The 1130476-nt window shown below is 41.3% G+C and overlaps 5 protein-coding genes, 5 long non-coding RNA genes and 2 other non-coding genes across 57 annotated transcripts; 7 read left to right on the forward strand and 5 right to left on the reverse strand.

Moving 5' to 3' along the window:
- Positions 1-23679: 23679 nt before the first annotated feature.
- Positions 23680-432550, reverse strand: SUPT3H (SPT3 homolog, SAGA and STAGA complex component). Of its 41 annotated transcripts, none has more exons than XM_081519048.1 (14): positions 432345-432550; positions 422004-422104; positions 415019-415092; positions 232184-232268; positions 181149-181235; positions 177270-177360; positions 172725-172864; positions 144492-144567; positions 138345-138457; positions 137452-137559; positions 133718-133885; positions 125745-125855; positions 51821-51906; positions 38940-40309 (listed from the first exon to the last, which is right to left on the reverse strand). In XM_081519048.1, the coding sequence occupies exons 5-13, from the start codon at positions 181161-181163 to the stop codon at positions 51865-51867; spliced, it is 864 nt and encodes a 287-aa protein (XP_081375174.1). In that variant the 5' UTR covers positions 181164-181235; positions 232184-232268; positions 415019-415092; positions 422004-422104; positions 432345-432550; the 3' UTR covers positions 38940-40309; positions 51821-51864. The 41 variants fall into 41 exon arrangements, with proteins under 41 accessions (XP_081375148.1, XP_081375143.1, XP_081375144.1 ...); XM_081519051.1 differs by having other exon boundaries at positions 432342-432550; XM_081519030.1 differs by lacking the exons at positions 38940-40309; positions 415019-415092 and adding exons at positions 377318-377406; positions 379134-379199 and having other exon boundaries at positions 51766-51906.
- On the reverse strand, positions 98673-98745 carry TRNAG-UCC (transfer RNA glycine (anticodon UCC)). Its single transcript has one exon. It is a non-coding gene; the product is annotated as a tRNA-Gly (tRNA).
- Positions 382083-613314, forward strand: RUNX2 (RUNX family transcription factor 2). Of its 4 annotated transcripts, XM_081519008.1 has the most exons (10): positions 382083-382222; positions 382768-382962; positions 383167-383289; positions 479317-479675; positions 488283-488439; positions 494198-494302; positions 555215-555388; positions 573705-573866; positions 607203-607268; positions 609015-613314. In XM_081519008.1, the coding sequence occupies exons 3-10, from the start codon at positions 383232-383234 to the stop codon at positions 609491-609493; spliced, it is 1560 nt and encodes a 519-aa protein (XP_081375134.1). In that variant the 5' UTR covers positions 382083-382222; positions 382768-382962; positions 383167-383231; the 3' UTR covers positions 609494-613314. The 4 variants fall into 4 exon arrangements, with proteins under 4 accessions (XP_081375134.1, XP_081375132.1, XP_081375133.1 ...); XM_081519006.1 differs by lacking the exon at positions 382083-382222 and having other exon boundaries at positions 382766-382998; XM_081519007.1 differs by lacking the exon at positions 382083-382222 and having other exon boundaries at positions 382766-382962.
- Positions 443473-447507, reverse strand: LOC145516950 (uncharacterized). The gene is made up of 2 exons (XR_014061871.1): positions 447240-447507; positions 443473-446372 (listed from the first exon to the last, which is right to left on the reverse strand). It is a non-coding gene; the product is annotated as an uncharacterized LOC145516950 (long non-coding RNA).
- On the forward strand, positions 495601-499342 carry LOC145516951 (uncharacterized). Its single transcript, XR_014061872.1, has 2 exons — positions 495601-496200; positions 497206-499342. It is a non-coding gene; the product is annotated as an uncharacterized LOC145516951 (long non-coding RNA).
- A 6915-nt stretch (positions 613315-620229) lies between the features above and the next one.
- LOC145516949 (uncharacterized) lies at positions 620230-725609 on the forward strand. The gene is made up of 2 exons (XM_081519056.1): positions 620230-620359; positions 724070-725609. Exons 1-2 carry the CDS (start codon positions 620345-620347, stop codon positions 724538-724540), a joined length of 486 nt encoding a protein of 161 aa, XP_081375182.1. The 5' UTR covers positions 620230-620344; the 3' UTR covers positions 724541-725609.
- A 140152-nt stretch (positions 725610-865761) lies between these two features.
- Positions 865762-877676, forward strand: LOC145516735 (uncharacterized). The gene is made up of 7 exons (XM_081518231.1): positions 865762-865903; positions 867872-868090; positions 869228-869334; positions 872701-872923; positions 873697-873742; positions 877186-877286; positions 877394-877676. Exons 3-7 carry the CDS (start codon positions 869321-869323, stop codon positions 877460-877462), a joined length of 453 nt encoding a protein of 150 aa, XP_081374357.1. The 5' UTR covers positions 865762-865903; positions 867872-868090; positions 869228-869320; the 3' UTR covers positions 877463-877676.
- LOC145516736 (uncharacterized) lies at positions 873565-877426 on the reverse strand. The gene is made up of 2 exons (XR_014061710.1): positions 877318-877426; positions 873565-874195 (listed from the first exon to the last, which is right to left on the reverse strand). It is a non-coding gene; the product is annotated as an uncharacterized LOC145516736 (long non-coding RNA).
- Positions 877677-951464: 73788 nt separating the features above from the next.
- Positions 951465-1118638, reverse strand: CLIC5 (chloride intracellular channel 5). Of its 3 annotated transcripts, none has more exons than XM_081519638.1 (6): positions 1118069-1118638; positions 1006471-1006580; positions 1002049-1002174; positions 994009-994115; positions 965748-965932; positions 951465-956270 (listed from the first exon to the last, which is right to left on the reverse strand). In XM_081519638.1, exons 1-6 carry the CDS (start codon positions 1118636-1118638, stop codon positions 956103-956105), a joined length of 1266 nt encoding a protein of 421 aa, XP_081375764.1. In that variant the 3' UTR covers positions 951465-956102. The 3 variants fall into 3 exon arrangements, with proteins under 3 accessions (XP_081375764.1, XP_081375765.1, XP_081375766.1); XM_081519639.1 differs by lacking the exon at positions 1118069-1118638 and adding an exon at positions 1065179-1065573; XM_081519640.1 differs by lacking the exon at positions 1118069-1118638 and adding an exon at positions 1037172-1037454.
- LOC145517368 (uncharacterized) lies at positions 1037537-1061677 on the forward strand. Its single transcript, XR_014061996.1, has 3 exons — positions 1037537-1038176; positions 1058783-1058899; positions 1059585-1061677. It is a non-coding gene; the product is annotated as an uncharacterized LOC145517368 (long non-coding RNA).
- Positions 1069134-1069242, forward strand: LOC145519296 (U6 spliceosomal RNA). The gene has a single exon (XR_014063707.1). It is a non-coding gene; the product is annotated as a U6 spliceosomal RNA (small nuclear RNA).
- Positions 1118639-1123649: 5011 nt separating the features above from the next.
- LOC145516618 (uncharacterized) lies at positions 1123650-1124967 on the forward strand. The gene is made up of 2 exons (XR_014061554.1): positions 1123650-1123895; positions 1124502-1124967. It is a non-coding gene; the product is annotated as an uncharacterized LOC145516618 (long non-coding RNA).
- Positions 1124968-1130476: the final 5509 nt, after the last annotated feature.

A 1130476-nucleotide genomic window follows, 5' to 3' on the forward strand; every position in this document is an offset into this window, starting at 1 on the left:
CAAAGTAATGTCTCTGCTTTTTAATATGCTGTCTAGGTTGGTCAAAACTTTTCTTCCAAGGAGCAAGCGTCTTTTAATCTCATGGCTGCAGTCACCATCTGCAGTAATTTTGGAGCCCAAGAAAATAAAGTCTCTCACTGTTTCCTTTGTTTCTCCATCTATTTGCCATGAAGTGATGGGACCAGATGCCATGATCTTAGGTTTTTTGAATGTTGATTTTTAAGCCAGCTTTTTCACTCTCCTCTTTCACTTTCATCAAGAGGCTCTTTAGTTCTTCTCCTTCATTTTCTGCCATAAGTGTGATGTCACCTGCGTATCTGAGGTTATTGACATTTCTCCCGGCAATCTTGATTCCAGCTTGTGCTTCATCCAGCCTGGCATTTCAATAAACCCTGCATAAAAGTTAAATAAGCAAGGTGACAATATACAGCCTATATGTACTCCTTTCCCAATTTGGAACCATTCTGTTGTTCCATGTCCAGTTCTAACTTTTGCTTCTTGACCTGCATACAGGTTTCTCAGGAGGCAGGTAAGGTGGTCTGGTATTCCCATCTCTTTAAGAATTTTCCAGTTTGTTGTGATCCATATAGTCAAAGGCTTTAGCGTAGTCAATGAAGCAGAAGTAGATGTTTTTCTGCAACTCTCTTGCTTTTTCTGTGATCCAATGGATGTTGGCAGTTTGATCTCTGATTCCTCTACCTTTTCTAAATCCAGCTTGAACATCTGGAAGTTCATAGTTCACGTACTGTTGAAGACTGACTTGGAGAATTTTGAGCATTACCTTATTAGCATGTGAGATGAGTGCAATTGTGCGGTAGTTTGAATATTCTTTGGCATTGCCTTTCTTTGGGATTGGAATGAAAACTGACCTTTTCCAGTCCTGTGGCCACTGCTGAGTTTTCCAGATTTGCTGGCATATTGAGTGCAGCACTTTCACAGCATCACCTTTTAGGATTTGAAATAGCTCAACTGGAATTTCATAACCTCCACTAGCTTTGTTCATAGTGATGCTTCCTAAGGCTCACTTGACTTTGCACTCCAGCATGTCTGGCTCTAGGTGAGTGATCACACCATCGTGGTTATCTGGGTCATGAAGATCTTTTCTGTGTAGTTCTTCTGTGTATTCTTGCCACCTCTTCTTAATATCTTCTGCTTCTGTTAGATCTGTATCATTTCTGTCCTTTATTGTGCCCATCTTTGCATGAAATGTTCCCTTGGTATCTCTAAGTTTCTTGAAGAGATCTCTAGTCTTTCCCATTCTATTGTTTTCCTCTATTTCTCTGCACTAATCACTGAGGAAGGCTTTCTTATCTCTCCTTGCTGTTCTTTGGAACTCTGCATTCAAATGGGTATATTTTTCCTTTTCTCTTTTGCCTTTTGCTTCCCTTCTTTTCTCAGCTATTTGTAAGGCTTCCTCAGACAACCATTTTGCCTTTTTGCATTTCTTCTCCTTGGGGATGGTCTTGATCCCTTCTCCTGTACAATATCATGAACCTCCGTCCATAGTTCTTCAGACACACTGTCTATTAGATCTAATCCCTTGAATCTATTTCTCACTTCGACTGTATAATCATAAGGGATTTGATTTAGGTCATACCTGAACAGTCTAGTGGATTTCCCCACTTTCTTCAATTTAAGTCTGAATTTGGCAATAAGGAGTTCATGATCTGAGCCACAGTCAGCTCCTGGTCTTGTTTTTGCTGACTGTATAGAATGTCTCCATCTTTGGCTGCAAAGAATATAATCAATCTGATTTCGGTATTGACCATCTGGTGATGTCCATGTGTAGAGACTTCTCTTGTGTTATTGGAAGAGGGTGTTTGCTATGACCAGTGCGTTCTCTTGGCAAAACTCTATTAGCCTCTGCCCTGCTTCATTCTGTACTCCAAGGCCAAATTTGCCTCTTACTCCAGGTATTTCTTGACTTCCTACTTTTGCATTCCAGTCCCCTATAATGAAAAGGACATCTTTTTTGGGTGTTAGTTCTAGAAGGTCTTGTAGGTCTTCATAGAACCATTCATCTTCAGCTTCTTCAACATTACTGTTTGGGGCATAGACTTGGATTACTGTCTACAGACCAGATTGACTGTGTATTAAATCGCTTCAGTCATGTCTGACTCTTTGCGACCCCAAGGACTGGAGCCCGCTAGGCTCCTCTGTTCATGGGATTCTCCATGCAAGAACACTGGAGTGGGTTGCCATTTCCTCCTCCAAGGGATCTTCCCCACCCAGGGATTGAATCTGCATCTCTTATATCTCCTGCATTGGCAGGTGGGTTCTTTACCACCAGCGCCACCTGGGGTGGCTGCAATTTAATGTTGCCACAGAAAGGTTTTTCCTGGGGTCTCTGGGGGCATACCTCTTGAACCCAGGGCTTAGAGAAGGCTCTTAAGCTGCAAAAATGTCACCTCAGGGGACTCCAGCCTCCTCCCTCAACACCTTCACCTGCAAATGGTGTTTGCTCATTCTCTGCCTCTCCCCTGATCAGAAGGGTTTCCTTTACATGGACACAGTGCTTTAAAGTTACTCAGAATCAAGACCAGGAACCTCAGTCACATGTGTTTATTACTGATCAGAGGAATAGTCCACGATTTAAGACAGTTCTGGACAAGGTGCAGAAGCCAGTCCAGGGAGTATGATGCTTGTTAGCAGAGTAACATCACAGCTGGTGAGAACCCACGGGCGGCAGGGAAGGGGCAAGAGTGGGCCAAGGGGCCAGGCTGGGGCTTGCCTGTTTCACTGACGGCAGACAGATATAAGGGGGGAAAAAGCTGAGGGGGAGCTGTTTAAGGCACTTAAGAGAACAGATAGCTTTTAAGCACTTCAGACACGTTGTTTACGTGTGACCAATTGATGTGTTCATTCCACCTCGTTCTTTACTGTTGCACCAAAGGTAGCACTAGGCTGTCCTCTGGCCAAAGGCCTGTGTGGGCTCCTTTCTGTCCTCAGAGCCAATAAGCTGTGTCTCTTTAGACAGTGTGTGATTGCTTTAAGAACAGTCTGTAATTGAGCGTCTTTACACATTCATTTCCAGTGGTTCACAGGCAGTAGACCCATCACGATGGCCACCCAGGAGCCCCCAGGGCCCCTCTGGTTTCCAGCACCACAGGAAGGGTGAGGGGGACAGGCTGGAAGATGTGGTGACATCACCCTCAAGAGGTGAGGGACATTTCTAAGCACCTATGGCACCCCACTCCAGTACTCTTGCCTGGAAAATCCCATGGACCAGCCTGGTAGGCTATAGTCCATGGGGTCGCTAAGAGTCGGACACGACTGAGCGACTTCACTTTCACTTTTCACTTTCATGCATTGGAGAAGGCAATGGCAACCCACTCCAGTGTTCTTGCCTGGAGAATCCCACAGACGGCAGAGCCGGGTGGGCTGCCGTCTATGGGGTCGCACAGAGTCGGACACGACTGAAGTGACTTAGCAGATAGCTTACTGACTCTCAGGCTTGCAGGCATCACCTAAGAGGTGATTGGATCCTCCATGAGTCCCCGGCTGGGAAAACCTGGTCCTCCCTTCCCTGTGGAGGAGGTGTCCTTCCTTTTATTTTCTGAACTCAACTTCGCAGCCCCCACTGCAGAACTTTTCATATTAGACTCGGGGGCGGTGGGGGGTGCTGTGTAATGCAGGTGCCGGCCTGCCCTCCCTCGTCCTCACCCCACTCAGCGTCATGTCTGGAGGGACCGGGCCCCAGGCTTGCCATCCTCTCCCCTCACTCTTCTTGCTCAAAGCTGCCCTTCTCTCAATGAACCACAGGCCAGTTCTCTGGAACCTGATAAAAATCACTCAGCACACTGGCTGGGATTCCCAATTCTCCTTCCAGGCATCGGGGAGGGTTACATATCCCGGCCCTGCAGAGCCACACTTGGGTGGGTGATGCTGAGTGAACTCAAGAGGCACCTGCCACTTCGGGGTGGAAACGTTAACAGCCAAGCCGTGTGATTTCCATGCCCGAGCGTCCCCTCTGCCGTAGTGACCACCACCATGAGAGCAGGAGCTGGGGAAAGTCGCTCAGCCCCACAGGGGACATAGTCTCTGAAGCTCACTCCTGATCTGGATGAAGAAAATAAAGAGAGACAAAGAATCTTCTGGAGAGTGGATCCAGAGCTCTCAGAGAGCAAGGGGAGCTTCTCCAGAGAGTGAGAGGGTATTTTCTCCTGGTAGCGCAGCCTCATGGCTTGCTCCGGTCAACAGTGTGTGAACGGAGGCGAGGAGGGACCCTTCTGGGCAGCGCATGCTCAGCAGCTCTTCCTGTGTCGCGATGGCAGGTGCCGGTCCAGATGATGGCTGCTCCATCAGCCTGAGTCCAGTGTGGTGACAGTTTAGAGCTTCTGGCCCCCTGTTCTACGAGCAAGAAACAGTCGTGCAGTACAGCTTGTGGGATTTTAGTTCCCTGACCAGGAATCTAAATCAGGGCCCTTGGCAGTGAAGGCACGGAGTCCTAACCACTGGGCCACCAGGGAATTCCCTGGGTTTGTTCTAAGCCACTGAGATTTTGGATTTATTCGTTACCATGGCATGATCTAATCCATTTTGACTAATACTAACACGTACAATGTATTGCTTTATTGAATATGTGTTGACTGACTTTCTGCCGTCCTGAGTCCAGAGGACACAGAGATTAATAAAACACAGTCCACTGCCTTTCAGTTGTGCAGTACACACACTTTCAGGGGCTCACCATTTGGTAAAGGAAACAGGGCAGAAGACAAACATTTTCCGTCATCCTTCCACCTGAGACATATCTGCGTTAGACATTAGCACTCTTCTGCACTTCTCTGACTGTATTCTGGTGATCTCTGCACATCACCCTTCCATCCAGGCTCAAAGTTCCTGGAGGATGGGGACTTGTTAGAGGATGGATAGATGGATGGTGGATGGATGGAATCAGAGGGAGCTGGTCTGATTGAAGAGGCATCTTCTCAGAGCCCATCCTGTGTCCTTTCTCCACCCTGTATCAAACTCCACAGCAATAGGGACAATGGTGTGGTCTTTCTCAGGTATTAGCAAGCCTGATATTATCGAAGAAATGTGTGTTGTGCGTGGACTCATGCATTCACAGGCGACCTGTTTCCCACCCGGCCCAGACAAACATGGAGGGGGTGGCGGGACACACGGCCTCAGGGACCTCACTGCAGACACTGGCCACACATGTCCTCTCTGGGGCAATTCCAGGAAGCCTTGAATCTCTCTTCTCTCCATAGTTGCTTCTGACAGGATGGGAAAGTCTTTTAGGTTGGACAAGCAAATCAGCATGCAGTTTTTAAATGTTTTGTTTGCTTTTGAACACAGCTCGGAGGCCATTCACTATAAGAGGATGTACTGCAGTAGATGTTACAGTAAGAACAAAATGTTGAGGGATTTTTGAGAGGCTGGTAGGATAATTTCAGGTGAGACTAAAAGAAAGTGAAAGTGTTAATCACTTCAGTTATGTCCAACTCTTTGCAACCCCATGGACTGTAGTCTGCCGGGCTCCTCTGTCCAAGGGATCCAGGCAAGATCCCTTCTCCAGGGGACCTTCCAGACCCAGAGATCAAACACGGGTCTCCTGCATTGCAGGCAGATTCTTTACACTATCTGAGCCACCAGGGAAGCCCTCAGGTGGGACTGGGTCTCAGCTAAATTGTGAAGTCTAAACCATGGTCTGCATCTCTGTTTTTCACATCCTTGTCTTACTTATAACTAATGGTCTCCCCAGTCCAGGCTGGGTGCTGGAAAGGACACTGGGTGGGAGATCAGGAAGTCTGGATTCTTTCAGGATCCTCCAGGAATTAGCTGGGTGTCACCATGTGACCCTTGACCTTGATCTCCTCCTCTGTGGGAGTCCAGGGTCATAACTGAAGCCCTCTCATAGGCAGGCCCAGAAGTCTGAAGTTTTGTGATTCATACAAGAGTAATATTTTTAATTTCAAATGGAATGTTACTTAACGATTAAGCAGATAACACAATCATGTGGTTCAAAACAGAATAATATTGGACTTCCCTGATGGTCCAGTGGTTAAGAATCTGCCTGGCAATGCAGAGGACATGGATTCAATTCCTGGTCCGGGAAGGTTCCATATGCCATAAGGCAACTAGCCTGAGAGCCACAATTACTGAGCTTGTGCGCCCTAGACCCCACGCTCTGCAACAAGAGAAGCTACCGCGAATGAGAAGCCTGTGGACAGCAGTGAAGACCCAGCACAGCCAAACATAAATAAAATAAATAAAATTCATCCATTAGAAAAACAGAATAATATGAAAAGACACGCCATAAGAAGTCTCATCCTACTCCATCCTCAAATATCACACTCCCTTCTTCCCCATAGAGAACTGTGGAGGGTCTTAGATTTTACTCTACTTGTGAGCTAACAAGTAACCCTGCCATGCTGTTTTAAAGACAAACCAAATTTATTTATTTATTCATTTATTTACTTGGTCAGCCTGCACCCACGTGGGATCCTAGTTTCCTGACCAGCGATCGAACCTGCGTGTCCTGCCTTGGAAGTGAGGAGTCTCAACCACTGGATTGCCAGGGAAGTCCCAACCACTTTTCAATAGCAGAATCCCTGTGACAATTGGACGAAGGAGGCAGTGAGCCTGCTGCTCACACTGGTCCTCCACACCCCCTAGGTGAATGCTGCACACGCAGTGGGTTTGCCTCACAGTTGAGGAACCCCAATCTCTGATTCTGGGCTGAAAATAACACACCTGCCCAATCTTTGCCCTGTCAGGAGACTTTATCTTAATATTATTAGTATCAGATAGCAAACAAACTTGTTTTCTGCTCTGGAGAGGGACACCACCTCTATCTTCTGGGGCTGTTTCTACACAAACATCTTTGAAAAAATAATTCACAACGAAACCGTGTCCAACCTCTGGTCAGAAGATGTGCAGAAATTTGACTTTCAACACCTCCACTCCAACCATCTGGGTAACGGCTCCTCCTACTTTCTTTTTTAAAAGATATTTTTGATGTGGGCCATTTTAAAAGTTTATTGAATTTGTTACAGTATTGTTCCTGTTTTATGTTTTGGTTTTTTTTGGCCCCGAGGCCTGTGGGGTCTTAACAACTCGACCAGGGATTGAACCTGAACCCCCAGCATTGGAAGGCGAAGTCTTAACCAAGGGACCCCCAGGGAAGTCCCTTTTCCTAGTTTCTTGTGTATCTTCTCAGGGTTTCTATAGGCAACTGTAAGCAAATATGAACATGTTTTTGACTCTTAACCTGTTTGCTGCATAAAAGCAGAACACTGCACCCACCATTATGCACTTTGCTTTTTTTTTAACTTACCAATATAACTTTTTCCTCATTCTTTTTTACTTCTGTAGAGTAGCCATTGTATGCATATTACTTAGCCAGTCCTCTATAAACGAGGACTGTTTCAAACAGTCCTGTTTTGCTGTTTCAAACGAGGCTAGAAAAGGTGATCTTGAACACATGCCATTTAGAATTAAAGAGGGGTTGACTACTAGGCAAAATGGTCACTGTATTGTAATTTAGCTAGATATTTTTAAATTGTTCTACATAGACATTGTACCATCTTGTGCTTTCACCAGCTTTGTCAGTCAACAGCCAGGGCAGTCCTCTCAAGAACAATAAACAAGCAGGAAGCAATTGCAGGCAGAAGGAGAAGGGGACCACAGAGGATGAGATGGTTGGATGGCATCATCGACTCAATGGACATGAGTTTGAGCAAACTGTGGGTGATAGTGAAGGACAGGGAAGCCTGGCGTGCTGCAGTCCATGGGGCTGCAAAAAGTTGGCCACGACTTAGCAACTGAACAACAACAGTTTCTCCTCCCTCTTTAAATCTTGCAGGCTTCTTCTAGCGCCCCTAATGGCAGAGTCTGAGAGGGAGCAGCTGGCAAAGCCCAGTGTCAACAAAGTTGAAGAGAGAAGGGGAGTTTGGAGCTGAATGACTTAATAACTGGCTGACCTCAAGGTGTGCTGTCAAACATTTGCATCTTTGCCAACCTGACAGGTAAGAAATGGTATCTCAATGGACATTTCTTTTACAATGAGAGAGATTGACCACTTCTTTATATATGTTGTAGTTACTGTTTCAGTCACTCAGTCCTGTCCAACTCTACAACCCCATGAATTGCATGGGGTTGTAGGACAGGCTTGAAGGACAGGCTTGAAGGACAGGCTTCCCTGTCCTTCACCATCTCCCAAAGTTTGCTCAAATTCATGTCCATTGAGTCAATGATCCAACCTTCTCATCCTCTGTCATCACCTTCTCCTCCTGTCCTCAATCTTTCCCAGCATCAGGGACTTTTCCAATAAATCAGCTCTTTGCATCAGGTGGCCAAAGTATTGGAGTTTCAGCTTCAACATCAGTCCTTCCAATGAACACCCAGGACTGATCTCCTTTAGGATGGACTGGTTGGATCTCCTTGCAGTCCAAGGGACTCTCAAGAGTCTTCTCCAGTACCACAGTTCGAAAGCATCAATTCTTCGGCACTCAGCCTTCTTTATATATGTAGCAGCCCTTTATATTCTCTTTCTGTGAATTTGCTGTTCATACTCTTTGGTCATGTTTCAGTTGAGTTGTTTCAGCTGGTAACCTCTTAGTAAGCATGGGTGGCTGAGCAATTCTCCACCCAGAGTATGTTCATGTCAAAGAGGGAGAGGGAGACTTCGTTGGTTCAGTGGTTAAGACTTCACCTTCCAACCCAGGGGGTGCAGGTTTGATCCCTGATCGGGGAGCTAGAATCCCCAAAGCCAAAACATAAAACAGAAGCAATATTATGACAAATTCAATAAAGACTTTTAAAAATGGTACACATAAAAAAAAAATAGAGGGACAGGAACCCAGGGGAATGAAACTCTTCTGTGGGAATTTCGGACATGGTGAACCCAGCCTGGGAGACCATAAGGCCTCCAAGTGGACCCCACTGTGCACTCTCTTAGCTCAAGTCTATGTTCCTTGTGTCATCAGGCCCTGACCTGGAAACTGCCTGTGACTGCCCCCTCCCCCCACTGGAGTGGTCCCCTACCACCTCGGTCTGTGGCTTGCATGGTGGTTTGCACACCTGTGGTCTCCTAGGTGAGCCCTTCCAAGACACACGCCGGCTCCTTATTTGGATGTGAAATACAGGTGGTCTTGGCCAATGCCACTTCCTCAACTGACTCACCAAGGTGGGAAATTCTTTCACAAAGCAGGTTTTTTTTTTTTAAACCTGGAAAGTCCTGGAGAGTTTAACTCAAATTCAGGGCTTGTGGTCTTGGAGGTGAAACACACTTTCCCAAGGGGAACAGAAACCTGCACAAAACGGGTAAGTCACGCAACAAGCTGGGAACCCCCGGGACTGCTCCCAGCTGAGAACCAGGAAGGGGGCAGAGGACCCACGAGCCTCCAAGAGTCCACGCATGTCCCTCACACGGTGCCCCTCGGGCCGCCAGTCACAGCCCGCTCGCTCTCCTGTAGAAGAGCTGCCCCTCACTGAGTGACCACAGCGAGCGCTACGCATTGCAAGTTCTATTTCTCATGCCTGATGCCCCTGTGAGGTGGTGTGTTTATCTCCATTTTACAGATGAGAAATGGAGGCAGGCCCCGTGGAATCAGGTGACCTGTGCGGCTTCCTGCAGCCAGGTCCATTGCTTGGGGTGAAGGCTGAGGGGTAGATGAGCGTGCTGAGGTAGGGGTGGGGTGGTGCTCAGTGGGGGACAAGACTGGGGCCTCACTCAGGCAACGCCAGGGGACTTCCCGAAGGCAGTGAGGCTTAAGTGTGGCCTGCATTAGGGAATGGAGAAGATAGACAGGTGAGCCCAGCAGGGTGAAGGTGGGAAGCTTCTGTTGAGGTGGTCACTTACCATCTGTGTGGGGACAGGCCTGGTGCTGCCGAAGGGGGCTCCAACATGGCCGGAATTAGTGCTGCATGGAGGGGCCTGGCACCACGCAGTCAGAACAGGAACCGAGGGGACGTGACCTCCTGACCCAGTGTTGGCCAGAGCTTCAGCCAGGGGTGGGTGGCCTGAAGCCCTCTGACCTCGGGTGTGAAGAAGGGCCTTTTATCCCCATTTCATTGGTGGGGAAACTGAGGCCTTGAGAGAATAAGTTAGGCTGCCCAGGTTATGTGAACGTGGACTTTGAGCCCTTAGTCATTCTGATAGCCTGTTGTTGGTCAGACATAGATACAGCTCTGTGGTCCATATATGATCTTTATCTGATGTGTCTCCCTTTAACGTATCTTGCTTTCTCATTTGGCAATACAAGATGCCTATTTTCCTGTATCAGTAAGTTTTAAGTCAGCATATGGATGCATGATTTACTAACCAATTTCCTGTCATTGTTTCCAACTGTTTTCTCATATAAATGAAGCTGCTGCACATCCAGGACAATTTCTTTACAGCACCCCTGTTCAAAGGCTTTTGATATAAACTGCCAAACTGCTGGGGTTCCCTGGTAGCTCAGCTGGTAAAGAATCCACCTGCAATGCAGGAGACCCCAGTTCGATGCCTGGGTCAGGAAGATCCCCTGGAGAAGGGATAGGCTACCCACTCCAGTATTCTTGGGCTTCCCTGGTGGCTCCTACTAGCACTGTAACAATTTTCCTGCTTCTACAGGAACAGCTATCTTACAACATCCTAGCCCATACTAGATTTATATTTCAAAATAAGCCCAATGATTTGCTGGGTGAAAATCAGTGACTTGTTTTAACTGGGTGTCTTCCACTCCCAGTGAGGCAGGACAGGGTCCCATAGACCTGTGGTCTCCACTGTGGTGGGGGGTGGGGTTCCCTCTGAGTCCCTGTGTTTCCTACTTGAAATGAAAAAGTGGTGACACCAGACATCTTCCCGGGTCAACAGGAGACTCCAAGGTCTCCACACTCCAGATGCCCCCGGAAAACTCTGCCTAATTAAGCCCCAGGTGGAGCCACTGAAATGTTCTTTGCTTGGCCCCTCTGAAGTTTTTTTCTTTAATACAGGATGAAGCAAATTCACTGTTTCTCTTGGGGTTTATCCACAAATTGTCACCAGGTACATAAAGCATCCATTGCATACTCTCCCATAGGGAAGGAGAAGGAAAAGAAAGAAAATGGAAAACATGTTTTGCTCTTGAAAGTGTAAGAGATCTTGAGCAAGGACAAAGTGAACAGGGAACGTTTGGAAATGAGGTCCTTTCCTCTCTAGGGAGGGCACTCGGAATTTTCCTCCTCCTCCTCAGGAACTGGATTGTGGCTTAGGAGGTGAGGATGGGAACTGAGTTAGAGCAGAAAATGCTGGGCTCTGCCTCCTCTGGCAGGCCCACTGGGGGCAGCTGCAGAAATTACCATCCCAGGGCCCCGACCGAATGATCCAGGCTCCGCGCTCAGTGTCTCCTAGGGCAGAGCTGGCCCTGGCGGCAGATTCCTAAAGTGGCACTAACATCCTCTGGCTGGAAAGGACGCAGCCTGGTGGCACAAGGGGGACAGGTCTCCCTTGACCTTCTCTCTGTGGTGTTCAGTGCACCTCTGGAAGCTTCCACGTTGGTCTGGCTCACATTCATCACCAAGCCCTGGATGGGTTCCAGGATAGCAGGGACACAGGCAGTGAGTTAATGGAGGGGGGACTCTCCTGCTCTGTCCCTGCCCCACGGCTGAGCCAGCTACCCAGAAGCAACGTGGGCATCTGCCAGCTGCTCTTAGTGAAGGATGTTGACAATGATTCCATCTAGTAATATTCCTCGCTCAGCGGACAACAGAGTACAGTAGTTGAGAATGAACTACATCACTTATTACCTGGGAGCTTTTCAGCAAGTGACTTAAACTCTCAAAATCTCACTTTGGTCATTTGTAAAACATGGATAGTAAAGATTCTCAAATTCTATGCAGGCTGGCCATCGTGGTCAGTGGTAATTTCATTCCTCCAGTTTGCCTGGATCAAAACCTTATTGATCTGGACTTCCCTGGTGATCCAGTGGTTAAGAACCCACCTTGCAATGCTAGGGGACTCAGGTCTTATCCCTAGACAGGGAACTAAGATCCCATAGGCTGTGGGGCAACTAAGCCTGCATGCCACAACCAGAGAGCCGGAATGACGCGGCTACCGAGCTCATGCACTACGACAAAAGAGCATGCAAGATGCAACCAAGATCCTGCCTGCTGCAACTGAGACCTGACACAGCCAAATAAATAAATAAATAATTTAAAAAATAGCTTAGAAATTTTATATACATCTTCAAGACCCTTCTCTCAGATTCCTTATCCATTATAATGGTACTTCTTATCAATCCTCTTATCAACTGTAGCCAGGATCTGAGCATTCTCCACCATGTCCACCACTTCCTTTCCGGTCCAAGCCAACATCATCTCTTGCTCGCATCATTTTATTAGCTTCCTAATAAGTCCCCCTTTTCTGCCCTTGGCTCCCCACACAACAACCAGGATGACCCCTGTTAAAGTGTAAAGTTACACTCTCTCGTCACTTGCTCTGGGGGAAGCCAGCTGCCATGTCAAGGTGACATTTAAGCAGGCTGAGGCGAGGGCCAAGAGGTCAGGAAGGCAGACTGCCTGCCAACACCCACGTTGGTGAGTAATCTTGGAAACAGGTCCTGCCATCCCAGGCACTCCTTTAATGACTTCAACTTCTGCTAATATCCTGACAAAAACTCCATGTGAGGTACTGAGCCAGAACCTCTCAGCTAAGCTCCTCCTGAATTCCTGAACCCCAGAAACTGTGTGATAATAAGTGTTGGACTCATGGAAATCAATAACTGATACTGACTTGGGGTACCTGGAAGAGGGGGGCTGCTATAACAAATATGTACAAATCTGGGCATGGCTTTGGAACCAGGGAGTGAGGAGAAACCAGAAGGACATTGATGAGAGTGTAAACAAAGGCCTGAAGTGCTTGGAACAGCCTGGATGTTGAGGAGCCTACTGGTGAGAGGTTAATGGGAAATGAGGAGCATGTATTAGAAACTGGATAAAGGAGAATCCCTGATATGTAGTGGCAGAAAGTTTAGCCACAGTGTCACCTGCAGTTATTTGGTAATAGAGGATGCACCTGATGAGCTGGGTGAGCTAACCATTTACAGCTGAAGTGATAAAAGTTTCCCTGATTCTTCCTGTTTGTACTAAAATACACAAGGAAGCAGATACACCAGAGGAAAGATTAACTAAACCAAAAGGAACTAAGATTTGCTGATTTAGAAGTTTCCAAGAAACTCCAGCAGGGAATACCCTGGAGGTCCTGTGGTTAGGACCCGGCACTTTCATTGCTGAGGGTCCGGGTGTAATCCCTGGTCTGGGAACTGAGATCCCACAGACTGTGTGGTGCGGCCAAAACAACAACAACAACAACAACAACAAAAACTTCAGCATCCAAATGATTATAAAATTAAGAAGTATCTTTCAACTAAAGAGAAAATTGGACTTCCCTGGTGGCTCAGACAGTAAAGAATCTTTCTGCAGTGCGGAAGACCTGGGTTCGATCTCTGGGTCGGGAAGAGCCCATGGAGAAGGGAATGGCAACCTGCTCCAGTATTCTTGCCTGGAGAATTCCATGGATGGAGGAACCTGCGGCTACAGTCCACCGAGTTGCAAAGAGCCGGACAAGACTGAGCAACTAACAAAGAGCAAAGTACGCCAGAAAAGCATGGTCAAAAAATAAAGCCGTGAATGTGGCTGTAAAATCCTTCGGGAAAACTTCAGAAAAATTGATGAGAGTGCCTTAGAGTACCATTCAGCTAGACCAGAGGTGTTCTAAAATGTTGAAGGACCTATCTCACAGATCCTCTTCATCTAACAATTTTTACATGCAAACTTAGTTATTGCAATAGAAGAAGCTAGAGAAGAGCTTATCTCAAAGGGATTTGTGTGTTTGGCTTTTGTCTATGGAGAAAATCCCAAGATCATTCATAGGAAAGCCACAAATTTTAAAGGATAATTACATTCACAAAAATATCTTCAGGTTGGACTGAAACGGACAGAGACAGTACAAAATAAATAGAGGTTTGGACCTCTAAAGTTCTACTGGCAGGAAAGAAAAAAAGATAAAGGATGACTCAGAGGACAAAGCCGAGAGCTCCAAAGAGTAGAACTAAGAGCCCAGATGGTAAGAACTGTGGAGAATCATTTCCTGGCAGAACTTGGACTGAATGCTTATCAGGAAAATTTCTTTATTTTTTTTTTCTTTTTGGCCATGCTGTGCACGACCAGGAATAGAACCATCATCATCTGTATTAGAAACTCGGGGTCTCAACCACTGGACGTTCCTCAAGAAATTCTCAAAGATTTCTCCACTGGATTTCAGAATTGCTATGGGCCAGTGACTCCTTGGTATCTCCCATTTCTCCCCTTTTGATCAGGAATGCCTGTAGTTATTCCTATCACGTTCCAACAGTGTATGCTGGGGGGAATAACTTGTCTATCATGTTTGGAGATCATACAATAGAAAGGTATTGTGTTCAAGGAGCTTACCTAAGGAACTACATCCAGGAGTCTCATTTGTACTTAACCCTCATTTAGATGATGAGATTCTAGACTTTAACCTGATGCTTTCTTGGGCATGAGATGTGTAGAAACCTTGGGAGGGGATGCGGATTTGGGGGGAGGGCAAAGGGAAGGTTGTGGTCACCAGTCTCAAAGATGCCCTCCCTGTTAGGAGGCACTTTGCCTGGAAATGCCTGGAATGTTTGTTACACCTGACCCTAGTGGGACTCATGGTACCCCTGACTGATACTGTGATACAGAAAGATCATTTCTTTGCCTCTAAGAGGCATAAATAATCTTTTTCTGTCACTCATACTTCAGAGCTCTTCATGTGATCAGAGTGAGGCTGGCCTTCAGCTGAACCCATCTTTTTGCTGAACTTCTTCCCCTGTCCTAGCCTGCATTATTCATTCCCTCAAGAAAACACATCTGCATAGAATCCTTGTCTCATGTTTTGCTTTGACGAAATCCAATTTACAATACCTAATAATTATAAAATGGTGCTCATCAAGATCTGTTCACTCTGTGATAGGATTTTGGGACATTTTGTGAAATCAACATGGATACTAAGAAGAAGGAGGAGGAGAAGAAGGAGAAGAAGAATGAAACAGCCTTGAATGTCAAGTTCAGGGAATTCTCACTGAGGTAACATTGGCAGTCTGTGTTGGTGTTGTTTTTCTTGTGAGATTTCAGGAGTGCGACAGAGGTAATCACGAGCTCTAGTTCACGGTGCACCATCTTCACCAGCCTGAGCAAGACCCTTTTCATTGTATTTTATTCCATGTCCACCTTCTCTCTGACTCAAACTGTCATTCATTTCCAATAGGTACTCACTCCAATGTGTTGGATCAGTTCAGTTCAGTTCAGCTGCTCCGTCGTGTCCGACTCTTTGCGACCCCATGGACTGCAGCACGCCAGGCTTCCCAGTCTATCACCAACTCCCGGAGCTTGCTCAAACTCACGTCCATTGAGCTGGTGATGCCATCCAACCATCTCATCCTCTGTCATCCCCTTCTCCTCCTGCCTTCAATCTTTTCCAGTATCAGGGTCTTTTCCAATAAGCAGTTCTTTGCATCAGGTGGCCAAAGTATTGGAGTTTCAGCTTCAGCAAAAGTCCTTCTAATGAATATTCAGGACTGATTTCTTGAATATCCTTAAATGTGTTTGTTTTTCTGATCTGAATGGGAGGGCTTCTGGGATTTCAAAGGGCACCTGGGACTTCTTTGTAGATGCTCTTTGTCAGACTTAAGAGTTGTATTCCTAGTTTGCAAAGAGCTGTTGCTTTCTCATTACAAATTTTTGAATTTTCCCTAATGCTTCCTAAAAAGTTTTTCCTCCTAGCCTCCTCAAAAAATTGGAGCAGAAGGATTAAATTTCTCTTACTCTATTCCTTGGTTTATACTGGAGAGGACTGATTCTTTAAATGACTTACTGAATTCACCATAAAGCCTTCTGGACTGACGTTTTCTTTTTGAAAATTAAACTAGTGATTCAATTTCTTTAATAGAGGTTTACCCAGATTCTTAATCTCTAAGTCACTTTTATCTATTTCATCTGAATTTTTTAAATTTGGACATAAAGTGCTTCCTGATAGCCTCCTATCTGTTTAATCTCTACAGTATCTGTAGGTGTCTTGTTTTTCCCTCCCAAACAAGACTGCTGAGCTTTCAGGTAGCAACAGAACACCTCCATACTCTTTCTACTACACGATAATGGCATCTTTGTGGAGACAGGCTGATCCTGGGACCTGCCCTACAGCTGACTTCTGCCCCGGGTGCAAGGCTGGGATGGGGCAAGGATAGAGCAGCTTGAGCAGAGTCGGCTTCAAAATTGTGAATTCAAGCATGAGGCCACACGGGAGTCCCTGTGGACAGCCTGCAGCCTTGGTTTGTGGGTGGGGAGGGCTTGTCCAGGGCAGAGCGGAAGGTCAAGTCCCAGGCTCAGGCCTCCATCCTCTTGTCTGGGGCCACCTAGAATTTTGTGCAGGGCCTCATCTTCCCCTCTCACGGTCCCCCTTTTGCATCACTGACCCATCTCATCCCCACCCCTGCCCCGCTCAGGCCCCCTCCAATTTCTCAACATCACTGATGACTCAGCTTATGCCCAGATGCCCACTGTAGGGCCACTAGGGGTCCGGCATGGGCAGAGGGATGGGCAGGATGACAGGGCAGCCCCAGGGGCAGCTTCCTGGAAGATGTTTTAAAGACAGGGCCCGACTCCCAAGCCGGGTCTCCTGTGATCTTAATTTGTGGCTTTGTCTGATGGGATTCGCTTCCCTCTGCATCTCCGTCTGGTTTTTTATTTGGGTAAAGGATATTCCCCGCCCTTTCATGTCTGAGTGGTTTCCTCCTGCATGTGTTCGCTGTGGGGTCTTCTGCACGCCTGGCCCTGGCAGGGAGGGGTTGGGTGGGTGCTTCTTCCGAGAAGGGAGCCCTCGGGGGGCGGAGAGGTCAGACAGACCCTCCCTGGGGCTGCCTCCTGGGGGGCCGCCCCTGCCCTGTGGACTAGCCCCACACATCTGAGTGAAACTCTCGCAGATTTCCTTGGACTTGGGCTAATAAGATTTTTCCTTTGAAAGGAACTTTCCATTGTTTGTTTTAAAAGTGAAATGAGCATTTTTTCCAACCACAGAGGCGATGCTGAAGGAGCCTGTAATTTCTAGGATCCAAGACTGGAACTTAAAAACAAGAAGAAGAAGAAAGGGAAAATTAAAAGAGTTTTCCAATTAAAACGGGTCTCTCCCTTCCCCGCCTCAGGCTCTCCCTTGTCTTCTCTTTCAGGATGTCAGCAGGGCTGGCGCTTCGCTCCTTCTGCCCCAAACTCTAATGAGCTCTGTCTTCCATTCTCTTCGCACCACCATTCCCTCCTCCAGGGGATCTTCCCAACCCAGGGATTGAACCCAGGTCTCCTGCATTGCAGGCAGATTCTTTACCACCTGGGCCACTGCGGAAGCTCAATAAAGAAACACGTGTGGCTAACTAGACATAGGGAACGGGGTTGAATCTGAAACTGACATATCAACATCAGCCAGTCCAAAGCACACCAACCAAGTGCCATTTGGTCCCCACTGGACACTTGTCCACCACAGGGCCCCTGCTCTCTGGCAACGCACAGCCTAGCAGGGTAACTCGATTCTCTCTTTTTATTTGCTACAAAAACTGTAGCAGATATTCACCATGGAGTTGACTAGAGCGACAGCGCAGAATGGGAATAAATGGAGGAGCAGGAAGAGAGCCCATTAACAGTTGTTTGGTGTTTTTGCCTATTTCTTTTTTTCTCCCAGAGCAAACCAGTGGGTGCTCACTGGGCAGGGTACCAGGGTGAGGAAGATGCAATCCCTGCCTTCAGGGGATGACAGGCTTTGGGGACGATAGATCCACCCATAAGTTTGGATCAAGGCAGCCAACGAAGCTCTAAGCACCGTGACAGAGATGGACAGAGGCTGAGCAGAGGGAGGATGAGCAGGATTCGGAGAAGCCCAGAGGTCTCCTTTGTGGGGACAGGGGCAGACACACAGAGTTGGGATTGGGAAGGCTGCAGGGCATCAGGGTGGCTCGGTCGGGGAGAGAAGTGAGGACCCTCCCCAGAGCTGAGGGGGCTGCCAGTCGCTGTTGAAAAGAGCCCCAAGCCGCCCTGAGCTGAGTGCTCAAGTTCATTACGAGGCTCGGTTCTACCTTCCAGAGTCTGCCGTTTGGCTGGAAAGTTTATGAGAACTGGCTTATTCTCTGGTGTCTTGGCACTTTCCCTTCATGTCCTGATTGGAACCAGGGAGGCTGTAAGTGCAAACGTTTTTGTACCTTAGAGTAAATTCTATCTGCGTTCCTGGAGGAGGCCGGGGAGAAAGTGTCTCTTGTTTCCAGCAGCCTGGCTCTCCCCCCTCAGGAGACCTGAATTCCAGGCCGGCGCTACTATAAAGTTGATGAATGCGTGCCAGGCCCTCATCCAAGCAGCAGTTCCCCATCTCTCCTCCTCTCCTTTCTTCAGGGAAAGGAAGCTGGATTTTTTTAATAAGGTAATAGCACCTCTTTTATATTTTCCTTTCATAAATTAGAAAGAATTGAAAGCAGAATAAGGCAGCAGCTTGGCATAATGGAAAGATTACTGAGCAGGGTGGGAGTGTAAATTGGTACAACCACTTTTGGAGAGCGAATTGGCAAAAGCTAGCAGAGTTGAAGCCATGCCTATCCCAGAGCCCAGTGATTCTCCCAGGAGAAGTCCTGGGAGAAACTCCGGGCCACGTGTCCAGGAGATATTGTAGTACTGGTGGGGATAGCAAGGCATTGGGAAAAACGCATCCATGGACAAGGGGATGGAAAAATTGTGTCCCCCGAACGCTTACTGCAACATTATTTATAACAGTAAAAAAAAAAAAAAAAAGGCACTTAAATGTCCATCAACAAAGAGATAAATAAATCATGTGTGTGAGTAGTGACAGTGTTTGAACCAGCCCTGCATTTATCATCACGGTTCAATCTCAAGCCCATAACAGCAAGATGTGGGATGTGTGCAGTGTTACGCTGTTTATATCAAGTTTAAAAACATACAGCATGAAGCTACGTACTGTTTATAGATCTATACGTGGGTTGCAAAAGTACAAAAACCCGTGGGAATGAGAAACATCAAATTCAGGCCACGTGACTCTAGCCCTCCAACCACAGGAGTAGGTAGGCTCTTGACAAAAGCTGAGCCAGTCAGATTGTCCACCCCGGGCCTGAGGACCCAATGCAGTGACTCAAGGTGATGGATTCGTCCATGCCTTTGGGTCTGGAGTGGCTGCTTTTGTCTCAGTGTAAGAGGGGTGTGTTTCACCATTGTCTTCACTTAGGGAAAGCTCCTGGGCCGTTCAGTCCTGTGTAAAGGGAGGTACCGGGGGCCTTCAGTCCAACACTCTACCTGCTGTGTGTCACTTGTTTGGGGAACTCCTGCATGTCCGGCACCATTAGATCCACGTAGGATGGGGCTGAGCAGTGACTTGGAGCTGGAAGGCTGCTACCCACGGAGATATTTGACTTGAATGAGACTCCCCACTGGGCTTCCGCGCAGGTGATGGGGACCCAGGCGTCTCGGGAGCTAGTCTGGCTGCCCCTAGACAATAAGCTTGCCTTCATCCTCTCACTCTGGACCCTGCCAACTTCCCCTTGTCTGTCCCATCCGTTTCCCAGCCTGTGGATCAGCTGATCTCTGGGATCTGGTGGTCTCTTCCTCTCCTAATCGTCTAGGCCATACATCTAGGCTTATGGCATAAGAGCTCTTCAGGATCTTGCCTTTTATGTTTCTAAAATCTGGTTTTCGGAGCCCAGTGGACTCTTTTGCTACCACAAGAGCTTGACTCTCACCAATGAAAAACCCCGCCTTTCAGCACCAATGTTTTTGGTGTTAATGTCAGAGATCTCTTTTCCCAAAACGGGCGTTGATGATTTCTGTCTGTTTCCCTTCCTTTAGATGAACAGCCCCAGTACTTTCTGAGATAATGGGTGCCACTGACTGAATAGAATCCAGTCCAAGGACAGCAACTTGTCCAGCATGTTACCGCACCACACAAGGGAGAGAGCGCTGGGAGACAGGACTGGCAGCAAGAACTTGCTGTGTTTTTCTGGTTAACTTGGTCCTAGCAGTGTCCCTCATAAGGTCTGTGCTGGTTACTGCCCTGACTCCTTATCCCCAAACTGCCCCTTTTCCTTCAGCCAGTTTGAGTGAATGTTTAGTTTTTTACCCCACCTGAGGTGGTGTGAAGGGTCCAGGTGGCTCAGGTGGCTGCAATGGGTGTCAGCCAGGCTGGTGACCACACAAATACTTTTCTTGGGGTGGGGTGCGGCCACTCCTGGATGGATACAAATTGTTCTCCCTCTAGAAGACAAGTCAGACCTCACAGTGACCTCCACCACCAAAAGAAGGTGTGATGTCAATGAGCAGGGCTTGAATTCTGCCATCTTTCTGCCATTGTTTCAGTTTCTTTTGCAAAGAATACAAGGACTGGGGTTTCCCTGTTGGTTCAGTGGCAAAGACTCCGCACTCCTAATGCCTGGGTTCGATCCCTGGTCAGGGAACTAGACCCCACATGTCACAACTAAGAGCCCACATGCTGCAAATAAAGATCCAAGATCCCGAGTGCCGCCACTAAGAACCAGCACAGCCAAATAAATACATATAAATATTAAAAAGAAAAGGAACACAAGAGCTGCATCTAGGGGTCAGCACCACAGTAGATGCTCAGGAAACATTTTGTCAATGAGTGATTTATTTATTTATTTTTTCCTAGAGAGAGTCCTTTACTCCTGGTTTGGTCCATATAGAGAGCGTTCAGTACCACCTTGGCGACTGGGAGCACTTTTCTAGTCCACATAATGTGTCACTCTTGTTGGTCTTTGGTCAGAGACCTCTGAGCTCATGCTGTACCAGTAAACCACCCTGTCCTTGGAACTCTTTCTCCCCTCACCCACTCCCCACCCTTCAGTCATTTTTAAGAACCCTTTTATTGTGGAAATTTTCAAATGTAGAAATAGTATAATGAATCTCAAATTATCTATCAGCTTCAACAGTTATCTTTCTAATCTTTCATCTAGTCTTCACCACCTTTTTTTTTTTCCTAAAACATTTTAAACCAGATTTTATATACATTTGTTTTCATTTACTGGTGCAACAAATGACCAAAACCTCAGGGCTTAAGACAAATTAATTGATTATTTTATAGATGTTGGTAGGGCTGCATTTCTTTCTGGAGGCTTTCAGGGAAAATCTGTTTCCCTGCCTTTTCTGGCTTCTAGAAGCTGTGTACATTCTCCAGTTCTGGCCTTCTCCCTCCATCACTTATGTGATTAGACTGGACCCACTCAGCCTATGGGAGAAGGCAATGGCACCCCACTCCAGTACTCTTGCCTGGAAAATCCCATGGTCGGAGGGGCCTGGTGGGCTGCAGTCCTGGGGGTTGCTGAGAGTCAGACACAACTGAGCGATTTCACTTTCACTTTTCACTTTCATGCCCTGGAGAAGGAAATGGCAACCCACTCCAGTGTTCTTGCCTGGAGAATCCCAGGGACGGCGGAGCCTGGTGGGCTGCCGTCTATGGGGTCGCACAGAGTCGGACACGACTGAAGCGACTTAGCAGCAGCAGCAGCAACTCAGCCTATTCTCCTATCTAAGGATTCTTCACTTAGTCATCCCTGCAAAATCCCCTTTGCCATTTAAAGGGATTAGAATATAAACATTTTGGGGGACTATTATTCTACTTGTCAAATAGGGACATCATTTAATTTCATCCTAAATAATTCAATGTCCATCTCTAACTCTTAAAGTATATCTCTGTGACATCATCACATTTTAAAAGTTTAAAATTAATTCTTTAATATCAGTAACAGCTAGTCCATATTCAAAGCTCCCTGATTTGTTACAGTTGTTTTGTTCAAATCCAACCAAGAGTTACACATTGCACTTGGTTTTCCTATCTCCCAAATGTTTATTTTCCCCATTCTTTAAAACCTCCACTGTCTATCACCACCCCACCTTTTAATTTTTATAATTACTAATGGGATTCCACCCATAATCACGTGAGCCAATTCTCATAGTATTATAAATCTCCTCTTATATATCTACATGTATATCCTATTTATTTTGTTTCTGTAACATACCTTGGTGTAGGATTTTTGGTATTAACCTTGAATTGGATTCTCTGAGCTTCCTGGATCTGTGGTTTTGTGTTGTCATTGATTTTTCAAAAATTTTGGCCATTGTTAACTTCAAAACTATTTCTGTTCTGGTCTTGCTTTGTTCTCCTTATATTCCAATCACGCATATGCTACACCTCTTGAAGTTTCCCTCCAGTCCACGGATATTTTATTCACCTCTTCATTTTATTTCTTTTTTTTTTTTTCCATTCAATTTTAACTAAAAAAACCAAAGTATAAACAAAAACAGTTCACCTTTTTCTCCCAACCCTACTCCCCACCTCTGGCAACCACAAATTTGTATCTTTGATGTCTATAAGCTTTTTTCATTTTGGCCACACTGCATGGAATATGGGAACTTAGTTCCTCAATCAGGGATTGAACTTGTACCCCCTGCAATGAAAGCTCAGAGTCTTAACCACTGGACCATAAGGGAAGTCCCTCTATAAGCTTATTTTTAAGGATTCCATACAGATATAACAGAGATCATATAGTACTTTTCTTACTAATCTTACTTGTCTTCTCTGATTTATTATTATGCTTATTTCACTTAACATAATGTCCTTGAGGTCCATCCATAATGTTGCAAATGGCAAGATTTTTTTTTTTGAATAATATTCCTTTCTCTCTCTGTACCGCAGTTTCTTTATTCATTCATTCACCAAAGGACACTTAGGTTGTTTCCCTCCCTACCTTTTTAATGCCATCTATTTGGTGGAAAACCAGGTTATTTGACCTGAAGCCCACATTTTCGATGTGGCTGATTACTCTCCCTAATTTTTTCCTCTGTCTCCTGAATTTCCTGTACACTGGTAATTAGAGCTACAGACTCAGAATCAGATTCTAATTTGTCTGGTGATACTTCACAGGGGCACATCACATTGTGAAACCCACCACGTGCAGCTGCTCCACCTTTAGGGATGCTAAGATTGACTAGGGGGTTGAGGTGGTGCCAGCCTGACTCTTCCATCATAAAGTTCCCCATCAACCTTTATATTTGATGTATTTGATCTTTTTGATGTTCATACTATCCTTAGGCCAACAGACACCCTTTCAAGTAGACTCTCTTATGTTCTGTATTCTATTGAAAAGACACATTAAAATTAGTCTTTGGTGGTTTCCCTGCTTTCTTGTGCAAGATATCCAAAGCTCATCTTGTATATTTCTTGCCTTAGACCTGGAATTAACCAATTTGCCATGAATTTTTGGCTCCCTTATTGTGGGTCTCTAAATCAGATATAGAGACCACAACAGTAGGAACTTATTGCTACTGGGTTATCAGCTTCTAAGCCTTTTCAATGGTTGTGGTTAGTCGCTCAGTCGTGTCCAACTCTTTGCGACCCCATGGACTGTAGCCCGCCAGGCTCCTCTGTCCATGGGGATTCTCCAGACAAGAACACTGGAGTGGGTTGCCATGTCCTCCTCCAGGGGATCTTCCCAACCCAGGGATCAAACCCAGGTCTCCTGCATTGCAGGTGGATTCTTTACTGTCTGAGCCACCAGGGAAACCCTTTCAATGGTTAGAGCTAGGAAATATGTTATTTCTTAAGAGAAAAAAATAATTAAGAACTCATTAACTTTTCAATGTAACTTTCAAATTATAAGAAGCCTACTAAATAAACATTAAGATTTCTTTATAGTTCTTATTGTCCTGTGCATATATCTTACAAGGGATGTATAATCACAATACTGTATTTAACAAACGACCTGAAGCAATTCTTTTCTCTGCATGACGGTTTCACCATAAAACATACAATTAAATTTATTTCTTTCAGTTTGAGTACTTTTAAGTATTCATTTATATGTTCAGTCATATATCCTCATAGCAGCTGTTACTCTTGGGGACTTACCTACTTCATTGTTAGTTAGGTTATTATTGATATTCCCCCTTTAGCAGGTAAGCTCCACAAGAGGAAGGTCTTCTGTCTGTTCACTGCTTATATCCAGTAGCTAGAATAATTCCTGGCACATAATGCACCATCATAAGATGCCTACAATGTAGTAATTGTTCACATATGAGAGTACATCATCCCAACAATGAGAAGTAGGTACTTTTTTTATTTTTAAATTCTTCTGGCCATGTGCCAAATGTGATCTTAGTTCCCTAATCAGGGATCGAACTCTTGCAGTGGAAGCTCAGAGTCTTAACTACTGGACTGCCAGAGAAGTCTCACAGAAGTAGGTATTCGTATCCCCAGTTCATTAAAAGATGAGGAAACTAAGGCTCAAACAGGGTAATCACTCATGCAAGCCTTCACATGAAGTAACAAGTGGAGACTTGAGTGGGGCTGGGCTGGGCTTGGACTTGCAGTGATTCCAGATGGGGATGAATTCCACTGCTGAATATAGAAACAGAAGTCCTAACTCTTTGTGTTTCTGGAAAAGGAAGCGGTTGCAAGAGCCTTGCAAATGATTACAGGAGGCAAGGCAGGCTTGCTGCCCCATTCTCATATCCTGCGCCAAAGTCAGAAACCTTCCCTCTTGGATTTGCAACCAGAAAGAGGAATTCTCCCAGAAGTTCCTTGCAGTGGAAGGAGCACTGATGTGGAGTTGGAGACCTGCTTTAGAGATCTGGCTTCATGGATCGGCTGTGCGCCCTGGGTGAGCCATGCAATCTCTGCGCATCTTGGCTCCCTCATTTGTAAGATGGGCTCAGGGTCTCAGCTCTGACCACCTCCCAGGGCTGCTGGGGGCTGAGCTGAGGCTGCAGGTGAGGAAGCACTGCATCTGGGAAGTGCAAAGGCTCCCTAGGTAGAAGGGGTGTATTGTTCCTCCTTCCCTTCTCTTCCCTGCCAGCATTTAGTAGAAGTATGCTCCCCTCTGCCAAAGGCTTTCAAAGAAGTTGGTGAGGGATACACTCACCCGGGAGAAAGGCAGAATACTTTTCTGGTGGAAATCATCAAACGAAAACCAAAAAACAAACAAGAAACACAGAGTGGAACAGAACATTTGGGTTTTGGTGATGACTTACTGCAGTGGGAACAAAAGAATCTTCAGAATAAACCAGGGAGTTAGAGAGATGCTGATGAAAGCTGGAGGTGGGGTCACAGCGGCACCACCTCAAATCCTGCGAGGTAGGAATTATCACCTCCACTTGACAGATGAGGAAACTGAAGCTCCAAGAGGTAATGAGACGTGCCCAAGTATGGAGAGTTGACCAGGACCAGAGCCAGAATGTAACGCCTGGAGGGAGGCTCTCACTACTTCACCTTGCTTCCACATCCAGGGGCATTCAGCCAACTCTGTTAGGTTGTAGGGCTGAGAGAGTCACACAGTAGTCAGTCCACGTTGAAGTCGGCTTCACTGTACTGACTGAGCAAACACTGCAGAAACTGCATCCTTCCTGCGCTGTGTGGCACAGTACTTGGTGCATTGAGGGCTCGAGGAATAGAAGAGAAAAGGTGTTTCAGAGGGGTTTGGATGATCTGCAGGAAGATGGAGTGATGGCCATGCTTGCAGATACTGGTAACAGCCACAGGAGCTTGTCTGGGGCCAGTGGTTATATTTGGCTTCATGGCCTAAAGGCAGAGAGGATTCATAGTTTCAGAGGAAAGAGGAGAAACCTAGAGAGAGTCCACAAAAGGCTACACGGATCCACTCTTGGAGGTGTGGTAACAAAGGCTGCTATTTTACTTCCCCATCCTTGGGCCAGGTGAAAGACTGATGCTCCTCCTCCTGGTTCCATCACATCCGATTTCATGAGAGCCAGTCCAGCTGGACAGGGGAGACTTGCTACAGGTTCAGCTTCAGCACAAATTTATGATAGTGCCCTCAGGCAAACCTACAACCCAGTGCAACTATAACCAGATGCAAGATCACGGCTGAATGCTTTCTAAGCTCCCTTGGAGAAGGCTGAGCGCTGTGGCCAGGTTCTATTATTTATTTGCTTTTTAGCCATCTGACAGTAGAGGGATTTGCTGTTGTTATTGTTTTTAACCTCTAGCTTTGCCTACATGACTCCTCGGAGTCCCTTTTCTGTCTGAATCCCATGGGGATCTCCAACTCATTCCATGGTTCAATCTGTGTGGTCTGAAACCTCCCCCCACCACTGTACCCCAGGCTTTCATCTGTAAAGTAACTATCAATCTCAGAGGCTTGTTGTAAAGATCAAGATACAAATACATATATTTGTGTGGGTTGATATTTTAGATAACATTATGTATAATAGATGAGTTCTTTTAGACAGCCTTCTCTCTTCACTGAAGAAAATTCTGTCCCATTCTGATTCCTTCTTTCCCACTGTCATCAGAACACAAGAAGACAAGAGAGGTGGTGCCTGGAACTTCTCCATCAGAAATCTGAACCTGCGACCACAATAAGGAGAAATGCTTTCCTCTGGTTTGAGAGAAAAAGAACGATGAGTGCAAGTGACTGGGGTTTAATCATTATGTATAATCATCTGTTTGTTACAAATACTTGCATAACTTTAGTTTTGCCCTTGTTGTTCACTCAGCCGTGTCCGACTCTTTATAACCCCACAGAGTGTAGCAGGCCAGGCTTCCCTGTCTTTCACCATCTTCCCGAGTTTGCTCAAACTCATGGCCATTGAGTCGGTGATGCCATCCAACTATCTCATCCTCGGTCATCCCCTTCTCCTCCCGCCTTCAATCTGTCCCAGCATAACAGTCTTTTCCAATGAGTCGGCTCTTCACATCAGGGGCCAAAGTTTTGGGGCTTCAGCTACAGCATCAGTCCTTCCAATGAATATTCAGGACTGATTTTCTTTAGGATTGACTGGTTTGATCTCCTTGCAGTCCAAGGGACTCTCAAGGGTCTTCTCCAACACCACAGTTCAAAAGCATCAATTCTTCATCAGTCTGTCTTCTTACATCCATACCTGCTGCTGCTGCTAAGTCGCTTCAGTTGTGTCCGACTCTGTGCGATCCCATAGACGGCAGCCCACCAGGCTACCCCGTCCCTGGGATTCTCCAGGCAAGAACACTGGAGTGGGTTGTCATTTCCTTCGCTAATGCATGAAAGTGAAAAGTGAAAGTGAAGTTGCTCAGTCGTGTCTGACTCTTTGTGACCCCATGGACTGCAGCCTACCAGGGTCCACTGTCCATGGGATTTTCCAGGCAAGAGTACTGGAGTGGGTCGCCATTGCCTTCTCCAATCCATACCTGACTGCTGGAAAAACCATAGCTTTGACTAGACGGACCTTTGTCAGCAAAGTAATGTCTCTGCTTTTTAATATGCTGTCTAGGTTTGTCATAGCTTTTCTTCCAAGGAGCAAGGGAGGGGAAGGAAGTTTTGGCCTAGAGAAGAATAAATGACTTGCCTTTATTTCCATCTTTTTCCTGATTGAGAGTTTTGCTCAGTTGACCTCCCTGTGCATCTCTCTCTTACATAACATATCTCAGGTGATGAAACCTGGGAGCGGAGTGAACAGCTTGGGGAAGTTTGGGGCTTCTGCGGAGAGCTTGGGGCTTCTGCGGAGAGCAGTAAGCTGTTGCTAGGGAGGCTGGAGGGAGTGTATTTGTTTAACATCCTTCCTCCTGCCTTGTTGAGTCCAATGGCATGTTATTTCCACTGGGTGGGAGCCAACGCCGAGTTCCTCCCTGTTGTGTCCAGCCTTGAACACTGCTCTGTGATTATGTTTCATCCAGGGATTAGCAAAACGCAGAGGGGAAAAAACCTGAGAAGGTGTTTGGCACGGGGCTCCATGCTGTGTTAGCACAATCCTCGGGCATCCTCGGCTAATTGCAGAACGGCAACAAACAGACGGGCTCAGAAGCTTGCAGGAGTGCTTCGTCTTGGATTACCATCAATGGTTTATTTTTCGAGTGTCAGGCTTTTGTGTGTGTGTGTTTGTTGTTTGTTTTTTATAACCCCCTGAGGAAATGCCAAATAAACAAGCAGTTTGCACCGCCTCACCCTGTCCGCACCATTTCTGAGTGATCAGAAAATCTGGGAGCAGGGAGCAGGCTGCTAAGGATTCTTCCTTTCTGACTTGCCAAGGGTCATTATTCAGTCTTGAGCAAATCTGGAAGCAGTATTTTTCTTCTTTTTAAGGGGATACCGCTTTGCTTAGCTGGTAAAAGCAGAAGATATAGCAATTCGTAGAGACTCCTGAAAGATCAAGTTCTGCTATCGAAGACCTGCTTTTCTTCTGGCAAAATGAGTGCAAAGGGAACTTCGCTTCTTCTTTATTATTATCGTTAATACATACTTTTAAGTCTTTATTGAACTTGTTACAATATTGCTCCTGTTTCATGTTTTGGTCCTCCGGCCAGGAGGCATGTGGGATCTTAGTTCCCTGATCAGGGATTGAACCCACACCTCCTGCATTGGAAGGCAAAATCTTAACTACGGGACTGCCAAGGAAGTCCTAAAAGGGACATTTCTGAATCAGCCTTGGTCTGCCCGAGGCCATCTCTTCACAGCTTCAGACGGCTGGGCTGCGGGATGATGTATGAGGGGACGGCCAGCGTGCAGGGCAACTGAAGATGCTTCAGACTATTAGCAGAGGAGAGTCTGCAGACCCTTCCTCCTGTGGGCCTTGATTCTTGGTAGGGATGCAAAGTAAGGCCTTACCCATTGCAAGAAAGTTTATTAATGATAAGGGAAGAAAGAAGAGAGAGATCACCTCAAGAGAGAGGTGGGCCACATCAAGGGAGGCGATGGCCCTGGAGGGCTGTGGTACAGTTTTCAAGGCAAGGTCATTTGCATAATCCATAATTGTTGACTGACAATCTAGATTCACAGGTGCAGGTTATATAACAAGATGCTCTACTGTGCATGTCCTTCCCATTATTCAGTCTATCATAATTAGATATAGGTATTCATGGAATCTTTATGAGCAGTTAATGAGTCTAATTAAGAAGAGATGGCAAGAATATACAGAAGAACTATACAAAAAACATATTAATGACCCAGATAACCATAATGGTGTGATCACTCACCTAGTGCCAGACATCCTGGAGTGCAAAGTCAAGTGGGCCTTAGGAAGCATCACTACGATAAAAGCTAGTGGAGGTGATAGAATCCCAGTTGAGCTATTTCAAATTCTAAAAGATGATGCTGTGAAAGTGCTGCACTCAATATGCCAGCAAATCTGGAAAACTCAGGAGTGGCCACAGGACTGGAAAAGGTCAGTTTTCACTTCAATCCCAAAGAAAGGCAATGCCAAAGAATGCTCAAACTTCTGCACAATTGCACTCATCTCATACACTAGCAAAGTAATGTTAAAAATTCTCCAGGCAAGGCTTCAATAGTATGTGAACCAACAACCTCCAGATGTTCAAGCTGGATTTAGAAAAGGCAGAGGAATCAGAGATCAAACTGCCAACATCCACTGGATCACAGAAAAAGCAAGAGAGTTGCAGAAAAACATTGACTTCTGCTTCATTGACTACGCTAAAGCCTTTGACTATATGGATCACAACAAACTGGAAAATTCTTAAAGAGATGGGAATACCAGACCACCTTACCTGCCTCCTGAGAAACCTGTATGCAGGTCAAGAAGCAACAGTTAGAACTGGACATGGAACAACAGACTGGTTCCAAATTGGGAAAGGAGTACATCAAGGCTGTATATTGTCACCTTTCTAATTTAACTATTATGCAGAGTTATTCATCCAGCCAGGCTGGATGAAGCACAAGCTGGAATCAAGATTGCCGGGAGAAATATCAATAACCTCAGATATGCAGGTGACATCACACTTATGGCAGAAAGCGAAGGAGAAGAACTAAAGAGCTTCTTGATGAAAGTGAAAGAGGAGAGTGAAAAAGCTGGCTTAAAAGTCAACATTAAAAAAACCTAAGATCATGGCATCTGGTCCCATCACTTCATGGCAAATAGATGGAGAAACAAAGGAAACAGTGAGAGACTTTATTTTCTTGGGCTCCAAAATTACTGCAGATGGTGACTGCAGCTATGAGATTAAAAGACGCTTGCTCCTTCAAAGAAAAGTTATGACCAACCTAGACAGCATATTAAAAAGCAGAGACATTACTTTGCCAATAAAGGTCCATCTAGTCAAAGCTATGGTTTTTCCAGTAGTCTTGTATGGATGTGAGAGTTGGACTATAAAGAAAGCTGAGCGCTGAAGAATTGATGCTTTTGAACTGTGGTGTTGGAGAGGACTCTTGAGAGTCTCTTGGACTGCAAGGAGATCAAACCAGTCCATCCTAAAGGAAACCAGTCCTGAATATTCATTGGAGGGACTGATGTTGAAGCTGAAGTCCCAATACTTTGGCCACTTGATGCAAGGAACTGACTCACTGGAAAAGACCCTGATGCTAGGAAGGATAGAAGGTAGGAGGAGAAGCGGATGACAGAAGATGAGATGGTTGGATGGCATCACCGTCTAGATAGACATGAGTTTGGGCAAGTTCTGGGAGTTGGTGATGGACAGGGAGGCCTGGCGTGCAGCAGTCCATGGGGTCGCAAAGAGTCAGATACGACTGAGTGACTGAACTGAACTGAATGAGTCCAATCGCCATCAAAAGTACTATAGCACATGATGGCGGATGTGCATGTGCTAGACTAGGGAAAGTCCCAACAGTCAGCGGTGGGAATTTTTCCCACTCCCTGACTATTTTGGAGTACTGATGGGGAGGGGTGTTACAGGTGGGGCTGGTAAATTGCTTGTTGGGATTAGGCAGCCTTGGGACCTTTAGCTGAAGGGGCTGCCTCTCATTGCTCTCAGCTAACCTCCTGCCTAATAAGACTCTTCTCTTCACCCCAAACCTGGCCCCGCTTGCTGTGTGGCTGCTGATCTTACACACACATTCACACATGGTGCTTAGGGAAGGAGGCTTCAGAACAAACATGTGGCAGGGAGGAGGAGGGGGGAGGCCGTCCTCTGTGGGCCCAGGAACCTGTGTGCAACAGCCTCTGCCCACCTCTCAGAACTCTAACCTTTTACAGCCCTTCTGGGGGGCATGGGTGGGTGGAGGAAGCAACACTTTAGCAGGCACTCAGATGCCCCCAAGCTGCTCCAGACCCAGGAGCTCCAGGGCAAATTCTCCTTAAAACTCCAAGGCCGGTGGTTGTGTTGAAATGGTTTGCAGCACGGCTGAGGGGTGTGTGAGGTCACCAGCTGGTCCCATAAACACTGGATGGGGGTCACAGGCCTGAGAAAACACACCGACAATCCTGAGATGCCGAGACGACATGAGGAGAAGTGGGGAAGCCTTCGAGGTGCCCAAGACAGGTCTGAGATTGGAATGTGTAGCCAGAGGTGGGAAAGGTGACCATGGAAGGGTTTTGTTTTTTGTCTTTGCAAGAAGGATGTGAGTTTTGCAGGTTAATTTGGTAAATCTGTAAATCAAGAATGGGATTTTGACTTGGAACCATTCTATTTACTGCATGTTAGTTTAACAGATTCCACAGAAAGAATTCACCTGTTACAATAATGTTTTTATAAATGTCAAAGAAACATCGGCTTTCCTCTCAGAGGCCACCTCTCATGCACTAATATTTTATTATTCTTGTAATATTACAAACTCACTGAAGACCGGACCAGGGCACCATCCAATGTGCCATGGTGTCCTCTTCCCCAGAGTGTGGCCCAGGATTCAGACTGGTGACAAGGAGGCCTGAGCACACTGTCTTGTCCTGACAGACTTCTCTGAACTTCTTGTCACTCTCTAAGTAAGTGACCGAGGGGATGCAAGTAAGCTGCAGGGACCCCGTCTTTTGCCAACAGCTGAACAAGGTGGTTATCTCCTGAGACAAATGTGAGCAATGAACAGAGGAAAGGCCAATGGGCCAATCAAGTTCTATAAGAACTGCATGCCAAGAGCACACCCTTCCACGACACACGATCCCGGGGATGACAAACCGAGTGTGTGAGGCGCGTCCTGGGTGGGGGACCCTATGACCCTTGGAGCGGCGGCAGGAGGCGCAGTTTGGCACAAACTGCATCTCAGATGAGTTTCACTTCCCTCCGGTGCATCTCCAGAGCACGCTGGTGAACGAGCCCGTCTACTTGTTTCTTGTTTCTTGCTTCTCAGCCCCAGTGACATCACCACTTAATAAGTTAGGGAATCACAACCACATTTCAAAGAATCATTCAGTTTTCTCATTAAGATTCTATAGGATCCCCGCCTCCCCCCGCAACCCCGCAGCAACAGCCTTGCCAAAACAATGTTAAAAATAGACCTGGTAATACTTTTCACATTTGTAGGCAGTCATGAATGTTTAACAGTGTATATGTCCAGCAGATGTACATAACCTTAGAATTAGGCACTGAATTTTACAGAGTAATACAGAGGACATATACTTGCGAAAAGGATTTTTCAGAAAATGAAGCAGAAGACAAACCTTAGGCTTGGTTTACCTAAGGGAAGTGAAACCTGTTAGCCACTTGATTTGCTTGTAGGAAAGTGTTTGTTCCATACATAGAGTATTTAGGGGTAAATATATATGTAAAATGGAGAAGGGCATGGCAACCCACTCTAGTATTCTTGCCTGGAGAGTCCCATGGACAGAGGAGCCTGGTGGGCTGGAGTCCATAGGGTTGCAAAGAGTCAGACATGACTGAAGTGACTTAGCATGCATGCATGTACTATCATAATTTTCTGACCAGCCTTGGCTAGAACTTTTTAATCTCTAGGAGTCCATCCACCAGTGAAAGTTTTCTTGCTTTCGGGGTAACCATAGAGATGGAGATTAACCCTCTTCATCCCCCAGGCTCTAAAAGTTATTTTGACCAAAATGTTTAAGTCAGGGCTTTCGTGTAGCTTAAATGAGTCATTAAGAATTTTATTGGTTAAAGTAGGCATATTTTTTCCTAGTAGACATAATGACATAACAGTAATAAAAATGTAATATTCAAGTAATTGCTGTCATGTAATTATAGTTTGGTTTATAAAGTAAGATTAGAGGTCTGGGATGGCTATTTTGTGGGTGTGTGTTTTAATGTCTGAATGTAGCCTTCGAGGTGCCTGTCCCGTCTTCCTGGAATGCTGGTGCAGTCCATCACAGAACCAGGTGGCCAGGAGCCCAGCTGAGCCAGCAGCATCTAGGGGTTCTGCTCACCCCGCCTGCCCTCTCTGGACATCAGCATCCTGCCTGTCGCAAACACCTCACCATCACAGTAACTGAAAGCAGGGTTTCTGGTCTTATGCAGACAGCAAAAGGGGAAGTAAAGAAGGGCAGAATCCTCACTAGGGAAGGGACCAGATGCAGTACAGGGGCCGACCTGGAACAGCCACCACTTTGCCCACCCAGTGCTGTAGCTCTTGGGCTCCCTCTCTTATCCAAGAGTTTGGTGGGGGTGGTTCTGCTTCTCTGTGTTTCCGCTGTGTGCTGCAGGGTTAGCCTGATCTGGCTTTTGGAGGGGAGAACAATTTCATCAGGCCTCAACAGAAAGAGCTTGATTAGGTGTTTACCCAAAGTATAGCTTACCAAAGGATTTGTCATCATTGGACAAATGATGACAGTCTTTGAATGGCTATAAGTGAATTTTTGTCTGCATTTCTTATTTAGTGGCATGACCTTGAGAAAGACAAAACTCCAGTCAAAGAAGTGCTTAACTATTTGTGAATCAAAACAATGAAAAATTGAATTAACACTATTTACAATGAACCATTGAAAGAACATCAGATTTTGTGGTTGTTACTAGTTTTCCTTTGTAACTAACAAGGAATTTGTGGGGAAATAACCTGAGACATTACTTTGCTGACAAACATCCATATAGTCAAAGCTATGGTTTTTCCAGTAGTCATGTAAACAGTTGGACCATAAAGAAAGCTGAGCACTGAAGAATTGATGCTTTTGAACCATGGTGTTGGAAAAGACTCTTTTGAGTCCCTTGGACTGCAAGGACATCAAATCAGTCAATCCTAAAGGAAATCAACCCTGAATATTCACTGGAAGAACTGATGCTGAAGCTGAAGCTCCAATACTTTGGCCAGCTGATGTGAAGAGCTGACTCACTGGAAAAGACCCTAATGCTAGGAAAGATCGAACGCAGGAGAAGGGGACAACAGAAGATGAGAGGGTTGAACGGCATCACAGACTCAATGGACATGAGCGACTGAACGACAACTTGAGACTATGTAAATTTCTACTCCTTATCAGTCTTTCTCCCCCACTGAAGATTTTTTAATGTCATGATTCCACCTACACTTATTAGTTGGCGGTTGATGGCAAAAAAGAACTTTCACTTTCTCCTCTATTTATTTATTTATATTCTATGGACTCGAAACTATTTCTTTTATTCTATGGGTGATAACCCATTACTATAATCAGATTTTCCCAGATTCAGCCAGTGGTAGCCTCTTGAAGTTCCCATTGTGGACATGTCCCTCTGGTTCTTTGAGCAATTCTTTGTTTTCTGGTGAGTTAAGATGTTTCAGGCTAATTTTTCAAGGCATCTTTCCCTGCCTCACTCCTGGAATCAGCTGTTTCTCCAAAAAGCCTGACTATCAATTGAGAATGCTTAGAAACTAAGATCTGGGTATTAGACATGAAAGAACATCACTTTTTAAATGTGTAAAATTTACTCTTCAGTCTCGAAGAATTGAGGGTGCCTATAAAAAACCAAGTATCCAGAGGTAAAAGCTGCCTTAGGATCTTGAAAGTTGGAATTCTAAAAGGAAATTAGCCCCCTCATCTCCATATTATAGACCTGTCACCCGGGATGCCAATTACAGTCTCAGCAAACTGGTAACATCTTTAGGCTTTTCTCACTCTGAGCAAATACTGTTCTCTTGGGACTTCCCAGGTGGCGCCAGTGGTAAAGAAAGGGAAAGGGAAAGGGAAGTCGCTCAGTCGTGTCCGACTCTTTGCGACCCCGTGGACTGTAGCCTACCAGGCTCCTCCGTCCATGGGATTCTCCAGGCAAGAATACTGGAGTGGGTTGCCATTTCCTTCTCCAGGGGATCTTCCTGACCCAGGGATCGAACCCAGGTCTCCCGCATTGGAGGCAGACGCTTTAACCTCTGAGCCACCAGGGAAGTCCAGTGGTAAAGAACCCACCTGCAAATGCAGGAGACGCGAGTTTAATCCCTGGGCCAGGAAGATCCCTGGAGAAGGGCATGGCAACCCACTCCAGTATTCTTGCCTGGAGAATCACATGGACAGAGGAGTCTGGCGGGTTACAGTCCACGGGGTCGCAAAGAGTCGGGCACGACTGAAGCGAATGAAGCAAGCTTCTAATAGCTCTAGACATTTGTTAACTCACGGTTGAATCACAAATCAACTATGTAGAATATTTCACAAATTTAACTTCTTGACAATATCTGTGACTTTTAATACGGGTGGTCTCTAAATATTGTCTTTTTTTAGACATAAATCTCACACTGACAAAGGCTGACTGTGAACACCTGTGCATGCTTGTGCCTCCTCGGCACTGTGTGGCATCCTCTCAGTGTGGAGAGTCCCATTCTGCACTTTGAGTCTGTGGTCCTGTTTTCCGCAGTGGTGACCCCTGAGCTGCGGGCCTCGGGGAAAGAGGAGGGCCAGAGGGTTGGGCGTACAGCATTTCCTCTCTAACTCCTTTGAGGGAAGTCGAGGGAGGGCAAAGCGTGGGATTTGACTGATCCAGGAGAGCTGCTGGCTTTTACTTGGCATCTACACCCTTAGTGCTTGAAAAATGTTATTTTTTCCCTAAACTTCTATCTCATTAATCTTGCCTTAGGAGTGGTCTAACCCTGTTAGTTGGGTAGGCTGCTTCTATTCCAATTAGCATATATTTCCATAAGTGTTGAGTTGAGAAGGGGATGGAAGAGGCAGAATTTCTAAACTATTGACCTTGGAGAGACTTGTATGAAGGTGTGTCTGACATGAGTGTAATACAACTGAAAAGTGTAATACAACTGAAAAAGCTCTCGTAAATGGTAAGTTATGGTTGGCTCTGATGATTTATGCTAAGCAGAATAAACTATGATGGAAACATAAAATATTTCTAAGCTTACGCTTTAGTCACTCAATACACATAACACTCAATTTTCCTCCTTAAAAAATAGATATTTAGAGCACCGAGAATCTCCAGAGGAAACAAGGTTATTTACCATCTTTGTGTTTGCCCGTGTCACACATTCCAAGTTGAAGAGTTGGAAATGCTTTCATATTCTCAAATGAAAGGGCCTGTGTGATGCCCCATTTAAATATAAATCCTGCTATTATTAATATATGATCCTTACCATTACATTAAGTGACTTTCCACTGACAATTTGAAGGGGGAATGTCAGAACAGGGCTTCAGCAGCCAAACTGTTTCATTGTTCAAGTATTGACAGTCCAGTTGCCTAACCAGAAAATGCAGAATTAAACCAAGGAAGCTTATTTTGAGAGCAGGTCTGTCGCCATCTACAATATGTAGGACCAGGAGGTAAACAGGAAGTACTGAGCTGTCTTGGTTTACTTCTACAGGCACAGAGTGAAATAAAATCAGTGTTTACCGAATGGGAAAGCACAAAGCTGGTACAGAGAGAAATGCTATTTTCATGCTTCTAAAAAGGTATTACAAATAACACAAAGTTTCAAACCTATAATTAAAAACTTATTTTTAAAAAGCTTTGATTAGGCTCCCTTCAAAAACAGAATTCCAGGTGGAAATAAATTTCTTAAAGGTTGACTTCCATGCTGGTTTCCTCTAATTCACTCTAACGGCCTCTTTAAACGACAGACTTTAAGAGTAAAAAGTATGTCTCAGAATCACTGAGTAGAAGTTCAGTGCTCCCTCTCAATAGATGGGGAATCCAAGGCCCCAAAGTTAAAGTAATTTATAAAATGTCAAACAGCCAAGTAGGGGCGGGAGGAATTTAGGATCTGAGTTATTCATGAGGGAAAAACTATGGATCGACTTAATTTCTTAGTATCAGACACGAGGACACAATCCTGTGGTAAAGGGGCTCAATGTATTCCTGGTGCCCTTTTGGCCAGAAGACAAAAGAGTGGTCCTGTGGGTTCAAACTGAGTAGGCATTCCCACCACGTTCAGAAAGGACAACACCCTTTCTTCTTTTGGTGTCAAAAGCCTCAAGTGAAAAATGAGGTGATTCTGCAGTTCTAACATTGTGAAGTTGAGAAAACAAAGAACTGGAAAAGATGATATGACTCAGGGAAACAGAGACTAAACGAATGGAAATTAAGATAGATTATTTTGGATGAGAGTGATTCATAATATTTAAAAGTCTAGTAGGGTTGTTTGAGGTCAACTAAACTTTTATAACCCAGTTTTCGGACAAACATCAACACGCAAACCAGGAATAGCCTAAGAGAAGAATGGGTAAAGTACAAGGTCAGGCAATTCAAAAAAGAACATAGACGCGTGGCCAATCAGTTCAGTTCAGTCGCTCAATCATGTCCGACTCTTTGTGACCCCATGAACTGCAGCACGCCAAGCTTCCCTGTCCATCACCAACTCCCGGAGCTGGCCAGCCAACCATCTCATCCGCTGTCATCCCCTTCTCCTCCTGCCTTCAGTCTTTCCCAGCATCAGGGTCTTTTCCAATGAGTCAGTTCCTTGCATCAGGTGGCCAAAGTATTGGGACTTCAGCTTCAGCATCACTCCCTTCAATGAATATTCAGGACTGATTTCCTTTAGGATGGACTGGTTGGATCTCTTGCAGTCCAAGGGACTCTCAAGAGTCTTCTCCAACACCACAGTTCAAAAGCATCAATTCTTTAGTGCTTAGCTTTCTTTATAGTCCAACTCTCACATCCATACATGACTACTGGAAAAACCATAGCTTTGATTATATGGACCTTTGTCAGCAAAGTAATGTCTCTGCTTTTTAATATGCTGTCTAGGTTGGTCATAGCTTTTCTTCCAAGGAGCAAGTGTCTTTTAATTTCATGCTTGCAGTCACCATCCGCAGTGATTATGGAGCCCAAGAAAATAAATTCTGTCACTGTTTCCATTATTTCCTCATCTTTTGCCATTAAGTGATGGGACTGGATGCCATGATCTTAGTTTTCCGAATGCTGAGTTTTAAGTCAACTTTTTCACTCTCCTCTTTCACTTTCTTGAACAGTATGAAAAGGCATGGCCAATGAACACATTCAAAATGTTCAACCCCAGTGGTATTAAAAATGCAAATAAATGCAGCAGCCAGACTTCCCCTTCTTCAAATTAGAAAAGATTATAAAGGGTAATGATATCTAGTGTTGGTGCAGGCACAAAGAAACTGACTTTCAAACATTGTTAATGAGAATATAAACTGGAAAAACCTGACTGGAAGACCATTTGGCAAGCCACAAATTCAAGAAGTTCTACAAACTGCAAAAAAGATAAATTGAGAAAACAAAAACACTACTTCAAAAAAATACATGCACCCCAGTGATAATTTTGCAATGTAAATACATGTCAAATCACTATGTTGTACACTTGAAACTAATATAATGTTGTATGTCAATTTTAATAAAAAAAATCAATGCAATGTATCATCCTCCCCAACCCCGTATTATCTCCAAGTATGCAGAAAGTTCAGTTGATAAAATTCAACATCCATTCATTATAAAAACACTCAGGAAACTAAGAACAGAAAGGAACTTCACTCAATATGATAAAGAGCAAAGAAAATCTTAGAGCTAATTTACTGGTTAAAGACTGAAGGTTTTTCCCATAAATTCAGGAAAAAGGTAAGGATGTCTGTTCTCACCAAGCCTATTCAACAGTATACAGAAGATCCTAGTCACTGCAATAAGGCTAGAGGAAAAAATAAAAAGTATACTGATTAGAGGGCTTCCCAGGTGGTGCTAGTGGTAAAGAGCCCGCCTACCAATGCAGGAGACATAAGAGACAAAAATTCAATCCCTGAGTTGGGAAGATCCCCTGGAGGAGGGTGTGACAACCCACTCCAGTATTCTTGCCTGGAGAATTCCATGGACAGAGGAGCCTGGCAGGCTACAGTCCATGGGGTCAAAGAGTTGGGCACAATTGAAGTGACTTAGCACACACAAACACACATACAGATTAGAAAGAAAGAAAGCTGTCTTTATTTGCAAATAACATAATCATCTATGTAGAAAATTCCAAATAATATACAAACAGAAAACAAAACAACCCCCCTCCCCCAACTATTATAGTTAATAAGTGAGATCAATAAGGTTATAGGATAAAAGGTTTACATAAAAAATTGATTTTATTTCTATATACTAGTAATGAACCAGAAACTAAAAAAAATTTAACCTTTCTTATAGCATCATACATGAAATATCTATGGATAAATCTAATAAAGTATGTACTAGATTTACATTCTGAAAAACTATAAAACATTGATGAGAGAAATTAGAAAAGACCTAAGTAAATGAAAAGCTATCCCACATTCATTGATTAGAAGACCTAGGATTACAAAGCTGAAGGACTCATAAGACCTGATTACATGACTTAGTAATCAAGACAGTGAGGTACTGTTTAAGGATAAGTATATAGATTAAAGGAACAAAACAGAATCCAAATGGACCCACACATATATGGACAATTGGTTTCAGACAAAGGTGTCAAGGTAATTCAGTGAAGAAAGAATAGTTTTCAAACAAATGGTGTTGGAAAAATCAGATATCCATGTGCAGGGAGAAAAGAAAATCTTAAACCTTACTTTGTACCATATACAAAAATAAACTCAAAATGAATCAGATACCTAAAAGTAAAAACTGAAATTTAAAATATCAAGAAGAAAACATCAGAGAAAACCTTTGTGAGCTTGGGTTAGATCAAGATTTCTTATCAAACTCCTTCAAAATAAACAACTTCAAATCTTCCGAAGACCCTTTTAAGAAAAGTCAAGACCCAGAGAAAACATGTGAAAACCACATTTCTACATCTAGACTATATGAAGAACTCTAATGTTGTAATAAGGAGACAAACAATGAATTCTTAAAAAAATGGACGAAAGGTTTGAGCAAACACTTCAACAAGGAAAAGATACAGATGGTAAATGAATACATGCAAATGCTTAGCATCATTAGTCATCAGAGAAAAGCAAAGTAAAACCCCAGTGAGTTACCACTCTTTGCTTATTAGGATGGCTAAAACTGAAACAAAACAAAACAGAATAGATCACACCAAATGCTGGCAAAGATAGGCAGCAACTAACCAAGTCAAGGGAAGGCAAAGGCTGAGGCATGGAGTCAGACAAGCCAGGACAGAAGTGAGATGAACCAGAGGACAATGACATAGGCATATTGTTGCAAGAATTTACAGAATTAAGGACTGATCAATCATTTATGCATGTTGGAAAATACTGATGGAACGTGCACTAGTGTCAGGCCCCTGCTCTAAGCGCTGAGGACACAACAATGGGAAAAACCAACCTTAATCCCGAATCTTAGACAGTTTACACTCTAGAGGGAGACAATAATAAGCAAAACAATAAGTCTGTCAAATGGTATGGAAGTATTAGTGAAAAAAGAAAGGAAGTGGGGTATGGTGTGTAAGGCCAAGGCTAGGGCTTCAGTATTTAAAAGAGGTGGGGGTTAGAAAAGGCCTCCCTGAGAAATCGGTGCTTGAGGCAGGGGAGGGAGCCAAGAGGAGCGCTTTTCCAGGCGAGTGCTGTTAACATTGAGTTCTCACGGGGTACTCAGCTAACACCCATCCAGCTTTGTTGAGACCCATTTAGTTTCCATAATAATGATATAAAAAGATATCATTTAATGTGATAACTGGTTATGACAGTTTATAAAAATGATTTATGGGGTAAATATAATCTTCATTTCAACTGAACAAGAAACATTAGAAATTCAACTGAAAGAAAACCACACACTTCAATTTACTCTGAACTATTACTTACCCCTCCTGTCTCAAATCTGCCCCTCTTTCAATTTTCATTATATGTGATTCTGAGAAAGCTGAGTGGCACAGTTTAATATTAATAAATTTTGGAGTATTAGCTGGGAATGTGGGTTAGAAAAAAACAGGAGGAAATAGCCTATTCATATGAAAATAATAATCACATAATATTTATTGTCTGGGATTGAAATGTTTCAAATATGCAAAGCAATAAAATGTCAGGAAAAGCAAAACTTCCTAATGTTAAAAAGATCATAAATTTTCCCCAAAATAAGACATGTGAAAAAAGTTCAGGTGATACTTTATGTCAAAAGAAAAACAAAACACCCTCAAATCCAAGCTAAACAAGCTTAAAACCTTCAGAAGCACAACTTACCACTGAAGGGCTGTGGAGACAATGGCAGTTACTGTACAAGCACAGAAAGCAACAGTTATCTCTTTTTTTTTTTTGAGCTTGAGAATCACTTTTTAACAGGAACAAATTCCTTGACCTAGGCATTCTGTAACATGTACTTTTGCTATGTCTTGAGTGAAAAAAAAGACATGTAATGTCAAAAAGCTACCAGGATTTCAGAGTCACTTAAAAAGAAAAACTTTTAAAACATTTATTTTCTTGTCTACACCAGGTCTTTGTTGCAGCACTCGGGAATCTGATCTATGTTTCCGCAGTGGCAGCCCGTGGGATCTAATTCCCTGACCAGGGATTGAACCCAGGCCCCCAGCATTAGGGGTATGGAGTCTTAGCCACTGGACCAGCAGGGAAGTCCCAGTGTCAATTTTAAGTGCATCTGTATTTTATAGATCACAGTGGCATGTATGCAAATGTTTAAAGTAGAGTGATACCTATGTTGGCAAAACATGTAACATATTTAGTCTATAGATAATTTAATCTAAGTGTCTCTTGCTCCCTTAAATCCCTTTTGGAGTTCCTTGGTTTCCCCCAGATCCTTGTCTCACTGTTTGGGAGCTGTCAACTCCATGTTGACTGCTTTGGATTTCATAGGTGCTAAAATTTGTTTTTGAATGAATGAATGAATGAATAGAGATAAAGAAAGCAGACATTCTAACTGCAAGCTTCTGTTGGGTGAAAAACTGTTGCTTCCAGTTCACAAAATCTCATTATTTCCAATCTAAATAGACCTTCGTATTTACTTTAAGTTCAGTGGACATGTTACCTTAGGGAAACCTCATCCTAAAATGGCTCACTGTCGTTGCAGTAAACCAGTGGGAGACCCAGCAGGTTTTTAAGGATTGTGCTACAAACAAAAATGGCAAGTAAGTCTGTAAGTCTAGACTCAAGCAGGACACGAAGGTTCTGAGGTCTTTAGTAGTATGTTAGTGTGACTAAGGTTCCCTCCCTCTCTGAGGTCATTAACCCTTTCAGATCAGACTGCAGTCAGAGTGTGTGCTCAGTCGATCAGTCGTGTGCAATTCTTTGCAACCTCATGGACCATACGTAGCCCACCAGGATTTTCCCAGGCAAGAATACTGGAGTGGGTTGCCATTTCCTTCTCCAGGGGATCTTTCCGACTCAGGGATTGAACCCACATCTCCTCTGTGTTCTGCGTTGGCAGGCAGATTCTTTACCACTGAGCCACTTGGGAAGTCTGTAGTCAGATCCTAAAAGCCACAAGAAACCTGACTCATGGCCTGCTTTGAAGTGATTTCTCTTGAGATACTGCATTACTGTCATTACGAAAAAGGCTGGGATCACCTATAGTTCTTGAGATTTGAAGCCAAAGGCAAACAAGTATCCATAAAAGATTAAACATAGACTTAACCAAAAAAAAGAAAAAAATATACTGTTTAAATGCCTATTTTCTTTTCTGTCAACCAACCAATAAATGTTTATTGAGTACCTAATATGTGCATGTGGTGATTACAAAGAGGTATATATAGATTTAAGACTTGCCCTCAAGAAATTCTTAATCTGGGACAGGCTACAAAACATATGGAGGGACGATTAGGGACAGAAACCAGAAACTATAGAGACCAACAGGAGCATAAAAAGCTCAGAAGATGCAGAAGGCACTGTGCCCTGAGGCAGGTAGGAAGCTCTATGGGAAAGAGCTGGGAAAGAGGCCACCTGGGAAACCCAGCAAGAGGCAGACGGACTTTATACGGTTCGCAGACACATGACTCTGCATATTTCAGGGGAAGGCACCCTAAGACCTTTCATGTTTCCACATGGGCCACTTGGCAAGGTTCTACCTCACTCGGCGATGGTCCCAGGGACATGACAAGATAGCCAGTCTTGGGAGGGGCTGCCACAAGGAATCATCTGCCTCCCTGGTTCTGGAGACACATGAGATTTTCCATCTCGACCTCCTTCTGGGTATGGATAAAAGCTGAAAAATTGCTTGGTGGTTTAATTAGCGTTGGCATTCCATGACTTGGTGACCCACCATTCTTGTTTTCTCTCATCTGGCCCCTAGATTTGGTATCTTCCTGGGGGATTAGGACTATGGAAAGTCTTGTTTGTTTTTTTCGCTGTGCCAGGTCTTAGCTGTGGCACATGGGATCTAGTTCCCCGACCAGGGATCGAACCTGAGCCCCCTGCATTGGGAGCATGGAGTCTTAACCACGGGACCACCAGGGAAGTCCCAGGACTGTAGAAAACTGACACCATGCTGATCTTGCTTAGGCTGCCATGTAAGTCCCAACTTCCAGCACCATCTGGGCTCACTGTCTCTTCCCGGGCCAAACCTATGGAAGTGTGGCCAGCCAACCTGTAGGAGTCAGCGCTGCTTAAGGACTGCTCAACGGATTGGCACATACAGTCTGGAAGGAGTGATGGGAAGAGGCCAATGTACTGGCAGGTGAACTAACTTCTCACAAGGAAAGTGGTTGGAAGAAGTAAATCAACATCATTCGGAAAAGAAACCTACGGTAGTACCACAGGCCGCTGCACTGCTGGTTGACATCTTAACAAATATAAATTTGAAAGTGACTTGTTCTGAGGCAGAACAGACCTAGGGCTGAATTAAAGAAGATGCTAATGAGAGAGGAAAACCATCATTTCTAATGCAAATTGTGTTCAGCAACTTTTTTTCCACTTCCTTCCTTATCTCTGTCCACCACTATCCTAAGCACACAATTACACATCCTGGGCTGGGAGAAACAAAAGACTGTATCACAATTAACAGGCAAATACCTAAAAGGGGCATTTGTATAAAGTTACAAGGGTTGCTGCCTGTACTTCTGTATCGGCCACTGCAAACACATGTAAACAAGATGGGAATTGTTTTATAACATGAAATAGCTTGTATGAAAGCATAAAATAGCAGCCTGTGTAATGAGAGCCTTCTAGAGAAATCTTGTTCCACAAAGGAGAGGCTTTGCACACATGGATCTTCGGGAAGTTTTTCTCATAATTTGTACAGGGATTCTTAGTACGTGCATTGATCCCATGTTTTTATCTTAAGGTTCAAGACATTACAGAGGACTTGGCATCATTCTATATAATTATAGTCTGTTATACATTATATGATATTCTATTATATACATAATACTTGGCCTCAGGATAGGAATGTTAGGTTAAAATAAAATTTTCTTGTAATCAAGTTTTTTGGTGCTGAGAAATACTTCTAGGTTCAGGGCAGCAGTTCTGTTATCAGAAATCTTTAGTACCATACATGTGGTATAACTCTGGTTTAGAGCATGAGCTTTGGCGTCAAAGTGCTGGGTATTAATGCTGGCTCCATCTTGGGCACTTCTGCATAAGGCACTGAACCATCCTTTCTTTTTTTTTTAAATTATTTATTTTTGGTTGCGCTGGGTCTTTGTTGCTGCGCGTGGGCCTTCTCTAGTTGTGTGTGTGGGCTTCTCATGTTGCAGAGCCTGGGCTCAGTAGTTGTGACACATGGGCTTAGCATGTGGAATCTCCCCGGACCAGGGTTCAAATCTGTGTCTCCTGCATTGGCAGGCAGGCTCTTAACAACGGGACCACCAGGGAAGTTTGAACCTTCTGTTCTTAAATTTGCTGCCTACCATCTATGGGCAACACAGAGAATGACAATGCATCTCTCATAGTGGGGTTGTGAGGATTTGATAATCACATAAAGTGCTTAGGATACAGGGCGGCACATGGTGTCCTATGATTATTATGTGAAACATTATTAAAATGCTGATACAATAAATCATTTTGATAGCAAGTAAACTCTTAAACGGTTACATAAGTAAACATCTTGTTTCTTGATTTTTTCCTATATCTTTTTCTAGTTTTATACTCTTTGGAAAAAAAAAAAAAAGGAATAGTGAAGATTGGGTGGTGATGAGCAGAAAAGAGCACATGAATATAATACCCTATACAGAGTTACAGTGGTTTCCTACAATGAAATATTGTATCTGGGTTTCTCATGACTTTGTAGGAATTGATTGTTTTAAAATATGCTTCAATTGCCAAAATTCTCATGACTTACGACAGCTTGAATATTTGATATTTTCTTTCAGAAAAAAAATGTAAGTCTTTTTTTTTTTCGTAAGTGCTATGGTATCACTATCCTAGTCATGACAGTAGAAACTTACTTTAAGAGATATGACTTTTTAATATTTGAGCTTTTAAAGCCATCTGGCCCTTATTTAACCATCACATTTACATCCAATTCCTGCAGGCAGAGATTTGTTGTTTAAGCTTGGCTTGACGCCCTCTGCAGAAAGCCTTTCCTTTAATGAACACGACCCCACTAAAACTGCTCGAGTCCCCTGGTCTGCCCTTGTTCCCCAACCCCCACCAACTATACAATAAGAGCACAGAAAGTTTCATCTTGTCTTTCAAACAAGAAGATAAAAATAAGAAAATAAATTGACGAAGAATCAGCTTAATGTGGCCACTACTGCTATGACATATTCAACTTGGTGCCCTTATATTATTTGCAGAAGTGTTTATGTACTATGAAATGTTCAGCCAGAGCATACAGGAAACTGTAAAATATTTTATAAGATGTATACATGGTTGATGGCAGAATTTTAAATGCAACTTGGGAAGGTTCTATCTAAATTCCAGGAGGGCAGATGGGGGAATATTTTCTCTGTAGTGACTCAGTTTTACATAAGGGGTTATATGAACTGGAAAGAAATGCCTGATTTGGGAACTATATAAATTTTTTTTCATAAAATTAAATTTTATAATTTCTAGACAAGTAAACTTGCTTACTCTCAGACCAAGAATTACTAGTTATGTTTATCTGTCTTCTACATGGTAAAAGCATTAAAAGTGGATTGTTTATTATTTTATAGGAACAAAGAATATAGAGTAATAAATGAGGAATTTGTCCCAAATACAGAAATTATATACACCATTAAAAATAGTTATGCTTCTGATGATTTTTAAATAACAACTCTTGCCTCTAAAACTGGAACATTATTTTTGAATCTCAACTATTGCAATACATGCAGACAGAAGGTTAATGACATATCCTCAAAATGGCATGTTTAGAAAGTTGCATTTCCAAATTCAGGTGAAGGGAGAAATACTTTTTTTTTTTTTAATTTATTTTTAATTGTGGGATAACTGCTCCACAACATTGTGTTGGTTTCTGCCATACATCAACTTGAATCAGCCATAGGTATACATGTGTCTCCTCCCTTGTGAACCTCCCTTCCACCTGCCACCCAATCCCACTCTTCCAGGTTGTTATAGAGCCCTGGTTTGAGTTCCCTGAATTATATAGCAAATTCACATTGGCTAGCTATGTTACATACAGTAGTGTATATGTTTGCATGTCACTCTCTCCATTTGTCCCACCCTGTCCTACCTCCCTGCACCCTCCCCCAGGTCCGTAAGTCTGTTCTCTATGTTTGCATCCCATTGAAGTGAAGTGAAGTCACTCAGTTGTGTCCGACTTTTTGTGACCCCATGGACTTATAGCCTGCCAGGCTCCTCTGTCCATGGGATTTTCCAGGCAAGAATACTGGAGTGGGTTGCCATTTTCTTCTCCAGGGGATCTTCCCAACCCAGGGATCGAACCCAGGTCTCCCACACTGCAGGCAGACTCCTTACCCTCTGAGCCACCAGGGAAGTCCCTAATTGCTGCCCTGCAAATAGGTTCATTGGTAGGTCTTTCTAGATTCCATATATATGCGTTACTACGCAATATGTTTTTCTCTTTCTGACTAACTTCACTTTGTATAACAGGCTCTAGGTTCATCCACCTCATTAGAACTGACTCAAATACATTTCTTTTCATGGCTGAGTAATAGTCCATTGTGTATATGTACCACAGTTTCTTTATTCATTCATCTGTTGATGGACATCTAGGTTGCTTCCAAGTACTAGCTATTGTAAATAGTGCTACAGTGAACACTGGGGTACATATGTCTTTTTCAATTTTGGTTTCCTTGGGGTATATGCCTAGTAATAAGATTGCTGGGTTATATGGTAGTTTTATTCCTAGTTTTCTAAGGGGTCGAAGGGAGAAATATTTCTATTTCTTTTATCCTCATGTCTATAAGGCAGCATCAATTTCCCATAAGAGAAGTTATTTATTTACTTACCTGATTTATTTATTTTCAAATTCCATCTCCTAAACACAGGGCTACAAAAATAGAAACTATTTTGTATATTCCCATTTGATTTACAATTGAGCCTGACTTTTTATTTTGTTTAGCTTTAATTTTTCATTTTATGTTGGAGTATAGTTAATTTACAATATTATGTTAATTTAAGGTGTATAGCAAAGTTAATTAATTATATATATATCTATTCTTTGTCAGATTCTTTTCACACATAGGTCATTGGAGAGTACTGAGTAGAGTTTCCTGTGCTATACAGCAGGTTCTTGCTGATTATATTATTTTGTATACTGTAGTATGTATATGTTAATCCCAACCTCTTAATTTATCCACTACCCACCATCTTTCCCTTTTGGTAACCATAAGTTTGTTTTCTGAGAGGCTGTTTCTGTTTTGCAAATACATTCATGAGAAACGCTGGGCTGGAAGAAGCACAAGCTGGAATCAAGATTGCTGGGAGAAATATCAATAACCTCAGATATGCAGATGACACCACCCTTATGGCAGAAAGTGAAGAGGAACTAAAAAGCCTCTTCATGAAAGTGAAAGAGGAGAGTGGAAAAGTTGGCTTAAAACTCAACATTCAGAAAACTAAGATCATGGCATCTGGTCCCATCACTTCATGGGAAATAGATGGGGAAACAGTGGAAACAGTGTCAGACTTTATTTTTGGGGGCTCCAAAATCACTGCAGATGGTGATTACAGCCATGAAATTAAAAGACGCTTACTCCTTGGAAAGAAAGTTATGACCAACCTAGATGGCATATTAAAAAGCAGAGACATTACTTTGCCAACAAAGGTCCGTCTAGTCAAGGCTATGGTTCTTCCAATAGTCACGTATGGATGTGAGAGTTGGACAGTGAAGAAAGCTGAGCGCTGAAGAATTGATGCTTTTGAACTGTGGTGTTGGAGAAGACTCTTGAGCGTCCCTTGGACTGCAAGGAGATCCAACCAGTCCATCCTAAAGGAGATCAGTCCTGGGTGTTCATTGGAAGGACTGATGTTGAAGCTGAAACTCCAATACTTTGGCCACCTCACGTGAAGAGTTGACTCACTGGAAAAGACCCTGATGCTGGGAAGGACTGGGGACAGGAGGAGAAGGGGACGACAGAGGGTGAGATGGTTGGATGGCATCACCGACTCGATGGACATGAGTTTGGGTAAACTCTGGGAGTTGGTGATGGACAGGGAGGCCTGGCATGCTGCGATTCATGGGGCTGCAAAGAGTCGGACACGACTGAGTGACTGAACTGAACTGAACTGACTGTATGATTTTTTAATTCTACATATAAATGATATATGATATTTGTCTACTAAGTGATTTCACTTAGTATCCTCCTGCAATGTGAGAGTTCTGGGTTTGATCCCTGGGTTGGGAAGATCCCCTGGAGAAGGGCATGGCAACCCACTTCAGTATTCCTTCTGGGAGAATCCTCATGGACAGAGCAGCTTGGCAGGACACAACTGAGAGACTAAGTGCAGCACACGTGATAATCTCCGGGTCCATCCAATGTTGCTGCGAATGGCATCATTTTGTTCTTTTTTATGGCTGAGTAATACTCCATTGTATATACGCACCACATCTTCTTCATTCATTCATCTGTTGATGGACATTTAGATTGCTTGAACGTCCTGGTTATTGTAAACAGTGCTGCAATGAATACTAGGGTGCATGTACCTTTTGAAGTACGGTTTTCTCCAGATCTAGGCCCCAGAGTCGGATTGATGGGTCACACGGTAGCTCTATTTTTAGTTTTTTAAGGAACCGCCAGTGTTCTCCCTAGTGGCTGCACTAATTTACATTGCCACCAACAGTGTACGAGGGTTCTCTTTTCTCCACATACTCTCCAGCATTTATTGTTTGTAGACATTTTGATGTTGGCCATTCTGACCAGTCTGAGGTGATACCTCATTGTAGTTCTGATTTGTATTTCTTCAATAATTAGTGATGCTCAGCCTCTTTTCATGTGCCTGACTTCTTTTTAAAAATTGATGTACAACTGACATATAACACATTAGTTAATTAATATCACAGCCCATCTGAAGATTTTAATCTAACACTTGTGCTTTAGAATATGTCCATAATTAGAATCATTTAAAAAATAAGTTTTTTGGGGCTTCCCCGATGACTCAGAATCTGCCCGCGATGCAAAAGACAGGCGATCACAGGTTCAATCCCTGAGTTAGGAAGATCCCCTGGAGAATGAATGGCAACCCACTCCAGTATACTTGCCTGGGAAATTCCATGGACAGAGGAGCCTGGTGGGCTACAGTTTATGGGGTTGCAGAGTCAGACACGGCTAAGTGACTAACACTTTCACTTTCACAAAATAGGTTTAGGTTATTGTCTAAGATAAACATGCCATAAAACCCTGACATGTCTTAGTAACATCTAGGGCAAATCCAGAATGGCAAAGTATAAGACTAAACTGAGAATTAGGGACAATGAGTCTGGTCTCTTGTCTGTCATAGCCACTGCTGAGTGACCTTGGGAAAGTCAGTTTCCCTCTCCAGGCCATCATTTTCCATCTGTAAAATGAATGGATGTACTCAATGATCTTTAAGATCATCTTCTACTCTGACATTTTATGATTCCACATAATATGTTAATCTGGAAAGAACAATTTAAGTCACAATTTCTGAAACTTTCCTTTTATAAATCTTTTTTCCCCCTATACTCACTGCTTAAGGAAATTTTATTTCACTTCAAATTTAGCGTTGTGGAAAGAGTCAGAAAAAGAACCTAAGTGTAGACAAGAAAAAAAAGAATTACAAATATTAATATTGAGCAATTACAGGGACATCTAGGCTGGTTCAGGACAGACATAAATGACCTTGTTTTATTCTAAATTCAGCTCACTGGCTTATGATGAAAAGTGAAAGGTTATTATATGGACTTACTGGGCAAAACCAGATTTTATAAATAATTACCTGTCAGACTGTTCAAGATAGACAAACATACGGCAGACCAACAAAAACATAGACCTGTCATATTTCTGAGAGAAATGTACGTTGAGTCTTCCTTCTCTGGGACTATAAGGAGATCAGGTAGAATAAAATGAAGGGGAAAAAACTTAAAGCTTATATTTTCTGCCTTGTGCATACTTTAAAATGTATAATGTGGGAGAGGAGGAATTTTGATGTGAAAAATCAGCTCCTGAAGATTTTATACATCTATAAGCCTGGAATAGAAACCAAATACAATAAATGCTGTCATTTAAAAAAGTTAGGATGTTTACTGCAAGCTTATAATTTTCTGTGATTAGGGACGCCAAGAAAAATAAGAATGATGATAAAAAGAAAAGTTTAATCATACATTTCACCAATCACAGATGGAACATCAAAACCCTTTGGCAATTTTTTGATATTATATATCTGCGTTTTTTTGTTGTTGTTGTTCTTGACATGAAGATTTTTTCCAGAAGGACTAACACAGAACAGGTAAATGATAGTTCACAAATGTGAATATTGTGGCACAATCCCATTAGCTGAGCCTTGCTGTGATCTGGCCACAGCAGGAAAATCCTTCACGCTTCTCATTTCTTTTTTTATTAATTCTTGACAAAGGCTGTCTCAGTGTGTGTAGAAACCACAATAAAAGTAAAATTACGCAAAACTCATCAAGTATGAAAGAGATCACTTCCTTGTTTGCAATTCAAGTTGAATCAAGATCTGTATATTGCTGCTATATCCGAGTTTGTTTCCAAGAGTGACAGTTCCTCATTTGTTGGAGAAAGTATAGATGTCAGAAGGATAACTCAGCTGCTAGAGCAGGGAAGTGCCCAGCCCACATTCAGTGTAGGTGCTAGCACTTTGGAGTGAGAAAGCCAATCACTCAGTTCCCCTTCCATTGATTCTAACTGCTTGGCTTCTAAATGGGTATGGTGTGTGTGAAGGGTGGGCCTGGGGATCCGAGGGACAGGGGAAGGAGAGAAATTAAGACGGGAAGAGCTCCCTGAGAGAAAAAACACACCACAGGCAGATACTTGGAAAGTTGGGAAGACGCCGTAAGAATGACACACGTACAATACATGGGGTGAAGGGAAGAAAAGATAGGAATCGACAGTTCATCGGGCCTATTAGGTCTTTGATTAGTGTGAGTTCATAAGGTGGACATGTGTCTGTAAAATACATGAAGATCTAGTCACCAAATGTGAGAAAGTAGAGTTGGTGGGACAGTGCAAGGGGAAATGTGACCGTCCTTTTAATTCTGTTTCCTTTGTCCCAAACCTGGATTACAAAATGCATCAAATAAAACACAGACTAAACACTGAGAAAAAAAAAGACACTGCTTTTAAGTTATGTGAGCTGAGAGCAGCTCTATTCCAAATTCAAATTGCAAAATTGCATTCTTGTCCACCTACACACCACCCTGAACATCCTGCCATTAATTGGCTAAATGGCCCATCCAGTAAACAAGACTAAGCGTTGAGGGGGCTGGAGAAGGGCTGGAGTCAGTCAGTTGATAGTCACAACAAACCAACCCACTCCCAAGGCTGTGGAGAAGGTAAACTTGTATTTTATTTTGCCCAAGGAGGGGAACAGAAATCACCTTAATATAACATTGCCTTTCCTGTTGTCGCAGTCACAGTCACATCAGCAGGCCAGAAAAGCCATCCCATTCCTGCGGTAGGCACTCTGTCAAAGAAAAAGAAATCTGCAGTGAATTATCACATCAAGTCAAACCAGGAAAGGAGGCAAAAGAGCAAGCAGCACTTTCTTCCTGTTTTGGGACTTTGCTGGCTACAATCTAGTAGGGTGCTTCATCTGAACATTACTGGTGGCCAAGCATTCCCAACCGCTCTGTTAAAAAGTCAGTGTGGTTAACAAGTGGTTAGTGATTCTATTTCGGGGGAGTGGGAGAAATGTAAAATAAGACATCGCATTTTGTTAATTGATTGGGCTTGGTTAGGCCAAAGACATGTTGCGTTGAATCTGTTTGTCCTTTAGAAACATGTGTTCTCTATTGGACATGCTCAAGAATCACTTCTAACTAAGTATCTTAATAGTCTATAAATTACTGACTCATTATATCCTTCCCAGCCCTAATTTATAGTCTCAGTAAAAAGCTATGGGAACAGATAGTAATAGAGGCCCCTCTGCCCCATACGGCACTCTCTAAGGAGTTCTGTACATTATAGGTATTACAGAAAACTTGAATCTTACATAATTTTATTATGCATATATATATATATATATAGGGAGAGATAGATATTCATGATGGGATAAAAATACACCCATAAAAGAAAAATGGGAAAATAAATACTAATTGTAATAATGTAACACACTCCAGTAAAGAAAGTAACACGGCATAATAATGTAATTACTCCATAAAGAAAGTAACATTTCATCCCAAGAGATATATTCTGCATCTCAGAATTGGAAGAATCGGGCCATACAAGGCCTCTCACAGTGAGACACAGAGTGAAGTAGAACTGAAATACAGGATTTAGGAATAAAATTCCTCTTTTCACCACCATAGTTTTCATTAGTTAAACTTGGACCAGCCACCTTCAGAGAATTCGTAACCCTCAATTAGATGGAATTTTTCTATAATTTATTTTCAGAAAAATGGGAAAAAGACAAATCCTCATAACATCATGAATTTTTTATTCTTTTAAGCTAATAATTCTGAGGCTGTACTGGAGTATATAAACTTTCAGTCCAATAAATTTACCTTCAACAGCCATCTTACAGGAAATACAGAATAAGCTTTTATGATTAAGATAATGTTAGGAATGTGTGGAAGAGTTTAATTCTAAAAAATGATTATTTTTAATTATACAGAAAAAAAAAAGAAAGATAAAGCCCAAGTTTTTGAGAAAGACTTCTACCAACATGAGGTGAAACAAAAATGGTTTTCCGAATAACTTTCTCTTAATCATAAAATTCAATTAGCTTCAAAACCTTCCCTCCAAATCTCCTGCTTACACAGGATTTACTATGGTTGTCAGGCTTGGGAGCCCTGGTTGAAATTTCATTAGTGGGCTGTTACACAGTTCACTCTGGATCAGCGTATCAAGGATGAGAAAACGGGCAGATCCGATAGAGCCCTTCTTTGGGGCTCACTCTGTGAACTCCATCTTACCACCGGACTTTCTGCGTCATAGGGCACTTTTGGACTGAAGCACACGTGCGAACAAAGGCTAGAAAATTCCAACTCGAGCTCCTAAGACCGTGCACGGGAGAACAGTGGAAAATGAGCTCCTTGGAGAGCCACAAATAACCTGCAGGAACGGATAGGGTGTCTTCCCACAACCACAGGCAGGGGAGCCTCGGGCCCTGAAATAGCCCCTTCCACCACGGCCGCCTTCGAGAGGCTCACACCAAAGTAATACTTTCTGCTTCTTACCCTTGATATTTCACGTTTTACAACCACTGTGACAACCTTTAACATAACATAATATTTAAAGCCCAGGGATGGTTTACATGGAGATAAACAGACCTGGAAGTAAAGCTGGATTCCTCTTCAACATAAATGGTTGAGGTGAGCCTTGCTTGAAAAAGTAATCTTGGCTCAAGAGAAGATCAAGTTTTGGCTGAGCCCACCTGAGAAATTACCAAATTTAATCTTTCCAGGGTGGGTGATATAAAATGGTTCACTCTGGTGTTGAAAAGGTCTCTTGTCACCTTCATAGGTGAGTTGATCAATACTGTTTGTAAACAACTAAAAGATGACAGGCTTACTGAATAACAGAGGCCCTCAAGTGTAATAAGAAAACCAAAGTTTAGAGCTGACCCGGATTTCTGGAATAAGTTCTTCTTATTCTAATTCTAAAATAAAGAAGGAACAAACAAGCATGTGTAATTAGTAAAGAGCAATTTCAGCAAACCAATCCCCTAGGGTCCTCCACCCTGAGTCACTGCTTTTTTCCTTTTGATGTATAAAGGATGTATGTTGTCTGTCTGTGTAGGGCAATTATGGGAACGTCCCAAATTTGGCATCCCTTCCAGAGTAAGCAACTTGAAAGGAAGATGGATGGAGACAACTCATCTTTGTGTCAACTGTGAATTTCTCTCTATTTGTGCTGCAAATGCTGAAACTAAATTTAAACATTGCTTGGTGTGAGGGCCTTCCAGAGGCCACGTTCTCATGAAACACTCTGCATCCCACTCACTCTCTATTGTTAGATAGAACGATTTACAGACACTCTCAGTAAAACCCAGACCTTGACCAGAAAAAGCCAGGACCTCCCCAACTACTGAAAAGTATAAATTAATTAATAACACAGACTCCCTCTCCTCAAACCAGCTCTGACTTGCTATATACCACTTAAGCTTCATTTCTGATTTAATAGAGCTCTGTTCTCAACTATTGTTTGGTTCCATGTAAATGTATTGAAAGTTCAGATATTTTAGTATCTCTCAAAGTACCAGCAAAGAATATATGTATACATATACATGGGTGTGTGTATATATGTGGCTTCCCTGGTGGCTCAGATGGTAAAGAATCTGCCAGCAATGCAGGAGACCCCGGGTTCAATCCCTCAGTCAGGAAGATCCCCTGCAGAAGGGAACGGCAACCCCCTCCAGTATTCTTGCCTGGAGAATTCCACAGACAAGAGCCTGGCAGGCTACAGTCCATGGGGACACAAAGAGTGGGACACAATTGGTGGCTAACACTTCCACATATATGTAGTATATGTATTTTTATTTTTTTTTAAGGACCAATTGTAGTTCTTAGGCCTTTTTTTCTAGAATTGAGTATCACGTTAGTTTCCCATTTTTGAGACTCTTTTTTATTTATTCAGCTCCAAATTATGACCTGTTATTGGAAGCTCAATCTACCTGGATAAGCAGACACAGATTCTACCTGCTGCACTGGGCACTGGTAGGATATTAACTCATAAGTGTGTACTTTTAAAATAGGAATTTAAAAAGTCTGTGCATGGGCAATGAACAAACTAGGGAAAACATTTAAATCCCAAACTGGTTTACTTCTCCTTTTATGGTTCATCATAATTGCGCATTTAAAGGAATACAAATTAACATTAAAAAGGAAAAGGTTAATAAATATCTTAAGCAAAAAGAAGATAAATATGCTACAAAGCATATCCTGCAGTTCCAAGTTGAATATGATTGTGTGTATATGTGTTGTTTGTGCCAGTAGCCTAATTAGTAAGACTTTAATTACAGATAAAACTATCCCCTTCAGTTCAGACCTACACTTTATTCTCACTACCACACATTCTGATTTATTCTGCTTTTTAAAGTAAAATAAAACAAGAATTTCATTGTAGGGACTAACATCAGCAAGATGGCAAACTAGGAGGTCCCAAAACTTGTCTCCTCAACAAAACAATAAACAACTACAAACAGTCAAAAAATAGCTCTGAATTACAACAAAAAAGTAGGACCATACAGAAAAGTGTAGGAAGCATTTTATTTGCATTATCCACCCATCTCAGTCCAGAGCAGCTCAGTCAAAGAGGGACCCCACCTTGGAGGGATATCATCCCAGAGGAAAAGGAAACCAGGAGATTCCCTGCAAACCTCCCCTTCCCAATGCTGTGGGCGTTTGCAGTGTTTGCTACCAAGCACCCCCACAGTCTTTACCAACAAAGAACCCAGTCATCGAGCTGCATGGAGTCCCCACTGCCGTGTTTCCTTAATGGGGCTGGAGCTGTCTCTGCGGTGAGACTTGCTCCCCTGTGCCTCACTCTCGGGGATCATGATGCCCTAGTATCTCACCGTTGATGGCAGTGAAGCTACTGCTGTTCTCTCTACCCTGCCTCCAGGGTTCTGCAGCTACTATCACCGGGGCCCAGATGCTGCTTTCTGTTCCACTCCTGGGTCCTAAGTGATGGCATTGTTTGCCATCATTGGGCTACACTGATACAGCTCTGCATTCTACCCTTTGGGTCCTGAGTCATGGCTTTGACCTGGCATTGCTGAGGCTAAGCTGCTGCTGCTCTGTACCCTGTGCCCTGGAGGCAGGGGCAGGACTTTGACCCACCATCCCCAGGGTGTGCTGTTGCTGCACCTTGTCACCCCACAGTTTGTGCCATTACTGCATCTCCCTATTCTGGGACCACAAATCACTGTGGTGAGTCCCAAGGACTCAGAAACTGGCTCCATGGAAGGTGTGCACATGCCTACACCTCAGGCACTGGTATCAGCATCACTGCAAGTGCACTGGTGCGCCAGGACCAAGGTACTTCCCCACGTGCTGATTCCAAAGCCCCGGCTCCACTGTCAGTGAGTGCCAGTGCACTAAATCTGGCACCCAAAAGGATCCCTTTGGCTAGAAATTCCTTCCACAGGCAAAAAAGAAAGATCCCCAGCAGCCTCTGTCATTGAAGACCCCAACAGCTGTAAATTTCACTGCCCCTGGCAGGACCTCTGTGGTCTGGGCCACTGTAGATCCCTGCAGTCTTTGCCAAAGTTGACCTCAGCAGCTGATGGAGCTGCCTGGAGACTATGTCACTGTGCCTTCCCCAGAATCAGAGCTGCTATACTCCATCCAGCCAGAGATCTCACAGACATTTTCAGGTGAAAATCCTTCTCTTTCAGAGTCAGTCTGAAAAGGCAGAAAGAGATGACTGCTCCCTCAAATGTGCAAACATCAATGCAAAGCTACTAGAAACAGGAAAAAGCAAGGAAACATAACACCACCAACGGAACTCAGTAATTTTCCTGTGACTAAGGCCAAAGAAATAGGTATCTGTGAGTTACTTGAAAAAGAATTCAAAATGATTATCTTAAAAAAGCACAGTAAGATTTAAGTTGTCTGTCAGAAAGCTGACAGACTGAGTTGTCTGAGTTCAACTCAGTGAACTCAAGAAAACAATGCATGAACAAAATGAGAAGTTCAATTAACAGACAGAAATCATAAAAAAGAGTGAAGCAAAAATATTGGAGCTGAAGGATGAAAAATGCAAGAGAGAGCTTCAAAAACAGAATCAAACAGAAGAAAGAATATGCCAACTTGAAGAGAGATTTTTTGATATTATCCATTAAGAGGAGAAAAATAAGAATGAAAAAAGGGGGATAAAAATCTATGTAAATTAGGGGATGTCATTTAAGATAACATAACTCTCATATGTTAGTCCTAAAACAAGGTTTAACAAACTTAAGAACACTGAAATTCTATCAAGCATTTCCCAAACACAATGAAACTAGAAATCAATGATAGGAGGAAAGCTAGAAAATTCACAAATATGTAGAAATTAAAAAAACCCACCCACATGGATAAGCAATGGGTCAACAAAAAAGTCAAAAAGGAAATACAAAAATTTCAAGACAAACAACAAAAAAAGCCATATAATATACCAAAACTTATGGGATGCAGCAGAAGCAGTTCTAAGAGGCAAGTTTATAGTGATAAATGCCTACATTAAGACAAAAGGAAGATTTTAAATAAACCTAGCATTATATATTACATACGGAGAAGGCAATGGCACCCCACTCCAGTACTCTTATGCCTGGAAAATCCCATGGACGGAGGAGCCTGGTAGGCTACAGTCCATGGGGTCACTGAGAGTCGGACACGACTGAGCGACTTCACTTTCACTTTTCCCTTTCATGCACTGGAGAAGGAAATGGCAACCCACTCCAGTGTTCTTGCCTGGAGAATCCCACGGACGGCAGAGCCTGGTGGGCTGCCGTCTATGGGATCGCACAGAGTCGGACACGACTGAAGTGACTTAGCAGCAGCAGCAGCATATATTACATAACCTTATATGTTTCAATTATCCCTCAATAAAGCTGGAAACAAATGGGGAAAAAGATCTCACTATAGCAGGTCTCAGATTCACTTTTAAATACTTCATTTCTCAAAGGTCTAAGACAGAAGATTTTTGTTCTATTATCTGAATTCTTATAAATTTGCAGAATTTGATTTTAGCAACTCTTTATTGAGTTCTAACTCTGTGTAAACCACTATGTGCTTGGTGGTACAAAGGACTCGAAGATAAGTAACACAGCTCCTGCAGTCACTAAAGCTTTCAACTGAATGTTAATGGTTTAACCACCACAAGTAAAATGCATTTAGAGGTCATTCTCAAGAGTGGGGGGAAAAAATAAGGCAGCCTTTTTGTTTGCTCTTCTACTTTAAATCATAATATTTAATTTCAAATAAAATGCATCAGATTTGTATATTTCTTAAAGCGGGGTGGGGGACAAATATTAAAAAAAATAGTATACTTTTTTAAATTGGCTTATGAAGTATTCAATACTTTCATGTCCATATTTAATTTAGCATTACCACAACTATTAAAATAGAAAGGTCTTATTATTCTCCTTTTTAAAGTGATATGTCTAGTGAGTGATCAGTAAATTTAGGAGTCAAAGTCCAAATATAGCTTAATTTAAACCCCCCAAATCTAGCTTAATTTATTCCATCTAGATTACTGTAGACATATCTATTCTCCTAGTGCTAACAAACTCAAGTCTTGCTAAAGGTCACTTAAATTAAAACTGTACTTCAAAGATTTAAACTAGATTAGCTTGGCACAGTCCCTAGAGTGCAGAGATGGGACCTGAGTCTAAATCATCTTCAGTCTGGAGGCTCTCTCAACTAGTGCTTATTTTCCAGACTAATTTAAAGGTTATTATATAATAATGATAATAATAATAATAATAAAACACTGTGCATCCAAATAACTTGGGGGAGCTTTACAAAAATAACAGATACTCTGGCTTCACTTCTTTAAAGTCTATTGGTCTGAGTGGAGTTCAGGTTTGGAATGTTTTAAAAGTAATCCAGGGACTTTCCTGGTGGTCCAGTGGTTAAGAACCCACCTTGCGATGCAGGGGAACGTGGGTTCGATCCCTGGTCGAGGAACAAAGATCCCACATGCCCTGGTGCAACTAAGGCCACAGGCTGCAACTACGGAGCCTGTACACAACAACAAAAGATCCCACATGCCGCAACTAAGACCTGAAGCAACCAAGTAAATAAATGCATTTTGAAAAAAGAAAAGAAAGCAATCCCCGTGACCTGGATGCACAATGAGGGCTGAGAAGAACGGTGGAGTAGGTGAGCACACCATGGAACAGGACTCCAAAACGGTTTTGTCAACAAATAGAGAACACTTTCAGTCTGTCACGATCACACATTAAACAGTATTTCAGAATGGGAATCCTAATCTTAGCATTTAATACAGAAGAAATAGAAACTAAGGTTTTCAACTGCTACATTTAAAATGGAAAACCAACATGGGAACTCCGCTCAGTGTGTGGCAGCCTGGATGGGAGGGGAGTTTGGAGGAGAATGGATCAAGTATACGTATGGCTGAGTCCCTTCACTGTTCACCTGAAACTATCACAACCTTGTTTGTTAATCAATTATACCGCAGTACAAAATAAAGAGTTAAAAAAATTAAGGTTTTCAGATGTGCCTCTTACGAAGATAGCAGACGGGCTACCTGCGGCTCTCTCACTTGTGATTGTGGGCCACGTGCAGACCAGTCGCTGTTCTTCTCCTTCCCAGGAGCTGCAATGCTGCTGTGAGGGAGCGCAGCCCTGCAGCCCGCCACACCACGTTTAATTCCATAATGGCAGAGGGATTTGGAACCTAAGCCTACTAAACCACGTTGAACAAATCTTTTGCTTACATCTAAAATCAAGGAACAATAAAACTTTGGAACTGGAAAGTATCTTTGAGAACTCCTCTAGTCCAATTCCTAATCTAACAGATGAAAAAACTACTGCCCAGAGAGAGACACACAGACCTGTGGTCACGTGGGCGAGAACCTAGGATGGTTCTCGTTCTGCCCAAAGCTGTATGTTCAGCTTCTCTGACCTTAAGGGGGAAAATAGATGTCGGGGGAAAAATTGTTTTTCCAGATAAAGAATCCTTGGGAGCAGAACAAAAGTGAAGGGGCTGGAGGGAGGGAAGGACTTCATTGTCCAAAACAGGACCGCTGAGCAATCAGAACAAGACACTCCATGATGAGCTTTTAGTTGATGCCTGCCTCTTCAGCTATCTGATTAGCTCTCCCTTGGAATCACTTAATATCCCCGAGTGCCCCCAACAATAGTTTTGATAAACAGATGAACTCTCAAAATAATTAAGATCAACCTGGCTGAAAGGTTCTGTGGCAAAAGCACGCACCTTTAGAGCTTTCATGGGAATGAAGCACCATTTATTTGCGCTGAAGTCTTTCCAATAAGTCTGTGCTCAGTGTCTGATTTAGGGTCAAGCATACAATGTGGCCTGCCTGGCTCGGTTTGGAGTTGGCCAATTTGGGCTAAATCCAGGACAGAAAGGACAATAAAAAGATTTGGAGCCTACATTCACCCTTTCCCAAACTACTGTTAACTCCCAATTAACTAAGTGTAGGGTAGACTCTGCATTTTGGATGATTTGTGGGCCACAGGAGCCGCCCTGGTTTCTCAAGAGTTCTCTTCTGCTCCATTGGGATGCAGAGGGTACCGAGGGCAGAGGTTCTATGACTACTGGCTTGGCTTTGCTGGGAGGATGTGGTGGGGGAGGCAGTGGGGTGAACTGAAAGCAACAGGCTTTCCCCACATGCGTGCTAAGTTGCTTCAGTCGTGTCCGACTCTCTGTGATTCTATGGACTGTAGCCCACCAGGCTCCTCTGTCGATGGGATTCTCCAAGCAAGGATACTGGAGTTGGTTGCCATTTCCTCCTCCAGGGGATCTTCTTCACCCAGGGATTGAACCCGTGTCTCCTGCGGCTCCTGCATTACAGGTGGATTCTTAATCACTCAGCCACCAGGGAAGTTCACAGGCTTTCCCTAGTCTTTACTAATGAAATTAACCTAAGTGTTCCATTTATTGGAATATTCAGTTGAGTGGGGGATGGGAAGGTATTTTCGTCTCTGAATTTCATGTATAAAAATGCTGTTTCACAGGACAGCTACATGAGCCCACCTCACTCCCAAGTTACTGTCAAAACCTACTGTGCTTTTATTTCCCTTTTTCTGTCTCTGCTCTGGCAGCAACACTGGAGGCCACACCAAGTTGTTTCAAATTCCATGGCTCCCATCAGCCCCAGTTCAGCCCTCCCCTCTGTGGGGTCACTGGATTCAGAGTCCAAGAGCCCGCCCAGCTCCTTCATTTGGTGAAGGAGGTGACTGTGCCCTGAGAGGCATCTTGTTTTGCTTTAATACTATAAATCTTTGAGCCCTTGGAGCTTCATATCAAAGCTATGTAATAGCTCTTTAAAAGATAAAATATGCCCACTTTTCTTGCTGCCCTTGTGTCTGCGTGTGGGCAAGAGATTTAATTACAATGAATAAAACTGAATGGTGGTCTGAGACTCTTAAAATCAAAGTGGGGATCATGGCTGAATTTCATTAGCAAACATAAATACAAATAGGCACATCTTGTTTGTACCAATGCCATGTGACTTTCCCCCTTTTGATAATTTCATTCTAACTCTGATAAATTTCAGAGAATCTAAATTGAACCATATGAAGTATAGCACTGTAATATGCAAAGCTCTTCATTAAACATTTTCCTTTTTTGAGTACTTCCCCATGTTATAAATATCCTGTGAAAATCATGGAGGGCAGTTTGTCAGACAGCAGAGCCTTGATTTAAGACAGTGGAGGGAGCCCTGCCCTCTAAATAAGAGGTCTTCTCTGGCTGGCAGAATGGGAAAAAGACATAGCATTAACTCCCATTCTATTCCAAGTAACTGTGAGCCTATAAATCTTATGGAACGTGTCATTTTATGCATGTTTTTCTCTAAGTCTGTATCATATTCTTCTTAAAAGTTATTTCAGCATTCTGGATATAAACATCTCTCAAGTAAAATTAATTATTAAAAATTACCATTTCTAATTGCCCAAGTCATCTCAATCAAATTATATGAGAGATGTGTTAATTTCTTTGCTGTCACTGAGCAAAGTAATTACATGGTTGATGCAAACAGCACTGTATTTTAGAGAAAAGTTTTTTGTGAATGTTATTTTTAGCAATTTTATATGAGTGTAAATAGAAGTGTACCATTTCTATGCTGAAACTATACTTTCCATGATATTGTATGCACTTAAATACATTTATGGTAGTAATATTTAATGGCAATAATATTAAGCTTTTTTTCCTTCCACCTAAATTATAAACAATTAAAACACAAATTTCCAAACTATTCCAAGATGCAGACACATGTTATGTATAAACAGTGTCAAGCAGAAGTTAGTCATCAAAATCCCCATGGCAGGCAGGGTAGGGGAGAGAGGTGCTCAGTATAACAACAGTTAATTCTTGTTTTTCTTGTTTGATTCAAAGCTCTCCAGAAGGCAGGAAGTTGCTATTTTATTTGTCTCTGTATGTCCAGGGTACAATCCAATGCACAACATACAAGTAAGTGCTCAGTAGACAATCAACAGACAATGAATGAATGCATTTGATCTGCAAATAGCTTAGTTTCCTCTGGACAATTAGAAATGCTAACATGTATTCACCATGACAGCAGGGGCTGAGATATTGTCAGCTCCAAAAAAATTACATTTAGACTAAATGCTTATTATTTCACCAGATAATCATCAGCAGCAATTAGTAGGAAAAATAAATTAGTGACCTTGATAATTCAGTCATAAGCAATGCTGCAAAGTTACTCTGATGTTAGTTCTCAGTTCCCACTGGGAACATTTCTGGGCTTCTCATTACTATTATCTGCCAGGAGTAAAAACTTTTGCATCAATGGAGCCAACTGCCTTGTGTGCCAGAAAAAAAGAATCCAAGTCATCTAAAACAACACTATTGAATTGTTTTGTTGCATCTAAACATTTTCAGTTCCAGTATTCTGTTACTGAAAAGCTTATAGTAGTATAAAATAATGTTTTAACAGTCTTGGTTGGGTGGCAATGTTATTCAATTGTATTTTCCATTTTCAAAGTTGTCAACAATGATATAATAAAAATTAAAAGAAAACACTGCCTCAGTGGCCTTCACTATGTCAAAAAATACAACATGAGGAATAAGTACATAAATAGCAACAGCTGTTTACTAATGGTCAAGACACCGATTTAGAACAGTAAACAAATTACAATTAAAGTTCTTAAGAATTTTTAGAAGAAAATGAATAATAAAATTACAACATAGAACTATCAGGACACAGTCATTAATAATGAAAATCACTGTGGTAGCCACCTGAGAAGGTATATTTTTGTATGAACCTATTGTCATTCATTCATTTAATAACATAGGTTGCAAGATGCAGTGGATACAGCAGTGATCATAGAAGTGGTTCCTGCCCTTCATGTTGAACAATCTAATGGGGGAGACATATTGAATGAAAAATGACAAAGGTAATGGGAATTACAAAATGAGAGGAGAGTATAACGGGACCATTTAAGAGGACAGTAAAGGTGGGTGGTGATCAACAGCTTCAAGGAAAAGACACTCAACTGAGGCCAAGCTGGGGGTGAGTGGTGAAAGGGCAGCAGGACAGAAAAATGTTCTAGGTTAAGACCCAGAGGAGAGAGAGCCTGACTTATTTCCAAATGCCAGTCTATAGACTATGCTTGTCACAATAAATATTAAGTCTAAGACACCAACCCACACCACCTACCACTGAAGGGTTTATCAAAATTCAGGTAAGAAACGCTCATGTTATATAAACATTCAACCAATTCTTTTGAATCACTGCTTTAGAGCCTGATATAAACTCTTTACATCAAACTGGAAGAACTGGAGGATTTCTGGTTTCTGATCTAGCATGGAAGAAGTCTGGAAGTTGCCACTCTGTACTTGTTTATTCAAGTGAAAGTTGAACAAAGTGAAAAATCAAGAACTCTTAGATCCAAAGGAGAAGTGAAGTCACAGGGCAAACCACTGCCCTTAAAACACAGAGACAGACAAAGAGTCACAACTTAATGGAACACAGACCTATAAGCAAAAGCCTCTGTGGGAACCAGTGCTGGGGTCGGGGAAACTGAACTGTAATTGACAAACTGCTGGAAGCTCAGTGTGGACAAACCTGGGAGCTCAAACTCCAGGGGGACTCAGACACCGGGGGGATGGGGAAGGGAACCACACTTTTGAGAGTTTTAGCTCCTGGAGTTCAACTAGGTTCTCACAGTGATTACCACAGAAAAACCTCTTCATGTTTCCAGCAGGGAGAGGGGTAAAAAGATTTTCAAATACACCAAAGCATTATGTTCTTCTTAATAAGGTCTAAGTACAAGAGAAACAATTTAATCAGAGCTTAACCAGCAGAAGTTTTATAAGAGCCTAACTGACCTGGGCAACGGGAAATACGCAACTTCAGTCCACCGTAGTCATTCTAATAGTTTGGTGGGTGGGTGGGACACTAAAAAGCACTCGTGAAGTTCACAGTTCAGAGGCACAGGCTCACTATAAGACTAAGACCTACTCACAGCTGTATAGAATGTCTCCCCTCCAACCACATTTTACCATCACAATAATAAAGGCCTATTTTTACAGCAGTTCCTTTAACCCAGTACATCATGTCTGGCTACTAAGATAAAATTACAAGGTATAATAAAAGGCAAAAAAACAGTTTGAAGAACACAGCAAGCATCAGAATCAGACCCATTTATGACTGGCATGTTGGAATTAACAGACTGGGAATTTATAACAACTATGATTGAGATGGTTAGATGGCATCACTGATTCAGTGGGCATAAATTTGAGCAAACTTCAGGAAACAGTGAAGGACAGGAAGCCTAGTGTGTTGCAGTCCATGGGGTCGCAAAGAGTTGGACATGACTCTTAGCAACTGAACAACAACAGCAACAATGATTAGGATGCTAAAGGCTCTAACGGATAAGGTAGGCACCATGTAAGAACAGAAGGGCAATGCAAACAAAGTGATGGAAATTTTAAGAAAAAGTAAAAAAGAAATTCTAGACATAAAAACTCCATTGTAACAGAAATGAAGACCGCCTCTGATGGGTTTATTAGTAGACTGAATAAGACTGAGGAAATAAGTTCTGAATTTGAGGATACTGTATTAGAAACTGAAAAAGCAAAGAGTGAAAAAACCCCAGAAAACACAGAATAAAATATCCAAAAACTATGAGACAGCTACAAATTGTACAAGATATGCATAGCGGGAATATTAGAAGAAGAAAAAAAAGAAAAGAAGAAATATTTTTTAAAATGACGACCTAGAATTTTCCCAAATTAATGTCAGACATCAGACCATAGACCCAGGGAGCTCAGGGAACACCAAGAAGGATAAATAAAGATAAATAAAGGAGAAATAAAGATCTTCTCACATAAACAAAAACTGAGGGGATTATTTTCTAGTAGTTCCTTGCTTATAGGAAAATGTTAGAGGAAGTTTCTAGATACAGTTCAGAAACTTGGGTATAAAGAAAGAAGAGTGGAGGAGGAGTAAGTAAATTGGTGCAGTCACTATGGAGAAGAGCATGGAGGTTCCTTAAAAAACTAAAAACAGAGTTACCACGTGACCTAGCAATCCCACTCCAGGGCATACATCCGGAAAAGATGAAAACGCTAACTGGAAAAGATACATGCATCCCAATGTTCACAGCAGCACTATTTACAGCAAACAAGACATGGAAGCAACCTACATGTCCAGCAACAGATGAACAGATAAAAAAGACGTGTGTGTGTGTGTGTGTGTGTGTGTGTGTGTATACACAATGGAATACTACTCAGCCATAAAAAGAATGAAATAATGCCACTTGCAGCAACATGGATCAACCTAGAGATTATCATACTATGTGAAATAAGCCAGACAAAGACAAATATCATATACCACTTATATGCAGAATCTAAAGAAACGATACAAATGAACTTATTTACAAAGCAGAAACGGACTCACAGGCATAGGAAACAAACTTATGGTTACCAAAGGGGAAAGTGGGGAGGGTTCAACCAGGAATTTGAGAGTAATTTAGGAGACAGCACTATATATAAGATAAACAATAAGGATTCACTGTATGGCACAGGGAAGCATATTCAAATATCTTAAACTATAGTGGGAAAGAGTCTGAAAAAGAATATAACTGAATCACTTTGTTGTACACCTGGAAACACTGTAAATCAACTATACATCAAAAAATATAAAAAAACCTGAACTGCTGTGTACTGACCTGACAATGACAGGCATGCCTTCTCCATGCCTTTGTGTCTCCTTCCCTAATTAAGTGTGTGAGGCACTATGAACATACTTTTGTACATCTTAATTACCATATTTCTATAATGGAGTTGTGTTAATGGAATTTGCCACAGACATTTATAATCTACCTCAGCCATTAAAAAAAATTACCTTCAAGTATCATAAATAACCAAAATGCGTTCTCTAGTGTGAAAGATTAATTTGAAGAGAGCTAGCATATTAAATGATTAAATCTCCTGAGGTACGGAATCACTCCAAGTCAGATATATAATTTCTACAGCATTGACAGTGCTCATGTTATTGGGCATTATTCTAATAAACCCTAAAAGGTAAGCTATTTGGGGATTCCCAGGTAGCACTAGTGGTAAAGAACCTGCCTGCCAATGCAGGAGACGTAAGAGACGCAGGTTCGATTCCTGGGTCAGGAAGATCCCCTGAAGGAGGAAATGGCAACCCACTCCAGTGTTCTTGCCTGGAAAATTCCATGGAGAGAGGAGCCTGGCAGGCTATTTGGGTCATAGTAACTAGAATACTGTGCTGGCCCAGACCAGTCCTATTTCACTGTTGTTTGGCTCTGCTGTTTACTGGTCATATTGTTAAAAATACTGAGAAGGTTTAGGTTTAGCACATTAAAAAAATGCTCTGAATTTCACTTTAAACAGTTATTACCATAAAAGAATACTTTATCATAGAACATTTTGTTTTATTAGTCACCAGACAAATTAAATAACAGGCCTTCAGAAGGCCTATGAAAAATTTAGCACCAATCCTGGACCAGGGAATGAAGACATTAGTTGAGATTCTTGTTGGCGAAAGTTGAGATCAGAGACATCCTTCCAAAAGACTGTGGCTGTCATTATTTCAAGAACTCTTAACCATGATTTCTTTAGGAAAGGCTGAATGAATTCTACCTTTATGTATTCTATGCGTAGAGCACGCCAATGGAATGTAAGCAGGCATTCTATAAAGTAAAGCCTCGGGATATACACTCTTTACATTGAAATTAGTTCAATGAAGCGCTTCAACCAGGATTTAGGAGAAGGAAGGGAAAGCTCTTTTGCACATGAGTTTTTGTCTGTCTGTTTAGTCCATGTGGTCATATCAGCGACTGAATGGGCAGGTCCCACCACTCCCAGGGTCCACTGGCCCCCAGTGCGAGCAGCTGGCCTCTTCTTGTTCCCCACAGCCGTGGGAGGTGAGGGGAGGTAAGCTAATGCATGAATAGCTGCCAGGAGAAAAGATGGGAGGGGAAAAAAGCTAAAGAAATATAGTATTTCAATCAAAGTCTGAAATTTGTAGAAGTGGTTTTGGTCTCCATATAGTAAAAATATTTATCCAAGAAACTCCTACTCGGGTGTGAACATCCTACTTCTAGTGGGATTTTGCTTGGCAAAGGGCTATGAAAGAGTGGAAGCTAATACAGAACATGTCTATAAACAAATTTATTTAGTTAGTACAGACTGACACATTTGCTAGAGGATTTCAGCAATTACATGTGTAAAACTATTTCCTACAGTGGTTTCCTTTTGTGATTTTGCTAATTTATTCAATCTAGGCCATTTTCATGCACTGACTGTTATAAGCCATTTAGCCACACAGGCCGAAATGAACATATGGAGACTATGCCTTCTTTCCAATTCTTCATGTAAACATAATTATATGGTGATATTAAAGAGTCAAACTTATAAAGAAAAAAAAGTCAAGCAAGGTTGTAATACCTTAAAACATAATGTTGTAATCTAACTTTGGAGAAGAGAGACATGGAAATTTTGGCTATGGTAATATATATGAAAGTGTTTGGTAAAATGCGAAGCCTTATGTAAGAGTAAGGATATTTGCATTTATATTCAATATGTATTATTATTCCAGTTACAGCTATCAGTTCAGTTCAGTTCAGTTCAGTTGCTTAGTCGTGTCCAACTCTTTGTGACCCTATGAACTGCAGCACGCCAGGCCTCCTTGTCCATCACCAACTCCTGGAGTTTACTCAAACTCAATGGCAACTCACTCCAGTATTCTTTCCTAGAGAATCCTGTGGACAGAGGAGTCTGGTGGGCTGCTGTCCATAGGGTCACACAGAGTCAGACATGACTGAAACGACTTAGTATGCATGCATGCATTGTAGAAGGAAATGGCAACCCACTCCAGTATTCTTGCCTGGAGAATCCAAGGGGCAAAGGAGCCTGATGGGCTGCCGTCTATGGGGTTGCACAGAGTCGGACAAGACTGAAGCAACTTAGCAGCAGTAGCAGCAGCAGCATGTCCATTGGGTCACTGATGCCATCCAACCATCTCATCCTCTGTCATACCCTTCTGTTCCCACCTTCAATCTTTCCCAGCATTAGGGTCTTTTCAAATGATTCAGTTCTTCACATCAGGTGGCCAAAGTATTGGAGTTTCAGCATCAGTCCTTCCAATGAATATTCAGGACTGATTTTCTTTAGGATGTACTGGTTGGATCTCCTTGCAGTCCAAGGGACTCTCAAAAGTCTTCTCCAACACCACAGTTCAAAAGCATCAATTCTTTGGCACTCAGCTTTCTTTATAGTCCAACTCTCACATTCATACATGACTACTAGAAAAACCAAAGCTTTGACTAGATGGACCTAACTGTTGGCAAAGTAAAACAGCAAAAAGATAGGACACTGAAAGATGAACTCCCCTGGTCGGTAGGTGCCCAACATGCTACTGGAGATCAGTGGAGAAATAACTCCAGAAAGAATGAAGAGACGGAGCCAAAGCAAAAACAACACCCAGTTGTGGATGTGACTGGTGATAAAAGCAAAGTCTGATGTTGTAAAGAGCAATATTGCTTAGGAACCTGGAATGTTAGGTCCATGAATCAAGGCAAATTGGAAGTAGTCAAACAGGAGATGGCAAGAGTGAACGTCAACATTTTAGGAATCAGCGAACTAAAATGGACTGGAATGGGTGAATTTAACTCAGATGACCATTATATTTACTACTATGGGCAAGAATCCCTTCGAAGAAATGGGAGTAGCCATCACAGTCAACAAAAGAGTCCAAACTGCAGTATTTGGATGCAATCTCAAAAACGACAGAATGATCTCTGCTCGTTTCCAAGGCAAATCATTCAATACCATAGTCATCCAAGTCTATGCCCCGACCAGGAATGCTGAAGAAGCTGAAGTTGAAGGGTTCTATGAAGACCTACAAGACCTTCTAGAACTAACACGAAAAAAAAAGATGTCCTTTTCATTATAGGGGACTGGAATGCAAAAGTAGAAAGTCAAGAAACACCTGGAGTCAGAGGCAAATTTGGCCTTGAGGTACAGAATGAAGCAGGGCAAAGGCTAACAGAATTTTGCCAATGCACTGGTCACAGAAAACACCCTCTTCCAACAACACAAGAGAAGACTCTACACATGGACATTACCAGATGGTCAATACCAAAATCAGATTGATAGATGGAGAAGCTCTATACAGTCGGCAAAACAAGGCCAGGAGCTGACTGCAGCTCAGATCATGAACTCCTTATCGCCAAAGTCAGACTTGAATTGAACAAAGTAGGGAAAACCAGTAGACCATTCAGGTATGACCTAAATCAAATCCCTTACGATTATACAGTGGAAGTGAGAAACAGATTCAAGGGATCAGATCTGATAGACAGAGTGTCTGCAGAACTATGGACAGAGGTTCGTGACATTGTACAGGAGATCATCCCCAAGAAAAAGTTATAGCTAAAACAACATGAAATCATATGCTTGGAGAATTTTAACTTTTAACAAATATATGTTCATTGAAATGCATATTCTCAACTCTAGAAGCACTTGGATTATAATCCTCTAATTATACATATTTCTATTTGAGAATGTTAATTTAATTCATTATATTAATTAATAAATCCTACCTTTCAAACTGTGTTTTGGTCATTATTATTGTAGATCCCATAATGTCTTACATTTAGAAGCTCAATAAATATTTGGTAAATAAGTAAACCCCATGTGAACTTGGGTAGTCTTCATGTAAAGAAAACCAATACAGATGGACCCTTATGAATTCATTTATTTCACACTAATTATTTTACAGATTGAGAATTTTTATTTCTCACATATATTTTATAATATATTTGTGATTAATAAAAAAAAGGCAGAGTAAATTTTCTTAAATAAAGGAAAGATACTATGTGAAGACAGAAGCAGAGACTGGAGACATCTACAAACCAAAGAACACCAAGGATTACTGGTCATCACCCAAAGCTAGGAGACAGCAAAAACAGACTCACCCCTCCGAAGGAACCTGCCCTGCTGACTCCTCGATTCCAGACTTCTAGCCTGGAGAACTGGGAGATGATACAGGTCTGTTGTTTCAAGCCATCCAGTCTGTGGTACTTTGTTAACAGCAGTCTTAAAAAACTAAGGCAACTCCCTTACATTCACTATTTACTTTTATCTATCTGTATGGTTTTAACCAAATGGCCTGGAAACTAAGGTCATTGCTGAAATCTTTAAAAAACCTGTCAGTCTAGTTAGTAGGAACAGCTGCTTTTGTGGAAAAAAATCCACTACTTTTCTGGCCTGAGAGGGTCAAATGAGATGAGCTCTGCTTCTACTTGGACAGAATTTTTCCCTTCTGGTTTTCATAGCAGGTATGGAGTGGGAGTGCTGCAGTCACTTGAAACAAAGTGCACTCTTAAGCAAGGCTTTCCTAAATGATAGATCTAGGGCAGAAAGAACTTGGAGCGATATTTTTCAAGACAGTGGCATTTCCACCTCAAACACTACATAAAAGTATAAGAAGAGAGAAAATTAACGTACTGGCCCTCAAAGGAAAAAGTTGAGATATTTTTAAAGTGAAGTTCCTGATAATGGCCATCACATCACAGTCCTTTGCTTCAAGGCTAACCTAACAACTGAGATCAAGTTACTTTATTTTTGGCCTACTGAAGCCTAGGATCAGTAATTCTCATCTTTATAATGTGTAAGGGAATACTAAAAACATATATTATGGTGAAAAGATTTGTGTATGGGGAGATATTTGAAAAAATTTAAAGCACATATGGAAATTATACTTCTGGCAGCCACTGACTGAGAAAATAGGTACTGATCAAAATCCTGCAATGATGGGTTTAGATGAATGTTATTTCCCATAACAGTACCTACAACAGTTGAAAACACATTAAGATGTATCAGTTATCCTGTCTATAGACAGTGCTTATGTGTCTTTGGGTCTAGGGTTGTGCCATTCTAACTATAAGGCTCTTGGGGAATGCAGGTTCACAGGTTTGAAAATGCCTCCCCCACCCCCTCCTCTTAAAGGGGAGGATGAACTGAGGGAGTAGTATTGACGTGCATACACTACCACATGTAAAACAGACAGCTAGTGGGAAGCTGCTGTACAGCACAGGGAGCTCAGCTCAGTGCTCTGTGATGACCAAGAGGGGTGGGAGGAGACTCTAGAGGCAGGGGCTACATGTATACTTATATACAATAGGGGATACATGTATACTTACGATAAACGCTGTTGTACAGCAGAAACCAATGCACACTGTAAAGCAATATCCTCCAATTAAAAACAAATTAAAAAAAAAGAAAATGCCCCCCAGCTTACATCTGTTTATTCATTAGCTCACAAGTATTTACTGAGTGCCTATGATGGCTCAAGTAGTTACTGTTCTATGTGCTGGGGGCTCATCATGAAGATACTAAATCTGACTTTCTCGTGGGTAAGACAGTCAATAAGTAAATAAATACATAAACACAATGACAGTCGTGTTAAGTACTATGAGAACAAACAAGGTAGGGTGGAGGGACAGACAGCAATGGGGTGGCAGCAATGTCACCGTATCTTTGATCCAGTGACATTCAGACGCCTGAATGAAGTAAAGGAGGGAAGCCGTGCAGACACCGAAGTTGGACAGCTTATGGATTGCAGCAGCAGTGAGGGGTTGGGCAGAACTGAAATCGTATTTGGAAGGGAAACCCCTGTAAGACAGTGGCAACACTGAGAATATCCTATCTTCTTTCCAGCATTTTCTGTGCATGTCTTGAGTGAAAGGTACCCAGTAGGCTCTGAGGACCTGAAGCAGTGATCCAGTCACAGTTCTAGTCACCAGGATCTTGCTTTGGGTCGAGGGAGGGAGCGGGGAAGAGTCACTTAAGACATATACACATATGCCTATGTGTGTATGCACGCGCATACACACACATGCACACATAAACTATCAAATGTGACCTTTTCTCAAAGCATGGTCACAGCCCAGCTTAGTCCCAGGTGAGTGACAGATCCATAGTTTACAAAAAAAAAAAAAAAAAAGCTGTTTTCTGGAGTCTGTTCTAATGCTCATGCAAGGGCTGACTGTGAGCTCTCTAATAACACATTTGCAAGTAAAAAAGACACCATCTTCCAATGAATTTCCAATTAAAAAAAAAAGTCTCTTAATACAATTCAATCCGTTAACATATCTTTCTTCAGAGAAGGGCAGATTTTGGTGATGCATTTTCCTCACAGAGTCCCTTAAACCAACCAGTGCCACGTGGCATGGGAACATCTACATACCAAGAGGGAAAATGTGCACTGATCTCATCTCCATGGTGCAGTCATCTGGGAGGAAGAGATGGTGTATATCTGGGGCGCTTATTTGAAACTCTGACTTAGATAGAGCAGCATACAAACCTCACTTTTATGAGGAACTCAAAGTACATCACACATTATGCATGACCTGCCACTTTAACTTTGAGGTCTCAGAGCACTCACTGATCCATAGCAACTAATACAAACTCAACAAGAGACCCTGGGGGTTTCAGCAACTGTTGAGAATGCTAAAACATCTAAGTTAAAAACTCCTTTCTAAAGTAGCCTGGGTTAAGTAATAAATGTGAAAGTTCTGCTTCCTCTAGGAAAATGGGTAACTGGTATCAGTTTAATAAGAAACCTGTGAGGACATGACATCTTGAGGCCGCTCAGGGCTGCCCAACAGGAACTATCTCAGTATAAGGAAATGACTGGAAAGACAGTGAGAGCGATCACCAGCCATAAGTCAATCAAAGGCTTCTCATGCTTTCATATACCTATTTAAAAATTATATATATGTGTACATAAAGACTAGAAAAAATTTTAAATGTTAAAAATGCTAGCCATATAAGAGCAGTTTGATGGTCAAGGAGATTTGATTACTGTGTGGTGACAGACAGGCCTGCTTATCCAGTTTCCTGTAAGATATGAGGGGACCATGTATCACATTACCACACAGCAACAACAAAGGTTATTATGGCAGTGACTATGAATAAATGCTCACGTCAGAATGAATCATATTAAATGTACAATGATGTCACTTGCTTTTGGTGTGATCAGAGAGACAAAGTTCAATGAAAAAGACTCAAGTTCACTGACTTTTGAAAGGAAACATGCTTTTTGTGGAAGGATATTGTTACCTGGGCACATTGTGGCCACCGAGATGACAAGATGAATTAGATAAGAAAGTACCCAATATTGCTAGAAACTTCAGAAATATTAACAAATAAAAGCCTGGTTTCAGGACAGTTATACTTTGGCATGCTAACAAAATACTTCTTGGTGGCAGAAATTATTGTAAGTTAGCATCCTAATGATATACATAAAAAAGCCTTAGAAATTCCAAGAAGGCATATGCACATAAATAGAAATAGAATAAAAACAATAGTGTTTCTTAATCTGATAAAGAACATCTTACAGCTAACATCAAAGAAAAATCCACTGCTAACATCAATTTTAATTGTGCAAATTTGAACATATTTCTCCTAAGATCAGAAACAAAGCAAGATATTGACTCTCAACATTCCTATTCATAATCAATACCAGTGAAATAAGAGGCATACAAACGGGAAATGCTTCAATAAAGCTGCCTCTATTTACAGACAGCACAATTGTCTATGCAGAGAACAGCAAAGAACCTAAAAAAAAATAGAAACTAGAACTACTGATTTTAGCAGGATTTCAGAATATAAGGTCAATATACAAATCAATTTTATTTATGTATCTTAGCTATGAACAAGTAGAAATTGAAATCAAAAACAGTGAAAAAACATGACATACATAGGGAAAATTTTAATAAAATACATGCAAGACCTGTACAATGGAAATTACCAAATACTGACAAGAAAAATTAAAAAAAAAACACTAAATAAATGAAGAGCTATACCATGTTTATGGATCACAAGGCAATATTGTTAAGATACTCTCCACAAAGGTATCTACAGATTCAGTATAATTTGCTTCTGAACTCCACCAGGCTTTTCTGTAGAAAGTGACAAGCTGATTCTAAAGGAAAAAGCAAAGGATTTTAAACAGCCAAAAAATCTTGAAAAAGAATGAAATTCAGGACATATACTACCTTATCTCAAAACAAGTAGAAAGCTAAATTAGTTAAGTCAGTGTGGTAATAGCACACATACAAAGATGTAGGTGGAACAGCCATGAGAGTGTCAGATAGGGTCACATGTATGTGGTGCATTTATTTTCATCAAAGTGCCAAGATAACTCAGTGAAGGAAAGAATAATCTTTTCAAAGCTCAAACAACTGAACATTCATATGCAACACCACCCACCCCAAACCCTTGATCCTTATATTATACCAAATACAAATAGTCATCCCTTGATATAAGTGGGAGATTTACCAGGAACCCCTAAGTATGCCCAAATTCGACAATGCTCAAGTCCTGTAGCTGAACCTCAGTATCCATTGGCAGATTCAACCAACCAACCTCAGATGGAAATTTAGATCTTTGGTATGCTGACTCCTCAGATATGAAAAATACAGAAGGACCAAATGTATACTATTGAAAAAAACCTGCATATAAATGGACTACACAGTTCAAAATCCTATTGTTCAAGGGTCAAGTGTATTAATCAGGAATGAATCACAGACCTAAAGCATTAGAGACTATAAAACTTCCAGAAGAACAAAGGGAAAAATCTCTGTGACCTTATGATAAGCCAAGATTTCTTAGCTAACACACTTATACACAAAGACAAAAACTGACAACTTGAACTTCTTCAAAACCTATAGACACAAGAGAAATGAGAACATGCCCACATAAAGAATTACAGTGTATGCTTATATATTTTAATGTAAACTGTATTTATAATTGCCCCAAATTGGAAATAACCCAAAATGTCTGTTAACAGAGATAGAGAATGATTATGGGTTCACAAACAACATGGATGGGTTTCAGATGCATTGTGATAAATGAAAGAAGTCAGACTCAAACTGGTACAAATGTAGGATTCCATATTTATATGACATTCTACAGGCAAAACTATAGGGTCAGGAAACACACCAATAGTTGACAGGGCTGGGGATGGGAGGGGAGAAGGTTGATTAAGGCTTTTTTTCCTGCAGCAATGGAAATTCTCTATATCTTCATTGTGACAGTTATATGGCTATATATATAGTTGTCAAAACACATCAAACTATACACTTTTAAACAATGAATTTTATTGTATGTAAATTATACTTCAGTAAAATAAACAAAAAAACCCAAATAAATATGCTTTTCTGGGGATGGTCGGGATTTCTACATCACAGACAGGAAGAATATTTGAACTTGGTGTTAGGAAATGAAAGATGACACTTCGTAAGTTTCCAAGTTTTTGACATGGCAGCATTCTATGTTTTCATTAGAAGGGAGTAGTTGAACAGAAAAAAATATGTGGCTACAATTATTAAAACCAAAGTTAAATGTGTACGTATTTATAAAGTCAATTCAATTTGGCAAACATTAATTGAATGCCTACTATGTATCGGGTACTAGCTGAGGCACCACAGGGAGGAAAACAGATGAGGCATAAAACAGCATGTCCAGGGACACAAATGTGGTAGATTGAAGCCATCCATTCACATTCTATCACTGGAAATTATTAACAGCCAGTAAAAAGCCCTGAAACTGTATCGCTTGGTGGAATGCCTGAAATCTAATTCTGGATAACTGTCCTTTGATACAAAGTGCATGAAGCACCAGGTTTTGAAAAATTGTTCTGGACCATCTCTGACTCTTGGTGCTTTTCACTAATCTGCTCTCCAACCGTTGCTCCTTTCTGCACCGCAATTTTTGACATGACAATCATGAACTTTTCCTCAGCTTAATGCAAAAGGCTAGTTATTAATAAAAATACAGCAGTTGGGTTCACTGATCTCTTTTTGAAGAGGCAGACTTAAATATTCCAACAAGTGAACCACAGATGACAGTGACAAGATGCTCAATAGTATAGACACTGGTGAGGAACTTTAGAGCCCAACAATAAGCCATGTGGAGCAGACAGCAAAAGAAACAAAGAGAGCTTGTAGAATCCAAGAAACTGGGGAAAGGAGGTAGAAGATGGAGAGAAGCACATATATACTGCTGGGAAACGAGAGAGGTCTTTGCAGAGAACACGGGAAGCCTGGCTTTTCTGAATATTTTTGTCTTTTCCCAATCGAGAATATTTTTTAGAGTAAAGAACAATAACTTTACATTCCAGGAACGGAGTTTTTAGCATTACAGTTTCTTTGACTTTCTTGGCTTTTTCTTTGTTTAAAAACAGAACTTCAAAACACACAAATGTGACTTTTTCCTGGTAACTGATGTTAAGGATCAGACTGAACCTCTGGGCATAAATCAGGACAATGCTCTGGGAACTGGACCCTGAGCACAATGAAAGGCAAATACTTTGTTTCTTGTATTTTATTTTGGGACTGTGCTAACTACTATATACTTTTCCAAATGCTGATACAGTTATTTTGCCAAGCATAAAATGCCACTGTCTTTCTTGTGGAAAGAATTTTTTTTGGGCATTTCTGTAAATGACCTGAGACTACAAGTCTGGTCACAATCATAGTGTCTGCATATTAAAGGGAAACTGGCCATGATTAGTTCTAACAACTCAGATTAGCCGCTAGATAAATATTTACTAGAGGGAACAAGAATTGTGAAAATAACACTTAATGCTCATGTTTACGTATACCTATTGCCACTTGACTCACTCGATAGCTATCATATTATTGGCTGAACACTCACTTTTCAAATGGAAACTTAATCTGAGAAGAGTTTTGTCACTCCCCTGTTTTTTCTTCTCCTACTCTGATTTTCCACCTGGTGAAATGTTTACAGACATAAAGATTAGAGTCAGCTAAGCTCCTATAAGATGATGGTTGGAGGCCTATCGGCCCCACCCATTTTCATTAGATACACAGACTCTTCTACTGTTGACAGTTATCTCTTTGGGTCCATAAATTCCATCTTTATAACTAGACTTTTGGAGATCTTCTTTTTTAATCTCTCTAGCACAGTGATTTTTCTCACTAGCAGCTGATGGTGCCTTAGAACCACCTGGGAATCTTATAAAATCCTAGGCCCAGATGGCACCCCTAGATAACAGATTTCTGGAAGAGAGACCGGGGCATCAACTCCAACATTCAATCTGACTGGAGAACCACTTATATAGGAGGGGGGAAAAAAATCAAACCCTCTTATGTCTTTCGAGATAATTCTGAATTTTAATTCCCTGCTGCCTGCATCCCTTGTGATTCAACAAAAATATTAAAACATTGCAGTTATATTCTGTGTACACTAGGGCTTCCCTAGTAGCTCAGTTGGTAAAGAATCTGCTTGCAATGCAGGAGACCTGGGTTCGATCCCTGGGTCGGGAAGATCCCCTGGAGATGGGAATAGCAACCAGCTTCACTATTCTTGCCTGGAAAACTCCATAGACAGAGGAGCTGGCGGGCTACAGTCCATGGGATCGCAATGAGTCGGACATGACTGTGCGACTAACTTTCCTTTCCTTCTATGTACACTGTTGTGTGAATACCTGCAACTGGCTTTTTCTCACCAGGGTTTTTCTGTCAGTTAGCTTATAAGAGAACCTTTTCCACTACATATTAAAGCAGTCCAAACTGCTTGCTCTAGAGACATCTTCCTTGACTGACGCTCATCATTTAGTTTGAACTGGCACCAGTATGTTTTATGTGCGTCTTTGCACAATGGTTTATGACTGACAAGGTCTTTCTAGAAGCATTTGCTCATGTGCACCTCACGACAATTCTGGATAGTGGGTGGGATTATTATGCCCATTTTAGATAAGATAACTGGTGGGGGGAGGTTAAATGACTTGTCTAAACCTCAGAGTTCAGGAAGGACTAGGACACAGACACAGGCAGGACTAGAAGCCAGCACATCTAACTGCCCGCCCAATACAACTTCTGCTTTCACTCCACTCGGCATTCCTTTGAAGAAGAACAGAGGTGAGTCAGAGACAGCTTTCTTGTTATCCTCTGACTCATTTCAATTCAAATGTGACATCAGAAGCTAAGTTACAGCTGAAGCACTGGTGCCATATATGGAATCAGTCTAATGTAATTTAATGAGGTGCCCGGAATATAGTATGTGGTCAACAAATATCTGTCAAGTAAATGAATATGCAAAATCCTACTTACTTGTGGCAAGGTATATCACCCTTCTATACAGAACAGCTCTGGAGATAAGCACTCCAAATGAATCCCAGTTTTCATCTTGGTTTTATCTGCCTATAGCCCTAAAGATCTGGAGACAGGGTCAGAAAAAGTAATTCAGCATTCATGCTGAATTAGTCGTGGAGGAAGACAGAGGCAGACTAACGGACAATAAGACACACAAACACGGTTCTCTAGTCTTCCTGTCTGGAAGAATAATCTCAGGAAGTAACTAAATGTATGCAGGAGAAAATATTAACTGACAACAGCTTATAAAAAGCTACATATTAAATGAAAATCACTGTGCAGGAAGAGTTAGGGAGAGCTATTACAGCAGGTCAACCAGATATACGATGTAAAGTACAACTACAGAGGCTGCATGCTCATACATTTACAAAAGCTATTTTATAGTGTTGGTGATGTATTTAACCGGGGAGAAGATAGTATGTATTTGTAATAATGCCCCCAACACACCTGGCCAGAGGACCACCACTGACTGACATCTAGAGGCATGCCCAGATGCCACTTCCTCTTCAGACATTTCCATTGAGAAGTTGCAAAGTGGATATGAGGCTAAGAACTGGCCAGAGATGATGTGGGCATCAAAATGCTAGTAATGATGGGGCAACTTCTAAGAAACTGAATCAACAGTTTTGAAAAATTATTAAAGTAAGATGTATGAGCTTCCCAGGCCAGGTGGTGCTAACAGTAAAGAACACGCCTGCCAATGCAGGAGTCCTAAGAGACTTGAGTTTGATCCCTGGGTCAGGAAGATCCGCTGAAGGTGGGCATGGAAACCCACTTCAGTATTCTTGCCTGGAGAATCCCACAGACAGAGGAGCCTGACGGGTTACAGTCCATGGGGTCGCAAAGCGACCATGGACGCGACTAAAGCATTTAGTCCATGGACACGACTTAAAGTGACTTAGCATGCAAGATGTATGAACGTTCAGATTGGATATTAACAAAGCAAAAAGTGATTTAAAGGGGCCTAAGGGTTGATCTCATTACTGAAAAAATAAAAACAAAATAAATAGAAAATTGTTTGACTCATAGTCTCCCGACTTCTCCTTGATCGTTTTTCTTGCTTCTTTTCAGTTTTTTTTTTTTTTTTTTTTTAAGTCTTTCAGAGTTCCTGGTGGGGCTTTGGAGAGACACACACTTCTTGACATATATTAGGCAGGTCCAATCCAGATGTATGTTTTTTGAATAAGATGGCTTATTTAAAGCAATAAGAAGCTGCCACAGAGTAGCCAAAATTATAGATATTAGGGATGGAAAGGACCTATTAGATCATCACATCTGTCCCCCAGGGCCAGTGCCGGAGAAGCAATCGAAAGAAAATGACCCAGTTGCTCCAACTGCTTTCTGTGGTTAGCAAGACAAAAAAACATTTTCAAGTAGAAATGAGTCTTGGAAATTTATGACTGAAATGCTGAATGCTCTTTTTTTTTTAAATTATCTTCTTTGTCAGTCAAAGTCTGGGGAAGCTGGGCTTTTTTGTTACTGGTTTTATATACTATCCATCCATTTATCTAAATGCATCTGTATTAGTGTGTATACAGAACACAGACAGGCACTGTGGAGTTACCACTTCTGGCTTTCAGTCACCTCTTTCATAGTCACATATATATTCCTAATAAGCTACTGACTCATCTAGAGGTACAGATTCAGAGTATGTTACAGATTTGCTAGTGCAGGAATCACTCCTGTAGACTAAGTCTTCCCTTTTCTGGGAGCTCAAGATTTAAGGAGGGGTCTGACCACTGGCAGATGATGCACACAAACCCTGAACATAGATCCTGGGATAGAATTCTAATAGACACCAGCATCAAGGTCATGAGGATTTCTCCATGGGCAGAGACCATAGCAAGGAAGAGCTGTTAGCTTTCCTTGCTGGAACACTTTCAATCATTGTGAATGACACCTTTCCATGGGACTTTTTAGATATAATATTTTTGAAGAATTTGCATAAAAAATTTATGTAAATACAAGAGTAGGATAAAGCAACATCAGTATATAAGGATTAAAGAGAGTCTCCCAAACTGGCTGGGATGAGTAGAACATGGGGACACATGAGATTCTTTTTCACTGGGAAACAGGAAGTCTTGAAAGGACACGGATGTGACTCAGGGCAGTGAGTAGGCCTGTGTTAGTATCTACCCCAGTTATGGCTGGCAGCACAGAAAGACATAAGGCAATTATGGGGAAATGAATCCAACCTCAAACTGTTCTACCAAAACACTCATTCCCTAAAACCTGTGCTGGCTGTAATTGAATTATCAGTGAGAAAAGTGTGATTTCTTTATTAAGGAGCCATTGCTGAGTGGCTCAACATCTCATTGAGGAAACTTGTCAAAATATTCTCTAGAGTCTTTTAAATTTCCATCCTAAGGTAGACATATTGTCGCCTTCTAGGTCCTTAAAATAAAAATGTGATAGAAATAATTTTTTTAAAAGATTCCATATGGTTTACTATGCCCCTTGTAGTAAAAATACATAAAAGTCTTAAGTTATGAAACACTACAGCCCCTTCTCTAATTGATTCAGTTGATGAAATCTTGGTGTCTGGAGTTATTTCTATAAAAAGCTGGGCATCAAGCCCTTGGTCAAGAGTATAAACTCCTACCGAACACTTTCTACGGGAAAGTTTAATACTGACTCACACCATTTTGACTTGTCAGGTCTTTTCCAGGAACTTAACCTGCCAAAGGGATGCAGACTGACTTCTTGTTTAAAGAAGAGGGGCGCACAGGCATTTCCTATGAATCTGGATGCCAAAGGAAATGGAAAATCCATCATCCTTGGCCATTTGAAGACCAATACATGGTAATGATACCATATCTTCTATTTTCCAGCCTTAGGGAACTCAAAAGACCTTTGCTTCTAGTTTTTATTGTATTCAAGTGAGGAAGGAAGAGGCTCAGAATCAACTATGTAGAAGTAGTTAAGCCAGAGGAGGAAAATGGGCACCTGAGGAAAAGTAATTATTGGTGACACCAGACAAACTTCCCACTACAGTCACTCTTTCCATTTTGATTTCTTTTACCTGTCGACTAGTTCCACTCTTCTATTTTCCCCCTAATTATGCACAATGCATGGCTGTGACATGCTCAGACTTTGGTCAGCTTCATTAACCTTCCTGAAAGCTACACTGTGGAGCTGTGGGTCTAGAACATGGCAGCCATATTAAAATGGCTTTAGAGGTCGAATTTCAGCAAGGCTTCAATTTTGCATTTTTAACTTAACTTCTGATTGTAAGGCTATTGAAGGATTGAATCCTTTGAAAAAAACTGAATGGAGAAGGAACCCTCTCGTCTCCCATGCCTCGGCCCCCTCTCTCTACACTCCCCTTCCAAGGCACCCCCACACAAGAAATAGTATTTATGAACATCAGAAGAGAATAAAAACATTTAAAAAGTTATGCTATGCTTACCCATTCTTCTAGTTTGGAGAACAGATTATTTTCACAGAAGAACAGCTATGATAAATTTTCTATTTTTTTTTACCTTTTAGTGTTTTATTAAACAAAAGGATTAGCACACAAATAGTCTTGCTCACCCACAAAACTCACAATTAATTTGCATAAAGTAAATGCTGCCTCCTAGAATTTTCCTTTGTGAGCTGACCGTCAAGGAGGCAGAGGGAACGGATGCCGGAGCACTACTGCACTGCCCAACAATGGGATTTCACCCTTTATCTTTGGGAGGTTCCATTCCACTACCTGGTTCAAAATTATCCTGAACAGAAAGCATTAAGTTGATATTCTAAACATTTCTAAATAATGTCCTAGTGGCTGTAGAAAGTATTTTACCCAGTGGCTGCCTTGCTCTCCAGAAGGAGACGAGAGAAATACGCTTTTGTTTCTTTATGATAATGTTTCCTCTGTGCCAGGCACTGTTCTGAGTACCTTCCTCATATGAACACACTTGATTCTGACAATAATCCTATGGGGTGGGTGCTATCAGGAAGGCTATATAATGTGACCAAGGTCACTTATCCACTGAGCAGGGGAGCCATGATGTGAACCTAGGCGGCCGCTCCGGAGTCCATGTTCTCAAACTGGATGTCATCCTGGCCTTGAATCACTGACACCTCGGGAAGCTCCAAAATCATCACAGAAACACCTGCTCACTGAATGCACGCTTGTAACGAACACATGCTGAGTGCTGAGTCCATCCCTAACCTTGGGCTGTGCTCTAGAGATAGAAGAGTGAACACAACTCAGACATCACAGGCATGGTGTCCGGTCATTTCAACCAACGAACAGTTACACCATGCTTGGGGCTGGGATATGCATGTAGGGCAAACTATTGGGTTGGCCAAAAGGTTCACTTAGTTTTTCTGTAAGATGTTATGGAAAAATCCGAACGAACGTTTTGGTCACCTCAAAACAGAAGTCAAAACAGAGGTGGCCCCAAGTAGGGGAATAAAAATGAATGCAGAGGTGGCAGTAACAGGCCAAAAAAGAACTGGCTGAAATCAACTTTCCCAAAGCAAAATACACTGTACCAACAACTCTCTGCGGACTCTTAGAGGAACCTCTGAACTTGTCTCCCTTGCTTGCTTGCTTCTGGCCTAGGGGACACTCTCTTCACAGCAGCCAGTGTATCCTTTATCATCTCCTTTGAGTAGGTGAGAGTCAATGAGTGATTGTCACTGATTCCAGTCAGTGAGTCAGGAAGAACTAACACCAAACAGTCGATACCATGAATCATTCGGTTTCTTGGCTGAACCTGGTTACTACGTGGTGGGACTGTGTAGTGGGGTTGACATCACTGGACAGCTTCCCCTGCAGAGGGTCTTCCCCTGTCCCCCTCTGCTACCTCCCCTAGCCAGGGTCCTCCTTTTTTCTCTTTATACCTCTGTAGACCTGGCTCCAACTGCCAGCCTCTCTCTGCACCCTGTCCCTACCCCTGTTCAGGACCAAAAACTGCAAGTGTAGGCATTTAAAATATACCTAAAGAGTGACTTAAAAAAATATTATTTATAGAAAAGATAAAAAGAAACATTTACCATTTAGATAATTCTTTTATCTTCTAGAGATTTTTCTAACAGAATCTGGGAACAGGATAGCTCCCTTTAAATACCTGAAGGTCTAGCTTACGAAACAGGATTAGCTGTCTCCCTGAAGTTCCAAGAACCACCCCACCCCCAAGAGATAATAACAGTATTTCCTTATCTGAAAGATAAAAAATGAACAAGAGGAGCACAAAATGTGTTCTTGATGAGGAACATATTAGAATGAAAACAACCACGGAGTTCATTCTTTTCCGTTCAGCTCCACAACCTGCAGTTCTTGGGTTATCAAAGCACACGCCGGCCTGAAGGAGAAACTCAGGCTTTGTGATTTCAACACTGAAGCTCCTTCCATCACGTGGAGTTGCACATAAACATGCTGCACTCTCCTGAGAGGGTCAGAGGACACTGCACGCTGAACCCTGCCTGCTTTCGCCCGGCTCTCTCTACCGTGGAGGAGGGAGCTGGGTGGGCTGGAGCCCCATTTCTCGGGCTGGAGCCCCATCTCTTGGGCTGGACAGTTCTGACTGGCAGATGCTTCCTTCTACTGAGACGGTTGTTTTTCATCTCCTGGGCTTGATGGCCCACACTGTAACAGATAAGGGGCAGCAGACATCCTGTCTCTGGGGCACTCAGAAATGAATGCAAACTAATGCAAAACAGAATCAGAAGGCTCTTTTTTTTTTTCCCTCTTATTTTGCTCTCCTAATGAAACTGTCACTTTTAGTCATAGAATGGTTTCTTCATGTCTTTCTGCTACTCCTACTGTGCAGCCATAGGTACTGACTTGAAGTGTGTTGTATTTGACTCTTCATCAGTTCCAGTTTCTCAACTATTGCAGGGAATCAAAAATTAATGTCCAGCAAAGGCCACTAGGACAGAGATGGTGTGTGTATGATTTTGTGAGCATATGTACATAAGGCAGATAGATGTCAAATATTTTCATACATCATATACACCTCTTAAATAAGTGTTCACATTTTTTTCCCCCCTATTTTGGTTTAAGGACAGCCTTTAGGTCCCTACCCACTGCGCTTCCTCTGATCAGGGACCTTTCTGACTGTCTAAAAGGCCGTCATTTACATGACCATTATACTTAATAAAGACTGAAGAGCTTCCTACTGTCTGTCACTTGGCCTACTCAAGCTGACCATCTTTTTAATAGTTTCAGTGAAAGTTGTGTGAGGAAATAATATTCTACAGTTCGTGGGTCCCTGGGGAGGAATATGGTCATTCCCAGAAGAGATTCAGACTTTGCTGAATCTGCTACTTTAAGAGTAAAACAGGAAGTTCAGTCCTCTTTTATTGTACCTTTTTCATTTTTGAAAAGCTGCCCAAATAGTTCCAAGTCGACTTGAAGCAAAGTTATTCATGTCAAGAAGCCAAGATCTTTCTCCATGGTTTGCTGAATGAGGAAGGAAGAAAATGGTTTGCACTCAGCTGTCCTTGGCTTCTTCAGCTTGGGCCAAAGCACCAGGAAGGAGAAGGAATGAATAAGTGAAAGAGCTGGTGTTTATCTTTTAACGAAATCATGATGTTCTGCGCTCAGCTCCGGCAGTCAGATGTGGCCGTTGCATCTTTAAGACAGGGAGTCTCTCCTCAGAGAGACGACACCCTAATTATAGTGCTGCTGCCGGAGGGAGCTCACACATGTAAACCATTATGTAAAATATAATTTCTCTTTCTTTAGGAACACTCAAGATCATTAGACATGGTTTCTTCAATGCTAGAAAATCAGGCCAAAAATGAAAACAAACAGTTTCAAGTATTTGCAACATAATTCCCGCATGCATTTATGGAAATAGAGTAAAAGTGCCCTAAAATGTGGTTTGACATTTCATGCTGCCCTGTTATTTCTATTTTTCCAATTCCTTAACATGTGTCCTCTTATCCTATATCACTTTAGTTTCACTGTATTTCAAATATTCACTGAGCAATAGCCACAGTTATTACCAAATAGCTGTGCTTCGAGGGAGCTAGTGAACAACAGGAAGCAGCCCAGAAGCTTGTTGTAAATTAAACAAACTCCTTGTAAATTAAACACAGTAACATATGAACACAAGTACAGGGCATGACAACATGACATAACTTTTAAAAATAGCAATTAAATGCATAGCACTGCTTTCCCTAATGATGTGCTATGCTAATTCAAGGCTAAGGTGATGATTCTGTTGATTTAACAGTTTAACATGGAACTCATAAATGAGAATAAAATCTGTAATAAAGAAATCTTGGAGACTATAGCATTTATGAGTATAGAATTAGGTATGTTATTATATAGGAGAAAGATATACATTTCAATTCAATCCATTTTCTATATCATAAACTAACCTGAAACATTTCAATTTTTTATATCATAAACTATCCCAAAACATTTAGGCTGAACAGTAAGCAGTCTTTTCAGACTGAAACAAATATATCCCTTTCTTAAATATTCAGGTTCTCAATGGGATATTGATTGGCAAATGATCTTTTTCATCTTTCTTGTCTGTTTTGCTTCTTTCACACTATTTACCTTTTTAATCTTTTAAAAATAGATATTCTGAAAATACAATAGAAAAGACATCACTTATAATATCAGTATCAAACATAAAGTACCATAAGGCACATGCAAGTTTGAGCTCAGTAAGAAGACACAAGCAGAAAGAAAAACATATTCTCTGAACACAGATGGGTTTGTTGAAGGAAAAGGAGGTTCTGTTTGGGGGAACAGCCTTGCTGGAACGGACCTGACTACAGCAATCTTTTGCATTCACTGGTTTACTCTGTCCTAGAGGAAAAAAATACCCAGATCAGTAGGGTTGATGTCCATGTTTTTAAAGTCCATGTTCAGCTCAATGTAACTGGCTTTTTTTTTTTTTTTAATGTGCCTGTTGATTTATTCAGATAAACAGGCCATCCAGCTCCTACCATCACAATGCTATGGCTATTATTATATAGCATTCTCAACAGATTTTCCTTCCAAGTTCTTTTCTTTATTCCACAGGTCAGTTTTCTTTAGTTCATTTTTCCTACCTAGGACATTTGATGTATAAAAACACCTTTACACACGAAGCCACTTCTGTATAGGACAAAAGCATTATAGTTAGAATTCCTTGATAAGAACTCTCAAACTAGCTGAATTGGCAACTGGCAATAAGCTCCTATTAGATGGGTAGAAATCAAATGTGTTTCTGTTGTGGTGGCAACAGGTAAAGTGTGCTCTGGATGGGGTAATGGGTCCAGCAAGGGAGGGGATCAGTGACTTCGCTTTCTGTTCCCTGCTTGGGCCACTTTTAACTACTGGCAGGTCTCAGAACACAGGCCACTCTCTCTTCCTCAGGCCTCGATGCTTGATAATCATGCTGATGAGGATGATCCTTCTGGTTTCCCTTGACTAACTTCCACTAGTCCTTTGGGTTTCAGCTTGTATGGTTACTTCCTCCAAGAAGACCATTAAGATAGAGATCGGCTTCACCTACATGGGTCTCCAGTCCCTGATGACCCTACAGTAGCATTAACCACACTCCATAAGAACAGCCACAGATATTCCTGTAAGCTCCTTAGGGGAGGGAATGTGGATGGCCGCTTCAGAAATTTGGTTCCAGCAACAGACACACAGCCGCCCATGTAGTCAGATACCAATAAATATTTGTTGAACAAACGAGTAAGATGCTGATAAAGATGACAATGCTTTACAATGTCTTCATTTACTAGGTGCTTATCATATGCTAGGCACTATTCTACTAGGCCCTTTACATTTAATGCTCACAGTGATCCTACAAGGCAGGTACCATGACCATCCCCAACTTATGGATGAAGAAACAGAGAACCCTCTGCATCTTTTTGAGCTGCTTTGTTTGGAAATGCCTTGTCAATTTAGGTGTATTTAGCTAACATGCCAGGGAAAAAAGCTGAACTGAAAGGTAACTGCTGATAACAGATCAAAATAATTATTAGGTTGAACCATATGAGACTGTTGACATTCAATTTGTTTTGACTTACAAATATGGCAGTATGGTATGGTTCAACCTCATATATGGAGTTCAGCTACAGTTTAGTCTTCATCCACGTGCCCCACCCCATTTACCCACAGCTGGGAAAAACACCACACCCCTCCATACTGTCATGCTCAACAGTGACAAGTATATGGACAGGGACCACAGAAAGCATTTATGCATAGGATTCTTTTTAACTGTGCCAACAAAGCCTTGTTTCTATGGTTGTCTGAGACGTAATGATCTCTTTGCCGTATGTAACCCTCTGTGAACAATGACATTGGCTGTAACACATTCTGCCTGTGTAGACAAAGTCAAGGGCTCCAAAAGAGGTAAAATCAGTAACATGTTTTTCCATAGTTTTAGGTCATATATGATGACATAAAGCCAAAGGTAAAAGAAGAAAACATAGAATCTGGAGTTGAAAATGACTTAAATTTGCTAGTTTCCAGCACTTTTGGAATATAGCCAGGGTTAATTTGGATTAGGCCTGCATTGCTCTAACCTGAAGTGGCCTAAAAAAATAGACTTGATAGAAAGAGGTTAAAAAAAAAAGAAAAAAGTCCACCTTTTTTTTGAGTTGTGTGTAACTCAACACAACTGACAGTCTGTTCTCCAGTGGCCCAGCCCTGAATCAGAATGTTTTATTTGTGTCACTCTAGAAAAGCGTGATACTGTGTCTCAGTGAAAGGTATTTGTGATGAAAATAACTTATAGGCTAATCCCAGACTCCGTAAGGCAAATGCTCAACAGGAGGGAATAGGACCTGTTTTCAAGGGAGAAACATTTTTAGAGTTTGCTGGAGATTTTTATTTCAAAATCTCCAAATTCAACAATTCTTCAGCCTCTGTAAACTTTCAGATGGAAAGCTCCAATATTTAGAGTAAATAATGTCTAAGCTTCCCCTTCACAGCAAGTTTTCTTTTTCTCCCCTGTCATAAGAGTGTTATATCCTGGCAACTGAAATACAGAACCCCTTTGTAGTAAAGCTATCACACTATACCACTCAGAATGTGTTGCTAATGAGGTTATTGCTTAATAGAACCATAGAAGGACATCGAAAAAAAAATACCCTGACAAATGTGTTGACCAAAGGATGCCAACAACTCTCCCAGGGTTCTGTCCAAAATTCAGGGATTTTTTTTTTTTTTTTAAGTAAAAATGAACTTTAGTGTATGTGAAAAATCATAACATTGAAACATAAGTCCATTTATCTTTTAACTATTTTTCTAGTTCTCTTCCAAAATTTTACTGGTTATTAAAACACTGCTGTGTAAATAAAAATGTTCTGCTTTATAACTCACCCCCTATTTCTTGTCCTTACAATATAATAATGTCATTGTTTGTTATATCACACTTCTCCTTAAAGTAGTAAGGCTTGATGTGAAGGGCTTTAAATAGCAAGCTGAGGAAGGGCTCGTGTAGGAAAATGAGACTGGGGGATCAGATACAGCAGGGGAGTTCAGAGGAGGGCTCTGAAAGACTTCTACAATTCTGAGCCTGGAAAGAGTATCTATATCACGATTTTCACAGAGATAAGCAGAGCTCTTCGTAAACATCCTCCTATCTGCTAAGTGGGCTGTCCAAGGCTGAGCTGTCCATTTATAAGGTCATGGGGAATGCATTACCAGAATTTCAGTGAAGCCATTCCAATTCCCAAATTGGGAATATAGCTGCAAAAAATTTAACCCACTTCATTAGCATATATCCTCTGCCTAGATGAGTAAAAATGCCCACTTCTCTTTTGAGAGATTCACAATCAGTTTCTTCCTGTACCCAACCACTTTGAGTCTTTAGGACCACCAAAAATGAGAGCTCATGGCAGTCTATAAAATGTCAACACTCTCAAAGATAAAACACATGTGTTGTAATTAGAATCACAGACTGTAGGAGCTGGAATGGGCCTTTGAGGTAATTTAGTTCAATCTTCTCATTGTACAGTTGAGCTTGAGTGACTTTTCCAAATGTTATCCAGCCAGTTAATAGCTGGACTGGGAGTAGAACCAGGTCTCCTGACTCCTATTCCACTGCTTTTGCCATTAGGACAGGCTTCAGCCATGATATACTATTTAGACAAGGTCAGTAAACCCAGGCACTATCAAGACTTAATGGGAAGGGATTCCAGTAACAAGGGGCCTTAACAGAAAACTCCCTGTATCTAATTCCTCCATGTTCAAGTTGAGGGGTAACTTGGTACTCTTTCAGCATGAAAAGGCAAAGGGAACTGCATAAACTGGATCAAGTTTTAAAAGAATCTAAAATGTTAAAAAAAAAACTTGCATAAAAATTAATTTAGTAGGTACTAAATGCAGAAAATTGACTCTACCTTGGACATTTTCTTTGTCTCAGGTGCATATATTGCACCTGTGTTAACAGGAGTGAGGGATTTCTGTTGCATGAGATAGCTTTTCTCCAATGAATGTATGTTATGCTAAACGCTCTCTACTGATGGCTAAATTGGGAATCAAGAGACCTGGTTCTGTTCTGGGCTTTTCCATGAATTAGTTTAGATACTCTTACTTCCTGAGTCCCAGTTTTCAAGTCCATAAACTGAAAAGGTTGTTTTTTATTTAAGTGTATTCAGAAACGGAGGTTCTGTAACAGTGTCCCAGGAGTTGACAAAGGAGCCAGGGAAAGAATGTGGGGGAGGTCAAGCAAGGAAGTTCTGAGTTTTCCACCCCAACCTCAACTGGGCAGTTCTGCTTTGATCTGCTCTTGATATTAAGTTAATATGGAAGATTTTGTTTGAAGAACAAGTTAAGTGGTAAAGTTTCAAAACTACCAAAAAGTTGAGTACTACAATATTTCTTCTAACTCTGCTGGTCACTCCCCAGCTTAAAAGTCCTGCAACTACACCCCATCAAGGATTAAGTCCAAGTTCCCAAACACAGCATTTCTCCCTGCCTCAGTCCCCACCTCCCCTCTTCTCATCATCTCCAGTCATTCCCACCATATGCTTCATGTGTTAACGCTTTCGAGTTGCTGGTCATTTTCTGACCATGCAGTGCTGTTTCACACCTCCTTGGATCTCTATTTTTGCTCATGTTCCTTCTGTATCTCTTCCCTCTGCTTGACTAAACTCCTCTTGCCCTTCAAATCTCAGCTCAGGCAAATTTTCCCTATGAAGGCTTCTCAAATGGGACCAAACTTGCTCCCATTTGGTCTTATGAAAGATTATCAGAGCAATTAAACCTTATAATGAAATTATATAATTCTACCCTGTCTCTTTCAACTGGGCTCTAAACACCTCATGAGCAAGGTCTTTCTCTTGTACATGTGTTAAAATTGGAAGAAGAAATAAAATAACTTGATCAAAAATTTTAATTTCAAAAATTCTGAAAAAGGCCTTGATGATGCACAGCTTATTCTCTTGTAAAAAAACCTATCCAAGCTAATGAAGAACTGAGTCCCCACAAGATATGACTGGTATTGATAAGAAGCAGTAGGAAGGTTCAGTCAGAGAGAACAGCACTCTATTTACTAATAAAAAGTGTTTTAAAAACTTTCCTCAAAGGAAAAAAAAACATTGGAAAAAATCATTAATTAAAAACAAAGCTTACTTGGTTAGAAAGCTTACTTGGTCTTAGATCTCTTTCTTGTTTCCTTTTAAAGCAAAACAGATCACCCACCCGAGAGTCATGAGGGCAAACCTGGGGGCTTGGGAAGAGTTGTCAGTTTGGTATAGCTCCCACGGAGGATGCTAATGACACACAAACCTTTCATATGTCCTCACTTCCTCAGCCCTGATTTAAGGGGTGCTGCAGTGTGCTTAGTTGCTCAGTTATGTCTGACTCTTTGCGACCCCATGGACTGTAGCCCACCAGGCTCCTCTGTCCATGGGGATTCTTCAGGCAAGAATACTGGAGTGGGGTGCCATGCCCTCCTCCAGGGGATCTTCCCAATTCAGGGATCGAACCCAGGTCTCCCACATTGCAAGGGGATTCTTTACCATCTGAGTCACCAGGGAAGCCCAAGAATACTGAAGCAGGTAGCCTATCCCTTCTCCAGGGGACTTCCCAACCCAGGAATCGAGCCAGGGTCTCCTGCATTGTAGGCGGATTCTTTATCAGCTGAGCTACCAGGGAAGCCTGATTTAAGGGGAGATGGCACAAAAAGTCTGCATGAATCATGTTTTATTGTTGAACTGGGCAGTTAGGAAGAAAGAAAAGATTAACAATGATGAAAGCAGAAGGTTTTAGTGTGAATCACAGGAAGTTCAGTCTTTTTCTGCACCAGCTGAGGTGACAACTCCATATATGGTCCAGAGGAAGCACGAGAAGACTTGAAATCATTTGCTTGACTCATGTCCTAAAGAGTGCTCTGGCCTCATGTACTTATTATTCCCTACAGCCTTCAGGGGTTGCTTGGGTGGAAGTTCTAAATTATTCCTCAGTTGGTAAAACATTAGCTCCCAGTCAGGCAAGTAGGAAGGAGTGATTAAAATCAGTATAGACACAAATCATTACCTGGGGCTGCTCTTGAGTCAGAGGAATAACACGTTCAGTCAAGAGAAATTCCTCAGTTACAAAGAATTATCCCAACACCTAGATATTCTTAGATATTATGGAGAGGACAGTCAAAGGAAGCATTATCGCGGTCCTTTAACCACAGTCATTAAATAGTAGCAACTTGAAGATTCTATTTCTCAAATGAAATGAATTTAAAGTCACTGTAATTACTGAAATTCAGGCCACAGATGATTAATCTTAAAAGAATCTTTTAGCTTGTTTCTTATAGAGGAAGATGCAACTTTTATTTTTAGTAAAATACACAAGATAAATATCTACTAAATGGCCCATCTTCAGTTCAGAAAAAATTAAACCTCTTCCACTACAAGAAGATCCAGCTAGTCAGAATTCTAACCTCCCTTGCTATCTCTTCTCACAAGTATTTTTTTTAAATTTTTTAAGAGGTAATAAGCAATCCCACCCCAATGCTGATCTACAGTCTCAGCTTGCCTGTGCAAGCCTGTGTGATACACGTGTGTGACACATGGTGGAATCTCGTTGGTTCACAGTCTTGCAAAAACCACAACCCCCCAACTTTCGAGAAAGCAAAGGCCTCTTAACCTAAGTGCACATTAGCTGCTGGCTCGGGCAAGCTGGATGATATGGAGGCCTCCGCAGTGGGCAGGCGCACCATGGTCAGGCCTTCATTAAGCTATTGAGTTTCATTCCAGTAACCATTCAAGTACATTCTTCATTGTACCAGAAAGTGTGTTTGTTTGATACTGGTACTTTGATTTCCCCCTATATACTCTTCCTCAATACCCCCTCATCCCTGCACCCCTGTTTTGGTACTTGTTCCTATGCTAACACACAAAATATCAGTAATTCTCAATGGGTCTCCTGGTCATTAGTGCAAATTAGTGAGGTTTTACTGAATATGGTCAGGTTTGATTTGCCAAGTTCTTTTCCCGTTAAGGTTTTAAACCCATGTGTATTTCAAGGGAAATCTAATTTGTAGGTTTCGGATTCATTTACACTCAACTCACAAACGTGGTTCTGTGAATGCCTCTATAGCCGGTGGACAAGAAGCCACAGGAGCTGGTTTCCCTTCCTTTTAACAAGTTCTTGTTAGAATGTTTGCTTTGAAGTAGGTATTTGGACCATGCTGGAAGCAAATAGAACTAAACCCCAAGAAAATGTAAAGTAAAATTTAAAAACCAAGTTCAAAACGGGTTTTTCTTACCCCCAATAATTACACGTTTTAAAGACAAAACTCTTAAGCATGGAACCATCCATTTCAGCCTTTTAAGGATGACATCACCACCTGCCTGCCCAGAGGAGGCCGTGCTTCATGATGCTTCCGTCTTGCAGGATGACAAGGGAATCGTCTGTGAGTAGGTGACTTTCTCAGCTCAGCCTCTGCCCCATGAACTCTGCCACTCCACTGACCCTGGGTGGCCCCTGGGCAGCTGCTGGGCCACCCGCTCTGCTCCGCCATCCCACCGGGACTTCACGGGTGGCCTCCTCTCAGCCACTGTTTCTGCCCATGGGCGTTCCCACACCTACTGACTCCCGCCTGTCTCCCCTTCTTCTCAGCTAGCACCTTGGTTCCTTCTTAGCACCCTCAGTTCTTGCACTTCACCCCAGCCACAGCTTCCTGTGCCCCAACCTCCCAATAGGACAGAGTCTTTGTCATGCAGTCATAGATGCCTAATCTGCTTTTCGTCCGAGGTCCTCAACTGCGGACCAATTGCTGCAATCCCTGACCCTTGTTCTTTGGCTTCCCGGCTGGGCTTCTGTGATGATGCCTTCCTTGGTATCTATCTGTATCACCTCATGTGGTAGACCCACTGCTGATTTGGGCTCCTGTGTGTCATTCTGGTTGGCTTTGAATAAAAGAGCCAAATCTCACTGATGTTTCTACTACCCATTTCCATCAGCAGTAGGATGGGAGTCTTCAGGAGACGTCTTGTCCTTCTGGAAGGCAAGAACAGTGCTTAAAAAGGCAAACTCTCTCTAGCTGTGTCAGCTCTTGTCCAAACATCAAAAGTAAACAATTCTCCACATTGAGAATATGTTGGTTTGCCATTTCCCCCCCGCCCCCACTCCAAGAGTGTCTGCCTGGAATAGCATATCACACCCCAACAAGTGCAGCAATTCCAAAAAAGTCCTCTACCAGCTGTCTCCTGTACAAACAATTCCAGGCCTTGGGAGTTCACTTCAAGTGACTTTGGAGAAAAATCACCCTGGATGCTGCTAAATGCTGGGATGACTCATTAAGACAGCGGTGAGTTCTGAGTGGTGAATGAAGAGCTGAGATATGAACCACTAAGAGCAACTAAGACTCCAGCAGATTCAGACAGACTTTAAATTGCAACTGCTCTGAGGAATCTACAAGTAATTCAGGGACTAGCAAAAGAGGCCCGTGGATGACCACTCTTAATATGGTCAGACAACACGCACCTGTATATAACTACATGTATATATATATATAACACATATGGCTGTATTATATAGTTGTGTTACATTATTACTATAAATAAAAGCAAAAACAAAAACAAAAATACAAAACTAAGCCAATTATGGATGCCTATGAATGAGCAGGGCTTCCCCCGGTGTCTCAGTGGGTAAAGAATCCACTTGCAATGCAGGAACCACAGGAGATGCAGGTTTGATCCCCAGGGTGGGAATATCCCTAGAGGAGGGCATGGCAACCCACTCCAGTATTCTTGCCTGAAGAATCTGATGGACAGAGGAACCTGGTGGGCTATGGTCCATAGGGTCGCAAAGAGTCAGACATCACTGACGCTATTGAGCACACAGGCACGTATGAATGGACAAGCCCTTTTCGAATCTGCCTGGAATCCTTTACTCTCACACTTTTAGAGAGGACAGTGCACGATCCATCAGAAGATAATCACTATCTCATAGCCACCAGTTAAAGAGTCTCTAGAAAGGACTTTCTGATGCTAATGCTAGTTATCCATTCATCTTCATTCATTCACTTCCTCATTTATCCATCTTTACAAGGTGACAACCACATGTTAGGAGACACTTGAGATTCTCTCTCTTGGTTGAGAAAGAATTTCTAGGGATAAGAGTACAGAAGGGAAACATCTTTATCCATTTCCCTACCCTCACATTTACAAATCAAAGCAAAGGTAGAAAGCAAATTATTTTGAAGTCCATATATGTATATAAAAGTACTCAAATGCCTATAACCTGTTTTTTTCTAATCTTCTGCCAAATTTGCTTTTTAAAAAAGAATTGTGATTTTTCATTCTCTTATTTCTCAATTCTTTTTAGTGATTTAAATAACGATGCTTTCACAAACTAGTATATGTTAAAACTAGTCTCTACTAATGGAGCAATGTCCCTTTTCTCACAACATAACTCTTTCAATTTAACATATATAGAACATAGCATGATTTAAAATGATGATCTAAAATAAAAAAATTAAACATTAGTAAATAAGATGAATGCTTAGGTACTGGTGTCTGGAACTTAGTTTGAAGAGCTTAAAACAAATAAAAAAAGAGGTGGTTGATGAGTGGACACATATGCAAGAAAATAAGAGTAAAAATATTAATTGTGGATACAGGTGGTGGGTATATGGGTGCTCACCATAAAATTCTATCCACTTTTCTGTAAGCCTGTGTGTTTTATGTTAGTTTCCATAATAAAATACTGGGAAAAAGGTTCATCAAGAAGTCATTTCCACTTCTATTTCTTTTACACATTTGTTGAGGGTACATTTATTATTTCTCTAATTTTGGAAGCTCGTGAAATTTAACATTGTTTTCTTTATAACCTAAAAAGGAGGACAGTGAGTACAGACCACTTGAAATGAAGAGAGATTCTAGAGTGAAATATCCAGAGGAACTGCCATGGATTAAATTGTGTTTCCCTCCCAGAATTTCTATGTTGAAGCCCTAATGCCTAATGTGGCTGTATTTGGGGGTAGAACTTTTAGGAAGTAATTAAGGTTAAGTGAGATCATAAGGGTGGGGTCCTAACCCCTAGGATGGGTGGCTTTAGAAGAGGAGGGGAGTGGGAAAGACCATGTGAGGTTATAACCAGCGAGTGGCTACTTGCAAGCCAGAAAGAGAGCTCTCACCAGGGGCCAAGCTGGCCAGCACTTGGATCTTGGACTCCAGAACTGTCAGAAAAGAAACATCTGTTGTTTAAGCCACTTGGTCTATGGTATTCTGTTAACGGCAGCCTGAGCTGACTAATACAGAGCCTGGAAGTTAAACATCTGTGGATGTTTAAGAAGTCTGCATGTAGTTAACACATGGAGAAGAAGATCTGAATCAGTTCATTCAGAACGAGAATGATGGAATGGTAGAGCTGGAAGAGGTTTTAGCAACCATTTCATCAAAACGCTCATACAGAGGAGGGAACAGAAGCTCACAGAGGTCAAGTGATTTGTCTGAGATCCTTCAGGGAGATTAGTGGCACAGCCAAAGACTTTAAGCCCAAGCTTCTTGACTCCTGCTCTTTTTGCCACATGACACAGCTTCAGTAAATCAACTCCCCTTGAGCCAACTGTTAGCAGCCAAAAATCTAATTTCTTTTCTCCTACTGAAATCTACTTCAAGGATTCAGCCCCATTTTTCTGACTTTGTACTTTTCTCTCTACTCTTATATTTATTAAAATTTCCCTGGTGGCTCAGATGGTAAAGAATCTGCCTGCAATGCAGGAGACCCAGGTTTGATCCTGGGGTTGGGAATTTCCCCTGAGAAGGGAATGGCAACCTACTTCAGTATTCTTGCCTGGATAATTCCATGGACTGAGGAGCCTATCGGGCTATAGTCCATGGGGTCGAAAAGGGTCAGACACAACTGAGCAGCTAACACAATATACCCTACAGAAGTCCATATCAATTTACTCATACAGACTTCTAGAGACAAGTCTTCTGAACAAATACAAAATGTATATGGATTTTCCAGTAGTCACATATAGATGTGAGAATTGGACCATAAAGAAGGCTGAACACCAAAGTATTGATGCTTTTGAATTGTGGTGCTGGAAAAGACTCTTGAGAGTCCCTTGGACTGCAAGGAGATCAAACCAGTCCATCCTAAAGGAAATCAACCCTGAATATTCATTGAAGGATTGATGCTGAAGCTGAAGCTCCAATACTTTGGCCATATGATGCAAAGAGCCAATTCACCAGAAGAGACTCTGATGCTGGGAAAGATTAAAGGCAGGAGGAAAAGGGGGTGATAGAGGATGAGATGGTTAGACAGCATCACCGAGTCAATGGACATGAATTTGAGCAAACTCTGGGATATAGTGAAGGACAGGGGAGCGGGGCGTGCTGCAGTCCACAGGGTATAGCAACTAGTAGGACACGATGTAGCAACAGAACAACAACAACAAACACAGAAGAAAAGTACACACACAAAAACCAATGTTTAAATTGAGACAAATGGTGACTCAATTATTCATCTGCAGGAGATGCCTGTGTGCCCAAAGATAGCATAGGTGTACACTGGAAGGCATCTTACTTCCTAATAGTCACCTATTATAACACATAAAGACATTCTAGAAAAATAATAAAAATGTATTTGTGTTCCAAATTAATCATTTATAGTCTAATTTAGCACAGTATTATATCTTTATAACATTTAAAATATCCATTTTGATAAAACATTCTCATAAACAGGCCAAGAAAACCAGGTTAATAAGCCTGTGTGTTTTATAGGGCAATAAAATAATACATTTTTATAACATTTAAAAATAATATAAAATATAAAATTGAACAATATAATAATTGAACATTATTTTGTTAAAAAAGTTATTATAGAACATTTTATTTAACTTTCCACTAGGTAAATGAGAGTATGTGAAGATAAATACTCTTAATGATGTGGATACAATGGAAATATGCCAATGACGTCCAGAAATGGTAATAACCTATTATTACTAGTCAATATTTAAAATTTTTTAACAGTTTTTTTAATTTTCTGCATCAGCTTCAGCTACTGAAATGGGCCACAAAACAATCCATTCCATAACTTTTCTTTTTATATTTATGTCTACAACTACATGGTGCCTTTGTGAAATAACTGATTTGTCACCACTGAATCTTTTCAAAAGAATGTGTTGCAAGCTCTGAAGATAATTACCAGAGAGTAATTTCAAAAATATTTTGAGTAAAGGCAGCATTGTTTGAAATTGGAGAGATACTCAAGGACATTTTGTTTTGAAAGACACAGCCTTTCAAATAACGCCTTGGTTATATTGAAAACAAAACAGGAAGAATAATAAAACTAGTCAAATTGCTTCTAGTTTTCCCTGTCTTTTTAATGTGGCTAAGATGATGCTGGCATCGTTTGGGGCTGTGGTGTATTCCTAATGCAGTAACTGCATAGAAGACAATGAGATCTTGCTTTTCGAGCATTTACCCACAGCGCAACAACACTTAGTGGAAAAGACTGGAGAACAAAGGCTCTACTGTAATCTTTGGGCTGCGTTGTGCGGCATGTGGGATTTTAGTTCCCTGACCAGGGATCGAACCTGCGGCCTCCGCATTGGAAGCGCAGAGTCTTAACCACTGGACCACCAGGGAAGTCCCCAAAGAATCTATTTTAAAACCAAACCATTACTTACTGCTTTAACAGCCTGTACAATATAAAATGGAATTCATGCCTCTTATCCAAATAAGTGAGAAATGAGAAGATGTAACTGAGGTAGGGTAAAGTGAGTGATTACCTCACAGGCAGTGTCAGCGGAAGTGAGGCAGCTCAAAGAGTTCCTGGGAATTAAGTAGGATTCTCCTCCACCCTCCTAGGTGGTGACGCCCTGGTGGGACTTAGTTTTGAAGGAGGTGTTGCCGTTCATGTCCCACAGACTCAAAATCCTAGGGACAAATACCACCCCATCTTTCTCATTCCTCACCTTTTTCTGTAAGACAGTCTTGGTAGCACTGTCTTAGATGCTGTGAGAATCAATTCTATATTTAAAAAACAGACAACAAGGTCTGAAAGATATATGCACAAACAATGTGGTTTAGAAGAAGACCTGAATTCAAGTTCCAGCTCTTCTACTGTGTGATCTCAGAAAAAAATGATGGACTTTGATGAATCACAGCTTTTTCATCTGCAAAATCATCATCATAAACATTGTCATCACCATTGCTAAGACTTATGGAGTTCTGACTGCGTTCCAGGCAATGCTGTAAGGGCTTTTACATATTTTAACTCATTTGATCCCTAACAAGTCCATGAGAAGGTACAATTACTAGTCACATTTTCTACATGAGGAAGCTGGGTCATGGAAGTAAACTGCCCAAAGAGAACTCTTATTCCATAGTGTGGCTGTGAGATCAAATACAAAATCACTAAGATGATGATGGATGAAAGAGATCTCTAAGATCATCTAGCCTTAAAAAGGAGAAGTGGGTGACAGAGGATGAGATTACTGCATGGCATCACTGACCCAGTGGACATGAGTTTGAGCAAACTCCGGGAGATGGTGAAGGACAGGGAAGCCTGGCGTGCTGCAATCCATGGGGTCACAAAGAGTCAGACATGACTGAGCAACTAAGCAACAACAAAAAGCTTTAAACTCTAACTGTAAATATGAGGCCTCTGAGGTTCACAAAGAGTTTGTTAACTGAAACCATCGAGCCTCTTCTAGATCTTACTCTAGTGGCCTTTTAAAAGCACCTCTCTCCTTTTTTCTAAGTAATTTTCATGTATTCTTTCACTTACAAGTATATAACATTTCTCTAGGGTAGAAAAATCAGAACGAGTTGTCTTCTGCTTTTTAAAAAACAGGTTAGAAAACTCAGAATACCTCAAAGTCAGCATGGAGTACAGCTGGACAGGTCAAGGTCAGATGTATGACAGCAGGATTAGGATGACTCTGATTACCACCTCATTAATTGCACCCTGATTCTCGTTAGGTCACTGTGCCAAAGCCTCTTATGCACATTCTCTCATTTAATGCTAAATCTGCCTTTGAATGTCGGAGAAGGCAACGGCACCCCACTCCAGTACTCTCGCCTGGAAAATCCCATGGATGGAGGAGCCTGGTAGGCTCTAGTCCATGGGGTCGCTAAGAGTCGGACATGACTGAGTGACTTCACTTTCATGCATTAGAGAAGGAAATGGCAACCCACTCCAGTGTTCTTGCCTGGAGAATCCCAGGGACAGGGGAACCTGGTTGGCTGCTGTCTATGGGGTCGCACAGAGTCAGACATGACTGAAGCAACGCAGCAGCAGCAGCTGCCTTCGAATGTAGAAGTTGAAATGTTACTAGTTTTAAAGTCAGAGAATGGCTGAGCCTGAGGTTGAAAAAACACAGACTTTCTGGAGTCAAGATTCCAAATCCCAGTTGTGTTGACTCAACCCAAGGTCCTACTAAAGAGAAGAAGCTCAAGGCTAGGCCGATGATGTGGTGTGGGGTTTGGGCTGGACGTGGAGAACAGAAACCTCCTCTCTGTGGAGGAGACACACACAGGTCCTCCAGGACTTGGACAGGGGGCTAACCTCAACTCTTTTAGCAGCATATCAGCTTTATTTGTCAAAATGGATTTTTAAAAACAATGGCTGGATCACCCTACAGCTCATTAGTCATCACACAGAAATCTACTGTGATAAAAATGTTCACTTAAGATTTAGTGGAGGGGAAACGGAGCTCATTCAGCAATTCTTGGCTGTGGTGCTTTACTCAACAGAAATGCCCTCCTTACCAGCTATTGGAAGTAATGTGGCCTAATCTTTAGTGTTCATACGTTTGAAGATGAGATGAAGCTTCTGATGTGGTGTCGTGTTTTTGTTGTTGTTTGTTTTTAACTGAGTCAAAATTGCTGTTTTCCCAAAGACTGTATCCTGAATGGGTTGCTGTGCAGCCAGCTTCCAAGACAGACCCTGGTAATTCTTGCCCCTTGGTACTCCTGCCCTTGCATGGCTCCTCCCACACTGAATCAGGATTGGTAAAGCTAACAGCATGACCCTGAGGTAGGGTGCAGAAGGCCCTTGTGATTTTCTCCATGCTCTCTTGGGTTTCCACCTCTGGAATAAGCCAGTTGCCACTCAATGAAGACACGTAATCTCACGGAGAACTGAGGTCTCCAGGCAACGGCTAGCACTAATCGTGACAGCCATGTAATAAGTGAGCCACCTTAGAAGGAATCATCTGGCTTCAGTGAGCACCTGGCTGACAGCTGACTGTAATCTCATGGGAAATCACAAAAGGCAGGCTCAACCTTACTGCTCCCAAATTCCCGGCCCACAGTAATTATGCGACATCAAATGATAACTGTTGTTTTAAGACACTAAGTTCTGGGGCTGTTACAGACATCACAGATATGACACAGTAGATAATGAATACTGTTGCCAACCTTGAGAGCAAGCAAGGGCTTACTGTGATTCTCTTATCATCCATAAACCACCATCATTCCATCAGTTATTACAGACCCGACTACTATTAACAATCGCAGTTGGCCAAAAGGCCAGCAGTTACATCATTACATTCTGATTTGTATTTGGTTGTAACAGACATTATTATTTGGGGAGGTAGTATTTTTCAAGATGATCATATACATGATATGGCTGTCTCCATTTTTTGAGATGCTGACTTCATGGGCTTGCAAAATCCCCAATTTGATACAATTACTGGTAATACATGTTTACTGTGCTTTCTCCAATGTTAAGTTTTTAAAAAAGAGAAAAATTGCTTAGTTTCTAACTTTTTGAAGATAAACTCGGACATCGTGGCTCTGACTGTGGGCAGTGAGGAAGGACCAAAACAAGACGAGACTGGGAAAGAACAGCAAGAAACAAAACTCTGCTAAAATCCATTCAGCAGTGACTTCCCAAAGCAAGACATTTTAACAACTCCCCATGTGTTCAAAGGGCTTCATTTCAACCAGTACAGAAATGTAGCAAGAATTTCAGAAAGATAATTTAAAACTATGCACTGGGCAGTGGATCTCAATTCTAGACAGTAAAGAAATGCTACACATGAATTCATGGAACTTGCCTGGCTGCCAAAAGTTTGATATTTCACCTTGGTACTATGGGGAAAGTATTAAAGAAGACTGCCAACTGCCATCCTACTTCTTAAATTAGACCCATTTGAGAGTCAAGGAAAGCTACCTTCACACTCCAGAAACTCTTCACTACAAGCCAGCTCTGTGCCTGGGACTTGGCAAAGAATTGCATTGCAAAAAGGTAGGTTTTTACAACTCCTGATACATTAGATATCAGTGCACTAAAATACCTGAGTGAAACATTAAAAAATCATCAAGACACTTTATTTGTAAAAGTTCCCACTGGCCCGACTTTTACTCTGAGCTACTATTTTCTTTAAAATATTTTAAAATAGGTAATACTTGAAATTGGTTTAAAACTTCAAACTATGGCAAACGTTAACATTAACTAGTATGCCTCCCTCTCATCACTGAACTCGTCAACAACTACGGTCACCTTCCAGATGATTCTCTGCATATAGAAGCATCCAGTCCAGTCCAGTGTTAGTCGCTCACTTGTGTCTGACTCTTTGCGACCCCATGGACTGTGTAGCCTGTCAGGCTCCTCTGTCCATGGAATTCTCCAGGCAAGAATACTGGAGTGGGTTGCCATTTCCTTCTCCCGAGGATCTTCCTGACCCAGGGATCAAACCCAGGTCTCTGGCACTGCAGGCAGATTCTTTACCATCTGAGCCACCAGGGAAGCCTATTATATACAAGCATACACATAGACAAACACGTATAGAGACAGATACTTTCCTTGATTACTCCTTTTAAATAATAACAGAATACACCTTCTTGTTGCTTTATATATTAGGTGTTTTTGGTGGCTGCTTTGGTTTGGTTACAAACATAATTTTGGAGATTATTTTTCTATTTTTATTGTATGTTAAATTCACCATCTATATTTGGGTATACTTTTGTTCTTTCGAGGTTTCTCAATCTATTTATATACCAACATTGAACTTTGAGTTACTAAAGCTTTGTACTATGTTTTAACATTTGGGCTACCTAATTAACACTCCCTCTCCCAATTATAAGGGGCTTCTCTGGTGGTTCAAAGGTAAAAGAATCTGACTGCAATACAGGAGATGCAGGTTCGATCCCTGGGTCAGTAAGTTCCCTGGAGAAGGAAATAGCAACCCACTCTGGTATTCTTGCATGGGAAGTGCCATGGACAGAGAAGCCTGGCAGGGCTCTAGTCCATGGGCGTGGGCTCGCAGAGTTGGTCATGACTGAGGGACACAACAACAACCCCAATTACTTTTTTTGAGAATTTCCCTGGCTATTCTTAGATATTTGATTTTCTGTATGACCTTCAGGATTGGTTATTTAGTCCATCCCCTACTTCAAATTTCGATTTTAAAAACTGGGGTTAGGGACTTCCCTGGTGGTCCAGTGGTTGAAACTCTAAGCTCCCAATGGAGGGAGCATGGGTTCAATCCCTGATTGGGGAACTAAGATCCCACATGCTGCATGTCCAATAAATATTTAAAAAAAAAAAAACAAAAAAAACAAAAAACTGGGGTTAGAAGTTATATAGCTTTATTTAAGCCTCACACAATCTTATGAAGTAGGTACTCAGGTTATTTCTTACCATGTGAGTTAATATGATATGGACCAATTATCTTAAAATTTACATTTATCTAGCTTACAATTACAAATGTTCACTTTTACCATCTCCTTTATTCTTCTTAACCCTCTGGGACTCAGAAGGTCCTGTATTATGGCTCACATCACGGATGGAGAGAGGCTCATGGACTTGTCGTCATGGCTGGGGGCAAGGAGGGTTCTTCCCCCTATACCAAAGGCAGACAGCAATGGGATTCTTATTTTATAAACAGGGATGGTTTTTGTCTTAGTGCCATGCCACATTTTAGAAATGCTGGCAGACCATCAAATTATTAAACTTTTAATGATGTTTAAAACTAATAACACTGGCATGAACACAGCAAAATCTGAATTCTCACGGATTGCCGGTGGTAGAGTAACCTGGCACAGCCCTTTTAGAGGGCACGTGGGCGACACATGCCCACAGAGGAAGAATAAGACTCTCACTGTGATTCTGGCCAAGGCCTACACCTCCATCCACGGCGAACTCGGATCCCTTCTCTAGTTGGGCCCGTTTCTTCACCGGCCTCTGAGCACCCGTGGCCAGGGCTCGTCTCGCACGCGTCTGCTGAACCTCTCTCCCTCTCCTTCTCCCTCCTGGCTCTTTCCTCCTAGACCCTGACCTCAGTGAAGTCCCACCTCTCCTCTCTTCCAACCTTTCACATTAGTTTCTAATTTTTACGTGCCTCTCTCCCCACTTCCCAATCTGATAGCTTCTTCCGAAGTTCTCTACCACATGTCCTGCTGGAGACAACTGCTTACTTCATGTAGTTTATATGTCAAATGAATACACACTGTTTCCCAAGTTAAAATTAAGTGAGAAGCTTTTTCAAACAATGCCTATCCCCTTCCTCACCCCATAGAATTTATGTAACTTTTCTAGAAATAGCAACAAAACAAACAAGAGATTCATTGAAATGATTTTCTTGTAATAATAACCCTGATCTATAATAAACAAAATATTTTCTCTAGAAATCAACTAAGATGATTTGTGAAAATTCTCCTTGTAATTAGGCAAGTATTTTCATTCCTTTGTTCAAATTTGCTTTTGACTTAGAAAACAATTTTCTCTTAAAACAAAAAAAAAAAAACTTTTTTTAATAAGTGAATTAGCCAAATTTAGATATAACTTTTTGATAAGCTTTGGCTAGCATTATTCATAGTAGTCAACAGTTCATACCAAGTAACTTGTGGACAGCGCAATTTAAAATTGATTTTACTTTCCTCCAAAGACCTTGGTTTATTCTTGATCTGAGAAACTTGTGTTGGTCTCTTTATGGTTCATCTTGTATCTTCTCAAAATTACATCAAATCACTTCAACTGTTCTTAGTTAGCATTCCCACCATGTGTTTGACAGTGACTGCAAGGTCAAATTTGATATCTATTTCATCAAGATGTTCTTTGGGTATATCCAGAAAATATCATAAGTAACCTTCGAATTGTTCCAAAGAATGTCACTGCTGTTGGCAGAGTTGTGACCACAACTTCTAGTAACAAATTCGAAAGACTTTGCATTGTACAAAGCACAAAAAAAACACCACTGGCATTTTCCCAAAATTCTAGCTTGTATATCTTTTCCTTTATCAGCTGTGTTAATACCATTATGATGGGCTTGCCCTTGATATGTTTTTAAAGTATTTAAATAAAATTAAAATTTCTATGTTAGCTTTTTGAAAATTTAATGGAATCATATTATATATTTTATTAAAATAAATATATTTGCAATTTGAATATTTAATGTCCATCTAATTAGTTGCTAATATACAGAAAGACTATTATGTTCCATGCATTTATTATCTGGATCTATAATCCATATATACCAACAAATTTAGGAGTCATATGAGTCATAATGTTTTTTAAGTTTATTTATTTGGCTGTGCTGCATCTTCCCGGGCTTTTCTCTAGTTGCAGTGAGAGGGGGCTACTCTCCAATGGCAGTGTGTGGGCTGCTCACTGCAGTGGCTTTTCTTGTTGTGGAGTACAGGCTCTAGGGCTCTAGGCTTCAATAGTTGCAGCTTCCAGGCTTTAGAGCACAGGCTCAATAGTCTTTCCAGACCAGGGATCGAACCAATGCCTCCTGTGTTGGCTGGCGAACTCTTCACCACGAGTTGGTATATACCAGGGAAGCCCCAGTCATACTCTTCTGCAGCCAGTACATGCAACCATTGTGGATACTGTGTCAATTTATGAGTATATACTTATCTTGAACTAGAACATGAAGAGGAGAAGGATTTGATGAGCTAATCTGCCCTTTCTCTTACTTAAAAACTTATGCAGCTCAAATCCTCCTCTTACTCAGACTTATATAATACCCACCCACGACTCTGGCTACAGCACAATCCGTAGACCTTCATGTCATTTGGCAGCAGCTGCTTTTTTTGGGGTGAGGACAGTGAAAAAGAAATATATATATATAGCAAAATATTTGCCACTGTAACCATTTTAAGTGCATAATTCAGTGGCATTATGTTTACAAAACTAAATAACTATCACCACTATTTCCCCAAAGTTTTCATCACTCCAAACAAAAGGTCTGTACCCATTAAACAATAATTCTCCCTCTCCTCCACCTCTGGAAACTTCAAATCCACTTTCTGTCTCTATGAATTTGTCTTTTTTTAGCTATTTCACAAAAGTGAAGCCATGTAATATCTGTCCTTTTGTGTCTGGTTTATTTCACTTAGCCTGTTTCCAAGGTTCATCCATGTGGTAGCAAGGATCAGCACTTCATTCCTTCATGGGCTGAACAACAGTCCATTGTCTGCATAGACCACATCTGTTTACTCATCCATTAGTGCCTGCCTTTTGGTTAAGGGCGTGGTGTGGTGAAGGGGGCCTGAGCAGTGTTTGTGATAGGAGGTTCTGCACACAATGTGTGGTCTAAGGCAGTAGGCCTTCCCACCTGGTCTAGGAGAGCACCGAGACGCACAAAAATCACTGATGGAAACTCTTGATTAATCCAGCCATACAGTTCCCTCTGAATTCCAAAAGCACTTGCAATCAATGAGGTAAAGTTAACATTTATGTAAAGAGGGAGTTACTGTTGCCCTCCCTACAACTGAACTGCAAGCTCTGTCTCAGGCATTGGTGCTGGTAGTTGACAGAGGTGCAAAGAAAGATTGGCTCTCAGCGTGCCCGTTCCTCTGAGAGGCGCTGGCACTCAGCAGATGTTCATTTTTTTCCTTCCTCTCTTCTCCTGTGTCTAACATGGCACTAACCACATACCAGGAATTCAAAACTATAGCTGCTTAATTAATTAACTGGAAAATGATTTCTTCTGAATAAAATAAAAGAATTACTCATGATCTTTATCCTTTCTTGTTCATCAGGGGAATTGACTTCCCTGCCCAGTGAGAAGAGGCAAACCAAACACACCCCTCAGGAACAAGACAGAGGCTGGAGAGAAGTGGGTTTCCTAATTACACGTGGGAGGGGTGATTTCTTGCGTCTTCTTCCCCAAGTCTTACCTCCATCTGCCTATGGGGCAGAACCACCATCCTTTTAGCTGACAGCGGTACATCAGGACATATTCCTTTGTGCTATTTTTCCTTTGTTACTATCCTTTTGTTGTTTAGTTGCTAAGTCATATCTGATTCTTTGCAGCCCCATGATCTGTAGCCGGCCAGGCTCCTCTGTCCAAGGGATTTCCCAGGCAAGAATACTTCAGTGGGTTGCCATTTCCTCCTCCAGGGGATCTTCCCAACCCACAGATCAAACCTGTTGATTGGCTCGACTGGCAGGCAGATTTTTTACCACGGAGCCACCAAGGAAGTCCAATTCTGAGAATTCTTCTATTTCTCTCAAAGCAGAAGGGCAGCCTCCCTGTGGATGTCTGCTTTCCTTTGGCATAAAAAGAAAGACGACTTCTCCTCCAGTGAGGAAACATGAAGCCGTATCTTTATACTGCAGGTGAGCAGTGATTTTACTTAGCCTTATAGCACAAAATACTATCTGCTGGGAATGAATTTCTTAATGGGGCGAGAGAAAGGTTCCCCACTAAGAATGCAGACAACTACAGTCTGTGTGGGAACCTGACATATTTCATGACAGCATGTGAAGCTGTTATCCAATGAGAAAACAGTTCTTCCAAATTTGAAAACAAGATGTCTAGACTCTTTTCCTAATTGATGGCCATGCATAAAAATGTATCATAAAAATGTGTCTGAAACTGTACAGCAGCATACCACTAACAAAGGCACTTTTATCAGAAAAGTTAGGCTGTGTCTCTGGGAATTCATAATCATCTCAGTAATAGCCATGTCTTAATATCCAAATAATTCGGCTATTTTGGGTTCTTCAAATCTTGTTTTCTAAGTGGTTATTTCTGGTGCCTGTAATTTTTCAGTCAAAAGCTTCCTGAATGGATAGTGATGATTCAGTGCCACCTCTGTCAGGGGATAGTTTCATATTTATAATTGCTGTCATCAAAAAACCTATCTATTGACTATCAACTGTAGCCTGCCTTAAACGTTATCAGTTTAATCGCTCATAAAATAGCTATACCGGTAAAATGTGACTTCACCCGTGAAGAAGGATTTTCTAAAACAAGGCCAATTCCAGAGCCCAATGATTAGACAATGCTTTCTTGGATTAAAAAAAAACAAAAGAAAATAAAACAAACAAAAAAACCAGCAAAAACAAGAAACTTGTCAGGACTTTCTTGGTAGTCCAGTGGTTAAAAATCTGCTTTTCAATGCAGGGGATGCGGGTTTGATCCCTGGTTGGGGAACTAGATCCCACATGCCACTGAGCAACTAAGACCATATGCTGCAACTACTGAACCCACGCACCCCGAGTACAGAGTCTGTGCGCCACAACAAAAGATTCAGAGTCAGCTCCCGCTATGGCTCCAGCATGGTGTGAGGAGCTAAGCTTCATACTTTCTCAATGCCCAAGGATTCTTTAAAACATTTGGTATACAACTACCCACTGAAAATATTCATTTTAAAATAGATACTGCAACCTGGGCATGATTTTGCCTGAGATTCCAGGGGAATCAATGATTAATGCTGGATACTAATAATGAAGCAACCATATCATTTTTATGGCTCTGCAGTGATCTATATACTGTTTAATCAAAAGTAGTGGAGTATCCATATTTACAGGATATACCAAGTTCAGGGGCCTAAACCTGACCAGGGGGATTAAGATTGGACTTTGTCCATTGCAAGGTTGTTCTCTCTCCAGACCATCATTTCGCTCATCTGTTCATTCATTCATCCATCGTTTATGATGAGATCCAAATAAGCAAAGACTACCGTAATTCACCAAGGGAGATACAAATGATTAAAATACAGTCCCTTGGTCTACCTGGGGGTAGGTAGACCAGGAAATACAAAATATCTCGGGGAAAGTGGGTCAAGGTTCAAAATTTTTCTCTGAAGGAGAAAACAGTTCAGAGAGAGTCAAAGAAATAAGGAAGAGGAGGGATTTGACTCTTCCTACCATGCCCTGAATCACCAGGAGCTCCCTGGGCCTAGATCTATCCAAGTGTGAAAAGGTTTCCTTCTCTAGACCTTGACCCCTAAAAGAAGTACGGGCGTACACAGAAGCTGACTCAAGACTAAAGTGGAGACAGTGACAAAATTCTTCCAAGCAAGTGTGAGAAACACTGCTACCAGAATTAGCAAGGGCCTCAGAGTTTGTTCATATAATATTCTAGTATTTTTCTTTCCACAAAGGAGAAATAGAGAAAAATTCTCAGTTTAGGTTGGAAGAAAAGAGTGTAAGGATTGGATGCTGAAATAACCTGGGAATAGTGATTTCACAGTTAAATTCTTAGGAGGTTTTAGAAAAACAGTATAAATTCTCATTTCTCTTGAAAAAGTAAAGGAAGGAAGGTCTTACTAAGATGGACTGAGAGAACGGACCAGGACTATAACTTAAAGTATCATCACCAAACGATTTTATTGAATTATGAATCCTTTCATCCAGATACTTGAAATTAAATTTTCACATGGGTACAAGACATATTTTAAGAGAGGTCAGTGACTGCTAGCTGAAGTTTAGGAATCAGTGAAAGCAGGAATAGGAACCTTTCTAGGTAAAGGTCCTTTCTTGATCCTCAAGTTGGAAACTTGTAATTAAAGCCAGTTTGCGATGTACTATATCTTTCATTCTTTCAATCTAAAGCTTCCAACTTCTCTAAGCTCTCATTCCTGGAAAAGCTTTTGGCAGTCACTTTTTGCAACCCACAATTTCTGTAGCTTTTCATCTTTTTACCATACCCTTTTTGCATCTAAGCCTCACTTCCCATATGTGGTCAGTAATGCCACCACCACCGGAAGTAAAATGGTCCTCAACATGGGCCTGTTTGCCCACACGGGGGCAGAAATGTGGGGCAGGAAAGGAGTCCAGCGGTCATGGAGCTCAAGATACTCTGAAAGTATAAAGAACACATTATTACCCACTTTGTACATGTGAATATAGACATGAAAACACCAGAGGATTCTCTGAAGGCTACAAAGAAAGACAATCAGTGGGTCTGGGTCTCCGCCCCATAGTCACATGTCAGACTGGATCTCCTATGCACTTTTCAGAAGGGCATACTAGCCATGCCATCTCTACGTCTTAGTTCTACGAGGATGACAATGATTTTAAAAGAAAAAACCGTGTTTGTATTTGGGGAGCATGTTCTCTATTTTAGGCATAGTGCTAGGAACTTTCAAGTGTTACTACTAAATATTTGCTAAAATATCAGTTATTTTCACAACTGATTAAACTGGGGTTCAGGCCAGTCATCTGACTCCAACCAACAAAGACAGGAGAATGTCAAATGGTGACTTACATGAAATAGTGTCAGTGAAATTTTTGGCTCATTTAAGACAATCTTTTAATGTTTATTTATTTAGGATTGTCATAATTCCACTATCTTTTAGGCTGTTGGAATGATGAAATGATATTACACCTTTAAAACCCTTAGAAGACAATCTTTTAAAATAAGGCTACATATGTGTATACATTCACATACACATATAAATTCTACTGTCTAAAAGACTACATAGACACACATATACATTTTGAATAAAAGTGACATTTTAATGCAAATACTGTGCTCCCATACCTGGTGCTGATTTCCCATGCAGTCCCCCACATCTCTGAAAAGCACACCAGGAGGAGGACTGAGTAGGCTGTGCCAGCGCGACTGACTGGTGAGCTCCTGAGATGTCTTTCGCCTCAGCAGGGCACAGGGAGTGCCACATAAACTCTCAGGAGGATAAATGAAGCCTCTTGAGTGTTCTGGAATAAACACCTCAGGGCTGGCTGGGACCATAAGTAAAGGTGCCTAGAAGCTTGATCCTTTGTTTCCAACAGTTTGTGAGCTCTGACACTGAGATCCGTGTAATCCAAGCATTTGAAATCCTTCCATGCCATTTCAAGTATTATTGTGAAATTTAAAAATACTCCCCTATCACCATACAGAACAGAAAAACAGTCGTTCTTTGCAAAGCTTTTTTAAGTTAGATATTTGCATATCTAAAAGCTATTTTAAAATTCTATCAGTACTGCTTTACTCTGTCAGCATACTAACCTTCCCATTTAGTAAATATTAAGTATTAAGTGATTAAGATTACCCTCTAAAGTATTAAGATTACCCCCATGGAGAGAGCTGGTAACCTGCAAGATCAAGTTAAACGGCATATTCAGTGACCAGTGAACTCCTAGAAAGTTAGTTGAAAATGATGCATCACTTTGTCAAACACTCTTAAGAACTAGCTTTTTAGGATATCTCTTTAGAAATATGAAACCCCTCAAAACCACTACCACAAATAGCCAATATCTAAAACAACTGCCAAGCCACCTGCTTTTCTCCAGGAAACACCATAAAACTCCCAAGTTAGTAAAGCTTCGTAGAGCCTACAAAGTCTCGATCTTTCTGACGAAGTTTACTTATTGTTTGAGAGACTTTATTTCCCCTTTTCTGAGCCATGAAAAGTCCCCACATCGGGTTCGGTTCAAGACACGGGCTTATGTGTAGAAGAAGGTCTCAGGGCAGAAGGGGATGCTGAAGAACACCTCTTTGTCACTTTGGTCTTGGCACAGTGTTTCAGATGGTATTCATCTGGAATAAAGAGATCGATGACATAACACGTCCAACCCTCCTCTCTAAGTGGCTTTACTAGAAGAGGGTAAGGGCAAAAAGATATAAATTCATCTGTCTGTAGGCAACCCAAAACATATCAGCTCGTCTTGGAGTAATTTAACCAATAAGATGATTTAGAGGACAGTTCAGTGGCACCATTTTTGGAAAGTAAAAGCTTAGCAGAAGGAACATAAATCAAAGGTGACTGGCAGGTAAAGGATATATGCAGCAATCAGCCAAACCATGTGCACACTGGCACCAATTCAATAAGATCATTTATAAAATTTCTAAGGCAGGAGTATACAAAAGGGGGTCTGGTGCTAACTAAATCCACAGATAGCTTACATGCCACTGAAATAAACACTTCCAGATGCGGGTGTACAAAAACCTTTCACAGAAAGAAATGTTTTCTTTCATAAAGCTGAAGGAGGGACTCATAGCGGGGAAGGGCAGAAAGTCTGAGACTGAGCTTCTTACAGATGGTCGTGTCGGTGAGCAGGGAGTGTAGGGTGAGGATGAACTGAGCATAGCACGTCTCCACTTAGAAGCATCGCTATCATCGCTAAGACTGGATTTCTGTTAAAACAAGGTAAAAAGGCTAATAATACATCATTCCATCATCCTCCAAAATCTGCTGTCTCAGTCAGCATTGCTCCCATTACTTCCCTTAGATTTTATTTTGGGGGAGGTGATGGAGATAACAGGTTCACACAGAGATGAAAGCTACTAATCAAAAGTTTAGAAAAACGATGCTCTGGTTATTTGTACCAGCACAAAGCTATTGGGGGCACGGCTTTAATGATGAAAACATTTCCAAAATCTGGCCAGATTATAGTCATCTTTCAGGAATGCATGACCAAATTCATTAATGGCTTAGAAAGTCAATTTGTTCACCCAAACAGCATAATAAGACATGGGACCTTCTGGTTATATATCTAAACACTCCCAGAAGTTCAAACAGAAAGTTAAAACGCCTGTTTTTTTTTGTTTTTGTTTTTTTTAAAGGTTCAGGTGAGCCACGCATTTTCTCCCTCCTTCCCCCAAGGAAAACCCCTTGAAATTAGTTTTCTTGTTGAATCTTTAATGCAAATTCTCTGTAAGCATCTGGGTAGAGAGTATTATTCTGGAGACTATGTCTAATTGTCTGCTTTATGCATTGATCTAAATTACAAACTTGTCATCTATTATTCTTCTTTCACTCAGGATCTTGTTCTACTTGTTATTTATGCCAAATGTCTCTTGAATAGAGCCCCATCACCTCTGCCCTCGGTGTCCTGCCTCGGCAGAGGCTATTCTGTCTTCTGGCCTGTAATACTGTGGTGGCCACCTGATCAGTCTGTTTGCCAATTACATCTTTTAACTTCAGTCCCTCCTCCATCCCATCAGCTGGGTAACTTTATTTTTTTTAGAATTCACATTTGTTCGTATGTATGCCTTGCTCAAAAACTCTAAAATCACTCCCTGTTGGTCATACCTGTTGTTTATAAACAAATTTTCCAAACAAAATCTTACTGAGAACTCAATATATATCTGTACGCTTTAGGGAAAACGCTTTATTATTCTGCAGAAGACCTGTAAAATAATCTGGGGTTTCTGCAGAGCATGATTAGATAACTGCTGGCCTGAGTGACGAAGTCCATATAATCTGGCCTGGGATTCAAAGTCCCTCTCAAACTGTCATCAGCAGACCTTCGATGCTTCACCTGCCCTCAACGTACTCCGGACTCAGTTCCTCACCCTGGCCCAAACAACCACTCTGCCTTCCTACGTTTTATTTCCCCTCATTTTATTCCGCTCTTCTTTCTGCCTGAGTTCTCTTTTCACAATTCGCACTCATTTCTGTTACCTCCATCTCATGAACTCAGTTCACGTGTTAGTGACTCAATGAGGCTTCCCTGACTCCCTCAGGCAGACAGTGGCCTCTCCTGTGTGTGCCCCGCCCCCCACCCAGACGACACCACCCACAGGGCACGGCTTACACACGCACCTGAGCGTCTCCTTCACTATACCGGAACATCCAGCTACTCATCTCCATACAGTATATCCCCCTTTCAACAGATTTTTAATACACTACTAAGCTATTAAACGGAGGTACCAGAGCTATAAGGATCTCAGGCCATGTGGGGATGTTAACCAGAAGCACTTCCACTTCTAAATCACATCAAGTTCAATCGTACCAATAAGGATTCTATCAGATGAACTGCTACTATCTAAACCAAACTAAGAAAGCAAGTGTTATCCTTTGCATGTGAAGGGTACCTCATGCTATCAGGAAGGCATGTACTTTGAGTTGTTTTTCCAGCACTGGCAGATGACAGACTGACTTGGAGCACTGCAGTCTTGTCTTGCCTCCTTATTCATTTTGCCTTTAACCACTTGTGAACTGGTTGTGTGGGTGCAAGATGCTGCTGTCACCAAAACCGGAAGTGAGGTTCGTTCACTCACAAGAGAATCAATTCCTAATTCCGTCGTCTTTAGACAGTGGCTTCAGAGAAAAGCACAGTGTGGAGCTCAGGCCTGCTTCTTCCTCCTCTCCTCTTTTTTCTCCTCTTCTCCACACCCCCTCTCTTTTTGTTAAATACCAAAAGCTTGCTTCAAGGAGGAATGCTTGTCAACTACAACTTATCTACTTATTAGGCTCTTAACCTAATTAGTCCAGCATATGGGAATGGGGGTTTCAGGTTAGATCAGGAATGCAGAATTAAATCAGGGCCAGAAAAATAGTCCTTAACTTCTCTCCTGGAAACTATAAAATCTGCACAAGTGTTTGAATTGGAATTGACAGGAACCTGCAGGTCGGGCTGTGAACTTCTGAAGCCAGAGAGGCAACTCAGATACTCCTTCCCTGGTCTGTCCAGCAGGGGCACAGTTGCCCAACTGTCACCTTGAATGCACCTGGGCAAATTCAGAACCTGACCCCGGGCTCTGCCCTCCTGACCTCTGCCAACTCATCAGCCAAAATACTTCCAGATCTGGAGAGCCTACTCCATATCTTGGGTATACGCCCAGAACTGCAAATGCACTCCAGTCAGGTGGGAGAGCCTCTCCAGGTGCCAGGGCAAGAATTAACATCTGACTGACATATGGGCTATGAATTTTCTCTTCTCACAGCTTGGGGTCATGCAGAGGCGGTGTGTGGGAGTGGAATATTTGATCTGCGCATACACAGCCTGGGGGATTTGGTTTAAATCAAATCATAATTAAAACACCAGTCAGGAAAACAAGGCATAATTATTTTTTTCCTGCATTTTTTTCCTACCTTGCATACAGTCTTAAATATATGTTGGGCACAATAAGACCCAGGTATCAGTTTCATTTTTGGAAGGTGTAAATTTTCCACTAAAAACAATCCACTTATTATGTTGTAGGAATTAACTCTGCAACGACATCAGTAAATTAAGTGACAGTTCAATGATTGTATTTGGGTGACTAAAGTATGTAACCCTATTTAAGAAATCATCAAAAAGTAAATCATCTCCACTTCAACAGCCTCTCATCATGGTTGTCTGGAGGGAATTTTTGTCACACTATCAATAAAACAGTACACGAATGTTTTACTTAAACCAAACGCGCTATGACTGTTAGATGTTTCTGGCAATGGTTAATAAAGAATCTATCCCAATAAAACTAATGTGTTCTTCTCTAATATTCATCTACTTTAGATATAAAATATTAACTGAAAAATTTAAATGGTATTTTTGCCAGGTGAACCTTGGCAATTTAATATACTGAGTTTATGTCTAACTCAATGTTTACAACGTTATTTATAGACTTCAAAGGAAAATTTCTTGCCATTTTTAGGCCATACTTTTTAAGCTCAGAAATATCTCAGCTTAGTTTAGTTCCTCCCAACTAATATTTTTGCTGCTTTCATGAATTTATGAGTTGAAAGAACCCTGTGAATTTTTAAAAGAAAAAATAATTTCCTGTCGGGAGTCACTCAAAATATTTTTCTATTCTCTCTCCGTTCTCTCAGAAGATTGCAAAAACCTAGGAACTAAAATAACACATACAAATCTCAAGATGTGGTCCTTTTAGAATATTCTGCTCAAAAAGTTTCTCTTAGTTGTCAATTACTGCTCCTTCCTTGCACTCATGTTCAAATTCTTCCTCTGTTCTCCACCATACAGTCTGCCTTTTACAATGAATAGAGATAAGTTAACTTCTTAAACTGCTTCAAATCCACGACCCCTACTAGAGAACACTGACTGTCTCTTATTCGAATTACTTTCCTGAAAATTCTAGGATTCTTTGCAGGATTTCTAGGGGCCTCTTAGATGTTTGATGTGAATGCCCGTTTACAATTCTTTGTGCTACTCAAAATAAAGGTTCTGTCATCTTGTGTTTTATATTTGAACTTCTTGTAAATATTTTGTTGTTTAGGAAGTTATGTCTTGGAACTCTGGCCTTTCAGGTTTTTGTTTGTTTTGATATTTAAAGCAGTCCAAATAAATACTCTAAGTAAAACTGTGCAAGTCATTATGTCACCTTTGGGTGTATACAGCCCATGCTGAACTAAGTGTGAGGCTCTTACTGCTGATATTAAGGCAGAAAAAAAGCAACAAAATGTCCCTGTTTACTGAAGAGACAAACCAGTTGTTAATAACACCAGAATTTTTCAAAATGGAACTGGGTAACTCTATGTAGACAAATTCATGGGCTATCCAAATGTAAGGTGTTACTGCAGAAACCTCAGATGACAGAAGATCTCTTGTCCCTTCTCCCTGAATTCTGTCTGATGATTAAGAAACATTAAGTAAACATATAACATGATTATGCCAACTCTACTTAGCAAGATAGAATAAGACGCTGTGCTTACAACAGCAGAAAAAGTATCGGTAATGAATTCACCAAATATGGCTTCCACAGGCAAAGCGAAACAAATCCGACCCTGAAACTTTGAACCCCTGGAGAAGGGAAAGGTGACCCACTCCAGTACTCTGGCCTAGAGAATTCCATGGATTGTATAGTCCATGGGGTCGCAAAGAGTCAGACATGACTGAGCGACTTTCACTTTCACTTTCAATAGCTTATACAGTTTTAAGACACCTTAAAAATATTCACCTAGAGCCAGACATCCTGGAATGTGAAGTCAAGTGGGCCTTAGGAAGCATCACTACAAACAAAGCTAGGAGGTGATGGAATTCCAGTTGAGCTATTTCAAATCCTGAAAGATGAGGTTGTGAAAGTGCTGCACTCAATATGCCAGCAAATATGGAAAACTCAGGAGTGGCCACAGGACTGGGAAAGGTCAGTTTTCATTCCAATCCCAAAGAAAGGCAATGCCAAAGAATGCTCAAACTACCGCACAATTGCACTCATCTCACACGCTAGTAAAGTAATGCTTAAAATTCTCCAAGCCAGGCTTCAGCAATACGTGAACCGTGAACTTCCAAATGTTCAAGCTGGTTTTAGAAAAGGTAGAGGAACCAGAGATCAAATTGCCGACATCCGCTGGATCATTGAAAAAGCAAGCGAGTTCCAGAAAAACATCTATTTCTGCTTTATTGACTATGCCAAAGCCTTTGTGTGGATCACAATAAACTGTGGAAAATTCTGAAAGAGAAGGGCATACCAGACCACCTGACCTGCCTCTTGAGAAACCTGTATGCAGGTCAGGAAGCAACAGTTAGAACTGGACATGGAACAACAGACTGGTTCCAAATAGGAAAAGGAGTATGTCAAGGCTGTATATTGTCACCCTGCTTATTTAACTTATATGCAGAGTACATCATGAGAAACGCTGGGCTGGAGGAAGCACAAGCTGGAATGAAGATTGCCGGAAGAAATATCAATTACTTCAGATATATAGATGACACCACCCTTATGGCAGAAAGTGAAGAAGAACTAAAGAGCCTCTTGATGAAAGTGAAAGAGGAGAGCGAAAAAGTTGGCTTAAAGCTCAACATTCAGAAAACTAAGATCATGGAATCTGGTCCCATCACTGCATGGCAAATAGATGGGGAAACAGTGGAAACAGTGTCAGACTTTATTTTTCTGGGCTCCAAAATCACTGCAGATGGTGATTGCAGCCATGAAATTAAAAGACACTTGCTCCTTGGAAGGAAAATTAGGACCAATCTAGACAGCATATTAAAAAGCAGAGACATTACTTTGCCAACAAAGGTCCATCTAGTCAAGGCTGTGGTTTTTCCAGTAGTCCTGTATGGATGTGAGAGTTGGACTATGAAGAAAGCTGAGCACCGAAGATTGATGCTTTTGAACTGTGGTGTTGGAGAAGACTCTTGAGAGTCCCTTGGACTGTAAGGAGATCCAACCAGTCCATCCTAAAGGAGATCAGTCCTGGGTGTTCATTGGAAGGACTGATGTTGAAGCTGAAACTCCAATACTTTGGCCACCTGATGCAAAGAGTTGAATCATTTGAAAAGACCCTGATGCTGGGAAAGATTGAGGGCAGGAGGAGAAGGGGATGATGGAGGATGAGATGGTTGGATGGCACCACCGACTTGATGCATGGGTTTGGGTGGACTCCGGGAGTTGGTGATGGACAGGGAGGCCTGGCGTGCTGTGGTTCATGGGGTCGCAGAGTCGGACACGACTGAGTGACTGAACTGAACTGAAAAATATTTCCAGAAAACCATGAAGAGTTATGCTTGAATAAGAAATCCATATATTGATTCCCTTTAAACATAATCAGTTTAAAAATGTCAGCACTTATTAGATACTGTCAGTGAAACCATTTTTGAACAAAAATTTCTTAGTATTTATCTTTTGAGGCAAGACTATTACAGGTTTGTGTTGATCATTATTAAAAACTGTTATATTTGTGAACTGAAATTTCTTAATGCTTAATGTAAATAAAATAAAATGTGGAAATAAAGTAGATACTGTGATGAATATAATGTTACAGCATAACTCTGATTTTGAAACATCTTCTCTATACCTATGGATCTTCTACATATAACAATGAGATTTCTGGAATATTTGATAAAGGAACCCTTCTCTTATGGAGCATCTTTTAATTCCTCTTGGAACACTTGTCTTCTATGCAATGTAGTTCAGGAAATGCTATTTCACATTTTCACGATAAGAGCAGTTAAATAGTTAAGAATAGAGGCCAATCTGCAGAGAGGGAGTTAATGAGGAAGATTAGTAAGGATTCATTGAAGCTTGTGGTCCCTGTGAGCCACAGAGTATTTCTATTTAGCTCTTGTCCATGATGCAATCTTAAGCTGGTTACCTGATTTTTCTCTAAATATCAATTTACTTACCTATAAGGTGGGGAAAACAACACTCATCTTGCTGTGTTGTAAGAATAACACAATGCAAATGAGAAGTTCCTATACAAATATTGTATGTTATTAATCAACTAATACTTTCCTGATTCTAATGACTATCTCTCAAGAAGTCTTCTAGTATTTTTACTACTACATTTCAAACATTCTCTCCCTAAGTAACCCTTAAGTGAATACTGTGAGTTGAATCATAAGATTTCTAATATTCAACTGCTTATGACCTAAAGAAACCATTATTTCACATAATTTGACATAATAAATCTTGTAATTAACATTTCTGCCCCACCTTATTTTAAAATTAAAAACTTAATTAAAATTTTTACCCCTTTTCTAAACAATGCTCAATTTTAGGTTATTCTTATATGATAAATATGTGTGTGTGTGTGCTCAGATGCTCAGTCATGTCCAACTCTTTGCAACCCCATGGACTGTAGCCCTCCAGGCTCCTCTGTCCATGGAATTTTCCAGGCAAGAACACTGGAGTGGGTTGCCATTTCCTCCTCCAGGGGATCTTTCCAACCCAGGGATCGAACTTGCATCTCCTGCGGCTCCTGCATTGGCGGGCAGATTCTTTATTTACCACTAGCGCCACCTGGGAAGCCCCATATGATAATAAATATGCCACACATCAAATTTTTTTTGAGAACCAGGGGCCCATACCTATGAAAAGGTACTTGGCTCCAACCTAAATGGTAAACCTAAATGATAAATTTAGTACTTCCAAAAAATATACTGAGAAATTTTTACTTCCAGTTAAAAAAATTCTTAAAAAATATTTATGAATTCATCCACAATTTCTACTTGGTATTTACATTTAAAAATTAATATTTTTTAACATTTTATTTTCCAGGTTGAACACATAAGATACAGACAAATTTTATGTGCTCAAGACATAAGAATTAATCATGGATGTGAAATTCTAGATCAAAATAGTCAAAGCAATCTGCTATGCCACTTCTGTTTTTAAAAGTTTAACATGAGGAATTCTTACAGGAAATTTCATATTTTTGACTCTCATTTGTCTGTTGTGAATGTTTCTGAAGAACCAATGATATAAGAGCATCTCCAGCATCCCTAATAGACATAACACATCAAAGTAAATGGCCACAAGGGAGGAATAGTCAGCTAAGAGTCGAGAGGCTGGATTCCAGAGCCAGCCGGGTCATTCACTTACAAGGTGCTACTGGGTACAAGGCAAAGCTTCTCTGAGACTGAATTAAATGACTTTCTCAAGTCTTTGTTGCTGTTTAGTCACTAAGTCGTCTCTGACTCTTTTGTGACTCCATGGACTATAGCCCACCAAGCTCCTCTGTCCATGGGATTTCTCAGGCAAGAATACTGGAGTGGGTTTGCCAATTACTTCCCAATCCAGGGATTGAACCCCCATCTCCTGCATTGGCCAGCAAGGTCTTTACCACTGAGCCACCTGGGGAGCCCTTTTCAAGTCTTAGCCAGTTTTAAAATGCTCAGCCAGATGTCTCACAATTTAAGACAGCCGAGCGGGTTTTGAAGCCACTCACTCCTAGGGACACACTTAGGTACCACTCAGATAAATGACCGTGCTTAAATGAGAAATTTTAGTTTTACTCTTCTGCTTCAATGGAGGGCCACCTGGTAATGTGCAAGTTCAGGAGGGTGAGATAGTTTTCCACTGCGAATATCATTCAGGAGAAACTAATATATTTAGGCATTACACATGGGATTATGTCATCCCCTTGGCGTACATAGTTTGCTTTCTCTGGCTTTCAAAATTACAGACCCGGTTTTCTGTCAGCCATTTCCAGCACCTCTCACTGAGCACTGGGCTGCGCTTCAGGGGTGGCAACCAAGGGCACCACCCACTGCCTGTACACAGCCAGGATCTAGAGAAAACACATGTCTGACCACCTTTCTCGTGACAGATAACACGTCCACTGAGTTCTTCTTTGCGGGTCTTTTCTTCAAGAGAAAAAACAAAATCCTCTAATGGTAAAATCTACTTCATTCACAAAAGTTTAAAATGCTTTCTTTTCCTTTGACCTGAACAAGAATATTCTAAGAATTTTTTTTTTTTAAGAACTATTACCAAAAGCATTTGAATTTTTAGGCTGCAAGGAAATACTCTTCTGTTACACAATTAAATTCAATTAAAACAACTAAGTACCAATTAATTGTCTGATAGAAAAACTCATTTAAAGCTTTTGCTATACTGTTTTTTTTTAAGGCCCTAAAAGTTTCTTAATATAAGTTTTATCCTTTACTTTTCTATATTTTAATTTTCTAACATGCTAGCATTATTTTCACAATTGGTAAACTGAGGAAATTTTAAAAAGTGAGAAAAATGAGACTAGTAATAATTTATGCTTAAAAATTATACCAACTTTGATATATACATCAGCCTCTGAAAACCTTTTTTCAATAACTTACACAAATATATAAATTCATATAAACTGAATTTGATGAAGCTTTATAAATCTGAGGCTGTGCCATTTGTTCCATAGATTTCTGTTTCACAGGAGCTAGTAAGCAAAACCTAACTAGTAAGCAAAAATCAAGTTGAAACTATGGACACTCAGTTGTTGAAACCTTATTTTTTAATATGACAGTGGTGGTAAAAAAAATCCATTAATGTTCTTCAACCACGATTAACTCAAAAAGTGAAAATGAACATTAATTTATTCTCAGGAACAATAATCTTTAAGTAGCGTTTACATCTTAATGGTGTAAACTGTAAGTCCGTAAAGAAGTCACATTATAATTCAAATTTTAGTTTCTTCTAGGATTACAAAGTGAGGCTTCTGTATGTGTGTATCTGTGTGTTTGTTGGTGGGGGAAATGGCTTCTACTTCACTCCATTTGTATTTTTACCTGACATTTTTTAGAAAATATACTCCAGCTACTACTGCTACTTCTACTACTATTACTTCCACTATTATCAATGCAATAAATTAAGAGCTCATCACTTGTCAAGTTCACAGTACTCCTTAGATTCTATCATGAAGTATGTTCATGTAGCCCATTTTACAGATGAGGTAACTGAGCCATAGAGAGGTTAAGGAACTTCTTTAAGGCTACTTTGCTAGTAGGTGCAGAGCTGAGATCTTAATCTTGGCCATTTGGTTCTAGGGTCAATCACCATGCAATATAATGTCACATAATGCCAACTACAATGAGTAAAAGGATAAGATGAAAAGCATCAAAATGTCTTAGGATACCTCAGTTTGCTAAGTACTGTAATGACTACAAATCGCAGACTCTGAAGTGATTTTCAGAATTATTTAGGAAAAATCAATAATAAACAAAAGGTAAACTAGTCCTTTTAAATGTTCTTTAGCATTTAAGATAGATACAGAAGATAAGTCACCACCACAGAAGATCAGGTATACAGCCATGGGAACAGTTGCAAAAAAAAAAAAAAAAAAATCTAACTTAAATTAACCTCAGCTTAATCTCAGTTAATCTTTTAACTTCTAGGTATGATACTCTCTTCTGATCTTCTGCAAAGGATTGAGAATAAATGAAAACACAGAAAAGAAAGAAGTCACCGAGTAAAACCAACACGCCAAAGGCAATACGGTTGTAATTGGCTCAGTGGGGACTGGAAGCTTCTACGTGTCTCCCCAGCCCTCGGTATGAATGGCAGGAAGCTGCTGTTTCTGTCACACTGTCCCCTCCCCCTCCAACCCAGCAGCTGCTCGGTGCAAAGCAGTTTGTACTCCTTTCTACCCTCCACCTTACATGGCTTTAATCACTCCTTTCTTCTACCAATTCAACTAATTATTCCCAAGGGGAAGAATTCACTTTCAATTCTTCATATAATGAACTGCATTCCTGAAATCTATCCTGGTGTAAATTTGTACAGAATCATTTCACAAGTCATACAGTAGAAGACAGAATGATGCCTCATCAAAAGCAAAATTTTTTTGGCTTACTGGTTGATGTTGGAATTCAGTTTCCATGTAACCTACTGGTTGTCATTTTAATTTTCCAAATTAGTCTCATAGTCTCAGGAATTAGCTATATATCAGTCAATTTTATGGGTAGTCTAAATGAGATATCTCATTTATATACACATTAGACAAGCACTTTATGTTCAGAATGACATGCTGCAAAGACAGAATCTCTATGTTTCATAAATATAAACTAGCTGTTCATGGCGATTTTAGTTTACAAGGGAAATTTCATACTGGAGATAAGTTAGCTCATCCTTTCTGCATAATTTAGGTCCAGTCCAAGGTCACTAGAGACACAGCCCACATGCCTCCTCTCCTTTTAGGAGCCACAGCCCAAAGCCCAGGAAGCAAAATGTCCCTCGTGCAGCATCAAATATCATCTCAGGAAGTGGGCATCAGGGAACTCAGCATCAGCATCCTCCCAGCATCAGGAGCATCTCCTCTTAACAAGGGAACCAGGACCGGTGTTCACACTGTTAGCATATGTAGTCTGCAAATCTATTCTACTTTAAAGAGAATTTTTAACTTTAAAAGGCAGATTTATATATTGTAATACATAATACTGCCTGATTCTGTAGGCTGGGCAAATTCTTATAGTTCCAGGTTATGGAGTAGACCATTCAAGGTCTGAGGTGTGAAGAAAACTCGGTGTCCACCTATAGTGGCCTTCTTTCCCATCTGCTGTTGACGCTGTTCATCTGCTCTGGCAGTGGCTAAGCGGGCCTTCAAGATCATGGCTTATTTGTTCTATTTTCCAGATCTATTTACACTAAGCATTTTTAAATTGCATTATTAGTGTAAAAAACCATATTGGTTATATGTTTATTAGACAAAAATCAGCTTAAACTATATCTGAATATATATATATACATATATATATATATTCTGAATATTTCAAGTATATTTTCTGCCATATACTACAATCTTGGTTTATAAAAGCAACAATACATGACTATCAGGTTAGACATGGAGGAATGAATATATATGTATACATAGACAAACAGTGTCATCAGCCAAGATGGTTCTCAAGTAATCTGACCAGTGTTTTTAAAAACAAAAAACTTGAAGAATTAAGGAGCTTACCACCACCACCACTTTCGTTTGAATAAACATCACAGACCTTATGATTAGGAGATTTCCCCTCATAATAGATACATTTTCCTTTATGTAATTTTACCCATTACTTTTAGTAACCATTTTAGGTTATTTCTCAAAACCCCTGTCTCTCTTTGCTACCCTTTAATTAGTTCTAGATTATTATCAACTCTGCCTTTTTCTTCTCTCTCTATTCCATTGCCTCAGACTATTAGTCATTATTTGGCTCTTATCTACAGATCTGAAAATTTTAACCCTTTGTTATAAATTGCTTCTTTCAATTTCAGTTGGTTTTTAAATTCTTCCAATTAACTCATATTTCTCTAAATCTCATCTTCCTTTTGGCTAATCACTTAAAATAGTCTCACTTGTCATGTAGGAAAAAAAATAAAACGAGATACAGGCTTCATTCTTGCAATTGTAATAACCTAAAAACACTCATGCAAAAGGATACACTGCGTAACCAGTAACATATGATTAATATAAATATGATAAATCATATATATGACAAATTTAATACATTAACCAGAAGTGAAAATAATTGTCACCATTATAAAAGCTTCTGGAGACAAGCTCTGACACATTCTTGTGGTCATATTGATAATGCATATGATTAACAATAATCAACGAAAACAAAGAATGCTAAGAAAGCATTCTCTTTAACTGAAACACAAGAAAAAAGATGATGAGATAATTTAGAAGAAATTATGACTTCTCTCAACAGATAATGGCAAAATCCACTCAGGAAAAAACATATATGCTATGTACGTACGTATGTGTAATGTTACACATACATATTCTGTTTTAGTATGTTAAAGCAGATGTTAATACAAAAAAATGAAACAAATGGTGAATTCTACTGTGCTTTAGTCATAAATCAAACCTAACTTTCTGAAAATCAAACCAATCCCTTATGAACAGAGAAGGACTTGGAGAAAGTTATCTTAACATGAATAAAGATTTTTCTTAAAAGGGCCACAAGATGAGCATTTAATTAACACACACACACACACACACACACTCACACTCTCTCTCTCTCTCTCTCTCGTTCTTTAGACTGTTGAAATATAAAGTCTTTAATTCTCCATTAAAAAAAAAAAAACAAACCTTGATTATAAGCTTTAAAACCATTTGAAGATGTGGAAGACTGTCTGCCTTTCAGCCTACTTCAAAGCCAGTAGAGAAATCATTTCTTCTTCTTCCAACTCAAAGTATGTTTAGGAGCAGAACATCTGATAGAAGTGGTATTGCCAATCCAACCAATTTTAAAATATAAAGTGCTTCTAGCAATATTTGGATACATATAATTTGACAAAAAAAGTTTTATAAACCTAAGCTTTGAAAAATAGAAAATATAAGCCCCAAGAAAAAAAAAAGCATAATTTGTAATTGAAAGAAAATAATATTTTGTAGAGAAAAAAACTGTTCTTCCAAAAAAGAGACAAAAATGACTAACTCTTATTTCCCAAGAGAATTATGCCACTTTTATACAACAAAATTACAGCCACCACAAATTGCTTTCAACAATTCCATTGCTGCTTCATTTGACCACTTGAAAATCAAAATTCTTTCAGATTATAAATATAACTTTTTATAACTCTGTTATTACGTACTGTGAATGGGGAAAGGGGGCCAATCTTGTGGCCATAGCGTCGGACGGCCTCTCTGATGTGGCTGGGCTGGATGGCATCGCTGTGAGCCTCAACACCACAGGCCGCAGTGCTCTGCGACAGAAAAACACATAAATTGTTACTAAATCAAAAACACACAACACAACTACAGTGTATAAAATATGAAAATAAACTTTTATAAAATGGACGTTTTTTTCCCTTAGGATGCACATCAGTGCTGCCATATACTACATCTAACAAAAAAAAAAATTCTATTAGCAAACCAAAGATGACTTTTACATGACCCCTTCGAAGCAGACCAACCAAATGCAATTTTTATGCCCCCAATATTTCACCTAGGCCCGCATGTCAAGGTACAGAAGAACACAGCCAGTTGTGAGCATTTGAAAAGTGTCATGTGAGCTTGCTGAAAGAACTACAGGAAGCTATTTTTTTAAAAAAACATTTAAACATTTATTACTATAAATGTTTCTTGGGAGCTTGTTGGATGTATTTCTGAAATAACCTGAGCATCATCAATTTTAAAATAAAAAATGTAAAATTGCTATATATTTATTTATAATACAGGGGATGGTCATAGAAGATCATTTCAACTTGGTTCCTAGTTTTCTAGGTGTCCTCTGTGCAAAAACAAAATAAAACAGAACTATTACTTTAATCTGCCTCATCTGTAAAAGACAGGTTTGAAAGTACAAAAAGACACAAGAATGAAAAAGATTATTTGCAATAAGAGTATGAATCTCAACTCAAGAAATGTATGTAACATGATTATAAAAAAATGAAATAGGGGTATTATGTTTGTGATTTAGTTGTAGGCTCTGGCTTCTCAAATACCTTGGTCTAGATCCCAGCCATCTCAGTTACCAGTTCTGTCAAGTCATGTAAGATACCTGTTATTTTAGTTTCCTTATCTGTAAACAGGATAATAATTTTAACTGCTCTATAGGGATGCTATGAAAATTAAATGAGTTGATATGTTTAAACCTCTTAGAACAATGCCTGACATATGTTAGCTATCAGCAGCATTAGGTTATTATTTAAATTAAAAACAGCACATCCATGCTCTTGAAATGATAAGCTAATTTACTTAAAAGTGCAGTAGGTACCAGATGCCAAGTCATCAACATTAAAGAATCAAGAGAAAGAAATAGTAGCCCATGTATTACTATCACTCTCATTGTAGAAGTACCATTCTCAGAATTCCTTGTAGAGGTATATCTAGCATGACCTCTGTTGAGAGTGATCTGGCAAATCTTATCAAAATGAAAAAATACAACCATGTTTGATGTATCAACTTCATGATTTCTAAGGATTTATCCTGCAGATACATACTATACAGGCAAAAAATAATGCAGATAGTTAGACAGTCACTGCTGCACTATCTGAATTAATGAAGCAAATGTTCATCAAGGAGAGAACCATAAAATCAATTATGATACTTTCATTCAATGCAACAGAAACCACAGCCACCACCATAATGAAGGAGGCAGCTCCATATAGATTCCCATGGAGCTATCTATAGACACACTGTTGGAGAAAATGCCAGGTGTACAACTGGATAACCATGTTATCAGCTTTTTTTAAAAAAAAAAAAAAGGCTGAACAGTATATGCTCATTTAAGCATAGGTTATTTCTGCAAAGACACCCCCAAAATTAGTAACAGTGCAGAATTTCTTTCTCTTGGGGTGCAGATGGGTGTCTGGAGCATACGGGTTAGAAGAAACATTTTTCCCTGTATATCCTTCTGTGCCCTTTAAATATTTTTTGTGCCCTTTGCATGTTTTTTTTTTAATTATTATGAGCTAGTAAAGTAATTAAAACATTCCTAAAAAGAGCATCTGCTAAAGCTGAACCTGAAATAAGACTAAAATATAAAATGAGAGCTTGATTATTTCTTATTACTTTTAACAAGATTTGAAATAAGCCAAATAGGAATATACTCTATAGAGTATCTTTCTCAATTTCATTCCAACAATACCCTAAATAATGCAACTGCTGTGCCCACAATAACAAGGATTAAATTATCTTAACCCCTCACTTTGGCACTCATATAAAAGTGTACGTATAGTTTTTCTTTAAAAAGAAAAAATGCTTTTTTGATTCTTATCCCAAGTACTCTGTTTCAGTTGGAGTATATTAGAATAAATGCAATTATCAAGTACCTGGTGAGGCTAAAGACTCTTCTGTGAGTTGGGCTGGCCAAAAAGTTTGATCAGGATCTTATAGACAAGCCAGAACGGACATTTTGGCCAACCCCATACAAAATGGGGACATTAAGAGGGCAATATCCTGCAGACTAAGGGGGTAAGGGGTTCTTCCAGCGCTTTCCTCTGTGAAAGCTCCTTTCTCTCTGAAAAGTGGATTTATTTCTTTGCTACATGGCCATTGAAGAGGGTACTCCTCCTTTACTTTCCCAAATAAGTTCGATTTTGGTATAGAACATGTTGGTCAAAATCTCTCAGAACTTCTGGCATGGCGATTCAGTTCACTTCAGAACATTGAAGAAGGAAGTTTAAGTTAGAAACCACTTGTGGTCACTATTTGTAAGATGGCAGCAAGTAAGCCATCCTGTTTGAATGATGTTATCATTGCTAAAAAGATGAAGTTACCTTATATAAAAATAAGAATATTCAATTTTGTGAAAAATGTCATTAAAATTTCTATTTTGCCAGTTTCTGATTTATCTGCTATAATTAAGCCACTGCAAACCCCCGCATAAGTTACCACATGCACTTCTTCACCCTCCTGATTTGCCCATTGAGTTCTTTGCAAGGAAATCTTTAAATCTCAAATGTTGTGTCTGCAGTATTGTGTTTTCACCACAAAAAATACCTTCTCATTTCTGTAAACATCCCTTCCCTCACCAAAGTACTAGTAATCTGTTTAAGTTCAAAATTCATATCAAGTTTAGAATTTTTACTTCAGCAGTGACTTCATAAATTTTGTAAGTCTTCAAAACTGTTACAGAAGGATTAGCATTAAATTTATGTATTTGCTACACTAATAAAAATATTATGTTATAAATATATATGAAGACTGTTAGATTTATATACCAATTTAGCTTTCTCATTCTGCTAAAGCCCACATCTTGGAATATTCTTTAAATTTTCAAAAATGAAACCCACATGTTTGACAAAATACTGAGTCTTGTTGTCTATAGTGTATTTGTCAGAATTTCTGTGGGGACTAAACTCTTAATTTCCTAAAGTCAAGAACAAGGTGCTTGGTAAAGTTCTTCTTCATATGTCAGGTACCCTTCCCCCGCTGTATTCATATTCCATTCTTGGCTTCTTCCATTTCGTTTTTAGTTATGTCTTTTTATTCAGAAGCTGCTGCTTAACACTGGAAGCTGAAGTATCGTATGGAGTTCTCCATACTTCCTGGATCTCAGCATTGTCCCTCTTCTGTCCTTGCTGGCTTGAACTGAATAAAATTCTTCAACAGTTTCAACTCTCAACTGCGGTACAAGAAGTTACACTGAAACTTCTGTTGCCCCAGGATCTCTTATCTGACTCTTTTCTTCCCAACATAAAAGCTGTTGGGAAGAAACAACTTTTTTTTAATCCTTTCTCAGCTTTCCCCTTGCCAGGTAATCTAATATTTGAGAAGGACCTGGAATCTCAGGTAACGGTCTCTTACTCTTTTCACGACTACATCTTCTGTTAAACTTGATACATTAGATTCTACAGAGGTGTAATAGAGGAGTAATATGTATCTCCGATCAGAGCAAGTGAAAGGTTAGTAGTGTTAATACTGACTTCTGTCCGTCACTGACCACATGGATTGATGTATGATCAGAGTGGGCAGGCAAGTGTCTTATTTCTTCTCACTCTTGTACACAGAGCTCGCTCAGTTCTTCAAGTTTATAGAGGATTTCCCTTCAGATGAAGCTGGGCCACTCCTTGGCCAAAGGCTATAGTATAATACAGTTAATTTTCTCATTCCAAAATTTAACTGAGATGTTGTGTAATCTGTCATTCTATGTAAGTAGGAAGTGATTTTGTTTTTAAACTAGAGAAATTAGTAAAGGTATTTGAAAAATAGAAAAGGTATTTGAAAAGAAGACAATAAAGAATCACCAAATTCAAAGGTATTTGAGAAGAAGACAATAAAGAATTACCAAATTCAAAGATTTATATATTATAAAATTTGGAAAAAACACAAGATATTATCTATTCTAAACGTTCCCAACCCCCCACATTATAGGTGATAGAGTGAAGATAAGGGACACTCCCAAGATTAAAATGACAGTATTAAGATATGATTATACATCAAGTCCCTTGGCTTTTAGTACCATCACAGCTGAGGTTTCCAGTGAGTAAAAAATCAAAATATAGCAAGAGCTTGAATATGGAGTAGGAAATGGTAACCCACTCCAGTATTCTTGCCTGGAGAATTCCATGGACAGAGAAGCCTGGCGGGCTATAGTCCATGGGGTCGCAAAGAGTTGGATACAACCGAGCAACTAACACTTTCACTTTCTTGAATGTAGAAGATGTGGATAAATAAATTAAAAAAAAATAAATTATTTTACGTATGCATAATTACCAGGTTAATTATAAATTTCTACATAGTTTGTACAGCAAATCCACTGAAGAGGTCCTTAAGTAATGTTTTACTACTCTAGTTTTAGTTACTGAATGAGTTCGAGAGCACTATAGCTGAAATTCTTTAGAACGACTTTACAATAAAGAAGTTCCTTATAGTTCAGAGTTTTCTTTAATAAATAAGCACTGAGATCTGTCATTTGAAAATAAAAGGGGGAATCCAGATATGAGGATGAAATTTAAATCTGCTTACTATCAATTATAAGATTATATCTGGGCACAGTTCCATTACTAGTAGTGGCAAACAGTTTCTATTGTGCCAACCAACTTGTAGAGAAAAGTATAAATTTTGGACAAGTTATAAAAAACAAGTACCTGAAAGCAACAGAGTGATCTAACGTGGACAAAAACTGAAAGGGCGAGTACTATATACAGGAGAAGGGAATGGCTATGGTTTGGTTTTCTGTTTTTCTGTTTTAGCCCAAGAGTAGGCCCTAGTCAGTACAGGGTCACGGGACCTTAGAGGCATGAAGAACTATAGGTCAGAGTTCAGGGCGACCACAGTAGGTGTAAAGAGAAAAAGAAAATCCCCCAAAAGGACAGAATCAAAGAAAGGAAGACAAATATTCAGTGTATAAATTTTACCCAAATCTTTGACTAACTTCTAAGCTATTCCTTTGTGGGACTGAATCCAAGAAACCAAGGTAAAACTAAATAAAGGAAGAGAGCGTCTAGCTGCTGAAGAGGAATGAGTTTGGAGTTTATAGAGTTCCATCTAGAAGAGTAAACAGTCTGCTTAACATACATATGAACACACCACCAACACCAACTCTTCTCATAGGAATATTACAGAACCTGAAATCTCTACAATATACTACTCACAATGTCCAGGATATAATTTAAAATTACTAGACACACAACAACACAAGAAAGTGTGACATATACTCAATGGAGAGCAAAACAATCCAGATATTTATCATATGAGAATTTTAAAACAGCTATTATGAAATAAAAGTTGTAATAAATGATAAAAAATAACAATAAACTATAAAAAGAGATCAAAAGGAAATTATAAAACTGTAAAACAAAATATCGGAAACAAGACATTAATGGATGAGTGTTAAGATTGAACTGACAGTAGATAGACTTTGAAACATAAGGGAAGATCAACAGAAGTTATTCAACCTGAAGAACAGAGAGAAAAGATTGAAAAGGAAATTAAACAGAGCTTCAGGCACACGTTGAACGTATCAAAGTAACTAACGAAAATATACCTGGAGTCTCAGAAGGAGAGAATAGAGAACATGAGGCAGGCAAAATATCTTAAGAAATAATTGCTGATAATCCCCCCTCAATTTAAAAGTATTCAATTTTCAAGAGGCTCAGAGAATTCTAAACAGAAAAAATGCAAAAGAAAACCATGTCTATGGATATCATGGTCAAACTGCTGAAAATCAAAAATAAAGATATGATTTTGAAAATATCCAGAGAAAAACAGCACATTACAAACACAAAAACAAAGCTACAAAATCTTCTGACGTGTGATTAAAAACAGTGGATGCTAATATCTTCTCCCTTTCTGTGGGCTGTCTTTTCGTTTTGTTCATGGTTTCCTTTGCTGTGCAAAAGCTTTTATGTTTAAGTGGGTCCCACTTGTTTATTTTTATTTTCATTACCCTATGAGGCAGATCAAAATAGATCTTGTTTATATCAGACAGTGTTCCACCTAGTGTTTTCCCCTAAGACTTTTATATATCTGGTCTTACATTTAGGTCTTTAATCCATTTTGAGTTTTTGTGCATAGTGTTAGAGAGTGTTGTAATTTCATGCTTTTACACGTAGTTATCCAGTTTTCCCAACATCACTTATTGAAGAGACTGTCTTTTCTCCATTGTATTATATATTTTTGCCTCCTTGTCATAGATTAGTTGAGCACAGGCATGTGGGTTTATCTCTGGGTTTTCTATCTTGTTCCATTGATCTATATTTCTGTTTTTGGGCCAGTACCATACTGTTGTGATTACTGTAGCTTTGGATAAAATGATATAATCATTTGGGAAAAAGTTCTTGAAGTTTCTTTAAAAACTGAACACATAGCTACTCTATGATCCAATAATTTCATTTCTAGCTAGTAATTTCATTTATCTATGAAAAATGAAAGCACTTGTCCATAAAGATTTGTACAATAATGCTCATAACAGGTTTATATTCATAATACCCCCAAAACTGGAAATAGCCTAACTACCAAAATGAGAATGAGTAAACTGATATACAAGCAACTTATTCATCAATAAAGAAGAATAAATCACACTTGTACTTAAAAACATAAACATCAAAAATATCCTGAGTGAAAGAAATTTCACTCAAAAGAGTATACATATTATATTCTCTTTGGATGAGGCTCCAGAAGAGAGAGAACTAAAAAGTCAGAACAGTGTTTGCTTTTCTGGGGATGGTGATGGGATTGCCTTGAAGAGGTGTGAAGGAATTTTCTGAACTGATCGTAATTTTTTTTTTTTTATCTTGAGAGGGTATCAGAAAACAGTGAATTTATACATCTGTCAAAATTCAGCTGTATACTTAAGAATTGAGTGGTACATTGTATATAAACTTTACCTTTAAAAAAGGTATAATGTATACATTATAAATTTCTTTGTATAATGTATACATTATACAAAATGATGTGTTTTGGCATGAATTATACTGATGCCTGTAGCTTACCTTTTAATGTATCAAAAAAAAAAGAACTGGTGGATGGATAAAAGAATAATCAGATGTACATACAATGTAAATATAGTAAATATATTAAGTACAGTAAAATTTTAATTGCAGAATCAGATGATAGATATATGGTATTCACTCTACAATTCTTTTAACTTTTTTGTATGTTTGAAAATTTTTATAATAAAATATCAGAAAACATCAATATCTTTCTATAAATTGGCTGCTTCTAAAAATCTGATCAATGAGAAAAACAGAACACATTTTCCATCCTGTGAACTCAGTAAGATCTCCCTGTGCTGTGCTTAGTCGCTCCATCATGTCTGTCTCTTTGCGACCCCATGGACTGCAGCCTGCCAGCCTCCTCTATCCTTAGGGATTCTCTAGGCAAGAATACTGGAGTGGATTGCCATGCCCTCCTCCAGGGATCTTCCTGACCCAGGGATCAAACCCAGGTCCCCCACATTGCAGGTGGATTCTTTACCATCTGAGCCATCAGGGAAGCCCCAGAATACTGGAGTGGGTAGCCTATCCCTTCTCTAGGGGATCTTCTCAATCTAGGAATCGAACCAGGATCTCCTACATTGCAGGCAGACTCTTTACCAGCTGAGCTACCAGGCAAGCCCCAAGATCTCTCTTCTTTGCACCAAAAAGAAAAAAGAAAGAAATAGAAAAATATCATTAACCTTTTTTCTTTTCCTTTGTTTGGTCTTAGCTGAATCTTGTCCAGCACTCCCATTCCCTAGGGATCCTGATGTGGTCTTCCCCAAGTGCTGTGAGCCTGCCGATGGAGCTGTTGGTGTAGGAGGAGGTGTGTTCTCAGGAGAGTCTGGATAGGGCTTCATGCAAGACCCCTGTCCAAAGAGATGTGGCTCTGAAATCAGGCAACCAGAACTTCTACTAACATTTTATTTAGTTAGCTCATGAATTCAAGAATATTTGAAAGTTACAAATATAAAAACCCCATTTATTATTATCCAGTCCACAGAAACATGCCATCATCTTGCCCCTAAGGGTCTAAATATATTAATTTCTAATCTGTCTGATCATTCAGATAAAAATTAGGATTCCTCAGATACAGCTTCCAAAACTTCTGCTGATTCAGTCAGATACAGATATTTTTACTGAGAAGTTATGCCAGTATTTCAAAAGTACTCAAAAGGAAGTTCTAAACTTTCCCCCAAACAGGATGCCTTTCAGACATTCTTTGTATCATGGTGACCAGCCTTCACTTCAAGGTGAAATAACTCAAACTCAGTGCTTTAGGGTCACTGTAGATTTATCTCTAGCTCCTCCAACACCTAGTTGCTTCCTTCCTTCAGAATATCCCTCATATCTACCCGCTTTCTTTGACTATGCCTGCAAGTCTGTTCTCTCTCTCTCGTGGAGGTCCTTCAAATATTTGAAGACTGCCTATCTCACAGCCTCTCCTCTTCTACAGGTCAAACACCTCAAGTTCCTTCTACCACTTATTATGAGACATGCTTTCAGGGTCCTCCTCCCACCCCTATTACTCTCCTTTAGAGAGCCTCCACTTTGTCAATGTCCATCCTCTAGGATGGTGCCTAGATACTGAAACAAACAAAAACTGTTGTGATGTTTCCTTTTCAGTACCATCACAATATTTATTATTTATAAGAAACTTATAGGCAAATAAGTCTCTTTCATGTATGGTATTATAAATCTATATTTTCCCGATCCTATCAACCGTAATAACCATGCTATCTACTGACCTACAGTTCTTTGTAATGTATTTTAAAAATTATGCTAAACTTTGTAAAACATTTTGCTGAAATTCAGATACTGTTTTCAAGAGATATTTCTTTGATCTGCTTGCCTAGAAACATCAAACAAAAAGGAATAAAGCTAATGTGGCATGAGTTGCTCTTAGGAAAAACAAGGTAATTCCTTGAGATCATTACTTCCAGAATATAAACCATATGTTTGAAAAAAAGTCTGGAAAATTAACTCAAATTAATATTAACCTTGATAATCTGAGAAACCTAAGCTTAGCTAGCTCAGTTCTTTACATGGTTAGTGTTTGAGAACGACAATTATTAAAATAGAATGCATGTGATTAATTCCATGCCTTGCGTTTCCAATCCAATTGACTGTACATAGCACCTCCATTTGGATCTTCTTAAAACACCCTTTTGAACTCATCACTTGTTAGCCAAGAAACTTTCAATTCTTCCTTCCCTAAGCGTCTAAGGCCTTTATTTTCTAACTTCCTACTTCCCTTCGCAATGAATCCTTGGCTTGAATATTTTTATCAGTTTTTTTCCTCCCTGTACAACTGCACTTATGCTACCTCCAAGGCCTACAGTATTTTCCCCACTTTTACCATCTCATCAAAGTCTTATCTTTTCTTCAACACTCAACTTCCTTTCTGACGTCTTCTTTCACTATAATTAGGGAGTTGCTTTTATCTCTGAACTTTCTGTCTACGGCACTCATTTGGAAATCAGTACATAAAATCTTGAATTGTTTGTTTGTTCATTTACTGCTTCGCTTGTTTTGCAAAATGTTCTGTTTCCCTGAATACAGATCATATTAGTCTCCAGAGCCCCCACTGGTACCTATCCTGGTAAAGTCCCTAAAGCAGGCCCTTAATTCTGCTTGCTGACCTGCAATGCTGATGAATAGGATTCCTGGCCTAGCGTGGCCATTTTTGTGTGTTGAGTCTGGTAATAAAGGGCAGAAAGACTTCCAGTCCCTCTGAATGTTCATTTTGACCACCAGTCACATTGGAGGAGGGGTGTCTGGCAGGCCAGGGAAATGCTGGAGGCTTGTATCAACATATTTAGCCAGGATACTTTCTGACACTCCTGCTCCCAACTCCCAGAGAGCCCAGGAAGTTTAACACACACAAGCCATCTTTCTTAACTGCTGGGTAGCTGGGAGCAGCAGCTGTGGTTGCTGAGCAGTTGCCCAGGACAGCTTGGCCACCCTGGAGAATCAAGAAAGTAGGGGGGAATACAGAGTTTTCCTAGCCACGTAAGCAATCCCTTGAATGTTAAGGGAAAACTGGCTTGTTATATTCACTGTAAATTTCTTTAATTAGAAATGTTACAACAAATTTGTCTGATGTTAATGAAAAGCATACTTATACACATATTCATAAAGTGAACACGTACCAAAGACAGTTTAAAGGGTATTCTTTGACATCATAATTTGGGTTTGTAACATAAAGAAAACAAATAGTGTTTAATTAACTGGGTGTGCTTTAGGGACTTTTAAAGCATATTCACTGATAATGATGTATAATCTTTTTCAAGAAAAAGATGGAGTTTTAATGGGCATAAACATTTTAATTCCTACTTTAGTTCTAAGCCAATCTGGTTCCACAAGGGGCATACAAAAGATGTCATACTTTTGGCTTGTAATAAGATACAGGCATATATCTTTATATATCTCATAAGTATCTTAGAGCAGAGACACTTAAATTTGGAGTCCAATGGGTTCACAGACCCTTTATATTCATGGAATGGTTTCAGAGGGTCTCTGAATGCCCTGAAGTTGTATACAAAATGTGCAGATGTATTTATGGAGAAAGGTTTTACAGTTTTCTTCAGATTCTCAAAGGGGCTTAGTAGCCATTTTCAGGTTATAGGTTTCACCTAACTTGATCTGAGGCTCACTTCACATTATACATGTGAGTGTTAACCAGACCTCCTTGCTGCCCTATTTATGGACATTAGGTTGAATTATATGAAACTGATGTTTATGTTAGTGTTAAAAAAAACAGTCAGATAAAAAAAACAGTCAGATTATTTGCAAATTCATTAACTAGATGTTACATTTCTGGTTTTTAGGCACACATTGTTTACAGTGATTATTTTTTATGCCAAAAATGATACACACTTATTATACAAAGCCTTGAAGTTGGCAAGAAGACTTCACAGTCCCCACAGGACTGAATATAGAAAGGATGTGATTTTTACATGATTGGATCAATCAAACCACGAAGGACACATGGAGCCATATTCCTTTAAGTCATGTTTAGAGATGGATCCATAACTGGAAAGTCCAACGATCAATAATGCCAGGAATTGTTATTACATGAATAAAATAACCGTTTCATCTTTGAAGCAAAAATTAGCTACATAACTTTTCTCCATGTTATTCAGCTAACTAAACCAAGTGTTCATCTCCCATGGAAATGAGAGCTACTCTTTCACTGAAGGGCCAGGAGTGCTGAATAAGGCTAAGAGAAGGTGATAAAATCACTGCATTAAGTGGACTGGTAGGGCCTGAAACATAGTAGGTATTTGTTTGAATGCTGAATGTATTAGGATTCTGTGACTGAAGGCTATATATTCCTACATAATCTTTTTCTTAGAACTACTAATGTAAATAACAGACATGAGGGAAAAAAAAAACCCGCAGATGTGTCAAAGCCAGATTTTTTAATACTTACCTCAGCAGAGTTGTGGTACTGAATGAAGGTGGCAGAAATGGCATGGCTGAAGGGATCTCCTGCCTTGGTTACCATGTCCTGCCTCACAAGAAGAGCCAGATCCACTAACTAGAAGATCAGAATAAGAAAGTCACAGAGCTGGAAACAATCACCAAGGTGACTGAAATGGTAAAACTACATACAAGCAATTATATCCCAAATGTTATTAGTAAGATGGTCTGCCTAAAAAATCTGTATTGTGGACATAAATGTACGCTTTCATGGCTGGTAAGTGGACCTACCCATGAACGTAAAGGATATATTCTGACCTCCTAGTGGAGTGGTTCTCAAAGTTTGTAATCTCCAGGGAAACATTTTAAAACACAGATTTCTGGGTTCCAAGCTCTGAGAGTAAATAATAATTCAGTAGGGCTGCTCTAGGTTGTAGCTGAGAAATTTACATTTTTAGACAAGAACCAAGGGGAAGCTGATGCTTGCAGTCTGAGAACCAGGCTTTGAGAAACTACTTGAGGACAGTGATTCCAGACTCAGGTTTTGGTAAGCACTCAGTGGACTGTACATTTCTAGAGAGGTATTTTTCAAAGTCCAAAAATAATCTCTAAGCAAGAGAGATGTGTACTTGGAATTCAATGTTGAGGAAAACTATGCAAGGATAGTTTCTGGTTTGGCTAAAGTTGCAAGAAACAGTCACTTTTGCCTAACACCCACTGGAGCTGAGGATGCAAGGAAACCTAATTGACCTAAATTTCAGCAAATAGTGAGATTAACATAGGAGAGAACTCATGGCTGTTCTCAGTCCTGGTAGAGCAGCAGGCGGAAGAAGAATTGATCATGGACAGGGATAAGGGGAAACCAGCTACATACAGCTTGATACAATAGATTCAAATTCTTACCTGTGCCACAGTTTCATATGCCAAATATGCTAAAATTTCCATAGCAACAACATTGGGCTTTATCTCCATACTACCACAGTCCAACCAGTCTCGAAATTTGGACCCTTTTTTGGCTAGTCATTAAAAAAAAAGTAGAGAATATTTAGTTTTTGAATTGTTTTAATACTGCATATTACTATCACAAAGTGAAAAATATATCTATTGAAAACTGCATATGAAAACAATGCGTATAAAATGCAATTTTTTTGAAAACTTATTAGTGTCTAGATATATTCTAGTCCCAAGAATGCCCTTACACATTTGCACCTTTCATATCTCTGCTGCCTAAACGTACACTAAACCACTGAATGTTTAGCACTTCTTACAGTGTGTTAGAATAGGTTATCACTGACCATAGATTCTGTTCTAACAATAGTCAGAAGAATCACTTGCTTGATTTAACTTTATTCTAATGGAAAGAAAATCCTGCAAGAAAGAACCTGTAATGAAAAAAGGAACACACAGAAATATATTTTTACTACCTTTCAAAATAGGTCTATTTCTTGAGTAGGCTCAAAGTTGTGAATTTAGAATTAAACAGAACAAACTGATATCTGGCCTGATCTAAGCCTGTGGTTACATTTTCCTGATGAAAAACGTGTCCAAATTCTTAAGCCTGATTCTCAAAAATGAAGTCGCTCAGTCGTGTCCGACTCTTTGTGACCCCATGGACTGTAACCTGTTAGGCTCCTCCGTCCATGGGATTTTCCATGCAAGAGTACTGGAGTGGGTTGCCATTACCCAGAATGATTCCAAGCTGCCTTTATATCATTCCCTAATTAAAATGTCACCTGGGCTTGAGTTAATCCACTTTTGTGTCCTATCACTTGGCTTCATTCATACGAATCCTGCCCATATGGGCCACAGGCACACTTCCCCATTCCAGTCATTTACCGAACACTTATCAGAGATCCTTCTGTGTCTGCTCGTGATTTCACAAGCCATATTACAAGTTTTGTGGGTCGACACCACGCGTCTCATCTCTCTGCATATCTAACAGTACTGAGCACACAGGAGTCTTCTGTTAGGCATCTAGAAACCACCACAACGCTAAGCAGTCTAACGTGACATAGGGCCTTCATTAGATATGACTAATTTAACTAGTAACCTAGAGGAAGAGATTGATAGTGAAGATTTCATCACATCTATAATGTAATCATCTTTTAAAAAAATCAACTGATTATTCTTTTGATTAATCTGGTCCCACAAGTCTGTGAAACACTTAATGGTAACTCCAAGCATGATGTTTTGATCCTGATAGATACAGTCCTCCTGGATTCCACCTACAGAGTTTTCTGTGAAATAAATCACAGGAGACACTAAGTCCTGCTATTGAAGCATGTATCCAAAGCTGTCAGCTGTGGCCGAGTTATGGTGATCCTCCTTAAAGCTATCTCCCAAAAGAAACCTATCTTCCTAGAGCTCTCTGACATGCAACATTCCATCCAACTAGGAAGCTGCAACAGCTCACAAACACTTGGTTCACATCTGTGGAATACTTCTGAAGTTAATAGGCAGCAATTTGGCAAGATCAATAAAATGTACCTTATTCATTTCTCCCTTTGACAGACAGTAACAGGGAAACAGGTATTTTGTGACTTTGCTCTAAACACTTGATTTTAAAAGTGAGGGAAGGGACAGCTCTTGGTCAGATCTGCCCACCTACGCAATAGAATGGGCAGCTTCCTAACTAGCTCTTCCTCACTGAGAAGGCAGAGGTGAGGACCCTGGGTGTGTCGTGGTATCCCAGCATCCAGAATAGTGCCTAGCATTAGTGTACTCACCATAAATATTTCTAGAAGAAATGAGTGAGTGAATGAATGAAAGAACAAACAAATGATAGTTCTTTAATAAAGGATAGGATCCAAACTTTTCCATACATCAAAAAAGATGCACAGAGGTCGCATTTGACCACTTGGTGGTTCAGTCACTAAGTCGCATCTGACTCTTGCAACCCCATGGACTGTACAGCATACCAGGCTCCTCTGTCCATGGGATTTTCCACGCAAGAATACTGGAGTGGGGTGCCATTTCCTTCTGCAAGACCACCTGGGTTACTGCTATTCCTGAAACAGGTGAAGGTTCTTAGAATTCTGTCCCTGGCACATGGGAAGGACTGTTTCAAAGATGGATCCTTCCAGGGTAACAGTGGGTCCAGCACAAGAGGCACAGATACCTCCAGTCATGAGGGTTTGTTTTCACCAGATCTGAGGGGGCATCAGACTCAATGAGTTCCTTTTCCTTCACCCCTCTTCTCACTGTATCAGGAGAAAAGGTAATCCTAGAAATTTATCAACTTATTCAGATAAATTGATAAATTTATCAACTTATTCAGAATACTAATGATCAATAAATTTATCAATTTACTCAGAACCTTGACCAAAGGTCAAAAGTTCCTAGGATCATCCTCTTTCTGATACTCCTTGGTTTTTAGCCTGTGCTGGAAATAAACTTTACATAATAACCTCATATGGAAATGTAAGGTTAGTTAATTCTCATATACTTTGTCTTTCTCGCCAGTGACTGGGTCAAAATTCAAGCTTCTCTGATCATTCCATTCTCTCCTCTCACCCCTGCATGGTATTTCATTATTTCTGCCATACCCTTTTCCACCAGCCTTTCCAGTCCTGATCCTTCCCTCAGGGCCCTCTGTGATGCTCACTGCACTCTGAAGAAAGCTTTCTGCAACTTCTCTCTTTACAAAATCACTGTTATTTGGGTGAATCAAAAATAGCCTTCCTAAGAGGGCATGGTTTTCTCTGGAATTTTTTTTTTCTAAGATTTTTTTTTTTTTTTGATGTGGACCATTTTTAAACTCTTTAGCGAATTTGTTACAATACTGCTTTTGTTTTATGCTTTGTTTGCTTGGATATGAGGCATGTGGGATCTCAGCTTTCCAACCAGGGATCAAATCCACACCCCCTGCATTGGAAGGTGAAGTCTTAACCACTGGACTGCCAGGGAAGTCCCTTCCCTAGAAACTTTTATAGTAGGGGTTCCTTCTTTCTTTCTTTTTATATGTATTTATTGATCAGCTATAAATAGGGATGATGTCATAGCTCAGTTGATAAAGAATCTGCCTGCAATGTAGGAGACCTGGGTTCAATTCCTGTGTCAGGAAGATACCCTGGAGAAGGAAATGGCAACCCACTCCAGGATTTTTGCCTGGAGAATCCCATGGACGGAGGAGCCTGGCAGGCTATAGTCCATGGGGTCACAAGAGTCAGACATGACTTAGTGACTAAAGAGAGAGAGAGAGAGATTGATCAGCTACTGCTTGCCAGCCTGTTAATTCCCCATATACTGCAGGGCCTGGCAGCAATATCTTCCTTCTTTTCTTTTCTCCCACAGGGAAACCATAAAACAAGTAGACATCAGATTTCTAACCAACAACAGAGGCAAAAAGACAATGGAATCATGTTTTAACCAATAACTATTAGTCTACAATTTCCTACTTAACTAAACTATCAGTTAAATATGAGGACAAAATAAAGCCATTTTTTCAAGACAAAAAGGAGTGTTTTAAAGTACTTTCAGAGGCTTGGGAAAAACAAAATTTGGCTGAGATGGAAAGTTCAGATACAAGTATACCTTGGAGATACTGTGGGTTTGACTCCAGACCACCACAATAAATCATATATTGCAATAAGGCACATTACATGAAATTTTTGGTTTTCCAGTGCATATAAAAAGCTATGTTTAAACTATATTGTAGTCTATTAATAGTGTAAAATAACATCATGTCTAAAAAAATGTACATAGCTTAATTAAAAATAATCTTGTTTGAAAAATGGCACCCATAGACTTGCTTGACACAGGGCAGGGCCACCACAAACATTCAACTTGTTAAAAAAAACACACTATCTATGAAGCCCAACAAAGCAAAGATCAATAAAACAAGGTTTGCCTGTACTTACCAACTTAGAGAAATTTTAGGCCAGGGATGTGCTTTAGAAAAATTAAGGATAGCAACTAAAATAACAGCACTAGAATAAGTAATACACAAGCTGGTTTGTGAAAAATGGAATCAAGAAAAGCCCATCAATCCAAATAAAAGGAGGAAAACCAAATAAAAAAGCACAGTAAATTCAAAACACAAAATAAGATAGCATATATAAACCCCAATGTATAAGTAAGTAAATACATGTAAATTAAACTCATCAATTAAAATAGAAAGAGACTCTCAGATTGATTAAAAAGAAAATTTAGGTGTCTGTTTCCAAAACCACACATGAAACAATGGGGTTGAAAGGACTGGAAACAGGTTTATCAAATTATAACTAAATTAGAGCTTTGTGAATTAATATCAGATTTTAAAAGACTTTTAAAGGGAAATGATGATCTGACTTATATAAATATAAAAACAAAATACTGGTGAATGGGATCAGTGTCCTGATTCTACAGCTTACCCTCAGTCTTTATAAGTTATAGACAGGTCATTTTAAAATGCACCAGTAGTCTCAGCTAGTGAGTACTACGATCAAATATTTAAAAAGACACAAATGGCTGGATCACAATTCCTGTACCTTGGTCATGTATCAGGAAATGCATGAATAGAGTCTAGTTCTGGAACTGCTGACCCCCTTGGACTGAGCATTCCCAAAGACAGTACTGTGGCACAGAAAGCAGATTCTCCCACTAAGGTTTCATGATGAAGTACTATGGGCACTATATGAAGAAATATTTTTCAGTGCCCAAATCCCTCTTCTTTAAAGAAAAAAAATTAAGCATAAAATACTCTTTATACTATAATTATTTTATACAGAAATGGAAAATATTAATTTTTAATCTACTACAGTTTATTATTAAGTTATGAACCAAAACACTCAGTTATGAAAAATCAGATTTTTAAACAAAGGAGGTATTAGGACACTACATGCTTTAGTGTGAAATAGCACTTGTTTCTTTAAGTAAATTAAGAATGATTTAAAAAAATAGTTCAATAGCACTGAATGTTACTTTATAAAATGGAGATTTATACTTATAAAAGACTTGAATGCCATTTTTAAACCTAAAATTTACAATACAAAAACCTCTCATTTGCTGAAATTGCCATGATCTGAAGTGTCATTTACTTAATGCTTCACAGATGTATGATGCCAAATTGTTAGTCAGACTGCAAAGTATATTTTAGTCAGGAGAAAAAAAAAAACCTTCCCAAACATGTTTTCCTATATTTTCCTGACATTTACATGGGGTACTGTTTGAAATGTGTCATTTATTTGCACTTTATGATCTATAAATGAAGCTCTCATTTTCTTTTTCTAAATTGAATACGCTGTTATTGTGACCACATAATAGCTTGTCGTTTAAAGACACCATTGTGTCTGATTTCTCAGACAAGGGTCATGTGCTACTTTGTCATATTTTTAACTGGACTTTTCATCACACTTACTCTTTGACCTTTACCCTGAAAGTCTTAGTCATCATTGAACTGTTGCTGCAAGGATGTTTTTCCTACACAATCTAGCCCACTATTTATCACAAGCCTTTATGTACTCTTAATAAGCTGTGTGCAGGGGTGGGGCGGCACTAATTTTACCATAGGTACAAGGTGTGGACTAATGAACTTGGCTAACACAGAACACACACTTCAGCAGGAGGTTACAGACAAAGAGAGAAGAGATTGTTGACATATTCTATTGTGGTAGTATGAGTATGCATGCATGAAGGGAAAGTTTGGTATTTATTAACATTAGGGGCTTTTAAATGTCATGACTGTACTACCACAGCCCACTATGGGTCAAGCACAATCAGCAACACTGGTGCAAACATGACTAAGAAACCGAAAAAGAAATTTAAATGGGAATATTAAGAAAAATGGAATTTTTCTGACTAAAAGTAACGTGAATAATTAACATGGCTCTCTGTGTATTACCAGCACCCTTTAAAACCTCTTAATACTTATAACTGCAAAACAGCAGAGTGGGTTAAAACCTTTTATGGATTCCTCTACAATGCAGAGGCTGTTTCCATAACAGTTATAACTATGCATATATGTATTAAATTCACCAATTTCTAAGGAACAGAGATTGTGCTGTACTTTAGTGAATCTGTAACACATAATCTCTTAAACATATAATGAAGCCAAGTTAAATGCTTACTTACAGAAACTTAAGTGTCGACTTTCACAGAATTCTGCATATTGAGCTGAATCCATAACTCGAGTTTGTCTTTCTGCTCTCTGATAGATGAAAATAAAAAGACACACACACAAATTTAAATCAAGCGGGCTATTATATGTTTTCACAGCTAAAACTCAAGAGCATAAATTCCATTTCCTTTCCTTACTTTAGGTGAATACTTTAGTACCACCTTAAACACCATGATACACAAAATTTTGATAAGTAACAGTAGTTTTGAAGCTTGCTTGCTTTATAAATAAAATTTAAAAAACCATTTTCCCATCCTCTGTTACTTTTACTATATTGGAAGAAAAAAAACTAAAGGACCTGACTTAGACTGTTCACTTCTGAATTTTCTTTAACTGTACCACCCTCTTAAACAAAAAGAAAACTGTGAGGTGATAACAAATTAAACAGAAAATTTGTTGTTAACTTTTACTGCCCATCTGCCTTAAAGCTGGGGTTTTTCAACATTAACATAGGAGTCAACAAATGGAACCCATATATTTCCCCATAGAATATGCAGCCAGAGCTAAAAAAAATCCATATTTTAAATTGCAAAGAAAATCAAGAAAAAGGTAAACACAACACAAATCCTTTAATCTGTGTCCAGGTATGATTCACAGTTTGGTATAGATTCATTCGTGGGTTTTTGGATTCAGTATAGCAGATGTTTGCTGCTTCACTGTCCCACCAGAGGTAGGATAATTATAATTCATCCATAGTTTGGTGGGAAAGAATATGACCGCTTCCGCTTCCTTGGCAAAGGAAGCATTTTGAAATGAGACAGGCTGGTACTTCTTGGAATGAGTTTCTGGCCAGTAAAGGAAAAAAATTCCCTGAGATTAAAAAAAAATTTTTTTCTGCTTTGGAAGGACTTTTAGTAAGTTTTCTTTACCACAGTTGGTGGAGTACATTAAGTACCACTTCTAATGTCTGTGGATTATTTTATATTTTTTAGGAACTGCAATTATTCTTTTTTGCATTTTGTTAGATTTGGGTGGGTGGACAACTTCATTCCAACGATCTATCAGTTAATGGAATGAATAATGGTGCGCTAGCTACAGCGCCGTACAGAAAAGATGGTGTGTGTCATGGGGGGTAGTTAAGGCAAAATTTACTGACACTGTGGTTCCTTCTAAGGCCACTGATTTTTTTTTCCCTTCCTTTTCTTCCTCCCCTCCCTCCTTCTCGTCTTTCCTTCCTAATCTCCTTGACACATACTCACCAACACATATGTGTGCTGACACAAACCCAGGCTTCTTTATCCTCTTGCTTCAAGTATTCTTTTCGGACACTTACAAGTAAACATCACACCCACATCCGTGCATGTGTGTGTACATGTATCCTGGTGCGCATGTATCTGAAACATGATGTTTCCTGAGGGGTATATTACTGAATTTTTATGTACTCAGAAGTATTTTTTGGACACGATTTAGTTTTGTCCTTTTTAATGTATCTGATACATGACTCAGTAAACATTTACTAATGGAAAATGGGAAGCAAGGAAAGGATAATTTATGTGTTTTGAACATTTCAAATTAGTTACTAATGTGTTTATTACAAAAAACCCTCCCTCTGAGACTGATATCTTTGTATATATTATGTATGCAAGTCAGTATGTACCTCTGTTTGTCTGTGTCTGACTATAGCAGGAACCTCTGAGGTTTGAATTTATAGCTCCTAGAAAATATCTGACACATGGTAAATGAGAATAAAACACTTGTGGAATAAACAAATGCTACCATAATTGGTCTACCTTGTGGGCAAATTACCATAATGCCGCCAGTCCTTGATTATCCATGTGTTCTCCAGGTCTCCTCTGCTACCCTCCAGCTAGAGAGCCTCACCCACCCAACACACACTAGACAGAAAGGACTCAGACAACTACATAAAAAGCTCCTAATGAGATTTTTAATACTAACTTTTCTTCCAGAAGTTGAACATTCAAGACCTGTCACCTACATACAGGCAGGCCTAGACAGTTTAGACAGCTGATGTATTTTATTAACAACTCCTTTAGCATCAATGCAGAAACTTTTGATTGGGAGCCCATGAAGCTACTATACCATGTATAGAAATTATTCACCAAGTGCTTAGCATACAGCAAACACTCAATGCGAAGCAGTTGACTCAACAGCAAAGATTTGTAGGCAGTACAAAATCATGGCATATTAGAGCTAGACAGTAGTTTAAAATTCATCTTGTTCAATCTCCCTCATTTTATACTTGATCTTAGCCAAAAGGTTAAGAAACTCTTTCATTTCAAAGATAAGGAAATTGAGGTTCAGAGAGAAATGATTTGCCAAAGGTGGCCAAGTGAGAATTGAAGTCCAGGACTCACAAATCCTTGAAGCAGACTGTTTTTTTTTTTTTATTATAAAGAGTTGCCTCAAACCTAAAGTAGTTTTTAATCCAATATTTTTCTTTGGGATCCTCTATACACTATGTTACTAAAATGTATCATGGAGTCACTGTTACTAACATGCTCAAACTGTTCTCAAGAAAATGAAATTATGAGGCCCTGAGTGGCTAAACCACCACCACCACAGTCCCTCAGTTGTGTCCAACTCTTTGTGACCCCATGGACTGTAGCCTGCCAGGCTCCTCTGTCCATGGGATTCTCCAGGCAAAAATCCTGGAGTGACTGGCTGCTTCCTTCTCCAAGGGATCTTCCCAACCCAGGGCTGGAACCTGCGTCTCCTGCATTACAGGCAGCTTCTTTACCGCTGAGCCACCAGGGAAACCTGCGCTTACCTTGGTGTGGCATAAAAATGTCATCACTTTCTATGCGCCTCACAACACGAAAGGGGCTGGGAAGCACTCCTCCTAACATCCTAGGAATACACGTGATGGGACACCGGCACTCATGCTTTTCACAGCACGGTCAAGTGTGATCAACAGGAAATTAGAGACTTTTACTGGGAGCTGAGGATGAAGACGATGATGCAGATTCGCCCCTCATGCTAATGTTTCTTTACTTGTCTCTCTTCCCAAGGAATTGTTTCAAATAACCAGAAAAGGGGGACAAATCTGACCTCATGAAAGCATCCAAATGATTTAGCATCTGATTATACTGTCTCCTAATCTGACACTATCACCTTAAACACTGGGAAAGTCAGAAGATATCTAACCTTCACGGACTACGTATTCTTTGCTTCTTTAATCTCAGCATTGGCCATTGCTTAGCTTGGACTCACCTGGGCCTCAGTAAACATTTGCTGGCTGGCTGAACAACTGGGCAGATGGATGGGTGAACTGAGGCAAAAGAAATGCATATAAATCCCTGTTGGCTGATTTAAAATCAGGAACTGTAATATTTGTGATCCAACTGTACAAATTTCAGAAAGAGTAGGCAATATTTTTGAAGCCAAAGACCCATAAAAAACAAGATGTTGGCCAACAATGAACTAAGGCTGGCTCTTGTTTTCTGTGTTATCTTAATTCCACTTTCCCTTCTGCTTCTCTTCAGAGCACTCTCTGTAATCCACACTAAAGTGCACATTGGCAGTCCCTTTTCTATTCCTGGAACTTTAAGAAATCTCTGGAAAAAGAGGCAAGGGGGAAAAAATCATAAGCCTAATTAGTAACATGATCAAAAAAACAATTCCTGCTCTTTACATAGAGCAGCACAATAACCTTTAGGATAACAGTTTCTATAGCTCCATTTTACAAGTTGAGCACATTGAGATATAGAGAAGTTAAAAAAAATTAAAGCATAATGTTAATAAAGAGGCAAAGTGAGAGGTAAGTCTTGGGTGGGTCCTGAATGACCTGCTCTGAGGTGTTATCACTAAATAATCATAGCAGACTAATCACAGCTTTTATTCATCCTGAACATCCTCAAATGACACACGTTCTCCTGATCTCAAGACTCTCATATGAATGTCAGGTCAAGTCTGCATTACTCATGCTTTTGTATCTACAATCCAGTTCATCTTCCGCTTAATCCGGCTCTTCTACCTATTCCTCGCTTTCTCTACATATCAGCGGTGCTCTTGAACATTCATAACAATATGCTTCATACTCAGAGGCTTTTCTGAAATTGAACCTTACTAGTATTCTTGCCTGGAGAATCCCAGGGATGGCGGAGCCTGGTGGGCTGCCGTCTATGGGGTCACACAGAGTCGAACACGACTGAAGCGACTTAGCAGTACTACAACATAGCAAAGCATTACCATGTAGGGGCGTACATTTGAAAGAATTATTACCTTTGAAAGAATTATTTCTAAAATTTTCAAATGCCCAACAATGTGTTAAAATCTAAATTAAATCACTTTTTAAAAATGTAAAAGAGAATAGTCTTGCTAACAGTCATTCACCTCATTATCAAGCTTACTGGTCTTTCTGGTTATTGTAAAACAGAAGGCAGAATTGCAAGGCAGGTGAATTTACTTTCTGGGTCCTACTTGAATGAAAACAGGGGAGCAAATATCCCTACAAATGCAGTATGTAGTATAATTTGTTCAATACCTGAATGCAACAGACTCTCAGTATATATCTGTTAATGCAAAGTTTCAGTGAGAAGTTTTTACTTCAGTTGATGCGAAATTGCTTGTGTCTTTGAAAAATACTTTCAGTGACAACAACGACAATCACCATTTGCCCCTGCATGTTTCAGGTTGAGGTATGAGGCTGGATTCCTTCTGCAGCATGCAGTTTCATTTAAATTCTCTTCATGCTTTCACTGAAGCATACATAAAGGTTATAGAAGGTATGCACTGGCATACCTCTTGGCAGTTTCTCAAGACACATGACTTTCTTCAGCAACACAGAATCACAGAACATAACATTTAAACCAAGATGAAAGTTCATCTGCTTTCACTTCTACCTTGAATTAAAAAAAAAATCTTATTTTGATGATACTTAGAAGTCTTACAAGTGAACTGCAAAGTCCTTTTTGGATGGAAAACGCTAAATGCCAATGGTAACCTACCAAATACCTTTTGTTAGACAGGAATTAGTTGCTGAACTTGAAAACTACATACAGAGCAATTGCAGCAGCATCCAGCAACATGACAACACATGAACTGTGAAATGTTGATGGTGTTCATGTTTGCTGAGGTCCACAGCAGAAGGATACTCAAAGATCAGCAAACACCATGGCATCCTGAAGAATCTCAGAAACCACATACATCCCCAACTCACTGTAAATAAGAAAGCTGAGGTCCATAAAGGTTATGGGGCTTTATGTGGATTTCTGCAGAGGCAACCTGGTGCCCAGGTGAGTGCTGGCTCTGCTTGCTGGGTCAGTTTGTAACTTATTGGATTCCCTTCCCAAGAGTTAAGCATGTTTCCCGCAAAACATCTGGTAGACTCCCCTGCTTTTAATGTCCACTGCAGTGCTCATCAGTTTGGGCCTGGAGGACCGCAACAGGGTTCTGCTGGTACCTTGCAAATATTTTAACTCTCCCAACCCATCTGGGTACAATCATTTGAAATAAAAACAAAGAGAAAAGACCTAGGCACAGAGGTTACCCTTTGTCACATCTGTCATGTTCAGCTATCCTCTGCCTCTCCCTCATGACTGTGCTGGACATCCCCTCTCCTATCCCCATGGTAACTTAACTCCTTTCCTTTCAGCATCCTCCTCTACCAAGTTTGCCAACAAGATCTATCACCTCCTTTAGCAAGTTTTCCTTCAGGATCCCAGGTCACATCGATTCCTCTCTTCTAAATCGCGCATGCTCTTCTGGCTAGTGTTATACCCCATGCACTTCTCTGTGTGTGCTGCTTCTGTCTCCCCTCAGAGATTCTAGCTGCAAGAATGCATTATTAACTGAAAAAAGCAAGTTGAGAATTAGAATGTTGTGTGTCTTGATCCCATTTATGTTGAAACACATAAGTGCCTGCACGCAACATACATACATGTTTGCAAACATCTGGAAGTCACAGAGAGACAGCATTAGTTGGGATATATGTTCTCAGAGAATGTGAAGGAGGGAGAGAAAGGAGAACGTCACTGTGATGTTAAGGGAGCCAGTTCAGAATCCTGATTGGCATAACCTTGACATCAAAAGTTCATTTAAGTCTGACCCAGAATTTTCTCTGAATTATATAACTAGTAAAGTAAAAGTCGCTCAATCGTGTCCAACTCTTTGTGACCCTGTGGACTGCACAGTCCGTGGAATTCTCCAGGCCAGATTACTGGAGTGGGTAGCCCTTCCCTTCTCCAGGTGATCTTCCCAACCCACGGATCAAACCCAGGTCTCCCGCATTGCAGGCGGATTCTTTACCAGCTGAGCCACAACGGAAGCCCAAGAATAACTGAGTAAAGATACAATATATTTCCTAGCCTAAAAATAAAGGTTTCCATTGGTATTGATTTCTTCCCCCAGAGTGATTTTTATAATCCACCAATTTTATATGTCCAAGGTATTAAGAATGTATTATACTAGTCATATGAAGTTTCCTGAAGAAATAGCTGAAGACTCTAGGAGAACATTCAAGGAATTTAAAAAGAATTTTTATGCTAAAAATAAGTCAGTAATTCTCAGTAAGTATAAAGCATCAGTGATTGAGAAATACTCAGAAGGATATTTGTGATATTAGTTCATAATAGAGTTGTTTCAAAATATTGGATTTTTTGGTCTATACTCTGGGTCTAAATATATTACTGTTAATATAGGAGTTTTTTCTTTTCTCTATATTTTAAACTATGAAGAATGAGCATGAATGATTATATAAGGAAAATATAGTTGTTATCAAAATCAAAATACTACATTTTAAATTGGGGTAATGCCTGCTTCATATTTTAAAATCTGAATTTATTAGCTAGTAGTGGAGAAAATTATTCCCAATAAATCATTTCCTGTCTTGGGATAAAATGTGTGCTAGGAAAAGTATCATTTAAAAAAAAAAAAAGGAATATAATTGCTTTACAATGTTGTGTTAGTTTCTGATGCGCAAAAACTGTATCATTTTTTCCCATTAACTTAGTACCAAACAACCTAATCCCATGTTTAGTTGTAGACCCTCATGCAGCATTAGTACTAATGTTCACTGACGTTTTCCTGAAATTGTAAACAGGCTTTGTAATAACTAAGTTGGCAAATAATATAAAAAGCTATGAGAATTTCTGCCCAAACTAGCTCTTTAAAGTGATAGAAGACTGATCTCTTTTTTATTTTACTGATTGAGAGTTCTATAACCTTTTTTGTGGTTTCTATTTGGCTGTATACCCAAAAGTGAGCATATTAAATTAATATATGTAAGCTCTTTAGGTATTCTGAATAATTCTCCTAAAAATTCTCATAGGTTTATGTAATATCCAGATGAGTCGACATGACTTTTTAAAGTATAGCAGATACACGAGGACATAGTGAAATATGTTGGCTGTTTAGGGTAAAAATTCATAACTGGAAAATATATATATTTCTTCCAACTATTGCACAAAATTTACTTCATGCTTTCTCTTTAACCTTGAGTTAGATCAAATTCTTGAGCAGTCCAACATACGTACTGAACTCAGGCTACTTACATATTTTTAAAAATAAAATCCTGTGAAGCAGGGAGACTGTCATTGCAGCATAGGCCTCATATCCTTGTCAAGGATATACGGAACTCTATACAGAGCAAGAGAGCCTTCCTTGGAATTTCCCTGTTGTTACTCTGTGATACATCTGACTATTTTCAATGAAGATTTTTTTAATATGTGAAAATTTTTTTTAGCTTACTTAATTCCCTCTAGGCAAGTTCCAGGAGTTTTGCCTTTAAAATATACCTGGAATGACTTTTCATCACCTTCCACTTCCACTGCTACTACTCTGGCCCAAGCTATGGTCCTCATCTCTCCCTTGCACTACTGCAATGATCTCCTTGTGGGTCCTCCCGCTTCCACTCTTCCTCTGCTCCTATCCCCAACCCTGAGTCTTTTGACTGCACATTAGCCAGAGTGATCTTTCAAACACTGAAAATCAGATCATGCTATTTATGATCAGAACTTCCATGCAGCTGTTCTTCCCAATATAAAGTAAAATTGAAAACAAAACTTCCAACAGCTTCTTATCACACAAAATAAAAACCAAAATCCTCAGAATGGCCCATAAGCCCCTACACAATCTGGCTCCCTATTACTCTCCGACCTCACCTCCCACTACTCTCCTCACTCCAGTTACTCTGGCCTATCCTGACGTTTCTTGAAAATGTCAAATAACATTCCCATACCAGGGCCTTTGCACTTACTACACTCTGTCCAGAACGTCTTAACCCCACATCATTGTCCAGCTTGCTCCCTCACTTCCTTCAGGTCTTTGTTCCAAAGTCACTTTATACAAACTGTTTACGGTCACTTAATATAAAATAGCAGCTCCCTCAGGTCACTCTCTGTCCATTACCATGCTTCATGTTTCTTCATAGCTCTTACTACCATCTGCCACAGTAACATTATACTCTTATTTTATTGTCTATTTCTTCCCAACTAGAATGTGAGGTAATGGCACCCCACTCCAGTACTCTTGCCTGGAAAATCCCATGGATGCAGGAGCCTGGTAGGCTACAGTCCATGGGGTCGCTAAGCGTCGGACACGACTGAGCAACTTCACTTTCACTTTTCCCTTTCATGCACTGGAGAAGGAAATGGCAACCCACTCCAGTGTTCTTGCCCGGAGAATCCCAGGGACGGGGGAGCCTGATGGGCTGCCGTCTATGGGGTCGCACAGAGTCGGACACGACTGAAGCGACTTAGCAGCAGCAGAATGTGAGGTACCTGATGGTAGAGATGATGTCTACTTAACTCAGTACTAAATTCCCACAGTCTCTACAGAGCTTGACACACAGTAGTGTTTCATAAATATTGGTGGAACAAACCCATATATACTTTTTTCTATATTCTTTTATAATTATTTTTTTTAATTTTTGGCTGTGCCATGAAGCATGTGGGATCTTAGTTCCCCAGCCAAGAATGGAACCTGAGCCCCTTGCAGTGAAGATATGGAGTCTTAACCACCGGACTGCCAGGGAAGTTCCTTTCTATAGTCTTTATAGAGAAAAGTTAATACTTCTAAGGCAAGGTTTCTCAGTCTTGGTACTACTGACATTTTGAGCTGAGTAATTCTTTGTTGTGAGCCTGTTCTGTGACCTGAAGGATGTTTAGCAGCATCCTTGACCTCTACCCACTAGATGCTGATACCATCTGCCCACCACTTTGTGAGCCATGAAAACTAAAAACCAAACATTGCCAAGTGTACCGCTGGGAACAAAATCACACCATCTGAGAACCACTAGTCTAAGGGGAAGGGGACTAACATTGGTTGACTCACTACTACGTGTGTGTGGGTGTCACACTTGGTCTTTTCATTATCTCTTTTAATTTTTCCAATAATCTCAATGGGGAGATATGATTCCTGTTTTTAAAATGAAGCATCTATGATCAGATACATTAGGTAACTCGTCTAAGTTCGCTAAGTAGGTAAGAGGCATGTACATTCTGAAGCCAGGTCTGTCTTATTCCAAAGTCTATGCTGTTTTTTTTTCTGCCGTAAAATTTTTTTTATTGGAGTATGGCTGAATTACAAAGTTGTGTTAGTTTCTGCTGTGCAGCAAAGTGCATCAGTTATACTTATATTCCCTCATTTTTGGATTTCTTTCCCATTTAGGTTACCACAGAGCACCGAGTAGAGTTTCCTGAGCTATATAGCAGGTTCTCATCAATTGTCTCTTTTATATATACTAATAATTGGATTATAGGCTTTTAGTATTTGCTCTGTTCCATTAATTTGGTTCTCCTCTTTGAGGGGGTTTCAGTATACATCTGTAGGAATTTCTCTGACTATCTTCTATGCCTGTCACTTTCTCTTAAATCCTTTTCACCTCTTTCTTCATTTCTTTTGGAATTTTGACATTTCCACCTTTTAATATTGTATTCCTGTCAAGACAGTATCTTTACTCTGAAGCCTCAGTAATGAAACTGCTAAAGCAGGGGTGACAGAAGGGAGGCAAGGAGTCTTAACAGTCTTCAAGTTTCCTTCTCCTCTACAAGGTATTTTTCAATCAAACACCAAAAACCACAGGGCAGAACTTGGAAAGCACTGTGCTCTCCTATGCTGCCTGCCCTTCAAGGGAACCAGCACTGTGCCTCTACCTATGGTTTCAAACTAGAGGCCACTTCATGCCTGAGACTCACAGGATGACCACAATACTAAAGAAACAACTCACCCCCATACATCAGTCAGTGACTTTTTAAAAATGTAATCATGTGTCATTTCTATCTAACTCCTCTTTAGTTCTGACATCACTGCGAGGTATTGTATGCTAAGACGCTTCATTTGTGTCTGACTCTTTGTGACCCTGTGGACAGTAGCCCAGCAGGCTCCTCTGTTCATGGGATTCTCTCGGCAAGAATACTGGAGTGGGTTGCCATGCCCTTCTCCAGGGGATCTTGCTGACCCAGAAATCGAACCCCAGTCTCCTGTGTCTCCTGCATTAGCAGGTGGGTCCTTTACCACTAGCGCTCTGTTGCAAAAATGGCAGGCCTACCTGTGCAGCAGAGACAACACAGAGCTCCTAAAGCAAGGACCAGAACAAATGCTGCTCCTTTCAGTCCTTCTGAACTAATACACCAGGACCTACCCTTGCCCCTCATCACTACTCCCTATCGCAAAGCTACACTATTGCTGCCAGAAACGTTGAGAAGTAGCAGAGATAACTGGCTCAGTGGTGGATCAGAATAACCAGTTCACAGTCTCTGCTTCCTACAATTTATGCTGATGCTTTCAATCTCTTAGTTTATAAAATAATTAAAAAATTGGCACTTCATATAGTAAACCTTAAGTACTCTAGCTAAGAAGGTATTCTAGTAAAATGGGTAAAATTTTCATTTAGTAATTTTCATCTGAAGGAAAACAGTGCTGTAAAAAACTGTGAGATAAATAGGGGTGTGAAAAACCATGTATAACAATAAATTTGAATCACATATGCTTTAAAAAAATTCAAAAGAAGAAACTATGAAAAGATGAATAATGCAGTCTATTAGGCACCAGTGAAGAAACAAAGTCATCAGTGTAGGAAAAATTCTCAAGGGACTATGTGATAGAGGGAAAAAATAGGCTTTTACAACTGGACGCCATCTGAGTTAAGATTAGAAACAAGACAAACCAAATTAAATTGTTTATTTCCCTAAAAAGAATGCTCTTAACCATTTTGAAGCTGACGTTTCTTTTCTCATAATTGGCTGAGCTGTTTTCATGAGTCAGAAATGAGCAAGTTCATCAACAGAAATCTGCCACAAAGACTGATGTAGCTGCAAGCATGAGTTAACCCCAAACAAAAAGAAGAAAACGATTTCCTGACTATGCCAACATTTAATCACTGAAAAAACCCAGAAACAGACTTGACCAAATATGACTCCGATGAGAATACAAGAGCAATCTTGGCTATCCCAACTGCCTTGGTTTCAAACATAATAAATGAAAAATTCTTAAATTATTAACAGGAAAAAGCAGAAATGTCTACACATTCAAAAAGTTAATGTCTATTTTTACTTCTTACCTTAAAAACTCTTACCTAATTAAAAAAACATTAAACAAAAACAGAAATCATCTTTAAAGTAACTGCAGGTTCAAAATCTTGGAAAGGTAGAGTCCTGTAGGGCCTTATCTTCTGAAGAAGCCTTGGATGTACTTAAATTAGTATTTCAAGCAGCCTGAAAACTATGATAGCCTCTTGGGCTTCAAAGAATGCAGAACAGCAAAATCCCCTAGAATCATAAATGTAAAACCTGTAATTATGGTTATTTAACAAAATGGTTTCTATTAAGATATTTGATGATGAAATTCCCATCCTCAGATGTTGGTGCCCAAATTTTAATCAGCCTTTACTCATGAGTCAATGTATCATAACTGTTATTTGATTAAATGTCAGTGGCCATTAGGCTGGGTTTTTCAGAAAGAAGGCTTAAAGAAGGCATGCCACAGAGGGTGTGGAACGGATTACAAAGGGAGGAAGACAGGAGAATTGTTTTGGTAACTGGTGATGCTCGGCAGTGCTTTACCTTACGTGAAGTAACCACAAAGACCTTAAGAAGCAAAGACAACCCTGGCAGCAAGAAGAACGGAAGACCGGAGGTGGTAAAACGGTGATGTCAAGTAAGGAAGACTCAGCACAGAAGAGCAGCATTTTTGAGTTGTATGTGTATTGCCTTACTTGTTGATTCTCTTGACAACTGTCTGGGGTCAGAAGGTCAGCTATTATCACCATCTCCATTTGACCAATGAAGACACTGATGTCACTGAACCTCTGTGGCGTCAAAAAAAAAAAAACAACTAACTTCATATTTTGAAATCATTTTAATTTACAGAAAACTTACAAAAACAGGACAGAAAGTTCCCGTGTACTTTTCCCCCAGCCTCACCAGCCCAAAGACTCCTTGTCCCCTCTGACCTCAGAAGCCAAGTGGGGTTAAAGTGCGTTCACTACTTGGATGAGAGTGCTGTGGCTTTTCCTTAAGGTAAGGCATACTGCTAGGGAGTTAAGACTCCTTCTTCAAAACCAGGACTTCTTCCACTATGATACTGATTGCTAGAACAAAACTTGTCCCTCAAACATTTTCTGTCCAAATATAGATAGAATTCTCCAAGTAAATTTTACCCAAGTAACATTACCCAAAGAATTCAACTGGACATTGGTGCTATTCAAACTTGAGCTATGTGTAGCTTTGAGAAGACTTAGAAAAGCATTCTAATGTGAGCAAGACATTTAACAAGATATAACTGGACAAATGTTATGGAATTATCTCACATAGTCCCTTCTGAAGATACATGCTACATTTTTAGAGTCATTCTACTGGGAGAGAGCAGTCACTGTCAGAAAATAACCCAGTAATTTGATCTTTCATATATGTTGTAAACTCTAACTGGTTCTGTCTGTGGTCACTATGAAAGGAAGACTATACCTAAACTATATTCCATTTGTATGCACATGCACAGGAATTTTTCCTTATTGTACATTTTTATAAAGAAAATTTTGTCAAAGACAGATACTGCTTTTTAAACACACATGTGCTGGGCACCGCACTTGGTATGTTACATGTGTTTTCACAAATCCTTCTCAACAGTTCTAAGATGTGGCTTCAATTAAGGAATCTGAGAGTAAGAAACATTAAGCAACTTGTCTAGGATACTAACAAAGATACCTGGGACAAGGTAAGGCATCGGACTGTGACTTGAGTATCAAGGTCTGTCTGACCTCAAAGCTGATGCTCCGGTCATAATACCATGCAGTATGAAGAGAACCTCAGAAGGAAGACAGGAGCACTGCAAACAGCTTGGTAAAAGATTTTTAAAACATTGTCATTCTGTGATAAAGGCTTTTTACTCATTGGTGATGACTGACATCATTGACTCGGAAAATGATGCCAAGGAAACAAACCCATTGATCAGCACTTTGAGAATATATATAGTGTGTGTGTGTTTAGTTTGTAGGTTTTAAGTGGGAAGCACACCATAGTGACCTAAGCATGTTCTCATTTGTCTTGGAAGGTCAACCCTCTTTCAAAGAGTAAGAAGCAACAAGAAAGCTCAGGGTGAAGGTGAGGTGGGGAGAGAATTTAATCAGCTGGTCAGAGAAGTCTAATAACCCTGATGGTTATTGGGGCAACAAGTTTCATAACCAGATTGCCCAAATGTTAAAGGTGAATTAAGAAAAAACACAACCAACAACACACAGACAATGTTGAAATGAACGATGACAATACACACGATGAAAATATGACCTTAACCAAATAATATATTAAGGTTCTTCATAGGACAAAAGTAATCCTCTAGAGTTGTTTATATTGTTGCTTTCTTGGTACATTTACAATATGATGAAATAAACAATCTGATTTATATACAATTCTTTTAATTTTATTGAAGTATATGGCCAATTTACAATGTTGATTTCTTCTGTACAGCAAAGTGACTCAGTTTAAAAATATGTACATATACATAAACATTCTTTTTCACATTCTTTTCCATTATACTGTGTCACAGGATATTGAATATAGTTCCTTATGCTGTATGGTAGGACCTTGTTGTTCATAAATTATGGGGGCTTCCCTGGTGGCTCAGTGGTAAAAAATCCATCTGCCAACGCAGGAGATGCAGGTTTGATCCCTGGGTTGGGAAGATACTCTGGAGAAGGATATGGCAACCCACTCCAGGATCCTTGCCTGGGAAATCCCATGGACAGAGAAGCCTGGCAGGCTACAATGAGGCTGCAGAACAGTCAGACATGACTGAGTGACTAAAGAACAACAATAACAATTTGTAAGTAATACTCCTATTGTACCACATCAGGTATCCTGTACGTATAGTTAAATGAAGCATGCCTTTGCATACCCTCTTTTGCATAATGTTCTTTAGAGGACATAGAAAAACACACAGCCCAGATGGTACTTATTTTCTGTAGCACAGTATTTTAATTTCTTAAGTAGTAGGATGGATATTTTGATTAACAAACAAAAAATCTAAAACCAAATCCTTTCCCATAGTTTCTTCTGGAATTTAAGCAGCAGGAAACATAGTACTAAATGTTGAATGACTTCTTCAAGCTTTTGATGTTGATAAATTTTGATAAACAAAACTTTTAATTAATATGAGACTTATGCTGAAACACTTGTCATGGTATTAAAGTATTAGCACTCATCACATGGGTATGATAATTCTTTGAAAATCACAGACTGCATGACAGAATATTCCTTCAATATGAAAAACAGATTTAATCACTTTCTAGAAGTATATTCTCAATTTTATCAAAGTCTCATTCACAGGTACTATTAGCTAAGTGTTTTTGGCTGAATATAATATAATTACAAATTATAGATGTTTAAGCAAGATAGAAATTTATTTTTCCTCATATAAGTGAATTCTGGAGACAAGTAATTCAGGCTTAACATAACTGCTTGCTGATGCTGTGAGAGCCCTCATTACTGCCAACGTTGGCTCTGACATTTTCAAGCTGTAGCTTTTAATTTTTTTCACGCTTTAAAAGTTATTTATGTATTTATGCATTCAGTCATTTGTACATTCATTTCCCGCCGCCTCATCCCTGCTTCACTGAGATATAATTGATGTATAAAATTGTGCAGGCTTTAGCTTTATCTTCATGATACAGAATAACCCCTGAAGCTCCAGAGAATCACATCTGGATCAAGTAATCAAACATAGGAAGATAAGAAAAGAGGTACACCCTTTCTATTTAAGAAAACCAAGAGAAGTCCAAACAGAAATCTATGCTTACATTTCACTGGCCACAGCCCAATGGTACAACCCAACCTAGCTGCAAAGTAAGAAGAGGGGTGTGGTACTCTGGATATCAACAGGTCCATGAAGGAGGATGGAGAGCAGATTTGGCACAGTGAGCAGCTGTCTCCATTGTGCTGGTGTATAAAGTTATTACACATTTATGTGATCTATTATACTGATTTCTAGACCTGATTTGTAGCAGTCACGGTGGCCATGAATGAGCTTAAGAGTCGGTATTCTCTCTCATCACAACACTCATCAACATTTTTTTTTAATGTAATTTATATTTTTTTAACTTCAGGGAGTGCTTTCGAGGATGAGAGGACAACATGGAGTCAAACAAATAACTAATAATATTATCCTAACTCCAAAAAGACTGAGACACGCCAGTCTAAAAAGAAACAGATTTACTTGCATTTATCTATTTGCACATGACAGATAGCATAAAACAACTCAAATGAAGGTGAATGACTTAACAGGGGGCTTAGCAAACGATTCACTACAATGGGTGCTTCTTCAATACTTATCATTTTTAATCTACACATTCTACATAAATGCTGACTGGCAGGATAAGGACATTGCTTTTTTATCTGTCCTGTTCTAACAATTTACTGGAATCTTAGCTACAGCCAATGAAAAGCCATCTATCTCAAAGTTCATCAGTGAGAGAAAAGACAATGGAAGCAGACTTGGGGGTAGGATGAAGAGGGCTGAAGTGACCCCAAGAACAACGAAACTTGAAAGTAATAAAGAGGATCTTGAGAGATGGATATAAGCAAATGTAGGATGGATTTTAATGAAGACATGGACCATGGTAACTGAAAAATACTGCTTTGCATCTTAATGAAAAACTTGAAATTGAAAAAACAATAGTGCATACTTCTTAGGAAGTTCTCCATTTATGCACTGTTTTATTTTGATGATAAAGATACAAACAGAAAGCAAATAAGATGGCATTTGAGGTGCATTTGAAAAGGAATGGATAGGGTACATTATAGGGTTAATACAATTCCAATCCAATCTCTATATATTCTAAATCAATAATTCTGAGTGGTAACAGCTGAGTTTTAATCATAATCTACAGCTCTGATATATATTCTTACATGATCCTGAGATATATTCTATTCCATCAGAAAAATATTAGAGTGACCAGTGAAGAGAATGCTGACCCATGAATCAGAAGACCTGTATTTCAGGTCTTGTTTTGTCTCGAACACAAAATGGGAATCTCCAGGTTAAGCTGCTTCATCTCACTGTGACTGAGTACTGTCTCCTCTGTATTGTGCTGATGTTCTGTGATTCTATGTGTATCCTGTACCTTAGTGACGTCCTGAAATCTTTAGAAATACTTCAGGGCCATAGATTCTAAGATTTAAGAGATCAGACAATCTGTGCAAGTCCATGCTAGAAAATAGCCTCAGTGTATTTGCAGTGATTCTTTTATTTTTTATTTTTATTTTTTTATTTTGAGGTAATTTTATTTTTTTTAATTTTATTTTTAAATAAATTTATTTATTTTAGTTGGGGGCTAATTACTTTACAATATTGTAGTAGTTTTTGCCATACATTGACATGAATCAGCCATGGGTTTACATGTGTTCCCCTTCCTGGACCCCTCTCCCACCTCCCTCCCCATCCCATCCCTCTGGGTCATCCCATTGCCCCAGCCCTGAGCATTTGTCTCATGTGTCGAACATGGAATGGTGTTCTGTTTCACATATGATAATATACATGTTTCAATATCACTGGAAGAAGCCATAAGGTTCCTAACTCCTGGGAAATAGCCAGGTATTTCAAAATGGAAAACGTGTCTGAATCACTTCTCCTGCAGCACTGATACAGCTATTTACTGCATCAACCTTTGTTATGCCTCCCTTGACTCACACAGAAGGGCAATGGACTTAGGAAACCAGGAGGTCTTGTGATATGGAGAGCTGAAGAGAGACTGTGGCATTCATAACAATCTGCACTTTCATTATAGATGGAGCAAAGAAAAAGAATTCAAGGTACATTTTTTCAGGGAAGTTAAAGGTTAGGAAGATCACTACCATTATGGCTTCAAATACCTCCTCCTCAAGATGCTCCTTACTGTAGTGAAAGGTCTAATACAAGAAACCTAAGGTGTACTCATGAAATTTGCAAAAAGTACAAACCACTATGCAATTCATGTGGAATTCATATGCAATCTATATGACTGGTAAATTTTTAAAAAAATAAGTACACAATGAAAGCTATTAGTTCCCTTAAGAAAAGTATGTCTAAAAGACTATAATATTCAAAAATCACATGTTCTTTGAAAATAAGAACAACATTTCCAAATGGATGTTTGATCACATAAACATAGATGAGCATAAAGGGAAACCCTGTGATCAAAGAAATTAGTGTAGTGTGATACTTTTTCCTTGTACTAGTCTATACAGCGTCGCTTGTTAGATTAAACTGGACACTCTATGAGAAAGGTCATTGATAATTTGATTATAAGGAAATAACAGTGAGGCTTCAAAAACATAGGCAAATGCAATGGACACGTTTTAAACTTCCTTTAAGAAAGTTAATGTCTACTTCCCAATACTAACAAAGGCAGTAGATATCTTCTGTAGGTAGGGAATGTGAATATACCTTTGCATAGTTCTTAAGAGAAGCATATCTTTTACCATTAGCTGAAGAAAGAATAAAATCCCTACCAAGTCCCTATTAAAAAGAAGTCAGATTTGGTATGTCTGTGACAGTTTAAAGAGTATACTATGTGGGAAAACAAAATAAACATTTAACCTGGCCAATGAAAATGGTTTTGGAGTTTCAACATTTGGCAGACAGGTGGAATTAAATTCAAGTCAAGTATTCAGAGAAACTAATATAGTATTTAAATATTTGCTTAAGTAATATAGTATTTAAAATAACATATTTGAAGAAATGTTTTTGTTGAAATGCTTTACAGTTTTAAGTGAGGATATTTTTAAGAGAAAAATCTTGAGTGAAGAATATTTTACTTTCTTTGTCGTTCTGGGAACTTTAGTGGGATTTTTATATTTACTCTTTTATTAGCCATTTTCTTTTAAGTCTAAGATAACTGGAGAGTATCCCTTGTAGCTTTTAAAAGGAAATTAGATTTAGATTAAGATTATATAATCATTTTTGAAGGAAGACACTGAGACTCTCAAGTTGGATCTAGCGGATATGTGTGCAGGCTAGAAATGATGAGTGGACGAATGGAGGGCTGCCTGGGGGCGGTGAGCATCCATGGCACTGGCTGCCTCCATTGCTGCAAGGTTGACCGACAAGCCTCCACAGCAGAGTGGTTACCGTGTGGCCCTGCCTTCCAGCCATGTGGCCAGGTCCCTGCCTGGACACCCAAAACGAACCAGGTCAATCAGAGGCTACGTAAGATTTGAGATTCTTATCCCAGAGGTTTGGGTCTGCCTCTCTCCAGGTGAAGAAGCTAACTTGGGAGACCTACTGGCAGAGCATTACCCAGGTGGTAAAAAATGTCAGTCAACAGGAAAAGAAAAATGAAGCCTATGCAGAGAGAGAAGCAGTAGATCAGAAACTGAACAGAATGCTGATTTCGTTGGTGTCTGCTCTGCAGTTCCCGCGGCCCAGCTGTATTTCCATTGTTGGGTTGCTTAGAAGATACAGATTCTCTCACGATAAATTTGTCTGTGTGCAGAGCTCAACATTTTTCTAAACAACATATAATATGGGTTATAAGTGAATTTATAAATTTAGCTTGTCATTGCTTGCCTCTGAATGAATCCATGATGTCTATACACTCTGTATACCAATCACTGAAAGAAGAGTGGCAACTCTTATTGATGTGTAAATCCCAGAATAACTTCGTATCGTCATCCTGAAAAAAACTGATCTCTTTCCTATATGTAACCAACACTTCTTTTATTTAATAGCACAGTAAATTAATATACATCTTTAATTTACCATCAGAACATTAGCAGTAGCTTGGACATAAATTATGTAAAGTCTTAAATGCAATCATGAAGTGCTTTACTCAGTAGGGAATATGATCATCCTAAATAACCTTATAAACAAATCAGGTGGAGGTGCCAAAATTTTTTACTGGCCTCTAATACCAGTAGTTTTGTTACCAGAGAAAACAAGCTGGATGAAACAGTGTCTAGAGATGATAAGCAGTTTTACTGTACTGAAAATTTGTGAACATGTAAAACTTTACTTTTAAAACTAAAATAAAAAATCCTCCAACTTATATCCTAAAAGTGTGTTCCGAATTCAGGCTGCACCTTCTCATAGAAATATTGTCTTAAATGGTGGGTAGGTTCTTAAGTAATCTTACAAAAACCTCTTTAACCCATATCTATCTGGACTATATTTGGTTTATGGAAGGATCAGAAGAGGCATAATTAATTAAGAGAATTTTGTCCTTGTCCAGAATTATGCAAAATTATAAAAACACAAAGTTCACATCTTATTTTATTTCTGAAATCTCAACTTCCTAGAATACCTCTCTTGAATCTTCTCTTTCCCAAAGACATAGAACATAGCACATCACTTACCCTTAAATTTCTCTAAAATTCAAACTACTTTACCTTTACCCGTTGCTGACCAAAAGTCTTTAAAGAAAGTCCCTTTCGGCAGATGATTAAGAGGTAAGCAATGTGATTCACATCAATATGTAAATAACCAAGTGTCCTTGGCCCTGCAAGTATTTTTAAACATTTTGAAAGAAGAAACAGTGATCTCTCATATCAACTATGGTTTTGAAAGTCGTAGATTTAAGATAACAAAGGTTCACGTTTGTAAAACAAATATGATAAATCTCTTATCTTTTAAAATGTGTTATTTTTTTCAGCCATTACCTGAAATAGCCAAAGAAAAGCAAAAGTAAAGCAAATAACCTTCTTTGCCTTGAAGCTCGGGAGGCTAGTAACCATACACAACTCAAGGAATTGCTTCCAGATAAATTTTTCCAAGTTGGAAGAAATATGACACTTTTCTGCTATTTTCCTTTTCCAGAACAGTGCTTGCACCCATGAGTTTTCCTTCCTTGCATTTTTGTCTTCTAACTGTGATCTTCAGCAAGTGCTTTAGGGTCCTCATTTGCAAACAGGATAATAACAGAACTGACTCCAAGGGTAGACACGAGCTGATGTCTGTGTCAAGGTTTAGAACAGAGTTTGTTGTGTACTAAGTGTACACAGGATTCTGTTGTTATTACTACTGTATCTATTTCTCTGGTATATTACAAGTTTTGTCAAGGAAACAACTGTATTGTGAATACCGTGTCCCCACAATCTAGTACAGGAGCTGGCACACACACACACACAAATAAAATTAAAAAATACTACTTCATTTTTAAGAGTCATAAACTGAGACATACAGATTTATGATTCCTCAGAATTTAAAAATAACCACTGAAAGAATTACATACAAGTTAACTCTGAAATTACAAATAAAAAAGAATTAATGAAAACAGGTGAGGAAGCAAAAAAATGCAGAAGAATAAAAAAAGATAAAAATGTATGTGCTGTGTAAATAAGGGTAATGCCATCAATTGAAAGAAATTAAGGGAAAAAACATTAATATACTGTTAAAGTCAGTTATACCCGAACTAAATGGTTCAGAAAGACTAACAGTAAAGACAGGCAAAGTTGTAATAAACTTAGGTATTCACTGGAACAAGAGACCTAGACCTGGACCTGGTGAAGGCTCTATCAACAAGATGTGATAAAGCAAAGATGGAGATGCAAGATTTCCATGCCACAAGAAATTCAACAGTAACTTAAAAGGCAACTACAAATTCAAACTATTTTCTAAGTAGAAATCAGCCAATAACTAACAGAATTGTCCAGAGAAGTATTTAATGGATCAGAGAAGTGAACAAGTGTATGTTATTATTTGAAGATGCTAAATTGTAAAATCTTATAATAGCAAATACACAAGGAGAAGTGCATAACATTTATTGCCAAATATTCTGAACTGACAACTAGATGGAATGAACACAGATGGTATTGGTCACAAATGGTACTGGTCCATTTGAAAAAAAAAAATCTGCTCATTAAAATTAGAACTGATGCTCAGTATCAGCCTGTAGACATATCTGAACACTGCAGGTAAATACTGAAGCAGTGTGGTTAGGAGAACTTCTACAGCTAGAACTGTGGAAAAGCCACTACTCTAATTTAAACAGGAAGTTATTCAAGCAATGAAAACTATTTGCAACTGGAAATCACCTTAAAAGGTGTGTGGAAGAATTTCTGGTACAAAAACTTCAGAAAGGTATATAGCTTTTTTGTAATCCTATGTGAATGAGAAGAAAAGACTAATTTTACATACCTGGAAACTGCATTCTTTAAGCAGAAGAGAAAAAAATTCAGGTTGTCCAAAGAATAGATTAATAATATTTGCGTATATCACCTATTAATTCCCCTTATTTGGACAAATAGTTAATGAAAGTTTATAATGTTCAAGGCACTGTGCTGGGTATAGAGGATATGAAAGTACAGTATGTCCATGCTCTCAAGGACCTTATTTAGTAAGTCTAACTAAGCAAAAGACAACTAGTTATAATCTTTCACATACTAAAATATCAGAACTAAGATGCGGCCAGATGGAGAAAGATCAACGGAAGGGAAGAAAAGATGAATGCCTATTTAGGGAACTGCAAGTTCAAGGGGCTCCTTAAATAGTGTGGGGTGGTGATGGCGGTGAGTGTGTTTGTGTGTGTGTATACATGTGTGTTTTGGGAAGTAATATCAGTAAAGAGGGAGAGCAGGAATGGTGGGAGATGAACATGAAAAAGTTCGCTGGGGCCAGATTATAAAAGATGGATGAATAATGTGCTAGAGGGTTAAGACTCTTCTACGGAAAACGGAGAGTCAGAAACAGCAGAAGCCTGGCAGGATATGATCTGCCCTTTGGACCAATCCTTAATAAACAGGAGAGTTCCCAACAGCCATCCACATGCAACAGATTACATTGATCACTAAATATTTACAGCTTACTTCAAAATTCCTATTTCTAAATGAGGAATACAATGATCTAAGGATAAGTCTAATTGCATTAAACAGCTTGATTTGCATGATTTACCACAAGGTGGTGGCAACAATAAGAACTGATCTTAAGGCAGCTCCTTAGCAAGGATGCAAATAAAGGAACAGAAGGAAATTACCTAACCACACAATCAATGATCAGCTAATTCCACTCAATAAATGATGGCACTGAAAAGACAAAACTCTTTCCACAGAATACATTTATTTTCATATTTAGAAGGACTGACTTGTTGAGATTAAACCAGTAAAGATAAATAAAAGCCAGGCTATGTAACAACAATCTGCCCACCTACTGTGGGGAATTCGGGTGAAGGAGAAAGAATAGGGAAACATAATCTACAAAATATTCAGGACAAAAATATTTTGGTTATTACAACAGCCACAATTTGAGAACTATAAACATTAAATGTAAATTAGTGGTAAGTCCTGTGGTGTTCTTAAACTCGATGATATTTTAAAACTCTTCTCTGCCAAGGTGTTTTATAAACAAGCTAGCAGACTGATCTCTAAGGAAACCCTTGAAATGTATCTTTTAAAAGTAAAGGATTTCATTTTCAAAAGGGTAAGGTAAAATTATTTGAGAAAGAAAATATTGATTGATTCTATTAAAAACTTAATTGGGCAATGTCATCAGATGTGTTAGAGGAAAATCCACTTAACAGGACTGAACAGCGTGGCGCGGCCGAGCCGGAGAGACACGGGTGGTCAGTTTGCATCACTGGTGTGCATCTTCCCCCCGACAAATGATGCTCTGCTTTACTGAAGCTGAAACTTCTGGTGAGGAAGGTGGAAGTGGGTGGCAATCGCTGTTTCTGTATTTTACTACCAAGGCCAGATTTAAAATACATACGCCATCTCCGAAACAAAAGATACTAATGGACGTCGGACTGTAAGTCCTGATTTGGGTTAAGGGAAATATGACTACTATGAATATTGCTTCAATGCTGTCACCACGTATTTTGCTCCTTAATAGACTAGGCAGGGAGAAGACTTTTTTTTTTTTTTCAATCTCACCCAGACATTAAATAGTGAAAAATCCTCAATGACTCTGAGGGTGGAAGATGATACTTGGAATGTGATACTAAATTTTTTATCATACAGACAGTAGTTGTTTATTTGACTGATCTTGCTCTAAAATTTTTCTACAGCAAAGCACAACCCAAGAGATTAAGCATCTTAAATGTTAGAGAATGATCAAAACACTGCTACCATCACCCAACCACTTCTGGTTTCACACCTGGTATGTGGGGCACTCTGAGCAAAACAGAAGTCTGACTTTACCCTCAGTTCATAGCTCATAGTTCACATGGATAAGAAAAGCCTGAAAGAATTCCTTGAGGAACATCTGTCAAATCTGATGTATTAACTACAGGATGATAAGGACGTGGGTTAGAGTTAGGGAATGTTCTATTGTTATAAGATTTGTAACTTACTCTTCATGTCATTGATTGAAATGTCTTCTCCAGATGTTTTATGGCAATGAATATACAGGTCTCTACTATTCCATAATCAGCGTTAATCCCTCAGTTGTGTCCAACTCTTTGTGACCCCATGGACTATAGCCACCAGGTTCCTCTGTCCATGGGATTCTCCAGGCAAGAATATTGGAGTGGTTTGCTGTTTCCTCTTTCCCAGGGGATCTTCCCGACCCAGGGGTCAAGCCCAGGTCCTGCACTGCAGGAATATTCTTTACTGTCTGAGCCACGAGGGAAGCCCAATAATCAGAAGGTGGGGATAAAAAGTAGTTTGACAGAGCTGGAAATCAGTTTCACAGTTATATATCATACCAACCTTTGGGTTCTCCTAAAGTCATGTAACACTCCCTGGTTTGCAGTTTCTAGGCCAGAAAAATATACACTAAGTTATAATAATTCTGCTCTGTGCAGCTAGAATTACCAAAGATTTTTGGGGTATTTCTATTAGTATTCCCCAACAAACAATTTCACAGAGTACTTTTAAATTATCTGAACAAAAGTTACTTTGAAAAGAATAAAAAAGACACAGTGATGTGTTCTCTTGATGAATCTCTTTCAGAAACGTATCCTGACTATCACACTATTTTGTTTTAAAATGGACCCTAGTTCTATTATTCTGTTTTGTGTCCTCTTCAACAAACCACACTGAAGCTAATTCTATAAACCACTCTGAAGTTAATCATAAAATATTTCTTGAAGAAGACATGTGCTTTACTTCAGAATAAACAACATTTCAAATAAAATAGCAAGTGAAATAGAATATACATGTCTCCATCACACAACCAATAATCTACTAAGAAGGTTCAAAATTCAAGACCAAATATAGTAATAGTCATAAAAATGGCAGCCATTTACTGAGCCTGTACTTCCCTTACCAGTGTACTCAGCTAGCTTTTGAAAGGCCTGTGAGGGCAGAAACCATATTTTGTCTTTTTCATAGTTGTAACTTCAGGACCTAATATAGTGACTGATTTAGTGACAAAAGAAGCTCAGATAAACACTGAATGAATTAAAGAGTGGAAGGATGGATGGATGGATGGTTTGCCTGAATCCAAAGAAAATGATTCCCACTCATTCTAACATGCTGTCTCTAAGGGGAAAAATCCCAGAGATCTGAGCAGGGTCAAGGTTATGATGTACCTCTTCTGCCAATTCTTACACATAATGAGAGGTCCTTTATCCTGAAGGACCTTTGTGTCCACCTTTTCAGCACCTATTCCTTCTTCTTAAAGCTGCTTTTATAGAGGTTAACTGCCCCCTCTTTGGAGATGGAGCATATGACTTAGGCTAAGCCAATCAGAGCATGGGCATCCTATCAGTACAATTCAGATGGCACATGAGGTCTTATTCAACTTTCAGTCAATTTTAAACAATCGTTAAGCTGTCTTAAATGTTATGTATTCCATTCTACTTTCTTTCTAGATTCCAGGATTAGGCCTCTGACTTAAAAACAAACAATAAACAGTCACTGGGGATTTTTAGCACCTTAAACTGTTTAAAGGCTGCCCTTTGGTGAGCTCTGAACTTTGGTCCCCTGTTTATTTTACCTGTTTGAGGATTAGTCAGAAAGTAGAGAATTCACTCAATTTTCTTTTTAGTGTTCCTTATTTACGTCTCCTTCACAAACCCTAGCAGCTCATTAGACAGAATATTTCACTTGGTTAATGGGTAGAGCAGCAGGGTCTTACGTGAGGCTCTTATGTAAGTGAGGACAGGTCCTTTGTTAAGAAAATGCAAAGCTATCTGCAGGCTTTAGTGACCCTTTCTCGGCCTTGGTTGATAGTCACATTTAGCTGGTTAGATCTCAAAAGATTGGGATGTAAGAAACAGGATCAACAGTCAAACGCACCAGGGTCTTTCTGGGGGCGGGTACGGGGGTCTGAAAGGTGCTTGGAGGGGAGTTGTATTTATATGTATTATGCTTATTATTTCCCTGCTTCTCTTTCCCAGTCTCTCAAATATATTAAAGCAATTCTGAACATAGTTTAATCTACACTTGATAATTTAAGAGGGATCTTCAGAAGTCATGGATCATAGATCTCTACTATTCATACACCAAAGTGTTGGTGATGGGGAAAGATAAATGGAGTAAGAGTTAGTTAACTTAATATGATGATGGACTAGCAAGTAGATATAAAAAATGGACATAAAAATTCAGACATTTTTTATATTTCAAATCATATAATACTTAACGAAGCAAATTATGAGTAAAACAGAAAGCCAGGCACACACACAAATCAGCTGAAAACAACAGGAAAGAACTCAGTTTTTCATATACTTCCTCAATGTTTTGAGAAAAAGCTAGGGTCCCAAGAGAGTTTTTATGTCTATAAATTTCTTTTTCTCTTCTAAATTACATTTAAGTGAAACAAAAAAGAAAAAAAAAAACAATAATAAGCTTTGTTGGTAGGTCTATACCATTTTCATACGTTCGAGGGGAGAAGGTAGTAAACAAAGTTTCTACAACTGTAAGTGATGCTTAGAGGAAAATTAAATCACTGAGTGATGCCAGGACTGATTATTCTACTGCACTTTAAAAGCCAGGGATTGCAGTCTGTGAGTCCAAAGTGGTTTCATATGGACTGCCACAGTTGTGGTTTATGCTTGAAACTATAACCTGTCAAATTAGAAGCAGGCAAGGACTATGCTCTTAACGGTTCCACTTTCTACTGTCTACAGTTTTGTCTACAAGTTCAGCATTTTTTATCCAGCTTAAGTTCTGTTATTTGGATGAACAGAATCTCAAAACTACTCTTTGTTATTTTGGTTAGAGATTTTAGTTAGGATTCAAGGCTTGGAGAAGCTGGCAGTCTTAACTTTTCTTGTATAGATGAAGCTGATTTTCATTGAAATTGTTTCTATCAACTATTGATATTTTATTATCCTGGTCACCACTATGCTATATATAATATAACTATAGGGAAGAGAAATTTAAACCGTATGAGCTCCCAAGCCTTTTCTGCCCTACATTTCCAAATATTTGATTCATTTGAACTTATACCTTACTGACTCATCAGTTTTCCCGGCCCACAGTAGCCTGCTATTATGAGCTTACTGTTACAACATGCTCCATTTCTCTTCTTCTCCTTGATTGTGGAATGCCCTTCTGGGCAATAGGCTTGGTTGACAGAGATTTTCCTGTCAAAACTGAAAGAACTACTTGTTCAATTTCACTAATGTTTTCTGTAGAGTCCTTCCTTAATAAATTTTTCTTAATGCCCATTTGTATAATGTAAAAATGTTTAAAAAATAAAGCATAAACAATATTTGCTCTCTGCATAATGCATCATAAGTAAAACCATGCCACTAAACAATCATATCCTGTTTAGGCCATAATGACATCAGAAATATATGTTTATCATCTGCTTTGGACAACTGAGCATGTTTTTGGCCCAAGGCAAAGTTGAACTAAAATCATTTGCAGTTGCCTCAAACCAAGATAACCACACATTTCTAAGGTAATTGATACCTAAGAAGAACACTGCCTTTAGATCACAGCTCATGATCTAAGCATACTAATTCTTGAAAGAAGGCTGTTAAATTTTATAAAGCATGGATGTCTACTGGACTTCCTCCAAAATTTAACATGAAATAATTATATTTTTAGCATGCATAGAGACTATGATAAAGTCAGCACTTAGCATAGTCTTTTAGAACTCTGGAATTATCTCTCTTGCTCAATTTAAAGAGAAGGGGAAAAATTGAGTTGTTTTTTTTTAAAAAACATGTAAAAGTATTACAAGAATAAGAATGATAAGAATAATGCCTTATATTTTGAAAGGCACTCAAATGAAATCAGTCACTACTTTTGTTTTTCCAAAGTATAATATTTAAGGAAACAATTTTATGAATAAATAGCTAGGGTAAATAGAAGGCATACAATTTTTCTTATCCATTGTTAAAGTATGCCCAGGGAATCCAAGCACTTGTCACTGACATTGTTTTACAGCAATATCAAGCATGTAATTGCCCTGGATACTACCTTAGCTGGTGAAGCCAACCATAGCCTGCAACTACAGGCTGAAAAATATAGCTCTTCATACTACAGGTCAACACAAAAGCAGTAAGAATTAGTTTTGCCCACAAAGATAACTGGACGGTTTGGTACAAAAACTATTAAGTAAATTATTTAATTATAAGTTATTATAAATTATTATTAAGCAAAAAATAAGTAAATCATTTAATTATAAACTAGCTTTTATGGAAGAAAATAGTATCAGTAAAAGTAAAAACCAGAAGGAAGCTTAGGGAAATCTACTCATAGTCAAAGGAGGAAATCAAGAAGCAGGGAACTGAAGCCGTTTCCCAAAGTCAGCTGTGAAGGCCGAGTTTGACGTCCGTCCCAGGACTACTTCACTGCACAGTGCTGCTTCAGACATGAAACCACTGATTTGGACAGTTCAGGCCAACATTTAAAGAACATAAGAACAGAATAACCCAATAGTATAAATACTGCTATGGTTCTTCTATTACTTAACAAGGGAAGCACGTACTATACCTCCATTCTTTCTTGTTTAACTTCATCAATTTCATCATCTTCAAACATTGCTAAGAGTTCTCCTGTTTGGTCAATAGAGTTGAGAAAGTCCTGAGCGATTTTTTGTCTTTTGTTTGCATTATTGCTGCCACTCAGTTTGTCTTCATGAAGATAAAGGAAGGAAAAACAAAATATTCTTAAATAGGTTTACATCAGTCCTAATCATTGTTAAGTATGGAATAGTGCATATAAAATTCAAAATTGGAATTCTCTCAAAATAATCTTCAAAAGGAGAACCCTTGTATCCAAAACAAAAGCATAAAGTCATACAGAATTGAATCACCTACTTATGTCATGAATAAGATTGAGAGAATAAAACCAAATAATGAAGTACTACTACAGTAAGTATTTTGGATTGACTAAAATTTCTTACCAAAAAAAAAAAAAAAAGAAGGGCTATCAGATTTGAAAAAAGAATCCTGCTATGGCAAGCCCAATGAGAAAATAAATAAAAACAAAGACATAAATAAAAGGCATTAGGATTGTGACTTGAAATTAAAAGAAGAAAATGCTAGCTACATTACTGTGACCATACATGTAAAATCTATGTGACGAGATTTTACTCTTTCTCTCGTAAGAGATAAAATTATCATACTTACTTAAAAGCAAAACAAAACTCTGAGAAAGTTACTGCAAAAAGTCAGGAAGGACTGTAATATGCAATAAGTAATTAATACAGTTTAATACACAAAAGTATCAGTGTGAATTAGTAAGAACTGGATTATTTTTTAATATGACAGATTACATGCTCATATACCAAAAAAGACAACCCTAACATCTTAGAGTGAGAAGAAAAACTGTCATTCCCTGCTTCAATACAACTTTGTTATCAACCACTTCATTTATGTTGCTACTATCAAATATACCACATATCTGTCTGCTATAGACTCAATAGTACAATTATATATATTAATACAATTGCTAACACAGTTAAATTTTCTTTTATATTTACCTACATAATTACCTTTACAGATACCCTCTGGGGGGTGTGTGTGTGTACGTATGTGGATTTAATTTCTACTTGCTTCTATTAATATAATTTCTATCTCTTAATTGGTACTCTCTATTTTGTGAGACACTGTAACCATACCTTTCTTTTGTTATATTTACATATGGTTTCCTTAAGTTTTTTTAACGTATTTATCAGTTCGGTTCAGTTCAGTTGCTCAGTCGTGTCTGACTCTCTGCAACCCCATTGACTGCAGCACACCAGGCTTCCCTGTCCATCACCAACTCCTGGAGCTTACTCAAACTCATCCAACCATCTCATCCTTTGATGTCCCCTTCTCCTCCCACCTTCAATCTTTCCCAGCATCAGGGTCTTTTCCAATAAGTCAGTTCTTCGCATCAGGTGGCCAAAGTATTGGAGTTTCTTATACTCCAAAATATTGAATGTATTTATAACTCCTATTTAAGTTTTCATCTGCAAAGCCCAACATATGGACCTCCTCAAAGGCACTTTGTCTTATCTGCTTATTCTTGTCCTTTTTACGGATCATATATCTCTGTTTCTTTGCATGTCTAGTATTTTGTTGTTGTTGTTGATGAAAATGGATATTTTAGGAAATATACTAGAGCAACTCTAGATAATAATTCCCTCTCTTTCCTGGGGCTTGTTGTCTTCATTCGCTTGTGTTTTTTTTGTTTGTTTAGTGACTTGGCTGGACTAGTTCAATTAAGTCTCTTTCCCGCTCAGTGTGTAACCTTGGATGTTGCTCTTCAGAGAGCATAGCCTTGAGCATGTGAAGAGCCTACTCCACCATCAGGAATGACTGTGGTTTTTAGTCAGGTTCTCCTTTGCTGTCACTTTTCTCTCCATTAAGTTTCTGGCTGGTCTAACTCTATTGATACCATACACAGCTGTTAGCTTCCACTAACTGCTGGCTGAGAGTTTTGCTGTTTCAATAATACTGTTGGGCACAAATTGCTCCATGGACTGATCTAAATAATTTGGGTCACTCTGCAGAGTCAAGGTTGACCAGCCTGTAAGTTTTGCTCTGACCCCAGGAGGGGGTCTTCTTAGCCAATGCTTAGCTATTGCTCTTTTTAGCTACTGCTTTCTTTTGTTAAACTTTAAGCTGGTGCACTGTTTTCTGTGTTGTTATTAGTATTAGAGTGACCAGCTTCCTTTTAATGGCTCACCACCAGGATCTCCAATTGTTTTAAAACACTCTTAGTCATGAACTTCCAAATGCTCTTTTCCAAAGAGTCAGTCCCTGCAGGAAGAGCTGTAGAGCTCTCTGCTATTAAGGCTCTCTCTTATTGGCTGAGTCTTTGTACTTCTGTACTAGAGCTGGAGTTGGGAAGAGCAATCAGCACTCCAAGAAAGCCTCTCTTGGATCTAAGAGGGGGGACCTCGTTAGAGATGGCAGACTCCTGTCTTCAAGGCTTGTCTCTTCTGGTGTGAAGCTTTACTCCTTGTGAGCAAGTCAAGATGGGGCGACCTGAGAGCTTCCCTATTACTAGAGGATGAGTGCCCGTCACAGCCCTTTTAGCTCTGCTTGCGCAGCATAGAAGTTCCACAACCCAGAGCTGAAGAAGGTGAGAGATGCTGACCTCCTGCCCTTCCTGGGGTGAAATGGTCACCCTAGATTAGGGGGTAGAGAAACAGGTGCCCAGTGTTCTTGGGCACATTTACCCAGAGTAAAATTTCTATCATTTTGAGCTGGGGTACCAGGGTAGGAAGGGAGGGGAGAGGTGATGAGAGTAGATTGTGGCTCAAATGCAACAGATTCTCACTGTTCTTAATGAGATTTAGTAGACTGTTTATGAATATGTTTCTCCATTTGCTGTCTGCCCTTAGAACAATTTCTAGAGATTTTAAACTATTATTTTTCTTAATGCTCATGAGTTAAATGTGTTTCTCTGGGCAAAGAGTCTACCACAGGTCCCCACACAGCCATTCTAGAAGACCCACTTCAGTATTAGGTATATTTTACCTGAGTATTTTATCTTATAAATTGTATCAACTACAGTGCACCCTTGAAGAACACAAGTTTGAAACACGTGTATCCACTTAAACATGGATTTTTTTTTTTCACTAAATACATACTACACAACTCTACATGGTTGGAGAATATGGGGACACAGAACAGTGTATATGAGGGCCAATTGTAAAGTTTTTGGCAAATTTAACTGTACAGACAGCTGGCACCCCTAACCTCCATGTTGCTCAAGGGTCAACTGTATTTTAGAAGTTTATATAAGACACACAAAATTAGAAAATTTAAATGATAAAGTGGAGAGGTTTGAAATAAATTAAGGAGGAGAGGGCATCAAACTGACATATGACAGTATGAGTAAAACTGAATACTAGTCTGAACTTCTTGGTGTTCAAAGCATCGTATTAACAGCCATCATTTATTCAGTGGCAGGAGTGTATCAGGTGCTTTTCATACGTCATGTTGAACTGTAATGGCCAGTAATATAATTTCTGACTTTCAAATGAGAAAAGTAACCCTCAATGATGCTTCTAGAAAGAAAGCAGAGAACTGGGATTAGTAGGAATTTAGGTCTGTTTGTTCCAAGTCTGTGTTTTTTATGCTCTCCATAAGTGAAAGCATTTAAATTCAGTTGAAGAACTATTTGGCAAGAGTTAAACTGTATGAGAACTGTAGGAATATTAAATAGACAATACTGATTAAATGTTTGATCAGTATTTTTTTTTTTTGACACAACCATTACTCTTGCAGATCTGTTGAGGATTAATGAAAGTAACTGGTTCTCTTTCAGAGTCAGTTAACTCTTTAGTTGGTTCTAAGCAATTTTCTGGAATTGTCCTTAATACAGTAGAGTTTGTTTAGCTACTTTATCACCAGCAAAGGATACCACTAGGCAGTGACTATATTCAATACAAAGTAGATGTGTTATTTCTAAAAACACAAACATTTATTTTGATTAGTAAGCATTATTTAGTAATTATCTGTTTTCAGCTTATCAGTATTTGATTTTTGCAGCATAAATATTTTTTCTAAATATCCTAAAATGGGGAATTAAGTTGGAAAACCAACTAAGGAAAAATTCCCAATTTGTGTCAGATTTTTGGTTAGATTTCAAACAGCACAGAAATAATACATTAAAATGATGTGACTTTACACTATAAAATGTATCAGATACTTTCTATAATAAATTAACAAAAAACCATATGTGTCAATTGCAAAGATATAATAGTTCAGGGCTCCCTACATTCACAACAAAAAAATTATGTTTGCTAAAATCAATTATGTTTTAAATTGGCACAATTTTCTCAGTTTCATGATATTCTGATGTAAAGCAGGTCATTTTCTTAAAAGAAGAATTAAAATAACAGGTTACTCTGAAGTCACATAATTGGAAAATCACAAGATTTAAGTATCAGCTATATAAATATATGGACAGTTACTAAACTACATATTTAACAGAAGGACACATATTAAACTCTGATGAGAGTTATCTATGTTGACGCTATATAAATGTGTCATCAGCCTACAGGTGTCACATAAGTTTTAGTTTAGTGCTTTAAGTTACCTTCCAGAAGATCATCCTCATCAATGCCTTTGACAATCTTTGATTTGTAGTCTCGGAAAAACATGTATTTTAGCAGTCTTCTAAGTTTTTTCTATTAAAAATATGAAATAAGTAAATAAGAAACCTTACACATACATTCATTTTATTTTTTTTTGTTTTTTTTAAATTAGTTTATTTATCTATTTTTTTAGCTTTACAATATTGTATTTGTTTTGCCATACATTGACATGAATCCACCATGGGTGTACATGTGTTCCCCTTCCAGAACCCCCCTCCCACCTCCCTCCCCATCCCATCCCTCCAGGTCATCCTGGTGCACCAGCCCCGAGCACCCTGTATCATGCATCGAACCTGGGCTGGTGATTCGTTTCACATATGATAATTTACATGCTTCAATACCATCATACATTCACTTTAATGATTAAAAACTACTATGATAACTAAATCCCCTTCATGGATCACAGCCTTGTCGTGGTGAAGGGGCTTGTGTAATTCAATGAAGCCACGCCATGTAGGGCCATACAAGATGTAGAGGTCATAGTGGAGAGTTCTGACAAAACATGGTCCACTGGAGGAGGGAAGAGCAACCCATTCCAGTGTTCTTGCCAAGAGAACCCCATGAACAGTATGAAAAAGCAAAAAGATATGACACCGGGAGATGAGCCTCTCAGGTCAGAAGGTATCCAATATGCTACTGGGGAAGAGCGAAGGGCAGTTATTAATAGTTCCAGAAAGAATGAAGCAGCTGGGTCAAAGTGGAAATGACGCTCAGTTGTGGATGTGTCTGGTGGCGAAAGTAAAATCCAATGCTGTAAAGAAAAGGTCAGGGGAGCGTGGCGTGCTGCAGTCAATGGGGTTGCAAAGAGTCAGACACAACTTAGTGACTAAACAACAGCAACAAGAACAGTGATAACTAAATAGAATAAACTTGTACCCCAGGATCACTGGAAAAATATAGCAATTCTCAGTATAGTACTATGAACACAAAATTTAGTCATCAAATTAAACATAAAAGCTACAACACAAACATTTTTAAAAGTACATTTGATTTGAAAGTATTCAGATACTCCAGAATCACAATTAATTTTATTTTTTCTGTTTTTTTGGTTAAATTCCTTCTAAAGATTGCGATAAATATCACACTCTCCATACTAAGCTGACAATACTGTCTTTGTGGAATTTTGTACACCTTCAAGACCAAATTTCATTTTTTAAAATGATTTATAAACACCTATATAAAAGTTTGCAACAACTGTTTTAAGAATTCAAGCACTTTCTTTATTTTATTTTTTTTAATTCTTTGAGGATCTTTTATTTAGAAGAGTTGGTTTATGTTTTACATTTCTGGAAAACATCTTGTAATCTGAGAAACATATTTTTTTTGAAACTCAAAGCTGATGAAGGATAGTTTAGGCTTTTTTAGGTTTATTAGAAGGCTACAATACTGCTTAACTTTAAAAGTAACTGATGTGTGTGCATGCTCAGTCGTGTCTGACTCTTTGCGACCCCATGGACTGTAGCCTACCAGGCTCCTCTATCCATGGGATTTTCCAGACAAGAATACAGAATTGGTTGCCAATTGTATGCTTACACTTAGAGTAAATGATTACTGGTTTCTGGTCTTCAGGTTTAAGATTCCTAATGACAACTGAAACATATTTTACAAAGCTCTTTTACAAGCATTTTATTTGATATTTTTGATAGCCCTGAGATACAGACAAACATAATCACCTTTTTTTCTATATATAGGGAAACCAAGGTTCAAGATAGTCTCACAACTAGAGCCTAGCAGGGCCAGAAAGAACGCATAACCTTTGAACCTCAGTCTCCTTATTTACAAGGTAAGTAAAGTACTTACCTTAGAGGAATATTGTGAGAAATAAATCAGAAAATGTGCGAAGCTGTCTAGTGCAGTATGTAAAATACAGTGGGCAGTCAACAACTTTACTATAAACCGGAATTATTAAGAGAAAAAACATATACCTGGATCCAGGTCTTTGCTATTCCTCCTTTCTCTTTGCTCTGATTCTATTCAGTACTTTAGATTTGATTTTGTCTTATATTACAGTTGTGTAAACTACTTTAAATTCTGTTTGGAACATGTCAGCATATAAATAAAATTATTATTTTGAGGAGAAAGATGAGAACACTGGCAACTATCATATTACAGCTATGTTCCTGGATGCTTAAAAGATTCTGATTAAGAGTCCTTCTGGCCAGTAGAAGGGCTTTGACAATCGGTGTATGTTCCTGAGGGGTCCATAAGATTCAAAACGTTGACTCCTCCAAGAGGCAGGAAAAAGTGTCGATGTGGACTACTTTTTGTGCTGGCCTGTTTACCTCTGTTGATGAAAAAGAAAAACCGACTGGAGGTATTCTGCAAAGCACTGATGCTAATTCCACTGTTACCCAGCTGTCTTCATAAAGAATCTTGGCTCACGGTCCCTGCTTCTCCAAGGGCACCTTCAGGCTCCTTCCAGCATGGTGCCTACTTCTCCTTTGTCTTCCTAGTGAAGTCACTAGCTCCTGGATAGCCTTACTCTTCACTATCTCACTAAAACCTTCCTTCCTGTTCACTTCCAGAGCCATCATACTAATCATGGTTTGCCTTGATTACTCAGCCTGCACCCTGGTTAGTTCCATTCTAATATAATTGCATGAGTTTCAACCTAGGCAGAAAACCTCCACTTCACCACATCCTACAGACTCTCCATCTAATCACACAGCCTTAAAATACTGTGAATCTCAAAATGCTTCTTCAACTCAATGATAGAGATTTCTTAAACCAGATTATAGCTTCTTGATAGTAAAGACATTTCTTTTCTCTTTATAGTCCTCATACCACATAAGAGTCAATGAACTAAAAATTCATACAATTTCACGGTAGACTGGTGGAGGTGCAATTTGTATATCCCACTGCATAAAGAAGAGAAAATCCTCCATCTAAGTTTAGTCACTCCTCAATCAATCAGAAGGAACGGTTTTTATGAATACAAAGTAATGGGTATCAGAAAGGGATATTCACAGGATATCCTGAAGGTCAGATGGGATGCATTCTGAGAAAAACCTGAGATGCAAACATACAAAAATGGTAGAAGAAAAACGGGTAAGTGTAATTAAAAGACCTGGGGAAAACAATGGAGAAATGAAAGATGGAGCATTAGGAACTAAGCACTGGGTGCTCATCTGGGTTAGCAACTACCATAACATGCTGTGGTTACCCAGCTCGTTTTTCTACATGTAACAACCTTTTAGATGAAAACTGTACTAAAAACATGCAGAAAGTCACAAATGGAAGATACTCATGGAAGATAGTTATGACAAAATTATATGCTTAAATAGTTTAATATCAGAGTTCAAAGACAGATCTCTAGCAAAGAAAAAACCTAAGTAATAGAGTATATATTTTATGCTATTGCAATATTCATCTTGATTGATTTGCCTTTTCCTATGAACGAGTGTCACAGAAAAAACTTTGTATTTCAAGTGAAAAACTACTCTATGAAAGTCTACAATCCTGTATAAAATTAGAAGAAAAATAAACATGCCATTTAGTTATATCCCAGTTACCAGAACAAAGCACCCAGTCAAGATCTAGTGAATTTTATGTAGCAATGAAAATGTCTAAATAGATATGTAAGGATAAGTGAGAATTAGTTGTCAGCAGTTTTATATAAGTGCCCTTGTCCATGTAAAAGTGAAAAAAAAATCAATTCTGTTGTAGTAAACCATTTTGTTGTGCAAACTATGAGGACCAAAACATGAGTTCAACCCTTATGATTCCAATAAGAAAGCCATATAACAAGGGTAGCTTCCTTACATAAGTGTAATTAAACACAAAGTATGGCATTTCAATACAGTGAAATTATTTTACATTACCTTATCCTTGCGCATCAAAAACAGAAGATCTTCAGCCGAGATTACTCTTGCTCCCCGAAGCTGAGAAACTTCAGCAGCTTGCTGTAACTAACAACAAAGGAAATTTTTCTTAATAATCTAAATTAAATATACTACAGTCATGATGTCTCAAGAGAGATAAATATACTAAGAGTTAAAAATCTTTGGGGATCACCCAGCAATCACATTACTGCTTTAAAAAGCAAAATGTCTTATGTTTAAAGGTATAAAAAAATGCAATTAACTTATACGCCCACCTGTAACTGATACAATAAACAGAAATCCTTGATTTCTTTCATGCAAAAGAAAAATCAAGTGCAGCTTCCAGAAATGCATTAATGCACCTGAAAATAATTTTATGAAATTTTATCCTCATATCCATGTGAGCAATGGTTTTGCTCAGTATCACTAGTTGAATAACTATATTATTAATCTGAGCTCCCATGCTGGTATGATTTGAAATAGGCCCATTCAGAACTTTAAAAGATCAACAAAAACAGTAGCTGTTTCTAATATCCAAAGGAAAAAAAAATAGTTTTAGTTTTGGCAAGTCTTCAGTGGGCAAAGGATTCAGTCCATAAATCATAATACTGGACTGCATTAATTTCTTTCCACACTAATCACATACACACAAAAAGTTAACTGTATCTGGAATGCACAACACAAAACATACTGCATGAAAAGCTAGATTCCCCCTGAAATGTTCATCTGGGCCTTTCTATCTACAAAGTTGAGAGTTTTCTGGAATTCAGAAGTCTCAGAAACACAATCTTACTTGAAAATGACCTGGAAAATAAAAGAATGTGAAAAATGATAGTTCTATTTTTTTGGCACAGGCAAAACCAGTTTCTTATTTTGATTAGTTAGAAGGAATATAAAATACATCCAGCTGAAAAAAATAAAGATGCTGGAGAAAACAGTACAAAAATGTGCCTGTAACTTCTTCCAAATTTGATCAATGGTGATTGCAGCAAACCAACTCTATCCACTATTATAAAAATATTTACATACAAAGCTGTTCCTGAATGCATCCTTCTTTGAAAGGAATAAATCTAACACATATTCCTAAGAACTAATCTTTAAAAAGTGACACACTGTTATCTTAACAATTACAAAGAAATCAAATAGTGCATTTGTAGTAAAGAAATTCTGGATGTTCAAGCAATTTTGCTAAGTAAGCTTCAAACTTCGTCTAAATACACAGACTACGAAACAGACTATAAACTCCCTATGTGTCAGCCTTACCGCTGAATTTCCTGGATACTGGTGGTTGGTATATAAACATAATTCTACCTAAATATAGAAATTTAAATTTAACTGTGAACCATTTAAAAAGAAGTCTTGGGGGAAAGGTTTTTAAAAAGATGATATATCTGCCTAGAAAGAAACTAAGTTTTCAGTAGGAAAAATGTGAACATATTTTTCTAAAAATTGGAAGAATGTCAGGGAAATATGTGTGCGTGTGTTTTTTTCAAACAAAAACATTTCTGTCACAGCATAAAACACACACAATCAATGTGGAGCAGAATATGGACTCAGTATCCATTTGTCTGGACACATACACAGAACTGGAAGGCCACACTACCAGGTAACATTTTTATTTTCTCAGACAAAGGATGGTATTGATTTGAAAACTTGAAAATACTACACAGATATAAGTAATTTTTTTCTCATGTTAAGGGAAGATCAGGATAAGTATACATCCCTAAGTAGTCTTCCCAATAAATCATCTGTTTATCTACCCTACATATAAATAATCTGTATTTATAACACTTTCTAAAATGTTAGTTTACAAACACACTCAACCAGGGAAAATAAAAAGAAAATGGAAAATAAAGATTTAGAAGAATCAGCCATTTTAAACACCCTTTCAAAACCAGTACACAACCACCAAGGGATCTGGAATTCATGTCTCGGTTATGTTGTCATAATTAGCAGGAAAACTTTATCTTTAGTTTTTGCCTACCTTATTTACTTATTTCCTTCACCTAACCTGTACCCTCACTAGCACTGGCTCTGCTGGTCACCTAACCTAGTACCCTCTCTAGCACTGGCTCTGCTGGTCACCCAACCTAGTACCCTCACTAGCACTGGCAATGCTGGTCACCTAACCTAGTACCCTCACTAGCACTGGCTCTGCTGGTCACCTAACCTAGTACCCTCACTAGCACTTGCACTGCTGGTCACCTAACCTAGTACCCTCACTAGCACTGGTTCTGCTGGTCACCTAACCTAGTACCCTCACTAGCACTTGCACTGCTGGTCACCTAACCTAGTACCCTCACTAGCACTGGCTCTGCTGGTCACTTAACCTAGTACCCTCTCTAGCACTGGCTCTGCTGGTCACCTAACCTAGTACCCTCACTAGCACTTGCACTGCTGGTCACCTAACCTAGTACCCTCACTAGCACTGGCTCTGCTGGTCACCTAACCTAGTACCCTCACTAGCACTGGCTCTGCTGGTCACCTAACCTAGTACCCTCACTAGCATTGGCAATGCTGGTCACCTAACCTAGTACCCTCACTAGCACTTGTACTGCTGCTGCTCTACAAGAAGCCTTGAACCTCATGAAATGAGTTCTCCAGCTGAAAGTTACCACTGTGTTACTGCAACAAGCCCATCTGACCCCGACATGTCCCATGCTCCAAAATAACCTTGGCCACAGTCTCACCTCCTTTTCTCTACTGACTAAGGAGAGCAAGCTTGTTAACTAATGACAGTGTTCGCACTAAAGGGTGTACTGCCCATTGGCTAACTTCAAGAAATTTTACGAGAAAGAGTAAAGCTCCTCTTCAACAACACAAGCTTAAAAAGCAGGTCAACAGGAGGCTGGTTCAGTTCCACTGGACACTGAGCTCAGGATCAAGTGCATTTAGTGTGAAAACCATACTAGAAACAGGAAACCAAATCACAAAATATTTCTAATACCTTCAGTGTTCAAAAAAAAAAAAAGCTGATTCTATATGGTAAGAGTACCTTAATTTTTTTCCTTGAAAGTAAATGAAAGTTGTACTTCATCATTCACTGTGGCAAGTCAAATATTTCTGGCAGTATTGAAAATGACACGATAGTACATTTTATGATTTTTATCACAATGAAATTAGCATACATTTAACTGCATTATAAAATATACAAGAATTGACAGAGCAGAGGAATATTTTAAGACCAATAACTAGTTGAATGAGTATACAGAATAAACTTTCTTAACTATATAGATAAAGGGATGGTGACAGGAACCTTATAGAGATTTATTTGTAACTCAGTAAAATATTTTGCTAAAAGATATTATCCTGCAATAGCAACTCATTTAAAGCATTGATTTTTTTCCTGATAAATATTATTTCCATTCTTTAGTGTAAACTAAAAATAATATTATATTTAACTGTTTAAAAGAAAAATATTTCCCCTAGCATATTAACACTTACCATGTTTGCATTTTAAATATTTTACAATAGTTTATTTACAGACTGAGCATAAACTTTAAACTTTACATGACATCTTAAATGCCTCATCTTTGATCCCACAAATAAATCTCTTCTCAATTTCTCATTGCCATCAATGATGCTAACATTTGAAAATTCTTTCTCACTCGATTTTATTTTCACCAACTTCTGCTGATTTTACTGTTTTAATTGGCTCGGGGTCTTGAATTTGCCATCTGCTTCCACAGTATTCATCTGAACCTAGGCCTCGGGGGGTTTTGCTTTGTTGTTTAGTCATCAAGTCATGTTTAACTCTTTGAGACCCCATGGACTGTAGCCTTACAGGCTCCTCTGTCCATAGGATTTCCCAAGCAAGAAGACTGGAGTGCATTGCCATTTCCTTCTCCAGGGGATCTTCCCGACCCATGTCTTCTGCATTGTAGGCAAATTCTTTACCGTTGAGCCACCAGGGAAACCCTGGAGTTTTTACTTACTACTTTCTAAATTTCAGTGTCTCCAAATGGTGATATATCTTAAATTTAAGTGTTAACATGAGCTTCCTCAAATATAATGTCCACAACTCTTGTTCCAGGATCTATGATAATCCACTGTTATCTGACTTCAATGTGGTTTATAAAGATCAACTAATAGATATTCCCTATACCTTCATTCTTATAAAATTTGTTTTTCTATCATATTTTTCTAATTTATTCTCCAATAAGTTCCGTTCTGTCTTTATGTCTTTGTGCACTTGTGATAGTTTATTTTATGTGTCAACCTGACCAGGCTACAGTGTGTCCAGACGTTTGGTCAAATATTCTGAGTGTGACTGTGAGGATATTTCTGGATGAGATTAATATCTGAATTCCTAAGCTGAGGAAAGCAGATTGCCACTCCTCCCCAGCAGCCCCTGCTAATGTTAGTGAGCCTCAACCAATCAGTTGAAGAGGGATCTCCTGCTTAACTGCCTTAAACTGGGACTTAGATCTTTTCTAGCCTTTTGACTTGGACTAAAATATCTGTTTCTCAGGCTTTTGGACTTGAACTGCAGTCTGCCTCCCCTGCGTCTCTGGCTTTCCAACAATGGAACTTGGGATTTTTAGCCTCCACAGTCATGTGAGCCAATTCCTTATAATAAATCTATGTACACACACACACACACACACACACACATATATGTAACCTATTGGTTCTGTTTTTTTTCTGGAGAATCCTAGTATACTACTATACTCAGGTTATAAGAAATTCTTGATTACTTATGGGATACAATTTCATTGTTTTTGTTTTTCCTCAGAGACTCATCCGGAGTCCGTGAGATTCTCTTCAACAGTTACATTTTGGATTTTTGTTCTCTTGATTAATTTTGTTCTTACTTAATTTACTTTTCTTTTTTTCGGTACAGCACATTCTCTGGAAGTTTCTCTTTTTTGTTTTTAAGCATATTCATAATAGCTGCTTTAAAATCCCTGTCTGCTACTGCAACATCTGGGTCATCTTATAGTCAGTCACCATGTTGTCTTTACTCTTGGCTATGGATCATGTTTCCCTTTTACTTTGTATTTTAAGGATATTCTGTGATTTTATCTGAGATATTGTAAATGATACATTGTAAGGACTCTGGATTTTGTTATGCTCCTCTAAAGAATACTGATAACTTTTTTAGACAGGCAGCTAACTAAAATGAATTCAATTTGTAGTATTTACAGTCTTCTTCCAGTGGTGGGATACAGCTGAAAAATACCTCTCATAGCTTCCTGAGAAAAGATGTGTGGAAAACAAAAGTTTTAAAGATTCTATATGTCCAAAAAATCATTTATGCTACCCTGATATTCTATTTATAATCTACCCAGGTATAGGATTTGAGATTTAAAATAATTTTTCCTCAGAAATTTAAAGACATTGCTCCATCATCTTCAAACTTAAAATGTTACTGCTGAGAAATTCAGTTTATTTGTTTGACTCTGAAACTCTTCTGTGATTCCCCCACCAATCCCCTTCCTGAGAAACTTTTATTATTTTCTCTTCATGGCAGAATTTAAAATTTCATGCTGTTATGCCTTGATGAGGCTTTTCCTTCACATATTTTCCTGGACACAGGGATATTTTAACTCATATATTCTTGTCCTACAAGTCTGGGAAATTTTCTTAGACTACTCTGAAAATTTCCTTCCTTTGTTTTCTAGATTCTTTCCAGAATATCTATTAATTGAATGTTGGTGGTCTTTATGTGTGGGGTCTCTCTGGAGGTGAACCTACACTGTTTTGTCAGGATGGCAAAGGGGCAGTTGACTGCCTGTGTGGTTGTAACAGGGCATGGGAATAAAACTGCTCCATGACTTTCTACCAGTGATGCTCTTGTGTCTTCAGAGGTATCCTGAATCCTGATTTCTCCCCCCATGTTCCAAGGTTTCATCTTCTTCAAATCCATTAAACTTTTAGCATTTCTATCCACTTTTAAGAGCCCATAATTACTTGACATATCTCATCTGCTATTTAATATCCCATTTTCTTGATCTTTATAGATTTATGCTTTTAAAAATTATTTTGCTGGCATTCAGTGGGGTTTTGAGAAGGTTTGGAGACAAGCAATGTCTCACCCATGTATAAATGGAAGCTGATGGTCCCTTTATATGCTGACATTTACTAAATGTACTATCTCATGCTTCCTGCCTTCTATATATCATCTCATTTAACCCTCACAACAAACCTAAGAGAGATGTCCAGGTACATAAAACTGGGACTAAATAATAAATGCTCAACTTCAAGCCATTCATCTTTCTCTCCATGATTAATTTCTTATTCAGAACACAGGAAGGTATGATCACTAAATAGTCTTACATTGCATAGAAAATCTACCCACAAAAACATTTATTTGCCTTTGAAAACATTTTCATTGCTGGCAAATAAACGGTTGCCAAAAAAAGGTTTGGATCAAAACATTCAAGTCAGTTGCCTCATAGAGACACAGCTTAAGGACTGAGAACTCAGCAAGTGTTAGAAAGGAAATGGATTTGTAACTAAATGCAGTCAAACATTCAGACTATTATAAATGTAAGATATTTGACTTAATCTGTTCCTATCATATGATCTCCTTATTCTGTTTTGGTAACTAGTCTTCAACTGTCTTAGACATTTGAAACATAAACAAGTATATAAATTGATTAAAAGATGTGCCAAATTTTTTAGAATTTCATTTTAACCCTTCTTTTTTAAAAGAGTAAGTCAAACACAGTCAAGTGTTTAAAAAACATGATAAGGCTATAATTATCAGTATCTCATGATTCAAAGAATTCATTTTTATTTATATATGCATTTCAAAGAATGACCAAGACACAATCAATATAAGCTGGGAAAGCTTAAAAAAATGTCCAATAAGAACAGCAATCCTGTTTGGAAGAAGGAACCAAGAAACTAATTCTTGGTTTAGAAATCAGTTTTTGAAACCAAGAAACTAATTCTTTGGTTATTCTTATTTAAATGTGAAAGTGGGAGTACAAACAACCATTTGAAAGTTTTCTTTTAAACTATTTTGCATGTAAGTTATTTGTAAGTAAATTTCAAGTTTAAACACGTCAAGTTTTGAAGGAAAAAAGATATTTTGAAGTTGAAATTAAAAGAATAAACTAGACTATACTTTAAATATATGATGAAAAATTATACTATACTTGAAATACTATATTATACTAGATTATAGTTAAATATTATACTATTAATTACAGTTAATGTTATTTAAAATTTAACTATTTACTATTTAGCTATTAAAACTAAAATACTCTCTACTTAAACTAAAATATTAAAATTACTGTACAAATATGGCAGCAGATCTTGAACCTGTTCAGTATTACATATAGCTATCTTTCAGTTAGTTGATAACTAAAAAATGGTACTGGTACAAATATGTACGTTTCATTTGCTTTTCTTAAAATTCTAGAAGCATAAAACTTTTTGGCAGCCTATAAAATGTATACTTTCATGGTCTACATTTCATAATGTCTCATTTTTTCCCTCTGCTTATTTCCTGCCATCTTAGTGCCTCTGTTCGTATTCCCTTCTGGTCACACTTCTGAAAAAGGCATCTACTGAAAGAACTGTAGTCATTACTTACTTCTCCAAAGGACAAAATAATAACAGATATAAGACTCAGTTAATTACTTTTCTGCAGAACACTGCCTAATTTTTCACATGATAACTTGGTTTCATTTCACCCTAGAATGTTTAGGAATAAACATAGGTCTTGTCCTAAATCTTCATGTTTAGATGAGGGTATTAAAAGCACTGAATTACACCAGACCACACACAGACCAATGTAATGACTGGAAAAACTACCAAATGGAAAGAATAATGCTAAAGAATAATCATGAGGAATGAGAAAAACTGATTTCTAATTTTATCTCTATTGCTATCACCATTGTTTTCACAAAAGCAATTTTATCATTTTGTCTTTTTGTTGAGAAAATATATGGATAAAGTGCCAACTTTAAAATTTCAGAACTGCAGCTTTTCACACGGGGTCTCCGAACTTGAGCAATGCACAAGGAGGGCAAGGGTCTGCTATGAAATTCAGTTAAAGTTTGGTTTTCTCTGTCAGTACAGTGCATCCTGAAGAGATTTCCAGAGAATTCAGAATTCTGCCTCCATTTTAAAGTCTCACTAACTCAGATTATCTCCACACAAGGCACTGTACAAACTGACTCCACAAGTAGTTTAAGAAGCTTTAGAAAATCATTACTTTAAAGAAGTTTCCAAAGTCACCTTAAGTTTTTTCCTCACATAAAAAATTTTAAAATGCCTATGGTTTGATGTTTAAGGGAGATAATAACGTGCAGTATATAGTAAGCCCTGAGTAACGGCTATCCCCACTTATTTAGAAAGGAGAAATTAAATTTCGGTGTCATCATAAGAAAATTTGCAACTTTCAGGCTACCACTGGACTATTACTTAGCACTTATGACTTATTTTACTGTAAACAAATTTAGGATGTAAATATTTGTGTGGATAAATTATATGTATATTACTTATATATATTTACTTATATACATATAATTTATATATACACATGCATATACACATAGATTTATATTTGTATGTATTTACACTCTCATATATATGTGTGTATATATCATTAGAACCACTTCTTTACAAGTTTTAAGCAAGTAATTCTACCTAGAGTTCAAGCGGAAAACTACATGGACTTCTTTTGATACAGAACTAATAGTTTCTCTAATGAATTCTCTTGAATTAACTCACCATGAAATACACTGCATGTGTCAGTGTGCATACGTTCTGAAGCTATAGTTTTGAACAGAATAGCTGATTATTCTGATTCTCAAGTTTTTCAAGTGCGAACTGAACAGATGTGAACAACAAATGAGCTCCAAAGAGCCTCTGGCTTTTCCTTTCTCATTTTAGTATTTAACACTAGGTATACTGTACTCTTGGCTCCATAATTAAGTACTTGCATCAATGAGAGAAGAAATAAAAAAGAATCACAAGGAGAAATAGTACAACTTGGTAAGAGGCATATGGGAGTCGGTTTTCAAAGAAAAATCCTTTCAGTTATACCAGTGGAAAGGACAACCCATCCAATTAACTGAGTGTGGCAGGAAGCAGGAGGTTGGACTATTATTTAGCATTAATGACTTATTTTACCATAACGTTTGCCATGGTACACAAATCAGCAGGTGATATAATTATTCCAGCATCCTACTCAATAGTTCCAGATACATTTGAAAGCCAAAGCCAGTTGCAAAATGGGATTAAAGCAATACAATTACTAATGTGTAGAAGAGACTCCTCTTTATCCATTTCCAGTGTGCGCTATGCTTTTATCATGTGATGAGCAGAGGTAATTTGTATATGCTTCCTCCTTGGTCTGTCAGAGAAAGTAGCCCTTATTCAAATTTTGTATCCAAACACTGCTTGCATAGGAAAACCAATCAAAGTTGTATATAGTATTTATCAAATTAGCTGTAGGATATGCAAACTAAATGAAAAGTCAAGTTTCCTAGGCTCAGATGTCAGTCCTGTATTCCACTCAAGAATTTAAAGTTACTAAAAAGGGCTCGAGAAGGTGATACATTACAGATCTTGTTACCCTCCCAGACCACTGTGAAGATTAGATGCAAAAATGTGGAGCACATGCTTAGAGAGGGCTTCCCAGGTGGTGACTTGGGAAGATCCCCTGGAGGAGGGCATGGCAGCCCACTCCATGTTCTGCAATGGAGAACCCCCACGGATAGAGAAGGCTGGTGGACTATAGTCAGTCCATAGGGTCACAAAGAGTTGGACACAACTGAGCAACTTAGCACACGTGTACATGCTCAGAGACCAGTTAAGCGCTCTGCCAGCACGAGATACGGCACGGGGATGAGTGAGGTGGAAGAGGGAAAACTTTCCCCGTTCATTCAGCAGGCAGAGAAGATGCTTCAGATTTGCGGCAAAAACCCAAACCAAGATATTCTCAAAAGACTCATCCATATCAGACATAAAATGGTATAAACTTCAACAATACTCACACCGTCACATCCTGAGAAAGCAGACAGTGTAGAGAAGACTGAACCCTCTTGTCCCTCAAAATTGCAAGGTAGGTGCCCCACCTCGGAGGTCTCCTCTAACTCAAGCAAAGAACTAACCACTCCCTTCCCACTGCGCTTCCTGGGGACCTTGTAGGACTTCAGCCGGCTTACTCCTTATCATCCTATTTTGTAAAGATCTCTTCACAAGAAAAAAAAAAGGCTTTCCTTCCAGAAAGGCAAGGAAACGTTCCATTAAAAGGTAAACTCTCCATTAAAACGTATTAGAAACAAGTGAAAGAGCAGTGAAGCAGTTTGGCAAAAGACACGTGAAAGAAAAATGTGCATGACAGGTGCATGGAACCTGGCACAGGGACTAGAAGGCCGAAGACTGCTGCTCCTAAGGTGAGCTCTAAGGGAATGTGGCCAATAACTAAGCATCACAGAGACGGCGCTAACCAAAACAAACAAATCCAGGAATGATAACAGTTCTCTTGTAGGGATGTTAAAAGGAGCGAGTAAGGAAGACAAAGTAAACGTAGAAAAGATAATGCCTAAAACAATTACCAGGCCCCCAAATACTAGTCTTTCATTTCCTTCTGTGGATTCACAGGGCAGTGATATTACTAAAAGAGAAGTCATGGAAGGGCAACGCTTCAAACTGTAGTCACACAGAATGAGGTTAAAATGAAGCAAGGAAGGGCAACTCTTCAAACTGTAGTCACACAGAATGAGGTTAAAATGAAGTAAGCATGGAGGTTAAAAACCTATGAGTTAATTGAATACTAGGCCCTGGTTTGTTCAAGATGTATTTATTGAGCACCTAAAAGTGAAAGTCATTCAGCTGTGTCTGACTCTTTGCCACCTCGTGGACTATTCAGTCCATGGAATTCTCCAGGCCAGAATAACTGGAGTGGGTAGCCTTTCCTTCCTCCAAGGGATCTTCCCGACCCTGGGATCAAACCCAGGTCTCCAGCATTACAGACGGATTCTTTACCAGTTGAGCCATAAGGGAAGCCCAGGAATACTAGAGTGGGTAGCCTATCCCTTCTCCAGTGTACTTCTTGACCCAGGAATTGAATCAGGGTCTCCTGCATTGCAGGTGGATTCTTTACCAACTGAGTTATCAAGGAAGCCATTGAGCACCTAGTATATGCCAACTACTGGGCTTGGAAGTGGATATTATGCTAATTAGAAGTAAAGCAAGCAAGCAAACAAGAAAAAAAAAATCAAATCAAAACATGGTTCCTAAACTCATGGATTTACAGATCATGCTTATTTTATTTAGTAAAGATGCATAATAAATAAAAGCAGATGTTACAAAATTTTGATTTAAAATAAGTTAAACAAGTTAATGCTGAAAATCAAAGAGCCGGGTGATAAGTACCATAACTCGTACCCTGTGTTGAAAAGCATGTCCAGCTAACACCTTGGCGAATGCTGCACAAGGAAGCCACACACTACACAGAGGTTACTCATCTGGAAAGAGTCCCAAGACATTGCTACGGATTATGTAAAATATAAGAAAGAGATCTAAAGAAATCTAAAGAAAATATCACGACTAGTTCTGTCAGATATTAGCGCTTCAGTCGTGTCCGACTCTGTGCGACCCCACAGACGGCAGCCCACCAGGCTCCGCCATCCCTGGGATTCTCCAGGCAAGAATACTGGAGTGGGTTGCCATTTCCTTCTCCAGTGCATGAAAGGGAAAAGTGAAAGGAAGTCGCTCAGTCGTGTCCGACTCTTAGCGACCCCATGGACCGTAGCCTACCAGGCTCCTCCGTCCATGGGATTTTCCAAACAAGAGTACTGGAGTGGGGTGCCATTGCCTTCTCCAATTTTCAGCCTAAAGGCAAATCAAATTGCCTCCGAATCTCTAAATCAGGACTTGGGGAAAAGCTCAAGTTTCAGAACTTACCTGGGTTGAGTCTCAGCTAACATATGTGTGCTTGCAGCATCTCTGGGGATGACCCATATGGGATCACTGATATTTACTTGAATATGCGTTTATCAGTCAGGGGGTTGGAATGAAAAAGATTAGCAAGTTAACCTGGGTAATTGGAGAAGACAGGAATTGCTATGAAGTAACTTTTAGCAAGAGAAACAAGCTGCAGCAATGTATAATATAGACTCATTTTTTATTTTAAAAAAAGCAACAATAGGGACAAATCTTGTATATGTTAAAGTTTCTATATATTTATACATATATAACCTAAGTATACATAAGTATATTATATAAGTTGTAATATACACATATAACTTAAATAAGTGAATGTAGCATATAAGATAAAACTATAATTTGAAGAGGAGGCATGATTTTAAAAGTTTTAAATATCTATTTCTCTTGTTATAAAAGCTGAAACTTTCTTGATAAGGATTAAGTTGGCAACTAAATTACACCTCACTGTAATCTTTTAAATGTTATTTTTAACATTTTTAAATGTTATTTAAATCTTAGCATTATTTTCAGTGTAGCATTTAACTGAGATTTAACCATTAGTTATTTCCAGAAAAAATTATGTTTCTGTTTTTTAAAGTATATTTTAATTAACATTCATTTTTCAAGAACATTGATTTGAAAGGGCTATTTCACTTCCCTCTAGCACAGAGAAAGGATCCCATTTAAACTTTTGAAGGGCACAGAAAAAAATAAACAGGTCTGCTGAACATAATTTCCCTTTTATTCCTTCTGAAAAGTTATGAAATAAAATCTATTATTCAATTACATTGGATCAAGAAACAGGAAGAAAAAGATGCATTTAAGTCACAACACTCCTAAAAGAATAAATTACTATACTTCCTCTGGGAAGAAAAGTGTTTTAATATATGGATAGGCATTGCCTAAATATTTCAAATCTACTTCCCTAAGGTGTGAAAGGCGTTCAACAAAAATCAACAATAAAACAGCCATGTATAAATTGAAGGAAGAAATTAAAAGAACTGCTTGCTAGGATTGATTTATAAGTATCCTGTAGTATTAAGGAATTTAGGTTTTTCTCTGAAATGTTTCTATCAGTTAACTTTAAAAAAAAACAAAACAAAACAACACTCTGACATGCACAGCTAGGAAAATTTTATTAGACAAGTAGGATTTATCTTTGCTGTGCCTGAGTAAAATTTACAAGAGGTACCAAATTTAGTACAATGGCTATAGAAATAAGAATAAAGGCGTTCAGTTTTTTTTAACATGCAGTGGGATTTTGGAGTTGGTCAGACTCCAGCAGGGCACCAGGCATATGAGCAGAGATGAACAGATCAGACAGGATCACTGCCTTCATATGATCTGCAGCAGAGGTCAACAAGCTCTTTGTGTAAAGCGTCAAATAGTAAATATTTTCAGCTTTGAAGACCACTCTGTTGCATCTACCCAACTTTACCCAACTTAGGACACATCTAGCTACATGTTCTATGAATGAGCATGGCTGTGTTCCATGGAAATACCATTGACAAAAACAGGCAAAGGGCCAATTTCACCCATATGTCATAGTTTGCTGGCCCCTGGTCTAAAGTATTATGGAGAAAATATAAAAATGATACTGTGTTAGAAAAACAATGCTATTCTATAAAGTAAAACAAAATAAAAGTAGCACTCAAAACCCAACAAAAACTTAAGAGTTTAAATACATGCTTCATATATGGAAATGCAGATACAGAATTGTTGGAAAAACACATGATTAGTTATATTAGCTATTCACAAGTTTCAATGTGATCTTATAAACTATTTTATTAAAATAGCATTTGAAGGTTTTGATCTTTACTTGCAAAGTGTATACCTGTAAAATCTTATCTTCTAACACTTTTACTCTTACACAGACTGCTACTGCTGCTGCTGCTGCTAAGTCGCTTCAGTCGTGTCCAACTCTGTGCGACCCCATAGACGGCAGCCCACCAGGCTCCGCCATCCCTGGGGTTCTCCAGGCAAGAATACTGGAGTGGGTTGCCGTTTCCTTCTCCAGTGCATGAATGGGAAAAGTGAAAGTAAAGTCGCTCAGTCGTGTCCGACTCTTAGCGACCCCATGGATTATAGCCTACCAGGCTCCTCCGTCCATGGGATTTTCCAGGCAAGAGTACTGGAGTGGGGTGCCATTGCCTTCTCCGTTACACAGACTACAAGCACCTAAAACAAAAACCTTTTCGAAATAGATATTCTTTCTCTTGAGCAACACGCTAAATGTTGCATTTCTACTACATTCTCCTGATACTATCAATAATTCTGCTGAATGATTGAGAATCACAACTTTAAGATGCATAATTAATTAAATATATTGACAGTGAAAAGGAATCCAGAATACAAACCCACAATGAGCCAACAGCTTTGGATCTGTTACATTGAAATTAATTAGCCCTCCTCCCTTGAGAGATTTTTCCCTTCCTTTGTATGTGTGGTCAAAAGTTGGATGTCAATATCTTGAAGCGTAATTTATTTCTTCCATTTCAAAAGCGAGTTAATTTTAGCCAAGAAATTTTAGCCAAGTCAATTTTAGCCAAGAAATCTCAACAGAGAACAGGTAGCTATTTCATGTCATGTCCTACAGAAGCAAGACTAAAGCAAGCTCTGGCCTTCAATTTGTCTTCACTCATTCATTCTCTCAACAAATATTTATTGAGCGCCTCCTATACATTATACTCTGTGCTAGGAGGTAGGTTGCCATATTGAAAAAAACAGCCATGGTCTCTGTCTTCAAGCAACTTCCATTATGATCAGGAATGAATAAATCTATACGTTAAAGATTTGTAAGTCATAATGAATGATATAAGGAAAAACTGGATTGTTGACACGGGAGACACCTTTACACAGGAGTGTCAAGGAATGCCTCTCACACATTTTAGACATTCAAGCTGCGAACTGAGACCTCGAGGATGATAGGAATCTAGTCATTCACAGAGCACTCTGGTGAGAGAGTGGTGAAGAGCAGCATACAGGTAGAAGGAAGAACATGTTGAAAGACCCTTCGACAGCAAAGAACTTGGTTTGAATGAGAAACTGAGACATGACGACAGTGAGTTAAAGAAGAATGAAAATGAACAAATGAGGACATAAAAGGGCAGTAGTCAGCTCATGCTGCCATTGTAAGATGCGTGAACTTACTCTAAGTGTAACGGACACCATTCAAGAGCTTTATGCTGGTGACCACACTGATTTATCCAAATTGGGACCTTTTGTGACCATGAGGGCATTATGAATAATTGCACCTGGATAACCGATTCAAATGAGATTGTCCTAAACAGAACAGCTACCAGGTCTGCCTGCATCTGAAGAACTCGCTGCTGTGAGGAGAAGGGATGGCAGGCGGGCAGAGGTGGAGCCAGGAGGCCCTGGCTCCAGACAGTCCTCTAGCGGAGGGTGGGGAGTGACTGATGGCACTGGGAATGGAAGCAGCAGATGGGTATTTTGGAGGAAGACTCAACAGAACTTCTTGATATTTCATCAATAAGTTTATTCAAGGATAAAACTGGCAAAACGTGAAGTACTACTGATGGAGATGAAGTAATATGTGGGGTATACCAATGACTAAACAATACTTTAGAACTTTTAAAGATACAATGATTCCACCACATAATATAAAACATTATAAAACTATAAACCAATATGTGCATACTATCTTCAATAGTTTTAACTAACCCCTTGTGTACCCAAAGTAAACATTTATGCAAAGTACTAGCAAATGCTGATACTAAAAACAATTTTAAGGAAAAGTGATATCCTTATGTAAAGCTAAACTCAGGTTTCTGGATATCTACTTCCTTAATCTACAAAGATAAATGTCCTCAAAAACAGATAAGGTTTTCTTAGATTTGCAATACTTCATTAATTTACAAGTCTGTAAGCTCAAAGTTTAACTCAGATGCATTCTTTATAAAACTTTAAAATTAATAAATTAAAAATAGCAAAGTTTCCAAATCAGAGAGTTGCTTATGAAATGGAAATTTCAGAGAACACAAAATGCAAAGAGAAAACATTGTCCTTTCACTATTAAAAGACTTTTAAAAAGTCAAACTTACTTAAAAATCCATTTAGTCTAAGTCACCCTTATGGTGGTAAACACAAGTAGAATGCCTAGGACATGGTTTAAGACTGCTTACTACCTCCCTAGAATAGGGAAGGCACCCTATGTAAGGTATTATTAGGGAAAACCAGCCTTTAGTGCTTAAGAAACTACTAGTACTAAGTTATATACATGTAACTATTTTTATTAAAGAATTATCCCATATTTAACATTTTGTGCTAGAAAGGACTTGGCAAAATGGCATTATCCACCTTATCCTCTTATGTATCTCTACCATCTAATATTAGAATATACCTTCAAAATATTTTTGCTAAATGAATGAATGAATGTGTACAGCACTATTCTAGAATTATTTTAACATAGTATAATAAATACTTCAACATTTTACAAGTAATTTCAGAGCTGGAAAATAACTTGATTAAAGTCTCACAGTTACCAGGTGATGGCATCATTAATAAATCCAGGCCTGCTGGGCTGTAGGCCAGATGACCCTACACTAATACTGAAAGTATTAGCTTAGGTTCTCAGACGTGATTTCTTCCAGTATGAAAACAGAGGCACCGCCCTCTAACCAGATGAAGAGTTCTTTTTTTTTTTTTTTTGAAGAGTTCTTATAAAGCATGCAAATTGGCATTTCACTTAAAAAAATTATTTTAGTGTTTCAAATGGCCAGTGAAGGATTTCTTAAAGCTTTAATAATCATACAGTTTGCTATCTCTAAGGAAGCCATTCTCAGTTTCACTCTGGATTATTTCATGAGAGGAAAAAAAGCATGCATGGACCACCAACCCTACCTATACTCACTTGCCACTGAAAAGGAACCTCATCATTACTCATGGGAAGAATGTCATCTGAGAAAATACTTTAGAAATGTCATTAAGTAAATTATTAATCCAGGCCATAAAACAGACTAGAGACACTGTCATGTTACAAGCCTTAGAAGAAACCAGCTGGCAGACCACCCAGGGACTCTGAGGAGCCCATCAGTGGTCTGTGGGGACCACACTTTGAGAACCAGTGTTACAAGAAATGAAACTGCTTCCTCTTCAATAATTCAGGAACTCAATTTTTCCCCCCCTTAGGGGAACACACTGTCCTTGCACGCCAAAAACATCAAAGTATTAAAGACCTCTAAATTCTTCTAAAATACTGTCATAACCCCAAACTACCTTGTTTATGGGATGTAGTTATACAGTTGTAATTAATAAGGCAGTGAACTTCTAATATGTGTGAACATGTATATCTGTATAGAATACATACACACAAATGCAGTTCTTACTTAGCTTTTTAAATTTCTGCTTTAACAGTGGAACCATCGTCATTCTGGAAAAATAGAACTTACTGTGTAATAAATGAATTTTGTTAGATATACCTAACAGAGTCATTTTTAGGATATACTGCTAAATATTAAAAAACAACAACAAAAAGGGGCCAAAAGTATATAAGAGAATACTATCTTTGTGAAGATACTTATTTTACTTAGATAATATACATACACATGTATGTGTGTGTGTATATATATATACACATATATATATCTGTCTATGAATATGTGCATATGCATGTGTTACACAGGCTTCTCAGGTGGCTCTGTGGTAAAGAATCTGCCTGCCAATGCAGGAGACACAGGTTCCATCCCTGGGTTGGAAAGATCCCCTGGAGGACAAAATGGCAACCCACTTCAGTATTCTTGCCTGGAAAATCCCATGGACAGAGGAGCCTGGCGGGCTACAGCCCATGGGGGTCACAAAGAGTTACAACTGAGTGATTGAGGACACATATACAATAGAGATATACCAGTATCACATTTTATTTTTAATTTGCATTTCCCTAATGACTAATGATATTGAGTATCTTTGCATGTGCTTAGTGGTCCTTCACAAATACAAGTGTTCTTTCATGAAGTGTCTTCATGAGTTTTCTGGTCCATTTTTCATTGGATTGTCTGAATTTGTTTGGAGAAAAGGAAAATGTCTTAGGAAGAACACAAAGGGGAATTAACACACATGCAAGGAAATGATTACCATGAAATCTAAAAACAGGTCAGGGATAAAGGCAGGTGCTGACGGGAGAGTGGAAGAGTTTAAAGTGAAATTGCAGAGAGGGTTCAGTTACTGTTGACAAGGTCCCGGGTACAACCACGGGAATTCTGGCCGAAGCAGGCTGGAGGACTGTATCATCAGAGGAGAGGAAATGAAAGTGAGAGACAGGGTATTGGAAGGATCATGTATATAACTACTGAAACGACCAAGAATTGTAAGAGGAGTATGATGGACAGAAGGAAAATGAACCAGATCTTTTAATGTATCAGAGGGAAGAACCTAGGTATTTTTTATGGAATAATATTTTAGTCATAATAAGGAGGTTAAAAAAAAAGGTTTTTTGAGGTAAGTCAGTGAGAGAAGATTTAAAACACATTTTCTGAAATGGGATAATTAATAGGGTGGGAGAATTATGTCATTGTGGAATTCTGAGTTAAAAAAAGTGTACTTAAAATAAGGTTGTTATGTTTTGCTTTGTCATATTTGATTCACTCAGAAATTTAAATTAATATTTTAAAAGATTTTGTTTCTCAGAGGTGTTAAGAGCTAAGAAAGATTGTTAAACAGATAGATGTTCATACCGATTTTCCCTGAAAGGTTGTTTAGAAATGTGATGAATATAATTCCCAAGTTATGGCATGAATATCCTTCAGTGGCTCTGCAAAAATTCAGTCATCCAAATGGTAGAATTCTGTACAGACTGCATTTCTCAGGAGATGATGACCGTCAATATAATTAAACACCATTGACGCAGACACTCTTATTTAACCAACTTTAAAGCAATAGCAAAACAAAAACCTCTACATAAATATAGCTCTTAGAAAATGCCCCATTATTACTAACAGACATTACCTTAGTCCTACTCACAGGAGAAACAGATCCATAGACTGACTGTACTTACCTCATGCTCCTGAGAAGATCCGCAGTGTACCGGACACTACAGCAGAGGCTGGGAATGCAAAGGCGATTAAAATGTGGTCCTCATCTTTATGGAGGTCATGTTTTGATGTGCAAGACAGACCAAAAAAGGAGGGGTGGGAGAAGAGTATGAAGAAGGAAAAGAGTGCTCTCGGCAGAAGAAAGTATAAGCAAGGCGCAAGACCTAAGTGTATGTGAGTGAGTGAGTGAGTGAGGTGCAGGCAGAGAAAGTGGGGAGCAGGAGGGAGGGGAATGGGGCGAGAGAAGCAGAGAAAATAAGAAGTCAAGGATGACTTTATGGTTGGTAGTTTTACTAACTTGGTAAGAGGCAGTATCCTCACATGAGAAATTAAACATCTGTAGGCAGAGGGGAATTTGAAGGATAAGCTAAGGAATTTGGTTTCAGATGCATATGTGAAGTGCTCATAAGTGTCTAAGACTAGAGAGCGGACTCAGACGCATCATAACATAGATGGTAACCAGAGCAGTACCTGACATAAGGCATTTAGAACCTATACAGTGTTCGACCTTAGGGAGCACATATATCTGAAAGGCCATGTTAGAAGCACCTGTGGAGATCTTTGAAACCTCACACATACATACACATTTCTTTTATTTAATCCTAAGGTCCAAACCCTTCCCACTAAAAGAAGGGCAAAACTGTCATTGAGAAACATGGAGAAGTCTAAAGCATGACTCCAGCTAATCTCCAGCTTCTTTACCCTTTTCCCCCTCATTGTTCTTAGCTCCAGCCAAACTCATTATTCACTGCTTACTAATTTGAAAAGTCGTTCAAATGCACATATTCATACCTATCTATATCTCTTGGCCTTGACCGTCTGCCCTCTTCACTTATCCATCTTTTCACTTGAGATCTTATTCAAAACTCACCCCCGATTCCTTACACATTATAAAGATGTTTTTGATCTTTTAAGAACATCTGATCTCTCCCTTCACTGAATAAGTACCTTGAATTCTTCTATTGTACTTATATTTACTGCTATGTTTCATAGAAATGAGACAAGAAGCATCAGGAAGGAAGGATCTGTGTTGTGCTCATCTGTGCTTTGCTTTCCTTCAACATTTAGCACAAGTTTTAGAAGACTGAACTGGAACACATTCTATTCAGAAATTAGAAATTAGTGATTCTTTTAAAACTAGAATTTATTACAGTGTAGGTCCATAATTTTTATTATTTTAAGTTTTTGCAATGTTGTATGTGTAGAGCAGTTTAAAAATCCAATATATATGAGTATACAAATCAATATTAGACCAATATTTTAAATAATATTCACATTTAAAAGAATTCTAGCCATGCTATTATTCACTATTCTGAGTTGTTAAATTCTGAGTTACATTTCATAATCAACTGTGGTACAGTAAGCTTTATATCCTGGAGGTGCTTTTTGGCAAGGATTCAAATTCTATCACCCAAATTCAACTGGGTGATATTATGCTGTATGAACATCTACACACTGTTAAAGTGAAAGTGCTACTGCATATCTAAATTTTCTTAAAACAATTTAAATCTACCAATTTAAACCCAATTTAAACAGTACTCAGAATCAATCTACTTCCAAATACAAAGTATGCAAATTTTCATGTGCATATACACTGTACTGTGTGTTTGCCCTGAAGTCTGACAGGGCAAAGGACATGGATGGATCGTTTAACCTAATCATTCAATCCAGCCGTGACAAACTCAAGGTCACTGCAGCATTTTTTACAAAAGTTGAACCACGTATCTTACAAAGTAATTTATAAAGTACTTACAATATAAAGAAACACACACCATACTGCAAAAATTAAAATGATACAATAAGTATACTGTAATAAATGCAACTTTTTAAAGCATAAACTAGAGCATGATGTAAATATTATAAAATAATCATTCTTAGATAAATATCTCAGCGTTATGAGATACTAACCAACATTACAGCCAACAAACATTAAAAGGGAGAACCAAAATAGTGCAGGCTTCTTAGGAGCGGACTTGACAGCTTTTGTCTGTGATTCCTCTATGTACTTCCTAGTGCCCGGAGCACAGCAGAGGGTCAATAAATACAGAATATATGAATATAAAACACTGAATTAGAAACTGGGGAGATAAGAAGAATTACGGATCCTGTCATCAAAAACATTACAGAGATAGTAAAACAAGGCAGCAAATTGTGAATATCCACAATAGCAGTACAAACAAAGGTATTACACATACTAAAGCAGAAGGTGTTAAACAATAGTATAACATTCTGAGCAGGGGCAGAGGGTTGGGGGGGTGACACGTTAAAGGCTGCGTTAGAAGGGGAGCTATGATTGAAATCCAAGTATCTCCACACGGACTAATTTTACAGTCGTAGGAAGGGAGTGAGAAAAAAGGATGGATCTGTGGAACTAGTACTAGTTAGATTTATAGACCCTTATAAATTGGCACAGCATATTTGGCTTGGTTTAGGAAGCTTGGGAGGGAGAAAATGTAAGTATGATTCATATAAGTATATGTAAACTATTGGAAGGAAACAGTATACTCGAAGTCGCCTCCGTATTTCCTAGAAAGTTCCTGTTAATTTTTTTTTTTTTTAAGAGTAACTGCTTCAGCATTATACCAAAGGAATCTGAGATATATGAGTAGAGTGGGAGGAAACCACAAAAAAATCCACAGTTTAACAAAATTATATTTTGTAAAGAACCCTTAAAAAAAGTTACTGAATTGGTTTTATTTTTTGAACAATATCTGAATGGTAATATTGAGCCACCTTCTCCTCTGAAGGTTTTAGGTAACTTTGTTTTCGTTGTTTAGTCGCTAAGTCCTGTGTGACTCTTTGTGACCCCAAGGACTGTAGCCCACCAGGCTCCGCTGTCCATGGGATTTCCCAGGCAAGAATACAGGAGTGGGTTGCCATTTCCTTCTCCAGGGGATTTTCTTGACCTAGGGACAGAACCTGGCTCTTCTGCATTGGCAGGCTGATTCTTTACCACTGAGCCACCAGGGAAGCTCTACTCCGACACAAAGGAACAACACAGTAACTCCATTCCTCCTGCTTAATCATGCCTGCAGAGCAGAGGAGACTACCAGTAGCTACTGGCAGCAGTATTTGTTAACTGCTGGGAGAGGGAACTTATTCAGTTTCCTTCAGCAAAGTTATTCAACAAAGTAGTCACATGTCAAAGAGCCATCAGATCAATGCCATGTATCAATACACCACGTTCTGCTGGTACTAGCAGTTTCCAAGAAAGGACTTCTAACAGGTTTTTAGGTTACCGAATGCACAGAAGAAAAATCTGCTCATTTTCCTTGGCTGTGAGTCTAACAGCATATCATTATTTATTTCATATAATCTGGAAATTTAGGAGGAAAAAGATCACTGCTTATCCAACAAACCCATGTTATCCAAGGAACAGTCACTATCCAGACTGGAGTTAAAACATGTTGAAATTTATGAGAATTTATAGAGTTTCCAGATCAAAAAGTAGATTTCTCATCTTTTCAGACCACCCCAAAGCCAGTCTGTAAACTACATAATCAATCTATTCTAATTCAGTGTTCAGAGACATAAGTTTCTGCTGAAGGGGTTGCATGTATGGACAACAGCTGGGAAAATGAAACCCTTTCATCTCAAAATGGAAGCAATTTCTTTTTACCAACTGGAGTGATGACATGGAAGCAACTGTCACAACCAGTGTGCAGCAAGACGCCCGTAAGTTCAAAACCACCAATGAAATCACAGGAAATGAAGCAGATGTATAAACAGCAAACATCTGAGCCACACAACAAATTTCCTGTTCCTATGCCTTCTCTTACCATTTGTTCTTAACATAATTAGTGTGTTCACTATACTTAAAATAAATACGATAAAGGGTAATAAACTCAGGATTGAAAAAAAAGGTCTCAGTATTTTATTTCTGCCCACTCTTATAGAAAATGAAATGAAGAAAAGTGGATAAAGTAATAGAAAGATATGTATCTTTATTTCAGGCAGGTTCTTATCTGGCAAGAGTTTCAAGTTTTATTGAATGACAGGAATAATGAAGCCCTGGTTAGAAGATATCTGGGAAACGTACAGTTTTACTTATTCTGTAGGACAGTGAACTGAGGATTCTGGAGGTCAACATCAAGAAGCTCTAATCTACATTTTAAAATTTTTGTTCAGAAACATCTAGAAAAAGCTGCAAATGTCACAAGTGAGGAACCTACCTACCAAATAACTTATTATTTGCCTGTTTTTGCTTTGCCCCATGATATCCATTAAAGACTGTTAACCTGCAAACTCAGTCCTTCCTAGGCATGGAGCCAATGCTATCTTCTTAGGCATCAGCCAGAAAGGGTAAGAGAGATTACCTCTCTCTATAGAGCTGGCTATCAAGCACCAATAAATTCAGGTTTAATTCAGGGAATACCAACAGCCTCTGAATTTCTTCTGTAGGTCGAGGCATCAGGCATCTTTTTCCAATTAAGCAATATATGATAAATATTAAGCAATATATGCTAAATATTAAGCAATATATACCAAATTAAGCAATATATACCAAACATCTAACACTGCAAGTAAGATCACCATTATTTGAGCACTAAGAAAAAATACATACTGCCAATTAAACTGATATAATGCTTTCTTATTAGTGCTACTCAAAATTCGGGCCCTGATCAGCACCAGACCACAAACTGCTGTCAGTATTCAGCAAAATAAGAAGAGAAAATGAGTGTTTAGAAACTTTTATAATATTTTGACATCACTATGATTTTTTAAGTATATTTTATAAATGTAGCAAAGGTAAAAAAAATGCCAACAATAAAAATATAAACCAGACTTTTACTCCAAATAGTTTAAGAAGCACGGACTTAGAACTTTGACTCTTCTGAATCTATTTTTGATGCAGAGTCATCTGTACTCATGTTCCTCTGTTATCAAGGCTGCTCCACAATGAGCTCCTGGGTTTTAATCTCAGACAGGGACAAGCACTCCTCAAACTTGATCCCCTCTCCATCTTACCAGAAGGATTCAGACAATGACAGCTGTGTCACTACACATCACTATACATTCAAACATCAGAAAGTTCAAGGTTAAAGAAAATAATCTCAGAGTTCAGAAAACAATGGTATCATTTATTACTCTGTCATCTTTAAAATTTCTTGATGCTCTCAACTGTTTATTTTTCCCAATACAAGTTTGAAAAAAATTACTTTGCCCCCATGTCTGTTTTTGTTCCTTGTAAACAACATTCTGGCTGACATCTCAGCAGACACTCTTCATTATCTACATAGAAGATGTATGGGGAGTCCACAAGCAGCATTATTTAAGTATACAGGTCTCCAGAGCCCAGACAATGTAATTAAACACATGAACTCAATGAATTCTAGAAGCTCAATTTTCTCCATCTTCTATTTATATTGATTTGAAAAATTCATTAATCAAATTATCCTGATATCTAAATATGACCTATTCATTAATTAGGCATTGCCAAAAGTTTAGAGGACATAGTCTACTCTTGGACGTTATTAATGGCTACTCTTTGTTTCCAAGTTATATATAAAAACAATACACGTTTATCATGGAACGTTTGGCAACTATAGAGAAGAACAATAAGGATAAAAATCACCCTAAATCTGAAGATCAAATTAATTATAGTTAGGTTATAAATTGGGTAAGTCTAGGGTGAAAATAGACTACTCAATAAAACAATTATTTTATTTGAAAAACTAGAAATCAATGTTTTCATAACTTCACTTATGAGAGTCATCAAAATGTTTCTAAAATGAACACACAATTCTAAGAAATCTTATAAAAGAAAAGCAACTGGGCTTCAGTCATCACATTATACTCCCCCACCTAAAATACATCAGGGGCATCATGTTATAACAACTCAGCTAAATAATTTTAGAAAATACCTAAGATCTAACAGCTTGTGGGGTTTGTGTCTTTACACTTAATTTTAACAAGAGCAGGAAAAATAGATTAACTGAGATTCTGAGGAGAACTTTAAGATAGCAGTTAGATACAAATTCACCAAAAGTCAGTCCATGTTGACAAACAGGAGTAACCGGTCTAAGAGTACACAGGTGGAAGAGAACAGAAAAGTAGGAGGCACAATGACACCAACTTGCTGAAATGTTACAGGCAGGTACAGTTTAATGAATTTACTAGTGGACAAAGTGCAATTAAATTCAAAGGAGCTAACAGAAATGATATGTTGATGAATTACACAAAATAATTTAAAAATCATAAGGTCTTTTATCCAGTACCCAAAATGTTGCTGAAATATGGGTAACAAATGTAGATGAGAAAAGCAAGCTCCAATATTTACCTTATTCCACAAATAAAAATAGATTCAATGTACATCACAGATTTAAGCATAAAACCAATAACCATAAAAATATCAGAAGAAAAACCTGAGAGAGAAATTTTATGACTGTGAGATACACAAAGATTCATCGGACAAAGCATGAGAAGTGCAAATAATCCAATAAAAACAGGCAGAAAACTGAACATGAGACACATGAATAGCCAATAAACATATTAAAAGATGCTGAATATCATTCATCATTAAGGAATTAGAAATAAAAATCACAGTGAGATAACATTACATATCCACTAGAACATATAAAATAAAAAGACTAACAAATGCCAAAAGAGCTATATACAAGAGTACATTCTATATAATTCCATTTATATGAAATTTAAGAAAACACAAGTTAATCTATGGTGACAGAAATTGCCTGGGGGCAGCAGGCAGGTTGTGACTGGAAATAAGAATTTCCTTAAGGAATGCAAATGTTAGTCCTAGTTTGGGGTGACAGTTACATGGTAATGTAGAATCGCCTAAGTCCCCTGAACTGAGCAACTAAAATGTGCATTGTCTGGTGCTAATTTTATATGCATGAATACGTATATTAACTTATATCACATACATATATGCATTTATATACACTACCTCTCTACATATAACATATATATAGTCTAAGAGAAAGACTGAATTTAACTAAGTCTTCTTTGCACAACGAGTAATTTAATCAACAAACATACACTGAGTTCCTAGCAGATGCTACATTACTTGTTTTTGTGTTAAACATGAACATATCTTAATCTGACTTAAATGTTCCAGTACAAATACTATGTTTAAAGTAAAACACTCTGTAAATCTCCCTCCTAAGGAACGGTAACTTGTCAGTTCTCTGATGACAACATTGTTCAGTGCTTTTTCTGCATACAAGATATCCCATATCTTTTAAAAATAGAATAAACTCCTATCTGCAAAAATGAAAACTACAAATATAATACTTCAATAATTATTAATATTTGCTGTCAATTACTCTTTATTTATGTGCTTATATATTTTCAAATACTTTTCTAAAGCTAGATAGTTAACCAAGGTCTGAGAAAAGAACTTGTACAACAGATTGCCAAATCTTGGTCACGATTGATATGGTGGTATACTTGGATGGTCAGAATTGACCTTGGCTTCTCTGCCTAAATGATGTTTGTGAGCAATACTTAGGTTTCCACAGACTAGAACATTTTCAACAGAACAGTGCTAATCACTTGCAAAGAACCACTGAATTTCAAAATTTTTCTTTGGTAGAGAAATGCTTACTGTCTCCCACCTAGATTGTTATGCTTGAGTCATTTCATTATCTGCTGCATTTTCTTGATAGGAAATTCCATTTCATGATAGCAAAAATCCTCAATGCTGTTGTTACAGATATTTCAAAATTATGTGCTATGACAAACTCATGTGCTTCTTTGTGATTTCAAACTATCTATGTATAAAACAACTGCATGTTCCAGGCAGAAGAAAATATTACTAAACATACACGACATACCAAAAGTAGGCAAAATATGGTCGAGAATGTTCTGATTTTTCTAAATTTCTTAGTTCTTCAGAATTTAATTAAAGGGAAAAGTCATCTTGACTTAAAGTTTTCTGAATCATTTCTTATCATAAATAATAATGATCTAAAGTTACTGTGCTTGCATGTATCTAGAATTATAATAAATGCCATGTGTCAAAGAGGGTATTACTAGAGTAATTTTCATTATCTATAGAATTAGTTCCCATAATATATTTAATGGCCTGTTATATGTTTAGCTGGCAAGTTTCTACATCTACTAACCCCATAATTTTATATTAGAAAATTATATATCAACCTACTGTTTTTATTTTGACTACATCCAAAATATATTAATTGTGGCACATACAGTCAATAAATGAGCCATTATTTCTCCAAGGTGTATAAAATACATACATAATGATGCCAACTGCATTAAATTTCCCCGCCAAACAGGAAAACAATTAAAGTTGTGTTAACTATAAAATCAGGATTACATTTATTTTAATAAAAGGAAAAGATTTACCTTATTATTTTTTTTTAACTTCAGATATGCAGTTATGTGAATGGTAACCTAATGCTGACTGTATAAAATATGAACTATGCAAAGGTTTTACAGCTGGTTTTGATCAGCTTCCTTTGTTTAACATTAAAAGTTAACTTCCAGAAGATACATACAAGCTACAGGTAATGGTTACCAGATGGAGATGTTCTTCCTGTTACTGTGTCTGATATCATAAAGAATACGCTGTAAGAAGGGAAAAAAATAAAACAACATGGGCAGAGATTCTGTTCTGCGATAAAAATAGGCTCTTCCCAACTAACGCTGGCCAGCAAAGTCAAAGACTCTTTAGCATCAGAATGCTGTTGTACTTTTATAAGAGTACAATAAGGTTATATTCAGCATACATGGCAAAACTTTTACAAAATTTACATAAACACTGTTAATTATTAGCTTCTCTTTCCTGTCAAAATGATTAAGTTGCAGCCTATTGAGTAACATTAATGTTTTATTACTCACAATCAGTTCAGAACAAAAGGTTTGCTCCCCATTGCATATGCCAGGCACCCACGCCATGTCCTACAACCAGCTAACTTACAGTCAAGCCCTGGGAGTCTAAATGCCCTGTTTCCTACCAGGGGCCCCAGCAAGAGTCTCTGAGCCCCAAGCTATTTCATGTACCGATATTAGGCTATTATCTGAAAACAGCATGAAAAATAAGGTCAAAACTTGAAGAGACCCTCAATTTCTTTTAAATGTGATCTCATAGTTTAGATTTTTTAATTTCATTTCCTTTTGCTTCAAGGATGCTATTATTTTCCTCAAAATGAAATACTCATTTTTCTCAAAATATTTTCCTATCTATAACTTCCACTATCTAACTCTTAAATTATTTCCAGTCTCTATGGGATCAGATATCACTAATTCCTAAGCCAGCACAAAAATTATTTCCTTCATAAGGCTTTTCCTGATTCTTAGAGAAGGAATTAATTTTTCCCTCATTGAACAACTATAACATCTCATATATTACATCTTCATTAGTAGTATATTCATTTCATAATTTATCATATCCACTGCTGGACTATATATAACCTCTCTAGTAAGGCAGAAGGCATCCTATATGGTACTTTTTGAAGGTTTTAGCCCTCATTGTACCTCTACAGTTCAATATAAGACATTCTGATGAACTCAATACAGTTGAGCAAAGGAAAGACTTAAAATAAGGTATTACTTTGCTTTTTGAGAATGTCTAAATTATAAAATGAAATAAAAAAGAAATCATTTTGTAGTACACTAACATAACTTACATTGAGTATTAGAAAAGTAAATCATACTATATTAAAATTCTTATCCTAAGTATATCCAACAAAAATATGTTCATCAAAATACCTGTACAAAAATAATAATAGCTCTAATTGGATTAACCCAAATATTTACTAAAATTAAAACTGATACGTTAATTGTGCTGAATTTGTACAATGGATGCAGTGCTATTTACAATAGCTAGGACATGGAAGCAACCTAGATGTCCATCGACAGATGAATGGATAAAGAAGTTGTGGTACATAATACACAATGGGATATTACTCAGCTATAAAAAGGAGTGCATTTGAGTCAGTTCTAATGAGGTGGATGAACCTAGAGCCTATTATACAAAGTGAAGTAAGTCAGAAAGAGAAAAACAAATACTGTATATTAACCCATGTATATGGAATCTAGAAAGATGGTACTGATGAACCTATCTGCAGGGCAGCAATGGAGATGCAGACATAGAAAATGGACTTGTGGACAAAGAGGAGGGTGGGATGAATGGAAAGAGTAGAATGGAAACATATGCATTCAGTTCAGTTCAGTCACTCAGTCATGTCCAACTCTTTGCGACCCCATGGACTGCAGCATGCCAGGCTTCCCTGTCCATCAACAACCCCTGGAGCTTGCTCAAACTCATGTCCATTGAGTTAGTGATGTCATCCATTATGATATGTAAAATAGATAGCCGGTGGGAATTTGCTGTATGACTCAGAGCTCAAACCAGTGCTCTGTGACAACCTAGAAGGGTGGGATGGGGTGGGTTGGGAGTGAGCTTCAAGAGGGAAGGGACATATGTATACCTATGGCTGATTCATACCAATGTACGGGAGAAACCAACACAGGATTGTAAAGCAATTATCCTACCATTAAAAATAAATAAATTAAAAAAAAATTTATACAATGGAATGCCATTGAGCATGAGAATAAATAACAATTCATCACAACAATTGTGATGAATCTCACATGATGAGTAGAAGCAGCTAGATTCAGAAGAATATACACTGTAAGATTTCATTTATACTATTAGATCCATTAGAATAATACTTATCAGGTTCAATAAACTCCTCCCTTGATACCACACCCTCAGTCTTTGACAGTAAATAGAATGCTGATAACAATTATGCTGGGATGATGGGCACCAACTAGGACTTCCTGAGCAAGCCAGGACACCTTCACATTTTACAGTAAAAATCCTCTCTAGCTTGACTATCACATCTGCCTTCACTTTCTCATCTCTAATTCTCTGGGTAATTAATTTGAAAAAGACTTTTTCTCCCACCATTGAATTGGACCTATTCTTGTCACATCTTATCAAATGCAATAATCAACTTTCCAGCTAGCTCAAGGAGTAAAGAATCAGCCTGCAATGCAGGAGACACAAGACCCTTGGGTTTGATCCCTGAGTCAGGAACATTCCCAGGAGAAGGAAATGGCAACCCACTCCAGTTATTCCTGCTGGCAAAATCCCATAAACAGAGAAGGCTTGAGGGCTCCAGTCCATCGGGTCGCAAAGAGTCGGACAGATGCATGACTAAGCAGACGCATGCACTTAGATTTAGACTTAGTCTTCATTTTAGTCAACTTCTCAGCAGGATCTGAAATGTCTTCCTCATGTGGCTACTAGAATACCATACAGCTCGTATGTATGGACCACCTGGCTCTGTCTCTATGGCTTTAACCTGTCAGTGCTGGGATACCTCCTGCGGCTACTCTCCAGTCATCTCTCTGTCTTTTCTCTTCTCTTCCTAAGTGATCTCATACTTTCTTATGACTTTAAATATCATTTATATGTCAGTGACTCCAAAATTTTTACCTTTAGTGCCAATCTCTCTCATGAATTCAAGTCCTCTATTAAATTGCCTACTGGACTCTTCCACTTAACTGTCAACTACACTACTAAGGTCCATCTAGTCAAGGCTATGGTTTTTCCAGTGGTCATGTATGAGCTGACTCATTTGAAAAGACCCTGATGCTGGGAAAGACTGAGGGCAGGAGGAGAAGGGGACGACAGAGGATGAGATGGTTGGATGGCATCATCGACTCGACGGACATAGGTTTGGGTGGACTCCGGGAGTTGGTGATGGACAGGGAGGCCTGGTGTGCTGTGGTTCATGGGTTTGCAAGGAGTCGGACACGACTGAGTGACTGAACTGAACTGAACACTACTATAGAAAGGTTCATATAGTCAAAGCTATGTTTTTTCTAGTGGTCATGTATGGATGTGAGAGCAGGATCATAAAGAAGGCTGAGCACTGAGAATTGATGCTTTTGAATTGTGGTGTTGGAGTAGACTCCTGAGAGTCCCTTGGATGGCATGGAGATCAAACTAGTCAATCCTACAGGAAATCAACCCTGAATATTCACGGGAAGAACTGAAGCTGAAATTCCAATACTCTGGCCACCAGACGTGAAGAGCCAACTCATTAGAAGACTCTGAAACTGGAAAAGATTGAAGGCAGGAGGAGAAGGGAACAACAGAGGACGAGATGGTTGGATGGCATCACAGACTCAATAGACATGGGTTTGAGCGAGCTCTGGGAGAAGGTGAAAGACAGGGAAGCCTGGCGTGCTGCAGTCACAAACAGTTGGACACGACTGAGTGACTGAACAACAGAATCAGTGAATTTAACAAGTAAATGCTAAATTTTGGCCCCAAACCACTATTCATATAACTGCTCAGACAAACATTCTAGATGTTACTTTGATTTCTTCCTTACCTTCACATCTAATAATCCAGTCTGTGAGCAAGTCCTGCTGATGACACCTTCAAAATAAAGCCAGACTGGATCACTTCTCACCACCAGTGTGAGCTACCACAAACCACATGAGAAGCTTCTTAACTAGTTAGTCTCCCTGCTTCCAGTCTGAAACTCCTACAGCCAGCAAGAGTGATCTTTTAAAAACCTTAAATCATCAAGGGGGTTCTGGGGATCCATTGTACAACAATGTACCCGTGGTTGAAAATACTGTACTTCAAATTTAGAAATTGTTGGAATGATGAAATGAAAGAATTAGTGTTACTTAGTAATTACAATTACTTCACCTGGACAAAAATACTTTTGAAACCCATGTGCTTAGTTTCAAAGTCAAATTCTAGAAGATAAATAAAATACCTGTAACTGAGAGCACAAATCCATTCCCTATTTATAAACTTCAGTAGTTTCCTATTAGACTTTGAACGAAATGGACCTCCTTAGCAAGATTTATTAAAGTAAATCAAACCTTTTAACAGCTTCTGTCCTATACAAAGTTTAAAAGTGAAATTGACACAGAGAAACACAATGCCTACATAATCATGACCTTGCCTACATTTCACACCTCCTCATCTAGCATCTGACCCCACTCCCTCCACTCCAAACACCCTGAGATTTGTTTCTGAAGCACATTCCAGTCTTAGGAACTTTATACCTCCTGTTCACTCTGTCTGGAATGATCTTCTTCTAAACTGCTGTATGGTACTCTATTTAACATTATTTACTTTTCTGTTCAAATTTCACCTCCCTCAAAGTAATATAACTTTACCTCTCCCTTTCCTTATCCTTCATGGTTTTCTTTATGGCAGTTAACATTATCTATTCATTTAATGACATTATTTATTCATTTATTATCTTTCTTGAACACCAAACAAATTATTATCTTTATTATTTATTCATTTATTTATTGTTTTATATTATTTATTCATGTATTATCTTTCTTGAATATCAAAATACAAGCTCTATGAGGGCAGAGGCTTTGCACCATTATATCCCCAATGCCTGAAACAGCACTTTTGCAAGTTTCATCAGTAAACCTTTGATGAATCAATGAATGATGGAACCCCTGTGAAGCCAACAATTCCATCCAGTCTAACTCTACCTTGTTATACACAGCATAATTGCGGAGACCGGATTTTACTTATATCAGAATCCACATAATTATACACTATTTTTAACAGAGTTCTACCTTAGGAGTAGCAATATAAAATTGCAGTAGTTGTAGAATATTTTACTCTTGGGCCTGATAAAACATTAAACCAGAAACTATTCTAACATAACTGCCTGTCTCAGCCGTTTCAGCCAATTTTTGCACCTGGAACAGAAAGGGAAAAAAGCCAGGTGAACTTTCACTCAGTTACATGTAAGTGTGATGCCTTTCTTTAATTTTATTTGGGCTTCTGAATGAAGCAAGTGATTTGAATAAAAGGGGTGCCAACGAAGTTACAAAGTAGAAAAGCACAACATGCATTGTCTTTGAACTTCTGGGAAAAAATGTAATTTAAAACTTTACTGTCCTGATTTAAAAGAGAAAAACTGAAAATATCTTATTAAACATTCTGAAATATCTCTACACAGAGAATCACTATATTTATGGACATAATTTACTAGTGCTCCAGTTTTCATTCAATATTAATGTATGCTAATATTCTGAATTTAAAATTTCAACCCATTTAAATCAAAGGAAAACTATGTACTCCACAATGGTTACCTACTTTATTACTCATTTTTGTTTTATCTGACAAGGTCCTTTCATGTCACATGTGTTAGAGTACAATTAAAGGCACTGGGCACCACTTTACCAAGAACTTGGTTGATCTGGAGCTGAACCTGATAATCCTGAGAACACAACTTGAGAAACGTATTGAAATTCAACCCCTAAAATAATGTGAGAAATATACTGGAAATTATCAAAAATTTAGAAATGCTAATAAAAAACTCTTTTCTAATTTTTTTCTATATTTCTCTAGTCTTACCATTTCTGTTAACCAAAACAATACAAAGACCTCATTAAACACTTTTCTCCTGCATCAAAAATAGTGTCTATCAAATAGCAGATGATAAATAAATTTATGTTATGAATTTAATTATATAATAAAGATATGTTGTGCTATATATAAAAAATAGCTTATGAGACAGAGTTCCCCTTTCAAAGTTCTTAGATTACCTAAAAACACAATTATTATTAACAATAAATCTAATTCAATTATGATTACCTCCTACGTTTAAAATGTTTGATTTTTACTTATGAGAAAAATCACAGTTCACTGAAAGATACATTTTGTTATTCAAACACTCTGAAGTCTATAGCAAATTAGGAATGACTTGAAATTTACTCTTTGTCACTGACTTTATAAATACCTAAGCAAATTAAATATTCAAACTTATTTAAAATTTTCAACTTAATCAGTAATATCATTTCCTACATTCATGAAATATATAAAAAAACAAAATGAATAAATTTCACTATGTGGACTGACCTCCTGGATTTCTGGTTTAACAATTGCTTACTACATAAATAAATTTTCCCCAACTTATATATACACGTTTACTTAACTGCAGATAATTTGATACTAATCTTCTAGATCTTTAAACTTTGTTACCAGAAAGACTGGAGCACTTAAATCATCCTTAGGAATTCATAGGCAATAGTAAACATATAATATCACAAGGTCACCCATTCCACAATTACAGTCTGTACAGCAACAGCATGGTAACTTTAGTTAATAATACTGTATTGCAAGCTTGAAAGTTGCTAATAGAGTAGACCTTAAAAGTTTTCACCATGAGAAATAGAAAAAAAAATTTTTTTAACTATATATGGTGACAAATGTTAACTGGATTTAACTGTAGTGATCATTTTGCTATTATTATGTTGTACACGTGAAACTAATATAATGTATGCCAAATATACCTCAATAAAAAAATCAGAAACAACTCAATCTTGCTTCATTCCTGTCCAACGAGTAATATCAAATCTTCAATGCTTACATAATTAAACATGATTTGTTACCTCTATTGCCTAGGAACCAAACTCACATAAACAAAATCATCCCCTTGGACATGAAGGAACTAAGTACATAACAAAGCACTGGGGTCTTAAGAATCTTGGTTTTAAAATCCACCTAAGTTCCTCTCACCTTTAAAACTCGATCCTTCACTGAGTTTTGCTGTGGTCAAAACAGCCTCAGCAATTGAGTCATATATATAACTAGGAAAAACTATCTCACTGGTGTTGGAAATAGGAGTTATTGATTCATGAACAGGTGCACTGCTTAAAAACATGTTTTCTGTAACCCTAGTGGAAGAGCTATCGATAATGAAACAGTTGCAGAGCTGTTAATGACCACAGCTTGATATTGACGGTATCAGGGAGAGTGAACACTAGGTGTCAGTGTTAAGAAATGGAAAAATATGGTAAAAAACTTGTTTCCAATCAGGTATATAACAAAGAAATCAGAAACAGCTGTGACCACATTTACTTATAATTGCATAATTCATTTAACAAGCCAATCTTTCTTTCAAACAAAAATTCCTGTTCCAAAACTATCAAGAGTTTAATATCAGATTAAGCTGATTATTAGATGTTACAAGTCTTTTTGTAACTTCAGTTACATAAAGCACAGCAAGTAATTTTACTTTTAAGGATACATATTTTGAAAAATGGTGTTAAATACAGGTATAAGCCTAGAAGTATTATGGGCATGATTTCAGTTGGTGGAAAAACTATTTTTAAAAATAAGAAAGCTGGATGATTAATGTAAAAATATTGAATTTTAACTTTTTCTCTGAAATCTCCTACATAAATGCCAAGGTGTTAGAAGGTAGAACGCATAAGGGTTGATTCACAGAAAAGAGAACACGGGAAGGATGTCTGACTCTCCCCTAACCTTGGCACCTAGAGGTTGTAACTTAACTCTGAACGCAAATTTGTAGCTACTGTTTAGTTGCTCAGTCGTGCCCTCCTCTTTTGAGACCCCATGGACTGTAGTCTGTCAGGCTCCTCTGTGAGTGGGTTTTTCCTGGCAAGAATACTGGAGAGGGTTGCCATTTCCTTCTCCAGAGGATCTTCCCCACCCAGGGATTGAACCCACATCTCCTGCATTAGCAGGTAGACTCTTTACCACTGTGGCACCCAGGAAGCCCATGAATGCTAATACTGATAATAAAAATTGCATCTATTAACTCTAACAATATTTCAGATAAAAAGCTTTGTATTTGGTAAAAAGCTTTCTCTTCAGAGTAAAGACTTTCAAAACAGGTTTTGAAAGATCATTATTAGCAATAATAATAATAATAAATATAGTGCCTCATATTTTAAAAGGGATAGTCATAGTAAATAATTGATTCTGGCCCAATAATAATTATATAATAAATAATTTATATAATAAATTAGCACAGTGGTCATTTTGGGGGGCTTGGACTTTTGTTTCTGTCCTCTGAACCCTCTCTCACTGACCCATTTATGCATTTCTCTGTTCTTTCTCTCCAGCTCCATCTTAGTACCTACTTAGTAAATCTTTTCATGTGTTTTTCAGGCATGTTGGGTAACTTTTTCATACAATATTCTCCAAGTTATTCATTTGCGGGAAAGGGAAAAAACTAAACATAGTAGTCACAATAAAATACAAAATGCTGGGACTTGAAAAATCATTTAGAAGAGCATTCAAGGATTTGATGGAGAAAAATAAATGCTTTCAGTCAACGCTGTGCTTTCACTTCTAGTTAAGTTACGATTTCGAATTGCAGTTATAAGATGAGAAAGCATGAAGTTTACGGAAGTCTTCTATGCCCCAGGATTCAAACAAAGGCAATTTAGACCACTTTGTATCTAACAACTTCTTCTCAGGGATATAATGTTAGATGGGAATAGACAAGGAAGGAACAGGGAAACATATAACAAATGATCGAAACTGATACCTAAGAATTTTAAGATATCTAAGCATACCAGAAGTGAGAGGTAGGAGAAACCAAGATAGAACTGTATGCAGTGTGATATTCAAAGTCAGGAAAAGTGGCCCCAGAAATACAAAAAAGCTCTCTTTTGGCTCTTTAGTGTCTCTGCCTTCAACACTGTGTTATTCCAATTGTATGGATTTATGATTAAATTTATGGCTGGCATTAATGAAATCATGTTTTCATCAACAGCATTTCCCAACTGAAGGTTCAAAAACTCTTGTGGGTTTTGCAAAAGTAACCAGGAGAGTCACACTTAGAACAGTGATTAGTAAGTGAGAATATGTCAAATTAGTACATCTGAATGTACTAAGAACTCAGTACTTCTATTAATTTTTTATTCAGATAAACACTGATGTCTGTCATAATAGATTTGATTGATATTTTGTTTTGAATTTGTTTATTCTTACAGATATGGGATTTAATTTATAGATAAAATAGATTACTGTTTACAGATAGCAAATATAGTATAGAAACCTGTCACCATCCAACTCAGAGGTGGTAACATTCCTGCCAAATATTAATATTTCAACATTCTTCTCCAAACAAACCTTTTTGGAAGTGGCATCTTGAGACCTTCACTGTCCTATATAAAACAGCCTGGCTATTCTATCCACTTTCCTGACTATGCTGCTTTCTAAAAATTTCAATGCCCCCAACAACCTAGAGAATTACATAAAAATTTCTCAGTTTGAAATTTAATGACCTTGAATATCTAGTCCCAACCTTCTTTCTCATTCCTTTCTCCAGTATACATTTAAGAAACATTTATATTCCAACTAGAAATCCACATAGCTTGATCAAGGAGATTTCATATAAACCAATGGCTAAATTTGAGTTCTGGGCAATTTATCTGACATTTAAAAATTGGAATCCTACTCCTGACGACATCTAGAACTTAATTTCTTAAAGCCAATGATCAACAAGCAGCAAATGGTAAATTCCCAGAAAAGTTCACATTTTAAATATCTTTCTTGAGTATGTTGTAATCTGTTCTTTCTTAACATTTAATTATCTTCGTCCAGAGATCTATCAAATGATGCCACTTTAACGTTATAAAATTATTCATCGTGCTGAGAATTTTTTACTAGTTATAATGACCATTTCTCAAGTTGAAGAATGTTACTTTTTCTCTTTACAGATTTAAAATATGGGATATCTTTATCGGAGACTTGATATTGAAGTTTTATTTTCCACAAGAAAAGAAGATTCTGCTTTCTTATCTTGGGGCTCCTCTCTGCTAACCATTTCTTTTTGTTCACTATTCTCCACGAACCTTCTGCAGAATATGAATCTATTCTGGAAACGATGCTCTTCACTGCAGAGAATCACAGAATACTCAAAACTAGAAGGGACCTTAGAGATACACAGTAAATTCAACCACTAAGTATCCTTAAAAGAATCAGAATTTTTCATCCTCCCCAAACTCTCTGATGAAGAAATCATTTGAATTTCACATCTCCCACTTTATAACCTATGTGACTTTTGTCAAGTTGCTTAATCTTTCTGTTCTTCAGTTTCCACGCCTACAAAATGAAGATATTTTTTAACTCTCCAGATTTATTGTAAATATTAAGTAAAATGTTGATTTTAAGAGATGTCATTCTGTCAATGTGTGCATAGATTGAAACTTTAAAAAGAAAATATATTTAAAAAATTTCATTAAGGAATTGCTAAATCAAGGAATTCTTATACAAAGTTTTGGGGGAAAAAGGTTTTTGATCTTTTAAGAAATATATGCTATATTATATATAACTAAATTTCTAGATTAAAAAAATAAACTTTTATTATTGAGAGACATCTTTCTAAGTGTATCACATGCTATCTTTACTTTCTAAAGAGTATTCTGAATATATCAACTTTTTCTACTTGTTTCAAGCCTTCATTTTGAGTATTAATCATCACCCTTGTTATATGTAAGAGTGGTTGTCTCTGCAACCAACGAACTTTATTAGGAGACATTAGATATTTCAATACATACTTTCTGGAACATTCTTTATAAACTGTATTCTTAAATCAATTAGATTCCTATAATTTTGTTTTTAAAGCAATCATTTTCTATTAGCTCTGACACTTTCACGACCTCTTGCTACTGCTTATCAGCACCTGTCTTAGTAACTAATTGCCTTGATTCTCACCATTCTGCTGCATCTACTCCACTGGAAAAAAAGAAAAAATCTGTAAACTTTTAGATTAAAACCACTAAAGAATGAGCATGATTTTAGTGAAGTCTACTGCCCTTCTTTCCCCACTGTCAGATTTTTAGCTGGATTAGAAGTCCAAAGTCAGTAAGATTCTACTGATAATAAAACATTATTTTCAAAATTAGTCTCAAAACATTCTTAAGATGTTCTCTTAAGCCTTTTCTAATTGAAACATTTATTTGGAAGACCTTATTTCTCTTTCCACTCTTTTTAAAAATTTAAAATCAATTTTGTATCCATCTTCAAACATAAATAACATCTTTTGAGTTTCATATTATCTATGTCACTTAGAATTTCAACTTACTCTAGAGAAGTATCTAAAGATAGTGAGTGCATTTTTAAGAAACTGAATTTGATTTATAAATTCATCAAAAGACATAAAAATGACTGAAAACATTAGAAACTATCAGCATAAACAAACTGCTCGCTATCACAATCAGTAAAATAATATCCCTAATAAAAATGAGGATGAATGTGAGTATCTGAAGGGATAAACACATTTTAAAAAATGAACTATTATATATTTTTAAGTGTAGACTAATATATAATACTGGGATCTGAGAAATAAAGATGTCTAATTATATCTATATAACACATAGGCAGAGTCAAATTGTGTTAAACCAAGTTAAAAAGCTATACAGAAATAATAATGTGATTTTTTAACCCTGGAAAATGGACTATATATCTACAACAAAATAATATATTAAAAAATTTTTAGGGTATTGGTTGGCACACAGTAGATGTTAACTAATTTTTATTTCCTTTTTCTCTGGGTAATTTTCCACTTATCAAGAGAAACAGCAGCTCCATTAAAAGATCTAGAGTTACGAATATATAAAAGATTTTCAAAGACCTTGGGAAAGATACTAGAGGAGAGGAGTCTGAAAACAATTTCTTGGTTCAGATACAGAAGAGAACACAAAATCTGATGGATGAGAATAGAGCAGTTGGGAAGTATTTGCCAAAGTAAAAGGCATTGCAAGCAGAAACAGACAGAGAAGGAGAGCTCACTCACTGTCTGCTCATCCGGGTGGGAGGTTAGTCAGTCACTCTTCATTCAGGCAAAGCTTACCCTTATCTACTTCACATAATTAAAGATTATTAGAATAACTCTGAAAACCAATTCATATACTGAAACAAATTTCAACAGATTGCATGGTTTACTAGTTGGCTGTAAATTCATATAGTGAAAATCTTGTATGACTTTTAAATGAAATGCTAGATAATTATATTCTATGTATAAAACAAAAAGACCTTTATGATATTTAACTGTGAGTAAATAGGAAATTAAAAGTAGCTATACTGTCATCAAAAAACATGTTTTTTTTTTTGAAATGCACTCAAAATGGATACTATCAAAAGCATATTATTGACAGCATAAAATATCAAGTCAGTCACACAAATTCTAGTTGGCACAAATCTGTACCTATTTTAATTCAGTGATGCAAATCAATCTGGAGAGAGGATATTTTATGAAGGGGCTGCCTGTCTTTGGTAAATCTGAAATTCTTGGAAACTATGCACTAGGCATTTAATAGGAATTTCAGCCAGAACTGAAACTAAGCACAGGTCAGAAATCCAAACTTGGCACAAGAGCCAAGTAGCTAGTGGAGCTTAGCCTGAATTAGATAATAGGATCCCAGCTGACCAGCAGGAAATAAACGAAGAACACTAAAGGAAAAGCCTTGACACTCATGGAAAGGAGGCAAGGTACTGTTTTATAACTCTGCTAAGAAAACCATGGAATGTGAAACGGTACCTTAAACTTATTGGAACTGTAAACAGTGTATACTCTGAGATTCTCTTACCCTGAATTCAATAATTGACTATTAGCAGAATAATATTCTAGTAGTAGAATGAATACGTCAAGGCTGTATATGGTGACTGTATTTATTTAACTTATATGCAAAGTACATCATGCAAAATGCTGGGCTAGATGAATCACAAGCTGGAATCAAGATTATGGGGAGAAATATCAACAACCTCAGATATGCAGATGACACCACCCTAATGGCAGAAAGCCAAGAGGAACTAAAGAGCCTTTTGATGAAGGTGAAAGAGGAGAGTGAAAAACCTGGCTTAAAACTCAACATTCACAAAACCAAGATCATGGCACCTGGTCCTATCATTTCACGGCAAGCAGATGAAGAAACAATGGAAACAGTGAGAGACTTTATTTCTTTGGGCTCCAAAAATCACTGTGGATGGCGACTGCAGCCATGAAATTAAAAGATGCTTGCTCTTTGGAAGAAAAGCTATGACAAATATAAACAGCGTATTAAAAAGCAGAGACATCACTTTGCCAACAAATGTCCATATATTCAAAACGATGGTTTTTCCAGTAGTCATGTATGGATGTGAGAGTTGGACAGTAAAGAAGGCTGAGCGCTGAAGACTTTATGTTTTCGAACTGAGGTGTTAAAGAAGACTCTTGAGAGTCTCTTGGACAGGAAGGAGATCAAACCAGTCAATCCTAAAGGAAATTGACCCTGATTATTGAATTGACTATTATTGAATTATTTATTATTGAAAGGACTGAAGCTGAAATTTCAATACTTTGGTCACCTGATGAGAAAAGCCGACTCACTGGAAAAGACCTTGATGCTGGGAAAGATTGAGGGCAGGAGGAGATGGGGGCGACAGAGGATGAGATGGTTGGATGGCATCACCAACTCAATGGACATGAATCTGAGCAAGCTTCAGGAGATGGTGAAAGATAGGGAAGCCGGGTGTGCTGCAGTCCACACGGTTGCAAAGAGTCAGACACAATCGAGCGACTGAACAACAACACCAAGTAGGATGAATATACTACAGCAGGAAAAAGAAGATATGTTGAGAGTAGAGAAAGGACTGGAAATTCCTTCCTTGTTGGTGGTCCTCCAGGTTATGCTGTGGCAAACTACCCAGGGGAACTGATGGGAAAATATAGCTAAATAGGCAGTCCACTGAGAATATGCCCATTTTGTGTAGCAGATTAAAAACTAAATATCTGTCAACTGCAATACAAATGTTATTTTTTTAAAAAGAGGAAATATAATACTATATCTTAAGGCATGAGGTAGTAATAACATGAGAGAAAAATATGATTAATTAAATAGAAAACATAAGAGCAATCAATCAGAAACAAGTATTGTTCAAAACAATTAGTAAACTTTCCACAGTACATTCTTTAAAACGAAAAAAAGAAGGAAGTCAATCACTTTTTCATGACACACTATGTTCTATATTTTGAGCCACTCTGTGTATATGTGTGCACATGTTATGTGCATCCTGCAAAGGAGGTGTGCTTTCAGAATGTTTATGCTAAATAAGTGGTACTTCATTTCCTCAACAGTAGAAACAGACAAATAAGCCAAGAATTTTTTTCCCAGAGGGTATTTGTGAACTTCTCTGTCCCATCCATGTAAACACAGATGGTGTTCCAGTTTGCTGAGTTACATCTCCATGTTCTGACTTAGCACAAAGTCTGAATGTTTAGTCAGCGAGAAGACTGCTTCCACTTTGTGATTCATTAGGTCCCCATGGTACTCCTACTTCCTTTATTTTATGCAATCACAAATTATATTAGTTTGTCCTATTTTGATAACCCTAATAATTGAAGTTCTGCACAGGAAACTCTATTACTATTTTAAAACATACTCATAAACCATGGCTGAGGTGACATAACTGACAGCCCCACAGAAGTGTCGATGAGAACTGAACAAGTGCCCTGCGTTTATCTACCAGGAAGATAAACTCTCCAATGAAAAAGCATTTCAAGTAAGTGGAGTGGGGAAGGCACGACTCAGTGAATGCTAATACAGATGGGAGATGTAAGCAATCACTTTGGACACACACAAATTTGCCATTAGTTTTCGTAACTAAAGACCTTTAGAATAACCCTGAGAAACTGGTTCTGATGTGAAAACACAGTACAACAGACTGAAGAGCTAGTTGCCTGGTAGATTATATAGTGGAAATCCAACGTGATTTTGAAGTGGAATGGTACAGAGTTATACTTTATGCATAAAATGAAAAGCGCCCCCTGATATTTAACTTTGAATGAATAATAAAAAATGAAAGCAGGTATGTAGTCATCAGACATCATGACAGTTTGGGGACTTGAAAAGATGTTATTATTGACAGCAATCATAAGAGCAAGTCTGTCACACAATTTTAAGTTGGCATAAATCTCTACCTACTTCAAACAGAAGTGTAGCTCACCCTGTGGAGTGGGAGAAGATGGAAGATTAGGATATGAAAATGTCTGCATCTTTCTGGAAAACCTGGAAGAACATTTCAATGAATTTTTCAATCCATTTCTAATCTAAATCATGATATTAAACAGCCCTATTATCTTATCATAATCCATTATAATAGTAACCATTTACTATTACTAACTTACAGAAAGTTAGTAATAGTAATAATAAGATTAGTAACACTGCTGAGTGACTAAGCATACATGTATAAAATATATAACTAATTGAGAAACTACTGCACAGCACAAGGAACTCTACTCTCTGCAGTGACCTAAACCAGGAGGAAATCTAACAAAGAGTGGATATAAGGATACGTATGACTGACTCACTTTGCTGTACAGCAGGAAACTAACAAACACTGTAAAGCAACTGTGTATGTGTGTGCACATGATCAGTCGTGTCTGACTCTTTGAGACCCATGGACTGTAGCCTGCCAGGCTCCTCTGTCAATGTGATTTTCTAGACAAGCATGCTGGAGGGGGTTGCTATTTCCTACTCCAGGGGATCTTCCGGACCCAGGGATCAAACCCACATCCTCTTGGATCTCCTGCGTTGGGAGGCAGGTTCTTTACGACTGTGCCATTCTATACTCCAAAAAAATTAATAGATTAAAATTAAAATCCTGTGGTTTTAATAATCTAACACGCTCTCGAATACAGTCAGAAGTTTTATACAGATTTTAAACTATATGTTTTGGATTTTCTTCCCCTTTAAGTTTCAGGTGTGACCTAAATCAAATCCCTTATGATTATACAGTGGAAATGACAAATAGATTCAAGGGATTAGATCTGATAGAGTTCCCGAAGAACTATGGACAGAGGTTCGTGACAGACACAGTGATCAAGACCATCCCCAAGAAAAAGATGCAAAAAGGCAAAATGGTTATCTGATGAGGCCTTACAAATAGCTGAGAAAAGAAGAGAAGTTAAAGGCAAAAGAGAAAAGGAAAGATATACCCATTTGAACACAGAGGTCCAAAGAATAGCAAGGAGAGATAAAAAAAAGCCTTCCTCAGTGATCAATGCAAAGAAATAGAGGAAAACAAAAGAATGAGAAAGAATAGAATCTCTTCAAGAAAATTAGAGATACCAAGGGAACATCTCATGCAAAGACAAGCACAATAAAGGACAGAAATGGTATGGACCTAACAGAAGCAGAAGATATTAAGAAGAGTGGCAAGAATACACAGAAGAACTGTACAAAAAAGATATTCATCACCCAGATAACCACAATGGTGTGATCACTCACCTAGAGCCAGACATCCTGGAATGCAAAGTCAAGTGGGTCTTAGGAAGCATCACTATGAACAAAGCTAGTGGAGGTGATGGAATTCCAGTTGAGCTATTTCAAATCCTCAAAGATGATGCTGTGAAAGTGCTGCACTCAATATGCCAGGAAATCTGGAAAACTCAGGAGTGGCCACAGGACTGGAAAAGGTCAGCTTTCATTCCAATCCCAAAGAAAGGCAATGCCAAAGAATGCTCAAACTGCCACACAATTGCACTCATCTCACACGTTAGCAAACTAATGCTCAAAATTCTCCAACCCAGGCTTCAACAGTATGTGAACTGTGAACTTCCAGATGTTGAAGCTGGATTTAGAAAGGCAGAGGAACCAGAGATCAAACTGCCAACATCCACTGGATCATCGAAAAAGCAAGAGAGTTCCAGAAAAACATCTACTTCTGCTTTATTGACTACATCAAAGCCTTTGACTATGTGGATGACAACAAACTGTGGAAAATTCTTCAAGAGATGGGAATACCAGACCATCTGACCTGACTCCTGAGAAATCTGTATGCAGGTCAAAAAGTAACAGTTAGAACCGAACACAGAACAACAGACTGGTTCCAAATCGGGAAAGTAGTATGTCAAGGGCGTATATTGTCACCTTGCTTATTTAACTTTTATGCAGAGTACATCATGCGAAATGCCAGGCTGCATGAAGCACAAACTAGAATCAAGACTGCCGGAAGAAATATCAATAACCTCAGATATGCAGATGACACCACCCTTATGGCAGAAAGTGAAGAAGAACTAAAGAGCCTCTTGATGAAAGTGAAAGAGGAGAGTGAAAAAGTTCGCTTAAAGCTCAACATTTAGAAAACTAAAATCATGGCATCGGGTCCCAACACTTCATGGCAAATAGATGGGGAAACAATGGAAATGGTGAGAGACTTTATTTTGGGGGGCTCCAAAATCACTGCAGACAGTGACTACAGCCAGAAATTAAAAGACGCTTGCTTGTTGGAAGAAAAGTTATGATCAACTTAGACAGCATATTAAAAAGCAGATGACCCAGCAATCCCACTGCTGGGCATACACACCGAAGAAACCAGAATTGAAAGAGACGCGTGTACCCCAGTGTTCATCGCAGCACTGTTTACAATAGCCAGGACATGGAAGCAACCTAGATGTCCATCAGCAGACGAATGGATAAGGAAGCTGTGGTACATATACACAATGGAATATTACTCAGCCATTAAAAAAATACATTTGAATCGGTTCTACTGAGATGGATGAAACTGGAGCCCATTATACAGAGTGAAGTAAGCCAGAAAGAAAAACACCAATACAGTATACTAATGCATATATATGGAATTTGAAAGATGGTAACGATAACCCTATATACGAGACAGAATAAGAGACACAGATGCATAGAACAATTTTATGGACTCTGAGGGAGAAGGTGAGGGTGGGACGTTCTGGGAGAATAGCATTGAAACATGTATATTATCATATGTGAAACAGAACACCATTCCATGTTTGATGCATGAGACAAAGGCTCAGGGCCAGGGCAATGGGATGACTCAGAGGGATGGGATGGGGAGGGAGGTGGGTGGGGGGTCCAGGAAGGGGAACACATGTAAACCCATGGCTGATTCATGTCAATGTATGGCAAAAACTATTACAATATTGTAAAGTAATTAGCCCCCAACTAAAATAAATAAATTTATTAAAAAAAAAAAGCAGAGACATTACTTTGCCAATAAAAGTCCATCTAGTCAAAGCTATGGTTTTTCCAGTAGTCATGTATGGACGTGAGAGGTGGACTATAAAGAAAGCTGAGCACCAAAGAATTGATGCTTTTGAATTGTGGTGTTGAGAATGCCTTGGACTGCAAGGAAATCCAACCAGTCAATCCTAAAGGAAATTAGTCCTGAATATTCATTGGAAGGACTGATGCTGAAGCTGAAACTCTAATACTTTGGCCACCTGATTCACAGAACTGACTCACTGGAAAAGACCCTGATGCTGGGAAAGAGTGAAGGCAGGAGGAGAAGGGGACAACAGAGGATGAGATGGTTGGAAGGCATCACTGATTCAATAGACATGAGTTTGAGTAGGCTCCAGGTGTTGGTAATGGACAGGGAAGCCTGGTGTGCTGCAGTCCATGGGGACGCAAAGAGTCAGACATGATTAAGCGACTGAACTGAATTGAAAGTTTCAGATTAAGGTATTAAGTAAGGGCCTTCAGGAAAGGAGAACTAGTTTCTTCTGTATTATGTATTACCTTTGATAGTACACTATCAAAGCATTTGATAGATCACTCTTGCATCAACAGCGCTAAGTCATGGGAGAAAAAATGCATATTACATAAAAAACTTCTTTATTATTTTTGTCTATGAACATCAGAGAGATATGTAATAGTGTTTTCACAGTTTTTCAAAAAAATTCCTTTAAAAAAAGATCATTTTCTTTCAAAATTAAAAAGTATGTTTTTTTTTGAAAAACTGACATTGGAGATGAGAAATATGGCAAGAATATGCTATATAACTCCATCAATGCAGAATACTTTTCTGGTTAAGTATTTTCTAGCTTTTACTGGTTAAAAACCAGTCTGTGAAAAGACTACAGGTAGAAGTGGCTCCTAAGCTCAGATTTCCATTTCAAAATTCATACCTGTGTTGTCAAACATTCCAATTTTAATCTTTCTAGAGAAGCCAGAAATCCTAAGTTTTTGTATAAAGGTGATCTAATTTAAAAATGTTGGCAACTAAATTTGTATCTTCATATACTGCAAGTGAAATTTGAAAAGATTCTATGCTACACCTTTGTACAGCTCAAGAGTTTATTACCTCTATCCTGATGCTTACCTTCCTCAGTTAAGTTTAATAAATATATGTTGACTCCTATGAAAGATTTTTAAAGTAGGTTTTTTATACAGACGAGTATATACAAAAGCATGAAGAACTGTAGACTAGGATTGTGCAAACCTGTATCTGTGTGAATACTACCATTATCAGTTATGATAATGTTTTAAAAATTAGTTTATTTTTAAAATAAAAAACATCACTTTATTTAAACTAAAACAAAAACAAAAACCGTTCATTCCATTCCACTCCCTGACACTGGGAGCCACCAATCTGTTTCTCTGTATCTCTGAGCTTGATTTATTTTTATTTTAGATTTCAGTTAGAAGAGAGCTCTTTTGGTACTTGTCTTTCTATGTCTGCCTTATTTCACTTAGCAGAACACCCGTCCATTCACAGTACTGCAAATGGCAAGATTTCATTATTTTTTGTGGCTCAATAATATTCCATTGTATAGCTACACCACAATTTCTTTACCCATTCATCCACCTATGAATACACACCTTGTTTCCATATCCTGGCTACTACAAATAAACTTGGATGTGCATATGTGTCTTTGAGTTAGTGTTTTCATTTCTTTGGATAAATACCCAGAACTGGAATTGCTGGATGATATGGTATTTCTGTTTTAAATTTTCTGAGTAACATCCATACTGTTTTCCATAGTGGCTGCACCAATTTATAGCCCAACTAACAATACACAAGGTTTCCCTTTTCTCCACTTCCTTATCAACATTTGTTTATAGTCTTTTTGACAACAGCCATTCTAACAGGTATAAGGTCATATGTCATTGGTTTAGATTTGCATTGCCCTGATGGTTAACAATGGTGAGCATCTTTTCAGGTACATGTTGGCCATTTTGATGTCTTCTTTGGAAAAATGTCTATTTAGATTTCTTCCCATTTTATTAATCGGATTGTTTATTTTTTGCTGCTGAGTTGCGTAAGTTCTTTATATATTTTGAATATTAGTCCCTTATCAGGTATACTATTTGCAAACATTTTCTCCCATTCAGTAGGTTATCTTTTCATTTTATTGAGGGTTTCCTTTCCTGTGCACAAGCTTTTTAGTTTGATGTAGTCCCACTTGCCTTTATTTTTGCTTTTCTTTTTGTTGTCAGATTAAAAAGATCATCACAAAGAGTTATGTCAAGGTATTGGTCTATGTTTTCATCTAGGCATTTCATGGTTTCAGGTCTTACATTTGACTCTTTAATCCATTTTGAGTTAATTTTTGTGTATAGTGTAAAAGAGTACCCAATTTCATTCTTTTGCATGCAGCTCTCCAATTTTGGCTTTTTGTTAGTTTGTTTTCCTCACTAAGTCGTGCCTGAGTCTTTTGCAACCCCATGGACTATATAGCCTGCCAGCCTCTTCTGTCCATGTGATTTTTCAGGCAAGAATACTGGAGTGGGTTGCCATTTCCTTCTCCAGGGGATGTTCCTGACCCAGGGATCAAACTCAAGGCTGCTGCATGTCTCCTGTACTGCAAGTAGATTCTTTACCACTGAGCCACCAGAGAAGCCCCAAAGAAAACAAACAAAAACTCCAATTTTGGTTACTTTTATTGTACATTAATTGACTATGTACATGTGGGATATTTCAGGGCTCTAATTCTGTTCCATTGATCTATGTGTCTGTTTTATGTCAATACCTGGGTAGGGCTATTATGAAAAATATATGAAATAACAAGTGCTGGTGACGATGTGGAGAAAAAGGAATCCAGTACTTTAAATCTGTTGTGCTATTTCCTCCTAGTCTTTGTATTTTCATGAAAATTCTGTGGTCCTTCAAATCACTGTTCCCCTATAGTAATAAATCTGGGTGCTTTTAAGATTTATATTATGTCTCTCATAGTCAGCAGTTTGAACATGCATTTCTTTGGGCTTATCCTTTTTTAGAGTTTGCTCAGCTTCTTCAGACTATAGATTTATGTATTTCAGTAAATTCCAGATGCTTTCAGCCATTATGTAATTATAGATAAAGCCTATTTCCAATAGCAAATAAGAAAATTAAATACTTAGGAATATATCTAATAAGAAATACATGAAGCCTATAGAAGAAAAATATCAAAACACTCATGAAAGACACAAAAATAGTCTTGGCAAAATGTAGACATTCCCTTTCCTTAGAATGATTCAACATTAAGATATAATTCTCTTTAACTTGATTTAAAAGTTCACACAATCTCTATAAAAATACCAACAAGCCATTTTACAGAGCTAGAAATTTTAAAACTAAAGTTCATATGGAAAAATAAACATATAAGAATAATCAGGAACATACTGAGGTAAAATTAAAAGGGGTATCTAGTCGTGAGAATCTTTAAGAATACCATAAAACTTCTACAATTAAAAATGTTATATTAGCACATGCATAGACAAATAAACCACTGGTATAGCTCAGTTGGTAAAGAATCTGCCTGCAATGCAGGAGATCTGGGTTCGATTCCTGGGTCGGGAAGATCCCTTGGAAAAGGAAATAGCAACCCACTCCAGTATTCTTGCCTGGAGAATCCCATAGACAGAGGCGCCTGGTGGGATGCAATCCATGGGGTCGCAAAGAGTCGGGCATGACTGACTGACTAACACTTCAACACACAGAACATGAAATCAGAATAGACCCCAATATACATGCTAATTTAATAAAGACAGAGGCATTTCAAATCATGAAAGTAGGTACTTTCTAATAAATGATGATGGTTAGGAAACTAAATGTTAAAAATGAAACCACACAGGTACTAGAAGACAGTATGGATGAATTCTCTTTAAACTCAGCATAAGAAAAATGTTACTAACTATAATTCAAAATACAAAGGAAATAAAAGATTGATGCATTTGACTACATTAAAATAAAAATCCTTGCATGCCCCCCAAAGGGACATAAACACAAAGTTAAAAGAAAACTGCACAGCAGAAGAATATACCTGTAGCATATTTCCCAAGCAAAGGACTGACATGCCTAACATTTATGAGATACAGGACCAAAGACTTAATAGGAAAATGAGGAGAGGACGTGAAATCATTTCTAACGGCCAATGCTGGAACAAACTGAGCAATAAAAATAAACAAAAATATTATTACATAATGATTATAAGAGTAAAACTTAAATATACATTAGTCCATATATATGTACATTAAACATTTATTAAGCAATGGTGATAAAGTATAGCTATTCCTTTCAGAATAATTGCAACTTAAAAAGATAAAAGGAAAGAAGGAAAAGAAAAGCATATACCCACTGATGAATGTTAAATAAGCAATTTTTTCAGAGAAAGAGTATTTGCATAGTCACATATTATCTCCCACAAGACACTTATTAACAAAAAAAGGAAAAAAAAAAGTAACCTCATCATAGCGGAAAAACTTAGTACATAACACCTTATCCAAGTCGTCAAGGTTAAAATTGTAAAAAACATCAACAACATGAATCCATTGACATGATACACAGAGAAGTCCATCATTTCTATGGTATAATCACCAAAAAGGCACAGTCACATTCTAACCATAAGAAAGTGTCAGACCAATTGACAAAGAAGAGCATTCTACAAAATAACTGTTTCGTAATTTTCAAAAATATATATGTCATGAAATACTCTAAGAAGAGACCGATTACAGACAGAAGACCACAAAGACCTGACAGATCACTATAGTGAGTTACCCTGGACTGGATCCTGGAACAGAAAAGGGACATTAATGTGAAAACTGATAAAACTCAAATAAGATTGGTAATTTTATTACAGTATGATACCAATGTTATTCCTGGTTTTGATAACTGTAGTACAGTTATGCAAGATGTTAACAGAGGAAGCTGAATGCTACCTGAGAATTACCTGTACTATTTGTGCAATTCTTCATACATCTCAAATACAGAGCAAAAGATCACTTTTAAGTTCTAGAAAAACTACACTGATATAATGATTTAAAAACAGACCAGCGTTATCAGGAGTGGGAGAAAAGACTGATGACACAGGGGTACAAAGGAATGTTTTTGGATGATGGAAATATTTCTATATAATGACTGCACTGCTAGTCACATGACAATACTCAGTTGACAAAACTCATTGAATCATGCACTGCTGAAATTTTGCTACATGAAAATTATATCTCAATAGAGATGACAAGAAAGAATTTGAAATGTTTTTTAAAAAAGAAATTAAAAAAAAATGTTGGGTTGCAATGCCAGTATAAGCAGAACACAGAGCAGAGCTACCAAGTAAGATTACATGCTCTTACCAGATTAATTAACTGAGTGTGCACGACATCTTCTACCAAAACTGCTGTTTCATGAAGAGGCCTCCGAGCATCACCTAAAGAAAACCTGCAAAGAAAATCAATACGCCAACATTAAGAACTGTGAAACTGAAAAATATCAATTATAATACTCTGCTTAATAAAGTACAAATTGTTCTCTCAAATGACAGAGTAGGAATATAATTTTCTATGACAAAGAACTGCATCTTTCCTACATTTAAGCTGAAACTTCCAGAGAAAAGAACAGTGTCATCAATGTTATTTCTTGATTCGTGTGGGCATCTTTGAGGGTATTTACTATTTCAAAATGCAAAATTTTAACAACCAATTCATTATATTGGTAACCAGAAAATTATGTTACCATACTCAAATAACCAATACAGTTGGCCCTTCATATCTTCACGTTCTGCATCCTCAGATCAACCAACCATGAAACAAAAATAGTTGAATTAAAAAAAAAATTCCAGAAAGTTCCAAATAGCAGTTTGATTTTGCCATGTATTGGCAATTATTCACATACCATTTACTCTGTATTTACAATTATTTACATGACATCTACTTTATACTAGGTATTATAAGTAATCTAGAGATGATTCAAAGTACACAGGAAGACATCACAGGTTAAATGGAACTCACTATTCTTAACATAAGGGCTTCTCAAGTGGTACAGTTGGTAAAGAACCTGCCTGCCGATGCAAGAGATGCAGGATCGATACCTGAGTCGGGAAGATCCCCTAGAGTAGGAAATGGCAACCTATCCCAGTATTCTTGCCTGGAAAATTCCATGGACAGAGGAGCCTGGGGAGTTACAGTCCACAGGGTCTCTAAGAGTCGGACAGGACTGAGTGCGTGCACGCGTGCACACACACACACACACTTTTAACATGTTCCCCAGCATTATGAAACAGCTGATCTGACGGAATGATGAAATGACCTTTTGAAGGCTGAGCAACAGTGCCAGTAAGGTGGTAATACCTTGTAGAGCAGGGGTAAGGTTTTCCAGAAGACTATACAGCCTATGAATCAGCATCCAGTATATGGTGTGGTTTCTCCCACGCACAGAATTCACAGGTCTAGGAATTAAGGGATGGAAAGGGAGAGGCACCACTCATCATTACTTCTAAAGACCCACTAGCAAAATTGTTGCTTCCTGTTCCCATGGTCTTATGATTTGCTAGCCTAGAGGTCTTAATTCCAGAGGGAGGAATGCGTTCACATTTACTCCATTGACATAACAATTATTCCATTGAATGAAACTTAAGACTGCAGCTGAGTCACCCTGGGTTCCACATGCTTCTGAATCAACAGGCAAAGAAGGAGTTACTGGGTTGGCAGGGGTGAGTGATACTGACTCCCCAGTGGAAACTCGACTGGTACTCCACAGTGGAGGTAAGAAAGAGTATGCCTGGAATACGGGAGATCATTCAGGATGTCTCATAGAATTTCCATGCCCTGTGATTAATGTCAATGGAAAACTACAACCCAATCCTGGAAGGACTACTAATACCTCAGATCCTTCAACAATGAAGCTTTGGGTCTCTCCACCAGTTAAAGAACCACAACCAGATGAGGTGCTTGCCAAAGGCAGGAGAATACGGAAAGAAGCGGGAGAAGGTAGTCATTAATACAAGCTACAATCATTTAACCAGTTACATAAAGGGCATTGCAATGGTCATTTTGTTATGAATACTTTTTTGTGTGTGTGAATACTTTTTTGTGTGGTTGTTAGGGAAATATCTTGTTTCCTTCCCTCTCTTACTCCCTCATCATGTAACATAAAATATGTTGGACTTACAGTGTTTATATCATAGTATTTAAGCTAAAAATATTAAGGACAAGTATAAATGTCACTCATGGACTTAAACCTCATCTTCTTGGAAAGGGGTTTAGTGCAGTTTCAACTGTGTACTGGATAACTGTATCATGTTAGGCAGAACTGTGACCCTGTTATTATCTTTATTTGGAGACTAAGTATATTTTAAGGAGATATGGGTGCCAAGTTGATATGGGTGATGGTTAATTTTACATTTCAGTTTAACTGGACCACGAAGTGCCCAGATATTTGGTTAACATTAGTATGATATGTATTTGAAGGTATTTATGCATGAGGTTAATTAACATATGAGTCAGTAAACTGCGTAAGGCAGATAGCCTTCTCCAGTGCGGGTAGGCGTCCTCCAATCTGTTGAAAGCCTGAATACAAGAGAGGAGTCAACAAGTTCTCTTTCTACCTTCACGCTGAGACACTGGTCTTTGCCTGCTTTGAACACATGTTGGGACACCATCAGTTCTACTGCGCTTCTCAGGTTTTCATACTGTAGTTTTACCCTCCCCTCGTCACATTCTGGGGCTTCCCCAGTGGTTTAGATGGGAAAGAAACTGCCTGCAGTGTAGGAGACTCAGGTTCAGTAGATCCCTGGGTCGGGAAGATCCCCTGGAGAAGGGAATAGCTACCCACTCCTATTCTTGCCTGGAGAATTCCATGGACAGAGGAGCCTGGCGGGCTACAGTCCATGGGGTCGCAAAGAATGGGACACAACATAGTGACTAACACTTTCACACTTTCATCACGTTTTATGTTTTTGATTTCACAGTATACATTTTTTTACTTTGTGTATCATTAACAAATTATTGTAGTTATTATTTTTACTGCTTTGGTCTTCTAACCTTCATACTAAATGTATAACTGATTTACCCATCATTAAAACATTTGTGTATTCTGAATTTAACCAGTAGAATTTGCACTTTTATACATTTTACTACTACTAACTAGTATCCTTTCTTTCATTTAGTATCAATGAAGTCGCTTTAACATTTCTTATAGGCTAGTCTAGTGGTTATGAACTCCTTCAACTTTTATTTCTCTGGAAATTCTTCATCTCTCCTTCAATTCTGAAGGATAACTTTGCTGAGCAGAGTTTTTTTGGTTGTCAGGAAAGCAAGAGTAAACCATAAATTTATTAATACAATTAACTACATAAAATCTGAAAACAGAAAATCTAAATGATCATCTCAATAAATGTGGGAAAATCACTAAACAATTCTTCATGATAAAGGTTTTAACAAATGAGGAATTAAAAGAATTTTCTCAATTTGATGAAGAGAATCTACCAAAAATCAGATAGGAAATAACATGCTCAGAAGCATTCAAACCTTCTAAAATTCAGACCAATATAAGGATTCCCGCTATCACCACTTTTAGTCAATATAATACTAAGATTACAATTACAACATAAGGCAAGAAAAAATTTAAACTATGTGAGCATTGCAAAGAAAAAACTAAACTGTTTTTATTCATATAATCTGAGTATCTACAAAGAAAACTCAAAATAATGGGGAGACAAATTATTTTAGTTAATACAAGCCAGCAAGTTTTTTAATTATAAGGGCATCTAAATAGCATCATTAACACAAAGGCAGAATGAACTCACTGAAACAAACAATGGAGTGTTGGGAGCGAGGGAGATAGGGAAATGATCCTTAAAGGGTATAAACTTTCAGTTATAAGATGAATAAGTTCTTGGAATGTAACATACAACATGTGACCTGGTATTATATTACATGCTTAAAAGTTGAAAAGAGAGTAAGTCTTAAATATTCTTACCACAAAAATGAAATGGTAATTGTGTGATGTGATAGAGGTGTGAGCTAAAGCTATGGTGGTAATAACTTTGTAATAAACAAGTGTATCAAGTCAACATAGACTCAAACCTACATAATGTATCAATCATATCTTAATAAAGCTGAAGGAAACAGCACACAAAAGTACAAAATGCAATTAAAATATATACAAATTGACTCTAAACTTTCTGTGAGAGAGTCAAGAGCCAAGAACAGTCAAGATATACATACATATTTTATGTGGACTATTTTTAAATCTTTATTGAGTTTATTACAATATTGCTTGTTTTATGTTTTTTGGTTTTTTGGCCATGAGGCATGTGCAATCTTAGCTCCCCAACCCGGGATCAAACCTACAACCCCTCCACTGGAAAGTGAAGCCTTAACCACTGTACCACCAGGGAAGTCCCACGACACTTTTGAAGTATAAAGTGGGAGGAGATATCCTACAAGACTTACTATAAAGCCAGAATAACTAAAGACAGTGTGCTACTGGTAAAAGGACAAACAAACCAACAGAACAGAAAGATCATAAAAAGTCCCCATTAGAGGATAAACTCCACAAAGGCAAAAGTCTTCTGTTATGTTCACTGACATATTCAATATTTAATTCTTTGGACTGCCTAAACAAAGTTTCCCTTTGGTTATTTTAAGTTAATTGAAATCTCACACACAAGTACAGTTATCAAAACATCTACTTCTGCTTTATTGACTATGCCAAAACCTCTGACTGTGTGGATCACAGAAAACAGTGGAAAATTCTTAAAGAGATGGGAATATCAACCACCTTACCTGCCTCCTGAGAAGCCTGTATGCAGGTCAAGAAGCAACAGTTAGAACTGGACACGGAACAACAGACTGGTTCCAAATTGGCAAAGGAGTACGTCAAGGGTGTATATTGTCACCCTGCTTATTTAACTTCTATGCAGAGAACATCATGAGAAATGCCAGGCTGGATGAAGCACAAGCTGGAATCAAGTTTGCAGGGAGAAACATCAATAACCTCAGATATGCAGATGACACCACCCTTATGGTAGAAAGTGAAGAAGAACTAAAGAGCCTCTTGATGAAAGTGAAAAAGGAGTGTGAAAAAGTCGGCTTAAAACTCAACATTCAGAAAACTAAGATCATGGCATCCTGTTCCATCACTTTATGGCAAATAGATGGGGAAACAATGGAAACAGTGACAGACTTTATTTTCTTGGGCTCCAAAATCACTGCAGATGGTGACTGCAGCCATGAAATTAAAAGATGCCTGCTCCTTTTAAGAAAAGTTATGACCAAGCTAGACAGCTTATTAAAAAGCAGAGACATTACTTTGCCAACAAAGGTCTGTCTAGTCAAGGCTATGGTTTTTCCAGTAGTCATATATATAGATGTGAGAGTTGAACTATAAAGAAAGCTGAGCGCCGAAGAATTGATGCTTTTGAACTGTGGTGTTGGAGAAGACTCTTGAGCATCCCTTGGACTGCAAGGAGATCCAACCAGTCTATCCTAAAGGAAATCGGTCCTGAGTATTCATTGGAAGGACTGACGCTGAAGCTGAAACTCCAATACTTTGGCCACCTGATGCGAGGGACTGACTCACTGGAAAAGACCCTGATGCTGGGGAAGATTGAAGGCAGGAGGAGAAGGGGACAACAGAGGAGATGGCTGGATGGACTCGATGGACAGGAATTTGGATAAACTCCAGGAGTTGGTGATGGACAGGGAAGCCTGGCATGCTGCATCATGGAGTTGCAAAGAGTCAGACATGACTGAGCAACTGAACTGAACTATCAAAAGGAAATAATTAACTCAGATAAAACAACGAATTCAATTCACATCTCTATTAAAAAGAATATTTTTAAATTACTTTTTGTATTATTAAAATGTACAAATAATTACCAAGTTTCATCTCACGGTTTAATAAACTTTTCTTCTAAAAATAATCGTCATTAGCATAAACATGTGAACTATCTAAAATCAGCTAAAGATATAACTAGGGATGTGACTTTGATGAGTATATTATTTTAATTTTTAGGGTTGTTAGTTCTCCAGCTTTAATTTACATGTTTTCTCATATTACTTCTGCCAATTTCTTTTCCCCACATATAGAAAGCTAGATATTGTCCTAACGGTTTTTGTAAGATAGACATGAAAGCCATTAGACCTAGCCACAGTCACCTCTTTTTGCTCTGCAGTACATATAATATTTTTCAATCACTTAAAGACAAAATCCAAGTAACTGGTAAACTTACACATATCTTTTTATTTTCTACCCCCATTAAAGACCTATCGTACTACTCACTGATGCCTTGACTGACTTGTCTTGGGACTATTCCCAAGCAAAATGGTCTGATGCTCAGTTTCTTCACATACTGCCTAGATGCCTATAACACCACCAGTATTGCTGGTGCAGCTTCCACTAAAGGTCTTTCAGGAAACTTTCCTGAAAATGTTGTCTCTCCCTTGGTCTTCTACAGTAGCTTCATTGCTGTAACACACAAGCTTCTATTTTAGTTTTCATGTAACTTTGATAACTATGGTCACAATGAGCAAGACAGTGGCTTGTCTTCTCACCCAAACAGGACTGGTTTTTATTCAATCCCAGAATACAGTGTCTCAGTGGGCAGCTGGACTTGGGCAGTGGATTCTGCAATTTCCAGTGCGTAATGAAAGTATGAAAGAAGCATGACTATCCACGAGGTGAAGTTATACTTCTTATTCTGTACACTTTGACAGAGGAGGGCATACGCTGAATAAAACCATGGGACATCTTTCTAAAAAGTCTGCAGAACTTACCACTAAGCCTTTCAGTACTTTTGTGTGTCATGTGTAATCCTAACACAGTCTAAAATGGGAGATATTCTTTATATAGACATCTATTAAAGCAAAAAAAAAAAAAAAACAACTATTATTAGACAGTGCCGAGTAAAACAGAGTAAGAACTAGTTACAGAAACATTTCCAAAATACAGAAAACAAAGTTTTAAAAATATACACCAAATATTACTCCAGTCACTATGCGTTTCCAAAAACACAACAAAACCTTATTTCGGTAGTTTCTAACCTCAGTTTAAAAAAACTAATGTGTTTTTTAAAAAAGGAAGGAAGATGCCAGATATTTGCTATCTTACTCTATGTTGAACCCCATTTGACATCTGTGGTTAGTAACTTATGCCAACATGTTTCCCAAGTATGGTGATACACTTTCAATGGCTCTTAAATTTCTAATACATTATTATTTATCATAATCTTGGGCTAACTTCCAGATCCTACGTAAATGTATATATCTGATGATGTAACTATCTACAGACCCATTCTCCTAACATCCACTTATTACCAACTGCTGAAAACAAATCAACTCCAAATTCTGTTTTTCAAAATAATAATAGCAGACTTCAGCTTTTAGAGCAGCTAAAGAAAAACAAAGCAGAAACTACAGAGAGTTTTCTTATATCCCCTCATCTCTCCCCGCATCCAGTTTCCCCTATTATTCACATTTTGTATTAGTGAGCCAGTACTGATTGATAAGTTATTAACGTGCATCTATAGTTTATGTTAGGGGTAACTCTGCATGAGATTCTCTATTAGTTTTGACAGATGTATAATGATATGTATCCACTATTACACTATCATACAAATGGTTTCACTACAAAGCCACTGACGTTGGCCTATTCATCCCTTTGTCTTCTGTAATCCCTGGCAATTACTGATCTTTTCACTGTCTCTACAGTTTTGTCTTTTCCAAAATGTCATACAGTTGCAAACACAGAGTATATGGCTCCTCAGATTGGCTTCTTTCACGTAGCATTATGCATTTAACATTCCTTCATGACTTCATGGCCTGATAACTCTTTTTTTATTACTAAATAATATTTCATTGTTTGGATATAGCATGATTTGTTTACACACTTATCTACTAAAGGACATCTTAGCAGCTTCCAAGTTTTAGCAATTCTCAATAAAATTGCTATAAACATTCATTCAAGTTTTGTGTTGGTGTAAGTTTTCAAGGTCTTTGGGTAGATAACAAAGAGTGTGTTTATTGGACCATATTATCAGAGGATGTTTAGTTTTGTAAGAAACTGCCAAGCTTTCTTCCAAAGTGTCTGTACCATTTTGCATTCCCATCAGCAATGAATAAGAGTTCCTGTTGCTCCAGATCCTCTCTGGTATTTGGTGTTTTGGATTTCTGTCATGCTAATAGCTATCTAGTGGTGTTTCATTATTGTTTTAAGTTGTAATTAATTTATTAACAATGTATGATGTGGAGCATTAAAGCCAAATTCTTTTAACAGCTGTAACTGTAAGAAAAACAAACTTTTTCAGCCAGCATATACAATGTGTATATTTATCTCTTAAGTCATATAAATATACATGTAATATTAGTACAATGACATAGCATAGAACAAACACAAAAGAGAAATTTCAAAGAGGTAAAAATGGATCAAACAATATTTTTTAAGTAAGTATTACTTTATTTGGGCTTCTCTTGTGGCTCAGTGGTAAAGAATCCGCCTGCCAATGCAGGAGACGCAAGACACATGGGTTCAATTCCTGAGTCAGGAAGATCCCCTGGAGAAGAAAATGGCAACACACTCCAGTATTCTTGCCTGGCAAATCCCATTGACAGGGGAGCCTGGCAGATCACAGTCCATGGGGTCGCAAAAGGGTCAGTAACAACTTAGCAACTAAACAACAACAATTATTTTATTTATTGAAATGAGAAAAAATTTTTTGCTCTGATTAAAAACAGATATAAATAGAGAATGAACTTATGGTTGTTGATATGAAGTATGAGGGTAAGAGATAGTCAGGAAGAATGGGATGGACACGTACACACTGCTATATTTAAAATGGATAGCCAGCAAGGACCTACTGTGTAGCACAGGGAACTCTCCTCAATGTTATGTGGCCGCCTGGATGGGAGGGGAGTTTGGGGGAGAATGGATGCATGTGTATGGATGGTTGAGTCCCTTTGCTGTTCACTTGAAACTACCACAACACTGTTAATCCGCTATACCTCAATACAAAATGAAAAGTTAAAAAATATATATATATAATATAAATCATTAGCTTTACCAACACTTCCAGTTTGCCTGAGACAGGGATTTTGCAATTTATTTTCTACCAAATAAATTAGCTTAATTAATACTAAAAGCCAGAAAATTTTATTTTTTAAGGCAATGAATGAATAATACAGAAAGTTTGTATACTATTTACTTTCAAACAATTATCCTATTATTTTAGTTTTAGATTCCCAAAAGAAGCATGTGGGGAATTTACCCCTTCATTAGGAGATTAAGTTTTTCCATGCTGTGGAGTTGAAGACTAAGTTCATGGTAGTCAGTGGGGGAGGAGTAGAGACCCAGATGAATGTCACTGTAGTCACTGCCTCCACTCAAAGAAGAAACAGCACCCAGCTGACTGAGGGGCCAGAGATGTGAGCCGAGAAAAAACAGATACAATTCATATGGCCAGTACCCAATTAGGAAGATTACAATAATGCAGCTAAAAGTCCCACTACATCCTGGTCATCAGCTACAAAGAAGAGGCAATCAGTTATGATGAAAAGAAATTAGACTGAAAGTTAGATGACCTGGTTCTGGTTCCTACTCTGTGGCTAAGAAGTACTGTAACCTCGGGCAAGTAACATTTCTGGGGACTTCAGTTCCTCAACAATGAAAGGAGGGGACTGGATTCAATGATTTTTAAGATGCGTTTTCAGATATTTACCTTGGACTGTGAAAGCAGCTATAATCCTTAAATCCCTCAACCTTCTATCTTCAAGAATTGTAAGAAAATTATATTTTAAGAAAATCACTTTTATAACTCTTGTAAGGAAATTAAATCTTACTAAACTGAGTAAACTGGGAAACAATCATGAAATTACAAAAAAAGAAAAAAATTTTAATGGGTAACAGAATGAAATAAACAAATAAAAACAATTGGAGGAAGAGCAAGAAAGCTACAATTTATTCCTGTCCTATAAGTGGAAATAATTTCCAAGAACCATTCCACTGCCCCCTTAAAAGAGAATAAAAACAAAACAAAGGAGTGCCTACACTGGGGGAAAGTATCACAGAGTTTTATATTATTCTTTTTTAGTATATTTGACAGGGTCAGCTTTTGAGTCTAAAATACTTGTTTTCAAATTTTCAAGCCCTGATTAAGAACAGGACTGAGTAAGTTCTAATTAAAGAGATTCTTCGATTAAAGAGATCCTTTCCCAATTTGTACGTCTATCAAGGCATTACACTGGACACTTCAGCTTACAATTTTGTCAATTATACTTCAGTAAAGCTGGGGGTTGGGAAGAGAGTCTAAAAAAGAAGCCAAGGAGGTAAGTTTAGTAAAAATCTGTGACAGAGAGCCTGCTAGAGCAATCCAGAAGAACACCAGGTCCACAGGCAGATCTGCTCATCAAGATCTAGGAACCAAACTTAAAAGGACAAAGAGACATTTCTTTACTGCCTTGTGTGCGTCTTTTTGGATGCTGAGTTGCTTTCAGTACTTACCACTGGCTACAAACTCTAATGTGGTTAAATTATTCTGGATACTGTGGTTAAGTAATTGCTGTGGTCTTGGGAGCTAGCTGTTTTTTTTTTTTTTTAATTACTTCTGGTTTTCTGAACGTTTTCTACCTCAGGTAATCGACATTACTTTGGAATGGACCACTGTGACTACCGCTTGGTATTAGAAGGCCCTGGGTGACTTTCTGTCCCCAAAAGAAAGTTTCCTTTTTCTCTTCAAACCACTTATTTGATTATACTTTTATAGGCTAGGTATTACTATAATACCCAGGAATTTCTCCTAACTGGAATTAGAGTGAATAGCAGGCTAGAGCCCGAGCATACGCTCCAGTCAGCTAACCTGGCACTAGACAGCACACGCAAACACAGACATCATACTGTTTATGTCATTCTTACCCAATATTTGTTGAGACTGATTTACCCTCTGTCCAAACAGGGGAAAAAAAAGTACAGAAGTTTGACCATGAGCAGTCATTTAAGGCAATCAGACAGTCATAAACACATGCAAATTCTCCTTACTCTTCAATTTTTAATACCACTAACCTTTATAACTCTATGATTTTATCTACCTGTTTTCCAACAGAAGAAATGAATTCAATTAGCAATGGCTCTGAGAAAGCCAAAGTGACAAGTAAATTAAAATAATCAAACAGCTAAGACAACAGTTTTTCTAGATATGATCTTTTTTATTGCTTGCTTTTCAATATCCATGCTCTTGTCCTTTACTTTAGCATATATTCATACGTAACTAAAATGAACTTTGAGAATTATTTTTAGGATTTTATAACCTTCCATGAAGTAAGTATAAATATCTTAAGATAAATGGGCTTATCTGGTAGCTCAGTGGTAAAGAGCTAATGCAGGAGACGTGGGTTTGATCTCTAGGTTGAGAAGATCCCCTGGAGAGGGAAATGGCAACCCACTCCAGTATTCTTGCCTGGGAAATTTCAAGGATAGAGGAGCCTGGTGGGATACAGTCCAAGGCATTGCGAAGGGTCAGACACGACTTAGCAACTAAACAACAACATCTTAAGAAATAAGAAAAGCAAAGACTATGAAATTATCATTATGATATTAAATTTACAATACTGATAGGGAAAAAGATATATAAATACATACATTTGTTTAAAGTAAGAGAAAAGTTAATACAGGCTAAAACTTTTTGAAAAAGCGTTTAAATAACCTATATATATTCATTACTGTAGGTATTAACACCCAATCAACAAGTATTTACTGAGTGCCTTGAATGTGACAGGCACTGTTCTACCTGCTTAGGATATATCGATGAACAAAACAGGTTAAAAAAATTGAGTAGAGTTTGCATTCCAATGAGGAAGGGATACAACAAACCATATACATGATAAATTACTAAGTAAATGGCTTATATGATAAAATGATGACAACGGAAAAAACAAAGCATAGAACAGAATGAGGAAATGGGACATGTGGGACACCAGAAGGGAGACAGTGTGAATATCAAAATGGACATTTATCAGTTTTTGACTTGTGAAAGACATGGCTTTTAAGAAATAGGAAAGAGAAAAAAATCAGAAAACTAGGTAAAAACCACTCACTCACCTAGGAAAGCTCCTCTAGAGTTATCAGAGCATGAGACATAGAATTATGCCTCTGAGGAAGTTTATGAAAATGGCCTCATATCTATATGAATTTCTTCTAACAATTCACAAGGCAATTTCTATCACATATCCTGCATTCTGAAGAAGCAAATAGCCCTGTATTCAAACTCTAATGCACAACAGCATAAAGCAACAGATTATAAGCACTCCTTATTTGAGGACAAAAAAGAGAATGAATGAGAAGTATACCAATCTCTGCATGTTAGGTTAGGGAAGGACCTAAAAGATTGAGTCCATCTTTTTTAAAGAGAGGGAAAATAAAGGTCAGAGAGGTTAAATAACCATCTCATGGTCACAAATCCACTTACAGGTTATTTCGTCCAAAATTCTTTTTCTGCAATACCATGTTAAATGTATAAAAACTGTAACAAATTAGACAACTTAACCTTCAGTGCTCATTTATCAAAGATTATGATTAACAAAAATAATATAAAGGAAATTTAGTTCAATTACTTTATAAAACTAATTTTTGAAGCTTTTAGAGAGATATGTAATAACTTCAAGCAAGTTATTTTTAGTCCCTTAGGCTCTCGAAACATTAAACCACACAAGGATTTAACTATCTTATTATTGCCAAAATTTAACAGTAAAAATTAACTTTCTATAAGATTGGATATAGACACAGCATAATAACAAATTTCACCCAAATTTTAAAGCATATTTCATGGACTGGGTATCAGAGATTCAAGAAAGTTAAAGAGATTTTGCCTATGGCATTAGCCATAGTAAACTTGAGAATTACAAGCTCTAAGATGGTCACTTAAAGATAAGAAAATTTTGCACTATACAAATATTAAAATAACTAGCAAAATGTGGCATACTATTTCCAGCATCTGCATCTCCCAAACTGATGTTGCCCAGAAAAATAGTAATCTGTAGTTAAATAAATTTAGGAAATAACTTGTATGTTATTCTCCTCTAGATTTGCAATGCATGTTCCTATTTTAGACACTCTGAAGAGTTCTGGAGGAAAGAAACTTTTGGTTTTTAATGTATTTACTGTGTATGTAATCATTTTTCTAAGCCCACTTAGTAATAAAGCATTGAAAATCAATTTAGGCAACACTGACATAAGCAGAAAGAGTCTAATATGACTTAAGAACTTTAGTGATGGGATCCAAATATGCTGCAGGCTAAGGTGCTGGAACTTCAACGCTGCTCAATTTCAAACAAGGAGGTGATGGTGCTGATAATAACAAGTAGTTGGTTTGTTTGATTTAATCCCTTATTCGATAGATGCTCATTGTGGTTCTCTACATTAGGCACTGTGTGGTGCACAACTGTGGTGCTGGAGAAGACTCTTGAGAGTCCCTTGGGCTGCAAGGATTTCAAACCCATCAATCCTAAAGGAAATCAACCCTGAATGTTCATTGGAAGGATTGTTTCTGAAACTCCAATACTTTGGTCACCTAAGGTGAAGAGCCGACTGACTGGAAACGACACAGATGTTGGGGAAGACCCAGCAAAAGGAGAATGGGCCAGCAGAGGATGGCGTGGTTAGACAGCATCACCAACTCAATGGACATGAATCTCAGCAAACTCCAGGAGACAGGGGAGGACAGAGGAGCCTGGTGTGCTGCAGTCCATGGGGTCACAAAGATTAGGACATGACTTAGCGACTGAACAACAACAACAACGTTAGGCACTGATATTGACACCAGCTGAGAATTTTTAAAGTTACCACAGACTAAGGATTTCTCTGTAGCTATAGGAAGGAGCCACCAGAATCAGATTAAAACTCATCAGATCACCTAACAGTGGCAGGTCCTCACTTCTGAAAGTCAATTAGGAGTAGATTCAACTTGCCTCTAATGTGCCAACCAATGCACATCAGTCCCATCTGAGCAACCTCTTCTACAGACGACGTCAGCCTCCAGAACAACACTGATCCCTGAACTCCGTGCGTCCCCAAAACTCTACATAAGGTCAGCCTTCTTCCCTGCTGCGAGACTGTGCTGGACCAGCATATATACCTCTCTCCTCTGTGGTCGTAAAAATAAATCTAGTTTTCTCTATTTCAGATACTGAATTTGAACAAGGGTCTCATAACACTATCACACAGTGTTGAGAAAGATTGCTTTCATGACCATGTGAGCCTAACCCCTTATGCTCTCTTTTCTCCCACTTTTTATTCGGAAACATTTCAAGTCAACAGCAAAATTGAAATGAAAATACACTGGACACCTATAAATCCTTCAGCTAGCATTATCACTGTTAATACGTTAGCACATTTGCTTTCTCACACATGGTTATACAAATGCATACAAATGCACATTACACACTATACACATACATACTTGGATCTATTTTTCCTTGAAAGTAAACATCTCCTGAGTGCTTTACCTGTGCCTGACATAAATTATGCCATTTAAACCTCTTAAAGACGCAACAACCCCGTATCACCATGCCAGTCCCTCCTCATCTTGGAGAGACATTTCTTATAGTAAGTGAGGTTCTTAGAACATTTCCATCATTCCAAAAAGATGCCTCCTGCCTGATTACAGTTAAGCCCCACTCCCATCCCTGACCCCAAGCAACCACTAATCTACCCAAAGAAACCTTGCACCCTCCTCTACTGTTCTTCGAGGTTAAGGATTCCCCATTTCTTACCATTTAGGTCTCTACTTAAGGGGCATATCCTTGGAAAGACCTTCCCCAATTACCATCACTTCCAATCCTCACTTGAATCAGAGCAATTAGGCATTTATGTGACTGATACACGGAGGTCCGATCCAAGATGATTTGACTTGATTGAAAAAGGTTCCAAAATTTTTAAATAAACAAAAGGAATGAAAATCTCTAAGTTAAGTGTTTAACAAGTCATAAGCCAAATATCAAGTCCTGTAAGCTAAGAGATATCCTTGAGACAAAAGATTCACTAAAGAACGCCTTGTGAGCCAGCAAGAGTTGAACCAACTATCAGGCTGCCTTTGTCTGGACTATAATTCTCCACCTTATCTGTAAGAACATCTTCTTGAAATTTTGTACTCTACTGCCATGGCATTACTCTATCAGGAAGGGAAATTATTTTTACTCTATTATGAATTGTTAATTCATGTAGGTTCCTACTCATTACAGATCCCAGAATTTTTATTGAGATTGATGTCAAATTCACAAGGGTATAATGACTAGAAGTCTCCCTTCCCCCTTCATATTTTTAAATGAAGCAAACTTGTGCCAAAATTATAACTTAATTACACTTCCTTAAATAGCATTCTAGAAAAACCACCTGGTAATAATTAATACCACTGTTGTAAATAATCTCACTCCTAATGTACTTTTATTTCCAGGATTTAATTTATCACCCCAAACAACAGCTTCAGTCTCATATACTATAATACTGACTAAATAAATCTGTAAATTAAAAAATATGGAAAACAGTACAAAATTGTTATATTACCAATTAACCAACTCAGAAATTAATTGTGCAAATATTCATGACTGCCAACAGGAAAATACATAATATATTCCAGTTGCTCCCTCACAAAGGGCTTCAGTTTCAATCAGGAAGTGTACAAGACAATTGTCTTTCTTAAATATGTAAAGTGGCCAATGATCAGTTACTTTTGTTCTGACAAAATTAAGAAAAAGTTTACCTCTAGTTTCCACAATTTTCTTCAAATCAAAATGAAACTTAGTATGCCCAGAAGAAACATATTTTAAGTCTGTTTCCAAGAATATGGATTAAAAAATGATAGAGAAAAAAGTTAGGACAATTATATATAACAATTCTAGTGAGAATAAATATATAGGATATAATAAATGATCTTTTGGCTTCACCTTAAAATTTTGGCATGTATAAATAAGACCCTTTTATAGATATTTACATACATTATCAGTGAAAGTTGTGTTATTCTTTAAATAACATTATGAAAATCTTAGTCCATATTTCTAGTAGCTTACAACAAATAATGTGCAGTCTTCTAAATGTGCTAAAAATATTAATGAAAACATACATCATGTACCAACTACCAGCCGATATATTATTAAGTATCTTCACAAGGAGTAGTTACATAGAAGCAAATAAAAATAGTAAGGCTTCTCTGACGGCTCAGGAGGTAAAGAATATGCCTGCAATGCAGGAGACCTAGGTTCAGTCCCTGGGTTGGAAAGATCACCTGGAGAAGGTTATGGCAACCCACTCCAGTACTCTTGCGTGGAGAATTCCATGGACAGAGGTGCCCAGCAGGTTACAGTCATGGGGTCGCAAAAAGTCAGATACAACTGAGTGACTAACATACACACACACAGTAACAATATCAATAAAATACAACTTAACACCTAGGGTTAGAACCATCATAGAATCCTACAACTTCCAAAATTCTTTGCTTTGTATATAAAATCCTTTGAAATCTGACTCTGCCTTTTGTTCTGGCCTTACTTCCACCCATGCATTCTTTGTTCTCATGTGACATATCAAAACTAGCTGAAGAGAGCTGACCATACAATAAGCTTCACATCTTCTGGCCTTGTTAAGTGATGTTCTCTCTGGCCTCTGATTCTTCTTTCATTAAAATAATTATTCCAAAATGTAGTTCAAGGGGTACCATCCTTGGAAAGTTCTCCCTAATCCCCATGTAATTTAGATGCTCCTCTGTGGTATATTGCACTGATACCCTATCTTTACCACACACTATATCCATTCCCATTGCTAAGAAACTTCAAGTACTTTTATACTATAACTCTGAGCTCAATCACGTTGTATGCCTTGGCCAATAGGATGTCAGCCACCAGAGATTGCTGCTGCTGCTGCTAAGTCGCTTCAGTCGTGTCCGACTCTGTGCAACCCCACAGACGGCAGCCCACCAGGCTCCGCCGTCCCTGAGATTCTCCAGGCAAGAATACTGGAGTGGATTGCCATTTCCTTCTCCAGTGCATGAAAGGGAAAAGTGAAAATGAAGTCACTCAGTCGTGTCCGACTCTTAGCGACCCCATGGACTGTAGCCTACCAGGCTCCTCCGTCCATGGGATTTTCCAGGCAAGAGTACTGGAGTGGGGTGCCATTGCCTTCTCCGAGCCACCAGAGATTAAGAAGCATTAAACATTTCAAGTTGTGCTCTTGCACTCTGTCAGTGCCATGAACATGTGCCCAGGCTAGTTAGCGTGCTGGCAGACTAGAGACACGGGGAGCAGAGCTGAGTCAGTCCAGGTCTCCCAGTAGAGGCACCTGAGACCAGTCAGATGGCAGGACCCAGTCAAGACTGGAGGAGCTGCATAATCTACTGTCCCAGACACATAAACATGCATGCTGAGGTTCTACTACTGACGTCCTATGGCTTTTTGTCATGCAGCACTACTGTGGCAGTAAATAACAGGTCCACCCTCATAACTGTTGCCACACCACTTATCTTAGCACATATTACATCACACGTTCATAGTGACTCACTTACGTTTCTCCTCTAGAATTTAAAGGAGAGTAAGTCTTATTTAAATCTGTATTCTCAGTACCTAACACAAAGGCAGATGCATGTGGACATGAAATACTTGTTCGGGAAAATATGGGGGGAAAGGCAGAGTAAAAGGAGGGAAGGAAAAAGGAGGGAAGAGAGGTTAAGAAGGAGAAAGAAATAATCAAAAGGATTATTGTGTTGAAGAGGAAAAGCTTCTTATGGAAAAGCACAGAGGTGATGAAGAAGGACAGCTGTTGAGACGGGGTTTACCTCCCATCTGATTACACTGGGATCTCAGGTTCCCGAGAATCTTCTCCATTCTCCATACTAAACACTGGTCAGTTCAGTTCAGTTCAGTCACTCAGTCATGTCCAACTCTTTGCGTCGCCATGGACTGCAACACGCCAGGCTTCCCTGTCCATCACCAACTCCCGGAGATTACTCAAACTCATGTCCATAGAGTCGGTGATGCCTTCCAACCATCTCATTCCCTGTCGTCCCCTTCTCTTCCCACCTTCAATCATTTCCACCATCAGGGGCTTTTCAAATGAGTCAGTTCTTCGCATCAGGTGGCCAAAGTATTGGAGTTTCAACTTCAACATCAGTCCTTCCCATGAATATTCAGGACTGATTTCCTTTAGGATGGACAAGTTGGATCTCCTTACTGTCCAAGGGACTCTCAAGAGTCTTCTCCAACACCACAGTTCAAAAGCATCAATTGTTCGGCGCTCAGACTTCTTTGTAGTCCAACTCTCACATCCATACATGACCACTGGTAAAAACCAAAGCTTTGACTAAAAGACCTTTGTTGGCAAAGTAATGTCTCTGCTTTTTGATATGTTGTCTAGGTTGGTCATAACTTTTCTTCCAAGGAGCAAGTGTCTTTTACTTTCATGGCTGTAGTCACCATCTGCAGTGATTTTGGAGCCCAAGAAAATAAAGTCTGTCACTGTTTCCACTGTTTCCCCATCTATTTGCCATGAAGTGATAGGACCGGATGCCATGATCTTAGTTTTCTGAATATTGAGTTTTAAGCCAACTTTTTTACTCTCCTCTTTCATTTTCATCAAGAAGCTCTCTAGCTCTTACTTGCTGGTAGAGCAAACCAAAACTGGAAGGCACATAGTTAGCTGCCTCTTGGATGAGATGAAATAACTACAATTCATGTGACTTGTGAATACGATGTTGGCAGGAAAGAGCCAATAACTGCAGTGTTCTGGCCAACAGCATGAAGTGGTTTTACATATGTAGTAGAAGATACCAGGGCAGAGAATCAAAGGGTGTATGTTTGAAATCTTAATGTTTTCACATGTAGACGTAGTAGGCAGAACTGCAAAGATGCCAAAGGAACAGGGCCCTCGTTTTTCATTTTCTCCTGTAAACCCACACACTACTTCTTCCACACCTTTGTCTCCATCTGGAAGGCTTGGTTGTACTCCCTCAATTTGCCACTACTTTTTATCACCTGTTTAATACCACTGTATCTTTTAAGGTCTTGATCAAATGTTTCCCCTTCTATGAAATTATCTCTAACACCTATCCAAAGAACAACTAATTATACTCTTTGAATCTATACATGCATATTTATAGCAAAAGAACACTGTATTAGTGGTAATGGCAAGATATTGGAGACTTGATCTTTCTCATCATTATGAAATGAAAGAACATATACTGGAAACTCAATAATGTTTACTGAATAAAACAGCACAAAGAAAAAACATTAAAAATTGCATTATAGTTGGTGTGCTTTGGGAAATAGGTAAGAATTTTTCAAAAAAGTGTTAGATAATATAATTTTCTCACAGCAGCAGATACAAAAAAGAAAAAAAAATCAATGCATCTGAAAGGACGTTAAGATTTATAGTTACCATAATAATAGCAATGAAGAAAAGAACAGTGAAAGATAATTATAATACACACTGAGGATTTACTATTTGTTAGACACTATTAATGGCTTTCCTGGTGGCTCAGTGGTAAAGAATCCGCCTGGCAATGCAGGAGACCTGGGTTAGATCCCTGGGTTGGGATGATGCCGTGGAGAAGGAAATGGCAACCTACTCCAGTATTCTTGTTTCGGGCTTCTCTGGTGGCTCAGATGGTAAAGAATCTGCCTGCAATGTGGAACACCTGGGTTCAATCCCTGGGTTGGGAAGATCCCCTGGAGAAGGGAACGGCTAGCCACTCCAATATTCTTGCCTGGAGAATTCCATGGACTGGGGAGTCTGGCAGGCTACAGTCCTTGGGGTCACAAAGAGTCAAGACACAACTGAGCGACTTTCACTTCAAACACTATTGAACTGACTTAATTGTCAAAATGGCCCATGGGGTAGGTATTATTATTTCCATTTCTATGCTTAAAGAATTTAACTAGGTTATTCAAGGTCACACATTTAATGTATGGCAGAAATAGGATTCCAATTCTTACCAGTCTAATGGCAAACTTTAAAAATCAACCCACGGACTATAACATTGTCTTTCACAGTACTGAAGGGACCTCATATGTCATTTATTTAAGGCTTCTATAACAATAAAAAAATAAAATAAATAATTTTAGATGAGGTAAGCATATATCCAATTAGGGTGCTTGCAGTAGGTTGCTGGATGACATGTAGATAAATTCTGAATGACTTTTTAACAATAAAGTGTGGGACATGCAGAAAAATAAACAAATATATAAAAGGCTATAACAATAGTCAGTTTACAGGATTAAGAGGAAAAATGGAAAACTGGAACATCAAATGCTTTTTATATCGAGATCCAGAAAAAGAAATCTACAGGAAGATTAAAAACAAACATACAAACAAACTTCCAAGTCAAATGCAAACCAATGCTGCTGCTGCTGCTGCTGCTGCTAAGTCGCTTCAGTCGTGTCCGACTCTGTGCGACCCCACAGACGGCAGCCCACCAGGCTCCGCCATCCCTGGGATTCTCCAGGCAAGAATACTGGAGTGGGTTGCCATTTCCTTCTCCAGTGCATGAAAGGGAAAAGTAAAAGTGAGGTTGCTCAGTCGTGTCCGACTCTTAGCGACTCCATGGGCTGTAGCCTACCAGGCTCCTCCGTCCATGGGATTTTCCAGGCAAGAGTACTGGAGTGGGGTGCCATTGCCTTCTCCGATGGCTTTCTCTCTATTCAAATTGCTTATGACATGAAATTCATCTTTTACACCTCAAGATATTATTGTAAATATTGTGACTACATAACTAAGAAAATCCATGGCCACCTTTATGCATAAATCACGAACACATAAATCACTAGAGTTCTGGAACAAAGTTCAGAAGTCAATGTACCAATTAATACAAAATTTTCCCAAGGCTAAAACCTGATGAAAATTACAATTTAATGCAGAAATACTAAAACAGTAAGAGTAAGATTAATTTCATCATACCAGATTTGTCATAATAAAATACACAGAGAATAAAAGTGATATTTAGAACAGAATGATTAACTAGATATATAATTATTATTATACTCATAGTGAAAATTTCCTTGCAGCTTAAAGATATTCAGTTCAGTCACTCAGTCATGTCCGACTCTTTGTAACCCCATTGACCACAGCACACCAGGCTTCCCTGTCCATCACCAACTCCCAGAGCTTACTCAAACCCATGTCCATAGAGTCAGTGATGCCATCCAACCATCTCATTCTCTGTCCCTTCTCCTCCTGCCTTTAATCTTTCCCAACATCAGGGTCTTTTCCAATGAATCAGTTCTTCACATCAGGTGGCCAAAGTATTTGGAGTTTCAGCTTCAGCATCGGTCCTTCCAATGAATATTCAGGACTGATTGCCTTTAGGATGGACTGGTTGGATCTCTTGCAGTCCAAGGGATGCTCAAGAGTCTTCTCCAACACCACAGTTCAAAAGCATCAATTCTTTGGCACTCAGCTTTCTTTATTGTTCAACTCTCACATCCATACATGACTACTGGAAAAACCATAGCTTTGACTAGACAGATCTTTGTTGACAAAGTAATGTCTCTGCTTTTTAATATGCTGTCTAGGTTGGTCATAGCTTTTCTCCCAAGAAGCAAGCGTCTTTTAATTTCATGGCTGCAGTCACCATCTGCAGTGATTCTGGAGCCCAAGAAAATAAAGTTTGTCACTGTTTCCATTGTTTCCCCATCTATTTGCCATGAAGTGATGGGACCAGATGCCATGATTTTAGTTTTCTGAATGTTGAGTTTTAAGCCAACTTTTTCATTCTCCTCTTTCACTTTCATCAAGAGGGTCTTTGGTTCTTCTTTGCTTTCTACCATAAGGGTGGTGTCATCTGCATATCTGAGGCTATTGATATTTCTCCCAGCAATCTTGATTCCAGCTTGTGCTTCATCCAACCTGGCATTTCGCATGATGTATTCTGCATATAATTTATTATCAGCAGGGTGACAATATACAGGCTTGACGTACTCCTTTCCTCATTTGGAACCAGTCTGTTATACCACTCATATAACAAACACAGAGTGTTTTACAAACAGAATTAATATCCCCAAAAAACTTAAACCATAAGAACTTGGCTTCCCCAAATAACTTGAGGTTTCCACAGAAGAATTAGAGCTTCTTTTGTCATACATAAATTTCATATCTCAAACCCCTTGGCAAATCACTGCTTAGCCTTTACAGACAGAATTCTTAGGCAACTCTGAGAGGGGGAAAAAGGGAAAGTGTTATGTTCTAGGGGCTTCCTGGTGGCTCAGAGATACAGAATCCACCTGTAATGCAGAAGGCACAGGAGACTCAGCTTGATCTCTGGGTCAAGAAGATCCCCTGGAGTAGGAAATGGCAACCTATTCCAGTATTCTTGCCTGGAGAATCCCATGGACAGAAGAACCTGGTGAGCTACAGTCCATAAAGTCGCACAGAGGTCAGACAAGACTGAGTGCCTGAGCACACACACGTGATGCTCTATGCCCTGGAGCCCAGAGGTTCCCAAGATTGAAACAAGTGTAACATCTGTCTCCCTCCGTAGTAATAAGGAATCAGAATATTAGATGACACAATCTGAGTTCTCTCAGCTTCAGGAAGCTCCCCTCCACATTCAAAATATAAAAGCTAAGATATTATGGTTAGCTGATTGTCAAAATATATTTCACAGGTAGGTGACTCAAAATAATACTAAACATTTCAAATTAAATTCTTCATACTGTACTATTCAATTCTTCATTAAATTCAGGGAGCTTGTTTCTACTTAGGGATCTGTTCTTAAAACCCTAAGTGGAAAATGTTAAGTGAAAAAGAGAGATTTCATTTTTTAAAGATGAAAGCATGTCAGAGTGCGACAACCCTATTTTCTGTATATATAAACTTTAAAAAGGAAAATGCCAAATTAATGTTTATTCTTACTACATTTTCATAAAGGTATATTCAGTATATTTCACATCTTTATTGCGCTGTTAAAATGCAATAGCCTACAACAATCTGTTCCAGATTGGGGTGAAAGATGGGAATTGGTGAGGAAGTAGGAAACGAACAAGGTTGTCTGTAGCACTTTTAGTAAATGTTACAGAAATAACACATAACAGAAAAAACCATGGTTCAATTTAGTATAACTACCTCAATTTTCTTAAACTGACATACACTTTACAGTTAAAGGTCTTACACATTTTCTCTCTAAAACACTTAATTTAAGAACAATTTGGCGGCACTTCTGGAGTAAAAATAATATTTATATTTATAAAAATATGTACGTATTTAAATGTATAAACTGCTGATATTTAAAACGTCTCTTTTTAATCTATTTGCTAAGAAAACAAAACAAGAAATTTTGAAAGGGCACTAAAAAACCATCATTAATTTTATTCTGGAAACTAAACTTCCTCCTGACGTCCTAAGGCTAAATCACCACACAGATGATCAAAACAGCAAAGACAGAGGAGAGGGTTGCTCTTATCCTCATAAAAGAGTTTTGCTTTTAATTTTTGTGAAAAAGAAACAAAATGGGTGTAATGCTGGAGAGGAGTCCCATCAGAAGGAGGTATTTTTCAAGTTTAGATGAGGAGGAACACTTTGTGTGTACTTTCTAAGTTTAAATCACATTGAATACTAAACTCCCAGATCCGATCAACAGAATAATAATCATGAGAACCTCACTAAATTCTTCGATTTGGACTGCATACTGAAGATGAAAGGAGGAAATTTAAGGGTCTATATGTGCTCTTTTTTCAGCTTTATCATTAATGTTGGAAGTCCTGGGGTAAATTTATTTGTATCAGCTAAATATTCTAGGTATGCTACTTCGTTGTTCAACACACATACACACAGATACATCTTCATTTACAGATAAATTTTTATTGCTTAACAATAAAAGCAATTGTATATTATAAATCATTCTCCCACTAAAAGCAGAGAAATAAATGTGAATAACACCAAGTCCTTACGAACTCTAAAAATATATATAGTAACTGGAATATGAACATAAAAATTTACAAGTACAACTGTCCCTTTTAGTCAAACATAAAATTATATTATCTACTTTTTCTTTCATATGTGAAGTAGACTAATGAACTATTGAGAATAAAGTACTGGTAAATAGAGGGCCAGCGAACTTTTTCTATATAAGGCCAGACTGTAAATATTTTCACTTTTGTGAGCCATGAGGTCCCTCTTGCAATTACACAACTGCCACTGTAGCACCAAAGCAGCCACCAACAATCCATGGGTGAAGGAAGGAGCGTGGCTGTATTCCAGTCAAACTTAATGGTCATTAAAGTTTGCATTTCACATAATTGTTAACATGTCACAAAATACTATTATTCTTCAGACTTTTTCCCAAAGGTTTAAAAAAGTAAACAGCATTCTTAGGTATACATGATACACACAGACAAGCAGCTGCCAGCATGTGGCCCTCAGGCTCAGTCTGCCAACTCTTTTATAATCAAGCACCAACACCAAATATTAATAATACATGATTTTAGAGTGACTCCAGTAGGTACTGACTGTAACTGTTACTGGTGTTGAGAGAGGAGAAAGGAATACAATTGAACAATCAAGAAATACTCCTTTGAGTAAGAAGAACTTGAGCTAGGACTTGAGCCGATCTAAGGATAGTGAGAATTCATTTACTGCAGCTCTAATCTAGTCTACATGTGCAAGAAAGGTGTTCCACTCTCTGAGGAAAAAAAATCACTGTTTACTCAAAACATGCAGAAAACAACAAGCAATTAAGCACAATACTGTTCAAGCTGTATTTAGAGCTTACCAATTTTTTAAAATATTGTACATTCACATTTAAAATGACAAAAAAACAAATGGTCAGGGGTTATTGAAAAAGATATGTGGAAAAAAAGAAAATTAAAAAATTAAAAAGATACGTGTAAGTCCTCAATCCCAGCACTTCAGTATATGATCTTTCTTGGAAATAGGGTTTTTACAGAGATAATGAAGTTAACATAAGTTCACTAGGTAGGCCCTAATCCAGCCTCCTTATAAAAGGGAGAAATCTGGACATAGAGACAGATACACAGAGGGAAGACCATATGAAGACACAGGGAAAAGACAGCACTGTGACCGGATTACTGTGTCTACATCCTAAGGCATGTCAAGGACTGCTGGCAAACAGCAGCAGCTGCAAGGGACAAGGAAGGATCCTGAGAACCTCCAGAGAGAGCACGGTCTCACTGACACCTTAATGTTGGAGTTTGAGCCCCCAGAACTGTGCAACAATGAGTTTCTGTGGTTTTCAGCCACCCAACTTCTGATATTTGTTATAGAAGCTCTACGAAACTAAAATACAAACATAACAAAGTATTAAGTATTTTTCATTTTTTAAGACTATCATTACAGTACTCAAAACACATCATCACTTAATGAACAAATAAAATATTAAGTCTGAAACAAAATAAATGCTGCATTAAAACTGTCATGTTAAAAGTAAACCGACTTTCTACTAAATAACATGTGGAACTCTGCTCAATGTTATGTTACAGCCTGAACGGGAAGGGAGTTTGGGGGAGAATGGATATATGTATATGTATGGCTGAGTCCCTACACTGTTCACTTGAAACTACCACAACATTGTTAATCAGCTATACCCCAAACAAAATAAAAAGTTAAAAAAAAATTAAATGGACTTTCTTTGCATGATACAGATACCAAACAAGGCACTCCTTATTTTGTTTTTTTCCTCAATACCTCAAACCAGATGTTCTTTGGCTTAGGTGGACAGCTAAAAAGCAGACAGAAAATCAGAGTCATACTTGATCTCGCTGCCTCTAGATGTCAGGTGAAAGCTTCCTGAATGAAGCAGCTGAGTAATTTAGCTGCTGCAATTAAGGGACTTGGTGTCCTCAACATCCAAACAGCATATTTCTCATTAGGCATGGGGTGCTCCTGAGTAATTCAAGAAATGACCGTTAATACCACCTTCTTTTCAAATGGGGGTAACATAAGCAACCAGGAAATTCATTTGGATCCAAGTCAATACTTCTCTTTTTCCAAGATGGGGCTTCACATTAATGAATAAAAGAAACCTTTTCCTCAAGCAAATAAAAGCATAGCTACCTTGCCCAGGAGCTCTTTCTTGCAGAAGTTATGCTATAACATTTTCATTAAATGGTCTGTTACTGTTTTAAACGTGAGCACCACCATACTTCTTTGGGGAAAAAAAAATAATAATCAGGGTATTGTCTTGGATCAAGGCCACTCAGTAAAAATAAAGTCAGTCAGCAACATCAAGGCTACCAGAGTTGTTAGACTGACTTTTTGTTATTTAAGAGTATACATTAATATTTAACTTTGGCTTATACAATGTAGAATATTTTAAGAGTATTAACAAGAACTCAAATTATAAGATACCACTTCTCATCTTCACCCTGTGTTTTAACAGAACATCTCTGAAAATGTGAGTTTATGAGGAACAGTAAAGAGAAAGCTGATGGATCTAGGCCAGATTTAGCTGTTAAAACTCCTCATTCTGTTTTTCCTTCTCGGGTTTCCCATTTATAACAACACTTTATGAGGAATCTTTTCTAATCTGTTTTCCCAATGTACTATTTTCTATAATGTGTAGAATTAAAACAATGTGGTAGGTTCTCTCCAAGCCATTAACCATGGTCCCAAGATTATAATGACCTGTAATGTACTAAGATAAGAAAAACTTCTCAGGGCAAATATTAGAGTTGGGAAAATGTATAGAAAAGACCCTAGTGGTGGTAAATTAGTAGAGGGATACAAATTCGGAGACACAGATTCTGTTTCTGTTTAAAGCAGAAGTGACGGTTTCTATAATCCATCAATAAAGCTTATACTTCAGTTCAACAGGATTATCTTAAGATGTGGTCAGGGAGAACTCTACCCTGAGACTCAGTGTCACAAACACAACTACATCAATACTCATCACAGGCACATAACCCAAATCATCCACTCTCCTGAATAACACCATCCGGCCCTGAGGGGAAAACTTCTCCACATTTTTGAAAACAAAAGACTACTGCACCAGCATGCCATGAAAGTTTGTGGGTTGTGTTACTATGGGATATGGGAAATGTACGCTGCTCTGCTGCTCTGGGGAGTCAGGAGGATTAATTGGTAAAAACGCTGAAGTTCTCAAATCTCAGACAGCACGAATGCAAAAGATTCTGGCATTACAACATAGTGCCAAGGATGCATTTTTTCGCTTCTCTTCCTGTTCTGGTTTGTGATTTTAGGTGTATTTATGATGACACATGGTACATAGATAGGCCTTCATTTAAATTCTTACACTATGCCCTACACATTTTGGGGGGCAAGTTTGAACAAAACCTGAATCAGACACATGATGGTTCAAATAAGGTACAATTTCTATCTCATTTTTAGCACAGATTCACTGTCTGGTAAGTAAAATGAATGAAGTATGTTTAGAAATTTGGGGTGAAAAACATTAAGAACTATTGACCCTAATCTATTCCAAAAAAAAGGATATCTTTCCTGTTTTTAAAGATTTCCAGTAAAAGGTAGTCCAAAGATGTATTATTATTTATGATAAAGTTTCCATTTCCAGTTTATTTGTATTTCATCCATTTTAAAAAATGTTTGAAAAAGCAGATTCGCACAGAATGTTGGCCAAATTTTCAAAGAGATCCAAACATGATCTCCCAAACATGATCTTACAAACTTTCTTAATGTCTCTGAAGTCAGATTTATGCATTTCAATGTCATTTAGGAGACCAAATTTAAATTTCTGGAATGCTTATCAAGCATAGTAACTGAAAACTTGAACTAAATTCACAAGTGTGCAAAGAAGTAAATATCCATTGGAAAAAAAATCCTGATTCACAGGGTGGCCCATTTAAAACAGTTCCTATTTAATAATGTGGCTGTGTACAGGGCCTCTTTTAAATGGGCCACCCTGTATGAAGCTTAAGTCCAAGATAAAAAATGTCCTCCCTTGAGAATTTTTAAAAACCAAAAACACTGTAGGTTTAGTGGTTATTTTTAAGGTTTTAGATGGTTTCTTTGGACTCCTTTAGAACTGAAAAAAGATGGATACACATTTTAAAAATGAAATGTTACAACCACACATCTGTAATGAGAACCAGTGCCAGTGGATATTTTTAAAGCAAATTAAAATGGTCAACTTTTTTTTTTAACTTAGGCAAACAGCTGCTACACATACAGTGCACAGTAACTACTTTTCAGCAAAAGTTCAGAAGGAATTTCCTAATGAAGATTTATAGGATGTTCTGGGATTGATAATTAAAGGTTCCCAAAAAAAGATATGAATGACAGCATCAGAAATGTGAGGGTTAAGGGCACTGAGCATGCCTGTCCTCTAAGGGAAGGGCCTGGATAAAAAAATGCACAGTAGTCATCACAAAGGGACATTAGGATGAAATAGACATGGAGCAAAGTTTTACTCTATGTCTTTTCTCTACTGAATTCAAAATGTTTCTGTAAAATTCTACAGTGATTTCTAGTGTTTAAATACCTCTGTAATTTAATTTTGTCTCTTAAAAAGGGGAGAGGAGAAAGAAAAGGCTTGCCTGAAAAAAATTAGATAAAAGAAGTTGTGGGCTCTAAAGATTCTGACTTCCATTTTGTACCTGATTTTAGTAATGCTTTTCCCTCCAAATCAATAATAATAATAACTATGAATCCTGCCATCATACTAAGCCCCAAGCACTCTTCCCACACACCTGACTTCATTAAGTTATTTGATCCCTACAACAGTACTGTGCTATGAGGTTAGTACCGTTATCTCCGTTTACAGGTAATCTCACGAAGCAATTAAGTGATTTGCTCAAAGTCACAAACACAGTAAAACTGCCTGTCATGACTCAGGTTCCAGGGTCAGCGTTAAGTATTAGGATCTTCCAGATCTTCAAACAGAACAGAAGTTGCACAGTTCCTTGAAACTATCATTTTGGCAGAATCGTATTCTGAACATGACATACTATGCCTCCTTAGAAGGGAAGCAGCCACCACATTCAAGTTCATTCTCAGAGGTAGCTCATTTATTCAACAAATATTTATTGAACATCCTATTGTGACAAGTCATAGGGCAGAAAACAATGAATGAATGAAACAGGAACTTACCCTGATAATCATACGAGTACTCAGGTTGTACCTAATTGGGACGAATACTTAACCTTAAAGGCACATAGCTATTAACAAGCCAGCAGATAATATGGTAGACGCACATATCAGCTTTGCCATACATAATAAAGTACTGCCCGATTATATTTATTCTCTTGGAAAGTTGACAAAGTCAACAGGAAGTAGAATAGGCAAAGTAAAGAAACACAAGAGTGAAAGCAATTCAATCCAAGTAAGCAAAAAACTGCAAGACAGAAAAGATAGTGAAGAGGAGGACTCGATCAAGAGAGAAACCACAGCACGAGCACAGAGAACCAGGGCGATCAGGATCTCGAGAGTCCCGAGCTGCTACAAGGTGTACGCAGTGGTCCCCATCACAGTTTTAATCTACATTTTCCTGAAGATTAATGGTGTTCACTAGTTTTCATGTGCTACTTGACATGCCTTCCTTTGTACAATGCCAAGTCTTTTGCCAATTTTTTATTGGTTTGCTTAATTTTTTTTTAATTCAGTTTAGTTCAGTCACTCAGTCATGTCCGACTCTTTGCGACCCCATGAATTGCAGCACGCCAGGCCTCCCTGTCCATCACCAACTCCCGGAGTCCACCCAAACCCATGCCATCGAGTCGGTTATGCCATCCAACCATCTCATCCTCTGTCATCCCCTTCTCCTCCCGCCCCCAATCCTACCCAGCATTAGGGTCTTTTCCAATGAATCAACCCTTCGCATGAGGTGGCCAAAGTATTGGAGTTTCAGCTTCAACATCAGACCTTCCAATGAACACCCAGGATTGATCTCTTTTAGGATGGATTGATTGGATCTCCTTGCAGTCCAAGGGACTCGCAAGAGTCTTCTCCAACACCACAGTTCAAAAGCATCACTTCTGCGGCGCTCAGCTTTCTTCACCGTCCAACTCTCACATCCATACATGACCACTGGAAAAACCATAGCCTTGACTAGACGGACTATTGTTGGCAAAGTAATGTCTCTGCTTTTAAATATGCTATCTAGGTTGGCCATAACCTTCCTTCCAAGGAGTAAGCGTCTTTTAATTTCATGGCTGCAATCACCATCAGCAGTGATTTTGGAGCCCAAAAAAATAAAGTCTGAGACTGTTTCCACTGTTTCCCCATCTATTTCCCATGAAGTGATGGGACCAGATGCCATGATCTTAGTTTTCTGAACGTTGAGCTTTAAGCCAACTTTTTCACTCTCCTCTTTCACTTTGATCAAGAGGCTCTTTGGTTCTTCTTCACTTTCTGCCATAAGGGTGGTGTCATCCGCATATCTGAGGTTATTGATATTTCTCCCGGCAATCTTGATTCCAGCTTGTGTTTCTTCCAGCCCAGCGTTTCTCATGATGTACTCTGCATATAAGTTAAATAAGCAGGGTGACAATATACTGATAATTAGCTACTCTGAATACAATTCCTTTGTCAGACATAAGGACTGCAAGTCTTCATCTCCTCTCAGTCAGTGGCCCACCTATTCATTTTCTTAGAATGTGTTTTCAATAGATCCAGTACAATTTGTTAAAAGGGTATCCTTTCATGGTTGAATTACCCAGGAATCTTTATGGAAAGTCACTGGCCATCTATGTGCTGCTATTTCTGGACTCTCCATTCTGTACCACTGAGGTACATATCTATCTTTCTGCCACTACACACTGTCTGGATTACTCTAGCATTTCACTTTTTAGTGAGTCTAGAATTAGAGAGTGCAAAGCCACCAACATTATTGTTTTCAAAAACTATCCTGGCTATTTTCTGCAGACATAGAAATTTTAGAATAGTCATGTCAATCTCTATTTGTAACAAAGCCAACTGTGATTTTGATTGAGATGACATTCAACTATAAATCAATTTGGGGAGAAGTGACAATAAATTGAAGGGGTGTAAGACTTCATTACTTTGCCTTTTTTTTGCTCAGAAATATTTTGTAATTGTAACTGTATATATCTGTCATATTTTGAATTTATTTCTATTGTATGATCTTAATGCTATTATAAATGGGCTATATTTTGAACTTTGCTTTTAAAACCACTTTACTGAGATATGACTTATATTAAGAAATCTATACATATTTAATTTATTCAACTTGATGAACTGGAGATAAGTATATATCCATGTCAGGGAAACCATTTCCACAATCTATGCCATAAACATACACATCATCTCTGAAAGTTTCCTCCTGTCTTTTTCTTACTTTTTTTTGATGACAAGAACACATAAAATAAGATCTATCCTTTTAGAAAAATTTTAAGCATACAATGCAGTATTATTAACTATAGGCACTATGCTATATAGTAGATCTCTAAAAATTATTTTTATAAGAAAATTCTGTACTGTTTGATAATACCACTATGTTTTTCTCTCCTGCCAGTCCCTGGCAATCACTTTCAACTTTCTAGGTCTATGAGTCCAACTGTTTTAGAGTCTTCATATAAGTAGTATAATGTAGTATTTGTCTTTCTGTGCCTGGATTATTTCATACAGCATAATGTCCTCCAGGTTCAACCATATTGTTGCAAATAGAAGGATTTCCTTTATTTTTAATAATGAATACTAGTATAACTGTATGTATGTCTTTATCCATTCATCCATCAATGGTCATTCAGATTGCTTCCACATCTTGGCTATTATAAACAATAAATTTCGTTTACTGATTCTATACTGCTTGGTTATAAAAATATATGAATTTTCATTTATCTGTATACCCTGTGATCTTAATACATTCTTTTCTTAGTTTCCAGTAGTCTTTAAACTATTATTATTACAATCATTCTTTAGCATTTTCTATATATAAGATTATATAATTTGTGAATAAAAACAATTTTACTTTCTTCTCAATTAGAATGTTTATTTTATCTTCAGTTGCCTTCTTGTACTAAGACATTCAGTACTATATCAAATAGAAGTAGCAAGAGAAAAACATCATGTCTTGTGTTATTGATCTTATAGGGAAAATGTTCTAATATATTAACTATGATATGCGCAGTTTTCATAGATAATCTTTATCAGTTTAAGCATATTTCCATTTATAGTATCTTTTTTCTATATCTATTAAAATGATTATGGTTTTTACCACATGTAGTATTAATATAGAGAAATATACCAATATATTTTCTTAATGTTGCAACAAATATGCATTGCTGGGATAAATTCTTTATAGTCTTTACATATATACTGCTGGATTAGATCTGCTGACATTTACCTAATAATCTTTGCATCTTATGTTCAGGAGAGACAGTGATTTCTAGTTTTCTTAACATATTTTGGTTTGTGTATCTGGATAATGGAGTAGGCAACAAAAACAATGCTAAAAGGCAAATTTATAGCTATAAATGCCTATACTAAAAACAAGAAAATCTCAAATCAATAGCCTTCCTTTACAATTTCAGTAACTAGAAAAAGAACAAACTAAACCTCAAACCAGCAGAAAGAGGGAAATAATAAAATTTAAAGCAAAGAATAATAAAACAGAGAATACAAAAGCAATTGTGAAAAGTCAAGGGAGTTTCCCTGGTGGCTCCATTTGCCAATGCAGGAGAATCCATTTGTCAATGCAGGAGACATGGGTTCGATCCCTGATCCTGGAAGATCTCACATGTTGTGGAGCAACTAACCCTGTGTGCCACAACTACTGAGCATGTGCTCTAGAGCCCATGTGCCACAACTACTGAGTCACATGTGCCACAACTACTGAAGCCCACGTGCCCAAGAGCCCATGCTCCACAAGAGAAGCCCCTGCAGTGAGAAGTCCACACACCACAACTAGAGAATAGAACCTGCTCTCATAACTAAAAAAAAGCCCTGCAGCAATGAAGACACAGCATACCCGAAAATAAAATAAAATTTTTTTAAAAAGTCAATGAAACCAAAAGTTGGTTCTTAAAAAAAAAAAAAAATCAAGAAAACTGAAAGCCCTGTAAGTAGACAGACTCAGAAGAGAGAGAGAGAGAAGACTGAAATTACTAAAATCAGAAAGAAAAGTGGAGACACTGCTACAAATTCCAAAGAAACAACAAGGATTATAAGAAAGTACTAAGAATAGTATGCCAATAAATTGGATAATGTAAATGAAATGAAAAACTTCCTAAAAACATAAAACCTATGAAGGGTAAATCATGATGAAAAAGAAAATGTGAATAGACCTGTAACTATTAAGGATATTGAAAAATTAACCAAAAATCTCCCAACAAAGAAAACTCCTGATGAATTCTACCAAACATATAAAGAACTAATGCTAAACCTTATCACAACTTTTCCAAAACTTTAAAAAAGAAACACTTTTTAACTTGTTTTATGAGGCCAGCATTACCCTGATAAAGACACTACAAAAAAAGGAAACTACAGACCAATATCCCATATGAACACTGTTTGCAAAAATCCTCCTCCCCAAAATAGAAGCAAACAGATTTCAGTAGCATAAAAGAATTATATACATCATGACCAAGTGGGATTTATTCCTGGAATACAATAAAGTTCAACAAAGAAACATCAATAAATGTAATATGCTATATCAACAGTACAAAAGGAAAAATAAAAACACATGACAATCTCAACTGACGCAAAAAGAAAAAAACTACTTGACAAAATTCAGTAACAGGATAAAAACACTCAACATAATAAAATCCAATATAAAAAAACACACAACAAGCATCTTACTCAATGGTGAAAGACTGAAAGCATTTAATCAAAGACCAAGAATAAGGCAAGGATGTCACTTTCACCATTTCTATTCAACATAGTACTAGAAGTTCTAGTAAGAGCTACTATGCAAGAAAAAGACAGGAAAGGCATCCTAATAGGAAAGGAAGAAATAAAACTGTATCGTTTTACAAATGGTATGAGTTTATATGTAGAAAACTCTAAAGATTTCAAAAAGAACCTGTTAGAACTAATAAATGAATTCAGTGAAGTAACAAGACACAAAGTCAATGTACAAAAATCAGGTGCATTTCTGTGTGTGTATGTGTTTGTGTGTTAGCTGCTCAGTCGTGTCTGAGTCTTTGCGACCCCACTGAATGTAGCCCGCCAGGCTCCTCTCTCCACTGAATTCTTCAGGTGAGAATATGGGAGAGGGCAGTCATTCACTTCTCAAGGGGATCTTCCTGACTCAGGGATCAAACCCGGGTCTCCTAAATTATAGGTAGATTCTTTACCATCTGAGCCATGAGGGCATTTCTATACATAAAGAAAAATAATCTGAAAAGGAAATTATAAAATCATTTCCATTTATAACAGTCTCAAAAAGAATAAAATACTTAGGAATTATCTTAAGCAAGCAAATTAGAGACTTGCACAATGAAAACTCCCACCATCAGTAACTCTTCTGGCCTGTTCACTCGATACCAGTCCCTGTATGCCAGCTGTTGTACTATACTACTGTACTTTTCAAGGTACCGTACTATAAGATTTAAAATGTTTATTTTTTGTTTTTATGCATTATTGTGTGAAAAGTATTATAAACTCATTATAGTATAATACTATATAGCCAATTGTGTTAGTTTGGTACCTAGACTAACTTTGTTGGAATTAGGAACAAATTGGACTTATGAACACCCTCTTGGAATGGAACTCATTACTTACTGTATTATTAAAATGTCAATAACACCTAAAATGACCTACTTTAAATACAATCCTTATCAAAATTCTAACGTTGTTTTTATGTATAAATAGAAAAACCCATTCTAAAAATTGTATAGAATCTTCAGAGGCCCTAAATAGTCAAAATAATCTTGAAAAAGAATAAAAGGGCAGGACTCCTGATTTCAAAACTTATGGCAAAGTTACAGTAATCAAAGCAGTGTGGAACTAGCATAGGAAAAAACACATTAGACCAATGGAATAGACTAGACAATCTAGAAATAAACCCTCACATATACAGTAAATTCAATAAAGGTACCAAGACTACTCTATGGGGAAAGAGCAGTCTTTCAACAAACGATACTGGAAAAGCTGGATATTCATATGGTAAAGCATAAAGGCAGATCCTTAAACAATATACAAAAAAATTAACTCAAAAATGGATCAAGAACTTAAACATAAGGCTTAAAACAATGTACACCATTGGTAGATATGTAAAATGGTACAGCCACTATGGAAAACAGTATCGTGTTCCTCAAAAAATTAAAAACAGAATTATTACATAATTGAGTAATTCCACTTCTGGGAATAATCCCAAAAGAACTGAAAGCAGGGTCTCAAATAGATATTTGTATGCCTATGTTCATAAGAGCATTATCCACGATAGCTGAAATATGGAAACAAACGGTCCATCTACAAATGAATGGATAAGTGAAATACGGCATATATGTACAATGGAATGCTATTCGACTTTTAAAAAAAAGCAGGGAAACTCTACTGTATGCTAACATGAATTAACTTTAAGGACATTATGCTGATGAAATAAGCCATATGTAAAAAAGACAAATACTACAAATATTTTTATGAACAACTTAGTAGTCAAAATCATCATAAACACAGAAAGTATAATGGTAGGTAGCAGGGTGGGGGGAGGGGAGAATGGAGCTGTCACTTTGTGGGTACAGAGTTACAGTTTTACAAAATGAAGAGAGTCGTGTGGGTAGATGGTGGTGATGGTTACACAATAATGTGAATGTATTTAATATCACTGAACTGCATACTTAAAAATGGCTAAAATGGCAAATTTTATGTTATATATATTTTACCAGAGTAACAAATTAAAGATACATATACAGGAAAATAGGAGAAATGCAAAACATATACTTTCAGATATAAAGGCTATTTACTACAAAGATGTTGATTTTCACAAAGTTAATCCATAAATTCAATATAATGTCAAAAGGAAGTAAAATGCATAAAACTACCCTAAGAGACTTTGAAATAGATTAATGAGGAAGGGACTATCTTATATCAAAATACAGTATACTTAAAACAGTATAACATTCAGAAATAGATAAATGCTTTGTAGTAACCTTTCATGGCATTAATCATGCACTTGTAACACTGGTAACTTTACATTTATTGAATGGCTGTCTAACTGCAAAGGTATTCCTACTGTGCAACATATCACCTGACACACAGTAGGTACTCAAGACCTATTTGCTCAGTGAATGAATGAATAAATAAATGAAAGGAAACAGAATGCAACAATATCACCATGTGTGTATAAGAATAATACGTGTATTCTCAAATCAATGAGGAAAGAATGGATTATCCAATTAGTGGTACTAATAAACTGACTAGCAACTTGGGAGAAAAAAGGAGCTAGCTCATAACCATACATCATTTATAAGAATATTTTCAGATTGTTGGAAGATCTAAATGACTATGGGCAAAGAACAAAATCAAATACCATTCTTAACTCATTACTTTTTAACAATTGTAATTTAGCTAAGCATATAGAAGAATAAATATAATTCCCAAGAAGCAATGTGAAATAGAGAAGAACAAGTAAATTACAGCTTTAGTTAAGTATTATTTCATCGTAATTACAGTGACCAGACATTTCAGGCTGGTTGGAACAATGTTGGATTTATTTTCCAGTCCTAGGTACTGGCAATTCCAAATCTCCTCTAAAATTGGATCTCTGTATTCTATGGAAGCAGCCCAAACTGAGAGGTAGGAAGTTCTGCCTCTTCAGACTGTTTGCAAACCTCTCATTAACTTTGATACACAAACAGACTGTCAGATAATAGTAAGGCCTTTTTCAATTCTATTTTCCCATTCAAGATTGCTTCAAAAGATGACTTCAAATGGCTCCATGTCTGTCTCCATACTAAACAGGAACAAAAGCAGAAAAAAAGCCATGGAGCTCATCTACTTCAAATGATCTCCCTAATGCCTGATAGCCTACTCCAAAGTCCAACCAAGGAAATAAGTGACAGAACAGAACAGGACAGAAAAAGAACCCTCTTTTTTTCTTCTTGCTTTCTTACATTTCTCTTTGACCACTGGACCTTTCCTGAGACCAATGGACTTTATGTAGTACGTTATCTGAAAAAAAGTGTTGACTGAAAATTGCTGTAATTCTACAAAAGACTTATCAGATTAGCATTTCGTTTGTCATTGGTGACTGTTCATGGGGGGAAAAGAAAACAAATCCAAATGTACTGGCACCCTATGCTTTGGAACACCATGATATCTGATGCAAACAGCCAATTCATTGCAAAAGTCCCTGGGAAAGTTTGAGGGCAGAAGGAGAAGAGGGCATCAGGGGATGAGACAGTTGGGTGGCAATACTGATGCAATGGACATGAACTTGGGCAAACTCTAGAAGATGGTGAGAGACAGGGAGGCCTGGTGTGCTGCAATCCATGGAGTCGCTAAGAGTCGGGCATGGCAGGGCGACTGAACAACAACAATGCAGAACGACTTATCTGAATTCACAAAAATAAACCTTAGGATGGAATTTAAATACTGCACCTGAATTCATACAAGTAAATGTAGGAAACACTTCTTTTCTTACAGGAATTTTCTTTGCTTTTCAAAATTATTCAACACTGCCTAGAGAAGTATCAGTAGAGAAATTAATAAAACTATAGCAATAGAAACACCATAATTCAATCCTAAGAAAATATGAAAAAAAATAGTATGACCGTTATCATCTCTTTACAAAAAAGAAAAGTAAGACTTAGAAACAAAAGTCTCATGAATAATAGAAGGGTGAGGGGGATCAGTCTCCTAAAAGTAAACACATACACACAGTTAGTAGTTATAATCTTCATCTGGTTACTTTCAGCCCCATTCTACTTCACTGCTCAGCCTGCAAGACTCGCTTAAATTGAGGAGGCAGTGCAGAAGTTCTAAACTTGAGGAACAAATGATTTGAAATCAATTCCTTTTTTTCTTGCTAATACTCCATATAACTTGTTCAGATCCTCAACCCAGATAGTCTCTTGCAGTCCTAACTTCAAAAAGTGTTTTGAAATGTAAATTAATAGTCTTTCCCTTCCCTAGTGGAAATTTTCCTTCCAATATAGAATATTCAGAGAGCAGGAGAGGATAGCCACACAAACCTGAGATTCTGATTATCTATCATACCTGAATCATTTTAAGTTTGAAAATGAACTGCACCACATACTTAGTTAAAATGCTAATGGGGATTCACTCCTGCATGATAGGAGAGCAACAAGTCTTCTGCCATCTCCCCCACAGAAGTGTCAAAACAACCATTTCAGCATTCAGAAAATAAACCACAGGCTTACAACAGACTGAGAAGTGGCTCTTCATAAAAATCACTGCACTATGAGCAAGAAAAGCACAAGGTGATCTTCCTGAGGCTTCTGGCAAGCTCTCAGCTCTGTATATGCAGTAGTTCAACTAGGGCAAAACAAGGTAAGTAACTGGAAATTCAGCTGCTGCTATTGAAGAAGATCTCACTTGATCTAAAACGTTGTCAGTGAAAATGGTGATTTCCGTGGCACACGAAGGTCACTCTCCCCTAGTCTGAAGTATTGTTGTTTTTCAGCTAATCAATCAACAGACTGGCAAGCAAGCAAGGAATTTAATAGGTAAGTCTGGAAGGTGAGACAGCCACAAGGGGCTAGATGATATCAATAAGTATCCTGCATTGACTGAGGTCGATATATGCACAGCAGAGAGTGGAGTGGGGTAAGCCACTCACACATCTTTAGTAAAGAGAACCTGAGGTAAGACACAGAGGAGACACAAAAGAACCCAACAATATAAGAGCCAAGAGAAACTTAAAAACAGTAAGAACACTGAATGTACCCTCCAAACTATACAAAGATCCAAAACTAGACAGAGGAAGACTTACTAGCTCAAACTATTTGAGTACAATTTCTGACCAGGAGCTGACTGAAGAAGCAGCTAAGTAGAAACAGAGGAAAACATTTAGGAAGCCAGGCTTAAAAATAAAGAGAGTTGGGGAAAACAAGTTAAACAGAGACATCAGTGGCCACACAGTTTGGGTGGAGATTCAGTCTAAATAATTACCAAACACACAAAGAGAACAACAAATCACAGGAGAAAACCCAGGTTCTAAAACTGCTATGAAATATTATCTAAAATGTCTAGTATTCACCAAAAAGAAATTATAAGGCACACAATGAAACAAGGAAGTATAACCTACTGACTCAGGAAAAAAAAATCAGTTGAAGCTACCTCTAAATGTTGGGTTTAAGAGATAAAGATTTCAAAGCACCTGTTTTAAATATATTCACAGAACTAAACATTGTCACCATGTTTAAAGAAATAAAGAAAAGTATGACAATGATTTACTAAATAGAAATTATAAGGAAATATTACTTACTAAACAGTGGAAATTCTGGTGCTGATAAGTACAATAACTGAAATGAAGAATACACTAGAAGGATTCAACAGCAGATCTGAGTGTTCAAAATAAAAGTATCAGTGACTTTGAACTAGACCTACAGAAATTACACATTCTGAAAAACAAAGGAAACAATGATCGATAAAAAATTAACAGAACCTCAGAGAACATAAAGTATACCAGTATAAGTATTAAAAAGAGTACCAGAAGTTGTTAAAGAAAAAGAAAACAAAAATATTAATGGCTGAAAACCAAATTTGATGAAAAACATTAACCAATACAACCAATCTCAACAAACTCCACACAGGATAAACCCAGAGATTCATAGCTATGCATTTTATATGTCAAAGACAGAGAAAATCTTAAAAGTACCAAAAGAGAAATGACTAGTTCCATATGATATTAAGAGCTGATTTCTCATTAAAAACAAAACAAAAATGATGCCAAGAAGCAATGGAATGCCATGTTGAAAGTTCTAAAATTAAAAAAAAAAAAATCAATCAAGAATTCTATAGCCAGTAAAACCATTTTTCATAAATAAATCTCCAGATAAACAAAAACTGAGAGAATGTGTTGCTACCAAATCTGCCTTATAAGAAATAATAAAAGTAAAAAAGTGAAAAGGAAACCTACAGAATGAAAGAAAATACTTACAAATCATATATCATATAAGGGGTTAATATCCAGATATACTGATATAAAGAATGTATACAATTCAAAAAAAAATACAACCCATGCTGATTTTTATAAAGAATAAAGAAACTTAATAAATATTTCGCCCCAGAGAAGACACACAAATGGCCAACAGGTACACACCAAGATGCTTAACATTAGTAATGATCAAAGAATTGCAAATCAAAGCCATAATGAGATATCACCTCACACCTGTCAGAATGGCATCATCAAGCAGACAAGAGATAAGAAGTGCTGGCAAAAGTATAGAGAAAAAAGAATCCTAGTACACTGCTGGCGAGAATGTAGATTGGTACAGCCACTGTGGAATACAGAATAAAGATTCCTCCAAAATAAAAAACAGAACCAGCATATGATCCATTAATCTCATGTTTGGATATATATCCAAAGGGAATGAAGACAGGATCTTGAAGAGATACCTGTACTGCCGTGTTTACTCTTTATTATTCACAATAGCCAAGATATGAAAACAAACTGTCTTTCAACAGATGAATGAATAAAGATATAGTACATATATCACAAAGGAATATTATCCAGCTATGAGAAAGCAAGAAATCTTGTCATTCGTGGTTCTGGATGGACCTTCAGGGTATTAGGCTAATGGAAATAAGTCTGACAAAGAAAAACAAATATTACATATTATCAATATGTGGAATATTAGAAGGCCAAACTTGTAAAAAATAGAGTAGAAGGTGATTCCCAGGGGCTTGGGTCTGGGAACCGGCAGGATATTCTTTAAGCACATAGGGTAGGGGAACTGGGGAGATACTGTTTAAGGGTACAAACTTGCAATCAGTAGACAGCATCAAATGCATAGTATGTGCTTCCAGGCAACAGTACTGTATTATAGATATCAAACTTGCTAAGAAATTAGACCTTAAGATTATTACTCTCACACACACACACAAAAGAATAATAATAATAATTCATGGTGATAAAGGTATTAGCTAACACTACAATGATAATCATATTTCCATGTATCAAAGCAAAAGAAGACAGGGAGGAAAGATGCTCTCCAGTGAGAAGGGGGAAAAAGAACTTGAATCTTAACAGCAAATCAGAACCCTTGGCTAAGACAAGAGCTGGTGAAACGCCTGCCAGAGCTTGTCTTAAAGTCTTAGAAAAGCCAGAAAACAACATGTCTTGAAGGAACCTAGTACCTAAGGAGGAAAGGGGAAGGAGCAATGTTCTCAGGACAGTTCATGGTAATTGAGAACTGTAAGAATGGCTTCCATTTATTATTTACCCTGTGCCAGCTACAATTCTAAACACTTGACAATTACCACTTCCTTTAATCATCACAATAAGCTTACGAGGTAAATGCTATTATTCTTCTCATTTTACAGATCAAGACACTATGGCACTGAGAAGTTTGGTAAATTGCCTAAGGTCACCAGGCTAATCAGTGGCTGAGCCAGGAACCCAACCAAGGCAGTCTGGCTAGAGATTTGGTGCTCTTAACCACTACATTATACTGCTAAGATATTTAAAAGACATTGCCCTGGTTGTAGAAAATAAAGGAATCATAAGTTAAGTTAGACAATGAAAGATAAACACTGAAGTGAATTACTCACTGACAAGGAAACCAAGTGTTCAAGTTTTAAAATCCTAATTTACATTTGGCTACATGCTTGTTCCCTCTTTCCTTCATTTTAATTCCCTAATACTTATCAAACATCTAGTATGCACTAGATCCAAGAGATAACAAAAAATCAAAATCTCTGAAAACAAAAGGCTTAGTTAGACTTCTATGAGGCCATAAATTAGAAAAGAATTATACAGTGTAATTGTTGTATGAGGGATATACATAAGATTGGATGGGAATGGAACAGACAGATACATTCCAGAACCTCCAGCGAAACAGGCCAAGAATTAGATCGTCCAGGATGTCTGCAGTATATGGTGTCACAGGGGGAGATGGCTTGAAGGTGAGGAGAGAATTCTGACCAAGGCAATGGTCTGATCACTTTGTTGCTTTGTCAGCTATATGGATGATGGATGAACTGCGGCAGTGTAGGAAGAAGTACATCTCAGTACCAGGGCAAGAGGCAGAAGACAAAAGAATCCAATTCCATTACGGTAACACTATAGATGAAAGATTAAGGCTCAACCAAGACAATGGAAGTAAAGGACAAAAGAAGATTAAATAAATAATGTCAGCTAGCTAACAGAAAGATGTGCTATTTTAATGAAGAAATTTATTATTATAGAGAAAATCAAGCAATAATCCGCCTACAAGGAGGGAGACCTGGGTTCTATCCCTGGGTTGGGAAGATCTCCTGGAGGAGGGCATGGCAACCCGCTCCAGTATTCTTTCCTGGACAACCCCCATGGACAGAGGAGCCTGGCGGGCAACAGTCCATGGGGTCACAAAGAGTCAGACACGACTGAGTGACTAAGCAAAATTCAGCAAGCAGTAATCACACACAAATTTTCTACCATGTAGTCCCATAGTAAAGCAAGGCACTACTGTTGACAACAACAGGAATTACCCGCATAGGCCTAAATCCCCTTGCTTGTTTGCTCTCGTGCTCAGTTGAGACTCCATGGACTGCAGGCCACCGGGTCCTTCTGTCCATGGAGCTTTCCCAGGCAAGAATACTGGAGGGGGTTACCATTTCCTACTTCAGGAGATCTTCTGGACCCAGTGATTGAACCAGCATCTCTTGCATCTCCTTCATTGGCAGGCGGATCCTTTACCACTGCCCTTGAGTCAGCTATAAACAGCTAAATCTATACTCCTACAGCTATACATAACTAGAGAAATAAAAATCACAAAAACATGAATTTGTATATTTTCAACTTCCTTAGACAGGGCAATTTCTGCAGAGGATATAGGAAAGTGCTTCATTTTTAACAAACATATACCATATTCTAAACTTAGATGTACATATTCACTTAATCCTCTTCCAAATCCTGTAAAAGTTCAACACTATTATCCCTATTTTGAGCTAAGCTGCTTCAGTTGTGTCTGACCCTTTGTAACCCCGTGGACTATAGCCCACAAGGCTCCTCTATCCACGGGATTCTCCAGGCAAGGGTACTGGAGTGGACTGCCATGCTCTCCTCTGGGGGATCTTTCCAACCCAGGGATCAAACTCGTGTCTCATACCTCCTGCATTGGCAGTTGGGTTCTTTACCACTAGTGCCACCTGGGAAGCCCCACAGGAAATCAAGGCTCTGAGAGGTTATGCAATGAGTCAAAGGTCACTAGACAATACAGTTGTTTCTGCTTTAACCCTTATTTTGAGAATGTAAATGTGTTTCAATGCAACTGAAATAGCAAGGAACAATGTGAGCATAACTCACATTTCGTATTTGCTTACAAGCAAGTTCATTCAGAAGAAACATATGGTAAATACAGAAAACTGCACCCCATTTTCTTTCACCCTATGGCACAGGGCCATGCTGCAATACACCAGAAGCACACACCGCAAACATCTATGTACCAGCTACCAGCCCACCATGTGATATGTGAATCACATCCACTCACATCTGGTGTTACCACTTTCCTTTAGATTTCAGTCAGCTTCCTTCCATTACTCACAGGAACTCACAATCCTGCAACCGCTTCCGCAAGGGAGTAACATATTTTGCAATATTAAGTGTCAAATGTATTGCAATATTTATTTGTTAATCTTTTAACATTTATAACTTTTTCACTATATCACTGACAAGTCTCTGAGTATTGTGCTATAATCTCATTTTCTTATAAATCCTATGGCTTTCCGTGTGTGATTTTGCATAGCATGATGATTCTTTTTAGCAACGAATATGTTGCATTATAGCAGAAACTCAGTGGCATCCAAGTTTGCTCATATCAAAGTCAATGCTCTTAAGTTACAAGGGTCACCCACCTTTATATACTCACTCCAAACTGTTAGCACATGATGTGCTTTGTGAACACCTTAAACATCCAATTCTCTTTTACATGAACTGCTGTGACTATACATATTTCATTCATCCAATTCTTCAATCCAAAGGCCTTAGAATCAATTCCGACTTTTTTCTTATGGTCCACATCTGATATGTTAGAATATTGCCAAATACCTTCAAAATATTTCTAGAAATTAATCACTTTTCATGTCTCGAAATGCTACTGCCCTAGTCTGAGCTACCATCATCTCCAGCTGTGGCTCCTACAATAGTCTCCTACCTGGCTTTTCTGTTTACACCTTTGTCCCATCTCATGTCTTTCCTTCACAGCTCTGTGTGCTTAGTCACTCAGTCATGTCTGATTCCTTGTGATCCTACGGTCTATAACCTGCCAGGCTCCTCTGTCCATGGGGACTCTTCAGGCAATGAAGTGGGTTGCCATGCCCTCCTCCAGGGAATCTTCCCAACCCAGGAATCAAACCCAGGTCCCTCTCATTGCAGGCAGATTCTCTACCATCTCAGCCACCAGGGAAGCCCTCCTCCACAGCTAGAGTGAGCCTTTTAAGAACAAACACATTCCTCCACTAATCAAAGTCCTCCAATTAAAAAATAATAATTATATATATATATATATTTAAATAAAATCACTACTCCTGGCCATGGTCCACAAGGTCTGGCTTCTTGGCTTTTATCCACTTTATTTCTTCTCTCTTACCAAAGAGTCTTTTTACCGTTCCTTGAACAGTCAAAACATGTTCCTACCTAAAGGCTTTTATATTCACTATTCCCTCAGACGGGAGCTGCTCGTTCCCCAAATACTGGTGTAACTTCATTCAGATCTCTGCTCAAATATCACCTTTCAGATTGGTCTTTCTTGGCCACCATACTGAAAGTAGTCACTTCTATCATATTGTATCCCCTTGGCCTGCTTCATTATTCTTCCTAGGATTTAGCACTATCAGATATATCGTATATGTACTTATTTGCTATCTACCTTATGACTAGAAGGTAAGCTTCATGAAGACAGAAACTTCATCTTGCTCACAACTGTAGCCACAGTGGCATGGTAGGTATACAGTAAAATTTATTGAATGAATTAGCTCTTAATTAGGACATTAATTGAGACAAAAGAACTAGTCAGAACTGGTCACTTCACAGGGACAAGAGACAGATATTACACTGTATTTCTCATGTTCATTAAACAACTTTAATAAATTATACTAAATAATAGAATATAGAGAAACTGATGATTAAACCTTCATAGGAACTATATATATTATTCAATATATTATTCAGTCATTACTGTGCATATTTGTATTATAATAAAGACAGGTCAAAAATTATTGATAAACATTCACAAAGTACTACATTGTATGAGTTGCCAAGTCCATACTTTCATAACTAAAACAGTTTCAAAAGTTCACTCACTCCATTAGATTTAGTTTTTTCCTTACTAACATGAGACGGGGATTTTTCTATAACCCCACCCTGTCTAACCATGTGTTTCCATGAATCATCCTTCAGCATACAAAATGTACTCAGACAATGACTGTAAACATGAAAATCCTTTATATAACTCATCTACTTGTTGACGTGATATAGAAGAGTATATCCATCATATAACTGAAATTTCTAGAAAATTCTATTTGATTTCATCTTCATATTTAGAATCATCTTAGAATAACAGACTCTTTATTATGAGGAAATTATGAAGAAGAGAGGAAAAGAAAAGACTATAAAGATTATCTAGCCCAGTGATTTTTTTTCCTTTTTAAGCAGCTGGAATCCTGTCCTTTACTGGAATCTTACATTCAAGCCCAGTATGTAAAACTTAAATGGATACATTTCAGGCATGGAGATGGAGGGAAAAGGATGAGTCAAGAAGGCAGAGGGACGTTGAAATCTTGACTGTTTATTCCCCTAGGATTCAATATCCATCCTATTTACTATGAGTACCTCTTAGAAACTCCACAGGAGAAAATGCTTCTTCTACCCAAAGTGCTGGTTTACAGGTAGATAAGGAAAAGGAGGTTCAAAGATGAGAACATTAATTTCTCATAAAGAGTAAGTAGATTTTGCATTACAAACAAGTGATTGAGAATGTTGTTTTTCAATGAATAAAACAAAATAAAACAAAAGAAAGACTAATGGATAAGACTGAGATCCCAGGGTCAACCACGCATTAGGGCAATGAAGTTAGCTAGAGGCTAGTATGAGGCATTCTGCTGAAGAGCATCAGGAAAAATTGCCTTCAATGCCCATCAGAGGTCATTCTACCCTCAAGTGGCCAATTTTCACTTTAAAAATATTCATTATAGCAAATAATTCATCTGACATTGAAACACAATAAAAATAAAACCAAACAATACTTCTGAGAGTAAACAAAATATTTGTAATTCCTCAGCATGACCTAGCTACACTCGAGCCAAAAAAGCAAAACAGAACATAGCTTGTCACAAAATGGTCAAGAGAACAGATCTCATGGCCAATAATTATACTACCAAGCTACATGGCCCATAAAAAAACCAGCTCCTTTTGCATATGTAACTTGTTTCCCTCAGTGCTCCAGACTAGCTCAGCCGAAGAAACCCACATCCTAAGCCACAGAATAGAGCCACCTGGCCTTGTTCTTATCACAGGATGACAAAATGATTTCAATCCCCTAATGTCATGCAGACATCCTCAACATTTGTATAGAGTTTTTTTAACTAACAAAACTGTTGCATCCTTCCTGAGTTCAAGAATGGTCAAAAGGCTCGATGCAAACACTTCTTTGGACAACATTTATTACCACATTTAAAGGCACAGGCTCAACAACTGACATACATTTCAAAACACTTAACTCCATTTTTTCCCCCTTTTCTGTTTGGCTTCTCACGTGAGAAAGCATGAGTTTGAAAAGTTTCTGGGATCTCTGCTTCTAAAAATGTTTAAATCAGTGTAGTTTTGCAGTACTCATTCATCAATCTAAATAAAATATTGACAATTTTATGAGCACAACAATAAGCAAGTTTTTTTTTTAATGCTCTGATTCCATGATAGGATCAGAAACAAGTGTGAGAAAATAAAATACACAACATAAAAAAGTATCTAGGACTTCTATAATATATATATAATAATGGATTTTTTTACTTTTGATGAGAAAGATTTTTGTAATAACTAACTTGAAAGAATAATATGTAATTTTCTTGACCAAAAAGTGTAAGTAATTCTGTGGCTTTCTTTTTTAGCTACTCCACGTGGTTTGCAACATCTTAGTTTCCTGATCAAGGAGTGAACCAGGGCCCGTGGCAGTGAAAGCACTGAGTCCTAACCACTGGACTTCCAGGGAGTTCCCCACTGTGACTCTGTAACACCCTAATTTCTACCATACTATGAAAAGAGAACAGAGGATCTGAAAATATGTACAAGTCGAGATACAAGTACAAAGAATTTAATAGCCATCATTATATATCCTAGTCTCTGCTGCTTTGATAAGAGAATACTAATAAGTAAGTGGAATTCTATTTCTAATCATTTTCAATGAAAATGCAATTAGCTGGTGAAAGTAAGAATTTTTTTCTGTTAAAAATAATGACGGGGACTTCCTTAGTGGTCCAGTGGCTAAGATAGCACTCCTAATGCAGGGGGCCCGGGTTCAATCCCTAGTCAGGGAACCAGATCCTGTGTGTGTCTGTGTGTGTGTGTTAGTCACTCAGTCGTGTCCAACTCTTTGCGACCTCCCAGACTGTAGACCGCCAGGCTCTTCTGTCCATGCAATTCTCCAGGCAAGAGTATTGAAGTGGGTTGCCATTCCCTTCTCCAGGGGATCTTCCCAACCCAGGGATCAAATCCTGGTTTCCTGCATTGCAGGCGGATACTTGACCATCTGAGCTACCAAATCCTGGGGGCCTAGGTTCTATCCCTGGTCAGGGAACTGGATCTTACATGCTGCAATTAAAGATCCTGCACAGCCAAATAAATAAATAAAATATTTTTAAAAAATAATGAAAATTTCATTTTTCCTTCTTTCAACTTCAAAGGATTATTATCCACTTCTATTTATAGATACCATTGTTTTTAGAAAGCAGTTTTAATAATGTCATAATAATTTAAAAAGCTTTACAGTTAATATAACTCAAAGTGTAGAAGTCACTAAGTTGTGTCCAACTCTTTGCAACCCCAAGGACTATAGCCTGCTAGGCTCCCCTGTCCATGGGATTCTCCAGGCAAGAATACTGGTGTAGTTTGCCATTTCCTTCTTCAGGGATCTTCCCAACCCAGGGATCACACCTGGGTTTCCTGCACTGCAGGCAGATTCTTTACCATCTGAGCTGCCGGGGAAGTCTTGGAAGGCTTAATCCAGAGAAAGGAATGTCAATTTTTATGTTTTAAAATATTATACTATTTTAAAATGCAGTAATTAAAATCAGTTTCCAAAAATAAATATATGATTGAACATTTAACTTGTAAGTGAAATTCTCTCATTCTGGATGAGTCACTCAAACCTTACTGCACATCAGAGTCACCTAAGATCCAGAAAACATACAAGTCCAGAACTCCACCCCGAGAACATTCTGATGCAGTTGGTTTCGGCACAGTTCAGGCACCAATACTTTTAAAAACCTTTTTAGGTAAATCTAATATTTAGCCAATCATGAGAATCATTGTTCTAGATCATGACCAGCATTCTAAAACTTACCTTTCTAAAATTGTAACTTTTGAAAACTACTTAATATATTTATTTTATAATTTGAATCTGTAACACCGTCACATTTCCCAAACTCTGATCTACATTCATTTCTTAACCTCTACATTCTTTATCAAATAAAATAAAATGGATTATCTAATAAGGAATCTTCAAATATCCTTTTTTGATTATACAGTATACACATTTATGTAACTAAAATGGTTCTGTAACTGTTATGCAAAATTCTTTCTAAAAAATTATCTAAGTCATAATACCATTAAAACTTTCATTACTAACTCTTCCTTTTAAAATTGAAGTACAGTTGATTTATAATATTGTGTCAGTCACAGGTGTACAGCAAAGTGATTTGGTTATATATCTGTTTTTTTCAGATTGTATTCCATCTTACATTATTATAAAATGTTGAATATATTTCCCCGTGCTATACAGTAAATCCTTGTTGTTTATCTATTTTATGTATACTAGGTTTTTAATCCCATACTCCTAATTTAGCTCAGCCCCCTCTTCCTCTTTGGTAGTAATAAGTTTATTTTCTGTATCTCTGAGTATATTTCTGTTTTGTATGTAGGTTCATTTGTATTTTTTTTAGATTCCACCTATAAGAGATATAACATTTGTATTTCTCTGTCTCACTTAGTATGGTATTTCCTAGGTCAATCCATGTTGCTGCATATGGCAATATTTCATTCTTTTTTATGGCTGAATAAGAATCCATTTTGTGTGTGTGTGTATATCATACCTTCTTAAACCAACTGTCTGTTGTTGGACTTGCATTGTTTCCATTCCTTGACTATGATAAAGAGGGGCAAAAGACCTTAAGAGACATTTTTCCAATGACTGCCAGCATCACCGAAACTAGAAGAGAAGCATAGGACAGATTCTCCCTCCCAGAGCTTGCAGAAAAAAAAAAAAAACAAGCCTACTGACACCTTGATTTAAGACTTCAAGCCTCCAGAACTATGAGACAATAAATTAATCTTCTTTTAAGCCACCCAGTTTCTGGTACTTTGTTGCCAGCTGCCCTAGGAAACGAACACAGTACAATTACAGTTTATGAAACAAAGTGGTATAAGAAGTATTTCATATTTATAAAAAGAGGGAAATTTTTTTTAATTAAGAAAAAGAGACAAAAAGGTAAATAACAGGGGTCCTGATGAAGCTCCAAGATTTACTTGTTGATTCTGTTTCTGCAGCTGTAATACAACAACTTCTTCCAGGGTAGCTCACAGTTATCAGAGCTGTTATGAGGACAATGTGATTCTCATACACAACACACACAGTTATTAGATGTAGTTATCATAATGTTGAAAATTGCTCTTAAATTATTCTGTGTGAGAATATTACTCCAAAAAGAATTATAAATTTCCCAAAGACAAGAATTATATTTGTAATCCCTACAGAAACCCAACATAAGGCTGAGTAAAGACTATATATAAAATAAATACTTGATTTAAATTAAATAATCAAGTCAGGGCTCTTAACATAGCTTATTCAGCAAACTATATACGGTGGTGGTTTAGACGCTAAGTCATGTCCGACTCTTGGAACCCTATGAACTGTAGCCAGCCAAGCTCCTCTGTCCATGGGATTCTCCAGGCAAGAATACTGGAGTGGGCTGCCATTTCCTTCTCAAGAGAATCTTCCTGACCCAGGAATCAAATCCAGGCCTCCTGCATTGCAGGCAGATTCTTTACCAACTGAGCTACTAGGGAAGCCCCAACTGTGTGTGTGTGTGTGTGTGTGTGTGTGTGTGTGTGTGTACACAAGGGAAGCCCCAACTGTGTGTGTGTGTGTGTGTGTGTGTGTGGGTACACAAGGGAAGCCCCAACTGTGTGTGTGTGTGTGTGTGTGTGTGTACACAAGGGAAGCCCCAACTGTGTGTGTGTATACACACAGTGCAAAACAGCTCTTACAATACTAGATCAATAAACTCACTGTGTTCTATCTGCATTTCATCTTCTTTATCTTGCAATAATGTTCAAGTTTATCTGACACACACACTTAACAAAAACATACACAAGTTTTACCATGAAATTAATGAAATTAAGCTTCATGTCGCCTCATTTGTATTGACTCTTTTCATGGGCCTGGTGAGATCTAAGATACATGGTTATATGATTTCATTTAAAAATCAACATAAGTAAAGCATTTTTATTATAGTCAGTTAAGAAAGTTGTCACCTTCCATATTAACTTCCCTCCATCACAGTTCCCTCTTGTTAGTGACTGAAGTGGCCACAGGCAGTTGAAGAATCTAGCTAAGGGAAGGATGAAATGGGGGTACCCTTTGTTTGGGTTAGTGTGATACATTTAGTGGTTAACAGTCACTTCCTTGTATGGTTACTGTAGTTGTCAGTATACAGCAATGGCTTCTAGAAATAGTCCTGTACCCCACTGTACTGATGCATGTATGGAGGTACAAAGCCAGAGGCCATATCATAATATAAACACACTGAATAGCTCCTGGCACCAACACTATGAAGACAATGTGAGAACAACAACACACACCCCACCACCATCAGTCACCTGGAGGCAGACCCTGCTAGTCACTGGGGGCCTCTCACTGGGGACAACGGCCCCAGTCGCAAAGAAGCAAGAGCAGACGAAGGGGTTCAAATTCAAGTGGTAAGTACTGTGGTTCTCAACTTGACGTGGTGTCCAGAGCCAATGCCACATTTCAAAATCCATAATGGAGTATGTAAAACACTCTTGCAACTGTGCTGAAGTCCTGCTTCCACATCGCTACCCTCCCATTCCCACAGAAGGGTATGACCAAGCTGTCCAGTTCTCCAGTCTTTTGGCAGGTGGCCAAGCCTCTACCATTCAAGGTCAGTATGCCATCCAATATGATAGTATGTCGGATTTGCTCAAGCTTGTTGGCAGTGTAACAGGCCCATTTTCCTATGATGCATGGCAGTACTGAACCTGGTGAAGCCGTCTTTCCTTGTGGTGAAAGATTACTGGGACTGTTTAAATGTACTGGCTCACAGTACTTCTCATGAAGTCACAATCCAAATACTTAACTGGCTGCCAGTGGAGCACCTAAAGCTCCACAGTCAATGAGATCTTCCAGATATCTGCAGGTCAAAACTGTCATCCCATGGAAAGGATCTACAGAGAGGCGGTCACCATCACTGGATCTACTGTCATCTATCAGTTCAGTTCAGTCGCTCAGTCGTGTCTGACTCTTTGCGACGCCATGAATTGCAGCATGCCAGGCCTCCCTGTCCATCACCAACTCCCGGAGTTTACCCAAACCCATGTCCATCGAGTCAGTGATGTCATCCAACCATCTCATCCTCTGTTGTCCCCTTCTCCTCTTGCCCCCAGTCCTTCCCAGCATTAGGGTCTTTTCCAATGAGTCAACTCTTCTCATGAGGTGGCCAAAGTATTGGAGTTTCAGCTTCAACACCAGACCTTCCAATGAACATCCAGGACTGATTTCCTTTAGGATGGACTGGTTGGAACTCCTTGCAGTCCAAGGGACTCTCAAGAGTCTTCTCCAACACCACAGTTCAAAAGCATCAATTCTTCGGTGCTCAGCTTTCTTCACAGTCCAACTCTCACATCCATACATGACCACTGGAAAAACCATAGCCTTGACTATGTTGGCAAGCCGGGCCTTTGTTGGCAAAGTAATGTCTCTGCTTTTAAATATGCTATCTAGGTTGGTCATAACCTTCCTGCCAAGGAGTAAGCGTCTTTTAATTTCATGGCTGCAATCACCATCAGCAGTGATTTTGGAGCCCAAAAAAATAAAGTCAGCCACTGTTTCCACTGTTTCCCATCTATTTCCCATGAAGTGATGGGACCAGATGCCATGATCTTAGTTTTCTGAACATTGAGCCTTAAGCCAACGTTTTCAGTCTCCTCTTTCACCTTCATCAAGAGGCTCCTTAGTTCTTCTTCACTTTCTGCCATAAGGGTGGTGTCATCTGCATATCTGAGGTTAGTGATATTTCTCCCAGCAATCTTGATTCCAGCTTGTGTTTCTTCCAGCCCAGCGTTTCTCATGATGTACTCTGCATATAAGTTAAATAAGCAGGGTGACAACATACAGCCTTGATGTACTCCTTTTCCCATTTGGAACCAGTCTGTTGCTCCATGTCCAGTTCTAACTGTTGCTTCCTGACCTGCATACAGGTTTCTCAAGAGACAGGTCAGATGGTCTGGTATTCCCATCTCTTTCAGAATTGTCCACAGTTTATTGTGATCCACACAGTCAAAGGCTTTGGCATAGTCAATAAAGCAGAAATAGATGTTTTTCTGGAACTCTCTTGCTTTTTTGATGATCCAGCGGATGTTGGCAATTTGATCTCTGGTTCTTCTGCCTTTTCTAAAACCAGCTTGAACATCTGGAAGTTCACGGTTCACGTATTGCTGAAGCCTGGCTTGGAGAATTTTGAGCATTAGTTTACTAGCGTGTGAGATGCGTGCAACTGTGTGGTAGTTTGAGCCTTCTTTGGCATTGCCTTTCTTTGGGATTGGAATGAAAACTGACCTTTTCCAGTCCTGTGGCCACTGCTGAGTTTTCCAGATTTGCTGGCATATTGAGTACAGCACTTTCACAGCATCATCTTTGAGGATTTGAAATAGCTCAACTGGAATTCCATCACCTCCACTAGCTTTGTTCATAGTGATGCTTTCTAAGGCCCACTTGACTTCACATTCCAGGATGTCTGGCTTTAGGTGAGTGATCACACCATCGTGATTATCTGGGTCATGAAGATCCTTTTTGTACAGTTCTTCTGTGTATTCTTGCCACCTCTTCTTAATATCTTCTGCTTCTGTTAGGTCCATACCATTTCTGTCCTTTATCGAGCCCATCTTTGCATGAAAGGTTTCCTTGGTATCTCTAATTTTCTTGAAGAGATCTCTAGTCTTTCCCGTTCTGCTGTTTTCCTCTATTTCTTTGCATTGATTGCTGAGGAAGGCTTTCTTATCTCTCCTTGCTATTCTTTGGAACTCTGCATTCAGATGGGAATATCTTTCCTTTTCTCCTTTGCTTTTTGCTTCTCTTCTTTTCCCAGCTATTTGTAAGGCCTCGTCAGACAGCCATTTTGCTTTTTTGCATTTCTTTTCCATGGGGATTTTCTTGATCCCTCTCTGCTGTACAATGTCACGAACCTCTGTCCATAGTTCATCAGGCACTCTGTCTATCAGGTCTAGTCCCTTAAATCTATTTGTCACTTCCACTATATAATCATAAGGGATTTGATTTAGGTCATACCTGAATGGTCTAGTGGTTTTCCCTACTTTCTTCAATTTAAGTCTGAATTTGGCAATAAGGAGTTTATGATCTGAGCTACAGTCTGCTACCAGTCTTGTTTTTGCTGACTGTATAGAGCTTCTCCATCTTAGGCTGCAAAGAATATAATCAATCTGATTTCGGTGTTGATCATCTGGTGATGTTCATGTGTAGAGTCTTCTCTTGTGTTGTTGGAAGACTAGTGTGTTCTCTTGGCAAAACTCTATTAGCCTTTCTCCTGCTTCATTCTGTACTCCAAGGCCAAATTTGCCTGTTACGACAGGTGTTTCCTGACTTCCTACTTTTGCATTCTAGTCCCCTATAATGAAAAGGACATCTTTTTTGGGTGTTAGTTCTAGAAGGTCTTGTAGGTCTTCATAGAATCGTTCAACTTCAGCTTCTTCGGCATTACTAGTTGGGGCATAGACTTGGATTACCGTGATATCGAATGGTTTGCCTTGGAAACGAACAGAGATCATTCTGTCGTTTTTGAGATTGCATCTAAGTACTGCATTTCGGACTCTTTTGTTGACCATGATGGCTACGCCATTTCTTCTAAGGGATTCCTGCCCACAGTAGTAGATATAATGGTCATCTGAGTTAAATTCACCCATTCCAGTCCATCTTAGTTCGCTGATTCCTAGAATGTCGACGTTCACTCTTGCCATCTCCTGTTTGACCACCTCCAATTTGCCTTGATTCATGGACGTAACATTCCAGGTTCCTATGCAATATTGCTCTTTACAGCATCGGACTTCGCTTCTGTCACCAGTCACATCCACAGCTGGGTAATGTTTTTGCTTTGGCTCCATCCCATCATTCTTTCTGGAGTTATTTCTCCACTGATCTCCAGTAGCATATTGGGCACCTACCGACCTGGGGAGTTCATCTTTCAGTGTCCTATCTTTTTGCCTTTTCATGCTGTTCATGGGGTTCTCAAGGCAAGAACACTGAAGTGGTTTGCCATGCCCTTCTCCAGTGGACCACATTCTGTCAGACCTCTCCACCATGACCCATCCATTTTGGGTGGCCCCACACGGCATGGCTTAGTTTCAATGAGATAGACAAGGCTGTTGTTCGTGTGATCAGATTAGCTAGTTTTCTGTAATTTTAGTTTCACTGTGTCTGCCCTCTGATGCCCTCTCGCAACACCTACCATCTTACTTGGGTTTCTCTTACCTTGGACGTGGGGTATCTCTTCACAGCTGCTCCAGCAAAGTGCAGCCGTTGCTCCTTACCTTGGAAAAGGGGTATCTACTCACGATGGTCCCTCCTGACCTTGAATGTGGAGTAACTCCTCTCGGCCCTCCTGTGCCCATGCAGCCGCAGCTCCTTGGACCTCAGGTAACTCCTCTCGGCCACGGCCCCTGGCCTCGAGCGCGGGGTAGCTCCTCTTGGCTGCCACCCCGCCGGCCTCTGGCCCGGGGTAGCTCCTCTCGGCTGCCGCCCCCAGCCTCGGCTGTGGGGTAGCTCCTCTCAGCCACGCTTCTGCGCAGACTGTCGCAGCCACACTTCTGCGCAGACCGTCGCAGCCGCCTCGCTTCTGCGTGGTCCATTGCAGCCACCTCGCTTCAACCACCTGCCTCCCCCTAAATCCCAATAGCCCTCCAGCTGTTAGATGCTCTTGCCCTAGGCTTCCAATCCACCCTGCACTTCCTTGGTATCCATTTTGCATATTTTGTCGTGTTTGGCTTTGCGGTCTTTCCCTACAGCCTGCAGGTACTGTCATCTATAGCCTCGCCCAATGTCTAAACATCAAACCTTCTTCAGAGACAGGTGTCATGGAGACCAGCGAGACCCATACAGATTCTCCCATAACCCACAATTCCTATACTTTCCAATCAGTCAGCAATTCCATGTTTGTTTAAACAGACCACAGATTTTTAGTTTCCACATAACTCTACCAGAAATTTACAACTTTTAAATGAAAGTATTTTAATTCTTCTCTTTGTTTCACTAATAACACTGAGATCTATATTTAGTTGCTGTTGTTGTTGTTCAGTTGCTCAGTCGTGTCTGACTCTCTGTGACCCCATGGACTGCAGCAAGCCAGGCTTCCCTGTCCTTCACTATCTCCTGGAGTTTCCTCAAACTCATCCCATTGAGTCAGTGATGCCATCCAACCATCTCATCCTGTGACACCTTCCTCTTTTGCCTTTGATCTTTCCCAGCATCAGGGTCTTTTCTAATCAGTTGGCTCTTTGCATCAGGTTGCCAAAGTTTTTGAGCTTCAGCTTCAGCATCAGTCCTTTCAGTGAATATTCAGGGTTGATTTCCTTTAGGATTGACTGGTTAGCTTCCTCTGAATGTTTTTTTGTTGGCTGCTGGTCTTGTTCTTAAACAATTTTATTCTAAGCTTGCTTCAGAAATGTAAGATAGAAATATTCATACATTTCAGTTTGGTTCAGAAAGGCCAGGAATTTTTTAAAAATGATGATTACTCTAAGTCTGTTCCTTGAAAGCAGAAACAGAAGCAACAGTTTAAAACACACATAGGCACACAAAAGTACAAGAAGTGGTCCAGCATCCCTCAAATCAGTTATAGGTTTATAAATAACAAGAAATTGGGTCCTAATGATTCATTTATGTTCTAGTCATCAGAGAAACGAAATAGAATTGGAAAATATTATTTGAAACGTAGGGACCCTAACAGCTATTATCAAGCATGGCATGTTACTTCTTTAAATAGTTAAAACCAAGGTCATTAATGAAGACACTTAATGTGTTTCTCTTAAACAACCATCTGGCAGGCTGAGATGTGTCCTTTATGTTCTTGTCAATTAAGACACAAACTCACTGGTTGCTTATTTTGAAAAATTGTTAGTATTTTAGAGGTAGGTCTCCAAACAAGGGAATTAAAACTTTCTGGAATGTTAAAAGGGTCTTTAACAGAAAGATAGATCTGTGGCAAGTATTTCAAGGAATAGCACAACAGTAGGGCTTTGGAGCAGAAGAGAAAACATTTTAAATGCATGACCAAATGTTTTCTTGAAAATTGGTCTAAAATTAGATGTCCAAAAATATAAGTACTATGTCTACAGTCTAGAGATATAAAGATTTTCCATAAAAATGAATGAGCACAACACATATAGATTCTGCAAGCCTAGCAAAATCTGAAACTAAAAATATTGTTTTAGCTGGTAAAAACATTTTTTATATGTAAGTGAATTATGGTGAGTTTCCTAACTGCCTGAAATGAATACTGAATTGAAACAAAAATAAAATTCTGTAAAATTTGTATGTTTAAATGAGAAGAGTAGAATAAGAAATTCAAGTAACTACAAAAGAAAAAAAAAATGAAGACAGTAAAACTACTCACATACACAAAGGACATATAATTTGTAGGAGAGATGATGCTTCTGTTATACAAGGAAAAATCTAGATAACTAAAGATTCTATTCGAGGTCTTGATGAGAAACACTTTCTACAAACAAAATCCTTTAACCAGTCCACAAATTTTCCTGCCTCTGAAATAGGGTCATGTTTAACTGATAAGTTATGGAGTCAAGAAGGAAGCATTACCCGGTCTTAGCGTGATAAACACAACTCTTGGGCCAGAGTCATAACCACATTATAAATTCTGCGTTAACTCCACCCATCTCAGGAGACCTGACAACCAAACAGGGTGGTGCTTTTCTACAAGCTCACATACCAGTGATATCTCCCCGCTGTGAGGATGGGGTTAGCTGCTCACCAGGGATCACCTTATAGTTTTGCTCTTCAGCCCCATGCTTGTCACCAAGTTGTCAGAGGACTACTGCCACACTCTGCAACTCAGGGCAACACTCACCTCGGAAGAAAAAGAAGGATGCGGCACCAGACACTGTGCCCTCTTCATCGAATACAGCAAAAGCCCTACAGGAGACCTTCACTTACTACTTATTAGCTAGAACTCAGACACCTGCCCACCTCTAACTATTAGAGTAACTGGAAAAGTAAACACAGTTGATCCTCATATTTCACGGATTCTGTATTTGTGAATTCATCTACTCACTGAAATCTGTTTATAATTCCAAAATCAATACTTGCCGTGTTTTCACCATCATTCACGGACATGGGCAGAAAAATCTGAGTTGCCTATACATGAAACCCTGGCTGAGGTCTAACAAGGTGAACCTGTGCCTTCTCTTTCAGCTGGTGCACAGAGGTGACCAGAGGATGGGGATGGAGGGGGGCAGAGGAAAGCAGGGAGAGCTGGGTAGGGTGTGAATCTTAACTCTGGAACCTGTCAGTGGGGAAGCCTCAGGGAAGTGAGTTAACACTCAGAGCCTCATTTTCTTTTTTATAAAATAAAGAAATTCGACTCTACTAAGATGAGTTGTTTTTAGGACTTAAGATCACAGTCTGTGTGAGGGGTGTGCGTGCACGTGTATATTTCCCTAGGAGCAACAGCTGAAGGTTTCTGACAAATTTATAGAACCTACATTTTGCCAATAACAAGAATCCACTGCACTTGCCTTTTCCAGCCACTTCTCTATAGAGGCAGGCACGGAAGGGATTTGGAAATGGGTGGCAACCTAAAAGTGTCTACGTCACTGATGACTCAAGAATGCTTTAAGTGCATTTTTCTGCCTCTGTTGTTTGCTTGGCCTATGATTCACTGCTTCTCAAACTTTCCACGGAAGCACCCCCCCACCCAACGTCAGAGGATAAGAACATGCATCCCAGGCAGTTTGAGGACTGTGCCACAAAACAGCTTGCCATCAACAGATTATTTCTCTGGAGATGCATATTTTCTCACAAAAATTCACCCCAATATATAAAATTTATTTTGGAATTCTGCTTCTGCTTTAGGATTCAGAGAACCACAAGAGAATGTTATTCCAAACTGAAGCATGAGAAATCTCTAAATAACCTATAAAATCATAACTTTTCTTGAGCCCATTAGAGAACTGAGGTTACAAGGCACCAAGTAAACAAATTCCAAAGAGTAACCAGAGCCTCTCAGGAGAGACAGAATGCACACTGTCTCCCCACTGATGGAGCACAGGAGAAAGAGGTGGCCCCCATAAAGGTCAGCAAAAAGAAAACAGGCATAATTTTAATCAATTTTAAAGGGTGACTATGGGCCTCAGTGGGCTTCCCAGGTGGCGCTAGTGGTAAAGAACCTGCCTGCCAATGAGGAGACCTAAAGTCACAGGTTCGATCCCTAGGTGTGGAAGCTCTCCTGGAGGAGAGCATTCTCCTTAAGAATCCTTATGGACAGAGGACACTGGTGGGCTATAGTTCCTAGAGTCACAAAGAGTCGGACACGACTAAAGCGACTTGGCACACATGCACGCACACACATGGGCCTCAGTGGTACATATAGAAAATCCCATCCACCTCCTCAGACCATCATCTTAAATCAAACAAAAACACTACTAGGGAGAAGCAGAAAACCCTCTTGGGCCCAGACTTCAGTGTCTGCTAAAGCCCAACACCCCACAGATACAATGCAAAGTTTGATGCCACAGGAGGGTGAGCCAGGACACAGAGAAAGCCACAGCCCCAGGTCTATGTGCACAGGACCACCTAAGATTAAGGCTGCACAAGAAGAATTGAGGAACTTCCATCCTGTCCCCACCACAAGCTCCACATCCAGTAACAAGAAAAGGCATTCTACTGCAGGAAGAAAAGAAAAGACAGAGAGAGATGTCTTCTCTGCGATGCAGGCATCTCTGTGTTGAAAGAAAAGCCCACCAGCACCACCAGCCCCACAATAAGCACAAGGGAACACCAGCTCCCAGTGGAGGAAATCAAAGGCTGGGGACCTAACGGTGGTATGCTCAGTTACGTCCGACTCTTCTCTGCTTCTCTCTCTGATTTCAATTCATTCAATCAATTGTGTGATTCGAGAATCTTACTGTGGTCTGTAAGTCTTTTTTGTTGTTGTTTAGTCACTAAGTTATGTTTGACTCTTTTGCGACCCCACAGACTGCAGCCCATCAGGTTCTTCTGTCCATGGGATTTTTCTCTGCAAGAGTACTGGAGTGGGTTGCCATTTCCTCCTCCAGGGGATCTTCCTGACCCGGGGATTGAACCCACATCTCCTATGTCTCCTGCACTGCAGACAGATTCTTTACTGCTGATTCAATGAGGAAGCCCAAAAGTGGCACAGCCACAACAAAATCTAAACTCTGCTCAGTGGCTGGTTGACTCAAGTACCCATTCATAACAGTAGAAGAGGTGTGCCCATTTCTAGGAGCAAATACCTATTTAGCAAAATAATACTGTTCTTCTACAAGCAGTATACGGTATTCAGTCACAATTATGAAACACAATAAAACAATTACACAATAACCAATTGTCAAACAATAAAGCAGACAACAAACCCAGGATCAGAGATGATCCAGATGTGGGAAACACTACTTAGAAACTTTAAAATACCTATGAGCAATATGTTAAAGGTTCTAGTGGAAAAGAGCACAACATGCATGAACAGATGGGGAAATGCAACAGAGAGATGGAACCTACAAAAAAAAAGTCAGGTTGGAGAGCTAACAAATAGAATATTACTGATTAATTCCTTAGTTGGGCTCATCAGCAGTAAGGACAAGAAGAACAGCTAAGGTAAGAATCAATAAACTTGAAAAGGTGAACAGAAATTAGCCAAGCTGGAAGACAAAGGGGGAAAAAAAAACAAAAAAATAAAACGAGAACAGAGAACCCTAGAGCAGTGGGATACTATTATATGGTCTCACATACATAGAAGTAGAATGAGAGAGAAGAAGAAATAAGTTTGACACTGAGGGAAAACAGTTGTAAAACACATAAATGATAAAGAAAGAAAACTTGTATCTGGAATATATAAAGAAATCTTACAATTCAACAATAAAAAGACCACCTCCTCCCCAAACACACACAAATAAAAAGAAAACCAATAAAAACTGACCAAAGGATGTGAACAGACACTTCACAGAAAAAGATATTCAAATGGCCAGTAAGCACATGAAATGATGCACATTATCATTACTCATTAGGGAAATGCAAATGAATACCATAATTATATGCCACTACATATCCACTAGAATGCCTAAAATTCAAAAGCCATAATACCAAGCACTGGCAAGAACGTGAAATAAGTAGTACTCTCATGCCCTGTTGGTGGGGAAGTGAAATTATATGACCCCTTCCTTTGGAAACTACATTGGCAGATTTTTTTTATATAGTTAAACACACATTGCTTGACCAAGCAATGCCACTCCCAGGTTATTTAACCAACAGGATAACCAAGGCTGTTAAAAAACAGCCTTAAATTTGAATTGTCAAGAGTACACTACGATCTCTGAGAAGATACAATCCTGTCACCTAAGACTGCTCCTGGGCAAGATTCTCCAAATGGGTTAAAAGCTTTGAATCAGTAGGAATTGTAGGCACTCTGATAGTTATGACCAACCTAGACAGCATATTAAAATGCAGAGACATTACTTTGCCAACAAAGGTCCGTCTAGTCAAGGCTATGGTTTTTCCAGTAGTCATGTATGGATGTGAGAGGTGGACTATAAAGAAAGCTGAGCGCCGAAGAATTGATGCTTTTGAATTGTGGTGTTGGAGAAGACTCTTGAGAGTCCCTTGGACTGCAAGGAGACCCAACCAGTCCATCCCAAAGGACATCAGTCCTGAATATTCATTAGAAGGGCTGATGTTGAAGCTGAAACCCCAATACTTTGGCCACCTGATGTGAAGAACTGACTTAATGGAAAAGACCCTGATGCTGGGAAAGATTGAAGGTGGGAGGAGAAGGGGACGACAGAGGATGAGATGGCTGGATGGCATCACCGACTCAATGGACATGAGTTTAAGTAAACTTCAGGAGTTGGTGATGGACAGGGAGGCCTGGTGTGCTGCAGTCCACAGGGTTGCAAAGAGTCAGACATGACTGAGTGACTGGACTGAACTGAACTGAACTGAAACCTAGCCAAAGACGCTCCTTCCTTTCCACCTTTAACCTCATGCTATGGCAGGGAAGGAGAGAGAAGGAAGTGATGATCACAGAAAGTGTGTTTCAGGTATATCAAAGTGTGATGCTCTCTTGGAATTTCCCTTGGACCTTTACATCTGGCCCCACTGCTCTCAGTGGCCCTGTAAAGCTGCTAAAATCTGTTAAGAAACTTTATAAGGGTCAGTTTTGGTAGCGTGGCCAAAAAAGCAGAGGGTAGAGGAGGGGAGGGCTTGATAAATTTTGTTTTACTAATCTTTTCTGCCTATGCTTATGTGCTAAATTAGCTACTTTATATTTCTAAAGTCTTAATCATTTGCATCTTTTGGTCAGACTCAACATTTATTACTTTAGGGATTTTGGCATAGAATTTAAAATCCTAGGAAGGAAGAAACTGGTGATTTTGGCTGATTTTTTTCCTTTCTGGCTGGAATAAGGAAAATTTAGAAGATGGTGAAAACACTGAGAGAAATGTTTACTGAACATTTTGATGAAACATAGCAATAGTCTGACTCAGGTCTTGATTCTGACACAATTACAGCTCCCTTCTCCCATCATATGAAACTGTATCCCTGATCACAGTATTAACAATATCTTTTGGTATTAGTTTGTGATTAGAGCATTGTTTCCCTGTGTTCCTCAAGAAACTATTGCTTTCTAGGACTTCCACAATTTATGCTAAGAAATACTTCGGTAGAGCTGAAATTGTTCACAAATTTGCTTTCATAAGAATTAACAGCATGATTAACTATCTGTGAGAATTTTCTTAGCCCCATGCTTCTCAAAGTGGAACAGAGGTACTTCTATCTCCCACGACAACAGAAAGTCATAAAACAGAAATGGCATACCTTCAGTGGGCCTCAGGTTTACTCATTATGTAATTTACAAGGAATTTTTTAAAGCCAGATTTAGTGAGGTATAATTTCCATGCAGTAAAATTCACCTTTTTAAATGTACAGATTGAGTTCTGACAACTGAATATTGATGTGTAAATGCCACCACAATCAAGACAGAAAACATTTCCATCATTCCCACAAGCCTTTTTGTGCCTTTTACAGAAAATTCTTGCCCCCATCTCTGCTGACCTCTGATCTGTTCTGTTCCTAGAGTTTTGCCTTTTCTAGAATGTCATAATAACAAAATCACAAACTATTCTATGGCTAAATTTTTTCATGGAGCATAATGTCTTTGAGATATATTCATGTTGTGGTTATCCATAATTGGTTGCTAATCTGTATACAGCTTCCACTATATACAGAAACTTTGTTTATTCTTTTATCAGTTGATGAACATTGAACTGTTTCCAGTTCTGACAAATTATGAATAAAGTTGTTATAAAGACACACTTCCCTCTGCCCCGAGGTATCATTATGTCTCCCTCCCTTACTCTTTTCAAAACTCTGCTCTAGTGTCGTCTATTCAAAAAGGTTTTCTCCGACTCCTCTATTTGAAATAGCGCTTGTCTTCACTCTCTGGTCCCTCATCTCCTGTTTCACCACTTCGAAGTGCTTAGCCTTACCATCATTTACATTACACTTCCTACAAAAAAGACAGACAGAGATCATATTAGTCAGGGGTCTCCGGAGAAACAGAGACAATAGGATATGTCTTTTTACACAGATATAGAGAAACAGAGCCAACAGAATATAGTTACATAGTTTTAGACCTGAAATCTAGTCTAATTCATTCATTTACAGACACAGAAAAACTAAGCCTAAGATGGTGATGTCATCTAACATTAAGTCCACTACCCTTTTAACTACTCAAATGTGATCTTACTATATGAAACAACAGCTGTGCACAAAAAGCAAAACAAAATAATTATTCTGAGAAGACAAAAATCATTCCAAATTATAAAATTATTCTAAATTATGCAGAAATGATGTGGAAAAGGATATTCATAGCTAATATTGTAAGAAAACTCCCTGTAGACTGATTTTTATTCAATAAATATTCTTGAACACTGGTTAGAACCAAAGGTGTTACATATTACAATGTTTAGAGTGTAACTAGATGTTACATTATTCCAAATACTAAGCATTTATAATTAATTAAGTGAATCACTAGTCATTTAATAGGCACCTATCAAGTGCTTATAAGTGCTCAGAGGTTAAAAAAAAATGTTACTATCTTCAGTCTCTATCTTGAAGTTACTTACAAGTTTTTGATATTGGAGCAAAAATCTTTAAGTATTTCACATGACCACAATCTCACAAGTTTGAAACAAGTGAGAAGAAAAGAGGATTTTCCAGTATTAGTGTAAACATCCAAATTGGGAAGTGTCTATGATACAGTAGGGAAAAAAAAAAAACCAACATGGGGCCTGAGGCAGGAGACCAGAATCCGTTCTGGGCTCTGCCATCAACAGTCTCTGGGCAAACCAGCTCACATGTCTGGGCCTTGCTTAAAACAATACAATGAAGTAGTCCTTTACTACGAGTGTTAATCACAATCATCTCTCCTCAGAAGCTTTATAAAAATGTGCCATGTACAGGAGCCACCTCAAAACCACTCAATCAAATGACCTGGAGAAATCTGTGGAAAAGTCCTTCAGATTATTCTGCTATGGCTCCCTGGTCAGCAACCTATGGTTCTTTCTACCCTCTAACAGACTCATTCCACGAAACAGGGTTTTAATATTTTCTAGCCAGAACATAATATATTTGAAATCCCTTGCTTCTTTCACAGTAAATAAGACTCATCCTAGTATTTCAGGAACTGTGGTCAAAGTATATGAAAACTGACAAAAATCATTTAAGAAGAATAAATGCCCTACAGCGGAACTTAATTTACAAAGTTAAATTTCAAGCCAGTGTATAAAGTAGATGCTAAATAGAATTATTTACTTTGAGTCTGGCAACTCAAAATAGATCCCTAGGGCACAGTCCCAGGAGGTGGGAACAGGAAACTGACCCCCGGTATGCTTTGAAACTTCCCACTCCTATCTTTCAACACAGGAAGTATCACCAGTTGCCTCACTGTGATTAAGGAAAGGCTATGATTTGGAAAACAACTCTTGGTAGACGTTTAGGGAAGAAATTTACCCTTTCATAGGGCATAGTGGCAATAACATATTTGCTACAAAAGATGGATTGGTGGAAAAAGAAAAAAATCATTTTTGAACAATACTGTAAGAGCAGTCCTACACTGGGAACAAATGTGAGCCGCATGGAACAGCAATGAATGCCTTTAGGTAGGACCTGTGTTTCCTTAAATTTTTCCCAACTAGAACAAAATCAGGGGGCTTCCCTAGCAGCTCAGCTGGTAAAGAATTCACCTGCAATGCAGGAGACCCTAGTTCGATTCCTGGGTCAGGAAGACCCACTGGAGAAGGGACAGGCTATCTACTCCAGTATTCTTGGGCTTCCCTAGTGGCTCAGATGGTAAAGAATCCCCTGCAGTGCGGGAGACCTGGGTGTGATCCCTGGGTTGGAAGATTCCCTGGAGAAGGGAACGGCTACCCACTCTAGTATTCTGGCCTGGAGACTTCCATGAACTATACAGAAAAAAATCATAGCCTATGAAATTTTCCTCAGTCTCCGTATGTAGAGCATTTCCCCTCTTTCCTACAGAAAACCTTTTTGACATCTCCACCCAAATGAAATGTTCATGTTCATTGACTAAGTCCGCAAATCTTTTGTAGGTGAAAGGAGTTCCAGGAAATTCTGAACTATTTTTTCTGGAAATTAAAGTAAATATGTGCAGTTTATCATAATCTTTAAGAAGTTTATTAGTATACCATCACTGCCTTTAAAAGGCACATTAGTATAGCATCACCACATGGAAAACTGGTGATTTGGTTTGGTTAAATTCTCTTTTCCTTTAAAATGCTGACTACGAAATTCTCACTTGGTTTTCTGTCCAGAATGTGAAAATAATTTTCTTTTACTTAAGGTGGATCCTACAATTAGTTATACTTCCACAGGGCCTCACACTTCCCCAGCACCTCTACAGTTGTCACTTCTGACTAGTAACATAAGAAAGATGGGGAATCTTTTGTTAATTTTTTTTTTCCAAAATGCAATGAAGATCATACAAAATAATTCTAAGATATCATGCGCTCAATATTCATTAAGATTAATTTTTAAAATAAAGACATGTTCTTAGGGAATGTAGAAAACAACATGGAACTTGGAGCCTAACAGCTGGTTGGTTATCACTTCCTAGGTGTTACGATCATAGGCAAGTCAATTAAGATAATAACACTCCAGCATCAAACTGATGGTAAGATCAAGAGGACACTCTGTACATCACCACTGCTGTTTAGTTGCTCAGTCGTGAATGACTTTCTGCGACCACATGGACTGTAGCCCGCCATCCTCTGTCCATGGGATTTTCCAGGCAAGAATACTGGAGTGGGTCTCCCGGATATCAGAAATCCTCATCCTAGGGGAACTCGCTAAGGCATGTCAGACTCTTTTGCAACCCCACGGATTACAGCCCTCCGGGCTCCTCTGTGCATGAGATTTCCAACACAAGAATACTGGAGTGGGCTGTCATTTCCTCCGCCAGGGTATCTTCCCAATCCAGAGACTAAACTCGCGTCTCCTGCACTGGCAGGCAGATTCTTTACCACTGAGCCACCAGAGAAGCCCATCCTGTACATACAAGGCTCTACAAATAGTAAGCTATTACATACATGTTAGCTGCTGGTGGTCTTTGATTTTTATTTCAAAGTGGATCTTTACAAGTCTCTGTCCAATGAAAATTATCAATAGTAGGTTCTTACAGGTTTTCTTCAAATCTCAATATACCCAAATAAGCCCACTCCTATCACATCTGATTGCACCATGAACCCTGAGTATTGTGATCTCCAGAAGAACTGTTCACATGTATAATCTCTATTTAAATTTTTTTAAAGTATTCAGTTTTTGTGCCTATATTAGTTTTAAGCATCAGCTTTAAGGTGATCAAAACTGCAACAGATTTTAATCAATCTCAGGACTCTATCAGAAGGTCAGAGGCAAAGAAAATAAAGCAAAACAAAAGGCAACTTCTCTGATGCTACTAGCAAAAACAAATACCTTATTTAACATGTTATAAAATGTGTATGAATTTACACCTTTAGTTTTGCTCTTTCTGTTTTATAACACAAACAAGACAAAAATACACTTAAGAAATATTTGCTAGAAATAAAAGCAATACTAACATTGAATAAATGTAAACAAATATGGCAAGCACGCCTACAGAGAAATCAGCACACTCTATTTTTAATCAAAACCCCAAACCACCATGGCATTTTTACGGTTTAAAACTGAAGAGGACCTTTCAAACCAGTGCCCCCAACTCGAACAGTGAGGCACTTCAAGACTGATAAAAGATCACAATCTAAGGTAAGACCAACATGTTGCTCTTATGAAGTGTAGACAGCTCTCTGAAATTATCCCTTCCTTGTAAGGCATTCACAAAAATGCCACTTGCGTTTTTTTAAAGTGATGGGATGGGATTCCAACAGAATATGGTCATTTATTTTCTTACTTTTATTATGTATAAAATATTATTTTTAAGTTACCCTGTATCACTGTTCTTCATCTCAGATTTTAAACTGCTTTAAGCCAAGGGTTCACAACTTTCTTATGATTAACAATGGACTCAATATAGTAAAAAAAAAAAACAACTCTGAAGATACTTTAAAAAATTTAGTTGTTGAGCAATTGTACTGGGAATCCTTTAACTCTGATAAAAGAAGCTATCTAAAATTATTAATGAGACACGGTTATCAAAAACTTTCTGATCCAAAGACGTGATGAAATAAAAATATACACAAAGCATACAGATTTCCAGCTGTTGGAGAGGGCACACATAAATAATCACATGTTAAACATCCAGATGCTGCACACTCAAGAACTCTAGGGGTAAATTCTTCATGGTTTTATTAGAAAAACACTGTTTAATATCTATTTACCAAAATAGGACTCCTCTTAATTCTCATTTTTTCACGTATCTAAATTTACTGGAAATATTATTAGTGTTCATGAACTGAAATAAAACATCTTCCCAGCTATTTTGAGCACAAATTTAGCACCAATGTAACATGTACTAATATTATATTTTGATAATTACAAACATAGTTAGGTAAGGCTCATTTATTAGTAAAAAACAGCTAACCACCCCGAAGTACTCAGTACATGCCAAGCACTATGCTAAGAGCTTTGTAAGCATAATCTCATTTAATCTATAAACAGTAGTGTCCCTGTTTTACAAAGGTTATCCACTTTATCCATGGTCACAAAATTGCAGGATCCAGGTTCAATTAGATCAGTTCTACCTAATTCCAGACCTGAACTCTTACCACCACAAGACAAGCTATTTTTCATTCAACGTCACCATCACAAATATCTTTCCCCTGTAGGGTATGATTCTTCTTAATGGTTCTAAACCAACTGTAAACCGTGCTTTCTCAGTGGGGGTTTAGAATCTCAGTAGTTTGGGGAGAACTACTGTCAGCATCCGAGGCAGAAAGGACCACAAATATATTTCAAAAATCCTACAGATAAATGCTGCGGAGACAATTAACACACCTTTAATAACGCCAAGAGCAAAATTCAGCTTAGCTGTCTCTTTCGTCGGGGAAGCGACCCCTGATGTCCTGCTCTGCATTTCTCTCACAGGCTCTGTCCAGCTGCACTGTCACTGTCTACTTCTTTGATCTACTCACCCCACTGCCTTCTGCCCTTCTGTCTCTGCACTTCCCACACCTTCACAATTTACTAGAAAATAGAACATCTGTATCAGACCTGCCTGGCTCAAGTATCAGACAGTCAAGATTCCACAGTTTTAATCTCTTATCCTATGCCATCACAGGAAAACTAGCCGGTGATAGCAGACTATCTTAAGGTCGGTTGCTCCTTAAGATCATACGGGTATTTTAAGTACGTTACCTCAAAAAGTTTGACCCCTTTCTTGCTAAACTGTAATACATGCTCTAACCCTAAGAAGATAGAGACCATGATGCATTTTAAGAAATGCTGGGCATAAAAAGTGGGGTGAGTATGTGGAACACTGACCCAACATGAACATCAACTGCCATCATGGTACATCATGTAAACTGCTTAAATGGGTTTTCACTTTTATAAGCTATCAAACAAAACACCACCTTTGCAAAACACTCTAAAAGAAGAACACATGAGGAGTTTGTAGTAACAGGCTCTATTTAAAATAAACATTTATAAAAATGGTTTTTATATTATAGTTCACCTTCCTAATATTCTGAAACTGAATTATATTCTCCAAACGTTTTGACGAACTAACTTTAAAAATATGTATGTATAGCATGCTGAATTAGGTACGGTAAAAAGATGAGTGGTTGCTAGGAACTGTGGGGCAGGAAAGAAGGAACGACGACTAAGTAGTGCCTGGGGCATACTGAGGACAGTGAAACTATCCTGTATGACACGGTAAAGGTGGACGCATGTTATTAAACATCTGTCAAAGCCTACAGCATGTATATGTAGCATCATTAGTTGTAGCAGATGGAGCACACCAACACAAGATGCTAATAACAGAGGAAAAGCGGAGCACACCTGAGAACTTCCCGTACTTTCCACTCGTTTTTCTATAAACCAAAAAGTTTTTTTTTTTTTAAGTCTATTAATCAACAAAAAATAGTTTGGGAAATAGTTAATGGTGATGGCTGCATAACATTGTGAATATAGCTAATGCCATCAAACTGTACATTTAAAAATGGCTAAAATGGCAAATTTCATGTTATATCTGTTTTACCACAAATCAAAAGGATTAGAGACACTCCTTGTCTGACGAGAAAATAATTCAGTAATTCCAGGGGAAAAAATGCTAGTAAATGAATCACAATCCAATGCAGAAATCGGTGAAATTTTTAACAGAAAATATTTTCATGAGATACTACTCCACTATAATAAGAACAGTAAATTTTAAGTGTTGCCGTGTTAACAAAAGCAGTATCTCAAGGGACTCTGGTTCTGTCATGAAGGGAAGCTCCATACCCCCCAAGTCTTTCCTCTCACAACTAACAAACCAGAGATGTCACACAACAAAGCAGCACAGGAAGTGTCCAAAAGGAAGAAAGAAGAAGGCTGCCTAGAGACCTTGCCTCTGGAGGAAAAACATGGCCGTATGTGCCTTGGGCCTTCTACTGCCCTCTCCGTGTCACAGACAGGGTACAGCAGAAGACAGCCTGTGGGACCTCCAAGAAAAGCCTCTCCTCCACCCAACACCCAGCCAAGGACCAAGAAAAGGGTGCACCAGCAAAAGAACAATCACCCTCCAGCTACCAATGGAGAAACCATTTTCCCCTTCCAGCAGACCAAATGAGAAGTGGAAGTTCCAAACCCCACACAGTCTACCCTTCTCACACAGAAGCACCTGCCACCCACCAGTGGTCAGCCAGACAGCTGGATAGGCAGACTGACCTTCCATCTTCCCCCAGGGAGAACCAGGGGGTGTGGCAACCTCCCTTCTGGCAAACAGTCAGTGTGGCTCCTTCTCCTTAGTCCCTAGAATCCCCCCAAGGAAGGAACATCTGCAAGGAGGAGCAAAAAGCTGAGCCTCCTCCCCTCCCCAGCAGCAATGAGATGTATCAAGAAAGCAGTCTGAGGCAGAGCTAGTCACCAAGATTAGGGCGGTCCAAGAAAAAGCGGAGCCTCACCCCGCACAATCGATGAGATGTACCGAGACTGCACAAGGGGCGACTTGCCCCTGTTCCACTTTTCCCCTGCCCCCAGGGTCACTGAGGCCCAGTGGGGAGCTGAATCTCCATACTCACTCCACAGTGCCGAGCAGGGCTGGTCAACACTCCTATTCCCCACTCGCCTCGTGTCAGCAGTGCCCGGGGGAAACAGAGCCCCAACGCTACTCTGAATTCACAAGGCCAAAGGAAGGAGTGGATGCAGAGCTGGTGGGCACTCCACTCCCCCCCCCCCCCGTCTCTGCCCTGGTGGCGGCAGGCTCAGCAGGAAACTGACACTATAACTCAAATCTCCAGGAGGAGAAGGTGAATATCCAACCTACCAACTGCTTCTACTTTTGCCACAGGGGTCCTGGAGTATGGGGTCGGGGGGAACCTGGGAGGCGTGTGAACATACACAAACATCCAACCCTCATCTACTTCAACAGGAAGCCTAGCTGATTTAAAAATAATAATAATAATTAAATAGGCTCAAGAGTCTCGTAATACAATACCAGGATATAATTTTAGTAATCACTGTCATACCAATAGCCAGGAAAGCACAACAGGAATGGGAAAAACAGCAACAACAAATGTCAAAGCCAAGATGAATCAGATGTTAAAACTGTCTGACAAGGATTTTAAAGCAGCTGCAACACATGCTTCAACAAGCAATTAAAGTTTTGTTAACACAAATTGATGAAAGTAAAAGAGGAGAGTGAAAAAGTTGGCTTAAAGCTCAACATTCAGAAAACTAAGATCATGGCTTCTGGTCCCAACACTTCATGGGAAATGGATGGGGAAACAGTGGAAACAGTGTCAGACTTTATTTTGGGGGGCTCCAAAATCACTGCAGATGGTGACTGCAGCCATGAAGTTAAAAGACACTTACTCCTTGGAAGGAAAGTTATGACCAACCTAGATAGCATATTAAAAAGCAGAGACATTACTTTGCCAACAAAGGTCCGTCTAGTCAAGCCTATGGTTTTTCCAGTGGTCATGTATGGATGTGAGAGTTGGATGGTGAAGAAAGCTGAGTGCCGCAGAATTGATGCTTTTGAACTATAGCGTTGGAGAAGACTCTTGAGAGTCCCTTGGACTGCAAGAGATCCAACCAGTCCATCCTAAAGGAAATCAGTGTTGAGTCCTTCATTGGAAGGACTGATGTTGAAGCTGAGAGTCCAATACTTTGGCCACCTCATGCGAAGAGTTGACTCATTGGAAAAGACCCTGATGCTGGGAGGGATTGGGGGCAGGAGGAGAAGGGGATGACAGAGGATGAGATGGCTGGATGGCATCACCGACTTGATGGACATGGGTTTGGGTAGACTCCAGCTGTTGGTGATGGACAGGGAGGCCTGACATGCTGCGATTCATGGGGTCACAAAGAGTCGGACACGACTGAGCGACTGAACTGAAATGAACACAAATTAGTAAGATTTTGAAAATAATGAAACAGCAAATATAGAACTGAAAAAAATGATAAAAAATAAACTTATTGGATGAACTCAGTGCTACAGAGAAAATCTTTAAGCCCAGATGGTTTCACAGAAGAATTTTATCAAACACTTAGAGCAGAATTCATATAGATTTTACATAATCTGTTTCAGAAAATTAAAAAGGAGGAAAAATGTGCACATTTATTTTAGAACAATTACTCTGATACCAAAACAAAAGGAGCCTAAACCACAAACAAAACACAGTATTAAAAAGGGAGGGAGAACTATAGACCAGTATTTCTCATAAATTAAGGTATAAAAATTCTCAAAAAAAGATTAGCAAATCAAGTCCAGCAAAGATAAAATGAATTTTACACAATGACCACTGCAATCTATTCCAGGCACACAAGCCTGGTTCATTATTTGTAAGTCAATCAGTGTAATCCACCATGGACTTCCCTGGTGGCTCAGTAGTAAAGAATCCACCTGCCAATGCAGGATGTGGGTCAATCCCTGGGTTGGAAGATCCTCTAGAGAAGGAAATGCCAACCCACTCCAGTTTTCTTGCCTGGGAAATCCCATGGACAGAGGAGCCTGGAGGGCTACCGTCCATGGGGTTGGAAAAGAGTCAGACACAACTTGGTGACTAAACAACAAACAATTCACCATATCAAAAGACTAAATAAGAGAAATTATAAGATCATGTAAATTGATGCAGACAAAGCATCTGACATAATCTAATATCACTTCATACTAAAAATTTTCGTGACATGCTTTCCTCCTAAAATGAGGAACAAGGCAAGAATGTCTGCTCTTATCACTCTGATTCAACACAGCATTGAAAGTTTTAGCCACTGCAATAAGACAATAAAAAGAAATAAAAGGAATACAAATAAGAAATAAATAAATAAAAGTATCTTTAATTGGAAATGATCCTTTACATAGAAAACACCAGTGGATTTGCTGATAAACTCTTACAACTGTTCTAAGTTATTTCAGCAAAGGATACAAAACTAACACACAAAAATTAAATTTCTATTTGCCAAAAAGGAAGATGTGGAAACCAAAATTAAAATATTATGTATAATCACACAAAGAAAAGGAACTATTTAGCTATAAAGTTAACAAGAATGGCATCTATATGCAGAAAATAAGAAAATGTTGAGGAAAGAAATCAAAGAATACTTAAATGGAGAAACACATAATTTTCATGTATGAAAAGACACAATACAGTAAAGATGTCAATTCTCAAATTAACCTTTAAGTTCAATGCAATTGCCATCAAAATCCCAACAATGTTACTTGTAGGCATACAATACAAGCTAATTCTAAAATTTACATAGAAAGGAACATGTCCTAGAATAAACAATTTAAAAAACTAATAGAGTGGAAAAAATCAATCTCTCTGCTCTTCATGCCTACCACAAGAATCAAAGCAGCATGGAATTGTCAAAGAAATACATGCGCTGGGCAATGGAACAGAATCTAAACCTAGAAGTAAACACACAAAAATATGCCCAACTAATTTTTGAAAATGTTGCAAATACAATCCAACGGAGAATAGACAAACAGCCTTTCCAATAAATGGTGCAGGAACATTAGAGAATCCAAAAAAAAAAAAAAAATTCAAACAAAACCTCATACCCTACACAAAAATTAACTCAAAAGGCTCCATGGACCTTAATCTAAAACCTAAAACTATAAAGCTTTTATAAAAATAAATATAGGAGAAAATCTTCAGAATAAAGGACTAGTCAAAATACAATATTGTAAAGTTAAAAAATAGAAAATAAAGTAATTAAAAAAAAAAAAAGAGTTCTTAAACTTCACACCAAAAGCACAATTCATACGAGGAAAGTTTCATAAACTGGACTTCATTGAAAATTTAAAACTTTCTCTGCAAAAGGCTCTGGTAAGAGGATGAAAAGACAAGTTACAGAACTGTGAGAAAAATATTTGTGAAGTGCATATCTAATAAAGGATGACTATCTATAAAGAACTCTTAAAAATTCAACATAAACAATAAATAATCTAATGACAAAATGGAGAAACACGTGAGCAATCATTCAACAAAGAGGAAATATGTGGAAAACAAGCACAAGAAAAACGTTCTGCATCACTAGCCATTGGTGAAATGAAGGTGAAAGTCATAAAGAGATGCCATTACACACCTATTAGAATGCCTAAAACAAACAAAACAATAGCAGCACTCATGGTGGAAAAGCTGCAGAGAACCTAAATCTCGGTCATCAGCATCTGGATCACTCTTACATTATTGATTGGAGTGAAGAGCGGTACAGCCACTCTGGCAAACAATTTGGCAGTAACTAGGAAAACTAATCATTCAATTATTATGACTCGGCAACTGTATTCTTAGGCATTTACCTCAGAGAAATGAAAACTTGTGTTCACACACAAAAAATCTGTACACAAATGTTTTTAGCAGTTTTATATGACAGTCTCAAACTGGAAACAATCCGGATGTTTTTCAGTAGGTGAGGGATTAAATTAACTGGTGCAATGAAATACTATTCTGCAATAAAAATGGACAAATACTGACAGATGCAACTTCAACTGCTCCAGGAAATTATGGTGAGTGGAGAAAAAAAATCCCCAAAGATCTCACATCATATGTTTCTATTTATATACAATTCTTGAGCTGACAAACCTGTAAAAATGGAAAAAACTAGCTGCTGGGCGTAGAACAGTTGAAGGGTGGGAGCTGAGGCAGTGGGTATGCCTCTGAAAGGATAACTAGAGGGGTCTTTGTGGTAAACCTTGGCTCTGGACCTTGATTTTATTAATATCAATATGTTGACCTATAATTTTGTAAGATTTACCACTGGGGAAAATGGGTAGAGGGTGCCAAGGATCTCTCTGTATTATTTCTTAAAACTGAATGTGAATCTATTATTTCAAAATTAAAAGTTTAATTTTAAAACTCTAATATAAGTTTTAAAGCCATAATAAGATCTTAACATAAAATGTTCCATTATTTTTCTCATTAGCTTCAGTAGAAGATATTTATAAAATGGGACATGCAGTGTTATTTTGGGTAGGGGAATATTCTTATTCTTTTTTTACTAAAAAAAAGGGGGGAGGGAAAAATGGAGAACATTTTAGAGCTACAAACAGGGCCAAATCATGCATTTGCATAAGTCTTCAAAATTTTCAAAGGTCTTGAAAACATATAATCTATGAAGAGCTTTATTACAACATTTGGGTCTTAAAATTAGAGGGCAGATAATTTAATTCTAATCAAAAAAATTAACAGAAAAGAAGCAACTTGACCAAAGTTGGTGGCAAAGCCAAAATTAGATTCAAAGTTTACAAACAGGCTATTTCTAGTTTTTTTTCTACCACATCAATTTCTTAGTCGTAACTCAAGAGCAATATTGTTCCATAAAATATGTGTTTCAAGTATATATTTTGTTAATAGTTGATTCATTTAAAAAAAAAGAGTGTCTTATTTGTATTACCACATGTTCTCTAGGCAGAGACATTTATAAACATCACAGAAAATACATGTGCATGCAAAATGTGGAACTCTGCAACTAAATTTTACTCTGAGATTGTTAAATGTTACTTTTAAACACACACCACTAGAAAAGATAACTCATATTTCTGCTAATATAGAGGCATTGTTGATTATAGAAACCATTGATTAATAAAAGCTACACATGTGAAATAAGAACAAATATCACTTTAAATATACTTATAGATTTAAGAGTCATCTCTCCTTTAGTAAGTTAAAACACACATCTTAGAATCAAGGATATATATTTTACAGAATCCTCTAATTCTGGAGTTGAAAAAAATTGTGTTCTTTATTCTAGTCAAATGTGAAATGTACATCTCAAATAGGTTAGACAATCTGCCCAGTCACAATCACAAATCAATTAGAAATTAGAAACCAAGGCTCTTGACTCCTAGCACCCAATGGAAAATTTTTTTGTATGAAACAAATACTTTAAAAGATACATCTTTTAAATGGTTGAACCAATGTCTTAAAGTACTTCCTATAAAGTATTCTTAGTGTCTCAGTTCTATTAAACACTCTGGGACATTTTCTCTGGTGAGTTCTTTTTAGCAGACTGCCAAGAATGATGTCAAGGAGCTTATAAACTATGTTTTCTTTATGAGTTTTATGGCTTAGGTCTTATGTTTTAAGTCTTTAATACATAAGCAAAAACCTATGGTAGATATAAAAAAGATTTCGAGATGAAGCAAAGAACAAAACGCTGGCCCTGTACTCTTAGCTTACATTCTAAAAGAGATAACAAAACAAGTGAAGAACAAACAAATGTATTAAGATAATGACAGGCAGGAATAAGTGCAATGAAATAAAATAAAATAGAGTTATAGGCATACACACCAAGGAAACAAGAATTGAAAGAGATATATGTACCCCAATGTTCACTGCAGCACTGCTGACAATAAATAGGACATGGAAGCAATCTAGATGTTCACAGGCAGACCAATGGATAAGGAAGTTGTAACACATATACACAATGGAATATTACTCAGCTATAAAAAGGAACGCACGTGAGTCAGTTCTAATGAGGTGGATGAAACTGGAGCCTATTATACAGAGTGAAGTAAGTCAGAAAGACAAACACCAATACTGTGTATTAACGCATAGATATGGAATTTAGAAAGATGGTAGTGATGATCTGACATGCAAGACAGCAAAAGAGACAGAGATGTAAAGAAAAGACTTTTGGACTCTGTGGTAGAAGGTGAGGGTGGGATGATTTAAGAGAACAGCATTGAAACATGTATATTATCATATGTAAAATAGATGACCAGTGCAAGTTTGATGCATGAAGCAGGGAACTCAAAGCCAGTGCTCTGGGACAACCCAGAGGGATAGGGTAGGGAGGGAGGTGGGAGAGGGGTTCAGGATGGGGGGATACATGTGCACCCGTGGCTGATTCATGTCAATGTATGGCAAAAACCATCACAATATTGTAAAGTAATTATCCTCCAATTAAAATTAATTAATTTTTTTTAAGGAAATAAAGTGAAAAACTTCCTGGGAAGTAAAAAAACTGATGAGTATTATATTAAATAAGATGTGGCTGCTGCTAAGTCGCTTCAGTTGTGTTCAACTTTGTGCGACCCCATAGACGGCAGCCCACCAGGCTCCCCCGTCCCTGGGATTCTCCAGGCAAGAACACTGGAGTGGCTTGCCATCTCCTTCTCCAATGCATGAAAGTGAAAAGTGAAAGTGAAGTCGCTCAGTCGTGTCCAACTCTTAGTGACCCCATGGACTGCAGCCTACCAGGCTCCTCCGTCCATGGGATTTTCCAGGCTAGAGTACTGGAGTAGGTTGCCATTGCCTTCTCCAAGATGGTGGTTAGGGTAGTAATTTCAGACGGGGAAATACTAGGGAGAAACCTGAATAAAATATCACAAATATTGGAAAGGATCGACTAGGAAAATCCCAGGAGGAAGAAGCAGTAAGTACAAATGTCTTTGGTGGAAAGTATGCTAGATGTATTTTAGGATCTAAAAACCAATTTTCTTGTACTCGTTCATATCTCTTTCCACTGTGGCACAGCATATACTTCAGAGCTTACCACTATTAAACCATGTTACTCATTCTTACAAGAAATTTGAATTCATCTTGCAGTAGTCTTTTTATTCTGTTTTATGGGTGGGAAAAAAACTTTACTGTATAATAAATCCTCTAAGTGGCTAATTACTTAGTTGGCACTTTCTTAGAACTTTTAAAGAAAGGTCAAAGTCATTTGTCTTATTTCCCAAACAAAATAAATTATATTAAGCAAAAGCAATTTGTATGTTAAAAACACTGAGAAGAAAAATAAAATCCTTTAGATAATTTACTGTATCACTTAAGGCTTTGGTGGCTCAGATGGTAAAGAATCCTCCTGCAATGTAGGAGACCCAGGTTCGATACCTGGGTTGGGAAGATCCCTGTAGAAGGGAATGGCAACCCACTCCAGTATTCTTGCCTGGAGAATTCCATGGACAGAGGAGCCTGGTGGGCTGCAGTCCATGCAGTTGCAAAGAGTCAGACATGACTGTGCTAGTAACACTAACTTAAGGCTCCTACCTAGTTCTAATACCCATTATTTGATAAAAGGTTGAAATAAACAGTTCTCTCCATTTCCTCCTTTCTTTAAGAAACAATTTTTAAAAACCAATCAAAAATAAACACAAAATGGATTAAAGATCTAAACGTAAGACCAGAAACTATAAAACTCCTAGAGGAAAACATAGGCAAAACATTCTCTGACATAAATCACAGCAGGATCCTCTATGACCCACCTCCCAGAGGGAGGGACCTAATTAAACTTAAACAAATAGGACCTAATTAAGCTTAAAAGCTTTTGCACAACGAAGGAAACTATAAGCAAGGTGAAAAGACAGCCTTCAGAATGGGAGAAAATAATAGCAAATGAAGCAACTGACAAAGAATTAATCCCCAAAATACACAAGCAACTCCTGCAGCTCAATTCCAGAAAATTAAACAACCCAATCAAAAAGTGGGCCAATGAACTAAACAGACATTTCTCCAAAGAAGACATACAGATGGCTAACAAACACATGAAAAGATGCTCAGCATTACTCATCAGAGAAATGCAAATCAAAACCACAATGGGGTACCATTTCACACCCATCAGAATGGCTGCTATCCAAAAGTCTACAAACAATAAATGCTGGAGAGGGTGTGGAGAAAAGGGAACCCTCTTACACTGTTGGTGGGAATGCAAAGTAGTACAGCCACTGTGGAGAACAGCATGGAGATTCCTTAAAAAATTGGAAATAGAACTGCCATATGACCCAGCAATCCCATTGCTGGGCATACACACCGAGGAAACCAGAATTGAAAGAGACACGTGTACCCCAATGTTCATCGCAGCACTGTTTATAATAGCCAGGACATGGAAGCGACCTAGATGTCCATCAGCAGACGAATGCATAAGAAAGCTGTGGTACATATACACAATGGAATATTACTCAGCCATTAAAAAGAATACATTTGAATCAGTTCTAATGAGGTGGATGAAACTGAAGCCTATTATACAGAGTGAAATAAGCCAGAGAGAAAAACACCAATACAGTATACTAATGCATATATGTGGAATTTAGAAAGATGGTAACGATAACCCTATATGTGAAACAGCAAAAGAGACACAGATGTATACAACAGTCTTTTGGACTCTGTGGGAGAAGGCGAGGGTGGGATGATTTGAGAGAATAGCATTGAAACATGTATATTATCATATGTGAAACAGATCGCTAGTCCAGGTTTGATGCATGAGGCAGAGTGCTCAGGGCTGGTGCATTGGGATGACCCAGAGGGATGGGATGGGGAGGGAGGTGGGAGGGGGGTTCAGGATGGGGAACACATGTACACCCATGTCTGATACGTGTCATTGTATGGCAAAACCACTACAATATTATAAAGTAATTAGCCTCCAATTAAAATAAATAAATTAAAAAAAAAACCAATCATTTTCCAACCATCCACAACTAGCTACAACATGAAAATAAACACATACTGTATGTACTATAAAAATTTATCTATGCAGTAAAGGCAAAATATTCAAATAAAGAGAGTATGCATATGAAGAAATGCAAAGAGTATTAGATATAAATTTAATCTTTAAGTTTCAAAAGCATAAAATGGTCTAAGAGATAATTAAAAACCAAAAGAAAGATGTTCTATTTTTTCCTCGCCATGTTCATAAATCGTAACTTGGCATTACAGGCTCAGAGTCTTCAATCTGAAACAAAACCTTTGAAATATCAGTCTCTAAAGCAAAAATATAAATTTTAATGTGGTTATATTTCAGGTTCATTTCAGTTCAACTAATGAAAAATGTTAAAGTTCTCATCAGTCCGAGATTTCAGAGAAACATGGTCCCTGTTTTTCAAAGCAACCCTCAGAAAAGCTCATGTGCCAATTCTACTCATTTCAGCAGATCTATAGAGGAAATCATAAGATGAAGTTTAAATAAGAGAACTGCAGTTAACTATTTATCAGAAAAGGTAAATTAATATTTTTGTATCAATCCCCCAGGCTAAAAGACCACCCAAAGACATTTTCACTGGACAAAACTTATAAAATCAAAGAGGAAGTCCTCACCACCAAAGAAAACAATACTCTTTCAAGGAGGATTTATTTGTGAGACAAATCAAAACCCTTAAGCTTCAGACTCTTTTTTTAAACAAGAATAGCAAATGATTTTATTTTGATTGGAAAGCCATTAAATACTATGTTCCTTGATATCAAAAGCTATATGTAACACAACTAAACACGGACAATAATAACAGAATTTTAAAATTCCTGTATTCTCATACTAAAAATCACACATTTTAACTCTTTATCTTCCCTTTGGCACTAGGCCAAAAGAATTTTCCAGTGCATGCAACTTAAGGACATCATTTTCTTCACTACTCTTCTGCACAATACTCTTCTGCATTGTGAAAGCTGAAGCAAATGTTCTCCCAGAACGGTTCCATCATGGAAAACTGCTGGGATCACGGCAGTAAACAAATAAAATACGTTTCTTTACTATAAAAACTTGCTTTTAAACATTTAATATGCATTGCTAATCAAGCACTAAGATAAAGTATGATATGTATTTCCCAAAATATATGACAAAGGAATAAAAACTTAGTATGTAAAAAAAAATCTACATATATCTTCAAAAATATTCAAGTTTCATGGAATATAGTTTGAGAAATGCTATCAAAAGTGCAAACTATGAAGGATGAGGAATTCTAACTGGCCCACAGAAATTGGTAGGTTCAATGCAAAGCTTCTCAAAGACACAACAAATGGCTTGTGCTTTCAAACTTTTAAGCATGCTTTGACATAAGTGAACTCTGTAAACAGGCCAATTCTTTGTGCTAAACTTTGTGAAAATATACTTCATAGTTAAGTAGCAGATTTTCTTGGGTCATTCCCAATAAGTTAAGAGTAGATACTTTAGGGAGAGAGGTTTTAAAAATATGGAGGCTCTGTGAGTGAAAATTTTTAAAATGTTGAAAGGCAACGAAGAGACAAAAAGCCCCATTCTGTGAGAAAATCTTTGAATGATACATATGTGATAAAGGACTGGTAAGCACAAAATACAAAGAATTCTTAATACTCAATATTAAGAAAACAAAGATTTCAACTTAAAAATGAGCAGAAAGATCTAAACAGAGAACTCAACAAAGAAGACATCCAGATGTCAAACAAGCATATGTTACCAGGGAAATGCAAATTAGAATGAGATACCACTATACACCTATTAGAATGAACAAAGTTCCAACACATGAGCGCTGTCAAACACCAAATGCTATTAAGGATGAGGAACAATGAGAATTTTCATTCACTGTGGGTGAAAACGCAATATGACAGAGCCACTGCCGAAGTCAATTTGACAGCATCTCACAAAACTAAACATACTCCCACCACATGATTTAGCAGTATGTTTCTCAGTATTTAACCTGTGAGTTGAATACTTACATCCATACAAAACCCACACACACATGCTTAGAGAAGCTTTATTCATAACTCCCAAAACATCAAGGTAACTAAAGTGTTCTTCACTAAGTGACTGGATAAATCAAACTGTGCCACATCCAGAGAATGAAATATTATTCAACACTAAAAAGAAAGAGCAATGGAGCCACAAAAAGACATGCAAGAACCTTCAATGCATATTACTAAGTGAAGAAGGCAAACCAGAAAGTCTACACACTGTATAATTTCAACTACGCGATATTCTGGAGAAAGGTAAAACTATGGAAACAGCAAAAAGGTCAGTAACTGCCAGAAGTTCAGGGGAAGTGAAAGGATGAACAGGTAGAACACAGAAAACTTTTAGGGCGGTGAAACTACTCCGTAATGGTAGATAGCTGTCATTATCTATGCTAATATAAGTTAAGGACTTTAGTTTATAGTTCTGTATCAGTACTGTCTGTCTGGGCTTCCCTGGTGGCTCAGTGGTAAAGAATCCACCTGCCAATGCAGGAGACATGGGTTCAGTCCCTGATCCAGAAAATCCCTCTTGCTATGGAGTAACTAAGCCCATGCTCCACAACTATTGAGCCTGTGCTCTAGAGCCCGGGAGCCACCACTACTAAGCCCACGTGCCCTAGAGCCCGTGCTCTGCAACAAGAGAACCCACTGCAATGAGAAGCCCACACGTTACAAGGAAGAGAAGACCCCACTCGCTTCAACTAGACAAAGACTGTGCAGCAACAAAGACCCAGCACAGTCAAAAATAAAATAAATAAATAAAATTATAAAAAATAAATAAATAAAATTATATATATATATGTATATATATATATACATATATATATAAATACTGCCTATTCAATTTTAACTGAAATGGGGGTCAGGGAAGCAGTGGTGGTAGAGGAGTATATGGCAACACTCTATAATTTCAGCTTAATTTTTCTCTAAACCTAAGACTGTTCTTAAAAAATAAAGACTATAAATTTTTAAACAACACAGTAAAATAAAACCAGGCATTTCAAGTACAAAACAGTTATCTCTTTTCAAATTTTATGAAATTATTACTTTTAATGAATCAAAAATTCTACAATAAGACTAATTTTTAAATATTTTTGTCATCTACTCTAGCAGAATAAGAAAGAATATCATCCTAGTGTCCAAGATCAAAACAACTCAGGTCATGAAAGTAAAAAAATAAAATAAAATACCTAGTGTTTTAATTAATGTCATCAAATAATTTTACACCTGCTATATGTCTCTGACACTTTTTACTGCAGTCACCTCATCTTCACTTAATTTACCAAGTAAACAGATGTCAGAGACATTGCTATATTCAAAAGGGTAACATCAGTTCACAGGAAAAGCTACAACACAATGATAAGTTCACTTGTCTCTTAGTCCAGCATTCCCATTCTCTAAATCATTTCTATTTAGATTTTTTATAAACGTTTTTCCCAGGGTCCTTCCAATAACTTCTGCAGACAGACATTTGAACTCTTATCAATTTAAATGAGCCAATTTAACTCTCTTGGTCTTCTGATAAAAGGAGAAATCAATGTTCTAATTACAGCATTATAGAACACAGTTCTATAATAATATTAACTTGGGTTAACAGGGTTTTGTCATCCAAGTGCTTACTGTATTGATGATAACTATTTACCACCAAAAAGAACGAAGCAAAATTTTCATTCAAATATCTAACTGTTACAATAAAAATGGTTTCCTTTCTAATGCCTTTATAGGTACATGCAGCAAAACGTTTTAGTTAAATACACACTTACACAATAAAAATCAGTTCTCCAAATTGACATCAAAGCTACTATACGTACATATTTGGTTCTAGCAAAAATATACCATGGTTGTATGCAACAAAACTAATGAATTGCAGTAGAAAGTTAAGCTGAATCTGCAACGATGCTTTTATTACAGTGACTTAAGTCAACCCCACTTAAACTCAATCTTATCCTAAGTAGTATTCATCTAATTTCACGCTACTTCATAATTTTTACTCCAAAAGAGGTTGACTACTCATTTAGGAAATTAATGTGTCCATGATATCAAGTCACAAAAGATATATATTAAAATGTTTAAACTACTGTGAAAAGACCTGTAAATAGCTGAATAGTGTCTTTAATCGAAGACTATGGACCTAATTCTTGGAAACTTGCAAGTTTCCAGTAATTTTCCTGCATGATTAAATTTTTGTGTCAAGAAAAAATAATGAAGTGGCAGCCAAAACCTGTTTAACTGTAGTATGATAATAGGAAGTTGGAAAAGGGAGCGTGGGATGATGCTAACTCAATATGCAAATAATGGTCAAACAGGGTCAAGATACAACTCTATAGACACACTTCATAATAACTGGAATAGAGAAAAGTCACAGGAAATTGAGTTATCACAAGGGAAAAGACAGCAATGATCAGAGCTTTCCAATCATGTCCTTTGTATCTCCTATGCAACTGGGTATAAGTGCCTCGATTTCAATCCCCTCAGCCTATGGAATGGTTGGCTAGGGCCAGGGGAACGCAGGCTCACCACCACCTGTCGTCACCTGTCAGGACCAACCTTGTGCTTTTACATTCCATGGCCCTATGAATACTAATATTTTTACTTGTGGTGTGATGTGCAAAAAACACTGCTAATGCCTGAAAAAATGTAACCGGCTCTTACACCACAGCAGTCACACTGAGGGAGGGGGTTTATCCAAGAGTAAAAAATCTGTCACATTAAATTAAGACCATTAATTTGACTGTTATCGGTATTATGGATTTAGTTTTAATCTCTCAATTTGTTTAAAATGTATAGTTATGTAAGATTTAAATGCAGTAGGAAGTTGCTATCTGTATGTTTATGTTTGTACGTATTTCAGGAATGTTAGCATAACAATGCTTCACATTAATAGTGGGGTTGGGTAGGATTTCCTTTCCCCTTTTAATGGGATCTGGACAAAACACAAGGTTGAAAAGTACTTGGTTAGTGGGTCTGGAGTTAAACAGCTTGAAGCTCAGGCCTACTACTTACAAACTTTGTGATTCTAGGAAAGCTATTTACCTTCTCTTTGAGCCTCAGTTTCTCTACTTGTAAGGTAATGATAATTCTTATCCATAGAAGGGTCTTTGTGAGGATTCAAGTCTAAAACGTGATTAGCCTGGTATAGTCTTTTTTTTTTAATTAAATTATTTTTTATTTAAGGATAATTGCTTTACAGAATTTTGCTGTTTTCTGTCAAACCTCAATATGAATCAGCCATAGGTATACATATATCCCCTCCCTGCTGAAACTCCCTCCCATCTCCCTCCCCATCCCACCCCTCTAGGTTGATACAGAGCCCCTGTTTGAGTGTATATTCTTGACAAACATATGCTGGTTACCAAGGAGAGTTGACTTGAGAATGCTGAAAGTATGTTTCACATACAACGAAAGCATAGTTTTAATTTAATTTATCCATCTTAGATAAAATACAGTGGAAACCTGACTATATATATGTGACCCTATTCCATCTTTAAAGGGGGCAGGGGACAGCAATATTGCTTTAGAAGGACTCCTACCATTCTAAAAATACTGTCCCCGCAGCTGTTTAAAATTTATTTTTTTAGACCATAGCACCACTGTTTGGTTGTTTCCAATTTCTAAAACCACAAATAGTAAAAGTGTACTCAGTCTACTGCAAACATAAATAGCAAATGCACGCTTCAGCACTTTTTAAAGGATATGGAAATTGGCAACAAAAATGCAGTTCATGTTGAAAATTTATGACAGCCCTGCCATATTTCTTCAGAAATACAATCAGGTAAAAATTAGGAAGATCTCTACCAGCTGGGTGGTATTTTTATGTTTTTTTACTTATATTTTCACTAACTGAAAGACTTTCATTATGCAACTTCTGGCACTTGATAAAATAGAGCAATAGTACCTTTGCTAAAACCACAGTTTCTTTGGTTATGTTTAGCATTACACAAACATCTTTCACCTTAGATATCCTTTTGCATTAGAGTGTTTAATTTTAAATTGACTAAAGGGAATTTCTTTTTTCAGAATATTATACTTTCTGGATATCATTAGCACAAGAATTGTATTTTTATAACTTCTCGAAAGATTATGTGTGTGTTACAATTATTAGGCATTTGGTTCCATAAAAATATTGTGAGAACTACTGTTACGAGATGAAAATATGAAAGTGATTCAGGGAAACATAGACAGGGCTGATTTACTGTGGTACTATAAATCACAAGAGAAAAAAGCCTGTTTCAGAAAATATGTAAAAAAAGGACAACATGGATTCAGTGCCTCTTCCCTGATACGGTTTATCTAATAATACATATCCTCAAGCTTCTGAGACAGAGAAAGAAAAGAAAATCATTCTTGTACCAAAGGTTGAAATAAATAATATTTACTGTTAAAACTCAACAATGGAGAAAAGAGTTTTGTCATTAGGACAAATTCTTCACTACTCTATTTCTCATCACAGTATTAAAATTACTGCTGCTACATACTGAAACTGGTTTTTAAATACCAGGGCTAGAAGAGTGAAAGACCATGTGTTAATCTTTCGATAAAATTTTTTAAAAGCTGAATTAGTACTGAGTGAACAAATGATTAAGTAGAGGAGAAAATGGCACTTGGTCATTTCAGATAACGTTCCCTTTAAATGAGATTTTTTTAAAAGAGCAATTCAAAAGTTGATGACCAATTACTCTACACTTTCTTCTTAATTGAAAGAAAAAAAAACTGCCAAGGAATTTTTTAAATGGTTCTTTTTCATGGTGGTCCCTCTTTATATGCATTTTTACTAAAAATACTTATCTATGAAATATTTTTAAAGAGTCACTGAATATATGCTTATTCAATTGGATGAAAACTTTCATATCTCTTTTATATGTTTTATAAGGCAAAAAAAAAAGGAAAAATTTAGATTAAAATAGGCACTGTAACAAAAAACTACAAACTGAATGAGAAAGACAAAAGTTCTGTGATATTTGCAGAAAAAGAAACTACTTATATTTCTTAGTTTACTGAAAAAAAAAATTAGAAAGTCAAGAACATAAAACTATTATGCTTTGAATTTTTAAGTCCCTACGTGTCACGTAAACATTGCTCTTTCCCTCTGTCTTGTAAAAGCCATCTGATTTTTGCAAGACAATTGCTTTTTTTTAAATTAACACACTGAGAAGTGAACCTAACTGCTAACCAAATCTAAAAAATACTCAAATTACATCATAAATTAAGAAACTTACTATATTTTTCTCATCTATAATCAGCACATACTGGAAATGTGAACTTAAAAAAGCATTCAGACTTAATTTCTTACTTTGAATGCTATTTAAATACTATGAACTTTATAATACTGCATCATTACATTTCTAGATATCATCTAAAAACATTTCAAAGTTCTCAACTTATCTAATATCTTTTCTGCTGAATAAGATGCTATCTGAAAGGTTAATGACTCTGAATTGTCCATTATTACTTTAAAATGATACTTAATCATATTTTCCTAAAATAAGAGATGGTCAAATCAATACGAAAGCTACAAAGAAAATATTATTTTTAAAAATAGCTTTTCAAAATAGGAATATATATTCTAGTGATGCAATTTTCTGATTTGAAATAAGATCACTTTTACAAAAATTTTAAAAAACTGTCATTTTTTATTCACCAAAAGCAGAAAAAAGAGAATAAAAGAACAAACGTCCACCTCAGTTGCTACAGTCACAGGTTCTGAAATGGAAAGAAGTTAAGAATCAAACAGTAGCAGCTTCTGGAACATATAAACATTGCAATTCAAAACTAGAAAGTCTCCTAATATAACAGTTTTTTATTAGAAAACATTTTTATAAAATTAACCAAAAGACAACAGAGAGAAAAAAGAATCAGTCTTTACATTACAATAATTTGCTGAAAACTTCATTTCTGAAACAAATCAAATTTTAGAAATTGGGAGTAACCACATACAATGAATCAATGTGTCATCTATAATAATACTGATATACTGAAAAAAAAATTTCATTCTTAAGTTGTGAAATAACTTAGATTTTGAGGAAAATTTGTTTGATCTTATGTTAATTGCAATAGCCTACATGAATGTTTTTTGACTACATAAAGAGCTATAAATTTTTAAATTCTATAGATATAGTCCTTGAGTTACTCTGAGTGAAATCACACTATCTGAAATCATAACATGTGGAACACTAATGTTTCAGTTATTGCAACAGTTCACCTATTCGTTTTTGAGTAGACACATTAATTTCTAATCATATCTTTTACTCTAAGCTCTAAGGAATATGGAATTAAATAATAGAATAATACAAAAGAATCACAACAGACAAACTGATTACAACAGTTTATTTTCTTTACTGTTACTTTCTTTACAAATATTTGTGGTATTTTATAACATGTTAAAATCATAAGAAAAGAAATATTAAGTGCTTATTAAGGCTGCTGTCATGGGATATTAAGGGATGGAGTCTCCTAAAATTCAGAAATACAAATAATTTTATATTTCAAAATTTATTAACCTAAGGACAATAAGACACATTTATTTTAAAAAAATATTTTAAATGTTGTTATACTGGATTAGAGTACGTATATAGTTAATGAATACCTCTAATACAGAGTTAAGTCTATTTTTCCTTGTCAGAAAAAAAAACAACTTCAACTTAATTTTAAACAATTTTATCATACTATTATACAAACTTAAAGCCTGTACAAATAATGTAACCTGAAACCTACTCTGACATCTGAGGAATTACCAATTAAAGCATGAATCTTCACAATTCAGCAGCACTTTAAATAATTTTATGAAAAAAAAACATTATTTGCACATTTACTCTTTAACCACATGAAAAACATTTCCTGGGCTGCTTATAGTGAAAAAAGTCACTTGTTTTGGAATAAAGTATATACCCAAAATACTTGGTAATCCAACAGACTATTTTTCCTACATTATGGTCAGGCAACAAACCCCACCAAATATTGAAGATTGACATTCGTAGGTAATTCAATAGTCAGATGATGATTCTTCAGTAGTTTCACAGTAGCATAATTTTTCACATTACTTGAAACCACTGTTAAACCTATAACACATTTTCTGTTTCGCTATGGGTGTTTTTTCTATCTTTAACTCGAGAAGAAATATCTTTTATCTGTCTACAATACAAAAAGCATTCATAATTCAGAAATGTTTTCCTCTTTTGCAATGCATGACTTTGAACTCAAGATTTCTCAAAGATCAGTTAAACATTAAAAAAAAAAAAGTTTCTTTAAGACCAGAGCCTTATTTATGTGAGTCTGTGGCTTAACTGACAAAAATTTTTCTGTTCCAAGCAAAGTCAGTCAGTTTACATCTTAAAACACCATAATCTAGCTTCAATTCATAGAGATATCTGCGAGGGAAGACAATAAAATGTTGCATACCCTTCTATCAAATCGTAGACTGTAACAAACATTAATTACTCTGTGTGACAGATAAGAGATAAAAATAAAACAAATTGATGAGAGGGAATAAATACTTATAGTTTCAAAAAGTAATCAGCAATAATACATCTATATATTTATATAACACATTTATGCAACAGTTTCTATTTAACTCAGAAAATATTAATGAAACTCTTAATATATGAACATAGTGAGTGCCATGTTTGATCAAACACCATAGGTCATCATTAATAAGCATCTTGAAATTTGTTCTCTAATTAGATTATTATACAAAATACTGTCCATATAACTGTCATGTATATTTTATTGCCTTCTCAGAAATTAAAGTTACCAATATTAAGTGATAGCTAAACCACCCAATGTTAAATGAAAACAAGTATAAATTAATACATTAATGGAAAAACATCCACAATCAAAATGTCCAGTAAAATAGTTGAAGCAGATCTAATTTTGACTCACAATTTTTAAAATTTACAAATTTTCAAGATTCTAAAATCACATATTTAAATGCAGCTAATATAACAATCTCACATTTTTGTTGATAGCACTTATTACATGCAAAGTACAAATGTTAAACACTTTATATTTTTGTACTTAGTTAATGCTCAGAACACCCCTTCATTTTATAGATGATCAAAAGTAAGTTACTCACCTAGAAGTGAGTAACTTACTAAAAGTCACACAGTTATTAATTGACAGAATATTGGTTTCTAAGTCCATGTTCTTGAGGTCTATCCTAATAAGTAAGCATCACAGGAAAATTTGACTTTTTAAAGTTGGAAGAAAAATGTGATGATATTCATTGACTTAATGCCTGAGTCCAATATGTAATAGATTATTTTATGAGCGTACATACACAGCTTAAGTCTGATATAAAATTATTGTACAGTTCTTGTAACAAATGGACATTCTATACATTATTTATTTTCTATATTCAAAGGAATGAAATCAAATGTTTACCTATTCTAAAATTTGAATAGTCCTGATCTAAACAGTCATATATGCCCATATGCACACAAGCACATATATACTAACTTCCTTAACAGAATATAAAGATTTCAATATAATTTTAATAAACTTATTAAAATCAATAAAAATATTTTTCTGATTAGTAATTTAAATAAAATGATTAAATATATATTAAATTGCATTTTGTTTACTGAAATTCTAACATGTAAATTTAAATGAATAATAACAGATAATATAGTAATCATTCACTTTATTTTTTTAATTTTATTTTATCTATTTATTTATTTATTCATTGGCCCCACTGTGTGGCATGTGGGATCTTAATTCCCTGACCAGGGATCGAACCCACAACCCCTACACTGGATGCACAGAATTTTAACCACTGACCACCAAGGAAGTCCATCAGTTTAGTTTTAATGTGAACTAAAAGTTACCCTTTTTAAGTCACTCGGTTATCCTGCATTTTAAAAAACTGAAGGCCATTCTAGAATTTAAAACAAGAATTGCTAAATGCAAATACTCTTGTTCAGCAATTCCCCTGAACATCTTATTCAGCAAAAATTCATTTCTAATTGCTTAGGCTCTTGTTCACTTAGGTAAGGCACTTACTTTTCTTTGCAGTGAACAATGTTTCATGTTTGGCTAAATATAGGAAGTTACACCACCAATGGAATGTGATTATCTATAATGAGGGTAAGTTACTCCATATTCTCATTTTGAAAAATAAATTAATGTATCAACACACTCTATAACATTTATATAAACTTTAAAATACTAGCTAGCTAAAAGTGAAAAGAACATATAATCGAGCTAATTTCATACCATGCATAATCATTCCTCACAGAATTTTTATTACACAGTATGGAATGGATTATAGTAAATGTATTTCACACATGCTATTTCTTATTCAAAAGGAAATACAGAATAGGATATAGAAAAGTTCTAGCCAAATCTTCATTCAGATCCAACATTCACGGACGCCACTGTAATTGAAAGACATTTCCAAACAGATAGCTGTGGACCTCATTTTCCTTTAAAATAATATGTCTTTCACATCTGTTCCAACTAAAACATTCATGTTCTTAAACTTTACCAAACTGCCTTATGCCTAGTTTTTAAAATATTGTAGTTTTATTTTGTTTTACTTTAATTTACAACTAGTTAAGCTCATAAAGTAGAGTTCAAATTTTCAAATTATGTTAACATATTAAAAAACAGTATCATGTGCATACCTAATCAACGTTTTACATCAGTTATTCCCAATGTTTCTGAAACTCCACTTGATTTTAACTGACCTTCATACAACTTCCTAACATGGGATACATTAAATATTTTAAGATCAATGTGAATTCACTTTAAATTTCACTTTGACTATATCTTCTCAAAGAGAGACAAAGTTTGTAAATAAGATGTAAAAATGAATTCTATCAGTTTTCAAAATTTTACTTTTCTTTTGACCTACTCAATAATTATAAATTAAAAATATGCAGTATTAAAACATGGCCTAGGAATCTTTGAATTAACGATGATACTCTCACTGGAATATCTACAAAATTATCATATTTCAGATAATTAAGAAATGAGTTCAAAGAAGTTTCAGATTGAGGGTGTATTAAAATCAAAGTAATTATTATGAGAGAAAGGATAAAGAGAAGAAAAGAAAGGAAAATAGTGAAGGCCGTATGTACTTCTTGATGAAACATTTTAAAAAGCAAAAATCTACAATAACAAAAATTTAAGATTGTTATTTATCTAAAAGTAAATTCAAAAGCTTTTACAATGGAAACTTACTCAGATTGGTTTTAAACAATTATCTTTTCCAGAAAGCAGTCAAATGACCAGTTTAGGAAGACTGCCTAAATACCTTTGTCCATAAGCCTTTCTTAACAGCTAACTTCATAAAGTCTTGTATGCTATCACTTCTCCTCTCAACAAAATCCCTATTTTGAAATATCTTTCTATTCAATTTAGAGTATTTACCTAGATAAGGAAACTAATGTTTCTCAACAATATAAATACAACATGTATAAACCAGATAAAACTGTATGTAATGTACTGAAGAATGAATTGTTATAGCAGAGAGGTATTTGTACTTTTTACTCTGATTTTCAGATGCAAACATTCATAAAGCAGAAGGAAATTACAACGCAAGCTGGGGACGCCCTACAAATGTACATACATGCATATAATTAATAACAGAGAAAATTACAAAGCAACATCAAATATCAGAAAGTAAGATAGAGAATACACAAATACTGATAATATCATCAAGGATGGTAGACTCCACGATGGAAGTTTTGCACCATGGTGTGGAGGAAGGTTTCAATTTGAATTAAAACCCAGGAGAAACAGTCATTTTAAGTGTGTAGAGAGTGAAAGGATTAGTTGTTCAGTCATGTCTGACCCTTTGCCACCCTATGAACTGTAGCCCTCCAGGCTCCTCTGTCCATGGAATTCTCCAGGCAAGACTACTGGAGTGGGTAGCCATTTCTTTCTTCAGGGGGTCTTCCCAACCCGGGAATTGAACTCAGGTCTCCCACAGTGCAGGCAGATTCTTTGTCTGAGCCACCAGGTACAGAAGGTCATAAAGGCATGGAGGAGATGGTGATGAACAAAGGTATGGAGGGGACCGAAGGAATAGAAAAATGACACGTGAAAGCAACACGAAAAACAAATTAAAAAGGAGATATAGGCCATGAAATTAATAAAGGACATTAACATTTATCCAACTATTCAGATCAAAATTTAAGGTGTCATCAATGACATGTTCTCTCTCTTACAATCTGTAGCTAAACTATTACCAATTCCTATTAACTCTACCTCCCAAATAGATCTTAAACCGGTGTTCATCACTAGTTGCCCAGTATCAGCCCCCATGGCTCAGACACAGCATCTCTCACCGGAACTACTTCTCAACTACTTCTGTGGTCTCCCAGGTGGTCTCCCTATATCTCCTGGTCCCCATTTCCATCTCACCCTCACTAGAAACCAGTTCTCTGCCAGGTTGGTCTGTTTAAAATGTAAATCAGGTGTCACTGTACCCCCTCACTGAAAAATCTTTCAGCAGATTACCAGCACTCTCAGCATGAAGCCTACAATCTTCAACATGACAAGCACTGATTTGGTGCTTATCTATAATTTTCAGTTTGACCTTGTTCCTCTCCAGCCTTACATGAGCCTCTGCCCTCCCATGAAGGACTCCTCTCAGCTCCTCAGACAAAACCTGCTCTCTTGTCTCTTAATCTCCAACAAGCCCCACTGTAACATTTACAAAGAAGCCCTCCCTGATCATCCCTCACCTCAGTCCCTCGACAAAGCGAGGTATTCTTACAAGCTCAGATTAACTGGTACTTCTCTGTTACAACACTCTATGGATTACACTTAAGAGTTATTTGATGGCTTTTTTTTTATCTTTTAAGTGGTGGCTTGCTATAATAATCTGCGAAGTTTCATTGCAAAGGGACTCTTCAGTAGTCTACCAATTCCCCAGGGATGACACAAAAGTGGGAAATAATAAATCTTTGCTAAATGGTAAGTCAAAGAGACACAGGAAGATGTTGCCAACCAGAAGATTCAGAGGATATAAGAGACTCTCAGGTCACCAAATATTCAATCTAGAAGAACATTTACAGATGATTTACTTCAATGGTTCCTGACTCTACTCATCAGAGCCCTCAGATTCAATAAGATGCCTCAAAGAACAGGAGGAAGACCAGCCAGCAAGATACTGGTGTCATCTACCACCAACTTCTGCCTTGGCTCCAACCAAATCAGATTTACTTTCATGCGTTTTTACATATTGTGTCTTTACATAACACTGTCTTTGGGGAAAAAAAAGAAAAGCTTGAAAACCTCTGCCCTAAGTAACTTCTGAATCTTAACTTGTATACTCCATTCATTCATATTAGAGTCCTTCCTCCAGCCACCGCTAACATCATAATATCCTGATAGAAAGTGCCCTGGTAACCCTGGTTAAAACCTCAGATCACCTTAAGTCTCTGCTTCCTTGATTCCTCTATATCCAATCAATCACCAGATCCTGGCATTCTTCCCTCCTCTCGTCTACCCCTTCTCCCCATTACCACTGCTGCCAGGCTAAAACAGACCTCGATCCTTTCTGTTCCTGGAATTACTAGAGCAACATCTTATGCAGCTTATGCTCAACTGCTCAGTCATGTTCGACTCTTTGTGACCCCATGGACTGTAGCCCACAAGGCTCCTCTGCCCATGTAATTCTCTAGGCAACAATGCTGGAGTGGGTTGCCACTTATCTTCCAAGGGACCTTCCTGACCCAGGGATTGAAAGCACATCTCTTATGTCTCCTTCATTGGCAGGCAGGTTCTTTATCTGCTGAGCCATCTGGGAAGCTCTCCTATGCAGTTTACTTAACTCCAATCTCCCCTTCCTCAAAAACACCCATGTTGGACTCTCTTCCTCATAGTACTTTCATTATATCCGTAACAGAAAATTCCCCTCCCTAATTTTAAACTCCTCCTTATCTGTCCAAACCACCTATTTATCTTACTAGGCTTCCTACTTCTTTGCTCGGTTTTCTCAAAAGTCCATCGTTATCACTCAAGAAGGGTGCGTAACAACTCTCCTGCCTTCCTATCTAAACCAGAGCTCCAAAGCTGCATGGCCTAAGTGACCAAAGCGCATTCGACACAGTGAAGTAGAACTTTGTGTTCTTAAGTTTGACTAAAGTAAACTATAGGAGCAAGCTTTATACTGGATGCATTCTTTGTACTTCTTAGGTACGTTAAACCTTGGCATAAAATCTCACAATTACACAACGCAGAATTACTAAGGTTATGAAAGAATCAGATAACATAGAGCCTACGGTCTGCATTTTACAGATGAGGAATTGAAACTTAAAAGAGTAAGCCATTTGCTCAAGGTCACACAGTGAAGTCAAGGGCAGGCCAGGAACTAGGCCACTCGTAGCTCGGCTCCTCTTTTCTTCTAGTCTGGCTCTATCCCAACTATCTTCACAGGAGGCCTCGGAGTGCGTAATTATGGCTGGGCTCGAGACTCGGACTGCAGGAGTTTTAATATAGGTCATATCATAAAGAAAGAACAAAAAAACCTGATTCTCCATTATAGTAGTTTTTAGCTATTGTCTTCCTCCCTGTGCAGAAAGGTAACATTCATTTAACAAAGATATACTTTGCTTCTAACACGTGCCGGGGATAGAGCAGGGAACAGAACTAACTATTCACCTTCATGAAGAAAATACTTCACTAGGGTAAACTAATATGAATGAATGAATGAATAAGTTAAATATTTACAGTGTCAGACAGCGATGAATAAGAAAAATAAGGTGAAAAATAAGGAAGGGAAGGGTATATACCTCATCATCACTCAGGCGACCAGGAGATGAGAAGCAACCAACAACCAAGAGATGAGCAGAAGTGACTAAACAGGTAAAAAAAAAAAAACCCAGAAGAGTGAGGTTCTTCTGGATAATGAATAACATCTTTCAACAAGAAAGGTGATCAACTATGTCAAATGTTATAGGTCAATGAAGGTAAGCACTAAAAACTGACCACTAGATTTAGCAATGCAGAGGTCACCGGTGACCCTCAGAAGTGGTTTGGGTGGAGTGATGGAAGCAAAAATTTGAATGAAGTGGCTTCAAGAGAAAGAGAAGGTAACTGGACACCATGAGAACAGACAACTCTTTGGAAAAGTTCTGCTAAAAAGGGAGCAGAGCAATGGGAATGTTAAGACCAATGTAGGATCAATATGTTGTGGTTGCTGCTGTTGTTTACTGTTTGAGAGCAGAGGAAATTTATGTAACTCCGAATGCTGTCGATTAGTAAAATAAAAAAATACAAATTCTGGTGTAATGTCTTTGAGGAAGTGAGAGAAGATAGAATCAAATGCATATGTGCAAGGGGTTGGCCTTAGATAGGAGCACAGATAGTTCATCCATAGTAACAGTCAGGAAGTGGGCATAGACAGACAGAGATGAAGATGTATATTTGGTGCTGGGAATTTATTTAAATTTTCCAGTAAATAGCCTTATCCTGTCAGTGAAACAGAGAGCAAAAGTTAGCAACTGAGAGTAATGCTAAAAGAAGAGGTGTTGAATGTTTAGAAAGAAAGGAGAATGTATAAGAGGGCTATTTTTTAAAAAAAAAAATAGAATAGGGAATGAACTGGGAGAATCAAAGTTTGCAAAGTAAAAATTGAAATTAGTGGCCATGATATAAATCAGAAAAGTCAGTATCAAGTATTTTCTTCAGACACACTGACTTGTGCCTATGTAGAGCCAGCCTAAACACAGAGTGGGCAGAAAGGTGAAGTTAATTCAAGGAAGCAGGGAGAGAGAAGCAAAACAACTGAGGAGAGAGAAAGGAGAATGAGCAAAAAAGGCTCAAGAGTTGCAGGTATTTGTATTGTGATGATTAAAATAACAGGGTGGAGACTAGAGGTAGGTAAAGGAGGAAGATAAGGATTCAAGAAGAGTAAGAGAATAAAAAAGTATACAGATCAATGGGTTTGTTAAGTTGGGATAATAAAGAGGTGTGCCATAAAGAGAAACAGTGCTGATCAAAGAGGGCAAGTCTTGAAACTGAGTTTATAAAACAGTTGCCAATATTGACAATAACAAGGTAATAATGGGACCAGGGAAATTAGTAGATAGGCAAAAGACAACATGTTTGGACTCAGAAAGCATCCACTTGTTATTTCAAAGTTCTAACCAATTCTTCACATCTCTAATATCACCCTTTGAACCTACACAACCAGGGACCTATCCTGAACCATATGTTTTAAAGAATCTGCTCTGGCCTTCTTCTGGTTAAGTCTATGGGAGCCAAGAGGACTTGCTTGACCCAAGTCTTCATCCCCCTTTCTAGAATATGCTCCAGATACCAGGACCCTCAAACACCCTGATCAATGTCCAAAGTCCAGATTCAGAACCTATGCAAATGTCTTCCCCAGATCCACCTTCCTGAATACTCTCTATACCGCTCCTTGATGCACCATTAAATCTGAGGGACAGCCAAGAGGAGATACAGGGGTGGGCAGAATATGAACATGTCAGCTGGAGTACCCATATCCATGCAAGCAAGGTCCTTCAGGACTGGGAGGGAGAATGGAGGAGAGTGGGCTACACTTTGAACTCTTGTCCTGGAACCCACAGATATTTCTGTTAGACTCATACACCTTAGTCCATTCTGGCTTATACTCCCATCATGCCATTGAAGGTATTCTCTCCAAAGCCACAGGTAACCTTTTTTTCCTCCCAAACACAAGGTTATTTATCACCTTTTATCCTATTTGATCGGAGAAGGCAATGGCACCCCACTCCAGTACTCTTGCCTGGAAAATCCCATGGTCGGAGGAGCCTGGTAGGCTGCAGTCCACAGGGTCGCAAAGAGTCGGACATGACTGAGCGACTTCACTTTCACTTTTCACTTTCATGCATTGGAGAAGGAAATGGCAACCCACTCCAGTGTTCTTGCCTGGAGAATCCCAGGGACGGGGGAGCCTGATGGGCTGCCGTCTATGGGGTTGCACAGAGTCGGACACGACTGAAGCGACTTAGCTTAGCAGCATCCTATTTGATACTACTGACAACTTCCCCTCAGAAAATCTCTCCTGCTGGGGTTTTGGGTACCTCTCTTCTGGTATTATTTTCTACTCTCTAGTTATTTCATTTTGATTACTTTATTGACCTCTCTTTCCCCAAATGATCCTCAAACAATGGTGGGCCTTTGGAGACTTCTTTCAGTTTTCTTTTCTCCCTTACATATTCTCATTGAGAAAACCAACCATGGCCATGGCTTCAACTGCTATCCATAAACTGATGATTCTGAAACATTTATCTTCAGTCCCTAAATATCCTTGATCCATATTTTGACTGACTACCAGACTGTCAATTTTGGAAGTCCTAACATGTATTCAATTTCGTTTGCCTCAAGAGAAGACACCAACTTACCCTGTAAATAGGCAATGACTTTTACATTACTTGTTAAGATTGACAGCATCACCACCTCCCAAGCCTAAAACTCATTCTGAACTTCTGAGTTCACATCCACTCACTAGTCCCATGAATTCTTCTTCTTCAGTATGTTTCAAATTTTTGCATTTTTCTTCAATCCAACTGATGCCAACTCAATACAAGCCCTTGGCATGTCTCACCTGGGCTTTTTGGATACAGTCTCATAACTGGTTTCCCTGCCTCAGAACCCATATGGAGCTGCCAAAGCAATTATTCTGGAAACTCAGATCTTGAGCATTTCCATTCCTCTAAGTAAAAATCCTTCAATACTTCTTATTACCTGTAACAGTGCTTCCCTATCTTTATGGCATTCCTGTGTATTTCATTAACAGTTGAAATAATCAGTACCCTGGCACCACTGTTATTCATTCACATGCTCCAGGGTGATGGGGCAAACTGTTTGGGAAGCTCTGACCTACAAATGAAATCCAAATTTAAAAATTTTTTAAGTTTTTAATACATTTATAACAATTTAAAAAACTTAATTAAATAAAGTTTACACAAGGTTGATCAAGGAAAAGGAAGATACAATATTAGCAATGAAAAGGGCAACATTACCACACAGAGAGAAAATACTATAAATACCTTTAGTAAGATGTGTCTAAAACCAAGACAAACTGGACAGTTTCCTAGAAAATTGCAATTTTAAAAAATGAATAAAAAACAAATAGGAAAACAGCCCCACAGCTGTTCAAGACATTCAAGCTGCAGTTAAAAAATAAAATCAAACCAAACCCTTACTCCTCTATAAACACAAACATACAAACACACACACAAAGGCCCTACACAATTTTATAGCTGAGTTCAATAGAACTGTCTACAGATTATCTTGATCTGATATCAAAAGTTCTAGAGAGGCGCTGAATGGGGAAATTTCTCTTATCTACTAGAACTGTATGTGGCTGTTTAAAAGAGAGACTTGCACACATAAGGGTTTTGTTTGGTTTGTTTTGTGTAATGAGAAGTCCAGAGGTAGGTGACTGATGATATTGGTTAATGGCTATATTATTTTCCTACTACTGCTGAAATAAACGGGGAGGCTTAAAATAACACAAATGTAGTATCTTAAGAGCTCTAGAGATCAGAAGTTTAAAATGGGTTTCAATGGGATAAAATCAAAGTGACAACAGGCCTGCATTCCTTCTAGAGATTCTAGCTGCCTTTCACAAATTCTAACACTTCCTGTGTGCAGTGCTATGGAAAATAGTATGGCAGCTCCTTAAAAAATTTGAAATAGAATTATCACATGACCCAGTAATTCCACTTCTAGGTATACATCCAAAATGATTGAAAGCAGAGTTTCAAAGAGGTATTTGTACACTCGTATTCACAGATGAGTCATGTGTAATAGATAAATCATGGAAGCCACTCAACTACCCAACAGAACAACAGAACAACATTCAGCATTAAAAAGGAAAATTCTGACACATGCTACAACACAGATGAACTCTGAAGCCATTAAGCTAAGTTAAATAAGTCAGTCACAAAAAGACACATACTGTTATCACTTCACTTATATAAAGTACTTAAAGGAGCCAAAATCATAGAGATGCAAATAGAACGGTGGCTACCCTGCACTTGGGGGAGGGAGAGGATTGGAAATTATTATTTAATGGGTTTCAGTTTTACAAGATGAACAGAGTTATAAAGATGTATGGTGGTGATAGTTGAGCAAGATTATGAATGTATTTAATAACACTGAACTATACACTTAAAGATGATTACGATGAAATTTTATACTATGTGTATTCTGTCACAATAAAAAAATTGAAGAAAAAAATTTAAAAAAATTCATACACACACAAACTAATTTAGCCATACAAATGCCATTCTCCTCAATATTGTAAAACAGAAGAGTCAGAAAGAGAAACAATTCTCTTTGCCACATAATTCAATGATGTACAGTCAGGATATGCTCAGTTGGATTCAGTCCTCTCATGTTTCAATTAGCTTGAGAATCTCACCACACAACGTGTCTACAGATTATCCTTTTTTCAAACAATAGAAGCCCTCAACACTAGCATTCTGGTGTCCAACTGAATCTAAAGCAAAGTGCTAGATGAAGACTAGAACAAACATATATTACAAAATGGGTTACTGTCTACAACATACAAAGAATCATTTAAATTTAATATGGGAAAGATCAATTCCTTGAAAGAATAATGAACTGTTTGCAATTCACAGAAGAGAGAACATAAATAGCCAAAACCTTTGAAAAAAATGTTTTAAGTTCACTAAAAAATTTGTAAATTAAATGCACAATCATTGGTGATACATTGGTGATAATAAAACAGATAAACACTAGTGCTGGTAAAGCTGTTGCAGAAACAAGTTTTCATAGCCACTATTTTAATGAATATAAACTGGTACATTCATAAAGCAATTTGGTGGCATTAACGACAACTTTAAATGATCAATCTTGCAGAAACAGTGGTTTCACTTCTAGGTATATATCCTATGATAATAAATTGAACAAATTATTAGGAACAAAGAAGCCTATTAAGTGTTAGCTAAATATTTAAAAGCTGGAAACAATCCAAATGTCCAAGAGACTGCCAAGAATAAATAACAGAACTATGTTGATATAAAAATAACAAAGGAGACTTGTAAGTAATGATAAAGAAAGATGTCCACAACCAATACATGATTTAAAAAGGTTTTATGTCTCCACTTCCAAAATTAAGTTTATCTTTCAGATTATAAAGATAATTTTGAAATTATACTGAATATATGTGTACAGAAAAGAGTTTAAAAAAAAAAATCCAGAATTCTTTTAGCAAATAATCTTCCTGGATCACTAGGAAGATTTTAAGTCATACAAAAATTACTCAAAACTGAGAATTAAAATAAAACTTGTCTTTATTACAAAATCACTATCATTTTAACCTAAAGATCTCTTAAATTCTCATACAAATTAATATACTATGGAGAACACCGAAAGCTGGTACTAGACAGGATTTATTTCAAAGTTTCTAAAATTCATCTAAATTTACAAAATTTACCAAAGATAAAAATACCATCAATGATGTGAATAACTAGTCAATACAACAGCATTCAAAAGACTTTTGAGATTGTGAAACTTTAAAAAAAGTCAATAGACTGAAAGCAATTAACTCCAGGAAGAGATTTTCAACAATAAAGCAATGTATAAATGAGCAAGCATAGCTCACAGCTACAGTATCAAACGATTCAGTGACCACCCAAGTACATAACAGCTCAGAAGAAAGAAGCGAGTTTTCTACAACACCTTATGAAAAAAATTTAAATATCTGACCACACACATTCCCAACCCATGTAGTTACAGAGGAGCGAAAATAACAGGAAAAATGATATAAAAATGAGGAAAAGTATAAATTATGCCAAATGGGAGAATGATTTGATAGACGGCAATCAGAAAATTGATGATTAAAAAAAAGCTAATGAAAGGAAATCAGCATTAACTGAAAGAAATACAGAAACTTTTGTCTAGACATGAATTTATTAATTTAATATATTAAAAATACAGAAATTTTTATCATAAAGATACTCTGAAACAGAGAATGCTATCCCACTCTAGACATTTGTGAAAATTCAGAAAAAACACATTTGTGAGAACATTAAGAATAGTCAACACTATCTGTTTATAAAACTGAATGGAAGTCAAATGCTTTCATGACAAGAATATCAACAATTTATATAATTGTAACTTACTACCAGGTACCAAAATTCACAGTTAACTATTTACAACGTTAACAGCCATCACTTTACATAGATATATTGTCAAAGAAACAGAGCGCCAGTTAATTTAAGAAATTACAAAACAAGAAAGACTTTTAAAATCACACTATTTTTTGACATCTCAACTGGAAAATATTACTCTTTCATTTATAAAACAATTGGTGGAGAAACATTATAGATTAAGTATAAACTGTGTCTATTATTAATAAGAATCTATTAGTTGAGATCAGCACAGATGAACATACTAATTTGCAGTCTGATTACAACACTTTGATCTTCCCTTAAGGTTAAAAAAATGTATGGAAAATAGCTATTACTCATTCTTGCCATCATTATTTCAAAGCTAGGACTGTGTAATCAGATGTGTTCTTCTGGCACCTTCCTACAACCCAAAAATATTTTTGTTCATTGTCATCAAGTACAAAATATCTCATTTGTGTAAGAAAATGTTTTAATATTCCTCATACCACTAAGCATATAATGTCTTTAGTATATACTACCTTTACTTTAAAAACATAATCTCGTATTTAAAAGCAATAAATGAAGGAATCTCTCCTTGATAACTGGCTAAAGAAAGTCTGTCAAAAATAAAAGAAATGAAAAAGAAGGAACATTAAAGCGCAAGTAAGGAAAAAACAGAAAAAGCAAAACTACGGGTACATACAATAGGCCATCACTCCCCCAAGTTTTATAAATCATATTTGATTACAACAAAATCTTTACCATCATCTGATACTAAATTTAAAAAGGAGAAAGGTAAAGGGGCCTAAATAGAAATAAAGCTTCTACATGTCACTTGAAGTAAAAAAAAAATGTTGGTAACAGTAACTTAAGACAGCTCATATGAAAATATTCTGAGCAACTGCTGTGAAAATCACAAACGTTATACAAAATACACTCAGAACACTCAAATACACTCAAAAACACTATTAAAAAAACTACGATGGAATCCCCGGAAATGTTCCAGTACATATAGGAAAGTCACAAAAGAAAACAGAGAAATGAGAAAAAGGAAAATAAACAAAAGTAAGAAGAAAGAAAAGCTATCACACATTAATAATTAACTTAAATGGAAATGGTAACAATTCACCAAAATAGCACAGTGTCTAAAAACATGAAAGTAATTCTTTGAAAGCAGAAGCTTGAAAAAAGACATACCAAGTAAACATTAGTCAATAAAAAGGAGGAGTAACTATATTAATATCAGATAAACTAGATTTTAGAGCAAAGAAGAGGCAAAGGAAGATACTATATAATGATAAAAGGATCAATCCATAAGGAAGACATAACAGTCCTACAGAAGTTCACACATCAAAAAACAAGAGTCTCAAAAAACATGTTGAGGAATCTTATTTTACACTGTAGCACTGAAGTAGATAAAACAATCTTTAAAAAGAAGAAACAAATTGTATGAAGACTCATTCTACATGATATTAAGGACTATTTTTAGCTACAGTAATTAAGACACTATGATACTGGTACACAGAGAAATATAGAACATTGGACTTGATTGAAACAGGGAACATGGATATAGACACAAATATGGACCACTGATTCACAAATACAAATCATATCACGGGGAAATTACAGCCACTTTAACAACTGCAGAGAGAGCATTTGGACACAGCAGGCAAAAAAAATATACCTCAACCTCATCATGCCTTAAACGAAAGTTAACTCAAGCCAATTCACAGTACTAAACAGAAAACATCAAAATTAAAGGAAAAAAAAAATAGGAGAAAATCTTTGGGATGCAGGGCAGACTTTATACCAAAAACATGATTCACAAAAGGAAATATTATAAACTGGACATCATAAAAACTAAATCTTTTGCTTTATAAAAGACTCTACTAGCAGGATAAAAAGACAAGCAACAAAAAAATAAAAAGGGTGGGGGGAGAAAAATATTTGTGAACCACATATCTGACAAAAGAACTAGTATGTACATCTGAAAAGAACTCTCAAAGCTCAAGAGTAAAACCACAAATAATCCAATTAGAAAACAGCAAAGGGTATCACTTCACAGAAAAGGATATACAGATGGCAAATCAGCACACGAAAAGATGTTCAACACATTCACCATCAGGAAAAGACAAATGAAACCCCAAGCTTATCACTGAATGCGTATTAGAATCTCTAAAATAAAAAGCAGTGTCAATACCAAAGGCCGGCAAGGATACAGATATATCAAAATGTATCACTCACATATTGTTGATGTATGGTGGCTGGAGCCATGAACTTGAAAGATGCTTGCTCCTTGGAAGAAAAGATATGACAAACCTAGACAGAGTATTAAAAAGGAGAGAGATCACTTTGCCAACAAAGGTTTGTATAATCAAAGCTATGGTTTTCCCAGTAGTCATGTATGGATGTGAGAGTTGAACCATAAAGAAGGCTGAGCACTGAAGAATTGATGCTTTTGAACTGTGGTGTTGGAGAAGACTCTTGAAAGTCCCTTGGACAGCAAGGGAGATCAAACCAGTTAATCCTAAAGGAAAACAACCCTGAATATTCATTGGAAGGACTGATGCTGAAGCTGAATCTCCAATACTTTGGCCATCTGATCAGAAGAGCCAACTCACTGGGAAGACTCTGATGCTGGGAAAGATGGATGGCAAGAGGAGAAGGGGGTAATAATAGAGGATGAGATGGTAGGATGGCATCATCAACTCAATGGACATGAGTTTGAGCCAACTCCAGAAGATAGCGAAGGACAGGGAAGCCTGGCGTGCTATAGTCCATGGGGTCGCAAAGAGTCGGACACGACCGAGTGACTGAACAACAACAATCTGCAGAAAAATAGTACAGATACTCTGGAAAACAGCTTAGCAATTTCTTTAAAAAACTAAATATGCATTTACCATATGATCTTGCAATGCTTTTGGCATAATTGCTAGATTATATGGTAAATCACAAAGTAGCAAATATTTTAAGCTTAACTTAAGAACGCATTTACTATACTTACTGCACAAAAATATTAATAAAATCAAATTTAGCGTTCTATTTAAGAACTTACTATGAAGCTCAAAATTCCAAGTTTATTTTAAATCGCTTAACCAAAAACATTACTATAATTTTAATGATGCTAAATTAAAAGTTACAATTTTATGAATATCACATGTTTATCAAGATTAAATTATACTGAAAATCATAAAATAAGCCTAAATATCTGAGTTGAAAAATATATACTATATACATACTAAGTTTAGGAGATATAACTGATAATCTACCAAAAACAAAATTCTTGAACCAAATTGCACAAAGAATCGAAGGTAGTATCTTTTCAGTTAGAATTCATTATAGGATTCATACATAATATAATCACATAAAACATAAACATGTCATCTTAAAATTAATCAACAGCATTCTTACCATACATTATTTCTGAAGCTTTCCCCTTCCCATTGTATAGCCTAATTAAAAATGTTGTCATTACCCATATGTAAGCACTCCCCCTAAACTGCATGAAATTCTCTCAATAGGATTATTAAAGGATCTACACTACTTCATGATTTGAGTAGAACAAACTATGACATGGTAAAAAATAAAGGTTTCTCCTTGTGTGGCTCTGCCACCACCCACATACAAAATTTACTATTAAAAAAAGAAAAAGGCACTGACACCTCACACTACATAGCATCTTGGCACAATTACTCTCAAACAAATTAAATCTCTATATGTTATTGTCATTTCACAAAAGGACAAATAGGGCTACAATAGTCAATTAAAGCTATACCAGATTTTACAGAATATGAATAAAATCAACAAAATTTGCTTACTATAATGTCTATCATACTCATTATAATAAATTTTGAATGAGGAAAGAGCAAAAAGTTATTCCTAATTATGTATCTTTTTGAACATATACAACTTTCCAACTGTTTGGTTCATTTCCAAACAATTTTTAATAATCTACACTGTGTAAAGGGATGTTTATGTCCTTTACTACAAGGCCAAAAGAACATTTAGGCAAAAATAGCTATCTTATTTAATCTACATGGTATGGAATTTCTTCTATGCCTTAATTTTCAAGGCTGGGGTTCAACACCAAAGCAAACTAAGAGCTATTCAGTCATACTGTCAAAACTAATCTCAACTGTGATCACTACTGTTTTACCATTTATTAAAATTAAAACTTAAAAATTTTTGTATGCATTTCAAATATGGCGAGACATGAGCTGGTTGGAATTTACCACTATCTTTTCCCCTCTATCTTCCTCTTCCTCATCACTTAATAGGTACTTAGCTAGTATTTATTTTTTAACCCTGATAATTACCAATCTTGAAAATTTGTCTCAGGTCGTTTATTAAGAATGCATAGTACAATTCCACTTCTTCACAGAAACTGCAGCATGGTTTTAATATACTTTATCTTCATCATACTTTTAAATATGCATGAAAACCTGACTATACCCACATGTCAGATATGTCCCCAAAAGACACACAGACATACAGCCTTCCCTCCCCCTGTTTCCACACAGCCATGGTAGTTTATTAGTGAAACTAAAATATACAACTAAAAAACTTCCTGTTTTACACAACAGGTAACCACTGTGAAGCGTTTAGCACTATTGGAGGGAGCATAAATTCACTATAGGGGCAGAGGGGGGACGGACTAAAGACTATCACCTTCATAAGACTTCAATATAACAAAGCAATCATCAGATATGTGAGAGTAAGCACTAGATTTATTGAGCACTTACAAGACCCACACCCTTTACTTGTATTAACTAACTTTATTCTCTCAATAAGTCTACATACTATTGCTATAATTTCACAACAGATATATCAAATCCAGGAAATAGTGAACTCTTGAGTTGAGTATATTAAAACTACAAATTCTGTTGCAAAAAATATTTGTTTTAAGGCAGCAAAATTATTTTAGCTTTCTGCCATCAATGAGTATACACTATGACTTTATGTAGAGTCATAGTTTTATATATATATATGTGTGTATATATATATATATGTATATCACTTGTTTACTCAAATACAGGGAAAAATAAGAAAAAGTTTAGCCTGCATGATGATTGAATGTGCTGGTAAAAGACGCTTAATACATTTTCAAATTGTATTATTTTGATCTCTTTAATGATTTTTAGTTTACGAAATTAAAAAATACTGAAAATACTTTCCACCTACAATATCATAAGCCTATTTAATTAAATGAAAAGGAAACAGTGAAAGAAAATACCTACTAAAAGTAGAGCAATCCAAGGACAGTGCTACACACTGTATCCATACAGTTGCTCCAAGAAGCCAAAATTCTTACATTTTAAAAACAGGTTCACACTCAAGTTACATTTAAAAGGCAATTCAATGATTGAAGGAGACTACAATGATGTCTTCAAAACAGAAGACTTCTTAGAATGAAAATAGTTACAAGAAATTATTTGTATTATATATCCTAGCAAAAAAACATTCTCCTCCCTCTTAATATTTATAAGATGTTAATTAAGTTCATGTTTTCTTTAATCCTATGAAGTTCATGTGCTAGTCCCTTCAGAATTATGTTTAAGCTATTTAACTCAGTTTAGATCTCAGCCTTAAAAACATACAAATGATTATCAGGAAACAAGATACTTCTCATTTAAAAAAAAATAAAATTTGTGGAATTTCAACTACTATGTTTTTCTGCTAGTTTTAGACTGATTCCAATTATATTTTAAATTATATTTTGCTTTCAGTTTTCATTTTCTCTTTCAGATTTAAAACTTATATATTAGGGTAAGGCAAAGATGGACCAGCTACTTGTTGCTTTCCCAGATCACAATTAGTTTTTTAGCGAGATAAGATACCCAGAGCCACCTGGCAGATTTATGCTGTGAATAATAGATGAAGGTAAGAAATAAAAAGACAAAAAATAGGTAACTGGTTACATTACCAAATAGCTCAATGTAACTATTCCTTAATTTACCATTTTGTCTGCCGAGACAAATTTCCAAAAAACACAATGAAGTTATATTATAGATCACTTTAGGTAGGGTAGTACAGCTAATGTTTTCAGATGGGATGGTGGAAATTTGGTGGGTGGAAGGAATATATTCAAAAAAAATAAAAAATCTTTTCTATCTTATTTTTAATCAAGTAAGATGGATGAGGAAGGAAAACTAAAGCAAAACAAAATATCTACACTTTAGGTACATCTTAAGCCTCTGACAATTTGAAACACAATTTGAAAACACACAGTAAAAACGATGTCATGGCAACAGCATATGTGAAGGAGTGACCTCTACAACTGAATCACCTTCAGCTATTCCTCAAGTAAAATCAGTACGTCAGTAATTTGCTTTTATTATTTTCTGCTTACCTTCTATGATGGTTAATTTTGTGTGTCCATTTGAAGGTGCCAGGGGGTGCCCAGATATTAAATTGAACATTATTCTGGGTGTTTCTGTGAGGATACAGTCAAATGAGATTAACACTTAAATTGGTAGACTGTAAAAAGCAGAATGCCCTCCATTATGTGGGTGGGCTCCTGCAATCAGGTGATGGTTCCAACAGAACAAAAGGCTGCCTCCCTTGCAAGTAACAAAAACTTCTCCCATCTGATGGCCTTTGACTGGGGCCTACCCTCTCCCTTCCAGAGACCCTTCCAACTGAAACATCAGCTGTTCCCAGTTGTCCAGCAGCTTCCAACCTTACTCGCCAGCCTCCATCAATACATGAACCAATTCCTTATAATAAGTCTCTTCCACAGAACCCTAACACATCTTCCAAAAATAAATTCTTTACAATCAATTTATCAACAGGATTATTGAAGCTTCTGACATTGTGAAAAGAAATAATTCTACACAAAAGCATTTTACTTGAGTCAATGAATTAATAAGCACTCTAAAATGTGCTAGGATGAATACTAACATTTAAAAAAATATGTAAAATCAAAATTATAGCCTTTTATTATATAAAAGTCACGATTTTAAAAAGAGTAAGTTTTTTAAGATATTACTGATTTAAAATTTTACTTATTATTATTGCAGTAACTATTTTCACTGAAGTAACTACTTGTTTAATAAACTTCTTGAGACTCTATCACAACAAGGGCTACAATTAAAATCATTATTTCTCCTAGGAGAACTATAAATCCATATACATTGAGAAAGCAGTTTTCTGATTTAGGTGAGGGTTTCATTGAGAGGTGATACTGCCTCCTGAGCAGGTAATACACAGAATGAGGAATATATACATAAGCCACGCATTTGGCTACAACAAAATAATATTTGACACATACCTGAGCACTTACTAGGAAGTCCCTCCAGATACAGATGGTGTTCTAAAAACTTCATACTTATTATGTCATCTAATCTTTCTCAACAGCCTCCAACCTTGATGACATCATCAGCCACATTTTCAATATGAAAAAACTGAAGTCAAACACCTCTTTTCCAAAAATACACAGCTACTAACTGGCTAAACCTCCATTCAAATTTCAGATTGACTCTAAGCCTACATTCTTCACACTACACTACACCAACAGAGAGAAATATGTTACTTTCCCATAAATCTTTTAGACCAGTATGGCTGAAATTATAAGTTACTTTCAAAATAGCTGCCCTTTATTTTGTACTCAGGGACATTTAAAAAAAAAGAAAACAGAGACACAATCTCAAAAACGTCTTACTGTTCAAAAAAATGGTTTGGCACTCCTTGAAAGATAGTCACTGTATCTGTACCAAATTCTAAAACAGCTATGAAGTTATAACAAGTATTCTCTTCATAAAGTTGTAAAAAGCTACAGAAACTCTAAACATTTTCCTTTAAAATGTTCCTATGTTATTTTCAACTCTTGGATAAAATATATTATTGAGTAAATGGTGATGTACTGTTCAATTATTTAAAATTCTTTAATCCTTTAATAAACTATACCAAAGTTGTTGAATAAAAGCAGATATAAGACTCCCAAGTTTCTTATTTTTTACCGAACTGAATACTTATTTTCAAATTTAACAATTACTGAGACTTTCTTAATCTTTGGTAGAAATACTATATATTTTGTTTTCCTTGTTTACCTAGCTTAATCACTATCTCTACAGTGTAACAATGCAACATTATTATACTTGAAGATTTTAAAAGTGTAAACAAATTATAACTGGGTATCAAGTTACTATCTTACTGTCCAATTTATAATATTCTTCATTTAAATGACAAGTTTTCTAAGGAGCTCTCTGCTGACTGGAAGCTTCTCTAGGGTACAACAGATTTGTATAAAACTGAATAGCTGCATGTTTTTAAAACCCTTAAAAGCAGTTCACTATAATACAAAGGGATTCTTAATTAACTGTAACAGCCAAATCAAATAAGCCAGACATCTTGCAAAAATTCTGCCTTAATCTCCCCAATGGGAAAAATATCTCCCTTGGGAATTTTTTTCAAATTTAAACAAAGGAAACAAATTGTCTTAAATTATAAAGTGAGAAAGGGGTGTGAAACAGTCCTAGGAAAAAAGCCATAACAGAGACCAACTAAATGGCTAAAAACTAAAAATTTCTCCTTATAAATACTTCTGAATACTTGTAATACTGGAAAAGTTTAAATTATTGGTAAAGGACAAACTACATCACATCCTCTATATGTATTTTTTGCTCAATGAACCAAAATCCAGAATAAATTCTCTACTGAAACCTGCAAGGCTCAAGAAGCATCACTTCTGAGAAAAAAGTCTGTAGATACTAATTTAAATAGCATTAGGGAAAAAAATAACTTCTCAGAAACAGTAATATATTTTCAGTTTTCGAGGAACTGTTTTCCACAACAACTGCACCACTTTACATGTCTACCAGCGATGCACAAGCATTCCAGTTTCTTCACATCCTTGCCACGGCTTCTTCTCTTCTCTTTCTCTTTTTTCTTTCTTTTTTTGTTAATAGCCATCTTAGTGGATGTCAAATGGTATCTCGTGGTTTTGATTTGCATTTCTCTGATTATCTGTGACTTGGAGCATTTTTTCATACTCTTACAGCCATCTAAACGTCTATTCAAGGTTTTTGCCCAGTGTGTTTGTTTTGTGTTTTTGAGTTTTATTAATAGGAATTCTTGATATTTACTTCTGCATATTTACTTCTTAGCATGTGTATGACTTGTAAATCTTTTCTTCTACTCTGTGAGTTGCCTTTTCATTCTACTGATCGTGTGCCTTGGTATACAAAAGTTTTTAATTTTGATGAAGCCCAACTTGCCTATTTTTTTTTTTGTTACTTTTGGCGTAATAACCAAGAAAACATTGCAATAAATTATGATTCATCTCAGGAATGCTACTCTGGTTTAACATTTAAGTATCAGTTAGGGTTGGAAGACTCACTATAGGTAACAATTATCCCCAGATTGATCTATAGATTTAAGGCAAACTCAATCAAAATCTCAGCAGGAATTTTTACAGGAAAATAGAAATAGATAAGCCACTTTTAAATTTCATACAGAAAAGTAAGGAAACTAGAATAGCCCCCAAAAAAAATTGTAAAAAATAAAAAAATAAATAAAACTGGAGAATTCATCTTAAGAGGTTTTTGAACCTATTATAAATCTACAGTAATCAAGATGTACAGTAATGGATAAAAAGTGAAAGTGAAGTAGCTCAGTCGTGTCCGACTCTTTGCGACCCCATGGACTGTAGCCTACCAGGCTTCTCTGTCCATGAGATTCTCCAGGCAAGAGTACTGGAATGGGTTGCCATTTCCTTCTCCAGGGGATCTTCCAGACCCAGGGATCGAACTGGAGTCTCCCGCATTTCGGACAGACGCTTTGCCCTCTGAGCCACCAGGGAAGCCGGTGATGGAGAAAGGACAGCTCAAATATCAATTGAGCAGAAAAAAAGTCTAGAAATAGACCCACACAGCTATGGTCAACTGATTACTTACAAAGGTGTAAAGGCAATCCAATTTAAAAAAAATGACAGACTTGTCAACAGTGTTAGAACAAATAAATATCCACAAGCAGAAAATAAGTAAACCTTACCTCATACTTCACAACTCACATAAAATTAATTCAAAATACACTTAAACATAACAAGTGTTCTATCAAAGTATTAGAACAAAAGTTAAAAATTTTTGCAATCTTCAGATAGGCAAAGAGTTCCTGTATACAACATCAAAGGCATAATACGTAACAGGAAAAATTGATAAACTGGACTTAATTGAAATTAAAAACTCTGTTCTGTAGAAGTTACTGTAGAAGACAAGAAAGACAAACTCAAACTCGGAGAAAATATTTTCAAATCACATATTAGGCAAAAGACTTGTGAAGGACTGGTATTCAGGATATATAAATAATGCTCAAAACTCAAAAATAAGAAAAGCTACTAACATAAAAGATGGTAACCAGAACAAATAGAATAAATAGGAAACCAAATGAAGCAGAGAAAATAAAGGCTCAAAAAGAATGTTTTACATAATCATAAATATTTTTGTGGAGATACGATATCACACTCATTAAGAGGAAAAGTAGGGCTTTTTTTTAATAAGTAAAAGAAACATTCAGAGAATCAAAAAAACTCTTGGAAATTAAAATTATGATCAAAACTTTTAAACAAAATAAAAAGTTTAGAAAATGAAGCTAAGGATAAACTCCTAGAAAATAGACCAAAAAGGTAAACGGGATAGAAAAAAGTAAGAAAATTGAAGGACTAGTTCAAGAGATCCAACAGTTCAATAACAGCGATTCAAGAAAGAGGGGAATAAAGCCAGAAAGTTGAAGGAACAGGTGGAGAGAAGGAAGGAGGAGAAACAGAGACAGACCACTAATCGGGGAGGGAGAGAGAGAAATTATCAAAACAATAATTCAAGAAAATTTCTAGACCTCAAAGAGTACCCAGCTAAGTGGATGAAGAAAGATCCATACCATACCAACATTATCATAAAATATCGGAACACAAAAGCTAAAGAAAAGATTCTAGAAGTGTCGAGAGTAAGAGGAAAAAATGGTCTGATAACAAAGGCTCCCAGGGCTGAATGACATGAGACTTGTCAGTAGCAACAATAGCTAGAAAATAGTGGGAGAAAGCCTACAGGATTTTAAGACATAATGTTTGCAACTCAAAACCTATGTCAAAAGATTTGAAAAGTATGCACAAATGATCTGAAATATATGTGCATGTGTTCCATTCTCACTTGGCTTTAGAATTCATGTTTATCTTTCAACAACAGTTAACATCTAAATTATGTTTTTCTGAAACTAATGCTGAAATTAGTCTCTTCTTTAAGTGGATTCTAAAAGACTATGAAGGAAAGCTGCCAAGAAAAGTGCTCAATGCCAGCTGAAAGACAGAGTAAGATTAAAAATTCGTTGTGAGTAATCCCCATGTACAGTTCATTATGGAGAAATTTATGCCTGTCAGTTTCCATCAGAACATCAAGCCAGTGACAGAATTTTCAAGTCCCCCAAAATCCTCTTTACAATAAAGGCTACACTGAAATTGGTAAATTTAAATGGATAGATTTGATAGAAAAGATGAACTTTTCAAGTATAACAGAAAAGGATATGCTTCATAAAATATCACCATCTGATATTCATAAAACTTTAATGATTATTTCTTTAAGAAGATCAAAGTACTTCTACATACCTCACACAGGTATGTGAAGCCGTAAGGCTTCATATTACCATTGACAAAAGTTAGGTTAATTGAATGAATGACCATGATGATAAACTACAGTGTTTCTTACATTACGCTATATGCTTTCCAAAGGTTTAGATATTAACTTTTCTTAAGTATAAAAGACAGGGCTTTAAGATAATAAAGATCATCTAAAAGAGAAGATAATCAGATCATTATCTCAAATAATCTATTTCAATAAATTATATTTTAATAAACTTTGTATAGGGGAGAGGAGTAGAGAGTGGAAATGAGAGAACAAAAAAAAGAAAAAAACCACTAAATGACTGAATGATAATGAGACATGCCTAAATTTAACTCTAGGTCCCAAATTAAAAGGAGATTGGTTACCACAACATGTAAATATTTACCTGTTCTCACCTGTGTGCCAAATACTGTACTACAAATATCTTCCTCAATCCTCATCAACAGGCATTAGTTCCACTTTAGACAGGAAATTATACTGAGACAGGCAAAGAAATTTGTCCAAGATCACATAGAGAGAGGAAGCTTCTGATTTAATTCTACAGCTGATGTTCTTCTGATCTGAAGCTAATTTATACACAATGTTTAAATGAAATTTTATACTTGCACCTGAATATATGTTTATATTGCTGTGAAACCCAAAATACATCTACCAAAATAATGAAATAACAAAGATGCAAGGAAAATGGTATTGTTGGTTGTCTCTATGCTCTTTTCACTCAATTATCAGTTGAGTTCAGTATTTACCCATTTCCTACTATATTATAAACACTGCTCTGGTGCTCAAAGTTTTCTCCAGTGGAATTTCAGACCTGGAAAAGGCAGAGTAAAACTTAAAACATGTAAACTGGGAAGGATTAAAAGTTCTAAGGTACAAATTGGCACCAAAGCGAGGCTGGGTGTGTTCCTCTCAGAAAAGGGATACCAAAAGATGTGACTCTTAAACCAGTTCATGACATTTATTCATCCATTCAAAAGTATTTCGTACCATCCTATTTTATGTCAGTCACATTTAGTGGTAAGTAACAAGATGGATACTAGTGAGTAAGTAGCGTTGGGGTTGTGAACAAGAGAACAAAATCAGGGGTAATGTATCAGAACATAAGAAAATAAGCCAGGAAAGAAAATATTTTAAATCTTACAGATTATTATTCCTGGGAGAACTGGGTTCAAGGTCTAATCAGCATTAAAGGAGACCAAAACTGCAACATGTGAGCCCACCATCTTCAGTGAGATATTCCTATCAGCTATGAGGTGACTGATACTAATGCTATTGAGAGTATTCACCAACCATGAACCAAAGTCAGAAAACGACGAATAAGAATGTTATATGTGACATATAGATTTTAAAACTTCAGAATGAAAATCATACTATAAACATGCAAACTTATTATTTCAAATAATAAACTAAAAAAGCGTTGAAATACAAAATGGAGTTAAAAACCTTCCCTTAATACACGGAGTTCTTATAACTCAATAAGGAAATATAAACATCTCTCTTTAAAATGAGTAAGAAATAACAAATAATTCACAAAGAAAATAGTCTGTTTGAAGCAAGTGCCGGAATCTCTTTGTCTCTCTCTCCCTCTCTTTAATATGTATGTGTGTGTAACACACATACATACCCACACAGAGATACACATACATGCACATACACACATTTATATCTATACCTATATCAATATTTGAGGAATATACACCGAACAATAAAAATTATTTTAAAATGCTGAGCTCATTAGTATTTTGTACTTAAAAAAATATTTTAGATCTGCCTTTTCTCTATAAATTGATATGTACTACTTTTATATCCTACTTATATATAGGAACTATATATATAGGAACTACTTATATATAGGAACCAATAATGACTCCCTCTGTATACAGCAACTGAGGTAAAGGACTGGAGCAGGTAGCTAATAGCATTCTCAACATTTTTCTACTTCAAGCAGAATCTATAGAAACCCAGGTTGTATTAAATCTACAAAGAGAAGCTTCAATCATGAAGCACCGACAAGCACAAGACAGAAGCAGGGGAATGAGCATTACTGAAATTGCATATTAACCATGAAATCAAGACTACAAACAGATACATCCTAGAAAAGAATCATGATTTAGTGTCTATAAGTTGCTATACACAGTTTTTGATATGGATTTACTGCTTAGTTTTAATAGATCAATACATTATTCTGTTTGCAACTGAAACTGCTTATTTTTCAATTAAAAAGTATGAGAAAGCATTCAAAATAAAGTGCATTACTCTCCAAAAATAAAACACCAATTAAGATTATTTCAAGAAAACCTAAATCACTTCCTTCTCTCTATTAACGAATGATTAACCACAAACTGTTAGCAACCACAGTCTTGTGCTCAGCAGTATAAACGACATTAAAATTTAAAACGCAGCCCCAGCTATAAGCAAAGAATTTTTAATTCAGTGATTATATACAAACCCAAATTAGACATACAGATATTAGCATACACAAAGGCCAAAGGTAGTCAAGTCTCTAAGTTTAAAATGAAGATGACAGCTAACATGCAATGAGACAGAGCAAGTAAGATCACTGTGTGCTTAGTCACTCAGTGGGGCCGACTCTTTGCCACCCCATAGCCGCCAGGCTCCACCGTTCCTGGGGATTCTCTAGGCAAGAATACTGGAGTGGGTTGCCATACCCTCCTCCAGGGGATCTTCCTAACCCAGGGACCGAATCCAGGTCTCTCACATTGCAGGTGGATTCTTTACTGTCTAAGCCACCAGGGAAGCCCAAGAACACTGGAGTGGGTAGTCTATCCCTTCTCCAAGGGATCTTCCTGACACAGTAATCAAGCTGGGGTCTCCTGCATTACAGGCGGATTCTTTACAAGCTGAGCTACCAGGGAAGCCCCTAGTAAGATCACAGAAGGTGTTACATCAATAAGAAGACTTCAGCTTCAAGAGACAGGTCGGAATCACACAACTTATTTTATCACATAAGTAGCCACAAAGCAAGGTAGCCCGAGTTCTTTCCAACTCTAGAATCTTCTCTCTTCTGAACAGTGTCTCTCTCCTGACTAGCCAGAGCTCGGGGCTATAATTAATTTTTAGCACACTTATCATTATTTGAATTCTTGCTATAAACCAAGCACTATTTTAAGAACTTTAGCTCATTAATTTTATTTCTTACAACAGCCTATAAGGTAACCCCATCTGCACCAATTCTATTGAAATATAACTCACATATCATACAATTTTCACTGATTTAAAGTGTACAATTCAACAGCAGTCATCATTATAGTCAATTGTAGAAAAACAACCCTGTAACCTTTTTTACAGGAAAAACTGTGGAAAATTTTTAAAGAGATGGGAATACCAGACCACCTCATCTGCCTCCTGAGTAATCTGTATGCAGGTCAAGAAGCAACAGTTAGAACCAGACACGGAACAACAGACTGGTTCCAAATAGAAAAGGAGTATGTCAAGGCTATACAATGTCACCCTGCTTATTTAACTTATTATATGCAGAGTACATCATGCGAAATGCTGGGCTGGATGAAGCACAAGCTGGAATCAAGATTGACAGGAGAAATATCAGTAACTTCAGATATGCAGATGACTCCACCCTTAGGGCAGAAAGCAAAGAGGAACTAGAGAGCCTATTGATGAAAGTGAAAGAGGAGAGTGAAAGAGTTGGCTTGAAACTCAACACTCAAAAAACTATGATCATGGCATACAGTCCCATAACTTCATGGCAAATAGATGCAGAAACAATGGAAACTGAAACACTTTATTTTCTTGGGCTCCAAAATCACTGCATATGGTTACTGCAACCATGAAAAGACACTTGCTCCTTGGAAGAAAAGCTATGACAAACCTAGACCACATATTAAAAAGCAGAGACATTACTTTGATGACAAAGTTCTGTATCATCAAAGCTATAGCTTTTCCAGTAGTCATGTATGGATGTGAGAGTTGGACTATAAAGAAAGCTGAGCACTGAAAAATTGATGCTTTTGAACTGTAGTGTTGGAGAAGACTCTTGAGAATCCCTTGGACTGCAAGAAGATCAAACCAGTAAATCCTAAAGGAAATCAGTTCTGAATATTCATTGGAAGGACTGATGCTGAGACTGCAGCTCCAATACTTTGGCCACCTGATACAAAGAAGTGACTCACTGGGAGAGGCCCTAATGCTGGGAGAGATTGAAGGCAGGAGGAGAAGGGGACGACAGAGGATGAGATGGTTGGATGGCATCACTGACTCGATGATCATGAGTTTGAGTAAGCTTTGGGAGTTGGTGATGGACAGGGAAGCCTGGCATGCTGCAGTCCACGGGGTCACAAAGAGGTGGACACGACTGACTGAACTGAACTGAACCTTTTCGATCACCTGGAAATGAAACTTTCCATAACCTTTAGCTACCACTTCCCATCCCCTGTCTTATTATACCCACAACTCTAAGCAACCACTAACCTATTTTCCATCTCTGTAAATTTCCCTATGCCAGATCTTCATATGAGTGGAATAACACAGCATGTGGTCCTTGGTGACTGGCTTCTTTCATTTACCATGTTTTCAAGGTACAGCCATGTTGTGGCATATATCAGTACTTCGGTCCTTTTTGTGGCCAAATAATATGTTGCACTGATACACTGTGTTTTGTTTATCCATTCATCCTCTGATGGGACATTCAAGCTGTTTCCACCTTTTTGCTGTTACGAACAATGCTGCTATAAACATCTGTATAAAAGTTTCTGTGCTGATGTCTGTCTTCAGTTCTCTTGGGTATATATTTAGGATTGGAACTGCGAGGTCATGTGGTTAACACTACATTTAATAATTTAAAGAATTACCATACTATTTCCTAAAGCAGTTAAACCATTTCACATTCCCATCAGCAGTGTATGAGGGTTCTCATTTCTCTGTATCTTCACCAATATTTGCTGTTGTCTGACTTTTTGATTTCAGCCATCCTAGTGAGTGATGAAGTGGTATCTCACTGAGGATTTACATTTCTCTAATTACTAGTGATGATAATGATTTTTCCCTAATGAATGATGTTCCATGTGTATTAGCCCCATCTTTATAATAAGAAAAACTGAGATACAGAGAGAGAAAATAAACTTCTCACGTGCACAAAGCTAGGAAGGGAAAACCTGGGGTTCAAACACAGGCAGCGTGGTTCCAATGTCTTACACTATAACGCTGTGTAATTTCCTGCTTTCCATTCAAGGGAAGCCTTTTCCAGGTAATTTGTTTTATCAGTGAAGGAACCTTCACAAGGAGCCATTCAGACTTCTCTTATCTCATAGACTATGTTTGGGTCATACAACTCTTCCTAAACCAATTACTGTAAGAATAGAGTCATCATTACTGGTTTAGATTACTCAGGATTTTTGTGTGAAATCAGAACTCTTTAAGAAAGAAAGAAAGAATGGCTCTTAATCAAATCAAAAATATCTGCTAACAGTATATATGGAAAGAAACAAAACTTATGATTTTCTTGTTTATACCACCTCAGAAATGAGTGAAGTTATCAGGTTTAAAAAGTTACCACTTAGTTAATGCTGTGCCAGTGTTATCTGTATGAGTGAATGGATAATGATAATGTCAGTCACTCAGTAAAAGACTTCGATAACAAAGAAAGCAAAGAAACCAAGACTTACATTAGGCTGAAATCTGACTATGGAAAATTAAGTCTTAACTATAGAACCAAAGGATTAAATATGAAACATTTATTTGTACATTTTCAAACAGCCAAAATGTAAATTAACTACAGTTTAAAGCTGGAAAATGGCAAACAATCATTAATAAAATGTAACATTTTAAATTATAAGGCTTCTAAGTCTCTCTTCCAATAAAATGCCATTATAAAAAAAGTTTTCATTCACTTTAAGGTTCTGGGAGGCTCAGATAAGCTTTCCTTAAGAATGTAAAGTTTAACTTCAAATAATTTTAAGTATTATTTTATATTACTTTAGCAACTATATTAGCAAATAGATCTCATAAATCATATTTTAAATATAGTACTAATCCCTAATGGACAAATGGTTTTCATTCTCCATACTTTTTATAATACATTACTTATAAATTAGCATGTATGTTCCAAAAATGATATAATACATATTAGCATTTGCTTCTTGGGAAGAGATTAGAAAATGAGTTCACCAGATCATACAAATATATATTAGAAATACTTTCAAAGTATTTATGTTGATCCCTCACCAAAACAAAAAAACATTTAAAGTTGGGGGAGAAGTTGAATAATTACAAGCCACGGCTGCCTTTAGATAGAAGGTTTATCATTTAATTATAATACTGATCATTTAAACGTATCCAAAATGTCTCCAGCATTTTAAAGAGCTAAGCAGAGTTATTTTTAAAATCAAACATATGTGCTTTTTCTGTTTATGTCTTTGGAAAGAACACTCTGTATAATGAAAAACACGACCAGATTTTTCACAGTACATCACTATAAAACCCTGTAATTGACTTTTGGGGTTGGTTTACTCTATATCTATTTTTGACCACATAGAAAACAGCAATGATGTGGTGAAAAGCCCAAAATGTAAGTCCCATTGCAGGATAAGACTCCATTCTGATTAGTACAGAAGTATCATATTTATGCTGGGAAATGTGCCCATTTGAAAAGAGAAAATTTCAGTGCATAGGAGCCTCCTCTTTTTTAATCAAGCCATATAAAACCTAGTAACTCTGAGGCCTGGTCTGGGTCTTAGCTGGATGCTGCTGTACACACCGATACTTCCACTGAAGACAGCTTAATACTGATGCTCAAAACTGATACTGGAAATAACAGGTTCACTTCTATTGGCTAATCTAATGGAAGATAACACTGTAAATTAACTATTAATACTATAAATTAACACTGGATAGTTACTTTTCCCCTGTCTTAATAGAGATTATATGAAGAATCTTAATAGAGATTATATGAAGAATTAATCCCCTCCTAAAAGCTCTGCCCTTACTCAGTGGCAAAACTAATTTGTCATTCCTAACAAAAGCACTGTTTTCCTTCACTGAAAAGAAGTCTAAAATATCTCTGAATGAGCTCTCCTAGCTTCGTTAATAAAATTTACATATTAGTAAGTAAAATAAACTAAAAGAGGGAGATGGTGTGAGGCTTAAAAATCAGCCTGTAACACCTACCACAGATTTATCTCCTGTGAGTTGACTCAACCATTCCTTTTTCTCAGTAAATAAACTACATTCTATGCAGGGTACTGCGGGAGAGTTTTTCAAGAGCCAAGTAAAGGAATATGTTTTAGATGGAATCTTCCAAATTGACATCCTGCCCACTTTTGGTAGGTATTAAAGGGTCCACAGCACTTTATGAATTAGTTGTGGTTTACCTAAAAATCATGGCCAAAGCCACCATGGTCACTGCACGTTCAATTTATTCCTATCAGAAATCAATGTGCCTTAAAAAAAAAAAAAAAGGCTTAGCCTATTTAGAAAAAAGTCAAGCTAAGTGACAGCATTCTAGCAGCATTGTTGACTGAATGGCAATGTATCATTGTAAAGTCTAGAAGTATATTGAATGATAAGTCAAATTTGTATTAATTTTTATTATTATGTTTAGGTGTTTTATAATATAGATTATTTTCCTTTTATTCTACATTTTAATTGAACCAATAAAACAATGAATTAACACTAACTGCGTAAGAATATTTAACAGCTTTCGCCAACTTCTTGGGGAGCGGTGGCACAAAGATGTTCACAGAATCCTCACTAATTTATGAAGAACAGAAAACCCCTGAAAAATCCTTACATGAATTACCTATACAAAAGATCATCTGAACAACAGAAGAATTTCTTACCAAGCTGACTAAATAGCCAAACAAAATACCACAATCTTACATCTGATTTTCCAGTAAGAAATATGTGAAAAGCTTAATTGAGCTACATGGGAAGTCACCAAGATGAGAATTGGTGGGAAAGACCTGACCCAGTCTGTTCAGTCCTGATCCAATTCCTTTCAATAAATTCCTCATCTAAACAAATCAAATTGTCCACCACTACATTACCTGTATTACCAGATAATCCAGCTTTTATTTAAAGTGTTTTATGCACATTTTTAAACTGTTGTGGTGAAGGAAAATGGCGGAAAGTTCACCAGTCAACTTTTTTCTTTCATTTGCTAACTTTCTCAAGAAAATCAAGCTAATACTAAGGAAGGAAAAAGGAAGTACCTTCACAAATAAAGTACCTTCATAAATGCCATAAGAGTAATAAGTGGGACTAAACAGTTTCTTCAAAATCATTGCACTAGGCCTTTTACTGGAAAACCTTTCCACTATATTAGCATTATATTTTATAACAAAAATTTGATTATTATAAAATTATTAAGACATTATTAAGTCTAAACCAGGAGTCTGGAAATGCCTAAATTTCAACTGGAAGAAAATTAAATCTAACTGCTACGAACTTGTAATGTTACCAAGACATTTTTACTTTCTCCATGTACACACTACTGTGTATAAAACAGATAACCAACAAGGACCTACTGCATAACACAGGGAACTATGTTTAATTAATGTCTTACCCAAACCTATAATGAAAAAGAATCTGAAAAAGAATATAGACACATAACTGAATCACTTTGCTGTATATGTGAAGCTAACACAACACTGTAAATTAACTATATTTCAATTTAAAAGATGGCTAAGAAAAGTCCTCTTACAATAGTAAGAGAGAAGTAGAAAGAAGAAACTATAAGACTTTTAACAACATTATAAACCAACCAGACCTAAAGACACCTATAGACCAATCCAACCAACAACAGAATGCACTTTCTTCTTCTCAAGACTACACAGAACATTCTCCAAAACAGACAAAATGCTAGCAACAACACAAAATAAGTCAAGAAGTTTTAAACAGGTAACATCATACATAACCACAATGAAGTAAAATTAGAAATCACTAAAATCAATAAAAGATTGAGGCTTGGAAAATACCTAAATACGTCAAAACTAATCAACACGCTCCTAAACAGCCAATTGGTCAAATTTATAACTTACAATAAAATGATAATGTTAGGTGTCTGTTGTGTGCTCTTTCGTATTGTATGTATTCAATTCACTTACAGAATACAACATTAATCAAAAGAATAAGAATTTTCTTGAGGAAATCTTGAAATAACTGTATATATGTCAAGGAAAACTTTAATTATAGCAATTGTCTTCTCAGTCAAACACATCATAGGGGAAATTTCAATTCAAATTAATTTTTCTTTTAATAGATAAGTTCATTCTATTTTCATTTATCATTCTGATACAAGCAAATCAGGTCTTCTCTCACTTAAAAATATTTTTTTTTCAACTGGTTTTTGTATTTTCTAAATTTCCACCCTTTTCCCCTTTCTCTTTCTTTTTAAATTTTCCTGGAGAATATTTCTTGCCGAATAGGTCTGCTGGTGATGAAATTGCTTAGTTTTCCTTTGTCTGAGAAAGTCTACAGTATTCCCTTTCTACTTCTGAAGGATAATTTTTCTGGATATAGAATTCTACATTGGTGGGGTTTTACCTTTCAACACTTAAAATATTTCACTTCTTTCTCTTGCTTGCATGATTTCTGATAAGAACACTGTTCATTCCTATCCTTGTATCTCTATAGATATATTTTTTTCTTCTTGCTTTTTTCAAGATTTTCCTTTTTTTCTACATACTGATTTTTGTGTTATTTCGGTGTGATATACCAAGAGGTATGTGTGCATGTGTATTTTATTCTTCTAGATATACTCTCGGCTTCCTGGATCTGTAGCTTATTGTCTGTCACTAGTTTTGGAACATCCTATCTGTTATTACTTGAAATATTTTTCTGTTCTCTCTCCACCTTCCAGTGTTTCAATAAGATGTGTGTTCTGCCTCTTGATATTATGTCGCATTTCTTGGACGTACTGTTCTGTTTTTGTTTTCATGCTTTTTTTTCTTTTCCCTCCTTGTATATCAGTTTAGGGAAATTCTATAGACCAATCTTCAAGTTCACTGGTTCCTTTTTTGTCTCTGTTGTGTCTACACATGAGTCCATCACAAGATTCTTCTTTTCCTTTACAAAAGTGAATTTCAGTTTCTTTACCATTTCATTTTGATTCTTTCTTAGAATTTACAGGTCTGCTTGTGTTACCCATCTGTTCTTACAAGTTGTCTACTTTTTCCATTAGAGTACTTAAGATGTTTGTCATAGTTATTTTAAATTATTTAAATGCCCTGTTTGATAATTCCAACATCTACTTTATATACAAATTTGCTTCTGATGATTGCTTTTTTTTCTCTGTGTTTGTTTTTGCCTTTGGCATGCCTTGTAATTTTTTCTTGTCAGCAAGGCATGTCATATTTGGTAATAGTTACTGAAATAAATACCAATACCTCCTTAATATAAGAGTTTGACTTTGCTTGCTTTATTAGTAGGTGCCAGAGACTTCAAATTATTCTAATGTTTAAGATTTTGTCTCATCTTGAATTTGGGCTTCCCTTGTGGCTCAGCTGGTAAAGAATCCACCTGCAATGTGGGAGACATGGGTTTGATCCCTGGGTTGGGAAGATCCCCTGGAGAAGGAAAAGGCTAGCCACTCCAGTATTCTGGCCTAGAGAATTCCATGGAATACATAGTCCATGGCCTTGCAAAGAGTCAGACAGGACTCAGCGACTTTCACTTTCACTTTCAGTGCTGCCCCTTATAATACGTCTGTTTCTTGGAGCTGTTTTACCTGTAGTCTATTGTTGTGATATTGGTTATTGATTTGAGATCTTTCTTCCTTTTTAATGTATTTACAGCTGTGAATTTCTCTCTGAGCACTGCTTTTGCTTTATCTCAAAAGTTTGATACTGAGTTTTCATTTTTGTTCCTCTAACACAAACTTCTCTTTGTTTTTGCTTTGAACAAACTTCACTCTGTTCATCTAACTTCTCTTGTTGTAAGTACCTATTTATTCTTTCTCATTTTAAAGTAATACTCCCAGGAATAATGACTAAACTTGTACTGAATTTCCTTTTTGATTCTAAATAAAATATTTTGGTAGAGAAGACAGATATAAGGATATAAGTCTTCTTAGCAATCATAACTTTCAAGTAAGCAAGAAAAGACACTGAGCAATACTGATAATACCTTTAACTGCATTAAGGTTAAAGTCAAGTAATTTTTAAAAACCGTTAAATATACAAAGCACACCAAATTATGGTTTCTACCTCCTCTCTTTGGAAATAATTTTTCAGAAAAAGTACAAATGATGTCACATGGCTATGAAAAACCACATAAAATTTGTGCGGTCCTTGCAGCAATCCAATGAAAATTATAACCATTTCTTTTAGTGGACATTTTGAATATATTATACATGCAAGAATATTAAGTTTGCTCAATTAATACCTTGAAAGTAGTTAAAAACAAGACTACAGCAAAGGAAAAAAACAATGTGTGTGTGAAGAAGACAGAAATAAGTTAAAATCTACCTTCTCAAAGGTGATCAAAAATGAACTTATGTATATCTTTTGCTCAAATATAAATCAAACTTTTTTTCTTCACCAAATTATCCTTTAGAAAAACAGAGTTGTCTCATCTTAGAATCCTAACAAAGGATCTCCTGCTGCAGGGCACTCTACCAAGATATTTTATTTAGAATCAAGAAGTATAATTTGGGAATCATACAGTAGCCTGAATCAACCTCACTCAACACTAGTTCTGGAAGCTTATAAAAGCCACCTAACAAAATTAAGATTTAAAAAATAAAGAGAGAGAAGCAACAAAGAAATTCAATACAAGTTTAGTCATTATATCTGGGAGTATTACTTTAAAATTAGTAATGCTAAATGTTACTGTAAAAGAAAAAAATTAATGCTAAAAAAATATGTGAAAGTACTTATCATATAAATGTCACAAAGAATAAATATGTACTTACGACACAGTAAAAATTTCTAATTATTACATTAAATTATGCTGTATCTCAATCAAGAATGAATAAAGATTATATACACTATGTGTGAAATCTTAAAAACATCTCTAGCACTGATGAAAACATTAAAGCAGGTGCATGTGAACAATTTGAAGATTCGTAAAATTTAAATGGGAAAAATCACATTTCTAATTACTTTCATTTATATAATAGTGGCACCCCACTCCAGCACTCTTGCCTGGAAAATCCCATGGATGGAGGAGCCTGGTAGGCTACAGTCCACAGGGTCGCTAAGAGTCGGACACGACTGAGAGACTTCACTTTCACTTTTCCCTTTCATGCACTGGAGAAGGAAATGGCAACCCACTCCAGTATTCTTGCCTGGAGAATCCCAGGGATGGTGGAGCCTGGTGGGCTGCCGTCTATGGGGTCGCACAGAGTCGGACACGACTGAAGTGACTTAGCAGCATATAATAATTTAAATTCTTTTCATACTTCTCACACCGTGAAAAGGAAATCTGCCTTATATCCAAAGACACTATTTAAAAGCGTAAGATAAAAAATATATTTTCAAACATAACAGAGATAGCCATCATGGAAATCCTCTTTACCAAAACTGTTAATAAATTTAATATAATAGTATTAATGAAAAGGCTGACTATGCCACACATATCTCAGATTCTAATTTATAAAACAGGTCTAGAATGAAAAAAAATTTTAATTCTCTACCATATTCATACATAAATATTAATACATATATGCACGTTTTTATACATGCATATAAGTGTAATGCTTTTATTTTAAGCTTTAAAATGATCCCAACATAAATTTGAGTGTGTCAAGGTAGTTAACTGATATTTATTCAATTAAAAAATATAAATTAAAAAAACACATATTAAGGGATGGTGACTAGGGGAATTTAGTTAATATTCAAATCACTTCAGAGTCTAATTAATTTATCTCCCTTAAACTCTCAAACTGTGGTAGTTTACATAACAGGTTCCATGTTTCCATCCACGACACTGCCATGGCCTCACTGTGGGTGGAGTGTACTTCTCTGCCTCTTGACTTTAAATCAGTGAACTTTTTTTGCCAGTAGATAAATGGGCAGAAGTGACAAAATGTGCCAGTTATAAACCAAGGCCTTAAAAGGCCCTCTTGAGACTCTGCCATCACCAAAATAAGAACATTCCTGAGGTACCTCATAAAATAAAGAGGAAAGTGAAGGGGACTACAGCCATCACTCCCCACCCACACATCTACAGTCAGAAGCAGAGCTGCCTAAGCCCAGTCAAAAGACCCAAACAAATAGGCAACAATAAATAATTATTGTCACTGAGTTTTGTCATGTTTGTGCAATAGCAAAATGATTTATAGGTAGACTCCTTATACTCTTTGGTGCCAAGTGAAACATCAATATAAAATTATTCTCTTTCCATAGAATCAAATACCTTGATTTCCAAAGTTATAACCAAACAGGAATAAAATCATTAAACACACCACTGGAAAAAAAATGGACTTTCCCTTTCTCTATCTCTCATAATTGGACAAAGTCATAATCCTGCTACTGTGACAAACAGATTCAGAAACCCAAATAATTTATTTCTTATGACTCCAATAAGGGCTTCCCTAGTAGCCCAGATGGTAAAGAACCTGGCTGCAACGTGCGAGCCTCTGGTTCGATCCCTGAGTGGGCAAGATACCCTGGAGAAGAGAACGGCTACCCACCCCAGTATTCTTGCCTAGAGAATCCCAAAGACAGAGGAGCCTGGTGGGTACAGTCCACGAGGTCACAAACAGTCTGACACAACTGAACAAGTAACACACACACACACAACTCCAATAAAAACTTTCAGAAAAAAATTAGAGGTATGCAAGCAGCACTGCAATTAATAACTGTAAATCATCCAAATTATGAAAATTCAAACAAACTTTAACAGTAAATGATGTGTTTTTCCATTGCTTAGCATCCAAGTAAACACATGGTTTATAAATCTGCCTAACCTGGTAAAGGAAAAAACACCTCATCCAATGTAAAAGAATATTTTTAAATGAATGATTAAGGCAAACTAGAGATCATTTGAAATACAATTTCTCAAACATAACCACCACACATTCTTACAGAAGACAACTGACATAAGAATTTTCTCTCATTCTAGCAATGAGCAATTATAGAGACGTGCAGTTCACCTACGCTCAAAAAAGTCTTTAAACTATTAGATAAAACAAAACCCAAAACTACTCAACAAAACTAAAAAGCTAGATAACTAAGAAAAGAGTTGTCATAGTTTCAGAAGGAAAATTATTTCTGATAACCTAGTCTGGGTTTATTAACTGAACACAGATCTTTGTTTTGAACGTCATGCATGTCAGTTAAAGTTAAGAGAAAAGCATACTGGCTCCCGTTGTTTTCCCTAATAAAATGAAGCAGAACAGTCAGGAAACGTAACTTTTTTCCCAAATCTTCAAAAGGACAGTGAAATGGAGGCCTTTTTGACAGAGAAGTGGGAGCATTATAACTGAAGGTAGTGTGCTGTAAGGCAGTCATCTAAGGACCCAAATACGGAAAGCCTGGGTCCGTCCTACTAGCACCAATATACTCGAGGCAAAGATGAAGACTGAGAGGAGCATGTACTAAACTGCGCTTCAGGGCACACGAATGCGAGACGCATTAGTAGGTATAGAGAAAAAAAGAAAACCAGGTCGGGAAGCCCAGAATTAAACTGCTCGGAGCCTTTAACTGAGCACATACAGCAGCAAGCACCAAAAATACCACCTTCTTCCAACTTATTTAACTGGAACAACTTTTCTTCCAGAAGCTCGTGAAGGGAAGCTTTACTCAGGGCACATTTAAGAAAACATTAATGTAGAGGAAAGACTAGTTCCTCAGATTATGCCACTTTAATAATTAAAGTCAACAGTATTGACTACCTTAACATTAATACTTCGGTTGTCAGGAAATTATATTTTAATTATAATACCTCTAAAGATAAAAAGCTTTTCCATTTTCCATCAGTTTTTCCTTTTTTTTTTTTTTAAATAAATTTATTTATTTTAGTTGGGGTAATTACTTTACAACATTGTAGTGGTCCTTGCCATACATTGACACAAATCAGCCATGGGTTTACAGTTTTTCTTATCTTTATATTAAACTTGTAATCCAATGTGACATTACTTAATAATTGTTTATTCTCATCTTATGGTTCTTACAGTAAATTTTTAAAAGCAACTGAATCTAGTTTGGGACTCTCCATTTATCCCATGATTTTATTTTCAATTATTACGTAAAGATAAATTCTAATACCTCATAGAATTTTCATTACTAGAAATACCTTCCTACATTATATATAACTCTTTTTATATTACTGTGCAACAACACTATACTAATTATTTTTCCTTCACAAGAAAAGGACAATTGGATCAGTCACCCAGTATCTAGAATTAGCCCTTCTTATCTGTCTGGAATGATGAGGTTAAAATAAATCTACAGAGACTTCCCTGGTGGTCCAAGGGCTAAGACCACTCTGCCAATGCAAGGGCCCGAGTTCGATCCCTGGTCAGGGAACTGGATCCCACACACCCCAACTAAGACCTGGCACAGTCAAATAAATAAATAAATATTTTAAAAAATTTTTTAAATAAAATGAAAATTAAAAAAAATAAACATACAGTTTATGAACTGCAACCCTGAAGAAGAAACAACTTAGGCACCAGTAAAAAATAGATAGGAATGACTGGGAGAGTTGCTTCTTACCTCTCCTACCTATTAATTTTCATCATAAGTGGATCTGGAGGGGCAGACACCAGAAGAGAATTTAAAGTGTATATAGTGATGCAATAGGAATTCAAGCAGATAGAAATTACATGGATCTGATTAGCTTATCAGCTTACAGGGACTTGGGAATACACAGTTCTTGGTAGAATTTAAATTCTGTGTGCTGAGATTTATGTACACAATACTGCACACTACTGGCTCTCTTATTAGTATGTATAAATTAATATTTCAAGTCTATAGAGGTCTTTTTCTAACTATGATATAAAACAAAAATCAAATACTAACCATATTAAGTATGAACTGTTGCAACTTAAAAGTTCCATCATTATTTTATTCCATGAAGGTATTATCAACTATGAAAATAAGTAGGTGGGAATGTGTAATTTGAAAATATTTGGTCACAGAAAAAGCCCAGCATGACTAAAACAAGATGGCAAATGACTTCATCTTCTTTTGGAAAATGACCTCATAATGACAACTAGCTAACCAACTAGCTTCCAAAGCCACTAAGAGTAGCTTACAAAGTCACAGCTGTTACTTTTTCTAACAACTAGAAGTTGATTTCATTTTAAATGTCATTTCAAAAGAACTGAAGGATTTCTTCAAAGCACTACAACTCATGAGCAAGAATTATATTGAGAGGAGGACAATGATAAGTCTGTGACTTGTTCAATAAAGATGATTATAAGGAATGACAGAACAATCCGTTAGAAAACACTTGACTGTGGCATTCTTGGACAACAAGCAAACATACTGAGGAGGACTGTAGGTCATTCATGAATAAGACAGTAAACACAGAAAGTGCTTATTTTGACCTTTAAGCAATAGAAAAATAATTGAACTGACAGATAAAAATTTTTGATAACTAGCTTATTTCGTAAGTAAAACAGATGAAGATTTGAATAATCTTTCCAGAAAAACTATTAAAGTAATTTTTGAAATTTAAAACGTTCAGATCCCAAGTACAACTGTCACCAATCAAAACTCTGTGGAATTCAGTTTCTCAATTATTCAAAAGCCCGACCTGATGGAGCCCCTAATATGTCTGTAATCTCATCTTCTACTACTTGCCCACCCTGCCTCTACTCCCTCCATTCAGTTCAGTTCAGTCACTCAGTCGTGTCTGACTCTTTGCGACCCCATGAACTGCAGCACACCAGGCCTCTCTGTCCACCACCAACTCCCAGAGTTCACCCAAACCTATGTCCACCGAGTAGATGATGCCATCCAGCCATCTCATCCTCTGTCATCCCCTTCTCCTCCTGCCCTCAATCCTTCCCAGCATCAGGGTCTTTTCAAATGAATCAGCTTTTTGTATCAGGTGGCCAAAGTACTGGAGTTTCAGCTTCAACATCAGTCCTTCCAATGAACACCCAGGACTGATCTCCTTTAGGATGGACTGGTTGGATCTCCTTGCAGTCCAAGGGACTCTCAGGAGTCTTCTCCAACACCACAGTTCAAAAGCATCAATTCTTTGGCACTCAGCTTTCTTCACCATCCAACTTTCACATCCATACATGACCATTGGAAAAACTATAGCCTTGACTAGACGGACCTTTGTTGGCAAAGTAACGTCTCTGCTTTTTAATATGCTGTCTAGGTTGGTCATAACTTTCCTTCCAAGGAGTAAGCATCTTTTAAGTTAACTGCTGCAATCACCATCAGCAGTGATTTTAGAGCCCAGAAAAATGAAGTCAGCCACTGTTTCCCCATCTATTTGCCATGAAGTGATGGGACCGGATGCCATGATCTTAGTTTTCTGAATGTTGAGCTTTAAGCCAACTCCTTCACGCTACTCTTTCACTTTCATCAAGAGGCTCTTTAGTTCTCCTTCACTTTCTGCCATAAGGGTGGTGTCATCTGCATATCTGAGGTTATTGATATTTCTCCTGGCAATCTTGATTCCAGCTTGTGCTTCCTCCAGCCCAGTGTTTCTCATGATGTACTCTGCATATAAGTTAAATAAGCAGGGTGACAATATACAGCCTTGACGTACTCCTTTTCCTATTTGGAACCAGTCTGTTGTTCCATGTCCAGTTCTAACTGTTGCTTCCTGAACTGCATATAGATTTCTCAAGAGGCAGGTCTGGTGGTCTGGTGTTTCCATCTCTTCAAGAATTTTCCACAGTTTATTGTGATCCACACAGTCAAAGGCTTTGGCATAGTCAATAAAGCAGAAATAGATGTTTTTCTGGAACTCGCTTGCTTTTTCGATGATCCAGCGGATGTTGGCAATTTGATCTCTGGTTCCTCTGCCTTTTCTAAAACCAACTTGAACATCTGGAAGTTCACGGTTCACGTATTGCTGAAGCCTGGCTTGGAGAATTTTAAGTATTACTTCGCTAGCGTGTGAGATGAGTGCAATTGTGCGGTAGTTTGAGCATTCTTTGGCATTGCCTTTCTTTGGGATTGGAATGAAAACTGACCTTTTCCAGTCCTGTGGCCACTGCTGAGTTTTCCAGATTTGCTGGCATATTGAGTGCAGCACTTTCACAGCGTCACCTTTCAGGATTTGAAATAGCTCAACTGGAATCCCATCACCTCCACTAGCTTTGTTCATAGTGATGCTTTCTAAGGCCCACTTGATTTCACATTGCAGGATGTCTGGCTCTAGGTGAGTGATCACACCATCATGATTATCTGGGTCGTGAAGATATTTTTTGCACAGTTCTTCTGTGTATTCTTGCCACCTCTTCCTAATATCTTCTGCTTTTGTTAGGTCTCTACGATTTCTGTTCTTTATTGAGCCCATCTTTACATGAAATGTTCCCTTGGTATCTCTAATTTTCTTGAAGAGATCTCTAGTCTTTCCCATTCTACTGTCTTCCTCTATTTCTTTGCATTGATCGCTGAGGAAGGCTTTCTTATCTCTCCTTGCTATTCTTTGAAACTCTGCATTCAAATGGGTATATCTTTCCTTTTCTCCTTTGCTTTTCACTTCCATTCTTTTCACAGCTATTTGTAAGGCCTCCTCAGACAGCCATTTTGCTTTTTTGCATTTCTTTTTCTTGGGGATGGTCTTGATTCCTGTCTCCTGTACAATGTCACAAACTTCATCCATAGTTCATCAGGCATTCTGTCTATCAGATCTAGTCCTTTAAATTTATTTCTCATTTCCACTGTATAGTCATAAGGGATTTGATTTAGATCATACCAGAATGGTCTAGTAGTTTTCTCCACTTTCTTCAATTTCAGTCTGAATTTGGAGATAAGGAGTTCATCATCTGAGCCACAGTCAGCTCCCAGTCTTGTTTTTGCTGACTGTATAGAGCTTCTTCATCTTTGGCTGCAAAAAATATAATCAATCTGATTTTGGTGTCGACCATCTGGTGATGTCCATGTGTAGAGTCTTCTCTTGTCCATTCAGAGAGATACAAATGAAGGTAGGTGTGGGGATATATTTTGACTTAAATGTTGACCAAGGGAACAAACAGAAATTACCACCCTTAAAACAGTGGAAGATTTCAGGGTAATGTAAGCACGGTACACGAAGTCTTTCTTCTCAGTCTCATCGCCCACCAACCTTTCGCATATATCAGTCAAGTGCCCAGTACAGATCCTGCACTTCCCTTAGAGTGGCTGTGCTCTGTCAGGCCTCTACAACTGCATGTGATATTCTACCTAGACAGTGCATCTCTCGGGAGCTCCCAAACTTATCTCCCTGAAAGACCCCACAGTGACCACCACCTGTGTCACAACCCTCTCTCTTATCTCAACCCTGGGACTCCACGAGTCCTGAGATAAAATCCAGCACAGTGTTTAAGAGCACACATACTTGGGGGCCAACTACCTGAGTTTGAATCTTTATTACAAACTGAACTAAATCCTGTATCATTCTGGCAAAGTCCTCATCTCTCTGTGTCATGGCTTCTTTATATGTAAATCTTGATAATAATGATAGCTTTCATACAGGGTTGAGATGTAAATGAGTTAATGCATATAAAGCCTTAACAAGTATGGAGCCATGCAAGAAACACTTAAACTGTTAGCTATAATCACTCTCTTAAAATTCAGTTTAAGTATCGCATCCAGACCAACTGTTACCCCATGAAGCTAAGTCCAGTACCCCATCTCTGTCATCCTTATAATGTTTTGCTCATCCATGTATCATTACTACCTAATACACTTTAATGTGCTTTATCCCTTCTATATTTCCAGCACTGAGCACAATTACTACCACATACTTTAATCAGTACAATGAATGAAAGAAAAAAAAATTTAGCAACAGAATATAAGGCACATGGTTTTAAAGGTATGAAATACAGAAACAAGCAGGACTATCAAGCAAGGTTAGAGGATTTATACACTGCACAAAAGCACCTGGCTAAGAGAGTAGGTACAGGCTGACCACCAGGGGTGTATCCTTGTGCAAGGCAAAGAATACCAGAAGAGAGTGGTGGTGGTTTTTTGCTTTTTAATACAAAGATGTCATCTTCTTGTCAGTCTGTACAGTCAAGTGTTTTTAGCCCAGAATGGGACTCTTTCTAATTAATTTGCCCAAAAAGAACATATTTCCTAATTCACAGAAAGCATGAACAGACAAAAGATATACAGTATATACATATAACAAAATTCAGCCTTTAAAAAAACAATTGTGAAACACACTACAACATGAATGAATCTTGAAGACGTTATACTAAGGGAAATAAGACAGTCACAAAAGGGTAAATATTGTATGATTATACTTATATGAAGTACCTAAAATATACAAATTCATAGAGAAAACAGAACGGTGGTTGCTGAGGGAGGGAGGAACGAGAAGTTACTGTTTAATAGGTACTGAATTTCAATTTGAGAAGATGAAAAAGTTCTGGAGATGGATGACAGTAATGGTTAGACAACAATTCAAATGTACTTAAGACCACTGCACTATACATTTTAAAATGGCAAAAATTATGTATATATAGAGAAAGAAAGAGAGGTTTGCTACAATTTTTAACAGTTTATGAACATTAATAAAAACTTTTGTCGTGCTGAGAATGTTTATTTTCTTATATTATTTTTTGGTTAAATGACCAATGCGTAACAGAGATGAATGTCTCTTTCATCAGAAAGGACAAAGTTATGACACACTAGTCACAGTGGAGGCGGGTGAGAGAGTTAGCATTTGTCACTATTTTCTTTTCAATTTTTAAATTTCTAATTGGAGGATAACTACTTTACAATATTGTGTTGGTTTCTGCCACACATCAACAGGAATCAGCCACAGATATACATTATGTCCCCTCCCTTCGACTTCCCACCCCATCCCACTACTCTACGCTGTCACAGAGCACTGGATTTGGGCTCCCTGTGAACATTAATAAAATTTAAGTCAAATTTTTCTTATTTCCAAAATTAAACTACATCTTCCCAACTTAAACTGATTTATCCTATTACCTGTGGCAAATCTGCCACAAGTAATTAGTTATTACTTGTGTTATCTTGTAACTTTTTAAAACTAATAAGCATTAATTTTGTACATTAAAATAACACACTATTCAGAGTTAGATATGCTGCACAAAGCTTTCCTATAATTTTATCTTTTGATGGCTGACAAAGACTGTCACATCTGCCTTAAAAATTTCCAGGTTAATATTACAATGGTCATATATTTATTATACAAAATTGCGGGGCCTCAAGTACTCGCTTCCTACTAGAATTTATGTAACACTATTTTCTAAAGAAAACCCCTGTGCTGCCATCAGGTCATTCCTAAGCTCACCTCCTTGGCACATCTAACTTCTGCTCCTCAACCTTCATGATATGATGTCAAATCTATTTCACCTTAACCTCAGGATGCGAGTCACTACTTAATCAGCAACCAAGGCCTGAAACCTATATACCTTTTAGGAATCATCACTGAGATCTGAAAGTAACAATATCCATTTGTGCTTAGTTTCCCCTGTGAGAGGTTCTCAGGTTTACTGATGGCTCAAACTGTAACAAGAGTTAAACTTCTACGTGTTGTATGCATTTCACATACAAACCTAACTCCCAAACCCCATCCTCTGTTCCTACTTTATATTCCTTTTGCCTCATTTTATTACTCATTCTTAATGTATTCTATCTTGCAAGGCTGTTTCCACTTTTAAAAGTCATTTTAAGTTCTTTCTGGAACAATGAAGGATATAAATAAATAATGCAGCTTTCATGAAAATATAAACTAAAATCTGAGATCTGGTCCTGGCTCTGGGAATTACAAACACAATGGGACTTGAGTCACTTAGTCTGAAGGGGTGAACATCGAGGATCTCACCAAATGTAATATTTTGCTCTTTTGATGACTATGTACATTTTAAGAAAGTAATCCATGAAATACTACCTAATCACTGTGTACATGCTAAGTCGCTTCAGTCGTGTCCGATTCCCTGTGACCCCGTGGACTGTAGCCCACCAGGCTCCTCTGTCCATGAGATTCTCCAGGCAAGAATACAGGAGTGGGTTGCCATGCCCTCCTCCAGGGGATCTTCCCAACCAGGGATCAAATCACGTCTCTTACATCTCTTGTGTTGGCAGGTGGGTTCTTTACCACTACCGCCACCCAGGAAGCCCAGCTAATCATTAGTGGTATTATATCCAAAAGATGTAACAATAATTTACTGAGAAGTCAGATAATATATTAACATAGACATCTTAGAAAATGTTTATGCATACTTACCTTATGCATATAATTACCTTATCTTTAGTTCCAAAAAAAGAGGTAACTATGAGAAATATCCATCAGTAATACCCAAATTGTGTTATGTGTGGTGAGTCTGACTGCTGAGGGGGAAATAATAACTAAATATGCTTGCTGAAAAATTAAAAGAAAAACTATACAAATCAGTTGTTAACACCAGTACCAAGACTGAAGTATGAACTTTTAACAGTAACAATTTCTTATTTAAATATTAAAATACAGTTGTCTTTCTTTGGACAAATTCTATCTCAATTTTAAAATTATTTGGGAAGTAAGAAGGACTCTTGTTTTCAATTGTAGACAAAAAGGGAGACAATGACTGAGCTAATATGACCTGTAACTAGCCCAGAAGGAGTGAGACAGACTGTCCACCAGGCACAGACTGTATTACATCTACAGCAGTGTAGGCAGTCCTGAACTGCAGCATCCTAGAACCAAAAGAACCCCTTCTCGAGAAGGACAGGACGTTGAAGATTTCACAAAAAGGCAGGAGTGGGAAGCAGAATGAGAGAAAGGCTCACATTTATTTTGCATGTATTCTCTTGGGTGCTGTTTTAAATAAAACTATCCAATAAACATCAACAAAAATACTGCAGTAGGTCTTATCTCTTTTGAAAGATAAGGACAAGGAAAAACTTAAGTTTCCAAAACTTAATTCACTCAAACCTGCAAAGTATGAAGAGTTATACCAGACTTCAAGTCTATCCAATTCCCAACTCTCCGCATACTATTGATTCTAATGTTGATCATAACAGCGGCTAATACTAACTGAGGGCTTATTCTACATACTAAAGCATCCCACAGTATGATGTCACAAAATCCCATTGAGAAAGATGCCTTGCTACTCCCAGTTGACAAATGAGGAACTGGAAGTTCAGGGAAGTGAAGTGCCCATCATTCAGTCCCACAGGCTTCCCCAAAAAGTCTGATTCAACCTCTACATTGCAAGCAAAAGAGAGAAACTGCAAAGAATGGCCTTCAGAAAATAAAATCTAGAAGAGATATCAGAAACGCTTTCTGGTCTAAACTCCACCTAAAACATAACTATTCTATACAGAATTCTAGTTAGCAAAGGAGGTGGATGCATCTGGGTTCCAATCTTAGACCCACTACCTATTGGCTGTATGAGCTAGGTCAATTCTGGGCTTCTGCTATCTCATTTGCAAAACGGAGATAAAATGAGAAGCTTCACAGCTGACAAAGGAATGATATAATGCATGAATGCCACATCTACTACAAGCTAAGCATTGTTAGGGGGTATTAAACTTTATCTCATTTTAGCCTTACAATAATCTTTCAAGATGCATTATCATCACTTTTAATGATTTCGGATAGCAGCTCAGAGGTTATGTGGTTTGTCCAAAGTCACAGTTATTAAGTGATAGGAAAAAAACTGTAAATGATACCCTTCAGAATTCAAAGATAATACAGCTTTCCTTATATCAATGGTATCACCATTGTAGAACAAAGAGTTCTCAAACTATTACTTGTTCTCTTAGAAGTCAATCTACACCACAATTAGATTATCAATCTTATGGCCTTTCAGCAATCTAATAGTAATTCTGGACATACAATATTTCACCAGACTCTCTAGACTCTTGACCATCAGCAAGTATCACTGATATGCAAATACCTCTCAACTGCCAAGGAAAATTCACTATGATTCTCTCCCCTTGCCTATTCTTCCATGTAGCAAACATCTGCAGTAAAAAACAACATGGATAAAACTTTGGTGATACCAGAAACCACAAACTCACAGAAGTCAGTGAGAGAGGTAGGTGGCAATGGCAGCTGCTTTTGCTGCCATTACCAACTCCTAACTGCAAGACCGTGGATAAGTCACTTAGAAATTCATGTACTTCCATTTCTTCACCTCTTGTGGTGTTACTATTGAGGACCTACAATAGCACTGTAGCGCTGTGCTAGCTGGGTTACAAACATTATCTAATCATATTCTTAACAAAAGTCCAAGGGTAGAGGAACTACCTTGAGAGCCCCTTGGTCTGCAAGATCATCAAACCAGTCAATCCTGAAAGAAATCAGTCCTGATTATTCGTTGGAAGGACATGCTGAAGCTGAAGCTCCAATACTTTGGCCACCTGATGAGAAGAGCCAACTCACTGGAAAGACCCTGATGCTGGGAAAGATTGAGGGCAGGAGGAGAAGGGGACAACAGAGGATGAGATGGTTGGATGGCATCACCAACTTGATGGACTTGAGTTTGAACAAGCTCCAAGAGTTGGTGATGGACAGGGAAGCCTGGCATGCTGCAGGGGTCACAAAGAGTCAGACACGACTAAGCAACTGAACTGAACTTAAGAGGAAGTACTCTTAACCCTATCTTACAGATGAAAACAGTGAGGTTGAGGTTTATCAACCTAAACCACACCATCCTAAAGCTACCCTGGTTTAAAAAATCTAAAGATACGTTCATAAACATTCTATATAGAGTCTCTTTAGCTGCAGTAGGAGTAGGCCTTTTTGCTATTCAAGCACATGATCACTGGATCATGCAGAAAGCAAGAGAATTCCAGAAAAGCATCTACTTCTGCTAAAATCTAAGACTGTGTGGATCACAACATACTGTGTAAAATTCTTTAAGAGACAGGAGTACCAGACCACCTGATCTGTCTCCTGGGGAAACCTGTATGCAGGTCAAGAAGCAATACTTAGAACTGGACATGGACCAAATGACTGGTTCAAAATTGTCACCTTGTTTATTTAACTTAAATTCAGAGTACATCACGCAAAATGCTGGGCTGGATGAATCACAGCTGGAATGAATATTGCCGAGGAAAATATCAACAACCTCAGATATGCAGATGATACCATTCTAATGGCAGGAAGTGAAGAGGAAGTAAACAGCCTCTTGATGTGCGTGAAAGATGAGAGTGAAAACGCTGGCTTAAAACTCAACATTCAAAAAACTAAGATCATGGTATCCAGTCCCATCACTTCATGGCAAATAGAAGGGGAAAAAGTGGAAGCAATGACCAATTTTCTTTTCTTGGGCTCCAAAATCAGTGCGGATAGTGACTGCAGCCATGAAATTAAGATGCTTGCTCCCTGGAAGGAAAGCTATAACAAAACTTGACAGCATATTAAAAAGCAGAGACATCACTTTGCCAACAAAGGTCCATATACTCAAAACTATGGTTTTTCAGTAGTCAGGTACAGATGTGAGAGTTGGACCATAAAGAAGGCTGAATGCTAAAGAACTGATGCTTTTGAACTGTGGTGCTGGAGAAGACTTTTGGGAGGCCCTCGGATTGCAAGGAGATCAAACCAGTCAATACTAAAGGAAATCAACCCTGGATATTCACTGAAGGACTGATGTTGAAGTTGAAGCTCCAATACTTGGACTACCTGATGCAAACAGCTGATTCACTGGAACGACCCTGACGCTGGGAAAGACTGAAGGCAAAAGGAGAAGCGAGTGGTAGAGGATGAGATGGTTAGGCAGTATCACCAACTCAATGGACATGAATCTGCGCAAACTCCAGAGGTTAGTGAAGGACAGCGGAGCCTGGCGTGCTACAGTCAACAGGGATGCAAAGAGTCAGACACAATTTTACAACTGAATAACAAAAACAAATAAGAAAAAGCATTCTTCATTTCCTCTACAGTGGTGGCTTTTTGTTGCCTTATCCTCTTCCTTAAATTTTTTTTTATATAAAAGCACACCCTCAGTCACTTGCAAAGAATTCTCATCTTAGACTACTATCAATTCCTTGAAAGACATAAGCTACCAAAACTTACACAATGACAAATAGATCATCTGAATAGGACAATATTTTAAAAATTGAATGAATAATTAATAATCTTCCAAAACAAAAAGAGCCAGGCCCAGATGGCTGCACTGGTGAATTCTAGCAAATTTAAGGAAGAAATTATCTGCAATTCTCTACAATCTGATCCAGAGGGAATACTTCCTAACTCATTCTATGAGGTCACCATTCTCTATTACCAGACAAAGACATTATAAGTAAGGAAAAATACATAACAACCTCTTCCATGAACATAAATGAAAAAAAACTTCATAAAATTCAATAATGTATAAAAAGAAGTATTCACCACAACCAAATGGGAATTATTTGAGAATCAACATATCTAATCCATCACACAAAAAGACTAAAGACCATATGCTCCTATCAATAGATAAAACTTGACAAAATCCAACACCTATTCATGATAAAAATTCTCAGCAAATTAAAATTCTTCAGCTTGATAACAAATATATGCAAAATACTCCACAGCTAATGTCATACTTGATGGTGAGAAACTAGATGCTTTCCTCCCTAAGATCAGTAACAAGGCAAGGATATTATCTTTCATCACTCCTATTCAGCATCATATGAGAAGTTCTAGCTAATGCAATAAGCCAAGGAAAGAACATGAAGGTATATCAATGTTCAATTACAGCATTATTCACAATGACCTAAAGGTAGAAATAATTCAAGTGTCCATCAACGAATGAATGTATAAACAAAATGTGGTATATACAAAGTACTCTTAAAAGTCAATTTAAAAGATTTTAATTTAAAATGGGGGAAAGATCTGAACAGATACCTCCCTAAGAGATACAAACGGCAAATAAGCACATGAAAAGTTGCTCAACACCATTTGCCACTAAGGAATTACAAATTAAAACAATGATGAGGTATCACTACACACCTAGCAGAATAGCTAAAATCTAAAACACTGAGAACAGCAAAAGCTGACAAGAAGGGAGCAACGGAAGCTATCATTCTTTACTACTATGAATACAAAATGATACAGCCACTTTGGATGACAGTTTGTCAGTTTCTTACAAAGTTAAACACGATCTAGCAAACAATCTAGAAATCGCGTTCCTAAGTATTTACTCAAATGATCTGAAAACTTACATCCACCAACAAACCAGCACTCATATTTATAGCAGCTTTATTCATAACTGCCAGAAACTGGAAGAAGCCAACATTTCCTTCAATACATAAATTGATAAACAAAGTGCACTATATCCATACAATGAAATATTTTTCAGAAGTAAAAAGACATCAGCTTTTAAGTCACAAAAAAGACATAGAAGAAGCTAAAATGAACACTGCTAAGTGGAAGAAATTCAGCCTGAAAAGGCTTAATTTTGTGTGATTCCAACTTTATGACATTCTGAAAAAGCACTATAGAGACAGTAAAACATCAGTTGCTAAAATAGTTAAGACATTAAATTTTGTTATGCATATTTAACCAAAATTTTATGGCAATTTCTAGAAAAAATAGTCTGTATCATACTATAATAATGGATACATAATGAGGCACTTGATCAAGCCTCAGAACTGCACCCCATGAAGAATGATGCCTAATATAAACTACTGATTTTAGGAGATAACATATCGATACTGGTTCATCAATTGTAACAAACACAAGGCCCCACTGCAAGATGTTAATATTAGCAAGGAAAATTGAGGGCTGATGGAAGCATATTAGGAACTCTCTACTTTCTGCTCAAATTTCTGTAGAAATAAAAATGGCTCTAAAAAATAAAACCTACCAAGTTTTTAAGTGGTTCTTTCTCACATTTCCAGTGTTAAGCTTTATAAAGATTTCATGCAGTAAATAACTACAGATCAATGCTGTCATATATACCAATTACATGGAATAATCTCTATGCTCTTCCAAAAACATTCAACCTTTAGGAGTCCTAATTTTTTAAAAATATTAGTTGATAGCCAAAAGGACAAGAACTCTGGAAATTTAAAATTGTACAAAGAGAAAGCAAAACATAATAAATAAATCTGTATATAACCATTAAATTTTAGGCCAGGTTTTATTCCTCAAAAGTTAATCTTCCTATTAATGAACATTATAACTTTAAATGCTGAAACTGTTATGAATTTTGGATAAAAATCTTTCCTAATATTAAATATTTCCTTAACTTTTAAAACAAAGTAAGGTTAGTAAACTGTTCCTCCTGTTTGTTACACTACTTTCAAAACAGTGATACCTTTTAAAAACTATTAAGGTAGATAGGGGAGTTTGAATCCATTTAAATGACCTTGGAGGATGCTTTCTGAGGCTTCTGTTTACTTTCCAGACAGGCTAGTCTCATGACTTGCAATGATTTATGTGTCTGTCTTACAATTAAATATTGGCGAAAGGGAAGTGGTGTAAAAACAATCATGTTAGAACTTTATAATAAATGAGGATAAATAGGCAAAGACCAAGAGCTTACAGGGAGAAAAAAGGGAGGGAGACAGCTCCTTTACAATAAAATTTTATGAGATTTATACAGTACTAATTTTTCAACTGTCTGATCCTTAGTTAGATATGTAATAACTAGAATTACTTAAAATAATCGTGGATAAAATAAGGTGTTTAAGAATATGAACTGTAAACTTTTGCTTAAAACTATATCATGTTGGGACTTCCCCTGTGGTCCAGTGGCTAAGACTCCAGGCTCCCAATGCAAGGGGGCAAGGTTTGATCCCTGGTCAGGGAACTAGATCCCACATGCCACAACTAAGACCTGCCTGGGGCGTCCAAATAAATAAACAAAAATAAATACTAAAAGAAAAAAAATCTCATTTTATATATACCTAATTTATTTTAAAGTACTAACACATATTTTAAGTATTTACATACTAAGTATTAACACCTCATTTATTTTCAAGTATTAACATACTATTAATTTGATACACTATCAAGTTCAGATCAAAATATGGGTTCGAGCGGTCTTTACCAACAAAAAAAAAAAATGGGTCCTTTTCCTGCTCATTTGTTGTAATCATCATCATCACCTAATAGTCAGTCTAGCTAATGTAGATGAATCCTCAGAAAACTAGTTTACTTTGGATATTATGTACAGTGATGGGTAAAATGAATGTTTTAGAGATTAAGTAATATCAAAAATAATTATTCCTTTACTCAGATTTAAATTCAAATATAAATGAAAAAGAGAAAATTGTTCATAATCTCTAATAAGATTTTTTAAATATTTTATGCTTGGGCATTAAATCTAGAACAATCTGAAACGAAAACAAATCTGTGGATAAAAGTCACAGGAATCTTATCATTACTTTTAAAGGCATTTTTACATATTTTAGAAGCATCCAATTAATAAACAATGACATAGTAACAACATGTTTATTTTGAGCCTCAAAAACCTCTAGCTTATTGGTCTAGACTTGAGTTACTATAATACAAATGTGTAATTTTTTAGATGGCTATTTTCAAATTTAACTTATCTGAAGAGTACATCATGCAAAATGCTAGGCTGGATGAAGCACAAACTGGAATCAAGATTGCTGGGAGAAATATCAATAACCTCAGATATGCAGATGACATCACCCTTATGACAGAAAGTGAAGAAGAACTAAAGAGCCTCTTGATGAAGGTCAAACAGGAGAGTGAAAAAGTTGGCTTAAAACTCAACATTCAAAACACTAAGATCACGACATCCAGTCCCATCACTTCATGGCAAATAGATGGGGAAATAATGGAAAGAGAGAAAGACTTTATTTTGAGGGGCTCCAAAATCACTGCAGATGGTGACTGCAGCCATGAAATTAAAAGACACTTGCTCCTTGGAAGAAAAGCTATGACAAACCTAGACCACATATTAAAAAGCAGAGACATTACCAACAAAAGTCCATTTAATCAAAGCTATGGTTTTTCCAACAGTCATGTATGGATGTGAGAGCTGGACTATAAAGAAAGCTGAGAGCCGAAAAATTGATGCTTTTGAACCGTGGTGTTGGAGAAGACTCTGAGTCCCTTGGACAGCAAGGAGATTCAACCAGTCAATCCTAAAGGAAATCAGTCCTGAATATTCATTGGAAGAACTGATGCTGAGACTGAAATTCCAATACTTTGGCCACCTGATGCGAAGAACTGACTCACTGGAAAAGACCCTGATGCTGGGAAAGATTGAAGGTGGGAGAAGAAGGGGGGTGACAAGAGGATGAGACGGTTGGATGGCATCACCGACTCGATGGACATGAGTCTAAGTAAGCTCCAGGAGTTGGTGATGGACAGGGAAGTCTGGCGTGCTGCAGTCCATGGGGTCGCAAAGAGTGCAAAGAGTCAGACACGACTAAGCTACTGAACTGAACTGATTTTCAAAAATAATTTACCATTTCTAATTTACATTTGCCACATATAAATTTGTGAAAATTATTTGTTTTAATATGAACAGAATTCCAATGTAAAAACAAAACTATAAACTAAAACCTAAAATTGCTATGTATACCCCAGGCAATCCATATTCACTTTAAAAAAAAACTTATTATTATACAAATAAATGAATTTTCCCCATCTATCTGATTTCAATTTGAAATCAAATCCCCATACATTTTTTCTATAAAATGTTTCACCTTTCAGAAGTTATTGTTTAAGGTGAAAAACGGTAAATTTGTGCTCAGTTGTGTCTGACTGTTTGCAACTCTCTGGACTGTAGCCCACCAGGATCCTTTGTCCATGGGATTTTTCAGGCAAGAATACTGGAGTGGGTTGCCATTTTCTCCTCCAGAGGCTATTCCCAAACCAGGGAGCAAACTTAAGTCTCTTGCATTGGCAGGCAGATTTTTTACCCACTGAGCTATCAGGGAAGCCTAAAATAAACAACAACAACAAAAAAAGTCCTTCACCTGGACTCACCAATTGCTAACATTTTGCCACATCTGTTTTCTGCATGAATTTGATTAAGTATAATACTGACTTCATGAAAATAACTCATCACGCACCTTTTTAAGAGTAAGGATATTTTCCTTTGAATGTGCAATGGCATTATCATGCTTAACTAACATTCCATGGTATCATCAATATCAAGTCATATTCCAGTTTCCTCAAATATCCTAAAAATGACTTACAAAGTTTTTAAAAAAATCTAGCATCCAATCAAGGTTCATATACATGATCAGTTTCTGAGTGACAAGGACCAAATTTTTCTTTAAATAGTCTTTTTGGGTATACTATCTTCTCTTTTCTTTCCAAAAACTTGTTCTCTGGAAAAGCTGTAGGAACACAACTTCCCCAGACCTTTCCTGCCAGAACCATTAGAAATGGAAAGGTATTGGGATAATGATGGGAAGGAAATTGAATTTCCAATTATCTCAGTAGATTCTGTTTTCACTATGAAAATATTTAGAATGAAACCACAATCTTATCATAGCTGATTATATTTCTTATAAATATATACCTAGCCAACATCCATTGATCCATCAAGTGAGAAGTCTTGTGACCAAGACATGACAGGACTTAAAAAATTACGTTTTAATACTGTTATCACGAATAATAGGAATCATGAATAACTAACTATCCAAATACTGTATCATCTTATAAAAAGAAGCAATATTTTATAAAAGTCTAAAACATGCTCTTTACTAGTCACTAAAAAAGCCAGTTTTAGAAGACAAAACATGCTTTTTTAAAAAACATATGGTGAATTTTTAGAGTTCACCAAGTTAAAGTTTTAATCATCCCATAAAAAGACTGAATAGCTTGCATATTATGCCTATGCACTAAGAAGCTGTCTTCTTTGGCAATTTGTTTCAAAGTTTTCAAGCTTTTATTTAAGCGCAGAACTTATATTTTGAACAATGCTTTATTATACCAATATTGCTTTATTATACCAATATTATAAAAACACAGACTTCTGAATAACATGAACCACATTTTTTTCTTATTATGAATACAAGTAAAGTTTATAAATATTTTCAAATTCTTTCATAATTTATTTAATCTTAAAGTACAAATTGAAGCAATTTTTGACTACTAAACTGACTGGGAAATTGAGATTTCCAAGGGGAATATTGTCAAATTTATAAAAACAAAAAGATCAGTATTCTAGTGATTCATTTTCAATATATTCTCTGTATTGTTAATTATGGCTGAACTCAAAGTATTTTCCAGCGTAAATTATACACAAGACTTAACAAATAGAGACCTAAATCTGCAACTCCCTTTACAGAAACCAATGAAAAATCTATACACAGTGATGAAATTGGCATACAAATAAAAGAACTGTCAAGACATGTATCCCTAAAAATAAGCCTACAATAACTATTTTAAAGGCTGTGTGTGGTCTCACCCATATACTTTGGCAAGATGCACTTTCTCCAACCACAGCTAGATTCATCTGAATGCAGTGGCACTGGAGAGCCTCTGTCTCACCTGTCAAAGCTGAAGAACGTGGTTCCAAAGACCACCATGAGTCCATGGAGAAAAGCCACAGCGCCACAGCTGTTATTGATAACCAGTCTCTACAGGAGAAAACACTTCAACAATTAAGCAAATTATCCTTAACAGAGATACAGACAGACAGACAATATACTAATGTTTAAATGGTGAGATGACAAATACCGTGGCAGGTCTCAAACAGTAGCCATTTACATAACTGGGAGTACTAAGAAATAATCTTTCAAAACTAACACTAACTTCATAGTCTCTTCTGTTCTTTATCTCACACAATTTCTATACATTGTTTACCAATTTGAAAACTCTCTCATCTTCTCTGATTTAAATCTTTGAAAATCTCCCTTATAAAATCTCAAAATTCATCTAAACTACTAATGTACTAAATTCATCCAGATTACTGAAGTCTGACAGTTAAGAGCATAGGAAATTAAGACTTAAAACAGAAACTCTAAGGATATTAAAACCTGTTTTTCTTTTATAGAAGATATCTTCGTATCTTTTTCAATGACATTATAGAAGCAGTTTTTCTGCTTCAGACTAACCTCCCTTTAGTAAAGCATATAGACTGGCCAGGTAAGCTATAGGTAGGTTACAATAAATAAAGAGCAAGAAAAACAATTACTTTGGAAAGAAAATTGCCTCCAATGAACACTTGAACCCCATGTCAAATCTGGCAATAAAAACCAACTTAAAATGCAAAGAAATATACCTGGCTGGGTAAAGAGCTTAAATAAATATGATGAACATCTCATAATTTAACTTATTTTTCTTACTAGATGACAATGTTCTCGAACCCTGTATACTACTGCAACGATTCAATCAAAAAAGGAAAAAAGGTGCCCTTTTGTGCCTTTTGCAGGAAAGTGAATATCCAAAAAGTTCTCATTACAGGAGAGATTCACCTACAAGCAAGACCCACAGCACAAAGGCTCCAATGTGCTATGATGTCTCAGTTTCATTTACTATATTCTCTAAGTACAAAGGTTCCAAAAAGATTAGTTTCACTTTTCCCTAGATATATTTAGAACGTTAACTAGTATCGCAGGGATATTATTTTTCTTTGGTTTTGTCAGTAGCATGTTTGATATAAATTTTATTAAGTGGTAGTATATGTAACATTGCATTGTGGGTAGGAGTTTCCTGCTTTACCCTAGCCACATCCTCAGCTGTCATACGAGCATGTTTCCCATATTTTCTGCAAGTTCTCGCCTTTTTCTCTCCTTAGAAAAGTGACAGCAATAGAAGATGAATTGTTTTAATAATTATAAGAAATATGAATTATTTATACAGTAACATTAAACAAGTATGGATCACTATGTACTTTGAAAAACTGTCCAAGGGAGAAAAAAGTAATCCTCACAATTAAAGTCCTAAATTCGTGTGAAATAATGTTAAAGTAAATTAACACAGAGGAAGGACTTAAAATTGTTAAAAGAAAGAAAATCTCTGTAATCAGATGCCAATACCACCTAACAAATGAGGTGTACTATATCAAGCTATAACGATAATTCGCCTTGAATGTTAGAAGCTGCAGACCTCCTACGTATTCATTAGTGAAGATTAATGTCAGTATCGCCTACAAGGACCTTAAGAATCTACTTTGAGATTTTATAGAAATGTCAAAACAGAGAAAGAGAAACCAAAAAAGCCTAGAGGAGAAAGGGAAGAAAGCAGGAGGAGTGGAAAGGGAAAGAGAAGGGGAGAGAGAGGGAGACAGAAGTTAACTACTTTCTCTTTTGGCATCCAATTTCCACATCATCTCACGGTCAGCCAGAAAGCTGCTTATACCAACCAAATGAAGTTGTTCAAACAATCATGGATATGGCAGTGTTTTGGGTTTTCACAAAACTGAAAGACACTGCAGAGGAAAACAAAGAGTACTCCCATTACAAAAAATATCACATTTTATACAATACATATATATACAGACACCACATAAATGTTTTAAAGTACCACAAAATAATACCTTGTACATACAACCGCACATGTGTGTGCCGTTAACATGGATATATATCCCATTAAAATAAGAAAGAATTAAATCTCTCATAATCATAATTTAAAATATTAATAAAATTATATGTATTTTACTAATATAAACATTTTTCAAAGCATCCATATAAGATCCAATAAATTCTATATATGTCTCAACAGCTATATATTAAATCCAAAAAAACCGTCAAAAAAATTGCCACATACCATGGTGAAACAATAAATTAAGAAAATTCCCTGTTAAAACCTCATAATCAATGAGAACATTTTAAGCCAAAATAGGATTTCTACAATTTATACAATTCCTACATCAAACCTATTTTGCTTCTACTGTTATCAACTAAAAGAAAAACAGAACAACCACAAACAGAAGTTTAAAACAATTTAAAAAAAACATAGAAATGAGCACAAGACTGATAGTGATAAAATAACTGCATTATAATAGGATCATTAATTCAGAAAATTTTTAAAATGATTCAAAAGGTAACAATGAAGCTATATATAGTATTTAAAACATTACACTCTTATATCATCTACCAATATACAATATTAAAAGTTCAACCAGTGTTGACAAACTTATTAAATATAAGGTAATGGGGAAGCAAAATTACTTTTGTGAAACTATTTTCGAGTTCAAAGCTATATTTCATTTCCATGGCATTATAATACATAATTTATACAGCCGACTTAAATTCATTACTTACTTCAACAAAATAAATACTCATATATCCCCCGAAAAAATGAAGTTTTGAGGGTCTTTAAAAAACAGACAACAACAACAAAAAAACCCTGTGGCTTTCATTTCTGATGTGAAGCATAATCAAGAGCTTTATCTGCAGTGACTTTGCTGAGTCAGTCTCCCTTCATCATATGTGGAAAGCTATTTCTAATGAAACAAACTGTCAATTATCAAATGTGTACCCGTTATCACTACTGTTTTTAAATTTTGACCCCAAAGTATATTTACTCCAAAGAGGATAGATTTTCAATTTAGAAAAAGGAAAAAATATATGTATGTGTTTGTGTGTGTGCAGATAATGAATATACAAACTTTAAAGCTCATGACCTCACTATGTTCTCCAGTCAGAATGAGATGGGCCTCACCCAGAGCAGAAAGGTCATAGTCAACAATATCTACTAAGCTATCAAGCAGTAAGAGTGATTACTCTGACCTAAAAATTATGTGCAGAAGGGTTACCTGCAAAAGAGAACAAGCAGTTAAGAGACACATAGATGTTAGAAATTATTCAAATACATACACAGTTAATTTAGAGGGTCAAAGTACACATAATAAAAAAATATATTTTAAGGGAGAAAACATTTAGCAAAAAGTTGGGGTTACAAGATGTCACAGAATCCTAACTGGAAAACTCAATCTGAAAAGAGAAAAGCATTTACTTATCAGACTACTACATTTTTTTCAATTGCCTAATTCTGCTGCTATTGTATGAGCATATGGAATTATGCTTGAAAATTCCACAAACTATATGGACAAAGCTCTCCTTTAACTTACTTTAGATATTAATTAGAGCTATGGATCCCACTGCACGCCTCATTTAAGAAAGAGAATCAATGAATGACTTTTCTCTTTTTGCACGAATAACTGCATGTTAAATGAAATCTTTTAGTTTTCAATGTAAAATCTGTTTACATACATGAGGCGGCACGATAAATCTGTATTTTGAATAAAACACTATACTGTATTTCTTTTATCACTAAAAGTTTATTATGGAAAAGTTCTAGACATTTGAATAATAAAGGATTAAAGTCATTTCCATGTCCTCACAGTGTATTTTGGGGAAATTACTTTTTTCTGAGAATCTTCTTAACACATTAGTACATTTATCTTTACCGAATATAAACCAAAAGCAGATATTGAAGTATGCTAGGATGACCACGCGAAGGGGCATTTTGGCTCTAATATCTTCCTAAGTATTTCCCAGCCCTACCCCATTATACACCCTGAATAATGTTGTGTAATTCACTGTCTCCGCCCACCCTCCCAGTCATTTACTTCATGCCACTCCTGGTTACTATCACACCAGGAAGAAGTCTAACATGCAAATTCAGAGTGGCGTGGATAAATGGCCAAAAAATGCCTAGAAAATTGGTCTGTTCAGCTTGATAATTTTTGTTGAAAAATACCCCATCGCTCTCAACTGATGAAAACAGGAAGCTCTATTCATAAATATGAAATTCTCTCCCTATGATATATAATCATCCTAATAAGAAAATGAGTTCTATACATACATGTCCAAAGGGGCAAAAACGGAGATAGTTTCCCAAAGATGTTTCCAATTTTCTTCTGAATCAGAATTAGCAAATCGAGACGACTCACATACTCCGTGTGCATTATTTCTTACTACACACAGCATTTTGTAATTTATTTCAAAGCTTCTATTATAAACAAAAAATACAGCTTCTGTTAACCCACTCCATTCTGAGCTCAGAAAAATCAATAACATTTAACTATCTAAGTTACAACTAAGAATTTTACTTTATATTTGTATAAGATTTGCTATCAAAGGCTCTGTTAAAGCTAATATCCAAAGAAACTATTTAAAGGATTATACAAAATGAGTATATTTCCTTGAAAAATAAAAAATTATTACAAGCATAAAGAAAACTAAGATCCATCCAATAAACTATGCTATAATTCTTGCTATTCATTTTTAGAAGATACTCAAACTAGCCATGAGATAAAGGTAAATGTAATACAAAATGTACTAATCATATTTCATCTTTACTGTAGGAGCCGGCATCTAATATTGATCACACATAAACTAGACAGACATGATTTAATATTTGTAAAGGAATTCCCAGACTAACACTTTCATGACAGCCAATTACAGTCAAGCCCAGCAAGCAGTTTGCAACCAGACCTTAAAAAAGGTAAACTTTTTTACAATGAGTTACAGATTCACGAGTTTATGAAGACAAGAAAAAGAAAAACAGAAGGACTCCAATCACCCAGCAAATATGAAGCAGACCCCAGAATGTGATACAGTCCAAAGATGTAAATTATTGTAAATCATCAATGTTGTTCAGGATTTGACACACCGCCTCTTGAGCCAATTTTGCTCACTTCTCCACAGACACAATAATGAACTAAATAAAAGGAGGAGGCACCAAAAATATAGGGGTGGGGGATAGGAAAGAAAGCCCCCAACTGCAGAGCTCTGCTCCACAGACGCTTAACCTTACAGGAGTTTGGGCTCCTTCAGCATTTGTATTCTATCCAAATCCTCATGAGTCACAAAAATTAAAAAGCTATATCCTTCTGGATGCCAGGAAGGGCCTTACCACAAGCCTTTTGTCAGAGGGAGAGAGAGAAAGAAAGAGAGAGCATGAGCAAGGGGGGGAAGCCACAGTGGTAGGCAGTCCCACTTGACTGTGAGTACTGTGAGGTCACAAACCACATGATTCTGTCTCTCCAGTAATAGTGCTTGCAAAAAAAAGGAGTTTGAAAGCTTTTGCTTTTTTGGATTGTGTGAATGCTTCATTCGCCTCACAAACAACCACAGAACCACAAGTGCGGTGCAAACTTTCTCCAGGAGGACAGCAAGAAGTCTCTGGTTTTTAAATGGTTAATCTCCGCAGGTCCCTACCAGCCACGGAGACCAACAGAGTCAGTGAGTGCTCTCTAAACCACAGTCTATGCAGTAATAGTAGGTCCTTCCAATATTTGCTCATTCTCTTTTTTGTTTTGTTTCCTTGCTTTTCCCATGCTACCAGCTACATAATTTCTTGACAGAAAAAAAAATAAATATCAAGTCTATGTACTGCAGGCATACTGTAAAACTAAAACAAGGTTTGGGTATGGTTTGTGTTTTCAGTTTAAGGCTGGAAGCAGAATTTACAACAGAGGGTACAAGTTCTATCTGAAAAAAAAGGAGGGACTATGGCATCAAACAGCCTCTTCAGCACAGTGACACCATGTCAGCAAAACTTCTTTTGGGGTAAGTGTTATCATATTTTAAAATCCTATCAGAGATGAACCTGTTAAACAGAAAGGTATGTTGCTCGGATAAACTTGCTAGCTTCGCCGGCTAACATTATATGAAAGGTCATAATGATGCTGTTTTGTTGCACTGAAAGCTGAAAAATGAAATTGCAGTACAAATGTGCTTCTGGCATCTGTAACTTATCTACTTCTCGGGCTAATGACTTGAAATAGAAAAAAATTAAATTATCTCACAGTAGTCTAAATGTTTTCTAGGGTTATAGAAATGAGGTAGCTGAAACAGTAAAGCAAAGTTTAATATTCTCATTAACCCTCACTGAAATAAAATTAGACACTAAATTAGTCAAAGTATTGTGAAAAGTATTCATTCCGGCAGCTCCCAATACTTGAGCAAACTTTAAAAAGGAAGCAATTTTACAAAATAACAGACCACAGAAGTATCTTGACATTATACTCAAGCATGCAAAACAGAGAAAGAACCCTGCAGTATAACTAACACTTTAACCAGCTCAACTAAAAGATATCTATTTATAATTTTAAACTGCATCATAAGCTATCTGCAGAAGCTTGTTTCTAAACAATTTTACAGAACTGAAGCATATATTCAACTGAAAAAAATTATAAGTATGTAACAGTCATTTTTAAAAACTCTTTATAGTTGCCCAGGAATCCAAGATATTAAAAAGCTCACAGAAGTCTTCAAAAACTTACATGCAATCATAACTTTCTATACAATTTTCATTTGCATCTATACATTATTATCCATATGTAGAACTTGTTATAAACACAAAGCAAACATCGAAACGTCTAGGATTCTTTTAATCATATTCTTGAACCTACCAAATGAGTTATCGTTTAGTCTCATAAAAAAGAAAATTCTGTAAGGATACTCTGCATGATTTAAAAGAGCCAGACCAATTAAGTCATGCTGGCCTTTAAATAAAACAGGCATAATATAGTATTGATATTTAATTTCCAGTTAGTTTTGATACAAAAAGTAAACTACTTTAACATTCATCAGCTAAGATGGTATTATAGTAAAATAGCTAAACACTTACAAGATTTTCTTTATGATGTCCAACATGTTCTACAAGACAAGTTTATAAAATTTTCTCTTATCCCTTAAAATAAATCCTTTTGCTGTGTATACCTGTATTAACTTTGCTTTATAACTTACAACTAACGATTGGAGTTTCCTTTACTCCTCCTACTTCACACATTTTAACTGGCTACCAGAGGATCAGTCTTAGTTTCGGTCAAAGAGAAATAATTAAACCTGAAGGAGAAAAAAGGTTTCTCTTAAAAGGGTGAGGAAATGTACTATGTATTTTACCAAAAAATGTATAACTGCTGTAATGACTCCTCAACAGCTGTAAGTGGGCCCCCTCAGTTATAACACATTCAATATAATAATCACAGATTATTTTTTAATGTAATGGAAGGTAATAAGCATTACTGTAAAAACTTCTGCATTAAGGAAGCAGAACATATACACAACTAAACTGCATTAACAACTCTTATAATTATAGTTTCTACATGGAAACTTTTGCTGTTCCTACTCAAGAAGAGGGGGAAAAATGCTTAAAACAATTGTTATATGGAGGGATAACTTGAAACAGGCACCTCAAGAAGTTAAGTTACTCTTCACAATATTACTTTGTTTTAAAAAAATAATGACTTTTCAAACCAGATCAGGAACACAAATTTCAAGCACTATTTCAGCATTAGATTTAAAGTTATTAATATAGTCACAAAAATATGTTAAAATGTTCTTCATTATGTCAGGGAGTCTTACGTTTCTGAAACATCCTTAATAACTATTTCTACAGTAAAATTTTCAAAACTTGATCAAGTTAGAAACAAGGCATAACAGTGAATAGATAATCTTCTATCACATGTCATATATGCTTATACATCATAACTTAAGCCTTCCTCTTCTGCAAAGTGGAATTTACCCCTTCCCGCACCCAAACAGTATTGGAGAGCCTGGATAAAGAACATAAAATGAACCCACTTCACCGGACTAATTACAGGTGGGTGGTGGACAGAGGTACAGGGTATCATCATACTACAAACATTTCCCCCTTCTGGAATCTATCTGAAGTCTGAAACCTCACTTTAGGCTTTAAATTTTTACATAATTGATCACCAAAATAACCTAATAAAATGTCAAAAGTATGTACTCCAACTGTGTAAAATACTTTTAAAAGTTCAGGCTCTTCCTAGGCGAGGGACAAAGCTGACCAACTGCTTCACCTCAAAATAATGAGGGAAAAGAGTGTGAGTGTATGCGTGAGTGTGTGAGAGAGTATGTGTGTGTATGAATTTTCAATCTGCACTACTCAAAATCTGTTCATTATTTATCATAAATGAAGTCTGTTAAAATAAATAGATGTAACTCATGGAGTATCTTACCACTAAAAACTTACTTACGAAAATATATCAGCTGACAGACAATTTCTACATAAAACTTTGCAACTGACCGTACTGCCCAACAGAACGTGATGTGTGAACACTGGCTTCCAAAACAATACTTGTGGTTCATATCAATGATAGTGACTTTGTAGTTTCAAGATTGAATAGCAACAAAGTGTCACAACTTGCTTCTAAAATAAGAGAGCTTAACTCCAAAATCCAGGGAGATGATTTAAAAAGAACATATACAGAGGGTCGCTCCTATTAAAAACTAACAAGGTTGATGCAATTTCCAAAGATACTTATTATGAATTATTTTACATGAGTAAATAATCATAATTTTACATGAAAACTGGTAAAGATTTCACGTTTAAACACTATAAGATTTTAGAATGTAAAAGATTTAAAAGAAATCACAGAAAAAAGTTTTTGTTAGTCTATGTAAACCTCCTGATAATCTTTAAATCACAAGAAAGCATGAAATACAAATGGTTATATTATGACATATTCTAGTCATTTTAAAAGAAGAAAAAATTAATCTATTCAATTACACCCTTCAAACTAATCACTGATAGTTTGACTTATTTAAATCAGTCATGCTAATGCTAAATTCAGTAAGATAGAAATGTTCCAGTTTGTTAAAAGAACACTGAAATATTTGATGGTTAAATAAACTGCAGAGGGGGGAAAAAACTAACTCATTGAAGGCAGTCAAGATTTTTATCAAACACACAGAATTAATCTTTATTGAATAGAACCATTCACAAATCAAAACTCACTGTACTTCAATACTTTCAAGCAGCGCTAATCAATTACAAACCTTTTCTAGTGCTTCAAAACTCATGTGCTTTCAATTTTATACACTGGTGGTCCTCAAGTACTGTATTGGGGCTGAGTTAAGACATTCTGTATCACAACTTTTTTCCCCCAACAAATATTCATCTAGAGGGCTTTTTTTCCCTTCTCAAGAGCTGCTCACATGAAAACTGTGGTAATATTTTTATACTGTACTTCTTTGTTGAAGCAAAAGGTTAGGGGTTACCTAAATACCTCAACTGTATATACAAAAAAGGGAAAAGGTAAGTATTCATATAAAAAAATCCAATGGGACTGGATTATTTATTTTTGCATTTCCTATGATTAATGATGCACCCATGCATACTTGAAAACTAATGGCCAAACAGGGTAACATCTCAAACTCCTCTCCAAAGCATACAAATACCAACCTTCCATGCTGTTCTAACCTTTGTTCCAAGAAACTTAAATGGGACAACTCTAAGTCAACAGTGAGGTCATACGAAGCTCCTCAAAAGAATTAAGATTGCAAATGCAATCAATTACCTAACAAAAGTCTTTAGAGATAATTTTACATTAAGGTTCACTGGAACAGTCTACCTCTACACTGTGTCTCTGTAAAAATAATATATATATGGGCAAACAGGCAAATACCTTCAATATGAAAAAATCCTTCCCATGAACAAAAAACTATAATATGATTAAAGCATAACTATTTTTCCTAGCTATCTGCCATGCAAAACTTATTAGTAAGTGGGTGCTAGCAAAATCAATGCTAATTTACGCAGTCTTCCTATGAGGTAACCAAAATGCACTACCTTTTTCTCCTATACCAGTGAATTCCACTGAATACAAATTTTTACCCCCCCAAAAAAAAGCCTGTCATTAGTCTCCCATAACAAGGATAACAATGAATTCCATACTCAAGTATTTTCTAAAGAGCAAAATACTTTAAGTTGTCTAAAGTACATGGAAATGCTTCAAGAAATATGAAATTCTTAGTTTTAAAACAAATTTTCAGAGAAGGAAGTCTTACATAATGAAAATATACACCTTTATACAATCTACTGCCATTTCAAAGTTTATGGAATTCAGTCAATATGTATTTTGTTTAATGTGTTATAATTCAAAAAATAATGGGGAAATTCTATACCTTATTCAAAGGGAGCCTCCTTACAATTTTAACCACAGCTGACCACAAGCTTTTGTCCATTTAACAGCAAGCACACATACATTCCCACATAATTTTTTAAAGATCTGTATAGCAACTGAGATTAAATGCTCTTTTATTACATTGTATACGAAAATCTTCATCTTATGTTGACTTCTTCGGAACTTCTCTCCTTATATTATTTATTAAAGATGTAGGATTCAACCTTGGTACAGTGCTGAACGTAAGCAATACTGTATCAATCATTTCGGGTGTTTACTGTTGTTGTCGAACAGGATGTTAACTCTAAGGTATAGTCTTTCATCAATATGCTGTCTTACATAAATAAAAACCTCATCATTCATCAGGATATCTAAGATAATTCAAAAATAAAATGAGGTGTAGAATTGAGTCATACATAAGCATTTAATACATGCAGTGAAAAAAAATTCATTATTTATACATCTCCTATAAAAACTCTATGTTCTTGTTACTACTCATAAGCCCAACATCCAATATGCAGTTCAGGACTAAAAATCATACCAAGTGTGATTTTAGCTCTAAGTGATTTTCAATATTCCAATCAACTGTCCACAAAATAAGGATTTCGGCACTACATAGACATACATTAAGTGAATGCAATTTTAATGATATTTAAGATACTTTAAAATTAGATGTAGTGATGTCAGAAAATTTAACAAGCTGCATTATTCCCAGACGTGTACTTAAGATTATGGTGGCCATTAGTTTAAAGTCTGTTATCTGCATGCCTTCTATTACCATCCCTTAAGAAATTATACGTAAGAGCTACATTAGAGAAGTGACAGTCCTAACGAGGTACATCTAAACAGCCTGTGCAAGGCCACTAACTCCTACCACAAAACCAAATGATTTTACTTTACTTTTCAATTCTTATTATCAGTGGTATCTACTGAAATTATTATACCCTCACCTATAAAAATATATTTACATAAAAGACTTAAAAGGTAAAATCTCAAAATTTCAATACACATCTACAGGTTTGTGAAAATTATATGACCCACGAGTGTGCCAAACTTTATTTATTTACTCCTTATTGTTAGATATGCCTTGTAGTCAGATATCTAGCTACTAAATCCATTGTATGGTTTGGTAAAAGCACAAGCTAAAAAAAGGAAATAAAGGAAAAACGCAAGCCAAATCACAATAACAGGAAGGTTTAAAAAATGCATATGCACTCTTTCTTTAGAAAAATTCTAATAATGATGTTGCAGTATTCCACAGAACTTTCCATTGATATGGACATATTTTTATATAGAGGCGTGTATTTGCCACATATATACAACTTCAATTTCTTTCAATTATGAAAATTTTAATATGCAGTATATGAATTTGCCTGGGCATAGGCATGCATATACGTAAGTGACTAGAGAAACTTGGGATAATAACTGTAAACCAGGAAGAAAATAATTATAAATTAGTTAGTTGAGGTATGGTTTGAAGTTCATTTGGAAAGATAATCAATTACTTTTTGCATGTTTATCTGTAAAACCAACAATAGAGATTAGGCATCTATTAGGCAATACAAGATTAAAATACACTTGTAAAACAAAAGGATGTTATTTTCCAGTTATAAATTTACATTAAAAATTGGTATCAGTTAAACAAATTATTATATTTCACAAGGGAAAACATGAAATGCAATAAATCTGTTAACAAATACCCATTTACATATATTATATCAAAGAACAACTCTGGCCTGGTGCTAAACAGTTATATTTTCTACATATTTACTCACTGACAATATAATCTAGGTAAACAATTTGGCACTGTATTAATTTGGTTATTTTGGTAGTAATAATTATAATTAATTTTATTTCTAATTTTTCTACTGAAGTTCCCAATTTAAACTTCAAATTTCCAGGAGAATCTTCAAGTGAAAAGGTATCATCATTTCTACCGAATGATTAAAAACTACTTAAATGGATCTAAATAAAGTGAATTCACTCACTATGAAACTGAAAAAAAAAGGGCTGTATTTTACAATTAATATTTTTTAATCCCATTGGTTTTACTGTATTAGTGTAATCTGATTCCAGAATTAGACACAAGGGTATCCAAAAGTTACAGGGTGCATGTTCCTTTTAATCAATAAAAATTTTATTATAAGAATTTTTTGTAAATACAGCTCAAAGAAACCCCATTTTTTGAAAAGTGAATTCTCACTTTATTTTATAAATTCCTATCAGATTACAGAAATCTGCATTATACTAGCACAGAAAGAAAAGTTCTTTATGCTAAGAATCTACATTATTATCAATCACTGTGCTTTCCATAAAACATATAAATGTAAAACTATATAAGCACTTCTTACAAGGACCTTAGCACCCAATTCAAAAATAATAAGACATCATAAGATGTCTAGGAAATTTCCATTAAGGCAGTAGCATCCAATATCAGGCAAGATAGCTGGTTACAAAAGGTAATCTAGCAAGATTAATTTTTTACTTCTCATGAAATTTGTAAAGCTTTTTAGGTAATTAAGCTTTTGACAAAATGCAGAAAAAATTGCTACTGCTCTTACAGAGTTCAACACAAAAATAAAAAGATTTAAGAAGGGAATCCATAAAACAGATATACTGACAAAGACAATGCACTACAGAACATCTGTAAAGCAATATAAACATGAAAGTCAATGTAATCCAAACCTTTGATCACTAATCCAACCTTCTCTCCATAGTAGAAACTCCTCTTTCTCATATTATTAAAACTCCAGTGTTCACACAGAATTCTTTACATTCCCTCAGTTGTTAAAACTAAACACACATAATATGTTCTCTATTTTAGGAGGAAAACGTATAACCTTTTTAAAACTTTTTACCACAAGTATCCACCTTATTTTTAAAATGCTATTATCTAACCTAGATAGAGATAATCAGTATTGTCAGAAGATCATCACTCTTAATTTAACAATAAAGATTTAACAATATATTTCCCTTATAATATGTGTGAGCGGATTGCAGAATATTTTGGTGTACCAATAGGACCAAGGAAAACACCTAAGGAGATTTTTAAAAAATTATCATACACAAGTATCCAGAGAGAAAATTGAGTCATGTGATTATTAGCTTATTTTATTTTCATAAATATTCTTATTTTTAATATGATAAATCGGAATATATTAAGAGATACAATAACTATTTTTAAGAGAGCAAAATATTTGGCTTAAATTGCTAAATTATTTCATTATTAAGTGGTTAACCATTCTATATAAGTTTATATACAAAAAAAAATTTTTACTGAGACACGTTCAAACTATTTTCTTAACTATGAAATGAAATCATGTGTTCCAACAAATAAGTGTTTTCGATAAAGTAGTTATGCAAAGTAAATATATGTTACATGTTCAAGATTAGAAATTTTGTATAATGAAACTACATTAATATATGTAACCCAAATTCTCCACTTTGATTTAAACCTTATTCTGCCAAACACATGGTCGATTCATTGTGCTTCCATGATCAGAAAACATCCAATATCCTGAATGCTGTTTTAAAGGAAACTTTAAGAAAAATTACCTTATTATTATAAGCTGACAGGTATTTTTTGAAAAGGAGCTGTGAAAAGAGTATGATCTGAAAACTTACATATGAACTTAAAACTTACACACTCAAACATGAAATGAACAAGAGAGCAGGAAGCAAACGCATAAAATAAAACCCTAGCAACAGTACTACACTAAGAAGTCAACACTGAGCAAAGGAGAAACACATACGCTTTTTAAAATAATGCTCAAATGTAAGCTTGCCTTCTGAACTGCTCAAATGAACAGATAACATCGCAGTGACTACGGAATTTTCTTCTAAACTGGCAAGACTAAAAAGAATCACATCTCATTCCTAATTTTGCAATTATAATGTGCGAATCTTTCTTTACTCTTAAGACTACCATTTATTCTAAACTGGCTGGAAAGGCTTGCCCATTGCATTTTTTCCTGTACGTACCTCTTCCTTATCAATTATGGTGTATCTTCAGCATTCGGAGAAGAGGGGAAAAAAAAAAAAACGCTTCGAACTTGGAGTTTAAAACATATCATTAAATCAATATTCACAGGGCTACTCTAAAAATATTCATTTCTAGAAGGTCAGAAAATCTTGCTTTTTTTAAGCTGATGCATCTACACATAGAAAGCAACTTTTAGTAAGTTCTTTTGCTACGCCATAATGATCTGCTCCAGAAACTCAAGGGTACCTAAAACAACGGGCTACCTGTTCTAGCCATGCTTAGGAATGTGTCCAAATCATTTTTATTGATTTAACCTTTATAGGAATGCTACATATCCTCAGAGAAAAACATTTTGAATGTATTTATAATATGATACACTTCTGAGAAACCATGAAAAAGAAAGCTAAAAACAAATCTAGATACTCCTCCACCCTTGGTTGTTATAGGTTTATTTTTGTTTACTTTAAACACTATCAACAGACCTAAATATTACATAATTTTATTTAGGAAAACTTACTTTGGCACCCCATAAGTAGAAATAAAAATTTATTTTGGAAAAAAAAGTACATTTAAATAAATTCTAACATTAAGAAATAAAATGCCTGATGACAATGATGTCACATCTACAAATTTTAACACATTCTAAATACTCCTTTTATACTCGAGTTACACATTAATCATGGAACCTACAAACATATCAAACTTAAAGAATTTAGTCCTTATTGAATAAGCTAGGTTGTACTCTAGTTTACATTCTGAGAGTTTACAGAGAAAGTTCTGTGTTGCCTATCTCTCTAGCTTTCTGCAAGTAGTACTTTATTAATGGCTTCAGCAGCTAATGCCTGCATTAGTTATGCTTGCCAAATAATAATTCACAATATTATGCTTCCTCACATTATGGTTCATCATTCGTTAACTTGAACCTCACCTCTAAAGGAGTTATACTTTCACTGCAAACTGTTCTCTTAAAAAGGCAAACAACTTTTGAGCATTTCCAGATGTAGCACTCAAAAAAGAAAAAAAAGAAAAAGAAAAATCATAGGCAAATTCCCAAAGAATTCTAAAATTATTAACAGAAATACAGTAAAACTGAAGTGACTACTTATTACTTCAATGATCATCCATAAGTTTAAGAGCTGAATGTACTCCTTATCAAATTAAGAAACTTATGATAGAGGACTAATGATTTCAAATAGCTGCCAGTAGATAAAATAAGCACAGTTCAGTTTGAGACAAGATTCAACTGAACTGGAATTTCTGAAACTCTGACAATCACTGAATATGCAAGAATAAAATCATAATGTTATCTTTTTCCAACAGTGAACGGATTTTTTTGTGGATAATATAAATTTGGGTTTGGCTACACTACTTTCATTGTGATTATTTTTATGAAACATTCAAGCATGCATAAGATTATGCTAAACTAAAATTAAAATAATTTATATGCAGTCTACTTCTCTGGAACAGGGCTGGAAGAGAGTGAGGCAAGCAGGCAGGCGCCTGGGGTTCAGAATTTTAGGAGATCCTAATGCACAGCCCTGGAATGAGTGCTTCCTCAAACACTGTGCCCTGGGCACAGTGCTTGCCTCAGTCTAAGCCCAGGTCTGCTATGGAGCCACACGAGCATAAACCATTTCATGAGATATGTTCTAAGCAAGGTGTCATAAACAGAAATTTGGTAATATAAGAGTAATAAAATTATAAATAAGATTCTATCTTTATCTGATTTACATGTTTCTAAAAAAAGAAAAAAGGAACCACTCTAACTTAAATGTAAATACTTTTTAATGATCACATTATAACGAGTAGTTACAGTTCTGAGATGGCACAGATTTTCTTTAAAGGAGACTTGTATTTCCATAAAAACCTTTCAAAGTAAACTAAGCTGCCTTATTGCTTAATTAAAAAAAAAAGACTAAGTATGTTCCACTACAGAGTTCATAGTGCTACACTTGAGTTGTTGCAGGCCAGTGACACCCAGATCTGACTGATCAACAGAATCACTTGAGGAACAGGTCTTGGGAAGGGGAGGTGGGAAGAGAGGGTCTCGGGAAATTTTTTTAAGCCAAATTTACAGGTAAATTAGCCAAGTTTGGGAGCCAACAGTCAACTTATAATAAGCTTAAGACACAAATAAGTTAAGGCAAGTGGTACGTATATAAATTTCCAAACTGTCTCCCCTATAAACATTTGTAAAGTTTATTTCACAAATCAGATAACATTCAAATTTCAGTTTACTTTACTCCTTTTCCTTCAAGTAGAGTTGTTAGTCAACACTGATGTATCCAACAAATAACATCAAAAAGGAAAATGAAGTCAGAAACACAGACAATTCAATGAGATGAATACAGCCCCCAAAATTAATATTTTTATTTTTATTTTAGGTTTAAATAAATATTCTAAGTATATAATTTCAATCTATTGTGAAAATCTAATATTTTAAACTTTAAATTCATTTAATTTCACAGTAACATATTTTAAGAAAATGTATGTGCCCAACATACCTTCATGATTTTAATTGAAACTCTATTTTGTTTTTATGTTAGCTTTTCTTTCCTGAATGTTTATTGTGCAGGGGACTATGCTAGACCCTTTATAAACATTATTTCCTTTAATTCTCTCAACTCTCTTATATAAGATGGGTATTATAATTATTTACAGATGAGAAAACAGAAAATGAGGTAATAAAATCTGCCCAAGGACGCACTATTGAAGAGCTGGGATTCAAACCCAAGCTTCTCACTCTTAATTACCACCTTACAGTGTTATTCACAACCTTAATGAAGTCAATCCATAATCCCCAGTTTCATTTGTAAAGGTGTTACTTCTCAGTAACATGAAGTTTTATTAAATTGACAAAATACAAAGAGAGAATCTTTGCATCTCTGAAGTCTCTCAAAGTGTAACTTTTAGTAATACTGATCAGTGAGGATCAGAAAGATTAAGAACAAATAAAACTGAAGAGGATACCAAGTGATAACAACAGGTCAGGTTTAATCAGAAGATGAAAATTCCAAGGCAATAAAGAATTCTTAACCTATCATTAGAATCAATAATCTTATTTAATGTCCATACCACACAGTATACACTTCATATGATATGAACATACCATTTTAGGAGTTAAAAATTAAGCTGTTAAATTGAATATAAGGAATTTACAATCTTTCTTCTTTATAAAATTTAAACAATAATCATTTTAATCACAGGCTTTGGCGTCTGTCAGATCTGGAGTCAAATCCTAGTTCCTGTAACTATCCACAACATTCCCTTTACCAGACCTCGCTGTCCTACCTAAAAAGGCCTATATGGCCACACTTAGGCTAAGTGACCGAGGTAACTTTAATTTCTAAGTCTTAATTTCTAACTGTAATTTCTTAACTCTTACTTGATCTCTTACTTGAATCTTTGATGCTCCCAAAGGTCCACTCATAAGGGTACGTTTTTCTTTACCTACCAAAGAGATTATGTACATGATTCTAGGAAGTAAATCTTTTGACATGCACTGTTCATCCCAATTATATCCACAAGCATTTCTCCGTTATTATTTAAGACAAAAAAGTCTTAAGAGAAGCCACAAGAGAGCTCTAGCTGCTTTTTTTTCTGGCAGAGGGTAGGGATAAAGCTGTGAGACTACATTTCTCAATCTATATGGCTCCACTGAGAAAAGATGCATTGACCAGAAGCCATAGGTGATGATAGGTAGATGAGACATTTTTGAGAATAACAAACTAAGAAGAGAAAGCTGTTTGAGCATCTACAAACGTCAAGAGACTTCTCCAATCTTCTGCAAACCAACAACTTCAGAAAGCCTAAATAAGGCACGAATCATTTAGTAAAATTAAATAAACACATACAAGTATAAAAGCATAGATACTACATTAAAAAGGAAACATATAAACTGGCACCCTATCTCACAATGGTGCCAAGAAGTTAAAAAAAAAATTTTGTAGTTAGAAATAAAAGCTAACAGGGTCAGATAACTTTATTGACTTTAAACTGCACAAGTATTCACACTGATTTCATCAAAGTTACTAAAAAGATGTAAGAAAAGACAAAAGGTTTTATGTGCAGTCAAAATAGTCAACCAAGGAAGCAAAAGAGAATGAACTGAAGAATTACATGGTGATTTAGTCATCATTAACTAGTAGAAAGAAATTGAGCCTGGATGTGAAAAACACGGGGAAGTTAAAGAGATAACACAAAGAAACCAGCAGAATTTGGCAGCAATTATTGGGAGAGGCAAAGAATAAGGACAATTTGACTGTAGCTGAAGAGCGAGTAGTGAAGTTGTCAATGATTAAGAGAAAAATGGGAAAGGGTAAATTAGACTTTCGCTATGTCATGATTAAAGTTGCAGTTAGTAGGAAAAAGATAGGTATACACAACACAATTTCAATTTTTAAAAAATTATACATGGGTGTTCATGTGTATCAGAGGAACTCAAAATTATGTTTAGATAACCGAATTATGAAAAACTTTGTTTTTTTATACTTGCCAATATTTTTCCACTAAAAAATGAATAAATATTATCAATTTTAAAATTTAGTTGACAGTATGCTTTAATGTTTACAAAGCATATTTTCCTGAACCCACAGAACAAATTTGCTACTGGGAACAATGCTGGGTTGGGTTTTTTTTTTCCCATGCTCAAACTGTAAGAAATGAAGCAAATTCCCACAATTTAAAACTCTTTTTATGTGCAAAAATCAGTTTTACAAAAACGATAGAATCTCATGGAAACACGACAGATGTAGCAAAGGTTCTTATGTCTTTTAAGTTTAAATCCCAGTCACACCAATTACAAAACCATGAGCAAGCTACTTAAGCTCCCTGTGCCTCAATCTCTTCATCCTAAAAATATTACCACCTACCTTGAACGTTTTCTGTGAAAAGTAAGACAACACATGGAAAGTACCTACAGCCAATCAGGAAAAAAAAAAATCACTGCAGTTATTACACATAATCAACTTTCCAATTCTTAAATCCTCTTCAAAGTCTAAATTTGACTACTCAGTCTAAAGGGGTGGGCTGAGGGGAGGGAAGGGAGACTCAGGAGGGAGGTGATAAATGTATAATTATGGCTGATTTGTGTTGTTGTATGGCAGAAACCAACACAACACTTATGTAAAGCAATTTTCCCCCAATTAAAAATTTTTTTTTAATTTTTTAATAAATAAATTTGACTACTTCAAGAGTGTGGTCCACAGATCAGCAGCATCAGCATATATAAATATGCAGAACCTCAGGCCTCGATCTTCTGAATCACAGCCTGTATTTTCACAAGATCCCCGAAAAAAACAGAACGTGACAAGCCCCATTCAAAATAACATTCAGTGAAGGTGTTACCAGCTCCCTGAAGTTGTCCACTCCATTTCTGTTCCAGAGTTTGTCTGCTGCTGAGCGAAGAGCACCTCCTTGTTCATTCCTAATTACTAATTCTGAGAGACTTGCAAGAAACTGACAGAAAGACTAACCATTTCCACTTGTAAACATAACTTCCCAAACCTAAAGATAACTCACATGTTCACCCCTCAATTAATCCACCTTGCCTGAACATGAAAGTGGATCCGTGGTACAAAACTCTCTCTTGTAAAACAAGGTCTTTACGAATTCAACAAGTTCAAATTGTTTAATAACTCAATAATTACACTGCATAAATTATTAAGTTGCACAACTGTATTAACTAGATACCAGACTGTATTTACCCATTTTGTACACGAAGTATCACCACAAACTTCTCAGTTCCTTACTGAAGGTTAAAAACATTATCTGGCCCATGTTCCTGAGATGGCTCCCCAGCACCCCTGGCTGCGCAGAGCTCGTGAGGCATGGCTACTGCTGAGGGCAACCGTTTGGCTTCCAGTACTCACCTGCTAGGCAGCTCCTCAACCAGGTCTTTAAGAACCCATTATAGAATCTCAGAGGCCTCAAACTGACAGGGCTTCAGACTCTCATTTTGAAAACTAATTACTCTCTTTGATATTTTTATACTAATATTTACTGTTGAGTATTTTAAAACTGCAGGTGCCCAGTCGTGTCTTTTTTCCATTTCTAATCAGCTGAATGAAACAGGGAATACAGAAGACAACTAAATATGTGAAAGATTGTCAGATGAAAGAGCAATTCGAGTTCCTCAATTTAGAGAAACAAAAGGCAGTAGGAAGTAGACATGACAAAGAAAAAGTACATCTACAAGGTTTGGGGCATCTCCTAGATTCAGTAGTACACTAATAGGAGTTAGACTATTACACAGTTCCTAGAAATTCATCTTCTCTGAAGGATTTCTTAGGCCACTTTGAATAGAATTTTCAACTCTTTTACTTCTTATACAGTTGAGAACTCCCTCAGTGACTCAGACTCAATTTCCCCTTACCTATATACTTATTCTTACTCTCCACCCTTAGAAAGGACATGTCCTTAGTTGCCCATTCAGGTACTGTTTATTTCTTTTCGTTCTCCTATCTGAATTCTCTTTTCATTCATGTCCACATGAGCAGTGGCTCAGATTTCAGGCTTCCAGTGGGAAGGTCCATACGTGTATATAAATCACCTGAAGTGGTAACACTTAGGCTGGGCACACCAATAGTGATAGAGCCCGCAAAGAGATATGCTTACCACAAATTTAAAATCCATTAAAAATTAAGAACAGACAAAAGCATGTCAACTTTTCAGGTAAGGAGGTTGTGTAAGATTCAGCATTTTACTCTTGGCTGGAAAGAATTAGAGAAAAGAAACCTGCATACGAAAGGTGAATTGGCCTTAAAGACAACAAGAGGAATATGCCGAGTGAATGGAGAAAGGAAGCTCATTTAAGAAATGAAGAATGTGATGAGCTTGACAAGGGAGACAATAAAACAAGTGGAAGCTGAGAATTTTTAAATTTGAAGTGTAAGGGACTGTTTGTTAGCAGGGTAGTTTAGCAGTTGCCATATACTATTCTCTAAAGCAGGCTTCATTTTTATGAGCCTCAGACATCTCCACTGAACCAACTGAATCAAAATCAAACTGATCAATGCTAATAAGAGGGCAGTATATTAAAATGTTCCTCAAGACCAGTATCTACTTCCTCAGCACACCTGAATATCTAATAGCTAGCCCCACAAAGGAAACAAACTTAAAAATACAAAGCATGATAGCCATCCAGGATATCAGAAATTCATAGTGAAAGATTAACTATAGTCACAGGACATAGTCTTAATAAATTTTTCCTTTTGATTTCTTTACAGGGTTCAGTTTTCCTGTTTTTTTCCAAGCTTCAAACTTCACCCTCAATTTTTCTAGTATGATAGGATTTTTAAAGGACTAAGCTGTAAATGTAAAATCTACTTACAGAGTCATAATGATATAAAACAAAACAGTTTTTCAGAGTTTCAGTTTCATCACTTATCATACTGAACTGTATATGGCTTTTCCAAACTCTCTATGGCTTTTCCAAATTCTGTGTCTGCCATATTTATTACATTCTGGAGAGAAGATTATTTTTAACAGTACTTCCTGGCTAGCAGAAGGCTGTTCGCAGCAGACATTATGGTAGAAGGCATTTTTTCCCACTGAGACCCTGCATAACCACAATCCTTCTCAATTCTGGTCTTTAGGGAGCCACTAATAAACAATAGGAATCTGTACAAGCTTTTTCACCATTCCATGCCTGAAGGTTTATCCTTCCATTTAAAATTCAAGCTCTTCTTCCTAACTTTCATCCAACTATGTTCATTTCTACTGAATCCTGACATCAATCTTTTGAGTTTTTCCTTCATGTATGTTTTAAGAAGGCACTAACAGAGGGCAGTGATAGGAAGTAGAAAAAGTAATGAAAAAGACAAGCAGATGGAAGAACTTAATTCTACAGCATTCTACTCTCCTGCATGGCTTTAAGAAAACTAACCACCTCCTCATGCCTTAGTTTCCCCATCTGTGAAATTAAGAGGAAAAATCCATCTACCTGCCCTGCCCTCCATGGATGTTTTGAGATTTAAATGAGATAAATATGTCAAAGCTCAAATAAATATCTCAAGAATATAATATGAAGCCACTGTAATTTAGTCCTATTAAAAAAAAATAAGATCAAACCTGAATATGCAAAAAAAAAAAAAAAATGCTTGTGCTTTTAAATGGCAATAGAGGATCTATGGGGGTTTCCAGGTTGGCCAGTTTTTTGTTGTTGTTGTTTTTTTAACCAAAGAATAAAACTTTAAAACTTTCAGCAAACCAAGCAGTTTTGAAGACTAAATTTTGTGATACAATATTCATTAAAAATTACCTCAAAGTTACTCTGTCTATACAGTCCCCTAGCTCAGTGGGTCTCCTCCCTTTTATAATATAACCCATCAATAAAATATACACGAAATGACTACCATTGTACATTTGTTTATAAATGACCCTATAAATTAGTCACGAAAAGAGAAAATTTAAGACATGAAAAAACATATAAACGAAGTCTCTTAATATTTTTTCCCTGAACCCTACTTTAGATATAACTGCTGTAAGTCAGTAGTTTCAAATTTCTTTAAGCTAGGGACCTCTCTGTTCCAACATCAGATTTTAAAATGCAAAGCCAATCTAGGAGACAAATAAAGGCAGAGCTACTCTGACTAAAGTGGGAATAAGGGAATAGGAACGTGGAGGTCTGTGATGAAACACCTACAGTTAAAGAAAGTACAATTTGAAACAACTAATCTTGAGATCAGACTTTCCATTAGCCTCTTTAAAAATAAATAAATACACTTTTACTTAATAGTGCTGTTTTCCTTAGCGGGACGTCAAAGATGTTTTGAAGAATGAACTGGATACTCAATATTATATTTACTGCCGATATCCAGTTAAGAATATTGTCGACTACATAATAAAGTAAATGTCCCCACAGGCTTCCAAGGAAGAAAATTCTCTCAGGTCTCAATACCAATAAACATTAAACTCCAAATAACTGCTATGTGTTAAATCATGGACTGTGAATCTTGTTTCTTTTGAGACGGTACAGTACACTAACGTTATGCTTTCCTATTTTCTAGGAAGCTTAACAGTAAAACTTTTGCCCCAACTCAGGAAACAGAGAGGGACTTTATTATATACATCTCACTGCATTTTTACCACCGGTACTAACTTTGCATCTCTTCCCTGTTTAGGTTTAATCTTGGTTCTCGTTTCTTCTATCCTATTCTATTGTAAACAATTATGACAAACTCCTCTAACTGTTTTGGGATCAGCTAAGATACAAATGATAAAACTCAACACTCAAGCTTTCCAGCTGGCACCATCAGTTTCTAATTCCTCCAGAATAGAAACCCGGGAATTATCTTTGGTATCTAATGCACTAATTCCATCAGCCCTCAATACCTACAATCGAGCCTCTGCATTATCAATTAAAATCATGTCCTACTCTTCAATCCACTGCCATTACCGCTCAATCATACTATTACAATGCTATTTCCATCATGCTGTTTTCCTCAGTGTTCTCTACCTAGCCTCACTGCCACCCTCCCTCCAGATTTCCACAATGCCAAACATTAGCCATCCCTGAAGACAGAACACAAATGACATTATTTTAACAAATTCTAAATTGAAAACCCCCTTAACCTAACCTTGTATTCCCAAACCCTAGTATACCTGTCATTTTTCACAGATTCATCTCCTATCATTATTTGCTTCTGTCTATGAGACTGTTTCTCTACTTACACATACATGTAAATACACAATTCTTCTAGACCAGTGGCCCTGAAGCTTTTTTTTTTTTTTCAGCTGTAAAGTCCATTTTTTACATAAGATGCTATGAGAAGACCTACTAAGGAAAATGGACTTTTTAAAGGTGCTTTTCTTGTTGCAAGGGAGAAAGGCTGAGAAGATAGCTAAACCTCACACTCGGCAGACATCTTCACAAAGCACAGAGACCACAGCACACCAAACCACAGCCTCTGTGAAGACCAGGAATATACTCAATTTATTTAACATCTCTCATTTAGGAAGGCAACACTGTGTAAGATCAGATAGTCCTGGGATCAAATCAGAGCTCTGTTCTCTATGCAAACCCTGAACCTCTCTGAACCTCTTCCGTAAAATGGAAATGGTAAAACCTATCTCGTGTGACGACCACAAAAGATAAGACACATAAAAGTCATACTTCATACCAAACACATATATCAGTACAGAAATATTCCCCTTCTTTTTCCTCCCCATACTTTCCTTCCATATCACGTACCCAAATGTCTATTATATAATAGGAATTAAATAATCATTTCTTGAGTGAATTCGTGAATAAGTGGATGACTTAAAGAATGAATTAAAAAGTGGAATAAGTGAACAAATGAAAAGTTGTCTAAACAAAACATAAAAAGACTTGGAAAAGGGATTTGATAATAAGAACAGAAAAAAATACTATATAAAATACTATATAAATAGAAAAATACTATATAAAATACTATATAAATACTGTAAATACTGCATAAATATATATAAATACTACATAAAAAAGGAAAATAGCTCACAAATAACTTTTAAGTCTAGAAAAGAAAAAACGCAGTATTTTATGTATTTAAAACTAGAGACTTTTCAATAAATATTTGCTATCAAGGAAAGATGGAGAAGCTCTATACAGTCAGCAAAAACAAGACCAGGAGCAGACTGTGGCTCAGATCATGAACTGCTTATTGCCACATTCAGACTTAAATTGAAGAAAGTAGGGAAAACCACTAGACCATTCAGGTATGACCTAGATCAAATCCCTTATGAGTATACAGTGGAAGTGACAAATAGATTTAAGGGACTAGACCTGATAGACAGAGTACCTGACGAACTGTGGACAGAGGTTCGTGACACTGTACAGGAGACAGGGATCAAGAAAATCCCCATGGAAAAGAAATGCAAAAAAGCAAAATGGCTGTCTGAGGAGGCCTTACAGATAGCTGGGAAGAGAAGAGAAGCGAAAAGCAAAAGAGAAAAGGAAAGATATTCTCATCTCAATGCAGAGTTCCAAAGAATAGCAAGGAGAGATAAGAAAGCCTTCCTCAGCGATCAGTGCAAACAAATAGAGGAAAACAACAGATTGGGAAAGACTAGAGATCTCTTCAAGAAAATTAGAGATACCAAAGGAACATTTCATGCAAAGATAGGCTCGATAAAGGACAGAAATGGTATGGACCTAACAGAAGCAGAAGATATTAAGAAGAGGTGGCAAGAATACACAGAAGAACTGTACAAAAAAGATCTTCACGACCCAGATAATCACGATGGTGTGATCACTCACCTAGAGCCAGACATCCTGGAATGTGAAGTCAAGTGGGCCTTGGAAAGCATCACTACGAACAAAGCTAGTGGAGGTGATGGAATTCCAGTTGAGCTATTTCAAATCCTCAGAGGTGATGCTGTGAAAGTGCTGCACTCGATATGCCAGCAAATTTGGAAAACTCAGCAGTGGCCACAGGACTGGAAGAGGTCAGTCTTCGTTCCAATCCCAAAGAAAGGCAATGCCAAAGAATGCTCAAACTACCGCACAATTGCACTCATCTCACATGCTAGTAAAGTAATGCTCAAAATTCTCCAAGCCAGGCTTCAGCAATACGTGAACCGTGAACTTCCAGATGTTCAAGCTGGTTTTAGAAAAGGCAGAGGAACCAGAGATCAAATTGCCAATATCCGCTGGATCATCGAAAAAGCAAGAGAGTTCCAGAAAAACATCTATTTCTGCTTTATTGACTATGCCAAAGCCTTTGACTGTGTGGATCACAATAAACTGTGGACAATTCTGAAAGAGATGGGAATACCAGACCATCTGACCTGTCTCTTGAGAAACCTGTATGCAGGTCAGGAAGCAACAGTTAGAACTGGACATGGAACAACAGACTGGTTCCAAATAGGAAAAGGAGTACGTCAAGGCTGTATATTGTCACCCTGCTTATTTAACTTATATGCAGAGTACATCATGAGAAATGCTGGGCTGCAAGAAACACAAGCTGGAATCAAGATTGCCAGGAGAAATATCAATAACCTCAGATATGCAGATGACACCACCCTTATGGTAGAGAGTGAAGAAGAACTAAAGAGCCTCTTGATGAAGGTGAAGGAGGAGAGTGAAAAAGTTGGCTTAAAGCTCAACGTTCAGAAAACTAAGATCATGGCATCTGGTCCCATCACTCCATGGGAAATAGATGGGGAAACAGTGGAAACAGTGTCAGACTTTATTTTTTGGGGCTCCAGAATCACTGCTGATGGTGACTGCAGCCATGAAATTAAAAGACGCTTACTCCTTGGAAGGAAAGTTATGGCCAACCTAGACAGCATATTTAAAAGCAGAGACATTACTTTGCCAACAAAAGTCCATCTAGTCAAGGCTATGGTTTTTCCAGTGGTCATGTATGGATGTGAGAGTTGGACGGTGAAGAAAGCTGAGCGCCGCAGAAGTGATGCTTTTGAACTGTGGTGTTGGAGAAGACTCTTGCGAGTCCCTTGGACTGCAAGGAGATCCAATCAATCCATCCTAAAAGAGATCAATCCTGGGTGTTCATTGGAAGGTCTGATGTTGAAGCTGAAACTCCAATACTTTGGGCACCTCATGCGAAGGGTTGACTCATTGGAAAAGACCCTAATGCTGGGTAGGATTGGGGGCGGGAGGAGAAGGGGACGACAGAGGATGAGATGGTTGGATGGCATCACCGACTCGATGAACATGGGTTTGGGTAGACTCCGGGAGTTGGTGATGGACAGAGAGGCCCCGCGTGCTGCAATTCATGGGGTCACAAAGAGTCGCACACAACTGAGAGACTGAACTGAACTGATCAAGGAAAGAAGCTAAGATTTTTAAGGCTCATGTGTGGGTAATACAATATCTAGCTAATACCTAAACTCAATTTACATCCAAGAGCTTAGAAATAAGAGTTATACTATATTAAACCACAGTGAACAATTATCATGTTTTTTAATGAATTTTATCTCACTGATCTATGTGACTGTTATGGAATGATGTTCCAATTTTCTTTTTAAAATGTGTTTCCTCCTTTCTCAAGTTACAAACGTAAGGTTCTGCAATTGTATTTAAAATCTTTTGGAGGTAGATGCACACAAAAGAAATACCTCAACACAAATCACCATGACATATAATGAACCCAAAAGGAACAGGCATATATCACTAAAAGCAAGATGTTAAGTTCGATAAAACAAAATCTGACCTTTAATATTTTTTAAAATTGGTTAATAAACATAAAATGTGGCAAGGCTTAAGGCCACATATTTTTAAACTCTTCTGGCATCCTTGGGGGTCTGTCCACAAAATCCAAGGGGTATATACAAGCTAGAGACAAAAAAAAAAAAGTCAAACAAAAAGAAACATAAGCCTGTGGGATTGTCGTTTAAATAGACAGCTGAAATCTAAATGATTTTTCCGTATTCACAAAACACACCCAAGAAATTTCATGCAATGTATAAAAATCAATAAATGAAATGTAATAGTGTAAAAAAAAAATAGGGACACTATTAGCACAATACTCTTAAGGATAAACTACAAGTCAAGATCTCATCTTGTTCCTTAAAATTGAAAAAAACAGATCAGCAATCAGATTATAAGTCTCTCTTACAAAAACTTCACTCCATCAGAGCAACAAGGTTAAAGAATGATTTACCAAATTTGACTCCCAAAGATGACTCTTAACAGAATGCTTTTAATCTGACTTCATGAAATATGTAAAACCTCTTCCTTCTCACTACTTACATGAAGTCTAAAGTCAATATGTTATGAAACAAAACTATTATAAAATTATTAGCATTCCAAAAACGGATGTAGATCTCAGTTGAACATTGTAGGTCTATTTATCAGTAAGTAATTTTGTATACAAAGTGGATTACAATTTTTAAAAAAATAACGAATGCCTAAATACTGAAATAATCAAACATAACAAAATTGTCAAAATGGTTATCTCTGAATGATGAGATTATTTCTTTTCTTCTAAAGATTTCAAAATCTCTCAAAAGTGTTATCTTTACAATGAGAGTAAGTTAAAGTAGTAGGAATATAAATATCTATACATATGCATATCTGAACATATGTGTCTGTAAATGTCCTACTCTGGTCTAATTTATAGAAACAGCAGGGCCCTGGTGCAAAATGAGAAAAAATAAAATAGGAAAGAAGCTCATGTAATCTGGTAATTTAGAAAATACCCTCAAATCTCCCTAATGTAACATGGTAGTTAAGAGTCTGGCTGTAGAATCAGAAAGACCTAATGAAATCCCAGCTCTACTACTTAGTAATTGTGAAACTGTGGCAAAGTTATTTAACTTCTTTGATCCTCAGTTTTTTCATCTGAAAGTTGGGAGAAATATTATCCAACTAACAGGGCTAGTAAATGAAATAATATATGTAAAGATATGAGTGCATGATACCTATTAAGTGATTTAGTGATGATAGTAATATTTCCTCTTTCTATAATCTTTGTGGAGCCCAAACTCCTGCCAATCCTTCAGGTGCAGCTTATATGAACTTCCTTAGAGAGGCGTTCCCTGAATTAAGTTTCCACATTTCACAATTCCAGAGTGACCTGTGCATTTTCTTTAGTAATTGTCAAAATTTGTAATTACTTATTTATGCAAATGAATCCACCATGCATAGCATACCATGTATATTTAGTGAATTATAAACTAATTTATGAATAAAGATGTTTAAATCTGTAATCTTTCCACTGATATAAAATTGTGTCTCTATATAATCAGTGGGATCTTGATTACAAATATTATTGATTGTAATATGGATGGGGGATTTACATTTGAGTTTAATACTTCTGCAGCAACTACAGGTAGGAAAGAAAAGAACACCCCATCACAAGGATTTCAGTCTATCTCTACACACTTAATCACAATGACAGAATCACAGTAACCCTCTACATTTTATCCTTCGATCTTCCATTATTCAGTCTACTAAAAATAAGGGTTAAGAAAAGTGCTAAGTTTCTTTGTCGGCTTTTAGTTTACCCAGAGTTTTCTTTTAGTCCTCACCTGCTAGAACTGTGATTAAATCAACTATTCACTGTAAGTCAGGGAGCACTGAGAGATAGTGTGCTGGCTCTCAAAGTTGGTTTCTAGACCATCCATACCAGCATTGACTCAGAATTTATCAGAAAGGCAAATTATTGGGCTCACTCTAGATTCACTGAAATCAAAAGCCTGGAAGTAAAGCCCAGCGGTCTTACAGTTAAGCAAGGCTTTGAGGTGATTCTAATGCATGCTGAAGTTTGAGAGTCATCACATTAGAAGATCTAGTCTTTGTAAGCAATAGAGTGTTTCACTGATTTTCATCAATTTAATTTGCCAGGCTTTATAGTTCATCATTAAAATTCTAATATCAGAGTATAATCTCTAAAATCTGAGAAACAGGACATGTGTCAGAAATATAAGACAGGTAATCGAAGAATGATTGCTTAATACACTGTTCTATCCACATAAGTTGCATAGTCAGTTCATGATGTACCTGTTCTTTTATTAGAAAGTAACTCCCTCTACATCTCCTCCTAAAAAGATTCTTCCTTCAGAACTACTAATTTCAAATAAAATCAGAAGGAGACAAAAAATACAAACACTGTTGTCAAAGGTTTTGTAAATCACAGGAAAGAGACAATGAGCTAAGCAAAAAAAACGTGATTATTATTCTACAGTATTACTTCTGTACGTAAAGACAGACACAATGAAGTCAAAGGTTCAAGTGGGTTCTAGATTAATCTTTATTTTAGAGATATAATTAATAAATGATAATAAACTTCCATAACAAGATTGTAAACATGGTTTAATGATAGAAAACTTGCTAACATAACATATTAATAGGTCAAATGTGAAAAAGGCATACAATCATCTCAAAGACAACCTTTCTGGCATCTGATAAAACTCAACGCCCTTTCATTTTCTTTTTTAAGTCCAGAAATATAAAACTACTTCCTCAAAGTGATTTAAACCATTTTAAACTAAAAGTCAACATTATGCTTACCAATGAACAAGAAAAACATTTCCATTAAAATCAGGAATAAAAAGATCCATGATCCTCACTCTCACTGATTGGTGTTTCGGGAGTTCTGACTTAAACTCGCGTGTGCATGCTCAGTTTCTCAGTTGCGTCCGACTCTTTTGTGACCCCAAGGACTGTAGCCCACCAGGCTCCTCTGTCCATGGGATTTCCCAGCAAGTATACTAGCGACGGCTGCCATTTCCTCCTTCAAGGGATCTTCCCAACCCAAGGACGGAGCCCACGTCTCCTGCATCTCCTGCACTGCAGGCAGATTCTTTACCACTGAGCCATCAGGGAAGCCTGTCTTAAACCCTTATTTGTGGATAATACAATTCTCGTCCTAGGAAGCTCATGAGAATCAAATAAAAAATTAAGTTGATAAAACTTTAAGAATTTTTTCATAATAGTATTACCAGTATACATGAACATACACAGAATCAAGTCACAGGTTCAAGTACGTAAGATTGTAAACTGAAAAAATACAGTTTTAACACAAAAACAACAGAACTTCTGAGAAAAAAAAGAAATAACAATGGTATTTCTAACAGAACTGGAACGTAAACTCCAAGAGATCGGGGGTGAGGGGTGAGGGTGGGGGTTATTGCTGTTGCTTTATTCACTGCTATATCCTCAGCTCCTAGAAGACTGCCTAACAAATAGTAGACACTCAAAAGAAATTTGCTGGATGAATAAATGAAAAGCATTAGCATTCAATAATCCTTTATATCAAATGAGTTCTTCCTATAAGTGACAGAATTATTTATTAGGAGTCCACAACGAGATCAAGAGTTTGCACCAGAATGCACATTACTGTGCACATCATTTAATTTCACCAGTATCACAAGAAAACTATCTCAATGAAGAAAGCAGGGGACTGGTTTACAGTATGGCTCAGGCTACTTACCTTATAAAAGACAATGAGGAACAGTTCACACACTGGTTACACTGAGTGGCAGGCACCTCTTTAGACTAAATGTTGGGAGTTGAAAGGAGAAAAAAAAACTAACTTCAAACCAAAGAATAATTTGTAAAAAATCATGTCTGGCTGCTGAAATATGGTTATAATTAGGTCACTGTGTCTTTTAAAGGATACTTATGAAACATGAAAGCAACAAAAAATTTTAAGGATGATTTTCTGTCAACTGAATGTCAGATTCTAATCAGGAAATTCAGACATCTCAGTAGAGTCTAAATGAATGAAGTCTTTATACTTTCAGAGCAGTTTATAATAGATGATCATAGGAATTAAGGCACATGAAGAAGTTATGCTCTAAATCAATATAAACACTTCAAGTATATGCCTCACTCCTCACTTTAAAGTAGGTCCATTATTGTAGTGTCATCTCAAATAAACAAGTAAAACAAAGAACTGAGTCAGTGCTGGTGGTTTAAAAAATGAAGAACAAATGAACAGTCAACACCAATTTATAGCAGACAGGCTCTGGGAAAGGAAGCTGGACTGATATTCAGAAGACCAGGTATACAGCCCTTGAACACCAAACTAACTTACTACACAGTCTAGGGCAAATCACCTCACCTCACTGGTCTCCAGTTTCTTCAGGAGTAAATAAAAAAAGACTCTAAACAAAAAAAGACTCTGAGATCTTCCATTCAGTGTAAGTAATGGATACTAGCCAGATTCCTTTCTTCCTGAATAAAGGCAGATAAGCAATCCTACAAAAATATGCTGAGGTTCAATTCTATCTATAAACCTACAAGGTCAAACTAATTTAAAAAGTATAGACATTTTATATAGAGATCTGCACTGACCACCTATCTATCTTCTCTATAAATTATTTATACAATCTTGTTCAATCCACAAAAGAAATCTTGAGAGATGTATATGTTTATTGAGTTTTACAAATAAAATTCTCAGCAATATAAGAAATAGAACTCATGACACTTACTCAAATTTATGACTCCACAACACCATCCTTCCTTCATCAAACTAGACGTGACACATAGCCACAATTTTCTAAGGAAGCAGCAGAGGTTTCAAGCAAATCAGACACTCAAAATATAGAATGCTACACCAAAAAAAACAAAAGTTGTTCATGCAATGAAGATGAAGAAGAAACTCAAGTTAATATAGGAAGAGAATAAAGGGAATGATATAACTTCAGCTCTAAAGTTAGTAAGAAAGCAAAACAGACATGTGATGAGGGACATAAAAATATAAATTTAGCAAGTTATAATCTCCAAGTCCCATGGAGACTGTCCTCCTAAATTATACTATCCCACCCTGAACAGAATTTCCAATTCACTCTATTAAATTCAGCACCTATTAGGTATCTAACATGTACCAGGTTCTTTAAAATAGGAAAATTAAAACAAGCTCTGGATTCATGAAGCTTACAGTGGGGAAAGAAACAGACAAGTAATCAGATTCCTGGACTACACTAAAGTAAGGACTTCTTTAAAGAGTATACTATTAATACAAGGTGCCACGGCACACAGAAAGGAATTAACAAGATTGGACAGGCCAGTGATGTCTTCTTGGGGGATGAGCTTTCCAAGCTGCTATTTTCCATTTTATTTTATTTCCTATTCCTCTAGTTTTCTCAATTAATCTTATACTTTACTGACTTTTAGATTTCATTGAGCTCTCCAAACCCTTCTCCCACTGTTCAACAAATCAATCGACTTCATTCCTTTCTATTCCATCCCTCCCCACTAGCCTAGGCTCAGTGATTAGAACCTCTAACACCTTGAATTTCAATATTCTTCTGTTTTATCTGCCTTTCAAATTCCTAAATCAACCCAATCACCTTTCTTTTCAGTCCTATGCCCAGCAGTTGAGCACCGTCACAGAAAAGTATACAACCTTGCTGGTGGAGCCCTTCTATGATTCCATTGGCATGAGCTTGAGCAAACTCGGGGAAATAGTGGACAGGGAAGCCTGGAGTGCTGCAGTCCGTGGTATCACAAAGAGTCGGACACGACACAGCAACTGAACAACAACAAAACGAGCTCTGCAGAGCCCTTGACAACTTAGGCAACACTAAGCATATTCCTGATGAGCCTTCTCTCCCTAACTCCACTGCTGCCATTACAAACCTTTACCACTCTCAAGCTTCCCTACCTTTCCCTCCCTTCCATGCCAACCCCAGTCACCGGCCCTGCCTGCTTCCTCAAAATGGTATGAATGATAATTATGCATTGCTGAAAATAGGAGTTTACACTACTTTTATGGGTTAAAAAAATTACGCGTATTGAACTAACCCAGCAACCTAACATTCTTAACATTGTTTCATTATGAAACAGATTCGGTTCCAAACAAAGGACTTGCAAATAAACTCTGACCTGCTACCTGAACAATTTCAGCTACTAAAATACAACCAAAAACCAAAAGTAATAAGTATCAGTTCAGTTCAGTTCAGTCACTCAGTCCTGTCCGACTCTCTGCGACCCCATGAATTGCAGCACGCCAGGCCTCTCTGTCCATCACCAACTCCCGGAGTCTACCCAAACCCATGTTCATCGAGTCGGTGATGCCATCCAACCATCTCATCCTCTGTCGTCCCCTTCTCCTCCCGCCCCCAATCCTACCCAGCATTAGGGTCTTTTCCAATGAGTCAACCCTTCGCATGAGGTGCCCAAAGTATTGGAGTTTCAGCTTCAACATCAGACCTTCCAATGAACACCCAGGATTGATCTCTTTTAGGATGGATTGATTGGATCTCCTTGCAGTCCAAGAAACTCTCAAGAGTCTTCTCCAACACCACAGTTCAAAAGCATCAATTCTGCGGCGCTCAGCTTTCTTCACCGTCCAACTCTCACATCCATACATGACCACTGGAAAAACCACAGTCTTGACTAGACGGACTTTTGTTGGCAAAGTAATGTCTCTGCTTTTAAATATGCTATCTAGGTTGGCCATAACCTTCCTTCCAAGGAGTAAGCGTCTTTTAATTTCATGGCTGCAGTCACCATCAGCAGTGATTCTGGAGCCCAAAAAAGTAAAGTCTGACACTGTTTCCACTGTTTCCCCATCTATTTCCCATGGAGTGATGGGACCAGATGCCATGATCTTAGTTTTCTGAACGTTGAGCTTTAAGCCAACTTTTTCACTCTCCTCCTTCACCTTCATCAAGAGGCTCTTTAGTTCCTCTTCACTTTCTGCCATAAGGGTGGTGTCATCTGCATATCTGAGGTTATTGATATTTCTCCCGGCAATCTTGATTCCAGCTTGTGTTTCTTCCAGCCCAGCATTTCTCATGATGTACTCTGCATATAAGTTAAATAAGCAGGGTGACAATATACAGCCTTGACGTACTCCTTTTCCTATTTGGAACCAGTCTGTTGTTCCATGTCCAGTTCTAACTGTTGCTTCCTGACCTGCATACAGGTTTCTCAAGAGACAGGTCAGATGGTCTGGTATTCCCATCTCTTTCAGAATTGTCCACAGTTTATTGTGATCCACACAGTCAAAGGCTTTGGCATAGTCAATAAAGCAGAAATAGATGTTTTTCTGGAACTCTCTTGCTTTTTCGATGATCCAGCGGATATTGGCAATTTGATCTCTGGTTCCTCTGCCTTTTCTAAAACCAGCTTGAACATCTGGAAGTTCACGGTTCACGTATTGCTGAAGCCTGGCTTGGAGAATTTTGAGCATTACTTTACTAGCATGTGAGATGAGTGCAATTGTGCGGTAGTTTGAGCATTCTTTGGCATTGCCTTTCTTTGGGATTGGAACGAAGACTGACCTCTTCCAGTCCTGTGGCCACTGCTGAGTTTTCCAAATTTGCTGGCATATCGAGTGCAGCACTTTCACAGCATCACCTTTGAGGATTTGAAATAGCTCAACTGGAATTCCATCACCTCCACTAGCTTTGTTCGTAGTGATGCTTTCCAAGGCCCACTTGACTTCACATTCCAGGATGTCTGGCTCTAGGTGAGTGATCACACCATCGTGATTATCTGGGTCGTGAAGATCTTTTTTGTACAGTTCTTCTGTGTATTCTTGCCACCTCTTCTTAATATCTTCTGCTTCTGTTAGGTCCATACCATTTCTGTCCTTTATCGAGCCTATCTTTGTGTGAAATGTTCCCTTGGTATCTCTAATTTTCTTGAAGAGGTCTCTAGTCTTTCCCAATCTGTTGTTTTCCTCTATTTGTTTGCACTGATCCCTGAGGAAGGCTTTCTTATCTCTCCTTGCTATTCTTTGGAACTCTGCATTCAGATGAGAATATCTTTCCTTTTCTCCTTTGCTTTTCGCTTCTCTTCCCAGCTATCTGTAAGGCCTCCTCAGACAGCCATTTTGCTTTTTTGCATTTCTTTTCCATGGGGATTTTCTTGATCCCTGTCTCCTGTACAATGTCACGAACCTCTGTCCACAGTTCATCAGGCATTCTGTCTATCAGGTCTAGTCCCTTAAATCTATTTGTCACTTCCACTGTATACTCATAAGGGATTTGATCTAGGTCATACCTGAATGGTCTAGTGGTTTTCCTTACTTTCTTCAATTTAAGTCTGAATGTGGCAATAAGCAGTTCATGATCTTAGCCACAGTCTGCTCCCGGTCTTGTTTTTGCTGACTGTATAGAGCTTCTCCATCTTTACCAACTCTCAAAATTGATAATTAAGTTTACACACCAAAGATCAAGTGACTTTTCTCAGAAGAGAACATATATCAGGCTTTCCTAGCCTATGACTTATTTTAGACACAAATCTGATAAATTTAATTTCTAGTCCATAGTAGCCAGAAGCAGCATTCAAGCGGGGGTGGGTGGGGAGGGGGACGGGGTGGCAAGGTGAAACCCTGCCAGAGTACAGCACAGCAACAGCAGCAAAATGAGCTGATGCAAACGAGAGAAAATGTAAAACTCAACCCCCCTCAAATTATAAATTCAAATAGCAGAGCAAAGTAGGACTATTGATCACAGAAGCAAACTACACTTTATGCCTCAATGGTATCCCAGGGCATCACAATGGTACAAGTGGACTGCAACACCTGATATTTACAATGAAATTTCAGTTAAAAAAAAAAGTTCAAATTGTATCTGGTATTCCATCTGTACATAGTCATAAACGTGCTATAATAACCTTACTATAGAAATATTTTCATTAAAATCGTGAAAATAAAATCCACTTTATCACTTAGATTACCTCATCTATTTATAAAATAAATATATTAAATATATTTCTTGTCTATGATATATACATATATATGGCATAGATGCCCTGGTTTTTAATTCTAATAGCCAGAATACAGTTTTAAGCTAGTCTTTATTAAAAAAATTAAAGCTAGTCTTTTGTTTCCAATCATGTTCTTCACTCAAAAATAAGACAATAATTGTATAATTAAAAATTGAGGTGACAGTCTGGCTGATTTTTATACACTGCAGGCACAGCACAATTCTACATTCAAGCAAGAAAAACAAACACCCAAGAAAACTGAGTTCTTCAGCATCTCTAATCACACAACAGTTAACCAAGTCACTCGTTAGTCAGTTTCTATCCAGCGCTGATTCAAATAAAATTTCTAAAAGTAAAATTATTTCATTAATTGACCTTAAAATAAATCACACAGACCAATGTCTGAAATTTGAGTATACAGCAGAAAGCATAAAAGGAAAAGAAAAACGACACTGCTTAAAATTTGCACTTAGAATTTGCTTTGGAACTTGATTAAATGATCCCTTAAAACTCATCTGGAAGAATAAAAATAGGAAAAGAGACAAGAAATATTTTAAAAAGAGAAGTTATGCAGGTGACCCTGAACTGTAATACCAAATATTAAAACATATTAAGAAGCTATAATAACTAAAGTAATGTAGTACTGGCAAAAGAATAGACAGTTTGATAGACAAAGCTAAAAACTCAAAAATAATAATTCATTATCTGATAAAGGTAGCATTTCAATTCTGAGAGAAAAGGGAGGTTTATATATTTGTGGTGGTGAGACCACTGGCAAGCAAAATTAGAGTAAAAACTGTTTTAACTCAGAACCCTTCCTGGCACTATATGGCAAAATAATGGATTAAATATTAAACTGTAGAAACTAAAAGCCTGAAATATGAAAAGTACATGATGATTTGTACAAAAGTTGAGGGTAAGACTTTCTGTCAAAGCAAAGTAATAAAATAAAGGCAGATTTAACTACATTGAAAATGAAAACAAACATGTTAAAAAGAAATAAACCTTATGGAAGCCAAAAGATGAAGGGTATGGGGGTTTGTGGGGAGACTTCTATATTATGATCAATAAAGGCTTTATGTCTTTAATATATTAAAAGCCCGTAATAATAAACAATGGGAGGAAAAATGAGAACTTGGTAAAACTGTGCTCAGAATGTGAACATACAACCACAAATGAAGAAATACAAATGGCCAAAATAATTTCAAACTCAGTAGTCAAAGGAAAGTTATTATGTAAAATAGTTAAAGAAAAGCACAATGTTTTTACCGTTAAAACGTCAGAGAGAGATGGAGAGGGATACTCTCATAACTGTTGGTAGACATGTAAAAAGTCCAGTTTCCCTGGAGGATAAATTAAGAAATTACTATCAAAAAAGCTTTTAGACTCAGAAAAAATCTTCTTCTAAGACTTTTATATAAGATATTACGCTTTCATTACATCATTTTCAATAGCAGTGTAAAAATTGTAAATAACCAAATGGTCCAATAACAGAGGATTAAAAACATAATAGATATCCATATAATGAGTTGTTCACATTCTGTATCAACGGAATTTCTTGTAAGGAAAAAACATATAATCATAGGTAAAAAATTTTAATTTCCTACTCAAAATTAGTAACCTCTAATATATGTTCAGCATTTACGAATCAATTTTTATTGAGTATCTTTTTCAAAGATTAATTTTGACTTTCATACATTTAAAAATAAGTTTTCAACATCTCAGCATATTTAAAATGAAAATAATGAACTGACAGAATGCTATGAGACATACTGCTAAATTTTATATAGCTACCAGAAGTTTTGCAAATCCAGCTACATGAAAACAAGCACACAAAACTCACAATGCTGTTACATATTCAGTTATACAACTGGCATGATAATTAAGTGCAATATAATATACCCAGAGCAATAATCACAGGATTTTCAGAAAGACTAAATATAAATACATTAAGTAAATTCACAGAACATTTTTAATATTCAGTATTATCCAGACTGCCTACAAAATAGAACACGAAAGTAATATTAAACCTCCCCATCAAACCTGACCTGTCAAAGTAACCAAAAATTAACATCCCCAAATCACTGAAAAACTGTGAGACAATGACAACCCAAAAAAGGGAGAAGGAGTAAAATGTTAACGAATGACAGCATTAAGAGTAAAGGCAAAACAAAATCATGTAACATGTAAAACGTATTTTTCCAATTTCAACAAAAATATAAGCATATCAGAAAAGAAGTATTTCATGTATTTATTTTCCATATTTCTTCTGTATTGTCCAAAATGGGAGCCATTTATTACATGTAATTATTTAAATTTAAACTAATTAAAATAAAGAGCAAAATCCAGTTGCTCAGTTGCCTAGTTCAATTAATGCACTCAAAAGGTACCTGTGGTTAGTGGCTATCATACTGGAAAGTACAGAAACAGACATTTCCATCACTTCAGAAAGTTCTACTGGACAGCATGCTATAATATAGACAAATTAATTTTTTCTCTATAATTATAAAAATCTTCTCCATAAAACTGCAAACTTTTCTCCCTACACCTGAAACATTTTTATAAACTTCCTAAATCAATAGGTTGATGATTATAATCATTCTTTTAAGTACAATGATGATAAGCACTAACAGGACATTGTTTATCATGTGCCAGGAACAATAAACATGTGCCAGTGTTTTTCACGTGCTCTGACTCAGTACCTCAGTTAATTTTCATATAAACCGTATAAGGTAGATACAAGTCTACAAGGCCTTATCTGAAAGAAGTATTTCAGAATTCAGAAGTTTTCAGATTTTAGAAAGCTACTACTACACAAAAGCCATATACTACATAACACCCTCAACAGGGTCTAGGGAAGCACTCAAGAGCACAGTATAATGTCTGAATATTAACACGAAAGATAAGTGAAGTCAATAAATAACCATCTATCAATTAGGTCCTGGTGCTGATATCAAAGCAGTTCAGAACAGGTGTTCCCACTGACCAGCGTTAGCAAGGTGCACTTACCTAGCACTACAATTCCAGAATGACAAACCCATGAATTCTTCCCCACAGGCCCAAGGATTCTCATCACAGAATTATTAAATGACTCTTATCTCCCTGAATTTCAAGAATTCATTTCTAAGACTAATCAGAAGTTTTTCCCTCTAGTAATTATGTATCTTAAAATAAAAGGCCTAGCTATCTTCTTTTCATGAAATAATTGATAGAGATATTTAAATACAAATTCAAAACTGTATTTTGTCACATTTATAAAATGATATGCTTTTTCAGTGCAAGTACCTAATTCAGTTGAATCAAGCAATTTAAACATTATCTTATTTCATTTCTAAAAGGGGAAAAAAAGTATAAACAACCTTCAGCTTCACAGTGCTTTTATGTTCTCAATCAACTTTTGCACATTTTCTCACTTTCAGGAAAGATTATGACCAATTTTATATTACAATTTGTAAATGTTCATTATTCTTATATTTATAAACCAGTGTATATCTTAAAGCATTCCAAACTGATGAATTTCACAGAAAGTACAAAGATAAGTTTATACACATATTTTAATGAAATTTAAATATCAAGAATTAAAATAAATAATTTAATAGTGACAAAATACAAAAGTAGGACAGATATTTAACTATTCAACAGTGTGGCCATGTTTACATTCAAAATTATGAAATATCACACATATAAGCATCTAATAAGGAGTACATAAGTATTAAATTTCTATGAAAAATTATACTTTTTATTGGTTCTGATATGGCCTTGCTTAAAAAGATCTGGTGGTTAGACATACGAAATTGAAACAAATGCTATGATAATATGAAAATACAAATTAATCCAATCTTTATTATAAAAATTAGACCTCATCACAAATAACAGTAATTCCACCAATTACTCGCCTTTCCCATTATTACTTCCTTATACCACACTAGTCACATATAAGTTGGTAAAAGTTCATTTGTAAACTAAATTTTGTAAATCAAAATAAGTTTTATTAGTTGAAATGTAGTTTAGCGTAATTTGTTAAGAGCATGGACTCTGGAGTTAGACTTCCTGTTTCAAACCAAGGTTTTACAAGTGGTAAATGGCTGCAATGGCAATTTTTGGTGTTACAAACATGTATGTCCCAAGTTTCCTCATCTATAAAAGGGAATAACACTATCCTCAAAGGGCAGTGTGCGGAGTAAATGAAATGGTATGTGGAAGTGCTCAGGAGAATGCCTGGTACACACAACAGCATTTGCTATTATCATCAGCCTTATTAAAGCATCTCTGAAACTGTAATATTAATATATTAATGTTACCACTTATCACGGTTAAGAATTTCTTTGCTCCAGACTCCTGAAAAACTTAAATACACCAGGGAAACTCAGTGTTTGAAGGAACCCTGTGGCCATTTAATAAATATCAATTATTAATTCATATATTTATATGTTAGATCCCTTGACAGTCAGATTAAGGTATGGATAGAACTAGGAACACATTCTTTCACAATTCATTTCTTAATGTTATATAATAGCCAAATGATACCATTTCACATACACAACTGTGCCCTTACTCTAGTGTAGCAGTGTATATATGGTTATTGCTATTTATCCCAAAATCCCCAAGAGAAGAAGCAAATCTTACTGAGAAAATTACTCATTCATTTTTGGACATACCAAGTTTGAGCTGCTAACAGAATACTTAATGGGTGTTCCAGAAAGCAGTCAGGAGTACAGACCTAAAGTCAGGAAGACTACACTCAGATCATCACTCTCCACTTTGTATTACCATGGAATTTTTCACATCCTATCACGTGACATTCATTCACCTCCACAACCCTTCTCTACTGCTAGACTATCTCCAAGGCATTCAGGTCTTGCCATACAAGGAAGGGCTCAATAACGTTGCTTTTTTAAAAAATGCAAAACTTGCAGAATAGTACAACTAAAAGAGTGAATTTCATTGTCTATAAAGAAAACTCTGATTTAGAAAACACTTTTTTCACCCTGTGGATTTTAGATAAGGGTGAAATTTCACTTGGAAGAGTTCTTAGAAAATATAAGTAGCATGCAAACAAAATCCTTTTTTTTAATTTGGTCACATGAGAATTACTAAATGCTACCAAGCAGTGAAACCTGACATTATCACCAGGCCTATAAATCTGCAAGAGTACAATATAGCCAGGCAAAGAAATTTATAAGGGAGTAAAATAAGGAAGAGAAAGCTCAATGAAGATTCCTTGAAGTGTACTTAATTTAAATTATTTAAGAAATCGTTCAAAATACCTGCAATGTGGTTGAAAAGATTTTACTTTCTAATTTACAGGCTACTTGAGTTCAATAACTTTAAAATGAAAAAAAAGCCTCTGGACCCTTCCTAGCACATATTACTCAAAGAGCTGTAATAAGGAGCATAGAGCAAAAGTGTTAAGTTTCAAGCATAGGTAAGGTAAAGCTGCTGTCATTCCCAAACCCCCCAGGAACTGTTTGACCGCCAATCCTTTAGTTTAAAATCTGTAGAGGCATGTCCTAGAGAATGCTGCACTCACAGTATTTCTCACCCAAACCTAAAATATGGTCAGTCCTATCGAGCCTCTAATAGGAAGACAGACCAGCTGCCAGCTCTGTAGTTAATAGCAGATCCTGACAATTCCATTTGTGCCTGACAACTAGACACCCTTCAGTGAAGCCATTCCCTGGAAATGACACTACAATATTGTTACTTATTTGGAGGTCATGGAGTCAAGAAAAAACAGCTCATTAATGGTGAATGGCTGGGGAAGACAGTGGCTGGAGAGGATTAAAAGAAGCAACACAATACACATGGGCTTAGAAGAACTGTGAAAATGCAGAGGAAAAAAAGTAAAGATTCACAGAATGAAATTCCTACAACATGAAATAAACACAGAGACTTAAGGCTGCACTTTCTCATTTAAAATCACATAAGCAAGGATCAAATGCATATTGATTCTAATTTTATATAATCAAAAGCCTGAAAACATTATGCCATCAGAAAATATTGGCAAATTAAAAAAGGATTCCCCTAATCTTGGCCCCATTTTCCTGCTCTATGAAGCAATTCATAAGAAGAAAAAAATAACTTCAGACTATACATGATGAATGTAACTATTAGGAATAGCCTCTCTATGAGGTCTGAAATAGAAGGAAAATATACATTTCTTCCAAAGCTGTGGCCAACAATAACTTTTGCATTCTGAATCCAGCTTAAGCACATTAGTTGGGAAGATGTTTGCAAAAGTATTTAATAAGAAAGTGCTGAATTTAGCTTTTATTTTCTTTTTTTCTCAGTTTTCTTAAGTGGCCTACAGTCTATCCAATGCACTAAGTAGAACCTCTTTTAAGTATAAATGACAAAAGGAAATACAGCTTTCTTCTTACAGAAAGCTGTTTCTATAGATCAGGGGTCGTCAAACTTTCTGTAAAGGGCCACATAGTAAATATTTTCAGCTTTACAAGCCATATGGTCTCTGTCACAAATACTCAACTCTGCCATGAAGCATGGAAGAAGCAATAGATGATAGATCAACAATGCCTGTGACTGTGGTCCAATAAAATCTCATTTTTGAAAACAAGCAGCCAGTCTATGGCTATAGTTTGCTGACCTCAGCTATAAAGCATGTTTTTACACCTAATAATAAATATACTGTTTTAATAAATAATACCAAATTTGAAATATGATAGCTTGCTTTAAAATAATTTCATTTAAAAAAAGTGAGGAGTCGGGAGAAAGGTTAAAGAAGACTGGCAAAACACAATTACTGTTAGTCTGAGGATGGATGTATGGAGTTCACTACACTATTCCAATGATTTTATGAGTTTGAAATTTTCAAAATTAAAAGTTTTTAAAATTACAAAGTAAATTAATGCACTGGCTCTACAGGAAAATGAATTTCCTTGCTTTATTATAAACATTCTAAAACATGTTTAGTAGTTTTTAAACATAATTAACAGTACAACATAAAATTTTAGCATAAAGCTACTATACTATAGCTAAAATCTTTAAATACACAAAGTGTATAAAAGCATAAACCCTTAAAAGTTTCCATAATTTAAAAGACAGCCTAATTTCATACAACTCCTAAATTAACACATTTAATTTAGTCTTATCTTACCTAACAAAATGTGTTACCAATTTTTGGTTTTAGAATGTAATTATTTTATAGGGTATATATTACTTATGTTAACATATCATAGGCTTATTATTTTTCACATGAATCATTTTTATTAGTTTTAAACTCTAAGCAATGAATAATAATAGATACAATTCACATAAACAAACAGTGCTTAAGGTCTTCAATAACTGAGAGTTTAAAGGGATCCCAAGATCAAAGTTTGAGAACCTGTGACTTGAATGTTTTCAATGCTGTTTAAAGTATGTTTACCAAGCAACTATTAGATACATGCTCAAACTCATTTTTCCCCTGAACGATAATCATTACACAGGGGAGTTAATCCACTATGAAGACTATCAATATACACCCACTTAAAGCTTCAACAGAAACATTCTTTTAAAATTGCTGGGTATGTCATGAATAATGTAGCCACAGGAAAAGAAGAGCTCTAATGTGCTGTCCCCCATATGCAGAAAATTGTCTCCTGAACCAATAATAAAGAAAAACTAATATGTGCCAGCAGACATTTCTAATAAATCTGCTACCTCTCATCAGATCAAGTTATGCAGTCTCAACGAAAGAAGCCAGAAATCAAGCCGAAAAGAGCCTTAGGAAAGAAATCTTAATGAATACGCAATTTCTCAAAAACAAAATGAATGTGTTTTTTAAATGTCCTAAGTTTTTTCTCCAGTTCTGAAACACAGAAATATTATCAAAACTGAAAACCAAATGAGGTTCATGGAATTATTATGACTGACATTTGAGAAAAACTTGAGGACTCTGTGAAAATATTTCCAACTATCCAAGAATATAATCAATGTCAAAGTTTTCTAAACCTAAAATACCAATAAACAATCCATAATACAGATCTGGGTAGATAATAATTAGGGCACAAATGTCTACATGAGTATTCATTCTTTTATGAAGATGAACCAATACTTTTGGAATACAGAATCACTGTTGCATTTTTAACCAATTTGCCCCTTCTGTACATGGCTATTTAAAATGTTATCAGATTATTTCATTTTTTACTTAAGTACAAATTTTCAAGTTAAGTTTTATAAATCTTGTTATTTCTGTGGTCTTGTCAACATGAACAAACTTAAAAGAGTAGTAAATGAGACATACAGCCATACTCACATCATACTCTGCAATTCTGCTGTGAAACTTATACACTTCCCCGTACTTCTTCCACTGCTTGAAGTGGCCGCAGACATTGGGCTGGCTGCAGTATTATTCATCTAAACATAAAAGAGAACTCAGCTTACAAAATGTATTTAGCTATAAGTAAATGCATAGGAAATGGAAGCAATTATAAATTACTTCAAAAACGACAGAAATTGTTTTAATTCTGATTTGTCTTATGTAAAAATCTGATTTATCCATGCTTGTTCTTTTAAAATCAAATAGCAAGGTAGAAGACTGCTTAGTCAAATATGATATCAAAAAATTGCTCGTGCGATAAACTTTTCATTACATATTTTACAGTAAGTATTGGGAGAAATATACTCATTAAAGTATTTTAATAGAGCTCAGTGGCTTTCAAAATGTGTTCCAGGGGCCCTAAGATTCCCCAGCAATATTCCAGTAAGCTCTCAGTTTCAGTGAGCTCCCACTGGCCATCCTGAACACAAGAACTCTGATTTTTCTATTTTATATGTTGGGGTTTCAAGCAACATTTCATTTAAAGAAAAAGTTGCACAGCTGTAAGATACAAAATTACAATACCAAAACATGACCTAATTCCCATCTGAACCACAGCCAAAAATACGAATAATAGAAATAAAGCCAATCAGTAGATCAGAAGTTAGCATTGTGATATGTTACAATCTTATGGTTAAACAACACTCAACAATTTAAAATGTGATTTCTTTTCCCAATAAAATGAAGCTGATGCATAATGGGAAAACTAGATGCCAATCCTAATATATACCATTTTATTTACTGTATGTGGCAGTCCCATAAATAAGAATTAGTGAAAACAACATTTAAGTAATAAAAGTAGATAAAAGCCTTGCTTTTATCTCAAGGACACAGTAAGTGCTCAACAAATGTTAGCTACTATTTTATGTTTATATAAATTTTTCAATACTATGACTTTCTTTAAAAAATAGTTTGCAGAGTTAAAGAAGAATTAACAAATCTAAATTATATAATAAAATTAAGCAATACTGAGAAATGTAAGTATAATAAAAATAATGAGGAGTCAAGAACCAGATCGCCAAGGTTAGAAGCCGAGCTCTACTACTTGACTAGCACTTGAGGCAAGTTCCTTAATTTCTTTATACCTCAGTTACCTCATCTGTAAAATGGTAATAATAATTGTAAGGATTACAATTATCAGGGTTGTTGTAAGGATTAAATGAACTAACATGAACAAAGCATCCAGAACAGTTCTGAGCAGTCAGTATACAATGCTAACTATTATAAACAGAAAGAACTAAAGAACTCTCCCTTTCTTGATGTGCTAAGAACTTTTATATGACAAATTTAGATTATCCTTACATCACCATCACAAAGTTTAAGAAACTTGAATCTTTTCACTAGAAGACCTCAATATAATTCAACAAATATTAATCAGTTTCCTTACAAAATAAGTTATGTTTTCACACTGATATCAGTGCTGCTACTAGTCAGCCTGGCTCAAAATCTCAAATCATCATCCTTGATTCCTTCTCCTGCACCCTAAAATTTGCTAAGAGGTCAAATAAATTCTACTTTCTGTTTCTGCTGCTGCTAAGTCGCGTCAGTCGTGTCCGACTCTGTGCGACCCCATAGACGGCAGCCCACCAGGCTCCGCCGTCCCTGGGATTCTCCAGGCAAGAACACTGGAGTGGGTACTTTCTGTTTCTACCTCCTCACTTTCTTGTTGAATTCTATTTATAGCTTCTTTCTTGCATCTCAGTTCACTCTCCACACTGCTGTCAAATCTATTTCTTAATACATCCTCTAACCTGACCACTTTGGTGGGCAACGGAGACTAAAATTGATAAAGGAAACCTGAACCAGTCATTCATTCACTGATGACTGAGATGGAAAGGCGGAGCCCCATGAGTGAAAGACAGTGGGCTTCCCTGGTGGTCCATAAGGTAAAGAATCTGCCTGCAATGCAGGAGACCTGGGTTCGATCCCTGGGTTGGGAAGATGCCACAGAGAAGGGAACGGCTACCCACTCCAGTATTCTGGCCTGGAGAATTCCATGGACTGTATAGTCCATGGGGTCACAAAGAGTTGGATGCAACTGAGCGAGCTTCACTTTCACTTTCATGAGTGAAAGCTCAAAAAATTAACTACTACAAACTACTGTCTGAGATGGGCCACATATGAAGCTTCTGAGAATGCAAAAGGACAGAGACCTAAGACCAGCAGCATTCTAGCTAGGTAGCTAGATCTGGAACATCCCAATAGCATTCTGTGGCAGGACTAACTCTCTGCCAACATAAGTCCTGGTCTAATCTGAGGGGCCTAAGGGCCAGGCAAAGATCATTCGACAGAGAATGTAAGAGCAGAGAGACAGAAAGAAAAAGGTTTCACTCAAACTGAGCCTGAAAACCAAAATTCTAAAATAAAGAAGCTAATGCTATGAAACACCATCAATCTGTTTAAGCCTAAATTTTTCCTGTTTGTTCACGAAGACTTTTGGGGGGGATAAGTACTTTTTTCCACAAATATTAGAGGGAAAGTGGAAACACCACTTGGAACTCAGTTTAAAAAAAAATTATTTTATCATCAGTCCAAGATTGGGGAAAAATAAGACAGGAAAGCAAGTACTTCCAAGAACAGTTCTACAGAATCAGGACACAGTGATTAAAAAAGGAACTTGGCTATCCCACTGAACTTAGAAAATGTTTCACTTGTCCCAAGAGAAACTGACAAGAGATATGACATCCTGGAGAAGATGTTAAACTTAAAGATTACGTGTTAACACTAGTCTCCAAAAGCAGTTATGATTTAGGCTGACTCATGTCAGATCTGAAGGCATGCCATTCTGTGGGACTCTCCTGAGATACTGCCAGAGTAATCGCCTCCTTTTCATTTTGCAAATCCAGTCACCTTTCTTTAACATTCTCTGAAGAGGAGACATTTCAGAAAGTAACTTCGCAGCAAAACTCCAGCTTTCTTAGATTGTGCCCCTACTGCAAATGTTTCATATCGAGAGTATTTATTAGTAAGAAGGAAAAGGTCCTAATTCTAGTTTATTATAACCATGATCATCCTTTCACAGTCAAGTTATTTAATTCTTAAATCAAACAGGTGGATAACATTTTTCTTGACATGATGAGCTGATAGTGCATTAGAATCTTTAAAATTATTTCCTGTGCCCACATTTTGTTTGATGATGGGGATAATTAACTTCTTTAGACATTAACGTTTTTACACATCAAAGTCCTATCATGCCAATGCTTTATTTCCTATCTCCCAGACATTAAAAAAAAATAAATGTCGGTTAAAAGCAGAAGCACTCAAGTCAATTTTCTCTAATAAATATAGTTAACATGGAACTGAAAACCTACTGTAATCTTCTCAATGGGTTAATGTCCTACAGTTGTTTTAGCTTTCAATTGAAATGCAGCTGTTTGCCATATTTTACAAAATGAATTCAGATGTGCAGATGGAGACCTAGATTATTTCAACATGCCACAGTTTAAATGTGAACTCAAGGAATAAGTTCATCACTGATTAATACTTATATTTAAACCTGATCATTAAGCCAATAGCCAATATTACATCACATCAGTAAAATTTTGTTCCAGAGTAGAAAAACTGGTATCTTTTAATAAAAATAATGGAATTTAAGGATATACCCCTTTTCTTAGAAAATATCATGACAAAAAAATTTTTTTAATCTAGTAATAAAGTTATACATCACAAATGTGAATTAAGCAAAAATGTAATGAACCTGTTACTCAGTTTCTATTTTATAGCTCATATTTTTAGTGACTAAATGACCAAAGAAGAAATACCATGAAACATCTTTAGCTTAAAATACCTCCGAGCTGAAAACTTTATAACTAGTTAAAACACCCTCAAAATGATGTCAAAATCTGGATTGTGAAATCCATCAGTCTACCCATTTATTAAAAGATAGCAGAATTTCTTGTTTCACTCTTGAGAAAAATTAATTCAGCAGACCTCTGTACTGATTTCTGAGCATCTAAGAGTCTCAATCATTCATAATCTGAGCATCCCACATAATATAAAGTAATAATCCCAAATAATATAAAGTAATAATGTTCTGTTATAATCAGAACATTTTCATTTTCATAGAACTCCAAAGGCAGGAAGAGATTATGGTTAAACCAACACTATTACACACTACATTTCAGCTTTATTGCTTAAAAAAAAAAGCTCAAGTTATAACATGATCTAAATTTCCTCCTGCTGTGAAAAATAATACCAAATGATCAATCACTGAGAATATAAAAAATAAAAAGACAATTAAAATGTGCAAAATTTTAAAACTTCTATGTCTAGTTGGGGATAACACAATAGTAATTCCAATATATTTATATACACCCTAATTCAAGTTAATACATACTAGAACTTGGTAGTAACAGTCAACTAATCTCTCGTTTAGTTTCTCCATATGTCAAGAATAATTTGTCTCAGAGGAGTGTTGTAAAGAAGACAGTGGTTACAACATATGAGCACTCAAAAAATACACTTGAATTGAAAATATCAAAACACTTGTAAAGTACAAAAATTCCCTCTAGATAGATTATAAACTACACTTACATATCTCAGTTGGCTACATGAGCAATTTTTCTTTTAACCTGCTGACAAAGACGCTGTGACACACTGGTCAGAGACACTTGAAGTTCTATTATTATATGTTTTCTTTAGTTTCATATTAATGTAGGTTTCTACTCCATGTGCTTTCTTTTTATTTTTCCATGTGTTTTCATATACAGTACTCTCCTTAAGAAATATTGAGTTTCTTAAGTATTAACTCTTAAAAGAGTTTCAAAAAAATTTTTTATTCTTTGCAAAAATGTTTCTTACAGTGCACAGCCAATCTGCCTGTCAGATCATCCTAAAATACATGACATCCAAACCCTGACAAAATGGCAAGCTCACTTTTCCAATATCAAAAACACTTGTTTCTACATAAAATAATATACAATTGAGTGACAATGGTTAACTTTTCAGATATGTACAAAAATTTGGAATCAATTATACTTCTAATAGTAAGTATATTTGACAAGGATGTCAAAAAACGAGATCTCTTAAACATCAAGATTCTTTTCCAGTCCAGATTCACATTTTAAAAATATTAAATCTTATGAGAAGTCCATATTAAGTGCAAACAATTCAATAAAATATCTCATGTGGTTAAAAACACACTTAATGTGACTAAACAGAAAAAGCAGGGGGACATTTTCTGGAGGCATGTAAAACAGAGATGAGTCTGCATAAGCATTTCAGAATTTATAAAGGATCTTTCACCTGTATTAGCTCACATTTGTTCAAAACCATCCTATTAGCCATGCACTTCCCCCCAACTAACAAAGAAGCTAAGAGTAAAAACACTGGGTGAAGGTCACAAATCTAACACATAAAAAAACGCTCTGATCTTAGATAACCCAAAATATCCAGTCCACATACATACATACAAAAATTCACCCATCTTCTACCTTAGTGCTTTAGTTTTAACACATTAAAATATGAATTACTGGGAAGTAGTACCAGGGGACTTGTCATTAAGTTTTCTTAGAGACTGATAACTTTAAAAATTAAGTTCAGGAATTCTTTGCTTAAAAGTAAATCTTATGCAAACAGATAAACAACTATAACTATAATGGGCAAAGTATAACTATGCACGCTGACGGGTGAAAAAAAAAGTGTTAGTCTTGGCAACCCCATGGACTGTCGGGAGGGGGGACCAAAGACATCTGAAGTTCACAACTACAGTTTGAAAATCACTAATTTCATCCAAATCCCTCATTTTTCAGGTGAGGATACTGAAGTCCAGAGGGGTTTCTTGAACTGCCCAAGGACACATCACTATTTAGCGATACAGCTGGGATTAAAACTGAGGTCCCCTGACTTCTGGTCCAGAGTTCTTTCTACTATCCCACAAGGAACACACAAATAAAAGTTGCTTATAATTAACTCACAAGTCCTCCACAATGTGTCTGTCATAGTGAACTTTGTTGTGAAGTATCTGTCTATGCCGACTCACGGTTTAGCAGTAAAGAGCTGGGCTCTGGAGTTCAAATACAGGCTCTAACACTTACCAGGTGACCTTGGGCAAGTCACATCACCTCCCTGCCTCAGTTCCCTCATCTTTAAAAAGGAGACTAAAAATACGCCTCTCATAGGTGACATCAAGTAATGTACACAAAGCACTGAGGACAGTGCCTGGTACCTAGAAATACTCAGTTCATCATGATGATGAAGATGATGATGAACCCAAGCAAAAGTACAGTTTCTTGAAAACACATCCCAAAGTACTACTATTAAACATGTATATTTCCTCAGAGAAAGAATACTATGCTTAGGAGTAGTCTTTGAAAGATTGAGAAACAAATTAATATAAAAAAAGTGAAATATAAAGGATTCAGTCAAAAAACCTCTATAGCATTTGAAATAGCAAAGTATACTTCAAGATTTTTAAGTGATGTATATTTGTATATTTTATAATTTTAAAAGTTCACATATTTACTACCCTGTGAAAATTCAATGAACACAACAGTTTTTCAGCAACTAATATATACTATATGCCAGACAGAATGTTATTTTCATATTCATAAACTTAAACTTCAATATCCACTATTAATCAAGTATTATCAGAGGCAGTAGTATAAACAAAGAATCTTACATATCCATTCCAGAAAGTCAAGACTCATCAGTACCACCTATTAAGTGGGAATGACATGTTTGGATAAATAAGATAGAGCATTAGTTTGGAACACATCAAGTGCCCATGAAAACATTGGTTTTTCTCTTAGCAGTTAGTATGGAGTTGTTTTGTGCAAGGAATATACTGGAAACAGATCAATTAAGCACTACTGCTGGGACTTACAGTATTATTTGTAAAAGAGAATGATCTTACATATGTGCTGATTCACAAATTAAAATACATGCCAACAGTTTTTGCAGATTTAAGGTCAGTCTTTACTGGAGGTAGGAGGTAGACCGGTTGAGACTAAACCAGTTAAATTAACGTCTGAAAAACAAGACAACAATTTATGCAGGTCTCATCTGAAGCCTCCAGTAATCCTGTGAGGAGGCAGGTTAAGGCTAGGTACTAATTCTATTTTACGGATGAAGAAATTGAGACTCAGAAGAGGTAAACACCTCAACTGAAACCATAGGGCAGAAAAAGTGTACACCTGGATTTTGGAATTAGTTAAAACTAATCCAAAATGCACTTATCCACAATGCATCTCCAGATTCATTACTCGATAAACTTAAGGCTAGAGCAGCTAATATTTACTGAGTACTTACTTATGTGCTTTGCTGCATCCAGCACTGCACCCAACACATCACATGGGTTACTGCATTTAACCCTCAGCAGTGAGGAACCAAACCAAATGTGTTTGACTCTCAATAAAGTATTTTAATCCACTACAGTATAAATTCAATTAACACAATAATGCATTAGATTGAATTATTATTCTTTACTATTTAAGTGAAACCAGTTTTTAACGTGGTAAGCAGATTTCTAACTAATTTCATTGCTCAATTTCACCATAAAGTAAAACAGGTATTATTTCCAACAAGAATACTCAATGTTCTGGTTTGACTGGCATGGTCCAACTTTCTTTGCAGATTCTACAACAACATATTTTTTTAGAGAAAACCAACAATCAAAGTACCCAAGATTGCTATCCAATTATACTGAGAAAAGTAGAAATTTTTAATTATCAGTGGCTTAAGCGGACAGGTCACTTGCTGGCCTTATTCCAGACAGCTCATGTGTTATTTATGCACATAAGCAATATCTGTCACTACTTTAAAGTGAGTACATTTCTGAGACCACAGTACATTTACTCCTCCTAAAATTATATACTCCAAATTTCAACAAGCTTAAAAGGAGGGTGACCATATTATTATGTGGACCCGACTGGAACATTTTTTAAAATGAAAGAATCCCTATTAATAATTATGCTGAGACAAACAGGCTATAAACCATGACTGTCCCAAAAAAGCAGGGTATACAGTCACCCTACATAAGAGCAATCCATTTGATTTGTATGTTATGGGGTATTCTCTGTATATGCTTTATTTATGAGCTTCAAGTTTTTGTTCCAGATCCAAGGATTATCATCAGCCTTGAGACCAAGGGTACCACCCTACAGACACCAGGCCAGAGTTAAGGGTGTGTTATCTATAAATAAAGTGGGGGTTTTTTTTAAGGTTTTCTTCAAAACTTAACTTTATAAACATTTGCTTGGGAAAAAAAAAAAAACAACAAAACTCTATTTCAAAGAAAGCATCCTTGAAAAATACTGCCAAATTTCAGACTTATCTCTTCAAAAGTTTTGAATACCAATAACCACAAAACTACTGCAATGGCCCGATGCTCAAAGTTTACTATTATAACTTATCAAATTATTTCTTATACAAAAAGTTAACGAAAAACACCATCTTTCAAACTGAAAAAACTTTAGGAATATGAGAGTTGAAAGGTTTTCACTGAAAACTAACTAAAGTGATAAAAGATAGTGCACACCCAGTTACAATACAGTACAATAATGGTTAAAGGAAACTCCACTTCATATTATTATGACTCTCCAGATGAATCTGGCATTAGCTGTACAACCTAGGAGTCAAAAGAATGCTTTGCTTTAATTTGCAAGCTGTAAATAAGTATTAACAGACCCAAGCTTTGAACTACAGTATTTGAATGAAAGGTATTATTTGAATATAATTATGATTCCCTAAGGCAACAAATGTTCTAAGAACTGGCTTCTCTGACTTACAATTCAACCAAATCAAGAATTGGAAAAGGTCGCAAGGCCTAGATTCTAGACCTATGCTGTCCAAACAAGGCAGCCACTAGCTACAAGCGGCTATTTATATTTCAATTAATTTTGTTTGCTTAGTCGCTAGGTCTTGTTGCATTCTTTTGCAACCCCATGGACTGCAGCCTTCCAGACTCCTCTGTCCATGGGATTTTCCAGAGAAGAATACTGCAGTGGGTTGCCATTTCCTTCTCCAGGGGATCTTCCCGACATCAATTAATTTAAATAAAATTAAAAATTAAATTCCTAAGTGCACTAGCCACACTTCAAGTGCTTAAGAGCCACTTGTGTCTAGTGGGTACCGTATTAGGACAGCAGAGATTACAGAATATTTCCATAACGACAGCAAGTTCCACTGGACAGGGCTGCTCTAGATCTTTTCTTGAATGTTCCCAGAGACAAGAAACGTGCAATAGCACACTAAAGGGCACTTTATTTGTGCAAAATAGTAACTATTAGGAAATTTATTCAACAGTCAAATCCATCCTCTCTCAAACATCCAGCAGAAATTCCACGAGTTCCGTACTCAATTTGGTCTTCAAGTAAATCTTCATAGACGAATTTAATTCTATTTCCAAAATTCTATCCCTCACATACACTAAGACTCTAGATCCTCTCCTCCCAGATAAATCCATCATCATTTCTTTGCAAGGAAATATTGGCAGCTTAAAGTCTCTATAACCTCATGGAGTTAAGTTCATTTATCCACATGTACATTAATTACACATTTCCAGGAACGCCTCTGAGTGTCACATATTACATTCCATTGCCCCCTATAAATCGAGGCCAGTTTCATTTTTTCACTTAGAAAGCCAGGTCACAGTCATTCTGAATTCCTTAAAACAGGGAGATAAAAATGACAGGTAATTAACAGGTAACCGATCAGTGCTTGGAGCTTGCAATAAGCATTTAACCTGTATTACCTCATCTAATCCTCACATTTCTGAGCTAGGCTACTACTACCCCCATTTGACAGACCAAAACACCCAGCCAAAAACACGCTAAATAATTTCCCCAGGGATCACAGATGTGGGCTCACCCCAGAGAGGAGAGAGTCAATCTTTTCCTTTTCCAGGATGCTATACTGCTTCTAACACTACCTAACTCTTCTTCCACCTCGCCCATAAAGCAACAATTTTCTTCTTTAAGAATTCTTTCCCCCTAAACACGGCCTAGATGACAGGCGGAAGGTGCTTCTTAACACACCCAGCGGTACCCGCTCTCACTCGTCCGCCCAACTCCCCTGGCCCCACGCCCACCCGCCAACGGGGAGGAGTCAAGGCCAACTCCACACTCCGCGGGGGAACCCGGGCGCCTCGCGGGGCCGGCGGCTCTGGAGACGCTGCTTCGGTTCTCCCCTCGGCCTCCGGGGCCAACGCCCGGGACCCCCCGCGGCCGCCCCCCGGGGACAGGGGCCGGGGCGGGGCCCAGACACGTGGGCTCGGCGCCCCTCGCAACCCCAGCCCTCTCCCCCGTCCTCCCCCGTACCGCCCCCGATGCCCCCTACAACCTCTGCTCTAAGAACACTTGTAGACACGGCTGCGCGTCCCGCGTGGAGAATGTGGGGTTAGAGATGGTGCGGTTTCTGCGGCGGCGGCCCGGGACACGCTTGGAAAAGGGCGGGGTGGGGGGCTGAAAGTGTCGAAAGGGAAAGGGTGGTTCGGCGGGGACGTGGTTGGGGGGGGGGCAAGATGGCGTGAGCCCGATTCTCACTGTGGGGCGGGGGTGGCGGAGGTGGAGGAGGGAGGGCTACGATCGCCCCCACCACTCTCGGCGCGGGCGCTGGCGCATGCGCGCTCGGCCAGGTGGCGCGCGGTCTCCTTTTCCGAGCCAGCCACTTCCGCCACACTCGCTGGGGGCGGCGCTTTGCGGCGCGCGCCTGCTGCAGCTTTCCCTGAGGCCGTGGTGCTTCGATCGCGGGGCCGGTGGGCGGGCGACCCGGAGCCACGCCGCGGTCTTGAGGACGAGGGCTGCTGGGAGAGGGGTGGGGATGAACCGAGAACTGGAGGGTGTTCAGGGCCAAGCGTGGACTCCTTAAGAATGAGCTGAGGGCTGGGGTTTTCGAGGGACGGAGGAAATTTGTTTTCAACTTCAGGGCAGAGATTGGCCTCTCTAACGGTTTCCTTCAGAATTGGGATGAACCGGGGTCCCAGCGGGACTGTGCTTTTAGAATGGTGCAGGGAAATGGAAAGATCAGAAAGGCTTGCTTCCCCAGAGGACCGCGCGCGGTGCCGGTCTGAGGACAGGGGACGCTTTCTGGGAGAGTGAAACATCCGGTCTTCCGCCGGCTCCCGCGTATCACCACCCATCCTTCCCCTACAGGCAGTGGAAGATGATACCCCGCAGCGACTTTCCCCCTCCTTACTTTAACGTTTAACAACTACGTTTTGAATGAAACCTTTTTGCTATTTCAAGGCTTCTTGATGCCTGATCCTCTATTTATTTTTCCTTAGAATTTTAGCCTGCTTCTCCTTATTTTTAAATCTTGACTCCCACTTTTGAGCTGTACATCCTGTCCTCTCAGGATTGATACAGATATGTTTCTTTAAATAACACAGTCACAAGAGTGACTTGAGTTGCTTTCCTTATTTTTCAAAGATTTAACTACTAACCTTCCAGTTTTTTAAGCGTTACTACTTCGGTTATTTTCTTGCCGGTGAATATTTGTATTCTGAAATAATCCCTTCCTTCCTCCTATTAGCTTACATTGTTTAAAGTAGCAACTTATTTGATTATTTCCAATGTGGATTGTAGTTGAGTCCTCTGTTAATTTCGTGTTTAGGTCTCTTCAATCTCCCCAACACTTAAATACTTGCCAAATAATTAAAGTTTCAAAAGAATAAATATGTTCAGGATGTAAAAGCTCACCATAATGTGTAAATCAAGGTTCAGTTCATTGGTGGACAAAGTGTAGACTTTAAGGGAAAGTAACGGTAAGAGAAAATTGTCATAATTGCTTACAAAGGAAGACTGGTTCATAAAATCGTTGAAAAACCCTTTCAAGTACATTAGCAAGAAAATAGAAAATTAAGAGAAATACTAATATTAGATCTACAGAAATATAGCCCAAAGGAGATCATTTCCATTAAAATTACGTTCAATCAGCTGTACTGATATTTTCATGGGAGTTTTACCTGCATCACATGGGGACCAGATTTAATCTAGTTTTCAGAACAGTACCCAGACCTTACGTTCAAGCCACTGGTATCTGACCTACATATAATCACACCCAATACGAACGGTTCCATGGAGAAAAGAAACTGAGTTAAACAAGGTTCTGGTAGAGGGATCTCAAAATTTCACTCATAGGAAATTGTGACATGCTGTTCACCAAGATCTTAACTTTGAAATCACATGAATTATCTTAATGTTCCTACCTCCTGGAATCTGTTAAAATCTGTTTTAAAAATTCGACTTAGCTATAATTTTGTTTGTAGTTTGAGAGCACTCCTGTCAACAAAGGGTCAAAGATACTTTCCATTCAATACCAAAGATGCTCAATTATCAATACTACTATGGTATCTTTATTATAACAGAGCTAAAACAATGACACCAGTGCTGAAAATAAGATGTTGATGACTACCAGCTCTCAGAAAAATACGTGATTTCCAAACATGTGGAGAAAACACATCAGGAGACCAAACTGAATTCATCACACCACAAAAAAGTCTTCATCCCTTGAACAAAGCCATTAAAGGAAAACAGCATTGCTACTTTAGATTTTTACATTCCTCTGGCATATTAACCTTAATATAGACTCACTAATGCAAACAAAGGGTGTATATCTGAGCAAAAATACCTCTCGGCATCTTAAAAGATGACTAGATTGGTTAGGTAAGAAAAGAAGCCCTAATCCTCCAAATAATAGTAGAGGCCATGCTTACTATGGAACCATCTCTGTGAGAAAGTGATTTGTTTTCCTCCTGTGAATGCCATAGAACAGTTCACTTCAGGTGACCTGCAAATTCTTAACTCTTTTGTGACCCATGGCTCCTAATTATTTATTAGGATGCTTGTGAAGCCTTTTTCTTTATCTTTTTATCAATTATTTTATCCTTTGCTTAATTTGCTTTTCTAGTGTTTATGTAGTCACCATGGAAATAAACTGGGTAAGACTGCATATTGTTTAGAACTCCATATTGTAATTGTTGCTATAATCAATTAATTTCCTTATACTAAGAACTGGTTTTCAGTGGCAATCTCAGAGATACCTTGATTTAATCTTAGAAGAAGTTCCAATCAAAACAGTTATTCAGTTCCGTGGTACCTGGGAAAGTCATTTTGTATCTTAGGGGCTCGGTTTTCACATGTGTAAAATAAGGCAATCAAGCCAAGTAAAATACAATCTTGTAGCCCTAAAATTCTGTGCTTCTTTTAAATAGGAATGACAAAAAGATGGATCTTAAAGGTATGCAGAATAATTTTAGCTTTCATATTTATGCTTCCAAAAATTAAGTGACTTTGTCAGACTCTTGCTTAAGGCCAACTTGAATGTTCAACTATATGCATTTTAAGAGAAAGACCAACAGGGAAAGGTATATATTAATCAAATTTGTTGATACACTGGAGGAGGTACAGCACATAATTATTCATAGTGTAATCAAATTGGCTTCCCAAACCTTCCAATTATATTCATATACTTCGAAGTAGGAAGAGCAGCAAAGTGATGAGAGAAGAAATACTAAAAGCACCTTGTAGAACTGTAATCATGATCCATCCTCTTAGGAAACTTCTCGCTGAAGGTTTAACACTCCAGGATCTTTTAAAATTAGTGCTTGGCTGCTAGAAAATGATCATGTTTTCAAGACTCCTATGGGAAGAGAATCAGAGAATATCAAAGTTTCATCCGGCCCCTGACCTCTCTAGACTTACGGAAACTTAAGTTGCTCCGTTCCCATAGAATGTAATATATAATACTTCTTGTATTATGAACAAACAACTTTTACATTTCTACCTTTGAAAATAGGGTCTATTTGTTGAGAGTTAGTAATAGGTGCTAATTATTTCATTTATTCAGCAATTATTTATGATGGGCCTATAGTGTGCCTGGCACTATTCTAGGAGCCACAAATATAGCAGTGGACAAAACAAAACTCCATGCCATCATCAAACTCACATTCTAGAAGGAGTTAGACAATAAGTGAAATGAATACTCAAATTATATAATATATTAAAAGGCCATTAGTGTTAGAGGTGGAAAAATTATACAACAGAGAAGAGATTACGGAATGAGATAAAGCAGAGAAGGAACAAGAGAACTGTGATTTTTATATTGGACTAGCAGGGTAGGGCGGAGAAGGCAATGGCACCCCACTCCAGTACTCTTGCCTGGAAAATCCCATGGACGGAGGAGCCTGGTAGGCTACAGTCCATGGGGTCGCTAAGAGTCGGACACGACTGAGCGACTTCCCTTTCACTTTTCCCTTTCATGCACTGGAGAAGGAAATGGCAACCCACTCCAGTATTCTTACCTGGAGAATCCCAGGGACAGCGGAGCCTGGTGGGCTGCCGTCTATGGGGTCGCGCAGAGTCGGACACGACTGAAGCCACTTAGCAGCAGCAGCAGCAGGGTAGGGCTCGTTGAGGAAGTGTTATTTGAATAATGACTTGAAGAAAGTGAAGGAGGTACCTGTAGATGTTTAAAGAAAGAGCATTCCAGACCATGAGAGCAACCCACGCGAAGGCCCTGAAGTGGTAACAGGGTTGGTAAGTTGCGGGAATGTCCAAAAGGCCATTTTAACTGAAGAAGTGTGCCCCAGAAAGAAGAATAACATAATGTGAGGTCATAGAGGAACCAATGAATGACTCTCAAGTGTTCTGAGACACTGGAAAAATGACTTTGCCATTAATTGAGATGAAAGGACTGGGGAGAGAGTATCTTGAGTGTATGTACGAGATCAAGAATCCAATTTTAGGAATAAATAAGTAATGAAGTACAGTGTGTGTATTATCTTTAGCATTTTTGCCATCATAAGTTCTTATGAAAGTGAAGGAAAGTTTGTACGTCTTGTAATCATAATTGAGTTTCTAATCCTGCTCACATGATAGAAGCCCATCTAGACCTGTCTAATATATGTCAAGGAATATTTTATTTTTGCTTTAAGAAGATGTGAGGAAGAATTCCCTGGCAGTCCAGTGGTTAGGACTCTGTGCTTCCATTACAGGGGGCACAGGTTCAATCCCTGGTCAGGGAACTAAGATCCTGCAAGCACATAGCATGGTCAAAAGAAAGGAATAAAAGAAAACAATAATTGTTTCTTAGGGGATGAGGAGAGAGGGTCTATCAATACCTGAAAATGAAGTAGAGAATTCAGTTGAGACAAATATACAGAAACATTCAGTTCCACAAAGTATTTTCATTGAGATATTTAGATGTAAAACTGGATCTAATTCAGTGAATTGTTTGAGCAACTGTCTCCATTTTCTATTATGCATATACATTTATTTTTCTATGAAATGTGGAAAGAGGGCCAAAAATTAATCTGTACCATGAGGGAAATAAACCACAGTATAGCTAATGCAACCTGCTGTTCCTAGTTCACACTCTGAAGCTGGACGCAAACCTGTATTGACTAAAGAATGCTCAGATCAATTGCTGGTGACCTGGAGTGAAAAGTGAAAGTGTTAGCTGCTCAGTTGTGTTCGACTTTCTGCAACCCTGTGGACCGGTAGCCCGCCAGGCACTTCTGTCCATGGAATTCTCCAGGGAAGAATACTGGAGTGTGTGGCCATTTCCTTCTCCAGGAGCTCTTCCTGACCCAGGGATAGAACCCAGGTCTCCTGCATTGCAGGCAGATTCTACCATCTGAGCTACCAGGGAAGCCCAGTGACCAGGGATTTATACCAAAAAATTTAACTAAGTTACTTTGCTTTTATTTTTAGTCTTTCATGAATGCAGCAGAAGCTATATTCTCTTTCCAGAGTGTACTTAAAACAAACTCATTAGCCCCCAAAATATGGGCTTCTATGCTACCCTAATCGTAACACTAAAGTTTCCCAGGGGCTCAGCTGTAAAGAATCTGCCTGCGGGAGACCTGGGTTCAGTCCCTGAGTTGGGAAGATCCCCTGGAGGAGGGCATGGCAACCCACTTCAGTATTCATGTCTGGAGAATCCCATGGACAGAGGAGTCTGGCGGGCTACAGTCCATAGGGTCACAAAGAGTCAGGCATGACTAAAGCAACTGAGCACACACACACATGCCACTTATTAGTATAATAATTTATATCAAGGATGATATAAGCTTCAGAGGTTTGTTGTGATGATTGCCTAAGAATGTACATAAGGTGTCTGGCACATAACAAGCGCTTAATAGGTCTTGTTTTTCATTATTATTATTACTATTAAGAAGATGGATGACTCAAGAAACCCAGTCTTGAAAAGTGAATGGCAGTTGAACAAAATGAAAAAGGGTAATTTAGGCAAAGGGAGTAACATGAGCAAAGCCAATGTGTTAGAGGGAATTGCAAGCTGTCCAGCACGCTGGGATCACAGTGTGTAAAAATGGGAGCCAGAAACTTGGGAGGGGACAAATCAGAGAAAGTTTTGGGCGTTGCTTTATGGAATTTGGACTTTATCTGATAAAAAATGGGGAAACTTGGAAATATGTATTTTAATGACATTATTAAATTTGCCTGTTAGGAGGTTGGCAGTGATGTGCAAGAAATATTGGAAGGGTAAAAAATTGGAAGAAGTTAATAATTCAGGAAAGAGATGATATGGGCTAGAGCTATGTCAGTGGACTAGGAAATGATAGAAGATGACGGATGGAAGGAATACTAAGGAAGTAGAATATAGAGGACCAATATATAATTAACTGGTAAGATATCAGGATGGAGGTAAGCCACGAGAAATAGGATGATTCCAAGTTTCCTCAAGTTACTGAGAGGCAAGTTAGTCATGTTAAGTTTAAGGTGACCATACAAAATTACAGGTAGCCACAAAGCAGTAGCCAGCTGGACTCTTCAGACAGAATGGTGGAGATGGAAGCCAGAATAAAGTCTGGAGTTCAAGAGGGTAGATGCCCATTGGGAAACAGTAGCACACAGTATATAGCATTCCACACATGCCACATAGATGTGGAATTTAGCCCTGTCCCCAGCTTTGGCCTGAAAACATTCTCCTAAGGGATCTGTGGACACAACTGAAGCCAAGAGAGAGAATGAAATGCCCAAAAGAGTATGCATAGAACAAAGACTGGATTCTAGACACCCACATTCAGTAGGACAGGGAGAGGAAGAACTCATGAGGTACACTAAGGAAGCAGTGTTTTCATGGAAACCAGGAGAGGTGGGAATTTCAAAGAGAGATGACAGGTACTAAAATGAGTTAGTTGGATTTAGCCTGTTCAAAACGACGTTCGGCAAAGCAGCTCCAATACAGTGGTAGGATTCGTAATTTGTGCTCTTGTTCGTAATTTGTGCTCGCGTTCAGTCGTGTCCGACTCTGTGACCCATGGACTGTAGCCCTCCAGGCTCAGTAGCTCTAGGCAAGAACACAGGAGCAGGTTACCATTTCCTCTTCCAAGGGATCTTCCTGACCCAAGGATCAAACCCTTAGTCTCCTGGGTCTCCTACATTGGCAGGTGGATTCTTTACCACTAGTGCCACTGGAAAGCCCCTAGTAGGATATGTGGGAAGTCCCTGGTAGGATTAGAAATTGGACTGTGGTGACTTGAAAAAGGAAGAGTAGATAAGGAAGTTGATAATTCAACTGTGTTATTCTTTCTAAGAACTTGGACAGTGAAGAAGCAAGAGAATATCTAGAGAAATATTTGAGGTCACAGGATACATTTTTATAAGTTTGCTTATAAACTTTGGAGAAGAAACCAGTAAAGAAGTTGAGCACTTGATGTAGAGGAGGGACAATGGCAAAAATATCTGGGACATAAAGGTGATAGTAGAACCTGGAAGAAACGGGAAGGTTTTTTTTTTTTTAACTTTTTATTTTATATTGGAGTATAGTCAGTTAGCAATGTTGTGATAGTTTCAGGTGCACAGCAAAGGGACTTAGCCATACATATACATGTATCCATTCTCCCCCACACTCACCTCTAAACAGGAAGGTGTTTTTCTGTTTTTTTTTTAACTTTTTATTTTGTACTGGGGTATAACTTCACTTTCACTTTTCCCTTTCATGCACTGGAGAAGGAAATGGCAACCCACTCCAGTATTCTTGCCTGGAGAATCCCAGGGATGGCGGAGCCTGGTGGGCTGCCGTCTGTGGGGTCGCACAGAGTCGGACACGACTGAGGCGACTTAGCAGCAGCAGCAGCATAGCTGATTAACAGTGTTGTGATAGTTTCAGGTGAGCAGCTAAGGGATTTAGCCGTACATATACATGTATCCATTCTCCCCCAAACTCCCCTCCCATCCAGGTTGCCACGTTGAGCTGAGTTCCATGTGCTGTACAATAGGTCTTTGTTTGTTATACATTTTAAATATAGCGGTGTGTACATGTCCACCCCAAACTCCATAACTGTCCCTTCCCCCCAGCAACCATAAATTCTAAACAGAAAGGTTTTTTTTTAATTTATTTTTTCATTGAAGGATAATTGCTTTACAGAATTTTGTTCTTTTCTGTCAAACCTCAGCATGAATCAGCCATAGGTATACATATATCCCCTCCTTTTTGAAACTCCCTCCCATCTCCCTCCCCATCTCACCCCTCTAGGTTGATTACAGAGCCCCTATTTCCTGCGCCATACAGCAAATTCCCGTTGGCTATCTATTTTACACATGGTAATGTCAGTTTCCATGTTACTCTTTCCATACATCTCACCCTCTCCTCCCCTTTCCCCATGTCCATAAGTCTGTTCTCTATGAATGTTTCTCCGTTGCTGCCCTGTAAATAAATTCTTCAGTACCATTTTTCTAGATTCCGTATATATGTGTTAGAATACAATATTTATCTTTCTCTTTCTGACTTACATCACTCTGTATATTAGGTTCTAGGTTCATCCACCTTGTTAGAACTGACTCAAATGTGTTCCTTTTTGTGGCTGAGTAGTATTCCATTGTGTATATGAACCATAACTTCCTTATCCATTCATCTGTCAATAGACATCTAGGTTGTTTCCATGTTCTAGCTATTGTAAATAGTGCTGCAATGAATAACTGGATACGTGTGTCTTTTTCAATTTTGGTTTCCTCAGGGTATATGCTTAGGAGTGGGATTGCTGGGTCATATGGGGTTTTATTCCTAGTTTTTTAAGGAATCTCCATACCATCTTCCATAGTTGCTATATCAATTTATATTCCCACCAACAGTGCAAGAGTGTTCCCTTTTCTCCACACCATCTCCAGCATTTATCCTGTGTAGACTTTTTGATGATGGCCATTCTGACCGGTGTGAGGTGATATCTCATTGTAGTTTTGATTTGCATTTCTCTAATAATGAGTGATGTTGAGCATCTTTTCATGTGTTTGTTAGCCATCTGTATGTCTTCTTTGGAGAAATGTCAAATTAGGGCTTTTTCCCACTTTTTGATTGGGTTGTTTGTTTTTCTGATACCACGTTTTATGAGCTGCTTGTATATTTAGGAAATTAATCCTTTGTCAGTCGTTTCATTTGCTATTATTTTCTCCCATTCTGAGAACTGTCTTTTCACCTTGCTTATAGTTTCCTTTGCTGTACAAAAGCTTTCAAGTTTAATCAAGTCCCACCTGTTTACTTTGTTTTTATTTCCCTGACTCTAGGAGGTGGGTCATAGAGGATCTTGCTTTGATTAATGTCATCCAGTGTTCTGCCTGTGTTTTCCGCTAAGAGTTTTATAGTTTCTGGTCTTACATTTAGGTATTTAATCCACTTTGACTTTATCTTTGTGTATGGTGTTAGGAAGTGTTCTAATTTCATTCTTTTACATGCAGCTGTCCAGTTTTCCCAGCACCATTTATTGAAGAGGCTGTCTTTGCCCCATTGTATATTCCTGCCTCGTTTGTAAAAAATAAGGTACCCATAGGTGTGGGTTTATTTCTGGGCTTTCTATCTTGTTCCATTGGTCTATATTTCTGGGTTTGTGCCAGTGTGATACTGTCTTGATGACTGTAGATTTGTAGTATAATCTGAAGTCAGGAAGATTGATTCCTCCAACTCCATTCTTCTTTCTCAAGACTGCTTTGGCTATTAGGGATCTTTTGTGTTTCCATGTGAATTGTGAAAGTTTTCATCCTAGTTCTGTGAAAATGCCATTGGTAGTGATAGGGATCACATTGAATCTATAGATTGCATTTGGTAAGATGGTCAGTTTGACAATATTGATTCTTCCTACCCAGGAACATGGAATATCTCTCCATCTGTTTATGTCATCTTTGATTCCTTTCATTAGTGTCATAATTTTCTGTGTACAGTTCTTTTGTCTCCTTAAGTAAGTTTATTCCGAAATATTTTATTCTTTTTGTTGCAATGCTGAATGGGATTGATTCCTTAATTTCTCTTTCTGATTTTTCATTGTTAGTATATAGAAATGCAAGTGATTTCTGTGTATTGATTTTGTATCCTGCAACTTTGCTAAATTCATTGATTAGCTCTAGTAATTTTCTGATACTATCTTTAAGGTTTTCTATGTACAGTATCATGTCATCTGCAGACAGTGAGAGCTTTACTTCTTCTTTTCCAATCTGGATTCCTTTTATTTCTTTTTCTTCTCTGATTGCTGTAGCTAGGACTTCCAGAACTATGTTGAATAATAGTGGTGAAAGTGGATACCCTTGTCTTGTTCCTGATCTTAGGGGGAATGCTTTCAGTTTTTCACCATTGAGAATAATGTTTGCTGTAGATGTATCATATATGACCTTTACTACATTGAGGTAGGTTCCTTCTATGCCCATTTTTTGGAGAGTTTTAATCATAAAAATGGGTGCTGAATTTTGTCAAAGGCTTTTTCTGCATCTAATGAGATTATCATATGGTTTTTATCTGTTAATTTGTAAATATGGTGTATCACATTGATTGATTTGCATACATTGAGGAATCCTTGCATTCCTGGAATAAACCCAACTTGATCATGGTGTATGAGCTTTTTGATGTGTTGCTGAATTCTGTTTGCTAAAATTTTGTTGAGGATTTTTGCATCTGTGTTCATCAGTGGTATTGGCCTGTAGTTTTCTTTTTTTGTGTTGCCTTTGTCTGGTTTTGGTATCAGGGTGATGGTGGCCTCATAGAATGAGTTTGGAAGTGTTCCTTCCTCTGCAATTTTCTGGAAGAATTTTAGAAGAATAGGCACTAGCTCATCTCTGAATGTTTGATAGAATTCTTCTGTGAAGCCATCTGGTCCTGGGCTTTTGTTTTTTGGGAGATTTTTAATCACAGATTCAATATCAGTGCTTGTAATTGGGTTGTTCATAATTTCTATTTCTTCCTGGTTCAGTCTTGGAAGATTGAACTTCTCTAAGAATCTGTCCATTTCTTCCAGGTTATCCATTTTATTGCCATATAGTTATTCATAGTAGTCTCTTATAATCCTTTGTATTTCTGCATTGTCTGTTGCAACCTCTCCTTTTTCATTTTGTTGATTTGATTCTTCTCTCTTTTTTCTTGATGAGTCTGGCTGAAGGTTTGTCAATTTGGTTTATCTTCTCAAAGAATCAGCTTTTAGTTTTATTCATCTTTACTATTGTTTCTTTCATTTCTTTTTCATTCATTTCTGCTTGGATCTTTATGATTTCTTTCCTTCTTCTAATTTTGGGGTGGTTTTTTGTTGTTGTTCTTCTTCTTTTTCCAGTTGTCTTAGGTGTAAAGTTAGTTGTCTATATGATGTTTTTCTTGTTTCCTGAGGTAGGATTGTATTGCTATAAACTTCCCTCTTAGAACTGCTTTTGCTGCATCCCATAGGTTTTGAGTTATCGTGTTTTCATTGTCATTTGTTTCTAGAAATGTTTTGATTTCCCTTTTGATTTCCTCAGTAACCTGTTGATTATTTAGAAACATATTTTTTAATCTCCATGTGTTTGTGTTTTTTACAGTTTTTTTCTTGTAATTGATATGTAGTCTAATAGCATTGTGGCTGAAGATACAAATTCAATTTTCTTAAATTTACTGAGGTTTGATTTGTGACCCAAGATGTGGTCTATCCTAGAGAATGTTCCATATGCACTTGAGAAGAAGATGTATTCTTCTGCATTTGGACAGAATGTTCTGAAGATATCAATGAGATCCATCTCATCTAACATATCATTTAAGACTTGTGTTTCCTTATTAATTTTCTGTTTTGATGGTCAGTCCATTGGTGTGAGTGGGGTGTTAAAGTCTCCTACTATTATTGTGTTATTGTCAATTTCACCTTTTATGTCTGTTAGTGTTTGTCTCATGTATTGAGGTGCTCCTATGTTGGGTACATATTTACAATTATTATGTCTTCCTCTTGGGTTGATCCCTTGATCATTATGTAGTGTCCTTCCTTATCTCGTAATTTTCTTTATTTTACAGTTTATTTTGTCTGATATGAGGATTTCTACTCCAGCTTTCTTTTGCTTCCCACTTGCATGGAATATATTTTTCCATGCTCTCACTTTCAGTCTGTATGTGTCTTTAGGTCTGAAGTGGATTTCTTGTAGACAGCATATATATGGATCTTGTTTTTGTATCCATTCAGCCAGTCTGCGTCTTTTGGTTGGAGCATTTAATCTGTTTACATTTAAAGTGATTATTGATATATATGTTCCTATTGCCATTGTCTTAATTGTTTGGGGTTGATTTTGTAGATCTTTTTCTTCTTTTGTATTTCTTGGCTATATAAGTCCCTTTAACATTTGTTGTAAAGCTTGTTTGGTGGTACTGAATTCTCTTAACTTTTGCTTGTCCGAAAAACTTTTTCCTTCTCCATCAATTTTAAGTAAGATCCTTGCTGTGTATAGTAATCTTGGTGGTAGATTTTTCCCTTTCAGCACTTTGAATTTATCCTGCCATTCCCTTCTGACCTGCAGAGTTTCTGCTGAAAGATCAGCTGTTAAAGGTATAGGGTTTCCCTTCTATGTTACTTGTGGCTTCTCCCTTGCTGCTTTTAATATTCTTTCTTTGTTTTTAGTCTTTGTTAGTTTGATTAGTATGTGTCTTGGCATGTTTCTCCTTGGGTTTATCATGTATGGGACTCTTTGTGCCTCTTGGACTTGATTGACTATTTCCTTTTCCATGCTGGGGAAATTTTCAACTATAATCTCTTCAAAAATTTTCCCATACCCTTTATTTTTCTCTTCTTCTTCTAGGACCCCTATAATTCGAATGTTGGTGCATTTGATATTGTCCCAGAGGTCTCTGAGACTATTCTCAGTTCTTTTCATTCTTTTTACTTTATTCGGCTCTTCAGAAGTTATTTCCACCATTTTATCTTCCAGCTCACTGATTTGTTCTTCTGCTTCAGATATTCTGCTATTGATTCTTTCTAGAGTATTTTTAATTTCAGTAATTGTGTTGTCTCTGTATGTTTATTCTTTAATTCTTCTAGGTCTTTGTTAATTGATTCTTGCATTTTCTCCCTTCTGTTTTCAAGGTTTTTGATCATCTTTACTATCATTATTCTGAATTCTTTTTCAGGTAGTTTGCCTATTTCCTCTTCATTTATTTGGACTTCTGTGTTTCTAGTTTGTTCCTTCGTTTGCATAGAATTTCTCTGCCTTTTCATTATTTTTTTTTTAACTTATTGTGTTTGAGGTCTCCTTTTCCCAGGCTTCAAGGTTGAATTCTTTCTTCCTTCTGGTTTCTGCCCTCCTAAGATTAGTCTAATGGTTTGTGTAAGCCATACAAATAGGGTGAGATTTGTGCTGAGTTGTTTGTTTGCTTTTCCTCTGATGGGCAAGGCTGAGGGAGGTGGTGATCCTGTCTGCTGATGATTGGGTTTGTATTTTTGTTTTGTTTGTTGTTCAGATGAGGCGTCCTGCGCAAGGTGCTACTGGTGGTTGGGTGATGCCAAGTCTTATATTCCAGTGGTTTCCTTTGTGTGAGTTCTCACTATTTGATACTCCCTAGGGTTAGTTCTCTGGTAGTCTAGAGTCTTGGAATAAATGCTCCCACTCCAAAGGCTCAGGGTTTGATCTCTGTTTCATGCTCTCCTTTTCAGCACTGAGGGAACCTGGTGCTGTCCCTTTGGTTCTGTAGTCCATGAACTGGGCCAAAGTATCAGTTCTTATGTTGAATTTCCATTTCTATGATTATTTTCTCTTTCAGCACTGCTGCATAAATGTAATTTTGCTGCAATGGAAGCACTGGCTTAAGTAGTTGGGGACTCCTGTGGGATTAAGTTAAAGCTGGCATTGGGGTGCACTGCTCAGATGTAAGAGTTGATAGCCTTGGGAGATCCCAGTGAATGGCTTGTATATGAGTGCCTATTAGGGGCAGCTCTTAGTTTTCATTACTTTGTCGAAAATCTCGTTATTCTCCGTAAGACTGCCTCCTTGACAGCAAGATGTCACTCACGTGTCCGTCCATGCCTCCTCATTCCCCAAGCCTCTGCACTGTGCATTCTCACCACCGCAGCCTGAGTCCCCACTGCAAGCTCTGCTCCTAAACAGGAGGTTTTTGATCAAAAGTCCAGGAAGTGGGATCAACCTTAAAATGGAAAAGGATTAACTGGAAGAAAAGAAGAACTTGAGGTAGTTCATACCCAATGACCCCAATTTTGAGGTTCCCTAATATTTGAAGATAACTTCCACAGAACTTGTGACTTCCCCCAACTAGAAAGCAAATGATAAAGCACAAACTAGGCTACTCAACCATGTTCTAGTCATTTTTAGTTACATTTTTCATATCATAGTATAATATATTTATTCAGAACAATATCCTTCAGGATTTAAAAAACCCTGCTGATTTCTCTCTGGAAATGGATGTCATACATGATTAAAAAATCTGAACCAAGAGAATATTTTCTTCCAAATTTTGCCAAGAGAATTCTGTTAAACATTTTTGCTTCTCTATTCAATTTCTACTTTTATAATAGAAATAAAATTATTATTTAATTAGTCAAAAGTAAAGTAACTCACTGTATAGTGGCAGTTCTCAAATTATGCTCTTGCAGTAGTATCATCCCATTCTAATTAATAGTAGTGATCATTTCTCAATTCATAGGGAGAAAGCATACAAATTGAGTTTTCTCAAGGTTAAGTTATTCTCCCATAAATTTTTCTTAAACTTTTGGCCCTTGTAACTGCTTATTTTGCAAAAAGAAGTTCTAATAGTTTACAAAATAAGTCAACTAATAGTAAAGTAATATTAATAAAACTTGAAGTTAGCCAGTCATACTTCATTCAATAGTTTGTCTATAATTGGACACATGTTCATGACTATAATTATTATACTACATACCAAAAATACAGTCCATTTCTACTACCATTGTTCCAACAATGTTGCCTTTGCTCAAATACTTGGAACCTAACTTAGAACTACTTTCAGGATCTGGAGAGATGTTCTTTTGAATACCTTAAACAATGGGAAAGCCAACAGTCACAATCTGGAAGAATCTTGAAAACTTATTTTATAGCCATGTAGGTAGGTGGATAATCAGGCTGATTTATCCAGATGTGCCTTGCTTTAAGAAATATGAGGTTTCCCTGGTGGCTCAGTGGTAAAAGAATCTGCTTCTCAATGCTGGAGACGCAAGTTCGATTCCTGGGTTGGGAAGATACCATGCGTCATAGGGCAACTGAATCCATGTACCACAACTATTGAGACTGTGCTCTAGAGCCTGGGAGCTGAAACTACTGAGCTTGCTCACCCTAGAGACAGTGCTCAGTAACAAGAAAAGCCATCACAATGAGAAACCCACTCACTAGAGCTAGAGAAAAGCCCTCTCAGCAATGAAGACCTAGCACAGCCCAAAATAAATACATAAATAAATACAAAATTTTAAAAAGAAATATGACATCATATGTGGAAATCCATATTTATAATCTATAGGTGCACAGAGCAGATGACAGCGAGATGTTTCTGTAAGTACTGATAAGACCAACCTCTGAAAGTTAGTTTTTACAATAAACAAGTAGCAGATCACAGAAGGGATATAGATCAACACAAGTCTTAGTTATAACCTGACTAAAATGCCAAATCTGAAAATAGGTTAATAAGTTACAAAGCACAGAAAAAGCAGAATTAGAGTTAGAAATAGGCATAGCATATTCTTATATTGTGGAGGAGAATGGGAAAAGAGAAATGAGTCAGGCTATGAGAGTCCTAACATCATTCAAGGAAACAAATTAGATAGCTAACTCCTCTTATCCTGATTCTGTTGGGACCAGCAATCTTTGGATATTGTGGCTCCACAAAGCTTTCCAAATAATATGATGATCAAGCTGATTGTTGTTGTTCAGTCACTCAGTTGTGTTCAACTCTTTGCAACCCCATGGACTGGAGCATACCAGGCTTCCCTGTCCTTCACCATCACTGCTCAAACTCATGTCCACTGAGTCGGTGATGTCATCCAACCATCTCAATCTCTGTCGTCCCCTTCTCCTCCTGCCTTCTATCTTTCCCATCATAGGAGCCAATGAGTTGGCTCTTCCCATCAGGTGGCCAAAGTATTGGAGCTTCAGCTTCAGCTGAGAGGATCAAGCTGATAGTATAGTTCATTCCAACCAACAGTTATATTTCCTCACTACAAACTGATAACTCAGCATTTCAGTTTTAATGCTGGGTCTTATTTGAGTCAGGGTGAGTCAGCTTGGAAACAGGGATAATCTTACCTGGTAAGGGTCGGGACCAAACCCCAAACTCCACAACTCTACTGTGAGAGGCTCAGACAGCCCTCCTTGGCAGCACCCCAACCTGGAACCCTGCCTTCCTTCTGAACAACTTCAGGAAACAGATAAATTAGCATGTGCTTATTCACTTCATAAAAGGATCAGTTGCTTTATGAAAATATTTTAAAGCCCAAGGAACTTAAAGTGGATGTTATTAGCGATGTTATTTGCTAACTGAGAAATGACTTCTGAGTTCACTCAGAAATTCTTTAACCTTCACATAACTAGTCTTGATGGTGCAGTGGGATTGAAATGTGAATGTATGCAACAATCGCACATTTGAGAAGTTCAGCCATTAAAGAAAGGAAGGAAACAAGATGGAAGATGGAAATGGTTATGGTGCAAGTGGAAAGAGTTTTGGCTCTTTTTTTGTTGGGTATCCCCCTCATGAAAAGGACATTAGATTAGGAAAAAAGGAAGAAGGAACTGATAGAAACAGAGATAGCCATTGGGTAGATGAAGGGGACTAAGTGGAATCCAGGCTCCCTAAGAAGATTTGGTTTGTGGGGCAAAGGATGCGGGCATGTCTCTTCTCTGGGAATAACTCCTTCAAAATTTCTCTGAAATATTAATATAATATTTAGGCACTTCTTCTAAATGCATAGCTTTATTAGTAGAGAATGGCTTTAGACTCTGTTTTCTCTGATCAGGTATCTCTCAGCTTTTTATTTACCAAATATGATTTAAGTACCTCTCACAGTTAAAAGAGGAAGAAAGATGTGATTCCTGTCCTTGAGAAACTTACCCCCTAACAGGAGAAATGAACTTGTAAACAAATCATTTTGGGTTTCATAAAGGTGGAGCATACTATGGGACCAATGTGTTTTACTTTTTAAATATATCAAGAATACTTTAAAACTATTTAATCCCCTCGATTAGAGGCTTTTGTCTTCACGAGCTTCCAGTCCTAACCCGCAGGTCTCAGTGTAGTTAATAGTTAAGCTTTTACAGATAAGTCCAATCAGTTAAAACAGCAAGCAAGTCATTTGCTTCAACAGGATAAACAGCACTACACACTCTAGTGAGAGTCGCTCAGTCGTGTCCGACTCTTTGCCACCCCATGGACTGTAGCCTACCAGGCTCCTCTGTCCGTAGAATTCTCCAGAGAATAATACTGAAGTGGGTAGCCATTCTCTTCTCCAGAGGACCTTCCAGACTCAGGGACTGAACTATGGGCTCCCGCACTGCAAGTAGATTATTTACCATCTGAGCCACCAAGGAAGCCCACATACACTAAGAGATTCAGAATTATGTTATTGGGCTTCCCTTGTAGCTCAGTTGGTAAAGAATCTGCCTGCAATGCAGGAGACCTGGGTTCGATCCCTGGGTTGGGAAGATCCCCCGGAGAAGGAGAAAGCTCACCACTCCAGTATTCTTGCCTGGAGAATTCCATGGGGTCGCAAAGAATCAGACATGACTGAGCAACTTTCACTTTCACTTTCCCTCAGGTCAATTAGGCTTTGGTAAAACATTTTATCTTGGGGGTAAGCTAAACCATCTGTCTCTCCAGTGTTTGGGGCAGTGGTTTGCCCTGCAACTTCAGTTCTCTGATGGATCTATGAAGAATTGTTAATTTTCAATTATGTTCAGGTTTTTTCTATTGTTGTGAGGATGGGAGTGACAACTTCCAAGCTCTTTATGTGTCAGACTGGAGACTGGAAGCCTACTCCAATTTCATATATAGAAATAATCTATGAATTGATGTTGCTGTTGTTGCTTAGTCACTAAGTTATGTCTGACTCTTTTGCGACCCCCAAGGACTGTAACCAGCCAGGCCCATCTGTCCATGGATTTCCCAGGCAAGAATACTGGAGTGGGTTGCCATTTCCTTCTCCAGAGGCTCTTCCTCACCCAGGGATGGAACCCGTCTCTCCTGCATTGGCAGGTGGATTCTTTACCACTGAGCCACCAGGGAAGTCCAACCTATGAACATTGGACCCCTAATTTCTATCAGTTGAAGCCACTCTAGTAAAATTATATCCAAGCATAAGACACACTGTTTTATGCTTGGATATAATTTTTAACCTGGATGCGGAGTCACCCAATCCACTTGAGCTCTATTTACTCAACTGTAAAATGAGGGTAATATCCACTCTTCCTAAATCATAGGCTTGCTGGAGAGTAAAGGAAGACTGTATGAGAAAACCTTTAGACAAGAAGGAAATATCACAAAAATTCAATGAAAAAGGAGACAGTTATACTATAGCCTGTAAAGGTAAACATTTAAAAAGTCACACACTATTTAACCCAAGAAAATTTTAACCACTATATTAATTATAAAAAGATTATTTGCTTTATGAAACTACTTCCTAATTCAATAATTGCTTTAAAATTAAGATAGAGTTTAAAGCTGAGTAGATATGATCAAGTGATGGCTATAAAGCTTTAGTACAGGAAACTCCCATATTCTAATTTATTCCATAATTACATATATGATAATATAAACTTTAATAATACATATAATTATTATGTTATTGAATACATTTGTTTAAATATTAAACAAAAAATAGAGTCCATATCAATAAATAAAATTTAATAAATAAAAGAAATAAAAAATGGAGATTATCAGTTACATATTTGTCTAGGTTTTTCTTAATGTTTTTAAAAATTTGTTTTTTGTTTTATTTTATTTTGATTAGGATTTTAAAATAAATCTTATTGAAGCATAATTTGCATATCATAAAATACACTTATTTTTATTGTATAATTCAATGGTTTTAAGTAAGTTTACCATGCTGTGCAACTGTCACCATAATTTAGTTTTAGAACATTTTATCACCCCAATAAAATCCTTTATGTGCATTTAGAGTTAATCTCTAACCTTAACCCAACTCTGATCCCTGCCTGCGCCTTGTGCAAAACCAATGCTCTCCCCCAGACGCCTCCACGGTCCAGGAAGTTGATAGTCTTGTGCTCACCTCTAGTTCTGACTTCCCAGTTCCACCAAATATGACTCCCCCCCCTTTGTCTTGTATATGCTTTTATCTCAGTTTCGGCATCTATTTACACTTGGAAGTCAACCACTGTTTTGGACTTCTATTATCTAAAAACACCATTCTTACAAGGCCTCTTTGTGTAGAGTGAGCTTTACTGAAGGTAAGGAGACATGAGGTATTACAGTGCTACAACACAGATAACTTAAAACTGAATACAATACATCCCTGTTTTGAAAATGCCTGCAGCTGTACTGTCTGCAATTTACTTTGAAATTCTTTTTTTTTTTTTTAGAAAGATGAACTGCTGGAGAGATAGAAGGATGATAGAAGTACAGATGTGTGATAAAACACATGTAATAAAATATTAACATAGAACATAGGTGGGTAATTAAATGGATGTTTGCTATAAATATTCTTTCAACTTTGCTATTAAAAAAATTTTTTTTCATAATCAAATATTAGGCAAAACAAAATCCCTTAAGTCTCTCTGCCAAGTCATTCAGCCATTCATCCTACTCTCTCTAATTCTGGACTATCTCTTCAGTGGGGAAACCCTGCAAAAATTTCTGTTTATTTCCATTGGAAAGCAGTTTAGCCTTCTTTGTTGAATTATCTCTTACTGTTCGTACTCTTCCTGTCTTTTCACCCAAACTGCTTAAGATCTTCTCCTCAACAGTGACCTCCTTAAGAATTCTTTAAGAGTAAGAACCATCTTATATATATTTACATACTGTCTCTCTCCATATATATATATATGTTTGCTTCTCTGATGGCTCAGACAGTAAAGCATCTGCCTACAATGCAGGAGACCCAGGTTTGATCCGTGGGTCATGAAGATCCCTTGGAGAAGGGAACAATACCCACTTCAGTATTTTTACCTGGAGACTTCCATGGACAGAGGAGCCTGGCAGGCTACAGTCCATGGAGTTGCAAAGAGCAGGACATGACAGAAAAAACAACAATATTTATATATATAAAACGCTGCGTAATTTTTTTTGATGTGGACCATTTTTAAAGTCTTTATTGAATTTGTTACAATATTGCTTCTGTTTTATGTTTGCTGTTTTGGCTACAAGGCATGCAAGATCTTATCTTAGCTCCCCAACCAGGATCGAACCCACAGCCCCTGCATTGGAAGGCAAAGTCTAGCCACTGGACCTCCAGGGAAGTCCCTGTGTTTATACACTCTTGAAGGCATTTAACAATCCCATATCCAAAAGAGATCCTGAAAACATTAAATAAGGATACACATTAAATTAGCCTAAAAATTTTGGTTTAAGCCCTGACTCTCTCACTAACTGTGTGACCTAAACTCACTGTATAACTTCTCTGAGTCCATTTCCAAATTTTCTAATCTGAAAAAGAGGTGGTTTTTTTTGATGCCTACCTCACAGAATTGCCCTAAGAATTAAATTGGATAATGTGGGCTTTTAAAAACTAGAACCAATAATTGAACAACTGGATAATGAAAAGAGGGCAGAACCTGTTAATGTGACTGACTGTTGGGGGTCCCTGCCATTCTGGCTAATGAACAACAGGAATTCAAAAACCAGTATATGTTCCTCCTGTGGCAGCTCAACCTCTTCCGGGGCTTTCCTTCCCCCTTTCCTATTTCCAAGACTAGTGACAGCTGTCTGCAGCGAGCTACTGTCCGGATGGTTCTAGTACTGTTACTGTCCACAGTGCCCACTTGGCACAAACAAATGTCAGGCATCCTTATCAGTCCAAACAGTCGTAGTGTGGATACCCAACTTCCCTTTTTCTTCAGCTTTAGGTCCTAGCGCCTAGGGTTCTAGTAGTTACTTCTGGAGCATCAAAAAATATCCAATTCAACATTTTGAAACACTATGAGAAATAACTAGGTAACACAAGGTATTGGTTAAAGTGAAAACAATTTAAGCATCCCCCATCCTCTTTTAACTTGTCTACCTCCTTAGCTGATCTGTATACAGATGGGAATTTTAAAATAATTGTTCCCTCAGCAACCAGCAAATTTTGAATTGCCTTTACTGATCTTGGAGTTGCCAGAATCATGTATCACAAGCTGAATTAAAGACAAGTCAATACCAGGATGTCTTCCAGAGACAGTCATTTGAAGCCAACATTTAAAAAGAAGAATGCAAAAGAGGTTAAAGGGCCCTGAAATGACTTCACCGAAGTTAGTTAATACATACTAAGATTTTATATATTCACTGAGAAAAGTGAATATTTTAGGAATTACAAAGCTTCTAAGAAAATGTCAAAAGACAGTAATCAGTTATATAGCATGTTTTAAAAATCTGGCATAGAGAAATCGATACTTAAATATCGATTTAAGAGTCTTTTTTGCTAAGTCACTTCAGTTGTGTCCGACTCTTTGTAACCTTATGGACTGTAGCCTGCCAGGCTCCTCTGTCTGTGGGACACTCCAGGCAAGAATACTGGAGTGGGTTGCCATGCCCTCCCCCAGGGGATCTTCCCAACCCAGAGATCGAACCCGTGCCTCTTCTGTCTCTAGCTTGGTAGGCAGGTTCTTTATTACTAGTACCCCAGAGGAAGCCCCCCCAAGAGTCTTTTTTGGAAAGGCATAAATGTAGGTTTTTTTTAAAAAAGGACCTTTACCACAATGTCTGTAAAACATTTTGGTGGACCTATGAGATTTTAAAAGGTGGCCCACGAACTGACAGGACATTTTTCTTCTTAGGATTGTAAAATAAAAGGATATAATCATGACAAATTTATAGTATGGATCTAAGTTCATTGCACTACCTGTGTCATTAACACAAAAATAGGATTGAAGAGCTTCTTTGTTTTTCTTCAGTGACTGACAGTGGGCTCAAGCTGTCTTCTTCCATACTTATTAATTTTGATTTTCCTTATAATCGATAGAGGTGTTGCATCTAGCTGATCAGTGTTAGAGATGTAGTCTATTCAAGGAACCAGGACATCTCTGCCACATTTGATCATACATATTTGAATTCATGTATTCAAACGAGTATTTATTGGGTGCCTGCTGTATGTCAGGCACTGTAACAGATGCTGTGGATTCAGCTGTAAACAAAACAGACACTCTCATGGAGCTGATGTTCTAATTTATACATTTGAGTTGGGCAAAGAGGGAAGATGGATTACAAGGAAATAAACAGGTATACCAAATGCTGAACTAGTAGTTGTTGTTCAGTTGCCCAGTCGTGTCTCGTTCTTTGTGATCCCACAGACTGCAGCACACCAGGCCACCCTGCCCCTCACCGTCTCCTGAAGCTTGCCCGAGTTCATGTTCATTGCACTGGTGATGCTGTCCAGCCATCTCTTCCTCCGATGCCTCTTCTCCTTCTGCCCTCAATCCTTCCCAGCATCAGGGATTTTTCCAATGAATCATCTGTTTGCATCAGATGACCAAAATATTAGAGCTTCAGCTTCAGCACCAGTCCTTCCAGTGAATACTCAGCATTGATCTCCCTTAAGATTGTCTGGTTTGATCTCCTTGCTGTCCAAGGGACTGTCAGGAGAGAAATGGATAAAAATAACACAGGAGAAGTGATGTAAGGGAGCCAGTTGGTGAGGTGGGGGTGGGGGAAGAATTGCTGTTAACATATACAGTTCTGGGGAAGCCCCTTGGAGAAGTGACATCTAAAAGGATGAAAGAAGGAATTCCCTGGCGGCCCAGGGGTTAGGTCTCCTATCCTTCACTGCTGAGGGTGTGGTTCAATCCCTGGTCCAGGAGCTAAGATTCCACAAGCTGCCCAGTGTGGCCAAAAAATAACAAAGGATGAGGGAGTGATCCATGTAGATATCCTGGAGAAAAGTACTCTGAGCATAAAGAAATACAAGCGCAAAGGATTCACCTTCTTCAGATTGTCTCCGACTCTGAGAGATCTACATCCTCAGTCTCTGACTCTCAGCTTCCTCTGCGCATTTCTGTGGTGTTTCTCCTTCTCCCTGTTTAGAAAAACAACCTGCATGCTGAATATTTTTTGCTTCTCTCTCTCTAAGAGATCATCCATTCTTTTTGATAGTGTTGCTATCAATTGACATTTATTAATTCATTCTTTAAAATATCCATGCAATGGAACAAAATTTCCAATTCTTAGGATATCTGTCAACAACATGATAGACAATCAAGAAAACAGATCAACTTGATTGATTACTCACTGCTTAAAAAAAAAAGGATGTGTTATTCATATTTTAGCCAGAGGAAGATTCTCTGCATTCCAGAACCAGAACATAGCATTTTGAAAGATTAGATTTCAATGCTCCCTTCATTAATGTATTTTAAGTTCAAAAAGGCTAAAGAGTTATAACTATAAGAACTAGCAAACTTGGAAAAGATTTCAAAAGTTCATCCAGTTCATCCCCCTGCCTCTTGGCGGATCAATGTTGAAGCTGATCCGGTCACTGATTTCAAAAAACATGAATTCACTTAATAGCACTTTTTGTTCATGTCCACACTCCTCTTTAGAATGCTTTCCTCTTCATCCACACAAATTCTGCAATGACTTAATATTAACTCTCCATAAAATCTTACTGGTCCATAGAGTCCACTGCTATTTTTTCCACCTCTAATCTATACTATTTATTTGATAATTAAATGTGAACTGTCATTTCTTTTATAAAGGTACATATATAAGTTTTATTCAGCGTTTCAATATTGTAAATATTGTCTCTCCATTCATCCTATTGCTACCAGAAAGGCAAGAATTGGAACCTAAACAATTGTTTTGCTTTAGCACGGTACTTCTGGTAGACAATAAGCACTGATAAATCATTGTTCAACTTTGTGCTACAGCTGGCTTGTATCATTTCATTTTGCTAGAGCCATTTGTGCAGATCCCTTTTCAGCCCAGTATTGGTAACATCATGTCTGCAGCTTAAGGCCAATTGTGATGGAAATATTTACACTATAGAAATTGGCAGATGCTACAAATCAATGGCTTGGATTGGCATCTGGCTTTACCCTTACTGGTCATATGACATCAAGGGAAGTATCACTCTGCCTCTCAGTCATCTGACACTACTCTGCCTCCCAGTTTCCTTCATCTGAAAAACAAGGATGTTGAATTATCTGCCTATTTCACAAAGCTGTTGTAAGGAGTGTACGAGTTCCGCATGTAGACTACTTGGAAAAAAATCATGGTATGTGGTAAATATTCAGTAGTTGATAGTTTAATTTTTATTAGATCATCCAATGACCTATCTCATAAATTCTCAACTGCTCTGTGAAGCTTTCCAGGAAATTTACAATATAACCACGCTCTATTTATGCAACATGATTTCCCACAGTGCCTCTGCTGTACAGAGTAGGACACACTCTTTGCTGCCTCAGTGAAATCTTCTTCACTTACTGCTATGATAAGGGAACCTGACATGGGATGAAAATCTTGCTCTCTAGATACAGGAGAAGGATCACTGACTGAGAGACTGGAGCTAAAGCAGTACCTGGTTATGTTCTAGCATCCTGACTTCTCAGGCAAAAGATAAGCCTCCTTTACCACAGAATCAATGGAAGAATATAAGACTCAGTATTATATTTAGCTATACTGCAGGTTAAATAGGCTTTCCTGGGCCAGATGATAATTTGACCAATATTTATGCTATTGTTTTATGAGAAAAAGTGTTCCCAACTCCCCAGAATCCTTTTGCAAATAAAATTTGGGAATACAGTTCTTTTGAATTGTAAACTTGAAAACTAATAAGTTGATTTTTCTGGGTTAACTGGCTCACATAGGATTTGACTAAAACCTTTCCTTTTCTAATGTACCGAATCAACTAATAGAATAATTAATAGTATTTAAAGATAGGAAAAATAATGACAGATTTTCCAAACCTATCTGCAGCCCAACCCAACAACCGGGAAGTATACATGCTTTAAGTTATAGACTTTGGCACTCAGAACCATAGAGCTTTTTAAAATAACTTTTATTAAATACTAGGTAGTATCAAGAGGATTTTATAAAATATTACGGCATATACAGAATAGCAATACAATGAAGAGTTGTGTACCTGCTGCTGCTGCTGCTAAGTCACTTCAGTTGTGTCCAACTCTGTGCGACCCCATAGACAGCAGCCCACCAGGCTCCACTGTCCCTGGGATTCTTCAGGCAAGAATACTGGAGTGGGTTGCCATTTCTTTCTCCAGTGCATGAAAGGGAAAAGTGAAAGTGAAGTCACTCTGTCATGTCTGACTCTTAGCGACCCCATGGACTGTAGCCTACCAGGCTCCTCCATCCATGGGATTTTCCAGGCAAGAGTACTGGAGTGGGGTGCCATTGCCTTCTCCTACCCCACATATGAAATAAACTATTACTGATACCTATGAAACCCTGATCTTGTTGCTGATCCACTTCGGAGATAACCACAAGCTTGAATTTGGGATTTATTGTTTTCTTGATTATAATTTAACCAAATATTAGTTTCTCCAATATATTATTTAATTTTGTATGTTATTGAATTTCATATAAATGGTATCATACTTAATAATTCTTTAGCAGATGATTGGTGCTTTCTTTTTGAACTTAATTTTATATATGATATACATACAGAAAAGTGTGCACATCATGTGTGTGCTGGTTGTAGAATTTCTGCAAGTTATTATATCCATTTGACCTTCACTGAGAAAGAGAAACATAAGCATCCCAGAAGGCCTATAGATACTACCTTCCTTTCTGCCTGGGGTAACCAGTATCCTAACTTCTAATCTTGTAGATTCGTTTCGCCTGGTTTTGAGTTTTTTATAAAGAGAAACATATAATATATACTCTGTCACTTCTTTTCCCGTTCAATATTTTTTATGAGATTAACCCTATCTGTTACATATAGATTGAACTTAATTCATTCTCATTGCTCATAGTATTTCACTGTGTCAGTAAATATAATTTATTCATTCTACTGTTGGTGTTGGTTGAGTAGTTTCCTTTCTGTTTATTATGAAGAGCATGTTTATGATTATTCTCCTCTGTCTTCATACTCAAGCAATTTGTTGTTTTAGGTCAATATTGGTTTCAGTTCAATATTGGTTTCCTGAGTTTCATCTATATGTCCTTTTTGTGCTCAGTCACATGTGACTCTTTGCAACCCCATGGACTGTAGCCATCCAGACTCCTTTGTCCATAGAATGTTTCATGCAAGAATACTGGAGTGGGTTGTCATTCCCTCCTCCAGGGCATCCTCCCAACCCAAGGATCAAACTCACATCTCTTGCATCTCCTGCATTGGCAGATGGGTTCTTTACCGCTGTACCACCTGGGAAGTCCCATACTGTATATAGTTGTTGTCTGCTCCTTTTCACTGTAGATAGTTCTACGGCATAAATATTCTATGTTTATCCTTTTACTGTTAATGTTCCTAGTGCTGCTATGAATATTCATTTATTCTCCTAGAGCACATGAGCACAGGTTTCTTTCAGGAACAATTTACAAACTAAAGTACTATAGCTCCTTTCCCCCAGTATATTTCTAGTCGAAAACTTTTTTTTTTGGCTGCCCTGCGTGACATGAGGGATCTCACTTCCCCAGCTGGGGACTGAACTCATGCCCCTGCGTTAGAAGGTAGAGTCTTAACCACTGGACGACCAGGAAAGTCCTTGGTCATTCATTTTTGTAAAACTTTAATTTAATTAAAAACTGAAATAAATTTTTCATTACATAAAATTCACCATTTGAAGTGTACAATTCAATAGCTTTTTAGTATATTCACAAGGTTATGTCATGATCACCACTATCTAATTCTAGAATATTTTCATCACTCCATAAAGTAATACCATACTCATTAACAGTCACTCCCTCTACTCCCTCCCTCCAGCCCCTGGCAATCTCTAACATACTTTCTGACTTCTGGACATTTCCTATAAACAAAAGCCTACAATATGTGGCCTTTTATGCCTGGCTTCTTTTACTTAGCATTATGTTTTCAATGTTCATCCATGGTTGAGCATGGATCATTGAAGAGTTGGTCACGACTGAGCGACTTCACTTTCACTTTTCACTTTCATGCGTTGGAGAAGGAAATGGCAACCCATGCCAGTGTTCTTGCCTGGAGAATCCCAGGGATGGCGGAGCCTGGTGGGCTGCCATCTATGGGGTTGCAGAGTTGGACATGACTGAAGCAACTTAGCAGCAGCAGCAGCATTGCTTCATTTCTTTTTTATAACTAATATTCCATTGAACAGATATACTGTATTTATGTATTTATTCAGCAGTCAGTAGACATTTAAGTACTTTCCGCATCTTATTATAAATAATGCTACTACTGATATGTGTGCAATTTCTGTGTGAATGTATGCTTTCTTTTCTCTTGGGTATCATTGCTGTGTTTTATAGCAGTTTTATGTTTAACCTTTAAAGAAACTGCCAAGCTGCTTTCCACAGTGGCTACACTGTTTTACATTCCCATCATCAATATTCTAATCTTTCCACATCTTCTCCAAAAGTTGTTATTGTTCATCTTTTTCATTAAAGTCATCCTACTGGATGTGAAGCAGTATCTCATTGTGGTCTGGATTTGCATTTCCTAATGACTAATGGTGTTGAGCCTCTTTTCATGTGCTTATTGGTCATTCGCATTTCTTCTTTGGAGAAATATCTCTCAATATATGTTGCCTATTTTTAAATTGGGTTGTTTTGCCTTTTCTGTTGCTTTGTTGTAGAATTATGAGTTCTGTGCATATTCTAGATTCTTATCAGATATATGATTCAGAAACATTTGCTCTCAATTTGTTAGTTATCTTTTCATTTTCTTAATAGTGTTCTTCAAAGTGCACAAGTTTTAAATTTTGATCAAGTCCAATTGCACTAGTTTTTCTTTGGTTGCTTGTCTTTTGGGTGTCATATCTAACAAACCACTGAAATCCACAGTTACAAATACTGATACCTGAAGTTCTTCTAAGAAGTTTATGGTTTTAGCTTTGACACATAAACCTTTGACCAATTTTGAGTTACCTTTTGTATACAGTGTGAGATAGGGATCTAATCTCATTTTTCTACATACTGCTTACTCAGTTTTAGGTTCACACCTGTGCTGGGGACTGGTTTGCTTTTCCTTTCCATATTCTGCTGTGTATTTCAGGGAATTACTTTTCCCAGGCTCTCTAACCACTCTGACCACCTGGCTCCCAGTAGGGTCAGCCACTGGAGGCGCTAGTGGAACTAGAGAGCTTCCCACTAGCACCACTAGTAAAGAATCCACCTGCCAATGCAGGAGATGCAAGAAACGAGGGTTCGATCCTTAGGTCAGGAAGATCCCCTGGAGAAGAAAATGGCAACCCACTCCCATATTCTTCTCTGGGAAATCCCGAAGAGTTGGATGCAACTGAGCATGCACACTCATGCAGAGGACAAATAAGAATGGAGGAAGCCAGAGATTTCTCTCCTTCTCATTCAGCCTCAGGTTGTACCTCTAGTAGCTGCAGCATTGCCCCTGTGACTCCATCATAAACTAAACAACTCTTCCCTTTGTGGTCCCACATACTCAATGCAGTCCTTCTGTGCTTCTGACTCCTATGTGGCCCTACATTCCGTTAACAAAACCTATTCTTGCTGTTGCTATAGTTTTGGGTTAGAAGGAACTCCTGCTGTTGCTAACCTCTGAACTGCTTCATATTCCCTGTTGACTTCTCAGCTCTTCCATAGCCTGTAAATACCTTTATTAAATTCTCTCTGTTAAAAGAAATACCTGAGAATGTTTCTGTTTTCTTCACTGGACTTTGATAAAACATCTAACATTTTCTATTATAGGCTTAAATAGCTGTCAAAGATGCTATTTCCAGTGTATTGTAATTTTTTTACTTTGAAAAGAAAACCTATACCTCATTCTTTCAGATGTATTCAGTGCAAGATAAATGTCATAGTGATCTGAGACCATTACATAACAATATATGAAAAAGATCCTTGTCAGTCAAAAGTTTTACATTGTTTCCTTTCATCCCACTTCTATTGCACATCCTGTACAGAAAATGTCTTAATGTAATATATTTTATGTTTTAAAGTCTTCAACCAGTCATGCTGGACTATTTTCAGCAGCAAAAACAGGTACATAATTAATAGGTACATAAATTAGAAATTGTTAGCTTCCTAGGATCTCCACAAACAGTGGAAAATTCTGAAAGAGATGGGAATACCAGACCACCTGACCGGCCTCTTGAGAAATCTGTATGCAGGTCAAGAAGCAACAGTTAGAACTGGACATGGAACAACAGATTGGTTCCAAATAGGAAAAGGAGTACATCAAGGCTGTATATTGTCACCCTGCTTATTTAACTTATATGCAGAGTACATCATGAGAAACGCTGGGCTGGATGAAGCACAAGCTGGAATCAAGATTGCAGGGAGAAATATCAATCACCTCAAATATGCAGATGACACCACCCTTATGGCAGAAGGTTAAGAAGAACTAAAGAGCCTCTTGATGAAAGTGAAAGAGGAGAGTGAAAAAGTTGGCTTAAAGCTCAACGTTCAGAAAACTAGGATCATGGCATCTGGTCCTTTCACTTCATGGCAAATAGATGGGGAAACAGTAGAAACAGTGGCTGACTTTATTTTTCTGGGCTCCAAAGTCACTGCAGATGGTGATTGCAGCCATGAAATTAAAAGACTCTTACTCCTTGGAAGAAAAGTTATGACCAACCTAGACAGCATATTAAAAAGCAGAGACATTACTTTGCCAATAAAGGTCCGTCTAGTCAAGGCTATGGTTTTTCCAGTAGTCATGTATGGATGCGAGAGTTGGACTATAAAGAAAGCTGAGCACCGAAGAATTGATGCTTTTGAACTGTGGTGTTGGAGAAGACTCTTGAAGAGTCCCTTGGACTGCAAGGAGATCCAACAAGTCCATCCTAAAGGAAATCAGTCCTGAATATTCATTGGAAGGACTGATGCTGAAGCTGAAACTCCAATACTTTGGCCACCTGATGTGAAGAACTGACTCATTGGAAAAGACCCTGATGCTGGGAAAGATTGAAGGCGGTAGGAGAAGGGGACGACAGAGGATGAGATGGTTGAATGGCATTACCGACTCGATGGACATGAGTTTGAGCAAGCTTCAGGAGTTGGCGATGGACAGGGAGGCCTGGCGTGCTGCAGTCCTTGGGATCACAAAGAGTTGGACACGACTGAGCCACTGAACTGAACTGAACTAGGTCCATAAGTTTCTAATTGTTAAAATACTTCTGGTTTGAGTTATTACACTATTAATGTTCTCCTAGTATACAATTGATGAAAACAACATAAATATATTATACTCTTTTAAATAATTATTGAACGTGGCTTCCCTGGTTGCTCAGTGAAAAACAATCCACCTGGCAATGCGAGAGATGCAGGTTTCATCCCTGGGTCAGGAAAGCCCCATGGAGAAGAAAATGGCAACCCACTCCAGGAGAAATCTCGTGCCTGGGAAATCCCTTGGACAGAGGAGCCTGGTGGGCTATAGTCCATGGGGTCGCAAATTAAGCAACGACTTGGTGACTAATGGAATGCATTGCTTATGTCAAATGAAGTGTTCATCCAATATCTGTTGGATCATAGAGAATATAAGGGAATTCCAGAAAAACATCTACTTCTGCTTAATTGACTATGCTAAAGCTTTTAACTGTGTGGATCACAACGAACTGTGGAAAATTCTTAAAGAGATGGGAATACCAGACCACCTCACCTACCTCCCGAGAAACCTGTATGCAGGTCAAGAAGCAACAGTTAGAACCAGACATAGAACAACAGACTGGTTCAAAATTGGGTAAGGAGTATGACAAGCCTGTATACTGTCACCTTGTTTACTGAACGTATGTGCAGTGTACATCATGCAAAATGCTGGGCTGGATAAATCACAAGATGGGATCAAGACTGCTGGGAGAAATATCAACAACCTCAGATATGCAGATGATACCACTCTAATGGCAGAAAGTAAAGAGGAAGTAAGGACTTCCCTGGTAGCTCTGATGGCAAAGAATCTGCTTGCAATGTGGGAGACCTGGGTTCAGTCCCTGGGTTGGGAAGATCCCCTGGAGGAGGGCATGGCAACCCATTCCACTATTCTTACCTGGAGAATCCCCATGAACAGAGAAGCCTGGTGGGCTACAGTCCATAGGGTTGCAAAAAATCAGACAAGACTGAGCAACTAAGCACAGCACAGCACAAAGAGGAACTAAAGAGCCTCTTGATGTGGGTGAAAGAGGAGAGTGAAAAAGATGCCTTGAAAGTCAACATTCAAGAAACTAAGATCATAGCATCGGGTCCCATCACTTCATAGCAAACAGAAGGGGAAAAATTGGAAGCAGTGACAGACTTTATTTTGGGGGGCTCCAAAATCAATGCAGATGGTGACTGCAGTCATGAAATTAAAAGACTCTCACTCCTTGGAAGGAAAACTATGACAAACCTAGATAGCGTATTAAAAAGCAAAACATCACTTTGCCAGCAAAGGTCAGTATGATCAAGCTATGGTTTTTCCAGTGGTCATGTATGGATGTTAGAGTTGGACCATAAAGAAGGCTGAGCATTGAAGAACTGATGCCTTTGAATTGTGGAGCTGGAGAAGATTTCCCGAAGGTCCCTTGGACTGCAATATCAAACCAGTCATTCCTAAAGGAAATCAACCCTGATTATTCATTGAAAGGACTGATGCTGAAGCTGAAGCTCCAATACTTTGGCCACCTGATATGAGGAGCTGACTCATTGGAAAAGACCCTGATGCTGGGAAAGACGGAAGGTAAAAGGAGAAGAGGGCAACAGAGGATGAGATAGTTAGTTAGCATCACCGACTCAACGGACACGAATCTGAGCAAACTCTGGGATACACTGAAGAACAGGGAAATCTGGCCTGGCATGCTGCATGCAGTCCATGGGGTTGAAAAGAGTTGGGTGTGACTTAGAGTCTGAACAACAACAATATATGACTTTGAGGATATTGAAATTAATTCTTAAAACAATTTGTGTTCTTGGAAAGTTCTCATTTCCTGTAGGGGTAGGTGTAACCCAACATTATATGGGAGATTACCTTGATGCAATGGTAGCCTCTAAGAACAATAAGGGGAACTATTTGTCACTAAACTAAAGGCTTGTGCTGTGCTTAGTCACTCAGTCATGTCCGATTCTATGTGATCCCATGGACTGTAGCCCGCCAGGCTCCTTTGTTCATGGGGATTCTCCAGGCAAGAATACTGGAGTGGGTTGCCATGCCCTCCTCCAGGGGATCTTTCCAACCCAGGGATTGAACCCAGGTCTCCCGAATATCTTGCAGATTTTTTACCTCCTGAGCCACCAGGGAAGCCCAAACTAAAGGCTTGCAGACCACATTAAGATTCTTGAATCACTCAATTGATTGAATTAATTGAAATCAGAAGGAGAAGCAAGAGGACACAGACGGTGCAGATTGTTACACTTTAGGGTAGGGTGCATTGTTTGAAATTATGCAAAGCTTGTGTATTCCATCTCTTTTTCTAATGGTATAACATTCTGCCAACCGTGTGATTACCAGAGTTGAGGTGTGTGAAAGAGTGTTCTGCAAGAAGGAAGGTACCTAGAACCAGTACCCACTTGCTTATGATACTTCTGGCCATTGTTGTAGCTTACCAGTTAGATTGATGGGCAGCTACCGAGTTTATTGGGCAGAGGACACATGGGCCAGAATGGATGCCATCAATGGGATGTCCGTTTAAGATCTTGGGAATATTGAGTGCCTCATATTTATTTAGTGTGTTAAGAATATTTGATGCTGTTGGTCATTCTATCCCTTCCGGTGGATGTTAAGCACACATATGCTCTGTTTTATGTCTTACATAAAGAAACATGTCTTTGTAACATGTCTTACAAATGACTATCCTCTATATTGTTTCATTTATCCTCATTTGTTTCTCTTATTTTCTAAAGCAGGATGAGTATTTTTAAATATTACAGCAAACAGCATTATACTGCTAGTTTGAAGACCACCACTATAGCAGAAAGTATCGATCCCTGAGCACTTAGGACACAGGGCAGGCTGAGGTGGCGGAAGCTCTGCTTCCTTACCTCTGAGCACAAGCCTTTATTTTCTTTACTCTCGAATAACATGCAACATATAGTTATTGTCTGTATGTTTTCTAACTAGGGTAGATACTTAGGTGTGGGGCTGCAAAGTTATGGAACATATGTGCAGTTTCAGCTCTACTAGATAATGCCAAACTGTGATTCCCAAGTCTTTCCCCAAAATTTACATTCTCAATAAAGTGTAAGAATGAGCTGTTTCACATCCTAATCAGTATTTGATCATTTCAGACAGAACCACAGGATTTAATAAAACAAAAATTTCCCATTTTATTTTACTTTGTTAAATTGATTTTTATTGGATGTAGTTGTTTTACAATGTTGTAAATGTTAGTCTGTACTGTACAGCAAAGTGAATCAGGTATATATATATATACATATCCCCTCTTTTTTGGATTTCCTTCCCTCAGAGTGCTGAGTAGAGTTCCCTGTGCTATACAATAGGTTCTTATTAGTTATCTATTTTATACACAGAAGTATGTATATGTCAATCCCAATCTCCCAATTCATCCCACCCCCACTTCCCTCCTTTGGTGTCAATTTGTTTGTTCAAAACGTTCCTATTTTATTTATTATTTTTTATCTATAAAAAGTTCCTATTTTAAAGGACAGAAAACTCAGGTCTAAATAGAATTTCAAATATGTTTATTCACTGACTCATGTAAGCAAATATTTATAGGCACTTATTGTATTCTGGACATTACGTTAAGTGTTAGGGATAAAGAATGAACAAAGCCAAGCCCTGCTCTCAAAGGCAAAGGAGAGTAGGAGATGTATGGGATGGGGTTTTTCATAAGATATGTTTATTTTCAAATTTGGGTTTCACCTTTTAACCCCTGTGTTTGTGGCCAGGTGGTAAAGTGTTTTATCCCTTGTCCTATACGATAGCTGATATAGAACCACTGAAGGGTTTCAAGCCAGGAAATGATATGGTTGAAACTGTATTATAAAAAGCGACTTCTTTGGGAGGGAGGTCCAAAAGGAAGGGAATATCTGTATATGTCTGGTCAGTTCCTTTTGCTATACAGTAGAAACTAACACACCACTGTAAAGCAACTATACTCTAATCAAAATTAATTAAAAACATTTTTTAAATAAAAAAAAAAGAGAGCCCTCTAATAGGAACATAGAGGATGACTTGAGATTGAGGTAGGTATGAATGGTACCAGGAAGCTAGAAATCTTCTGCAGTTGAGATTCAAGGTGATAGAGGCTTGAACTAAGGCACTGGTCATGGAGATGGAAAGAAAGTAGATATGAATCATATTTAGAAAGTAGTATTAATAGAATTAGGTGAAAGAGTAGAAGTGGAAAATGATGGAGAAGACTAGCTTATCTTGATACCCAAGTTTCTGCCCAATGGAGAATATTCATTCATTCAAACAACTCATGTGTATTGGTCACATACTACTAATATAAGCCAGGCTTTATGCTCACTGCCATATGCTACCATGTTATATCACTCCAGGGAACATTGTTCACATTGTTATACATGGACTACAGTAGGAATGGAATTCCCTGGATTTCTTCAGTGGTGTGGTTTCAGATTATTTGTGAGCCAAACATAGTCCCTATCATTATGGAATTCACAATCCTGTGTGGAGTGGGAATGTTAATAAAGATGGGGGAAATATAAGGACCTTGTACTGGGCTTTGGCAGCATAAATGTCCCTTGTTTCCCTTTCTGCTTGGAACAATGAGCTAGGTATATTGGACATATTGACCTTGACTGTTTATAGAATGAATCTTCAAATGGAAATTTCTGTGAGGTCATAGGACATGTTGGTCTAGAGCCCTTGTTACAGGTTTTATGGGGAGTTAGCTAAAAAGATGTGCCAAGTACACTTCCCATTTTGCACTGCTACTCTCTCTTCTAAAACGTGCTGAAAAGAAACATACTTCTATGTGGTCCTGTTGCTCTGCCCCTGGAAGGGAGTTCAGAGGGTAGAGATCAAATCTCCACTTCAATATAAACCTTTTGAAAGTTTTTTTTTTTCTTTCGGTGGCTCCAAATTTCATGCTCTCTGACCAAGAAGAAAAGAAAGTTGAGCGACTTGTATTAAAATTATCAAGGCCACATAGATTCTCACATAATACAATGATTTCAAGGGAGAAGTGAATGAATTAAAACAAATTTATTTTTCTTTTTATACATGTGTAATAAAAATCACTGATGGACTGTTTAGACTTTAATTTATTTAGATATAAACCATCCCCTTTTTTTCAGTGACAAATGCAAAGCAACTTTTCAACTATTTTTCTTCCAGTTTTTAAAATTTTTAACACTGACAGTTGGAAATATTCTATCGAAACTTTAGCTCTGAATGGAAATGTTTTTGCTGGATCTCTGATGAGAGGGAATTTCTATGACTGAGTTTATAAAAGTTTGTAAAACAAAGTTGAAAACTGAAAAATTTCAAGTTTTAAAGCTGACTTTAAGATGAGTTATGGTTCTTATGTATCATACTTCTTGTAATTCTCTCCTTATTAATATTTTTCACAGTTCAAGTTTTATCATAGATACTTTTGAAAAAGGTATTTTGTGTGTGTGAATAATACTATCAGTAGTGAAGAAGCCATGATTAAATCTTGAATGACAATACATAATAAACTGTAACACCTCAAGTCATTTCCATGTTTACAGTTATGGGCATACTATAATAATAATGCCCTTTAATAAGGATAAACTGCTGTGAAGAAGTTAAAAACAGAACAAAGACTATGTTCAATGAAATTACTAGATGCAACCCACATTTTCCGCAATCTTAGAGAAGAATAAGCTTTAAGCTAAGTAAATCAGATAAATATCTGAAACAATTCATCAGTTTCTTTTTTACTTGACAATAATGAGAATAGTGTCACCCAATAGGATTTTTAGATTCATTGATTAGCCAGGTTCATATAAATCTGACCTAAATGCAGAAGTCAAAATCTTAATTAAGATTTGTTAGGAATAGTCAAGTAGAAAGTTTTAAGGCATGTAGAAAATTGCTATTTCAGAATGCTTAAGAGTCAACAAGTCATGGTTAAGCCTCAAACCTGGTCATAAAAAACTATAGAAAAGTTAGAGATTTTACTTAGGAAATAGAAATAAACATATTCTCTGGGCAAAGATGTAAATTAACAGAAAAAGAACTGTATTGAGAGAGGAAAGAACAGTAGCCAAGTAAGCTTTTTTTAAAAAAATGTCTTAACTCCCCTCCCACCACCACTTTGCTGGAAGTTTATTTCCACCACGTTGGTACTAGTAGGAAATGTCTTTAATACAATTCTTGTAAAGATTTGATAATGGAATTCATTTATTGAAAGAATCTAATGAATTTAACACCAACACAATACTTACAGAAATGAAAAATAACAGGCTCTAAGTGTATTGTGTTCACAACATATTTAAGTAAAATTGAAGATAGTTCTTCTAAAAACAGAGTTAAACCTCAAAGTAGGCATATTTTTGCCTTTTTAAAAATTGCATAATAAAAAGCAGATGATTTATTTTGTTGCCAAAGAGTGATAACCAGGTATACACACAGTTACCCTTACATATTATTATTTTATTGAAGGTCAAACTCTTCTGTTTTATCTGCTATTGAAACCTCAGTTAGGTACTGAAAGTTATAATATGTGTTCTTTTCTGGGAGAATGTGGAATTATTGCAATTTGTATTTGCCTTTAGGAATAGATTTTAAAAAAAGAAAGATGGTGACAAAGCAGGGAGGTCAGGAATCATTCTGTAAGTTCCATATCCAACAGAGCTGGGCTAGGATTAGGATGAAAGAAATTGAGGCCCTGGCCTTTAATATAAAATTTGAGGGCATTCCAAGAAACCTATTACTCACGATACTATTTTCATGCAGTATTCTTAAAAATCAAATTTAATACCAAAAGTATGAAAACTTTAAATAAAGATAGGATGGGGACCCCTGGAGGTCCAGTGGTTAACAGTCCATGCTCCCACTGTAGGGGGCACAGGTTGAATCCCTGGTTGAGGAACTAAGATCCCGCATGCCACACAGCATGGCCAAAAATTAAAATAAAACAGGATTGGACCCTGTTTTGCAGGCTCTTCTGTCTCACCCTCCTACTGGCCCTGCTCAGAGAAATTTCCATTAAACTCTTCCGTTTGGACCAAGAAGGGTGAATGGGCTAGAATAGTAGGATGAGGACCAAGAGCAAGGCTTCTAGAAGCAGCTTAAATATTCTCCTTCCTGTATATGTGTACAAAGGTAGGGATCATAGTACCATGGCCCTTTGTGACGTAGCTGTAAGTAGTTTAGCCAACTTAATTTCCCTACTATGTTACAATATTCCCTTCTAGACAGGATAGTCCCTTTAACGTTGCAACAATTTTTTTCCACTTTGACTTAACACTGGATTTTCTAAACATACCTCAAAGACCTTTAAATCTGCTCAGAAGCAATAATTAAGTAAATTTGGGAAATAGTATGTTCTAGTTTATTTTCATGGAGTTTCAAGATGCATATAGCATATTAAAAGCTGGGAGAAAATTGGCAATACCATGTTTATTTACTTTGTTTCATCCAGTGTTTGGTGGTTTATTTTACTGTAGAAAGATAGCATTGCCTAGTCTCTGACTTCAAGTACAATAAGTCAGCATCGTCTAATCCGGCTCCCTGGCTTTCTTGGGTTGGTAGCATTTTGCTCTCCACATCCTGCAAGATACCTGTCCACCTTCCCTGATGCCAACTTTTTTTATCAGATCTAGGCATGGAGCAGCTCTGGAATTTTTGTGTGTGATTTTATTTCTGTATATTTTTTCACTTTAGTTTTTATTTGAGTGTAGTTGCTTTACAATGTTGTATTAATGTCTGCTGTAGAGGAAAGTGAATCAGTCACACATACACATATATTCCCTCTTCCTTGGATTTCCTTCTCATTTGGGTCACCACAGAGCACTGACTAGTGTTCCTGTTCTATACAGTTGGTTCCCATTAGTTATCTCTTTCATACACAGTAGTGAATATAAGCCAATCCTAATTTCCCAGTCCATCTCATCCCCTACTTACTCCTTCGGTATCCATACACTTGTTCCCTATGCCAGTGCCTCAATTTCTGCTTTGGAAATAAGTTTATCTATACCATTCTTCTAGATTACACATATATGTGTTCATATAGGATATTTACTTTCTCTTTCTGACTTCACTCTGTATGACAGGAAGTCTCTAGGTCTATCTGTGTGTGTGCTAAGTTACTTCAGTTATGTCCGATTCTTTGTGACCCTGTGGACTATAGCCCGCCAGGCTCCTCTGTCCATGGGATTCTCCTGGCAAGAATGCTAGAGTGGGTTGCCATGCCCTCTTCCAGGGGATCTTCCCGACCTAGGGATCGAACTTGCATCTCTTATGTCTCTTGCATTGGTAGGCAGATTCTTTACCACTAGTACCACCTGGGAAGCCCCTAGGTCCATCTACATCTCTGTAAATGGCACAATTGCATTCCTTTTAATGGCTGAGTAATATTCCGATACATATGTGTGCACCACATTGTGGACTATGGGATTTCATGAGAGACATCAAGAGGACTCTGGGGAGAAAATATTGACCCATTTAACCTATACTCTCTGTCCATTCCATACCTTCTCTTAAAAATACACATTTTTTTTTCCATCTCTTAAAAATATATGCTTTTTTTTTTTTTTGCCTCTCTGTGAAGCTTGCAGGATCTTAGTTTCCCAACCAGGGATTGAACCTGGCTGCAGCAGTGAAAGAGCCAAATCCTAACCCTTGGATCACCAGGCAATTCCTAATGTCTTTTAAATGTATATTTATCATACCTCTTAGGTAGAGATAAATTAAATAGATGTAATGTAATGTTGGAAATGCTCATCTTATAATGACCCAAATGGAGTGACCCAAAATGGAAACCACTGTAAACAAGTACATTTTGGAGGATAGAAAATGTAATCCCTACTATATCAGTCTGGAAAAATTGAGGAAAGCAAGACCACAAAGCACTGTTTAAGAAATTCAGATATTTTGTATTTTGCAATAAGCTCTTTTCAATTATGTTCACATAGTAATTTGAACAAGAACAGTCTACTATAAGGAACTATTGACTATAACAATGGATTGGAGTCGCAAAAAATTGGCTAGGAAGAAGTCAAGAGAATTCTTAAGACCATAGGAAGAAGAGCATCCACTACCCTCAGGACTGAAACAGCGTAACCAGGAAAGAGTTGCCCCTCTCCACCTGCCCCAGGGCTGAGATACACATCTCACTGGGAGAGCACAGCCTTGACTGAGTGTAGGGCACAGAAGTTGCACTGGTGGAAATTGCTGGAAATCCACCCTCTAGGGTGCGAGGGAAAGCTGTTTCCAAGTAGGTGTCTTGCCAGAGGCACGCCATTACAAAACAAAGGTGGAGGATGTGGGGAGAAAATGCTGGGTGCTGCTGGCAGCTGGCTGTGCACAACAGAAGCCTGGCACTGGAGAAACCAACTTTGCTAGAGCAGCTGAGCCCTGGGGAAGTGGGTATCGCAGGAGCTGAGAGCTGGAGAAGCTACACTTACTGGGTTGTGGCAACCTGCTCTGCTGAGCATGAGAGAACCAGGAAGCAAAACCATTTTCCTCTGTAACGGTTCTCCAGTGCCCCCTACTGACAAAGTGTTGATGTCAGTGGGTAAGAAGAATATTTAAAGGGCCCAGATCCATTTTTACAGAGCAGGTAAAAAAGTTGAATTTGGACCTGAGAGGCAATACATTGATTTTTGGCACCCTCAGGGAAGAAAAATGATCTAGAGAAAAATTGTGACTTATAGGAGTGTGATTAACAAATCTCACCCAACAGCTTCCTTGGTGGCTCAGACAGTAAGGCATCCGCCTGCAATGCAGGAAACCTGGGTTCAATCCCTGGGTTGGGAAGATCCCATGAAGAAGGAAATGGCAACCCACTCCTGCATTCTTGCCATGGAGAATTCCAAGGACAGAGAAGCCTGGCGGGCTACAGTCCACGGGGTCTCAAAGAGTTGGACACGACTGAGCAACTAACACACACACACACAACAACAACAGGATAATTTAGGGGAATCATGTGAAATGAAACAAAAGAAAAGAATCATCGAGTATAGAACTTGATCATGGCTAAATGGGAAAAAGAATGTGCTTTTTCTGAGAAAAGTCTAGTTCAGGAAATCCTAGGGGAAAACACTGGAGAAAGAGTTTCTGGGTATGAAATAAAGAGGAAAAAAATAATTAGGATGATGACTCAGGACTGGCATCCCCTAGGACTGCAGCTAAGAGAACCAAGTTGGATTATTTCTATTCTGTTCTTTTTTCCTCTTCTATTTTTGTTGCCTCTCTTGTTGGGGGTTCAAATTTCTCAGACTGTGCAAAGGCTGATTTTGTACTTTGTTATAAGGACTAAGACTGTTACGATTTATATTTCTTACCCTGATGGCAAGTTGGAGAGAGGGGACAAATAGTTCAGGCTACCATCCCAAAGTCTAGAGTGAAACTTCAGAACTGTAGGCAGTGGGATTAGAGTTGGATAGCAACATGCCTTGGTATCTAGAAGATAAAATGCAGGCTCATCAATAAAGAAATAAATTACTATGGGAAACCTTTTTTTTTGGCTGTTTTTAGATGCTTCATCACAGACTTTTATAAGGTTTTACATATAATTTTCCACTACTTCTTGGAGATCACTGCCACTGACACAGGACAATTGCCAACATCAAAATAACAAAGGGCTGATTTAAGAAAATAAGTTTTATTTCTCTGACTTCTAGGTAATAAATGAGATTCTTCTTACAAATTACGTTGTCACCTCAGGTAGAGAGGGTATCATTTAGGAAGCTGATCTTTTTGTCAAACATAACATGTACCGCTCTAGTCCGTGTCGCTCCTGGCATACAATTAGGCAGGTGCTCCATAAATGTGGAAGATCACATGGCAAGCGTCAGCCTTTTTATGACAATGCTGCACTCTCTTATAAATGCCTGAAAATGGCCCATGGGAATGCTAACTGGAGCAACAAGGAAAAGTTTACGATGCTAACCCCCCAACTACAAAACACTTCATCTCTTGTTACAGCCATGCAAATTTTTATAGGTTCATTGACAAAGGGAAAAACTGAATGAGTTTACAACAAATCATACAGTATTGAAATGTATAAAAATTAAAAAAGTCAGAAAGCTTTGGGATCACGTAAGTTATGAAGCTAACTGTCTTAAAAGTATAAACATGCTGTGCTTAGTCGCGGCCGACTCTTTGCAACCTCGTGGACTGTAGGCCACCAGGCTCCTCTGTCCATGGGGATTCTCCAGGCAAGAATACTGGAGTGGGTTGCCATGCCCTCCTCCAGGGGGTCTTCCCAACCCAGGGATTGAACCCAGGTCTCCCACATTGCAGGTGGATTCTTTATCATCTGAGCCACCAGGGAAACCCAAGAGTACTGGCATGGGTAGCCTATCCCTTCTCCAGGGGAACTTCCCGACCCAGGAATTGAACCAGGGTTTCCTGCATTGCAGGCCTTGTGAAAATCTTGTATACCAGAAAATTCTTGGTAAGCTCATTTGTGTTTCTTGTGTAATCGTCTGTAAAACAGATGGAATAAACCTATGCAAGCCTTATGTATTTTTTTCATGTTCAGATGACATGTAAATTTCTTTACCCCTTACTCATCTATGCAGTTAATGTACTCCCACTATGAAGGACAGTTGAAGATGCTGACATATAGAGGTGTGCTAGACAAGCGTGCTTAAACAACTAGGGAAAAATTATTAACTCCTCATTCTCTGTTTTGGCACATCCAAAATGATTAAGTGAAAAATATTAGTCTAACTAACATTTTATACAGAAAAGAGTAAGCTACTCTGCTGTTGTATCCTTTTCAGGGCAGGGATTGGCAAACTTTCTCTGTGAAAAAAAAACCAAAACAGATATTAAATATTTTAGGCTTTGCAGGCCACGTAGTCCTTTCCATAACTACATAATTGTATGAATAGAGCTGTGGACACTGAAATTTGAATTTATATCAGATTCATATGTCACGAGTATTCTTCTTCTCCAAATTGTTTTCTATCTGAAAATTCAAAAACCATCCTTAACTTGTGGATTGTACAAAAATAGGTGTTGGGCCAGATTTGGCCTATGGACTGTAATGTGACAATTCCTGGCCTAGTGGCAGTGCTACTTCTACAAGAGCTGAGTGGATTTCACTCTCACAGTTCAAAGGAAAACTCTGTAAAGATGCCTCTGTTTATAAGGTTTTCCCATCCAACCATTCAAAACTTTAGCGATCATCAATATGTCATGATTTTTCGCTGCATGTCTGAAAGTTTGTCCCTCTTCATGAGCTGACCCACTGAAAACTAGTTTACGATTTTAGAGTGACTTTTCCACTCTTCATCAAGAAAAAGTATATTTAAAATGATTTAGCAATTAGAAGAGAAAACTTGAATGAAAGAAGCACGGCTTCTGGTCTCGGTTTTGAGAACTCAGTTCTTTGACTAGATAAATAACTTGACTGTTTCACATCTCATTTTCTTTGTCCGGAAAGTCAGGATTTCCAGGTGTTGTTACTAAACAGTTATATTAAATGTTAAAGGAGATGGAGGGGAAAATTATGCCTGTATTTTCTGGAATAGCTACATGTTCAGAAAAATGCGTGTTTGTTTTTAAATGCCATAATGTACAACAGAAGAGAGGCATATTTCTGAAGAGGAATCTAGTGGGTGATTTCTTCTGAACATTTCGAGGTAGAAAAAAAAAAAATTAAGCCCAAGAGTGAGCTCATGCAAACTACAGCACAAAATACACACATGTAAAATTTCACAGTTTCCCTCTGTGCCTACTATTACCAGGAGAGGTTCAGTTTAGGGGTCTGTAAAAATGTTTTCTTCCTTTAAGAATAACTCTCTGAGCCAAGACATCATCAGTTCCAGGCTCAGTCAGCTCCAGTTGAAAGTGTGAATGTTCAGCAAGAGGATATTTTTGAAAGGAGACTGAAAATCCACTGTGCCAGATACCTGAAATGTTGTTAGGGTATTCAGTGGAAAATTTCATTTCCACATTATAAATAACTGTAGGATATTTTAAGGGATCCAAGACTAGTAACTTCCAAGAGTTGCTTATATTAGCTCCACTGAAATGTGAAAAGAAGGGAGGATGTCCAAGGACAGGCTATAAAGCTGAATTACCGGATATGATTAATTAAAATAAATAATTCAACATTGATTAAATCACCCTTAAAATCCCCAGTCAAAGCACCCAAACATTGAGGCCTGCATATTTTGCTATCCACTAAGTAAAACAAAACAGCAGCGAAGAAAGAGGAAAAGCCCCCAAAATGATTACTTAAGTTCAACTGCCCTAGAAGTTCTTTTTCAAAAAAGAACCCGTCTGGTCGCCCATATTCGAAATACTGACTGTTACTTAGCGTCACCACATTTTCTGGTAGTCACTGGTTCTCCGGATTTCCAGGGAGAGGAACAACCCCAGAGAAGGCGGCATGACACCGACTGTGGTATTAATAGTTACTCAAATTTTATCTCCCTTGACCACAGAAATAATCAGCTTCCGGTAACTTCTCTCTTCCTTTGCAGCCCCTACACATTAAAAAAGGCAACAAACCAAATCAGAGATCTTTGATAGACTGAGGTACAACGTGCCCGAAACAAAACTGTCCCGCTGAAAGGCAAAAAAAAAAAAAAAAGCCTTGTGTATGAGTTGTGTGTATTTCTGTATCGGCGTGGGGATTTGTGAGCATGTGTGCCCCAGCGCATGTGACTAAGTGGAGGCAGGGGTGGGGGGAATAAGGTAAAAAATTAATGCAAGCAGTCTGGTCTCTCTTCTGTCTTTTTGAAGGGTAAGCCCGGCTTCCCCTTGCTGGTCCACCGCGTGCGGCTGGGGAAGATCCGACCCTCGTGCGCGCCACTGGCGAGGCGGTGCCCGGGGTTAGAGCTCTCCCCTGTGACCGAAAAGATAATTAAAAATCGCACGCGCCGGAGACAGCACCGTTCCTCGCTGCGCATCAAGTCCGTAGTGATAAGTGGGTTCTCACATCCCGCTGGAGCCCGGGCTCGGAGCCAGTAGTCTGGGGTCGAGGAGTAGGTTGGGCAGGGGGGTGTCCTAGCAGGTGATGCAGAATGAGTCACGCAGGGGCGCGGCGGCTAGGCTCGAATCTGCGGGGGTTTGGGGGGGGGAGGCGGGAACGCGGAGATAAAATTGGGGAAGGAGAAGTCGGACGAGGGAGGCGTGGAGTTGTCGATGCGGAAAGGGAAGGTAAAAATAAGCCCCAAAGAGGAAAGACGGAGCAGTGTCCCTTGAACCCCATCCTTACCCCCGTGAGGGAGCTCGCCTAGCCTAGCCATCCCCGCCCCCGCCTCCGCTCCCACGGTTGGAAGCCCCTTAGTCGAAGGAGCATCTCTTCAGAGGGCATCTGTTTAGTGGTCCCCAAGCCAGGCAACTACAGCCCTCCAAGTTCATCTTGCTCTTGAAATAGGCTCCACAGTCCTGGACAGGCACCGGGTCCCCTCTGCCGCAGCCCCCACGCTCTCTCTTCCAGGCCCTTTCAAAGGCACAGACACCCCCCCCCGCCGCAAGCGCCGGCTGGGAGCGTGGAAGCGATGTTTTAAAAACCAGGAGGGAGGGTCGTGGCAGGTCGCTACCAGAGTGAGAGAGGCGTTTGCGCAGAGCAATAAAAACGCCGATTAATGGGTATTTGAATTGGTTTAAATAAGATGGAGGGGGGTGGGGATGAGTGATGACTCAACTATCTCACTGAATACTCCGAAGAGGAGGCACTATAACTTTTCATTTCTTTTGTAACGTCGCTTATTACTGTGTAGTGTCAGTTACCCTGTTAGGCATCTTTGAAACGTTGGCAACGGATGATTCTTCTTACAGACACGTTTTCAAGCTTTGCGAGGTTTAAAGGAGATTGACAGCCAGGAACTTAGTAGTACAGTTCGAGGGGAAACAGCCCGGTGCCCCCTTTTTAGGGGTGCAATAGCCTCAAGCGGATTTCCCGGCTTCTGCGGGCGCCGCACATTGTTTTATTTGTTTTGAAGGCTCAGAGTTTGAGGCTGGTCGGAGACACCCACGTGCTTCTGACTCTCATCAGCGTAATGATCGCCTTAGCCAGAGTCGTGTCTATATAAACCACAAAAACCTAATCATTAGAAATCCCAGCCTCCAAAAACCACATTTTAGGTAAAACGGCTGCTTTTTTTCTGCGCTCCTTCATCCTCTCGACCACAACTTTTTGGGGGATCCAAAGTCGCTTTTTAAACCCACATTGGGAAATAAATACATAAATAAATAGCCATTGAAACATTTTGAATATTTTATTTTGTACTTTTAATTTTTTTCCCCCGGGAGTGGTGGGGGAGAAAGTTAAGACCTTAGACCTAGTTTTAGATGCAGAATAGACAATAAAAGTTAGAAATTCATGGAAAACTGCTAGGGTTTTCCCCCAGCGAGGGTTTTTGCAACTTATTTTAATCATCAAGCTGACAGTTTTCTAGTCCTTAAAAAACTCATCCTTGTTCTCTAGGAACGACTAGTTTGAATATAGAAGAAAAAAGTGTCCAACGCCCACTTGAGTTTCTAAAAACTATTTTGACAAGTGTCCCCTCCATCCCAATTTTTTGTGTCACTTAAGTGAAAAAAAAAAAGAAAAACACACCCAAACCCTGCAAAATCTCTTTTTTTTTCCCTCGGGAGCCTCTCAGGCAGAGGTGGGGGGGTAGGGTGGGGGAAGGGTGAAGAGTGCTGAGAAGTCAGCAAGCACAGACGCTCAAGAATTTTCCTTCCTCCTCTCCTGAAGTTAAAACGAAAAATAACGACAGTCAGATCAGCCAGCGGCTCTCTGGCTTCTCAGCTTCAATCTCCCTGGACCAAGAAGGGGGTTCCTTGTCCTGGCAGGAGAGGGCGAGAAGCAAGAAGACGCGACCCGGCGAGATCCCGCTAGCTCGGGGCCGCCTCTCTGGGCTTCCGAAGCTGCGCGCGGCGTCCCGGGGGCTCCTTCTCGCGGCCGGCGGGCGGCGGCAGCGGCTGCGATTCGCAGCCTCGAGATCCGTTGCCCCGAGATCCGCGGCCCGCGACTTACCTCCTGGCACCTCGAAGCGCGAGGGTCAGGGGAGCTTTGCAAAGAGCAGGAGGGAGTGGATACAAGGAGGTGGCGGTGAGAGGGCGAGAAGAGGAGAAGGGAAAGGAAGGAGCCGCACAGGGGAGCCGGGCTGGCAGCCGCCGCGGGAGGAATCTGAGTGCGCAGCCGGCGCGGGGGGAGCGGCGGCCGCCGCGGAGGAGGCGGCGGCGGCAGCGGCAGCGGCGCGGGCGGGCGGGCGGCGGCGCGGACGCCTGCAGCTGGGTAGCTGCGCGCGGCGCGGAGCGGCGGTGGCGGGCAGCGCGCGGCGATACTGGCCTCTGGGCTGGACTGCTGAACCCACAGGGCTCCACCGCCGGACTCGAACTGGGAGGGGGCGCCAGCGCACCCAGGACGCGGTGCCCCAGGGGACCCCACTCCAAGTTGCTGCAGACTGAAGCCTCCTGCCTGCCCGGGCCAGACACGTCCCGGTGCCCGTTCGCAGCTGCCACCCCGGGTGTTCCAAAGGCTCCATCAAGACCGGCGCCTCTCGGGTCTCCCCACCCGCCAAGCCGATTGCTCCGCAACGCCGCCGCTGGCTCCCGTCAGACTCCGCCCGGCAGTCGGCTTCATCGAACTTGATTTCTCACCTCCTCAGCCCCATCACCTCCAGCCCCTTTCCCCCCGTCTCGCCTCCACCCCCCCAATTTCCTCCTCCTCGCCCCTCATTTCCACCCTCCTCCCCCTCCCCCGGCCACTTCGCTAACTTGTGGCTGTTGTGATGCGTATTCCCGTAGATCCGAGCACCAGCCGGCGCTTCAGCCCCCCCTCCAGCAGCCTGCAGCCCGGCAAGATGAGCGACGTGAGCCCGGTGGTGGCTGCGCAGCAGCAGCAACAACAGCAGCAGCAACAACAGCAGCAGCAGCAGCAGCAGCAACAACAGCAGGAGGCAGCGGCGGCGGCAGCGGCGGCGGCGGCGGCGGCGGCGGCGGCGGCCGCTGTGCCCCGGTTGCGGCCGCCGCACGACAACCGCACCATGGTGGAGATCATCGCTGACCACCCGGCCGAACTCGTCCGCACCGACAGCCCCAACTTCCTGTGCTCCGTGCTGCCCTCGCACTGGCGCTGCAACAAGACCCTGCCCGTGGCCTTCAAGGTAAGAAACTGCGGCCGCCCCCCGCCCCCCCCCGCCCCCGGCTCGGCGCCGCGGGACCTGCCCGCAGGCGTCTCCGAGCCCGCGGGGGCCCGGGTCCCGACCCGGGAAGCCTGCAAGGCTCCTACCTCGGTGGCTCTGACCTGAGGGACCCCCGTTTGGCCCTCTTCCTCGGGATCCCCCAGCTGGGCTCGCCGCGTTAGTGGTCCCGCACAGATCCTTCCCTCTTCCACTTGTGCCCGCAGCCACCACCTCCGCCCGTGTCCCCTCTATCCGTTCATCACCCCTCGAGCCTCCTGGCCAACGTCCCGACCCACTCCTCTGAGCCGATCTCCCCTCCCCCAGGAGTCCCCCAGTGCCCACTCTCGGCGCCGCTGTCGGGACGAGCTCCACCCCGCCCCCCACTCCTCCGGGGCGAGGATCCCCGGCGTTCTCCTCTGAGACTCCCGCGCCCCGGTCCCCGGCATCCCGGCCCAGCCCGCACCGCGGGCCGCCGCGCCGCCCCTCCTCGGGATTCCGCGAGCTCCTACCCTCTCCTCCTCTCCTACCCGAACGCCCTCCGCCAGTCTCGGCGCCCCCTTCTCTGATCGGCTTGCGCCTTGGCTGTCCCGGCCCCTCCCGGGCTCGGGGGCCGGTGTTAGTGGGGTGCCGCCGCCGGGCGTTGGTTGCTGGCGGCGGCGCATGGCCCGCGTTACGGGTGTCCGAGAGGGTCCGGGCAAACTTAGGGACTCTGGGAGCGAGTGATGGGAAGACGGGACGGGGGCGTTCTCTTAGCCTGCAGACCCGCGTCGGTGCCCGCTACGGAGGAAGGCGGGGCCGCCGGGGTCGCCGCGCACCCGAAGGCGGGGGAGCCCGGGAGTCCCGGGAGCCAGACCCTCGAGAGCGAGGCGGCGCGGGCCAGTGGAGGGGGCGGGGGCTGGCCGCGCCGCGAGGCTGAAGGGAAACCTGCGAAATGCCTTCGGCTCGCCCGCCTTGAAAACTGAGGTGACACTGTGAGATTCGCCTTATTCTTACTTTTAAGAACTCAGACCCCAAAGGTCCCTCCCGCTTCTGAAAGGTCGTGGGAGGCTCGGGTCAGCGACCTGGGCGCCGAGGCAGTGACCCCCAGGCTGGAGAGCACCCCCCGCGCGTCCCGCGGCGGCCTCCTCGGTCCGCCTGGCCCGTTAGTTTGAGGGCGGATGTCAGCAGCCTGAGTCGCCGGCAGCGGCTCGGCAGGTTGAGGGTTTGAGGGTCCGGAGTCTCTCTGTGATGCGATTGGCGTCCCCCCGCCCCCGGCGCCCTCTCCGCCTCGCAGAGCCCCGAGAGCCGGGAGCGCCCCGGGTTGCTGGAGAGACGGGGTACCCGGGCCGTGCCTCCTTGTGGCATTAGGCGCTTGGGATGGAGGGGGCGGTTAGCCAGACGCGGAGGAGAGGGCTCGCAGAAAGATGCTTCCTGTCCAGTCTAGCCTCTGAACCCGCGAAGGTGGGCCTGGGTCCCATGGGTTCTGGGATTGTGGAGAGCAGGGTAAACCAAGCCTTGGGGTGGGGTGGAGGGGGGAGGGAGGAATCCCGCCAATTCCTCCCTTGTGGACCCTGGGGCCAAACTCCCACGGGCCACTGGCAGTTCCTTGTTGTTGACCACCCCCCTGCCCCACGCACCAATTCAGACTCCGTGTGTGGGTGGGGTGGAACGAAAGAGGAGTCCAGGTCAATTGGAGCTGGTTATCTCGCTAGGTTTTCTATCAGAGCAGGAATCAGAATGAATTATTATGGAAAGGGGATGTTGCATTCTGGGGCAAGTTTCATTTTGCAGTTGGCTCAAGAAACGTGTGTGTGTTTTAATCGTCCCATTTCTCCTTTTATAAACTACCCATTTTGTAGGTTAAGCGTTCCTTCCTGGAAATATGGAAAGCTCAGAATATAGGTGAATCGTAGAAATGTGGATTTTCACGTGAGAGATATCTTTTACAATTCATTGTCCAAGGGTCCAGAATTTTCTAATTAGCCTTATGTGAGAGTGTAAATTTGTTTCCACCCACCTCTCGCTCCCCCCAAAATCCCCTCAAAACACAAACAAAAAGCCCTGGATGAAAACAGCAAATAATAAAAATAAATAGATATTATATATGTAAAATGCCAGAAGTCAGGATATGAAAAAATTAAGGCTCTGGATGTTTGATATTCTGCATTGCGTTAGTTTTGCTGAACATGGTTTTAAGGTATAAATGTCTTGAACTATACTCTTGCATTTATGGTGCTGAATTGATTCTGAGCATTAATACTTTGACTAGAAAGGCTATTTTTGGCATAAAGATAGAATACAATTTAGTTTGAGCTGTTCTCAGATGTTTTGGCTATCTTTAGGTTTTCTCACTACCACCCTTTTAAAATTATTTTGAAAATAAATTGCTTTCTCTGTTATTCATCATACTTATTTTTAATTATAGAGTAATTTTACTTTTAACCAGTAAACAAAACCATAGATAACACATGGCCATATTAAATTAAATGTTTTAATTTGTATTAACTGAAAGATAAATTGAGTTAAACTAAAACTTGACTTTCATGTTTTCCCACCTCCCTAAACTTGTGTTTAACAAAATTCAAATAGTGGCAGACAGCTGACATCCACTCAGTACAGAAGTTTTGTCTCTTTTGGAAAAAGATGTGTAGATACTCAGATCATCCAGATTTTGACAATTTTTTTTTGTTTGTTTTCATCTGAATGTTAGTAAAATCAACCTCTTTTTACGTTACTTTCGAGATAAAAGCCTGTGAGCGGTAGACTTTCTAGACTCTTGCAACATAATCAAATACATCTGCAAAGAAGAAGTAATATGAAGAAGTCTCAGTTTTAAAAGTGGTGACAGCAATTTGGCTATCATATTCAGAGCTATGTACAAAGTAAATTATAGTATTGTTGGATAGATAGCAGACAGGTAAATATAATATAGAACTTAATTGTTGAGAAGTCTGGTATTCAAATCAATATAATATTTATTGAGCCCATATTTTATGCCTGTGACACTGAGCTCTGCAAAGTAGAAGATCAGAAATGAATTCAGTAGACTGTGTTTTGATATGTTAACTTAAAACAGTGCTTCAAAATGATATTGGTAGTGTATTGCATTAAGACATGTCATGTATTAGTGTTGTTCATCTGATCTTGTTTTGGAATTATACAAGAGTACTTAGTTCATTTATACGCTGACATGTAAAAGTGCAAAACAACTTGTATGCTTTAAACTACACCAAGTTGTTTATTAGCATTATATTTTTAACAAAGTTCTGCAGTTTTGAAATGTTCAGTCCTCCCAGGTGTCAAGGAAATGGAAATAAATATTTTTAACATTTCTCTCAGGTGTATGTCACTGAACGCTTAAAATAGTTAAAGCATACTATTAGAGGATCCCAGGCCCTTTCTGTCTTGAGTAGTTCCAGTGATGAGAAAGCGATATGCAAATTCATTGTATTAGTTAATGGTCAGGTAGATATAGTGGGGAGAACATGTTAGCCCTGTAGCCAGTAGCACCCTTGTAAGTTAGGAGTCTGTCAGCATTTTCATCCTGAAGCTTGGTGTTCAGGGTTCGTAACTCAGTTGCTTTAAATAGCTTCAAGCTGAAACACTATGCAGAAATTTTAAGTCCAGATGTGTATTTTAAAGTTAAAAGTAGTGTAAGACTATTGCACTGCTTTAAGTTAGTGAACACTGGTCTGTATATTTACCAGGATCATATGTTTTTCTGGAAGTGTTAAAGAAAGAAAACACATTTTTTGATATATGATCTATTGCTCATAGTTAATTCTGCATGTTTAATAATACCTTTCAGTATTTGTCACAAGTAGAGTTTCAAAATGATGGAGCAATTTCTATTTGAAAATAATTTTTTCGGCATCATTGGCTATTTTTCTCTTCATAAGCAAGTATGTAGCTAATAACTATGTGACATAATGAGTTGTATTTTCCTTACATAATTAGCGATCAGATTTTATGTTTTTAATGTAATTATACCTAAACAAAGAAAACAGGTTATTAAGCCTGTTAAAACTTTGCTAAACCTTCTCTGAGTTGCTGTGCAAAGCTGTGTACATCATAATAGATCTCAAGTTATTTGAAGACAGGCTTATTTTTGTGTTATGCCTTTAAATGCAAGAAAAATTATTTAAAATTCAAAATTTTAGGATTGAGTATGTATAAAACTTACTGGTAAGGTAATGGAAACAAATAGTTTTAGATGGAAAATAAACAAAAAATTTGAAAAACTTATATTTGAAAACAGGTATGGTAAAATGTCATTCATTATTTTTGCCCCATTGGCATTGCTTTTTTTAATCTTTTTAGAATTCCAGAATATCCACTGTTAGATGCTCTAAATCAGCTTGATACATGGCTCGTGAATTTCTGGCTTAAACTGAAATAATTCCCATCAAATTTCTCTTTGACATATAGTAGAAAAATTAAGAAATGCTATTTTATATTATATTTACTCTTTTCTCTACAGTTCAATCGAGTTTTTCTAAATTCTAGGTTAGAGTCCAAAAGTAACTGTAATATTTGTGAAACTTTGTGATAGTTTATTTAAAGTTATCTTTAAATAATTACAATAGGAATTAAACTTTTCCTTTTTGCAATTACTCCTTACCTTTCTTTATATTTCAAAGATACATTTGGTCAGATTCTATCTTGAAAAATAATTATATTTCAATTTTGCTGCAAGTACAATGTGCCCAAGTGATATTGGTCTCTGAGAGTAATTGATTAGCGAAGACTTGACTTCTGTCAATGGAAATGTCATAAGCAATTTAAGTTTCCATATAATAAGACCACAAAAACAATTTTAAGGGCCTGAGTTAATCTCCATTGCTCCTCTTTCAGAGTAACTCACAGATTTAGTCAGAGGAACCCTCATAAAAATTTTCAATAGCATTTTTAGAGTTAAATATCTTTTTACTTTATTTTTCACAAGCTCTGTCATATGATTTAAATGCTAGTTATCGTGAGGTGCGCTAAATAAAGGAACTTCTTTCTCTGTTCTGAAATGTCAGGACACAAAATTACTTCCCTCTTCCCCATGAAGTTTCTCGAATTGGTAGATTTTATATTTGAAAAGCACCTAGAAAAGTAACTGTTAAAGTTTCATCACAAATTATTCTTTGCAGAACAGAACTTTTTGTATTGGGTGGTGTGGAAACAAAATTTTGAGTGCTAAACATACTAGTTAAAAGGTGATTTTTGATTGCTCTCTACACCTTAAAATGTTTTCCATTGCTTGGGTTTGGTGCAGATGAAATGTGTAAAAATTTCTTGATTCTTTTGGTTTTCTTTTAGATAAACACAGTTGAGAATCTCCAAGGGAAACTTTTTAGCTTCAGAGATCTACTTCTTTTTTTTTTAAACCCTCAAACATATAATTACACTTCTTATTGATATAAAGTCAAATATATTCTCTCTATCTCCCTCTTTTCCCTCAGAAAAACATTAGTCAGTCTGATTTGGTAGAGAGAATAGCAGAAAAAAACACCCAATAGATTTAGCTACTAAAATAGAATTCAGCCAAAACAGGAAAAGTTATCACTAGATCTTGTTAGTTAGCGTTTTTTTTCCAGGCCAAGTTGTAAGCCTCATAGAAGACTCACAAAATTTGTGATGACCTGTTTGTTTTGTTATTAAATGTGATACATAAAACATACCATTATTTAGTATGGCCATTATTATACTGCTTAACAAAAGAAAAATGGATTTATGTATTTCACTCTTAGGGATCTTTTCTTTCATATTTTCCCATATTGAATCAATTTTCCTTTTCTTCTAACTAAAAAAAAAAATCCATTATGTTAAAAATATTCAGTAAAATAATAATGTCCCAGAGCTCTAAAAAATCTTTATATTGGGGTGGAGTTCTTCACTTTTTTTCCGGAAATTTCGCCAGCCTGGAGTGAAACCCATCAGCAGTCCTATATCTCTCAACAGCACCAAAAAACATCTCAGGACATGAAGTAAAGAATTATATATTGAATTGAACCCTTTAAGGATGCTTATAAGGAAAAGCCTGTGTTTAGCACACAGCCGACTTGGAACAGAAGTTAGCCTGCTGTGTTACTAAAAGCACATCATTATAATTATACTCTATACTTATGGTATATCTTCTACATTTTACAGACTTTAAAAAATTATCTCCAATTTATATCGGAAAACTGTAGTTTCAGGAGATGAAGTTACTTGCGATCATGGCAGAGGGGTAACAGAGGTAGGGGAAAAGAGGGGGGGAGCTCTTGATTTTTGGTGCATTCTCTTCTAAAGAGTCCAACTTTTCTGCCTTCACTAATACACTTACTGGTTCCATATTTACTTTGACATAGAAAGCCACACAGCAGGTGTTAAAACACAATATGCTGAGTGTAAAAAATGTCAAGCATTCAAATGAATACTGGCAAACACAGTCAGTTATTTTAGTATTTTTCAGATGTGCACATTTTTGGCCTTGTGAATTTGAAAAGTTGATGAGTACTTTGCCCCTGTCATGGGTACAGCATTACCTGTGTTCAGCAGCCACTCGAGGCACTAGATCAAGTATGCAGGAAGGAAGTCATGTTCTCCTGGGATTTACCCTTGACCTGGGAGACTTAGATTGAATAGAGTAACCGTATATTCCGGGTAAAGGACAGTGGGCATGATTCCCTCTCCTCTGGGACGGAAAAAGTTGTCAGAAAATTAGTTTGGAGCAAGGGCATATTGCCCCTAGCTGGGAGTGCTGACTCAAACTTTAACTGGTTCTCTCACGGACTGTTGGCGGTGGGACGTGATGCTGTTTATGGAGCTCTTTCATTTATTCATTTCAAAAACATTTATCAAACACTTACTGTGTGCCAGGCACTGTTTTGGGAGCTGAGCATAGAGTGGTGAACAAGGCAGATGAAGGCCCTTGCCTCTTGAAATTTCTAGTCTCATATAATCTGGGCCCCTAGAGAGAGTCTCAAAGCTTTGGGCTAGCATATCAAAGGGAGTAAGATGGTCATTCCTATATGTACATTGAAATGAGGATCATTTGAGTACAATGGGATGCTGTAGAAATGGGTTCTATAATTTGAGGCCAGCTTTAAGATTTTAAACCGAATAGCAGAGTACTAAAGGAGGCATAGAACTGAGAAACAGCCTAAAAGAACAGTAAAGGTGAAAAAAATATTGACAAGTTTATTTTGCTTTTTGTTTGTTGGGTTGTTTCCCTGGCTGGAGCAAGGGCAGAGTGGAGGGGTGTTGGAGCAGGATTCCTCGGTGTGGGAAAGGAAGTTCTAAAGTATAGTGATCATGTCTGTTTCATCATGCTGTAAGAAATCTGCTTTAATGAGAGTTATGTATGAATTGTATTGGGAGCACGGAATTAAATGCTTCGGTTTGCTTTATGGACATCTTGACAAAAAAGGGAGGAACAGAAGGATGAGGGTAATATTTGCCAGACAGGCAAGCACACATGGGTATTGTCATTGGAGGGTGGTGGGGTTACTGTAGTTGGAGCTATGGCTTAGTCACCGCAAGGGCATCTGGAAGCTGAATGAGCAAGAGATGGAAATCATCTGAATGTTATACGATCCTGGAAGTTAGCTGCGAGAAAGGATATTATTAAGAGGGGTAATAGGTTTAAGAATAGTGTGTTTTATGTATGACAGCAAAGACTCTGCACTGACAGTCCCTTCTGGGCTCCATGATAATCAGAGGCATCTATTTGCAAGTTAGCCGACCCTGGTTAAAAGCGTGTTCCCTGGCAGCAGTGAAAATGTTTGTTAACCTCAAAGACTGATTATTCTGGATCCTGACTTTCCCGAGGTCAGCTGCAGGTTAACTGCTGAAGATTAAGGAGGCAAGTGTGTCATTCCAAGATGGCAGATAGGATGAGACGAAGTTTGGCTAACGGTGCATTTTCTATCTGTACCACTCATGTGTCATTGATCATTTTCAGCCTTTTACATGTCTTTACTCCTGTACCTAGACTTTAAGCTCATGATGGCTTTGTATATTCCACTGGGTCCCACTGCAGAGTGGGCATTCTGTCATGATTTGCAGTGTGATTGAATGCTGAATATCCAGCTCAGAGTAAGGAGGTGAAGTGTAGTTCTGGATCCCACACCATATTTAGGTTTCCCTGTAGTCAGGAACTGTAAGGTTTCCCCTAAATGTCTTCTCCCATAGAGCTGACCACACTTCCTTTTTTTTTGGGGCGGGGGGCGGCGCTATGATCTGGCTGAGACCACACCTCAGGGCGCTCCAGGCTGCAGACAGGCGGTGCCTTAATATGTATGATGCAGTCTGCACATGGGGCATCAGCTTTCCTTCTGTGGCATAATTCCTATGGACAACTTAACATGGGGATTTAATAAAAATGTACATGTATTCTGTGAAGAGTCCAACAACAAATGAAGGAAACTTTTGCATGCCTTTGAAATGGGTGGGCCCTGAAACGTTGGTCTGTTTGAAGTGGCATCTGAACCCGTATGCAGATGCCTCGTTCCTATCTGCCATTCCTGTACTGGAGCACTAAGTCCTGATACAATGCATCCTTTACAATGAGACTATATTCTCAGTTTTTCAGCTTTGCTGATATGCCATTATTGCTGCTATCTTTCCTGTTTTATGTAGGTGGTAGCCCTTGGAGAGGTACCAGATGGGACTGTGGTTACTGTCATGGCGGGTAATGATGAAAATTATTCTGCTGAGCTCCGAAATGCCTCTGCTGTTATGAAAAACCAAGTAGCAAGGTTCAACGATCTGAGATTTGTCGGCCGGAGTGGAAGAGGTAGGTCTCTGATTTTTCATATGGATAATGGAATAAACACGTTAGGATCCTCTGATGAAATGTAGGCTAAGTCTGTATACAAATCAGCACCTTCTACTGAATAGAATTACTGAAAGTTTTCTTTAAATACGTCCAGATGAGGTTGAGTGTTTTAGTGAGTACTCAGGCCTTTTTCATTTGTTTTATGATATTGAAAATTCAAACAATGTTTTCAGAAGGACCAGTTCCTAATTTCACTGGGTGTGAGCATATGAGGTGGAAGGAAGAACAGTTGGAGGTTCAAGTTCTGAGTTATGAGGAGCCAAATAACTGAGTACATTCAGTGGCAAAGGGCAAAGAAAAGGGAGTGCATTGGATCAATTTCCTGGTAATATCAATTTTGCTCTAAGTTGTAGCAAGGACAGCTAGCATAATGCTCTTCACTTGTCACATATGTTACCTCTGTAGGATTTAATTTACTCCTATAGGAACTTATTTAAAAATCATAGGCTTTTATAGAAGGCTTTTCATTTGAATAAGTGAATAATGTATTACTTATGTTAGAATGACTATGTGGAATTGCCTAGACAGATGAATGATCAGGACTCTAAATATTTCCACATTATTTAAGAGTTTCCACCATCCATACCCCCCATTCACATATTACGAATCCTTAAAAAGATCATAAAAGAGAAAATAATCCCTTTTAGGGTTTTCATAGCTGTTTCATAAATGCGGTTAATATTTTTTTAAAAAAGTCTCAAAGAAAACCAGTATTTTGGCTTTTTTTAAACTTATTCTATGGCAAGACTTTTAATCATCATTCATTAGAAGTATTATGTTCATTTACTGATTGATTGAATCTGACATTTCCATTTTAAGTATTTTGATGAGAAGAGGGAAAATAGACCACTTTAGGACTGGAGTGAAATAAATTATAAATAAATTATAAAGACCTGTGGAATGACTTCAACCCAGGTTTGTGTTAGGAAATGAGAAGCATCAATTTTTAAACCATGTCCAGTAATTGCCCTTTAGTTTGGATCAGATGTCAAATTATTACCATTGTAAAAACTTGATAAGGGAAATTCATGCAAGACTGTTTCCGGTGAGTAGTTTTAGTTTACTTTCTAGGAACAGGGCCAAGAAGTTGTACTTTTTAACTTAAAAAAATGATGCATGCTAATGAGATACTGTCACTGAAGGTTTGAAATAAAATGAGAGCCTCTGGTAGAATCAAAACTCAAGGGGTTATCTCTGTATCAGGTTTAGTTCACTTTCATTAAAAGGAAAAAAAAGATACATCTTATCTCATTCTTGACTGATTAGGTGTAAAGTGTGTATGTGTGTGTATTCATTTTTCCCCTCAGTTACTATGCAGGCCCACAGTACAATACAAATTTCTTTTTTTCCAGTAAGAATCAAGAGAAATTTGAACATGATGATTTACCTGTATCTTCTGAAGGATGTCTTTCTTCTAATGTAATATTACTTTGTTGAATTTTAGTATTTAAAAGACCAGGCACTATACATCATCTTACAGATACAAACTAGAGTTTTCATTTATCTTGCTTTTGTATGATACAGATGCTGCATAACTTTTCTCTGATCAGTTTGAGTAGAAACTATGGCAAAGTGATAGTGTACTTTGTAAACCCTCAACATATTTATTTAAGAAACTTCAAAGAGAAACAAAGGGTGTGCACTGTTTTACTATATTGGCTTTCTGAGTTTTGGCTGGTTTCCCAAATAGCAATTTTTATATTTAAAAAAAAAAAGACAGACTTAACTGCTTGCAGACTTTTCACGCATGGAAGATGAAGAAAGCTTCTTTTGATGAAGTGTAATTATGTCCAAACAGAGCTGACCCCCTCCCCCTATATTTCTTATGATCTTAACTGAAGAAAGTAGGATTTTTCCTTTGAAGCAGCCGGGACTTGGTGGAGGATCTGAAATGCCACAGTCTGCTGCCAGAGGCAGGATGGAGAAATTGGTCCAGACTTGTCTTCGAGACTTAGATTGGGGGTGGGGGGAGTGAGTGGAGAGAGAAAGAAAAATTGATGTATCACTAATAATAGATTTTTAAATCAGGGCATTAATATTATATGAAAGGAAACAGTAATATCAAGCTGAAATGAAGAGGGAAAAAGGGCAGAGAATACTGATGAGATACTATCCTTTGAAAAAAAATGGGTCAGTTCTTCAGTGGCAGGAAACCCTTAACCTGCCTGTGTACCTGACCTGCTTTCTAACAGTCCCCTTCCAGCTTCCTCTTTGATTTTCACAATTCTATATTTCTCTCAAGTTTTTAAGTCTGGGTCAACAAGATGCTGCCATTGTATTTGTTGCCCGGCTATTTACATTTTCTATTTTCAGTAGCATTAAAAAATGAAAAAAACGGCAAGTTCCTCAAATGCTACATTTTTTCATGAGTAGAAAGATACACTCTCAGGAATTAAAAAAACAGTTTTCGATTTATAAAGCAGTCACATTGCTACTTACTCTGGCATTATGGGTTATCCGAGGACCGCGGCTTTTGGGAGTGCTTTGGAATACGAGGAGAGCATCGGTGAAACTTGCATTCAGTGGAGAGTGGCTTATATTTTTAAATTGTCTTTTCTCTTTTTCTCCTTTATATTTTAAGCAAAGTATTGAAAGTGACTTTGGTCTTTAAGTTTTCTTGGTGTGCTTCCTCGCTTTTGACATCAAGCGAGTTGCTTTTAATTTACAAGCACTTCTAAACACTTGTAGCGTGCAGAACATGGTACTTTGTCAATTCCGGATACAATCTGTGCTTATAGTCTTAACTTTCTCCACTATTTCTGACAGCCCCTCGGGCTAGGTTGGAACTGTCTTTCAAGGACAGGTCCTCTGTGTATCTCAGAAAATATATGACTTGAGGACACATTGCAAAACTAGTTCCTAGGTGAGCTAAGGATGCTGCAATTAGTTGCCTAATGAGTGCTAGCTCCGTAAGAAGAGCCTGCATTTTTTATCACTTATGGAGAGTAGTAAACAATGGGATTTGGAAATTTTTTTTTAATTTAAGGGAGTAAGTCATGAATACTCATATAAACATTTGACTTCAGAAATGTAACACTGTTTATAGGGACAAGAGCAAATGACCTAGTTGGGTGATAGTTTCTGGAAGTTTCTTGACCATTAGGTTCATGTTCCTTCTGAAGGGGCAGTAAGAAGTGGGAGGAACCTCCTTGGCTTTTGTTTTAGTTGTTAAAGTACATCTTGATTCTTAGGGTTTGATTTTAGAAGACTTCAGTCAGACTTTCATATTGGTTTCCTTTCTCTCAGACCCAACGCTTTTTAAAATGAAATCTGTATAGAAAATCGGTTCTGTTGTGAACATTGGACGGTGAATTTTATATTTCACCTTCTTTTGTTCCCATATGAGGTGTTTCTATGAATTGTGGAGAAGCATCAATGCATTTTAATATCCAGAGTACGTTGTGAAAGTCTCAAATAGCAATATTCTCAGAACTGGTTTAGGTAAATTCATGGGCAATGTCTCTTGCGGTTATTAAAAGTCATTAAGGACAATTGAGATGTGTACATCCTTGGTTTATGAAGATTCGTGCCATGGATGACAACTGTCTTCTAAGCACCGCTCTTGAAGCATTGGTCATTGATCTAACCCAGAATGGAACTTTTCTTTTTATGGTTTAATGCAAATTAACTTTCAGTCTAGGAGTTCAGCCCGTTCACTCCTCCAGATCTTCCCATTGTTTTAAGCTCCTGATCTGGATCCAGTGGCTTCCTATTCAACTTTCTAATCTCCATTTCTGTAGACTTTCAGTTTTCTGTGAGTAGTTTAGACTCCTGGCTGCCTTGTTCTTCTGTTTAGTCTTAATGTTTGTAATAAATCCTCTGTTCCCTAACCAGATAATTAAATTTCTTAAACCCATGTAACATTCAATATATAATGGATGAAATACAGAATATCAGTGACACTTTAAAGATAGATGATTTCATCATTCTGGCTGACATACTTCATTAGTAGATTTATATTTGTTTCTTGGTCTGATAGAGCTGTTTGGGACACATGTAGCAATAAATTACCTATTAGTTTCTAAAAATGTTCCCTAACAAAGTCAAAAAGGGTCTGAAAGACTTGGTTTCAGATCCTGATTTTTTCCACTTATTAGTTGTGTGGTTAAATTAGTAAGATTCTCAGAGCTTCGTTCCTTATTTGTGAAATGAGGGTGATAAACCTGAGTGGGTAGGATTAAATGAGATAATAATGTGTATGAAGTGACTGGCACTTCATAGGTTTCTAATCAATATTCATTTTCCCCACATTTCCTCCCCCTGCCTTTCTCTCTTTCCTCTCCCCACCCCCACCTTCTTGGCCACAGGGTAGCCAAAGAGACTTAAAACTATATATGCCTAGTAACAAATGATATGTGTCTTAAACATATTTTAGGAACTTACATGGTCTGGGTTGAAAAGAAAACCCATTCACTAGACTTGACAGCCAAAGACCTGTTCTACATTAAGCCTCGTCTACAACCTGTTCCATATTAAGCTTTGAAAAGATTGCATTAAACTCTGTGTTGCTACATATTGTTTAAGATTTGTGTTTTGATTTCATACCCTCTGCTTTCAGTAAAGGGAAAAACAGTCTTTGACCAAAAAAAAAAAAAAAAAAAAGCAAAAGGAAAGGAGCTTTTCAAAGCTCTGTCCCAGGAGCAGGCTAAATGAATTCTCTGGCCTGAGATTGCTGAATGTTTTATTGAGTCACTGCTTCACGCCCACCTTTTCCTGTCTTGTAACAGTTTGCAGTTTTGACTATCTGACATGACTAACCGTCGCAAATCTAACTGATTACAACTGTCAGTGAGTCTGGGTAACAGAGTCTGGTATCTTCTTCTGGAGAAAGCAAACAGCCAGATCTGCACCCAAACTTTTCCCCATCATTTTTGTCACCCTTCCCCCTTCCACCCCCCCCACCCCCAGCCCTCCTTCATCACCTTTTTTTAGCTCATTAGTTTGAAACATCAAATGTACTTCTTCAGTGAAGCACACCCTCTGCTGAAAGCAAGCGTTCATATTTACATTGGGAGATGTCATGTACATTTAGCCAAAAATAAGTTACTGTCAGGGAGTCATTTCAAGATTGCTCTTAGACGAGGAGGTATGTTAGGGAAGGGGTGGGCAGGGAGGAGAAAAACTTTGTTCCAGTAATGATGAAATCATCATACCACAGGCACATTAAGGCCAGGACGGGAGACACTGGCTCCTGTTAAAATGATTCCCATAAGAATCTTACTCTTTCATCTTCTCATTGTAGTGCAGTTAAGCAAATGAAATGCTAAAGCCATGTGAAGTCAATAGCATAATCAACAGTGATTTAGTATTGTTCTCTCACGGGGTCATGACCTAATCCTAAATAAAGACTTCTAAAATTGTCTGCTTGGATGTGTTCCTGATGTTGTAGAAAAACTGAAAGCAAAGAGAACCCTCTTCAAGTGGTCCAGAGTTTTTGTTTCCATTAGAGCTCTTGCTACTGAGCAACTCCTCTTTGAAATTGGAGCCTGCTTGTACAAGACTGCCATGAAGATGAGGATTTTAGTGCTCATGAGCTTAGTAACTCCCTAAAGTGGCCATCAGAGGGGTTTCTCATTAGAATAAGGAGTCTTGACCCTTGTTCGTGTTTGGTTACTTCTTCAGAGATGCTTAAATGCAATGTAGACCTTAGTACTGCCATTTTATCATCAACACTGTCTTTTTATATTCACTGTGGATTTCCCTTTTCTATCTGCAGGCAAGAGTTTCACCTTGACCATAACTGTCTTCACAAATCCTCCCCAAGTAGCCACCTATCACAGAGCTATTAAAGTCACAGTGGATGGACCCCGGGAACCCAGAAGTAAGTGCTTGCCTTCCTATTGGAAATGGGAATAGTGTTTGTGGAGACCCTGTGAGGAATTTATCCAAAATAAGTTAGTGCTACTTTCACGTGAAGAGTTTCTTTGCCAAGTTTGCTATCTACATATATTTTTATGAGGGGCAATTAGATCTTCACAGTTAGTGGAAAATCAAATTACACTTTTCACCTTTGCCTCAAAATTGCTAAGCCCAACATAACTTTGTGAATTTCCATTACTGTAAGTTTTTTTGCTAAAAAATTCTTCTCATCCACTGGACACAATAGATGAGGCAGAACAGACCCACGAGAGCTGAGGAAGAAAACAATAAACTGAAAAATCTTGAGCTTAGTCAAAAAGCTTTTGCGTGTGTTTCCCATGGTCTAAGAATGTGTTTTAACTTTTTAGCTCGCCCACTCAATTCCCTTTATAGAGAGCACACTGCTTAATTACAAAGAATTTATTTGCAAATGATAACTTGCTTGATTGTTACAACACTGTTGTTTGCTCATGTTCTAGTAATTGCCATAGATAGTTTCTTTAGCAGATAGAGTCAAGCCAGATTTAAATCCACCTTGGTTTATTTGTCTCCTGGGACATTTGGAAGGTTGAACCAGCATCATTTGAAGGCAGTGCCCATCGTCCATTTGGGCTAATATGCATTTTCCTCTTAAATCTAAATTAAAACAGGTTTGCTCCCCACTCTGTCCCTAAAACTGATTTGAACATACTTACCAGAGCCGAATTTAAATATGTTTAAGGATTAAAGATTATTTAATATATACAACCTTAAAAATTCCGTGCCAATGGAAACATCATACAGAACTCTGCCTTTGATGAGTGAATCCGTTGGAGATGTAGCCATTGTGTTTTGAGAGTTTAATTTGGCTTGTGGTGGAGGGACAGCTGGCAGAAATCTTTGTTACATAATGATACACCTGCCAAGACAATGGCATAGCTCTTCTGCCCCTAAAATCGAGAGCAAAGGGCTGGCGAAGTTTTGCCTCCTCTCTGCCCCTGGAGCCGCCTGTCCTTGAGCGGTGGGAAGACGTGTTGCCTTCCGCTTCTCTTGCCACTGTCTCTTCTCACGAAGGCTGACTGCTCGCCCAAACTAGGGAGGTTTCCTGCCTGAAAAGTCAGTCTTTGAGGTTTTTCTTTCCTCCTCCTTTCATGTGTATGGCGTTCTTCTAGGTTTCCCAACATTGGGAGCGCTGGCTCCGTCTGCTCAGTTTAAGAGTGTCCTGTTAGGCGGTGGCCACACACACGTCTCTGGTCCTCAGGGCCAGCAATCATGCAGTGCAGATGAATAGATCAGCATAGGGCTATCTGGCCTGCTTTTGGATTTTTGCCTAACTTTTCTGGACCACTGTCCATCTGGAACGATGGCTTAGGATGGAAGACATCTAGCATTTTATCTGATTAGCCCCCAAGTTCCTGAAAAGGTAGGGACATCCTTCTTAATAATGCACCAAGCAGGATCTTAGTCTTTTCACGTTTAACACAACTAATACTTATCTTGTAAAGATGTTTCCTGCTGATCTCAGCTGCTTTTCTCAGTTCTTGGAAAAACCATCATTGTGTGTGTGTGTGTGTGTGTGTATGTCTCTCTCTCTCTGTGTATATCTCCAGATGCTCACAAGTTGATGCTCAGACATGATGGTTGGGAAAGAAAGCAGGGGAAGGTGGGTGCTGCCTCATTCTGAAAGTGGTGACAAGAAGAAGGAGGTAGAATAGCTTTGGGAGAGTCACTTCTCTTTCAAGCAAGGGTAGTATCACCTCATTCCCAGGAGGCCATTGGCAGAATTAACAGTGGCTAGACTCAGTCAGAGAAGGCACTGGCAGCCCACTCCAGTACTCTTGCCTGGAAAATCCCATGGACAGAGGAGCCTGGTGGGCTGCAGTCCATGGGGTCGCTAAGAGTCAGACACAACTGAGCGACTTGACTTTCACTTTTCACTTTCATGCATTGGAGAAGGATATGGCAACCCACTCCAGTGTTCTTGCCTGAAGAATCCCAGGGACGGGGGAGCCTTGTGGCTGCCGTCTATGGGGTCGCACAGAGACGGACACAACTAAAGTGATTTAGCAGCAACAGCAGCAGGCTCAGTCCCTGTAAAGACAGAGAAGTGCTCTGAAAGCAGTGAGAGTTAGGGATAGAGCAGATAGTTCGCATGTGACCTGAGTTTAGGCTTTTGATGCTGCTGAAGGTGCTGGGGAGAAGCAGATACAGAAATCGAGTAGTGGACCACTGCCCTAGATCTGCTCACAAACCAAAAATATCTGTGGAAATGCGATGTCATTTCTCTGACATCACAAGGTGACCAGCCAAACTCAGTGTCTGACTGTGTCTGGTATCAGTAACATTTTAATCCTACAACCTGTATTCTTGGTACGGGGTTATTTCCTTCTGCCCTGGTCTTGGCCGTCTGAGCATTGAATGTTTGTAAGTAAAACCTCTTCTCAGTATTGTTCTTTAGTTTTGAGACTCCCAGGTGTGGAAAATGCCCAGGATTTTCAATTTCCTTCAACTGTGAGTTGAAGGCTTTTAATTGATAGTTGTGTGTATAATGTTAAATGAAGAATCCTCTAGAACATGGGTTGGCAGACTTTTTTTGTAATGTGCCAGATAGGAAATGATTTCAACTCTCTGGGTCCTATGATATCTGCCACAGGGACTCAACTCTACCAGTATAGCTAAAAAGCAGCCTTCACCAATACATAAACAAGTGGTAGTGGCTGCATATCAATAAAACTTTATTTACAAAAATAGGTGGGGGGGGGTCAGATTTGGCACACAAGTTGTGGTTTTCCAACCACTGCTCTAGACTTCGGAGAAGGCAATGGCACCCCACTCCAGTACTCTTGCCGGAAAACCCCATGGACGGAGGAGCCTGGGGGGCTGCAGTCCATGGGGGTCGCTAAGAGTCAGACACGACTGAGTGACTTCACTTTCACTTTTCACTTTCATGCATTGGAGAAGGAAATGGCAACCCACTCCAGTGTTCTTGCCTGGAGAATCCCAGGGACGAGGGAGCCTGGTGGGCTGCCGTCCATGGGGTCGCACAGAGTCGGACATGACTGAAGCGACTTGGCAGCGGCAGCAGCAGCAGCTCTAGACTTCTTCAAAGTGGCTTATTTTTTCAACCGTTAACAGAGAAGAGCTTTAGGAAAAGGCTTTCCTGAGGGGAGGGGAAAAAAAAAGACAGTAAATGCAATTGTTTTAGCATCTTCTCCCACAAAATTTTAATTCGGTAATGGTTGTCACTGAAAGAGTGTACGACTGTTTATTACTGCAAAAGTTTGAAGGGATTGAGTATTTTGCTCTCTTGATTCCTGTTAATGGAATTTTACTCGTTCTTCAGAAGATCACAGTATAAGTTGAAAAAGCTACTTCTGGCAGATGAGCTGTTTGAACAAGGACAGGTTCTGGGTTAACTGGTTGGGTCTTTACTCAGCAACAGGACAGTGATTAAGGGTGTGGGCTTTTGCATCAGGCGGTCTGGATCGAAAGCCTGGGACGCCACCGTTCACCAGTTGTGTGGTGGTAGGCAAGTTACTTAAGTTCTCTTGGCCTCAGTTTCCTCCTCTGTTAAAGTGAGAAAAATAATTAATAATAAAGTGAGAAGACTAATAATAGTATCTTCCTCATCTGTTGCTGCAAAGATGTTAAGTGATGTCATGTATCTAAAATGCACAGCCCAGGGACTGTCGGGTAGTAAGTGCTCAGTAAGCATGAGCTATTATTACATTAGTTTCAGCGTCAGAAGTTTGCTGTAGTTTTTGCTTAGAGTACACTTCCAGGAAATAGATACCATCTAGCTTCTGTTCTCTCGGGTAATATTTTTTTTTTCTTGCAGATGGCTTTACTAATTTATGCTCATTAGTAAATGACACAAATAAGTGTTATAAATTGTGCTGGAGCAGGTATTCATGCTGCCTGGGGACAGCTGGGCAGAACTGATGATAAACAGTTTGTTCTCAGCGAAGTCCAAGAGAGGATGCTAGGGCACTGATGCCGCCCTCGGAGGCCCCACTTATCAGCCCATCTGTCAAGGCTTGCTTTTCACTCAAAAAATCAGAAAGGTTTCATCCTTCTATGTTTTCTGTCTCTGGCAGCTGAACGGGTACTGTCACATCACAAACAACTCCTTCTGTTAATATACACATCTGGCGCTGGCAGTTGGACGAACTTCATAAGAGCGCATGATCATCACTCATTACAAGATTAAAAAGTACCCCATGGCATCATTGATGTTTTTTAACTTTGATCTTTTGCAGTTGTGATTCATCTCAGTTATAAAACTTCCCTTTAAAGGAACACAGCCGATGACTTATTAGAACCTTCATCTTAAGTAGCGTAAACATGAGAATGGTACACATCTTTACAAAATGCCATTTATTTTCTCTGCCAGCTTATCAGTTTAAGACATGACATCATCCTTAAGATCCCAAATTTGTCAGCCTTGTGTTTAGGCCAGGCATTTTGACCTTCTGTTGGCAAGTTAGCTCTGAAGAGGTACTGCCGTATGTTCGCCAGCAGAAGTCAGTGGAGCAGCAGCAGCTACAGTAATGCATTTGGATGCCTAACTCTTTGAAACATCAGTTTCTATTAGGATCTTTTGTTCCACGTATGCAGTTGGTTCTAACTGCAGTCCTTTTGAAAGAACTTCTCCAGGAAGATGAAATCTTGCTCAGCGGTGTCATATTCTACTGTTGTGGTTCTGAGTTAAGGAGGAAGACTGATGGAAGGGTATTATTGGCTGTGCAGAGGATGGAAAAAGTCAATCACCTTACACAGTCAGAAGTCTTTTTATTCTCTTGCTGCTCCGTCAGTTATCTATTGCTAAATAACAAGCCATCCCCAAACACAGTGGCTTAAAATAGCAACCAGGGAGTTCCCTGGTGGTTCAGTGGTTAGCACTCCGTGCCTCTACTGCAGGAAGCCCAAGTTTGATCCCTGGTCAAGGAACTAAGATCCCAAAAGCTTCCTGGTACAGAAAAAAGTAAAAAAAATAAAGACCAAAAAAAAAAAAAAAAAGAAACAGCCACCAGTTTATTACTTCTCACAACTCTGCGGGTTGACTGGGGTTCATCTGGATGGGTTTTCTATGGTCTTTCTTGCAGTAAGATGGCAGCTGGTGCTGGAACATGCATGATGGTCTCAGTCCCTTGTCTGGTGCCTTCATGGGGTGACTGGAAGGTTAGGCTCAGCAGGAAGGAGGCAACAGCTGGGCCTTTCTGTCTCTCCTATAATTCCAGAGCCTCACCTTCTCCATGTGGCCTTTTCTATTGGAGTCTGGCTTCCTATGTGGCAGCTCAGGTTTCCCTTGGGTGCAAAAGTGGGAACTTTCAAGCCTTTATAAGGCTTCTTAAGGCTCAGAATTGGAGTAGAGTCACTTCTTACATATTCTATTGGTTAAAACAAGATACAAGTGCAGCCTGTCCTTGAGGGGAAAAAAATCTTACAAAGATGAATGATGGGGATGGTGGTTCACTAGACCACCAATGTCACCTACTTCCATAAGTGTTTCTGTCATAAATGTCATTGCTGGAGAAATAATTTTTTGAGATACCATTTCCTGAAAGGTCTTCTGACTTTTTATTCTGGAAGACGTCTAAAGTTCTGCAAGGTGACTCCAAGTTCCAGTGCTAGTAGCTTCACTCTGAATTAGACCAGTTTGGTAATTACCGGATGAATGAGGGGTGGGTGATACCTTGTGGTGCTTGGTATCAGCAGGTCAATAGCAAGTTAAGCCAGGTCAGTCCTCTTATGGGAGAAGAATATTAGATATTTGAACATAAAGAGGTTTTTTGCCTTGCTTGGCAGCTGGGCAAATCTGTAGCCAAAGTATCTTACGGATCCTCAAATGAATAGGCCTGGTGGCTTTATACTCTCTATCCCTCAGGTTTGTAAATTCTCCCTTGCCAGTACACCTGCAAATCTGATACCTAATGCACATGAATGGGTTTCTAAGAGCTTGTGTGTGCTGTGCCCCAGGGAAGTAAATCAGAGTTACTCTCCAGGAGAGACCAAAGCCATCATCTGTATCTTTGCTACTGAGACACTCTCAGTCATTGCTGGCCACCTACCTTTCCTGAGCTGGTGGGAGAAGGGGAAAGCCCCGCCTTTTCTTTCCCACGATCCAGTTCCTTTCCTGCAGGCTTGGAGCACATGGCTGCAGCACTGCTCTGCTCAACTCCTTTTGTGACTTCAGTAGGGCTGGCGCTTAGGTGATGGAGAGCCTCTCTGGATGTGCAAGGTACCATGTGTGTTTCAGGGCTGTCTCAGCACTCGGCTTCACCAGCTTGTCAGGCTTGCGTCCTGCAGCCAAACTGTTTTCTTTTCCTGCTTGCTTCTTGTCACCTGTGCCCGGTTCATTGCATGTTCTTAATTCATTAGAGAACATTTTATTATTCTACATTCTTGTACACTTCTGATTGCAGAGGTTTTACCTTATAAACTGAAGATTTAAGACAGACTTAAATAAAACAGTGGTCTGGGCCCTGAAGCATCTCATTTTTCTTCCATGCTGTTCCACCCAGTTCTTTAAAAAAAATTTTTTTAATGAATATTAAATATTTCCATAAAGACTATTTTTGTTCAAGTTTAAAATATTGTTGTTGTTCTCTGTTGTTTAGTTGCTCAGTTGTGTCCGACTCTTTGCGACCCCGTGGACTGCAGCATGCCAGGCTTCCCTGTCCTTCACCATCTTCCAGAGTTTGTTCAAACGTATGTCCATTGAGTCAGTGATGCCATCCAACTATCTCATCCTCTGTTGCCCCCTTCTCCTTCTGCTGTCAGTGTTTCCCAGCATCAGGGTCTTTTCCAAAGAGTCTGCTGTTCACATCAGGTGACTGAAATATTGGAGTTTCAGCTTCAGCATCAGTCCTTCCAATGAATGTTCATTTTAAAATATATCTCTTATTTATTTGTTTAATTTTTGTCCACACCCTGCAGCATGTGGGCTCTTAGTTCCCCGACCAGGGGTCAAAAGCATACCCCCTGCATTGGAAGTTGAAGTCTTAACCACTGGACCACCAGGCCAGTCCCTCCATCCAGTTCTCCAGCCCCAGAAAGGGTGCCAAGAATCATGGTCTTGGCATTCTCTATTCCTCATTGCAGATGGTGTTAGTGGCAGCTGGCTTTTATCCTCCACTGCTCTTCACCCTGGTTGGGTGTAGGAATAGACTTTTAATGGTGCCTGGCCCATGATCTCTGCTTATTTATCAGTGGTGGATGCTGATATAGAGCTTGGTCAGATGTGAAAAAGGATGGGGAACATGTAAAGTGTGTTGGATGAAAGGACAGCAAAATTGTTTTAAAGCTATTTGATTTGTCTGGACACAGTTTGTGGGTTCACATTCTTGCTGTCTATGAAGACAATTTGAGAAATTCTTGATAAGCCTCGTACCACACCCCTGATGCCACAGGCCTGAATTTTAGTCTCTGGTTGGAAGTGTTAGTAAAAAAACCCTTAGCTTTTCTTTTTAATGGGAAAACAATATTTATTGAATGAAAGATTCTTTAAATTCTATAGGGCTTTACAATTTTTAAACGTTTCACACACATGATATTTTTTAAAGATTTTTTTTGAATGTGGACCACTTTTTAAAGTCTTTGTTGCATTTGTTACACTATTACTTCTGTTTTATGCTTTGGTATTTTGGCCACCAGGCATATGGGATCTTAGCTCCCCGACCAGGGATTGAACAGACACCCCCTGCATTGGAAGGTGAAGTCTTAACCACTGGACCACCAGGGAAGTCCCTACACATGGTTTTTTATTATCCCATAATAGCCTCTTTATTTCCCCCCTTACTCCTGCATGGCCCCTCCCCCCTTCCTTCTTTCCACTGGTAACCACTAGTTTGTTTTGTATATCTGTGAGTCTGCTTCTTTTTTGTTTTATTCACTAGTTTGTTGTATTTTTTAGATTCCACAGATAAATGATATCACATAGTATCTGTCTTTCTGTGTCTGACCAACTTCACGTAGCATAATGCCCTCTAAGTTCCATGTTACTGCAAAAACGCCCTCCACTTCTTGACTTGCAGACTTCCTGTGGTTCTTCCCTGTCTCTGAAGTGCCCAAGGAGTGGCAGTGAGGGGTCCATGCCACGTTTTGATATTTACAAGGCAGCAACCACAAGCAGCAGTTTGATGGTCATAAATATGCATCCTTTGGTCACTAAGATCCAAACCATCATTGACCACCTTTGGCTTAAGAGAATAATCCTCCTTTCCCTTAAGGAGGATGGTGAGGGAGTCAGAAGCGCTGGTGGAAGTTAAGTCTGGTGGTTGGTGGAATGTACTCTTGAGAGGAGCGGTTTTAAATCTCTTGCAGTACTTTTTTTTTTCTTTCTGTTGACTGACTGTCAGGAGCTGGGAAGGTGGCCAAGAAGGAAATGACACATCGAGAGGCATTCTGTGTTGTGCAATATTCTGTGGAACTGATGCAAGGCTATATGGCCTGTTTACACATTCCTTCGCTCGCAGACAGCATGGCAGTAATTGAATTCAGCAGCACATGGCATGCTGCAGCAAGGAGCCAGGCCTTCACATCCTTTCATGGCAAATTATCGCAGCCGTTAAAACACGCTCATGTCCCTCCTTTGCACTCTCCCCTGGCTTCTCAGTTCTGAATGTGCTTGCTCACTGTATGGGGCGTGTGTTCACAAGCAGCGTGGCTTTCCCCAGGTAGAGCTCCCTGTCCACAGACACAGTTCCCACTGATATATTTACTTCTCACTAAATATAGCGAGCAGCGTGGCAGGTTTTCAAGCTATATGTGCTCTCAAAACATACCAACTGGAACCGAGTATGTCACCGGTTTATAGCTCACTGGAAGTCAGAAGTCATTCATTCTTAAAACAGTGCTAGGGACTTGAGAGAGAGAAAAAAATATTTTTTTGGCTTTATTTTATAAAAAATAAATTTTCCTTCCCGAGAGAAAGAATTTCCAATAGATCACCGAACTAATTCTGTTTTGTTGTGCTATAGCATTTGCTTCAGGAAGGGCTGGACCGGAGGAAAATAGGAAATACTTGAAATAACAGAGAAAAAAGATTCATTATATTGCTCTTCATATTCATACTTGTCCCTACGTAGCATGTTATAGGATACCTTTATGCTGTCAACTAACATCATGGTCTTGTCATAGACCTATCTTTGGTCTTCATATAAAATCTATGAAGTTTTTATTTAGGCAAGCGTGGAAAATAATTGCTCACTTTTTCGAGAAACTCTTGGAAATTCAGGGAGTGCATAAAAAGTACATAAATCGACAGTATTAATTCAAGGTCATATGCAGAAGACTGTATTTGGGATGTGGTGCTTAAGTATTACTAGCAAAGGAAGAGTTCCCTGTTCCTCTTGAAATTTCTCTGCTGCTGTGCACTGGTGGTGGGACTCTGCTTGCAGATGAAAGTGCTTCATTAAAGTTCAGGATTATGGCTTATATCCAGACTCCTCTCAGAAAGGTAACTCAGATTTAAACTCATATTAAGATAAAAAAATAAGTCATCTCGAATCCTTTATTGGGAGGAGGCTTGGGAAGATGAAGGGAGAATGATCAACCAAGTCCTTGTACTAAATGTAAACACGGAGTCAGGTGGGCAGGCCGGGCCTTTGCTGGCCTTGAAGGCAGTCATTGCCAAGTTTAAGTGTTGTAATTTTGCTGCAGGTCAGCCCTAGCAGTGTGGATTCCTGATGTCAGGTCTGATGTAGGATTCTATAATCTCATGGTGTGAAGTTTTGGTTTTTATATTTCCATATCTACCCCCTTTGCAAATATTTCCCTTTTATAGAGTAGTTCTCATCTAGTTTTGTTCTAGATATGTGCTGATTTTTTCCTCTCCTGCTGACCAGGAGAGGAAAATTATCATTTAATTATCATTCAATTTCTGTTTTTCTTTTAATTATCATTATTACTATTTTAATGTGCATATTTGTCTCAGTGAAATTCATGATAATCTCTGTCTACGTCAGATAATAGAAGAACCTTACTATACTTTTTTTTTTTAAAGATAATTTTTATTGGACTATTGTTGCTCTATTAGTTTATGCTGTACAGCAAAGTGAATCAGTGAAGGGAAGTATTAGGACTGTAGCCCACCAGGCTCCTCTGTCCACGGAATTCTCCAGGCAAGAATACTGGAGTGAGTTGCCATTCCCTTCTCCAAGGATCTTCCCGACCCAGGGACTGAACCCAGATCTCATGCATTGCAAGCAGATTCTTTACCATCTGAGCTACTAGAGGAGAGATAGAATCAAACTCATGGTTACCAAAGGGGAAGGGGAAGGGATAAATTAGGAGTTTGGGATTAGCTTGTACACACTACTATATATAAAATAGATTAAACAGCAAGGACTGACTGTATAGCACAGGGAACTATACTCAGTGTCTTTCAATAACCTATAATGGAAAAGAATCTGAAAAAGAATAGATATTGATCTATATATATATATATGTTATACATCGATTTGTATCTATTACATATATATATCTATACTTATATATCTATAGATCTATATCTATTACTGGAGAAGGAAATGGCAACCCACTCCAGTATTCTTGCCTAGAGAATCCCTTGGACAGAGGAGCCTGGTGGGCTGCTGTCCATGGGGTCGCAGAGTCGGACACGACTGAAGTGACTTAGCATGCATGCGTAGCATATCTGTTACATATCTATATAGAAATATAATATATAATACATATCTATATAAAACGATATTATATATCTAATATATCTGTTACATGATAGATATATATCTATATCTATTCCTTTTCAGATTCTTTTTCATTATACGTTATTGTAAGACACTGAGTATAGTTCCCTGTGCTACACAGTAGGTCCTTGTTGTTTAATCTATTTTATATGTAGTAGTGTGCATAAGTTAATCCCAGACTTGTCCCTTTCCCCTTTGGTAGCCATAAGTTTGGCCCTGTCTCTCCTCATGTTGTTGTCTGATATTTTTATCTTTGTTTTATGCTTCCTGAATTAGTCATCATCAGTATTTAAACTCTCTATTTCATATTTGCCTGTATGTTTATCAGTTTATTTGCTCACCATTCCTTTCTGCACATGGGTCCTTCCTTCTGGATTTAGTTTTCTTGATGTATGTTCTTTAGTAGTTCTTTCAGTGAGAACCTGTTCAGGGTAGACCCAGTTTTTGTTCCTGAAAATGTCAGCAGTTGCAGCCACTGGCTGCCAGTGTGGTGTGGTGTGAGAGGTGCCCTGTGGAGAATCCAGCTGGGGAGCCCCAGCCATTCTTTGGGCTGAGACTTTGAGGTGGTCATGATCACACTAGTGGAGAAGCACTTAAGGGAATGGAATCCAGGACTTCCATGGATGATGGATGAGGGAAAGGGGGATACTCTGAAAAGCCCAGGGCCAGTGAGTGGAGAGGTGGTGGGAGGAAATGTTCCTGCAGACAGAGTGGGAGAAGACCAAGGAAGGGGCATTTAGGGAGAGGAAATTCGACTTCCAACTTCACTGCTTCCTCATGGTCAGGCCCTGTGGTGCTTTGTAACTTTCTATCCAGATTTACGGTAACAAGCTCCATCGCTGCACTGGACCCTCTGAGGTAATCTGGCTGCTGCTCACTGAACAACCAGGGCAGCACTTCTTAGGTGTTGTATCCACACGTTTTGTCATTTTAGTGAGAGTACAGGATTCAGAACCAAAAGATGCTTCATTTACCAAAAGATGGTAAATCAGTCATTAAATGAAGCAGGGGAGAAAACAGACGTGAGGACTAGAGGGGCATGGCTTAAGAGAGCTGGGTTCACACTCTTGGGTAGAACTCTCTGCAGGCAAAGTGGACGGGGGGCCTCCAGTGTTGGCTCTGTGCAACTCTCATCGAAGTGGCTGGTGGGGAAGAGGTCAGCTGACACTCAAGCAAGCTGGTACTTTCCGCCTTTCCATGAACCGTCACACTCTATATGTACCCTGTGTGACATACATCATCTCGTCCCTTACCTTCTTGACGTTAATTCTCATGAGCTACAACTTGTGTGACAATGCTAGCATGTATTTGCTAGGCAAAACTCAGGGTGATTTAACCCGGACTCTATGCCTTCTTAGGGTTGGCCCTGAAAATTATTCATAGAAAAATATGAGCCCTTTAGAGAGATTATGAAGGTACTGAAACACTGTTTTACCGGAAGTAAAGAGAAATAGATGTGTTAAAAAAAAAAAAGAGTGATTGTGAAGTCTAGGTTACTAATTCTAGAGCTTTGGTTTCTGTTTCACCTCCTCACCATTCACTCTATTCTACAAAAACAAGTTACAGTGTTTTGTGGACCATGAGGGATGTTTCAGAGCAGTGTAATGGGGTATATAGTTTGTGTTGAAGATGTGGATTCAGTTATGGTTGAGGGAATGGGAGGACTTGAAAAGTCCTCTTCTGAGATCTCAATGCCATCTTAGTGACCCCAGGCAAATCGCTACACTTCTCTCCAGTTCAGTTTCTTCATTGTTTCAGTGGAAATAGACATGAAGACAACTTTAGAGTAGCTGGGAGTAACTTGCAAGGAATGATCATAAACTACTTGGCACTCATGAAGGGCAACTTAAATACCAAATAGTAATTATATAGCGCCTTTCTGCCAAGGAGTTCCAAAAGCTTAGACATTACCTCACTGGTTCTCTTTATATCCCTTTGAGGAATACATTATGCCTTTTACAGGTGGGTAAACTGAGGCATGGGCACTTGAAAACTCATTTGCTGCATGTTGGTCTACAAGTCAGCAGATGATTTATGGAGGTGGGCAAGGAGCCCAGGTCTCTTCCTGTTCAGTTATTCACTGTTCAGACTCCCTGATGCTTTGTCATTAAAGTTGTGGAGCTCCTGGTATCGTGCCCAGGATATTCTTGATTGATGCTCTGAAGTAGTGTTACCTGAGAGGCAAGCCTGGTGATGTGGAAGCCTTGCTATATAGTAAAAATGTCCCAAGGTATAGCCTCATACACAGAAGACATATATATGTAAATATGTGTGTGTGTATAGTCAATATATATGTTTGTGAAATGAGTCTTGAATTCATTTAGATGAAAGTTCGCCAGAGCTGAAAACATTGAATTCTGTGAAATGAACACAAATTTTTTAAGTTAACCCTCAGTAGAATCTCACTTTGAATACAATCAAAATAAAGCTCATTAACCATAAAAAAAAAAAAAGTCTTTCCTGGTGGATCAGATGGTAAAGAATCTGCCTGCAATGCAGGAGACTTGGGTTCTATCCCTGGGTCAGGAAGATCCCCTGGAGAAGGGAATAGCTACCTACTCCAGTATTCTTGCCTGGAGAATTCCATGGACAGAGGAACCTGGTGGATTACAGTCTATAGGGTGGCAAAGAGTCAGACACGACTCAGTGACTAACACACAACCTTTAAAAAAAAAATCACTCAACTAGAAAATACAGACAAGGCCATGGAGGAAAAGTTAGAGAATAAAAATTAATCAAAAGAAGAAAATTTTTTAAATGTCCGTAATCCCATCTCCAAAGATTTCCACTGCCAATGATAGCCTGAATATTAATAAATAATATTCATCATTCATTAAATTTCATAGAGATTAAATGCTAGAGCTTCTGTGAAGGGATCAGCTGTGAAGACAGCTCCAGAAAGATGATGGAGTGCTTCAAGAGGTGTGACTGTGTTGATGCTGAAAGGAGAGAGAATTACTGGAAATGAGATTAATTACTTTAAGAAGCAGAAGCAAGATGGTGGGGCTGACCACAGTTTTCAGTTTTTTAATGTTTTGGAAGAGGCAGCAGCTTTCTCTCTGTTGAGGGGCTGTGATCCTGGCTTTGCCTGAATCATTAACTAGATGGACATGAGAAGGACTCCTTCCTCCCACCACCCTGTCATACCCCTCAAATACCACCCCTCAAATACCACCCCCATTTGTAACAGCTGACAGAACCTTTTAAATGACAGTTAGAGATGTTTGTTCCTTCTGGTTTTATTGAGATATAATGGACACCCAGCACTGAATGCCTGTAAGGTGTACAGCATAATGATTTGACCTACCTATGTCATGAAATGATTACGGCAATAAGTTTAGTCAACATTCATTATCTCTTGTTGTTATTGTTCAGTTGCTCAGTCCTGTTCGACTCTTTGCAACCCCATGGACTGCAGCACTCCAGGCTTCCCTGTCCTTCACCATCTCCTGGAGCTTGCTCAAACTCATGTCCATTGGGTCAGGGATGCCATCCAACCATCTCATCCTCTGTCGTCCCCTTCTCCTCCTGCCTTCAATATTTCCCAGCATTAGGGTCTTTTCCAATTAAAAATTCAAGAAATAGAAAAACGTTTTTTTCCTCGTGATGAGATCTCTTAGGATTTGCTCTCTGAAGCACTTTCACAGATCACATATAACGATGTTAATTATATCACTCATGTTGTATGCTACATCCCTAGTACATATTTATCTTGTAACTGGATGTCTCTACCTTTGTAAAACATTTTTTTCCAGTTCTTTTAAGAGAGCTTGGGAATAGGCTGTCTTATTTAATTTACTTTTTTATTTTTGGCTGCACCCTACACGATCTTAGTTCCCTGACCAGGGATCGAAACCACATCTCCTGCATTGGAAGCGTAGAGTCTTAACCATTGGACCGCCAGGGAAGTCCCCTGGAAGTCTGTACCCTTTCACTACCATTGTGCAATCCCCCTCCCCCCAGATATATTTTAAAATGTAACTATTTCCAGCAGTGGAGACATTGATTCCTTCAAAAATCAAATGTGTACTACTAGCCAGGTTCCAGGCCTACAAAGCAGAGCAGACGTGACCCCACCATGGAGGAGCCTCCATTCTATGGGCCAGACAGACAAGAAATGGGTAAATGAACTTTTATCTGTAATTGCATCTAATTGCAAGTTGTGACAGTGCTGTAAAGGGAACTGATCTAGTAATAAAGAAGGATCGGAAGCCTATTCTTGAGTGTTCTGGAAAGGACACAGCCTCAGAGCAGATACGTGAGGGTGAAACAAAGCCAGCTCTAGGAAGAGTGGGGAAGAGGCTTCAAGGCAAAGGGTGCCGGAGATTCTTTTCTGAGTTAAGACTTGGAGGACAGGACCTTCATAGATGTTATCAGTAAAGCATAGCATATTTTAAGACATTTTTCGGTTAACAACTTGGTTTAAATAAGCGTATCCGATTAGGTAGATACTCATTGTGTAACAGGATCGTTTGGGGAAAGTGGGTTGAGAAAGGCGGTGAAGAGCTCTGGTGAGGAAGAAAGTGGGAGTAAACACTGGTTCCCGAAGAACATGTTTTCTTTAAAGAAGGAACTAGGAGCAGGTTTGCACCAAAAAGAACCCAAACAAAGCAGTAGGTTTCCTATTCGAGTACATCCTGTGGGGTGTGTGTAATGCACAAAAGTCCTGGGCTCTTGGAGACGGCGAGAAGCAATTCCAAAGGTGAGCTGGGTTTCAAAACATAAGAGCAACATGGAAAACTTAAGAATGTTTAGCGAAAAGCATTGATGATGATTAAAGGATTGTAAAATTGAACCTATAAGGATAAGTTGAAAGACTTGGGATTATTTAGCTTCAAGAAGAGGAGACTAAAAAATGACTTAATAACAGACTTCGAAATTATGAGGAGTTATTAAGCTGTGTATGGTGACCAGCTGTTTTGTTTCTGGCATAGAGACAGCGTAGGTTTTCACTGAAGCATAATAGATTTAGGTTAGATTTAAAGAAGAACTTCTGGACTCTAAGAATTGTTAAATAGGACAGGTCGCTGAAGGCTGAGGATTTTGACTGGAGGGCTTCTCCTTCAAATCCCGTTCCTTTTCGTGATTCTCTGTGTTTATCAAGTGCAACAAAGTGCCACCTTTCTGCTTTTAAAATCAAAGTCATGATTTCTGTTTCCCATTATAATTCTGAAGCTCAGAGTCACAGAGGTTTGTAGACATAAATGATGAGGGTAATTTGTCTTGCTTCAATGGCCATTAGAATCTTTAATTGAGAAAAATATGACGAAAAAGAGGAACAGATCTGCCACATGGCAAAAAAAAAATTGTTCTTGATAATCACAAGAGATGCATGATTAAGAATTTGGGGCCACGTGAGGGTGAGATCGTTTTATCCTTAGAAAAACTCAGGTTTATTTGACTTGTATATGCCAGATTCAGAAGGTAAAGTTCTAGGAAGTCGACTCATTTTCCTCTGTTCCCTCCCTACTGGGAGAAGTTAAAAACATTTCCAGGTGACCCCGAAGTTCATATAACCTGTAGCTCAAGAGACGCAATCCAAAAATCACCCTCAAGGAATTTATCGGCACGGAGAAGGAAGGAGAGGGGAAATAGGCAGGATTTATTTCTGAAAACAGAAACCTTCATGCATTTAAAAGCTGGCAGAGCAGGGGAGAAGTCGAGCAGAGCGAATCTGAGAAGGGCTGACTGTGTTCGCTGTTGCTTTCCACAGTGGAGCTGGGGCTGCAGGGAAGCCAAGAGTCCCGCTTCCTGGGTTAAGCTTTCTCAAGAAAGCCAAATGTCAGGGTTTTCATTTTAAAATTTATTTCTGAATCCACTCTTTCACTGATTAAATACCTGTCTGAGCAACTTTTGCAATAATAAATTAGCCCACCTGCAGATGGTTGGCTTCAAGCACTGATGCAACGGTGAAAAACAAAGCACACACACATAGTGTTCTCAGATGGGGTCTTTGTTTTGAGCTAAGTGGATATAATTTTCTCTAAAGGAAAAGAAAGAATCAAAGAGACCAAAGAAACAGACTTTGAGACAGGTGACGCGACTGGGAAGAAGGTTAGGTGGGTGTGGTGCTGAGCTAGAGGAAAGGAAAAATACTCAGAAAACATATTTTTCTTTCCTCCCAAAATAACTTGCGCTCCTTGGTTCATTAAGTACTTTTAGACCCTTGAACCACTACACTTGACCTTTCCAAGGCATTGCTGCCCATTGGAGAGCCACCCACAGCCCGCGGTTGGGTCAGAAGTCACAACCCGTTTCCTTTTACTGGCCTCTTTTCTTCCTTGTCTGTGATATTTTCTTAGTGGCTTTGGCACTTTGGGACTTGATTGAGTTATTTTTGTGATTTCTACATTTGGGTGTCCCTCACGCCCTGATAATTTATTTTCAAAACCCTATTCTAAGGGTTCTTAAAACCTACAGCTGGCTTTTCCATAGGAAAAGGAGACCTAAAGGGGGTCAGCAGCCCTTATTTTCTGCTCTCGAAGCCGAGAGATGGATAGTGGGGAGGAAAAGCAACTGACAAGAGGTTTGGTTTACTCCTATTGTGAAAAAGAGTGCTCTTCTGAATCCTTCTTTGTTAGGGGAAAAGTCTCTTCATTATACATACGTGGGCAGTGGAAGGGCATTTGTTCTTTATTTTCTGTGATGCTTTTGAAATACTGTGAACTGGGGCTGACTCTATTTCCCCAAGGATTAAGCTATGAAACTGATCGTGTTGGTTTAACTGAAGCAGCAGAAGACCCATTGGTGTGCCCACAGAAACTCTGTGGTTATCTGTTCTTTCGTGAGTTCCTTTCTTCCCTGAGGACTTAACATTTGTGAACCAACCTCCCCTTCCTTTAGGAAAGCTGTGATAGAGACAGAGTTCGAGCTTTCAGTGGTCAGCGCTTCGCAGGAAGTTGGACACACTGCCATGATGATGTCTAAAACATAACCAAGAAGGACAAAGGTTTTTGTAAAGGTCCTAAGATGTCAAGGGAGCACAAATGGATGATTTGGATAGTGTGTCAGTGGAAGGTCTGGGCTTTGCTCACTTCTCAGGGTGGGGGGAGGGGTTCCCACATGGGTATCTCCTTGGGTGTTTTTAGAACTCTACATCGCTGGCACAGATCGGACATAGCAAGGGAATTTGCTTGGACCAGGGATACAGGAGTTTTAGGATTCTATAATTAGGAAAGCATAGATGGGCCAAAATGTAGGATATATACTGGTTTTATGATTTACAGAGTATATTTTAGGCACCCCGCCCCGCTTGCTGCATGTGGGATCTTAGTACCCCAACCTGATTGAACCTGTGCCCCCTGCAATGGAAGCACAGAGTCTTAACCAGGACTGCCAGGGAAGTCATCTGGCCCCCTTTTATTCTATCCTGCATTGATTCTATATATTGTGAGCTCTGAGGCCACAGCTCCTTGGTGGAGCCAAATAGCTGGAAAAACCCAAATAGGACATATGCCTTTCCTCTTTGCTCTCATCCAGTCCATCTAGGAGTTGTACTGGGGATTCGGTTTGACTGTAGTTGGTCTGTCACATACTGGCCCAGTGCTGGCGTGCGAACAGAAGTTAGTACTAGAATAGGACATGATGTAGCTGCACCGACCATCCATTTTTTGCTGCAGGTCCACCTTCTACCATCAGCGACAGCTCAGGAGAAGCTCTTATGTGGTGGGGACTCACCACTTCTGCATTCTCTTTTGTTGAGGGAACTTAAATAGAATAGAAATTTGCAACGGAATTGGAAGAAATCTGACACTGAAAGATGAGATGTTGCTTTTGCAGCGTGAGATTTGTGGCACACACTGACCAGAGGAAGGAAATCTGATGATCTAGATAGATGCCTCTGGTTGTTATCACTTTTGCTGTGTGCCTCTCAGCTAGGCACTGTTATCACTTTTGCTGTGTGCCTCTCGGCTAGGCACTCAACAGGATGAGCCAAATACATCGGGAAATAAAAACTTTTATGGGGGATGGGGGAGAGCCTTGAGTTTGAAGGAATAGGTGGCATTTCTGGCTCATTTATATACATCTCCTTTCATTCTTTTTGAAAAGGTAATAAATTGCACCAAAAATATATTGGAAGCCAACTTTTTTGTTGTTGTTGTTGCTACTACAAAGAGCTTCTGAAGGCAAACTAGAGGCAAGCACTGTTTCTATTTTCTAGTTCTATCCCTGATACTGTCTCACCAGTTCTGGGAATGGATTTTGGTAGCTTTCACCTTGTGTAATCACACTAGTATCCTCTACATTGAGTCAGACTATTGGATGACTCATGGTTTGTAAATTATAGAAAAGAACTGCTTTTTAAAATATTATTATTTGTACAGTAGAATCTGAAATCCCGAGACCTCTACACACTTAACGAGGTACCTCTAGCAATGCAATGAAATTCTAATGTTGATACTTAGACCCTTTTGTTCACGATCACTTTGGTAGTTTAAATAAGTTAACCTTAGGAAGAAAAGTCAGCATATGTTTATACATACATATATCCTTTATTTCTACATTAATTGGGCAGACATTAATAGCCAGACTGCTCTGTGCCAGAGCCTCTGAATGCTGGGGTGCTGATGGAATAACTGAGAAACTAACTTGAAAGAGCCACAGCAAGATCGGGAATCGAGCCAAGGGTAGTCACAGTGTTTTTTGAACACATCAGGAGGTGGAGCCGTTATTGTAGGGAAGATGAGCAGGGTCCCGGCTTTTATTTTAGTGACTTAGAAGTTTGTGATTTACTTGCACTTTGTTGTCAACTGTCTGCTCTCTGGCCACGTGTGCATCTCCTTACAGCTTTCAGGGCCCTCCTTGAGAATTCAGTCCTGCCATCTCTGACTTTATCTCAGTTTATCCTGTTGTTCCCTTCTCTTCTCTTCTTTGTCCATCACCAGACCTGCTTCCTGCCCAACACCTTTGTGCTCCCTTGCTCTACATCACTTCATTCGATTGGAACAGAGAAGCATGGCTCTGCCTTACAAAATAGCCTTCCAAGTACATTTGATTCGAAGAAAGTTTTCCAAAGCTGAATGATTTTTGTTGTTTAGTCACTAAGTCATGTCCGACTTCTGTGACCCCGTGGACTGGGGTCCCCCAGGCTCCTCTGTCCATGGAATTCTCCAGGCAAGAATACTGGAGTGGGTTGCCGTTCTCTTCTCCAGGGGATCTTTCTGACCCAGGGATCAAACCTGAGTCTCCTGCATTGCAGGCAGATGGTTTACCCATTGAACCACCAAAGCTGAATGGAGTGTAATAAAACTCATCTAATTTAAATTATATGTGCATCCTGTGGGGAGGGTTGGGGAGGACAAAAATTAATGTTCTTTAGTTCATGAGGCTCTGTGCCAGATGCCATATGTCAATTAACTTCTTTTTTTACAAATGAGGAAACTGAGGCCTCATGGGGGTTGCATTAACTGACCCATGTCCTTCACGCTAAGAAAGTCAACTCTGTTTTCTGACTTCGGCGCCATACTTTTTCTGCTGCTTTAAAAAAAATTTGTTTTTATTTTTGGTTGCATGGTGAGGCTTGTGGAGTCTTGGCTCCCCAGTGAGGGATTGAACCCGGGCCCCAGCAGTGAAAGCACAGAGTCCTAACCCCAGGACTGTCAAGGAAGTTCCCTTTCTTGCTGCTTGACAATAAAGGCTTTGAGTATCTGTGAGTAATTTGGAAGGGAAACTTTACAGAAATTTCTATCAGAGGTTAAGACAAAACTAGACTCACATATTTGTTGTAGTTGTTTGAGCTGTCCTTAGTTCATGGTGAAATGTGAAGGAGTAGGGTGAGATGAGTCTCTTGTGACCACCAGCCTGAGCTTTGCCTCACCATCTTTTCTTCTTAGAGAAATTAGAATTATTAATAGTCACAGGAGATGAATATTCTCATGTACTATATGAGACTTGTCTTTTCCTGTTAGTTGTGAATGCCACCATGGATAAATGCTCTGCCGTGGTAGAGAAGGATTAATACTTTTATTTTTTGGTAGTTTAGATTTTGTGGAAAGTATGTTGATTTGATGAAAACATATGGGAATGTTGTGGGAATATGATGTTCAGTGCTGCCCATTGTTTCTTCGTACATTTTATTTAAATGTTTATTTATTTGACTGTGCTGGGTCTTAGTTGCCGCATGTGGAATCTAGTTCCCCAACCAGGGATCGCATCTGGGCCCCCTGCATTGGGAGCAGAGTCTTAGCCCCTGGACCACCAGGGATGTCCCATTTTTTTAATTTTAAATAAATTTTTTTTTTTTTGAGCAGAGGAAGGTTTATCGCAGGGCCAAGCAAGGAGAATGAGTAGCTTGTACTCAAAAACCCTGAACTGAAATAGCGTTTATTTTTAAGATTTAATTTTTTAGAGCAGTTTTAGGTTCAGAGCAAAATTGAGAGGAAAGTACAGAAATTTGCTGTATCCTCCCTGCCCCCACACATGCACTGTAACCCCCCACCAGAGTGGAACTTGTTACAATTGATGAACCTGTGTTAACAGGTTGTTATCAACCAAAGTCCTTACTTTCCATTAGAGTTCACTCAGTGTTGTACATTCTGTAGATTTTCGCAAATGTATGACATGTGTCTACCATTATAATTTCATCCTGAGTAGTTTTCACTGCCCTAAAGATCTGAGCTCTGCCTGGGCATCCCTCCCCTCCTCTCTTCAAACCCTGGAATCTCTGATCTGTTCACTGTCTCCACAGCTTTATCTTTTTCATAATGTCATATAGTTGAAACCACATAGTATGTGGTCTTTTCAGATTGGCCTCTTTCTCTTAGTAATATTCATTTAAGATTCCTCCCTGTCTTTTCATGGCTTGATAGCTCATTTCTTGTAACACCAAATACCACAGTCTGGATATACCACAGCTTATTTATCTATTCACAGTAATATTGGTTTTAATTTAATTATTATATAAGCACATTTGTTGTAAATTTCAGAAAATGCAAACAGTATAAAGAAGAAAGTAAAAGTCACTTGAAATTCAGTACCAAAGATGACTCCAGTTTATTTTTTGATGTATTTACTTTTAATATTTTCCTAAGTACATGTTTTTTGTATATGCATAGTTGTTCACACGTTTTATTTTATAAAATTTTGCTCATATCCTCTAAGCTGATTTTATTTTTTTACTTATTAGAAGGAATTGGGCTGCACTTTGATTTTTAATGTCAGAACGGTAAATCTTCTGTTTAGTAAAGATAAACGTTGTGAAAATTAGCTTATAAAATTAGTGTAAAATTTCCTATTCTGGTTCCTTTAAAAATTTTATAGCTCATGGGATTATTTATTCTCCACATATAGTTGCCAGTTTCAGACCATAACTTGCATTAATTGTACTTTCTCTTCCTTGCTTTTCTTCTTGTCTCTTTTTCCTTTCATCTTTACTTTGTTTTATAGGTGCTCATGTGATGCCCTGTATGCAAATGACCAAGACTGTGCTATGCTGGGCGCCATAATCATGCTTTGAGGGTCTCTTGAGTCTCTTTTCAAATGTCTTGGAGGCTCCATCTCCATATGTCCTCCTTCTGAGTGGTTCTGTGTGCCTTAGCTTAGGATCTCATATGCTATATTTGTGTCGTTTCCAAAGTGTATGTTAACTTAGGGGCTTCCCAGGTGGCTCAGTGTGAAAGAATCCACTTGCAATGCAAGTGACTCAGGAGATGCCGGTTTGATCCCTGAGTCGGGAATATCCTCTGGAAAAGAAAATGGCAACCCACTCTAGTATTCTTGCTGGAAAAATCCCATGGGCAGAGGAGTCTGGTGGGCTGCAGTCCGTCCATAGGGTCACAAATTGTCAGACACGATTGAGCAACTGAGGAAGAAGCCTTGAGACGTTAAGGGACTTGCCCAGGGCCACACATCTCAATTGAACATTTAATGTTTAAAAACAGCTTAGTCTGACTCAAACCAAATTCAAGAAAAGTTTCCTGCTGAGAATTGAAAGAAAAGTGCAGAAAACATTATCACAGTCAAAATAACTTTAGGTTACTCTAACTAGAAAAATTAACTATTTTTTATGAGCCTTTCCCCCCCCAAAGTAAGTAGGAATCAAATACAAGTAAAAAAAAAGCCAATTTAAACCAATTAATGGAGGAAAACAAATGTAGGGAAAGAGACGATCTCTTCAGTGTAGCAGCTCACGCATTATCAGGACTGGAAGGGAAAGACAGTAGTTCATCTTCCCCAACAGAAAAAGCCTACAGGGAGAGCTCAGACAGCAGGTAGAATAGTTGTTCGTTCTCTCCTGACCTGTCTCCTTGGGAGTGAGGGTGTCTGGTGAAAGGGCAAGTGGAAGGAAGGTCCAATATCAGGCAGTGCCTTTTCCTATTTCTGAAGTTCTAGAAGTGTGAAAATGATACCACGTAGATTCAAACTTCTTAGAAATCTCTGAAATCTAACACATCCTCAGTTCATAAGGTTATCTGAGAAAGGAAGAAGCATCTTTCGCAGATGTTTTGTGTTAAGCTACTTTATATACCTGGAAATGTCATTTGAATTATTATTATTTTTTATTCAGAGCTTGCAAAAAGGAAACCAGCCTGTCTAGTGTCTGATTTCTTATGTAAGTTGGGAGTCTGTCCCTCAGAACCAAGCAGAAGAAATAAGCCAGGGTGATGATGCCTTGGCCAAGGAGGGCCTGTGATGGAGGGAAAAAAAATAAGAGGCTCAGTCAGTCTTTGTGGTCCAGAGCTCTGGGAAAGTTTGCAGAGGTCATTCTAAAGTGTGTTGCCCCTATTAATAAGACAAGGAAGCTTATAGGCCTGGACTAGGACAAATAAAGATGCTCTGATCAAATGACAGAGGCAATGATGTGTTCTAGTGTAGGAAATTACAAACAATCCAGAGACTTCCACTAGTGATCCAGTAGTTAAGACTCCGTGCTTCCAAGGCATGAGTTGCAGATTCTAGACCTGGTCAAGGAAGTAAGATTCCACATGCTGGGCAGTACAGTCAAAAAACAAACAAGAAACAAGAAAACAACCCCACCCACCCACCCCTGCAACAACAAACAGTAAAAACAATCTAGTGCTAACTCAGAGGCAGTGTATCTTAAAGACGTTAAGCATCTTAAATTCTTGATGAAAGTATAATACAGAGAATTCTTACCTCACTTTTGTAATGTTGAAAAACCACAAAGAAATACTGAGTTACTAAGAAACCAGCTATGATAACTTCCACAAATTATACCTTTGTTCAGTGCCAACTGTGTGTTCAATAGCAAATACAGTACACCTTTCTTCAGTTTCCAATCCTTCTTGCCATGTAAATTAAGTCAACAAAAATAATTTCTTGTTATTTTTCCTCTCCGATATAAAAAAAATTCCATTAAAAGTATGTGACTAGCAGACTGCTAGCAGAAGCTTCTAGTAGTTAGCTTAATGAACCTATCAGGTGTCACATATTCCTTTTGTAGATAAAACTGATTGGTAGTGATCTGTGGCAGGACAGAGTGGCTAGTTTGAGGAAAGATCTGGAAACATTATCAAACCTCCCAAAGCCTTGAAATTCCAGAGCTGCTGCTCCCAATGATTCTGAGTCTGAAGTCAGTGGTGCCACTGATGCAAAACCTTATATTCCTTCCTCTCAGAGCAAACTTGTCCACAGGGATGTGGGGCTGTGTTCTTTGGTTCTGAACCCTTACAGATACCTGTAGCTTTTTTTTGGTTAATGTTTGTTTTTTAATTTGGTGGCTCCGGGTCTTAGTTACGGCATGTAGGATTCTCCATCTTCATTCCACTGGAAGTGTGGAGTCTTAGCCAGTGGACCACCAGGGAAGTGCCAGCGCCTGTAGCTTTGAACTGCTACCTACTTCCTTCTCTCTGGGTTAATTCCCCTCCCTCTTTTGTATGGATCATTCTTCAGTTCATATTTCTTTCTAGATTTCTTTAGTTAAAATCCCACATTTCCTCTTTAACCTTAACCTCTATTCTCCTATCTTTTAGTTGAATTTCTCTCAGCTTGGGTGCTTGCCATAAGGGTCTGACCTATTTATAGTTATTTACATTCTTTTTTTCAATTCCACATACATTATGGTTTTTCATTTTAAATATCATACCACTATATTCCCACAGGGCTGGGATCTGTCAGTTCATTTTCTTCATAAAAATCTGCACACACAGAATTACCTAAAAATAATGACTTGCTGAATATCCTTGAAATTCTGGTCCTGCTTTTCTCTGCATTGCTCAAATCAGTCAGACAGCCACAGTCTTTACTGAGCACCTACTGTGTGCCCACAACTATACCAATGACATGCACATTGAAATGTAAGGCAGAAGGTTCTGCGCTTAAGGAACTGAAATATGGTTCAGATGATAACACTTGTAATTAATTACTAAATGACTGGATGGTCTATACTTATTCATTTATGTGATATTATCATATGTTCATTTCTTCAACAAGTGTTTATTAAGTCCTGCTGTATGCCAGAAATTTCTTCTAGATGTTAGGGGGAATGTGTGTGTGTGTGTGTGTGTGTGTGTGTGTGTGTGTGCTCAGTCGTGTCCAACTCTTTGCAACCCCATGGACTGTAGCCCCCCAGGCTCCTCTGTCCATGGAATTCTCCAGGCAAGATTACTGGAGTGGGTTGCCATTTGCTACTCCGTGGGATCTTCCCGACCCAGGAATCAAACCTACATCTCTTGCATCTCCTGCATTGGCAGGCAGATTTTTTTCCACTGCGCCACCTGGGAAGCCCAATTAGGGAGATAGCTTTTAACAAAAGAGACAAATTTCTTTCCCTCATGGAGCTTGCTTCCTATTGGAGGAAGGAGATAATAAGCAAACACATACATATATAGTCTGCAAATATGCAGGGTGGTGATAATAACTTTAAAGGAAAAGGAGGCAAGGTAAAGGGATAGAGATCACCCATGGGAGGTGGGTCCTCTTTTATGCAAATCAGGCAGGCCTTACTGATGTGTAACATTTGAACAGAGACCTGAATTAAGTTATGCATTTGGGGAGGCATCCAGGCGGTGGAATATGAAGAGCAAAAGCATCAAGAAGCTACTCAACGTGTTGGTTTTTTATTTTTTTTAATATAATTTTATTTATTTATTTGGCTGTACCAGGTCTTAGTTGCGACACGTGGGATCTTCAATCTTTGTTGTGGCATGTGGGGTCTTTATTTGAGTTAGTGTTAGGGTTAGTTGTGGCATGCAAACTCTCAGTTGGGGCATCTAAGATCAGGTTCCCTGACCAGGGCTCAAGCTGGGACCCCTGCATTGGGAATGTGAAGTCTTAGCCACTGGACCACCAGAGAAGTGCCTCCTTGGCATGTTTACAGAGGGGCAAGACGGCCAGTGTGGCTGTAGCAGAGAGAAGGGGGAAGTGTCAGGCCATGAGGCCAAAGAGGGAGTTGTGGGCAGAGGCTGGTGCTAGAAGGCCCAGATCATCTGGGTGTAGACTGTGGATCTGGAGTTCAGGCAACAGAATGGATCTGGAGTGCTGTTTGGAGCTGTGAGACTGAAATAAATATTTTTAGATCGAGAAGGGAAGAGGGCCAAGGACATAGCCCTGGGGTGGTTTCCAACTTTTGAAAATTGGAACTGGGAGAAGGGACCAATGAATGAAACTGAGCGGGTGCAGTCAGCAAGTAGGTGGAGCCCTGAGGAGTGTGGTGTCCAGGAAGCTGTGGACTCAGTTCCGGAATAACGTCACTGACCGTGTCAGATACTGTTGATTAGGTTTGGCCATACGGAAGCCATCCGTGATCTTGGCAAAAGAAATGTCTGTGGAAGGACAGGTTCACAAGATGGTTTGATAAAGTTTAAGAGGAAACAGAGGACAGGAGGTAGGGAGAAGGAATTTTAAAAGTTCACAGCCTTTCTAAAAAGATTTTATGTATTTATTTTTTGGCTGTGCTGGGTCTTGGTTTCTGCAATGCAGGCTTTCTCTAGTTGTGGCTGGTGGGAGCTTCTCCTGCTGCAGAGCATGGGCTCTAGAGCATGGGCTCGGTAGTTGTGGCGCATGAGCTTAGTTGCCCCTCGTCATGTGGAATCTTCCCTGACCGGGGACTGAACCCATGTTCCCTGCATTGGCAGGCGGATTCTTAACCACTGAACCTCTAGGGAAATCCTAAGAGGTTCGCAGCCTTTGAGAGTGTTCTCCGGAAGGGGATCACGGAAGTGGGGAGGACCTGGAGGGGGAGGTGGCACAGTTGGGAGGATCTTTAGGACTTCGTTACAGACCTGGAGCTCCAGGGCCCCTTTTTCAGGGGGGAGTGTCCTTGACAAACTCTGTCTCTTGGGGCCTTGGCATCGTCAATGGAAAAGTGGGGGTAAGGAAACCTACCTCTAATGGTGATCATAGGGAATCATGTCTAATAAGTTTGTTAGTGTAAACTGCAACATAAACGTGAGAGTCGTAGCATCTTTAGTGTGTGGTAGAAATCCTAAAGAAAGATGAAATGACTTGGAGGAAGCTGAGTCCCAAAGACAGTGGGTGTGGATGACTGGGTGAGTTGAAGACCTTCATCGAAGGCGCTGGGAAGGAGGGACCGTGCGGTGTGAAGAGGGAGCCAGCAGAGAGGCCAGAGTGGAGCAGAGCCTGAATGGAGGGGAGGAGAAACATCCAGCCAGATGGGGAGACTTGGGTAAAGGATGCAGGGCTGGGCGGGCTCCAGAAGAGTCTGAGTTGATGGGGCAGCAGGAGGGTGGCTCAGGGGGTTTGCCAGCAGGAGAGTTGGAAGGGGAAGGCTTGGTGTTTCTACACGCAGGGGTGGCAGTAAGTTTTGCCTGTCTGTGGAAGAGCTCCAACATCGGGAGGCAAGGGGAATGTTTTAGTTTGGTGGGGGAAGCAGGAGGAACCAAAGGCAAGGAGGAAACAGGAGGTGAGGAATATAGGGGACCAAGGAGGCCAGCTGGAAAGGTCCTTCCGCGACCCAAGCGTGATGAGAGTCAGTGTTGATGGAAACTGCTTGTTTGGGAGTTTCTGTGCCTTTCAAGCCAATGTGAACACTGCGGAGAAGGACAGTGCAGAAGGAAGGCATCTCCATACAGTCGACAGGTATTTGCTGAGCACCTACTATGTGCTGTTGTTCTCCATCCTCCTCTGGGCCCTCTTCCAAGCGCCGTTCTGAGCATGGACTGCATGCCCTTGATGGCAGGAAGTGTGTGGGAGGAAGCCAAACTGTGAGAGCACTGGGCTTAAGTTTCCTTTTCTTTTCATCTTTGTGTTTCGTGAGGGATTATATCTTACCAGGATCCTGTGTATTCTTCCATGCCTGTCATATAGTTTTCTCCATCAGTCTGTAAGATCTGTTAAATGAATTAGCCATATTAATCTCTTGATGCAATTTAAAAAAAAAACAAAAAACACGTGATTTGTCAGTAGACATTAATTACAAGTCTTAAAAATGTTCCCATGGCAGCTGTGGTTAGAACGCATGATCTGAGTTGGCTTGTCAAACTAGGATACTATTGAATTCAACCCCCACTCCACCATTCGTTTGACATTCATACAAGTAAACATTATAAATAGAAGATATTAATTAAGATACATAAAACATACAGAGACACAGGGATTCAAAATAAAGGGGAAAAAAGGTTCCATTTCTGATAATCTGTCTTAAGGAAATTGGTTTTAATACATGAAAGGTTTTAAGACTCAGTGAAGGGCACTGCAGAGTTATTTATATCAGTGAAGTAAGTGTTTTCCATTTCTAATCCTGTGGGAAGTGCTGGTTTGATCCTTACCAAGGGAACAGGAAGGCAGGGGGCCTGGTCCCCTGTCATTCATTGCTCCTCCTTGGTCCTGGTGATCCTATCAGATGACCACGTAACGGTGCGCCTGGAGAATTCGGTGAGAATGGACAGACACATGAATAAGAGAACTCTTACACTGGCTAAAAACTAGCTTTAAGCACAAGATAATGAACACTGTCTAATTTGTGAACTATAGTTTTAAGTAATTCATCAGGACTAGGGCTCTGGTTTTAATGGCTTGTTTGGTGACAATATGCAACTATTCACAATAGAATTTTATAGACGGTATCCTTCTGACTGATGTCATTAAAACGAGGGACTTGGGTTTGGGTTCTAAAGCAGATGTTCAGTGGTTCAGATTAACTTCAAGCAGTGGTTTCAGAGGTTGAAACCAAATGTGTACAAGAGTAAACATTTCCCATTCAGAGCAAAATAATTCAAACGCAAATGAGTAGGCATCAACTACGGGTTAATTTTGACATTGATGTCCAGAAAGCATCACCCATGAGCACAGTTTCTATGAGCCGTAGTCTAATATCATCTCTCTGTGCTCATGTCAGAAAGAACCAAGTTACTTGCTTGAGCCCACACTTGTACTGAGTGGCCAGAACCCGAGGCTGAAGTCAGCTCCATGTGGAACTGTGTGAAGGATGCGTTGAAACAGGGAGCTTCTCAGAACTGCGGTCACTGTGGATCTGAGCCAAAACAGGAGCGTATCACAGCCAATTTTTCTATCAAGTATTGATCAGTGCCTTTTAAAAGGGGAAGGGTCTTCACCAAATGGTTTAGTTCCTGGGTCACTTCTCTGTCTTCCTTTCTGGTTTTATGAGCACAAGAAACAAAACACAGGGTGATGCCTTCTCCTGGAAAGAGAACACACACCCTTGCTCTCCAATAGAAGGAAAATCTTCTAACCCGGAAGCAAGATGAAAAGTCTATACAAGGAAGCATATGTATCATCTTCAGGCATATTAAAGATTGAGTGAATTGACTAAGTCAGTGAAAAACACTGTAAGGTGGGTTATATGTTAAACAGGCTGACATGGAGGCATTTTATGTTCCCATATTATTCCAAAAAGATGGAGATATTTCTTTTCTAGCTGGGGAGAAAAAAAAAATCCTTCCCACATTAGTCTTTATTTCATTTAGCATATTGGGTATTTTTTTTCCTTTTGTCTTGCCAGTAGAGTTAAAACTGATGGATTCCCTCAGCATGTGTCATAGTAGTAAAGCAAAGAAATTGATACAGTGATGCTCACATTTATTTAAGTACCTTTTGTTTCTTTTTTGCCGCACCTTATGGCATGCAGAATCTTAGTTCCCCAACCAGGGATCAAACCTGTGCCCCTTGTAGTGGAAGTGCTTAGTCCTAACCATTGGATCTCCAGGGAAGTCCCAGTGCTTTTCTTAAAACACTAATTTTTTTCTCCTCTTACTTTTGTTCTTTTTTTTTCCTTCAGTTTAGTTATTCCCTGGCAAGAAGAGGTAGCTCACTTTGTTCTTCTTCCTCTAGAAGAATACAGTGAAGTATTTGCATCCAAATCTTTATTTTATCCTGGGAATTAATTAATTAATAGGAATGTTTTTATCTTTGTTAACTTATGGGATAAAACCTACTGGACAGCAAATTGGACTCATGGTGAATTGTGTTAAAAATTTGAAAAATGTTCTCAACAACAGAGATAGCTGAGCTCCCAAACGAACATCTATAGGTTGTTTATCAGGGACTGGGTCTTTTTATCCTAATGTACAGGTACGGGGCTCAGTACCTGGCAGGTGGTAGTTAACTCTAACATTTAGAAGGAGTAAATGAACTGTGAAGTGATTGCTAAACCCAAGAAAGCACCCCACATATGAGCATTTATTTTTTCCCTTTAGTGGACTTGGATGATGACCTGAGAATAATGTGAAATGAAATGCAAATCCTTTGTTTCATTTTGATCAGTGTCAGGCCTCCCCAAGCTGTATCTCCAAGTGGCCCCTGGTTGGCATGAGCTGCCTCAAACCAGATTTTTGTGTCCTTTCCTTTGCTCTTTACAGAGCTGGAAGAACCAGTTGAGACCAGTGTCACAGCATTATCCAGCACTTATTCTTACCGAAAGTAGAGGGATCTCCTCCCTTAGAACCTGTAGAGGGTTGAACAGATAGATACAGCCTCTTGGTTCAGTTTGCTCATTTCACCCTAATGAATTTGATCATATCCTTAGTGACAGTAGACGTTGTCATTTTGATAACTTGCGGCAGCTGACTGTGTCTCAGTCGGATGTACAGTTTTTTGTTTGGACATGGCCTCTGCAGGACGTGAATCATAGTCTCTCTCATTGCACACGGAGACTGTCAGCCTCTTGTGTATCTGGGACATTTGTCTGTAACATGGATGCACCACTGCTTTCAGACACGAGGGGAGTCTAAGCAGGGCTTCACTGATGCTTAGTGGTAAGATCTGCTCTCTTTTGTACGTATAAGAGGTTTATAAACTCTAAAGAGTTTATGTGTGACACTTTTTCTTTTGTCTTTACCCAAGACAAATTTACCCAGTGGCTTTGGGGCCTGTTTTTGAACTAAGGTCACCTGTGTTGTGACATGTTTATAAGCCTTGGCCAGGCCACTCCTTATGGGCATTCCATAGGTACTCTGAAAGCTCCAAGTTTCTACAGTGATTCTAGGCGGGGTCTTAGTCCTGAGAAAAGCACGCTGGGAACAGTGAGTCCCCAGAGACACTGGGGGTGTCCCCTGGTCACAGGGAACGCTTTCAGATGGGCCCAGTGCCCAGCTAGCTAGGCTCCTCTGGACACCGGATCCTGGAAGTCCTTCTCTCCCTGAACCCTGTACTGGTCTGGTGGGTAAGGTGGGTCAGGCTTCTGAGATCAGCAGAGGCAGTGGAATGGAAATGTTACTTTTATTATTATTATTAATGTATTTATTTAGCTGTGCCAGGTCTTAGTTGTAGCACGTGGGATCTAGTTCCTTGACGGGGGATTGAACCTGGCCCCCTGCACTGGGAGCTTGGAAGCCCCAAAACACTGCATCTTTTTAATCCTTTCTTTTGAAATATTTCTCTCTCATGGTTGATTACAAGTCCTTTAGGGGTTTAAGGGGCTTCCCAGCTGGCTCAAGTAGTAAAGAATCCACCTGCCAATGCAGAAGCCACAGGAGACATAGGTTCAATCCCTGGGTCAGGAAGATCCCCTAGAGGAGAGCATGGCAACACACTCCAGTATTCTTGCCGGGAGAATCGTATGAACAGAGGAGCCTGGTGGGCTACAATCCATAGGGTCGCAAAGAATCAGATAAGACGGAAGTGACTGAGCACATTTAGGGGTTTTATGAGATGCATTTAGCAAGAGACTAAATGTCGCTGGTCACAAGAGTCTTATTCTTCAAGGACTCTAATTTTGATGCCATACTTACCTTGTGGATCATTATCAATACTTTGTTGATCTGAGCTGGTGCAGACTATTCAGTCAATTAAGAAGGAACTTGGACTTGCTGGTGTGGTCACTGTGTTGCTAGCTTTGAAATTTGTGCTCCATTCTTCATCTGCGGCAGCTTAGGAAGGCCACTGCATCTTTCCATGCCTCAGTTTCGTACCTCTGAAACTACAGCAGGAACACTAATCCTGAGATATTAAGAATGCCAATAATAATACCTATGTTATATAACATGACAGTTCTATGACTGATTGTTGGTGTGATCTCAATTTAAATGTGGGACTTCCCTGGTGGTCCAGTGGTTAAGACTCCGCACTTCCAATGCAGGGGGTGTGGGTTCGATCCCTGGTAGGGGAACTAAGATCCCACAGGCTGCAGGGTGTGACCAAAAATTTACATAGATAAATAAATAACACTTGTAAATGTGAAAGAAGAGGAAAGGGCTTGGAAAAGTTAAGGAACACGACCAAGTCCTCAAACCCAGTGGGTTGCAAAGCCAGGATTGGAATTCAGCACCGACATCAGGGCCTGAGCTCCTGCCAGGCTGGGACGTGGTTGTGTGGCGGGCTGTCAGGTGTCTTGAGAAGGTGGCCAGTCTGACTTTTGGCACTTCTTCATTGGGGGGGGAGGGTGCGGCGTGGACATGGGCTTCCCTTGTGACTCAGATGGTAAAGAATCTGCCTGCAATGCAGGAGACCTGGGTCTGATCCCTGGGTCAGGAAGAGCCCCTGGAGAACAACATGGCAACCCACTCCAGTATTCTTGCCTGGAGGATCCCATGGACAGAGGAGCCTGGTGGGCTATAGACCACGGGGTCGCAAAGAGTTGGACACGACACCAGTGGGTGTGGGAGCCCTTCAAGTATTACAATGCTTTGTGGTCTGTAGAAGGACATATGTTTTTCTGTCTTTCAATTTCAGGGAGAGAGAAATCCTGTTTCCACAAAACAAGACTTTTGTTTCGAGGCTTCATTTCCTACCCAATGTGATTTGTCCCAGTGGCTCATCAGAGAATCTTAAAGTCTTACCTAAGGCCCCTGGAGCTCACTTCATTTATTTAACAGATAAAGAAACTGAAAACCAGTCCCTGCCACATTTTTTGTTTATCAGGTCAGATTTACCATCCTAAGACATCCTTTTTCTTTCCTCCTTCTTTGAGCTAATACCTTCTTTCTCCTCTCTCTAGCCACCCAGCTTCTTGAAAGAGTCTCTTAGACTTGTCACCTCCGCTTTCTCATGCGCACTCACCCCTGGCCGCCTGCAGGCCGGCCTCCGCTCCTCGGCCTGGACTGAGATGGCCCTGGCGATTGCTGGGAGGACCCGAGCTCCCTCTGGCAGCCTCCTCCTGGCCTCCAGCCTCGACCTCTCCAGGCACTGACCCTCTCGATGCCATCCTCTGCCCCAGTCCTTGGCTTCTGCTGGATCCTGCTCAGGCTTCCTCCCACCTGTCTGACTGCTCCTCTTCCTCTGGCGCTTTATCTTGTAAACTCCCACATCCTCCCACAAGAGCCCTGAACTGGGCTCTCTCCTCTCTGTTTCCTTGCCTGCTCATCTAAGCAATCATGTTGATTTTGTGATCGGCCCCTAAATCTCTCTCTCATTTTTCACGTCTGTATTGTACTGGCCACAGTATTGCTTCTGTTGTTTATATTCTGGGCTTTTTTTTTTTTTGGCCTTGAGGCATGTGGGATCCTAGCTTCCCGACCAGGGACTGAACCACGCACTGGAAGGCAAAGTCTCAACCGCTGGATCATCAGGGAAGCCCTCCTCTCCAAATCTGTATCTTTCTTCCTAACCATCTTCAATTTCCCCATCTTTCTTATCCCTGAAACGAATGCCGCAAAATCCTTTTATGCAAACCATCTCTTCCCTGTGTTAACAGAGGAATGGGAGTGACACGCCGGGGTCACGAGCTGTTCTTGTCGCCATCAGTCCCTTCCCTCTTAAAGTTCTCTTCACCCAGAGCTGCAGCGCAGTCCTGCTGAGGCTCAGCTTTGATCACGTCACCACGATGGCTTTCTGTTGTGTCACCCTTGTGGGGCTCTAGTGGTTACCCTGTCACTTACAGGTTTCTCAAAGCCATGGTCATCTTATCTTTATGCGTCTTTTCTTGGCCCTGTCTTATCTTTACGTCTCCTTTCACTTTCTTACACACTTTCTAGTCCAGTAGTTCTCAGGTGTATCAGAGCCGGCACCCTTTTTTAATAACAAAACTCCAATAATCTCCCTTTACTATTCTGAAAAGAAATCATAGATTTTCTGTATCTATCTAGATAGTCATTTCCAAAAGATTAATACAATGTTAGGATTGAAGTATAAAGGAAAGGAACTTAATTTAAAACAAAATTATATTTATATATTTTAGTATCTAAATATTTGGGAAAGAGTAGGCTAGAAAACGAATGAACTAACCAGCTGCTTGAATGTTGTGTAGAACCATCTCACGTGTGGCAGCTACAAATTAAGATTGATCCAGATTGTGTGTTAAGAGACTCAGACACCCAGAATGACATCACTGTTAAAGATTTTCTAAAATGTACAGCTCTTGGTAAAATTCCTAACCAAAGTGTATTCTCTTCCCTTGACTTCTGGGTAGTTTTATTCCTAGAAAATCCAGTGTGTTAAAACTTTAGGAAAAAAAAACTTTATGTTTAAGTAGAGTTAGATTGTAGGGTCAGGTAACTATAACCAGATTTTTTCACCTACTTGAATGCCTAATGGATTTTCCAAAAGTCCTGAGGGATGTGGGAAAACTGCATTGTGTAGGACTGTCCCATGCATTGCAGGACTACTGACATCCGAAGTCCAGTAGTGCATCTTCAATGATGTGACAGTCAAAACCGAGCTGCCCCCAGGGCTGGTGCTCCCTGTGTTGAGAAGCATGGCTATAGCCAAACTGTTCTTACTGCTCCCTGGATGGGCCTTGTCCTTTGCTGATTACACATGTCTTTTCATGCTGTGCCTTTTGCTTTCAGTATACATCTTCCATTTCCACCTTTTGAAACCTCACCCACCTCTCTAACTCAAGTGGCACCTACTCCATTAAGCTTTCCTTTAGGAGGAATGTCTGGCATTTAAAATCTTGTAACACTCCAACTGCAACACTTTGCCGTTTTTAAAATATATTGCTTTGGGTTAGTTACTTATGTCTAAGGCTTCCCTGGTAGCTCAGCTGGTAAAGAGTCTGCCTGCAATGCAGGAGAGCCCAGTTTGATTCCTGGGTTGGGAAGATCCCCTGGAGGAGGGACAGGCTATTCACTCCAGTATTCTTCCCTGGAGAATCCCCATGGACTAAGGAGCCTGGCAGACTACAGTCCATGGGGTTGCAAAGAGCTGGACATGACTGAGTGACTAAGCACACACTTATGTCTAGGTGTTATCTCACTTACCATATTGTAAGATCCTTGAAGATATAGACCATATATTATGGGAGGTTATATTTTTCAGTGTTTGTAGCAAAGTGCCCTATACATAGTACATACCCCACTAATGTTTATTGGGTAAATGAATGGATAGTTTGTAAAGAATATTTGTAAGAGAAAAACAAAATGAGAGATAGGTTCTGATTCTAGTATTTAAAACTTACTTTTTAAGTGACATTTACATTTTACCTTCTGGCCATAAATTTCCCACAGTACAAATTAATGTCAGAAAAGCACACAACAAGTCTATGGGTCTATAGGTTTGATCTGTATAAATATTTGTGATAATTTATGGTGTGTGTTTGTTAGGATTATTATTAAAGATAAGACCATTCTCTATCCAAAGCAGGAGTTTGGAGCAGAATTAAACCAGGTTTCAAACATTGTAGAGAAAATGTGGATAGAGTGTCTCTTTTTCATTCAGTTCTGAAATGTGCAGATAAAATCAACTTTTGAAGTCAATCAGGATGCCCGTGCAATTTCCCTCGTTTTCCCTCTTTACTCAGAAACCTCAAAACCACTATGGGTAATTCCCTCAAGATTGACTTCTAACACATATGCTCTAAAGAGTAAGCAAGATTTCCAAGAACTGAATGCCTTCAGCTTTTTCTCTTCATACTCCATTTTTGAGCATCTGTCTCCAAGGACATGAGCTTGGACAGCCCAGGGCTCACTCCCCACCCACCTTTCATCTCTAACTAGAGGCGCATGAAGCATTTGTGCAGTCTCTCCTGCCACGGCTTCATTTTCTGTCATCTTAACTCCATCACCAATCCTCGGCCCCCTAACAATATCCGTATGAAAGAAATCAGACCCCTTCGACAATGAAAAACACATTTAAGCTACTGCACACCACCGTTGCCACTGGAAAAGTAGATATTACTTTTTTCTGTCAATCCAACTAGAGCACTCTGGCAAATTGTAGTTTTGATGGTTGTGTTTTCATGTGTAAAATTATGAGTCAAGCCATAGGTGCTCATCAACAAGGGCATTGTTACCGTGGAGGATGGTGAGAAAATGAGTAACTCTTTGTTTACATATTTTTTGAAGTAGAAAGTATTTGTCTTTGAACGTAAAGGCCATGTAAAGTGATCCAAGAAAGTGATACGGCCAAACGACATGATCAATTTTCATTGTTTTTTTTCCATCTCTTGACTCAGATGCTTTTTGAGCATATGATAGAAAAATCTTGATAGAAAAAGCTTCGACTTTGTCCAAACCAGTCAATGAAACACCAGCTCTTCTTGTAGGTTTGAGAAATATAATGGAGAATAAAGATGAGCTCTGTCTTCAGGGACCTCATGTAGAGTTGGACAGTTGAGAAATACTTGCCAGGGGAGATTACAAAGAAATGTATATGATACATGTCAGAGGAGTGACACTGATCAGAGTTCTTCAGATTTTGGGGACAAGACCACTGTAGATGCTGATACTCAGAAAAAGCATTGTGATCTCTTTCTGAGTCCACAATGGTCCTTTGATCAGATTGTCTTTCTTTGCTACCTGGAATACATCTCTTGTTCACTAGGTGCTTCCATTGGCACTCAGACACTGTGTCTTCTGTAACATGGAGGTAGGGCATTAAAAATGTGTCACTTCCAGGCCTGTTCCTTTTCCTAACACACCTCTTTGAAGACATGCCCCAAACTCTGTCGTTTTTACATTTGTTAGCTGAGGACTCTGGCAGGTACCATGGCTTTTGGGAGGGCATAAGTTTCCATAGAAATGAAACGGATTCATTTTAACTTCCTACCTCTACCACCCAGGGAAATTTTTGTAAGTTTTGTGGATTCAAGTCCCCAAAATTGAGATCTAACAAAAACTTACATAATAATGGTATTGTGGGAATTAAAATGGGATAGTTCTTCAGTTCTGCCAGTTAGAAGCTGAGGAAAATAGAAAACCAACCCAGGAGGTGTCTTAGGAAAGGGGGACACTGGACTGTTGGGAGTGGGGGTGGGAGAATACTATGCCTTCCCATTCTTTTTTCATTTTTTGGTTGTGCTGGGTCTTCATCGTGTGCATGGGCTTCTCTCTAGTTGTGGTGTAAACCCACGGCATGTGGGATCTTAGTTCCCTGACCAGGGATTGAACCTGTGTGTCCTGTATTGGAAGGTGGATTCTTAAATGCTCTACCACCAGGGAAATCCACACACCCTCTCATTCTTTTTTAGCAAAAGTGTCTCAGTTTTTAAATTAGGGTAGAATGATTCCTAGGCATTGGCTTCACCGGATTTGCTATATCAAAAAGCAGATCCAGACTAGAGGAATTCCTGACTGTAAAGAGTATGTATGGCTTTTGTACAAAATTGCTACCGTCTGGGTGATGTTTATGGATATAAGTATTATTCTATTTTAAAATTCCTATTAAGCAAGGTTTGTGTAATGTGCATTTTTTTTTTCCCTCTCCGAAACTCAAACGATACCTGTACACCTGGTACAGGCATCTTCAAAGCTAATTGAGTGGACTAGGCAAGAAGGTTATGTCGTATTATTCCATTGAGATCGGAAGCTGGCTGCTACTCTCTGTCAATGGTTAGTTTTCCAGGCTTGCCTTCTTTTTCTCTATTGAGCTCTGGCCTTTTACTCTGAAAGATACACAGTAGAGGCTGGCTTTATTTATTAGGCTCTGTTCTTGCTTTATTGTTTCAGCCAGTATACTGTCAAAGTAAAACTTGGGTCAGTTCAGCTTAGTCGCTCAGTCATGTCTGACTCTTTGCCATCCCATGGACTGAAGCACACCAGGCTTCCCTGTCCATCACCAACTCCCGGAGCTTACTCAAACTCATGTCCATCGCGTTGGTGATGCCATCCAACCATCTCATCCTCTGTTGTCCCCTTCTCCTCCCACCTTCAATCTTTCCCAGCATCGGGGTCTTTTCCAATGAGTCTGTTTTTCGCATCAGGTGGCCAAAGTATTGGAGTTTCAGCTTCAGCATCAGTCCTTCCAATGAATATTCAGGACTGATTTCCTTTAGGATTGACTGGTTGGATCTCCTTGCAGTCTAGTGTTTAAGAATGGCTCAGTGGGTAAAGAATCTGCCTGCAGTCCAGGAGACACGGATTTGATCCCTCATCCGGGAAATTCCCTGTAGAAGAAAATGGGAAATGGAAACCCACTCCACTATTCTTGCCTGGGAAATCCTGAGGACAAAGGAGACTGACAGGCTCCAGTCCATGGGGTCAGACATGACTGAGCGACTCAGAGAGAGAGAGATAGACAGAGAGACACACAGAGAGAGTTAAGGAAATAAATCTGATCAAGGAAAGTAAGTCATATATATTTTTTTTAATTTAAGAAGACTCAACCAAAACCTGTTTGGCAACATAGTTTTCAGGCATGGCAAGGCTGTTTCCTGTTGTTTCTGTTTTTAAGGAATTTCAAGATTTCCAGTTTGTTTAACATTCCCTTGGACTGTTCGAAACGAAAAATGCCTTAGTGTTGGTTGGCGCAAAAAAAGATGTAAAAGTCTTCCTGGAAATGAAAGTGAGTGGAGAGATTTGTCTGCCCAATCCATCAGTAGACAGCAGACACAGGGTCAAAAATGAGAAAGAAAATCTAGGTCTGGGGTGTCGGCAACAGAGGCAAAGTTTCACTCCGGTGTGTATGATGTTGGAATTTCATTTCGTCTCCCCGCAAAAAAGAACAGCCTTAGGTTTTTCTCCTGTTGTGCCAAGAACTCCCTCCCAAGCTTTCGATATATTCTACAGACCACACACAGGAGCAGGGCTGTCTGTCATAGAACCCAGATGCCCAGCTGTGGAAGATATTCTTTCAGCAGCATCCGTCTCTTTCTTGGCATGACTTAGAGGCAGTCTAAAGAAAACAGTCCTGGCCTGCCTGGTGCTGAATACTGTACCGCTTGTATCTGGTTCCTGCTCTCTGGGTCTGGACACTGCTTGCCATACACAGCTCTCTGTCTCTGCCTCTCTGTCTCTCTCTGGTTCAATTTTGTAAAATTCCTGTGAACATCTCCAGAAATTTTACTTTTTTTTTTTTGGTTATTTCTCAGCTGATTCAAAAAGGTGGTAGGTATTGGAAGGCAAAAAGCGCTAATATAGGGGAAGGAGGCTCTTTCTACAAAGCGCCAAGAATGCTGGCAAAATGAAAAATAGTTTTCCTGGGTTCCTGTTCAAACTCAGTGATCTTTAATTGCCTGAAAGGGAGAAATGAGTTCATTTCCTAGCCCACCACTATAATAAAACTCAGATTCAGGGGCAACCTGGCATATTCTGTTCTTAGGGGAATATTCTTAGGCTTAAAGGGTGGTCTCCTTTGAGATCGCTATATTTTAATGATTGTGTTCTTTGGTTGAAATCTTATTTTTACAGCATTTGTGTTGTTCGTCTTTGGCACTGGAGGGGTTTTATTTTCCTATTCTTTTGATTTTATTTTTAAGGTTAGCAGTTGAATGTTGTGAACATTTACTTAAGAGAGTGGTTCCCCATCACCGCCCCCCCACCCCAACACCTGCCCTCCGCCAGCCCTTGTACCTGCCAGTTGTGTCTGAAATAATTTCCCAGAAATGCTGCTGTTGACTTTGGGAGATGCAGTATTTCAGGTTCTCAGTGTCTGTGTGTGTGTGTCTGTGTGTGTATTTGCCCTCCTATCTGACTGATAATTAGCTGTTACTTGCAAGCTCTGTTCATCTCCTGCCTCTTTCCTGACCTGCTTGGAGTATTAACACATGAGAGTCAAAGTGGGGGAGCCTTATGCATGGCGACAGGTGCTAATCTTTGGGGAAATTTCCCTTGCATTCTACCCATTAAGGGTATGGTACATAAAAATGGCTTAATGTCTCTTTGAAGGTGTCAGCAGGCATGTGTGGACCACACAGAATGGGTTTCACTGAGAGTAATAGAGTGAAATTGTCTGCATAATTATTTTCCTTGGATTGAGAATCAGCAGCCCTCTTTGGGTTCAGGAAATAAACCTCTGTTAAAACCATATGGTACTATTCTCAGAAGAGATGTTATTACAGGGCCACTTCCCTCTGAAATTTTGAGTCAGGAGTTCTTGAAAGGAGTCACATATGTCTGAGAACCAATGTCAAGTTTTCCACCTCCAGCTCAGTTGTGAAAAAGTCAGAAGTTCTCTTGCCTTTTTCACAAATGCCACCGCGGTCAACAGGTATAAGGTCTTGGGACGAGGCCTCCCGAGCTGCAGCATGTCCAGACATCTCAGGTATAGACGCTTTGAATTATTATCTGGGCCAAGGGCTTTTGTTCTCATGAGAAGGAAAAATTGCTGTTAATCCAGTGAAACATGTGATTCGTCAACCCCAAAAGCGCATCGTTTTTTTTTTAAATGTTGATTTAATTTTTTTACCTGCGCTATGCGGATCCCCTGGAGAAGGGAATGGCTAACCACTCCAGTATTCTTGCCTGGAGAATTCCATGGACAGAGAAGGCTGATGGGCTACAGTCCATGGGGTCGCAAAGAGTCAGACACGACTGAGCGACTAACACTTTCACTTTCATGCTGCATGTGGGATCTTAGTTCCCTGACCAGGGATGGAACCTGTCGGAAGTGCAGAGTCTTAACCATTGGATTGCCGGCGAAGTCCGCTGAAAGTGCATTTCAAGATCAGGATAATTTCATTCTGTCTGCCCAAACCTTTAATGCAGATTCAGTTGCTTTGCTATTTTTTTCCCCTTGTCCAGCATCAGTGGCTGTTACATTTTCCTCTGAACTACTTGCCACAGTACTGATGTGCCCTGGAGGTCACTGTCTTGGAGGGAAAGGTAAAGTGAATCAGAGTATGGTTTGCATAATGGCTAAGGGAATATTTAGGTGGCTAACTAGGTTAGTAAATATATTAAGTAATACTCGTAATACTTTTATATTATACATGTATGTGCATTTCAGTATTTAAGGACACAATACAATGTGTACATTGTGATGAATCATTGTGCATTTTTATCTTTTTTGAGGAGGGCAGGCTTCCTGTCTAGTGTTTGCTGTAAGAGGAAGAAAAGTTGATATTTGTCCATTTTTGTTAATAAGTCTGAAATAGGATAAGAATCTGTAGAGCTTTGTCTGGCTCCTGGAAATACTAAGAAGTTTGGAAGTCTCCTTCAGTGTCAGACTCCCAGAGAGCGCGTCATAGATATTAAGTCCAAATTTTCATTTCTTATCCAGAAAAAGAAGGCAAGATATGTGAGTTTACGAGGCTTTCCTGTTGCCTTGGGCGTTGTGTAACGAGGACTGTTTTTTACTAGAGAGAATGGTTGTTAGCATATAGATTCTCTCAGGCGCTGGCCCATTTATTGATTCAACAGACACTTATTGGGTACTTTTTATTGGTGTATAGTTGCTTTGTAATGTTGTGTTAGTTTCTGCTATACAGGAAAGGGAATCAGTTATACATATATCCCCTCTTTTTTATATTTGTTTCCATTTAGGTCACCATCGAGCACCAAGTAGAGTTCCCTGGGCTATACAATAGGATCTCATTAGTTGTCTATTTTATATATGATATTGTTAGTATATATATGTCAGTCCTAATCTCCTAGTTCATCGCCTCCTTCCCCTCTTGGTATCCATAAGTTTGTTCTCTACATCTGTGTCTCTATTTCTGATTTGCAAATAAGTTCACCTGCACTATTTTTCTAGATTCCACATATAATGATATTATATGATATTCGTTTTTCTCTTTCTGACTTACTTCACTTTCTTTGATGGTCTCTAGTTCTATCCACGCTGCAAATTGCACTATTTCATTCCTTTTTATGGCTGAGGAACATTCCATTGTATATATGTACCACTTCTTTATCCATTCCTCCGTTGATGGACATTTGGGTTGCTTCCATGTCCTGGCTATTATTCAAGCATGGTTTTGGAAGTCCTAGCCACTTATATGTACTTTAAAAAGGCCTGTGGGAATGCACAGATGACTTAGTCATATAGATTGCCCAGAAGGCAGCTCAATCTGATAAGGGGAAAAAGCACGGGTGTTAAATGACTGTGCCTGTGTGATAGAAAATGGTAGGAAATGAGAAAGTGCCATAAGATAAGCATGAGAAGGTGGCAGCCAAAGTGAGGGGAAGTTCAGGAGCAGCTTCAGCTTGTGGGATGGAGGGAAGGTTTTATGCATGTGAAGGCCTGTGAGCTGGATTTTTTTTTTTTACTATTATAAATTGATGTATTTCTGGCTGTGCTGGGGCTTTTTTGCAGTGGGTGGGGTTTCTCTCGTTACAGTGAGCGGGTCCTGCTCTCCAGTTGCAGTGTGTGGGCTTCTCATCGTGGCGACTTCTCTTGTTGCTGAACTGGGGCACTAGGTGCACGGGCTTCAGTAGGTTGGGACATGGGCTTAGTTGCCTCACGACATGTAGGATCGTCCCAGACCAGGGATCAAACCCACGTCCCCTGCATTGGCAGGCAGATTCTTAATCACTGAACCTCCAGAGAAGCCTGTGAGCTGGATCTTAACTATCAGTAGTTAAACTTACTGGCAGAGATTCTTGAATATTAAATTCTAGGTAGATAGTGACTTTCAGAAGACTTAACACTAAATCTCTTCTATTTTTATAATTGATTAGTACCTCCCCCCCTGCTAAACTGTCCCTCCTCCCAATCCAAAAGCAGATATCTCTCTGTCTTGACTCTTTGCAGACCTATTGAGGGAAGTTACGGGCTGGTACTTTGGCTGGGGTGATATTTTTCTGTTTTAATTCCCTTCTACATTCCTCTTTATTAATCCTTGACATTAGGGCTAAGTTCAAATAGCTCTTTGCCCCTTGTAGATACTCAATTGAAGGTAATTCAGTGGGACAAAGTAGATCAGGTAATTGAATTACCTTTTAAAATACACAGGGAAGTTTGTTTTTTCAGATTATTATTAAGGAATGAAAATTTGTGCTGTGAACTGGTACTTAAAACTATTGACCAGTCTAAGGCCTCCTTTCAAGTTAACAGAAAAAAAGCCCACTGCAGAATCAGTAGAGGTGACCATCATGTTTTCTCAAGGGACATGGTAAATTGCTCTAGAATTTAGCAACCTCTGGAGTTCAGTGTCCATGTAGGGAAAAAGGAAAAGGTCTTAAGATCTTCAGGCCAACTTGGTGGCTCAGACTTTCTTTTCAAAGTCCTTTGATGCATGTTTATTAGTTAAGTTTGCAGTTCTCTAAATGCTATCACTCCTACTGTTTGCATTGGACCCCTGCCATGTCTCCATCCATAACAGATGGATTCTTTCCTTCCATCCCCATATACATTCTTCAGGGTTGGTTACGTTCTGATTGACACCGGGAGTGAGACTACAGAAAGGGGGAAGGTGCAGAAGAAGGACTGGGTTTATTTGATTTTGTTCCTGTATTTCTCTTAAGCTTATTGGAGTGCCAATGGTAGGCTAAGAAGTGGTCAGATATACTGCTCCGTGGGATTTGGGAAGGCTTTTTCTCCAAAGTCATGCTGGGAAAGATGGTTAGCTGTAAAGACTTTTGCTGTTGCTTCCTGTTTTGTCTTGTTCTCACTCCTCTGGGATGCTGGTTTAGATGTTCCCAGTGTGATATTCAGACCGGACCGCGTTTTGGTTACTCTGTGACCTGTGCCCGTGACAGGTACAGAGTTGCAGATTGGCTTGTGACGTGGCCCAGAGGTGGCTGATTGCCGTGTGGCGGGGAGGTTTGAAAGTATTCCTTTAAAAAAAGGAATATTAAAATTTTCCATTTTATAAAAGCATGACCAAGATTGCACTCAGAAGACACTGTGCACACTCGCAGTCGCTGGTGAAGGTATTATTATTAAAAAGATGCTCTGGAGGCATCTAGAAGTATGAATCTCCGGTTCAGGAGAGACTAGAGATGCACTTGAAGCCATAGGTGTGGATGATGTCACTTGGGGAATGGGTACAAGAGGACATGGAAGAGAGTTATCTTTTTTACCATTGTGGCTGAATTAACTTTGTGCCTTGGGCCCTGGAGCAGGAGGAGAGGTTGCTTTCCTGCCAGGCTTCCTTGGGCCCCTGAAGTAGCTGCGGGAGAGTGGCTCCTGGCTTGTGTCCCTCCAGGAGGAGAGTTGTCTCCACTTTGGTTTCCATGGCACCACTGACCCCCTCCTCCTCCTCTAACTCCATCTCTTTACCTGCTCCTTTTGTGTGCTGACCCCTTAAATGTTTGGACTTCTTAGATTCCATTTTAGATACCCTCCTCTATGCATTCTCTATACCCATTCCCCAGGTGACCCTGTCATTTACATGGATGGCTTCAGGTTCCTGTGACCCCTGAAAATGCATCTCCATCCTCTTTGAAATCTCAGACTCATATTTCTGGTTTGCTTCCTGGGCCTTTCCACCTGAATATGTCCCCTGGGTGCTTCCAACTGATGTCTCCCAAAGTGTTCGGGATTCCCCCACCTCCACTTTAACCAAACTCCTCCACCCAAATAGGAATCCCCTCAGTTTTTCCAGTTTCAGGTTCCCCAGAGTTCACCTGTTTGACCAAACCAGAAACCAGAGGCTGATCCTCTCCGCCTTACCTCTTACATCTTCTTGTTCTACTGTGTTGTCTGTTTCTCTATTCTGTGTCTGAAATGCTCTCCTGCTGTGATTGACACTCATCCGTGTTTATCTTCTGGTCTATAATATAAAAATAATTCCCTAACTGGCTTCATGCCTCACACTGCACTGCTTTTTAGTTCTGTTTTCCCCTGTAAGCAAAGTGGTCCTCTGAAAGTATAAATCAGCCCGTGGCACACCCTTGCCTAAAATATCTCAGTGGTCCCCTGTGATTTACAAGATGAAGTTCTGATGTTGTGACATTGTGGACAAGGCTATTCAGCATCTGACCTGCCCCCACCGCCTCCCTCCCATCCCCTTGTGGCTGAACCCCAGCTCCTCCAAGTTGCTTCACTCGACACTTTATTAACCCCTGTGTATTTGCACCTGCTCTTCCTTCTGTTTGGAAGGTCTTTTTCATCTTCGTTTGCTTGACTGAATTCTACTCATCCTTTAAGTTTATACTCAAGTGCTGTCTCCTCTGCAAGCCCTTCCCATCTGCTCTTGAAAGTTAAGCATTTATTTATTTTTATTTGTTGTCTTTCTTAAAAATTAGGGTATAATTACTTTACAATGTTGTTTTAGTTTCTGCTCTGCAACAACATGCATCAGCTATAAGTATACCTATATCCCTTTCCTCTTGAAAGCATACCTATATCCCTTCCTCTCCCCATCCCCATCCCACCCCTCTAGGTTGTCAGAAAGCACCAGGCTATACAGCAAGGAAGTTAAGCATTTATTCTTCAACTCCCCCTTGCTTATTGAGACCTCAGTTATGCTGTTTGTCACATTGTTGTCATTGTTTGTTTATCTGACACCTCCCCAAGTGTATGCTGAGCCCCCTGATTTAGCACAGTTCATGGTACATAGTAAGTACTTAAGGAATTTTAGTTGAAGAATGACTACTGTATTTGCACCATGGTTTCCCTGTGTAGGACATTTTCACCTTTATTACATTTCTTCCTGATGACATCCCTATGATGCAGATACTTTGATCCTCATTTGATAGATGAGGAAGTTGAGTCATAGGAAGAAATTGAGACATAGAAATGATAAATTATTTGCCTATAGCTCCTCAACTGAGTTCGTGGCAAAGCCAGGAACACACTCCCCACGTTCTGCTCCTTGTCAAGTCTGGCCCAGATTTAGATACGGGATTCTGCTTTTTGGTCAGACAGCAGCTTGATCTTTTCACCATTCCATTATATTACATTCACTGATGGCGTGTGTGTGTAACCCATGGTGACAGGTAAGGCATCCATGGCATCACTGATTCTTAGAATTAGAAGTTAGGTTGTCTGTTATCTGACAGATGAGAAAATTCTATACCCGAGAAGTTCACAAGTTACTCAGCGTAGAATCCAAATCTCCTGACGAATGGTCACGGGTTATCTTTCTTAATATGCGTTGGGCAATCCTCAGTAACGCTGGACAGAGTTTTAGTGAATCTCTTGGACTTGTTTAGCCATTACCAGTGAACTCTTAGGAAGAGTCTTCCCTTGGCACAGAAAGGATATCATTTCTGTGACCATTAAGGCCCCTGAAAGCAATAGGACCCAGAAGAGAAAGAATCAAATGATGATGTTCTTTCATTGGTTTTACTCTACTTTTTAGACCGTATTCCTTCTTTTCCAGTGAGCTGCCTGGAATTCTTGAGCATGTGCCATAATGAAATAAAACCAAGGCATCTACTTAGGCCAATGATGTGTTCAGTAATCAGAAGAGCCATGATATCCTGGTATAAGCAGAGTATATAGCAGGTTGAGCCTCAAGAGGACAGCATCCTACTTCTCTGTAAAGAGGCATGGAGCTGACATTGGTAGTGACTCTGTCCCTTCATTGGGCTCTCCCTCTCTGTACACGTACATGTATGCATATAATAGAGATAATATCAGTTTATAACCACATACATACGTGTATGGAAATGCCGATACTTTATACATTTTATGCAGACCAGAGAAAAATCTTCATATGTCCTTACTGACTGGATAATTCAGCATGAAGCCAGCAGACAAAAATTCTTAAAACTTTACATTTTCCTTTGGGAAAAAAAAATGTTTGATTTGAATCACCTGAAGGTATTATTTTTAATATTTAAAAATATATTGAACTGGTGCCTCCATCATAGTATTTCATTGAGAGGGTGCTGATGATGAATTCTGAAAAATGGAAACCAACCCACTTCCTTAGATTTGAAAAGCATGCACTTTTGTAGTCTGCTGTGCCTTGAAAAAAAAGGTAAAACTAGCTATCTTCTAACTCCATTTAACACTACTCTAGATTCCTTTTTATATAACAATAACTTGATCCTACTCAAAATACTTGGCACCTTTTGTGACAGAGTGGAATGTAAGAACACTTTAGCAGATCTGAAAGCAAGTAAACGCTGGTTGTTTTGGAATGAAGAGGTAGAGTTTTCAGCTCTTTATTCCAAGTTTGCAGAAAATAAGAATACCGAGATTAACATAATAGACTCCCTTCATTACACACGACTGAACAAAGCAATTATCTGTCTATCAAGACTGTAGTACATTGTGCAACAGCGTTTAGGAAGCATGGATGGATGGGTGGATCAACGCTATTCCATTGGAAAACACTGTTGATCCACGAGGGAATTTTTCTGAGTTTAACTTGTAAACTGTTTTATTTTGGAGTTTATATCAGGTTACCCTTGCAGTTTAGAGAGAAATGAGGTTGTTATTTTTTAATGTTGTTGATGGCATTTTTTAGTTCCTTACCCATCTGACTTTTATTAGGGGGGTTATTTCAAAGACATCTCCTGTTTAATCATGTTTAAACAATCTGTTTAAGACCTGTTGTGTAGATATAAACACAATAGTCCTTTAATGTAGTAAAACAGACTTCTGACAGACACAGCACGTAACAGGCATCCATCCATTATTGCTTAAGCCACTGTTCCTTCCACGCCTGACCTGAGAGGGTAACCACAGAGCTCAGCTGACAGCATTGGCCGCTCCGAACACTGACATACCCTGTATTCATGTCTAGGGAGCAGAGAATTGCAGAGCGGCAGACAATTGGAGAAGCCTTAGACCAGATTAAAACTAAGTACCTTAAATCTGTCTTAATGGCTGTGTTTACATCTCCTTCTTCTTCATTCCTTTAAAAAACTAATCAGGTTTCGCAAGCGTTAAGAAAACCACCTCTTCTTGCCAGCTGGACTAGGTCCAGTTTAAGCAAGAAATTCTCCCCCCCCCCTCTTTTTTTTTTTTCTGCTTTGTCTTTTTCTTTTTTCTTCTTCTATGATCTTCACTGCCATTCAGCACAGCAAGACCAGGCTGCAGGAGCTGGCTGATTTTTTTCCTTGGATTATTACTTTTTAACATTTTCTTCCTGTGACAGAAATGGGAAAATTGAAAATGATGTTCTTCGGCTGTAGCAGCAAATGTCAAGAGAGGAGCCCTTTGCACTTTTTAATTGCTTCTATGTAGTGCTTTTTTTCCCTTTGCTCAAAACACACACACAGTCACACAGCACATGCCCCAAAACTGTAATAATGAAAGAGGAACAGGGAAGATCGCATGCAAAGGAAACCCAGCCAGGATCCAGGAATTGCGTGACAGTCTGTAGGCTAGTTGTCACTAGACCCTTTGAAGAATAATGCCATCCATGTTTAGCTGGATTATTGGCAAATAAACAGTGATGCTTTTTGTTCATCTATGGAAACTACCATTTCCATTGCCTGAAACGTTACCGTTAAAAAAAAATCTTTACATCTCTCAGTGGGGTCTCTATTAAGGCCAGTAACACAAAACTGTGGTGTGTGAGAATATATTATAGTCAAAGAAGGCAAAGGAAATGTTTTCGGAACTAACACACTTGAGTGTTACCAAGTTTGGGGAGTAACGTGTAGACATAGAGAAAGAGATCTTTTGTTCATTTCCCAGAAACTGAAGGGCGAGTTGCAGATTCTGACGGCCCAGGACAGTTGCGGACATTGGGTTGTAATTAGTAGAACAAGATATGTTGTGATAAAACTGAGTCAGTAAGACAGGGTATAATGTAATAAAATATCTGAATTATGGTTCTCTCTGCTTTTTCTTCTTTGCTTCTTTCTAGGTCTCTTTTCCTTAGCTTTTTTTTTCCTTTTTCTTTCCTTGTGTGGCAGCCTGGTGTATCAAAAAGAGGACCAAGGCAGGTCAGGGTCACTACCTGCTTCCATGACTTCAGACAAGGCACTGGGGTTTTCTGGGCATCAATTCCTTCTCTTTTCTCTTCTCTCTCTATCTCTCTTTTTTTTTTTCTGGCTGCACCTTTCGACTTGTGGGATCTTAGTTCCCTGACCAGGGATTGAACCGGTGCCACTTGTGGTGGAAGCCTGAAGTCCTCACCCCTGGACCACCAGGAAAGTCCCTCAATTCCTTTTCTAAAATAAAGATGTGATCTGGTGAAACCCACATACTCTGCCAGCTCTGAAAAATTCAAATTCTTACCATCTGACTTTGAATGGGAATAAAAGTGGAGATCATTCCTTGGAAGCAACAGGCAGACAAAGTCAAGGATAGCAGGGCTGGAAGTGGAAAGAAAGCGCCAGAGAACTGAGAGGTGAAGAGTGGAGGAGACTGGAGATGTCTTAGGACAGAGCAGAGGGCCTGTGCTGAAGTCAGCCGGGCTCCCTGTAGAGTTCTGTCCCACCCCCACCCCCCCACAAATATTACATCCTCTCTTGTGTATTTCCATTTTGCTTTCATTTGGTCTTTCTTTACATTTTTAAAGTTCTTTTTTCTCCTTCCTTCCCACAAATTTCTCTTTCTTTAGGTATTTCAACTTATTTGAGTCCTTTATTTCAAGATAAAGAGTTGTATGCTGAGCATATGTTGTTTAGAGGTTTTTCCCTGGTGGGTGACTGTCCTTTCTTCCAGATACTTTATTCTTTGATCATGGGAATTTGCCTCAAATCTAAAAGTTATAAAGGAATTTGCATTTATATCCACGCAAATTAATATCTCACAATTCTTTCATTTGTGTGTTTATCGAAAGATCTTGAATTCTTTAACCTTTAGAAGCCTTCAATTTTGAAAGAGGCTGTCCTTCAATGATCTCTCTCATGCATCTAATTATATTTAAAAAAATGACTCAATGGGAGTTTGGGAGAGTGAACTTTTTACTCACTGATCTAAACTGGCGCCTCTTATTATTAAAATAAAGCAAATTCAGCTTTTAACATTTTTTTTCTATGAACTAGAGTTCCTAGAATATTTCTATGTAGTCTATGGCTTAACTATGTAATTATGTCTCTTGAGTAGATTATGTTTTTCTTCCCATAATTATGTTTTTACCCAAGAGACTTGGAAGGCTTCAGACCTCTCTTGGGTGAAATTGTTCTTCTTCTCTTCTTTCCTGATGAACTCTGAATTCTACATGCCTGACTATGTTCAAGGGCTTGAAAGCGGGCCCTTGAAGATATGTGGCAGTGATTATGATTTTTTTTTTCCTTTAGAAATTGGTTTATAGATTAAGAAGGGCCCTCAGAGGGAAGCTCTGTTAGTTCATTTTTGAAATGCCATCAGAGAAGAATCTCCTGGAAGGGGATTTGTTTATGATCTGTGGTCCTCTGTCTGAAGCCAAACACTAACAGTAGTCTAGGGCTGTCTTGTCTCACGGGCCATCCTGTGTGCACTCTGGGGCCCCATGCACACATCACATGGCATGGTTGCTAATTTCCAGCAGCTCAGAGGACTCCAGGCCTTAAACATGAACAGTTTCTTAGTCTGTTTCATTATTCTAGTCCCAAAATAGTTTTTGACCTGAACCAGACAGCATAGTGTTAGGAAAAAAGATGACTCAGCAGCCTTTCCCAGCAAAGATTAGAGACTCATCAATTTAACTGTGGGAAATGTTTCCCAATAACCAGCCTTTTTTTCCCCTCTCCTCTCTGACTTTTACTGAACATAAGGAGAGAGAATTCTAAGTACATCAGTGTTCCCATTTATGAATTCAACAAGTATCTGTTGTGTTGTCTTCTCTGTACCTAGACTCTAAGTTCTGTGCTAAAGTGCTAGATGTAAGACATGATACTCATCTTCAGGTTCATAGTCAAGTCCAGGAGAACCTAAGATATTAGGGTTTTAAATTTTAGATAAATTCATGGAAGAGTGAAAGTGTTAGTCACTCAGTTGTGTCTGACTCTTTTGCAACCCCATGGACTGTAGCCCACCAGACTCCTCTGTCCATGGAATGCTCCAGGCAAGAATACCAGAGTGGATTGCCATTTCCTTCTCTAGGGGATCTTCCCAACCCAGAGATCGAACCTGGGTCTCTTGCACTGCAGGCAGATTCTTTACCGTCTGAGCCACCAGGGAGTTAATGCTTACTGAATACCTATGACACTTAAGCATAACCATATGCAGTGGACAAAAAGCAGTTGTAACTGATTACAGTTTGCCATGATAGAAACCAGAAGACTCACCAAAGCCCTCGAGACAGAAAAGACCAGAACAGTGTCATGACCAGGTTGAGGCTGGGAAGGGATTTGGCCAATGTAGATGCTGAGGAGAGGCAATTCTGAGTGGAGGAGGCAGGTTGGGCAAAGGCACGGGGACTCTTTGAAGAACTGTGGGGACTCCTGTGTGAACAGAGCTTAGGTTGGGAGCAGTACAGTTGGAGCCATTGGAAGAGAGCTTGATAAGGTACCTTAAGACCATCTTCTCCAGGTTCTTGTTTGCTAGGCTCAGTGGCTCTGCTTAATTCAGTAGACACTTTAAGACAATGAAAAGGGTTGGAGCAGGTAAGTAATGTCACTGTTAGGATTCAGGCACTTACAGGACTTTAGGAATCATGAAAACTATCTCTTCATTTTTAGGTGGCTCAGAGAGTTCCATTAAACCCTTTCTGTGGTCATACAGGGTCTTCCCTGGTGGCTCAGATGGTAAAGAATCCTCCTGCCAATGCAGGAGATCCAGGTTCAACCCCTTGGTTGAGAAGATCCCCTGGAGAAGGGAATGGCAACAACCAGTCATTGCTCTTGCAAATATGCCAGCCTGCTGCTCTGGTGTCTTAGCCACAAGTGAGAGGTTAGGCATGGTCCTAATGGAAATGAAACCCAGGGGCCCATCCCTGTAGATGGACTTGACCTGCAGATACTATAGGCATGGGCTTGACTGGATGGATGCTGGGGTCAAGGAAAGGAAGGTGGGAAAGACCTCAGCTGGATTTTGAGCCTGGGAGACTGGGAAATGGTGATATTAATGGAAACAGGGAAATTTGAGGAGAAGTTGGCTGGGACTGTTTGCAGTGGCGTGGGCCAGGGGTGGAGAGGTGTGTGAGGGAGAGGCAAAGAGCTTGTCTAAACATTACAAGCATGACAAGGCTACAGGTCTTCAATTTTTAGACTTTCACAAACCACCAGTGAAATGTAGTCATCTGAATGTAAACAGAGAGAGTTTCACTTTTCTCAATAGTATTTTCATTTTCACATGTATGTAGGAATGCAGAAATTCAAGGTTTTTAATCTAGAGCCTCAGTAAAGTGTTTGGACCCAAACTTGCATGGCTTCCCTAAGAACTGACTGGAGTCTGTCTCATCTTCTCTGTTACGGGGCTTTTGTTGAAAACCGTCTAAACCAAACTCTCTCTGATAGAGTAAGGCTTATCCTTCGAGCTAAAATTCCAAGTAATTTCATTTGGAATTGAATTATGACTTTAGAATTAGTTCACCTGATTTGCAGCAACATGGACAGACCTAGAGATTGTCATACTGAGTGAAGTAAGTCAGACACAGAAGGAGAAATACCATATGACATTCCTTATATGTGGAATCTAAAAAGAAATGATACAAATGAACTTACAAAACAGAAAGAGACTCACAGACTCAGAGAAGGAACTTATGGTTGCAGAAGGGGGATTGTTAAAGAGTTTGGGATGGTCATATACACACTTCTATATTTAAAATGGATAACCAACAAGGACCTACTGTATCGCACCTGGAGCTCTGCTCAGCGTTATGTGGCATCCTGGGTAGGAGGGGAGTTTGGGAGAAAATGGATACATGTATATGTATGACTGAGTAGCTTTGCTGTCCACCTGAAACTATCGCAACATTGTTAAATGGCTATACCTCAATACAATATAAAAAGTTAAAAGTTAAAAAAATTAGTAAAATTAGTCAAGCTGTCCCCTAACCCCTCTCTGCAAACACTCCATCATGTGTCACTTTCAGGATAGAGAGATTAGGATGGAAGGCATCATTTTTGCCCCCCTCCTCAGAACTGCTGTGGCATAGCATCCCTATTGCATATAACCTATTAACTATGAAAAATGGTAATTCTCTCCCCTCTACACTCTCCCGTCTTCCTTTTTACTCTCTCAGTCATTGTCTCAACATTCTTAGATGGTTCTGTCCTGTGGTTTGAGCCCTGGGATATTGGACCAGATCTCATTCTGTCACTTATTTGTTGGCAGTGAAATTAGCTCACATCTCCCCAGACCCCGCTCTCCTCCAGGGAAGCCTAATTGCATGGCTGGGGAGGCTCACAGATTCTAAAGTGTCACTTTATTGGTTAGGGGGTAGAATAATCTGTTTACAAGGACAGATTAACATATATAAATATATATATTGCATCGTTGAAAAGGATGTATAGCTGTCAAACGAGAGATGTCAAGTGATTTGAAGGTGGTTTGCCTCTGTTTAGGTTAATGTCACATATGTCTTCAGCACCATCTTGATCACAGGACAGTTATTATCAGGTTCAGTTATTATATATATATTATATTTTTATTATATGTATATATATTATATTTATTATATGTAATATATAATATATAATAACTGTTCAGACAGTTATTATCATTTGTCCTCCAGCTAGCTTTTCTCCTTTCTCTGCTTATCAAAATCCTCCTCCACCTTTGAGGACATAATGATCTCATCGGTGAGGGTTTCCCCTTTCCTTTTAGTTAACACCAGTTGCTCCACAGCTCTTCCAATGGCATTTTGTTATTTTTCATCATGAAAAATTTCAAACATACAATTAAAAGAAATTATATTTCATAAAACCCCCAGATACCCATCGCTTTGTTTTATAATGAATAGCATTTTGCCATATTTGCTTCATTTGTTATTTTACTGAAATATTTTAGAGGAAACATCAAACATCAGGACATTTAACCTAAAATTATTTGTTCTAAAAGGCAAGGCCATATTCTTACTTAATTACCAAAAGCACCTCTTCCTTAATATTTTGAAATGGTCCATACTTACATTTATTCAATTGATCCCCAAACTGTAGCATTTCAGTGATTGCCTCACACAGTCCTTTGCAGTTATATGTAATCGCTCCTCTTTCTTCCCTACTAGACTGTACGCTGCTTGAGGGCAAGGACATTGTCTTACACATTTTATGCCCCTTCTTCTTACTATGCCCAGTGAGACTTGCATGGTAGATGATCAGGACACACTGGCTGGACTAACTGACATGAATATGAACGTGCACTGGTTCCTGATTAAGGCTTTAGTGCAGATCTGCCTGTTAACATTTATTTAAAAATTGTGTCTTCCTGATACCCAGGATGCAAGTAGATAGATATCTAATAAAAGAAGTGAGTGCTTTTATTTGAAAAGAGAATTTATTTGGCTGTGCCAGATCTCAGTTGTGGCACATGTGATTTCTATTTTCATTGCAATATGCTGGTTCTTCATTTGTGGCATGTGGGGTCTAGTTCCCTGACCAGGGATTGAACCCGGGCCCCCTGAATTGGGAGCACAGAGTCTCAGCCACTGGGCCACCAGGGAAGTCCCAAGCAAGGAGTGCTTAAAACCGATTTCAAATAGTTCTGTAAAGAGAGGAGCTGTCAGGCATCAGGCCCCAGTGACCAGCAAAATGAACCCTGCAGTGCCACGTGAGAATGGGCGGGCTGTGACATGGCACGCCCCTTGTGAAAGGTATACTCTTTTGTCAGTGCACTTGGGCATCCTTCAGGAGGGTGCTATAGCTGAGGCCGTGCATCATGCTGTGGATACAGTGCAGAGAGTGTGAGGTTCTGACCAGGCTCAATCGACTTTTATAAAAATGGGTCACATCAGAGTGGCACGTTTGTTTTCAGAGTTCACATACCACAGTTTCAGAGTCTTCATGGACCAGTTTCAGATGCATGATTTTTAAAGCAGAAGTTCTAATGGCAACATTACCAACTTTCACTGGGGGTGAGCCGCCCTTGGACTGAAAGAGCCAGGCGGGGAAGAATGGGACCATTAGACTATTGGTTGATGACTTAACGTTCCTCATGTGTCTCTGCTCTAGAGATGTGTGAATGCTGTGACCTTTCCATCATGCTTTCTTCTTGTGCCCCTGCGTTTGTTGCAACAAAAGTCATATTCAGCCAAACACACTAAACTTTTTGAAAGAAATTTGTTCTGAAAACTCCTTTTTTTCCCATTTGATATTCACTTTTGACCTTGATTTCTCTTGAGTCAATGATGATGTGCCATTTTAATCTAAAATAAGCTAGTTGGCCATGAGAGGGAAAAGAGCCCTGCTCCAGCAGTCAGAAAACCTGAGTTCTCATCCTGACAATAACTATGTGACTTTGGGCAGGCCATCTCCCCTCTCAGGGACTCAGTCCTCATCCATTAAAGAAGTACATTGCTCTAAAATTGAGTCTAAACGATTTCTCTTGTCCTTATCAGCTGTGTGATTCTAAATGACTTGCAGCAATGCTTAAGAATTATAGTGACATGTGGGCATAACGGGGAGTGGGGTGGGGGAGAGGAGAGTGAAACAAACTGAGATAGCAGTACTGACACATGTACACTACCATGTGTAAAATAGATCGCTACTGGGAAGCTGCTATATAGCACAGAGAGCTCAGCTTGATGCTCTGTGATGACCTAGAGGGGTGTGATGTGGGGAATGGGATGGAGATCCAAGAGAGAGGTGATACACACACACACACACACACACACACACACACAGCTGATTCACTTCATTGTACAGCAGGAACTAACACAACATTGTAAAGCAATTATGCGCCAATAAAAAGAAATAGAATTATAGTGAGAGCAAATGGGACATTTTCAGAAAGCAAGGAAGCTTTCACTTAAATGAATATTCTTCAGGGAAATTTCTTAGGAAGTACCAATAAAGGCTGGTCTCTAAAAAAGGAGCCTAGCCCACTGGATTCATGAGATTTCCAAATAAAAAAGGAAGACTTTTTTTGAGGGGGGAGGAAGATAGTGCTGTAATGTAATATCCTGAGCCAGAAAAAGTTCTCCAAACCAAGACATTTATCTAAAAAGGGAGACCATTCATTCATTGTATAAACATTTATTGAGCACCTCCTATATGATGGGGACTAAACTGGGTTGTGAGAATATAGTTGTAAACAAGCCAGAGCACTTGTCTTCATGAGACTCAGTCTTGAGATGAATCAGTGCTTGAGATGATTACAGATTGTGATGACAGCCATCAAGGGAATTGAACAGGGTGTCCTCAAGTGGGAGGGAGCCTACTCTGGGTCTGGTAGGCAGGCACCCCTCATAGGAGGTGGTGTTCCCCTTGAGGTCTAAGAGATGAGAAAGAGTGGGCTGTGTAGAGAATCAAGGGAGAGCATTTCAGATGCGTGATTTCCTTCAGCAGAAAATGGAGAGATCCTGGGATGGGTCACTGGAGGGAGATGACGGCAGATGCCCAGAGAGACCTGACGGCATCCTGCGCCAGGGCTGTGCTGGTGGAAATGAGAGAACTGAATAGATTCAAGGTAGACTGTCAAGATGGGAATGGCAGGACTCGATAATGGACTGAATTTGGGGAGTGAGGGGTAAGGGGAAGTCAAGGAAGGTGTCAAGGTTTTTGGCTTAAGGGACGGAGTGGCTGGTGGTACCATTTACTGAGATGGGGGCTCTTAGGGAGGAACAGGATTTCTTGGAGAAAAGAAGATTTGTGTCTTACATACACTGCATTTAAGATACCTTTGAAATGCTTCAGGGGAGAGTCAAGTAGACAGAGGGATGCACAAACCTGGATCTCAGGATAGAGGTCAAAGTTCACCCCAGCAGTGGAGGAAGGCATTGGTGTGAGTTGGTGGTCTTGAGCTCGTGGGGCTGTGGAATCATCCTGGGCTGTGGCTCTCTACATCAGCTGCACGATGGACTATGCGGTGAGCTTTTAAAAAATAACTTTCCCAGGACCCTCTTCCAGAGCCCTGGATGTAATTGAGCTGATGGACATCCATATTTTTCAAAGCTCCTTGTTGCTGCTATTGCTGTTCAGTCGCTCAGTTGTGTGTGACTCTTTGTGACCCCATGGACTATAGCCTGCCAGGCTCCCCTGTCCATTGAATTTTCCAGGCAAGAATACTGGACTGGGTTGCCGTTTCCTTCTCAAGGGGATCTTCCCGACCCAGAGATCGGACCCAAGTCTCCTATATTGCAGGTGGATTCTTTACCACTGAGCCACCAGCAGCAGCAATAGCAACAAATACAAGACAGCAATTATCCATTCTTCATAGCTTCCTCCTGCTTGGAAGATCCACTCTTTGGTCCTTTATCTTTTTAAAATTTTTTAAAAAATAATTTTTATTACTTTTTGGCCATACTGTGTGGCATGTGGAATCTTTGTTCTCCAACCAGGAATCCAGCTCACACCCGCTGCAGTATAAGTGCAGAGTCTTAACCACTGGACCACCAGGGAAGCCTTCCTTCGGCCCTTCAGATGACACTTGGTACTCTCAGTACCATGGCAGAGTATCTGTCCTTGATTTAAGTCAGTGTACCCTTTGTCCTCCAAGTCCCCAATTTCTGAAGGGATGTCTTGGGTGCTAAGGATTTAAGTACCTCTTCTTTCTGCCTGTCGTTCTAGTGTCACCCTGATGCGGTTTAGTGGTAGCAGGTACTTGTCATGGTTGAAAGATGGAGAACCATTTGGCTTCTGCTCTTCATTCTCCTACAAGGATTCTGATGTGGTTGTGGTGGTGGCTGTGAGGGGGCAGACATTCTAGAAGGAAACATGCAGGGTTTTCTGTATAGATGCAACTGCAGATAGATATTCCCTGAATTACCATAGGGTGTCTGCAGATACTTGGTAGCTCATCTTTGAGGATCATTTCCAAAAGGTCATTGAGGCTGTTCAGATTGCATCTGCTCTTAAATTTCTCACACAGGCTTGTGCTCCTCAAAGTCCTTTATTCTTGCTTATGACCTTCTATCACTGCCCTGAAGCCCCAGAGGAAATAAATGTGTCCTCACACACCTGTGTACTGAGTTCACATCTCATATGGTCTCCATGCGGGGCATGTGTGCTCAGTTGTGTCCAACTCTTTGCAACCCTGTGGACTGTAACCCTTCAGACTCCTCTGTCCATGGAAATCGCCAGGCAAGAATACTGGAGCGAGTTGCCATTTCTTTCTCCAGGGGATCTTCCTGACCCAGTGATCGAACCCTTGTCTTTGGCCTCTCCTGCATTGGCAGGCGGGTTCTTTACCATCTGAGCCACTGGGAAAGCCCCCGCATATGGTCTCCATGAAAACCTAATGAAAGGGCTGTAGAAAGCAGAGGCAAAGCTCATTAAATTTTCTTGTGACTGTGGCCCCCATAAAGCCCCACTATATAGAGGAACCATGTGAAATCATGGAGCCCTCCCTTCAACCCTCAGGGAATCTGCCATTCCCAAAATATGGCCTATTAAAAAAATAACTTCTAGAGACAATTCCATAAGCTTTCTTGTTAATGTTTACAGCTGTATCAACACCACACAATACTTTTTTTTTTGGTATGTGTATGAACAACAGAATCCATGAATCTAAGTGTGATGAGTACTATGTAATTCTCTAATCGTGAACCTTGTAAGATACAGCGAAGTGTATTGATGGAAGTTTGTTTAGGGTAATGGGTGAGCTATTAATTTTGTAATTGAATCCTTGCTGCTGCTTCTGCTTGTCTTGAAAACCAGCCTGACGTCTTGCAGGGCTTAGTCCTCAGGTCCTTCATTCTGGCGATCTGAATTTTTTCAGTCCTTTGTAGCAGCTGAGAGAGGAAGGGAGATGCTAGGATCCAGCATGGATGGTGCCAGACAATGTGTAGAAAACTTAGTCTACTAGGACCTGAACTGCATCCTGATCCAGGCTGAGGTGGTCGATAGCTGAGATCCACAGGCTAGTTGTTTTATACTCTGTAGGCCTTGGTTACTTCATCTGTGAGCACCTTACTTTCTGGGGCCTGGGAGCTGTTTTGGATAGTCTTTGAAGGTCCTTTGCTCACATGGTAAAGAATCTACCTGCAATGCAGGAGACCCAGCTTCGATCTCTAGGCCAGGAAGATTCCCTGGAGAAGGAAATGGCAACCCACTCCAGTATTCTTGCCTGGGAAATCCCACGTACAGAGGATTTCTGGCAGGCTACCATCCATGGGGTCACAAAGACTCAGATATGACTGAGCGACGGACACACACAAAGGTCCTTTAGATTTCTACAATCTATTTGTAATCTGGATAAAATGTCATAAGTGGTGGAGAAAACAGCCATCAGTAAACAATGAGCTTCCCTAGTTTGTCCTGGTCATTTTTCTCCCAGTCTCGGCCCGTTGGTTGTAGCACACCCCAGACTTACACTGGCAGGAAATAGGGTGGTGGGTGCATTTCAGTTAATGGGCCTTAGTTGGAACATGTTTGGCCGTGGAGGCAGCTACACTCCTATTACCAAGCCTTGGCTTCCTGTCTGTTTTCTTTGGGCTGGGTATGCAATGAAAAAGGAGACAGGAAAATACATCTGGGGGCAAATAAACTAAGGAATTTGTCTTAGGAGGACAGCTTATAGTTGGGAAATTCTAATGCTGGGCTTAACCCTGTCCTGATATATCCCTCCTGTCCTGTACTAAGTGGGTGAGGAGGTGTTCTTGCTACTTGTAGAACTGACCTTCCCATTCTCAAAGGCTCTTAATAATCCACCTTCAAGGTTTATTCTATTATGGATAGTACTCCTAATGCCCTTAATTTTTTCCTGCAAATTCTTATTCTAGTCATCATCTTAAATGGCTCTTCTTTGAATTAGCTTCAGTTACTTAACATTTTACTAAACTGTTGGGGCAACATACTAGGGCTTCACTGGTGCAGAATATGAAATGTATTTCTGTTTAGCCAGTAGGCATAATGTTACTTGTTCACCACAGTCCCACTCTACGGATTTATACTAAACTAATGTTGCATCAAGATTCAGATGTTTTCCTATTAATACCTGCACCAAGGCAATACTATCCTCTTTGCTAAGAATAATTGGATGATTTTTTAAAAGTCTTAGTATCTTGGTTGTATTTCAATTTGCATAGTTCTTTAATATCTAGAATTCCCTTGGATTTTACAGTCAAATAAACTAGAAGAGAGACAAAGCGAGGTTTTTTTTGTTGTTGTTGCTTTAAAATAATGGATTCTCACATTCCCATGGTAACCCAAAGGGTATTTTTCAATTTCTCTTACAGAACCACAGTACTTGATTTAAAATAAAAAAAGCATTCTCTCTGATTAAACATAGTTTATTATACGCTTTCAGGCTTTGGCATATCACAAAATAGCCACATTTCTCTCGAGAATTTGAGTTTCCCTGCCTGTTTTTCTGTTTCCCTCTTAAAGGGATTCTCAGTTTGAGTTTTCATTTTTCAGAAAGGAGACACCATAAGGTACCGTTGTAACATAAAAAAGGAAAAGTTACTTCTGGTCATCACGGAAATGTCTCTTTGACAAATGTGTTTGTCTCTGTCTCTGCCCCAAGTACGGCCCAGTATGTGTTCCATGCACAGATTCAACTTCTACGGGATGTTTCCTCCTTCTTGAAATGAGCAAACACAGTCCCAGACACGGTCACCCTTCCCAGCTTCACCAAGAGGCCAGAGGGGGCGCCCAGAGAGTCCGTCTTGGGCTCTGGTGTCCAGACCTCACCACTGACACTTGACCCTGAGTCACCCCTCTGGACCCCTCAGCTCTCCATTCAGAACCAAGCCAGGGACGCTAACCATGGAATGATGTTTACAAAGCCCTTTGAAATGAAAGACATTATACAGATGCTTCATTATAAAGATCAGTATTGCAAGTTCCTTGGCTTACCCCTCCCTCCCCCCCAGTATGTATGTTCACGTATCTATTTAGCATGGTCAATTGTTCAGCTAATTAATATGCTTTTATTTTATGATTTGCTATTTCCAGGGCACAGACAGAAGCTTGATGACTCTAAACCTAGTTTGTTCTCTGATCGCCTCAGTGATTTAGGGCGCATTCCTCATCCCAGTATGAGAGTAGGTGTCCCGCCTCAGAACCCACGGCCCTCCCTGAACTCTGCACCAAGTCCTTTTAATCCACAAGGACAGAGTCAGATTACAGGTAAGACAGACTCCTAGGTCTCACTTGCGCAGACTCCGGCAGGCTGGGGGTGAGGGGCTTCCAGATGAGACGCGTTCACTTCACAACTCCTGGAGCTGGGAAATGGCTTACGATGAAAGAGATCGACACTTGAAGATATTGACCTTCTTCTTCTTCCTTTTTTTTTTCTTTTTAATAAAAAGCAAATACCAATATTCACTAACTTGGGGATAAAGCTTGGGGGAAGTCTCTTCGGATGCTGTCCTCCATAGTGATGTCAGTCTGAGCAGAGGTGGGATGGTTATACCACGCTCTCTGGGAGAATGTGTGTTGTAAGTTTCTCTGTATTGTGTCCAGGTGGTGTGGGGGATAACATCACACCCTTACTATTAGAAAATTAGTGTTACCGGCTCAGATTTGGGCTTAAGTTTCTTACATGTATAACTATTTCATTAAGTGTGCTTGAAAACTGCCCAGGGCTAACAGGAAGTCTTGATTGGTGGTTACAAGGCAAGACCAAGGAATGGCTCCTTGAGCAGACAGAATCCCCGCCCCCACTCCCCCCCAACCCCCCACCCCTGCCCATTCCCGTTGAGCTCCCGTTCTTCATGCGACATTTCTCTTCATGCATTCCAGTGTGCTTCTTGCTTTACTTTTCTTCTTAAAAATGAACATCAGCATCACATTACAGACTAATCATTCACATTTGGTGCATTAAGACTTCCAACCCTCTCTCTCTTTTTTTTTAATCATATCTGGCTTGGGCAGATCTTACTGGAGGACTAGTCTGATTGCTTTTATGTCATGGTGATGAGAAAGTGTGCCAGTCAGTCAATGCACATCTTTAATTTGCCATCGCAGTATTGAGAGCAGCAAGGAACTCATAAATCATCTAGTTACCATTGTTGGCAGAGGGACCAGATGGGAGGGAAAATGATTCAAAATAAAATGTATGATAAACTTGGATCATTTCAAAGGGTTAGTTTTTGTCTGTAGCAGTTAGGTTTTGAGTGTCCTTAATGGTTTGTAAGCATAATTGTTTATAAACAAAATGACCTGCCTCTCCTTCTCCCCTGCCCATATTAGATATATATCTTCTTGGATATTTACTTATGTTTCTGTGGGTCTATATTAGTCTGAAAATTTGGGTATGCCTGAGTATATATGTTTAATATAATATAGAACTATAAAAATAAAATATCTAAGCACTAAAGAGAAACAGATACCTGTATTAGGGAAGATCCTTAGAACTCTGTGAAGAAGAGTCATGTGTTAGATTTAAATAAATCTCCAAATGTTGAAATGTAGAAGTCAGGTTAGTGTGTTCACTAGACATGGGTCCTTCATAAAAATGCCAGGGTGAAATTCACACTAACTTGTGAATTTGAAGCTTGTGGCTATAGGTACTGATGCATTTAAAGTAGTGGACTTTTTAATTTTTTATTGATGTATACTTGATTTACAGTAGTATATTAGTTTCAGATGTATAACATAGTGATTTAAAAATTTTATAGATTATACTCTGTTTATAGTTATTATAAAATATTGGCTGTATGTGCTGTGATGTACAATATATCCTCATAGCTTATTTTTTATATGCAGTAGTTAGTTTAAGTGGTGGATCTTATATTAGTGATTAAGGGTCATAATAGCTGTCCTTTTGTCTTTATAATAATCTTTGATTCTGTGTGTGTGTGTGTGTGTGTAGAACCATATGTACACATATATAAATGTGTTTATAAGTGATTTGGAAGGACTATGATGGCTAGTATGATATATATAAGAAAAATATATGTTCTATGATTTGGCAATCCCTGGGTTCTTTAAATGTGTGATTTTTGTATTCTGATCCTTGGTAGTGGTTTAGTTGCTAAACCACTCTCGTGACCCCATTGACTGTAGCCCACCAGGTTCTTTTGTCCATGGGATTTTCCAAAGAAGAATACTGCATTGGGTTGCCATTTCCTTCTCTAGGGGGTTTTCCCAACCCTGGGATCGAACCTGTGTCTCCTGCATTGCAGGTAGACTCTTTACCACTAAGCCATCAGGGAAGCCCAATTTGATCCTTAACTGTTTACTAATTATATTTTGCTGATGACTGATGCGTTTAAAATGGCCTTTGGAACTTGTGTGTTGCTAGATTCTTTAAAGAAGAATCTATTCTCTTAATAGTGATCATGGTTGTAGAGTCACTATGAGTTCTCCCACTTCTCAGCATAAAAGGCAAGTTGAACTCCCGGAAGAGTGACATGAAATTAGGAATTATAAACTGAGGAAGTCCTAAGCCTTCAGTGTTTCATGTTAGTGTCTCTTGCAGTTCCTGGGGCTCAGGGTCCTAGCCATGCAGTGGGCTGGCTTCTTTGTAGCGCTGGTCTGACCTGTCACTGTCGAGGTCTTAAATGACTGTCATCCTGCCTGAGGGCCCAGGGCCTCCCCCTGGTTTCCTGAGGAAGTTGCTTCCTCTGTACCTCTTTTTTTTTTAATCTTTCATACATCTGTTGCCTGTCTCTGGGTGCTAGGAAACACCTAGTCTGTCAAAAATATCCACTTCTTTTGATTCAGACTGTGGTGATAACGGTGGTGATAACTATGTCAGGAGATGTTGCTCACACTTCCCATTTAGGTCCCCACAGAACACTGAGCAGAGTTCCCTGTGCTATATAGTAGGTTCTCCTTAGTCATCTGTTTTATTCACATATGTTTAAGAACTCACTTTGGCTGCTGTGTGAAGCACGGGTCCTAAGGGGGCAGGGGCAGGGTCATCATTCAGGAAACGGCAGCAGGAGCCTGGAAGGAAATTAAGACGGGTTGCACTTCTCTTTCTTCAGAACTCAGACCAAATGCTGGCACCTCTGTCAGGCCTCTCTTTCAACCTACCCAAGTCAAGTCCAATGCTCCATGCCACCGTTGGACATGGTGACAATTCTTTGTGTACATGTCCATCTCCTCCATCAGACTTTGAATTTTCCAAGTCCAGGGCCATGTTTTACTGATCTCTGTGTCTCCACTGTCTTTGGTGGTGCCCGCTGCTTGGCGACTTTAGGTTTGGTGAAGAATGAATGAGCAGATGTTTGACTTCTTCTTCAGGAAGGGTGACCTGTTACTATTCTGGCCCAAATCTTTTTTCTAGTACCTATTTGAGTGGATTGCTATTAGCTGCTGCGTACTGACAGTACTGCTGTGACTACTGTATATGGTGTAGCAGGCATTTCTCACAACCGGTCTATGAAATAGGTGATGATGTGAAAACTGAGGGTCTGAGAGGCTAAATAACTTGCTCAAAGTCCCACTTACACTCTAGTGAGTCGTTAATACAGGAATTAGGGCAAGATCCACATGGCTGGAGGGTCCTACGCACTCAACCTCCAGCATCTTTGGGAGGCTGAAGTGAGCTTCTCTCCTGTCCCTGTTTCCTCCCATTTCAGGCTTTCATTTGTTTAGCTCTTTACCATTTACAGACTAGTTTTACACAAAGTTCTTACTGAAGCCTTAAAGCAGTTGTGAAAAGTATGTATTTTGCAGGTAGAGGGAAAGGACTCTTCAAGAAATGTGTTGCTCTAGGCTTCTGAAGCTAGTTTAGTTGACTTTGAGTTTCAGACTCTTAGTGGGCAACCAGCCTCGTGGCCATTGAGTTGGGCAGGTTGCTGACAATCTGACACGTGTCCTAAGGGACCAACGTCTTTTTCTTTCCCCCTCGGATATTTTTAGGACCCTCAGGGACAAAATGTTCATAAAAATGATGCATTAGGAGTATCTGAGTTATGTTTTAAAAGGCAGCATAATTGTTTTTGATAGTTAATGGACAGTTATGTATGAACCTATGCTCAAGGTAACCTTTTTAGGGGTATCTTGAAAAAAACGACCTGGCAGGCATCATGTAGAATGATGTGGTCCTATTGACGGTTACCTTGACTGAAGTGAAGTCGTTTCTGCCCAACTTCAGTCTGATGCTGTGTTCCCCTCCTTGGCAAACACACTCCTTTAAGCATTAAGAGGATCCAAGAAATAGAGACACAGATGAAGTGAACAAACGTATGGATACCAAGGCGGAAAGATGGGGATGGGACGGATTGGGAGATTGGGATTGATGTCTATACACTCCCGGTGCTATGGGTAAAATAGATGACTCATGAGAACCTGCTGTAGAGCAAAGGGAGGTCTACTCGGTGCTCTGTGGTGGCCTAGAGGGAAGGAAATCCAAAAAAGAGGGGATAGGTGTATATGTAGCACTGACTCACTTTGTTGTACAACAGAAACTAACACAACATTGTAAATCAACTATACTCCAATAAAAGTTGAAGTAAAATAAATTATATTAATAAAAAAATGGAGGGTCCCCACCAGCTGGGTTTTGCCTGTGTTGCTATTTGGCTGTCTTAGCCCTCAGTCTGCTGGGCTTGCGCTGAAACCTTCATTAGCAAAGCCTTTTAGACACAGGCAAGCGCAGCGTCCTGTTCGAGTGCCCAGTGACCCTGCTATTCTTTAATGTGAAAGGAGTTGGAGGTGAAGTGGGTGGGGCTGCAGTGGCTGTGGCTCCAAGTGTGAGGAAGATGAACCCGTGAGGGGCACAGTGACTGTAACCGAGCAGGAAGCATGACTGCGGGTGAGAAGAACTGTAGGATGTGGGGAGTGGGAGGCCACTGAGGTCTCTCCTGCTTTTCGACCGCTGTGGTCCTACTCATCTAGAGGCATCTTTTGTCTTAAGGAACTGAAATCACCACACTCAAGACAGGTGGTTGGAAGTACCGTTCTTTCACTTGGGTGGCGCTGAGTTTTCATCTCTAAGGTTACCGCAGAGTCTTGTCCTGCCTCCTTCCTTTGAGATCTTGTGGGCAGAAAAGCCAGGAAAACTTGCTGCGACCGCACACATGTGTGAGCAGGAAAGCTCTTTAGAGGAGGTTGCCCGTTACAATTGTCATGAAGAAACAGCATAAGTCCTGTGAGGGAACACGAGTTCAAATCTCTTTTCCTGATAAGGAAAAGTGGAGTTCAGGTCCGGCTTGTGCTGGCTTTGAAGGATAAGGCTCAGTGTGACCCTGTGAGGGGCTGGCCATCAATGTGTCATGTTATCCCCACAGCTGTTGACATCATCTATAGATGAGCTGCTTAAAGGTCTCTGGATTTCTGTTGGTTGCAATTCCCTTTTTAAATGAAGATGCTCTGGCTTTATTATGCTTTTACAAAAAGATGAGAGGCGTAATGTTCCAAGAAAAATCAAGCTTTTAAGTTCCAGAATCTTGTCATCGTAATTTCCTCCTGTCTGGAATACATGATGCTCAGTTAATATCTAGCTGTGATAAGGAGAATCCATCTCCTTGATAATGCCTTACTCTCTCCTTCCCCAAGACTGTTCCATCTCTAGCCTGACTTCAGGATTGTGCCTAGAGGAAGTCTGGGTTTCTTTCTCTCCTTTGTTCCCAAAGCATCATCTTTCTCTTTTTAGCTTGAGCTTTACATATATGTCTATATGTGTACATACATGTATTCATGTCTTCCCCTGTTACTTGCCTAGGGACCCTTCTTTCCCCTTTTTGCCTTTTGCAATGGATTCTGGGCAGAATGGTCAGAACAGGAGTCTAATAATGACATATTCAACCTCCTAGACTGACCCAGGAGAGGGGCAAGTCAGGTATGCAGTTGGATATAGTGGACACTCTGATGGTGTGTTTTGATGTTGAATTGTGGATGGGTACCCAGGGCTTCAAACAGAGTCAGAGTATATTGTACTATGTATATTAATAGCAACAACATCATATTACAGAGGTTATCAGTTTGAAAAGTATTGTCATTCCATTCTTTTTTATTTTAATATATGCAGAAGTATTCCAGGAATAAAATTGTATGGCACCATTCCCAGTAAAGCCCATCAGATTCTTTCCAGGGATTTGTTTATTTTGATAAGGACTTGCTTTTTTAGCTTTTTGAAAACAGTTGGCTGTAACAGTCTTTAAAGGACAGATTTCACAGCAGAGTCACTATTATGAACCTTCTTTAACACATAAGAAAACTGAGGTATCAAGAGGTTCTGGAACTCTCACGGCTGAAATTATAAGTCAGTATCCTGGGAAGGTGAAGTCTGACAGGCGGTTTTAGGTAGGGAGGATGTGGGGAAAAGGTTAGGAAAATAATACACCTTTGGGGCTGTCAGCAGGGTGAGTGGGCGGGGAAGGGAAAATGACTTTGAGCATCACTGAGGACCCAAGTAAGGACAGAGATACAGGGAAGAGCCAGTCAGCAAAGTTATGTGATTGTCTCCCGCAGGGTTTACAGTTTGTGAATAGAAGTGGGCTCTGCCGTGGTGGATGGTCAGTGGGAATGGCAGTTTCTCGTGGAACTCTGTAGGATTTGGTGCAAGTCAGGGAGACAAGAAAGATGTGAAGCCACTTGCCAATGTCTGGGAATGTTTTGGAGGTTGGTAGGTTAGAGTAAAGACAGAAGAATTTCTGAAGAGGATTTGGCTTATCTTGCATCCCAGGGGAGAGGTTAGGAGGAAGGATGGGGAGAAAACCTAGCTTCAGTTCAGGTGGGAAGTACATGTCCCACAGAGAGGCTGAGGGTAAGTGGGAGCTCTTGGCTGTCCCTTAACCTTTCCTCCTGTGACAGATGGAGGTCCCACAGCTTGCTCTGTCTCCTCCAGGGTTCTGGGCTGACCCCACCTCAAGAAAACACAACTCTCTAGCGCTGTCTTATCTGGGGGTGGGGGTTCACGTGTGCTCTGTTAATACATCCCAGGACTGTGTTGGCTTTTTGTCAAACCCCATCACACTGTGGTTTGCAGGCCATGAGAAAGGCTTGCTGCTTTGAAGGCAGCCTTCCTCCGGCCTGCCTGGGAGTTGACCAACTGCAGGATTGCACTTTTGTTCTTTGCCAGTTTCACCGTGTCCCTTTCACCTCCTCTTTCCATCTTGTAGAGTTATTTATAGCTCTGATTCTTCATCCACTATGTTGACTCTTCCTCCCAATTTCATCTCATCTTGAAGCTTAGGAAAGTTGCTTTTCATCTTTCAAGACTTTGCTAAAGATGCTGAATGTAACTAGGATTGTCATGCCTTCGAATATACCACTGTGTTTCTCTTTCAAAACTGACCATGACCCATGTCAATGATCACTTTCTGGTGGGCCTTTTAAGTACCTGTACATCCCATTAGAGGTAAGGTATGTATCTTGCTGAGGTCAAGATGCACAGCAGACAGAGGGCCTTTCCCTTAACCTATTGCTCAAGTAATCCTGGGAAACAAGTTTTTAGTGAACCCATCCCACTTTCTGATACTCACTTTGGGGATCAAGTGTGAAGTGTTGATTGTACACAGGCTGTCAAAAGTGACTCCAGTGTTTTCAGTGGGCTGCAAGCAATGATTCCAAAATGCTAGTTGCAATTTAGATTTTACCAATAGCAATGCCATCTCCAGAAAAGGTAGATGGGGTGAAATAATGTAAAAGTACTATTATGTAGTAAACTTTAAAGGCATTATCTTCAAATAATTTAATAACTGTCATATGGACAAGGAATCCCAGGTAGTGAACCTAAGGTTAGGAGTGAACAGAGTTCCAGGAAGACATGCTTTCCTTAATATAAAGAACTTTGCAGACCCTGCTCTGTCACATAGAAGCCCTTTTCTGCCAGTCTCCATACATTCTTACAATATTGTTGGGGCATAGTTCATCTTGGAACAGACACTTGAATTCATTTAAAGCAGTAGGTTGATTTCTCTTATCTCCTCACCTGTCTTGGGCTTTCATTTCCTCTTAAGCATGTTTGTTCTGCTTGTTCTATTTGGAGATCGTTCTTCTTGATAGGGAAGATTAAATCAAGTAGTGTTGGGTAATTTTCCTTTCTAACTGTCATCTGTAAAAATCATGCCCATTGTTCTCCAACTCTGGCGTCTGTTAGCATCTCCTGGGGAACTTGTTACAGGTACAGAGGCCCAGGCTTTATCCCTGAACCAGAAGGTACGAGGTGGAGCCTGTCCAGATTGCAGCTGCAGGTCCCAGGCCCTTGATCTGGGACTCACCTCTCCCATCCAGAGCCAACCTGCTCCAGCCCAGACCTCTCAGGGGCTCATCCCTCTGGTCGGGCCACGTGCAGAGGCAGCTGTGTGCCTCCAGCTGCTTCCTGGTTCCCTGGGTGCAGCTCCTGAACTCCACTCTGGCCTCCATTTGAGCTGCCATTTTCCCTACACGCCCTAGGCGTATGCAGTCCTAGGCTGGACTTCTGCCCTGTTTCTATTGTGATGTTGTCAGAGGAAGGTTTAAAAAGATGCGTATCTGATGATGTCACCCTGTACTTAAAAACACCCCCAGGACCTTCCATTGCTCTTAGTGTAAAGACCAACCAACACCTCTTGCGTGGTACGACAGGTTCTGCATAGCCTGGGTCCTTACTGCCAGTTTTCCACCCTCTTCTCACACTGTTTTGAACCTTTTGTCAGTCATCCAACCACACTGGGTTTCTCACCTCTTAAAAAAAAAAAAAAGTTCTACCTCTGTCTCCGGAACTCGGTATATGCTGTTCGCTTAGCCTGCAGCCCTTTTAACCCCACCTGAGTATCCTCTGGACTTCTTCTTGCCCTTCAGTTCTTGGCTTAATCATTGCATCATTAGAGAAGGCTTTCCTGACCCCCAGGCATGGCTGGAGTCCCTCATGGTACAGTCTTACAATGCCAAGGACATCTCCTTTTTAGTACTTTATCAGTTATATGATTAGTTGATTAATGTCAGTCTCTCCCACCAAATTGTAAACTCTATTGAGGGCATGCAGACTCTTTATTCACCATTCATGTCTTTAGAACCTAGCAGAGTACCAGAGTAGGCACTCAATAAATTTTTTATGAATGAATGAATGAATGAGTGATGGGAGACAGTTCTTAGAACCACAGATAATAGCATCATCCATCTGACAAAAGGACTCACCATGCCTGGGGACCTTCTATGACACCCCAACTGCTATAAGCTCAGCCCTTGGATGTTAATAGCCTGAATTGAACTTGAATTTACTGCATTCACTTCAATACTGTGATTTGAACTAAGGTCACTTCCCCTGGCCAACACCACATCCCTGTTATTTCTCAGATTCTGGTCCTACCTATTTGTGACTAGTTCCCTTTCCTCTATTTTCTTTACACTGAGGCCCTAGATATGCTGAGGCTGAGACCAGGTTAGCTATGACATATGGTATACCCTCTTGTTTCTTCTATTAGACTTTTCTTTTAAGTAAGGAAATTCCCTCATTTTCTGTAGGACAGTGATGAGTTCCTTCCAGCCCCAAATTGGTGACACTGAAAAGATATTTCTTTTTACCTCATCTTAGCTTCCTTCCGGTTTTTCTTTTAATATTTTGTTAGGGGTTGTGATGTCTTAGACTGTATCATTTCTCATTCTCTCTTCCACTATTGTCTCCTAAGATTCATGGAGATTCACAGAGTCCCTCTCCCACTGTTTGTATTAACTTCTTGTGCCTGGTGTACCCTGTGTGGCATCTGGTTTTATCCAAACAGATTGCTGCTTTTTTGGTCAAATTTCAGTCTTCTTTTTTTTTTTTAATTGATGTGTAGTGGTTTTACAATGTTGTGTTAGTTTCTACCGTACAGCAAAGTGAATCGGCTATACATATGTCTCCTCTTTTTTGGATAGCCTTCCCATTTAGGTCACCATCAGAGCATTGAGTGGAGTTTCAAATTTCAGTCTTAAGCTCTGTGAATCGGTTGGGTTGGTCTTCTGCCAAGTGATTCTGGCCACCTTGGCCAGTTGGAGAGAACCCCGACTGGGGACAAGAGGGAGGTCAAAATCCTGCTTTTGAGGTCTTCTTTGCTGACATGGGTCACAGGCTGTGTGATGAGAAGCACCATGAGTGTCAGCCCCCCTCTCACAGCCACCCCAGGTCAGCTCAGCAGGGCTTCAGTCATTTCTGGTGCAGCTACCATCTCCAGAAAGGACTGAGTGTAGTAGGGTACCCAGTTTTTCAAGTGGTTAGAATCACAGCATTTTATCTCCGGAAAACATCTTAGAGACCATCCATTCTCATGTTGCACCTGACAGCAGCGACTCTCAGAGACGGTGAATCATTGGTGTTTGTTCGCACAGTTAGTGCCAGAGCCCCCCATCCAGGATTCCTCTTGCAACCCAAGAAGCCTGTTTCTGGACCATGTTTCTTCTTGGTCAAGTGAACCAGGAGTGAGTGGGAAAGCACATTCTAAATGTCCACTTAGTTATTAGCAGGGTTATTAGAGAAGACGTAGAACTTAACATTTAGCATTTAGTATAAATGTTAGGAAATGGGAATGAACAGACGTGTGAATGAATGAATATAAATGAACGCGTATATTTGTATTATGAATGATAGTAATATGACAGAAATAGTCTAGGATAGGAAATTGTAAATCTGCCTCCCTCCGTTGAGATTATTGACTTTGACCCTGGTTGCAACGGAGAGGCAAAATCTTCAGGAGAACTGTCTATGCAGTTCATGTTAAATACCCCAGTTTTCTGAAGAAATATTTGGGGTTTTTCCAGCCTGAGTTGAGTGCTGTTTAGGGGGAAGTGGGTAGAGGAGAAAGGGTGGGAATATGATGCTCTTCAAATGTGATGCTCCCCAAATATAGCAGGTGCTCCCTGAGGGCTCATGGCTTGGGCAGAAACCGCTGGCCACTGTCCTGCCACGTCACCCAGCAGCCCTCTGGCAGCACAAACAGGAAGGAACCACTGGTGGGCTGGTTTGGGCTTGGTCGCATTGGCTAGTTTCCTCCCATCTCTGCGTGAAGTTGAACACCGTATCCAAGGTGTGCCCTCTTGTGAGCAGTTCTTAGGAAGCGGTCTTCCTTTCACACCTGTAGGTGTCTAACCAGAGTATTTACCAAAGGGGACCTGTTAACAGCAACTCCTGAGTTTCCATATGTACCTTTCCTTGGGCTTTTTTTTTTCTTTTCTGAATTTGTTTTATTTTTTGGCTCTGTGGCATGCAGGATCTCTGTTCCTCAACCGGAGATGGAATTCTCATCCCTTGCAGTGGAAGCGCAGAGCCCCAGTCACTAGATCCCAGGGAGCTCCCTCCTTGGGCTTTTCTAAAGCTCTCTTCCCACTCTCCTCTCCCCACTTTATCTTATTCATTAAGAAAAGGCTTCTACCTGTTCTCCTAGAGTCACTTGTCTTTCCTCTGGTGCTTTTTTAATTGACCTACAGTGCTTTTTTTTTTTTTTTTTATCTAACCATCTGCCTCCCCCTTCTTCTCTTATTATGACCCTAAGTGTTCAGAGTTCAAGTGTGTAGACATGAAATGTAGTTTCTCAGTCATTTGAAAAGTCTGGGTACTCTTAGATTCCATGACTCTTTACAAATCATTTCAGGAAATGCATGACCCTGCTTCATTTTCCCCACACCCATTATTAAATTTCAGAAACTATGGTCTAACTCAAAGGAGAGATCTTGCTTTTCTCACACCCACGGTTTAAATAAATGCCTGTCTCCATTTCTACCTGATACAGAGACCACATGAGACGCATGAACCGCTTCTCCCCCTGGTAGCATCAATTTCTGAGCATCTCCTGGGGATGTTTTCTTCTGTACTTTTATGTTCTAAGGCCTGTAGGATGTAAGGCAGATATGCCCAATCTCCAGGTAACCTAAGCCAAAGGAGCACCACCCTAGGAGATCTTATAATAGCCACACTGATATCAGTGCACCGTGGTTCATGTCTATCTTTAGAGCTTTTTAAAAAACACAGGTGCATGCTTTGACAGTTTTGAATTACTTGTCATTTTATATCTGTTAGTCTTACTCTCCCCACCTGCTTGTGTAAGCTTTTGCACAGCAAGAAATGTCTTTGGGTTTTTTTTTTTTTTTATCTATTCCTTAGACCATCTCACTGCTGTGTAGGTATACAGAAGCTGTTCATGACAAGAAAAGTGGATAGTTTGCTGACTCACCAGAATACCATGTAAAAACTTCTCTCCCCACCCCATCCCGAAAGCCCTGTTAAGGGTGGCAGTTATGACCATTGTTACTTTGGAGGTGAGAAAGAGACAGCTAAATAAGAACCTTGTGCTCAACTTACTGAGTTGGCAGAGAAAGTGCAAAGTGTTGGGAGAGAAAGTGCAAAGTGTATGCAGGTCCTTGGATTTTGGTGTCTTTTTATTTATCTACTTGTCTTGTTTTTTATATCTTCACTTTTTATTTAATTACTTTTGGCTGTGCTCCGAGGCGTGTAGGGTCTTAGTTCCCCAACCAGGGATCGAACCTGTGCTCCCTGCAATGGAAGCAGAGTCTTAACCACTGGACCACTTGGAAAGTCCCATCTTTTTTTTCTTTTTTAATTGAAATTTTTTATATAATTTTTAAAGCTTACTTTCTGTTTACAGTTATCACAGAATATTGTCTGTATTCCCCCATGTGGTACAAAGCATCCTTGAGCCTGTCTTATACCCAATAGTTTGTGCCTCTCTGGTGTCTTTTTAAAGTTCGTCCAATATGTTGCTTCAACTAGAACAAACGCGGAAGGGATTCCTTTTGTCAGGTGACATGACTGGCTCCTTTTTATTTACCCGGCACTCTTCGCAGATAGACTTGGTCTGCTGTCACAGAGGAGACCACAATTTCTTCTGAAAGTGTGCAGCTGCAGATCTGAGGTGTCCGATAAGCCTGACCTCAGAAGCTGGGGGTAGTTGAGAGTGTGCTCCCCAGTTAGACGGGGGGCTCCTTTCTCCTCGGTCATCCCCAGTGCCTCCAGGAGCTCAGCCCTAGGTCTCCTCTGCCATTTTGTCATCGTGATTAGTCACATCCTGCTGTGAGCACGGCTGCCCATCGTATAAGGAAGACCTGATTTTCTCTCTCAAAGTTTATGTTATAGGTCAAACTTGATTATGGCCTCTCTTTAAGCACCATCCCTCTCCACACACACCTTTTAGGTGATAGGAGAGAAGCTTGGGGAAAAATAGGGGTGGAGTCCTATTAAAATGCTCATGTGTTATTTCATATTTCAGGTTTCTCAAGCACGAAAGGGTATGTGCCCATAAAAAAATCAGCACCCAAGGTCTAGTTTTTCAGTGATTATAAAAACTTCTGTCAATGCTTTGAATGTCCAGAATATAGTAATAAAAATAATATTGAGGCTGTTTCTGTAGATTGCCATAGAAAAGTACTGAATTACTGTTCTTAAAGCACCCTAAAACTAAAGTGCAACAGTAGTTTTCATGTCTTTTGAAAATCTCTATGAAATAGAGTTCAATTATTTTCTGAAAACTCATGGGTGCTCATAGGTAATTTCAGATCACCTAGGATGTGATACCAAGACAGTGATTGGTACCTTGAGCCTCTGAGACCCCCTAAATCAAGGATATTCTTATTTGTGTTGGATTGGAAGGACAAGGTACTTCCTTCCATGTGTCTGTAGACTTGACAAGATTTTTAGTGTAACTCTGAATGGAGTAGAGGGAAGGAATGCATTATACTAGCCCTGTGGGGCCCAAGGTAGATGAAGATCATTTCTTGTTTGTTAATGATTAATTAGTAGCTTTGTCTCAGACCTAGGTCCTACAGTCATTTTTCCCTATTAGTAACCTTAGGATTGATGCCTAAAAAAATCTGTCACCTTCTCTGAGTCATACAAGTTCAGAGTCAATCTCAGAAGTCTCAGGTTTCTTCAGGAAGTTGAGTTCAGAAATCATTGGTGAGATCAGGTTAAGGTGACTTTTCTCTATTGTCAGCCTTAATAATTGTCCACAACAAAGCAAATATGCTGTAATCATATATTTATAAGATTATATTTTCTTAGTGGTTGGGCATTTAGGAAGTCAAGATCTTTTATAGCCATTTTTTCCCACACTAACAGTTTGAAAAAAGTTGAAGCATACAGTATTAGAAAAGACACTAAACAGGTTAGGATTTCTTGGTTTGGGAGAAGCTAGCACGAAGAAGTAAAGTGACTCAGGTTAAATGATTGTAAAGGCTATTGAAGCGACCTGATATAGTCTCAGATATAGTCTCCAAATAGCAGACTTCAGAACTGCAGGAAGCTTTCTAAAAATGGCCTTTTGCTAGAATAAGAGGTTATGGGCTGGAAACATAAATACAGAATGAAGGCTCAGTAAAGGAGATGCTTTAATAGTGGTGAACATTTACTGGGTTCTTTCCATGTGCTAAGCTCTTTCCTACATGACCTCATTTAATCTTTAAAACAACTTTAGGAGGGAGGTCTTCTTATTTATCCCCATTATACACATTAGAAACCTTGAAGTCAGATAGGTTATATAATTTGTCGGAGATCCCACAGGCCAGACATGGGAGAGCTGGGGTTGATGAGGCCTCATTCACAGGGTATTAGAGAAAGACAGGGGTATTTGGAGACCAATCCTTTTTTTTTTTTTTTAAGATTGCAGTTCCTTTTCAAAAGTCCTTAGACTAGATCTAGTTAGCCCCATATGGCGGTTCTTGTGTTTTGTTTTTCTTTAGTAACTCTCCTTGTTGTTGTTCAGTTGCCAAGCTGTGTCCTATTCTCCTTAAGTAGGTCTTATCATAGAATCTTAGGATGGTGACCTTGAAAGAAAGATTGGCCAGCCTGCAGCCTGTTCTCTGAGAGACAGAAAGCAAAGAGAGATCTTCTTGCTTGTTTAGGGATAAGTGAGAAGTTCCTTTTGCTAACACTGGGAATCTTCAGAAAGGCCCTCTACTCAAAGGACAGTGATCCTTTGATAGTTCGAGTGTGTATTCCAGCAGTCAGGAAGTGTATATCAAAGCTAAATCCTCATTTGATACAAGTTCTTTTATAGCCTAAGGGGAAGTTAGAGAAAGACTACTTACTACTTCTTTATAAAGTCCCATTATTCACTCCAACTACCTCAGGAGGTTCGTGCAGTAGTTGTTTCTTGAGCACCTACTATGTGCCAGGCATTATATTGAATTGTGATGAGTCTGATCTAGAACATCTTTAAGACTAACAGTAGACAACCCAGCCACGCTAGATAATTTAGAGTCAGATTTTTTTTTTTAAGATTTTTTGATGTGGACCATTTTTATAGTCTTTATTGAATTTGTTACAGTATTTATTCTGTTTTATGTTTCGGTTTTTTTGGCCTCTAGAGTCAGATTTTTAATATTTTTGAATAATGGTGATTAGCCATTCGCTCTATGTTATTTAATCGTTATGATGCTCTCTGAGACTGTATTATCATACCCATTTTACAGATGAGGAAATTAAAACTCAGCCACATTAAGAAACACACCCCATGTCACACAGCAGGGCCTTGGCCATGTGACGTGAGCTCCCACAGAGTATAATGATCATTTTCATATAGTACTTTAGAGTTATCAAAAGGCTTTTCTTGTGTTATTTCATTTAATTCTGTAAACAAAAATGATAGTAGTTATAATTATACTCATTTTACAGATAGCAATGATCATTTCTATTTATTGTATACTTTGTATGTGCCAAGAGTGGCAGACAGCCTACTAGATAAGGCCTAGTTCGTGTAAGTGCTCACAGCGCCCTAACAAGCATCCTGACTCCCATTTTCCAGGTGAGCCACTGAGGCCCTCAGAGTCTAAGTGACTTGCTCAACAAAGTGGGGAGCTGTGATTCAAGCCCAAACTTGTCTGTCCAACTGGCACACATGAACTCTTGGCTGTGTTCACTTTACCATGCTGTGCTGCCTCACTTTCTAAGTGAGGAAACTGAGGTTCAGAGAGTTAGCTAGTACAGCAGGTATCCAGCTCACACACAGCAGAGCTGGGACCCCAACTCAGATCCTCTCATCAGAAAGGCCCCTTGTCTCCCCTTGTACTGAGCTGCCTCTCAGCTTTAGGAGAAATGCAAAGCTGTATCTTCCATTCAAGCTAAGTCCCCTGATTCCTTTGTGACATGTCTAAACATCAGTGATTTTAGTCAGTTTTTAGATTTCTTTGTATTTCCCCCCACTTTTGGGCAGAGAGCCCTATACTGCTGGTAACGTGCTACAGTATGGGAGTGGAGATACAGATGAAACTGCTTGCTCAGAAAGCCGTCTGGTGATGTTAGATTATTTGAGTCCCGTGTGCCCTGCTCATTTTGCTGTGTGGTTCTTATCCTTTGTATCTATTAAAAATGGTGCTTGAGGGAAGGCCTTGTCTTTGTGAGACTGCTTTCTGATGTTGTAAGGAATGCATCTTTTTCCATCTGAAGATCATTTACCATTTATCTGAATAGTGAATGACATTAATGGTTAAATCAAGGCAGTATATCTGTATCAGATATATAACAAGGATCAGGTTTGAAATGTTGCCGATCTATTACAATCTCAGCCTTGAACATTTTAAAGCACAAAATTTCATTACTTGAATGATTAAATATCCGTCCAATTTCTGAAGGAAACGTCTCTATGAACCATTTACAATACTATACTTTTATTCAAATTGCAAACTCAGGTAAATGTTCCTTAAAACAGAATTGGATGAAATTTTTCTATATGTCTGTTGATACAGTAAACATCTGATAAATATCCAGATGTATTTAATTATTTTGAGTCAAGAAAAGTATGTCTCATTTAGATAGTCCTTAAATAAATTGTTTCTAAATTGAACAAATAAACAAGAAATAGCTGAAACTAAATGGCTTTGTACAGAAAAACTGAGAGGCTTCAAAGGAGGAATGATCTCAGAAAAAAACCCACATCTTGTTATCCACTTTTTCTTTGTAGACATAAACCTGAATTGACTCAAATATATTTATCGTTTTCAAAAATCGAGCTTTTCATTTTCAGAGGCTGATAGGTGATATGGGAATAATTTAAAAATTAAACCTATTCTAAATGGATTAGCTCCAATTCAGGTGTGTTTTAATCATGAAACAATTCCTGTGTCACCAAAAGTTTTTTAAAAGGCAAGAATTAATATCACTGAGTATCTCCTGTGCTAGCCCTCTCTGCATAGTTTTCTCATGCAATTTCCACATCTCTGTGATTCAGATATTATTACTTCCCATCCCCTTTTACAGATGAGGAAACTGAGGTTCTGAGTCGCTGAGTGATTAACCCAACATCACACAGCTTAGAAATATAAGTCTCAGAACTTGAACCTAATTCGACGTGTTCCAAAATCCATGGCTATTCTAATATACAAAGCTGTTTTGAGAACAGCCTGGCGTATTGGAATTTTTTAAAATTAAGAAAAAGTGAACTTCGCAAAAAAAAAAAAATGTTAAGAGAAATTAGCTTATGATTCTGTGTGTATCTCCAAGAAACTGTTAGAGGTACATTGAAAGATATTACTAATTCTCAGCGGTTCACTCTAACCAGTTGGTTGCCCATTATTTTTATTATTGTAGTGACTGTAGGTAACTCCAGGCCACATTCCAAACATGTGACATCGTTTAAACAGATTCCAATAGGATTAAAGACATTTCCCTGTTGTGTTTTAGGTCTTTTTCTTCCTGTCAGAAACTCATGTGCTTTACATCGAATCTAAATGGTGATAAAGCTTTTCTGTCCTTGGTTAGTTTTGAAATTAAGTTTTGTTTTTTTCTTAAAGGTTGTTTTCTGGGGTAGCTTTAGCATCAGAATAACATAACTGTGCATGCTCACATGCTCAGTCATGTCCGACTCTTTGAGACGCCATGGACTGTAGCCCTCCAGTCTCCTCTGTCCGTGGGGATTCTCCAGGCGAAAATACTGGAGTGGGTTGCCATTTCCTTCTCCAGGGGATCTTCCTGACCCAGGGATCGAACCTGTAACCACTGAGCCACCTGGGAAGCCCAACATAACTGGCTCCTTTCTTTCCTGTTGTACTTACTTACATGCTGTGCCCTCTGTGCTCATCTCTGCCCCGAACTCCTCATCCCCATTGACCTGCCTGGGATGTGAACTGTGCTAAAATCACATAATCATGCATTTTTAGAACCAGAAAGCACGTCTGAAGGATACTGACTGGATGCGCAGCAGCAAAAGGCACCGTCTCCCTGCTCTTTAATTGAGTAAATTGTTCCAAACATTTCTTTTTAAAAAAGAAATAAGTAATACATGTTCACTGGAGTAATAAAAAAAAAAAAACACAGAAAATAAAGAAAATAGAGTTCAACTTTGTGAAGATACCCAAAGCAGATTGTTTTCTAAATGACTGTTAGTCTTTCCAAATAGAAATATTTATGTGTGAGGGAGACAAATAGTCCTTATGCATGATGCATTTTGTTACTTTCATAGAGACTCTGAGTCTAGAAAGCTGTGTGCTCTACAGGGCCTGCAAGGGTGGGGTTGTGGGAAATTCGTCGTCCTTGTATAGTCTTGATTTTTTTTTTTTTTCCCTGCTTTATCCTTTCTAAGTTTGGGGTTGTGTGTGTAGGCCAGAGCGGCTGGTGTGCTAAAGATTTTCTTCTTTTTCCCAGACCCCCGGCAGGCACAGTCCTCCCCGCCCTGGTCCTATGACCAGTCCTACCCCTCGTACCTGAGCCAGATGACTCCTCCGTCCATCCACTCCACCACCCCGCTGTCCTCCACGCGGGGCACCGGGCTGCCCGCCATCACCGACGTGCCCAGGCGCATTTCAGGTAAAGACCACACTTGATCTCAAAGCCCACTCTGGTGCAGGGGTAGGACTGGGGCTGCAGGGTGGGCCCAGCTGTCTCAGCTATGCTCACAGTAGACTCTCTGTCAGAGGCTTGTGGACAGGGGTCCCACAGCTGCAAACCAGGTCTTCTGAATTATGGGGCTAGCGAGGGCTTGAACTTAAATTGAGGTCAAGAGCCTGAATCTCCACCACATATGGCATCCTTTGCTAAGATGACACTCAGTGTCCCCAAGGTTCAGTCCTGCTGAATTGCATCCCCTTTGGTTGGCGCTGTCTCCCAACTGGGGGCTTCTCCTGAGGGTCTTGTGCCCGCCAACCCAGCTTTCCTCTGCTTGCACTCCTTTCTGTTCCTAATATCTGCCTGAAAGCCAAACTACAGCCTGAAGGCACAGCCCTCCATTTCTAGAGGCTCTTAAATGCCCAGGAGTTCCAGTTAGCCAGTTCAGAGAGACAGAAACTGCACACTTCAGGTCCCCGTCAGACAGACACGAGTCACTCCAAGGACAGTGAGGCTGCAGGAGGCTTAAAAGGCCATGTGTTGCGGCCTCTGAGCAGCCAACTCAAGACCCAGGCAGCGCCATGAATCACACAGCTCACTGCTGTTGCTCGCAACGTGGCAGCCCCCGGGGCTCACCGTCCTCTCTTCCCAAGGCACCACCAAATTCTGTGACTCATGGTGGGGGTGTGTGTGATCAACATCCTGGCTGCACCTCCCCCCCTCTAATGGAGCATTTGTCCCTGGGAACCAGAGAGTATCCATGAAGATGTCAGATTGACAAGTGGAGGAAAGTTAAAGGCTCTTGGCCAACCCTCTGAGTCCTGTAAATAAGAAAAAAAAAATCTGTCATATACCCCCTGCATCCGGGCTGCAGCCCTGCCCCCATCAGTTCAGAAGCAGCCCTCCCCCGCCCCCACCCCCGCCCCCTCGGCAAGAAGCACACGCGGTTGGACCCTCTATGTGTCTGACACTGCTCTCAGCGTTCGGGCTCCATGCACCTGTTTGACTCCTGGCCAGGTTAATGCCTTTCTTTCTTTCTCTTTGTGTTTCTGTCTCTGTTTTCTCTCCCTCTCTCCTTTTCTGCAAAGCTCGAAGCTGGTACTCGCTCCACCGGGTTGCACCACTGGCAAGCTGATGGGCCGCCCGGAGGCTTGCAGGTTGCGATTAGCTCAGACTCCTTTATTTCTTTCAACTTGGGAGGAGGGAAGGCTTTGTTTCTCAAGCGAATGGCAGGAAAGGGCTCTCGGGTCCTAAGGCCTTCATCTTTTCTGCCACAGACGGACTCCCGTAGGGGTGAGTAGGGAAAGCAAGGGCGGGGGGGGGGGGGGGACGGGAACCTCCAGAGTCTTGGGAAAAACATGTGACCCCTTTTCATTCCGACTGCTATTATTATTGTCATGAATCACATGGTATTTATTGGGGAATCTGCAGAGTATGGAATTGTAGTGATCACTTCCCTTTACTGGAATGACTCCCTCCTTTAGGCAAATGTCAAGTAAGGACACGGGAAAGGATGAGGGAAGCACAGAGGGGTAACCTGGGCTGATGCAGGGTCACAGGGACAGTGTTGGATGGTGTTGAGTTAGTTCTGGTCCTCCCTTATGTATTTTAGACTGAGTCTGTTTTTGTCTTACATGGGGCCAAGGTGACACTTTGCCAGGACAGATTTGTGCAGACTTGCCTCTGTTTAGGGTTCTCTGGGGCTTCTGTCTATCCAACCCTCTGTGGCTGAAGCTGTTCGTCCTCTGGCTTTACCCGGAGGGGGAAAAGACCTCAGGGAGAGATGGCAGCTTTAGAGACATTTATCTCCAGCATTTTCTTTCTGAGGTGTATCCATATATGAATTCAATGGGAAAACTGTTGACAATAACACTGCCTAAAAAAAAAAAGCTGCCTAAATGGCATTTTATCATTTATCACATGTAATATGGAGCAGCCAGGTTATTTGGAGGCAGTTTAATGGTATCTACTGAAAACATTTCCATGAACAAATATGACACAGCTTTTCTCATTTCACAGAGGAGGCAGAAACTGGTTTATTATCTAGCTGTGTATTAATCTGAGGCCAAAGGTAGGATCGGGCTTCTGCTTGAAACTAGTTTAAACCCGAGTTTACTCCAGTTTCTTCCTTGCACCCCAAACATCTCTATGAGTTGTTCCTGGCAAAGTAACATGGTGGCAGGGTGGGAGGTTCTGTGTAAACATGAGAGCAAAGAGAACAGAAAATCCCTCTTGTCAGCATGTAGCGAATCAGGAAGAAAGAACTAGATGTCAACTGTCAGGGAACCAGAGGAACCCTGCTTCCTCTGACCTTGCTCTTGGGTGTGGGGCTGCATCCACGCCCCAGAGCACTGCTTGGTGAACTACGGGACCAACTCTTGAGGATTGAGCCCCATCTCCAGTTCCCTTGGGACTGGTCCTAGGACACTCCTTGGACAGGAGTCTGTCTCATAGATTCTCAGGTACCACGTTGCATTCTTTCTGTCTTGTTATTATTCCACCTCGGTATTGAAAGGTGTGCCTAAGTACCAGGACGCTATGTCTTTCTAACATGGACAGCTAAAATATTAACCTCTGTTGCCATCTCCAAGCAGTTCTGTGTTCACTTTTTGAGATGCTTTCCAGAATAGTTCCTGTTTTCTTTTAGTGTAGAGCAGTCAGTTCTCATCTCCTTGATCAAAACATTCTCACATGAGCTTGAGTGAGAAAGAATACAATTCATCACTTACACAGTAAGGGTGGAGGTCCAGGCCCAGGTTTGAGTCCCAACTCATACTCATATCAGGCAAGTTTTCTACTTCTTGGAAACTTATATTATTTGTAAAACAGGGATATAATATTTAGCTCTTAGGGTTACTATGAGGATTAAATGAGATGCATAGGTGTAAAGTGTTTTGGGCAGGCCTGATACACCATATGTGTGTCACACACAGATTGTAGCTGATATTAAGGAGCTAAAAGTGTTTTGTAAAAATTGTATGTCTATATATAATTTGCAGGCAAGCCCTGGCTTAAATGCATCAGTCAATAAAAATCTAAACTTTTAAAGGAGTTATTTGCTTTATGAAATGGATGGTCACAGAGTATATTTAAAACAAAAAAGCTCATGAAATATTTAAATAAGTTAATACTGTATGGCATTCATAAAGCACTTAACACAGTACCTAACACATAGAGTACTCAGTAAATATTTGTCACTACTATCATTATTCCATAGACTTACTATGAGTTTTTATAGAGCTAAAAGAAATTGGGAGGCATTCACAAAAAGTCAATAAAGCACTAAGAGAAAATAACTATTCCCTTATAATGTCAGAAGATAGAAAATGTTAAATTACACTTACATGTAACTAGGCATGCTAATGTTCTTTTCCAAGGGATCATAAGAGTAAAAGCCACCAGAAATATCTTTCAGAAAGGAATATTCCTAAGGAAATTCCAATTTATCCGAGAAGACCATTGCAAAGAAATACCACAATTTAATCTATTTAAAGACCTTCAGAGAATTCAGTTTTACAACTTCCTTTTTTGTTGTTCTTTCTTCTGAGTCATTTATCAAGTGTGGCTGCAAATGCTCAAACTTAATGAATTACGATAATGACAGTGATACTATACCATATATATCCTGTTGTTGTTTAGTCACTAAGTTGTATCCAACTCTTTTGTGACCCATTGGACTATAGCCCACCAGGCTCCTCTGTCCATGGAGTTTCCCAGTCAAGAATACTGGAGTGGGTTGCCATTTCCTTCTCCAGGGCATCTTCCCGACCCAGGGATTGAACCCACTTCTTCTGCACTGGCAGGTGGATTCTTTACCACTGAGCCTCCAGGGTAGCCTGTATATATGTCCTGTTGGTGGTGGTGGTGGTGGTGGTGTTCCATCCCTAAGTCATGTCCGACTCTTTGTGATCCCATGGCTTGCAGCACTCCAGGCTCCTCTCTCCTCCACAATCTCCCAGAGTTTGCTCAAATTACATATTCTGTAGTTTCCCCCAAATCCTTTATGGAAGCAAGGAGTTAATAAAATAAGAGGATAAAGATATGTTACTTGCAATCCCTACTTTACTGCAAAGAAATATACAAAACCAGATATCTTGAAGTTTACAGAGGGCAGTTCCAAGATTCAGGAAATATTTCCTTAACTTTGAGTGCTGCTGCTGCTGCTAAGTCGCTTCAGTCATGTCCGACTCTGTGCGACCCCCTAGACGGCAGCCACCAGGCTCCCCCGTCCCTGGGATTCTCCAGGCAAGAACACTGGAGTGGGTTGCCATTTCCTTCTCCAGTGCATGAAAGGGAAAAGTGAAAGTGAAGTTGCTTAGTCGTATTTGACTCTTGGCGACCCCATGGACTGCAGCCCACCAGGCTCCTCTGTCCATGGGATTTTCCATGCAAGAGTACTGGAGTGGAGTGCCATCGCCTTCTCCATAACCTTGAGTAGCCTTCAGTATTATAAGAAGAACGGTTATAAGTTTATGGCTGAACGATAAAGTGTTGTCATGTGACTGACTAATAGGGTCGACCTTATGTATTGAGTTTAGATTATACCCAGCTGAATTATAAAAATCAAGCAGAAACCAGTCTAGAGAGATCTAATGCCAAGAAAGCCCTTGAGGGTTGGTTCCTCTCCCCACCATACTTACAATGATAAATATGGCCTTATCACATAATAATTGGGATTTAAGTAGTGACCCCATGTAATAGTCCATGGAATTCTCCAAGCCAGAATACTGGAGTATGTAGCTGTTCCCTTCTCCAAGGGATCTTCCCAACCCAGGGATCGAACCCAGGTCTCCCACATTGCAGGTGGATTCTTTACCAGCTGAGCTACCAGGGAAGCCCTATAACTGACTGATAGGGTCGACCTTATTGTATTGAGTTTAGTTCATATCGAGCTGAATTATAAAAATCAAACAGAAACCAGTGTAGAGGGATCTAGTGCACAGGAAGCCCTTGAGGGATTGGTTCCTCTCCTCACCATACTTACAATGATAAATATGGCTTTATCACATAATAGTTGGGATTTAAGTAGCACCCCTGAACACCTAGTGATTTTATATATTAACTCATTTCATCTTACATGATTATAAAAGAATATTCACCCTACAGAGGTAACCAAAGTTGTTTGTCACTGATTCTATTAAAGAGCAAGGTGTGTGGGAAGGCAAGGAGACTTGACAACAAACCAGACCATTGCATGGCTTCATCATTGTAATATTGTTATCACTCATGGCATTTTTGATGTTCAAAGCACTTGTGAGGCTTAACCCAAAGATTATAATTACTTTTCTGGAGCTCGTTAAAAAATAGTATGTAGACAAGTAATTACTGACTTTCAAAATGTATTTTATGTAATTATACTCTTACAAAAAGATGTCTAGCTATTTATTGAATCTTATTCTTTGACTTATGAGTCAGAGTATGAGCTATTGTTAGCCTTCTAACGGAGAGTGTACATAGGTTTATTCATTGCAAATAACTCCTCCCATCTCACCCATATAAGTTAAGTACCTTATTTGGGTGGGTGGGTGAAACAGAAAGGAATACCTTTATTTCTTTGCCAGGCAAAGGGGACCACAATGGGCTATTGCCCTTGAGACTGTGTGACCTGCCCTGGGGTGGGTAGTGAGGAATCTTATAGTATCCAAGGACCAGGGCATGATCAGCTCATGGATGTTTTTCTGATTGGTTGGAGGTGAGGTAATGGGGAGTCAGCGTCATCAACCTCCTGGTTCCAACCAGTCTAGGGTACAGAGATACTAGAAGTATCTTGTGAGCATGCGTGCTGAGTCCCTTCAGTTGTGTCTTGAAAGTCACAACTCTTTGTGACCCTGTGGATGTAGCTGGCCAGGCTCCTCAGTCCATGGGATTCTCCAGTCAAGAATACTGGCGTGGGTTGCCATGCCCTCCTCCAGGGGATCATTCCAATCCAGGGATCGAACGTGCATCTGCATTGCCGGCAGGTTCTTCACTGCTGAGCCACCAGGGAAGCCCTGAAGTATCTTAGATTAACCTAAGTCTGTACTGCTCTTTGGCATTTTTTTCTGTGGTCTTGGTCATTGTACCCATGGACCTCTGTGATCCTTTTTGGAGGTTTCTTAGAGATGTAAGATACATGAGTTAGATATACAGGATCATATATGTTGTCTACCTCAGGTACCCTGGGAGAGACCAATACAGGTTATATGGATGCTTTTTCTCTACAATTGTAGGGTTATTTTACATAAGACAGCATTAAGAACTATAATCTTTTTGAAGATTTTTTTTTCTGTTTAAGCAAGCAGTCTTGAATTTATTCTTTCAAAATATTTAAATATCAACAAATGCCGCTTAATCAACTGTACAGGACCACTAAGATGTCTCCATTTTTATGACTCTTAGTTGCTAAACTATAATATTTCCAAAAGTCAGCAGAATAGGGGTTAGTCTGATAAATAAAGTTCCTAAAACCTATTTTATTACTTCCACAAAATCTAGAAATTGCAGAGGAAAAACTCCATTTGATCACTCAAGGTCTATCAGCAGGATTGTTTCATGTCATTTCAAAGCCAGCAATGTTTGATGTAGTTCACTTTTATATATCCCTTCTATAGCCAAGTTTCTGTCAGTTCCTCTGGTCTGAGGGTTTGAAACCAGCAGCTTCAGTAATGTGCCAAGTATATGTGGACATTAATTTTAGCAGGGCCACTCTTAACTCACAGGAGGGAGTGACGCCTTCAGAGAGGTTAAAAGGAAAACTCCAGCAATTAAATCAGAAAGGTAAAGCAACTATAATAAAACACTAGACCATCTACTTTTTACTACAGAACTATTCCTTTATTAAGACCTACCTGTTTGGTAGACACACCTCTGCCATCTCAGCCACGGGCAAGTAATTAAGTTTAATAGGAGCCACTCTGATCTTGAAGAAGTTCTCTGTTTAAAGCCACAGAGGGGGAAGTTGTTAAATTTAATGGACCCTAAATGAAGGCAAGCCCTGTGTTACCAAGTGAATATTCAATATTCTTCCCTATAATATTGACTGTGATTGGTTGGGCTATTTTTGCATTCTGTGAGTTAAAACTCATCTTGCTTTCTTTAGAAATAGGATATTTTCTGACACAAGCAGAGGATATTTTTATCTTATTGTTGTAGGCCCAGTTTCAAGGGCATCCCTGGACCTCAGCTGAGCATAATTTTTGAGTTATTGATTCTGAGGATATAAGAGTGATTTCCATTCCTATGAGATCAGTTAGGGATAGTTGGCCCAGCTCACAGAGTTGACAAAACTTGGTTGTGTGACTAGTTACTGTTATTTGTAGCCAGACTGAGCTACCAAAGCACAAGATGAAACCTGGGTACAAGGTTCAGTTGTGACCGTATACATGGTTCTTGTCAGTAGTTTTCGTTGAGGATTTATTTTTGATAACATGTATAGCCACCCACACATGGAGAAAAGACTCAGTAATGAAGCGATCATGCTTAGGCGGGATGGCAAAAACGTGGTTACACATTTTAGTGAAAGATTTGCTGTAATCCCTTTCTTTTCATAGAAGTTTGGGTGCTTGAACCTAACTTCAGCAAAAGTATTAAAGTTAACTTTTGAATGACGCCGTGGCTTCTGTGGTTCACTGGGATCCACGTGAGGGTGGAGGCACTTGAACTTGAGGAAACCTGAGTTTTGGTTTCATTGTCACCAGAGAGTCTTTACATCTTTCTCAGATATGTCAGTTAATTTATTACACCTCCATGGTCTCGGGTAAGTGAATTACTCAAAACTGTCCAGCCACTTGTCTCAGAGATTCTTCAGGGCATATGATTGTGTCTGTCCAGGGATTTGTTGTTCTTAGGACTTTTGGTAAAGAAAGCTTGTCTGACCTGATAAGTCCTAGCGGAAGAACTAAGTTATGTCATTCCCTTCAAAAGAGTAGAAACATACTACCATATATATTTGTTTTTGAAATAATGCTTATTTTTTAGAGCAGTTTTAGATTTCCAAAAAGTTGACCATAAGGTACAGAGTTACTGTATCCCTCCCCCCACACCATCTGCACCAGCCACTTTTTCTTGTCATGAACATTTTGCTTTTGTTTGGTACATTTGTTAACAGTCGATGAACCAATATTTGTTCATTATTATGAACTGAAGTCCATAGTTTACAACAGGGTTGACTCTCCGTGTTGTGTACGCCTGTGGGTTTTGCCGAATGCTTAGTGCCATGTATCCACCGTTACAGAGTCACACAGAATAGTTTCATGGCCCTAAAAAATCTCCTGTGTTCTACCTACTTATCCCACCCCGCCTGCCCTCTTAACCCCTGGCAGCCACTAATCTTTTTCCTATCAGTATATATTTTTAAATTTTATTTTATTTTTGTCTGCTCTGGGTCTTTGTTGCTGCATGCTGGCTTTCCCCAGTTGTGGAGAGTGGGGGCTACTCTCTAATTGTGGTGCACGGGCTTCTCACTGTGGTGACTTTTCTTGTTGTGAAGCATGAGCTCTAGGGCCCACAGATTTCAGTAGTTGCTGCATGCAGGCTTAGTAGATGTGGCTCACGGGCTTAGTTGCCCCTCTGCATGTGGAATCTTCCTGGACCAGGGATCAAACAGTGTCCCCTACATTGCAAGGCAGATTCTTAATCACTAAACCACCAGGGGAGCTCAATATCTGTGTATTTTTGCTTTTTCCAGACTATCATATAATTGGCATTTCGTATGTAGCCTTTTCAGACTGGATTATTTCACTGAGCATTATGCATTTAAGGTTCCTCTATATCTTTTCATGGCTAAATAGCTCATTTCTTTTTACCACTGAATGATATTCCATTGTAAGGATGTTATTAAATTTTTAAAAACATCCAGGCCATTCTCCCTGCACCTATGAATACTACCACACCATTTCCTTTTCCACTAATATTTGTTCCATTAAACATTTACTGAGCACCTACTAGATGCCATAACTCTGCTAGGTTATAAGAGTACTCAAGAACATGTAAGACACAGGCTTGTCCTTGAAGAAGCTGACTTAGTGATATTTCTCTTTAGAAAGCATTTCATGCATTCCTGCCTGGGGAAACACTTCCTCTGTGTCAGCCACTGTCACCAAATGGCCCAGATTATGGCTTTCCTAATCTTTGGCTCATTTTTGAATGAAAACTTTCTTCTCATAGGAATGGTTTTGCTCATAGGAACGTTTACTATTTAGGTGGTTGTTCCTGTTGACTCAAGTACTGAATTGGCCCAACTAAAAATAACAATCCATTTATGTGGCTACTTAGCTGCCTCCCCAAATACCCAACTATCCTGGTAAAGGATGCTGTTTATGTCCCAAGAATGCCTAGTTTTCTTCAAGTGTGCTGTGCTGTTCCAGTTTCAGGCCAGCCCACTTTTCTGCACTGGCCAGACAGGGCCGGACTGATCCTTCTCAGGCATCTTTTTCCCAACCATCCATTTTCCTCCAAGCGAATCACTCTTTCATCCATTTCTCATCTTTGTACTGGACACACCTCTAACGTGTATGTATCTTCCTTTAATAATAATTCGATTACGTGCTTTCCCCCTTTCATGGTAGATAGGCTTCTTCAAGGACAAGCCTGTGTCTTCCATGTTCTTGAGTATTCTTATAACCTAGCACAGGCATATAGTAGGTGCTCAGTAAATGTTTAATGGAACAAATATTAGTGGAAAAGATGATGGGGAAAAAAAAAGAATAAGATAGGGAACTTCCCTGGCAGGCCGGTGGTTAAGACTTTGCCTTCCAGTGCAGGGGCTGAGGGTTTGATCCCTGGTCAGAGAGCTAAGATCACACATGCCACATGGCCTGGTCAAATTTAAAGAGAAAAAAGCAAACAAAAAAGGAAGATGGGCATGTGGGAGAAATAAGAAGAAAGCAAAAAAGGAAAAAGAAGAAAAGAAGTTTTTATTCACCTGGGACAACAAATAAAGGGCAAAACAAGAGAAACGTTTATGACTGATAAGGACAGGAAATAGCACAGTGAGGGTGTGCATGAGCAGTGTATATTTTTATCTCCAAGTCTCTCTGCAATGTGTTTCACATTTAGAACACATATCAAGACTGCATCTGTTTCCAGAACTTGCTGCTAACAGTTAGTAATCATGCCAAAACATACTTCAGGTCCAGCTTGAAACCAAATGATCAAATAGAGTTTTTGATTTCCAATTTAGAGTCTGACATTAATTATAGCTGTCATGTAAAAAAGTGTCAAAGTCTTTTCTGAGAAAATGATAGAAATTATATTAACTAAGCCATAAACTGAAGCAAAACTCTTCCTCAAAAACAAAGCAACAGATCTGGTTTGGACAACTATCATTTCTCGTAAAGTCTTACCTTCTGAATTTTTCCTGTTCTCCCCTCTTCTTCTCCCCTTTTTAAGCTCTTGTTGTATGATGAGTGACGTAAGACCTCACTGTCCTGGTCGGTGGTCTCTGGGCAAACCACACTTGCTCAGTGGCCCTCTTGAGGCTTGGCATCCAGAACCAAACTCTTTCATTCTCAGCCCCTGTTGGTGCCAGCTAAAGTGGCCTTGGTTCTTTGGTGACCATGTTACACTGTTTTCTTACATGTGCCACTTTCTGTCAAGCTGCATTTCTTTCATTTTTTACTTTTGCAGGTTTTTTTTTTTTTTTTAGATCCAAGTATGGAAATTTATGGTTATTCCTGTTGTGTGTGTTAATCGCCCAGTCATGTCTGACTCTTGGTGACCCTATGATCTGTAGCTCACCAGGCTCCTCATGTCCATTTCCGGGCAAGAATACTGGAGTTGGTTGCCATTTCCTTCTCCAGGGGATCTTCCTGACCCAGGGATCGAACCCAGGTCTCCTGCATTGCAGGCAGATTCTTTACCATCTGAGTCACCAGGGAAGCCCACTTATTCCTGTTAGGTTTTATGTTATTTAATTCAGGTAATAGCTCCTGCCTGTCAAGAACTTTGAATTTTTATTGATTTCATCCAATATATTAGTAGTAGCCTCTTGCTTTCTTTCTTACCTGAGGTGTCTTTCCTCAGTTCATTTCAGCCATTTCAAGTCAGTTCAACAAATAATTGGTACATGACTTAAAATGTGCTTAGGCAGCCAGTGAATAAAAAGACATTGTTTTCTGGCTTCAGGAAGACTTCAATCTCATTCAGAAGACAGGATGGGAATATGACATGGTTACATGATGATATGAGCCCACATGGACGCCAGAATACGCAAACAATGCTCAGGATTTTAGTGAATGGGGATCTCTTTTGACCCCTGCATAAACTTAAAGTCTTCTCTTTGAGGAAATTAAAAAGCAGTTCCATTCTGCTCATATGATATTTTTATTCTGAATTGCTTCGGCAATTACATTTTCAGCTGAAAAAAAGATTACACTTGTTGACATGTGTGGTTTCACAATGTTTCTTAAGAGAAGACAAGAATATACAAAATCTTGTCTTTTCCCAGCTGGATTGAAAGCTCCCCTAGGCCAAGGGCCTCACCTCCTAATCCTTTGCTATCTCTCCAAGACTTCAACTAGATTGAAGGCTCCCCTTAGGCCAAAGAACTGGCCTTCTTATCCTTTTCTGTCTCTGCTACTTTCTCTCTGCTGTGCATGTAGGTGCTCATGGGAAGTTCTTGCCTGCAGAAGAGAGGTTGACCCAATAGTCCAGGCTGCATGCCTCAGGGTTGATTATACTCTGACCATAGTCATTGTTTAGTTGTCCTTTGCGACTCCATGGACCGTAACCTGGCCAGGCTCCTCTATCCATGAGATTTCTCAGGCAAGAACACTGGAGTAGGTTGCCATTTCCTTCTCCAGGGGATCTTCCTGACCCAGAGACCAAACCCAGGTCTCCTATGTTGGCTGGTAGAGTCTTTACCACTGGGCCACCAGGGAAGCCCATAGTTAGGAATTGGCTAATAGATCTAGAAGTGGGTTTATATAGAAGACTAAGGACAATTGTTGTTTACCCTAATTTCATATTCCATATACACAGATATGGTCCTTGCATATGATTATATTATAGAATTTTCCACTATCTTCTTTTAAAGTGAAGCTAATACAGTTAGCTATGTGCTATAACATATATATGCACATATGCATGTAGTCATCTGTTCCTTACATTTAGAATGCATATGCATGTAAATATCCTTGACTGGTCTATTATTTGGGATATTAATACATATCAGCAAGGCTACTACTTAATTTTTTCAGGAAAAATAGGACCACTGAAACCCCCATGTCTTAGTATTATTTTGTTACTTTATTGAGCATTGACTTCTCTGTGCTGTGCTTACTCAGTCATGTCTGACTCTTTGGGACCCCATGGACTGTAGCCTGCCAGGCTCCTCTGTCCGTGGGGATTCTCCAGGCAAGAATACTGGAGTGGTTGCCATGCCCTCCTCCAGGGAATCTTCCCAACCCAGGGATCGAACCCAGGTCTCCCGCATTTTGGGTGAATTCTTCACTGTCTGAGCCACCAGGGAAGCCCATGAATACTGGAGTGGGTAGCCTATCCCTTCTTCAGGGGATCTTCCCAACCCCAAAATCGAACCAGGGTCTCTTGCATTGTAGGTGGATTCTTTACCAGGTGAGCTACCAGGGAAGCCCGTTGACTTTTCAGGAAGTATTAATTGATCACTGCTTGTAGAAAAAGGGAAAGAGAAATTGTGTGATAATATTAAGTTAGTTTTTAGATTTGTTACTACATAGAAACAGTTGTAGGGGGAACTTAGAAGGATACACTTAAAGAGGTAACTAAACAGGTAAAAAGCTTTTTTATCATTTAAATTTTATATGATAAAATGCAGATGATGGCACCTTAGTTTGAGTTGTTCAAAGTCATTTTGGGATAGTATTTTGTTTTGAACAGTTTACTTTCAGAAAACAAACAGGAAGGCATATATTATTAAACTAGGTCAGAATATAAGTGACTTGGTCTGAAGCAAATCTAGGATCCCATTTGACTAAAATGTCTAAATTTTTTTTTGATGTGGCTCTCAAGAAATTCAGGAATGTCTAGTCTATGAAAGTCATGTAAATTAAAAGTCTGCTCAGGTGACATTGTCCCTGAATATCTCAAAGGATTTCTTCAGCAGGAAGGTATCATATCTTTTCTAGAGAGACTTTGACCTTCAATGACCAACTCAGAACCAGCCAAGCATGGTGGACTGGGAGAAGCCCAGTATTTCTGTATCCAAACATTGGCTACAGCTCTCTCCAACCCAATGGTCACCATTCCAGCTCCCTGTTGTTATTACTAATAACGCTATCATTAATGGAATAATGATAACAAATATAAAGGATGGTTATAAACACTCCACCCTATGCCAAAGAGAGCAGTGATTCATGATAAATCAATAATAAACCCACTGATGTGGTCACATTCACATGTAATTAAAAAGAACCCTTTCTAAAGAACAGCTACAAAGGAAATAAAACCAGGCTTGGAGAAAACAAAAAAGTCTGATAATACTGTTGTGGTACTCATCATTAAAAATAACAAACTTGTCAGCTCCCATACTACACCTTGGGAAAACAGTGATTCTCAGTATTACCTAAAGGTATGCTGGAGAATTGACCTTAAAGATTCTGAAAAGGAGAGTTTGACCTCCTGGGTGGTTAACAGAACAAGTTCCATTTTTTTCTAACTTTAGAAGTTAATAGGTTGTCAAGGGTACCCTACCTTTGAAGCATTAACTGGGTCTTGGTTTTTGATCCACTCTGACAATCTCTTTTAATTGGTGCATTTAGACTGTTGACATTTAAAGTGACTACTGATGTAGTTGGATTAACATCTACCGTATTTGTTACTCTTTTCTTTGTATTAGTCTCGTTCTTGATTCGATTTTTCCTTCCGCTCTTTTTCCGCCTTTTGTGGTTTTGAGTGTTTTATTTGATTCCCTCTTCTCTCCTTTCTTAGCATATCAGTTCTACTTCTTTTTTAACCTTTTTTTTTTTTTTTGGTCATTGCCCTATTTTGCAATATACATTTATGACTGCTCCAGCTCTACTTTCAGTAACATTATACCACTTCATGGGCATTGTCAGTACCTTGCAATCTATAAACATTTGCATGTAGGTTTTGTGTGAACGTAAGTTTTCAACTTCTTTGGGTAAATGCCAAGGAGTCCAAATACTGGATGGCATAGTAAAAGTATGCTTAGTTTTGAAAGAACCACCAAATTGTTTCCCAGAGAGGCTGTACATTTTGCATTCCTACCAGCAACGAATGAGATTTCTCATTGCTCACATAATCTCTGTGTGCCTTTATATTTAAAGTGAGTTTCTTGTAGATAATGTCCAATTGGGTGTTGTTTTTTGATCCACTCTAACTATCTCTGTCTTAACTGATGCCTTTAAACTACTGACATTTATTGTGATTATTGATATAGTTGGATTTGTTTCTCTTTGAAGGGTTAGTAAAGTCTCAAATAACCTATTTAATCTAGCAAATGATTGAAACATTTAAATTTGGGACATGCACCTCCAAAGAGAGTAGAACCCAACAATGATAAAAGTAGCAGTTGTTCAGTAAAATTGTGTTGAATTGACTTGGCTTATCAGAAAAACATTTCTTGAAAGGCCCAGGCATATGGCATAGTGATTAAACTCTCAGAGCATCATTGGAAGTGTGTTGGAAAGAGCATTTGGCTGGGAATTGAGGAACCTGGTGTTTAATCTTGGATGTACCTCTGAGTTCTTAAGCAAGTCACTTAATTTCCATGGGTCTTAGTTTCCACAGGTTTGAAGTGAGTTAGTTGGGCTAGATATTCACAAAGCTTTGAATGTCTGTGATACAAAAATAAGGCCTGAAGGCACATCAGAAAACTGGATACTGCCACCCATAATAAGAATAAAGTCTTGGATAATATTTGATTTATGAACTAAATTTATAGAAATAACTACTGCAGATGTCAAGGAAAGCTTTGTCTTGTATTTCAGTTGATTCTGATGAGAAGCAACATGAGACCAGGTTAATTAATGCCACGGTACATTCAGACCTTACCCACAGCTGAGCTTCCGTACATGGTGAAGCCTCATACATGTGCATGTGTGTCAGAGTCTGCAGACAGATTTTGAAGCCCTAGCTTCAATTTAAAATTAAGGAACTTTATTTCATTGACATTTTACAAATCCTTGCATGGCTTTATGCAGTGCATCTGTGTTACACCTCTTTACTTGAGTATGGTTATAATGAAGTGCTCTTTATCTCATTGGAGAAATGAGAATCTTATAAGCTAAAGGTTATTAAAACAAAAGAGCAGGTGAATTCTGTTAATAAGAGAATACATGGAATCAGAGGACCAGACCGTCTTTCTATATTGAAGAAATTAGACATATTTAGAGATTATATATTTATGATTTATTTAGACATTTATATTTATGAGTAGAATTATAACAAAATTCTGTTTAGTGAAATATTGCTATCACAGTTTTTTATGTCCACGTGATAAAACTTTACTAACATGGTGATGAATAAGAGAAAAGCTCAGAAAGCTTTTTCTACTGGCATATGATGTGGTGATTAAACATTCAGTTTTTGGAGCCAGGCCTCTTCACTCACTAGCTGTGTGATCTTGGGGCTATTACTTAGCTTGTCTGTGCCACAATTTTTCCATCTGTAAAATGGGCTAATAATAATAATAATACCACCAACCTCAAAAGGTTGTTATGAGGACTAAAAGGTAGCTAATATATGTGAAGCCCTTAGAATAATGCCTGGCACACAATACACGTTAGCTATTACTAGGAAAGGGTAGGCAGTTGAAAATAAGAAAATATTATCTATGGACATGTGGTGTGAAAAAAGTAAAGTAGGGTGACCTGATGAGGAAGAGACATTTAAGCTGAGACCGAAACAGCCAGGAGGCATAGCCCTGCGTGATCCCCCCAGGCAGTGGGGAAGGCTAGCGCTAGTGCCCTCATTGGGCAGCAGAGTGCCCAGTGGCTGCAGGTGTAGAAGATAAGATGCCGTCAGAGAGATGGGCTTGGGGTCATGTGAGGTCTCGCTGGTCAGGATTAGAAGTTTGGATTTGCAGGGAGCTGCAGTGATGAGCCACCAATAGATTTTAAGCAGGGTCAAAATATAAATGTATTTTTATCTTCCAAAGGTCACTCTGGCCTTTTGGGGGGAGAATTGTGTAGGAGGATGAGGGACAGAGCAAGAGCGTGGCTGGGAGGCTGGGGGAGTTGCTCTGGCAACAAGATGGTGGCTTGTGCTCAACCTGGAAGGGTGGGGATGGAGAGACTGTGTTTTGAGGGGGGGCGGGTATCTGCCTGTATCATCAAAATGGTTAAATCATACTCCCCCACCCCCTTCCCCCGCATCATTCATTTACTTTGAAAGGGAGACTATTGCATCCTCTAAAACCTTAATGTTTATATACTGTTCCTATACCCTAGAGTGAATCGGTCATTCAGGAATTGCTTGATTTATTAGGTGAATACAGAACCACCCACCTGGAAAATTCAGGCCAGCAATCCACTCTGAGAGCTGAAATGTTTGGCTTGGTTGTTTTCATTGACACATTAATCTGATTATTTCCAGTAGCTCCCTTTCCTTGGCAGGGTGCAAACCCTGATTGCGGTGCAATGAAGTGCAATGATGAGATTAATTGGGGGGACTGACCAGCATTGTATTTTGTCTTCTTAAAATGTAGGTAGTGTGTTTTTATATCTTTCATTGCCTTTATCTACTGCTAAGTCACTTCAGTCATGTCTGACTCTTTGCGACCCTATGGAATGTAGTCAGCCAGGCTCCTCTGTCCATGGGATTCTCCAGGCTCTGTCCATGGAATTCTCCAGGCAAGAATACTAGAGTGGGTTGCCGTGCTCTCCTCCAGGGGATCTTCTCGACTCAGGGATTGAAAGCCAGTCTTTTGAGTCTCCTGTATTGGCAGGCAGGTTCTTTACCCCTAGCACCACCTGAGAAGCCCTATCCACTGCTATATACGGCTTTTAAAGATGGAATGAAATGCTATACTGGGCTATTAGATGATCATACAGAAAGCGTGTGGCCACAACCCTGAAGGGAGGAGACCCTGGAGCAAGGGGCTGGGGGCTCGTTACATCAGGCTTGCAAGCCCAGCTCCTGCATCTGAGACAAGGAAAGCTGGGTGAGACACCAGCATTTGTCCTCCCTGGGAATGGAGTCAACAACCCCACACAGCTGCTTCCCAGAGGACTGAGAAATAAAGATGTGGCTTAAATTGGAAATAACTTGAGTTGATAAGAGGTGAGGGACTTGTTCTAAGCACAAACTAAATTAAAGGAGGAATCTTCAAATAGCCGAGACACTTGTACTGCCATTGTAGTCAGCGATCACTCCCTTCTCAGATATCCTCTAACCGGACCTTAAAGAGAGAGTCTTCTTTCCCTCTGCCCCCAAACCTTCCATTTGTGGTTCTAGAAATTAGCTTCCAGATCTTACAAAGATAAGAGCACTTCTTACATTTCCTGTTTGAAGTCACAAAAGTCCTGCTCTCTGTGGATCCCAGTGACCTCTTCTTCCTGCCATGCCAAAGGACAGAGGGAGGCATCCTGAAACCGTTACCACCATTTGTTAGCTTTTTATTATTATTATTTTTAAAATTATTTTCTAAGAGAACTTATTTCAATTTTATTTATTATTTGGCCACACCGTTGCAAGGCATGTGGAACGTTAGCTCCCTGACCAGGGATTGAACCTGAGCCCCCTGCATTAAAAGCGCACAGTCCAAACCACAGGACCTCCAGGGAAGTCCCTTGTCAGCTTGTTTTAAAGGAAAGGAGTGCAGTAAAATCAGAGTCTGGGGAGCATATTTCTCAGTGACCTAATTACTTAAAATTTCTTTGATGGATTTATATGGAGTTTTGGAAGCTCAAAGAACTCAAAATACAGTACAATTCAAAGGGCATCAGCATCGCGTAGGATGGGATGACTAGAATCATTCCAAGGGCTCTGAAAACATGATGGATTGTAATTCTAGATAACAAGTGGGCTCTTTGGTTAGCTTTGGAAGCTAGTTCTTACCTTCCTCTCTGGCTTTGTCTAGACATGGCCCAAGGAGAATGGAAGCCTAAAGACTCAGTGTAAGGAAGATGCAAAAGCAGAGGGAGAAACACCAAATAACAGGCCACTGGAAAAAAAGTAGTCACTTTTTAAAAATAATAAAACTTAGAGACAACATGGTTTAGAGTGAGGGCTGTTTTCGCCCCAGGAGCCAGGAGATCTGAACACTGATGTGTTCAGATCTTGCTTGCTTCCTCATCACATGAGGGGTGGTCTTGACCAGACTCATGATTCCCTCCAGTTTCAATGCTCTGGCCCTGTTCTTTTTTGCTACAACTCTGCAGTATTATGTTGAAAATCACTGGGGCTTCCCTGGTGGTCCAGTGGTTGGAGACTCCATCTGCCAATGCAGGGGACTTGGGTTCAATCTCTTGTCTGGAAAGATCCCACATGCCCCAGGGCAGTTAAGCCCATGCTCCTAGATCCTGTGCTCTGCAACAAGACAGTAGCCCCCACTCGCCGCAACTAGAGAAAGCCTACATGCAGCAATGAAGGTCCAGCACAGCCAACAATAAATAACTTAATAAATTAATTTAAAAGAATCACTACAAAAGTGGATAAGGAGATATATAACTAGACCTCTATTTAGGGACATTGATTGGCACTAGAAAGTTGGTGATGTGGTTGTATTTCAGCCCCAACTCAGATCCTTTCAACTAGTATATAAAATGTCAGCTTGAAGGCATAGCTTCTGCCCTGGGTCCCTGCAGGTGGCCACCTGGCATTGCCCTGCTGTGTGCCATGTCCCCCGGTGCCTAAAAGAGAAAAAACAAATTTTACCAAAGCAAACCCCATCCAAGGGTCTTCCTTCTAACATTTTAATAGAGATAACATTTCAAATTGCAAATAACAGAACTTCTAGTTAGAAGTTGGGAAAAAAATCTGAAAGTTTGTGAAAGTTGAAAAAGCAAGGACCAAGTAAGGTTATGCAGAAGGCAAATTGCAGCCATTCACATGGAGGTAAAACTTCAGATACTGAAAAATATGGCAAGTAAGCTCTAACAAACGGAACAAATAGGCAGGTTAGCACTGAGGGAAATGGGAAGAACAAAGAGATTTGTGCAAATACAGCCTGCGGGTTGGGACTGTGGATGTCGGCGGCATCACTCTGGGTATGACGAGTACCGTGGCCTAGCGCAGTCTGAGGACGAGGAGGCTCTAGCAGCTTGTCTGGCTCAGGGGATGGTGGCCTGAAGGCTGGGTTGACCAGGAGACATGGAGACCCTGAGACCAGGAGATGCAGGCACCCTGAACGTATGAAGAAAAACGGAAGACACCACCAGGAAAAAGGAATTGTCCTCGTGATGGGGAAGCTTGAAATCTTCTGCCGCTCTCATTCAGCAGCTGGAGGAGCAAGAGGAAACTGAAAAGACCCAGGATGCGCACGTCATCAATACCACTGGCTTTTCCAATGGCGGAAATGAAAGCCTGTGAATAAGGACCTCCCTGGTGGTCCAGTGGCTAAGACTCTGCGCTCCCAACGCAGGGGGGCCTGGGTTCAGTCCCTTGTCACATGCCACAACTAAGAGTTCACGTGGTGCCACTCTAAGATCCTGCATGCTGCAAGGAAGATCAGAGATCCCTCGTGCCCGCAACTAAGACCCGGCACAGCCACATAAAGAAGTATTTAAAATAAATAAATAAAGCCTACAGTTAAAGAACACCATGTTACAACAAATTAGGTGCAGAGGCAAACGGGAAGGGTTATAGCAACTATGTCCAAAGGTGACAGTAAAAATAAGGGTGTACCAAAAACCCTCAGTATTAATAATGATAATATTTAGACAGTGTTTTAAATCTATAGAAAAGACTTCCACAGACATCCTCATGTAACCTCACAGCGGCTCACCAGGGTACAGATGTTATTGTAGTCCCTGTTTTACAGGAACTAGGGGCTCAGGGGCATTCAGAGACTTGATCTCTAGGTCACATGAGGAAAAAGGGGGAGATGAAGCCTCAACCCCGAATCTTTGGGCTCCAAGTGTGCCTTCCCCACCGTACATGGTCATAGGAGTCTCTGTGTCAAAGCCAGATTTTGTTACAAAAGCCTGTTGAGTGTCATCCTCAGGGTTTTTGTTTTTGTTTTTTTTTTAATCATATCCAGTGTATTCTCAGGGAACATAACACCAGTCCTCCTTACTAAGTAGGAAATGTCCATGCTTAAAACAGATCAGATAACCCAAAATAAGGTAAAATTTACCAGATTCCTACCAGAAGCAACAGTGGAAATAATCTACCTTCTGATTTTTGTAAATCTACGTTTTATTCTAGAGATCAAAAGTGCATATATTAATGAAATTTCAAAACCTGAAAGTATATATTTTTATATGTGGGACAAAGAAACTTAAGCTACTTAAATCATGCATAACAATATATCCTACCATGCAAGAGCTGGAAAGATGGATATAAATACTGTTATTTTAATTTCAGACAGGTGAGGTCAAAACAATTCTCTGAGAGTCTAGAGTAAAGAAGAAAAAGAAATAGTTTACATCATATCTCTCATTGAATATATGAGCCTAAAGTGAATTTTAAACCTCTTTCCTGCTAAATTTAATGGTGAAAAACTCTTAAAAAGCTAATAGTGTTCTCATTTTCTTTTGGCTTTCTTGCAAACTATTGTCAACAATTATACTTTTTTTTAAACTACACTTTCTAATCAGCACTTTGTATCTAAAGGGAAACTGGGTATTTTTCACACAGTAGACACACCTCATTAAAAAAACTGTGATACTCTTTTTCACCTTTCTTTAGAACAGTATTTCTAATAGAATTTTTTAAGGTACTTTTGGAATTCTCAAGGTTTTGTAATGTGTAGCTGAATCAAAATTTTAGAGCTGGAAAACGGCAGAGACAGTTGAGTCAAGTCCTGTCATTTTACGGTGAATGTGTGGGGTCAGGGAGGAGAAGGGGCTCCACACCATCACCCTGCCCATTAGGGGCAGTGCGGTCACCAGAACCTCAGCCCGACTGCTAGCCCAAGGCTCTAGAATCCTATTCTCCCTCCATGTTTTCTTTTGGGGGGGGGGGCTGTACTGGGTCTTCGTTGCAGTGTGTGGGCTCTCCAGTTGTGGAGCTCAGTTTACCCCTCGGCATGTGGGATCTCAGTTCCCCAAGCAGGGATCAATCCTGTGCCCCCTTCATTGGAAGGTGGATTCTTAACCACAAGACCAGCTGGGAAGTCCCTCCTGCTACATTTCTAATAGGCCACTGACCCTTTTTGTTGTTGTTGTTATTGCTGTACCTGGCCATTTTGATCTGAAAAAGATATCCATGAATTATCTCCTTTGCCCCTTTCCTCTTTTCACCCTCAAATTAAATCCTTATGAAGAGACTTAGTAGACTTAGCCCCACATCTGTGACAGCACCATCTCTCTCGACCAGTTATCAGTTGTCTTGGACCACATCTAGAGGGGCCTCAGTGGACAGTATTCCCAGGCTGGGAAAAATAGGGCTCAGGTTTTGGGCAGCCAGAGAAATTCCGCTGTTGGAGGAACTACCGTTGGGCTGTTTGTTGTGTTTTTGTGTGTTTCTCTCAAGGATACTGAGCTGACCAGGCCCTCTCTCTCTCTCTTTTTTTTTTTTTTTGGTCATCAAAACAAGTAGCTCCTCTCAGACACCTTAATACATAATTAGGTGTGTCTGTTTACACTTGGGAGACAGCGGGCTTCGTGTCCTAAAGAAATACAAGGAGTCTGGGAGCAGCCACAAACAGATGTTGAAATTGTCCATTTGTGGCGAGTTTATTACTATAGCACCAGGAGTAAACATTGAGGATGAAGCCCCTCTGCAGGGGTGGGTGTGTGTGTTGAGAGGGTAATGTTATCGAGCAGAGGAGAAAGTGAAAGAAGGTCCTTTTTTTATTTTCGATTTGCTCTAGTATTTGTTTATCTCCTACAACAAGGAAAATTTCACTATTTGGCTTTGGCTGTTTGAAGGCTTTTGCCAAATGCTTGACAATCTGTAAGTTTTGATTTGTGTCAAAAAACCCACTTTGAGAACAAGGTTCTATGTAACTAAGATGTGTTTGTTTTTGTTTAAATCATTCAGAAGAGAAATCATCTCTTGTCTATTGTGAAAAGAGAGGTTTCAATCAAAGGAAAATTCTCCATATTCTAAAATATACAAACAGTTCTTTGAAATGGATGCCAAATCAAACTCTGAAAGGGACATTTCTCTTGCAGAAGTTTTGAGTTAATTCCGTGTGCAGGGCTTGAGTGGGAAAACTCAGACTGTCAGGGGAACCAGTTACTGCAACACTGTGTGTGGACTCGGAAGTTACATAAGGAGCATTGTATCAAGACAGTAGGAAGACTCTTGTACATGGTTTTAGGCTAAATCCTAGCAACAAAGAAGAAGTTCTTTTCAAAGTGAGTCAGGTTTTCAGTTAAATAAAAGGTAGTAGTTTGGTTCCTGATATTGGTTCCTCCAATGGGGGAAGGCATGTCGGTCATCACGTTTTAAACAAATGTCAACCAAAATGATCCCTGTTGTTAAAGAAACACCATCTTTCTGCCTGTCAGGACTTCTCTTAGGATAAAAAGTAGTAGATGGTAGTGAGACAAGTCTAGTGGGGAAAAGGGACACAAATTAGGAAACCTGACAGTTTCACTCTGGCTCTGCCACTAACTGGCTGCATCCATGAGTCATTGCCTTTTTCCCTCGGCTAAGTTTCCTTATCCATTGGTACCTGTCATTTGGGCTTAAACCAGATGTTTGTAAAAACAGTGACAACCTGAAAAGCAACGTATACATTTGAGGCATGCTTTTTAAATACAGTTGTTACTTTTGAGACAGGAGAGTTGGCCTGGGACTGAAAAAGACAGAATAGTTCTTAGGATAAGGGAGCAAATCCAGGGGACAGGTTAGAACAAGAGATGCACCCCAAAACTGGTGGGCAAAGCAGAGTTGTGAATCTAGAACTGACCTGAGCCCTTTAGGTGCAGGTAAACCATAGGTGTGGTAGGTCAGGAAAAGCAGGTGGCTGAAGATGGACCGGCAGAAATCAGAAGGCACAGGCAAACTACAGTTAGAGACAAGGACTTAGGACAAACTTGGCATCACCATCTCTTTTTCCTCACACACAATGCTTTTAAAAACTTGCCGAATGTCACTCTGAGAGGATCTACAGTGCATTTGCAGATACTTGCAGATAGGCAGGACAGAGTTGTCATTCTCAAGGAATTTACACGCTGGTACAGTGGTGAGGTGACTGTAGGTCCTCTGCACGTGCATGCCTGCTTGGAAGAGAAAGACAGATGAAGAACGGGGGGGTGGGGGGGGGAGTGCCGAGGAGGGAGGGGCCCCTCTGGGCTAAAGCAAGGACATGAGAAGACTCTTGGACGCCGAGGGGGATTGTGAGGTAGATTTTGCAGGCTGCTTAGAATCTTGAGGAATTGAGGTAGAGTGAGCATGGGAACTCTGAGGCCTGAGAGAAGAATGTAAAACCAGCGCCTGATAGAGGGAAGATAGAAGAGAGTGGACAGGACAGAACACGGACAGGGGTCCAGTCTGACTGGATCGTAGAGTTCCCGAAGAAGGACAGTGAGACGAGACTGGAAAGGTAAGTTGGAACAGGACGGTTACTCCGGCAAGTGTTTGCTGTGTGCCTAATGGAGAGATCTAGACGTGTACACAAACCGGAGGAAAAAGCGTGACATGAAGTCACAGAAAGCGTAGGCAGTCACCAACAAGGAAAGCCTGCAGAGCCAGAAAGTCGGAGGAGACAAGGCTTCAGGAACCCAGATGAGCCATCTGGGCAGCAGATACAACACACACACAAGAGGCTCTTGATTCTAGGGCAACCTTCTGGTCACAGCCAGGAAGCCTCCTACAGGGTCTTCCTTGGACCGGAACCCATCCCAGGGTCTGGGCAGAGGGGGCGGGTCAGTGGATGCATCTGAGTGGAGAGGGAGCGAGGGCAGGGGTAAGGCTGGGTCCCGGCAGGATACAGCCTGAGGCTGAAGCCTGTGGTTTTGATGTCAGATTAACGTGGGTCGTGTGAGGCCTGGGAGAGCCGGTGGAACTGACTTAGAGACTGAACCAGGGGACTTTGGTCATCTGGTTCGAGTTCCAGGTCTTGGGGCATCAGGTGGTTTGAGTCACAGGCGTTAAGGTTCAAGATGGCTTTGGGGCTGTTGGACCACACCAGAGCACTAAGCCCTTTGAAGGGAATTTTATTTGAAGGAAAACTGTGCCCCGAGCTTGTCACGTTTTAAAGGATGCTCCCTCCGAGGCGGCTGCTGCCTGGAGACTTCCTGGGTCAGCGCTTCAGTCAGTCACAGGGAGCTGATGCCGGATTTAGACGGGCAGATCTATTCTGACTTTAAGGGGAGAATCAGCCGGATCTGAAAACACAGTCTGTGCATTTAGGGGATGGTGGAATGTGGTCGCTATGGTGATTATTTGCTCTCCTAGCCTCCTTTTCCCACTGCAAGAGGCATGTTTATTTTTACAGAAGAGTTTGGTTGGGCCTGGCGCTGGGTGTGTGGAGTTTAATCGGGAGTTTCCAGGATTCCGATTCTCAACTCACGTTTTTCCTAGCTTGGACCCCAGTTTTTACATTTTCCTTCTTCTCTGGCTCTTCTAATTCAAATACTTCCGTACGAAGGGATACCCTTGTGAGATGGAGATGTTTACCACTTGCTGTGTACTTTTGCCAGTTCTCACTTACAAGAGTCTTATCCAGGGAGAGAACCTGAGGAATATAAAGTGTGACCTGCTTACGATCACTCAGAACATCAGTGGTAAAGACCGTGTGGGAATTCAGAGTCTGAGTGGAGCCCTCAAGATAGGGATGAGGAACCAGTCTCCCAGTTCCACATCCCATCTCTGCCTCCACCCCCAGGACTGGCTGGTAGTTGACCAGAACCCTTTTCATCATTGCCCTACAGGTAGGCATGGCCACCAATATGTTAGAACTCTCATAAAAATGACACTGAATCTCTGCACAGTGGAAGGGACTGTGGCAGCGGAGCCCCCCAGGTCTGGGGCCAGTTTCTGGGCCACCATTTACTGGTCTGCAACCTTGAGGAAATCTTTGAGCTTCAGTCTGTCATCCATAACGTGGGATCAGTGACACTGTCTCCCTTCCAGGGCTGGGTTGAGGATTTAATGCTCTAATGTGAATAGACGTCTTTCACGGATGCTCTGCAGGTGGGATCCTCAAATCTCTTCCCCATTAGTAAAATCTGTGACACCACGAGATGCTGGGACTACAGAACCACCTGGATGATCCCTATGGTTGGAGCAAAGGCTGGGCTATTAAGCACCAGTCCATGCTGGTCCCCAGCCCATCTTCACGGCATTCCTAAACAACATACCATGCTTGAAAGATTCTCCCATTGAAGCACCTCAAAAGGCAGAGGGAACTCTGGACTTCCTCCCCCACACTCTGCTCCCCCATCTGCTGACATAACCCCAAACCACCCAGCTCCTGCCTGGAAAGCATTTTCATGTCTCATGTGAATTTTCCTCCATGATATACCTACTTTGGCTTTAATATAAAAATAATGTCTTAATTTACTAATATCAGTAATATGTCCTTAAAAAAAAAAAAACTCCCCCATGTGTTCCCTTCTTTATTTCATGCCCTTCTATCAGCTAGGCTTGGGTGTCTAATATATAACATCTCAGCCAGTTCATAAATTCCTGCTTTTAATATAGTCCTGAGTTACCACTAGCACAGGCCACAGGAAAATACCAGCCTGTCCCTTCTAAATTCAGGTTTTTTGGAAAGATTAACATACGAACAATTTATCATTTAGTTGCAATTTTTAAAATAATCCTAATTGGCCACATATGTTATCAAATCAGATCGGGTCTTCCTAGCCTCTGCCTCTGTCCACATGGCCCCACCCCACACATGCGCACGCGCACTCCAGTTGCCAGGATGTCACAAAATTAATTATCACCCTAGGCAGATACCGTCACAGGAAAGCCGCCCCCTGATCGAAGATAAGATTGCTGATACCGAAGCTGTTATTTTTAGGAGGGAAAGGCTATTGCTTTCCAACCTCCTTCCCTCTTTTTCCTAGTCCCTCCTCTCTTAATTGTGGCTCTATGTTTTGGTAGCCATAAGTCATTAGCGGTTTTTAATTTCTCTGAAACTGAAATAAGGTCTGAAAGGGTGGATTTGTCCCTTTTTTCCTCCTTTTTTTCCCTTCTTTTTTTTTTCTGGCTAATCGGAGGAACGCAACCACATCTGAAGCCACTTGGCTCATTATGAATTTCATGGAAACTGATTCTCTGAAAGTGTTTCCATATGTGTGTTCCCAATATATCCCATCCTCTCTAAATGGGAGCACAGACGTGTGCATGGGCTGGAAATGGCTTCAGGATGTGACAGAGCAATCATATGACCGCCGCAGCACCGTGGGTGGCCCCTTCTGAAAGACACGGTGTCCTGGGTGCTGGCCTCCTTCCTGCCGCGGATCTGGTTTCAAAGACTATCCACCCTTCCTAGCCTTTAAAAAGTTCTTCATCAAGGCCTAGCGAGAAGAGCCCTCTCGTGTTTTTTTTTTAACTCCGTCTCTCTCCCCCTACCACCCCATCTTTCGGTTTCCTCCCCCTCTTACCCTCCCTCCCTGCGCAGGCACGAACATACACACACTGCGCATCTAACCGCCTCCCTCCTCCCCCTCACCAAGAGGAAATGTATTATTCCAACAATATCCTCAAAATTTGGGTGGGTTAAAGGGATGGTTGAAGTTTCTGAAAATTGCCAGGTTGTACTTTTTTTTTTCTCCCCCTTTTTCTCTTTCCTTCAACGTAGCATACTTTCTTAGCCTTGGGATCCACTTGGTCTCAGAATTTGTGAGCGTGCAGTGGAAAAGTACAATTCATTACAACACGGAAAATAAATATTTATACTGGATAGTCGAGGCACTTTTCCTCTCTTTTGCAAAACTATGGAGCTTGCTGTTCTGACCTTTCATTATCTCCAAAAATTCAATTTCAGATTCTCATTTTTCTGCTTTCTTTCCAATCAGCCTGATCCATCACATTTCTTCCACGTGGGGTATAGTTTTCTTACTGATTTAATGAAATTAAAAGTAAAACTAATTGAGTGATCAATGCTTGATCATTTTAGTGTGAGGGAATCAATTCAGGGAAAGTAAGAAAGTCGATGTAAAATCTCTTAAAGCCTCAGTGTGGAAAATGCAAAGTAATCTTCTGGATAGAGATGAAAGTTGATTTTTAGATAATGTTTATACAGCATTTCTGCTTCTGTCATGTTATCTGCTTGGGACTATGCTAGTAGTTCATTCACTTAGCAGATTTTTTGGAAGTACCCATCTTTTCTCAGCACCATACTGAGGAAATAGGGAGGATCTCAAAGGAGGATACATGGTTCTTCTTCATTTGCTCTCCCTTTAGTTGGAAAATGAAAATACTTCTCTAAATAATAAATACTTCTAAATACTCTAAACACTAAATATTCTAAGTACTTCTTTAAAATACCTTAGTTAGAAAATGAAAATTCTTCTCTAAAACCAGTGACAATACTTTTATACCACAGAGTGGTAAAATTTCCATATGTAAATGTCCTGGATGTATAGGGTAAAGGAAAGATGATAAGGATTTGTATACCTGAAAGTCCTTGAGTGGTGGTGAGCTTTGAAGGCCCTGCTTACAGTACCCAGGTCTGGCAGACAGCAGAGGCAGCTGTAAGTCTGAGCATGTGCAGAGCTGCAGTGAGGATCCTGAGTAAATGTCCTACCACAAACAGGAAGGTTCATCCTGAGCAGCAGTGAGACGTGACCTTGGAAGGGTAGAACAGGAAGCTCTGACGATGCCAATAGCTTTCCTGTTATCTTTTATGTCCACTTTGCAGAGCTGTTCAGTCACACCTGGTAAAGGGTAGCCGTGACCTGTGCTGGGTCAGGGTGATAACCCTCTGGTTTTTCAAGGCCTTGCATCTCTGTGGCCTGAAAAGGTGGAAGATTTTCCCGTTCTGTGTGTGTTTTCAGAGAACTCAGATCTAAGGAAACTCAAGGCCGACGCTCTGCATTTTCCTGTTGCATGCGCTGTCAGGGCAGCCAAGGGGGAGATGTTCATGCGGGCCCGGGACAGGAGAACTGCTTTTTCATCTCAGGGTCATGAAGATCCACCTGTCTCCAGGCTGCCACTTCTTCATCTATAAAGGCCATCCTCAGCTCTGGGTGACGCTGACATACTGGCTCTATCTACTGACTAGAAATTCAAATAGGATGTGAGCTTTACTACTACCCACTCCAAATAAATGACACAACCTTAGTGGCAGCAGTTACCCTGGGGTCCTAGGGACAGGAGTGTGCTCACTCACTGTGCATTTGTAGCCTGGCCCTCTTTCTCCTTTCTCTCTTCTCCCCCTGACTCCCCAGTGCAGACTTAACATAGATACGGGCTCTCAGGGTACTGGAAACGGCATGGTGGCATCTGTTCACTAGTGGCAACTACCATTGGTGGACCCCTGTCTGAAACGTGAAGTCAAATGATGTAATGATGTTTGGGGAGAGCTTTGAACACCCTTTAAAGAGAGTTTTATGAGATTTCATAAGTTTGGAATCTTATTTTAGTTACATTTAGGTCTGATGCCACCATTACTTAATGCTTATTATAATATCTGTTTTCTTAATGCATCAAAAATATACAGCTGTTGTGCAGAGTTCTTGAATCCCTAGCCTGTTTGACTTGTTCATTGATTTATTCATCCATTCATATGCTTACGTTAAAAAAATTTAAGCTCATACCCTGTAGACTGTTCTGAGGGATATGAGAGGAAAATAAATCATAATCCTTACCATCCAAAGTTTACTTTGTAGTTGGAGAGCACAGGCTAAGAAACAGCTAATAATTTAGTAAAGCAGTGGCTGAGGGCCCAAAAGAGTGATATGGAAAATAAATGCTATTAGAACAGGAGTGAAATAGGAAATTATATAATAGAGCAGTTGGGAAGGCAGCAGCCAAAATGTAGAAGGGGAAAAAGATGTTTAGAGGAGAGAGGCACTGCTTCTTATTCCAATAGAGACGATGCTGCAAGGGGGTTAATGAAAAGTGTTATTGTTTAGTTGCTCAGTCATGTCCAACTCTTTGTGACCCCGTGAACTGTAGCCCACCAGGCTCCTCTGTCCTTGGGTTTTCCCAGGTAAGAATACTGGAGTGGGTTGCCATTTCCTTCTCCAGGGGATCTTCTCAACCCAGGGATCAAACCCATGCATCTCCTTCATTGGCAGGTAGATTCTTTACCAGTAAGCCATCAGGGAAGCCATTAATCAAAAGTACCTGGATGTTAGTCGAGATTTGGTGAAGTGATAACTCCTACCATTTAAAAGGCTTTCACAAAGCTCTGAGGTTAATACCTTATTGCCGAGAAGTCTGATGGCTTTTCATACTGTATGTATCTGCCCTTGCATTAAAAAAGGACAGAGAAGTCTGCATTTGCCAACCTATGTTCCACCTGGACTCAAGGTCTATGTTCCTTTCCTGTGTTCTGACCTGCCCTCTGTGGTTGGGATGTGTAAATTCCACTCCCGAGCGGAGATGGTCCCTGGATGTGATGTTTCCTAGCTGACAGCCCTGAATGGCAAGTACCCCAGTCAAATATTCTTTTCAAGTTCTTCAGTTCAGTTCAGTCGCTCAGACGTGTCCGGTTCTTTGCAACCCCATGAATCGCAGCACGCCAGGCCTCCCTGTCCATCACCAGCTCCTGGAGTTTACCCAAACTCATGTCCATCGAGTCGGTGATGCCATCCAGCCATCTCATCCTCTGTCGTCCCCTTCTCCTCCTGCCCCCAATCCTTCCCAGCATCAGGGTCTTTTCCAATGAGTCAACTCTTCGCATGAGGTGGCCAAAATATTGGAGTTTCAGCTTCAACATCAGTCCTTCCAATCTTATCTCCTTCTTTTTAGCGCTGTCTTGGCCCATCTTCAACCAACCAAGCCATAATGGTTTGAGTGTCTACTGAATGAGAAGATGCATGTAAAAGTACTAGGGAAAGAAAGATCAAGAAACATCAAGCATGGTTGTTATTAAACCCCAAAGGGGAAGATGAACGAGTATTAGACAGATCAGTGTTGCTGTAGCTCCCTCTAGTTAGGAGTCCAGCACAAGTCTAGATAACTAGCATTAGACAGCAGCATGTGGAAGGCGCTGAGTGGAGGTTTGCAGGCCACAGGAAGCAGAGATCAGAGTTTCTCTTTTATTCTCCCTTATCTTGGTTTCACTCCTTCCCCACCGCACTTTCCACTTGCTCAGAAGACCCAAGAGACCTGGTTGGGTAAAAGGAAGCTATTTCCTTTTCCCCCATAGACTTTGGAGGGGAGGGGCAAGAAATTTTTACTTTAAAAAAAATTGTTTTCACAATGATTAGACTTTGCATTCACTGAAGAATAATCAGTGCTTCCTTTTCTTTCTCCTTTTGGCTGCGCTGGGTCTTCGTTGGGGTGCCTGGGCTTTCTCTGGTCTAGCGTGAGAGCTTAGTTGCCCCAGACCATGAGGGATCTTAGTTCCCCAACCAGTGGATTCTTAACCACTGCACCACCAGGGGATTCCCAAGAAATTTTTACTTTTAACTTCGATTTTATTTTTATTGGAGCTTCATGGGCATTTTATCAATATATTCTTCCCCAGGTATATTAGATTGTGAAAAACTGCGGCTGCTGTTTCAACGAGCAAGTTTCCTACAGCTCTCTTTCTCATAAGGACAGAAATCTGCAGCTCTCTGACTTTGGCAGGGGGTGCAAAGGGTCATTCTGGAATGAAATGCATCTGTAGGGAACCAGCAGGTCCTAAGGGAATCAAGCCCTTGACCTTGGTCTCACTCAGGTTATGCCATGAATAACTGAATTAATTGTTCACTGTTGAGCAAATTAGGTCAGCAAGTGCTGAAAGAGTTTTTAAATAGTCTCCCAAGGACAGTAACTCTCTTTGGGGGCAACACGGGGCACCAGAAGAACCTGCTTAAATATTTTTAAGCAAATTTATTTCAGCATATAGAACTTTTAAGGCAGCAGATGTATATATATATATCTGTGATTCTGTCAACCAAATTCCTTAAGCGTGACTAAGATTGAAGAGAGGTTAGAAGTCTGAGAGGTCTTGTCTAACCGTGGTTCTGCCTCTCTGGAGCTGGGTGATTTTGTAGCGTAAGTGGTTCCCCTTCTCTGTTTAGCTTCCCTATTTGTCAGTGGGTTAGATTAGGATTACCTAGACAGTAAAAGAGGGGTTTGGATGTTTGTCACCAGAATACCCCAAACCAGCAGAGGAGGATAAATGGGGACCTTAGGGAACTTTGGGGGCATAGTCTAAAGCCCCCCAAGGGCAAAATTTTGTTGAAATCTGTTTTCATTTGTCTGAAAATTCATCTAAGTGTTCTAAAGCATTACAAATGGAAAATTTTGTTGAAATAATTCTTTCGTTTGCCTGAAAATTCACCCAAGTGTTGCGTGCTAGTCCATATCATATTCGTGTTTACTGTACAGCATCCGCTTGTCTCCAAACTGAGTAAAGCCAGCCTATCGGAAAGATGTACCATGTTTATCTTGGGCTTCAAGTAACTCCTGGCAGTACTGGCTTTATTTAATCTGTAGGTTGTGATCTGGAGTTTTAAACCGGCTCTGGGGCGCTCTCAGGCTACAAGGCAGATCATTGGGGCAGTTACTGAGCTTTGGCTTTATGTTTCTAAAATTAGATTGAGGTAAGAGAACTCTCCAGGCATTCATCCTCATCCTTTTAATAAATAGATATTACAGTTTCTTTAGTTGATGTCATATCTAGGTCTGTAGATGGTTTGTAGTTGTATGTATTGTGGTTGGTGATGTGGGTATGAATAGTTTAGGACACAAAGATCAAAACGACCTGAGAAGATGGTCTAAAAGAAAAACTGAGTTCTTGTGCAGAAAGAGATTAGAAGTGTAGAAAGAAAATTTAGTTATATCATTTGTTTCTGTAATAATTATTATAAAAAATAATTGAAAGTTAGGAAGGAGTTTAAGTTCTTTCTTTTTAAGTTGAGGATTCTTTCAATCGCTCCACCACTGATTATTATATAAGCGATCTCACGTGAAACTGCAACAAGTTGTTAAAATTTCTTCCTGCAGAACGCATTGCAGTGTGACACAAAATGACTAAGCAAGTTCTAGAGAATCATCTTTTTTGTAAGTTATAAAAATGGCCATATAATCCCTTTAAAGTCCACATCAGCTCTCCTTGCTCAGAAGGAGTTAAATCCTCAAGACCTGACAGTCTTAAGTGACTGGAAGCCATTGGTGAAAATTCTATAAACCTAGCGGAAATCTGTTGCATTGTTTTCTATAAACCACAGCCAGAGCTCATTAATTGAAAAATGAATGTCAATTTGCATTAGCCGGCATCTCTAAACCCAAAAGGTACAGTGATCCCGGCATGTGATGGATAATAAAAACATCAGCCAAACGTATCAGGTAAAATCGAGAAGTTGGGGGTAGGGGGCAGAGAGATAAATTCAAAGCCACATTGGAGTTTACTGGCAGGGTCCCACATAAAGGGTTTTAATAGGGCTTCTGCATTAAACTAAGGGAAACCACATGGAATTTTAATTATAAGGACAGGATATTTTAAGTATAAGTACTCATGAGAAGCATTTTTTACATCGATGAGCCTATCTGTGTGAGCTCTGTGCTTCTGTGGAGCAAACGCTGCTGTTTTAAGTGTGACTTCTTTCCTTTTGAAATTGCTCACATTATTCTGGTTTCTCTCACATGAGCTGAGTGTTGAACTTAATGCGTACAGAAGTGGCCTGCCTACACCTATTAACTCTGCCGACTCAAGTTCACCTAGATGCCCTGTGATGAAAATGGGGCTGGCCGAGAACATCTGTGGTCTTCATGCCGGGCCTGTATCGTGTCAGGCACTACAGAAGCCCGGGGCAGGGAGATGGCAGATCTCATCTGCACTCCCGTGGGCAAATCTGTCCACGTCCCTCCTTGCACCTTTTCACACTTGAACTTGTCAGCATTTCGTACTTGGGAGGGGTTAGGGAGAGGCCAGTGGAGGATGGAAGAATTTATCAAAAGCAGAGAACAACTGCCCAGACTGTGCGAGTTTTGGTTTGTCATCTTGAAAGTGTTTGCTTCCGGTATTAGAAGCTAGCTGCTCACCAGCTTTTCCCCCTCTGCTTATGGGGCCTGTGGATTCCGGGAAGGTTTACTGTGAGGGGTGGGAACTTCCCAGCCTCCCCTCCCCCTCCCCCGAGGCAGTAGCTTCTCCTGCTGTTCTGGGATTCACGGTGATAGAACGGTAGAACCAGAAGGGAACTTAGAGCTCATCCCCTCATTTTACAGATGATGACACTGCCACCTCTGACTTCTGCCTCTGGCCTTCCACTCTCAGTAAGAAGAGCCAGGCAGGTGAGACTTTTCACAATTGCTGGGTTGGGCTGGGTGGGGTTGTCTGACTGAGACTGCCCGATGAGTGAGAAACACTTTTGTTAACGACATATTGCTTTGAAGTAGTCACTTCTAGTTATCAATACCCACCAAGGCACTTAACCCAAGCATTTTACCAAGAACACAAGGCAGTGTGCATTTTAACAGAAATGAACAACTCTCGATCAGCACCTTGAAAGAAGAGGATTGGGATGATTCCTTTAGGATCCGAGAATGGGGGCTAAATAAAAAGGAAGCTGAAGAAGTACCTGCTCACTAAGGCCTTCAAGAATTACCGAGTGAGACTTCACCGGTGGTCCAGTGGTTAAGGTGGTCCACTCTGCCTTCTAGTGCAGGGGACACAGGTTCGATCCCTGATAAGGGAAGTAAGATCCCACATGCCGCACATGGTGTGGCCAAAAATTAAAAAAAAAAAAAGAATACTGAGTGTTTTCCCTTATAGGTAAAAGTGGTAGGAAAAGCAAATATATGAGATCCAAAGGATTGGAAGAGTTCAGGCGTGAACAAAATCTTTAAGAACACTGGTATTATCGAAGGGCTTGTCACAATTCTGTCAGTGTTAGAAATTCATAACCCATTCTTTAAAGATCACAACTATAAGTTTTTGGCATTTCTGAAAACTAATTTCCACATGAAGTGGTTTCTAACTGTGGTTTCATAAGTTGAGCGCCAGAAATACCTTTTAAGGAGGCATCCTGTTAGTTTTAGAAGTTAAAGGACCTCATGTTTTAGGGGAAAACTGTCTTTGCTTCAGGTTCCCAGTTCAAACTGGCCTGCAGCTAATTCTGTAGGATGTGGTATATGGGCCCGGTAGGTGGACGGTGAGGTGCCCTCCTGTTCTTTCTCCTTTTCCTGGGAGCCTTTCCCCGCTGCTGTTGGCACGTGGCCTTAATCAGGTCTTGCTTCTCCCATCAAGACTTGAAATGCAGTGATTGCTAGGTGCCACTCGCTTTCAATCCTACTAGCTAATGACCCTCAGCAGAATTTCTAAGGGTCAGACTCCCCCTATATGACCCCAGATACATAAGCTAGTTCCAGAAAACATTGAAATCTAGTTTGATTTTCTTTTTGAAATCAGTTACTAAGATGAAGAAAATATGCATAAATTGGTTACTAAGATGAGGATTTTACATTATTTTACAAATTCAAGTGATAGGCCTGTGTCAGGGTATCTTTTTGATATTCCTTCATTGATGAAAGGGCCCTACTACGAGTATCAATACCAAAACGGATTATTTTGGAATTTCTTTATATTGGGTGAGAAAAAGAAATGTGTCAGACTTAGTATGAAGGGTCACTTCCAAATATCTGAGGTGCCACAAGAAACAGAAAGGGAGGAGAAAAAAAATCAATGAGGATTCAGTCTTAAAGTCTGGTGAGTGAAATCTGTCTCATGGAGTATGGGGTTTACATGCACAACCGAGCATATATTTGGGTTTTTTAAAGCCCTGTGGGATTCTCTGGGGCGGTGGGGGGTGGGGTGTGTGTGAAGAACTTGAGGCTAAAAGACTGTAAAATGAGGAAAAAAAAACAAACCCAAAAGACTGTGTAGTGACTGGTGCATTTGAAAGTCTGTTTGTGGCTTGCTGTTCCATTGGGGAAAAGCTAAAGTTTTCTTTTTTTTTCCTTGTAAAAAAAAAAAATTCTTTCATGATTTTAACTGATATTTACAGATGTTTCCCCCCCATCTTCTGTTGTAATTTTTAGGTGCTTCAGAACTGGGCCCTTTTTCAGACCCCAGGCAGTTCCCAAGCATTTCATCCCTCACTGAGAGCCGCTTCTCCAACCCACGAATGCACTATCCAGCCACCTTTACTTACACCCCGCCAGTCACCTCAGGCATGTCCCTCGGTATGTCCGCCACCACCCACTACCACACCTATCTGCCACCACCCTACCCCGGCTCCTCCCAAAGCCAGAGCGGACCCTTCCAGACCAGCAGCACGCCATATCTCTACTATGGCACCTCTTCAGGATCCTATCAGTTCCCCATGGTGCCCGGGGGAGATCGGTCTCCTTCCAGAATGCTACCGCCGTGCACCACCACCTCGAATGGCAGCACGCTATTAAACCCAAACCTGCCCACCCAGAACGATGGCGTTGACGCCGACGGAAGCCACAGCAGTTCCCCCACCGTTTTGAATTCTAGTGGCAGAATGGATGAATCTGTTTGGCGACCCTATTGAACCTTCCTCAGCAGTGGCCCCAGCGGTCTCGGTGGGGAGCCACATCCCCAGTGTATCGACATATACATATATAGAGAGTGCATATATATGTATATCAACTCGCTATCTACAAAGTGCCTGTTTTTTTACAAAATTTTCTTTTCTTCTTCTTTTTTTTTTTTTTTGCATTCAGTCACTCTGTCACGATCTTGCAACCCTAAGAGGGTAAATCTCGTAAAGCAAAAGGCCCAAGAGAGAGACAGTCCTAACCAGGTTTCAGATCGTTTTCTATTTAAACATGTACCTTTGCAAACAAACAAAGGGGAAAAAAAAAAGGTATTTTTTGTTTGCTGTTGTCATTTGGTCTCTTATCCTCAATCATCTGTTCAGATGCCAGTTCAGAGAGGTGGACTCCAAGTCCGGGAGGAAGAGCAAAAGCCGCTTCCTCCCTGTGTTTTGAAACCACACGTCCTCACGGTTCACGGCGCCGCAACATGTGGACCAGTGCCCTGGGCAGACCTGCTTACAAAGCCGGTCCAGGTGCCCGCGAAGGGAAAAGAGGCAGAAAGGAATGCTTCCACTCCCCTGCCATCCATTCAGAGTTACTGTTCCAGACTTTTGCTTTCATACTTTCTGCAAGTACTCATTTAAACTGTTTGGTTCAGTTGTTTTTATTATTATTATTTTTTCCTACTTTAAGAAAGTGACTTCAAAAAATTACTGATCAGGATAGATTATTTTATTTTACTTTTTCATACTTCTTTTTTCCTTTTCCCATTGAACCAAAAGGAAATCCTATACCGAACCACCTGCCCCCTCCAACCCACTCCTTCTCCTTTTATGCAAAACTGAAAATGGCAATACCTTATTATAGTCATAACGGTAGAGATAGTGTTTGCGTTTGTTTGGCTGTGTGTTATTTGTCTTCTTTTTTTTTTAAATTATGAATATGTGTAAAATCTGAGGTAACTTGCTAACGTGAATTGTCATATAACTTTAAAGATATATTTATAATTATTTAATGACATTTGGACCCTTGAAACATTTCTTAGTGTATTGATATGTTGACTTCGGTCTCTAAAAGTGCTCTTTATTAAATAACAAATTTCTTCAGTGGGCTAGAGCCATATCTGAAATATTGCTAAGCAATTTCAGTTCATCCAGGCACAATGTGATTTTTAAAAAATACTTCCATCTCCAAATATTTTAGATGTAGCTTGTTTTTGCGATGTATGAAGGAATTGATATGTTTCATTCTTTTCAGATCTTTGATTGCCTCTAACACAGCTTTGCCTTTTTAAAAAAATAGCAATAATTAGAGATTTAAAAAGCAGCCCTGAGTCCTTTATCACTTATGTTGCCCTTTATCAGCATAAAATGCTGGAGTGATGTGGTTTCCTAATTTCTTTGAAATAGTGATGACTCTTGTCATATTAAAAGACAAGCACAAGTGAATCCTTGAACTGCAGAATGGCGTTCTGTGGTTTCATAGTTAAAGCAAAACTCAAAATTGCCAGGCTTCATGCTGAAGACGCAGTCAGCTTAAAGCCACACACGTAGCTGAAGAAATCAGTCACAATACTCAAGCAAGGTACAGGAGAACAGAACTGTACCTAGGAGCCTTACCCAACCGGCCTTACCCAGACAGTAAGTCAGGGGAACCCAAATCTGCCTTAGCCTGGGCCCCACTGGCAGCTCTCCACAGAATTTGCATTTAAAGGAGCAGAGTTAAGTCATTGTCTTCTGGGAGCAGGGTCATCTGAAGGAGCAGGCAAGTTCCAACAGGCTGTGGGGACCCATACACAGCCTCTGATACTCATTGTATTTCTCACCACGGAGGGTGTCCAGAAGGCAAGGCGAGGTGGAATCTGGTGTCTACTACTGTGTGTGAACTTGAGCTGAAGCCCTCCTGTCGGATGCACTCTGAGCTCTCCTGGTCCTTAATTCAAGCCGGGACTGCGTCATGACACCACCAGGCAGGTCCCCACCCACCTCCCCTACAGGTCAGGGCTCTTTCATTCAAAGTCTGGGCTCCTGCCCTAGGCAGAACCTGATAGAGATTTGCCTCCAGCCCGCAGAAGCCCCTTGCTCCCTGGTCATCCTCCAGCCCACTTCATAGATCCACCAAGCATCTCAGGACAGCTCAAGGGGCATTGGACCTGTGCTTCTCACCTGGGAATTCACCCTGACTCCCCCTAATAAAAATCGAGGAGAACACCAAACCAAACCAAGACACTTTGCCTTCTAAAGGTTGTATACCAAGTATGCCTAGATAAATAAGCCACTTTTCTATTCCTGAAGATGGAAGTAGTAATGGATACTATTTATTGTTTGTGTGTGGTAGCTTGAAGCACACCACCGCCCATTTATTTTTAAGTATAAAATATGTGTGTTTGTTTCAGCAGCACTTAAAAAAGCCAGTGTCTGGTTACACATTTCAATCTTAATTAATTGACATAAAAATGTTATCTCCAGTGCCAGCTGTACCCTATTTAATAAAAAAGGTACTATATCTGTACATTCTTGTTTAATGTTAAAAGGGCTTTTTTAAGTTTACAGTACACATGCTAAGTGACTTGAGGGATGCTTTTGTGTTGAAATGTTAGTAATAGTGGCTGCAGGCAGCAACCCAGGAACACTTTAAAAGCTTTTTTTTTCTTGGGGAAAATTCAAGCACTTCTTCCTTCTCTCCTCACTCTAACCATTTCAATGGGGCAATTTACATTTCTTAGATCAAATTTGGCCCTTTTTCAGCCTGGGGGTTAAATTTTGCTTTTTTTTTTTTAAAAGAAGTCCTTAATTTGCACTGAGTCACGTGCATGATTTGTGATTTCAAGACTAAAACAAAGCCTTACTGCTACTATGGAACCCTGAACTAGCCAGCACTGTACTTTCTTCAGGTTAAAATGACATGGTTTACAATGTCACCAATACGGCCACTTTTTTAAAAAAAAAAACAACCTAAAAAACCTGTTTTCACCTGTGTCAGAGTTCCAGAATAAGTACCAAAGATTTTTAGATTTTTTGTGAAATGACATCCAGCTTAGAACTCAAAGATTCAACAGATTAGCTGTGGTTCACTCTTCAGGCCATCTTACCCCCACCAGGACCTTTTAAAAGTGAGCAGAGAACTGCACACCATTAGGCCCCATTCATTGTGGATTCAGAGGGGAGGAGATGGGTGTGCTGGCTGAAAGAGTTCCCTCCATTCCCAGGAAAGCGACTGACTCAGAGTCTAGGGGAATACATGGAAACACAAAGTATTAGCAAAAACAATAATTATACCTATGACATTCAAAAGAACCATAATAATTAAATAAAAGATGACTTTTTCCAAACCTTGAATTTGTTGTTCTTAAAAAAGATAATACCTTTGAAACATATTTTCTATGTGAGAAGTTTTTAGATGTTTGTTTACTTCATGTTTACAAATAACTGTTTGCCTTTTCATGCAGTACTTTGAAATATTATCAGCCAAAACCATAACTTACAGTCATTTCTTAGGTATTCTGAATAAAATTCCATTTTTTTGGATATGCTTTACCATTCTTAGATTTCTGTGGAACAAAAATATTTGTAGCATTTTGTGTAAATACAAGCTTTCAATTTTTATTTTTTTTTCCAATTGCTGTTGCCCAAGACTTGCTTTTGTGCACATATTGTACAAATTCTGCTTTGTGCCACAGGTCATGATTGTGGATGAGTTTACTCTTAACTTCAAAGGGACTATTTGTATTGTATGTTGCAACTGTAAATTGAATTATTTGGCATTTTTCTCATGATTGTAATATTAATTTGAAGTTTGAATTTAATTTTCAATAAAATGGCTTTTTTGGTTTTGTTATGTGTGTACACTGGGTTTTTTCTCATCCGCGGCTTCTTCTCTTGTCTGATGCCTGCTGCTGTCTACACCTGGGCACTTATAGGTCATAGGACTTGCCAGGGCTGGATGAGAGCAGAGATCCTATATTATTGGTGAGAGGAAAAGCATCTTGGTAAGCGCTGGATTCTGCTTTGGACCTGGGTTCGACCCCTGGGTCGGAAAGATCTCCTGGAGAAGGGAATGGCTACCCACTCCAGTATTCCTGCCTGGAGAATCCCATGGATAGAGGAGCCTGGCAAGCTATAGTCCATAAAGTCACAGAGTTGGACACGACTGAGCGACTGACACAGAGATGGGTGGGTGAAGAATCTAGGAGTGTGCCCACTTCCTTATCAGCCTGTTGTGTGAAGGGAGGAATGCTCACCCCACTCTTGGGTAAAGCCCCTTATTCCAGCCAGGGGACCAGTCAGGGTGGAAAGAGCAGCCTCAATGGTTCTATGATTTCTAATCTCCAGGCACATATAGAGGGCCAGCAGTGAACCTTTGACTGTAATCACAAGAGCCGCCCAGCCATAGGGGGCGGTCTGTTTTCCTCCTCACCTCTCTTTGGAGTTCCCAAAAAGAAAGTCAGCCAAAGGCGAGGATGAGTAAAAATGGACCTTGGCCTGGGGAGCTCTAGCCTCAGAAAAATTCTACTAGTAGTGAGCTTAACTTTACTTTGGAGACTTTTATTCTGGGCCACTGTTTATTTTTGGTAAGTCCCTCCTCTGCAAGAAGGTCGAGGGCCTGGGTTGGTGTGGTTGCTTTCTTTCTGTCCTGTGCTGTCTGTATGCCTTGGCTTATCACACTTCTAGGGAGGGACAGGGAAACTTCGGTACCTACCAGCACGACCACTGGCTGGGGGCCCCCGTCACGCTATGAATTAGAGGCTGTCTTTCAGATCTGCTTATTCTTACCTCTTTGGTTCTGTTTTCTAAAAGAGCTTAACAACCACTCATTTCTAAGCCTAGGAGACATCCTAAAAGCAGTTGGGGTGAACTTAGGCTGGGGAAACTTGTTTGCAACTCTTTGAGGATGCATCTTCATTTATCCTTTTAAGTTAAACATCTGTGTGACTTTAAAAGGCGTTGCATGGGAGGTGGGCACGGTGGCTCTCTTGGCCTTTCCAGCCTTGTCCAGCAGCAGCAGGGTTTAGGGTGCATCACTGTCCTCCTGGGAGTCTCAGCTTCTTGGTTTATGGAAAGGCGCTGGGCTAGACTTTGGTGCTATTGACATTTCAGGCTGGATAATTCTTTGGCGTGTGTGCAGGGAGCTGTTCTGTGCAATGAAGGATGTTTAGCAGCATCCCTGGCTTCTACCGGCCATATGCCATGAGCAGCTACCCAGTCCTGATGGTGAAAAATGTCTCCAGACATTGTCAGATGTCCCCTGGGCAGGGTGGTGGGGAGGGGCGGGGGGTGGGCAAAATTACCCTGGTTGAGAACCACTGGGCCAAAGGCTCCAACTTCTTAGGCATTCTGTACAGAACCAGTGCGAGAAGACATTGCTCATTCAAACAGGAGAGTCAGGCAGGACACCTAGGGACTTCCCAGGGATGCATGCCCATCACCCTCTCTCACCGCCTCACCTGATGGCACCCTGAGGTCTGCATGTGTTGGGAGGGCGGCTCCTGGCTCTCCCTTCTGCACTGGCTCCCTCCTCCCCACTTTGTGGGCCGCGTAGCCCTCGATCAGCACAGCTGTGGGGCTTTGCTAGGACTGGCCAGCTTGGCTGCGTTCATCAGGGCTCTCTGTTTCTCACTGGAAACGACCGGCGGAAGAAAGCAATTTCTTCAGTGTTTTTGACCCTTTGTGCCCCCTGCCCCCCAAATATTGAATCATCAGACATTTCTTGGAGAGTGGGTGTTCCCTGTTAACTCAATCCCAGCCAAGATCGGCCCCATAAACAGCTCCGCTCTCTGTCGCAGAGTTTATTTGGCTGGGAAATGGGTATTGCCATGTAAACAGGAAGCCCCCTGAAGTTATTATCTGCAGATGCGGTTGAAGAGCCACATGTTTATATTTATGGGATTTGAGAACAGTCTGGAAAGGCCAGGAAGGAGGTAGAGGAAGCGCTCCTCGTTCACTGGGAGGGTAGGGCCCGCAGATCTTCACGAGCTGATTTTTCAACCCCTCTGGAAGCGGGTGGTCAATTGCACTGACCCAGCCAAGAGCCAGGGTAGAAATGGAGGTACCGGCTGGTCTGATGTAAGCAAACAACCCTACCTAGATGATCAGGTTAATGGGGGCACAATCCAGCTTCAGTGTCTGTCACAATCATTTAAAGCTAGTTTGGAGACTTGTCCTAGGAAACAAGTTTGTGATAAGATTGCTATTTTGTAGCCTCCAGGTTTTTCTGGGGGAAGTCAACTGACCACCTCTGTCTCAGTGAGCGCAGGCCAGCTTCTCTGTGAGACCCCAGGCAGACTCATGCATTAGCTCCTCAAGTTGACTGAAAGGGCCTGGGAAGGACGCCTTCGTGGGAGGGTCTGCACCACCTGAGCTCTCCGGGTGTTGGTGCAGAGCAGGTGGGGTGGCAAGGCAGCTGGCTTTTCCCTAGCCCTGGGTGACCTGGCCACTTCCATCCCTTCTCCACCACCTCTGCTCTTCCTTCCTGGGCTTTCTCCTCGGGCCTGGAGAAGATGCTTAAGGAAGGCCAGGTAGTAACCAATACATGGATAGGTCCTTATTTAAATTATGAGCTCTGAGCAAAGGCAAGGGCATTTCCTTGCTCCTTACCAGCCTTTTTTGTAGCTCCCGCAGGGCTTCATAGCAGTAACCATTCAATTGTGAGGCTTTGAAAATGAAATTTTTTAAAAAGTAATTCATCAAAATTTAGCCTAGGATCCACTACAGATGTAAAGGGTAATACACTAAGCGGGGTGTGTGTGTGTGTGTGTGTGTGTGTGTGTGTGTTGTATGTGTGTGTGTGTGATGGGTACATGCACGCCTGAAGGGAGGGAGGGGGAGGGAGGAGGGGAAAGGGATGGGAAGCGGTGCCAGAGCAACCTCTCAGGGAAAGATGAGGCTCGGTGCACACACAGATGCCCCTTGACACAGCATTTATTTGCCTCAGATGTTCTTACTCCTGCAAATTCTGCAAAAAAGCACACCTTCCTCCCACAAGCAATTATTCTTCCTCAAATAGGTTATTTAGAAAGGACCGGGGACACCGGCCGCCTCCCTGAGATGTCAGGAGCACAGTGATGTGGATGACTAACAAGGGCTATTATTCATTTTTGTAAAGCATTTTTATTCACAAGCGTTCCGTGATTCAACTGGCCCTGCTGTCCTGACAGACATGCTCAACCAGTTGGAAAGCAGAAGGATCAAATTTCTAGAAACCCACTATACGTTTACTAAAACTTACTTTAATTTTGTTTTTTTATGATCTTGTTGCGATGATGTCTGACCACTCGGTGGGGTTTTCTGAAAAACCTACTTTATGTCCTAGCATCACAAAGGTAGCTCACGTCGTGATTGCCATGCTTTGTTCCCGGTTCTCTGTCAGTCCACAGCCAATAGGAAGGGAGGAATACCACCCCTGCCCACACACCCCCTCCCCAGAGATATCATCCTTATGGAGAAACCAAGACCATCTAGCAAAATGCTAGAAAAAAAATGGGGGCCAGGGAGGGCCAGGGACAAGCAAAAGAACTTCCACACAAGCCCCTCAAGAACTAGTTTTGTCTTCACCACACAGAAGAGATCAGAACACAGAATTGCAGCCAGTTTTCGTGTGGCCCTGTTCTCCTACTGTCTTGCGGCATTTCTCTCCGAGAACCCAAAGTCCCAGAGGTAAACCAGTGCAGGGATGGAAGGAAGATGGAGTAGGATCCGTGGGGTTAGGAGATAAAGGATACAGTGGCAGAGCCGGAGGGGGGTTTTGAGAGATGAGGTACCAGGAACTCCCAAAACACAATCAGACGATACTTTGGTGTAAAAGTGCAAGCGTAGTATTTAAAAATAGCAAAAGGCCAACACACACAACCATGTGATGTGTATAATCATGAGAGCCTTAATATAATGGCTTTATGATTTAAATCTCTTTGGACATCCTTCTTAAATTAGGTCATTTATTTATTTGTTTTTTTTTTTTTTTAATAACTGCTTCCATCTCTGACAGTGCAGCAACTCTGGCCACTTTCACTTTCTGTTTCCCTGTGAGTTTCTCTCTGTTCTTCTGCCCTAAAACGAGAGGAACCTTTTGTGGGACTTGTGACAGACCCCAGTAATGTCTTAGCCCGATTCTCTTTTTCCCTCACAGTCATTTAATATTGAAATCTTGAAAATCACAGTGACCTTTCTCCTTTTTAGCCGTGTGCCCAGAGAGTCTTTCTGGGTGTGGCTATGAGGGCGTAGAAAATCCAACTCTTTATCAAGATCTTATTAGTGGTTTTACAGATGAGAAAGGCAGAGATTATTACTGAGTGTAATTCTCTACCACAACTTCTGGGGCACACTGGGAACTCAAACTGTGGAGGAGAGACTTCTGGACTGACTTTCACTCTTCTCGAACATCCAAGGGAGGGAAGGATCCAGGAGGGATGCAAGGCGGAACTTTAGCAAGGAGTTAAGTGGTTAATAGGAACTCAGGTTTTTTTTTTTTATTGGCTAATAAAACCTCTCAAGGTTTTTCATATTATATGGTTCCTTCAGGCTTCTAGCCCAATGCTTAAAAAAAAAAAAGCAAAAGATGAAAACAACAACAAAAAAGCTGGAGTCTGAATACCCATGCAGCCCCAGTCTTGTTTACTTTTTCATTTCCGCAGTTGTAAAAAAAAAAAAAATCTCCTCTGGTAGTTCAACTTTATCACACTGAAGGAGCCGGGCAGTGTTTGAACAACTCCAGCGATTCTTGCCTCCCAGTGAAAGGAAAAATCACGCTCTGTCTCTCTGTTTCGGCAAGAAGAGACCACGATGCGAATGACAGATGCATGGGGAAATTTCAAAATGAAAGCCTGGGATGGGGGCGGGAAAGGGGGGAGAGAAGATATTGAACCGAAACCAGCTCTGGAATCCTGAATGCAAATATCTCTGTCGGTTTCTTGCCAGTGGTGCTGTTCTCCCAAGGGAGCAGGATGTTCTTGTTTTTAATAATAGCCAGACCAGATGCTAAATTCTCCCCGGCAACATGCTGGAGAAGTGAGAAGGCAAGCAGCTGATTCCTGTTAAGATGAACACCAGGCGAATAAGCCAGAAAGTATGAGAATGCTCTGGAGGTTTTCGCTTTGTAAACCCCCGTTTGGCAGAAAGATCACAGAATCTGAGTTGAAAACACAGTGTGTCCTCCTGCCCCCATGCCTCCTCCACTTGCGCTGCTTGCTGGAGGCCTTGCTGCCTTCTGGCCATCTTGCCCTTTCCTGAGTTCTCCAGAGCACCGGCTCCCAGGTCCCCCAAGAGGGAAAAGTCGGAAGCCCAGTGCCCTCCGGCTTTTACTGACTGTAAAAAAAAAAAAAAAAATACTCATCTACAGGAGGGATATTTTTTTTTTTACTTGCTCCTTGCCATAGAAAATAGTGAAATCCTGAACCTGAGCCAATGATTTTAAAATGGCATCTTTGTTCCATCTTATTCGCCCTCTTCTTCCCCCTGTCAAAGTCCATCAAATCTTGCAGTTCTTATTTTGTTTTAGGGTCTGCCACACATGGAAGATGCTGCTTTCTTCTTTCCCAGGGAGCTGCCAGAGCCACTGTGGGGCTCTGCAGGGCTGGGCTGACCACAGCAGACACTGACCCAGCTGCACACTGAGGCCGGCTCACGCCACCTCGGAATTCTTCCCGGAGATCAAGGGTGCCCGGTGCTCCCTGACCGTCTCTCCTTGGGGTTTTGTGCCCAAAGTCTGCAGGAGTGAGAGAAGGAATGGCTGTTAGGAGCAGGTAGAGAGGTTCATACTGGTAATCAGGTCCCCAGAGTCCTCCTGGGGCTTCCCTGGTGGCTCAGTGGTAAAGAATCCGCCTGCCAGTGCAGGAGATACAAGTTCAATCCCTGGGTAGGGAAGATCCCCTGCAGAAGGGAATGGCTACCCACTCCAGTTTCCTTGCCTAATTCCATGGACAGAGGACCCTGGAAGACTACAGTCCATGGAGTGGCAAAGAGCCAGACATGACTGAGCCACTAAACAACACCAACGAAGTGCTCCTTATGGCTTTTCTGCTTTGTCCTCATCATCCTCCTAAGCCCTGGTACGTCCTTTTCCTGATTGCCACTCTCTCCCCTGCAATGCGGACAGGACACCCTAGCTACTATTTTCTCACTGTTTTCTTCCTCCATAGCTGTCTTTGAAGTTTGTTAGGCCCAGACCTCACTAGCACGACCATTCCAGGGAGAAAGCAATGGAGATAGAAGATGATTTACCTCTTTCCCTTCTTGGGATGGCACTGAAGGCCATTGTTTTAATTTCCTCTTGGGGAAAAGTCATATTTGGTACTGATAACCTGATCAAATAAGAATACTTACAACATTTAATTTTCTTCGCACACTCAACTATGCCTTTGGCACTTGGCTGAATGTTTCATGAGACTATCTCAATCTTCCAGCAACCTAGGAAGAAGGTAGTACTGTTTTTATCCCCATCTTACTGATGAAGAAACAGGTTTAGACTTGCCCAAATTACACAGCCATTAAGACTCAAGCCTAGATCTGTATGATTCTAAAGACTATGTCCCTAAGCTAAAACTTTAGACACACTCTCCTTTATCATCAGCGGAGAAAGTTAATGACTTAATGAAATATGAAGAAGCCTAGAAAAGTGTCCGTAGCATAATAAATATAAAATAGATAGGTTATATTATAGTTATTCTTTGTGACCCCATGGACTGTAGCCCACCAGGCTCCTCTGTCCATGGAATTTTACATGTAAGAATACTGAAGTGGGTTGCCATTTCCTACTCCAGGGGATCTTCCTGACCCGGGGGTTGAACCTACATCTTTTTTGTCTCCGGTACTGGCAAGCAGATTCTTTATGGCTCAGTGGGTAAAGAATCCATCTGCAATGCAAGAGATGAAGATATGATCCCTGAGTTGGTAAGATCCCCTGGAGTAGGACATGGCAATCCACTCCAGTATTTTTGCCTGGATAACCCCACGGACATTATCCTGGAGCCTGGTGGGCTACAGTCCCTGGGGTTGCAAAGAGTCAGACATGACTGAAGCAACTGAGCATGCACAAGCATTATTGTTATGCCTAATGACTAAATTGATTCTCTTAAAATGTGTCTATAAAGATTCCAAATAGTTTGACTCACAACACAGCTGGAGCCCCAAGTGGAATGCTTTTTTAAAAATATTCTTTTAACATTTAAAAAATGTTGCTCTTTCAAAGTAATCTTTTTTAACTTATTTTATAGACTAATTTTCTACTGAACATCATGGCTAACTTTGGCAATTGGCTCTTCCCTGAAGGAACTCAGAGACATCACGTAGCATAAAGGATAAATTTAAAATGCACGGCACATTCAAAACAGAAATGTTGACTCGGCCCCAACCTTAACCCTCAATTTGTAATCTCTTTCAAGGTCGTCCCTTTAGGTGTGTTGAGTTTCATGTTAATGTTGCTGCTGAAAAAGGTATTAATGAACCTCTTTTGGCAGCATTGCCCTCATTTAACAAGAGACAGGCCCAGACCAAGAAATTCCTGTCACCTTCAATGCTTACCTTTCCAAGAGTGGCTCTGGGGTCCTTCTCACCACCTGACAAAGGGGCAGCACCCAGGTCCCCCATTTCTGAACTGGCATCACTAAGAGGCTGAACTGATCTTGGAGGCCCCAGGTCTGAGTTGGGATACCTGGTGTGTACACGGCTTTGTGTACTCGAACAGGGGCCTGGAGGAGCTTGGGAATGGGATGTCAGTGTTTTCTGCCCTAAATCATCTAAATCTCTTTAACTGAATAAGTAGGTTTCTCTCCAATGGTCTTAAAACATTTTACAGACTATTTCCTTACATCTACTTTATATGAAATTAATATCCCATTTTCTCGAAATCCCAGAGACTAGAATGACTTCTTTCCCTCTCATTCTCTCTGCCTTAGTTTCTTTCTTCTTTCTGGAAATATTTATTGAACACCTACTATAGGCAGAGCAATATGGTGGAAGGCTCATCACCATTAAAAAGCATGTTGGCAAGCATCTCTGTTCAATTCATCCATCCCAATAAGAGATGTTTGTCATGCCATTCTTTATTTATGCAAATTCATCAATGTTTCAGGTTGCTGAAAACAGAGATTAAAAAGTTAATGATTAGTTTCTAGAGAGAGTTTAGATAGTTTTGATTTCTGCTTAGAGCCAATTTCATTTCCCACTTCCTAAAATACTCAAGTATTTGTAAGATACTTGACATCTATATTTAGTCATACAAGCCTTTCATTTCCACCATAATATATGGGAGGGTTGGTGTTGAAAAAGTGGATGATTTTCGTATAACCAAAGGGGAAAATCTGCTCTTCCATTTTCTCTTTCCTGTTGTCACAGTCATGCAGCTGCACGAAGGGGCTGAACAATGTATTGAAAGGGGGAAGTGGAGGGACTTCCCTGGTGGTCCAGTGGTCTGGATTCTGCACTTCCGCTGTAAGGGGCACCGGTTCAATCCCTGGTCAGGGAACTAAGATCTCATGTGCCCTGCAGCATAGCCAAATAAATATGTAATAATAATAAAAACAAAAGAAAGGGGAAAGCAGTAAGTGGCAAAAAAGATCTGAGTTCTAGATCCCTACTAACCAAACGTGTGACCTTGAACAAGCCATTTAACCTCTCTTGACGTTCTCCTGAAGTTTAGGCAGTGATATATTACCTTCCAGATGGTCTGCTAAGGTTCCATGCAGCAACTCTTACCTATAGATTTGGAGTGGCTTCTAGAATGGAGAAATTGTGGGGAGTTTTAAGAGGCAGCTAGAGTCTGCCTAGCATTAAGAGAGGTAACGAGGTCCACTATTCCTCACAGAATTGGCCAAAGTGGCCCTTTTGTAGAGGATTAGGAAATGAAATCCCAGAGAGGTCAAATCACTTTTGCAGGATCACGCTGCAAACGGATGAGGGGACGTCAAGGTTTGGAATCTATTTCCAAGCCATTCTCAAGCTCGTTCCCTGGAAGGGGCATTTCCTTCATTTATTAGAGTAGCATCTTCTGCATTATCCTTTCATTAAGCATTTGTTTACTTTTCTACTTTTTATGACCTATTCCCATTTGTTATTAACTTACAGTGATTCTGTTAAAAATTTCTTATACACACGTGAATTAATTTCCAACATATGAATTCCATACCGCACTCTGGCTGTTGTTTAGTCGCTAAGTAGTGTCCAACTCTTTGTGACCCCATGGACTGCAGCATGCCACTCTCCCCTGTCCTTCACTATCCCCTAGAGATTGCTCAGATTCATGTCCATTGAGTCCGTGATCCTATCTAACCATCACATTCTCTGCCACCCTCTTCTCCTTCTGCCTTCAATCTTTCCCAGCATCAGGATCTTTTCCAGCTAACCTTATTGAAAAAGACCCATTATACATGACTTCATTAAAATCACAGGTAAAGATACCAGGTCTGACCTAGTGAGAAATTTGGTGTAGGAGGATGAATGTCATTCCTTCCTGAACAAAGATGATCTATCTGTTGGCAACATGCTTCGAACTGATTGTCTTTAGTGGACAAGAGGTCCCCTTGTCCTCAGTACTAAAGGTAGATGTCATGACCTTGCTGTGATCCAAGGTCTTTCTATTTGCTGTTTCATGCTCTGACTATAGAGATGAAGCCACACTCTGGATTTCATTAACATGATATCCTAGCCATATAAAGAAATGGTACATGACAGCTAATCTTGAAAAAAGACAGATTTTTTATCTCAATTTTATCTTTTATCTGCTTACTATCTGAGTTACATTACAACCAACACATATCTTCAATTTTAAAGATACAAGCAGAAAACCATGCTAGTGGTGCAAGGATGGGAGACTAGGTGCACTGTTATTAGACAAAACTTAGAATGTGATTAATCATCTAATGCTTGTTTAATGATAGACATTGCCTTATTATGTCTTGCGATTGTGAGACACAAGTGCAAAGCCATTTACAGGGCAGAAGGAAGTGGAGGGCTAAGAAGAAAAGTCTGTAGCTTCACCCTATCCCTTGCTTGAGAGAAGAGCTGTCATTGTTTTGCTTCACAACCCCCAGCCCTCATCTGGCCTGGAAGGAGGGACCGTTCATTCAATAAACACTGATTGAACACTTACTAAAAATGATGGAAGTGACAGTGAATGAGACATACTCTGTGCCCTCAAAAAACTCACCATCTATTCAGAGAGACAGAAAAATAAACCTGTAAGTGACAGACAAACACAGCACAGCAAGGCCACAAGAGAGACGCGAACCAAGGGTGGTTGTTGTTTTGTTGCTAAGCTGTGTCCAAATCTTTGCAACCCCATGAACTGCAGCATGCCAAGCCCTATTGGGCTTCCCTGATATCTCAATTGGTAAAGAATCCACCTGCAATGCATGAGACCCTGGTTCAATTTCTGGGTGGGGAAGATCTGCTGGAGAAGGGGTAGGCTACCCACTCCAGTATTCTTGGGCTTCCCGTGTGGCTCAGCTGGTAAAGAATCTCCCTGCAATGTGGGAGACCTGGGCTCGACCCCTGGCTTGGGAAGATCCCCTGGAGAAGGGAAAGGCTCCCAACTCCAGTATTCTGGCCTGGAGAATTCCATGGACTGTATAGTCCATGGGGTTGCAAAGAGTTGGACATGACTGAGTGACTTTCACTCACTAAGCTTCCCTATCCTTCACTATCTCCCAGAGTTTGCTCAAACTCATGTCCATTGAGTCGGTGATGCCACCCAACCATCTCCTCCTCTGTCGCCCCCTTCTCAATGGTAGAGAACCAAGGGTAGAGGAACCCCATACAGGCAGCAGCTCCTGGGAGAGACAGGAAGATGACGCCTGAGCTGGATCTGGAAGAACGAGTAATTCCTTGCCATTCTGGGTCTGCTGCCGGCTTGAGTGTCAGCCCCACGTCCACCTTGCAGTGTGGTACCCGGGAGCAGGCAGGTCCCCACATACAGCTCTCCAGAAGGAGAAAGAGGGTGATACGGCCCAGGCTTGTGGTGTTCTGTGGTATTCCAGATCACATATCCATAAATAGAACAGGAAAGAGGACTTCTCAGAGGCTTTAGAATGAGGGAGTTGGGTGAGCAGTATCAGAATCTCTGTGTAGTATGAGTCTCACTTCAGAAACCATGTTCAATATCAGAATAGTTAAAGACCCATGTTATCAAAATATACAACATGAAGATAAAAATGTGCAATCTTAATGTTTAACAAAAGAAACACCACTATAAGAAACGTCGAGCGAGGACAGCACAAAATAGCAAAATTTCAGGACAAAGTGTAAATATATTTTATCTGATTACTCAGATAAAATTGATTGTTCAACCTCCACTACCAAGTGGATTGAAGTCTTTTACTTTTGGGGCCATGCCAGGGCATGCAGAATCTTAGCTACCCAACCAGTGCTTGAACCTGGGCCCCCTGCATTGGAAGCGCGGTGTCTTAACCACTAGGCCACCAGGGAAGTCCCAGACTGGTGTCTTGATGAGAAAGTGAGGGATGATCTGGCACCTGAGACCCTAGAGCGTTCAACAGAGTGACAAGTATAAATGGTTGGGACACGTTTATGCTCTGGATGAGACCTATTCAAAGAATGTCACGCGAGTTATGCTCACGACTGACCCTATGTAAAACTTTAAAGCAGGATTTTGGGGTTTTCTCCACCCACCCCTCCAAACCCCTCCTTTGGAGGCCTGCCATGGCCCTGAAGGACCCCCATGGACCCTGCGTCTCTCCGCGAGCTCACACCATTTACCCCTGTACTGTGGACTTTTTTATAAGATGAAAATGTTCCTACCCTCACCTTTGAGGAGTCAGTGTATTTGCATTTCAAGAAAGGTTTTTTTTGGAACCACTGAAACCTCACTTCCAAAGTCACATACCCAGCTCAAAGGGCAGGAAAGTTGCTCGGGATGGTTTTTGACATCTCCTCCCGGAGCTGCTGCCTTCCTACAGGCTAATCTCTGCCTTGCCCTGTTGAAAGCCAACTGTCATTCTTCTTTCTCTCTCCTTCTTGCCCCAGAACCCTGCCCAGATGCCTTCAGGTGATAGGGGACCTGTGTTCTTAGCCACTGCGGGCTTGAGTGAGAATGACAGAGAGAGTCTTGGTTCTACCTGAAGCTCACGTCAGGGGGCCTTGCATTTTATTCCTGTCTCTGCAAGAGGCAGTTTATTGATTAATGGAACTTTATTAAACTTATTAGAGCAAATAAAACACACGCACACACACATAAATCCTTCTGTACCCCTCCCAAACCACTGGCTGGCGGAACGAGTTCTATTTCCAGCCCTGACATCTTGCCCGTCTGTCATTCTCCGTGCTGGCTGCATCAAGTTCCATTGGGTTTGAGTTTATTGGCGACACAGTGAAGTTTATGTTGTCATAGAAATTAGCCTTGATGGACAGGGATACGGCCAGGGGATCAGGAGAGCTGGGCAGCCTCGTGGTATTGGCATGACTGAGATGTTAGGGTGCCTGGAACCTTCTCCAAGAAAAATCAAAGCTGGCTCTTTGCAGCAGCAAACGAGAGCAACAAGACACTCCCTAGGGATGGACGCTGGGACGTGATTGTGAGCCGTCCAGCTCCCATTCGCCCCAACCCTCCCCGTGCCCCCTGGTGCCAAAAATCCTTCCCCGAGCAATGGAGGCAGGGCTGGGAGGCCTGAGGTTAATCCGCCCTTCTGCAGTTCGTGGTTAGCTTTCGTAGGCTCTTGGCTGTTTGACAAAGTTGGATAATAATTCAATATTTCTTTCTGAAATACTTGACCTTATTGTTAGTTTTTGTGACAAGGGGAGTTTAAAGGAGCTGCAAAAAATGCAAGTGAGTGTGGCTGAGAAAGGCCAGGGTACGCCCCTGACTAACGCACAGTTTCTTTTTCTGACGTCTATAAAATGTAGGTGAAAACAGGTCAACATTGATGTTGGCAAATGGGAAAACCAGTTCTATTGTTAGCCAACGAGCTTCAGATATAAATGTAAGTCTGGTTCAATCAAAACCACGTTTGTTTTAGACCCTAGTGATGTGCTTTCTATTAAAAAAAAAAAAGCCTATTTATATAGACACACAAAATAAAAATATTCTTTGACCAAAAGGATTCTTTTCTGAGCATCACAAGGACTTGTTGGAATACAAGACTGCTTTCATTTTCTTTTTTAAAATTTGTAGGGGACACACTCCCAGTATCCCCTCTTCTCTTTATTTTGAACCAGCCAGAGATGTTGAAGATTAAAATCATATATAAAGAAAAATTTTGCATTGCCTGATGTGGGGGCTTCTTAGAGATGGCTGGCTGGGGTCTGAGAAAGAAATGAAGTTATTAGGAGGTCAAACATATAGCCTGACCCCCAAGATTTGGCCTGAGTCTATCATTGCTTTTATGGGCTCCTCTCAAGAGGCTCATAAGACATGTTTGAGCTCACAAAGGAGGAACAGGAGAGAAGTTTAGCCACTTGCCAAATCCAGATCGTGGAGGGTCGGTTAATTTTAGCCTACTGGGCAGCTCGTTGATTTTACTTTCTCTCTGTCCTAGGAGCCTCTGAAGTCCTGTCCTGCAAGGAACTAGGAACAATAGTATAATGTCAAATATGGGCTGGTTAATAGGATTCTAGAAGGATTTACTTTTTCTTGTCAGATCTTTTTTTTTTTTCAACTTGAAATGAACCTTTCTTTAAAAAATATGTATTTATCTGGCCGTGTTGAGCCTTAGTTGCAGTGTGCAAATGTGTCACACAGGATCTTTCATTGTGGTGCACAACTCTCTAGTTGTGGCCTGGGGAGTTCAGTAGTTGTGGTGTGGAGGCTTAGTTGCCCTTTGGCATGTGGGATCTTCCCGGACCAGGGATCGAACCCATGTCTTCTGCATTAGCAGATGGATTCTTAACTGGGCCACCAGGGAAGGCCCCAAATGAACCATTTTTAAAGTGAACCATTCAGGGGCATTTAGTCCACTCTCCACATTGTATGACTGCTGCATTCCCATCACCCCAAACAGATACCATTAAACCCTGGCCACCTCTAGATCCATTTTTGAATACAAGTTGGTTAGCTGTGTTCTCGCACAGAGTGCTGTCTTAGGGCTTCACAATTTTAAACAAGGCTCAACTGTATTTTATTTCCAGAAAGGACCCAAGAGGAGAGAGGATTTGCTGTAGGGAGGACGGGAGGCCCTGGGCAGGGCAGGGCAGGGCGGGGGGAAGGCAGGGAGGGGGGGTGTGGGCACAGGAGAGATCGCCTCTGTAATCACCGGGTAACCCAGAGCCAGAGACGTTCTGAACTGGAGAAGGTGACCATCTGTTGGGGTAGCTGCTCCTTCTGAGACTTATTTTTTGTCTCCTACTGAGGTGATGAGCCCTTTAAAATTCTCAGCATTCTCACTCTCCCGCATCCCGCGTCCCGTCTAGGAGGCCATTTATTCTTTTAATTTGTGTTGGTCGGCATCCAAGTCTGGCACCAGGCAGTCCCCAGTGGAGAAGCCGGGAGGTGGTGCAGGCTCACCCAGGTTAGGGAGGGAGTGCTCCCTGGGATGCTAACTGCGGGTTGTCTCCTTCAATACACATCATCCTGCCGGATAATCATTTTCAAATGGCAAACAATAATAAAAGCTTTCCTCTCTATTGCTTCCAAGTGTCAACGTATCTACACAGGCTGTAGATGTGAGTGTGTGTGTGTGTGTGTGTGTGTGTGTGTGTGTGAATTCTTCAAGAAAAAGAAGTTTGGGGGAGCATTTGAGTGTGTTGGAAAGGCTGAGAATCACCTCAGGTTGCTTTCCAAACACTCTACTGGTGGCTGACCTGGAACCTGGATCAGAGATAGAAGAAATCAAGCATCGGGTGACTTTAATTTTTAATCCACATCTGGAGGGAGTTGGCGGGTTCTCTCCTGAGCTGGGCCCCTTGTGAACCTAGGGGGAGCTTCAAGCTGGGAATGAGACGGGATAGGGGGGTGCCAAAGGCTAGACATGGCTGCTAAGGATGTGTGACTAGATTCTGAAAGGAAAATCCCAAAGTCTTCGGCCACAGATGGAGGGTGAGGCTGATGCCCCCACTCAGGATGCACATGTGTTTTGGGTCTACACAGTCTCCCGTTTCATTGTGACCCCTTTTCCTGGAGTATCTATTTTTCTTGAACTGGTTGAGGTAACTTACCTGCTAAGAAATTTCAAACTTTTTTTATGTTAAGATATAGATGAATAAAGTATGGAATGCAATATGAAATTCATAGGAGTTGGAGAGATAAAACAGGACTCTGGAGAAATCTACTTATAATGGGCTACTTTGGGTCAAATTCAGGCTGATGCTCCAGGGTTAACGGTTTGCTCTCTGTAGTCAGGTGGCCAAAGTGAAAATAAAAGAGGAGTCTGGTGGGTGTTCAGGGCATTTTCCCAGAGGCCTGTGAAGTAGCTGGATCTTATAGAATTTCCTCCCCGACACCCTGTCCTTGCATGCATCCAACTCCATCTCCTCTTACAAACCTTCAGGTCTCCTTCTGGGCAGACTTCCTAGCCATTCTGACTCAATTGCTCAGTGACACCGTATGTCGTCTGAACCCCATGAGTTTGGTGCTCTAATCCTCTTACATTCTTTTGGTTATCTATGTTTCTGCTTAACCAACAGCATCACAATTTAGTGGTTTAGAACAATAGCTGTTGTATTGCTCATGATTCCATGGGTCAAGAATGCTGGCAGGGCTCAGCCTGGCAGTTTTGCAGGGCTAGCTTGAGCTTCCTCATGGCATAGTGGTCCCAGGGTAGTCAGAATTCTTCCACAGTCAGAGCTTCTAAGAGGCACAAGAGTGGAAGCTGCATCTCTCTTAAGGTCCACCTTGAAGAGGAAATGGGCAAGGTCACTCCCACTGTGTTCTGTTGGTCAAAGGCAATCACAGGGGCCAGCCTCAGGTCAAGAGGAGGGGAAGTAGACCCCACAACTCTTCACGGGAAGAGAAGCAAAGCCTATGAGCTTAACCCCTCTGTAGCCGCATCCTTAAATATCACAGTTCTCAATGACCCCTCTCAGGGTCCACTGCGGTGGGACTTGGTCAGCATTTGGTGATTGTTTCAGGATTCAGACATCAGTGACAGGTGTGGGAGAAGAGATCTCAAGTCTGAGGCATCTGGATAAGGGGCATTCTGGCCATAGAGAATGGGTGTGTTTATCAAGAGGAGTCCCTAATATTTTGTCAAAAGGGTCATGATATGCTTTTCTGAGTCCTGTAATGGATCAAATATATGCCAGATATACTAGGGTTGGGGGACTCTCTTTACGGGGAAAGTAGAAGCTCACACCACTTAACAGTTCTGCGGGGAAGAGCTGGGTGGCAGGATGCCTCTAGACTTGCCCAGGGCACCTGGGGGCAGTCAGGCTGGAAAGTCTGCCCTGGTTGTCACTCAGAGACTCAGCAAGGGTCCAAGAGCCACCCTTCCAGGAGAGCAGAGAAAGAGGCTATTGTTTCTTGCCACTTTAAGTAGCTGATGACAGTACAAAGGAATGTAGTTAGAACCTTCCCTGTTAACTATGGAGGATTAGAACAGACTGAAGAACTAGACTCTTGAAGCCTCTGGGCACAAGGTGTGGGAACCACTGTGGGGGCAGAAAGGGAAGGAGCGTCCCCTGGGGGTGGCCCTGTTGATTTTAGAATTCCATCCCTCCACCTCCCAGTGACTGAAACCTTCATCCCACTGGGCCTTGGTTTCCTGATGGGCAAAATGGGGACACTGGTTCTTAGGAATTTTTCTTTTTTGAAAGAGTAAATAAAATAACCTAAATAGAGGGCCCAGCATAAGTATTAAATATTAACATAGAATAAATAAATATTAACTTCTTTCTCTCCAAAATGTTAGAAAAGGGAACTTGGATCACTGAGTCCACTTTGCGAATGACCAGACTGAGGCCTGGACTTGTTAACATGACTTGCCGAGGTTTAAGGATCACACTAGGGCTTACCCAGTGGCTCAGTGGTAAAGAAGCCACAGGCAGTGCAGAAGACACAGATGATGTGGGTTAGATCCCTAGGTCAGGAAGATCCCCTGGAGAAAGAAATGGCAACCTGGTCCAGTGTTCTTACCTGGAGAATCCCATGAACAGAGGAGCCTGGCGGGCTGTGATCTATGGAGTCGCAAAGAGTTGGACACGACCGAAGCGGCTCAGCATGCACGCACACATCACATTGGTGCATCCTTATTTCCTCCTCTCAGCCCAAGGCTCTTCCTTGACATCTGAGTCCTTCTAAGGACATGCAGTATTTGAGTTGCGGTAGCACACTGCAACTCCAAGTGGCCACTTTGGCCTTTATTCTTGGTAGCTTGCCCCATAGGACCCCAAAGAACATTTGGGTAACCAGAAGAGAAAATGCTGGAGAAACTAAATAAGACAAAATACCACCTCCAACACTGGCAAATTTCAACACAAAAATCTTTTATTTTTTTATTTTAATTAAAACTTTTTAAAATATCAAAGCCATTTTGGATTGGAGTCTAGCCGATTAACAATGTTGTGATAGTTTCAGGTGAACAGTGAAGGGGCTCAGCCCTACATATACATGTATCCATTCTCCCCTAAACCCCTCTCCCGTCCAGGCTGGCACATAACGTTGAGCAGAGTTCGATACAACAGGGCTTCGCTGATAGCTCAGTTGGTGAAGAATCCACCTGCAATGCAGGAGACCCCAGTTTGATTCCTGGGTCGGGAAGATCCTCTGGAGAAGGGATAGGCTACCCACTCCAGTATTCTGGCCTGGAGAAATCCATGGACTGTGTATAGTCCACGGGGTTGCAAAAAGTAGGACATGACTGAGCGACTTTCACTTTCTTCCCAGGCAACACGAAAATCTTTGAATAAAGCCATCCATTGAAATCACATTAGTTAGTCTTTGTTTCTCTATCAATTTCTTTTTATTAAAAAAAAATTATTTGAAAGATCAGTCCAGAATTACAATAAAGTGAAAAAAGAAGATGCCTCCTTTTGTCTATCTCTCCTCTCCCGCTAATTCTACTCCAGACAACTCTTACATGAGTCCACCATCAGCAATTCCTAGTGGACTTGTTGGGTAGCCACCCCCCACCCCTTCCTCACCCCCTGCTTGAGAGTTGGGGCATTCAGTCTGTATAATTCAGTTTTCCACAATCCCAGGTTTAGAGACATGGTACTTGGGCCTCATCATCTGTTACTGAACAATGAATCACCCCAGAATATGGTGGCACAGGAGGTTGACATTTAATTATGCTCACAGGTTCCATGGATCAGAAATTAGAACAGGCTTGTCTCCATGGTACACAAGTGGCCTCAGCTGGGAAGATGTGAAAGACCAAGGGGTGTCTTCACTCACTTGTTGGCTGCCTAGATTGAGCTGGATGAAGGGTTGTCTAAGCCAGGACCCCCTCTGGGTGTGTGGGCCTCAGGGTCGTTGGACTTCTCTTGTACTTGCTTGGGCCCTGAGAACAAGTGTCCAGTCAACCTGGGGTGGGGGAGCTGCACAGCCTTTAATGCCAGGGCCTCAGAATCACATGGTGTCACTTTCACTGTATCCATTGGTCCATGCGGTCACAGGTCCACCCAGATTCCAGGAGAGGGGACCCTGTCTCTCAAGGGAGGTGCATCAGAGACCCAGTACCCATGAAATTTAAACCATCATGGACAAACGGTGATCCTGCTTTCTGAACAATAGAGCTCACCAGCTAACAAAGGATTTTGGTGCTGTTTCAGGAAAGAAAGGCAGTCTTTAAGAGATGAGACTTGGACACTTGTTCTCTGGGGCATTTTGAAAGATTACAGAGACAGAATAATTAAAAATGGGACTACCTTGTGTAATCTTGGGGGAAAGTATGGATTTTAAGCAGTTGACTGGACATTTTCATTCTCCACCCATGAGAAGCAGGGCCACCACCTCTTGCTTTTCAGAGAGTGAGACCGTTCCAGTGGACCCCCAAGCCCTCATCCCAGAACCTATGCAGGGATGAACCGGACTTGGCGTTTTTTTCCACCGACAGCAGAGGAAATAGTAGCGCAGGAAAATCTCCTTAAAGGCGGAGCAGAGGGAGTTGTGGCTTCATTTTGAGGGGTGGTTGGGCCCCACCCTCTAGCCTTGCCCCACCTGTGTACATACCCAGAAGGAACATCCTTTGTATTGAATCTGGAGAGGAGTCTTTGAAGCCCTCAGAGATCTTCAGAGCAAAGTGCTGAGTGAGGTCAGGTCATTCAGAAGATCTGAATGGAGGGAGGGACGGAGGCTAGGTGTGTGCCAGCTGGGCAGCCTTGAGGTGGATGCAGCTAGGGGGGTGCCCCACTCATGGCCAGGCAGCCCAGCAGCCATGTGGTCCAGGACAAGACAGCTGATGTGCTGCCTCCCATCTCCTCTGTACCTGAAGTGAAGAGACAATTGAAACGCTCACAGCCTTCTTTGTACGGGACACTGTGTAAGGCACTTTGTATCATTCATCTGTTTCATTTACTCTATGAATCCAATTTATGCCTATGAAGTAGGCTTTATGGTTTCTATTTTATAGTTAAAAGACTGAAGCTCATGAAAAACTGTTGTGTAATCGAGAAGTTGTGTCCAACTCTTTTGTGACCTTATGGACGGTAGCCCACCAGGCTCCCCTGTCCATGGGATTTCCCAGGCAAGAATACTGGAGTGGGTTGCCATTTCCTTCTCCAGGAGATCTTCTACACCCAGGGATCAACTCTGTGTTTCCTGCATTGCAGGCAGATTCTTTACCACTGAGTCACCTGGGAAGCTCTGACTATCACTGAGACAAGTGGGGAACAAAAAAAAAAGAATCAATTAACAAAAAGGTAACTTTCCAGAGTTAAGTGTGATGGAAGGTACTTGGACAAGGTAAACAACAATAGGCAGTCAGGTATGCGTTCTTGCTAAGTTGCTTCAGTCGTGTCTGACTCTTTGTGATGCTATGGACTGTAGCCCGCCAGTCTCCTTGGTCCATGGGATTCTCCAGGCAGAAATACTGGAGTGGGTTGCCATGCCCTCCTTGAGGGGATCTTCCTGACCCAAGGATCTAACCCCCATTTCTTACATTTCCTGCACTGGCAGACAAGTTCCTTACCACTAGAGCCACCTGGGAAATCCAGTCAGGCATAGTTATGTGTCAAATTAATATATAAACAATTCAATTATCCACTTGTTTCTTTAAATAGTTCAAAATATGTGTCATCTGCTGTCCTAGACACTGCAGATTATGACAAAGGCAGATAAACAGTAAATGAATAATAAAATAAATAACATAATGTCAAGTTGTGCTAAGTGTTTTGCATAAAGAAAAAACAAAGAAAGGGGATAGAGAGTAACGGAGTAGGTGAGGATTTTGTTTCACATAGAATTGCCAGGAATGATCTTTCTGAAGAAGTCATACTTAAATAGGATCCTGAAGAAAGTGAGTGACTAAGCTCTAACCCCAGGGGAAACTGTTTCAAGCAATAGGAGCCATAAGTGCAAAGGCCCTGAGGCAGGCATATGCTTTGTTTTTCTTCTTGCACTCACACGAGTCGATCTTTATCAGATTATACATGTATTGTCTGTTTCTCTCGTATAATACCCACACTTGGCTCTAGAAACAGTGAGAAGGCTTATGAGCTTGGAGACTAGTGAGAGAGCTGGGAGATGGAAGAGATGGAGCCAGGACCAGTTCACAGACCACCAGTCATAGGCTGTGATGGACTATGGACTGGGGTAGCTGGTGGCGTTGGTGGATAGAGGCCACGAGCTACTTTAGGCTTTGTTATTTTCTTTTTAAACCAACTTTTAATTTTGAACATTTTCCAATCTTTAGAAATGTTGAGAGACCTTTATAATAAATACTCTTCACTTAGTTTGTTCATCAATTCATAGTTCATCATATTTACTCCCTGTGTTTTTCTTTCAATCATTTTAAAGTCAAGTTGCAGATATCAAGATACTTCACACCTAAACATTTCATCGTGTATTCTAAAACACAATGATCATACCCATAAAACTTTGACCTATTGTATCATATGATATGCTGCTAAGTTGCTTCAGTCGTGCCCAACTCTGTGTGACCCCATAGACGGCAGCCAACCAGGCTCCGCCATCCCCGGGATTCTCCAGGCAAGAACAACTGGAGTGGGTTGCCATTTCCTTCTCCAGTGCATGAAAGGGAAAATGAAAGTGAAGTCGCTCAGTCGTGTCTGACTCTCAGCGACCCTATGGACTGTAGCCCACCAGGCTCCTCCGTCCATGGGATTTTCCAGGCAAGAATACTGGAGTGGGGTGCCATTGCCTTCTCCGATCATATGATATACGATCATTTAAATTTTAAAATATATTATTTAAATATATTATTATATTACAAATAGTGAGCTATTAAATTTCTCAAATTGTCCCAATGATATTCTTTACAGCTACTTAAGAAAAACTCTAGGATTCAATCAAGAATCAAGGATCACATTTTGCATTAGTGTCTGTGCCTCTTGTCTCTTCTAATTTAGAATCAATTCAGTTCAGTTCAGTTCAGTCCTCAGTATTGTCTGACTGTTTGTGACCCCATGGACTGCAGCAGGCTTCCCTGTCCATCACCAACTCCTGGAGCTTGTTCAAACTCATGTCCATCGAGTTGGTGATGCCATCCAACCACCTCATCCTCTGTTGTCCCCTTCTCCTCCCGCCTTCGATCTTGCCCAGCATCAGGGTCTTTTCCAATGAGTCAGTTCTTCACATCAGGTGGCCAAAGTATTGGAGTTTCAGCTTCAGCATCAGTCCTTCCAGTGAATATTCAGGACTGATTTCCTTTAGGATGGACTGGTTGGATCTCCTTGCAGTCCAAGGGACTCTCAAGAGTCTTCTCCAACACCACAGTTCAAAAGCATCAATTCTTTGGTGCTCAGTTTTCTTTATAGTCCAACTCTCACATCCATACATGACTACTGGAAAAACCATAGCTTTGACTAGCTGGACCTTTATCGGCAAAGTAATGTCTCTGCTGTTTAATATGCTGTCTAGGTTGGTCATAACTTTTCTTCCAAGGAGCAAGCAAGGAGGATTATAATTTAGAATAATCCTCTATAAACAGCTCAGTGGGAGATGAGTTTGAGAAGGCAGATTGGGACTAGATAACAGAGACTTTAGGTGCAAAGCTAGTGATTTGGGGCCCCAAGAAGCCGTCGAAAATTTTGACCTGTTGAAAGTAGTATTGTAGTATGGTTCATGCAGCTGCTGGCTACAGAATGGATTTGTACTGAGGAAGTCCTTGTGGAAGGAACAAGTAAGATGGTGACACTGGCCTGCAGCCTCATCCTCTCCAGGCCACACCCTCTCCTCTTTCCTTGTTCTGGTTTCCAATGCAAAAGTGCTGTCTCTGACGCGCCTCCTCTGCTTCTGATTTTACTTCTATCCTCTGTTTCTTCTCTCCCATCCTCCTTTCTGACTCCCTTGGGCTGCTCTTTCCTTCAGAGGCTTCATCTAAAATGTGCAGCCAAGTGTGGGGGCACTTGGGGTCCTTCTCAGGAAGGAGGAAGGTCCACGGCACACTTGCCTGGATGTTCTCAAATTAGAGCCATTCTTGGGACTTCTCTGTTGGCCCGTTGCTCAGCGCTTCCACTGCAGGGGTCATAGGTTCAATCCCTGGTCAGGGAACTAGCATCCCACATTCCATGCAGTATGGCCAAAAAGTAAATTAAAAAATAAATATCACCCCAGTCATTTAAAAAAAAAAAAAAAAAAGGATAGTTCTTTCCCAGAACTTGGAGGGTAAAAAGGGAAATGCCCAAACGCAGGAACTTTAGAGTCTGCAGTTTTAACCTGGCTTCCTGCCTCTGCAAAGTCATTTCTTCCTTTTCCCAAGTGTTCCTGTAGCTCCTTCCCACAACCAGGAATCTGGAGAGTAAGAAAGCTTCAGACTTAGACGCTGTCCTCCTCAGCATGGACCTGTGGTCTTCTTGGGTCCTTGCCAGCCATGCCTGTGCTTCCAAGTGGCAGTTTCCTCCTGGGGTAAAAAAGGTGCTGGCCGCTGTATTTGAGGGCAGGGCAGGGGGTAAAGCCTGGATTACAAGTGGGATCCTAGGTGGGCACAGTGATCAGGGCTTCCAGGAGAGCCCTTGTCTCCGTGGTCTGGTCCTGAGAAGTGACCCAGGCTGGAAGTATAGCCCTTATTGGTGGAAGGACAACCTGGCAAATGAGTCTTGCGCAGATGGGGGTTTGTGGGAGCTCCTCAAAGCCCACCAGGGGTAAACTGGCTACTCCATTGTTTCTCATTATTCTACCTGTCCTTTCAAAAGTTGGCAAATTTCATCACTCTCTTGCCCAGAGCAAAAGCAAAAGCCCTTATGTGTAGTTTGCCAATTTCTGTGGTGTAAATACTTCCTCTTTGGCCAAGTTCAAACACCAGTGTGATGTCACTACAGCCAGAACTGGGAAGTGATGGGCACAGCTGGTTCTCAGGGGCTGGTGAGAACTGGCTCAGGGCACTTTTTCTTTCTGCCTCTGCAAAAATACCTGGGAACCTTTTCTTTAGGGATCTCTGGAAGTCCTGGACTTATCATGTTTGAGCACATGTAGAAACCACAGATGCAGCTTCTAAGCAACACTTGGGAATGGCTTGTGCCTTGGGGCTACATTGCTAAAGTTGGAGGGCTCACTATTTCAGGTTTGGTGACCCCACCCCATGTGGTATCTGTTCACTGGAATGTGTGTGCAGGTCGCCATTATACATAGTCACTAGGTCTGTGTTCCTGAAAGGAGAGTTCTGGTTGTCACCTTCAGCTATATGATGAAAATTAGCTAAATATGAAGGTTAAGGAGAAAAGCTGGCTGATGGTCAAAGTTCTCCTTCCTGGTGAAGGGCCTCTTACATAAACGGTTTCCCTGAAAAAACCCTGGGGGAATATTGGAGCATCTACAGGCTTTGAAGTCAGGCAGTTACGGTTTATTCTTTATCTCTTAAAATTATATTTATTTATGCCTGTGCTGAGTCTTCATTGCTGCACGCAGGCTTTCTCTAGTTGTGGCGAGTGGGGGCTACTCTCTAGCGGTAGCACCTGGGCGTGATAGTGTCTCTTGTTGCAGAACATTTACTTTACTGGGCCCTAAGGCACGGGCTCAGTAGTTGTGGCACATGGGCTTTTCTGTCCTGAGGCATGTGGGATCTTAGTTCCCAGACCAGGGATCAAACCATTGGCAGGGAGATTCTTAATCACTGGACCACCAGCGAGGTCCCAGGCAGCTATGATTCAAATCTTGCCTGGACTTTGGGTAATGGTTACCCTCTTTGAGTGCAGTTCCCACATGTCCTGGGTAAGATCATGGTACAGATTTCGTGAGATAATGTACACAAGGTATACAACGTGCCTAGCACAGTGTTTGGCCCAGAATAGGTGCTTCATTCTTTATAACCTCAATGTAAAGAGCAACAGCCATGGGTCTGAGGAAGCAACCCCGAAGTTATCCTCAGCCAGGAACCCAAGAGGAAAAAGACTAGAAAAGGTGGATTGAGGACGGCCTGACAGATGCTATGAGGACAGAGGATGAGATGGAACTGGGCAGGGAGACCATAACAGGCATGAAGTCAGGGCCTCACTGGTCACCACTGCTCTGGCTGGCGGCCTTTGTTTCCTCCTTAACTCGATGGTGGTAGTAGCAGCATTAGATGGTTAGTTCCTGAAGGGAAATCGAGGAGGAAAAGTCCCCATAAATCGCTTTGTTTTCCAAGCAAAATGTGAATGAAGAGCCCTACATATGGCACAGGTATGCACTACATACTAGAAGCACCAGCTAGGATGCACTGGGTGGAATTTCCTGCAACCTTAGTGTCTAGAGAAGCTAACCATGATTTGGGCCCCCTCTTCAGTGCTCTGAGACTGAGATAGATTTGCTATAGGAGCAGCTTGTTGGCTTAGAATGAAAAATGACATTTCATAAGCCAAGCAAAACAGAAAGAGCAGACGAAGAACTAGAGAAAGCCAAGAGGGTAGTCAGGAGAACATCCCTTGAAGCATGAGCCAGAGAGGGTTAGGTCTGAAAGGACACAAGATCTGAGCCCCATAGAGTCAGGATGTTCCATTATGAGCCATTCAGTAAGACAAGCAACAGGCTGAGGACCTGCTGAGGGACACCCATGAATAATGGAAGCAGGTGCTAGAAACAAAAGCACCTTTCCCTCTCAGAACATTCCTGAGTGATCTCTCCTGTCTGGTACCAGCTCTTAGGACAGAGCCCCAAGGGCATCCCTCCAGGTGTGGCAGCTGGATGCTAACCATGCACCCCATTGAGTTACAGCATCTTGCTGCTTCACACCACCTCCAAGTGCTTCCAGTACAATCTGCTGATCAGGGAGTTTTGCTTTCTTATATTAAAGATGTGGCCATGGTATGTGTGTGTGTGTGGGGGGGGAACCATATATGTAGAAGGATACCCTCCTCTTAACTCAGATAAACTGGTGAGTCCCTGAGTACCAACTGCAGACCAGTAATAGTGGGGAGCCAATGGGCTAAGAAAGGAGAAGAAAAGTCAGGAAGGGTGAGTCAGGAGAGTCTCTGGTTCTGTGTGGGAGGCTGAGTGAAGAGCCACATTGTCCATTAGGGTCCTTGGTACCACTCTGCCCTGGCTTGCCCTGCTAACTATGGCAGGTTCCTCCTCAATCTTTAGGCTTTATCAATAGCTTCCTTATTAATAAAATGGTGATAATAGTAGCCCCAGATGGCTTCCAGTTCCTATAGAGTCCCCTCATTCCCTTATTTAACCAAGGCCAGTGCTAAGGATGGCTTTTGAAGAGTGCCGTGATGGGCTGGTGTTCAAATCGGACAACTGGCCAGTGTGGATGGAATACACCAGTATCTCCACCACCATCATCTAATGCTTACCATTCTCTTGTTAGTCCCAATGGAGAGTGGCACTGGTTTGGGAACAGTACATGACATTCATATTCTGTTGACCACACCATATGCCATTGGCCGATGTTGCTAAATAAGTCTTGGTTTCCCACTGCATCTGGATTAGGTGTCAGGATGCTTAACTGCATCAAAGAAAGCTTTGAGATGAGCACTATGCCTGGGCTTGGTGGCTGTCATCTTATATTTTGACCGGGCAAAGGGGATCTTGGTAAGAGTTTAACTTGGAAGGGACTTTGATCTTCAGAGGTGCCCAGAGATGGATTTTCACACCTGCTAAATAGTATCTTTCTCATGGGACACGGATCTGCTTATCAGCTAACTCCTTGCTCACCGGACCAGTCAATCCTGTTACAATGTTGCTTAGCTTGTAACATGGAAGTAATAATATTCCAAGGAAGTGCTTGAAAAAAATACCAAGCACAATGCAACTATGGGGTTATTAATAATGTTGTTATTATACATTTTGATTGATGAGAGTTTAATAAAGGAAAAGGCTGCCCTCCCTCCCCCATCCCCGGCCACAAGACTCCTTCCCTAAAGTACATCTCAGTCCACACTCCAAAGACATTTCTTGGAATCACATCTTAGTGCGGTTCACCCAATAAAAAGCTCCTCTGGCTCCAAGTGGGCATGAAAGTTCATCACAACATTTGCCATCAATAAAAAACCAATTCTTTCCATATGAAAAGCATTACTGCTGTCGAATGGTTATTGAGTGATGATACCTGAATGATGGGAAATCAGGAACGGGGAAATGTACAAAGGGAAACTTCACAGGGACGCCAAATTGTAAAGATAGAGATGCTGATATCAGAGGGAATTAGTTAAGCTGAGCCGAAGATGTTTGCCTTCGCCAAGCGGGAAGGATGAGGGCAGCAGGAGAGACAGGAGGCGGAGAGAAACACGTAGACACGACAGAAGCAGCGCTGCCTGTCTGATGAGTCACGGAGGAGGGTGACATGCAGAGTTGCCGCGACAGCCCACAGCTGCATGTGGCCAGCCCTCTCGGCCAGCAGCTGGCCAAACATTATCTCCTGGAAAATTCTTACACGACAGCCATTGCTTTAGAGCTCCCTTGGCCACACAGGAGCCCTGGAGTTCATCTGAGCCACATCTATGTCCAAGGGGTGGGATGTGGGGCTGGAATCCCAGAGCAGCCATCTCTGAGGCTCCTGGAGAAAGTCAGCCTCTTTCAGAAACCCAGCCTGCCGTCCACCCATCTTCCTGGCCGGAGTCTTCTGCCAGCTCCTTAATGCGGCTCTTCTTTCCACCACCTTCCCATCCATCTTCCAGTTCTGCCACACACGTTCACATGCTACCACTCACCCCACCCACATGGTGGCCATTCCTGACTGACCAAAAGGAATGTGGGTCAAAGTGGTGGACGAAAAATACGGCTCTGAGGAAGAACTCAGTTGAGCGTGGTTTCTTCCACTGCTGGGGGCAAGTGGTTTAGCTTTGCAGCCTCAGTTGTTTCATCTGTTAAATGGGAACAATTCTTCCCTCCCAGTGAGAGCAGATGAGATCAAATAGTGAATGTCCTGTGTAAAGAGCTATACATATGTGGGGTAGGAGGACCACAATCCTGGTTTACTGGGGACTATTTAGGGCTATGGTCCTGTTGAAATCAGTAATGGGGCCCCATTTCATTCTCAAAAGTGTCCTGGTTTGGGTGCAAAGTCATATCACCCTGGTTATTGTAATTCCTGACAGATGGGTGTCTGGAGAGCCTAAGTGAGCCTGGGAACTCTCCCACAAAGACCCCCCAGACCCCCAGAATCCTTGTCCCTTCCTCCTCTGTTGCAGAGCTGAACTTCATATCTGCCAGTCCTGATTCATTTTTAAAATAAAAATTCTTTAGTTAGTTCGTTAAAAGAAATAACAGCCTCAATTTAATTTCAACAATGGCCTTGGAATGAAAAGACTACTAATTACCTTAATTAACCAAGCACATTAAGTGCACATGTTCAAACGAATATTAAAATGCCATCAATCTTGGTCCTCAAGTCCTCAAGATGCTGGAATGTGTAAACATTTAGTGGAAGAAATTGTGACTTTGGAGAAAACACAAACAAAGCAGCCCGTTTGTTTGCACGACTGCCTGCTTGTGGAGAAACAATCAAGAGATTCGGAAAGACATGAGGGTGTCTCCGCTCTCCCCCAACTTTATGTTTCCAATTATTGCCCAGAGGAGACAGAACAAAGAAGCTCCTATTTATAGCAAAAGTCTAAAGAGGCGGGAGGAAAAGATGCTTAATCATGAGAAAACACACTCCAGCATTGGCATTAATAAAATCAGACTGTAGTTTATCAGAAGAACAAGCCGTCTGCAGGGAAAAGAAATATCTCCTTCTGTGTCCTGACTCCATGCACAAGGTGGTCCGAAACCGCTTTACTTACCAGTGATGAGAGCCAGGAAGGGCGGCGGCTGATGCCTCTGGGGGAGGCTGGTTTTGTGGTGGGAACCAGGTCTGGAGCAACACGACAGGTTAGCACTAAGCTTCAGGTTAGCCCCTGCCTCTGTACCTGTGACCAGAAAGGCCGATGATGACCACGCTTCTTGGACTGCACCCTTGGGTCATTTCTTAGGGCTCAGACCTCTGGAGATGCTATGAGGGAGGAGGGGACGATGTTCAGGGCCAGTGCTAGCTTCTTGGAAAAGATTCTGCATAATAATGTCCAAATGGGGGACTTCCCTGGTAGTCCAGTGGCTAACACTCCATGCTCCCAATGTAGGGGGCCTGGGTTTGATCCCTGGTCAGGAAACTAGATCCCACATGCTGCAACTGAAGATCCTGTGTGCCACAACTAAGACTTGGTGCAGCCTAATTAATTAATTCAAAAATAAGGTCCAAATGACTTCAAGGTTCAGAATCCCATCTCGTTTTGGGAGAGATAACATGGCAGCACCCTCCTTGGCATGAGACAGCTGCTATCTCAGCCTTAGGGGAGGGCACCTGCCTTGTGTTACAGTTTGTTCTCTTTCTTTCCCTCCCTCTACAACCTTTTCCTTCTCATTCATTCACTCCCTTATTTGTTATTTACTCAACCGATACTTTGAGTTTTTTAGAACTAAAATAATGTTCAAACTGTGCTCAATGCCGTGATGAAGAAGCACAGTTTCCTGCCTCAAACATCCTACGATCTCATTGCAGAGACAAGACTTCCCCTCCTGACATCTTTATTTTGATCACTGATAACACACTTTCCATAATAACTGAGGCGTGTGTTTTCTGAATTCATGAAGACTCTATCTCTTTCATTTTTGTTATTCAGTTCTATTGATTTTACCCTTTCTCTGTTTTTCCTGTCTCTTTTTGCCTTTATATTTCTACTGGCACGTCTTCAGAAATAGAGGGCTCTCCCTGTTAAACAGAGTGAAATAAGTCTGAAAGAGAAAAATATTGTATATTGATGCATATATATGGAATGTAGAAAAATGGTATAGATAAACTATTTGCAGGACAGAAATAGAGACACAGGTGTAGAGAACAGATTCGTGAACACAGTGAGGGAAGGAGAGGGTGGGACAAATTGAGAGAGTAGCTTTGCCATATATATACAACCATGTGTAAAACAGATAGCTAGTGGGAAGCTGTATAGCTCAGAGAGCTCAGCTCGGTGCTCTGTGATGACCCAGAGGAATGAGATGGGGGGTGGGAGGGAGGCTCAAAAGGGAGAGCATATATGTATATTTCTGACTGATTCACATTGTTGTACAGCAGAAACCACCAGTACATTGTAAAGCAATTATCCTTCAATTGAAAATAATTAAAAAAGTAAATTTAAAAAAGCAAAGGACTCTTTAAAAACATAATTAAAAAAATAAGTGTCAAGTTAGTACTTTGGCCAAGCCTTCTATGATTTCTATGTCACTGACCCATTTAATCCTCCTAACAAACCTTTAGACATCTGTTACTGCCACGCCCATTTACAGATGGAGAAACCAGGGCTCAGAGAGAGTCAGTGGCTTGCTCACCTCACACAAGTGAAGCTCTAGAGGGTCTGGGAAATGGCCAATTTGGATACTGTTCTGGAGGCACCAAAAATCATGATAAAGGTGCTTCCATTTTCAGGTAATTGGCTCCTTGCCTTTGGGCGCTTAGAGTCTCCTATCCAATCACTGGATAAGGTGGCTCCAGGAAGAACCTGGCTTAGGGCACAGAGCATGGACCTGCCCATCCTATGCCAGGACCCATGGCATGGTTGAGGTACTGCCCTCTCTTTTTTGGTAATTTATCTGAAATTACAAGATCCTTCCAGATCCTCCAGGACTGTGGATTGGGAGTAGGGGAGGTTTTAGAAGAATAGCAGATGGGGATTTTTTTTTCCCCATTATAATCAAATTGGCTTGTATTTTGGAGGTGCTGAAGGCTACAGTAGCGTTTGGTCCTCTGCTATGCCAACTTATTTCCAGGAAAGATACCAAGCAGGGGGTTACAATATAACTGGGATTGTTGCAAACACTCCAGAATGTCCAAATAGAGTCTCTGCAGCTGGCTTAGGGTAGAAGTGACTCCTGCAAGGGCAGACTAGAACAAGCATTGTCATCATCATTCATTAAGTAACTTTTGCCTCTTCCTTTATCTTCAGGAACTCAATTGCTCTGACTACCCCTGACCTGCAGAAACAAGAAGAGTCAATGAATACCATCATTTCTTTCCTTTCAAATTTTTCCTTCCCTTCCGTCCCGCATTTATCTCACTGATCCAGACAATAATTTTAGTTGTTGCAATTTGTTTCTCTGATTCTAGGTTTTGTCTTCTGACCTCTCAATCCATCTTGGAGTCTGCTTCCTGAATAATAATATCTCATTCTCAAGTGCCCCTGACTCAAAATTCTATAGTATCCCATTGCCTATTTTTGAGTTTTTTTAATCACAAAGATAACACTGTCCCAAATTCAAATAATATTGAGGTGAAAATACCTCATATCTATCTATTTATTGTCATCTATCTTTCCACCTATCATCAAACCAAAGGATGGATATTTTGAGATTCTTTCTTTTAGTCTTTTTTTAACTTTAAAATGTTTATCAATATAATTCATGCATATAAAAACAAAAATTATTTAAATAACAATAGATGAAACCTTATAATGAAAACAGCAGTCTCCTGCCCCCTGCTTCACACTAGCAAGCCCTGTTGAATCAAGATCACATGCTAAGCTTTTACATCTCTGTGTGACATGCGATGTATCACACATCACCTTGCTTGCATCACCTTCTTAATCTTATTTCTACCCTTCCTCAACTTAGACCAACTTCTTCCTCCATGTCAGTCTCTAATCTAACAGTCTTTGTCTTTCAACTAGAGAGTCTAATCCATTTAAATCATTTGCAATAACTGAATTCTCTGTATTCATTTCTACCATCTTATGTTGCATTTGCTGGTAATATTTATCCTGCTTTTTCTGTATTCCTTTTTCTTTTCCCTCCTTTGCTTCCTTGTTTTGAATTGATTGGTTTCCTTCACCCCCCAAATCATTTCCAGTTCTTTTACACTAGGTTAAAGAATGTCTAGGTTACCCTAGACATTTCAATATGTATATTTAACATAATAAAGTTGAAAATTAATATATTTACGCTCTTTCCAAAAGATAAAAGACACAAAGAACCCTTGAATTCTAATTTCTCTCTTCCAAATGTTACATGCAGTTGTCCAGGATTTTAATTCTTTTAATTTAAAAAAACCCTTAAACTATACATTATTGCTCTTTTATACCATCAATATTTATTTAGGTTTAGCCACATTTCAACCCTTTTCTTTGCTCACTAAACTGTTTGTATTTTAGACCTGCATTCTAGGATCATTTTCCTTCTTTCTAAAATGCATGTCCTTTAGAAATTCCTACAATGAGAGTGTTCTGGTAAATTCTTTCAGTTTGTGATACTTTGAAAAAATTTTGCCCCTCCCTCAGGCTTTGGGAAAATAGCTTTCCTTGTTCAGAGTTCTGAACTGTTGATTACTGGATACTAGTTGGTTGACATTAATGCATCTAATTTTCCCTGCTGTTCTTGAGAATTCAGCTGTCAACATGTCATTCTTTCCCAGATTATCAGCTTTTTCTCTCTGATTGCTTTAAAATCTTCTGTTTGTTTTTGCTGTTGTGTAGGTTCACTGCAACATGTCCAGGAATGGATTTCTTTTTATTTATCCTGCTCAGGATTCTCTGGGCTTTCTTAATCCATGCACTGGCACCTTTCCATTAAATCTGGAGCATTCTCAGGCATTATCTCTTTCAATATTGCTTGTCTTCATTGTCTTTATTGTTTCCTATAGAACATTCTCACACTTTCGTATTTCTCATATTTTATTGATCACATTTTTCATTTCTAGAATTTCTATCTGATCTTTTATCAAATCTGGCCAGTTACGATAGTCTCTTTTTTCCTTTGCTATATCAATGTCTCTACGTATTTCTGAACCTGTTCATCATACTAATTTTATAGTCTGTTTGATTAGTCCCAGTATCTGTGGTCTCTGAAGATCTGATTGTAGAGTTTTGTTCTCCAGCTGACTCTCACTTAGTGTGGCTTATTTCCTTGTGTGTTAGTGACTTTTTAAAAGAAAGAGTTCCTTCTCCTTGTAACTTGATGTGTAAGGATTCATTGAGGCCCCATTTAAGAGCATTTTTCTTCCAGTGAAAACTGGAATTTGCTGCCGTCAGGTGCCTGAGGATATCACCAAGTTAGAACCAGCTTAAACTAACATTTCACAGTTTTCTTCCAGCCGCAGTGGTTGTGTATATTCAGGCCCCAAATTCATGAAAGTCTGGGCCTGTGATTAGAAATAGGGAAGGGGGATCTTTTTCTTTTTCTGCTCCACTCAGAGCTGAGGCCAAGAGGTCACGATCTCCACCTCCCTGTTCTGTGGCGTCTGGGTTTCTCTGGTTCACTCACTGAGCGCGTTCCCTGCAATGGTTTTGGTCTCTGTTCTGATCTTTCACTCTGCTTGGGCTTTAGAATTTGTTCCTAAAGTGTGGGAAATGCTGACTCCAGCACTCATCGACGCTGTTGGATTTTGGCTTTCTGGTCATTTCTGGGACACAAAGAATTATTTCATTTTCTAGCCAAATCTGTCATGCACTAAAAATAAAGAATTTATATTTTACCTAGTACTCTTAGGAATTCTCTGAAAAATCTGGTTGACCTTACTGTCAAAAATAGAAGACTTGGGACTTCCCTGGTGGTCCAGTGACTAAAACTCCACACTCCCAATGCTGGTGGCCTGGGTTCAATCCCTGCTTGGGGAACTAGATCCCTCATGCCCCAATTAAGAGTTCATATGCCACCACTAAAGATCCTGCAGGTTACTACTAAAAGAGCACGCATGCTGAAACTAAGACCTGGTGCAGCCAAATTAAAAAAAAAAAAATAGAAGAATTCACTTTTTTGTGTTGAGCAGATTACTTCTCTGAGCTTTAGTTTGTTTCATTCAAAAAGTGGCGTAATACCTGTATCATTAAGATTTTTGTGAGGATTAAATAAAATACTGGATATAAATGCCTCTAATGTTGAAGTTTAATAAATGATGATAATCACTCTTACATTTATTACATTTAACAAGTGATGGTAGTCGCTGCTATTTTACTGCTAGTATAACAACAACTACTACTAAAAACACAAAAGGGCCTGTCATTCCTTGGAGAATCAAAGAATTAGAAGAAAAATAAGTAATTTTAAAAGCTGTTACAACATTAGCTTTCTAAATATAATTCTCATGTATATGATGTGTGAGAGCTTTTTTTTAAACACCACCCTGAATTAGTGAATCACATATCTTCCTGTAGGACTTGAGCCCTGTCCCGTGAGCTGTACCTTTGATAGGGGTATGTGTGTGGGCTGGAGGCGAGGTTCAGTCAATAACCAGTGTCAGAGTCCACAGTGGAAGCACTTCCGCTCCCTGCAGCACGGGTGGGCAAGCTGAAAGAACACCATTTATTGGAAGAAAGGTGCTACACATATACAACGAGGTGTTATATTTATTATTATTTCTATTTTAAATTATCCATTGAAGAAAGAAGACATGGCAAGAATTTTTAATGAGGCCCAGGGTCAAACTGGGTTCAGAGGCCCACAGGGAAACATGGCAGTTTTCTGACTGGGAGGCAGGTGACCTTGGGCAGGTCCAGTAACCTCTCAGCCTCACTCCCCTTGTGTGTGAAGCAGAGTCATGGAACTGTGGTTTGGGGGAATGCCGACATCTCAAATACTATGATTCTCATCTCTTTCAACCCACATCCCCTGGACTTCCTAGTTCACTGACTTCTAAGACCCACCATCACAGCTTTGCCAAAGAACGCTGTTTATCGGGTGATGTCTACCCAGCGGCCCCCTTTCTCTAAAGTGAGGAACAGAAATAAGAGCCACAGTAGACACAATCCTTCATGTGGCTTTGATCGCTCCTGTTTTATGAGATACTCATCCATAGGATGGGAGCAGCTCTAGCCACCGCCACCATTGCCATCTAAGGAAGAAAGTATTAATAGTTGAACCCGGTAGCCTGTGAGTGGGGTGAGCCATGTGCAGAAGTAGGCCAAACTTAGAGTCAACTTGTAATTGTGCTTCTAAGAAGACTTGAAAACCAGCTTGATCCTGCCAAGGGGACAAGGCTGTATCCCTCAGCCTAGGAGCAACTCCAGGGAAAGAAACCACAGCCATGGTACATGACCTTTTAGAAGAAGGGGATGACTGATGGGCAGTGGTCTCTCTGGGGTGTGAAAATGGGTATCTGTAAAGCAAAGACATATGTCTCTTGGTAGTGCATACTGGAGAGCACATGTAGGTGCCCAGGGGAAGCAGAATACCCGCCCCCTCCCACACACACACACTTCAAGCTTCAGCTTGTCTCGCTGGCTCTTAAGCTTTTGGGGTCTCATCTCTAACTGGAGATTGGAAGTCATGACATGGGTGCTTCTCTATCCTTGTTTCCCAAACTTCCATCATTCAAATGTCACAGTCAAGATGTTGGTCATATCCACTTACTATCTGTCTTTTTGGGCTTCCCAGGTTGTGCTAGTGATAAAAAACCCACCTGCCAATGCAGGATACTCAAGAGATGTGAGTTCAATCACTGGGTTGGGAAGATCTCCTGGAGGAGGGCCTGGCAACCCACTCTCATGTTCTTGCCTGGAGAATCCCATGGACAGAGGAGCCTGGCGGGCTACAGTCCATAGGATCACAAAGAGTCAGATGTGACTTAAATGACTTAGCATGCACCTGTCCTTTTATATCCTTAATATTTGCATTTAAATTGATTTATTTTTGAATTAAAAGATGTTTATTTTAAAAGGAAGCTTTCTGTGACTAGCAGAAATGAAAAACCAGTATCACTCAATACAGTTAGAAGTTAATCTTTCTTTCATATAACACACACCACAGTGAAAAAAAAAAGTGTGGTTGTTAAGTCCTTGCTTGGTACTATTGTCTGTGGAACTCTGGGCCTGAGGTGTGCTCTGTTTTTGTTAGAGGTCAGATTAACTTCGCAGTACAGCCAACTAGACACTCTACTTGGTCCATTAAAGAAGATTGACAGAAGACAACAGAAATGCAGTAAGTTTGCTGAGCCCTCCCCCTCCCTTGCTGATCCTCTCCTCCCTTTTGTCTGTAGATTTTTTAAAAATTGGAGTATAGTTGCTTCACATTACTGTGTTAGTTTCTGTAAAGTGAATCAGCCATACATATACATATCCTATCTCCTCTGTTTTGGATTTCCTTCCCATTTAGGTCACCACAGAGCACTGAGTAGAGTTCCCTGTGCTATGCAGTAGGTTCTTATTAGTTACCTATTGTACGCATAGTAGTGTATATATAGGGCTTCCCAGGGTGGGGCTAGTGGTGAAGAACACGCCCACCAATTCAGGAGAGATGTGCGTTCTATCGCTGAGTCGGAAAGATCCCCTGGAAGAGGGCATGGCAACTCACACCAGTGTTCTTGCCTGGAGAATCCCAGGGACAGAAGATCCAGGAGGGCTACAGTCCATAGAGTCGCAAAGAGTCTGACATGACTGAAGTGACTTAGCATTCACGCATGCAGTGTGTATATGTCAATTCCAGTCCCAATTCATCCCATCCCTCCTTCCCTGCTTGGTATCCATACGTTTGTTCTCTACATCTGTGTCTCTATTTCTGCTTTGTGGGCCATCCGTGCCATTTTTTTAGATTCCACATCTATCCTTTAATATATATTTGTTTTTGTTAAGCCTCTTTTTACACGTATTTCACCATCCTATGAGACAGCTAGTCCTATTGTTTCCATCCCTTGTCCAGCTAAAGGCACTCAGGCTTAGACAGAATAAATCACTTGCTCAAAGCACACAGCTAGTTAGGGCTGCAGACACAGTGGGAATCAAAGTGATTGGTCACCAGGGTGTTATTTCTTCTCTGGCATGGCAAGTCAGTGTTATTTAATGCTCTTGACCTCATGACACCCCGAGCATTTCAGGTCCTGCCTACAAGCATTTGCTGCATCCTGAGTTATAGGGCGACAATGCCCTGCATGAAAGCAAAGAGCCTTGCGCCTGACACCCAGGAAGTGCTCCGTAAGCTTAATTCTTTCTCTCCCCAATTCTCCTCCATGTGACAGGCCATCCTGAACCCTGGCTCCAAAGATGCTTGTAGGGAAGGGGCCACTTCAAGCTGTCACAACTTGAATACACCTGCCATCATTCTCTGATGATCCACAACTTGCAGGCAGCCTTCCCATGGTGACTTGCTTTGCAGAGTGGACTTTCCAAATGGGGAGAGAATGAGCTTTTTTTTTTATGCTATATCTCAGTGACTGATGTAGGACCCTCTATAAATATTCACTGAATGAGTGAGAAAATGTTTGGTGGTTATTATATTTCTAATTATAATACCACTGACAATAGAATGGCTACATTATGGAGCTCTTACTCTGCGCTTGACCCTGTAGTAAGCATTTCCCCTGGGCTATATTATTTTATTTCTGCAACAACCCTATGAAGTAGGTACTGTTGTCCTAGTTTACAGATGAGAAAGTTGAGGTTTGAATAGTTAAGTGAGTGTTTGACTCCAAAGCCTGTGGGTGCTTCCAACTCTAGCTTATACTGTTTCTCTCTGGAGCCACCAAGTGGCTCTGAATTCTGGTGAATTTAGTGGAAGATGGTTGGGCTCTTTGAGCACCAGCTCTGATTTTACTGATGACGTGGGTCCCTGGCCTACAAAATTCTCAGCGTGATGTGATGGTTTCTCTGGCTTTGGTTTCAGACAGGCCTGAGTTCCAATCATCCTCTGCCAGTTACTGGCCATGCAATGTGAGGCAAGCTGCCTGATTTCCCTGGGCCCCCGTTTCTTCATCTGGCACGGAATGTTACAGAAAAGTGCACCCGAAAAGCACTCAGCACTCTGCCCTGGGTACTAGCTAGCATTGTGATTGAAGGTATTTATTATTATGGAGACGAAGCAAAGACTACCTTGGCTGGGAAACAGAGGTCCTTTGGACAGGAAAACAGAGATGGAAGCAGAGTTCTTCCTGTCTCTGTAACTTTGGTGAAAATGTCCGTGGAGGGCTGGGAAAGCTGATCTGCTTCTTCTTGGAAACACCTCAGGTGAGCAAACCGTCCCACCCCAGGGGCCCCCAGAATGCGTCTTTGGCACCTCTGGTTGGTGGAGACACAGCCTCCTGAGGCAGGTGGCCAACTCTCCTGGCTATTCCCTAAATGGCCAGCCCACCGAGGCTGTGGCATTTTAGGAAATGAATTCCCTCACATGGCAGCCAGAGGCGGATGGAACACCCAAGAAGCACAGGCTGTGATGAGTGAATGTGTGTGTGTGTGTGTGTGTGTGTGTGTGTGTGTGCGTGTGCCTGTGTGTATAAGGGGCCACACAGAGGAGCCAGGGGGCAGCCTGGGTCTGCGGGGAGGGCAGGCAGGAGCTCCTGGACTCAGCCGAGGCTCAGCCCTCTCCTCAGCCTGGGCACTGATGGCATGGTCCTTCCCCCTGACCCTCTAAGATCATTTCCACCATGGAAGGTCCATTCTGACCTTGAGGAAGACTCTGTCAATCAAACATGGGCTCCCTTCCTCATCCATCCTCCCCACCCCACCACTCCCCCTTCCTTCCAATCACGGCATCAACCCTCATTTGCCTGTTTACTTGATTTTGTGGTTTTTAGCTTAGATGTGGTTAGAAAGAGGTGGGGTCGGAGGACAGGCTCTCCAACCCCACTCCTCCCCCTCTCCAGACAGACAGACAGGTCCTGCTTGGGCTCAGAGACCCAGCATGATACCGCTGGCACAGCAAATGGGGAAATTCTGATGTAGTTTTTCTGGGGTGGGGCCTTGGTATTGGTATTTGCTGAGAGCCAGGTGATTGAGAGCCACATCTAGTTTCTGAAAGAACTGGGATGACTAACTGTACTTAGGGAAAGTTGGGCCTGGCCCTAGTGAGAAGTAGCATAGCTTATTCCTGCATAAACATTGGCTAAGGATGGTTTGATTATCTAGAGCCCTTTGGCAAGTTTTTCAAAAGCTTCTTCCCCACATTTCATGAATGTGGACAAAGGGGATCTGTTTGCTGGGTTCTTTTGACTTCTGCCAAAATGGCGCTTGTTTTCAGCAAAGCCCTGGCAGAACTAGGTCGTTATGACACCCATGAAACAATTTAGCCCAGGTGGTGGTAGTGGTAAGAGGGACCAGCCAAGACCTGAAATCTCAGGGGTTACTCAGATCATTCCAGAGTCCTCCAGATGTTATTGAACCAGTGGGAGTGCCCTAGAATAATAAGCTCCACCCAATAGGATGTGCTGGATCCTGGAGGCCATTCTACCTACTAGGATAGCTGGAGGGTGTAAAGGGAAACATGTCAGTGCTGCTTCTTTTTCCTTTTTTTTTTTAATGTTTATTTTATTTATTTATTTAGCCTGCAACCCATCTTGGTCACAGCACACGGGGTCTTCAGCTGTGGCCTGTTGGCTTAGTTGTGCCATAGCACTTGGGATCGTAGTTCCCCAGCCAGGGATGGAACCCATGTCCCCTGCATTGCAAGGTGGAGTGTTAGTCACTGGACCACCAGGGAAGTTCCAGTGCTTCTTCTTGCCCACAGATTTATAGCAGAAAGCATGGGCTTAGAGCCTTGGTAAAACTCTGCAGGGGATTTTTAAGGAAAGGATGGGGTTGTTCGATGGGCATGTATAGATGGTGAGGTTGGATAAAGTCAGGGTGGCGGTGATGTGGTGTCAGGAAATGCCAGATGCATGCAGCAGGCCTCCAGGGGTCTCAGTTATGAAAAGCATGAGACACACTGATGGGTGACAAAGATAGAGATCACTCCCTCGGCCCACCCCATCCCACCCCAGGCTCTTAGACCTCAGGTGCAGACTCAACTCCGTAGTTTGTGGCGCAGTAATCTGTCAGAGGCTCTTTTGTGTTTTACTGACTTTTTCCTTCTCCAGCAAGGTGGCCAGTTCAAGATTCATGACCCATCAGCAATAACCCACTAGAAAAGAATATGGGAAATGAGACCCTATTCACGGGACCAGCTAAGCCCACAATAAATTTGGGAATAAAGCTAAGAGAAGATTGTCCAAAATCTTTTGGGGGATTTCAATAACTCTTTCAAAGAATGTAAAAGTTAAAAAGAATGATATTATACCAGAATATCTTTAATTTAAATGAAAACACATACATTCCATTTTTAAAAAGGATAGAGACATACTCTAGGACTTCTGGTAAATAAGTGGAGGCCCCTGGCAGGGGGGGTGGATAAAATAGAGGGTGATAGACACATATATGTCATCTCAAAACAAACCAGTTTCCTCAGCAAATGATTGTTGCTCTCTTGAATAGTCAAACAAAGCAGACAAAGCTGGCATATTGTCACCATCATTATGCATGTCCTTTTTTGTAAACTACCAGGTTCTAGATTTTCTTGAGGGCATGGCACTTAATTCAGTGCCTTGCATATAAAAGATGCTCGATATATAAATTTTTATAAAAGTCCAATTAAAATTAACATTTAAACATTATAGAATATATGTTCTAGAAAACTTAGAACATGTATATTACAGAGAAAATTTAGGAGATATATACTATAAACATTTAGAAAATGCAGAGAAGTCTAACTGTTAAGTTCATCCAAAATATCACCATTTGTGGATAACCAATATGGACATTTTGGTTATGTGATTCCAGTTTTCAAGTAGGGTGTTTTAACTAAAAACTTTTCCTTTTATTTATTTATTTATTAGTGAAGTATAGTTGATTTACAATGTATTAATTTCTGCTGTACAGCAGAGTGATTCAGTTATACATATATACATACATTTTAAAAATATTCTTTTCCATTATGGTTTATCATAGGATACTGAGTTCAATTCTCTGTGGTAAACAGTAGGACCTTGTTGTTTAGTAGAGTTTTTTTTTTTTTTTTTTTAATGACCGCTGGATGACTTTTAAATTTTTTCATCTAGTAGTTTTGCCATTTTGTAGTTTGAGTGAAAAAGCATTTAGAAATGAATTCAACATACAACATATTCACTCTGCAAGGCTATGTTCAGAGCTTTCGAGAAGGGAAGCACCAGCCTGAGGGCTAGTCTGCAGGCAGCTCTAGAGGAAGAGGAAGGGGCCGTCCAGGCCCAGCGTGGGTGTGCGTGGTTGACAAGGGAAGTGGTGCAGAGGGCAGCGAGCTTGTTCTGGAAAGAGCCAGATGTAAATATTTGCAGGTCACACGATCTCTGTCACAACGACCCAACTGTGCTGTTCTACTGTGAAAGCCGCCATAGAAGGTCTGTGAGCAGATGAACGCGGCTGTGTCCCCATAAAACTTGATTTATGGACATGAAAGTCCGAATTTCATATGCTTTTTGCAGTTTTCAGAGGGGAAAGGACCAGAGGCAAGTGAGAGCCCAGCAAATGGAAAGAACTAACAGAAAGTGGTCACAGAACACTGACTGGGAGCGGGAGGGGAGGGATGTGGCTGCAGAGGCTTTAGCCCTCGGAAGCTGGGCTCTGGGTATTGCTAAAGGGTTTGAAGAGATGGAGCCGGATCAGCTGGAAGGAATGTTAGAAGTGGGTCCATGTGGGGACGGCACTGAGCTTTGAACTATGGCTCAAAGTGTTTTGGTCAAGAAAGTCTGCTTTCAGATTCTTCTGTACTCCCTCAAGAATACAAAGCATCCAGGAAAATAATGTTCCACCTTGGAACACCCAATAATTTTTTTTTTAATTTTTGTTGATTTATTTACTTATTTATTTTTTTGGCTGTGCTGGGTCTTCGGCAAGGGGGCTAACTCTCTAGTTGTGGTGCTCGGGCATCTCTTGTTGTAGTGGCTTCTCTTGTTGCGGAGCATGGGCTCTGGGGCATACGGGCTTCAGTAGTTGCGGCTCCGGAGCCCTAGATCACAGGTGCAGTAGTTATGGTGCACGGGTTTAGCTGCTCTGTGGCACGTGGGATCCTCCCAGATCAGGGATCGAACCCATGTCTTCTGCATTGGCAGGTTGATTCTTTACCACTGAGCCACCAGGGAAGTCCAACACCCAAAATGTAATGCAACTAATGACTTGGGGTTGGATGGGAGCTATGTACATCAATCATTGCACAAGCAGGATGGATGGGGTTCATGCAAAGTCAGCCCAGGGTATGTCTTCCCCACTATGACACTCTGCAACACACCTGACATTTCCTCCTCCGGGATCCATGACATTCTTATCAGTCCCACCCACCTCGTGCCCAGGTTCCCGATTCTAAAATCAGATCGCATTGTCTACATGGCCTGTTACCTTCCTGATCAGTCTCATGCTGTTTTCAATGCAGTGTTGAAATCTTCATAACTAGAGACTCCCTGTTTCCTTAGTAATTTCTCCTCTGCCTTTTCACACCTCCTTGCCATCGCGATGGCAAGTCTATGCAATGACCTGGATGAAGCCGGGGACATATTACATTTATTCTCATTTCACCCTATTCCACTGGAATTCGCTTTGTACCTCGATGAAATGTGACACATCACAAAATCTAAATGAGGTTGTTTTTCCGCCCCAAGTGCCTGACTTCAGCCTGGTTCCTTGCACCTTTCCCCAGATTTCCTGGACGTGGTGTTTTGGTGCAAATACCAGCCGATTTAACTCCATCACTCTTCCTACTGCAAGGAAGTTCTTGGCATTAGGAGTGTGAGACTGGATTCCTCAACTGGGGGAGATACAAAGAAGCGACCTCAGAGGCAAGGTCTGCACCTTGCAAACTTGTTTAAAATTTTAAGCCGGGGGTTTTCCAAGAGGACTTGGTTTGCCGGCCTCAATGATGAAGCAATTAATACACAGCACATAAAACTGTCCAGTCTGTTTATTCTTGCTGTCATATCATCCATCATGATGGCAGGAACTGACCTAATGAAGCAACCCAAGTATCTGTGTACACAGAGAAAGAGAGGGAGAACGGGGCGAGGGAGACAGGCACGCCTCGCCAATATAACTCGCATTTCTCCAAGAACACAACTCTTCCTAATGCTTTTCTCATGAATAGTTCAGGTCTTTCTGAAAAAAAAAAAAGGAAAAAAAGTCTTTATGAAATTTAAGCCCCGTTTCTCATTTCATTGAAAAACCTTTCAGAAAAGCCATTTTTCATACTTAAGACTTTTTCAAATCTCTCCTAACCAGTTACACTCCGTATTGTATCTTTCTGAGCTGGTAACCGTCCAGCGACAATCCTTAAAAATCCCTTTACAGTTTTAAAGGAAAATACAGGCTCTCATTTACCACTGGATGGAGTCAGAAAATAAAAGCTTAATGCCTTGACAGGCCTGGATATTTTTTTGAGGCCTAAGTCTGATTTATGGCGGTAGCCGGCAAACCAGGCTGGTGAAATATTTGCTGCTGCTCCCAGGGATATGGAAAAATGAAGTGTGAAGTTCTGGGGAGAGCAGGCCACAGCCTTCCAGTCACTAAACACTCCCACCAAGTTGGCAGAGGAACAGAGCCCTGGGCTGCAAGATGAACCTCAAAGGAATAGAGAGGGAGAGAGGGACCACGCATCGTGTCAAAAAACTGCCAAGGCTTAACGCTCGCCATACATTTTGCGACACGGGGTAGGATGTTTATGAGGGGGGTTTAGGGAGGAAAGAGGAGAGAAACAGTTTCTTCCTCCTTTCTTTCTTATATTTTCTTTACGGCTTCCCCGTAGGGGTTTCACTCCAAGTCGAAGAAATTAAGAGTAACCACGGGACTGTAGGAAGTTGCTTAAGCCCCCATCGTAAAACCGTTCAGATTGAAAAATATGATCTGGTTAGGGAGAAAGCACTGCCTTGCCCTAGGGCTCGGAGCTCCAGGGCAGGAAGACCGAGCCACCTCCCCAAGTCCCCAGAATCTGAGTGCATGGGAGCCGAGATTTTCATTCCCATGAAAAGGGAATTTCCTAGAGGTAAAAGTGAAGTGGGTTTTCTTCCCCCGTTGAATGTTCTTGAAGTGAGTCATCACAAAACGCATGCCAGGTAAAACACTGGGTGTTTTGGTTTTGTTTTATCTTTCTTTTATTTCAAAATAAAAAGAAATAGACATGGACAGCCACTGCAGAGACGTGTTTTTAACTTCGGGTTTCTGAGGTAAAGTCTTAGAAATCCAGGCTTGTCGCAGAGGGCTTCATCTGCAACTTGGTGTTATTCAGAGGGAGGTGGGCGGGGGGCTGTGGAGAAGCAGGGGTTGATTTTTGTTGTGTTTTGAAGTGAAAAAGCTATCTGTTCTAGGTGATAGTTTTGGATAAACCAAAGCAAGGAAGGGCAAAGATGGAAAACATGCAATTCATCTCTTCTCCTCACATGAACTTATCTTTGGAAGATCAGTGTCGAAATGTGATTCATTTGAGAGCTAAAATGTGCCTCTTTATTATTATTATTATTTTAGAATTGTAATAACAGCACCTCTATCTACTGGCCCAGAGATTTATGCAACTGTGAATTTAGTGAGTAGGTCAGTGAAAACAGGCTCAGTAATTACAGAAATGCTCATACCAGTGAGCAACTGCCCCTCCCCCCTCCTCTCTAAATCACTAATAAACACACCTACTCTCGCTCACACAGGCTCTCCCAGACACACTTGAACACCCCCACAGAAACGGCCTCACTCCTTTGCTTATCACAAAGGTAAACTTAGAGACACTTCAAGTCCATGAAGGTGTATAGATGGATGCCCACCCTGTATAAGGTACTGATGGGCAATGGAGGGGTGCTGGGGAGCTTGGAGTAGAATTCAAAAGCAAGACTCTGACCTAGACCTCAAGACATTTGCAATTTAATGGAGGGAGAAACTGCTTTTCGATTCATTTACCTTGCAGTAAAACTTTATTGTGGTAAAGCCATAAAATGTGCTTTGCTTCCTCCCCACATTGGCAGAAGAAAACTCAGTGACTTGCCTAATGCCACCGGCAGTAGCGGCAGACAGGACTGGCCCGTGGTATATGCCTGCACCAGGCTGAGCAGTCCCCACAACCTATCTCCTTGAATCCTCGCCAACCCACTCAGAGGCTCTTCACTCTACAGATAAGGAGACTGAGGCAGAGGGTAGTTAAGGTACTTACCCAAGATCACTTTGCAAGGGAGTGTGGCGTGGAGATTCACCACCTCCTTCCAGAGTCTCCTTGGTCTCTCCACAGACCTGAGACTAAACCCTTCAGTTTCCTGCCTCCTGATCCACTGCTTTTCCTACCTGTCTCTAGTCCCCAGATTGGTAATGATGAGGTGGAATTGAAAAACACAAAACAAAACAGCATTTTACTCTCCTGTTTATTTTGAATGGGTTTGGGGTGAAGAGACTAGGGAGTGCTTTATGAAAATTAACTACTTTTCGGTTGCACTGAGTCTTTATTGCTGCGCACAGGCTTTCTCTAGTTGCAGTAAGCAGGGGCTACTCTTGTTGCAGTGCCCAGGCTTCTCATTGTGGTGGCTTCTCTTGTTGTGGCTCAAGGACTCTAGAGTGCTGGCTTCAGTAGTTGCAGAGCCCAGATTTAGTTGCCCCATAGCATGTGAGATCTTCCCGGAACAGGGATCAAACCCGTGTCCTCTGCATTGGCAGGCAGATTCTTAACCACTGGACCACCAGGGAAGTCCCTAAGGAGTGATTTGTAAACTATTTTTGTTTATTTTGAAGCACCTAGATTTCAGCCTGAAGAAGGTTTGGAAATACTTAAAATTTTGGAATATAGTCATTTCTAGGCCATACTTAAAAAAAAAAAAATCCTGTTTTGGGAAACTGAGAAATCCAGGGCATGTACAAGGTGCCTGGACCTCCACGGTGGCTGCCCTGGTTTTTGGTAAGCGACATGCTGAAAGCAATCATGGAACTCTGAATTTCCTCCGTGGCGACTGCCACACACAGACAGGCCTTAAAACACACACCCACAGTTCAAATATTTTAGCAAATGTCCTGGCTTTCCTCCACCACTAAAATGAAAGTGAAGGTGAAATCATTTGGGGGCCACTGGAGCAGACTTCTCACCCTTGATAGCTGCCCATAGATTTAAATGTCTCACAGGAGACCCAATTAAACATGAGTGAGATCCCAACCCACCAAAGGATCGTATTTTCTGGCCATTTTCATCACTCACACTTCCTAGCAATTTAACAATGAGTTTAGGATATGACTTCTTCCCTCAGGCACCCCTCCCACCCCTTTTATTTTATTTTTATTTGGAATCTGAAATTCTAGATGGCTCCAGTGTCTGGAAATACCAAAGGTAGGCTTTTCTTCCCAAGTAACCAGTGGCTCTCTGCACTCCCCCTGGTTTAATTACGATCTGAAGTTATCACAAATGAGGGTTGATGGGAGTCTCCGGGTTCGGTTGACAATGATTATTCAAGAGGATCCCTGGGATACAACGCCAAAGGTGCCTACAGAGCACTGTGGCTCATACAAAGAAGGTGTTTGTTGAACGAATAGATGAGTGAGTGAAGAGTCTTGCTCTTGCTCTTGGTCTTGCTCAAGACCACTGGAGGAACAGAGGCAGGTGGTGGTACATCAGGTGTTTCTCACTGCTGGTCTCAGAATGACCCTGTCTGGTGGGCTTGTTCAAGAACAGCATTTTCACTCTGTAGTATGCATTCTTCTGGGGTGTACCTGGATTCTCCAGGGGCTATGCAGATGCACATGGCTTTATTTTTTATTTTTATATCCAGTGTTTTATTTTATTTTTTTTTACTTTATTTATTTTAATTGGAGGCTAATTACTTTACAATATTGTAGTGGTTTTTGCCATACATTGACATGAATTAGCCATGGGTGTACATGTGTTCCCTTTCGTCACTTCCATCTTTTCTAAAACTCACCAGCCTGAGAACATTATCCCTTTACGATTGCACTTCTCATACTTTCACAATAAAAAATTCTTGTACAGGACAGTCCATATTCTTTTGGATTCTGGGTGGGGCTATATTGAAAATGGCAAATACCTTATTATGAATATTTTTGCTGTTTCAATAGCCTTAAACATTGTTATCAATAGTAACAAAGAACCAGTAAAGAGAAGACTGTGTTGAAGTAAAAAGCATTTTCTCACCAACCCCAATCTCACTCTAGAGCATCATCCCAGGGTCTAAATATCCTCTGGATCTCCAAATAAAGGGACAATTTGAGAAGGCATTTTTTAAGGCAAACCTTTTCCATAAATGTGATCACCTGAACCTGTTGCAGAAAGGGTTTGTTGAAACAGAGCTGAAGTATCAGGGAAGAACACCCATTGCCAGATGGTGTGTGTGTGTGTGTGTGTGTCCAACTCTTTGCAGCCCCATGGACTGCAGACTACCAGGCTCCTCGGTCCATGGAATTTTCCAAGCAAGGATACTGGAGTGGGTTCCCATTTCCTCCTCCAGGGGATCTTCCCAACCCAAGGATCAAATCCTCGTCTCTTGCATCTCCTGCTCTGGCAGGCAGATTCCTTACCTCTGTGCCACCTGGGAAGCCTACATCCTTTATAACTATCCACGTGTATGATGATGAAATGCAGATGTCATCTGAAAAGAGGAGTCTTAAAAATTTCTTTTGTGGGTGCACACACAAATCACTTGATGATCCCTGATTTAGAGAAAGCTTGGAAACACAGACAAGGAGGACAACTAGTTAATAGACAGAAAGGAGCCGGGATCAGAAAAATGCTCTCAACATTGCAGACATCTAAGCAGAGATGGAAACAAGTGAAAAAGATTAGGAGGCCTGGGGGAGAAGATCTGGCTGCATATACTTAGACATGAATTTGTCTGATCCGAGATCTTGGTGAGCTGTCCTCTATAGAGTGAGGACACCTGTAGCACTCACGTTTGTTTGTTTCATCTCTCAGAACACTTTGAAATGTAACTTTCTTCTTACCCAATTTGACTTTCAGAGAATTAGGTAATCAGAACTTATGTACAAAAATCATGATTTTTTTGGATGATTTTTTTTTTTAGCTCGTCAAGTAGAGTATTTCTGAATCCTACTAAGAAGTCATTGCTGTCACATATACATGTGACTGTTCGTCCCATAATAGCCCATAATGATATACTGTGTGTATTAAGTAGGTGATTCTGAAGTAGTTGGGTCAGTGGAGTGGTGAATTCCAGGAGGAAAAACTCCCCATAAAAGTATTTATGCTGAGGTACCTTGAAAAGAAAACCCCTCCTAAAACAGATACACTTTGAAGAGGCCTTACAAAAGTCACGCAATTTGGTGTTGACGTTACTCCAGAGTCTGCAGTGTTTTGCTGCTTAATTTACTGCTATCTGGCCTCCACTGCACCCCCATCAATCTGTCAGCTGAATGAGTTCTAATTATGCATCTTGTAACCCAGTGTGCTATAGCACGCTGTGTTCAAGTGGGGATAGACCTTCAAGATTTACTGCACGCATGCTGATAAAATCCCTGGGTCTCCAAGTCGGGGAGAGGAAGGGAGGGGGTGAAATCTGCATCCAGGCCATCATGGGCAAAGCAGAGCAGTCAGGCATGGCAGAAGAAGGCAAAGGTTCAGCCAGTGACTCAGTGCACACTTAGCCTGGCATAATACAAAGTACATTTGAGTCTGTGCTTTAGCAGAGGTCCCTAACCTCTAGGCCACAGACTGGTACCTTCTATCAGATCAGCAGTAGCATAAAAGATTAAAAATAAAGGGCACGGTAAATGTAATGCCCTTGAATCATCCCCAAACCATCACCCCCTCCTGTCCGTGGAAAAACTGTGTTCCACGAAACTAGTCCCTGGTGTCAAAAAGGTTGGGGGCTGCTGCTTGGACAATGTATTAGCCCAGAATATACAGAATCTACACTCAGTTTGTTTGAGGGGTTGTTAGAAGCTTCACTCCTCCTGCTGCCAATCTGGCTGCTTTGTACATTCTGCCCTCTTCTGAGGCCCATTTCTAGATGGATATGGCAGTGAGAAGGGCGAGGGAAGGGTTTAGGAGGGAATTGCTCTTTATTATGGATCTTTTTTTTTTTTTTCCTTTGGTCATTTCCTTGAATTTTCATCAAAATCCTGCAAAGTGTACACTGTAATCTTGAGTTCCAGGGAGGCCCAGACTCTCTGTGTGTGTGTGTGTGTGTGTGTGTGGCATGCAATCCTTCAACCCCTGTCTCCTTGGGAAAGCAAATGCCTCCGATTCCTTTTTCTACCAGCTTGCTTTCTTTTGGGCAAGTCACTGATGCTTCTTTTTAATGCTGGGGCATATTTCTTTTCTTTTTGGCTGTGTGGGGTCTTTCTCTAGTTGCGGCAAGTGGAGGCTACGCTCTAGTTGTGGTGCGTGGGCTTCTCACTGTGGTGGCTTTTCTTGTTGCGGAGCACAGGGTCTAGGCGCATGGGCTTCAGTAGTTGCAGCACATGGGCTTAGATGTTCGGCAGCACGTGGGGTCTTCTTGGACCAGGGATCGAACTGGTGTCCCCTGTGTTGGCAGGCAGTTTCTTAACCACTGAACCACCAAGGAAGTTCACTGATACCTCTTAAAGCAGGATGTGTGGATTTCTGATTGGTGTTCCACTCCGTACTGCTGGCTTCTGCTCCCCTCCCTCCATCTACCAGGAGATTGGGGAGGATAAGTCAGATAATGTCCATAAAAGGCTTTTAACCCCTTAGGAGAGATTTGTCGATGCATAAACACTGCATCCTATAAAAATTCCATGTGTGTTCGTAGCCCTATCCATCCTCAAGGAGACAGAGAGTGCCAGATGAGAAGGAATCCCGCCTGGCTACTGCTGTGTCCACTGCTTCTGAGACAGACAGAGGTCCTGGAGAGACTTTGCATGACCACCTCCCCCACTGCCCCGAAATAGATTTCTGTGAGGTGCGAGAAAAAACTTATTTGCTTCACAAACTCATTGAATGACTTTTTTTTTTTCCTTGCTGTTTATCCCTAACTTAACCAGAGTCATAGCAGGGACTTTAGATGGTGTGAGTTTGACCTTTGAAAAAGGCCATAGTGCAGGGTTATTTTCAATTTTAGTATTACATCTCATTTGGTTTCTGTCTAATTTCTTTTAGGCTCATCTTGGCTTTGCTGGCTTAGAAAGCAAAAGATTTCACCTCTTTGCAATTCCATGGACTAAATAAAAACTATTAAGGCCCTGGAGTCTGTTTGAGACCCCAGGACAGGCCCCCAGACACTGGTGGAAAGAAATCTTTAAATGACCCCAAATATATAAGACCTTTAGGTTTCACGGGCTACCCTCAAACTCTGCCATCAGCCCCCGAGCTCCTTTCAACCACGTCGGAAAGCAAGTTCTCTAAACAGAAAATGTAACCACAATAAGTTGTGTCACTTTGGTGATATATCTCTCAGAATATTATACACTGGGTAGCTTAATTTTTCATTGCCTTAGAGATGTCCACAGCCAGAGATCTGAGGATAGAAAGTTTACATCTCTCTCCATTAAGAAATTTAATTCACATTTTACTTGGTCCCAGCCTTTGGTTAATACTTTGGATACGTCATGCTGCAGTCCTTAGGATTATGAAAAGTCATTTGTCTAATCTGCGTGTCAGTCTCCTCTGGGGTCTGCCTAGGAGGAGAAAAAAAAACAAGAAACCAACACTCTGTAGCTATTGATTTCATTGCATTTGCTTAGCATTTGCCTTTACATTCCGGCCAAGTCAAGTGGATACAGAGCAATTTGATCCATGGAGTGTGGCGAGAGTGTTGTCACCATCTACAGACCCAATTCATCTGGAGGATTTCATGTTGCACATATCAACACTGGAAGTGGGTTTTAATGAAATCTCTAGCAAAACGAAGTTCATAGAAAAGTGAATGTAAAAACATATGCTTATGATCCAGCTGGCTGGGAGAGGTACAATCAAAGTTGCACAGCATTTTAGGTCTTTGCTTCAGACTCTTGGCCTTGAATAGATGTTGCATGATCTGAGTCTAAGCTGGGCTGAAGGACAATTGTGAAAGACACTATGTCTCAGGTCTGCACTGGTGTTTTCTGAATGTCAGCTAGCTCTTATCTCTCATTGGTTTTTCCTTTCTCAGCCCCCTTTGACCCATTTCTCCAGCAAGGCAAAATCTCAACCTACCTACCTTCTTGTCCACAAACTGAATTTCTCCTGACCTAAGCTGTTATTATCTCAGAATCATTGTTCTTCCCAAGAGACAGTTAACCAGTTGGAGGTACCCATCTACTCAAACAGATGTGCCCAAGGTGATGCATAGTCCTTACCCCAAAGTATTATATCAAATGGGGAAGATTTTCATGGCAGTTGGTCAGGGGATTAGCTAGAACAAGTGGGGCTTTTATATGTGGCCTGTTTTTTTCAAGAGAGGTTTGGCCCTGCCTGGAGGGATGTTTCATGCAAGAGTCTTGCTTTAATTAGTTATGTGAACCAGCAGGAGATGCAGAGGCTCTAGAAGTGAGCAGCATATGGAGCTCAGACTCTGGTGGGCGTGGATGGGGAGCTTGTCATTCTAACTAGAGCAGTGCAGGCAGGGCTGAAAGAGTCTTGGGAAGTCACCCTTGCCTTCACCTAAGCTGTATACTGAGGAGACTTGAAAAGCAATAACTTACTGTAGAATGAGATCACACAACCTTTTGGACAACACATTTTGACATCTCGTGAATCCTTGAAAGGAACAAGATTTTCCTGATGAAACAGAAATGTGCTTTCTATTGTTCGGTTTTGCTTTTTTCCCTTCAGTGAAAATAATAATCTGGTACTTACCAGCAAACATGGATATCACTTTATATATTGTTATTTCAGCTCCTTTCTAGACCAAATAATCCATAATATTTAAGTTTTCTACTCCTAAATCTTGCATTATTGTTATCAATTTTCCCAGGGTTCCTCGCATGTTACTCACTTTATTTCAGCTGACACCCCAGGATGTTCAGATGATATCCCAGTTGAAGAACATTGAACTATGTTCAACACTAAGTCATAGAGTCTAAAGTCAGTGTTTGAGTCACATCTCTACAATTTAAAGACTGAAATGTTTCTAAGCCTCAGATTCTACTTCTGCACAATGGGCATGACTAGGCTTCCCCCTCTCTTAGCATTGAGATGAGGATTAAATTTGAAATACAGTAGGACATTGCTTGGCACTTGGATGATGGGTTGTACATAATAAAACAATTTGTATCTGCATCATGTATGATCAAACCAAAGTAGACGAAGTTTCTTAAACTACCAAGACTGTAGTGACCATCTAGATAGATCATAGTACAACTACTGAGAGACAGAGACAAAGAGAAAACTTAAAAGTAGTAAGAGAAAACAATGCAATACATACGTAGGGAAAACAATATGATTAAAGTTGACTTTTCATTAGAAATATTGAAAGAAAGCGATGGATGACATATTCAAAGAACTGAAAGAAAAAATCAATCAAGAGTATTATTATCCAACAAAACTGTCCTTCAAAAGTGACAGTGATGAAACATCTTTCCAGGCAAACTGAAAATGTTCATTGCTAGCAGAACTACCTTATAAGAAATGACATCAAAGAGTAACTTAAATTCACATGAAGAAATAAAGACCACTGGAAAAGGTAATTACCTAGGTAAATATAAAAGACTACATTACATATCTTTCTCTTTTGTTCTCATATCAGATTTAAAATATGATTACATAAAACAATATTTCTAAAACTATATTTTGGGGCTTACATAAAGACACACACATATATATATATGTCAAAAATAGCAAAAAAGAAGGTCATGTATGTAACAGAGTTATATTGAAGTAAACTCAATATTGTACTGGAATTAAGTTAGTGTTGATCCAAAGTGGATTGTGGTAAATTAAGATATAAACTATAATCCCTAGACTAACCAGTCAGAGAATAATTTAAAAATCCAGCAAAGGACTTAAAATAGCATACTAGAAAATATCTATTTGACACAAAAGAAGTTAGTAAAGGAGGAAGAGATAAATTAAAAAGAGCATGAAACATATCGAAAACAAGAACATGACAGACACAAATCCAGGCATTTCAGTAATTGCATTAAAGGTAAATGGATTAAACACTCCAATCAAAAGGCAGTTTTCAATAAAAAGTCCAAATACGTGCTATCTACAAAGAGATGCACTTTAGATTCAAAGACACAGATAGGTTGAAAATAAAAGGATGGAAAAGATATACTATATAAAAAGTAAATGTAAGAGAGCTACAGTGTCAACCAAAATAGATTCGAAGACAAAAAAAAAATGTTATTAGGCACATGGAGGGACATCTTATAATGACAGCCGGTCAGTTTACCAGGAAGATATAAAAGTTATAAACTTATGCACACCTAAGGACAGAGTCCCAAATATATGAAGTAAAAACTGATGAAACTGAAGGGATAAATAGGTAATTCAACAAAAATATTTGGAAGTTTTAATGCCCCACTGTCAATAATTGATAGGTAACTAGACAGAAAATTGGACATGATATGACTTGAATAACACTACCAATCAACCTGTTTTGATCTATGAAACATTCCACTCAACATCAGCAGAATACATTCTTTTCAAGCACACATGGAACATTCTCCAGGACAGGTTTTATGCCAGGTTTTAAAGCAAACTGTTAATAAATTTAGAAGCTTTAAATGATACAAAGTATTTTTCTGAACACAGTGGAATTACATTAGAAATTAGCAACAGAAAGACATATGGATAACCTCCAAATATTTGAAAATTAAATGACACATGTCTCAATAACCCGTGGGTCAAATGAGAAATCACAAGGGAAATTAGAAAATATTTTTAACTAAATGAAAACAAAAACACCATCAAAATTTATATGAAGCAGCTAATGTGCTTAGAAAGAAAATTTGGTTAAATAACAGCTTTATTGAGATACATGTCACATTCCATAAAATTTGCCCTTTTAAAGTATACAGTTCAGTGGTTTTCAGTATAACTGTGAGAGTTTTGCAACTCTTACCACTAATTTCAGAACATTTCATCACTCCAGAGAGAAACTCCATACCCATTACTAGTCACTCTGTATTATCCCCTTCCCCTATTCCCATGCAAACACTAATGTAATTTCTATCTCTATGGACAGCCTATTTTGGATGTTTCATATAAATAGAATCATATGCTATGTGATCTTTTGTGTTTGCCTTTTTTCACTTTGCATATTTTAAAGATTCATCCATGTTGTAGTTTGTATCTTTATCTTACTCCTTTTTATGAGTGAATAATGCATTGTATGGATATACCACATTTTGTTTATCCATTCATCACTTAATGGACATTGGGATATTTCCACTTTTTGGCTATCATGAATAATCCTTCTATGAACATTCACGTACAGGTTTTTGTGTCGACATGAGTTTTCTGTTATTTGGAGTACATACCTAAGAGAAGAGTTGTTGGGTTACATAGTCAGTCTGTGTTTAAATTTTTTAGAAATTGTCAAAGAGTGTTTCAAAGCAGCTTCACCATTTTACCTTCCCACCAGGGATAAAGAGCATCTATGGAAAACCCAGAGCTAAAATAAATCTTATTGGTGAAAGACTGGAAACTTTACCCCTACAGTCAGGAATAAAACAAGGATGTCTGTCCTCATCACTTCTCCTCAATGTTATACTTGAAGTTCTAGCCAGGACAATTAGGCAAGAAAAAGAAATAAAAGGCAACCAAGTTGGAAAGGAAGAAATGTAACTGTATTTGCAGATGACATGCTCTTAAATATAGAAAGTTCTAAGGAATCCACAGAAAACCTTTTAGAGCTAATAAACTAGTCTAACATAGTTGCAGGAAAAATATCAATATAGAAGAATTAATTATATTTCTAAAACACTAACCATGAAAATCCAAGAAGATATTTCAGTAGAATCAAAAAGAAGAAAGTACTTAAGAATAAATTTAAACAAGGAAATGTAAGATTTATCTACTGAAAACTATAAAACATTGTTGAAGGAAATTAAATAAGACTCAAATAAATGGAAAGATATTCTGTGTTTGTGGATTGGAAAACTTAATATTGTTAAGTCTGTAATATTTCCTAAATTGATCTGCAGATTCAATGCAGTCCCTTTTAAAATTCCAACTGCCTTTCTTGCAGAAATGGAAAAGCTGATTTTAAAAGTCATAATGCTCCTTGGATTGTTATAAATTATGAAAAAAATGATTTTAACATTTTTGACAGTGTTCTTGTTGCTTTTATGGAGGAGTTGATTTTCAGAAGTTCTTACTCCATTATTCCATAACTGTTTCTAGAGGGAAAATATAAATGGATAATTTCCTATTAAAATAAATTACCAAAATTGACTCCAAATAAATAAAAAATTAATAGATCTATAGCCATTGAAGAAATTAAAAAAAATAAAAAGCTAGTGGTTTGACCTGGCTTATTCTAAGGGGATGTCTTTCAGCCCAAGTGGCCTGTGAGACTCTCCCTCTCTCTGTTTCTCTCTTTGCGTGAGTTTTTGAACATGCAGAATCAATGCTAGAATTCTTTCCACTTGGGTGACAACTTCTGGGTGGGTGAGTTCAAAGATATGTGTCCAGTGGGAGGCTGGTGGTCTAATGCCCTCTAAAGGGTAGGAATGGGGAGGGGCGTCATTTCTGTTTTAAAATTGGTGCTCTAGGAGTGTGTAATTATAGGAGTCATGGCCACACTTGGGTTTGCACTTGAGGGGGTGGACTCAAGTTAGTTCCTAACTCCTAAATGCGGTGGAGAGAGGAGTAGTGGAAGGGGCCATGAGGACCAAGTTCTAAGTACATCTCTCTGAGGGGAGCACCTAGAAGCCTCCTGGGTGCTACGGAGGACTCCAAGAGGGTAGAGACAGTCTGAAACCTCCCAACCTCTATTCCAGGGCTGCAGGCTCAGCAAGGATGAATACATTCTGTGCCTTGCCTTAGACGGTGTGGCCTGCTGACTCTTCTTAAGTCCTTCTGTCAAAGAGCATCCTTGGGGAGCTTTGTGCTGGGTTAAGATGCTGCAGTGGGGCCAAGCGGCCATTGTGTAGGTCTAGTCCTCTCCAGACTTTCTGTTCTGTGCAGGCTGGAAAGGGGTGGTGGGAGCTATCTCTCTCAGTGATGGACTGCAGGCTCTTCCTTGAGGAGCTGGAGAGGATACTGTACACATCCCCTTCGCCTCCCCTCACCCTGGTTCCAAGAGCTTGTTGTTATTGTTGTTCAGTTGCTAAGTCATGTCTGACTCTTTGCAGTCCCATGGACTGCAGCATGCCAGTGTCCTCTGTCTTAAACTATCTCCCGGAGTTTGCTCAAATTCATCTCCATTGAGTCGACGATACCATCTAACCATCTCATCCTCTGCTGGCCCCTTCTCCTTTTGCCTTCAATCTTTTCTAGCATCAGGGTCTTTTCCAAGGAGTCAGCTATTCACATCAGGTGGCCACAGTATTGGAGCTTCAGGTTCCCAAAAGCCTGAAATGAACATTTCTGAAGGTTTACTCCCCTACGAAAAAAAGAGAGCTATTTTTCTGAGAACATATTTTATAGGAAAGAAGAAAGTTTAGTTAGTCAGATGTTGGGCTCCTTGAGCGAGGATGGGACCGATTTGGGGAGGATAGTGATGGAAGGGAACCTGGGTACAGGTGGCAGGGAGCACTTCTTCATTTGATGGTGGTTGGAGGGTAGCTGGCCTGAAAAAGAGTTCTGCTAGTTGAAATGTTCCCAGAAAGGAGACTCACGAAAAATGGATTGTAGACAGTGTTCTAATCCAACTGCCGTTTTTCAGGTTGGGCGAGATAGATTTCATTTGATTGCTTTTGCATTTTCTTTTTATCTTAGATAAAGGGTGTGCCTGGTTTCTCTGCACTGAACAATGACCCGATTGTTAGAAACCTTGCTTACATGTATATATGTGTGTGTGTTTTGCCATGACTCCTGTGTTTTGGAAGTCTTTGGGGACAGATGATATTTATGAATGATGTCCCAAGGGTATAATCAGGATGACTCATTCTTGGAACCAGTTTTATCCGTTAAGAGATGCCAGCTGCACCCAGTTCACAACAGAACATCCTTGAGAGAGCTTCTCACTCTAACCTGCTCCTTGTTTGGGGTCAGAAGGGCATATTTTCGAGGACTTTCTACTTTTCCAGAGATTTAATTTCCCATGATGGAGTCCTGGGGACTTTCTGTTAAGTGTTTTGATAAGGTGAAGACGGTTACATAGTTGAGAAAAAATTGTTTCGGGATTTCAGAAAACATATCCCCATAGGCAGTTTTATGAGTTTCAGCATAATGGCAGTAACAAAGTCTTGTATTTATTCTCTGTCATTCTTGAGGTAATACAGAAGAATTTCCTGATGCTATTGTCTCTGTATTTATAAGACATCAGTTAGGCAAGCAGAATGGGGATTATTAATCATCTCTCTTCTTACCTTTCCAAGAGTCACCACTGAAGGGGAGAAAGGGAGGTGATCCTTTGTTATATGGTGTTCAAAAGCCCCTCTGGTAAGGCAGGATCAGAATGGGAGACCCCATTCTCGGGTCTAAGTTAGTAAGCTTTCATTGCAAGTTCCACCCAATCCAAGAAAGCTGAAGTTGCTGAAGGCTTCTGAGACCTGATTCTAGACACAGAAGTGTGTCTCAGACCCCAAACAAACCCACGATGACCTCTGCAGAGGGATGGCCTCTGAATCTGACTGGGGTCACCTCATCTCCAAGGCATTTTCACTCATAGCCACCTGTGCTTTCCTGAATTTTCCCATGGACGATCATCCTGGAGCACTTGGATCCGTCCCATCGAGGTTTCTCTGTCTCCCCTACCCCATTTTCTGGGGTTCTTCATGACCAAGGATTCATTTATCCTGGGGAATTTCCTTGTGTTTACTTTTTCCATCCACTTTGCCAAGTCGGACATGCTACCAGCACAAGGATTAGGTAGGCACTCCCTCCTTTTTCTCTGGACTCATCCTCGAAAGAGCTGTCTGATCCCATCTCTGGGAGAGAAGGCAGGCGGAGCGTCGAAACACACTTCACCCTGCACATCTGGCCTGCGGACGGGCGGGCAGGCGAGACTGGAATTCCTGGACCGGTTCCTTGGTCTGTGGTCTCTAGGGATTGCTCGTTGAATAGCTCCGCATCACATCACTTCACAGATAAGGAAGATGTCATCCCCACGGCATCTCTGATTTCGGCACAAGCTTCAGAAAACCCCAAGCAGCTAATCTAGAACATGATGTTTTAAGCCGCTTATAATCACCAGCCAACTTTGAACATGTGCCACGCACATGCCTGCCTGCGCATCGTAACTGCAGCTCTCAGCGCGGGAGTACCTAGGTGCACTCTCTCTCGGTGCCTATGGGAGGCGCTAGAGCTGCACACGGGGAGGCGGAGTATGTCACCATGCCTGCAGGTTAGAGTTTTCCGCAGGGACCGGGCTGTGACCCTCCTGGAGAGGGCACTGAGTGGAGGTCAAGGCCCTCGATTCATTCCTCCCCACCGACACCAATCACTGGGGAGCTCTTTGGCAAGTCTCCTCGCTGGGTGTCAATCTCCTTATCTACCAAATGGAAATCTCTTGAGTGGGAAGGATCTTGACTGTTTCCAGAAACTGAGCCAGGAGTCAACTGAGGCAGGCTGGACCAATGGATCAAACAGACTAATAAGGGAAAATTTAATGGGAAGAGATTTAACATCATGGACAAGGATTCAAAACAACTGTGCCAGGAAGTAACTGAGGAGAGCTGAACAAGCAGAAGCAGGTGGGAATGGATGCTGGACATTTTAGTTAATAGCAAGGGGAGAGATGAGGATTCCTGAATAGCGAGTGTAAACACTGGTTGCCTAAGTAGAAATATAGTTCTCAAAACAAGAGAGTTGATAGTCATACTGGCTGGACCGGTGCTGGAGACCTGGGTTCTGTTTGGGGCCTCATTCTTAAGAGGACAGTGACATCCTGGAGTGTATTTGGAGGAAGATGGACCAGGATGGTGAAGGGTATGAAAGCCCAGGGCATCTAGGAAACAGCAGAAAATCAAGAATGTCCTTTTCCAGAAGGAAAAGGATCCATTTAACATGACCTTGTGGCTCAAATGGTAAAGAATCTGCCTGCAATGCAGGAGACCTGGGTTCAGTCGGTTCTGGGTCAGGAAGATTCCTCTGGAGAAGGGAATGGCAACCCACTCCAGTATTCTTGCTTAGAGAAAGCCTGGGGACAGAGGAACCTTGTGGTCTATAGTCCATGGGGTCGAAAAGAGTTGGACTTGACTGAGCAACCAACACTTTCACTTTCAGCAGGACCTGGTAGTTGCCCAGAGAACCAATCAAGGACAAAAAAGCAAAAAAAAAACTTCAGGATAGTAGTTTTTTTTTTTTTTTTCTCAGCTTATGGGAGAACTTTTGTTTCATTTTTCTCCTTTTTCCTTTCTTTTCAAACTTTCCCCCACCGACTGCTTGTAATATTGCTCCCTCACAGCAGCCAGAGAAAATTTTATTTAGCACAATGTAATATATTCATGTGGTTAAAAAAGTAACTAGCCAACTCATTAACCAATTAACTGACCAACCAAGTTAATAAAAAGTCTAAAAACAAACAAAAACACAGGGAAAATCTCCTTGTTACCCTTATACTCTGGAAGGGACAGTTTGGCAGGGTTCTTAGAGCAGAGACTCTGAAGCCAGGCTGCCTGGATTTGCATCCCATCCCTGCTGCTGACTAGCTATGTGGCCTTAGGGAAGTTACTTAACGTCTCTGAGCCTTAGTATCCTCATCTGAAAAATAGGAATAATGATGCAGGACTGTAGTGATGGTTAAAGGGGTTCGTACATGTAAAGCACTTAAGAGTAGCTCTTGGCTTGCAGTAAGTAAATTGCATATACGTGTTAGCTTTCATTATCCTTGGCTTCATTTTTCCCTGTTCCCCCTTAAGTAACTTAAACATTTTAAAAAAATTTATTTATTTATTTATTTGGCTTCGTCAGGTCTTAGTTGTGGCATGTGAGATCTTTTCATTTCGGAATGTGAACTCTTGTTATAGCACGTGGGATCTAGTTCCCTGACCAGGGATTGAACCCGAGCTCCCTGCATTGGGACCACAGAGTCTCAGCCACTGGATCACCAGGGAAGTCCCAAGTCACCTTTATTTTTTAAGTTTCTTATATATTCTTTCAGGGTTTCTTGATGCACATATAAGCATATATGAATATCATTTTTGTTTATCTCATTAAAAAAAAATTCCAAAGTTAGTATATGGTACACATTGTTCAACACTAGGTTGTTTTTTTTTTTTTCCTTTCACTTGATAGTATATCTTGGAGATTTTTCCACATCAGTACAAAGAGAACTTCCTCATACTTCTTCACAGCTGCACATATAAGGAAGAACTTTCTAACAATTAGGGCTTGTTTTAAAATAGAACTCTGTCACTGGGAGCATTCAGGCGAAGAGCAGACAGGGATGATGGAGCTGAGATTTATGTGTCAGCGAGGTAGTCAGGCTAGAATACGGCCACTGTTCCTCCAGCTGAGATTTCCTGATCCTGTGTGTTAAGTTGTCCACAGAATTAAAGAGCAGTTAAAAAAACTCCAGAAACAACATTGTTGTTCTGTGTCTCTGACGGGGTTCTGACCTGGGGGTCAGCCAGCCCTGGGGTGGGTCAGACTCCAGAGGGCTGAATGAGCCATCTCAAACCCAGGGGCTCCCAGTCAAGGTCCCGGCTCATCCTCTAGCCCCATTGGGAGCTAACCTTGTCCGTCGTGATTACCTGGAAGGAAGAAGGATTCCATTCCAGAAGATTCCAAGCCATTCTTTGGTAGACATGGTCTCATTGGGAGGTGTCCTTCATGGTGACCCTGATCAGGGTTCTTGGCCTTCCCCAACCAATACAAATGGACTAGAGGTCAGACAAGAAATTCAGGTAAGGCTTTACTGGGGCTCCTGCCGCAGCAGGAGGGAGCAAAAACAAGTAACAGGTTTCCTTGCTTGTTCCCTGGGCAGAGGGGACAAGCTGGTTCCTTCTATGGGGTGAGGGTATCCAGGGGTCGTAGGGCTGGAAGAGTGACTTAGGTGGTTTCCCCACCCCTTGGGGGTTGTTGCGTGCAGGGGGCACTCTGCTTTTGCTCCAAACACCCTACTCCTGGCCCTTCAGAAGTAGTAGTTCTTTTTGTTTTTTGGTGTCTCGTTGTCCAGAATTTGGCCCAACTGCACACGCACAGTTATTTTTAGTCCCTTACAGTTTCTTTGTTTTGCAGGCACTGCTGCAAAGAGTCCAGGTCCCAGGTCTCAGCCTGTCTCAATAGGATGCTAGTTTTGTGCCCCATTTCTCAGCCTGCAACTCGCCATCTCGGGTAGAACTTTTCTGGCCAGTATGACTGGGTTCCCAACAGGCATCGAATGCTCCAGGCTTTTCCTCCCTCCTGCTCTTTGCTGGGTGTTCAATTTGAAAGGAAACAAGAGATTAGGTCAGCTTCCTTCTACCAGCAGCTCCCAAAACTGAAGAGTAAAGGTCTCCTGACGTGTGATTGCAGAAGGTGAGAAGGAATCACCAGGGTGATTGCCCAGGTGATGGAAAGATCCCCCAGGTCTCAGGAGAGTCTGAAATGTCCCCTCATAGAAATGAAGCCTTTTTGCTCCACTGATCTATAAAAATGCAGGTCCCACTGAAAGAAACAACACAAACATTTTTCAGGCACTAATTTCTTGGTGGGCGGGAATAGCTGAGAACAGAGCTCCTCACAGGGCACTCAGATAGCAAGAGGAAGTACAGGTGAGACTGCTAGGAGAAGATGCTAGAAACAGATGGGAATGCTTCTGGGAGCTGGCCCTGTGCTGGGACCTTAAGGATCCAGATCCTAAAAGGAATCAATCTGGTCTGCTTGTTAGGATTCTTAGCAGAGAATTAACTGCAGCAGTGGTTAACCTTGCCTAACACAAGGTAATAAATATTTTCCCCCATGTTTACTTCAAAAGTTTTATAGCTTTAAGTTTTAGGGCTAGGGTCGATTTTGAGTTAATTTTTGTATGGAATGTGAAATACGGATCAAGGTTCTTTTTTAAAAAAAATACTGTATTTGAAAAAAATTTATTTATATAATTGGCTGCCTCCTGTCTTAGTTGCAGCACGAGACATCTTTGTTGCGTCATGCAGGATTTTTCATTGTGGCACCAGAGCTTTCTCTAGTTACGGCACACGGGCTTAATTGCCCCACAGCATGGGGGATCTTAGTTACCTGACCAGGGATGGAACCTGTGTCCCCTGCATTACAAGATTATTTTTAACCAGCGGACCACCAGGGAAGTCCCAAGTTTCGTTGTTTTGACATATGAATATCTAGTATTCCACATTTATTGAAGAGAATTTCCTTTCTCTCCTGAAATGCCTTTGCACCTATGTCAGAAATCAATTGGCCATATACCTGTGGGTCCACATCTTTTGGGGCTTCCTGGGTGACTCAAGGGTAAAGAATCAGCCTGCAATGCAGAAGTCGCAGGACACAGATGCAGGTTTGATCCCTGGGTGGGGAATATCCCCTGGAGGATGGCAAGGGAATATCCCCTTGCCTTCAGCATTCTTGCCTGGAGAATCCCATGGACAGAGGAGGCTGGCGGGCTACAGTCCATAGGGTCCCAAAGAGTCGGACATGACTGAAGTGACTGAGCACGCATGCACACATGCCATGTCTTTTGTATTCCTGAGCCTCACTCTGTTATAGCCCCTGCTCAGGGCTAGCATGTGATAGGGGATAACTGCTTGGGGATATAACTTGACTACAGGCATTCAGAGTTTTCTCTGAATGTGCCTGGGCTTGGAGACAGTAGGGCAGTGAGGAAGTCAGATGGTGTGAAGGTGCAGCAGTGTGCTGTTGTTCACACTGCCGGCTCTTGTTCACACTGACTCTAAAGGTTGACACTAAATAAGTCCAGGTCAATCTGAGTTCCTGAAAGATGCTATAGGAATCAGCTTTCTCATCAAGCCAGTAGGTTTCAGAGACCATGCCTCCAGTTTGTGAAACTTAGGGCTAAAAAACTCAAAATAACTGTCAACAGAGGTTATCCTTGATTCCTGGTAACTCCCTGTAGCAGTGAAGTCCAATAGAAAGATAACACAAGTTATAGATATAACTTGACATTTTCTAGTAGATGTCTTTCAAAAAGTGAAAAGAAACAGGTAAATCAATTTTGTAACATAATTTAACTTGACAGATACAAAACATCATCCAACATATAATCAATATGAAATCAATGGGATATTTTATATTTTTTTGAACTAGATCTTCCAAATCTGGTGTGTATTTTACAACTATAGAACATCTCAATTCCAACTATGCAGCACATTTCAAATCTCAGTGGCCACATATGGCCAGTGGCTACAGTGTTGGACAACAAGACTTCTGAACTTGCCTTCCACTTCTTGATTTAGTTCACTCCCTTTCTTCAAATCTTTATTCCATAGAAAAGCTCTTCTCTCCGGAGTCTAGCTTCCATTCTCCATCCTGTTGCCGAAAGGCAAAATCAAAGGAGGATAAGAATATCCTGAGGATGGAAAATAGAAAAAGAAAACCTAAATCCGTATCAAACAAAAGTTCACGAGTCACATTTTACTTACACACAAAGTGGGGAAGAGTTGGTGCGGAAGGCTTTGTGGTGTGTGGGCTCATGAGAACCAATCTATTGCTTTTCAGGGATTTTGCAAGCTGGCTTGCAAAACACAGCCATTAACGAAAATTAAGATATATAAACTTTCCATTGACTAGAGTATATTAAAAACATAAGTAATAAATATACGATATACACTACTCACCACTTCCTAATTACATGACTCTACTTTGCCATTATCTCTTATGACTCTGACATCTCAGTAGCAGAACCGCTGTATGATGTTGTGCTCCTCTTTCCAACTCTGAGTCATAACTTGAAACTGATAGGAGTATTTACACCACAGAAAATGGCAACTCTACAAGTCAGGGCTCTACCCCAAGATTTGCTGGTTTTTAGAACTTTACCATCATGTCCCTGGGAAGGCTCTAGAACATGTCCATTCAAGGAGATGAAGGATGCTTGGCACATTTTACATGTTCAGTAAGTGAGGTTGCTCTATTGATAATGAATGGAAATCTGAATAATTTCCAAGAGGGAGCGGATGTTTGGTTTGAAACAGCCTGTATCATTTCTGTAACTTTTTTCCACATACCCCTAATGTTGGCTTTTCCAAGTGTCCAAGAGTGAGGTTGACCTAGAAGTTTCAGCTTACTCTCAGTGGAGCCTTGATAATAAAGTTATTCTCTCAATACTACCCTCATTCCCAATGCTCTAGAGCAATGGTCCCCAAACTCGAGGGTCTAATGCCTGATGATCTGAGGTGGAGCTGACGTACTAATAATAGTACGTAACGCTCTTGAATCATCCTGAGACCATCTCCAACTTGGTCCGTGGAAAAAAAACGTCTTCCACGGGACTGTTCCTGGTGTCAAAAAGGTAGGGGACTGCAGCTCTAAAGGATGGAGACAAAGAAAGAAGGCTTGACAGCCTATCTACTAGATATTCAGAGCCATTCTCTCCAAAAGGCTTTCTTTTGTTTACCTACATTTTCTAACTTTTCTACAATGACATTCCGAGTTTTAACTAGGTTAATTTTAAAAACAACACATAAGAATGTTTCAGTGTCTTCAAAGACCTATTTCAGTCTAAGAGTGCTAAGAGTGGGGAGAGGCGTACTAAACATGAGAGGGTTTCAGCTGGACTAGATGAGTCTCCCTGGCTTCCCAGCGTTTGAGATGAATCAATTAAAAGGAGGTGAAACAGGAAGACTGCAGACAGGTCTCTGTGAGTCCCAGAGCGTTTGCGTTGAAGTATCCTTCCTCCCACACGAAAGCCCCCATTCATCCTCACAGATGACATATGGGATGTCGATTAATGAATATGGATTTGATGTGACTTCATCTCTGCCAAACCAACTCATAGGAACTAATTCCACTTTCGACTATGTTAAATGAGGTTTTAAAAAGTGTATTAGAGGATCACTTTTGATGTCTTTTATGTAGATCAAGGGGTGCATTTGGGAGAAAACTTTGGGGACAACCCTTTCCCCATACACCCACTGTTGGAGCCATATTTTGATGTCTTTGATTTATAAGGGGAGAAGCTAGGGGGATCTGTCTTGAGAGGGCTTGGACTTTTAAGGGATTCAACTAGTTGAAACCTTATGTGCATTTGGAAATAAAGCTCTTTTATATCATAAAAGCTTGAAGGTGGGATGGCACCCCAGAGGTCAATACTCTCAACCTAAATTGGGTGCCTGAGTCCCCTCATTATGGCCCTACCCGGTTTCCATCTTTGCCTGACACACCTCCCATGACAGCCCAGTCCATTTAAAGTATTGTCCGTAGAAAGCTTGGTTCACGTTGATCCTGTGATGTACCCCCATTGTTCCTAGGTCTAGAAGATGGGGGTAGGGACACACTTGGATGCAACCTATTGAGATCTATATAAGAAAGAAAGACCATTTCTTAGTAACTTAATGCAACATGACCAGCATTCACTAAGCTATCCTTTATGAGCAAGGCTCTGATTTAGGCACGTGGGTGATATAAAAATAAATAAAATAGAGGCTCCATCCACATAAAATTCACAAGCCACAATCTAGTGTGTGTGTTTGTGTGTGTGTGTGCACGTGCACACGTTCAGTCATGCCTCACTCTTCGCAGCCCCATGGACTGTAGCGTGCCAGGCTTCTCTGTCCATGGAATTTCCCAGGCAAGAATACTGGAGTGGGTTGCTGTCCCTTGCTCCAGGGGATCTTCCTGACCCAGGGATCGAACCAGTGTCTCTTGTGTCTTCTTCATTGGCAGGAGGATTCTTTATCTACTAGTGCCAACTGTGAAGCCCCCTAATGTGTGCATACAACAGCTCAAATACAGGGTACAAGGTGAGCTGATGAAGGCAATGGGACCAATATTTGTCGAGTACCTCTGAAGGGCTGTCCTTGTCATGGGTCTCATGTAATCCTTGTGGCTTATGCATTAAACTTCCTGAACCATATTTGCCTTATTTGTGAAATCAGATGTTGGATGAGATGTCCTCTGAAGTCGCTTCCAGCCATCACATCCCATGATTCATCCCACCTTTCCCGGCGGCCCCCGTCTTCCTCTCCTGGGTTGGGCTGGCTGGGGGAACGGAGAGGCAGGAGACATATTGTTCTTTTTCCCACTCCCTGTGGGATGCACTGTTGACTTCAAACCAGTTTGAACAAAGCACTCAAGAATAAACCACAGAGAACCATCTAGAATTGGCAGAGGATAACCCTATGACCCCAGAGGCCTTTTCCAGCTCTAATTTTTATGATTCACTAATTTGCTGCACCACACTCTGTCCGGGAATTCAGAGTTCAAAAAAGATGCAATGTAAATTGCTGGAGGTAATGAGAAGGTTGCTGGCACCATGGGGCCAGAAGCGTGGTTTTCAGTGAAATTAAATACAGGGAGATATTTAAAGAAGCCAGAGACTTTTTTTTTTTTTTCCCCCGAGAGACTCCCATTTTAAGGCTGGTAGGGTAAATTTTGGGTTTTCGTTTCCAGTGGTATGACTAGGTTTTTGCTCTGTTATGACTCCAATAGAGCTGCTATAACCTCCCTGAAGCTCTCGGATGCAGACATGGTTGTTTAGCAATGAGTTCTGCTGTAATTAAAAGACAATCACTTTTGAAGTGGGAGATGTTGTAGGAAGACAAGTGTGCTATAAATATGTATGATTTCTTTGAGGAAATTGCTTATGGCCAGGAGCAGGAACTCTTCGAACGGTCTCATGACTTTTGGCACTTGCTGCATTTCCCTAACTCTGGGGACTCTTTATGCCTCTTTGCAGCTTTGCATTGAAATGATGTCATGGAGATAAGAGACAAGCAGGATAATTGTTCCAGAACTACGATATGGCCAGAAGACCAGTAAGCCAGTAGCCTTTGGTGCCTATGGGAGTTCAGTGAGGCTTGGTTTAGTGGGAGGATGGAAGGAGAGGGCTGGCCAGCCAAGTGCATACCTGTGTGGGAGGATAATGAGTAGTCAGTACAACGGAAGTATTTCTTTCCTGGGTCCACATTCTGATGTAGCTATAAAGCATACACTATGCATGCTTAATAATAATGTCTTAAGTCCCATAGAAAAAAAATTCCCATGGAAAGGCACCACTTTGGAGAATGGCTGGCATCCCAGTGATTTTCCCTCTTGGTTGGATCATGTTGCTGTTTTGGGGTTAGGCATCAGATGAAGAAGTGCACCTGGGTTTAGGGACCATGTTCTCTAACAAAATGTATCTTTAAATGTTGGGTTTGTGGGATTTCCCTTGTGGTCTAGTGACTAAGACTCCTCACTCCTAATGTAGGGGGCCCAGGCTGGATCCCTGGTCAGGGAACTAGATCCCATATAATGCAACTAAAGATCCCGCATGCCACAATGAATACCCAGCACAGCCAAATAGATAAATAAATATTAAAAAAAAGTTAGGTTTGTACTCAGAACCTGCACTCAACAGAAGCACCTGAGACCGGATGAAAGAGTAAATTCACATAGAAGGAAGAGTAGATTCATATCCTTCATCTAATGTGCTCTTTGCAACAAATGACTATGGAGAAAAACACCAGGTTTAATGACTAGTATGATTTAAATAGTTATTTTCTGCTATTACTATCTATCTTTCTCTCATTTTCTTTTCCTCCCAAATGTGGAAAGTTGCAAGTGCAAGATAAATGGATGCAAACAAACTGTGTAAAGATGCATGTGTATTATTGCCTTTGTTTTTCACAAGAATCCTACATAATAAGTGGTGTTATCCCCATTTTGCAGATGTGAAAACTGAGGTTCATGACTAGCATAAGTTCAGGTAATGAATAGTGGTGGAATTTGAGCTAAGTTTCCAAAGCCTGTGCTCCTTTTTCTATGCCTTACAGACTGGATATATTTTTTATTTATTTATTTTTAAAGCATTTATTTGGCTGTGTTGGGTCTTCGTTGCAGCATTCGGGATCTTAGTTGTGGTGTGTGAACTCTTAGTTGCAGCACATTGGATCTAGTTCCCTGACCAGGGATCAAACCCAGGCCCCCTACACTGGGAGCCCGGAGTATTAGCCATGGCATCACTTTGGAAGTCTCTGGATATATATTTTTAAAAGGAGGATAAGAACATAGAAAGCACATGAAGGAAGGAAGGGATAGAGAAAGACTTGCAAATAAGAAACAAACATTTATGGAGTGTCTGTTACATACCACTTACTGCATTTTGCATATCTCGTGTTCTAGGCTGTGTTAGTTTCCTATGGCTACTGTAAGGAATTATCACAAACATAGTGGCTTAAAAAACAGAAAGGCATTCTGTCACAGTTCTGGAGGCCACAAATATGTAATAAATATTGCTGGACCAGGGGCTTCCCTGCTGTTCTAGTGGTTAAGACGCCATGCTAACAATGCCAGGGGCACTGGTTCAAACCCTGGCCGGGGAACTGAGATCCCACATGCCATGAAGTGTGGCCAAAAAGGGGAAAAAATATTGCTGTGCTGAAATTAAGGTGTGATCAGGGCCATACTCTCCCTGGAGGCTTAAGGGGAGAACCTGCTTCTTGCCTCTTCAGCTGCTGGTGACTGCCAACTTTCCTTGGCTTTAACCACATCCCTCCAACCTCTGCTCTGTGGTCACCCTGCCTTCTCCTCTTCTCTGTGTGGCAAATCTCTCTCAGCCTCTCTCTTTATAAGGACACTTGTGATTATGTTTAAAACCCCCTTGAATAAATCAGGATAATCTTTTCATCTCAAGAATCTTTAACATCTGCGAGGTCATTTTTGCCATATAAGGTAAGATTCCCAGGTCCCAGGAACTGTAATATGGATTTTTCTAGGAGGATCGATATTCAACTGACCACACATCCTAATCATGTATGTTCAGGAATGCCCTAAGCGAACAGCTTAGCCATTTGTATATTTTGTTGTTGTTGTTGTTTGTTTTTCTGACTAGAGATCATTAGTTCTGTGCCTCATCTTTGAGGTCCACCTAGACTGAGGAGAGAGAAGAGTCATTTACCATCTGAGTTTGCCTCACATCTTTGTGAAAAAAAAATTTTTAATGTGTTATATGTGGTCGACCCCCATTCGATAAATGAGGCTTAATTTTTGCTTTGGCATGAGGGTAACGTTCAGTTTAGATACTGAATGTATGGTTGCCCTGGGTCATGGTTTTTTCCAGAAGGCTACAACCTGTCTGGTGCCCGCATCTTCTGAAAGCAACAGGCTCATATTGTAGCAAGCGAGACGGGGCGAGCTCTGCAGAAGGGCTGACCGCAGAGGCACGGGAGAGGTTCGATGAATGCTTCGTAGTCTGATGGGGGTGTGGAGTTAGAGGAGGTTTGAGAGGCCCTCAGAGACTGAAGCTGCAGAACAGGAAGTGACTCGAGCATGTTCTAGGACCTCTGAGTGGAAGACTACGATTTTGAGGGGGTGAGGAGGTGTGCACACAGGGAAGGGCTGATGGTTCCTCAGAATCTGAAGATGTCAGTAGGACACTGGCACCATGATGAGGCCATGATGAAAATTCACAAGGGCCAGGCAGCTCTTCTAGGGTATAGGAGGTGCTCCCTGGCATGGAGGGGACAGGTGCTGGCTCTGACTGGAAGATGTGTAAACCCGAATCCCAGTGATCTTTACAAAGGCTTGAAGTTCTCTTTTGACTTGAAAGTGAAGCGCTCGGATGTCCCTCCATCAGAGGCACATGAAAAACTTTAAATTCAGGTCATTCCCACTCTCCTCCCAAACCAGTCCTCTCTGCTGATGTATCCATTCTGGACATTTGTACAAGGATTCTCTCAACCACTCGGGACTCCATAAAGATGCTGCATTCCCTTAGCTTTCTCCCTCAGACCTCTTCTTGAAGAGGCAGGCAGCCTAGTCATAGGACTGTAGGATCTGGAGTAGACAGAGAAACCAAGAGCACAAATTGTGTTAGAATCAGGCTCTTCCACTTATTTGCTCTGTGACTTAAGATCTACTATTCAGTCTCTGAAAAATCAGAATAACACTATAATCCAACCCCACAGGGTTATTGGGAGGGTAAGATAATAGTAACAGTTATTATTGTTTTGTTATTCTTTCTCTTATAGCTTCCACTTCAATTCAGGCCTTAATCACCCCAAATCAGGACTATAATAGATTCCTTTAAATCAGTAATTTTCAACTCTTTTAAACATGACCCAGAGTGAAAATTTTATTTTTATCTCATGACATTACAAACACCATCACAAAATGGAAATACATGTTTCATGAAATACTCTGGTATTTTCCATTCTTTTCTCACTAATTGCATAAAAATTTTTGTTTCAGTCTATTACATTGATTTCATGACCACTAGTGAGTCAGAAAAGGGGTAGGTCATGTAGAAGCCATTGTGAAGACTTTGGATTTTATTTATTTGTCTATTTGGAAAAGAACTCTATGGCATATATATGTCTTAACCATGCTGCTAGATACATTTTCTTTTACATTCAATTTTTTTTTTTTTTGTATGTTTTTGTCCCTACCAAATGGCATGTAGGATCTTAGTTCCCCGACCAGGGATCAAACCCATGACCCTTGCATTGGAAGCTCGGAGTCTTAGCCACTATACCACCAGGCAAGTTCCTACACTCAAACCCTGGTAGCTCACTCTGCTGTTCTAACTGTGAATCCACATCATTATCCTCAGTGAAAAAAAATCCCAAGTCGTACTCTGAGAAGAAGACACCCCCAGAATCCCATCCTCACTTCCTCCAAGCAGTGTGGTGCCCCCAGGCCCCAGCCAACCTGATCTCTGGATAACCTTTTAACTTGTGAAGAGCTTTATAGTCTGTCTCTGTTCATTCTCAGCTAAAAATAACTCACTGGTCAAGATCCATCACATTTCTGAATGCAGCTGGGGGATCATGTCTCCACGCTGGCGTGAATCTCACGCTCTGAGCAGTCTGACCTGACCTTTAACCTGGGAGGCACTCAGGGCACCAGGTAACGTAGCACCTGTGGGTTACCCGGGCTTTATAAGTCGGCCTCATGCACGTCCTTAAAGGAGCTCACCATGTACAGCTCATTTTCCCATTTCACAGGCTTCAACTCAAGAGGCCTTGCAAACCTCACTGCCTTTGTCCTCCTATTTAAGAAATACTCCTCCTCTAGACACCTGTCTGGAGCACGGACATCATGTTCCTCCCAAATACTAACAGAACCTACAAATAGTGAGTCTTGAGTGGAGAAGGCTAACCATGCATTAGCATGGCAATGATTAACAGGCATTACTGCTCTCAGTCCTCTGAACAGCCCATGGAGGCAGCTACTAATGATGACCTCCTTTTATAGAGGAGGAGGTCAAGGCATAGAAAGGCTAAATACTCTCTCTCTTTCTCTCTTTCTTTCCTTGTAGCATGCTTCAACACGGACAGAAGAGCCTGGCAGGCTACAGTCCATGGGGTCACAAAAGTATTGGTCACGACTTAGGGACTAAACACACATACGATATTTTAACAGGGCTTCCCAGGTGCTGCAAGTGGTGAAGAATCCGCCTGCCAATGCAGGAGAGGCAGGAGACTCAGGTTTGATCCCTGGGTCGGGAGGATCCCCTGGAGGAGGAAATGGCAAACCACTCCAGTATTCTTGCCTGGAAAATCCCACTGACAGAGGAGCCTGGTAGGCTACAGTCCATGGGCTCACAAAGAGTTGGACGTAACTGAGCACAACAGCCAATATTTTAATAGTTAATATTGTCTGTGTCATGTGGAGATAACTTATGGACTTCATATATATACAATTCATTTTTTTGGTTATATTACATATATACTTCACTCATCATGTCACAGATGGAGGATAGATTTTTTTGTTGACCTTAAAGCAACACCCATTTATTAATTCACGGTTTGTTAACTCACAGAAGTCTGGGGACTCTGTAGGCTCTGGGGGAAGAATCTATTTCCAAGGTCATTCGGGGGTTGGCAGAACCAAGTTCCTTACAGGTATAAGACTGAGCTCCCCATTTCCTTGCTGAATTTCCAACCGCTTTATGTCATCTCCTCCAACTTCAGCCAGCAGGACAGATTTTTCAATAACAAAAATAGGCTGCTGGCAAATTTGAGCCTTATGTATATCAGTAGTATATTTTTATTAAGTTTATTAAATTTTATACATTCAGCAATTACTTATTAAGTAAAACCCATTAATGTCTAAAATTTCCCAGTGTTCACATTTTATAAAATCTTATTTTTTAAAAGAGTGCAACATAATATTCCCAGAATCTCTTCCTTGAAAGTAATCAAGGAATACTTGTTCATACCTTTTCTAAAAACGAGACATAAAGTCTCGTTCAGATTCAGAACATTCTCTCAGCTTAACTCCTGGGCTGCATGCCCTGTGGTGCATCTGAACTGGTTACCAGAAAGGGAAGCAGGGTTGAGCGAAGTTGTGAAGGAGAGTCATTTCCTCCTCAGCGTGGCTAACCTTTGCTCTCCCTTTCTGCTTTCTTTCTCTCTTCCTGATGGCCTGTTTTATGTTTTGGCTCATTTTCTCCATGTCTCTCTCCCTTTTTCTTATTTTCTCCCTCTCCCTCCCTCCACTAAAGAAAACCCAATATTGGGAAAGAATCTCATGAGCATACAAGTGTACAGAAATGGCTAGTCTGTGGCCCAGCACATTTGTTCATCTAGTATTTAGAGAGCGCCCCCTACAGGCAGTCCTCGGGGCTGCGTGAGTTCATTGAACCACCAAATTGCTATTATTCTCCTAACCTTCGTGGAGTTCTTGTACATAAAGAGAGAGGTGAAGTGAGTGCCTAGGATCTCATAACTCATTAATGGCAGAGCCACAAGATGACAGAAGCCCCCGATTCTTAGTGGCGTTGTTGGCCCCATATAGCATATGGACTCTCTGATGTGCTTATTCATAACCATCATGGTTGAACATCATGGTGGACCTCTACATGGTCTTGAATCAAGTGGAGAGTTCTTCGGATGAAGGAAGCAAACAACTGGTGCTTTTAAATTCCCATCATACAGTAAGTGTCCTGCTTCAGTTAATTTTAAAGGGTTACCCTGGAAAATGCATTAACAGAGATGAATGATCACACCCTATAATCAATGTAGGGACCCAGGACAGGCGAGTTTTGATGAGTGGGGAAAATAAGAGGTAAAAGTTTGGAAAGGGAAACATACTTTTCGATCAGTAAAGCCATTGCACTGAGAATTCCTGGGCTTCTCAGACACAGAGTGGGCCCAGAGAACCCAGTGGGAGAGGAAGGTCTTAGAACACGGTAGAGTAAGGCCTACTTTACAGTTGCCCATCCCACATCAGTCCTAACTTGCCCTTTCATTAACTGGGTTATTCTGAGAACCTTCCAATTGCTAGTTCATCTCTGAGACCGTGGGTGAGAATGCTGCAGGACTGTGCTAACTGACCCCCGAGGTTCACATACTATCATCCCTTCCAGCCCCGACAACCCAAGTGCTTTTAACTTTCCGGGCAAAATTCACTTTGCTTCTGGGCTGAAGCACAGGGAGCACATTCTTGAACAGAATTCAATCTAACAGATTCCCCTAAAATGAGCAACTCCCTGGATGCCCTGGGAAGCCCTGTGACTACTGGGGGGATTAACATAGCCAGAGCAACATGGCTCTGATCCAGAAGGAAAATGTATGTGTTTTAAAAAAAAAAAAAAAAAAGCTGGCTCAGAGTCTTGGGAACCCCATAATCAGAAGCATACTCATTCTGACGGTTTCAAAAGACCCAACACCCACCTCCATGCGACCTGGCGAGGGTTCAGAGAAATCCACCCCCTCTTTTGTCTTTGGGATGGAATGCAAGAGCCATATAAGACTTCCTGCCTAGAAGGGAGAGAGGGGGCCAGCCTCTGCCACCTTGTCTCAGCCAAGTGGGGAGTGGTTGGAGATGGCTAGTTTGGGGGCTGTGATCTCAACTTATGGCACGAGCCATTCTGCATGGCGTCCAGGTCACGGCAGATTTGCCATCTAATCTTCATCTGGGGCTTTTATTGATTTATATTTTATTTGGTTTGTCTCCTCAGGCAGAGGTACTAGCAGTTTGGGGTGTGGATGGCTTCTGTCGGGACTGGACATGCAGAAATGGATCAGGGATCAAGACGAGGGGTCTAGGGAAGGACAGGGGCTCAAGAGGGAGGGGATGTATAATTATAACTGATTCGCGTTGATGTATGGCAGAGACCACCACAACATGTAAGGCAATTACCTGCCCCCCTAAAGAAGACCCGGGGTCTGCAGGCCAAAAAGTGTGACTTGCTGCCCTCCAAGGTCAATCCCGAGGCCCAGCTAGTGGATCTGTCGGGGCAGGACAGGACAAACAAGTCTTGGAGGTCAAGGCAAGCAAGATCAGGAATCCAGATGGTTAGATACCTCAAAACAATAGCAGTGGCTGGTAGAAAAGTCAACTTGAGTCTGAAGTAGGTGCTGAGTCATCTCTGGCTTCCTGAATATTTCTAGTAGGCTGGGCACAAGTCTGGGCCCCAGGGGAGTCTACCTTCTATCTTTAACAAGCTAGAGACCAAAGTTCAAAGTCTGGGGAAAGGGAGAGTCTTGCAGCTACTAACAGACACCTCCCTATAGTCTCTAATTCTTCCTCTGCAGAGAGAGGGCTTTGTCTGGGGGTGTTGGATTTGCAGGTGACTTTGGCAATGGAAAATGAAGGAGCCATCTGCCTGTAGTCTGTTGTGATCCATATTTTCTACCACTGAAAATGCCAGTGGAAGATTTTAAAATATTGGATCCACACTGAGCCAGCTTCGTGGGGGAACTCTGGGAAATGAATGCTTCAAACTTTTCCTTAGAAATCTTGATTTTTTTAGAATTGGCTGAATCTTAGGATGAAACTAGTTTTGCAGATCTGGTCACAGATTTGCAGGTCTGGTCACTTCTGTACACTCTGGTCCTGGTCTATGCCCAGGGATGGGGTTTTAGCATTGCTCCTTGTCTTATTTCTGGCGTTCAACTCTAATGATGATCAAGGGTGTATGTGTTACCATATTTAAAGCAGAATTTCTAGACCAGTGTTTTACAATCAACTCCTGGGGAATCCAGCTGTGATTGCTTCCCACTCCAGACCAATCATCCATGTACCCATTCAGTCATCCATTCAACAAGCAGAGACTCATGAAAGGATTTCCATGTGTCGGAAGCTACCAGATGCTGAAGACACACAGCTGATTAAGAAGAAAGAGGTGGCGCCTTGATCTGAAGGGACTAGAAGTGTAGTAGGGTCAGTGTCTGGCTGGGGGAAGGAGAAGGAGGGAAGATAACCTCTCTTGAACCTGCAAGACAAGGCAAGCCTTGAAGGTTCAGTCAGTAAAACTGATACATAGAGCACACAGGGCCGTGAAAGGAGAGGCTGGACTGTCCAATCCTGGAAGAGACTGGACTCTGAGAGGAAGCATATGGTTTCCTTCCTGAGGGTGCATGTTGTTGCCTTTCCTATATGAATGGCTTTACTGATGGGCATTGCCACGAGGTTGAACTTGAACAGCCCAGCCTTATCTTTATGAGCACCTCCACCCAACTGACTTCAAACGTTTAAGTCTATGATGAATTTATCTGGCTGGTGTGATTAGAGCTGGTCATTCTAAGCTAGAACCACAGACTCAGTCCAGTGGGGCCAGTTGAATTCCCTTTGTTTTAATGGTAATGGCTAGAATGAACACACACATGATCACATTCTGCTACTAGACTGACTGGAAGTTCCTTGAGGTCAGTACCATTATTGCCCATTACACCTCTCTGGGGCCTGGCAGGTCATATCATATGCTGGTGATTATATGAAAGCTGTGAATACTTTGGGTAAGAGAGTGTGGAAACCCACTGCAATCACTTCAGAAACTCCTCTAGCACAAGTCTCTTGTTGGGTTTCTAGGGAGACTTGAATCAGTTCTATACATCTTTACCCACAAAGACTGTGTGCAGAGTTATCTGTAAATTTTCCTCTTCTACAACACTTTGTGTGTCATTGACTGTAAGTAATTTTAAAAACTAATACTATTTCAGGGAACTTAGAAATCTTGGAAGGCAGTCAGTTTTTGGCAAATTCTGATCCCCAGGTTGAAAGCATCTGTATCAGCCAGGGTCTCTCGAGCAAAAACCAAACTCATGCAGAGCGTTTCATAGAAGAAATTTAATATGGGAAATTAGTTACAAAGTTTTTAGAAGAATTGCAAGAGCAACCCTGAAAGGCAAGGCAACACTGAGATCAGCAATTACAGCTCACTGTTTCTTTCTAGGGCTGGGGGTTTAGAGGTGTTACCTGAGCTCAAGAGCCTGGATTACCTGTTGGAATCTGGTTTCAGGGGAAGTTTAGTTGTTATGCTGAATAGGGAAGACTCAGCCAGAAGTATGGGGTGGGGTGGGAGTGTTCACTGTCCACCTGTCCACCGTGCAGTCTTTCTTTCCTGTGCTTCCCTTCGGCCAAACCAAGCAGGTAGCAGTGGGCAAGGGAGCCTTGGTAGTTTCCTGGGGTCACCTTCTTTGAATATAGAGAACAGGGAAATGGTAGGGACTGGGTTTGAGGATAAATAGACAAATGACCAGCATTCATTCATCCATGTGGTTTAGTTGCTAAACTCTTTGCGACCCTATAGTCTGTAGCCAGCCAGGCTCCTCTGTCCATGGGATTTTCCAGGCAAGAATACTGGAATGGGTAGCCCTTTTCTTCTCCAGAGGATCTTCCCCACCCAGGGATCGAACCTGGGTCTCTTGCATTGCAGGAGGATTCTTTACCACCTGAGCCACCTAAGAAGCCCTCATTCATCCATAAACACCCCTCAATGCTCCTTGTAGTGTGGCTTTGAGGGAATATGGCTGTACTCATCTTAGATAAATAGTGGCCCCTTGGGAGGGTTGTCCTGAACCCTTTCTCTCTTTCTTGCCTATTTGGCCTTTCTTGGAAAATATGTAGACTGCATAGTGAAGCCACTGCACTCCCAAATTAGCCTCACCCTTGTTGCTGAAATGTGCATGGATGGAGCTCCTTTTAAGCCACTCCTCATTAAATAAACACTCTCCTTCTAAGAGCACAAGCTGGGGTCACCATGTTGCCCACACCAGTGGGATGGGAGTGAGTCCTTGGGAGAAGAGAGGAGTGGAGATGTGCTTTGGGGTTAGAATTCCTATTCACAGGTCTTCTGAGTCCTCATTCACAGGGATGGAGGCCAAGCATACCTATGAGAGAGAAATGGGGGAAACTGGAGTTCCATCCTGCCTGTGGACACCATTATACATACCTTGGAGGCATCCTGTGGGGGCCCACTTTGTTTGGAGGTTCTGTGATTGTATATGTAGTCAAATGCTCTGTGTCAGTTAGGGTTTGATCAAGGAAGCGAAATCACTATGGGCGATATATGGTCAATAAGAGATTTTCTATAAAAATGGTCACTTACCCATCTGGAGCTGGTGAAGAATTGGATGGAAGGCTCTTACCTCTGTGTCTGATGGTGGCCTGACATCACTGCTGGTCCATGTCAGCAACTGGAAAGAAAAGCTTGGATGTAAAGTGGGGGAGAACCTCCTAGAACCTGAGTGCGTCACTCATCACCTCTCACCTTAACCCTATGGATGCCTTGTAGCAGCCGGTGTCTGTCTCCATGACACTATATGCATGCCTGGCCTGGGACTCAGAGCAGTGGAAGGAGGCAACCCTGCAAGCTCTCCTCCAACAAAACGGGCTAGTGGACCAGTGGCAACAAGTGCGGGTCACAGAAGCACTTGGCGCTTGACACTGCCCTTCTATTGTGATAGAGGCTGCTTCCGTTCCAGCCCTCAAATCCCACTCCAAGTTCTCTGGTGGCCAACCCTCATCTGGAACCACAGTGGGAAGGGAGTTCTGGAAATCCCAGTTACAGCTTAGCTGAGTTGACAGAAGACAAAGGCAGCATGTGTTGCAAGAAGACTGAAAACTAATAGTTGGAGCTGTGTTTTCTATTTGGATGCAGAAATGAGCTTTCCTCACCCCGAGGGAGAGGAACTATGTCTGTCCCTGGGGACTGGCAGCTATAAGTCAGTGGCCTCCTCTCTGGGTGGCTCCTACACCAGAGGAAGTCTGGAAAGTCGTTGGAGACCAGGGAGCCCTAGAGGACCAATGTCTGCCAAGGAATTGGACATGCAGAATGCCTCTCCGTCAGGCCTGGGGGAGCCTTCTTCAGGCTACCTTATTCCCTCTCTCCAAGATAGATAAAATCACACCTCCCCTCCCAGGGTGTTGGGAGGGTTCCTAAGTTAATGCTGGCAAAAGGGCTTTGAAGGTGAAGGGTGTGTTGTAAATGCTGTCATAATTGCACCCAGATGCCTGAATCCAGATTTGCAGTTGCTCTGCTGACTACCAGGAGAATTTGTTGGAGTCAGTGGTGACTTTTTCTCCCCCATGACATTTCTAAATATTTTGGTAGTCAGCTGTAAACAAGCCCATTCTGAAACAACAAAAAAAAAATCAAGAGTTTCTGTTGGTGTTTTTTAATTGGTCCTTATTCCATTAAGCACTTTTGGTTCCCCTCTTTCACCCTCATTTCTCTTCTGTTCCGGATGGCCAGACGAGGCTTGCTTTTCTTACCCCTGCACCTGGAGAAGAGCCAGGTGTAAGACTTATAAGACTCGAACATACCCTTTCAAGCAGCCTGCCTTCTTACCAGGTGGCTAGGATGTTAAAGATTTTAGTCAAGATTGTCAGGATGGCAAACCTATTAGTCAAACACCTGGATTCTTTTTGTTTTGTTTTTAATGATGAGAAATAATTGGTCCTTTCTACTAAACTTTTGACATCATGTAGGCAACGCTACTGCAACATTTGCATTTCTGTCTTTTGGACGTTCACTGTTTTCTTTCTTGTCCCAGTTGCTTCTACATTATCATCTTTTTTTTTTTTTTTCTATGTTATCACCTTAAAGTCTGTAACAAGGGCAGCAGATTGTGAGAATCCTCATAGCCTCTCTCCCTCTCTCTGAGAAAGGCTTTTAATTTTCTGGAATCTCTGATACTGGACAGGATAAGATGGGCAAAGGCTAAGATGGCGATGGTGGCCCATCTGATATACGTAATAAAGAGCTGAACCACAGAGGGTAGCAGGAAGAGAGAAACAAAAGCAGGTGTGAAATGGGCATTTGGGAAAGTTTGGGGGCTGTAAGAGAGAGAGGGAGTAAGTGGATTTTTTGTGGAGGGAGCTCTGATGCGAGAGAACAAGCATGAACGACATCTAAAGAGGCTGATGTTTGTTTGCTACAGTTGCCATAACAAAACGCCACAGACTGGGTGGCTTGAAAGACCAAAATTTATTTTCTCACAGTTCTGAGGGCTGGACATCCAAGATCAAGGTGTTGGCAGGGCTGGTTCCTCCTGAGGTCTTTCTCCTTGGCTTGCAGATGGCCAACTCCTTGCAGTGTCCTCACATGGCTTTTTCTCTGTCTGTGCACCCCTAGTGTCTCTTCCTCTTCTTTTAAGGACACCAGTCATGTTGGATTAGGGCCCACCCTCATGATCTCATTTAACCTTAATTACCTCTTTAAAGGCCCCATCCCCAAATACAGTCACTTTGGGGGTTATGGCTTCAACACAGGATTTTTAGGGGGAGCACAAGTCAGTCCATACAAGGGTCTTAAAGTTGATTTGTTATATTAAACGTGTTTCTTCCCCATCCCTGATTTGGTGTTTTCTAAAAAGAGCAAAAAGACATTTAAAATTGCTTTCAAGTGTATTTGTTTTCTATTGACTTACATTTAACATAGCCCTTACCAGGCCTGGGTCACAGGGGCTGTGAGTTTGTAGGGGTTTTTGTTTTTGTTTTTGTTTAGTTGCTCAGTTGTGTCTGACTCTTTTGTGACCCCATGGACTGTAGCCTGCCAGGCTCCTCTGTCCATGGAATTCTCCTGACAAGAATACTGGAGTGGGTTGCCATTTTCTTCTCCAGGGGATCTTCCCAACCCAGGGATTGAACTCACGTCTCCTGCTTGTCAGGCAAGTTCTTTACCACTGAGCTACCTGGGCTATGTGTAGTTTTAGGCAACTCTCTGTTACCCAATTTTCAAAGAATCAGAAGGTAATAAAATATAATTGATAAGAAAATCAGAAGGAACATAATTGAATCATTTGTAATATGAAAGGCCTCATAGGAGTGAACTCACTCCCAACTATGAAAATTACATCTGTGAAAAATATCTGGATATGCTTATGCTGTTGAAAAAAACTAATGCCGCAGAACAGTTTTGGTTTTCGTAGGTATAAATAAGTGTGGATAAGCACATGAGGTCTGTAGAATTAGAACGCAGGTTTTCTTTTGCTATTAAGAACACGAATGATGGCCTCAAATTCTGTGAGTTTCATTTTTGATAATCATCTAAATGAAACCTGTCATTTAGTGACTGCCATTTGGAAGTATCAATAACTGTTTGAAAATAAGCAAACCACAATCTGGCTGGAACAAAAAAGCCCACGCTACAGTATAATGTTGGGCTTCTCTGATTACTGCTGGGAGCTGCTGCAGAGGCACAGAAGGGCCCCTTTTCCAGGGCTTGGTGGGATGACTGCGAAATCTGGAGCAAATTTTGCCCAGGCTGCAGAACCACGTTGTATGTCAGGCACATGGTGCTTGTCAAGGTCCTGTTCTCAAGGATCGGTGGCCTCCTGTCTTCAATGAGATGTGTGTCGGAGAGTATGGAGAAATGCATTTTCCAGGGGGAGTGAGCCTGTCTGTACCCACCAGACACACCCGAGTGACTGCGTCGCCTTGAGGCAGTTAACTGCAGGGTCTGACCCTAGATCATCTGCTGAGCTAAGGAATGTCTCAGAGCAAATGTTAGTGGTGGGGCTAGGGTTGGGGTGGAGGTCGGAAGGTGTGGTCAAAATAAGAGAGGAGGAGATGGGGGAGGAGAAAGAGAGAGAAATGAGAGTCCTGTGTAGAGTGTGGATGGGAGAAGATACAGATCTTTTATTTATTCAGGGACAATTTCTAGGTCAATCAAATCAACACTGTCTTAAGGTTAATCTAGTGCCTACTTATGCCATTGGATGCTAGTCAGATGTGGGTCCAATTTTATGAAGACCGTATAAGTGTGTCTACGTTTCCCTGTTTTGTTTTGTTTTTTTTTGTAGAGTCCTTATTATTTGTAATCCCTTTATATATGGAAGACGACCATTCTTTATGGTTCAGGTGATTTAAATCTGGGCCTTTAGAGTCATGCATGATTTATTTGCACAAGGAAATCATATTTTCTTTGGAGCTTTTCAATGGAGGCATAATTACAGTGTTGCAAATACAGTGCTCTATTTAAGGGTCTGTCAGCATTTCCATAATAAACCTCTATTTTCAGGAGTCCAGAATATTGCCAGAGAGAGGGACACACACATGGAGGGACAGAGAGAGAAAGAAAACCCACCTGAAATATATGTTTGGTGGGGTCTGTCGGGGACTTGATTTTTCATCCAGATCTGTACACGTCTGCAACCACACGTTCTTCTATGTTTGTGTGCTGATGCCAGTTATGTGCCAGGCGTCTCTGGACCCTGCCCAGCGGGGCTTCGGCTTTAAAGCAGGATGTTCTGTGTTCCCGGGAAGCAAGCAGCAGCGCGCTGGGTGGCTGGCAGGCTCCCTTTCCAGACCCCAGCTGACTGCCAAGTTGTATCTCGGCTTTAAGAAAAGAAAACATTTTTTGCCCTTACTTCTGGTTTGTTTGTGTGTCTGTTTGTTTGTTTTGGTTAACTTAGATATGTGCTAAGTTGAATCTCAAATAATAATACTAATGTCATGCATAATGATAATAGCATTGAACATATTACTGAATATTATTTACCATTATTGAATATTGATATTATTATGAGTAATATCAATATTATTATTGAATGATATTACTGAATTATTAGCTTGAATAATAATAATGATGATAGTGATATTATTTATTATGAATACTAGCAATAAATTATGAGCACTAGCAATAAAAAGCCCTTAATATTGCTAGTATTTGTAGTAAATAACATCACCATCATCATCATTCAAAGCTAATAATTCATGTTAGTGTTAGTGTTAGTTGCTCAGTCATGCCCAACTCTCCGTGATCCCATGGACTACAGCCCACCAGGCTCCTCTGTCCATGGGATTTTCCAGGCAAAGATACTGGAGTGGTTTGCCATTTCCTTCTCCAGTAATTCAGTAATATTATTCAATAATGATATTGATATTATTCATAATATCAATATTCAATAATAGTAAATAATATCAGTAATATTATACATTCAATACTATTATTATGCATATCATTAATATTTATTATTTGAGATTCAACCTAGCATGTGCCTGAGTTAACCAAAACAAACTTAAGTGCCCGATACATGCCTGGCAGTTAACAAATATTATTTAATTTTCCTACCTTATAACAGTCCTGCAAAGGAGCAATTATTTTCCCTGATGTTCAGAGGATGCAAACAAGCTGAGGGAAGATGATTTGTCTGGCAGAGTCACTTCAGGGTGACTAAGGCAGTCACCGAGTCAGGTCCCGGGCTCCACAAAAGTTGTAGGAAGCGTCTTTCAAGCGAGAGGAGCCCCTTTAGAGAGTGAGACTAGGAGAGACGGGTGGACTCACAGACAACACAGGCAGGACCAGAGAGGGCTGGGGGAACTGGCCAATCAGGGAGAAAGGTCTTGAAGGTCATTTAACAACTCCTTATGCATAAGCTTAATTGGTAATAGTGTCTCTGGTTGAGCCTGGATAAAAATATCTGAAGTTTTTTCGAGGCTTACTTTGTGACAAGCTTGCGCTTCCACATGGGTTGTCTCGTTTACTTCCCAGTTTGAGCAAGGCAGAGAGTGAGTTTTATGGAGATTTGGATCAGATGCCAGGATTATATAACCAGGAAGTGGCAGAGTTCCCGGGTCTGGAATCCTGGTTCTTGATGTGATGCTTTATGGTCCCGCGGGAACCAGTCTCTCTCTCTCTCCATTTGGAAGGTACATTGTGAATGGAGACAGGAAGCTGAAACTCAGGATCCTCTTGCTTTATGTGGGAGATCCTGTCTTGGAATTGCTGATGGACCCTTTCCAGGAGTTTGTGTGTTGGCATTTAACAGAGAGAAAGGTAATATACACCCCTGGCGCATGGAGAGGACGCGGGGACCAGCAATGGAGGCAGAGACCACCCTCCACAGTGTGTTCGCAGCCAACCACTGGGAAACTATTTTGTAAACTCCCGATCCCTGGTGGGTGGTGTGATTTAATTCTTTTTCCTTCTCCTTTTCTGGGGCAGCTTTGGGGTTGCTAGTTCCAGCTGAGGCTAGAAGTGGTAACACAGCCCAGGGAGCAGCAAGAATGGGAAGATTTCTCACCAAGAAAAATGTTCTTCCTTCTTCTTGAAGCAAAATCAGGAAACTGTATGGGTGGGTATTAGTTACTGAGGTGTTTTCCTGCTCTCAAAGCTGAGGGTGAAGCTCACACTTCTGAAGAAAGGATTCAAACAGCCTTTGGAAAGCAGAATGCATTTATCTTATTGGACACAACTCTGGGAGGCTGCAAAGTCTGTTCAACAAGTCTTTATTGAGGGTCCTCTAAGGGGTCAGTGTTGTGTGTTATCTCCACAAGGGACATGGTTCAGCTGGCATAAAAATCTGCCTCTAGTGAGCGTTGGAAGTAAAATGGTGGAGAGGCCCCTTCACGTTGCCAGAACCGAAACACTAATTAGAGCAAATGCCACATTAGTGCTACTGGGATTAAGAAGTGAAGTGCCCAGTGTCCATTCAGAACCAGAGCTATTTACTTAACCAACCAATATTTACTGAGCAACTTCTATATGCTGGACCCTGAACTAGGAGCTGAGGATTTGGCAATGAACAGGCAAAGGTGGTTCCTGCTTTCATAGGACTTAAGTCTAGATGGGAACTGAGACACTGGACAGATGTGCTCTGCGACCTCATGGACTGCAGCCCACCAAGCTCCTCTGTCCATGGGATTCTCCAGGCAAGAATACTGGAGTGGGTTGCCATTTCCTCCTCCAAGGGATCTTCCTGACCCAGGGATCGAACCCACGTCTCCTGTGGCTCCTGCATGGGTGGGCAGATTCTTTACCACTGAGCCATCTGGGAAGCCCCCATAGATTATTATAAAAATATATATATATATATATGTAGATAATTATACTAAGAATTAAATAATGTATTTCAGTAATTTAACTGGATATATTGAAATATTTAGAAATAAATTCAGTCCAAGTTGTGAATGTAACTAAACTTCTGAACCTAAGAAATACTTTATTAAGTGATTATAACTGTGATAAGCTCTTCAGAGGAAAATATGAGGTCCTATGAAAACAGCTAACAGAGGGACTAGATCTGTTAGAAGGCATTCAGCTGCAGGGAAGAGAAAACCAACAGTGATTTATATAAGTAGGGCTCATTCTTTTCCACATAACAAGAAGTCCCAAAGAGGGATTTGCTGGCATTGGTTCTGTAATGTCATCAAGGATCCAGGTCCTTTTCATGCCTTCTCCCATCTTCAGCATAATGGAGTTTTTATTCTTGGGCTTGTGGTCTCATGATGACAGAAAGGCTGCTGCAGCTCCACTAGACTCATTATGACAGAATGGCTGCTGCAGCTCTGCTTTCAAAGTCAGGAAGCACAGGGAAGGGAGTATACTAGAGAGCTCTTTTCTTTAACATCAGTGTATTTCATCAGCAGCAAAATTTCTTTCCCAGAAATCTTTCAGCTGACTTTCTGTTAATTCATTAGCCAGAACTGGGCTTTTTTTTAGAGAAGACTATAGAAAAGACAAAGAGGTCAGCAATTACGTAGGTATAACTGGAAGTCACACTTGTGGAATGTCTTACAGACCACATTCATGTGTACTAAGTTGTGTGAGTCTCCCATCAAGTCTGTGAGAAACAGAGCAATTTCTCAGATGAAGATATTGAGGCTTAAGTGGGGGACTTGCCCAAGTACACACAGTTAGCCCTCCTACGGCCAGGGGTCCTCAGCTCATTCCTGGGTGCTTGCACTGCCCTGTGTCCAGGTTTTAGGACAATCCTGAGCCCTAGATATATTCTGAAGAGAAATGCACGAGTGTGAGGGTTTGCAAAAAAGCAAGGGTTTGTTTTCTGAGATGTCGGCTTGGGAACTCAGAGTTTAGATGGTTTCTCAGATGTTCTCTTATGCCTGTCCCTAGGGTTGACAGTCACATGGTGGGAACACAGTCCAGCAAGGATGCAAGAAGCCGTCTTCTGATAGCAAAGTCAGAGTCTCATGGTGGAGCCTTTGGGGTTCATTCTTGCCAGGATATAAAAACAGGTATAACAAATAGCATCTGCTGATGGGGCTGTGACCTCATTTCCAGACAACTTTGGAAATATTGATTTTCAATGTTTTTGAGTAACCCTCAACCCCTGGCATCCAACTCAGGCCAAAGGTGGGCTGTTTAACAACTGGGATAAATGACTAAATGTTAAAGACACAGATTCTCATGGTATTTTAAAAGCACCCAGGGAAGTATCATGCCCGTCACTTGCAGCACCCTGGTCTGTGTCCCCTCCCCAATCTCCCGGCATGCCACGAGCGCCTGTCACAGCAGGGGTAATGTCCTCGGTGGCTTCCACTCTCCCCACCATCTCTCTTGCCTCTTGGGTCTGGGTTCTGAGGTTTTCTGTTGTCTGTTGCTGGGCTGGTGGAAGGAGAGACAGACCTGCTGGCTTGGATCATCCCATGAAAAGCAGGATGGGCGGGATGCCCAGAGACGCACCAGCGTCCTTGAGTTACGCCAGTGGAAACAGGAGTCATGTACCCTGTGTTGGAGGACGTGTAAAACTGACACCGTTTACCAGATGTTCCAGGGTTTTACGAGCTCTACAAGACCTTCTGTTAAGTAACACTTATTTGAAAAAAAGCAAAGCTTGCCTGCTCTGAGTGGAAAGTTTTTATTTTGGAGTCTTTTTTTTTTTTTTAATCTTTTGGAGGAACTTGGCTGCACCTGTTTTCACAGCAGAGTTCCAGCCTGCGAGGGGCCGCTTCTGGTGAGTGACAGGCAGAAGAGAAGTATGTGGCAGGCAACCTGGTCCTGATTTAAAAGGCTGGAGACCAGAGGTCCAGGCTTATGGATGCAGACACACACACTTACAGACAGGCATCCAGATGTGCACCCTCCTTTAAGGCAACAAACATGCTCCTGAAATGTTGGATGTGAATCACGCATTTTTGTAGCCTCACTTAGGATATCTCTTTCTTGTGCAATAAGTTGATTCTTCAACAAATAACTACCATCAAATTCACCCTTAGTGTTTGTCTGAATTTTCAAAAAGTAAAGTTGAGTAAAATGACATCCATCTTTATCACATGCCGTGGAAAGCAGTGCATTAGGAAGCGGCCATTGATCATAGCTGGTGTCTTGAGAATGTTATACCAGATGGTGAATGACCTTAGATAATTAGAAGTGCGAGAAAGCAAGAAGGTGCTCTGTAGGCGCAGAGGGGAATTCTGTTTGGTAGGGTACCAGCCCGGCCAGAACACTGCTACACACAGAGAACAGACTGCAAGTGCCATCTAAAGGGGCTTTGGGGTGTGTTGAAACCCACATAGAAACTACCCCCCTCCACCGCACCCCACCCTATCCAACTTCGTTTTGGGAGGAAGAGGAGGAGGATGTCTGGGGTTCTTCTGTTTGTCCTACCAGTCAGTATATTTTGAGCAGAACTCAGTTATAGCCCAGCAACAATCTTTAAAATTATAGATAGCACCACATCCACAAGATAGAGGTCTTTTGACTTTTTATTTTATTTTTTAGATAATTTTTTTTTATTCAAGGATTTTTTTTAAAGTTTATCATAGGAACATTTTAATAGCAGCTTTTGTTTTATTTTTATTTTATTTTGTTTTGGCTGTGTGGTGTGGCATGCTGGATCCTAGTTCCCTGACCAGGCATCGAACTAGCATCCTCTGCACTGGAAGTGCTGAGTCTTAACCGCTGGACCACAGGAAACTCCCCGTCTTCTGACTTCTAATTAGAGATTACTTAATTGCATGTGTGTATCTGTCTTTGTCTCTTTGTCCAATGTCCATGGTCAAAATCTAGACTTTCCCCAGGAGTGGGGGCTTTTATCATCCTCTACCCTTGGGCTTCCTTGTGGCTCAGCTGGTAAAGAATCCGCCTGCAAGGCAGGAGACCTGAGTTTGATTCCTGGGTTGGGAAGATCCCCTGGAGAAGGGTACGGCTACCCACTCCAGTATTCTGACCTGGAGAATTCCATGGACTGTATAGTCCATGCAGTCGCAAAGAGTTGGACAAGATTGAGTGACTTTCACTTTCACTGCTGTGTGGAGAAAGGTGAGTGGAGATCAGGGTGGGAATATTAGGCAGCACTGGTGCCGTGCAGGGGAAGTGTTGAAGAGGTGGAGACTGGAGATAAGAAAAAAGACCCTGAAAGAGAAAAAGGTGTGCATTATAAAAGAACACCAGTACGTATGATCTCTCACTTATACAGAAAGCGTATGTATGTTCACAGACAGAGATATAAAGAGATGGGTTACCAAAATGGTGGTGGTGATTAACAGACTAGTAGATTTCAGGTTAGTTTAAGTTTCTTATATTTTTCTAGAGTTTGAGTTTTTTTGAACTGGTTATTCTTTTTGAATCAGAAAAAAATGACTATTTTTAATGTAAACATGAAAAATAACAACAACAACACAAAATCAACACATACATTTCAGATCTCAAGGTGTCCCTCTGCTCATTTTCCTTCTCGGAATCCTAGATGCAGACTGGAGATGTGGCCTCCAGGAGAGAAGAGGAGAAGAAAGGGAGCCCTTTACTCCACAGTTGGGGCCTGTATCCCCTCTCTCTGGAGAACTAGGTGTTGATAACAAGGTGATATCTCAGCAGCATTATCATCCCTGAGGAAGCTGGGTTTGCAGAGGCTGTGGTCAGATGCAAGGCTTAGCCTCAGCTACTTCCCCCTACATTGCTCTTTTCAACAGATAAGAACGACTGAGAATGCACGTCACCACATAAAGCCAAGTTCACTAACTTGCTGCAGTGAGGGGAACAGGCCCTGAAGAGCCATGGGCATCCCAGGAGGAAGGGCTGGGGAGAGGATTATTGTAAGATCTGGGCTCAGACTGAATGATGGGCAGGGAGGAACCAGGGAAAACGAGGGCTGTTCTGGATTGCACATGAACTCGAAGTGGGGCCCGTTTAATAAGTTAGATCTCAGCCATCTCCCAGGCAGGAGGAAAGAAGCAGGGTTGAGGATATCATCAACAAGGCAATCACTAAAAGATAGTCACTTTGTTTATAGCATGGCCTGGGGAGAAACACTGTGTTCTGTTGGCCTTGCCATGGGGCTTGTCTGAGACTTTTGGGGAGGTCTCCATGTGATGAGGGGCAGACTTTCATGTTTCCCCTCTTGGGGATCCAAGGCCAGCTGTCATTCCTGGAGAGGGGCACTTGGAAGCTGGGGTCTGATGGAGCCTGCTCTGTCTACAGGCCTGACTTGGGGAGGGGGGTAAGGATGGAATGAAGCTTTTGGACACAGGTATTTAGCAAGCAAGTACAGATTCCTCCAAACCTCCTGAAAGATCTTCAGGGTCCTTCCTTATAAGCCTGAGGAATCCTCTCTGTACCTCTGTCTTCTCACCTGTGAAGAGGGGAAATTATATCACCCACCTTCTCTAAGTAAGGCCAAAATGGCACTGAGTGAAACCCACATTGAATGTGCTAAGAACTTCTAACTTCAAAGAGAAAGATGTCAATATGTCAATGTCTTTTATTTTTGTAAAGTTTTTTTTTTTGATGTGGACCATTTTTAAAGTCTTTACTGAGTTTGTTATAATATTACTTCCATTATACCTTTTGGTTTTTTGGCCTCGAGTCATGTTGGAGCCCAGCTCCCTGACCAATCTGCATTGGAAGGTGAAGTCTTTAACCACTGGACTGCCAGAGAAGTCCCATGTCAACGTCTTAACATGGGGTGAAATCTTAGTCTGTGGTCAGAAGCAAACAGCGGCCTCACGGCTGATGGCATCTACCTGCCTGGCATCCCTGGGCTCCTGGAGGCATCGCCATGGCAGCTGCTTCCTATTTCTCTTCCCTGCTCTGCTCATCCTACCTTGTCCCCTTCCGGTGGACCCCTCTGACCCTTGACTCCCCTGTGGCTGCTCTCCCCTATGGCTTCCCAACCTGGACTTGGCCTTGGCCTCCTTCTCCAGGCAGGAGGGGGTGGAGGGCCTGCGGCCAAAGGGCTGGAAGGGAAGGTCTGAGTGTTGTTGGTCTTCTGACTCAGGCCACCAGCCTGCCGTGTGAATGGCAAACAAGAGAGGCCAAGTCAACAGCAAAAGCAACAGCCACGCATACCAAGTAGAGACCTTCCCTTCACTTAGAGGGTGGTGGGCAGGCATGGGAAGGAGGACGCATTTTCCTACCATATTAGAATCAGATGAGCGGGGGTTGTGTGGGGCTGGGCTCTAACAAACCCTTGAAGAGCACCTCAGAACTGCAGATGAAGCCCCAGGTTGATCTCATTGGGGCAATTTCAGCGCTGCCAAGTATTTGTAGTGTCAAGAAATTGTAAAACGTGCCGGTGGTCTGGGAGCTGGATGGGGTGGATGGGGTGCATGTGTTTGAGATGGCTTTGTGACTTGGTGACAGGCCTTTTTGATTCCCTTCACCTAGAAATCTGTTAGGATCTGTCAGAGAAAGAAATGAAATGTAGATGGCCCTGAATCCATTTCCTCCATTTCTTCTGCTGCTCCCTTTCCCCCTTATCTGGAGAAGGCAAGGATTTTTTTTTTTTGCCCCCTGGCGTAATTTGTATTTAATTATCACAGTTCATATTTTTCTCTACAGCACTGGAAGCCTGAATCAGCTTCCCCTTCATCCCTGGACTCTGGAATAACATGGCTCCCTGTTAGCGATTATCTCTGCCATTTGGGAAGTCTGCAGCCAGCCCAGTGTAAGGCCTGATCAGTTTGCTTTAATTAAGCTTCAAAGGAGAACCGGAGTCTCCATCTTATCTGCAGTTTGCTCCTTTAATTCCTTTTCCACGGTGCCTGCTGTAGGTGGGAAGTGCCGCCCGGTCTCCGAATGGCGGGGGTGGGGTGGGGGACCCTCCTGGTCTGGCCCAGCCGTGCCTGGTGAATGAATTTCTCTGAACTTCTTCCAAGGGCCTCCTTTCGATTTTCCCCGATTTCTACAGGGAACTAATTGCTAATGATCTTGAAAAAAAAAAAAAAAATCTCCTTGGGCATTTCTGACTACTACCAGCTCAGAAGGAAGAAGTCGGGGGATGGGGGGGTGATGGGGGAGCTAGCAGGAAGAAAGGGGGTGCAAGGACTGCTGCTAAGCCCACCACCAGAGAGCTTCCAGCTGGAGGCCTGTTTCCAGCCCTAGGGAAAGCATTTCACCCTCAGCAAGATACTCTCTCTCTGCCTCTCCATCCTTTTGTAGAATTTTCCTTGTGAAACTAACCACGGTGTGTGTGTGTGTGTGTGTCTGTGTGTGTGTGTCTGTGTGTGTGTGTGGCGTGTACACCCACAGCGGCAGCTTTTTGTCCACCGGATGGAATTTTCAGTTTTTTGCCTCCAGCCACCAGCTACTGTGCTCTTGAGAAGGAACATTTGTAACCCAGCATTCTTGATGTGGTCCTCGATTAATAAACAGGAACCCACCTTTCGTGGCCGACAGGGGGAAACAATTTTTTTCCTGTTCGCCGCCCCTGCCCGTCGGGTCCATGAATGGGGGCTTTGAGAACTCGTCCTTTGGCGCGGCCACATGTCAAAGTGCTGCTCACACCTATGCCCGACCCTCCCTGAGGTGCGGCGGAGCCTCCGCCCGGGGCCGCCCTGGTCCTGCGGTTCAGCGCTGGCCGCCCCGTCGGGCCGCAGCGCCAGGGCTGCGAGCACCCAGGCTCCTCCCTGGGACGAGCGCCCGACCCACCAGGAAGAAGCCGGAGACCACCAGCGTCTATTCTCCCCCTCCTCCAAGCCCGAAAATAACCGTATTTATATTTACTTGTCTGTGTGCGCTTTTGCAACCTTCCTCCCTAGTCACGTCGCTCCGTTGGGAAAGGTTTTGTGGTGAAATGTTCCTCCCCTCTTCTTTTTCCTTTCCTCTGTCTCCCCTCATCTCTCATCTTGGCTTAGTGGGTCGTCACCCTCCCACGTTACAGCTCGGGGTTCCTCTGGCCTCTTCCCTGTTTCGCCCCCAAGCTCTGAGCTCCGGTGTTTTTGCTGGGACTTCAGGGAAGTCGGAGGCTGAGAACAATGACCTCCATCAGGTCCTTGCAGATGGAAAGGGTGTGTGAAGGACTGGGACTCCCATCTACAGATCCCACAGTCTGAGACGGGGCTGATGGAGGCTTGGTTGAGTTACAATCAGGAGGATAAAGGAGCCGCAGCACAGAAACGGGAAAGGGCTTATCCTGAGTGCTTCGTGGCTGCCCCGGAGGGCTCTTCTGTCTGGGCCAAGGCACTTTCTCATCATCCTGGGCGTCTTCCAGTTGACTTATGCTGGGAACCGGTTTTAGAGCGTCCGTAACTGGAAGCACTGACCTGGCGGCTGGCTGGGGGAAGTAGGGAGGGGGCAGAAATGAACCCATTGTGCTCTCTCCTCCTCCCTGGGGTCCTACCCTCTTGCTCCAAATGGGCCAGCTGGGAAGAAGGAGGTAGGATCACTTGCATTCATGCTTGTCAGGATCAAAGTCACACTTGCTCGGCCACAGTCTCTGAGTTCTTCCCAGGAAAGGGCTTTGCAGAGGAGAGGGGACACTCAGGTCTAGTTAGAGCAGATGAGTGGTAAGGGGATGGGGGCTGTCTTTTCTGTGATGCAATTTGCAGCCCAGGTAAGGCAGTTCAGGGGCTCTCACCCTGTAATTCTGTGATTGGAATCGAATGAGGTGGGACCTTTGGTCTCCTGTGACCTCATGTGTTGGCAGAGAGGGAGTCCGGATTTGATCTTCATGGGGGAGAGAGGCTGAAGAACGGGAATGGAAAGCTTTGGGGGAAATGGAAGGGAGACTCATCTTTAGTTCTCTCTCTGCTGTGAATCTGAGAGGTCACCGCATGTGACAAGCCAGGAGGGAACCACTGTGCTCATGTCACAGATGGACACACGGAGGCTCCAAGCTGCACAGTGAACACACCGAAGCACAGAGCATGGGTGTCTCAGAGTTGTGCTTCTTCACCGCCCCAGCGGGTACTCAGGCCCATGGAGAGGAAGAGGAAGAAACAGGAGCTGGCTGGCACGTGCTTGGTGTGCTTCTTAGAAACCCTGAACATTGCCCAGGGGATGTCATCTGCCTGATCCCACTCGATTCCCACCCTTCTTTGTAGGGACAGTGTGGGGGGAAATGAGGAGGAAGTGATGGGCAGAAGCACTGTCAGCAGTGATCCTGCCCTGGATGGCAGTGGCCACACAGATCCTTTGCAAATGAGCTCTGTTTATAAAGCTTCCATGTCAGTGATTTGTGGGAACTGGCCTGGCTTCTCCAAATGCTCTGGCCCCGTCTGTTGGCTTGGCCCTGACAGTCCTCCCCACTCCTGGCCACTCTCCGACCTCACCAGCATTCCCAGAAAGCTAGCAGACCACTCCTCTCTTCCCCCTGACTTGAAGAAAGCAACACAGGCTTATGGATATATGTCCAGGTCATAGAGTGGCTGGGAGACATCCAGGACAAGGGCCCAGGCCCCATAGCCTTGTCACACCAATACTACAGTGACCCCAACCCCCATGGCACCAGGAGGTGAGAGCTGAGTCATGAGGGGCTCCAAAGAAGTTAGACCGGGTCCAAGAAAGCGGTCAGCGGGAGGGTGAGAGTTGTAATTAAAAGAGTCGTCACAGCCCCAGTGCTGGGTCTGGACTTTTCTGGGCTTTGCAGTGCTTTTCTTGCCCTGATGCTGGTACTCCTGGGGATGGGCAACTGAAGGGTCTGGCTTTTCACAAGGGCCCACGGTGGAAAGAACAGCTTTGGTATACCCTCACTATCGCAGGGTGAAACACACCCTGGCAAAGACCAGAGTGAATCCCTCCTTGGACAAAGGGTTTCTTCCTTCTGAGACAGTTAAGAGTTCCAGAGGATGATGCATTTCTGTTCTTCTGGCCCAAGGAAGGCAGAGGTGTTGGTCTTTAATAAGCGTTGGCCTGGGCACCGTCATTGCTGGGTGCTGTACATCATTCATGAGAAGAGCTGATGTCTATTGAAGCGTTGACTGAAGTGATGTCAGTTCCTTGAAATAGCCTTCCAAAGAGGGGGTTTCAAGGTTAAGCAAATTTGGAAGACCCCAAATTCTGCATCCTTCTCATGGTGATTATGGCAAGCCTAACCTTACTAAGTTAAGGTGCCGAGAAGTCCTGTTGTACTTTGTTCAGCTCCAAATGTTTCAGCATTTCTCCACTGAAGTTTCGTGGTGCTCCATTTAACAGCCTCTGGGAAGTGCAAAGTAAAACACAATGAAAGAGAGTAAAATACAGATAAGGAAGACACAAGCAAATAAGTTTCTTCCCAAAGCACGTGGGATTGGAAGAGGACATTTCACATGTGACGTTTTCCTGATTTGGTTTTTACTTCTGTAGGGATGAATGCAACACGTTGGCAGGGGGTGACGGGTGGAGGTGCTCTATGACCATAGACAACATGGCCTCTACGCTTGTCCTTTTTTGTCTTAAGTGTTTTTTTTCGACGCGAACCATTTTTAAAGTCTTTATTGAATTTGTTACAGTATTCCTTCTGTGGTCTATGTTCTGGTTTTTTGGCCATGAGGCATGTGGGATCTTAGCTTCCCGATCAGGGATTGAACCCACACCCCTCCTGCATTGGAAAGTGAAGTCTTGACCATCGGACCACCAGGGAAGCCCCAACCTACTCTTCTCTTGTTGAGGAGGCAAAACACACACACACACACCCTAAGGTAACTCACTCTCCCTGAGAGGAGTACGGACTCTGGAGTATGGAATCTGAGGCAGGTGTGGGAGGGAAAGGCAGGAGGGGATGACCAAGGGGCCCAGGGGCAGGAGGACCGTGCCTTGCTGTGTCCTGTGCCCAAGCTCAGGCAGTGTGGGGAGGCAGCCCGTCTGGGGCCCTGCCGGCCAGTGGAGGCTCAGCCGTGCCTTCTCTGGAGACGCCCCCCCCTGTGGTGAGGCTGTGAGCTGCCATCATTTGTCCAGTGAGCCTCACGCCGAAGGCAGAGTTCAGAGGAGACGTGACTCCGACTGCTTTCTGTCCCTTTGGGACTGTCTTGTGCCCACAACCTCCGGGGCCTCAGGACGGGCGGGGCGAGTGGAGAGAGGCCGTGTCGGTGGGCCGGAGCGGGGAGGTTTGTGTGTGTCCAGAGGAGGAGGTGACACACGCGGGTGTGCCCAGAGGCCAGGCTGCACCTGTTGAGGCCGCAGCTGCGGCCAGGGCCGGGGGCATTCTTGGCCGCTGTCTCACGGCCGCCCCAGCAGCTGCCTGGGTGTTTTCCCACATTCCACGTGGGACACTGATGTCAGAAAGCCCCGAGCAGGGAAGCGCCTCCTTGGGGACGGCAGGGCCCTGCTCCGCCCCTGCCCAGGGGCCCACACCCCGGAGGAGGTTCCAGGCTCCAGGCTCTTTTCAGAGAGTGCCTGTCCAGGAGGCAGAAGCAAATTTACCGACCAGGGTTCAGAGTCAAGTTTGATTTAAGTTATCACAACGTCTGGTATGTTCGAAACAAGGCGTGCGGTGGGGAGCACAGGCCGAGGACAGGCAGGGATCAGAGACAAGAGGAAATGGCAGGATGAGAAGGGACCTGGGTCCAACCAGCTGGCTCCTCGTCTGATAATTCACATGAGGAGGGAGAAAGTTTTGGCTGTTTGAAGAAGAAAAGAAAGCAGGAGTAGAATTATTAATAGAATTTATTAAAAGATAAGGAAGAGCGGGCCAAGAAATGACTCAGAGGATTTCTGAAGCCCTCTTAGCTCACAGTCCTTGTTCTAAGTCATGTAAGACACAGGGATGGAGAGGGTGGGGAAGAGGAAAGTGAAAGGGTTAGTTGCTCAGTCATGTCCAACTCTTTGAGACCCTATGACTGTAGTCCGCCGGGCTCCATTGTCCATGGAGTTTTCCAGGCAAGAATACTGGAATGGGTTGCCATTTCCTTCTCCAGGGGATCTGCCCAACCCAGGGATTGAACCCGGGTCTCCTGCATTGCAGACAGATTCTTTACCTGCAAGGGGAAGAAGAGACAGGGACAGAACTCATGCCACGGAACAGGATCCCACTCTGGAACGCTATTTTATTCTCTCATGTAAATTCTTTAATCCCAGGACCTTAAAACACTGGACACATTTGCAACAATTCAACTTCATTGCCTGCCCGTGGGAGGCGCTCATTTTATATATGGGGGAACCACAGCATGGCCCATGGTGCTGGGGGTGGGTTTGAAAGAAAATGTTTCCAGGGCCTGCCAGTAAGAGAGACCAGCTCAGCCTCAGAGAAATCCTGGGTCCCCCCATTGCCCACCTCAGGGTTGCATCTCAGCAAGAAAACTGTAAAACAGATGGTAGATGTCCAAGAAAAGGAAAGGTTCTGTTAGTTTAAAATATATGTGTGTGTGTGTGTGTGTGTGTGTATAGTTATAATAAAAATAATTTAAAGTAAATCTACGTATTACATTTTAGAATGGGTAAATAACAAGGTCCTACTGGCCACCTCATGCGAAGAGTTGACTCATTGGAAAAGACCCTAATGCTGGGAAGGATTGGGGGCAGGAGGAGAAGGGGACAACAGAGGATGAGATGGCTGGATGGCATCACCGACTCGATGGACATGGGTTTGGGTAGACTCTGGGAGTTGGTGATGGACAGGGAGGCCTGGCGTGCTGCGATTCATGGGGTCGCAAAGAGTCGGACACGACTGAGCGACTGAACTGAACTGACTGTATAGCACAGGGAACTATATTCAATATCCTGTGATAAACCATCATGGAAAGGCTATTAAAAAAAGAATGTGAAATAAATCTATAAAATAAAATCTACAATATATAATAACATTTTTTAAAATTTAGAAATCATAGTTCACTAAGATTCAATTCCTTCTTACCCAACAGCCTCATTTAATTCTCTTGTTTTGCCTTCACGAGTCAGTGAAAAGGTAGCAATTCAGAAAAACGTTTTTTTCCCAGAATAAGAAGAAAACCAAAGAGTTGTCTCTTTGGATGGTGATGAGAAGATGGGAAGAGAAAGGAGGGGACTTAGGGGAAGGAGAAGAAAGGGAGATGGGGTGAGAGGAAGAGGAAAATTACCTTCTTCACCTTGGTTGAAAGAGCCCCAGAAAATGTTTGTCTTATGTTTGCCTCAGAATGGCAGAAGGTGTAGGAGCTCTGAGAACTTTGCTTCAGACTGGAATTTTCCTTCCCAAGTTTGACGTTTTTACAACTGAGAATGCTCTGGTCTTCCCGGCTGGGGGGAGGTCTGAGGTGTGGAGGGGACTACGTAGGCGGGGTGGGGGTGACCTCAGGGTACTCGGTGCCTCATTTTCCTCAGTGTCTGGGTGACTCCCTTAGTGTCTGCCCTTCGTTTTCTGCATTTGAAAGAGCAGCATAAAAACGTTGGCCTCGCAACTCACTCAGTTCAGCCACTCAGTCGTGTCTGACTCTTTGTGACCCCATGGACTGCAGCATACCAGGCTTCCCTGACCATCGCCAGCTCCTGGGGTTTGCTCAAATTCATGTCCATTGAATTGGTGATGCCATCCAACCATCTCATCCTCTGTCATCCCCTTCTCTCCTCCTGCCTTCAATCTTTCCCAGCATCAGGGTCTTTTCCGATGAGTCTGCTCTTCACATCAAGTGGTCAAAGTATTGGAGTTTCAGCTTCAGCATCAGTCTTTCCAATGAATATTCAGGGCTGATTTCCTTTAGGATGGACTGGTTCGATCTCCTTGCTGTCCAAGGCACTCTCAACTCACTAGGATGTTTAGAAATTCTCTGCTCCATTTATAAAGGCTCCATCTTCTGTGGCCCCATGGCAGGGTGTTAACACACTATAAGGATGCCGATTCCTTGCTGTTTGCATAATGTATGACAGTTTGCAAAATGTTTCTACACCCCTTCCCAAGAACCCCGAGTGAGGCCAGGCTCTACATGCAGTTTAGTAGTCACGTTTAAACATTCCGTGTGTATTAACTAATTAAAGCATAGTTGATTTACATTATTACATGAGTTTCAGGTATACAGCATAGTCATTCAATGCCTATTTAAAACTTTATTTATTATTTGTGTATTTTTGGCTGCGATTCATCTCTGTCACTATGCGTGGGCTTTCTCTAGTTCTTACTCTTGAGCTACTCTCTAGCTGTGGTGCGCAGGCCTCTCACTGAGGCAGCTTCTCTTGCTGCAGAACACAGGGCTCTAGAGTACAGGCTCAGTGGTCGTGGTGCCTGGGCTTAGTTGCCCAGGGGCATGTGGAATCTTCCTGGACAAGGGATTGAACCTATGTCCCCCGCATTGACAGGAAGATTCTTTACCACTGGGCCACCAGGGAAGTCCCAGTCACTCAATATTCTTATAGATTATACTCCATTAAAACGTATTATAAGATAAAGGCTGCAATCCCTTGTGACAGACAATATATGCTTATTGTTTATCTGTTTTATACATAGTAGTTTGCATCTCTTAATCCCACATCCCTATTTTGTCCCTCTCCCTTCTCTCTCCCTTTTGATAAGCACTAATTAGTTCTGTATATTTGTGAGTCTGTTTTGCATATACACTCATCTGTATTATAGCTTAGATCCCACATGTAAGTGCTGTCACGGGGTATTTGTCTTTCCCTGGCTGAACTTTCATTCAGTTCATACTCTCCAACTCCATCCATGCTGCTGCAGATGGCAAAATTTCATTCTTTTTAATGGCTGAGCAGTATTCCCTTCATTTTAATTTCCAGGATCTTGTGAAAGATGTCATTGATTCAAGAGCTTCCCCCCTCCACCACCGCCCCCCCAAACTCTGGAGGAAATTATATACCATCACTTGCAGAGATTGGTCGTGGCCGGTCTTCACCGGGAAGCGATCTCTAGTCCTGGCAGTCATAATTCACACACGAAATTGTAATTAATCTGCTGTGTTTGGCTATTTCAGATTGCTTGTTAACATTAATAAAATTGAACCCGTAAATCTACCTGCCTACCTAGTCTGGCTCACCTGGACCTTGCAGGGGCTGTTCTAGGATCTTGTCAGGAACATTGTAAATCTAAGAAACCATCTCTCTCCTCCATGCTTCTTCTCATCCCCACCCCTCCTCCCTCCATTCTCCCCACCAAACCCTCAAACATCAAGACCAACAGACATCATACAAGAGAGCGTGATTCTGCAAAGGAAGGCAACCGCATCAACACCAATCTTTCTGTCCGTCTCGAGAATATGAATATCCTGATGAAACTGAGTTTCTTATCTCCTAATTTGGCGACAATGGGGAAGGAAAGTTGGGGGAGGGCAAGGGGAGGCTTACGGGTTTTCGTCCTCAGCTACTCAGCCAAGAGGTGCTTTTCAGGGTGTTCCAGAAGGGAGGGGGGCCCTGCAAGTCACACCATGTGTCACAGTGCCTCACATTGACTCACGGCCAGATCTTGAGAAAATTCACAGAAGTCAGGAAATTCCCGGCGAATGGTCTCATCTCACCCTCTGCTGACCCTGCAGTGAGAGCGTAGGTAGGGTCAGGCTGGAGGACGTTTTTTTAAAAAGGGAAAAAAAATCAAAGCACTCCCGTTGATTCTGCCTGCCCAGGGGCAGGGCAGGGTCCTAACAGGCCTGGCTGAAGACAGAGCATCAGCCTCCAGTCCCAGTGCCCTGGGGCAGCCGGCGCTGGTCTGTTTCTTCATTCGCGACTTTTTAGTTTTGCAGAAGATTCCCTCCCCCGCTCTCCCTCTCCCTCCGCCCATCCTTGGCTTTGTCTCCCATTCGGGAACAGCATCTTTCTTTCTGGGCAGAGCAAGAAGCCCAAGATCCACCCCCCTCCTCCAACCCCCTCCAATGGACAGGGCCAAGTTTAGAGTTGGGGCTGCTCATTTAAGCTTTGTGTGTAATTGAACCTGGCACAAAGGGTTATCATTAGGAGGGATGGCATGGGATGAAGAAAAGGGAAAGTTCAGACCCAAATTAGAAAAGCATTCCCAAGGAGACACACAGTGGCCTGGCTTGGGGGGCCCGATCTCTGAGGAATTCTCCAAGAAAGGACTAGGTATTAAACATGCTGAGGAAACTCATATGGCCAGTTTCTTGGCATTATTTGTGTCTGCGTTCGAGGGGTGGGCGGGGAACTGTGGGCAACAGACACCAGAGGCATCAGATGTTAAGACTGAGGCTCTGCTCCTAAGGCTGCGCGGAATCCTGAGCAAAACGGGGTAATTTTGTGTAATAGATGTTTACCAAGTGTGTCCAGAGCCGGGCACCGCCATTTTGGTCCAGAGGACAACGAAGGTTCTGGAGGGTGCTGAGCCTTCTCCTCTGCTCGGCTACTGACCCAGGGACACCCCTGTCCAGAGTGTGTCTGCTTCAGGCCTGGGGAAATGGGACCCTCCCTCCCCCACCCGCTCTGTGGGTGGGATGCTCCCTCGCTTCCTCACTCCCTGTGGGTCCACAGTTTGCCGAGGGGACATCATAACAAGGCAAGGAGGTTTCCTCCCTGGAGCGCTGTCCCTGATGAGCTGTTGAGTGGACGCGTGTGGCCACCTGCCTGACCTCAGGGGTCCCGGAGCCTGGCCACGTGAAGAGGGCCCGGGCCAGCCCCTTGCTAGGGGCACAGCGCCACACCCACCCAGCTGTCCTGGCTTCTCCCTCCGACTGTTGACTCGCATCAAGGAGCTGGCAGCACGGGGCCCCAGTGATCCCCAGCTCCCCCGCCAGACTGTCTCTCCTCCCCGCATTCCTGGTGGCGTCCCAGCTCCGGGTGACCCCGGGTTCTAATATTCTTGGGTTGGTTCAGACTACCCAGCTGGCCGCGCTCTGGGCTGCGGGCCTTGTTAAAGCCAAAATGCCGTCTTTTACAGCCTGGCTCTTTCCATCAAGTTCATCAAGCAGCCCAGTTTTTCTTTTCTTTTCTTTTTATTTTTTTACAAGCGAGATGGCCCCTTTGGTGAGCTCTCTTGTTGTTGGGGAGGGAAGGGGAGCTGGCAGGGTCTGGTCTGGGCCCACATTATTGTTATTTTTTTAAATGATAGTTTACAAAAAATAAAGTTCAAAGGTGAGTGCCCTTCCAGGAGGAAGGATTAAGCGGGTGGATTTGGAAATTGTTCAAACCTGGAGGCATTGCTAGGGAACATAATCTATTTTGAATTTTTCTTTGGGAGCCAAAGTTGGTTATGGTGTGGGAATAGCTTTTGCCTTCTGTCTCTCCCTTCCTCTATACTACAAACACAGGCATGCCAAGGAATATACAGGTTGTACAAACAGCTCTTCCCCAAAATCACATAGAGACATTATATATAGACATATGTCTCCTTCCACATGGGTGTGCTCGTAAAGACACATAGAGATATCCCTCACACCCTATATGTAAAGAACAGCCAATTTAGAAGTTGGCAGAAGAGTCCTGTCTGAGTGAGTAGAAAAGCCTGGCTCAAGGCTTAACAAACAATCCCATAAAACCCACGCCTGCTTTTATTGAATGGCGATGCATGAAAGATTCAGGGTGGCCAACTTGAGCCAGACGGGAGCCAGCCTTCATAGTATTGTCCATAAAGGGTGGCAGGAAGGTCTCTTTTTGTGGAAATTCAATCCATTCCTAGAAAAAAAATTTTTTTTTTGCTTCTAACATTGGTTGGCTGGGCTTCATGATTGTGTCTCTTTCTTCTCTAATATCATTTTAGCTCCTTGAATGGCCTAGAGCTTCCTTTTACATTTGGTCTTCCTACCTCCAGCCTCACCTCCTCTGTTCAGCCTCCACAAGGCTGGCTGCCAGAGTAATCTTTTAAAAACGCAAATCAAACCAATCACTCTCCTACTTAAAACCCCTCAGTGGCTTCCCTTTGCTCAAATTCGAATTCCTTAGCCCTCAGACAAGCCCCTCATTCCTTGTTACCTTGTAAAGTCATTTCCTGCAAATCTCCCAACCCTGGGCACCCTATGCTTCTGCTATTTCAAATTGTCTTTCAGGCCACAATCCCCAAGCCTCATATTAGTTTGATTCTCTCCAAGTGGAATGACTCCCTGGCTATTAGTGGGACAGTGAGAGCACCTTGTGGACAGGACGTGCATGCGTGCATGTTAAGTCACTTTAGTTGGGTCCAACTCTTTGCAACCCTATGGACTGTAGCCTGCCAGGTTCCTCTGTCCATGGGATTCTTTTAATACTGAATACTGGCAAGAATACTGGAGTGGGTTGTCATGCCCTTCTCCAAATGTGGGGGGATGGGGATAGTCCTTTCAACTAGGGGGTCCAGAAAAGCTCTCTGGAGAAGGTGACTTTAAGTGAAGACTGAAGGTGGTAATGGAATGAGCTATGTGGATGTTTGAGAGGGGAGCATGCCAGGCAGGACAGCAAGTGCAAAGGCCCTGAGGTTGGAACGTGTCTGATACCTTCAAGAAATCGTTGCAGCAGAGTGAACAAGGAAGGGATGGGGTGGCTAGTAGCCTGGCTGAGAACCTTGAGGCTCTTGAACTGAAACAATTCTCACCTTTTTTTGGTGGCCAGTGATGCTAGTAAGAAACGGGGACCCCAAGGAGCCGGCAGCTTGGCTGTGAAGTGCTTGCAGGGTTGATACAACTTTGTTTATACAACCACAATGAGTTTAAAAGTGGATCTAAATGTGTTAGACTCCAGACTTTACTTTCTTAGAACCTATGTCCATGGTCTCAACAAAGCTGTTTTAGAAGTTTTCACCATGGTGATTGAAAATGGAGTGGTCTGTGACGCACCAATGTTTTTGTCCAGATCTGCAGAAAGGGTCTTCATCCTTAGGGGACTTTGGGGGGTATTGAACCTACATCTGATCTGTAATGTTCTCAACAATAATCTATCAGTCTTTCTCATTCCACTTTTACAAACAGTCCCAGAAAGGTCATCCATCAAGCGTGTGGATAAAATTGTGAATTAGGGTGTCACCCCCTGTTTTTCTTTTTTTTATTATTGTGGTAAAATAGAGAGAGAGTACATTTACCATGTTACCCATTTTGAAGTGCACAGTTCATGGCATTAAGTAACTTCCCACTGTTAGGTAACCCTCACCATTATGCATCTCTGGAACATTCTTATCCTCCCCAGCTGAAAGTCTGCATCCATTAAACACTAACTGCCCACTCCCCTCTCCTCTTACCCCGGGGCAACACCCTCCTCCTCTCTGCTTCTATGAATTTGACTACCCCAAGAACCTCAGCCAGCAGAAATCATCTAATATTTTCTGTATCAGCTTTTGTTAATGGCTTATTTCACTCAGTGTAATGTCTCAAGGTTTACCCACAAGCGTGTATCAAAATTCCCTTCTTTTTTAAGATTGAGTAAAATGGTCCATTATTCTGCCTAGGTGGCTTATTGGTAAAGAATCTGCCTGCAATGCAGAAGATGTGGGTTCAATTCCTGGGTCAGGAAGATCCCCTGGAGAAGGAAATGGCAACCCACTCCAGTATTCTTGCCTGGGGAATCCCATGGACAGAGGAGCCTGGCGGGCCACAGTCCATGGGGTCGCAAAGAGTCGGACACTGCTAAGCGCAAGCATGAGTATTCCATTATGCAGAGATCACATCTGGTTTACCTACCCATCCGTGGACACATGGGCTGCTTCTACATTTTGACCATCGTGAATAATGCTGTCATGAACATGGGCAGATAGACACCTCTGTCACTTCTTTCATCGCCCTCTGTAAAGGTAGTCTTTGTGTGGGAGAACTTTTCGGCTGGTCAAATCAGTCTCTGCCTGCCCTTCTGCTTTCCCGACTACTTTTTTACTAAGTTGATTGATGATGAGCACCTCTTCTCATTAGCCTAGCCTTCTGCCATTAGGAAACTGAAGGCTGGATAATTCACGTGGAAGTAAAGGGTGATGACTTTTCCCATGTCACCCTTGGGAAGTCACTCATGTTGCTGGAAACAGAGACCAAGTATCTTCCCTGGGCTGGGCCTTCTGATCCTCAGAAGGAGCCCCTCAGAGGCCCAGCATTCCAGTGGGTGGGGAGTGTTCTCCTGGGAGAGTTTGCGAGTACATCCTGGTCAAGGCTACTGGGCATCTCTTCAGACGTCCTGGCCCACTGGCAGTAGCAGAGCCTGGATGAAGCTATGCCACGGCTTCAGAGGCCTCTAGGCCAGCCCGTTCTACTCAGCAGCTCTAGACTATACTGCTGTGCTCCAATAGCTGGCCTAAACAGTATTTGCAAATGAACACAAATTATGCAAATTAAAAAAGAAATCTACATAAAGGAAGTTCACATACTTTCAAAATGGAGAAGGCCCTGGTATGAGCAAGAATGGAATCAACATGAAGGGTGTGGGAGCCAGACAGGTACAGATCAAGTCTTGGTGGCTGTGGGCTTGGTCCAAAATACCCAAATTCTGTGAACCCCAGTTTCTCCATTTGCAAATGGCAAGAGGGTCACTGTCAGGGTTAAATAGGAAAACGTATAAAAATTGCTTTTGTCGACTAACCCTAGCTGTGTATTAGTGTTATATTATAGAAGGGGTCCTTTTGGGGGGGTCCTCTGGGGGTCCAGTGGTTAAGACTTCACCTTCCAAGGCAGGAGGTACGGGTTTGATCCCTGGTTGCGGTGCTAAGATCCCACAAGCCTCATGGCCAAAAAACCAAAACATAAAACAGAAGCGATATTGTAACAAATTGAATAAAGACTATAAATGGAGACTATAATGGAGACAGCAGGCATAGAGAACAGACTTGTGGACACAGGAGAGGGAGGAAAGGGAGGGATGAATTAAACAGTAACCTTGAAACATACATAATACGATATGCAAAAGAGATAGCCAGTGGGATTTGCTGTATAGTGCAGGGAGCTCAAACCTGTGTTCTCTGACAATCTACAGGGGTAGGATAGGGTGGGGGGCAGGAGAGAGGTTCAAGAAGAGGGGACACATGTATACCTATGGCTGATTCATGTTGATGTATGGCAGAAATGAGGATGGTACCTTCCAATTAAAAGTAAATAAAAATAAATAATAAATAAAAGTTAATAAGTCTTCCCTGGTGGCTCAGATGGTAAAGAATCTGCCTGCAATGCAGGAGACTTAGGTTTGATCCCTGGGTTGGGAAGATCCCCTGGAGAAGGGAATGGCAGACCTCTCCAGTATTCTTGCCTGGAGAATTCCATGGACTGAGGAGCCTGGCAGCCTAAAGTCAATGGGATCACAAAGAGTCGGACACAACTCAGCGACTAACACACTTTTAAAATGTAGGATGGCTGAACACCATCCCCAGAGATCATGATTGAATTGGCTGAGGCACTGATAGTGTTTACGAAGTTCCCTGAGTGATTTTAATAAGCAGTCAAGGTAGCAAATCATCAACCCAGAGTGTGGCCAACCTTGCACAAATGTAGGCTCTCCTCAGCCCTTGTGTCATCCTTGCAAACCCCATAAAGCACGTGCCCTCCTTCACACGTGATGACCGTGAGCAGGGTACTGAATGTAGTAGAGCCTGTTTCCTCCAGAGTAAAATGGGATAAAGAGCAGAATCCAACTCATAATATTCCACGGAGACTAGAAGAGAGAACTCAGCACGTGGCTTGAGGAGAGCGAGCACTCTGTCAGTGCCAGCTCTTCCTGGGAGCATGGTCAGTGTCAAGCCAGCAATCCCACGGTCTGCACTGCAACTGGTCCTTCTCACCCCCTCCAGAGATACCAGCCCTGCTGTCCCCTGCCCGGCTGCCCCGCTCTAGCTCTCTTGCTGAGCCACGTTCCTGGGAGATGCCTGGTGAGAACTTGAGATAACACTGAGTCAGAGGTATTTGTAGGAGTGACTCACCAGGTCTTAAAGCCAGAAGATTGCCCTGTGGGCCTCATGACGTTTCTGGAAAATAAAAGGAGTGAATAATATTGGGTTGAGTTCATCAGACACTCACCCTCCCTTTTGTGTGCTGGGGTTTCGGAAAGCAGCAGGCGGCACCCCAGCCAAGTCTGAACCATGAAAGGCCAGGGCCCGACTGCAGTGCTGAGAGATGTTGCTTCTCCTCCAGACAGGTTTCATCCTCTTTTCACAGACTTCTGCTTCTCTGGTTCCCCGCCCAAGGCTACCCTGTTTCTCCTCCCTCCAGGCTCCTGAGAAAATGTTCCCACGGGCTGCCTCTACTGAGGTGTGTCAGAGCTGAGCTATGCTGTAGGGTTGGGTATGGATTGGGAAGGGGCCACTCAGACTCCAAAGAACAAGAAAGGGAAAGTTCCCTTCAATTTCTGGAACCTGGCACTGAAGCACCAGCCAGGAGGGCACCCATTTCTCTGATCCCCCTTCCCCCACCTCCTGCATCCCTGCTGAGAGTAAATCCTAAGGTTTCTGGATCCCAGCTGCCTCTTGAACCTGTCTACTTCTCTGTATCTCTAGCAAAAACCACTGTCATTTTTTACTTTCTCACCTTCAACTGAAACCTCCTAACTTGTGTCCCCAACTTCTATTCTGTCTACTTCTTGCCCAACATAGCCAGGTGGACTTTCCAAAATATAAAGCTGATCATCTCTCTTTCTTTCTCTCTCTCTCACACACACATACATGTTTAAAACTTTTCCGAGGTTTTCCATTCCTCATAGGATAATGACAAAACCCCTTAACAAGTTCAACAGGGCCATGTTTATCAGGATTTGGTTTTGTTGTCAGTGTCAGAAAACCCAATTTAATAGGAATTTGAATAGAAAGATTTTATTTTCTCATAAAAAAAAGCTGCAGTTGAACTAACTAGGATTGGCATAGAAGTTCCTCTAAATTATCAAGGACTCAGTCCTCTGCTATTTCATCCTTAGCATGTGATTTCTACCTCATGGTCCAAGGGGGCTGTTTGAGCACCAGCCATTGCAACCAAAACCTAGGCACAGGAACAAAGAATTGTACATGGCACTTATACTGACATTTTTTCTGCCCAGAATTTAGTGACATGGCTAAAGTTAGTTGGAAGAGAGGCTAGAAAATATAATTTTTATTCTAAATGGTCATGGATCAGCTGAAAAGAAGGAAGAAGAGAACAGATATTGAACAACACTGGCAGTGCTTATCATATACTATGTCTCCTGACCCCTACTCTCCTTCTGAGCTTCATCTCACTTCACACTTCCTTCCCCTGGCTCTATCCACTCCCAGCACACTGGCTTTCTCTAGGAATCCCACGTACACTCCCTTCTGCCTCAGGCCCTTGATCATTCAACAACATTTTCCCCTCTTCCTACTTAACTACTCATCCTTCAGAGCTCCATTCCAACAGCATTTCCTCAGGGAATCCTCCTCAGTTGGGTCAAACTCTTTCTCTTATTTCAGATGCTTATAGCATGTAGATTGCATCACTGTGGCAACTATTTATTTGTTTATGCAATTATTTTATTATTTTCTGCCCTCACAATGACGTCAGGGTTTAGATCTGGCTTTGTACACCATGGAGCATTCTGCTCAGAATATTGTAGGTGCTTACTAAATATCTATTGAATGGCATATTTATTGAATAAATATAGCTATTATCTTACATTAAAAAAAGAGGCTAGGACTCATGCAACAAAAAATTTTCCTGGGAAAATGGTGGAAAATGGCCGGAAGGGCCAGGAATATGTAGTAGAGCCAGGGAAGAATTCTAAATGGTGCATTTGAATTGAGTAAGCTTTGGGGTTGGGGCTTCCTTGGTGGCTCAGATGGTAAAGAATCTGCCTGCAAATCTGGCTCTAGGTGAGTGATCACACTTAGAGCTCCTGGGTTGGGAAGGTCCCCTGGAGAAGAGAATGGCTCCCCACACCAGTACTCTTGCCTGGAGAATTCCATGGACAGAGGAGCCTGGCGGGCTACAGTCCATGGGGTCTACAAAGAGTAGGACATGACTGAGTGACTTTTACTTTTTCAAGCTTTGGCATGTGTGGCGGAGGAAACACTGACCTGGAACTCAAGAGCCCTGGTTTCTGGTCTCAGCTCAACCACCAATAGCTGGGCCACTGCCTGGAGCCAGTGAGAACTGATCAGATGCTGGATACAGTTTGAAGGCAGAGCCTACAATCACTACTGGCCGATTGGGTGTGGGGAGTAGGGGAAAGAGACGGGTGGTCCTGGGTGTTTGGCTAAACTAAGGGAAGGTCACTTACTGAGAAGGGGAAGGCAGCAAGAGGAACATGCTTTAGGGGATGAGCAGAAGGGTTTATTTGCAAATGAATCGTGGGTTCCAGTGGCCAGCTGAACATTTTACCTCATCCACAGGCTTCCCCCAGGGAAAGCCTATGCCCTAGGCTGGTGGGTCTAAGTGGTGGAGACAGGGGACGCCAAGTGGCTGTAAAAAAGATAGAAAAGTTCCCCTTTCAAGGTACGTAGTTACCAGCCAAGAAATGATTCAGTCTGACTCACCATAAGATTAAACAGAAAGTACTCAGAAGACCTTGACTTACAGGCTTAGGAGGAAGCAGTCCCTTTCTGCTAAAGGTCAGTGACAAGAGAAGGCATGTCCATGTGTGGTCCTTGCAGAAATCTTTGAAGTTTTAGCTGAAACAATGGTGAGGGGCTTTCTTCCTTAAGCAAACTTCATGGTTCCCTCCCTAAGCCAGTGCTCACTGGTTCAGAGTTTTGCTGGGAAAACCATCAAACTAACAGCAGAAGACAGTTGCTCTTCCTTCCTCAGTGATCAATGCAAAGAAACAGAGAAAAACAATAGAATGGGAAATGACTAGAGATCTCTTCAAGAAAATGAGAGATACCAAAGGAACATTTCATGCAAAGATGGGCTCGATAAAGGACAGAAATGGTATGGACCTAACAGAAGCAGAAGATATTAAGAAGAGGTGGCAAGAATACACAGAAGAACTATACAAAAAAGATCTTCATGACCCAGATAACCACGATGGTGTGATCACTCACCTAGAGCCAGACATCCTGGAATGTGAAGTCAAGTGGGCCTTAGGAAGCATCACTATGAACAAAGCTAGTGGAGGTGATGAAATTCCAGTTGACCTGTTTCAAATCCTCAAAGATGATGCTGTGAAAGTGCTGTACTCAATATGCCAGCAAACTTGGAAAACTCAGCAGTGGCCACAGGACTAGAAAATATCAGTTTTCATCCCAATCCCAAAGAAAGGCAATGCCAAAGAATGTTCAAACTACCACACAATTGCACTCATCTCACATGCTACCAAAATAATGTTCAAAATTCTCCAAGAAGGGCTTCAACAGTATGTGAACCATGAACTTCCAGATGTTCAAGCTGGATTTAGAAAATGCAGAGGAACCAGAGATCAAATTGCCAACATCTGTTGGATCATTGAAAAGCAAGAGAGTTCCAGAAAAACCTCTATTTCTGCTTTATTGACTATGCCAAAGCCTTTGACTGTGTGGATCACAACAAACTATGGAAAATTCTTAAAGAGATGAGAATACCAGACCACCTTACCTGCCTCCTGAGAAACCTGTATGCAGGTCAGGAAGCAACAGTTAGAACTGGACATGGAACAACAGACTGGTTCCAAATCGGGAAAGGAGTACGTCAAAGCTGTATATTGTCACCCTGCTTATTTAACTTATATGCAGAGTACATCATGTGAAATGCTGGGCTGGTGAAGCACAAGCTGGAATCAAGATTGCTGGGAGAAAATCAGTAACCTCAGATATGTAGATGACACCACCCTTATGGCAGAAAGCAAAGAAGTAAAGAGCCTCTTGATCAAAGTGAGAGAGGAGAGTGAAAAAGTTGGCTTAAAACTCAACATTCAAAAATGAAGATCATGGCATCTGGTCCCATCACTTCATGGTAAATAGATGGAGAAACAATGGAAACAGTGAGAGACTTTATTTAATTTTTTGGCTCCAAAATCACTGCAGATGGCTACTGCAGCCATGAGATTAAAAGATGCTTGCTCCTTAGAAGAAAAGCTATGACTAACCTAGACAGCATATTAAAAAGCAAAAACATTACTTTGCCAACAAAGGTCCATCTAGTCAAAGATATGGTTTTTTCAGTAGTCATGTATGAAATGTGAGAGTTGGACTACAAAGAAAGCTGAGGGCCGAAGAATTGATGCTTTTGAAGACTCTTGAGAGTCTGCAAGGAGATCAAACCAGTCAATCCTAAAGGAAATCAGTCCTGGATATTCATCGGAAGGACTGATGCTAAAGCTGAATCTTCAATACTTTGGCCACCTGATGTGAAGGACTGACTCATTGGAAAAGACTCTGATGCTGGGAAAGATTGAAGGCAGGAGGAGAAGGGGATGGTTGGATGGTATCACCGACTGGATGGACATGAGTTTGAGCAAGCTCCGTGAGCTGGTGATGGACAGGAAAGCCTGGCGTGCTGCAGTCCATGGGGTTGCAAAGAGTGAGACATGACTGAGTGACTGAACTGAACAGCAGGAGAGACCACCTCTCTTATTCCCCTGATAGCCAGATGAGGTGTCATCAGTGTTATTACTATCTTCATGATCATATAAGGGTTCCAGGTTTCTCCTCTACCCTTGATGACTCTAATTTCTATGATTGTGAACCCCAAGCTTTATTGCCCACTTTGTATATTTGGTCTACACCTTTGCTATGCAAGGTGTGGTCCCCAGACTGGCAGCACCCACGTCTCCCGAGAGCTGGCTAGACATGCAGAGTCTCAGGTCCCACTTCTGACCTGCCAAATCACAAACTGCCCTTTAACAATGTCCTGGGAGAGTGGTCCGCACATGAAAACTCAGGAAACACGGTGCTAGATCATTCAATGTGCTTGCTTCTATCTCATTTTACATGTGAGACTTCTATTTGATTAAATATAAAGGCCTCCTGCCTGCTATAAGAGTTGGATATATGAAGCTTATTAACATCTTTTGCAAGTAAAAGCAGAGCCAAGAGTTTGTAGGGTTTTGCTTTGATCATTTTCAACTCGCAGGAGTGTCTTGATTCTTGGTTTACAAAAGAAGATCATCACAGAGACTGGAGGAAATTAAGTTTCAGAGGAGGAGAGGCAGTTCTGTGATGGCCAGGAGCAGAGACTACCCACGTAGCTTCCAGAAGAGGAATGTGCAGGCGCATGGATGTCCCTCCTCAACTGTGGTCCCCAAGGAGCCGTTGCTTCTCCACTCCCGTCCGACCAGATTCCCGACCACACAGACTGGACCTTGGACCATCTTGGGTCTATGAGTCCTGGGAGAACATGGTTGGGCGCTGATGTCAGAATGAGGGAATACGCTCTCACCAGATGATTAGCGCTGCTCTGAGTCTCCGCCAGACCCAGATCCCACATGAAGAAACAGCTCACCCATGACGGGCGGCGAGAGCACACATGTTCACAGGCAACGGGGAACGTGTTTACTCACTGGCTCTGTCATCATATCACTCCTCCCCCTCCCCCCAAGATAACAGGCTGAGGTAATCACAGCAAGATCTGCCTTGGAAAGCCTTGGAACCCCCTCAAGGGCAGGGCAGAAAGGTGGGTACCCGAGCTGCCAAGGAGGAGAGCCAAAAGCAGACACTCCAGCTGGAATTGAGGAGCAAGTCCTCAGAGACTTGGCTCCAGTAAAACTCAGAACTGTTTCCAGGGTGGTCACTAGCCGTCTACCCAAAGGCAGGAAAGGGGTGACCGAAACAGCTGAGTTAAGGTCGTTGGCATGGAGGTGGGTCCTTTGATCTGAGGTTGGTAAACCTTGTTGCCATACCCAGTCGCAAAGAGCTACCACCCACTTTCTACCTGGGAATTCAGGGGATTAGGGGAGAACTAGCAATAAAAGGCTTGTAGAATCTTTGCATGCAGCCCTCTGTGAACTGAGACCTGTGCTTCGAGCTTTAGACTTTTGAAGCAAGTTGATCGGTCCTGGTAGGGACCTGGGGTTGGGGTGGGGAGTCACTGGGCCCACCTTCCCTGTATCAATGAGGAAATAAAACCAAGTTATCCAGGGCAATGGGCCTGGCCCATGGTTCCATGGCATTTTCTGGCAGAGTGGGAACCAGCAGCAAGATCTAGCTCCTGGCCCCAAACTCTCAGTTCCCGCTTGACAGCTTGGCTTTGTTGGGACAGTGGACGAAGCCCTCTGCTTACCACACATCTTCTGAAGAGAATGAGGAGGGGCCCTCCTTGACCTATTGTCCTTAGCAAGACTGCTCCCTCCCACCCCTGCCTGGAGCTCCCTCCTGACTTCCCAGCAGTGCAAGGTCTAGACCTTGGGGGAGAGCCTTACTCACCAAGATGCTTGCTTGACTCCATGGTCTCCCCTGCCTCCGGCTTCCTGTGTTCCTGAAACCCACTATTCCTCACTCCACCCTTTAACTCTGGGGGTTAGGAAATACGTTTCCGCCTTCTAACTCAGCTCTCCTATCCCTAGCATGGAGCTGGGCATACAGTTGACAGTCAATAAAAGCCCCAGTGACCCTTTCTCGTTTCTTCCTTGCCAGATTCAGAGCCCAGCACCTTGGACTCCCAGTCTTCGACCACCCTGTTCCTCTCTTCCGAGGAGCCAGGCCCCTCCACTGCTGCGCTGCCGTCCCCCTCGTCGTCCTGCGAGCCCTCGGCGTTCTCCCCCAGGCCCCCGGCGCTGCCTCACCTGCTGCCTTCGCTGCCCACCGCGCCCGCACCCCCAGCCTCGGGTTCGGGCGCCCCTAGGCGCGCTGGCCTCTACTCGGTGGTTGCCTCTTCCCCGGAGGCAGCCTCGCGCCTCCTGGACTGGCTGCCCGGCGGCCCCTCAGCCACCCCTCCAGGCGCTCGCGGGGATGAGCGCGATCGGCCGGGGCCGCGCGCCTCGCGCCCTGGCGCAGCGGGCAGGGAGGAGGGTGCTGAGGACCTGGGTGCCTCCCCGCAGCCCTGCGCCCGGCCTGCCGCCTGCGCCAGCTTGGAAGCCAATGTCGGGGACATCCTGGTGGAACTGAGGACAATGAACGGTCACCTGGACGTCATCGCGAGGGCCCTCACCAAACTGGCCTCGTCCCTGGGGCCGCAACCGCAGACCCCGCCGGATGCCCCAGATGCCAAGTGATGGGGCCGCCCCGAGACTGTGCATCCGAGCCGCGCGCAGTAAAGGGATCCCGAATGCACCAGGCATCGCTGCCTGTGTCACCCTTGAGCCCAGCAAACCCAGCGGAGGACAGGATTACTGGCTCAACCTGCTTACTGGAAGGCATGGACCTACCCTGGCATTTCAATCTGAAATGATGGTGCTTCTCACACTCTCCGCCTTGCGAGGCTTTCTCAGCTCTCTTATGCCCACCCGGCTCCTCGGAGCTCTCCTGGCCCTTCAAATGTCCTTCTCTTGTTTCGGTAAAGGCTTTGAGGTCCTGGCAGGACAAGTGCCCTAAGATGGTGGTGGGGCCCTGGGAGAGGCTCAGAGAACCATCATCCCTTCCCATCCCCATTGGTGACTTCTGAGAATTGTGGAAGAAAGGCAAGGGCACAGCACATTACAAAAGAAGTAGTTCAAGGGCCAGAGAAGGCAATGGCACCCCACTCCAGTACTCTTGCCTGGAAAATCCCATGGACGGAGGAGCCTGGTAGGCTACAGTCCTTGGGGTCGCTAAGAGTCGGATACGACTGAGCGTCTTCACTTTCATGCACTGGAGAAGGAAATGGCAATCCACTCCAGTATTCTTGCCTGGAGAATCCCAGGAATGGCCGAGCCTGGTGGGCTGCCGTCTATGGGGTCGCACAGAGTAGGACACGACTGAAGCGACTTAGCAGCAGCAGCAGCAGTTCAAGGGCAGATCCAATGTTCTTCTCTGAAGTTGAGGATGCTGTATCTGATCTCTGGTGATTTGTACACATATTTTTTAAAAAATTATTTTGGGAAAAATAAGTTTATTTTTTTCTCATAATAACCACATTTTGAGAGGTTTGGAAAACAGAGAAGTGAGAAAAATCTGATGTATTTGGAGAAGGGGGGTATTTAAGTCTTTCTTATGAATAAGAAAGTATTTTGTGTAATAAACAAGATTTTTGTATGTACTTTCTGGGTGTTGGCTTTTCTGTGCCACATTTCTTCCTTTCCCTGCTCTTTCTGTTCTCAGTTACCTGTACGAGCTCCCCTTTACTCCTTGGGGCTTATTTCAACTTTTCTCGCACTTGTGAAGAACAAGCTTTTAAAGGTTCTCATGATACTTTTCTAAAACTCCCAGACCTCCCTACATTTGGTGAATCCACCCCTTTGCTTTGTGATTGGAGCAGAAACTGAGTCACTGGCCATCAGGGAGGAAGCCAGCATCCTTGGCCTCTCCTCCTAGATGCCAGTAACACCACCTGCCCCAGTTGTGACAAACAAACATCTCTCCAGACTTTGCCAATGTACCCTGGTGGAGACCTGGCTGGAATTTCAGCAATCTGGAGGAACCTGTGCCCTCCAGGATCTGACTTCCCATAAGGAGGAGGGCTCTTCTCGCCTTCCTGCTTGGATTAGAATTTTAATGAAGTGCGCTCATCTGCCAGAAGCAAATCGACTGCTCTTTTCCCAGAAACAAACCAGGCATTGGAAACCACACTGCACAGAGCAAAACTCCATCCCAAGCATTTGTAGGGCTCACAACTGGTGAGCTGCCTGGTGTCTGCTGTTTCTGGCACCCCCAGAGCCTCTCAGACTTATATGTGGAGAGCTTACAATGCAGGTTCTGCTTTGGTAGCTCCAGGGTGGGGCTTGAGACTCACCATTTCTAATCAGCGCCCAGGAATGCTGATGCTACTTGCCGGAAGACACACTTGGAGTAGTTGTGAGTTGGGGGAATCTACTCTGGGGTTCCTGCTGGTTCCATCACCACTGGTCCCCAGAAACTGCTGTTGGTCTTTGTCCCCGCAGGGACCTGGATTCCTCAACCTCTAAACTTTCAAACCAGCTCTTTGGGAGACTTCTCTATTTGAAAGCAAGAGTGTCTTAGGTCTAACCACCCACTTCTAAAAAAGTTTCAGTGGAGTTTAAATCGATTCAACAAGCATTTATTGGGTGTCTACAATGCCAGTGCCCCGGGGCATCCAAAGGTGAATAGAATAAGGGGCCTGCCCTTCAGGGGCTCCCAGTCCACTGTCCTGCATGGAGAGGGATTGTCAGTTCAGTGTGGAAATAATTTGCAGGGGCTATAGAATCAGCTGGGAGAGTGAGCACGGTGGGCACAGGAGGCCAGGCTTCTTGAGGTTTGATGTTGGTTGAGTTATTTAATCCCTCCAAGCCTCAGTCTCCAGATCTGTGTCAAATGGCGATGATGACATCTGCCAATCAGAATCAGACACAGACGTGATGGCGGCTTTGCACTCCCCCGAGTGCTGTCCAAATGCCTTGTTTTGGTCGGTAGGCATCGTTACTTCCTCTCTCTTGGGTCTTGTGTCAGGAAGGGGGTAGAGTGAGAATCACACACTGAGGTCTGAGCTACTCTCTGGCTCTGAGGGACTAACCCCTTTTCCCCCTTCATTTTTTCAGGAAGAGAATCCCTGACTCAAAGGGACCAGTCTTTGTTCTACCCTTTAGCTGAAGAAACAGCTAAACTGGAATGCCAGCATCACACCTGGGAGCATCACCTTCTGGTCTTTACTCATATGAACAGTCTTTTCATTTTAACTGAATTCTTTTGCATGAGATTAGAAACAACAACAAAATAAGTCTTTCCAAAATGAAGAGGAGCTGACATATAAATCCTAAATTTAGATAAATTTAGGCATAATGACTGAATCATTTTTATCAGAATCCCCACATATATGATTGAGGCTATCAGAGGAAGGAGCTGACATAATACTGATTCCATCTGGGCACACTAGAGAAGTCTGAGCTCCCATCCTGGGTGAGTGGGGCCTTAGAAACAGAAAAAGTCCTTGGATCCCTGAGTTCCCCAGAGTAAGAGCTATAGGGTTTTGGGAAGTGGGGCTGAAGAGGGTTAGAAGAGCAGGATGGCCTTCATCTTGCAGAAGATATAAGCAGGGAAATTTGATAGTTTCTGGGGCAGAGGCATGGGGAGGGGAATGGAATTGAGTTCAAACAAAGTATCAGTTTGAAGGAGCTGAGCAGAAAAGAGGAAATGGAGTTTTGTAGATTCTATATCGGAACTTCCGCTCTGGAGAGCACGAACTTGTCCTGATACCTGCTTTTCCCCAGGTGTAGGGTGCCGTTCAAGTGGGGACAGCCTGAGACAAGCACACGATGGTTCAAGGTGGCAAGCGGAAGGCAAGCGTGAAACCTATGGCAGAGGATAGCAGGTTTAAGCTGAGGAAGGATCTGCCCGCAGTTACCAGGCTCATCTGTGTGAGGTAGTGAGGGACTTGTTACTGGAGGCATTCAAGCAGAGACCAGATAGGGAACTGGTGGTGCATCAGCAGAAGGGATTCTCCACTGGGTGGGGCAGGGATCTAAGGACTCTTCACTTTTGAAGTAATCCTTGGTTCTTCCCTATCTCTCATGCCTACATCCAATCCAAGACCACATAACCTTGGTTCTACCTTCTAGAGAGCTCCATTACCAGCCACTTCTCACCACCTCTACTGCTACTACCTGGTCCAAGCCACACTGTCCTTTCTCACCTGAGTTACTGCAATTGCCTCCTAAATAGGTTCCCTTCTCCCTCTCTATTCTTATAGAGTAGCCAGAATGGAATTTTTCGAAATATTTCTGACCAGGTTATTCCTCTGCACAAGACTCTCAGTGGCTTTCATCTCAGAGGAAGAGCCAAAGTTTTACATAATCTGATCTCCTGTTACCTGCATGATCTCATCTCTTATGACACTCCTCCACTCAGGTCACCCAGGCCTCCTTGCTGCTTCTCCCATGCACCGGGCACATTCCTACCTCAGGGCCTTTGCACTGCCAGTTTCTTCAGCCTGGACCAGATATATCACATGGCTTGCTCCCTCACCTCCTTCAGGTTTTTGCTCAAACATCATTATCCTTTTAAAAGTTGTAACCTTCTCCTAACCCTAAGCCTCCGATCTGCAGATGCATTTCTTTTCCTCCTTTCTTGCTTCACACCAATTTCCACACCACCCACTCTAGGTCTCCCTTTATTTACTGTCCTTAGAATGTCAGCAGAGAAGAAATTTGTTGTCTGTTTTGTTCACTGCTGTCTTCCCAGCATAATCCCTTTTAAAAAACAAAAAAAGCGTGTTGTAAAAGGGACCCATCAACTGTTGTAACAATTCAGACAACACAGAGGAGAACAAAGAAGAATATAAAACTCACCCCAAATTCCACCCTCAAGAAATAACTGCTGTCAGTCTTCTGGCAACTACCATATGAAACATCTGTGTTTCAATAGAAACACATCCATGTGTGTCCAATTCTGCAGATCATCGTGTGTCTGCTGCTCTATAGTCTGCTATTTTGCTTGTTAACTTGATAATAGATGATGAAAATCTATTTAAAAAAATAGACATTATATATGAAGCAAGATTTACTTAGTCCATCTTCTATTTGAGTTTCGAGATTCTCACGGCCATAAACAGTCCTGTAGTGACCGTGTCTGGGATACACGTGTTGGCACTTCTGTGACTGTGTTGTTCATGTCAATTCCTAGAGGTGTGATTGTGGGTTCAAAGTCTCCTACTTCTTGTTTTAGGTTGTTGCTGCAGCCAATGCAGGAGATGCAGGTTTGATCCCTGGGTCGGGAAGATCCCCTGGAGAAGGAAATGGCAACTCTTTCCAGTATTCTTGCCTGAAAAAATCCTGTGTACAGAGGATCCTGGTGGTCTACAGTCTGTGGGGTTGAAAGAGTTGGACACAACTTAACAATTAAACAAGTAGCTTCACCAAGATTCCAAAAGGGAAAGTGAGTGGATGGTGGGTGGAAGACAGGGCCTTCGGGCAGTTACATCCAGGATCCTGGAAAAAGGGGGACATAGAAACAAGTCCGCCTTCTGAAGGTTGAACTTTAAAGTCAGCAGATGGGGGAGCAGACAGAGGTATGTCACTACCCTGAAGGTGTCAGTGTTGAATGGTCACTCAAATGCTGCATTAGTCCGCGTGTGGTCAGGAGATGGAAACCGTCTGGGTTCTGTGCGCAAAGGGGATTTATTCAGGAACCGGGAGCAAGGGTGTTGGAAGGCTGGAGGAGTGTGGAGGGGAAGGTAGGTCCCCAAAGATGAGTGATTACAGGCAAATGAGTGCTACCAGCCTTGGGCTGGAGATGCCAAGGGAACCCAGGATCCTGAATCAGTGTGATGCCGCGGTCCTGGCTGCAGAGCTGAGCTGCTTCAGCAGGAACCCAGGAGCCACCCTGCCAGGCTGCGGTCCCTGCCACGGTCACCCTCGGCTGTCACTAGTGCTGTTGCTGCTGCCTGTCACCCTCCTCCCCTCCGAACAAGAACCACAGGGTGGAAGGGAGAGAGTTGCTTCTCCCCGCCTCCCACCTTCCCTGCCAGCGCCTCCTCTTCTAGGAATCTAGAGGGAAGCCCTTTGGAGGAAGTCTAGGAGATGCAGTTTGTGGGGCCTCAGCCCTTAGGACACAGGACAGAGCAAAGAAGAGCAGGAATGTGGCTGACAACAAACAAGCAAGTGACAGTCTCAGCAGGGACTTGAGTGCTTAGTCGCTCAGTCGTGTCTGACTCTCTGCGACCCCTTGTACTGTAGCCCTCCAGCCTCCTCTGTCCATGGGATTTCCCAGGCGAGAATACTGGAGTGGGTTTCCATGCCCTCCTCCAGGGGATCTTCCCAACCCGGGGACAGAACCTGAGTCTTCCGCTTTGCAGGCAGATTCTTTACCACGGGGAAGCCCTGGTGGACTGTTAGGCTCTGGATAGTCATAGGGTAACCAGTGTTCATTGCCACTCTGGAGCAGGGAGTCAGCCCTGGGCCATCTTCCTTTATCTATAAGACGTCTGCACGATCATTGATTGGGCTCCTAGCAGGTGTCTGGCCCTGCTATGTGCAGGACTGCATTTGTAAGCAAGTTGGAAGCTAGGGTTTATCATGCCCATTTCATTGGTGAGGAAATTGAGGCACAGGGAGGTTATGTGACTTGCTTATGGTCTCACAGCTGGTAACCGACAGGGCCCGGATCTGTCTGTCTCTAAGGCCCTGTCTGTGCCCCCCGCACTGCTGCCTCTTACACTAGACTTCCCCTTTTCAGAAGTAGGTCAAAGATCCAGGACCAATGAATACCCTTTGGCTGATGATTCTTCCCCAGGATGGCAACAGTATTGCTCTCTGAGAGTAACAGGTCCCTGAAAAATATCACAAAATGTTGGAAAATTGAAACAATAAATCATAAAATAAAAGGGGACTCCCCACCACTACTCCCCCGCCCCCCCCCCAGTTATAGCACCAATGATGTTGTGTGCACTGGGCATGGCGAGGCAGAGGAGAGGCTGGAGGATGAGACAAGGTACAGGAAGGAGTGGAGGAAGTGAGTTCGAGAGGGCTGTGCCCCCTCTGTAGTTCTGAAATACTAGTAACTTTCAGGTCCTTTAAGGTCAGCGTCATTAGCCACATCACGTGTACAGGGAGACTCAGCCATAATTGTATTCTGTTTCCCTTGCTCCTTACCCCCTCAGGCTACCTGGTTTCCTACAACCAACTCTGCTTGGAGAACCAGAAAACCGGAGGATTTCTGCAGGTCTCACCTGCACTAGAATCCCGTGTCCCGGGGCCATTTGCTAAGCCTCCTGCAAGGTAGGGCTTCCCTGGTAGCTCAGTTGGTAAAGAATCCGCCTAAGGACTGCCACAAACGACAAGCAGGCTGACTCTAACCTTGGCTTTCATGCATGAGGCTGGCCAGGTACCCAGCAGCTCAAACCATTTCCATAAAACGAATGTGCAAAGCCTCTGATGAGGGGCCACCAGGGCATCAACCAAGGCTCCCAGCTCAGCTTCTTCCTCCAAAGTGCACCAAGGGCTATGTCTCTTGCCCACACACTCTCCAGAGGGCACTGACTCTCCAGCCTGGCCATCTCTTCCTGGTCCCCTCAGTGCCCAGCAGCATTCAGGCAAGGAGTTGATACTCAGAAATGTTGATGGAGGGAGCAGTCCCTGGGCGTCCAGCTTGGCAGCGGTGGGCACCACCTCCTGCCACCTGAGGGTTGCCCGGGGCCGCCTGGATAGAGATGAAGACCTGTCGGCTGGCCCGTCTGGTGCTGGCCCGGGAGGGAAGGTCATGACGACCTGCCTCCGCTGCAGCTTCCAGGCCTCGCCTTTGCTTGTTTTCTGGGAGCCTTGGTGTCTGCCCACAATGGCATGGCTCCTCCAGCTGCCCAGATTCTTGGCGCAGTGTGTGAGCCGCATGGCTTGTTTCCATGGTGAGCATGGCAGGGAAGGCTGGCGCTCGGGGCTCAGCATTCCTTCAGGGTCTCCCCGAGCAGGGCTACTGCTGGGGGCGGGGGGTTCCGCTCCCAAAGCGGGATGTTCCGACTGGAGGGGATGATCACCTCAAGTCACCTCAGACTTCGTTGTGCTTTGTACTGGCGTGAACAGATCCAACAAATTTTATCTAGCCCTTTCTCTTGCCTCCCACTTGGTTTCCAAAAATGTTTGAGATGGCCAAGTGGAATAGCGCATCCAGGAGGGAGCTTGGATGACATCTGACCTGTCCCCTGTCGCTTTGCAGATGGTATAGGAAGGATCATAAATGTGGAGTGGCTTGCTCAGGGGTGCCAGGAAGATGTCCCCAGCGCCCTGTATTCTCTCAGCTGGCACTCTTCCTGGCTCCCCGGAGTGAATCTTTCCGTTGCTATATGAGCCGCTGGTCTGCCTCCTCCAGCGCAGAGGGGGCACACATAGGCTTAGCACACACATGTACACACAGGGAAGAGGCATCAAAATTTTAAGATGAAAAGGATGTTTTTCCGTTTTCTAAACCAGGGATCAGGCAATCCTGGCTTGTAACTTTGTTCTTGTGAACTGAGAGTGATTTTGACATTCTACATTTACATTTACATTCAAATCCTGATAAAAGAAGAATACATGACAGAGACTGTATGTGGCCCGCAAAGCCAAGAATATTTACTCTCTGACTGCAGAAAAATAAAAAAGGTCTGCTGATTGCTGGTCTGGACAATCCATTTGACTGTTCATCCAGGGGTGGTAAACGATCTTCCCAGGATACCAAAAATTCTCTTTATAGATCGATCTGGTCATCTTTACAGGGCTTGAACTCTGAAATTTAGTATTTGCAGCTTCTCTCTTCATCCCCAGAGGTTTGTGTCTTTGCTGAGTGGTGTCTTGCTGTTGCTAGATTTTCTCTTCTGGGGGTAAACCATGGGGTGATCCCCTTATCTGGAAGACTTCACACAGGGAAATAGGGGGTCAAAGCTGGCAAGACATTGACTGTTGGTACCCACCGTGGGACTGCTGCCTGGAGGCACCTTGAGAATGACGAGCTGGGGGTGACCTGGAGGTGGGGGCCGGGAACAGAAAACTGCCCAGACAGTGGCAAGGAAAATTTCTTCCCATTAAAGGGAAACACAGAGATGCAAGCCCTGTGAGTCTATTTCCTCTTCACCACGGCAGGCAGGCTACTCCACGAGTTCCTGTCTCTCCAGGTTGCTCATTTCTTTATAGTCACTGAACCAGAATAACCACAAGTCGAACCGGAAGCCCACGATAACCCGATGAACTTTCCGTGGCCTTGGCCGGTCATCTCTGTGTGCACATTTAAATCCTGCCCTGGCCTCTCTCTGCAGCTGTGAGATTTCCAGCCAGCATCCAGAGGTGTCTGCAGCTCCAGCCTCGGGCCAGTAACTTCCACAGTCAGAGAAAGAAAGAGGGTGGGAGGGGGAAAGTGACAGGCAGTCGGAACCAGGAACGTTCCCAACTGTCGGAGCTGCTCACAGTCATTAAAGATTTACGGGCAGGCAGTTTGCAGTTTAAATATAAGATGACACCAGAAGCCTTTAATGTACAGGGGAGCTTTAAGCATGATCTGGGAGCAGAAAATGGTCTGTGAACTCCCCTCTCCGAGATCTTAGAAGTTCTTCTATTGACTCCAGGCAGGGCTGCAGCCCCAGTGCAATTCACGGGCTCATAAATATAACATTATTGGACCAAAAAAAAACCCAATCCTTCTCTAACTGATTAGGCCCAGATTGGTCAACCCGTAAATCAAGACTGAATAAGAACTATAAAGTTGTGAATCAATGTGTCCCAGATTTCCAAACTGGAATGAAAAAGTTGGAATAAAAATAGCTGGAGTCCTTCCAAGATCCTTCTTTGCACCCCCTCCTCCCACCAGCTCCGTTATCTTAGAACCTTAATTTTAAAAGGCCTCTTTTTTTTTTTTTTTCTGGCTTCTTGGGCTGCCTGCGGACAGCATTTCAGAGCAGGAAATTCAGTCTAGAAGGGAGGCTGGGGGAACAGAGGCTGTCCCGTTGTGTTTCCGGTCAAGACTGATCTGCAGTTCCGTGGTGTCTCCCCGGCTGGGGTCTCCACCCGTGGCTGAGAGGTGATGGCGTTTGTCACCCATGGCCTGAAGGCAGAAGGGGAGCGAGACGCCCTCCAAGTCACTGGCACACAGTAGGTGATCAGGTCATGTTTGGTTAATGACTCAGTGTTTAGATCTAACTCATTCAAGGGCTCAGAGCCCCTACCTTGAATTACTAGATGTAACAATCCGTTCTCCTCTTAGAACTGCACGTCGGGTTCAGAAACGCCATCTGACTCTCCCTGTGGGACATGGTCACCCTTTTGGATCTGGGAGCGAAAGCTGTCTGCTATGAAGGCTGCCCACACACACGCAGAGAGAATCCCATCATGGTTCCTCTGAGTTTTAAAGCACAGTTTGTTTTCCAAAACTCCCTTCTCCAAAACACGCTCTCATGGTACCTTCCTGCCCCCCTCAATTGATGGCACCAACTGGGGGACACACCATGCACATCCTTATGCCCTCCTAAGGTCTTATTGGTCTACTGTCCTGTGCTGAGGTTGCTTACTCTTCTCCAGTCATGCCAACGTCCAATGAGCCTGCGGTCCTCTCCCCGCTGGGGAGGACACACACGTGGTACCATACACATCCCTTGAGAGATGGCCTCCAGGTTTCACCCAAACACAGACTCTAACGGCTGGAAGGGACTTCAGTCCCACCCTGTTTCATCTGCTTGTTTGGGGAAACTGAGACCCAGAGAGGAGTACTCATTCATCTAATGTAGAACTCAGTCCTTCTGCAACCCAGTTCACTTCATCCTGGTGCAAGCGTTATGCTGGCTACATCCTTGTCTTTCTCCCTGAGGGGAAAGACTGTCCTTGTCATGTTCTCCTGAAAGCCACGGTGTGAAAGCAGCCTTTCTATACAAGTCGACTGTTTCCTTCAGACGGCTTCATTTCCCCCATGTTTTCCTCTCTCCTTACAAGGTCATGAGCAGACAAGCCCAAGGCCCCAGAAGAGAAATTCTCTCCTCCAGCATGTGCCCCTAGGAGGAATGGGGCGGAATGACAGCGCTCTTTGACGAATGAGCTCCATGTTGGTGTTTTAGCACCGGTGGCCGCAGAAACCTTGCAGGATGTGTCCAGGGAAATGGATTTTGTAGGGTTAGCTGAGTCTGTACCACCCACCGCACAATAGCAGCTCTGTGTAGAAAGGCGGCTTTGAAACAGGCTTAGTTTTCCACCAGTTCCAAGTTTAGGCAAAGAGTCAAGTTCAGGTGAAGGGATTATTTCTGCCGCTAGAAGATCTGTATCCCCTTTCCTCACCCTGGTGCCCCTGATGCCTGGCTATTCCACCTTTTGAAAGTTCTGACATTCTCTCTCTGCTTTCTGGAAAGACATTTAACTCCCCAAACAGACTATAAGGAATAACATGATTATGTTGCTCAGATGTATTCTTCTATCAGCAGACCTAAGAGTGAGTGTGAATGTGATGGACCCTATTGACTAGAGAACACTTTTTAGCCACTTAGTTCCTCTTTTAGGCCCTAGGTCTGAGGGCCCATGGAGGGGGATGGGAAGGATTGTAAAAATGGTCCTAATACTTCATCCCTCCTGTATCCATGCCTTTGCCACATAATTTTGCATTGACCTCCAAGGCTGCGTCTGGGCTCAGCCAGGAGCCTGTTTTGGCCAATAGGATCAAGTGGAAGTGATGTGCATTGGTTTCAAATCTACATCCCAAGAAGTCATGTATATTTCCTCTTGCTCTCTTGCACCTCTCATTGCCATGGCAACATGTTCAAGCTAGCCTGTTGAAGGAAGAGACATCAGGGAGCAGAGATAGGTCATCACAGTTGTTCCAGATGAGGCCAGTCTAGATTAGCCGGAGGCCAGTCTAGATTACCCGGAGGCCAGCCAACTCCCAGACATGTTAGCCCAGCCTAGATTAGCAGAGCCTCGTAGCTGACCTCCGGCTGACCCTAGATATTGACTCTTCCGTGTCACTGAGGCTTAGTGATGGCAAAGACGGGGACCTGGGACTCTTTACTGCAGTGCTTGAACTTAGATAAACATCTCCTCAAGCAACAGAATACAAATAAAGGACCAAAAATAGATGCATGCATGCACAGTTGAGGCAAATTATGAACAATAAGATACAAAAAGGCCCAAATGCAGCTGCCACTTCTGAGGTGCTAGAAACAAAAGCAGGATACTGTGTGTGATCCCTGAACACAGCGCCGCCAAGGGGTGGGCAGACCACCTCAGCCACCTCTCAGGCCCAACCCGCCAACCAAGGGGAGTGAGGGATCAGCTCACCTGCCCTTGCGGAGCAAGCAAGAGCACTTGCTGCTTATTTTCACTTTCATGCTGTAGCACAAACCACAAGCCCCAATAAAGCCATGCATGAATTTCTCATCTGTCCTCTTATCAATTTCTATTGATTAAGGAGCCCAAGGACCCTGGTAACAGCAGAATTACTGTGGTTGTAGATGATTGATGTGGGGAGTTACCTCTTAACACTTTTTATTCCTCCCTTAACCCTTTTGTGAATCAGCTGGTATATATACCATCTGGTCTACACTGCTAGCTGGCCATCCAATATCCATTCCTCCCTTCTTCCTTACTGTCAGAACCATGTGCTAAAAACCTACGTTTACCTACCAGCTTCCCCTGCAGATAGGAGTGGTCATGTGACACTCCTTTGGCTGGAGTGAGAATGTGATGCTGAAGAGACAGCACAAACTACCCGTGACTGAGGGGGAAGAATGGGCCTGGAGCTCTGAGAGTGTGGCCACAGAATCTGTGCTGAGAAAGTGCTCTTTGTGGATTTCTAATTACATGAGGAGAAATAAAACTTCTAAGTTATTTTATGCTCCTGTTTCTCAGGCTTCTCTTCAACTTGTAGCTTACTGCAATTCTTTTTATTAACAAAACTGAAGTATAGTTGATTCACAAAATTGCATTAATGTCAGGTGTACAGCAAAATGATTTAGTTATACATATACATATACATATACCTACATATATATCAGTTTATTGTGTGTTATTGCAAAGTATTGAATTTGTAATTCTCAATAGCACTCACTTTGTCTTTGTTTGAAGAATGCTTAGGAAAAAATGAGTAAAGATACATTCTAAAAATATATTACAACCTGGACCTACTGTATAGCACAGGGAACTATATTTGATGTCGCATAATAACCTATAGTGGAAAAGAATCTGAAAAAGAATAATAATATACTACATATAATATATATAATAATATATAGATATACACACACATATGGCTAAATCATTTTGCTGATGAGGAAACTGTGGTTCTGAGAAGTTAAGCAAACTAGTTCATACAAATAGTGAGCAACGCAGCCTGGATTTGGATCCAGCTGGCCTGATTCTAAGGGCTTTGTACTTTGTCCTGCGTTTTCCTAAACATGTGAAATCATTGTTATTAGTGCAGATGTAGCTGAGATAGTGGTATTTGCCCATTGGTTCGTGGACTCCCCTAATCTCGTGTCCAGTTAGGCTGGGGCCATATGATTGGTTTCTGACGATAGGATATGGGCAGAAGTGACATACAACTAACCCAAGCATGGCCTGTCACAGCATCCTGGCTAAGTCACCATCCGTCTCTTCCTCTTCCATAATCCAGGAAGCCAGATGTTGAAGTGTTGGCATCTCAAGATACAGGCTGCCTGGATCCCTGAAACACTGCATGGAGGAGCATTACCCTCAGGAGCCACCCAATCCACATTTAACTTTAAATAAGAAATTGTAGTTACAATACAACTTAGTTGTATTCTTGGAGCATGGTGTTGCCTAACCTAACTAATATAGCAGAAATGACCAGAAACATTTCATATATTTATTTTATATAATTGCTTATATTGCACAAAATATTTTCTTGATCCTCCTAACCTTTTGAGATAAATAGTAATTAGAAGCCTCGTTTTAGAGGCTAGGAAACTGAGGCTTAGAGAAGTGAAATGATTAGCTCAGGACCACAGAGTTGGTAGGTGGTCAAACCAAGGTTAGGCCCTTGGTATTTTTCCCACATTCTGAAAATTTTATAACTTCCAAGTCTGATGTTATAAAAGCAAGCAGTAACCTCAGAGGGAATGATGGTCCCACTGTATAGAGCTTTGCAGATTAAATTAAACACCTTGAAGGACTAAAAGTCTAGGTAGCCAGTCCAGACAGGTGTAGTACATTCCAATGGCTCATATTCTTAAGTCAACAATCTGCAGACATCCTGTGGCTGCTCGGACTCCTGGGTGGTCCTGGAGGGGGGATTCTGAGCCCAGCCCTCGAGCAGCCTGGTGTGCAGACCCCTGATCTGAATCACAGGTCTTGAATGAAAGGCATAATGTTGCTCGCTCTGGATGAAAATCCTCACTATCTGCAGGTGGATCGAGGGCCTGATTTTCCTTCCTCATCCCCATAAAACAATCATTTTTTTCTTTAGAAAATTCTCCCCAGGGTACAAAATACTCCATTATCTCATTGAATTCTCTCAAAACCTGGTCATGCCTTTTTGGTGGGAAATTCAGAAAGGTTGATCTGTTCTGAGTTAAAGATGGGGTTCTATCTCTAAGGATAAACTCTTAACATTTATTGAGCACATACTATGTGAAGGATCTTATTCAACCCTAAGTCTTCCAAGGTTGATATTACGGTGATTGTTCTACTGGAAGGAATCTGAAAAATGAGAAATGGAAAGCTTGTTCAAGGACACTCAGCTAGGAAGCTTCCCAGTGGGGATCCGTAAAGCCCATACAGGAGTCCTCAACCAAGACAAAAAGGGAGGAGATGGAGGATAAAAGCACTCGTCTTCCCATCCTGTACAAAGGATGTGCCACAAAACCCAGCAACTTCTGGTAAGTCTATCAGCCATCATCAATTGAGCACTTATTCTATTGTAGTCTTTGATCTTTCCTCCCCTCAACAATTCTATGTGCTTTCTTTACAGGGACTAGAGTTTCCATTTAGTTGATCTCTAATAGCCTTGGTGGTTCAGACAGTAAAGAATCTGCCTTCAACGCTAAAGACCTGAGATTGATCCCTGGGTCGGGAAGATCCCCTGGAGAAGGGAATGACAACCCACTCCAGTATTCTTGCCTGGAGAATTCCATGGACAGAGGAGCCTAGCAGGCTACAGTTCATGGGGTCACAAAGAGTTGGACATGACTGAGTGACTTACACTTTCAATAATGTCTTTATACTAAGAAGAGGCTAGAACCACCTTGCTTAGGTATCCTGCACATGACTTTGTAAACATGGATCTTATCCACGTTCAGTTCCTTTTGCTGACTAAAGTCTCCAGAAACTTTCCTCTCTCTAGCTCCTGGAATTCTGCTGACATTGACCTGATAAACTGTCAATAGCTTGAAAGTGGCAAGGATCTAAGTTATCTCCATTTATGGTTATTTGGCTTCTTCCATTCTTTGCTGTAGTCAAGTCCTTATTTAGCACTTTCCCCCGTGACACTCAGGCAATTGTGACAGGGGACCATCCCCAAGCCAAGGGTCTCCAGCTGTCCAATGCCAGGGCACTGATCACTTTGCATTCTGTGTAGATGTCCCCTTGGAGATGGACATGGGGGTAAGACTCTGGCCCTACTCTTGACTGGTACATTCACTCATTCAGAAATAATTTTATGCACTGGCTATATCTCAGACATTCTATTGGCCTCTGAGGATGGAAAAGTGAGAAGACAAGTTTGTCCTGGTTGATGGTGACAGACCATCCACACTCGAACCACTTTGGAAATCTGACAGTCACTGTCAACTCTCCCTCCTCTTTGCCCCCACACTATAATCAATCCCTGAGTCTCATGAATTTTACCTTCAAAACATTTGTCATACTCATCTCTACTTCTGCATCCCAGCCAAGACTCCCCTAGTTTAGGTCCTTCATACCTCTTTTGTTGACTGTTGGAATTTCCTCTTAGCCAGTCTGTTTGGTCTGGTCTCATCCTTCCTCAACACTCTCCCACACTGTTTCTTGAGTGATTTGCTTAAAATATACATCCTACTAAGTCACTTAGACAGACTTTCAAGTGGCTCCCCTTGGCCCACTTACCATGGAGTACAGAGTCCTTGGTGCCCTTGCTTGTACCCGTCTCTCCAGCTTTGTCCCTTAGTAGATGCTCCTGACCTCCGGACTGACTGTTCCGCCCTTTGCACTGGCCTCTGGTCCTCCTGGCAGGTAGGGGTTTTGACTCTTCCTTCTGCACCCACCACCTACCCCACCACCTCTCTGCCTTTGCTCCTTGTCCCCTGCTTCATTGATCACCCTGGATAACTGCTCTTATGAGCTGATGAAGAGGATGACTCCTATATTCATTCTTCAAGGCTTATTTTAGGGCACAGCTCCTCTAGAAAGCTGTTGTTACTTCCCCATCCACCCCCTGAGAGGTGCTCTTTCTCAGTGGCCTGTGGTACCCCTTGTACATCTCCATCACTGCTCCTGACGTATGAATGGATAAGTTGTTTCCAATGTCTTCTGGCTTCCCTAGACTCCGGATTCCTTATGGGGAAGGTCAGGGTGCTGGGCACACAGGAGGCTCCCAATAAACTCCCTGAATGAATAGACCAGTCATTTGAATAAAATGGAAAACAAAGGGGACAGAAGGAGTGGCTGACTCCACCTGGGGAATTCAGAAGTGGGTTTAAAGAGAAGACACGTGGCTCTGTGTTGAAGGAAGCAGAGCAGCTTGTAGGAGGGGAATAGGGAGAAAGCTACAGTCCTGGTGTTGTTGTTCAGTTGCTCAGTCATGTCTGGATCTTTGGGACCCCAAGGACTGTAGCGTACCAGGCTTCCCTCTCCTTCATTATCTCCCAGAGTTTGCTTAAACTCATGTCCACTGAGTCAGTGATGTTATCTAACCATCTCATCCTCTGCCATCCCCTTCTCTTGCCCTCAATCTTTCCCAGCATCAGCATCCACTGCAGATTTTGCTTCCTGTTCATGTGATTTTATGTTCTGCTGGCTTAGAGGTCTTAGCTCCAGAGGGAGGAAGGCTTCCACCGGCAAATGCAATAATGATTCTATTAAACTGGAAGTTAAGGTGGCCACCAGCCACTCTGGCCTCCTCTTTCCTCTGAATCAACAGGTACAGAAGGGAGTTATAGCATTAACTGGGGTGACTGAACCTGACTCCCAAGGGGAAACAACTCTGCTCCTCCATAGCAGAGGTAAGAAAGAGTGTGTCTGAAATATAGGAGCTCCTTAGGGCATATCTTAATATCTCCATGCCCTGTGGTTAAGGTCAGTGGAAAACTACAACACCCCAACCCAGGCAGGACTACTAATGACTCAGACCTTTCGGGAAAGAAGGTTTGGGTCGTCCCACCAGGTAAAGAACCATAACCAGTGGAGGTTCTTGCTGATGGCAAAGAGAATACAGAGTAGGTAGTGGGAGAAGGGAATTATAACACCAGCTACCACCATGTGATCAGTTATAGAAATGAAAACTGCAACTGTCATGACTGTTCCTCCTGATTTTGTTATGAGCACATTAGTGTGTGACCCATGAAATGAACTATATCACAGCCACTCACACATTCATCATCCTCTGAAGGACATAGGCTTCCTGACAGTAGCAGCCCCCAGCCCCCAGCCCCTAGCCCCTAGCTGGTCTGCCCTGCAGTTACCTGATTTCTCTCTCATGGTGCTGGGCAGGGGCTGAGCTATTTCAAAGAGCATGTCGTCAACAGCATTTGAGAAAGTGTACTGAGAATTTACCAGAGTGAGAAGCTGTGGAGAAAGATGAGTCAGCCACAAATTCTACCCCACGGTGGTTTTACAGTCTAGTAGCAAAGCAAATACAGTTTGTTTGTTTGTTTTCTGGCTTTTTTGCTGTTTTATAGTTACATTTGTCTGTATCAATATAATGTTAGTACATGGTTTTAAGAAGAGCAGCTGTACCTGCACACACTTGTTGGCATGGGCTGTATGGTCCCCGCACCCTGCTCAAGGATTGCTCATGACTGTCAGTGATCAGAAGCTGAGTTACGGCAGGTTCCTTCCAGCAATGCAGAATCCAGGAAATGGGTCCCTTCTGGGCTTGGAGGGCTGAGGTGTGAACAAATCATCAGGACCCCAAGCACTCTCTGTTGCCCACCCCCACCTTTCTGCTCTTGCAGTTATTCTTGGTCATTTTTATTTGTTCCCAGTAATTTGTGTTAGAGGTCAAGCAATTCAGGAGACAGAGTGGTGTTCTTGGGACAAGCGGCATTTCAATCCTAGCTTTTCAAGGGTTGTTATTTAGCCACTCAGTCATGTCCAACTCTTTGCGAACCCATGGACTTCAGCACACCAGGCTTCCCTGTCCTTGACTGTCTCCCAGAGTTTACTCAAACTCATGTGCATTGAGTCAGTGATGCCATCCAACCATCTCATCCTCTGTCGTCCCCTTCTCCTCCTGCCCTCAATCTCACCCAGCATCAGGGTCTTTTCCAGTGAGTCACCTCTTCACATCAGGTGGCCAAAGTATTGGAGCTCCAGCTTCAGCATTAGTTCTTCCAATGAATATTCAGAGTTGTATTTCCTTTAGGATTGACTGTTTTGATCCCCTTCCTGTCCAAGGGACTCTCAAGAGTCTTCTCCAACACAACAGTTCGAAAGCATCAATTCTTTGGTACTCAGCCTTCTTTGTAGACCGTCTCTCACATCCATACACGACAACTGCTCTGAATCACTTTGCTGTTATGATGGAGGGCTTTGAGAAACCCTTCCCCACAAACCTTTGGTAGTATTTATCAAGAATGTTAAAAATGTGTGTGGAATACCACTTAGCAATAAAAACGAAGGAGCTATTGATATGTGCAATAATGTGAATGAATTGCAAAGTAATTATGCTAAGTAAAAAACCAGAGTCCATACTGTCTGATCCATGTACATAATAAAATGCTAGTTAATGCTAACCAGTCTGCAGTGACAGAAAGCAGGACAGTGGTGCCAGGGAGTGGGAGAGTGGAGAGGGCAAGAGATGATAAAGGGACTCAGAGAGACTTACGGGGATGATGGACACATTCCTTACCTTGATTATGGTGATGGTTTCATGGGTGTGAACCCATGTCAAATATCACAAAACTGTGCACTTTAGATACACGTAACTTATTGTATGTTAGTATACCTTAAAAGTGAAAGTGAAGTCACTCAGTTGTGTCTGACTCTTTGCAAACCCATGAACTGTAGCCTACCAGGCTCCTCCATCCATGGGATTCTCCACGTGAGAGTACTGGAGTGGGTTGCCATTTCCTTCTCCAAGGGATCTTCCCAACCCAGGGATCAAACCTAGGTCTCCCAAATTGCAGGCGGACACTTTATTGTCTGAGCCACCAAGGAAGCCTTATACCTTAATGCATCTGTTAAAAAAAACATAAAGGTGTGTGTACATTTTGACCCAATAATTCCATTTCTAGTCAAAGTCTTAAGGCAATCATTGAAGTGCCCAATTTAAGATCTTCAGCACATTGTTTAGAAAAGTGGTAAAGTTCAATAATAAGAGGGCGGAGGTAAAAAAACAATTAATGCCTCAATAAATTCCAGAAGATGATAAATAGTATACAGTATACTATGTAGTAGTATAATATACTGTACAGTAGTATATAGTAGCACGCTACTCTGTATGCTTTTACAATAGCACCGTCTTATTTACCGTGATAAAATATTCACCCTGCAGGGCTTGGTGGAAAACTGTTTGTTTACAGAACAGTGTGAACATTATGAGATTGAATGAATGAGACCCAAGAATCGAACTGGGGTCTCCTGCATTGCAGGCAGATTGTTTACCAACTGAGCTGTCAGGGAAGCCCATTATGGGATCGCAATGTTACAAAAATTAAGGTATGTGTCTAGGAAGGAACTAGAGGGTTTGTGGGTGGGTTTACAGGTGATTTTAGTTTTCTTCTTAGAGCTTTTATGTATTAGTCAAATTTTCTCCTTTTAAAATGTATCACTTTTAAAGTTGCAAAGCAAGAAAAAAATTCCGGGGAGGGGTAACAGCACCCCAGCCACTTCGTTCTCTGAAGCGGTTGCAGGAGACAGGCCTGGCCTTCTTGTGTCTCTTCTCCAATCGCTAAGTAGGTACTACCCGAGGCCTTGGGGACACGCAGGCCCAGGCCTTCCAATCCCATCTGGGTCCCTGGTGCTTCTTCTCTGATGCACAGTCAGCTCATATACACAAGGGCCCACTTGCTCCCTGTACTGCTGGTGGCAATAACTGAGCAAAGGATGCTTGTGGCCAGCCCCTGGAGGGGTCTGGGCGCTGGGGAGGGAGGCCGACCTTGGCCTTCCTGGCCCTGTTTCCTCTGGTTAAGTGCAGCTCTTAGAAGCCCTCAGAAAGTAGAGCATGAGCCAACCTGGGCTTGGCCAGGTCACGTGTCTATGGCCTGCCAGCAGAAAACAATAGCCGCAGGTGGAGAGACGGGGCACGTTTTGAGTGTACAGGTCAGTCTGCCTTTCCCCGACCTCCTGCTTCACTTTTCCTCCCCCAGCAGCGGAAGCTGAGGAGGACCGAAAGAAGGGCTCTAAGCTTCATGCTCGTTGCAAGTGGGACAGCTTCCTGCTTGCTGCTCTCTGCATTGTGAGCTGGTCTTCACGTTCTTAGTCGCTGCTCTGGACTCACGAGCTGAGATCAAGAAGTTTCATGCAAGGGGTTTAGCACAATTTGAAAGCATGCTTGCGTGTTGTGCCGAGGATGGCAGGGTTGGGAGGCCCAAGTGAGACAAGCCACCTTGTCTCAGGTAGCTGCCACCGAGAGATTTGTCCCTGAATGAACAGTGGGACGAGCCAAGACTGGGAGGGTCTGTGGTTGAAAACTAAGTGTCTAGTGGGGAGAGAGGCTTGAGGGCCAAACAGAGGTGTATACCATTGGTGCCCTAAATATGTGGAGGGAGAATCACATGATGGATGGGCTGCCTTGAGGAGGCTCAGTTTGCTTATCTGTAAAATGGGATGGGACTCAATCATTAATCCACATATTCTCTAAACACTGGTTGAGCACATTCTGTGTACCAGGCACTGTGCTAGGGGATGGAGATGCAACAAATTCATTAGACATGGCACTTGGTTTCTTTGGGTTCTTCTTTATTAGGTTCTGGGAAGGTCTGGGGAGATTAAATATATCTATGATTGATACATAGTAGATGCTCAAGAAATGCTACTGTTATCACTAAGGCAAGGACTCCTGCAAGGGATCAGTGCCTGGACCTGTGGCCACAAGGCAGAGGCTGGGAGACTAGCTCTGGTGCAAATGCCGGTGAGGGTCAGCCAGTGAACCTTCAGAAGGATAGAGCTAAGTGTGTGGGACCCAGGCTGCACTGGAGAAAGGTTTTGATTGGATGCTAGAAACACACTTCTGCGTATTTGTATACATAAGCTTATTGGTGTGAAAGGATGTTCATCCTGCATATCATTTGTTCACGAAAAGGCATTTATTCACTTCAGAGGTGTTTCTTCAGTGCTGAGCTTCAAGCTGTAGAAGAGATAGGGGATCATGACATGAGACTGGGGTCTCAGAGGCTAGTGGAAAGACAAGCGGGTACACACAGACACGGAGAGGAGTGGCCTTGGGGTCACGATGAGTGAGATGGGTCAGTGGAGTAGGAGTTCAGAATGGTATAGTGGGGCAAGAGTGGTTTGGTTAGAAGATGGCAAGAAGTTGGAGAATATTTTACAGCAGTTGCAAGGGTATCAGGCCTTAGCTCAGTCTTGTGGATTGTGCCGCAGAGATGTTCAGAGAAGCAAGGATATGGTTGGATGTTGTTCATTCATTTAACAGATCTTTACTGAGTGCCTCCTAACACTGGGCACTTTTCTAACTTCTGGGACAGTGAACATGACAGAAAACAGCCCCTGCCTTCATGTAGTTTGCATTCTAAAAGAGGAAGACAAAAAATAACCCATGTTATATATAGTAGCTCTTCTCAAACTTTGGTCTCAGAAACTCGCTCTATTCTTAAAAATGACTGAGGAACTCAAGAGTTTCTTTTTTACGTAGGTTATCACTATTGAAGTTTACAGCCTTAGAAATCAAGACTGAGCAATTGAAAATATTCATATATGAACGTTTAAAAGCAACAATATGCTCATGACATTTTAGTATAAATAACATATATCCAGTGAAAAAGTGCTATTTTTTCTAAAATGAAAATTTAGAGGAAGAGTGGCATGTTTGATACTTTGGCAGAGCTCTTTATTTTTCTGACTGAAGTGGGAGAATCAGAATTCTGATTCTCCCACTGAGAAAATGACTGAATTCTCATCTGTTTCTGTACTCAGTCTGTGCCGATATATTGTTTTGGCTGAAGTGGATGGAGAAAATCTGACCTCACAGGGGTAGGTAGTTAGAGATTCCTATAGGAATATTTGAATAGCCTTTTAATTGTGTATATTCTTCTCTTATACTACATCAGAACACAACAAGGAGTCTTTTCTTAAAGGTTGGTTGCAATGTCGAATCTGAAACCATGTCAATATTCTATTTCCTTAAAATCCATTGGTCTACCTTGCACTTTCAATGGGTCTTTTATCCATGCCTTACGAATTGGTCATTTGTAAATAACTGATTTGCCATGTTATGCAGATTCTTTCAAAAGTTCATGCTTTTCATGATCCAATACCAAAATCACATTTATTCATGTCATCTCCAATCTCATCAGAAAAATCTTAAAGTTTTGGGAAGTAACAGATCCAAGTCTTCCAAAAATTTAAATTTTTGCTTGAAGGCCAGTATTTTATCTTTGGCAGCAAATACCATCAGTTATTTTCTAGAAAATATCTGCCAAATGCCCAAGTTGGAAATATCATAATTTGCCAGTCATTCTTTTAAGTAAAACATAGTCCATGAAAGAAGCAATCGATTCAGCCTACAACTCAAACTATTACACAAGCACAAAAATTATATCTTCTTGGTAGGTGATAGAAGAGCTTGGTGCATATTCTTCAGAATATTAGAGGGACTTCTCTGGTGATCCAGTAAGTAAGACTCTGCACTCACAATTTAGGGGACCTGGGTTCCCTCTCTGGTCAGGGAACTAGATCCTACATGCTGTAACTAAGAGTTTGCATCGCACAACTAAAGATCCCATATGTCCAAACCAAGACCTGGCACAGCCAAATAAAAATTTTTAAAAAAGAATATTAGAAAGACATGTGCTCAAGGATCAAGGTTTAATAAAATGAATAGTCTGCACTCATTTCTCAGGGACATTCTTATGTGAAACTAGCACCTTCTCTATTGTGAGCGTGGCAGCGAGAGACACAGTAACCAATAGTAGTTTGATGTGCCTGATCTGATTCACGTCAAGGTGCCAGCAGTTTTACTCAACACTGCCTTTGTACCATTGGTGCAAATGTCAACACACGCAAAAGGGCAAATAGCATTTTTGTGTTATGAAAATAGTTTGAATGAGCCTTGGAGAGCTTCAGGGTTGGTGCATCATGGTCTAAGCACTACTTAGATGGTGATATATGCAATGGAGAGAGTTGTAGCAGGGAAGGGGGATGAGAGAGCAAAGGAAGGAGGTTCAATTCAAACTAGTGGTCAAGGCAGGCTTCTAGGAGGAGGTGACACTTGAGCAAAGACTGAAAGGAGGGGAGGGAATGAGCTTTAGGTCAAGGAAGAAAGAACAGCAAGTGCAAAGGCCCTGAGGCAAGAGCACATGTGGTAGCAAATGAGGTCACAGAGGAGACAAGAGCCAGACCCTGGGGGGCCCTCCAGGCCATCATAAAGGACTTGGGCTTTAATTTTAAATTGGCTGAAGGGGACTTCCCTGGTGGCCCAGTGGTTAGGAATCCACGCTTCCACTTCAGGGGGCACAGGTTCAATCCCTGATCATGGAACCAAGATCCTGCATGCCACCCAGTTAAAAAAATAAAAATAAATAAATAAATAAATAAATAAATAGGCTGGAGAACCAGTGAAGGGCTCTGAGTGGAAGAGTGACATGATTTGTTTCTGTAGCAGAAGGGGATAATGCCGAATGGTAAGGGGTGGCCAGATGCTATATTTGTAAGGTTTGTACATTTATCCTTGAATACTGCCTTGCACAGAGTAGGCATTTAAAGAAGTATGTCGGGTGAAAGACTATCCCACATTCCTGTGTCTATCAAGGTGCAGAGCTGTGTCTGTCAAGCATCTTTTTGCCACAGTAAAAAACACCCCCAACAGCTCAATGGTTAAAACAGCAAACATTTCTTTCTTGCTTATGTTCTATTGCTCAGTTGCAGTTCTGGTGGAATGAGGAGGGGAGAATAAACATTTGGGGGATGATAAGGTGATCAATAAAGGTCACTCTGAAGGGATGGTGTGGCCCCAGTCAGCTAGCTGAGTCAGTGTATTTGACTATCTTTTTGGCTTATGGGGCCCCCAAAGGCCATCTTACAAGAATGCTGCTGCCAGAATTGAGTCACTGGCTTGTACACCCAGAGAATAAGTGCAGAGTCTTCCTTCTGTGATTCATTCCAAAAGAAGGGCCATGAATTCATGGCCTTTTCACCCCAGGAGCACAGAGCTTATCTGAGAGTTCCTCAATGCTGCAAGTGTTAACATTTGGGGCCCCTGAATGGAGTCACGCTTGGTGCTCTGGGGACGTCTTGGATACAACAGGTCCTTTAACCACTGACACTGGAATCACGTGATGGGGCAGGGGGCCTCTTTTTTTTTTTTTTTTTAATAAATTTATTTATTTTAGTTGGCCTCTTAACATCACAGACTCCTGGACCTACCTAAGGACTTTTGGCGAATGGATCTGGAATTTCCAGCCTTTCTTATCCACTCTAACAAGGAAGGGTATCTTAATGAAAAAAGTTAAAAAATGAGCTCTTTCACAAGTGCTTGCTTCTGCTGCTCTGCCCTGGCCTCTGTTCTCCTTGTGAATGCTAGAGATCGGACCTTGGGGTGGGTTCTTTGTACCAGGCCATGCATCGGCCTGAGAATCATTGGAGACTTGGTGAGGAGACTTCAAACTCCAGCAAACTTTCTTCCTCTAAAATGACACATGACCCAGCCAGGTCCCCAGCTCATGGGCCAGCCTCTCAACTTCTCTATCTGAATCCGGCTGTCTGCTTGTCTAATATTAAAAGGAAGCCTCTCCCAGACAACTGAATAAGTCCCTTCCCTGACCCCGCCCCTTTAACCTTGAGGCACAGCTTCTGAGTCTCAGCACATCTTATTTTTGAGAAACCTTCCTTAAAAATCTCTTGACTACCAGAACATGCCACCCACCAGGTTCACTTTTGTGGGGTGATTCTGTGGGACCAGAACCATTGCCTCTTAACCACATCAAGTGATTAACACTGGCCTATAGTCTGCCTCCCTCCATCCCCTCCCAGCGTGGGTAGAAGTGTCTTCTTTTCAGGTCTCACCAAGTTCAGAAAGCTCAGGGATACCTCCGTGGAGGCTGTTTGTGATCTGGAGTGATTTATAGGAGCACTAAAACCTCTCACAACAGACAAATTAATACCCAGACACCTTTTCAGCGCCTCCTCTGAGAGAGTGGTTTTGACAGGGAGCCAGGATGCAGGAGGCAGGACACTTCCCTCCAACCCATTGGGTGGCAGCCCCTGGGATCACATCCACCTTGGCCTGAAGTTCTGCACGCTCCAAAATTGGTCTCTGCTAAATAAATATATATATATACATATATATATAAATTTAACTTTATTTTTAAAATTTTTACAATCTTGTGTTGGCTTCTGCAAATAGGCCATAATTACACATACACCCCCTCCCTCCGGAGTCTCCCTCCCTTCCCCCTGGAATTTCTCTCCCCTCCCCCATCCCACCCCTCCAGGTCATCACAGAGCGCCAGACTGGGCTCCCTGTGCTACGCAGCAACTAGTCACTAGCTTTCCATCTTATACCTGAAATAGTGTATCCGCATTGATCCTGCTTTCTCCATTCATTCACTCTCCCTCCCCCACTGTGTCCACAAGTCCATTCTCTACATCTGCAGCTCCATTCCTTCCCTGAAAATAGGTTCATCAATATCATTTTTCTAGATTCCATATATATGCATTAATACACTATGTTTGAGTCAGTTCTAGTGAGGTGGTTGAGCCTAGAGCCTCTTATATGGAGTGAAAAGTCAGAAAGAGAAAAACAAATATGGTCTCTGCTTTTGACTCAGTTTCTGGCTCTGTCTTTACTTGTCAGCTTTGATTTGTGTGAAGTCATTGTTCCTAATCAAAGGGACACCAAGGGAGCAGGCCTGGGCTCAGGGGGGCGGAAGAGTTGTGCGTGTTCTGTGCATTTCTGGGGTTTGAGCCAGGTTCACATTTCCTTCTTGGAGGATCCCATCAGTGACTCCCAATCACTTTTCCTCTGATGCACGTGTAATGTTCTATGATGAAAATTACAGCTACCTCTTCTAGAGTAATGATGAAAACTGATGAGACCCTCTCTGTGTCTTCCAGTAAAGAGACTCCAGAATCCTGGCAGTGGAAATTGTAGACGGACTCAGCAAGGGAAATACCGAATAGAGGAATAAAAGTCTGCATGAGTTACCGAATGAGAACCCACTGTGTAGGACAGGGAACTCCATACTCTGTGGTGACCTAAGTGGGAAGGAAATCCAGAAAAGAGGGGATATGTGTATACACATAGCTGGTTCATTTTGCTAGACAGTAGAAACTAACATAACATTGTAAAGCAACTATACTTCTATTTAAAAAAAAGTCCACATGAGAAAGGCTAAGTTTCAAAGATCTTGTAAGGTAAAGGCATGCCTTTTAATCAGTGGGACTTGAATTTCCATATCTTTATGTGGGATGAAGAAAAAATTTTAAGTGAATACTTCAAAAAAGGAGCTGGAAAATGAACTGATTGCTGTTATGAGTTGTTTTTTTCTTCCCCCTACCAAGAGGCCAGGGTTAAGAATAGGCCTGTTGTCTGCAGGGTTTTTGTTTTGTTTTGTTTTTTTGCCATGCCATGAAGCATGCGGGCTCTTAGTTTCCCAACTAGGGGTGGAACCCCCCGCCTCCCCCCACCACAGTGGAGTTGTGGAGTCTTAACTACTAGACTTCCAGGGAGGTCCCTGTTGTCTGTAGTTTTAATCTGTTGCTGTGTAGTTGCTAAGTTGTGTCCGACTCTTGCAACCCCATAGACTGTAGCCTGCCAGACTCCTCTTTCATGGGATTTCCCAGGCAAGAATACTAGAGTGGGTTGCCATATCTTCCCGACCCCGGGATCAAGCCCTCCTCTCCTGCATTGGCATGTAGATTCTTTACCACTGAGCCACATGTTTTAGTGGCAACAGGTAAACAGAAAACTCAGGAAGACGTTCTTCAAAATGTGTTCCTGCCTGGAGCTCCTATTGATCACAAGCAGTGATTAGCAAGAAATCACCTAGCGATTTGGTAATCCCGGGTTGCTGATAATGCCCTGGTAATGCCCAGGTAATCCTGTAGCAGTATGTCTTGTGTTTGGGAGCTAGAACACCAAGAAGGTCAAGATTATTGGTTCATAAACTTGGCTCTGGTCCACTCTGGACCTTGGCTCCCTGTTCCTGACCCTAGCCTCAGAAATACCTCTTCTATGAGTCCATCCTGAGGAGAGTTTCTTCAAAAGTGGCATGTGTCAGGGGCAAGCCTTTGCACACAGAGCCATTTGCTATCATAATTTAGAAATGGGCAGTACTGGGAAAAATTGTGTTTCAAGAGGGGAATGATAAGCAGATATGATAGTTTGATAGTTCCTTTAACGCAACACTCTGTGGACATTACAAATGGTGTTTGCCAAATCTGTATGATTACAAGGGAAAAGCTCGCGATGGAGCAAAAAGCCAAGACTCTGATTATAACACATTTATAACTAGGTCAAGAGGGGAAACTCTCAGTGCAAAGAAAAATGACAGGCAAGAAACAACCAAATGGTCCCTGAGGTTGCCTTTGGATGAGAGTCTTATGATGTTTTTGCTTACGCATTTTTTTTAACATTTTCTTTAATGATCAGTTACTGATTTTATGTATTTACTTAAAATATTTATTTATGGCTGCGCTGGGTCTTCCTTGCAGGGCCTGGGCTCCTCATTGTGGTGATTTCTCTTGTTGTGGAGCATGGGCTCTAAGCGTGTGCACTTTTGTGGTTGTGGTGTACAGACTTAGTTGCCCCACGGCATGTGGAATCTTCTACGACCGGGGATCAAACCCATGTCCCCTGTATCGGCAGGTGGATTCTTAACCACTGGACCACCAGGGAAGTCCCAGTTATTGCTTTTATATTCTGTTAAACAGACACATGAATATTTATCTATGCATACCTTTATTTCAAAAACTAAAGAATTGTATAGATTTGATGCTGAAATAGGACCTGGTGCCTCAGTGTGGATGGTTGAGATCAAAGCTGTCCCTTTCACCAGGAGCTGATAGTTGTGCTAGCTGGTGGCAAGCACCTACAGGTCGCAGACGAACAACATTATCCTTGGCCAGGAAAGAGGTATGTGTGTGTCAGCATCCAGAACTGTGGCTCTCTCTTCCTGCAGAGAGATGGACAGATGCCATTTCTGAACACAATAGAACTTGAATTTGGTGGAGGATTCTTGAGGTCTAACTTCCTGAGGTGGTTGGAGCTTCAGGGATAACTTGGACAAAGATGCAAAGGACGGATGGACTCCCTCCGGCCAGCAGAGCCACCCCTATCCTACTCAGAAAGCCAACAAGTCCCCCCGCAGGACACAGACACCCTGGAAGACCCAGTATCTACTCAGATAATAGATCCTAAAGCTTCCCAGTGCCATTAGAATGACCCTTGCCTCTTAGGATACGAGTAGAGAAGAGCATTGATGACTATTCTGGTTGTTTGAAGCCTTGTGTTTGGAAAAAATTGTGAGCAAATGTGAGGATTAAAAAAAGCCCTAGGACCCTCATCCGCATGCTATCATCATCCAGGCTGGTACCACATGTGTGCGCTGTGCCCAAGGGGGCTCTGAGCTGGTCCTGGGTGTCTCGGGTGGTTCTGCCTGCCCTGCTCTCGGCCCTGAGTGACCAGGATGGAAGGAATCCCTGAAAAGAACAACTCTTCTCTTCAGGCTCTCCTGGACTTGGACACACTCCTGATCAAGCTTCTCTACTTCTCACCTTCAGCCACCTTTGCCCTGCGTGAGTTATCATGAAAACTGAGCTATCCTCCTTGAGTCAAATCATTGCCCAGCTCCCCTTCAGCACCTGGGTTTGCCAAAGGGCCTTTCAGTCGGCTTCATTATTCACTCACATCAGGGCAGAAGTAAATTTAATTAAAAAAAAAAACAACTGCTGAATTTTCTAAATATTCATACCCTGACTTTCAGACTAGTCCTTATTGACTCTTATTTAGAATCTTGTTCAAGACCTGTCTTGTTCAGGCCAGTAGCCACTAGCCACACACGGTTATTTAAATTTAATTTAAACTAATTAGAATTAGATACAATGAGTAAAATTCATTTCCTTAGCTGAACTAGCCATACTTCAATGACTCAGTAGTGGTAAGTTGATGGCACACAGAGGAATTTCCGTCATTGCACAAAGTTCTAAAAGTTCTATTAAGTCATATCACGATGTCTTCTATCTATCTATTTTAGTTTCCCAACACAAAGTAGATTAGGAATAGCAAATTAAGGGTCAAGGGAATGATGTCAACACATGACTTGATATAGAAGGAGGAGATGAAATCACTAGAAAGTAAAACACTCATCTGTTTACTCAATCATTAAGCACGTGTTCATTGAGCAACTACTACGTGTCAGGACTAGTCTAGGTCCTTGAACAACCTGATTGAGCAAAAAGGACTAACATCCCTGTCCTCAAGGGCTGTACGGAACCCATGACACACACCACTTTGAGGACATTGAATGTAGAGACCAAAAGCCTTGCTTTCTTCAGCATTCTCTGAAGGCACCCTCTGTTCACAATCCAATTTAAAAACTGATGTTTATCTGGAGTCACAAGGAATGGTTAATATACTTTAAGAGGATGACCAGTATGTACATTTTAGAAAGGTGACTGTCAGAAAGTAGCTAAAAGAGCTAGTTTCAATTATTTGAACCTGAATTTCCTACGCTTTTTTCTCCCCCTTTCTAAGTTGGATTACTGTCATTTTATATGTAAAGGGTGAGAAAGAAAGAGAGAAAGAAAGAAAGAAAGAAACCCCTGTCATTTTAAAAGCTCCTTCTTGCAGATGAGTTTGCACTGACCTTTCTTTTCTTATTCATTTTCAGGCTAATATCATTTGCTTTTCAGTTCTGTCACTTGCTACTATATGATGCTGGATAAGTCATTTGAACTTTCTTATGCCTCAGTCAGAAGGTGAAAAAGAAACAAAACTAACACAGGCAAAACCCTGCGTGGCATACATTTTATCAACAAAGTGCCTGAGAACCAGTACAAGCTTTTGAGAGCTTACTGAAGGCAGCAAGGGCCAGGCTGGACCTGATGAATCCATACGGTTTCTCTTTTCTCCCCCATTTTCTTTTCCCTCTCAAAACCCCAAATGAATTTTCTCTCACCCTTCCCAACTGGTAGAAAACACAGAAGCCAAGCAGTATTAAATTTAAATATTTCCTTAGAGAAATAGTTCAATTCTGGTGGTAAAAAAAAAAAATGTGTCAAGGCAGGTGAGAAAGAAATTAAGTTCTTTGTAGAACACTCCAGGGTTTGGCATCCATAACTCTTCCAGGTGATAGAAGGAGTTCTGTGAAGGAAAGGGGAGGCATGCATCTAAACTGCTTTTTAAGAGAGTAGGTCAGAAACCCTTAATTTGAAAATGATGTCAAAGACAGAGTCCAAGGTCACTGATGGATGGGAGACAGGACAAGGCAGAGAGGGAAAACACGGCATTTGGAAACAGGCAAATCTAAGTTAAATTCCAACTCTAGCACTTACTAGCTTGGACACTCCATCTAAGTAACGTAACCCCTCTGTGTCTTAATGTACTAAATTGGAAATACAACGAGAGTTGGTGAGTGTACCTACCATGCAAGGCTATCACAAGCATTTAGTGAAATAATTAAGGTAACACTAGCTGTTGGAAGAGCTCAGCGCCAAATTCCAGTGGTTTCATGTAATTAAAGTTTATTTCTAGTAGTAGACTCAATAGGGAAAGCAGGAGATGTTCTTCCATGCAGTGACTCTGGGATCCGGGCTTAGATCCTATAACTCCCCCATCTTCTGGAACCTTCGAGCCCTCTGCTTTTAGGTGGTGAAGGAGAGAGTGGAAAAGCCCTATTTGTTTTTCAATATCGTTAGAGGTGAGAGGCACCCACTTTGATCACATGACATTGATGAGAACTGCAACTTCAGTTGGGTGTAAGGAGAGCTGAGAAATGTAGTCCCAGCTTAGCAGGCTCTCTGAGCAATAACTCTGCACTCTGCAAGGGGTGCCCAGTGTTTCTGGCCAACGCCCATCGGTTTTGCCACAAGGCTTGATAAGTGGTAGCCGTGCTTACATTACTTTGGTATGACACATAGACCCCGGTAAGCAGTGAGTGATCTTGGATAAGTACACTGCGTGTTGCAAAATGCTAAAGGATAAGAAAGAAAATGCAAAACTCAGAGGATAAAACTAGATGGGTGAACTAGTTTGTGAAGTTCAATAGTATCTTGGACAGTGTTTTATTTGATCCTATTGGAAACCAAGGAGTGTCATGTTTTCATAATCCATCAAACAAATATTTATTAGAGTGGCGAGAGGCAAGACATTGGGCTAGGCTTTGGGTGTAGGCTGGGAAAGGGGTACAAAGATGAGTAAGGTCTGGACTTGCCTTCAAAGAGTTGATATTAGGAGAGGGATGAGGGATGTGCACATCTGAAGTAATACAAAGACAGGCAGTGCGGGCAGTGCCCCAGGAAGTGCAAAAGTGCCCCTTGAGAAAGGGCAGGATGGTTTCTGTGCAGCCTGATTCAGCGAACATGCCACCATCTCTGCTGGCTCCGTAAGCCCCTGTCCCACCCAACTTTGTTCTCAGATGTCCCATCTGCTCCATCTCTGCCCTCGTAGGTCAGAGTCCTGCTTTGCTCTGGGACCTTGGCATGCCCCTCCTCCCAGGCAGGACCTGGGTGCCCAGACTCCATAACCTGCACTGGCTCCCTCCCCATGGCAGCTCTCCCGAGCTCCGTCCGGGGAGCAGTACCTCCTACATATGGCCAGGTGCCCCGATGCTACCTGACTTCCCCGACTCTTTTCTATCTTAGGGTTGAGAGGTGGGCCACTTAGTGGGTAAAACTGCATTTGAATTAGGTCTTAAAGGATGCAAAGAATTTTGTTAAGTAGAGATGAGGCTTTTGTGTCTGTCATGCTCGATTCAACCAAAAGGTCTTCTGTTACTAGTTTCTCAATGGATTAATAACTACAATCTTTTTGGTATCGTATATGTTTTTGGAAAGGCTGTTATACGTCAGGCATTGTATTGAGGGCCAAGGACATTGAGATTAGTAAGATACAGCAACTCCTGTGTTGTAGGCAGGACAGCTTGTATTGATGGCCAAAGACACTGAGACTAATAAGGTACAGTAAGTCCTGTGGTGTTGGCAGGAGTGTTGGTATCACACCCACCTTATGGATAAGCAAGACTGAGGCTGGGAGAGGTCATGTGACTTTCCCACTGTTAAGCAGGAGAGACAGGATTCCTCATCAGTTCTCCTTAGCCCTAGTCCAGTGCTTTTTAACTGCAAAATATCATGGAGGGTCAAACGAAGGAGCTGAATTTTATCAAATTCAAGTGCTTTCTGTCAGATATAATATGTTGTGAAAAGATCTGCAGTTTAGGACATGCTTAAAGTTAGATTGTAAAACCTTCAGCAATCAAACAGCTAAACCTCCCCATCACTATTTGCTACATAACTGAAGGGTGACGTTGATGAATTAATGGACGCATGATGTCCTGCTCATTCCTGTAATCGAAATGTGTAGACAAGTCCATACCCTGTCCGTGGCAAAGCAGGGGCTGACTCTGACAGTCTAGGCTGTAGTCTTGGGGACGGAAGGGCCTCAGCCTTGGCTTTTTTGATCCCCATCTGCCCCAGGAGGCGAGATCTGAAACACCTGGTGAAAGTGTGCCTGGCTCAGGTTAGCTGAAACTGACATTTTATTTCAGTTCTGCTATTACTCCTTCCTCTCCAGATTCTCAGGGTGGGGTGGCGAGAGGGAGGGACCTTCCTTGTGCGACCACAGTAGAAGGTTTCACTCAAGAGGGAGGGATCTGAAACAGGGTGGTTTGATGGAGCAGGAGAAACAGGTTGTCCTAAGCACAGGGGACAACTTTGAAAACGACAGAGCTGTGAAGCTAGTGGCGGGAATGAGGGTAGCAAGCAGGGCACGAGCACGTTTGGGGTATTTATTGTGTGATAATTCTGTGGCCTTAAACATGAGCAAAGCATTTGGAGCAACTAATAGCAATGCTGAGCCGTCATGGGCCGGGGAAAGAAATCAGAGTTGTGGCATCCCAGATGAAAAATGATCAAGTTCACTGCTACCCCAGGACTCAGAACCTGTCCTATGTGTGGAAACACAGCCCTGTCTGGTTAAAAAAAAATGTTGTGTTTTCCTATTTGGGACCAAGCTGCAGCCCTTTCACCCTTGGAGGCTGGGCCCACCAGGTATGAAAGAAGTGCTCTCAGTTCTAGCCCCGAGCACTTTTTGAAAAGACTGCTTTTCTTAACGGCTCCATATTTTGAAAGGTAACACAAATCTATATTTGAGATTAGAAAAACAAATGAGCAGGAAAACAGTGCAACAGAAAGAAGCTCACAAGGCCGCTGGGATGCCTCCCAGCTTCTTAACGCTGGGTCCCCTCACCAAGGGCGGCGCCTCCACCATCCAAGCAAGTGATGGGTTTCGGCTGAAACAACCAACAAATGCGCGAACTGATGGGGAAGGAAACGCTTCTTCTGGCTCCACTGAACAAATGGGAAGTTGAAACAGGGCGCCTGTCTCAGATCACGCTTTGGGGGCTGCGGTGCACCCAAATGTCTGGAGGCCGGGTTTCCTGGTCTCTTCTCTTCCCCCAGAGGGTGCAGTGGCAGGGGTAGCCTCGTCAGACACAAGTGGCCAGGAAAGTGTTGGGGTGACAGGTGTTTTGGGTGGAGCTGATATTTGGGAAGACCCTCCTGTTGCACCTCAATTCTCACTGTGTAGCAGCTTGACCAGTTGGATGCTACAGGGGACCTCCCAACCAGCCAGGAGCCCAGTCTGGTCCCCGAGCCGGGCCCCTCTCCATGCTCAGCCAGGGTGATTAAAGGGCCATCTGAGGAGGTCACTGTCTCCAGGAAAGCCCTTTAGCACCACCTGTCACACTCAGCATAAAGACCCTCCTTTCCTCCTGATATGTCCTCGGGATGAGCATCAGGAGGAAGGAGAGGCTTCACTGGTGGAGTCGCTGTGTGCTGAGCTCCTGTTCTGTGCCAGGCAGGAGGGCACAGCCATGAACCAAACAGGCAAACCAGCCCCACCCTTACGGTGCTTTGATTCCAAGGGGGTGAGAGAGACAATAAATAAACAGATACATGACAGCTAACAGAATATCTGGGACTTACCAAGTGGCTCAGTGGTAAAAAATCTGCCTCCCAATGCAGGAAACTCGGGTTCCATCCCTGGATCAGGAAGATCCCCTGGAGGAAGAAATGCCAGCCCACTCCAGTATTCTTGCCTGCTTGAATAATATTCTTGCCTGGGAAATCCCATGGACAGAGGAGCCTGGTGGGCTACAGTCCATGGGGTGGCAAAAGAGTCGGACACAGTGACTAAACAAGAACAACGTAACATCTTACATTATAGTATGTTAGATGGTGGTACCTGAAGGAGGAAAATGTAGCAACAAAGGCTGGAGGGAATACAGGATGGGAGTCAGGGAAGGCTCAGAGAGCAGGTGACGTTTAAAGCAGATGCTAGAGCTGTGGCTCTCTGAGGGGAAGAGGGGTCCCTGCAGAGGGACGAGCAGGTGCACAGGCCCTGGGGGCTTCCCTGCCAGAAGTGTTCTAGGAGCTGTAAGGAGATAGGTGTGGCTGGATCGGATTGAGAGAGGCAGAGAGTCCCAGGGATGAGGTCAGAGGGAAGCCAAGCCTCTGGGCCTCGCAGGCCAGGCCTCCGATGGGGGCTTTTACTGTAAGTGAGATGGAGCCTTGGGAGGTGAACATAGCCAGGGCAGGATCCGACGTAAGCAAAATGGGATCATGCTGTGTGGACTTAGGTTGAATGAAAATCTCTTAACATACTGGTGAGAACATAGCACTTAATAAATGTTCGCTGCTGTTGCTGTTAGGCTTATTAAAACGCGGTGGGGAGAGAGGATCCCCAGGTGGTGAACGGTTTCCTATGACATGGGTGCTACATGCCGGTTCCTCTGGCTCCTCAACTCAAGGAAATCAGATTGTAAGTGTGATTGGGGATTCCTGGGCCCTGAGTCTGAAACTAGATGAGCAAGTGTCTAGTTTTGTGATGATCTGCCTCCTAGGGGGAAAAGGCACATTTTGAGCATCTCCTATATGTCAAGTGCTGAAGTAGACACTGGGGGATACAGTGATGAACAAGACGGATGGGTCCCTGACTCATGAGTGTCATTGAAGTCAGATCTCCCTCCGGGGGGGATATAGGATGACATTCAACACAAGTCATGCAGGTAATCGTGGCAGTCTTTTGGTGATAAGTTAAATAAAAGATCAGAGCACTGTACCCTGGGATACATTGCAGGGGGCCTAACCTGTTCATCAAGAAGTCAGAAAGAGAAATATAAATATCATATACTGACACATATATGTGAAAGATGGTACTGATGAATTTATTTTCAGGGCAGCAGTGGAGAAACAGACGTAGAAAACAGACCTAAGCACACAGTGGGAGGTGAGAAAGGAGAGGTTGAGATGTATGGAGAGAGTGACATGGAAATTTACAATTCCAAATGTAAAATAGATAGCCAATGGGAATTTGCTGTATAGCTCAGGGAACTCAAACAGGGGCTTCTGTGACAATCTAGAGGGTGGGATGGGGAGGGAGATGGGAGGGAAGGTCAAGATGGAGGGGACATGGGTGCACCTCTGGCTGATTCTTGTTGACGTTTGACAGAAAACTGCAAAATTCTGTAAAGTAAATATCCTTCAGTTAAAAAAAAATGGCAAAAAATACTTATAAGGAAAACTTCAAAAAAAAAAAAAACACAGACCAATAAAAGGATGAGTATTTGTTGTTTTTTTTTTTTAAAAAAGAGTGACTTCTCTGAGCAAGGGACATTTACAGAGAGAGGAAAAGTGGGAAGAAGATGGCCTGGTAGAAAGCAAGGTGGGATAGGGCCCTGAAGGAGGGGGATGCCCTTGCAAAGACCCTGTGGCAGGAAGGAGGAAGTAAACGCCTGGGGCCTGGAGAGCAGACAACTCGGGCAGAAGGAGGGGATGAGCTGGAAGAGGTAGGTGGGGCCGGTCAGGGGGTACCTTCCGGCAGGTGAGGATTGGGGTCTTTATTCTGAGTGCAACAGATGGTGCTAAAGGGCTTTGTATGAGACAGTGACCTCATTGGATTGGCATTTAATCATTCTGGCTGGGTGTCGAGGGAGGTCTGGATTGGGGACCAGACTGGGCTCCTGGCTGGTTGGGAGGCCCCTGCAGCATCCGACTGGTCAACTTGCTACACAGGCAGAACTGAGGTGCAACAGGAGGGTCTCCCTAAATATCAGCTCCACCCACTGGCCTAAAGGCTCTCGTTTGGCTCTAGCCCCTGTTAGGGTGTTCGTTTCCATCTTCCTCCATTTGAACTAATGTTGTCAGCCCTTGATGTAACTATCAGGAGCGCTGGACTCAGCCTGACTTAGAATCCTAATTCTGCCTCTTCCTATCTTGGTGGCTTGGATAAATCTCTCTGCCCACAATTTCTCATCTCCTAAAATGGGCAAAACTACACTTGTGAGGATTAAATGAAATAACGCTTAAGAGTCTGTCCCAATGTCTGTAGAAGCAGGCAATTCACCAGATACTAGTTTCAGACTATTTGAATGAATCATTTAATGAGAACTAGTCTCTTAGTTAATAGAGTAGTTTCTGTTCCACAAAGGCTCCCGAGAGAGAGAGTGAAAAACGTGATGGTGTGAGATATTGGAGACCATGACCTTTACCTTGGGCCTGAACGGCCCACTGGTGCTCTGAGAATTGAAAATATGGACAATGTCAATCAGATCTGAGTGAAAGGCGGTGAACAAACACAAGATATGAAGTAGTTTCTCTTTCTGTATAAACTCATTTCTGAGATTAAAAACTCATTTTAAAAGGAACAAATACCAGCAAAATCCTAGAGGAAAATGGTCCCAAAGTATAAGATTGTTTGTCAACTTGTGCTGTTGTTGTTCAGTCGCTAAGTCATGTCCCCCTCTTTGCATGAATCCCCATGAAATGCTGCACACCAGGCTTCCCTGTTCCTCACCATCTCCCAGAGTTTGCCCAAGTTCATGCCCATTGAATTGGTGATGCCATCCAACCATCTCATCCTCTGTCACCCTCTTCTCCTTCTACCTTCATTCTTTCCCAGCATCAGTGCCTTTTCCAGTGAGTCAGCTGTTCTCATCAGGTGGCCAAAGTATTGGAGCTTCAACCTGTACAGACTACATATATGAGTGTTTGCATATACGTGTTTATCATTCATTCATTCAACAAATAAGCGATTATCTCTTCTATTGCTTACAAGATGCTAGGTGTCATCTAGTGGTAACAAAACTTGTCTACTTCTTCCCACAGTCTCCCATGTCTATTTTTTCCACAAGAGACCATAGACTTTCTGACTTGATTCCTCAGTTGAAAACAAAAGGGCAGAACTCTGGTTTTTCAGTTTCACTTGGTATTTTAATTGTGCCTTTAAAGTGTCAAGATTTAATTGTGTATATTATCACCTCTTAAATTAGATTATCTTGAAAATTTCTACTCAAACTCTTACCATTTAAGCATCCAAATTTCAAATCCATTCAGATTTTTAATCCTTTTAATGATGAGTTCCAAGTAATCCCTCTGGTGAAGTTACAGAGGATGAAGTGTGGCTCACAGCTGATTAAAAAGCAGACCAAACACATATACGGTAGATATGTCGAGACTTGTATCCCTAGGTCCACTGAGTCCCATAACCCACACAAATCTCTGGCTCTGATCTTGAACATGAGATGTGAGGGGAGTTATGGGTGTCCCTCCACTCCCTGATCACATACCTCTTCTGCCAAATACTCTGTTTTGACATCCTACCCCCACTGAAGAACATGTGATGGTCAGAATTGTGATAGTACAGTAAATTTGCCAAGCAAATTGTGAAGTATGAGTCACGCTGCTATTTGTTCTGCAATTTTGAAAATCGCAAAATTCTTTATCAAGATAGAAACTGAAAACTCTTGAGTGTCACCTCGTAGGGAGCCCTGACACTCACGTCAGACTGTTCTTCTCACCACTCCCCACAACTCTAGTCACGCTATGCTTCAGCCAGGAGGTACCCCCTATTTTGTACTCAGCAACCAGAAGACTGCCCACCCTAAGGTCCTTTCCAAAGGCCCTCACAGGCACCTCGCTCTTGGCCTGATCTCCAGCTCGCCTCCCAGGCAGGGAGCATGTGGTCTTGGAGGCACCATTTCTCCACCAGCAGCCGCTCCTACTACTCAGACTCTGGAGTCCAGCCCCCCTCAACCCAGCTCTGCCCTCGCCAGCATGCCTGTCCTCAGGCTGGAATCTCCCTGGACTTAGAACCAGGTTTTAAGAACCGACTCATTATGATGCACTAATACCTCACTTCTTCCAAGGAGGTGTTATCTTAAAGTGACCCTAGGTAGATAACACCTCAATCCAATGATTTTAAGAGTTGTGTTTCATGGAATCCTTCCATGACTGTACCCGAGGATCACCCCATGGAGTCTAGAAATCCTGGAAATCCACCACATGGGCTCTGATAGTATTTGCCTTCTACTTTGAGGCCACCCGGTGGGGGTCAGAAATGGGTGGGCTCTGGAGTCAGATCACCTCGATTTGAACCCCAGCTCTACTACCGACCAGCTGCGTAATGTTGGGCAGGTCATTTAACCTCAATTTTGTCATTTGGGGAAAACTGAACAGTATCAGTACACTGAATCTGTCTTATGGAGTTGCTGTTGGACTAAACGAGTTAAAAATCTGGCACATAATAAATACTATTGAAGAATCTGCTATTATGATTTTACACAGGGTACTCTGCAGGATTTCATGTGGAGGAAGGTTTCTATTGCTCAAAATATAAAAAAAAAAAAGGAAAAACAAACAAACAAAGCCCCAAACTCTCGCTACCTTCACTCAAAATATGAATAACTTATTGGAATTCTGCCACCGAGGGTAGGTTTCTTGGCGCCTCTGAAATCCTACCTAAGTGTGGGGCCGAGCTGGCTTTGGGTCTGCACGTAGACTGGATCAACCAGCTCACACCCAGCGTTCACACTCGGAGCTGCTGACTTAGAGCGAGGGCTTAAGTGTAGGGTCTGGGGCGTTTCATTCATTCTAACACTCTATGAGGTTATTTTTTTTCAAGTTATATTAAATGAATAATATTAAGCTTTATTCACGATGCATGCTGAAGCTGTTTCTGTAGTGTAGCGGTTTTCACATTCACCTCACAATACACGCTGAGTAGTAGTCAATTAACTTACAATGTGATAAGGGGCCAAGTGAAAAAATATTTCCTGATCTTCGGGGAGGGAGGTCAGATATTATTATCAAAGATCTCTGAGACATGCATGCTTCGTTAGAGAGCTTTGAAACCTCACACGTGGCTGTCACTCAGTGTTTGAGGGTTAGGGTCGTAAATTTCCAAGGATACCTGCAAATCTCTCCTGGTTCCAGAATAAGCATGTATGTTGTCTTCTTTCAAGTTCAGGGCTAATTGTGCCATGACTTTGTGTATTTGGAATCTGAGTGCAACTATCAGAGAAACTGTGGGGCGGGGTGAATGTGGGCTGAAGAATTAGGCTCCTCCACCCCCATCTGGGCTTCCCCGATGGCTCAGTGGCAAAGGATCCATCTGCAGTGCAGGAGACGCAGGAGACTTGGTTCAATCACTGGTGGGGAAGATTCCCTGGAGGAGGGCTTGACAACCCACTCCAGTATTCTTAACCTCAGAAATCCCATGGACAGAGGAACCTGGTGGGCTACAGTTCATGAGGTTGCAAAGAGTCAGACATGAGTGAAGTGACTGAGCACATGGGCATGCATCCTGATACAGGTTGCCATGACCATCATAGGCTCCTACCTCAGAGCTTTTGCATCTGATCCCTGTGGACTTTTTTGGCCTCAAAGTCTCCTCCTCCAAAACCCCAGGAGGACTTCTGTGCATGCCGGCTCTCCCATCTTAGGACCTTGATCTCCTGGCTTAAGGCAGAGTTACGTGCAACTAACAGTCTCTGCCTCTTGTAGGTTCCACAGTGCCCTGTGCTTACCCTACCCAGCACTTGTCACCAGGCATGGTCAGTTTCTCGTGCACCCTTGTGAGATCTTCGAAGACTGAGTTTGTGCCCAATTCACTCTTGACTCTCCAGGGTCTGGCACAGGGCATGCCACTGTGCTTAATAAAAGTTTGTGAGATGAATGAATAAACCAGCCCACTTTTCAGTTGTGAGTGGCAACATGTTATTGATCTTGGCACATATGTCATAGCTAATTTCTTTTTAGAAAATCTTGAGGTCTTCAGACTTGAAAACCACGCTCTTTCTTCCTTCCCTTTTAACTGTTTGTGCAAGTTCAAGGTTTTTATCCCACGATAATGTAACTCTCACATGCAGGATTTAGACTCGGGCTGGGGTTAAAACCCTCAGGAATTGCGCTTCCACTGAGTTGCTCCAAGAACATCTACTTGACCTTGACTGAGGACCAAGAATGGGAACGACACACATGCTTTAACACAATCGGGGCAGGGCGTTCCCACCCTGGGGGCTGTTGGCACACGCCCCATACATACCCCCCACACACCCCACACACTCTACTACGATGCTTTAAGTGGGGTCCAAAATATTCCATGCATGCTCAGTCACTTCAGTTATGTCAGACTCTGCACACCAGACTCTTCTGTTTGTGGGATTCTCTAGGCAAGGATACTGAAGTGGGTTGCCATGCCTTCCTTCAGGGGATCCTCCCAACCCAGGGATCGAACCCACATCTCCCACGGCTCCTGCACTGCAGGCGGATTCTTTACTGTTGAGCCACCAGGGAAGCCCAAAATAGTCCATAGGGTCATTTTATTATAGTCAGGGATGGAATATGATAGACCCAATCTCTCTGTTTCTGATTTCAATTTAGGGGTCAGGGCATGGTCTTTTCACTGGATCTGAGAAATATATGGTTTTTTGGTGACTCCTCTACCATTTATACTGACCATGTGACTTCAGTGACAGAACTCCAAACTCACAAGTGCTATTGGAGAGAACAGGAAGCAAATTTCAGGGAAAGGGAAAGGGAAAGTGAAGTCGCTCAGATGTGTCAGACTCTTTGCAACCTCATGGACTGTAGCCTGCCAGGCTCCTCCGTCCATGGGATTTTCCAGGCAAGGATACTGGATTGGGTTGCCATTTCCTTCTCCAGGAGATCTTCCTGACTCAGGAATTGAACCTGCATTGTAGGCAGACGCTTTACTGTCTGAGCCACCAGGGAAAGCAGCAAATTTTAGGGAGCTGGTATCAAATGCCCCTGTGACTTTCTCTGGGGGTCAGTCTTAAATCTCACGGTTGTTAACCCTAAAGACATTCGTGTAGCTTTCAGAAAGAGACAATTTTCTCATTTGCCTCTGCTTAACTTAGAAGGGAATTGTGGTATTATTTTATTTGCCAAATAAGACCGTAGCTAACATGTGAGTGCTCACTACATGCCAGGCCCAGAGGTAAGTGCCTTCACACAGATTGTTTCAATGATTGCTGGCAATAATCCATAAAATTTGAGAAAATGAAGACTCAGAGGGTCTAAATGGCTTGTCTGAAGTTATCCAAGGAGCTTCTCTGGTGGTCCAGTGGTTGAGGATCCACTTGCCAATGAGATCCCTGGTCCAGGAAGATCCCAAATGCCTCGGGGCAACTAAGCCCACACGCCACAGCTGCTGAAGTCCCCATGCTCTAGAGCCCGCCGTGCTCCACAGCGAGAGAAGCCGCCTCAATGAGGAGCCACTTGCTGCAGCTAGAGAAAGCCCAGTACAGCAACAAAGACCCAGCATCGCCCGAAATAAAACAAAGAAATAAAAAATTTTGAACAGTTATCCAAGCAGAAGCTCGTGAGGCTGGGATTTGAACCAACATCCAGCCCCAAAGCCTGACTCTTTCTTCCTTTTATACACACAGGCTCTTCTAAGGAACACAGGGCATTTACCTCTCTATACTATGGCTGCCTTCTCCAGACAGATCAGAACTTTAGAAAATATTTTAAGAGTTCTCATTCAGACAGATCATCAAATACTGATGAGAATTATTCTGCTTGAGAATTTTCCCCATTTCTTGCTCCTTTGTCTATTCAGCTTGGAAACCAATCTCAGGGAACGAAATCTCCCTACACCTACAGCATACGTTTTCATCCAGCGCTTTCAGAGAGCAACTGAGCTGCATACCCAGCTTCAACTTACCAGGACAGGTACCTCTGCTTTCAACAGAAGGGGCCCCTGCCCGTCTGTTACCATCCTCTGTGTCCCTCCCCTCTTCCCTCCCAGCCCTGGAAAGTCTGGGGCCCAGTGATGCTAGTGAGGCTGGATCCAGGGACCCTCTTGAACCTTAAGCCTTAAATGGGCCATTTACAAGGAAAAGAGCCCTTCTGTGCAAGTCTCATGGTGAAGTTGCAAAGGCTGTGTGCCCTTCTGTCCCCCAAAACCCTCACCGTGGGCACCACAGCCAGGGGCCTTCTCGACATCTTTTGCTCTCATCTTTACCTCTGAAGAACTGAAGGGAGAAATCTGAGGAGCTGGAAATTCTGATGAACCCCTTGTTTCTCAGTTGTGGTGCTGAGGCTGGGTGAGTCTTATTCTCAGAAGATGGTGAGAGATTGTGGATCAAGGCTGCCAATCAACCTTCATCTAGGGAGAGGGACTGAGTCCTATGGTCAACGTGGGAAGGAGAATGAGGCAATTAGGAAAGAGTGAATGGGGGAGGGGGATGTACTTTTATTTTCGTAAAAGCACTCTGTATGGAAAGAGGCATACAGCCAGGGTCTCATACAACCGTGGTGGACTTTGCACGTTTGCTCCGAGAAAAGAGCAGGAGGGCAGAGCTGGGGAAAACCCACCTGGAACAGGAGTGAATTCTGAGCTGACAAAAAGTCGTTGATCTTGCCAGGTTCCAGCTTTTGACAGCAGCTAAGAAAAAGGCACCTGAAAAAATAGCTTCGAATTTATAATTTGGAAAAAGGAAAATCATCAGGGCTAAAGGCACAGAAAGGGCACGAGGGGCTTTCCTGGGTCTTCTGGAGGTGACTCATTAAGTCTGGGTGTCTGGAGACATTTGGGGTCCCGCAAGGACGAAAAAGACACATTTCCTGCCCCGCGAGCTTGGGCACCCACTATGACACGCTTAAGGCAAAACCTGTCAGAAAATCGCCTCTAGGCAACAGCGCCCTCTACTGGATTCTTGCCTGGAAAACAGTAGCCCAAAGTCCCTCTAATCCCATAGCATCTTCAGACCTTTTTCCCTACGTTAATACCTATCCTGATGTTGGCCTAGACACACACCCAAGAAAGATGAGACACAGTCCCAAGACTGATGAACGAATGGAGGATGGGGCAGCATGAAATTTTCAGACTTCAGAAGACAGAGTCGTTTCCCTGGTGGGGGGTTGAGGACTAGAGAAGAGGAGTTATTTGCTGAAGACACACACAGCTGGCAAAAGGCAGCCCTGGGGTTGAAACCCCCTCTTGGACACCCATTTTAGTGCCTCCCTGACTGTGACAACGTTGCCTGTAAATATTCAGGGTGGTTGCATCTCAAGAGTAGTTCTGGTCATAGAAACCCAGGACCAGTCTAGGAGGGAGGTGGTCCCTTATGCTGTTTCTCTCTCAAAGTTTCCAGGTCCTTGGTGACCCACAGACCTGATGTGTGAAGCGGTTCTAAGCCCTGCCCAGCCACAGGTTCTGGACTCTTCTCTGTCAGAGTCACTCCTAGACCAGTGCTGCCCAGTAGAACTTCCTATAATGATATATTGGGTTGGCCAAAAATTTCATTTGAATTTCCCCATAAAATCTTGTGGAAAACTCATAAGAAATTTTTGGCCAACTCAATAAATGGTTTGTACCTACATGGTCCGATATGGTAGCCACCGGCCACACGTGACTACTTATCACTTGAAATATGGCGAATATGAATGAAAAAACTGAAGTTTAATTGTAATTAATTAGAAATTAAATATCCACATGTGTCTTACCTAATGGACAACACAGTTTTAGAAGGGTCTGTTGACATGTGTCTGTCATTTGGCCAACAAGATATAGTTTCCTTGTTTGGTGCCAACTGGTAATTATCAAGGCTTTCTGAAGGGCACAGGACCCAGAGGGCAGAGCAGCTTGTACAAACAGCACTGGAAGCAAAACTCCTGGGGCTGTAATTTGTAATCTTGCTTCTACCCCAGAGAAGCTGCTTGGGTTTGGGAGAGATCTAACTCCCACGATTTTATATCCTCACCTGTGAAATGGGGCAGGTTGGTGGTTTTTGTCCCTTTGCCACTAAGGAGGCTTTTCATCATTCACCCGCCCTTAGATTCCCTGTTTAGAAAAAATAAGTGTCAATGCTACAAACAGCATTCATTAAGTAGTCATTGTTACATTTAAAAATTATATACTATTGATTAAAACTTTTATCAGCATGAGCTAACCAGAGTGATTACATTGAATGGATACAATTCTATCCAAAAGAGACAGAGACATAATTAACTCATCTAGTCTCACATGGGGCACTTGTATGTGTTAGGAACAGCTTTTAAAAATAGTTACAGAATCTCTAGCATCCTCATTATTGCCTGTCAGGACATTTAGGGGGCTCAGGGACCCAGATCAGAACCTAGAAGGGATGCTCTCTGCATCCCACTGGGTCCCAGAGTTCCGAGGCTTTGACATGAGGACCTGGGGCCCGGGGTGAGCTGGGGCGGCACCGCTTGTGCAGACCCAGCCTTGTAGGGGGAGGTGGTGAAACGCATATGGGAAAGCCACGCAAGAGGATTCCACCTGCTTCCGCCTTCTGCTGTGTGCTCAGTCGATCAGTCGTGTCCGACACTTTGTGACCCCATGGATTGTAGCCCGCCAGGCTCTTCCATCTGTAGGGCTTTCCAGGTAAGAATACTGGAGTGGGTTGCCATTTCCTACTCCAGGGGATCTTCCCGATTCAGGAATCGAACCCAAGTCTGCTGCCTCTCTTGCATTGGCAGGTGGATTCTTTACCACTGCGCCACCTGGGAAGCTCCCTTCTGCTTAGGGCACTGCTTGGGGGCTTCCGGGAGATGCTGAAGTCATTGGTTTAGAGCTGCCCCCAGCGACCCCATCAGGCTGCCTCCCTCCCCTCTGGGCACCGCCTCTACCAGCAGGAGACAGAGCATAAGGTGAAGGGCCATTTGCTTCCCAGCATGCGACCCTCCAAGGCTCGTGGAAGTGCCACAGAGAGGGTGGTGGGAGGAAACCCAGAGCAATGAGGCAGAACTTGAGACAAATTTACACAAGCAATTCTAAGGGAGCTCCTCCTCCCATCTGAGGGTCTCTGAGAGTCAAATGGGTTCTTTGAAGGACAAGCTTGCAGGTTGGGCTCACATCTGGGCAGCACTTCTACATGCTGGTCTCTGTTCCTTCATGTTCCCGCTGCATCCCTACAGAACATCCTAGCTGTTTTCTATGAGGGAAAAGATATTAGTCTGCTCTGTACGGAAGGAGGCAAAGGGCCCGTGAGGCCAAGGGACCAGGTGAGATTATGAGGTTATTTAGCTGGTGGATGACAGCTCTGGGATTCGCACCCAGGACAGCCAAAGACCTGAACCTGGGTGATACGACAGAGCCCTCTAAGGAAGAACAAAATCTGTGATGATCTAAGCATCCTTGCTCCTATCACCTGGTACCGTGTTGGCAAGGAGCTCCCTCTTCAGCTCTCCTTGGTACCCATATCATCAGCCCTTCCCTGGTGGCTGCCGATTTGTACATATAAGTTTCCATTCTTGAAAATTCATTTTTTACCCTGTGTAATTTTATTCTCCCAAGAATGCCAGCCAGGAGATGGAGCCAATCTCTTTATTCCCATTTTATAGATGTAATAGACTGAGGCCCAGGGAATGACAGGACTTGGGCATTGATTTCAGCGCATAAGTAAAAAGAGAACTTTTCTGACTGGTATACTGGCCCTTTTGACCAAAAGGGGCCAAGATGTCCATCCTACAGTGTTAGTATCCTTCTGACACATTTTGGTGTGGGAGTTAAAGAGGTTTTTATCCAGTCTAGTTTTGATAAGGAATCAGTGCTCTGATCTCAGCAATTTCTGTGGTACTGACAAGGATCCCCAAATCTTGAGATGCTTCCAAATTCTTGGGAGAACCAGATTTTCCCAGTGTTGGTGTGTGTCAGTGTGCGGCGTCTGCATTAATCCTGTCTTTCAGGGACCTGGAAGAGGCCCCCCTTCTCTGAAGACCAGGTGCAAGCTTTGATACGCTGCATTAATCAAAGCAGCTAGGAAGCATGAAGGTGCTTTGAAAAATCATGGCACCCTGGTTTGGGTGGGGACTGTAGTAACAGTCACCCATCTTGTCTGTTCAGGCTGAGGCGTGACAAAGCACAGTCCACGGGGCTGTTTGTATGGATGTTCTTATTTATTTTTAGATAAACATTAACCGAGCACCTACTGTTTGCCAAACCTTGTCTTAGACACTTGCATGCTTATCATCCCTTTGAATAAGGCTCACGTTTAATTTGGGTTTTGTTTGGGGATCCTACTTGAGCATCTGGAAAAGGATTAAAATAATCATAGCCCTCTCTTTTTCCCCTTCTTAACTTTGCAGATTTTATTTCCCAGGAGACGGTGTTCAGTCGTTTGATTTTACGATTGAAGATGATGAAGGACTCTTTTCTTCTTTTTTTAAACATTAAATGCTTGCCAAGGAGGTGTGCTCTATGGAGGGTGTACATCAGACTGGAATGAGAGTCTGCGGTGAGGGCAGCTTAACCAGGGGGAGGGGACGGCCACATTAATAAACTGAGATCATAGAGGAACGGGGGTGGGGAGCTCAGGGCTTTTGTTGGAAAGATATTAATGGGAATCACTCTTACATTCTTAGCTGAAGAAACTATTTGATCTCCTGAGCATAGCTCTGATGTTTCTTATGATATGTATTAAATGTAAAACCCCTTTCCACTCAGAAAGTCATTTGTCAAATCAAGCAGTTGGAAGTTTCTACAAAGTCCCAGAGCCTCAGAAAGAAAGATGGACATGGCTGGTCCATCAGCAGCTATAGTGAGATTGGACGTTATAATTGGGCTGGAGAAGGTCCTGGAGGAGGGGGGACCTTTGCAGCCAGTTCAGAGCCTTAGCCCACGGTCTTTTGGGGTCTTGACTTCGTGGGGTTGGTGGGCAAACATGAACGATGGGGTAAAAATAGTTAAACTGACAGTGATAAAGGGCCCATGAGGTGCCAGGAACAGAGCAGGGAGTTTTAAAATCCACTTTCTCATCAAATGAGGACAGTGGTCTCATTGGTCTCATTTAATTTGGGTTTTGTTTGAGGAGGATATTTGAGCATCTGGAATAGGATTAAAATAATCATATCCGTCTATTTTCCCCTTCTTAACTTTTCAGATTTTATTTCCCAGGAGATGGTGTTCAGTTGACCATGGGTGATGACTCCTCTTTAAGGGTGTGGTGGCATCGGGAAGGAGGAGGAAGAGGGCAGGAGGGTAGTGAGGGCCTTATGCTGCCCTTGCTGTTGTTATTTAGTCGCTAAGTAGTGTCTGACTCTTTTGCGACCCCATGAACTGTAGCCCACCAGGCTCCTCTGTCCATGGGGTTTCCCGGGCAAGAATACTGGAGTGGGTTGCCATTTCCTTCTCCGGGGATCTTCCCAACCTAGGGACCGCACCCACGCCTGCTGCATTGGCAGGCAGACTCTTTACCACTGAGCTCCCTGGGAAGCCCCATTTTGCCCTTAGGGGCACTCTATCTCATGCACAAACAGAGAAAATGGGCCATTATTCACTGTCTTTTTGGGGTGCTCATGAAGGATATACTGGTCAAAACCATCTCCTCCATTGAGCTAAGATTCCAAACAACTAGGTCACTAGAGTATCAGATCTGAAGCAGGAGCCACACACGAACTCCTGAAGCCCCTGTTAAAATGCCCCTAAAATTCTCTTTGAGAGAAGAAATGTCTGCCTGGCATCAGCATGTAATTATTTCTCAGGTTCATGGAAAACTTGGGGGTTGATTTAAATGAAAGGGATGGGGACCCAACGTTTTACTGAGATCTCACCTCTCTCCCTGGGCATCCAGGGATCAGCAAAGACCAAGCTTCTCACTCGGAGCCTGTAAGCTCTTCATTCTTCTCTGCAAGTGTGATACAGGTCCAGGTTACCTCCATATTATGTCACTCATGAAGGCAGCAGGCTAGACTGATAACTTAGAGGATGTTGGCGTGGCAGGACTGTTGCCCGTCTCTGGGATGGCCTGGCAGTCAGAGCTGAGAGGGGAGGGGTGGGGCGTGTAGGAGAAGACCATGGTTCACCCACCTGATCCCCAAAACCTACTGGACAGCCAGTGACTCAAGGGGAATTGTAGGAAAACCAGACAAGAATCAAAGGCAACGCAATCTCTTGGAGCCTAAAAGGAGTAAGTTCTTTCAGGGGAAAAAATAAGGTGAGCAGTGGTCTGGTAAACATGATCCTGCGCATGGATCGAGGTTAATACACTTTTTCAAGAGTTTCTTAGGCATCGTGTGAAGTGCTTTATATGAAATGTCTGATTTCCTCCTCAAAACGACCCTAAGAAGATACAATGAGCGCTCATATTTTACAGCTGAGCAAACTAGATCCAGAAGATTTTCTTTCTTTTTTTTTTTAAAGTTTCTTCTTATTTAGATTTAATGACGTATTATCAACTTTTTATTATTACTTTATGCATTCATTTCTTCTGTTTTCAGTTTCTCCTTTCATACTTTCTTTTCTATGAAGATTTTGAAAACATTTTTATTGGCGTACAGTTGCTTTACAATGTTGTGTTAGTTTCTGCTTCATGTTGCAGACAAAGCAGCAAGATAAAAACCCACAGCTCCGAGAATGGAGCTGCTCGTTGGAGGAGAAGATGTGGCGAGAAACAAGGGATGGGGAGGGATGAGATTGGGTAATACTTCCACTCACGAAGTTAAGCTAATGCATGGACTCTGGCCCGCAGCTTTCAGGACCTTATATTTCAATGGGAAAATCAAGACACACAAGATATCACAAGTGATTACTTCTGATACATATGAAATGAGGAGAAAATAGGCAGATTTTCTAGTCTGTGGGATGGAGGAAGAAATATGACCAGTAACGTCTTCACTAGGACCATACAATCTGAACAGTCTAATAGCTTAAGAGAAAATGAATATGCCTGGTATTGAAACCAGAGAAAAACGCCTCTTGTGAAATATATGGATGGATCCACTATCATCAAGCAGCACAGTATTAGACCATATTACACCCAAATCTATACATCCAGATGAGGACTGGATGGACAAGAAGACCACCTCTGCTCTATGTTAATGGTATCATAACTGGAGCTCCTAAAGGGAGGTGATGCTCACCTCACTGGAGGGGATATTTGTGTGTAGAAGGAAATTCTTCCTTCCTGGAGATGGTGGCTGACCTTTCCAGCACCACGGTCACAACTGGAGAGGTGACTGTCCTCCCTGGAGGCCAGCGGTCATCTTAGGAAAATGATTTTCTTTGGAGGTCGAGTCAGGTCTGGTGAATAAAATAAACGTTCAAACTGAACTTCTGAGGGAGAAAAGCAAGGCTGATTTCTCTGTACAGCTCAGAAGTCAATCCAGCTCCTAGACAGGAATTCCAAGGACGTTTTGGCAGCAGCCTTGGAATAAATGTGCATGGCTTCCCGAGATGACAGCTTTGGGGTTAGTGTTCACTTGTTGGAGTAAGTTCTGGTATATCAGAAGTAATCAGTTGTGATATCTGGTGTGTCTTGATTTTCCCATTGAAATATAAGATCCTGAAAGCTGCGGTCCAAAGTCGATTTATTAGCTTAACTTCCGTGGGTGGAAGTATCACCCAATCTCATCCCTTCCCACCCCTTGTTTCTCTCCACTTTTTTTCCTCCAACGAGTAAATCCATTCTCGGAAGAGAATGTATTTCTTCAAAATTCTTAGACTCACACCACTTCTCTTTACCTGCTTCCCTCCACATCCAGTCGGTCAGACAATCCTATTGGCTCTAAATTTAAAATATACTCAGGAAAAAAAGGCCACCTCCATGGCTCTGATCCATGTCTCCCTTCCTGTCCCCTTTCTTGGGTACTTGGCTCCAGCTTCCTCACTAGTCCCCCTCCCCTACCTCTGCCTTCTGTGGTCTGTTCACAGCCAAGCAGCCGTTCAGAAATCAGGTCACTCTTCTACCAGAATCCTCCAGTGATTTTGGTGGCTGGCAGACTGATGGCCCCCAAACATCCACGGCGTTATGCCTGGAGTCTGTGTGCTACCTCACTCAGTGAAAGGGACCCTGCAGATGTGATCAAGAGGATGGGTCTTCACTGGGAAGGCACCCTGGGCGACCCGAGTGGGTTCAACTCTAATCCCACGAGTCCCCCTTCTGGGTTGAGGTCAGAGAGGTGGAGGTGTGGGCCTGGAAGGATGCTCAGAGGAATTTCAGGTGAGGAGGACCTGACCCCCAGCAGCTGGCTTTGAAGGTGAAGAAGGGTTCATGAGCCAGGGAATGATGCAGCCTTTCACCTGGAGAATCCTGTGGACAAGGGAGCCTGGTGGGCTGCTGTCCATGGGGTTGCACAGAGTCGGACTCCACTGAAGCGACTTAGCATGCATGCATGCATTGGAGAAGGAAATGGCAACCCACTCCAGTATTCTTGCCTGGAGAATACCAGGGACAGAGGAGCCTGGTGGGCTGCCGTCTATGGGGTCGCACAGAGTCGGACACGACTGACGTGACTTAGCAGCAGCTGAAAGCTAGAAAAGGGGGAGGCAAGGGCTTCTCCCCTGAGCCCCCAGGAAAGAGCCCAGCCTCACTGACACTTTGATTTTTGCCCAGTGAGACCCATGTCTGGCTGTTGTCCTCCAGGACTGCAAGATGAAACATTTGAAATGGTTGAAGCCAGGAAGTTTGCCTTGTTATAGCAGCAATGGGAATAGACTTAAACGGAAGTGATCTGGTCCTGCCATCTTTCGGCTTCATTTCCTTCTGAACCGAACTGATCCTCCATAGGCCTCATTTCAAACAGCGCCCCCTTCTGGCTAGTTATTTTCTGTCTCTCACCTGGCTTTGTTCTTCATAGTGGTCACTACCACCTGACACACGCACAGACACATACAAGCTGATATTTCTATGTGTTTGTTGGTTTTTTTGTGTTTTTTGATTTGTTATTGTCTGTTATCATCCTCTAGAAAGTAAGCTCAAAGCAGACAGGGATTTTCACTTGTTTTTTTCCCCCTCTGATATAGTGCCTATAATATGGCACATAGTAGCTGTTCAATAAATACTTTTTGAATGAATGAAGGTATGGAAAAGGTACTTATTGTTTTACACTATAAAAAAAACTCTTGCTATGATGTACTGATAATTGTCATCTTTGGTTGGACATAAAATTAGCCCTCAACAATACATTCTCCAAACAGGTGGCTTATTTCGGACAACTTAACTTTTTTCTTTAATGAGATTCACTGTTTGTATCTAAAGCTCAAAGGTAGAGTAATGTCACCCTTGTCCATACAGACTACCAGGATGGTAACTTCAGGTCTTAGGGTTCCAGCCCGGTGGCCCCTCACTGACTTGGGGAGCTCGAGCAAAGCACGTTCTTCATTTCCTCCTGCATTAAAGGGGAAGGAGATGACCATTGCTCGCACTCCTTCTGCCTTGAAGATTTTCAGTGCCCAGTGATTCTATCACTGCTTGGATCCTTCATGGTGATTAACAGTAGGGAGTTTGCAGCACCATCTCTCCGCGTGCCTTTGAGAGACAAATGCTCTTTTGTGCGCTGCCCCTGGAAGCACAACAAGCTCCTGGAGCACAGGTAGGGTGTGGGTGTGTGTCAGCCAGCCAGTCTGTGTCATCAGAGGGAAGGTGGGGAGAAGGGATGGTAGGGAGGAGATGAATAAGGCAGGGTAGCCAGACAAGGGGGCAGGGAAGAGAAACAAGTCATGCCACAAAAGATTCCTACACTCTTGGAGAGAGAACACTTTAAATCTGATTGAAGAATGTTAATGGGAGGCATGAGGAGGGCATGGCAACCCACTTCAGCATTCTTGGCTGGAGAACCTCATGGACAGAGGAACCTGGTGGTTCTCTGGGGACCATCCCTGGTCCAGGGGTCGCAAAGAGTTGGACACAACTGAAGAGACTTATCACGCATGCCATGAGAGGCATATTGAAGGAGGCAGGTGGCCGAGTCAGGAAGCCGGCCAGGAGCATGGAGGTTGGACTGACTTCTTCAGAAAATGGTTTGGTAATTTCTAGTAAAGTTGAAGATAGGTGTAATCTATGACCCAGCAATTTCACTCTGCTCTGAACTGAATTGTGCACCCCTCCCCAATTCACATATTAAATCCCTAATCCTCAATGGGATGTATTTGAAGATGGGACTTTGAGACATAGTTAGAGCTAGATGAGGCCATGATGGTCTTCATATGGAGTTAGTGCCCTCATAAGAGAGCTGTCTCTCTCTGCCATGTGAAGACACAGTGAGAAAGTGGCTGTCTGCAAGTCAGGAAGAGAGTTCTCACCAGATGATGACCATGTTGGCACCTTATTTTAGACTTTTAGCCTCTAGAACTTTGAGATATAATTTTTTCCTGTTTAAGCCACCCAGTCTATGGTATTTTTTTAAATGGCAGCCCCTAATATTTATACTCTAGAGAAACTTTTGCACATGTACACCAAGAAATAGGTATATTCACAGCATCATTATTTAGCAAAAGGTAAGAACAAACTCTTGAAAAACCTGTATGCAGGTCAGGAAGCAACAGCTAGAACTGGACATGGAACAACAGACTGGTTCCAAATAGGAAAAGGAGTACGTCAAGGCTGTAAATTGTCACCCTGCTTATTTAACTTATATGCAGAGTACATAATGAGAAACGCTGGGCTGGAAGAAACACAAGCTGGAATCAAGATTGCCGGGAGAAATATCAATAACCTCAGATATGCAGATGACACCACCCTTATGGCAGAAAGTGAAGAAGAACTAAAGAGCCTCTTGACGAAGGTGAAAGAGGAGAGTGAAAAAGTTGGCTTAAGGCTCAACGTTCAGAAAACTAAGATCATGGGATCTGGTCCCATCACTTCACGGGAAATAGATGGGGAAACAGTGGAAACAGTGTCAGACTTTATTTTTTGGGGCTCCAAAATCACTGTTGATGGTGATTGCAGCCATGAAATTAAAAGACGCTTACTCCTTGGAAGGAAGGTTATGGCCAACCTAGATAGCATGTTTAAAAGCAGAGACATTATTTTGCCAACAAAAGTTCATCTAGTCAAGGCTATGGTTTTTCCAGTGGTCATGTATGGATGTGAGAGTTGGATGGTGAAGAAAGCTGAGCGCAGCAGAATTGATATTTTTGAACTGTGGTGTTGGAGAAGACTCTTGAGAGTCCCTTGGACTGCAAGGAGATCCAATCAATCCATCCTAAAGGAGATCAGTCCTGGGTGTTCATTGGAAGGACTGATGTTGAAGCTGAAACTCCAATACTTTGGCCACCTCATGCGAAGAGTTGACTCATTGGAAAAGACCCTAATGCTGGGTAGGATTGGGGGCAGGAGGAGAAGGGGACAACAGAGGATGAGATGGTTGGATGGCATCACTGACTCGATGGACATGGGTTTGGGTAGACTCCGGGAGTTGGTGATGGACAGGGGGGCCTGGTGTGCTGCGGTTCATGGGGTCGCAAAGAGTCGGACACGACTGAGCGACTGAACTGAACTGAAGAACAAACTATATATCCATGAGCAGTAGAAGAAAGAAAGAAATAACTAGATATATATATATACACACACACATATTCATAAAATGGAAGAGTTTCCTTGGTGGCTTAACTGTTAAAGAATCCACCTGCAATGCGGGAAATCTGGGTTCCATCCCTGGGTTGGGACGATCCTCTGGAGAAGGGGAATGGCTATCCACTGCAGTATTCTGGCCTGAAGAATTTCATGGACTGTATAGTCCATAGGGTCTGTAAAGAGTCAGATACAACTGAGTGACTCTCTTTTCATAAAATAGAATATGATACAGCAGGGAAAATGAATATATCAAATTAGTCATATTAATAAAGATGGATCTCTTAAGTTGTAGAAGAATATGTGTAGTATGAACCTATTTAATGAAGTTCAGAATTATGTACAACTCAGTACAATGTCATTACACATATTAATATCTATATTTATCTATCTATCTAGATATGCATTTATATGTATATTTATATATATACATAGTAACACTATCAAGGAAAAGGCAAGGTGAAGAAAAGAGAGGAGAGGGGGTACCCCAGAGGAAAGGGTGGAGGGAATGAGAATGCGGTGGACACACAGGTGAATGCGAAAGCACCCAGAATGTACTGTGTTTATGGCTGCGTGGTGGGGATTATTCTCCATACTTTCTGTATAGTGCTATATATGATTATATATACATATGAAATATTTCATCATTAGAAAAACAATTTAAGCAATGAAACAAAACATAATAAAAGCCTAGGTTTTGGAGGTAGGCCAACCTGGGCTCTGCTCCAGGCTCCGCTGCTTTATTAACTTGGGATCTGAGCATGGCTCTTCCCTCTGCAACTAATGACACATCCTCACAGGCACTGGAGGGGAAAACCAGGAGTGAAATGAACAGAGCCCACATACAGTTGGTGTTCAGCCATGGAAGGGATGCTGAGAAAGGTGGGAAGAAGCCCTGTAAGAACTAAAAGGCTTTTATTTGGACTTCCCTGGTGGTCCAGTGGTTAAGAATCGGCCTGCCAAAGCAGGGTACATGAATTCAGTCTCTGGTTTAGGAAGATCCCACATGCTGCAGAATAACTGAACCCCTGCACCGCAACTACCGAAGCTTGCATGCCCTGGAGCCTGTGCTCCACAACAAGTTGAGAAGCCACTGAAATGAGAAACCCTAGCACTGAAACTCAGATGGTAAAGAATCTGCCTGCAAGGTGGGAGACCTGGGTTCAACCCCTGGGTTGGGAAGATCCCCTGGAGGAGGGCATGGCCACCCACTCTGGTATTCTTGCCTGGGAAATTTCCCACGGACAGAGGAGCCTGGTGGGCTGCAGTCCACGGGGTCGAAGAGAGCTGGACACGACTGAGAGACTAAGCACAGCCCAGCACCAAAACTGGAGAGTCGCCCCCGCTCGCCACAACTCGAGAAAGCCTGAGTGCAGCCACCAAGACTCAGCACAACCAAAAACTACATGAATAAAATTTAAAAATTTTAAAAAGGCTTTCATTCTTCTCAAGATGATGAGAGCTATCGGAAAATGCTCGATAGGAATAATTAACCTGCATGGGAAGCTTTATAGCTCGCAAACCCTTTCGTCCCTGGATCTGAAAGCTGTGTGAGGCACGTGAGAGCAGACACGTTGTAAAGGGAGGAGAAGGAGCAGAGGCCGTGACCCTCACCGTCGCAGCGACAGATGATGCACACACGGCCTCAGGACCAAGCTGACTGTGAGCTAGCACAGCTGTCGAGGGTTTGGACAGCTCGCTGAACAAGCTTGACTCGGTGGACATCCAAAGAGCCCTGCACCCCACAGTTGGGGCTTACATAGTCTTTCCTGTGTAAATGTTTATAGCAATTGGCCATGTATCAGGCAGTAAAGGCTACTATGTTTCAAAAACTCAGGAACACACAGGCCATGTTTTCTGACTACAGTGTTGTTAAATTAGAAACCAAGGACAGGAAAATAACCCACATGTATTTGGAAATGTAAACATGGGAATCCAGATGAAATGACATCGACGCTGGCAAAGAGGTTCTAGACACGGTTAAGTCGCTAGCACTCTTTGCTAAGCATGGGCTGACCTGGAGACCAGGTCTTCATTTTGGAAAGACTTACTTTGTTGTTGTTGTTGTGATGAGGTCCCGGGTTCTTACCGTTCATGGTTCTTTTCCTTCATCCAGTCTTCAAGTGACAGCTTCATGTCTTCAGACCAAAATTCGTGTGTGCATTCTAAGCCACTTCAATCATGTCCAACTCTCTGCAACCCTATGGGGTCTGGCCCGCCAGGCTCCTCTGTCCATGGGATTCTCCAGGCAAGAATGCTGGAGTGGGTTGCCATGCCTTCCTTCAGGGGATCCTTCCAGGGATTGAATCTGCGTCTCCTCTGTCTCTTGCATTGGTATGTGGGGTTTTAAAACTAGCACCACCTGGGAAGCCCAAAGTATATACTGCTTTTACCTGCCTCTGTCCCATGAATTCTTTTCCCCAAAATCAAAATCTCCTAGCTGACTGTCAGGGGTGGCAGAGAACACATATTGGTTGAAGGCTGGCTGTCTATTGGTGCTGAGATTTGGGGCACACAGGTGAAAAAAACAAAGTTTTCATCCACAAAGAGTTCACCGTTGAAGAAATGTTATTATATCTATTGTATTTATATATGTGTGTGTGTGTGTGTGTGTGTGTGTGTGTGTGTGTATATGAAAGAGTATAATCTATTTTCTACATTATATTCAATAGATTCATACATAATGATGGGAAACTCAGTCCAACCAGGATACAATTTCAGGTGCATCTCAATTCAGGAGGAAGGGAGGAGAAAGGACCAATGGAACACCATGGGGAAAAGAGATTCAAAAGAGTTTGATTCCTTTGGGAAGCAAATGCTCAGGGTGTGGGTGATGGGATTAAAGACCCTCCATCTCCATACAGGGGCTAAAACCTGAGAGACTGAACTCTAAGAAGTTTGAATTAGGTTCTGTAGGAGAAGGGGAGTTCATAGAGGTTTTTTAAGGCGGTAAAGTGACAAGACTGATTTTTTTTTTTAAGTAATCACTGGCAGAAGAGGAGAGGATGAGTGGGATGGAGGAGAGAACAGAGCAGGGCAGCCAGTAAAGGGGGCCTCTGTGAAGGTCGGGGTGAGGGTGATGAAAGCATGATGAATGGATTCTAAGATGCTGGAGACCGATACTCAATGTGTTATCCTCCCAGGAATTTTATACTTTGACAGGGGACGCTATCTTAACCCAAAGGAATGAAACCATAAAGATGGCAATTCCTTGGATGGTGACAAGCCAGTTAGAGAGAGGTTAGAGTGAGGGGCTCTTAGGGGGTCCTTTAAGTTGATACTATGTAGGGGAGGGGTCAAAGCATTGTCTTCTATGAGATTCTTATTTGTCAACACGATTCGTCGACAAGAATCTTTGTCCATGTTGCATTGTAAGTGTGATAAAAATAGTTGTTGCAGAAATGGTATGGAAACATAAATCAACCAGATTTGAAACGGAAAGCTCTTTCTCCACCTACATCATCCAACCTTAGCCAACTGATTCTGAGAGCATCCACTTCCTCCAGGTGGTCAGTGCAATGACATGTTGAGTGGAAACCTGGGCTCAGCCCAGACCGGAGGCAGGAGGCTCTTCTGCCAAATGAGTCCCGTCACAGAAACTGCTGTAGGGCTGACATGTCTGGAGCACAGGACCAGAGTGGGGAGAGGCTTTGGGGAGGAGGCCCTTGTGCTCATAGAAGTCCCTATGTTGCTTTCAGGTCTGGAATCAGGACTCCTACTAACACAGTTTCTCCAGCCCTGAACAATCGTGAACCATCCCTGCCACCACTTGAGTGGGTGAGAAGGTGATCGGTACCCACGGTGATGGAGATGCTGAGAAGAGTGGTCCTTTCTACATTTAAACATGATGTCAGCCTATCTCTGCCCTCAGTGCTGGTTGGGTCCTTCTGTGGCCGTGGCGACTGCTTTCCAAGAGCCATCCACACTCTCACCTGGCTTTTTTGTTGTCTACACACAGGTATTATAAAGACAGCTGGCTTGGGTTGAAGGTAAGGGGACGATGTATCCATGGCTCAAGGGCATGACCTACCTGGGTATCCACACTCGGCCTTGTAAGCATGGCATCTTGTATACATTTACAGATTTTCCAGGCTCCTGCCCAGACTGGCCTGGGGCATCTCCTCTCCATTCCCACACGCTTCTCTCAAGGCACCTATGTGAATAAGACAGGTGTACCCAGCATCAACACAGCTCCAAAAAGGTGGAAGCTCAGATTTCCCTGGGCCCTATTTTCATCAAAGGCCAGCTAATCATCATGGATATTCAATCAGGGTCTAGTCATTTCTAGGGCCAGAGTGAACTGGTAGCCCAGTTGGAGATCTGCAAGCAATTTGCTTCTTTCTGCAGTTTTCTTGGCTATGGCCTTAACCTACCTTTGGAAAAAATGGGTCTGCAGTCCATCAGGTTAAGCAGATGTGAAAGAAGATGGATACTCTGGGCAGGGAAGGGGAGGGCTGGGGTCCGGCTACTTTCCAATCTCTCCAATTTTCATATCCTAACAGAGACTAGGATGCCCCTATGCAGTCCAGCCGGTGCATGTGGTGGTGACCGGCCTCTGGCTCTCCAGAAAGCTAAAACTTGATGTGAAGGATACAGAAGCTACCCAGAATCCTCTGTGTGCTTGACCCAAGTGGCAGGGGAGATGGAAGGTAGATTTGGAAGATGAGTGAGGTGATTGGCAGCATGCACCCTGGAAGCAAAAGATGCCTTTTTTTTTTTTTCCCCTTCTTCTAAATGTTGAGAGGCTACTTGGCTAATAACTTGAGAACTTCCAGGAAGATTCTGGTGAGTGCTGGACTACAGAGTCTTTTGGACTCTGTATTTGTCCTTTGTTATAAAAGGGCTCACAGAAAGCATTCTGCTTCTAAACGTGCTACAGCTCCCCCAGTCCTATACCCCATTCCAAGGAGGACGAGAAAGACAAGTCCTGCGACAGTCACTCCTCATTTCCTGATCTCATCAGGCTTGGAGGATAACATTCTCTCTTCTGCTTCTCCCAGCCTTCCCCAAATCAGACTTAGAATCTTGTAGCCAGAGGGACCCTGAGGAGACCCCTGAGTCCAAGATTTTCAACCTTAAGACCCTTGCTCCCTAATGAGAGCATGAGTTTTATGTCGACCAAACCCTGATTCCTGCTATGGACAGGTCTGTGTCTTTTTCCAATTTGCATCCTTACTGGCTAAGGTTTTGTTGAACTTTGTGTCTTGTGGTGTGTAGTATGACAACAATTTTTTAAAACTCAATTTCTGAATATAAAATTAAATTAGGGCAATGGGTATGGCTGTATGAAGGTTCATAGGCATAGAGTGAGGGGTTGATCCTGAAGTTGGTGGAGAATGCAACTCAGAACACAGCCAGGCTGAGGTCTCAGTGATTCATAAACATCTTTGCACTAATCTTCTCATCAACCCAGTTGAGATGGATACCCACAGTCCCATTTTTCAGATTAGCAAACTGAGGCTTGGGAAGTTGAGAGGCTTTCTCCAGATGCCATAAGTCAGCAGGACAGAGGCAGGATCAGAACTCATGACTCTTTGGCTTCAAAACCCATGTGTTTCCCAAGATTCCAAGTGGGCTGGGGATCTGTCCCACCCCAGGGTGGAACCTTGTGGTCTGTCTCACCACTACAAGGTTGGCGTAATATTCCTCAGTTCCTTTCCAGATGTAGCAGTCGGTTCAGATTTTCTCAGCAGGCCTTCTCTTCCAGGTGAGACAGGCAGAGTAACAATATGCCAGGTAATGGGGCAGGGGACATAGTGGTGAGCAAGACCCAAGTGGCCTCCTTTCTTAAGACACTCACTAGCTACCTGTGTGACATTAGCATCTTAGCGTGTCTGAACCATGGTTGTTCGTCTCTCTGTTAAACCAAGTAACCTTCCCAAAGTCACACATGCATGAATGAAAAAGTGGGACTTGAATTTGGTGTGTGTGCACTCAAAGACTAACTTAACCTGCTCCATCTGGGAGCAGGGCTGAGTGAGGAAACAGCCTGACCACACAGTCCCTTCAATGATTTTGGAGGCCCAAGGTTTTATTCTGAGAAACTACACCAAAAGGTCAAAACTGGGACCTAGGTTCAGGATATTCACCAAGAGAAACCTCACACAAACCCCACTGCACTTAAAACGGCTTTCACTTATTTATTTCCATCAACAAACTAGACGGCAACCATGGGTAGACAAGAGGGCCTGGGGGCACGTTCTTATCTGGGATGGACCAGTTTCCTCTCATGGCCTCGGCTACCCCTCATCCCAGCTCAGCCAGCATGTCTGCTGCTGGCCGTGTTCCTCTCTTGGAATTCTCTGTCCTGGAGCCACTGACTGGTCAGTATGCAGTGGTGGCTACTAGTTCACTGTGCTCCAGAGAGATCCAGGAAGCTGATGCTTCCAGCGGCCTGGGGGGCTGGGCTTGGCACAATGAAAAGAAATGCTGATGTGATGGTTAAATTTATTGGGCAAAAGCAAGGCATGCTTATGGAGGAGTTGGGTGTTATCTTTGTTACAAAGGACTAAACTGAAGATCAGAGGGGCTCATGCTTGCTTGAAGAAAATAGCACCAACACTTGAATCTGAGTGTCCCTAACACCTTGTCTCCCAGCTGGACTTGGATTCTGAAATTCTTGACTCCAGACTGGGTTGAAAGCATGCGTGCTTTGAAATGCATGACTTTTCCTGTGAAGAATGCAACTTTGGTTTAACACAGAAGATAACAATGATTTCTCTTTTGAGTCTGGGGGCTGTGTGTATCATCCTCCAGAATACAGATCTGCGGGAGTAGGGGCTTTGTTCCTATACGCAGGATGGGTTTTTTGGCACAGCTCAGGTGCTCAGTCCCCGCAGGTCCACAGAAATAAGCCAGGCAACTTGTCATCTCCAATCAATACATAGTCCACTTAACCCAGGGTTTCCAAAAGAACACTGTAATAGCCTGGGGCTCAGGAAAAACTGTTCTGTTTCACAGAACATTAGAAGAAACAGAGATTCAGATCTAGAGAAGGGACTGGTGGGCACAGTGGAGGAAGGCGTTCAGTTCAGTTCAGTCTCTCAGTCGTGTCCGACTCTTTGCGACCCCATGAACCGCAGCACGCCAGGCCCCCCTGTCCATCACCAACTCCCGGAGTTTACCCAAACTCATGTCCATTGAGTTGGTGATGCCATCCAACCATCTCATCCTCTGTTGTCCCCTTCGCCTCCTGCCATCAATCTTTCCCAGCATCAGGGTCTTTTCAAATGAGTCAGCTCTTTGCATCAGGTGGCCAGAGTATTGGAGTTTCAGCTTCAACATCAGTCCTTCTAATGAACACCCAGGACTGATCTCCTTTAGGATGGACTGGTTGGACCTCCTTGCAGTCCAAGGGACTCTCAAGAGTCTTCTCCAACACCACAGTTCAAAAGCATCAATTCTTCTGCGCTCAGCTTTCTTTATAGTCCAACTCTCACATCCATACATGTCCACTGGAAAAACCATAGCCTTGACTAGACAGACCTTTGTTGGCAAAGTAATGAATGTCTCTGGAGGAAGGAGAGGGTAGGACAAATTGAGAAAGTGGCATTGACAAATAGACATTATCATATGTAAAATAGATAACCAGTGGGAAGGTGGTGTGTAACACAGGGAGCCCATAGACAACACAGGCAGCTCCCGTACACACAGGGAGCCCGTGTATAACATAGAGGGGTGGGATATTGGGGGAGTGAGGCTCAAGAGGGAGGGGATATGTATGTGAGAGAGAGAGAGAGATATATTATATATATATAATATAATATATAATATATAATATAATATATTATACAATATTATAATATTATATAATATATATACATATAATATATAATATAATATATTATACAATATTATAATATATAATATATATACATATAATATATAATATAATATATTATACAATATTATAATATTATATAATATATACATATAATATATAGTATATATATTATATATTTATATATTATATATATGTAATATGTAATATATAATATATATATTATATATTTATATATTATATATATGTAATATGTAATATATAATATATATATAATATAATAATGACTGATTTGAGTCGATGTAGAGCAGAGACCACCACAACACTATAAAACAATCATTCTCCAATTTAAAAAGTATAGTTTCTTTATAAGAGGTGTTGTGAATACAAAGCTTGGCGACAGAAGCTGTTAGGAGGTGGTGGAAAAGTCAGGATAGAAGTGACACAAAATGCAGAGAGGAAGGGGAAACAGCCGAGAATTCAGCTTTCAAAAGATCTGCGTGTATGTTCATTTATTCATATTATGCATCACCCTCTCTGGAAAACATTTTAGAGGACTAAACTGCCCAGAGATGCAGCAAAGGTATGTGCCATGTGGTCGGGAGGTATCCACAGATCCAGATTCTCTGCCTTTTATTAGGGCTGTGACCTTAGGCCAGCTACTTACCAGCCCGAGTCTCCATTTCCCAACTAGAACATATGGGTCATCAAAGATTGAACACAGTGTATACAAAGTGCCCATGAGGGTGACTTCCTGGCTCACAATAGACCTCAAGTGATTGGACTCTATTATGATTGTTATTTTACCGAAAAGGAGAGAGAAGCCTCCTTGTTGTCATCACCATCATCACCACCATCATTGTTACCTCCACCCTTATTATCATTACCATCCTTAGCATCATTGCCACTAATACCTGTTGAATGCTCACTGTAGGTTAGGCACTAAGGTCTTTGTGTGCACTGACTTTTAATTCTAACAACTCCACAAGCAGAGATGCAAGGAAAGAGATACAGAGAGAGGTCAAGTGATCTGTGGTCCCAAGACCACACAGCCGGGATGTGTCACCAGTTAAGTTAGGCAATGGCTCTTGCTAGTGTCAAGCTGGACATATAACCTGAGATGCCCTGGGGTGTAACCAGACCAGTAGCCTTCCTGCTGCCCAGTGACATACAGAATGCATGTGAAAGAATTCCAACTTCAAAGCTATATCCAAACATTGCATGGATGGCTTGGATAAAATATAGCATCAGCAAGCACCCTGGCCTTCAGAATACAAGTAGCCCCTTCCTCTCCCTGGTTGCTAGACAATGGGGGCACAGAGGAACCCCTCTGATTTCTAATACACTCCTTGTAGCCCATCATTCAACGTCCTCAGGCAGGCCAGTCATCTTGTCCCAGCAACCACAGATGAGAGGCAGCAAACTTAGCACCCTTTGGCACTTCTACTATTGGAAATAAACACACAGCGGAAATCTCTGGTTAAAATGCATGCAATGTTCCTTTAAAATACACAGGCGCTTTCTAAGACAGCCATTTCACTTGGCAGTTGGACGCTCAAGGCTCCAAATTAAACAAGAGTGTTAGTGAATTGAGCCAATTCATCTGCTTGGTCCCAGTGTAAATGTATACCCCAGTGTGGCTGTGGGTGTCTGTGTGCAGCCAGGGAGTGTTTACGTGGTGAGAGTTGAGCCTGGATGGTTAGGATTTGATCCCTCCTTCCTGCTTCTCCTCCAGTGTTCAGCAAAGTCTACCCTTCCCTATTCAGAGGTGGAAATGCTTTGCATGAGGTGAAGTTCACAGCCTAGAGTTCTGGCCCCTCGCTGAGAAATCAATGTACCTCTTATGACCCCTCGCTGAGAAATCAATGTACCTCTTATGTACCTCTTATCAATGTACCTCTTACCTTTTCCTTTAAGGTTTTGGGCCATTGCAACAGGTGTCGACACCAGGGCCTCATGAACTGAAGGAAGAAGAGACTTGAAACCTCCTTCAAACCAAGCACAGGATTGGTTCTGTGCTTTAGAAAGACAATGGAGAGACTTGAAAGTAAACTTTCAGTACGTGAGCAAAATATTGTCAAGAATCTTTAAACTTTCCTCACCGTCTAACCTTATTCCATCTCCATTTTACAGATGATGAAGCTGAGGTACAGAAAGGTTAAATCACTTTTCTAGAGTTGCACAGGATGTAGTGGCAGATCTTGGAGTCACACTTTGGGAGCCTGGCTCCAGTTAAAATCACTGTCTGCTGTTTTACCATCTGAAAATGGCACAGTCAGGATTTCAGCTTCAGGGTGTCTTCCCTGAGGGCTGACTTTTTTTGGAACAACTTTGAACTTGGTCAGGTTAATTCATGTTTCTGGGTCTCAGTTTCCTCCTCTGTAAATGGGGTGGCATTACTCATGTGACTTGTCCTGCTGAATTGTAATAAGAAACAAAGGATATCGAAAAAATGTGAGACAGGATTATGGAGATTATAAAGAGCAAAGAATTATATGGGCTTCCCTGCTGGCTCAGATGGTAAAGAATCTGCCTGCAATGCAGGAGACCTGAGTTCAGTCCCTGAGTTGGGAAGATTCCTGGAGGAGGGCATGACAACCCACTCCAGTATTCTTGCCTGGGTAATCCCATGGACAGAGGAGCATTGTGGGCTGCAGTCCGTAGGGTCGCAAAGAGTCGGATACAACTGAGTGACTAAGCACAGCACATGGTTTGAGGGCTTTTTGATCTACGGCGTGTTACCCTGCTTAATCTGAATGCCAATGCTTCGATCCAAGTCTAATCAATCCCAACTCAAATATGAGGTAATTGACACTCAAAGAAGAAAAATGACTTTCTTAAGGTCTAGGACATAAGCCAAGATCTTCTGAACTCAAGCCGAAGATTTTTTATGATTCTTTTATGCTGAAAGTTCATAGGCTTAGGGGATGAACAATGTTCTTATTTTATTTTATTAAGTCTCTCTGATCAGGGAGCATAGTGACTTGAATGTGGAAAGGATTTAGTTAGGTTGCTCTTGACTGAATGAATCATGACTAGATGGAGAAGAGGCTTGATTCATCAGAAACTTGGGGAAATACAAGTTCTGATTGAGTTCCTGACAAATCTAGAATCATTCTGGAACAAAGGCGTTGAAAGTTTCCAGCTCCCTCTATCTCAGAAAGAGCTGTGATACATATCAGTGAATCTTCATTGGTTGCCTAAGGATCTTACAATGTCTCCTAGTCATGCAATTATGGAACTTTCAGATCTACAATGCATCTTGGAAATCATCTGATCCAGCTTTCCGTCAGTGGATGGATTCCCCACTATGAACCTCACCTGGCAGCTGCAGACCCGGGCCAACCATTTCCCTCTCTCTCACTTTACAGAGTTGAAGTCAGATAATTTGAATTCAAGTATCAAATTACAAGGCTATTCTGGCTCAGTGGTAAAAAATCAAGAACCTGCCTGCCAATGCAGGAGAAACAAGAGATGCAGTTTCAGTCCCTGGGTCTGGAAGTTCCCCTGGAGGAGCAAATGGCAACCCACTCCAGTATTCTTGCCCAAAAAATTCCAGGGACAGAGGAGCCTGGTGGGCAACAGTCCATGAGGTCGCAAAGAGTTGGACATGACTGAGCAAATGAGTGCATCAAACTATAAGAAATGCAACATTGAACAAGTCCCTAGGTACTCTATGCCAGTTTCCTGATTGGTGAAAGCATACTTTAATAGCTTGCTTTTTTTCACTTAACAACACACCTAGGAGATTGTTCACTTCAATATATAGAGAGCTGCATGACACACACATACACACACACACAAGTACCCTCAATCAGTCCCGTATCCTATACTTTACTTCCTTTTCTTGCCATTGCAAACATTCTTCTGGTAAACATCTTTAAATAGAGAAAAAAAAAAGCAGGACCTGCTTCATAGGTTGTTGCGACACATAAATAAATTCCTATAAAGCATTTAGAACAGTGCATGGCACATAACAAGTACTCCATAAATGCTAGCTATGATTATTTTAATTTTTGTTAACTCAGTGATTGGAACTGGAAGAGGTAAGTTTGGAATAAAGGGAGAGAAAACAAAGCAAGCAAACATGCAGCCTGTTACGGGAATGTATCACTTATGAATAAGTTTAAGAGTGAGCAACCTTGCAAACCAAGTAGAAATTTATTCACACCTTACGTTCAGTAAGTTTGGAGGCAAGCAGTCCAGAGCATTCCTGGACTCTGTGGCAACAGGGATTCAGACATCTTTAACCTGTATCCTCCGTCATGCGTGGCTTCTCTAGAATATGTCATCGTCCCAGTTTGCTGCTGGGGCTCTAGCTATGATAGCTACATTCCAGCCAGTGGGAAGGAAAAAGACTGGGGAGAGGTGTGGGGACAAAGAGCATAATTTGCTTTTAAAGCCACCCCCTGCAAGTTACACACCCTGCTTTAACCTCCTTGGCCAGGACTGAATTATGCAATCACATAACCACAAAGAAGGCTGGGAAATTTAGTCTTTAGCTGGGTGCCCTACAAAAAATCATGCATCAAAGGACTACAGACTGACAGAATATGTATTGGGAGACAGTCAGTAATCATTGCTACAAGGAGTTTTTGGACTTTAGGGAACGGCTGTTTAGCCATCTTTGCTTTGGTAACAGGATGCCTTTGGGTTCAAGCTAAGAGTTTTGGATTCATGCCTCAAGGATTTTCATTAAAAGTACCTCCATCCCCCCAAACCATTGCCTCTCTGAGTCACAGTCCAGCAAACCACTGCACAGGGTAGAGGTGTCCCCCTGCCCATAGTGGGTGTAGATGCTTTGGCCATTGGCCCTTGGGTCAATGATGCAAGAGTTTGACTTGTGACCATGAAATGCTGAGTATTATAAGTGACCTGTAGAATCAGGTCCTGTGACTTCTATTGTCAAAGATGAACTTGATAGAATACTAAAGCCCAGGTCAGACCTGGAACCTTTGAGCTGCTTTTCTTCTAGAGAGAAACCCATCCCCTTATTGGATCTCCTTAAGGTTTTTCCTCTAACCATGTAATACAGACCTTCTGGTCACTTGAAACATCTAGCAAATCACATTCTTGCTGTCTGTGGCCTGTCTGTATTCATTAGAGTTCCTCCTCTTACTCCAGACCCGATCTTTCCTTCTCGTTCCAATAAGTGATCCCTATCTAAAGTGGTTCCACGTGCTGCAGGAATTTTGTCAGGATGCACACTGATTAATTTCTGGAAATCAGAGTAACCTTGGAAGCAGTGCTTCCCCCTACATGGAGGAAAATCTCTCTCTTTTTTGCTCTCTGTCTCCCTCCCTCGCTCCTTCCTTCCATTTGGAAATACCACAGAACATGGGGCAGGAGTATGGGCTACCCTGTGACCCATTTCCCCAGCAGAGACCTCAGAGGGGACAGGATGTCGTTTGGAAAGAGAGATGGCCTCAGTGAGACCCAGGGTGGCCTTGTGAGAGTCTCCTGTACTCACAGCCTCCAGTGACGGGCCACTTGGTTTTGGGGGGAGCTGAGCACATTGGTGTGAGGGTAACTCCTCTCATCAGAAAAGACCCCGAGGCTGGGAAAGATTGAGGGCAAGGGGAGAAGGGGGCGACAGAGGATGAGATGGTTGGATGGCATCACTGACTCAGTGGACATGGGTTTGAGTAAACAGGGAGACAGTGAAGGACAAGGAAGGCTGCAATGCTGTAGTTCATGGAGTTGCAAAGAGTTGGACACGACTTAATGACTGAACAGCAACAACTCCTCTCTGTGACCAAACTGTGGAGCAAGTGGAGTTGGCTTCAGTGCCCACCAGCTCCACTTCATAAACCTCCTTCTCCCTCCTGGGCTTCCTGTGTTCAGAGTCCCGGCTGCTCCTTATGCAGCCTGTCTTTGTCCCTCTCAAATGTCTAACAAGTTTCCCATTCTCCTAAACGTTTCTTAACCGCTTCATTACTAACTTCTCCCCAAACCACTTAGCACTTTTAGGGGAATGGGCCAGTCACAGATGGAGGAGTCCTTGACTAAATGCATCGACAAACTGAACCAAACTTGGGAGTGACAACGTGAGTTTGAGGTAGTCAGACAAATGTTAGGAATTTTTAAAAATCATTAACATTTGCATCAAGAGTTTGGGGATTAGCAACACCCCAAGATCATACAGATAATAGGTTGTGGAGGTGGGGTTCCAACCCAGATTCTCCACTGATCACCATCCCAGGCCTCAAGTGGGATTTCAGAAAAGTCAACAGAGTGACATTTGGGGACAGGTGGGTCTTTCAGGGTAGGTCTTGCCCCTCCCTCAGTGACTGGTTCTGCTCCCCCAGAGTGGGCTTGGACTTGGGATGTGGGGCTCCAGGAGAAGCTAGATAGATGGGAATTTGAGTTGCCAATTCATTTGAATCAGCTAGAAGGAAAGCTGACCAGGAATCACAGCACTCTGGAGGTGAACCAGGGGCAAGTTTTTGTCGGAGAAATTGGAATGAGGCTGGGGCGACCTTTCCACCTCTTTCTCCTCCTCGACTCAACCTGAAAGTGCGTCAAATAATGTGGTTTAGGCTCCGTTTAACTTCTTTCAACCTGAAAGTCAAAATTTCTCTCCAAAGGAGGGAAACCTGCATGAACTGAAACTGAAAGAAGTGAACTCAGAGCCCTGTGAACTGAAACTGTCAAATTTCACACAGCTCCAGTTCATTTTTCTCCTCTCCCATCCACCCCCACACCCCCGATAACATTCATTCAGGGAACAAGTCCGAGGTAGATGTTTTTCCAATTGCCAGGCTCACAAAACCATCGACACATCAAGCTTATATTCTATAGTTATAATAGCTAAACATGGTAAGGCATTACGCTTGCTTTATCTACCACAGGGTTTGACATGCTAGACTTGTCAAAAAGATGATTCTTTTCAGGGTAGAAAGCCTGTCACATAGATAACTGAGCAAATTCCCAGTCTACCTGGGCTATTGGAAGGAATAATGCTCTCAGAGATTGCAAGAAAATGTGTGCCTTCCTTTCTGTCCTCTTTGAATCAATAGTCTCTTCCCCTTCATGAAAAGACTGAAACATCAGATTTACCCAAAGATGCTACTCAGAAGGCCTGACCCTCATGCAATGAAAGGCAGTTGCTGTGACCAGTCGGGCTCATCTAACACTGAAATAACCAGTGGGTGACTGTGGAATGTGATTTGGAGGTTTCCATCCAGGGCTTGCCTCCAAAATGTCTCTCCCATAGCCCCAAATGCCCACCATTGGGGTCCCCAAGGGGGTCATCTACTCCAGGAAGCACACTGAATGTTGAAGGACCGCTGCCAGCATGAGCAATGCCCTGTCTCTTCTGGGCTACCTAGAGAGAAAAGAGTAATTTACTAGACCAAAAAAAAAAAAAAAAAGCTCCAAGTAGAAATTCCTTCATCATTCAGGTGGGTTTCTGAACCCCTTTTTGTATTTTACTTGAGTCTTCTGTCAACTCAGGAAGGGGCCTGAGGGGAGGAAGGGAACCAGATGGAATGGAAATGAATATTTGTGTCTTTTGCAAAAGTGCTTCATGCCTGCCATCTCAATTCATTTTCCCAGGGCATGTTTAGCAATGGCTGTTCTGAAACAGAGACAATGTCTAGGAAGAGACTGAATTGGATTCAAACTCCCACCTTTCTGACTCCTTCCATGATTTCCATGCCTTCTTTCTAAAGGAAGAGATTTTCAAGATCTCCTAGGACAATCTGCCCATTTTATTGAGGAGCAATCTGAGGCCAGAAAGGCCTCACCTGAAATCACACAGCTGCTGCTGCTAAGTCGCTTCAGTCGTGTCCAACTCTGTGCGACCACATAGACGGCAGCCCACCAGGCTTCCCCGTTCCTGGGATTCTCCAGGCAAGAACACTGGAGTGGGTTGCCATTTCCTTCTCCAGTGCATGAAAGGGAAAAGTGAAAGGGAAGTCGCTCAGTCGTGTCCGACCCTTAGCGACCCCATGGCCTGCAGCCCACCAGGCTCGTCCGTCCATGGGATTTTCCAGGCAAGAGTACTGGAGTGGGATGCCATTGCCTTCTCCATCATACAGCTAGTTGATGTCAAAGGAGGGGACAACCGTGTTTCTAGGTTCCTAAAGCACAATTCTCTCAACTATACCCCACAACTGCAGCAAGAAGAATCCAAAGGCCTTCTGCAAAAGCCAGTGAAAAATATCAGAGTATGACTATGGGGTGGAGAGGGGAGTGATTTATATTTTAAACATTATTGGGGGAAAATTACATATGAGCCTTCTTGCCAGAAATTTTCATTGTTATAGGCAGAACACTTCATTCTGTTGCAAAAGATGAACCTAGCATAGTGAACACTGAAATTGGCTGTAAACAGATTCTCTACAGGTATGGATTAAAAATACCAGGGTCCAGGTGATTCTAACGTGTACCCAGAGATGAAAACCACCACTAAAACTCAGTAAGTGTGGTCCAGTGGCTAATGGACCAGTATTCTTGCCTGGGAAATCCCATGGACAGAGGAGCCTGGTGAGCTACAGTCCATGAAGTCGCAGAGAGTCGGACATGACTTAACGACCAAACAACAACAGTGGTGAAGACCCCATGTTCCCAATACAGGGGACCGGGATTCCATCCCTGGTTGGGGAACTAGACCCCACTTGCTGCAACTAAGAGTTCACGTGCCACAACTAAAGATCTTGTATGCCACAACTAAGATCCAGTGCAACCAAGTAAATAAATTAACAAAAACATTAAAAAAAAAACCCAATGAATCCTTGTATTAACTTCTTTGCCTTTAAACTCACTTACATTAAATGAAAGTGTTTTGAAATTGTCATAATCCAGGCTATAAATTAAGATCCTATCTTTGGTGGGTGCCATCTGCAGAATTGAAGCAGACTGGCTAGACTGCAGAGGGGTAGCTGTGCCTCCTTGGCTGTATTATACTTAAGCAGGCATCATTCAGAACACATTACAGTGAGAGAAGGGCTTCTGCTAGACGTACCCTCCTGACCCTCAGATTACATGATTTAACGTGTGTATGTGTGTATTATATCAAACATGCACATGTATTTAAACATACAATATAGATCTCTGCCTATACCTAACTGAAATTATAGTTTGCTTTTTTTTTTTTTTCAGAGCCCATGATTTTGAAGAAATGTGACATTATTTCTAGCGGGGTGAGGAGGGGAGGTTTCTTGCTTCTTTCACTGTCCCGGTGAAAATCTCGCTCGGAACAATACATCTTCTGTGAAACACTCGGCACAGAAAGTCGTGGAAATAAATCTTTCCTCTCACCACTCGAGCTGAAGTCAAACCTAGTAGAGTACAGAGGCTTTGGGAGGATTGACACTCCATGGAAGAGTGAAAAAAGGTCCTGAAAACTGTACGGGTGGGGTGAGGGGCTGACGTAGAATTCCCTTCTAGCAACTGCGCTGTGGGACCGAGAGCCTGTGAGTTAAGGCAGAAAAGAAAATAAAGACTCCCCTTAATAAATCTCCAGCTCTCCTACCTTTCATGCCCCTTTAGTGGAGAATCCTAAAGGGGACCCTGGGCTCTATCTGTCTTAATCTCTATTTTACAAAAGGGAGAAACACACAGGCGAACTCTACCAACTCCTGGAGCAACTTCTGGTTGAGTCCGGGGTGATGAGCCCAGCAGACTGGGGGGCTGGGTCTTAAATGGCAAAGAGGGCGGTCTCTGAGGCACCTCCAGGCTTCCCTAGTGGCTAAGCGGTTAAGAATCTGCCTCCCAATACAGCAGACTCAGGTTCAGTCCCTGGGTGGGGAAGATGCCCTGGAGGAGGAAATGGCAACCCACTCTAGTATTCTTGCCTGAGAAATCCCATGGACAGAGGAGCCTGGCAGGCTACAGTCCATGGGGTTGCAAAAGACTCAGACACAAATTAGCAACTAAACAACGACAAAAACAACTGAGACTCCTACATTCTCCACATGCTCACATTCATTCAGAAGAAGTCCCTTGTTCTCAATGGTTAGGACTAGGAATTCTGTGGAATTGATAGATGTCCTTTATGAATTCACATAAGGTTGTAAATCACATTTTTTTCATTGAATGAATTTTATTCTATTTTTTAAGATTTTTTTTTTTTTTGATGTGGGCCATTTTTAAAGTCTTCATTGAATTTGTTACAATATTGCTTCTGTTTTATGTTTTGGGTTTTTGGCCTGAAGGTATGTGGGATCTTAGCTTCCTGACCAGGGGTTAAATCCACACCTTCTGCATGGAAGGCAAAATCTTAACCACTGGACCACCAGGGAAGCCCCTACTGAATGAACTTTAAAATCACCTTCTCCGTTGAGCCTGCCCTTAACATCCAGCCCCCTTTTCCAGGCTTTCTGTTCCCTTTGCCATTACACGTGCTGCCTACTATGCAGACAGAAATTTGTCTACTTATGATGTTGACTCTGCTGACCCCCTGGAAGTAAGGTCCTCACATTGTCCAGAACCTGTTTGATTCACAGATGTCCCCAAGCCTCTAGCACCAATGGCCTGCCAGCATTTTTGGACTCAAGAATGAATCAGAACCCTCATAAGTGACGGGCACTGTGCGATTCCATCAAATCCTGAAAATACCCTTCAAGGCGGGTTCTATTAATAACCTCACTTCATACAGGAAGAAACCGAGGCTTAACCAATTGAACTGATTGCCAGCAGCTTGCCGAGCAGCCTGGTGGGTTAGTCCCCCCAAAGGTCACTGGCAGAGACTCACCAGGCAGGCGGCTGCCCCCTGGCTGCCCATCCCTGCCCCTCTGTGGTGAAGGCCTGGCCTTCCAGAAATTTCTCTGAAGGAGAAGCTTTGTTCTCTGTGGTTCTTGAGGCACTGCTGGCCTTGCTGTGGGTTCTTGCCACCTGACGTTCCAAACAGAGGCATTTGCTAATTTCCTGGGGAAAGCTCCAGGCAGGCTTGTCCTCGGGTATAAGCTGTTCCCAGTAGGTGAAAAAAAAATAGGAAGTTTCCAGACCACCACACACTTGGAGGTTTCACTTTCAGGGCTGTGTGGAGCTGACCAATAAACTTCTGAGTTGGCGCTCTTTCCCCTGCAGCCCCTCCCGCTGCCTCTCTGCTTTTCCAGATTCATGTGAATGTTTCGGTTAACTTTGGCCCCTCCTGGGTGACTGTTGTTCCACCACAGGTTAACGCGGGGCTTCTAGAGCCAAGAGGATGAGGCTGAGTCATAGGACGGAGCTTCAAGCCCGAATGAGGCACTGAAGCCTTTGGCTGGTCCCATCTCAGATATACACCGCACATCTGGACGGGAGATCATGTGACAGCTTGAAAAGCCAGCAACATATCCTGGATACCGTAAAAAATAGGTTCTGTCAAATTAAAAAGGCTTTAAATACTGGCTCAGTTGGTTTGGGGAGGGGAGGGGTCTTTATTTCCCTTTCTCTCTTTTTCATTGTTCTGGAATGCGTTGTAAGATTTGCAATTGCTGAAGATTTCATTTAATATCGTGAATCCATCAGCATATGAACTCATTGTAAGGTTTTTGAGGAAGTTCAGCCAACCCTTCTCCACTTTCATAACTTTGGGCATGGCTTGTCAATTTGGGGATTAGGACTTGGTATCTTGGTAAAAAAACACAAACACACACTCGAATAAAAAAAGAAACTCTCCCCTTTCTCACTTGCCAGCCCCTCACTCAGATCCCCCCCAAGAACAGTAACAAAACCATTGGCCAAACCTGTCTCGTTCTACAATCTTTAAGAAAGCTCCTGTAGAGTATTATGCTGTAAGACATTATTGGTAAAGAGAAGTGTCATAGTTCTCTTTGGATAGAATCCAGGACAGACTGGAAATAAAGACTTTCTCAAGATGAATGGATGTGAAACACCAAAGTATGGTCAAGACTCGATTCATGCAACTCAGGGGAAAAAAAAACCTCTATTTTTTTTTTTCTTCCACAAATAAAACATTCTTGTGCTACCCACTGGACATATCTTTCTCCCTGATTTACCAAGATTGCAGAAACCAGGATTAAACAAGCCACCCATTCCAAAACCAAAACTCCGTTCTCTGAAATTATCAAAGAGAGAATGACTTTGGTAGCGAGCTGATGATTAAAAGACAAGATAGGAAAATCATGCTTCATTTCCTTTTCAAGAATGAACAGAAGGCTCTCTCTTGGCATTTGCATCGTCTTCTGGTGATGGTTCATCTTCTAATTTAAGTAAAAGTAGATGAAACAATATTGGTAAAATACCACCAGCTTTGGGTTTTCTAAAATATGTGAAATCATCTTATTTTCACCTATTTATTAGCTTTGTACTTCTTTTCCCATCATTGGACTGTCAGCTTCATTGGACAGTCATTCTCTGTTGAGTTCTCCACGTCCAAAACAAGGTCTCACCAACACTGCCGCCTGGTTGCAGTCTGGGTGTCTTGATTTGCCCCTCCAGACACTGTACCCTTGCTCACCCCGCTCTGTGCCCCAGGGCTGTCTCCTACCAACCGCATCCATAGGCTCTGTGATGGTTAAGCTTATGGACAAACTTGGCTGGGTCAAGGGGTCCCCAGATTGCTGATAAAGTATTATTTCTGGGGGAGTGCTTCTGAGGGTGTTACTAGAAGAGATTAGCATTTGATTTGATAGACCAAGTAATGTGGGTGGACATCATTCAACTCATTGAGGGGGCCCAAATATAACAAAAAGGTCAAGGAAGAGTGAATTCTCTTTCTCTCTTCTTGAGCTGGTATGTCCATCTCTTCCTATCTTCAGATATCAGAGATCCTGGTTCTCGGGCCATTGGATTCCAGGATTTACACCAGTGGCCTCTGATTCTCTTACCCCACTGGCTTTCCCAGTTCTATAGCCGGCAGATTGCACACAGTGGGACTTCTCAGCCTCCATATCCACATGAGCCAATGCCCATTGTCAAGCTCATACATTGGTACTGTTTCTCTGGACAACCCTGGCTGACATTGGATCGAGTCAGTGAAGGCAACAGAGGGCATTAGCCTAGAGCTAGCTGAGTCCCTGGGCTACAGCCACAGCCCCTGTCAGCCCAGGGATGGTAACACCTCCCTCCTTCTAGCCCAAGGGCCCCGTACTTTCCCTAGTAACAGCCTCTTCATTAAACTCAGAAAATGACTCCGTTTGAATTTATCTGTTTTCACCATTTTCTGTGTCCTGTTGGGGTCATGACTGATGATACTAAGATTTACTGAATGAACAAATGAGTGAGGCTTCACTGTAGTGACCACACTTCTGAAAAATTGCAACAAGCTGATTCCACAGCCAATCCCTCCATGTTCGGTTTTTGGTTTTGCTTTTTTTTTAAAATTCTATTTGCTTATTTGGCTGAGTCAGGTCTCAGTTGCAGCTTGTGGGACCTTTCATTGTGTTATGTGGCTTCTCTCTAGTTGTGGTGCACAGGAGCCAGAGCACACAGACTCGGTAGTTGTGGCACTCAGGCTTGGCTGCCCCATAGCACGTGGAATCTGTTTCCTGACCAGGGATTGAACCTGCATTCCCTGCATTGGAAGCCAAATTCTTAACTACTGGACTGCCACGGAAGTCTCCCATGCTCACTTCTTTAGAAATGCAGTCATTATCATTAGTTCAAGGCTCCAAGGATATGCTGGAGTTGTCTTCCCTCCAGTAAAATTCCCTCATCTGCTCTAACCACTCCCTTACTGACTTCTCTTATAATCAATGATATGAACAAACAAAGCAGATCCATTATTGAATCACCCACCTATTCATCCATTCATTTATTTATTCATCACTCAAGAGAAATTTAATAATCATCTACCATGTGCCATGGATCTAGGGATGGCAATTTTATTTCATCTTGCACGCACTGAAGAGAATTCTGAAGCAGTCTGAGCTCAGTGGGGAAACTGTACCAAGATCAATTAATAATGTCTGCCATGGACAGAAGAGTAGAAGCACCCAGGATCAGTATTTACAAGACCAGTATTTGGCATCCCTGTGTTAGATTCCACTGAGTAAGCAATAAATAAATAAAGCAGTATAAACCTCAGTAACAAGATTATTTTCATCTCCAACTTTGCTACTTCATGCTAAAACTGCATGCTTGGGATTTCCCTGGTTATCCAGTGGTTAAGAATCTGCACTTCCATTGCAGGGGGCACAGATTCAATAACTGGTCAGGGAACTAAGATTCTGCATGTCTCATGGTGCAACCAAAAAAAAGTAACTGCCAAAAAAAGTAACTGTATGCTTGCTCAAGAGTTTCTGATATACAGTAACTGCCTCCCCTCAAATGCACCCAAATAGTTATTTGATTGTACAGGGGCATCATTGACCCAACAGGGACTGTTTTCATTATTTACTGTCTTGATTGTGTTTGATGGGTTATAGCACACAATTAAATGAAAAGTTTTTCAATCTACTTGCTTGAAATGGAAATCATAGGCTGCAGTGACCAGCCAGTCCCCAGCCTTAGTTAAGATGAAGATTTTCTAGCTGGTCTCATCACTTTTGGATAATGTGTCACAACCATCATTTGGGAGTAAAAGGCAACCTTCATGAAAACTTTTCTCTCCAGCCCTCTCTTCCTGGATTTTCTTAATGAGGGAACACACATGAGGACAGTTACTCCCCTTAGCTTTTCCTTCTTGATTATAGTCAATTTTTGTTTTATATCCAGCCCAATTCATAAGACACTGGATTTGACATGCAGACTTCTTGAGCTGAACTTCCTGTGTCCTAGGTATGCATGCCCCAGGGGGACAGGTTTCCTGATTGCCCTGTTTGGCACTTGATCTTCTTTCTTGATCGTGATTCTTTAATACAACCTACTCAGCAGCCCTGAGAAAAATCACCCTCTCTGGGCCTTCATCTGACAGGAGGGGATTCCATCATAAGAGTTAATAATTATGAAGCCCTTACTTTGTGCCATAGAGTGTATTAAATATACTTAAATGTGTACACAGTCAGAACTAAATTATTACACTAAACATGTAATAGATGCTTTACATCAAGGATCAGGGATTTCCTTGGTGGTACAGTGGATAAGAATCCTCCTGCCAATGCCGGGAACGTGGGTTCTATCCGTGGTCCGGGAAGATTCCACGTGCCACAGAGCAACTAAAGCCTGTGTGCCACAGCTACTGAGTGTGCACTCCAGAGCCTGAGAGTCACAATTACTGAGTCCACATGCCACAACTAGTGAAGCCGGTGGGCTTAGAGCCCGTGCTCTGCAACGAGAGAAGCCACCGTAATGAGAAGCCCATGCACTGCACCTAGAGAATAGCCTCCGCTCTCCACAACTAGAGAAAGCCAGCATGCAGCAACGAAGACCCAGTGCAACCAATAGATAATTGATTTTTTAAAAAAGAATCAGTAATGCTTTCTATAAAGAACAAGTATTTTCAGCTTTGTAGGCCATATGCTCTCTGTTGTGTTTACCTAACTCTACCATGGCAGTATGAAAACAGCCACAGACAATATGTAAACAAATGAGTATAACTGTGTTTCAATAAAACTTTATTTACAAAAACAGAGGCTAGGTTGGTGGGAATGTAAATTGATATAATCACTATGGAGAATAGTATGGAGATTCCTTAAAAAACTAAGGATAGAACTACCATATGACACAATAATCCCACTACTGGGTGTGTACCCTGAGAAAAACATAATTGAAAGAGACACATGGACCCCAATGTTCATTGCAGCGCTTTTCACAATAGCTAGGACATAGTAGCAACCTAGAGGTCCGTTGACAGATGAATGGATACGGAAATTGTGGTACATGTATACAATGGAATACTACTTAGCTATAAAAAGTGCATTTGAGTCAGACCTGATGAGGTGAATGAATCTAGAGGCTATTGTACAGAGTGAAGGAAGTCAGAAAGAGAAAGACAAGTATTGTATATTAATATCCATGTATGAAATCTAGAAAGATGGTACTGATAACTCTGTTAGCAGGGCAGCAATGGAGATGCAGACATAGAGAACAGACTTGTGGACACAGTGTGGGAGGGAGAGGGTGGGACAAACTGAGAGAGTGGTATGGAAACCTGTGCATTACCATGTGTAAAATTGAAAGTGGGAATTTGCTGTGTGACACAGGGAGCTCAACCCAGGTCTTTGTGACAGCCTGGAGGGGTGGGATGGGGTGGGAGGTGGAGGGGGAGTTCAGGAAGGAGTGTATACCTCTGGCTGATTCATGTTGATGTGTGGCAGAAGCCAGCACAATATTGTAAAGCAATTATCCTCCAATAAAAAAATTAAAAAAAAGAGTGGGCTCAGTTTGGCCCACAGACTATACTTTGCAATCTGGTTTGATAAATCAGAATTTTCCCTTTTAATTTGTATTACAATCCCATAAGATAAGTACTAGTTAACTAGACTAAGTCACTTTTCTGTGGTTGGTAAGAAAGGAAGAGACAGGATGCAGAGCCAGACTAGTGGCTCCATGATTAAACCACCCTTCTGCATTTCTAGAAATACTGGACATTGATCCACTCCTGCTCAGGTGCCTCCTAGGGCCCCCAGCATCCCGACCTGAGTCCTTATCAACTCTCTCCCATCCCCCTTAACCTCTCTGAAAAAGGCCATACTTCTCAGGCATTCATTTCCTCTTAACTCACTGTCTGTCCTCAGTCCAGTATTTGGCATCAACCCCAGCAAATTCTAAATCCTCTTACATTCTGAATATTAAGTCCTCTGCCAGACTGGGGTTTCGCTCAGTCTACATACAATTGGAATGAAATCACCAGATGAAACCAAAGAGCTCACATGTGAATCATGCTTGTTCAATGAATATGTTGACTATCTCGTGGTTTTGTGTTTAAACCTTTAGTTCCACTGTCAGCTTGCCATGTGACCCCAGGCGTATCAAAATCTCTTGATTTCTTATCTATTGAGGGATGATTTTAAAAAAACAACCCATAAGTTTGCGGTGAGCACTTGCCAATAAAAGCATGATGTAGTCATGGAGATATGGTGGGCAGGGATGGCAAACCAGGCCAGATCCCTTTTACCTTTCTTCTTTCTGTCTTTCAAGGGATGGCAGTAGAGGTATTTTTACTTGCTGCCAGCTAGAGGTGTGTGTTTGTGTTTGGTGGCAAGTCTGTCCTGAGCGGGTGAGCACTGAGTGGTAGAAATGTCACTTTCAAGCTTTAGTGCCTGTCCTCTATGTTGGGTTACCCTCCAGCTGAGGGTGGACCCATGGATCCAACCCACTCATTGAGTCAATATTTATTGCATGTCAGCTCTGTGCCAGGCATGACAAAGCCTGGGGATGTGGTGGTGGACAACACAGACTAGGCTCCTGGAGTCCAGCTAGACCTGTAGACACTCAACAACTCATCCAGGGCTGTAATAACACCGATGATAAGTGCTATAAGCAGCAGGTGCCATGAGCAAGCAGGAAAAAGAAGGATTCCAAGCGGAGGTGAAGAGGGTCCAGGGAAACCCTGCCTAGACCTTCCCTTTATTCTCCTCCATCTGCCAACCTTAGCTGTGTAAAGGACCTGAGGGCAGGAGAAGCAGAGTGTTCTGAGGAAATGAATCCCAGATGCTGGGGGTCTTGGGGATATGAACTGAGGCCAGAGAGCTAGGCAGAGGCAAGATGGAGCAGTGCCTTATAGATCTCAGGAGAAAGTGTTGACTTTATCCCAAAGATAACAGGGATTATTAAAGGTGTTGAATAGGGAGTGACATGATTGTGGATAGGCAAAGGATGTACGAGCTCAAAAGGATCCTGATTGATCTTGAAGCTTTTGAGGTAAAAATTTGACTCCAACCAACTTTCTCATCCTTCTCCTCCTGTATTTCTTTATATTCTCCTTCTCTTCTCTCTAACAGATGGGTCTTCTCTATGTCCCTGAACCCCCACTCCATTACCACACCCTGCTCTTTACTGGAAGGTTCTCTCTGCTTCTAGGTGCTCATCTAGGTGTAAAGTGAAAGTGAAAGTAGCTCAGTCGTGTCCCACTCTTTGTGACCCCATGGACTATACAGTCCATGCAGTTCTCCAGGCCAGAATACTGGAGTGGGTAGCCTTTCCCTTCTCCAGGGGATCTTCCCAACCCAGGGATTGAACCCAGGTCTCCCACATTGCAGGTGGATTCTTTATCAGCTGAGCCACAAGAAACCCAAGAATACTGGAGTAGGTAGCCTGTCCCTTCTCCAGTGGATCTTCCTGACGCAGGAATCAAACTGGGGTCTCCTGCATTGCAGGCGGATTCTTTACCAACTGAGCTGTCAGGGAAGCCCAGGTGTAAAAGGTGGTTTATTTAATGGGAAATGATCATTCATCTAGAATGGAGGTTGGCAGCCTTTTTGCTCTTATACTCCCTAAATAAATTTTAAAAAGTTATTTACCCTTCCTGTCAAATGTTTTTGAGTTGATACTTACATTTAATCAGCTTTCTTTTAAATTTTTATTTATTTTTTTTAATTTTATAATTGAGGTATACAATTGAGTATATAATATGATTTACAATGTTGTCTTGGTTTCAGTTTACAGCAAAGTGATTAAGTTATACATATACATATATTTAGAGCTTTTCAAGTGGCTCAGATGGTAAGGAATCCACCTGCAAAGCAGGAGACCAAGATCCCCTGGATGAAGAGAATGGCTACCCACTCTAGTATTTTTGCCTGGGAAATCCCGTGGACAGAGGAGCCTAATAGGCTACAGTCCATGGGGTCAAAAAGAGTCTGACATGACTGAGCGACTAACACACACACACACACACACACACACACACACACACACACACACATCTATTCTTTTTCAGATTATTTTCACATACAGATTATTACAGAGTATTGAGTAGAATTTCCTGTGTTATACAGTAGGCCTTAGTTTATTATCTATTTTATATATTGTTGCTATTGTTTAGTCACTAAGTTGTGTCCAACTCTGCGACCCTGTGGACTGTAGCCCTGCAGGCTCCTCTGTTCATGGGATTTCCCAGGCAAGAATGCTGGAGTGGGTTGCCATTTCCTTCTCCAGGGGATCTTCCTGACCCAGGGACTGAACCTGGGTCTCCTACATTGGCAGGCAGATTCTTTACCACTGAGCCACTGGGGAAGCCTCCATTTTATAAATAGTAGTGTGCATACATTAATCTCAACCTCCTAATTTATCTTTCTCCATGACCTTTACCCTTTGGTAACCTCAAGTTTGTTTTTTGAGTTTGTGATCCTGTTTCTATTTTGTAAATAAGTCCATTTTTTTTTTTTTTAGATTCCACATATGAGTAGTATCATATAATATTTGTCTTTGTCTAACTTCACTTAGTATGATAATCTCTAGGTCCACCCATTTTGCTGCAAATGGCATTATTTCATTCTTCTTTTCTGGCTGAGTATTACTCCATTGTATATATGTACCATATCTTATGGATCCACTCAGCTATCTATGGACATTTAAATTTCTTCCATATGTTGGTTATCGTAAGTATTGCTGCAATGAATGCAAGGGTGCATGTGTCTCTTTGAATCATGGCTTCCTCCAGATATTTACCCAGGAGTAGGATTGCTGGATCATATGGTACTCTCTCCTTAGATTTTATTAGGTTATGCTGCTTTGACAAACATACCCAGATCTTAGTGGCTTATTATAACAAGGTCTTATTTCTGGCTCACCTGATACGTTGGCTGCAGGTTGTTTATGGCTCTGTTCCATACGTCTTCTCCTTTCCAGGATACCCCTGGGGAACAACCCCAGGTTGTTCCAGGTTGAAGCAAGCAGCACCTGCTGTTTGGAACATGACATTCTTGTGGCAGAGGGAAAAAAGAGCTCTGGCAGAATCACTTGATGATTTTAAAGCTGCTGTGCAGCTATGGTGTACAATGCTTCTGCTCACATTCCATGAGGCAAAGCAGGTCATATGGCCAAGCCTGACCCAAGTATCAGTATATTCCTTTTGTAAGAATGGGGCAGCAAAAACTGGAGATAAAAATACAATCTATCACAATGTCTAAATTCTTTTAATCATAAGCTTAATTGTTGCAAATGTTACTATTTCTGGCATAGTGCATATGTACTTTAAATATATTTTGTCGTGGCCTTAGAACTCATTCAGTTTGTGAAAATTTTCACTCACATAAAAACCCCTTGGCAAAGGTGGTTCTCATGTTCAAATAAATCAGTCAGATCGGTCTTGTTTTTTGTCAGAAAAAAAATCTAACTTAAAATTTCAATTCAAATACACTTTTTGGTATGTTCCTATGGCAACTATTGATTTCTAATTCGTAGATGGGTAGATGTTTCCACAGTTAAAGTCACAGAGTCATGTCATTAATTGGTTTCCGGGAAGAAAAAAAGTTCTGCCCTTTTAATAATTCTTAGTCAAGTCCTCAAGGCTTTGCTGTCCAAGAGCTCCTTTCGGAACAATGCATTATCGAATTGTCCCTTGTCTGGTGTCCCAAAGGATTTTACTCACCAAGTCATACCCTAGAGAAAGATTTGGATGGGCAAGAAACACACTATGTTTTGTCAAGCAGGAAAACGGTGACCATGAAAGGAAAAGTGAAAGCAGATGCTGCAGACTGGAGGTGCTGTTTTAAAGAGCATTTATGGACGTTCAGGATTTGAAACATTATTTTCTTATGGTTTTTGCAAGTGTACACTATCCTCCCCACCCCAGAAAGTCATAATACCTCATAGGAGTGTACACAGCCAGTTTGAAGATTATTTCCATAAGACACAAGATGCTCTAGGTGCAGGTGAAGGTAAAATAAATAGAAAGACTTCAGTGAAAAAGAGAACCAGGGACTTGCCTGCTGGTCCAGTGCTTAAGAATCCACCTTCCAATGCAAAGAGATGTGGGTTCGATCCTTGGTTGGGGAACTAAGATCCCGCATACCGCAGGGCAACTGAGCCCTGGTGCAGAAACTACTGAACCCACACGCTGCAGCGAAGAGCCCATGGGCCGCAACTAAGACCCGATGAAGCCAAAAATAAATACATAAGTAAATATTAAAAAATGAAGAAAGAAAAAACTGGAGAAAAAGTCTCAAAGCATATAGAAAATGTGTAAAAGTTGGGGAGCGAAACTCCCCAACTCCCTGGCTGAAGCTGGCTAGGGAGATATTACAAATTTTCCCCTTCCAGGAGAGAAGGAGAAACCAGTGATGGGGCTGGAGAAGGAGCGAGGGAGCTTGGGGCTGCATCTGAGTGAGGGCTAAGCCAACAAAGAAAGCGTCCTGGACCCCAGCCCATGAAGGATGACTCCACTGGTGCCAGTTTGAGGAAACATCACGTACGTGGTCTCTCGAGTTGATTTCAGAGGAAGTTTCAGGAATCATTGATTTCATCTGCTCGTCACCAGCATGATAAATACATGTTTCAGGACACACACACACACTCTCTTATTAATGAAGCCCGTATGCCTTATACAAGAAACAGATCACAAAACTCTGGAAATACTTTCCAGGACATTTCCTGTCCCTGCCCCACCCTCCATCACCCACCCCTTCTTTTCCCTCCTTTCCTCACCTCCTCTTACTCTTTCTTCTCCTTTTCTTGTTTTCTGCCCCTTTCCTATTGTTCCTTCTCATCCTCATCCTCATCTCCAAAGGCTTAACCCTGTCTCAGTGTTTTAGTCAGGAACTGACACTGATTTAGAGAAAAAAACGAACAATCTCTGCACCTCTCTTCTCAGCAAAGCTCAGGAATTTTTTAGTTTTGGATGAGCCTCTTTGTTGGGAAAATGAATCAAGGAGGTGATAAGGTATTGTTGAAAGTCTCTAGCCAGGTATGCTTAGCATAGCACCAAAGGGCTTACTTAGGAACTTATCTGTGTTTATTACTTAAAAAAATATATGTTTGTATAGAATTATAAGATATCAGGAGGGGAAAGAAACTTAGAGACCATCTAATTCAAATATTCATTTTGCAAAAGAGGAAACTGAGGCCAGAGAGGGGACAAGATTTATCCAAAGTCACATAGGACTGGCAGCTTTCCACTTTAGAATCTGTTATCTAGGCGGAAAACTGGGACCCAACCATCAAAACTCCAGAAGACATCCATTTATTAACATGCAGAGGTGAGCAAGTCCACAAACATGTTTACAGTAGTTATAGCAAATATAGTAGACATAGTGTGCGCTCTCTGCTCTTAACCTCTTTTTGTCGGGTTTCTGATTGAATATATTCAGCTCTTATTTATTGAACAGTAGGATGTTGTTGTTGTTCAGTTACTAAGTCATGTCTGGCTCTTTGCAACCCTATGAACTGTAGTCTGCCAGGCTCCTCTATCCATGGGATTTCCCAGGCAAGAATACTGGAGTGGGTTGCCAATTTCCTTGACCCATGGATCAAACTGGTGTCTTCTGCATCTCTTGCATTGGCAGGCAGATTTTTTTTTTTTTTTACCACTGACCCATCAGGGAATAAGAGTGGCATAACAATGGTGATTCAGGGACTCATTTGCTCATGAGAAAAGGAAAGATATTCCCATCTGAATGCAAAGTTTCAAAGAATAACAAGGAGAGATAAGAAAGCCTTCCTCAGTGATCAATACAAAGAAATAGAGGAAAACAACAGAGTGGGAAACTCTAGAGATCTCTTCAAGAAAATTAGAGATACCAAGGGAACATTTCATGCAAAGATGGGCTCGATAAAGGACAGAAATGGTATGGACCTAACAGAAGCAGAAGATATTAAGAAGAGGTGGCAAGAATACACAGAAGAACTGTACAAAAAAGATCTTCACGACCCAGATAAACACGATGGTGAGATCACTCACCTAGAGCCAAACATCCTGGAATGTGAAGTCAAATGGGCCTTAGAAAGCATCACTATGAACAAAGCTAGTGGAGGTGATGGAATTCCAGTTGAGCTATTTCAAATCCTGAAAGATGACGCTGTGAAAGTGCCGCACTCAATATGCCAGCAAATCTGGAAAACTCAACAGTGGCCACAGGACTGGAAAAGGTCAGTTTTCATTCCAATCCCAAAGAACGGCAATGCCAAAGAATGCTCAAACTACCGCACAATTGCACTCATCTCACACGCTAGTAAAGTAATGCTCAAAATTCTCCAAGCCAAGCTTCAGCAATACGTGAACTGTGAACTTCCAGATGTTCAAGCTGGTTTTAGAAAAGGCAGAGGAACCAGAGATCAAATTGCCAACATCTGGTGGATCATCGAAAAAGCAAGAGAGTTCCAGAAACATCTATTTCTGCTTTATTGACTATGCCAAAGCCTTTGACTATGTGGATCCCCATAAACTGTGGAAAATTCTGAAAGAGATGGGAATACTAGACCATCTGACCTGTCTCTTGAGAAACCTGTATGCAGGTCAGGAAGTAACAGCTAGAACTGGACATGGAACAACAGACTGGTTCCAAATAGGAAAAGGAGTACATCAAGGCTGTATATTGTCACCCTGCTTATTTAACTTATATGCAGAGTACATCATGAGAAACGCTGGGCTGCAAGAAACACAAGCTGGAATCAAGATTGCCGGGAGAAATATCAATAACCTCAGATATGCAGATGGCACCACCCTTATGGCAGAAAGTGAAGAAGAACTAAAGAGTCTCTTGATGAAAGTGAAAGAGGAGAGTGAAAAAGTTGGCTTAAAGCTCAACATTCAGAAGACTAAGATCATGGCATCTGGTCCCATCACTTCATGCGAAATAGATGGGGAAACAGTGGAAACAGTGACAGACTTTATTTTTTGGGGCTCCAAAATCACTGCTGATGGTGATTGCAGCCATGAAATTAAAAGACGCTTACTCCTTGGAAGGAAGGTTATGACCAACCTAGATAGCATATTTAAAAGCAGAGGCATTACTTTGCCAACAAAGGCCCGTCTAGTCAAGGCTATGGTTTTTCCAGTGGTCATGTATGGACGTGAGAGTTGGACAGTGAAGAAAGCTGAGGGCTGCAGAATTGATGTTTTTGAACTGTGGTGTTGGAGAAGACTCTTGAGAGTCCCTTGGACTGCAAGAAGATCCAACCAGTCCATCCTAAAGATCAATCCTGGGTGTTCATTGGAAGGACTGATGTTGAAGCTGAAACTCCAATACTTTGGCCACCTCATGCGAAGAGTTGACTCATTGGAAAAGCCCCTAATGCTGGGAGGGCTTGGCGGCAGGAGGAGAAGGGGACGACAGAGGATGAGATGGTTGGATGGCATCACTGACTCAATGGACATGGGTTTGGGTAAACTCCAGGAGTTACTGATGGACAGGGAGGCCTGGCGTGCTGCAATTCATGGGGTCACAAAGAGTTGGACACGACTGAGCGACTGAACTGAACCATGTATCTATGTTTTAGGTCCAGGTGGAAGGGAACTGAGGCTGCACACACACACATGGGCATATGTCTGGAGTGTGCATTTCAGATTGAAGTCGTTTTAAAAAAATACGTTTATTTATTTATTTGTCTCTGTTGGGTCTTACTGGAGGTATGTGGAATCTTCAATCTTTGTTGCATTATGCAGGATCTAGTTCCCTGACCAGGGATCGAATTCTGGCCCCCTGCATTGGGAGTGTGGATACTTAGCTACTGGACCACCTGGGAAGAGAAGTCTCTCTGACTGAAGACTTCAGTTCAGTTCAATTGCTCAGTTGTGTCTGACTCTTTGTGACCCCATGGACTGCAGCACGCCAGGCTTCCCTATCCATCACGAACTCCCAGAGTTTGCTCATACTCATGTCCATTGAGTCGGTGATGCCATCCAACCATCTCACCCTCTGTCATCTCCTTCTTCTCCTGCCTTCAACCTTTCCCATGTTCAAGGTCTTTTCCAATGAGCCATTTCTTTGCATCAGGTGGCCAAAGTATTGGAGCTTCAGCATCAGTCCTTCCAATGACTATCAGGACTGATTACCTTTAAATTTGACTGGTGTGATCACTTTGCAGTCCATGGGACTCTCAAGGGTCTTCTCTAACACCACAGTTCAAAAGCATCAATTCTTTGGTGCTCAGCTTTCTTTATAGTCCAGCTCTCACATCCATACACGACTACTGGAAAAACTATAGCTTTGACTAGACAGACCTTTGTTGGCAAAGTAATGTCTCTACTTTTTAATATGCTGTCTAGGTTGGTCATAACTTTCCTTCCAAGGAGCAAGCGTCTTTTAATTTCATGGCTACAATCACCATCTGCAGTGATTTTGGAGCTCCCCAAAATAAAGTCTCTCACCGTTTCCATTGTTTCCCCATCTATTTCCTATGAAGTGATGGGACCAGATGCCATGATCTTCTTTTTCTGAATGTTGAGTTTTAAGCCAACTTTTTCACTTCCCTCTTTCACTTTCACCAAGAGGCTCTTTAGTTATTTGCTTTCTGCCATAAGGGTGGTGCCATCTGCATATCTGAGGTTATTGATATTTCTCCCGGCAATCTTGATTCCAGCTTGTGTTTCTTGCAGCCCAGCGTTTCTCATGATGTACTCTGCATATAAGTTAAATAAGCAGGGTGACAATATACAGCTTTGACGTACTCCTTTCCCGATTTGGAACCATTCTGTTGTTCCATGTCCAGTTCTAACTGTTGCTTCCTGACCTGCATACAGGTTTCTCAGGAGGCAGGTAAGGTGGTCTGGTATTCTCATCTCTTTAAGAATTTTCCACAGTTTGTTGTGATCCACACAGTCAAAGGCTTTGGCATAGTCAATAAAGCAGAAGTAGATGTTTTTCTGGAACCCTCTTGCTTTTTTGATGATCCAACAGATATTGGCTATTTGATCTCTGGTTCCTCTGCCTTTCTAAATCCAGCTTGAACATCTGAAAGTTCATGGTTCACATACAGTTGAAGCCTCGCTTGGAGAATTTTGAGCATTACTTTGCCAGCAAGTGAGATGAGTACAATTGTGCAGTAGTTTGAACATTCTTTGGCATTGCCCTTCTTTGGGTTTGGAATGAAAACTGACCTTTTCCAGTCCTGTGACCACTGCTGAGTTTTCCAGATTTGCTGGCATATTGAGTGCAGCACTTTAGCAGCAGCATCTTTTAGGATTTGAAATAGCTCAACTGGAATTCCATCACCTCTACTAATTTTGCTGGCAGTGATACTTCCTAAGGCACTTGACTTCACATTCTAGGATGTCTGGCTCTGGGTGGAGGATCACACCATTGTGGTTATCTGGGTCATGAAGATCTTTTTTGCATAGTTCTTCTGTGTATTCTTGCCACTTCTTCTTAATATCTTCTGTTTCTGTTAGGTCCCTACCATTTCTGTCCTTTATTGTGCTCATCTTTGCTTGAAAGTTTCCCTTGGTATCTCTGACTGAAAACTTAAGTAAAATATGCCTAATAGTAGGATTATCCACCACGTTCTATCTTCCCAAAGAGCATTTGTGTGGGAATTAGGAGAACTGGGTTCTCATCCTGACATGTCACTGGTTTTTTTCTGAATGGCCTTGGGAAAGTCCCTTTCCCTCTCTGAGACTCCGTTTCAGCATTTTTACAGTGCAAATAACACCTCAGAGAGTTGTGAGAAGCAAATGAAGTGGTTAGTGTAAATCACGTGCGTGATAAGTGATTAAGGGCTGCCGTAACAGAAGGGACTTTAATTTTTACCACCACCTTCTATGGCCACGGGGAATTCAGGAAGATGTCCCCTGCATGCTCTCGGCTTGCACTTCAATTCCTTCCACATGTCTCCCCTTTAGAGAGGCTCCCCTGAACAGCACCTCGCCATCTGCTATGCTACCCAACTCCTCGAACCAGTTCACTCTCAATCCACTTAACCAGGTCTGTTTTCACCTCTACACCTTACCACTCCCTGCCATGTTATGAAAAATTTATTTTCTTTCTTTTTTTTTCCCCTTGGGGTATATTTGCTTTACAATGTCATGTTGGTTTCTGCTGTACAATGAAGTGAATCAGCTGTATGTGTCCATATATGTACAGCTATATATATTCCCTCCCTCTTGGACCTCCCTTCCACCCAGCCCCATCCACCTTTCTAGGTCTTCACAGAGCACCAAGCTGAGCTCCCTGTGCTATACAGCAGATTTCCACTAGCTATCTGTTTTACACATGGCATTTGTATTCACACATGGCATACTTATTTCCTTTTTCCACTATCTGACTATAAGACCCATGAGGGCAGGGACTTTGGCAGTTTCTCCTATCACTTATCCCAGGGCCTAGAACGGGTGGTGCTGGCATGTAGCACATGTTCAATAAACATTTGCTGATGCACGAATGAGTACAGGACCCCTCGAGGGAATTTGATGCAGACATCTTTAGCCAGAGATGAAGTAGCTCCAGGAAGAGTAGGGGGTGACTCTGGGTGGTGGTGACAGCTTGGGAGATGCACAAATTCAGATTTCATGGCCTCAGTGGATGTTTTGAATGCCCAGAGATATTGGAGCACTTGTCTCAGAATTTTATCTCTACATGTCTGGTGATATAAAAGACCAAAAGGATGCGGCATCAGCAACTTAACAGACTGAGGGATGTGCCTGCCACTATCTATCAAGAGACATGGGTGGAGCCGGGACTGTGCGTAAGTGGGGCATCGGCTCCTTCTCCAAACACTGTGGGCCAGCAGGAGAGGTGAGGTGAGGAGGGAGTCAGGAAACGAGGCAGACAGTCCTGCAGGGCTTAGAGGAGACCCTTCCCCATCTTCCAGCGCGAACAACTGTTGGCCCATCCTTGGATGCTTGTTGATGTGACGACTGTCATGGAAGCTTCTGATTTCATGAACTGAGTAGAAGAGTCTACTCTTGGAGAAGCCCTGCAACACTTGCAGGGAAATGCACCTGGTTTCTCCACTGAAAACAGTGATAGACCAGAGATCTTGAGTGGACCCTGCTCTGAGCTGATTTTCAGAGTGCTGGGCTGGTAAAACTGGCCCCTGCCTGAAAGTCTGTCTCAAGAATCTTGACATCTGTGCTGATACCCAAGCATCTATTGCATTGTATTACATTATGTTATATTTCATATATTTTATGGTATTTACCTGGGTCTCCTGCATTGCAGGCAGATTCTTTACCATCTGAACCACTAGGGACCTATTCTATATGTACACATACATATATATATATGTATATGAACATGTACACATACATACATATATATGTATGATCAAACCAGTCAATCTTAAGGAAGATCAACCCTGATTATTCACTGGAAAGACTGATGCTAAAGCTGAAGCTCCAGTATTTTGGTCATCTGATGCGAACAGACGACTCATTGGAAAGGTCCATGATGCTGGGAAAGATTGAGGGCAGAAGGAGAAGAGGGTGTCAGAGGACAAGATGACTGGACAGCATCACCGATGCAATGAACAATGAACTTGTGCAAACTCCAGGAGATTGGGGTGGGACAGGGAGGCCTGGTGTGCTGCAGTCCATGGGGTTGCAAACAGTCAGATATGACTGGGTGACTGAATAACAACAACACACACCCATCTTCTGTGTGTGAAAAAGACAGCAGAGAGAAAGTGGCAGGAGACAGGAAGTCAAGGATGTACAGTTCATCACAAAGAGTGGTGTTGACCACAGACAAGGCGTTTCTCCATATCCTCTTATCCTGAATTTACAGCACACTGAACACCCTGGTGGTGCTCTGCAGTCCCACGCGAGGCCCTGATCTCGAGATGGTCCGAGCAGCATTTGCAACAATGACAGAAAAAGGCTTAACGCAGCTAATCCTCTCTGCCATCCTGGTGGCCATGCTGGTGGGATGACAGCCAGCCAGAAGCCGGCTCTGGTGGCCATATGGCTTGTGACTGCATATTCTCCCCAAACATTTGCAGTCTGCAGACGAGGGGCTATCTGTCAACAATCCTGAGTCATTTTCTTTTCCATTCTGGTTTCGTGCCCGGGGCCTCCAGGCGCCCCCAGGCACATCCATTAGGGCTCTGCCCCGGGTTGGGAAAGCTCAAGAGGGGATGCTGTGGGGTCGGCTGGGCTTTGCCTGGGCAGCTCTCCCCCTCCCTGAGGGAGACTCTTCTGGGTGTGTCAAGGGGAGAGGAGCAGGTGACATGCTCTCTAGTGCTTCCTGGGGACCCTGAAGAGTGTGAAGGAGAACCAACCAGCCATGCTGTCCCTCCATGTCTCCTCCCTCCTGTGGTCAAGCACAGGGTTTTGAAAAGTCTCCTTCGGTGTGACTGTGGGGTCCCTGACCTCTATACGGCCTTCCTGCCTTAAAGCCGTGGGGCCCATCTTGGGATCTTTTCAGCTTTCTGTGAAGATCTGGGCAAGCTGCTTTTGCTCCTCAGAAGCCTCTGCCCCACCAGCCAAGTCATGTTGCATTGAGGTCATGGGAGATGGATTATTTTACACAGGCATTTGCAAATATGGCTCAAACTCTAATCTACAAGTAGGTGTTGATGGCTGAAACTCCCAGGCATCTGTTCCCATCCCCTTGGCAACCCTCATCCCCAGCATCTGCTTCACACCTTTCCTGCCTTGCAGAAGATTTCTGCTCTCCTTAGAGCTTCTGTTTTCCCTGGCGGTCAGTAGGAGCTATGACATGGTGAACCCAGAGTTGGAGTTCTCTTGGAACCTCAGGATACTGTGCGGCTGTCTGCCCTGAGCAGTTGACTAGAGACTCAGGGCTGGGAGACATTAGAAGTAGCCTGTGATACAGAAACTCACCCATCAGCTGCCAGTGTTTGGGAGGAGGACCACACATGGCTGTTTTCTTTTGCAGTCCTCTCCCACTCCTTGCCCTCCACCTCATGTTAGGCTCAAAGTTGGGCTACAACCAGGGGAGTTTTTCTTGGCACTATCCTGGATTTGCCTCTCTTTCTGATGTAGGTCATAGAACAATTGTTCTCAAAGACAATGAAAAGGAAAATGGAAGATTTTTGACCTGGTCCCTTCTTCCCCCTGCACCTTCATGTCCTGCCTCTGAGGAGGTTGAGTTAGTACCATGGCTGTCACACCCCCTCTTCATTCTGCCCCTTGTTCTCTAAACTCCTTCAGACATTCTGGGATTAGATAAGGAGAATTTTAGAAGAGCCCACAATTAAGTTTGGATAGTTGGAGTATGTTTTATTCTGATTTCCTCCCCCCTAGTCAGTTCTGAAAAATTGTTCACTTGGAACAAGATTCTTTAAACTCCAAAGATGCTGAGACTGTGACTTGCAAAGACCCAGGATTTTGAAGCACCATGACTTCTATTCTTCTCCACACCCAAATCGGTAATTAGTGGTCAGTTATTTCATGGAATTGGTGATGCCCAGTTCTAAAACTCTTCAAGTTGAGTGCAGCGTCCTCAACAACATATCTAGAAATCAGAGCCTGATGGTTTATTCCAAAATCTTCAGTGCCTCACAGCTATCTGCAGGATGAAGTCCAAAGATTTAGCCAGACTGCTAAGTACAGTTGTTCAGCTTGTACATTGTACGATGCTAGGGTGACTCATACTCGGCACAATCACAGGTTTCTGTAATAAGCAAAGCATTCAAAGTTCTTCAAAGTACATGCTCAAGCGGCTCTTCTAATCTTATGTTCCCTAAGTCTACAGGTGTACCTTTAACTTAAGCCAGATTGATTTCACTGCCTTCAAACAGCATGAAATTCCAACATCTGGGGCTTCATACAGACTCTTCCTTTAATATAATGAACACGTCTTTCCTCATCTCCACCTAGCTGTCTTCCTGGTCTTTCAAAACCTACTTTATCTTATTCTATTTTTTATTTTTCTCTAATTTTAAAGGTTGTTTTCTATTTACAGTTACTGCAAAATATTGGTTATATTCTCAGTGTTGTACAATACATCCTTGTAGTCTATCTTATACCCAGTAGCTTGTACCTGCCACTCCCCCACCTCTTATCTTGCCCCATCCCCCTTCCTTTCCCTACTGGTAACCACTAGTTTGTTCTCTGTATCTGTGAGTCTGTTTCTTTTTTGCTATATTCACTAGTTTGTTGTATTTTTAAATTCCACATATAATTGATATCATCAAGTCTGCGTGACTTATTTCACTTAGCATAATGTCTTCCAATCCATCCATGTTGCTGCAAATGGCAAAATTTCAAAGCCTACAGTAAGTTTCACCTTCTCTGTGACATTTTCCCTGCCTATACCACCTGGAAGACATCACTGTTTCTCCTGAACTTCTGTAGTATTTGTGATCAACAGACCCCTCGAGACAGACTACCCCCAGCTGGAATTCTAGTCTTATGCCCACGAATTCTGGGTCTCCAAGTAGATTTTGAGCGCTTGAAGACAGACCCCAAGTTTAACATGGCCTGAATTTCCTACAGCACCAGACACAGTGCCTGACACACAGAGGGAGGCTAATTTGATTAGTGATCTCCTGGCTGGTTGGTTTCAGTTGCTTTGTGAACAGTCCACTCACCCTCTTTCCCACCCCCTTGTTATTTTATTCCAATTCCTGGAATTTCATAATAACAGAGATGGTTCCAAAAAGCCGACGCAGACCATTTCCTCCAAATAAACCCATGTTTCATATGACAAATGCTGGAGCTTTCTATAAAAGAAACCCTCTGTTTGGGTTCCATCAAACATGCCAAATAATAATGATAATGAAACAATATCCATTTATTTAGTGCATCTTAACAGTAGATACATGGACTAAATACATACATTATCTTCTTGAATCCTCAGCAAACTGTATTTTCTCCACTTTACACATGAATAGTTGTGGTTGTGTATGTGCTTAGTCGTGTCCAACTCTTTGCGACCCTATGAACTGTAGGCCACCAGGCTCCTCTGTCCATGGAATTCTCCAGGCCAGAGTACTGGAGTGCATAAGTAACTGAGTCTAAAATAGATAAAGCAATTTGTCCTAGGTGCCAGAGCTAGTGAGTGATGGCCTCAGTATTTGAACTCAGTCTTTCTGAATCAAGGATCTTAACCGCTGTGCGGCTATACAAGGTCTCCTGGGTCTCATCTGAAGCACTTTTGAAGGAAATCCTGGCCGTAAGGATGAGATGGCTGGATGGCATCACCGATGCAATGGACATGAACTTGGGCAAACTTTGGGAGATGGTGAAGGATGGAGAGGCCTGGCGTGCTGTAGTCTATGGGGTCACAAAGAGTCGGACAAGACTGGGAGATTGAGCAACAACAACAACTGGCCGTCAGGCACACTGTGGGCTCAGGACTGACCTGGATGTGGCCAGAGCCCTCGGTCCTCAGCATTGTCTGCCAGAAACTAGTTAATAGGCCTTATCTTTAAATCAAAGCGATTGGACCTGGTCCCTTCCTGTTCTAAGAATTTATGAAGCTACAAAAAAGTAAAGACACAGCTCTTGCTCTCAGGAATTTACAGTCTCCTGTGTTTGGGGAGAAGGGATTGGGGAGGGAGTGGCGAATAGAAATCTCAGTAGAGAAAAAGCCAGCTAAGGTAAACTATGTCCCAGCCAGGTGACTGGTTGAGGTCCATGGGTTCAAGTACATCTAGAAGCCGGCACTGTTGCTTTGCAAGCAGAAAGAGCTTGGATCCGCCATCAGCAGGCTGCTTTTTTCCCAAGGACAATGAACTTGACCTAAGGCCGGGGGGCGGGGTGATGGGGGCGCTGCCAGAGAAGAGGCATGTATCACTAACCCCAGGATGTTTATCAGCCAGGCCAGTTTGACCCTTCAACAAGATGTTTCTTGAGCAAATTTTTTGGAATTTTGGTGGGCTCTGACCTGCAGTTTTCACTTCCAAAATAACTTGACTTTTCTAAAGTGGTAATTTCATTTTCATGATAATACTAAACTGAAGCCACATGATCGCTAATTGGAAGCAGGTCTTGGGCCGCAGAGTTGCCAAGAAGCAGTAAGAAACATGCTTATTCTACTACTTTGCTTGAGGCACTCAGCATTTTTGAATGCCTGGGCAGAAATATAGTTTTTTAAATAAAGCCAATCCCTGAGAGAGGAGGGGGCGAGGGGAGGGGAGAGCGGGGCAGGGGTTGGGGTGGTTAGAAATGGGAGAAGGGATTTTTTTTTTCTTAATCCAAAGAGAGGAAAATAACACTCTTTATTTTTGTATTTAAATTTTCCCATCTGTCTCTACCATCTTTTGATACGAGTGAAATCGGGGTGTGCCCTGTGGGTCTTGGGGTGGTGGCGGGAGGGTGGCTGCTGTTCTTTCAACATTCAGATTTGCTGTTCTGACTTCCATCAGCCCAGCAGAGAGTACGGGGCCAGCCTCACGTGGGACACTGGGAGTGTTGCCTTTTTCTATTTTCTTTCCCACATCACTTCATTTGTTCTATTAATTGTATCCTGATGAGAGACGCAGAAACTCCTCCTCCAGTGGCAGTTGCGAGATCTTTTGAATAAGTCCCCCTGGAGGAGGAGAAGAAAGCAATCCCAGCTTTTCTTTGCAGAGTGGCAAAAAGTCTCCCAGGCAAGGAGACTCCAGAAAAGACGGACCCAAGGGAAATCTTTTAATGATTTCTTTCTTTTTTTTTTTTTTTAATGAAACAAAACAGATTCCCCTCTCTGAAAACAAAAATTAGATCACGGATTAAGTGCATCTCGGAACTTTCTGATCTGACGGAAGCCAAAGCTGTTTTCTAAATACAGTTGGGAGCCCCGTAATCACATGGTGGTTGGTGAGACGCTTTCCTTTCTGCTGCCCTCAGTTTCCTGTGAGGCACCATTTTAGACAAGTTTGCTGGAGGGGACTCCAGCTTCCGTGGTTCTGTCCCACCCTGTCAGTTTAATAGCTGCCTGCGTGCTGCTGGAGCCTCCGCTGGCTGGCTGGCTGGCAGCCATGTGGGTCTTTTTCTTTCTGGAGGCAGCAACCCTCAGCATCCTTCTACCTCCATCCCTCTGCTCGCCCTGCCAGCTCTGGTATGGAGCCTTTTCCCCAGGGCTACCCATGGCTGAGCTGTATCAGAAGAACCCCTGGCTTGATTGTGACGCTTCCAATTCCTGCTTTGCATACTCCTGTAAAGAAAGAAAAGATGTAACAGGAACCATGAAGAAGAGTTCAAGGGAGGGACAAAATGATGGGGGAAAAGAGAGTGCTGTAGAGTTTAACTGTTGCCTGTAAAAAAAAAAACCACTGCCACCTGGGTTGGGCAAGGGTAGCCCAGAGCTTGGGTTGAAAGAGAAAGTCTGTAGGGGGAGAATATTTAGACATGCAGCCACAATGCCTCAAGATAGCTGTGACTCAGTGACTTCCCAAAACATGGATTTCAGATAAATATCACATTACGGCCTTTTTTGTACTTTTCGCTGGATTTTACTAAGGCAGTTGTTGACCATTTTAATTGAAACCCTGCCGTTACACACCCACTTCAGTTTCCAAGGAAGGCACGCAGGTGGTGAAGGTCCAGAGGGGACACTGGCTGGTGTCTGCTGGTGTCCCCAAGGACCCCTAGGCCCCAAAGCCAGAGCATCTGGCCCATTTCAGCAGTTTATTCGCAAGTTCAGCCAGTCATCTGGATGTTTTGTCTGTACAGTGCCAAACATCTGGATTGACTTTTTTTTTTTTTTAACCAGACTTACTAGATGTTTTGGCATTGTGTAGACAGGAATGTAATTTTTTAATAATTATTTCTCTGCTACATCTGTGATTCTTAGGAACTGGTGCTCTGGTACAGTGGAGGAGAGAGATACAAAGGAAGGCTTTTTTTTTTTTTTGCTGATTGCTTTACTTATTTGGAGGTATCTACATCATTCAGAATCAGTGGTTTGACTGCTTTGCCTTTTCACTAGTAGATGAAATTGACCAAAATAATATGGTGTGTTGATGTAACAAAATACAACCTTAAATGCCCCCAATTCATTTGAAAAGAATTAGAATTTTAAGGTTTTTCTGCAAGAGCTTAAAAACATAGAGAATTGAGTGACTCTAGAACGTGACTTATGAGATTAGGTTACCTCTGGATTTCCATACTTATCCTTTTGAGTATGAGACCCTCTGTGTCAGGGTGGAGAGCTCCTTCCTATAGTTACTTATGGTCTGTTCTTGGGACTCTCATTTCTCCCTTGGGAAACCTCACCTTCACTGTTGAGGGTTCTTACTGTTGACCAGCCCAGTGCCATGAAAAGTGCTGGATTTTGCCCCCATGTTCAAGTCTCCTGTCCATCTTGATGGGTAATGTGCTCTCACAGTTTATTGTATGGCCATATTGAAAACAATTTTTGTGTCTTATATGAAACTCAAGATGAGGAAATCCATTATATTTTCAAGATATCAATTTGAGGGCTCTGTGTAATATTTCAATTATATTTCAGCACCGGGGAAAGGCTTTGTCTAGTTAGAATCTATGTTTCCCTTTTTGCCAAGGCTGCAAGGGAGCTTCAAGCTAAATTTAGTTTTCAAATCTTTTTACTCTTATATTGCAGACATTTAACAAAACAATATTTCCCAATTAAAAATTTATAGCCTGTCTCTTTTTTAAAGATTTTTTTTTAATGGGGATCATTTTTAAAGTCTTTATTGAGTTTGTTACAATACTGCTTCTGTTTTATGTTTTTGGTTTTTTGGCAACAAGGTATGTGGGATCTTAGCTCCCAGACCGGGAATTGAACCCACACCCCCTGCATTGGAAGGTGTGGTCTTAATCACTGGACCACCGGGGAAGTCCCTAGAACCTCTCTTTTTGATTTTCTATTCTGAGTCACTTTATTGCATTATAACATTGCAAGCTCAGTGCCTAAAGTTCTAAAGTATGTAATTATATATGTAAAACCAAATTAAATATGTAAAGGATATCTACCACTAAGAAAAAAGAAGCATACAGCATATTATCCAAGTTGAAAATTTATTGAAATATGCATAAAATATAAATTAAACATCATATAACTAAATACTAAAAACGTCCTATCAGTAAAATGAAATGTATGTTACGAGATATTAGTGGGAAGTATTCCCAGTTCATATTCTTTTGCATTTATTAAAAAAAAAATTCCATAGAGGCAGGGAAGCTTCACATAGAAGCTACACTCTTCACAAAACTGGATTGCAGCAGGAGACTGTAGAAATAAAGTTCTACCTGGATGACAAATGATTATTCTCTAGGGCCATGTGACAAATGGAGACTTCCAAAACATAGCAGGTTCTCACAGGATGACATTTTCCCAAGTTGAGTTGCATGGATTGAGTTCTGATGATACAGCTTTCAGTATCTTTTTTCATATGTCTTAAGATATAGATGAGCTTCCCAGTTGGCTCAGTGATAAAGAACCCCCCTACCAATGCCAGAGATGTAAGAGACGCAGGTGTGATCCCTGGGTTGGGAAGATCCCCTGGAGAGGGCATGTCAACCCACTCCAGTATTATTGCCTGGAGAATCCCATGGACAAAGGAGCCTGGAGGGCTACAGTCCATAGGGTTTCAAAGAGTCAGACATGAGTGAAGTGACTTAGCATGAATGTAAGACATTGACAGAGCATGAGTTTGGAGGTATCTTTTTTTTTTTCTTTCCTCATGTCCATTTCTTAAAATTCCTCAAGGGGTGTCCCCTAAAAGTTAAAGTCTTGGACCGACCTTGCTATGGGGCATCAGCCCTAAATTAGCTCTCTCTGCTCCTTTTCCAAGTTCTTATTCAATACTTTATGATAGTGTGAAATGAACATTGTTATGAGTGTGAAATCAGGTTAAAACAAGTCAAGAAAGGTCAACTGCAAACTCAACAACAATGACCTCTTTATTCCCCCTTTACTGCCCAACCAGTTGGTCCCTTGGGTCCCCAAGGTTGAGCAGGTAGCGAGGAAAGATTCCAACAATCTGCCTTTCCCTTGACTCTGGGATTTGTCCTCCAGTGGGCTTCCCTTCCCTATAATGTGAGCATGACTGTTTAGGTCACTCAGGTCTCTCCCATCTTGAAAGACTCTTCTCTCCCAATTTTTATGATACAAGTGATATTACAGAGTCTCCATCTAACTTTTCTGCATTAAAATTGCTCTTTTGCTATGAAAACAGTGGGCTATTAGTTAACAGTGAGCTTTAGGTTAATTCTCTGTGGTTTGACATTCACTCCCTTGTCCAGAGTCCTGCAGGATCTTCAATCATCTGAGCTTTCCCATATGCCCACAGGCACACATCAGAAAGGCACTGGGATGGGCAAGGTGACCAGGAAGCAAGAGAGGAGAACCAGAGCATTGGCTAACTCAGGCAAGGGAGATAAATCCAGCTAGTTATCTGAATGAAGTAAGATGGAAACTCATTAATTTCTATTGTCTCTGGCAATATCTTCAGTCTAGGGTGCCTTGGGCTGGTAGATTCCAGTCAATGTGTTGAATTAAACCCTTGCTATTAAACTCCATTGAATTACTTAAAATGACAGCAAGGCTATGATGGTTTACAGAGCCCACATGCTAAGAACGTTCTCTTTATGAGCTTCCAAGCCCAAGGATAAGTAGAGTTAACTTCTTGCCCTACAGAAGCTAAAAGAAGACAAAAGTGAATGACTGGTTTTGTTTTTTTTTCCCCTCAAAGAATTATGTCCAACAATAATGAGAATTTCCAAATTACGAAGTGATTAAGTCTTTTAAGAAAAAACTTCAAATTTTCCCAGAGATAACTGGGTCACATAATCTAAGAATTTAGGAGGACACATGAGAACCTGCAGCCCAAACTTTTCATCAGACTCAGAGCCATGCAGTGACTTGTGCTGACACCCCACAGATCCCTTGGTTTTGTCTCATAGACCACAGGCCTTTGCCTGTCATTCTGCCTCCTAAATAACTCTAACTCCTGGAAATTCAATTCGTCTGGAATAATTAAAGTGGCTGCTGGAGCCCTCTAAGCCTTTAAAATCCATTCCATTCAAAGGCTGAGTAACAGTTGGGGAAAAATAAACTCAGAAATATGGGCTGCCCCTGCTACCCCCAATGCCCTGAAAAGCACACCTATCTGAGTTCAGTAGTCAGAGCTTCATGAGCTCTAGCTATAAAATAAAGTTAAAAATAAAATTAATTTTAGGGAACACTTTAGTAAGGAATTTCTCAAGCCTATGATTTCAGAAAGATGGATCCAATTATCCTCATTAGGGATAACTAGTATCTGAGTTTTCAGATCTGGCTGTCTTCTGCCAAAGCCAGCAAAATGGACCAGCACCATGCAGCTCTGTCCTTACACTGGTTGGGACAGAGGCTGTGACACCTGCTCTCTTTCATCCAGTTCTGAAGCCCGTTCCTTGTCCAAGTACATTATAAACACCATGAATATATAAAATGCCCCACTATTTTGAATCACTTCAAGTCTTTTACTTTTTCAGTTTCACAAGAAAATACACAAGTTCTGTCTTCTAATCAAAAGCCAGTTTATGATTTCAATCAAATTGCTGTAAACCTGGGGCGTTCCTGTGGCCTCAGTGGTGAAGAGTTTGCCTGCCAATGGAGGGGACATGGGTTCTATCTCTGGTCCAGGAGGATCCCACATACTGCAGAGCAACTAAGCTTGCGCACCACAACTACTGCACTCACGCTTTAGAGCCCGTGAGCCACAACTACTGAACTCACATGCCCCAACTACTGAAGCCTGCACACCTTAGAAGCCCGTGCTCCTCAACAAGAAAAGCCACTGCAATGAGAACCCGTGCACCAAACCTAGAGAGTAGCCCCCACTCTCACCTCAACTAGAGAAAAGCCCGTACAGCAACCAAGACCCAATACAGCCAAAAAATAAAAAATTGCTGTACACCTGAAACTAACACAACTTTGTTAATCACCTATTTCTCTCTCTCTCTCTCTTTAGTTGCTTAGTCATGTCTGACTCTTTTGTGACCCCATGGACTGTAGCCTGCCAGGCTCCTCTGTCCATGGGATTCTCCAGGCAATAATACTGGAGTGAGTTGCCATTTCCTTCTCCAGGGGATCTTCCCGACCCAGGAATCAAACCCAGGTCTCTGGCATTGCAGGCATATTCTTTACTGACTGAGCTATGAGGGAAGCCCAGCTATACTATGCCATACTATATACTATAGTAATCAACTATACTCCAACATAAAATAAAAATTTAAAAAAAAAGAGATTTTAAAGAATTATATTATTTAATGAGCAAGTATTTAAGTTTAATTTTCCTAAGATGTTTTTACTGGGAATGTCACTTACTGTTTTTTAAGGGAAAATTACTTACCAAGCTCTTTCAGAACAAGTTATAGATAAGATCATTTTATATATTTTAAAGTTCAGTAGTCATTTTGCTACCCTTAGTAAAACTCAGTGTTACCCACTTCTCGGATCTTTTCAGAAGGAGGGTATACTTGGTCTCTGCATTTACTTGATTAAAATAAGCTAAGAATTATTTGGCAATTCAGTTTAGGGAAATAAACTGCTATTTAAGATATGGAAAAGATGAAAGAAAAAAAAAGTAAGGGGAAAAGCAAGGCCTTGAAACTTAAAAGTCAAATTGCAGAAGGCTGGTTAGATTTCATGTTTTAGCCACCCAATGGAGTAATACATAGCCGTTTTAAATTATTTGCATGTATATCTGTTGATGTGAAATGATTTTCATGCCAGTTAACTGAAAAAATATTGCAAGACAGGAGACTTGTTCTTTTAGGTTTTTATGATTAATTGTAAGGCACAGACATCCAATGGAGGAGTTCTATTAAAGAAAATCATTTTACTTCAAGGCACACCCTTCCTGTTGGATTTGATCTTTCCAACTTCACCTTTATCCTCCCTTCCCGGCTGATGGCAGGCAAAAGATTTATAGAAGCCTAGTAACCCAATTTCTCCATGGGAAGACCTACCCTCAGAAGGCATCCTGTCCATCATGACATTCACAGAAGCTGTGCTTCTCAGGCTGATATGGGATTTGGCTCATTGGTGTAGATACCGTGCTGGGTAAAAGGAACCAGGAGGAAACACAAACAATGGGGAGGAAAGAGTTTGGCATCATGAGAGCACACGGTCATGTTCCGGCATCCTCACCCCTTCTGGGTGGGATCCTTTCTTGGCCAACTCACCTAATCCAGCTGAGCCTGCAAAGTGAGTCATCACACCCCTCTCCTTGCTTGCTGGACTCCCAAGGGCCATACAAAGTGTCAGTTGTGATAGTAATTCCTTCCTTCCTCTCCCCCGGGGAGTGTGGTCTTAGGCAACCCCAGGACTGGGAGTGAGTGGCTAGGTGTTTCCTCATCTGTATTTGGATCCTCTCAAGAAATTTAAGTAAGAGGAAGAAAAAGTGAAAATAGAGACTAAATGGAAAAAGGAGGATCTCAAGGAAACAGGAAACTTGACATGCTGTGGGATTTCATTTCTCATGTGCAAAGCACATTTTCTCCAACCTATCATTTCTGAAACAAATGATCCCCAATCATTTAATGTGAATGCATCCCAGACCTGGGCTGGGCCGTGTAATTTGGAATCAGAAATGATTGACGGGTTGACAGCAAAAGTTCTGCCAATAAATTACATACATCCTGTTAGTACAGTCTCATACCTAAAAATATCTTCAGAGACTAAAGAGAAACTGGCAATGGCTATGGATTGACTGGGGAAAAAAGCCACCGTAAAACTAAGGAACATTATGTTCATATCCCCCAAGCTGCAGTTAAAATTAATTTGCTTTTAGACCAAAGTCAACTATGCCCCAGAAATAGATCATTCATCGAATCCATTCAGGGAAGTGTTCACTCAAACTAGATTTTGGGTGTTGTGTAGACTCAGATAGGATTGGTGTTTTCTTATCAGAACTGCAGGTCACCCTCCTGTTGATGTGGGTGGCTTGTAACTTCATGAAGTGTTGCCATTTCAGGAAGAAGAGCTGGATCACAGCAATAAAGTTAACAGGACTCTAGGTTTGTTTTTTTATTGGAATATAGCTGCTTTGGGCTTCCGCAGTGGCTCAGCAGTAAAGAAAGTGAAAGTGAAAGTCACTCAGTCATGTCCGACTCTTTGTGACCTCATGGACTATAGTCAGTGGAATTCTCCAGGCCAGCATACTGCAGTGGGTAGCCTTTCCTTTCTCTAGGGGATCTTTCCAACCCAGGGATCAAACCCAGGACTCCCACATTGCAGGTGGATTCTTTACCAGCTGAGCTACCAAGGAAGCCAGCAGTAAAGAACCTGTCTGCAATGCAGAAGCCTCAGGAAATGCAGGTTTGATACCTGGGTTAGAAAGTTCCTTTGGAGGAGAAACTCACTCCAGTATTCATGGCACCCACTCCACTATTCTTGCCTGGAAAATCTCATGAACAGAGGAGCCTGGTGGGCTATAGTCCATGGAGTGGCAAAGGGTTGGACATGACTGAAGGAACACATAGCTGCTTTACAATGTTGTGTTAGTTTCTACTGTACAGCAAAGTGAATCAGCTAAACATATGTACATACCCCCTCTTTTTTGGATTTCCTTCCTATTTAGGTCACAGAGCATTGAGTAGCGTTCCTTGACCTATACAGTAGGTTCTTATTAGTTATCTATGTAATTCATAGTATCAATAGTGTATATACATCAATCCCAATCTCCCAATTTACCCCACCTCCCCTTTTCCTGTTGGTATGCATCCTTTGGTTCTCTACATCTGTCTTTATTTCTGCTTTGTAAATAAGATCTTCTATATTGATTTTTCAGATTGCACATATATGCGTTAATATACGATATTTGTTTTTCTCTTTCTGACTTAATTTAGGATTTCATTTCTAGGGAATCAGATGTGCTTACTTGCTTCACTTTTTCGTTCCAAAAAGCAGGACCTTTCATTCCTGTAATGCCAGTCACTTGCTGTCTTGTAGCTGAAAGTCACTTCTACACAACTGGACAGAGTACTGTTTGCCTACTGGAAACGATTTGGGGCTTTAGCCCTTTCCCTGATGGAAGACCAGAACCTGGTTGCAGAGGAACTCAAGGTGAGCATAATCTGGGCAGGATTGGGAAGGCCATTCCTCAGCTCCTACTCCCCATCGTTGTCGCCAGTTCAGGTCAGGAAAAGCTAAATAATTTGTTTAACCCGATCCCCTTTCCCTACCTTGAGGGAAAACTCCTATAAGCTCACTGTAAACACAATTATGCCATGTGGGGCTTTCATTAATCTAGCACAAACCACAGCCTGACATCCACTGGGCAGGATTTACTTTATTTTTTAATTTTTTTGCTTAGCTCATTTTCAGCACCAGTTTATCCTTACACTTCCTACCCAGAGGTGGTTATTTGCACAGTGTGAATTTAGGGGAAGAAAGATGTTACCAGAACCAAACTTTGTCATGGCAAACGTATTTTCCAGGACCCAGAGATGGTCATGGATGCTTTGGGTCAGGTTTAAGGGGACTCAAAGTTCACCAAGAAGTGCTGAAAACTCATTTTATAAATGAAGGGATGGAGTCCCAGAGGTCACCCAGCCAGTGAGTGGTTTTCATTTATTTAGCGAATATTCGTTAATATTTGACTCCTACTTCATGGAGATACTGAGTGAGGATGCCAAGGTGAGTAAGATAGATGTGGTGTCTACCTTCACAATCCATCTTTTTATTACATAACCCTTAACTGGGGCCAGCCACAGCTTTGGGCTGGTAGAAAACTGCATTTATCAAATTCTTTTTTTCTTATTTATTTATTTTTTTTGAAGTATAGTTGGTTTACAATGTTGTTAATTCCTATTATACACCAAAGTGATTTGGTCATAAGTATATGCATATTCTTTAAAAATATTTTTTCCATTATGGTTTATCATAGGATATTTTTTTGAATTGGAGGATGATTGCTTTACAATATTGTGTAGGTTTCTGCTGTACAACAACGTGAAACAGCTATAACCCCTCATGAGCCTCCCTCCCATCCCCATCCCACCCATCTAGGTCATCACAGAGCACCATGCTGAGCTCCTTCTGTTATACAGCAGTTTCCCACTGTGGAAGTGGCTCAGTTGTGTCCAACTCTTTGCGACCCCATGGACTATATAGTCCATGGAATTCTCCAGGCCAGAATACTCGAGTGGGTAGCCTTTGCCTTCTCCAGGGGATCTTCCCAACCCAGGGATCGAACCCAGGACTCCCACATTGCAGCCGATTCTTTACCAGCTGAGCCACAAGGGAAACCCATTCCCACGGGCTATGTATTTTATACACGATAGTGCATATAAATCATATATACTATATATATGTGTCAATATATATGAAAACTGTTTATCAAATTCTTTTGACCAAAATCCACAATACAAAGGCATTTAACATTGCAGTGCCTGAAGAATATTTATATAGATAAATATAGGGTGTATTTGTATATAACTAAAAAATTATTACTGCGTAAAATTCTAGAAATTATATTTAGTTTATTAAGTATGATGAACTCGAGTGTTTTCTGTTTTGCTTTTTAGAAATGTTGACTGTGATCCTCTGCTTGAGAAGGTGAAATGTTGGTTTGTAGCCTAACATTCCCTGAAGCTTAGGGGTGTGGTGACATTGGTGGAATTGTGATTTAATGATGGCTTTCTAGGATTTGAAGGATTACAGCGTGGAGGATGAGGAACCAGCTGCTTTTGCTTGCTTGAGGCACTGGGGACCAAGCTGGAGGAAGTGGGCTTAAATGGTAATGGTTGTGATTTAGAGTAGACAGGCTAGTGTAAAAGCTGCCAGTGGGATGATGAGAAAGCTCCTTCCTGGAAAGACGCCATTTGATGGAAATGGAAACAGTGGGAGGATGACAGGTCACATAGACCCCACAGCATGGGAGAAGCTTGGAGTGGGGGGAAGTCATGTACGGCTGTGAGAGTTGGACTGTAAAGAAGGCTAAGTGCCAAAGAATTGATGCTTTTGAGCTGTGGTGCTAGAGAAGACTCTTGAGAGTCCCTTGGACAGCAAGGAGATCAAACTAGTCAATCCTAAAGGAAATCAACCCTGAATATTCATGGGAAGGACTGATGCTGAAGCTCCAATACTTTGGCCACCTGATGAGAAGAGCTGACTCATTGGAAAAGACCCTGATGCTGGGAAAGATTGAGGGCAGGAGAAGGCAGGAGGAGAAGAGGGTGACAGGATGAGATGGTTCGATGGCATCATCAACTCAATGGACATAAGTCTGAGCAAACTCTGGGAGGTAGTGAAGGACAGGGAAGCCTGGTGTTCTGTAGTTCATGGGGTTGCAAAGAACTGGACACAACTGAGTGACTGAACAGCAACAATAGTGGGGGGAAGAGAAAGAGTCAGGTCTTCTGGAAAAATGGCCAAGTGGTCTCAGCTGTAGTGGGGACAGAACACAGACTCCAGGGAAGCATGGCAACAGTTTAAGCACTCATTGATGTAGCCTCTGGGTGATACCTTCCCCTAGAATCTATATCTCAACCCCTTCAGCAGCCCATCTTTCTCAGTGAATTAAGAAGAGACACAAGAGAATTAGCATTATTTACATTAGCAAGTTGGTTACTTTGAGCTCTAGGGAGGAACTGGAGATGTTTAACTGAAGATGAAAAGGCTAAGACTCAAAAAATGTCTCCAAATATTAAAAGAGCAAGGACATGGGAAAATGAGTAAACTTCTTCTGTTTCTTTGGATGACAGACTAGAGCCCATGGGTGGTAGAAATAGGAGGACAATTTAACTCAAAGGAAGAAAGAACTTTATAAGAAATAAATGCTGCCCAATCCTTCGAGTGAAATTCAAATGACCAAGGTTAAGAAGTGATTTAATTCATTGGCTTACTCCTCAATCTTTCCTGAGTTCCTCCTATGTTCAGTGTATTCTGTCAGCCTGGGGGATACATTGCTCTTGAGAATCTTGTAGGAAAAAATGTCTGCATTAATGAGAAACTTATTTGGCAACTTCTTAGACTTCTTCCAATTCTAGGATCCTCTTCAAGTTTGCAAGGGTGCCTGTAACTTAGGAAGAAAATTTGTTAAAACTGCATGTGATGTGAGCAACTTTGAATAGTGCTTCTATGGTTACAAGGAGCAGAGACTCAATGGAGCAAGGAGAAATGATCAAAATTTTAGACTCCCTTACAGAATCAGGATAAAATCAGAGTTGCTTAGTCTAGCCAACTGATCAACCCAGTCATTGTAGAGTCATATGTTATTGTCACCAAGTAGGTTCTCCACATTGTCCTGCCTGAGCTGCTCATTCTTCCCCAGTGTTGGTGCCTAACTATATTTACTTTTCCAGTTTCTTGGAAGTCTCTTTGTTTGTCTCCACTGTGTCCTCCATGCCCACAATTCAAAGCTCTTCTCTGTGAAAACTTCCCTGACCTTCTTATATCCATATCCTTCTTGCTTATCACACATTCTGTCTGTACTAGTCATTTGCTCTTTCTTATATTGTCTGAGGGTGTCTCTTGGATAGGTGTTTAACTTTGGGCACATGCATCATTTACCTCACCCACTGGATTGCTGTGTTCTTGTAGGTAGAGTCCTTATATTCTATTTTGTTATATCTCTTGTCATCACAGAGTAAAGCATGTCTCCAGTTCCTACAAAGTTGGCTGCAAGTACACCAGACCTTTCACCATCCATTCTTGTTAGGACACAGTCACAGCTCAGGCCTGTTGCTTATATGAATGGAGAAACCTTGTAGATTGCTGAAAGCATTCCAAGATGTCTGTGGCAGTCTCTATTTCATGTAGGTTTTGAACAACAAGAGTTTCTATTTCTATTTCATTTATTTACAAACACTCTCCATGGTGTTTTTCAGGAGCCAATCATTAGCCATGCTGATGGGTGAACCTTTGAAAAGCATGCCCTTTCCTGTCATTTTCTTTATCTTGGCCCATTAGTAAAGTACTGCATGGCACGTCATTCAACAATGTCTATTCTAGGTGCTGGTAAAGAACTGGAATTCTGGGATGATTGTAGAATCTTCTGGGACAGGCTTCTGTCTTCTTGTGGGTTTGCAGCTGTTGAGAATGAGCCTCACCTCTCTGACTTCTCCAGCAAGATGTCTAGTCCTTCTCCATAGCCAACTTCTTTTCAGAGCTCTCTTGGACCTATTCTTTTCACCAGGACTCTGCTTTTCCACTGCTTTAACCATTTCAGGACTGTGGCCTAAAGTCTCTACTCTCCAGGAGTTTTTCACCCAAGAGTGCAGTAGAATATGGCCCTTAAGAAGATTCTCAGAAAAAATGTTTCTTCTTAGAGGGTTGTCTCCTTGATAAATATATAAGTTGAAATACATAAAGTGTGGTCACATCACAGAGAAAAATTAGTTTTCATCTAGAACCCAAGGAGCTTGTTCTTAATCTCTTGCCTTATACAGTCCTTCTCACTTTCCCCATCACATACACACATGCACCCGTGCTCACACGTGCATGCACACACACATACACACAGTCTTTTCTAGGCTTCCAAATATGTTATGGATTTATAATTAAGTTAAAGTAAGTTAGAGAATCTGTATTCTCAAATAGAGAAATAAAAATATCATTTTATGGAAACAGTGTTTATTTAACTAATATATTTAAAAGGATCAAATTGTGGGATTTGGGTGTTATGACCCGAGTCAGTAGCCCCTGCATTTTACAGATGACGAAAATGAGGCCCAGGGGGGATAAATCATTCACCTGAAGCCACAGGTGCTTTCATATGACTGGTCTTAGACTTTGCATCTCTTACATCCAGGTTGTTGTTGTTTCAGTAGCTAAGTCATGTCCAGCTGTTTTCTGACCCCATGGACTGTAGCCTGACACTCTCCTGTCCATGGGATTTCCTAGGCAACAATACATGAGTGGATTGCCATTTTCTTCTCCAGTGGATCTTCCTGATCCAGGGATCAAACCCATGTCTCCTGCATTGGCAGACGGATTCTTTACCACTGAGCTACCAGGGAGGCCCCACATCTGGGTTGGTTGCTCCTCAAAGAACATGATGACAAACCCTGAGAGCTCATAGATATTCCTTTTCCTTCACAGGCTCAACACTAATAGTCATGCTCTGAAGAAAACTGCTGGATGACTGCCATTGTGTTTGAATGCACTAACCCTGAGATTTGTTTTGAAATTGATTGACACTGGCTATTTCCTAGCACCACAATAGACTAAAGCTGCATCTATTCTGATGTTATTCAAATTGCACACTTTTATAAAGAGGAGTATTATATGGAATGCTTGGAAAACCAAATAGGTTAGAACTTCCAAAGAAACTTTAAAAACATACAAAAAGAGTATTTTCCAAATGACGAGGAATGTAATGATTATTAGGGGTTGATCTTATGGATCCAGGGAACACTGAAATTACCAAGAAGGCTTGTAGAGAGATGATATTTATCAGCTCTTGCAAAGAGTCAATGCAATTAAATCTGTTTCAGCAAATATAAATGACTGCTGACTCTGTACAAGGTAGTGTGCTTGACAGGAGCTTTAGAGGGACATGAAGGCGTATAAAAGCTGGTCCTTGCCTCTAGGGACTAGAAAACTAATGGGGAAATGTGGAAACACTTGAGCAGTATTCTCCATAATCATGCTCCAGGTTGAAGACATAACACATTCTATAAAAAAATGATCTGTTCTTTGGCCAAAGATATATGAAGAGCTACATTCTCCTTAAATCAAATTCTCAAATTTAGCTGTATCTTTTTTCTAAGCTTTCTTGAATTCTTTATAACATCTGTTGAATTCTCCTGGTGAAATAACCAGTTCCAAGCATTTCCTGTGGATAAATGTGAACACTATACCTGTGAGATATCCTTTAAATATACATTGCTTTATTGGTTTGAGTATGCTTTTTGTTAGTCCCCGTGCTTCTTTCTCTAAGGCCCTGTGAATGGCAGGGGAGGGGAAGGTGAAGACCATGGCCACCTTGTTTTCTCTTTGGTAATTTTGTTGGTAGTATGTGGATATCGGTAGCATCTCTTCCAAATATTCTCTATTGAAGAATATTTTATCACTGTAATTATTGCAAACCCCCTCTTTGAAATGCTTCAGTCTGTTTTCTCCCTCCCTCTCTTCCTCTTGCTTCTTATGCTCTATTTTATCTCTCTTTGTTTCCTGAGTTGCCTTGCCCAGCTCAGTATGCCTTTCTGAGGTGGAAAAATGAGAGCAATGTGAATTACCTTAGTTGAGTTGCACCATGTTTTTATTCAGGAATTGGATAAAGTATTTATGTATTTTTGAAAAAGCAATCATGCTGATGATGTGCCTGGAATTTTATAGGTCGTTTTGGCCCTGAATACACATTGGGATCATGTCTTCAGAGGATAACCAATGGAGTCTTCTGCATTCCTTTCCTGTAACCAGTTTCTTGCAGAGGCCCCAGTTGGGTTATAGGTCTACTGGATGCCAAGTGTTCTTTTGTTGTTGTTGCTGCTGTTAGGCTTCTAGGACTCATGCAAAAATGCTTACATATTTTGGCTTATTTTCCATCCATTTCCCACACCTGTTGGTTGTCTGATTAGGTGTGCAAATAAATTGTCCCAATTTCCTCTTATGGATTCTCTCCAAATCTCTCTAATAAGAATCCTGGAGCCAATGCTTACAGCCTTCTGGTTGGAATCCCATTCTGTAGAGTGGAAGGCATTTCAGCATCTACTCTAGTGGTGTCAGTTATGTTTCTTTATAGCTTAGCAAACCTTTATACAAACCAAATTATTAATCTTATAAGGAAGTCCATTGCAATAGCTTTAGTTCATACATGTATTTAACCCTATGGATATGTGTGTGTGTGAGAGGGAGAGAAAGAGAACTCGCCTACCTCTTGGCTCAACGATGGCAAGCCTGAGTGAGGATGAGATAGAAGAGGTGACATTGCTTTTCTTCACTTGGTTTTGATTCCTTTGAACTTATCACAGTATACATTGGAGTAATTAGGGGTTTTTAAAGAGTGATTTTGGCCCTATGCAATTTTTCTTTACGAGGCAATTTAGGAACTTAGAAGGGGAGCTACTTGGATTGAATTAGGGACAAGGACTAGTATCTTATCCTCATTCCTATTTCTCTTCCTTAATACAGGTTCTAAGGAACAGGGTTTGTAAGTCAGTGAACTTGACTGATTCCATTCTGTGCACAAGGGAACCTAGACTTAGAGATAGCTTTGGATTACAGTCATCCAGACTGTTAATAAGACCTAGAAATTGAATTTCTGTTCTGCAGGACACAGACCATTGTTTGGGAAAGAGCCCATTGGCTTCCCCTACCTTCTTTGGTTTAAAATATCCTCTACCACCTTGTCAATGTTGATTGTCCATGATCAGATACCACTTTAGTTCAAGCTGAAATCACATCTCCTATTTATCTATTGCCAAAGATCTCCCTTCAAATTCTACTCACTTGGTCGTATCCAGAACATCACTCCCTACCCATGTTTTTCATCTTCTCATGCACTGAAGCTTAGATTATTCTTGTCAACCACTTATTTAGGCCCTGCTCTTGGTATGAGCCATGATTCTAGAACACCTTGCCCATTAAAGTCTATCTAGTGTCATGGCATCCGTTAATGATCACCAAACCAACCACTAGATTTAGGGAGATGTTTACAATGTCCCTGGCTTTGTGTTGAGCACATTCCAAAAGTTTATTAGTCAGCTCTGCAACAACTTCTGTTTAGGGACTATTTTCTCTTTTCCAGGTGAGGAAATGGGGTTCAGAGAGACCACACTGCAAATAGCAGAGCTGGAATCAGAGTCTAGGTTTGTCTGACTCTGGAGCCCAAGCTTTAGGCCTCCAGGCTCTCCTAACTCTCAGCCATTTGAAGCTAAGGCTTTCTTACAGCATCAGCACCTACATTTATTGTATAAGTAATTATCACGATTTGGGGAATGGTATAGGGTGGCCTGCTGCTTTATGAAGCAGCCCAAAATGATTTTAACTCCTGTTTATAAAGCAAATACTGTGGATGAACTTTTTCACCTAATTCTGAAATACTCAGGCAAGCAGGCAGCTTGGAAGCTTGAGGTAAGTTAGGGAAAACAAGGAAATAATACTCTCCTAGCACGTAATAAAGTTATGGAACTCATTACCCTGAGAGGCAGTACAGACAGGAAATGTAAATGGATTAAAAAAGAGTTTGGACAAATTTATGAATGACAGAGTCATAAAAGGCTTCTAACAGAAGCTGGAATATACGAGGTGTGACTATAAAGCAATGAAAATCTTTTTTTTTTAACAAACACCAGAACTTGTATATCCAAATAAATATATTTTTCCTTCAAAGTAGTTGCCTTAGGAGAATATGTGCTTATTCTAATATGGCTTGCTTGCTCAGAACATATTTGAAAACCATAGAAATGCAAAGGTTTAAATCCACCCCCCTCCTTTTTACAGATGAGAAAATTAAACCCTAAGGTCATTAAATAAGTTGCCCACGGTCACACAGAAGCAGTCTTGGAGTTAGAATCCAGTTGTCTGACTTCTGGTTTAATTGCCCCTTTTCGTTCTCACATGCTGTCTCCTGCTATAGCTTTTTTTTTTTTTTTTTTTTTTTTTAAGAGTCTGTGACTAATTCTTTATGCTGTCCTAATGGGGATAAATCTTTATCCTTTGTGAATGGATTTCTGGGACAGCCAAAACTGATTTAGATTTAAGGTTGATGGTTAAGATATGTGTTCAAGCTTTATATGAATATTATTTGTTCAAAGCCCAAGAAGCATTTCTTTAAAGAAAGAGGCGATAAAACCGTGTTTCTTTTGCTGTAAACCAGCTTCCCGCTGGCCACCTTCAGCTGGCCCTGAGGAATGTGTAACACATCTTCACTTTTAGGCCACTTTTCATGTGTCTTTGAGCCAAACTGCACTGACTCCTCCTTACCCACAACAGCTAATCAAAGCACCCTCAAAGGAAATTACTGTCTCAAGGGCAAAAGGAAGTGAGCAGAGAAGCAGGTCCCCTGGGCAAAGGGAGATGGCTTTGGAGCTCTCAAAACTCCTGGAAGAAATGTTGCAGGTACCCTGGAGTCTGACTTCAAACAGATCAAAGATCTTTTGAATAATGACCAAGGAGAGAAAAGACTTGACAAAGCAGGGTTAAAACCTCACCATAGACCACTGTTGTCATTGAAAAGATTAAAAAAAAAAAAAAAAAGAACTGTAGCTCTCAGATGAAAAGCAGGAGACACGGCTGCGATCCCCCCAGAGGCAGCAAATGTGGGTACCGAGGATGGATCTCATCAAGTTCCAACCAAAGACAGAGGTCACCGGGAGCTCATTGGTTTGTTTCCTTCATGCCCTGCCAGTTGAATTCCCTTTGATCACCAAATATTCTTTTCACTTGGATTTCTAAGAAAAATAAGAGGGGAGGGAGACCTATGGAAGGAGGAGGGGAGGCATGGCGAAACCCCAAAATCCATGAAGCAGATACTTTTGCTTAGGCTTGGAAATGTCGCGTCTCCAAATGGATTCACGGCCTTGGACCAAAGCTAACAAAGAAAAGACAAACATGTCACTGAAAGTAACATGTTGACATGTGTCAATGTCTCAGCCAAAATTTATAACACAACCCAGAAGGAGCACTTGAGATGCCTGGCCATGTATTCTGGTTGATGGCATGTGTCTGGGGGATTCTGGTGGGAGATAGCCCAGTGAGGTCAAGGCCAGCAAGAAAGCGGAAACAGCAGCTCTAGGTCCTATGACGGAAGCTGTTAAAAAATGTAACCTTTGTTTTGTGGTGTTTGAAGCAGACAAACCAGAAAACCTTGTGTAGATAGGAATGGAAAAGAATGGTTATCAGATTTGACGAAATCTTGGGACGAGAATCAATAAAGAGAGAAAGGATATATATATATATTTATATATACATATATATATCTGTGTTTATACACACACACACACACAGATGCACACACAACACATACACACACGTGCACACACACTGAAAACTCTTACACAGACATCCAAAATGCATGTTTTCTTTGGGACTTGGCCAACTCTGCAGTGCGGAGAGCATGGGGATATGGCCATGCAGTTCTTATGTAGAGAGGGGCAGACACATATGTGGCCTGCTACACACACATACATGCACGCACAATTTATCTCACACAACAGAATTATTACATATACTTCTTGGCTAAGAAAGGGAGTGGGGGGAAGTTGAGCCTTCGCTGTAGGTGAGAAGTTGCTAATAGTAGGAAACTGCTTATTCGGAAAACTTCTACAATTCCACTTAATCCCACCTTGGCTCCAACCCAACTCCATGGAGCCTTGCAGATCTAGCAGAGATACAGAGGTTTAAAAGGACCGCAGAATGGTATGTGGAAAAAGCCCTCACTTCTTGGGGCCCCCACTGGTTTCCTGGAGTGAGAGTCCATGTTTGGGAGCCTCAGGGAGGGGCTGCTGATGGGGGGCTTCTTTCCAGGGGTGGCACTAGGGGTGAGTGTGTGAACACATTGTTGGGGAGCTTGACTTATTCTGCGGTGCGGGGAAGGTGTAGACATGGGTGTGGAATCCTTGCTGTCTTTACTTAGGAACAGGGCTGTTTTCTGGCTTAAAACTGTATTTTTTGTATCTGTGTTTATTTGGCTGTTTTTTGTCTTTGCCTGTCTCTGTCTTGCTGATCACCAGGGTGGATGAGGACTTCAGCTTCCTCCAGACTCTTGGGCAGATGTGTCTCTGGATATCAAAGCTCACAAGCCTGTGTCACAGTCAGAGCACAGTGGACCCAAAGATGCTCTGAATTCAGAGAAAGGGCTCTAGTCAGCCCATTTCCCCCAATTTCCACCAAACCTCTGGCTTTGCTGCTGTTGTTCAGTCACCCAGTCATGTCTGACTCTTTGTGATCCCTTGAACTGCGACAATCCAGGCCTCCCTGTCTCCCATCATCTCCTGGAGTTCAGCCAAGTTCACATACATTCAGTTGGTGATGCCATCCAACCATCTCATCCTCTGCCGCCCTCTTCTCCTTTTGCCTTCAATCTTGCCCAGCATCAGGGTCTTTTCCAATGAGTCTGCTGTTTGCATCAGGTGGCCAAAGCATTAGAGCTTCAACATCAGTCCTTTCAATGAATATTCAGGGTTGATTTCCTGGCTACTTGGGTCTTAACCTGGGACACACAAGACCTTTGTAAATGGTGGCCAATATTATTTATTTCCAAAAAAACTCATTCATTTTCCAATTAGGGCACATGTTTCAAATAAAAAAAACTCTTGACAGACACTGAGAAAGGAGAGACAATCAATGTTTGTCAGACTTGAAGAGGTAGAGAAAGCACTAGAATCATTTTGTCTGAGTAACCTCAGCGTTAGAACAAGGAGATATCTACCCGCTCTGTTTAGTCTCCTGCATGCACATCAAATGGGAAAATGACTAATTGTGGAAGCTTGATGTCCTGTGACAAAATAAGATAAAAATTCTTTCCCATTTCTAAAAAGTTGAAAAGAGAGTCCGTTCTAGTTCATCATGGCCCTCGTCTTGAGTTTGGTTGGAAGGATCTGTTGCTTCATGCATTTAAGTTTCAAAGGAAAACTTCATCAACAAGCAGCAAGGGAAAGAAATAGTACTTTAGCAGGAATCTGAGTCCAACAGGCCCTCATAAAAACTAGAGCCCGAGGATGTTCTCAAGGTCCCGTTCAGCCCTTGGCAGACACTCCTCTCCAGATCTTGCTGTCCACAAGATCCACAGCTTCTCCAACCTCTAAACACCTGACCATACTCACATTATTTAAACACTTTCAAAGTAAGTGAAAAATAGAAACTGACACCACAGATCCATTCACCTGATCCCCGAGTTATCCTAAAAGAAGCAGCCTCGGGTACACCTTATTTTATTTTTCATAATTTTATTTGTTTGTTTATTAATATTTATGGCTGTGCTGGGCCTTTATTGCTTTGTGTGGGCTTTCTCTAGTTGCGACAAGCACGGGCTACTCTAGTTGCAGTACATGGGCTTTTCATTGCAGTGACTTCTCTGGTTGCGAAGCATGGGCTCTAGGGTGCATGGGCTTTGGTAGTTGCATAACATGCAATCAGTAGTTGGCTCCCCAGCTCTAGAGCACAGGCTCAATAGTTTGGGGGCATGGGTTTAGTTGCTCCATGACATGTGGGATCTTCCCAGATCAGAGATCAATCTCATGTCTCCTGCATTGGCAAGTGGATTCTTTACCACTGAGCCACCAAGGAAGCCCCTGGTCCACTTTAAATCCATGGGAGTTTGAGAAAAATGGCACCTGTCAGAAAAGGAAGCTTTTTCTTATAGCATCTTTTTTGAATTTTTTTTCTCATTTCACAAGATTAATTTTTTGAACAGACATATTTTAAACCAGTGCCACACAATAAACTACTAGGACATTCACAGTTAAGGCAGGAGGTGCTAAGGGACTGATTCAAGCTGGTTCATGATTCTGGACATGAAAGAAAATCTGCATCCTGGCCCAGGCTGTGGGTGCGGAGATGGGTGAGGGGTGCCTCTGGGATGGGGGGATGTGAGGCAGTGTGGTGTAGTCGGAGGCCATGTACTCAAACAAATGAACACATATTACTTTGAAGCCCTGGCTCCAGCACTGTGTAGCTCAGTAAGTGGACCAGACTGTGAAGCTCTCTGGGCCCTCAGCTGTATAAGAGGGATGATGGTGGGTGACATGGATAATTGACTCAGTGCTTTGATGGCTGAAAGTCTTCCCTGATAGCTCAGCTGGTAAAGAATCCTCCTGCAACTGCAGGAGACCCCAGTTCAATTCCTGGGTCAGGAAGATCCCTTGGAGAAGGGAAAGGCTATCCACTCCAATATTTTGGCCTGGAGAATTCCATGGCCTGTATAGTCCACGAGGTCGCAAAGAGTCGGACACGACTGAGTGACTTTCACTTTGATGGCCGAGGTAGAGATTTTGGCATTCACAATTACATTTTACCACACTCAAAGAAAATCCCCAAATGATTAGCTTTTCAAAATGATCAAGTAACTTAGAAGGAAGGCACTTGCCTGCCTGCTGTCCATCTCTGAGCCTCATCTTGGAAGTGAAATGGAGTTTGAGAATGGAATATGCTCAGAGGTAGGGGAGAGGGTCCCAGATGGGCTGAGGGTTACAGATAAAAATGGAACATTTAATGACATAGCTTCTGAGCTTTAGCGAGAGGGCTCTCTTTAAAACGCCCTTCTTCAGATGGTCAATTCCATGGGTTTGGGAAGAGGCTTAAGTGAGACAATGTCTTTAAAAGACATAGCACATAGCATGTATGGAACTGGAGTCAGCACTTTCCCCTTCATTCTTTTTTCCTCCTTCCTGTTGCCTAGTTTCAAAACTGATGCTCATTTTTATGCATCTTCAATAACTAAATACTATACTTTAATGTATCCTTTCAGAACTTTAAGTGAGAAAGAGGAAAAACAAATATCGTACATTAAAGCATATATTTGGAATTTAGAAAACTGGTACAGATTAATCTATTTGCAGGTCAGGAACAGATATGCAGAAGTAGATGTAGAGATGATGGGTAGTCACGGCAGGGGCCAAGGGAGGGGCTGGGATGAATTGGGAGATTGGGACTGACAGATACACACTACCGAGTATAAAATAGGCAGTTAGTGGGAGCTTGTAGAACTGATGCTCTTAACCCCAAGCTATACTGCCTCCTAAACTTAGTATCTCAAAAACTGAGCCCTGTCGTGGCATAAGAGAGACTGCGACTGGTTTTCTTTGTATCTGCAAGGCATGCAGCCCTAGTCCTAGGTCAATTACAAGATTGTTGGGTCTCTCCATCACTGCAAGCCCACTGTTCTAAGGGAGCCTTAGGTCTATCGATGCTCCCCAATTCTGGATCATTAGCTAATCCTTTATCATCTCCAGCTTGATGAAAAGAGTGTGTAAGATACAGCCCATGATCTAGAATCCCACACAGAAGAGGAATTGGGCTCAGGAGGAAAAGTTGGCAAACAGTGCGGCCTTAAGGGTCACATTGTATGCAAGGGACCAGGAAAATGGGGGTGGAGGAAGGATGAGAGAGGAGGAAGCCCAGCTGACTGAGAATCCCATGTCCCTCCCTGTCAGGCTCAGAACCACACTGCTGTGGGTCCTTCCAGTCCCCTAGGAAGAGGGTGCTGGGAGAAGATCACGTCCTGTGATTATGTTAATATTTAACTTTTCAGTATAGCAGAAATTTTCTTCCCCATACCCTTCTTTCTTTCAAGCCTTCATGTCTGTTGGGGAAGAGATCTTTGAGAAAGATATCCAAAAAAGACATTTTGCTTTCTTTTTCTCCCTCCTCCCTCCACTCCAGAAAAGAATATCAAAGTTACACTGCCCAAGGGGGCCAAGATGGGCAAGAGAGAGCTAGGCTGTGTTTGTAGATACCCCTTTCAGAGGATCCCAAGGGCCTATAGCCCCCTCAGCTACACAGGGGTCTCAGAGATCCCCCTGCAGAGGGTTGGAGGCAGGTGAGGGAGCAGTGCTGGGATGATCCCAGAGGTTGGATGCTGGGTTATGGATGGACGAGCCAGGTGGCTACATCCACACTGACACAGACCATCACGCAGCTGTTCTTTTTCTTTTCTTATAATTTCAATCACCTTCCTATACTCAGAAATACACTTCTCCAGCATCATTCTTTTTTTTTTTTTTTTTTTATAAATTTATTTATTTTACTTGGGGGCTAATTACTTTACAATAGTTTTTGCCATACATTGACAAGAATCAGCCATGGGTTTACATGTGTTCCAGCATCATTCTTAACGGGATTCTGTGGGATAAAGGCACCCTTTTAAATTTACTTTCTAACTTCATAGCTTATCTTTCTAGGATGCTTGCAATAGAATCCTCAGACTCTCTCTGCATGGTTTGCTGAGCTGGGAAACGTCCCTCAAGAAGGAAGCAGAGGCTGATTGGGCTGATGTGAGGTCTTGCTTCCTGGGGTCAGTGTTGGCCCCAGCCCCAGCTCTCCACAGTGGGTCGGGTCCCAGGCCCCCATGTGTGCAGCCAGGGTACACACGCAGCATTTCAGCCAACATACACAATTAGACTCTCCTTTAATTAGAACCCTCTTTATACCAGGGAAAGCCTCAACTGCTTGTCAACGAAAACATATTTGTACCATGGCCTTAAACACACACACACACATAAATTGCCAATTATTCCCCATTCATAGACTCTCTGGCAAGACAGCGGGGCGAACTGTTTGCTTTCCTTTAGGCCAAATTAAGACTTGCCTTTCATGGCAACTTATTTGCAGGAGTAATTTTCCACCTCATTTAATTAGGCTAATTGATTCGGCCATTCTGTTGAGGGGCAACCAGAGCTGGGGGCTTGGGGCAAATGCCTTACATGCTCTTTGGACTCCCTTGGGGCAATGACTTGATTAGCTTTCCTGTTTGCAAGCCCAGGTCAGCCCAGACCCTGTGCATCCGACTCCGTGGCACATAGATAGGTACATGCAGAGGGCCCTTTGAAGACAGCTGGGTCCTGAGCCCAGGGCTGAGCCTATCCAAGGAACAGGAGCCCACTAGATCATGAGACAGAGTTGCCGCAGCTGTATTGGCGGAGATAGAGAATTGGGTGGATTTCAGTTTTCCAGTAGTCATGTATGGATGTGAGAGTTGGACTATAAAAAAAGTTGAGTGCCGAAGAATTGATGCTTTTGAACTTCAGTGCTGGAGAAGACTCTTGAGAGTCCCTTGGACAGCAAGGAGATCCAACCAGTCCATCCTGAAGGAAATCAGTCCTGAATATTCATTGGAAGGACTGATGCTGAAGCTGAAACTCCAATACTTTGGCCACCTAATGCGAAGAACTGGCTCATTTGAAAAAACCCAGATGCTGGGAAAGATTGAAGGCAAAAGGAGAAGGGGACAACAGAGGATGAGATGGTTGGATGGCATTACCAACTCAATGGACATGAGTTTGAGTAAACTCTGGGAGTTGGTGATGGACAGGGAAGCCTGGAGTGCTACAGTCCAGGGGGTTGCAAAGAGTCAGACAGGACTGAGTGACTGAACTCAGCTCAACAGTGCAAAGAAATATTGTCATTCTTGTCCTCTGTTCTGATTTTATAGGAGCCATTCTGTTGGCTGTGTCCTAGAACAACCAGTTCATGGATTGTTGTGAATGATTCTAAGGGGGAAAAAAAAAAACAAGTAAGGGCCTACCTATCTAGCTAAATTGCCAATGGGTGGGAACTTCCCTGGTGGTCAAGTGGTTAACATTTTGCTTTCCAATGTAGGGGACACAAGTTCGATCCCTGATCTGGGATGTAAGATCCCACATGTTTTGGGGCCAAAGAATTAAAATGCGAAACAGGAGCAATATTGTTACAAATTCAATAAAGACTTTAAAAATGGTCCACATTAAGAAAAAATCTTTAAAAAAAAAAAATATGCCAGTGAGTGACTACCTCTTTTCCTTGTTCTCCTGTTTCCCCTTTTCTGAGAAATGTGTGTCTCATGGACTTTGGTTGTTCAGGGATGACTCAGCAATAAAAAGGGGCCACTCAAGAGCTGATGTGCACAGAGGCTACATGATGGCCAGGCACGGTCCTTGACTTGTCTAGACATGAATACAAAAGGTATGTTCCTTCACAGTGGCTTCCCTGGTAGCTCACGTGGTAAGGAATCCTCCTATAATGCAGGAGACCTGGATTCAATTCCTGGGTCAGAAAGATCCCTTGGAGAAGGGAATGGCAACCCACTCCACTATTCTTGCCTAGAAAATCCCGTGGACAGAGGAGCCTGCAGGGCTACAGTACATGGGGTTGCAAAGAGTCGGACATAACTAAGCAACTAACACGTTCATGTTCACATTCTTTCACATAATCTCATTATAATCTTATGAGCAAGGTACAGTTGCCATTCCCCCACACAGATGAGAAAACAGGCATGTAGGAACTTAAAGGACTGGCCTAAAGTCTCACACTTGGCGAGCATGGAGGGGAGATGCTTGTCTTCACATCCACTGTAGGAAATGCTCGTGGTTGCAGAAAATCAATAACATGATCATAAGTTATGAGGGAGGGTCCTAGGTTCTAGTTTGCATTGATATATAAATGTTCTCCTGTTAAATTAGGAAAATGAAACTGTATTTCCATATTGGTCTAAATCAAGAGTTGGTAAATTTTTTCTATAAAGGGCTAGATAGTAAATATTTTAGCCTTTGTGGATGTATATGGAAGCATATGGTCTCTTCATACTCAACACAACCTTGGAGCACAAGAGCAGTCATAGGCAAAATGTAAATAAGTGGATGTGGCTGTGTTTCAATAAAACTTTATTTATAAAAACAGATGGCTAGGGTCCAGAAGAGAGTGGATATATGTATATGTATGGCTGATTCACTTTGCTATAGAGCAGAAAATTATGCAACATTGTAAATGAACTATACTTCAATAAAAAAAATTAATTAAAAAATAAATTTTAAAAAGAAAACCTTTGAAGACATGTGTGGACCATAAAAAACAAAGCAAAACAGATAACTGGCCAGATCTAGCCCAAAGGCCGGGGTTGGTCAACCTGTGATCTAAAACATGGCATCAAGTGGGCAGAAACCATTACAAAACATTCTGAAATCTTAAAAACACAACAAAACCTGTAACCCTTCTATTTTCCTTATGTTATACATGTGTTCACATTCTCATTCCTAGATTAACTGATTTCTTGAGGCTCACTTTCTCTCTGTTCTCTTCCTACAAGTGATAATTCAGTGCAGTGCATAAATGTGGCCCTCAATTTGCCATTTTCCAACCTGAAATCAAGGGTGGTCAGGCCACCCAGGGCAATGGTGAGAGGTGGGGGAGAAGCAGAGCCCCTCTCCAGTAAACAACCTGGACTGTTTATTGGGTTTTTGAGACAACCAGGCCTTGGGGAAATTCCAGGAGCCTGAAGTTGGCAGCAACAGCATGAGGTATACCATGTTGTCACTGACCAATAGCAAACGTGCTTTCATTCTGGACGCCATCAAGAACACCTCTGTAATAATTTCCCTGTCCTCATTAAGTTCAAGCTTGCAAGGAGACTCTCTAAAGCCAAGTTAAATACTCTGAGGCTTTTTGTCTGTGATTCAGCCACCCAGAGAGGGGAAATGCCTGGCATTAGAGCTTCTCCCACAGAACAAGATTGGAGGGTGAAGGTGGGGGGCTTTCCTCCTAAAGAAATAGACATTACTTAGTCAATGGCTTAATTAAAAGTATATAGTCTTGTTCTTCCCAGGTGGCGCAATGGTAAAGAATCTGCCTGACAATGCAGGAGATGCAGGAGATTCGAGTTCGATCCCTGGGTCAGGAAGATCCCCTGGAATAGGAAATGGCAACCTACTCCAGTATTCTTGCCTGGAAAATCCCATGGACAGAGGAGCCTGGTGGGTTACAGTCCATGGAGTCGCAAAGAGTCAGACATGACTGAGCACACATGCACACATATAGTTTTAAAAGGAAAAAAGATAAAGCAATTGAACATTTATAAGGACAAGAATCAACAAAATACAGTATCTATGATAATTTAAATAGATTTGTAGCGTCAAAATGTGAAAGGAGAGATGAGGAGGTGACGTAGTTCTTTTTCCCTTTGTCTCTTCTCTTTCTCTTGTTACACAAGTTACTTCTTATTTTTGTTGTTGTTTCGTTGCTACATTTCACTTGTTCAGTCGCTAAGTCGGATCCAACTCTTTGCATCCCCATGGACTGCAGCATGCCAGTCTTCACTGTCCTCCACCATCTCCCAGAGTTTGCTCAAGCTCATGTCCATTGAGTTGGTGATGCCACCCAACCATCTCATCCCCTGTTGTCCCCTTCTCTTCCTGCCCTCATTCTTTCCCAGCATCAGGGTCTTTTCCTTTTAGGGACTTCCTGGTGGTCCAGTGGTTAAGAACCCAGGCTTCCAAGGCAGAGAGGTGCAAGTTTGATTCCTGGTTGGGGAACTAAGATCCCACTTGCCATGCGGCACAGCCAAAAAATAGGAAAAAATCTAAAATCATTAAATATAAACTCATCTAAAACAAAATAATGAATGTGAAAGTTGAACTATAAAGAAAGCTGAGTGCCAAAGAGTTGATGCTTTTGAACTGTGGTGTTGGAGAAGACTCTTAAGAGTCCCTTGGACTGCAAGGAGATCCAACCAGTTCATCCTAAAGAATATTCACTGGAATATGCTGAAGCTGAAACTCCAATACTTTGGCCACCTGATGTGAAGAGCTGACTCATTTGAAAAGACCCCGATACTGGGGAAGATTGAGGGCAGGAGGAGAAGGGGACAACAGAGGATGAGATGGTTGGATGGCATCACCAACTCAGTGAACATGAATTTGAGTAAACTCTGGGAGTTGGTGATGGACAGGGAGGCCTGGCGTGCTGAGGTTCCTGGGATCGCAAAGAGTCAGACATGACTGAGCGATTGAACTGAACTGAAAACAAAATAATAAGATAATGGTCTTACTCTGCAATAAAGTTTCTTTTCACAAAGTTGATAGATATTATTTTTGTTAGGATCTCCAGACTCAGAGATGCCGTCTAGAACAGAGCTAGAGGACCGAGGCCATATTAACAGAGCTGAAGGGAAAGTGCCCTCTGATTTTTGGGTACAGAAGGGGCAAGGTGGTCAGTCCAGCTGCTTGTGGGTGCCTCTGCTGGTTCCCAAGATGTTGTTCTTGGAAATGGCTTCAGATGGGTGTATGGGATGAGCTACAGATCCCTAAAGAAGTTCTACATGGAAGAGGAGCTGAGAGTTCCTGAGAAGGAAGGTAGCTGGAAGTTGGTGAGTTTTCAGAGGCACTGAGAGATACCACTTACCCAGCACTGACCAGAGATGATGTACAGAACTTGCTCCCAGTTCTCTCCGGTCTATGGGTATCTTTCTTGCCTTTTACTCTCTTATTTCTCTTTTCTGTATCCTTCACTCCACCAACCCCAGCCATATTCCATCTTCCTGCTTTGCTTTATTATCCTGCAGCTGGGAGTGTCCAACCATGATAGAGGGAAACTGCATTTCTGCCTAAATTCCTGAAGTAAGATTGCCAATATAACCCAATATAAGGGTTGAAATTCCAAAGAGACTTGAGAATCACAAATGTCATAAATGAAAGAAAAGATGTTGCTTTGGCACAGATTATGTTTTAGGCTAAATTCCAAGAAGGGCAATGTCCCATGCTTCAAAATTCTCCATCATTAAATGGGCAACTTGATCAACAAGAGTATAAAATTATCTCTTACAATAATTTGAACATTTTTCCTCTTATAGGAAAAAAGATTCCATGTTCATGTGTTAAAATTAGCAATATTTTTTTCCACCAAGATATTGGAGCTTGTTAAATTTTCATTTATGCAATAGATATTCATTATGTGTCTCCTATATGATAGATACTTTGTTAGACTCCAATGTATAAAATGTACAAGACACACTTTCTTCCCTCAGGGAGATTGTTGACTACTCTGTGGCTCACTACATCAGAAATGTGCCTGGAACATCTGTCTACCCACTATTCCTTCTTTGAAATTTCCTCTGGGTAGGATGAGGGTATTTATTGGTTTGCTTAGTACAATCTCACTGTATATTGTCAATGGAGAATTGTTGGTAACCTATCTCTTGCTCTTCAGAATGTCTCAGTTTGGTTGATGTGATGACATCGTAATTCCAACCTAGAACTGATGAATGACTAGGACTATGAAGATGTGTTTTTACCTGTTCTTTTGTTCACATTAGGTTGAACCAGTAGTGAACATCTGTCCAAGTTAGAGCCAGACTCCCTCTTTTGAAAATATGCAGAGACTCAGAGATTGAGGTAGTTGGAACTGAGCAATAGAGTTGAGGTCAGGTGGCCAAATCTGTTAGCATAGCAACCCAAAGCTGTATTCGCAAGCTATCTCTGTGGAGGGATAAGTCCTGAGAGACTTGGAAAGAAGGCATGTAGCGGGGGAGTGAGACCCTGTTTTCATATCATTAATGGATCAGACACTCCCATTGGGCTTGCCAAGAGGCATGGCTTCTGCTGCTGTCCATCCATCTCTGCTCCCAGTAGATGAGGGCAACTAGGGGTGGAATGAGACTTCCTACTTGAGTGAGTACTGTGAGCCCCTCAAACCATCCTCCCTTTCCCTTCCCAAGGAGGTTGAACTTTCTAAAGTCAAAGGATGAGATCCCAAAAGAATCACTCGTAAGTTTTCATATAGCCCCATGAAAGTAAGTCCAGCAAGTAAAAGTTGCTCTGGAATATCAGTGCAGGTAGGAGAATCCATTGGCTGGAGGACAAGTGAAAGAGGTGGTTTAGTCTCCCAAGAGATCACCTATGCCTAGTGGAGCATCTCTGAATTGAGCCCTTTATCAGCTAGGCTGTTGGAACCACCAACCCGACCATTTTGAATTCACAGATAATAAGCCAGGTCAGTAGTGAGGACCAACAAAGGTGAAGTCAGAGAAAGTCTGAAAGCTCACTGTGAGTGGTCACATAAGAAGTTACATACCTTCTAACCCTCTGCTCTCCACCTCCAAATGAGAGTGGAGAGGAAGGAGAAAGGGTATAAGAGCAGACTGTGTCTCAGCTTTCCCTCCCTCTGGCTAAGCCAGTTGAGCTCCCAGCGTAGCCTACTCCGAAGTCCAGAAGGTGGAAAGATAAATGTTCCCCTTGAATGTGGAATTGGAGATTTTCAACTGACAGCACTGACTCTCAAGAGTTGAAAAGAGATTGCTTTGATCATTAAAGGTGATGGGAAAGGCACGCTGCCATCTCAGGTATGGTTAGCAGTGAGGCATCCAGAGAAAAGGGCAGGTCCACAGAGCCCAACTGGTAGCAGATACTCAACTAAGCAAACTGTTTCAGGTTTGTCTCCCAATGAGTTGAGACTCCTCATTGGTCCAGTTTGTGGAGAGATTGTTAGAAGGCCCTCAAACCCAGCAACTGTCTTCTCTGGCAAACCTTGCTACCCTGGCACACTGAGCAGCTTCCACACAGCTTCAGATTTCCTGCTACCTGACATCATTGTTATGGTTGTTCAAGCCAATAGAAATGAATCAAAGAAACTTTTAATGTGGGTAAATCGGATACCCAACTTCATTACTACATTGCAGTTACCACCCTTGATAAATATGTCATGGTTCATGTACCAAAAATCTGTTAGACTCTGGGACAAAGACATAATGCTAGTTTTTGTATAATGTCTTAAATTAAACTGGTCCACTTAAACATTGAATCTGACTCTGGTCATCAGACATTGCCACAAATGGTGCCATATAACTCACCCTCCATTACCCCTTGTCCTTAACATAATAGTGAAAGGACATTGGACATTTGTGTGGATGAAGGATTTAGGCATTTGGATTTTGCATGAGACAGAGCCCTGGGAAAAAGCAGATGAGAGTCTTTACCTAGAATCTAGTAGGTGAAGGGGAAAATAGCTGCCTGATGGTGACTTTCTTTCTCAGTCTTTTAGGACCTCCTGAAACTGACTTCCCTGACAGCCCCTTAATTATAATAAATATGTTTTTACTTGATTCTGGACTGAAGTATGTATACTTGAATCCAGATAAAGGAGAATAACTGTCATTGTAATTCTGAGGACAGGACATGGGAGCAACTTTAAAAATGGTTTAAGAATATGCCTTTCTGAGGGGTTTCCCTGGTGGCTCAGTGTTAAAGCATCTGCCTGCCAATGCAGGAGACACAAGTTCAATCCCTGGTCAGGAAAGATCCCACACGCTGCGGGACAACTAAACCCATGTGTCACAGCTACTGAGCCCACAAGCTGCAACTACTGAGGCCCACATGCCTAAAGCCTATGCTCCTCAACAAAAGCAGCCACCGCAATGAGAAGCCACACACCACAATGAAGAGTAGCCCCCACTTGTCACAACTAGAGAAAGCCCTCGCACAGCAAGGAAGATCCAGCACAGCCCAAAATAAAATAAATAAATGAAATCTCCATTTAAAAAAATATTCCTTTCTTCTGCTTTGTTGAAGAACCTAGATACTCACGTATCTAAATACGCATCCTTAACAAGGCAAAACTGCTCCCTAGGGGGAAAAATTGGTTGGGAGAGAATTAGATATTATGATGATTTTGGTCCCCCCAAAACTCAATCTGACCCATCAAAGTAAACAGATATACTCTATATCTGTGGTATTCACATTTCATGGGAGCAAGGGGACAATTAGAAAAGAGATGTCTTACAAGACACCTTAGACAGAGATATAATGAAACATGTTTGTGAAACATTGATCTAGGGAAGACAAAAATAGACCGAAAATGGAGCCCTTTCAGTCTAAAATGCTGCACCATGTTTTTCCACTTTCGCTAGACATATAAATTCCTCTCTAGATGACTTACATGAAAGAAGTGGATTTATACATGGCCTCTGTTTCTAAATGGAGATTTGCCTGTATTTTCTGGCCTCCCTGGGGGGTCTGAGGAGCAGAGAGCAGTCCTCCACACACAAAATCTTGCCTGTTTTCTCCAGGCAGCTTAAATGTTATACAGATTTTGAAGGAATAGTCTCCACATTTCATCTCTCACAGACGCACTACTCTAGCCTATGAGCAATGTTCAAGGTCTGTGGGTATTTTTTTATGACTGAGCATTAGATGAATGTGACAAAGTCTGGGATTTGTTGAGGGCAATTTGTTCCACACAAATAAAAATGCAGAATATATTCTTAGAATGATAACAAGGCAAAGCTGACCTGAGGGTCTTAGTACAAGTACAGCATTCCACTGATAGCTGGAAGCATATTCCCTTCACGCTTTGTATGTTTATGGGCAAAGTTAATCAGAATTAATCAGCCACATTGCTCGCAAGTAGGAATTGTTGGCCAGCTGAAGGCTGATACCTCACTGGGCTCTGCAGGTGGCAAACTTGGCATGGTGGGCATTCTTCCTTACTCCTCCCTGATTCAGTCTGATGCACCCACAATACTCTCTTCTTTTGCATGCTGGCTGCCCTGTGAGACTTGCTAGCTCCATGACCTGGTGATCTTTACCTGGATCAGTGTCCACTGCAGCCAGCCTTGACCACCTCTCCAGCAGGTGAGAAAACGTGGTGGAGCTTGGAGAAGGAACACCTTAGATGAGGCTCAGAGATACCACAACTGATTTGCATTAATAATCCTTGTCATGGGCAGCTCCCAGGGATACAAAGCTGTTTCAATACTCAGAACAAAATCAATGTAATTCACCACATTTAACAGGCTAAAGAAGAAAAATCACATGATCACATCCATTGATCCAGAAAGCGCACTTGACAAAATTCAACACTCATGCATGATAAAAACTCTCAGAGGGACTTCCCAGGTGGCCCATGGGTTGAGAATCTACCTGCCAATGCAGAGGACAGAGGTTCGATCCCTGGCCTGGGGAGATCCCACATGCCTCCAGGCAACTAAGCCTGTGTGCCACAACTAGAGAGCCTGAACCCTGCAACAAAGAGCCTGCACAGTCTAAACAAAACAAAGACAAACAAAACTCTCAGAAAAATAGAAATAGAGGGAACTTCCTCAACTTAATAAGGACCTCAATTACAGCTGACCTTATATTTAATGGTGAAAGACTGCTTTCTTCCTAAAAATGACAAGACAAGAACAGTGCCATGGAAATTAGTCATAAGAAGCAACAAACTATTGATAAACATGTACTAACCTGGATGAATCTCCAAATAGCTATGCCAGCAAAAAAGCCAATTCAAAGAGGTTAGTTGCATAGTATGCGATTCTGTTTGTGTGACATTCTTGAAATGTCCATGAGTGGCTGCTAGGGGCTCAGGAGGGATTGTGAGTGAGAGAGAAGTGATGTGGCTGTAAAGCATCAGCGTGAGGGATCCCGTGGTGATGAAAATGTTCTGTGTCTTGACTGTTTCACTATCCATATCCCAGTTGTGATAATGTACTAGAGTTTTGCAAATTGTTACCGCTGGGGGACCCTGGGTAAAGGATATAAGGAATCTTCATATTATTTCCTAAAACTGCCTATGAATCTATGAAAGTGAAAGTCGCTCAGTTGTGTCCAACTCTTTCCAACCCCAAGGACTATACAGTCCATGGAATTCTCCAGGCCAGAATACTGGAGCGGGTAGCCATTCTCTTCTTCACGGGATCTTCCTGACCCAGGGATTGAACCCAGATCTCCCACATTGCAGGCGGATTGTTTACCAGCTGAGCCACCAGGGAAGCCTATATAATCCCCTCAAAATACAATGCTTAGGACTTCCCTGGTGGTTCAGTGGTTAAGAATACGCCTGCCAATGAAAGGAACACGGGTTTGATCCCTAATCCAGGAAGATCCCACATACTGAGGAGCAACTCAGCCTAAGCACTGCAACTATTGAGCCTGTGCTTTAAGGCTTGGGAGCAGCAGCTACTGAGAGCTTAAAGCTGATGTTTAGCAACAAGAGAAGCCACCACAATGAGAAGCCAGCACTCTACAACGAAGAGTAGGAAGAGCAGCCCCTGCTTATGCAACTAGAGAAAGCCTGTGCACAGCAATGAAGACCCAGAGCCGCCAAAAAGAAAAAATACATAACTTAATTAACTAATTTTTAAAAAGTAGATTTTTTTTAAGTTTAATTTATAAAGGGAAGCATATGATGAAAAGTAAATGTTCCATCCATTATTGCTTCTTAGTCATCCACTTCCTCTCTCCAGGGGAAATTTTCCTACTTATCTGTCCAGAATATTTAATGAATATATGAGCTTGAATAGGAATATATCTATATATCTGTATATCTATATCTACATGGTATTTTGGGGCTTCCCTAGTAGCTTAGACTGTAAAGCATCTGCTTGCAATGCAGGAGACCTGGGTTCGATCCCTTGGTTGGGAAGATTCCCTGAATATGGAAGCGGCAACCCACTCCAGTATTCTTGCCTGGAGAATTCCACGGACAGAAGACTGGAGGGCTACAGTCCATGGGTCGCAAAGAGTTAAGCATGACTGAGTGACTGACACACTCACACGGTATTTCACCATAGTTTTAGTTTACATTAGTCTTTATGAGTTGAACGTCTTTTCATATAACTGCAATAGTGTTATTTTACCTGTGAACTGTTCTTATCTTTAGTGTACTTTTCTCTTTGAGTCAAGTCTTTTTTCTGTACCAGTTTGTAGGGATTTCATTATATATTGAAGATACAATCTTTTTGACGATGAATTGCAGCTACGTTATTTTCACAGTTTCTCTTTGATTATTTGATTTTGGTGGGGTTCTTTTCCCCATCGGAGAAGGCAATGGCACCCCACTCCAGTACTCTTGCCTGGAAAATCCTATGGACAGAGGAGCCTGGTAGGCTGCAGTGCATGGGATCGCTAAGAGTCAGACACGATTGAGCGACTTCACTTTCACTTTTCACTTTTATGCATTGGAGAAGGAAATGGCAACCCACTCCAGTGTTCTTGCCTGGAGAATCCCAGGGATGGGGGAGCCTGGTGGGCTGCCGTCTATGGGGTCGCACAGAGTCGGACACGACTGAAGCGACTTAGCAGCAGCAGCTTTTCTCCACACTGTAATTTTAAAGTTTTAATTTATCAAGTATATTGATCTTTCTTTTTATGGCTTCTGCATCTTGTCATGCACTTAGAATGGTCCTCTCTTCTCCAAAACTATTTTTAAAATTTTCCCACATTTCTCTTAATACTTTTATGATTTTATTTTTCATGAAGGATCCAGGCTCCTTCTACCCTTCTCTGTGTAGACTGTGATCCTTTTGGTCATAAGATGGTTGTGAACTTCCAAGCATCAAGTCCACATTATGAGAAGCAGGCAGGGATAAGAGCAAAAGGACAAATGGACAAAAACTCAAGTTATTGACTCTGTTTCCCTGGGAAAATCCATCCCGGATGTTCCAATTATCAGCTTGTGCTTATACTCATTGGTCAGAATTGGGTCCTGTGCTCATTCTTAGCATCACGAGAGTCTGCTGCTGCTGCTGCACGAAAGTCTAGTGGTGTAAATAATTTTATCTGGGTACATTGATATTGACTCCAAAATCTCTGCAGACAGTGACTGCAGCCATGACATTAAAAGATGTTTGCTCCTTGGAAGGATGGCTATGACAAACCCAGATGGCATACTAAAAAGCAGAGATATCACTTTGCCAACAAACTTCTGTCTAGTCAAAGCTATGATTTTTCCAGTAGTCACATATGGATGTGACAGTTGGACCATAAAGAAGGCTGAGCGCTAAAGAATTGATGCTTTTGAACTGTGGGGTTGGAGAAGACTCTTGAGAGTCCCTTGGACTGCAAAGAGATCAAACCAGTCAATCCTAAAGGAAATCAACCCTGAATATTCATTGAAAGGACTGATGCTGAAGCTGAAGCTCCAATACTTTGGCTACCTGGTGTGAAGAGCCTACTCATGAGAAAAGACCCTGATGCTGGGGCTGGGAAAGATTGAAGGCAGGAGGAAAAGGGGACAACAGAGGATGAGATTGTTGGATGGCATCATTGATTCAGTGGACATGACTTGAGCAAACTCCAGGGGACAGTGGAGGACAGAGGAGCCTTGCATGTTGCAGTCTGTGGGATCAAAAAGAGTTGGACACGACTTAGTGACTGAACAACAGCAGCAACAACAATGTTGATATCCCCCTTCCTAAGAAAATGGATTTCTGTCAGCAAAGAAGATACCACTAATATTAGGTGAGAAACTAACAGTGTCAGCCACCAGACTACTTGATAATACACAGGGTCATTTTCTGGGTTCCCTCTTGTCTCCAAACTGTGTGTTTGCACTGCTTTATTGACTTCCAGCATCTACTGTAACTGTAGTCTGATGTCACTCTGATTCAAATCCCCTTATAAAAGCTACTTTTGCTCTCAGAAGCTTTTAAGCCTTTCTCTTTATTTTTCAAAATCTCGAAATCTTTTGTACCCTTAGATGGGATCTCTTTAGGCATTCTTCTAAGATTTTATGGGCACCTTCCATCTGGAGATTCTTATCATTCCTCTCCTCAGGGAGCATTTATCCCTCCCTGCTGTCTTTGATTGTTTTCTCTTTTCCCTTGTCTCTGTTCTCTCCTTCTAAGACCCTTACTGGACATAGAGTGGATTTAGTAGATTTTTCTTTCATGTCTCTTAATTTTCCTATCACATTTTCCATCTCTTTGTCATATTGCCCTATATTATGGAATGTTTGCCAGTTACAAACTCCAGGCAACCACCTTGGTTTTTAACCTCCTCTGCTCTGTTATTAATATGACTGCTTTATTTTGAAAACATTTTTAAAAATTTCCAAGAATTCTGTTCTTTGTTGTTCTTTCTTCCTTCTTGTTCTTTGAAGGCTTCTTTTTTGCTGCACTCTGCTTTCCATTTCCGAATGCATCATCATCTTAAAATTCTCTGCAAATACTAATTATACTTTTTTTTAAAATGTAACTTCTGATCTGTGAATAACAATAGATCACTTTGTTCACCTGATCCTTCCCTGTTATGGAATCAACTTTTCTTCCATATTGGATGATCTTTGGTTTTAGGGTTTTCCTGCTTTTGCACAGGGCTGTTTACCTAACAGTCCTCTCCCATAAATCAGAGAACAACCTTCTTACTCTGCTTACTTGGGCGTGGCATGTGCTTCCATATGGGGTACTCTGCATGGAGCAGGCTGGACAGCCCACAGAAGAGCAAAATAAAGAGGACTTCTGTTTGGGGATATTAACTTTCAGTGTATTTTACTCCTGGGTAGAGCTGCTTTTTTATTTCCTTAAGAATTGAATGGGGGACTTCCCTCGTGGTCCAGAGGTCCGCCTGCCAATGCAGAGGTCACTGGTTCGATTCTTGGTCCGGGAAGATCCCACATGCCACAGAGCAACGAAGCCAGTGCACTGCAACTATTGAACCTATGCTCTAGAGCCCAGGAGCCACAACTTCTGAGCCGAAGCACCCTAGAGCCCATACTCCACAACAAGAGATGCCACAGCAGTGAGAAGCAGGGGCACCGCAACTAGATAGTAGCCCCGACTCTCTGCAACAAGAGAAAGCCCTTGACGAAGACCCAGCATAGCCAAAAAAAAAAAAAAATCGAATGGGAGAGATGGCTAGTGTTACCAAATGATTTATTTTAATACAATCTCAAACTCAGCCCCACACCCGAATCCTTCCTAAGCAGAACATCTATTGTCTTCAGAGGTCAATGCTCAAGTTTTATTCAGAAGGCAAAATCTGCCACCAGATGTATGGCACTGAAGAAGGTGGAGAGGTCTCCCTGTCTCAGCTGTTTAAAATGCAATTTAAAAATAATAAATAACATGAGGATTGCTACAAGGTCATCAACAGCGAAATGACTGATGTTCATAATTACAACCATCATGACTCATTGTTTACAGTTTATATTATGCTGAGAATTTCATGTTTAAGAAGTTTGAGTAGTGCATATTTTCTTTCAGAGAGGCTTTTGATCCCAATTAAAATATATAACTTTCAATGGGTGAGCTTTATTTATTTGAGAAATGTACTAACAATGTCAGATAAATGAGGCTTTAACTTAACTACAGATGTGTCTCTGTTGTGTGTGTGTGTGTGTGTGTGTGTGTGTGTGTGTGTGTACATGAAAGAAACTCAGGTAAAGTCTTAACTTGGCTTAACTTAAACTGGTTAACAGTCAAGTCTTTTCTTCAATTACCTGTTAAGGCACTGAGCTCTGAGCTACATGCTGTAAGCAATTAATTCCAAAGGAACAGGAGATGTGGACAGAGGCTCTGGGCCCTACGCTTTTTATAATCAGATTACACATGCATTATTTAGAGTTCTATTTATAGTTCTACTGTGAAATTTTTAGCTTGAGTATGATTACTTGTTAATGTGATTTTTTAAGAGTATCTTTTAAGAAATAAATCTATAAAGTGGTTTAAACTATGGAATCATCCAGTTCAGTTCAGTCGCTCAGTTGTGTCCAACTCTTTTCGACCCCATGGACTGCAGCACGCCAGGTTTCCCTGTCCATTACCAGCTCTCAGAGCTCAAACTCATGTCCATTGAGTCAGTGATGCCATCCAACCATCTCATCCTCTGTCACCCCCTTCTCCTCCCGCCTTCAATCTTTCCCAGCATCAGGGTCTTTTCAATTAAGTCAGTTCTTCGCATCAGGTGGCCAAAGTATTGGAGTTCCAGCTTTAGCATCAGTCCATCAAATGAATATTGAGGACTGATTTTCTTTAGGATGGACTGATTGGATCATTACTATCGAAAATATATGATTCAAACAATGAGCAGACATGAATGCATACCTCTAACTAATTAAATCTCCAACTACTTGTTCCTTATTTAATACCATTAGCCCAAGTAAATCTTGTTATAGAAACAGATACATAGCAAAAATCACTGTATTTCTTCAGTGGGGGTGGACTTGTGTGTGTGTATGTAAGTGTATGCATATATGTGTATACATATGTACATTTTTGTATGTACATATATGTATATATATATATTTTAAAAATTTATCTTTAATTAGAGGATACTTACTTTACAGGGTTGTCTAGGTTTCTGCTATACAACAATGAGCATACATACACTTTTAAAAGAGATTATATTAGCCACATTTCATAAGGAATGTGCTCTGATCATATTAGTCACATTCCATAAGGAATTCACAAATTTATAGAAATTCATGAGAGTTTATTGATAAATTTTTATTCAACCTTTTGTCCCATTTCAAGAACTGAAATTTATTTCACACTTTTATCACTAAGTTTGGCTTTGTTCATTTTGCCCCATCTCTGTTTATCGATATCAGTAAAAGACTAAAACTCTTATCTTGCACAAAATACATGTATGTTTATATACACACCGCTTTGTATAAAATAGATAACCAACAAGTACCTACTGTATAGCACAAGCAAATCTACTCAATATTTGTAAAAACCTATACAAGAAAAGGTATGGACCTAACAGAAGCATAAGATATTAAGAAAAGGTGGCAAGAATACACAGAAGAACTATACAAAAAATATTTTCATGACCCAGATAACCACAATGGTGTGATCACTCACCTAGAGCCAGACATCCTGGAATGTGAAGTCAAGTGGGCTTTAGGAAGCATCACGATGAACAAAGCTAGTGGAGGTGATGAAATTCCAGTTGAGCTATTTCAAGATGATGATGTTAAAATAATGCACCCAATATGCCAGCAAACTTGGAAAACTCAGCAGTGGCCACAGGACTGGAAAAGATCAGTTTTCATTCCAATCCTAAAGAAAGGTAATGCCAAAGAATGCTCAAACTACCACACAATTGCACTCATCTCACATGCTAGCAAAGTAATGCTCAAAATTCTCCAAGCGAGGCTTCAACAATATGTGAACTGAGGAACTCCAGATGTTCAAGCTGGATTTAGAAAAGGCAGAAGAACCAGAGATCAAATTGCCAACATCCGTTAGATCACAGAAAAAGCAAGAGAGTTCCAGAAAAACATCTACTTCTGCTTTATTGACTATGCCAAAGCCTTTGACTGTATGGATCACAACAAACTGTGGGAAACTCTTACAGAGATGGGAATACCGGACCACCTGACCTGCCTCCTGAGAAATCTGTATGCAGGTCAAGAAGCAACAGTTAGAACCAGACATGGAACAACAGACTGGTTCCAAATTGGGAAAGAAGTACCTCAAAACTGTATATTGTCAGCCTGCTTATTTAGCTTATATGGAGAGTACATCATACGAAATGCCAGACTGGATGAAGCACAAGCTGGAATCAAAATTGTCAGGAGAAATATCAATAACCTCAGATATACAAATGACACCACCCTTGTGCCAGAAAGCGAAGAAGAACTGAAGAGCCTCTTGATAAAAGTGAAAGAGGAGAGTGAAAAAGCTGGCTTAAAACTCAACATTTAAAAAACTAAGATCATGGCATCTGGTCCCATCACTTCATGGCAAATACATGGGGAAATGACTGAAACGGTGACAGACTTTATTTTATTGGGGCTCAAAAATCACTGCAGATGGTGACTGCTTCCATGAAATTAAAAGACACTTGCTCCTTGGAAGAAAAGCTATGACCAACCTAGATAGCATATTAAAAAGCAGACATTACCTGGCCAACAAAGGTCCATCTAGTCAAAGCTATGGATTTTCCAGTAGTCACGTATGGATGTGAGAGTTGAACCATAATCAAGGCTGAGTGCTGAAGAATTGATGCCCTTGAACTGTGGTGTTGGAGAAGACTCTTGAGGGTCCCTTGGACTGCAAGGAGACCAAACCAGTCAATCCTAAAGGCAATCAGTCCTGAATATTCATTGGAAGGACTGATGCTAAAGCTGAAGCTCCAATACTTTGGCCACCTGATGCAAGGAACTGACTCATTGGAAAAGACCCCGAAGCTGGGCAAGATTAAAGGCAGGAGGAGAAGGGGACAACAGAGGATGAGATTGTTGGATGGCAACACCGACTTGATGGACATGAGTTTGAGCAAGCTCCGGGAGTTGGTGATAGATAGGAAAGCCTAGTGGGCTGCAGTGCATAGGATTGCAGAGTGGGACATGACTGAGTTACTGAACTGAACTGAGCTGATACAAGAAAAAAATCTGAAAATATATATATATATATATAACTGAATCATTGTGTTATATACCTGAAGCTAACACAACATTATAAATCAACTATACTTCAATTAAAAAAAAAAGTGTGTTTACATTTTTATAACTGTTGGCATTTATTTATCTTTTAGTTTTACTGAGATACAATTAACATATGGCACTGTATAAGTTTAAACTATACAGTGTAATGTCTCGACTTACATATATTGCAAAATGATTACCACAGTAAATTTAGTGAACCTCCGTCATCTCATGTAGATACAAAAAGAAGGAAGGAAGCTTTTTGTGTGATGAGAACTTTCAGGATCTAGTCACTCAGCAACTTTCCAGGACACCATAGAGCAGTACTCTTTGTAGTAATCATGTTGCACACCACGTCTCCAGCACTTCTGTATCATAACTGCTAGTGTGTACCTTTTGATCACCTTCACCCCGTTCCCCCACCTGCTACCTCCCACCTCTGGTAACGACAAATCTGATCTCTTTTTCTATGAGTTTGGTGGAGTTTGTTTGTTTTTTAGATTCCATATATAAATAACATCATACCATGTTTGTTTTTCCCTGTCTCACTTATTTTACTTAACACAATGCCCTCAAGTTACAGTCATGTTGTCACAAATGGCAGGGTTTTCTTTTTCAGGGCTGATTAGTACTTCTTTGTGTGTGTGTGTGTGTGTGTGTGTGTGTGTGTGTGTGTATACGTGTGTGTGTGTACATTTTTCGAATTTGATATAATGACTTTTTAAATTTCATCTTTAAAAATGGAATCTTTCTCCAAATGAAGATCAAAGGACTTTTGAGCTTTTATATACATACAGGCTTCTTCCCAGTTGGCACAGTAGTAAAGAATCCATCTGCCACTGAAAGAGACTCAAGAGATGCGGGTTCGATCCCCTAGAGAAGGAAATGGCAACCCACTCCAGTATTCTTGCCTGGAAAATTCCCATGGACAGAGGAGCCTGGCAGGCTACAGCCCATTGGGTTGCAAAGAGTCAGACACAACTGAGTGACTGAACACACACACACACATGATGTCAAGAGAAAAGACAATAGTTGGAGTTGCAAAATGACTTTACTAGGTACCGTCTATGTGCCTTTCTCCTCATTTCATTCTCTCCCTGCTTTGTCAACGTCTTCTTCTGTTTTGCAAAGTATGAATATGGTTCTTCTTCCCTATTCCTTTAGGTCTGTAGGCCCACTGAGTTTTGTTGATAGACACTAATTCAATATATATATATATATATGGACATTTATTGTGTCCTAGTTGCTGCTGCCAGACTACACAGTTTGCTCCTTCACCAGAGAGAATTCATAAACTCATCTCGCTAGTGTACCCTATGTCCAATGGCCCATGTCTGGAAGCTGCTCAAAGAGAAACAAACATGGAAGAAGATCAGAGTCTCCATGCTTGTGAGGGCTTCTCAAGATTTGTCTTAATTGCAAATGGCAGGAATCAAAGCCATCTGGGCAGGGTGTCTTGGGAAGCTACAGTAAACCAGAAGTAGTATATTTGTATAGATTTTACAGGATTCCAGAGCAAAACCATGAATGAGTATTTATTTTTCATCCTCCTTACAAGGGTCATTTCAATTAAAGTCTTAAGTTAAAGGCAGTTGGTAAGTTTATCAGCCTAAATTTGATCTAACGTATCTTCTGTTTCTTTGCAGGGCCATGAAATTCTTCATGCTCCAGGACTTTTGTTTTGCTGAAACCTTTGACACAGAGCTTTCATTGAGAGGGGGAAATGCAGAAAGAGGCAGTGGTTCCAAGTACCATGAGTAGCTGGACTCTGGGGGGGCGCACCCCAGGGTGAGTCAAGGAGCTGCCATTTAGCTGACAAGAGGCTTACTGTAAACCATGGAGGTAACAGGAATTTCAAGAGAAGGAAAACGAGCTGACAGAAAAACATCCTTTCTGAACGCATCCTATTTTCTAGTTCAAATTCATCTCAAAGGCGATCCTGGACCAGCAATCCTGCCTAATCCAAGCATTTTCACTCTGTCCAACACTAAAGCAAGAGTTGAAAAATCACTGAGGGGAGAAAGGTTCTTAGGAATAATGAGAAAGCATCAGGCCAAATTTGGCGCAAACTTTACCATTTCTTAGTTTCAAGTCAAATTTAAACCTTTGGGGGCTCAGCCTTTTTTTTTCTTGGCAAACCACAACATCCTATTTCTAAGAAAGGAGCTTTAAGAATGACTTCTTGGCCATCAAATAGCTATTCGAAAACAACATTTTGATGAGTTAAGTGTAAATGAATCGGAAACATGTGGATTAGATTTACCTCAAAGTCCATGTGGGTTTGAAGGGAATGGAGGAAAAAGCTTAGGCAGAGTCACACTTGGGGTTTTTCTGATCATTATATGAGTGAGAAATGGGTTTGAGGGGTCATCACCCGCCCACACCAGAAGGATGTGGTTGGTGTGACATGAGTTGTTGTCATTGTTGTTGTTCTTAGGATTATTGATTGTGTACGTGGACATTTACATTTTGTAGTCTTTTTTTCTCTCTCATGCTTGTTGCTTAGACCATGCCTATGAAGGCAAATGCCCAGCTTGATGAAGACTAGTGGTGGGACTGGACTTGGGACATAGAACTTACGCTTACTTTATCATCAAATGATGCTCTGTCTCTTCAAACAGATGAGAAGAGAATCTGCTCAAAAGTCCTTACATTGTTTGAACAGAAATTTGTAAAAGATATGATGGAGATGTTCCCAGGTCAAAACTAACTACCCTGTATGGCTCCTAAAGTCACGTGAAAGACAAAGGGAACTTCAAGGAAGGAGATAACTTGACTATTACTCCTTCCAGAAGGATCCCATGACTCCCATAGTCTAAATGAGTCCTCCCTACACCCCTTGATCCTCTCCCATAGTGCTTTGTGCATTTTCTTCATAGCGCATCTCACAATTATTCAATTATGTGCCATGTCTCTTCCGTTTCAAGAAACTTCTCTGCCTTTCCAGTATTTACTGCATCTGACAGCCCATGTATACATATGATGAAGAACTTTCTTATAATCGATAATATCATAGAGACAAAGAAATATGGCATTTTTCTTTGTTAATATCTATTTCCTCTACTTGTAGTGCCATCTGGGCAGGCGCTATGTCCCCTTGGTTCTCCATCTGAGGTCCCCAGCTGCCAGGACTGGGTCTGGCACATACAGGAGGTATTGTGTGACTATTTGTGGGGAAAATCGATTGAATGAAGGAAGGAGGGAGGCTGGGCCATGGACGATGACCACTGCAGCTTTGCGATCTCTCCAAGCTTGTCTCCCAGACTTCGTACTCACAGGCCTTGAACTCAAGACAGATACATCTGCTCCACATCCACCTCTCTTAGTTCTGCCTTTCCAACTCCAACACATATATGAAAACTGAACATGATTTCCAGATACCCCAAGAAGATTTCTCCCAGAATCATGACTTTTGCTCAAATCCCTGGGTAAGAAACTGATGAGATATACTTTGCAAGTAGATTCAACATGCCAGGCCAGTGGATTGGAGGTAGAAAGGGCTAGGAGTCATTTCTTGAGATGGTGAATGCTCAAGGATTTCAATGTGGGTCAGATAAACTATGAATATGTTAGTCTGAAGTTCAATAGAGAAGTCAGAAGCTAGAGATGTACATGTTAGAGCCTTCAGTGTATAGATTGCCTTTAGAGCCATAGGGCCCAGGTGAGAAATTCTAGGAAAGAAGAATAGAAATGAGAAGAGGGCTCAGGAAAAAAACAAAAAAACAAAACCTGATGTTGAGAGTTCAGTAGGAGGAGTGGAACCAGTGAAGGGATTTGGGAAAGGAATGGCCAGAGAGGTAGAAGGAAAAGCAGGGGAGGGTGGGTTTCACAGTATCTAGGAGGGAGCAATATTTTAAGACCTGTCCACAGTACCAAATGCCACTACCAAAGTGATGAAGATGAACCCAAAAAAGTGTCTATAGAATCTGACTCCATGAAGACTGTTGGTCACTGATAAGCAATGTTTGAGCAGAAAGAGAGGGGAGGATAGGTGATACTTTTAAGAATTTTGTTTTAAAAGTATAGCAAAGATTCTGGGGCCAAGAGAGGCACCTTTTTATAGATGGAAGATAATAGAGCTTATTTGCCTGCTGATGGGAATTGTACAGAAGAGGCAGAGGAATAAATGAGGCAGGAGACTAAGACCTGTGTTTAATCCTCCCTGGAAACCAGTACTTGAACACTATCTGCAGAGTGACACTCCCCTTTGACCGGAGTCATTGCCCACTCCTCTTTCATCTTGAAATCAGCTTCGGGGACGCACATTGATTTCTCCAGGTCAAATAAAGGTCTTTTGGAGTTGCTCCTTGCCTGGACTTCTGTGCGACCTCTGCAGACAAGCAACACTCAGAGCCACCCAGCAACGAGCAGGGAAGTTTTGGTCTGAAGAAACCTACTCCACAAATGAGCTCAAAACCTGCAACTTTCCCTTTGAACACAATATAAATGCTACTGTGGACCTCAGAGGTTAATCCATTACAACGAAGCAATTAAATTTAGGAACCGTTTGGAAGATAAAAAGCAGCAAGTAATAACCAGTTCAGAAAACTCAGCCATGATGGATTTCAATAATTTCCTCTGAGTTCACGGAGCCATGTCTGGTGACCCGAGGCAGGATGGTGTGACTGGCCAGTGGTGTCAGAAATGAGAGAGGGAGATGATTTTTATTAAATAAGTTACTTCTGAAGCATTGGCCTCTCTTGCTTCCCCTTTCTTTTTCCAGAAGGTCTTTTGCTAGCTGGTAATGCATTTAACCCTTAAGCTTAGTCAATCTTGTGTTAGCTAGGGGATCGTTTTACAAAGTGAAGTGATCTATTTTTTTTCTCCTAGCTAGGATGCTCAGCTTTGAATTTGGACTACTTCCCTTCTGTTGCTAAATTGATTTAATTGCTTTGCTTGCTTACCCACCTCTGGCAGGTTTTATATAGATTATCAAAAAGCAAGATGCTTAACTTGTCCTATTCTTCACTAAAGAACTTTACCCATGAGAAAGAAGAATAAAATGCTCTTACAGGCTGGAGCTGGATTGAAAACCCTCAGATCTTAACTTATTATTCTTTGGCTCTGTTCTCTGCACCTCTTTCTAGCTCACAAATCACATATCCATCCTGAAGAGTCCATCTCATAGACATCTCTGGGCACCCACTCAGTCTACGGCACTGTGTTCAGTACCAAGGAGCATATAAATGTGTAACCACATGGCCTCTGCCCTCAGGGAACTGATCCCTGCTCTGTTTTAGGGTGGGGGAGTCCAATGAGGTTGCTGACATAGTCATTTTAGAAGATTGTTTTCTCTGCGCCAAATTGCCCTGTCTCATTAATGACAGGCTCAATTTCCATCAGGTTCTTTGATGGGTCTTGCAAGGCATCCAAGAGGGAGCTTCCTTCCAGCCCTGAATTGTAATTCCCTGCAGATAAACGTGTTGGCATCCACCACTCAGGAACATAATGAAGTTAATTTTAAGGAAAAGCAAACACAAATGTAATGGTGAGCCTGAGAGTAGCCATGACTGTCTGAGCCATTTCTTCAATGGAAGAATTAGCTCATTAAGTAATCTGCACCCCTCCCTTTTTCCCTGAAGGATTTAAGGGGGTGAGTGTCTTGTTCAGAGAGCCGTGGTTTCAGATTTGCAATCAAGAGACTGAGTAGAGTCTCAGTTCTGATTGTTTGAGCTCTACCCCTTCTCAGCTGGAGGACCTAGGTGCTACTAAACCCTCTGTCTGACCTACCTCAACAGGCTGATGGGAGGATAAAGAGATGATATTACACACAATGTATTAATTCAAAAGGACTTTGTTAAAGAATAAAGCATGATGCATGTGTGTGTGTGTCTGTGTACACATGCTCACTCAGTCATGTCCAACTCTTTGTGACTCCATGGACTGTAGCCTGCCAGGCTCCTCTGTCCACTGAATTTTCCAGGCAAGAATGCTAGAGCAGGTTGCCATTTCCTACTCCAGGGGTTCTTCCCCACCCAGGGATTGAACCCACATCTCTTGTGCCTCCTGCATTGGCAAGTAGCTTCTTTACCACTGTGTCCCCTAGGATACGCATATTAGTTATTATTTCAGAGACCAAAGTTAAGAAGAGATACAAATCTTAATTTGGGGGGAAATTTCTTTTTATAATTGACGTATAGTTGATGCACAATATTATATATGTTACAGGTGTACAATATAGTGATTCACAATTTTTAAAGGTTATACTCCATTCATAGTTATTGTAAACTATCACTTGTGTTCCTTTTGTTATACAATATATCCTTGTAGCTTATTTTATATAATAGTTTGTACCTCTTATTCCCCCACCCCTATCTTATCCCTCTCCACTTCCCTCTTCCCACTTGTAACTTCTAGTTTGTCCTCTTTATCAATGAGTCTGTTTCTTTTTTGTTATATTCACTAATTTAGTTTGTTGTATTTTCTAGATTCTGCATATAAGTGATATCATACAGTATTCTTCTTTCTCTGTCTGACTTATTTCACTTAGTAGCAGGAATTTTTCCATAGAGCTAGCTGGCAGATCATTTCTTTTTTTTTCTCATTTCTACTTTATTTGCTTCTCAGAGAATTAGTGACCAGACAGACAGGAAATGCCATTATTAGAATATAGGTTGTCTGGGTGGAGGGAAGGTTCCAGCCCTGGCGTCTTCAGTGATGCCTGATTTGCATACCTGTAACTGTCTAGCCCACTGATGACAAAAATACACCCAAATGATATATATTAAGCTTTGGCTGGTCAGGGTGTCTTCAGTTTTTAACCCGAAGCTCATTCCTTCGGGTGGAGGCATTGACTCCAAACAGATGTTTCTAAAGAGTGCTCAGCTCAAAGGTCTCTAGAGAGTCTGGACATGAGAGGATCAAGTATAGCTTCTGCCACTACCAACTGCGTTGTCCTCCCAAGAGGCATCGCCATTGCCTGCATCTGATAGGATCTGGCAAGTAGTTCATTAAGCTATCTATTGTGAACCCCATCTTGGAAACTTCTGACTTGAAACTTAAGCATGTCTATGTGCATACACAGGCATATAGACATCCATGTAGTATTTGTTCTTTTTTTAAGTCTCTAATCTTGTTGTTTGTTCATTCACCAATTGCTGGGGTTGACCAATCATTTGCTCAGTAATTGGTTGTTCACCCATGTTCTTTTAAAAAGTGTTTTTCAAAGAGTAGACCACAAAAGCCCACTTTTAAGGGAATGACTTGATGTGTTCATTGAGACTGCAGACCCCCATTTTTGAAACCCATCGAATAGGACTATCTTAAGGTGGGGCCCTGGATCCTGCAACTTTAGCAAGCTTCAGGAGGACATCCACTTATGTTTGAGAACTCCAAATACTGTCCATAGAGGTTTGGTAGTTGCTATGGCTGTTTCTTTCAGGTTCAAAGTCTCTGAGTTAGTACTCATGATTTCATTTCAAGCAGCTGGATGAACTCTTATTAACTCTACATTCATCTTGAGCATTGATAGACCCTTCACCAATCTTGCTTTTATTCTTTGTGGCCTGAAGATTTTTCTTTTTTCCAGAGAGAACAAGCAAAGCAGGAGTCTGAGAGCTCTGCTTTCGTTGTATCATCCTCCAAATTTGCAGCATTGAGATCGGCCCCGGATCGCTCTCTAATTCTGTAGTTAGTCCATGCTGGCCACAAAAAAGAAATCTCTTTGACCCTTGCATCATCACTAAACTCACTCATTGTAGACCAAGGTGACCAAGTGTTCTGATTTATTTAGAACTCCCTCAGTTTTAGCACTGAACTCTCCATATCCTGGGAACTCTTTCATTCTCAGGAGAACCAGAACAGCTGGTCACCCTGTCAGGACTGTGACCTCCTTGAGACTCTTTTTCTATGTAAACCAAACCTGCACATATATTCATGTTTAATTGTCCGTTCATCTATTGTCTTTATGTCTTAAATACAATTCTGAGTTGTGTGAGAATACTGATTTATTTCCGTTGCATTACCTTTTTTTTTTAAGCCAGGTAGAGATGTCGTTTGACTTCTACTGGTACTTGGGACTTTCCACGTGAGCATCCTGGGTGTGGCGTCAGGGCTGCTCCAGGAATTGGCTGGCTACTTGGGTTCCTTCCTGACTTTCAGATGAATTCTAAACCATCCTACATTGGACTAAGAGAATAACACCAAGGATCTGAAACACCAAGAGGTTGATCTTACTTCATAGATAAAGGAAAGCAAGCCAGGTGATCTGTCACCCAATACAGAAAGGCAGGAGGCTACAACATAGCCAATTCCTGGAGCTTAACAAGCAACCAAGGGCTCACAAGATGCCCAAGTATCTCCAAGCTGACCCCATGCTTCCCGCTAATATCCCCCTTCTTACACAGCTTGCTTCTACCCTCTGACTGGGGTGGTTCTAATGTTATTTGGTGAAGGAGCCTAAACCACAAGAAGGCTGTGTTGTATTGAGTTAAGAGAGGGGATTTCTTGAGATCTGTATTAGTCTTAAAAGTCAGAAGGCACACATTTGCAACCAGCGTGGAACATTGTACTGTCTCTTTTGTGATTCTTTGGCTTTAAATGGACGCTAAAGTTCTCAAAAATGACATCAAGCCAGACCAACTTTTAATTTTCTTGAAAGTTACATCAGATCCTCTGCTATTAAAAAGGGATATAGGAATCAGTACCATGAGCTAAAGGAAATAAAATCCCCAAATTAAACCATTCCACCAAACTTGAGGCATTTCCCTCTTTCCTTGCACTTGAGATCAAAAGATCTCAGTTTTCCACCACAGGAAAAACTGCTCTCCACTCATTTTTAAGATCTTCCCAACGTTTGAGAGACAAGTTCCCAGCCTGACTCACAAGGCCATGGAATAATGCCTTCACATTCTAGCATTAGTCAGACACTGTGCTCTCAGCATCTCCCATATCTGCTCTGGATGGCACTGTCAATGCCCTCTAGCTGACCACAGTCTTCTCTGACCACACCACATCCTCTCCCCTGTCCTGGTCCCCTCACTCACATGCTTTCCAGAAACCTTTCCATAGCAGGTCTGGGAATTTTAACATAGCCATCTATCTCCTTGACTTGTGTGACTCAGCATACATGCATACTCACTCACTCAGTTATGTCCAACTCTTTGTGATCCCATGAACTGCAGCCCACCAGGCTCCTCTGTCCATGGAGTTTTCCTGGCAAGAATACTGGAACGGGTTCTCATTTCCTACTCCAGGGGATCTTCCCAACCCAGGGATCAAACCCACATCTCTTGAGTCTCCTGCTTTGGCAGGAAGATTTTTTTTTTTACCAACTGCACCACCGGGAAAGGCTTTTCAGCTTCCCTTTCCAAAAAAATGTCCTTTCTTTTGAATTCCAGTTTTAAGATCCATCCCACTAAGATGTGGGGATACCTGGGATAACACAGTTCATGAGATCATCTTAACTTCTCTTCATTTATGCATCAAACCAAATGCTGGTTTGCAGGTAAGTTCTCCTCTTCTCAAGGATATCTTTATTTTTTCTTAAATAAATTTATTTATTTTAGTTGGGGGCTAATTACTTTACAATATTGTAGTGGTTTTTGCCATACATTGACATGAATCAGCCATGGGTTTACATGTGTTCCCCATCCTGAACCCCCCTCCCACCTTCCTCCCCATCCCATCCCTCTGGGTCATCCCATTGCCCCAGCCCTGAGCATTTGTCTCATGCATTGAAACTGGAATGGTGTTCTGTTTCACATATGATAATATACATGTTTCAATGCTATTCTCCCAGATCATCCCACCCTCACCTTCTCCCTCAGAGTCCATAAGACTGTTCTATGCATCTGTGTCTCTTATTCTGTCTCGCATATAGGGTTATCGTTACCATCTTTCTCAAGGATACCTTTAAACTCCACTTGGAAATGCTTAAGAAAACCTTAAGCACTCAGGAGACTTCCCTGACAGTCCAGTTATTAAGATTTCAACTTCCAACGCGGAGGGTGTGAGGAAGACAGACCTTGTATTAAACAGGGAGCTGCCCTTTTTTTTAAGAAAACATTTTAATGAGCCTTTGAGTATACATCATGTTTTATATATATTGATGCCTTTGAGTCAAAGAGAGGCTTAAAATGACTTTCCATAATTTTTATGAAAATTTCAGTATCCTTTGGATTAGTCTAAGGGCTCATCATTGGGGAAAAGAAGTGATGGCAAGCAGCAGGTTGGGGAAGAAAGGTGATGAGAAAGGAAACCTGATTTGCTACTTTTCTCTGATTGTGAAGGATCTGGAGTCACCATCTTGGATGGTACACATCTAAGCCCTCATGAAGGGCTACAATAACCAACTTTATTAACATTCGTATTGGAATCCAATTTTAAGTTGTTTCCTGTCCTCTGTTGTAATCTTTCAAAGTCTATCACACACAGGCAAGTGTTGTTTTGCCTTGAGGAATAAAAGGAGGCCAATTTGTCCTTGGGGGCAGTGATGCGGGTGAGAGGATCATGAGCTGAAATCAGAAATGATTGGGGGAACCAGGAACAAGTGTTTAGGGATGGCAGGTAGAGATGAACTTCCAAAGATTGTAAATATCTTTATCAAAATCCTGAGAAATACTGGAAAAGCATTGGATTCCCCACAGTTACAGGAGATAAAGATGAATTCTTTTATATGAATATTAGACTGAAGATAATACCCAAAACCTATGGATCTGTGGTCATTTGGGTTTTATTATTTATGAGAATCCTTTTTGAATAGCAGAGAAGCTAAAACCGTCAAGGAAAATATCAAGTCTCTCAACAGAAACTCTATTGCTTGGACTCTCATCCACTGAGAATTAAACTTGCGTAACAATTTTCTCATGTTTTGCTACTTTCCTCTGACACAATCACAGATATGTAGCAGTGTTCAGAGACAACAGTGAAACTTTTGGACATGCACCAAGCACTTCTATTATTATAGCTGCAAGGTGATCTGAAATTTCTGAGATAGAACTATAGAAGAGGGGAGTGTGTCAGAAAGTGTGCAACGGACTCAAGACTGGTCCTGAAGGAGAACAGTTGCATATGTATCACAGAATCAATGCCTGGGGACTTCCCTGGGGGTCCAGTGGTTAAGACGTCACCTTCCAACGCAGGGGGTGTGAGTTCAATCCCTGCTCAGGGAACTATGATTCCACATTCCTTGGGGCCAAAAAACAAAAACGTGAAACAGAAGCAATAGTGTAACAAATTCAGTAAAGACTTTAAAAAGTGGTCCACATCAAAACAATCTTAAAAAAAAAAAAAAAGAATCAATGCTTAAACTTGGGTTGCATGTGTGGTGATGAAAACATCCTAGGATGCCAATGTGGTGGGTAGGACTTAACAGCAAGAGTGTTTGGGCAGGGGTGATATTTTTTGTCTGGAGGTAGCTGCCTTGTGTATCAAGGATCTCCTTTTTAAAAATTAGAAAACAATTTTTTAAAGTCTTTATTGAACTTGTTACAATATTGCTTCTGCTTTATGGTTTTGTTTTTTTTTTTTTGGCTGCAAGGCAAGTGGGATTTCAACTCCTTGAGCAGGGATGGAACTCACACTCCCTGTTCTGAAAGGTGAAATCTTAACTACTGGACTTCCAGAGATGTCCCATCCAGGGACTTCTGTCTGTGAGAAGCAGGACACAGGCAGCAGCGGAGAGTTTTGCAAACAAGCTTCGAACCTAGAGAAAGATGCCTGGCTAAAACCATATGTTTATTGAAATGAATCTAAAATTATGAATCTCTAGTACCTGACCAGCTGCTTATCATTGCCACAGACCCCTAAGAGAGAGGGACAAAGGGAGTATCCTTTATTTCTGGTGTGTACTTAGGCCCCAAATCCATATCTGATGTCTTGCCTGAGGCCCTGGGATGGGTCGTGTGTGAACTGTAAGGACTCATTGTTTCCCTCTAATCCAAGACTAGGGTCGTATCTCTGTAGCCTCTTTCACCTATATATATGAGTCTATATCTGGTTCTACTCTCACCCTTTTTTTAGTGAGGATGCACATAAAATTATGAACTCAAAATAAAAAGAACACTGGCTAAGTTCATGTCAAAGTCATCTCTTCCCATCTCCAAGCTCACTACCCAGAGTGGAGATCTAACTGTGTCAAGACTCTGTGATTTCAGAACTCTTCCTCTTGGAAGTGGCTGAGGGATGAGAGGATTGGGGAAGCCACCTGGAGAGAAGCAGGAGGCTTTGGGCTACTTGTAGGGCAAGAGGGTGTCACTATTATTATGTTAGTGTGGAGTTTCAACATCAGTGGACTGTGATGAAGAGCAGGGCATCCATCACCATTGAAATGATGGGATGCAGGGAGAGGATGCCTGTGAAGATGAGGCTAAGGTTAGAGACTGGTGGACAGGACACAGAACAGTTGATTCATTTCCATCCTCTTCCAAGACTAATTGTAGACTAGAACCAAACACACCCATTGATTGGACTGGGGCTTCCGGCTTGCTGCCTGGCTTGGTTAGGGCTGACTTGGGGCCACAATGGGTCTGGAATGGTAATGAAAAGAGTTCAGGTCCTGTCAGCCAAGAGGTTGGGACAGGACAGGCGGATCAAAGAGTCATTCGTAAGATGCTACAGGATTGATCTTTCTTGATCATGGAGACCCACATTAATCCTCTTTGAGCTTTCCTGTTCAGGCAGGATTGGGAAAAGAAATTCATCTGTAGCAATCTGCAATGCCATCTCTGATAGGCCTGGGAGAGGGTCATATTTTCACACAGCAGCAGGGAATTCTCAGATGAACTGCTCATTGCAGCCCCAGCCATGCCTTTGGTGAGTTGTCACCCAGCTATTGTGATATATTGTTTGAACATATTGGTTTCTTGGCTAGATTTATGGCATTTAATACACTTACAATGTGGACGAATCAGTTCAGCACTGGCTCAAGCAAACAGAAGAGATGCCAAAACCAGTTGGATGGATGCCACACCCAATCAGAAGGGATGCCACGACCCATCAAAACTGATAGCACCACACCTGTGCAGACCAGCCGAGGGGCAGCCCGGTTCCCAGGAGAGCTTGGAATAATGAATTCCAACAGGAGCCTTCTACGAGTGAGAATTTCAGAAAGTATGAGTGGCTTGTGGAGTTTGCGGTTCTTTGAATTCTTGCAAGAGGTGCCTCGAGGCAAGGCTGGTCTTAGCACACTGCATGGCAAATGCAGTGAAACTTCTCTGTGAGGGTAAAGCGGTAGCCAGATCTTGGCCACAGGCCACCTCTCTTTTGTTGAGAACTTTCAAGCAAGCATGTGTTGGGGGTGGAGGCAGAAAGACAGATGCTAAGTTTAGCTTGAATTCCATCGAGTCTGCTCGGAGGCTGATACACACACTCAGGCACATGTGCCAGTGCTCACGTGTGGGTGCTCACAGGCACACCATACTGGCTGGGGCTGTTGGGGTTCAGGGGAGCTGGGTCCAGGCAGAGCCAGCAGCTGGCAAAGGCATTGTTCATTGTATTGTGAGTGACATGCAATCCACTGCTTGCCAGCCAGTCTACATAGCTGTGGCGATGTGAGAGGCTTGCTTTAGATCACGCATTCCACTGCTGTGCATGGATTAATATGGCTTTGAAAGGGCTTTTCTTTCTTTCTTTCAAATTTAATATGAGAGTATATGAGGAAGAACATGGTGGCAATTAGCTGCTGCCATGAATTTTATGAGCAGTTTGCAAGAAACCACATTAATGACTCCATGGGTAGTGCTGAGATCAATTTTGCTATGTTATTTTTTCTCTTTTTCCCCCTTTCCCTCTTTAAAGGCCAGCCCAAAGCTCCAGGATGGTATCAGGTGGGTGGTCCTAACGGTGAAGTTTCTCTCTTCCAAGACAGGTATCCTGGCTCATCCCAACCTTGGATCCCATACAGAGCCTGCCAGGTGGGTCTAGCCTTGTTCTGGAACCTGGAGCAGCAGTTAGGATGGGAAATAGTCTGGCCATGGTTCTGACAGGTTGAGAAAAATCTTTGCAAAAAGTGTCCACAGTGAAGTTGCTACCAAAAAGAAATCAAACACCTTGCATGCTTCTCAGTTTTAGCAAAGGGAATTAGAATAAAACATGGGCATTAGCCCGGGAGAAAAAATGGAAGCGAACAGTCTTTATAAATTCTCAGCGAGCGTGGCGATGGTTTAAAACTATTTAACCTGAAGCCAAGGGAAGGTTGGTGTTGGATAAAGAGACTGAATGCAGGAAGCCAGCCTCCACACAGCTTTGTGGGAATGTGCTCTGAAGCCAACCGAGGTCTGTGTTCAAAATGTATCCGGAATCTTGAAAGAAACAAAAATAAGTTTGTTGCCAAGTCACAAACCTTGATCTAGTCATGAAAGGAGGACCTGTAAATACAAAAAAAGTGAGATGATATAATCCAAACCATTGTAGTGAATCAGTGAGCAGCAGAGGTCAATTAAAAAAAAAATCCAACAGCAACAATAAAAATAACAAAAAGCAAGAAATGCTTTCTTTGGTCTGCTTGAGGAAAAATCGATTTGAAAGTGGTGAGAAGAGAGCTTTGACTTCTGCTCCTTTTCTAGGACAGGAAAAGTTCTCAATGGAAAACTCTGGAAAAAGCAGAGCCTAGGTGGAAAACCAAGGTATCTTCCATGATTAAGAAGAGATAGATATATGTCTGGCAGTGGACATAGATTGCAGGTAGTTCTATTTTTTAGTTTTCTGAAAAGATGTGGTACGTATATACAATGGAATATTACTCAGTCATAAAAAAGAATGAAATAATGCCATTTGCAGTAACATGGATGGACCTAGAGATTATCACACTAAGTGAAGTAAATCAGAAAAGACAAACACCATATGATATCACCTACATGTGGAATCTAAAATATGACACAGTGAACTTATCTATGAAACAGAAACAGAATCACACGCATAGAGAACAGATTGGTGGTTGCCAAGGAGGAGGGGATTGGGGAAGGGACGGAGTAGGGGATTGGGGAAGGGACGGAGTAGGAGTTTGGGGTTAGCAGATGTAAGCTTTTATATATAGAATGGATAAACAGCAAGGTCCTACAGTATAGCAGAGAACTATATTTATATCCTATGATAAACCATAATAGAAAAGAACATGAAAGAGTGTATATATATATATATATATAAATGAATCACTTTACTGTACAGCAATAAATAACACAACATTGTAAATCAACTATACTTCAATAAAAAAATAAAGAAGAGGGGCCACCTATGGATGGGAGAGGGGATTACAGCTACCTCTGGAGAACAAGCATACGCATGTGGTTTCACATCAGCTGAACTGAGAATTGTGGCTTAATGTCCAGGAAGCCTCTGGCTTTTGACTTAAGCAGAGATTCGGGATGACCATAAAGGAAGATCTGATTCACCCATTTTTTTCCCTTAAATAAACAAAATGATAGTGGTTTGTTCATGTTGCTTCATCTCAATTGGTTTCGTGAAGCAACATCTTTGACTGATAGGAAGTAGAAAATCCACGATGTTACATCTACAGGGGCTTGCATCTCTAACTCAATCAAAAGCTGGGCAAATCTGATTCTCAGCAGTTTGCTAGGAAGATGGAAACAATACAATCAAATATCATCCACTAGAAACATGATTAAATGGCCTGTTTCCTGACATTTATTGATGAAAACATTGTATTTTAGCTCAGACATGAATATTTCAATAATAGAGAACTAGACTGTTAGTTACTTGGCTCACTGAAAACATTCCAGTTTAAAGATTTTTTTTTTGATTTGGATTCAGTTGTTTTTTTTTTTTTTTTTTAGAATGGGCCATCTTATAAACGTCTGATGCCTTAGCTGAATATTGTCAGGTTTGAAAGAGGCTATAACAAATGCGTGTGAAGGAGTTAAAATAGCATCATTGGGTTTAAAACAAAGTGTGATTTCAATGTAAATGTAACTTAAAATACAAACAATGGCGAAATAACTCTCAGCCTCCTCTCTCAAATAAGGCAAATCCAACACAAGGTCACTGTTAATAGAAAAAATAACTTGTGCTGGGTGTGTGAGTTCTGACTGTATTTTGTTTCCTAAATTGTGTGTATATGTTATGTAAACTCTTTTTACTATTTTTCACAACAGAAGAGTTTGCAAAATTAACTCACTGGCACTGTGAATTAACTTTCCTCCTATACATGCATGCACACACACACACACGTTTATTACGAGACAAATTCTCACAAAATGTCTAGCTTGGGCCTTGATGATTTGAGTGACACAAAAGTCAGGAAAATAATAAGAAACCAGCATGAAGAGGGAACTGGGAACTCTGAAGGCGTTGGCATCCATCGCATAACCTGGAGAAGACAAAGACCCGGTTGATTTAGTAATGGTCTCCTAGTTTATGGAGGGTTTTTATGCAGAAGATGGTGTCCAGCTGTTTTTCATTTCTAGTGAAGACAGGAAAAAAAAAAAAAAAACCTGGAGGGGCTGGAATTGCATCAGGGGAGATTAGGGTTGGAGATGGAGGTCCTGGTTGAAGGGTTGTAAGACATTGAAACGAATAACGAAGGGAGATTATGAAATCCCCATCTTTCGAATTCTTAAATGAATGTGATCGGCGTGAATCAACGTGGTGGATTGGTTTAGTTATCTGCCTGGGATGGCTGAGCCGAGGGTTTTCTGTGGGCCAAGTCCCCCTGGGGCGCCCCGACTCCGCTGTGTTGAGTGTATTGCATGTGGCAGCGAACCCAGCGCGTGGAGCCAGAGCCTGCTGCCTCGTGGCGAAGCTGCTGGTCTGTGTGCCGAGTAAGCCGACACTTCGCGATCCTTTCGACTCGAATGGCTCCAGAGTCATTTAGGACCGTTCTGACTGCCAACTGCCACCTTGAAATAGGAAAAGTATTTTAAACAAACCCTCCAGGACGTGCAGGCGGAGGGGAGTATTCACCATGCTCAGAATACGCGGTCACCGGACACCTCGTAGAGGCAACTGCAAGCTATTAGCGCAGCAGGAAACCCCGTGGAAATGAGATGCGGGAAGCTGGGAAGATTTGGATATTAACTTATCTTTCTTTCTCTTTTTAAAACTTTATCTTTTTTTTTTTTAACATAGAAGCTAAATGTTCTTGATGACCAGATCTCTCTCTCTCTTTCTCTCTTTCATTTTCCTTTCTTGAGTTCTTTCAAGTTTTTTTTTTTTAACTTAAAAACAAAGTATTTAAAGTATGACAATTAGGTTTCATGGATGCTGAGAGGCGAACCCAGAGAATTTGAAGGAGGCAATTACATTTTTTTGTTGTTGTTGTTTAAAAAAGAAAAGCTCAGAGCTTTGCTTTCCTTATAAAAGGATACTTTTACTTGTGTCTGTTTTAAATATATTTCTTTAGGTGATGAAACATCCCCGGGAACAGAGCTGTATGTGACGAGATTTGTGTGGAAAGGAGGATTTTTGAAACTTTTTTTCATCTTCCCGAAGCAGCCCAGCCTGGTACTTCAAAAGAGCTGAGCAGAACTCCTACCTAAGGGACTTCTTGCCTCCCCCGGCGGGCTTGGTTTCCATACCATGGTTTTTATGGAAATGTCCTCTTTCCATAGGCTACCTCCACGTCACGCCTCATTAAGAGTGATGATTATGACCTCCTCTGGACGTTCGGATGCTGCTAAGAATCGGGAGGATATTTTGAGCCCTGGAATTCGGGCTCTGCCACATGTTTGGATTAACAACCAGTTAAACCTTGCTAAGGCAATATTTTTCTATGCAGTTAGTTTTTATACCAAACAAGGTTTGTAGTAATTGGATGCCCTACTTGAGCAAAACTGTTTACCAGAAAATAAATCACTCCTGGCATTAAGAAAACACGAGCCCAGGGATTCGCCAGCCCAGCCTCATCCCGTTCATTTCTCATAAACCTAAGCCCCAGACATGTGCATTCTCATCTACGATGACTTATGCTTTGAATTGTGGTCTCTTTATTTCCATGCCCATTATAATGCTTACCTAAACATTTCCCTCTGTTTAGCTGCGGTGCTTCTGGTAATGACTTCTATTTGGCTGCCGGGAAGCATTTGCCAGGCCTTAGCAAGCTCTATGGAAAAAAGAGAGAGGGGGAGAGGAAGAGAGAGGGAGAGAGGGAAGGAGGAAGGAAGGAGGGAAGGGGTGGGAGGCAGAGGGAGAAAGAAAGAGAGGGATGGATTGAGGAAGGAGGGGGAGAAAGGGAAGGAGCGGGGGCAGAAGAGAGGAACACTTTTTTTCCTAAGCGGCCATAGAATTATAGAGAATTAGACCCTGAAGCAATTTCCGGTTTAATTCACCTCTGTAATGGATGCATGACTGGCTCTGTGTACCATAGGAAGCAGAAAGGTGGGATGCAGGAGACGTAAGAGACTCAGGTTGGATCCCTGGGTCCGGAAGATCGCCTGGAGGAGGGCATGGCAACCCACTCCAGCATTCTTGCCTGGAGAATCCTATGAACAGAGGAGCCTGGCGGGCTACAGTCCCTGGGGTCACAGCTCCTGTTGACCTTTGCCCTGCACTGAGGTATCTTCTGTCCTCTGGTAGTTCCCTTTTCCACTGGAGATCCTGCGTGCCTAAATCCGAGGTCAGGAAAGCATGACTTGATCGGTCAGGCGCTCCTGTAAAGAAATACCTGCACTAAACTGAAATTGCCAATCTTTCCATCATGGTAACCAAGAGAGTCAGTGGGTTTCGGGGGGCAGGCACATGCTGCTGGTAGGGGGCTGGGCCTTCTACAAATGGTCCTGTCCGAATTCTGGCAGTCAGTTCATGCCGGTCAAAGCCGTGTTGGAAGGAGCTGTTAGTTATGCAAATGTCAAGGCAAAACAGGAGAATGATCCAAACATAGGAGTTTGTCAGATTTTGAGGACTTTGTGGAACTTCTTATAGAAAATGTGAGAACATTCATCCCTGAATGAATGATTCATTTATTCTACTGACCTCAAGTCAGAGCTAGTAGCCCTAATCATTTGGAATAAATCTAGTTGGTTTTCTATGACTCAGAAGGCCTGATCCTAGTCAATTCTGTTCATAAACTATAAATGCTCTAAAAGGGAAAGAGCACCTCAAAAATAATCGGAAAGATTTTGAATGAGTTCCTCATCATTGCTTCAATCTGACTTTTGCATATTGGAATCTTTTCAGAGCCTTTGCGTACTTTTGATGACAGGGGCAAACTTCTGGGTTTTGAGAATCCAAAAATGAGTTGGTGAGCATGAGAAGATTTGGTCATTAATGAAGTAAACATTTTCTTTTCTCTTCCAAGTAGACTTTTTCCTTTGCTTTAACTGGGTACTGTCATTTGTCAGAGAGACTGGGGTCATAAATGTAACTTCAAGGGAGTTCCCTGGGTTCACTTGCTTTAATGATAAAACCATTCACATGGAACACACTGAACTTGGATTCTAGCATGGAAACCATTTCTTTAGACCTAATTTGCATGGGCTAGAAATATCTTGAGAGCTGGGGCAAGATGTTTGATCAGACCATGTGAAATAACATTTTTCTTTGCAAGTTTAGGTAATAAATACAGTGGATGGAGGAACCCATACATGAGTGAAGGCCTGAATGAATCATTTCATAGCACAATATGATTTAGATACTCCTATGCACATAACTATTCAGTGGTGATAACCAGGTCCTTGCTGTGTGTAACACAGAGTGAGAGGCACAGAATGAGACATACAGAGGCATATACTACTGATGCTGTCGCTTCGGTTGTGTCCGACTCTGTGCGACCCCATAGACGGCAGCCCACCAGGCTCCCCTGTCCCTGGGATTCTCCAGGCAAGAACACTGGAGTGGGTTGCCATTTCCTTCTCCAATGCATGAAAGTGAAAAGTGAAAGTGAAGTCGCTCAGTCGTGTCCGACTCTTCGCGACCCCATGGACTGCAGCCCACCAGGGTCCTCTGTCCATGGGATTTTCCAGGTAAGAGTACTGGAGTGGGGTGCCATTGCCTTGTCCAGATGCATATACTAGCAGATGGTTTCTGTCCTCAGGGAGCTTACACTCTGCACAGGACAGAACCACGATTCTCAACCTGTCTTGGTGAAATCATGGATCAGGTCAGTTGGGGGACCACCATCATCCCCAAGGGTCCTCCATCACTCCTAAGAGACCTAGCTTCCTCTGTCTTCTCCTTCCAGGCTTTTACTCTACCACCTACCCTTTCTACCCACTTCGCATGTCAAGGCACTTGACTGGAGGACCAGTGCTGATAAGCGGGATTCACCTATTTGACACTTTCTGAATATTATTAGGGGAAATCCATATAAGATTGCAGTTTTTGTAAGTCAGAAACAGTCAGCTATCAGTAAGTTTATATAATTCATTCAAATATTTAGCACATTTGTATGAAGTGAGTAATCCATGAGCTTTGGAAGTCTGTTTTTTAGAACCCTCCCTCAGCCAGACAGTCCCAGTATCAGAGGCTGAGGGTTTGGGGTGGACTGTGCTTCTGAGAGGGGCTTCCCAAGTGGTCCTAATGGTAAAGAACCTGCCTGCCAATGCAGGAGACGTAAGAGACTCAGGTTTAATCTCTGGGTCAGGAAGATCCCCAGGAGGAGGGCATGGCAACCCACTCCAGTATTCTTGCCTGGAGAATCTCATTAACAGAGGAGGCTGATGGGCTACAGTCCCTGGCTTCACAAAGAGTTAGACATGATTGAAGCAACTTAGCATGCACACACGTGCTTCTGAGAGGGGAGAGTTAATGAGGTTTTGTTCATTCTAACTGAGGGACCCTGAATTGGAAGGATGCTTTTGGTATGAGGAGTACTTTGAAAAATCTTGTTTGCTTGCCAGAATAATCTGATTCAGATAATATATCATAAAAATTTCAAAGTAAATACAGCTATATGAAAAGGTATGAGAACTCAGAATGAGGTTACTTAGTGAGGCCCTATTTTTCCTGTGATCTCTCCTGTTTCACTCATAGTGTTGGCTTGAAAACCTACTGATTTCATCTGGATTTTAAAACATCCAATTAAAAAATAACTCAGATAACACAAGATTATGTTGATATTAACCACCCCTCCAAAAAAAAAAAAATGAAGAGGAAGAATAGGGGTAGGAAGAGAAGGCAAAGAAGAAAAGAAAAGAAAAAAATTAAACCTCTACAAACACAACCTAGAGAGAGCTGTTTTTAATGTTTTGGTGAAGATGCTTCTAGACTTTTTTCTAAACAGGTAATACTTTGAAAATGCAAATATTCTAGGGAGGTGAAGTGGAAACTATTAATCATTTCTAATTTACAGGGGGTTAATGATAGTGAAAGGGCTTCCCTAGTGGCTCAGATGGTAAAGAGTCTGTCTGCAATGCAGAAGACCCAGGTTCGATCCCTGGGTTAGGAAGATCCCCTGGAAGAGGACATGGAAACCCACTCCAGTCTTCTTGCCTGGAAATTCCCATGGATGGAGGAGCCTGGTGGGCTACAGTCCGTGTGGTCACAAAGAATCGGACACGACTGATAAACTATTACTCACTCACTCAATGATAGCAAGTGCTTTCAGAACTGAAAGTGACTTGGAAAATATTTTAGAGCAATCTTCAACCTGGGGTGATTTTACTCCCCAGGGGACAGTTGGAGTGTCTGAAAACATGTTTGGTTGTCACAACTTCAGGCTTCTCCTGGCATCTAGAGAGCAGAGGCCAAGGATGCATCTAACCATCCTATTAATAGGAGACACAGGATAGACCTTAATAACAAAGAATAATCGGGCCCAGAAATCAATAGTGTCAGTAGGTGACAAAGCCTGTTTTTGAACAGTTACCTTGTTTTCAGACTAACTGTCCAGAGTTGAAAGATCATTTACACCAAGTCACTCAACCAACAGCAGGAGTGGGATGTGAACCCTTGTTTCCTGATTCTGAGTCCAGGGCTTTTTTCACTGCCCTGGAATGAAAAGCTTTTGTCTGAATACCTTGTTGAAATCAGCAATGTGAGCTGAGAAAATGGAAATTTTGATAGCTAATGGGAAAGCGGTGGGGGGGGGGGGCTCAGAACAGTGTGAGGGGATAGTTCTAACGCAGAGGAAAGAGAAACAGATCCAGTTAGTGAGAGATGAGAGCCTGCAAACAGGAGACATGGAATGGCACAGAGACATGGAGAGCACAGAGGGGGTGATGGAAACCAGCTCTAGAAGAACAGAAAAAGCAGTGGGGTCCCAAATATTGCTTGCTTAGCAGATTAATATGGATATTTCTAGGGTGACTCACTTGTCCCTGTTGGCTTGGGACTGTCCTGGTTTTAAATCTAAAGATCCCATATTCTGGAAAACTCCCCTCCCCCCACATACTGGGCAAACCAGGAAGGCCGGTCACTCTATTTCCCATTCCCTCATGTAAAAAGGCCTGATAAAAGTGATTCAGACAATGGCATGTTAGTTTGGTGAATTGGAGAAATTTGGTGAAGAGTACCTGGGCCCTCTCTGTACATTTTTCGCAACTTCTTATGACCACACAAGTATTTCGAAATACAAAGCTAAAAATAGATTATTAAATGGGGTATGAATGAACACATAACCTCTCAGCTGAAACGTCAAGGCAACTTCATGGGGCCAGATGGAACATCCCAAGTAGAAGGTTCTTTCTGAGTGTCTGAGGGGTGCCACACCACTACTGTGGGCGACAGCTTCGTGAGGTATGTGAGAAGGCAGTGAAGGTGACGTTAGGTCACCATACAGGTAGTGTGGGGTGGTCAGCACTTAAGCATTGTCACTTCACCTTGGAATAGTCCGTCTAAATCTTGTGATGGCAAATAGTGCCATTTGCAGAATAAGCAAAGGAGAATGGTTTATACAAGAGAAAAATTACAGGAGACGTTTCCATTGAGGGAGTTGTTCATTCATTCATACATCCTGGTACCAAAACCTCTGCTAAGTGATAAAAATTGAATTAGGAGTGCTCTTCTCATCCCTCCAAAGGGTTTTGGTTTGGGGTTCAAAAGAAAGGCATTGAGCAAAAAGGCCCCATGTTAACTTTAATAGTGTAAATTTTACTTTTTTCATAAGAAGAAGGGAACACCTGTTGATTACCCTCTATGTTCAACCCATCGCTTGTCTTCAAGCAGATAAAACAATTGCATTTTACAGGGGCCCCTGGGGTGTTCAGTGTATAGATATCTTTAAAAATCTGTTTTAATTTAATGGTACTTTCATTTTTAAAAGGGGAATACCCACAAATTGAAACACATCTAGTAAAGTCACTTTCACAGGCTTGGAAGCCTGAGCATGGGGCTGAAATATTTGACCAAAAGACTTCCCAATTCACTTTCAATATTTTAGCTTTTGGGGTTAAATCTTAGAGAAATTCCAACTCATTTTCTTTTCTTTTAATTTATTTTATTTTTTTGGCTGTTCTGAGCAGCATGTAGGATCTTTGTTCCCTGACGAGGGATTGAACCCGCACCGCCTGCATTGTAAATGCAGAGTTCTAACCACTAGGCTGTCAGGGAAGTCCAATTGTGTCTAGTTTTCCACTGGTTGGAAGGCATATGCTCTTCTGCATAATCAGAGAAGTTACTATTTTACAAGGTTTGATTTTTAGCTTTGCTCCTGACTCTTAGAAGTGTCCTGTCCTATTTTCTTGAGAACTATAATTGTATTCTCAGGGTTAGACGGCCTTTCATTTTCCTGTTACAGGTCATCCTTCCTGAGAGCAGGAACTCTTGAGATGAATTCTTTCTTAGCTTCAAATGAATACTGCAGTGTGTGCATACTGTGCTCAGTCATGCCTGACTCTTTGCAATGCCATGGACTGTAGCCCGCCAGGCTCTTCTGTCCATGGGATTTTTCAGGCAAGGATACTGGCATGGTTTGCCATTTCCTCCTCCAGAGGATCTTCCTGACCCAGGGATTGAAACTGTGTCTTTTACATCTCCTGTATTGGCAGGCAGATTCTTTATTACTGAGCCACCTGGGAAGCCCCAGATACTACTGTATAGTTTACCAAAAGCAGAAGGGAAGTACAGCAGACACTAGGCCATGGCAAGTGGTTCACGGGAGAAAGGGAGTCGGGCAGCAGGTGGTAATAGGGGTGAAAAGGAGGAAGGAAAGCATAAATGTGCTAAAACCAGAAGTGGAAGGAGAAGAGGCAAGCCTGACCTCTTCATTAAGAATTGAGGTGGTCAGGAAGTCAGAGCTGCCACCTTGTTTTTAGGTGGACCCCACGCTCTGGCATTTTGTCTTTAGTCTTTAGCAAAGAGGATAGAACCAGAAGAACCACTGTGGGTGGGCAGGGAGAGCTTTCCAAGAAAAACCTGCTCCCAAACCCCAACTCCAGAGATCCTGAGACTGCTGATCTCGAATAGGATACACGAACTGATATATCCTTGAAACTCCCCAGGTGAAAGCCATCGTTGAGAACCACTAGTACGACCTTCCCCCATTTTTGAGGATGGAGAAATCAGGTCTCAGAGACGTTAAGTAACTGATTGAAGTCCACACAACTAGACCCAGAAGTGGATCTTGCACTCAGGTCTTCTGCACCCAATGGAACAATTTTTCTAATAATGTAAATTGGATCCTCCACACGCCAAGGACAAGGACAGGCAGGCTACACATGACAGAGAAGTACCTCTTTCCCTAATTGACATCCATTTTTAAAAATGGTGCCTGGCATGTAGCAGCACTAAGTAAATATTTGCTGAATGAAGGAGCGATGTTTAATTCCACCCCCACCCCGCCTCCACCAGAACCATTACAATAACATGTTCAAAGGCGCTAAAGCCAATGGAAATGATTTTCACATTCAGTGCCTTTCTTCCTGACCACTTGTTACCTTTTTGTGACTCAACCTAGGAGCCTAGGATTGAGTAGATCATAGAATTCAAGGGGATTTCCATTCAAGTAATTAAGTAGCAGTTGGCTTTTCAGCTTCAAATTCTTTCCCTTGTTAAAGTGAAACATCATCTCAAGTAGGGTCCGCTACTTAAATCCTGCTGAATGACTTTTCAATAGAAGTGACTGAACAAAAAAAAAACATTTTTGAAAATAAAATTTTGGAGGAATTTGTTCCACTCTGTCTTGTGTTTCATTCTAAACAATTTTTTTAAAGCAAAAATTATTCTCCGTGCCATAAATGTGTGGTGAGTTCCTCTCAGCCATATTTCCACACAGACCACGGGTCTTTGCCAATTTTTTGTGTGTGTATAGAGCCCCCATGGATGATGGCTCAGAACTGAAACCCTATCTGATGCTACTAAAAGTCTTGGATTGAAAAGGGTCTTAAAATCACCTTTGGTGGTTTAGGCAGAAATTAACACAGGGCCCCTGGTTTCTCTTCTTTACTAGGATTGTTGATGATGCAAGAAAAAAACTTCTTCATATCTGGACTGAAAGTTTTTGAGGGCAGGGATCAGGTCTGTTTTCCACTTTTTTTTTTTGACTTTTAAAGTAATTAGTTCATTTATTTTTGGCTGGACTGGGTCTTTGCTGTAGCTCATGGGCTCTCTATAGTTGTGGCTCTGGGCTTAGTTGCCCTGCAGGCATGTGGGATCTTAATTCTCCGACCAGGAATCAAACCCATGAACCCTGAAGTGGAAGCGTGAGTCTTAACCACTTGACCACCAGGGAAATCCCCAGAAACACTTTCTCAGTGACCCCATGTTTGGTAGACTGCTGCTCTCATAGTAGAGTTAGTGATTCGAGTATTAACAATGAGCAGTGTTGGTTGGTTGGTTGTTTTTTACATTCTTCTTTGACTTTTAAAAGGACTCTCAAACCTTCTGAGGATAAGAAATGTGAAGCATTGGAATTGCCATTTGCAACCTTTATAGTTCAATTCCTAGTCAAATGCCTTCCTCCCCACCCCCAGCCCAATCCCTGAAGAGGGTGGGAAGCATGTCATTCTTGCACTTCAGACTTCCTTCCAGGATGCTTCGTCATCCTGCCATGCTCTTCAAGCCTCAGTGCCTTTGCCTGTCCCATTCAGTTCCCCTGACAAGGAAGACCCTTTGAATATTTTTTTCCCCACTGTTTGAGACTCAACGTAAGTCTTATTTTCTCTGTAAAATGTTCCTTGGCTTCTCTGGCCCACACTGTCCTATTACTCTGGCCTTCTGTTATATTCTACCACATTGAAAAAATAATCATTCCTTGTATTTTTTTTTTCTTTTGCCAGTGTTGTGTTCACAGATACATGTAAGTGCTTTATGTATATTTATTGCTGAAGTAATGTCAGCAAATGGCTAGAAGTAAGAGAAAAATTCTGGGTGATTGATGAAAAGCTGGTTTTCTTAAAACTCTTTGGGAGCAAGAAATTGATCATATGGTTTCTTAATTCTCACTAGTTGGGCAACCATGAGCAACTTACCTAAGTTCTCAAAGTCTCAGTTTGTCAGGATGCCAACTGAAAAAAATGCAAAACCTTAGAGTTTCAAGTTAAGTTTTATGTGGGACAAAATAAGGACTATAGCCTGGGAGATAGTACCTCATATAGCCCTGAGAAACTGCTCCAAAGAGGTAGGGGTCAAGGTCAGTATATATGTGAGTTTCGTGAAGGGAGAGTACATACAATCAAAAACATATTTTTGGCAAAAGCCACAAGGAGCAGTCGCCACCATGAAGAATTTTAGTGCTTTTCTAGATATGAGGAAATACAAGAATTGGGCTCATAAAATCAGTTCCTGAAAATATCTAACTATATGAAGACCTGTTCTGCCGGTTTTCCCAGAGCGCAGAAAGTGCCTCATTTCTCTTTTCCACCCTAGACTCCTTTCAGGGGGTGTTGAAAATCAGCAGCTGCAACAGTACGTGATTTAATCCTTATGGCGGTAGGTGGCAAGCGCCAGTGGCAAGTGCCAATTTCTAGTTGACAAGCACATAAAACATGCAATGACACCCACTTGATCCATTTTTTTTCAGAAGCATCGGAAATAAGATAGGAAGAGTGGCCAGCTCAGTAAGTAAGCTGCCATCACTACTATTACTGTTGTTGTTGTTAATTTCCACAGTACCTGGTACAGTGATGGGTAAGTTGAATGCCTGTTTAATCCTGAATATTGAGGTTATGTCCTGTTAATGTCCTTTTTTGCTTTGACCATTTCTGTATGGTTAGTTCAGGGGGCAAGAAATTAATGGAGGGAAATAATTTGGAGGGGAAACAAGAAGACCCAGTAAGAGGGCCACATCTGAGCACAGGTAGCCCCGTGAAAACGTTCACACTGCATTTCCTGGATTGGCGTGCAGTGTGGCACCCATACCTTAGCTCGGACTACGTGAGGAGTGTGATAAACCAGGACTCTGAATAGTGCCTTTCATGAGGCGGCTCAGATAAAAATCTTACCATTCAATTTTTTATTTACAACTTCGAAATTCTAGGTTGGTTGACATTGGCTCAAACCTTGAAACCAACTGATGGGAAGGAAAATCTGCTATTGATTTACTGGCTTTCTCTCCCTCTCTTTCCTCTGAGCACAGACTAAAATTCTCTCCAAAACAAGTATTGGGGGCCTCACCATCCTCGGGAACTGATGGGGGAGGTGTGGGATGGGAGGCATTTACATCTCATCGCTGGCTCCTAGGGCTGTATCCCCTCTTTAAACATTCACTTTCTTGCATACCATGCTTCTTCCCCATCCCTAGGGAAGCCCGTGCCCAGCAGAGGGTCCTATAAACAGGACTCAGCAAAATTGGATTCTGTTCTGGTTGGGCTCTCTCCATAATGCCTCCCACCATGTATACACATCTCAGCAGACGCCTTTCCTGGACAGTCTCCTGCCTTTTGCAATCCCTTCCCAGATGGGAGGGTCTAGAGGTGGAATAGTCCAATCAAGTAGGTAAAGTCACAAGGAGAGAGAAAAGCTTTAATCTAGCCATTATAGGAAGCCTCACATGCCATGTTAGGGCTAAGCCTGACACAGGGCATGACAAAGAAATGATGGCAGTTTTTAAATTAATTTTTATTGGAGTATAGTTGATTTACAATGTTGTGTTAGCTTCTGCTGTACAGCAAGGTGACATAGTTATATGCACACATATATCCACTCTTTTTTAGATTCTTTTCCCATATAGGTCATCACAGGGTACTGAGTAGAGTTCTCTGTGCTATACAGTCGGTTCTCATTATCATCTATTTCCTACATAGTAGCAGGGCTTCCCAGGTGGCTCAGTGGTAGAGAATCTGCCTGCCAATGCAGGATAAACGGGTTCGATCCCTGGGTCAGGAAGATTCCTTGGAGTAGAAAATGGCAACCCACTCCAGTATTCTTGCCTGGAAAACTCCATGGGCAGAGGAGCCTGGCCGGCTACAGTCCAAGGGGTGTCAAGGAGTTGGACACAACTAAATGATTGAGCACACACCACGTGTATACGTCAATCCCAGGCTCCCAGTTTATTCCTGCCCGCCTCTTTCCCCCTTGGTAACCATCAGTTTGTTTTCTACATTTGTGAGGAATGATGGTAATTAAATGAATGCCAGATACCGCACTAGGTACTGATGAGTTCTCATTGATTTTTCATCGCGATCCTGCATAGTGGAATTTTTATTCTGAATTAACTAGGCTTGGACAGCCTAAGCGACTCATGCAGTCTCATAAGGCTGATAAGTAGTGGGGCCAAGCAAAACATTTCCCCTAGAGCTTCACCATCCCTCATAAGAAGGTGTTTCTGGGGCTCCCTAACCTCACTGGGGGTTTACAGATCACAGTGGAGGATTATGCTCAGAGAAGCTGATGATGGAACAACAGCCTGGAAGGTGGAGCCCTGCATCCTGCTTCTGTATTGCTGGTCCTTTAAAAAATACCTGGCATCAATCCCACTGCATCTTATTCGATAAGTCATTGCAGGACCAACAAGACTGAAGGGAAGAGGCATGTTCTCCCCTTCTCAAAAGGGAACGTGACAATGATTTTGTGTGGTTGTTTCTCATCCACACCAGGTCTCCAGAACCATAGAGAACTGAGGTTCCTCTGTACTTCATCTTCCTGTCATGCTTTTGACATGCTTTTGAAAACACTTGCAAATATTTTCTCATTGCATTTTCTTTTCTAAACACGGCAGCCGGAGAGATTCTTTTCAAACTCAAATCAGATTATGTCGGTCTTCTGCTCCAAGCCCTTCAGTGATTCCCATCTCGCTCAGAGTCCAAGTCGAAGGTCTCCCAAGGCCCTACCCTATTTGATCCCACTTCCCTGGGACCTCAGAGTGACCTCTTATCCCAGGCACTCCGCTTCAGCCACACTGGCCTCCCCATCTTTGGACACCATCTTTACCCCTTGCTCCAGGGCCTTTGTACCTGCTGTTCCACTACCTGTAATGTTTTTCCCCCAAATGTTCTCTGGGCTCACTTCCTTACCTCCTCTGAGTCCCAGTCCTAGTTGCAGCCTCTTAGAGATGCCTTCCCGATCACTGCCTGGCACTTTCCACCTCCCTCTCTGCTTTATCTTTCGTCAAAGCTCTTAGCACCACTAGAAATTCTGTATGTTTGGCTTATTCCTTTATTTCTATGTTTTCCCCAGTGGAGCTGCAGGAGGAGACTTTTGTTCGCCTTTTTCATGATTAAGGGCTTCCCTGGTAGCTCGGCTGGTAAAGAATCTGCCTGCCGTGCAGGAGACCCCACTTGGATTCCTGGGTCTGGAAGATCTCCTGGAGAAGAGATAGGCTACCTGCTCCAGTATTCTTGGGCTTCCCTGGTGGCTCAGATGGTAAACAATCCACCTGCAATGTGAGAGACCAGGGTTTGATCCCTGGGTTGGGAAGATCCCCTGGAGGAGGGCATGGCAACCCACTCCAGTATTCTTGCCTGGAGAATCCCTATGGACAGAAGAGCCTGGTGGGCTGCAGTCCATGGGGTTGCAAAGAGTTGGACATGACTGAACAACTAAGCATAACAATTTTCATGATTGCCCCTTCCTCTCCCCAGGGACCACAAATATGTCTGGCCCCCCAGCTGTTAGCAATGCTCTATAAGGATTTAGAATGAAATATTGGATAAAAGCATGAATTCTCCTGGCAATGATATTTATTGGTCAGGGTAATTACTGTGTTCTCAGCTTTGCAGGTGAAGACACAGAAGCCCAGGAGGTTCCGTGACTGGTCTGAAGTCACGCACACAGTGGCGCGGTCAGCTTTGGGACCCAGCTATCATGACCCGCAGCCTCGGCTCTTTGGGGCCACAATGCATGAGTTCTCATGTGGCTATTTTCATGCAGAGACGTGAGCGGCTCTGATGCGGGTTCAGGACAGGCCCAATCCACAGACATAAAGGCTTTCACCACGCTAAGAGGGTACTACACTGCCGTCATTTCCTGGACAGAGAAATAGGCCTCTCTGCCAGCCGCGTTCAGAGCAGTAGTAATTACGAAAGTCTAGAGGGAAGTGAGCAAAAGCATCAGGGACATTTAACAACCTTCACTGACCTGCAAATTATTATTTACAGTAACACAGAGAATTTCCTCTGTGGAGGCAGCGACATAGAACATATGATACGTGTGTTTCGTTTGTCTGTTTTTTTTAAAAATAAACCTGGATCCCCATAGGGCTCTCAGGAATGAGACGGAGAACAGAGAGAGTGACCGGGCAGCTCAGAAGGGACTTATTCTTAGGAGACAAAAGGAATGAACGTTCGCTGTTTTTATTAAATTCCTCCCAGAAACTTTATGAAGATGATGTTAGAAAATCTGAGGATCTCACTGCAAACTCTTGGGAGGCTGAGGCGGGTCTGACTCATCCGCCACCTCCTGCTGACTGAGTGCCTTTCTTGGAAATGGCAAATCTGGAGAAACCTGTTGCGATTGACTGCCAGGGCTTGGGGGCAAGGGGCAAGGGGCTTTAATGCTGGTCTCTTCTCACCTTGTCCCCGGGGCATAGACATCCTGGCCTGCAGCTGCCTGAGCTGTAACACTTCTGCTGACGGGGAGCTCATTACCTACCACAGCAAATCTTATTTCTTATTACATAACCTCTGTTGAGCCACTGTCTGCCTCCTGTGTGTCCCCCTTTCAGTTTTAGTGCCATGCTTCTGAGTGACAGAGAATGAATCTACCATGTTAATATCAAATAAGTGCTCTTACACACAACCAACAAGTTCATATTGTCTCACTGACTCTAAAAGGCAGAACTTGGCAACTAGCAGTTCTTGAATGCAGCAGTTCCTTGACAATCATCCCAGGACATGTGTGTATGTGTGTGTGTGCACGCGTGCATGCTAAGTCACTTCAGTCGTGTCCAACTCTTTGCAACACCACGGACTGTAGCCCACTAGGCTCCTCTGTCCATGTAATTCTCGAGGCAAGAAAATTGGAGTGGGTTACCATGCCCTCCTCTAGGGGATCTTCCCGACCCAGAGATTGAACCCATGTATCTTACATCTCCTACACTGGTAGACGAATTCTTTACCACTAGCCCCACCTGGGAAGCCCCTTGTGTGTGTAGAAAGCCTATTTATTCCCAGGACCCCTGTGATGCTAGCACCACAGGGCCCAGGGCGGACAGGGCCCCAGTCTGTCTCATGCACTGCTGAGTCCCTGCTCCTGGTTGGTCCCTGGCCTGTCACAGGGGCTCCTTATTTTTTATAGAATGAGGCAGTGTTCAGCTGAGGCCCGCACTCACAGTGTCTGTCTGGCAGGCCACAGCATGGGACTGTCCTTACTACTATTGTCATTTGGGATGATTGGCTTGACTAGAGGAGACCAGTGGAAGATAGGGAGAGTGCTCTGGATCTTGGATGGAAGGAGTGAGGAAGATGGAGCAAGAGGGCATTTCCAGCGTCACTGAGGGTGGAAGGCATGATGGGGAAGCAAGAAGGAGCAAGCTGTGTCTGAGGAAGCAAGGAGACAGGAGGGTTGGGGAGGTGCTGGGGGAGGGGAGCTTTGGTCCTTCCAAACCTCCCTCCTCTAGTTTTCCTAAAAGTTTTCAGAAGATGTCATCTGTGTGCTTGTGTGTGCAGCTGTCACTTTCCTCGTGGTGTTTGTCAGTTCCTTTCTCTGATGAGGGGGAGCAGGCTGCTGGGTCCCTGCAGCTGCTGTCAGCGTGCTCTGGGGTGAGAACGACCCCAGTCCTGTCCTCTGCTCCTACCTGCAGAAGCCTGTGCCTTCTGTCCTGCACATCTTAATGTGTGCTGGTCTGGCTCACAGCTCTACGCTGCAGAATAAGACCCAGTGGGGGACAAGGAGAGACTCACACTCATATGAATAGACCCTGAAGCACGTCCACTCTCCTTGCTTTTCCTGTGCCACCAGACACGAGGCCAAACACTTCAGTGGATTCTACATTTTAATCCTCAGAATTACCCTGGAAGTGAGTGGAGTTATTATTCCCATTTTACAGGCAGGGACCACAACAGCAGAGGCTCTGGGAGACAAGGTAGCTGGCTTGAGTCCTCGCAGCTGGTAAAGAGTGACTATGACTTTAAACCCAGGTCATTTGGCTCCAGGGTCCACAACCTTGACCTTCGGGAGATGTGGCCTCCCACTTGGTTTACACACCAGCTCCCATGAGATGGAGACACCTTAACTCAGAGATGGCCAATGCCCTCAGTAGTCTATCAGCTAGAACTCTAGACGCTAACCCATATCATGCCTGGCAGCTTGCAGAAGCTCAACAAAGAGGAAATGAATGAAGGAATAAATGCATAGGCAGAATCTCATTCTCATCTGACCCTCTCACTCCCAACTGATGGACCTGAGATTGCCATATGGCTCCTCAACCTTCAAAATCAGAGCAATAATATTGCCTAGATAGGTTTCTTATAAAAAGCAGGCTGAGGGACTTCCCTGGTGGTCCAGAGGTTAAGACTCCACACTTGCAATGCAAGGGTGTGGGTTTGATTCCTGGTCAGAGAACTCAGGGGTTTCCCAGGTGGCACAACGATAGAGAATCCATTTGCCAATTCAGAAGGCTAAAGAACTGCAAGTTCAATCCCTGGTTTGGGAAGAGCCCCTGGAGGGGGAAATGGCAACCCACTCGAGTGTTCTTGCCTGGAATAATCCCATGGACAGAGAGCCTGGCGGGCTACAGTTCATAGGGTCACAAAGAGTCAGACATGACTGAACTCTCATGCATCATCACACAGGAAACTAAGATCCCACATGCTGCATGGTGAGGCCAAATAAATAAAAGCACATGAAAAATAAATAAATAGGGACCTCTCTGGCAGTCCAGTGGTTAAGACTTTGCCTTCCAATGCAGGGAGTGGAGGTTTGATCCCTGGTCAGCGAGCTAAAATCCCACACACCTCATGGCCAAAAACATAAAACAGAAACAATATTGTAACAAATTCAATAGAAACTTAAAAAAATGGTCCACGCCAAAAATCTTAATAAATAAATAAATAAATGCAATCCATCCAGTAAAAAAAAAAAATTCTTAAAAAAAAAGGCTGAGATGCTAATGTCCATGACACGGAACTCCCATCTTGCCAGGCCTCAAGGACAACCACGCAATCTGAGTGTGGTTTTGCCCCTACCTGCTCACCAGGGCCTGCAGAGTCCTACCCAATCGCTATGGGGATCCTGGGAGGACCTGTCACGTGTGCCAGGGGTGATCAGCACGTGGCGTCCTCCATCTCCCTCCTCTCCCAATTGAGGCCCTCCTGATGAAGCACTCACTGTGCCTTAGTCTCTGGAGCCACCTCTCCTGGCCGCCTGCAACCCCACAGTAGTATCGCTGTCCATGTTCGGGGCCATCTTCCCAGACAGTGGCGGGTCCTAAAGGTACCAGAGCCCCTCTGGGTTCTCTTTGAATGGGGAAGGGCTGCTCCCTCACTCTGCATCACACACTCAGTCACCCGGCACTTGAGCAGGTGATGATCAGAGAGCCCATAACTCACCAAGTCCTTCAGCAACCCTCTCCCCCAGCCCTGGGCCTTGCACATGTGGACTGGCAGGTATGAGTGTGAGTGTATGTGTGTGTGAGAGAGAGACTCCACGTTGTCCCCCTCCCCCAGCCCCAGCTTCCCACACTCCAGCCAGCCTGCTCCCTGGTCTCCTTCCCTCACGATGCTAATCAACCCATGAATATAGATGTTTGCTGGTCTTGGTTCCTCACCCTCCTCCCCACTCATCTGAAAAATCCAGCCACATATGGATTCATTTTAAGGATTATCTGGGATGCCCCCCACCCCCATGCACTAGCTGCAGACCTAGAAGATCAATTCCTCAACCCAGACATCAGGTGAGCCATCTGGGGGGAGAAGGGGTACACTGAGCTTTATCAACAGGTCTGGCATGTCCAGATTTAAGGCCTGGATTTACTATGAAGCTGATGAGGCTTAAGTTTCAGGACCTCCCTCCCCTGCTTGCATGCAAGAAGCCCTAGTGCTCATAAGTCTTTGTAAAATTGGCAAATGCAAGCTATTTTAAGGTAGTCAAGATTTCTGTCTTTTCTCCCGCACCTTCCCTCCAATACTTCCCTTCCTGTCAGGTGACATTGGAGTGTCTGTGGGCACTTTGGTGATCTGAATAAAGGGCAGTTGAGTTGGGGATACATAAGTTTAGGTTTCTTGGGGTATGTCAGTATGCTTTGTCATCATACTCATGCACAATTAAGTTACTGCAAACCCTCCTGGTGTAGGAGTGGCAGGAATAATCCTACTACCTGTTGGGTGGCTTTGACCTCCATCCTGGCCTAAAGGCACAGGGTCAAAATCAAAACCATCTCATTTTGACTGTGTCCTAAGGCACCTGGCCCTGGTAGGGTGAGACTGTGGAGGAGAAGCCAAGTATAAAGGTGTGGAACCAGAAACCAATCTCTGGAAAGTTCTTCCCAACATCATGTGTCTAAAACTGTAAGTGGAAGACTTAGACATCTCATCTCTGGAGGATCATTCCAGACAGGGATGGGAGGGGAGAGAGAAATGCCAGATGCACGCTAGCCCAGATCCATCTAGATGCATACTAGCATCAGCCCCTTGTGAGTTTGGTTATCAAACACCTGCCTGTAAGAAATTTCATCTTTCATCTCCGGGTCCGTGCAGGCTAACTCTTAACTGCTGCAGCTGCAAGGGTGAGGACCAGTGTGTGGACTGTGGGAGCTTCATCTAGCTACTGCTTCCCTGGGAGCTGGCCAGCTTGCCCCCAACGACACCCTCCCTCTCACCAAACTTCCTCTTCAGGGTAATGAATTTCAGAACATTTTGCAAAGAAGTTAGTGCCACCACTGCACTTTGGAATATACTGCTCAGCCAAGGCAAACAGGCTTTTCCTTTCCTTTTTTTCCTGTAACCAAATTTGGTAGTCTGGCTTATCACTCCCTCCTGCCCTCTGGCAGCTGCAGCGTGTGCTGTGGGTTTGCTGCAGAGCGCTGGCTCTTGGGGGCTGATGATTTGTCGCTTGGGTCTATGTGGCAATAGAGGTGGATTCCAAGAAACACATGTTTAAGAAATTCAGGAAGGAGCAAGGAAGTGGATATGATCATTGGCTAATTGGTCTGTTAGGCCAAAAATGCCCTTCGGTGCTCACCACAGCACCGTCGCCTGTTCTTAAGTAGCGGGTGACCTCCCTTGAGGTCGTTGTGTGAATGACTGTGATAAATGGTTGGTTTGGGAAGGTTAGGGATTTTTCTCCCTTTGCTTGCTCTTTTTTTTTTTCTTCTTCCTTTTAGTTGTTTGAGATCTTATTGAAAATCACAAACCAGAGAGCAAACAGCTGCCAAGGTCAGTGGTGAACATTTTGAGAATCAGGTTACGGTGGCCTGTGGCTCTCTGCTCAACTTGAGTTCACATTGCTTGGGTGATCAGTCAGTACATTCTCCTTAAAATACCCACTTATCCTTGGTTTACCAGCAAGCAAGGGGTGAAAACGGGCAGAAGGGTCAGGCTCAATAATGTGGCAGGATCTCTTTATAAGTATCTGTCTCCTCTACCCTCCCCACCTCCACCCGAACAACAATGAGTCTCTATGGGGCGGCCACTGAGTCCGATGCCTTGGAACAAAACAAATCGTAGAGGCTAAGTACATGGTTTGGGGGAGAAATTGAACAATTCTGTAAGCAGGTTCTCAGTGTTCCTCCAACAAGGGGTTCTGTGGCTGTTCGGTATGAAGGCGCTGGATCAGCATAATAGCATTTATGGCAGAGCAAGCTGGCACTAGTGAGGTTTCCCCCTTTTCACCAAATGAAGAATGGGTAGTGAAAAAGCCTGAACCCAAAGACAAGAATCATGCTTTCTATGTCTTGCTCCACTTCTTGCTAAACTGAAGCAACTCAGGCAAAACAGTATGTTTCTCTGGGCCTCCCTTTCTCATCATGAGGTGATTGGGTCAATTCTTTGATGACAGGCTTTCCTTCTGTGTTTACCCAAACTCAAATCAAATATTCTTGCCACCACAAATGCTTTCAGCATTACCCTGGGGTGAGTCATAGAAAGCAAATTTCATACTGTGATCAAACACATCACATTTTCCAACATGGCATATTCTGTAGCAACTATGTTATTAATTTCTACTAAGTTGTGGCACCAGTACATCCAAACCAAAAAGGAAAAAGCAAGAGTTGCAGAATGGATTAAAAAAAATGACTTCTACTATAAACTGTATCACAAATAATGGCTAAAAATATATTTTGCAAAGAGGGGTTACAGTGTTAGCTTTGGAGATTAATTTAGGATCATCTGTATGTAGCGCCTTTTAATTTTTTTAATTTAATTTTAATTTTTTTAATACCAAAAAAAACATTTTGTATTAGTATATAGCCAGTTAGCAATGTTTTGATAGTTTCAGGTGGACTGTATAGGGACTCAGTCATACATATACATGTATCCATTCTCCCCCAGATCCCTCTCCCATTCAGGCTGACACATAACATTTAGCAGAGTTCCCATAAGCACCTTTTTTATTTTAATGCAAGCGTTCTTTTAATGCACTTAAAACAATGCCGTCTTAAGAACGTTAGAATTTTCCTAAATGTCATTTACACTAACTGGCTTTGGTTTGCCTATCTGCACCTCCAAGATGCATAAATTCTAAACTAGTGAGTCTGAATTAATGAACTATTATCAGATTTACCTTTGGAATATGTTGAATCAATTGATAACTAACTCTTGGAACATCATAAACGAGAGAAATAAATCTGATATGATGTAGGAGACTACATCTGAAGCAGTGATCCCTTTAGCAAATTCTGGGATATATAGAGTTAAATTTAAAACAAAATGAGATTTCCTGAGGTATTGAATGCTAATATGTACTGCATTAGCCTTGAGATGGGTAGTGTCCTTCATAACAAAATAGAATCCTTGCCAAATCTGGTATCTTAAAACAGTAATGTAGACTCCAACTTTCTGATTAAATTCTTTGGATATTACAATTTGGTTTGACCTAGATTTGAAGTGATTAGATATTTTTTTCCCCTGTAAATTTCAGGGAACTCCATATCGAGGCAGAGGGGCTGAATCTAAATCTCTCTTCTAAAGACACTCATAAAAATACGCCCAGCATTAAAAGTTTCCACCCGAGGCAACGAACAAAACAAGCTGGATTCAAGCAGCAACAACAACAGTAAAAAAAAAAAAAAAAAAAAAAAAATTAGGAAATTCTGTAATTAAACCTCAACATGGAAACATGTTCTAAATAATTTAAGTGACTGCGGTTAAAAAAAGAACAGAAATGGCAAAGCTGTTCCATTTTTGCAAGAGCTAGTTTTCAGTTACTTTCCCTGCACTCACCAGCATCATAAAATGTTAGTGTTGGAAAGGTCACTAATGACCATCTTTTCCAGCCCCTCTTATAGAGAAAGACGTCCAGAGAGGCAACAGAATTGAAATTGACCAGTGTCAGGAATCAATTAGCGATGGAATGCCAACTAGAACCCAGCTCTTTCTGAGCTAGCGCATGGCATGGCAGTGTGTCTAACAGGCACTTACTAAATGTTTGTGGGATTGAATGAAGTTACCCTTCAAGTTTTCACTGGAAATCAAATCAATCAAAAATGACCCATTTTTTCTCATAGGTGTCTGTTCTCCAAGACATGTTCCCCAGGTCTGATTTCCTGGATTCAAGGAAAGATTTATGGAGAAGGGAGTTAAGTTGGGGCCGTTGAAGGAAGACGTTTTTCTCCACACTGAAGTTTGGGCCAGGAGAGGAGAGAAGATAAAGGGGAAAAGGTTATGCAAATGCAGTGACTTTTGCATTTTTTTTTTAATAGGATTGGTAGTTTGCTCTGCATTCTCATATTTCTGAGGGAGTTAAAAGTTATCCTGGTATAGAACAAAGTGTGTGTGTGTGTGTTAGTTGCTCAGTTATATCTGACTCTTTGCAATCCCGTGAACTGTAGCCCACCAGGCTCCTCTGTCCATGGGATTTCCCAGGCAAGAATACTGGAGTGGGTAGTTATTCACTTCTCCAGGGGATCTTCCCAACCCAGGGATCAAACCTAGGTCCCCTGCATTGCAGGTGGGTTCTTTATCATCTGAACCACCAAGGAAGCCCCATAGAACAAAGTAGGCACTTATTAACTGTTGAATGAATGAACATATGTTTTACTTGATATCCCTCAGCTTTCTGGTTGCTGCTACCAATTCCTCTTTTCCGAAGGAGGAGACTGAGGCTCAGAGAACATCATGGTTGGCCAAAAGTGTTAAATAACTTCTTTGAATACTTTATACTTTTCCTCTTGGCTCTCAGTGAAAGACTTCCAGTCTTCTCATCAACTTCGTGTTCTAGTATGAATTTTTTTATGTGGGCATAAAGGCAAAATATAGGCCTCTAATGGATGGCTGAAACCACAGTGAATATGAAAAATCAAAATGCCTCTGGGTTGGCAGATGCCAAATGCCATTGAACAAAGGAAATTACATGCTCATTTGGAAGGAGAGAAGGGTGAAAATAAATGACAGCTCAAGTGCCTTGTGATTTGCAACTGCCTTGCTTAATCCTGTTTCCAATTTAACGGCATGTTCTAAGTCAACAGAGTCCTATGTTCAAAGAGACTTTGTGGGGCCTATGCAATGAGCCTGGTACTGAGTTCCTGGGTTCCCTTTTTTGAAGAACTCAGTATAACTCCATTGGCATGGTCTCTTCCAATGGGAGGAGAAGAGTGACTTTATTTATCTCTGTATGTCTAGCCTGTGTCTCAGGGGATGACATCACCTCTCAGCAAGTAATTTAGCTAATGGAAGAGGTCAGGAAAAATGACCAGTATTGCCTTTTTTCTGAACACCACTCCATCCTCAAAATGAGCTTTTTATGAGGGAAATGATTTGCTTATTAGGTAAAGTAAACAGAGACACAAAGTCATGTTCAAATGAGCAAGTTTAGATTCAGAGCGACACTGAACAAAGAGCCAGGCTGGACCTCTCAGGCTCTTCTGAGATGCGGAAATGGGTGAGATGAGAATGATTCCAATTAACCTCACTGGGGAGGGGCTTGCAATGGGGCACGTTTGAGCCACTGCTGGCCAGGCTGTTCAGCCCTGGAGAGCAGAAAGGCTGAGACGGGGAGATGGAAAGTCATCTGATGGCAGCACAATTTCACTTTTTTAAACCCTGGAAACCAGACTCTGATGAAGATCTGAGAGTCCCCAAGGTGAATTCTGTCTTTCTAACCCCAACACAACTGAGGCTCAGGGAGGTGTACATGCTCACTCAGGTCCCAGAATAATTAGCCTTTGGGGGAAGTCTTATATCCAGGCTTCTTTATTATCATGAGAGGGGTGTGAAGGTGTCTACCTTCACACATTCTAAGCAAAACTCACCTGGCTTGCAGGAAGCACATCTGTCTTGCTCACTAAAATGCTGGGCACCTAGCAGATGCTCAAGAAATATTTGAAGAATGAAAGAAAGAAATTCAGATCTGAATACTGATCAGGACCAAAGATTGAAAGAAACAAGATTTCCAGATTATAACCAGCTTGGGCCTTGAGCTGGTTCCCGGGATGTAGGTTGAAAATTCTATTCTGGGCCTGGACAAGGGACACACCAAAGAGAATCTGGAATCAAAATGTTGTGATGATCAAGGGTAGAAGTCAGCCACTTCCCTCTAGCTTATAGTGTGACAAGGAATAAATGAGTCTATAGCAAATAATTGGTGGAGTGCTCAATAATTGTTAGTGGTGATAATGATGATGGATAACAATGATGATGATGACAAACTTTGTACTGTGCTAGATCAAGGTCCTCAGTTGGAGGTTTCCTCCAATTTTTAGGACCTTGTGTGACCAGATCATAGTCACTGTTTTTCATAACTAGAACTAATACAGATATATTGTTCATTAAAAAAATTTTTGAAAAAGATGTTGGGACTCCATCTCAAGCTTCCTTATAATTCATGATGAATGTAGATGAGTTAAAAATGAGCTTCACAGAACATTCAGGATTCCCAACTATGATGAAATTGAAGCCTGTGACCTGTACAGTTCCCTTTCCCACAGAATGATCAGATTAACCTTCCTAATAAACAGTTGTGTTCACCACGTCACTCCTCTGCCAAAAAAAAAAACCTTCAAGGGCTTGCTATCAACCACACAGGAGCATACAAAGAGTACCCATTCATTAGCCTGGGGCTCACAGGTGACATCAGCCTCACCGTGATTGAGTATGGAATGTGGGCTATAGCCTAGATTCCATTCGCCATTCTCTGAACTCATCTGGCAACTTCCGCCTTCACACATTTATCCCTACTCCCTTCCACTTTCCTATGCTTCCATTTTCAGCTTGTCTCTAAAACCAGTAGGCAGGGTCCCCTTCTGAACTTGAACTGTGTCTTGTTTTGATACGCTTCATAAAAACTTTATGTCCTTCTGCTGCCTTGTTTTGTAGTCTTTGAGATTATTTTTCACACCAAACAGTAACCTCGATGTGGGAGACTATTTCGTATCTGTCTTTTCGTCCTCTTGAGTATTTTTCAGTAGTCGTGGTTAATATTTTCCTATTGAAGGAATGATGAAATGAAACGTGGATTGGAAAAAAGCTCCAGCTTCTCACGGTCGAGGAGACTACCTGTGGATACTGTATTAATAATAAGGATTCCAGCTGCAGTTTTTCCTCTGCAGTTTCCTAGCAGGAGAAGACTGCCTTTTTCCCAAATACGAGTTTGATGTTTCTTCCTGTATCTGATGCACTAAAAATGGCGGAAGGCTCCGCGTCCATGGGGGTAATACCAGTGAGAGACGGGAAGCGATGCAACCCAATGATGCAACCACATTTTCCTGGATGATCTGCCCCGGCCCCAGAGGGAACTTTTAAGTATTTTTCTCACTGGAGGCTTCAGCTTACTGACTTTAAACACTGCAAAGCCCATGGTCTTCCCAGCAACATGCTCTTTCTATTCATTGTCACATGACTGAGCAACCATTGCAACAGCTCTGAGGGAGTATGTTCTGTATGTGCTTGGGATGATAGAAACTGAGACCTTTTAACTGGAACCTGGCTATGTGAAGAGGACAGGAATGGCATGAACATGGAGTTAGGATTATACAGACTTGTTTAGGCTCAGGGAGTAATCCAGGTTGATTGGAGCTTCAAGTGGAAGAAGAGTAGAAATTTGAAATGGAAGAGTGAGGTCACAGTAAAGAGGGCTTCAAAGTCAGGCTTTAGGCTATGAATTCCAGGAAGGGGAAGGCAGGGTATCGTGGTGGGAGGGTTTGAACTAGAGATGCAAACAAGAGGATCAACTCTTGCTCTAGGATTTAACCTGTGTGATTTTTTTTTTAATAAAGTGGAGATATTTCCTATAAAATCATCATGCAGATTAAATTATATAGCATATGTGAAACAACTCTGTGACATGTGAATGGTAAATGAATTTGGCAAATTATTGGTCCCATTTCCATAAAAGGTAAGAGGATAGATTCTACTATCTGTAGAATAATCAACACGGTAGGGTTCTTGGGTGAGATTCTAGATCAAACGATTGAGAACTTGGTTTGTGGTTTATAAGCATGAAATAATGAAGTTGTCATGTCCAGGAAGCAGCTTGGGTTCCCTGAGCACCCTTCATGCAGGCACAATACCATTCCCTTGGTTGTGAGGATTGCTCAGAAAATGCAGCAGAAGTAGCATATCACAGTTTCAGTGAGGCAACTTTGCAAGATTCTTCCTCATAATAGGCAGATGAACAAGATTGAGGGGGTGAGGAGGACAGCGCACTGGCTGGTTTGAAAACAGGCCCTCCAAAGTGATGAAATCCATCAAAGGGATGTCAAACTGCAGATGGTTTCTAAGTGCCATGCTACCCACTGAGCTTAACATTTTCAGAAAAGAGCTTAGAAGAACATATGAAAGGTTTGCTTATCAAATACGCAAATGGAAAAGGCCCTGGAAGGAATATAAATGTTAAGTAATAAGACTTAGGATTTTTAAAAACTCTATTATTTAGAGACTGCTACAGTACTTAGTTTATTTTGACAATAAACACTGTTTATTTCATGATGAGCTTTCAGAACACTATTATCCATGCGTCCAAATTACAAACACACTCTTCTCTCTCTCTCTCTGCTTCCTAAACTTCTATGAATATTCTTTTCCCCTGGCACAGAACCAGCCCCATAGGAATGGAACAAAGACAGAGCGCTCCTTCTAAATGACCAAGCTGTAAAATTAGCAAAGGAATAAAAAACAGCTGGCGAAATATGATAGCTGTTATTCTGAGCCCATGAACCTGAAAAGATAGTTTATTTTAGAAGACAAACAAAATCTGCCTTCTGTTTGATCTGGGACAGTATCCACCGTCAGAAGCCCTCCGCTTGCATTTAGTTACTCAGGAGGTTTGGGACAAGCCGTACAGGCACTGTAAACAAAGAACAGAAAGGATCAGTTTCCATCTTAATTTGACAGTAAACAGTACTAATTTGACTCTGCAGCTGTTTATCGATACCCAGGGAAAAAAAGAAGTTGCAATTCAATAGAGAGAACAGTAGCCAGTGTGTTGGGGCCGATTGTTCCTAAGATGGTAGGAGCCAGGCTGTCTTGAATCTCTCCATGTTAGAAGAACACAATGTAAATTGCCACATGGTGTGGTTTTCATCTGGCAGCAGGACCAGCAGTGGGGACGTGTAGTTTTTAGCCTTCAGAGAGGGCTCTCACTTGTGGCTTCATCTTGACTTGTCTTAGCAGCTACCAATGGATTCCCTGTCAATCACTTAATATTTTATAGAAAAGAGTTCTGACCCCAGGGAAAATTCTTCATTCACTCACTCACTTATTTGACAAATGTTTATTAAGTGCTTGCTATGTGCCAAACTCTGGACTACATATTGGCGTTAAAAAGATGAAAGAGCTATACAGAAAGTTGCAAACAAATAATGAAGACACTATAAGGAAAGCACAGTAATAAATGTGCACACTGATTAATCAAAGAACCTTGTTAGTTGAGTTTTTGTTATGTGTCATCTTGAATTGGTCATACAGAAGTAGACTTTGGTATCATAGATTGGATTTGAAAGCTATCACCAACATAGCTCATTTTGCTTTCCTTCCTTCACTCATTCATTTGTAATGTTTTGGGTGATTCTGACAAAGACGAATAAGCCAGACACCTTGTGAGTAATTTTCACACGTTAGCTCAGTTAATCCTCAAAACCACATTATAAGGCAGACTGTTTTCATCATCCATTTGGCCAATAAAGAAACTATGGTGCAGCCACTATGGAGAACAGAATGGAAGTTCCTTACAAAATGAAAAATAGAGTTATCATATGATCCTACAGTCCTACTTCTGGGCATATATCTAGAAAAGATGAAGATCTAATTTGGAAAAATCCATATACCCCAAAGTTCAATCTAAATGTGCATTAACAAATGAATGGATAAAGAAAATGTGGTATATGTATATGTATGTATACATATTTGCATATGTACATATATATACAAATGGAATATGTTTTTGTTTAGTCACTAAGCTGTGTCTGCCTCTTTTGTGTCCCCCTGGACTCTAGCCCACCCCTTCACTTTTTAAAAAGCTGAAGCAATGAACCCCACGGTTTGCCATTTCCTTCTCCAGGGGATCTTCCCGACCTAGGGACCGAAGCCATGTTTGCTGCATTGCAGATGGAATCTCTACTGTTGAGCCACCAGGGAAGCCCCAGTGGAATATTGAAAGTGAAAATACTAGTTGCTCAGTCGTGTCCAACTCTTTGCAACCCCATGGACTGTAATCTGCCAGGCTCCTCTGTCCATGGAATTCTTCAGGCAAGTATACTGGAGTGGGTAGTCATTCCATTCTCCAGGGATCTTCCTGACCCAGGGGTTGAACTCAGGTCTCCTGCATTGTAGGCAGATTCTTTACCATTTGAGCCACCAGGGAAGCCCTAATAGACTATGTCAGCCATAAAAAAGAATGAAATAATGCCATTTGCAGCAACATGGATGAAGCTAGAGATTATTATACTAAAAAGTCAGACAGAGAAAGACAAATATTACGTGATATTATTTATATGGGGGAAGGATCTTAAAAAAATGATACAGATGAACTTATTTACAAAACAGAAACAGACTCACAGATATAGAAAACAAATTTATGGCAACCAAAGGGGAAAAGTGGAGAAGCAATAAATTAGGAGTGTCAGATTGCAAGGTCCTACTGTATAGCACAGGGAATTACATTCAATATCTTGTAATAATCTATAATGGAAAAGAATTTGAAATATATATATATATAACATACATATAATTGAATCGCTTTGCTGTAAACCTGAAACTAATACAAAGTTATAAATCAACTCTACTTGAATAAAAAGTTGTTTGTTTCGGAAAAAAAAAAAGAAGCTATGATGCAGATGTTGGGTTTCTTGCCTGTGGTTATGCAACTACAAAATCCTGGAGAAGCCAGGCACAGAATCCTATTTCTGGGAACTCTAAATTCCATAATCTTTATGACAATGCTCCCCCTTAAGGTGCTCAGAGGTTATGAATCCCAGTGGCTCATCCATCAATTACCATTGTCATATGTTTTTGGAAAATCATAGGTTTTCCAATAAAGACAACATTTATTCTTGTACTCTATGACAATTTACATCTCAGACCTGTTCGTAGAACATTAAACTGCCTCCTTGAGAGGACACTCAGGGTCTCCTACTTAGAATAAGCAGGGTATTGGGCTTGAAAAATATTTGTTGACCACTTACTATGCGCCAGGAATGAACGTGGGCTTTGTCATTACAGACAGTCACAAGTCCAATCAAGACATTGTCCCTGTGACATTATCCTGGGTCTTTACCAGGAAGTTTCCTGCCTTCCCAGACCAAATTTAAAACAAACAAAATCCCACAGGATTTCAAATAATTCAGAAGATATTGACCACTTACTGTCAACCCAGGGAAAATGAACAGCTATTAGAAGAAAAGAAATCCTGTGATAGGTTCAGTTTAGTAAGAATATGCAATTTTACCACTTATATCTTAATTTATGTTCCTTTCAGATGCAACTGAATCTCTGTCATTAGGTCATAGCTGGCCTGGCCAAATAAAGCATTCTATTTAGAAAATGGAACACTTGCTGCAGCCAGCGTCTCTCTATTTCACTTTTTAAAAAGCTGAAGCAATGAACTTGTGACTTCTGGACAATTTCATGCAGTTGGTTTGCCTGTGTCCTGATTCACAGTAACTGTCAGCTTTGGAAATCCGGATGGCAAAGGAGAGGGCATGTGAAGTTTATAAAGTGGCAGAGTTGGCTCCTTTCTCTTATGTGATTTTTCTAGGACACCCATTTGCTCATTTTAGTTTTATTATTTGACCATGCCATGAAGCTTGCAGGATCTTAGTTCCCTGACCAGGGATTGAACCCAAGGCCAAGGTAGTGGAAGCACTGAGCCCCAACCACTGGGCCACCAGGGAAGTTCCAAGACACCCATTTGTTGAACACAAAAACACGTCAGAGTGTATTTCTCAACATCATTATAGGGAAATGAGCTGTGAAGCTCATTTAGGCTGGTTTTGTACCAAGATTCTATTCTACATCACTGATCTACACTTTATTACGTGAGTGCTATGACCCGCTGGGGTTTTTCTGGGTCATTTGTTGTTATTCTCCCCTTTATGCAGAGAGTTTGGAGCGTTCAGTGCAAGTAATATTTCCATCAATACATAAAACAGAATTTTATAGTGATCTATAACCTGGGAGACACTCAGGCTGTCTCAGTGCCAACAGCCCAGCACTCTGACTCCACTGCCCTTAAAGAATTTAAGAGGTGAGACCTCTTAGGACTGGCTAATTAAGTGGTCCAGAGACACCATCAGAGACCCATGTGCTTCCCATCTCTCTGCTCTGCCATTCCACAAGAGTTAGCATCAGGCTCAAGCATGTGCCCCTATGATAGCAAGGTATTTTCAGGGGTAGCACCCATATCATTTCCCAACATGCCATGTCCAGGGAGAGAAAATACCAGTTTTTCCTTATGTCTCTTTTTAAAATCAAGCAAATCTTTTCCCCAAGCCCCCGTGGGATCTGATCTCACATCCCAGAGGTCTGAATTGTGTTACCTGTCCTGACCAGTCAGCATTGTGTTACATGCCCTGACTTCCACCAGTCACAGGCAGGAGGAATGGAGCTGCCTTTGTGAGCTCAGACCAACCAGAGAACATCCCCTAAAGGGCAGGACTGTGGGGAAGAGGCAAAACCCAAACAAAGTTGGGGTTTTATTATCAAGAAGTTTGGGTGAGTGGCTATTAGTTAGGCAACAAAGACTGTCTGCTAGAAGGATCATGGCTGCTCTATCTGACCTTCAATAGCCTTGTGTAGAAAGCAAGGCATGACATGGGACTTCCCTGGTGGTCCAGTGGCTAAGACTCGGCACTGCCAATGCAAGAGCCCTGGGTTTTATCCCTGCTGAGGGAAATAGATCTTACATGCCGTAAGGAAAAATCCCGTGTGCCACAAAGAAGACCCAGCACAGCTAAATTTAATTAATTAAAAGAAAGAAAGCTAGGCGTGACCATCCCCAGAAAACAGAATAGAAAATTGAAACTTTTAGTTCTTTACTCAAGACACTTGGAATGAAATGGCAAAGTTAAGATTCCAGCCAGAGTCTTCAGTCCCAAGTCTATTGTTCTTTGCATTACTGGTTTCCTTGGTCTTAAGTTAGTCCATGAATTTTCATCCCTCTAGTGCTTACTACTACCTTTCCTGGTGCCTGAACTCATCTAAGATTTGTCTTCTCACAGTGATGGATGAACAACCAACATTCAGAGAGCACTTACTATGTCAGGCACTGTGCTAAAAACCTTAGTCTGTTAGGCCCACAAAACCCCAAATCATACAACCAGTGTCAGTAACTGAGGCTTGACCTTGACCAATCAGCCCTAGAATCATGTTTTCAGTCATTACACTTCCAGGGAAGGGATTTTGTACTGTCAAGGCTTCAGTGGGCTGGTGTGACGTTAATTCAACACTGCACAAACCAGAGAGACCTTGTGAATGGAAATTGACTTGGAAAAGTAGATCGCAAGCTCTTGGAGACCACTGTCCACTGGGACAGAGGAAGAGCCCTCGCATCCAATCCACTTCCCCCACTTACAGAGTGTTAGACATTGGGGGGAAAAATTCCAATTGAGCCTCAGTTTTCTTATTGGTAAAATGGGAATAAAAGGTAATTCCTACATCACAGCTTTGTTATTGCCAAGATTAAGGAAGAATCTAAACAGAAATACTCTGTAAATTATAGAACATTCTGATGATTATTGGTTAGTAATCATCATGACTTTTGGTATCGCCTGCTTTCAGAGAGCAGGGTATTCCATGCACATGACTCATCACTACCCTCTGAGATGGATAGGGGGTTAAGAGGTGATAACTGTCGTATGTGTGGTTGAGTCCCTTTGCTGTCCACCTGAAACTATCACAACATTGTTAATTAGCAATACTCCAGTGTAAAGTAAGAAGTTAAAATATGTGTGCATGCTCAGTCACTCAGTTGTGTCTGACTCTTTGTGACCCCATGGACAGAGGAGACTGGCAGGGACCCGTCAGGCTCTTCTGTTTATGGGATTACCCAAAGCAAGAGCACTGGAGTGGGTTGCCACTTCCTGCTCCAGGAGATCTTCCAGAACTGGGGATCAAACCCACGTCTCCTTCATTGGCAGGCAGATTCTTTACCACTATGGTCTCCTGGGAAGCCCTAAAATAAAATAATGTGGAAAAAAAGAGAACTGTGGAGTGCTACTGGCAGTCTTGCAGATAGCTGGGGACAGTCAGCTTCATCTTTCCCCAGGGCTGTGCTATTCTCTGTAAGAAGTCACCCTCTACCACCCCTCCCATCCTCCTGGGATGTCTCCCACACCTCTCCTGCTGTTCTCCACATGCCTCACCTCTTGCCCTCAGAATTATTTAATGCCCCTCTCTCCATCATGTGGTTTTTCAAGTAGGTGGTAGAGACGGGTAAGATTGTAAATGACACCAACAAAATTACTGAATGCACGTAAATCATAATGTAGATAAACTGCTGTAGATGGCCCGGGTCTTGTATAAGCCAAGCTTTTGCCTATTGGAGCTGATTTTATGTGTGCTGCAGCAGACGTGGGTCAGACCAGAGAGAGCCAGCCTCCCTGGAGCAGGATGATATAGACCCACAATATACTGTATTTGGAAAAGACCCTGGCAATCACCTAACCCTCATATTCCCAATGTTAATGGATGTGACTAAGAAAGAGGTTTGTTTGTTTAGCCAATAAGTCATGTCTGACTCTTTTATGACCCCATGGGCTGCAGCCTATCATGTTCCTCTGTTCTTGGGATTTCCCAGGCAAGAATTCTGAGGTGGGTTGCCATTTCTTTCTCCAGGGGATCTTCCCAACCCAGGGATCGAACCTGCATCATCTGCATTGGCAAGCAGATTCTTTACCACTGAGTCATCAGGGAAGCCCAAAATGCTACCTAGCATCTGCTGATTCACACTCAATCCATACCCAAATATGGTTCCCAAACGTGGAGGTAAACAAGCTTCTTTATTCATGGCTGGATTTTTGAAGTCTTTAATAGACTAATACATATTATGGATGTCTAAGGTGTGACTTCCCAGAATAATCTGGCTATACATTTTTTTTTTCATGAAGTATTTGATGAAACCAGTTTTTCCTTGTTGTTGCTGTTGAGTCGCTAAGTCATGTCCTACTCTTTGTGACTTCACAGACTGCAACAAGCCAGGCTTCCCTGTCCTTCACTATGTCCCAGAGTTTGCTCAAACTCATGACCCCTGAGTTGGTGATGCCATCCAACCATCTCATCCTCTGTCGCCCTTTTCTCCTCCTGCCATCAATCTTTCCCAACATCAGGGTCTTTTCCAATGAGTAGACTCCTCACATCAGGTGGCCAAAGTATTGACGCTTTAGCATCAATCCTTCCAATGAATATTCAGTGTTGATTTCCTTTAGGATTGATTGGGTTGATCTCCTTGCAGCTCAAGACTCTCAAGAGTCTTCTCCAGCACCACAGTTTGAAAGCATCACTTCTCTGGGGCTCAGCCTTCCTTATGGTCCAACTCTCACATCCATACGTGACTACTGGAAAAACCATAGCTTTGACTATAAGGACCTTTGTAGGCAAAGTGATGTCACTGCTTTTCAATATACTGTCTAGGTTTGTCATAGCTTTTTCTCCCTAGGACACTGATTAAAACTCATCATATTATTTTGTATTTGAGGAAACTGAGGTTTCCAGAAGTTCAGTGAGTTGCTTAGGGTTTCAGACTGGCTGGAGGAAGACATAGGCTCCTGGTTTATTATATTCTATAGATGGCTTTCAACCTTGAGGAACATCAGCTTTCCCTGGAGGGCTTGTAGAAACAGATTCCTGGGTCCCACCCCTGAGTTTCTGATTTGGTAGGTCTAGGGAGGGGCCTGATTATTTGCATGTCTAATGGGATCCCAGGTGATGCTCGCGTTGTTGATGTGGGGGTCACACTTGAAGAATGTCTACTTCATACTCCCTGGCTGTGTTAGACGTATCTGCTTTCTCATCCGAGGAGAGGTGTGACTTTCTGAATGCTGAATCAGCTTTTGACCTAGACAGAGCAAACACTTGCCCTTGTGATTTGTGGCTTAGGGGTCCTGGCAGACCAGCTCATCCGTTCACAGACTCCACTTGCCCTGAACTTTAGCCCTTCTCTTCACCCGCCCCTTCAACCCTACCAATGGGAGATTCGTCACCATGGTTCTTTGCTTCTTTTTGTCATAAATTGCTTTTTGATATTGTAAATGCTCCAGGAAATATTGAGGAAGATAATCAGTCACTCAGACATAAGATTCAATTAAATCAGGCTCCCCTTTGACTTGGTGGGGAATACCTGCATCAGAGAAAGGGGATTTTTGATTGGTTTGGAGAAATAACAGGAGGAAGATCTATTTCTAAAGGAGGGAAGGTGAACTTTAAAATGGGTTGCTGGTGCCAGGTTGGTGAGCATGCCCCGGGGGCCATATGCAGTTTTGGGCTGAGCTGTTCTTTCTTGGAAGAGGGTATGGCAACCCACTCCAGTATTCTTGCCTGGAGAGTCCCGTGACAGAGGAGCCTGGCAGGCAACAGTCCATAAGGTTGCAAAGAGTCAGACTCGACTGAAGTGATTCAGCGTGCTCCTTCTTGCAGTGAGGAGCTACTGAACCTGGGTTGGGGGAAGGAGGCGGAGAGATGCAGATTTTCCTCTTCAATCACAAAGGCTTGTCCTCGTTCAAATACGGGAGTCTAAGGTCTAGGGGTAGACAGAATTGACTCCTAGAGCCCTTGCAGGGCAAGACACTCTTTCCGAGCAACACCCCAGGATCTGGTGAAGGAATCTGAGTGCTGGGTGGTCTGTGCCCTGTGTTCAGGGGATGTCTGCTGGCTTTGCTAAATTCTATTTACTGAAGAGCCTTGGCTTTATTCCCTTGGACTGTAACAAAGACCACTCAGCCTCTGTCTCCAGTTTCCTCGCTCTGAACTGCCTCTTTTTCCTGTTGTCCTCCTCTCCCTTTCTCTCTGTTTCTAGTCACTTGGTCTCTCTCTTCATGAAGGGAGATGTGAAGAAACTTCTCTGGACTGAAGATCTAAATTGCCAGCATCTGGACTATAATCGGGCCCATTTCCAAGAGGTGCCATTTGCAGAGAATTCCACCAGAATGGCACCTTGTCAGAGTCAAGATACTATGGGGACTCTGGTCAGAGCCTTTCAGAGTCCCTGCAGCTAACTAGCTAGGGAGAATGAGGATGGGGTGAGCATAGGGGTGGGCCAAGGAAGAGTAGAGACCCCCTTCAACAGGTCCAATACCAGGGACAGTTCCAGGTTCCCTTTCATCTCATTTTCTGCTTCTTCAGGGCAACAGGCAGCTATTCTAAATAGCAGACGGGGTTTCAGACCCTGGCATGCCGGTTGGAGAGATACTCGAGGTCAAAGATTTGGGGCTACCCATGGCTTCCCTGGTGGCTTAGATGTAAAGAATCCGCCAGATTCTAACCTTGGGTCAGGAAGATCCCCTGGAGAAGAGAATGGCTGTCCACTCCAGTATTCTTGACTGGAGAATCCTGTGGACAGAGCAGCCTGGTGGTCTACAGTCCATGGAGTCACAAAGAGTCGGATACAACTGAGCAACTAACACCCTCATAGTTTTGGGGGGACCTCTCTTACACTGTGTCTAGGACAGTGATCTCTGGAGAACAATTAGCATCTGCCACCTCGGTTGCTGAGCCTTCAGAATCCCTTAAAAAGGTCTTAAACGCATCTTCTCTCTGCATTCCTGTCTTTTGTTCCTGAGACACAAGGCGGTGCACAGCAAGGACCAACAGCCGTGGAGAAGTGTGGAAATCATTTACTACAAGTCTCCCAGAGGAATGCAGAACTTCGGATCAAAGTTAGAATGGATCCGTCAGGCAGTATTTATCCTCCCCTTTCTGAGTTCTGATGACTGACATTGTTCTGTTTTTATTACTGGCCCTTGGAAGCAATTGTTTTAGAAAAATATTGTCTAGACCTGAAATTGAGTGAATATGACATTAATTACAGCGGCTTTCCTCTGAGTGTCTCTTTGCCAGCTGTGTTCTCTGCTCGGGAGCCACTAGGGGCTTCCAGAGAGATGTTGATGGTGAAGGGAAGGAGCCGCTGAGTGGAGGACCTGCTGTTGGCCAGGTTTTGAGCTGCATCTTTAATACTGGTTCCTTCATTTCACCTTCATGAGGACCCTATGAAGTTGGCACCAATTTCCCTGTTTGACAGATTAAAAAAACAAAACAAAACTGAATCTCAGGGACATTCAGCATCATGTTCAGGAGTACACAGGGCAAAAAAGTGACATTAGCATTCAGATCCAGGTCAAGCAAACTCTGCAATTTATATCCTTCCATCCATAGCTCAGTTGGTAAAGAATCTTCCTGCAATGCAGGAGACCCTGGTTCGATTCCTGGGTTGGGAAGATCCCCTGGAGAAGGGATAGGCTGCCCACTCCAGTATTCTTGGGCTTCCCTTGTGGCTCAGCTGGTAAAGAATCTGCCCGCAAAGTGAGAGCCCTGGGTTTGATCCTTGGGTTGGGAAGATCCCCTGGTGAAGGGAAAGGCTCCCCACTCTAGTATTCTGGCTTAAAGAAATCCATGGACTGTGTAGTTCATCAGATTGCAATGAGTGGGACACGACTGAGTGACTTTCACTTTCACTTTCATTCCATTTAGACCATTGTAGCAAGGCAGCTTGAGATGAGACATGAGACATTCATAATGTAACAGTCATAGATTCACTTGAAGTGATCATTTGTATAGATTTTTAAGGAAATATTTTTCAGCTGAGAATCATAATGTATTACTAGGTCATGGCATCAATATAGTAGGTTATAACGGTCGGCATTAAAAGAGAAATGAAAAAAAATCTGTGTTTTAACTACACACGAGTGTGTGTAAGTTTGCTTTTATGGGCCTAAAATGGAATTTATTTAGAGGCCCCTATTTATGAAAAAGGATATACAATTTATTATGAATTACTAATTTTAAAAAGCAGACCACAAACATCACAAAATCTAGAAGACAACATGGTATTTTTGCTAATTAATTTTTTAATGCACTTTTTAATACTAGTTTTCCTATATGTGTTGGCTGCATACTCTTTGATTATTTCTTTATATAATTGCTTTGTTGTAATATCATTTTCTACAGAAAGAGATATTTTCTTTCTTTCGTTTGAAGCGTAATTTACAATGTTGTATAAGCTTCAACAGGCTTCCCAGGTGGCACAGTGGTAAAGAATCTACCTGCCAATGCAGGAGACACAAGAAATGCAGGTTGGAGCCCTGGGTTGGAAAGATCCCCTGGAGAAGGAAATAGCAACCCACTCTAGTATTCTTGCCTGGAAAATTCAATGGATAGGGAAGCCTGGCAGGCTACAGTCCATGGGGTCACAAAGAGTCGAACACGACTGAGCACACACACACATAAATTTCAAGTGTACAGCAAAGTGATTTGGTTATATACACATATATTATTTTCAAATTATTTTCCATTGTACGTTATTATAAGAGAAATAGATATTTTGACCGTCTTTAGTGTGGTTGATTAAAAAAATTTAATATTGACAGAAGAGTTTTTTTGCACCATCACAACTTGTAATTGTCATTTGATATTAAGACTTTTCATATTCGGGGGGAAAAGTCTATCAAGTTTTTTTCATATATGTACTGTAAGCCTGGGTAGAATTTCCCATAGACTAGCTTCTGGCTTCACTCATTTCAAAACTTTTTCTCCCCCACAACCACACACTTTCAGTAATGGGGACCATAGGACACATCTGTACTGTGCTAGGACAGCTAAGGCTATACTTTTATGGCACACCAACAATGAGCTGGTGGGCAGTTGGAAGAATCCTGAGAGTTATTCCTATTTTGAGAGGACTGACTGGCAAACACTTAACCTAAAGAAGGGCGGCTATGAGGTAGCATCTGTCTCTCTATCCATGTTCTCATTAAACAAAACTAAGTATATCCCCAATCCTCTATCTCAGCTTCTACTTAATTTGATCCATGAGATGCCCACTTGCCTTCCATCACTACCCAAAATATGGAGATTAGAAAGAAGGAATGCTGGAATGGGAAGACACAATAGTTTCTATCTCTTATTTTTTCAGACGTTATAAAAACATGTAGCCATGTGAACACACCACTAGGGTCCCTCCCAAGGTCTTGGGCAAGTGACTGACATGAACCTTAAATGGCACTAACTTCATGGAAAATCTTTCCCCCGTAGAGGAGGAGAATGGTATTCCTGATGGATATATGCTTTTTCCCCTAAGGTGTGCTAAGGTTACAGAAGGACTGAGAACTCGAGTTTGGGAGTTGATAAAATGTCAGTCTTGGTGATCTGTAGCTGGTGCTCTTTTTAGTACAAGAGTTGTCTAACCTTTTCTGTAAAGGTAGTAAATATTTTACCCTTTGTGGGCCAGGCAATCTCAATGGCAACAACTTAACTCTGTCTTCCTAGTGTAAAAGCAGTCCTCTATAATATGTATATAATAGTATGACTTTGTCCCAATACAACTTTATTAGAAAAAAAAAAGAGGAGCAGTTTGCTGACCCTTAGTAGGGCAGCACCCTTAAAGCGGGGAGTGTGCCTTACCCTGCTACTGTATCTTTATTGATGTTTGCCATCTTCTGGTGACTTTAGGACAGGAAGGATTGGAAGGAAGAAAGAGAGATGACTTGTTAGAGGGACAAGATTAAGCACAGTTTAGGGACACAGATTTGATTTTCTGCTTCCTCCTGCCATTTTAAAGTTAAACATACTCTTAACTCATAGAAGCAGACTTGTAGTTCTCAAGGCTAACCTGGGTCACCTCCCCAGATTTAACTGAAATACTTGGTCAAATTTGGTTTTGTCTATTTTTTGAGCTTTAAAGGGCCCCAGGAACTTTCTGGCACTGACCCTTATCACCCAGACCCACCACTGTTGGTCCATGTCTATTTCCACAGCATCTGTGTTAACATTGTATGGGTGTGTGTTAGTCCCTCAGTCGTGTCTGACTCTTTGCAGCCCCAATGGACTGTAGCCCACCAGGCTCCTCTGTCCATGAAATTCTCCAGGCAAAAATACTGGAGTGGGTTGTCATGATCTCCTTCAGGGGATCTTCCCAACCCAGAGATTGAACCCTGGTCTCCTGCATTGCAGGCAGATTTTTTTTATGATCTAAACCCCTGTGCAAGTGAGGGAAGCTCCTGTGTTAACATTATCAATGTCTGAATTAAACTGACCAGAATATTAGAGTGATTAAGGTAAAGTTTCTATAATTATCTTCTTGAGGAGACTCTTTAAAGCAAAAACGCAAAACTATTCTTCTTTTTTTTTTTTTTTTTTGCTTTGGAAACTTCAAGCTATTTCACCAAATCACTATGATTATTGTATACTTCAGAGTTAAAATTAGGAATAAATTTTAGTATTACTTTCCCGCTTTCTTCTCTTCCCTCTCATTTTAACCAAGTTATAAGAAAGGATTTGATTAAATAAAGTGGAAGGCATCATGTTGTAATTTAAAGCATTTTGGAGTTCAGTTTTCCTCATATATACATTCTCCTTATTATATTATATTTCCACTCCCCCAATTAGATGTTTAGCATCAGTAACAGATGCCTATGCTACATCTAACGCTCATTTATGGGATAATATCCAATATTAGCCCAGGGAGTTAACTAATTTTCAATGTAAATAGTACAAAATATTTTATTTAACTCTTCAGATATCAGTGGTTCAGTTTACCAGCCCCATCAAGAAAAATGAACGACATTGCATTTATATTTCATTTATGGCAAAAACGTCAAGTCTTGGCTAATGGTAAGTTAGTTCATTACAGAAAGTTAATAATGATAACTTTTACAATTGCAAAGTACTTTGATTTTGGTTTTTTATTTTGAAGATCACTTCCTGGAAATTATTTGAGAAGATAATATATTTTTTATATGAATGGTACGGGATCTATCAAAAGAAATGGGTCCACTGTTTCACTTTTGATAAACGGTCAGTGTTGTGTTAGTTGCTCAGTCGTGTCTGAGTCTTTGAGACTCCATGGACTGTAACTTGGCAGGCGCCTCTGTTCATGGGATTTCCCAGGCAAGAATACTGGAGTGGGTTGCCATTTCCGCCTCCAAGTGATCGTCCCGACCCAAGGATCAAACCCAGATCTCCCACATTACAGGCAGATTCTTTAGTGTCTGAGCCACCAAGAAAGCCTGATAAATGGTCAAGTTGGGACAATTTATTCAAGTTGGTACCCTGTCCAAAATATTGCCCCATGGTGAGTGAGTTAAGCTTCAGTGTTGACTTTCTGATAGCATGGGGCAGTGATGGGTAAAGAGCAGGGTTTCTGAGTCACCCTGAAATATATTAGCATCCTGTCCTTGCCGCACTGATGGTGTGAATTTGGGCAATAATTTAGTTACTAGAATCTCTGTATTCCATGTGTGATTGGGAACGGTAAGATTCATCTTTTTTAGACTTAAATGAGATGGTTATGTCAGAGCATTTCATAAGCTGCAACTTAGTTAGTTAGGTTCAGTTCAGCTCAGTCGTTCAGTCGTGTCTGACTCTTTGCGACCCCATGGACTGCAGCCCGCCAGGCTTCCCTGTCCATCACCAACTCCCAGAGCCTGCTCAGACTCATCTCCATCAAGTCATCAGTTAGGTTAGGTAATCTTTTTTTCTCTTCCCCAGTTTCTGTAAACAGTGGTTATTGACCTTGGATACATGTTTGAATTACCCAGATAGCTCTTGATGCTTTGACAAACCCCAGATAATAAAAATCTAAAAAATAATTGAAAATCAGACTGCTTGTCTCTGAGATCATTTAATTGTCCCCACACCAAAAGTGGGCACAAGGGAGCCAGAAATCTTAGCTATCAACCTAACAATGTTTCATTTGTGTGGGGAAATTGGTAGAAGGGAGGTGTCTTGTAACAATAGATTATATTTTCACAGCTCTTTTATATTATCTTTTAAAGAGCTCTTCATATATGTTACAGATTTTATTCTCTTGGCAACTCTGAAAGTTTTTTCAGCTTCAGAATTATTACATCACTTGCAAAAGTTCACAGCTTTCAAGTGGAGGAACCAAGACTCACTCCCAGGTATTCAAACTCCAGCTCATACCCAGTCTCCAAACTTCATGTTAAATCACTGTCAAAGATACTCCATCGTCTGCTTTGTCCAGTGTTTCTGCCCTCTACACAGACAGGTGATGGGAGGAACAGAGGGGCTCCCATGTCTGGAAAAAAGGTATCTACTCCCACGCTGCCAACCCCAGGAATCAAAGGCTGATTTTCCAGAAAGATGGAAGAAAGGACTCAATGATTCAGGGGTCTCCCATCTGTAGTCTGAGAGCACCAGTTGAGTGGTTCTTTGGTGGGTAGCTTTGTAGAGCAGGGTGATTTCCCCCCAAATTGGAGCACTAATGTGGGACTGCCAACATTTAAATTTTACTGAATATGGACATAAAAAACAAAAGTAAAAACAAAACAACCCAAAATCTGTCATCTACTACGAGTATCATCTCAGTGAAAATATCTAACATGACCTCCAAACTCATGTCCATTGAGTTGGTGATGCCATCCAACCATCTCATCCTCTGTCATCCCCTTCTCCTCCTGCCTTCAGTCTTTCCCAGCATCAGAGACTTCCTTCTCTCTATCCAAAAAGACAGAGAGAACATCCTCTCAGAATGAAGGACAGCTCTTTCATGGAATAAATCTAGGTTTGTGAACAATTCCCTCCCTCCTTTCCTGCCTGGCTTCCTCCCTTCTTCTCTCCCCTTCCTCCTCCTCCTCCTCCCTTCTCTCTCTCCCTCCTTCTCATCACAGTGTACTGCAGCCCACGAGCAGATCTTTGAGCTCCAGAAAAGAAGCTTTCCATCTTCTCTGGGAACAGATCCTTCTTTGGTTTGGTAGAGGCCCTGGGGTAAGAATGAACTAAACCAGTTGTGTGTTTCTTGGAGTCTCTGAGATCCTTGTGTTTCCAAGAAATGTGCAGGATTAAAAATATGAGTGCACCATGATGTAAGAGTATGTAGCAGAGTGGAGGCGGGCCACCAACGAACTGAAATGTGCCCACTGAAAACAAAAGGGACCCACCTCTCCTCTTCCCAAAGGAGGTGCAAAGAGCTCAACTGCCACAGAAAACACAAAGCTTGAGCCCTGCCTCAGGGCTCCTTGGGGAAGAGGCTGGGTGGGTCTGTCAGGAGAGGGAGGAGGCTGTATTGCTTGGAGAGCTGTGCTCCAAGTTGGACGTTGCCCTTTGCAGTGGGGAGATTGGGTTTCCCTCTGATTGTATTTAATGCTCATGCAATCACAGTTGAACATGAATCACTTCATTTCCTTTTGGTGGCCCCACCCTCCTACCCACTCCCCTCTACACAGCACTTGGATATCCCCCCAAAGTTTCCAGAAACCCTTCACCAGGCCCAGGGCTTTGCAGTTGGGGCTGTCTCTTGGTTGGTTCTGCTGTGACTTTCGCAGGGCAGAGGCAGCAGTAGAGGTGGCTGGGCAGGGGGGCGGGGGAGGGAGGGGGACACAGATTTACAGATCCAGCTAGTCATTAGTGAAGACTGCTTACATTCTACAACCTCACTGAAGTTTTGTCCATGGACCAGCGTAACGGGCATCACTGGGAGGTTTGTAAGAAGTGCCCCACTCCTGAACCATCAAATCAGAATCTGCATCTTAAAAGGTTCCCAGGTGATTTATGTGTCCACTAGAGTCTGAGAAGTGCTACCTTACAGCTCTCTGGGTCTTAAAATACCTCTGACATTGGCCTCTGCCCACAGCTGAAATGTAGCAGATCAGTTCAGTTAAGTTCAGTTACTCAGTCGTGTCTGACTCTTTGCGACCCCATGGACTGCAGCATGCCAGGCTTCCCTGTCCATCACCAACTCCCGGAGCTTGCTCAGACACTTATCCATCAAGTCAGTGATGTCATCCAACCATCTCATCCTCTGTCATCCCCTTCTCCTCTTGCCTTCAATCTTTCCCAGCATTGGGATCTTTTCCAGTGAGTCAGTTCTTCGCATTGGGTGGCCGAAGTATTGGAGTTTCAGCTTCAGCTTCAGTCCTTCCAATGAATATTCAGAGCTGATCTCCTTTAGGATTGACTGGTTGGATTTCCTTGCAGTCCAAGGGACTCTCAAGAGTCTTTTCCAACACCACAGTTCAAAAGCATCAATTCTTCGGTGCTCAGCTTTCCTTATAGTCCAACTCTCACATCCATATATGACTACTGGGAAAACCATAGCTTTGACTAGATGGAACTTTGTTGGCAAAATAATGTCTCTGCTTTTTAATATGCTATCTAGGTTGATCATAGCTTTTCTTCCAAGGAACAAGCATCTTTTAATTTCATGGCTGCAGTCACCATCTGCAGTGATTTTGGAGCCCAAGAAAATAAAGTCTCTCACTGTTTCCATTGTTTCCCCATCTATCTGCCATGAAGTGATGGGATCAGATGCCATGATCTTCAATTTTTGAATGTTGAGTTTTAAGCCAGCTTTTTCACTCTCCTCTTTCACTTTCATCAAGAGGCTCTTTAGTTCTTCTTCGCTTTCTGCCATAAGGGTGGTGTCATCTGCGTATCTGAGGTTATTGAGAAGATAGTCTGCAAAAAATTAAACTCTGAATTCCCATACAACTATAGAGTGAGTTCGTAGATTCATTGAACTCATTAATCAAGAAAGCTACAGGATGCTAACACTAGTTTACAAGAGAATGAAAGAGACTGCAGTATATATAGTCAATGAAAGACAGATTGATGGAATAAGATAGAAACTTTAAATACAAAATTAGGTAATGTCCTACAGGACCATAAAACCATATCCCTTGAAGTTATCTTTTCTATTAGACTACTTACAACTTTACCACATAACAATTATATGACATTTATCAATCTTCTATAAGTTAACATCTAACTTTACAAAGTCTGGCTCTTAATATTAAATAAGTCAATATTAAACAATAAGTCCTGATCCTCAGGACAAAACCAGCTCACTCTTAAAAAGGTTTGTGGGGAAGTGTTCTGGTATGACTCCAAAAGGGAACTCAGTTGTCTTTTGTGTTATTTCCAAATTTTGGATCATCTTTCTTTCCTTTTTTTTTCAAAGTCTGTTCAAAATAGAAGCTCACTGGGCTTCTGGCTCCTCTCATTGGGCTTCCGGCTCCTCTCATTGGGCTTCCAGCATGATAAATTAAAGTCAATCTCTATCTCAGGGATGGTTTAGTCAAAGCATCTTAACCTGGGTTTCATAAAGAGGCTTCTGGAAACCTCTGCATTACAAGCATCATTTTGTGTTTATGTGAATTTTTCTAAGGAGACAGTGCATAACTTTTGTCGGAATCCCAAAGTGCTTGTGCTCCAAATGGCCAGAATTGAATAACTAAGCTGACACTAGTTTTAAAGAAGAGGCTGAAACTCATAAAATTTGCATTATTAGCACCAGAATCCAACAAAGTGAGCGCATTAGTCCACCTAGAATATAAGTAATTTAGAAAGTGTTCTTATGAAACGTCCACCAGCCTTCCCAAGTTGGATTGACCTACAGGACAACCATGAGTGGCTGCCTTTAAAGTTTACAGCCTCTTCTGTTTGAAAAGTTCTCCTAACTTCTCACCACTTTTCCCCATCCATCCTTCAGGGCTCAGCTCTTCCATGGAGCCCTCCTAGAATCCTCCAGCCCTCAGAGGGCCCTCATCTTCTGAACTCTGATGGCCCTTGACCTGTCTGGCCTTATTACGGGTTCATATCTTTTGTTTCTGTGCACTGTGAATACTTTTAGAACAAGGAATGGAATAGAGAAAGGTATTATTCCTCATTGCCCCAATAGCATTTGACTCAGTGTTCGGCTTCCCAGGTAGCACTAATGGTAAAGAATCCATCCGCCTACCAATGCAGGAGACATGGGTTCAATCCCTGGGTCAGGAAGATCCCCTGGAGAAGGAACTGGCAACCCACTCCAGTATTCTTGTCTGGAAAATTCCATTGGCAGAGGAGCCTGGTGGGCTCCATAGGGTCACAAAGAGTCAGACATGCCTGACTGACTGCACACACACACACATACACACACACACAGTGCTCTGCAATATTGCCTTTGAATGGTATTATGATTTGATTGTTCTAGGTTTTGACTTTTAGACCCCCCTGGCTAGGAGAGGTGGGGGCGTCCTGCTGGGATCCTACTGACAGCAACAGAAAATTAAGAAAGACACAGCTATAAACTAAAGGACATGAAGTGGTAACCACTCAAAATCCTACATTGGTGATTACAGCCTCCATTTTACTCCATTTCTAACTTGAACCATTTCCTTTGCAAATTGTTTGGTACCGAAACATTGCGATGCCCCTCAGGGGAGGTGGGAAAGAAGGTAAGGTCGAGAAAAAGGGAAATCAAAGGGGCAGAAACTGAAAAAAGGAATACAAAGGCTGGATTCCTGAGACAGGCAGAAGGCTGTGTGAATGAACAAAGGCGGGGAGAGAAGACTTCTCTGGACAACACAGGCTCATCGCTGGGCAGGCCTCTCCCACAGCTATGTTTGCACAAATATATCAGGAGTATCAAGAATGTTATAATGATACTCCATCACCCATGATTCTCGTTTTAACCACTGTAATAAGCAAAACATACAGAGCACATTGCTGGCTTTCAAGACTATAATTTTCTCTGAGGAGAAATATTGCAAAAAGGGGAAAAAAAAGATAGAGAGAGAAGAAAACATGATATTTTGTCCTGTTCCTAAAAAAAGCATTTCCACCCCCACCCCCCCTTCTTCGCTGCTCTTTCCTTTCATTAAACTGTCCTTAAGTGCTTTTAGAGAAAACTAAGTAGGCCACAATTCTGGGCTGCTGACTGAATAATTATAAGTCTGGAAGGTTGCTAGGATGACCAGAGAGAAAGAGGCCCAGGTCCATTTTCCTGAAATCCAGAGACCCAGGGGGATTGTGCCAGCTGTGGCTGGACTCCTCACGTTGAAATGATTTCTCATTTTGAAGGAAAATCAAGGACATTCTTATCCTTATTAGCCCTCTGAGAACTTGGGCCCTGGCCAGATTTTATTGGAAAATTGCAACAAAAGAAATTAAAGATAGGGGGTTCTGCAAGGGTCTTATATTTTTTAAGGGTTGCACGAGAGGCATATCGAAACCAGATTATTTCCAGAACAGCCCTGCTCTATGAGCTGAAAGATACTCTTTGCTTTTTAAATATTCATTTATCCCTTGACTGAGATTCTGCTTGTTAACCATTGTTCATTTCTGTGTAAGTAGTACTAAGATTGTGTGTGTGAGTGTTTAGTTGCTGTGTCTGACTCTTTGTGACACTATGGACCCCAGCCCGCCAGGCTTCTCTGTCCACAGGATTTGCCAGGCAAGAATATTGGAGTGGGTTGCTGCTTCCTCCTCCAGGGGGGTCTTCCCGATGCAGGGAATCAAACCTACCTCTCCTGCCTTGGCAGGCGGATTCCTTACCACTGAGCCACCAGGGAAGATCTTATTATTAGATTAGCCTAAGGGAATTTACAAAAGAGAGGTGGGTAGATCCTTGGCCACCTCGGGGTTCAATTCAACTGAACAAGCCTCTTCTTGTCTACTGGGGCCCAGAGAAAGACTGGATATATGGGGTGGGGGTTGGAGAGGGGGCACCAAGAAAGCGACACAACAAGAATTAGGTAAAGAAAGAAGGAGATAAGATTATATATTTCCTCTCCACAGTAGGGAAGGACAGAGATTTATGTTCTCATGCAGAAAGTGGCCAGTGCAAATGGCCTAAGGAGAAACAGGTCTGATGCATGAATCCCCTGTGGTCCGTGTCCAAGCTTCTCACAGGTGGCTCAGCATAGAGACAGCATCCAAGCTTGGGAGCCAGACACACCTGCATGGGATCCCAGTGTTGCTCTTCGTTGTGACCTGAGCACGTTCCTTCTTCTTTCTCGACTTCCGAGAATGGATTGTAGCAGAGGATCCTCCAAGTGGCTCCTCCTGTTAAAATTCAGAGAGTCCTTGTTTTCTAATAACTTTTCTGCCAGTCTGATAGATTTGCTCCAGCTCATAAGTGGGACCAACCCTGCCTGCATCGCTGGAGGGCCAGCACCCTCAGGGGGCGAAGGCTGCTCCCAGATCAATTTCAGAAGTGTGATGTAACTTTTGTGATTTTCACGTGGGATAAAGTATTACTCTTTGTGTAGTTTTTTCCCAACCATTTGAAGGTAAACCCATTCTAGCCCAGGCCTGGTGGGCAGAGCTACCCAGCCCAGGGTCTCCATCTTGTCCCCTTCAAGGGAGCAGGAGAGACTAGACATGGGTGAGTATTCCTCTCCATCTTCGCTTCCTTGTTCTCCCTCCCAGTACTCACATATCATAGCTTACCACCCTGGTGATTCTTTTTTTTTTTTTTTTAATTTATTTTATTGAAATATAGTTGATTTACAATGTTATGTTAATTTCTGCTGTACAGCACAGTGATTCAGTTACACATATACATATTCTTTTTCATATTCCTTTCCATTATGTTTTAATCACAGGATATTGAGTACACTTCCCTGTACTGTAGAGTAGGATCTTGTTGTTTATCCATCCTCTATATAATAGTTTGCACCTGCTAATCTCAAACTCCCAGCCCATCCAACCCCCACCCTCTCTCCCCCTGGGTAACCACAAGGCTGTTCTCTATGTCTGTGACTCTGTTTGTGTTTCATAAATAAGTTCATTTCTACCGTATTTTAGATTCCACACATAAGTGATATCATATGGTATTTGTCTTTCTCTGTCTGACTTAACTTCATTTACTATGATCATCTCTAGGTCCATTCATGTTGCTGCAGATGGAATTATTTCCTTCTTTTGTATGGCTGAGTAGGAGTCCACTGTGTGTTTAAGTAAATACATATATAAGTGGCTATAAGTAAATATGCACATGTATATGTTTGGTGGTGGCGTGTGTGTGCTGTCGCTCAGTCGTGTTCAACTCTTGCGACCCTGTGGACTGTAGTCCTCCAGGCTCCTCTGTCCATGGGATTCCCCAGGTAAGAACACCAGAGTGGGTTGCTGTTTCCTTCTCCAAAGGATCTTCCTGACCCAGGAATTGAACCCAGGTCTCCTGCATTGCAGGCAGATTCCTTACTGACTGAATATATACATAAATACATATATGTGTGTGTGTGTGTGTGTGTGTGTGTGTGTGTGTGTGTATCTCACATCTTCTTTATCCATTCATCTGTTAGTGGATATTTAGGTTGTTTCCATCTCTTGGCTATTGTGAATAGTGTTGCTATGAAAAGTAGGGGTGTGTGTATCTTTTTGAATTATAGTTTTGTTTGCATATGTGTCACCCTGGAAATTCTTAATGTATTGTCCTCGTGCACTAGAAGAAAAACAATTGGGAGGAAAGGAGTAAATGTTAGAAATGCAAAAGAAAACAAATCATAATATTATATAAACTCAACACAGTAAATTGTGATGATTTTCTGTACTTCTTTGTTCTCTGACATTATAAAGATCACAAATATTAAAATCAGGAGAGAAACTAAAATATAAAGGAAGGCCATGAGCACAGTCTCAGGAAAGACCTACCACCAATTTAGATCGTCTGTCCTCTCCAGCTGCCATGCATTTTTCTCACTCAGCATCTATGGAAGATGGTAAGATGTGTTCTAAAAGAGACAAGTTATTCTGTTGCTAATGGAGAAACACCTTCTTATCCAATTTGGCCCTGAGTTTTGTTTTGTGATTAGAGTCTCAAGGTTTCTAAGCTCTGTTGAAGTTTCCAATTCTTCCCTCTAGAGTCCTTGGGCTTAGGCATCCATTCTAGATGCCAGAACTTCTAAATGTCCGCCTTTGAGGAGCTCCCCTATGCCTGCTGCACAGAATGAGCTGAATGTCAAGAGTCCTTGAACACTGAGACAATGGCCCCAACCTCGTAAGGCTAGATAGGTCAGAGACATTGGTTCCAGCACTCTTCTTTCACATGAGGGGTTTCCATGAGTTGTCATGAACTTGAGGGCCCAGGATAGGCAAGGTTAAAACATGACTGGGGACTACCCTGGCAGTCTAGTGGTTAAACCTTCACCTTCCAATGTAGGAGGTGTAAGCTCGATCCCTGCTCGGGAAGCTAAGATCCCACATGTCTCATGGCCAAACACCCAAGACATGAAACAGAAACAATATTGTAACAAATTCAATAAAGACTTTAAAAACAACTGTCCACATTTAATTTAAAAAAAAGGTCTTTAAAAATAAAAGCAAAACAGAAACGTGATTAAGTGTGCAGTATGTATCTCGCAGTGTTAACAAAGAAATTCAGATTTATAATAGAACAAGAATCAGGTGTTTGCATTGCAAACATTCTCTCTTCTCTTCCTCCAACAGTGATTTTTGGAGATCACAAAGCAGTGGACTCTGCTCAGAAGCCTTGGCTGGAGACCTGCCCCTCTTGCCGCTCTGGCCTGGAGTGAGCCTAATACCCTGTCCCTCACCTGGCATTGGGCCTCCTTCCAATAGACAGTTCCTTCATGTCTTCATCCCAGTATCTCCCCCCGCCACTAGAGTTGAGTGCACATGTGAAAATCTCTCAAAAGAGCTGCCCTTTTGCCATTGTTATCAAACACCATCTCCAAACCTCTGTGCCCCTCTCTGCCTGCTGTCTTTCCAAGAAGCGCTTTTCACTTGAGGCTCCCACCTTGTTAACGTCAGGCTGGCTTCTCTCATCGTTCTCTCCTGGAGAGCTTCATGAAAGGAGGGCCGAGGCCATATTTTATCCTGCCTGGTAGGACTCCCATGGGAGCCATAGAGTAACTCTCCCTGTCTACCACCATGAAGCACGGAGTTATCTAACCTGTGGTCCCACAGAAAGTTGCAACGAAGTGGAGACAAGGCCCCATGCTGTGCCCAGAGAAAGAATCCAATACAATGGTGTTGGGTGTAGGACTTCCCTGGTGGGCCAGTGATTAAGAATCCACCTGCCAATTCAGGGAACACGAGTTTGATCCCTTCTGAGAAGATCCCATATGCTTCAGAGCAACTAAGCCTGTAGGCCACAATTACCGAAGCCCAAGCACCCTAGAGCCCATGCTCCACAGTAAGAGAAGCCGCTGCAATGAGAAGCCCATGCACCACAATGATGAGTAGCCCCTGCTGGCAACTGGAGAAAGTCCACACTCAGGAGCAAAGATTCCATGCAGCCAAAAATAAAATAAAATAAAATGTTAGGTGCATGAAAGTAATGAATGACCCTATTTTTATGCTTCCTTTCACATGAATAATACTTGGAAGTGGAGAGTATTGGTTAAACAATTTTACATTTTACCAAGCACCTTTCTTTGCTAACTTTTTGTTGGCTGAAACTGGAGTCCACTGCTAACAGAACTGTCAGTGAAGAATGTCCCTTTGGTAGTGCTTGACTACACCTTTCCAGGGTTTGCTACCACAGCCCCCACTCCAGTCAAGAAGGGGGCCCTTCTGTAGCCCCCAAGGCCTGACCTCCATCAGTCTGTCACCATGTCTGAGCTAGTGTTTCTGCTTGCACCTGTTCTGTGACTGTCAGCCAAATCTCGCTGAAATATATCACTTGTGTTCTCTGTCTGGGGATAATATATTTGCATTTAATAGGAACCTTTAGAAGGTCCTGTGCTCTCACTCCCAGAAGTGGCTTCAGAGTGAGGATTTCAGCAAGAAGAATTTTAACTACAAGTATTATAATAATTTATCTCTCCTCTTGGATTAAAATCCTCTTGGGGGAATGCCCGTGTTTTATACATCGAGTTTGCCTGGAAACACCTACCTCTAGACTGTCATCAATAATATTTCATGAATAAGTATGAGGTGACTAGCTAATGTAGTAAGTAACTTGAGAGATGATACATATAGGGATTAATATAATCCCGCCCACATCATGACTTGCATTATCCATGATTCTCTACAGTGGTTTCACCCACTTTGGTTGAGAGAGAAAATTTTCAATATAGTGGTTACAATGATCCCCACATCTTGATATTCAGAGCCCTCCATAATCCCCTTCCCTTGAGTGAACTTCTTCAGGTCAATAGAATACAGCAATGTTGATTAGATTATATGATCTCCGAATATTTCTATGATTAGATTACAAAGATCATGACTTCTTGGTAGCAGACACCTTTGTAGGCTTTGCTGAAGTAAGTTGCTCATATGATCAGAAACTCTTGTAAGTCTTCCACTAATAGCTGACAAGGAACCAAGATCCTCATCCAACAACTTGTAAGGAGGTAAATGTTGTCAACAATGACATAAGCTTGAAAGCAGATTCTTCCCCAGTTAAACCTTCAGATTAGACCACAGCCCCAGATGACATCTTACCTGCAGCTTTGTGAGAATTTCTGAAGCAGAGGATCCAGCTGAGCTGTGACCAACCTCCTGACCCACAGGAGCCATGAAATAATAAATGTTTCATTTTTTAAGTTTCAAACTTGGTGGTAATCTATTATACATCAATGAAAACAAATAAAAGGTCTTTAGCCCATTTGTCCTCCAAGTTGTCAGTTCCCCAGTGACATTTTCAATGGAATTAATCCTGAAAACAATGCCCAAGACTGAGAGATGAGTATAAGCCAAGTCTCAGGAAAGTTGTTCCTTCCCACTTTATCTCCTTCCCCAACATGACTCCTTTGAGAAAATTCACAGCATTGAACAAATTTCTCAACAGCTACAATCCTACAGAGCTCTGACTTACAGTGATTAAATAGATCCAAGAGGTTCTTACCCTGTGCTTTCTGTCTGTTCTCTTGTCTTCATGGAAGTCTGCCTGGGTCCTTAGTGAATCCTTCTCCCTGCCTTAGAGCTTGTCCATGTGAGCCTTCTCTGGCGGAAATGCCAACCCCTTTGTCAGCAGGTACCAATCTTTGGTTCATAAAACATCTGGACAGTTTGTTCAAATAGCAGATGTGGTCCTAACTCAGAGACATTCTTATTCAGGGAATCTGAAATGGGGTCCAGGAATCATAACTTTTAGTTAGCACCCAGGAGATTCTGATGCAAATTTTGAAGGTGGTGAAGTTCCAGGCTTTGAGAAACCCAGGTCCATAGGTTCCAAAACATTTTACAAAGTTTCCCAAAGAGCACCCTTGGCACCAAAATGTCTATATCTCCTTTACCTGTCAGCAGTATGTAATTGCTCTTGTGACCTTGAAAATATCAGTTAGTGTTAGGTTATTTAATTTAGTTAGAAATGAAAAAGCCCCAGCTTTGGAGTCAGAGGGCCTAGGTTTGAGTTCCTGCCCCATTTAAAAGCCCCGAGGGGGAGAAAAAGCATCTTCTTGAGCCTCAGCTTCCTCACTTGTAAAATGTGCAAAAGAATACTGGCATGGTCAGGTGTGAGGATGAAGTGAAGTAGTATTTTCATGGCATCCAGCTCAGCATCCAACACTAACTACATCTAGAAAGGATACAGATTAGTGATGGTTACAATGGCCAATAATTACTGAATTCCTACAGCATGCCCACCTCTGTATTAAGAACTTTAGGTGTATTGTTTTATGAAATCCTCTTGGAGATGGGTATTGTTAAAAGCTCACTTACACTTATTCCTAATCTCCTGAGTCCTTTAAGGAGGGTAGGTATATCTTCTTTCTTTCCATTCTGGATTGAGGAGGTGGCATGGTGAGAAGTAGCTTGCTGAGGGTCATGTGATGGCAGAACCAGGAGTAGCTCTGTGTCCCTCCATCTGAATCCTAGATCTGGGACTTCCCTGGTAGTCCAGTGGTTAAGAATCTGCCTGCCAATGCAGGGGACACGGATTTGATCCCTGGTCCGAGAAGATTCCACAGGCACTGGGGCAACTAAGCCCATGAGCCACAGCTACTGAGCCCCCTTGTTCTAGAGCCCATGCTACTCAACAAGAGAAGCCACCAAAAGCCCATGCACTGCAGCTGGAGAGTAACCCCTACTCGCCACAACTAGAGAGAGACCATGCATAGCAATGAAGACCCAGCACAGCCAAAAATAAATAAATAAATCTTTAGTCTGAATCATATGCATCAGTGACCTGTCCCAGCATCTTGAGGTCTCGTGTCCACAGGTGACGATTTGTCATTGCTGGCCTTGCTTGCTAATGAATGTGGTACCATCTGTGATTGTCATTAACAATATCCACCACCACAGACTCAGAAGGAGGGGAAATCGCAATGCCTTCCGTGTCTCGGGAGAGGCCTGTGGCTTCTACCTGATGTGCCCAGAGCATCCGTCTGAAGGCCTGGGCAAACCCAGTCTAATGAGGTTGTTAACCAGCTCCCCATGGTGGTCACCAGGGACCTTGTTAAGAGAAATTTCCCATCCCTGGGGAGCTCTTTGCCAGGTGATGGACCACGTTGCCGGCAGTGGGCGGTCAGGAGAAAAATCTAGGGCTCCTCTTATAAGGGGGAAAAAAATCCTCTGAGCAGGTACATGATCTTTTCCACTTCCTTGTGGGGACCACCCACGTGGTGTGTGCCCTGGAAACAGGCGGGGGAGCGGCCATGTGTTTTCACTTAGGTGTGAGGTGCTCAGTTGTGGAAGTGTCACTGCCTATATGGTTTCACCCCCGTGTGGCCCCGGGGTTCTGAACAGTGGCTCTGGCTCCCTCGCTCTGGTTTTGATCATGTAAGTTGAGAAAGAATCACAGGAGAACAAAGTCATAAGTGCACATAGCTTACTGACCAGAGGGCCACTTCCCAAGTTCATGCAGCCGGATAGCGAAATAGCCGGGCCCAGGATCTGCAGCAGCCGCAAGTCAGAGCAGAAATAAACAGACTCACCAAGGAGCACCAGGGACTGGGTTCTGCTTTCTTTAGCAAAATCAGCCTGGCAGAGCTGCCTGCTATGTTCTGGAGAGCAATCAGCATTGTGATTTGCATTATCTCGTTTGGTCCTCACATCAGCCCACAAGGCACATGCTACTGCTCTATCCGCTGTATAGATGGTCGTGACCCAAGGTCACAGAGGCAGTGGGGAACAGGGTTTTTTCCTGAGACTAGCGTGGGGACTTCCCAGGTGACTCAGTAGTAGAGAATTCGCCTGCCAATGCAGGAGACACAGGAGACTCGGGTTCAATCCCCGGATCAGGAAGGTCCCTTGGAGGAAGTCATGGCAACCCACTCCAGTATTCTTGTCTGGAGAATCCCATGGACAGAGGAGCCTAGTGGACTACAGTCCACGGGCTCGCAAAGAGTAGGACACGACTGAACCACTGAGCATGCACACAAGACTAGTCTGCTACATGAATGGATCCCAGGAGTCCTGGGCTGTCCTCCCCTCTTCCTTTCCAGTAGTGGGGTTGACTGTGGTGGGACAATGCTTTTTCCTAGCTTTATAAAGACCTCAGGGATCCTGGAGCATCCTTGCAGGGGTCCCCATCACTGCTCAGATTTTCCCACGCCCTTCTCCTCATCCCCTCATACACTCTTTGGAGGCAGCTCCATGAAGACATGAAGTGTGGGCTGCGTGCAGTGATGTGATTTGAGGGCTGCTGGAAACCCCAAGCCCCGAGTCCCCTCCCTGGGGTCTTACTGCTGAGAGCTAAAATGTGAAGCCTGGCTCTGGATTCCAGCCCCCTGTGAATGCATTCCTTCCCTATAGAGACAGCGCACCCCATAATTCTTGACCATTCAGCCTCTCTAGTTTGTATCCAGAGGTTTCCCAGCTCCCATTCTGGAAGACGGACTATATGGGAACGTTTGGCTGTCAGAGATGAGGGGGGACCTGACTCGTGGGGGAGAAAGAGGGATAAAAGGGGAGACTGAACTTGGACTTGAACCACAGCCATATTGGATGAATATGGTGGAATTCAGCCATCTGCACGAATCTGAACCCAGAGCCTCTCAGCCTCCAGTCTGGCCGAGGCCACAGCAGGGCTCTCAGCTGTCAGCCCTCAGGGAGGAAGGACCCAGATGACTCGAGGGACCCGCCGTCTGCGGGTGTTTGCCAAGGGCACTGAGGAGGGTGCAGTGGGTGGCATGAGAGCCCAGCTCTAGTACTGCCTCCTGACGAGGCCAAGGGAGCCTGGTCTTCCCAGGGCAATTCCAGCACAGCTCATTTGTGCATGTTTTACAATAGTGTTGATAAAATCCCCATGGAGCCCTGGAGCATGTGTGAGGAGTTCCCACCAGAAATCTAAACAACGCCCTGGTGTTGCTGACAGCTTAATAATGTGACAAAGTTCAGCTCCTTCAATGACAGGGACAGGAATGCAGCTGGGCTGGGCTGACCTAGAGCTTAAAAAATACCCACCCCACCTCCCAGCTCTGACCCAGCATTTGACAAATAACCTTTCCTGAGTCTCCTTGAAGGCACCAGACAGAACCAAGTGCCACACAGGGGCCACATGCCACCGTTAAGATGTTAAATGGAGTGGCAAGGGCCACCAGAGTCACTTGGGGCTGACATTTATCTTTATTATTATTATTATTAATAATGCATATATTGCTTTTTGGTGCATTCCAGGGTTTTTTGCACTCCTAAATCAGGCGGCTGTACATCAGCAGGCCCAATAAATCACCCCAAGAACCCAAATTCAATGCAGCTGTCAGGCCAGATCCGAGAGAAGCAGAGTCCGCTTAATTGAGCTGCAGCCGGGAACCGTCGGGCGTTGCCCAGAACATCAGACTAAAAGCAGTGCTGCTGATGACATTTCAAGAGCGAGATGTGAACTGCTAGCTTCAGCTTTAATTTTACAAGAGGGAATGGCAGAGGGGTGGGGGATGGGTACAGGGAGAAATCTAGACTTCACCAAATATTTAAACTCTTAGCTTTTTTTTTTCTGCCTCAAATCCAGTACAGACAATGAGTTCCACATTGAGAAATTTCAGTAGAAAGAATTCCGTTTTGTCCTTCTTTCTCTAGCTCCATCTCCTTTCTCCTGCCAGCTCCTTCCTCTGTTCCATGCCCCTTCCCAACACAAAGAGAGCTGAAAGTAAAGGAACTACAGGGTTTGAGTTGGAGCCAATTGAATGGGCCAAGAGGTTACATATGGAGTCAACAAATCATGGGACCATGAAGGATATTACTGATTTAAAGTTATGTATGTTAAAGCCCGAATCTTAGCAGCATTCATAAAGGTAAAGGTAACTAATGGAGAGGCTTAACTGACAGAAAATGGGCTTTTGCCCAGGCTGCCCTGCCTCCGTCTTCAAAACTGCAGGGCATTTCAGCGGCAGACGGGCTCGCAGCCCCAGGGTCTCCCCCTGAGCTGATGTTAGCCTCACTCACCAAGGAAGCGTGAGTTCAGCTGGAGCCTGCATTTATAGGAGGCCTCACACACCATCGCTGGGTTTGTTTTCCTGTGCCCGAGTGTGTGTGTGCTTCTTCTTCAGATGTTTTGGGGTTACTGGGAAAACCATTCCCTTTCCCCCCTTTAATTTTTAAAACTGTGTGTCATTTCGGGGAAATTTGATCCATGTGTTTCGGATTCATTTGCACTTAATCATGAATACCCCTCTGGAACGAGTTCTTTTCTCTCCCAGCAGATTCTGGTGCCCTTTTGAAGAAGCCCTGTCAGTGCCCTTCTACCCTGGGCTGCCCCGTCCAAGTGCAGAAGGTCATGTTTGGCCAAAGGAAAACCAACCTGACCGCTGAGGGCATGGGTCTGGTTTGAAATGTCAAACTCGTGAATTTGAACAGTGTTCTGCCAATGGGGAAATGACTTCTCCCTGTTCCAGTGTTTATACAGCCAGAGAAAGAAGACTCCCATTAAAAAAAAAAAAAAGTGAAGATGTTTAGATCAACTCTAGGGTATTACCTTGTGGCCACTGGCATGTCAGCCTTATCTTCCGATTCACAGGTTTAGAATGAGTGATTACTGCTTTTTGGTTTTTTTTATTTGTTTGTTTTTTGAGGTTCTTTGAGAAAATGCTTTTAACCCAGAGATTCCCAGCTACCAAAATACAAAAAAACACCTAGTAACCCTCTTGGCTGGTAAAGAATCTGCCTGCGATACAGGAGACTCCGGTTTGATTCCTGGGTCAGGAAGATCCGCTGGAGAAGGAAGAGATGGGCTACCCGCTCCAGTATTCTTGGGCTTCCCTTGTGGCTCAGCTGGTAAAGAATCTGCCTGCAATGTGGGAGACCTGGGTTCGATCCCTGGGTTGAGAAGAGACCCTGGAGAAGAGAACAGCTACCCACTCCAGTATTCTGGCCTGGAGAATTCCATGGGTTATCCATGGAGTCACAAAGAGTTGAACACGACTGAGTGACTTCACTTCACTTCTTCACTTCAACCCTCTTGGCTAGCTTCCAAGGGCCATGGCACAGCTATACCCAGAACACACATTTCCCCACCCTCCGTCCACAGCAACTCAACCACTGCATGAAAGCCACAATAGCATCCCTTTCATCCAAAACAAACATGTCATTACCGATCTCAGATTAATTGATGCCATTTGTGTGCCCTGACTGTTGGGTTTCAGCTGGAGCCCACCCAATGGCGATGGCCACCACCCTTGAAACCTCAAGGCACTCACAACCTTGGCCTTTGGCAGAATTCCCTCCGCTGTCCTTCTTTAGCCCTGTGACTCCAGACCTTCCCTTCTCCCACTCCCTGCCCACTCCTCTCCCACTCTGAGGCTTCAGGAAATTTGGAAATGTGTTTCCAGTAGAATGAGGTTATCTGTAGAACTGAATTTTGCCTTGAGTAAATGTCTTTGCTCATTAATTTACAAAATTTTTTTGATACAAACCATTTTTAAAGTCTTTATTGAATTTGATACAATATTGTTTCTGTTTTATGTTTTGCCTTTTCTGAGCCACGAGGCATGTGGAATCTTAGCTCCCCAGGCAGGGAATGAAAGCACATCCCCTGCACTGGAAGGGGAAGTCTTAACCACTGGGAAGTCCTTATTTTGTTAGTTTTAAGATACAGGTTTGTTTTTAACATCCCTGAAATTAGGATACTCCTTACAATCGATAATGGTAAAGTAATTTGGTGAAATGAAAGAAAGCACTTCCCTTTTTAATGGTACATAGAATAATGGTGCATCAGGATTTTTCTGGCAGTCTAGTGGTTAGGACTTGGTGCTTTCACTGCAGAGGACCTGGGTTCAATCCCTGGTTGGGGAACTAACATCCTGCAAACCCCTTCGTGTGGCTAAAAGAAAAAGAAAAAAGAATAGTAGTGCATCTATCCTAGCCCCCAGAGAAACATATGCTCACTTTGCAAAATACTGTGATAAACTTTTACCTCTTTCACTCATTTCTCCGCCATTCATTCTTCAGTAAGAGCATCTGGGCCTCATGCCTGATTCTCCACACAATCGGGAGGAGATGAGAAGAGTGTTGAAATGGCCCCTCCTTTTTGGAAAGTTATAATTTAGTTCCAGACATAAGTGCATACACGACCAACCATGCAAAGTGCTAAATTAGTGGTGTGGCCAGAAGTGGTGGAGAAAATCAAGATGGAGCCATGAAGTGGAATGGAGGAACAGAGCCGGGAGGCAGACAGCCTCATTGCTGGTTTGGCACAATGACCCAAGGAAGTGCATTCCGACCTGCAGCATGAGGGGCTTGTGGTGGATCAGAGTGTCCCATGGTGTGTGCCACAGCACCGAATCCAAGGGGAAGCTTCAAGAGAAAAGGATTCCACAGCAGGGGGTGGAATGGGAAGCAGGGCATTGAGAAATGTCACTATATTCCTTTCTCAAAGATGCCTAACACAGCTTAGAATATCATAGACTAATGTAATATTAGTTCACTGCAGAAACAGACTCACAGACTTACAGAACAAAGTTCTGGCTGCCAGGGGGTAGGAATGGGGGGAAGAGATAGGGAGTTAGGAATCAACATGTACATACTGCTCTATTTAAAATAGGTATCCAACCAGGACCTGCTGTACAGCACAGGGAACTCTGCTCAAAGTTACATGGCAGCCAGGATGGGAGAATGGATACATGTATATGCATAGCTGAGTCCCTTTGCTGTCCACCTGAAACTATTACAACATTGTTAATCGGCTATGTTATTACTTAGTTGCTAAGTTGTGTCTGACCTTCTTGTGACTTTGTGGACTCTAGCCTGCCAGGCTGCTCTGTCCATGGGATTTTCCAGGCAAGAATACTGGAGTCGTTTGCCATTTCCTTCTCCAGGTGATTTCCCTGACCCAGGGTTCAAATCCAAGTCTCCTGCATTGGCAGGTAGATTCTTTACCATTAAACCACCAGGGAAGCATTAATTGGCTCTACACCAATATAAAAGTTTAAAAAAGAAGAAGTTCCCAACAGAGAAGTTCTACAGTGAAGGAGTTATTCAGATTATCTTTCATCAGTTCAGTTCAGTCGCTCAGTTGTGTCTGACTGTTTGCGACCCCATAGACTGCAGCATGGCAGGCCTCCCTGTCCATCACCAACTCCTGGAGTTTACTCAAACTCATGTCCGTTGAGTTGGTGATGCCACCCAACCATCCCATCCTCGGTCGTCCCCTTCTCCTCCCACCTTCAATTGTTCCCAGCATCAGGGTCTTTTCAAATGAGTCAGTTCTTTGCATCAGATGGCCAAAGTATTGGAGTTTCAGCTTCAGCATCAGTCCTTTCAATGAATATTCAGGACCGATTTCCTTTAGGATGGACTGGTTGAACCTCCTTGCAGTCCAAGGGACTCTTAAGAGTCTTCTTCAACACCACAGTTCAAAAGCATCAATTCTTCGGCCCTCAGCTTTCTTTATAGTCCAACTCTCACATCTATACATGACCACTGGAAAAACCATAGCTTTGACTAGATGGACCTTTGTTGGCAAAATAATGTCTCTGCTTTTTAATATGCTGTCTAGGTTGGTCATAGCTTTTCTTCCAAGGAGCAAGCATCTTTTAATGTCATGTCTGCAGTCACCATCTGCAGTGATTTTGGAGCCCCCCAAAATAAAGTCTCTCACTGTTTCCACTGTTTCCCTATTCATTTGCCATGAAGTGATGGGACCAGATACCATGATCTTAGTTTTCTGACTGTTGAGTTTTAAGCCAACTTTTTCACTCTCCTCTTTCACTTTCATGAAGAGGCTTTCATCAGTGTTTTCCAAATATATTTGTTCCTTGGATCCTTTCTTTCAGTCAGTAGCTGCTACTGCTGTAATAAACCTTAGGAAAACTGTAAGGTCTCTTCTGGCATTCCAGGGATTCATGAACCAATGTGGAGCCAGAGCCCGTGGGAGAAGAAAGCCTCTGAGAAGTGATGTGAGCTGAGTGGAGAGCTTCTGGCTCTTGGCTGTGGTGTGTCATCATGGTGTGAGGTGTCACACTGCTTGGGTGTGTAGTGTCATCGCTGAGAGGAACACCTTTACCAACTGATCAAACAAGAAACATTTACTAAATATGTTGAATCTAAAGGACAACACAAGTGAATGGATATGCAACACAGAAACTGACTTGCAGATATCAAAACCAAGTTAGTGGTTACCAGTAGGGAGAGAGGAGGAAAGAAGGACCAAGTAGACATATGGGATTAATAGTACGTATAAAAATAGATAAGTAATAAGATAAAAACTACTATGTATAAAAATAGATATACAATAAATATATCCTGTGTAGCACAGGGAAGGGTAGCCATTATCTTATAATAACCTCAGTGGAGTATAATCTGCAAAAATACTGAATCACAGTGCTGTACACCTGAAACAAATGTTGTAAATCCTTCAATAAAACAAAAAACAAATGTTACTTATATAAAAAGAAACATTAAGTACCTTTAGTGTACTTAATAGAGTTTCATGTGCTGTGCTGTGCTTAGTTGCTCAGTCGTGTTTGACTCTTTGTGACCCCATGGACTGTAGCCCACCAAGCTCCTCTGTCCATGGGGATTCTCCAGGAAAGAATTCTGGAGTGGGTTGCCATGCCCTCCTCCAGGGGATCTTCCCAACTCAGGGATTGAACCCAGGTCTCCCGCATTGCAGGCAGATTCTTTACCATCTGAGCCACCAGGGAAGCCCAAGAATACTGGAGTGGGTAGCCTATCCCTTCTCCAGGGGATCTTCCATCTGAGCTACCAGGAAGACCTACAGAGAAGACTGGGTGTTAACAAACAGACGCAGTAAAATGGCTGGTCACTGAGGTAGAAAAAAAGTACCCCAAGGAGATTGTGCATGGCATTGAAGGCTTCCCACTGAGGAACCATCAGAAACAGATCTTGAGTTTCATGTGCTGTGAAGGAGAGATGTGACTATCTAAGTGCCTGGAACAGAAGCAGAAGGTGAACATTCTGGAAAGGAAAAAGAGCATGAATTAAGAGAACACAGCATGGGAGTGCATAAGTAGCTTGTAGCGGCTAGAAGGGCAAGACACGTCATGATGAAAGGAAGAAACGAAGATTGATGAGTTAGGTTGGGACCAGACCATGAAGGGTCTAACTCAGCAGTAGCAACAGCAACAATAGAAAGAGGTGACTTAATTATCTCTCATAATAAGAAGTCGACTCCTTCTGTTCCTGTACGTGGCTATTCCTCATCATGCTGGCTTCTCATCCTTAAGCTATTGCCTCATGTCAGTAGATGGTATCCATGAACCAGGCATATTTCTCAAGGGTGATATGCCTTATCCTTGAACACGGGCATTTGGAGATATCCAGTAAGCAAAGGAAGCCAGGTGGTGTTTGTTTGTTTTTTTTACAGAAAGAAGTGATATGATCATATAGGTATTTTTTATAAGGTCACTGGGCTGCAACATAAAGGCAAGAGTGGGATAAGAGAGACCCAGAGGCAGCAGACGGTCTAGAATTGAAATTATCTAGACAAGTAGTACACCCTGACACCAGATTCCTAGCAAGACTTGGAAGAAAGGAGCTCTTCTCTTGAAAAAGTGCATTCCATTTTTCATGGAAGACAATTCTCCCAGGCAGCCCCCAAAGACTTGCCTTCCCTCTAGTTGTAAATTTAGTCACATGGCCACCCCCAGCACAAGGAAGGCAGAGAAACTGAGCGTCTGGCAAAGGAGAATGCAATAGTCATGAAGCTACTCAGGATTTAGCCACTTCAACTGGGCTGTGTCCTCAGTGGAATATTAGTCTTTTATGTCATTGAGCCGGGAGATATGGTGGTTTTTGATGGCCACAGTTGGATCCCTTTTCTGGTACACGTGGATCCCAGTACCCAGTAACTAGGGAAGACAAAATGGCTTCGTGGGTGAGGAATGAGATTTAAGGCTCAACCATGGCAATTTTGGGGAGAGGGCGTATTGGCAATTACTGATGAAACTCAGTCTTTCATCTCTCCAGAGATTAATAAAGACTTGTAACTGCTCATATGTGATAAACTGTCAAAAGTACATGAAAAATGCTGAGTGTCTCATGAAATAAGTTAAAAAAAACAAACTCAAAATTTTCATCAAGGGTGGGGAAAAAAAGACAGTTCAGTTGAAAGATTTATTGAGAGACTTCCCACCCCACCCCTGCCCACTACCAGGAAGAATTACTCTCCCCTAAATATTTCACTCATGTTGTACACAGGAGGTCAACAGAAGATCATTTTTCTCCAAGAAACAGCTGTGATTGAAAGGCTGGGGAGTATTCAGTCCCCCAAAATGGACGTGTGTGGAAGATGTTCCACTTGGGATACAAACTTGACAAAATATGAAAAGGTGGGGAACTGCCACTCTCTGGACATCCCCAGAAACTAATTTCATACCAAAGGAAGGCTGATAAAATGAAATTCATGAAAACCCAGGAAGAAAGTGTCTCTCCCACTCCAGAGCCCCTGAAAGCCAAGGGAACACTGGGTTCTTGGATGCTGGCAGTAGATGTCAAGAAGATAGAGTCAAGGAGCTCAGAGAAAAGCAATAGGATGCTGTGTCAAGAAAATTCAAATGGAGATAGCCCAGGGGGGATGACAGAGCCTCAAAATTCTGAAAACACAATAAAAACACGAGCTTTGAGAGGGATAAAAGGTCCCCACCTAAAGAAACCAACATGGCACAAGAATGGCTGCAAATTTCCACAGAATGAAAGTAGGAGAACATTACTGAAGATGGCTGCTTAGGAGTAGGACCAGTTGGCTGGAATCCAAAAGATTAAGTCCCACTGGAGCTGGGCCTTTTGACATTCTAAAGCCATCATAAAGGGCTGTTTGGGGTCTCATCAGGAGAAGTCCTGACATGGATTGATCTGCGGTTCGAGGTGGTACCACACGACCAAAGGAAGCAGAGTCCCCAACGTCTCTCCCAGGTGCTGCCCATCGCTCTAATGCCGCCCAGGCTTTTGCCTCAGCACCCAGGTCAGTAACGAAGGCAAACCCAGTGAGGACACCTGTCCATCCCCGCCATGGCTGGGTGTGCTCTGAGAGGCCCCACCCTGATAACTGTGTCCTGTCCTCCTCTACCCAAGTCACACCTGCACAGACCCCTTTCATCAGCCCAGCTTCAGGTGGCAATTTAAACCTTTTAAGGCCACCTGTCAAGCACCCACTAAGTAGATTTCCTTTTATCGTGGTTCACAGGGAGTGACTGGATAACATAATTATGGGGCAGGAGAATGGCGCATCTTGATTTGTCTTTGAGGATTCGCCAAGGGCCCCACAAGGGCTAAATCTGTGATCCCCTGAAAGGAAATCTAAGGAAGAACCTGCCAAATAAATCTTTCAGGTGCTCTGCAGGCAAATGGATTTGAAACGGGTCTTTTCTGCCCTTTGTCACTGCAGAGCTCAAGGGTATTTGGGGTGGACAAAGCTGCGGTGTGCATCCTGGTGGGAGGAGTTTGAGGAAAGCAAAGGAAGACGTGTTTTCCAAATTGCCTGGAGTCAGGGCACAACCAGGTTGGGAAGCCCTTTGGGTGTGGGATGATGCATGAAATAACTGTATGGAGCCAGACCTCTGATCTCCTGAGACTTCCTGGGACATTACCAGTTTAGTGCGGACACCTTCCAGTGCTTATAAGGTGGGTTCCAGCGAGGTGGTGCGAACAAGCCTCTTGGTCTCAGACTTCAGGGCACAGGATGCAAACATCACACCTTTGATGCAGCAGACAGCCTCTCTGGAGACGCTTGAGTGATGCTTGAAAATGCTCTTAGCTGATGCTTGAGTTGCTTAAGTGGCATCCCGTTTTGGCTGGAATATGTGGAAACAGAAAGGGGCACACGTAGGATGTGTTCAAAAATGAACAAATACATGATCTATTCATTTCCTGGGGCTTCTGTAATAAAGCACCACAGTCTGGGTGACTTCAAACAACAGAAGCTTATTCCCTCAAAGTTCTGGGGGCCAGAAGTCCAAAATCAAATCCTTGGCAGGACCTTGCTTCTCCAGAACCTGTAGGAGAGAATAGTTCCTTGCCTCTTCCAGCTCCTGGTGGCTACAGATGTTCCTTGGCTCGTGGCAGCATCTCTCCAGCTTCTGCCTCTGTCTTTCCACGGCCGTGTTCCCAGTATGTTGGTCTGTGTTCAAATTTTCATCTTCTTATAAGGTTGCTGATCATCGTGCCTTAGGGTCCATCTTAATCCTCACCTTAATGACCTCACCTTAACCTGATTATATCTGCAAAGACCCCGTTTCCAAATAAAGTCACATTCTCAGGTACTAGGGTTAGCATGTCCAGCATGTCTCTTGGGGGAGCATAATTCAGCCCATACATCATGGACTTGTGAAAAAGCCAAGTTGCTATTCATATGATTTATTGAATCTATTGTCATTTCAAGTTTGGGTTCATCCTCTAACAGAGGCAGTGACTTTTTTATTTTCGGCTTTAATTCTAAAAGGAGATAATCTGATATAATGTAATATAATGTATAGTTAACTCAGGCATAATGAAATTGTAATACAAGTTTAGAAGGGGGTTGTCTGTCTAATGAAACCACAATCACAGACAGATAGGGACGCCTGGCATGCTGCGGTTCACGGGGTCACAAAGAGTCGGACACGACTGAGCAACTGAACTAACTGAACTGAACTGAACTGTCCGTCTAAGGGGCAAGGAAGCTACTGAAGACCTAATTGTCACAGGAAGTGTTCTGAGAAGTGGAGGAGGATTGGGAAGAGGGATAAAATTGATCAGTGAAGCTTAATGAATTGAAATCCCCCAATACCTTGGGCAGATCATAGCATAACTTGTTGATGAGGCAGCATGGCTGGAGAAAAACTAACAAGGCAGCGCCAGTTTAGAGTGTGTGCGGGCTTCATCGCTCAGGCATGTCTGACTCTTGGCGACACCAGGCTGCTCTGTCGGCAGAATTCTCCAGGCAAGAACTCTGGAGTGGGTAGCCATTCCCTTCTCCGGGGGATCTTTCCAGGGATCAAACCCACATCTCCTGCATTGCTGGTGGATTCTTTACCATCTGAGCCAGTTTAGAGTGTGCAGTCCTAACATTTCCAGAAGATCCTTGTGGTGGGAGAATGTTGGGTGCTTACAGAAGTAGGTGTGCTGGGAAGAGGATTGAGGTGAGAACAGGTCCGTGGGGGTCTCCCCAGGAGTGTGAAGCACAAAGTAATGCCTGGTTGCACGTCACACATGGGCTAAGGGGACAGGACCATGTAAACCAGGTTTCCCAGGGGTTCATCACAGCCATGCGTCCTCTCTTCACCTGCCCTTGGATCTAGTCTACATGTGATAAAAGGTACTACCTGTCAGTTACAGTTCTTCATTGAATTCTGTAGAAGGCTCTCTTAGCTGGCATTTGTAATGTCCCTAGGGTTTCAGGAAAAGGGGCTAATGCTAGCAATATTGAATTAACCACCTAGAGGAGAAAGCACATGAAAATCAATACGGAAGGCTATGCTACAAGCCAGGTTGAGCACTAAGGGATGAATCTGGAAGAGAAGTATGATGGCTATCTATAAGCTTGCTTCAGGAGCCTAAAGATGCTGTGAATGGTCTGCTTTCAAAAATAAACCCTGTGAGCTCATCTGAACCTGCCATAAACAGATTTTGACACATATTACATAATTTTCAAAATTGGTATGCAGCACTGTAGCATAGTCACATAATTCAATTAATAAAACATATGAAAAGCTGTACAGAGAAAAAAAATCTCCTTCCTACCTTTTCCCTTTCTGGTCAATTCTTATCCTTCCCAGCAAGGAACATTATTAGTAGTTTTTTTATTTATTCTTCTACGGAATTATTACAAATTTTCCAGCTAACGCAAATACACAATTCTGTTTTCCTTTATTTTTTTACATCAAAGTAGCATGCTATATGGGCTTCCCTGGTGGCTCAAACGGTAAAGAATCTCCCTGTAATGCAGGAGACCTGGATTCAATTCCTGGGTTGGGAAGATCCCCTGAAGAAGGGAATGGCTACTCACTCTAGTATTCTTGCCATGGAGAATTCCATGGACAGAGGTGCCTGGAGGGCTACAGTCCATGAGGTTGCAAAGAGTCGGACATGACTGACTAACACACCACATAGCATGCTATATGCTTTTTCCTACAACCATTTGTATGGGTATAAAATGGGGTATATGGGATTTCCCAAGTGGCTCTAGTGGTAAAGAAACCACCTGCCAATGCAAGAAACATAAGAGACGTGGGTTCAATCCCTGGGTCAGGAAGATCTCCTAGAGAAAGGCATGGCAAACCACTCCAGTATTCTTGCTTGGAGAACCCTAGGAGAGAAGCCTGGCAGGCTATGGTCCATAGGATGGCAAAGAGTCAGACATGACTAAAGTGACTTGGCAAAGTGGGGTATATACGGCTTATTCATTACGGTGTTGTTTGCAAAAGCAAAAATTTGGAAATAACTCCAGTGTCCATCAAATGGGGACTAGTTAAATGATGGAATATCTCCATTATGAAGTAATGCATAGTTGTAAAAAAAAAAAAAAAACCTATGTATTTATATAGAAAGATCTATAGGATATATTAAGTAAATAATTTAAGATACAAACAATATATGTAGTATGTATTCAGGGTAAGAAAAAAGGAGACAAAAATGATATATATTTGCATTTTTGCATCAAAATAAAAAATAATCTGGAAGGATTCACTAGAAACTAACAAAGTTTTCACTTGCAGATGTTGAAGGAAGTATAATGATCAGAGATGGGGAAGGGGATAAAACTTTCCAATATTTATTGTTACAGTATTTTAATTTTTGAATCATGCAAATGTGTTTTCTCTTTAAAATAAGAAATACAATTAAAATAAATTAATTAGATGCACATCCCCAGCATCTGATAATTATACTACAAGGAATTACCCTACAAATATTTCTTACACATGTTCAAAGATACCCATGAAGAAGTTCACTATAGGATAATTTCAACAGCAAAAGGCTGGAAATGACCTAAATGGCTACTAAATGTAAACTGGTTAAGTGAATTAAGTTGCATTCAAATCATGAAACATTATGCAGATATTCTAGAGAATGTGAAATATTTATTGATATGGAAAACTCTCCAATATATATAAAGTAAAAAGTGTGATATAAAAAAGCATTGTGGTCCAATTTTTGGTAAAATAAATTTGATATACACACATCCTCCCAGGTATCTTGTATTTTTTATTAAAAAGAACTTGATGTTCTATGTTGTGTGTGAGTGTGTGTGTATACACATGGAAAATTTCTGAAAGCAGAAATATAAGAAATTGGTCACGGTAGTGGCTTCTGGGAAGGAGGTGAGAATATTTGGAGAAGGAAGGGTGTCTATTTTTCACTGTAATGAATTTTGAAGTACCTGACTTCTACTATGTGCATTTTTTATTAAAAATATTTTAAAATAAGCCAACAAATAAAAGTATATTTGTACAAAAAGCACTGCAACTATAAAACAAACCACCGAGAAAGCTTTTTATGTACTTATACAGAGGTTTCCAAGATATATTGTTAAACCATGTAGTTTTGATTTTAACTGCTCCAGGGTTTCCCATACTTTGTGTTACCTATCACTTCTACTTGGTGATCAACCCATACCGATTTTCATTATTTTGGGTTTGAACACGTCATATCCCTGCCTTTCAAATCAAGAATGACTGTTTTTTGTTCTGTTCCATCTTTCATCGTCTTCTCTCGTGGCTCAGCTGGTAAAAGAATCCACCTGCAATGTGGGAGACCTGGGTTTGACCCCTGGGTTGGGAATATCCCCTGGAGAAGGAAATGGCAAGCCACTCCAGTGTTCTTGCCTGGAAAGTCCCATGGACAGAGGAGCCTGGAAGGCTACAGTTCCCGGGGTTGCAAAGAGTCAGACACGACTTTCTTTCCCCACCTCTAAGACTTGATATTAGTCTTTTGGGTTGAAATCCTAGCTCCTACTGGCTTGTGAACATGAGCGACTTAACTGCTTTGAAACTCAGATTCCCCATCCATAAAAGAAAAATAGAACTCACTACAGTGATGCTGTAAGAGTTTGAAATAACTAGCACACGAGGGCCCAAGAGTAGGCATTTTTCAAGATGGTGGCTGTTACCCTCATTAATAGTCTGGGGGACGTGGCAATGGGTACTGTAGACAGGAGGATCCACACCCTGGTTTTGCACCAGAAGCATTGTGTGTCACGGCCAAGGCTGTTCCAAGGACCCAAGACTTCCATGGTGAAGTCTAGCGTTTGGCTGGTCTTTTGGGCCACGACAGCCTTGGGTCTATATTTCAGAGAAGCCGCTACTAACAGTAGTTCAGAATTCAATATTCTCTGGGTTCAGCTCCTCTTAGGGAAGCTTATTCTCATTTTTAAGCATAAATTGTGTCTACCGACTCCCCCTCTCCCCACCAAGATGCCTCTTGTTGCCATCTGCTGCCCTCAGTCCACTAGGCTTATTTATGTTTGTCTCTATTTATAACAATGTCTTTCAAAAGAGGAAGTGAGGATGCCCATGTCTTTCTTCACTTTTCCAGTCTTAAAAAGAAAAAGAGCTGCCTCTCCGCATTCTCTCCGTTTCATCTCCCAGTGCAGCTCTGGGTCAGTTGGTCTCACTGATTATCTAGTTGGCTTTCTGCCTTGATGCATTTATAGGATCTTTTATTATTGACTTTGGAGCTCCTTGTAAGGTACTCCAAAAGAGCATTTTAAAATAGTCTCTAGAGGGCAATTTACATTTTAACTGTTCCTTTCATTACCCCCCTCAACACTCTCATATAGTTCCCTTTTCTAGAATTAAATAACCACATGATAGCTTTTGGGCTCCATGTCTCTTTTAGATGTTGAACTTGGCCCTGTTTTGGTCTTTATTTATATAGTGATTCAGTTAGAGTTTCATGATCATTCCCGTTCTTCATCCTCATCTTTCTCCTAGTTTGTGTTTTCAGGTTATATGGCATCTTGATAAATGAAGGGCCAGATAGTGTCATCTTGGTCTTTTGGTTTTTTTGAGAATTCCTCCGAGAGTCACTGACTGTGGTAAGGGACTGTGCTCAAGGAGTCATGAGAATGTGGTAGGAGTGAAAGGAAAGTCTCCATTAACTAATCTAGGATTTAAGACTGAAGCTTTGTCTGCCTCTTGGGTTTTATTTTAGAGATCACAATACTTTGGAGATCATTACCCGAGAGATACGGCTTTCTAGGTGGCTCAGTGGTAAAGAATTCGCCTGCCAATGCAGGAGACACAAGTTCAATCACTGGATCATGAAGATCCCCTGGAGGAGGAAATGGCAACTCACTCCAGTATTCTTATCTGGAAAATCCCATGGACAGAGAAGCCTGGTGGGCTGCAGTCCATGGGGTTGCAAAGAGCTGGGCATGAGTTAGTGACTGAGCACGTACACATTATAGAAATACAGACTTGGATTTTGGGTTCTCTCTTGCCACTTTCCTATGACACTTTTATAAATCTCAGTGAGGGACCTGACAATTTGCCTTTTTCTCTCTCTTCACTGTATCCACACTCATCTTCCCTAAGGATGGCCTCAACTTTATTCTGAAGCCAGAAGTTCAATGAATAGTGAGAATTTCTGGTGGAATATTCCTAGTAGAAAATAGCACTTCACATGTCCAATATTAATGCTTCTGAAGCTGTAAGAGAAGACCCTGTCTTTACCCACCATCAACATACACACACACTTTTCCATGTTATGTTCCCAATATCTTTAAGACTATTCTGGCAGGGTGTACACATAAGGCTTAATCTTATGTGGCCTAAAGTAAAGATTTTTTTTAAATTTTTGTGTGCTTTATTTAAAGGAGGAATTCTACACCCTTTCTTTCTTTCTACTTTAAAAACATACCAAGAAGTCCCAAGGGGATCAACAACTTCCCCAAGAACCAGCTTATACTCAACTCATTCCATGAAGGGGCAGCCTCATGGGTACACAGCAGATGAATTGCAGAGGAGGAAATAAGCATATTTCCCTCTGAAAGAGAGAAAACCTAATGTCAGTAAAGAAAGTGGAATTGTGCACTTAGGAGAGATCTTCAACAAGTGAATGAACAGATTGTAGTCAGGTATATTTCACCTCTCAAACTGAGAAACTGAAAAATGATACAACTCAATACTGGCAATGATGTAAAATTTGAAGCACTCACGTTCTTCCCCTGAGAGAGTAAGTTGAAACACTCTGAAGGCAAAGTTAGCAATAGTATATATCAGAAGCCTTAAGATCTGCAATTGAAACTTTTGATTTAGCAATTTCACCTTCAGAAATCTATTTTAAGAAAAAGAAAATAAAGCTAACAGAGAATCTCCCCTTTTGGAACTTTATGATAGCATTGAGTATCACTAAAAAAAATTAGTGATACCTTAGAGACTAAATAGTTAAATGGATTATGATACGTAAGAATGATGTTGTAGATGAAAAGGGGCTTAGAAAGATGTTCTTTATATACAAGAAAAACATTAAAAAAAAAACTGTATAAAGAGTATTAGCTGACAATTATCACAATCCCCACCCCTATCCCCCGGAAAAAAAAAAAGCAAAGTATTCCAGGTAGTGTTAGTGGTAAAGAACTCACCTCCCAATGCAGCAGATGAAAGAGATGTGGGTTCAATCCCTGGGTTGGAAAGATCCCCTGGAGGAAAGCATGGCAACCCACTCCAGTATTGTTGCCTGGAGAATCACTTGGACAGAAGAGCCTAGCAGGCTATAGTCCATAATACATGCTAAAAAACAAGCCAAAACAAACACTGGAAAAACTTTTTGATCAGGAAAAGCTAAGTTTATTAGATTTATTTCAATAAAGATGAATACAGAGTCTTGGTAATATAGCAGGAAGGGGAAGTTAGAGGAGGAAATTTAAATGCTTTAAGTCAGAGCTGAGTGAGTGATTGATTACAAGATGGGTCTTACCAGGTAGGGACCTGATGGGGATTGAATGATTTATAACAGCTTTGGATTGATGGGCACAGTGAGTTCTTGAAGCAACATTGTTGAGCAAACTGTTGATCTTGATAAGGAAGCCAGTATTTTCTGGAGCAAATAACAGTTTATTTTTGCCTAGTCCCAGTATGGTTTGGCACAGAATCAGGAAAATATGTTGTACCCATAATTGTTTATCCTAGAGACAAGAAAGTACATTAGTTTCAGCTGTCAATAGCAGCTCTCTTTTTGTTAGAAATGTTATTCATATTTATGTTTCAATCTCACTAGAAAAAAATCTAGGAAGATAATTACATATAAAATTTCATATAAAAGGTGGTTGTCTCTGGGTGGAGGGGCTACAAGTGTTCTTCTGGTTTCTTTTATTTTGTTTATCTATATTTTCTAAATTTTATCAATGAACATATACTCAGAAAAAAGTATACATTTAACTCATATTGAGCCAGATAATTGAGGACTATAGTATCCAGTATTGCCTTCATGTCAAAGCTTCTAATGTATTTCTAAACATAACACCAAATCAAGGCAGAATTTTGTGGCCAACTTGAAAAAATGGCTAAATCACTATCTAATCACAGCCATGCAATTCAATATGCATTAGACAACTTTTAATCTTTTCAGACAGACAGATTAGTTTTATACAGACTGTATTAGAAGGATCCATTTTTCAGATGTATATTGAAAACATATTTTAATAAACACAGACATGCATTTCTAACCTAGACTCTGTTATCACTCCATTTTCAGAAGGATGATAAAGTGAGAGGTCAGGAGCTCAAGGAATTGAGAAGTAAGATCCAAAGTGAACCAGAAGTCTAGAATATGTCTCATGAGTCTTCAATCAACCACTGATAAATTAAAAAAAATTTTTTATTGGAGTATAGTTGATTTTTTGGCACATCTAATATTTGCCAACCTAGATAGCATATTAAAAAGCAGAGACATTACTTTACCAACAAAGGTCCGTCTAGTCAAGGCTATGGTTTTTCCAGTGGTCATGTATGGATGTGAGAGTTGGATGGCGAAGAAAGCTGAGTGCTGAAGAATTGATGCTTTTGAACTGTGGTGTTGGAGAAGACTCTTGAGAGTCCCTTGGACTGCAAGGAGATCCAACCAACCCATCCTAAAAGAGATCAGTCCTGGGTGTTCATCGGAAGGACTGATGTTGAAGCTGAAACTCCAATACTTTGGCCACCTCATGCGAAGAGCTGACTCATTGGAAAAGACCCTGATGCTGGGAAGGATTGGGGGCAGGAGGAGAAGAGAACAACAGAGGATGAGATGGTTGGATGGCATCACTGACTCGATGGACATGAGTTTGGGTAAACTCCGGGAGTTGGTGATGGACAGGAAGGCCTGGCATGCTGCAATCCATGGGGTCGCAAAGAGTCGGACACAACTGAGCGACTGAACTGAACTGAACTGAATATTTGCTGAGTGCTGGACAGGAGAGGCATGGCACAAAAACTGAATAAGCTATGTTCCAGTCCCTAAAAGAGCTTAGTTTTCAGTGGGAGCTATGAGGAGTGATTGACATACAGGGAACAATTTCAAAATAGCTACAAAATGGCAGTTAACCAAGCCCCAGGTGGACCAGGACTTGATTTTACACTTGTCTCTATTATGATATTTGTGTTATGCATCTTGTGTGATCTAGACTCCAAGTCCTATACAAATTGACTGATTTGAAGGCTTGGGATATTGAGATATTCAAGTTAAAGATGGGTTAAGCTCAAACTTGAAAAAATTTCCATACTTTATATTGAAAATCTTTCAAAAACGTCAGTCTGCTCTACTTCCTGGGTAAATAAATGCAGCTCAATGAAACTAATTGCAGGGCCCACAATAATTTACTCTGCATTTGGAAGTAGACTTCATTCAATATAGATAAGAAAGATAGGAGACTGGTATGGATATGAACTCCAGGATAGCCTGAAATTTCCCTGGTGGCTCAAATGGTGAAGAATCTGCCTGCAACGTGGGAGATGCAGGTTTGATCCCTAAGTTGAGAAGATCCCCTGGAGGAGGGAATGGCGACTCACTTCAGAATCCTTGCCTGGAGAATCCCGTGGACAGAGGATCCTGGTGAGCTTCAGTCCATGGGGTTGAAAATGAGCAACCAACACATATACACACAACTTTAAAGGAGTCCTACTTGGCTAATGTATCATGTAAATTGTTTCTGGCCACTCAACACAGTAAACAAATAAACAATAAACACCCTCAGACAGTCTCAGATGTATTATAGGACAGGAAATGTAAGATTGGAACCAACTTTAGGGTTTGACAATCCAGCAGCTCTGGGCCCTTCAAGGACCCAGGCTCTCCCAACTCTTGCCGCATTTCAATGTACTTACTATTGCCTTTGCCTGAGGCTTGGCCTCATGGTCACCAAAGAGCAGCAGCACTTCCAGACTGCACACCCACATCCCGAGGCAGCGCCAGAGGCAGTGACTTGGGGAATCACTTCCTCAAGAATGTTTCTAAGAATCTCCTGAGCAAACCTCGTCTCACAATAATGGGGAAAATTGGTCAACAGCCCATTCTGAAACCAACCACAGCCAGGAGGACAGGCTCAGACCATTTATGATTCACCCTTGAACCTGAGGTTAGAACCATTCTTACCTGAGTCACAGAAAGATGAGGAGGGAGTGGATGGGTGGGGAGGAGGGAGGGATGGGGAAGTAGACTCCTGACCCCATCAGATCGGCCAGAGGAAGACGGGGGTGGTCGAGATGGAGAGATGACCATCAACAGCACCTTCTCTGAGCTCCAGGCTGCCTCTCCTGCCAGGACTCATCCCCTGAGGCAAGGGTCTGATCTCTTCCAAAGTGATGAGAAGACTTTGTGACAGTATGGAGAGCACAGTAAGAACGGTGCGCCGTTCAGCAACGTGAATGCTCACAGAGGTGCTCCTCAGGTGCTCTGTTGACTCCAGGTAAATCTTCCTGAGGATTCTGCAGACTTAATCCAGAGTCAGTGACATGATGGTAAGGGTGGGAATTTCAGGTCAGGAAGGCTGATAGGGTGAGGCAATTGAGGGCCAAGAGAGAACTTTCAGTGCAGGGAAGCCAGTATTCTAAGGTATTAATCACACCTGCACAGTCACTGCTGGCCCACCCCCAGGTACAATACAGGTAGGAGACTGAAATGAGACCCATGAAGGAACATCAGGATATTTTTTTCACCTGACTCATGCACTACGTACGATAGGATTTTTAGCCTTGCTAAAATAAAAATCCATTTTTAGATGGCTGGGTCAAATGCTTTTTGCTTTTGTTATTCCTCTATTATTTTTTCTTTTCTTTAATTGAAATGTAGTTGATTATGGGAGAAGGCAATGGAACCCCACTCCAGTACTCTTGCCTGGAAAATCCAATGGATGGAGGAGCCTTGTAGGCTGCAGTCCATGAGGTCACTAAGGGTCGGACATGACTGAGAGACTTCACTTTCACTTTTCACTTTCACGCATTAGAGAAGGAAATGGCAACCCACTCCAGTGTTATTGCCTAGAGAATCCCAGGGACGGGGGAGCCTGGTGGGCTGCCGTCTATGAGGTCGCACAGAGTCGGACACGACTGAAGCGACTTAGCAGCAGCAGCAGCAGTTGATCATGGGCTTCCCCAGAGGCTCAGTGGGTAAAGAATCTGCTTGCCAATGCAGAAGAGGCAAGAGACGGTGGTTTAATCCTTATATTGCAAAGATCCCCTGGAGAAAGAAATAGAACCCACTCCAGTATTCTTGCCTAGAAAATCCCATGGACAGAGGAGTCTGGTGGGGTACAATCCACAGGGCCACAAAGAGTTGGACACAACTGAGTGCACACGCCATGCCCCGCACAGTTGATTTACAATGTTGTGTTCGTTTCAGGTGTTCAGCACAGTACTTCAGTTATATACACGTTCTTTTTCAGATTCTTTTCCCTTTTAGGTTATTACAATATACTGAGTAGAGTTTCCTGTGCTACACAGTAGGTCCTTGTTGGTAATCTATTTTATATATACTAGCGTATCTGCTCCCTGGAGGAGGGCATGGCAACCCATTCCAGTACTCTTGCCTGGAGCATCCCCACGGACAGAGGAGCCTGGTGGGCTACGGTCCATGGGGTCGCAAATCACTGGACTAAGCACGGCACAGCACAGTGTATCTGCTAATCCCATCCTTCTAATTTATCCCTCTTCCCTACACTTTTGATAATCATAAGCTTGTTTTCTGTGGGTCTGTTTCTATGCCTGTGGGTCTATTTCTGTTTTGTAACTAAGTTCATTTGTATCTTTTTTTGTTTTTTTTCAGATTCCACATAAAGTGATATCACATGACATTTGTCTTTGACTGGGCTTCTTTCACTTAGTATAATCATTTCTACATCTACCCATGTTGCTACGAATGGCATTGTTTCATTCTTTTTCTTACATGTATTTTGGCTGCGCCACATGGCTTGTGGGACCTTTGTTTCCCCACAAGGGACTGAACACGGACCGTGGCAGTGAAAGCGCTGAGGCCTAATGCCTGCACAGCCAGCGAATTCCCTATTTTTTTTTAATTTTATTTGCTTTTGATTTTTAAGAAGAATGAACATATTTTCTTTTGTAATGGGAAAATCAAGTAACATTTGGAAAAAAGAAGTATTTCATACTCATGTCAAACAGCATAGGAAATCCCCACCTTCAATAAGACGTCTGATGATCGATTTTGTACTATTTGAAAATAAACCAACTTTATTTGAATTAGTCAATACCAATCAAGACCGGAAAACAAATTTATAACTGGTTCAGATTCATGAGAAAAACACTCAGCAATGTCTTCACTAAAAAGGAATTTTACATTATTAAGGCTTGAAAGCAAGTCCTGTTATTTTATCACCACAGTTAAAGGTCTTGAGAAAAATCAAGTGACCATCATTGGGAGTGCTTTTATAAAGTGAAAGGTTTGATCTTTTATAAAATCTAGATTTCTTTACTAAATTAGTTAACTCTCCAGCTTATAAAATGGGATAGCCAGGTGGTCAGGAAAGAAAGACAAGTTCAAACATCAGTCAGATATTTTATATTTTAAGCATATGCATAGTCAATACTGCAACATCTATATACATAAATATCATAGATGACTGTATCCTTAAAATTATATTTTGCCCAAAAAGATTGCTTTTATAGAAATAGATTAACCCAAGCTCTACGGTAAGGCAATTTTTAATTTTCTTTTTGGTTAAGGAGGGGAACGTTGGATCCATTTTCTTAAGTAACATTAAGTAAGACTATGCACACTTTGGATCATACCTAAGCTGTGAGAACACTGACAAAGGGAGAGGATGATGCATTCATAGGAGGGCATGTGATGTTTGGATTACACGCCAAGAGCCGTGGATAGAAACCAATGGGCCACGTGTGCTAGGAAGGTCCCAAAGCCAAGATGTGAACACTTCGGTCCTCACATCAGAACCAGGATGCTTCCCACGCACACTTCTTTTTCTAATGTTCCAGAGGCTTTTAAATGTTATTTTTAAAAATAAGAAAGTGATCCCTTGGGAATCATTAAACTTACTTTTAACTATGAGTTAATGCTGCTCATTCCAAGAAGTCACCAGCATCTTGGTTCCCTCTGCTGCTGAACTGGCCTCCTGGCCCTTGGAAATAGGAGTCACAGACCTACCTACTGGATGTCCCTTGCCCCTAGACCAACTTAATTTCAGACACCAACTCTCACTGATTTCTCCTGATGGAAAACTTACTAGGTAGACCTGTATCTTCCTGACACTGCCTCCTTTTTCATTCTGTTTGTCCAGACCTTGCTGATTTCTAAGATCTTAGATCTTCAGGGTCCATTCCAGATGTGATCCATTCTACAACAATTCTAAGATGCTTGGTTTTGTCTTTCTGCAGAGTGGCCAGTGGGTACAGGTGTTACGAAGAGTTTCCATTGTTTCATTTGACAAATGCTAGAAAATTCAGCCCAGGAAAACTCATTCTTGGCATGGCCTCTTTCTAATGAAAAGATCAAGCATCTCCATGGCCCCACCAGCAAGATAAGTGAACACTGAGGACAGTGTCATTTCTTGGGAAGATGAAACTAGTTTGAGACCTGTGGTCAAATAACCCAATGGAGTGTGGGTTTCACTTTTTCAACTCATGAGCTTGGTGCCAGGTAACTGTATCGTTTGTTCAAAACAAGACAGCCATACTCATACTGGTAATTCTGAAGCGTCAGGTAATGAAGGTGTGCAATAGAAGGAACTTTGTGCTGGACCAATCTAGATTTTACTGATCCAGCTCATCTTTTATAGCTGTTAAAATCTTATCCAATACACTCTCTCAGGGCAACCTGAGAGGCAGGCAGGACTGAGAAGATAGATAAATTCAACACAATTGTTCTGAATATGATTCTTATTTCTCCCTCTGCCTCACACTATGCTAACCCACCAAAAAAAAAAAAAGTGATGTGAAAACCAAAGGAGAGAATTAAATCTAGAGTAAAATAGAATCTCAACCTAAGTAAATCCCCTCTTACTGCCACTGAGATACTTTCTGAGGTATTGATATGCATGCCAGACCAATAACAAGGGTCACTTCCCATCTCAACACTTTGGAGTTCAGGGTCAAACTGCAGACCTTCAATACTCCCTGAGTTGATTCTGGGGACACCTGAGGACCTTTCCACACTGTGGCTGGGAGATGATATGCTGTGTATATGACAAGGTTATGGCCAAAACCCAGGGAGACTGAAGGATGTGGAGAAAAATCTCCTTGGAAGAGAATCATCATAAGGCAATATTATTTAAAAATACTCTGATAAATCTCGTCATAGACGTTAAAGCTTTAAATCAATAGTCAGTTGCATCATATGATAATCTATTGCTGCAATAAAAAGATATTCCTGGATTGAGTACCAGGAAATGTCATTCATCTATAATTCCTCTCCCTCTGTTAAATGGCTATGGTGGGTCATATAACTGCTCCAACTCCACCCCTGTGCCCTAATATCATTACTGATGTAAAACTAAGTCAACCACAGAAGGAACAGCTGGAACCAACAATATTACTTTAGTTTGGCTTGTTTGTTTTTAAAGGCTGTGTTTAAAGACTTGCCAATTGCTGGATTCTGAAAATCCAGTGTCCCCAGTGTTCAAAAACTCCTCTGCGGGAGGGACTCTGCCTGGGGTGCTACTCTGCCTGGGGAGCTACTCCACCTGGGGGAGCTTCTCCGCCTGGCCATCCTGCCATTTTCACCGTTGCTCACTGGCTGTGCTTCTCAGGTATACTTCAAGAACAGCACCTCTCTGAGTCTCAGGAAAGTGAACTGCCTCTTAGATCATCGCACTTATGCTGTGATGTTCAGGGAAGGATTTCTGAAGACAACAGGGTTTCACACTAATGAAAAGGCCTTTGGGATCATTTAAGCTTTCGTCTCTCACGAGACCAGCATGGAGCTTTTCCCTATTGTCAGAAGGACTGTTTCCTCATCAGTTCGCCTTTTCAAACATCTCCAGGGACAAAGTTATCAGGGAGTCCTGCAAAGATTCCCTTAGAGGAGGAAATAAATCAATTCTTTCTGCTGTTGAATGAAGCATCTCGGGCTTATAGGATGCCCCACTGAGAAATGGCATCTTCCTCCCTGGGCTAAAGTAGACCCCCTGCTTCTTCCTCTCTGCTCTGATCATTGGGTCCCCTTTCTCTCCAGACATCTCTGGAGGCAGGTAGGTCCAGATATTGCTTGGGTTAGAACCTCGTGATGTTTCTACAGGAAGGCCCCTTGCTGTCCTGTCCTCACTGAGCGGTGAGCCAATTCCTGGGGCTTTCGGGCACTTGGGAGTCTCAGCCTCCATCAACAGGCAACACAGAAACAAGGACTGTTGAAGGTGAGGGTCTACGGCAGGTGAACTTTCTCCCAGGGCATTCATGGCAAGAGGGAGCTGACGACTAGTTCATTTTTCTTCGTTTCCTCTGCACAGGTCCCTGTGCTCAGGCAGGGTAAGCTTTTAAAGAGGTGAAACTCAAGGAGAATGACTACAGAGTGAAATATTAGCTAAAAAACAGCTTCCTCTTTTTCATTGGGCATTTGAGTCAGATGGTAGGAAAATTTACCCAGATGCACGTGTATTTTTTCTTCGAGTTTAAACCACATGGTTTCCCAATCAGAAAGGCCCATGGACTTTCTTCCTAAGGTTCCACGATCAAGCCACCTCCTAAATGTATCTCTCACGCATCTGAGGCTGCAGCTGAATCAGAAAGCACCCTGCTAGCAGACCCACATCCAGGAACAACCTGAAGAAGCTGGAGAGTCATTTTTGGTCAGTTGTTGGTATTTTGCTATGAAGATGGCAGCTACGTGACATCACTGGTTCAAGACTTAAATCATAAGAGAAAATATCTATCTAAAAGATTCCCAGGGAACACTGAGCCTCATACAAAGGTCTTTCTTCTTAGCCTCATGCATCTATCCCCCAACCCCCACTCCCATCTGCTTTCTCAGAGACCAAAATTCAATCGTGGATAAACATAGCCAAACCCAGGCATGTAATCCCCAATGAAACCACTGCCATAAGCAAGCAAACCCCATGGCTGGTAGACCCCATGGGCCTTTTGGCATCAACACTCCTCCCCTCCCCTTCCCAGTCACCCCAGTTTGGAATGGCATGCCAATTTCCCTTCCTGGCAAGGCCTAGACCGATAAGAATAGAGATCAGCATCAAGCCAGGTACGTGATAGCATCAGACTGTGCCTAGCACTGCAGAAAACTGAGACTGTCTGAAGTAGTTTTCCAAACTGGCCTTCAGTGCCCGAAGCGACAAGAGTGCCAGAAAGTGGTGAGTGACTGCCAGTGGAGGTGTGTCTGCCAGCTGCCCAGACCCACGTCTGCCCCATCCACTCTCTGTCTCCCCCAACACAGCCCTGCACCTCTTTCTAGTAAGAACTAAGATGGTGTTTGGCCTTGGAGTTACTGACAAAGAGGAGGGTGGACAAGGACAGCGTGTTGTAGCTTTCTAATGCGTCTGAGGAGATATTCAATATTGGCAAAAGGGGCCAGTGACAATCCCACAGACGGGGCTCCCCCCGGCACCGACCCCAAACCCACAGAACCCAGTCCAGGTCCGAAAGGCTGACAGCTTGACCGCTTCTCTCATTTCTGCTTGCGGGATTCCTGCCTGCCCAGAGCGGGATGGCGCTGACTGTGGTCAAAGCCAGCAGGCTGGGGGTTCCAAGGATGCCAGCGAGACGTGGCCTGATGAAGGCAGAAGTTTCCAGAGGCGGCGCGAAGAGGAGTGTGTGAAGCCAGAGTCCTTGGGGAGATGGCGGAGTCCTTCTGCAGCAGCGATGGGGCAAGATGGCCAAGTTCAGGACCGGCTGAGGCGCTTGGCCACGTCCGCGTAGGCCAGCTCAATCTCGCTGTCAGCCGCACAGGTGTTGGTGAATTCGTCCCGCGCGTAGGCGTTCTTGAGGTACCGCCACAGACCTGTCATCTCAGCCGGGAAATCGTAGTTGCGGTACTTCTTGGCCACAATCTACGACAGAGATGGCAGGATGGAGATGGGGTTAAAGTGTGAAAGAGATCACGTGGTTCCGTGTGAGCATGGCGGGAAGAGCCTCCATGTGTCCCCAGGGGCCAGCAGCAAGATGCTATTATGCAAGGTGATGGTGCTGCCTTTTTAATGCAACACTGTTGCTTTATTTATTTTTATTGTATTATATTTTCCCAAGCAACTCTAATTTGTCCTCTGATCTAGTAATTCTGCTTCTAGGTATTCTTTTCTTTAGGAAATATCATGAGTGTACAAGAAGATTTAGCTTCTTGTAAATAGGACCACAGGACTATTTGGAAATAGCAAAAAAAAAAGGTACCCAACACAAATGTCCAACAACACATGAATATCCATATGTTGTCATATATACAACATGGCTGACAGGGCCTAGGCTGGGCCGGGGGCCCGGGTCGGGGGCCGGGGGCAGCAGCTGACAGGGCCTAGGCCGGGCCGGGGGCCAAGGGCCGGGGGCCGGGGGCCGGGGGCGGCAGCCGAGAGAGGCTAGGCCAGGCCGGGGGCTGGGGCCGGCGGCAGCGGTGGCGGCGGCAAGAGGAATTACCCAAGGCCCAAGGTAAGAGAAACCCAAGTAAGACGGTAAGTGTTGCGAGAGGGCATCAGAGGGCAGACACACTAAAATTAAAACTACAGAAAACTAGCTAATCTGATCACATGGACCACAGCCTTGTCTATCTCAATGAAACTAAGCCATGCCGTGTGGGGCCACCCAAGACGGATGGGTCATGGTGGAGAGGTCTGACAGATTGTGGTCCACTGGAGAAGGGCATGGCAAACCACTTCAGTATTCTTGCCTTGAGAACCCCATGAACAGTATGAAAAGGCAAAAGGATAGGACACTGAAAGATGAACTCCCCAGGTCAGTAGGTGCCCAATATGCTAATGGAGATCAGTGGAGAAATAACTCCAGAAAAAATGATGGGATGGAGCCAAAGCAAAAACGATACCCAACTGTGGATGTGACTGGTGATAGACGCAAAGTCCAATGCTGTAAAGAGCAATATTGCATAGGAACCTGGAATGTTAGGTCCATGAATCAAGGCAAACTGGAAGTGGTCAAACAGGAGATGTCAAGAGTGAACGTTGACATTCTAGGAATCAGCGAACTAAGATGGACTGGAATGGGTGAATTTAACTCAGATGACCATTATATCTACTACTGTGGGCAAGAATCCCTTAGAAGAAATGGAGTAGCCATCATGGTCAACAAAAGAGTCCGAAATGCAGTACTTGGATGCAATCTCAAAAACGACAGAATGATCTCTGTTCGTTTCCAAGGCAAACCATTCAATATCACGGTAATCCAAGTCTATGCCCCAACCAGTAACGCCGAAGAAGCTGAAGTTGAACGGTTCTATGAAGACCTACAAGACCTTCTACAACTAACACCCAAAAAAGATGTCCTTTTCATTACAGGGGACTGGAATGCAAAAGTAGGAAGTCAAGAAACACCTGGCATAACAGGCAAGTTTGGCCTTGGAGTACAGAATGAAGCAGGGCAAAGGCTAATAGAGTTTTGCCACGAGAACGCACTGGTAATAGCAAACACCCTATTTCAACAACACAAGAGAAGACTCTACACGTGGACATCACCAGATGGTCAACACCGAAATCAGATTGATTATATTCTTTGCAGCCAAAGATGGAGAAGCTCTATACAGTCAGCAAAAACAAGACTGGGAGCTGACTGTGCCTCAGATCATGAACTGCTTATTGCCAAATTCAGACTTAAATTGAAGAAAGTAGGGAAAACCACTAGACCATTCAGGTATGACCTAGATCAAATCCCTTATGAGTATACAGTGGAAGTGACAAATAGATTTAAGGGACTAGACCTGATAGACAGAGTGCCTGATGAACTATGGACAGAGGTTCGTGACATTGTACAGGAGACAGGGATCAAGAAAATCCCCATGGAAAAGAAATGCAAAAAAGCAAAATGGCTGTCTGAGGAGGCCTTACAGATAGCTGGGAAGAGAAGAGAAGTGAAAAGCAAAGGAGAAAAGGAAAGATATTCTCATCTGAATGCAGAGTTCCAAAGAATAGCAAGGAGAGATAAGAAAGCCTTCCTCAGCGATCAGTGCAAACAAATAGAGGAAAACAACAGATTGGGAAAGACTAGAGATCTCTTCAAGAAAATTAGAGATACCAAAGGAACATTGCATGCAAAGATAGGCTCGATAAAGGACAGAAATGGTATGGACCTAACAGAAGCAGAAGATATTAAGAAGAGGTGGCAAGAATACACAGAAGAACTGTACAAAAAAGATCTTCATGACCCAGATAATCACGATGGTGTGATCACTCACCTAGAGCCAGACATCCTGGAATGTGAAGTCAAGTGGGCCTTAGAAAGCATCACTACGAACAAAGCTAGTGGAGGTGATGGAATTCCAGTTGAGCTATTTCAAATCCTCAAAGGTGATGCTGTGAAAGTGCTGCACTCGATATGCCAGCAAATTTGGAAAACTCAGCAGTGGCCACAGGACTGGAAAAGGTCAGTTTTTGTTCCAATCCTAAAGAAAGGCAATGCCAAGGAATGCTCAAACTACCACACAATTGCACTCATCTCACATGCTAGTAAAGTAATGCTAAAAATTCTCCAAGCCAGGCTTCAGCAATACATGAACCGTGAACTTCCAGATGTTCAAGCTGGTTTTAGAAAAGGCAGAGGAACCAGAGATCAAATTGCCAATATCCGCTGGATCATCGAAAAAGCAAGAGAGTTCCAGAAAAACATCTATTTCTGCTTTATTGACTATGCCAAAGCCTTTGACTGTGTGGATCACAATAAACTGTGGAAAATTCTGAAAGAGATGGGAATACCAGACCATCTGACCTGTCTCTTGAGAAACCTGTATGCAGGTCAGGAAGCAACAGTTAGAACTGGACATGGAACAACAGACTGGTTCCAAATAGGAAAAGGAGTACGTCAAGGCTGTATATTGTCACCCTGCTTATTTAACTTATATGCAGAGTACATCATGAGAAATGCTGGGCTGGAAGAAACACAAGCTGGAATCAAGATTGCTGGGAGAAATATCAATAACCTCAGATATGCGGATAACACCACCCTTATGGCAGAAAGTGAAGAAGAGCTAAAGAGCCTCTTGATGAAGGTGAAGGAGGAGAGTGAAAAAGTTGGCTTAAAGCTCAATGTTCAGAAAACCAAGATCATGGCATCTGGTCCCATCACTCCATGGGAAATAGATGGGGAAACAGTGGAAACAGTGTCAGACTTTACTTTTTTGGGCTCCAGAATCACTGCTGATGGTGACTGCAGCCATGAAATTAAAAGACACTTACTCCTTGGAAGGAAGGTTATGGCCAACCGAGATAGCATGTTTAAAAGCAGAGACATTACTTTGCCAACAAAAGTCCGTCTAGTCAAGGCTATGGTTTTTCCAGTGGTCATGTATGGATGTGAGAGTTGGACGGTGAAGAAAGCTGAGTGCCGCAGAATTGATGCTTTTGAACTGTGGTGTTGGAGAAGACTCTTGAGAGTCCCTTGGACTGCAAGGAGATCCAATCAATCCATCCTGAAAGAGATCAATCCTGGGTGTTCATTGGAAGGTCTGATGTTGAAGCTGAAGCTCCAATACTTTGGCCACCTCATGCGAGGGGTTGACTCATTGGAAAAGACCCTAATGCTGGGTAGGATTGGGGGTGGGAGGAGAAGGGGACGACAGAGGATGAGATGGTTGGATGGCATCACCAACTCGATGAACATGGGTTTGGGTAGACTCTGGGAGTTGGTGATGGACAGAGAGGCCTGGCGTGCTTCAATTCATGGGGTCGCAGAGAGTCGGACACGACTGAGCGACTGAACTGAACTGAACTGAACTGTCATATATACATGCAGTGGCATACTGGAGAGCCATGAAAAATGAGGCTGCAGAGGAAATTCCAGGGACTTGAAAAAGGCTTCAAGAGACTGTTCAGTTGGAAGTACAGTATAAAGCATTAGGAGAAATATGTATGATGAACAGAAGTATATACACCAAACTGAGAGCAGAAGTTATGTCTGACTGATAGAATTATAGACAACTTTTTTCTTCCCCCATCCAGCCTTATCTACAGAAGGGAATACAAAGCAAAAAACATGCAAGTTAGATACTGAAATGCATATGGAGCTTTGGGGTAGAGGTGAACAGACGGTGATTTCTGTTCTCTCCCTCATCTGCCACACTCGGGGCTGTGGACCTGGGCCTTCTGGGGAAGTGGTGTTTGTATTGAAAGACACGGCAGCATAGTTGTTAAAAGTGTGGGCTCTGGATCCCAGCTGACTTGATCTATAATCCTGACCCCATTACTTGACAATGGTGTGATCTAGGACTAGCTACTTAACTTCTTTGAGCCCCAAATTCTTTTTCTCAAAAATGGAGATTATAAGATGACCTACCTTGTAGTAGTGAATTAGTTAATATACATAAAGTGATCTGGGGGAGGTGCTGGCTTTAAGTGCCTAAGAAACATTACCTACTGTCAGAATTCATTGAGACCCATCACATCTTCTTTATCCGTTCATATGTCAATGGACATTTAGGTTGTTTCCATATCTTGGCTATTGTATAGTTCAAGTTTTGATCATTCCAAACTCTTCCCTTTGCTCCCTGCCCTGAAGAAGGAACCACAAGGTACATTTTGCCTCCCTAGTTCTTAGGTACTTAGCACTTCTTTATATTAAATTCTCTCGGTTAAAATAACTGGTTTGGGGAGGTCAGTACCGAAGCCACCTGGCAGTGTCTGTCCATCCAGGATAGGCGTGGCCAATGAGCACAAGTGATGGGTTCAGGGTTCTTGGACAAAGCCCTCTCTTCACTGCAAGCTGAAGGGGCCTTGGGCTCACCCACAGCCTTAAGAAGAGGCTGTCTTGGGTCAGGAGCAAATCTATGCAGGGGTGGAGGCTCCAATGAGGGAAGCAGCTTGAAACTGCCAGAGAGAATGAAAAAAGCCCACAGAATATAAATCGGTGCAGCCACTGTGGAAAACATATGAAAGTTTCTCAAAAAACTAAAAACAGAACCACTATATGATTTGGTAATTCCACTCCTGAGTACGTATCTTTTAAAAAAAATGAGAATACTAATTTGAAAAGATACATGCATCCCAATGTTCACAGAAGTACAATTTACAATAGCCAAGACATGGGAGCAACCTAAATGTCTATCAACAGATGAATGGATAAAGAAGATGTGATACATATACACAATGGAATACTACTCAGACATGAAAAAGAATGAAATTCTGTCATTTGCAACATGAATGGACTTAGCATTATGCTAAGTGAAATAAGTCAGACAGAGAGAGACAAATAATGTATGCTACAATTTATATGTGGAATCTAAAAAAGAAAACTAGATACAGAGAACAGACTAGTGGTTACCAGGAGGGAAGGGTAAAACAGAGGTAGGGGATTAAGAGGCACAAACTACTATGTATAAAATAAGCTATAAGTTTGTATTGTATAATACAGAGAATATAGTCAGTATTTTACAGTAACTGTACATGGAGTATAGACTTCCCTGGTGGTTCAGATGGTAAAGAATCTGCCTGCAATGTAGGTTCGATCCCTGGGTAGGTAAGATAACTTGGAGAAGGGAATGGCAACCCACTCCAGTATTCTTCCCTGGAGAATTCCATGGACAGAGAGAGGAGCCTGGCGGGCTATATTCCATGGGGTCACAAAGAGTCGGACATGACTGAGTGACTTCCATACCACCATATATGGAGTACATCCTTTAAAAATTGTGAATCACTGTTGTACCCCTGTAACTTACATTGTACATGAACTATACTCCAATTTTAAAAATGGAGAAAAGGAAAGAAAAAGAGCTGTAATAAGGTCAAGACATTCATTTAAAAAAACTGATCCACGGGGTGGCCTTGAGTCTCTCGGTGCTGGAATTTATTTTCAGGTTTTTAAAGGCTATAATTTGAGTTTGAAAACAACAGAGATGCAACATATGAATATATACTTGTGTTTATATGTATAGCTCCCTTCCTGTTTGCTTCAGGGGCTGAATAGGTCCCTGTGCCATGTGAGAGTCCGGGGTGGGGGGGTGGGGAACGAGGGTCTTGGGGGCAGCGACAAGAGTCCCACGTGCTCCTCCCCGCCTGGATCCGCACACCCTGAGCTTGACCAGAGCTGGTTCTTTCCTCACAGGTTGGCTCGAGTAGGGAGATGAGAATAGGAGGCAGCCAGACAATGCAAGTTCAAACCAGGCTGTCAGCGAGCAGCGGGGCCAGGGCAGCTTGGCCTCCGAGGATGCAGATAAAGCTGAAGGAAAGCCAACGAAAGAGAGAGAGGGGATGCGTGCGGAAGAAGCTCTGACGTCTGCAGGAACCCCCGTGCTCATGTTCTGAATTTGCTTTCATATGAAAACAGTTAGCTCCCCCAGCCCAGATTAAGTCTTGGCGTCTGAAGCCAAACTGGAGGTCTGACTTGGCTCTCCTTTCACGCTTTCTGCACTTCAGAGGTTTGCCAGGGCTCTGGGCTCTGATAAGCTGGATCAGCAGAAATCCAAGGAGATGTGAAGCAAGGCCCAGCCTTTGTCCCTTTGTGGGTCATCCTCCTTCTGAGCTCCAGCTCCTCTGAGTGAATGACGCACTGAACATCATCCAAGGATGGGCGTAACTGGGAGTCTAGGGCTGGAAGGAACTGGAGGAACCAGAGGATGAAGCATGGGGCCTGGGAGGTCTATTTGTCTGCCTGATTGGACACACGATTCTTGAGTGGGTGGTCCAACCACGTGTGACTGAGAGATGGGGAGAAGAGGGGGGAAGAGGCAAGAAGGAAAGTAATTATCCACATCTTTTTAGACATAAAAAAAAAGATTTCCCCAAAGAGCAAACAACTTATCCCAGCTCCTGCTGCTAGTTGGTGGTGTCTCTTGGACAGCAAGGAGATCAAACCAGTCAGTCCTAAAGGAAATCAATCCTGAATATTCATTGGAAGGACTGATGCTGAAGCACCAGTGATTTGGCCACCTGATGCAAAGAGCCAACCCACTGGAAAAGACCCAGGTGCTGGGGAAGATCGAGGGCAGGAGAAGAAGGGGACAACAGAGGATGGGATGTTTGGATGGCATCACCGACTCAACGGACATGACTTTGAGCAAACACCGGGAGATAGTAAAGGACAGGAAAGTCTGGCATGCTGCAGTCCACGGGGTCGCAAAGAGTCGAACATGACTGAGCGACTCAATGACAACAACAGAACTTGAGTCTCTGGACTTCTAGAATGGTGTTCTTCCCATGACCTCACTCTGATAGTGTCACTGATAAAATCATATCACCCATAATGGTGCCACTTCATCCTCAGGAAAAGAGAATAAAGGATGTTTTGGAGGTGGGATGAGTGTGCAGTTATTAATAACTTCAAAGACATACAGCTTGGCTGGACTTACCAATCACCATGGTCTTGGCCCTGAACCCCAAAGTGTCTTCATATGAATGAATTGCATTTGCTCTGCCCATCAGCCCTGGCAGGCATGATTCCTTCCCAGCCTCCAGCCCTGATGCGTCCCTCGGGAGCACCAGGGCAAGCACAGGTTATGTTTTAACTCTAACTGGTGTGTGCTCTGAATGGAGGGTTCTGATTTCCAGCTCAGGACATCAGCTGAAAACCAACAGGCAGATATCTAGCTGATAAATGATTGCATCTGATTCTCCTTAGTGACGGGTGGAAAGAAACTGAGCATTACAAGCTAGGTGACCAAACGGTCAACCAGTGAGTGTTTATTAAAGGGCCACCGTGTACCCACCATTACGCTTGGAGAAGACCTATCCTCACAGAGCTTTTTGTCTGGCTAAGACAGTAAGATTTCAACAGATGTAAAATAGAGAGTAGTCTAGCTCTACAATCCCACTGTCTTTTTCTCTGGACTGATGAGGGTCAGAAAAGGATGTGCTAGAAAACAAACTTATGGTTATCAAAGCGGATAGTGGGGGCAGGAGAGATAAATTAGGAGTTTGGATTTAACATATACACACTACTATATGTATTAATAAAACATCTAAACAACAAGGTCCTACTGTATAACACAGGGAACTATACTCTAATATCTTATACTAACCTATATGGAAGTTATACTAACCTAATGGAAAAGAATCTGAAAAACAACATATATACATGTATATGTTATAGTTGTTGTTATTTAGCTGCTCAGTTGTGTCTGACTCTTTGTGACCCCATGGATTGTAGCCTGCCAGGCTCCTCTGTCCATGGCATTTCCCAGGCAAGAATAATGGAGTGGGTGGCCATCTCCTTCTCCAGAGGGTCTTCCCAACCTGGGGATCGAACCCAGGTCTCCTGCATTGCAGGTGGATTCTTTACTGTCTGAGCCACCAAGGAAGCCCAGTTCAGAGGAATTCAGGGGACAAAACTGCTGTCTTCAAATGAGATGAAGACAGCCCTGTTCTGTGTTGCTCCAGAGAACCAAGCAAGCAGGGAGGCAGATTTGGGCTCCACGTAAGGAAGGATGGTTGTTAATAACTAGAGCTGTCCAAAATGGTAGGGCTGGCTTGGTAGGCAGAGGGCTCTTTGTCGTCAGAAACATGCAGTCACAGCTGCACTGAAGCCTGTCAGAGACACACAGGAAGGGGTCCACTTTGGGGTGGCATTGAGATGACTCAGAATTCCCCTCTTCTTTCCATTTTTCGGATCCTAAGGCAGTATAGGGAAGATTACACTCTGTCAGCCATGATTGGGAAGTGCAATGGTAGCAAGAAAACATTATCATTTCTTGCAACCTCCAGCTCTTCAACTGGTAGAAGAGGAAGATGCTGTCTGCCTGCCCCAAGGAGTGGCTATAGGAAATCAGAAGGTGGGTCTGCCCGCAAAGAAAACACGCATATGAGAGCACGCTTAATAGAGATCATGAGGTAGTGGGTAGCCGATGAAAACCTATGATGAAAAAGTAAGGAAGAGGTCTTTAAAGTGATAAGACTATATGTAACTACATATAATAGGATTGCTGTTGTTTCATCACTAAGTCATATTCCACTCTTTTGTGACTCCAAGGACTGTAGCCCACTAGGGTCTTCTGTCCATGGGATTTCCCAGGCAAGAGTACTGGAGTGGGTTGCCATTTCCTTCTCCGGGGGATCTTCCGGACCTAGGATCAAACCCACGTCTCCTACATTGGCAGCAGATTCTCTACCACTGAGCCACCAGAGAAGCCCTTACAACATGGCAGGCATTTCCAGGCCACATTTAGTCTCCCAACAGTCCTGGGTAAGCAACATATGCCTATGTTACTGGAGCTCAGAGGGGCTACACAGCCAGCATGCAGCAGAGGTTGACTTTGGGTCCCTGTTCATGAGACTTTCAAACTCCGATTCTCCATCCGCAGGCAGCCCTGTCCTTGTCTCATCCTTGCAAGAGGCCTGGGCCTTTGATGGAAGTGGATCTGGGGGCACCCACAGGTAGCGTGCTCTTACCTTGACCACATGGAGCTTGGGCAACAGGTTGCAGTCAGCCAGGGTCAACTCGTCCCCATCCAGGAACTTGCGCCGGGAGCCCTTTTCATCATCCCCGCGAGTGTCGGCATCAATCTCCTCTGGCAGAGGGGTGTTCAGGTAGTCATCCAGCTTCTTCAGAGCCTTGGTCAGGCCTCGCTCAAGGGCTGGCATGGAACAGCAAGGGAAGTGTCTTTAGTCAACCTCCTTGCCACTGGATGCAGCCACGGGGATTTCAGGGTGAAGGAGCTTATCCAGAAACCTGTCCCTCTTGTCTTTTAGTGCCCCCCGCACACTAAAGATCCTCTTGATGAAAGTGAAAGAGGAGAGTGAAAAAGTTGCCTTAAAACTCAACAGTCAGAAAACTAAGATCATGGCATGCAGTCCCATCACTTCATGGCAAACAGATGGGAAAACAATGGAAACAGTGACAGACTTTATTTTTATGGGCTCCAAAATCACTGCAGATAGTGGCTGCAGCCATGAAATTAAAAGACGCTTGCTCTCTGGAAGAAAAGTTATGACCAACCTAGATAGCATATTAAAAAGCAGAGACATTACTTTGCTGACAAAGGTCTGTCTAGTCAAAGCTATGGTTTTTCCAGTGGTCATGTACAATAGATGTGAGAGTTGGACTATAAAGAAAGCTGAGAGCCGAAGAATTGATGCTTTTGAACTGTGGTGTTGGAGAAGACTCTTAGAGTCCCTCGGACTGCAGGGAGATACAACCAGTCCATCCTAAAGGAAATCAGTCCTGAATATTCATTGGAAGGACTGATGCTGAAGCTGAAAATCCAATACTTTGGCCACCTGAAGTGAAGAACTGACTCATTGGAAAAGACTCTGCTGCTGGGAAAGATTGAAGGTGAGAGGAGAAGGGGACGACAGAGGATAAGATGGTTGGATGGCATCACCGACTCAATGGACATGAGTTTGAGTAAGCTCCGAGAGTTGGTGATGGACAGGGAAGCCTGGCGTGCTGCAGTCCATGGGGTCGCAAAGAGTCAGACACGACTGAGCGACTGAACTGAACTGAACTGAACTGAACACACACCAAAGAGAATCTGACAGCCAGTACACCACGCCATAGGGTGGAGCATTAAACAGTCTGAAAAAGTGAACCTTAACCAAACAGCAAACACTTGATAATCTTTTTTTTTTTTTTTAAAGATAATGTAAATACAGAAATATAGCCATCAGGATATCTATCAAAGCCTTTATAGTTCTCATCTCCAGCAGATACCATAAAAATTATCAACTTTCATTTTCTTATTTTGCTTATCCAAATTTTGCCAATATTCTGAAACTAACCCACATAATAATTTTGTAGGAAGAAAGGGCTATTAAATAAGGAAATAACAGCTATATAGACATCCTAGGACAGAGATAGACTCCAGATTTAGGGGGAAGCCTTAGCCATGGCTAACCCAACCTGAGAAGGAGAGGGCTCAAGGTTTCCAGGAAGATAGGACACAGGACAGTGAGTGCACATCTCCAGGGTTGCCCCCAGAGAACCAGTGGATATCAAGGAGGCATCCTTGAGTTTAATTCAGAGGGGCTGTTCTAAAGTGTTAGTCACTGAGTTGTGCCTAACTTGTTGCAGCGTCATGGACTGTAGCTCTCCAGGCTTCTCTGTCCATGGGATTCTCCAGGCAAGAATACTGGAGTGGGTAGCTGTTCCCTTCTCCAGGGGATCTTCCTGACGCAGGGATGGAACCCAGGTCTCCTGCACTGCAGGCAGATTCTTTACTGTCTGAGCCACCAGGGAAGCCCACAGCAGTCCAAAATGGAAGGGCGAATAAAACAAGCAGTGGGCTCCCCCAGAAATGTACAACCCTGGATGCGTGGAAACCTGTCCCTCAAAGAGGGAACATCCAAGGGAAGATAATACGGCAGAAGACTTTTCCAGCCTTGCCCCAGGGATTATCTAGCCAATAATTTATTTACAGATAACAACGGAACAGAGACTTCCCTGGAAGAAAATTTCTTGAACTGAATAAAAAGGAAAACACAGCATATCAATATATATATGTATATATATATATATATTAAAGAACAGAACAAAATACTCAAAGGGGCAGCTATAGGATGTCACCATCACTCAGGGTCATTCTCTAGCCTAGAAACTGTCTACCTAGGCTCCGAGAACAAAGCCAGAGGAGACGGCTAGCCAGGTCACTGGCCACTGCATCTGCATTATCAATCCCACCACCCCGCTCCACCCCCCATTCCCACCCCCAGGGCTGTTTTTTCCAGACTCTGGTTTAGAGCATGACTCTGAGATGATGGGAATCAGTCTGGATGTTAATTCCAGCAGATGAAAGGGAGGAGTTGCCCCAGAGGAAGAGCCCAGAGGGTTGTGCTCTTGTTCAGATTTTTCCCAAATGTGCCTTCTGTCAACCCCTCCTCACATAATCCATCTTTGTCTTTTCATAGAGAGCCTTTGTCTGAGACAATGAAATGACACCAGCCCAAGATACATCCATTGAACACTTACTGGAATGTTGGAAAACGGGCTGGAGGTTGGACGTGGTTTCTCAACACTTCCTTCTCCCTGGTGTGGCATTTGAACTTGGACTTCATCATCTGCTTTGTGTTTCCAGTTTGGGAGAAAAGACCAAGCGGGGCTGGGGAAAATGCTTGTATTCCCCTTAGTAATTGTCTAGACTGGGATGGGACTGCAGGCCTATTCAAGAGCACCAGCGGAGGGTGGATACTCAACAGTACTCCTTAGCACCCCACTCCACCCCCACCCAAAGAGCTGTGATTTATACTGGGTCTGTTTGCTTCCACAAATCCTGCTGCCCCTCTCAGTTACGGAGATGATAACAAAATCTCGCTTCTACTGGAGAAAGGAACAATCAGATTGAATTCCTGTTGAAATGTGATGAACTGATACCATCTGAGGGAAAGAGACATGGATGGCTTAGGAGACATTGCAGGTTCTAACTCCAAAAGCGCCATGGACCCCTGAGCTGGTTACTGCCTGAGTTCCCAATCTTGGAAACATCGTGAAATTTGGTAAGAGAGTCTTAGAACAGCAACTGAAGCTCATTAGGAGGATGGTTCTGGAGAAATTTAAACTCTCTCTCCAGCAGTTTCTCAAGGTGGATGGGTAAAGTTTGAGAATGGCCAGAGTCATCGCCTTCAGTTCAGTTCAGTCGCTCAGTCGTGTCCGACTCTGTGACCCCATGGACTGCAGCACGCCAGGCTTCCCTGTCCATCACCAACTCCCGGAGCTTGCTCAAACTCATGTCCATCGAGTCAGTAACATCATCCAACCATCTCATCCTCTGTCGTCCCCTTCTCCTCCTTATATCACAGCTATGACCTCATTGCCTTACGTCACAATGGTGACCCACCATGTAATACACCATGTAATACACCACTTCCGGATGCTCTGAGGACGTCCTGTGTGTGTCAGTTGCATTACTGTTCTTGTGTTTAAATTTTGACCCCACCAGGGGTAAGTTTTAGGGCTTCCCAGGTGGCACAGTGGTAAAGAATCCACCTGCCAATGCAGGAGACACAAGAGACATGGGTTCAATCCTTGGGTCCAGAGGATCCCCTGAAGCAGAAAATGGCAACCCACTCCAGTATTCTTTCCTGGGGAATTCCATGGACAGAGGAGCCTGGTGGGTTTCACCTCAAGGGGTCTCACAAAGTCAAATGACAGAGCATACACACACCTAAGGGTGAGTTCACTGTGATGCTGAGGCTAACACTCCAGGCCTTGAACATGACTTTTCAAATTCCCTATTTATTGTATTGACTTTCTACTCCACAAACCCTGGAAATGTGCCTGATCCTGGCACTTCTGAAGTGCGAGCGTAGGAAAGTTCCTCAGCCTCTCTGAGGATCACTTTTCTCATCTCAACCACGGGACGAAAGATCTCTCATAAGGCCACTGCGAGGATTAACTCAGCCAATGCAGGGAGAGTGTGTCATATGATACCTGACTCCTCTTAGGATATCAGTTAATGACAGTTACTGCCGTTGTGTTAGCAAACCGGGCGATCATCCTGCTCTCTATCCCTCAGTCCCCACCGTTGGTCAGTATGAAGTGAAGTGAAGTGAAAGTCGCTCAGCTGTGTCTGATTCTTTGCGACCCCATGGACTATACAGTCCATGGAATTCTCCAGGCCAGAATACTGGAGTGGGCAGCCTACCCCTTTTCCAGAGGATCTTCCTGACCCAGCAATTGCAGGCAGATTCTTTACCAACTGAGCTATTGGCCGGTAAATCCCTCAATAATCCAAGGTACCGCAGAGCACGGAAGAGGCTAAGCTCCAATCCTGAAGCCCAGTACCTAGAAGAAGAAATGAACAGCTTGGGGCCTGGCTTCTCTTACTGACTGAATGTCCAGCCACAGCCCTGTCTAGCATCCCTCGGGATCCTTCTCGGTGACAAGCCGTGTTGAGAGGCAGGGCCGGGGGAGCTAGACACACATGCTTGCGTGCCAACCCGGTGCTGTGTTATGGAATGACAAAGGCCAGCACCGATCCGTTCTCTGCCAGTTCTTTGCTCTTCTACCCGCCGACTCATTCATTCCCCTGACTCTAGCTCAGTCTGGCCTCAGAGTTTTAATGATCTCTCTTGGCTGACGGCACCCAGGTTGTGAAACTGTTGAACTTTCTGCTCTGGTGAGAGTGAAGGGGATGTGAAAGAAAGCAGAGCGACAAGATGCTGTTAATTCCTTCCGTGTTGGCATCTGAAACTCTCCCTCCAAAAGACTTCCTCTGAGGGGAGGAAAGGGGGAGCAGAAGGGAGGAGGTGGGGAACCCTTCAGCAGAAGCAAGCCAGCCTGAAGCCAGGAGACCCCAAGACCCCCCGACCACTAACATCCCAGGCACTTGATGGATCTCCAGTCCTTGAACAGCTTTCTTCCCCTCTCCACCCCGCCCTTCCTGTAAAGATTTATTCTGTACCACACACAAACGCACTGGGTAAAATATGTGATGAGGAAACAAGGGGAATAGTTCATAAATATTCTCAGCCATATGCAAACAATCTCAAATTTATTTTTCTCTTTCTTAAGGAGGGAAAAAAAAATCCACCCATTCCATGATCACTTCCAGATTCATTGAGGTTGATATTACATAAGACCCAATATTGTTTTCTCGTTGTAGAGAAATAATGACTTGGAAACGGCAATTTGAGCTAAGAAAATAATATACTCTCACCCGGGCATGGAGGCTGAATGAAGACCGGGGAGCCAAGAGTCAGCCTCCAATGAGCTCTTGCAAGTGCAGCTCAGCCCTGCTTTGAGGTGAGCTTTGCTGACATGCCTTATGCAGCTGGGGTACCGAGGAGCAAAAAGGGCCAAGCAGACCCCTGGGGGCTGAAAATTCACTTGGAGCCACGCAGATGTCACAGGTGAAAGGACTGTGGGCCCGGATTGCTATATTCTCAGTTTCTCGTATGTGGATTTTCTCTGGCATGTGAACTTGCAGCGAGAGGAGAGCCGGGGGTCCACCTCTGACTATTGCCTGCAGCCTGAATGGGTCTCTGCCCTGGAGAAGATGGTGGTCCCTGGGAGCTGGTCCCATGTCCCAGTACCTGTGCCCTGCTCGAAGCCCATTCCTCAGCACCAGCAAGAAAAACACTGACGTTCTGAAGTGGACCAGGGGTGTTTATACCACCGATCATTTAAGTACACAGCGAAGCTATTGAGATGAGAGTTATTATTCATCCCCGTTGAACAGATAAAGAAATTGAGTCTCAGTCTCATCCAAGGTACACAGGCCTGTCCAGCAGGTTGTTCAAACGACTCCTGGGGTGTACCACGAAGAACATACCTGGTTTTGCTTTGTAAATTAATTTATTTATTTCAATTGGAGGTTAACTACTTTACAATATTGTAGTGGTTTTTGCCATACATTCACATGCATCAGCCATGGGTGTACCAGTCTGGTCTTCCTTACAAGCTCCCAACCCTTGGGTCATGGGAAAACAACAGCTTTAATTTAGTCCATTCTGGATTAGAACCTAGTTGGTGTAATAAATAGTCCCTCTAGAGAATTCCCAGTCTCTTTGGCATAAAAATGCTCAGTTTCTCAGACCTCCTCCCTCTCCCTGGCTCTTCCTCCTGAATTAATGGGGAGGAGTGGTGGAAGAGGATCCTGGGACCTCCCAGCACAGGGGAGACAGAAGTCCTGGGGTCTGCTGGGTGGAAGGCTTGGGCTACCTACCACAGGGGCTGTGTCTCTTCTCAGTGATGCTGCCCCTTCACGTCCTTCCAGACTTACCATGGGGATATCGACCTTCGGGGGGTGGTAAGAGATGAGATGCTAGCCTCTGTCCAGAACTTTCTTTGGGAAGGATACCCGAGCACTGCACCCCGTGAGGCTCTCCAGACACATCTCTAGCTCCCTGTCTCCCTCTCCTCCTTCATCCTCCAAACCCCTGTCTCTTTTCCATTTCCTATGTCAGAGATTCCATCAACCACAGAGCAGCAAGCCTCCCTGAGAGATGATTCCTCCAGGCCTAGTTCTTAATGTGCTAACTTTGAGAAATAAAGGTCATTTAGAACATTTTAAGACAATAGCTTGGCTTGCAAGGCTATTGTCTTTTGCAAATGCTATTTTGAGAAACAGAAGCTAAATACTGAATTTTTTTTCTTTCTTAGAATTCCTTCTATAGAACCCTGATATCTCTTGAGGCTGAGGCCTACGACATAATAGAATCATGTACCCAGGAAGACAAGAGAAAAGTGTTTTCAAAATAGCAGACCTGTTATATGAGTTAGGAGCAAAACCAGGATTTAAAACCGGGGCTGTCGGAGTCCAAAACTTAAACTTCTTTTACTCTGCAAGGCCATCTCTGGGTGCCAAGGATGGGCCCGCTGCTGCTTGGGGGTCCACTCAGACTTCCATCTTCCCTCTGTGCTGCAGACCATTCTCATATCCCCTTACCCCCTGACAAGAGTGTGGCTGTCAGGGTACCATTCCTCATGTCCTAGCTTCAGCTGTGTGTGTATGCTCAGTCATGTCCAGTTCTCATGTGATCCCATGGACTGTAGCCCGCCAGGCTCCTCTGTCCATGGAATTTTCCAAGTAAGAATACTGGAGTGGTTTGCCATTTCCTACTCCAGGCGATCTTCCCAACCCAGGGATCAAACCTACATCTCTTGTGTCTCCTGCAAATGGCAGGCAGATTCTTTACCACTGGCGTCACCTGGGAAGCCCAGCTAATTGTTACTATATTTGCACTCTGCTATTAATGGTTTGATGTTAGCTATAACCCTTGGTGCTCTCAGCTACCATGATTGAATCTAGAAGGAGTTATCACTGAAGACAGGGCCTACCAGGATTCTTCACATCATTCCTCATTAACAACAGCAACTCTGCCTGTGCTCAGGGCCAGTGCTGTCCCATTGCCTGGGTGAGAGCAAAATGTCTGGGTGAAAAGAGAAGTCTGTTTGGGTTTTGCCTATGAAGGAAGACATATCTAGATATTGAGAAATACCTGGGGGATTGAGAAAAGTAAAAGTGAACGTGTGAGTCGCTCAGCCATGTCTGACTCTGCAACCCCATCAACTGTAGCCCGCCAGTCCATGGAATTCTCCAGGCAAGAATACTGGAGTGGGTAGCCATTCCCTTCTCCAGGGTATCTTCCCCACCCAGGGGTTGAACCTGTATCTCCCACACTGAGGGCAGATTCTTTACCATCTGAGCCTGAATGAAGGTTTTACTTTTCATCTTGTCATTTGAGAGCATGTTGATATAAAGGATGCAAAAAGAAATATGCAGCTGCGGTTTGAGGCAGACCACAGCAGAGATGCTTCTGGCTATCGCATACTCTTGGAGAGAAAATACAAAGATGGCGACACCTTGTTGATATTTGATAGTTTTACGCATGAATGAAAACGTGGTGGGAACAAGAAAAAAATCAAATCAAATAGACTCTACTATCGCTTCTCACTTGCCTTTTGGAGGAAGAAGGTTTTCTTTAGAAACTGAGAGAGGTCAGATTGCTCCTGTGAGATGCCCAACGGCCAAAGATCAAGGAGAGAGGAGGGGGCTGGAACAGCAGAATGGTCCAGGAGAGTTGTGAGGGGTGGGGGAAGAGGAGGTACAGGCCAGGTGGGCAAAAACATAGATGCTATCATAAAGAATACAATTTAGAGGAGAGACAAAGATATGCTAAGGGATATTTAGGACTTTCAGCTTTGTGATGGACAGTGTAATTCCCTCCCACTGAAAACATCCTCTGTAAAGATCCACATTCACCTTCCAGGTTTGGGGATTAGAATCACGTAGCTTGTTTCTGTTGCAAAAGTCCTTAAAAAGAGTAAGGTGGCCCAGTTATATTGGGGTTACGTGAGTATGGATGACCCCATAGAGGTAAAATTAAAAAACAGGCAGAAACTGGGGGCACAGTGACCATTATAGAACACAGAGCAAGTAAGAGGTGGCTGAGCGCCACGCTCTCTCATCTCTTAAAGCTGTATCTCTGGGACTTCCCTGGTGGTCCTGTGGCTAAGACTCTGCGTTCCCAATGCAGGGGTCCTGGTTCCATCCTTGGTCAAGAAATAGATCCCACATGCCACAACAAAGACCCAGCACAGTCAAACATGCATACACACACACACACACACACACACACACACATATATATGGCTTCCCAGATGATACTAGTGGTAAAGAACTTGCCTGTCAATGCAGGAGACTTAAGAGACATGAGTTCAATCCCTGGGTCAGGAATATCCCCTAGAGGAGGGCAACGCAGCCCACTCCAGTATTCTTGCCTGGAGTATCCCACAGACAGAGGATCCTGGTGGGTTACAGTTCATAGTGTCACAAAGAGTCAGACATGACTGGAGTGACTTGGCACTGGTGTGTATACATCAGTTGCATCTATGGAGGGTCCTTAGGCCAGAGGTGGAAACGGCATCACGGCTGACGTTCCTTCATGCTTGATGGGCCCCTCTCTGCGGTGCCTGGGCTCTCTGTTGGCAGGTCACTGGTATCATCAGGGAAGGGACAGACAGAGTCTGGGTCAGAGGGTGTCGGACAGCCCCACGCCAGGCTCCCCGAGAAGGCTGGCCATAATAGGCAGAAGCAGGATGCCCAGCATTCTAGTGTTCAGGAGACCTGAGCAGGTTTGAATCTTGCCACTGGTTCTACAGAATCCAGTGCATGATGGGACTTAAAGAGCATCATCATCATTATTATTATCATTATTATGGCTGTAGAACATAAGTTTAAGAAAAGATGGAGCAAGGAGAGACTGAGTGAAAGATTAAGAGCAACAGATCAACTTGAGACAGAAGCGGGATGTCTGAAGTGATGTTCATCCAATCACCCCAGAACTTCCCAGGTCCATGGAGAATTAGGAGAGCTCAGAGGGTGAAGCCCATCCCACTCCCGCACTCCCCTACGTGCTCAGGACCCCAAGTTGCCTGGGATCATCTCTTTGGGTTTAGCCTTGCTCTCTCCAGGTGTCAAATTTCCTTGGTCTGATAGTTTGGAGAATCCACGTTCATTTTGGCATCAGACCAGAGAAGAGTGGACTTGGCCTCACGGGGAGGAAGATGCTGTCAAATTGGCTCCTTCTGTGATAGGTTCATAGGTGGGAAACAGTTCCCAGGCCCTCATCTCTAGGTGCTGGTGAAAACAGGAAAGGTAGAAAGATGGTGGTTTATGAGAAAGCACCAGCAACTTCAGCAGACCCCTGCTGTTCCTTCGTGTGGCGTCAGCTGGGCTTGGGAAGAGTCTGCAGCTCAGGCTGCCATGAGTATTATTTCCTGGTTCTAGGAAGGATTGGGGCCTTGAATGCAAGAGAGTTGAAATGACAGACTCCTACGGTTCTTCCAATAAAAGGCCAGTAAATAACTCTCTACCGCCAAGGCAGGATTCAGCTCTAACCACGATGATAGATTGGGATTTAGGACATCATTGCAGGCTTCCTTCCTCCCTTTGGTAGAGAGAATCACCTAGTGAATGGGCATTTTCTGATAGATTTCTAAAGAATGCCAAAGGATTTTCCTTGAGAAGAGACAGACCCTCTCTATAGCTTCCTCCTCAAGCCCTGTAGGGGATCATTGTGATTTATACAGCTCCACAAATCAACTTTATGTTTGCCCTTTGTTCCGAAGTATTATTCCCAATAACAATAAACAAAGACAACAAATATTTTTCTTTAAAAAAATACAAGTCTTTGCCAATTACTGTTCATCGTTCAGTTGCTAAGTCGTATGTGACTCTTTGAGACCCCACAGACTGCAGCATGCCAGGCTTCCCTGTCCTTCACTATCTCCTGGAGTTAGTTTGAACAAATTATTTATTAGGCTGTGTTTAAAACACAGGCGTGGTAGAGCATTTAGGACAGTCCAACATGCCTTTCATAAGCTATGATTTAAAAGTATGAAGGGAGGTATGGCTCACTGAGACAATTCCAGATTCAAATCATCTGCTACATCTCCTAAAAGCCACGGTAAATTTGAAGAGAAGGATTATCACTTAGCTCTTCACATATAGGTTTCCTTGTGTGAACACAGTCTGTACCATGTAAACACCCCAGATGTTTATTTATGAACAGGAGGAGAGAGACAGAGAAACACTGAGCGGAGAGAGAGCCAGCCGAAGAGGAAAACTGCGGGAACTCACCAGGGAGGGTAAAAACTAGCCGGAGCCGCCCGCAGAGAATGTGGTCCCCATTAGGGAGCCTGGCCCAGACGTTAGCGGTGGGGATGTGGCGCCCCCTTCTGGCCGCTCCTTTAGCAAAGAAAACTCCCGCAACTTGTAAAGCGAACATTGTATGTGTGTTTTCTATTAGGCTTTCCAGAAACTCATAAATGGTTGTAAACCCCATTGTGCTAATAGGAAGAGCAACGTAAATGCTGACTGAAGCTATTAATGCTGGTTGTAGTTTATGCGGTGGACTGAATCAGGCTGAAAACGGGGAGTATTTTTATGGTGACTTTCTAACAGGTTATTTTTAAGTATCAGGCCATAGATTCGGTGGAGTGCTGATGTTCAGACATTTGGAATGAACTTCTCAAGGGGGAGTCTAACTTTCTCGGTCATCTGTTCCAGAGTTTAGACCTAGAGACTTTGCTTTTCAACTCTCAACCCCTCCAAACAGGCTGAAATGATTTAACTGCCCTCTGTTTATCCTCAAATAGTTACATCTTTTACGTAAGAGCCAATTTTAAAAAACGGCCAGCGTGCCATCATAGCTCTCTATTTAAATAATTGTTGGTTCTAGTCATTTTGTGACTATCCTATAATAGGATAGATATATAGTTGGTCCATTCTTTGATCTGTCAAATAGGTATCTATGGAGCGCCCTCTATGGGCAATGTTTGGAACTCTCAGTCCCCCATGGATTGCTGAATTAGGACTTCAGCTGTGAAGCTGGGATTGTTAGGCATTTACAGCGACACATAGGCGGTAGTTGTTCAATCAGTATTTGTTGTTTTATGAGTTGATTTGATGTCCGTTTCCTAAATGACCTGCTGCTGCTGCTGCTAAGTCGCTTCAGTCGTGTCCGACTCTGTGCGACCCCATGGTCGGCAGCTCAACAGGCTCCGCCGTCCCTAGGATTCTCCAGGCAAGAATACTGGAGTGGGTTGCCATTTCCTTCTCCAATGCATGCAAGGGAAAAGTGCAAGTGAAGTTGCTCAGTCGTGTCCGACTCTTAGCGACCCCATGGACTGTAGCCTACCAGGCTCCTCCATCCATGGGATTTTCCAGGCAAGAGTACTGGAGTGGGGTGCCATTGCCTTCTCCGCCTAAATGACCTACCCAACCCTTATTCAACAACTCAGTCTGAAAAAAGTGGAAACCCTTGTTCAACAACCCAGTTGAACATTTTCCATAACGGACTATATTAAAGATACTGTGCACAGACCACAGGACCAGCTGCCTAGGTTGGTATCCCGGATTGGCCACATACTAGCTTAACCTCTTGTGTCTCAGTTTCCTCATCTGCAAAACAGATCACAGCACGGTACACCTTACAGGGTGGCCATGAATAACACTTGCAGAAGTCTCGGGCTGGTACTTGGCATGCAGTCAGTGGTTGTTACATACAGTGTGTGATACTGCTGATATATAAGGACCAAACCTACAAACACCTAATAAATTCTTAGAGTTGCAAGGAAAAGGACTGCCAGATAAATATTGTGCTTGACCGGTCCTTTGCCCTGAGGAAGTCACACCGGATGAATCAGGTGGAGTTTGTTTTTGCGTGTTCAGCTGGTCCTTTCACTCTGACTCTGCTGCCACAACCACAGTGGCACCAGAGTAAGCCTTCTCCTTAGCAGTCATGCAATGAGGCAAGCTTAAGAGGCTAAGTTGGGGGGTGGGGGGCGTTACAGATGGCCAACACTTTTGCAGAAGTTCCCAGATTCTGCACAATTACGCCCTCCCCTCCCTTACTCAGAGCAGATCTCTGGGTGCCCACTGTTGTCCCCCAACATGGATTACATTCTAGGGGGAGAAACTCTCCCCTGGGCATTATAACTTTTACTAAACAGCTTTTACTACACGAGTCTTACATCTTCTAAAGTTTGAACAAAGAGTGTCTCAGATTAAGTGTGCAATTTTATACTTCTGTTTCCTAAAATCTAAGTGGGGTAATGATTCAGATTTAGTCAAGCCCAAGGGAGAATTTGAAATAGTATGCTTTTTTTTGGCATGGCTAGATCAGATATTTTCACTGCAGTTTTTTTTTTTAATCATCTTAAGTTGAAAGTGGATTATATGCAAGAGTTCACTTTTACCTTCTTTGTTACCAAGAGAACCCAGATTTGTTCAGAGTAGCAACAAGCTGGGTCACAATTATTTTTTTTCCAGACCCCCAGACTAGAGGAGGCCAAATGATCAAGTTCTTCCCAATGATATACAAGTGGAAATTCACGGATATGCTTCTGAGGAAGAAAAGACAATACACAGCTGGCACTGCCTGGAACTCGGATGTAATGTCTGGAAGTGGAGCAACTATCTTGTGACATGAGGATGGGAGTCACACACTCAAGATGGAGAATCAGATGCTCCAAGGAGCTGGATCCATGACTTCTTAAAGAACTACAACTGCCTGGAACTCTCTCCTCTCTGGACTTTTTGTGATGTGAGAAAGGCAAACACCTATTAAAAAGTAAACATTTATAAAAATTGCTTAGATTAGAGCAGAGCACGGCATATAGGAAAATGCTACATACGTTATCACTATGTAAAAATGGCATAAATATTTGGTTAGCTTCTGTGATCAGGTTTCTACTATATGCAGCAAAATACAACCTTTGCCAGGACACATATTTCCAATATTTCATTATTACATTATTATTTAAGCACCTGGGCAGTGCCTGGTACTGAACATGTGTTCACTATAAGAACGAACTATTCAGTGGGGTTTGAGGAAAGATGAGAGGCCCTAAAATGTAACTCTATACATCTCCCTATGCTTATGCAACAGGCCTTCTGTCCTCAGAGAACCTATGATGGTTCCCTTCTCTGCGTGATGAGAGTGCTTGGTTTCTGGAGGATGGATGCAGGGATTCCATTTGTTTGGCCTGGCGTGCCCTCCTGCAACATCATCAGAGCCAAATGAGAAGCAGAGGCCACCACCAGCCTGCACCCCTCTGCCAAGTGACACAGGCAGAATGGAGACCAGGGCCAGACCTGGGCAGAGTGCTGAGAAAGCTTGCTTTGCCATCCCCACCATGGAAACAAAACACGGATAACTATGGATGCAAACGGCAAATGGGCATGTGACCATCAGAGTTAGACCTGGGTGCGGGGGCCTGAGAAATCATGAGGTGAGATGCTCTCCCCTGGAACTTTCAGGAGTGGAAAGGGTTCTGGACCGGGGGCACAGAGAAACCCATGACTTACTATGATGCAGATCACTAAATGCTTCTTCGACTAGGGGTTCCTAGAAAAATAAGGTGTCCCCTGGTTTCTGGCTGGAAGAACACCAGAATTCAGTCCGGTGTGTTTACTCTTCTGATTCTTCATGATGTTTCACCTTTAACACCAAATATAATGTTCCTTGAATGTAGTTACAAAACTGAGAGTGACAAGAAAAATATCATTTAGGCCAACACTACCACCACCACCACACTGACAGTGTTCGTGAGGGGAACTGTTCAGATTTTTACACTCTTATTGATTGGTTTTAAATGAAGTTCTGTTTTTTTCCTACCCTGAGACTGGATTTTCTATAACAGAGGTTATATAAGACTTACATGTGCTCAGCTGAGTGATAGTTCTAGCCATAGAGCATCATCAAATTTAAATGGAAGCTTGGAAGTGTCAGGGGTGATCAGGAGAATGGGACAGGCTTTAAGGGTGAGTGTTGGACGGGCTGGGGCAGGAAGCAGCCTGGAGGAGATGCTCCTGACACGGGAGAGGCACGGTCAGCCCTTTCATCCTCTCTCAGCAAACAAGCAGGCAGGATCGGAGCATCCCGAGGTGTTTAAGATATGGTTTATTGATTCATTCAGCAAGTGTTTATTGAGCACCTGTTCTGGGCTAGAGGCTGAGCTAGGTTCTGGGGATAATGATGATGAATGAGATACAGGCAGCCCATCTCCATGGAGACTGCTGCCTTGACCCTACTTCTTAAAGATCCCTCCTGGACCCAGCAGCATTGTCCATTCAGCTTGGAAAATGGTCCAGGTAATGAGGCAAACAAAATGAAGTGCTATTTGTCTCTTAAGTCTTAAACATATGCATCTATTTAGCTGATGAGGCTTCTCAGGCTAAATTCACCAATAGGCTGGAGATGGGTTGGGATACCTTCTGGAAAGACAGTTCAAGAGCAGAGTTTTCAAGAAAGCTAAAGGTTCTAAAGTCAAATTTCTATGTGGAAGCATTGTTTTGTTTTAACAAATTATCCTATCTAACCTGCTGATAAATACCACACTGAATTTAACCTCTGGCTTCAATTCTTATGTTTTAGTATCACTCATTTATGACAAAAGAATGTAAAGCTGAGAAATGCTTGGTTGGTCCTGCATCCATCCCTGGCTCCATCATGTCTTCTGAACAGCTTATCCACCCTTCCGCTTTCTTTGCATGAAATGGATAGAATGATGCCCAGAATCCTACGTGGATACGACTGAGACAGATTTGACAAGGAGGGTTCATAGTTGTGGTGTTTGAAGTTTTGGTTAGAAGGTTTGGCTCACCACCTGGATTTTACATCTTGTCATTTTCAGCCCCAGCTCTACCACAAATGGGGAACCCATTCTACAGGCTCATGTCCCCAGGGCCATTCTACAGGCTCATCTCCCCAGAGCTATTCCCCACCAAGAGTCAACAGAGAAGATGGGGACTTTTCTCTCAAAGCCATGTTCCAACCACAGAGAGGGGACTATGAGTGAAGTCACCATATAAACCTACTACGACACCCCTGACCGGTATGCTGGGAGACCCTCATCATGTCTTGTGGCTAATACAACTTTACATGCAAGCACATTCTGTTTCAGGTTAATTGATCTGTGACCCTGTGTATTTAAGGAGCTATGTACCGTAAGTCCCTTACATACAGAAGAGTTCCATTCGGAGTCAGCCAGTCAGTTTAGTCACTCAGTCGTGTCTGACTCTTTGTGACCCCATGGACTGCAGCATGCCAGGCTTCCCTGTCCATGACCAACTCCCAGAGCTTACTCAAACTCATGTCCATCAAGTCAGTGATGCCATCTATCCATCTCATCCTCTGTCGTCCCCTTCTCCTCCTGCCTTCAGTCTTTCCCAGCATCAGGGTCTTTTCCAATGAGTCAGTTCTTCACATCAGGTGGCCAAAGTATTGGAGCTTCAGCTTCAGCATCAGTCCTTCCAATGAATATTCAGAGCTGATTTCCTTTAGGATTGACTGGTTTGATCACCTTGCAATCCAAGGGACTCTCAAGACTCTTCCCCAACACCACAGCTCAAAAGCAACAATTCTTCAGCACTCAGCTTTCTTTATGGTCCAACTCTCACATCCATACATGACTATTGAGAAAACCATAGCTTTGACTAGATGGACCTTTGACGGCAAAGTAATGTCTCTGCTTTTTAATATGCTGTCTAGGTTGGTCATAACTTTTCTTCCAAGGAGCAAACATCTTTTAATTTCATGGCTGCAGTCACCATCTGCAGTGATTTTGGAGCCCAAGAAAATAAAGTCTGACACTGTTTCCATCGTTTCCCCATCTATTTGCCATGAAGTGATGGGACTGGATGTCATGATCTTAGTTTTTTGAACGTTGAGTTTTAAGCCAGCTTTTTCACTCCACTCTCCTCTTTCACTTTCATCAAGAGGCTCTTCAGTTTCTTCGATTTCTGGCATAAGGCTGGTGTCATCTGCATATCTGAGGTTATTGATATTTCTCCTGGCAATCTTGATTCCAGCTTGTGCTTCATCCAGCCTGGCATTTCACATGATGTACTTTGCATATAAGTTACATAAACAAGGTGACAATATACAGCCTTGACATACTCCTTTCCCAATTTGGAACCAATCCGTTGTTCCATGTCTCATTCTAACTGTTGCTTCTTGACCTGCATACAGATTTCTCAGGAAGCAGGTAGCGTGGTCTGGTATTCCCATCTCTTCGGAGAGTGCTTTGTACATCCGATTTACCTAGGTACTCAACTAACACAACTGGCTGTCTACCACTGCTTTTATGCTTGCTTCCTGACATCTTGGGCTTGAAATAAAGATACTGTCGTCTATACAGTACTGGACAGCAAAGTCCACAGAAGCACAACCACTGTATAGGATGCACGCACATGACCGCGTATACCCAACACGTGAACTAACTTACGTGACTGGACATGCAAACACAGATTCACATCTTTGAAAGTTTGTTAGGTTGAAGGTTTGTATGTAGGGGACTTCCTGTAATGGCTTCTGCTGGTGCATAGAGATATGAGAACACACACAAGCTGTGTGTGTGTGTGTGTGTGTGTGCGCGTATACATGGAGGGGGAGAGAAAGAGGGACAGCTTGAGTTCCCACGTGCAGACTGCACAAGAGGGATCCACTGCACAGAATAAAGCAAAGGTAGCCAGAGGTGAAAGAGCTCTGAACTCATGTTCAAATTAGTCATTTAATGTTCCTTTATTCCCCAGGCCTTGATCCGAGGCCAGGCCAGGCCAGGCGAGCTCATTCTGGTCAGACGGCGGGAAATTCCAGCACATGGAATGGTGTTGGTGGTCTCGGCTCTGCTGCCGGGAGCCCACACAGCTAACGCGGCTCCCTGCACTAATGAATGCGCCCACCCACGCAGGACCCTCCCCTCCCGCCCCCTCCCCTCCTCCTCCCTGCCCGGGCCTGCCCGCTTCAACAGCCCGACGCCCCAACCGCCTTCCTGATGACTGCCCAAGGATTTGTTCGGGGACGCAGCATCTGTGAAATTAGACGTGGCCACATTGGCCTCGATCATGAGCCAAGTCCGAGACCCTCTCTGGAGGGGATGCTCTGGGCAAGGGTCCGCAGGAGCTCCTCGCCCTCTCCCCGCCACCCTCCAGCTCTTAGCTTCTAGGACCCCCCACCTGCCCCGCCCCCCCCCCGTGGGTAAGAAGACAGCTGAACACCTCTGCAGAGCTCTCCTCACCTTGGAGGTGGGTCCCACAGAGCCTAGATTGTTTTTCCTTGTAAGAATGTTAATCAAAGCAAAACGTTAACCCAACAAACAAACAGAAGACCCCTAGTTGGCCCTATGCATTCAAGGGTGGCCAGGGAAGGCAGCCTGAAGGGTTCCTTTATGACCAGAGGCGTTTTTTGAAATGAGAGAGCAGTGACTGCTTTGTGAGGAAGTGGGGAGACAGTCCCTTCGTTATCCTTAGCCCTGCGGTGGTCCGGGGACCACCTCGGAGCTGCCCTGTGATAACAGCCTGGGCTCAGGCCTTCTTCCTGGGAACGGTCTGTCCTGAGTTAGACACAGCTATCTTCCTCCAAAAGAACAGCTCAGGGTCCCCTATAGAATAGATCTGAGAGCCTGCGGCCACCTCAAGACCTCTGTGTTTCAGCAGGCTGATTACGACGCACTTTCCCACTCCCAATACTTCTGACATATTGCCTTCGCTTTCACCTCTGAGCGGGAGGCTGCATGCGGGAGGTCGTGCCCATCCCCTTGGGAAGGCCTGGCCTCCAGCCTGGGCCCGCAGTGACCTGGGGCCGAGGGCGGGAGGGAGGACGAGGCGCAGGAAGGAAGGGCCTGCGCTGGAAATGGCTGGCTGGGAATAATAAATGCACACACTGGCTTCTGAACGCGGCTCACCACATCCTGGGGAATCTGGAAAAACGCTCCACCCCGCCTCCTGCCACCCCCTCCACCCCCACCCCCGACAGAAGTTGGCTTTCAGGAGGCTGCGGGAGACAGCACGGGGGCTTTGATAGTAACGGGCTTGTTAGTTCTGGGCTAACAGCCCTCCCAGGCCGCTCCAACTCCTTGCAAACACTTTCCTATTTTAGGTCAAGGAAGTTCATAAAAGCAAAGACTAGAGGTGATGGGAGGGGGAGTGGCAAGGGAGAAAGAAGCAGTGGATGGCGAAGAGCTTATCAGCAGGCAGCGGGCAGCCAGCGACCTCTGGAGGATCCGTGGGGTCTGGGGCATTTGCCCAACTCTGGGTGCGGGGCACAGATAAAGCAAGGTGGCTTTGAGCCCCCGAAGGAGACCTAGGCTCTTCTGGAACCCCCAGCTAAAGCTGAGGCTTGATCGAGTCCCGGAACACAGAGAAGATGCTTGAAAGTCCACCGGTCTCCCTATTTTGAAGCATGATTATCGGTCTCTAGGGCAGATTCCTCCACCTGCCAGAAGAGGGCAGCACATACTTCTGCATTACCAGGAAAGCTGGGCTGCCCAGTCCAGAGGGTGGGTACCCCCGAATCTGGGGAGAACTCCTGAAATGAATAGCAGAAGCAGTAACAGCCATGGCATATTGGTGCCTACTGAAGGGGCTTCCCAGGTGGCACCAGTGGTAAAGAACCCACCTGCCAATGCAGGAGACTTAACAAACAAGGGTTTGATCCCTGGGTAGGGAAGATCCCCTGGAGGAGGGCATGACAACCCACTCCAGTGGACAAAGGAGCTGATGGACAGAGCAACCAGGTGGGCTACGGTCCATAGGGTCGCAAAGAGTCAGACACACCTGAAGCGACTTAGCTTCAGGTATTGTCTGAAGTGCTTCAATGTGTTCATTCATTTAATCAACATGACCGTGCAAGATAAGACACTATTATAATCTCCATATTAGAGACAAGGCAGCTGAGAGGTATAGAAATTAAGAGAACTTGCTATTGTAGCCTGAGACTACCTAAAACAGAGCTTGGACTGTTATAAAGTTACAATTATAATTTTAGTCCAAACTTTTTGGACAAAAAAATTATAGTCCAAGGGCCAAATCGAAATCCAGCCCACTGCCTATTTCCCCACTGCCCTCAAACTAGGAATGATTTTTACATTTTTGGATGGTTGGGGAAAAAAAAGTCAAAAGAGAACAATACTTTGGGACCCTGGAAATGATGTGAAATTCAAATTTCAGTGTCCATAAATGAAGTGTATTGGAACACAGCCACACCCATGTCTTTCCATATTGTCTGTGGCTGCTATAGTGTTCCAGCAGGGGAACTGAGCAGTAGTGACATCCTAGATAGCCCAAAAGGTCTAAAAGTTTGCCAACCCCTGAGCTAAGAAAGAGAGTGTTAGTTGCTCAGTTGTGTCCGACTCTTTGCAGACCCCATGGACTGTAGCCCACCAGGCTCCTCTGTCCATGGGATTCTCCAGGCAAGAATACTGGAGTGGGTTGCCATTTCCTTCTCCGGGGGATCTTCCCCATCCAGGGATCCAACCCAGGTCTCCTGCATTGCAAGTAGATTCCTTACTGTCTGAGCCACCAGGGAAGCCCTCAAGCTAAGAGATAAGCACTACTTGTTTCCAGGCAGGAAAGACAGAGGGCAGAACTGACACTTTATTGGATATGGGGTTAGGGCAGCCATCCCAGAGGGATCTGGAAGCAACGTTGACCTCAATTCACTTTCTTTCCAATAGGGTAGCCCAAGGTCAAGCAGAAAGGAGGGTTTGACATTTCTCATGCACAGCCTCTAGGAAGTAACAGAATGTTAGATTTTAAAAGAACTATGGGAACCACCTTCCATATTTCATCAAGACTAAGATGCACACTTTTTTCACACTTGACATCTTTGAAATCAGACTGTCTTACCATCAAAATCTTAACAAGAGTTTAAGTGAAAGCATATTTTGTTTACTTGAAGGCATTTTTTTGTTTATTTCTTATTGGAAAATACAGCTACTATACTTATAACTAATGAAGGGCAAAAGCTAGAGAAACGACTCAATCCAAGTGTGGGACTCTAAATACATAGCTCTGGGGCCAGCACAACATAGGTACCCAAGGGAGGGATCTTAGAGCTTTACTTAGGAAGTTAGAATTATCTTATCAGGGAAAATATTTTAGCAGGAGTATGTTAGGCTATCCCACTGTCTTCCATAGTTAGGAAGGAGTTTCTCTGCAAACTCAGCAGAGAGGCCTATCAGTCTTCATAAAAAAGGGATAAGCATGATCCAGCAATTCCACTCCTGAGTATTTATCTAAGGAAAACAAAAATACTAACTCAAAAAGATATCTTCATCCCCCTGTATATTGCAGCATGATCCATAATAGCCGAGACAGGGACACAACCTGGGCTTCCCAGATAGCTCAGTTGGTAAAGAATCTGCCTGCAATGCAGGAGACCCGGGTTCAATTCCTGGGTTGGGAAGATCTTCTGGAGAACGGATAGGCTACCCATTCCAGTATTCTTGGGCTTCTCTTGTGGCTCAGCTGGAAAAGAATCTGCCCACAATGCAGGAGACCTGGGTTCGATCCCTGGGTTGGGAAGATCCCCTGGAGAAAGGAAAGGCTACCCACTCCAGTATTCTGGCCTGGAGAATTCCATGGACAGTCCATGGGGTTGCAAAGAGTCAGACACGACTGAGTAACTTTCGATTTCACTTTGGACATAACCTAGGTGTCCATAAATATATGAATGGATAAAGAAAATGTGATATATATGTTTGTATAGACACACTCACTCTGGAATATTATTCAGAAGGAATAAAAAGGAAGGAAATCTTGTCATTTGCAACAACATGGGTAGACCTGGAGGGCATTATGCTAAGTGAAATGAGTCAGAGACAGACAAACACTGTATGATCTCACATATATGTGGAATCTAAACACAAAACCAAACCAAAAAAGGCAGAGTTCATAGATAACAGAGAATAGATTGGCAGCTGCCCAAGGCAAGGGGTAGGAAGCAAGCAAAATGGGTAGAGGAGGTCAAAAGCTATAAACTTCTAGTTTAAAATAAACACGTTCTGGGGATATAATGTACAGCATGGCAACTGTACTTAATAATGTTGTACTGCATATTTGAAAGTTGCTAACAGAGTAAATCTTAAAGGTTCTCATCACAGGAAAAAAATTTGGTTGGTAATGTATAATGGTGGATGTTAACTAGGCTTATTGTGATGATCATTTTGCAATGAATACAAATATTGTGTTCCACCACACTATGTTGTCCACCTGAAACTAATATGAGGTTATGTGTCAAAGAAAGTGTTAGTCTCTCAGTCACATCTGACTCTTTGTGACCCCATGAACTGTAGCTTACTAGGCTCTTCTTTCCATGGAATTCTCCAGGTAAGAATACTGGCATGGGTTACCATGCCCTCCTCTCGGGGATCTTCCAGACCTAGAGATCAACCCTGGATCTTCTGCACTGCAGGCACATTCTTTACTGTTTGAGCTACCAGGGAAGCTCCAATTATACCTCAATTTAAAAAAAGAGGGGGGAGGGATAAATTGGGAGTTCAGGATTAACAGATACATACCTATATAAAATAGATAAAACAGCAAGACCTACTGTATAGCACAGGGAACTATATTCAGTATCTTGGTAATAACCTTATGATGGAAAAGAATATAAAAAAATAACCTATAATGAAAAAGAATCTGAAAAAGACTCTATACATATATTCTTCATGTATATATATTATATAAATATACCTGTATCTATGTCCGAATCACTTTGCTGTATACCTGAAACTAACACAACATTGTAAATCAACTATACTAAACAAAAAATTATTAAATTATTAATTAATTAATTAAATGCCTGTTTTATTTAGTCCCATGTTCACCACTGATAACATTTATGAAGGTTGGTCTAGGCTATGCTTGATTTGTGCATGGAAACGGCACAAACGGAGACACAGGGTGATTTAAAAATCTGTCTATGGGACTTCCTTGGTGGTCCATGGGTTAAGACTATGCCCCTCTAAAGCAGGGGTCGTGGGTTCAACACCTGGTTGAGGCACTAAGATCCCACATGCCCCACAGTGTGGCCAAGGGGGAAAATGAGAGAGAGAGAATCCATCTGTGAAGGAGATTAAAAAGAGAGAGTGACAGGCATCAACAGGACACTCCAAGTCTTGGAAGTAACGGAGAGAAGCAAGAAAGTTGCTGGCACAGGCCAGAGGTTGCAGGGAGCTCTCCTGGGTTTTCTAGAGAATATGACAAAGAGAAGATGGACATCAGGGGTAGCGAGGGCGGGTGAAGAGGAGGCTGGTGGGGGCGGTGCAGTCAAAGGGTGGGGAGAAGACAGAGAAGTCACACTGCCATGAAGTCACCACCCTGGACTCCAGGAGAACGTAAAGGGGAGTCACAGAGACGAATGGACAAAGAGAAGGACAATAACAGCTTTTCTGCGACTGCAGCTCCAGCCCCACGTCAGGAACACTCGTCACTCTTGGGAGGCAGGTTTGCCTTCATCTGGCCCGGAGGCTGTGGTCCGTCACCCGCTCCCAGCACAGGGCTCTGGGAGTTGATTTTCCTGTCTCTCTTGCCCTGAGCTTGTTTTATGACCATCCCCCCACCCCCCTGCACCTTGTTATTCTTTCTCACCTGCTTCTAGAATATGTTGCCCCTGTGAGTGGCTATAAAGACTTCCTGGTTCGAGTGGAGTATACATTTTAAAATAGAAAGAAAGCCCCCAGGATAGGTGAAAACAGAGATGGAAATAGAGAAAGCCAGACTTGAGGTGGCAGGAGATGAGGGAATTCCAAGGAAGTCTTGAAAGACCAAAATCATCTAAGTTGGAAAAACAGCATTTAGCACAGAAATCAGTGAGATCCTCAGTCTGCGTCAGATATGTGAAAAATGAATATGCAAAGGTAGGAAGGAAAAGCGGGTAGGCTGCATAGGATCTCAATTAGACACACAGGACTTCAATTAGACACAAACAGGTAGGTTTGGGACTCTTAGACCTGTTATCAGAGGAAGAGAGCCCCGTGGATGTGGACTTGTGCACAAGGATAAAGGAAGGAAGATGCAAACATGAACAGACCAGGAGAAACGACGGATGTATTTTTGTCCTTAGTCCACAGGTACGTATATGTCCACTTACTCTCCAGCCAAGAAGGAAATGGAGAAAAGTACATGAGGATGCGCCACAAGCCAAAAATGAGATGGTCATAGGGGCAGGGATATTAATATATCTAGGGACACTTGACAGGGCGGGGGGAATTAACAAAGGACTTTAAAAAGAGTGAATAAGAATAAAGAATGCAAAACACATATGAGATCCCTTTGTTGATTGTCTGGAACCTGCAATATGTGCAAAAAGTGAAATAAACCAGTAGATGGATAGGACTAGAGCAGAAAGAAAAAGAGAGGTTGGGGGAAAAAGAAAGTAAAATACAGCATTTATGCCTGGGTTTCAATAAATAGCTAAAACGAGTTCCTTGATAGCCAAGGGGTTTGGCAGAGGTTTTTTAGAGTATGTTCAAAAAACAGTTTGAGCATAAGAAATGCAAAATGCAAGATGGATATTCAAAGAGAGAAGCCCAGGTCCTCTTATGAGATAACCAAGAAGAATGGGGGTGACCAGGTAAAGCAACGTGTCAAAAAAACCCCTCGAGGGAAGGGATACACCCAAGAAGCCACACTGACATTCCAGTGGGCAGAATGCTGAGCCAATGTGGGGTCCAGGGGAGAGGGGACTTGGAGCTGCTGAGTCTAAGAATTGCCATCCAGTCTTGGGTCACCGAGGTCTGTGTGCCATGGCTGTATCTATTAGGAAGGTGAACAGAGAAGAGCCAGGAGGGGTACTCGCAGAGAGAGAAGGCCATTAGGCACAGAATCACCAGCGTGGATGGAAGTGGCCTCTGCCGGGAGGAGGCAGATGCAGGGTGAGGACGGAGCTGAGTGCAGCGAACGCCAGGCTTGTCACCGGGCATGCCAAAGGTGAGACGGGCGAAGCTCGTGCTTTCCCTGCCCTTCCCCACCATCCTTCTGCTTCAAAACTCTATAAACTGAACAAATCACATCACTTTTCCCTGCAAGGTTGAAAGACAAACGTGCCGGGCCCAGAGCAGGGACTCCTGCGCCCAAATTTAAATGCTTGGCCATCTAAGGGCTGCTCTCTCTCATCTCAAAGACACCGTTCCTTGGGCCGTGGGGGTTCTCAGCCTCCTGCTGCACCTCCACTTTCCAAGGGAGAAGGGCCCGTGCTCCTGGTCAGTCTGGCCAGTCTGTTGAGTAGAGTCTGAATAACGGGGTGATGCAGATGAGAGAAACAGTCAGAGAAGGGTGCCTGAGGACGCGTCCAGAAAACTGAACACAAAAAGCAAAGTCTATCATGAGCTGTGCGGTGTTTTATATCACAGATGAAACTTTTTCATAAAGCTTTTCTTCCTTATCCACACGACCCCACCACCACCAGGCCCCCTTCCTCACTCGCTAGTCCTTCTTAATCTCCCTCCCTGGCTCCTTCTTCCTCAGGTCCCGCTGATCCCACTTATGTGGGTGATTCTTGGGTGCTGTCCCTAGAGCTCTCCTCTCCTCACTCACGGAATCCCTCTGGTACCAGAAATCCACAGACCCTCCAGTCCCTTCACATCTGCAGGTTCCACATCCGTGGACCAAGAGTGCAACCATCTACCTTGGAGAGGAAGAAAATGCGCCTAGAAAATGGGAAACAGAATTAAACAAGTCAAAAAGAGACTAAGTAGTTGGGAGATTTGGAAGTGCTCGTTAGGGCTCATGAAGTAAGAGCTGAAGCAGCAGTTTCTGATGCCAGTATTCATGTTTATCTCATTTTTGCTCTAGAAATAATCAAAGTTAACATTTAAAGAGCATTTACGATGTGTCAGGCAGTGTGCTAAAGGATTTACAAGCATCTAATTATCAATAACATGACTCTGCATGACAAACCTTGGATATGTTCTTCATGGCCCCGTTTGGCAGATGATGAAATTGAAAGCATCACTACATATATTTTACAGACGCAGAAACAGGTTCTGCACTCCCTGCTCTGTCTTCACACGTTCCCCGCTCCCTCCCCACCCCCACCAATCTCTGTGTGTTTCCTCTTTTCTTCATACAAGGACCCCATCATTGGATTTAGGGACCACACTAAATCAGTACTATTTCACCTTGAGACTCTTAACTAATTACATCTGCAAAGACTCTATTTCCAAATAAGGTCACATTCTGAGGTCCTGGGTGGACAGACTGTGGGGACAACACTCAACCCATGACAGGCTACAAACAGCAACAAAGCAAGAGCACTGAGTATATTTAAACTATTTCCCACGTTTCTCCTTCTTCTCGTCCCTTCCGCCCTCACTATGGTACCTCTTCATGTACCTCTAACGACTACCTTGCCCACAGGGTAAACTTCAATGCTCTCCCCACCTGCCCTCCCCACCCCGGCTGCCAATGCCAACTCCAGATGCTTCTCCTGATCTCTGTCACTGGAGTCTTCTCACCCTCCTCACATCCTCCACCCTGTGTTCCCGGTCAAACGACTCCCCCTGAATCTTTATGACCTGGTTGAAATCCCTCAGGAAACTTTCTCAAATGCCCCAGAGGTGAATCCTTGCTGATGTGAACCCCTTGGAAGATACCCTTTTCTCTGTTCACAGGCCAGCTAATCAGCCCTTCAGATTCCCTTTGATGAAGTCATCACCCACCTCTTATCTTGTTATCTTTGTGAACGTAAGCCTTTTCTTCTGCAGGAGTCAGGCCTCGAAGACTGGGTTGGTGTCTTTTTCTAGAATCTAGCTTTGTGCCTGGCACCCCCAGGTCTGCAGGAGCTGTTACTGAACCCTTTACTTTCCCACTGCACCAACAGTTCCTGCCAAAAGTTCTTCTCTTCCATCTCATGCATGGCTGTCTTTCCTGGTCACCTTGACCCAAAGAGGTGCCTTTCTCCTCGGGGCTCCTGGAGCAGTTAGCTCCAAAGTGGTCCAACCCAATGGACCACCTGGTTTTGGGATCCACTGTATGATCACCTGTTGTATATTCAATTCCTCATTCATTCATAAAGATTCCTGAAGTGCTGCTCAACCAATCACTATTCATTCACTCACCTATTCACAAAGTTTTCGTGACACCCTTGCTCTGCCTGGCTCAGGGCTAGGCTCCATCCTCCTATTCAGGGGGCCAGCAAACTTCCTCATCCTTCTTCCTTCTCCTCCCAGGGACTAACATAGTTCTTCAAGGGTCACACATTCTCAATGAGACAGTTCTATTCAAATCGCTTTAACTCATGCTAAAGGACCAGGTCAAATGAAGGACTAAAAATGCTATCACCTTATGGGACTTCCCTGACAGTCCAGAGGTTAAGAACGTGCCTTCCAATGCAGTGGATGAGGGTTCAATGCCTGATCAGGGAACTAAGATCCCACATGCTTCGGGGCAACTAAACCTGAGAGTTGCAACTACTGAACCCACACACCACAGCTAGAGAGAAGCCTGTGCACTGCAACGAAGATCCCACATGCACAGCTAAGACCTGTTGCAACCATAAATAAATCAATATATATATAAAAAAAAACACTGCCAACTTAGGACTTCCCTGGTGACACAGTAGATAAGAATCTGCCTGCCAGTGTAGAGGACATGGGTTCGATCCTTGATCTGGGAAGATTCCACGTGATACAGAGCAACTAAACCCAGGGGCCACAACCACTGGACCTGTGTGCTGCAGCTACTGAAGCCTGTGTGCCTGGAGCCTGTGCTGCTCAACAAGAGAAGCCACCACTCTGAGAAGCCTGAGAGCTGCAACAAAGAGTATGCCCTGCTCATCACACCTAGAGAAAGCCCTTGAAAAGCAACGAAGATCCAGTGCAGCCAAAAATAAATAAGTAAATCCTATCAACTTAAACGAGGGGCTCAAACCCCTCTGAGAAGATCACTGGTGCCCGGGAGGCCACCAAGCCTGAGCTCTGTGGCCAGTGCCCGAAGTTAAGGGGCGAGTGGAGGATGAGCCCTTCCCTGGTGGCTGGTGGCTCAGACGGTACACAATGCGCCTGCAATGCGGGAGACCTGGGTTCGATCCCTGGGTTGGGAAGATCCCCTGGAGTAGGGCATGGCAACCCACTTTCGTATACTTGCCTAGAGAATCCCCATGGACAGAGGAGCCCGGCGGGCTACAGCCCATGGGGTAGCAAAGAGTCGGACATGACTGAGCAACTAAGCAGCAGGAAGATGAGCGGGCTTTGAGAATAGGCTCCTGGCATTCTCTGCACTGGCTGGAGTGGTGGTGGGGTGGGGGTGCAGAGGGTCAGTCTCTGTCCTGAGCGTTTATCATAGTGGTGACAGCCCTGTCCGACCATGGCCTCTGCTCAACCCCCGAGAAGTCTTTCAGGGACCAGAAGGCAGCTGCAATGTGCTGTTCCAATCAGGACTTCCTGTGAACAGAGCAGGGCTGTGAACCAGGGTTAAACGGACAGTAGGCTTCCCAGGTAGTGCCGAGGTAAAGAATCTGCCTACCAATGCAGGAGATGCAAGAAATGCCAGTTTGATCCCTGGGTCAGGAAGATATCTCGGAGGAGGAAATGGCAACCCACTCCAGTATTCTTGCCTGGGAAATCTCATGGACAGAGCCACCTGGCGGACTACAGTCCATAGGGTCACAAAGAGCCAGACACAACTTAGCGACCAAGCCACGCAGGGCCAAGGCAGGACCCTGTGTGCAGTGTATCATGATGTGCACTAAGGCAGGCTCAGAACGCAAACAGCATCCCTCTTCTGGTTTCACAAGAAGAACCACCAGTCTCTTTTCCTGCACTAGCCAGAAAGCAACATCCATCACCCTCTCCCCTGCATCAGGGGGCCTCAGGATGAACAAATAAAAGCACTGGTTTCAGGTGCTTCTCTGGTGAGTATCTGAAGATGCCCTGAGCAGGGGACAGCGCCAGGGGTGGGGGGCTGGGTGGGAGGGGGCCACTCACCAGCGTTGTTCTGTTGCTTTGTGTTTTTGATGTAGGCGGAGAACTTGGCAAAGATGTCGATGCCTGCCGTGTTGGATTCCCGATGTTTCGCAGCCAATCTGGGGTACCTGGAAGGCAAGACATGTTCTCAGGTGAGCGAGAACTCGGAGGTCCTTTAAGGAAGAGCCTCTTTCAGTCACCTCATGATGAACAACACTCTTGTTTTCAGCAGGATCTATAAGTCTTTTGAGGTTGCTCCAACCGATCCTGTAGGGAGGGTGGGCACTTGTACCCCTGGTTCAACGATAATGCCAGTGAGGGGGCTGGATTTTATCCCGTGGGCAAGGCCGTTGTTAGAGGTTCATGAAGAGTCACATAGGGAGGGTGGCCTTTTAGGGACAAGAAAGAGGAGAAGCACGTGGGAAACATTTAAACATACTCAGTGATCTTGCTTACTTGCTATTTGGAGCCTGTAATGTGTTGAGTGCTGTCTCTACAATCCGTGTCCACTCGGGACCTCAGAATGTGACCTTATTTGGAAATAGAGTCTTGGCAGATGTCATTAGTTGAGAGTCTCAAGGTGAGATAGTACTGATTCAGTGTAGTCCCTAAATCCAATGATTGGTGTCTTCATAAAAAAAGAGCAGACACACAGAGTTGGGGCGGGAGGAGGGAGCACATGAGACCAGACGAGCCAAACCTGTTTGTAGAGGAATCCACGGCTTTGACCCCACTGGTGCCATCAAAACAAGCCATTCTAATTTTCAAAAGATATTATTTCATGAACATTTTACATGAATGGCCAGGCAAGAGTGGATGGAAATGGGGGGAGGGGCAATTGCTTGACCATCCTCATCACTAAGTATGTGGATCTTTATAATATTTGGGTGAAGAGTGAACTGCCAGCTATTTGGCTGTTTTATGTTTAAAATGCAAAATCCTTGTTCTTTTTTTTGTTGTTGGTTTAATGTTTTAAATAACTTGAAGCAAAACACCTTTAACAAGTATTGGTTTCTCTTTCAATTTTTTTTTGTTTCTTCACTGACCCATTAGCTATGGTCACCTATTCCTGGGCCATGTTGAGTGGCTGTTAAATTTCAGATACTGCCATTGGACGAGTCTTCCAAAAGTCACTGGGTCCAGCCCTCTGTCCTTGGGCAGATATGAGGCATTATAGTCCTAATTTTACAGGGAAACAATTGGAGACCAGAGACCATTGGAGACCATTTGAGGTCATTTATTATTTGAGGCCATTCGAGGTCATTATTTATTATCATGGATAATGAATAGTGGAGGGGCCATGAGAACCTGGTTTCTGGGCGCTGGAGCAGCGATCCTCTGACTTCCTCACATCACTTCTCTGATATCAGTAAAAGCTTACTTGTACTGAGTGTCCACTCTGTGCCAGGCATTGCTCTAACGCCTTGCCAGATTCATCATTTATTCCTCACAATTCCACTGGTATTGTCATTAGCTTTCTTCCACACAGGAGACAAACAAGGTGCAGAGAAGCTAAGCAATTTGTCTAAGCTCAGGAGACCAGGCGTCAGAGGCAAGAATCCGACCCAGGCAGCTTCACTTTGGAAGCCCAGCTCCCAAGTTCCACGTCCTGTGACCTCTCCTCTACTCTGCTGTTTACCCTCCAAGCCACCAAACACTCCCTGCGGCTGGACTGGGCACCATGAAGGAACTGTTATCAGCCACCAGGGGGCGCTCTGCGGAGGTTCTGCACACATATCTCCCCGAATACACTGGGAATTATCAATTCATCTGCTCTGACTGCGGGCACAAAGCGATTGTCCCTACAAGACGCTAGGTAACCTTCCAAGATGAGGGAATTTAGGATTATCCATCCCTATTGTGGCTTTACCACATAGAATCTGACGTGCTTTTAAAACGGAATGTCTTAAATTCGTATCAACACATACAAAGTACTCCTTGTTTTTGCTTGATAAATAATAAAAACAGAAGGGACTAAATAATGCATTTTATACTCGGATTTGTTGGGTTTTCTTTTCTGCTATCATTTGATCAGACTACCACTTATCCAACCATTTCTTCATGACCAGTGTGGGCCAAACAGTGAGTGGGTGGTACCGAACCCAAGTTGGGTAACAAAGGGCCATGTGTCCAGGGAGACTATGCTAGTTCCATCCTTTGTTCTAAACAGTGTGAGTCACTGAGATTTTACTGAGATTTTACACCATGTCCCAGTAGGGGACATTGAAGATTGTCCCGGTAGGAAGTGTGTCTTCAAATATTAACCTCACAGATTTTGGTAACTAGCCTTGGGGCAACTACTGTTCAGTATGTTAAGTACTTTTATTTTAGGTCCATATTTATACTATATTTCAAATATGCAGATGAGTGGGTTCCAGGGTACCTTTTGTTTCTCTAAAAGGCTAACAAATAGTGCTTTATCTATAGAAACATCTTTGAAATAAGATTGTGATGCGATCTGGTGACAATCAAAGAGACGGGCAATTTCTCTAACTCAGAGGTGAGCCAGCTGTGGCCTGTGGGCCAAATCCAGCCCAACATTTGTTTATGTGGCTCCCAGGAGCGAAAAATAGTTTTTACACTTTTAAATGATTGAAAAAATGAAAATAAGGATATTATTTTGTGATGTGTGAAAATAATAAGAAATTCCAATTTCAGCATTCACAAATAAAACACAGCCACATCCATTTATGTATATATTGTCAATGGCTGCTTTTGGCTCCCCAGGTGGCTCAGCTGGTACAGAATCCACCTGCCAATGCAGGAGACTTGGGTTCAATCCCTGGGTCAGGAAGAATTCCCTGGAGAAGGAAATGGCAGCCCACTCCAGTATTCTTTCCAGAAAGGTTGGACGACCTCTGCTCTCACTCATGGAAATTTCTCTCCACTCTGTTTTTAAGATATCTTATTTCCAATGCATGCATTTTAGATATGCACTTAAGCTTCATTCTGGGATGTGAAACAGTTGGCCATTGTTCAAAACAATTTTTTTTTTTTATAAATAGTGGCAAAAGAAAAGATATGATTGCAGATGGAAATGCTCTGATTCGCTAAGAGTTCCAATTGACGTCTCACTGACTCACCATAGGCCATCATGCCCCCGAACAAAAGAACAGCATGCAACTAAACCAACATGCAGTCATGCCAGGGGTTAGGCCCTGTCCCTGGCATTGGGGATACACTGGAGAAAAAGAGAAGACAGTCATCTCATCCTCATGGGGTGACCTCTGCTGATTCCAGGGCCTCTCCCGGCAGCCTAAGTGTTGACCTCGCATTTCCTAATGAGCTGAAAAGTGGAAGGATGTCCCCTCTTCTCCCTGACTTCCCATACAGTAAGCCCCCTACATACGAACCTGCCAGTTGCAAACTTTCAAAGATGCAAACCTGTGTTCACATATCCAATCATGTAAGTTAGTTCACAGCCATGAAATTAAAAGACACTTACTCCTTGGGAGGAAAGTTATGACCAACCTAGACAGCATATTGAAAAGCAGAGACATTACTTTGCCAACAAAGGTCCGTCTAGTCAAGGCTATGGTTTTTCCAGTGGTCATGTATGGATGTGAGAGTTGGACTAGAAAGAAAGTTGAGCACCGAAGAATTGATGCTTTTGAACTGTGGTGTTGGAGAGGATGCTTGAGAGTCCCTTGGACTTCAAGGAGATCCAACCAGTCCATCCTAAAGGAGAACAATCCTGAGTGTTCATTGGAAGGACTGATGTTGAAGCTGAAACTCCAATACTTTGGCCACCTGATGCAAAGAGCTGACTCATTTGAAAGGACCCTGATGCTGGGAGGGCTTGGGGGCAGGAGGAGAAGGGGACGACAGAGGATGAGATGGATGGATGGCATCTCCAACTCAATGGACATGAGTTTGGGTAAACTCCGGGAGTTGATGATGGACAGGGGAGGCCTGGCGTGCTGCAGTCCATGGGGTCACAAAGAGTCGGACACGACTGAGCGACTGAACTGAACTGAACAAGTTAGTTCACATGTCTGGCACAAATAGTCATGTGCATGCATCCTCTATAAGTGGTTGTGCTTTTGTGTACTTTACTCTACAGTAGTGTATAGAGGAGAGTATCTTTATTTAAAGCCCAGAATGTCTGGAAGTAAGCATAAAAGCAGCAGTGATATAGCTGGTACTGCTAGCGAGTGCCAGCTGTTGTATCGTACTACTGTACTTTTCAAGGTCTTGTATTGTAAGAATAAAGATGTTTTATTTTTTTGTATTTGTTTTTTATGCATTATTTGTGTATAAAGCATGATAGACCTTTTATAGTACAGTACCATATTGCTGATTGTGTCAGTTTCATTCCTAGGCTAACTTTGTCTGACTTAAAAACAAATTAGACTTGTGCACAGCACTCTCAGAAAGCAACTCATTCATATGTAGGGAACCTACTGTACTTTCAGCCACTATGCCATCCCACCCTTGGTACTGAGGCTGCTGCTCCACCTCCCAGAGAACCAAGGTCATACACCAAGCACTGTCTAGAAAGGTGGCTGGACTCTGGTGTCCTGACTCTCACTGATGGATCCCGTTAACTCGGGCCATTCCACCAGGATGAAAGGCAAAGGCCAGCACGTCAACTATAATCCCGATGCTTCCCTGTGGAGCATTAACTGGGTCAGTCTAACCAGGGGGATGGAAGTGAGTCTCATTTAGAAACTACTTGAGACCTCCTGGATTCCTCATTTTGACACCAAGTGCTTTGTGGGACCAAATGTAAGCTTTTAAAAAGATAGTTGGAGTGTTTGTATGTGGTTTTGTTTTTTTTTCCTTTAAAACATAAAACTAAGGGGAAAAAGGCTCCCACAATTTCTTGGCTCTCTGGCAGCTTTAGCAAACAGTGGTGTGATGAGAAACACATGCCGACCGGAGTTTGGGGAACAGAAAAGGGGGGTTTGCTGCCCCCTAGAGAACCAGAAGGCCGGCCTGCCCTCCTCTGGGGCCTCGGGACATGGGCCGCCCGACCGACCTCCCAGTGAGAGGCGGTGGGAAGGCAGCCGAGGCGGGTGACTTTGCTGCGGGCCGAACAGCCAGTCTCCCCTTGTGAGGCTGAACGACTGGCTTGCTGACATTTCTGGGAGGTAATTATGGCACCTGCCCCAGTCTGACCCACTCAAAGGCATCTAAGGGACACTCCGGGGGGCTCCGCAACGGTTGATGGTCTCATCCCTAGGGCCCCGCCTTGGTAGTCTTCTGGAGTTGTGGGTTTTAACAGTTTTGAGGTTCTGCTGCCCGGGTTTGTTGGAGTATAGAGTCTCTGATATGTCAGGAATGGGCTTAGTAAAAAGCTCCTACATGCACTGCAGTCCGTGGACACCTGGACCAGATGAAGCAGAGCTCAGGACAGGTGGAGAGGGAGGGGAGGAGGCAGTATCTATGTCCTGCACTGCTTAGCCTGATTTGGACCATGGAAAACTTCCAGGAGCTGATGGTATGGTGATGAATCTGATGATGGCCCTCCTCTGGAAGAGTCTGCCTGTACACATGGGCATATAATTCTCAGGAGGTCTCATGGGCCCCCCTGGTCCTGTTGGGGATGTAGACTGGAGATCCCCCTAAAGGCACTGCTGGATGGGGGCGGAGGGAGCCTGGCTAAGTCAGTCATGAAGGGTCGTCCTTTCCCAGGGGAGAGAATGGACCCTTGAGAGCAGGAAAGGGGCTTCTTGGCAGGGCCACAGGGCGTGAACGGCAGAGCCGGGAGTAGACCTCAGGGCTCCAGACCCAGTCCAGTCCTGCACACTTCCATCCACTGGGCTGGCTATCCATCCTCCGAACTGATCCGATTCCCCATTCTCTACTGGCCTTGACGGAAGCAGGCACTCCTACACACGGGTGTTACTTCTAGAAGGGAAAATGCTAACTTCATGGTGGACATTCCCCTCTTGGTCTCCCGGGCAAAGTCAAAACTCTACATAGTTATCGAAAACAGCATTTATTTTCTGTTTTTGGATTTCAAACCAGCGCCAGCCATGAGGTTAAGTCCCAAGGGATGGAAGATGGACCCTGAGCCCTCTGGGGTCCTTTCAGCACAGTGGCTGGCTGGTGTCCCATTCAGACATATGTGTGGCTAAGCTGGGTATTCCAGGTGGGGCTGAAGGGCTGATTTAATCAATTCATTTATTTTTCAAGACTTTTGGACTTGAGGCAGCTTTCCATGCTCAGTATGAAAATAAACTGTCCTAACGTGGATGACCAAGAATACACTTTCAGGAAGAATGTACAAATGGTTGAGGCTTAATTAGATCACAGTGGTTGAAAGTGTTAATCGCTCAGTTGTGTCCAACTCTTTGCAATATCATGGACTGTAGCCAGCCAGGCTCCTCTGTCCATGGGATTCTCCAAGCAAGAATACTGAGTGGGCTGCCATTTCCTTCTCCAGGGGATCTTCCTGACCTAGGGATTGAACCTAGGTCTCCTGCATTGCAGGCAGATTCTTTACCATCTGAGCCACTAGTAGAGATCCTCAATGTGGATAAAGAAAACACTTTTAGGAAGGATGTACAAATGGTCGAGGCTTAATGAGATCATAATGAGGAGTTAAAATTTAACAGTGATTTGACAGATTGGTGACCTTGGGCAAGTTACTTAACCTCTCCAAGGCTCAGCTTCTCCAGCTGTAAAATTAGGATACTGACAGCACCTACCTTTTAGGGCACACCAAGTGAGGGCTATAGCAGCCTCAATGGATAAGGCACTGGCCTTCTAAACCAGGGACTGTTGGTTCTAGTCCCACCTGGAGTAGTATGATACAGGCTTCCCTGGTGGCTCAGATGGTAAAGAATCTGACTGCAATGCAGGAGACCCAGGTCCGCTCCCTGGGTCTGGAAGATCCCCTGGAGGAGGCCATGGCTACCTACTCCAGTATTCTTCCCTGGAGATTCCCATGGACAGAGGAGCCTGGCTGGCTACAGTCTGTGGGGTCACAAAGATTGGGACACGACTGAGAGAATGTTTCAGTTTCAAGTGAGGGCTATAGAGATATCTGTAAAAAATAAAACTTTGAAATCAATGCAAGATGGTCATCTTTCTCATCAGTCCCACTTATTTCACCTACTAAAGTGAAAGTGACAGTCCTCAATCATGTCTTTGCAACCCCATGGACTATACAGTCCATGGAATTCTCTAGGCCAGAAGTTCACCTACCAAGTATGTTCTAAAATCCTTCCTGCCTCTCTGCTCCCACCTCACTGTCACTGCCTTGGCCCAGCCCTCTCGTCTGTCTTACCTGGAATGTCACCAACTGGCTCCTCCTATTTGATTTCTAGGAGCTTCCATCCTCTGCTCTCCCTGTATTCCCCTATCCCCCAAACCTGAAAACGGACTCTACAACACCTTTGCTTAAAGCTTTTCAGGGACAAGTCTGCAGGATTAAGTTTGTGCACATCTTACTCTGTATGTATTAATAATATTATTGCTCCAGTTTTTCTTTTTTCCGAAGGTGATTGTTTGAATCTCTGATTTCAGTCTAAGTACAATGCACACACCTAGTTTCCAGCAGCTTTTAGGATTTCACTGCTCTTCTCTCCTCTTTCCCGTTAGGAGCAAATCATCTACAGAACAAGAACCCACAGCACTCTGGTCTCTCCCTTCCCTGACCTCGCTTTCAGAAGTCAAACTGCTTTCAGTGTTTTTTTTTTTTTCATATTTAATTATGGTCTCCGACCAGACAGGGTCAGATTTTTGGATCTTATTCATAAGTTGGTGTGGTTTTAAGTCATGGGATTACCTCTCTCCTGGCTGACTTTTCACTTCACTTTATCGACCTTTCTGTTCTTGTTCTGCCGTGAAGGAGCCTCTGCCCCACCTCAGGCAGAGGGGCCTGGAGAGATGACATGTTTAGGGGGCATCAGCTCTTGGGGGTGGGCTTTGTGAAGCAGGCTGGAGACGGACAGCCCTTTGCGGGTGAGGAGGGCCATACAAGACTCTCTCTTTGCAAAGAGGGTCCTGAGCTCTGAGTCGATGAGGCTCTTTTGGAAATCTACTCCCAGGATCTAGAGAAGCACACGGAACCCTCCCCGTCATTAACTCCGGAAAGAAGCAGCTCATTACTTTTCAGGGGTCAAAGTCTCCTCCAGGAACTCCTCGATCTTATTGACATCTGTCTTCACATCCCCGTTGAATGTTAGGAAGGGCGGATGGGTACCAGGGGCAAGGTTGTGCAGGTCAGCTGGCTTTCTGTGGAGAGGAGAGAGCAAGGTTCAGGGGGTGGCTTACACCAGGGCGCTTCATGGACACAGAGTCCTGGGGTGGATCGTTCATTATATGCCTGTTAGCAAAAACAGACTTGGAATGGGACATAGTGCAGAGAAGGGTGGAGGTTCTGGAAGACTGTGGTGTGATATAGGAAATCTGGCCAGTGGAATTCAGTAACAGGAGCAAGACAGGATGGACTTCGCAAAAAGCAGAGCCTGATCACAGGTGACTATCTAAGCTAGAGCCAAGCGTCTGATACCCAGGGCAGAAGTTGGGGTTTGTTTTCAAAAGGTCCTTCACTTATTTGCTTAACAAAAATATATTAGGCAGAATCCCGAACTTTGAATATTCAAGAATACAGTCATGCTTTTCCACTAAGAATGATATTCTGTGTTCTTCAAGGTTTGCACAGGAGGAAGGAAGCAACATTGTGTTTGACACGGGTCCTTATTCAAGTCAGAAGGCGGGACCAGAGATGGAGCAAAGAGAGGGGAAGAAGGGCCAGCGGATGGATGGAGGACCTGGGGAGGGAGAAGACTGCACAGCGGACAGAGGGAGGAGGGGTTTCATGATGGAAACTTCCTGGAGTGGGGCTGGGACACCAGAGTCACCCCAAAGCCTCTCTCTGAGAATGCACAGTCCTTGTGGGAGGCAGACGTGGGGGGGAAACAGTAGAGAGAGGAACCAAGAGAGTAAACAAGGGGGAAGAGGAGTCTAATGAAACACATTCCTGGCATAATCAGCCTGGGAGGGGAAGACAGGAATTTCAATTAAGATGTCCCTCCCGCGCCCATGCCCAAACACACACACTCTGCAGCAGCCTTCTGGGGCACTTGGAACTCCTCAGACAATTGACACTGAAAGCACTTCTAAAATCTAATTTCCTTAGTCAGTCCCTGTGTTTACCTCATATGTGTTCCTCCTTTCAGACAATTGAAGGACATTCTTTACCTTCTCTTCCTGTGTTTTAAGGGCTTCCCTGGTGGCTCATATGAGCTCACCTAAGGCAGTGATGGGCTTCCCAGGTGGCTCAGTGGTAAAGAACCCACCTGCCAATGCAGGAGACTCAAGAGATGTTGGTTCAATCCCTGGGTTGGGAAGATCCCCTGGAGTAGGAAATGGCAACCCACTCCAGAACTCTTGCCTGGGAAATCCCATGGATACAGGAGCCTGGAGGGCTACAGTCCAGGGGAATCACAAAGAGTCAGACATGACTGAGCATACATACACACACACACACAAACACAAGGCAATGATGCTTGGGTTCTCAGCAGGGTGGGAAAAATCCACACTGATTTTATATTTCAGCAATGAACTCTCTGTGGCTTAAAGATCCAGAAAATATTCAAATATTAGTCGTTCAGTTATGTCTGACTCTTTGCAACCTCGTGGACTGTAGCCTGCCAGGTTCCTCTGTCTATGGGGATTCTCCAGGCAAGAATACTGGAGTGGGTTACCATTTCCTCCTTCAATGGACCTTCCTGACCCAGGGATCGAACCTGGGTCTCCTGCATAGCAGACAGATTCTTTACCATCTGAGCCACCAGGGAAGCCCTGGTGAAATGATTAAGGATGATTTTTATTTTTTCTAAGACTCAGCAGAACAATATCCTTTGGAGTCTGGCATCCTTCTGAGGTACTGCCTGTGGCTGCTAGAGTCCAGTTCATGTTGCCCATGGACCCTGGTCAGGGGATGCCCTGTCTCTTTGTTGACTCTCTTCAGCAGTTATGAAATTATATAGTTAGAACTTAATTACCTATTGCCAAGTGCAACTTCGGAGAAGGCAATGGCAACCCACTCCAGTACTCTTGCCTGGAAAATCCCATGGACGGAGGAGCCTGGTAGGCTGCAGTCCATGGGGTCGTGAAGAGTCAGACACGACTGAGCAACTTCCCTTTCACTTTTCACTTTCATGCACTGGAGAAGGAAATGGCAACCCACTCCAGTGTTCTTGCCTGGAGAATCCCAGGGATGGCAGAGCCTGGTGGGCTGCCATCTATGGGGCAGCACAGAGTCGGACACGACTAAAGCGACTTAGCAGCAAGTCTAACTTACGAATTGTTTAATATACATCAGTCCTCCTTCCCTGACTGAACGTCAAGATGATGCCAAGAGGAGCCAACACGGGTGGTGTTCTTGCTGCCAGCCAGCACAACTCTGAATGTGAGTGGTCCACGTCCTGCGTCACCAGATCCTCACAACAGAAACACGGCAGCACTGCCCTGCCCGCCGCACCAGTGAGGAAATGGGCTCAGAAAAGAGAGGGCAACTTGTTCAGGGATACTCAGTTCATGGTGGAGCCAGGATAAGAAATTAGTTTTTCTGGGAATTGCTAAACTTCACTGTATCAAGTATTTTAAAAGTTCCTTAATTCATATATATATATATATATATATATATATTTTTTTTTTTTTTTCCCAGTAAGAAAGTCTCCTTATCTATAAAACTGGAGTCCTGATACTTGACTGGCCTACTTGCAGGGCACTGGCAGGATCAGATGTGATAACAGAAAGGAAAGAGCCTCATAAGGATCTGAGGAATGCTGGGGTGGCTGATCCACAGCCAAACACGAGTCCACGTTCAGAGATGATTCTCCAAAGACCTCCTCTTCTCCACTAAAGGAAGCCAATCTTCCCAACTGTACGAAAGTCAGCTCTTGCAGACACTGTCTGCATTGCAGTGTATGTTCATTCATTTGGCAGAGGTTAGTTGGGGCCCTGAATGAATGAATTAGCTGGTATGATGGATACAAAGAAACTTAAACATGATCTCAACCTGCCCTTGAGGGATTCAAGGTCTCACATGAATGACAAACTTCATAACTGATGAGTCCTGAAGATCATGATATCTGATCCGAGGAGATGGGGTTTTTGGTGACAGCCCCTCCAACTCTACATGGGCACCTTAAACAAGCCATTTAAATGTGTGTCTGGGTTTCCTCAAATAGAAGGAAGAAAAAAATCACATGTGATTTTTTTTAATGGGAAAGCAAGGCTAATTGTAAAGCATTGGGACTATAGATATCATAACCTGGTGAGATGCAAATTGATGGAGCCGGGCAGCAGGAACCATGGGCGCTGGGTGAGTCTGGGGGAGGCTGAGGGATAGATGTGGCTGAGAGTGGTGGGGTGGGAGGGGGAGGCTTCCCAGGAGAGGGGGTTGGCACCATCTCTCCACATGGTTAAAGGATTATTTTAGGAAAAATATCCTAAAGGATTATTTTAGGAAGAATATCCTTATGATAATATAAAGGATGGATCAAAGACAGGGAGAACCCGGACGGATGAAGACCAGCTTGAAGAACAAAGAAAACTGTCTAACTACCAGTGGTGGGACCTGGACCAGGCGTGGGCTTTGAGACTAGACAAGGGAGCTTGGAAGTAACAGACAGCCTGGTGAGAGGATGCCCTGGGCTTGGCTACTGATGGACAGTGAGGGCAGCGAGAGGAGGAAGCCGGAAATGTTTCAGTGCCTAGAAAAATGAAAGAACCAAGGAATTCAGGGTTTTTGGGGGGACCTCAACTCAACAGGAAAATGAACGTACAAGTTTCAAAACAGAGATTTTAAAGTGATCACAGAAAATGCAAGTGGAAACAGCAAGAGGAGAGCAAGGGTCGGGGTGCAGACTAACCAACATGAAGGTGGCAGGGGGAGTGTGCCGACGAGGAAGACGAACACCGAACACCGGGAGAATGCGTCTGAGCCAGTCCCCATTTAAAGGGGAAGCAGAGGAGAGAGGAGCGAAGCAAGAAGGAAAGAGCGTAGCTCATGATGGTGAACGATGCCTGTATTTTAAACAGTCATTAAAACTGCACTTCAGAAGGAGAATACTAGTAACACGCCATCCCGTCTCTAATCCATAGCTCTCACACTAAGGACTTCTAAAGATGGGAACATAGTGGGAGAAATGGTCTGGATCTCAGCTCCTTGGAAACGCAACCTCTCACACCTGGAGTCTGGCTGGGGCCTCCCAGGATGAGGGCATTAGTATGATGGGAATGGCTCACTCTGTATTTTCAGATGTCCATGCCCATCTCTGTGCCAGACACTCAGTCGTGATACTCAGTGCCCAGTCCCTCCTTCTTCCTTGCAAATTGGGACTTGTTCTGTCCCAAGGATGACGCTTGTTTTCTCAGCCTCCCTTTTAACTAGGGGTCTGGCCAAAGAGGTGTGAGCAGGAGGCAGCTAGGAGCCGAGAGAAGGTTTTCGCCCTGCTTCATGGACGATCCTCTGTTCCTGCAGCGAAACCTATTGCTCACGAATGCACCATCCTTTACCTTTTCAGATCCACCGTGGTGACATTGAACACAACTCCTTTCAGCCAGAGGATCATAAAGAGACGCTGAGAGAAGGGACAGTTGCCAATGCTTTCCCCATCGATTCCAGCCTAAAAAGAAAAGCACGAGAGTCCTGAGTTGGCTTGTGCACATTAGCAAGAAGGCACATGGGATTCTAACAGCTAGACGCCAGTTTGAGTAGAACTAAGTTCCTGCTCCAGCCTTCCCTTAAAGTTGCCTTTTAATATTTATCATTGTCTTCCTAATGTAGGGTGACGCTTGGCACAGGGTAAGGGCTCAATAAACTCTGTGGAACTTAATGTGAGTTTCCAGCATGGTGATTATGCAGACTCATAACTTTCTGAAACCATTGAACCCTAGCATCTTAGAGTAAAAAGAGACCTTAATATCACAGGAAAAGTGTTGTGAAAGTGTTAGTCGCTCAGTCGTGTCTGACTCTTTGAGGCCCCGTGGACTGTAGCATGCCAGGCTGCTCTGTCCATGGAATTCTCCAGGCAAGAATACTGGAGTGGATTGTTATTCCCTTCTCCGGAGGATCTTCTTGATCCAGGGATTGAACCCAGGTCTTCCACATTGCAGGCAGATTCTTTACCATCTGAGTCACCAGGAAATCCCTTAACATCACATAATCTGACACCAAGAATGTTGGACCAACTTCTATACTTCTGAGTGATCATCTTGTCTATGCTTGAACAGTTCCACTCACCAGCAATTTATATCTCTCAAGCCAGTCCCTTCTGAGGACCGGTCTAACCATCAGAAACGCTTTCCTTCGGTTATATTAATAACCTCGCCAAAGTATGTCCCTCTATAGTTTCTCCTCTACCCTTTAGTCCTTGCTCCACGAGGATGTCACGAGTACAGATCCTCAGATTTTGACCTCTTTCTATCTAATCTGCAGGCTCAAGACTTTAATCAATGTCCCACTTAGTGCTGACTACTACCTGACCTTGTGTCAATAAGTTATTCATTTGTTAAATTATTCTTTTGAACAGTGAATACATATTGATCATGGGCAAAGCACTGTACACAGGGGATTCAAAACAGCATTTACTCAGGAGCTTAGGACTCTCTGAGGTGTGGACTAGGGGATGAGACAGGTACGCACAGATAATCATGGCAGTCAGCATTATTGAAGACCTGCGTACTCCTGCTCCCCACCTTTCCCCTTCTCAGTACCCTCCTCAAAACAGAATTTTTTTCTCTGAAAGGCAAGTCCACTTTTACCTCTGAGTGGGCTGCAGAGATGTGAATTTTATAGAGTATATTTTCAGCAAACACAGGAAGAAAAAGGTTAGAGAACTGATTTCAGTGTGATTTATTTCCACTGAGTGGTTTATTGGCTCCAAAATGGTACCTAGAGGGAGAAATCACCTACTCACTCTGTTTGGGGCTTCCCTGGTGGCTCAGATGGTAAAGAATCCACCTGCAGTGCAGGAGACCTGGGTACAATCCCTGGGTTGAGAAGATCCCCTGGAGAAGGAAATGACAATCCACTCCAGTTTTCTTGCCTGGAGAATTCCATGGACAAAGGAACTTGGTTTACTGGCCCCAAAATGGTACTTGGAGGGAGAAATCACCCATTCACTCTAGTTTTTGTTGTTGTTGTTGTTGTTTTTAGAGTTTTTGTTTGTTTGATTTTTTGCGGATGTCTTTGTTTGTATTGGCCTCAAGGCATGTGGGATCTTAGTTCCCTGACCAGGGATTGAACCTGTGCCTCCTGCAGTGGAAGCTCAGTCTTAACTTCTTGACCGCCAGGGAAGTCTCACCCACTCACTCTCGTTTGTCCTTGGCTACCCTGGCAACTGTGGCCTCATGAGGACCAGTCTCCACCCAGAAGGAGGATCTCTGGAGGAAAGGCCCATAGCCTGGCTTGAAACGTTGACAATCCAACCAACATCCTGGAATGGGGGCTTACTAAGACTTCTTTTCTTTCTTTCTTTTTTTGAAAGAGAAGGAGAAAAAACTGCCCTCCAAGCTCAGCGCATTATTTTTCCCCTGCAGCTTTGTTTGCTGTGGGGTTGGGTAGGGGGCGGCAGATGTCTTCTTTCATACAGGAGAGCCTCAGTGTGTGCTTATTTCTACCTGGCCCATCACTCCCAGCAGAGGTTCAGGTTTATAATGGAAAACTGGTGCCTTTGCTTGTGTTGCTTGTAGGTAATTGCTATGAAATTACAGTTATTTCACCTTTCTCTTAACTCCACCTGGAACCCCATCCTTATTCAGTTCTCACTTTCCTTAGCACTGGAAACAGATCCACTCTGAGTGTTTCAGACACCACGGGCTTGGTTATAGAAAATCAGAAAGGTGGAGGGCATAGGGCAGGCGCCACCCCTGACCACAGGGCTAACGTTACCAATAAAGCCACACTCGGACAGGCAACTATGGATTTAATAATGGCTGGTGCAAAACTTGAGTTGATGACATCAGTTCCCTAAGAGTAGCTTTCTCAAGAAACACTCTCTTGACAGGTTCTTGGTCCTTTAAAACATCCTGACAAAGGAACTTTTCCCCAGGGTCAGTTATGATGTAAGTGACAAGCCGAGAATTCAAAAACAAAAGCCACACACTCTTATCTGTTTTTACCCCTGGTGGTGAGGGTGGGAGTGGGGATGCTCATAAGTCTACAAGCAATAAATGCTGGAGAGGGTGTGGAGAAAAGGGAACCCTCTTACACTGTTGGTGGGAATGCAAACTAGTACAGCCACTATGGAGAACAGTGTGGAGATTCCTTAAAAAACTGGGAATAGAACTGCCATACGACCCAGCAATCCCACTGCTGGGCATACACACCAAGGAAACCAGAATTGAAAGAGACGCGTGAACGCCAATGTTCATCGCATCACTGTTTACAACAGCCAGGACATGGAAGCAACCTAGATGTCCATCAGCAGACGAATGGATAAGGAAGCTGTGGTACATATACACAATGGAATATTACTCAGCCATTAAAAAAAATACATTTGAATCGGTTCTATTGAGATGGATGAAACTGGAGCCCATAATACAGAGTGAAGTAAGCCAGAAAGAAAAACACCAATACAGTATACTAATGCATATATATGGAATTTGAAAGATGGTAACAATAACCCTATACATGAGACAGAATAAGAGACACAGATGCATAGAACAGTCTTATGGACTCTGAGGGAGAAGGTGAGGGTGGGACGATCTGGGAGAACAGCATTGAAACATGTATATTATCATATGTGAAACAGAACACCATTCCATGTTCGATGCATGAGACAAATGCTCAGGGCTGGGGCAATGGGATGACCCAGAGGGATGGGATGGGGAGGGAGGTGGGAGGGGGGTCCAGGAAGGGGAACACATGTAAACCCATGGCTGATTCATGTCAATGTATGGCAAAAACTATTACAATATTGTAAAGTAATTAGCCCCCAACTAAAATAAATAAATTTATTAAAAAAAAAAAAAAGAATCAAAGCAGGAACTACAGAAATATTGGAATTCTTATTAGCTGGACCCAAAATTCATATAATAATGTTAATAATACCAATGAATATCTATATTTTCAGGTATTGTTCTAAGTGCTTTCCATATACTGTTTTTTATTTATTTGCATTATCATGAATAACAAGCTCTCTGTTAAATTCAAACCTTTTATTTTTATTTATTTATTTTTGGTCACATCACCTGGCATGTGGGATTAGTTTCCCAACCAGGGATTGAGCCTGAAACCCCTGGATTGGAAGCACAGAGTCTTAACCACTAGACTGCCAGGCAAGTCCTGCTTTACATAATATCATTATTTATTCCTCATGTGAAACCTGTGTAGTGAGATAGTGTCATCCTTTTACAGATGTGGGAGCTGAGGGGAAATTACAGAGAGGGGACGTCACTGGCCTGAGAGTCCCTGGGATGAACCCAGGCAATCTGGTTCCAGACCCAGAGCTCTTAACTGCCATGCACAGACTCCATCCTGAGGACCCAGCCCAGACAGGTAGCATGGTGACCCAAACTCATGGAGCAGGAGGTGAGGGTGCTGGGGATGTCTGATACATCCCAGACTCCAGTCCATACGCCACAGCTCCGCAGGGTGTAGAGGCTGGTGGCAGTCACAGTTCCCACCATGTCCACTATTGTCTTGTTAGGATTCTAGATGTAGTAAACAAAAATTGCCCAAAGACCAAGAGAAACAAGACACAAGGGGTCTGTCTTACTGTCTCTGCATCTCTCTTTCAGCTTGACCATCCCTTCCCTTCCATTTTCTTGTGCTGGGAACACTTAACATGAGATCTACCCTCTTAAGACATGTCTCAGTGTGCAAGGCAGTATTGTCTACTATCCAGTGTTGCAAGCGGCTCTCCAGCACTTACTCACTTTGCTCAAATGAAACTGTATTTCTGTTATTAGGAACTCCCCACTTTCCCCTCTCCTTGCCCCTGGCAACCACCTTTCCACTTTTTCATATTATGACTTTTGCTATTTTTCAGTTAAGTTCAGGCGCTATTTTAGTTACTTCATGTAAGTGGGATCATGCAGTATTTGTCTTTCTGTGATCAGTTTAATTCATTCAAGATAATGTCCTTGAGAGTCCTCCATGTTGTTACACATTTTAGAATTTCCTTCTTTTTTAAGGCTGCATAATATTCCACTGTGTGTGGAATACACACACAGTGTGTATACATCAGTTTTTTTATCCATTCATCTATCAATGAACACTTACGCTATTTTCATATTTCGGCTATTTAAATAGTGCTGTAATGAACACAGGGCTTCCCAGGTAGTGCTAGTGGTAAAGAACCCCCCTGCCAATGCAAAAGACATAGGAGACATGGATTTGATTCCTAGATTAGGAAGATCCCCTGGAGGAGGGTATGGCAACCCACTCCAGTATTCCTGCATGGAGAATCCCATGGACAGAGGAGCCTGGCAGGCTACAGTCTACAGGGCCACAAATAGTTGGACACAATTGAAGCAACTTAGGACACACATGGGTATAATGAACACAGGAGTGCTAATGTCTCTTTCAGACTCTGATTTCAGTTATTTTAGCTGACTTCCCAGAAGTCGGATTGCTGGATCATACGGTAGTTCTCTTTTTTATTTTTTTGAGGAACCACGACACTGTTTCCATAGTCGCTGCCCCACTTAGTATTTTCATCGACAGTGTGTGAGGGTGCTAATTTCATCCTGGCCAAGACTTGTTGTCATTTGTTTTTTCTAGAATAGCTGTCCTGAGGTGAGATCTCCTTGTGGTTTTGATTTGCATTCCTCTCGTAATTACTGATATTAAGAATTCTTTTTTGTTGGATGTTTGTTGTCTTCTTTGGAGAAATATCTATTCAAGTCCTTAGCCCATATTTTAATTGGGTTATTATATTTTTAGTATTGAGTTGTTCATTTTCCTCTTTTCCTCCTTCCCAACTAACCAGTCCTGTGCCCCATATAAACCATTTGATAAACTCATGGGTTAAATGTGGTATGCTTGTGGCAGCCACTTGAAACATCAACCAAGAACTTGGGGGGACTCAGGGGGACCCCAGGCCCTGAAAAGTATGAGGAAAAATCCAGATGGGCTGTGGTCCAAAGAGGCTCTGAGCAATGGGGGCTGGGGTAGTCAAAAACATGGTGAAGTGGGTTGAATAACATTACCTCCCAAATTCATGTCCACACGGAACCTGTGAGTGTGACATTATTTGGAAGCAAAATTTTACAGATAAAATCGAGTCAAGATGAGGTCATGTTGGATTCAAGTGGGCCCTAAACATTTGGGCACAGACAAAAATGTCGTATTGAGATGGAGGCAGAGATTGGATTGATGTATTGGCAAACCAAGGAGACTGAGGATGGTCAGCAGACCCCAGAAGCTGCAGAAGATTAGGACGGGGTCTTCTCTAGAGATTTCAGAGAGAACATGGCTCTGCTGACAACTTGATTTCAAACTTCCAGCCTCCAGAACTGTGAGAGAATACATTTCTGTTGTTATAAGCCACCCAGTTTATGGTCATTTATTTTGGCAGCACTAGGAAACGAATGCAAACAGTGGGGTCAAAGGAGAATGGTGTACGGCGGCTGGCAAACTTCCCAAGTTCATCATTCTGCTTGTCCATGGGCCTCACGTGCACACAACTGCCAGCCAGCTCTGACCCCAAAGTACCAGCTCTTCCTTAGGTATAGTAAATTTATTTACTAGTACATGCATATGCTATACTATACTTTGCTATATTATACTGTATTATTAATACATTCTATATCATCTAAGCTGTAATAACACATAAACTCTGGGACACATAAACACATAAACTTTGTACCCCAGTGGCCAAGACTCAGCACTCCCAATGCAGGGGGCCTGGGTTCAATCCCTGATCAGGGAATTAGATCCCACATTGCACAACTAAAGATGCTGCATGCCATAATGAAGAGAGAAGTGTGCTACAACCAAGACTCAGTGCAGTCAAACAAATAAAAATAAATATTTTTTAAAAACATAAACCATTATACACTATGTAATACTACATGTATTAGAAATGGCAGGATGCAATTATATAGATTGTATGATTATACATTATATGTTGTATGCCAACTAAGTCATATGATACGTTATGACGTAGTCTCTCATGCTATATGGTAAGCTTGGCTAATGTTTTATTCACGTTCACGTTGCCTTCAACAGCAACAAGCCCAGGTACATAAAACTGAGTTTCTGTTAGAAAGCACGCGTGTTGAGGTCAGGATGATATTGCTCCATTTTTACAGCTTGAGTACCTCAAAATTTTGATGTTGGCCCTTAGAAGAGCATTCTGAGAAAGAAACTTGGGTTGCTGAAGGCATTATAGCAGAAGATTATGGTACTAGACCCACCTTTGCCTGATTCACCCTGTGACCTTGAGTCTCAATCTTTGCACTTATAACTTCCAGCAATTTTCTAAAATCAAGCAGCTAATGGAAAATTATCAGCTTAAGACAGCAGTTTTCAAGCTCTTTTGATTTCAGAATACTTTTGTGCCGTTTAAGATTGTTCAGGATACTAAAGAGCTTTTGTTCATGTGGGATATAGCTATCGATATTTACTGTATTATAATTAAAACTAAAACATGTTTATTTCCTCATTCGTTAAAATATAATAATAATGACAAATATATTACATGTTAATAAAAACAGCATATTTTAATATAAAGAAACCATATATTTAGGAAAAAAATAGTAAGAAGATTGACATTGTTATATTTTTACAGAATCTTTGACTGACTTAACAGAAGTTAGGTTCTGCATTCAGTACTTTCATATTTGTTTGGAGTCTATGAAAAAAGTCTGGCCTTACCCAGATACATAGTTGGAAAAAGGAGGAGTAATTTAATAGGCTTTTTAGATAATTTCAGATAATTGTGAGTATTTTTCTTTTATACCATACCGAAACTCAACAAGTGGTAGTTTCTTAAAAGGTACTTGATAGGTGGAATTTGAAACCCTATCAATGAAATTCTTCCATTCTACTAAAAGGAAAAAAATTCATCTATCTTTCACTTTGAATGGATCTTTTACTCATGAATGGTTTTGTCACATCACAAATTCATCATTTTGAAAATAACATTTCACAGACTTAAATCTTCCAAATGGTCATACATTTTCTCATACGATAGCAAAATATCTCATTCAGTAATATCACCGCCAAGTTCATCAGAAAAATTTAAGCAAGGAGAAGCTGTCAAACTTCTAATGGCAAATACCTATTTTCCAATATTCTCATTTTCTCTTCAAAGTTTGTCTTTTATTATTGGCAATGGATACTGCCAGCTGTTAGTCTTGAAATGACAAGCTCATTTCCTTCATTTTCCAGGAACTGTCTGGAAAAACCATAGTTTGTCTGCCGGTTGTCTTTCAGGTAAAAACTGTCCTGTGAGAGAAGCTACTGGTCAGCTCAATTGCACAAATACTTCTCCTGAGACAATCACTGTGCTTGGCAATGTGGCCAAAGAGCTAAATATGCATTTCCCATTTTGTCCGCCAGAATGTTTAAAAGATATGTACTCACAGGCTGAGATTTTAATTACATTAGATAACTTTAACAGCTTCATCAAAATCATTCATAAATGAGACCAGCTCTTTTCTTTTTTTTCTCTTCATGTGTGACAACCCTATACCACTTCCTTTATTTGCGCTAACACCCCAGCAGATTTCACCCACAAAATAGCAACCTGAGGGAGAAATGATGACTTTGAAAATAGTGTGACCTCCTAGGATCTCTGAAAGGATCTCAGGGACCCAGGAGTCTGTGAACAACATTTGAGACCTGTTGGAATAAGACACTCCACAAACAGACCAAGGTGCATAGAGCTTCGTCTCCAGACAATAAAGGGAAGCTGATAGTTGCCCAAAAGTCATTTGCGGGCACCAAGGTCCAGAAGAGAGAAGAATGATTCAGAGAGGACCCCAAAAGAAATAGCAGGATGAGGAGAGATAACATTTAAGCTGGAGAGATGTTGTGTCACTTATTAATTTATTGTTTCCCAGCTCCAAAGGCCCCCTTCAATAAATGATGGGTGAGAAATGGTGGGAATTTCTTTCAGCATTTCTAAAGTGAGCGTGGAGGTAGGATTTCCCAGGAGAGAGCATGGGAGGGACCCTGCAGGAAGAAGGGGCTCTCCTGATGCCTCTGGTGTGGGCTGGGGGGTCAGGTCTCCAGCCGCAGGCCAGGAAGTGATCCCTCCGGCCACTGCAGCCTCATCCTGCTGATAACCTTTCTGCAGCCCTCTGAACACAGAAGTGAAAGCCCCCATGTCGCCTGCGTACAGCCTGCCTGTGGTCAAGGCGGCCTCACAGATCTGCTACTTACTCTGCAAGCCCCACGTGGCCTGAAGGTCCCCTGTACCCACCAGACCCTGGATCCTTCTGCTCACCTAAGCTCCCATTGCTGATCATCTGCTTTCCTCTTGAACTCAGGAGGGTGGCCCATTGCTTGGCTAGCAATTCCAAAACAGCTCTGGCTTTGCCCGAACAGTAAACTTCTACGCTTTCTGTGGGGCTGACCACACCTTCTCCAGCGAGATTTGCACCCCTTCCAAGTCTGTCACCCCTTGGCTATTCTCCTTCAGCTCTAGAGTATAGCATATAGAGTGTCCTTATATGTAATGGTTACTCTGTTATCACAATTAATTATTGCTTTATGTTAAACTTCTCCCGCTAAAACAACTGTGTGGGTTCTCTCTGGTTCTGATTGGACCCAGACTACAACAGATGCTTAAATGTCTGATAGTTCAAACTGGAAGATTTCTAGGCTATTTGACTATCCCTTTAAAAAAAAAAATCCCACAAAATTAAGTTCTAAATGAGGTCAAGAAAGAAGCCTTAACCTTCTCCAAAGAAATTAAATGTCACATTTCAACTTTCTGTTGCTTTAGCCTATGAAAACTGTCCCTCAGGACTTAAGTGGGTTAAACATTCAAGTTTCAGATAAAAATTCTACAGCAGTGGGGTTGGAGTTGACTTCAGACATAATATGATCTAGCTCTTTCTTTTTAGTTGTAAGGAAATAGGCCCAGAAAGGTTAGATGTCTTGCCCATGGTTGCATAGCCTGGACCCACGGCAGAATCAAGGATATACATTTTTTGCTGTGCCATGCGACTTGCAAGATCTCAGTTCCTTGACCAGGGATTGAACCCAGGCCATGGCAGTAAAAGCCTGGAATCCTAACCACTAGGCAACCAGGGAACTCCCAGGAATATAATTCTTGATTCCTAACTTTTCCCTAGGCTAGTTATTCTCTTACAGGGAAGAATGTTGAAGTGACAAAGATGACAGGAAGAGGACTTTCTTTTGATATAAAACAATTTATCTATATAGCACTAAAATGATTCATATCAAATGGAAGAGAAAGAATTTTCTTTATAGTATTTACTTTCTATATAGTATTTGGATCTGCCCACTTTCTTCATATAAGTCAGATGGTATGCATTAGTATGATGATCTTTTTAATACCAAATGATCTGTCATTCCAATCACTTGGTTGGTCAGCCTCTCATGAATAGAGATGAGACTTGGTGATTTGCGGTCCACTTGAAGAAGGTAAGTTCTACCCTTAAAGAAACAACATTCTTTTTCTCAGCAGTCACATAAGGCTTAACTCACTGGGGTTACTCTAGGCATTTTCATTCAGTTGTTGTTCTGTGTTTAGTCACTAAGTTGTGTCTGACTCTTTGCGACCACATGGACTGCAGCACACCAGGCTTCCCTGTCCTCCACTATCTCTCAGAGCTTGCTCATATTCATGTCCATTGAGTCGGTGATGCCATCCAACCATCTCATCCTCTGTTGTCCCCTTCTCTTCCTGCCCTCAATCTTTCCCAGCATCAGGGTCTTTTCCAATGAGTCAGCTCTTCACATCAGGTGGCCAAAGTATTGGAGCTTCAGCTTCAGAATCAGGCCTTCCAAGAAATAGTCAGGGTTGATTTCCTTTAGGATTGACTGGTTTGATCTCCTAAGCGGGTAATAAGTATACATTTGAGGCTTCAGAGATTGTCAGCATTTATCTGAAGTTGATTACAAAGGCTGAATAAGCTCTATGCAGAAGGCTGCCTGTACAATGTCATATGAAGAATTTCAGCTGTATTGGTCAGGGTTCTGCAGAGAAATAGAGCCAACAGGAGTTGTGTGTGGATAGAGCTAGAGATAAAGATAGAGATAGAGATAAAGACAGAGATAGAGATAGAATTGTCTCCATCTGATTGCGGAGGAAGGTGAGTCTAAAACCTTATGGGCTATGTCATCAAGTTGGAGACTTAGGGAAAAGTCACAGTTCAAGTTCAAAGACAATCTGTTGGCAGAATTCCCTCTTCTTCAGACATTGTCGGCCATATTTCTATTAAGGCCTTCTACTGACTGGATGAGGCCCGCTCACAGGATAGAAGGTCAACTGCTTTACTCAAAGTCTACTCATTTAAATGTGCATCTGACCCCGCAAAAAAACAAATCTTCCTGGAAGCAGTCAGCATAATATTTGCCCAAATACCTGGGCATGACAGCCTAGCCAAATTGATACATGCATATTAAACATCACAACAGGTGAATTTAAAAATATTACTTGAGACAGGTAACCCATCAATTTAGTATGTGTCATCAACACCTTAGCTCACCAGATGGTTTTTATTAACAGCTGAGCATAGTTATGTAAATATCCCCTCCCAAAGGAACTTGTAGGCTCCATGCCCAGAAGGCTACTTGGCTCAAGTGTCTGACTAAGAGAGCAGGGTCCAGAGATACCCTGGACCTGTGTTACCAGTCTGTTCTGACAACGGCTTTGGGCCCAAGGCCGTCTATAACTCAAGGAGCTGAGTAATATTACTGGGCTCAAGCCCTCTTGGGAGTGACCTTCAGCCTGTCCTGAGCTTTATGGCTTCTGCACTGAGCCTGTACTCACCCTCCTGTTTGTCCACACACCCTCTGAGAAAGAACCGCCCTCTCCAGCCCAACACCATGCCAATGCCCCCTTTTTCCAGCCCCTTCTTTCCATTTCTATGTGTTTTCCTTACTATTGTTTCATGTCCAAACGATTCGAACAAGTGACTTGGTTTCTCAAAATTCTTGCCAGTCCTGCTTCTACTTAACATCCTCTTTTCTTTTTTTAAAATTTATGTGGCTGCATCAGGTTTTAGCTGCAGCATGCAGGCTCTAGTTTCCTGACCAGGAATCAAACCTGGACCAGCTGCATTGGGAGCATGGAGTCTTAACCTTTGGACCACCAGGGAAGTCCTTTAACACCTTCTTATAAACATTTCTCTTTCAGTTACTTTCTGGGACTAAGCACTTTCCCTCCCTCCCGTATTTCCTCCTTTCCTCCCTCCCTTCCGACCTTCCTCTTTCCGTTCCTCTCTCCTTGCTTCCTTCCTTCTTTCCTCTCTGACTTACCCCTACCTGACTTTTCTCTTGTCACTAGAACTGTTGTCTATCTCCTCCTCTTAAAACTCAGCCCTCTGCCACCTGCCTTGTCACCTGCTGCGTCTCCCACATGCCATTGGTGAAGATGCACAAGACCTTGAGCTCAAAAGGGCCCCACACTTGGCTTAACGCTCTGTGGTTGCTGTCTCGAAATCATTTTAATCATTTTGAATGAAGGATGCCACCCCTTCACGTTGCAGTGGGCCCCACAAGTTGACAGCCGGTCTTATTGACTCTCCTGTTCCTTTGCTGACACCCTCCTCTTCCTAACTTTTGCCCTCTCAGCTAATAGTTCATCCCCTGCAACATTTGTACGCTTTTGAGAACTCATCTAGTCCTGAGACCATGATTATCCTCCCCGAGACAGCAAGAATTTTGGCTTTTAGGGCCGTAAACATACATAAACATACATAAAAGCTCAGTTACTCTGAGCTTTTAAAAAAGGAAAAGGAAAGAAAAGGAAGAATGTTGAAATGCTGCAGAGCTTGCTTGGTTTAATCCTTCCTTGTTACTTCTGTCTCCTGTCCTGTCTCAGTCCAGTGTTAACATATGACCATAGAATTTACCTCATTTCAGTTAAATAGTTCTCCAGTTACTAGATACCTGAGGTTTTCTTATTAGTAAATCAGACTTACTAATTAGTAAGCATTTAATAATATTCTTGTTATTGTTTTTTAATATCAAATGATCTGTCCTTCCAATAATCTAACTGGTAAGCCTTCAACCAGCATGGATGTGACTTGGTGACTTGATTTATTTGGGGTTCTCATTTTATGAAACCCTAGGAACCCAAGAAGGACACAAGAAATGTAAGTTTGATGGGAAGGAAATCCAAAAAAAAGAGGAGATATACGTATGTATATAGCTGGTTCACTTTGTTGTACAGTAGAAACTAATACAACATTGCAAAGCAACTGTACTCCAATAAAAATTAATTAAAAAAAAAAGAAATGCAAGCTTGACTGCCCTGATAAGTCTTCCAAGTGACTCCAGCATGCTTCAGAAGACAGAATGATTCTCATTCATATCATACTACACCAAGCCTTAGAAGGTCCCAAAGTCCAAATCCTCTGTTTCTGAGTTTGACTCTATCTGCTACATTGACCCCGGGTGTAATATTTAACACAACTACATTCTGCTGTCCTAGAGGCAGGCTTGTGTCCTTGACTTCACCGAGTTCTGTGGTACAGTGTGAAGGGCTGGTTGTAGAACTGGGCAGATCTGGGTTCAGAGTCCAGCCCTGATGTCAAACAGCTCCTATGGCAGATTTTATTTTTCCAAAGTGGCTACAGTACAATTTTCAGTCCCATGGGCTCTCCAGTGGAAAAGTCTGTTTTTTCTTTCTTGAAATTGGGTGGACCTTTGTGGCAGCCTAGATGAACAGAAGAATGTCACAATATGTGATTTCTGAGACCGGGTCATTAAAGGTGACACAGACTCGGCCTGCCTCTCTGTGTCTGCTTTGGGAACTCAACCACCATGTTGTGAGGAAGCCCAGACCCCATGAAGAGGCACCATGGGGTGTTCCGGCTAACATCCCCAGCTAAGTTTTCAGCTGACAAGTGCCCTCAACCACCAGACATGTGAATGAGTGAGATTTCAGATGATTCTAGTTCCCAGGCTTTGAGCTGTCCCAAATGACAACCAGTGAGTCATTCCCACCAAGCCCTGGCCAAACTGCAAGTTCATGAACAAAATAAATGCTTTCATTGTTTAAAGGCACTGAGTTAGGGTGGTTTATTATCCAGCAGATAACTCACATACACGCTTACCCTCAGGCTCCTTATCTACAAACGGGGGGCAAGAAGCATCTGCTTTGCAGGACTGTTTCATGACTCAATGATAATATGTATAAAACGTGATGTTTGTTATTGTCATGAGCACAGAAGACAAACATTTAGGAAGAGCTTATTAAACATCGCTATTTGTGAAACACTAAGCCTTAGTAAAGAGTCAGGAGGTCTCTCTTTGATGCCACAAAAATTCAACAGTACCTTCGTGTCCAGGGTTTTGGGTGTGGGGCAATACATTCAGTGGAAAAAGCAAACACAGTAAGCACTATGGCCACTGTCCATTGGCCGGAGATGAGTATTCCTAAGCCAGGGAAGGATCACACCAACCATGATGGGGAAAACAGAAAGTGAGTCACATTTGGTTAGCTGTTGGTACAATCATGGACACAGGCACAGCAACATCCCACCACCAAACAATGTATTCAAATAGCTCAGGAACCAGACTCAAGGTGTGTAACTCCAGGAAGATGGATGGATGAAGCTGAGGGGTCAGGTTTGTGACATATTCCTGGCAGTTTTCTGGTGAAGCCCAGTGGAAGCCTTTGAGTTCTCTGAATATCTGGGAACCTTTGCCACAAATATTGATGGGGCCGTCATGCTATTCTTTAGGCCTGATTACGCCTCTCCGTGCTTGGATCAGGAGATCTGAACGTTGGAATTCTTCCACCTCAGAAACACACCACAGCACAGGAAACCAGAGAGCAATACAAATCTACAGTCTCAAATAAACAGAACTCCTTCCCACATGGGTTTAATTTGAAGACGACGTCTTCTTACTTAAGCCTCCTCCAGAGGATACCAGTCCTTAATGGAGGAAACATGCCTTCAACTTAATTAGCCCACTGTAAAGTTTTGCTTTCCTCCCTTGACATATTTTTTTATTATTCAAGATGCTTTAGGAATTTGTTCCAGCTTTTGATCATGCATCCATTCCCCCTTCATTCATGGAATGAGCCCACAATGCCTATAATCATCATACAGAACGAGGCTATATCTCAATACTGATTCTCTGACAAAAAGAATGGTGTTTGGAATCCTGTGATGACAGAGATTCTGCCACTGTTCCTCATCTTGCCCTCTGCTCTGGTTGTCTGCATGAGGGTTTTTTTTTAATTTGTTTTAAATTTCAATTATTTTGCCAATTATCTTTTTTTCAATATTATTTATTTATTTGGCCATGCTGCATGACATGGGGACCCAATCGGGGCCCCCCACAGTGTAAGCATGGAGTCTTAACACTGGACCACCAGGGAAGTCCCTGCGTGAAGGTTTTAAATTGAGCATCTTCATATCACAAACTGGTCTGCAAAGACTTTAGAGAAATTACAAAATCTGTCACCAGGCCTCTCAGTTGGGTTCAATAAGCTCTCATCTATCCAAACCTGTCAAATAAGACAGGTTGAAAGCCTCGTGGCACTAAAATAGAATCTGAATCATGAGATTTACTAAACAGGGTCATGTAAATCCAGGACCCTTCTGGAACATTCTTTGCTAAATTAGTGTTTTATGTCAGTAAATTAGGATTTATAAAGCTTGAAAATTCTATCCTAATACTCATTTAATCATGCCACGTCCAGGTCCCACACTCAGATATTCTGATTAATTAATCTGGGGTAGAACTCAAGTCCGGCAACCCACTCCAGTCTTCTTGCCTGGAGAATCCCATGGACAGAGGAGCTGGCAGGCCAGAGTCCATGCGGTCGCACAGAGACAGACACGAACTGAAGCCACTTAGCACACATGGACAACTCAAGTGATTTTTTTTTTTAACTCTCGAAGTTATTCTAATGTTTAAACAGGGCTGGCCTGATGGTGCTTAAAATTAGGGATGGACAATACACTCCTCTAAGAAACATGGTAGAACAGAAAACTGACAAAAGAGCTCCCTGAACCCACATGAGCTACAGGGAACCCGAGTCTCAGGAGACACTTGAGGGGCCCTCCCTGCTCTCCGGGCTCCCTGTTTCCTTAGCTAACCTGGAAACTCCTTAGGATCGGAGCCGCCCTCTCCCCCTCATCCCACTGCTACTGCTGCCCCTCCCCATCGTCCTGGAGGAAGGGCACCCTCTTGAGTCATTCAAGGAATGCGGAACGCATTTTGGATGAGGACGTCTGCAGAATCTCAAGTCCACACAGACACAGACAGCAGCTCCACTCGCCAGCTGATGTCTTCCCAGTTGCCGGTCCACACGGAGCTCTGCAGGTGGGTCCTCCCTGAAGATGACAGCACTCTGACTGGGTCCAGAAATCCGGCTTCTTGGCAGTAGCTCTCCCATGATCAGATGTGCTCAGCTACCTTCCTCTCCCCGGGCACTATTCTCTACCATCCTCTAGCCAACAATGGCTGGAAACTTAACTTTTTCTGCAACAGAGGATTTCATCAAGTCCCATATCTGTCTTTCCTGGCTTTCTTGGCCACGTAGGAGGCTTTAGCTCCATCTCTAAGCAAGTGCAGTCACCTGGCCACGTGGGGAGTGGGACCAGCATCTTCACTGGGGGCCTCTTGGGTGCTGAGTCTGGGAGGGCAGTGCTGAACGAGACCCTGTCCCACATGGAGGCAGCAAAACTTCAAGAGATGATGCCCTGGTCATATGTAGAGTGCAAGAATGATAGAACCTGAGTAGAGTGGAAGCAGGAAGGAGCGATGGCCCTAGATGGAGGGTCTTCTCTGCCACCATGCAGGAGAAGAATGTTCTATTCACCATAAGCTCCCAGCTCTTGCAGAATTTGTTGTGAAGACTGTCCTTCTAGATGATTATATTTCTTGCTTCAAAGCTGGAGAGGTGGAGTGGGGGTTACAAACAGCCTTCCAGCTACAGACACAGAAACTGAGCCAGGTTTTGCATGGAGGAGACCTCATTTCATTTTCTCTGCCTTAAAATCGTCGGTCTGAGCTTGCTCACAGCTGAGTTTCACGTTCAAGCTCAGGCCAAGCTGTAATTGAAAAGAAGTCTGTCTTTTGTAATCCCCGAGGCCCAGAGGGGAAATGAAAAGCTTTTCCAAATGGCAGCCTAAGGCAGGAAATGTTCTATTTATTGTACTCCCATAAAGAAATATATTGACCCCAGTAATTACACCACACACACAAGAGTCCAGGTCATCACCCAGGAAGCCACAATCTGAGATGGGGGTCTGCGTTTCTCCCCCAAAAGGGAACTGTTCCAAGACCCATCATATTTTCTATCACAAATTCTAGTTACAAGAGACAGATTGCCCATCCTACCTTCTGCCTGGCCAATGGGAGTCACAAGAATCTCTGGGCTGGTGCCAGATGTTCTGCAGGGTATTATGCCTTTGAGAACGTCATTGCCTTAGTGTCATCTTCTGCAACCTCGCCCATTAGATGAAGGGATGACTGGACAATGTCTAGTCCCGAATTCTTTGTTTCTCTCCATGCTCACTTGTTCAGCAGTATTAATTGGGCGCCAAGAAATTAGAAATGACCCTTGCTTGTGAAGAACTGTAATGCAAATCCTCCACTACGTGCCTAGGAAAAAATATTGATAGTGGCCATCATAAAGATACAAAACTGCTCCCAAATAACTCTGAAATAAGTGAGGTGCAGAAGCTTTTCTTTTCTTTTCTTTGCAGACGTTTTTCTTCTCCTTTACTGCATCTTTTCTGTACATTTCAGAATTTGGTGTGATGCTTCTCAGTACCCAAGTCCACAAGTACCACAAAACCCCAGTTTTTGGCTTCTGCATCCTAACTCTGAGGCCTGACTTATTGGAAAAGACCCTGATTCTGGGAAAGATTGAGGAAAAAAGGAGAAGAGGGCAATAGAGGATGGGATGGTTGGATGGCATCACCGACTCAATGGACAAGAATTTGAGCAAACTCCAGGAGATGGTGAAAGATAGGGAAGCCTGGTATGCCACAGTCCATGGGTTCACAAAGAGTCAGACACAACTTAGCGACTGAACAACAACAACAACAACTGAGATCCACAGAGACTCTTTCAAATCAGCCATTTGGACGTGAAGAAGCATTTTCAGCTCTAACAGAGGTCGCTCAATCCATGGACATTTATGTCACTGCAGACAGTCACCAAAACATATCATTTGTATTTCCATTTAGTTTGAAGGTATCGCATAGAACTGTTGCACCTGTGTGTTAAAAATTGTACTAATGCCATGTCCTCCACACCCCAACCCCCAATATCCACCATTATAAGCCAAGACAAGCTAAAATCACAATAGTTTCCCTTTACTTGTAAAACCTGTCTAAGGAAGGAAACCTGCTATTGTTGGGCTATGTTTAGACTAAGCAATGGCCTTCAACAATTTACAGCAGATAGACCGCTGGGTCTTATCTAATGTTTAGAAGCAACCCCTTCAAATAATCTTTTGATGGAGAGGTAGAAGAAAGGGGGCAAAGTTAAAATGTGCTCAGTCGCTTCAGTCAGGTCCGACTCTTTGAAACCCTTTGGACTGTAGCCCATCAGACTCCTTTGTCCATGGGATTTTCCCAGCAAGAATACTGGAATAGCTTGCCGTGCCCTCCTCCAGGGGATCTTCCTGACCCAAGGATCGAACCGGCATCCCTGTGTCTCCTGCATTGCAGGCAGATTCTTTACCGCTGGCTGAGTCACCGGGGAAGCCCAAAGCTAAAATAAGAAGCATCAATTTCCTCTGTGTTCTCCAAAGTGGCTTTTATCACATCTCTCTTTAACAGGATCTCTTTTTACTAAGTCATAGTAGAATGACTATTTTTCTCTTCTCAGTTTCGTAACATAGTTCAGGGCTGGATATAACATTCTAGTTGTTCAAAAATATAATTTATATGCAAAGACCACAGTCTTGGAGACAAAAGGTGAGGCTGAAGAGAAACAAGATCTTAGGAACAATGTGACGTGAGCAAAGGATGTGATTATCCAAGACTTTCTTGCTCTGTTGCATTTGCAGCTCTGGAATTAGCTTTGAGCATGGCATTTCTTCTCTCAATTGTTTCACCCAAAGGGGAATAAAAGATGGCTTGAACTAGCCTCAAAGGTCTCTCCCCCCTCAAGCGTAACTTGGGAAAATAACAGCGGCTCACCTGATTCAACTTCTCTGTGAAGATCAAATGAGGTACTGTACATGCTAGTGCCCTGAAAGGATGTATAATAAGACTAACATTATGACTCCACATCTGGTCCTTCTTCAGAAATTGTTGATGGAAGTTCATGTGCCCCATGTACAATGAGGCCAAACAAACTGAGACAATGGAGTCTGGAGCAGAGAAAGGTTTACTGCAGGGCCACACAAGGAGGCGAAGTGACTCAGGCCCTAAAAAGCTCTGAGCTCCCCTAAGGGTTTCAGCAAAGAGCTTTTAAGGGCCAGGTGGGGGCCAGGGCTGTCACAGGGTCTGTGATCAGCTCGTGCACAGTTCTCTAACTGGCTGATAGTGAGGTAACAGAGTGGTGTAACAAGGGTGAACATTATCAGTCCTTAGGTTCTAGGAGGCCCGGGGCTATGTGGCCGTGGTCATCAAGTAGTTAACGTCTTCCATTTGTTGTCGGGGAGGGTGTTTTCACATTTGCAAAACAACTCAGGAAATGTGCCTCAAGTACTGTTATCTAGGTACTTCAGAGAGGAGCTAAAGCAGAGGATGTGAGGGAAGGCCTGTCCTGGGAAGGCCCCATACAGTCCTGCTCAGTTATAAAATTACAGCTAGAATACAGTGCTGATAAAGAATCTGCCTGAAATGCAGGAGACCTGGGTTCAATCCCTGGGTCGGGAAGATCTCCTGGAGAAGGGAATGGCAACTCACTCCAGTACTCTTGCCTGGAGAATTCCATGGACAGAGGCTACAGTCCATGGGGTAGGAAAGAATTGGATATGACTGATTGACTTTCACTTTCATGGTGCCGGACAGCTCGACAGTCAGGGAATGAACGTGCACCCAACCCTCAACTGAGTCCCATTAAGAATGTCTCGTCTCTCCACACAACTCCCAGCAGTGGCCCTAAAGGGAACAACTGTCTCCACAGGAGGAAATTCTAGGTTGTCTACAACCATGCTACTCAAAGTTAGGTCCGTGGACCAGCAACATCAGCCTCCTCTAGGAGCTTGGTAGATATGTAGTTTCTGAGAACCTACTCCAGACCTTCTGAACCCGAGACTCCATTTCCAACAAAAACTCCAGGTGATTTATGTCTTCTATTGGTGTTGGAAAAGGCTGGTCTTTAGAATCTTTGGATGTACAAAGGCCTCATACAGCAACAGTGCAAAGACCTTCATGATTCGTGCACTAGGGCAGTGATGGCCAGCTTTCCTTTTTGAGCTTAAAAAAAGTACATTTTTGCACTTCTGGATTTCCCATAACTCCTGTTTACCAAAAAAAAAAAAAAAATCTCCACTCTTGTACCTAGGAATCTGGCCCTACCGGGTTCTAGAAATATGAGTGAATCTCAGCCAAATTTCCAGACCTTGAGCAGAGGAGGGGGACCTGCATGGATATAACAAAGGCAGCCTGGTGCTGAAAGCAAACCTTGCAGCTGAAACTGGAGCCAGGGTTAAATTATTGATTGAAATTCCATGATGTGGCTTGTCCACCAGGAGCCGGCAGAGTCTAGAGTCACTGAACGTATCATCCGTGCAGGCCTGAGTCCCCTAAAGCCCCCTGCCTCTTTGCCTAGAAGGGGGGCGGGGTGCTGGTCAGAGGTTGCACCCTCTCCTGAGAGGTGAAGTTATGGAAACCTAACAAGTGGCGGGAGGTGACCTCAGGTTTCTGAAGGTGCCACATTGGTGCCCATTGCTGTGTAGTGCAGGCCATCTGCCTGCCTGCAACCCTTGGGGCATAGACAACTTACACAGAGAAGTACAGAAAAACAAGAAAGCCAATATGTTGAAGTTTTAAAAAAATATATCAAAAAAAAATTTTTTAAACCAAACAAACAAAATTTTCTTCCTGAAAGTCCCCTGGAGAAGGGAATAGCAACCCACTCCAGCATTCTTGCCTGGAAAATCCCATGAATGGAGGAGCCTGGTGGGTCTCAATCCATGGAATTGCAAAGAGTTGGACATGACTGAGCCACTAACAAGGTTTCTACCTGCATAATGGAAAGAAAAGGTTTCTTGGCCAACCAACATGCCAATGTATAGAAAATGAATTAACTTCTGTCAATAAGTTGTCATTTTATAATCATGAATACTGCTAACAACATGCCCATTGAAAGCAGAATGGTTGACTATGGGGCAATACGGTCATATTTAATGCCAGAGTCTACAGCTAGTAAAGAGAGTGAATTGGAGTCTTATGTCTTATCCTGCAAAGAATTTCATGGTGGGAAAAAAATGCAAGTCACAAAGTGACATGAGTAGTATGATCCCTTTTTATTTAAAAAAAAACAACCCTGTGATACATAAAAACACATATACAGGGCTTTGTTTTTAAAAGAAAAATGTGTGTGTGTGTGAGAGAGAGAGAGAGAGGGCAGCACTTAACACTGATGCTTGCAATGTGTGCACAGTCCCTTCAGTCATGTCCAACTCTTTGAGACCCTATGGACTATAGCCCCCCAGGCTCCTCTGTCCATGGGATTCTCCAGGCAAGAGTACTGGAGTGGGTTGCTATGCCCTCTTCCAGGGGATCTTCCCAACCCAGGGATCAAACCCGTGTCTCTTACATCTCCTGCACTGGCAATCGGGATCTTTACTGCTAGTGTCACCTGGGAAGCCCCACCTTAACACTGATAACATCCATTTTTCTCCAGTAGGAGGCACAGGAGGGATAAGGAAAGTGGAGTCTTCATAGTTTCTTTATATAGTTCTCAGACAAGGAAATATCTGAAACCCCTCGGACAGGTATGTTTCAAAATTTTAAATATTCTGGCATGCAGGAAGGTGACATGTCACCCCATCCCATACTGAGCAGGCTCTGGGCACCACCCTGTAATCAAGCCCATTAACCCTTCTGCAGCAAAAAGTGGGATACATAGTGACAACCAACAGCCTCCAAAAATTTAGATCAGTTTTGCCTCCAAAAGAATTAGCCACAAATTTACAAAGGAACTTACAGGTGTCAGAGATGTTTGAACTTCAAGATGCTGGCCAAAAGATCTGGATCTATATATATCTTCAGGGTCTGACTTGTCACACTGATCGTCTATTTGTAATTGAAACCAACAGGGTAAAATAAAAGAGAAGGGACAAAAAAGAAAGGAAAAATCAAGGGAACCCCTCTGATGTACCCTTGCATATTTGCACTCGTGTCTCCAAAAGGCTCTGACTTGGGGCTTGAGAGTGACCAAGGACTCAGCTTTGGTGACACACATTTAGAGAGCAGGTCGACTTGTGCCTCTGAGACGTTAGCAAATCCAAGCCTGCTGGCCTGTTGGGAAGCAGACACAGAACACGAGAGATGAGAGAAAACGGTTTTAACAAAACAGAAAACAACTTAGGTGCTAGGGACGGATCAGCGCCTAAGATGTGGTTCCTGTTATTCAATGTGCAACTGAAACCAAAGGCTTTGTGCCAAAGCTGAGACGCATATTGTGTGAGATCAACGGGGAATCCAACACATATGAATGGCAGCCCCAGCGCACCATCAGCTTCTTTGGTGATGATCTTGGATTCTCCCTGGACAGGTAAGCTTTTGCTTTTTGTGGGTCTCCAGAAATCTAGACATTTAATGAATTTATTTATTTACTGGGCTGTGCCCAGTCTTAGTTGTGCCCTGTGGGATCTAGTTCCCTGGTCGGGCATCGAACCCAGGTCGCCCGATTGGGAGCATGGAGTCTCAGCCACTGGACCACCAGGGAAGTCCCTAGACATTTCTTTTACATATATATAGAGTTATGCTGTTGATTTATAAAATATCTTCAAAGGTACCAAACGTCCAATTATATCAAATCAGAAAGAACAAGATAGTATTTTAACTGTCAGTCTCCAAGTTGTAAGTGCTCAATAATCTAAACCAGGGCAGCTGGAGCCTTCGTTTCTCTTCCTGCAAAATGGGGGTTAGTACCATTAACACCCTCACCCAGAAGGTAATCAGTAAAACTAAAAGGTGTTTCAAAGTCTTTGGATTAATGTATGTTGTACGTGATAAATGATGACCTATTTCTTTACATTATCAAAGTGAAGGATCAGTGCCTGGATGTCCCAAAGGGAATAAAAATGACCAGTGGTGGTGAAATCACTGGATAGGGAATCAGAAATCCTAGACTTTGGTCTAGATGCTCCCTTAAAAGTGGGAGCTGCCTTCATATCTGACCTCTGCCACCTGCCCTGTCCATCTTTCAGAGTGACTACTAGAGTTCACATGAGACCGTGTGCATGGGAAGGGCTCTGATCAACAGCAGTGGTTCCAGCTTCTAGCTACCTATGAATAAATGAATATAATAACCATAATCATCACTATGTTTAATATATAATAAGCTGCTATTATTAAGTAATAATCATAAATTATATATAAGGAAGAATGGATAAACTGTAAATACTGTCCCACTGATGTGTTCTATGTGTCCTGGGGAGCAGTGTTTACTTCTGGGTGGGAGATTATGACAGCATCCTTCCATTCTCACCATCTCCCATCTGGATTTATTTTTTGTATGCTTGCTTATTGAATGTGTATGGTGACCAGCCATCTCAGCTTGCCCATCATTGAGGGTATTCCAAAACCTTCACAGCTTAAAACTGGGAAAGCCCTGGGCAAACTCAGATAAGTTGGTAACACTATATATGTCATTTCTACTTTCAAAATCGGATTTAAAGGAACATGTAAACATAGATGCTTACATTTAAGAAATTCATGCACGCGGATATACCCCAATGTTCACTGCGGCACTGTTTACAATAGCTAAGACATGGAAGCAACCTAGATGTCCATCAACAGATGAATGGATAAAGAAGCTATGGTACATATATACAATGGAATACTACTCAGCCATAAAAGGGACATTTTTGAGTCAGTTCTAATGAGGTGGATGAACCTAGAGTCTATTATACAGAGTGAAGTAAGTCAGAAAGAAAAAGACAAGTATAGTATATTAAGTAATATATACAGAACCTAAAAAGATGGTACTGATGAACCTATTTGCAGGGCAGCGATATTGACACAGATGTAGAGAACAGATTTGTGGACAAGGGCAGGGGAGAGGAAAATAAGGGTGAGATGAATGGAGAGAGTAGCATGGAAGCATATACAGTAAAATAGATAGCCAATGGAAATTTGCTGTATGACTCAGGAACCTCAAACCAGGGCTCTGTAACAACCTAGAGGGGTGGGAAAGGGTGGGAAGCAGGAGGGAGGTACAAGAGGGAGGGGACGTATGTACACCCATGGCTGATTCATGCTGATATATGGCAGAAATCAAACCAATATTGTAAAGCAATTATCCTTCAATTCAAATAAATAAACTTTAAAACATTAAAAAAAGAAAAAAAGAAATTCATGTATGTGGAAAGAGTTCATTCACATCAAGCAGCTTGGAAATTTCAAATAGCCCCTTCTTAGTACTTTTGGTTCATCATCTTACAATTTCATCCTTCATGGGATCAAACCTGGTGATTCTCAGTATTGAGATTGGGAGTTTGGGATTGATGTGTACACGCTGCTATATTTAAAACAGATAACTGGGACTCCCTTGGCGGTCCAGTGGTTAAGACTCCGTGCTTCCAACGCAGGGGGAGCGGGTTTGATCCCTGGCTGGGGAACTACGATCCCACATGACCAAATGGATCCCACATAGCATGACCAAAAAAAATAAATAAAATGGATAACCAACAGGGCCTACTGTATAGCACAGGGAACTCTGCTCCATATTCCATAATAACCCAAATGGGAAAAGAACTTGAATAGATATATGTAAATGTGTAACTGAATTACTTTGCTGTACACCTGAAACTAACACAATATTGTTAATCAACTATACTCCAAAATAAAACAGAAATTGAAAATATAAAAATGAAAATAAGAATCACTTTTTAAGTGACTCTATTTAAATGAATGATGGACATGGTAGTGGCTCAGACCTATGAGTTTTCCTAAAATAACTAGAAGAAATGAAAGGCAGTTAGGAAAACAACAATAACAAAGGGCTATTAATTCTCTCAAAGGGGTGGATTTTATAAGTGTGCCATGTGTATGCGAGGTACACATTGTGCTGCCATGTTCACTTGACTTTTGACTGAATGGGCAGTGTAGTTTAAATAGATCTGCCCACATATCAGAAGAGGAAGTTACTTCCTCTCAGAGCTTTGTCTTTCGCAAGGAAGCTGTGCTTAAGCAATATGATGACTGATAATAAATATCTGTAATAAATATTTATTTTAAATAAATAGATTGGGTAATTGCTTTTATTCTATCCTTGAATAGCAGGGATTAGAGCATTGTCTCCATTCTTCATTTTTAATCCCGTGGTTTTTTGGATTTGGATGCCTCTTTTCTTGGACAGCCCTTCAGGCTTCATCAATGAACTATAAACCTCATTTTTATCAAATGCCACTGCAAGTTTTACGGACAGGCACGCTGTCATTGTTATCACTGCATGCAAGTTATAATGAATCATAGTGGCTATGTGACTTTTGGAAAGATGACTTTCTTGCTGCCAAGCCAGCAAACTCCCCCAGATCTGCAGTCCAGCTGTGGTTCATTTCTTCTGTCATCTGTAATGTTAAAAATGGACACATACATTGGAATGTTCTAAGTTGTTCCCTTGGCCCTTCAGAAGCCATATTCAAACCCTCTAATGACCTTTCACTGACAATAGGATAAAATCCAGTAGGTTGCTTCTCAGGGGCCCCACTCTCTCTTCTTAGTTTTTTTTTTTTTTAAGGGAATTCTTTTTTTTTTTTTAATTTTCTGGATTTTCCTCTCTAGTACTTTTGCAACTTTATTTTTTGCATTTGCTTTTGTACAAGGTAGGGATTTAACTTATATTTTTTCTTCTATTTTTGGGCTGTGCCTCGAAGCATGCAGGATCTTAGTTCCTGGACCAGGGATCGAACCCACGCACTCTGCAATGGAAGTCTCAACCACTGGACTGCCAAAGAAGGCCCTCTCTTCTCAGTTTTATCGATAAGTTCCGCTTTCAGGACCTTTCCTTGCCTCTTCACCCCTTCAGGCAAATCACTTGCCCATCACCTCTACTGGAACTTGTTTTGCTCTATCTGCCCTGTTATCTGTACCTTTTGTGTCTTCTAGATGGCATTTTCCCTAGGTCTCCACTCTCAAATACCAACTCAGATCTCACCCTCCCTGCAAAGCCTTTTATGGCCATTCTTACTAGAATTATTTTGTGGATAGTTCATTTCATTCATTCACTAGACACACATTAGGTATTAACAATGCATTAGGTACTGTTCTGGGTACAAGACTTGTCCTCTGAGTCTCCACTCAGCATTTCTCCCTGGGATTTGCCACAGCTCTGATATTCTCAGGAAGATGCAGAGCATGGGAAGGTAATATACAACGGAAGGTCAGCTTCTGGTCTTAGGAATCTTACTGGGCTTTGTCACTTACTAGCTTTGTAATCTTGGGCAAATTTCTGAGGGTCTTCAAAAAACTAAAAATAGAACTATCATATGATCCAGCAATCCCATGCCTGGGGGGAAAAGGAAAACACTAATTCAAAAAAAAATGTACCTCAATGTTCATAGCAGCATTATTTACAATTGCCAAGACAGGGAAGCAATCTAAGTACCCACCAACTGATGACTGGATTAAGAACATGCGGTATGTGTATACAATGAAATACTATTCAGCCATAAAAAGGAATGCAATTTGGCCATTTGCAACAAGGATGGACTTGAAGGAGAGGGCATTAAGTGAAATTAGTCAGAGAAAAACAAATACAGTATGATATCTCTTAAACGTGGAATCTACAAAATACAACAAATTACTGACCATTACAAGAAAGAAGCAGACTCACAGAGAACAAAGTAGTGGTTACCAGCAGGGAGAAGGAAGGGGGAGGGGGGACTAAAAGTTGGGGAGAGGGAGGTACAAACTACTGGGTGTAAGATAGACTACAAGGATATACAGTATGTACAACATGGGGAATATAGCCAATATTCTGAGGGGTTGTATTCACCCCCTCTCTCCCAGTCCAAAATGACCCTTTGAATGGAAGAGACCCCTCTAAGCAAGTCGCATTCCTTCCCAGTTCACTGAAGCATTATTTAGTATCTTAGAGACCCAACTCCCTGACTCAAAACCTTAAAGAAGCTTTGAATCGAGAGTCTCTCTGGAAAGGGGTATTTAGGGAAGATGTGCTCAGGGCTGTATGTAATCTGTCTACCCCTCCAGCTTTCTGCCTGGTCTAGAATCACAGTGCATTGCCAAAAGTTAATTAAACACTTCTACCACACAAGATTAGCACTGGTAAAAATCACCCTCACTAAATTCTATTTTAATGTCATGGCCTCCGTCTTTGCCAGCTGTCACTGGAAGAAATCATCATACAAAGCTTTCTATTGCATTTACTATTTTTAAACAGTTGATAATATTATTATATTCTTCAGTGTTTCCCTGCACACCACATAAAGTATCATTTGAGAAATGGCCTTAGGACCCAGTGCCACTAAGGATACTTAATGTTCAGGGAAAATTCAAGTGATATAATGCTGTGAATAAAGCACACTGCTAAATGTGTAGGCTATATCAAGGGTTCCTAACCTCCAGGGCTTCCCCAATGGCTCAGCAGTAAAGAATCTGCCTGCAATGCTGGAGATGCAGGAGAGGAGGGTTCAATCCCTCAGTCGAGAAGATCCCCTGGAGGAGGAAATGGCAACCCGTTCCAGTATTCTTGCCCGGAAAATACCATGGACAGAGGAGCCTAGCAGGCTATAGTCCATGGGTCACAAAAGAGGTGGACACCACTGAGCAACTAAACAACAACCTCCAGGATCTAATGCCTGGTCATCTGAAGTGAAGCTGATGTAATAATAACAGAAATAGAGTGCACAAAAAATTTAATGCACTCGTATCATCCCAAAACCATCCCCACTTCCTGCCCTGGTCCCTGGAAAACTGTCTTTCACAAAACTCATCCCTGGTGTCAAAAATGTTGGGGACCACTGGGCTATCTGATCCCAATGTTAAAAAAAAGAGAGAGAAAGAAAAAAAAAGCTATCAGAAATTATCTTTGGGTTGTGGATTATGAGTGATAGTCTATATATTTATCTGTTCCAAATTTTCTACAGAGAACATGAATTACTTTCATAAATAGAAAAAAGTTAAATTATTTTTCAAGGTAATTCAGTGTTAGGGAATTTTATTTAGATGCCTTCTTCTACTCTCAAAAAGAGAATTCTATAACCAATGTTGCTTTCTTTTTTTTCCCTTTGCCTTCCAAGAATCTCAAAATCATATTTGAAACACGCACTCCTTGATCTTAGGTTCTTGAGAGTCCTTATTTTCATTTTCAATTTTATTGCAATTTCTTACTATAAGCTTTTACTTATTAGACAAGTAGAACCTTCTTGTCCTATACAATTTCTGAAATTTCTGAAAATACTCTGGACTTCAAAAAATGCAGTAGGGAGCCACAGCAGGTGAAACATTTAATTCAACAAATTAAATACTGCAGCTTCTATTATAAACACTCATTTCTTAAAGGCTTATGTTTACAACCAGGGAGAATCTGAAGCAGAGGGTAAATCTGAGTCGAAGTTTTTGTTTGTCAGAAGCCATACCATGTAGGACATTTATCTTCTGAATGCAGGTGACACTCAGATGCGATACAGTCTGACCATAGACTGTCGGCGGGGGGGGGGGGGAGGATGTATCTCGCTATAGCTGTTCAGCTTTTTTCTTTTAAATTATTTATTTATTACTTGGCTTCGCTGAGTCTTAGTTGCAGCATGTGGAAGCTTTTGTTGCAGCTTGTGGGACCCAGTTTCCTGACCAGGTATCGAACCCGGGCCCCCTGCTTTGGGAGCACAGAGTCTTAGCCACTGGACCACAGGGAAGTCCTGCCTGTTCAGCTTTGATGGGTGTCAGCCCAGGGGACCACTCTGAAGGAAGCCTCGCTATCTGATGGAACACTGACAGCACTCAAGGATGAGTCTGAGGCTGTGATCTAGGATCCTGGGAGATGGCAAAGCCAACAAGAGGGAGTTTTAGGGGAAAAGTTCGAATGTGAGATGAGGTGGCTGCACAAGTACCAGCTTGGAACAATGAAAGCCAGACCACAGACCCAGCAAGGGCTTTTGTTCTAGTCCCAGCCCCACTCTACCTGTTTGGGTGGCTTGGGGGACGTCCCTCCTGCCCCCAACCTGGGACTCAGTTTCCTTATGAGCTGAGCTAGTTCATCTCTAAGGCTTTTCCAGTTCTTTTAGTGGATGAGCGTACAACATTATATCCACAAAAGCCCAGGAGAGATTTCACACATGGAGATGCAGACCCAGGTCCACTCTGTCTCAGGTTGCCTGGCCGTGTGGATTGAGCGGTTTTAATAAGGGACATTTAAGACATCGATGATTAGCTTTCTGCACTGATTAACACTTTTATCTCTCATCTGGAAGTTGGTCTAAGTGACAAGCCATTGGAGTTGGGGAGAACTGCAAAGAATAATGACATATCCAGAAATGGAATCAGCCTTGGGAAAAGCTGAGAAATAATTTGAGGATAAGGTGAATTACTGAGGCTGGTTGGCTAATTTTATGGACTGTCCAGGGGAAAGCCCACACATTCTGGGACAGAGAGAAATATGGAAAAGCAATACAAGAGAGGAGCTGAGCATATATTCAGTGAGAGCCTATAATTCTCGATAAATCAGTTAAATCCTCAGACCTCCACCCAGGGACTCTCTCAGCCCAGCCTCACCTAGTGGAGAATTCCTATAGCAGCGCAGGAAGGGAGGCGTGAAGGGAATCGCTGGGTAGGGCTTTACTGGCATTCTTACTGAGAAGCTGTAAAAAGCCACACCTCCTGGTAAGGGGGACATACAGTCATGCTCCAAGCCACCTAAGTGTTCCTGAAAGAGTGATGTTTTACCTGTATTTCTGAGTAGGGGTTGGAGTTGATCTGTGAGGTAAAGACAGGAAACATTCATGCACAGCACGGGGTCCTGTCCAGGTGGCTTTCATCACAGCCTGCTGGGAGGGTGACGGCGGCATTCCCCAGCGGTAGCTGGGGTCACACTGCTCCCGTACTCAGCCCTCCACAGGGAGTTTTGGGATGACAGATAAGATGGAGGGTGAAGAGCCACATGGAAGAGTTAGGTATGGACCAGCTGGGGCCAAGAGGCAACGGGGAGGTCAAGGTGGGTTGAGGGCATGTCTGATTTAAAAGAGAATACTCTTATTCATTTTCACTTATATGTACACACTTGCATTCATTTGCCAAATGTTTCCTCAGCACCTAATAAGGGCTAAGCCCTTTGTTTGGAGCTAAAATATAGCCTTTCCTAGATGCTCTTCTATGGTGCTGCTCCCTCTAAATTAGTCCCCTACTTACTTCCTCCATAGCACTTCATATTTTTTAAAAAAACTTTACTGAAGTATTAGTTGATGTACAATATCATGTAAATAACAGGTGTACAATATAGTGATTCACAACTTTTAAAGGTTATACTCCATTTCTAGGAGGAAGAGGGGAGGAGGGAGATATAGGAGTCAGGGATTAACAGGTACAAGCTATTAGGTATAAAAGAAGCTACAAGGATATTTTGTACAACACGGGGACTATAGCAAGTATTTTGTAATAATATAAATGGACTATAACTTTTAATCTATTTCTTTCTCTCTTGTCTCATTCACTAGAACATAAGCCTCGTGAAGGCTGGAACCCTGCCTATTTTGTTCACTGCTGTACTCTGGCACCTGAAACAGTGCCAGTCATATTACAGGCCCTCAAAAAGCTGTTTTTTGAATGACTGACTCACAGAGAGGAACAAAACCTGGTCCTTCAAGAAGAGATTCTAAAAGAGTATGGACAAGCAGTAAAGGAAACGAAAAACTAGTACAGAAACTGAACAGCACAGCCCTCACCAAATTTAATTTTTTTCTTGGCATCAAATAAACCAAAACAGATGAATCATTAATGTATTGGTTCCTTACCTTCCAGGCCTCCTGGCCCATTCTACCACCTTCAGCTACAGGATCCCAACACTTTCACGTGCTCCAGCCTGTCCTTAGACTCACTGTACTCAAGCAGAAAGGACACTGGGTAGAAATCAGGGAGCCCAGCCCTGCCTCCACCCATAACTGGTTGTGTGACTCTGGGCAAGATGTGTGATTCTGGAATTTTCCTCTGTCAGAAAAATGGGGATAATGACATTTGGACTAAGTGCCCCCCCACCCCCACACACAGTTTGTTTCAAGGCTACATATTAGATAAAGTAGCGTGTGTGCTCCATAAACTGTGATGTCATGTGTAGCCAATCACAATTCAACTGTCACCAAGAGGCCTCCCCCTAGGACTCACTACAGGTGAGGCTTTCAGGGGCCTGGTGCCTTCACCGGGGCTGGTTACCCACACAATGGGATCCTAAGAATGGACATTTAAGGAAAAAAATCATGAGGTGGAAAACTCATCATGATGAGTGGAAAACTCATCATGATGAGTGGAAAACTCATCACTCAAAGCCACTCGCGAAGAATTCAATGAGTTTCCCATGATACCTTGTTTTCAAGGATGAGAAGACTGGGGTGCAAGAAATCCTTTCCTTCTACAAATGTTCACTGCAGCTGTGGCTCAGGCACTGTCATAATACGAGGGCAGTTAGGTCAGTATCCCTAACCTTGACCCCATGACTGTCTCAAGGGCAGACACAGAACATTCAGTCTTTGTGAGCATTGGACAAAGCCACCCAGAGGATGTGGAGCACTGGCTGGGAGTCAGGAAACCCAGGTTCCAGTCTCATCTTGGCCCATGAGTTGCTGCGTGACCTCAGGCAAGTACAGATCCTGCTCAGCATCAAGTTTGATGAAAGGACTTTGCTGCCTTAGAGGGCAACGGTATCTGCAATGAGAAAGAGCAGGCACTGAACTGAAGATTTTGACCCATGGTCCCTGGAGTTTGAGTGTTCTGTGCAGGTGCTTCAGAGACCTTTGGGATTGGGGGTGAGTCAGAGCTCTTCTCCTTTTATCTTTTTTTTATGTATGAGGTTCTACATATGATTTAGTGAATTCCAAAAAAATAGAATCCAAAATAGAATTCCTTGCTACCTGGAAATACTTGAAGCCATGAGGTCTTTTCTGATTTTTAAAGCTGAGATTTTTCCCCTCTGCTCACTCATTGGGTGCAGAACCTTGTAAGGATGCTATCTCCTCTATAGTCCACAGGAATGGTGGCCGGGAGCCCAAGCATGGGTGGCATCCCTTAATTGTGCTGATTTCAAAGAGATAGTATTTGTAACCTTGCCCACCATAAGGAGACCTGTGCAGAGACAGACAATCTGGAGCCATGTTGCTGGGGCACAATTCCAGAACAGCATTAACTTGAGTCATTTTCCATGAACTACTCATTCGTATCAGTGGCAGTTGTGTCTTACTTGAAAGTCAATGTGGCTCCAGTGATGCCATGAAACTGGAGACCTGATACTCTTCCACTGGCAGCCAGTGGCAGATGCTGAGAATAGCAACATGAGTGGTACTGTGGACTTCACCCAAGCATTTGACCCCATTAACCTAGCCGGTGTGTAGGAAGCTCTGCAAAAAGTTTGCTTCCTGAAGACCTTTACTAACATCACTTCTCACCCTACAAAACTTGTCCTGGTAATGGCCCTGCCAGACAGCAGTCATTGTTCATCCATTTGAATTCAACAGTTAGCATAATCTTCTGCTGCCCTTTAAAGTTAGATGCTGTGGGTGTACGTATCCACACTTACCTCTTCTGCTGAACTGAGTCTCCACTGGAGAAAGCAACACATTGTACACATTTCTATAGTCTCTACAGTATTTACTGATTTATTAGATGATGGTAAAACTTGACCAGAAGAGGATTCACAGAATGCTTTTGTTTTGTTTTGTTTTGTTTGAGCTGTTATACAAAAGACTGTAGACTGTGTGGTGTAAACAAAACAAACTTGTTTCTCATAGTTCTGGAGCTTGAGAAGCCCAAGATTAAGATGCCAGCTGATTCGGTTCCTGGTGAGGGCTCTTTTCTTGGCTTGTAGGTAGCTGTCATCTAACTGTGTCCTTATATGGTGGAGAGATCTCTTTCTCATTTTGTAAGGCTACTAATTCTATTGGACTTGTGACCTGCACTTATGACCTCACTTCACCAAATTACCTCCTAACAGTCCTATCTCCAGTTGCAGTCATGTTAATTCACACTATGAATTGAGGGGGGGCAGCACAATTCAGTCCGTAACACTCTGCCTCTGGCTCCTCAAAATGCATGTTCTTCTCACATGCAAAATACATTCACTCCACACGGACAGCTCCAAAAGTCTTAACTTTTTGCAGCATCAACTCTGAAGTTTAAAGTCCAAAGTCTCATCTAAATATCATCTAAAATCAGATATGAGAGCGACTCCAGGTAGGATTAATTCTAAGGCAAAATTTTATCCAGCTGTGAATCTGTGAAACCAGGAAAATTATGTGCTTCCAAAATACAGGAGTGGGACAGGCATAGGATAGACATTCCCATGCCAGAAAGGGAGAAATACAAAAGAAGAAAGGATGATGGGTTCCAAAAATACCCCCAACCTAGCAAAGAAAATTCAACCAGATCTGAAGTCTCAAAAGTTAACCTCTTGGCTTGATGTCCTGCCTTCCAGACCCACTGGGGCCGCAGTCTTGCCCCCACAGCTCTGCGCCCTCCCTCCCAAGTCTCTACAGGGTGATTTCACCCCCAGCTCTGGGTGGAGGCTGTCTGACCTGCAGTGACTTGGGGAGAAAGCTAAAGGCTAGTCTCGGTTTACCCAGCTGTGAGTTCACGGGGTTGGTATTGAGGGCTGAGGCCCCCCCTCCCAGGCAGCAATGTCAATTTCCTGCCCACGTGGTTAGAAATGCTCTATCATCTGGAGGTATTGATGTGGGTGGGGGACTTGGTCTGCCCTCCTAGGCTACACTTGACATCCATTTGAACTTGTTGCTTTCTTGTCAAAATGTCAGGAGGAAGAGGCAATACAAGAATGATTGGGAGAATTCCCTGGCAGTCCAGTGGTTAGGACTCTGCACTTTCACTGCTGAGGGCCTGGGTTTGATCCCTGGTAGGGGAACGAAAATCCCACAAACCTCGAGACGTGTAATTAGCTTTAACTCTGAATACTCTCCCTGCCCCCAAAGATGATTTCGAGGTGTCATTTTACATGAACTGTGTTCCCTCTTCTGCTTGTCATCGTATGACCTCAGAGACCCCCTTCCAGCTTCTCCTATATTTAACCCCCAACATCCTGCTGAATCCTGTTGAAGGTGTATTGTTCTGTAAATATCCTAATTCCTGACACTGCCTCTATGAAAAATGAATCATTTTGGCTGGAAAAAGTCAGGGCTCCTTTGAGATTTTGGAAACTATATTAGAAAAAATCACCTGATTAAGCTGTAGATCAATGGAAGTAGTTTTGTAGATCCATCATTTTCTGTGCCTAACATCACTGTTGGACCAGTATCTTGGGTGCTGCTTTCAGTGAATGGGAACATGAGAAATGTCATTCTTGCTCTCTACAAGGATTCTCTACCCTGGCCCTGTTCTGTAAATGAGGGATATTAAATACACAAAAATTAACTTGAGCAAGCTAAGCAGCTCATTAAAGATACCCAAATTCCCCAAAGATCCCCCGGGCAAGTCACAATAGCCTTCAGGATTGGAGCCAGTAGCAAAGTACCTGCCCTTGGCTAGTGTTTGAGGAGTTTCACCAACAGGATGATGGCTGAGCTCTGGGATCAACTCTTGGGTGTTTCTGTGGATCTGGATAGGATTTATTTCACATCTGCAAGCTTTCATCAATGACATTCCCCCCTCCCAATATATCCATCTTTGCTGTTGAGAGGGGAGTGGAGGTGGGGAACTTGGCTGTAAATGCCTAGGCAGGAGACCCAGCTCTCCTTTGTACACACTCTGTGATCTTGGCCAAGACCCAGAGTTTCTTCCTGAAAACATCCCCCATCTGGAAAGCTGGGGGTTGGAAACAGAGTTGTTAGGACAATTCAATGATAAAATAATACAAACATCCTTTATAGGCCGCAGTCTGTTTTACAAACAAAAGGTAGGATGAAGATCAAGCAAAACCAGGTTGAGTCTTTGCACCCCTCTAAACACCTCACCCTCTTGTGTCCCTGCAGGAGGCACCAGTGTTGGGCTATTATTTTTTAAAGTGGTTTCCATTCATGCTTAAGTTACCAGTTTCCATTCCAGCAAATGGGTCAGCAAGTTAAAGAAGTGGCTAAAAATATAACTGTCTAAAGCAAACAAAAGGAAACTTCCATCTTGACTTTTATTTTTTTGTTTCCTTTTTGTTTTAGAAAACTATGTGAGTGAAAACTATGTGAGTTGGTCCACAAGTGTTCGATGGAATGAAGTTTGATAGAATAATGGCGGGTTTAATATCTCTCCCAACTACTGTAAGTGGAGTGTTACAGAACCCCCCCTGAGACTGCAGGACAGTTTTCTCATAGGGAAAATTTGAGTAACAACATTTACACTACAAAATGTTTATAAGAGAATATATGCAAAAAAAATGTCACATAGTAAGGGCTTCCTTCCTCTCTCAGAAAATAAATTCATTTCAGGTATAAATTCATAGATGTGACCTCCTCTAAGCTTGGGAAGAAATATAAAGTTGGTAAGCATTTAGCAAGGTCAAGTAAAACCTGAGTTTCCAATGCAGTAGTGTTCTCTGAGTACTTAAGACCCTCAACACCCTTAGACAGCACATAGGCTTTTGGGTGATTGATTTGATGTCTGACAAAGCAAATTCAAGTCCAGGTTCTGTTTTTTGAGCTGAGTGACCTTGGGAAAGGGACTGGATCTCTAAACCTCAGCTTTCCTTTCTGTGAAATGGGTCTATATCAATTCCTTTCTCATGCAATCCTGATGATATGAGAAGATGGTGTATATGAAGTGCTGGTCTATTGTTATTACATGTAGAGGAAAGTCAGCTCAACCTGCCTGTGACAGACAGACCCTAAGACAACTGCCCCATGACCTCTGCCTCGTGGCCTTTATGCTCTTGTACAGCCCCCTCCCTTGAGTGTACATGGGATCTAGGACTTGTTTCAAGCTACCAGAATATAGTAAAGGTGAAGGCATTTTGCAGGTGTAACCAAGATTCCAAATCAGTTGAGTGTAAGTTAATCAAAAGAGTCTCGTAAGCAGACCTCACTTAATCAGGAAAAAAGCTCATGGAAGAGAGACTGTCTTGCTGGCCTTGGAGGAGCAGGCTGTTGTGATGTGAAGTGCTTATGTGGAGCCCATGTGGCAGGGAACCATGAGGAGCCCCAGGGGGCTCGGAGCTTCAGTACTATTTCTGTCAACCCCCGTGAGGGCTTGGGAAGGACTCTGAGCCCCAGGTGAGATGCTGAAAAGAGGATCCAGTGAAGCAGTCAGACTCCTGATCCATAGAAACTCTGATATAAAGAAAAGTATTGGTTTAAACCACTTACGTTTGTGGTAACTTGTTACACAGCAATAGAAAACAAATACACCACTGCTTCTGGAAGTCACCACTAGAGACCAACTCGGATAGAAGGAGGACAGTATTTACTTTTCTCCATCTATAGAACTGTTGGGTACAGGGATGAAGGAAAGAAAAGGAAGCTTCCCCAGACACACCAGTCCCTTTGTCAGGGCTGTGTCTGGTATAGCCTCTGGGAAGACTTCAACACTCCAGACCCTTACCTGGCCCCTGCCACCCGGTCATGCCCAGGTCTCCATCGAGCTGCCCAGTGGCCACCTGGCTCTGGTTTGCTGACCTACCCTATCAAGTTGGGCTAATTCTCAGCTGTATGGGGGAAGTCTTAGTTTCTACATCTGCAAAATGGATCAGAAGGATGTTGTAAGGATAACATAAAGTATCACTGTAGAAATGGGTTCTGTAGAATTAAAATAAAAAAGAATTACAGCATCATCCTTCAGAAGAGGGGGGAGGGACAACTTCTGACCCCTTAAAGGGTGGGCTTCTAATGCAACCTGGAAGCTGGCCCTGCTCCCATCCACAGGGGAGAGTCAGGGTCAACAGCTCTGAGGTCTCAGTAACTCAAAGCTAAGCAGAGATAGTATCTGCAAATTGTTTAGAAAGGCTTTTAAAATTAGTCTTTAATTTCATATTATTGAGTTGATTCCTACCAACTCCCCCCAAAATTTTTAAGGCCACTCAAAACTAGCTATGATTATAACAAAAATAATAACTCTTTCTGATATTCAAGAACTATCATGACTTGGTTGCAAACAGAGCAGATATTCAGGCCAAACCAGTTGTTCAAGTATTGACATATCTGCACTGGTGGGTCAGGCATTGTTGTAGAGTACCTCACCAACACCCTACCACCCAACTCAGAACCCTCCTGATTCCCAAGCCCGCAGCATGAATGGATCGATGGCAGACATGGCATGGAGTAGCCCACATCTTGCCTGAGCACTGTAACTGACACCGAACTTTAGAACATCTATTATCTAGACAATCAAGCTTTCTATGTGGAGATCTTCCTCATCTCCCGGGCATAACCAAAATGTGTTTCTCATTGGACACCCCCACCCTCACCCCATGTCCTACACACTCATGCTTTGTCACATTTTCCACTGCTCCCTCTGCCTGGAATGTCTTCTCCATCCCTCACTGCTCTCTGCAGACCATATAGGAATATGGCTCTGAGACACCAAGTATTGGCGACCAACCTCTCTAAGCCTCAGAGTCCCCCTCCATAAAGTGGGACTTCTAAGAGGACCCACAGTGCAGGTGATGCCTGAGCATAGTTCCAGGTGCAAAGAGATAGAGCGTGGCCTGTTGGTATTAATATTACCAGCCCTGCTCTTCCCACGACTTCTCCTCAAATACAGGCATCCATGAAGCCTTCCCCCAACCCTCTTTGGCTTGAAGCAGCGGCTCTCCCCTCAGAACCTCTGTGATCCACTCCATCAGCCTTCCTCCCGGCCCCAGCTCCCTCCATCTCCCAGCATCCTGCAGGTATGGAAGTGGTCTAGCATCTTCCGTCTGATCAAGGGCAGACACTCTGATTCATTTTGTCATTTCTGAGCCCAGCGTGGTGACCACCTGGGAGGCTGAAAGTGCTCAGTGAAGCTTTGTTGACATAAGATGAAACGTGGAGAGAAGTGTCTGCTGAAGGAGTGAAGGCCAGATGATTTCAGTGAGAAATGCCATGGGGCTTTGTAGACAGGAGTGCAGCACAGGGTCATGGACAAAGCCACACACTAATAATAGTCCAGCTCTATTGAGCATTTACCACGTGCCAGACACTGTTTGAAGCACTTGGCAAACTTGAATTCATGTAATCCTTGCAGCAGCCCCGTGAGGGGGTTGCTGAAATTGTGGCTCATCTGCTGAACACCTCAGAGGGAGCAAGCAGGGACCATGTCCTTCATCCCCTGCCCCATCCCAGTGCAGGGCAGCTGCTCACCAACCCAACACAGGCATGTCTGTTTCACCATCACAGGCACCTCCCTCACCCCACCTTTGGGGTCCTGTTTTCTTCCGCAACTCCCCCACCTGCCCCCCACATTTGACTCAGATGCTTCACTCACACTAAAGTATGAAAACCATTTAAGTCTCCCAGGGGCAGCGGCACCACTTGGAAAAACACAAACATTTTTCTTTGTGTCCCTGAAATCACATCTGTTTTAATCATACATAAAGCTAGTACTACAAATCCATATTCTATTAACTGAGACAGAGGCTACAAGAGCCCGCAGGATATAGGAGAGTCTGTGTCAATCAGAAGGGGATTTCTTTAAAATAACATAATCCTGAGCTGGTTTCTAGGAAGGGGAAGGGGAAAGAAGAAGAAGAGCATTACAAGCAAAGAATAGGGTGCATCGGGGGCTGAGGCTGTCATGGGAAAGTCTAGCATGAAGGCAACAATAAATACAGATTTATTTCAACACCAGAGTTCCTGGGTGGAGCCTAGGGGCTTGTATTTTTCAGAAGCTCCCTGGAAGGTTCCCACATGCAGTCATTTGAGGATTCACTGGATTTAAACCAGGGATGCCCAGTTCTGGCTGCATTTGAAATCTCCCAGGAAGCATGAAAGCAACACTGAAGCTCAAGCCCCACCCACAGAGATTCTGATTTAATTGGTCCAGAGCAAGGCCAGGCACTGGGATTTGTTGAGGCTTCCCAGGGGTTTTCTAAGGAGGGTTAGGAATACAGCATCCAGGTAGCAGGCAGGGATGAATATGAACAGAGGGTCAGGATAATGGCAAAGGAGGTTCATGAGATGAAGTGTGAGGGATTCAACACAGACACTTGGCGGCCTGGTCAAATACAAGTATTAACTGAAAGTGTGGGATTTTTTTAACAAGATTTTTAAAAATTTGACTTTTATTTTATGGATTTTGTATATATCACCTACTTCCAAAAAAGGTATGATCATAACAAAAATAATTAACAAGAGGGAAGACAGACCTCATTACAAGGTTGATAAAATGTAGTGATGGAAGAGAAAATTGGATTCAGGGTTTCAGAGAATGTGAGGCAAGCCTCTTCTCCTGTCTTGGGCTAGTCAAGTCATCAGCCATCCTTCAACAGGATCTGGGGTGCTTATGCTTGTAAGTTCCATCCCTCACCCTGATCCTGACTTGGGGTCCCTGATTCAGGGCCCTGGTCCTCCATCTTTGCACACCCCATGGAAGACACTGCAGCTCTCCCACCAAGGAGGGGCTCAGCAGATCCTGGTGAAATGAATTGCTGACCCAGATCATTCCTAACAGGCAGCCTTTCCAGAGAATGACAGAATATGGATTATCTGCATTTGAAGACTGTGTGCTGTGTTAACTGAAGTGTCTGGCAGTTCAAATGAGAATGGCCATTCAGGCAGAAAGACTGTTAGTTGCAGAAAGTGTCACAAAGAACACAGAAATCAGTCCTGCTCCTGCCACGAAGTCAAATTTCTGAGTGAATCTGCTATAGCACATGTTACCCTTAATAGCCACACGTGTAGGTGTAGTACACATGTGGATGTCCGTGTCCATATGTCAGTAAGTCTGCTCTGTCTCCGTGTTTCTCAACTCTGCTTTTCATTGTCACCTCCTCTAAGGAGACTTCTTAGAAATGTTTTCCTCACCAACCTCCTCCCCATGAAAACTTAACACCACAGATATACGATCTATTTATAGGCTGCGTGTATCTGTGCTTTATATAAGAAGGGGAAGATTTTTCACCCCCAAAGAACCAATTTTATCCCCTTTGCAGAGATATTGCCCTCACTGAGAATGCATGGCCTATACGTGCATCCATGCACATGCACGCGCGCGCACACACACACACACACACACACACACACACACACACACACATACATAATCCACAAGCTAGCTGGCTCCTGGGAGAGAAACCTGAAAAGCATTTTGAGCACTTAGAGAGAACACTCTTAACCAATCACAGCTAAAGCAGACAGTAGCCCTGGTCCAGGGGTTCTCACTGGAAACGGACGCCAGCCATCACAAAACCAAGGAACTCTAGCAAGTTCTGAAGCTCCCTGGAGATGCCCTGGTCTCTAGATCTCCAAATCTTCCGAGCTGGAAGAGATTTGACAGACCACACGAGCGGAAAATATCTGTGTGTGTTAGTTGCTCAGTCGTGTCTGACTCTTTGTGGCCCCATGGACTGTGGCCTGCCAGGCTCCTCTGTCTATGGAATTCTCCAGGCAAGAATAATGGAGTGGGCTGCCATTGCCTTCTCCAAATCTGATTGTTTATAAAAAGAAAATACCTAAAATTCTAATTTTTGCATTGCCATTGCAAACCACTATAGCCACACATTTACTTTAAAGGGAAACAAAACACATTTGGGGCAAAAAAGAACCATTAGCATATTTATCGTTTTATAGGTATGGTCACCAGAGGAGGCAAGATTTTATTGAACAATAAATCAGTCAAGTATCTGTCTAACGTTTTAATTCTGTGCAGACTTGCAGGGGGTGTGGAAGTAAATAAAGGTCAATGACTCTGCCTTCAAACGTCTTACAGCCCAATTTTTTGTAACTTAAACAACATGTTGGCATCACTGACTCAATGGATGTGAGTTTGAGCAAATTCCAGGAGATAGTGAAGGACAGGGAAGCCTGGCGTGCTGCAGTCCATGGGGTCACAAAGAGTCAGACACAACTGAGCAACTGAACAACAACAACAAAACCATATATAATATCTGAGGAGTAAGGAGGCTCTCAGGAATTACTGTAACCTGTTTCCACTCAGCGAAAAAGCTTCACTTTGGTGGTACAAAGGGGGATGAGGAGGGAGAAGGAAATCATAGCATGATCTACTTGATCCCTGTCTCCCCCAGGGAGTCAGATGCTTCCACACTCACGGCAAGAACTCCATAGGATCCAGACCTACGTGTTTGTCAGTCTCTATTAAAATCATCCCAAAGAAGTCACTGAACTTATCAAAGAATATTTGGTGTTAAATATCTTAACAGCAGAGTCTAAGCACTTAAACTAGGTATTATAATTAATGTCACAGGATCATTAGGACTTAAAAGAAGATTCTGTTGCACAATCTTTCCTAAGGAAATACTGATAAGAGCTCTTGGTAGCAAACCACAGGGCTCACTGTAGCTAATTTAAGCAGAAAAGGAAACGGACTAGAAAGTCAATTCCTGACTTCTGTCTTAAAGAAGCAGGGCCCAGAAAAAGCATACTCAAATGGTGCAGAGTCACAATAAAGTAGGACAAATGTCCCCTACACATGTCAATATTGAAATCATTGAAAATACTCTCCAAAATATAAACATATGAATAGTGAGCAAAAGTGGCCTTTGTTACTACTTTATTGGCATTCAAAAGAACCAATTTCCTGCCAAATCATGATATCTGAAATTGTTGAAAAAGAAGTCCTTGAATTTGAGGAAATAAGGCATACACATACAGAGATACACACAGATACACACACAGACATACACAGACACACACACAGATACACAGGTGCACGCAGACATACGTGCAGAGACATAAACATACATACAGAGACATATACAGACACACACACACACAAACACACATAATGAAAAGGGCCAATGTGAAAGTTAATCAAAATGAGTCAACAGTAGCCAGAGACCGTAAGTGGATTCCATGAATTTACACAATCTGAACTGAGGCCAGGATCCAGCCAGCCCCGGAATGCGGTTCCATCTATTTCATAGTTGAAAAATTCCCCAGAGAGGCCAAGTGTCTTGGTCAAGGGCCCAGGGGAGTCAAGGGCAGAAACCATTCCAAGTGTTTACTGTTAGGAGTGCTAGCCTTATAAAACAACATTCTCCTTTCTCAGGAGATTCACTTCCTGGAGCAGTTGTATGAGGCCTCGTTGATCGGCGTGCCTGTATGAACTGCTTACTTGTCTCACGTGGTGCGCAGAATTGGTTGGGAAATGCGGTCATGATTGTATTTTTACCTGGTGATGCGCCTGGGCAGACCCTGTAGCACCTGCTCATTGCCAGGTGGCTGCGTCCCAGCTCACAGATGTCAGAGCACTGCCCGGAGAAGCAGCGTGTGTCAGCAGCACGGGGCTTGGTGGAAGGCAGGCCAAGCGGTAAACGTCAAGGGGATCATTTGACAGAACAACACCCCAAGAGCAGGGCATGAGACACAACACACGCTGGCAGGAAGGGGGAAAGGGCTCTGTTTCCACATGACTCTCCTGCACAAGGACTCAAGTCCACAACCACAGAAAACTCTTCCTGGGTCTTGCACCAAAGTCTAGAGCCTCAGTTTCCGTGAATATTTCATCACATGCAGAATAGATATATTACTAATGTGGATTCACCCAGGAACATCCTCCAAGAAATTCAGAAGGCGTCATCTTACAGCTCTACCCTGGGTGGCCAGATCTCAAGGCTTAGTGGCAAGGACAGCGACAGGTGAGCATGGGCACCTCCCTGGAAGGCAGCCCCTCCAACCTCACCTTGTGACAGCAAAGGCCAAGCCCTCTACTCTGGACAATACACCTTGGGCAGTTCACTTCCTTGTCAACCTGGCTCCTAGGTCAGGGGTCAGCCTGCCACCTGTTTTTGTAAATAAAGTTTTATTAAAACACAGGCATGACCATCAACTACATATTGTCCATGGCCGCTTTCTTGCCACAGTGACAGAGTTGCATAGTTGTGATGGAGACTGCATGGACTTCAAGGTCAAAAATATTTACTATGTGACCCTTTATAGAAAAGGCTTGCTGACCTCAATCTAGGTTAAGGGAGATTTAAGACCCCTCACCAAGTAGACAGTAACTGCTTGAGAGGGTCCCTTTGAAATCTTCCATCAGGCCTCCCACTGTGCTCAGTACACAGAGAATTTATCCAAGAATCAATCTACCCAAGAATCTATCAAGAATCAATCAGCTGAAAGTGACCTTGACTATCATGTCATCCAATCCTCTTATTTAATTTTATTTTTTTAAAATAAATTTATTTATTTTAGTTGGGGGCTAATTACTTTACAATATTGTAATAGTTTTTGCCATACATTGACATGAATCAGCCATGGGTTTACATGTGTTCCCCTTCCTGGACCCCCCACCCACCTCCCTCCCCATCCCATCCCTCTGGGTCATCCCATTGCCCTGGCCCTGAGCATTTGTCTCATGCATCGAACATGGAATGGTGTTCTGTTTCACATATGATAATATACATGTTTCAATGCTATTCTCCCAGAACATCCCACCCTCACCTTCTCCCTCAGAGTCCATAAGACTGTTCTATGCATCTGTGTCTCTTATTCTGTCTCGCATATAGGGTTATCGTTACCATCTTTCAAATTCCATATATATGCATTAGTATACTGTATTGGTGTTTTTCTTTCTGGCTTACTTCACTCTGTATAATGGGCTCCAGTTTCATCCATCTCAATAGAACCGATTCAAATGTATTTTTTTTAATGGCTGAGTAATATTCCATTGTGTACAATCCTCTTATTTTAGAGTTGAAAAAACCCTAATGACCAGGCCCAAAGCCTAGAGTGACAGGAAGCAGAACTGAACAGAACCCTTCCTGAATTCCATTGTATTGCTGAAACTCAGTATATATCCAGTAAATATGGAATAAGTGCAAAGATACATACAGATCTATATAACAATATCAGTAGTTGAGCATATGGTGTATGTCAAACACCATATGGAGATACGCATTTCAGTCTTGGACCTCAAACCTTGGAAGAAAAGTGAATATATAAAAATGTGTGTACATTATATATTACATATAAATATTATGATAATGTATGTACATGTGTATACGTGTGTGTGTGTGAAGCAATAATAAAATGACGTGTACATGCTCCTTGGTAGGAAACAGCCAGATATGAGGAAAGGCTCTATCTAATCTGTGACTTCAAGGTAACCATGCCAGTTGGATACTGTCTTCCTTGTTTGAACCCAACTGAAGCAAATCAGCACCAGCTCAGGGGACAGAGCCACGTTATGGGTGATAGTTGTCTTCCATCCCTGGCTTCTTTTTCTAGCTCCTTGCAGACCATCTCCCCGTCATGTCACAAGCCCTGCATCCATGAGGTGCATCTGATAACTGCTCCTTTGTCCTCCTTAGCTGATGTCTGATCACATATCGGGAGGTACTCCTTCACCCCAAAGTGTTAACCAGCCAGGCGTTCCCTCCGAGGACCCTTTATCTCCACTCTGGAATGAAAGGTGCCTCACCCTTGATAATGTAGTTCTTGGCACACAAGTCAAAAAATGTTTTCTGAAGAGCATCAGGCTTAGATAAGCTCCCATTGCCCTTTACAGTGACCTAAAGTGGGAGCAGGGCCAGAGGGGTGGGCCTCGGCTCACTCCAGTGTGCCCTTGTTCTCCCGGTCAAGAGAAGCTCCTGGGGTCCTGATGGGGTGGAAAACAGGGGGCCTTTCATCACCAGCCCCTCAGAATCTACCCTGGCAACAGGTCTGCTGGGAGGAGATGTGGATGGCTTCTTCTCCCTTCTCCACCTCATTACCCACCCCTGAACTTAAACCCAAGCCCTTATCTGCTTGTGTCACAAAACTCAGCTCAGTGCCTTACAGCCCCCTTGATTCCAGCTCCCATAGCCTTGTACTTGCCCTTGGTCCCAGTTCTCCTGCATGTCCAGTGGCTGCCCTGCTCGCCCTTCTATCCCAGACTTCAAGTTCTGTCTGTGCCTGATGGTGTCTGCCTTGTGTATCTTACTCTCTTCCAGACTCGGGGCCAGGTATCTGGTTAACCTCACTCAACAGCTGATGGAAAAGTGCATTGTGAGCGTGTTTGACTTTAATTTTGTTACTTTTCATTACTAACATACAAGATGTGGTTTTGTAGTCAGTCAGACCTGGGTTTGAATTCCAACTCCACCACTATCCACTGGACCCCAAGTTAAGCCGTAACATTTCCAAGCCCTAGGTTTCCCACTGGTAAATCAGCCACAATGTACCTAGCCATGGCTTTGCTGCATTAGGGATACTGAAATAAATGGAGTGGTGAGCACAATGTCTGGAGCACAAGAGATGCTCAAAAAATTGAGTTTATTATCAAAGCTTCCCACCATCTTGCTGCTTTTGACTAGGTCATGTGTCTCAGAATGACTCAGGAAGGGCTGAGCATCCGTGACGCTGGGCCCCCATGGAGTAAACTGCAGCCAGTAGCTCATTTCTTCCTCCTCACTTCAGACTGCTGTGTGGCAGTATAACAGCCTACCCTCTCTTGGCCTCAGTGTCCTCTTATCAAAAGCACTGTCAGCCTCCTCAGAAGCTGCTGGAATCTCATGAGGACTCAGTGGAACCCACTGAATTCCAGGAGGAACGCTGTTAACTTTCTTTTGATGTAATACTGTTCATCTTTAGAGTGCCCCAGCAAATTGTCTGTAATTATTTTCATTATAGGACTCTACTGTAGCTCTATAAATGAGTCTGGTTTAGTTGCTAAGTCGTGTCTGACTCTTTGCGACCCCAGGAATGTAGCCTGCTAGGCATCTCTGTCCATGGGATTCTCCAGGCAAGAATACTGGACTGGATTGCCATTTCCTTCTCCAATAAATGAGTCTAGTTCTTAGTAATGCATTAAGGGCAGAGTATCTGGAATAAACATAAGTTTATTTCAAGACAAGGGCTCCCTCCTTGCAGAGTTGAGTTTCAAAGCTTACCCTAGAATCCTGAGGCACTTTGGCCAATGGCCATCTGTTGGCAAGGGGACAAGTCTGCCTTGGGTAGCCACCCACACATATCACACAGCAGGTACTACCTCTACTCCCGGCCTGATGGATAACAAGCTTGGTGCACATGCTGCTCTCCTCGTCTCTCTCTGCCCCTCCTGATCCTCTTCCTCCTGCCTCCTGATCTGATAAAGCAGTGAGAACCAATGTGGCAGCAAGGGCCACGGTGTCCAGATATAGCCCGTGCAGGGTAAAAGATTTTAAATAGGACCTCTGGGGACAGACCTTAAAGCAAAGAGGTCAATGGAAAGGTGGGAACTGATTGACATCAAAAGGTAGGAGTTGATTGACAGCAGAAACAGGAAGAAAATTTGAGATCCAGTGGGTCTCTAGGCAGCTCTGACTTCCCTGTGTGATCAGTGCCCAGTTTCTAATGTAGAGATCTGACTTGGCTTTGGACTATTCATTGTGACCTATGGAGAGTTAAGGGAAGGCAAAGTCATGGGCATCCTACTCCAGCTGCCATTAAAAAACATCTCTTGACTCAGCACAAGCACATTCTCTTCACACAGCTGAGAGGGTCTAGGTGTGATGAGGCAACAGGAAGCAAAAGTCCCACTGCTTCAGGATGGGTCTTAGCTCTGAGGCCTTGGGCAGGGGATCAGTCTCTCTGAGCTTACCTTTCCTCATCTCTAACTTGGGAGTAATAATAGTAATAATAGCGCCCCCTTCCCCATGGAATTCAAAGAGCTAAATAAGCAAGGGCTTGAAAATAGCATGGGCTTCCCTGGTGGATCAGACAGTAAAGAATCTACCTGTAATGTGGGAGGCCCAGGTTCAACGCCTAGGTCAAGAAGATCTCTAAGAGAAGGAAATGGTAGCCCACTCAAATATTCTTGCCTGGAGAATTCCATGGACATGGACAGAGGAGCCTGGTGGGCTACAGTCCATGGGGTAGCAAAGAATCGGACATGACTGAGCAACGAACATTGTCACTACACAATCAGAACAGCACTCAGCCATGGCTATCGTTATTCAGTTTCCAAACGTCTTCCCTGACTTTTGAAACTGTAGAGACAACCATGGGACCAAAGAGGACTGGGGACTGAGGGTTGATTTTTCTACATCATAAATCAAGCCAGCTCCCCTCTGTTTCTCCCACTTTTCCCCCCTGACATCTGGCCCCCCATCAATTCCTGACATTTTCCACTTCAAGTGCATTATGTTCCAGGCATGAGGATGAACAGCTGTACCAAAAAATAAAAAATACAAATCCATGACTGCTTTTATAATTCCATAGGCCATGGGGCAGGTTCTAAAGTCAAGGGTCAATATTTAAGATGATTGGAATATAATGTACATTGAGGTGACCTAGGAATAGCTGGTAGACTCACTTGCCCCTCAGATTTCTCTCCAGTCCCTATTCCAATCCTTCACATTCCCACCGTTAGACTCCCTTCTCTGGATCCAGGGTGTCCATAGGGGCCCTTGTTAGGTCATGGGCAGTGCTCTCATAATGGACTATGCATTGGAATTCTGGGGCACTAGCTAACTACAGATGTCTAGGACCTCCTCCCCCAAAGACCTTGAATTCATAAGTGTGTGCTTGAATTTGGAAAGCGTCCCAAGAGGATGCTTTGTGTGATCATTCAAGGCTGGGACACCCTGTTCTGGTTCGAGATCACTCTGGTCTGGGGTCAGGACTTCCAGGTTTCTCCCTCAGGTCCTGCAGAGGAATGTGGGGTACAGGCCCCAGAAAGTCACCTTGTCTCTCATGGGGATTAAATCTCTTCCTTCCTCCAAGGGACTGCATGAGGATAAAATCATATGTTATTCTTGTTCAGTCTCTCAGTCATGTCTGACTCTTTGAGACCCCATGCGCTACAGCACGCCAGGCTTCCCTGTCCTTCACTATCTCCCAGAGTTTACTCAAACTCATCTCCATTGAGTCAGTGACACTATCCAACTATCTCATCCTCTGTCACCCCCTTCTCCTCTTGCCCTTAATCTTTCCCAGCATCAGGGTTTTTTCCAGTGGGTTGGCTCTTTGCATCAGGTGGCCAAAGTATTGGAGCTTCAGTTTCAGCATCAGTCCTTCGAATGAATACTCAGGGCTGATTTCCTTTAGGATCAACTGGTTTGATCTCCTTACTGTCCAAGGGACTGGCAAGTCTTCTCCAGCACCACAGTTCAAAAGCATCAGTTCTTATGGTCCAACCCTCACATCCATATATGACTACTGGAAAAACCATAGCTTTGACTATATGGACCTTTGTCAGCAAAGTGATGTCTCTGCTTTTTAATAGAATCTCTAGGTTTGTCATAGCTTGTCTTCCAAGGAGCAAGCATCTTTTAATTTCATGGCTGTAGTCACCATGCGCAGTGATTTTGGAGCCCAAGAAAAGAAAATCTGCCACTGTTTCCACTTTTTCCCCATCTATCTGCCATGAAGTGATGGGACTAGATGCCATGTTCTTAGCTTTTTGAATGTTGAGTTTTAAGCCAGCTTTTCCACTCTCTTCTTTCACCCTCATCAAGAGGCTCTTTAGTTCCTCTTCACCTTTCTGCCATTAAAGTAGCATCATCTACATCTCTGAGATATCAGATGAGAGACTCAAAAGTGCTTCTGAAACTGTATGGACACAAAAGGAACCATTTTAGGAGAGTCTAGGAAATCAAGCCAGGAAAGGGAATGAAGGCTTGGTTGGAGAATCATCAGTGTCAGGTGGAAGCAGGTAAACTTGATCTAGCCAAAGTGGAGAGGATATGACAGAGAGAGTATTGCAGGAAGAGTAAGCTCAGGATATCAAACATGGTGGGCTTCCCAGGTGGCTCAGTGGTAAAGAATCCACCTGCCAATGCAGAGGACACAGGTTCAATCCCTGGGTCGGGCAGATCCCCTGGAGGAGGAAATGGCAGCCTACTACAGTATTCTTGCCTGGGAAATCCCATGGACAGAGGAGCCTGGCAGGCTACAGTCCAAGGGGTCACAAGAGAATCAGACATGATTTAGAGACTAAAAAATAACAACAACAATCAACCATGGTGGGCAGGAGGAGAGAGAGGCTGCTGACAGGATGCCATCTTAGGGTGTGATGCGATGATACAGCAGTAGGAAACAAGGAAATACATCATTCCTATGGTAGAGATAGGCTTGTTGTTTGTCAAACCTGCTTCACCTTTTCCTGAAAACACAGTGGATAACACTCAGGCTCCAGCCTATGGAAAGTGGGACCATGCAAACTCTCCATGTGATCCTCCAGTCTTCCCTGTGATATTCCATCCTTTCCCCTATGTTGATCCAGTGCAGAGTCCAACAGAGGAGTTGGCAGCCTTAGTGGAGGGTAGGACCACAGAGAAGAAGGAGCCAGAGGAGGGGAGGTGATTCACCCAACTCTGCACTGAGCCTTTCTGTGAACAAGGTGATGAGTGCATACTGACCAATAATACAACGTCTTAAACAATGAAAGCTCTAATTTACGAAAGGAGTTCATGTTCTGATTTCATTTGATCCTTATAGAAATCCCAACAGACAGATCGTATCTCTGCTGTACTCCTACAGTACTCCTGGGAGAAGAGGTCACATGACCTTCCCCACGTGGCATCTCTCTCTCCCCAAAGTCCTGTGGTCCAGCCCTGCCCATAACCCTTTATCTCTGCAGGAAAAATCTGAGGCATTTGTGATAAAGGACCACAGACATATGGCTCCTTTGGTTTCCAAGGCAAAAAAACAATGACACAGTGGATGCTAGATTTTATGATATGACAATAAAATGCCAAGAACTCAAAAGTGAAAATGAATAAAAGGCAGGTGAGGTTGTCCCTCCCCCCAACCACCCACCTGCTGTGTTTCCTGGGCCTCTGCTCCCTGTCAGCTTTGGGAAGCAGAGGTGGGCAGGGAGGGGAGGGGAGCTTTGGCTGAGTCAAGAAGTCTTTATCAGTTGCCATGCCAACCTCCCAAACTGAGTTTTTAAGCAATAGTAACTGACATGGTTTTCACTTCCTCTGTGTTCTAGCTAATGGGTTCCCAGTTGGAGTCCATTCACTACACATCCTCCCTCCTACATCTTCTGGGTTATCTCTAGTCTTACACTTGATTCTTACTCACTTACTGAAGAATAATGATAAATAGAGGTGGAAAACATCACCTTGAGCTCCAAGGAGGTTGGTATGGGGTACAGGGTAACCGGTACCAAACTGCTACACACCAAGGCACAGGGAGATGAACTTCCATGTCAGAATACCTCTCTGGGGCCAGCCATGCCACCTACAGATAATTAAGTCCTTTCTCTCTTAAAATTCAGTTGTCCCACAAGCAGGAGGTTAACACATGCAATCTTTTGCATTTTAAATAAAAACCCAAATCACTCAGTTTGCTCCATGATCCGACTCGAACTTTCCACCCCCCCGAATCTCTTCACAGGCTTTGCCACAGCCCAGAAGAAGGCTGAATTCTTCTAGACACTTCCTAACCCCTTCTAGCCTCTACACCCATCATTGATGTGGTTTCCTCTGTCTGGGACGTCACATTTATTTCCTCTCTGCTTCATCATCACCTTTGCTAAATCCTCCTGTGCCTCGTTTTTCCCTCTCACACGTGCATTTTCTAAGGCACAGCCTTTACCCACTTCTCCAAGTTCCCACCTCCAGGGAACCCATTCCTTCAAGAGTAGGAAGGAAGCGCAAGTTCAAGTCCACATCCCTGGCCCGACCTTTATCTCATTCTTAGCTCTGGTTTTCCAGCACTCCAATGGCCGTCTGCCCTCAACCCTGGCCTGCCATCATCTCAAACAGAACAGTTCTAAAACCTGAAGATTGCTCTCATTACCAAGAGCTCCATTCCTCATGGCTCTATTTCTATCCTAGATCCATCGGGTTTCTGAGTTCAAAGGAACCGTGAAGCTCAATTCATTCATCTGCACTCAATCCTCTTACAACAATTTAGACAATAATGGTCAAGCCCACCACTAGCATCCATCATTCCAGACATGGAAACTGGCCTCTCCAGAAGTGAAGTGACCATGAGTCTAAAGCTTGGGCCTCCCTCCTGTGTTTGCACAGGCTTCTTCCAGGGCCTGTACTCATTCTGTATCCACATCACGCTTCCCCAGCATACTCCTCCTTTTGGCCCTGGCTTGGGTTCATGATGGCCTCCCCACAAGGAACACTGGAGAAGCCTCCTCCCGGCCTCTCAAGGCTCTCCTTATTCATAACCACCTTGAACACAGTCATAAGAGCAAAGGCAAAAAGAGCAGCAGCTCATGTGTCATCTCATGTCTTTTCCTTAAGCCCATAAAGCACGTAACCCAAAATGGTAGACTCTGAATTTATCTGATAAGAGGGCATGAGACCAGATGATTCCATGGAGGTTTCTCCCAATCAAAGATTCTATGATTTTATGATCGTTGAGCCATCTTACAGAAGAGGAAGTTTGGCCTTAAAGAAAGTCACACAACCAACACATAGCTCAGCTGGACCTAGAATCCAGGTATTCTAACTCTGAACTCATTAGTCTTCCCACCACACTGTGCAAAGCAGTATAGGAACCATTCTAATGAAGCAGGGTCCACATCAAGCTCCTATTCTGGGTAGAACTCTCTGGTCACTCCCCATTAGTCACAAGGGGTCAAAAATCACTTAGCTGCCATTCAAAGCCCTTTCTCACTGTTGTGTTTCTTTCTATCTTATTTCCAAGTGTGCCCTTCCATATACCACTCTTTTCAGCCAACCTTGAATATCCTACCCCCTGGCACTCAGTGACTCCTCATCACTCTTCAGAGCACAACTCAGGGACTTCACTGGTGGTCCAGGGGCTAAGAATCCACCTTGCAATGCAGGGGGTAGGGGTTTGATCCTTGGTCGGGGAACTTAAGATCCCACATGTTGCAGAACAACTAAGCCCTCGAGCCACAACTAGAGAGTCGGTGTGCCGCAATGAAGATCCCGCATGCCTTAACTGAGACCTGACGCAGCCAAATAAATAAATAAACATATATATGTATATATATACTTTTTAAAAGTTCATCTCAGGTCCTACCTCCCCAATACTAGACCTGGAGACCTCATTTGAGCCACATGTGTCCCTCATTTCATTGCCTACCATGCATGTGGCATGATGTTGGCATTTTTACTCCTCAGTTTCTAGTTCATGGGCTGCTAAGACGCCATCATCTCTGATCTCCCCTCCCAGCTTTCAGCTGTCACAGAGCCTGGCACAGAGTAAAGGGCTCCACAAACATGTTTGTTAATTGGTTAGTTGATTGATGGATTGTTTTCAATCTCTTAACTCCCCACATTCTTTATCTTACTAATATTTCCCTTCACACCCAGCTTTTTAAATGACTTGTCACTCCTATATCATAAAAAAAAAAAAAGAAATACAGAGGAAGAGAAGCAAGTTTAAAAGAGAGGTCAAAAGCATTCCTTTCCTCCCTTTTCTGGTTTATTTAGGGTCAATCCCGGGTGACTCATGCGAAAAAGCATATTTGCCTCAACCGCCTCCATCCCAAGAAATGCATACTTCCAGTGGGGAGTCAACTTTCTCTTGCCCTTTGGATCCTCCCCCAGGTAGGTTCAACCCTATTTAACCACAATCTGGGCCAGCTGTTCTCAATCTTTGATGAATCCGAGGATAACCGGGGGGAGATGTCTGGGATTCACCCCAACCTCCTGAATCTGAATCCCTAGGGACAAGGCTGGGAAAACCTGTATGAAGAAGCTTTGCAGTGACTTTTTTATGCCCCAAAGGTTGAGCGCCAGTGGCCTAGCCATTGTTCACCATGAGTACTACAATAAATATAACTCAAAGAACCTCTCCGTGCTAACAGAGATGGTGGGGACCTCTTTCCAGAGGTTAATAACTCCATTGCTTTTTACCAGAAAGAGTTCACTTTAGTTCTGACAGCAGATTATCTATCTTATTTATCCTTAAGTATTTCACATCTCAGATCTAAGACATTCCTTGCATAAATATATGAATTTCCAAAATAGGCTGTCTCTCAGGGAGCTGGCAGACACTTCCCCAGTAGTTGGAGCTGACCCCTCAGAATGCCAGCAGGGTCAGATCTAAGATGCCCTGGGTGGAGACTCACCTTCAGGAAACCCACAATTAACCACTTAGCATCTTCATGAAAAAGACACCTGGGGATGTCTCCTGGGTAATAGTTTTTAAAGGTACCAGATATTGAGTGTCTATTACGTTTTCCCTGTAGTCTAGATAGGTAATAGGTATACGTGTGTATGTGTTTCCTAGGGCAGTACCCATGTCTAGGCAGAGCTTGAAGGTTGCAAGCAAATGCGAGGACTGCATAGAGGTTCCAGGGGTCCTCTTGGAACTAAAGGACCTGGAACTCCAGAAGCTTCTTTCCTATTGAAGGGTCAAAATTGTAGCACCTGCAGATGAGCCCAGGAGGCTCCACCTGGAACCCAGTGACAAGAAGGGGATGAAACCCCGGAAGTAACACCCCCATGGAGCTGAAAAGGGAGGGGCCAGTGTAGCACTCCCAGTGATTTGATGCATCCTAGTCCAGTCCCTCGAGCTGTGTGGAAGCAACTACCAGAGGAATCAACACCCCTTGAGCTGGAAGAATCTGACCATTGATCAGCAATCTATACTCTCCTGCAGTTACATTCCTCCAGACAGTGGTTGGTGGGGACCTCCGGCTCTTGGAGCAGCAGCCCCGTCAGAGGTGATCAGATCCAGAGACCACTGCACCGTGCTCTGGCTCCCATCACTCTGTGTCTCAGCACCAGCGACTTCTGGGACACATTAAGGAAGGAACATGTGAGGGCTTGGCTTCTCACTGTTTGGGCTATCCTAGGCCTGCAGAGGAGGCTTTACTTAGACCCCAGATTCTACACAGCTCATTCAATGCTCACAGCAACCCCAGGAAACAGGTATTGCCATTATCAGCATTGCACAGGCAAGACAACTGTGGCCCAGAGATGTTAAGCAGCCTGTCCTAGCTCACACAGCAGGTGACCTTCGGGGGGCACCGAAAACTATTCTTCTACTGCATCTTCCATCACCACTACCATGGGCTCAGCATCTGAATTTCAAAAGAAACCAAGAATAAAAGCTTTTGACATATCTAAATTGATGGGCTCTTTGCCCTGGGTGGAGAAAGCTACCAAACACTCCAGAGAGACAGCTCACGTGAGCAGGGAGATAGGAGCTGACACCACTGGCCATGGGCTTTAACATCTTCAGACCCCCAGTCCTCACTGTCAGCACCTGTCAGGGTACCTGAGACTTGTATGAGTCGACCTTTGACATCGGTACTCCCAGAGATGTGTTACCAGGCAAGGATGCACCGCCGACACAGCAGGGCAGATGGATTTGCGTATTGCATTACTGACCAAAGAGCAAAACCAGGAGAAAACAGTGGCATAATGTGATAAAAGGAACTTCAAAACCTGATACACCCATGACTGGCCAGGTGACCAGGCAGCCAGTGGGCAGCTGGGGTCTGAGGCAACACAACAAAATTTGATCCCGTCTGTTCTGGAAGTCAGATGACCACATCACGGGTCGCCATGACTTGACTTGTGCTCTGCACCACTGTCAGAGCCTTCTGGATCACTCCATAAATGAAATGACTAGTCATTTCCATCAGACAATCAGCAGGCCTCCGTTCTATTTCCCCCGGGGGCTGAATTAATCATTATTTACTAGACCGACCCCACACACAGACAGTTCTGGAGTCCTGCAGATAAGGGCTTTATGGCCCGTCAGCATCTGTTCACTGCAGCACTGTTGGCTGTGAGCTTTCTATCAACAGCACTCCTGATGAGAATGATCACGATGACCCGAGGCTGTTAGACGTTCTAGACATTCATCTAGCAAAGCCACCGAGCTTTTGCACTAGCAAAGCCACTGAGCTCAGTAGTGGCAAAGCTGCCTGCGGAAAGACCTTCCTCTGATCAGGACTCAGTGGCTCTCCACCAGAGCTCCACTCTGGAGTTGCCTAGGGGTGGGGGTAAAAACAACGCTTCTGGGTCCCACCTACAGAAATTGTGATGTAACTGACCAGGGAGCAGTCTGGCATCAGAAGTTTTAAAAATCTCCCCCAAATTATTTGATTCTGTAGCCAAATTTGAGAACCACTGGTTTCTGTTGAAACTCAAGAGACATTTGTTTCAAATCAGGTGGCTTTGGTGACTTTCTACCTCTGGGGTGTAGGGCGGGGACTGAAGGTGGAGGTGTCCATACGGAAGGAGGAATGCCTTGATCTAACTACACAGCACATCCTGTGTTTGTCTTCCCAAATCACTTTCTGTTTTGCTTCTATTTCCTCGTTCTTTTTTCTTTCAATAAACCATGCTCACTGCCTCTATCAACTCTAACCTGTTGTCCTCCCTTTGTGATCAAAGTCCCAGCTGTGTATGATCTCATTTATTCTCAAAATAGCCCTGCTAGTAAGGAAGCAGCCAGGCCATTGTTCCCTAAGGCAAATCAGGGATCTGCAGATGAAGAAAGGTTCTATCTGCCACGGGACTCATATCCTTATCGAAGTCAATGTGTTCTCAGCAATTTTCAACTTACACAATATTTTCCTCTATTTGTTCCCGTGGCATCCTCGCAGCCAGTCTGTGGTGACAGTATTTTCATAACCAGGGTGACCGCACGTTCTCATCAAGCCCAGGTGACACCTGCTGTCCCAGCCTAACTATTGGAAATACCTCCTTTCTCCCTCAGGAGTTTGGACAATAAAAGATAAGGGCACTTTATTTATAATCACCCTCTTGTTTTAAGAGGGGGGATGCTGAGATTCATAGAAGTTAAGGAACTTGTTCAGAGTCACTTGGCCAACAAGAGGCAGAGACAAGATTTGAATCCAGTTCTCTGTCCCCTCTGCCCCATTCGCGTTTGTTGGGAAATGAGAATGAGAGCTGACCGACTCAAACCTTTCTTATTATAGATGAAGAAACTAAAATCGCTGGGTCAATGATCTCTTAAACATCCCCATGAGATGGCTTCCCTGGCGGTCGGTCCAGTGACTGGGAATCCGCCTTGCAGTACAGGGGACACCAGTTCAGTCCCTGGTCCAGAAGGATCCCATATGCTCACATGCCTCAGAGCAGCTAGGTCCATGCGCCACAACTACTGAGCCTGTGCTCTGCAACAAGAGAAGCCACCGCAATGGCAATGAAGAGTGGCCCCCACTCCCGAAGCTAGAGAAATCTCTCGTGCAGCAACAAAGACACACCACAGCCAAAAAAAAACCCTTTTTAATTAAATAAATAAATCTTAAAAAAAAAAAAATACCCATTAGAATGTTCCCTGGAAGGGAAAGACTTGGAGTACAGAGCAGGGATGGGTGGGAGCCTTGATAGTGCTCCATGACCATATTAGATGGACTGGAGAAGGAAATGGCAACCCACTCTAGTATTCTTGCCTGGAAAATCCCATGGACGGAGATCTACAAAATCCCTGGCGGGCTACAGTCCATGGGGTCACAAAGAGTCAGACACAACTGAGTGACTAACTTTCACTTTTCCCAGGGAACAGGCCAGGTTGGGGGGGGTCCCTTCAAGGGAGTGTTGAAGATGACCACATCACAACACTTACTGGGTGAGGAGAGCCTGCCTAGAAGGCTTTCTAGAAACCAACCTCTCTGGGCCTGCAGAAATCACCTCGGATACCTGAGACCTTCCACAAGGCCTTTCTTCTGATGGGAATCCTACAGCTACGAGACACGATAAACTATGGAAATACCTGATTCTATAAGTCAGGACATGGCTGGCTGCCTGGGCAGTGTCTTTATTTCACAATTATTTTCAGCCTTTACTTGCCCTTGTAAAGGATCACTACTAACCAGAAGCTCAAAAAGGGGGTGGGTGGGGGAATCAAAAGAGCTTTCCTGATTGTTTGTTCCCCATCGACTTGGTTTCTGTGCTGACCAAGAAGGCCTGCCTGGTTCTCATGGATTGCTTTCCTTTAGGAAGGAAAAAAAAAAATGACAACACAGGTACTTTAGAATTCTTGTGGGCACTGGGGGCTGCTAAGTGAGCTTTTTATACAAATGGAGAAAGCCTCCAAGTTGCCAGCATGAAACTCAGAAGGTGCAGGTAGAATGGGCTTCTCACTTAGGAGCAGGGCAAAGGGCTCTTTTGGTTCTAAAAGAGTCAATTTGTGTTTCAAATAGCTTTCAGGAACTTGACACTGTGAAACTACCTGCTCCCAGGGAATCTGAGACAGTCCTAGAATAGCTTTCTTCAAGAAGAACAGCAAGACTCCTTGCTCTGTGAAAGTTCTCCGTATTCGCTCCCTCTAGACCGCAGGCCTGGACGCTGGGGGTCAGGGCAGCCCTGGCCAGCTGAGTCCAACACTGCCCAGCCTGGGAGGACATGACCTCTTTCATTACCTGGGTCTGCCAGAGAGCCTGAAAATCCTTCCCAGTGGGGTTCCAGAAACCAAATGACGGTGACAGTGACGGAAGTCACATTTGGGGGAAGAGAAATAGGTCCAGGAAAGTTGTCTCACTAAAAAACCAATGTAATATCTATGCATAATTTTGCAAAATAACCCCCCAAATGTAAAGCCCAGCCGAAATATTTAACAAAACTTTGTGGTAGGCTAGGCCAACTGAGAGTACTTTTCAGGTGTAAGATAAGTCACAACTGGTTTATAATTTTTTGATAAAATAAAGAAAAATTACCAAAGACCAAAAGGTTGCTATCAGGGTCATATAGATCTTACACTTCCTGCGAAAATCTATTTGTTTAATTAGTTTGTAGATAAGGATCCTTTGACCAAAACAAATTTAAAAGGCATGCATATTTCCATACATTTACCCATGTATAAAGGGAAATATACATGTCTTTTAAATTCAGCCAGGGGGCTCCAGACAGGCACCAAGTTCTCTTCCCTTCTCAGTTACCTGCATATTTCTAGGGAAACTGCATTCTAAGGTGTTTGTTTTTTCGGTTTTTTTTCCCCCTTTTGTGAAAGTTCTCAGCGCTCAGGCAGCCTGCCGGCTGCCCCTCCCCCAAGTCCTGGCGACTCTGCACCGCCCTGGAGACAACTCTTCTGCGCTCAGGTTTCTCGGCTTCTGGAGGACCTATCAAATGTTTCTTTCTTATTACACTGGAGGACCGGGAAACGGTGCATCAGCCTCCATCCTTCCTCCTCCTGGTTGCAAAGGAAGTGTAGCAGCTTTTGACGTTAGACTGTTTCGGCGCAGAGAGCAAGGCGACTTAATGAATTCCCCCCGCCCCGTGCCCCCTCCTCCCAGTCTGCCTCAGGTCACCCTTTGCATTTCCTGATACAACCCCGCGGAAACACGATTATGACACTAATAATAACGTGGGCGAGTGGAGTGCTTGCTTTCCGCCTTGCAGATCACAGAACAAGAAAACATCTTTGTTCCCTTTTGCTTTTCTTTTAATAGAGTAAAAGAGAAAAAGGAGGTTTTAGGAAATGTTATTTCTACTTTGCCAAAGATGATATTATTAGTAATGCTTTCTTTTATCCCTCTTCCTTCCCCTCACCTCCCTGCCTGAAGCTTAAGGGGTCCAGCCAGGTTCCTGCCCTCACCCTGCACCCGAAGATGCCCTTCAGGACAAACCAAAATCGCGCCTAGGCAGGGTGACCGCCGGCCCTGCAGCAGGTTTGACAAACTCTCGGAGAAGACAACCACCTGCCAGAATGCACCTGACTCCATCCCGCTCGGGAGCCCCGAAGCGAGGCTCGGGTTTGCAGAAAGGCCACCCCGGGGACCGCCAGGGCGAGGCTGCGGTCCCTGGGGAGGGTCGGGCGTCCCAGAGCGCTCGGCGCCGGGGCACGTGAGCCGCGATCCCGGCTGGAGGCGCAGCAGGTGCGGCGGCGCTGGGACGCCGACCTACCTTCACGAAGAGCTCGATCTCGGGGTCCCGGTCGTCCCCGTTAGCCGTCGCCGCGTCCGTCATGCCGTCGGCGCCCAGGGCCAGCGTCCCGGGCCGGGGAGGCGCCACCTCTGCGGCGCCCGGGCCAGCGCTCCAGCCGCTACTGCTGCTGCTGCTGCTGCCCGGGGGGGAGCCCCCTGAGGAGGGAGTTTATTTATCTAGTTTCTTTAATCTATTTCCCCAGCCGGCGACAGCGGTGCCTGAGGGATCGGTGTCCCGGGCGATCGCAAGGAAAGGAGAGAAGCAGGAGAAGGCAGAGGACCAGGCGGAAAAGGTGGGCTCGGTGATGGGCTGCAGGTCCCGGGAGCAACAAGTGCCGCGCGCTGGGAGGTGTCACAGGATCCGCGCCGGGCGGCGATCCTGCGGCCGCCGCCCGCGCCCAAAATAGCCGGCGCCACGGGGCGGGGTCAACCCGGCGGGCGGGAGGGGCTCCGGGCGAGTGCGGCCCCCGCCCCGCATCCCAGGCCCCGCGGGGCGCGCCGCCGACCAGCGCCGCAGCACCACCGCTGGGATAGGAGGATGTTCTGGGAAAGATAGAGGGGGAGGAAGTGTGAGACAAGGCAGAGGAGGATGAGAGGAAGAGATGGCTTTAAGCCTTACGTTTCATTTAACGAAGCATCAGCTCCTCCAAGTTAACTCTCCTACTAGCCCCTTCCACTAGGAAACCCCCTTCCTGCCTTAGGGATGCTCAGAGTGGGGAGGAGCCATGGGGAGCGGGCAGAGAACGGAAGGACCCTGAAAACTGTGCTTTCGCCATCCTCGTGCGGGGATAGGTTAGAGTAGGGCTGAGGGAGGAGGAGGCAGGGAAGGGCTGGGAGCTGTGTAAGGTAGAGAGGTGAGCCTGCCAGGTCAGGATCCGTGTCCTTTAACCTCTGGGCTGGTTTTCTTTCCCTTTCTTTCATTTTGTTTTTTTCTTTGGCTTTCTCCTCTTTTTTTTTTTTCTTCTTTGTTTTCTAGTTTTATTTTATTTCTCTTCTCTTTTTTAATGACATATAATATGCATATGGGCTTCCCTTGTGGCTCATCTGGTAAAGAATCCGCCTGCAATGCGGGAGACCTGGGTCCCATTCCTGGGTCAGGAAGATCCCCTGGAGAAGGGAAAGGCTACCCACTCCAGTATTCTGGCCTGGAGAATACCATGGACTGTACAGTCCGTCTACTTTGGCCACCTGATGCAAAGAACTGACTCAATGAAAAGACCCTGATGCTGGGAAATATTGAAGGCGGGAGGAGAAGGGGAGGACAGAGGATGAGATGGTTGGATGGCATCACCGACTCGATGGACATGAGTTTGACTAGGCTCTGGGAGTTGGTCATGGACAGGGAAGCCTGGCGTGCTGCAGTCCATGGGGTCACAAAGAGTCCAACACGACTGAGCCACTGAACCGAACTGAATAGGCATATGGAAAAATATGCATATCATAAGTGGACAGTTCAACATATTTTCACTGTCTGCACTCATCCATGAAACCAGCACCAGAGGAAGCAGTAAAATGTTAGCTGCTCGCCCAGAAGCTCATTCTGGTCTCTCCTCTCTAGCTCTCCTCCCTCTCACGGCTGTCACCCACCTGGGGTTAACTTATTATCCTAACTTGTAATAACAGCACAGGTTAGTTTTGCCTGGAATCTTACTTTGCTTATACTCCTTGGCGTCTGGCTTCCTTTGTGTTCACCACTACGTTGGTGAGATTTATCCATTCTGCAGTGTGTAGTTGGAAACCACCCATTTTTGTTGCCACAAGTTATTTATCCATTCTCCTTCTGATGAATGTTTGCTTAGTTTTCAGTTAATACCTTCCATGGGGCTGCTATGAACATTCTATCAAACACCCTTTCACAATACGTGGACACTTTTTGTTGGCTATATATTCAGGAATGGGATTGCTTGTTTCTAGAGCATTAGAATGTTCTTCCCGAGTAAACACTGCCAGCTGGTTTTCCAATGTGGCTGTACTAATTTACATTCCCACCCTCCATTTCTTTTAAAAGCAGGTGCTAAGTCTTTTGTATCCGGAATCTGGTCAACTTCTGTTTGTGCTCTTTGCCTTCTCTAGCTGATCCTGTCTGTGCTCTGTCCTGCCTGACTTACAAATACATATTTGTTCCATGACTTTCTAAGAAAAAATTAATCACTTAATAAAAATAAGTAACAGTACTTATTAGGTACCAGGCAAAAAATGCTAAACACTCTACATGTCTTAACTTATTTCATCTTTATAGATAGTGTTATTGTCCCAATCTTACAAGTGGGGAAACTGAGGCATATTTATTAATATTTAAGCGATTTGCCCCTAGTCATTCAGCTAGGAAGTGGTGGAATCAGGATTTGAACCCAGACAGACTAACCTATGCTCTCAACTACTCTAATCGCCTCTCTCAAACTTCCTACACGCTGGGTAAGGCACTTTGGGAAACAAAGGCACTGCGCTGGTCTTAATGGAGATTAAAGTCTATTTCAGGAGACTATGCCCATGTAAAGAAAAACTCAGACTGCCACATGAATTGGGTAGATGAAAGGGCTATGTAAGTCAGCTTGTCGAGAGATTATTCATCACCGTTGGAGTGGCCAGAAAGAAAGATCTCATAAAGCAGATCTCATACAGCTGCAACTTCCTGAATGGCAGGCATCTGATCGGCAGAGAAGATGGCAAGGTGTCCTGACCACCATTTATGACATGTTGTTTCCCTATAAACTCCAAGTGCAAATGTCTCCTGCTCACTGAAGAACAGACACCAAGCCCAACTTTTGCAACTCTCATGGTACCCTACAGCTTAATCAAGGTGAGGCTTAATTGCTCTCCTCCTCGGTTTCAGGGTTACATCACCAAAGCCTTTAGCTGTCACCTTCACAGCTGTACATTCCAAGCCAGTGACTGCATACTCTGGGAAAGACAAGGTTACAGAGGGAGACTGCTACTTTCACTGCATGCCACACAGACTCATCACTTTCCTATTCTGGACTGTGGACAATATTTGCAACAGTAATTGACAGAGATAAATGAAATTTTATGCTAAAGTGACTTTGAGGACTTTTTTTTTTTTCCGAATGAAGATGCTTTACACATGTGGTTATTTTCTTGGCTATGAGCTTAACAATATATGGTATGACCTCTATTTCCCCCTAATCCCAAACCTAGCAGAGTTAGTTTTTTTTAAAAAAAAAAGCACATTATTTATTTTAATTTTGGCTGCAGTGGGTCTTTGTTGCTGTGCAGGGGCTTTCTCTAGTTGTAGTGAGCGGGAGTTACTTTTCCTTGCGCTACCTGGGCTTCTCATCGTGGTGGCTTCTCTTGTTGCAGAGCACAGTCTCTAGGTGCATGGGCTTCAGTAGTTGCAGCACGCAGGCTCAGAAGTTGTGGTCCACGGGCTTAGTTGCCCCAAGACATGTGGGACCTTCTCGGGCCAAGGATCGAATTTGTGTCCCCCTGCCTTGGCAGGAGAATTCTCTTCCACTGGACCTCCAAAGAAGTCTGAGAGTTAGCTTTTATTTCATCTTCTCCAAATATCTACCATCTACTGAAAAATGGAAAAATTTCCTTTTAATTTCTAGATATCTCCCACTTGGACATCCCTGTAGATAACTGATAGCTTTTATATTATAAACTTCCACTTAACAAAAAAAAAATTCTGCTCTGGTTATAAAATACTTCTGGCATATTTCTAGTTTTTAATTCCACATTCTGCTTCATTTCACAATAAAAAGACTTCTTTTTTTTTTGTTTTTTTAATAAAATGACTACCCTTTTACATCAAAGCATAATTGGTTAGGCAATTCTAACTGTCTTCAGAGAAAAGCACTTCCCTGATCATATAGACTGTACTTCTAGTAATCATAGTTTCACAAACTTGTTGCAAGTTTCGGATAAATCCTTATTAGGCAAAAAAACACTTCAAAAACACTTCAAAAACATACTCAATGCTCACTTTAGCAGCATGTATACACTAAAACTGGAATGACACCGTGAAGATGAGAATGGCCCCAATGAAAGAATGACATGCACGTCTATGTAACACTCATATTTTTGTATGATTGTTAAAATAAAAAACTATATCTGACTGGGTTTTCAATATATTCAGATTCAATGATATGACATAAACGTGAAGGCAAAGGAATTTATATAGCTGTAATATCTCTATGCTTCACTTGAAGTGGAAAACTGTGAACTCGAAGCAGATTAAGAAAAGTCACGTATGCATATGGTAACCACTCCTAAGCAACAGCTGTAAAACTTACACAAAGAGATATGGTTTAAAAAAAAACAATATGTAAGTTAAAGTGTAATGGCAAGAAATACTCAAATAATCTAAAAGGAAAGACAAAGCAAACAGAAAACAAATCATACAATGGCACACTTAAATCTAACCATTTCAATACTTAAATGTAAATGGTCTAAACACATCTAAAAGCTGGAGAATGGGGATTTCCCTGGTGGTCCAGAGGTTAAGAGTCTGCCTTGTAATGCAGGGGATGTGGATTTGATCCCTGGTCAGAGAGGATCCCATGTGCTGCAGGCAGCTGGGCCCATGAACAGCAGCACATGAACCCTGGGGCCCACACACCACAACTAGAGAATCTGTATGCTGCAAAGAAAGACCCCACATGACACAAGAAAGATCCCATGTGCTGCAACTAAGACCTGACAACCCAGCCAAATAAATAAATACTTTTAAAAAGCTGGAGATTTTTGGATTGGATAAAAAACAAGCCAACCAAGATCCAACTATATGCTGTTACAGAATCTCACTTCAAATGTAAGAAGATGGGAAAAAATACCATGCAACTGCTAAGCAAAAGAAAGTCACTATATTAACACCAAACAAAATAGACTCCAGAAAAAGGAACTCATCATGGATAAAGAGTAATATTACATAATGATAAAAGAGTCAAGTCATCAAAAGCTATAACAACGCTAAGTGTTTATGTACCTAATAACAGAGCTTCAAGATATATAAAGCAAAAGTGATAAAACTGAAAGAGGAAAAAGACAAACATGCATTTGCATTTGGAGACTAAAACCCTCCTCTGTTAGAAACTGATAGCAGAAGACAAAAAGTCAGCAAGAGTATAGAAGACATAAAAATAATACCATCAAACAATTTGACCTAATACACACTCCCACACAACAGAATACACACCATTTGCAAGTACACACAGGTCAGTCACCAGAATAGACCATATTCTGGGTTACAAAACAAACCTTAATCTTTTTAAAAGAATGAAATCTTACCACATATATTCTCTGGCCATAAAATAATCAATCAGATCAATACTGAAGATATATGGCAAGCCCCTAAATGTTTGAAAATTAAGCAATACACTTCAAGAAATTTACTGGTTAAGAAGCCTCAAAAATAATTAGAAAATATTTTGAAGTAAAGACCAATGAACGCTGCTGCTGCTCAGTTGCTCAAGTCATGTCAGACTCTTTGTCACTCTATGGACGGTAGCCCACGAGGCTCCTCTGTCCATGGGATTTTCCAGGCAAGAATACTGAAGTGGGGTGCCTTCTCCTCCTCCAGGGGATCTTCTCGACCCGGGAATCGAACCTGGGTCTCCTGCATTGGGAGGTGGGTTCTTTACCACTGAGCCACCAGGGAAGCTCACAAATGAATATAGAATCTATCAAAATTTGTGAGATTCAGGTAATGCAGTACTTAGGAAGAAATTTATATGAGAAGTGTTCTTTTTAGAAAAGAATAAAGGTTTCAAATCAATAATCTAAGCTTCTATCTTAAAAAATTAGAAAAGAATAACCAGCTAAACACAAAGCAAGAAAATCAGGGAACCCCACCTCCACCCCTGGTCCATAGAAAAATTGTCTTCCATGAAACCAGTCCCTGGTGCCAAAAATGTTGTGAAAGATCAACACAATTAATAAACTTCTAGCTGTGTTTACAAGAGAAAAAGTGTATATATTATGAAACAATGATTAGCCTTATAAGGATATCAATATCTTACCCAAAGGCAAGGTATATCATTAGTTTCAAGATCGAACCTTTAGGTACCTAATGATATTTTGTTGAATCCACTCTTTCTGCTTAAGATAGCTATTTATGTAGGAATTGGTTTGTTTCACCCTTACATTCTCTACAGAGGATTTTTTGGACAATCTCAAGGGCTTCAGTTTCAAACTGAGGGGACTGGCAGATTTTGATGACAGCTGCTAAAAGCACCAGTCATATTGTGTCCTTGTGGGAGGACCAAGTGAGTGTAGCCAGAGAGTGGTGAGTCCTTCCACTTGCATGAGGTCACAGGTTGGGCTATGAGGAGGAAGGGGTGGGTTCCTAGTTCTGTTCCTTTATAAACTAACATTTGGGTGTGCCCAACATTGCCAGTGATCTTTGTCCTCACAGAAGTCTGGTACCTGTGCTCAGCAAAGGGAGAGGCCAGGGCGTAGGCTGGACTGAAGCCAAGAGCCCTTGTCGACAACTGTCATTTATCCCATTGGTTCACTCATTGCTCATCCTTCCACCAGGGTTTTAGGGATGCCATGCTCTTTCTAGAATCCTTTGAGAATATGCAGTGTATGTGAGCAATGAGCAGTCTTAGCATTTGCACTGTTCCTTCATGGAATTCCCTCATGGGTTAAGTCTTTCTAACAACAATGAAAGCTCCTTGAAGACAAGAATCCTCTTTCGTGTCTCTTTTGCACTACTCACAGAACATAATGGCCCCTTGTTATAAACTTGCAAACAAACTGGTAATATTCCCAGTACAGTGTACATGCTCATTAAATAATGGCCGATGGAATCAGTTAATAAACAACTGTGTATTTTTCTTTTAGCCGCTCAGTTGTGTCTGACTCTCTGTGACCAAACAGACTGTAGTTTGCCAGGCTCCTCTGTCCATGGAATTCTCCAGGCAAGAATACTGGATTGGATTGCCATTCCCTTCTCCAGGGGATCTTCCCAACCCAGGGATCAAACCCGGGTCTCCTGCCTTGCAGGCAGATTCTTTACCATCTGAGCCACCAGGGAAGCCCAAATAAATGACTGGCACCTCTTTTATTCACAGCCTCTTTCTCCTCTTGGACTTCTGTTCGTATTATGCAAAGACTGACTTTAGTGAAATGGGTCTTACTGTGTGGAGTCTTTATAAGTATTCTAATTTTGAGCTGAATCACAGGAAAGGATTCTGTTAACAGTAATACTAGTTAACATTTACTAAGAGACCACCATGTGTGAGGACTCTAAATCCCTTATCAGCTCACTTCATCTTCATAATAACCGAAAGCAGGTACTATTAGTCTCATTTCTCAAATGAGGAAGCAAAGACTTAAAGAGGTGAGGAACTTGCCCAAGGTCACAGAAATAATTATAAACACCATAGCTGGTACTCTGACCCAGGTCTCCATCATTAAAGCCTATTTTCTTAACCACCAGGATTTACTAAGTACGTGAAGTATGATGTGGTTGGACGAGGTTGAAATGCTGATAGAGATTTAGAAATGGCTTATAGAATTGGTAGGATCAGTGACTGGCTGATCTTAGATAAGGAATGACTGGATTTGGGGTCTCTGGAACCGTAAGAGACACACAGACATAAGCTGAAAAAAGAAACAGGGACCAAGAATTGACCAAGAATAAAAAATACCCATTCATTGGAAGGACTGATGCTGAAACTCCAATACTTTGGCCACCTGATGCAAAGCACCAATTCCTTGGAAAAGACCCTGATGTAAAGTTTAAATAATACTATTTATGAATATACATAATGCAGCCAACATACTGACTGACACATAAACCAAGGACAAAAGAGCTCTTTTGTATATAAGGCAGGGCTACATTTCACAGTCAATTTCTCACTTGATTTTTCACTTAACAAGATAGCTGCCATCAGTACTCCATTTTAAGCAGATACACTTAGATTAGTCAGGAAGCCAACCAAAAAGCTCCAGAGCTGGGGTTTGAATCTAGGTCTTCTTGACTCCCAATGTCTACTTTAAGTGACCTCAATAACTAAGCACTATTTAAATATTTTATTATTGTATTTAAATGCATAGGAACGTGAGAGAGGAAGAGAGAAACAGAGACAGAAAAAGGAAGTAAATGCCCCATTTGGAAGTGAAGGCTGAAGATCAGCTACTAGAACATTCAGAAAGCAATGCTCCCAGGTAAAGAATGGAATCTGTGCCCTGTAATTACCCTGAATGCTCGATGGCCTGCATTCTTTATCCGATTGTCTCCTTGTCATCGTATCAACTCTTTAAGCTACATCAAGAATTATTTTCCGAAAGGCAAAGTATATTATTGAGAAAATTACAAATTCTTTCTTGGAAATAGGCAGAATTGATCAAATTGAATTGCTATTATTATCTTTAAGGATCTCCCTGATGGCTTTGCAGATAAAGAATTTGCCTGCAATGCAGGAAATGCAGGAGCTGTGGGGTCCATCCCTGGGTTAGGAAGACGCCCTGGAGGCAGAAATGGCAACACACTCCAGTATTCTTGGGAGATCCAGGTTTGATCCCTGGGTTATGAAGATCCCCTGGAGAAGGGCGTGGCAACCCACTCCAGTATTCTTGCCTGGAAAATCCCATGGCTAGAGGATCCTGGTGGGCTATAATCTATGGGGTCACAAAGAGTCAGACATGACTGAACAAATAACACTATTATTTTAAACATCATCTGTCTTAAAAGTGGGAAGCAATAAAAGTCAGTTCCTCTCCTAGAATTCTAGGAATGTATGTGTATATGAGTATTTTCTTTCTTCCCATATATTTCCTTGTATCTCTCTCTACTTTAGGAAATCAGAGAAATAGAACGTAATATTTCTGTGCATTATTACCTGGTCACAGCTAAGCAGGTACAGAAGAAATGTATTTCTGCAGCACAATAATAAGTGATTCTCTTTAATCTATATTCAGAGAGGAAGATTTAATTGTATTTTTGTCATATATTTTCTCCAATTGTGCAATCTTTTATAATCTGCCAGGAAGATTAACCCTACTCTCACAAAGCTTGGACAGAAAAATCAGAGAGTATTACCTTGAATTGTTTCAATTTCCTTCTTCCAGGAAGAAGGCAGAAAGCACTTCAAATATCTCACTTTAGTTAAATTCAGCAAATATGCCCTTGCTGGCCTTTCTGTGCCAGGCATTGCCTTCAATACTGGGGATACATTTTTTAAAAAGACCCATCCTCCGTCCCAGAGAACTCACAGTGCCTAAAACAAGTGTAGGTGTGTGTAGGGGATGTTCCCATTTCTCAGCCCTTCTAGTTGAATAGATACAATGTGTTTTTGTTGTTGTTATTCAGTTGCTACGTTTGTGTCTGACTCTTTTGGTACTATAGCCAGCTAGGTTCCTCTGTCCATGGGATTTCCTAGGAAAGAATACTCCAGTGGATTGTCATTTCCTCCTCCAGAGGATCTTCCTGACCCAGGGATCGAACCCATGTCTCCTTCATAGGCAGGTGAATTCTTTACTGTTGAGTCACCAGGGAACCCAAGGAACATAGAGTTGAAGTAGATCTGATAAAATTGAGAAAAGATGCTCATTGTCTACATTTTTGTGACCAGACAGCACTTGAATCTTTACCAGTTGCTTCACAAATGAGTCCTCTTCCATTGAAATATTCACAGCCAGGGTTACTTTCTCATTTTCATGTTCCTTTATCTATTGACTGCTTATTAGACACCAAATACTCTTGGAAACACTGGATGTACCTTGGGGAACAGAACAGTTGATCATAGCCCTCACCTGGTGGGTCTTGCAATTCATGGTGGGAAGTGGAGTAAACATATAAACAATAAATAGATGAATAGTAGTAAAAATTGATCAATATTATCTGGGTTACAATGCTGAAGAATAACAGTGAGGAATGAGGGAGTCTCTTTTGTAAAGTGTCCCTGAAGTAGGCCTCTATGGGAGGTGACATTTAAGCCTAGATGTGATTGATAAAAAGGGGCCAGTCATGTGAAGACTGAAGGGAAGAGAGAAAGGAACAGAATGCGTGAGGGCCCTGAGGAAGAGAGAACAAAGCATTTAATGCTGAGGAACTGAAGGTCTAGTTTGAAATTCTCCATGCTATCCCTGTATAATATGGTGGGGTCACATTTTCATCTTTTCCCAGTAATTACATTACGCAACCTTTGTAATTTCAATATCTTGTAGTAGAAAATCTGCCCAGAGATTTTCACTCAGTGCAAAGTTCTAGCACAAAGAAATAATGACAGCTCCATCAACTACATATTGAATTTGCAGCCAATCATTGTCTGTATTGCTCTGTAATGATGCATAATTTCCTCAGTTAAATACACTTTGGAAAGGTTTGAAATACACTATACGAGAGACAGACATTAAGACACCTTTGCAATATCCATTTTTCACCTCAAGATCCCTCCTACTTGGTTCTGCTCACTGGATGCATCTATACTAGGCTAGGGGGCTTCTCAGGTGGCCAGAGTGGTAAAGAATCCACCTGCCAATACAAGAGGAATAAGAGACACAGGTTTGATACCTGGGTCGGGAAGATCCCCTTTAGGAGGACATGGCAGCCCACTCCAGTATTCTTGCCTGGAGAATCTCATGGACAGAGGAGCCTTGCAGGCTGTAGTCTGTAGGGTTGCAAAGAGTGAGACACAACAGAAGTGGCTTAGCATGCACACATGCATACCAGGCTAGGACATGGGGAAGATGGCAAACCCACTTCTAAAAGCTGATATTTTATCTAACTGATTTTATGTTTTCAGAAAAATGCATTGAAATTGATTTAATTACAGTGAAACTCATTCTTTTTTTTTTTTTTTTTAACTTTGTTCTTTTGGAATCTTGTAAACTCAACCATTGTTACTTCTTCCTCTCATAAAATCAAGTCTCTGAGTAAACAGAGCTGAATACGGACCCAGTCACTGGTCCTCCACAGCACAGGGTTATTACGTCACTAGACACCAGACTTAATGCCTCCCAATGTTTAGAGCCCAAAGGGACAAATGCTGACCTAACTTCTGTCTTCCTCACCACACCCGGCTCCCCATGGGAAGTAATCAAATTAAAGGGCAGAGGGATACAAAACAGCCACGCCAAAATGGCCTAGCCACGTTCACCAGTCAAGGCCAACTCCTCCGCTCCTTCCATCTGGTCGCAGGGATGGTGTGCATCCAGCCAAGTGGATGCTGAAACCGCTCAGCACCCCTTAACCCCCATCCTGGGAGACTCCCAGCAGGTGGAGCTGCTCATCACTGGGTGATCATTTACCCTGCTGTGAATAAGGCTGAAGGGCGTCCTGTCTGTGTAATAAACAGTGCTGACCCTCTGCATGCACCTGTCACAGATAAAGACAAAATGTCAGAAGAATATAAAGGGAAGAAACTCGCTCCCACTGTGCACACATAGCTACACTTCTCCTCTGTTGACATTTGAAGATCTCTTTGCAAATAGATGAGAAAACAATGGAAACAGTGACAGACTTTATTTTGGGGGGCTCCAAAATCACTGAAGATGGCGACTGCAGCCATGAAATTAAAAGACACTTGCTCCTTGGAAGAAAAGTTATGACCAACCTAGACAGCATATTAAAAAGCGGAGCTATTACTTTGCCAACAAAGGTCTGTCTAGTCAAAGCTATGGTTTTTCCAGTAGTCATGTATGGATGTGAGAGTTGGGCTATAAAGAAAGCTGAGTGCCAAAGAGTTGATGCTTTTGAACTGTGGAGTTGGAGAAGACTCTTGAGTGTCCCTTGGACCACAAGGAGATCCAACCAGTCCATCCTAAAAGAAATCAATCCTGAATATTCATTGGAAGGACTGATGCTGGAGCTGAAACTCCAATACTTTGGCCACCTGATGTGAAGAACTGACTCATTGGAAAAGACCCTGATGCTGGGAAAGATTGATGGCAGGAGGAGAAGGGGACGACAGAGGATGAGATGGTTGGATGGCATGAGTTGGAGTAGGCTCTGGGAGTTGGTGATGGACAGGGAAGCATGGCGTGCTACAGTCCATGGGGCCACAAAGAGTCAAACACGACTGAGCGACTGAACTGACTTTTTAAAATCACTTTTATGTTGACTAAAAAACTGAGCACTAAGTATAGAGTTTCCATATACTCCTTGCCCCAACTCCCACACAGCCTTCCCCATTGTCAGCATCCCATGCCAGAGTGGTGCATTTGTTACAATCAGAGATGCTACATGGATCATCATTATTACCCAGAGCCCATAGCTGCCATTAGGGTGCATTCCTGGTGTGGTACATTCTACTGGTTTTAACAAGTATATGAAGACATATATCCACCACAGTAGTATCATACAGAATAGTCTCAATGCCCTAAGCATCCTCTGTGTTCCGCCTATTCATCCCTTCCTCCTCCCGAGCCTCTGGGAACCACAGATCTTTTGATCGTCTCTATCATTTTGCATTTTCCAGAAATGTCATGTAGATGGAATCACACAATATACAGCAGCCTTTTCAGATTGGCTTCTTATACTGAATGTTATCCATATCTTTTCATGGTGTTCATTCTCTTCTTTTCACCAGCAATGAGCACAGACCCTCACACAGAACAGGTACTCAAACGGTATTTGTTGAGTAAATGAATTGGTTAAGGAGCAAATGAATGAGTGTAGTTACTGCAGTTTATTTGGTGACTGTGGACGGAGACCTACTCAGTGCTAGCCATCCCTCAGGCATCGTCAAACAATAACATTTGCATGGGTCCTCGAAAAACATTTCTTATTTTATCATACCAGTAGTCAGGAAAAGTAGAATAGGTATGTTTCTTATTATCCCCATTTTAACGTGATCAGGAAACTCGGATCCAAACAGGTAAGTCATGCAAATTGCCTGCACTGCAGCACAGCCAAGACAGCACTGGCCCCTGGGACTCTCTGATGTGCTCTGACGTCTCTATCCCATACAATGTCCCCCCTGAAGTCAGGCTCTAAGTCATTCAAACTAGCAAATATTCAACAAGAAATTAATTCATGCAGATACAGTTGACAGGCGAGGGCTAAAAGCCATCCATTCCCAATCTTGTTACTCAGGGGAGCCTATCATCTCACAACAAAAGAGAACCCCAATTTTCCTTTCACCAGGAGCAACCTGCTGCTGGGCTGCAGAATTGAGCTCTGGGGAAAGAAACTTGAGCAGGGACCCACGAGCAGCTCATTCTCTTTCAACAGCAAAGAATGCGCCACTAAGCTTCCTCCACTCTTTTAAGAAAGGAAAAGAGCTTCAAGGATCTGGAACCAAATTCACTTTAGATCTGCAGTGTGATGGGCTGTCAGAGGGACAATGAACTTCCAGGAGTGATGCCTGGTTATGGGTGAATCATGGGTGAAGGTCATGAAGGTCTCTAGTGTGAACTCCAAGGCTATCCATCCTATCCTTCCAGGGTTCCTTCATTCATTCCCAGATCTGAGCTCTCTGCCTTTATCTCATCTCTGACAGCCTCATGCTAACATTTAACTGTGCTACGTAAATCCCATGGGCGTCCCAGTTTCCTTAAAGTCAACATTTCCAAAACATCACACAAATAATCTTTCCCCAAGCCTCTCCTTATCCTGTATTTTCTTTCCTGGCTGGTGACATCATCATCTATCCAGTCACCCAAACCAGAAACCAAGCCCATATTTTTGTTTAATTCCTCCATCATCCCAAATCCAATTAGTCACTGAGTCCCTACTCTCAAATCTCTCCACTTTTCATTTACATGGCCACGGCTGCATTGCCTCCTGCCTGAACAGTTATAGAATATTCCTAAGTGAGCTCCACCTTGGCCAGCCACCCACCTTGCCCTCAAGTCCATCCTCCTTCCAGTGCTGGAGTGAGCCATCTACAAGGCCTATAGGGTCACACCAGCCTTTGCTCCAGGGGCTCAGTGTAGACCAGAATGTGATGGATTATGACCTGCCTGCCCATCTGGACTCAACTGGCCTCAGGCCCTAAAGATTCTGGGAAGCCTACGATGGTTGATTTCCTACATACACACCCTGCTATCTCCTGTCTCCCATTTCTTATTACTTTTGTACATTTCTTCATGCAGCAAACTCTTTTTCATCCTTCAACTTGTGCTTCTGTAACCCATTATGTAAATCTCTCTTCTTGTTCTACTCCATTGAAACTATTTATGCGTCTGTTGCCCCCTAGAGCTAAGATCTTCAAGTACAGGGAAAATCTCATCCTTCTGTTCATCACTGTTTGTATTGTTCCCATCATCTTACTTAGCACCTTACACATGCACAGTCCCAACAAATCTTAAAGTTTCAGAAAGCAGGGTGATGTTTCTTAATCTTTGTTTCCTTGTTTCTTATCTTTGTTTCCTCATGCCCAGCATGTGGCTTATGTCTGGATCTATCTGTCCATTTGTTCAACAAATCCTTATTAGATTGTATTTTCTGGCATCACTGCGCTCTGCAGAATATAAGATGTTCCTTGGGTTCTTAATGGCCTTACACCTTAAGTAATATAAACAGTGCTTTTTAAATACTGAGCTGTTGGTTTTCTGATTTGTGTTTATTTATTTTTGGCTGCTCTGCGCTGGGTCTTTGTTGCTGCGCACAGGTTTTCTCTAGATGCAGTGTGAGTAGAGGCTACTCTCTAGTTGTGGTGTGCAGGCTTCTCAACGCAGTGGCTTCTCTTGTTGCAGAGCGTGGTTTCTAGAGCGAAGCCTCAGGAGTTGTGGTACACAAACCTCGTTGTTCCCTCGCGTGTGGAATCTTTCCAAACCAGGGACTGAACCCATGTCCCCTGCATTGTCAGGCGGGTTCTTTACCACTGGACCTCCAGGGAAGTCCCTGATATCTTGATTACGTGGAAAAGGGCTCCCTTGCCCCTCACCTTCTCCGTGACAATTTCTCTTTTCAGCACATGAGTATTTACTCTTTGTCAACAGATGCAATAGTGAAAATAAGAAAACACAATATGTGAAAACTGAGGTGAGCCTTGACTCTGGGTAGAAAATATGAACAGTTCGTTCACAGAAACAGGAACCAGGGAACTAATAAATACAGGAAAAGGCCTATGACTTAGCTGAGAAATGGAAATTGCACCGAGTGATTTTTTTTCTCTTATTCAGTTAATAAAATGTTTTAAAGACTCACAATAAAAATTGTTGGTAAATATGCAGTCTGAGTAGGGAGTATAAACTGGTACAATCTTTTTGGTGTGCCTGTTATCCATCAAACTTGAAAACAAATTTGAGTCATATAAAGACCCAACAGGGCCATTGATAGGAAATTCTTCTGTGAGTAAACAGTGTCGATTCAAAGATGTTCATTGCATCATTATCTGAACTACGGAAAAACTGGAAGCAAACTAAATGTCCACCAGAAGGAGATCGGATACATGTTGCTGCATCCACAGAAAAGACGTAGATAGTGTGACAGGGAACGAAGTCTAAGATATGTTGTTAAATAGAAAAAGGTAACAAATTGTGGAAGAGTGCATGTATTTGTTTTGTTTTTGTAAAAATATGTGTCATTTTATATTACATTATTGTCTGGAAGGCTACACACAAAACTAAAGTGATTATTTAAGAACAGTGAGATGAGGGAGAAATTTTTCCTTTTCACTTTTTACAATTTTTGCTTTGTACATTGCTTGAATTTTTTTTTTTTCCAGGCATGTCAGGAGACTGTCAGAGCTCCCTCTGGCCATGTGGGTCCCTCGTCCCTTACGTTTGTCTTTGGGAAGCCAATTCCCTCCTCTAGAGCCTTGCCCTGGATTCGGGACCCTCGTCCCCCACAGACACCATCCCAGTGGCCGATCTTACTTCCCTTTGGTCACTGGATGAACCCATCTGGAGACCCTCCCACTGCCCTTCTTAGCACATCAGCACACAGGAACTTAGCCAATGGCTCAGGCCCATCACGCTTGCATTTCCAAAGGACAACGCAGGTTGATGGCAATACATAGCACAAAGTCTAGGCTCCCACGAGGGGCATGGGGCCAGCAGAGTTTCTTAGGACAGTCTGTTCCAAAATCACTCCGGAAGCTTCTGAAAAAAAAAAAAAAATTGGATTCCTCTGAGCCCCTCCCACAAACACTGAATCCAAGGGTAGGACCTGGAAATCTCTGTTTTATAAGCTCCCCCCATGTCCCCTTGTGATTCTCCTGCCCACTGAAGCTCCGTAGCCCCCACAGCAGAAGGGGAAAGGAGAAAAGTGTGTGGGGACTGGAACTTTCCAGCTCCCCTCCCAGCTTCCTGTCTTTATTCTGAACACGCAGAAAGACCCACCCTGTGTCCTGACAGTGTCAGCCCAGGAACCTTCAAGTCTGGACTCTAAGAGTCCCACATAGACTCTGGAGAGAGAAGAGAGAAGAAACGCCCAAAGCGTGGAAAACTAGCATCACCTTGTAAAGATAAATTTCTATCCACGGATGCATTACTCTGTAGATTTATCCACATCTGGGGGACACCAGACTGAAGGCAAAAGGATAAGGGGGCAGTGGAGAATGAGACGGTTAGCACCACTGACTCAATGGACCTGAATCTGAACAAACTCTGGGGGGTAGTGGAGAACAGAGGAGCCTGGAGTACTGCAGTCCATGGGTCACAAAAGTCAGATAGGACTTAGCAACTGAATAATAACAACAACAATACAAGAGGCTATGTATTAGTTTTTAAAGGCAACAGTGGCATCTTAGAGTAAGAAGACCCAAGGATAGAGCCCTGGGACTGCAACCCTCCACTTGCTAATATAACAGAAGCAAACAAATAAGCAAAGGTACTAATGGAGATGGTGCCAGAGTAGCTTCTCCCTGTTTCTGGGGAGTCTGGATCATAAAATACTAGAAGCTCAGGTTTGCCCCTGGGAAGAGAGCCTTCTTCTGTTTTCTGGGTCAGTGGTGCTGAAACTTGGGTGCATTCAGGGCCTGTCAAAATATTTATTCCCATTTCCATCACCAGGAACTCTGACATCCTTGGTATAGGTTGTGGTCTGGGGCACCGGGATTATTCTTAAAGTTCCCCAGCTGACATAACATGCAGGCAAAGTCGTTGTTGCTTTAGTTGCTAAGTCGTATCTGACTCTCTGTGATCCCATGGACTGTAGTCCACTGGACTCCTCTGTCCATGGGATTTCCCAGGCAAGAATACTGGAGTAGGTTGCCATTTCCTTCTCCAGGGTACATTCCTGATCCAGGGGTTGAACCCATGTCTCTTACGTCTCCTGGATTGGCAGGCAGGTTCTTTATCACTGAGCCACCTAGGAAGACCCTGCAGCCAAAGTTGAAACAACTGCTTTTAGAGAATCTTTTTAGTTCCACAGAAGGAAGGTAAGACCTCCCGGCCAGGTATCCCTGAGCCAGGGGACAATTCTAACATGGGTGTTTCAGGCTGAGCTGGTGAACACATTTGGGGAATAAAAAAGTGGTTGCAGCCCATGCTGGGGGCACTCCATGTCACAGCCTAGAAACCCACCCCCATTTCCTGCTGTAGCTTCCTCAGACAGTTCAGTGTGAACCTGACGATCCCACCTCAAGGACTGTCTCAGATCTTTCAGCGTTTCACCTTTCCCCGTTCTGTCTCAGACCTTCTTGGAAAGGAACTCCCAGTTGCGTGGCATGCGATGTGGGCTCATACTGTGTCCTTTGGGTTAAAGGGAAGAGTGACCAGTAAAGTTGGGAGAACCGGGGTTGCAATGGCTGTGAGGCTTTGCACGAATCATTTAACCTTTCCAATTCATAGTTTCCTTATCTATGAGTAGGGCTAGTCATGTTTAAGGTGGACTCTTGTCCTTCAGCATTAAATGACATAAAGAATGTAAAAGTACTTGATTAGAAGTAGGTGCTCAACACATTAAAAAATTTACTTCACATTTATCTTACTTCAAACCCAAATAACCCTGGAAGATAACTAAGGCAGTCCATGTTGTCACTATCTTGTGGGGTATAAAGCAAATCCAGAAAGTGACAGGTCTCAAATTTCAAAAGGCACCCATGGCAAAACCAGATCAAGTACTCGGATCTCTCGGCTCCTAGCAGTCACTTCCTTTTTCCTAGTTTGTATTGAGCTATGACCTTTACCTCAAAAGCCAGCAGGAATTTTCAACTTATTGGCTAATATTGGAAGAAGAGAAAACAAAGAAAAGCTAATGAAACAGAGAGTTTTCCTTCAAGTAAAAGGCACTTTAAGTGACAAGTACAGTCATTTGGTTTAAGATGTATTGTTTAAATGATGTGCTGTTTAATGACCACCTGGCTGATGCTTCAGTTACTTTTAAATGATGTAACTCAGCCTCAACGCCCCTCTCAGTGCCTCCAGCTCTACCATTCTTCGCGCCTATTTGCCTCTGGACATTGAATCTCTCAGAATTGTGTTTGAAAAACTAGTGTTGATTTACCTTACATCAAGCCTGTGCGCTGTCTGTATCTACCTGGGATTCTCACTTGGGCTGATGTAACTGGTCAGTTTGCACAATTAGTCAAGTCACTCGAAGGGTCACTTGTCTGATGGGGGCACCAACCAACCCGGTGGTTGTGTCACAGTCAGAGTCAGCTCCTAATAAGCCCTTTATTTGGGCTTCCTTAGTAGCTCAGATGGTGGTAAAGAATCTGCCTGCAATGCGGGAGACCCAGGTTCGATCCCTGGGTTGGGAAGATCTCCTAGAGAAGAAAATGGCTATCCACTCCAGTATTTTTGCCTGGAGAATCCCATGGACAGAAGAGCCTGGCAGGCTACATTCCATGGGGCTGCAAAGAGTCAGACATGGCTGAGGGACTAACACCTTCACTTTCACGAGTTCTTTCCACTCAAACAGCCTTGCCTATGTCCTCCCCGAGTTCAAATGCTCCAGTTCCACCTCATCAGGAAGCCTCTCTGACCCTTTCAGTCTACAGTGATTTATGCTTTTTGAAACTCAGAGTTACTTTTATTGTTTCATTTGTCGATTTATTTATTTTTACCCTTATTGTTTAATCCTAAACTGTGTTCTATTATTAGTTTTCCTTTCACTCTGTAAATCTTCCTCCCCAACAAGATTGCAATGTGGTTGAGTTTAGAGTAACGTCTTGCACTTCCTTTTATTTCCCCATGGAGCACCCCCAGTACTAGAATCATGCTCAGGAAGTATTTATTAAATAAATGAATGGATGTTGATTAAATTCAGTGGCATCGCAGAATACCAAGTATTTTATTGATGGATTCCCAAAGGTTCAAGGTTTATAAACTGTATGTGTTTTGCAGTACAAGAGTTATGATAGCTTGTTTTGAAAATAACACAGGAAGTCATATTCTTAGGAACCCCTGCCCTCCAAATTCTGCCTACCCTTTAAAATTAAAAATAAGACAACAGTTGAAGTCTCCACAGCATATTCTATAAAAAGCAGAAAAACTGATTTTGAGATTCCTACAGAAGAACAAGTGGGGAGGAAATATAAATTAAACAATTTCCATTCTTAGTATAACAACTCTAACCTCAGGTCTTAACATTAAAAAAAGTTATTGAGATATAGTTTACACATAACCTGTATCATCTTAATTTTGATGTACAAAACAATGATTCAATATTTGTGTATATTGGGAAGGTCTTGATATATTTTTCAGGTGCTATATTTTATCTCCTTTGCTTCCCTCATGAATATTTAAGGGACTCCCCCAAAAGAAGAATAGCCCTGTCATTCTGGTTGACAGCTATTAATTATTCCCCCCGATTCCTTACTCACAGCGGTGCTAAAAAGCCCTATTGCAAATGGACATCCAAACCTCAGTTTGGTTCAAAAATCAAAAACACAAGCTTTTTGATCACAGTTTATCGACTGAGTGGCATGCTTGGCCAGTTTGAAAGAACAAAGAACTTCAGTTGTAACACTGAGCAGAAAGTTCTGAGAGCGTGGGTAATGGATTGTGCTCACTAAGAAATTAATGAAGACATAGGACTAAATAAGTAAGCAGATGGTCCATCCACAGAGCTGTCAGAGGGCTCCCCTGGTTTGTTAAACAGTTCTTGCTCATCTTGGGTGTGTACTAGGAATGGGTCATTGCTGGGTGGCGGAAAGCACAGTGGGGCCATATAACTGGAAAATCACAGGAAGGATTGGTACTGAGTTACAGACAGGAATTCACCAAAAGGCAGATTGCTGAGTGGGTGAAAGATACTGAAATTGTATGGAGAAGATTAAGCTAGTGACAGTGAACCTTGAGATTAGAGTCTGAGGCCTGAGACAGAGGTCAACCTTCAGATGGAGTTCGGGATTTACTGTATTCAGAGGGCTCACTTACAAATAATAGTTTTTTTTTTTATTTGGCAGAACCCACTGATTCAGCCCCTTGGGTAGCCATTCTGTGTTATCAGACGTGTGTGTGTGTATGTGTGTGGTTAGTCACTCATTTATGTCTGATTCTTTGTGACTCCATGGACTGTGGCCCGCCAGGCTCCTCTGTCCAGGGAATATTTTCAGGCAAGAATACTGGAGTGAGTTGCTATTTCCTCTTCCCAGAATGAAGTTAGATATCAGACATGCTAATTCTAAAGTGAACAGGACCAGGACCTCACCTGGTGAAATGCCTTCATTTTCCCCTTGTCAGTTTTATCAATTAAAAAAAACAATCAAAGCCCAGATATTTGATCCATAGTTAGGAAATATTAGACTCAACGTGTTTGTTGAATACATGAATGGATGTTGGACTCATCTATTTTTGCTGTGACTGCAAAATCTGGTCTCCAAACTTAATGACCCTGCCTTTAGGAGAGGTGCTGCCCACCCAGGTGGGACCTCATACTGCCAGGCTCCTTTAGTACCCACGAGCAGAGCTCCATCTTTGAGAGAAAGGGGGCAGACAAGGGTGTGTGGGTTGGCTTCTCAGAAGCCCTTCTCTGGAACCATTTTTCCAACTTACAGCCCAGTCTTGCTTGCTACTCCTTGCCAAAGTCAGCACATAGGCATCCTGGACAATGCAAAAGAACGGAGCTTGGAGAAAGGGAAATTTACTGGCATCAAAATTCCACTTCACATCACTGTGGGCTTCCCTGGTCGCTCCGACAGTACAGAATCCACCTGCAATGTGGGAGACCTGGGTTCCATCCCTGGGTTGGGAAGATCCTCTGGAGAAGGGAACGGCTACCCACTCCAGTATTCTGGCCTGGAGAATTGCATGGACAGAGGAGTGTGGCAGGCTACAGTCCATGGGGTCACAAAGAGTTGGACATGGCTGAGCGACTTTCACTTCCCTTTGCATCACTGTGTTATAAAAACTCGGCTGCAGTGGGTTGAGCTGTTTGCCTGAGTGAGTATCCATGTGCCAGGGGTCTCTTTCTCTCTCCCTTTCCCAGAATGGCTCATCTAGAGATCTTGCCTTTCTGAAATATTTTGGCCTTAAAGAAGATGTCATTGCTTTTACTAATTTGAACGCTGTTTTGCAAGTAACACAGAAAACCATTTCAGCATCTGAACCATTTACCTCCCTAGATTTTGCAGTTACAGCTAAAGTTGATGAGTTGGGAAAAGATAAATTCACTAAAATTGGTTGTATCCTGATACTTAGGTGATGAATAACTTAATAATGCTATAAAGTCTGTGTACTCTGGTGATCTTTGGAGAAGGGAATGGTAATCCACTCCAGTATTTTTGCCTGGAGAATCCCATGGACAGAGAAGCCTGGCGGGCTACAGTCTGCGGGGTCACAAAGAGTCGGACACGACTGAGTAACTAACACACACACACACACACACACACACACACTCTGGTGATAAAAATACCACTAAATGCTTAGATAATAATTTAGCTCCAAATGAGAAAATTACTTTGAAAGGAAAAACATCTTACAAGAGAAAAAAGAATACTATGAATAAATAAGAAATTAAAGCTTATACATGGATGGAAAGCCAAATATCCTGAAGATAACAAACTCTGTTCATATGATAACTATTGAAGCTTTTATAACATTTTTGATTTTATGTTTTAGATTTTATAAAATCTGAGATACTGGTTTTAAGATTCCTCCAGAAGAACAATGAGGAAAAATATAAGAGTATTTTATTTTTTCCTAAAGGATTGATAAAGGATTTAGTTTTTAGATTTTAAAACAGGTGAAAATTACCAAAACTATATGACATTGGATTAAAAGCAAGAAAAATATAATATGGAATAAATATTTCAAAAGTATATAAAATTATAAGAATTAATTCTATGGACAAATGGAATACACAAATGCAAGAAATAATTATTATTTAATACATGGGACAACCAAGTCACAGTGAGGAGAACACAATAGATTCACACTTTATAAATTTTGGTTGAAGAAAAATGATTAACATAAGAAGAAAAGAAGCATATTCTTTCCAATTAAAAAAGGAAGAAATGTTTTTGACTCTTAATATATAATTAGACAGCTGAAGAATTGATACTTTCGAAACATGGTGCTTAAGAAGACTCTTGAGAGTCCCCTGGACAGCAAGGAGTTTAAACCAGTCAGTTTCCAAAGAAAATCAATCCTGAATATTCATTGGAAAGACTGATGCTGAAGCTGAAGCTCCAATACTTGGGCCACCTGATGAGCCAACTCATTGGAAAAGACCCTGATGAAGCCAGGAGGAGAAGGGGATGACAGAGGATGAGATGGTTGGATGGCATAACTGATTCAATGGACATGAGTTTGAGGAAACTCCAGGAGATAGTGAAGGACATGAGGTCGCAGACATGACTGAGTGACTGGACAACAACAAGAATATAAAAAAGCAAAAGGACTTAAAAGATAAAATGTAAGTGAGAAAATTATACATTGTAAATGTTGAAGGAAAATCCTTACCATAGAAAATAGAAAACTGATTTAATTATTTAAGATCAGTATTCAGCTTTCATTCAAAATGAAGTCACAGGAAATAAATGGGGGATTTACACACAATGAAATGCAGACAATAAATCACCACAAAGAAAAATGTTTAGACTCAATAGCAACTGAAGAACTGAAAGCAAAAGAACTTTGAAACACCACAGTACATAGACTAAACAAAGCACAGGCATTGGCTGTTCAGAGAATGGGCTTTGGAGTCAGACAGATATAGACATGGATCCTGGTCTTGTCACTTTTCAGCTGTGTCTTTGATCAAGGCTCCTAAACTCTCAACATCGGTTTTCTAATCAGTAACAAGAGGCTATCATATACTTGCAGGAGTTACTATAGGACAAAACCATTATAGCTGATGATAGTAATGGTTCTGTTTTTGCTTGTGTTGGATATCGTGATGATGATGGTAGTGGTAGAGATGTTGGGGATAGTGGTCGTGATGGTGGTATGGTCAAAAAAATGTTAAAATTACTGTTTTTTGTGGATAAATCAGAAAAATTAAGTATTAAAATTTCAATGCTATTGGCCTTGTAATTTATTTTGCAGTCTTTCTAGGAAGCAATCTAGCAATATATAGTAGAAGATATAATATATGGTACACTTTGATTCAGGAATTGAACTCTTGTGAATATACATCAGAAAAGTATCTCCCAAATTAAAAATGATCTGGAAGTGGTATGAAAGTGAAAGTCACTCAGTCGGGTCCGACTCTTTGCGACCCCATGGACTATACAGTCCATGGACTTCTCCAGGCCAGAATACTGGAGTGGGTAGCCTTTTCCTTCTCCAGGGGATCTTTCCAACACAGGGATCAAACCCAGGTCTCCCGCATTGCAGGTGGATTCTTTACCAGCTGAGCCACAAGGAAGTGGTATAGCTGTGCTATTTAAAATTGTGAACAACCCAAAGCCTCAACAACAGGGAAATGACTAAACAAATAATGATACGTCAAGATGATGGACTAATATTATGCAACTATTTAAAGTGAAACATAAGGAAATATGCATATTAAAAAATCAATATTAGACCAACACAAAACCATGTGTTTAGTCAGTGTGCTTCTAAAAAAGAACAGAAAAACATATAAATACATGTGTGTAGAGCTCAATAAAGGTTTATGAATTAAGCTTTTCCCTTTTTATATTCTTGCTCAACAGACTTAATTTAGGAAGGGTCATGATTGAACTCAAGCTATACCTCACTCTAAATAACTGGTCCCTAACTGGCTGATTCTGGAGTCCATTTACCACCTCTCTTTCAGTCTTCATCCCAACTCTCATTTTATTCTCACAGTGGTTAGAAAGAGCTTTCAAAGCCAAACAATATTTTGTTTCGACCCACCCACCCCTACCACTAAAAGAGAAATTATAAAAAACTTAGTAGTATTGATCTAAATGGGCTTGCCTGTGGCTCAGATGGTACGGAATCTGCCTGCAGTGCAGGAGACCCAAATTCAGTCCTTGGGTTGGGAAGATCCCCTGGAGAAGGGAATGGCAAACCAGTCCAGTATTCTTGCCTGGAGAATTCCATGGACAGAGGAGCCTGGCGGTTCTCTACAGTCCAGGGTTGTGAAAGAGTTGGACATGACTGAGCGACTAACACACATTGATCTAATATGTATCTATTCATTTGAATTAATTCAAACCTAGAGTTGAATTAATCACAAACCTAGAGTTAGGTTTGTGATTGAATGTAAAAAGCCCACAGATGTTGCTAAGTTGTAAAATTGGGGGGTACTTATTTCTCTGTGCCTCCATTTCTCCACTTATAAAATAGTAATGACAATATTAGCAAATTGGTAATAGTAACAATTGGTAAACAGTAGCAAATTCATTGAGTTGTTGCAAGGATTGTGAGGGGTTCCATGTAAATCATGGCAGAGTGCCTGGTACAGAGTGTTAATGCTCATTATTATTTGTATTGAATACAATCATTGCTATTCCATCTGTACATACTCTTCCAGAAAGTATGGAAAGTTCTAGACCAGAAACAGAAGCATTAAGTAACCAACTAATTTATACAATGAGAGGATTAGTTCAGGTCTATGATTCTGTGGTTTGAGAAAGAACAACGTTTTCTTTCTTTTTGCCTCATGTCAGGAAAAGTAATAAACTCAAGAAATATAAATGAAAATGGACTTCCCCCCAAACTCTTACTTTTAAAAAATTAAATATTGCATTAATACAGTACTAAAGTTTACCTTAGAGAAGTATCAATAACCTCAGATATGCAGATGACACCACTCTTATGACAGAAAGTGAAGAACTAAAGAGCCGCTTGATGAAAGTGAAAGAAGAGAGTGAAAAAGTTGGCTTAAAACTCAACAGTCAGAAAACTAAGATCATGGAATCTGGTCCCATCACTTCATGGCAAATAGATGGAGAAACATTGGAAACAGTGAGAGACTTTTTTGGGGGGGCTCCAAAATCCCCGCAGATGGTGACTGCAGCCATGAAATTAAAAGACACTTGCTCTTTGGAAGAAAAGCTATGAGCAACCTAGATGGCATATTAAAATGCAGAGACATTACTTTGCCAGCAAACGTCCGTCTAGTCAAAGCTATGGTTTTTCCAGTGGTCATGTATGGATGTGAGAATTGGACTATAAAGACAGCTGAGTGCCAAAAAATTGATGCTTTTGAACTGTGGTGTTGGAGAAGACTCGTGAGAGTCCGTCGGACGGAAAGTCAAACCAGTCAGTCCTAAAGGAAATCAGTCCTGAATATTCACTGGAAGGATTGATGCTGAAGCTGAAACTCCAATACTTTGGCCACCTGATGAGAAGAACTGACTCATTGGAAAAGACCATGATGCTAGAAAAGATTGAAGGCGGGAGGAGAAGGGGACGACAGAGGATGAGATAGTTGGATGGCATCACCAACTCGATAGACATGAGCTTGAGTAATCTCCGGGAGTTGGTGCTAGACAGGGAAACCTGGTGTGCTGCAGTCCATGGGGTTACAAAGAGTCGGACACATCTGAGCAATTGAACTGAACTAAAAGTTTACCTTGCTGAAATATTCTGAACATTTTCTTAGCTGACTCAATGGTAACACGGAAAAGACTGTATTTCCTCTTGAAATGTTACTTATCTTTGAAATAAATAATATTTTCTTTTTCTAAGTTGGACTTAATAATTTTTTTTTTCAATAATTTCCTGCTTAACTTGAGTTTCTGTACCTCCGATTTTTTATCTAGGGTTTTTGTATATGGTTTTAATTTTAAAAAATTTTTCAAATTTTTCAAAACAAATTCAATTTCATTTCCATCAAGATAGAAACAGGGATGCAACGAGCACTTAAGAAACAGGCAGATAACGTTGGCCTTAGGAAGGGCAGAGCCTGGATATCCACCCAGGTGTTTGTCCCACTCTCCGTCCTCAATACAGACATGCCTCTGACAACCCCTAGAGGGCGCTGTTCTCTCTTGTTTGTTATCACTTTCCCCGTGTTTTCTCAACAGGAAAATGAAGAAAAGAGTGAAGTATCAAATAGATAGTGCATCATAAAACAGCCTGTTCACGCCCAAGGGGAATGAGTGTGTGGAGTCTAAGTTTCTATTTCCCGGCTAAGGATGCAGAAGTCCCAGAGAAACAAGGTGCTTGGCCAAGGTCACTCTGCTATTTGTTAGTTGGTCCGTCTCGAAGTTGTGAGCAGCAGAGACAAAGCTAGAATCCAGACCTCAATCCCAGACCTTTTCAACTCCAGTACCTGCCCCTTTCGATGGGAAAAAAATAATATCTCTCAGGCGGGAACCTGCACACACAATTCTGGTTGCACGTATCTCTTGCCTTATAGTTTTCCTTTCCAAGGAGCACAGTTGCTGATTGATAGGCAAGAATATATTTTAAAAGGTATAATTCACTGGGATTTTCTGCCCTGTGACTACCTGGCCAGCCTCCACATCGCTCCTAATGATTTTCCTCATTAGCACTAACAGAACTGGTTGCTGTTTACTGGGTGAGATGGTGATGGTGATGAGAATATAAATGATGGTGGTGATGGCTTACATATACTGGGCACCTTCCATGTGCCAGGTACAAGGCTAGATGCTCTATATACCTCTCTAGAAATGTACATAAATTTGGAAATTTTATGCCATGATTCTGAATCCTTTGCCTTCATTATTGTTATGAACTTTCAGGGAACAGGTAAAATATAAATGGAGACATACCGTACACCTGGAGAACAGACCTATTTGTTGGTGCTAGGAATCTAGATCCCTTTGGGTGACCTGAGTGAGCATGTTTTGGGGAACTGGATTCTCTCATTAAACAGTCATCTATATATCCTACAGGGTTTGTCTTTGAGGGACCGTGGAGGTACTAAAGGTATAAAAGTACATCTCTAGTCATTCCTAGGGTTACAACACAATGAATACAAGCTATGATCTAAGTTTTATCCTATTGAAGCTAAAGAAACTGCGAGATCTTCAGCTGAAATTCAAAATAGATCTGGAAAAAAATCACCGGACAATGAAAAAAAAATGCAAAGCTCTCTCCTAAATCATCAAGGCTGTGGGAATTCATCTGCTGAGTTTGACGGCTTCATTCTTAGGCACTCATGTTCCCCAGAAGTCACTCTTCAGTGGCTCAGTCAGTAAAGAGTCTGCCCACAGTGCAGGAGACCTGGGTTCAATCCCTGGGTTGGGAAGATTCCCTGGAGAAGGAAATGACCAACTACTCCAGTATTCTTGCCTGGAAAGCTCCATGGACAGAGGAGCCTAGTGGGCTACAGTCCATGGGGTCCCAGAGAGTCAGACACAACTGAGTGACTCACTTTCACTTTTCAGCTTCCCCAGAACCCCACTGGCACCTAGCATACTTTCCGTAAATAGGTATCCAAGGTTGCTGACCTAGAGCAGTAAGGAGGCAGCTGCCTGCCCTCCCCGCACCCGGCCACCCCTGCTCTCCTGAGAGTAGAATGCCCTTTTACATTATTTATGCTACTCCCAAGACTCTGTGTCAAATTTCCACAAAGTTTGCCAGAGTAATTAGCTGCCTCTTTTTAACATGCAGTTTCAAAAGTTCAGAAAATAAACAATTTTGACAACATATTTTTAAAATGTTGTAAAAATCTTGATTCAAAATTCTTCCTTTTCAGGAAGCATTGGTTTCTGTAATTTTACCACCTGGCCTGACACTCTGAAATTTATTTAATACAATAACAACCATGTTATTATTATTTCTCTTGCTTCCTTTCCTTCCTTCCACTCACAAATGTGTGAAACATGACTCACTCTGGACTGACTCAGAGTGAGTGTGACCTCATGATATACGCACAGAGTTGAGGTCTCCAGGGGACGATTTTCCATGACTCTGGGCACCAAGAAACCAATGGTCTTCTAGGCAACAAGATAGTCTACCACTCAACGTTGCGATCTTTTGTGTCCATTTACTTAATGCCATTGGGCCCATGGTTCTCTGTTTATCAAACAAAATAACTTAAATCAAAAACATTAAGCCAAATAAAATGTATTTCATTTCATTATTACTTAAATTCAAGGTAATCCTATTTTCTTTTTCAAAGAATATATCTAATATTTAAAATTTAGCAAGCAATCTATAAACTGGAAATAATCTAAAAACTAGAGAGAGATATAAAGAAGAAAATAATGGCAAATGCTTCTAAGTTGACTATGCAAATATAATCCCTGTTAACCATTCTCTTCCTTCTCTGTGTTCTACACAATTTTTTTTTTTATCTTTTTACATGTTGCAAAGTTGAAATCATACTGTATTACCAACTGGTATGTATCAAGATCCCACTATGTTCCACATCTTCTTCTTTCCTGTTAAATAATATCCATAAGATTTCTACCATGCCCTAGTTATTGGAAGCTCTGAATAACTGTGCAATAAATATAAATGTTTGGTATTATTAATATTATACCTTAACTGTGTACAGACAGGTATAGACACTACAGGATAGGTACGTGGGAGTAGGGAATGGGAGATAGGGCTGAGAAGACGATGCTAGAACTACTCCTTAGTCTCCTGACATCCTCTCTATAAAGACTTTGAGCGAACATCAGTTTGCATTGAAGGGAAAGAAACAAAGTGGACTTGATTTCCAGAGAGGACTCTTGCCTCACTTCCCAAGAAGTGTACCAGTTTTCTTAACTCTGACTTGTAATTTTGCCTGTTGGGACAGTGGTTCCCTCCACTTTGCCAGGAAGACTATCTCCAAGGCTCTTTTCTCTCATAGCCTCTGCTGCCATCTTGTCTGGGTCACTTACAGACCTTCCTAGTCAAGGTAAAGTTATCAGCAAGACAGGCTCATAAATTTTACCCCTGGAACAAAGGAAACAGGATGAAGGATTAATACAAAACAACCTGTGACCCTTGTCTAACACTGCCAAGAGAGTGGAAGGTCAGAAGCCTCTTTACTGTCTGACCGCCTGGGACTGACTGCCTGGCCCGGGATTAGACATTTTACATCAGCCCATGTGGTCATCAGTGCGATCACCAGAGACTCCCACTGCTCACCAGAAAACTGTGCCTTCTGTTTTCAGTTGACTGTATTCCTCAGGCAAGGCTATTTGGAGCAAAATCCATTTGGCACAGTGGTAAAGAACCCGCCTGCCCATGCAGGAGGTGCAGAGACAATGTTCCATCCCTGGGTGGGGAAGATCCCCTGGAGAAGGAAATGGCAACCCACTACAGTATTCCTGCCTGGAAAATTCCATGGACAGAGGAGTCTGACAGCCTGAGAGTTCATGGGATCACAAAGAGTCGGACACAACTGAGTGCACACATGCACACGCTCACACACACACCATTTAGGGTAGTTTTAGTAACAGTGATTTTCTTAAATAGCAGTGAGAGATTTCATGGCTATATTTAAAATGGATAATCAACAAGGTCCTACTGCACAGCACAGGGAACTCTGCTCCATGTTATGTGACAGCCTGGATGGGAGGGCAGTGAGGGCAGTGAGATCTCTCCTAGAGGAGGCCTTGATTCCTAACTGACAGCACAGATTCGGGCGGGAGGCACCCGTCCTTACCGAGTGTCTGGAGCAAGTGTGGAGTCCGTGATGGCCAGCTGTCATGTATGTGATTGTTGAAATGTCAGGACAGAGACAATTTGGGTCTATATATTTGGTTGGTATAGGAAGAACCTTAGCACCCTGTGACCTAACCCACACAGTTTTTATTGTGTTGTTGTTTAGTAGCTAAGTCATGCCCTACTCTTTTGCAACCCCATTGACCATAGCCCACCAAGATTCTCTGTCCACGGGATTTTCCAGGCAAGAATGCTGGAGAGGGTTGCCACTGCCTTCTTCAGGGGATCTTCCTGATCCAGGGATTGAAGTTGCATCTCCTGAGTGTCCTGCATTGACAGGTGGATTCTTTACCACCGAGCCATCAGGGAAGCCCATATTGTGACACTAACAAAACTCAAAATCCTTGACACTCTCCCTGCCACCTTGCATTACTCTCTTCCAAGGCTCTGAAAAGCCCTACCGGAGTTCACCTGATTTTTTTTTTTTTAATTTGCAAACATAAGATATTTATTTGAGCTGCAAGTGGGTGAGAGCAGTATTTTGCCATGACAGCTTCGCCTTTGTTACATTTTCTCCAGTACCAAGTGATACTGAAGTGGCCATGGGCATTTTGAGGACTTCACTCAGTGGAAAGTTAAATTGGGGAGGCATCAGAGGTACATGGGTGATGGAGGAGAATCAAGGTTCGAGGTACACAGAGTTACAAGCTTGTCTCTGATAAGTTCTCCCAGTTATCAAATGTGTAAATTTGCAAACAGAGGATTTCGTTCTCACCAATGCCTGGTCAAATAGAAGTTCTCTCCCATCAAGAATGTACTCAATAATGCAGCAGATGCAATAATAAATTCACTATACGTGTTTAAGGTGAAGCAGCTAAAACAGACTTTATGTATTTGAAGCATTTAAGCCTGTTGTAGTTCAAAACTAGTTGCGTCTTTGCATCCCAACTATCAATACTAAAAATCAAATATTGATTGATTGTGCTGGTGGAGGGATTAGATTATCTTTTTTCCTTCCCATAAAAAAGGATATTTACAAAGTCATTGTCAAAGGAAGAAGGAAGCAAAGTGTGTATACTCAGCAAAATGCAAAGAAAAAAGTATTGCAGATGTGTGTTAAGGACTTACTAATGGCACTCCACTCCAGTACTATTTGCCTGGAAAATCCCATGGACGGAGGGGCCTAGCAGGCTTCAGTCCATGGGGTCGCTAAGAGTCGGACACGACTGAGCGACTTTACTTTCACTTTTCCCTTTCATGAACTGGAGAAGGAAATGGCAACCCACTCCAGCATTCTTGCCTGGAGAATCCCAGGGACGGCGGAGCCTGGTGGGCTGCTGGCTATGGGGTCGCACTGAGTCGGACACAACTGAAGCGACTTTAGTAGCAGCAGCAAAGCACGATTACTTTTCTGAATTTTTTTTAATGTCGGTGGTATTTGATAGCTTCTTTTTTTAAAAATTTTTTGTTTCATGTTAGGGTATAGCCAATTAACAATGCTGTGATAGTTTCAGGTGTACAGAGAAGGGACTCAGCCATACATGTACACGGATCCATTCTCCCCCAAATTGCCCTCTCATCCAGGCTGTCACATAACATTGAGCAGAGTTCCCTGTGCTGTACAGTAGGACCTTGTTGATTATGTTTTAAATATAGCAGGGTGTGTATGCCCATCCCAAACTCCCTAACTATCCCTTCCCCCCATTCTTTCCCCAGCAACCATAAGTTTTTGAAGTCTGTGAGTCTCTTTCTGACAGCTTCTTTTAAACTTCTCGTTTCTTTGAATTCCTTTCTCATTGTAAATAAATACTTCTGTGTCTAGTTGTATATTTGTAAACTTGGATCTGTTTGTTGAAGAGGCTCACTGATTGCATAAGCTTCAAGTCTCACAAACCCTGGATCTATACTTGCTCCTAACCTAACCCTTGGTGTGGAATATTTTTCTTGCAACAGCAAGAAAAATGGACTCTTCTTGGTTGGCAAATGATGCTAAAAGTCATAAAAAATTTAATTTGAGAATTCAAAAACCAGAGTGATCAGAGGCAAGGGAGGAAAACAAAGAAGCTGGTTGTTCAAAGGCATTTTCCTAAAGGCCTCCTGAATTAATAATCCCTGCAAGTCCTAGGGTAAGGTTGATTTGATAAAGACAAGAGGCTGATTACATTAATACTATTTTGCTTTGCAAATGAAGGCTGAAAGGAATGGCTTAGGGGCTGCTCCACAGGACATTCTTTCAAGAGTCCTGTAGACCATTTCAATTCACAATCATCTTTGCCTTCCTGGGGATGTTTTCTAATGATGTTTTTAACTTATGTCCAAGCATAACAACTCCCAGGGAGTTGTGATAGTTGCTGGAAAGTGTGATAAAGAAATATATGTTACAGGCTCTTAGAGGTAGTCCTGTGGCAAAGTCCTACGCATGCTTCTATAAGAACTTAATCCTCCCTCCCTCCCTTCTTTCCTTCCTTCCTCTCTTCTTTTTCCATTTCTAGCAGGGAAGTTGGATAATGTAGGAGAAATAAAGTGCCCAACTATTACATGGTCTTCTGAGAGAAGAGGTTTAAATGCACCCACGTATCTAGTAGAATAACACACAGTTAAAAGCATGGATTTTGGAAGCCAACAGACCCAGGATGAGACCCACTTTCAATAGAGCCTTCAGATCCAGACAAAAGCTAACATAGGAATAGGCATAACTAATTTCATCAAGAGACAAGACATTGGGTTGACTAAATCAATCATCTCAAGTAGATTTCATGGAGACTAAATGTTCTTTTCTTTGTCATCAATTAGTTTTGGTATGCTGTATCAATAGCTTTAGCCAGAAAGATTAAGATGTATTGATTCCACTATATGGGATGTTACAGTCACTATTTCCAAAATATTGGGAAATGTTGGGTTAAACAAAGTTCAAATTTTCTTGACTGATTTTTTTCTGCTTTTATAGACTGATGCGCACTGAGGATGAGGATTTGCAAGAGGAGGAAGGAGTAGGTCGTGTTCCTCAAACTTCTTTAGCCAGAGGATCTATTTTTGGGTGGAGTACATCAAGGATGTGTGTTCTATGGGATATACTTTCAGAAAGAATCCCCAGTCTTAGGAGATCGCACCATGACTCTTGCCCACGCGTATCTCAACAGCAAACCATCTTTGAGCCACATAGATGTCTGCAGGCTGTTTATTTAGTTGCCCTTTAATCTGTCTACATGTTTCTTTGGGTCCCTGTGAGTCCCTGTACCACACCCACATGCAGAGGCCCTATTCTGGTTCTTCTGCTAAATTGAATTTTCCAACATAAATTTAAAAGGGGGAAGCTTTATAAAAAAGATTTTTTAAGAAATGGAAACCAAGACAATATGACATTTGTCCAAACACAGAATAAACTTGGCATCCTGAAATGTTCAACCATGTCATATCATCACGCCTCCTAATGGGAGAGAGGGCCTGCTAATTGCTGAGACTGAATCATCTCATTTTAGGGCAGAGTTACTAACTGATGCCAAACCAATTTGCTGCTCTGTTAGCTTTAGAAATTAAAACCCTAATAGATGCATGGGCTTTCCAAACACAGGGATAGTATTTCAATACTAAATAAACATTGTTGCCAGGGAAAGGGATGTTTTCTCTTCTATTTCTTTGCCACAAAAGGAACATGGGCTCTAGGGCTCTTTGGCTCAGGTGGAAACAAACATATTTTAGGGAGAATGGATTTCATCAGCAGGTCCCCATTTCTCTTGGAATTTTTTAAGGTCAAGAAACTTCTCTTGACATTTACAACAGATTCTTCAACTTGCAGCTGTATCCATCTCAAACTATTCTGAGTGTGTTAGTTGCTCCGTCATGTCTGACTCTTTGTGACTCCATGGACTGTAGCCTGCCAGGTTCCTCTGTCCATGGAGTTCTCCAGGCCACAACATTGGAGTGGGTTGCCATTCACTTCTCCAGGGGATCTTTCTGACCTGGGGATTGAACCTGGGTCTCCTGCATTGTAGGCAAATTCTTTACCATCTGAGACACAAAGGAATTTTTCTAAAGATAACCAAAAAGGAGAAATAAGAAGAATAGCCTCCCCAAATCACATATATTATATGTATGTGAAATTAAAATGTGTATCTATATTTTTATATGTATATAAAATAAAAGCATATGTATGCATGTGTGTATGTATATAATACATAATCCCCCATTAAGGAATCTTTGAGGTAGGGGGTAGAATTTCTGAAAATACAAAATACCAACTACAAAAAATGTGTCTCTCTCAGCCATCGACAATGGCCCTTTTTCTGAACTCCTAGAACACTTAACTGAATAGCCCTCCTCTGCCCTAGTGTTTGCTCTTACTTTCTCCTCGGAGCACTTGTGAGCTCCTTCAGGGTGGAAACCTTGCTCCCACTTGTGGGTCCCCCAGCCCCTGGGGCAACGGCAAGCTTGTACCAGAGGCTGGGTAAATGTTTGTCGGGTTAAGTTATGTTGAACTTGGAGAGCAACTTGCTAGCACTCACTACTATTATCTCCATGAGATTGGAGGCAAATTCTTTAACCTCTCTGGATCACAGTTTCTATGCAATCAAACAAGCAAATTGAATCAAATGACATCCATGATCTTCCCTAGATCTAAATATCCGCGTCTGTTTCTCTACCTTAAGGTCTTCACCAGCAAAGTGAGGATAAAATCCTGATTTAGCTCTGGGTACAGACAGAGAAGGGGCTTCCCTGGTAGTTCAGCTGGTAAAGAATCCGCCTGCAATGCAGGAGATCCCAGTTTTTTCAATTCCTGGGTCCAGAAGATCCCCTGGAGAAGGGAGAGGCTGCCCACTCCAGTGTTCTTGGACGTCCCTGGCGCTCAGCTGGTAAAGAATTCTCCTGCAATGCAGGAGACCTGGGTTTGATCCCTGGGTTGGGAAGATCCCTTGGAGGAGGGCATGGCCAACCCACTCCAGTATTCTTGCCTGGAGAATCACGGAAGGACAGAGGAACCTGGCGGCCTGCAGTTCATGGAGTCACAAAGAGTCAGACACAACTGAGCAACTAAGCACAGCATAGACAAGAAAGGGTTTCTCTCTTTTCCTAAGTGCTCCCTGCTGTGACCCGTGACTGTAAATGTAGGATGAGGTCACCAGCCATAGGATATGTTTGGAGAATGTGCAAATCTTCCTTTTCATGTTCTTCCCTGGTGGCTTCCCTGGTGGCTCACATGATTGAGCTTCCCTGGTAGCTCAAATGGTAAAGAATCTTCCTGCAATGCAGGAGACCCAGGATCTATCCCTGGGTCAGAAAGACCCCTGGAGAAGGGAATGGCTAACCCACTCCGGTATTCTTCCCTGGAGAATTTCACGGACAGAGGAGCCTGGCAGATCACAAAGACTTGGACACAACTGTGGGACTAACATTTTCACTTTTTTTTTTTTCACGTTCTAACCCTCGTGACATGGTAACTGAATTTCACCACCACACACTAATTCCTGTATTTGTTTTGTGTTTTATATTTTATAAATGCTGTCTCCTGTATTTTATCTTTTGAACAACTGCCTCACAAAGTAGGAAAAGAAGATATTATTCCCAGATATGGAAATGCGTCTCAGAGAAGTTAATTTGCCTAAAGGCACCCAGTAGTTATGCTGGTCTGAATTGAGCCTGGGTTTTTTTTTCCCCTGGACTCAGTCTCTGAATTTAGGCATCATGACCAGGAAGTAAATCTGTAACTTGGGGGAGGGGGGTGAGGGTGATACTTGGGACCCATCCTCTCAACCCCCTTCTGCATAAGCATTCAGCAAACATTGTTAATGTCTCATGTATTTCAGTCCCAGAGCTGGTATAATGCCAGTACATTAATCCAGTATTTTCCACAGTGTATTTCATGAAGCATGGTGTGATTTCCCTAAAAAAAGGAAAATCTTGCAGTCAAATAATTGGTAAATACTCCATCTGCACCCTCTTAGAGCTTTTCCAGTATGTATTTGCAAATGAAGAGGCTGAGAAGTTCTGCCATAAAGAGCCCTATTCAAACACTTGTAAATTCAATAGTTTCAAACTATATTTAGAACCTTTGTGCATGAAATATTATTGACAGGTTTCTGCCCACAGACCTTCCTGAGATCCTGCTGAAATAAGAGTACAGACCCACAGAACGGATAATCTCAACAGGATAAGGGAAATGAGACAGGACTACCAAGGGACATAGAATTTAGACAAACTTCTGGAGGTGAGAAGGCAGCTGGGAGCGCACTGACTGATGGTACAGAACAAACTATAGCACAGAATAAATTCCAAGGGGGCTGCAGAGGAGGTGGGGGCCATGTGCTCTACCAGGACCCAGAGAAGCTGTAGGCATGAACTTGGCCAAATCCACAGAGAGCGGGAGGGGGGTTGCGGGGCTCAGCTGGAGTGACTCACTAAAAGTCTATCTTAGAACCGCTGTCCAGTGGAGTTACCTCCAGGCTGAAGATGGAAGGTTCCTGGGACTTCCCTGGGGGTTCAGAGGTTAAGACCCTGTGCTTCCCGTGCAAGAGGTACATGCTCTATCCCTGGTTGGGGAACCAAGCTCCCTGGGGAGTTTCTCCTCCCCAGGAAGGTCTCTGAGTCGCTGGGGAAAGGTGCTTCCAATTTGCATGTGGAAGTGCCCCCAATCCTTCCCTTTTTGGGGCACTTGGAGATCCATCTCCTTTCTACCCATTGTGAAGTGGCCTCCTCTGTCTCTCTTCCCTCATAGGATAGCATGGAAAGATTCAAAAAAGGCACAAGCAGAGAATAAAACTAGAGTTATGAGGAGTTAAGAATGTCACAATGAAAAATGTAACAGAAGGGTTGGAAAACAAAGAAAATCTTTCAAATGCTGCCTGCCATATCAGTAAACAAAGGATGTTGCAGCTGTCACGCCATCAGCCACTGCAGCCCTGAGGAGACTCAGAATGGAGAAAAGCAAGATACTGGCCCCAGAGAGCCAAGGTGCATGTCAAAGGAATGATTTCAGTGAGTCCAGCCTCTTGCAACTTCCTGGCTAGAGAAAAAGACTAAATTCATTCACTTGAGGTATCTGGGTTTGCCTTTTTTTTTTTTAATTAATGGTTGTCTTTTGATGTTCTGACCACCTGATTCTTGTTGCAAAAACTATATTCTGGCTCCTCCCTTATCTTTTCAGAGCAGTCCCCCAGAGCTACCTGAGAGGCTGTCTTCTGGGCCTAAGTCCTCAGAAAGTCCATGGGATAAAACATAATTCTCAGTTTTTAGGTTGTGCTTTTCTCACTTGACAAAACATAGAAAAAGAGAGAGAGAGAGATAACATGAGGGAAGGAACAAGAAGCAGAGGTCAAATCCAGAAGGACAACACCCAACGAAGATGAATTACAGAAAAAATAGAGGGCAGGGCCATGTCTGACACGTGATGTACTCAGCACAAACATTCAAGAGCCAGACCCCAAACAGGCGAAGCTCCTGTCCTGGGAGCCAGTCAACCTTCTGTTAATAATAGGGCAAACCAACCGCAACAAACAATGTCAGGAGCATAAAGCAAACAGGGGATAAGGAAAGAGAGCAGTTGAGTTCTGTTGTGTAAAGTGAAGAGATGATATTTGAGCAGCGACACCGCATAAAGTAAGGAATTGAGCTTCATTTAATCCATGCTTGCTCAATGAAGGAAAGAATGTGGATAGAAGAGTGATACAACCCTGAGAAGGGCAGCCCTCACTGTTCTCACCAACAACTGAGCAGTTCCACTCAGTAATCCCTGAGCCCGTCCATCATAAATAGAAAGCAGTCTTCGATCCCACCCAGAAGAACCACTGCAATCGTTGAGTCCAGGCATTTGTGACATCTGGGGACATCCCATCTGTCCGACGATGTGTTAGGAGACTGAGGCAATGCTTTATCACAGGCTGGATTGCTTCTCTCAGCAAATGGTCTCCCCAGAGTTCCTGAGAACTAGGGTTTTATACTGGGGCTATTTTTAGTTGTCCGCAGAGGCTGCTGGGACCTATTGCTTCAGGAGGGGCTGGTGAAAACTACCCGGGGGAGAGGCATTGCTTTCTGTAATCTTAGCCTGAAGAACTCTCTAATGAGATGTGAGGATTTACAACCTCTGAGAACTGGATGCCTCCTTCATGAAATACAAGATCAGGTAGCTGTGCTCTGTACCCAGCAGTCAGCAAGAAACGGGCCAAAGTTATTTTGGTCAATGGGATGGTAATAGCTCCCATTCAAAATCTTTTGCTAAGATAAAAGGGACTGTTTTGCTTTGGGACTGATTGATACTTGGAAAGTGTTGGTTGGGGGCAGGTCCAGAGAAGGTGCCCCTCACGTTGAGTTCTCACGAGGGCATCCCAGCAGGGTGTGTGTTCCAAACTGAATGTCCTTTTCTTGCTAGTAAAACAAGACACTGACTGGCATTCAGGAAGGCAATTTGTAAGGTCTGGTTAGGAGATCCTGAGCTGGGTATTTAATCTGCCAATGTTTCCACCTCCTTCTCTGCTCCAGGATAATAAGGGCAAGGCTGCCTGTAAAACCTACTGCTGTTGAAATCATCTTCCCAAAGCACAGTTCTGACCTTGCAAGTTCCTAGTTTTAAAACCCTAGATACTCCCTGCTACAGATGCCATAATATCTAAGTCCTAGGTGTTACTCCAGACCTTCTGTATTCCAGGACAATCCCAAGGCTTAATTTTGCTTCTCCTGTGCCTTCACCTTCAGCTCCTCTTGTGCTCCAATCAAACTATATCACTGAATGTTCCCTATAAAGGTATTCTCCACCTCCACGCTTGTGATGGACTCCATGTTGGTATACTCTGCACATTCATATGTTGAAACCCTCAATTTTACATATATGAGCCTATTTCATCCTCATAATAATCCAGTGAAGGATCAAATTGCCTAAGTCTGTACAGCTAATAAGAGACAGGATCAGGATGTGAATTACACAGTCTAGCTCCAGCTTTTCTGCTGTAACCACTAAGCATACTGCCTCCCAGTGACATAGGATTGAGAAGGATGATACAGTTGCTGAGGCCTAGCATCTCATCCTTGGTCCCAGGTCCCATCTGCCACCCGTGTGCCTACATTTCCATCAGAGTTTCAAGTATGCCTCTTCCGTGAAGCCCTCCCTGATAAGTCCAGCCCTCTTCCGTTTCTGAATGCCTTCAGTGTTTATTTGATAATGCGCATCTTGTATTCTTGCAACTCATTCTCTCTCAACTCTCATGTTAGTTTCTAAATACTTTACAGTGGATGTTAATCCTTCCTTCTAGCCAGCAGGTCAGGGCCTCACCAGTGAAGGTCCCCAGCTTAGACTGCTTTTCTATTGCTCGCAACACCTGCACACCAAGTGCAGAGTATAGGCTTCATAAAAGACTCATCAGCCTGTTTGTTTGGAGATGGATTAAAGGGATGCACAGGAAGGAACCGGCAGTTGGCCTGAGCTCGTTCTTGCAGCTACACATTGTTTATGACGGATCAAGAGCTCACCACACTTACAAGAAAATCACTCAACCTTCACCCTCCTATCTTCTTAGTAGGCAGCCCCCTTGTCCCACCCTAGATAACCCCTCTGCTTTAAGGTGGCAAGTTTTTTTGACTGAAGAGGACCTTGATCTCTGTGTCTAATTTCCAGACTTAATGCTATTTGGTCCAAGTGGCTGATGGGGCAACGTTTTCAGTCCTCAAAGTTACTGCTGCTTTGATGGATGACACCTACCACAGAGAGACCCTCAGTGGGCACGGCCAGTGGATACTGACAGCTTTACTGAGATTCACAGGCTCTGCAATGAGCTGTAGAGCTTTGCCTAATCAGTTGCCATTTGAAAACAATTGATTCATATGAACTTATAGCACAGATACTATAAGGAGAATGAGAATGATTTTCACTGGTGATTTCTTTATTTTGTGGGTAGGACCGCTCTTCTGTTTCACTAAACCCAATCACTGAACCTTTTATTTTTAGATAAGGGAATAAAGACCCAAGGTAGGGCCTGTGACCACATAGCTGATGAGTCTTCATGCCACATATGAACCCAGGTCACCCTACAGTAGTACTGTCTTATAGAACCTTCTGTGATGCTAGAAATATTCTCTAGGTATACTTTTCAATATAGTGGCCAGTAGCCACATATATCTGACTGGCACTGGAAATGTGGATAACATGACTAAGGAACTGAATTTTTAAGACTTTTTTTTAAGTTAAATTAATTTAAATTTAAATGCTACATGGAGCTAATAGCTAGTGTTTTGAACAGCACAGTTCTAGAAGAACCAAGACACTTCACAGAGGGTTGCTGTTGTAAACACAAAAAGACTACCCACCAAATTCTTTCCTTTCTTGCCACCATAAGAGAACAGGACACAAATACTTCTGTAGATGGGAAAAACATGCAGTTGTGCTCCAATTAACAAAAGGCCCTCGTGTCAGTTATTCATTACCACCTTACATATTTACCCTGCAGTTGTTATCACTGAAACCTCAGAACATTAGTGGTTTCATAAACAATGCATCCTCTTGTTTATGTGAGCTGTTGCCATGTTACTGTCGTGCACCAAGCTAGGCAATAATGAGGAGCTGGCACTTTTGCAAACCCACAGACTCATGAAAGGATGCAGAGAGCTCTGCTCATAAAGCATAAACATGGGGCATGGCTTAAAGCCCAGGTTTCTAATCTTTGTCCTCACAAGATTACACAGAATACTTGGTTTCAGGGCTGAAAACATGTTCCACTCACAGGGAGTCATCTCATATTTTTAAGAGAGTGTCATTTGGTAGAAGAGCTGCCAGTCAGTGAATTTTCCTATGGACACAATACAATTCATACACAAAATCAATCTGTATTCTTCAGGCCTGGGTATTGGAAGATAGCTTAAAAATAGAATTCCCTTTTAATAGTAGTGAAATCCTCTTTTCCTATGGGTTTTCAAGGGAACTCATGGAATCACCAGAGGCTTGAATGGTAAGAAGTTAAAAGATGAGAAGATGGCATTGTATTTTGACCTTTGTTGATGAATGATTAGCTGGGACATCTATTTTCCTGTCCCCTCATTACTCAGAACTTCAAGTACAAAATAAAGACAACATAGTCTTAAGAGAAAATGGAAAGATGGAAGGTCAGCAAGCAGCTTTTGACTGAAGGTCAACATATCTGCAATAGCTAACTCCCATAATGTCACTTTAATGTCAGTATCATTAGACTTTAGTCTAGTTGAACTTTATGACTATATTCCAAACTCCAACTCAGACTTGACTTCAAGGGACCAATATTTGAAAGAAAGGAGAAGCAACTCAAGTGAAATGAGGATCTTAAAGTCAACCTCCATTTTGGCCAAGATGGATGAAAAGGAAACAGATTTCCACTTAACAACAGAAACTTTCTTTAAACAACAGGTAAAGCAGACAAACTATGTGAAGTGATGGTTTTCAGACACTGGAGACAGGTAACATAGAACCTCAATAGAGGCTGATTCTCTCTGAGTTGAGGAGACAGCAGAGTCTGATATTTCAGAAAGTCAAGGCAGCTAGAATTCACAGATCAAAATAACAGACAGGCTGGAGGTGCAGAGAGATAGTGATAGAGTTAGAGATAGATAGATAGGTAGATGGATGCAATCCATATCTTTAACTTGGTGGAAAATTAGCTCAAAATGGATCTTAGAGTTAAATATAAAACCTAAAACTGAAAAACTTCTAGAAGAAAATATATTTCTAGGAGAAAATCTTTGTGACCTTGGAGTTGACAAACATTTCTTAGAACAGAAAAAGCACAAACCATAGAAGAAAGAAATCAATACATGGACTTCATCATAATCACAACCTTCAGTCTTCAAAACACACTTATGAAAAGGAAAAGTCTCTCTAAACTATGTGAAAAAGACTTATCTGATAAAGAAATTGTATCTTGACAATATAAGAAACTCTTAAAATTCAATAATATTAATATGACAATGCTAACATAACAATAATAAGCAAAATATTTGAACAGATACTTCATCAGAGAAGATGCAACAATGGCTAATAACCACATGAAAAGATGTTTAACATCATAAGTCATTAGAAAAAAATGTAAATCAAAGCTGCCATGAAAGATCATTATACATTTATCAGTACACCTACAACTTAAAAGATGGACAATACCAAGCACTGGAAAAGAAGCAATTAGAAATCTTTTATAAATTCTCCCAGCCACTTTGAAAAGAACTTGAAAGATTTTTTAAATAAGGTTAAACATTCACTGACCATATGCCCCAATAATTCCACCCTTAGGTATTTGACCAAGAGAAATGAAAACACAATCAACACAAAATCTTATATGTGAACGCTTACAGCCATTTTATTAATAATAGTCAAAACCTGGGAAAGAACCCAAGTGTCCGTCAACTGCTGAATGAATGAACAAATTGTGGTACAGTCGCACAATGGAATATTATTTAGTAACAAAAAGGAACCACCTGCTGATGTATGTACTGATATGGATGAATCCAGAAACATTATGCTAAGTGAAAGAAACCACACACAAAAGGTTACAGAGATTAATTCAATTTATACAATACTTTTGAAAAGGCAAAACTATGATGATAGAAAGATGTGTGGTTTCCAGGATTCAGGGCGCGGCTGGGAGGGGACCCATAGCAAAGGGTCAAGAGGGAATTTTCTTAGATTATGGAGATATTCCTTATCATGATTGTGATGACTGTTATACAACTTTACATATTTGTTCAAAATTCATTGAAGAGTGCACTTAAAATTGCTGAATTTAGTGTACGTAAATTGTGTCCCAACAAAATTGACACTCAAAAAAGGAAGGTACATACTAGGATATATAGTATAATACCATCTCTATTAAACAAAGGGGAAAAAGATCATTTCAAATATATGAACATACACATATTTGACAGGCTTATGTAAAATGTTTCAGGAAGCATAGAAGAATAGAATAAATAGAATAGAATAAATCGCCTCAGAAAATGGAAATGGAATGCCTGAGGCAGTGAGGTGGGGGAGGGACTATCTTTTGCACCCTTCAAATTATGAACCATGCAAATGGTGTGTGTGCGTGCGTGTGTGTGCACGTGTGTGTGTGTGCTAAGTCACTCAGTCATGTATGACTCTTTGAGACCCTAAAGATCATCGCCCACCAGGCATCTCTGTTCACGGGATTCTCCAGGCAAGAATACTGGAGTGGGTTGCCACGCTCTCCTTCAGGGGATCTTCCCGACCCAGGGATCAAAGAGACCCAGCATCTCTTGTGTCTCCTGTATTGGCAGGTGGGTTCTTTACCACTAGCGCCACCTGGGAAGAGCTGTGCAAATGGCAAATGTATTCAAAAGGGGAGAGGAGTCAGTTGGGCTCCAAAACCTGTTACTATTCAACATGAATTGAGTCAAAGTCCTGTTTTTATGTGAGAAAGAGAGGTTAAAAGGTAATTATCACATTGTTTTGGGTTGAATTACATCTCCCCAAAATTCGTACGTTGAATCCTAATCCCTAGGGCCTCAGAATGTGACTACATTGGAGACAGAGTCTTTTACTGAAGTAATCCAGTCAAAATGTGATCATTAGGGTGATCCTAATGGGGTCATTATGGCAGACCCCTAATCCAATATGACTTGTGTCCTTAGAAGAAGAGGAAATTAGGACACAGACACACACAGAGGAAGACGCAGGAGGAAGACAGCATCTCCAAGTCAAGGAGAGAGGCCTCCGTAGAAACCAACCCTGCCACACCTTGATTCTTGCCTTCCAGCACCCTGGCGAATTCTGGAGACTTCTGACCTCCAGAATTGTGAGAAAATATATATCCGTGTACCACCAGTCTGCGGTATTTTGTTATGGCAGCATTAGCAGACTGGTACACTGAGGTAAGATCCAGCCTCAAGGGGCCAAAAAAAGCTTGGGCGAGGGTCCAGAGTCATGAAATGGCATGAAGTGTGCAGGGAAATAGGGCTTCCAGGTGGCTCAGTGGTAAAGAACCCACCTGCCAATGCAGGAGCTGCAGGAGACTCGGGTTCGATCCCTGGGTCAGGAAGATCCCCCGGAGAAGGAAATGGCAATCCACACCAGTATTCTTGCCGAGATAATCCCATGGACAGAAGAGCCTGGAGGGCTATGGTCCATGGGGTTGCAAAGAGTCAAATGTGACTGAGCACGCAGGTGCAGGGTAAAACAAGTCAACATGTTTCAAGGCAAAGTGCGAGTGAAGAGTAGTCGATGATGCGGTCTTGGCTAAAAGCCTGATGGGGCATGAAGACCTTTTGATACATTCTCTCATGCCAGCCTTTTTCCTGGGGGCAGTGGGGAGCCACTCCATAGCCAGAAACAGGGAATGGTGTGGTCAGATGCCAATCTGGTGACTGTGTGGGGCTTCTTAGGAGGAAGATGGGTCTGGAGGCAGAGTGACCATTTGAATAACTGTGGCCAAGATGACCATGGCCAGTGATGGCCAAGATGGAAAGGAGAGAACAGTTTAGGCAGTGAAATTGACTGGACTGTTGGGTGGTAAAAAGCAGAAATCTGAGTTACTCAGAAGTTTTAGTTCATATATTTGGTGACATGGCTCACAAGGTGGTAGGATGAGGTGTGGATGCAGGGACTGCCATTAACTTTGCAGTCCCTTTGGAGAAAAAAATGTCCAAAATTTTTCTTGGAAAACAGGTGGGTTCTAATTTGGGGGTATTTATTTCAGAATATCACATCACCTTCCTTTTCAGAGCTAACATGATCCCTCGATGACCCAGGTAATGTGCCTTTCTGACTCTTTAGCGAGTGTTTCTTCCCATGGTTTCTTGAGATGCTATTATAAAAGGCTTAGAGCAAGAAGCCGACTCCACAGAAAGGACAGAGTCAGCTGGACCACTCAAAGTCATTCTCCCCCTCTCACATGGAGACACAGGTGTGAGGACCCAGCCAGGGAAGCAGAATGCAGCACAGAGACAGACAACATCAAGGGACCCTCCTGAGATCAACTTTCACAAAAAAATGTGCATGGAGTTTTAGAATGTTCCTGAACCTCCTGTGTTAGTTGTTCAGTCATGTCCAACTCTTTGCAACCCCATGGACTATAGCCCGCCAGGCTCCTCTGTCATTGGAATTCTCCAGGCAAGAATACTGGAGTGGATAGCCATTCCCTTCTCCAGCGGATCTTCCCAACCCAGGGATCAAACCTGGATCTCCTGCATTGTAGGCAGATTCTTTACCATCTGAGCCACCTCACCAATTCAATGAACACAAACTTGGTCAAACTCTGGGAGATGGTTATGGACAGGGGAGCCTGGTGTGCTGCAGCCCATGGGGTTGTGGACAGTTGGACACGACTTGGCAACTGAAAAACAACAACAGAACCTCCTCTGGCAGATTCAAAATATCTAGCACCCCAGGTTAGGAATGCCAGTAAGAAGGCAATGCCCTGGACGGGGGTGAGGGTGGGGGTCAAAGCCCTGGCTTTGCTGTTCATTTGCCATCAGGCTTGGGTAAGTTATTTAGCTCCTCTAGTTTTCAATATTCTTGTCAGAGCGCTAGAATTCTGTTCCCTCTTTGATTGATGCCATTGATTCACAGAGGAAACTAGTTCCAACGGTCACCTAGAAGACGATTTTGAATAAAACCAGGACTTGGTTATGTCCCCAGAGCTCTTATTAAGAAGACATTGTGACAAGAATAGACATCTTTCTTCAAACCTGTCCCTTGCTCCATATTCATGTTTCAAGGGTTCCGTGAAAGGACAGCTGGGCGTATGCAACGGGTTCAGACTTGCACTTTGTCACAGATGTTTCCAAGGACATATCTGATGGGTCCTGATTACTGACATTAGAGCAGGCCCTCCCTAGGGCTGGTGAACAGGAAGCCCCTTGCAGGGTTCCAGCTATTTCTGGGCATCTAAATATAAAACTTCCGAGTAGTTCAGCCAGGCTAAGACAGAGCTCATAAACACATTTAAAAAAAAAAATATCTAACTATACTAAAACAACATCAATCAACACTTGGTGCTGAATCCACATTATACTTTCCCCCAACGAAATATAAAGTACCAAGACATACATTTAGATAATACATAAATCAGTTACACACTTGGTCGCTTTTCTCGGAAATTCATCTGGATGAAATTAAGGATATAAATATTTGGATATACTCAGACTCTCAGCTGAGTGAATAAATCACTGAAAAAAGAAGGCAGTCATTATACACAATATATTTACATTTAAAAGTTTCACCTAATCTTCGAAACGAAACTTAGTAGATGTTTGTTTGCTCCTGTCCTACACGGTTAAGTGGAAATGCTTTTTAATTTGCTTATGCATCACCCTAAACATTGCTTTGCTCATGATATTCTCCTCCAATATCATGCTACTCTCAGTTGCCTTCAGGATAAAATCCAAGCTGCTCATTGTGCCATGTAAGACCATGCCTAATATTTTGTAATAGCTTATAAGGGAAAAGAATCTGGAAAAAAAACCAGATATATATGAATCACTTCGCTGTATGCCTGAAACTAAAACAACATTGTAAGTCAACTACAGTGCAATGAAACAAACAAACAACAACAAAAAGACAGAAGGAGAATCAAAGATATAATTAAAAAATGAAAAGAGTGTACTTCTCGTTCTTCAACCTCAGCATCTGTGCTGCCTCGATGGGCATCTTCCCTCCACTCCAGCCTCACAGACCTCCTCGCACACACCTGTGTATCTGCTGTGCCCTTGTGTCTGCTGAGTCCACGGCCTAACACATCCCTGTGGCATCTCACCTGAGTCACATCTCAGTAAGCAAATCCAGCTGCATGTCCCTCATTTCCTCAGTGGGATTTCTTAACTCCTCGACTCTGATGGGGCATTTTTGTTTGCCTCCAAGGCAAATGGACTCAGTGTGTCGCTTATGAAAACTGCCAGGAAGGAACCAGTAGGTGAGGTGAACTATTCTCCGCAATCTTGGCCGAGGAAAGAGTCTCAAACCCCATATGGTGACAGAAAAGAAAGGAAACCCTGTGAGTCAAAAAGATTGTAAAAACTGAGCATATCTACCAATGCACAACTTAACCATTTATCCACAATGTACGTGCATTTATTCATTTACAAAGTATAGTAACGTACTACTACAAGAATACACTGTGCACGTGATGAAATACACAAAATAACATTGAAGAAAACTAGGTTACATCAAATAGAAATACTGCTTAATACTTCTTATCCTAATTACAGTATTCTAACAGCCTGTGGATTAGGTTGAATACTCTATTTTGGATACCAGGCTATGAGTTTAAGAAACATTTACTAGGGCCTGTATGTTGGCTGACTCCAGAAGGACACCATTTACATCTTCTGTGAATGACGCTCCCCAACTCTGCTCCGTGCACAAGATGTGCAACACTAGGGGGGGACCCTGTGAGAGCCTCGTTAGAGACAAACCCTGAGGATGCGCTTTCCAAGGCACGGACTTTGAGTGAGCTGAGTGAAAAGGCATGTTGATTTCTTGCTGGCCCTCCCAGTCACACCCAAATCGGGATGTCCTAATCATTATCAAACAGTCTCCTTGAGAGGATAACACGTGTGCCAGTCACGTGACGCTGATACAGAGCTGGAGCCACATGCCCTGGTCAAAGACTGTAAGAGCTGGAAGGGCCTGCGTTTCAGAGGTGAGAAAACTGGGGCCCAGGAATGCTTCATAGTGAATCATTGACCGAAAAGTGTTAGAATTTCCTGACCAGTGCTCTTTCCACAATATTACACTGTCACCTTAAGATCAGCAACAGAATGTTTATTGTCTACTAACTATAAGGCTTTGTGCCTAAAATAAATTTTATGATGGTTCAAATTCATCACGATAAACAATAATAATTCAGGCTACTAAACATAGAGCATTTACTATACGTCAGATAGTATTCTAAGCGATTTACATGGATTCCCTTATTCAATCTTCGTAACTACTCTATTAGGAACATAACATTATGACATCGATTTTACCAAAGAGAAAACTGATAAAAAACCTAACAGAAATTAATTTGCTAAGCCAGGGTTCAAACCACACAACCTGACTTCAAAACCTGCTCTACAACATATATATATATACTGCCTTCCATGATCAATGACATCAATAATGTGCAGGACAAATGGTGTTCATTTGCACCCTTTCTCTTTGCAACTGTCATAATCAGAATACTTTTTTTCCCTTTGCATTAAATACCAGAATTATTTTCTCTCTCTCTCTCCTTCTCAATCTTCCTGTCTATCTCTTATCTCCATCTATATCTCTATTTCCTTCCTCCCCCGGTCTCTGTCCCTCTTATCCCTCTCTTTCTTTCTCTTTCACACACACACACACACACACACACACACACACACACAGTTAGGAAAATGTCTACAAGGTCTAAAATTATTTAGCATAAAGCAGCAGACAATTCTTATAATCCTATCAGCAAATTCTGAACCGACAGTCTCGCTTGATTGCCTATGACATGGATTGCAGCTCTCACTAGAGATCTTTCTTTCACTGGATCTCAGTCAGTGACCACAAGGAAATTATTTCTTTCCTTTTATTTTCAAGAATTGTGTTTCTCTAGATTTCCTTGATGGTCCATTGTTTTAAGACTCCATGCTTCCACTGCAGCAGGCATGAGTTCTGTCCCTGTTCAAGGGACTAAAGTCCCACATGCTGAGTTGTGCAGACCAGGAAAAAAAAAAATTGTATTTCTCTGTCTTCCCCAGAGAACAGACAGTTGCACTTGGGATGTGCTGCTTTCATTTCTTATATCCAGTGTCTGGCATGCAGTATGTTGTAAATGTAGGAAGGAAGGGGCAGAGAGAGAGGAAGAAAGGGAAGGAGGAAGTGAGGGAGGAATATATGAAAGACTGCATGATCCACATTTTCTGGATCACATGGTCCTGGAGAAGGAGTTCACAGGTGGAATGGAAACATCTGCATTCACCCAGTGGCTCTGGTCTAACCCCCTAGGGTCAGCCTTGGCGCCTTCCTTTCTTCACACTACACATCAGACCCGCCAGCAAAACCTCTGGGCTCTCTCTTCCCAACCATCTCAAGCCCGCCCTGTTGTGACCATTGTCCAATCCCCATCTTTCCTTGCCTAGTTTTTCAACTGCCTCCAGCCTGTCCTCCCTGCCTCTACTCTTTCTCTGCTCTAGTCTATCACTGAAGAGGCAGTCAGGATGTTCCTTGCAGAACCGTTTGATGACCACCCCCCTCCCCGCCACACTTATCACTCAGAGTAACAGTGAAAGTTCTTTCTATGGCTCATCAGGCCTCAAGGTGACCTGTGCCACCCCCACCTCTCTTTTCCTCCTTCACTCACCCATCCCTGGCCACACCGCCTCCTCCCTCCTCTACTCAGCATCATTTTCGGTCCCACTGTGGGAAGCTGAACAATAGCTCCCAAACACGCCCATGTTCTAATTCCCAGAAATTTCCGTAGCAAAAGGGACTTAGCAAAAGTGATTAATTAAAAGATCTTCATATGAGGAGATTATCCTGGATTATCCTGCAGGCCCAAACCAACAATTTTCTTTTTAAGAGGGGCCAGAGGAGTCAGATCAGAAGGCAAAGGGAAGCTGGGGACTTCTGTGGTTGTCCAGTGGTTAAGACTCCATGCTTCCATTGCAAGGAGCACAGGTTCCATCTCTGGTCAGGGAACTAAGAGCCTGCATACTGCACAGCATGGCCAGGAAAAAAATAAAAGTGAAGCTGGAAGCTGGGGAGAAAGGGAGATGTGACGTGGGCCCTAAGTGAAACATGAACACTGCCCCGAGAAGAGGGCTGTGCTGTGCTCAGATACTCAGTCCTGTTGGACTCTTTGTGACCCCGTGGACTGTAGTCCACCTGGCTCTTCTGTCCTTGGGATTTTCCAGGCAAGAATACTGGGGTGGGTTGCCATTTCCTCCTCCAGGGACATCTTCCGGACCCAGGGGTCAAACCCACGTCTTCTGCATCTCCTGCATTGCCGGAGGATTCTTTACCACTGAGCCACCAGGGAAGCCCTCTCTGGGAGCGAGGGTGGGTGGCGGGTAGCGGGGGAAGGAGGTGGGGTGGTGGGGAGAGCGGTGGGAACAAACTCTCCCTGGAATCTCCAAAAGGAACACAGCTCTGCTCTGATGACTCCTTGTTTCAGCCCCACAGGACTCATTTCCGATTCTGATCCCCACAATGTTGGAGAATAAATTCGTGTGGTTTGGAGCCACTATGTTTTTTAGTAGTTTGTTAGGGCAGCCGCAGGAAATTAACATGCCCATTATTTTGTTTTATGCTTCTTTATGGCACTGTCACCACAGGGCATATTTTATATTTACTTCTCTACGTGTCCATCTGTTGTCTCTCCTGCTACGAAGCAAAGTGCAGGGGAGCCTGGACTTTGTTTACTTCCCTGTTGTACACCCAGAACCTGGCCCAATAACTATCTGTTGAATGAATAAATAAATGACGTATTTTAATTATTTGATCAACACCTGGAAGTGGCTGAGCCTCAGTACAAGGTTGGTTGAACACACCGTTATTAACTTGCCTTCCATTTTCTCTGATCTGTACAGACAGGTAGAAGCATACACAAATGAGTGCAGGTATAGCTGCAGCCCAAGTGTTCAGTTGTTAAGTTGTGTCTGACGCTTTGCAACCCCATAGACTGTAGCCCACCAGGCTCAGACTTGGTCCATGGGATTTGCTGGACAAGAATACTGGAGTGGGTTGCTATTTCCTTCTCCAAGGTATCTTCCTGACGCAGGGATGGAACCCATGTCTCCTGCATCGGCAGGCGCATTCTTTACCACTGAGCCACCTGGGAAGTCCAAGAAGAATTCATAGAGGGAGTCAGAAGTGGGTGAAAAGCCTTTTGGGTTCACAGTAGCTGGAACATTAATGGAACATCAGCAGCCCAAGTGGTCCACCCCAAAGCAGCCCAGGAGGAGAATAACCCCAGAACCCCAGCACCAAGCCCACTAGGAAGATGGTGGTCCCCGTCAAATGCAGGGGTTCCAGCACCCCCTCCTTGGAGCTGGGAGGAGCATGGAGCTTGAGCTGGTCACCCTCATGCCCTCTGCTCCCGGGCAGGACCAGTCACTTGACTTCATGTTATCCATTTCCATTCCCCATGGAATAAAGAACCGCAGTGGGGGTGGGGTGGGGGTTGAGAAGCTGGGGTTAAGCCTGTCCTTCTCACTGAATGATGCTGAGCATCTCGTAAAAGGAGTTCACACATAGGAGCTGAGGTTGATTTTATATTGTATGACCCCTTAGCAAACTTAGAGTTAATTAGATCCAATATTTGCTTTAGGAAACTACAGATCTTAAGAACTTAGAAACCCTATGTTACTATCAAATAGTTTTTCCTGTGGCTGGCACCAGTTGGAGATGCCAATACTTCTATTTCCGCCTACTTCTGTTTGGTTCAACGGCCATGGCAGGCTGATTTCTGATGAAATCAACACTTTGCCAAATATACAGATAATGGTCTGGTGTGCCTGGAATAATGGTGATCATGACAATGATAGTTCATCTTCAATGATCAGGATGATAATGATTCAGGATGCTGATGGTTGCAGGAAGTTACATGGATGTCTCTGTCTTGAGGAAAATATACCCAGTCCTCACTTTTGAAAGGTTGATTCTTTTTTTTGAAACTAATACAATGGTAAGTGGAGATAAAGGCTGGAATGTAGCTGGAAAGCCCCTATTTGAACTTTGCCTCCTCCATGGAGCCTCTCTTGACTCCTTTGTGCATCCTACACCCTCGGGTACTCCCAGAATACCCACAGCATGCTACTTGCTCACTCCTCCATTTCACCAACATTCACAACTGGCAAGTCTGCCTCCTGTACCACACTGTTATTGTTTGAGAGCAAGGGCTCTGTCTACAGACCCACCTCCCTCCCAAATGCTCAACACAATCCCAGGCAAGGTTTGCCAGGCACCTAAATACAAACCAAACACTCTGCTTTGTGCTTTTGAAAAAGGACCTTGTGGTCGAATAAAAGAGACACGATTTATACACCAAAAACAACTAGGGAAAAATACAGAGTAGGAAATAATTATATATTAAATTAGCAATACATACAATTAGTGCATTTCACTAGATGAGTTAACTGGAAACCAGAAAGGGCAGAAATGAGTGTACACTGGGGTTTTCATAGGTTCGTAGAGTAATATTTTGTTAGCCAGGAGTAGCAGCATTTACGAATATGTTGTCTTCACATTGAAGAACTGTGTCAGTATGAATTTGGGTCGGGGGAGGTTGGGAAAAAAAATCATCTTGATCCATAAAGATGACCTGTTTAGCCCTGAAAAGCTTTTTATGTCTTGATAATATTCATAACCACAATCTTTATTAAATTATCAATCTAATACAAAGATCATCAAAGTTCTTTGTTTAACTATCCCAAGGGTTAAACATTAACACTGACGCTAAGTGTCTTACTAGTGAAATCGTTTTATCTCATCAGATATTTTAGTTATATTGGTGTCAAAAGGGCAAACTGGGTGACAGAGGTAACATTTATTGACCATATATACGAAGTACTATCTGTGAACTTAGAAACGTTCAGGAGGAAACACTGGTGCCCGATTGTAGCCTTGGCTTTCACAAACCGTAGTTTTGTTTTACAAAATCACGCTGATGAAGGAAATTTAACCAGACAGGAAAACAGCACTTGACGTCTGTCACAAAGGAAAGGATTTGAGCAACAATTTCTGCTCACTCATAAGCGAACTTTTTTTTTTTTTTGATTTTTTGCTCATCATGGATGTTTTTTGGCATCCATTTTTTAAACTTTTGTTTATTTTTTGGCCAAGCCCCAGGGCATGTGGGGTACTAGTTCCCCAACCAGGGATCAATCCATGCCCCCTGCGGTGGAAGGGTGGAGTCCCAACCCCTGGACCACCAGGGAAGTATCCTCAAAAGGGAACTCTGAAAAAATGCTTTGCCCATGGTACAGAGAAGCGATCATAAGACACACACTTTAAATGTACTTTCCATTTCTTGTAATTCTGAGCCATTCTGGGTGAACCATGGAATGACTCATTTCATCTGCCCTACTCTTGAATTATATACTGACATCCAAGGACCATGACACCACGCATCTTTCCCTCGTCACTCAGAGCAAAATAAAGCACCAGTTAGGCCATCTGCAGGGGCAGGTGTGCCTGTTTCAGGGCATTCCTTACCTTCACAAAGAGGTTAATCTCGGGGCTTGCGGCAGCTGATTCGTTTCCTTCTGAAACATCATTAGCAGAACAGCTAGTAGGGGAGATCTCGCGGGTGGAGAAGGCTCTGCTATTCTGGATGGTGAAGCTCGAGGGAGAAGGCAGGTCTGCCTCCATCTCGCTTCCATTCTCCTGGGGCTCCTCTGGGTCAGACCCCTGGGGCTCCTCTGGGTCAGACCCCTGGTCCTTGGTTGGTGAGAACAATTCTTCCAAGGAGATGTCCTCATCCTCCCTGGGTTCCCCGGGTTGGGAGTCCTGAGCCTTAGAACATGCTTCATCAGGCAGGACGTATTCTCCTGTTTCTGGCTGTAAAGAGGCTGAGGTTCTCCCCTGCCGCCCAACAGTGTACACGGCCACAGAGTCATATTCGTGGCTTTCCAGCTCATTGACATATAAGTTGTCTTCCCTCCTCACATCTTCATGGACTTCATCATAAAGGGGACCTCCGTGTTCTGCTGGGTCTGAATTCTCATACACCCTCTCTGTTTGGACTCTGTTGTAGATGGTGGTGCTGTAGTTTTCGTCATTCATGTTTATTGATCTGATAGATCCTTTCGCAAGCAGACCCGAGTAGGTCTGAGAGGAGGAAAAGGCTAGAGGATGCTGCACCACCTCGCAGAGGAATCAACAGGCTTTTGAAACACAGCAACCAGCCACAGCTATCAATGACAGGTCTCTAACAATCATTTACCGGAGAAATTAATCGGCAAACCTCAAGTCCATTGGACATAAGATAAAGCTTACACAGTCAGTTAACTCCTTCATGCCTGAGCATATTTTCAAGCAGACTCTGGTTTTTCTCATTGCCAGCAACTCCAAGATTCTTTGGATCAACTAGAGGTTGAATTATCTCCCCAGTACACATTGAAATTCTGAATAGTTAGCCATTTGTCATTAAATAGGGCTCCTTCTTCCAACTACCTCCAAATGCTGACAACATTCAAGAAGTCCCTGCTGTTCAGTGGAAAACAATTCTCAGCAATCATAACTCATCTGTGAAGAGCTGAATTTGTTACTCAAAACAACTGTTTGAGCATTGATGCCCTGTGATAAATGAGCTGTATATGTTTCAGTTAGGTAATGAATGCCATTTATGTTTCTTATCTGGAAACACCATGAGGTGATTCAATGGCAGAAGGAAAAGAAGATAAGTGCTCTGTTCTATGGTCACATCAGTACAGATCACCCAAGCTAAGGCACTCTAAGATTTATGGCTTGGGTTTTATTTTTTTCCTCTTCAACTTGCATGTGATTATCACAGTCAACACACCTTCACAACAACCCTTTTAGGTGCAGGATACTAGTTGAGCACTAAACACTTGAGTTAGAAGATACACCCTCTGTCCTCAAACGACTTCTAAAGTAAAGAACTGTATGCACAAGCTGTCTAGCTGATGTCATCTGCAGATGCCATGAACACAGAGGCTCTTTGTTTTTTAACCTGGTACTCTAGTCTGCTAATTTCTGCTTCTCTTCAGCACACCATGTACATCATTCTCTTTCAAATAATAACTCAGATGGATTGTAAAGGGACGTTTAATATCTAGAAATCATGTGAAAATTGAGAAGTAACCTGCCCAGTTGACAGGTTTCAAAGCATCTGATGAGCATCTTATTGACAAAACTTCATTGTACCCTTGCCTGCAGTGCTGCATTCAAGAATCTTCTGGAGTGAACTAGAGCAGGATTTCTAGAAATCTAGCTTTGTGGATAGCTTAAAGAATAGATCAAAGGAAAGATGCCAGAGACAGACTTTAAAGTCTATTGATGCTACCCCTTTATTTTATTGAAAAGTAAAGTTTGATAGGTCCAAATACCTGACCGATTACCATAGTTCCCATAGTGAGGTGTTTATAACTCAGTGGAGCCCCAGTTCAAATCCTTCTCACAATTTTAGCACTGGAGAAAACCTGAACAGTCATTCATTCTAACTGATTTTACATTTGAAGGCAGCCTGGAGCCTAGAAAGGGGAAGCAAGTGGTCCAAGTTCTCACAGTGAGTTAATACTAAGCCGATTTCGATTGTGATTTCTTAACCTCCAGCTCAGTGATCTTCCTGCCACTTACTCCCTTCCTAAGTCAGTGTTTTCCAACCTTTTCTCCTGATCATACAACCTCCCAACCCACCCCCCATCCCTAAAAGATTCTTTTTAGATATTTCTCCCATTTAATTAAAATACTGCTGATATACTACATATCTGTTTACATATTGTATATACATCTGTGTGTTACACGTCAAAAAAAAGTAAGTTTTTTTTTTCACTGAAGAACTAGTTTTCACTCTTCCGGATGTAGTATTGCTTCTTTTGAGAATTATGTGCTTCCACTGCTAGAACCCTTCTAGATGATGTGCCATCCTGCATCATTTCCAAATAACAGTATCCTACAACCTGAGCTTATATACTCCGCATGCTACCAGGTCCCTACCAAGGTAACCCAAGGAGGCCGGTTAAGCTTAGGGCCCAAGATCACACAGGTATTTTATACATTCAGCCCCCTTGTTAGCCATCTCAGGACATACCTATCATGATTTAGTTATAGGTTTCAACATGGAACTGATCATCCTGTTACAGCATAAATGAGATCATTTCTCCCTCTGGTCAAACTCATATAATGGCTCCTCAAAGTCCTTACAGTGACCACATGCATTCATGCATGCTCAGTCATGTTTGGCTCTTTGTGACTCCATGGAATGTAGCCCACCAGACTCCTCTGTCCATGAGATTCTCCAGGCAAGAATCCTGGAGGGGGTTGCCATTTCCCCCTCCAGGAGATCTTCCAAACCCAGGGATCAAACCCAAATCTCCTGTGCCTCCTGCATTGGCAGGTGGGTTCTTTACCACTAAGTCACCTGGGAATCCCTATAGTGACCCACAGAGCCCTAGAAAATCTACACCAGCTTTCCTATGCCCACTTTTCTCTCCCTGGTTTACCCTGCTGCAGAGGATGTGGCCTTGTTGCTGTGCCTGGAACACTCTGGATCTTTACCCTGGCTGTTGCCTCTGCCTGGAATACATTCCCCTTGGATATCTGCATAATCAACTCTCCAAACTCTTCTAAGTTCCTACCCATACATCCCTTTCTCAGTGAGGCCACTCCACCTGTCTTGTGGAAAATGATGACATATCCCAACTCCTATCTCTGCCCTCTCCCCATTACTAAAAGCCTTTTCCTGACTTTCTATTTATTTTTTCCATAGTACGTATCACCTTCTAATAAGATATATACATTATTTATTTATTGTATATCTTGAGTTTGTTTTCTGTCTTCCACCACTGGAGTATAAGTCCTGTATGGACACAGATCTGTGTCTGCTTTTTCATTATGGTTTCAAGCACCTAGATTAGTGCCTGGCACATATTATTCAATACATTATTTGTTGAATCATTTTTTTTTTTGATTGTTTGATATCTTTGTCCTCCACTGGACTCACAAAGCCCAGGACTATTTTTCTCATCAATGCATACCTAAAGTCTAACAGATATCTGACACATAATAGGTGCTTATTAAATATTTGTTTCATAAACAACTAAAATAGAGAAGATGAATCTAGAATTCAAATCATTTTACTCCTGGTCCATTTTCTTCCGGTGTCATCTCATTACTATATTGTAAACTCCAGCAGGAAGAAACTAGGTCTCCCACAGCACTTTGTATAAAACAAGTTGGCTTGTTTGCTTGTAAAAGAAAGAGTCCCTCAGTCAATTAATCAATTGAAAGTATGCTGAGGGCCCCGTATGACTGTGACATATAACCTAGGGAAGGAAACAAGACATACATTCATTTTCTTGAGAAGTTCTAAAAAAAAGAACCTGTGTGCTTTCTGAAATACAAGTTTGCTTATATCACACCCATGTTTGGAAATCTTTGATGAAAACATGTACAGGAAGATGTCTGTTCTAAGATTTTTCACGTATGGAACCAAGTCTATCTGTCCAGCCAGCGTCTCCCTCAGCACTCCCCTGAATGTCCTACTCTGCAGCAGAAACATTGCTCTTCCCTGAATACACTATCCTAATTCCTGCCCCTATGCTTTTATACATATGGGCAACATATACACTGGGCAAAATGCTACTCATTCTACTAGATATAGGATATAAATATACATAAGACATGATTGGATGTGCACACACAACTGAGGAAATTTACAAATTAGCTATTCCACAGAAAGGATCCAACTGGGACTACAGCAGCCCTGCCCATTGTCTTAGGTAACTGTGGGGCCAGCATCTAGACTTCTGCATTGCATGTACAAAGACTCGATTTGGTCAGTTTACACAGGGCTTTTCAAACATTGTAGAACTGAGTCACCTTAACCAAACTAAAAAACAAAACAGAACAAGTATCAGTTTATCAACATAAAGGCCAATTTATTAATTTACCCCCCAAAGCATAACTGCCCCATCAACCTGAATATTTGCTCAAGATAATAAGCATGATCTCTTCACAGTAGCAAAGTCCACACAGAGAATCAGTTACGGTAATATCCTCACATTATGTTTATATGATGTCTCTAGGATCTGAGATAATATCCCTAATTTAAAAACCCAAATCAGTGATTTGTGCCTTTTCTTATCCTAATCAGTCTTATTAGGAATTTTTCAATTCTGTTTCTTTTTTAAAAATGTTTGACTTTAGTAATAGTCTCTATTGTTTATTTCTTTGTAATTTCATTAATTTCTGCTCCTATTTTTATTGTTTCCTTTCTTATCCCCTTTTTGGTTTTACTTTTTTGTTGCTGCTTGTTTTATATTCTAAGATAATTGTGATGGACACATATCACTGGTATTTAACTTTTCTTCTTTTCTAATATATTCATTAAAAAAAATTTTCCTCTAAGGACAACTTTATCTACATCTAACAAGTTTTGATATGATTTAGTTTCCTTATCATCCAGTTCAAAATACTTCCCATCTTCTGTTTGGATTGTTTTCCTTTATCCACGAGTTACTTATAAATGTATCGATCTATTTTAGAACAGTTGAAGATTTTCTAGTTATATTTTTGCTGTCGATTTTTAGCTTGATTTCACTGTAGTCAGACAAAACCGTTGTTATGATTTTAATCTACTGAAATTTGTTTTGAGATAAGTGGGAGTGATCTCAGGGCTGCAGGATTTCAGAAGAGGGCAAGGTCCCCTAGACTGAGTGTAAGGAAAAGGGAAAGTGAGTATCTTAGATGGAAGAGACACAGACAATGAAGTTGAGAAGGGTGATTAAGGTATGAAATGTGATGCTGAATCAAGAATTCACAGTGATGGAGATAAACCAGACTGGCTGGAGTATGTGGATTCTGGGGGAAAAAATAAGAGAAGTGGGCAGTAGTGGGTTAGATTGTGGAAAACCTTGAATGCCAAGATCAGAAATCTGAGTTTTATGCTCACAGGATGATACGGAGGATGAGCAGACACATAACACAGGAAGTCATTCAATTCCACAATGATTTACACTCCAATGGCTCTAAGACAGAGACATGTGCTCACAGAAAACCACTTCCTGTAGCTGGTGTTGCTTATTGGAGCAATGTGGTCTGCTGACACGTCACAATGTAACAATCACATTTCAACATGGGCACCGGGAGTGGGTAGAAGGCATCTGACAACTTGGGATGGTTGTGCCAACTGTGAATGTGCCCCCTCCCCTGGCACTCTCGCCTCCTTGGAGTTCCATCTAACACCATTGCCAACCGGTCACTGAACAGCTTTATTTTTGTAACCTTCATCTAGTTGTTCCCATATTCTGAATTTCACTCCTCACGATTCTGGCTCTGCCTCCACAGCCCGCCCTAGGTATCTCCTAAAATTTCACCAAACTTTCTTACTTCTCAAACTGTGAAGTCTTCCGTGTATTGACTTGTCATTACATTAGCTGGTCTAGCTCAGTGCTACTTTAGATTATACAGTCTGGGAGAAGACCTAAAGGTCCCAGAAGCCTCAGTAAAAGTCATTTATGATGTTTGATTACTTAGAGGAAATGACAAAGAAAACCGGAAGAAGGATAATATTAAATGTTAGGAAGATGAGCGATGGAATGCTCTTCGCTCAAACTTGAATTTAACTTGAATGGAAGGGACAACAAGGGTGTTTAAATAAATTTGATAAAGAGATGGAACACGGAGAAATGACGCCATTTTTTAAACAGACAGAACTGCACACCCTCACGCCCTCAGGCAGGGCACCCCCTGCTTCCTCCTCTCCCTGCCCCGGCCACGCTGACCCACCCCGGCGGGAGTGCACGCTGAACCCCAGAGCCCCGCCCGCAGTGACTTCCCCGTCATCCCCTTGCCCTTCCTCTTTATTCAGACGGAGTCTTGTTTTCTCCCTCCACGTCCTCCCTCTGCTGTCTCCAACATGACCAAAGCCTGACCCCTTAGTAGCTGTCTGTCACTTCTCTAGAACCTTCTATCACTCCTCTGGAACCTTTGGTACAAAAGAAGAGCAACTGGGAGCAGATGGACTTGCAGATGCTCAAAGAACCGCCCAGAAGGCCAGCTTCAGAGAGAGGCGAGGAGAGATGGGGATGCCCTGAGCTGCGCTTTGCAGACAAGGATGAAGGCACGCTGCCTCCGTGTTGAAGGGACGTGAGGAAATACCAAGTCTACTCAGTATTTCATGGAGCATTACTGGGCTGCTTTGCATTCTTCAGCTGAAGGGAATGTGCATTCTTTCCACCAGAGACAACTTGACTGCACTGAGCTCTCACCCCACCTTCTTCCAGGACATTTCTCCATCTTTGGGAATTTTACTTTGTGGTGTGAAGGGTTCCAGGGTTTTAATATTTGGGGATTTTTTTTTTTTTTTCTCCAAAGACATCCGGGAAGTTCGCTAGGTATTATAAAACTAAAAGTAATTTGTCTCAGTCATGTTCTGAGTCATCACTCTGTACGTTGTATACTTCTCTAGATAGTCTTCACTCAGAATCTGAGGGGCACTGGTTCCAGGACAGCCCAGGGATACTCAAATCCATGGATGCTCAATCTCTTATGCAAAACGGAGGACAAGTGCCCTCCATATCCTTGGGTTCTGTGTAGCAAACACAGAGCAGACTTTCTAACAACTGTAACTCTGAACCATCCAGAAAATATAAAGAAAGGGCTGTGGGCTTTGAAGATGAAACATGAGAAATGATTCCACTGGGTTGGAGATGAAAGCCTGAGTAAACCATCCTTTCATGCTTCAGTTTTACATTTTCCAAACTATCACCCAAGGCCACTGCCTTCAAGTTATTCCACCAGAAACACACTTCCCTGGAAATAAGAACACAAATGTCATTTTGAGCTTCTTAGTTTCCTGTTGTGGCATCAAAGATCTCTGTGTTTTTCTATTAAGGAGATTTCTTTCCATTATAAGCGTAGTTCATGCTTATTACAAAAAAGATATTAAGAATCATCTGTAATTCCACTATCCAAAGGTAATTAAGTTAATTTTCTCTTACTCCTTTTGTACTCATATATTGTTAATTGGAATTATGGTTATCTTTGTATTCTGCTTTAAAAATATTGACATTATACAGTATATATACATGGAATTTAAGTGCATTTATATAAGAGCAGTATTTTTCAGTCAACTCAAATATTAGTTGATATAATTTGTCAATGTAGAAGATTCAAAGACATTTTCTCTTTGTCAAGCCAAATGACTTTTTAAAAGGCAGAGGATTTTTTTTAAATAAGTGATGGGCCCAACTAACCAGACAACAAAATCGCTCTTTCATCGTTCCTGCCTCTGTGCGCTTTCCAGGTTGTGACATGGTGACTCTGTAGCAACATCAGGTGCTAGTCACAGCAGTGCAGAGCTCACTGAATGCAAGGGATTTCAAGACTGCCTATGATTTCCCTTTAATATCCCTATCTACAGATAATGTACTCAATTTACCTACACGTTTAAATTGTCTTTTGGTTTTAATTTATATTTGGGTGAGGAGTGGGCAGACCTGGGAAGCAGAAAAAGGAAACTATGGAATTGTGTGGTGAAAAAGAAAAACAACTTAAGGTTTACTGAAGTGTTTCTTGTTTACAAAAGTTATGAAGATGAAGGGGGAATGTTTCAGCAACACGGGGTAAGGGAAACATTGGTGCCAAACAGACCTGACTCTCCCACTTACCTTTTCTGAAGCTTGGTTTCCTTATTTGTAAAAATGGAAATAACACCTTCTTCAAAGTGTTGGTGGAAAGTTTAAATGAAAAAGTATGTGTGAAGCCTCAGAGCCAGGCAGATTGGACAGCATGTTCAGTGTTAGTTTCCAATCCTTCTCCCACAACTAAGCTGCATTGGTTTGAGAGCTCATAATGAAGAGATTCTGGAGAGGTGAAAACAAGTAAAAGCAACATCATGACATGTTAGTATGTTAATGGAACTTAGTTCTACTCTGAACTGCACTTATTGTTATGCATTTGGGGAGTTATTTTCTTTCCATAACCCTGATACCTCCTTTAAAACATAATTATATTTTGTATTTTTGTATTAAGTGCAACCTGAAAGACATTTACAGACAGTATTTTGCACAATTGGCCAAGTACACAGTAAGGCAGGTATTACCAAGTCCACTTTACAGATATGAAAGTCATGGCTCAGGTTGCTTTTCTGGTGCATGTTTATAACACTAAGGTTACACTGAACTTTTTCCACAGCTCAAGATTGCTGTGATCATTAAAAGAAAAAAGTTGAAAATGTAAACTCTGTAAATGCATCTCTGTAGAGTCAGGGAAAATATAAGATGTCTGTAACTAAATCAGAATGACAGATCATGCAATAAAAATGAATATGTTTTTACTAAATGCAAGTCCAGTATGTAAGAAGGATCAAGTTCAGAAACAAGCAGCAGGGTTTAGCAGCTCTGAATGGGTCCTTTCGCTCATACTCCACCAGGGGGCACTGTTACCTGCTCTCAGCACGGACCTGGCGCTACCTCAAGAGCAGTTTTCTTCTTCCAGGCTAAAAATCTAGGTAATCGTTTCAGTTGACAGAATTCCTGGTCTGATGGGTTTTTTTTCCCATTTCTTAATTATTTTTCTTTGAGGATAAGGTGCCTCAAATTCAAAACATGTTTAAAATATTTTATCTATATATGTCATATTAGAGCTGAAGTCTCTACCCCCCTTTTTAAAATTCCTTACAATTCATTTAAATGAGTATTAAATTTTGAAATAAAGGAGAAAGAAGATCATGAAGACCATTTGACCTTCATACCAACCCGAGGGCAACTCATCTTTCTATTTTACACCCGTGGAAACAATTTCAGAGAAAGCAATTTGTCCAAGGTCAGGCAGACAGTTAAGCAGAGAGGCCAAATCCAAGTTCTTTTCAGTTTCTTAGCTGAGACTATTAGTAAATTCAAATGATGCCTTCCTAGACTTGTTAGACAAACAAAACAAATGGGATAGCATTTTAAAACGATATCAATTACAAAAATTCTTTGCAGCCCCTTTAAAATTTTTCTCTTTAGTAATTCTTTTTTCCTAGAGTCAATCTACAAACTAATGTGTTTTACTCCAAGTAGTCCTAGCACTTTACCCCAAGTCTTAGCTCCTAACATGCATAATGTTCAAATTGAATAGAAAAAAAGTGTAGTGATATCTATCTAAATTCTGGATTGTTCACAAAATCTGATTTCATTTTGTTGTATGTGTATACATATTTGTCCTATATACACATGAAATTCTATTTGTACCCAACTTCCATACCAATCTTCTGTAGCACTTTTAGTGTCCTGAATTCTGATGTTTGCAGTTTCCTTACTATCATTCAAGAAAATCTACTGTCACTGCTAATAATCATGGCATATAGTATCTGTACTATTAGTTCTACATTTGAAGGTCTGAAACTAAAAGCTAAGGAGACTCCTTGAATGAATAAACATATACATACAATCTTGTACATGTACAGCTTACAGGATCAGGAATCATGAGGTCACTGCAGTTTCCATCTCTCTTATTTGGACCGTCACTCTAGTCCAAAAGCTGCTCTCTCTCTCTCTCTCTCCTACCACTATCTCTCAATCGAACTCCTGGTTTTACCAGGGTAACTAACCTACAGTGCAGCTAAGGATACATGTCTTCCCGTCTCTTTCTTATCTATCGCTCATGACCCTGATAGGTGATGCCTTCCCGATGAAACCCTGTCCCATCTCTCCAGACTTGTTTTCATATCTCATATCTGTTGCTGTGAGCATCATATTCTGCCTATTGTAACAGCCTCATCTTACTTCCTTCTCCAACACACTTTCTTTAAATTAATCCTTTGGCCATGCCACACAGCAAGTGGGATCTAGTTCCTGAACCAGGAATCTAACCTGTGCCCCCTGACATGGCAGCATGGAGTCTTAACCACAGGACTGCCAGGGAGGTCCCCCTAACACCTTTTTTATCGCCCCATTTCTTGCAGAAGATAACAGAATCTTATCTTTACATCCCCTAATGTTGTGCTTCTTAAACTTGATTATGTGTAAGAATTATATAGGGATCTTGCTGAAATACAGATTCTGATACAACAGGCCTGGGGTGGGGCCAGAGACTCTGAATTTCCCAAAGAATCTAACAGTATGGGTTCATGGACCATGCTTTCAGGAGCTAGACACTTGTACACTTTGCATAATATTTTGCATGTGGCAAGTGTTAACTCACATGTACTAGAAAATCTAAAGTTAGAAAGTAAGTACAAATACAGTGAGATAGCACTACACAATCAACACTATGGCAATACCAGTGTGGCAAGAATGTTTGAGTGCCTCGATGCTCATAAAAACATCTTTGAGGATGTAAAATAGTATACCTACTTTAAGGAAAGATCTGGTTGCCTTTTTTAAAACAAAATTAATGTATACTTACCCTATATCTAGCAGTTCCGCTCCTATCTATTTACCAAAGAGAAATGAAAACACAAAAAGATCTGTACAGGTATGCTCAAAACAGCTTTATTCACAATAGGCCCACACTGAAAATATTCCTGGTGTCCATTACCTGGTAAATGAATAAATAAATCGTGGTATATTGATCCTGTGCAGCATATGTGTGTGTGTGCGCTCAGCTGCTGAGTTGTGTCTGACTCTTCGTGACCCCGTGGACTGTAGCTTGCCAGGCTCCTCTGTCCATGGAATTATCCCCAAGAATACTGGAGTGGGTTACCATTTCCTTCTCCAGGGGATCCTCCAGACCCAAGGACTGAACCCAAGTCTCCTGCATCTACTGCGCTGGCAGAGGGATTCTTTACCACTGTGCCACCTGGGAAGCCTGTCCTGTGCAGTGCTGGCTACTATTTCAATGCGAGGGAATACTGGCTCGGGCTCTCCCATGAGACTACAGTTACATAAGGCAGAGTTGTAGTCATCAGAAGGCTTCTCTCGGGCTGCAGAAGCTGCTTCCAAGAGGGCTCCCTTGTCTGGCTGTCGGCAGGAGGCCTCAGTTCCTTCCAGGAGGTGCCATTCATGGAGCTGCATGAGCGTCCTTATGACACGGCCACTGATTTCTGTCACTGAGTGATCCGTGAGAGAGGCCCGCTGCGGCCTTGCCTGGCTCCAAGCTGTCTTGAGGTCAATGCTTCTTGGTCAATGTTGGGCCAAAGGCTCCTAATAAAAAGGAGACACACAACATAGGTAAATCTTAAATGCGTCATGTTAGTGAAACAAGCAGATACAAAAGAGTTCTTACTATACGATTTTATTCCTTTTATTAATATATGATGTTACAGAGGGCAAAACAAATCTATAACTTTTTAAAAGTTGAACAATGGTTGCCTGGGGATGGGGGAGACAGGAAGGGTTACAAGGGAATTTTCCCAGAGGAATGAAACCATGTGTATTGTGACAGGACTCTGAACTACGCCTGTGTGTGTATCTGTCAAAGCTCAGAACCATATACTTAAGATCTGTACATTTTCGTCCTTGTAGTTTTCATTTGAAAAGGAAAATAACCTTAAATTCTGTACTACCATTATTGATATGCTGCTGCTGCTGCTGCTAAGTTGCTTCAGTCGTGTCTGACTCTGTGCAACCCCATAGACGGCAGCCCACCAGGCTCCCCTGTCCTTGGGATTCCCCAGGCAAGAACACTGCAGTGGGTTGCCATTTCTTTCTCCAATGCATGAAAGTGAAAAGTGAAAGTGAAGTCACTCAGTCATGTCCGACTCTTAGCGACCCCATGGACTGTAGCCTACCAGGATCCTCCATCCATGGGATTTTCCAGGCAAGAGTACTGGAGTGGGACCATTATTGATACGCTGCTGCTAAAATTTTCTAAGTGAAATGTACTGACAATTGACACTGAAATGCATCCAAAAGACAAGATGAATTGATGGATGAACAGACAGCTAGATGTGAGGGTAAAGCAAGTACAGAAAATGTTTATAGCAGACTCTTGAACAATCACAGGGTTAGG

Source organism: Giraffa tippelskirchi, chromosome 8 (genome assembly GCF_054371585.1).
Source record: "Giraffa tippelskirchi isolate mGirTip1 chromosome 8, T2T-mGirTip1v1.2.pri, whole genome shotgun sequence".
In the NCBI taxonomy this organism is placed as follows: domain Eukaryota; kingdom Metazoa; phylum Chordata; class Mammalia; order Artiodactyla; family Giraffidae; genus Giraffa; species Giraffa tippelskirchi.

What these genes read in the sequence shown, in the direction of transcription:
- CLIC5 (XM_081519638.1), bottom strand. Translation starts at nt 1,118,638, where the DNA reads ATGAATGACGAAAACTACAGCACCACCATCTACAACAGAGTCCAAACA. An exon ending in AGATTAACCTCTTTGTGAAG is followed by an intron (nt 1,006,581 to 1,118,068) that starts GTAAGGAATGCC and finishes TTTTCTTTTTAG; the next exon opens with GCTGGAATCGATGGGGAAAG. An exon ending in AAAGCAACAGAACAACGCTG is followed by an intron (nt 965,933 to 994,008) that starts GTGAGTGGCCCC and finishes GTTCCATGCCAG; the next exon opens with CCCTTGAGCGAGGCCTGACC.
- SUPT3H (XM_081519011.1), bottom strand. Translation starts at nt 422,104, where the DNA reads ATGAATAATACTGCAGCCAGCCCAATGTCTGCGGCCACTTCAAGCAGT. An exon ending in TTTTGATGCGCAAGGATAAG is followed by an intron (nt 177,361 to 181,148) that starts GTAATGTAAAAT and finishes TATTTTTAATAG; the next exon opens with AAAAAACTTAGAAGACTGCT. An exon ending in TTAAACAAGAAAGAATGGAG is followed by an intron (nt 144,568 to 172,724) that starts GTATAGTACGTG and finishes TTCATCTATCAG; the next exon opens with AGAGCAGAAAGACAAACTCG.
- LOC145516735 (XM_081518231.1), top strand. An exon ending in CCAACAGGAGCCTTCTACGA is followed by an intron (nt 872,924 to 873,696) that starts GTGAGAATTTCA and finishes CTTCCAAGACAG; the next exon opens with GTATCCTGGCTCATCCCAAC. An exon ending in TCCCGAAGCAGCCCAGCCTG is followed by an intron (nt 877,287 to 877,393) that starts GTACTTCAAAAG and finishes CTCTTTCCATAG; the next exon opens with GCTACCTCCACGTCACGCCT.
- RUNX2 (XM_081519008.1), top strand. Translation starts at nt 383,232, where the DNA reads ATGGCATCAAACAGCCTCTTCAGCACAGTGACACCATGTCAGCAAAAC. An exon ending in TCAGCAAAACTTCTTTTGGG is followed by an intron (nt 383,290 to 479,316) that starts GTAAGTGTTATC and finishes GTATTCCCGTAG; the next exon opens with ATCCGAGCACCAGCCGGCGC. An exon ending in TGTCGGCCGGAGTGGAAGAG is followed by an intron (nt 488,440 to 494,197) that starts GTAGGTCTCTGA and finishes TTCTATCTGCAG; the next exon opens with GCAAGAGTTTCACCTTGACC.